Raw genomic sequence first — 1,153,433 nt, 5'->3', positions numbered from 1 at the left:
CCCTACTAGTCCGTCGTACTCAGTCCTGCTTAGGTCTATTACCTTCGGCATTTAGCAAGTTCAGGATTTCTCATGATATGTCATCCTATCCAAGGACCCCTTTTCTGGAAAGCCACTGTCTCATCGGTCACTTCAGGATTGTGCTACTCCCTTGTCCATTAGTCTCTTTTTCCTGTAGTTCACCCAACCGGCAGCACTGCTCACATAAAACTTCCTACTTCTACTTGAACTTGTTCCTATCAATCTACAGGAAGCAGTCACTTGACCCAACACTAAGCACGTCTCACCATGGGCTAGTCCCAAACATTAACACTATCCTATCTTATCCTAATGTCACTACCTAAACTACAGTCACTATCTTATACTACATACCGTATGTACTAAGCCCTAAACTATGTATTACCATATACTGTACACTACCAACATTACTTATACACTATACATATTACACTTCACATGGCACAATATATATATCCAAAGGATGCAAGACATGGTATACACACAATGTGATTGGTATCTTCAGGTGTAGAAATGTGACAGTCCAGTCCACACCCTTTACACATGCTCCCATAGACATCAATGAATTTTTCCTGTCCGTGGCTTCCTATGTGGCTGTTGTATTGTGCATTTATTTATTTTACTCACTTATATAGCACCATCATATTCCTCAGTGCTTTCCAGACATCATCATCTCTGTCCCCATTGGGGCTCACAATCTACATTCCCGATCAGTATGTCTTTGGAGTGTGGGAGGAAACCCACACAAACATGGGGAGAACATACAAACTCCTTGAAGATGTTGCCCTTGGAGGAATCTCTATATGATGGTAGCAGCTGCTTTGGCAAGTTGGTCACCATCCATTATTATGTCCAGAAAATTAAAAAGAAAAAAAAACAAAGAATATTTATCAGTATCTGGTATTAGTAATTACAAATTATTATAGGTGATATATTTTCTTACATTTAAAAGAAACCTGTCACATCGAAAATAAATTCTAATCTGCAGACAGCATGGTATAGAGCAGAAGCAGGAGAGCAGATCAATAATAAGATTTGCGGGGAAAAATTCTGTATTAATCTGTGTTTTCTTTATGTAAATCTCTTCATTTTGTACATTTCAATCACTGATTAGGACCGCCCAATTGAAGGGAAACCATCACCACCTAATATAAAAGCATAATGTAGAGGCAGTGTCCCTTATTCCAGAGATGTGTAACTTACTGGGTTGCTTGCTGTATTTTTGATAAAATCACATTTTTTTTAAAGCAGGAAATAATCACTAGAGGAATAATACGCCTGCTGCCATTGAGTCCTCCATATTCATGAGATTTGTAAAACCCCGCCCCTCCCCTCTGATTGGCAGCTTTCTGCCTATGCACAGTGTACACAGAAAGCAGCCAATCAGTGGTGTGGGCGGGGTTATACAGAGCTCAGCATTCAGAGAACTGCTAGATCTGCAGCAGATAAAACAGTGATTTTATCAAAACGACAGCAAGCAGCCCAGTAAGTAGCACATCGCTGGAATCAGTGTCTCTGCCCCTACATCATGCTGCTTTCAAGATGGGGGAGCAAAAACCTGCTGGCAGATTCCCTTTAACAAAAGAGCCCAGAAGAATTAGACGTTTACAAGATTTAAACACTAAATATTTTCCTGCAAAACTTATATATCAATTTGCTCTGTAACATCCTAAATACAGAGTTTCAAAGTGACAAGTTCTCTTTAAATCTCACTAGAGAACTTCTCCGTGTGACCACCTGGGTGATTTTATAGCCTCAGATGACAGGTTAGCCTCTAACATTTTTGCATTTCAGAATCCGCCGTCCTTTGTGTCCGATGATTCACATGGGAAGTAGGTTTGGCTCTGACTACAGACCCGGTGCTTTGCTCTGTACACATTATAAATGTGTGAATTATCTTGTGGATTATCTGCAGTGCGTGAGTAAATATAAATCCACCTACATCCCCATAGAAAACTATCTCAATTATCGGATGTGATAAAGTCTACGTTTTATAGCAGCATTTCCGCGAGATATCACATCCAGACACTTAACCTTAGTTTACAAGCTGTGACCAAAACTGTAAGAAGTTCATTGGCAGCTGTGTATTTCAGATGGGCACAATGTAATCAATAGGTGATCTGTGTGAGTCATCACATTCATGGCAGAGTCAGGAGCAGCAGGTAGTTTTTGTAAGATTCATGGAGGAAAAAATATATTCCTCTATAAGAAAGAAACTGGAGGCGTATAAGGGCATAAGAACCGCGGTCGGAGAGGTCGCGACCGCGACTGGGCCCAGGAGGACCAACGCCAGCGCAAACTTTAACTGGATGTGCATCCTCGGACGCACATTCAGCTGAAGTGTAATACCGCGCAGGGGTCCGTGCGCGGCAATACACACTGCCGGCCAATCAGAGGGCAGCATCTGACGTCGGCGTGCACGTGACTGGGGGCGCATGGCAGTGATCTCAATGTTTTATTTTTTTTCTATACATTAAAGAACAGCGGCAGAATGGTGGGATATATATATCAAGATGGGGCCAGGATGAGAGACATATATACCAGGATGGAGGACATATACAGGTGCTTCTCACAAAATTAAAATATCATCAAAAAGTTAATTTATTTCAGTTCTTCAATACAAAAAGTGACACTAATATATTATATAGAGTCATTACACACAGAGTGATCTATTTCACGTGTTTATTTCTGTTAATGTTGATGATTATGGCTTACAGCCAATGAAAACACAAAAGTCATTATCTCAATAAATTAGAATACTTTATAACAACAGCTTGAAAATTATTATAAAATCTGAAATTTTGGCCTACTGAAATGTATGTTCAGTAAATGCCCTCAATACTTGGTCGGAGCTCCTTTTGCATCAATTACTGCATCAATGCGGCAATGTGGCATGGAGGCGATCAGCCTGTGGCACTGCTGAGGTGTTATGGAAGCCCAGGTGGCTTTGATAGCAGCCTTCAGCTCGTCTGCATTGTTGGGTCTGGTGTCCCTCATCTTCCTCTGGACAATACCCCATAGATTCTCTATAATAGATTCTCTATGGGGTTAAGGTCAGGTGAGTTTGCTGCCAATCAAGCACAGTGATACTGTTGTGTGTAAACCAGGTATTGGTACTTTTGGCAGTGTGGACAGGGACCAAGTCCTGCTGGAGAATGACATTTCCATCTCCAAAAAGCTTGTCGGCAGAGGGAAGCATGAAGTGCTCTAAAATCTCCTGGTAGACGGCTGCACTGACTTTGGTCTTGATAAAACACAGTGGACCTCCACCAGCAGATGACATGGCTCTCCAAACCGTCACTGATTGTGGAGACTTCACACTAGACCTCCAGCAGCTTGGATTGTGGCCTCTCCACTCTTCCTCCAGACTCTGGGACCTGGATTTCCAAATGAAATGCAAAATTTACTTTCATCTGAAAACAACACCTTAGACCACTGAGAACAGTCCAGGTCTTTTCCTCCTTGGCCCAGGTAAGACGCTTCTGGCATTGTCTATTGGTCATGAGTGGCTCGACACAAGGAATGTGACACTTGTAGCCCATGTCCTGGATACGTCTGTGTGTGGGTGGATCTTGAAGCAATGACTCCAGCAGCAGTCCACTCCTTGTGAATCTCCCCCAAATTTTTGAATGGCCTTTTCTTAACAATCCTTTCAAGGCTGCGGTTATCCTGGTTGCTTGTGCACCTTTTTCTACCACACTTTTTCCTTCCACTCAACTTTCCATTAATATGCTTGGATACAGCACTCTGTGAACAGCCAGCTTCTTTAGCAATGATCTTTTGTGGCTTACCCTCCTTCTGGAGTGTGTCATTAGTCAAGTCAGCAGTCTTCCCCATGATTGTGAAGCCTACTGAAACAGACTAAGGGACCTTTTTAAACGCTTAAGAAACCTTTGCAGTTGTTTTTTGTTAATAATTCTAATTTACTGAGATAATGACTTTTGTGTTTTCATTGGCTGTAAGCCATAATCATCAACATTAACAGAAATAAACACTTGAAATAGATCACTCTGTTTGTAATGACTCTATATAATATATGAGTTTCACTTTTTTGTTTTGAAGAACAGAAATAAATATACTTTGTGATGATATTCTAATTTAGTGAGAAGCACCCGTACATCTATGCTCTTTTGTTTTTTTTCTCCCTTTTTTCCAGGAGCCATAACTTTTTTATTTTTCCATCAAAATACTCATAAAAGGGCTTTAGTTCTTGCGGAACAAGTTGTAGTTTTGAATGACACAATTCACAATTCACAATCACAATTCATAATGTTTATTAAACCCATTTCTTTTACAGATCTAGCAATTAACCATTAACATGTTAAATTTTTAATATTCTTCAGATTTCTTTTTTTTTTAATTGAAAAAAGGGTACGATTCAAACTTGTATTTATTTATTTATTTTTAATATTGCATGTTTAACAGCTGTTTTTATGATGGTTCTGGTGATATATTTCTGTACTGTTGGTGATTCTGGTGATGTATTTTTGTTCTATTAGTTGGTTCAGATGATGTATTTCTGTACTGATGGTGATTTTGGTGATGTATTTCCGTATTGATGGTGGTTGTAGGTTAGACTCCATAGGAGCACAAAGATGGTGTTGACAGGTGCCTTCAGTAGACTCTGGCTGTCCATGGCAATACATAGACACCCTTTAGTGGGAATGGGAGCATTAAGGGGCCTGAAATGGTGTGCCACTGAGAGCACTCAACTTAACTGACACTGTCAGTGAGTGATTAACAGTGTCATTTGAGAAGATAAACAGTAGTGAAAGTAGCTAGAGATTAGAAACAGGTGCTGGCTGTATAACTCAACTTCAGTTTGTGAGCATTACATACAAGTATATTTATGGTGAATGTCAGGAAGGGGTTAAAATAAATGTTGCATATAAGTCACAAGTATAATTCTGATTCATTTCTGACTGTAGCTTGACTGGATTTTGAACTCCTGATATTGAGCTTCCACATTTGTTTCATATATATTGCTGCAAGAGGTAGCTAATAACATTCCGTCTGAATGTTGCTGCCACTAGAGGGAGCTCAGGAACACTTCATTCTTAAACTAACCAAGAAGAAAAATATCACAGCACGAAAAGTTTAGCCATTGAATCTTCATTGTTAGTTGTTGATTTACACTCTTCCATGCTGGGATATCTTTCTGCATCGTATCTTTTTTATTTTAAGAATGGCTACATCTGTATGGACCCAGAGATATGGGTCTTTTTACTGGTATTTTATGGCCAAGCTAATAATTCAAAGCATCCTAACGACACGCCCCAGAGGAACCTATAAGCCATGCCCTCTTGTAAAAATAAAAAATTGCACTAAATAAAGGAAAAAACTGAGTACTCAGGGGAGCAGCAGGAATAAAAAAGAGCAAAAACTGGACACTTTTGTCCTGGTGACAGGTGCTTTTTAAAAAGAGTTTTGATAAGTTATCTAGCAACTCCCCACCCCCAAAATCATCCCCAAAAGATCTACTAGCGGCTTCCTGTTTAAAATGGGTTGTCTTTGCGAGACAAAATATGAACATGATATAAATCTGGCTGTCCTTAAACTCTATGTCTAGATTACCTAATGCCTGAAATGGAAGAAATGACCCACCCCGGTTCCAGCTCTGCTGCCTTGGTCAGGGCAGCAGTGGTGATATCATGTTAACAGTGCGTGTCACCGCTGTATCCAGCCGCTGAGCTCAGTGTCTGGCTAGAGCGAGCAGTGCTGCACGCAGTTTTCGTGACATCATCCATGCAACCAAAAACTTATGATCCATGTCATTTACATCATGTCGTCACCACTGCATCCGCAAAATGAATGTGAATAGGACATGCTCTGGATCAGTGAGACTGTGTGAATGTCCCTGAGTCTCAAACTTTGCCAAATCTTTATGGGGTTAATCAGCAGATATTTTATACCACAAATGGACAGTTTTTAATAAAGACAAACCCCTCCATAAAAACTGAAATTTTGCAATTAGACTATGGTCGTAAAAAGTGGTAGTAGAACTATTTTACTCCTCTGTTCATCGTCATTTCACCTGAACCCATTTTTAGTTTCTCTACTACATAGGGGCTGAGGGATGCAATAGCGTCACCATTTCTGGCAGCATTGATGTCTGAGCATGCTTAGAAATTCTTAAAAACGTATAGCCTCCTATTTTGGAAAAGACGTGACTCAGCCGGACCTCATGACCTTGGTGCACCAAGTAGACATTCAGCACAGCATAGCAAGATCTGGCCTGTTTGTTCCGAGAAGACGATCCATTACCGACTGGATGATCAGTGTTTAATGGAGAATTAGCGCTGGCGTACGATACTGGAAGTCATAGCTGCGGTGTTTGCTTTACCTGATCATTGTTTCTTTATAGATTATAGTATACAATGTAATGATTGCATAATCTCGGTTTAATATTACTAATGTGTGGATGGAAAATGCCTGGCTAGACAATTTGCGTAGAAAACAGCCCATGAGTTCATCCAATTGTGTATACTAATACCATATAACAAGGCTACAACGCAGTTTCTTAATCTCCGGAAATGTAAAGACGTTATCCCACAAATTTCATTTATCACTTATGCACAGGAAAAATATATGATCAATGGAGGTGAAACCACTGGAACCACCACCAATCCTGAGAACGGTGGACCTAAAGTCCCATGTGAATGAAACAATAGTGTGCATGTTCATAACGGACTGATTCTTCACACATGTGCACCATCACACCAGCCACATGGGGAATCTGTGGGTGTACACAGTGGTCAGATCCTCTATATCATAAATATATTATCTATCAATTCGATAGATGCTAAATGTTTGTGGGATAACATCAGCCACTCTTTGTGGGGTTAAGGCTCTCATATACATTAGATGGCTGTTAGCTGAACGATGTTTTGGCTGATCATTCGGCCTGCAGCTATCTCGGCTGTCTCTTCCATACATATGAGAGCTCATTCAGTGGAGCGTTCTCTATGAGAAAGCTGCCGACAGACATTTCTGCGGGTAACACGACCCTATAGAATCCCGAAGACATGCACCCATTGAATCCTGAAGCCACACCCTTATGGAATCCTGAAGACATGACAACATAGAATCCTGAAGACACACTCCCATAGAATCCTAAAGACATGCCCCCATAGAATCCTGAAGACACGCCCCATAGAATCCTGAAGACATGCCCCATAGAATCCTGAAGACACGACCCCATAGAATCCTGAAGACACGCCCCCATAGAATCCTGAAGACACGCCCCCATAGAATCCTTAAGACATGCCCCCATAGAATCCTGAAAACACCCCCCATAGAATCCTGAAGAGACGACCCCATAGAATCCTGAAGACATGCCCCCGTAGAATCCTGAAGAGACGACCCCATAGAATCCTGAAGACATGCCCCCATTGAATCCTGAAGCCACACCCTTATGGAATCCTGAAGACATGACAACATAGAATCCTGAAGACACACTCCCATAGAATCCTAAAGACATGCCTCATAGAATCCTGAAGACACGCCCCATAGAATCCTGAAGACATGCCCCATAGAATCCTGAAGACACGACCCCATAGAATCCTGAAGACACGCCCCCATAGAATCCTTAAGACACGCCCCCATAGAATCCTGAAAACAACCCCCATAGAATCCTGAAGAGACGACCCCATAGAATCCTGAAGACATGCCCCCGTAGAATCCTGAAGAGACGACCCCATAGAATCCTGAAGACATGCCCCCATTGAATCCTGAAGCCACACCCTTATGGAATCCTGAAGACATGACAACATAGAATCCTGAAGACACACTCCCATAGAATCCTAAAGACATGCCCCCATAGAATCCTGAAGACACGCCGCATAGAATCCTGAAGACACGCCCCATAGAATCCCGAAGACACAACCCCATAGAATCCTGAAGACACGCCCCCATAGAATCCTTAAGACACGCCCCCATAGAATCCTGAAAACACCCCCCATAGAATCCTGAAGAGACGACCCCATAGAATCCTGAAGACATGCCCCCGTAGAATCCAGAAGACACGCCCCCATAGAATCCTGAAGACATACCCCCATAGAATCCTGAAGACACACCATCATAGAATCCTGAAAACTCGCCCCCATAGAGTCCTGAAGACACACCCCTGTAGAATCCTGAAGACACGCCAGCATAGAATCCTGAATACACACCCCCATAGAATCCTGAAGACACGCCAGCATAGAATCCTGAAGACATGCCCCCATAGAATCCTGAAGACATGCCCCCATAGAATCCTGAAGACACGCCAGCATAGAATCCTGAAGACATGCCCCCATAGAATCCTGAAGACACGCCAGCATAGAATCCTGAAGACACGCCCCCATATAATGCTGAAGGCACGCCCCCATATAACGCTGAAGACACGCCAGCATAAAATTCTGTAGACATGCCCCCATAGATTCCTGAAGACATGCCCCCAAAGAATCCTGAAGACACCCCCACATAGAATCCTGTAGACACACCCTCATAGAATCCTGAAGACATGCCCCCGTAGAATCCAGAAGACACGCCCCCATAGAATCCTGAAGACATACCCCCATAGAATCCTGAAGACACACCATCATAGAATCCTGAAAACTCGCCCCCATAGAGTCCTGAAGACACACCCCTGTAGAATCCTGAAGACACGCCAGCATAGAATCCTGAATACACACCCCCATAGAATCCTGAAGACACGCCAGCATAGAATCCTGAAGACATGCCCCCATAGAATCCTGAAGACATGCCCCCATAGAATCCTGAAGACACGCCAGCATAGAATCCTGAAGACATGCCCCCATAGAATCCTGAAGACACGCCAGCATAGAATCCTGAAGACACGCCCCCATATAATGCTGAAGGCACGCCCCCATATAACGCTGAAGACACGCCAGCATAAAATTCTGTAGACATGCCCCCATAGATTCCTGAAGACATGCCCCCAAAGAATCCTGAAGACACCCCCACATAGAATCCTGTAGACACACCCTCATAGAATCCTGAAGACACGCCCCCATAGAATCCTGGGAGCCATGCCCCTCTGGTAAAGAAAATAAAATCAGCACTAAATAAAAAGGTACATTTCTCTGGAACCATACGGTGGATTTTTCAAAAGAAAAAAAGCACTCAGAGAAGCAGCAGAAATAAAACAAATATGAAAAAGGCTAATTTTCACCTGGTGACAGGTGTTCTTTAAAGGGGTATTCCCATTTACAGGATCCTATCACAATAAGTAGTAGGTGTAATAATAATAATAGTAGAAAATACCTTCAATTAGAAATGTATATAGTTTTTATTATTAGCTATGTCACTTACCCCTTAATCCGCAGGTAAAGAACACAAGGTCTTTTTAAGGTATTTTGTGCTATAGTTAAAGTAATTGTCTAGTTTAGAAAATAATAATAGAAGGGGTCTAATGTTCAACATCTCTTGGCTAGAATTGAGACTTCTTACTGAAGATGAATGAATTGATTCAATGTAATTTTATATAATACAGAATATTACATAAGCCAGAGAAGGCTCACATGACCTCCGATGCAGCTGGGTTGGCTTCTCCATAATTCCTTGCAGCTATAACATCACATGGTATAGTACAGCCAATCAGGAGGGAGTATTATAGCCTGTATAAAAGCAGAGGCAGGGAGTGCAGCAGCCATTTTGTGTACTGATCAATTCAGGTAGGGAAAGAAAGCCATAAACAATCCTACAGAGTATATTCTACAACTGCAGTAGTGAAGAAAATAAGTATATCATGTGAAGTAAAGAAAATAATACAGAGATTCAATTGGGGGAGAGAGAGATAGGAATACTGGCAGCAATGATTGACCACAGTGATTTTTTTTGCCAGACAATCTGTGCATGTCATAAACTTTTGTACTGAGATTTTGCACACCTGTTATATTAGAACCAAAGAAATGAGCCATAAACTAAGTCGGTATAAGTGCAATGTGTAGGAGCATGTTCATACTGCGGTCATTTAACAGACAAAACCTAAGATAAAAATAAAATGAGCGTATATCTTAAATGAGTAAATAGTAATAGTTTATGTAAATAACATAAGGTACTTTGTTGACACAATTTTGGTCAAGAAAAAGTAAAAGCCATCACACTGTGATAAGGTGTACCCAATCGGGAAGGTCCTATCTCTAGTTACTCCTGTTTCTACAAAGTACAAAAACTATGGAAAAAACAAAGAAATGAGCTGGAACATAACATAATATAACACCTGGCCGGAAGGGTTGCTGCGGTGACGGGGGGGGTGACGTCTGCCCTCCTCCCCATCATTCTCTGCGGGTTGACGAGTTGCGCGCCGATTCGCTAGTGGCTTGACTCACTTCCTTATATAGCACCTGCTTTTTAATCTCTAATCACGCCTCCTGACGAAGCCGGAAGGTGAAACGCGCATCGAGGCTAGCGCACGGATCCCTAGCATATTCCACTTTATCTTACATCATGACACAAGGTAATTCCTATACTATATATTGTTTTTAAGCCCACATTGGGACATATAGGGACAGAATCAGGTTGTACATAACCTTTTTGGATCAATTATAAAATCAACCGGTAGTAACATCCCAGTATGTTTCATGGCTTAATATGGCTATTAGGAATCCTTACACATATGCACGGGACCCAGTGTGTCTCTGTAATTCCTTTACTGTGATGGACTTTTCATTACTTTGTCTATAGTGCCATTTCAGTATTATTTTCATCCCAAACCTTTTATATGATCTCTTTCTATGTTGTATATTTATATTATATTGAATAAAATTTATCATCTTTTCATAAAACTGACCCCACAGTTTGCTTGAATTCCTGTCTGTTCTTAATGAAATATAATAATGATAGATCACCAGTTCGGTGACATAGATTTGGGAATTCGTTGTCCTTCGGTTCTATAATATAACACCTGTTATACTAGTCTAATTTGATGTCACAACATTATTGCATCCTGGTGCCGCTGCTGTTTTAACAATTAAAAATTCAGTACATTAAGTTGCGACTATCTACATCATGAAGTGTCCGTGTCACAAACTTCTGTTTTATCTGCATTCATGTTTTATTAATAAAATAAGCTGAACCAGTGCTCCCCTATACGTATGTGCCAGCACTACCGCAACAACAAGTAGCCGAGGCAGCGGTTATTACAGTATATATAATATGATGGACCAAATGTTCGATTAACCACTGCTCTAAGCTGACGCACTTCAGAAAACAGCACCATTTTTCTCTGAGTCCACATGGACTTCTAGGTTAACAGCTTGGACCAGTGGCAAAAAGGGGCCCATTTTGCACTGTCTTGTCCAGCCTTCAGTGTACTGAGGGTATTGAGTCAGGCAGCATGCCCAAGCAGACCGGATTGTCCCCCGCAAGTGTTGAAAATCTTGCATTTGACAAGTTAGATTAGATTGACTGTAGCATCTGCCTGCCCATTGTATTGTATTGCTATGCTATCGCCCGTGCTGGTGCCACCCACAGCCGGGTATCTCCTGCCTGTCCATCATGTTATATCTATAGTGTGATATTATATACTGTACTGTTGTTACCGCTGCAACTGCCACTGCCAATAACCAGTCTGCCATAAATCTGCCTAGTCTACTTGCCTGTTTTATCATATTCTATACTTTGTGATTGGTGCCACTGCCAAAAGGCTGCCACACATCTACTGCCTGTACATTGTATTCTATATCTACAGTATACCATACTGCTGCGAGTAACCCTACCCTGCACATGATTAATAAACATGAAACTGCTCCCAAAAAAGGGAAAATTGTTGAACGGCTTGTTAAAAAAGCCATTGCTTCTTCATTTTCCAAACAGCAAATATGTCGCTGCTCCTCGAGAAGGGATACGTTTTGGATGACTTGTTAAAAAAGTCATTGCTGCTTCACAGTCGAAAATGTAAAAGTGTTGCTGATAAAAAAAAAATTATATATTTTGGATGGCTTGTTAAAAAAAGCCATTGCTTTTTCACTCTCAAAACAACAAACCTGTTGCTGCTACAAAAAAATGTATAATTTTTGGATCACCACAAAAAAATCATACCTTCTTCTGTGTACTCTTCCTAGGTAGAAACACTAGCACAGCAATCATCTATTCCTCAAAAGGGATAATTTTTAGACCATTTTTACATTTTAAAAAGCATAAAATGTCTGTCAGTGCAGTGTGTTATTAAACTGACTGTTGGTTACCACTAGTACCATCCATTTATTCATAGACAGATATGTTGAGGTCACTTTGACATTACTAAGGCAGTGTTTGAATTAAAGAGCTTGAAATAATTTTGATACAGTCCCTGGAGACCTCATAATTTTATGCACATATGCAATGGTAGCTTTGTAGTACTTGCGATTTGCTGCTAATTGATCCATGTGAAATCATTTTTGGGAGAAATTCGGCAAAGCAGGTGAATATGAATCTCAAAAACTCTGTGGTTACAATGAGAGTTTCTCACTCCGGAGGACTTGTCTTTCTTGTATTATACAATCTATTGATTTAAATGCACACTGTGCAGTGCCTCATTTTTCCTGCGGTGGCGCAGTAGGGAAATTGAACACTTACTGTTAAATTTCATTTTATGGCAGCTTCTACAAATCTGTTTTTAAACAAATTATTTAATTTTACTGAGAAAAGAATACCACTGCAGACTACATACATTACTCTTAGAAACCATAAAAAAGCAACAGAAACCCAGCAGAACCATCAGATTCACTGTAGACCGAACGTATTGTTAAATGTTAATATGGCTTTGACATATCTATATTTCAACACATTATATATTAGCTGCAGGACAGCAATTTGGTGGGATTCCCCATGCCATCTCTGTAACCCAACAGCACCTAATCCCTAGTGCAAAAACATAATTAATGGAGTGAGGATTGCTGGTGCTGAGAGTGGATGGTCACGTAGCCACAAGTATGTGATTTGCATCCATGAAGTCACATGCCAACTAGATGTGTGCCGCCTCTTTCAACACAAGCAAATTGAGCAAGACCAGGCAAGTCTAGTCAGAATGTGGCCGGAAGTATAAATTGGAGAATCCTGATAGTGTGTATTGTGCATGCTGTGAGGATTCCCAAGTCTCCAGTCACATAGGGTGACTGCAGACTTGTACCCCAAAGTCAGACAACCCTTTTAAGAGGTGGGTATGGAAGCATACCACTTATATGCCTCTCAATTCTTACCAACTAGACATGATTAACCAACAACCATCATTGGGAGTCCTAAATGTGAGCAGTGTATACACTATCCAAATAAATAGGGACTACCCTTTTGGTAATCTAGTTGGCAAAGACCCCTGGGCATGTGCCCCTTGGGACTACTCTAGAATCCAGTCTGTAATAAATGAGTATCACTTAATCCATGAATCACAACGAATACTTGAGTATTGCTTCACCTGACTGCCATTTAGATTATTGCAGCCATTTAAAACCTAAAAAAAATTGTTCCTGTACTTATTTTATAGTTTATCAGGGGCATAACATTAAGCTCTTGAGCCCTAATGCAAAATCTATAACTGTGTCCCCACCAAAAATACTGATGTCATGTTATGTTGAAGATCAGATATTTAACCTGTTCAGTCAGTGATACTTGGGACTGTCTCCTCTGCCCCTTCAGTATTTACACCCCAGGGGTCTTTAGGCTTTATCGGAAGTTATGCTTTGTAACATTGAATGCAAGCACATTTTAATGCATTTCACAGATTACAAACAACTCAAAAATGCACTGTATATATTAAAATACAAAGTTTTATTTTAAGCAAATACAATATAAAATATTTATCACCTAATAAAGGTGAAAAAAAAAATACATTTAATTTAAAAATATATATGTGAAAAATAATTTAAAATAAAAATAAACAATTTAATATCTAAAACGTTTTCTCAGGTTGTTGGCCTTGATACTGGCACATTTTATCCAGCTGTTATTCTTCAAAAGTCGGGTGACTCTTTTCTGAGCGATGCTGAATTCATATTGGCGATGTCCATCGAAGAAGTACAGAAATTCTAAAAATAAATAAATATGATGTTAGTAAAAAAAAACTTTTTGCAAAGTTGTTTTTAAAAGGAATATCTATGTACATGTATGAGTGGTCTATGGTAGTCTGAAATACACCTTCTATTTTTTAAGATCTGCCCTGAAAACGATGCTCCGTCTAGAATGGAGCAGAAGTGTACATGCCTGACCTCCGCATCACTCATGGTCTATGGGACTACCAGCAAAGCTGAGGACTATGTCCAGTACTTCGGCAGCCCCATTGACAACGAAAAGAGTGGAGGCTGAGCATGCGCATCTCCGCACCATTCAAGCCCATTCCTAAGGTTCCAGATCCCCAATCCCGGGATTAATGGAAGTCCTAAAAATTGGACCCCCAACGATCAGCAAGTTTTCCCCTATTTTATGGATATGCCATAACTTTATTTTACCAATCCCTTAAATACTTACACCTTCTCGTTAAAGATTTTCTAACTAGCAATCAATGTAACTACTAGTAATAATGACATTCCTGCTATTATTATATATTTATCAATATCATTATAATTACTAAAAGTCGATCAAATTTCAAAAAATAATATTTCTTACTGTCTTTCTGGAAAGCTGCACCAATCTTGGTTAGACCTGGAAAGTTGTCTATAATTTTTTTAGGGAATCCACTATCCATTGTTTGTTTTTTCTCATCATAACTGGAGAAAGAATTTTAAGGTTGGGGTTAACATCGTAGCAAGGTATCATCAAAATATAGAGAGTAAATGCATTACGTCCTATATACATATATATTCTATTTATTACTTTACTATTTACGGTTGTATATATTTTATTATTATTATTCGATGACTCGTTAAGTAAGCAGGAGTTTTGGGAATGATGTTACCTCCAATAATTATCATTCACGAAGAAATATGTTTTTTTGGAGATGGTATCATAGACAGCAGCATCAATTCTTCTAACGGTCCGTGGAAAGCCCAAGTCATAAATGCTTTTTGGAGAATCTGCTGTGATTTCGAAACCCCTCAGTGTCCAATATTTTACACCTAAGAAAAATATATAAATGATGTTTTGTTATTATTAAGCATATATAGGTATATAAGTATCTATCTATCTCCTATACCTGTTGCTATTAAATAATTCAAAACAATGTTAAAAAAAAAAAAAACACAAAATAATTAATACCTTTGAAGATACGAACTTGGTCCCCATCCTGGTACTCATAAGCAGCATGAATGTTATTTGGCAGTGATGGCCAGAAAGTGTTGATTAAATGATGCTCAACTTCAGAATTTGAGGAAATTTGGCGCCAGAAAGTTCTATGAAATAAAATCATACATTAAAGCATTGCATGTAGTATGGGATGGTTCTCTTTATAAACTTTTTGAGTTTTAGGTGATTGCATCAAACTATTCTAATGAGTATCTCACTTACTTCTCTTTAAAAAATAAGATTTCTCCACGAAGAGTTGTCACAGCATCGAAAGAGGTGTTTGGGAGGCAACTGGATGGGGTGCTTGGCTCACTTGGTTTTTCAGGGACAGTTGGCTCTACAGGGGTTATTCTTGCTCCTGTATTGATATAACAATATAAGTTAGAAAACTCTATAAATTTGTGAGAATATTCCTTTAGTCTTAGACATGAGTTCCTTGGGCCCATCAGTAGAAATGACTCCCATTCAAGAGAATAGGAAAGAAATTTCAGTGCTCATCAGCAGCCACTACACAAGTATGGAGTTGCGATACTCCACTCTGAATATCGGTCACATCCAGCCACTGATGGAGCAGATATCAGTTGATGGGTGTAGATGTTGGGTGATAGACCTCCACAGATCTCATATTGATGACCTATCCCACGAATAGATCATCGATATGTTGGCCGATTATTAAACAATCAGTATTGTTTCACAAAGAAGTTATTTTCTACTTTTCTTACCATAAAGTGACTGAATCCCATTGACGTCATCTTCAGGAAGGCGGAATTCACTAGGCTCAACAAAATGGTAGGTGGGATACATGAGAGCACTGGGGTCAGTGGAGTGGTAGAGACCAAGAGAATGGCCAAATTCATGAGCAGCCACAATGAATAAGTTATAACCTACAAAAAAAGAGATTTCAAGAAGATTGTCTTTAACATGTCTCGGTAAATAAGTAAATTCGGTGAAGAAAATGATAATTTACAGTTCTTCATCCAAAAAACTGAATTATTGAGAGCTTATATTAATTGTGAGTTGGGTACATTTATTGCATAAAAAGTAAAAGGTGACCTACCATTAGAGCCACTTGTCCAAGTTTCATCTTCATCAAAGTGGGCATCTCCACCAATTCCAGTGGAAGGGGCAAAAGCATGTGCAAGTGTCCCATGTGGGCCATCAAATGGGTAAAAGTCATTATGGACTGTGGAAGACAATAATCACATATTACTTTTAAGATTCGATTATATAAGGGTCAACACTGTGAAACAAAAAATGTTTAGGATCTTACCTTGGGCAGCAAAAGAGATCTCAATGTCAGAAATCCCTTCGAAGATCCGTGTAAAAGTCAAAGGCGTCACATCGCTCCAAACCTTAAATGCTCTCTGTATGGCCTGGTCTACTTCAGACTGGGGCATATCGGGGGTGTAATTCAATATTCTAGAATAAGAGGAATGAGTTAGATTGATGGAAGCAGCAAATATGTTGGTTTTACCAAAAAGTCCTTCAATTTTACCTGTAAGTCAGATCTCTCTTGTTCCATCCTTTATTACCGGGGAATATGTTGAATTCTCCGACATCAGTAACCCCGCATCTGGATTGGTGCATCATTTCCATGGTGTCGGAATCCAGTGTTCCTGTCACCTTAAGCCCAAGAAATTGCTGCATTTCCTTGATCTTTTGTATCAATGGACTGCCGCCTTTCATCCTTGACTGTCGGATATCTATCTTAAGGTTGTAATATCTCTTCAAATATTCCTAAAAAATAATCATTGGGAAAAAAACATTAAAAGAATATAAAGGGAAAAATATCTGAGACTCCAAAGGAACGACAACACTTTGTAAAGTACTTATAATGACCCTTCCAGGGAGATATAAACCGTGGTGGATTTTACATAATGTATATGTTTTTCTAAATAGGATACGCCTCCCTTATTTACAACAATATGGGGGCTACTAATTAAAGTCCATGGAAACGATTTAGGTAAATGGGTGCCGTGACATTCTTCATTAGACCTGAAGTGGTGCTATGTAGAAAAATGTCTTCAATTGACCCTTAAAGGATACTTTTTTTGTTAGAGAGTAGTCCTAACACTGTACTCCTTCCAGAGTGTCTTTTTGATAGGACCCCCATGTGCAATCCGCACAATTTATCTGTAGCACCGCCACAGGTTAAATGAAGTATTACACAATTTTTTTCAAATCATTGGCTGTTCCTTTCATTTTCACACATAAAGTATCTTTCAGAGTGAAAATTAACTCTTTTTAGCCACTCTACTCTCCACTGTAGCTATTAGATAAGAGTCCCCAATGTGGGACTAGAGTCTATTAACACAGATTTCCCAAATCTGGTGGACAACCCCTTAAAGGCTCATAACTTCCCCACTCCTATTTAGGAAAAAAGTAATACTTTTGATCAGTTGTGATAAAAGGTCTCAACTCTGCCATATCTTTAGACACCCTTTTTGCCCCCTACTGCTGGGTAATAGCTTTAAAGTGTTATTCCCAACTTTACAATTAGGCATTTTTGGATAGGGCTTGTAAACACAAACAATTCAGCAATTTACTGCTTTTGCTTACAGCTTGTTGCCATGGAGGCCGACCACCGCTGCTAAACAGCAGATCATGCACAGCGCTTACAAATCCCCATGTGTTCCACCCTGGACACTACAAGTAATTAACTGATTTTCTGGAGAAATTTGTCACAACTGCAAGGAAAATGTAATATTACATGGAGGCCATTCAGATAAATTATAAGGATTGTGTGAGTTCACCAGAATGGGAGCCGCTCTCATAGATTGGCTCTTCATTTTGGCTCATAAAAGGGCCTAAAAACGGATGCTAGCCTTCGTAGGACAACCCTTGGAGCATCAATTACATAAACTTCTTCTAATATTATATAAAAGACAATAAAAGATCATATTATAATTACCGGCATGTAATATACTTACTTCAGCAAACTTGGCATCATTCTTCTCGTTGCCTTTGGGAGGTTCCGCAGGGAAAGCCGAGCAGTAAGCCACGGAAAGTAGCAGGACAAGAAGGAAGTTCTTCATGGTTTGTTTTCCTTAGATCTTTATGGCTGAAGACTTTCTTCCACTCTCTCTGAGTTTCTGAGTGCAGAAGAGGCTCCTTATATACTGTACCTGGATGCCTTATCCAGACTTCCGAAAGTGACTCACTGTTTACGACTTCCTACAATCACAGCGAAAACCTTATATGCTTTCATTGCCAGCATGTTATGACAAAGTGCAAGCTAAGTAAAGCCCAAACTTGTGCAACATTTTTTTGTGATTAATGATCAGGAAGAGGTTTTGCAGAGGAAAAAAAAAGAGAATTAAAAAAAAAAACTCCTTAAAACAAAAGATATAAACAATGGTTTTCTCAAGAGACGTGCCCTAACATAAATAAGTTATATAAAGTTTATGTAAAGTTTGGTAAAGTTGTGATATTGGGGTAGGAAAATATAAATATATATATAAAGTATATATATTAATATTGTTTATTATTATAGAGCCATTTATTCCATGGTGCTTTACTTGTGAAAAGGGGTATACATAATAAAACAAGTATAATGATCTTAGACAATAGTAGTCACTGACTGGTAGAGGAGGAGAGAGGACCCTGCCCACGAGGGCTTACAATCTACAAGGGATGGGTGAGGATACAGTAGGTGAGGGTAGAGTATATATATATATATATATATATATATATATACATATATATGTGTGTGTATATATATATATATATATATATATATATTCATTCTTTTTTATACTATGGCCCCGATTCATCGAGAGCGGCAATAATCTCACCGGTCTTCATAAGTGGGCATATATGGGTCAGACGCTCCTGATTCATTAAAAGGTATAAGATATCTGCTATAAGGAACCCTACAGCTCATCATCAATTAGATGAGCCGTGGTGTTACGCCCATGCCATGCCACCAATCCACCCAAACGCTGCCCATTTTGGCAAATCTGACACAAACTAGTGTGAAAATGCCAAAAGTCGCAAAAGTTTTGAGCAGACTTTTGAGACTTTTCAAAGCGATTTATGGCAGAATTCTGGTGACATTGTTTTCATGAATTGAATCCTATGTCTGTATTCTCAGAAATTAGAAGGAAAAGTATTTTGAACATTTTTTCTTTCCTTCTACCCTGTGAGGTCTTCGGAAGCCTACAAGTACATCCTTTATTAGATCATATGGATGAAAATAGTAGAGTAGGATCCTCTGCTCTAGAAAATCCAAAGATAGAGCAAAGAGCCTCAACAATTAGTTGCTCTCCATGCGAAGAATCCATTACATTTTTTTTACTTGGGTTTTGTCTGTGAAATGGCCACAGTGTGAACGTGCTCTTACACATTGCATGTATACCAACTTATGCTCCTGCTCATTTCTTGGGAACTTCAGAACCACTAACCGTTATATAGATTTGGAGATTCCCTTTAATAAGCAAATTATTCAGACTTATGAAAGCTTCATTATACAGAAATAAATCTACTATTCCTTAAATTATTGAAAAACTAGGCAAATTGTCCTTCAAGCTACAGAAAGCAGACACATTTTTTTGCTATCAACTTGATCTAAAATTGAGCATTCAACTCAATATCCTTTTATTTACAGATGTTGATTTTTAAGGGATTCTCCAACCATTATTTGCGACAAGGGTCATCTGATGATAAGCCAATCTCAGAATCCAGCATGTGTTGCGTTTTCCTGCAGTGCCCCCATAGGCCAAATGAAGTATTACACAGTGATAATTAAAATCAATAGTCTGTTCATGTCATGAATGGATGTGTTGGGTCCGCCAGAAGAGGAATGTTATTTGAAGCTACTCTACTCTTTGGCTAACCCATTCTAAACGAAGGACCCCAAAAAAAAACCTCCAAAAAAGTATAATAAAAAAGTGGGGTTTCTAAACCAGATAATTACTAAAGTTCTTTTATGTAGGTTTCTGAAAATTGTGATGACTATCCAGAGAATGAATATATTAAACAGTATTGGGTTAGTATTTTACATCAGTATTTTTAAGCCAAAACCAGGAGTGGGTGATAAATACAGAAGTAGTCATGTGTTTCTATTATACTTTTCCTCTGATTGTTCCACTCCTGGTTTTGGCTTACAAATACTGATGTAAAATACTGATCAAATACTGAACCTGTGAAGGTGGCCTTAAAGTGACAGTAAAGTTTTGTGTGCTATTATACGTGCAATTGAGTGGAGTAAAAGTCAAACTGTTTTCATATTGGTCTACTATTATCTTCTTTAACAGGGGAACCTATGATACATGATGGCAGTGACTAATATGTTTATGGAATCCTGTTTCTCTATATATTGCTGATCATGATTTCTTAGTAAAGTTGATGTTATCTTCCGCTATTGGCACTCCTTTAATTTTCTCTCTTTTTTTTCCCTTTAGCTCTTTCTCGACATAATAATATATTGAAAAAATACTAAAAATTTGTATCACCTCCTCTTTTTACTGCTAAAGATAAAGAAATAAAAAATATAAATATTTGATATCTCCAAATCTGTAAAAGTTCGGTCTATCAAAATATGAAATTAATAAATCCAATTGGTAAACGGCGTAATGAGAAAAACAAATAGAAACAAAAAAATTGTGTACAAGAGAAATGCAATGAGAAGCAATCAAAACGTCCAATCTATCCCAAAATGGTATAAAAAGACCTTCAAGTCAGGGAACAAAAAATAATCTCTCACACAGTTTATGGACTGAAAAAATTAAAATGTTACAGGTCTCAGAACATGGCAACCCAAGACATTTTTTTCATGAATTTTTCTCATTTTTTTGCCGTTTATAAAAGAAAAATGTGGTATAACTGTAATAGCACTGACCTGGAGACACATATTACCCGGTAATTTTTCCCACATTATGAGAGCCTTAAAAACAAAACTCAGAAAACAGTTGTGGAATTGAGTATTTTGCAGAATTTAATTACACTTGGATTTATTTTTCCCATTTTCCAGTACTTTGAATGGTTAATGAGCAGTGTTATTAAAAATTACAAATCTTATTGCAAAAAACAGGTTCTGATATGTGGACAGAAAAATATAAAAGTTATGGCTCTTAGAAGAAGGGGAGAAAAAAAAAAAACAAAAAGCAAAAAAGGAAAGTAGTTAGTATTCTGCTAATAAGTACTAATAAAGTTAACTAAAATGGTTTGTCTTGGTCGAAACTCTTTTGAGAATATTCAATTATACAACATTGAAGTAAATGGTGGAGGTCCCCATTCAGGACGCTCGTCTTCTTATTGATGGCGGCTGATACATTGTCTGTGGACTTTATCATTGACGTTACAGTGACTCAAATGATGACTGTGCAATCCTTTGTCGTCTCCCCACCTTCCCCCGGGGAGATGCTGTAGGGATTTTGAATTATTTTTCGTCAGGTTCCTGCACTGATAATAGCTGATAAATTTATCATTGGGAGATACTTTTAAAATAAAAAGGGACTGCTCAAAGTGGACAACCCCTTTAAAAAAGAATACCAGAAAGAGAAAAATATTAATGTGTTGTCTTTGCCTCATATTTGTTATCAGATGTTCATCATTTATTATTTTTTTCTATTCCTACATTTGGATGGTAAGCACAAATTAAGGGAAAGATAGAACAGAGCATTACTGTATAATCAGACTACACGGAATCTTTTGTAGTCTGTTACCATAGAAACAAATTGTTCGGTCTTAGAGCAGCATAATTAACATAGTATGAGATTTTTTTTTTTCACAAAGATCTTTCACAAAGGGTCTTTATTTTTCATTTTGATTTCATTATCGCAAATTGGTACCAAAGGTAACATAGCCTCTAGCTCTTTCCCGCTGCTGTTAAACTCCTAAAAGCTGCTGTCAATCTCTGACAGTGGCATTTAATCAAGGGAAGCACCGTTTTATGCGCCCATCAATAACGGAGTACCGATGAGTTGTTTTGGTAGCCGGGAAGCTGCTGAAAACCTCCTTGCCAATGCGGTACTCCTGTGAAGGCTAGCCTGTGGCTGGGGTTCATAGGAGACGGTACAATTGTATTGCAGTGTATGGTATAAGGGATCGAATGAACACAGGCTCAAGTCCATTTGAGGAGCTAAGAAATGAAGTAAAAGAAAATGTTTTTAAAAATACAGAAAAGAATATAAAAATTTGAATCATCCCCTTCTCCCTCATTAAAAACAAATAATAACAATTAAGAAACAGAAACACATACGTGGTATCTACACATTCGAAATAGTCTGATCTATCAAAATATAAATTTAATTAACCCGATCCAAAAATGCCATAACAAGAAAAAAAAATTGAAACTCTAGAACTGTTTTTTTTTTTTTGCTTGCTGCAACACCCAAAACAAGGCAAGCAATCAAAATGTCAAATCTACCCCCAAAAAAAAACATGTTAATAAATTTGTCAGCTCTCCAAGCAAAAAAACAAAAACAAAACACAGCTCTATTCATGAAAAAATTAAAACGTTACGGGTCTTGGAAAATGGTGACACAATCAAAACTATTTTTTAAGAATTTTCTAATTTTATTTTCACCACCACAATAAGAAAAAAACTATACATGTTTGATATTACTTTAATTTTCCTGACCTGGAAAATCATATTGCCAGGTCATTTTTACCACACATTGAACGCTATAAAAACAAAACTTCAAAAACTATTATGGAATTGCACTTTTTTTGCGCACTTTCACCGCACTTGGAGTTTTTTTCTATTTTCCATTATTTTGAATGTGTAAGGCAGCGCTAGTCATCATACTGGGGGATACTCGCTTCGCTGCGTCAATCAAAGCACACGTGCAATGTCTTTACGTTTTTCTCACAAAGCTGCAGTTTATTACTTCATAAGCCACAGTTCACCGGGTCCAACTCTGTGGCACGCCGACACACATATCTACAAATATTCATGAGCCAAGTGGCACACAGGCCCACTTGCTCCAGGTTACAGTCTACGGCAAAGTAATAAATTATCAATGACCATAACACAGTCCATGTAACAAAGTGTATTACCTTTGCCGGGTTTAGTTGCTGCAGTCCATTTAATCCGCCACCACTGTGGCTTTGTGGCTTCCCAGGTAGGGGTCTCCAGCCGTCGTTCCCTCAAAGGCCACTGACATCCACACAGGATCCAGACTCTGCCTTTCAGGACTCTTCCTCAAGCCTCTCCCTTCCAAGGCCACTAGCATCCACACAGGATCCAGGCTCTGCCTTTCAGGTACCAGGCTTCACTCCAAAGCCGCTGCCTTCCAAGGCCACTAGCATCCGCACAGGATCCAGTCTTTGCCTTTCAGGCTGCCAGGCTTCACTCGGCCTCACTAGGCCTCTCACAAACGGTGTCCCACACACAGGGATCACAGGCCTCACGCCTCACACCGAACACATCTGTCTCAAATCACCAGGGTTTATATATCCTGTTCACAGACACCCACATACTGACAGGACCTTGCTGATGTCACAGTCATGTGATCAGTCAGCTGTGTGTATAGGTCCTGTGTGCTGTCCCAGTCATGTATACAGACCTTTACTGTGCATACAGGACCTGTGTGATGTCACAGTTATGTGACCAATCAGTTAAAGGGGAAGGTACATGGTCAGGTAAAACACATCCTGGACCATTTACAGTAATGCTAGCAAGCTGCTGCATTACATACCCCCCCCCCCTCTGTTCAAACTTGTGGGGTTGAACACATAATATACACAATAACATTATAACCCCCAGCTCACATAGAGACCATGTACTTTACAATTGTGCTACTCAGCCCCTGGAACCTTAGTCAACGACATCAGCCCATTCCTTAGGGACCTACCATTTGTCACTGTCACTGACTTCGTCAGGTCGCCTTTCCGGGTCGTAACCTTGTCAGGTCTCCCCGCTCCCAGCGGTCAGTCATACAGCGGTGTGACTCACATGCCCTGGTATCTAAGGTCCGGTTCTACTCCGTAATGTCCCGTCCTCTATTGGGTCGTTTGTATGGGCTTCTCAAACCTGAGTTACTGGAGGTCTCACTACCTCTAAACCCACGCCCACTACTCTCAGGACATCTTGAAAGGTCCCTAACTCCAGCTGTAGCAGTTCTGTTATTTAGGGGGCCCTTTCTCTGTCGGGTCTCACTATTTCTAGATGGCTTCCATCTTCTGCTGCTCAGATGATGCTGTCTATCTACTCGCAGTCTAGCAAGATTCAATTGTTCTACCTCCTGCAGGTAGGTCACTCGGTACTCAATCAGCATGCGTATATATTCTAGGCTTTCTTCTGTTCCTACAGCGGAGAAGGACACCATGCCGTCTTCGTCTGGTATCCAGTCCTGATGATCACGTGGACTGCTTACTTTCACCACACCAGACTTCTTGACCATCATCTGCATGGCTCGACCGCTTCTCCCAATGAGCTTTCTCACCAGAACATGAGGCACCCGGATGACCTCTTCACGCATACTGTGAGCTTTCCTCATCAGTTCCAGTTGTCTAACGGCTTGTTCCGTCTTCAACCGGAGAAACCACTTCGTGCGAATACATCGCCAATGCATATCACTTAGGATCGCCATCCTCTTCACTGTGACTTCGGTCATGGACAGAACCACCAGCTGTTTAGCTTCAGAGGTCAAGTACACCTTACAGGCTCCCACAGCCTTCTTAAACTCTTCATGCACGGACTCACGGGTGCATTCTTCCCTCAAATCCTCGGGTACATCTACGAGGCATTTGTACCAAGACGTTTCGGTCTCACCAGTGGTTTCCAGACGATCAACCAGCTCAGGGTTCAGGGACAACTGACTTTCAGCTTCTTCCCCCTGTATGCTTACCCTGAGCTGACTCCCAGCTACAAATTCACGAATTTTCATCTTGACCACTTCCACTTCATATTTATCTTCTGTTATCATGCTCTTAGCTCTCCTCAGGTCCACCTTCTCATGGTATAAGGGAGTGAGTACAATGTGTTTGCCCTTTTCCTTCTCCAAGGAGGCCTTGCTCACCGAGTGATACTTTGTCAGGCGACTTTTGAGCCCGGAAACCTCTTCCTCTAGTTCCGTCACTCGCCTCTCAGCGGCCCGTCTCTGAAGCTCTTCCTGCTTCAAATGGGCCTGAAGCAATTCCTTGAGCTCCCTGATCTCGGCTTTTACTTCCACTGAATCATCCAAGCTCGCATCACTCATCTTCACACACCGCTTTGTCAATCTGTAATTGAAAAACCTCCTCCTTGATTTTGCGGCGGTCCTCCTTAATTCCGTAGAACATTTCCTTCCAATGGTTAATTTCCGCGTTGCTTCCCTCCATGTCTTGCTGCCAGTTCCTCATAACCTGGTATATTTTCTGCTGCTCAGACTCCAGGTTCAGCTGGTCTGAGGACACGTTCCCCAGGTTTTCACATGACTGCTGCACGTCAATCTGACACTGCGGCCTGATAGGCTTCAGCTCTTGGTCATGACTGGCCGCCTCCCCTTTCAGGGCTGTCGGATCCTGACTCGTCAGTCTCAGTACCGTACCGGAGGTTGCTACTGGCAACGTCATCTCCTCTTCTACCTCTAAAGGAGGATCCACACTTGAAGCATAGGCACCCAGTACTATATTCTCTTTATTTTCATTTTCAGGGAGTACTACCGGAGCAACCTTTTTGTGGCCCTTGCGCCGTCGACGACGAGAGGGAGACTCTCTCCCCTCGTCTAGCCCCTCCTGACTGAACTTACTTTTTACTTTCATAGTGTCACAGTCAGCTACAGGGTCTGTGTCACTCCTCATGGTGTTGTGGACTAACAGGTCACCTCCCACTTTGACGTCACCCCCTTCTACTGGAGTTACCCCATTATCAACGGTCACACTGTCATTTTTAGGAGGTACCAACCCACAACCAGTAACAATTTCCAGTTTTCTGCAGTCCACACTCTTGTGAAAATCCGCCCCTTTTTAGACTCCGCCCCCTTTTTAACAACCACACCGGCAGGGTAATTTTTATACAAAAAATCAGCAGTAGTCTTAGGACTCAGTTCACAACATCTCTTACCACCTCCCCAGGCACTCTGGGACAACACTGGCGCCCCCGGAGAGTCCATAGAATGGTCCACTGCCGCCATTCCATATGGTGCCCACAGCTCCTGCGGTTCCTGCACCATGTCCAGTAAAAGTTTCCCAAATACCTGCTCCGGTCCCAACCGGCCCTTCAACCGCTCAATAGCTCCAGACAGATCTGCTGCTTTGCTCACAGCCATCGCGGTATGCTGTTCACACTAGAACTTCACCGCTCTACCGGAAAAATATTCGTGGCCGCGCCGAGCCTCCGCAAACCAGGTTTGAGTGCGACGATAATCTTCGCAACCCCGCCGAGTTGCCGCAAGATGCTTTAAACTTCGTGAGCCCCGCCGAGCCACAGCAAACCAGGTTTGAGTGAGACGCCAATCTTCGCAACCCCGCCGAGTTGCCGCAAGATGCTTTATCCACGCTCGTCGTCCTGTGCCGTTGACACTAGCAACCGGGCTGTCGTTGCCCGCATCCTCGAACCATATATATGGCAGCGCTAGTCATCATACTTGGGGATACTCGCTTCGCTGCGTCAATCAATGCACACGTGCAATGTCTTTACGTTTTTCTCACAAAGCAGCAGTTTATTACTTCATAAGCCACAGTTCACCGGGTCCAACTCTGTGGCACGCCGACACACATATCTACAAATATTCATGAGCCAAGTGGCACACAGGCCCACTTGCTCCAGGTTACAGCCTACGGCAAGGTAATAAATTATCAATGACCATAACACAGTCCATGTAACAAAGTGTATTACCTTTGCCGGGTTTAGTTGCTGCAGTCCATTTAATCCGCCACCACTGTGGCTTTGTGGCTTCCCAGGTAGGGGTCTCCAGCCGTCGTTCCCTCAAAGGCCACTGACATCCACACAGGATCCAGGCTCTGCCTTTCAGGACTCTTCCTCAAGCCTCTGCCTTCCAAGGCCACTAGCATCCACACAGGATCCAGGCTCTGCCTTTCAGGTACCAGGCTTCACTCCAAAGCCGCTGCCTTCCAAGGCCACTAGCATCCGCACAGGATCCAGTCTTTGCCTTTCAGGCTGCCAGGCTTCACTCGGCCTCACTAGGCCTCTCACAAACGGTGTCCCACACACACGGAGCACAGGCCTCACGCCTCACACCGAACACACCTGTCTCAAATCACCAGGGTTTATATATCCTGTGCACAGACACCCACATACTGACAGGACCTTGCTGATGTCACAGTCATGTGATCAGTCAGCTGTGTGTATAGGTCCTGTGTGCTGTCCCAGTCATGTGTACAGACCTTTACTGTGCATACAGGACCTGTGTGATGTCACAGTCATGTGACCAGTCAGTTAAAGGGGAAGGTACATGGTCAGGTAAAACACATCCTGGACCATTTACAGTAATGCTAGCAAGCTGCTGCATTACAAATGGTAAAATGAATGATGTCATTCAAAATTCCAACTGCAAAAAACAAGTCTCCATATGGCTGTGTGGATGGAAAAATAAAAAAGTTATGACTCTTGGAAGAGGGGGAGGAAAAAATAAAAGTTCAAAAACGGAAAATCTTATCGGAAAGGGCTTAATAAGGATCTTTCCCATCTCTTTTTATTTGTAACACCCAACATAAACTGACTGAAGAGCTGATTGAAACATGCATGGAGCAGTGAAGATCAACGGAGCACCAGAGCATTGGGAGCAGCACTGGGCACATATAATGCTCAGGTATCGGGGAAATAAGGAGATTGATGGTGTGCCCTGATGCTCGCAGTAGGTCCAAAGGGTAAGTGATAAACACTGCTCCAATCATAATCTTCATTGTTCTGGAGCTCGCACGCTTCAGCTCTTCTCCTTTCCCGGCAATGTAAGTGATGGAAGCAAGGAGTTCTAAGTGTGATCAAGCGAGACACATAAAACCAGATTCGCTGAAAATATCTGTTTCTCACCTTCTCTGGGGGCTTTTGCTTTTTTCTTATGATTGGACAACGTGCTAGAAATGGGCAAATTTTTTCTAGTGGAATAAAAATTCTACTGGAATCTTACAAAAGTTCTTATTGGCAAGAATACTGATTTTTTTGTGATTCGCTCCTAGTGGATCTTTCTGAACTGTAGAGGGCCAACAAAAGGTTAAAAAAAATAATAACAAAAATCGAATACTCACCTCACCGCTTAGCACATTTTCTTCCCGCCGGGTCTCTTCAGGCTAGGCTGAGACTTTTGGATGGAGACATCTCTGCAAAGTGTCTTTACGACATGCATGTCCGCCTTTGTGATGTGCATTGTGACTTTACGACTCACACCCTAGCTCGGGACTGTTCGCGACTAGTCCCAGGACGTCTCTGTGCTTTGGAATGTTGCAACATTGTACATGTGTTAAGACCTTTCGATGTGCATGTGCAAGGACATCTTGGGACTGGTCGTGACCAAAGTCTCAGTCTAGCATGAAGAAACCAAGAATTTCAGTATGCAACGGCAGTAAAAAGAGGTGCTGAGGACTGTACAGGGGACAGGGAGCAGTAATGGTGGCTGGAGAAGTGAGTGATGAGGTGAGTATTAGTTGTGTTTCTTTTTTCCTACTCCTTGCGTTTATTATGCTCCTGGGTCTCTACAGGCCCCAGACCATAATAATGAACATTAAATTTGTGGAGAATATATTCAACTCTAACAAATTCATATTGGGGAAAAAGTATCAATGTAAATACTTTTATACCCAAAAATGACAAAAGTATACTATTAGTGATACTTATATTGGCTAACCAGAATAATTATGTTTGCAAGCTTTCAGAGCACAGAGGCTACTTCTTCAGGTAGTTTACAAATGAATTACTGAGACAAGAGCTGTCACACAAGTTGTGGGAAAGACTTAGTGCAACACAAAGGGAAGAGGGAAAGGGAGCCCAGACTCTAGGGAAAGAGGGGAGTGGAGACCTCCTAGGCTGGTCTAGTGTCACATTGTCTCCTAATGATCCTATATTGGCTCTTAACCAATCGCCGCACGCATACCTCGCCCTGTCTTTCCCTGGCGTATGGCTAAGGCTAGGGAAGGGAGGAGATGAGCACTAGTCGATCCCCACTAAACACTAAAGACAAAAAGGGAGGACAAACAGGGGGAAATTGCTTAGCTTTAGATGACTCCAGACAAATGTGCACACGTCCTAAAGCTCCAGAGAGGAAGAAGTACTGCTCTTGCTAAAGCCTTCACAAGGGGTAAAGAATATCGCCGGCACCTCCCTATGGAACACAGCAAGTATGTATACACCCAGGTCAGGGTGTTAATTAGCCAGAGGAAGGTAGCCGCTGGGTCCTAGAGACAGCCTCTAAGAAGATGTCTGTAATGCCAAACGTAGAGATCTCCTGCAACCCACTGCAGAGCGACTGTCTGTCACTTCTAACACACCCGTGACAAGAGCACAACATTTAAGAGATATTACAATTGGACATTTGTGTATAGGGTGGATAGGGTGATGATTCCTAAAGATAAGCCAAGGAAATCAAATTAAGGTTTTTGTTATAAATGGAGAGGTGGCAGAAGTGATAGCTTAGTGATCTGGAGTTGGTCTGGTAGAAGTGTGAACTGTGTCCATGTAGTGAGTCATAAATCCAGGTGTTAAATTGAGTCCCATTGTCAAAGAGTTGAACATTCTTATCAGTTTGAATTCCCAGATTTTCTCTCTGTTTTCTTAAAATTACCTTTCAGTATTAAGGGATACGGTGTCTAGGTCCAGAGAAATGTTTTCCCACAGATGTGGGATGCTCTTGTGGGGTTGTATGTGACCACAAGGGGCACCCTGTTATTATCCTCCCTATAACAATAGGGTGCCTCTTGTGGTCACATACACCCCCCACAAGATCATCCTAAGGAAGATTGGTGCTGAACTTCAACCCATATTCACACAGGAACCACAGACTGAAAGAAATATTCCCGGCAATACCACTTCTTTCCTTCAAACAGTCCTGTAACTTAAGGAATCTCCCGGTTAGCCAATAAAGGTATCACTCATAGAATACTTTTGCAATTTTTGGGCATAAAAGTATTTACATCGATTTTTCTGGCTAACATTGTACCACAATATAATTTTTTATTGTACATCATGGGGAAAAAGTAAAAATTCCCAGAGAAGATCTGTTAACACATACTTGGCCTGAAGGGAAAATTTGCATATTGGGTGTAGTAAAATTCAGAAGCCAATATCTCCATAATGGAGTGAAGAAAAAAAAATGTTTTAGCAATCCTTTATAATAAGGAAGTAAAAAAAAAGTATTGAAAGTTACTCTTTAAAAAACTAATGCTAACAAGTAGTCTTGCCACCTGCAATGAGGAAATAAGTAGACAAGTATTAACTATAGCTATAGATACTCATTTCCACATTATTTTTTTAGACACAAAACTGTATATTCATTTCAGGTGTTATTACAACAAGCACCGTCAATTTTATCATTGATTGACCAATTGCGGTGACAATCACAGCAATCACTCCTCTTCCGCTAATATAAGATACACATCCTATGAGCCACCTACACAATCTATGTTACTCATGGTGTTTCGTCACGTTCCCCCTCAAGCTGTGTAGAAGATGCTATTTTAATTGCAAGGATTCTTTGCTGTAAATATTCTTAGTTCTCGTTTTTTTTTTAGAAGATGTCGGCGTGAGAAGGCTTATTATTCATACAAAACTATAAAGGAAGTTCTATGTCAAAAACCACAAAAATGTCGCTCATGGCAAAATTTATTTACAAAGCTGCCTATGAATGTATTCATGTTTCTAATCAGTAGAAATTTTACGAACTGTCAAAAAGCAAAATAATTGTATATATTATTGGTTCAACGTTATCCTTTAACCCCAGCTTAACTGTATTCTGATAGTAGAAACCTTCTTTACATTACTGCATGAAATTTTTATTTTATTTTTGTCATGTTTGTGTGTTAAACGTTAGATTCCAAATTTTACTTTTGGGTTCTGCTCTAAGCAAATTAAAAAAAAAGTCTATAATTTATCTTATCAGAGAAATATGTTACTTTCTCCACTTATGAGCCTCTTCTCCTCCCATTTGCCTCTTAAACACATCATCTACGCTAAAAAAAATAGGTCAAGACAAGACAAGACCAACTGCCAGCTAACAGAGGGAACAGATTACAGCAGCTGCCTTTTGAAGTCTAGGGAAAGAAAAGAGGGAGGAAAAGAGGGGATCAGATTACAACAGCTGCCTTTTGAAGTCTAGGGAAAGAAGAGACGGAGGAAAAGAGGGGATCAGATTACAACAGCTGCCTTTTGAAGTCTAGGGGAAGAGGATGGGGATGAAAGGGGATCAGATTACAGTAGCGGCATTTTGAAGTCTAGGGGAAGAGGACGAGGAGTTAAAGAGGGGATCAGATTACAGCAGGTGCCTTTTGAAGTCTAGGGGAAGAGGATGAGGAGGAAAAGAGAGGATCAGATTATAGCAGCTGCCTTTTGAAGTCTAGGGGAAGAGGAGAGGGAGGAAAAGAGAGGAACAGATTAAAAGAGACACGCTACTGCTACCTAGTGTTTTATGTTACCCGAGGTGTGGGTGTAATGTAATGTTCTCCATGCTGCTGCTACTTGTGCTACATAGAGACAGGAGAGCAGGAATTCCTCATTTCTGTGTGTGCTGTGTATGAGAGACATCATAGTGGATAGTCTCTACCCACCAGCTCAGAGCCAACAGAAAATTAGAGATAGAGCATTCAAAAATGTCACGTACGACTAATATATTTCCAAAACTATTTCTGATTGTATTTATGTTCATAATCTGTAAATTTATTATAAATTGTAAAAGAAAATTGTTTTACAAAAGCAAATGTAAAAAATGTTTCCTGGGACTCCTGCCTCACCTTCTATAGTTGATGTTTAGGCGACATCTACAGTATCTAAAGTTTGTGGTTCCCTTAACGAAACGTTAAGTGTTGATACCTGAGCTATCCCGGTTTTCTGGTTGACTTTGACTGTAGAAGGCCATTTAGTAGTAGTATTCAGGTGCACTCTTTAGCTTTACTGGTTTTGACTCCTCATGGCTATGGAAGGGTTTGTAATCATAAGTGATATATACACTATAAATACCACTAAGTGGCACCTGCCAGGAAATATTACCCAAAGAGACAACCGATATTATTGCTATGTGACCCCATGGGTAAGAGGTCTAGGTCATATTTTCTCTAATGGTTAGAGTGTTGTCTATCTATAGATGAATAAGAGAAATTTCCACCAACCCTCTCTCCCATCGACCGTAGAGAATCGACCATCCAAGAGAATCGGGTCGATTATGCTAATGACACTTTCCAATTGAAGGAAACATGAATGCGACCAAGTACAGAAATATGCTGGATGAAAACCTCTTCCAGAGTACTCTGGACCTCAGACTTGGCCAAAGGTTCACCTTCCAACAAGACAATGACTGTGATCATTCTTGACTGGCCCAGCCAGAGCCCTAGCCTAAACCCAATTGAGCATCTCTGGAGAGACCTGAAAATGTCTGTCCACCAACGTTCACCATCCAACCTGACGGAACTGGAGAGGATCTGCAAGGAAGAATGGCAAAGGATCCCCAAATCCAGGTGTGAAAAACTTGTTGCATCATTCCCAAGAAGACTCATGGCTGTACTAGCTCAAATGGGTGCATCATGTGATATTTCAGTTTTTCTTTTTTAATAAATTTCCAAAAATTTCTACATTTCTATTTTTTTTCAGTCAAAATGGGGTGCAGAGTGTACTTTACTGAGAAAAAAAATGAACTTTTTAGCATTTACCAAATGGCTGCAATGAAACAAAGAGTGAAAAATGTAAAGGGGTCTGAATACTTTCCGTACCCACTGTAGATTAGGCCGGTGGATATTCAGTGTATCCGGCAATGGTGTGGTTATGATACCCAAACTAAATAATTAAATAAATAATATACAATATGAGATTTGAGAGATGTTATCATTTAAATACAATATGCCTTTAAAAATAATTACCTGGTCGGCAGTATAGGGTTGCTGTCTATATTTCAGACGTCCTTGTTAAACCAAATACAGTGTTGGGACCCGGAGAATAATGTCCTGTGGGGACTGAGAGGGGGATTTATGTAGGACCAATTTAAACCATACAGGGCGCATAAATAGGGTCAGCCACGCTTGGATTAATGCACTTTATAATTACCACACATTGGCATCAAGGCTGTGGTCGAGCTGTAGTGTAGCTTGATATTTTAGATAGCTGAGTGACGTCCATGATATCACACTAATTTGGTTTGTCAGAGTAGTCATGCAAAGGGTTGTAACCTGTGGGTGACTAGAATATATATTAGTGCATATATATTAGTGCATTCTGGTATATCAGAGGCAACTAGGATTAAAGAGGTAGAGATAGTTACCAGGGTTATAGGATAGTCTATTTGATAATGCTAATCTGGCTTTTTAGTAGTCAACGGAGTTCCTGATGCTTTAGCCGGAATAGAGCGCTGGTATTTCACTGTTAGAATAGCTGCTGAGAGGATCAGCTAAATTGTAGGTCTGATTTGTAGGCAGAAAGGATATCAAACCGGCAGGATACTGGATCTAAAAAGAGCCGACAGGCTCCGTTAGCGTTTCATGCACGCAAGAGGTAAAAGAGTAATGAAAACAATTAGAACAAAAAAAAACCTTCTCGTGGAGGAATGGCGGGCACAGATGTAAAGGATCCGATGCGGGATAACCCGTGTTGTACAGGTAAGTGGTTGTTACCTTGCGTTCTTGAAGAAGGGATTAGTATTGCACGTGCAGATGCAGTGGAAGCTCGCGGTTCGTAGAGCAGGAGGCAGTGCCGGAGTCCCGGCCGAAGACTCTGACTGAGCGCGCGGTGTCTGGAAGTGCTTGAGGTACTAGGACCTGCATACAAGGACCTGCGTGACGTCAAATCCTGGGCGATCACGTGACCTGGGTTGAGAACGGATAGCAGGGAAGGCCAAAAAGATCCAACGCAATTCAGATACTGCGGTATCCTTCATCAGGTATTGCAGATTCATGAGTTAACTGTAAAACTTATTTATGAAAGAAAAGAAAAAAAATTGAACAACTCGTATAAATTTGGCAACTGGTTCCCATAATTAATTTTTTCATAGTTTGCAAAATCCTATGGTGAGATCTGAGGAAGTTGTAAATAGTGTTGAGCCACCCCCGTAGTGTTCGAGTTCGGTTCGGTTCGTCGAACACCCGTGTGTTCGCCGAACTGTTCGTCGAACTGTTCGTCGAACACCTTCGAACACCGTTAAAACCAATGGCAGGCAAACAAAAACACATAGAAACACATAGAAAACACCTTCAAAGGTGTCCAAAAGCTGACAAACTGCTCAGAAGACACAACTAACACATGGAAAAGTGACAAGTACATATAGTCATGCGAAAAGAAAAGAGATGGAGGAGTAAAAGGAGGGGGAGACACAGATATAGGCATGTCATGCCCTTCTAAAATCCAAAAAGTGAGAAGCCGAGACGGCCAGTCCGCTCCTGCCCGTGCCACCTCCGTGTCGCCGGGTTTGTGCCAGAGCCGCGGTGAACCCTGACGGCCAGCCCCCCTCTCCCAATACTGGTGCCTGTCCGCTGGTGGGTCGAGAGAGCCCCCCTGTGGTGGAGGCAGCTCTAAGCTTTTTAATTTAAATTGTCCCTCTAATTTGAATGAATACACTTTAAATCCATTTACAAGGATCTATTGGAGGGCAAGTCTCATGCCAGCAGCCGCGTAATTCCAGCTCCAGTAGCGTCCACTAAAGCTGCTGCAGTTAAAAAGCTTTTATAAGGATCGAGCTCGGCTGTCCACCGCAAGGCATCCTAGTGCCAGTCCCAGCCCCTATGCCTTGGGGTGCCTCCTGATGCTCTTCACTAAGTATCCCGTGGTCCCGAAGCATTTCCTTTGAAAAAATTAAGTGTCCAAACTACAGGTGGTGTAGCTTGCTTAACAGCCGGGATAATCCGCTGACTAGCAGACACTGCTACTAGGCACAAAGTATTTCCTGGGCTAGATGCAGTTAAAAATTTGTAAGTAGATACTCTCGTTGGATGCTGAGAAAGCATTCCATAGAGTCTCCTGGCACGCCATATATGATTCTCTTAAAAAGCTTGGGGTAGGGGTCTAGGGGACCCTTTTATAGCCAAAATCACGGCCCTGTATCACAATACGTCACCTAGGCTGAAGATAAATGGAACTGTAGCACCGAGGGCTCGGTTGCTACAGACGTATTGCACCTCACCCAGAGGTGTGATATCTCACTCTCAGATAAGGATGGAGTGTGGATCAGGACCCGACACCTGCATGCATTACACCACATTGCCGTGGGGCAGGGCGACCAATATGCCCCTGAGATGGGCACGACAGTCCCTGTCCCTGGCTGGAGTGGGGGGAGGGAACACTGAGGAAGGGGAACCCTGCAGTGCAGGAGCAGGGAGGAAGCAGTTCCTGGGTGCATTGAGAAGGGAGTATAAAAGGTGGGCACCATCTTAGTTCAGTGCAGAGAAGTCTGAGCAGAAGTGGCAGGGAGCAGGGGCTCTGCATGAGCTCTGCTCCGGAGGCGGGCCTAGTAACAGAGGCCCAGGCCTGCAAGGGGGAGAAGGAAGGAAGAGGAGCGGAGAAGGCTCCAGGAACAAGGAATGAAGGGATCCCAGGGGTGCGGACGGGCGAGTCGCCACCGCACGCCCGAATCCACCTGCGTGGAGGGGTCAGGCCAAAGGGGGAGACCGGTCCCCGAACTAGTGGAGGCAGGAAACGACCCTCAGCTAGAAACCGGAGGCTCTGACATTTTATGTGGCGCAGCCCCTTGCTCCACCCGCTAGGAAGGCACCACATAGGGTCAGGGAAACTGGCGCCAAGTTTACCAAGAGGAGGCCCGAGGCAGCCGGACAGAAGTGTTGGTAAGAAAGGCCAGACAAAGGACACACAAAGGGGGTCCTGTGAAGCGCTCCAAAGTTATCTGGGAGTTGTCTGAGCCCCTCACCTGGTGAGCACAGTACGACGTGGGCAGCCGTTACCTGCAGACGTGGTCTGGATAATAAGAACTGTGAGTAAAGGCCCTGAACTGCATCACTGACTCCGTGTCGTTACTGCTGCTGCCCTGCACCATCACCCCCATCCTCCGCATACACTGCCCTGAGGCTATACTCCTCCCGTGGGGAGTTATGCTACGCTCTGCTGCACCCACAACACCAGCCTTAGCGGTCTGCCCTGTAGCGGCGGTTCACTCTGACCGCAATCCACGGGTGGCGTAGTCGGACATTTAAACATCAAAACCACATAAATAGTTCCGCCACTGGTTTGACCGCCCTGAGCCACGGAACCGGATCGCCGCCACGAAGACTACAACCACCAGCATCCACCAAAAAGGGTCCGGCTCCGGGTGTCCCAAGGCCCAGGGGGTGCGTCAGAACATTTTCATCACCTTTCACAATCACCAATGGGACAAGGCAGGGATGTCCTCTGTCCCCTCTCTTATACATCCTAGTGACGGAGCACCTGCTCTCATCAATTCGCCATAACCCCAATATTAGGTGGATTGAGGTGGGAGGCACCGAGTACAAGTGCTCTCTATTTGCTGATGATGTCCTAGTATATATCACTCAATCACATATATCCATCCCTGCTGTTATGGCTGAAATAGATCACTTTGTTACATGGTAAAATTTTAAAATCAATGCAGCGAAGTCTGAGGCCCTCGATGTCTCCCTCCCTAAATCCATATAGGATTCCATCCAGTCCAACTTTCCCTTTGCCTGGCCCTCACAGGGTATCAAATACTTAGGAATTCCTATTCATAGAGACCTCTCCCATCTATGTTATCTTAATTTTGGGCCCTTTATTGAACAATTCCATACAGACCACGGTTGGCAAGTTGGAACTGTGAGATTCACTACGTGCACCACTGGTATTTTGTGGAAAAGCACATGTAAGATTCTGCAACAGTCTCTGCTGATACTCCTGCATGCGTGCATCCCTTTCTATGGCAGGAATAATTTCTGCAAATTTACTTTTGTACCGGGGATCTAACAGTGTGGCAACCCAGTAGTCAGGATTATTTCTAATTCTCACAATTCGAGGGTCATGTTGCAGGTAGTGCAGCAAGAAGGCACTCATGTGTGTTGCGCATCCAGGAGCACCAAGTCCCTGTTGTGTTGGTGGCGAGGTAACAATCATGCTTCCTTCCTCTGTCCTCTCCCCCCAACCTCGCACAACAGAAATGTGATCAAGGTCTCCCTCATCTGATGAGTCTTCCATCAGTTCGTCCTCCACTTCTTCCTGGGCTCCTGCACCTTCCTCACTAGTTTGGCTGCTACCATGCGCCCTGGTAAAATCATCTCCCCCACCCTCACATGCCTGCCGCCCTGGTGCTGCCGACCGTCTGGACCTTGCAGATGTTAGCCCTTCCGCATATAACTCCTCCTCCTCTACTTCCTCCACCTCCTCTTGTGCCACCACCTGACTCCGAATTCTGTTTAACATGTGCTCCAGCATGTAAATCACCGGAATAGTCATGCTGATAATGGCATCGTCAGCACTAAACATCTTCGTCGCCATTTCAAAACTGTGCAGAAGGGTGCATAGGTCCCTGATCTGAGACCACTCCTCCAGCGTGATTTGCCCCACCTCTGAATCTCGTTGGCCCAGGCTATACGTCAGAACGTATTGCACCAGGGCTTGTCGGTGCTGCCACAGTCGCTGCAACATGTGCAGAGTTGAATTCCACCGGGTAGGCACATCGCATTTTAGCCGGTGAAGTGGCAGGCCCAACGACTTCTGTAGAGATGTAAGTCGCTGAGCTGCGGGATGCGAACGGCGGAAGTGAGCACACAGCGACCGTGCCCTCTGCAGAAGGCCATCTAGTCTGGGATAGTGGGCTAAAAATTGCTGGACAACCAGGTTCAACACGTGAGCCATACAAGGCACGTGTGTGACATTGCCCCGGCGAAGGGCCGCACCCAGGTTTGCAGCATTGTCGCACACGGCCTTCCCTGGTTTCAGGTCCAGTGGAGACAACCATTCATGAAATTGGTTCTCCAGAGCTGACCACAACTCCTCAGCTGTGTGACTCACATTTCCCAGACATTTCAATGTAAAAACCGCCTGATGACGTTGAGCCCTACTGCCAGCATAGTAAGGAGGTGTGCAGGATCCCTTCTGCGCAGTTAGAAAGCTTGTGGCATGACCAGACAGGCTTTGGGTGCAGGTGGAAGACCGAGAGGAGGTTGAGGAGGCAGAAGCAGTGGAGGAAAAATGACATAAAGAGGATTGACGCACAACTCGTGGGGACGGCAAGACTTGGACAGCAGCCCCTTGTCCTGCTGTCACCATAGTTACCCAGTGCCCAGTCAGCGACATGTAACGCCCCTGTCCATGCCTACTCGTCCAAGTGTCTGTGGTGAAATGCACCCTGTCACACACAGAGTTTCTCAAAGAAGCGGTGATGTTGTGTGCGACATGCTGGTGGAGCGCAGGCACACCTTTCTTTGAGAAGTAGTGCCGACTGGGCATCTGGTACTGGGGCACTGCGACGGACATAAGGTCTCGAAAATCCTCTGTGTCCACCAGGCGGAAAGGCAGCATTTCTGTAGCCAAGAGCTTGCAGATGGTGAAATTCAACCTCTTAGCTTTCTCATGGCTAGGAGGAAATGGTCTTTTACTTGTCCACATCTGAGGGACCGAGGGCTGGCTATTGTGCTTAGACGGGGTTGATAAGGGTGTCCCCGGCAAACTGCCGGTCTGTGAGGAAGATGCAGGCGGACATGTTAGGTTGCCTTGATCCAAAGGTGGTGCTATCGATGTCGGACAGCGCTCAAGACCAGCTGGTGTTACCACCTCCAAAGAAAATGATGACCTGCCAATCACGCTGGCTGTTGCGGGTAAAGAGGTGGCAGGTCTGCGCCCCAAAACAGGTGTGACTGCTGTCCCCCCAGTCACAGAAGATGAAGAGGCCGCGGATGAACAAGATATGGCAGACGGTGGTTGGCCTGGCCGGCTAGACCGCATTGTAGCACACTGAGCTTCCCACTGCAACTTATGCTTCATGTCCATGTGCCGGTTCATGCATGAAGTACTCAAACTATGTATTTTTTGGCCTCTACTTAGCTTTTGCTGACAAATGTTACAGATAACACGAGTTGGGTCATCTTTATCGATCTGAAAAAATGCCCAGGCTATGCAAGGCTTAGCACCCATGCGACCTGAAGAGCCACTGACGCGCCCCCTGGGACATATTCCTTTTTGAGGGGAATACCCGGCACCGGATCAGATGGGGGGTTGTAGTCTCCGAGCGGCTGTGACCCGGCCCCGTGCCCAGGGCGTCAAGCTCAGTGTTATGTGGCAGCTTTACAGATGTTACTAAAGTTCTTTTGTGTCGACTACGCCACCCGTTGTGATGCGGTCACTGTGGCCGCCGCTGCAGCAGGGTCCGCTGAGGCTGATGGTGGATGCGCAGCTTGGTGGGATAACCCCCAACGGGAGGGGTATAGCCTCAGAGGGGACAGGCGCAGAGGATGGGGGTTGTGGTGGTGCGGTGCAGCCGGCAATGAAGACAGACTCGGGTTGTGCAGTTAAGGGAGTTTACTTACTGCTGATGTTTCGGTCACTCCAGCTGCTAGTGACCACCCGAGCCGTGCTGCGTCCACCAGGTCCTGGATCCAGCCAACCCCCAAACAAGTCCGGAGCGTGGCCCTGAGCTCTCCCTCTGTCCTTTCTTCAGCCGTCCCCACCAGGGATTCACCTAGGTCCAGCTCCCTCGGGCCTTCTTTTGGGACACCCTTGGCCCTGGGTTCCCTGACCCTGCATGTGGTGTGCCTTCGGGGTGAATGTGGTGGGTGACCGTGACAGACACTGCCCACGGTCTCCGGTCTCTGGCTGGGGATTGTTTTTGCCCCCACCAGCTTGGGTTCCGGTACCCTGATGCTGACTCCTCACCCGGTGCTCTAATTTGGGTTCTTGGGTCCCTTCAGTCTTCCCCCTCTGGGTCTTTCTCTGCTCCACTCTCTCTCTCTCCAGGGCTGCTGTTTCCTGCTCTCTGCATCAGACTTGTCCTCTGCAGCTGACTGACTCTCTGCGTCTGACCCTGATTCTAGTTGGTGCCCTCCTTATATATCCCTCTATGTGTGAGCTCAGGTGACCAGCACCCAATGAGCTCCTAACACTACCCAGACTGCTCCCCCTATCTGCCCCTACACTACATGGGATGTACCACCCCCCTCCCACTCCAGCCAGGAACAGGCTCGGTTGTACCTGCACATTTCCAAGTGGGAGTACCGTCGGCCTGCTCCTCTGGAATGGGATGTATGTAGTGCATGCAGTCTATCTGAGCTCAGTTCCACACTCCATCCTTACCCGGGAGTGGAATATCACACCTCTGGGTTGAGGTGCAATACCCCTGTAGCAGCCGAATCCTCAGGGTGCTACATTCCCCCCTGGTAAATCACAGCACGTCCTCGGGCTGTAAGACATAAAACACCAAAACATACAAATTTTTCATATAAACATATAAAACATATAAGACATTATATATATAACATATCTTATCAGATAAAACTTTCTCGTAGACTTCTCTTGTCTCTGGTTCCTCCTCCGGACACTGTGCAACGTGTGTCCGGGAAAAGTGCGACAGTCTCTTAGAAAATCTGGTTTTCTATAAAACCGGTAGGGGGCGCTTTAGGACGCGCAACTATATACAGGGGAGTTGGAAGTTGGCCGCTCTCAGTCCTCGGCCAGTTAGAGGAAAGGGAATGGCTGCTCACAGTCCTCAGCCTGTAGGATGAAGGGGTTAACGGGTAAAACAGTTCACTGGTCCCAACGGGGACTATTTTAGCAGCAGCAACAGTTCCAGTTTCAGTTCCTTTATACCCGATTGGGTAACTATTTACATCACTTCTCGGCCGCACTCAACGGCGTCTTCCTCCTGCTCTTTCTTGATATGGTGTTGCTTCAGACCCGTCCGGGTCCTCTGGCTCCTCCTCTCCGTACCGCAACTCCTCCTCCGTCAAGCGGTGTACGTGGAGGGCGTAAGGTCCTTTGGCACACTTGTGCCGGGTGAAAGTGACTTCGTCTCCGACGTAGAGGTCACGGCCTTTGTGACCTTCCGGCAGGTGGGACTCGACGTCTCTGCGGGTCACAAAAACGTCACCGCGGTTGTTACGGTCCCGAATAAAGCCCCACCCATGCTGCGGGTTGAACTTTATCACTGTCCCGATGGTGCGGGGACAATGCGCTGCACGGGGGTTCCTCCTAGTCCGGCTCTTCTGCTCCGCGCTCCGGATTTGGGCCTGTTGTTCTCTGGCCCGCCTCTCCTCCCGTTCTCTCGTAAACTCTGCTAGCTGCTGACGACAACACTCAGTCCGCTCAGCGGCGACTGCCCGAGTTTCCTGAGTGAACCCCATTAGATCTTCTCCGGTGGGGTCCCACTCAAACTGTGCGTCTTCCAAAGGAGGCGAGACCCGAGTCACGGGCTTCGGAGCCGGGATCAGGGGCTCACACAAGGGCCCTCGTCTCTGTTGCCGCCCCAGCTCATGGTATCCTTCGGGCCAGATGAAGGGCTGCCCGTCCGGCCATGTGAGCTGGCTGAAGAGGTCCTCCCCCAGGTGTGGCACCCTTGGTATTGCGGGCGCGGGCGCGGTGGTGATGGCGCCCGGGTTGCCCAGGCCTTGCGGCCAGGCCTGGGGCACCTGGAAGGTGAAGGGCACCGTTAGGACGGCGGCGCCCTGGGCTACCTGGCCTTGCGGCCAGGCCGGAGGCTCCGCGGAGGTAGGGGGCGCTGTTGGTGATGCGGCGCCCGGGGGTACTAGGCCTTGCGACCAGGCTGGTGGTAATTCCTGTTTTGTCACGCTCCGGGTCGAGGCGCGTGACGTCACAGGGGTCGCGGCGGCGGCTTCCGGTCGGGGCCTAGTCCATGGCGGTGACCTGGCGGCTACGGGCACAGCAGGGGGACTTTCGGGCTCTGCGACGGGGAGCTGGGGCAGGTAAGCGGTGTCACGGCTTGGGGTATAGGCGTCCCCTTTACCTGCCTCCATGCGTTCGGCTCCCTCCTCGGCGCCGTCTCCGGCCTTGGGTCCTCCTGCGCCATCCTCAGAGGCGGTCTGCTTCCTCTTCCAGGGTAGCGTGCTCTGTTGACTGGTCTCTGGTTGCTGGGCCATCTCCCGGCTCCACTCCGCCAGTATCTCGCGCTGTACCCGGGCCATCCTCCTTGCGAGGCCCTCCAGGGCAGTTTGTGCACACTCCCGGTCTCGGGGGAGCTGCGCTAAGATCTCCGCTAGACCTAGCGGGGTTGTGGACTCTAGCAGGCTCCTGACCATCGGGTCGGTGCTGCTCTGCTCTGCTTCCGGCAGGCTCCTGGCCAGCGGGCCGGTGCTGCTCTGCCCTCCTTCCTCGGTCTCTAGCAGACTCCTGGCCAGCGGGCCGGTGCTGTTCTGCTTTTTCTCCATCTCCGGGTGAGCTCCTCCGCTACTCCTCGTTAGACCTCTTGCCTCCGGGTGCGCTCGCTCTAGACTGCTCCAAGCGACACCCATCTTTGTTCTTTTCTCTCGTCCCCTCCCACTTCGAGAGCGGTCCCGGGGCAACTCGGTGACTGTCAGCTCCAGGGGGAGTTCTTTCACGCTGACAGACACCTCCAGCATCACAGTCTCTGTTGGTGGGGGCGGTTTCCACTTTTGGCGCCATTTTCTGTCCTGGCCCACGATGGGAGGTGGCCTCTTGCCCTCCTTTGGCACGCCCATAATGGCGTCCGCTGCTCTTCCAAGGCGGGAAATCTGCGGTTTTGGCGGGAAGCGTCGCCCAGTGGCGGGAAACTCTGCAGATGGCGGGAACAAGTTGGAAATGGCGGACAATCGGCGGGAAACGACTGGTGATGGAGTCCGATGGCGTGGACCCTCCGGAACTGGCGGGAGACTTCTTTCTGAGGTAAACTTGCACTTTTCTTCAGGCACGCAGTACCCGGGTGTTGCGGGCACGTAATCCTGCCGACTACGCCAAAGTTGACGCGCCCCCTGGGACATATTCCTTTTTGAGGGGAATACCCGGCACCGGATCAGATGGGGGGTTGTAGTCTCCGAGCGGCTGTGACCCGGCCCCGTGCCCAGGGCGTCAAGCTCAGTGTTATGTGGCAGCTTTACAGATGTTACTAAAGTTCTTTTGTGTCGACTACGCCACCCGTTGTGATGCGGTCACTGTGGCCGCCGCTGCAGCAGGGTCCGCTGAGGCTGATGGTGGATGCGCAGCTTGGTGGGATAACCCCCAACGGGAGGGGTATAGCCTCAGAGGGGACAGGCGCAGAGGATGGGGGTTGTGGTGGTGCGGTGCAGCCGGCAATGAAGACAGACTCGGGTTGTGCAGTTAAGGGAGTTTACTTACTGCTGATGTTTCGGTCACTCCAGCTGCTAGTGACCACCCGAGCCGTGCTGCGTCCACCAGGTCCTGGATCCAGCCAACCCCCAAACAAGTCCGGAGCGTGGCCCTGAGCTCTCCCTCTGTCCTTTCTTCAGCCGTCCCCACCAGGGATTCACCTAGGTCCAGCTCCCTCGGGCCTTCTTTTGGGACACCCTTGGCCCTGGGTTCCCTGACCCTGCATGTGGTGTGCCTTCGGGGTGAATGTGGTGGGTGACCGTGACAGACACTGCCCACGGTCTCCGGTCTCTGGCTGGGGATTGTTTTTGCCCCCACCAGCTTGGGTTCCGGTACCCTGATGCTGACTCCTCACCCGGTGCTCTAATTTGGGTTCTTGGGTCCCTTCAGTCTTCCCCCTCTGGGTCTTTCTCTGCTCCACTCTCTCTCTCTCCAGGGCTGCTGTTTCCTGCTCTCTGCATCAGACTTGTCCTCTGCAGCTGACTGACTCTCTGCGTCTGACCCTGATTCTAGTTGGTGCCCTCCTTATATATCCCTCTATGTGTGAGCTCAGGTGACCAGCACCCAATGAGCTCCTAACACTACCCAGACTGCTCCCCCTATCTGCCCCTACACTACATGGGATGTACCACCCCCCTCCCACTCCAGCCAGGAACAGGCTCGGTTGTACCTGCACATTTCCAAGTGGGAGTACCGTCGGCCTGCTCCTCTGGAATGGGATGTATGTAGTGCATGCAGTCTATCTGAGCTCAGTTCCACACTCCATCCTTACCCGGGAGTGGAATATCACACCTCTGGGTTGAGGTGCAATACCCCTGTAGCAGCCGAATCCTCAGGGTGCTACACCACCACGACTTGTGGTGAGAGGCAGAGTTGTGTTTGAGGATGCAGTTGTTGACGTGCTTCCAGTACTACGTCTCTGTCCAGGAAGGCGCAACCTGACCTCGTCGTCACTAGCATCTTCCTCCACCTCCTCTGCTGACCTCATCTCTTGGCTGACTGTGGGTTGACAGTAAGTGGGATCTCCGACCTCATCATCATCACCCTGTGCGTTATCACACCCGTCGTCCTCAGAGCCAACCTGTTCCTGCCCTGACAAAAAACTAAAGTTGTCGCTCCAATCAGGTATTTGAGTCTTATCATCGTCTTCCTCATTGTCTCCACCAACAGGAGTTACAGTTTGGGAATGAGGGTCTACATTATGGTCAGAACCTTCTGCGTCTGGTCCTGGATCCGACTCATAAAGATTCTGGGCATCAGTGCAGATCATTTCCTCGTCTGGATTCACAGAAGCGCTGGAGTCGACCTCTGATTCCCAGGCTATAGTATGAGTAAACAGCTCTGCAGACTCAACCATCTGTTCTACCTCATACTCAGACGGGCAGCTGGAGATTTGGGAGCTGTGAGGAAGCAAGTGCGATTTGGGTGACACCTTTGAGGACTGGAGTATTTGTGATGTTGAAGTTGATGTGGAGGAGAGCCCACTTAAAGGAGCACTTGATATCCGTTGAAGCACCTGCTGTTTTTGTGCCTCATCTGGAATTTGTAGCGATTGGCGTGGCCGTAAGAAAGGGATCTTATCACATTGTCCGCTAAAAGAAGTAGACATTTTAGTTTGGCTGGAAGATGGTCTTTCTTCTGCACCTACCCCACGGACACAACCTTTTTTCCCCTTCCCAACACGCCTATTCCCCTTTCCACCAGCAGCAGGCCTTTTTCCACTCATTTTGGTGGTTAACTAATTCACAACTCTGGAGTTGTTTGCACAAAAAAACAATGGATGGTAACCGAGCAGAGCTGAGTGGCCAAACTGTGGTATTAGGCCAAAACTATTGGCTGGGTTAGATGCAGAAAAAAATTATTTTTAATTTGCAACCTGATGGAGGTCAGTATAGATGGACTAATAGACCAAGTCCCACACACCGCTAGAAGCCCAAATATTTTTTCAGAGCTAGATGCAGAAAATTTTTTTATTCAATTTGCAACCTGATGGAGGTCAGTATAGATGGACTAATAGACCAAGTCCCACACACCGCTAGAAGCCCAAATATTTTTTCAGAGCTAGATGCAGAAAAAAATTATTTTTAATTTGCAACCTGATGGAGGTCAGTATAGATGGACTAATAGACCAAGTCCCACACACCGCTAGAAGCCCAAATATTTTTTCAGAGCTAGATGCAGAAAAAAATTATATTCAATTTGCAACCTGCTGGAGGTCAGTATAGAAGGACTAATAGAACAAGTCCCACACACTGCTAGAAGCCCAAATATTTTTTCAGAGCTAAATGAAGAAAAAAATTATTTTTAATTTGCAACCTGATGGAGGTCAGTATAGATGGACTAATAGACCAAGTCCCACACACTGCTAGAAGCCCAAATATTTTTTCAGAGCTAGATGCAGAAAAAAATTATTTTTAATTTGCAACCTGATGGAGGTCAGTATAGATGGACTAATAGACCAAGTCCCACACACCGCTAGAAGCCCAAATATTTTTTCAGAGCTAGATGCAGAAAAAAATTATATTCAATTTGCAACCTGATGGAGGTCAGTATAGATGGACTAATAGACCAAGTCCCACACACTGCTAGAAGCCCAAATATTTTTTCAGAGCTAGATGCAGAAAAAAATTATATTCAGTTTGCAACCTGATGGAGGTCAGTATAGATGGACTAATAGAATGATGCTATGCCCAAAAGATTTTACTTCACTAGGTGCAGTAAAAAAAATTGGTATTCTATACACAGGTGGTATATCTTGCAACACAGATAGGCTACTCCACTGACTAACACACTCTGCAATAGGCCAAAAAGGATTAGCTTTGCTAGATTCAGCCAAATGCTGTGAAAAAAACTTGCACAGCACTGGCACAGACCTGCCTGGCAAAAACTGATAGGAACTGATGTAACCTAGTCCTGAAAAGGACTCCAATTACAATTAGTCTTTACTCCCACAACCTATCTATTTAAGAGCACAGACCTGCCTGATAAAAGTCGTAGGAAATGCTGTAACCTAGTCCTTAAAAGGACTGCAATCACAACTATTCCCTACTCCCAAGCTATCTGTATATTTGTGCGAAAATTGGCTTGAAATTAACAAGGTATAGCGCACACAGCAACAGCGGTGCCGTCTAACACGCAGCTGCAGCAGTGAGAAAATGGTGGCGACGGGGAAAATGGCTTGGTCTTATAGGGCAAGGACATGTGACATACACTGCCAATCACACATGCCCTTGCTTGTGTGAAAAAAAGCACTTCGCTCCGTGTGTGCGCTGCTGATAGGCTGACAGATTGCACCTCCCCACTGCAAATGCGGGAAAGAGAAAAAAAAATGGAGATCTTCATTGTTCCTGCAGAGATCCATCCCCTGCCCCTCCCCCCGCCCCGCTGTACACTCAAACTGCGTATTAACATTAATTTTCATCATTACTGAGAAAAAATCCAGTTATGATTTTGGTGCACGAACAGTTATCGAACATAACCTCGAACAGCCGAATTTTTCTCAAATTGTTCGTGTTCGCCGACCGGCTCGAACACCGCCCAAAACAGCTCGAATTTGAGATTGGCGAACAGTTCGAGTAGAACAACGCTCATCTCTAGTTGTAAACCACAATCTAAATAACAAATGCAATACTTTGTGGTGTTCATTTTCACTAACTAAAGTGTACAGAAATGTGAGAACTAAGGATCTGAAAAAGAGAATCATTGGTAAATTAATATTATGAGAACCTTCATAAAAAAGGTGAAGGGGTTCTTTACCATTCTTTACAGAGAACACCATCCATAAAAAAAGATAATATCATCTGGACAGCAACATACAGTGGTGTGAAAAAGTGTTTGCCCCCGTCCTGATTTCTTATTCTTTTGCATGTTTGTCACTCTTAAATGTTTCAGATCATAAAACAAATGTAAATATTAGACAAAGATAACACGAGTAAACACAAAATGCAGTTTTTTAATGAAGGTCTTTATTATTAAGTGAGAAAGAAATCCAAACCTACAGGGCTCTGTGTGAAAAAGTGATTGCCCCCCCTTAAGTCATAAATTAACTTTGGTTTATCACATCTTTGGGAAGCTGAGTTCAATTTCCCTAGCCACACACAGGCCTGATTACTGCCACAACTCTTCCTAATCAAGAAATCACTTAAATAGGACCTGCCTGACAAAGTGAAGTAGACCATAAGATCCTCAAAAGATAGACATCATGCTGCGATCGAAAGAAATTTAGGAACAAGTGAGAAACAAAGTAGTTGAGATCTATCAGTCTGGAAAAGGTTATAAAGCCATTTCTAAAGCTTTGGGACTCCAGCGAACTACAGTGAGTCATTATCCACAAATTGTGAAAACATGGAACAGTGGTCGGCTGACCAAAATTGCCTCAAGAGTGCAGTGACGACTCATCCAAGAGGTCACAAAAGACCCCACAATAACATCCAAAGAACTGCAGGCCTCACTTGCCTCAGTTAAGGTCAGTGTTCATGATTCCACCATAAAAAAGAGACTGGTCAAAAATGGCATGCCTGGCAGAGTTCCAAGATGAAAACCACTGCTGAGCAAAAAGAACATAAAGGCTCAGTTTTGCCAGAAAACATCTTGATGATCACCAAGACTTTTGGGAGAATACTCTGTGGACTGATGAGACAAAAGTTTAACTTTTTGAATGTCCCATTACATCTGGCGTAGAATTAACACAGCATTTCAGAAAAGGAACATCATACCAACAGTAAAATATGATGGTGGTAATGTGATGGTCTTGGGCTGTTTTGCTGCTTCAGGACAATGAAGACTTGCTGTGGTAAATGGAACCATGAATTCTGCTGTCTACCAAACAATCCTGAAGGAGAAGGTCCAGCCATCTGTTTGTGACCTCAAGCTGAAGCACACTTGGGTTATGCAGCAGGACAATGATCCAAAACACACCAGCAAGTCCACCTCTGAATGACTTGAGAAAAACAAAATTAAGTCTTTGGAATGGCCTATTCAAAGTCCTGACCTTAATCCGATTGAGATGATGTGGCATGACCTTATGAGTCTGAATAACAACAATTTTACAAAGATGACTGGCCAAAATTCCTTCAGAGCGTTATCAAAGACTCATTGCCAATTATCACAAACGCTTGATTGCAGTTGTTGCTGCTAAAAGCGGCCCAACCAGTTATTAGGTTTAGGGGGCAATCACTTTTTCACACAGGACCCTGTAGGTTTGGATTTCTTTTTCCCTTAATAATAAAACCCTTCATTTAAAAATTGTATTTTGTGTTTACTTGTGTTATCTTTGTCTAATATAAAAAAAAATTGTGATCTGAAGCATTTAAATGTGACAACCATGCGAAAGAATAAAAAATCAGGAAGGGGGCAAACACTTTTTCACACCACTGTATATTACTAAGGGGCAGCATTTTGGTATGTAGATATTCAGTTCATTAAGTAATTTTTACCTTTTATATCTTCCATATTTCCTCATATATGATAAGCTCTTGTGAACAGCGTCCTTGTACTTATAAATTAGTTTATTGTTAATGCTTGACATTGTTGTATAGGTACCCTCTAAATAGCCCAGACCTGCCAAATACATTGGTGCTAAAAAAAGACTATAATTAATATTGTTATTCTTAGGGCTCAAGGGTGTAGCGACCGTGGAGGAGGACTTATTGGGGCCAATGCTATTTTCAATAGGAGGTGTGCCCGCATACGCCACTGGCTCCCTGCCCAGCACTTACTCTACATTTGCAGACCTATCAGGAGCCCGTAGCTGTAGAGCATGGCGGAGTAATGCCACAGCTGGCACATGCGATGTGACATTAGCGTGACATAAATGCCTGCATGGTGATGCGGGTGTGTGCTTTAGACCATGCTAGTACACTGACTGACAAATTCTCAAACTCTTACTGTAACCAGTACAACACAGAGAATATAGAAATGGTGCAAAAAATGTATTAAAGCCCAATTAGAAAAAATGATCTTTATCCCCAAGCACAAGAATTTAAGTAAGAAATAAAAATTGTCCCCAAAAGGTGGACAACTCAGATGTGTGTCATATTGGTGTAAATTTGGTGCAACTTGTAATGACTCTACTTCTAGTAAACTCTAGTGGTCTTGCCTTGAATCTATTTCCCCCAGATGTGTCTGTTTTAGGTTACTGGGTTTGCATTTGATATCATCATTTCCAATCTTCCATGACATCTCAGTGTTTCCATTCTTCCTGGTCCCAGATGAAGTGCGTGTTTGTGTTGCGTAATTTACAGAATATACATTGACAGAGACAAGCCTCGAGGCGGCATCCTGAATGGATCTTTCTGTTCAGCCCCTAGGGAATTCCTAGAGAACTCGTATACCTTCAAGCAAGGGATGGATAACGTTACTGGAAATGAGTCTGTATGAGCAAAGTGGGAATTTTCCCTGCTAAAAGGTTTATAGAAATTCTGCTTTTGCCACTGCCAAACACAATAGTGCACTCTCTGCAGAGTTTCATAAGTGAATGGGCACCGTACATTGCTGCAGAGTTATCCATGGGAAAACACGCCTGGAGACTGAAGAGAAAATGACAAATTAAAATTTGGTTTCATTGAAAGGGCGTTATTCTTTCAATGTTCTGTTAATCATTTCCAATGCTCCAATTGCGCATTTTTGGAAATACCCAGATGCAAAGCTCCTAAACCCAAAGTAAAATGTATAATGACCCCATCTTCCCTGTGCCAATTATAAAACTGATGTCTTCTTATGTGGTAGAGGGGTCTTTGGGCTGCTACCTCTGCCTCTTCTATAACTATTATTTATTATTTATTTAATGCCCTTCAGCTCAATCTCAATCCATGGTAACTTGCTCTAGATGAATGCTCTGTAGGAACATCGATCTTGTACAAGCCTAGATAGGTCCTCCAGGGTCTTCTGCACCATTATCTTGATAGTATCAAGCCATCAGGTTGCTGGTCTTCCTCTTCGCCTTGTTCCTTCTATTCTTCCGACCGACCATGATGTCCTTCTCCAGTGATTTCTCTCTTCGTATGATGTGTTCAAAGTAGACAAGTCTGGATTTGTGACCCTTGCTTCTAGTGATATGTCTTGCTTGATTTGTTCCAAAATTGATCTGTTTGTTCTTCTTGCCATCCATGGTATTGATGTCATCCTACTCCAGTGTGATGCCTCTGCTCGAAAAAGCCCTTTAGTTTACCCTGGGAGATGGGGGACTCGGAGTCGGGTCCTGTGATGGAGAGATGGGGTGCAGCGTGGCCCGGACCCGACCCGTGCTCAGGGCCGTCACATTAAAAGGATGGTGTGGGCTTATGAGGGTTGAGTGGCTGGTTTACGACTACGCCACCTGTGGCACCTGGTGAAGGCCACCAGTGCCGCTGCAGTCCGCTGAGGCATGGTGTTATGGCGGCCAAAGTTATTACTACTCCCCACAGGCGGAGCGTGGCCTCAGGGCAGAGAAACAGGAGGATGGGGGTAGTAGTAAAGGAGTACGGGCTCCGCGTTGCACGGTGTGGCGCAGAATAAACAGTCCGGAGGCCATAGGGGTGAACTTCCAAGGCTTTACTCACATAGATGGCAGAAGAAAGGCGACTCCCTGCTCCCCGCGGAGTCCTGCGGTCACCAGAGACGGGGGTCCGACAACCTCCGAGTAAGTCCAGCATTCAGTCGGGACCCTACACCAGAGTGTTCCTGAACTACAGACCGAATCCTTTCCTGTCCGTGTGTGTGCAAATAGGCCGGGTCTCCCTCTGAGCTCCGCTCAGAACTAGGGCACGGGTGGCAGCTCCGCTCCGTCCGATACCCGGTGGGATCCTCAGGGCCTACCGAGCTTTCCCGACCAGGACATGGAGTAGCAAGGTCGGATGTCGGGGGCCGGTACCCCTCTTGCAGCCGGACTCCCTCTGAATATATCAGCATGGCGAGGACAGGTGGCGTACACCGCTCCGTCTGGATCCTGCCTCGGATCCATTTGCTGTGGAGCCACACTCTTAAGCTCCGGGCCTTCTTGGTCCTGGTTCTTGGCCGGGTTGAGACATTCCCCGTCTGCAACCTGCCCCTCGTCCCAAGGCCGGGGTACGAGAGCTGTGTCTCCGACCTCTGCAGGCCCACACAGGGTCCACTATCAGGGTGGGAGATCACGACCTAACAACAGTCAAAGACCAAAACCAAAGATGGCTTTTTATTAAATATGAAATTTAAAGTGTAACTAACTTGTAAGTCCTCCACCCTCTCCCACTAACTGGTTCCTACCACTTTGTGTTCCCCAGTCTCCCTGTAACCAGGGGAGCAGCACCTAGTGCATACTAGCTCCCTCTGGAGGAGAAATGTGGTGTTGGATGCAAAGGTTGGGTCATGACTATCACACTGTTCTTACCTCAGAGGAGGAACACTACACTCCATTAGAGAAGTGCAGCATCCCTGTGGCAGTTGAAACCTCAGGGGCGCCACACCAGCACCACATTTCTATAGCTACAACAGTGGAAATACCAAACTTTTGATTTACAGGGGATTTCCAACTGCAATGTTGATTTTCTAAAAAGCATTGTTTCTACCTAATTCAAGGCCACCAATACTAATATTATTTTCTCAGCTTCATACCCAGGGCTGAAACTAGGAATTTTGGGGGCCCATACTGGCAAAATTTTCAGGCTCCCTTGAGACTCCGCCCAGGCTCCAACTTCACCCCTTGAACCTTCCACAGTCTCACCGCCCACTCTTGGAAAAACTCCACTTCTGCACCACATCCTCACCAATCACACGTTAACAGTTCCCATTGAACATCAGATCACATACATAGCCAGCAGCTTTTGTTTTGGCCAAAAAAATGTTTAAGTCGCTGCCAGGACAAGGTAGACTCTTCTGGTCCTACTCTACTCTAACCTATTAAACATTTCTTAAAATATCCAATACTCTTTTTATGTATGTACATTATACATTCTCTTTTTTTCTTTAAGAGAATGTGTCACATACATTTTTTTAAAATGGCCAATAATATCACATACAAGGGACAAATACCCTCACACTATGACCAGACCACATATTACCACCATAAAGAGACTGAGTAATACCACATACAAGGAATAAATACCACCACAGCATGACCAGACCACATATTACCACCACATAGTGACTGAATAATACCACATACAGGGACAAATACCGCCACACTATGACCAGATCACATATATACCACCACATAGTGACCGAATATTACAATAGTGATCATTAATAAAAAAAACACTACTAATACTAAGTGCCATACACAGGAGCTCTGTATATAGTGTCAGTGTACAGGTAATACATTGATAACCGGTGACATTATATACATGAGCTCTGTATATAGTATATAGTATACAGGTAATAAAGGGATCACCAGTGACATTATACACAGGAGCTCTGTATATAGTGTCAGTATACAGGTAATGCAGTGAACACCACTGACATTATACACCAGATTAAATTCAAGTTGAAAGTTTCTGCTAAGCAGAAATGTTGTTGGTTTTTTCTTTTTGAAGAAATTGGATGAGAAAACATATTTGAAAGCACATGCTAAATTGAAAGCCTCCCAGGGGTCCAGCAGGAGACCCCCATAGCCTCCCCGTGTCCAGTAGGAGACCCCCATAGCCTCCCCGTGTCCAGCAGGAGACCCCCATAGCCTCCCTGTGTCCAGCAGTAGATCCCCATAGCATCTCCCGGCTGCTGGCAGCAGAAGTACCCCGACCGGCGGCCTAGGCGGCGCCACTCCCCGGTCCTCCCTTCACACTTGCCGTTGGGAGATAGCCGCTGATCTCCCGACGGTAGCGGCAGGGAGGTCAGCGGCGATGCAGCCGGGAGATGACCGACGCTAGCCGGTCATCTCCCGGCTGCTTGCAGCGGTAGTACTCGCACAGGCAGCGCCGCTCCCCGGTCCTCACTAACACGGTTGTGGATGCTGGGTGTGACACGATGGGGGATAACCCTGCCCACAGCCCGTCATTCACCATGGTACACGGAATAGGAGACCCCTGGCTGCAGCCGCAAATAGTCGTGATGTAAGTGGAAGCAAGAGGCGGCTGTAGCCGGGGGGAATTACGTGCTGGCTATGCGTGGTCAGCGATGTTGTCACAAGCAGTATTGACAACATGACGTAATTACAAAATTCATTACGGGCCCCGGGGGGATACATTGGGGGGTTAATTTAAAGTAGTGCACAACCCATTTAAATACTGCTTCGCTGATTAGTCACGCCCGGTCGGCCACATACATATTCTAGAATACCTGATGCGTTAGAATCGGGCCACCATCGGGACACACCTTCTCATTTAAAGATTTTTCTGCATTTTCATGACTTTGAAAATTGTACATTCACACTGAAGGCATCAAAACTATGAATTAACACATGTGGAATTATATACTTAACAATAAAGTGTGAAATAACTGAAAATATGTCTTATATTGTAGGTTCTTCAAAGTAGCCACCTTTTGCTTTGATGACTGCTTTGCACACTCTTGGCATTTTCTTGATGAGCTCTAAGAGGTAGTCACCGGACATGGTCTTCCAACAATCTTGAAGGAGTTCCCAGAGATGCTTGGCACTTGTTGGCCCTTTTGCCTTCACTCTGCGGTCCAGCTCACTCCAAACCATCTCGATTTGGTTCAGGTCTGGTGACTGTGGAGGCCAGGTCATCTGGCGTAGCACCCCATCACTCTCCTTCTTGGTCAAATAGCCCTTACACAGCCTGGAAATTTGGGGTCATTGTCCTGTTGAAAAATACATGATGGTCCAACTAAACGCAAACCGGATGGAATAGCATGCCGCTGCAAGATGCTGTGGTAGCCATGCTGGTTCAGTATGCAAACAATTTTGAATAAATCTCCAACAGTGTCACCAGCAAAGCACCCCCACACCATCACACCTCCTCCTCCATGCTTCACGGTGGGAACCAGGCATGTAGAGTCCATCCGTTCACCTTTACTGCGTCGCACAAAGACACGGTGGTTGGAACCAAAGATCTCAAATTTGGACTCATCAGACCAAAGCACAGATTTTCACTGGTCTAATGTCCATTCCTTGTGTTCTTTAGCCCAAACAAGTCTCTTCTGCTTGTTGCCTATCCTTAGCAGTGGTTTCCTAGCAGCTATTTTACCATGAAGGCCTGCTGCACAAAGTCTCCTCCTAACAGTTGTTGTAGAGATGTGTCTGCTGCTAGAACTCTGTGTGGCATTGACCTGGTCTCTAATCTGAGCTGCTGTTAACCTGCGATTTCTGAGGCTGGTGACTCAGATAAACTTATCCTCAGAAGCAGAGGTGACTCTTGGTCTTCCTTTCCTGGGGCGGTCCTCATGTGAGCCAGTTTCTTTGTAGCGCTTGATGGTTTTTGCAACTGCACTTGGGGACACATTCAAAGTTTGCCCAATTTTTCGGACTGACTGACCTTCATTTCTTAAAGTAATGATGGCCACTCGTTTTTCTTTACTTAGCTGCTTTTTTCTTGCCATAATACAAATTCTAACAGTCTATTCAGTAGGACTATCAGCTGTGTATCCACCTGACTTCTGCACAACACAACTGATGGTCCCAACCCCAGTTATAAGGCAAGAAATCCCACTTATTAAACCTGACAGGGCACACCTGTGAAGTGAAAACCATTTCCGGTGACTACCTCTTGAAGCTCATCAAGAGAATGCCAAGAGTGTGCAAAGCAGTCATCAAAGCAAAAGGTGGCTACTTTGAAGAACCTAGAATATAAGACATATTTTCAGTTGTTTCACACTTTTTTGTTAAGTATATAAGTCCACATGTGTTAATTCATAGTTTTGATGCCTTCAGTGTGAATGTACAATATTCAGAGTCATGAATATACAGAAAATTCTTTAAATGAGAAGGTGTGTCCAAACTTTTGGTCTGTACTGTATATATATAAATATATAGACAAAAATGTGGATATAAAATATTGAAGTCCGGAGAGGCCGGAGGAAGAGTGTGGCGCAGGAATCAATATTTTACTTACTGCACTTAAAATGGCAGCGAAGTCTGGGCGTGCATTGAATATTTAAATAAATGTCACTAATCTCAAGAGAGGGCGGAGGAGTATTGTGGCGCCGGAATCTGCGCCTGCGCATGGCGTGATATCCGGTGCCATTTTATCAAAGACAAATGTGCAGAGTGTATTCAACAAAATGGCGCTGGTGTAAGCGGTGCCATTTTGTTGAATACATCAAAAGCACCATGTGGCCAGTGATGATAACTTTGATGATGGTGATCAATTCTCTTTGATGATCTTACTCCACATAATTGTTGTATCCATTGTAGTGCGGCAGTGTTCACACTGTGTGGTAATGAGGCAGTGACCCAAGGAAAGTCCAAGTTAAATGCCTTTATTTGCCAAAAACTCACAACTCAAAAGCAAAAGCTGTCCTCCGGATCGCAGCCGAGGTATCCACACAGTCCATGTAAACCTGTTGCCGTGGGAGACGGCGGCACCATGTCACTTAGGGTGCGTCAGATACATTGCCTTCACAGGCCTGTGTTCAGCTTCACACAAGCTTGCAGCGCTTCCTGCTATGCTGCTAGCAATCCCAACACTGACACACCCAAACCTTTGCTGCAGGTTTTTGAAAGGAATCTGTGGCCATGAGCCACTTGTAAGACCCGGGCTGGAGGGAGTGGAACGCCCCACTGCCATCCTGTAGTCCACTCCAAGAATAAAAGCCCATGCCGGGTTTTCTTAAAACCAACTTAGCCAAATAGCTTGATCAAGTTCAAACTTTACTTTTATTCTGCACTGCAACCACAGCTGTGTCTGTGATAGCAATGCACCCCAGCGGGTTCAATATGCCTCTATGCACATCCTAGGAGACACATACCGTCGCTCGCATATGATCCCTCTCACTGCCTCACATATCTCCCCCCCCCCCTGTTCAAACTTGTGGGGTTGAACACTTCTCACCATACAGGGTGCCCGTGACAGGGCATCCGCATTTCCCTGTGACTTCCCAGCCCAATGTTCCATCGAAAAACTAAAATTTTGTAGGGCCAGGAACCATCTGGTGAACCGAGCATTCCTCTCCTTTGCGTTTCTCATCCAGACGAAAGGCGAAGGGTCCGTTACCAAACGAAACTGTCGCCCGAGCAAATAATAGCGTTGGACTCCAAGGCTCACTTAATATCCAAACACTCCTTCTCCACTACACTATAATTTTTCTCTGCCGAGGTAAGTTTCCTGCTCAAGTAGGTGACTGGATGTTCCTCTCCGTTCAACTCTTGCGACAGTGCCGCTCCTAGGCCTCCCTCTAAGGCATCCGTTTGTACGACAACGTTTTTCTTGAAGTTGGGGCTGATGAGGACCGGCTGTCCACACAATGCCGACTGGAACGCTTCCTCCGCTTGAGGATTCCACCGTACCATAACCGACTTTACCAGATCAGTTAGGGGTGCCGATCTCCCGGCAAAATTAGGTATGAACTGGCGGTAGTACCCAATAATGTTGAGGAACACTGTCACCTGTTCTGTACTCAAAGGCCTGGGTTAGTTTTGAATGGCCTCAATCTTGTTTATTTGGGGTATGATAACCCCACGGCCAAGTATGCACCCTAAGTCCCGGGCTTCCTGAGACCTATCGCACAATTTTTGGGGGTTCGCTGTTAACCCCGCAATTCTGAATGAATCCAACACCGCTTGTACCTGGGACAGGTGGGTATGCCAGTCGGTACTAAAGATGATGATATCATCTAAATATGCTGATGCGTACTTCTGATGAGGCTCTAACGCTATGTCCATTGCCCTCTGGAACGTGGCCGGAGCCCCATGTAATCCAAAAGGCAAGACGACATAGTGATAGAGACCCTCTGGCGTTATAAAGACGGTCTGTTCTTTTGCCAATTCTGTCAGTGGCATCTGCCAGTAACCCTTGGTAAGATCGAGCGTGGTGAAGTACTGGGCCTGCCCCAGTCTCTCAATTAGCTAGTCTACCCGGGGCATAGGATAAAGGTCAAATTTTGACACCTCATTCAATTTTCGGAAGTCATTACAGAATCGTAATGACCCATCTGGGTTTGGAATCAGCACAATGGGACTAGCCCACTCACTCCTGGATTCCTCGATGACTCCTAACTGGAGCATTTGCTTTACTTCAGCCGCGATGGCTTGCCTTTGGGCTTCTGGCACACGGTACAGTTTCATTCATACCCTTACCTGAGGCTCGGTGACAATGTCATATCGGATCACCGAGACCCGGTCAAGTAGTTCTGAGAATAGATCAGTATTCTGCTGCACCAGATTCCAAGCCTCCCATCGCTGCTGTTTAGTGAGAGAAGTACTTATCTTAACCTCACCCCCGGCCACATGATACAGTTTTTCTGGTTTTCTCTTTCCTGGCTGGTACACTCTGTAATTCACCTCCCCCACCTTTTCCCTTACTTCATATTGCCCTTGCCACTTGGCCATGAGTTTACTCTCTGCTGTGGGCACTAGCACTAAGACCCGATCCCCTTCTTTTTAAAGGACCTGACCATGGCTATTTTATTATATGTGAGACTCTGGGCTGCCTGGGAAGCCTGTGGTACCTCGCAGACAGCGAACATCAATTAGGGCAGTAACATGTCCCAATCTCTCCCGTCTCCCATCGGTCTGTGGATGGTACACCGATGTGCGCAACTGTTTAATCAGGAGCAGCTTACATAGCTGCCTTGTTACCTTGGACATAAAAGGAATCCCTTGATCTGTAAGGATCTCCTTTGGTAGCCCAAGGCGGCAGAACATTGCAAACAGCTCGCAGGCGATACGTTTTGCCGAAGTGTGGCGAAGTGGTATTGCTTCTGAGTAATGGATGGCATAATCTACTACTACCAAAATATGTTGGTGGCCATGGGCTTATTTTATTATGGGCCCCACCAGATCCTTCGCAATTAGCTCAAATGGTACCTCTATAATGGGCAGAGGTACCAAAGGACTCCGGAAATTTGCAGTGGGTGTGTTAAGTTGACACTCGGGATATCACAATACCTCTGCACCTCGGCATAAATCCCGGGCCAAAAGAACCGCTGCAGAATACCATTGTAGTGCCGGCGTCCCTGCCCTCTGCTAGGCAGGGACGCTGTTCCCCTCACCGCTCTGCTCCGTGCCCGGCGTCCCTCTCCCGCTCTGCTGGCAGCGCGCGCTCCTTCCCGGCCACTGTGCTTAGGGCGCGCGCGCGCGCCCTCCCTCCCTCTTAAAGGTGCCGCGCGCGCCGTCCTAAGGAGTCCCCGGCCAATGGCCGGAGGACTTTACCATATATAAGGCACCTCCTCCAAAATGGAGGTGCCCGAGCAATGTTGTTGCACCGTTCTACTCTGCTTCAGCCCTCAGGTCCCTTGCCAGTTACCTGCCAGATTCCTGCCAGCTTGCTGTCCTAATCCTGCCTGATTTCCTGTTACCTGCCTGCCTGCCTGAGGTCCGACGGTCTGCCTTACAACTCCGGTCAGTCTGTCTAAGGACCAACTTGCCCGCTCACCTGGGAGCGCACATCAGCTACCTGCCTGCTTGCCTGAGGTCCGACGGTCTGCCTTACAACTCCGGTCAGTCTGTCTATGGACCAGCTTGCCCGCTCACCTGGGAGCGCTTCTCCGCTACCTGCCTGCTTGCCAGCCCGGAGGCTCCGCTGTCACGTGCTGTGACCACCAGCTATTCCAGACTCTTGCCCGCTCACCTGGGAGCGCTTCTCCGCTACCTGCCTGCTTGCCTACCTGGAGGCTCCGCCGTCACGTGCTGTGACCACCTGCTATTCCAGAGACTCTCGCTTGCTCACCTGGGAGCACACATCCTCCATCTGCCTTGCTAGCCTACCTGGAGGTTCAGCCATCACAGGTCGTACCTACCCTTTACCTAGAGACTGCCCCGGTCACTTGCCGTGACCTCCAGCCCGTTCTTCCAGAGACTGCCCCGGTCACTTGCCGTGACCTCCAGCCCGTTCTTCCAGAGACTGCCCTGATCACTTGCCGTGACCTCCTGCCCGTACACCCAGAGACTGTCCCGGTCACCTGCTGTGACTGCCTGCCTGGTCGCCACCCGCTCCCTTACAAGGACCGCTCCCTTGTATAGTAGCCCAGAGGTTCCGCCTCCCAGACCCGTTACAGTTTGCTCGGGCCATGGAACCCGGTGGCACCCAAGCTCCCTCGCTCTCGGACCTGTGTCATGAACTGTCCCGTCAGAGGTCCCAACAGGAGTCCATCCTGGGTCACCTGCGGAATGTCAATACTCGCCTGGACACTCTGACTGCTCCACCAACAACCTCCGCCAGTGCCATGTCTCGCAATCCGGCAGCTCCGCTGTCCACTAACACCATGATATCCTACCCCGGACCTCGGCTTTCTGCACCTCCTCGCTTCGGAGGCGACTCAGCCCAGGCTCGGGGCTTCATAAATCAGTGCACCCTGCACTTTGAACTATTGTCCCACCAGTTTAACTCCGACCGAGCCAAAATTGCATTCATCATGTCCCATCTCACCGGGGAGGCCCTGGCCTGGCTAAATCCTCTATGGAAGAGAGGAGACCCCCTGGTGTCCAACTTGCCTGCTTTTCTCACGGCTTTCCGGAAAGTCTTCGACGAACCCGGACGGAAGACCTCATCCGCATCATCGTTGCTACGCCTCCGTCAGGAAAGTCTCACCGTGGGCCAATATGCCATACGGTTCCGTACCCTTGCCTCGGAGCTGGCCTGGGATAACGACGCTCTGGTTTCCGTCTTCTGGGAGGGTCTGTCCAGCCGTATTAAAGATGAACTTGCCGGTCGGGACATTCCTACCACTCTCGATGACTTAATAACTCTTGCCACCCGGATTGACCTACGGTTCCAGGAGCGTGCCAGAGAGGTCACCCGTGAGAGGAGGTTACCACGTCTAGCTCCTACTTTTCAGAAACCCGTCACTCCTTCTGTCTCTAACCAGGTACACCCTCTTGAGCCTATGCAGGTCGACCAGACCAAGACCCGTCAGGACTTACGCCGTGCCGAGGGGACCTGCTTCTACTGTGGCAGTAAGGAGCACCGGATCCGTGCCTGCCCGGAGAGGTCGGGAAACGCCAGTGTCTAGGTTCGCTCAGAGAGGTCCACCTAGACAAGAATAAATCCTCTCCATCCCTGCTGTTGTCAGTTTCAATCGTCTACGGGGAGAACCGTTATTTTGAACTAGCCCAACTGGACTCTGGAGCAGCCGGGAATCTTATTTCACAGTCCCTGGTAGAGAAATACCGCATCCCCACCAAACCTCTGGCTGTACCCTTGTCTGTTGCTGCCGTGGATGGGGGGCTCTTACCACGCCCCATCCAACTCATCACCGAATCCATTACTCTGCAGGTGGGAATGCTGCATTCTGAAAGTATCTCCTTCCATGTTCTGCCTGGACTCTCTCACGCCCTCTTGCTAGGCCTACCTTGGCTCCAGAAACATGCACCCGTTCTTGACTGGCAGACCGGAGAAGTCCTTCGCTGGGGACAGGGCTGCCATAAGACCTGTCTGGTTCCCGTTCATCCCGTCCGTCCTTCTCCTACCCCAGCTAATCTACCTGGACTTCCGATTCCTTATTGGTCTTATGCTGATGTCTTTAATAAAAAGGAGGCAGAGACACTACCCCCTCATAGACCATACGACTGCCCTATCGACCTGTTACCTGGTACTTCTCCTCCCCGTGGGCGTATTTATCCATTATCCGCTGCTGAGACCCGGTCGATGTCCGAATATATTGAGGAGAATCTGGCCAGGGGATTCATCCGGAAATGTACCTCCCCGGCGGGAGCAGGCTTCTTTTTCGTCAAAAAGAAGGACGGCTCTCTCCGTCCCTGTATAGACTATAGAGGCCTTAACCAGATCACGGTGAAGAATAAGTACCCCCTTCCGCTCATTCCGGAGTTATTTGATCGTCTGAGGGGGGCTAGAATCTTCACCAAACTGGACCTCCGTGGGGCATACAACCTGGTTCGTATCCGTCAGGGGGATGAATGGAAAACGGCATTCAACACCCGGAACGGCCACTATGAATATCTGGTAATGCCCTTTGGCCTCTGTAACGCTCCTGCCGTCTTTCAAGAGTTGGTCAATGACATCTTCCGGGACCTTCTCTACTCCTGCGTAGTGGTGTACCTGGACGACATCTTGGTCTTCTCTCCGGATCTCCAGACTCACCGGAGGGATGTTCGTCAGGTCCTGCTCAGGCTCAGGCAGAACCATCTCTACGCTAAATATGAGAAGTGCCTCTTTGAGCAGACCTCGCTTCCGTTTCTGGGCTACATTATCTCTCAGACCGGCCTACAAATGGATCCTGAGAAACTGTCTGCCATCGAGAAATGGCCCCGACCAGAGGGGTTGAAGGCTATTCAACGGTTCCTGGGCTTCGCCAACTATTACCGCCTCTTCATCCCGCACTTCTCTTCCCGGACTGCCCCAATTTCCGCGCTCACCCGTAAGGGTACTAATCCCAAAGAGTGGCCGCCCAAAGCAGAGGAGGCCTTTCTTTCCCTAAAACAGGCCTTCTCTTCCGCCCCGGTGCTGCATCGCCCGGACGGCAACAAGCAGTTCTTCCTGGAAGTTGACGCCTCCTCCTCTGGAGCCGGAGCGGTACTTACTCAAAAATCATCTTCCGGGAGAATGGTAACTTGTGGCTTCTTCTCCAAACTCTTCTCCTCTTCTGAGCGCAACTATTCCATAGGAGACCGAGAGTTATTGGCCATCAAGCTGGCGTTGGAGGAGTGGCGTTACCTACTCGAGGGGGCTCTTCATCCGGTAATAATTTACACTGACCACAAGAACTTGGCTTACCTCCAGCATGCCCAGAGACTTAACCCGCGCCAAGCCCGGTGGTCCTTGTTTTTTGCTCGCTTTGATTTTGTTCTTCATTTTCGCCCGGCTGACAAAAACGTCAAAGCAGACGCCTTGTCCCGATCCTTTCTGGTGTCCAATCTCGAGGAAGAACCTAAACATATCATCGATCCCGCCAGAGTAATGCAGGTGGCTCCCGTGAGTCTAAATCGTCTCCCTCCCGGTAAGACGTTTGTTTCAGTACCTGATCGGGAGAAGATCCTACACTGGGGCCATTCGTCTAAACTAGCTGGCCACGCCGGTCAGAAAAAGACCCTCCAGCTTATTGCCCGGCACTATTGGTGGCCTACCCTGCACAAGGACATAATAGACTTTGTTTCTGCCTGTGTGTCCTGCGCCCGCAACAAAGTCCCGAGACATCTGCCAGCCGGACGCCTCCTTCCGCTTCCTGTACCTGCTGCCCCCTGGCAGCATATAGCAATGGACTTTATAACTGATCTCCCCGTCTCTGCCGGTTGTACGGTCATTTGGGTGGTCGCTGACCGCTTTTCCAAGATGGCTCACTTTATTCCCCTGCCAGGCCTTCCGTCTGCACCCGAGCTGGCTAAAGACTTTATCCGCCACATCTTCCGTCTTCATGGCCTGCCCCTCCACATCGTGTCGGATCGTGGGGTACAGTTCACCTCACGTTTCTGGAGAGCCACTTGTAAACTACTAGACGTCACCCTGGACTTCTCTTCCGCTTACCACCCACAGTCCAATGGTCAAGTGGAGCGGATCAATCAGAACCTGACCAGTTACCTCCGGCACTTCGTTAATGCCCACCATTCTGACTGGGTGGATCTCCTACCATGGGCCGAGTTCTCTTATAATAATCACGAGAGCGAATCCTCCTCCAAATCCCCGTTTTTTGTAGTCTTTGGTCAGCATCCTCGGATTACTTTTCCTGTCTCCACCTCTGTGGACAACCCGGCTGCGGAATCTCTCGTTAGCAAATTTTCCTCCATATGGGAGAGTACCCGGTCCGCACTCCTTCTGTCATCCGAGCGTATGAAAAGACACGCTGACAAAAAACGCCTGGATCCTCCACAATTTCGTCCAGGAGATAAAGTCTGGCTCTCATCTAAATATGTTCGACTCAAGATACCTTCTTACAAGTTAGGACCTCGGTTCATCGGTCCTCTGGAGGTCATCAGTCAGATCAACCCGGTGGCCTATAAATTGAAACTCCCGGCCAACTTACGGATCCCTAACTCCTTCCATGTATCTCTCCTCAAACCCGTGGTGCTTAACTCTTTTTCCAAGTCTACAGGTACGCCTCCTGCTCCGGTTTCTGCTGAGGACGAGTTTGAGGTAGAGAACATTCTTGCCACCAAAAAGGTAAGAGGAAAGACCTTTTTTCTGGTAGATTGGAAGGGGTTTGGTCCTGAGGAGAGAACGTGGGAGCCCCGGGAGAACATCCATGCCCCTCTCATCCTAGCTAAATTTCTATCTGGCCTAAAAAAGGGGGGGCCTAAAGGGGGGGGTACTGTAGTGCCGGCGTCCCTGCCCTCTGCTAGGCAGGGACGCTGTTCCCCTCACCGCTCTGCTCCGTGCCCGGCGTCCCTCTCCCGTTCTGCTGGCAGCGCGCGCTCCTTCCCGGCCACTGTGCTTAGGACGCGCGCGCCCTCCCTCCCTCTTAAAGGGGCCGCGCGCGCCGTCCTAAGGAGTCCCCGGCCAATGGCCGGAGGACTTTACCATATATAAGGCACCTCCTCCAAAATGGAGGTGCCCGAGCAATGTTGTTGCACCGTTCTACTCTGCTTCAGCCCTCAGGTCCCTTGCCAGTTACCTGCCAGATTCCTGCCAGCTTGCTGTCCTAATCCTGCCTGATTTCCTGTTGCCTGCCTGCCTGCCTGAGGTCCGACGGTCTGCCTTACAACTCCGGTCAGTCTGTCTAAGGACCAACTTGCCCGCTCACCTGGGAGCGCACATCAGCTACCTGCCTGCTTGCCTGAGGTCCGACGGTCTGCCTTACAACTCCGGTCAGTCTGTCTATGGACCAGCTTGCCCGCTCACCTGGGAGCGCTTCTCCGCTACCTGCCTGCTTGCCTGCCCGGAGGCTCCGCTGTCACGTGCTGTGACCACCAGCTATTCCAGACTCTTTCCCGCTCACCTGGGAGCGCTTCTCCGCTACCTGCCTGCTTGCCAGCCCGGAGGCTCCGCTGTCACGTGCTGTGACCACCAGCTATTCCAGACTCTTGCCCGCTCACCTGGGAGCGCTTCTCCGCTATCTGCCTGCTTGCCAGCCCGGAGGCTCCGCTGTCACGTGCTGTGACCACCAGCTATTCCAGACTCTTGCCCGCTCACCTGGGAGCGCTTCTCCGCTACCTGCCTGCTTGCCTACCTGGAGGCTCCGCCGTCACGTGCTGTGACCACCTGCTATTCCAGAGACTCTCGCTTGCTCACCTGGGAGCACACATCCTCCATCTGCCTTGCTAGCCTACCTGGAGGTTCAGCCATCACAGGTCGTACCTACCCTTTACCTAGAGACTGCCCCGGTCACTTGCCGTGACCTCCAGCCCGTTCTTCCAGAGACTGCCCCGGTCACTTGCCGTGACCTCCAGCCCGTTCTTCCAGAGACTGCCCTGATCACTTGCCGTGACCTCCTGCCCGTACACCCAGAGACTGTCCCGGTCACCTGCTGTGACTGCCTGCCTGGTCGCCACCCGCTCCCTTACAAGGACCGCTCCCTTGTATAGTAGCCCAGAGGTTCCGCCTCCCAGACCCGTTACAACCATCTTGTGTTTTCTTTATGCCTAAGTGTCCACCCAGCAGGTGTGTGTGGACCATCTCTAGCACCTCCCAACGGTACGACTGGGGCACTACCAGCTGTTCCACTACTTCATCCCGGATTTTATCAACCCTATATAATAACTCCTGGTTGACAACCCTGCAGGGGAAAACCGCCTCTGCACCCGGTTGCTGAGGCACCCCATTTATTTCTACCACCCTTTCTCATGCCCAGGCTACAGTGGGATCCTGGAGCTGAGCTGTCCCACATGTACCAGGGGAAACTTCCAGCTCTGGAATCAACGGGGTCTCTTTGACCTCTCCTGCCAACATCTCTAGGGGAAACCTATCGAGGTTACACTCTGTCCCTAGGTTGGCGACCCCTACGGCAGGTATCCCTGACTCGGGATCTTCGGGTTCCATGCCCGGAATGGCATTTACCCTGGGAGGGTTAATTTTGTTCTCCCAGAGGGACCAGAACAGGGGCAAGTCTCTTCCCAACACAGTCCCATAGGGAATGGTCTTCACCACTCCTACCACATGTTTCTCCTACCACATGTTTCACCTCCCCACACGGAGTGGAAAACGTAACCTCTGCGGTCGCGTATTCTCAGAGGTCCCCATGTATGCAAACAACTCCGACTTTCCAACCATTGGGACTATCCTTGGCAATCAATGATGCATGGACAAGTGTCAACAGGCTCCCTGAGTCCAAGAGAGCCTCCGTCGGGTACCCGTTGACATGTACCTGGCACAGTTGGGGTTCACTGCGCGTCGTGTCTGCATTCGCGGTGCAGACTGTCTGGGCATACATGGACACCCGGCGAGTAAATCCGCAGTCCATGGATTTTACAGTCATGGGGCAGTTAGCAGCCACATGTCTTACCCTTGACATCTCCTGCACCTAATAGTGGAGGCACTGTTAGTCCTTGAGACCGTTTTAGGGGAAACAGGTCTCCTGCCAGCCTCACTCCGGGGTACCCCATCCGTGTGGGTTCGGTGTTGACTGTCCCCGGCAGAGAAACGCGACCCTTTCCATAGCTCCTGGGCTTGCAGGGTCCAGCGTGACAGCCGCAATGGGGCAGAGTCCCGTATAAAGTCCTGTGTGGCCGTATACCACTCGATCAGGCCAACCATCTGGTCTACAGTTCTCGGGTCCCCTTGCCCCACCCAATGCTGTATAGCAGCTTGCAGAGTTCTCACCAGCCGGTCAACCACCACCCTCTCCACCATCTGGGCTAGAGTCAAGGTTTCAAGCTGGAGCCACCTTTTTACTAGCTGCAGCAAGTCATATGCCTGAGATCTGGTGGGTTGGTCCTCCACAAAGTTCCATGAAAACACCAGTTGGGCTCTCACATAGGTATTAACCCCAGTTGGTCAAGGATCTCACCATTCTGCTTACCATAGTCGTGGGCATCCTCCCGAGACTGAGGTCAAAGTAGGCCTTCTGCACGTCGCCCATCAAGAACGGAGCCACCACTTCAGCCCACTGGAAAGTTGGCAGGTTATCCCGCTCCGCTGTGCGCTCATAGATGTCTGCGGGCCTGGGCTGCAATGTGGCAAGCCTAATAACGGACATGCAGCTGGCATTGGGGTATGCCTCAGTTCACAATGCCTGCATTCTCCGCCATGTTGTAGAGCAGCGGTGTTCACACTGCCGTAATGAGGCAGTGACCCAAGGAAAGTCCAACTTAAATGGCTTTATTTGGCAAAAGCTCACAACTCAAAAGCAAAAGCTGTCCTCCGGATCGCAGTTGAGATATCCACACAGTCCATGTAAACCTTTCACCATGGGAAACGGCCGCGCCGTGTCACTTAGGGTGCGTCAGATACGTTGCCTTCACAGGCCTGTGTTCAGCTTCACACAAGCTTACAGCGCTTCCTGCTATGCTGCTAGCAATCCTAACACTGACACACCCAAACCTTTGCTGCAGGTTTTTGAAAGGAATCTGTGGTCATGAGCCACTTGTAAGACCCGGGCTGGAGGGAGTGGACCGCCCCACTGCCATCCTGTAGTCCACTCCAAGAATAAAAGCCCATGCTGGGTTTTCTTAAAACCAATTTAGCCAAATAGCTTGACCAAGTTCAAACTTTACTTTTATCCTGCACTGCAATTACAGCTGCGTCTGTGATAGCAATGCACCCCAGCGGGTTCAATATGCATCTATGCACATCCTAGGAGACACAGACCGTCCCTAGCATATGATCCCTCTCACTGCCTAACACCATATTAGGTCACACTGGTGGATATCAGCATAAATGCATAGCTGTCTTGCATGTCTGATTAATCTGGAAGTGATATCAGCTACTTTGACAGTTTCCTATGAATTAGAATTGCAAACGAGAAGTTTCATCATTCTTCCTCCCTTCATTGACTGTACTAATGCAATGTGTATGAGAGCTTGTATTCAGTGCAGTGACATCATTAATGCACATGCAACAATGGGATTTAAACTGATGATGAAAAGATTATTTGCTTATCTCTTTATTGTCGAGCTGGCCCACTGGAGTGTCACACTACTTCTTTTCCATTTCCTTTAGTGGCCTCAATAAATTCTGGTCTGGCACTTGCTCTCTTGGTCAGACACAAATGCACAAACAGGATGCAGAAGGTACCCCATGATAAAGGCGGGAGGCAGCACAGCTGCCCATTGACACCATTATGTGAGATGCAGCTCTATCTGTATAACAGATTATTACCAACGCCCCTACTATTACATCACTATTACATCAGGCAGGCTGCCAATACCATATGTGCTCCCACAGGCCAGACACCCTGCATTACCTGGCCACCACTGGAAGGGCCCGGCCTGCACTCTGCATAAAAACATGCAAAAAGATGTGTGAATGACACCCTATGCAAGCCCGTGTGCAATTAGAATACTAGGCAGCCACCCCACAGATATTTGGTGGGTTAGTAAGTGGTTGTTTTTAGTATTTTGCACCCGTGCTGCCCTTTATTATGGGGGACCTGCTGCATACTGTTTGTGCATTTCTGTCTATACATAGTATTGCAAGTGTGGCTGCTTTTTCTCTCTTTCAGTGATGTTTTTATTGATTTCTAGTCAATTTTTTCAGTGAATTACTGTCTCTCTTTGTGCCTAAGTCAGGGATTTCAGAAAGAGTCTCAACTCTCTCATTTGGATGGACAATGGTTAATTTAATTTTGCCCCACTCCCCATGACCCAACAATCTCTAGCTTTCTTATATACACTCCTGAAGATATAGCCAGTTTTTCAACATAACTGTGCCAGGCTGCATGTTGCTGATGCTACTGTGAGCCACCTGCATGTGACGCGCCCCCTGGGCCTGTGCTGGGAACCCGGAGCCGGGCCTTCTGTAAGATGCTGGGGGTTGTAGTCTCCGTGGCGCTGACCCGGTCCGTGCCCAGGGTGGTCAAACCAGTGGCAGTCTATTGGTATTGTAATTGTCCGACTACGCCACCCGTGGATTGCGGTCAGTGGGGACCGCCGCTGCGCTGCCGACCGCTGAGGCTGATGTTGTTTGCGCAGCCGAGTATGGGATAACTCCCCACAGGAGAAGTATTGCCTCAGGGCAGCTAAAGTGGATGATGGGAGTGATGGTGTGAGTGTCCCAGTACTGATGGTGCTGGTGCGGCGATGAAACACAGAGACTTGTAATTGCAGTTTCCAAAGCTTTACTCACGGTTGTTATTCTGGTCACTTGTGCACATGAGGGACCGCCTGAGCCGTGCTGCGTTCATCAGGCAAGGGACTCGACCAACTCCCAGGCAATTCCAGAGCGTGGCACAGGGCTCCCTTCCTTTCCTTTCTCTGGCCGTCCCCACCAATGACCCACCTTTGTCCAGCTCCCTCGGGCCTTCTCTGGGCACGCTGATCTCTGCGTCCCTGACCCTATATGGTATGCCTTCCTGGTGGATGTAGTGATTGGTCGCGCCAAGATGTGGTAACAACCTCCGGTCTTTGGCTGAGGAATCTGTTGCCTCCACCAATTTGGGTTCCGGTACCCTGTTCTGCCAACCCTTCACCCTGTATCTCCTGGGCATATGGGGTTCCTTCTGTCTTCGTGTCTCTGGGCCTTTCTCTGTGTTCCTTGCTTCCTTTCTCCTCTGTTCCAGTTCCTTTCTTACTTTCCTTTCTGTTCTTTCTTCTCTCTCTCAGGCTCCAGCCTTCTGACAAGGCCTGCCTGCAGAGCAGAGCCCATGCAGAGGCTCTGCTTCCTGTCTTCTTCTCCTCTCTGAACTGACTCCTGTCCTAAGATGGTGCCCACCTATATACCTCCTTCTAACACCCGAGCCCAGGTGACTAGCAACCAATGGGCTCCTACCTATGCCCAGAGACCCACCCCTATCTGCTCCTACACCACTGGGTGTACTTTCCCCTCCCCACTCCAGTCAGGGACAGATGCTGTCGTGCCTGCACTTCTATCTTGTGGGAGCACCGTTGAGCAGTCCCTCGGAAATGGGGTGTGTGTGGTGCATGCAGCTAAACGAGTCCTGGTCCATACTCCATCCTTACCCGGGAGTGGAATATCACACCTCTGGTTCGAGGTGCAATACCCCTGTCGCAGCCGAGCCCTCGGGGTGCTACACATGGCCTAAATGTGCCACAATGGCCTGCAGAGTCTCCAGATCTGTCTCCCATTGAGCAAATCTGGAACGTCATCGGTCAGCAATTTCAAAGGGAGCAGCCAGCATCGGATCTTGATGAATGGCCCAAGTGCAATAGTGATAACAGATTTTCTTAAAAAATTATGTACACCTTCACACAGAATTTATTTTATTTGTTTATTTCTTAAATGTTCAGCAACTTCATTCAATTTTAATTACAAATTTCTACATTTTGCAGGTGCAGAGTTTGTGATGCAAAAAAGGGATTTACAAATAAGATACAAATCCTTCAAAGCTCCTTTTGGTGTTCCTGATGGCTCTCTTTGTTCTCCCCTCCCTTCTCTCAGTGTTAGATATAGCAGTAGAGAGGGGGTTGTACACAGATCTCCACAGCCAGGAGAGAGGGCAAAGTATCTACAGTATCTTAGGTACATAAGATGAAATTCTACTTTTTATTAAAAAAAAAAGAAATGTGAAGGGGTCCTACTAATTGTTATGGTGCCATTTAGAATCAAAGACACAAATAGGACCACAGCCTTATAGGTTACAGCAGAGCAAGTTGCATAAGTCGTATCGATGTCTCTGTTAGGTTGTGTAGCACCCCGAGGGCTCGGCTGCTACAGGGGTATTGCACCTCAAACCAGAGGTGTGATATTCCACTCCCGGGTAAGGATGGAGTGTGGACCAGGACTCGTTAGGCTGCATGCACCACACACACCCCATTTCCGAGGGACAGCTCAACGGTGCTCCCACAGAAGTGCAGGCACGACAGCATCTGTCCCTGGCTGGAGTGGGGAGGGGGAGGAAAACCCAGTGGTGTAGGAGCAGATAGGGGTGGGTCTCTGGGCATAGGTAGGAGCCCATTGGTTGCTAGTCACCTGGGCTCACACATAGAGGGAGGTATATAAGGTGGGCACCATCTTAGAGTCAGTTAGTTCAGTTCAGAGAGGAGTTCAGCCAGAGAGGGCTGACAGGGAGCTGTGGCTCAGTCTGGGCCCAGCTCCATGAGGCAGGCCTGGAGTAGAGGCAAGAAACAGCAGAGAGAACAGGAACAGAAGAGAAAGGAAACAAGGAACAGTACATTAAGAAAGGCCCAGAGACACGAGAGAAGAAAGAACCCCATAGGCCCAGGAGATTGCGGGTGACGGGTTGGCAGAGCAGGGTACCGGATCCCAAATTGGTGGAGGCAACAGATTCCTCAGCCAAAGACCGGAGGTTGTGACCACATCTTGGTGCGACCCCTCACTACATCCACCAGGAAAGCATACCACATAGGGTCAGGGAAACCGGAGATAGGTTTCGCCAAGAGAAGGCCCGAGGGAGCTGGACAAAGGTGGGTCACTGGTGAGGACGGCCAGAGAAGGGAAGAGAAGGGAGCCCTGTGCCACGCTCTGGAATTGCCTGGGAGTTGGTCGAGCCCCTTGCCTGGTGGACGCAGCACGGCTTGGACTGTGAGTAAAGCATTAGAAACTGCAACCACACGTCTCTGTGTTTCATCGCCGCACCAGCACCATCAGTACTGGGACGCTCACACCATCACTCCCATCATCTACACTAAGCTGCCCTGAGGCAATACTTCTCCCGTGGGGAGTTATCCCATACTCTGCTGCGCATACAACATCAGCCTCAGCGGTCTGCAGCGCAGCGGCGGTCCCCACTGACCGCAATCCACGGGTGGCGTAGTCGGACATTTGTTATCACACTCAGACTGCCACTGGTTTGACCGCCCTGGGCACGGACCGGGTCACAGCCACGGAGGACTACAACCCCCAGCGATCCGGCTCCGGGTATCCCCTGCACAGCACAGGCCCAGGGGGCGCGTCAGTTGCTTCTAGGATAGGATACTTTCACACACACAAAATCAAATGGAGCAGAGTATGAAATTGGAGGCATAAGGTGGTCAAGCACAATAAGGGTCCATACGCTTGTAGGGACATGGTATTGTTGCTCTACAACTAGGATATTGTGCATGAGCCTTAAGTGATTACTTGGAACCTCTTACATTTTTTGTTGGAACAGATCTTTCATCACTTACAGGAACACGATTACTGCAAGAGGAGGATTAATATCCTAAAGACAAACTGTAGTAATTTCAATCTAATTTCATTGCAACATAGACCACACAAGGATAATGCAATAGGGTTTGATTCTAAAATCCCCGAGCCTTTTGGTACATATGTTTTCAGTGAAAAATATAGGCATTACAGGGCCTGTCAGGAATGTAGAGGAGCCTATGGTTCTTATTAAAACATCAAAATACTTTAACAACTCTGATAAGATTTTGTAAAAAAACAAATGGTTCATACTTGTCTATTCTCATTTATGTAACTCTATTAACTATATACTAGCAGAGAGAGAGCAGACTGAGGTGCAAAGACAGTGTTGGATTTCCATTATGTGGCTACCGCGAGGATTCTCCTTGGTGCAGATATTGCTGAATCGCAATCCAACCTCGCAATTATGAAACAAATGTTGCTGCAAGCCGACTGTTATTGGCTTGAAAATGACTGTTACCGTTAACCAATACTCAATGTCAGGCAGCAGTGGCAAAAGCAAACAAGATTTTAGGCCTCCTTCACATGTCCTGATTAATGATGAGCAAGTATGTTCTGTTAACCCTTTCGGCCAGCATGCTCGAGTGCTCGCCGAGTATCTTCAGCGTGCTCGGGTGTTATGTTTTAGTCACTCCTGTGCTCATGATTTGCAACTGTTTGACAGCTTTAATACATGTGAGGAATGCCTAAGAAGCACCCGAGCATGCTAAAGATACTCGGAAAACACCCGAGCATGCTCGTAAATCTTGAGTAACAAGCATGCTCACTCATCACAAGTCCTGATATTTCCGGTACTGGAAAAACCAGTACTGGTGATGTTCATGTGTCCATGTGTAACATCCTTGTGATATCCATATGCTGTCTGTATGACTTCTGTGTGCTGCATCAGTATCACATGGTTCCCAGGCACCGGGTGCTAAATCCAGCTCTCATCATTGTCGCCTGGTCTCTCTGCGATCAGCACGACCAGGCGACAATGCTGAGAGTTGGAGGTAATATTGGTGGTAATATTCTGGGAAGGGACCAATAGCAATAAAGGTTCCCAGTCTATTAATAACAGCTTACAGCGATTTACTTAGCCTTTACTGGTTAGTAAAGGGGGGACCCACCAAAAAAATAATGTGGGGTCCCCCCTATTCTTACTAACTAGCAAAGGCTAAATAGACATCTGCAGGCTGATATTAATAGGCTGGTAAGGGGCCATGGATATCGGCTCCCTCCCAGACTAAGAACATCAGCCGTCCCAGAAATGGCGCATCCATTAGACGCGCCAAATCTGGCTCTTAGCCTCGGCTCTTCCCACTTGCGGTGGCAAGTGGGGTAATAGCTTTGGGGTTAGCCCAGGGGTTAGTAATGGAGAAGTGTCTATCAGACGCCCCCATTACTAACCTCATAGTCAAAAGTAATAAAGGCACACGCAGAGAAAAGTCCTTTAATTGAAAAAAAACACTCACCCACAGTAACCCATTTTTACCCATTTGTCATGAAATTCCGTATACACCGCACCATAAATCTTAGTCCAGTCGCAGCGGCTTGTCATGAACTTGACAGGTAGCGGTCTCCACATCCCCGTTCCACCCCAGGTTCGCCCACTCTGTCAGAGCTGGGTGAAAATGGCACAAAACTGTTAAAAGTTGCAAAATTTTCACGCAGCCTTCAGTTGCGCCATTTTAAAGATTTTTACTCACATAATTCTTGTGTGAATGCTTTGATGAATCAGGATCTATGAGTCCTGTTGTAATGAAGTAGCAAGAAAAGAACTGTGTGGAAGAAGTGTCTTCAATTTACCATTAGCATGCACCAAAATAAGTATAGGCATGGTGGCTTAGTGGTTAGCATTGTTGCTTTGCAGTGCTGGAGTCTTAGCTTCAAATCCCACTAAGGACAACATCAAAGAGTTTGTACATTCTCCCTCTGATTGCATGAGTGTCCTCCCAAACTACAAAAACATACTCATAGGAAGTTTAGATTGTGACTTGAGCCCCAATGGGGACAGTGGTGCTGATGTCTGTACAGTCCTGTGGAATATGATGGTGCCATCTGAGCAAGAAAAATTAATAAGCTTGTATTCGCCAGACAACAAACAATGTTATTATGACCTGTCCCCATCAGTATCCTGCTATCGGGGGTACAGCCTCTGTTTACTCGGAGCGATGTGGTGCCTATAACATCTTTTTTTTTCTACGGCATCAATGATCAAATCACCCGATGAGCAAGTGTTTTGTTCGTTCATTGAGTGATCGTGTAAAAGTTTATTTTGACTGGTGGTCTCCCTCATTGAACTGTCCAACACCTGGTCCTGGAATACAAGCAACATCGGTTACATGCGACCACAAACCCGGGCAGGACCCCCACCGTCATGTGACATGCCGGGACATAAGAGACGAGTACCTCGCCCATGGCAACCGCCCTGCTCCACGTTACATTTGGCGTAGTTGGCAGGATCAAGTTTTGCAGTTAGAAGAGTAGAGTGATGCGGGCAAGACTCGAGTTACTGTACGTGGATGATGGTGACCCTTATGTTGTCTAAGATGGCGCAGAGTATGAACTTTAAAATGGCGGTTAGTGGTGCAGAACAGCAAGAAGGTCCCACCCATCGTGGGTGTAGGAAGAGCAAAAGGGCATGAAGAGGTGTCCAGCCCTTCAGAGGTTACGCCTATCAGATGGAGTATTGGAACTGGAAGTGCCAGTCTACAATGAGGAGTGGCCGTTGTAGGAAAAGAAAGTGGAAGGACTAGCCCCGCGCAGTAAGGGGTGACTCAAGAGAATGGGCGTTCTCTGAAGGTAATGTCACTGCCTTGGTGAAACTGAGGAAGCCACTAGTTCAGTTCAGAAACGTGTAGTTTTACACATCACGATAATGGTTTAGTGCATAGACCTTTGTCCCTTGAATCATTCTACACCAGCAGTCGGGACATCCTATCTCTATTGGAATTCCTGCTGCCTTAGTGACTTCACCTCTGAGTGCATTATCCAATGGGAAGTTCTGGACAAATAGAGATGAGCAGATCAATTCGTGGAGGACCAAGTTGGAGTTCAATTTCCTGAACTTTGTGGTTTCACATGAATTTGAACATTTTGAGATTCTCTCTCTCAGCTCTTATGATCAGCGGGGTCCTCTCTCTTCTGTAGAGTGTAAGCTCTTATGGTCAGTGGGGTCCTCTCTCTCTCCTGTAGAGTGTAAGCTCTTATGGTCAGTAGGGTCCTCTCTCTCCTGTAGAGTGTAAGCTCTTATGGTCAGCGGAGTCCTCTCCTTTAGAGTGTAAGCTCTTATGGTCAGGTGGGTCCTCTCTCTCTCCCTCCTGTATAGTGTAAGCTCTTATGATCAGCAGGATACTCTCTCTCTCCTGTAAAGTGTAAGCTCTTATGGTCAGTGGGGTCCTCTCTCTCTCCTGTAGAGTGGAAGCTCTTATGGTCAGTGGGGTCCTCTCTCTCTCCTGTAGAGTGTAAGCTCTTATGGTCAGTAGGGTCCTCTCTCTCTCCTGTAGAGTGTAAGCTCTTATGGTCAGCGGAGTCCTCTCTCTCCTTTAGAGTGTAAGCTCTTATGGTCAGGTGGGTCCTCTCTCTCTCCCTCCTGTATAGTGTAAGCTCTTATGATCAGCAGGATACTCTCTCTCTCTCCTGTAAAGTGTAAGCTCTTATGGTCAGTGGGGTCCTCTCTCTCTCCTGTAGAGTGTAAGCTCTTATGATCAGCGGGTTCCTCTTGCTCTTCTGTAGAATGTAAGCTCTTATGGTCAGCGGAGTCCTCTCTCTCCTTTAGAGTGTTAGCTCTTATGGTCAGGTGGGTCCTCTCTCTCTCTCCCTCCTGTACAGTGTAAGCTCTTATGATCAGCAGGATACTCTCTCTCCTGTAAAGTGTAAGCTCTTATGGTCAGCAGGGTCCTCTCTCTCTCCAGTAGAGTGTAAGCTCTTATAGTCAGCGGAGTCTTCTCGCTCTCCTGTAGCGTGTAAGCTCTTATGGTCAGTGGGGTCCTCTCTCTCTCCTGTAGAATGTAAGCTCTTATGGTCAGGTGGGTCTGTGACACCCCAGGGGTCTGGTTGCCACAGTGATAGAGATATTACGTCTGAGAGCAGGTGGGAGGTCTCTTGGTCAGGAATCCTATGCATGCCACACCTCCTGCACAGTCCTGGGAGGGGAAGAACTTCCCCTATATAAAACTGGGGCTGAGGCAGGGTTAGTGAGTAGAGAAGAAGTAGAGACAGAGAAAAGAAGCAAATATAGGAACAGAACATCAGGAGCTCTGTGGGAGCAGTGTTACAAGGAGTCAGGGGCTGGCCGCTGCAGAGCTCGCCCTGACTGAGAAGATTTCTTACCGGACCCGGAGTCCGAGGCTGTGGGGACTAACTCCTACCCAGCAGCAGAATCCGTCAGGCAGGGGATTCCAGGTCCTCTGGCCAAGAAACCCGAAGGCCCCGAGTCACCGGCCATATGGGTGAGCACCACACGGTACACTGAGGGACGTGGGCTACTTATACCCGCCTCTAGCAAGGTAGCCAGAAGAGTACAGTTAGTTTGGGAGGCCTACAGCTCCGCCTGGCCAGGGGAGATCCCATCTGCTCAAGGACTGACCAGGCCCCAATCGCTAGCCAGTACTCCGGGAGGGTCTATCTTTGTCACCAGTAAAGACCCTGAACTACACCGTACCGTCTCCGAGTGGTTCCTGCTACCCCCATCATCCACGTCGGCTGCCCTGAGGCCATATCCCTCCCGTTGGGGGTTATACTATCACGCTGCACAATCCTACCACCGGCCTCAGCGGTCTGCCCTGCAGCAGCAGCTCCTTAGCTGTACTCAACGGGTGGCGTAGTCGTCCAACATCTACCGCTGATACATCGCCGCTCAGTTTGACTCCCTGGGCACGGACCGGATCACCGCCACGAGACTACAACCCTCAACAGATCCGGCTCCGGGTAAGCTCCCGCGTGCGCAACGCAGCGCGACACAGGCCCAGGGGCGCGTCAACTTTTGGCGTAGTCGGCAGGATCTCGTGCCCGCAACCACCGGGTACTGCGTGCCTGAAAAAGACTGTTCAAACTTACCTTTGGTGAAGATTCCCGCCGTCCGGCGCCATCTTCAGCCTTCTTCCCGCCATCGGTGAAGATTCCCGCCATCCGGCGCCATTTCCAGCCTTCTTCCCGCCTTCCGTGGAGTTTTCCCGCCGTTGGACGCCATCTTGAAGACGTCGCGCGGGAAGAAGAGGGGCGTGGACTCCGAAAGCGCGCGAGAACTGAAGCCCCGCCTCACGTCCGGACGTCGCGTAAGGTCCTGGAAGGAGCCCAGCAGACGCCGACGTCACAGGAGCGCGACAGAAGGTCCTCAACCCTGACGATCTACTGCGGAGCCGCGGCCTACGGAAGAGGATCATCGCAAGGTAGGCCACGGTCCACTAGGGGGGAGGAGGATGTCGGATACGGAGGAGAGCTTCACTGCCTCAACCCCCGCCAGCGCCACCGCTGCTGCAGTCATGCCTTTCACCAAGCCCTATATCCCGGGAGCGGCCTGGCTACCCCAGTACTCATGGGAGTCACATACCCTGCATGACTTTAGAGAAAAGCTGGATAGCCTCTTCCAGGTGTACCCCCTCACAGAAGAGCAAAAAGTGAGCATCCTGGTGGCCCAATTAACTGGGGCAGCCCGAAGGGAGGTAAAGTCCTGGCCACCTGGGGGGAGGACTGTCGCAGGAATACTAACCCGGCTGAGGGACACCTTTGATACCCGCACCTCAGCCGAGATCAAGCTTAGATTCTACGGGTGCAAACAGCGGGCACATGAGAGTATAAGGGACTATGCCCTGAACCTACAAGGGGCCCTGAGAGCCATTAAGCAGACCGACCCTGACGGCGTGGGAGACGAGGACAGGCTGTTGACTGAACAATTTATAGAGGGTTTATATTGCAATGCCCACCGAACCCAGTTGCGGGCAATGGCCTTACAGGACCCTCATCTGGGATTTGCACAGTTCAAGGACAGAGCCATCCGGGTGCTTCGAGAACCGGCACCAAGTGGCGTTGTGACCCCCAGACGCCCCACTACCACTTACCACCAGGAGGCGGCGCCCTTGTTGGCAGGGCCTGTGGGAGCTGATGCGCAGGCTTTGAACAATGACCCGGCTCCAGACCTGCACCATCAGGTCCAAGAGCTAGCTAAAAGCGTTGCTGCGCTAACCCGAACTGTGCAGTCTTTACAGGTTTCCACTCCAGGGAAGATCCAGCTGGCATCCGGACCGGAGGACATCCCGTGGCGTCGACCAAGGAGGACCTCACCGGCCAGAGGAAGACCCAGCGACCGATACAACGAGGACGGACGACCCATCTGCCGCCGCTGCAATCAACCCGGACATATGGCAAGGTACTGTCCTTTAAACTGGCACAACCTGGGGTAGAGGGCCAACCCCCAGGAAAAAGATCATCAGGCCCATCGAACTGGCGCGACAAATATGTGGGAGGACGTCCAGTCTTGCCTGTGGTACTGGATGGCATTCCTATGAGTGCCCTACTGGACACCGGGTCACAGGTCACCACCATCCCGTACGTGCTCTTCAAGCAGTACTGGAATGACTCGGATATTACCCGCTACCCTGACGACGACTTGAGTATCATCGCCAGCAATGGTCAGCCCGTGCCACAGATCGGATTTAAAGAGGTGACCATTAAAATTGGTAGAGTTGAACTGGCAGCACAGGGACTGATCATTGTAGACATTGACAAACACGAGAGTCACCCAAAGATAACTCTAGGAACTAATGTAATTGAAAATTGTCTTGCAGAGGTGATTTTCCTTTTATAGCAGGTTGCCAAGAACGCCAGCTCCGGCGAGCAGCGAGTGCTCCAAAAAGAGATCCGGGCACTGATGCGACGGCAACAGGTGGAACTCTCCGGCGGTGAGATTGGTAGCGTGAGAATGTGTGACCCTTTCCCTATTGCCATGCCCCCAAAAAGTGAAATGATGATTTGGTGCCGGGCAGCTATTGGTCTGAGAGGTAGAGATTACCAGGCAATGGTAGAACCAGTTTACTCAGACAGTAGGCCCACCATCTTGACAGCACGGGGGGTGGTTAATGTATGCCATGGGAGGGTGCCCGTTCGCATAATCAATATCGGGAAGAGGGAAGTGTACCTGCCCCGGTATGCCACGCTAGCCAAATTATATACCATTAACCAAAATGCTATACAATCTGTGGAACCCTTGCCTCCATCTCACCCGGAGGAAGGTAACGGCTCTAAGAAAACAATGGAGGACTGGTGTCAGCAACTACATTTGGGTACTGACTCCACTCCCTCACACCAGAAACAGGGAGTCTATCGGGTGGTTCAAGAGTACGAGAGAGTGTTTAGTAAACACCCGTTAGACTTCGGGCGAGTCAAGGGGGTAGAACACCACATCCCCACGGGAGATCATCCTCCCATAAAAGAGAGGTATCGACCCGTACCCCCTGCACACTACCAACACGCCAAGGGGATGCTTAGAGACATGAAGGAGGCTGGAGTGATCAGGGATAGCTGTAGCCCCTGGGCAGCTCCACTAGTCTTAGTCAAAAAGAAAGACAACACCATGAGGATGTGTGTAGATTACCGGAAAATCAACCGTATCACACACAAGGATGCGTACCCCTTACCAAGGATAGAGGAGTCTTTGGCTGCTTTAAGATCTGCTAACTTCTTCTCTACCTTGGATCTCACTAGTGGGTACTGGCAGGTTCCTGTAGCAGAGGCGGACCGGGAGAAGACCGCATTCACCACCCCGATGGGACTTAGCGAGTTTACCTGTATGCCGTTCGGACTCTGCAACGCACCAGGAACCTTCCAACGATTAATGGAGTGCTGTCTGGGCCACAGAAACTTCGAGACGGTCCTGTTGTACCTGGACGATGTCATCGTATATTCCAAGACGTATGAGGACCACCTGAAACACCTGGCGGAAGTGTTCGAAGCTCTGGCAAGCTACGGCCTAAAGGTGAAACCCTCCAAGTGTCACCTCCTGAAACCAAAGGTGCAGTACCTGGGACACGTGGTGAGCGCTGATGGAGTGGCTCCCGACCCTGATAAGATCACCGCAATTAAGGAATGGCCAAGTCCCTCCAGTGTAAAGGAAGTGCGGCAGTTCCTCGGGTTGGTAGGCTATTACCGCAGATTCATCCCCGGTTTCACCAAAAAGGCAGCTCCTATGCAGGACCTCCTGATAGGCCAGTCCCGGAAGGCCAAGAACCAGAAGCCACCCTTCAGATGGGAGAAGTTAGAAGAAGAGTCCTTCCGCCAGCTGAAGATGGCCCTCACGGGGGATGAAATCCTGGCGTACCCTGATTACAGCCAGCCCTTTATCCTCTACACCGACGCAAGTAACATCGGGCTAGGAGCCGTGCTGTCCCAGATCCAGCAGGGGAAAGAACGAGTAATCGCTTACGCCAGCCGAAAACTGCGACCCACCGAAAGAAACCCTGAGAATTACAGCTCATTTAAGCTAGAGTTCCTGGCAGTGGTGTGGGCAGTCACCGAACGCTTTAAGCACTACCTCGCTTCTTCCCGGTTCGTCGTGTACACGGATAACAACCCGTTGACACACCTGGACACGGCAAGACTCGGTGCCCTAGAGCAGAGATGGATGGCCCGCCTGTCCAACTATGAGTTCACCATCAAATACCGGGCAGGACGCTCCAATACCAACGCGGACGCCCTGTCCAGGATGCCAAACCTACCGGACGTAGGAGAAGATCCAGAGGGACTGGAAGAAGTCGAACTCCCCGCGTTTCACCGTCATGGGACTATCCAGTATTCCCATCGGGTAAGGAGTAAGCAAGGCGCTACGCTTAACCCCTTACCTCACTACAACTGGGCGGAAACGCAAGACAGTGACCCTGCCGTCCGGCTGGTGAAGGAGATGCTGACTCGGCCAGAGGCTCGCCTTGACCCAGACGCTCCGGAGGAAGCCAAGCAACTGTGGGCAGAAAAGAGTAGACTGTTCCTTTACAAGGGGAAGTTGTGCCGCAGAATGGTTAACTCCCGGACGCATGAACTAATCTGGCAAGTAGTGGTGCCACGAAGAGACGCAGCCATGGTGATGGAGGCATACCACGACGGGGCTGGACACTTCGGATGGAAGAAGCTGGAGTTCCTGCTGCGTGGGCGGTTCCACTGGGTAGGCATGAGGGGAACCATCGAGAGGTGGTGCAGAGACTGTGGCCCGTGCAACCTAAGAAGGAAGGACCGTGCCAGCCAGAAGACTCCCCTGCAGTCCATCGTCACCCGGCAGCCGTTGGAACTGGTAGCCTTGGATCATGTAAAACTGACCCCAAGCAGAAGTGGCTATGTCTACGCGTTAACCATTGTGGATCATTACTCCCGGTTCTTGGTTGTCGTCCCCGTTAAGGACTTAACGGCTCAAACAGCAGCTAGAGCCTTCCAGCAGCACTTCTGCCGTCCACACGGGTACCCGGACCAAGTGCTGACGGACCAGGGACCTGCCTTTGAAGCGGAGGTCTTCCAGGAATTCTGCAATCTGTATGGCTGCCGGAAGATAAGGACGACACCCTATCATCCGCAAACTAATGGACTTTGTGAGAAAATGAACCAGGTGGTAATGGATCTCCTGAAAACGTTGCCCCTGGAAGAACGCAATCTGTGGCCTGAGAAGCTGCCCGATCTGGTGGACCTATACAACCACATCCCGGTAGGTTCCACCAACTGTACCCCGGCTTACCTAATGAGGGCGAGACCTGGTAAGTTACCTGTTGACCTGGAAATGGGAGTCCTGACACCCGAGGACACCTCACCAGAAGCAGACTGGGACACAGAGAGGCAGCAGCAGTACCGGAAAGTACAGGAGAGCGTGGAGCGAAGTCTCTGTCAGGCTAGGGAAAGACAAGAGAAAACTTACAACCAGTATGCTCCCGCTGTTCCCCTGGTACCCGGAGAGCAGGTCTTGAAGAGGAAACGACGGCTCCACAAGTTGGACGACCAGTGGGAGAAGGACCCGTACACCGTACTGCCCTCAAGCCACGAGAACCCGAAAGTCTGTACCATCAGTAAAGACGGAGGGGAGACCATAGCCATTGTATCCCGGGATCACCTGAAGAAGTGTCCTGAACAGCTACGGAACCCTGAAGAGGAACAAGAAGACCATCGACCCGTAGAGGAAAGGGAAGATATGGTTAGTACTGTGCTCGGAGACTTCCCTCGGTCCTGGACTCAAGTCAATGGTGCAGTTGTGGTACCCGTCCTCACGTTCCTCCAACCAGCATCTCAAGTGCCTACGGAGCAACAGGTAGAGCTGGAAGAGCAGCCGGTCCAGGAGGCAGAAGACTCCACACAAGCAGAACAGGAGGATCAACCCTCTGCTTATAGTGAGCCTGCCGTACCCCTAGTGAGCCAAAGAGCCGGTAGACAGCTGCCCAGTTTACCCTTGACAGCTCCTACACCCTGTAGTTCAGGGCTAGACAGTCAGCTCCGTAGGTCCACTAGGGCCACTAGAGGCCAGTTACCCGCACGTTGGAGGATTTGAAGTGTATAAATTGTTTTATTTGTGGTTACCTGTTTTTCTTGTTACTTGTAAATAATTATGTGTTTCTAGTTATTTTTAGGAGTCCTTGGTGGATTTACCGGGAATCCTTGTACAATTGGTCGGAGCGTAACCTAGGAATGGACTAAAGACTGTTAAGGACTCGGGGCAGGACAGACCCCTACCTGGTTACGTCTCCCTGTTTTGGTGAAATGGACACCTTGCTTTTCTTCAAAAACTGCACCCGGTTGCGGACACGCCGTGACCATCTTTATATGTTTTTCTTATTGCACTATTATTGTTTATACCTTGTTATGTTTTTCTAAAAATATGTTTAGTCCCGGAGTACTAAATTTCACTAGGGGGGAATGTGACACCCCAGGGGTCTGGTTGCCACAGTGATAGAGATATTACGTCTGAGAGCAGGTGGGAGGTCTCTTGGTCAGGAATCCTATGCATGCCACACCTCCTGCACAGTCCTGGGAGGGGAAGAACTTCCCCTATATAAAACTGGGGCTGAGGCAGGGTTAGTGAGTAGAGAAGAAGTAGAGACAGAGAAAAGAAGCAAATATAGGAACAGAACATCAGGAGCTCTGTGGGAGCAGTGTTACAAGGAGTCAGGGGCTGGCAGCTGCAGAGCTCGCCCTGACTGAGAAGATTTCTTACCGGACCCGGAGTCCGAGGCTGTGGGGACTAACTCCTACCCAGCAGCAGAATCCGTCAGGCAGGGGATTCCAGGTCCTCTGGCCAAGAAACCCGAAGGCCCCGAGTCACCGGCCATACGGGTGAGCACCACACGGTACACTGAGGGACGTGGGCTACTTATACCCGCCTCTAGCAAGGTAGCCAGAAGAGTACAGTTAGTTTGGGAGGCCTACAACTCCGCCTGGCCAGGGGAGATCCCATCTGCTCAAGGACTGACCAGGCCCCAATCGCTAGCCAGTACTCCGGGAGGGTCTATCTTTGTCACCAGTAAAGACCCTGAACTACACCGTACCGTCTCCGAGTGGTTCCTGCTACCCCCATCATCCACGTCGGCTGCCCTGAGGCCATACCCCTCCCGTTGGGGGTTATACTATCACTCTGCACAATCCTACCACCGGCCTCAGCGGTCTGCCCTGCAGCAGCAGCTCCTTAGCTGTACTCAACGGGTGGCGTAGTCGTCCAACATCTACCGCTGATACATCGCCGCTCAGTTTGACTCCCTGGGCACGGACCGGATCACCGCCACGAGACTACAACCCTCAACAGATCCGGCTCCGGGTAAGCTCCCGCGTGCGCAACGCAGCGCGACACAGGCCCAGGGGCGCGTCAGGTCCTCTCTCCTGTAGAGTGTAAGCTCTTATGGTCAGCATCGTTTTCTCTCTCTTTCTCCTGTAGAGTCTAAGCTATTATGATCAGCAGGGTCCTCTCTCTCTTCAGTAGAGTGTGAGCTCTTATCATCAGCAGGGTCCTCTCGCTCTCCTTTAGAGTGTAAGCTCTTATGGTCAGCGGAGTCCTCTCTCTCCTTTAGAGTATAAGCTCTTATGGTCAGGTGGGTCCTCTCTCTCTCCCTCCTGTACAGTGTAAGCTCTTATGATCAGCAGGATACTCTCTCTCTCTCTCTCCTGTAAAGTGTAAGCTCTTATGTTCAGTGGGGTCCTCTCTCTCTCCTGTAGAGTATAAGTTCTTATGATCAGCGGGTTCCTCTTGCTCTCCTGTAAAATGTAAGCTCTTATGGTCAGCGGAGTCCTCTCTCTCCTTTAGAGTGTAAGCTCTTCTGGTCAGGTGGGTCCTCTCTCTCTCCCTCCTGTACAGTGTAAGCTCTTATGATCAGCAGGATACTCTCTCTCTCTCTCTCCTGTAGAGTGTAAGCTCTTATGTTCAGCGGTGGTCTTCTCTCTCTCCTGTAGAGTGTAAACTCTTATAGTCAGCGGAGTCTTCTCGCTCTTCTGTAGAGTGTAAGCTCTTCTGGTCAGGTGGGTCCTCTCTCTCTCTCCCTCCTGTACAGTGTAAGCTCTTATGATCAGCAGGATTCTCTCTCTCTCTCTCTCTCTCTCTCCTGTAGAGTGTAAGTTCTTATGTTCAGTGGGGTCCTCTCTCTCCTTTAGAGTGTAAGCTCTTATGGTCAGGTGGGTCCTCTCTCTCTCTCCCTCCTGTACAGTGTAAGCTCTTATGATCAGCAGGATACTCTCTCTCTCTCTCCTGTAGAGTGTAAGTTCTTATGTTCAGTGGGGTCCTCTCTCTCCTTTAGAGTGTAAGCTCTTATGGTCAGGTGGGTCCTCTCTCTCTCTCCCTCCTGTACAGTGTAAGCTCTTATGATCAGCAGGATACTCTCTCTCTCTCTCTCCTGTAGAGTGTAAGCTCTTATGTTCAGCGGTGGTCCTCTCTCTCTCCTGTAGAGTGTAAACTCTTATAGTCAGTGGAGTCTTCTCGCTCTCCTGTAGAGTGTAAGCTCTTATGTTCAGCGGTGGTCCTCTCTCTCTCCTGTAGAGTGTAAGCTCTTATGGTCAGTGGGGTCCTCTCTCCTGTAGAGTGTAAGCTCTTATGTTCAGCGGTGGTCCTCTCTCTCTCCTGTAGAGTGTAAACTCTTATGTTCAGCGGTGGTCCTCTCAACCTCCTGTACAGTGTAAGCTCTTATGATCAGCAGGATTCTCTTTCTCTCTCTCTCCTGTAGAGTGTAAGTTCTTATGTTCAGTGGGGTCCTCTCTCTCCTTTAGAGTGTAAGTTCTTATGGTCAGGTGGGTCCTCTCTCTCTCCCTCCTGTACAGTGTAAGCTCTTATGATCAGCAGGATACTCTCTCTCTCTCTCCTGTAGAGTGTAAGCTCTTATGGTCAGTGGGGTCCTCTCTCTCTCCTGTAGAGTGTAAACTCTTATAGTCAGTGGAGTTTTCTCGCTCTCCTGTAGAGCGTAAGCTCTTATGGTCAGTGGGGATCTCTCACTACAGTATCTCCTCTCCCTCATATTTTCTGAACAAATACCAACTTTCCAGTATTGAAATCTGCACAAATTTATTCGCCATAAATTACATTTTTTGGGTGAAGTCAGCGAATTTGAATTTCAAAAGATCCGTTCATCTGTATTGGCAAAGATTGATGACTTCCATGTATGTCACTAATACATATTATGACAACATATGGGGTATTAAATTGACAACATTATGGGCTGACAACATCATGGGGTATTAAATTGATAGGCTGGTGACAAAACAGAAGCGGTGATATTGCATAACATGTCCTCTTTAAGAATCCAGAGAAGATGGTGATGTCACATGTAACAGAGGTCCTGATGTCACATCCCTCTGGTCCTGTTGTATTCCCTGTGATACTTGATAGCAGGTCATCAAGGGCAGATGCTGACAGCAAAGGACACTATCACCCGCTAGATGGATTCCCTTTGGGCCCCCCACCCACAGTCATGCCCCACCGGTATATGAGAGAGAAGCATACTGTTTCAGAAATTACACTGTACACTTGTATTGTGATTTGGCCTTCACCCCCATGGACCCCTGTGAAGTTGAATCGCATGTTTGTCCCTGTGCAGATCATTATGCCTGATATAACCACTGATGGTGCTGTCAGAGGTGTTGTCAGGAGCATGAAAACAGTTGATGACCTCAATATTTTTATTTAGTAATGACCTTTCTAAGGAAACTATATAGTGAAAATGTTCTATGTCGGAACATCTCCAAAGGAACTTTTCTACCCAGAACATAAGATCTGCTGTAAAGGTGTTTCACTTTTATTTGGATGTCTGTATAATTATGTGCAAAAAGTACAGAATCTACTGACTAGTATTAAATATCACTGCCAAGCAACTTCATTAAGTTTCTAGGGTGTTTACTCCTTAAGGTATAGGTCCACACATGGATCGGGTCCATTCAAAGGGGCTAATCTGAGGGCCTCCCCTTGTTCCTGATTTCAGGGGGAATTCCAAACTTTATTCAGTGACACATCAGAAACAAATATGACCTTATGAATAGCACCACAGTTTTCACATGAAAACAAAAGGAATCAGTTTGTAAATATTTTTAATGTGAATATTTGAGTGGAAATTGTTTCCCATGCTAAAAAAAAATCCACGCAAAAAAACTCTGTGTGATATGCAGTAACTTAAAGGGGTAGTCTCATGTTACGTAATTGATTTAGTGAGTTAGACAGTATAAAAATAGCAAGTTTGCAATTGACTTGCTTTTTCTACCTGCTGTTATACTCCTGATGTTAAAGCTTTTGTTTTACATGGTTTACAGCTTGTTGGAGCTCAACCAAAAGAACCTAAGTATGCACAGACTTTACATTCCATATGGAGGAGTTAACTCTTGAGATACTAGTCACATTTCTCCAGCCCATTGATTTCTATACAGCGGTTAGACACTCACCTCCAGGCTTGGATTGACCCATAGGAGAACAGGAGAATCCTCCGGTGGGCCCCTGTGCTAGAGTGGGCCACCATCCTCTTATATGAGCAGTTCATGGCACTATATACTTGAATCACTAAGTACCGACAATGTCACCATCTTAATTATTTTAACAATCTACCCAGTTCATTGTTACATAAATTTGTGATTGAGGATAATGTCACCTTTGCATGTAGTTGAAAAGTGGGGCCCTGAAGTTGGTTACTGGTGGACCCTTGGCACCCCAGTCCGACACTGCTTACCTCTCTCAGCTCCTGATCTGTTATCAGTCCTGCAATATCCCCTGGCTCCCAGCATTGGCAGTTTCCAGAGGAGTTCGGCTAATCTGTACTCTCACATTTGTGAGCCATGTACTTGTTCAAAGACTCTATTATCTCTATTTGCAAAGTGTAGACTTCAAAACAATGACAAACCAGTAATGTGTCCCAGTAGCTTCAGCTCAGCAGTATGATGAAGCTACTGAACTACAACTGTCAGTCAAGGAGAAGTGCCTGTTCCCCCCTTCCACACACACATCCAAAAACAAGGAAGGAAGGAGACTTGAAACATGTGTGCTGCTCCAGAGACAATTAGAATAGAAGAATAACCCTTTACTCATAACTCCCAACTTTGGAAGAAGAGAAAGAGGTACACATTGGCAAATTTTGGCCACGCCCCTGTCCATACCCCAATATATGCCCATTTACCATTTCTTTCTTGCAGGCGGGCTCCAGGTTTTTGTGGGTCCCGGGCAAAAGAGTCTCAGTGGGCCCCTTTAACACATACCATTATTCATGATGCACAGACACAACAGAGAAATATATATATAGTACAATGCAAAGATTTTACTTCTTACATTACATGAACGATATCTATTGTAAATTCCACAATAGCTCAGAAACCGGTGAATCCTCGCAGCGCACAGTGCAGACCGAACAGTATAGTCCTCCATACGGTATTATGGCACCACTAAGTACTCCATACAGTATTATGATTCCCATATATTGCTCCATACAGAATAATAGACCCCATATATTGCTCCATACAGAATAATGGGCTCCATATATTGCTCCATACCTGAATAATGGCCCCCATATGTTGCTCCATACAGAATAATGGGCCTCATATAATGCTTCATACAGAATAATGGACCCCATATAATGCACCATACAGAATATTGGACCCCATATATTGCTCCATACAGAATAATAGGCTTCATATAATTCTCCATACAGAATAATGACCCCATATAATGCGCCATACAGAATGTTGGACCTCATGTAATGCTCCATACAGAATACTGGACCACATATAATGCACCATACAGAATATTGGACCGCATATATTGCTCCATACAGAATAACAGGCCCCATATAATGCTCCATACAGAATATTGGACACCATATAATGCTCCATACAGAATAATGACCCCATATAATGCACCATACAGAATAATGGGCCCCATATAATGCTGCATACAGAATAATGGGCCCCATATAATGCTGCATATAGAATAATGGGCCCCATATAAGGCTCCATACAGAATAATGGACCCCATATAATGTTTCATAGAGAATATTGAGCCCCATATATAGCTCTATATACTTTGAGTCCCATATAATGCTCCATACAGAATAATGAGCCCATATAAGAAAGAATAATGGGCCACATATAATGCTTAATACAGATTGGACCCCATATAATGCTTCATACAGAATGGACCCCATATAATGCTGCATACAGAATGGGCCCCATATAATGTTCCAAACCAAATAATGGACCCCATATAATGCTCCATACAGAATAATGGGCCCCATATATAGCTCCATACTTTAAGGACCCCATATAATTCTCCATTCAGTATGGGCCCCATATATTGCTCCATTCAGTATGGGACCCATATATTACTCCATTCAGTAGGGGCCCCATATATTTCTCCATTCAGTACGGGCCCCATATATTGCTCCATACAATATGGGCCCCATATATTGCTCCATTCATTATGGGCCTTATATATTGCTCCATTCAGTAAGGGCCCCATATATAGCCACATACAGTATGGGCCCCATATATAGCCACATACAGTATGGGCCCTATATATAGTCACATAAAGAATGGGCCCCATATATATAAAAAAAAAATACTCACCTCTCCTAGCTGGCGGTAGGTCCGAACTCCTCAGCATCTTCCCGCACTCTGCACTGTCAGAGCAGAGGTCTCATTGTAGTGATGTCAAGGCGCCCTCTGACCTGACATGTCACAGAGTCAGGAGATGTGAAAGACGCCGGAGCTGCAGAGAAAAGGGGAGAGGTAAGTTACTATGGCAAGTGTCAGGGCCCTGAGGAAGCAGAGGGGGCCCAATCGCGGGCACTGGCACCGGGCTTTCCCGACTCACCGGGCCCATAGCGCACCAGGGTCACCCACAGCGAGTGGGTCCCCCGCTTCCTCAGGGCCTTGGCACTTGCCGGGAGAACAGATGTGTCGTGACGGGATGCGAGACTGAGCCCTCAAATCGGAACAGTCCCGCCGAATAAGGGACGGTTAGGAGAGGAAGGAACAAAGAGCAGAACAAACATGAAGGAAAGAAGAAGCAGAGTGGATGGGATTTGAATAACGCAGCCAGGAGGGGCCACAGGAAGTGCAGGAGGGAGTGAGGAACAGGGAACCACTAATATGATCTTCTCCTAAAGCTCAAGAGCAGGTGATTACTATACTGTACAAATGTCTGCCTGTAACAATAGAGAAACCCACCTGTCTGTGACATCACTATGTGTATTATCCCTGCACTGTGACATCACTGTGTGTATTATCCCTGTACTGTGACATCACTGTGTGTATTATTCCTGTACTGTGACATCACTGTGTGTATTATCCCTGTACTGTGACATCACTGTGTGTATTATCCCTGTACTGTGACATCACTGTGTGTATTATCCCTGTACTGTGACATCACTGTATGTATTATCCCTGTACTGTGACATCACTGTGTATTATCCCTGTACTGTGACATCACTGTGTGTATTATCCCTGTACTGTGACATCACTGTGTGTATTATCCCTGTACTGTGACATCACTGTGTGTATTATCTCAGTACTGTGACATCACTGTGTGTATTATCCCTGTACTGTGACATCACTGTGTGTATTATCCTTGTACTGTGATATCACTGTGTGATTTATCCCTGTACTGTGACATCACTATGTGTATTATCCCTGTACTGTGACATCACTGTGTGTATTATTCCTGTACTATGACATCACTGTGTGTATCATCCCTGTACTATGACATCACTGTGTGTATTATCCCTGTACTGTGACATCACTGTGTGTATTATCCCTGTACTGTGACATCACTGTGTGTATTATCCCTGTACTGTGACATCACTGTGATCATTATCTCTGTACTGTGACATCACTGTGTGTATTATCTCAGTACTGTGACATCACTGTGTTTATTATCCCTGTACTGTGACATCACTGTGTGTATTATCTCAGTACTGTGACATCACTGTGTGTATTATCCCTGTACTGTGACATCACTGTGTGTATTATCCTTGTACTGTGATATCACTGTGTGATTTATCCCTGTACTGTGACATCACTATGTGTATTATCCCTGTACTGTGACATCACTGTGTGTATTATTCCTGTACTATGACATCACTGTGTGTATCATCCCTGTACTATGACATCACTGTGTGTATTATCCCTGTACTGTGACATCACTGTGTGTATTATCCCTGTACTGTGACATCACTGTGTGTATTATCCCTGTACTGTGACATCACTGTGATCATTATCTCTGTACTGTGACATCACTGTGTGTATTATCTCAGTACTGTGACATCACTGTGTTTATTATCCCTGTACTGTGACATCACTGTGTGTATTATCTCAGTACTATGACATCACTGTGTGTACTATCCCTGTACTGTGACATCACTGTGTGTATTATCCCTGCACTGTGATATCACTGTGTGTACTATCCTTTTACTGTGACATCACTGCGTTGATTATCCCTGTACTGTGACATCACTCTGTGTATTATCCCTCTACTGTGACATCACTGCGTTGATTATCCCTGTACTGTGACATCACTATGTGTATTATCCCTGTACTGTGACATCACTGTGTGTGTTATTCCTGTACTGTGACATCACTGTGTGCATTATTTCTGTACTGTGACATCACTGTGTGTATTATCCCTGTACTGTGACATCACTGTGTGTATTATCCCTGTACTGTGAAATCACTGTGTGTATTATCTCTGTACTGTGACATCACTGTGTGTATTATCCCTGTACTGTGACAACACTGTGTGTATTATCCCTGTACTGTGACATCACTGTGTGTATTATCCCAGTACTGTGACATCGCTTTGTGTATTATCCCTTTACTGTGACATCACTGTGTATGTTATCACTGTGCTTTGACATCACTGTGTGTATTATGTGTATTATCCCTGTACTGTGACATCACTGTGTGTATTATCCCTGTACTGTGACATCACTGTGTGTATTATTCCTGTACTGTGACATCACTGTGTGTATTATCCCTGTACTGTGACATCACTGTATGTATTATCCCTGTACTGTGACATCACTGTGTATTATCCCTGTACTGTGACATCACTGTGTGTATTATCCTTGTACTGTGATATCACTGTGTGATTTATCCCTGTACTGTGACATTACTATGTGTATTATCCCTGTACTGTGACATCACTGTGTGTATTATTCCTGTACTATGACATCACTGTGTGTATCATCCCTGTACTATGACATCACTGTGTGTATTATCCCTGTACTGTGACATCACTGTGTGTATTATCCCTGTACTGTGACATCACTGTGTGTATTATCCCTGTACTGTGACATCACTGTGATCATTATCCCTGTACTGTGACATCACTGTGTGTATTATCTCAGTACTGTGACATCACTGTGTTTATTATCCCTGTACTGTGACATCACTGTGTGTATTATCTCAGTACTATGACATCACTTTGTGTACTATCCCTGTACTGTGACATCACTGTGTGTATTATCCCTGCACTGTGATATCACTGTGTGTACTATCCTTTTACTGTGACATCACTGCGTTGATTATCCCTGTACTGTGACATCACTCTGTGTATTATCCCTGTACTGTGACATCGCTGCGTTGATTATCCCTGTACTGTGACATCACTATGTGTATTATCCCTGTACTGTGACATCACTGTGTGTGTTATTCCTGTACTGTGACATCACTGTGTGCATTATTTCTGTACTGTGACATCACTGTGTGTATTATCCCTGTACTGTGACATCACTGTGTGTATTATCCCTGTACTGTGAAATCACTGTGTGTATTATCTCTGTACTGTGACATCACTGTGTGTATTATCCCTGTACTGTGACAACACTGTGTGTATTATCCCTGTACTGTGACATCACTGTGTGTATTATCCCAGTACTGTGACATCGCTGTGTGTATTATCCCTGTACTGTGACATCACTGTGTATGTTATCACTGTGCTTTGACATCACTGTGTGTATTATGTGTATTATCCCTGTACTGTGACATCACTGTGTGTATTATCCTTGTACTGTGACATCACTGTGTGTATTATCCCTGCACTGTGATATCACTGTGTGTATTATCCTTGTACTGTGACATCACTGCGTTGATTATCCCTGTACTGTGACATCGCTGTGTGTATTATCCTTGTACTGTGACATCACTGCGTTGATTATCCCTGTACTGTGACATCACTATGTGTATTATCCCTGTACTGTGACATCACTCTGTGTATTATCCCTGTACTGTGACATCACTGTGTGTATTATCCCTGTACTATGACAACACTGTGTGTATTATCCTTGTACTGTGACATCACTGTGTGTATTATCCCTGTACTGTGACATCATTGTGTGTATTATCCCAGTACTGTGACATCACTGTGTGTATTTTCCCTGTACTGTGACATCACTGTGTGTATTTTCTCTTTACTGTGACATCACGGTGTGTATTATCCCTGTACTGTGACATCACTGTTTGTATTATCCCTGTACTGTGACAGCACTGTGGGTGTTATCCCTGCACTGTGACATCACTGTGGGTGTTATTCGTGTACTGGTATATCACTGTGGGTGTTATTCCTGTACTGTGACATCACTGGGTTTATTATTGTATTTCTTTGGGGGAGTTTTACTATTGTACAGGTGCAAAAAATTGTCATAAGCATTATAAGTGCATGGGGGTTGTAGAGGGGCACAGTTATAGTGCGCGTCTGTGGGGGGTCAAGATTGTGGACATCACTATTTTAATGTGTTTTATCTTTGATAATACTATTACTGTGGGGGGGAGTAAAACCAAGATATTGGTACTATGTAGCACCATGAGGGCTCTCTGAATTTTGTGTAACCCCTATAGATGAATGGTACAATTTGTTTGTAACTAGTGTTAAAAGAGATCTGTAATAAATTATACTGCTCTTAACCAGATTTCACAATATAATCTTATACATTATAGTTCTTAGGTCTGAAAAGGTTTCTGTATTTACTTTAATAATACAGTCAGAATGATTGTATAATGCTGTTAAAGTTTAACTGAATTCACCTAGCCTGATTGACAGCTTCTCAGTGTCCCTCCTCCCTGCTGCTGCCCAGTCTCCTCCCTCCTAGCCTGATTGACAGCTCCTCAGGGTCCCTCCTCCCTGCTGCTGCCGAATTTCCTCCCTCCCAGCCTGATTTACAGCTCCTCAGTGTTTCTCCTCCCTGCTGCATGCCGAATCTCCACCCTTCTAGCCTGATTGACAGCTCCTCAGTGTCCCTCCTCCATGCCGCTGCTGAATCTCCTACCTCCTAGCCTGATTGACAGCTCCTCAGTGTCCCTCCTCCCTGCTGCTCCCGAATCTCCTCCCTCCCAGCCTTATTGACAGCTCCTCAGTCTCCCTCCTCCATGCTGTTGCTGAATCTCCTCGCTCCTAGCCTGATTGTCAGCTCCTCAGTGTCCCTCCTCCCTACTGCTGCCGAATCTCCTCCCTCCCAGCCTAATTGACAGCTCCTCAGTGTCCCTCCTCCATGCTGCTGCTGAATCTCCTCCCTCCTAGCCCGATTGACAGCTCCTCAGTGTCCCTCCTCCATGCTGCTGCTGAATAAGAATGGCTGTATAATCATATATTAAAGTTTAAACTCAATTCAACCAAGTAACCTGATTGACAGCACTTCAGTGTCCCTCTTCCCTGCTGCTAAGATTTTGCACTGCTTAGTACAAGCTTCAACTGTCAGTCAGACTGGGTGGGCAGAGACTGTATGGACTTGGACTCATGAGCTATTTCACTCTATAGCAGTGCTCATAAACTGTGTGTGGCGCCCTGCTACACCAGGTGCCACAGAACCCAGTAGGGTGCATGGATGGACTTCTCCACAAGAGGCCCTCATTACATTCACACACCTCCACCCTACCACCTCAGACCAGCAGAGAGAGCCCGTTAGGGAGATAGATATGGAAGGTGGAGCCAGGCAGCTCGGTCAGTCAGTGCTTAGTCTGTGAGTGAAGAGCGTGCTGACGTTGAGAGCAGCGAAGACGCAGCTCGTCTGCTGCTGCCATAGTGAGGGCCCCGAGTTAGGCCGACGACAAGGAGGAAAGGAGAGAGGAGTTGAGGGGGGCAGAGGAGCGTACAAGGATCACCCCGAACTATATACCGGACACCGGGTCCGCACCTACAGGGTCCCTTTACACCCAGTAGGGACCACCGGACACCTGGAGGACTGCAAGTCCCAGGTCAACCAACGCTGACTACTGAACCAGGGCTAGGAGTCATGGAGGCCCCAGCGTCCAGGGAGAGTGATCTCCAAGAGAAGGCCCTACCACCAGGTCAGCAGGTGCAAGAGAGAGAGAGAGAGAGACAGTCATTAAGCCGGGCCTAGCTCCAGGCAAGTCAGAAGCTTAGCAAGTGGAAGCAACGGATCAGGAGGCCTATACCCGCTCACTGGGGAGAGTCCAGAAGTGCACCCTGCCTACCGAGTACCCTGGACCATGCCAGCATCTACACCAGTAAAGGTACCGAAGCGTATCCCCGTGTGAGTGTCCGTCATTTCTTCCTGAACCGTCTTGGCCGTCTCCCCCCTGTACCATGATCCATTACCCCACGCTGCCCTGAGGCCCGCTCCACCATAAGCTGCCCTAACATCTGCCTCAGAGGACTGCTCCGCAGCGGCGGCTCCCTTTAGCCGCATTCCACAGGTGGCGTCACGAACACTTTACAAATCCCCTATAAATAATCCCCCTTTTTGGTGACCGCCCTGGGCCATGGACCGGGCCAGCCACCGTGATATCCCCCACCGGCATCCATAGGCCCGGCTGCCGAGTACCCCACGGCTCTGGGGGCGAGTCATCTTCTGGCGTCACGAACAGGATTTCGTGCCCATTGCCACCGGGTACTGTGGGCCTTAAAAGACTGTAACGCTTACTGTGGTGAAGATTTCCCGCCATCCCCGAGGTTTCCCGCCATTATCCGCCATTTTCCTGTCGCTGCGCGGGAAGAAGAGGGGCGCAACCGCTGGAAGCGCGCCAAGCCCAGGACACGCCCCACCATTGACGTCAAACCAGGAAGCGTCAGGTCCTGGAAGGAGTCCAGTGGACGCTCTGACGTCAGACGCGAGCGACGCAAGGTCCTGGAAGAAGACCGTTTCCCGCGGAGCTGCGGCCTATCTGATAAGAAGTGAAGAAGGTAGGCTCCGGTTTACTAGGGGGCGCAACCATGGCCGACGACCAGCAAGCCTCCGGAGCACCGGTTAACACTCCTGATGCCCAACCTGCGCCCGGCGCTGCACGGGCCGGAGCGGCCGCTCCACCAGCAGGGGTTGATACCCATGGCCCTGCCGTATATCACTGGAGCGAAATGGCTTCCCCAGTATGATGGCAAACCAGACACCCTGTCTGGGTTCAAGAGAAAAATATGCGGTGTACTGGACATGTATTCTATGACTGGTAAGCAGAGAGCCGCTGTTGTGCTGGGACAATTGACTGGTGCCGCAGAGCGGGAAGTTGAAACCTGGCCAGCCGCAGACCAGGAATCAGTATCCATTATCTTTAAGAGACTGCAAACTGTCTTTGAAAACCGCACTGAGACAGATCTCCGGATGAGGTTCTACCACTGTGTCTAGAAACCTGAGGACAGTATCCGGGACTACGCCTGGCGCTTACAGGAAGCCCTGCGGGCCCTGAAACAGGTTAGTCCAGCCAGCATACAAGATGAAAATAAAATGCTGACGGAACAGTTCATCCGGGGGTTGAGGTCCCAGGAGGAGAGCAAAACTGTACGGTGGGGGGCCTTAAATCATCCAGATGCCACCTTTGACACCCTTAAGGACATGGCTATAAAGGGTCTACAGCCCCTGGAAACAACAGATACTGCTATCCAACGTTACCTGGGTGGGGCCACCCCAGTGCCCGCAGCACCCACTGCTCCTTCATTGACGGCTGAAACAAAGATGCAAACAGTGCCCCCTAGCGAGCCGGACAGCCTGCTCTCTGAAGTGCGCCAGCTAAGTAAAACCCTGGCCACTGTCCTGAGCACCCTGCAGCTACAGGCGGAGCCTGAGCCGGAAGGAAGGATCCTACTCGACGACAGCCCTGAGGATGTCCCCTGGATGAGGAGAAGAAGGAGGACAACGCCACCCCGTGGGAGGATCCACGACCAATGCCGCCCACAAAGGAACTCGTCTGCTACCATTGCCGCAAGGCAGGCCACGCTGCCCGGACCTGCCCTTTAAACGAGGAAATCCTGGGGCCGAGGGCCGACACCCAGGAGTAGACCAACCAGGCCCATCAAACTGGTACCATCGGTTCGTGGGAGGAAGACCTTTCCTGTCCATTGTGCTGGATGGTATCTCGACACCTGCCCTGCTGGACACTGGATCTCAGGTAACCATCATGCCTGATGTCCTATACAAAAGGTTCTGGTCCATAGACGAACTTCACCCGCCAGATCCAAACCTTTCCGTGTATGCCTCCAATGGCCTTCCCCTTAACCTAGTCGGGGTTAATGATGTGGCAGTAAAGGTGGGAAGTGTGGAACTGAAGGACCAGGGACTAATTGTAGTAGAGACTAATCCTGGTGATACAGACTTGTACATGATACTTGGTACTAATGTTTTGGTAACTGTTTGGGAGAAGTGTTATTCTTGCTCCAACAGATGGCTGACACTGCCAAGCCAGGGCAGAGGAGGGTGCTCCAGAAAGAGATCCGAGCCCTTATGTACCAGCAACAGGTAAAGCTATCAGGTGGTGAAATTGGTAATGTACGGGTGACAGACCCAATACCCATTGTGATCCCCCCAATGAGTGAAATGCTGATTTGGTGTAGAGCAGCAATAGGTCTAAAAGGACAGAACTACCAGGCGGTAGTGGAGCCCATTAGCTCAGAGCACAGACCTACACTCTTAACTGCCAGAGGGGTAGTTGATGTACACAATGGGAGGGTACCAGTACGTCTCCTAAATTGTGGGGAGGAGGAAGTTAAATTACCAAGATACGCCACTGTTGCCAGATTGTATACTGTGGATAACAACGCCATACACACAGTAGAGTCCTTAACCTCATCAGACACAGTGGAGGGTAATGACTCAGAAACCAAGGTGGAGGATTGGTGTCAACAGCTCCATGTTGGGACTGATGCCACTCCTGTCCATCAAAAACAAGGTGTACACAGGGTGGTCCAGGAATACGAACAGGTATTCAGCAAACACCCACTTGATTTTGGGAGGATTAAAGGGGTACAACACCATATACCCACAGGTGACCATCCACCCATCAAAGAACGTTACAGGCCCATACCACCAGCACACTACCAGAAAGCGAAGGAAATGTTGCATGACATGATGAAAGCAGGGGTAATAAGAGATAGCTGTAGCCCCTGGGCAGCTCCCCTGGTCCTGGTCAGGAAAAAGGATGGAAGCATGAGGATGTGTGTAGATTACAGACAGGTAAACCGCATAACACATAAATATGCATACCCTTTGCCCCGTATAGAGGAATCCCTGGCTGCTAGTGTTGAGCGATACCTTCCGATAGCAGGAAATATCGTATCGGATTGGATCGGACTGATACCCAAAAAGTATCGGATATCGCCGATTCCGATACCGGAAACCAATGCAAGTCAATGGGACACAAATATCGGAATGAAAATAAATCCTTTCTTTCCTTGTAGGTTAATTCTACATAAAGTAAAACAACTAAGAATAATGCAGAATGTATTACGCGAAAAGCCGGCAATTCATCAGCGGCATACACCGGTACCCAACAATTTACAACAGAAAGAATAGAGCACCACACATAGATTAGATAGATAGAAACATGTCAGTCACATATATATGAAGTACAGTGACAGTGTTGATTACTGTACTTGTCATTTAGTGTTAAAATAAAGGATTTATTTAAAAAAAAATTGGCGTGGGGTTCCCCTTAATTTTAGTCTCTAGCGGAGGTTAAGCAGACGGCTGGGGCAGATGTTTGAAGCCTGGGAAGGGGGTAATACCCACGGAGCTTCCCAGGCTACTAATATCAGCCCCCAGCTGAATACCTAGCCTTTACTAGCTATTAAAATGGGGGACCCCCTCAAAAAAATTACGTGGGGTCCCCCCTAATTTAATAGCTAGCAAAGGCTAGGCAGACAGCTGGGGGCTGATATTAATAGCCCAGGAAGGGTGCCATGAATATTGGCCCCCTCCCAGGCTAGAAACACCAGCCTTCAGCCGCCCCAGAAATGGCGCATTCATAGGATGCGCCAATTCTGGCACTTAGCCTCGCTCTTCCACGCTGCCCTGGTGCGGTGGCAGTGGGGTAATAGGGTTGAGGTTCATGTCAGCGCCAGCTGCCATGAAGCCCAGGTTAGTAATGATGGGCGTCTATAAGACACCCCCATTACTAACCTACAAAGTGTTAAAAAGAAAACACACACTACACCCAGAAAAAAATAATTTATTTGAAATAAAACACACAATTTTATTTAATTCTTAGTTTACTAAAAATAATAGTTACCTGTCCACGTTCCTGCGCTGATCTCCCATGCACAGCTGTCACATCTGGAGATGGTGACAGCTGTGCATGGCTGCTGTAAGCTCACACTGCCGGGAACACGTCCGCTCCCGGCAGCGGGAGCCACTGACTGAGGTCACCGGAGTGCATTCAGGCAGCGCAGCTCCGGAGACCTCCTTTACGGCACTGCTGTACCATGGGAATTTCTCACGATACTGCAGGGCCGTAAAGGAGCTGACCGGAGCAGCGCTGCCTGAACTCCGGCGAACCCGCTTATGCAATGACGGGGCTGCTTTACGGCCCCGTCATTCTAGCGGCGGCAGCGGTTCAGAGCGGTCACATTCTATGCTCTAAACTGGAGATCATCGTGGGACACTCGTGGACTACTACGGAGGGGTAAGGATAAGGTTGTGGTTTATTATTTTATATTTTATTACAGGAGATCGATGGCTTCGGGGCATTAGGTGTCTAGGTGAGTATAGGTGTAGTTTTTTAATTTTTACTTTATTTTAGGTGGCGATCGGCGGGGACAGGTAATGTATGAACTAATTTATTGTAGGTAACCACTGGCCACCAATGACATGTATTTAAAATTTATTGGGGAAACAGTAGGGCAATTTAAATAGCAGGATCAGGCTGATGGGAACTACTGCTCCCATCGAGCTGATCCTGCTGGCACGAGTGGACGGGGGACAGACATAGGCCGATGGGAGTAGTAGTGTCACATCGGCCTATGTCTGCCTGCACGCACACACCCGCAGACATCGCACAGACACCGCACACACCCGCAGACATCGCACAGACACCGCACACACCCGCAGACATCGCACAGACACCGCACACACTCGCAGACACCGCAGACATCGCACAGACACCGCGCACACCCGCACACACCCGCACACATCGCACAGACACCGCACACACCCGCAGACATCGCACACACCCGCAGACATCGCACAGACACCCCGCACACACTCGCAGACACACGCACAGACACCCACACACACCAATCATGACGGGCTGATCGTCCGGGAGGTGAGGCTGACCTGTGCGGCCGTGGGAAAGTTCATGTGAGTTCATGCAATGCAGTCAAGCATGAACTCACGTGAACCCTCTGAGGGCACCGCGGCGACTTCAAATGAACAGCTGATCAGCATCACCTGATCCCTCAGCTGTTCATTTGAAATAACCGGCGGGAAAGCGCAGCACAGAACGGGAAAGCCGGCGGTGAAGTCTTTTCACTGCCGGCTTCCCCGCCCGGGTCCTTCGCTCCCCGCTCCTTGGTGCTGCGCTCCCCGCCCGGTCCTAACTTGCGATCGGGATGGGAGGTGGCGAGGGGAGCGGAGGATTGGGGTGGGAGGCTGCGGGGAAGCAGTATGGGGCTGTGTGATTGTTTAAAAGCCGGCAGCTTTTTACCGCCCGCCGGCTTTTAAACGATCAGGAGAATTCTCCCACGCTGGGATGGCATTCTGATGACAGGCTGGATCTCAGCTGAGCGCTGCCATCCAGCTTGTCATCCTTCAGAGACACTGCAGAGCGCAGGCATTATGGGAACTTCCGATTCCGGTATTCGATATTGTAAAAGTATCGGAATTAAGTATCGGAATTCCGATACCGCGAATATCGGCCGATACCCGATATTTCAGTATCGGAATGCTCAACACTACTGGCTGCACTAAAGTCTGCAAATTACTTCTCTACCCTTGACCTCACTAGTGGGTACTGGCAAGTAGCAGTTGCTGAGAAGGACCGGGAGAAGACGGCCTTCACTACCCCGATGGGACTCTGCGAGTTCAACAGTATGCCGTTCGGACTCTGCAACGCCCCTGGAACTTTCCAGAGATTGATGGAGTGCTGTTTGGGACACCGTAACTTCGAGACCGTGCTGCTATACCTGGATGACGTGATAGTGTACTCCAAGACGTATGAGGACCATTTGAAGCACCTGGCGGAGGTATTTGAGTCGTTGTCCCAGTATGGGATGAAATTGAAACTTTCCAAGTGCCACGTGCTCAAACAGAAGGTTCAGTACCTGGGGCACATCGTCAGTCCAGAAGGAGTAGCACCAGACCCGGAGAAGGTCACTGCCATCCAGAAATGGCCGGAACCGAAGAATCTCAAGGAGGTACGTCAGTTCCTGGGACTGGTCGGGTATTACCGGAGATTTGTAAAGGACTACACCAAGAAGGCAGCGCCTTTGCAAGATCTCCTGGTAGGACAGTCCAATAGAGGCAAAAATCCCCCCTTCCAGTGGGGTAAAGAGCAGGCTGAGTCCTTTGCAGTGATGAAAGAGATCCTGACTGGCGAAGAAATCCTGGCCTACCCTGACTACAGCCAACCTTTCCTGTTGTACATTGATGCCAGCAACGAGGGACTAGGAGCTGTGTTAAGCCAGAAGCAGTATGGCAAAGAGAAGGTGATCGCCTATGCCAGCAGGAAGTTTCGTCCTACCAAGAGAAATCCAGAAAACTATAGCTCCTTCAAGTTGGAGTTCCTGGCCTTGGTCTGGGCCATCACTGAACGATTCAAGCACTACCTGGCCTCCATTAAGTTCACGGCTTATACTGAAAACAACCCCTTGACACATCTAGAGACAGCCAAGTTGGGAGCCATGGAACAGCGTTGGATGGCCCGACTGTCAAACTATCAGTTCACCATCAAGAATGCCAACGTTGATGCCCTGTCCAGAATGCCTCACCAGTCAGACACTGAAGAAGAAGTGGATGACCTGGAGGAGATTGAGCTACCTGCCTTCCACAGAAGTGGGATGGTCTATGAGCAGAGCACCTCCAGGAGGTATCGTGGTAAGACACTGAATTGGATTCAGGTCTTACGGGTCAGTACAGCTCTGTTATTTGTACTTACTCTATACTCTGTCTTACTATACACTCTGCTGCTTTATTGACTGTTTTGCACTGTGAGTTTATCTACTTACACTTTGTATCCTATGTAAATCTTACATGATTAATTGCAGTGCGGATCTTTTATACATTTGCAGCATGTGACTAAATTTGATTCACTAGTGAATATTCCTATATGTACTATAGCTGTCAATCCCGGCGACCTTTGTTTGTGTTGCTTCCCTTTTCTTATTATATTTATGTATTTTTCATTGTTTTTAATATATTAATAATAAATGTTACATTTTATATATTATCGTCCATGTGTTATATTATAGGTTTTTGCTGTTTATGCAGACACATGGGCACTTTGATGGTTTTGTGTGACTCAGTTTACTGATTGTTATAAATCCCCTATAAATAATCCCCCTTTTTGGTGACCGCCCTGGGCCACGGACCGGGCCAGCCACCGTGATATCCCCCACGGGCATCCATAGGCCCGGCTGCCGAGTACCCCACGGCTCTGGAGGTGAGTCATGTGCATTTTAATATCAGAGTTATGCAATCATTCTTAGAACATTTTTCAAAATAAATACACCAGCCTCATCAGTTCTAAGATATCTATTTAATATATACAATTTGCATCTTGAAATCTGGTCAAAAATATCCACTATAACTGAAGTTGGGTGCGGTTATAAAGAGTGTTTCTTAGGCTAAGTTCACATGGTTGTATAAAAAAATTGACAGTTTCATCCTTGACGATTCTTCTCTCACTGGTCATCCATGTATAATACGTTTTTTTTCCAGCAGCAGCTTTTAACCATTTACAGCTTCCTATGTTACAGAATTGCAATGTATCCATAAAAATAATATGATATACTGTCCCAATGAATAACATTGGTATTAGTGCTGCCTATGTGCGGTCCGTTTTTCTACGGACAGCATTTGGACAGAGAATACAGTTGTGTGAATGAACCCTGACTCTGGAGGACCCAACATGTCTGTGCATTGGGTAAACAGAGAACTGTGCAATACTTTCTTTCCCCAGTGGAGGTGCTGCAGGGTAATTAAACAGGTACTCTATGTGCGCAGCAGTACACTATGTGATCAGCTTAAAAAGGGATTGTCAAAGAGGAGAAACCCCTCCGCAAAACGAACAAAATTTGCCAAACAGTTTAGAAAAATCATAGTTTATTATTATTATCATCACGTCCATATAAAATATAGCAGTTAAAATATGTAAATATATATTTCCTCACTAATATAAATACGTTGCTACAAACAGCTGCATAGTTGTCCTGATGGATAAAGGACAGAATACAGTATGATGGTTACATAGAGGCTTTCACAGTTATAAATGTCAGAACTGGACACGTCACGGTGTAAATAGTTCTGTGATTTGTAGCTGACGCTACCATTTACAAGACACTGCCATAAACATGTGTTCTTAACATCCCAGCCAGCTGTTACTTCTGAGAACTTGCTGGATTCTCTTCGAGTCAATGTTATATTCATACTGAACTGAATCCTGGAAGAAGTAAAGAAGATCTGAAAGAACAAAAAAAAATGTATAAGTTATTATGAAAACTGGGCATAATGCACAATTTTTTACATTTAGACCATAGTCAAAGTCTGGACTCAAGCGTTTGGCCAAATTGGTGAAAAATTGACAAACCCATACTGATATATTATAAATTCTCTTGGCCATTGACTGTCATCTTGACCACTTCAGCCCATCACTGGCCTCACTAGTGTAAGCTACAAAATTGCAGCAAAACAAAAACCAACGGAGAGAATCATGGCACTAGCACTGGAATTTGTCCGATACAGTATAACAAGGGAATATATGTTATTTTGTCATTTGATTACCTTGGTTGCCTTTGCCCAAATTTTTTTATGATCTTATGATTTTATGATCCCAATTGACTAAATTGTCATGAACAGAAAATTATATCTTTTAGAAGGGAAATTATTATTCCTTCTTTACCATTTTTCTGGCACCATAAAGTCACAAAATGCAGTCATTTCAAAATTGTGCAAATTTTTGCTGGTCCATGGACAGTCCAAAAAATGCTCCAAATTATTAAGAGTTGTGCGCTTCCTAATATGTTTGGCAAACCTTACTCCAGGCAATAAATGTATGCAAATTTGGTCTAGTGTCTCTAAAAGTAAAACTTTTTGGGTCAGAAGCAGAAAATTCAACTAGTTCAAAATAGCATCAAGATTTACGAGCATGCTCGGGTGTTTTCCGAGTATCTTCAGCCTGCTTGGTGTTATGTTTGAGTCACTCCGTGCGCATGATTTGCGACTGTTTAACAGTTTTAATACATGTGAGGAATGCCTGTTCCTTAGACATTCCTCACATTTATTAAAGCTGTCAAAAAGTCGCAAATCATGAGCACAGGAGTGACTAAAACATAACACCCGAGCCCGCTGAAGATACTCAGCGAGCACCCGAGCATGCTCGCCGAAAGGGTTAACAGAACATGCTTGCTCATCACTACTAAACATATATTATTTCATTTAGTTTTGATTTCCCAAAACTGTAGCAATTTTTGGCTAAGTTATCCCCCCCCCCCAAAACATCATTGGGTCATATACCTTTGTAATAAAATGCTGCATTAATTCCTGGTCTCATTCCAGGGAAGCCTTTGGCAATAAACTTTGGAAATCCTTGATCCATTACTTGTCTGTCTTCATCATAGCTGAAATGGAAAAGTTAGACCAGTTTTACACTTTAGCCAAGAAAAGATCTAAAAATAAGCAGCGTGTATGATGAAGGTAACTAAACGTGAGGGTTAGGCCACATTTGTATAATTATTTTTGGGACTGAATCCCGTAATAGTATTAGGATTATGTTGCATTTTTAACCAAAAAGAAAGAACAATTTCTTTAATGCAATATTCTCAAAATGTTGACATTTTTTGGTTTCTAGCCTAGAAATAGAAAATATTATTGGAAGTAGAAATTTATAGGTAAGCTTGTATATATTTTTACGACTGCCCAATAATACGACATACTTGGTAATCCATGATATCCGGCTTCTAAAAAAATGAAAAAATTATATAAAAGAAAAAAAATAAAATAAACTGTTTTGAACTCTCTTTCTGGAGATGCAGCACTTATGCACTAGCTATCCTCCTCGATTTTGTGACCATCATGTCACCACCGTAGCTAATCAGAGGCCATAGCAGTCACATATACGTTATTGACATCACCACTCTGCAAAATGGTGGCAGTAGTATGGAACATGACAAAGTAAGAAACAAGCCGGTACTCCATCCTTCTTGAGAAAATTCGAACTTTATTGCATACGTGCCAAAAACACTGAACACAGATCCTCAGCTATTGATGCGTTTCGGAAGTTATCTTCCTTATTCATAGCTATGAAAAGTTTACTTCCGAAACGCGTCAGTAATTGAGGATCTGTGTTCAGTGGTTTTAGCACATGTGGAATAAAGTGACAATAAACACAGAGTTTTCTCAAGAAAGACGGAGTACCGGGTTTTTTCTTACTTGATTATATTGACAAGCTGCCTAGCACCTTGCATGAAGCCATTACAGTTTTGGTGAGCTGTTGGTTTACCTAAGAAACATGACTGTTGTGGCCTCTGACTGACTGGCTGCAGTGGTCACATGCTGATTACAAATAAACAAATAAGTGAAAGACCGCCAAACCATCTATTCTGGATCTCTCGAAAAACACAGCTCCATACCCTAACCCCCATATATAGGCCCTCATCCATGACTTCTTTGGCAAAAAAAAGTGTCATGAATATTGTCAGTTGATGTCAACCAAGCCAATTGCCAAAATTTACATTGAGTTTATGTTACAAATGGGTAACCAGGAGTTGGGAATTACCCCCAAAGTAGGTACCAGTATATTCAACATTTTTAGATCACCGCTGTCATTCTTACCTATAATACTTATTGTTCACGAAGAAGAATGTTTTGCCCAGATGCTCAACATGAACGGCAGCATCAATCTTCTTAACATTTTTGGGAAGTCCCAATTTGGTGATACTTCTGGGTCCTTGGGACACTTCAAAGCCGTCAAGAGTCCAATATTTGTTTCCTGAAGTCAAAATAGAACATAACGACATCATGAATCAAATAATGTAAAAATCCATTTTCACTTTTTACTACTTGAAAGGTAATAAAACACTTATGTTACCTTTAAAAACTAGAATATCCCCAGTAATTGGGTTCTCATAGGCAGCATCAACATCACTGGGTAAAGATGGCCACAATGTCTGGATGAAAAGTAAGTCAGATTCTCCCCCTCTTGGATGTATGCGAAGAATGAATCTGAGAAATAAAAATAAAGAATACTTTGAGTTATAAAATGTAGAACTTATAGAACTTTCCAGGCACATTTAGTAAGTGCTCTCCAGTGCATCACTATGGCTGGTCCAATGGTTTCCAACCTTGTATTATCCATTTGAATTACAAATATGTCCAACCTTTCGCTATATCTGAGATCAGTGGTTCACTGACAAGCCACGAAAGAAACAAACTTATGCAATACTCTGCCAGGTGTTTTAACTCAAGATTATTTTTTAAAGCTCGTCATTTTACGTCACTTATCTTGGGATATCGTGAGCCAAGAAGAAAGGTAAGAAGAGCACATCTTTAATAGTATAGCTAGATATACATGTGTGACTGACATCAGAAGAAGTCTTTATTATAACTTACCTGTTTAAAAAAAAGAATAGTTCTCCTCGAAGAGTAGTCACGGCATCAAAGGCAAGGTTAGGGTCGCATTTAGAAGGTGTGGTAGGACCAGTTGGCTGAATAGGATTTGATGTCTTTCCTAAAAAATATATTTATAGATAAATTAATAATCTGTAGCATCAAGAATGATTGCATTGGTCCAGAACGGAAGAATTGGAGACCTCCTCCTTACCGTAGAGAGACTGAATGGCATCAATGTCATCTTGAGGCAGGTGGAAATTATTAGGGTCGGTGCTTGAGTAAGTGGGATACATAAGGGCTCCTTGGTCTGTGGAGTGGTGAAGGCCAAGAGCATGTCCAAATTCATGAGCAGCTACCAGAAACAAATTGTACTCTAGAAGGGGAAGATAAGATGAGAAAGTGATTAGATGAAACTGAGTGCCGAATAATTCTCACTAAAAAATTTTTTCAAAACCATAACTTATTGGCATATTGCTAGTATTTGCCACCAATTTCTGATTAGTTGCAGTTCAATTGTTGGTACCTTCACAAGTGCCAAAATGTACAGTGTAGGCATTGTAATGCACCAAAAGTTACTTGAATTGTGCTACAGCCCCTGCTTTTAAGGCATTATTGCATGTCGACTACTGGTGGCCTATCTCATTGGCCACTGTAATGGTGTAAATAATGAAGGGGATATCATTCATCCTGTTGACCCTCAATTATTGAACTGATGGCCTCCCCTTGTCAATGGATTGCCTAGGGGTCAAAAATATTTGTAAAAGTGGTTAGACTTAAAAAAAGGAAGTAAATTCAATGATTACCCAGTCCTCGCTGGTCCCTACTTACTGAGAACATACTGGAAATGACTCTCAATCAATCACTGGAAGCAGAAGTGTCCCGCTACATCCAGTGATTGAACGGGCGTTGTGGTCCATTTTTGATGTTGAGACAACACCATCGAATAGAGACCAGCGGGGAGCTGCAAACAATCTATTATTTATAGTTTTTCTTAGCCTATCTGAACAATTTTAAAAAATAATTTTTGTCCCCTGGACAATCCCTTCAGCCCTCAGAAGTGCTTGAAATACTACAAGTCTATGAAATCACAAACCCATGACTTACGTTGGCTGGTTTTTGTAAATGTTTCAGCGTCATCAAAGTGAGTATCACCCCCAATATGAGGCCCAGGCTGGAAAGCATGAGCTAAAATTCCATCAGGTCCATCAAATGGACTGTTATCACTGTGATCTAAAAAATAAAGATGAAGCTAATTAGTATTAGGAGATCATAGCGCAAAGTAATTATTAGCGGCCATACCGATAAATATTCATTGTTACCTCCTTCAACAAATTTGATTTCAATATCACATTCTCCATTGTAGACCCTGGTGAAGGTCAATGGGGTCACATCACTCCAGACTTTGAACGCCCTTTTGATGGAAGACTCCACATCAGCTTGTGGCATGTCGGGTGTGAAATTCACAATTCTTAAATTAAAAACAGAAAATATTTAGATGAATATAAAATGTAAGATATGCTCCTCAACTGTATACATGAATAACTGAATAGTAGAAATGTATTTATAAAATGTTGTTTTGAGGACCTTAAGACCATAAAAAAATACAAGCTAATATTTATAAGCAAAAAAATACCACAGACAATATAAAACCCTTAAATAGATGGCTGCACCCCGACTCGCGTTTCGCCTTATTCTTTGTCAAGGGGATTCCTTTGACCAAGTGAAAGATGAAACACATGTTGGGGTGCGGCCATAAATTGGTTTTATATTGCTTCAGAATTTTTAAACATTAAATTGGTACATTAAAAAGTGTTATATAACATATTATTTATATGTGCAAAGTCTGTTTGTTCCTATACTTGACTTATATGAAATACTCTATGGCGGACTTATGTGTATACATACTGCATCTATTGGGATCATATCTCAATTTCTGATACTTGTGCGGTGTATTTCCTCATTTTCCCTTTTTTCTGTAAAAAGTTATTTTAGATCTTTCTAATAAAGATTGTATCTTCTTAAGCCATTTTGTGTGTGGTGCATTGTCGGCAGGATTTACATAAAATATAGTACACACTTTATTGTAAATCAGTTATCATTAGCCATAAGTGACAGCGGCTCTAAATGTTGTCCTTCCTTTGGAGGACCTAGCATACCCATGCATTATTTGGACAACTCATTGACTCAGTGGAGAACTATGTAATGCCTAATTTCTCCTGTGGTGGCACTGCAGCGAATTTGCACACCTGCAGCCTGCAGATTACAGACGAGCACACAAAAAAAAACAAATCAGCTCATGTAGGAAATGCTTACTTGTAGGTGATATCGCTTTTCTGCCAGGCAGAACTTTTAGGGACGGTGCTGTATTCACCGATGTCATGAACACCGCACCGAGGCTTCTCCATCATTTCTACAGTCTTCTTGTCCAGTTGTCCAGTCACTTGCAGACCAAAGAACTGCTGCATTTCTTGAAGCTTTTTAACAAATGGATTGTTGTTGTTAGTTCTTCCGACTGGTCTTCCAGTAGTTTTCAGATCATAGAACCGTTCTAGGTATTTCTTGGGAATGAGATCAATTTAAAATACTTAGTACATGTAGGACCCAGAAGTACATGTATAAATGAGAAGGGTTTAATATGAGGTTGAATTCATTCAGATAGATAGAAAGATGCATAGATAGATATGAGATAGAGATAGATAGATAATAGATAGATAGATAGATAGATATGGGATAGATAGATAGATAGATAGATATGAGATAGAGATAGATAGATAATAGATAGATAGATAGATAGATATGTGATAGATAGATAGATATGAGATAGATAGATAGATAGATATGTGATAGATAGATAGATAGATATGTGATAGATAGATAGATATGAGATAAAGATAGATAGATAGATATGTGATAGATAGATATGAGATAGAGATAGATAGATAGATAGATATGGGATAGAGATAGATAGATAGATAGATAGATAGATAGATAGATAGATAGATAGATAGATATGAGATAGATAGATAATAGATAGATAGATAGATATGGGATAGATAGATAGATAGATAGATAGATAGATAGATAGATAGATAGATATGGGATAGAGATAGATAGATATGAGATAGATAGATAGATAATAGATAGATAGATATGGGATAGATAGATAGATAGATAGATATGAGATAGATAGATAGATAATAGATAGATAGATATGGGATAGATAGATAGATAGATAGATAGATAGATAGATAGATAGATATGGGATAGATAGATAGATAGATTTGGGATAGAGATAGATAGATAGATAGATAGATAGATAGATAGATAGATAGATATGAGATAGATAGATAGATATGGGATAGATAGATAGATAGATAGATAGATAGATAGATAGATAGATATGGGATAGAGATAGATAGATATTAGATAGATAGATAGATATGGGATAGATAGATAGATAGATATGAGATAGATAGATAGATAATAGATAGATATGGGATAGATAGATAGATAGATAGATAGATATGGGATAGATAGATAGATAATAGATAGATATGAGATAGATAGATAGATAGATAGATAGATAGATAGATAGATAGATAGATATGGGATAGATAGATAGATAGATAGATAGATAGATATGGGATAGAGATAGATAGATAGATAGATAGATATGAGATAGATATGGGATAGATAGATAGATAGATAGATAGATAATAGATAGATATGGGATAGATAGATAGATAGATATGGGATAGAGATAGATAGATAGATATGAGATAGATAGATAGATAGATATGAGATAGATAGATAGATAGATAGATAGATAGATAATGATAGATATAGATAGATATGAGAGATAGATAGTTAAATAGATAGATAGATGGGTGTGGGTGGGGGGATGGATAGATAGATAATAGATAGATAGATAGATAGATAGATAGATAGATAGATGAGATACTTACCTGGGCCATGTTTGCATGTTTCCTTTCCAGTTCTTGCGATGCAGCTGGGAAGGCGGCAGACATCGCAGCCCAGGACAGCAGCAGGATGGGGAGACAGTGCATTTTGCTGGAGCTCAGGTTGTAGAAGGATACTTGCCAGACATTGGGTCCTGCCTTTATATAGCCCCTGGATGTCTCATAAAATATGAGTCATATTAGACTTTCTTAATTATTGTGGCAAACGTGGATCCGTTCCAACAAAGTGACACAACTGCAGTTAAGTAATAGTATACAATTCCCATGTATGACAGGAAACACAGCGCCTCGAGCCTTCCAGGTAATTCTGTCAGGCAGGCTATTAGCAAAGCATATAAAGTGAATGTTATGAGGACACGCGTGCATGTGGGTTGGGGGGGGGGACATGTGAAATTGCCAGATTAAACAAGTTTGAAGACTCATTTGGGAAATCCCTTGGTTGGGCATTACACGGTTATAATCGGTTATCTTAATCACTGCAGCTTCAGATTTTATTGCAAAAAGGTAAATGAGTTTAGCTTAAAGCTAATTTTTCATAATATTTCACAGTACAAACTGTACACATTATTGTATGTGTGTGACGCTCGCAGCCCTCCCTGGGAAGATGGGGGGTACTCGGAGCCGGGTCAGATGTTTAGCGGGTTGTAGCCGTGGCCTGGACCCGCTCCGTGTCCAGGGCCGTCACATTAAAAAGGGTGGTACGGGCTCATCCGGGTTGAGTGGCTGATCTCGACTACGCCACCTGTGGCTCCTGGTGAAGGCCACCAGCGCTGCTGCAGTCTTCTGAGGCGGGATGTTGTGGCAGCCGAAGTTGATACTACTCCCCACAGGCGGAGCAGGGCCTCAGGGCAGAGACGAGGATGGAGGGAGTCATAGTGGAGGAGGTCTGGTGCGGTGCGGTGCAGAAATAAAGAGTCTGGAGGCCATAGGGGTTGACTTCCAGGGTTTTTACTCACGGTAGAGCATGCAGCAGCAAGGCTTCTCTCTGCTCCTCACGGGGCTCTGTGGTCACCAGGACCGGGGGTCCGACAACCTCCGAGTAATTCAAGTGTTTTAGTCAGGACCCCGCACCAGAGTGTTCCTAGACTTCAAACTGAGTCCTCTCCTGTCCGTGTGTGTGTAGAAAGGCCGGGTCTCCCTCTGGACTACGCACAGAACAAGGGTACGGGTGTCGACTCTGCTCCGCCCTCTACCCGGTGGGATCCACTGAGCCTTCCGGGCTTTCCTGACTAGGACGTAGAGTAGCAAAGTCAGGTGTCGGGGGCCGGTACCCCTCTTGCAGCCGGAATCCCTCTGACTAGGCTAGAACAATGAGGACAGGTGGCGTATACCGCTCCGTCTGCATCCCCCTGGGATCCTTTTGCGGTGGAGCTAGACTCCTAAGCTCCAGGCCTTCTTGGGTATGGTCCTTGACCGGGTTGAGACAGCCGTTAACTCAAACCTGCTCCTCGACTCAAGGCCAGAGTACGAGGACCGTGTCCCCATCAACTGCAGGTTCACACAGAAAGCCACATTCAGTGATGAAGATCACAATCAAAGATCATAAGCCCAAGATGGCTGTTTATTAAATATGAATTATTAAGTGTAACCTAAATGTGCATTCTCCACCCTCACCCACTACATGGTTCCCCCTATCTTTTGGTTCCCCAATCTCCCATTATCCCAGATGGGAGCAGCACCCTGGTGCCTATTGTCCCCCCCCCCGGTGGGAGAAGTGTGGTGTTGGATGTAGAGGTGGGGTCCTGACGATTGCACCATCCTTACCTCGAAGGAGAGATACCACACCCCATTAAAGAGGTGCAGCATCTTTGTGGCGGTCGAACCCCCAGGGGCGCCACATATGGATCTCTTAGACCTGATGAGACTGGTGTTTTGCTTCAAAAATCCTTGTCAGAATTACTTTATAATGCTGATAATAAGATGAGCATTTCATGAGTCCTGTTAATGAGTGAGAGAGCTGAGGAGTCCAATGTATTCAGTCGCCACCCTTCCAGTGTGACTGTCAGCTGCAGCTTGTACTGAGCAGTGCGAGATCTCAGCAGGGAGGAGGGACAATGAGGATTTGTCATTAAGGCTAAATGGACTGAGATTGAGCTAAACATATCAGGCATTATACAGTCATTCTGATACTGATTTTCAAAGTATCAAAAGTATCCTTATCATCTTATATTTATGTCAACTGAATGGCTGATCATGTAATGGGTATGGGGTTTTTTTAACTCCTCTTGGGAAGTAAATTGGGACATGTTGAATTTCAATGCTAAAACTTTTGGTTCCTGTAGAAGATAAATCATTTTCAGAGTTGTCTTCCTCTTCTCTCCACACTGAAAACACTTCTATGACCGGCTGAAGCAAAGATGCATGTGTAGGAGGAAAGTTGAAAGAGATAGACATCTACAGAATGAACACTTGGTCGATGGTTATCTAAGGTGTATGGGCATATTTAGGGAGCCCAGTCCTAGTTGTTCCCATCCACTTTACTATTGAGTAGTGTTTCCTTTTCACAAAAACTGCATTGTTCACCAACAAGGGAGGGGTAGCTTTCCCAAGAGTTATAGAACAGGAAGCAAACATCAGGCTCTTTTCGCCCTTGTTGATGCTGTCCTGAGAATAAAGGAAAATAAACTAATTTTCTTTTACCTTGATCCCAGTCAATTGCTGATGGGAACTACAACACAGCTTCATTTAAAGCGGACTTGTCAGGTTGGATAAAGCAATTAACCTGCTAATTTGGGGTTTATCTGCAGGTTAATAGCATTAGTGTAAGGAGATGAACAATTGTGAAGACTCAAACAGTTAATGCCTGACAGAGTGTCTGCAAGTGAACACCGACATCTGCTGGTCAAATATGATAGGAAAAGGGAAAGCAGTGAGAATTGCATTAGCAAGAACTCAAGAGTAAACTGCATGTTCCCTGGGGGAAGAGACTGTAAGAGACATCAGGTCAAGTGATAGCTGTGCCGCAGTTAGTAATTATGAAAGGTCCATGAGAGCAGAGGAGGGGTGGAGTTGGGGCCTGAACCTGTAGCAGGGCAGACATGTGGTGCAGCAAGTTGGCTTATATTCACTATTACGATTGAGCAGATCCAAGGGGAGAACTGAGTGAAGAATCGAGTAACTAGATCCAAGAGAAGAACCAAGTGAACAGAACTGAGTAAAGAATCAAGTAACCAGATCCAAGAGAAGAACCTAGTGACCAGACCTGAGTGAAGAATCGAGTATCCAGATCCGAGAGAAGAATCTAGTGACCAGACCTGAGTGAAGAATCGAGTAGCCAGATCCAAGATAAGAATCGAGTAACCAGATCCAAGAGTAGAACCAAGTGAAGGATCGAGTGACCAGAGCCGAGGCAAGAATCGAGGGACGGAGACCAGAGCTAAGTGAACGGAGCCAGAATCAAGCGAGTGTGACCAGAGCCATGAGCTGACCATGTTAGAGGCACATTCATGAGATCCGCGAGGTGCAGAAGTACGTTTCAGTGGACAGAGGCAGCTAGCGCTATGTGTGCTAGTAGTGACTCACCTAGAAGGGACTTGAGCCCTAACGGTGTAGCATAGGCTCTCGTTAGGGCTCAGACAGCGTGCATCATTACAACCAGAGTGACAGGGTAACGACGATTGTGATGCACCATAGGACAGAGTAATAGAGACGCTTATACCTAATGTAAATGTTTAGTGCCTTGTCTGATAGGGTTTAATTGTTACATCTGTTACTGCTGCTTTGATCCGAAGAAGTGACTTACGTTTAAATTGCAAAACATTTTTATGCTCTACAATAATCTGCTAATCTTGTTTAATTTTGTATCTGAATCATTCAAATTGTTGTGTTAGAGTAATCAATAATCCTTGGTTAAGTTACCGCTGTGTCCTCATCTTCTGCGCTGTTGCATCCCAAGCACCTGTTCACATTAGGAAGGTGCCGGCCGAAAAAAATGCGGCACCTTGGAGAAAATTAACTTTATTCCTTCTGGGAGCCACCGGCTTTCAGTCATAAGGGTGCGGCCGGCATGGCTTCAGCTACACAGCTACACATCCTAGAGGTACTCTTGCACAGAGGCGCTTGCAAAAAGGAGCAAAACTTGACCAGTCTTTAGTTGGCTCAGGATGCATAGGTATACTGCTCTTTATGGGGAGCTATGTCCTAATTTTTGCCTCCCCCAGAGATTATATTGATTTAAAGCCACATAAATTAGTATTTTGCATTGAAATAACATTGGAAATCAAAGAATTTTTTTATTTAGTGATTATTAATGAATTAAGGGCAGCATATTCCTAGTGATGCGTATGGGCGCAGGATCATATGGCCAATTCTCCTTTTTCTCATAGCCCAGGTGACGGGGTTAAGACTAGCGTTTTCTGGGCTCCTTCGTGATCGTACGCCCCTTCGCATCTGCTTCCTCTATGACATGTTGACCCTTGCCCCAAAGTTCATCGTCACGTCTTAGAAGTTTCCATCTTTCTAAACATATACAGTAATTAGTATTTTGCTGCATTGCTGGTAAGTCGAATTTATATATAAAATGACATGTAATAATAGATTACTGGGATAAACTTAGATTTACTTTAGCAATGTTTCCCAGAAAAGTAAGCAGGACAAACGAGGCAGCAAGGATAAAAAAAATAGATTACATTGGACTTGTCCTTGCCTGTAAATATACTTCTGCGGTTAAAGATGATTTACTGCAAAGATATCAATTGGAATTTATAACAAGGGGATATGCACGATAGAGACAGAAATGGGGCCCTATAAAGAGGGGAGCCAACTCAAGTTTTCTATATATTAATGTATGGTGATAAACTAAGTGGAATTATCATTTTCTTAAATTTAACTAATCATCTCTGAGTTAATTTACTGGGATTGTCCCAAAAAATATGTTCAGTTTCACACTGAATGTAACCAACATAAAAATGTACTGTTTACATTCTTTATTCTTCCATGTGTTCCTCTTGGTGTTGTAGCTAAAATGTTGTGCAGGAGGCTGGGCTGTAGGCAGAATCAGTCTCCTTCCCCCTCTGGCAGCTGACAATATAGTCCCTTCTGTCATGTTACTCCAGAGGCTTTGCTCCTTTCCTGACAAGTGGGGCATAAAGTTATTTCTATTGGTTGATCTGCAGTGAACAGATGCAGAGACCTGGCTGTGAGGCCACTAGCAGTAAGCTCGTTAGGTGATTATTTTCCATGAATGGAGCTGCGGCTGCTGTCTGCACACTGAGGAGCATTATGGCTGGCAATGTGAAGGCATTATGGCTGGCAATGTTAGGGCATTGTGGATAACACTGGGGGAACATTTTGTCGAGCTTTATGAGAAACACTCAGATAAGCTCTGCATAGTGATTCATAATGTATGGTACATTTATACGGGTAAATACTTTGGCTGGAACTATATGTCAGGCACACTGTGGCTGTTGATGCAGTATATGTGGAGGAATACTTTGCCTGGTATTGTATGTGAGCAAACTGGCTGGTACTGTAATTTCCACCTCAACTACTGAAGACCATATCTCTGCTGTGGACTGTAAGCTCTTATGGTCAGTGGGGTCCTCTCTCTCTCTTTCCTGTAGAGTGTAAGCTCTTATGGTCAGCGGGGTCCTCTCTCTCTTCTGTAGAGTGTAAGCTCTTATGGTCAGCGGGTTCCTCTCTCTCTCCTGTAGAGTGTAAGCTCTTATGGTCAGTGGGGTCCTCTCTCTCCTGTAGAGTGTAAGCTCTTATGGTCAGTGGGGTCCTCTCTCTCTTCTGTAGAGTGTAAGCTCTTATGGTCAGTGGGGTCCTCTCTCTCTCCTGTAGAGTGTAAGCTCTTATGGTCAGTGGGGTCCTCTCTCTCTTCTGTAGAGTGTAAGCTCTTATGGTCAGCAGGGTCCTCTCTCTCTCCTGTAGAGTGTATGCTCTTATGGTCAGCGGGGTCCTCTCTCTCTACTGTAGAGTGTAAGCACTTTCAGCAGGGTCCTCTCTCTCTCCTGTAGAGTATAAACTCTTATGGTCAGTGGGGTCCTCTCTCTCCTGTAGTGTGTATGCTCTTATGGTCAGCAGGGTCCTCTCTCTCACCTGTAGAGTGTAAGCTCTTATGATCAGTGGGGTCCTCTCTCCCTCTCATAGAGTGTAAGCTCTTATGTTCAGTGGGGTCCTCTCTCTCTCCTGTAGAGTGTAAGCTTTTATTGTCAGTGGGGTCCTCTCTCTCTCCTGTAGAGTGTAAGCTCTTATGATTAGTGGGGTCTTCTATCTTTCTCCTGTAGAGTGTAAGCTCCTATGATCATCGGGATCCTCTCTGTCTTTGGTAGAGTGTAAGCTCAAATAAAGAGAAAATTTCAGTTCACCCCTGAGATGTAATCCTAGTCTGGCATGGAGCATGGCGTCCTCGATGCTGCACAGCGCCTGGGTCAATGAGGAAGTGAAGATGGATCCAGCTCAACACAACGGGCAATTAATTAAAATTCAACAATCTTTATTGGCAAATCCTTTTAAAAACTTGTAGAAAAGACAAAAAATGGACATCTCAGGCGACAAAGCATTAAAATCTTTCCAGAATTAAAAATTCGTGCAGATATATTAACCATGAATCAAAAATTCGGCATAGCCAGCAAATTAGAATGTCAAAAGATCCGCTCATTTCTAAGTAATTGACTTTGGAAAAAGCTTTTGTAGAAGCAAATGTGAATTGTACAGAATTACAGTCTATGCCACCGATTCAACAGTTTAAACATTTTGCGACTTTTTGGGGTTTTACTCCAGCCCTGACCATTTCCAGCATAATTTTGAAAAGTGGGTGGAGGTTAGCTGGGAGGCGATGTGGCCGAATGCTGCCAAGATGCTCATCAAAATTTACTCCATATACAGTAAATGTCATGAATTACAATAGAAATTTACTCCAATCCGCGACAGTGATGCTCAGTAGCCTCTTATTAATTTTGCCTCATCTTACTCCTGTGCGCTCTGGATCAAGACTGGCATGCAAAACTCAATGAATCATTGCCATTGTACGCGATAACTGTTCATTTTCTCCAGAATTCACGAAATATTATTTTCACTAAAATCATGATTTATAGATAAATACATTGTGACACACGAGTTGTTTTTTTATTTCCTGATATGGAGGTAACCACATGCACGTCACGTATGTACAACTAACTGGTTTGTCATTCCCTCTTCCTTCCATACTGATTTATAGAGTCATTAAGGAACCGGTACAAGCCTGGGGAAATAGAGGAAGATTCACATATTTTATATATCAGGAGCCTGGTGATAAAACGTCATTTTCTGAGACATCTTCAAAATAACAAAGACTCTAAAAAGTATCAAAAGAGACCCGAGGGGCACAGAGATCACACCCTAAGATATCCGCATTCTTTACAATCATACAAGAAGCTGTTTATGGGGCAGCGTGTGACGTCTTCTATGAACAGATGTTTAGTGGCTCCATCGGGAACCCTGTAATTGTGCGGCCTTGAAGCAACAAAATTTTCTTTACATTCCACTACGTCATTCATTTCACTCTTAGAGGCCTCATACACAATAGATAACTGTTGGACAAACGATGGTTCGGACGATCGTTTGCTCGGCAGCTATGTCTCCCGACTCAGCCATACATTTGAGCGCGTGGTCTGCCAAGTGGTCCTGTGTTCTTTATGATACAGCTGCTGCAAGGGAATCTCTGGTACTGGCTTATATCACTGAATATAAAAGAAACAGCGTCTAAAATTGGACATGCCGAATCCTTATCTCCCACCATCAATGAAATTTAGCTCCCAACACCAGAAGCAGTCATGCAGCCCCACATGAGGACAAAGCCTCCACCATGCTTCACTGTAGGTACCATGCCTTTTTTTAAATACATTTTTCTAAATGCATGATGCCTACAGTGAGACATAGTGGTGGCAGAGTCCTTATGTGGGGCTGCATGAGCGCTGCTGGTGTCAGGGAGTTGCAATTTGTTATGCACACGCCCGGGCTGAGCGGCGTGTGCGTGTGATTGTAGTGATTCCACTGGACCGTGCCGGAGAGTGAATGCCTGGAGGGGCGTAACTAGGTATTCACCCGATCCGACCAGGGTCGCACGACGGCATACGACGCCAGTGCACCAAGGAGGAACCGAGCAGAGGGACCAGGTGCTACTCCAGGACAGACCCCGGACACGGCTGTTGACCCACACAGGGGAATACAGGAACAGACTGGTAGGCTGGCACACAGACTGGTGGGTATAGGCAGGCACGACTGGTATGCAGGCAGGTGGGTATGCAGGCCGGGGGGTACAGGCAAGCACAGCTAGAGTGCAGACAGGGAGGCACTAGCAGGTAGGAACACAGGCGGGATAGGACCCAGTACACACTGGGACTCAGGAACAATACAGGCAGAGGGGTACAGGCAAGCACAGCTAGAGTGCAGACAGGGAGGCACTAGCAGGTAGGGACACTGGCGGGATAGGACCCAGTACACACTGAGACTCAGGAACAGAACCACAGATGTGGCGGACAAACACAGCAGAGTGAGGCCGCCCAGAGAGGTGAGCGAGAACAGGGCAGGACAAGGCCGCCTGGAGCGGTGAGCAAAGGATCAGAGCTGAGCGAGACTGCCGGAGCAGTGAGCAAGAGTAAAGCAGGACGAGACCGCCTGGAGCGGTGAGCAAGAGTGGAGCAAGACTGCCAGAGCAGTGAGCAAAAGGATAAGAGCGGAGCGAGACTGCCGGAGCAGTGAGCAAAAGGGTCAGAGCGGAGCAAGGCTGCCGGAGCAGCGAGCAAAGGAGTCAGAGCAGGCTAGAACCGCCGGAGCGGTGAGCAAAGGAGTCAGAGCAGGCTAGAACCGCCGGAGCGGTGAGCAAAGGAGTCAGAGCAGGCTAGAACAGCCGGAGCGGTGAGCAAAGGAGTCAGAGCAGGCTAGAACCGCCGGAGCGGTGAGCAAAGGAGTCAGAGCAGGCTAGAACCGCCGGAGCGGTGAGCAAAGGAGTCAGAGCAGGCTAGAACCGCCCGAGCGGTGAGCAAAGGAGTCAGAGCAGGCTAGAACCGCCGGAGCGGTGAGCAAAGGAGTCAGAGCAGGCTAGAACCGCCAGAGCGGTGAGCAAAGGAGTCAGAGCAGGCTAGAACCGCCGGAGCGGTGAGCAAAGGAGTCAGAGCAGGCTAGAACCGCCGGAGCGGTGAGCAAAGGAGTCAGAGCAGGCTAGAAACGCCGGAGCGGTGAGCAAAGGAGTCAGAGCAGGCTAGAACCGCCGGAGCGGTGAGCAAAGGAGTCAGAGCTGGCAAGGCTGAGCAGGGGGGACAGGGCTCTGTTCACACGGAACAGACAGGAAGGGAAAGGCAGAGCCAGATACTCACAGAGTACTTGCAGAGAAGTAGCGAGTGGACCACAAACTCACAAACGGGAGTACAGAGACAACAAGCAGGAGTTAGGTAAGAGTTCAGACTCTGCAGAAAAAGGAAGGGAACGGACATAGCGGCAAAACAGGTAAAGGATAGGAGAGAGTTCAGACTGGAACTGAGTGTACGGAGGAGACCGACACTGCAGCAAAATACAGGAGCGGGTCTGGGAATACGGCCCCCAGAGAGGCAGGACGAACAGGCAAGGAGCGTGTTCAGACAGGACAGACAAGATACAGGAGCGGGTCTAGTTAATCGGCCCCTAGAAGGCGGGAGGAACAGGCTAGGAGCGTGTTCAGACAGGTCAGACAAGATACAGGAACAGGTCTAGGTAATCGGCCCCTAGAAGGCAGGAGGAACAGGCTAGGAGCGTGTTCAGACAGGCCTGGAAATACAGCCTCCAGGATAGGCAGAAAAGAGAACACAGAACGGGACCTGGCACCTTCAGAGTGCAAGCACACACTGAAAGAAACACTATGCTCAGGCAGGGATAGATGGGAGCAGCTGAGCTATATACCAGGTGACAGACAGCAATAGGCTGAGGACGCACAAGGGGTGTGACCCACAGCAGGTACAAAAAGCAGGAAGTGATCGGGCGCCGCCCTTAAGCAGCAGAAACAGACACAAACAGACAGCATGGAGGGAAGCCAGAGAGACATTCTGGACAGGAGATCAAGTGCGCGCTCTTGCACAGTGGGAGATGGACCACTATGCAAGGACACCGCCAGGTATGTTACAGTACCCCCCCCCTTACGCCCCCTCTTCTTCAGGCCTGCCAGAATCTTCCGCAGGGAATTCGAGGGCCAATTCTTCACTTCGAAGAGATCACTTCCACCGTCCACCGGAAAAACTGGTCTCCTCTGGGTAGCTAGGATGCTACCTCCCATCCAGCCACCCTTAGCAACAGACGAAACGGGTGGAGTACCAGGAACAGCACACAAGGAAGTCTCTCTCCACATATTTTCAGGTGGCACCCCAGAGGGTACAGGAGACAACTGGAAGTCCTCCACCGGGTTGGAGGGGGACAGAGACTTGGGGGTAATCTCTGCTTCGAGGTACATCTTGTCAAGCTCACAGGAAGAAATAGACGGGTTATCAGGTACATAATGAGGAAAAGTCACTGTCTCTTTGTTTTCTGGTGGTACCCCGGAGGATTCAGGAAACAACTGGAGGTCCTCCGCCGGGTCAGAAGAGTGCAGAGGCTCAGAGAAAACATCTGCTTCAGAGTACACTAGGTCGGACTCACTGGACGAAGCAGGCGAGGTATCGGGTACCGAGTATAGGAAAGTCTCTGTCCATTCTCCACCAGGTGGCACCCCGAAGGGTTCTGGAGACAACTGGCGGTCCTCCGCCTGGTCAGAGGGGTGTAGAGACTCACGGGTAACCTCTGCTTCAGAGTACACTAGGTCGGACTCACTGGACGAAGCAAGCGAGGTATCAGATCCAGGATATAGGAAAGTCTCTGTCCATTTACCACCAGGTGGCACCCCGAAGGGTTCTGGAGACAACTGGAGGTCCTCCGCCTGGTCAGAGGAGTGTAGAGACTCGGGAGTAACCACTGCTTCAGAGTACACTAGGTTGGACTCACTGGACGAAGCGAGCGAGGTATCAGGTACAGAGTATAGGAGAGTCTCTGTCCTTTCGCTACCAGGTAGCACCCCGAAGGGTTCAGGAGACAACTGGAGGTCCTCCGCCTGGTCGGAGGGGTGTAGAGACTCGGGAGTAACCTCTGCTTCGGAGTACACTAGGTTGGACTCACTGGACGAAGCGAGCGAGGTATCAGGTACAGAGTATAGGAGAGTCTCTGTCCTTTCGCTACCAGGTAGCACCCCGAAGGGTTCAGGAGACAACTGGAGGTCCTCCGCCTGGTCGGAGGGGTGTAGAGACTCGGGGGTAACTACCACTTTGGGGTACCCATTGTCAGGCTCACAGGACGAAGCGGACAAAGTATCGAGTACCGGGTGTAGAGAATTCTCTCTCCATTTGTCATCGAGTGGTATCCCGGAGGATTCAGGAGGCAACAGGGGGTCCTCCGCCAGGTAGTAGAGGTGCACAGACTCTGAGGTAACCACAGCTTTGGAGCATCCTTGGACATGCACACCGGTTAAAGTGGGTGAAGCATCTGATGCCGGGTGCAGGAAGTTCTCCTGTGTGGAGTCTGGATGGGCAGAAGTCTCTTCGGGCAGGAGAACTGGTGCACTACCCACGCACATTACCCGTTGGGGCTTCTCCGGGATACAGGGAGATGAAGCTTCAGTAGGGACTTCAAGGTTGGGGTCAGGAGGTCTCAGGGAGGACAGACCCTGGCGTGACGGCTTGCCTCTACGTCTAGCACGTCTGGACTGCCTCTTGAGGTTGGGAGAAGTATTCCGGAAAGCGTAGTCACCCTGTGAGGATTCTGGGTGGGCAGTAGTCTCATTGGGCTGGAGGACTATTGCGCTACCCACACACATTACCCATTGGGGCTGCTCCGGGATATTGGGAAGTGAAGCTTCAGCAGGAGCCTCCGGGTTAGGATCATCGAAGACCATTAGAAAGGCCACCAGGAAGGCCATTAGGTCCAGGAGGATCGGATCCTGTGTTTCATATAGGGGGTTGATCCATTCCAAGGCATCACCCGCCAGGTAAGACATAATGAATGCCACCTTAACCCGATCGGTGGGAAAACATAGAGGGTAGAACTTGAAGTGTAGCATGCATTGCTCCACAAATGCACGACTTTGTCTAGGATCCCCATAATAACGTAGCGGATCCGCGGGAACGAGAGCAGATAGATCCATCTGGACGGGTGCGTAATTCGCCTGGAACTCAGCTAAAGGAAAAAAAAAATATTTATTTATTTATTTTAATGCATGTATTCGCTGGAAAACTTCTCAGAGAGCGAAGGCCGTGGGGCTCAACGGGAACCATGGCCTGAGCATGCTGTTATGCACACGCCCGGGCTGAGCGGCGTGTGCGTGTGATTGTAGTGATTCCACTGGACCGTGCCGGAGAGTGAATGCCTGGAGGGGCGTAACTAGGTATTCACCCGATCCGACCAGGGTCGCACGACGGCATACGACGCCAGTGCACCAAGGAGGAACCGAGCAGAGGGACCAGGTGCTACTCCAGGACAGACCCCGGACACGGCTGTTGACCCACACAGGGGAATACAGGAACAGACTGGTAGGCTGGCACACAGACTGGTGGGTATAGGCAGGCACGACTGGTATGCAGGCAGGTGGGTATGCAGGCCGGGGGGTACAGGCAAGCACAGCTAGAGTGCAGACAGGGAGGCACTAGCAGGTAGGAACACAGGCGGGATAGGACCCAGTACACACTGGGACTCAGGAACAATACAGGCAGAGGGGTACAGGCAAGCACAGCTAGAGTGCAGACAGGGAGGCACTAGCAGGTAGGGACACTGGCGGGATAGGACCCAGTACACACTGAGACTCAGGAACAGAACCACAGATGTGGCGGACAAACACAGCAGAGTGAGGCCGCCCAGAGAGGTGAGCGAGAACAGGGCAGGACAAGGCCGCCTGGAGCGGTGAGCAAAGGATCAGAGCTGAGCGAGACTGCCGGAGCAGTGAGCAAGAGTAAAGCAGGACGAGACCGCCTGGAGCGGTGAGCAAGAGTGGAGCAAGACTGCCGGAGCAGTGAGCAAAAGGATAAGAGCGGAGCGAGACTGCCGGAGCAGTGAGCAAAAGGGTCAGAGCGGAGCAAGGCTGCCGGAGCAGCGAGCAAAGGAGTCAGAGCAGGCTAGAACCGCCGGAGCGGTGAGCAAAGGAGTCAGAGCAGGCTAGAACCGCCGGAGCGGTGAGCAAAGGAGTCAGAGCAGGCTAGAACCGCTGGAGCGGTGAGCAAAGGAGTCAGAGCAGGCTAGAACCGCCGGAGCGGTGAGCAAAGGAGTCAGAGCAGGCTAGAACCGCCGGAGCGGTGAGCAAAGGAGTCAGAGCAGGCTAGAACCGCCAGAGCGGTGAGCAAAGGAGTCAGAGCAGGCTAGAACCGCCGGAGCAAAGGAGTCAGAGCAGGCTAGAACCGCCGGAGCGGTGAGCAAAGGAGTCAGAGCAGGCTAGAACCGCCGGAGCGGTGAGCAAAGGAGTCAGAGCAGGCTAGAACCGCCGGAGCGGTGAGCAAAGGAGTCAGAGCAGGCTAGAACCGCCGGAGCGGTGAGCAAAGGAGTCAGAGCAGGCTAGAACCGCCGGAGCGGTGAGCAAAGGAGTCAGAGCAGGCTAGAACCGCCGGAGCGGTGAGCAAAGGAGTCAGAGCAGGCTAGAACCGCCGGAGCGGTGAGCAAAGGAGTCAGAGCAGGCTAGAACCGCCGGAGCGGTGAGCAAAGGAGTCAGAGCTGGCAAGGCTGAGCAGGGGGGACAGGGCTCTGTTCACACGGAACAGACAGGAAGGGAAAGGCAGAGCCAGATACTCACAGAGTACTTGCAGAGAAGTAGCGAGTGGACCACAAACTCACAAACGGGAGTACAGAGACAACAAGCAGGAGTTAGGTAAGAGTTCAGACTCTGCAGAAAAAGGAAGGGAACGGACATAGCGGCAAAACAGGTAAAGGATAGGAGAGAGTTCAGACTGGAACTGAGTGTACGGAGGAGACCGACACTGCAGCAAAATACAGGAGCGGGTCTGGGAATACGGCCCCCAGAGAGGCAGGACGAACAGGCAAGGAGCGTGTTCAGACAGGACAGACAAGATACAGGAGCGGGTCTAGGTAATCGGCCCCTAGAAGGCGGGAGGAACAGGCTAGGAGCGTGTTCAGACAGGTCAGACAAGATACAGGAACAGGTCTAGGTAATCGGCCCCTAGAAGGCAGGAGGAACAGGCTAGGAGCGTGTTCAGACAGGCCTGGAAATACAGCCTCCAGGATAGGCAGAAAAGAGAACACAGAACGGGACCTGGCACCTTCAGAGTGCAAGCACACACTGAAAGAAACACTATGCTCAGGCAGGGATAGATGGGAGCAGCTGAGCTATATACCAGGTGACAGACAGCAATAGGCTGAGGACGCACAAGGGGTGTGACCCACAGCAGGTACAAAAAGCAGGAAGTGATCGGGTGCCGCCCTTAAGCAGCAGAAACAGACACAAACAGACAGCATGGAGGGAAGCCAGAGAGACATTCTGGACAGGAGATCAAGTGCGCGCTCTTGCACAGTGGGAGATGGACCACTATGCAAGGACGCCGCCAGGTATGTTACACAATTCATTGTTGGTATTATGACTGCACAGATGTACTGCTGTATATGGAAAACGAAGATGCCGCCATTTCTCCGTGCTCTTGGTAGACGTGCACTTTTCCAAAGTGACAATGATCCAAAACCCACATCTGCTGCATTTCTGAAGAAGAGCGGGGTGAAAGTGATTAAGTGGCTAAGTGTCTCCTGATCTGAACCGAATTGAACACCTATGGGGAATTCTAAAGAGACAAGTTGTCATTACTCTCCATCCAGTATCCAGGCACTAAAATAGCTAGTTCTGGAACAATGGAAAAAGATAGATGTTGCAATATGTCATCAACTGGTTATTTTCATGCCAAGAAGACTTGGGTGCTGTCCTTCAAAATTATGGAGGTCATTCAAATACAAGATGCAGTAGTTTTTGATTTGAGGTGTACTCATTTTTGCATGAACTAATTTGAGTAAAACTGAAGATTTTGTAATAAAAGTTATATTATTAACCTTACTTTAATGTTCTGGGTTAAAAAAATGTTCTATGAAACTCAGTCTTGTCAAAATGTTGGAATTTGTTCTTTTGTTCAGTGACTAAAATGCTACTTTTCAAAGGGGTGTACTTAATGTTGAGCACTGTATATGGGAGTCATCTATAGTCTTCTCCCATACATCAAAGCAATTAAAGATAGTCATGATCTGCATAGAAAATGGATTTTTTTTGTTCCTTTGACAGCTTTCCAGTGAAATAGAGCACAGGTGATATGACAACCATGTGGGAAGCTAAGGTATCTCTAAACATGTTGGCTGAGACACGATCATCTCGGAGAACTGCTTACATAATAAGAGATAAGGTTTCCCGACGGCACTCCTCTCCAAGGCCGTGCCAAGGTATTGTGAGTCATTCATGCAGGGAATAGGGGATAGTAACGTAGGTTTGTTTTTTACTTAACTTTTTCTTATGCATTTAATGTATTATTGGTATTATACGCTCAAGGCGACACGTAGATAGGCGACTGTCTGGAAGCATTCTGGAATACACGTAAATAACATGACGTGCCTCCAAGGTGCAGCCGCCTTATCATAAACAGAGATATAACACTGCAGGTGTAGACAGCGGCGATCGTGTTCATACTGGTTGTAAAAGCTGAAATAGTTACTAACGACCCAATGCTGGCAAGCCGTCTACCGACTGACTGGTGGCATGCTGCCATCAATATATGGTCATGCAGATCTGACCATTCAGACCCCACTGATCCTGACTGCTTTTAATAGACATAGTGCACACCTTGTCTGTGTCTTGTATCTAGAATTGCTCATTGAAAAGAATGGTGATGGGAGGATATTCACAATCTGTAATACTGAGAATGAGCAAACGTGGCGCTAGAGTTTCCAGGGGTCACAGTTGATCACATATTAATGACACATTTTAGCTATATAAGATCAATCATTACCCTTTCACCCATTCATAGTGTGCCGTTTATGTCACATGCAGATTTCCAGCAAATTTCACAGCTGTCCAGGAGCTCAATATTCCACTCTGATATACAGTACAGACCAAAAGTTTGGACACACCTTCTCATTTAAAGATTTTTCTGTATTTTCATGACTATGAAAATTGTACATTCACACTGAAGGCATCAAAACTATGAATTAACACATGTGGAATTATATACTTAACAAAAAAGTGTGAAACAACTGAAAATATGTCTTATATTCTAGGTTCTTCAAAGTAGCCACCTTTTGCTTTGATGACTGCTTTGCACACTCTTGGCGTTCTCTTGATGAGCTTCAAGAGGTAGTCACCGGAAATGGTTTTCACTTCACAGGTGTGTCCTTGTCAGGTTTAATAAGTGGGATTTCTTGCTTTATAAATGGGGTTGGGACCATCAGTTGTGTTGTGCAGAAGTCTGGTGGATACACAGCTGATAGTCCTACTGAATAGACTGTTAGAATTTGTATTATGGCAAGAAAAAAGCAGCTAAGTAAAGAAAAACGAGTGGCCATCATTACTTTAAGAAATGAAGGTCAGTCAGTGCGAAAAATTGGGCAAACTTTGAAAGAGTCCCCAAGTGCCGTTGCAAAAACCATCAAGCGCTACAAAGAAACTGGCTCACATAAGGACCGCCCCAGGAAAGGAAGACCAAGAGTCACCTCTGCTTCTGAGGATAAGTTTATCCGAGTCACCAGCCTCAGAAATCGCAGGTTAACAGCAGCTCAGATTAGAGACCAGGTCAATGCCACACAGAGTTCTAGCAGCAGACACATCTCTACAACTGTTAAGAGGAGACTTTGTGTAGCAGGCCTTCATGGTAAAATAGCTGCTAGGAAACCACTGCTAAGGACAGGCAACAAGCAGAAGAGACTTGTTTGGGCTAAAGAACACAAAGAATGGACATTAGACCAGTGGAAATCTGTGCTTTGTGTTATGATCTGCTACAGGGACTAAGGAAAGACAGGAGAACTGTCCCTACAATAGAACTAAACTAGATCCCTACGATGTAACGGGGAACCTGATCCTGCGATCAGACCCGCTAAAGTCCTCGGCTAGTCTGAACGAAGACCTATAGATGTGAGGGAGGGATCCCTACAAGAACTAGGGACTGGGATAAGTTGGACACCTCCTAGCAGAAATAGTAGCAGTCAAAGACAAACACACAACAAAAAGCATAGAGGTCAGAAGACCTAGCAAAACTAACAGAGAACGGCAACAGAGCACCAAGCTAGCTCAAGAGTAGTAAATACAATGAAGTCCAGCAAGACCAGGAGTGCGGAGCCGGATTAAATAGGCAAAAATGGTCATGTGACCAGCAAACTAAAAAAAACTAACAGGAGAGTTCTAACAGTACCCCCTCTTCTAAGAGGATCCTCCAGATCCCCTAGGCCCAGGCTTACCAGGAAACCTCCTGTGAAACGCTCTGACAAGTCTGGAAGCAGAAACATCATCCGCCCTCACCCATGAGTTATCCTCAGGTCCGAAACCCTTCCAAGCGACGAGATACTGCAAACTCCCTCTATACCGTCTAGAATTTAGGATGCGGGAAATTTCATATTCCCCGTCCTCCACCACCGGAGGAACAGTGGCAGAGGCGTCACCATCAGACACATCAGCTTTTTTCAACAGAGAAACATGAAACACCGGGTTAATCTTCCAGGACGTAGGAACCTCCAACCTAACAGCAGATTGGTTAACTATCTGAAGCACCTTAAAGGGCCCTACGAACTTGGGACCCAATTTTTTAGAAGGAATCCTCAATCGCAGATTCTTAGAGGACAACCAAACCATGTCACCAACAGCAAACAAAACCTCTTGCCGTTTCCTATCAAAGTACCTCTTAGATTTTTTGTTAGCCTCCTGAAGATTACCACGCACATCCGTCCAAACTCTCTCCAAATCACCGGAAAAACTCTCCTCCTCAGGCACAGCCGAAACCAATTTGGAGAATGACCCAAAAGACGGATGTCTCCCAGAACAACAAAAAAAAGGCGAGCAACCAGCAGAAGAGGATGTATGGTTGTTAAGAGCAAATTCAGCAAGTGGCAGAAACTCAGACCACCCCTCTTGATTGTCTGCCACAAAACAACGCAAGAACTGCTCAACATCCTGGTTCTTCCTTTCTGTCTGGCCATTAGACTCAGGATGATATCCAGATGAAAACGACAAATGAACTCCCAACCTGTCACAAAAGGCACGCCAAAAATGAGCCACGAACTGAGGTCCCCTATCAGAAACAATGTCAGTAGGAACACCATGTAGTCTGACAATTTCCTTGACAAAGGCCTTAGCGAGTGTCTTAGCGCAAGGCAGTTTGATGAAGGGAACCAAGTGACACATCTTACTAAAACGGTCCACGACCACCCAGATCACTGTGAAACCTTCAGAGGGGGGAAGGTCAGTAATAAAGTCCATAGCCAGATGTGTCCAAGGTGCACTAGGAACCTCCAGAGGGCAAAGCAACGCCGCAGCAGGAGCATGCGAAGACTTGGATCTAGCACACACAGTACATTGGCGCACCCACTTAATGACTTCCTTCTGCCATACAGGCCACCAAAAACTGCGACCCACAAGTCTCTTGGTCTCAGAAATTCCTGGATGACCTGCCAACCGAGACTCATGACACTCAACAAACAAATCTCTCCTAAAGGTCCTAGGCACAAACAACCTCCCATGGGGAGTGTTAGATGGGGCATTCTCCTGAGCTTTAAGAATCTCATCCTCCAAAACGGAGTCCAAAGCAGCAATCACAACACCTTCTTTAAAATGCTCTCCTCTTCCTCCTCAACACCGACCATGGGAGAAAAGCTGCGAGACAAAGCATCCGCTTTAACATTCTTGGTACCCGGGATGTAAGTAACGGAAAAATTAAACCGCGAGAAAAAAAGTGCCCACCTAGCCTGACGGGCATTCAAGCGCTTGGCAGCATCAAGATAGATCAGATTTTTATGATCAGTGAAAACCTGAATGGGAAATTCAGCACCTTCCAAGAGGTGACGCCAGTGTTCAAATGCGAGTTTAATCGCCAGCAATTCCCGATTACCAATATCGTAATTAAGTTCAGTCTCAGAAATTTTTTTTGAAAAAAAGGCACAGGGATGTACTCCATCCTTGTTTTCCTGAGACAACACCGCACCGACCCCCACCGAAGAAGCATCAACCTCAACCAAAAACGGCTTAGTCACATCAGGCTGCATAAGGATGGGAGCAGAGGTGAACCTCTCCTTTAGAAACACAAAAGCTTCAATGGCCTCAGAAGTCCACTGAACCGCATTAGCACCTTTCCTGGTGAGATCGGTCAGCGGTTTGACAATAATAGAAAATTTTTTATGAATTTTCTGTAATAATTGGCGAAACCCAAAAACCTCTGTATCGATTTCAAACCAATAGGCCTAGGCCATTCCTGCACAGCTTGAACTTTAACCGGGTCCATCTCAAAACCTTCACTGGAGATAATGTAACCCAAAAAACTAATTCTCTGTACAGCGAACTCACATTTCTCCAGCTTAGCAGAAAGCGAATTGTCCATTAATAACTGTAATACCTCACGTACGCTCCGCCAATGAGACTCCAGATCAGGCGAATAAATCAGAATATCATCCAAATACACAACCACATTTTTGCCGATTAAAGGTCTAAGGATGTCATTAATCAGATTCTGAAAAAATGCTGGAGCATTGGTGAGACCAAAAGGCATAACCAGATTCTCAAAATGACCCACAGGAGTGTTAAAAGCAGTCTTCTATTCATCACCCTCCTTCATGCGCAACAAATTGTATGCACCCTGGAGATCAATTTTAGAGAACCACTTGACCCCCACTAACTGGTTAAATAAATCAGGAATCAATGGCAGTGGGTAAGGATTGCGTACAGTAATTTTATTAATCTCACGAAAGTCCAGACAAGGACGTAAACCGCCATCTTTTTTTTTTACAAAAAGAAATCCAACAGCCACAGGAGACTTGGAAGGCCTAATGTGACCGGCGGCCAAGCTTGTCTGTATGTATTCCTCCAAAGCCTTTCTCTCAGGAATAGTAAGATTAAATAAACGACTTTTAGGAAGAGTCGCTCCAGGGACAAATTCAATGGTACAATCATAGTCTCTATGGGGAAGCAAAATTTGTGACTCCTCCTCAGAAAAAACTCTCCAAAAATCCTGAATAGGTACAGGTAATTCCCCTTTTTCCACCGCAGCAATACGTCCGTTACAACACTTGTCATAACACTTAGGGCTCCAGGACTTAATTTCATTGGTAGACCAATCCAGTACAGGATTGTGCAATTTTAACCAGGGTAACCCCAATATTACTGGAGAAGGCAAATTATCCAATACCACCAAATCCAAATTTTCTTGGTGAATACCATTAATAGTGAGGGGAAATTCACAGACCTTATGAGTAACACTCTTCAAGGGAGAGCCATCAACAGAAACCACAGCAATAGGGGATGACAAAGTTTTAGGTTCTAATCTAAGTTTTTCCAAGAATCCCCCATCAATCACATTCAGAGTAGAACCACAATCCACAAATACCCGAAATTCAATTAATTCATCCTGAGCAGCAGTAGTGGCAGATAGGAATACTCCCTTAGAATTTAAACAGGCAATACGGGCATAACTGACCATTTTTTTTTTCTTTCTTCAAACGAAGCACACAGTTCTTAATAAAATGACCAGAATTTCCGCAATAGAAGCACAAGCCTTCAGAAAGCCTGCGATCTTTTTCCTGAGAGCGGGGTGGCATCGCCCCAATCTCCATCGGCTCTCCATTGTCAGCACAGACCCTCTCAAGACTCGGAGCTGACATAGCAGAGCATTTGCTCTCATTAACCCTTGCACGCAGTCTCCTGTCCACCCGTATAGCTAATTGCATAGCCTCCTGCAAGTTTCCAGGTGTGGGATAAGCAATCAGTAAATCCTTAACCCTTTCACCTAGCCCTGCAAGAAACAAGCTTTTCAAAGCTGAATCGTTCCACCCCACCTGGGCAGACAACCGACGGAAGTGAGAACAATATTTTTCCACATTACCTGATCCCTGCCTCAAACGTCTCAATTCAGACTCAGCAGATGAGACACGATCAGGATCATCATACAACAAACCCAAAGCAGAAAAAAAACTATCCACTGATCTAAAGCACGGATCACTAGGTTGGAGAGAGAAGGCCCATCCCTGAGGATCTTTGCGCAAAAGTGACATTATGAATCCTATGCGCTGTGATTCATCACCAGAGGATCCGGGTCTCAAACGAAAATACAATAAACAAGCATTCTTAAAAGAAAAAAAATCTTGTTGTTCGCCAAAAAATAAATCAGGCAGACGTACCTTTGGTTCCACAAAATGTGCTCCAGAACAGCTACTCACGTGTTGTTGGAGCTTGGCCACCTCCAGAGAGAGTCCCTGCAAGCGTTGAGCCAAATCTTGAACCGAGACCATGATGGAAAACTGGAGGTCTTTCCTTAGAGAAAATTTTTTTTTTTTCTTTTAGGGCTGGACTTACTGTTATGATCTGCTACAGGGACTAAGGAAAGACAGGAGAACTGTCCCTACAATAGAACTAAACTAGATCCCTACGATGTAACGGGGAACCTGATCCTGCGATCAGACCCGCTAAAGTCCTCGGCTAGTCTGAACGAAGACCTATAGATGTGAGGGAGGGATCCCTACAAGAACTAGGGACTGGGATAAGTTGGACACCTCCTAGCAGAAATAGTAGCAGTCAAAGACAAACACACAACAAAAAGCATAGAGGTCAGAAGACCTAGCAAAACTAACAGAGAACGGCAACAGAGCACCAAGCTAGCTCAAGAGTAGTAAATACAATGAAGTCCAGCAAGACCAGGAGGGCGGAGCCGGATTAAATAGGCAAAAATGGTCATGTGACCAGCAAACTTAAAAAAACCTAACAGGAGAGTTCTAACACTTTGATCTGATGAGTCCAATTTTGAGATCTTTGGTTTCATCCACTGTGTCTTTGTGCGACGCAGAAAAGGTGAATAGATGGACTCTACATGCCTGGTTCCCACCGTGAAGCATGGAGGAGGAGGTGTGATGGTGTGGGGGTGCTTTGCTGGTGACACTGTTGGGGATTTATTCAAAATTGAAGGCATACTGAACCAGCATGGCTACCACAGCATCTTGCAGCGGCATGCTTTTCCATCCGGTTTGCATTTAGTTGGACCATCATTTATTTTTCAACAGGACGATGACCCCAAACACACCTCCAGGCTGTGTAAGGGATATTTGACCAAGAAGGAGAGTGATGGGGTGCTACGCCAGATGACCTGGCCTCCACAGTCACCAGACCTGAACCCAATCAAGATGGTTTGGGGTGAGCTGGACCACAGAGTGAAGGCAAAAGGGCCAACAAGTGCTAAGCATCTCTGGGAACTCCTTCAAGATTGTTGGAAGACCATTTCCAGTGACTACCACTTGAAGCTCACCAAGAGTGTGCAAAGCAGTCATCAAAGCAAAAGGTGGCTACTTTGAAGAACCTAGAATATAAGACATATTTTCAGTTGTTTCACACTTTTTTGTTAAGTATATAATTCCACATGTGTTAATTCATAGTTTTGATGCCTTCAGTGTGAATGTACAATTTCCATAGTCATAAAAATACAGAAAAATCTTTAAATGAGAAGGTGTGTCCAAACTTTTGGTCTGTGCTGTATAAAAGTGTCTAATTTTAAAATATGGAGTCCATGAGAAAATAAAATTTACCATTCTTAATTACATGCTGTATAATAGAGGTACGTTGTCCCATAGGCAATGAATGGCACAGAGGTTGTGCACTTTCCATTAGAAAATCTGCAGAGTTCCGGCGGTTGGACCCTCAGCGATCATTACATTTTCCCCAATCCTTTGGATAAGGGATAGCTATCAGTTTTTGGAAAGCCAATTTAATATATACCAGTAAGGACTCCAAGTGCCATCATGTAGACTCCAAGCACATGGCTTGAGTTCACATGGAGGACAAAGAAATAAGGAAAAAAACATGAGGCTTGCCTTGAAATGCTAAAATAGGGAAATAGGAGGTAAAGTCTTGGATGGCAGGTATGTGTCACCAAGGTGCCTGGCTTCAATGATGGAAGTCCCAGAATAGAGTACTCCAGTAACGAAAGGTTACTGAGAAGATTTTTATTAGATCGAATTTGGGGTCCAGGATTTAGGAGAGATCAAAAGAGGCTGGGTGGGAAAGGTCGCTCCTCTACACTCCAACCCAGGTCTTGCAGGTCTTATAGAAGACAGCTAGGTTGGCTCAGTTATCTCTCATGCGTTGGAGCTGGAGAGTGGCTGCAATTGCTGACCAAATTGAGCGAAAGCAGTGTCTGTCTTGCTGCATGAGTAACACCATATTGTATTATTATTATTATTTATTATTATAGAGCCACTTGTTTCATGGCGCTTTACATGTGAAAGGGATATACATAACACAAATAATTACAATAAATTTTGAAAAATACAAGTCAGCAACTGGTACAGCAGGAGAGAGGACCCTGCAGGGTCTAACAGGGGATGGGTGAGGATACAGTAGATGAGGGTAGAGCTGGTCGTGCAGTGGTATGGTGGAGCGAGGGATACTGCACGTTGTAGGCTTGTTGGAAAAGGTGGGTCTTCAGGTTCCTTTTGAAGGTTTCCACGGTAAGCGAGAGTCTGATGTGTTGGGGTAGAGAGTTCCAGAGTACACACGGGAGAAATCTTGTATATGATTGTGGGAAGAGAAGATAAGAGGGGAGTAGAGAAGGAGATCTTGTGAGGATCAGAGGTTTCTTGCAGGTAAGAATTGGCAGACTAGGTCACAGATATATGGAGTAGACTGGTTGTGGATGCCTTTGTATGCCATGGTTAGGGTTTTGAACTGGAGTCTGGGCAATGGGGAGCCAGTGAAGAGATTGACAGAAAGAGAGGCCAGGGAATAGCGAGGGGTCAGGTGGATTAGTTGGGCAGTATAGTTTGGGATTGATTGAGATTGGAGGGGTGCGAGAGTGTTAGAAGGGAGGCCACAGTGCAGGAGGTTGCAGTAGTCGAGACGGGAGATGATGAGGGTGTGCACTAGTGTTTTTGCAGATTCGTGTTTGAGGGATGTGCGGATACGGGAGATATTTTTGAGTTGGAGTCGGCAGGAAGTGGAAAGGGCTTGGATATGTGGTTTGAAAGAGAGATTAGAGTCCAGGGTTACCCCGGGGCAGCGAGCTTGCGGGACAGGGGAGAGTAGGAAGCCATTGACTTTGATGGATAGATCAGTTGGGGGTTGAGTGAAACGGTGGAAAGATGTTGAATTCAGTTTTATCCATGTTAACTTTTAGAAATATGTCAGAGAATAAGGATAAAATAGCAGACAAGACATTGTGGGATTCTGGTTAGTAGGGAGGAGATATCGGGTCCAGAGAGGTAGATCTGTGTGTCGTCAACATAGAGGTGATATTGAAAGCCATGGGACTGAGCTGTCCCACTGTCCCACTGTGGCTATGAGCTGTCCCAGGCCGAAGGTGTAGATGGAAAAGAGCAGGAGTCCTAGGATTGAACCTTGGGGGACACCGACAGATAGGGGGCGATATGAGGAGGTGGTGTGTGAGTGGGAGACACTGAATGTCCGGACTGTTAAATATGAGGAGATCCAAGAAAGGGCCAAGTCTTTGATGCCAAGAGATGAGAGAGTCTGTAGTAAGAGGGAATGGTCCACTGTGTCAAAGGCAGATGACAGGTCCTAGTAGTGTGGCTCGGATTTGGCAGTTAGTAGGTCGTTGGTGACTTTAGTCAGGGCAGTTTTAGTGGAGTGGTGCAGTCGGAAGCCAGATTGCAAGCAGTCAAAGAGGGAACAGAAGGAGAGGTGGGAGGACAGTTCAGAATGGACGTGTTGTTCCAGTAGTTTTGAGGTGTAAAGGAGAAGTGATATGGGGCGATAGCTAGATGGAGAGGATGGGTCAAGGGATGGCTTTTTGAGGATGGGTGTGATCGAGGCATGTTTGAAGCATGAGGGGAAGACACCGGTTGTTAGTGACAGGTTGAAAAGGTGGGTTAGGGTTGGGATGAAGACTGTGGTGAGGTTAGGGAAGATGTGGGACGGGAATGGGTCAAGTTCGCAGGTGGTGAGGTGTGATTTGGAGAGTAAAGAGCAAAGTTGATTGTCCGTAATGGTGGAGAAGCTGGTTTTGGAGGAGGAGGGTGGAATATATATGAGGAGGGGCTGTGGGGACTTTAGGCAAAAGCTTTGTCTGATGGTGTCAATCTTCTGCTTGAAGAATGAGGCAAAGTCTTCGGCAAAGATGAGAGGAGAGGGAGGAGGTGCTTAGGGCAGAGGCGCTGGAGGATGGAGGAGAGAATTGAAAGTGTTGAATAGCTGTTTAGGGTTGTGAGTCAGGGAGGATATGAGAGATGAGAAGTAGGTTTGTTTTGCTGCAGTAAGTGTGGACTTGAAGGTAGTGAGGGACTGTTTGAATGCGATGAAATGCTCGTTAGAGTGGTACCTTTTCCATTTCCGCTCGGCAACCCTGGAGGCTCTTCGCAGTTCTTTAGTCAGGTTGGTGTGCCAGGGTTGCCTGTTGAGTGGGCGAGCTGTGGTATATGTGAGGGGGGCGACTGAATTGAGAGCTGTAGCTGTTGTGGTGTTATATAAAGTGGCAGCAGCATCTGCATGGTGTAATGAACTTATGCCTGTGAGAGGGAAAAGGGATTCAGAGAGTGAGTGTAGGTCAAGGTGTTTGATATTTCTGCGAGGGTGTGCAAGTTTGTGGAGTGGGGCTTGTGCACCTGGAGAGGAGAGGGGAGAGATTGTGAGTAGGTTGTGGTCAGAAAGAGGGAGAGGTCAGCTACAGAGGTTAGATAGGGAACAGAGGCGGGTGAAGATCAGGTCCAGTGTGTGGCCATCTTTGTGAGTGGGGGCAGAAGACCATTGCGCAAGGCTGAAGGAGGAAGTGGGGTATAGAAGTTGGAGACAGATGAGTGGGAAGTGTCAAAGGGGATGTTGAAGTCCCCCATGATGATAGTGGGGAGGTCAACAGAAAGGAAGTGAAGCAGCCAAGTGGTGAAGTGGTCAAAGAAAGTAGTGGCTGGTCCTGGGGGGCGGTAAATGATGGCCAGTTGGAGGTTGGAGGGGGAGTAGATGCGCACACAGTGAACCTCAAAAGAGGGGAGAGTAATGGAGGGTGGCAGTGGGATATAGGCGAAGGAGCAGTTATCTGACAGGAGAAAACATACTCCACCACCATGCTTGCCATTGGAGAGGGGGGTGTGAGAAAGATGGAATCCACCGTACGAAAGTGCAGCTGGGGAGACCGTGTCAGAGGGGGTGAGCCAGGTTTCAGTGATGCCGAGGAAGGAGAGTTTGTTAGTAATGAAAAGATCATGGATGTAGGAAAGTTTGCTGCACACGGAGCGAGCATTCCATAGAGCTCCTGTTAGTGGGACTGGGGGAACGGGGGCTGGGCGGATGGGTATAAGGTTTGAAAGGTTGCGAGTTTGTGACAGATCGTGAATAGGAGGCGGAAGTGACTGTGGGGATGTGCTGAGGAGGGCCAGGATTTGGAGAGATATCACCAGCAGTCAGAAGGAGCAGTGAAAGTGTTAGCAGGAGGGAACAGGAGAGGCCGTGAGGTGGCTGTCTGTGTTTGGAGACACAGGAGTGAATATTGAGGAATAGTTCTGAGGAGGAGGTGAGATGAATGGGGAGGATGGAGGGAGAGATGAAGAGTTCATTACTAGGTGTGGGGATTAGGGGGTTAGTAGAAAGTGAAGGACTACAGGGGAGAGAGTGAAAACGAACAGAAACATTGTTTACTTTGCCTGGGTATCCTGTTTCCTTCAGTTCCCTTCAGGTTCAATTCAGCATTAATTCAAAGCCACACATGTATGATCACACTTGGTCATACACATTGACCAGACATCTTTATCTTTGCCCACTCGGTGAAACTCAGTTTTGTTGTTATTCGTTTAAATCGGGAAAAGGCTATTTTCATTCATTTGAGTGCTGTTAAAGTTTATGATAGATAATAAACCTAAGACTGTTTTAAATAATAACAAAGAGCCTATGGGTACTCAAACAGTTATCAGAGAGCTTGAATCCCTACACACACACAAAATGACCCCTAAATAAGTTTTAGGGACCCAGTGTTTGCATAGTAATATTTTATACATGATATCGGTGTTCTTTGTCTCCATATTTGTTAATATTGTGGTGATTTTAGAGAGGAGGAGCACAGCACAAGTTGACCCCGCCCATGAGGAACAGGTTTGAGACATTTTCTGCTAGGCTAGCTTTCTCTACAGACTCCATAGTACACAAAGCTAAAGTCATATTTACATTTTAATATAGGGTAAAACAACTTCTAGTGTCCCTGAGAATTAAAAGTAAAATGGAACCAAAACTTGAGCCATGGAACTAAAAACAAATCTTATGAAATTTAGATAGCAAAATCACTTGAAATTATGGTGAAATGAAAAACAGCATACAAACCCGAAGGATCAAACATGAGTCTATGAAATATCCTTTTGCATAGATTTTGCTTGCACTATTTTTGGTTTAATTAATTTTTAGTTAATTTGCCATGGTTATAACTTTAAGCACAGCAATAAACAGCTTAGTCTAAAACAACAAAGTGTCTGAAAAATCTGGGAAGTTCCCCGGTTAGTGACTTCAGTCAATACTCCGTCACCGTTGCCTGGAATTACCGGAATTACCGTCAGTAATTAGCATCTGTGCGGCATGTGAGTTTTAGTGAGCTACGTGCAGCCTATCCTTTGCCAGTATTAGGAGTCGCTAAACGGAATGGAAAATTGGATTCACTCATACAAGTAGACATGGGCCAATGAAAATGGGAAAGTAAGCAGGAAGAGAGATTGTGATATGATGAGAATTGACTTTGGTCTGATGTAGGCTAAAAATTCCTCTCATGTACTTAACATCTGGCTGCCTTCTCGACACGTGGCTCATACAACTGTCATACGTCTGTGCCAATAACTGCTGTAGCTACCGGAGTAAAAACATCAGAAAGAATTACCATAACTGGGATTTCAGACAGAGGACACATATTATTTGACATTTGTCATGGTCTCTGTACCATCACAACAAAGGAACATACGATTGGCGGTGGTCAGATGGTATGCTTATCTGCATTTTTCCACCCTAAATAAGTGCTCCATTGCACTATTAAGGTACCAATAGTCAATTTTAAGGGATTCTTTCAAGTTTATAAATGGTTAAAATTGCAATTGTCCCCTCGTTCTCAAGAATGGGGCAATTTTTAATTCTATGGTGTAAAGCTTGTTGCCTCTGTTACCGGCCACCTCTGCAATCCCAGTGTGACCGATTACCCAGGTAAGGAGTGCACGGTGCAAGCAGGATCTATGTCTCAGTCCCCCTGCATTCCTCTTATGCTGTGGAGGCAAAGTTAACTCTGCTAGCAAATCATAGTTTGGCACACTGGTGGAACCATGCTGCTGTCAATCTTCAGGGCTGCACAGCCCTCGGTACAACTTGAGTAAACTTGAAAACTTTAGAAAAAATTGACAACTTGAGAAAACCCTGTTAAGAGTCTGAGTTGCTATGATCTAGTTGATGTTTTGAAAATGGTCTACTTGAGATTTTGAGGCATTGAGATACTTGACTTTTTGAAACATTAATATCCTACCTGAGATTGTAAGGCGCCAATCATCTACTTGAAATTGGGAACCACCCACAGTCTTTTTTTAGGTCCTCTATTTGAGTTTCTTTAAGATTCCACAAAAAATAAACAACTGAATAATTGCACAACATTCTTTACAAAGAAAGAACTACCCTTGCCACGTTCCCCCATCCACACACAAGGGAAAGAAAAGAAAACAAACAAATAATATGATAAATATAACACGTTCCTTCTCCTCCTCCTGCTCCAAAATCTTCTAAATTTTGGTGAAAATTTCAATCTTACCCAGGTTTACATGTACACTCTTTCTAATACCATATTTTCTCTCCACTCCTCCATAGAGGCCATTTTTTCTAAAATCTAATTTTTATTTTTTTTTGCAATAAACCTTGTTTGAAAGATCATTGTCAGCTTTGTATGATAATCTACTCCAATTACTCCAATATCTATCGAGAACCCTAAAATACATGTTTTTATATCCCAAATCTATCTCTACTCCAGATTTGTCTTCAACGCGTTATATAGATGACTCCAGGATCTGACTAATCTCGGCCATCTCCATTCCATATGAATAGGATCCACCTTATCAGTACCACACCTTGGAAAGTGATGTGATCTCTCCGGGTATAGACTATTCAACCCTTATGGTGGATAACATAGTCTATGAACATAATAAAATGTGACAATGGTGGGTGTGAACTCACTGCACCACTGTCTAGGCTTACCCTGAAGGGGCATGACTAAGTGGCTACTTGGTCTTCACTAGAGCCTCTGATGATGATAATAGGCTTGAGCCATTAAGTCAATCACCAGATGCCACTCCATGACAGTGCCCGGACCTGAAGCAGCTGACCAACAGGTCAAGGCAGAAATACGAGGCACAAAGTGCGAAAACTGAGACGTGGTCAAGAAGTCTGAGGTCGGGGCAGGTAGCACAGGTTCAAAGTATGTAGTCTGGGTCAGGAGCGGAGAGATCAGACAAAATGAGAAGACAAGTCATGTCCGTAACGGTCGAGATAAACAACAAAACACCTTGACTGGGAACTAGATGAAAACTGCAAACTGGAAACAAAGCTCAGGCAAGGAGTGGAGGAGGGAGGACCTGCCTAATATATCTCCTGAATAGGCCAGGGAAGCGGAACTCTGCAGGACACAGCAGTGTTAAATTCCTGCAGAGTCTGGCCACGCCTCCCTATAGACAGGTAGAGCCTACAGGAAGATGCAACAGTGAAGGGAGTTCTGCAAGAGGCAACTGAGTGAGACGGCCTGACACAAGGAGCAGCAGAGCGGTGACCTCAGTGAGTAGGATGGTACTGAGAGGGCACGCGAGTTACCGGAATGACATAAAACTGACACATTTTCTTGAATTACTGATCGGCATTAGGTATAAAATCTAATGATTAAGACCCTTTTTCTTTCCCCATCCACTTTCACCAATAAACTAATTATTTCATTTTTTTTTCTAATTCCATATTACTTACCCTTCCTTGTTTTTGTTTCACGTGAATATATTTGTATGCAACCATATTATTATTATTAGTATTATTATTTCATTTTAAAGCACTATTGGTTCCATTGTGCTGTACTCCTTTAAGCATCTGTTCTGTCCAGCCATCATTTTTTAGAGCTTACAGCTATATAATATACTGTAACTTGTCGTATTCATTCTGTAAAGTTATGCTGGTTGTACAATGTTTGTTGGCCTTTGCTGCCACTTACTGGCCATTGTTATTATAAGTTCTCATGTACTGCAGGTGTAATTCCCACCATGCCTCTCTCTCTCTGTAACTCCTCCTATATTCTTTCCTCACATCCTGTTCTTTCTGGTTAGTGCCATCTTGGTGGAATCGTGCATCAGAGCTGGAGAAAGGATTCTCCTGATACCTCTACCCTCCATCTTCTACCTCATCCTCATTCCTTCATCTGCTCTGACATCTCTACGTCCTCATTTGTCAAGGTACAATCAATAAACTACCTAAAGGTTAATCCACTGCATCTTCTTTTCTGGATCATCTACATGCAGCTGGTCAGGCAAGAGAGGAGAGGATAGCGAGTAACCAATCTACCATTGTTTGTACGGAGATCCATGCTCACATCCCTCAGACACGTCTCACCTACGTACATTGGTTGTAGAATGGTTGGAGAGGATAGCGAGTAACCTATCTACCATTGTTTGTACGGAGATCCATGCTCACATCCCTCAGACACGTCTCACCTACGAACATTGGTTGTAGAATGGTTGGAGAGGATAGCAAGTAACCAATCTACCATTGTTTGTACGGAGATCCATGCTCACATCCCTCAGACACCGTCTCACCTACATACATTGGTTGTAGAATGGTTGGAGAGGATAGCGAGTAACCTATCTACCATTGTTTGTACGGAGATCCATGCTCACATCCCTCAGACACGTCTCACCTACGTACATTGGTTGTAGAATGGTTGAAGAGGATAGCGAGTAACCAATCTACCATTGTTTGTACGGAGATCCATGCTCACATCAGTCAGACACGTCTCACCTACGTACATTGGTTGTAGAATGGTTGGAGAGGATAGCTAGTAACCTATCTACCATTGTTTGTACGGAGATCCATGCTCACATCCCTCAGACACGTCTCACTTACGTACATTGGTTGTAGAATAGCATTCCAAAGCTTTTGAGTTCCCTAGTGTCCCAAATTTGACTTATTCCAGTGATTCCCCTACTTGCTCCAATCCACATAACCATCCAACTTACATCTTTCTTTATATCTTCTGTTGCCCATAGTATCTTTAAAATATTCCTTAATACTACACAAATCTTCTCACAAAGAGCATTTTGTTGCGCTACTCTCAAAGCCTTCCTAACTGGGTTACCCTTTCCCTTTTCTACACTCCATTCTTTAAGTACCGAAACTGTAAATCAATCTTACTACTCTATGCTCCAGTGTGGCTTCAGTTGTACCAGGTTTTTCCCTAACTATAATGGGCTATTTTGGAACACTGAGAGGATATGCGTGAGAAAAAACATTTTGATCAGGTTTATCTCTATCAGTCAGAGACAATGACAAGGAGTTCCATCTTTTTCCCTTTTAATTTTGTTAATTAATGGAATTGTGACTACACTACATTTATTCCTAGGAATCTGAAGGAATAATTTCCCATCATCATCTGAAACTTCCCCTTTAACCTTCATTTTACTTTCATCGTGAGCGTTACATATGATTTTATCCAATTCATCCAAAGGCCAGAGTGTCGGCCAGATACCCTTTTAGGACTTCAACGCCTCCATTCTTTAAGCCCTAGATACTTGCGTTTTCCCTAATTAGTAGTGCTAATTGTTCGATTGCAAAATTAATGGTGACAATGGACACCCTTGTCTTGTTCCCTTCTGGATGTCAAAACTTTATGAGTTATGGCTGCCATTCCACCTGGAACCCGTCTAAATCAGAGTTGTAAAACTGCTGCGAAAATTGAACACTATGTACAGCAATTGATAAACCACATTGCTGTGCACATGTTCAGTCTTTTGTTGCTTCTTTTAGTTTGGTTTGGAAACCAGGAAGTGGTTTTCATTTTTCTGGCGATTTCATTGGGAAGTCACTGACTTTGTACAGTTGAAACAACATGAAAAACCGCCGGCGGCTGCCATTGAACGTTAGTAAAGATGCTTCAGGAAAAAGCCAGTGGTCTTTATCTTGGACATCCTTGGTGGCTCTATTGTTGTGCATCATTTACACATAGTCTAAAAGTGTCCATTTTCAGAAAAGTGGACCCCAAATGCTGTAAAATACCTATAGTAACTGAACAGGTATTCACCCTCCCTGGGTCCAGTGCTGGCTATTGCCAATTCCTAAGCTCAGCAGCCCATGCCGTCTACCGCAGCACAGTCAGCATAATGATTGGCAGTCATGCTTGCTGTCGACATGGCATCAGCACTGCAGCCAAAACACTGAGATCGGAGCAACGTCAGGGAGCCGGCACCTGACCTATGGAGTGCGAGTACCTACTCTGTTGGTTTTGGTATTTTAGAGTGGTTGGTGTCCAATTACCTGAAAATGGAAAAGCCCTTTAACAACCAAAAATTTTGAAGAAAAGTTATAACAATAGACAAAAAACATAAACCGTGTGCTGTAATAACCCAAGCACTGCAGTTCCTTCCTACAAGTGATTCAGTTAGTTGTACAGCTGCTTCTAGAACCATGGATAAAATTCAGAAATAAAAAATCTGAAGATTTATTGCAAACAATTCCAAGGAACAGAAGAGCATGTCACTTATCTGATTGCCATTTCAATGTTTGTTCAGATTCGTTACCAGCTCTGTTTTAAGTCGAGGAATCCAGCGTATAGCCTAGATCTTGAGGTCCTAAAGAGCTGCTTTCTTTCCGGCTTTGGTCATTTACCAGCAGAGGTAGTTGAAAGGCAATATAAACCTCTAGCTGACAGGAGACTGAAAATCGCTGTTCTGTCTCCGCTTCTGTCCCTTCACACACAATTTGGATACAACCAAAGATTAATCAAAACTTCTTGGTTTGCCATGGAAGAAGCAGGGATTGACATGAGAAACTCCATTTTTTGACTCGGAGACTGGAGGTCAAAGCCAGATCACTGACTTACCACCTGAGAGTAAGGCTAATGTTGGGAAGAGGGGGCATAGCCATGTCATGTATGTGCGTCTACTCACATGCCTCACCTTTGACCACACACACAATCTACTTTAAATTCTACTTGAGATTGTCAGGTACCTATGCTCTAGTTAAATGGGGTATTCTCAAGTTTCAAAGTTATCCCTTATCCCTTATCAATGGTATGGGGGATAATGTCCCGCTCTCTGGGTGTCTGACCAATGGGACTCCCAACAATCCCAAGAACTAAGGCTCTTCAGCACAAATGGATGGGTGGTGGATCATGCGCACTGCAGCTCAATTAATTCTTAGTGGAACTAACGGAGATTGCCGAGTACTGAACCTTATTAGTAGAGATTAGCGTTGTTCTACTCGAACTGTTCGCCAATCTCAAATTCGAGCTGTTTTGGGAGGTGTTCGAGCCGTTCGGCGAACACGAACAATTTGAGAAAAATTCGGCTGTTCGAGGTTATGTTCGATAACTGTTCGTGCACCAAAATCATAACTGGATTTTTTCTCAGTAATGATGAAAATTAATGATAATACGCAGTTTGAGTGTACAGCGGGGCGGGGGGAGGGGCAGGGGATGGATCTCTGCAGGAACAATGAAGATCTCCATTTTTTTTTCTCTTTCCCGCATTTACAGTGGGGAGGTGCAATCTGTCAGCCTATCAGCAGCGCACACACGGAGCGAAGTGCTTTTTTTCACACAAGCAAGGGCATGTGTCATTGGCAGTGTATGTCACATGTCCTTGCCCTATAAGACCAAGCCATTTTCCCCGTCGCCACCATTTTCTCACTGCTGCAGCTGCGTGTTAGACGGCACCGCTGTTGCTGTGTGCGCTATACCTTGTTAATTTCAAGCCAATTTTCGCACAAATATACAGATAGCTTGGGAGTAGGGAATAGTTGTGATTGCAGTCCTTTTAAGGACTAGGTTACAGCATTTCCTATGACTTTTATCAGGCAGGTCTGTGCTCTTAAATAGATAGGTTGTGGGAGTAAAGACTAATTGTAATTGGAGTCCTTTTCAGGACTAGGTTACATCAGTTCCTATCAGTTTTTGCCAGGGAGGTCTGTGTCAGTGCTGTGCAAGTTTTTTTCACAGCATTTGGCTGAATCTAGCAAAGCTAATCCTTTTTGGCCTATTGCAGAGTGTGTTAGTCAGTGGAGTAGCCTATCTGTGTTGCAAGATATACCACCTGTGTATAGAATACCAATTTTTTTACTGCACCTAGTGAAGTAAAATCTTTTGGGCATAGCATCATTCTATTAGTCCATCTATACTGACCTCCATCAGGTTGCAAATTGAATATAATTTTTTTCTGCATCTAGCTCTGAAAAAATATTGGGCTTCTAGCTGTGTGTGGGACTTGTTGTATTAGTCCATCTATACTGACCTCCATCAGGTTGCAAACTGAATATATTTTTTTCTGCATCTACCTCTGAAAAAATATTGGGCTTCTAGCTGTGTGTGGGACTTGTTGTATTAGTCCATCTATACTGACCTCCATCAGGTTGCAAATTAAAAATAATTTTTATCTGCATCTACAGTACCTCTGAAAAAATATTTGGGCTTCTAGCTGTGTGTGGGACTTGTTCTATTAGTCCATCTATACAGACCTCCATCAGGTTGCAAATTGAATATAATTTTTATCTGCATCTAGCTCTGAAAAAATATTTGGCCTTCTAGCAGTGTGTGGGACTTTCTCTATTAGTCCATCTATACTGACCTCCATCAGGTTGCAAATTAAAAATGATTTTTATCTGCATCTACCTCTGAAAAAATATTTGGGCTTCTAGCTGTGTGTGGGACTTGTTCTATTAATCCATCTATACAGACCTCCATCAGGTTGCAAACTGAATATATTTTTTTCTGCATCTACCTCTGAAAAAATATTGGGCTTCTAGCTGTGTGTGGGACTTGTTCTATTAATCCATCTATACTGACCTCCATCAGGTTGCAAACTGAATATATTTTTTTCTGCATCTACCTCTGAAAACATATTGGGCTTCTAGCTGTGTGTGGGACTTGTTCTATTAATCTATCTATACAGACCTCCATCAGGTTGCAAACTGAATATATTTTTTTCTGCATCTACCTCTGAAAAAATATGTGGCCTTCTAGCAGTGTGTGGGACTTTCTCTATTAGTCCATCTATACTAACCTCCATCAGGTTGCAAACTGAATATAATTTTTTTCTGCATCTAGCTCTGAAAAAATATTTGGCCTTCTAGCAGTGTGTGGGACTTTCTCTATTAGTCCATCTATACTGACCTCCATCAGGTTGCAAATTCAAAATAATTTTTTGTCTGCATCTAGCTCTGAAAAAATATTGGGCTTCTAGCTGTGTGTGGGACTTGTTGTATTAGTCCATCTATACTGACCTCCATCAGGTTGCAAATTAAAAATAATTTTTATCTGCATCTACAGTACCTCTGAAAAAATATTTGGGCTTCTAGCTGTGTGTGGGACTTGTTCTATTAGTCCATCTATACTGACCTCCATCAGGTTGCAAATTGAATATAATTTTTATCTGCATCTAGCTCTGAAAAAATATTTGGCCTTCTAGCAGTGTGTGGGACTTTCTCTATTAGTCCATCTATACTGACCTCCATCAGGTTGCAAATTAAAAATAATTTTTATCTGCATCTACCTCTGAAAAAATATTTGGGCTTCTAGCTGTGTGTGGGACTTGTTCTATTAGTCCATCTATACTGACCTCCATCAGGTTGCAAATTGAATATAATTTTTATCTGCATCTAGCTCTGAAAAAATATTTGGCCTTCTAGCAGTGTGTGGGACTTTCTCTATTAGTCCATCTATACTGACCTCCATCAGGTTGCAAACTGAATATATTTTTTTCTGCATCTACCTCTGAAAAAATATTGGGCTTCTAGCTGTGTGTGGGACTTGTTCTATTAATCCATCTATACAGACCTCCATCAGGTTGCAAACTGAATATATTTTTTTCTGCATCTACCTCTGAAAAAATATTGGGCTTCTAGCTGTGTGTGGGACTTGTTCTATTAATCCATCTATACAGACCTCCATCAGGTTGCAAACTGAATATATTTTTTTCTGCATCTACCTCTGAAAAAATATTGGGCTTCTAGCTGTGTATGGGACTTGTTCTATTAATCCATCTATACAGACCTCCATCAGGTTGCAAACTGAATATATTTTTTTCTGCATCTACCTCTGAAAAAAATATTGGGCTTCTAGCTGTGTGTGGGACTTGTTGTATTAGTCCATCTATACTGACTTCCATCAGGTTGCAAACTGAATATATTTTTTTCTGCATCTACCTCTGAAAAAATATTGGGCCTTCTAGCAGTGTGTGGGACTTTCTCTATTAGTCCATCTATACTGACCTCCATCAGGTTGCAAATTCAAAATAATTTTTTGTCTGCATCTAGCTCTGAAAAAATATTGGGCTTCTAGCTGTGTGTGGGACTTGTTGTATTAGTCCATCTATACTGACCTCCATCAGGTTGCAAATTAAAAATAATTTTTATCTGCATCTACAGTACCTCTGAAAAAATATTTGGGCTTCTAGCTGTGTGTGGGACTTGTTCTATTAGTCCATCTATACTGACCTCCATCAGGTTGCAAATTGAATATAATTTTTATCTGCATCTAGCTCTGAAAAAATATTTGGCCTTCTAGCAGTGTGTGGGACTTTCTCTATTAGTCCATCTATACTGACCTCCATCAGGTTGCAAATTGAATATAATTTTTATCTGCATCTAGCTCTGAAAAAATATTTGGCCTTCTAGCAGTGTGTGGGACTTTCTCTATTAGTCCATCTATACTGACCTCCATCAGGTTGCAAATTAAAAATAATTTTTATCTGCATCTACCTCTGAAAAAATATTTGGCCTTCTAGCAGTGTGTGGGACTTTCTCTATTAGTCCATCTATACTGACCTCCATCAGGTTGCAAATTGAATATAATTTTTATCTGCATCTAGCTCTGAAAAAATATTTGGCCTTCTAGCAGTGTGTGGGACTTTCTCTATTAGTCCATCTATACTGACCTCCATCAGGTTGCAAATTAAAAATAATTTTTATCTGCATCTACCTCTGAAAAAATATTTGGGCTTCTAGCAGTGTGTGGGACTCATTGTATTAGGCCATCTATACCAAGCTCCACCAGCTTTGAAATTAATAATAATTTTTAGCTGCATCTAGCCCTGAAAATAATTTTTCCCAATAGTGGTAGCAATAGAAATATGGGACGCGCGCCTGGCTAACAAAAATATACGCTTCATAACACAAAACACCAGCCTAGCGCACTGCATTAATAAGATGGCATCATCGTCTCTCCCAGTGCTAGGCCTACTACGCAGGCTAGTATTCCTGTGCCTAAAACACAATATATGGGTCCGCGCTAGCCACTATGCTGAGGGGTATAAAGCTGCTGCTAACGCTTTATAACAATTCAATTGGCAGATTTTCACAGAGCTCTTCCACAACGCCCACCCATCGGGCAACAGTTGCCCACCCTCCCTATGGGATCTAGTGGCGAATAGTTGATGCCATTAATCAGAGCGTCAGTTGCCCCGTCAACGTGGCAAGCATACGGTAAGGCATGGGAAGAGTGGACACGACTAGTAGCAGGCAGACGGGTTGACCAATGTGAACAAGCCAGATCACAAGTCACCATAGAATTTCTCCACCAGCTAATGATGAGGGGCATATCAGGGGCGTCAGCGCAGCGGTGTCTGACCGGAGTAGCATTTCACTTCCAACTACTGAATTGGGGAGATGTGACAAAGATTCATCATCAGACAATCCATAAAAGGGTGGAAAAGGGGTCAGCCAAGTCAGGAATGTAGACGTCCCGTCCCGTGTCACTAAAACTGATTTCTCACATCTTATCCCTAACACCATTAACATGACACTCACAATTTGAAGCAACACTAATGTCTACTGCATTTGTGATCGCCTTCTTCGGGGCGCTATGTATAAGCGAATTAGTCCCTCAATCCAAAATTACCACCAGTGGACGCTTATTACACCAGGAAGTAGTCATAGCCAATAATGCAATACGTGTACGCATACACCAATCGAAAACGGTTCCAGCGGGCAGGGGTACTTGGGTACTTCTACAACCCACAAACGGTACACTGAGTCGGGTAACAATAGTAAAAACATATCTAACCATCAGATCACAAAGTAATTTCTTCGTATCACACATTGATGGAACGCCATTATCAAGATACCTGTTCCAAGCTATATTTAATAAATGCATAACATCGGCAGGGAACCACCCCAAAGATTACGGGACACACTCATTCCGCATAGGTGCGACCACGGAAGCAGCAAGAGCAGGACTGTCAGAAACGGAAGTTCAGAGGATAGGGAGATGGCGATCCACGTGTTTGGCGAGATACATAAGACCGGACTTGTTATCCTAACGTGGTTTCTTTCTTTTACAGGTGACGCTAAGCCAACAGTGTGAGTGATAGGCCACTCGTATATATATTGGGCACAAAAAAGGGCGAAAGTCCGCCCAGGTGGGAGGAAATTAGAGTTTCATAACACATATTTCAACTGGAGAGGTATTAGAGGCCTGCTATGGCCACAGGTACTAATGGAGGTAATCAAGGTAGGGAGAGAGGCAAAAGGTCCAGTCATCTTAGTTATACAGGCCGGGGGAAACAACCTAGGTCATCACAAGAGCGCATAACTAATGGCAATAATGAAACTAGACACTGAGCGCTTCAGAGAATTTTTCACAAAATTAGCTATAGTATGGTCAGAGATTGTGCCGATAGCGGTATGGCAAGGTGCGCAAGACATCACGGCCATCGAATGGACAAGGCGGGTAATAAATATTCGGATGGCAAAATTTAGAAGAGACAGAGGCGGTGTAGTGATACGACACCGACAACTGGAAGGAGATAAAGCAGGCCTCATACGGCCCGACGGTGTTCACTTAATAGATATTGGACTGGACATATTCCTGTCAGGACTCCAGGACGGAGTGGAACAAGTGTTAAGAGTGATGGGTGGGGGTCAGAGTCCTGCATACGAGTACGCTGGATCCTCCGTGGCCTGGAAATAGAAAGGACATGTTGGAGAGTTACACTTGTTGGCCAACTTGCCGGAGTGGGGACCCAGGGCATGCTGCAACAAGCTGAATTATTTTAGAAATAAAATGCCTTTCTAATGGAATGAGTATAAAGAGTTAATAAAGCTGTGACCGATCCTCACCCATCCAGTTGTAAGAGTTACATTATTGGGTTGTCCATGAAAGGGGGGCGTTAGGGGGGCTGAGCATCTGGGTTTGGTTGGGGGTCCCCACAGTCTGCCTAGGCTAGATTAATTTAAAAATTCTAATTAGATACACAGGCGGTGCAGCTTGCTTCGCAGCTGGGCTACTACGCCCAAAGTATTGCCTAGGCTAGATGCAGTTAAAAATTCTACGCTGACTAGCAGACACTGAAGATTTGGAGCAGACCTCTGAGTAAACAGCTCTTCAGACTCAACCATCTGTGTTACCCCAAGCCATAGTGTATGTAGTTTCTTACAGTTAAAAGGGGGGGTGCGACCCAACCCACCTGGAATTGACGATGCCAACGTCACGTAAGACACAGCAAGGGGACTCCCAAAATTGTGGCACAGACACCACTTAACCCTAGAACGCATACCTGTGGCCTTGCAGGCCCGCCCAGTTAATTGTTTTCTATTTTCTGCAAGATTGCTTTAGTTAGAATTTTGAAACTCTAGGTATTCTTCATGTATATAGTTGTTTGTCATTTGAGTTTGAGTTATTCCATGTTATTTGCACACGGGCCTAAAGGGCCCCAGGTATGTGAAAGTGTAGATTTTTATGGTCATGCGTTCTAGGGTTAAGTGGCATCAATTGCCCCACTGTTGCTTAAAACGGTTGGTGAGGTGATTTTACCAAATCCCCAAGCTTTTAGTCTCCCAAGGATGACACAGGGGTAGAAATGTCCTTGCGAATCCATGATTTGATCATCTTTATGAACGTGAGTCTGTCTACATTCTCAGTGGACAGCCGCGTGCGCTTATCTGTCAGCACACCACCAGCAGCGCTGAACACACGTTCAGAGAGAACGCTGGCTGCATGGCATGACAAGATCTCCAAGGCGTGAGTGGCGAGCTCCGGCGATTTTTCAAGATTGGAATACCAAAATGAGCAAGGGTCCAGTGACACAGTCATGGCTTCGATGTTCACTTGGAGATTCTCCTGTACCATCCTCTCTAGGCATTTACTATGTGTCAGACTTCTTGTCTCCTGTGGCCTTGCAAAGGATGGTCTAAAAAAGTGGTGAAACGATTCCACAAAATTGCTGTTACCAGCAGATACTGTGTTACTGTTACTGTTTGAGTGATGAAGACTCGACAGTCCCACCGTTGGCAAGTTAGAACTGTGAGATTCACTACGTGCACCACTGGTGTTTTGTGGAAAAGCACATGTAAGATTCTGCAACAGATACTCCTGCATTCGTCAATACCTTTTTATGGCAGAAATTATTTCGGCAAATATACTTTTGTACCGGGGATCTAAGAGTGTGGCAACCCAGTAGTCGGGATTACTTCGAATTCTGACAATCCGGGGGTCATGTTGCAGGTAGTGCAGCAAGAAGGCACTCATGTGTCTTGCGCATCCAGAAGGACCAAGTCCTTGTTGTGTTGGTAGCGAGGTAAGAATCATGCTTCCTTCCTCTGCCCTCTCCCTCCAACCTCGCACAACAGAAATGTGATCAAGGTCTCCCTCATCTGATGAGTCTTCCATGCCCATTGCCAGTTCGTCCTCCACTTCTTCCTCGGCTCCTGCACCTTCCTCAACAGTTTGGCTGCTACCATGCGCCCTGGTTAATCCCTCTCCCCCACCCTCCCATGCCTGCCGCCTTGGTGCTGCCAACCGTCTGGACCTTGGAGATGTTATCCCTTCCGCATACGACTCCTCCTCTACTTCCTCCACCTCCTCTTGTCCCACCACCTGACTCCGAATTCTGTTTAACATGTGCTCCAGCATGTAAATCACCGTAATAGTCATGCTGATAATGGCATCGTCAGCACTAAACATCTTCGTCGCCATTTCAAGACTGTGCAGAAGGGTGCATAGGTCCCTGATCTGAGACCACTCCTCCAGCGTGATTTGCCCCACCTCTGGATCTCGTTGGCCCAGGCTATACGTCAGAATGTATTGCACCAGGGCTTGTCGGTGCTGCCACAGTCGCTGCAACATGTGCAGAGTTGAATTCCACCGTGTCGGCACATCGCATTTCAGCCGGTGAACTGGCAGGCCCAACGACTTCTGTAGAGATGTAAGTCGTTGAACTGCGGGATGCGAACGGCGGAAGTGAGCACACAGCGACCGTGCACTCTGCAGAAGGCCATCTAGTCCGGGATAGTGGGCTAAAAATTGCTGGACAACCAGGTTCAACACGTGAGCCATACAAGGCACGTGTGTGACATTGCCCCGGCGAAGTGCCGCACCCAGGTTTGCAGCATTGTCGCACATGGCCTTCCCTGGTTGCAGGTCCAGTGGAGACAACCTTTCATGAAACTGGGTCTCCAGAGCTGACCAAAACTCCTCAGCTGTGTGACTCACATTTCCCAGACATTTCAAAGTAAACAGTGATGCGTTGAGCCCTGCTGCCAGCATAGTAAGGAGGTGTGCAGGATTCCTTCTGCGCAGTTAGAAAGCAGGTGGCATTACCAGACAGGCTTTGGGTGCAGGTGGAGGACCGAGAGGAGGTTGAGGAGGCAGAAGCAGTGGAGGAAGTTCGAGATAAAGAGGATTAACACACAACTCGTGGGGACGGTAAGACTTGGACAGCAGCCCCTTGTCCTGCTGTCACCATAGTTACCCAGTGCCCAGTCAGCGACATGTAACGCCCCTGTCCATGCCTTCTCGTCCAAGTATCTGTGGTGAAGTGCACCCTGTCACACACAGAGTTTCTCAAAGAAGCGGTGATGTTGTGTGCGACATGCTAGTGGAGCGCAGGCACACCTTTCTTTGAGAAGTAGTGCCGACTGGGCATCTGGTACTGGGGCACTGTGACGGACATAAGGTCTTGAAAATCCTCTGTGTCCTCCAGGTGGAAAGGCAGCATTTCTGTAGCCAACAGCTTGCAGATGGTGAAATTCAACCTCTTAGCTTTCTCATGGCTAGGAGGAAATGGTCTTTTACTTTTCCACATCTGAGGGACCGAGGGCTGGCTGTTGTGCTTAGACGGTGTTGAGTAGGGTGTCCCCGGCAACTGCCGGTCTGTGAGGAAGATGCAGGCGGACATGTTAGGTTGCCTTGATCCAAAGGTGGTGCTCTCGATGTCGGAGAGCGCTCAACACTAGCAGGTGTTTCCACTTCCCAATGAACTGACGACCTGCCAATCACACTGGCTGTTGCGGCTAAAGAGGTGGCAGGTCTGCGTCCAAAAACATGTGTGACTGCTGTCCCCCCAGTCACAGAGGATGAAGAGGCTGCGGATGCACAAGATGGGGCAGACGGTGGTTGGCCCAGCCGGCTAGGCCGCATTGTAGCACAGTGAGCTTCCCACTGCAACTTATGCTTCATATCCATGTTACGGTACATGCATGAAGTACTCAAACTATGTATTTTTTGGCCTCTACTTAGCTTTTGCTGACAAATATTACAGATAACACGAGTTGGGTCATCCTTATCGATCTGAATAAATGCCCAGGCTATGCAAGGCTTAGAGCCCATGTGACCTGAAGAGCCACTACGACTTGTGGTCAGAGGCAGAGTTGTGGTTGAGGATGCAGTTGTTGACGTGCTTCCAGTACTCCGTCTCTGTTCAGGAAGGCGCAACCTAACCTCGTCGTCAATAGCATCTGTGATGCCCCGCTGCGCTTGGTATCACAGATCCTACAAGAGTGCATTGATGGAATCCTCCACAAGAGGCCCCCATAAACATTCACACATCTCCACCTTCCACCTCAGACCAGCAGAGGGAGCCCGTTAGGGATATAAATAGGGAAGGTGGAGCTAGGCAGTTCAGTTCCTCTGAAGAGTTCCTGCAGTAGAGAAGCCTAAGAGAGGTCAGTCTGCAGTGGAGCTCAGTCTAGTCTAGAGAACGCAGTTAATAGTTCAGCAGTGGAGCACGAGGCTCCTGCTTGCTAGATTCAGGGAGCCCAGATAGAGCTTAAGGTGTGCCGGTGCCGTAAGATCAGTGAAGCGCGGCAAGCTGCCGTTAGTGTGTATAGCCTAGTGAGGGCCCGAGTAGGCCGAAGGCGAGTGGCGAGTTAGTACATAAGGGGCAGAGGAGCTTAACCAGCTCACCCCGAAGCATTTACCGGACACAGGATCCGAGCTTACCGGTATCTCTATGACCCAGTAAGGCATAACCGGAATCCCTGGAGAACTACAAGTCCCAGGATCGCTAAGGTGCTGATATGTAACAGAGCCAGGAGACGCTTAGGCCCCGCATACTGGGAGCGTGAACTCCAAGAGAAGGCCCTACCACAAGGTCAGCCAGCGCAGGACAGAGACAAAGTTAGGCCTAGCTCCAGGCAGGTCAGAAACTTACTACGCAGAGGCAAGAAACAGGAGGCCCTACACCCGCTCATTGGGGAGGATCCTGATATGCACCCTTCACCCTACAGTGCTCCGGGATGTGCCTGAATTTCCACCAGTAAAAGGTACTGAAGTGACTACCGTGTCCGTTCCCATTCTTGCTCTGACCCAGCTGGGTCTCGCTTGTCCTGCATTCCCCCTGCATACGCTGCTCTGAGACCTAGCTCCACCTGTGGGGAGCTATACCATCGAGCTGCCTTATCACCGGCCTCAGTGGACTGCTGCAGCGCTGGTGCTTGTCACCAGATACCACAGGTGGCGTCATGAACTCTTATAAAATTAACAATTATCCACCCTTTTAAAGAGAGACCCCAGGGTACGGGCCAGGGAGCCGACCACCGCGACATCCCCAAGGCCAGGCAAATGCCCGGGTACCGAGTCATCCCCATCCCCAGGGCTAGTCACATCCTCCTCCACCTTCTCTGCTGACCTCATCGACTGTCTGACTGTGGGTTGACAGTAAGTGGGATCTCCAACCTCATCATCATCACCCTGTGTGTTATCACACCCGTCGCCCTCAGAGCCAACCTCTTCCTGCCCTGACCGAAAAGTCAAGTTGTCGCTCCAATCAGGTATTTGAGTCTCATCATCGTCTTCATCATTGTCTCCACCAACAGGAGTTACAGTTTGGGAACAAGGGTCTACATTATGCTCAGAACCTTCTTCATCTGGTCCTGGATCCAACTTATAAAGATTCTGGGCATCGGATCAGATCATTTCCTCATCTGGATTAACAGAAGCTCTGGAGCAGACCTCCGTTTCCCAGGCTATAGTATGAGTAAACAGCTGGGCAGACTCAGCCATCTGTGTTACCCCATACTCAGACGGGCAGCTGGAGACTTGGGAGCTGTGAGGAAGCAAGTGTGATTGGGGTGACACCTCTGAGGACTGGAGTATTTGTGATGTTGAAATTGAGGTGATGGAGAGCCTACTTGAAGGAGCACTTGATATCCGTTGAAGCACCTGCTGTTTTTGTGCCTCATCTAGAATTTGTAGCGATGGGCGTGTCTGTAAGAATGGGATCGTATCACATTGTCCACGAAAAGAAGTCGACATCTTAGTTTGGCTGGAAGATGGTCTTTCTTCTGCAGATGTTACTCCCCCCCCCACCGTGGGGGGCCTCGACCCACCGGCGGACAGGCACCAGTATTGGGATAGGGGGGCTGGCCGTCAGGGTCCACCGCGGCTCTGGCACAAACCCGGCGACACAGAGGTGGCACAGGCAGGAACGGACTGGCCGTGTCGGCTTCTCACTTTTTGGATTTTAGAAGGGCATGACATGCCTATATCTGTGTCTCCCCCTCCTTTTACTCCTCCACCTCTTTTCTTTTCGCATGACTATATGTACTTGTCACTTTTCCATGTGTTAGTTGTGTCTTCTGAGCAGTTTGTCAGCTTTTGGACACCTTTGAAGGTGTTTTCTATGTGTTTCTATGTGTTTTTGTTTGCCTGCCATTGGTTTTAACGGTGTTCGAAGGTGTTCGACGAACAGTTCGACGAACAGTTCGGCGAACACACGGGTGTTCGACGAACCGAACCGAACTCGAACACTACGGGGGTGGCTCAACACTACTTATTAGTCTTCGGCAGTCCAATAAGAGTGAATGTAATGTCAGTGTGCATGATAGACCACCGATCCATTCGTACAGAGCCCTAGTTCTCGGGATCGTGAGGGTCCCTACAGTTGAACTCCCAGCGAATGGGAAGTTAACCCCTATCACAGGGATATGGGATAACTTCCAAATTTGAAAAGACACCTTAAAACTCTGTGACATCCATGATGTCCCCTTCACTGAATCTACTTGATCTTCTGAGACACACTTGCGATTTTGAGATACCAGTGGTCTACATTAGTGTTCCCCAACTCAAGGCCCACCAACAGGCCATGTTTTCAGGATTTCCTTAGCATTGCCCAGGTGATAACTACATCACCTGCACAGGCAATAATTTTCCAACACCTGTGTAAGGAAATCCTGAAAACATGACCTGTTGGTGGGCCTTGAGAACTGGAGTTGGGGAACACTGCTCTGCATGAACCACTGAGGCAGAGACACTGACTTCAGTCTAATTCTTCCACTGTTTTTGTTGGTTCCTCCTCCCATGATTGAGGTTCCCTCAAAACAGGCAAGCTCTGAATAGGTGCTTTTTTAGCCAAGTAGATGTTTTTTTTCCAGCATCAATGATTAGGGGTCTCTTACCTGCGGTCATCCCTGAATTGGTTAATCAACTGCACTAGTAATAATACTTCATGAGTAATATCATGATCATAGTGATCCATGTTACTGACAACCAAGGTGGGACAAGCAATAACCCATCATCATTGGCTTTGAAATAAAGTAGATTTCCTACCCAGCAAATAAATCTCCAGCAGCAAAGAGGATAATTCCTATGTACACTCCCCTGTAACTTGTGCCTAAGTGAAAGGAGACGTAAGCATACGGGTTGTATTTGTGCAGTAAATCCCTATTCTATACTGAGTCAACAAAGCTCTTGAAAAGACGCATTAACGTAGAATTATTCCTTATAGACGCTGTCACGCATTGCTTCTCTTCCATTATCAGATTCCAGGAACGACATAAAGTCTTGGATCGCAGTGCTGATGAAGTTCATACCTGGATTCATTTAATAAGGAGAGCAGATTATATGTTCCATGATGTGGGACGTAGCTTCAGAAAGGCATGTGCAGATGGCACGAAGTCAGACATGGACGAAATAATGGAAAAAACTGCATCGCCTGCCACAGAAAATAAGACCGCACGTTAACCTACGTCAATGAAAAAATGAAAAGTTATAGTAGAATGAGGTGAGGGGAAAAACATAAATTCTTATGTCCTTGAAGTGACCCTAATTCTCAGAGACTTCAGCCATCCACCTGCCCAACTTCTACAAAACAGAAAAAACACAACACAATGAAACAAACACTCCTAACCCCTTCTTATTCCCAATCAGAATTGGTGCAATTATAATCTTTTCCTTGGGGGTCAATGTGAACACATCGGCTGCCCCCCCACTCAGTCTTTGTGTTACGGATCCGGGTGGTGGAACCTCTGTGCTGCGGTGCAAGGAGGGACCAGAGGGGCGTAACTAGGTATCAACTCGGACTGACCAAGGTCGCACGGCGGCTCAGTCGACTCCGTGAACCAGGGAAGGAACGAGCAGAGGGACCAGGTGCTACTCTGGGCTTGTCCTTGTATGAGAGCAGGTGACTCCCACGGGTCAGAAGGCAGGGACTGACCGGTATAGCAGATGAGCACGGCAGGCAGGCTGACGGGTAATCCGGGAAGACGGACTAGCAGACACCACGGGTAGCTGGCAGGAGCCTCCAGGTAGGCTGGCTGGTAGGCACGGCAGGTAACTGGTACGTTCTCCGGGTAGGCAGGCAAGCCTGGCCCATAGACAGACTGGCGGGTTAGGACCGTAGGCAGACCGTCGGGCTGGAGAGTGTACTTGGCAGGCGGACACAGGTAGACAGGCTGGCGGATTGGACTGGTAGGCTGGCGGACTGGACTGGTAGTCAGGCTGGCGGACTGGACTGGTAGTCAGGCTGGCGGACTGGCCTGGTAGTCAGGCTGGCGGACTGGACTGGTAGTCAGGCTGGTGGACTGGACTAGTAGTCAGGCTTGCAGCGGGACCTGAGGGCTGAAGCAGAGTTAGAACACAGAGCTACAACCTTGCACGGGCACCTCCATTTTGGAGGAGGTGCCTTTTATATGAGAGGTCCTCCGGCCATTGGCCAGGGACTCGTTAGGACGGCGCGCGCGGCCCCTTTAAGAGGGAGGGAGAGAGCGCGCGCCCTAAGCACAGTGCTTGGGAAGCTGCGCGCGCCGACAGCAGCAGGAGGGCCGGAGGACGCCGGGCCCGGAGTGCGGCGGTAAGGGGGACGGCTTCTCTGCCTGTCAGAGGGCAGAGACGCCGATGCTACACTTTGTTTACTTGTAACTTGTGACCTCTGCAGTCAATCAGTGGCCGCAGTGGTCCTGAGCTGTACTTTAATGACATCATCATTCAGTGCAGAGTTATGCCAGTATTAAGGCATGTGACTGCTAAGGCCACTGATAGCCTGCAGCGGTCACTAGGTGGCTGCTTGTAAATAAAAACTGGGAGGACTGCCCAAGCATCAGCACTGGTTAAAGGAAGGAAGAGGGGAGTATTATTTGGGGTTTTCTTTGTTTTCTAGCATTTGCCACTGATTTTATTTTATTCAGAAGATGTATAACCATTATAATGAGTTATTCCCATCTTCTGTCTTCAGGAGCACATCGCTCCTCTGCCTCTCTTTCTTATTGTTGGAGGGGTGTAGGCTCCTGAAGACTGACAGCTCTAACCAGTAGCATGGTTGAGCTTTCCAATGCTTAGCAGCAGAGATAAGTATAAGAGGAGTGCAGGGGCACTAGGCTTCAGAGCAAAGAGCTTGCAAGCATGCGTTTCTTGTCTAGAAAGCTGGCTACCTCCGATAGACTGCAGAGGTGCCTGATAACTTAGGCAATGAGCAATAAATTATATAGATTTGAAATATCCTTTCATTGTTGAGAATGATATTTAATAAGAGGTAAATTGCAATGTTGCTAGGTTTTAAAAGCACTTTGCAATTTTACCCATTTAGGATCATAAGAAAACCCCTTTGGCATAGCACCGTACCCAATAAAATCAATGGTCTATTTGTGTAATGCATGGGTGAGTTGGGTCCTATGGAGACTCACATGACAGAATCGCAGCACAGAACTTAATTTTTCCATATTCTCCATTGTCTGAGTCCGCGGATGTCGGACTGCACTTGTATGACATCCGAGTGCAGTCCGATGTTTCACATGCAGCCATAGACTTGTATGGGTGAAAGTGATCCAAATTGCGGAGCCATGATTTTTTTCCACAGATAGATTCGATCTGTAGGAAAAAATGGAAATCTGCACTGTCCCATAGGATAACATTGGGCCAAGTTCTATCTGATAAAACATGGGATTGCACTCGTCCGATATATATGCGCTCTTGTGATCGTACCCTTAGTAATATTACCCTGCCTGGAAGGATTTACTACAAGACCAAAATTTCTAATAGTACCAATAATATAAGAATGAATAATAATAATACCACAAAAACAATAATTCAACATAACAAATACCAACAAACCATAACCAAATATTACTAGTAAATACAGTATTGATAATAACACTGATCGTTAAAGGGGTTGTCCAGGCTTGAAGTTAAAGTCTATGTGACTAGGTTATTAGAGGACTGGGGGGTCTGCAATACCAAGACCGGTTATTACACTTGGGGTTATTTACTGTGGAAAAAAGAAGGCTTAGAGGTGATCTTATTACTATGTACAAGTATATGAGGGGACAGTACAAAGACCTTTCTACTGATCTTTTTACTCTGAGGCCTGAGACGGGGACAAGGGGGCATCTTCTACGTCTGGAGGAAAGAAGGTTTAATCATAATCACAGACGCGGATTCTTTACAGTAAGAGCAGTGAGACTATGGAACTCTCTGCCGCATGATGTTGTAACATTTAAGAAGGGCCTGGATGCCTTTCTTGAAAAGTATAATATTACAGGTTATATATACTAGATTCCTTGATAGGGCGTTGATCCAGGGAACTAGTCTGATTGTCGTATGGAGTCGGGAAGGAATTTTTTTCCCCAATGTGGAGCTTAGTGTTTGCCGCATGGGGTTTTTTGCCTTCCTCTGGATCAACATGTTAGGCTATGGGTTGAACTAGATGGACTTAGTCTTCCTTCAACCTTAAAAACTATGTTACTATGTTACTTCAGACTTCTGAATCCTCACAGCACACACTGTCAGGATTCTCCTGTGCCGGCATCGGAGCTGCCATCTTGTGAATGAATGTATGTGATTACCACACTTTTGGCCACACCCCGACTAAACGAACTCGGCTTTGCTAAATTCACTTGTATTGAATGAGGCCATGAACGTCTAGTCATCACATGACCCTATGTATGCAAATCACATACTTGCAGTCACGTTACCACCCACTACTGGCACCAGAGAATCCTCACAGCAGGCAATGCACACACTGTGAGGAGTCGCATAGAGTGACTGCAGACTTTAACTTCAAGCCTGGACAACTTTAACCAAAACCATTGTACTAGGACTGATATCACCACCATACTGTGACCATTGTGGTAAAGCGACAAGCTTAAACTCCGCATTAAACACACACGTTCAGCACAGCACGTGCAAGCTCCTGTCTGCAACAGGTTTCCCCAAATACTGAACATACCTGAGTGTAAAGGCTAGCTATTTAAAACCCAGACCACTCCCTGGATTGGAGATATGGTGGATAACGTCCCGCCCTGCACTTCGTCATCCACAGCTCCCATAACCACCCCATACAGTATGGTGTCCTCTATAACCATCCCTTACAGTATGAAGGTCACCACAGCCCACCACATAGTGTAATGTACCTTATAGACCTCCACAAAGTATAATGTCCACCACAGCCCCCCACACATTATGAAGACCACCCACAGCCCCAATATAGTATGATGATTCACCTACAGACCCCTATATAGTCTGGTGGTCCTCCCAACAGCCCCAATACAGTATGATGGTCCCCCCATACAGCCCCCTATATAATATGATAGCCCACCCCACAGCTCCCATATAGTATAATGGTCCCCCTAAAACAACACTCTATATAGTGTGATGGTCCCCCCAAAGAGCACCCTAAAAAATATGGCGGTCCACCCCACAGCCACCAATACAGTATGATGATCCCCCCAAACAGCACCTATATAGTATGGTGATCCCCCACTGTCTAAAATAAATAATCCTTATGCTCACCTAATCCAGAGGCTTCGTCCTCTGCACCATCTGTTTCCTTTTCTATCTGGTCTCGCAGTGGACGCTGGTGGGGTGATGCAGTGACATCATCGCATAGCCGACATCCCCTAATTGCGACTCCAGCAGGCCGCAGATAGAAGGGAAGCCCACGGCCTGCCGGGGTAAGTGACGGAACCTGCGACTCCATGCTCCGTCACAACTGTTAACAACATAGCAGGCAGTGTGACCCACGGCCGGACCAGCCCACCTGGCATTTGCCAGATGACCAGTTCGGCCCCACCTAGGGGGTATAAACTCTGTGCTGTTGGTGTGCAGCACAGAGTATGATTATAACCATGAGGATACCTTAATGTCATTTATTTGAGGAAGGAGTACTTGGAGTTAAAACGCTGCTCTAGAGGGACAAAAGTCCTTATCATAATGGCTCAAGAGTTCAGAGCAGAACACCAGTTCTATATTTTCTACTAATCCATGTGGCACGTGTATATGATGAATGTCTAAGCTGGAAACGTGATACCTAACATTGCGTAATAAAATCATCACCAAACTACAAAAACAATGCAAAATGATGCAAGGAGGTTCTCTCTGGATAAACATCTGTTTACACTCAGTAACCTTGAATATTCTGGTGAAGGAACCACACATGTCATAGTCTTCCTCCCCGGGAACTGATTACAGCAAGTTTCCCAATATTCTTCCTTTAGGGTATGTTCACACACAGTAAAGATGTGTCAAAATAATGCAACGTGCATTTATTCTGGAATTTGTAACAGAAATCCAGGATGGAACTTCAGGTTTCCTTTACGGAATTTGCACATAGAGGCCAGTCCACATGACGCTTCCCATGGTTGAAACCCCTTTAATAAGTGACATATAACTTATTGAAGGGGTATTGGAAATATGTGGAGAAAAAAAACACAGTGATATGACCAGCAACATATTTATACCATTGGTAAATAGGGGTCATTTTGTGTTTTACGAGTGGAATTTGGCACTGAGAACCACCAAAGAACCTCCGTGAGAACATGCACCCATACTCATACACTGCATCTTAAAGATCTGATCTCCAAGTTCAATTCGCATCCTATGTTAATGTATTTAAAATAAAATAAAAAAGGAAACGTATCTTTTTGAGTAAAATGCATGCCATTGTTTTGTGTCTACAGCTTATTTGCAGATTTATGTGTCTCCATAGTAACAGACTACAAACAAACTCAGCGTAGTCTGATCAGTCAGTCATATTGTTGTTTACATGTCTCATTCTCTTTACTAACCTACTGCATATTTGTTACCAAGAATTAAGGAGTGTATAATCAGACTACTCAGGTTTGAAGTCAGTAAGTAGTCAGTTTGCAGCCATGGAGACACATAGGTCTGCAGAGGAGCTGTAGACACAAAACAGTGAGACATTTCTTCACAGCATCAACTTATACAGAAGACACAAGGAATGACATTGGCAATAATTATTTCACTGTTTTTACATATTTCTAGTTTGTAAAAGATCAAAAAATTAAAAAATAATGATGCTTTAAATGACGAAGAGGCTCCAGCTTTGTAATTTTGTAAGCCTAACCCTTCATTTAGTGTAGGTAAAATGATCCATGAAATGGATGTTACATACAGATGTGTTCTTTTTCTTCAATTTGGTGACTGGCTTCAATTTATTACAAATTCAATACATTAATCTTGACATCCGATCAAAATCCTCAACAGGATGCAATTCTCATCACAACCAGAAGGTGGCCACATATAAGCACACATAGCATAATGAATAAAAATAGTTTTGTAGCCTTCTGATTGGACGGTACCAAGTTCAGGGCAGTTTCCATCAGGATACCCTTCAAAGAACTGAAATGCCCTTTTTTTCCCTTCCAGTATTTTTTCAAAACAAGAACACCCAAAAAAACTTTCAAAAGTCGGAACATACAAACAGGAAAGTGCTTGCACAATAGACATGAATAAGAAGAGTCTTTCAAGAGTTTTAGTGTGCTTGATCAAGTGTTTTTTTTAAGTGGATGCGCTCCAAAATATTTACTAATGCCCATACGGACAAAAAATAACTGTAACTTCCAGTTCTCAGAAAACTTAATTCTTTATTAGACAATGTTAAAACTAAATCAGATTTCTCCTAGGTGCAAGTCAAAATAAACAAAGACAGAGAAGTTGGTCTTGTTATACTCATAGGAGAACTATACTACTAATTAAAGATATTCTATCACATGTAAGAGTAATGTTAGGCCTCATTCACACGTCCATGTTTCCGGTACGTGTGGTGCCATGCCAGTTTTCACACGTACTTGAGACACTTACACACATAGACCCATTCAAATGAATGGGTCTGCGCACATGTCAGTGTGTTTCCACGGACCGTGTGTCCATGGGCAAAACAAGCTGACATGTCCGCCGTACAGGCCGCAAAACGTCCAGCACACAAGCACACTGATAACACACGGATGACATCTGTGTCTCATCAGTATCACACGTGTCAGCGCCTGGGAATCAGTGGTTCAATTCACACTGTTCCCAGGCGCCGGATGCTAGCAGCAAGTCTCTTCATTGTCCCCTGCTTGTGCTGCAATCAGACTTGTATTCTGTGTCCAACAAGTGTAAAAATAAGAATAAAATAAAAAACACATTATGCTCACCTATACACCTAATTCCATGAAGTCATTGTCCCCAGTAAACAAACTGAGCTCACTAAGCGGTGTCCTGTCACTCAATGAGCTCAGTGCAGTTCGGGGGCCCGCTCGTAGCAGCGAGTCATTCTCACCTGTTCCACAGCATGTGCGGTCGCCTCAAGGCACCGCACATGCTGATGAAGAAATGTCGGTCAGATGGATTGCGGCATAGGACACTGGATTATTTCAACTTCGGACAGGTGAGGGATATTGTTCTTTTTTATTTTTGGTTTGTTTACTGGGGACAAAGGCTTCAGGGAATTAGGTGTATAGGTGAGTATAATGTGTTTTTTATTTTATTCTTATTTTTACACTTGTAGACAGTGGGGGTTGAATACAACTTTCAACATTGTCCCTTGCTGGCGTTGATCTCAGTGCCAGCAGGGGACAATGATGAGATTTTCCTCCAGCACCCGGCGCTTGAGAACAGCGCAAACTGTACCACTGATTCCCAGGTGCCAGTGATACTGATGCAGCACACGGTTGCCACACGTATGACAGGTAAACATGAACACATGGACACGAATATCTCCGGTACTGTTTTTTCCAGTACCGGAAATATCAGGACGTGTGAAAGAGGTCTTTGTAGAAATTGAAAAAAATGCCCTTCACACATGTTTCGCCATCTACACAGCTTCATCAGGGAAATGTAAGGGGGAAAATTGGTATCATTTTTTTAATTTGCAATTTGCCCCTATTCTGCCCCTGATGAAGCTGTGTAGACAGTGAAACATGTAAGGAGAGCAATTTCTCAATTTCTAGACCGTGGATACTAAAGACCTTGACCACAATACTAGATGTAACATTGCATTAAAAATAGACCCATTCCCTAAGACCCTTCAAAACCTCCATGTGTGCATACCCTTTGGGTAGGGTCACACGACCGTTTTCTCTCCATCCAAGAAAATCAGTTTGATTATTCTGATCAGAGTTTGATCAGAGAGGCATCAGTTTTTCTCAGAGGTGGAGAAAAAAAAAGTTTCTCCACCCTCTCCATTCTGTTAATCCGTGAAATTGGACCGTACTCATATGTCATCCGAATGTGCTCCGATTTTTTTCACGGACCCATAGACTTTCATGGCCAATTTTGATCTGACACTTAGATCAAAATCAGGAATGTCTCTAATTTTTTCCTCTGACTACTCAGCCCCTAAACAATTATAGGTACGAGTGCTATGCATGAACACCACGGATAGCACTCGTTCAATATAATCGGTTGTGTGCACAAGCCCAGACAATCCTTTTCAAAGACTTCTCACCCAGTCAACCAATCCTCTTACTTTGCACTGATGAGAGGAAAAAACCCTGAAACAGGAGACAGGATTGCCGCGACCATTAGGTGACAAAAATGTTGTCGTTTTGTGTAAAAAAGCGGCTCCTTGGGCAAAATCTTGTCCAAAAGCTTTTCTCTAGATAAAACAGGAAACAATCATGGCTCATAGAGGTTTTTCCACATTTGGATCTAACAAGTGCAATGGAGCAGAATTAAAAGGTTGACAAAAAAAAGCACAATAAGTGACGCGTTTTGGTTAATCAATTTGTAGGATTTTGTTATGCACCTTAGACACTTTTTGCAGTTCATTCAAAAATGAGATGCCATGGCTTTGATGAAAAAAGACAAAGCCTAGTGTAGTAAGGGCGTGACTTCAAATTTAACAATGTGTGCCAAAATTAAGGCCATGATTCATCATTTGGGTTTTTTTTTAAGTCACTTTTCTTATTTGTGTTATGGTATTCATTGCCATTTTGGACTCCAAATTCATCAAAATGGCAAAACGGCACACGTGGTTCATGAATTCTGTACAAAGCAAAAAATGGTCTTTATTTTTATCTTTCATCATTTTTTTAAAGGAAAAAGTTACATGTTCAGCAAAAAAGTCAATAAAAATTGTTAAAGTACAAAACTTTACTTGGGGGGGAAAGTGAGGTGCATTCGAACAAAAATTTTGCTACTTTTTAAAAAGTATCTGAAAAAACCTTTGAGGGAAAAATCAGAAAACTTACTAGACATGAAAATACAACTTTAGCTGTAAATCTGTATACTATGGAAATGAATATTTTAAAAATCGTGAAATACTTTGAAAGTCCTCAAAATAGGAAAACAATAAATTCAATGATAAAATTCAACAAAATTATTTTCTACTCCCCAAACCATCACGTGATAAAGGAAGGGGGGCTGTCCCTCATTTATAGACCCAGGGTCTGCAAAAATAATTATTTTATTTATAATAATTCTTTAATTATAATTAAATAAATGTATTATAATTGTTATTCAATTATAATTTTTAAAAAATAATTTATATTCACCTCCAGGGGCAGCTCCTCTGCTCGCATTACTGTGTCCCCTGGCAAGTTTAATGTCACAAACAATGCCATGGGAAGTAAGTATAGATTATTTATTATTTAATTTATGCAGCTTCCGAGGGTTATTAAACGGTTATCTTGGAGTAGACAACCCCTTTAAGTAATATTTTAATTACACTATTTTTTTTTTATTAAGTGATTTTGTTTATTTTTTTTTTACATTCCAAGGGCTTACTCTATGTAAAAAATGTAAAAAAAATCAGCCTTGTGTACTCCTTGCTGCTCCTCTACCGTTACAGGCCTTTAATTTCACAGCTGCAGCGGTGATGTCACGACTATAACATGTGACGGCGACAGCCAATCATTGGTTGACCACTGATCCCAGTGATTGGTTGTGGCAGTCATGTGCTGTACTCATGTCACCGCTACAGCCATGTCAACAAAGTAGCAATGATGGAGATGGAGCGGAGGTGTAGTGGAGCGGAGGTGTAGTGGAGCGGCAGGGAGTTAGAAAAAGTCACTTTTTTATTTTTATATGGAGCCAGCCTGAAAAGGAATAATAATGGAATAATAGTGGAATAATAAAGACATTTATGCAGATTAAGAAAAAAACATCCTGTATGTAACATATGGAATGATACAACAGCACCCCCTGCTGGCCACACTGAACAACTAACATTCATACTCATTTTAGCAGACGTGATATTTTTGTACAAAATTAAAATTGCACTTATGCCCCCTTTCTCTTGGGGTCTACTACTGCATATATGTATGATAATTTATTTTTTTAAAGGGTGTAGAGGCAGGGGCTATAGCCCGGCCCTGGATCCACCTCTGCCCTCACTGCTATAAATTGCACACAGTAGATGGGGCAGATTTTGCTCTTGGGACCCAGGAGTTTCATCTGAATCCTTAATGTATTTATGTATATTTTTATTCTTTTTAAATATTTTTTTCTCATGTTTATATTCAGTGTCATGTTCCTTTTATATGGTAAGATGGACGAGTGACATACAAAGATTTCGATGCGTGTCCATAGAAGTAGTTATATCTACCTGTGTGTGAAGGATCACGCGCATCCATGTGGCAGGAGTCCGCGGGATCTTGGGTGCCACCAGTTTTACAGCATTTTTTTAGTAACAGCTTTATCAGGTCTCTGCAACCGGAAATATCATAAGACACAAATTGTGGATGTATAAAATAATGGTTCTGGCCCCTGGGGGATCGGCTTCCCCCTCTAGTTACAATAAGTTTAATAAAACGTCACTCGTCAAAGTTTGTTGCCATTTTTAGTGACATCTCAATAAAAACTTGGAAGGCTTAGGAACTGTTCACACCACGTTTGAGCTTTCCGTCAGACATATGCACCAGGAGTCTGCCAGAAACACTAGTGTCGTTTGTCAGTAAATATATTCAGAGCCATCTAATTGTATCATTTTTCTTACGTTCTTAGATGCTATTTTTTTACACTTTGAATAGTAATGAAAACATCATTTTTTTGCATAAGTCACTTGTACTTTTCTTATATTTGCTGGAATCCATGACTGTATGTCAGATAATACACCATATAAACAAAAGTATGTGCCCCCTCCACATAGTAGTTCCCGCCTTTGATACTATAACAGCTCCCGCTCTTATGTGAAGGTTTTCTACAACATTTTGGAGGATTCTGTGGGAATTTTTGCCCCTTCATCCAGAAGATCATTTGTGAGGTTGGACATTAATGTTGGATGAAGGCCGGGATCACAATCTCCGATCTAGTTTATACCAAAGGTGTTGGATGGAGCTGAGATCTGGGCTCTGTGCGGCCGCTCATGTTCTCCCCCCTCCATGTCTGTGTGGAGCTTGTGCACCGGGGACAGTACTGGGGATCAGGAAAGGGCGAACCCCAAACTGTTCCCACAAAGCTGGATTCTACAATTGTCCACAATGTCTTGTACTGAAGCATTAAGATTTCCCTTCACTGGAGCTGAGGGGCCGAGGTCGTCCCCTGATAACAGCCCATGGTATTATCCTCCTCCATCAACTGTACAATGCAGTCAGGGGGTAACGTTCTCCTGGAATCACCAAACCCAGACTCCTCCATCAGATGCAGATAGAGAAGTGTGATCCATCACTGCACAGAACACGTCTCCTCCAGAGTCCAGTGGTGGCAGCTTTACACCACTCCATCCGACGCTCAGCATTGTGCTTGGTGATGTATGGCTGCATGCATCTGCTAGACCATGAAGCTCCCGGCGGGTGCACAGTGTTTGTGTTGATGTTATACCAGAGGAGGTCTGGACTTTGCAGTTATGGAGTCAGCAGAGCGTTGATGACTTTTCTGCCACTCTGTAACGTTACGGGGTCTCCACTTCGTGTTTGAGTTGCTGCAGTTCCTTCCACCTCTCTATAACATCATTCACAGGTGATGGGGAAGATTTAAAGGGGGGAGAAATGTCATGGACGGATTTGTTAACCCAGTGGCTGCTATTACTGGACTGCGCTGGTATCAGTGAGCTCTGCACTACCGGCCAATCTGTCACTGGAGGATATATACAGGGAGCCATATGTTATACACCCGGGGCGATGGGTCAGATGATATACACCAGAGGTGAGGGGCTGTATGTTATATATAGGGGGCCGTATGTTATACACAGAGGCGAGGATCCGGATGTTATACACCAGGGGGCGGGGTGCCGGATTTTATATACAGGGAGCCGTATGTTATACACCGAAGGACGAGGGGCCGGAAGTTATACACTGGGGGGGTGAGGGACTGGATATTATACACCGGGGGGGCGGATGTTATACACCGGGGGCGAGGGGCTGGATGTTATACTCTGGGGGTGAGGGGCCAAATGTTATACACCGGGGGGCGAGGGACTGGATATTATACACCGGGGGAGCGTATGTTATACGTCGGGGGCGAGGGGCCAGATGTTATACACCAGGGGAGGGGGGCCAGATGTTATATACAGGGAGCCGTATGTTATACACCGAGGGACGAGGAGCCGGAAGTTATACACTGGGGGGCGAGGGACTGGATATTATACACCGGGGGCGAGGGGCTGGATGTTATACTCTGGGGGTGAGGGGCCAAATGTTATACACCGGGGGGCGAGGGACTGGATATTATACACCGGGGGGCGAGGGACTGGATATTATACACCGGGGGAGCGTATGTTATACGTCGGGGGCGAGAGGCCGGATGTTATACACCAGGGGAGGGGGGCCGGATGTTATATACAGGGGGCCGTATGTTATACACCGAGGGGCCAGATGTTATACACTGGGGGGCGAGGGGCTAAATGTTATACACCGGGGGGTGCGAGGGACTGGATATTATACAACAGGGGGCCAGATGTTGTACACCGGGGGCGATGGGACTAAATGAAAAACCTGAATTCATTATTAAGATGTGTGTTCCAATAGTTTTGCCTCCGTAGTGTATCTTGGACAGACAGACATACAGATAATTGACAGGAGCACATTACTGGAGATCAGATAATAGCTGATTCTTCATCTCATGGACCTGGCACGCTGCGGCAGACGCTGAGTAATTCCTGCTGATGAATCAGTGTTTTGCTTTGTCAGCTTTCTCCTCGCTGGGTTACGGAAGGACACGCCAGGCTTTCTGCCAACCAAAGAGTCATATTTCTGTGTTGCGCTTTCATCAGACCTTGGCAAAGAACACTAAGGTTCTGTAATGTGTTACAAGCATTTTTTTTTTATATATTTGTGGTATTCACCTCAAAAATTTACAAGAAAATATCAAAATCATGCCGTCTTTATTTTTTACTTGCAACAATATAAACACATTTTCATAGCGAACATGTAAATCATTGAAGTGGATCTCCTGCCCACAGAAAAGAAACTTTTTTGAGGGAACAAAGCAATATCCACATCGGTGTCATCACAAGCTCCTACTTAATTTTTATTTTTACTTTTTTCACCAATCGCCCCAAAAAAGGTGAGCTTCTTTTTAAAAAAAAAAGTACACAATTTGCTACAAAAATGTATTTGATAAACACAAAATTCCAAAAAGAACATTTATACAAAACCGCATTTACTGATCACAATTGTATTTTGTGCCTTTTCTTGAAAATTAGAATAAAATCTATTAAAATGTTGGGACAAATTTACTATTGTGAGTGTGAAAAATGTGAAACATTTTGGTAATTTTTTTTTATAAATTATCGCATCTAATCTTTACCACTGTTTTTACGTTCTTTGAAAAAGCTAAGAGTCCAGTTGGACAGAGGGGGTGGGATAAATTATAATAATGTCCCGAAATTTAGGTTTTAAAATGTGGTGAAAAATAAGCCAAGAAGTGAGGAGGAGTCAGACAAAAGTGTCTAAAGATGCCCTAAATTTATTATCCAGCAGGAATCACTGTATTACATGTTATGTATTTTCAGACAGTCCAGTTTATGGGGGGAATTTCTCATGATACTTTTTAATATCAGTTTTGCTAATTTCTGCGCTGCTGTTATTTGTACCTAATTTATCAAAGTGTCACATGATGATAACTTTGATGCACCGTTACATTTAACAGCTGTTACTCTACTTTTTATGCCAACCTTACTGAAGTGAGTTTGATTTTTTTTTGTAACTTTTTAAGACTTCTTCAAAAGGGGCAATAGCAGCGCTTAAAAGCAAAAAAATCACACATTTCAGTGCAAAAATTACATGCAACATAGTTAGCATCTATTTAATGCTAGAAATCTGATAAAAAATCCCTGATAACTTGTCCCTTAAGTTTACCCTAAGGCGCTGTTAGGTGTTGGGGAAGATTTAAGAGGGGGATGTCATGAACGGATTTGTTAATCCAGTGGCTGCTATTACTGGACTGCGCTGGTATCAGTGAGCTCTGCACCACCGGTCATTGTGTATCTGCAAAAATAATGTTTTTTTTCGTGACACAAAATTTATTTTATTCAAATCAGGCTTTAAAAAGGTTGTCCAATACTGGATAACCCCTTATTATTGGGTCGCTCCACTCAGATAAAGTGTGAACGCTGCAGTCAATCAGTTGTCGTTGATTGGCTGCAGCATTCACATGATCACCAGGTGGATGTTGATGTCAGGGGACTGATGGAGGAGGTCGCAGCACTGAGTATGACGGAGCAACACTGGTGCGAGAGGTGAGTATTCATTTTTCACCTCCCTGGTATAAATGATTATTTATGGTACCAGGAAAGAGACATTGACTTCCACTGCTCATATACTATCAGTTTTATACACTGACAGCACCCGGACTGATTATACATTTGTCTGAACGATCCTTTGGGGTGGTACTTCCATACGGAGGCACAGATAAGTCCTTATGCACCTCTTCCCCAGACCATATATTTTTTTATAATTCATGCCATTAACGCCCAAATCTGATAGTAACAGAAATTATCCTTCCACATTGAAAATGCATCATAAATATGGATATAATAAACCTAACAAGAGACCCTATAGTGCTCAAAACAAGATATAATAAATAGCTAAAAAAATATATCGTACAAAATAAAAACAGTAGTCCATTATAATTGTCATAAAATCTTTTGGTGATGATTTGTTCTCTGCCAGCAGGAAGCGTGGGCACCGCCCTATTATTTCTTAGGTTGCTATAGGAGGAACGTGTACGTATATTGCTATACACAGGACAATATATAAAAGCTATGGGAAGATGAAGCTAGGTGTTTATGCTTTGCTTATGAGGTTTACATAGTTCTTAAGGAGGACCTGTAACTTTCTCAAAAATAATTGAGTTAAACATCTTGTGAAAATCCTTGAGCTCCCCTGATTCTGTCGCAATTTTCCTTTTTGCGATGCATCGCTCCATTGCAGAGATATTCATATTTGTTTGGTCTGGACCGCAGTATGTGAAATCTCTGCTTACAGTTCAACTGGGCGCTTCTTCAGAATTTTCTCTGGGGGGAGCGTGTGCTTGTACTCCTCCCTGAAAGACTGCTAGATCAGCTACTGAACTGTGAGTGGCAGCATCTGGAAGGGAGGAGTGGAAGTGTACGCCCCCAGAGAAGACTCTGGAGAAACTCCCAGTTGGACTGCAAGCAGAGATTTCACATACTGCGCTCCAAAGGAACAAATATGAATATCTCTTCAATGGAGTGACGCAGCGTAAAACAGAAAAGAGCGTCAGAATCAGGGGAGCTTAGGGATTTTTACAAGGTATTTAACTCCATTCTATGAGAAATCAACAGGTCCTCTTTAAAATAACTCCTTCAGATCCAATATTCTGCACTGTGTATATTTTTACATTTCTTCATAGTAGTGGGAGCTGTGCTTTACTGATACAGAGTTAGAAATCTCTTCAAACGTGAAGAATTTTGAATATTTATCCCCTTTACCAGTTTAGTGAGCTGAAACCCTATGCTCTTTAAAAAAGACAGGTTGCCATATACAGTATACATTGCTACCAATTTGCTATAGATTACCCAAGTCTTCAATGCAACGCACAACTTGTACTAAGCTGCAAGCAGCAAATGGATGAGAAGACTTGCCAGTAGTCTAGCTAAGCGTTTTTTTTTGTTGTTTTTTTTTACATTTTTACCCCATATTATTCAGATTTCGATAACAATACAGTCAGATAAAGGATCTCGCAATATTGTTGGATAAAATATTAAAGCTACACTTTAAATGGCAAAGTTTAACACCTTATGGCCATAGTCACAGCATAAAAAAATCACTAAGCAAAGTACTTCAGTCAATACTTCCTACAAAAATAAGTGGCGGAAAATTGAAATTTTTGAAAAGTATTAAACCATGAATAAGAAGTAGCACTTATGCCAATATCAAAGATCTTAGCGAGCAAGAATTCCTGTAGTGTCTTAAAGGTGTTGCCCAGTTACTTAAGATTTTTCCAGAAAAATATTATGTATCAATATTATGTAAAATAGTAAAAGAAGTAACAGTCACTTTACCGATCCCCTGCCATTCCTTTCTTGATGCTTAATGGTGGCATAAGGGCTCTAATGTATCATTTCCAGCAAAATACCAAGTTCTTGGATTGTGAGTAGAAGGTTTTTTTTAAGTCACTTTTCTTTTTTTGTGTGTCTTGGTGCAAAAATTTCCTTTTTTGTGTGCCTAATTCTTTAAAATGCTTGAAAGGATCCGAGTGTGGATAAAATGCTGGGCTGCTAGTTGAATAAATCTAAGGACCCTATATTCACCTGATCCTTGGATTTATTCAGCCAGCAGGACAGCATGTTATCTGCACTCTGATCCTTTTGATACTTTACTTTTGTCTTTAACCTTTCTTGTGACTCTTTAGTGCAAAAAGTCGAATGTTCATCAAATTTGCACAAAAATTTCAGATGTAAATTAAAATAATTCCGGGGATGACATTTGCACAAAATCAGCCAAAATCATCTGGAAACACCAACAACAACTGAAAAATAAATGAACACATAAAATAGACTTTAAAAAAAAAAGTCAAATAGGTGCAAATAAAAAAAAGAATAAGACGCAAATGAAAAACAAACGAAAAGATAAAAACTAGACAACCAAAAAAATAATAATCAACAAATGCTATAACGACTTGGCCTATAATCTTATTATGTAAGCCAAAGATTTCTTTTGGGCCCACCTAGGCTCTAAGGTACAGATGCAACGGTACATCTCTACTTGCCGGTCTCTGTATTTTCTGCTCTATCTGGACTGACATGTGACCCCTGCAGCCAATCATCAGCAGCAGGGACGGCCAACAGAACAGGAAGTACAGACACTCCTGGGGGATTGGTAAGATTGTGACTACTTCTTTTTTTATTTTACACTATTCTGGGTGGGATTTTTTTTAATTGTAAGAGGGGGGACAACTCCTATAACTATGTACGAACTGATGGTACCAATATGTAATATTCACGGTGACTCCTGAGCTGTACGTATGATAGGAGGAAAGCACAGAATCCTGGCAGGAGGTGTCTGCTCCACGATGGATGACAGTGATGTGCCCAGGATTAGCACCAGAGAATGGAGTTGGTCTTCAATAATCGGGTCACTTTCTTACTCCAGATGCTGTATTCAAATTGAAGGGGTCCATTGAAGAAGTAGAAGTAACCTATAATAGAGAAAGGTAAATATAATTATATTTATAGGGTAAGTGCTTATGTCAGATTTAATTTCCTTCTCCCATTGTTACCTTTCTTCAAATTCATTTTTGGGTTATATAACAAAAGGAATCTCTGTACCTGTGAGCATAAATTTACCATGATAACCTGGCACATACCTCTAAGGTCATGCTTCTGAGCATTAAAGGCAAGCTTAGATGGCAGCATGCCGCTTGAGTATTCAGGTATCACCTAGAACTTAGGATCACTAATCTTTATCACTACTGGTGGTAAAGGTCTGCTGTGCTGCTGGTCTCTGCTGTATTTCCTCTAGTTAGTCTACTGACATTGCCAGCTCTGCTGTGCTGCTGGGCTCTGCTACATTGCCTTCAGTGAGTCTCCTAGCATTCAGCTCTGCAGTGCTGCTGGTCTCTGCTACATTTCCTCTAGTTAGTCTACTGACAATTCCCAGCTCTGCAGTGCTGCTGGTCTCTGCTACATTTTCTCAAGTTAGTCTACTGTCAATTCCCATCTCTGCTGTGCTGCTGGGCTCTGTTACATTGCCTTCAGTGAGTCTCCTAGCAGTCAGATGTGCCACGGGCTCTGCTGTATCAGTGCAAGTGAGTCTCCTGATATACCTTGTTCTGCTTTGTTGCTGGGCTCTGCTACACCTCTAGAACTAAGTCTCCTAAAACACCCATTTTTGCTATGCCGATGGGCTCCACTACGACACTCAAGACTCTACTGCTTTGCTGCAATGAGACTTCTGACTTACTCAGCTCTACTATATTGGTAGTCTACTCTGCTGTACAGCTATCTGAGCTCCTCTTCTTTGGTCTCCCTTCACTGAGTTTGCAGCTTTCCTGTGATCTATTACTCTACTTTTTTAGTCGCCATTCAGCCAGTACAGCCTTCATTGATCAGGTCGGGCAATATTGCTGCACCAACGTCATCCGTCAATGTCGCTCAGCAACCGCTCATCTGAGCTGAGGCATTGAGAATCCACCACACCAGGTGAGAAATAACAGTACCTTGTGAGTTATCCTTCAATATCTATCTAGAGATAAATCAAGACCAAAGAGTGACTTCTAGCTGAACCCTCTCTCCGGACTGACCCTGAACCACAATAGCCAAAGATACTGATTCTTCCACTCCTCTCCTGCATGGGGCTTGAGGTCCACGCAAAAATATACTATCTAACTACCTATTTACAATTGCTTTGGTTGTGACCTCCTCAAAATCATCAACGGTTCTTTGCAGTTTTTCATGACTATCTTCAACCTACCCAAAGATTTGACCCATTGGTGCTTCACAGGTTTCTACTGAGCTTTGGATTTTTGAGGGCACATATCACACCAGTGGGTTTCGAACCCATTGAATAACAGATTGAAGGGTAATCCAATTAAAGAGGTTTGCTCATTGAGACAACTCTTGTCAATTTGCCCTACGAGGGCATATGGACATCACATAGTGAACCCCACCCTGGAGACTTAAAGGGGTTCTCCTGGAGTTAAAAATATTGATGGCCTCTGAAATCGGTGGGCTCCTAAACCCGGCACCCTTGACGATCAGCTGATGTAGGTAGGATGTAACCAATGTATGGAGCTGAACACAGCACCCCCTTTCATTACATAGTGGCCATTGCGGAATACTGCAGTTTACCTCCTATTTCCATTCAGTTACGGAGTTCTGCTCCGTACATGGCTTACTCGCGACCATAGAAAGAAGGGATAGCAGAAGATCGGTGGAGGTGCTGGGTGTCAGACACCCATGATCTCCTATTTATTATCAAGCTCATGGATAAGTCTTCAATATGTTTGTCCCGGACAACCCTTCTAAGGCCATGTTCACACGTTCAGTATTTGGTCAGTATTTTACATCAGTATTTGTAAGCCAAAACCAAGAGTGGAACAATCAGAGGAAAAGTATAATAGTAACACATCACCACTTCTGTATTTATCACCCACTCCTGGTTTTAACTTAGAAATACTTATGTAAAATGCTGACCAAATACTGAACGTGTGAACATGGCCTAAGATATAAATTTAAGTATATTATATATTAGGTATTTTGATTAACAAAATACAAATACTATGATATTCCCATATTTACCATTTCTTCGATAAGCCGCATCAACTTTTTCTCCAATACCCAAAAAGTCATCTGCAATAATCCTGGGGAATCCTTTATCCAAAGTCATGCTTTCCTCATCATAGCTGGAAAAGATAGGAAAAATGTATTTTATTTTTCTTTTACAAATATTTATAATCTGATTTGGAGATTTATTTGTGAGTGCCCTCCATTTTACCCAGTATCTCCGAGGTTAACCTATAACTTCACAGTATTCTTGTAGGCTGGGGTGGCAACTCCTAGGCGTACAGCCCTGAGCACGGAAGCTGCTGGACTTTGCATTTTTAGTTTATAAACTGTATTTTTTAAAAAAAAACAGTAATGAAAAATTATAATATGTCAAATATACTCATGAATTGACAATTGTATACCCCAGCACACTAGCACTGTATTTTCTTCCATTGGACTTCCGGTCACCCATTCTTGCAGTCGGGGCAGCAGTGTGACTCTCTCATGATTTAGCTATCATTTAAAGGGGTTTAACATTGATGGCATATCCTTAGGATAGGGCATCAATGTCTGATTTGTGGGGGTGTGACACCTGGAACCCCCTGCTAATCAGCTGTACCCAGTGTTAGCGGCGGTCGGAACTGCTCAGTTGTGGAGCTACACAGCTCAGTTGTGGAGCTGCACAGCTCAGTTGTGGAGCTGCACAGCGCAGCTCCATCAACTGTATAGTAGCCACAATGGGGTACTGCACTTTAGCTCCCTATTCATATTAATAGGGAGCGGATGTGCAGTACCTGGCCGCAGCCACTATTCCATTGATGAAGCTGTGCTGTGTAGCTCCACAACTGAGCTGTGCAGCTCTACAACTGAGCTGTGCAGCTCCACAACTGAGCTGTGTAGCTCCACAACTGAGCAGTTCTGGCACCAGGAATAGCTGATTTGCGGTAGTGCCAGGTGTCGCACCCCCACCGATCAGACATTGATGACCTATCGTAAGGATAGGCTATCAATATTAACAACCCCTTTACATGATAAATGTATCATCAAAGAGTCAAATAGCTGTCATCATCACCGACTGAAAGAATGGGTGTCCAATGTCCCCCATGTGAATGGAGTAGTAGTGCGCAAGCATTGGAAACATAAGCCCCCCCATTCTTGTGATTGATGACGGTACGAACAGTGGCAGCTGCTACAATCATACATTTATTGGTGAACTGACCCCTTTAAGGAACCTAAGTAAAAAAAAAACACTTTCCCAATGAAGTGGATTAGAAATATTTTGTACATACACAGGGGCTGTGCACTTGGGACCAACACTTTTTGGTTTTTTTTTTGGTGCACATAAGTTGATCACAAGGTTACTTGTTGTCGGATCTCTAGTGATCAGTGAGGAAATCCAACACCAAGTTTTAAATTTCCCTGCAGCGCCACCACAGGTGGATTTAAGCATTACAAGATGTTCTTTTAGATCGATATATTGTCCCTTTAATGAAGGGATGTCATCCAAGTGCTGTCCGATTATTTTTCACGTACCCATACACTTGCATTGCCGATTTTGATCCAACGCTAGGATCAAATTCGGGCATGTCTCTGATTTTTTCCGCAGACCACTTGGTCCGAGGAAAAAAATCGGACATGTGAGCAGCCCCATAGAATAGGAACGAGTGGTATCCAAGAAAACCACTGATAGCACTCGGACGAGAAAATCGGTCGTGTGCACGAGTCCTAACAATATATATCATTATTTAGGATCAATAAGAAAGTTTTGGCACAAGTATAACAATATTTTTTTTTCCTACCTCCAATACTTGTCCCCAGTGAAGAAATAGGTTTTTCCATTTACATCATTATGGACGGCTGCGTCTATAGATTTCAGGTTTTTGGGAAAACCAAGTTCATGCAATTTTTTGGGATAGTCATCCATTATATCATATCCATTCAGAGCCCAGAACTTTTTCCCTGAAAAGACAGGATTAAATATCTTAGACGACAGTGTATAAATAATTGGGTTATAATCGCTGTATAATTATTACATTTCCATTTAGAAGCTTAAATTAACATTATTTCTGCAGCTTTTTTCTGCTCGGAAGTTTAATCTATGATGGTTACTTTTTTATATTCCATCCAGTGAGATTTATGCGCTTCTCATGTAAATATTGATTTATGACTTTGACTATTGACGACGGCTTTTACAAAATAGTTAGAACTTGTCAGCAAATCAGATTAAGTCCGGATAATAATACCCAACTATGAAGTCTTTTTAGGTCCGATCTGTTCGGATTCAATCAATAGAAAAAATGGTGGCGTAAATGTAGTAATGGGTGTCAATTTTTACACCAATGTCAATATATTTCTATCAGTCATCTCTTAAATGAGGTCTATGATGCAAAGGTTGCGTTTAAAAAAAAAAAAAAAAGATATGGACACCTTTGGAGTCTTTTTTTTACTTTAATCTATTTATTTTAGGTTAAAAATATTTTTTGTAATTGGATTTCATTAAAAAAGTTGCACCCTTTGACTTTTATATAGACATTGCTTTCTGAAGAATGAGTTAACTGAGTTTCCAGGAGTGAGTTCCTTCTGACAGAGCATTTGTATGACTTTTTTTCTATATTTTTTTTTCTTTCTGAGATACTCTCTGCTTTGTGACCACATCAAAGTTCAGGTCCAACTTTTATATGGTCTGTGGTCATAAATCAGTTGAGAGGAGGTCATAAAAGTGCACAGATGAAAGTGATTCAAACTTTTTGTCTGAAGGAACTCACTTTCAGATTCTCAGTTAACTCATTCTTCAGCCAGCAATGTGCATATAAAAGTAAAAAAAAATAGACAAAGAAAAGTTAAAAACTCCCTGTCAGAAGGAGCTCACTCATGGATTCTCTGTTAACTCATTCTGCAGCCAGCAATCTACAGGGAAACAATGAATTAAAAAAATTGTTTTATCCCAAAATACATGCATTTAAATAAAAAAAAAAATTGAGGACAGACTTTCCATCCAATCGAAAGGACATCCATTCCTATTCATCATTCTGTATGAAAAGAATTGTGGCTTTTTCGTCCTCTAAGGTTTTTGATAGTAGGTGATTTTTATAGTATAGGTTTGATTTATTGAAGAGCAGATAGTAGCAAACACCCACCTCTAAAAATGTATATCAGATCCTTCTGGGGGTATTCATAAGCCGCGTCAATTTTGTTTGGAAGTTCAGGCCAGAAAGATTTGGTCAAAACTAATTCTGCATCTGTCATCTGTGGATGAAGCCTCCAAAAGAACCTGGACAGAGAAAAAATATAAAGGCTTAAAGGGATTGTCCATCCTCTGATTAAAAATTTACAAGCAGCAGGTAGTTATGAAATCCTGTTCTTTGGTCACGTGACCACTGAGGAATGTGATTGGCTGCAGTGGTCAGGTGACTGAAATGGTGCATTATTGAAGAGAAGATATAATATTCCCGAGCTGGGGCCGTTACTTGCTGACACCAATAGGGCATATGGACCTGGGTTTTATCCCTGCAGCAACAACTAATCATAAATAACCTTATACTTAGAGCAGATCGATTACCAGATTTCACAATACCATAGTCATAAAATGTTCAAATTTATATAAGGTGGGAAAACTTTCAAAACAGCCATTGTGACATGAAATATGAAGGTAAATACACCAGCCTCATCAGGTTTAAGAGACCTATGTAATAATAAATATAGTCTATTCAGATCCTCTTTAAAAAAAAATTTGCAATTTTTCAATTGCTTCCTAATTGCAAAATTAAGCAACTTTATAGAAAATATAAATTAAACATTTTCTACCATTTTACTCTCACAGAGTGTCTGCAAGTCCGTCCAGCTGAGTGCTCTGCAAAATTGTTGCTGCTAAAGGCTCTCTCTACTCCCCTCTCCCTGATAGCAGCAGGAAAGGAAGGAAGGGGGGTTTAACATAGATCTCCAAAGCATGGACAGTGCAGAAAGAAAATAGAGAGAAAATAGCATATAGAAAAGTAGGAACCCACATGAAAAGGAAATTAGAGCAGGATAGAAGCTGTGCTGATATATATCCTGCCTATATCACTGGGAGGGACGCTCCCACAAGAGAAAAATCTGAAACATGGATCAAGCTACAAACTGCATATAAGAGGGTCTAAAAATTAATGCAGAAATGAAGATGGCAGACTGTAACTTAGTGCAACTTTTTTATAACTAAAGATAACCTTTAAAGAGAATATGTCACCAAGTTTTTTATACCCCATCTGAGAGCAGCATGATGTAAGGGCAGAGACCCTGATTCCAGCAATGTGCTTGATGTCATTTTAATAAAATTCCTGTTTTCTCTGCTGCAGATCTCTGAATGCTGAGCTGTGTATAACCCCGCCCACATCACTGATTGGCAGCTTTCTGTGTACACTGTGCATAGGCAGAAAGCTGCCAATCAGTGCTGGGGGCAGGGTTATAAAGACCTTATGAATATGGAGGACTACCTGTCAGCAGGTTTACTAGTCCTTTAGTGATGATCTCCTGCTGATAAAACAGATTTTATCAAAACTACAGCAAGTAGCCCAGTAAGTGACACATCACTGGAATCAGGGTCTCTGTCTCTACATTAGACTGCTCTTAGATTAGGTGACAAAAATCTGTTAACATGTGTCAAATTAATTTTTCTATGTGTGTCTATAGGAGTTAAGTTTTTATTCATCATCTATAATGGGCCATGAATAATAAGTTTTACCCACCTGTCTTTGAAGATAAACTTTTCTCCTCTGAGTTCGGTGACTGCATCAATCTCTAGATCTGGGTCACACTTCTCAGGTGTTTTGGGATGTTTTGGGTTTGGGTCTCTATCACCAGGTCCTGCAAAGAGATTCCAAAAAAATATTAGTTGACATTTTAGGACCTAAATGAAACTCTAAATTGAGTAAATTAATCCTTCTGATAAAAAAAAAAGGAATCCGGGCTTTGATATACAATGTCCTATCTGCACCAGGCAATTTAGCTTTGCCAACAAGACCACCACATCGTCTGCCCTCGTTAAGATGGCTGTTGTGTGGGTGCATTTCAGTCCCGGTCTAATCCCTACAATGCTGTGAGTTCTGGTTATCAGACCTGGGATTCCGAGAGGACTAAGCCGGATACTATAACGTGGAAGCACAATGGACCTTCTAACGAGGTCTGGGCCAGATTTGCCAAGCAAACCGGCATCTTGATGACAACATAGGATGCTACCACGCACCGTAAAGTTCTTGAATGCCTTGTACATCGTCATCAGGAAGAATAAAGCTGGTGGTCTCTGCATAACTATAAACCGGATACATCAAGGACCCCGGATCTCTGGAATGGTCGAGCCCCAGAGCGTGGCCGAATTCATGAGCAGCAACAATAAACAGGTTGTATCCTGCAAAAACAGCAACACTCACATTACATTATTAATTGAAATACGAGTTAATCCAAAACATATATTACTTGGTCAATAAGTTTTCCATTACTAGGGATGAGCGAATCTGTAGAAGTTCAGGTTCGTCGGATTCGTTGGACCAGGTTCTTGTAAATCGTTTTGCAAATCTCTAGTAGGGCTACCTATAAAATAAGGAAAAAAGCAATATCCACCACTAGAAGTCCCCACTATTCTTATGGCCACCATCAGGAATGGAAGAGTAGGCATCCCGTCCAACAGTCACCTGAGCTATGAGGACACCAACAGGCTGCATGGTCGGGTGACTGGTAGTCATGATGCCATCACTTCCAGTCCTAGCGGAAACCATCAGAGTGACAGCGCTAGAGCAGTGTGGAATTCTAGTGATAGGTGTTGCTTTTATAACGGCCACAACATCTATCAATTTTTCAAAAGGACCAGAAAACCCCTTTAATAACAATTTCTAGTCTTATAGGGTGGGATTTAATAGGGTAAACTTTGTCCACTGATTTTTCCGGAACCATCTGATGAGGGTCTATAAATGTACCATACACAGTATACGCAAACTTTACAACTGAACTTTAACTTTTACCTTTAAAGTCGTTTGTGAAGGTTTCATCATCATCAAAATGTGTGTCTCCTCCAATTTTTTCTCCAGGGGGAAAGGCATGAGCGAGCAAACCATTAGGGCCATCAAATGGGTAATAATCACCATGCTCTAGAAAGAAATAAAGACATTTATATATAACACTGTGAGCTGGGGTGGGGTAAAAAAAAATCAGTCGAGTTTTTTGGGGGCGACTAAAAGAGATTTTCTGAGTTCTTGTCAAAATGTGATAAAATCAGAGGATATACTCCCCAGTTAAACCCAACTGCCATTATAGAGACCATTCTCAGTCCTCCCTGTCGATCACTGTATGCTTGGCTTCACCGATGGTGAACCTTGTACCACATGTGACCACTAAAGACTGGTCTCAGGGGCACACATTTTATGCCCTTAAGATAAATTTAACACAAATTTGAAAAACCCCTTTAAAGGCTATGTACACCTTTGCGCACGTTTTATTCTTCACTTTCTTCCTAAAATGCGCAGTTAAACAACTTTCTAAATAATGTTTATTCAATTTTCTAATATTTTTCTGTTGCAGAATGTTTGTAAGTCCTTTACCTAGCTGATTGATCTGCAAAAATGTTACAAATCGAAAGCCTGGAGAGTGGGGAAACTATGAATAGGCTCAGAGAGGGCAGAGAAATCGGGCTATAGAAAAGGAGAAAATCACATGAAGAGGAAGTAAGTGCAGGATAGAAGCTGTGCTGATATGAGATAATGAAGAAAGCAGCATCCTGGATACACACAGAACTCACATCCAGCCTGTATTACTGGGAGAGACAATCCCACAAGAGAAAAACTTGAAACTTGGGTCTGAAAATGAATGAAGGATGGACGATTGCAGACTTAATTTTAATGCAATTTTAATAAAATTTTAATAATAATAATAATTTTATTAGCTAAAGGTGGCTACTAACTTATGTAAAAATAATTTCTTTGATGTCAAAGGTGTCTATGAACTTTAAAGTGACACTTCATCATGGGTATCCTACATAGTCACCCTACCTGGTGCCCTCCGTTTGCCTCCTTTGATTTTTATATCCCACAGTGCTGGAAGGGTTGGGGAGGCATGGTTATTATTCGGAAGGAATTCTTGTATTGAAGCATACAGGCTGAGATATTTAAGGGCAGATTGCAAGTAATCTCTTTTAGGGGATGTCCACCTTTGGGAACAATTTTCTTTTTCAATTCAAATGCATGTATTTAGGGCTAAAAATAATTTTTGGATTTGGGTTCCATTAAAAATGGTGCCCTGTGTGCCTTTTATAGCGCCTTTGTTGCACAGACCGCATCAAGATTGAATGTTCGGGGAAACAAGGAGTCTGTAAAAGCAAAACGGTGTCAAATTCTTAATGAAACCCAACTGCAAAAATTATTTTAAGCTCAAAATACATGAATTTAAGAAAAATAAAAATTGCCCCCAAAGGTGGAAACCCCGTTTAAGCATGTGATCAGATCTTGGCGCCCCAGCAGGCTAATTGTATTGATCCAAAACACAGTCAGATGACATCATTAGGAGGCAGCTCCCTATTATATTTTAATATTTATCTAATGGTAATCTTCATTGCTTAATAGCAACTTACCCATTTTTCCGAAGGAAACCATAATATCAGCCGTGCCGGACCGCAGTCTGGTGAAATTCAATGGGGTGACATCACTCCACACTTTCAATGCTTTTTTAATAGCTCTGTCCACATCTGCACGTGGTAAATCGGGGGTGTAGTTAACAATTCTGGAAACATAAAAAATAAATTGTGCATTAAGTCAGCAAATATTCCCACACAGGTGTAAGGGAAGGGGAAATAATCACAGAATTGAAACGCTACCCTACAAGATGAGGTAAAGAAGTTTTCAAGGTTTTATGTAAAAAAATACTTTGTAAATACAAAGTTTTACAACTTTCTAAAACAACGTAGCCCAGATTTCATTATTGAGTTTGCAGCTTTATTTGTCTAGTTTTTGGTGTTTTTTACCTGTTTTTCATTTGTGTCTTATTTTTTTCCTTTAATTTCCACCATTTTTGAAGTCGATTTTATATGTTTTTCCCTGTTATATTTTTTTATGTTCACCATTGTGAGCAAGTTTTGGGGTTTCCAGATGTTTTATGACGTTTCAAAAAGTCGTAAATTTTGTCAAAAGCATACTCAAGTCCACCCCTGAATTTATTTTCCGTAACAATGCAACTTTTGACACTAGAAAGTCGTAATCGCAAAACACGTCAAAGACAAAATTCAGGACTAAAAGTTGCATAATCATTTAATATTGGTATTCAACTGTAACAAAAAAATAATAATAATCGCCATAAACCTTATTCTAGGCATGGACTAGAGTGAGATGCACCAAAAAAACAGCGACATTTGGAAAAGTTGCATTTCATGACTAAGTTGAGGACAAAAAAAAACTTAAAAAAGAAAGACGACGTAAAAAGTGGCACAAAATGTATAGAAAATAAAAAGTATAGAAAGTTATTCCAGAAAAGTGGAGAAACAGCAATGAAAAATTGGGGCCAAAGTATGTTAGAAAGTTGTGTACTAATGCATTATTTACACACTAAAAACAGGAAAAGCTTTAAATGGGGTTATCTATCCCTTCCTGAAACCTTATATATGACCCCAATGTGGTAATAAAATGAGAAATAGCACATACTCTCCTTATGAGCCCCTGCTGTCCTCCATCCTGCTGGCTGTGTTACCCACTGGTCTCTCCTTCTCCTTGGTGCTTGACAGATGCAGTCAATTGCTGCCACCACTGATTGGCTGCAGTGGTCAAATGTTGACTATGCCGGAGGAGAATGAGAAGAGACCGGTGGGTGACACAACAAGTGGTATGGAAGAGCACTTGGGAAATAAAAGGAGAATAGGTGTTATTTCTTATTTTTTTACCACACTGGGATCATATGTAAAGTAAAACCTTTTTGGATACTGTAGGCCACCTCGAAAAATGGCACCCAAAATGGTAAGCGGTCATAAGCTTCAATTATGGGGATATCAATTTTAGATCTCCCCTGAGCTAGTCTGCCATTTGAGATTGGCTGCCACTCCAAAACAGCTACCACCATTGACTTGTGGTTCTCCTTCAGCTTTTTCCCCTAGTAGACAGTCTGTCTGAGATTACTCCAATCTTCAAAGATGGAGGAGGTCAAAGAGGCTTAAAATTACTCAAACCACATATTGAGCTCTTATTACTGCCATATTAATCAGATTTATGGAAATATAAATATGGGTGGAGATATAGACGGGTTACCATACAGATGTGATAAATACCGAGCAAGAGACGTGAATATAGAGATACCTGTAGGTGAGATTGTATCTAGGCCATTTTAGCTTTCTTGGGAAGAAGTTGTATTCTCCAATATCTGGGACCCCACATCTCGGCTGTTTCATAATATCAAGGGTTTCTTCATCTAGTTTGCCCGTTACATCCAGGCCAAAGAAGGCTTGCATCTCTTTTAGCCGAGCCGTCACACTGTTGGCTCCGCTTTTTCTCAAAATCCCGATGGGGTTGGTTGAAGAACTGTACAAGGTGCTTAGATATTTCTAGAATGGAAAGAAAAATGCATTTGATGATGATAGAATAAAATGTGAATTTTTTCATGCATTTTATGGTGCGAACCAAATTTATTAAACACCTACGACAAATTTCTATCGCTCTGTGCCTCATCCTACAGTTTTCTATTTTGTTGGCCCTGGTTTAGCGTTCCAGATGTTTTTAAACAGATTTATCAATTGCAATTTTTTCAATAGGCTCAAAAAGTCACAAAAGGGGGGAAATTACATAAACTAGAGTAAAAGTTCTAAAGAGAAGGGGTCCTGCGTGATCGGTGGCACTTTTAAATCATTGTTTTGGTGTAAGAGAAGTTCAAAGTCACTGGGTTTTGCACCAAATTTTTCAAAATGTGGCACCATGTTTGTTAAATTTGGCACAATTAAAAAAATATACTACCCCTTACAGATCAGCTCCAATTGTTTTTTCGACGAAATAGAAGAACTAAAAACACCAAGAGTAGCAATATTTTTGTTCAACTACTGGTTGCGCGAAAAATTGTGACTGCAATTTTATTGTGAAAATGGTTTGATGAATTAATCCCTTAACAAAGGTGGTCCAGTGGAAATAAGTTTTCACCCATCTACAAGATCTGATCTGTGGATGTCCGACACCTGGAACCCTGGGCATCATGTAAGAACTGTCACTTGTACATTGGGTAAGGAAGCAGAGAGCCAGAGAAGCTCACATTCAGGAGCTGGATATGTGCACGCTGCCTGCGCCGCCACCAAGAGTCAAGAGCCGAAGTCTGGGGGTGCTCACTGTGTTATGGAGACACTGTCTAGCTATGGCTTGAGGACTTAAAGGGGTTATACGGGACTTTTTTACAATGTGTTTAAGAACTAACAGGCAGGTAGTTACTAACTACTTGCCTATTGTGTCCGGCGCCGATCTCTTTCGGCGCAAAGCAGCCACGGACTGATCCTGCCGGTGATTCAGCAGCTTCTTTCCGCTCTACTCTGTTGACAGGGCATGACTACCGAGTCCGACGTCATGCTGATTGACAGCTAGCACCCCGTTACCAAACTGCGGGAGTATGACGCCAGCAGTCACGCCCGGTCAACGGAGCAGCCTAGAAGAGGAAGCGCTGCTCTGTTGACGTGGAGCAGCAGAATCACCGGCAGGAGCAATGTGTGACCGCCCTGAGCCGGTGTCGGGTAGAACAGACAAATAGTTGCTTCTGTTAGCAACCACCTGTTAGTTTTTAGGCCCATAGTAAAAAAAAAATCCTGAATAGCCTCTTTAAGTGTTAAATTTAGTTAATTGTCCTGCCTCTAAAACCACACGTAATATTAACAACCAGTCTTATGCGTCATTCAGACGTCCATATTTCATGTACGTGTTATAGCCGCAATTTTAATGGATAGAACATGTACCTATTATAGTTTTTGGGGATGTTCATGTCTCTGTTTTTTTTGCAGATAAAAAAAAATAAATCATCCTTTTTTTCATGTGATCAAGTTTGTTCATTAAAATTAATGGGATCGTGAGAATCAAAACAACAGCGCATAGATACCATCCATGTGTCATCCACGTGCTCTCTGTTTGTTGCTGTTTTATGGAATTGTAACGCTGGACATTTTTATTATTTTTTTTGCCAAAAAACGGATGACAGAATTACGGTTAAAATGGACCAAAGTCCAAGATCCAGCATGCTAATGAAAAATGGTCCATTTTTTTCTAGTATGTAAAAAAGCAATTTCTGATTAAGGCCATTGGGTGAAGGGTGTATTGCGTTAATTTTTAGCGTGTAAATCCATGAGAAAATAACACACCTGACATGAAAATACACACTAAACCTTGAAAGGTATTTTGGAGTAAAAAAGGTGGCAACCCCAGCCACTTCACCCCATAGGATGTCGATATACTATAAATGGGAAAAGTAGGTGGAATCAAGAAGAGCAGGCTTACCTGTGCAAAACGGAGATCTTTCTCCGAGACTTCAGAGCTGTCCTCCACAGGGATGGGGATGGAGAAGCAACAGCCGAAGCTGACCACCAACAGAATCCCCGCTGATGTTGTAGGCATCATGTCTGGTTCTTATGCCCTGCACATCTGCTGGCTGCGTATGAGCCTCCTTATATAGTGTATGAGCCATGAGTCACTCCATTGAGACATGCTAAAACTTCTAACCAGAGGATGGTAAATATGATTACTCCCAAATCCCCCCAGAAGACATCCTGGTTTGTGGTATGGAACAGAACAACTTCTACATCTGTGCCCTGCTGCTAAGAGGAGATTGTAAAGTAAACATGCCCTCAGCAGATTTGTGTGTGGGAAGTACTGAGTTGCACAAAGTGCCACACGATGCTGGGATTTATTCATTAGTTTGCAAAATGAACTTTTTGACTTGAAAAGTTAAAAGAAAAACCTTGGAGAAAGATTATTGTGGGCAACTCTCCGTAAACGAGAATATTTGTCCAGACAGCAAGTTGTCTCAAGCTAACAGGAAATTATAAAGAAATATAAATGAAATTATATTAGATAGACAGATTTATAGATAGATGTGAGATCGATAAAAAGTTATCAGATTGATAAATAGGTATGAGATACCCAGACCCACTCCTGCGATGTCTGTCTCCATCACCAGATTCTGCCGTATCCATCCAGAGGAGGCACTGGTGATAAAGGAGATGTTATGGCTGAAATCGCTGGGCAAGGCAGGCTCTGTCCAGCCAGATATACTGGTGTGGCTGCTGTTCAGTTGGCCAGGGGCTAATAGGGCAGCGCCGCACCTTACTTAAACTTCCAGCATACTGCTAGGAGTTGCCAGCTATTGTCTGGCTTTCCTAAATCTCTGGTGCTCTTTTGTTCCTGATTCTGAACTGGCTAGTGATTTTGCCCAACATTTTTTCTATAGTCCCTCTTGATTCTGAGCCTGGCTTATCTAACACCATTCTTGACTGACCTCTTGGCATCTGACCCTGGCTTTACCTCTGACATTGTTATTTTTTCAACTGCTTTTGTAGCTGGTTTTGTCCCTTCTAATCCTGAACTGTATTTATTTGACTATTTTTGCCTCAAGCTCGCTTCTCCAATCGGCAGTTACTCCATGGATGCAACCCAGGGGCCCCTTTGTGCTGTAAGACTGTATATGTGTTAAAGAGTTATGGCCAGGGGTTCCCTTGAAATCTTCTAGATAATGGGGTGGGCAATTAATTTTCCCCAGGGGCCACATGAGAGGCCGTTACTGTAGTGGAGGGCTCAATCAATAGGCTGAAATAAATTCTGCTCAATCTTAATATGAATATATAATTATTATTTTTTATTAAGATTATTTGTATCACTTAATATTGAGCAGAATTAATAATGCTGACATCCCCCTTATACTGTATGAGCCCACACATAGCCCTCCATGTACAATATGAGCTCCCACACACTCAGTATGAGCCCTCACATAGCCTCCTATATACAGGCACACATCCCATACACATATAAAAAAATCACTGACTCACCTCGCTCCCGTTCCCTCTGTGATCTGCTCTTGTCTCTGGTGCACTGACTCTCTGAAAAGCAGATGCGATGTAGTGACGTCATCGCGTTTGTTGTCTCAGTTGCACAAGCTGACTGGTGGAAGAAGGTGCCGGTGGCCCTGTCCTCCATCAATGTATTCACCGCTATCTACATATCAGGATGTGAAGATCATGGTGCGGCCCATTGGCTGTTTCGGTCCGCGGGCCGGACTGGAACAGCTGGAGGGCCGAATGTTGCCTGCTGGCTGCACTTTGCTAAAGTCTGTTCAAGATGGAGTGATCTTTTTAGGCTGACTGCTTCAGACAGATTAGATAGATAGATAGATAGATAGATAGATATGAGATAGATAGATAGATAGATAGATAGATAGATAGATAGATAGATAGATAGATAGATAGATAGATAGATAGATAGTGCTGTGGATGAAGTGCTGTTCCTACAGAAACAGTGAGTGGGATGCAGTGCTTGCAAAAGTCCGGCAGCCCCTTTTCTTGAATTTGTAAGCAAAAGTTTTGGAAGGGGCACTCCTTATAACCATTGATGGCTTTGTGTAAGGATAGGTTATCAATGTTAAATTTCCAAAGAATCCCATTTTAGGTGGTTGTTCCATCATGATAGACCCTTTTAAAAATGAAGTTCATCCTGCCTCTGACACAACCTGTGAAAAACCAATATCAATGGGGCGAGTTGTGTCTTCTTATAAAAGTAAGGGCAGGGTCCGCTGGAGCGGTAGCCGCTCTTTGTAGCCATATATTGAAGATTGGCATGTGAAAACCAAAGAGATCTAATCTTTGTAGAGGACCCCCTCTTTGTCATCTACAGTGGTGGCCAAAAGTATTGGCACCCCTGCAATTCTGTCAGATAATACTCAGTTTCTTCCTGAAAATGATTGCAATCACAAATTCTTTGGTCTTATTATCTTCATTTAATTTGCTTGCAAGGAAAAAACACAAAAGAGAATGAAGCAATAATCAAATCATTGATCATTTCACACAAAACTCAAAAAGTATTGACACCCTCAGCCTAATACTTGGTTGCACAACCTTTAGCCAAAATAACTGTGAACAACCGCTTCCGGTAACCATCAATGAGTTTCTTATAATGCTCTGCTGGAATTGTAGACCATTCTTCTTTGGCAAACTGCTCCAGGTCCCTGATATTTGAGTGGTGCCTTCTCCAAACTGCCATTTTGAGATCTCTCCACAGGTGTTCTATGGGATTCAGGTCTGGACTCATTGCTGGCCACCTTAGAAGTCTCCAGTGCTTTCTCTCAAACCATTTTATAGTGCTTTTGGAAGTGTGTTTTGGGTCATTGTCCTGCTGGAAGACCCATGACCTCTGAGGGAGACCCAGCTTTCTCACACTGGGCCCTACATTATGCTGCAAAATTTGTTGGTAGTCTTCAGACTTCATAATGCCATGCACACGGTCAAGCAGTCCAGTGCCAGAGGCAGCAAAGCAACCCCAAAACATCAGGGAACCTCCGCCATGTTTGACTGTAGGGACCGTGTTCTTTTCTTTGAATGTCTCTTTTTTTTCCTGTACACTCTATGTTGATGCTTTTTCCCAAAAAGCTCTACTTTTGTCTCATCTGACCAGAGAACATTCTTCCAAAACGTTTTAGGCTTTCTCAGGTAAGTTTTGGCAAACTCCAGCCTGGCTTTTTTATGTCTCGGGGTAAGAAGTGGGGTCTTCCTGGGTATCCTACCATACAGTCCCTTTTCATTCAGACGCCGACGGATAGTACGGGTTGACACTGTTGTACCCTCGGACTGTAGGGCAGCTTGAACTTGTTTGGATGTTAGTCGAGGTTCTTTATCCACCATCCGCACAATCTTGCGTTGAAATCTCTCGTCAATTTTTCTTTTCCGTCCACATCTAGGGAGGTTAGCCACAGTGCCATGGGCTTTACACTTCTTGATGACACTGCGCACGGAAGACACAGGAACATTCAGGTCTTTGGAGATGGACTTGTAGCCTTGAGATTGCTCATGCTTCCTCACAATTTGGTTTCTCAAGTCCTCAGACAGTTCTTTGGTCTTCTTTCTTTTTTCCATGCTCAATGTGGTACATACAAGGACACAGGACAGAGGTTGAGTCAACTTTAATCCATGTTAACTGGCTGCAAGTGTGATTTAGTTATTGCCAACACCTGTTAGATGCCACAGGTAAGTTACAGGTGCTGTTAATTACACGAATTAGAGAAGCATCACATGATTTTTCAAACAGTGCCAATACTTTTGTCCACCCCCTTTTTTAGGTTTGGTGTGGAATTATATCCAATTTGGCTTTAGGACAATTCTTTTTGTGTTTTTTCATTGAAGACAAATTAAATGAAGATAATAATACCAAAGAATTTGTGATTGCAATGATTTTCAGGAAGAAACTGAGTATTATCTGACAGAATTGCAGGGGTGCCAATACTTCTGGCCACCACTGTATATTCCTAATAGTTCATACAGTAAGGTGCTGAGATAATACAGTCCAATGTGCATTCAGAAGGTTTGGGAAATCCCTATGAGTTGTACCGCGATCAAGAGGAAGGGAATGGAGGAAGAAGTCTTAACCACATCCCAATTATTAACAACCATGGAACATCATAAAATTATAACAGAGATGATAGAAAAACATATGAACTTTATATAATGTGGACCTATTCGCATCAGATGGGGGGTATTATTTATTGGGGTTCATTGCAGGAAGAAGATCGATGATGAATGCAAAGAGAAAATGTTCTTTTTTAGAATCCGAGTCTGGGCAGAACATTAGACATCCTGTGAGGACACCTCTGTCGGTACCGGCTTGGTATGTAGTTACTCAGATTGTGTGAAAAGTGATGTAGATGTAAAAGTTAGGAAATTCTGTGGAATACTTTCTGTATTGCAAAACCTTCATATCAAATCAAAGCCTGTCATTCTGTTTGTCTTGCTTTAAAAAATATTTTTCTTAACCAACTTTCTGTGCCGATTAGTGATTTTTAAATATTTGTATAGCAGTCACAGATCCATTTTTTTTTGACACACCGCTCCAAATTCCCTGTATAGGACTCAATGATAATCTGAATTCTGTCTGCCTTCTAATGCCCTGAACCACTGAGTGGATTTGATACTCAAAAAAACAAAAACAAAAAGAAAAGCAGAGGCGTAATTATTTTTCTAAATATTAGAAATTAAAAAAATTATTAAAGCTTGCACTTCCACATCGAGAGGTGAGCGCCGCTGATGATATCCTATCTATAAAATGCTTGCCAGGATGCATTCATGAACGCCGGGTATTGTGCTCCTACCCTACTCGTTGGAATCGGATGCCTGCATGGTACCTGCTGCTCATTCACTCGTCCTGGCAGATGCTTGTTGGACAGGACATCATCAAAGATGCTCACCTTTCGATGTGGAAATGAGCAGCGCTTGAGCAATCCACTATTTGGATGCAAATAACTTTATACTTTATAGCAAGCTGTTAACTTTTTCCAAAGGGCTTTGAACTTAGTAACTCATTTATTTATGCAAATATTTCTAAAAAAAATTCTCATACTGGTCTTTAATAGAAATGAATGAACATGTTTGGAAAACGTTCGGTAATTTCAAATTCGGCACGAACATTGCACATTCGGATTCGTGATTGGACTCCCAGAGCATTTTTACTCCAAATCGGCAAAATTCGGCCAAAGTGCGGTAAATGATTCCACTAGTGTATTTTTTAGGACTTTGGCTAGGATAGTGGTGCTGTATGATGAGCCGGGGGGACGTGTTTGATGAGGGGAGGATGTAGGGGAGGTCAGAGGAGCAGCGGACTGTTATTCTTAATTTTTTTTTAACTTAATGTGTGGAGATTCCGGCAAGCCAATCAGGGCGCAGGAATCATCGACAACGTCTAGACTCAAGGGCTTGTGTCGTTGGTTGCTGAAGTTACATGTCCCTCTCCATATAAAGAGCAAACATGTTGTTTTGGCACCATTTTGTTAGTGTAACAGCGCAGAGATGCTGCTTCTGCTGCTACTGGATAGTGAGAGATTGAGATAGTTAGCTAGGCGGTTGCTTGTAAGTCATATAGTTTAGATAGATAGGATCCTGTGTGGCTGTGAAATCAACCTTCCAGCAGATCAATCGTTTTTGCTATTAGTGTGGTCCAGACAGAAACACCAGGTCACATTTCAGCATAGAACTCTGTTGTGCTCATATTGTGCTCCATGCAGGAGAACACTTTTGAACCTCAAATTTTTTTTGGAACTACCGTGATACATACAGCAGGCCACATCTCAGCTTGTAATTATTTTGCACTGGTATTCTGCTCCATCCAGGGGTTCAAATTATAAAATCTAAATTTTTTTTCTTACTACCGTGCTGCACACAAAGTAGTCAACCCCAGATGAAGCATTTGTAAAACACGTGTAAGGATAGGCTGGCTATCTGTGTTCAGGGGCTTCCTATTAATTATCCACTGGACTGTTTCCTACCTTGTATTTTTACTATTTGTGTAATAATTCAATTGTGGATATTTTATCGATACCATTTGAGGGTTTATATAAATATTAGCTTACTCATTCCTGGAACATAGAAGAGTCTGTTCGCTTTTTTTTGTTTACCACTGTTATCTGTGAAATTTTAATATATGTTAATAAAAGATGCATTTTTATAGCATCATGGTGTACAGTCATGGCCAAAAGTATTGAGAATGAGACAAATAGTAATTTTTCCAAAGTTTACTGCTTCATTTTTTGTAATGGCAATTTGCATATACTCCTGAATGTCAAAGAGTGATCAGCTTAACAGCAATTACTGTACTTGCAAAGTCAATATTTGCCCAGAAAATGAACTTTAACCCCCAAAACACATTTCAACATCATTGCAGTTCTGCCTTAAAAGGAGCAGCTAACATTGTTTTAGTGATTGATCCATTAACACAGGTGTGGGTGTTGATGAGGACAGGGCTGGCGATCAATCAGTCATGATTAAGTAAGAATGACATCACTGGACACTTTAAAAGGAGGCTGGTTCTTTGTATCATTGTTTCTCTTCAGTTAACCATGGTTATCTCTAAAGAAACACATGCAGCCATCATTGCACTGCACAAAAATGGGCTAACAGGGAAGAGTATCGCAGCTACAAAGATTGCACCTCAGTCAACAATCTATCGCATCATCAAGAACTTCAAGGAGAGAGCTTCCATTGTTGTCAAAAAGGCTCCAGGGCACCCAAGAAAGACCAGCAAGCGCCAGGACCGTATCTTAAAACTGTTTCAGCTGCGGGATCAGACTACCAGCAGTGCCGAGCTTACTCAGGAATGGCAGCAGGCTGGTGTGAGTGCTTCTGCACGCACTGTGAGGCGGAGACTCTTTGAGCAAGGGCTGGTTTCAAGGAGGGCAGCAAAGAAGCCACTTCTCTCCAGAAAAAACATCAGGGACCGACTGATATTCTGCAAAAGGTACAGGGAGTGGACTGCTGAGGACTGGGGCAAAGTCATTTTCTCTGATGAATCCCCTTTTCGGTTGTTTGGGACATCTGGAAAACAGCTTATTCGGAGAAGAAGAGGTGAGCGCTACCACCAGTCTTGTCTCATGCCAACTGTAAAGCATCCTGAAACCATTCATGTGTGGGGTTGCTTCTCAGCCAAGGGAATCGGCTCACTCACAGTCTTGCCTAAAAACACAGCCATGAATAAAGAATGGTACCAGAATGTCCTCCAAGAGCAACTTCTCCCAACCGTCCAAGAGCAGTTTGGCGCCCAACAATGCCTTTTCCAGCATGATGGAGCACCTTGCCATAAAGCAAAGGTGATAACTAAATGGCTCATGGAACAAAACATAGAGATTTTGGGTCCATGGCCTGGAAACTCCCCAGCTCTTAATCCCATTGAGAACTTGTGGTCAATCATCAAGAGACGGGTGGACAAACAAAAACGAACAAATTCTGGCAAAATGCAAGCATTGATTATGCAAGAATAGACTGCTATCAGTCAGGATTTGGTCCAAAAGTTGATTGAGAGCATGCCAGGGAGAATTACAGAGGTCTTGAAGAAGAAGGGGCAACACTGCAAATATTGACTTGCTGCATTAACTCATTCTAACTGTCAATATAACCTATTGGTACTCATAATATGATTGCAATTATATTTCTGTATGTGATATAAACATCAGACAAACACTAATAAAAACCAGAGGCCAGCAGATCATGTGAAAATATAATTTTGGTGTCATTCTCAAAACTTTTGGCCATGACTGTAGTTATTTGCTATGTATAGGCATTTTTCGATATCAAGAATTGGTTAAAGAAAGAGTATTAGATTAATTAATTGGCCTATATGTCTCAAGGTAAGCTATTGATAAATGCCAACGGGCTTGTACTGGCTCACCAGACAAAGCAGGCCTCAAACGTTCAGCAGAAGGGAATTTGAAGCTGTAGAAAACAAATTAATTACTTTTAGAGAATTGTTATGAAGTTTGATAAAGGGGTTTCCTTGTTTCAGGAAATCCTGGTACCTGGCTGCAGTTTGATTTAAAAAAAAAAAAAAATATATATATATATATATATATATATGTGTATATGACGCGCCCCTGGGCCTGCTGTGTCGCGCAGCGTCTCGCGCACGGGGGCTTAGCCGGAACCGGATCAGATGAGGGTTGTAGTCTCCGAGTGGCGGGGACCCGGTCCGTGCCCAGGGAGTCAGACTCAGTGTGTGGCAGTCTTGATAGATGTTATTTGAGTGTCGACTACGCCACCCGTTGATTTGCAGCTATGGAGCTGCCGCTGCAGGGCAGACCGCTGAGGCCAGTGTAGAATTGTGCAGCGTGATAGTATAACCCCCAACGGGAGGGGTATGGCCTCAGGGCAGCCGATGTGGAAGATGGGGGTAGCAGGAACCACTCAGAGACGGTGCGGTGTAATTCAGGGTCTTTACTGGTAACAACGATAGACCCTCCCGGAGTACTTGCTAGCGAACGGGGCCTGGTCAGTCCTTGAGCAGATGGGATCTCCCCTGGCCAGGCGGAGTTGTAGGCCTCCCAAACTGACTGTACTCTTCTGGCTACCTTGCTAGAAGCGGATATAAGTAGCCCACGTCCCTGAGTGTACCGTGTGGTGCTCACCCGTATGGCCGGTGACTCGGGGCCTTCTATTGGCTTCCGCTCCACGATGGCGGTGCTGGTCCCACACGTGTGACCGTGCCTTCGGGTTTCTGGGCCTGAGGACCTGAAATCCCCTGCCGGTCGGCTTCTGCTGCTGGGTAGGAGTTAGTCCCCACAGCCTCGGACGCCGGGTCCGGTAAGAAAGCTTCTCAGTCAGGGCGAGCTCTGCAGCTGCCAGCCCCTGACTCGTAGTAGTATTGCTCCCACTGAGCTCCAGCTGTTTCTTCCTATGACTGTCTCTTGTCTCTACTCTCCTTGACTCCTAACCCTGCTTCAGCCCCGGGTTTATATAGGGGAAGTTCTTCCCCTCCCAAGACTGGGCAGGAGGTGTGGCATGCACAGGATCCCTGACCAAAGGACCTCCCACCTGCTCTCAGCCATAACATCTCTATCACTGTGGCAACCAGACCCCTGGGGTGTCACATTCCCCCCTAGTGAAATTTAGTACTCCGGGACTAAACATATTTTAGAAAAACATAACAAGATAAAAACAATAATAATACAATAAGAAAAACATATAAAGATGGTTACGGCATGTCCGTAACCGGGTGCAGTCTTTGAAGAAAAGCAAGGTGTCCATTTCACCAAAACAGGGAGACGTAACCAGGTAGGGGTTTGTCCTACCCCGAGTCCTTAACAGTCTTTAGTCCGTCCTGGGTTACGCTCCAACTATGTACAAGGATTCCCGGTAAATCCACCAAGGACTCCTACAAATAACTAGAAACACAAAATTATACACAAGCAACAATACACAGGTAAACATAAATAAAACAATTTATACACTTCAAATCCTCCACCGTGCGGGTAACTGGCCTCTAGTGGCCCTAGTGGACCTACGGAGCTGACTGCCTAGCCCTGAACTACAGGGTGTAGGAGCTGTCAAGGGTAAACTGGGCAGCTGTCTACCGGCTCTTTGGCTCACTAGGGATATGGCAGGCTCACTGCAAGCAGAGGGTTGATCCTCCTGGTCTGCGGGTGTGGGGTCTTCTGCCTCCTGGACCGGCTGTTCTTCCAGCTCTACCTGTTGCTCCGTAGGTGCTTGGGATGCTGGTTGGAGGAAGGTGAGTACGGGTACCACAACTGCACCATTGACTTGAGTCCAAGACCGAGGGAAGTCCCCGAGCACAGTACTAACCATATCTTCCCTTTCCTCTACGGGTCGATGGTCTTCTTGTTCCTCTTCAGGGTTCCTCAGTTGTTCGGGACACTTCTTCAGGTGGTCCCGGGATACAATAGCTGTGGTTTCCCCTCCGTCTTTACTGATGGTACAAACCTTCGGGTTCTCGTGGCTTGAGGGCAGTACGGTGTACGGGTCCTTTTCCCACTGGTCGTCCAACTTGTGGAGCCATCTCTTCCTCTTCAAGACCTGCTCTCCGGGTACCAGGGGAACAGCGGGAGCATACTGGTTGTAAGTTTTCTCTTGTCTTTCCCTAGCCTGACAGAGATTTCGCTCCACGCTCTCCTGTACTCTCCGGTACTGCTGCTGCCTCTCCGTGTCCCAGTCTGTTTCTGGTGAAGTGTCCTCGGGTGTCAGGACTCCCATTTCCAGGTCAACAGGTAACTTACCAGGTCTTGCCCTCATTAGGTAAGCCGGGGTACAGTTGGTGGAACCTACCGGGATGTGGTTGTATAGGTCCACCAGATCGGGCAACTTCTCAGGCCACAGACTGCGTTCTTCCAGGGGCAACATTTTTAAAAGATCCATTACCACCTGGTTCATTTTCTCACAAAGTCCATTAGTTTGCGGATGGTAGGGTGTCGTCCTTATCTTCCGGCAGCCATACAGATTGCAGAATTCCTGGAAGACCTCCGCTTCAAAGGCAGGTCCCTGGTCCGTCAGCACTTCGTCCGGGTACCCGTGTGGACGGCAAAAGTGCTGCTGGAAGGCTCTAGCTGCTGTTTGAGCCGTTAAGTCCTTGACGGGGACGACAACCAAGAACCGGGAGTAATGATCCACGATGGTTAACGCGTAGACGTAGCCACTTCTGCTTGGGGTCAGTTTTACATGATCCAAGGCTACCAGTTCCAACGGTTGCCGGGTGACGATGGACTGCAGGGGAGTCTTCTGGCTGGCACGGTCCTTCCTTCTCAGGTTGCACGGGCCACAGTCTCTGCACCACTTCTCAATGGTTCCCCTCATGCCTACCCAGTGGAATCGCTCGCGCAGCAGGAACTCCAGCTTCTTCCACCCGAAGTGTCCAGCTCCGTCGTGGTATGCCTCCATCACCATGGCTGCGTCTCTTCGTGGCACCACTATTTGCCAGAGTAGTTCATGCGTCCGGGAGTTAACCATTCTGCGGCACAACTTCCCCTTGTAAAGGAACAGTCGACTCTTCTCTGCCCATAGTTGTTTGGCTTCCTCCGGAGCGTCTGGTTCAAGGCAAGCCTCCGGGCGAGTCAGCATCTCCTTCACCAGTCGGACGGCAGGGTCGCTATCTTGCGTTTCCGCCCAGTTGTAGTGAGGTAAGGGGTTCAACGTAGCAGCCTGCTTACTCCTTACCCGGTGGGAATACTGGATAGTCCCATGACGGTGGAACGCAGGGAGTTCAACTTCTTCCAGTCCCTCCGGATCTTCTCCTTCGTCCGGCAGGTTGGGCATCCTGGACAGGGCATCCGCGTTGGTATTGGAGCGTCCGGCCCGGTATTTGATTGTGAACTCGTAGTTGGACAGACGGGCCATCCACCTCTGCTCCAGGGCACCGAGTCTTGCCGTGTCCAGGTGTGTCAACGGGTTGTTATCCGTGTACACGGTGAACCGGGAAGAAGCGAGGTAATGCTTAAAGCGCTCGGTGACTGCCCATACTACGGCCAGGAACTCTAGCTTAAATGAGCTGTAATTCTCGGGGTTCCTTTCGGTGGGTCGCAGTTTTCGGCTGGCGTAGGCGATTACTCGTTCCTTCCCCTGCTGGATCTGGGACAGTACGGCTCCTAGCCCGATGTTACTGGCGTCGGTGTAGAGGATAAAGGGCTGGCTATAATCCGGGTACGCCAGGATTTCGTCCCCCGTGAGGGCCATCTTCAGCTGGCGGAAGGACTCTTCTTCCAGCTCCTCCCATTTGAAGGGCGGCTTCTGGTTCTTGGCCTTCCGGGACTGGCCTATCAGGAGGTCCTGCATAGGTGCTGCCTTTTTGGTGAAACCGGGAATAAACCTTCGGTAGTAGCCTACCAACCCGAGGAACTGCCGCACTTCTTTTACGCTGGAGGGGCTTGGCCATTCCTTAATTGCGGTGATCTTATCAGGGTCGGGAGCCACTCCGTCAGCGCTCACCACATGTCCCAGGTACTGCACCTTTGGTTTCAGGAGGTGACACTTGGAGGGTTTCACCTTTAGGCCGTAACTCGCCAGAGCTTCGAACACTTCCGCCAGGTGTTTCAGGTGGTCCTCATACGTCTTGGAATATACGATGACATCGTCCAGGTACAACAAGACCGTCTCGAAGTTTCTGTGGCCCAGACAACACTCCATTAGTCGTTGGAAGGTTCCTGGTGCGTTGCAGAGTCCGAACGGCATGCAGGTGAACTCGCTAAGTCCCATCGGGGTGGTGAATGCGGTCTTCTCCCGGTCCGCCTCTGCTACAGGAACCTGCCAGTACCCGCTAGTGAGATCCAAGGTAGAGAAGAAGTTAGCAGATCTTAAAGCAGCCAATGACTCCTCTATCCTTGGTAAGGGGTACGCATCCTTGTGTGTGATATGGTTGATTTTCCGGTAATCTACACACATCCTCATGGTGTTGTCTTTTTTTCTGACTAAGACTAGTGGAGCTGCCCAGGGGCTACAGCTATCCCTGATCACCCCAGCCTCCTTCATGTCTCTAAGCATCCCCTTGGCGTGTTGGTAGTGGGCAGGGGGTACGGGTCGATACCTCTCTTTTATAGGAGGATGGTCTCCCGTGGGGATGTGGTGTTCTACCCCCTTGACTCGCCCGAAGTCTAACGGGTGTTTACTGAACACTCTCTCGTACTCTTGAACCACCCGATAGACTCCTTGTTTCTGGTGTGCGGGAGTGGAGTCAGTACCCAGATGTAGTTGCTGACACCAGTCCTCCATGTTTTTCTTAGAGCCCTTACCTTCCTCCGGGTGAGATGGAGGCAAGGGTTCCACAGATTGTATAGAATTTTGGTTAATGGTATATAATTTAGCTAGCGTGGCATACCGGGGCAGATACACTTCCCTCTCCCCGATATTTATTATGCGAACGGGCACCCTCCCATGGCGTACATCAACCACCCCCCGTGCTGTCAAAATGGTGGGCCTACTGTCCGAGTAAACTGGTTCTACCATTGCCTGGTAATCCCTACCTCTCAGACCAATAGCTGCCCGGCACCAAATCATCATTTCACTTTTTGGGGGCATGGCAATAGGAAAAGGGTCACACATTCTTACGCTACCAATCTCACCGCCGGAGAGTTCCACCTGTTGCCGTCGCATCAGTGTCCGGATCTCTTTCTGGAGCACCCGCTGCTCGCCGGAGCTGGCGTTCTTGGCAACCTGCTGTAAAAGGAAAATCACCTCTGCAAGACAATTTTCAATTACATTAGTTCCTAGAGTTATTTTTGGGTGACTCTCATGTTTGTCAATATCTACAATGATCAGTCCCTGTGCTGCCAGTTCGACTCTACCGATTTTGATGGTCACCTCTTTAAATCCGATCTGTGGCACGGGCTGGCCATTGCTGGCGATGATACTCAAGTCGTCGTCAGGGTAGCGGGTAATATCCGAGTCATTCCAGTACTGCTTAAAGAGCACGTACGGGATGGTGGTGACCTGTGACCCGGTGTCCAGTAGGGCACTCATGGGAATGCCATCCAGTACCACAGGCAAGACTGGACGTCCTCCCACATATCTGTCGCGCCAGTTCGATGGGCCTGGTGATCTTTTTCCTGGGGGTTGGCCCTCTACCCCAGGTTGTGCCCGTTTAAAGAACAGTACCTTGCCATATGTCCGGGTTGATTGCAGCGGCGGCAGATGGGTCGTCCGTCCTCGCTGTATCGGTCACTGGGTCTTCCTCTGGCCGGTGGGGTCCTCCTTGGTCGACGCCACGGGATGTCCTCCGGTCCGGATGCCAGCTGGATCTTCCCTGGGGTGGAAACCTGTAAAGACTGCACAGTTCGGGTTAGCGCAGCAACGCTCTTAGCTAGCTCTTGGACCTGATGGTGTAGGTCTGGAGCCGGGTCATTGTCCAAAGCCTGCGCATCAGCTCCCACAGGCCCTGCCGACAAGGGCGCCGCCTCCTGGTGGTAAGTAATAGCTGGGCGCCTGTGGGTCATAACGCCACCCGGTGCCGGTTCTCGGAGCACCCGGATGGCTCTGTCCTTGAACTGTGCAAAGCCCAGATGGGGATCCTGTAAGGCCATCGCCCGCAACTGAGTTCGGTGGGCATTACAATACAGTCCCTCTATAAATTGTTCGGTCAACAGCCTGTCCTCGTTTCCCACTCCATCAGGGTCGGTCTGCTTAATGGCCCTCAGGGCCTCTTGTAGGTTTAGTGCATAGTCCCTTATACTCTCATGCGCTCGCTGCTTGCACCCATAGAATCTAAGCTTAATCTCGGCTGAGGTGCGGGTATCAAAGGTATCCTTCAGCCGGGTTAGTATCCCTGCGACAGTCTTCCTCCCAGGTGGCCAGGATTTTACTTCCCTTTTGGCTGCCCCGGTTAGTTGGGCCACCAGGATGCTCACTTTTTGCTCTTCTGTGAGGGGGTACACCTGGAAGAGGCTATCCAGCTTTTCTCTAAAGTCATGCAGGGTATGTGACTCCCCTGAGTACTGGGGTAGCCAAGCGGCTCCCGGGATATAGGGCATGGTGAAGGGCATAACTGCAGCAGCGGTGGCGCTGGCGGGGGTTGAGGCAGTGAAGCTCTCCTCCGTATCCGACATCTTCCTCCCCCCTAGTGGACCGTGGCCTACCTTGCGATGATCCTGTTCCGTAGGCCGCGGCTCCGCAGTAGATCGTCAGGGTTGAGGACCTTCCGTCGCGCTCCGGTGACGTCGGCGTCTGCTGGGCTCCTTCCAGGACCTTACGCAACGTCCGGACGTGAGGCGGGGCTTCAGTTCTCGCGCACTTTCGAAGTCCACGCCCCTCTTCTTCCCACGCGGCGTCCTCAAGATGGCGTCCAATGGCGGGAAAACTTCGCGGATGGCGGGAAGAAGGCAGAAGATGGCGCCGGATGGCGGGAAACCTCACCACTGGTAAGTTTGAACAGTCTTTGCTTTTCAGGCACGCAGTACCCGGTGGTTGCGGGCACGAAATCCTGCCGACTACGCCAAAGTTGACGCGCCCCTGGGCCTGCTGTGTCGCGCAGCGTCTCGCGCACGGGGGCTTACCCGGAACCGGATCAGATGAGGGTTGTAGTCTCCGAGTGGCGGGGACCCGGTCCGTGCCCAGGGAGTCAGACTCAGTGTGTGGCAGTCTTGATAGATGTTATTTGAGTGTCGACTACGCCACCCGTTGATTTGCAGCTATGGAGCTGCCGCTGCAGGGCAGACCGCTGAGGCCGGTGTAGAATTGTGCAGCGTGATAGTATAACCCCCAACGGGAGGGGTATGGCCTCAGGGCAGCCGACGTGGAAGATGGGGGTAGCAGGAACCACTCAGAGACGGTGCGGTGTAATTCAGGGTCTTTACTGGTAACAACGATAGACCCTCCCGGAGTACTTGCTAGCGAACGGGGCCTGGTCAGTCCTTGAGCAGATGGGATCTCCCCTGGCCAGGCGGAGTTGTAGGCCTCCCAAACTGACTGTACTCTTCTGGCTACCTTGCTAGAAGCGGATATAAGTAGCCCACGTCCCTGAGTGTACCGTGTGGTGCTCACCCGTATGGCCGGTGACTCGGGGCCTTCTATTGGCTTCCGCTCCACGATGGCGGTGCTGGTCCCACACGTGTGACCGTGCCTTCGGGTTTCTGGGCCTGAGGACCTGAAATCCCCTGCCGGTCGGCTTCTGCTGCTGGGTAGGAGTTAGTCCCCACAGCCTCGGACGCCGGGTCCGGTAAGAAAGCTTCTCAGTCAGGGCGAGCTCTGCAGCTGCCAGCCCCTGACTCGTAGTAGTATTGCTCCCACTGAGCTCCAGCTGTTTCTTCCTATGACTGTCTCTTGTCTCTACTCTCCTTGACTCCTAACCCTGCTTCAGCCCCGGGTTTATATAGGGGAAGTTCTTCCCCTCCCAAGACTGGGCAGGAGGTGTGGCATGCACAGGATCCCTGACCAAAGGACCTCCCACCTGCTCTCAGCCATAACATCTCTATCACTGTGGCAACCAGACCCCTGGGGTGTCACATTTATATATATATATATATATATATATATATATATATATATATATATATAAATATATATAGACAGTGAAGGAAATAATCCACTGAGTCTATGGATAGGAGTCTTTTATACAGGTGACTATGTAATACAGCTGTCTTTAATGAAGGAGCGTCTAATTGGTCTGTAGGAGCCAGAACTCATAATGGTTTGTAGGGGATCAAATACTTATTTCTCACTGCAAAATGCAAAAAAAATTATCTAATTTATACAATGTGATTTTCTTGATTTTTTGGGGGATATTCTATCTCTCTATGTTAAAATTACCCCACCCTTAAAATTATAGACTGTTCATGTCTTTGTCAGTGGGCAAACTTACAAAAACAGCAAAGGATCAAATAATTATTTCCTTCACTGCATATCATAGAATCATAGAATCATAGAATGGTAGAGTTGGAAGGGACCTCCTGGGTCATCTGGTCCAACCCCCTGCTCAAAGCAGGATTCACTAGATCATCTCAGACAGATGTCTGTCCAGCCTCTGTTTGAAGACGTCCATTGAAGGGGAACTCACCACCTCTCGTGGCAGCCTGTTCCACTCATTAATCACCCTAACTGTCAAAAAGTTTTTTCTAATATCTAATCTGTGTCTCCTCCCATTTAGTTTCATTCCATTGCTTCTAGTCTTTCCTTGTGCAAATGAGAATAAAGATGATCCTTCTACAATGTGACAGCCCTTGACATATTTGTAGACAGCTATTAAGTCTCCTCTCAGTCTTCTTTTTTGCAAGCTAAACATTCCCAAATCCTGCAACCGTTCCTCATAGGACATGGTTTGCAGACCAGTCACCATTCTGGTCGCTCTTCTCTGAACTTGCTCCAGTTTGTCTATGTCTTTTTTAAAATGTGGTGCCCAAAACTGTACACAGTATTCCAGATGAGGTCTGACCAAAGAGGAGTAAAGACCGATAATGACTTCACGTGATCTAGACTGTATGCTTCTGTTAATACATCCCAGAATTGTATTTGCCTTTTTTGCTGCTGCATCACACTGTTGACTCATGTTCAGTCTATGATCTATTAGTATACCTAAGTCTTTTTCACATGTACTGTTGCTTAGCTCTATTCCTCCCATTCTGTATATGCTTTTTTCATTTTTATTGCCCAGATGTAGTACTTTGCATTTTTCCCTGTTAAAAACCATTCTGTTGGTTGCTGCCCACTGCTCCAGTTTATTTAGGTCTTTTTGAATCCTCTCTCTCTCTTCTCTAGTATTAGCTATCCCTCCTAGCTTTGTGTCATCAGCAAATTTAATCAGTTTACCCTCAATTCCTTCATCTAAATCATTGATAAAGATGTTGAACAATACAGGTCCCAGGACGGAGCCCTGTGGTACCCCACTTGAGACATTCATCCAGCTGGATGTGAAGCCATTTACAACCACCCTTTGCGTCCGATCACTAAGCCAGTTATGAATCCACCTAACAGTTGCCTGGTCCATTGCATACTTGGTCATTTTTTCAATAAGGATGATGTGAGATACTTTGTCAAATGCTTTGCTGAAGTCAAGATATACTATATCTACAGCATTTCCCTGATCCACCCAGTCAGTGATTCTGTCATAGAAGGAAATTAAGTTAGTCTGACATGACTTGTTAGTTACAAACCCATGCTGACTCTGGTTAATCACTTCATTCTTATCCATGTACTTACATACATGTTGTTTAATAATTTGTTCAAAGATCTTTCCTGGTATAGAAGTCAGACTCACCGGCCTATAGTTCCCTGGGTCCACCTTCTTCCCCTTTTTGAAGATAGGAACAACATTTGCTCTTCTCCAGTCTTCTGGGACTTCTCCTGTTCTCCAAGAATTTTCAAAGATTATGGAGAGTGGTTCTAAAATTTCTTCTACAATCTCCTTCAGTACTCTGGGGTGTAATTCATCTGGACCTGGAGACTTGAACTCATTTATGTTAGCTAAATATTCCCTCACAATCTCTCTGTTTACTGATAACTTGGATTCCTCTATTCCTTTAAAAGGACAGTGAAGATCAGTTGATGTTACATTTTCTTTCTGAGAGAAAACAGATGCAAAATAGGAATTAAAAAGTTCGGCCTTCTCAACATCCTCTCTTACCATTTCTCCATTTTCATCCTGTAAAAATCCTATAGCATCTTTGACTTTTCTTTTACTTTTGACATACCCCCAAAATCCTTTTTTATTGCTTTTGACATCTCTTGCAAGCCTTAATTCATTGTCAGCTTTAGCTAACCTGATACGTGCCCTACAGGATCTGCAGACTGCATTATAATCTTCTTTAGATATGCCTCCCTCTTTCCATTTAATAAACATTTCTTTCTTTCTTTTTAGCATGTGTTTAAGTTCTGTGTTCATCCATCCTGGTTTCCTTAAATGCTTCCCATTTTTCCTACTTTTCGGGATTGTTAACGATTGTGCTTTGAGAATCTCATTTTTAAAAATTTCCCATCCTTCCTGGACATTTTTGTCCTTAAGGACATCCAGCCATTGGATCCCTCCTATTCTCTTTCTGAGTCTCTTAAAATCTGCCTTTCTAAAATCTAACCTTGAAGTTTGAGTCTTCACATGTCTTCCTCCTCTAGTTATCCAAAATTCTATAATAGCATGATCGCTGCCTCCTAGGGTCCCAGCCACCTTTACCTCCTCAACCATTTCCTCCCTGTTTATAAGAATTAGATCCAAAGTAGCAGATCCCCTTGTTTTCTCCCCTACCTTTTGGAAGATAAAGTTGTCAGCAAGAGAGGATAAGAATTTGCTTGACCTGTTAGTTTTACTTGAGAGAGATTCCCAACAAATGTCTGGATAGTTGAAATCTCCCATGACCACTACGTCATATTTTTTGGAGAACTTGGTCATTTGATACATAAAGAGTTCATCCATATCTTCAGCTTGCCCAGGTGGCCTGTAGTAAATGCCTACAATGGTGTCCTTTCCGTTGTTCTCTCCTTGTATTCTTACCCAAACAGTTTCCACAGAACTCCCAGTCTCTGAAGCTTCAATCTCTGTGCAGATATACGCTTTTCTAACATACAATGCAACACCTCCTCCTCGTTTATCAAGTCTGTTTCTTGCAAATAAGTTGTATCCTTTTAGCCTTTTATTCCAATCATGTGTATCGTCCCACCAAGTTTCAGTGATTCCAATGACATCATATTCCTTTTCCTGCATTAGTAGTTCCAATTCTCCTTGTTTGTTGCCCATGCTTTGTGCATTTGTATAAAAACATTTTAGTTTGTGATTGGTTTCTCTTCCTCCCATATTTTTATTATTTCGATTTTTTTGTCTTTGTTCTTCTTTTCCACTTCCAGTAGCAGAGATCTCAATAGTATTTGTCAGCTGTATGGCTTTTTCTGGCCTTTTGCTTCCCTTCCCACATTGTTCTAGTTTAAAGCTCTTCTGATGAGTGTAGCAAGGCGACTTCCAAATACATGTTTTCCAGTCTTCATAAGGTGCACCCCATCTCTAGCAAGTAGTCCATCGTATAGGTAATTCATTCCGTGATCCAGAAATCCAAATCCTTGTTGACGGCACCATCGACGTAGCCAGTTGTTCACCTGTAGAATCTTATTCCACCTCATTGTTCCATGGCCATCCACTGGGAGGATGGATGAGAAGACCACCTGCGCTCCCAATTCTTTCACTTTCTTGCCTAAGTCTTCAAAGTCACTGCAGATGGTTTCCAGGTCCTTTCTTGCGGTGTCATTTGTCCCCACATGTATTAGCAGGAATGGGTAGTGATCTGTAGGTCTGAAGAGTCTTGATATCCTGTCAGACACATCTTTAATTTTTGCTCCTGGAAGACAGCACATTTCTCTTGAGGTTATGTCTGGTCTGCAGATAGCGGCCTCTGTTCCTCTTAACAGGGAATCCCCCATGACCACCACTCTCCGTTTTTTCTTCACAACATTCTTCTTTCTCCATCCAGGAGGATTCTGAGGGCTTACAAGGTTATTCATTGCTGGCAAAGTCTTATCTTGCTGTATTTCTTCATGGTTCTCCTGTGTGAGAGCCTGGTACTGGTTCCTGAGCAGTATGGGTGCTGACTGCCTCTCGATCCTCCTGCTTCTCTGGGTCACATGCTTCCATTCCTCTGTTTCGTCAGGTGCAGTTCGAATTTCTTCTCTTTCTGAATCATGAAGAGATAATTCTGCTCTGTCTAAGAACTCTTCACCTTCCTTAATGATTTTCAAGGTAGTTAACCTCTCTTCTAGATTTCGCAACTTTTCCTCCAACAGGGACACAAGCTTGCATTTCTGGCATGTGAAGTCTGGCTTTTCCACTGGCAAGTCTGTGAACATGTAGCAGGATATGCAGCTCACCAAATGGCTCCTGGACTCTTCCATGTTCTTATTGTTAATGTTCTGAAAACAGTGAAAAAAGCTTAAAAAAAAAGCTTCAAAAAGCTTCAAAATGCACGCGCCGGTAGGCGTGCGGTTTACCGATGTCCTCTTTTCAGCTCCAACAGCCAAAATCCAGTGTTCTTTGAGCTCGCGGAGACTCTTCACTTACCCCAAAATGCAGTGGGAATATGCAAATTATCTCCTCAGGACTCCTCCCCTATAAATATATAGTTTGTCAACCTCCCCAGGTCCAGCGCTGAGTCTCCAGTGTCACACTGACAGCACCGCGGTCAGTGATTGAGTTTTGAGTGGCTCTTGCCATCAACAGGGGAAGGGCCCCAGAGCTCATTGATTGGCTGCAGCGCTTTCAATGTATAGAAACAATAACAGACACCTGAAGCACCATTGGAGACTCAACTTTGGAGACCCCTTTAGCAAACTTCATAAGAATTGTGTCTAGTTGCAAGACATTGGCTTTCTATGGCTTCAAATGAAGTTGCCTTCTGCGGGACCTTTTAGCCCATTTTCTCTGGTGAACAAGTCCAACACTATTGTCATTTACCTTAGCCTATTTATCAACATGTAAGTCGGTCGTATATGACTGTAATCAATACTCTGTGCTCTAGACTCTGTAGGTTGACCTTATCTGACTCCTATTAACTACAAGCACGATATCTTTGGAGCGCGGCTATCAATTGACAGGTACTTGACTCCACCACCTCCCTGAACTTGTGGTACTTCTCAGGTTGATGCTGCCGCATTTTTAGTCTCTGACTTTTATGATGAATGCCTCCATTTCAATCACACATACTTCTAGGTGGGATAACAACAATGTGATCTCTCACTAAGGTCTCAGAAATGTGTCAACGTCAGGGGTCAGGTTTGTGGAGGAATGTGAATGTGTAGCTAACCCGTAACAAACACATTCCTCCAAAATCAGCAAACAGCCCCAGGACACAGAGTTTTATCTGTTTTGGAAACACATCGTCAATGGTTGAGCAATAATAAATGGTCTGAACTTGAAATCGTAAAGATAAAGCTGTTTTCTAGGTATATCCAGTATAGGAAAAATATATTGATGATAGAAGAAAAGAACAAGACCCCTACCCTACCCAAAATAAAGACGGCATCTATGGATACGAACTATTCTCCTGTCTGAGATATGGAGTAAAGAAGGGTAAAGTGTCTAAAAGACAATGTTTTAGTAAGCTGGCCTAACCGTATCTAAATACCCTGACCAATGCAAACGACCATCAGCCCCTCTTACACCAAGCACAGGAGAACATGACCTGGTAGTCCTCGCCTAGTTACAACCCTGTTGAGGCCTCCACAATTTAGTGTCTCCACCACCTCATCGACCATCAGCCCCTCATACAACAAGCGCAGGGGAACATGACCTGGTAGTCCTCCCCTAGTTACACCACTGTTGAGGCCCTCCTCTCCACCACCTCTCCACCACCTACACTTTATGCAGTCTACTTTAAACTTCCTTCTCAAAAGGTCATCTCATTTTATTTCAAGGTATTAATTGGAAACGTTATTTTTTTTGCTGCATGGCACTAATATATAGGTATTATATAGCCATTTTTTACTAGTTACTTTAATTTTTTGGTTTCTTCTTTTGTCATTCACTTAAAGAAAGACACAATTGCATGGAAAGCCTTATCGTTATGCAGCTCATTATTTATCTCTTCCGAAATTGGAAGGAGTCCGGTTAACATTTGGCATCCAACCCTGTAAATGTATTGCCATATTAAATCATGGTTTATGTATATGTCCTGCTTCATAATAGTTTAGTAAAACTTAATATTTTAATTTTGATGTGGTGTACATGGATGTGTTAAGGGTTCACCTGATTAGGTATTAGGTGGATTCTCAAAGATCATGGTGAGAAGCACAGAAGAGGGGCGATGATGCAGTGGAGCTGGACTTGCCAGACAGCATGTGGATCAGCAAAGTTATAGAGAATGGAAGATGAGCAAGCAGAGCTGGAATCACTAGATGCAGCTGCGCCGAGTGCAGATTGTACAGGAGCAACAAATGTTTAGGCAACCAATATCTTGTCACACACAGGAATAGCAGAGATGTAAAGGTAAACTGATATCTTAGTTGCAGAAGTGCAGTTACATACAGAAATAGCAGAGATGTGTAGACAAACTGGTAACTTGCTTGCAGAGATGCGGAATAATTCACAGGAATAACAGAGTAACAAAGGTGTACAGCACTGAATAGCAGAGATGACCTTGTTAACATAACGTGACACAACAGAAATGAGTATGCAAGTGTGGCACCCCAGGGGTCTGGTTGCCACAGTAATAGAAATATTATGTCTGAGAGCAGGTGGGAGGTCTCCTGGTCAGGGCCCTCAAGCATGCCACACCTCCTGCCCCAGTCCTGGGAGGGGAGGAATCTGCCCTATATAAACTGGGTCTGGGGCGGGGTTAGGGAGAGTGAAGTCCCAGACAGAGACGCAGTCTGGTCTGAAGGACAGCAGACACAGAGAAAGCAAGAACTAGGAGCTCTGTAGGAGCAGCAGCGAGTGCCAGGGGCTGGAAGCTAGATAGCTCGCCCTGGCTGAAGACACTAAGACCGGACACGGAGTCCGAGGCTGTGGGGACATCCAGGTCCAGCAGCAGAATCCAACCGGCAGGGGATTCCAGGTCCTCTGGCCATAGAAGCCCGGAGGCACGGTCACAAGCAAGGGACCAGCACCGCCATCGTGGAGCGGAGGCTAACAGAAGGCCCCAAGTCACCAGCCATACGGGTGAGCACCACACGGTATACTCAGGGACGTGGGCTACTTCTACCCGCATACAGCAAGGTAGCCAGGAAGAGTGCAGATAGACGGGGAGGTCTACAAATGCACCTGGCCAGGGGAGATCCTGCTTGCCCTCAGACTGACCAGGCCTCTACTGCTAACCAGTACTCCCGGGAGGGTCTGCTTTATAACACCAGTAAAGACCCTGAACTGCACTGCACGGACTCTGAGTTATTCCTGCTGCGCTCGTGCACCATCACCCCCATCATCCACACTAACTGCCCTGAGGCTACACTTCTCCCGTGGGGAGTCATCCCATTCTTAGCTGCACACACAACACCGGCCTCAGGGGTCTGCCTTGCAGCGGCGGTCCCCACTGACAGCAATCCACGGGTGGCGTAGTCGGACAATTGTAATACTACTAAGACTGTCACTGGTTTGACCACCCTGGGCACGGACCGGGTCATCGCCACGGAGACTACAACCCACAGCGATCCGGCTCCGGGTATTCCCCGCATACACGTGCACGCACGACACAGGCCCAGGGGGCGAGTCAACTTTTGGCGTAGTCGGCAGGATTCAAACCAGCCCGCTACCACCGGGTACTGCGCGCCTTCAGAGACTGAGATACTTACTGTGGTGAAGTTTCCCACCGCCCGGAGTCGTTTCCCGCCATCTTCTGCCGTCTTCCCGCCATCCACAGCCGATTCCCGCCATCGGACGCCATCTTCGGGACGCCGCGCGGGAAGAAGAGGGGCGTGGACGCCGAAAGCGCGCGAGATCCGAAGCTCCGCCCCACGCACTGACGCTGCGTAAGGTCCTGGAAGTGAGAGGGAGCGACACTGACGTCACAGGAGCGCGACGCAAGGTCCTCAACCCCGACGATCGACTGCGGAGCCGCGGCCTACGGAGGAAGATCATCGCAAGGTAGGCCACGGTCCACTAGGGGGGGAAGGAGGATGTCGGATACAGAGGGGAGCTCCACCGCCACAGCCACCGCCAGCGCAACCGCTGCTGCGGTCATGCCGTTCACCATGCCCTATATCCCGGGGGCAACCTGGCTACCCCAGTACTCAGGGGAGTCACATACCCTAAGTGACTTTAGGGAAAGACTGGACAGCCTCTTCCAGGTATACCCACTCACGGAAGAGCAAAAAGTAAGCATCTTGGTGGCCCAGTTAATTGGGGCAGCCCAAAGGGAGGTAAAGTCCTAGCCATCTGGGAAGAAGAGGACTGTCAGAGAGATACTAGCCCGTCTGAAAGACACATTTGACACCCGCACCTCAGCTGAACTAAAACTCAGATTTTACGGGTGCAAACAGCGGGCACATGAAAGTATAAGGGACTATGCTCTATTACAAGAGGCCCTGAGAGCCATTAAACAGGCAGACCCTGACAGCGTGAGGAATGAGGACGAACTGTTGACCGAGCAATTCATAGAGGGTCTGCTGTCCAACGCCCACCGAACCCAGTTACGTGCAATGGCCTTGCAGAACCCTGACCTAGACTTTGCAAAGTTCAAAGACAGGGCCATCCGGGTGCTCCGAGAACCGGCACCGGGTAGCGCTGTAACCCACCGGCGCCCTGCTATTACCTATCCTCAGGAGGCGGTGCCCTTGTCGATGGAGACTGTGGGAGCTGGTGCGCAAGCTTTGGATACCAACCCGCCTACTGACCTGCACCATCAGGTCCAAGAGCTAACCAAAAGCGTAACCGCGCTAACCAGAACCGTGCAGTCTTTACAGGTCTCTTCTCCAGGAAGGATCCAGCTGGCATCTGGACCAGAGGACGTCCCGTAGCACCGACAGAGGAAGACCCCACTGGCCAGAGGAAGACCCAGCGACAGATACAACGAGGACGGACGACCCATCTGCCGCCGCTGCAATCAACACGGACACATGGCAAGGTACTGTCATTTAAACGGGCACAACCTGGGGTAGAGGGCCAACCCCCAGGCCTAAGATCATCAGGCCCATCGAACTGGCGTGACAAATACGTAGGGGGACGTCCGGTCTTGCCTGTGGTACTGGATGGTATTCCTATGAGTGCCCTACTGGACACTGGGTCGCAGGTCACCACCATCCCGTACGTGCTCTTCAAGCGGTACTGGAATGACTCGGACATAACCCGCTACCCCGATGATGACCTGAGTATTATCGCCAGCAATGGTCAGCCCGTACCGCAGATAGGATTTAAGGAGGTGACCATCAAGGTCGGTAAAGTTGAACTGCCGGCACAAGGACTGATCATTGTGGACATTGACCGTCGCGAGAGTCACCCAAAAATAACCTTAGGTACTAACGTAATTGAAAACTGTCTTGCAGAGGTGATTCTTATTTTGCAACAGGTTGCCAAGAACGCCAGTTCCAGCCAGCAGCGTGTGCTCCAAAAGGAGATCCGGGCACTGATGAAGCGGCAACAAGTGGAATTATCTGGTGGTGAGATAGGTAGCGTGAGAATGTGTGACCCGTTCCCTATTGCCATGCCCCCGAAGAGTGAGATGATTATTTGGTGCCGGGCAGCTATTGGTCTGAGAGGTAGAGACTACCAAGCAATGGTGGAACCCATCTACTCGGACAGTAGGCCCACCATTTTGACAGCACGGGGGGTGGTCGATGTACGCCATGGGAGGGTACCGGTCCGCATCATAAACATTGGGGAGAGAGAAGTACACCTGCCCCGGTATGCCACGCTAGCCAAATTGTTCACCATAAACCAGAACTCTGTACAGGCCGTGGAACCCTTGCCTCCATCTCAACCAGAGGAAGGTAACGGCTCTAAGAAACAAATGGGGGACTGGTGCCAGCAACTGCATTTGGGTACTGACTCCACTCCCTCACACCAAAAACAGGAAGTCTACTGGGTGGTTCAGGAGTACGAGAGAGTGTTTAGCAAACACACGCTAGACTTTGGGCGAGTAAAGGGGGTAGAACATCACATCCCAACGGGAGACCATCCTCCCATAAAGGAGAGATATCGACCCGTACCCCCTGCACACTATCAGCACGCCAAGGGGATGTTAAAAGACATGAAGGAGGCTGGGGTAATTAGGGACAGCTGTAGCCCTTGGGCAGCTCCACTAGTCCTAGTGAAAAAGAAAGACAACACCATGAGAATGTGTGTAGACTACCGGAAGGTCAACCGTATCACACACAAAGATGCGTACCTGTTACCAAGGATAGAAGAGTCTTTAGCTGCATTAAAATCTGCTAACTTCTTCTCTACTTTGGATCTCACTAGCGGGTACTGGCAGGTTCCTGTAGCAGAGGCGGACCGGGAGAAGACCGCATTCACCACCCCGATGGGTCTCAGCGAATTTAACTGTATGCCGTTCGGGCTCTGCAACGCACCAGGAACCTTACAGCGGTTGATGGAATGCTGTCTGGGACACCGGAATTTCGAGACGGTCCTGTTATACCTGGACGATGTCATCGTCTATTCCAAGACCTACGAGGACCACCTGAAACACCTGGCCGAAGTGTTTGACGCCGTGGCAAGTTACGGCTTAAAGGTGAAACCCTCCAAGTGTCACCTCCTGAAACCAAAGGTGCAATACCTGGGACACGTGGTGAGTGCTGACGGAGTGGCTCCCGACCCCGATAAGATCACCGTGATTAAAGACTGGCCAAGACCCTCCAGCATAAAGGAAGTGCGGCAGTTGCTCGGGTTCGTAGGCTACTACCGAAGATTCATTCCCGGTTTCACCAAAATGGCAGCCCCTATGCAGGACCTCCTGATAGGTCAATCTCGGAAGGCCAAAAACCAGAAGCCGCCCTTCAGGTGGGAAAAGCTGGAAGAGGAGTCCTTCTGCCAGTTGAAGATGGCCCTCACGGGGGATGAAATCCTGGCATACCCTGACTACAGCCAGCCCTTTATCCTCCACACGGACGCAAGCAACATCGGGCTAGGAGCCATACTGTCCCAGATCCAGCAGGGGAAAGAACGGGTAATCGCTTACGCCAGCCGAAAACTATTGCCCACGGAGAGAAACCCTGAGAATTATAGCTCATTCAAGCTAGAGTTCCTGGCAGTGGTGTGGGCAGTGACCGAACGTTTCAAGCATTACCTTGCCTCTTCCAAGTTCACCGTGTACACGGATAACAACCCGTTGACACACCTGGACACTGCAAGGCTTGGTGCCCTGGAGCAGAGATGGATGGCCCGCCTGTCCAACTATGAATTCACCATCAAATACCGGGCGGGACGCTCAAATGCCAATGCGGATGCCCTGTCTAGAATGCCAAACTTACCGGACGTAGGGGAAGATCCAGAAGATCTGGAAGAAGTCGAGCTCCCTGCGTTCCACCGTCATGGGATTACCCTGTATTCCCACCGTGTGAAGAACCGGCGCTCTGCTATGTTCAATCCCTTGCCCCACTACAGCTGGGCGGAAACGCAAGACAGTGATCCCGCAGTCCGTCTGGTGAAGGAAATGCTGACACAGGCCGATGCCTGTCTGGATCCGGACGCTCCGGAGGAGACCAAGCAACTGTGGAAGGAGAAAAGTAAGCTGTTTCTCTACAGGGAGAAGCTGTGCCAGAGAATGGTTAACTCTCGAACACATGAGCTGACCTGGCAGGTAGTGGTCCCAAGACGAGACGCGGCTATGGTTCTGGGGGCATACCACAACGGAGCAGGACATTTCGGATGGAAGAAGCTGGAGTTCTTGTTGCGTGAACGGTTCTACTGGGTAGGCATGAGAGGAGCCATTGAGAGGTGGTGCAGAGACTGCGGCCCGTGCAACCTTAGAAGAAAGGACCGTGCCAGCCAGAAGACTCCCCTGCAGCCCATCATCACCAGGCAGCCCCTGGAACTGGTAGCCCTGGACCATGTGAAACTGGCTCCAAGCAAATCCGGGTTTGTCTACGCCCTCACAATCGTAGATCACTACTCCCGGTTCCTGGTGGTGGTCCCTGTCAAGGACTTAACGGCTCAAACAGCAGCTAGAGCCTTCCAGCAGCACTTCTGCCGCCCACACGGGTACCCGGACCAAGTGCTGACGGACCAAGGACCAGCCTTCGAAGCGGAGGTCTTCCAGGAGTTCTGCAATCTGTATGGTTACAGGAAGATAAGGACAATGCCCTATCACCCCCAAACGAATGGACTCTGCGAGAAGATGAACCAGGTGGTGATAGATCTGCTAAAAACATTGCCCCTGGAAGAACGCAGTCTGTGGCATGAGAAACTGCCCGATCTGGTGGACCTGTATAACCACATCCCTGTAGGTTCCACCAACTGTACCCAGGCTTACCTAATGAGATCAAGACCTGGTAAGCTGCCTATTGACCTGGATATGGGAATCCTGACACCTGAGGACACCTCGCCATAGGCAGACTGGGATACAGAACGGCAGCAGCAGTATCGGAAAGTACAGGAGAGCGTCGAGCGAAGTCTGTCTCAGGCAAGAGAAAGGCAAGAGTAGGCTTATAACCAGTATGCTCCCGCTGTTCCCCTGGTACCTGGAGAGCAGGTCTTGAAAAGAAATAGACGGCTCCACAAGTTGGACGACCAGTTGGAGAAGGACCCGTACACCGTACTGCCCTCAAGCCACAATAATCCAAAGGTGTACGTCATCAGCAGAGATGGAGGAGAGACCACAGCTACTGTCTCCAGAGACCACCTGAAAAAGCGCCCCGAGAAGTTGCAAAGCACGGATGAAGATCAGGAAGACCCTCAACCCGTAGAGGAAAAGGAGGAAATGATCAGCACCGTACTCGGAGACTTTCCCCGGTCCTGGACACAAGTAAACAAGCTATCGTGGTGCCCGTCCTCACCTTTCTCCAGCCAGCCCCTCAAGTGCCTACAGAAGACCAGGTAGAGCTGGAAGAGCAGCCGGCCCAGGAGGTAGAAGAGTCCACACCAGCAGTCTAGTCTAGGAGGATCAACCCTCTGCTGATAGTGAGCCTGCCGTGCCCCTAGTGAGCCAAAGAGTGCGCAGACAGCTGCCCCGCTTACCTAAAACACCTTCTACACCCTGTAGTGCAGAACCAGCTAGTGAGTTGCGTAGATCCACTAGAAGCACTAGAGGTCAGATGCCCGCTCGCTGGAGAATCTAAACTAATGCACTGTGAATTTAACTGTTTATGGTTTATGTTTGTTGCCTGTTATTAATTATGTTTCTCCAGCTACCCTGCAGATTTATTTGGACTGACAGGTTATGGACGCTGAATAACCGGAACTACTTGTAGATAGTTGCACCTTGGTGCCTCTTGCGAAGATGGCCGCGGAAGAGAAAACCTGTCTGGAGTGGCCTCCTTGCGGCCCAAAGTAGCTAGCTTCAGCCTTGCAGCCACGCCCAGGGCCAACGCATGGGGTTTGCTTAGGACAGGTCCCCTATTCTGTGCCAAAACTTCACCTTGTTGGGTGACATGGACACCCACTCACGGACACGCCGTGACCTCTACAGACTAAAGCTACTTGTATATATGTTATTGTATTATTGTTTATACCCTGCATTTATGTTTCTTTAAAAATGTGTTTAGTCCCGGAGTACTAAAATTTACTAGGGGGGAATGTGGCACCCCAGGGGTCTGGTTGCCACAGTAATAGAAATATTATGTCTGAGAGCAGGTGGGAGGTCTCATGGTCAGGGCCCTCAAGCATGCCACACCTCCTGCCCCAGTCCTGGGAGCGGAGGAATCTGCCCTATATAAACTGGGTCTGGGGCGGGGTTAGGGAGAGTGAAGTCCCAGACAGAGACGCAGTCTGGTCTGAAGGACAGCAGACACAGGGAAAGCAAGAACTAGGAGCTCTGTAGGAGCAGCAGCGAGTGCCAGGGGCTAGAAGCTAGATAGCTCGCCCTGGATGAAGACACTAAGACCGGACACGGAGTCCGAGGCTGTGGGGACATCCAGGTCCAGCAGCAGAATCCAACCGGCAGGAGATTCCAGGTCCTCTGGCCATAGAAGCCCGGAGGCACGGTCACAAGCAAGGGACCAGCACCGCCATCGTGGAGCGGAGGCTAACAGAAGGCCCCAAGTCACCGGCCATACGGGTGAGCACCACACGGTATACTCAGGGACGTGGGCTACTTCTACCTGCATACAGCAAGGTAGCCAGGAAGAGTGCAGATAGACGGGGAGGCCTACAACTCCACCTGGCCAGGGGAGATCCTGCTTGCCCTCAGACTGACCAGGCCTCTACTGCTAACCAGTACTCCTGGGAGGGTCTGCTTTATAACACCAGTAAAGACCCTGAACTGCACTGCACGGACTCTGAGTTATTCCTGCTGCGCTTGTGCACCATCACCCCCATCATCCACACTAACTGCCCTGAGGCTACACTTCTCCCGTGGGGAGTCATCCCATTCTTAGCTGCACACACAACACCGGCCTCAGCGGTCTGCCTTGCAGCGGCGGTCCCCACTGACCGCAATCCACGGGTGGCGTAGTCGGACAATTGTAATACTACTAAGACTGTCACTGGTTTGACCACCCTGGGCACGGACCGGGTCATCGCCACGGAGACTACAACCCCCAGCGATCCGGCTCTGGGTATTCCCCGCACACACGTGCACGCACGACACAGGCCCAGGGGGCGAGTCACAAGAGTACCAGAAATTGCTGTATTGAGCTTCGAAGCAGTAGCTGTTTGCTAGAATGCCGACAGGATTAGCTAGAAAGATAATACCTTGCTGAAACAGAATGAAGATGAAGATGAAACAAATTCCAGGAAAATCATGTGATATCAGGGTGCTACACTTTCTGAATACTCGGGGAGGCCGCCTGAGACTCCTTAATAGGCCTAGGATGAATACATCAGTGGTGATTGTGTACAAAGTCATCCGTTGTCGGCCATAAAAGGAGAAGGCAAAACCCAGTGCTGGAGCCAGGACAGGTAACAGGCAGGTTGTGGTCTTACTGAAAAAGATTGTGGTCTGTAAGGATATAGGCATGGTTTGAGTGATGTGGTAGCAGATCTACCATTGATATGTGTGGCACCCCAGGGGTCTGGTTTCCACAGTAATGTAATGTTATGTCTGAGAGCAGGTGGGAGGTCCTTTGGTCAGGGATCCTGTGCATGCCACACCTCCTGCCCAGTCTTGGGAGGGGAAGAACTTCCCCTATATAAACCCGGGGCTGAAGCAGGGTGAGGAGTCAAGGAGAGTAGAGACAAGAAACAGTCATAGGAAGAAACAGCAGGAGCTCAGTGGGAGCAATACTACTACGAGTCAGGGGCTGGCAGCTGCAGAGCTCGCCCTGACTGAGAAGCTTTCTTACCGGACCCGGCGTCCGAGGCTGAGGGGACTAACTCTTACCCAGCAGCAGAAGCCGACCGGCAGGGGATTTCAGGTCCTCAGGCCCAGAAACCCGAAGGCACGGTCACACGCGTGGGACCAGCACCGCCATCGTGGAGCGGAAGCCATTAGAAGGCCCCGAGTCACCGGCCATACGGGTGAGCACCACACGGTACACTCAGGGACGTGGGCTACTTATATCCGCTTCTAGCAAGGTAGCCAGAAGAGTACAGTCAGTTTGGGAGGCCTACAACTCCGCCTGGCCAGGGGAGATCTCATCTGCTCAAGGACTGACCAGGCCCCGTTCGCTAGCAAGTACTCCGGGAGGGTCTATCGTTGTTACCAGTAAAGACCCTGAATTACACCGCACCGTCTCTGAGTGGTTCCTGCTACCCCCACCTTCCACGTCGGCTGCCCTGAGGCCATACCCCTCCCGTTGGGGGTTATACTATCACGCTGCACAATTCTACACCGGCCTCAGCGGTCTGCCCTGCAGCGGCAGCTCCATAGCTGCAAATCAACGGGTGGCGTAGTCGACACTCAAATAACATCTATCAAGACTGCCACACACTGAGTTTGACTCCCTGGGCACGGACCGGGTCCCCGCCACTCAGAGACTACAACCCTCATCTGATCCGGTTCCGGGTAAGCCCCCGTGCGCGAGACGCTGCGCGACACAGCAGGCCCAGGGGCGCGTCAACTTTGGCGTAGTCGGCAGGATTTCGTGCCCGCAACCACCGGGTACTGCGTGCCTGAAAAGCAAAGACTGTTCAAACTTACCAGTGGTGAGGTTTCCCGCCATCCGGCGCCATCTTCTGCCTTCTTCCCGCCATCTGCGAAGTTTTCCCGCCATCCGGCGCCATCTTCGGCCTTCTTCCCGCCATCCGTGGAGTTTTCCTGCCATTGGACGCCATCTTGAGGACGCCGCGTGGGAAGAAGAGGGGCGTGGACTTCGAAAGCGCGCGAGAACTGAAGCCCCGCCTCACGTCCGGACGTTGCGTAAGGTCCTGGAAGGAGCCCAGCAGACGTCGACGTCACCGGAGCGCGACGGAAGGTCCTCAACCCTGACGATCTACTGCGGAGCCGCGGCCTACGGAACAGGATCATCGCAAGGTAGGCCACGGTCCACTAGGGGGGAGGAAGATGTCGGATACGGAGGAGAGCTTCACTGCCTCAACCCCCGCCAGCGCCACCGCTGCTGCAGTTATGCCCTTCACCATGCCCTATATCCCGGGAGCAGCTTGGCTACCCCAGTACTCAGGGGAGTCACATACCCTGCATGACTTTAGAGAAAAGCTGGATAGCCTCTTCCTGGTGTACCCCCTCACAGAAGAGCAAAAAGTGAGCATCCTGGTGGCCCAACTAACCGGGGCAGCTAAAAGGGAAGTAAAATCCTGGCCACCTGGGAGGAAGACTGTCGCAGGGATACTAACCCGGCTGAAGGATACCTTTGATACCCGCACCTCAGCCGAGATTAAGCTTAGATTCTACGGGTGCAAGCAGCGAGCGCATGAGAGTATAAGGGACTATGCACTAAACCTACAAGAGGCCCTGAGGGCCATTAAGCAGACCGACCCTGATGGAGTGGGAAACGATGACAGGCTGTTGACTGAACAATTTATAGAGGGACTGTATTGTAATGCCCACAGAACCCAGTTGCGGGCGATGGCCTTACAGGATCCCCATCTGGGCTTTGCACAGTTCAAGGACAGAGCCATCCGGGTGCTCCGAGAACCGGCACCGGGTGGCGTTATGACCCACAGGCGCCCAGCTATTACTTACCACCAGGAGGCGGCGCCCTTGTCGGCAGGGCCTGTGGGAGCTGATGCGCAGGCTTTGGACAATGACCCGGCTCCAGACCTACACCATCAGGTCCAAGAGCTAGCTAAGAGCGTTGCTGCGCTAACCCGAACTGTGCAGTCTTTACAGGTTTCCACCCCAGGGAAGATCCAGCTGGCATCCGGACCGGAGGACATCCCGTGGCGTCGACCAAGGAGGACCCCACCGGCCAGAGGAAGACCCAGTGACCGATACAGCGAGGACGGACGACCCATCTGCCGCCGCTGCAATCAACCCGGACATATGGCAAGGTACTGTTCTTTAAACGGGCACAACCTGGGGTAGAGGGCCAACCCCCAGGAAAAAGATCACCCATCGAACTGGCGCGACAGATATGTGGGAGGACGTCCAGTCTTGCCTGTGGTACTGGATGGCATTCCCATGAGTGCCCTACTGGACACCGGGTCACAGGTCACCACCATCCCGTACGTGCTCTTTAAGCAGTACTGGAATGACTCGGATATTACCCGCTACCCTGACGACGACTTGAGTATCATCGCCAGCAATGGCCAGCCCGTGCCACAGATCGGATTTAAAGAGGTGACCATCAAAATCGGTAGAGTCGAACTGGCAGCACAGGGACTGATCATTGTAGATATTGACAAACATGAGAGTCACCCAAAAATAACTCTAGGAACTAATGTAATTGAAAATTGTCTTGCAGAGGTGATTTTCCTTTTACAGCAGGTTGCCAAGAACGCCAGCTCCGGCGAGCAGCGGGTGCTCCAGAAAGAGATCCGGGCACTGATGCGACGGCAACAGGTGGAACTCTCCGGCGGTGAGATTGGTAGCGTAAGAATGTGTGACCCTTTTCCTATTGCCATGCCCCCAAAAAGTGAAATGATGATTTGGTGCCGGGCAGCTATTGGTCTGAGAGGTAGGGATTACCAGGCAATGGTGGAACCAGTTTACTCAGACAGTAGGCCCACCATTTTGACAGCACGGGGGGTGGTTGATGTACGCCATGGGAGGGTGCCCGTTCGCATAATAAATATCGGGGAGAGGGAAGTGTACCTGCCCCGGTATGCCACGCTAGCCAAATTATATACCATTAACCAAAATTCTATACAATCTGTGGAACCCTTGCCTCCATCTCACCCGGAGGAAGGTAACGGCTCTAAGAAAAACATGGAGGACTGGTGTCAGCAACTACATCTGGGTACTGACTCCACTCCCTCACACCAGAAACAAGGAGTCTATCGGGTGGTTCAGGAGTACGAGAGAGTGTTCAGTAAACACCCGTTAGACTTCGGGCGAGTCAAGGGGGTAGAACACCACATCCCCACGGGAGACCATCCTCCTATAAAAGAGAGGTATCGACCCGTACCCCCTGCCCACTACCAACACGCCAAGGGGATGCTTAGAGACATGAAGGAGGCTGGGGTGATCAGGGATAGCTGTAGCCCCTGGGCAGCTCCACTAGTCTTAGTCAGAAAAAAAGACAACACCATGAGGATGTGTGTAGATTACCGGAAAATCAACCGTATCACACACAAGGATGCGTACCCCTTACCAAGGATAGAGGAGTCATTGGCTGCTTTAAGATCTGCTAACTTCTTCTCTACCTTGGATCTCACTAGCGGGTACTGGCAGGTTCCTGTAGCAGAGGCGGACCGGGAGAAGACCGCATTCACCACCCCGATGGGACTTAGCGAGTTCACCTGCATGCCGTTCGGACTCTGCAACGCACCAGGAACCTTCCAACGACTAATGGAGTGTTGCCTGGGCCACAGAAACTTCGAGACGGTCCTGTTGTACCTGGACAATGTCATCGTATATTCCAAGACGTATGAGGACCACCTGAAACACCTGGCGGAAGTGTTCGAAGCTCTGGTGAGTTACGGCCTAAAGGTGAAACCCTCCAAGTGTCACCTCCTGAAACCAAAGGTGCAGTACCTGGGACACGTGGTGAGCGCTGACGGAGTGGCTCCCGACCCTGATAAGATCACCGCAATTAAGAAATGGCCAAGCCCCTCCAGCGTAAAAGAAGTGCGGCAGTTCCTCGGGTTGGTAGGCTACTACCGAAGGTTTATTCCCGGTTTCACCAAAAAGGCAGCACCTATGCAGGACCTCCTGATAGGCCAGTCCCGGAAGGCCAAGAACCAGAAGCCGCCCTTCAAATGGGAGGAGCTGGAAGAAGAGTCCTTCCGCCAGCTGAAGATGGCCCTCACGGGGGACGAAATCCTGGCGTACCCGGATTATAGCCAGCCCTTTATCCTCTACACCGACGCCAGTAACATTGGGCTAGGAGCCGTACTGTCCCAGATCCAGCAGGGGAAGGAACGAGTAATCGCCTACGCCAGCCGAAAACTGCGACCCACCGAAAGGAACCCCGAGAATTACAGCTCATTTAAGCTAGAGTTCCTGGCCGTAGTATGGGCAGTCACCGAGCGCTTTAAGCATTACCTCGCTTCTTCCCGGTTCACCGTGTACACGGATAACAACCCGTTGACACACCTGGACACGGCAAGACTCGGTGCCCTGGAGCAGAGGTGGATGGCCCGTCTGTCCAACTACGAGTTCACAATCAAATACCGGGCCGGACGCTCCAATACCAACGCGGATGCCCTGTCCAGGATGCCCAACCTGCCGGACGAAGAAGAAGATCCGGAGGGACTGGAAGAAGTTGAACTCCCTGCGTTCCACCGTCATGGGACTATCCAGTATTCCCACCGGGTAAGGAGTAAGCAGGCTGCTACGTTGAACCCCTTACCTCACTACAACTGGGCGGAAACGCAAGACAGCGACCCTGCCGTCCGACTGGTGAAGGAGATGCTGACTCGCCCGGAGGCTTGCCTTGAACCAGACGCTCCGGAGGAAGCCAAACAACTATGGGCAGAGAAGAGTCGACTGTTCCTTTACAAGGGGAAGTTGTGCCGCAGAATGGTTAACTCCCGGACGCATGAACTACTCTGGCAAGTAGTGGTGCCACGAAGAGACGCAGCCATGGTGATGGAGGCATACCACGACGGAGCTGGACACTTCGGGTGGAAGAAGCTGGAGTTCCTGCTGCGCGAGCGATTCCACTGGGTAGGCATGAGGGGAACCATTGAGAAGTGGTGCAGAGACTGTGGCCCGTGCAACCTGAGAAGGAAGGACCGTGCCAGCCAGAAGACTCCCCTGCAGTCCATCGTCACCCGGCAACCGTTGGAACTGGTAGCCTTGGATCATGTAAAACTGACCCCAAGCAGAAGTGGCTACGTCTACGCGTTAACCATCGTGGATCATTACTCCCGGTTCTTGGTTGTCGTCCCCGTCAAGGACTTAACGGCTCAAACAGCAGCTAGAGCCTTCCAGCAGCACTTTTGCCGTCCACACGGGTACCCGGACCAAGTGCTGACGGACCAGGGACCTGCCTTTGAAGCGGAGGTCTTCCAGGAATTCTGCAATCTGTATGGCTGCCGGAAGATAAGGACGACACCCTACCATCCACAAACTAATGGACTTTGTGAGAAAATGAACCAGGAGGTAATGGATCTTTTAAAAACGTTGCCCCTGGAAGAACGCAGTCTGTGGCCTGAGAAGTTGCCCGATCTGGTGGACCTATACAACCACATCCCGGTAGGTTCCACCAACTGTACCCCGGCTTACCTAATGAGGGCAAGACCTGGTAAGTTACCTGTTGACCTGGAAATGGGAGTCCTGACACCCGAGGACACTTCACCAGAAACAGACTGGGACACAGAGAGGCAGCAGCAGTACCGGAGAGTACAGGAGAGCGTGGAGCGAAGTCTCTGTCAGGCTAGGGAAAGACAAGAGAAAACTTACAACCAGTATGCTCCCGCTGTTCCCCTGGTACCCGGAGAGCAGGTCTTGAAGAGGAAGAGACGGCTCCACAAGTTGGACGACCAGTGGGAAAAGGACCCGTACACCGTACTGCCCTCAAGCCACGAGAACCCGAAGGTTTGTACCATCAGTAAAGACGGAGGGGAAACCACAGCTATTGTATCCCGGGACCACCTGAAGAAGTGTCCCGAACAACTGAGGAACCCTGAAGAGGAACAAGAAGACCATCGACCCGTAGAGGAAAGGGAAGATATGGTTAGTACTGTGCTCGGGGACTTCCCTCGGTCTTGGACTCAAGTCAATGGTGCAGTTGTGGTACCCGTACTCACCTTCCTCCAACCAGCATCCCAAGCACCTACGGAGCAACAGGTAGAGCTGGAAGAACAGCCGGTCCAGGAGGCAGAAGACCCCACACCCGCAGACCAGGAGGATCAACCCTCTGCTTGCAGTGAGCCTGCCATATCCCTAGTGAGCCAAAGAGCCGGTAGACAGCTGCCCAGTTTACCCTTGACAGCTCCTACACCCTGTAGTTCAGGGCTAGGCAGTCAGCTCCGTAGGTCCACTAGGGCCACTAGAGGCCAGTTACCCGCACGTTGGAGGATTTGAAGTGTATAAATTGTTTTATTTATGTTTACCTGTGTATTGTTGCTTGTGTATAATTTTGTGTTTCTAGTTATTTGTAGGAGTCCTTGGTGGATTTACCGGGAATCCTTGTACATAGTTGGAGCGTAACCCAGGACGGACTAAAGACTGTTAAGGACTCGGGGCAGGACAAACCCCTACCTGGTTACGTCTCCCTGTTTTGGTGAAATGGACACCTTGCTTTTCTTCAAAGACTGCACCCGGTTACGGACATGCCGTAACCATCTTTATATGTTTTTCTTATTGTATTATTATTGTTTTTACCTTGTTATGTTTTTCTAAAATATGTTTAGTCCCGGAGTACTAAATTTCACTAGGGGGGAGTGTGGCACCCCAGGGGTCTGGTTTCCACAGTAATGTAATGTTATGTCTGAGAGCAGGTGGGAGGTCCTTTGGTCAGGGATCCTGTGCATGCCACACCTCCTGCCCAGTCTTGGGAGGGGAAGAACTTCCCCTATATAAACCCGGGGCTGAAGCAGGGTGAGGAGTCAAGGAGAGTAGAGACAAGAAACAGTCATAGGAAGAAACAGCAGGAGCTCAGTGGGAGCAATACTACTACGAGTCAGGGGCTGGCAGCTGCAGAGCTCGCCCTGACTGAGAAGCTTTCTTACCGGACCCGGCGTCCGAGGCTGTGGGGACTAACTCTTACCCAGCAGCAGAAGCCGACCGGCAGGGGATTTCAGGTCCTCAGGCCCAGAAACCCGAAGGCACGGTCACACGCGTGGGACCAGCACCGCCATCGTGGAGCGGAAGCCATTAGAAGGCCCCGAGTCACCGGCCATACGGGTGAGCACCACACGGTACACTCAGGGACGTGGGCTACTTATATCCGCTTCTAGCAAGGTAGCCAGAAGAGTACAGTCAGTTTGGGAGGCCTACAACTCCGCCTGGCCAGGGGAGATCCCATCTGCTCAAGGACTGACCAGGCCCCGTTCGCTAGCAAGTACTCCGGGAGGGTCTATCGTTGTTACCAGTAAAGACCCTGAATTACACCGCACCGTCTCTGAGTGGTTCCTGCTACCCCCATCTTCCACGTCGGCTGCCCTGAGGCCATACCCCTCCCGTTGGGGGTTATACTATCACACTGCACAATTCTACACCGGCCTCAGCGGTCTGCCCTGCAGCGGCAGCTCCATAGCTGCAAATCAACGGGTGGCGTAGTCGACACTCAAATAACATCTGTCAAGACTGCCACACACTGAGTTTGACTTCCTGGGCACGGACCGGGTCCCCGCCACTCAGAGACTACAACCCTCATCTGATCCGGTTCCGGGTAAGCCCCCGTGCGCGAGACGCTGCGCGACACAGCAGGCCCAGGGGCGCGTCATATGTGCTTACTCATGTCAGCATGGCACCAGTGTATGTCAGGTTTAAAGGTTTTAGCTTAAAAAGGTTTCCAGGATTCTGATGTGATAATGCTTGCTCTATATTGACTTTAATTATCTCACCTCTGACACCTCAAAGACAGCTTTCCAGAGTTTCATGCATCTGATTTCATCAATGCAGCTGGATCCAGGATTACCAGCTTGCTTTTTTTTTATTTTTTTGCCTGGGATGCTTATCAACAAATCACAACATTTTTTACAGCACATTGAAAAATCATTATAAATTATTGGGATTTTCAAAGATCTATGTCTATAGCCCATAATTATATGAACATATTAGCAGCATTCACTGTGAATTGTAATATTCTTTTAATAACAGTCATAATAATTTGTACAACTTTCTCTATCTTTAAAAAAATTAAATAATACATGCATCGATTTTTTTTATTAAACAGAGAAGTGAAAAAGTGCCCTATTTTTACAGACAGTCCTGGAACTTCTACAAGGATGGTAACCCTGGATGGGTCTGGCTCACATGTGGGTATTTGTGTGGCTGCCCAGTTTAAGGTTTCCAATAAAATATAAACTACATTACAGGAGGAAAAAAATAATTAAATTACCACTGAATAAGGTTTTTCTTCTGCAAATGTTTTTCTTTTGAAAAAAAGTAATTGGAACCCTACAAGTACCAATCAAAAAATGTAGTTCTAAATTCAGTTTGGGACATATTTCATCGTACCACCCAAGTCCTCCTTAATATCACTGAATTCTTTGATGGGCCCAATAATAATTATGAACCCCAATGCTCCATCAGAAAACAACACAACTCTATTTAAACCAGATTTGGAGTCAATTACTTGTCACTAATTGATTTACAAAAATATTTACATTTATGAATGAGATGGTAATTAACCAATGGTAATGGCACATGCTCTCTATAGAAATTTGATGATGGGTCCTTAAGGTCCCAAAAACCATATTAAACACTATCCCCTACAACATTCGGCAAGGGTTCCAGTGTCAAATACTCTTGTCCAAGAATATTGGTTCCATTGTCATGAACAATGATGGTTGCCCTACCTTGAGTTGTGATCATGTAACCCTTTTTTATCTATCTATGTCCCTGACCGGCAAGCCTTTGGGTTTATACTGCAATTATGCATAAAATAAAGTAGAGGTTAACCATATGTTAATATAAATAAAGTTGTCATTTACAGCTGTGTGATTTCAGTGAGTGTAGTGATACTGAAATAAAAAAAAATGTATGTAAATGCCTTGTAAAAATCTCTGCGCTCCCCTAATTTTGCCGTTCTTTTCCTTTTTGGGCTGCATCGCTCCATTGCAGAGATATTGATACTTGGAGCGCAGTATGTGAAATCTCTGTAGAGTTTTCTCTGGGGGCGTGCACTTTCACCCCTCTAAGATGCTGCTACCAATCACAGCTCAGTAACTGATCTAGCAGTCTATCAGTATCATAGGCTGCTGAGCTGTGATTGGCAGCATCTCGGAGGGAGGGGAGAAAGTGCACGCCCCCAGAGAAAACTATGAACAAACACCCAGTTGGTCTGCAAGTAGAAATTTCACATACTGCGCTCCAGAAGAAACAAATGTGAATATCTCGGCAATAGAGCGACGCGTGGCAAAACGGAAAAAAACAGCAGAATCAAGTGTGCTCAGGGAATGTTACAAGGTACTTTATTCAATTTTTTTTTGAGAAAGTGACAGGTCTTATTTGATACAGTTGTGATTCTTAACACAAGACAGAGACATTTTCTTTTACATTTGTAACATGGCGAATTCTTGGGTCATACTCAATCTGAGTTTCTCCACGATAAAAATAGATGTTTCCTATATGAGAGAAGATCATAATTAAGAGTGTTATCCATGCTGTATTTGTGTTATTTAATTCCTTTAAAAAACCTGTGCAAATTTTTGTAATGTAAGTTTATAGTTAAGGGGTTGGGCTACAATATTAGGGAAATGCATTGCATGAAAACTTTAGAGAAATGTATTATATGCAATTCACTAATGCAATCAGAGTTCAGGGAAAGTTTTACTGCAGCTTTAAGCATTCGATGGAAATGCAATGATGTCACGTAGGCCTAGTTCAGACATTGCAGAATTATTGCATTTCTGAGATTGAGCTAGTCCGCTGATTGGGGATACCCTGATAATGCAAGATGATCAGCGCCTGTCACCTTCTGATCACTGGACAACTCCTTTAATAGCTTTCAGCTAGTTTTACGTCTCAGTCCTATTATACCTCGTTCACCTGAATGTTTATGGGGTGTAAATTACCGTTTTCATGCATATAAGCTGCATCCACATTATTTCCTACACCAGGGAACTGTGACTCCAGCGACAAAGGAAATCCACCATCCATCTGTCCTTGTTCTTCATTGTACCTAAAGAAAAAACGTAGGAAAATATTATCAGAACATGGTATAGAAAACATGATGAATGAGTGTTGGGATGTGGCCATATGTATAACTATAGGATAAGGAGAAGAGAGGTTGGCAGGATGGAAAAAAAAAAACTTTGTGACCTTAGTAAAAAAAAAATGTCCATATTGAATTTTGGAAGATTTTACAACTTTCCTATAGGGATATCTTGAAGTCATGGGCGAATCCTGGTGACATCATGATTTTAGTTGGACACATCAGCAAGTAAATGATGGATGGCAGCATCTATCCTGATCACAAAGTTGGCGAAGCCAAAGTCACCAGTATCTTCAGTTTTCTTAATTTTCAAGTTCAATCCATTGACAATAGTGATGAGCGTTATATCCTTTATAAATCCATGAACTACTTTTTGGGATATTGCCTGTCAATTAGTGATGAGCGAGTATCTTCGGATAACCCTTTCGGCGAGTATGCTCGGGCGAGTGCTGAGTGTCTTCAGCGTACTCGGTGATTTGTTTGAATCGCTCCCGTGTGCATGATTTGCGACTGACAGCTTTAATACATGTGAGGAATGTGTAAGAAACAAGCATTCCTCACATGTATTAAAGCTGTCAAACAGTCGCAAATCATGCACACGGGAGTGATTCAAACATATCACCGAGTACGCTGAAGACACTCGGTACTCGCCCGAGTATACTCGCCAAAAGGGTTATCCGAACATACTCGCTCATCACTAATTGAGAGGCAATATCCCAAAAAGTAGTTCATGGATTTATAAAGGATATAAGACATCAAAACAGTCTATATATTGTATTGGACAAGTTGAAAAAAGTGTCCACTTTCTCTTTTTTACCCAAAAACAGTGTCATTCTGTCATTGGGTATTGTTTGGTATTATCTTGATTGTAGCTCACCTGTAATGCCAGACACAACCCAACAAAAGGTGTGGTGCCATTTCTGAAAAAAAAAGGGACCTTTTTCCTTCTTCATCTTTCGTATAGGGAAACATTGAAGCTAAGGGCTACAGAAATCTACCTCCACATTACAGATGCTGGACCCTATCCCAGACCTACTTTGCGTCTCGGACATGGAAGACATTTCTGTTGCCGGCACATGGGCAGCAGATAGGCAAATTCAGTTCGAGGGAAATTCTTCCCAATATATTTTGTGACAAGTGAATTGACTTACTAAGATTTGTGTCCTCTACTCTCCCAGCCTACCTCCAGCACAGGTCTCCAGTAACAAAGTAGGTTCTTCGTTTCTCCTCATCATGGACAGCAGCATCTATTCTCACCACAGACTCGGGGAAGCCGAAGTCACCGATATCTCCAGGTTCTTCAACTTTCTGGTTCCATCCACTGACAGTCCAGAACTGTCGTCCTGATGGCAGGTCATGGATTTACAAGAGATGTAATTCATCAGTAACAACCCTTCTCTGGTTCTGTACAGGTTTAGACAATGGGCATGCTTTATTTTTTTCAAAAACAGTGCCACACTTGTCAGTGGGCTTTGTCTGGAATTGCAACTTATCCACATTAACTTGAATATGTTTGACTTGTAATACCAGACACAACCTAAAGACAGGTGTGGCGCTCTTTCTGGAAAAAAAACAAAATACTTTTCACATCCACAACAACCTCATTAGTTATACTGGTTGCAAACTCACCTTTAAAGATCAATATGGAGTCCTTGACTGGGTAATTATAGGCGGCATCTATGAAATCAGGGACTTCTTCCCACAGTGAAGTTGTTAGGATTGCTTTATGTGCAGATAAGTTTGGATGGTGATACCACACATGCCTACCAAAAATATAAAGAAAAGTGAAGTCATCTTTGAATGGAAACCTACAAAGTGTCAATCACATCCTTTTCTCCTGGCGAGCCGACTCTATGCTTCTCTGCAGTGCCCCTTCAGGAAGAAAGAAGCATTACACGTTGCAAATCGATGGGCAGCTATGGACTTTAATAGAGAGCTAGACTTGATGCAGAGTATAACTAGACCCCATTCAGAATACCTCCTAGGCTCCGTGCGTTTTCAATTGGGGGAGACGAACGCACTATTGCCAGAAACGTCTCTCAGCAGCTTATCTGCTAGAAGACAAAGGATTGGGCATGTAAAAATCCAACAGGCCCAATCCTTTTTTTTCCCATGTGCATGGGCCACTAAGTTATTCTACGAATGAAGAACAACTACCTCTTGAGCCTCAGACTGGTATTGATTCTTTTGAAGAAAACAAAAAAAGTTTACAAAATTCAACAGGGTTTACCTATTCTTAAAGAAAATGATGCCTCCTTCCCAATGTGCCACGGCATCGATAGGTACCTCCAGGGTGCAGATTGTGGGAGTTATAACACTGGAGGGTTTGGAACCTGAAAACAAAGTATAATTAATTGTACATGTTCTATCACAGGAATACACTGTTATTTAAAGGGATTGTCTGAGCTGGTGAATCTGTCTGTTTTAGTAAATCCCTCAATTATTAGCCTTACAAGCAGCATCTACCACTTGAGCCAATGTAACGGGTCTGGGAGGCGGAACCTCTGAGCTACTATACAAGGGGGCGGTCCTTGTAAGGGAGCGGGTGGCGACCAGGCAGGCAGTCACAGCAGGTGACCGGGACAGTCTCTGGGTGTACGGGCTGGAGGTCACGGCAAGTGACCGGGACAGTCTCTGGATGAACGGGCTGGAGGTCACGGCAAGTGACCGGGGCAGTCTCTGGGTGAACGGGCTGGAGGTCACGGCAAGTGACCGGGGCAGTCTCTAGGTAAAGGGTAGGTATGACCTGTGATGGCTGAACCTCCAGGTAGGCTAGCAAGGCAGATGGAGGATGTGTGCTCCCAGGTGAGCAAGCGAGAGTCTCTGGAATAGCAGGTGGTCACAGCACGTGACGGCGAAGCCTCCAGGCAGGCAAGCAGGCAGGTAGCGGAGAAGCGCTCCCAGGTGAGCGGGCAAGAGTCTCTGGAATAGCTGGTGGTCACAGCACGTGACGGCGGAGCCTCCGGGCAGGCAAGCAGGCAGGTAGCGGAGGAGCGCTCCCAGGTGAGCGGGCAAGCTGGTCCATAGACAGACTGACAGGAGTAGAAAGGCAGACCGTCGGACCTCAGGCTAGCAAGCAGGCAGGTAGCTGATGTGCGCTCCCAGGTGAGCGGGCAAGCTGGTCCTTAGACAGACTGACAGGAGTTGTAAGGCAGACCGTCGGACCTCAGGCTAGCAAGCAGGTAGCAGGAATAACAGGCAGGAAACAGACAGCAAACTGGCAGGACTCTGGCAGGAATCAGGCAGGTAACTGGCAGGTAACTGGCAACGGGACCTGAGGGCTGAAGCAGAGTAGAACAGTGCAACAACATTGCTCGGGCACCTCCATTTTGGAGGAGGTGCCTTATATATGGTGAAGTCCTCCGGCCATTGGCCGGGGACTCCTTAGGACGGCGCACGCGGCCCCTTTAAGAGGAAGGGAGAGCGCGCGCGCCCTAAGCACAGTGGCCGGGAAGGAGCGCGCGCTGCCAGCAGAGCGGGAGGAGGACGCCGGACACGGAGCAGGGAGGTGAGGGGAACAGCGTCCCTGCCTAGCAGAGGGCAGGGACGCCGGCGCTACAGTACCCCCCCCTTTAGGCCCCCCCTTTTTTAGGCCAGACAGAAATTTAGCAAGGATAAGAGGGGCATGGATGTTCTCCCGGGGCTCCCATGTTCTCTCCTCAGGACCAAACCCCTTCCAATCTACTAGAAAAAAGGTCTTTCCTCTTACCCTTTTGGTGGCAAGAATGTTCTCTACCTCAAACTCGTCCTCAGCAGAAACCGGAGCAGGAGGCGTACCTGTAGACTTGGAAAAAGAGTTAAGTACCACAGGTTTCAGGAGAGATACATGGAAGGAGTTAGGGATCCGTAAGTTGGCCGGGAGTTTCAATTTATAGGCCACCGGGTTGATCTGACTGATGACCTCCAGGGGGCCGATGAACCGAGGCCCTAACTTGTAAGAAGGTATCTTGAGTCGGACATATTTAGATGAGAGCCAGACTTTATCTCCGGGACGAAATTGTGGAGGATCCAGGCGTTTTTTGTCAGCGTGTCTTTTCATCCGTTCGGACGACTGAAGGAGTGCGGATCGGGTACTCTCCCAAATGGAGGAAAATTTGCCAACGAGAGATTCCGCAGCCGGGTTGTCCACAGAGGTGGAGACAGGAAAAGGAATCCGAGGATGCTGACCGAAGACTACAAAAAACGGGGATTTGGAGGAGGATTCGCTCTCGTGATTGTTATAAGAGAACTCGGCCCATGGTAGGAGATCCACCCAGTCTGAATGATGGGCATTAACGAAGTGCCGGAGGTAACTGGTCAGGTTCTGATTGATCCGCTCCACTTGACCATTGGACTGTGGGTGGTAAGCGGAAGAGAAGTCCAGGGTGACGTCTAGCAGTTTACAAGTGGCTCTCCAGAAGCGTGAGGTGAACTGTACCCTACGATCCGACACGATGTGGAGGGGCAGGCCATGAAGACGGAAGATGTGACGAATAAAGTCTTTAGCTAGCTCGGGTGCAGACGGGAGGCCTGGCAGGGGAACGAAATGAGCCATCTTGGAGAAGCGGTCAGCGACCACCCAAATGACCGTACAACCGGCAGAGACTGTGAGGTCTGTTATAAAGTCCATTGCTATATGCTACCAGGGGGCAGCAGGTACTGGGAGCGGAAGGAGGCGACCGGCTGGCAGATGTCTCGGAACCTTGTTGCGGGCGCAGGACACACAGGCAGAAACAAAGTCTATTACGTCCTTGTGCAGGGTAGGCCACCAGTAGTGCCGGGTAATAAGCTGGAGGGTCTTTTTCTGACCGGCATGGCCAGCCAGTTTAGACGAGTGACCCCAGTGAAGGATCTTCTCCCGATCAGGTACTGATACGAACGTCTTTCCGGGAGGGAGACGATTTAGACTCACGGGAGCCACCTGCATTACTCTGGCGGGATCGATGATGTGTTTCGGATCTTCCTCGAGATCAGACACCAGAAAGGATCGAGACAAGGCGTCCGCCTTGACGTTTTTGTCAGCCGGGCGAAAATGAAGAACAAAATCAAAGCGAGCAAAAAACAAGGACCACCGGGCTTGGCGCGGGTTAAGTCTCTGGGCATGCTGGAGATAAGCCAAGTTCTTGTGGTCAGTGTAAATTATTACCGGGTGAAGAGCCCCCTCGAGCAGGTAACGCCACTCCTCCAATGCCAGTTTGATGGCCAATAACTCTCGGTCTCCTATGGAATAATTGCGCTCTGAGGAGGAGAAGAGTTTAGAGAAGAAGCCGCAAGTTACCATCCTCCCGGAAGATGATTTTTGAGTAAGTACCGCTCCGGCTCCAGAGGAGGAGGCGTCAACTTCCAGGAAGAACTGCTTGTTGCCGTCCGGGCGATGCAGCACCGGGGCGGAAGAGAAGGCCTGTTTTAAGGAAAGAAAGGCCTCCTCTGCTTCGGGCGGCCACTCTTTGGGATCAGTACCCTTACGGGTGAGCGCGGAAATTGGGGCAGTCCGGGAAGAGAAGTGTGGTATGAAGAGGCGGTAGTAGTTGGCGAAGCCCAGGAACCGCTGAATGGCCTTCAACCCCTCCGGTCGAGGCCATTTCTCGATGGCAGACAGTTTCTCTGGATCCATTCGTAGGCCGGTCTGAGAAATAATGTAGCCCAAAAACGGAAGCGAGGTCTGCTCAAAGAGGCACTTCTCGTATTTAGCGAAGAGGTGATTCTGCCTGAGCCTGAGCAGGACCTGACGAACGTCCCTCCGGTGAGTCTGGAGATCCGTAGAGAAGACCAAGATGTCGTCCAGGTACACCACTACGCAGGAGTAGAGAAGGTCCCGGAAGATGTCATTGACCAACTCTTGAAAGACGGCAGGAGCGTTACAGAGACCAAAGGGCATTACCAGATATTCATAGTGGCCGTCCCGGGTGTTGAATGCCGTCTTCCATTCATCCCCCTGACGGATACGAACCAGGTTGTACGCCCCACGGAGGTCCAGTTTGGTGAAGATTCTAGCCCCTCTCAGACGATCAAATAACTCCGGAATGAGCGGAAGGGGGTACTTATTCTTCACCGTGATTTGGTTAAGGCCTCTATAGTCTATACAGGGACGGAGAGAGCCGTCCTTCTTTTTTACGAAGAAGAAGCCTGCTCCCGCCGGGGAGGTAGATTTCCGGATGAATCCCCTGGCCAGATTCTCCTCAATATATTCGGACATCGACCGGGTCTCAGCAGCGGATAATGGATAAATACGCCCACGGGGAGGAGTAGTACCGGGTAACAGGTCGATAGGGCAGTCGTATGGTCTATGAGGGGGTAGTGTCTCTGCTTCCTTTTTATTAAAGACATCAGCATAAGACCAATAAGGAATCGGAAGTCCAGGTAGATTAGCTGGGGTAGGAGAAGGACGGACGGGATGGACGGGAACCAGACAGGTCTTATGGCAGTCCTGTCCCCAGCGAAGGACTTCTCCGGTCTGCCAGTCAAGCACGGGCGCATGTCTCTGGAGCCAAGGTAGACCTAGCAAGAGGGCGTGAGAGAGTCCAGGCAGAACATAAAAGGAGATACTCTCAGAATGCAGCATTCCCACCTGTAGAGTAATGGATTCGGTGATGAGTTGGATGGGGCGTGGTAAGAGACCCCCATCCACGGTAGCAACAGACAAGGGTACAGCCAGAGGTTTGGTGGGGATGCGGTATTTCTCTACCAGGGACTGTGAAATAAGATTCCCGGCTGCTCCAGAGTCCAGTTGGGCTAGTTCGAAATAACGGTTCTCCCCGCAGACGATTGAAACTGACAGCAGCAGAGATGGAGAGGATTTATTCTTGTCTAGGTCGACCTCTCTGAGCGAACCTAGACACAGGCGTTTCCCGACCTCTCTGGGCAGGCACGGATCCGGTGCTCCTTACTGCCACAGTAGAAGCAGCTCCCCTCGGCACGGCGTAAGTCCTGACGGGTTTTGACCATCTTGGTCTGGTCGACCTGCATAGACTCAGGAGAGTGTACCTGGGGAGAGACGGAGGGAGTGACGGGTTTCTGAAAGGTAGGAGCTAGACGTGGAAACCTCCTCTCACGGGTGACCTCTTTGGCACGCTCCTGGAACCGTAGGTCAATCCGGGTGGCAAGAGTTATTAGGTCATCGAGAGTGGTAGGAATGTCCCGACCGGCAAGTTCATCTTTAATACGGCCGGACAGACCCTCCCAGAAGACGGATACCAGAGCGTCGTTATCCCAGGCCAGCTCCGAGGCAAGGGTACGGAACCGTATGGCATATTGGCCCACGGTGAGACTTCCCTGACGGAGGCGTAGCAGAGATGATGCGGATGAGGTCTTCCGTCCGGGTTCGTCGAAGACTTTCCGGAAAGCCGTGAGGAAGGCAGGCAAGTCGGACACCAGGGGGTCTCCTCTCTCCCATAGAGGATTTAGCCAGGCCAGGGCCTCCCCGGTGAGATGGGACATGATGAAGGCAATTTTGGCCCAGTCGGAGTTAAACTGGTGGGACAATAGTTCAAAGTGCAGGGTGCACTGATTTATGAAGCCCCGAGCCTGGGCGGAGTCGCCTCCGAAGCGAGGAGGTGCAGAAAGCCGGGGTCCGGGGTAGGATACCATGGTATTGGTGGGCAGCGGAGCTGCCGGGTTGCGAGTCATGGCACTGGCGGTGGTTGCTGGTGGAGCAGTCAGAGTATCCAGGCGAGAATTGACATTCCGCAGGTGACCCAGGATGGACTCCTGTTGGGACCTCTGACGGGACAGTTCATGACAGAGGTCCGAGAGCGAGGGAGCTTGGGTGCCACCGGGTTCCATGGCCCGAGCAAACTGTAACGGGTCTGGGAGGCGGAACCTCTGAGCTACTATACAAGGGGGCGGTCCTTGTAAGGGAGCGGGTGGCGACCAGGCAGGCAGTCACAGCAGGTGACCGGGACAGTCTCTGGGTGTACGGGCTGGAGGTCACGGCAAGTGACCGGGACAGTCTCTGGATGAACGGGCTGGAGGTCACGGCAAGTGACCGGGGCAGTCTCTGGGTGAACGGGCTGGAGGTCACGGCAAGTGACCGGGGCAGTCTCTGGGTGAACGGGCTGGAGGTCACGGCAAGTGACCGGGGCAGTCTCTAGGTAAAGGGTAGGTACGACCTGTGATGGCTGAACCTCCAGGTAGGCTAGCAAGGCAGATGGAGGATGTGTGCTCCCAGGTGAGCAAGCGAGAGTCTCTGGAATAGCAGGTGGTCACAGCACGTGACGGCGAAGCCTCCAGGTAGGCAAGCAGGCAGGTAGCGGAGAAGCGCTCCCAGGTGAGCGGGCAAGAGTCTCTGGAATAGCTGGTGGTCACAGCACGTGACGGCGGAGCCTCCGGGCAGGCAAGCAGGCAGGTAGCGGAGAAGCGCTCCCAGGTGAGCGGGCAAGAGTCTCTGGAATAGCTGGTGGTCACAGCACGTGACGGCGGAGCCTCCGGGCAGGCAAGCAGGCAGGTAGCGGAGGAGCGCTCCCAGGTGAGCGGGCAAGCTGGTCCATAGACAGACTGACAGGAGTAGAAAGGCAGACCGTCGGACCTCAGGCTAGCAAGCAGGCAGGTAGCTGATGTGCGCTCCCAGGTGAGCGGGCAAGCTGGTCCTTAGACAGACTGACAGGAGTTGTAAGGCAGACCGTCGGACCTCAGGCTAGCAAGCAGGTAGCAGGAATAACAGGCAGGAAACAGACAGCAAACTGGCAGGACTCTGGCAGGAATCAGGCAGGTAACTGGCAGGTAACTGGCAACGGGACCTGAGGGCTGAAGCAGAGTAGAACAGTGCAACAACATTGCTCGGGCACCTCCATTTTGGAGGAGGTGCCTTATATATGGTGAAGTCCTCCGGCCATTGGCCGGGGACTCCTTAGGACGGCGCGCGCGGCCCCTTTAAGAGGAAGGGAGAGCGCGCGTGCGCGCCCTAAGCACAGTGGCCGGGAAGGAGCGCGCGCTGCCAGCAGAGCAGGAGGAGGACGCCAGGCACGGAGCAGGGAGGTGAGGGGAACAGCGTCCCTGCCTAGCAGAGGGCAGGGACGCCGGCGCTACAGCCAACATGTCTTTACAATACATGGGCAGCCCATTGTTTTCTGTGACAACTGTGTAATACTTCATTTCCCCAGTGGAGGTGCTGCAGGGAAATAGAACACTCGCTCTCACACAGTTCATAGTTGATCACCGGAGGTTCTAGCATTAGAACACCCTGAGTTCAGCTTATAATCAGGTTCAATAAAAAGTTATTGCACAAAGTGGGCAGATGTGGGACTAGAATTATTACTAAATTTGTCTTATAAAGATATTAAAGATTCAGAATAGGGTGTTTAGCCCAGCTGAATTCATGTTCCAAAGTCTGAAGACCAGACAGCGGGGAAAGTAGCAGCTATTCCTCCTGATTAGGGTTGAGCGAGTATGTTCTGTCTGAGTATGCTCGGGCCGAGCTCCGAGTATTTACAGCTGCTCGGTGATAAGGTTAAATCGCTCCCGTGTGCATGATTTGCGACTGTTTGACAGCTTTATTACATGTGAGGAATGTGTAAGAAATAGACATTCCTCCCATGTAATAAAACTGTCAAACAGTTGCAAATCATGCACACGGGAGGAATTTAACCTTATCACCGAGCAGCTGTAAATACTCGGAGCTCGGCCCGAGCATACTCGGTGAAAGGGTTAATAGAACATACTCGCTCAACACTACTCCTGATCTCTCCAATACATATGCTCACTTGACAGAGCAGAACATTCATGTCATCTTATTGGAGAGAGGGGAGTCTGTCACTGCCAGAATGCAGCTTGTCTTCCCAGAGGATTGGGCATGCAGATACCCAACATGCCCAATACTTTTTTGTTCTTACATCAACTGTTGAGGAGAGTCATGGCACACCCCCATCCATACACCTTAAATATATTCCAATATGACCCAAAAAAACCACAAAGGAACAGGCAATACAAATTAAAATTAATGTTACATTTACCATATAGTTCCTGTATCCCCAGGACATCATCGGCCGGAAGGGTGAAGTTCTCAGAACTGAAGCAATTGTACATGGGGTACATAAGAGCATAAGGATTACTGGAGTGTGCCATCCCCAATGAGTGCCCAAATTCATGTAAAGCCACTGAGAATAAATTGAAGTCTGAAGGGGAAAATAAAGGAATATGACATTCAAAGTGTAAGCTCCTCGGGGGAGTGTACATAATATCCATAGTTGACATTGAAAAATCGGAACGAAGGCACCAAAATTATTCACAAAGGAGATAGAGCCAATTCAAGTACCATATATGTCATGCAAAATGTAATTGATACATGAGATTAACCCCTGCTACCCATAGATATTAAATATTAACCCATAACGTTATCTAAGTCACTAGAAATAGAAAAAATTAGTACATATAGAAAATTGGCAAAGAGATTAAAAATTGGGTGATTTTTTTCTTTTTTTCATGAAGGCAAAGTTGAATTTGGAAACCATCTTTTAAAAAATAGCACTGATCTATAAGGGAGTGGGACTATTGGGGGAGAAAATGTCACAGTTGTTCTCAGGCCTTGATGTTTGCCACCAGTTCTACCACCAGTTTTATAACTGGCACATAGTAGGTGGGCTTTGACCTGCATCAATCGGCAGAACAAGGCACATCTGTCCTCGATGGGGCACTGTTACTCTCGTCAGCTTGGAGTCGTAGTGTGCAGGACTAACTGCCAAACTATTAACTTTTTAAGGGTCTGAAGGAAAAAGCTGAATAACCCCTTAGAGAATTGATGGATAGGAGGTTGGGCAGCGCAATGCTGCTCCATCCAAAAGAGAAAAAACACAAAAATTGAGCTTGGTTTAAGTTGGTATACATATAGCACATAAACGCATGTTCACAATGGCCATAAATCAGAAAAAAACCTACAAGAAGCAAAATGAACGAAAACCCTGCTGTCAATAAATCAATTAAAAGCAAAAGTGCATTTAAATAACATAGGTTTCTTAGTAACACTGTTTTTGATCAAAAATAGCATAAAAGCCATCCCACTGCCATTCTTCTTCTTGTAGTTTTTTTCTGATTTGTGGCCATTGTGAACATGCGTTTATGTGCTGCATGTATACCAACTTAAATGAAGCTCAATTTTTGTGTTTTTTTCTTTGTATTTTTGCATTCTGTGCAAGCCAGGGTGTGGCCTCCCTTCCTTGAGCTGGAAATTACATTCAAATAGCTTCCCTAGGCTGGTGTCCACAGTTCAGGACCCGGTCCTTTGTCTGCCCTTATTCATACACTGAGGTCAACTTTCACACATAGTAAGGATTTTAATATTAGACAGAGTACGACTATCCCGAAGGGGGCCGCCTTGCCGTGGTAGGATGGCTTTTATGCTATTTTTGATCAAAAATAGTGTAACTAAGAAACCTATGTTATTTAAATACACTTTTGCGTTTTACTTATTTATTTAAAGCAGGGTTTTTGTTCATTTTGCTTCTTGTAGGTTTTTCCATCTAAAAGAGGGTAAAAAGTGCACCGTTCGTCCGATCGGTGAAGGTTACGCCAGTGGAACTTCCACCGATTTATAACTTATCTTCAATGGAAGAAAACAGAAAAATCCAGGTCCCATGGTCCAGTAAAATGTAGAGAAGGCTTTGTTAAGTATTCCACGTAAATAGGACAAGACACATGTACAGAAATGCAACCCGTTTCGGATCACTTATGAAGAAGGATGCCATGAAGAAGGATCATAAGTGATCCAAAACGCGTTGTATTTCTGTACTTGTGCCTTGTCCTGTTTTCGTGGAATACTTAATAAAGTCAAAATGCAAGAGGAGGGAGGGGAAAAAAAGGATAAGTCAGCTCACCGGAAGTGTGCACACTAGAAGCTCATGTAGATTCCACATAGAGTAGTCTGGAACTGGACTAGACTTCACATGGTGAGGAAAAAAGGGAAAATCCAGCCGGAAAATGTGATAAAAAGTCTTCTTTTATTTGAACCAATTAAAAATATTTAATGTCGCACATCCAGCAGACACACTGGGCAACCAACGCGTTTCAGCTTACACAGCCTTAATCATGGTGAATACTTAATAAAGTCTTCACCACATTTTACTGGATCGCGAGAGCTGGATTATTCTGTTTTCTTTCATTGCTGCACACAGAGCAGATGATCCTTGCACCTGCTGTTGTGTTAGCTATTTTTTTCTTTTTCTATTATCTTCAATGGACAACCCCGTTAAGTAACACCTCCGGGATGACAAAGATTAAACTTTCACCTTCTGAATCCACAGTCCAAGTTTCCTCATTATCAAAATGAACGTCTCCACCCAAGCGTTCACCAGGACGAAAGGCATGAGCCAGCACCCTTCCAGGGCCATCAAACGGGAAGAAATCTCCATGTTCTAGAGATGATGAAAGAAAATCCTTATACGATTAACATACATTCATATGAATATTCCTATACATCTATGTAAACAGCGTCACCTCTGGTAACAAAGGAGATCATCATGTCAGCATCTCCACCATGAAGCTGTATAAACTGCAGGGAGGTCACCTCGCTCCACACTCTCAAGGCTTCGCGTATGCTCCGATCGACATCAGCTGGTGGCAGATCTGGGGTATAATTAACTATCCTACATGATGCAAAGTCAGATTACTGTGATTCTTTCAGATAAAAAAAACACCATACTGAGCCATATATCATGATCATATAATATGTCACAGAAGTAAAAAAGTCAGTCTTTGTAAAATCCCTCATTTGATTGTACAACAGAAATTTTTCATAAAGCTACATGTTAAAAAAAATAAGACTGAGTATTTATATTGTGCTTGGCTCTCACCATTTTCCACCATTGTGGTACCTAAGATTTTGTTATGCACCTGTCCCAGATCCGGGCTGTCCCCCCTTCACCCCGGTCTGCTGAACTCTGTTATGCTTCACGTAGGGCTTTGCAGATGTCCTGGCGTGATCTTATGGGATTATCTGCCTGGGTCTATATAAGGCCTACCAAGACCCACACCTGTGTCTTGGTATTAAGACTTTCTAGTTGCTCCAGAGTTATGACTGTTACCTGTTCACAAGCTTCCAGGACCTCTGTTGCCTGTTCCAAGCCTTCCAGGACCTCTGCTACCTGTTCCGAGTCTTCCAGGACCTCTGCTACCTGTTCCCAGTCTTCTTGGACCTCTGTTACCTGTTCCCAGTCTTACAGGACCTCTGCTACCTGTTCCCGGTCTTCCAAGACCTCTGCTATCTGTTTCCGGTCTTCCAGGACCTCTATTACCTTTTCCCCGTCTTCCAGGACCTCTTCTACCTGTTTCTGTCTTCCAGGACCTCTATTACCTTTTCCCCGTCTTCCAGGACCTCTTCTACCTGTTTCTGTCTTCCAGGACCTCTATTACCTTTTCCCCGTCTTCCAGGATCTCTGCTCCCTGTTCCCGGTCTTCCAAGACCTCTGCTATCTGTTTCCGGTCTTCCAGGGCCTCTATTACCTTTTCCTGGTCTTACAAGACCTCTTCTACCTGTTCCCAGTCTTCCAGGACCTCTGTTACCTGTTCCTCATCTTCCAAGACCTCTGCTATCTGGTTTCCAGTCTTCCAGGATCTCTGCTATCTGTTTCTGGTCTTCCAGGACCTCTCCTACTTGTTCCCGATCTTCCAGGACCTCTCCTACCTGTTCCCGGTCTTCCAGGACCTCTCCTACCTTTTCTCGTTCTTCTTGGACCTCTACTACCTGTTCCCGGTCTTCCAGGACCTCTCCTATCTCTTCCCGGTCTTCAAGGATCTCTGCTACCTTTTCCTGGTTTTCCAAGACCACTTCTACGTGTCTGCCTGCAGCTTCAAGGACCTCTGCTACCTGTTTTGGGACTCCTGACTGTCTGGTTGTCTCCTCCCTGTTTCCCGCGTGCCTCATCTGCCTGCTGCAAAAAAACGCCCGTGGCCCGTGTTTCCACCCAGACCTTGAGCTTTGAGGATGCACAACACCTAGGGAGCCGAACAGATCTAATCTCGGCGATGTACTGTATATAACGTCCGCTGAAGAATGTTGACCTGTCTGTTCGCTGCAGGTCAAGACCTAGAAACTTCCAGTGATCGGCTGTGAAATATTATCAAATGAATGTGCGACCATGAAGAACTTGAATGGGAAAACCCGCTAGAGCTGAAGCTGACAGGTCTGGCTCTAAGAAGACCCAGATAAGCCTAAATATCTGAAAGATTATAGAACCATTTAATTAAAAAGTAAATCATAAATCAATAGTACACGAAATAATACATCTTATCAGAGAAATCTGCTTCTTTCTCCGCCAGGACTGATCATTGATTCTCAAAATTCTCAATTCACAGGTAAAATCTGTCTTCATGGAACACAGATTTTCCCATTACTGAAATAGGAGATGACAGTTGGTGCTTATAAAGTTCTATGGAGAACTGTAACTGTCATTTCAGGAGAACTTGCAGCAGAATGTCTGTATCCGCCTCTAGCTCCTCCCTCATCTATAGAATTTGAAAAACACCAACTGCCATCTCCTATCTCAGTAATGGGGAAATCGATTGTCACTGAAGATAGATTTTACCCATAAATGAAAAATAAGTGAAAGAAGCAGATTTCTCTGATGAGATATATCACAAAATTTCTGATTTTCATGTGTACTATTGATTTATGTAATAAAAATTAAAATGACGATTACTCTTTACGTTAACTTATACATAATTTACTCTATATTATGTAGAAGCAGCACACTTCAATCTTAAGAGTTTAATTCAAAGAAGCCTCGTCCTACTCAACCTTGCTATAAGCTATGTGGACCAAAACCGGTCTCTCCTCCTCCCCAAAATTTACCACATTGTAAGCAAATAAGTATGAGAGTTTTATGCTACTCTTCAGAAAAGACACATCTTATAGTGAGCATGCGCTTTTTAAATCAATGGTGCCTTAGACAGCTGCCTACATTGCCTACCTCCTGTCCTGGCCCATAGATCCTGAAAATATAGAAGTAATTATTCTACCTTACCTGTATGTTATGATTGTGGATTTCCATTTTAAATCCTTTCCAATGACGACATACTCTGCGACATCAGGAACCCCACATCTGGCTTCATCCATCGTACTGTCTTGACCCCAGTTGAAGAGCAGATCCATGATGTTTCCAGGTTGTAGAAGTCTCGTGTGTGTGACCATGTCCTCTATATTCTCTTGTCCCTACAGAGAAAATTTGGTCAATTTGTGAAACAAGACATGTTTGGACTTAAAGGGACATTTAGGTTTTATCACGTCAATAAGTCCATGATATCTTTCCATTCTGGTGGACATCCTGGAAAAGTTAAAGGAGTTGTTTCAAGTTGCTAAATGCATAAAATTGGTTCTAAAAACAAACAACTTTTACAACCTTATTCTTCGAAATTCTTTCCGTTCTCAAGAACAGAGAGATTTTTATAGTGTACATCTCATTGTCTACTTTAACGGTCACCACTGCAGTCTCAGAGTGACCGGTTACCTAAGTAAGGAGAGAGCGCTGCTCTGAAGTTGCTGGATGCAACCAAGGTTTGTCCACTGATTTTCTTCCAAAGCTTTCTCTACTATCAGCCTCGGAGAAAGCTCAGTTAGGAACATCATGCCGCTGGTCTGAGCTGGTCATAAGGAAACTAGGAAGCAGAGGAGAAGTGGAAGCTCATCTCAAGTTACCTCTCTATAGACGGGACTGCAGAATCAGAAAATGATCTATTTTTATATCAGTTTTTTCTGCTAAATACATTTTTTTTTAAGTTTTGCCAATGATTTATGTTATTTTTTTTTTTTACATATCATGATGTTTATTAAAAAAAAAAATATCTTGCAATTTTCACGCTGGGTATGGGAGCTTTATTAGACTCATAGTTCCTGTCCTTTCTAGAAGAGTTTACAGCAGGCTCCTTATCATCAGAGACAGGATTACAATGATAGGTAACACATCCATATACAGCACAGGATCCACCAATCACAATAGGTGATGTTACAGCTGATTCTGTCCCCTTCCCTTCACAATGCCCTATGCACACGCTCATTAGATGCTTCAATACAAAAGATAGGGTGGGGTCTGTTCATTGCTGCTAATGTACGTGTTGCTTTCTTAAAAAAAAAACAGGAAATAAAATTGTAGAATAGCCCATGTGGCCGGTATGAAAATTTAAAGATTTCTACATTTTAATTTTAACACAGATTGTGATATGAAAAAAAAACAAAACAAAAAAAGCATTGTAGGGTAGTCTGAAACAAGCCTAAGGAAGAATATCTCTGTAAGCGCCCTAATACAGTTTCATACAAAATGTGTCTAGGTCATTATACACATGGCTGTATTAAGTTTTCCATGCTATACACACTAATATACAGCACCTATAACCAAGTTTAAGACCGTAATGTACTTCTATGTGCCTTATATATAATGTTATATGGAATTTGTGAGAAATTCCCATCCCATGACATTTTAAGCAGGACGATAATTCTTCTCTAGACACATATCGCCTTTGGCTCCGTTCTACTATGCACGTAAACCCTAATGTGACTCTGTAAACCCTAACGCCAAAGCTTCACTTTAAAGGAAACCTATCATGTAAAATAACACCATTAACCTGCAGATATAGGGTTAATCTGCAGGTTAATAGTGCTCTGACACTGTGAGGCGCCGGCACTGAGAGCCCCGGTGCCAACACAGAGCGGTCATTGACCAATCCTGCTGGTGATTCAGCTGCTCTTCCTCTTCCGGGCTGCCATGTCGATGGGGAGTGACTGCATGCGTCATGCTGATTGACAGCTGGCTCCCAGCAGGTAGGCAGTGGGGAGCCGCCTGTCAATCAGTATGACGTCGGCAATCACGCCACTTCACCAGAGCAGAGCTGAAGAGAAGCCGCTGTTCTGTCAACATGACATAGCTACTGAATTGCTGGCAGGAGTGGTCTGTGTCCACTCTGTTGCGGCAGAGATCGCAGTTGGGCAGGTAGGTAGCAATTACCTGCCTGTTACTTTTATGCCCATAGTAAAAAAATAAAAAATTTTGCAACATTTTGTGAAACGTGTGACTTTTCCTGCTAAAAAGTCTCAAAGCCAGGTAACGACAATTTTGGACTTTGTGAGCAATTCACGAATCACGCTCGCCATTTTGATGAATTTGGTTCAAAAAACGTCAGCCAAAACCACATGTCAAAAAAGAAAAGTGACTTAAAGAGGTTGTCTACACCTTTAACATTGATGGCCTGTGCTTAGGAGAGGTCATCAATGGCTAATCGGTGGGGGTGCGACCACCGGCGCTCCAGCCGATCAGATGTTCCCGATGTTGGTGGCGCATGCTCATTGGAATAGGGGGCGGATGTGCAGTAATTGGCGGTGGCCATTATAGAGTTGACGGAGCTGTACTGTGCAGCTCCATACCTGAGCAGTTCTGGCCGACACCGGGAACAGTTGATCATGAGGGTGCCAAGTGTTGCACCCCCCACCGATCAAATATTGATGACCTATCCTAAGGATGGGTCATCAATGTAAAAGTAGGGGACAACCTTTTAAAAAAAAAAAAAAAAAAAAGAAAATGATAAATCAGGCTCAGGCCCATTGTCAAAAGTGGACTCCCCAACATAGTGTCGTATCATATGGGTGATACAAATTTTCTTCTGAAAAGAATACGAACCTTTGCATCATTACTTGCAACGATCCTCTGATCCGGTAGTCCGTTCCTCTCGATCGGCAAGGCATGAGCTATGTTGAGAAAAACCAAACCTAGTGTCACTAGGGAGATGCCCATCGTGGTACTATCCCACAACTTTAGCACGATGTTGACTTGTTCGATTACATTTATAGTCACGTGAAGGGAGACAGCACTTTCTTATCAGTCTGTGACATTCCTCAAGGTCAAGGTTGCGCTAAATCAGATTTAATCAAAATTTGTAACAACATAAAAAGCTGAATCGAGAATTGTGATGTGAAAATAGACACATTTCTACCATATTGGTCAGATAACAAACTAACAATAAAGCCAAAGGTTCAAAAAGACACAACCTAATATGACTTATTGAGGTCTGGAATACTTTGTCATGTGGAATTCTAAATATACGGAATTGAGGAAGCCGCGGGGTAAACACACGAGTCGTAGCAGAATGCTAGGATATACCATGACTTATTAACGCAGAACTAAAGGCTCACAGACATTGTTAACCCCTTCTGTCCATGTTTTTTTCTCCCCTTCTTCCAAGAGATTTTTAATTTTTAACCTCCATCTTCATAGCCGTATGAGGGCTTGTTTTTCTCAGGACGAGTTGTAGTTTTGATCTAAGGGGAAACATTTTTCCTTTTGGAGAGTCAGTGTAAGGAGGCTTATAAGCCATGCAATATTCCTCTGGGAAATTAAATATGCAATTTGCCTCTTCAGAGAGGAAAAGCCCTAGAACTCTTGAGCCACCTATTGGAGCACTGTATGGCCTATAAGTCTCCTTACACTGGCATGCCATGCTTATCATGTCACTCTCCAGAAGGAGAAATGTTATCCCTTAGATCCCAGTCTTAAGCCTCTCACCTATCCAAATCAGACTTCACACTTTGCACCGATGAAGGGCAACACCCCGAAACACCGTGTATACAAATTGTGATTCTGGTTTGGCTTTTTATCCTAAGTCATGTGGCAAGGCTCATTAAAGGGACCATATTGACTGCTGCTTCCAATAGGTGGTGCTAGAGTTCAAGTCCTCTTCCTCTCTGAAGAGTTAATATTTGCATTTGTAATTTTGAACGACAGCAATCATTTTACTATACAATGTACTGAAAAGCAGGAAGAAAATTCTGAGTTCAGTGAAATGGCGCAAAAAAAATGTAGTTCCGACATTTTTTGGGGGGGGAGGGGGTGGTTTTTATTGCATTCATTATGTGGTAAAAATTACATGGCAACATTTTCTCCAAGCCACCAGTACGATTAGGGTGATACTAAACTCGCAGTTGTTTTTTTAAAAGTGATGAAAATAATTCAGAAATTTGTAGCAAAAAGAAAATTTGTTTATATGATGGTTTATATCATGCCCGAAAATCTTGGTACCCTTGAAATTGTTCCATAAAATGAAGTATTTCTTCCAGAAAATTATTACAATTCCACATGTTTTCTTATACATAAAAAAACAGTAAAAAAAGAGGCAAATTGGACATAATTTCATACAAAACCCCAAAAATGGGCCGGACACTCAACTTAATATTTGATTGTACACACTTTTAGAATAAATAGTTGCAATCAATCGCTTACTATTACCATCAGCAAGCTTCTTACACCTCTCAGCTGGAATTTTGGACCACTTTTCTTTTGCAAACTGCTCCAGGTCTCTCATATGTGAAGGTGTCTTCTCCCAACAGCAATTTTAAGATCTCTCAGCAGGTGTTCAATGGGATTTAGATCTGGACTCATTGCTGCCACTTCACAACTCTCCAGCGCTTTGTTTCCATCCATTTCTGGGTGTTTCTTGAAGTATGTTTGGGGTCATTGTCCTGCTGGAAGACCCATGACCTAGGACGCAAACCCAGCTTTCTAACACCGGGCACTACGTTGCGACCCAAAATCCTTTGGGAGTCTTCACATTTCATAATGCCTTGTGCACAGTCAAGGCACTCTGTGCCAGAGGAAGCAAAACAACCCCTAAATATCTTTGAACCTCCACCATATTTGACTGTAGGTACTGTGTTCTTTTCTTTGTAGACCTCATTCCATTTTCGATAAACAGTAGAATGATGTGCTTTACTAAAAAGCTCTATCTTTGTCTCATCTGTCCACAAGACGCTTTCCCAGAAAGGATTTTGGTTTACTCACGTACAGTTTGGCAAACTGCAGTCTAGCTTTTTTATGTCTCTGTGTCAGCAGTGGGGTCTCCTGCCATAGCGTATAATTTCATACAGTACACGTGGATATACATCATACACCTGGATCTGTTACATGACATAATAGTACATCAGGAAGTGGGAAGGGGTTAAAGGAGTTATCCCAATGTATCAATAAGTCATTCCACTGTAAAAGGACCATCAATCCCGAAAATGGGACTCTGAAGTGTCCTGTTTCAATGGAGAGATGGCTACACATGTGTAGCTCCGCACCATTCATTGTCTTTGGGAATGCCAGAGATAGCCCAGAGTTGTACTTAGCTATCTCCCCTTGTTCCCATACACAATGAATAAATCAGTGGATGAAAATGCACGGATATTGCTCCATTCAGACAGGGCACAGTTCTGGGAATCGGTGGGGATCCATGCTGTGGAACTGTGGAACCCCCCTGCTATCACCAAGTAACCACTAAGATGATATCGCACTAAGTTGGGACAGCCACTTTAAAGAGAACTGCTCATTAGGTCATAAGTCCCCAGTTTTTACTCTTATTTTATTCTCGCTTCTCCCGTTAGCATTCCATTTTTTTTTTAATTCGCCATACGGTTCCAGAGATATGTGCCATTTTATTTAGTGCTACATTTTGTTTGTTTTTTATTACCAAAGGGGCGGGGCTCACAGAGTAGTGCAGAGTAGCCTAAAGACACGCCCCCGAGGACCCTGAGAGCCACACCTCCCTTGATAAAGACCATAAAAAGTGGATATAAAATAAGATTAAGAGCTGGCCACTTTTGTCCTGGTGACAGGTTCTCTGTAAGCAATGAAGCTTTGTCTCTGTGCCGTAAACTACAAAATTATCCCATTTACTTGGATACAACAATATTTAAGAAAATGCACATTCTATAAGATTTACACAAAGTTATTTACTTTTTTATACATTTTTCATGCAATTTACCAAAAATATTGCCTTATGGATTCGCAGGAATAAGGAGCTATGATTTGATATGAATGAGTGACTCATACCCGCAGTCAGAACTGATCTATAATTTGCAAACATAAATCCCCTTTACTTGGTTTCTGTGGGTGGAAAAGTGAAACTTATTCTGTTGACCGGGCACAAACAATGGAAGGGACTGAGAATGACTTTATTATTTTACTTGAGAAATTCCCTATTATACATGATATACTGCCAATTGCAGCCACCCACTCATATACTGTACACTGTCCAATAAATGCAGATGATTTCCCATCTTATGAAGTGGTAGTGTACGACTAGAGTAATCCATCACTAGGGGCTGATTTTGGGACCCTGACCTGTTCTGAAGATGAGTAGGACATATCACTTTCTACAGTTCTTCGCTTCCCTCTATTTTTTTGACTCTTGAATGAGTCCAAGTTGCAGTCTCCTGCACAGTTGGATGGCTAGGGGTCACGGCGCAGGAAAAAAGCACTGAAGGGGATGCAATTCCACACAAGTGCTTTGCCACTGTCATTCTCAATATAAGTGAGGGAACCAGAGGTTGGACCCCATTAATCATATACATGGGAAACACTTTTCTTGAGGGACGACAGTACAGAATACATCACAGAAACAGTATAAAGTGCGATTGTAAGTCAGGGAATTTCTGAAATAAAATAATGCAGTCCTTCTCATGTACATGGTGGCATTATGAATCTGACTTGTACTAACTTCTCATACTGTACTTCCAAGGGCCTACAATTTCATACAGAGGTATATCTGTCGGATTACATAGATTCTTGAATGGATTATCTCTGACACCTGGATCTTGAAGTATGGGGCTGTTTAGTGTAGGGAGTCATACAGTCGGGAAATGCTCCCTGGGAAAAAAAGGTATTCAAATTAGCTCTCCTCCAGAAGGAAGGGAAACTCTCTCTCTAATTCCAAATATTTGAGGTAGCTACCCTCATCATATCTGGGTAAAATTGCAAAGTACTTGTAAAAGCAAGCAACTTTGCAATTTACAGTAAGAACAGAGGGATTTTTAATTCTATAGTTTACTGCTCGCTGTCTAAGTTACCGGCTACCTCCTGTAGTGTATCAGAAGTGGTTGGTTTCTTAGGCAAGGAACGTGTGCTTGCAAGCTTTTTGCTATGGAGCTTGTAAGCGCTCCTCCGATGCTGGCCAGCTGCTCCAGTGCTCCTCCAATGCTGGCCAACTGCTCCAGCACTCCTCCGATGCAGGACAACTGCCCCAGTGCTCTTCTGATGCTGGCCAACTGTTCCCCAGTGCTCTTCCGATGCTGGCCAACTGTTCCAGCTCTCCTCCAATGCTGGACAACTGCTCCAGAACTTCTTCAAAGCTGGCCAACTATTCCAGTGGTCCACCAATGCTGGCTAACTGTTCCAGCTTTCTCCCGATGCTGGCCAACTGCTCCAGCATGCCTTCAATGCTGGCCAACTGCTCCAGTGCTCCTCTGATGCTGGCCAACTGCTCCAGTGCTCTTACGATGGTGGCCAACTGTTCCAGTGCTCTTCCGATGCTGGACAACTGTTCCAGCTCTCCTCCAATGCTGGACAACTGCTCCAGAACTCCTCCAATGCTGGCCAACTGTTCCAGTGCTCATCCGATGCTGGCCAACTGATTAAGCCCTCCTCCGATGCTAGCCAACTATTCCAGCGCTCCTCCAATGCTTGCCAACTGCTCTAGTGCTCCTCTGATCTTGGCCAACTGTTCCAGTGCTCTCTCCGATGCTGGACAACTGATCAACCCTCCCCCGATGCTGTTCAACTATTCCAGCGCTACGCCGATGGTGGCCATCTGTTCCAGCGGTCTTCCGATGCTGGCCAACTGCTCCAGCACGCCTCCAATGCTGGCCAACTGCTTCAGCGCTCCTCCGATGCTGATCAACTGCTCTAGCGCTCCCCCGATGCTGGTCAACTGTTCCAGAGCTCCTCTGATGCTGGTCAACTGTTCCAGCACTCCCTCGATTCTGGCCAAGTGTTCCAGCTCTCCTGCAATACTGGCTAACTGCTCCAGCAATCCTCTGATGCTGACCAACTGTTCCAGCACTCTCTCCGTTGCTGGACAACTGATCAAGCCCTCCCCTGATGCTGGCCAACTATTCCAGCGGTCTACCGATGCTGGCCAACTGCTCCAGCGCTCCTTCAATGCTGGCCAACTGCCCCAGTGCTCTTCCGATGCTGGCCAACTTTTTCAGTGCTCTTCAGATGCTGGACAACTGTTGAGCTCTCCTCCAATGCTGGATAACTGCTCCAGCACTCTTCCAATGCTGGCCAACTATTCCAGCGCTCCTCCAATGCTGGCCAACAGCTCCAGTGCTTCTCTGATGCTGGCCATCTGTTTCAGCGCTCTCTCTGATGCTGGACAACTGATCAAGCCCTCCCCCAATGCTGGTTAACTATTCCAGCACTCCACCGATGCTGCCCAACTGTTCCAGCGGTCTTCCGATGCTGGCCAACTGCTCCAGCGCTCCTCCAATGCTGACCAACTGCTCCAGCGCTCCTCTGATGCTGGCCAAGTGCTCCAGTGCTCCTCCGATGCTGGCCAAGTGCTCCAGTGCTCCTCCGATGCTGGCCAAGTGCTCCAGTGCTCCTCTGATGCTGGCCAAGTGCTCCAGTGCTCCTCCGATGCTGGCCAACTGTACCAGCATTTCTCCGATGCTGCAGATTCTAACTGTTAACTTTCAGGAGCGCACTACCTCATGGCAAACAGGGAGATGGGAGACAAAGGAGCAGTTATAGATATACTGATTACATCCAGCAGCTGCCGGAGCTGATAACAGCTGATCGGCGGAGGTGCTGGGTGTCCTGTGGATGGGTCATTAATAGATATGGTGAAGAACGATTCAATGGGCATGGTTTAGTATTATGTGGCCATCAGACGGGAACTTTCAAAACCTCCTCCATGACTCTTCTTTTGATCAGCCAGTCAGGCACGGCGTCACATATGTGTCACGCCACAACATTCAAGTCATGTCAGGCCGGCTAAGCAAAAGAGGAGTAGTGGACACATACAGTTAAAAGATGGTTCTCAAAGCTACAAACCGCTACAGATTACCAATGTAGTCGATGGAACTGGCTCCTACAAGTTGATTTGCACCAACCCTAGTCATTAATATTATAGCAGTGGACAATCTCTTTAATCTGGAATTTCCTTATGAGCCTTTAGCTGCTGGGAAAATCCACACCATATTGCAAATCTCGTACTGGAAAGAAGCATTGGAATATCAGACTTTCAGGAATATCAATATGATAAAATACTGCACTTCTGAACATGAATCTGTTTACATAGAAACTGTCTTGCCCTTGAAATCCCGGCTGGAGAAACAAAGAAGCCTTCATAGATATATTTGCTCTGAAAGCCTCTTCACATCGGCTCAGCGCGCAGGTTATGTTTAGAAATAAGGTCTCATTTATATATAGATCTCTCGTTCTTTGCCGTCCAGCTTGCAGTTATCAAACTTTTTAGAGAAAGTTTGCATTTTTTATAAATACATTTTTAAAGAAAAAGAAAGAAATGAAGTTCACTCTTTCTGCTTCCATAGGAATTAAGAGGGTAAGTTGCAGACATTGATGATAATTATTATTATTATTTTTATTTATTTATATAGCGCCATTGATTCCATGGTGCTGTACATAAGAAGGGGTTACATACAAAATACAGATATCACTTACAGTAAACAAACAGACAAGGATAGACTGATACAGAGGGAAGAGGACCCTGCGCTTGTGGGCTTACATTCTACAGTGCCCTTGTTAAGTATTCATCCGCAAGCATGAACACATCTATAAAAGCAGAAGTTTTGGCACTTTGCTGGTCTGGAGCATTCAGGCGTGTGTTAACATAATTCCAAGGAGAAAAAACATTGGCTTAGATATTAGATCAATCTGGGATGGGTTAAAAAGATATTCCCAAACAATTTGGAGTTTATTATTCTTCAGCGACAAAGATTATTCACAAATGGAAAACATTCAAGACAGTTGACAATGGTACCAGGGGTGGGCATCCCAGCAAATTCACCCCAAGGTCAAACTATGCAATGCTCAGAGAATATGCAAAAAGCCCAAGAGCTGCAGCTCAGACTCTAAAGGACTCAGATAGCATTTTAAATCTACAGTGGAAAAATAGGTTGCTAGAAATTCTCAGTATTATCAAGAACACACAAACATGGGGAGAACATACAAGCTCCTTGCAGATGTTGTCCTTGGTGGAATTTGAACCCAGGACCCCAGCGCTGCAAGGCTGCAGTGCTAACCACTGAGCCACCCTGCTATGCCCATATGATGACCTTCATCACATCCCCAATTACGTATAAATATTCAAGAGCCCCTGAACAAATATAAAACCTACATCACAACCTACCTCCACAAACTAAACCCTATTACGGTAGGTTCACACGACCAATTTCTCCACATCCGAGAAAAACGGTCTGATTATCCTGATCAGACTTTAAGCAAAGTGGCAAAAGTTTTTCTGGGAAAAAAAAAGTTTCTCCACTTTCTCCATTCTCACTCAGTCCGTGAAAATCGGCTGACATCTGAGTGTGGTCCGATTTTTTTCATGGACCCATAGACTTACATTGCCGATTTTGATCTGAAAATCGGACATGTCTCCAATTTTTTCCTTGGACCAAGTGGACATGTGCACAGCCCAATAGAATATCATAGATACAGTACGAGTGCTATCTGTGAAAACCATGGATAGCACTCGTCCAAGAAAGTCTGTCGTGTGCGCGAGCCCTTAGCCATACGCAGATTCCAAACCAGACCCCTAAGCAGGTACATACCCCAGACCCAATAAGACCCCCTAAGTTAATATAGACCCTAGAGTGTTGTGTGCGTAGGAGAGGTGAAGACATGGTGCCAGACGTTGCATCACTTCTGGGGCTCCTTATATGCTCATATTGAAGGAATACAACTCTAGAATAGGAAATTTGCAAAACGCTGATGAAAAACATTGCTCTAAACTCATTAATTGAAATGCTGTGCCGACATGAAGCTCAGACAATCATTAATTGATGGTGTTTGGAATTTTATAGCACACCCTTTCCTGGGACCTATCATAATAATCTGACTGCTCCAGGCACAGATGTCGGTGTGGCTGAGAAGTAATGGATTATTTGTCTACCAGTCATAATGAATCAGTCGGCTATTACCGCTTTCCAGTGACTGCTCCTATTTTTAGTTCACAGTGGGCAGATAACTTGTCAGTCATATCAGTTTTACAATACGACTGCAGCGATAACTGGATGGTATTTACTGAACGAGCAAAACACTGACTCAAGGGTTGGAAAAAGCCCCTACGAGATTCATTGTAATTAATGCATAGGGTCCAGCTCATAGAGAAAGAATGATTCATGTGCAATAAATAATAAGAGAGCATATAAATCATATGAAAACATTTACTGATATAAATAGTGTCATTTGTTGAGAACGCAATCACGTATCAATGGAAACCGAAATGATCAAACAATTGAGGACTGGATTCCAAATCACCCCCGAAAATCCAAGTAAAGAAAATCAAAATCACAGGTGGATCCAATGTGCGTGAATTTCATTACGGACAAATCATAAATGACTCAGTAGTATGTATGGTCCCTCGTGCTTATATGCACTACGTACAATGCCTGATTATTTCCCTGATCGGGTGGTGGATGATGATCTGGGGGGTCTCCTCCCAGACCTGGATCAGGCCATCAATGATCTCCTGGATCAGTCTGTGGCACTATTTGGCGACATCGGATGCACTGATACATAATGTCCTACAGGTTATCAATTAGATTCAGGTCTGGAGAGCATGAGGTTTATCTTTGACATTGATGCCTTCATCATCCAGGAACTGCCTACACAATCTGGCCACATTGGGTTGGGCATTCTCTTGCACCAAGCACAAGCCAAGTCCACTGCACCAGGTCTGACAACGGATCTTAGTATTTTATCCTAGGCACCTAACAGTGGTCACTGTACCATTGGCTATCATGTGGTGGTTTTTGGGACCCTTCAAGGATTCACTGACCCACTATCAAACCTGTCCTGTTGGATGATGCTGCAGGTGACATAACACTCACCACGGAGTCTCCAGACTCTTTCACATTTGTCACATGTGCTCAGGGTGAACCTACATCTGTGAAGAGAAAGTCATGCCAATGGCAAACCTGAAATTCTGTTGTTCTCTGGTGAAGGCCAGCCGAGCTGCAGAGTCCCACATCATGCCACCTTCATGGAGTCAACATGCAAACTTGTAGCCTTTTGAGGTCATTTTGTAGAGTTCTGGCAGTACTCCTGTTCCTCCTTGTGAAAAGCAGCAGAAACCAGCAGATATCCTTTTTTTTTGGCCCTGCCTGGCTTTCTTCATGTAACGTCTGTGTCCTGTTATCTGCTCAATGGTCTTGACGCTCTCATGAAGATGCAGCAAACCTGTGCCATCCTGGAAGGACTGCCTGTGCAACCTAAATGGCTACCACCTGCAAAAACTTTCAGTTTTTGTGGGTTGTCTTGCGGTTGCTTCTCCAGTGCGCCTAATGTCACTTTCATTTGCACCAAAGCAGGTGAAACATTACAGCATCACTAAGCAGTGCGGCTGTGATTCCAGCATTGAAGTGAAATCCATTTACTAGAAGGTGCAGCACGATCAGCTTATGTCTGCTTGGTCTCTCACTGTGCTGCATTCTCCTCACTCCTTTTCCCTCTCTCCTCTCCACAGACATTAGGCTCTATAACCTGATACTTCAGTGACCTGACAGCCCAGATTTTAGCTGTATTTCAGAGTGAATGATGAGTTCAAGAGTTCCCATCTTTAGAAGTTATCACCTATCCATAAAATAGAGGATACCTCTCTAATTACTGGGGATTAGTAATGAGCGAGCATGCTCGTTACTCGAGATTTACGAGCATGCTCGAGTGTTTTCCGAGTATCTTCAGCGTGCTCGGGTGCTATGTTTTAGTCACTTCGTGCGCATGATTTGCGACGATTTGACAACTTTAATACATGTGAGGAATGCCTTTTTCGTAGGCATTCCTCACATCTATTAAAGCTGTTAAACAGTCGCTAATCATGCGCATGAAATGACTAAAATATAATGGCCGAGCACGCTGAAGATACTCAGCGAGCACCCGAGCATGCTCGCTGAAAGGGTTTACTGAACATACTCGCTCATCACTACTGGGGATCTGACTGTTGTGACACCCACTGATCCCGAGATCGGGGCTCTGTAGAGCTCTGTCTGCAAGAAGGGGTGGCTGCAGGGGCGGACATATCATTGGTGAAACCTGTGTAGCCGCACAGGGGCCCAAGAGGTGAGGGGGCCCATTTCTACCCCCAAATCAGGTGCAATTTTCCACTGTTAGGAGCTCTTGGGCTGCAAAGGGCCCATATATTGTTCTTGCAAAGGGGCCCTTTTCTGCCTGTGTCCGCCAAAAAAAAGGAAGTCTGAACGAGGTGCAATTCCAAATAGACCACCCAGATTTTTATTAATAGATTATTTTTAATTATTTATTTTTATCCTTAAAAATTGTCATGTAATTCCTGCAGACCCCTCGCTCCCTGTCTTCTCCTTCTCACCGTTTGTCTTATTACACAGTACCTGGCATTTAGTGGCTTTACAGCATTAACCACAGATATCTGACCACATCCCGTGTACTTGTATAAATGTGACTTTGGGCTGTGGCGGGTGACAGATTTACACTGTACTAAATACAGCATGAAGACATAAAGGAAGGTGAGTGCCATCTTTTATTATTTTTTAACCCCTTATTTTAGTATGCTTAAGGGTCTTCGAGCTTAATAAACGTTTATTTTGGGGCAGATTTGATTTGCACCTAATCGAATCTGCAATAAAACGTATTTTAGGAGTTTCGCTCACCTGTAATTATTGGAAATTGTTCAAAGTGATGAGAAAAGTTTTTCAATCCGGTAAAGCGAATTAAAAGCAAAAAAAAATCTTTATTGTTACTTCATTAAAATAGTAGCATGGGCATAGAAGAATACCGATGTGTTTCGAGTTTAGCTGACTCTTAATCGTAGATCAGTCAGCTAGACTCGAAACGCGTCAGTAATTTTTCTGTGCCCGTGATACTAATTTGTGCCCACTAGATTGAACAATAAACATATATTGGATGGGGTGAGCTGTATCCATAAACTTTCTTATATCACTACTGGAAATTGTGGTGCTTTTCTGGCTTTTCTTATACAGTGGACCATGGCAAAAAAAAGTCTATCTGGTGGTCGTTTTCTTACTTTTGAAGACATTGTTTAAAGTTGTATACCATATATCGTAGACCTCCAAGTAAAGGCTTGAACGCGGTGTCCAGAAAAAGGAAAAGTCAGTATGACCCTGATTGATCTTGGTACAGATTTACAAGGTCACGAGCGTTATTCTATCACAAGGCATTGTGTAAAAGCTGCATCCTCTGGACCATATTTGTATTTATTGGGCAGTGAAGCAGCATTACTGTAAAAGTCCACAGCACACACATTACAGAATGTAAGACATAAAACCAAGGACATCAGGCACCATTCCAGAATCCATTGGCTTTGTCTTCTTATAGCTGAACCAGATCATTTACCGTGATGATGCGAGTCCATGTGTCTGAATACTTGTCAGTTTTGCCGGACTACATCCCGTAAGCCTTAAATTTTTTATTGCAACTTTATATAACTCTTTTTATTTTTACTTTCATGAAGCTCTTGAAGAACATATTTTTTTACAGAACATTTAGATTTTGTAAAAATATTTTGGTGCTACAGTGTCGGACCAAAATTGGAAATGTAAGTTTATGGGTCCGTGAAGAAATTAGACAGCGCTCGGATCCCATCTGAGGACGGTCTTATTTTCACGGACTGTCAGAATGGAGAAGGTGGAGACTTTTTTTATCCACGTACAAGAAAAACTGATGATATTTGAACCACATGCTGGTCAAAGTCTGATCAAAGTCGGATCAAAAAAATTGGTCCTTTTGTCTTGTATGTGGAAAAATCAGACGTCTGAATGAGGCCTAAATTCTAGTTTCTGATTTTTCAATGAGCTGACAGTCCCTTTTTTTCTGAGTGGGATGGATTTTATCGCCGTTTCAGAGTGAATGATGAATTTAGGAGGTGGGGCCAAGTGAATAAGTGACTCCTAAGAGAAAGAAGCAAGTTTCTCCTATAAGATACATTGCAAAGTTTCTTATATTTACTTGTGTACTTGTACTATTGATTTATGCAACGTTGGTTGACTATTTAATATATCATTTAAATTATTTGTTTTATATCGTGGGATGCAAAAACCAAAGCAAACAATCACATTTATATGAAGTTATATGAAGAAATAATAAGAAGGTGGAGAAACTCTTTTTTTTCTCCACGTACAAGAAAAATTGATGACATTTGAACCACATTTTGATCAAAACGTGATCCAAAAAATCGATCCATTTTTCTTGCATGTGGAAAAATCGAATGTCTGAATGAAGCCTAAATGTAATTGTCTCTTTCCTAGTGGCTGAAGACTAGCTGCTATGATGTCACCCATAGAGAACACACACAGAAGTGAGAGAATCCTGATCTCCTGTCTCTATGTAGGACATGTTCAGAAGCAGTAACAGCATGGAGGACATTATACAGTAGAACTAAGTAGTGTAGCTGTGAATCCAGGTCTGTGGTGAGATAATTAATAGAAAGCAGCAGAATAATCTGTCTGTCATTGTCTCTCTCTTGCACTGTGCTTCTCACTCCTCCTTTCCCCTCCCCTGTCCATAGTCAATAATAGTCAGGTGTACATTTAGTGAGCTGGCAGTCCTTTTTTTCTCTGAGCGGGATGAATTTTATCACTGTTTCAGACTGAATGATGAATTTAGGAGATGGGGCCAAGTGACGAAGTGGCTCCTAAGTTGAGAAAGAAGTAAGTTTCTCTAATAGGATTTATAGGATATATTATAGAATTTCTTATATTTATGCTGGACATGTTCAGAATCAGCAGCAGCATGGAGGACATTATATAGTAGTACTGAGCTGTGAATCCAGCTCTGGAGTGAGATAATTACTAGAAAGCAGCAGAATAATATGTGTGTTTGTCTGTGCCTCTCTCTTTCACTCTACTTTTCACCCCTCCTTTTCTCTCCCCTGTCCATAGACAATAATAGGCAGCTGTACACTGATTTTTCAGTGAGCTGGCAGTCCCTCTTTACTGAGTAGGATAGATTTCATAACTTTTTCAGAGTGAATGATGAATTTAATAGGCGGGGTCATGTGAAGAACTGACTCCTAAGTGGAAAAAAAGCATCGGATAGGATATATTACAAAGTTTCTCATATTTACTTGTGTACTTGTACTATTGATTTATGCAAAGTTTGTTAATCATTTAATATACAGTTTTTATGATTTTTTTTGTAACGTGAAAACTAAAGCAAACAATCACATTTATATGAAGTTATATGAAGCAATAATATATTACCTATACTAAAACTTCTCCAAAAGACCACCTCTTTGAAATGATCACTCTTCTAAAATACCATTATTTGGTGGTATTTTGGGGGAATAAATGTCTGTAGGGACTTTTTTATGTCACTTTATTTTATTCTTTCAACCAAAATGTCCTTTACAAGAAGTGAAATACACTTCTCATCATCAGCCACAATAACCTCGGCTTTACCCCTGGTTGATTTCCCTGTACAGTAATAGTGTGGCGTACCATAATGTCTGGGGTTATCATAACTATGACCATGACCACATCCATAAACAGGACGCCTTATGTAAGTGCCCCCATGTTTATAGATGCCCAGCGAGATCCTGGGTTTTGTTATTTCGGATTGGTCTGAGCATCCTGGAATAACACTTCCAAGGTCTCGGTATCCTCTAAAGACAGGAGAACTGACGAAACAAAATATATTTTATCCAGAAGTTTTGCTTTATCTGCAAATAGTACAAATTTAATCTAAATAGAGTAGAAATGTAGATCCTATTAAATGTCCCAACTCAACCTGCATCCAGCAGTCGGACACCAACCCCGCTGCTGCTCTCTCGCATGGTGGGCTACAATTTTCACATACCGCCAGGCCTGAGAACAGACAAGGTTTAGGTGTTGGTCGGCTCTTTTCATCACAATGTGCTTTCCAGGTTATCCCCCCAGTACCCCCTTGCTTTATAGTTCCCTTCTTTAACGTCCATACCGTTAGACTCTTCAAACCCATCTCCCTGCGAGTGGCGGTTGTGTATCGCCCTCTGGGCAAAACCAACCGGTTACTGGACCACTTTGCCCCCTGGCTTCCACACTTTCTATCCTGTGACATTCCCACTTTCATCATCGAGGACTTTAACCCCTTTACCCCAGAGGGTGGTTTGCACGTTAATGACCAGGCCAATTTTTACAATTCTGACCACTGTCACTTTATGAGGTAATTACTCTGGAACGCTTCAACGGATCCCCCTGATTCTGAGAATGTTTTTTCGTGACATATTGTACTTCATGATTGTGGTAAAATTTCTTCGATATCACTTGTGTTTATTTGTGAAAAAAATGGAAATTTGGCGAAAATGTCGAAAATTTTGCAATTTTCAAACTTTGAATTTTCATGCCCTTAAATCAGAGAGATATATCACCCAAAATAGTTAATAAATAACATTTCTCACATGTCTACTTTACATCAGCACAATTTTGAAACCAAAATTTTTTTTTGTTAGGGAGCTATAAGGGTTAAAAGTTGACCAGCGATTTCTCATTTTTACAACAAAATTAACAAAACCATTTTTTTTAGGGACCACATCACATTTGATGTCACTTTGAGAGGTCTTTACGACAGAAAATACCCAAAAGTGACACCATTCTAAAAACTGCACCCCTCAAGGTGCTCAAAACCACATTCAAGAACTTTATTAACCCTTCACGTGCTTCACACCAATCAATTGAACGTGAAAGGAAAAAATGAACATTTAACTTTTTTTCACTAAAATTTAATTTTAGACCCCAATTTTTTATTCTCACAAGGGTACCAGGAGTAATTGGACCCAAAAGTTGTTGTGCAATTTCTCTTGAGTACGCTGATACCTCATATGTGGGGGAAAGCCATTGTTTGGGCGCACGGCGCGGCTCGGAAGGTAAGGAGTGCCATTTGACGTTTTCAATGCAAAACTCGTTGGAATTCACAGCGGACCCCATGTCGCGTTTGGAGAGCCCCTGATGTGCCTAAACAGTGGAAACCCCCACAAGTGACCCCGTTTTGGAAACTAGACCCCTCAGGGAACTTATTTAGATGAGTGGTGAGCACTTTGAACCCCCAAGTGTTTTACAAAGGTATATGACATAGAGCTGTGAAAAAAAAAACATTTTTTTTCCACAAAAACGATCTTTTAGCCGCAATATTTTTATTTTCACGAAGGTACTAGGAGTAATTGGACCCCAAAAGTTGTGCAATTTCTCCTGAGTATGCTGATACCTCATATGTGGGGGAAAGACATTGTTTGGGCGCACAGCAGGGCTCGTAAGGGAAGGAGTGCCATTTGATGTTTTCAATGCAAAACTCGCTGGAATTCACAGCGGACCCCATGTCGTTTTTAGAGAGCCCCTAATGTGCCTAAACAGTGGAAACCCCCCACAAGTGACCCCATTTTGGAAACTAAACCCCTTAAGGAACTTATTTAGATGTGTGGTGAGCACTTTGTACCCCTAAGTGTTTTGCAAAAGTTTATGACGTAGAGCCAAAATCATTTTTTTTCCACAAAAACGATCTTTTAGCTGCAATATTTTTATTTTCACGAAGGTGCTAGGAGAAATTGAACCCCAAAAGTTGTTGTGCAATTTCTCCTGAGTACGCTGATATGTCATATGTGGGGGAAAGCCACTGTTTGGGCGCACGGCAGGGCTCGGCAGGAAAGGAACGCCATTTGACGTTTTCAATGAAAAACTCGCTGGAATTCACAGTGGACCCTATGTTGCGTTTGGAGAGCCCCTGATGTGCCTAAACAGTGGAAACCCCCCACAAGTGACCCCATTTTGGAAACTAGACCCCTCAGGGAACTTATTTAGATGTGTGGTGAGCACTTTGAACCCCCAAGTGTTTTACAAAGGTTTATGAGGTTGAGTCGTGAAAAAAAACAAACATTTTTTTTCCACAAAAACAATCTTTTAGTGGAAGAGCGTATGCCTCCTCCGCTGAATAGCGAGTTTTGGATGAGCGGGACATTTCTTTTTTTGTTATTTATGTAGTGTGTGTGTGTCTGTACTTTATTTAGAGTATGTGTGTCCGTATATTATCTAGAGTGTGTATGTGTCAGTGTGCTTGGTGTGAACTTTTTTTCAGAAAAAAAAAGGGAAAAGGGACTACTGTATGTGGTGCAAACAGCGAGCATGAGTGTGGATCGGTGAACTATGTCACCGATCAACGCTCGGCAACTGCTGGATGTGCACACGGATGTGTGGGAAGTGGGAAGAGCGGAATTGGGGTGGATGTGGGGAGATCAGAGATGACTTATCAAAGTCTTCTCTGTTCTGCTTCCAGCAGCAGGCTCTGGAGCAGGATCAGCAGCAGGACCGGCGCAGAAGACTCAGGAGCAGGAGACCGTGCCCGGAGCAGGAGACCGTGCCCAGAGCAGGAGTCGGCGCCCGCAGCAGGAGACCGTGCCCGGAGCAGGAGTCGGCACCCGGAGCAGGAGTCGGCCCCCGGAGAAGAAGACGTCCCCCGGAGCAGGAGACGGTCCCCGGAGCAGGAAATGGTCCCCAGAGCAGGAGACGGTGCCTGGAGCAGGAACTGGAGCCTGGAGCAGGAAACCAGGACCAAAGCTGGAGCTGGAGAGCAGAACCAAGAGAATTAACAAAAAAAATCCTGAAAAGCAGCAAGCACGAACGTTGATCAGTGACGTAGTCACTGGTCAGCGCTTGGCAGCTGCAGGATGCATGAAAAAAAAAAATGGTGGGAAGGGGGGTAAAAAGAGGGGGGAGGGGAGGATTGGGGTGGATGAGGGGAGAACAGAGATGGACTTACCAAAGTCTTCTCTGTTCTTTTTTCAGCAGGCTCTGGAGCAGGATCTGGATCAGGATCTGGAGCAGGAACCGCAGAAGGTCAGGAGCAGGAGACCCAGGACGCCGGAGCAGAAGATCCAGGAGACCAGAGCAACAGCAGCAGCAACTGGAGCAGGTGAGAAGATGGTCTTGTAGTGTCACAGAAGATTCTGTGGCACTAGAAGGCCCAGCGACAGACAGATCAGATGTGACCGCTCTGTAGAAATCCTCACCAAGTGTGAGGGTCTGCAGGGTGGTCACAGGGGGGTGATAGGGTGGTGACAGGCCACCCAGTCACCTCCCGGTCAGGTAATCTGATTGGAGAGATCGACATTGATCGCTCCAATCAGAATACCTGAATACAGGTGACAGGGCGGTCACAGGGAGGTGACACCTCCCTGTGACCGCCCTGTCACCTGTATTCAGGTATTCTGATTGGAGCGATCAATGTCATCATCGATCGCTCCAATCAGAACAGTCTGGGGGCTTTCATCACATTGCAGGGGGTCATGGGGCGGTGACAGGCAGGTCACAAGCCGGTCACCACCCCATGACCGCCCTGTTACCGCGCTACTATCGGTGCGATCGATGTGATCGGCGATCGCACCGATCATAGCGCTTTGGGGTCAGGGCTGGGGTCTCCTAGCAACAGGCTAGGATCGGTGCTCTTAGGAGCACCGATCCTAGGCTGCATATCACTGTTTCTGGCAATCTGATTGCAGGAAACAGTGAGAATGCTGTGATTGGCTGTACAGAAATCTACATGTCATCAATACCCAGCAGCTTATGAATAATATACAATCATCTTTAGCCCCCCCATCCTCTCCTTCTCCTGTCCAAACTCAGCATTGTCACATTATAATAATACATTGCAGAGTGCCCTGGATGAAGTGGCGCCTGCTACACGCAGAACAACCCGGCGTAGATGACGTCGACCCTGGCACATGCTCCAAACACGTTTTCTCTAGGGCTGTTCAAGGTGTGCCGAGCGACTGTGGAGAAAATCACTTTCAGCAGAAGACTTCATCCACTATAAGTTGATGATCAATACTTATAACTCTGCTCTCCATCTGGCCAAATAAGTCTACTTCACCACCCTCATCACGGCACTATCCGACAATCCAATAGGAGTTTTCGAAACTAATCACTCCCTCCTGAGCCCTAAAGTACAGGCCCCCATCACCAACCTCAATGCTGAGCCACTTATTTCCTAGACAAAATCAACCATCTCCGTCAGGACATTTTCACCCAATCCCTTCAGAGCCTGGATCCCCTTCCCTCCAGTACCTCAAGCTCACTTTCCACATTTGAACCTGTCACATAAGAAGTTACCAGGCTCCTTGCTTCATCTCACCGTACAACCTGCACCAATGACCCTATTCCCTCACATCTCCTTCTGTTCCTCTACCCGACTGTCACCGCTCACCTAACTAAAATATTTAATCTCTTTCTTCCGGTATATTTCTCTCTTTATTCAAACATGCTGTCATAACCACTTTACTTAAAAAAGCCATCCCTCGACCAGAACTGTGCTGCTAACTACAGACCAGTCTTGAATTTTCCCTTTATCTCTAAACTCCTGAAATGCTTGATCCACTCCCATTTAATCTGCTATCTCTCAGATAATGCCCTTCTTGACCCTTTACAATTCCATTTTCGCTCCTTACACTTTACTTAAACTGCCTTTACTAAAGTCTCTATGATCTACTAACAGCTAAATGGTCACTACTCCCTGCTGATTCTCCTGGATCTCTCTGCAGCATTTGACACTGTGGATCTCCAGCTCCTCCTCACTATGCTCCGCACTATTGGCCTCAAGGATACTGCTCTCTCCAGGTTCTCCTCCTACCTCTCTGACGGATCCTTCAGTGTGTCTTTTGCCGGCTCTTCTTCCTCTTCCCCTTACTGTCGGGGTCCCTCAAGGATCAGTCCTAGGCCCCCTCCTCTTCTCCTTATACACCGCTCCTATTGGACAACCAATCAGCAGATTTTGTTTCCAGCACAATCTCTATGCTAATGACACCCAATTATACACATCATCTCCTGACATCACCCCCCCTTAATGCAAAATACCAGTGATTGTCTTTCAGCTATTTCTAACATTATGTCCTCCCTCTGTCTCACACTGAATCTCTGAACTCCTTGTGTTTCCTCCCTCTACTCACCTACCTATACCCGAAATTGCAATTGCCTTGGGTGCTTCAACCTTAACTTTCGAGCAGCATACCCACTGACTTGGGGTCATATTTGACACAGAACGTAAAAACATCTCCAGAATTCGATCTTTTGTCACCTTTAAAATTGCAAAAACTCTTACTGTCGCTCATATCACTCTCGTCTGGACTACTGCAACTTTCTACTGCTCGGTGTCCCTCTAATCAGACTTTTTCCTCTCCAATCTGTCCTGAATGCGGCAGCCAGGGTCATATTTCTGTCCAGCAGCTTCACTGATGCCTCCATCTTGTGCCAGTCATTTCACTGTTCGCTCATTTGCTATGGCGTACAATACAAATTTATCTCTCATCCACAAAGCTCTCCACAGTTCTGCATCACCCTACATTTCCTCCCTCATTTCAGTCTATCACTCTGCCTGTGCCCTCCATGAAACAGATCTAAAACGAACATCCTTCATAATCCGAACCTCGCACCTGCGTCTCCAAGACTTCTCTCGTGCTGCACCAGTTTTCTGGAATGCACTGCCCCAGACGATCTGATTAATACCTAGCCCCCACATTTTAAAGCATGCTTTAAAAAACATCTCTTTAGACAGGCCTATCATGTTAACTCACTAACCTAACTCTTTCCTGTTCCCTCCTTTTAAATGTTAATCATAATCTGCTCCTTACTATTCATCTGTCTCCACATCCTGCATGCACCCAATAGCACACGGTAACTGCTCTTATAAGGATCCTGGCTGATGACCGGATCATGCAGCATATTTGAAATGCTCTATTTATTATAATGATGGCCGGACCGTTCATGACAAACACTTTTTTTTATCCATTGTGTCCCCCCTATAGCCTCATAGGTTGCGAACAAGGTCCTCAATCCTCCTGTAACTATCCTGTAAATATCTCAGACATCTATGGGACGTCCAAAGAATATGTCACCAATGTCCGATGGAAGTTAGAGATTGGGATGCTGTCTTGCGCTGTCAGAACAGGTCAATCAAGCGCAGCAATTTTTGGAACTCTTATAGTTGGGAATAGAGAAAAACATACAAGTGCGACCACCTTCCCATTCCCACTGGCTCAAGATGTGGCCCAATTCTCAAGATGAGTACTGGCGCTATCCAGCGTATGAGGAATACCTTTGAAATTCCACTTGAGGAAGGACAAGGAGCAAAGAGTATACATTTATTATCCCATTCTAAATCCATAGGCATTATTGTGGAGTTGGTCCCTTTGTAGCTACAAGTGCTTCTCACTAAATTAGAATATCATCAAAAAGTTAATTTATTTCAGTTCTTCAATACAAAAACTGAAACTCATTTATTATATAGAGTCATTACAAGCAGAGTATTTATAAGTGTTTATTTCTGCTAATGTTGATGATTACGGCTTACGGCCAATGAAAACAGAAAAGTCATTTTCTCAGTAAATTAGAATAATTAACAAAAACACCAGCAAAGGCTTCCTAAGCATTTAAAAGGTCCCTTAGTCTGTTTCAGTAGGCTCCACAATCATGGGGAAGTCTGCTGACTTGACAGATGTCCAGAAGGCAGTCATTCACATACTCCACAAGGAGGGTAAGACACAAAAGGTCATTGCTAAAGAAGCTGGCTGTTCACAGAGTGCTGTATCCAAGCATATTAATGGAAAGTTGAGTGGAAGGAAAAAGTGTGGTAGAAAAAGGTGCACAAGCAACTGGGATAACCGCATCCTTGAAAGGATTGTTAAGAAAAGACCATTCAAAAATTTGGGGGAGATTCACAAGGAGTGGACTGCTGCTGGAGTCATTGCTTCAAGAGCCACCACACACAGACGTATCCAGGACATGGGCTACAAGTGTCGCATTCCTTGTGTCAAGCCACTCATGACCAATAGACAACGCCAGAAGCGTCTTACCTGGGCCAAGGAGAAAAAGACCTGGACTGTTCTCAGTGGTCCAAGGTGTTGTTTTCAGATAAAAGTAAATTTTGCATTTCATTTGGAAATCAAGGTCCCAGAGTCTGGAGGAAGAGTGGAGAGGCCACAATCCAAGCTGCTGGAGGTCTAGTGTGAAGGGTCCACAATCAGTGATGGTTTGGGGAGCCATGTCATCTGCTGGTGTAGGTCCACTGTGTTTTATCAAGACCAAAGTCAGTGCAGCCGTCTACCAGGACATTTTAGAGCACTTCATGCTTCCCTCTGCCGACAAGCTTTCTGGAGATGGAAATGTCATTCTGCAGCAGAACTTGGCCCCTGTCCACACTGCCAAAAGTACTGTGGCACCCCAGGGGTCTGGTTACCACAGTAATAGAGATATCATGTCTGAGAGCAAGTGGGAGGTTTCTCTGGTCAGGAGCCCTAAGCATGCAACACGGCCCACCCAGACCTGGGAGGGGAGGAATCTGCCCTTATAAACTGGGTCTGGGGCGGGATTAGGGAGTGAAGTCCCAGACAGAGACAGAGTCAGGTCTGAAGGACAGCAGACACAGGGAAAGGAAGACCCAGGAGCTCTGTAGGAACAGTAGCTGAATACCAGGGGCTGGAGCTGAGCAGAGTTCGCCCTGGTTGAAGACACTAAACCCGGACACGGAGTCCGAGGCTGTGGGGACATCCAGGTCCAGCAGCAGAATCCAACCGGCAGGGGATTCCATGTCCTCTGGCCTTAGAAACCCGAAGGCACGGTCACAAGCAAGGGACCAGCACCGCCATCGTGAAGCGGAGGCTAACGGAAGGCCCCAAGTCACCGGCCATACGGGTGAGCACCACACGGTATACTCAGGGACGTGGGCTACTTCTACCCGCATAGAGCAAGGTAGCCAGGAAAGAGTGCAGATAGTCGGGGAGGCCTACAACTCCACCTGGCCAGGGGAGATCCTGCTTGCTCACAGACTGACCAGGCCCCTACTGCTAACCAGTACTCCCGGGAGGGTCTGCTTTATACCATCAGTAAAGACCCTGAACTGCACCAGACGTCCCTGTGTTTCATCGCCGCACCAGCACCATCAGTCCTGGGACGCTCACACCATCACTCCCATCATCTACACTAGCTGCCCTGAGGCAATACTTCTCTCGTGGGGAGTTATCCCATACTCTGCTGCGCAAACAACACCAGCCTCAGCAGTCGGCAGCGCAGCGGCGGTCCCCACTGACCGCAATCCACGGGTGGCGTAGTCGGACATTGTTATTACCTAAGACTGCCACTGCTTTGACCGCCCTGGGCACGGACCGGGTCACCGCCACGGAGAACCACAACCCCCAGCGATCCGGCTCCGGGTATCCCCCTGCACAGCACAGGCCCAGGGGGCGCGTCAGTACCAATACCTGGTTTACACACAGCAGTATCACTGTGCTTGATTGGCCGCAAACTCACCTGACCTTAACCCCATAGAGAATCTATTATAGAGAATCTATGGGGTATTGTCAAGAGGAAGATGAGAGACACCAGACCCAACAATGCAGACGAGCTGAAGGCTGCTATCAAAGCCACCTGGGCTTCCATAACCCCTCAGCAGTGCCACAGGCTGATCCCTCCATGCCACAGGCTGATCCCTCCATGCCACAGGCTGATCCCTCCATGCCACATTGCCGCATTGATGCAGGAATTGATGTAAAAGGAGCCGTGACCAAGTATTGAGGGCATTTACTGAACATACATTTCAGTAGGACATTTCCGATTTTAAAAACATTTTTCAAGCTGTTGTTATAAAGTATTCTAATTTATTGAGATAATGACTTTTGTGTTTTCATTGGCTGTAATCCATAATCATCAACATTAACAGAAATAAACACATGAAATAGATCACTCTGTTTGTAATGGCTGTGTATATAATGAGTTTCACTTTTTGTATTGAAGAACTGAAATACATTAACTTTTTGATGATATTCTAATTTAGTGAGATGCATCTGTATCTGAGGGAATTTTTGCATCAGATATCTGAGATATTCATAAGAACATTTATGATGTTGGGAAGAGCCCAGGCTCACAGTCCACGATCTAGTTTATCCCAATAGTATTGGATGGGGTTGACATCCGGGCTCTGTACGGTCGGACATGTTCGCCCCCCTCCATGTCTGTATGGAGCTTGTGCACTCGGCACAGTCCTGGGGAACAGAAAAGGGCGAACCCCAAATTGTAGCCACAAAGATTGAACCTATAATTGTCCAAAATGTCTTGTGCTGAAGCATTAAGATTTCTCTTGACTGGAGCCGAGGCCGCCACCTGATAACAGCCCATAGTATTATCCTCCTCCACCTGTACAGCGCACAATGCAGTCAGGGGGGGGGGGGGACGTCCTCCTGGAATCACCAAATCCAGACTCCTCCATCAGACGCAGATAGAGAAGTGTGATCCGTCTCTGCACAGAACACGTTTCCTCATGAGTCCAGTGGTGGCAGCTTTACACCACTCCATCCGACGATCGGCATTGTGCTTGGTGATGTACGGCTGCATGCAGTTGATCGGCCATGAAGCGCCTGGCGGGGGCGCAGTGTTTGTGCTGATGTTAATACCAGAGGAGGAGTCTGGCCTCTGCCGTTATGGGGTCAGCAGAGCAGTGGTGACTTTGATGCCCTCGGCTTCTCAGCACTCGGCCCCCCCCCACTCTGTAACGATATCAGGTCTCCACTTTGTGGCTGAGTTGCTGCTATTCCTTCCACTTCTCAATAATATCAGATTTAGGAGGAAGAAATGTCATGGATGGACTTATTACCCCGGTGGCTCCTATTACAGGACCGCGCTGGTATCAGTGAGCTCCGCACCACCGGCCGCTCTGTCACGTTAGTAGCAGACGGCATGTCGGGGGAGGATGTTATACACCGAGGAGGGCGTACTTACATACCTGGAGTACAATTATCAGCATTTCATAAGTATTTAAACCTTTATTGACAAATACATCAAGTAAAGACTCAATATTTCCACCACGGACCCTTATTTCTCCAGACTTCTGCCCTTCGTTTCTGGCGGCTGGACAGCAACTTCTGCGCCAAATGCTGACTGATGGCCGCCCGTTCTGGTCTGATCCATGCTCGGAGATTATCACAATTTTCTCTTTTTTTTTTGCTTTTCCTCCTGCTTTTTGAGGACTGAGCTCAGACTTTCAAAGGGACTGAGATCTGGAGAGTTTCCTGGATACATGGTTTACGCCGAAACGATGCTACACACAATGTATGTATAAATAGTCAGCTCCCCCCAGCCCCCCCTCCCCCACAAGATTTGCCTGGAACATTTCTACTTCTGTTGAAGATTACTGGATGGAAAAGTGAGCATTTTGCCATTTTAAAGCTTTTTGGCCCTAATAATGCAAAAAAAAAATATATATATATTTTAATTAAATTAGAAGATTAAAATCCCCATCATGTAGGTAGCCTAAAGGCTATAGCCAAAAGGCCAAAGTTCAGACATGATTGTCAATTTACAGTATAAGTGGATCTCAAGTATTTTTTTAAAAAAAATAAAAAAAAACACAGCATTTGTCGGGTTTCAGAAAGGCAGCAGCTGTAAACCCTTTGCAGCGCCATAAAGTAAAATCCGCTGCTGGAACCATCAGTGGACTTTACATATGCTAGCAGTGTTAATAAGAGCGCAGTGACACCTGGTGGTGAAAATGTGTGATGCAGTTACTCTTGCTTTTAGGAGCCGTGTTTTGCAGCGACATGTCATTTACATCCAAATCATGATTTATTTTTTTCTTCACTGTTGAGCCAGACTATTGAAGTAGTTTATGTGATGTCTCATCTTTGTCTGATTTTAACAAATGTATATCGGAAGCTGTTGAGTGCAGGACAGGAGACCAATCCAGTCCGACAGTCTATTGTGTGAAGCTGGCCCGAGCCGGCTAAAAATATTTTTATTCACTTACAGCTAACAGCACTTCACTTCGCAGGATGGGAACCCATGACTGAAGGGTTTAAGAAACAGTCAGATGTCTGAATAACTCTGACGAGGATCGAAACGCAATGCTCAGACTGGCCGTCGGCTCTCCTGGCCTGAGCGAAACAGCTGCATAGAAATACACGCTCAGGTCGTGAGAGTCGCTGGCCAGTCCGTGCATTGCGATCCTCGTTCGAGTTATACAGACATCTGACTTCACTTATAAAGAGATTCTGATGCTACAAAATGACTGTTCAAACCATGCCCCTTGGTGTGGCCGAGCAGTTCGTCGCACCCTTGGTGTGGCCGAGCAGTTCGTCGCACCCTTGGTGTGGCCGAGCAGTTCGTCGCACCCTTGGTGTGGCCAAGCAGTTCGTCGCACCCTTGGTGTGGCCAAGCAGTTCGTCGCACCCTTGGTGTGGCCAAGCAGTTCGTCGCACCCTTGGTGTGGCCAAGCAGTTCGTCGCACCCTTGGTGTGGCCAAGCAGTTCGTCGCACCCTTGGTGTGGCCAAGCAGTTCGTCGCACCCTTGGTGTGGCCAAGCAGTTCGTCGCACCCTTGGTGTGGCCAAGCAGTTCGTCGCACCCTTGGTGTGGCCAAGCAGTTCGTCGCACCCTTGGTGTGGCCAAGCAGTTCGTCGCACCCTTGGTGTGGCCAAGCAGTTCGTCGCACCCTTGGTGTGGCCAAGCAGTTCGTCGCACCCTTGGTGTGGCCAAGCAGTTCGTCGCACCCTTGGTGTGGCCAAGCAGTTCGTCGCACCCTTGGTGTGGCCAAGCAGTTCGTCGCACCCTTGGTGTGGCCAAGCAGTTCGTCGCACCCTTGGTGTGGCCAAGCAGTTCGTCGCACCCTTGGTGTGGCCAAGCAGTTCGTCGCACCCTTGGTGTGGCCAAGCAGTTCGTCGCACCCTTGGTGTGGCCAAGCAGTTCGTCGCACCCTTGGTGTGGCCAAGCAGTTCGTCGCACCCTTGGTGTGGCCAAGCAGTTCGTCGCACCCTTGGTGTGGCCAAGCAGTTCGTCGCACCCTTGGTGTGGCCAAGCAGTTCGTCGCACCCTTGGTGTGGCCAAGCAGTTCGTCGCACCCTTGGTGTGGCCAAGCAGTTCGTCGCACCCTTGGTGTGGCCAAGCAGTTCGTCGCACCCTTGGTGTGGCCAAGCAGTTCGTCGCACCCTTGGTGTGGCCAAGCAGTTCGTCGCACCCTTGGTGTGGCCAAGCAGTTCGTCGCACCCTTGGTGTGGCCAAGCAGTTCGTCGCACCCTTGGTGTGGCCAAGCAGTTCGTCGCACCCTTGGTGTGGCCAAGCAGTTCGTCGCACCCTTGGTGTGGCCAAGCAGTTCGTCGCACCCTTGGTGTGGCCAAGCAGTTCGTCGCACCTTGGTGTGGCCAAGCAGTTCGTCGCACCCTGTTGCATCCTTGGTGTGGCCGAGCAGTTCAGTGCACCCTTGGTGTGGCCGATATGTTCGGTGCACCTTCCCACTACTTATTTTCCGTCCATCTCTACCTTGATTGACAGATCTGGTGTTACGTAATCCAGTGAAGAGCAAAGAAATGCTAGAAAACAAGTAGGTAGTAAGGTGAACTGAACTGCTTGGCCACACTAAGGGTGCACTGAGCACATGTGCTTAGTTTGTACAGTCATTTTGTTTCAGACTTCCCTTAACCCTAGAACGCATGACCATAAAAATCTACACTTTCACATACCTGGGGCCTTTTAGGCCCGTGTGCAAATAATAAATAAATGACCAACTGGAAATGACAAAACAACTATATACCTAATTCTAACTAAAGAAATCTTGCAGAAAATAGAAAACAATTAACAGGGTGGGCCTGCGAGGCCCCAGGTATGCGTTCTAGTTAAAGAAGTGCTGCTGCAGACTACAACTTTTCCATTACTGGACAGGTCACTGCCCCCCTATAAAATCATCACACTCTTCTTCTGCTGCCGCTTGAATCCATATAGTGATTAGATTGGCTACAGGTCAAAACACTGCACTCTAAAACGAGTGAATGTAAGCACAATGTGCGAAATAGATTAACAATTTCCAGCTCCACTCCCGCCCTCCCCCAAAAAAACAAACAAACAAAAAAAAAAAAAACACAAAACAAGTTAGTAACGATTCCAAAGAACAAAACCTTTAATGTTGCATGGAAATTTAACAAATAACTTATATGACGAAAGAGAAAAGAAAAACAAAACAAAACTAAAGTTAAGAGCAAGTGATATATATCATTTAATCTCCCTTTTCATAACCCCCCTCCTGGACATGTAAGCCCGGGAACGGGTCACTGCTCAGGTTCATCATGTACTTCTGAAAAAGAACAATAAATAAATGACACTGGATGAAGAACACTTTGGCAAACTAGAAAAATCTGCGGTAACGACAAGTGGAGCTATAGCTGCGGAGCGTGGACAGGAGAAGACATCTCAGCGCAGGGAGAAATGAAGACGCTCAGGAATAAAGGATCCTTCTGTGTAACACACAATTGCTATTCACAGAACTCCTGACATTTTTCCTATGGCGAAACAAGGTGTGAACTGCACCGCCATTGTAGAAAGATATGTAGACACTATATGGGACTGCTTTAGATATGTGCCATGGGGGTTCATTCATTCCTGTGATGAAAATTAATTACCTATATAATGCATCACATACACCAAGGTGTCTAAAAGGGAAGGTGTCAGGACGCGTCTACTAATCAAACAGGCGTATAGGTGAGAGGATGACGATTAAAATGATACCACTCTTGTAGTAATCCGATGTGCCAGCGCTGAGAAATCAAGATTAAAAGCCAAATATAAATGTAGCCTGAAAGTGCATTGGGGGTGTGTCTGTGCCCTCAGTTCATCAATGCAACTGATGCACTTCCAGGCTAATTTGCATATGACTTCAAAAGCTTGATTTCTCAGCGCTGGCATAACGGATTTCTACAAGACGGGTCTCATTTGTATTGTTGAATTAGGACCTATTCAGCAACGCCACTGTTTTCACTAGCAAAATCGTCCTGAGAAATTCCTTTTAATGAGTTTATTTCAGCAATGCATCCAGAAACAAGGCTGAATAACAGCAGCATAAGGAGTGCGGCGGGACCCTTTATTCTTCCTAACGCAACCCCTTTAGGGTTAGAACATTGAGTTCCAGAAGGATTAGTTATCGATATGAAGGTTTGCACACTTTTAAAGGGGTGGCCTAGAATTGGGAAAAAAAAAAAAAAGGGATGACACTTTTTCCAGAAACAATATCTGCCACTGTGGTGCATCTACATTTCTCTCATCTTCAACAGTAAAAAAAAAAGCCAAGAGACAGAAGTGGCGCAGATTTTGGAGGAAAACATAATTTTTTCCCTGCCTTTTATTTCTTTTTTTTTTTTGAAACATTGGACATTAACCGTCATCTCATCGTGTGATCGTGGACCCTTGGCATTATCACTTATTGTGAAAGGAACAAGCATCCAAGATATATCACAATTTAAAGACAGGGGAAAAAAAAAAAAAAAAGTGCTGTGTCCACGTACTGAGATCTCCTTGTCATAGCATTAACATTGCAAAATAAAATGCTGTCTGCAAAAAAAAGAAAAATATTAAATTTTTTTTTTTTACTTGTGCGAGGTTTAGAAGTTACAATACAGATATGAGGTCTAACCCAGAGTAGTAGTTTTTTTTTTAATCCAAGACACTCGCTGGTGCACAAAAAAAAAAAAAAAAAAAAGTAGTTTTGCGTATGTAAGTGGTATTGTGTCGACAAGATGTCAATTTCATGGCTTAAACAGTTGTAACCTGAAAAAAAAAAAAAAAAAAACTTTTGCCAGCTGTTAGGCACCATGTAAAACTCTAATCTGGATTAAGACAAGTGTAAACTTTATCAGCACTTTAAAACAGAGTAACTTCAGCAATGAGACCGGCGCAGGATCTTCCCAATTCCAAGTGTAACAAGAAAACTTCAGTTCCATTAAAAACAAACAAACAAACAAAAAAAAAACAAAAACGTAGAAGGCTTCAGTAAAGAGGAGCGTATTCTTCACTTTGTGTTGGGGCATCGGAAAAGTTCACTTATTTTCAACTCCAGAATAAATTTTGCTATAATGTCATCTGGCGAAATTTATGCCACTCAACGAATTCATCGAGGAGAACAGGCCCTGCGTAGAGCGAAGAAAGAGAGAGAGATGGGTACATAAAAGGAATACAAAACCAACAACACGAAAAAAAAGAAAAAAAAAGCCAGAATTGCTGTTTGTTGGCAAAATGTCGCATGTGCCCCAGAATGTTACCAATTCAAAACACCAGCTTGCCAACCCCTCCAAAAACAATACCTCATACACCACCATCAACAAGTTTCATAAAATGGACGCTAAAGACTAAAAAAATTTTGAATCACCACAAGTTCATCCAGAGGTCAGTCAGAAAGCTAAAATGTTATGAAGTTTTTGCAACTTTTTAAAAAGTGAGTGAAGCCATTAACGGAATGCTTTACAGCCTCGTTCAGATGTCCCTGTAAACACAAACACCTGATTTCTCTGCTGTGCTCTGAACACTGTTGTGATAGCGGCGGTGAGTACAGGTCGGCAGTCTGACACTGTACTACTATATACCAGGCTAACAGGCTGTTCTCACCACTGTAAGAAGTCACTGCTAAAGCACTGCTCTCATCACTCAGTGACGTCTTCCAGCGGTCAGAACTGGTAGTCTGGTATTAGCAGAACAGTGTCAGGCCGACGACCTGCGCTCACCTCTACTCACTCACTGCTTACAGCAGAACACTGAGCGGTGACAGAGGGAAAGCACGGCTCTGGGCTACAATAAAATGGCGCCTGGCTCCACGAGAATTAGACAGCCCAGGGCGTGTGCTCCGTTCACAGTTGGGAGGCAGCCACATTGTTGGAGATGCAGTTGGACACCGACCGCAGTCTCCTATGACCATGGGCTGCTGTATTTGCAGTGTGTAACTGACACTTACACATCACCAAAAATGGCAGCCCCCAGAGGGTGCATTAAAAAAAAAAAGAAAAGTAAAAGTGAATAAATAAATGTTAAACTAGTATATGACTTTTTTTTTTTTTACATAATTAAAAGGATGTGTGTCGCAATTTTTTTTTTTTTTTTTTTTTAACAGGGTGAATGGGGGCACAACTAACAAATTTAACATAATAAGCATGAAATAAATTCCGACAGAGCATGCAAAAAGATCCACACAGCGGTAAGTCAGAATCAGCAGAGCAATGAGTCTATAAAGATTCTCAACTTAACAAAAAAAAAAAAAAAATCTTAAAAATAAAGGAAAATAATATGAATTTATCATTATTATACGAATATAAGGTAAAATTCCATAAATACTCACAGGCACCGTCTTCATCGTAGTTACTAAGATCGGCGCTAACTGTGCGGCTGAACTCTAAGACGTTGTACCACTGGTCTTTGTTCATAACTCGGTATTTTGATTGCTGTGGAATAGAAAACGTGAAGCATTGCTTTATAAGAAAGACAGGTCACCACCTTTTCGTATACAGTGCCTACAAGCAGTATTCAACCCCCTGCAGATTTAGCTGGTTGACACATGCGGAATTAACTTGGCATTGTGACATTTGTACTGTAGATCAGCCTGGAAGTGGGAAATGCACTGCAGCAAATATTGTTTTTTTTTTTTTTTGTTTTTTTTTTTTTTTTTAAAACGTTAAAAGTTAATTCAGAGTGTCATTTATTATTCAACCCCTCAAACCACAAGAATTCTGTTTGGTCCCCCTAAAGTATTAAGAAGTAGTTCAGGCACCAAGAATAATGAGCTTCACATGTGTGGATTAAAGATCTCTTTTGCCAGCCTTTTCTGACTATTTAAGACCCTCCCCAAACTTGTGAACAGCACTCAGACATGGTCAACATGGGAAAGACAAAGGAGCATTCCAAGGCCATCAGAGACAAGATTGTGGAGGGTCACAAGGCTGGCAAGGGGTACAAAACCCTTTCCAAGGAGTTGGGCCTACCTGTCTCCACTGTTGGGAGCATCATCCGTAAGTGGAAGGCTTATGGAACTACTGTTAGCCTTCCACGGCCTGGACAGCCTTTGAAAGTGTCCTCCCGTGCCGAGGCCAGGCTTGTCCGAAGAGTCAAGGCTAACCCAAGGACAACAAGGAAGGAGCTCCGGGAAGATCTCATGGCAGTGGGGACATTGGTTTCAGTCAATACCATAAGTAACGTACTCCACCGCAATGGTCTCCGTTCCAGACGAGCCCGTAAGGTACCTTTACTTTCAAAGCGTCATGTCAAGGCTCGTCTACAGTTTGCTCATGATCACTTGGAGGACTCTGAGACAGACTGGTTCAAGGTTCTATGGTCTGATGAGACCAAGATCGAGATCTTTGGTGCCAACCACACACGTGACGTTTGGAGACTGGATGGCACTGCATACGACCCCAAGAATACCATCCCTACAGTCAAGCATGGTGGTGGCAGCATCATGCTGTGGGGCTGTTTCTCAGCCAAGGGGCCTGGCCATCTGGTCCGCATCCATGGGAAGATGGATAGCACGGCCTACCTGGAGATTTTGGCCAAGAACCTCCGCTCCTCCATCAAGGATCTTAAGATGGGTCGTAATTTCATCTTCCAACAAGACAACGACCCAAAGCACACAGCCAAGAAAACCAAGGCCTGGCTCAAGAGGGAAAAAGTCAAGGTGTTGGAGTGGCCTAGTCAGTCTCCTGACCTTAACCCAATTGAAAACTTGTGGAAGGAGCTCAAGAATAAAGTCCACATGAGACACCCAAAGAACCTAGATAACTTGGAGAAGATCTGCATGGAGGAGTGGGCCAAGATAACTCCACAGACCTGTGCCGGCCTGATCAGGTCTTATAAAAGACAATCATTAGCTGTAATTGCAAACAAGGGTTATTCCACAAAATATTAAACATAGGGGTTGAATAATAATTGACCCACACTTTTATGTTTAAAATGTAATAAAATTCAACTGAGCAACATAACTTTTTGGTTTGTAAGATTTATGCTTCTGTTCATAAAACCTACTCTCGTTTGCAGTCTCTAACTTATTTGCATCTTATCAAACCAGCTAAATCTGCAGGGGGTTGAATACTACTTGTAGGCACAGTACGTCTGTGTTGTGTCCATCCCTCTGTAGCTCCTCGGGGGCGTGTCCCTGCAGAGTATCTCACTGGCCAATCAGACACACCTCCGAGTTACCAATCACCATATAGATTTATGTATTTCCAGGAGGAATAATAGAGGAACAGCACAATGCAGAATTATAAGAAAAGCGGTTATCATTTTGTGAAGAACATAAGTATTTACTAAAACAGACATGACAGGGAAAGGAATTAACTTTTTTTTCTTTCAAAAGATTTAATTTAATTTTTACCAATAACTAATATTTCTGACATTAGAAGGGTATCACCGCTTCTAAGCAGAAGTCGGCAAAAGAACGAACGGGCTCCTAGAGCAATTAAGTAACCGAAAGAAGTTACAAAAGAAGGAATATGTGCACAGTGAGTGGTTTTGACATTACTGTGCATACCTTAATTTTTTTTGGGTTCTTTTTCCAGATGGGTCCAAGGCAAAAATCTGCCCCCCCCCCAAAAAAAATAGCTTGAAAGCTTCTAAAACCACACAACTTTGCAATTTACCTTTTGTTAAATATCCTCTCCGTTGTCAAGTACAGAGAGATTTTACTTTCTATTGTGTTCTACTCTACACCAAGATTATCAACCACCACTGCAGTGTATCAGAGGTGGCCGGTTTCGTAGCCAAGTAGAGTGCTTGCAAGAAAAGTTTGCTAGACAGCTTGTAAGCGCAGCTCTGCAGTTGCCTGGCTCCGACTAGCCCTTGTCCCCCTCTGATTCTGCATGGGAGCGAGTAGTTTGGGCCGGCAGCGCAACCATGTCGCTGGAGCGAACTGTCAATCTTCAGGATTGCCGGGAGGCAAAGTGGCGGTGCGCTCCTCAAGCTAGAAGATTAGACAACCACTTTAAGCAGTACAAGCAGCAAATGAGTATAAAGAGCCTGTAGACTTCTATTATTTATATCTGGCTGCACTTTTCAGAAGTTTCTCGAATGTGTTGAAAACAGACACAAAGACACATTCTACTATAATAAGCATTATACCCTCCTACAGATCCTGCAGGGCAACTGTAGGGGGCAGTCTTCTCCCTTACCTCTAGATACTGAAAGAATACAGAAAACAATGGCCACGTTCTGCCTAGTAGAAGTGCCAACATTGATTTTGCTGTATCCATATCCAGACTCCGCTGGTCCTTATCCTACGGGATGGCAAAAAGTTATTAGAAAATTAAAAGTTTGGTTTTAAAATGTAAGTATTAATGTAACAAAAACCCCCCCCCCCAAAAAATCAAACAATTAGATTTCTAACTGTAATATTTTTCCTTTAAGGGGTTGTCCAGGCTTGAAACTCACTATGTGACTGCAGACTTGTGAATCCTGACAGCGAGCATAGTCAGGATTCTCCAGTGCTGGGAGCATGCTTCCAGACACATTCAGACTAGACGTGTTTGGCCTCATTCAATTCACTTGTATTGAGCACGTCTAGTTGGCATGTCACCGCATGTACGCAAAATAGCAATGGAAAATCCTGACAGAGCATGCTGTGAGGATTCACAAGACTGCAGCCTTGAGCCCTAAGTCTGGACAACCCCCTTTAAGTGTCATCAGACGTTCTACCACAGAATATGGATCCCATATAATCAATTACACCGACATAAGATGCACATGCCTCTCAATAAATGTGGATGTCATGTTCCAGAAATCTACGCTTTAGGAGCAGGCGGAGATTTACAGACATATATGGCGTAAATTGTAATAAATCTTTTGGACCAGAATTGGTCACGTCTCCTTCAACTAAAGTGGAAAAGTGGCTAGAGGGGATAAAAAAGCCACGATTTTTGTGCATAGAGCGCCAAAACATGTGACCTGTTCATGCCATTAAAGTCAGGCAAAGGTTTTTCTAAATGGAAGAATACGTAAGGTGAGGGAAGAAGAGAACGTCTCCAGAATCTGCTTCATCTGAAGGCATCTTACCCTAGATACTTACCCTAGCAAAATCAAAAGCGTATCTGTAAATATTCTTAAAGGCAGTGTTATCGTTCAGTTGAGCGCGTAGATAATCAAATTTCCCCTGTAACTTCTCTGTGCAGTCACATCTTAAAGACAAGCACGAAAAGCAAGTTATGATCAGGCCGGGCATTCGGCAAACTCATCACCCGCCTATGGATACCTTCCTGTAAAGGCTGGGGACAACTTATAACAAATAGAATTTTTTTTTAAAATTTTTCATTTGTCTCTGAAATACAAACGTTAACATTTCAAGATCAGGTAATAATTGTATCACGCAGGACAAGTTGCAGGTTTTGGATGACTCCACATTACCATATAATGTACTTAAAGAAATTGCAAGTGGGGTGAAATGGTGAAAAAAATATAAAAAAAACAAGCAACAACACCTCACTATTCCATCATTGTTTTTGTTGTTCTTACGGATAAAAAAAAACCTAGCAATAAGATTCCCCGGGTCAGTATGATTACGTGATACCAAACTTATTTGGGTTTTGTTATATTTTAGTGGTGTAACCTAAAAAACACAAAAAAAGGTCCATCTTGCCAGTTTGAGACCCGTACACTGCAATACTATAATAACACAGTATATGTAAAATGATATGTAATTGACCCCCGGATGAAGCTGGGTCGAAACATGTGCCAGGGTCCTTCGGTGTAAGCGGATTTACTTCTTTCAAATCATCACGAGTGGTCGTTATGGTTTTCCCCATTTTGCAGGTTTATAAGCTTTGGCTTGATTGTGACATTATAACTATATAACATTATATCAGAATTTGGTTTACTGAGCTTATTATGCCACCTTGTGGCCATCTTTTGTACTGCATTTTTATATCAGGATGTTTTTGCCTTATATCAGGCTCCTTCCTCCTAATTTTTAATTGCCTTGCATATATTATATGAATAAAGGGAGATATTATTACACCTATTGCTGCGTTTGTTCATTAATTATGTATGGGAAAAAAAAAATATTTTGTAGGAACTGTATAGTGTAAATGATGGTCTCCTATGAAGCCCAACCTATGAATGGCTACACAGGAGTACCAATATGGCAGCTATAGGGGCCTTTAGACGATTCTCAACTGTAAAGGTTCCCATCAGCAGCCCGTGATCGCATTGCAGAGAGCCAATGGGAGCTCGGAGAGCGCGCGCCAGTCTTTGAAAGCGATAACTAGTTTGAAGCTTCAATAAAAACTTCCACCCATTTTACCTCTGCAGAGCGTGTGTAAGACTGAAGTCAGTATTTCATGTCTGACCCGAACCAAAAGCTTAATAGGAATATATGAAGATTTTAGTTTGATTAGGAGACCTGGGCGTTGTGGTCCGTATACCCAGACCGTGAACCAAGGATGTCTTGAATTCAATTTAAGTCCTGTCACAAATCCATAAGAGAAACAAAAAAAGGTGCCAAAGCTATCTTTAACAGAGAGAGGAGGGCTGTACAGAGTAGATCAGTGTGTGGAGAGGAAGGAAAGCATCCAAGTCCTCAAAGAGGGCAGATCATAGGCCGTAGATATGGAGAAAAATAATGAAGGGTAAAGCAGTACAGAAAAGAGGCTGTCCTGATACATTAGCAGCAACACTCTGGACAAATGATGAATTGGATCCCCAAATACTTATGAGTACAAGAATTGAGTTTTATTTTACCCAAAACTAGAATCCTAATACAAAAACAAAAAAAAAAAAAAACACCTTTCAAAATCACTGTTATAAGTAAATTCAGTTTTGGAAGTTTAGGGACAAATTTGTCGCCAGATTCCTCTCCGACGCTTTAAGGATTGTTTGAATATTCACTGAACTTACTGCAATGAGGTCATTCCTTTTAACCACTCCTCCTTTGTGAAAAAGCCCATGCTTTCTGCTTCTAGTTTCCAAGCCAGAACTAACATAATTATCTGGAAAACACAATAAAGAAAATATTAGAATGATATATATATATATATATATATATAGATATATATATATATATATATAGATATATATATAATAAAATCAGTGACATTTTCATCCACACAGCTGTCAAATATAGCAGTTTTAAATTAATCGACAGATTTTTTTCACGTGAAAAAAAAAAACCCTTATAACATTTTTTGTGTGTTTTCCTGTGTATCCCTTGGTGCTGCTAGATATGGGATCTGAGCAGAATCAGTCTCCTTCCCCCTCTGGCAGTATAATCCCTACTTAATCTTCTCCGCTATTCTACTACAGAGGCTCTGATACTTTCCTGACAATCAGGTAGAAAGATTTTTTATTGATCACTGTCCAGAGACCCGGCTGTGGAGAGTGATTGAGTGTGTGTGACCAGCAGCACTCAGCTCAGATTACCATCCCTTGTAAGCCAACTATGAAGATTCCTATTAAATGATTGCAAGCAGAGAGCTTGAGCTGCAAGGTATGGATTCATTAAAAAAAAAAAAAACAACTTTATTCAATAGATTATCTTTACTTACCGAAAGTGTAATTCTCCATTGGGACGGGTACAAACTACTCTAGGGAACAAACTACACTACTTACATTCTCTGGTTCAACACCAATGTCTTCACAGAATTTTTCCATAGCTTCTGGACCAACAATCTCATCTGGACCTGTCCATGTGGGAAAAAAAAAAAGGTTTAATTTATTAAAAAAAAAAAAAAAACTAAAATAAATCTATATCTAAAAATAAAATAAAAAATAATTGTAAAAGTATAGCTAGGGTAAATTAAGTAATGGAAGTCAAGAAGGGGGTCAGAGCCATCAGGATGTACAGATATCTGCAATGAAGTTACATTAACCACCATTAACCCCTTTACGATCTTTGACGTACTTGTATCGGCGCAATCGTGATGTGATGGCAGGGTGCCGATGGGTTGCCATTACAGCCGGGGGTCTGCTGATGACCCCCGTTTTGATCATTACGATCCTCCTTTGAAAGCAAGCCCGTGGCTGGTATTTATAGGAGATTGTGATTTTAGCTATACATCGCTTGTTCTGTACATGTACTGCTATCAGATGATCGCAGCTTCAAGTCCCCTAAGGGGACTATTAAATACAGTAAAAAAAAAAATAAAAAATAAACGCAAATGTTTAAAAATCACCCCACATTTGCCCCATTAAACATAAAACAATTAAAAAAAAAAATTACATATATTTGGTATCGCTGTGTTCGTAAAAGTCCGATCTATCAAAATATAAAATAAATCATATCGGTAAACGAAGTAAAGAGAGGAATAATCAAAAACACCAGAATTACTTTTTTTGGCCGCCGCAACACTGCAATAAAAGGCATGCTATCAAAATGGTTTCAGTAAAAACGTCAAGTCAAGCCGCAAAACCCATCCAGCCACACTTCCCGAAAATGAAAACGTTACGGGTCTCGAAAAAATGACAACACAAACAAAATTTATTTTTCTTTACTTATTTCCTAATTATTTTTTTTTCACCACTTAAATAATAAAAAATAAAAGACAAAAACAAACAAACAAAAAAAAAAAAACCTATCCATGTTTTGTATCTGCGTACTGACCTGGAGAATCATATTGCCTGGTCAGCTTTACCATAAAGCGAACAAGGTAAATAAAACAAAAAACACAATTGTGGAATTGCACTTTTATTTGCAATTTCAATGCACTTGGAATTTTTTTCCCGCTTTCCAGTGCATCAGATGAGAAAATGAACGATGCGATTCAAAAGTACAACTCGTCCCACAAAAAAACAAACAAACGCCATCATAAAGGCTATATTGTCAAAAAAAAAAAAAAAAAAAAATTATTGGAAGAAGGGGAGGAATAAACAAAAAAATTGCAAGGTCGTGAAAGGGTTAAGGAGAATTGGTAGTGAACACAAAAAAAAGGGTATAAGTATGAAATATTTAGCACTGGAAATAGGAAATATATACATTATATACTGTACATATACATACACAGGGTGGTCCAAAAGTAGGTGGACAGAAAATAATAACATTTATTTTGATTTATATATAAAATTATATTTACTAACACAAGCATAACATTGACAATTACATTTTATTCTGAACAATAATACAAAAGCCCTTAAATTTTATCACCGCAGGTGCTCAAACTGTTTTCCATTACAATTTGCACAGCTTTGAAGTCGCCTCTTTCGCTTCGACAAACTTTTTTGCACAAGTCTCTTTGGGTAATAATTTCTTGAAATGAATCTCTTATGTAATTTTTCAAATCACTGACACTTTTTGGTTTTCGACTATAAACTTTGTCCTTGACTACTCCCCAAAAGAAAAAATCCATTGGGGTCAAGTCTGGTGAGCGTGCCGGCCAATCAAGTGGGCCTCTTCAGCCAAACCATTTATTAGGAAATGTTTCATCAAGATACTCGCGGACCACTCCTAAATAATGTGGAGGGGCCGCATCTTGTTGGAAATAAAGGTCATGTGAATTAGGCTGCTGCTGTAACTGGGGAACAACTTGATCCATTAGAATTTCGAGATACTTATCTCCTGTGACTGTCCCATCAAAAAATATTGGTCCTAAAACACCAAAACTTGAAATATCACCCCAAACATTGACACCAGGCTCATTTACTTGTTGCTCTAATGTTAAATGCATGTTCTCCTCATTATACCAGTAAATACAATTATGTCTGTTAATATGGCCGGAGAATTTGAAAGAAGCTTCATCACTCCACATAATGTTATCTACAATTACTGGATTTTCTTCAATTTCATTAAGCATAATCTCAGTAAATTGCAGCCGCCTGTCTGGATCATCCTCCAATAAACCATGAATTAGATGTGGAGGATAAGCTTTCCACCCAATAGATTTCAGGATTCCCATGATAGAAGCTCGTGAAATTCCCAATTCCATAGAGGCTCTTCTGTGGACTTTTTTGGAGTCTGAACAAATGTTTCAGCAACAAGTTGTTTATTATCTTCTGTACAGACTGTTTTGGGTCGAGCAGTTTTTGGAGCATTAAGGATTGAGCCAGTGGCATTGAATTTGTCACGAATGCGGTAAATGGTTTGTCTCTTTGGGGCTTGAGTACCAAATGTTTCAACCCAATCTGCTCTAATGGTTTCAGCATTTTGAGATTTCCAATACTCTGTTAAAATCCATTTTCTTTGACCTAAATTATTTGCCATTATGTGCCATTTATTTTTCAACAGGACAATGACCCCAAACACACCTCCAGGCTGTGTAAGGGCTATTTGACCAAGAAGGAGAGTGATGGGGGGCTACGCCAGATGACCTGGCCTCCACAGTCACCAGACCTGAACCCAATCGAGATGGTTTGGGGTGAGCTGGACCGCAGAGTGAAGGCAAAAGGGCCAACAAGTGCTAAGCATCTCTGGGAACTCCTTCAAGATTGTTGGAAGACCATTTCCGGTGACTACCTCTTGAAGCTCATCAAGAGAATGCCAAGAGTGTGCAAAGCAGTCATCAAAGCAAAAGGTGGCTACTTTGAAGAACCTAGAATATAAGACATATTTTCAGTTGTTTCACACTTTTTGGTTAAGTATATAATTCCACATGTGTTAATTCATAGTTTTGATGCCTTCAGTGTGAATGTACAATTTTCATAGTCATGAAAATACAGAAAAATCTTTAAATGAGAATGTGTGTCCAAACTTTTGGTCTGTACTGCATATATATACACATACATACATACATACATACATACACCTACCTCAAATAACACATCCTAGATCTGAATGAATGAAATATTCTCATTGAATACTTTGTTCTGTACAAAGTTGAATGCGCTGACAACAAAATCACACAAAAATCATCAATGGAAATCAAATTTATTAACCAATGGAGGCCTGGATTTGGAGTCACCCCCAAAATTAAAGTGGAAAAACACACTACAGGCTGATCCAACTTTTATGTTATGTCCTTAAAACAAGTCAAAATGAGGCTCAGTATTGTGTGTGGCCTCCACGAGCCTGTTTGACCTCCCTATAACGCCTGGGCATGCTCCTGATGAGGCTGAGTATTGTGTGTGGCCTCCACGTGCCTGTATGACCTCCCTACAATGCCTGGGCATGCTCCTGATGAGGCTGAGTATTGTGTGTGGCCTCCACGTGCCTGTATGACCTCCCTACAACGCCCGGGCATGCTCCTGATGAGGTTGTGGATGGTCTCCTGTGGGATCTCCTCCCAGACCTGGACTAAAGCATCCGCCAACTACTGGACAGTCTGTGGTACAACGTGACGTTGGTGGATGGAGCGAGACATGATGTCCCAGATGTGCTCAATCGGATTCAGGTCTGGGGAACGGGCGGGCCAGTCCATAGCTTCAATGCCTTCATCTTGCAGGAACTGCTGACACACTCCAGCCACATGAGGTCTGGCATTGTCCTGCATTAGGAGGAACCCAGGGCCAACCGCACCAGCATATGGTCTCACAAGTGGTCTGAGGATCTCATCTCGGTACCTAATGGCAGTCAGGCTACCTCTGGTGAGAACATGGAGGGCTGTGCGGCCCTCCAAAGAAATGCCACCCTACACCATTACTGACCCACTGCCAAACTGGTCATGCTGAAGGATGTTGCAGGCAGCAGATCGCTCTCCACGGCGTCTCCAGACTCTGTCACGTCTGTCACATGTGCTCAGTGTGAACCTGCGTTCATCTGTGAAGAGCACAGGACGCCAGTGGCGATTTTGCCAATCCTGGTGTTGTGTGGCAAATGCCAAGCGTCCTACACAGTGTTGGGCTGTGAGCACAACCCCCATCTGTGGATGTCGGGCCCTCATACCACCCTCATGGAGTCGGTTTCTAACCATTTGTGCAGACACATGCACATTTGTGGCCTGCTGGAGGTCATTTTGCAGGGCTCTGGCAGTGCTCCTCCTGTTCCTCCTTGCACAAAGGCGGAGGTAGCGGTCCTGCTGCTGGGTTGTTGCCCTCCTACGGCCCCCTCCACGTCTCCTGGTGTACTGGCCTGTCTCCTGGTAGCGCCTCCAGCCTCTGGACACTACGCTGACAGACACAGCAAACCTTCTTGGCACAGCTCGCATTGATGTGCCATCCTGGATGAGCTGCACTACCTGAGCAACTTCTGTGGGTTGTAGAGTCCGTCTCATGCTACCACGAGTGTGGAAGCACAACCAACATTCAAAAGTGACCAAAACATCAGCCAGAAAGCATTGGTACTGAGATGTGGTCTGTGGTCCCCACCTGCAGAACCACGCCTTTATTGAGGGTGTCTTGATAATTGCCAATAATTTCCATCTATTGTCTATTCCATTTGCACAACAGCATGTGAAATTGATTGTCAATCAGTGTTGCTTCCTAAGTGGACAGTTTGATTTCACAGAAGTTTGATGTACTTGGAGTTATATTCCGTTGTTCAAGTGTTCCCTTTATTTTTTTGAGCAGTGTATATATATATATATATATATATATATATATATATATATATATATATATATATATATATATATATATATATACACATACATATACAAATACATACACACAGTCAACCCTGCACATCACCAAAATAACACCATACCCGCAGTGAAGCATGGTGGAGGCAGCATTATGTTTAAAAGCTGTTTTTTTGACACCTGAAACTGGAGCTTTTGTCAAGGTGGAGGGATTTATGAACAATTCTAAATATCAGTCAATTTTGCAACAAAACCTTCAGGGCTCTGCTAAAAACCTGAACATGAAGAGATATTTCATCATTCAGTACAACAACCCTACGCATAACCCTAAATCACTTAAACAAAGGCCAGAAGAACAAACACAAAAACAAAACACAACACAAGCCCTCAAAACTATATTGACGGCAAAAAAAAAAAGTTATGGGGAGGAAAAAAGAAAAATTGCAAGGTCGTGAAAGGGTTAAGGAGAATTGGTAGTGTACACACAAAAAAAAGGTTATGCCAAGTATGAAATATTTCGACCTAGAAATAGGAAAATACGATTCCAGATAAAAATGTATTCACTGTTGAGCCTCATTCAGACATTCGTGTTCATGTATGCAAAAAAAGGCTCAGATTATAGCTTTCCCTCTGTAAAATGATAGATGGCGCGATCATTACTGTTAAAGATTGGTGTTACCGCTGATCACCGACATCCCAGTCGGCACCCACTGCCGATCGTGCGGACACCGCTCCTGAGCCGGTGCTGTAATAGTACAGCGGGGTGTGGGAATAACCCACTCTTATTGGCCGCAGTGGAGGGGAAGAAACACAGAGCATATTCTACCATACTGACCGGCATACTCGTAAAACCACGCCAGGCACTTCTTGCTAGAGAACAGATCTTCGCTTATCACTCTACTTGGTGTCTGTGTCCTGCAGTAACTGAGAGAAACGTAAAAGAAGAGAATGAATTCCCAGTCACAGCCATGAAGCTGCGGTCGGATTACAGCTCTAGAGGATTAGCCCGCACCTAGATATTCTACATTTCTTCATGTTGACTTCTTCAGAAGAGGAGGATTTTCTCTTTTTCTTTACAGGCATATTTCCAGAAGGCGATGAATGATGTATAATGAAATACCGTCAGGACGGCTGCAAAAAAAAAAAAAAAAAAAAAAAAAAAAAAAAAAAAAAAACACAAAACAAATAAGTTTACACACCCCTGTTAAAATGCCAGGCTTGTGTCATTTATAAAAACAACAAACAATTTCAAAACTTTTTCAACCTTTAACGTCAGCCATAATCCGTACAAATCCATTGAGAAAAACTGAATTCATTTTATTTTTGCATAAGTGTGAGCACCTCTTATAATTAGGGATGTGCTTGTGTGCAGAATTAGCCAATCACATTTACGCTCATGTTACATAGTAGTCAATACACGGCTGCCATCATTTACAGCAATTCTGATTATCCCCATATAAAGTTTCTGTTCTAGGATTATCCTGAAATTTTCAGTTGCATTTTACAGTAAAATCCAGACTCCATAAATAGCTTACAACACAGCAAAGGGTTCTCATTGTTGAAAGGTATCAGTAAAGAGAAGGGTAAAAATTTTTTTTATAAGGCATTATATTTAACATGGAACAGTGTGAATACGTCATGAAAAGTGGATTAAGATGTGGCATAACAGTGACATTACCTAGAACTGGACGTCCCTCAAAACCTGATGAAAAGACCAGAACAAAATCGGTCTGGGAGGCTGCCAAAAGGCCTACAGCAACATTAAAGGAGCTGAAGGAATCTCTGACAAGTACTGGTCATGTATTGTATGTGACAACAATCTCCTGTATTCTTCATACATATGGCCTGTGGGGTAGCGTGGCAATATGAAAGAATTTCCTTACAAAGAAAAACATCCAAGGCCGGTTAGTTTTGCTAAAAGCAAGTGGGAAAACATGTTATGGTTTCATGATGCGGAGGATGAAATTTTTGTCCATAATTCAAAAAAGTATGTTGGGCGCAAAGTCAACAATGCCCATCACCAAAACAACACCATACTCACAGTGAAGAATGGTGGAGACAGCATTATGTTTTGTGGCTGTTTTTTTGACACCTAAAACTGGGGCTTTCATCAATGTGTGGGGATTTATGAACAATTCCAAATATCAATCAGTCAATTTTGCAACAAAACCTTCAGGGCTCTGCTAAAAACCTGAACATAAAGAGGAATTACACCTTTCAGCACAACAACGACCCTTCGACTACCTCCAAATCAACTAAAGAATGGCTTCGCCAGAAGATCAAAGTTTTTGAAAGACCCAGCCAAGAGCCCAGACCTGAGTCCAACTGAAAAACTGTGGATGACCCAAAGAGAGCGCTGTACACAGGAAATGCCCTCGTAAATAGGACTGACGTGGAGCTGCTGCAAGAAAGAGCAGGCAAAGATTGCCAATTCTAGATGGCTATAATGAGACTCCTACCCAAAAAGACTGAATGTTGCCATAAATTCAAAATGAACTTCAAATTATTAGTTTAAAGGTGTGTATATTTATGCAACCACATGGTGACTGTATGTTGCAAAGCTGCCTCTCTCAACAGCCCGACAGAGAAAATACAGTCCAGCGGCGACACTATGCTGCCTGTCCGAACTGTCAGTCTTCAGGAGTGCACGACCCCCAGCGAAGCAGGAAGCCGGGAGGCAGAGGAGAGTTGTACCCCTGAAAGAACCAGTAAACATCACTAAGACTAAGTAAACATCACAGTTTTGTGCTCCATAGAAGCTCCATTCGTCTTCTTAAAATGAATAGCTCCGTCAGGGCAGGTGTGTTCACCAAAACGCGCTGGAACAATGATAAATGGGATGCACGGGTGCTCATAACACCTTCCCAAGAAATGATGTACGAAGGTGGAGCCCGCACCATACATGGGAGACGCCGGCTGTGACACACAGCCATCATCATGATGTAACAGAATGACCAGGGATTGCTCTGATCGCTGCTGTTTAACAATTTAAACGCTGCTGTCAATCATTGAGAGAGGCATCTAAATAATTACCAGTGAGGGGTATACACCAGCTACGATCATCCCCAAATGCGTGGGGCCGATGAGTTGTCATGGCAGCTGGGTGCCTGCTGAAGACCCCCTCAAGGGGGACATTTCAGGCTTCCTCTGAAGCCCAGTCTGTGGATGGTCTTCATAAAACAGGGGTGTTAAACTCATTTTCACCGAGGGTCACATCGGCATTCCGGATGACTTCAAAGGACCACTTGTAATCCCACCTTGCCCGGGCTGGCTGCCGCCCCCCACCTTGCCCGGGCTGGCTGCCGCCCCCCACCTTGCCCGGGCTGGCTGCCGCCCCCCACCTTGCCCGGGCTGGCTGCCGCCCCCCACCTTGCCCGGGCTGGCTGCCGCCCCCCACCTTGCCCGGGCTGGCTGCCGCCCCCCACCTTGCCCGGGCTGGCTGCCGCCCCCCACCTTGCCCGGGCTGGCTAACCTCAAAGTGTCAAGGTAGAATGCAGCCAATACTTAGTAGTGGGGGTGGCGCCAGCACAGAGTGAAGCTGCCATCTTTATCTACATACTACAGTACAGTAATACTGCAGGATATAGAACATGTGATTAAGTAATTGCAGGCTCAAGTTCACTAATGCAAGAAAAAAAAAAAAAAAAAAAAAAGAAAAAAAGAAAATAAAGTTTGTATATATGAAAAATATAACAATTTTAATCACTTCATTTACCTCAACTAATGAGAAAAAAAAGGATAAATTTGGTATTACAGTGTCTGTAAAAATCAGATAAAAATAAAAAAAAATTTTAATTAACCTGCATGGTAAACAGCAAAAAATAAAACAAACAAGAATTGCGGTTTTTTTTTTCTCATCACCGCACAGACCTAAAAAATTGCAATATAAAAGATAAAAATGTAACTAAAAATGGTATGAATAGAAACATAAGCTCACCGTGCAGAAAACAAGCCCTCACACAGGTCCATCAACGGAAAGAAAAAAAGTGACAGGTCTCCGCCAGCGTTTTCCTGAAGTGGAGGAACTCACAGCTGCGCTGGCGGCTAAATGACACAATGTTCACAAAACAAAACCAGACAATGTCCCAGGGATAAAGGCCACTATGGATGGATAGTGAGCAGGTCCTGCACCTTCATTATCTGTGTATGACAGGACTCCGATGATTCCCTCTTCATTGGTTTTATATCCAGCATTTGGCTGGTGCGGCATATAACTGATGGCACGGCAGCACACAGTGTGACCGTGGGCTTATAGGGACCGAGGAGGGAGACGCTCCTACACAACACCGTGTTACTACGGCCAAGAGAGAAAGCACTGTGCAGCACATAGAGAAGACGCGCCACCATTACCGCCAATCATCTGCCCGTTATATTGGCCCTGGTGAGGTTGGTGTGGGATCTGTTACACACATGGGGGCCGATTCAGCAAACTGTTCTCTGACATAAAACACTTAAGGGAAAAAAAAAAAAAAAAGAATTTGGCGCATCTTACTCCACCACGCCTCTTCATTAAAGACTGGCACGTGCAACCCCAGTTTTAATGAATCGGCTCCAGGGGTCGAAAATAACCTACTGTGAAATGAGACCTTTGGCTTTGTGAGCAATAGTGGTGGTGGGCATTATCCACAATCCAGACAGACGCCAAGCTCTGCTCTAGCAGAGATCAGCGCTTGTTCTTTTTCCCCCTGCATGAGCCTCCTGCTTATGATTGGTCAATATTATGCAGGGGACAAAGTACACATCCCTATTGGTCAATATTATGCAGGGGACAAAGCACACATCCCTATTGGTCAATATTATGCAGGGGACAAAGCACACATCCCTATTGGTCAACATTATGCAGGGGACAAAGCACACATCCCTATTGGTCAATATTATGCAGGGGGCAAAGCACACATCCCTATTGGTTAATATTATGCACGGGCAAAGCACACACCCCTACACAATAAAACAAATCTCTGGTAACGCCCACCTTGGACTTCTAAAATAAATCTAAACTTTACAAGCTAATATCTATGCAAAGTAGAAGATAAATAAACCGGTGAAAGGTCCTCCTTAAGGGAAAAGATTGGAAATAGTTGCAGGCTTTGATGTAGAGGTCCCTTTTACAACATTTTTTAAAATAAAAGGGGGGTGGGGAATTAAAATGGGTGGGGGCTTTCAACAGTTCGTCATTGACAAATTAAAATAGTTTGTCCGGTCACAACATATTGATTACCCACGAGCCGGCAGAAATAACAGCCAATTGTTGGGTGTGTGGGGGTCTTTAGCAATCAGCTGTTGCTGCTCCAGCAGCCATCGAATGTAAACACTTGGAACATCAACTCCATTTGACGTTTAGCGGCGGCCGCCGTGTTCTGCACCACAGCTACTATTCTTTTTACAGTCTCAATTACAGGTGATTGGTTGGGGTTGAAGACCCCCACAAAACAGATCATCAATATGTTGTGACTGTACAACCCCTTTAAAGAGAATATTACATTACATTTTTCACGTTGAACTGTAAGAGTTGCTGCAAAGCAGAATATTTTTATTTTGCCTCTCCGTCATGGAGATATTAGTAGTGAAAGTATTTGGCAGCAATGAGTTAATTTTCACAAAATTTAAGTGGGAGTTATAAGAGTTATTAATTGGGGCATTTACTTATTCCCGTTCCCCCTGTAAAATGTTGACCAATCATAAGCAAGCAGCATCACTCATGGGGCGTGTTCTTTCCCCTGAATGTTGCTGCATGCTTGTGATTGGTCAATATCATACAGGGGAAAGAAGTACACACCCCAATTGAACCCTTATTTAAAGGGGATCTGTCAGTAGGATCAGCCATCTATAAGGTGAAGTGGGTCATAGAAAGTTAGATCAAGGTATAAATTTTATCCAACGTTTTATTCCAGAGAAATCCACATTTTCTTAATAAGAAAATGAGCTGTTAGGATCTATGGGCTGGACATAGATCTCCCTGAGTATCTGCCTCCAGAGCTTATTGTAAATGACAGGGGGAGTTACAAGTGTGAAACATGTAGCTTCAGGAGAGCAGACTGTCAGTCATTACAAGTCTCACACTGGTAACACCTTCTGTCATTTACAACAAGCTCTGGCGGCGGATTTTCAGGGAGATCTATGTCCGGCACATAGATCTTTGATTCGTCCTGTGCTAGGGCTTGTTTTCTTCTTGGGTGAGCTGTAGTTTTCAATGTCATCATTTTGGACAAGTAAAATTTTTTGATAACATTTTCTATTTTTCTTTACGCCGACGAGACGACATCAAAACAGCATTTCAGACTTTTTTTTATACTTTGATGGTGTTCATAATCGGAGATAACTAATGTTATATTATTAAAGTTCGGACTTACACATGTAAACCCCCCACACTCAACTTTCATTAGTCCCCCTATTAATCCACTGTAATAAAGCAATAGTAACTTTAAAGGGAACCTGACAGGTGATACAAGCAGTAAACAGTTCACTTTATGGCAGCTGAAAAAAACAGGAGTAAATGTAAAAAGATACTAAGAGGTTATGCAGTACTGCTCCCCCCCCCCCCCCACCAGAGAGACACGCAGGGGAGCTGCATACTGTTCGTCTCTTGTGTGTAATAGTATCACCTCCACAAGTATCAGAGATGCCAACTGCCAGAAAATCCCTCATATAAGATAATGAGATGACTCTGCTGACACAGTCTTAACCTGCACAGTAAAGCCAGCAATTGAGCTCTATTCAAAAAAAAAAATGCTTGTAATAAATGCCTGACTGAAATGGCATTTTCTGATGTTACTTTCCCTTTAGCTGGGAATAAAACAGACCAATTAGATAATACGCAATTATGCGTGAAATGCCTTAGGTTGGGTGCATGCTTGGACTGCACTTCACACTTTATATACTGATAGCAGAAAAGTTGAATAACTTTGTAAAAATGTTACATGACTTTACTTTAGATCCAGTTGGATAAACACGTAGGTGGGCTGCGCTGCTGAAGTAAATCAATTCTTCAGAGATGATGATGATGATGAAAAGGCTTTTTATTAACAACGCGTTTCAATGCTGTACTGGCATCTTTTTCAAGTAAAAAACCAAATGTGTACAGCATGAGAATGGATGGGTTTTTAAAGGCCCAAAATGGATGCCAGTTACATAGGGAACACCCACAGGAACACTTAAACCAATGGCAAAATTAGGAAGGGGAGGGACGTTCAACTAGCAATTTCAAATAAATTAAAGTTGGGGGAAAAAAAAGGGACCATCCTTAACCCCTTAAGGACCGAGCCACTTTGTAGGTTAATGACCAGGCCAATTTTTTCAATTCTGACCACTGTCACTTTATGAGGTAATTACTCTGGAACGCTTCAACGGATCCCCCTGATTCTGAGACTGTTTTTTTCGTGACATATTGTACTTCATGATAGTGGTAAAATTTCTTCGATATCACTTGCGTTTATTTGTGAAAAAAAAACGGAAATTTGGCGAAAATTTTGAAAATTTTGCTATTTTCAAAATTTTAATTGTTATGTCCTGAAATCAGAGCGATATGTCACACAAAATAGTTAATAAATAACATTTCCCACATGTCTACTTTACATCAGCACAATTTTGGAACCAAATTTTTTTTGTGTTTGGGAGCTAAAAGGGTTAAAAGTTGACCAGCGATTTCTCATTTTTCCAACAAAATATACAAAACCATTTTTTTTTTAATTTTTAGGGACCACATCACATTTGAAGTGACTTTGAGGGGTCTATATGACAGAAAATACCCAAAAGTGACACCATTCTAAAAGCTGCACCCCTCACGGAGCTCAAAACAACATTCAAGAACTTTATTAACCCTTCAGGTGCTTCACAGGAACTGAAGCAATGAGGAAGAAAAAAAATTAACATTTAACTTTTTTTTCACAAAATATTAAATTTAGACCAAATTTTTTTAAGTTTCACAAGGGTAACAGATAAAAATGGACCCCAAAATGTATTGTGCAATTTCTCCTGAGCATGCTGATACCAAATATGGGGAAGGGAAGGAGCGCCATTTGACTTTTTGAATTCAAAATTTGCTGGAATAATCAGCGAATGCCATGTCGCAATTGGAGAGCCCCTGATGTGCCTAAACAGTGGAAACCCCCCACAAGTGACACCATTTTGGAAATTAGACCCCTGAATGAACTTATCTAGATGTGTGATGAGCACTTTGTTATAAACTTCTGTGAAGCACCTGGGGGTTCAAAGACGTGAAAAAAAAAAAAAAAAAAAAAAAAAAAAAAAAAAAATTTTAGTCCCCAATTTTTTATTTTCACAAGGGTAACAGGAGAAAATGGACCCCAAAAGTTGTTGTGGAATTTCTCCGGAGCACGCCGATACCCCATATGTGGCAGAAAACTACTGTTTGGGCGCACGACAGGGTTCGGAAGGGAAGGAGCGCCATTTGACTTTTTGAATTCAAAATTTGCTGGAATAATTAGGGGACGCCATGTTGCGTTTGGGGAGCCCCTGATGTGCCTACACAGCGGAAACCCCCAACAAGTGACCACATTTTGGAAACTAGACCCCTCAATGAACTTATCAAGAGCACTTTGAACCCCCAGGTGCTTCACAGAAGTTTATAACGTAGAGCCGTGAAAAAAAAAAAAAAATAATCACATTTTCTTTTACCCCAAAATTTTTTATTTTCACAAGGGTAACAGAAGAAAATTGACCTCTCATTTTGTTGTGCAATTTCTCCTGAGTACGCCAATACCCTACATGTAACTGGCAACTACTTTTGAGGCACAGTGCAAAGGTCAGAAAGGAAGGAGCACCATATTATAGTACAGATTTTACTGTTATGGTTTGAGGGTGCCATGACCCACTAGGAGATCTCCTGAGGTGCCAGAACAGCAGATTCCCCCCTATAAATGACCCCATTTTACAAACTACACCTCTCAATGAACTCATCTAGGGGTGCAGTGATCATACTGACACCAAGGGTGTGTCACAGAATTTTATTCCATTGGGCAGTGAGGAAAAAATAATTACATTTTTACCGCAAAAATTTTGTTTTAGCCCCAGAATTTAGATTTTCACACTGGATAATGGATAAAAATGGCACCAAAATTTGTCCCATAATTTCTGATGAATGTGGCCATACCCGATATGTGGCTGTACAGTACTGCTTGGCCATACAGCAACACTCGGGAGGGACGGAGCGCTATTTGCCTCCTGGAGCGCAGATTTTCCTAGAATAGTTTGCGGACTCCATATGCAGAGCCCCTAAATGCTAGAAGACCTGAATCCCCCCTCAAGAGACCTCATTTTGGAAATAATACCCCTGCCAAACATGTGGACACTAAATGTGGTTTAGACACACTGCGGTGCTCAGAAGGGAGGGGGCATATTTAGAGAGCTATAATTTTTCCATATTTCGGCCGACAGTCATGTGACAGCTTGTTTTTTGCGGGACACGATGACGTTTTCAGTGGTACCATTTTTATTTTCATCCGTCATTTTGATCGCGTTTTATTTCACTCATAGTTTCTCGTGTTTTTTTTACGTTGTTCACTGAAAGGGTTAACTAGTGTGACACGTTTATAGATCGGGTCGTTCTGGAGGCGGCAATACCAAATATGTGTACTTTTTTTTTTTTTTACCTAAAAATCTGTATTTATTAGTGTAATATATACAGTACAGACCAAAAGTTTGGACACACCTTCTCATTTAAAGAGTGTGCAAAGCGGTCATCAAAGCAAAAAGGTGGCTACTTTGAAGAACCTAGAATATAAGACATATTTTCAGTTGTTTCACACTTTTTTGTTAAGTATATAATTCCACATGTGTTAATTCATAGTTTTGATGCCTTCAGTGTGAATGTACAATTTTCATAGTCATGAAAATACAGAAAAATCTTTAAATGAGAAGGTGAGTCCAAACTTTTGGTCTGTACTGTATATATATATATTTATTTTTTTTTAGATTTTTACAATTTTTTTAAACTTTTTTACTTAGTCCCACTATGGGACTTTCACTTTTTTGCATTAGCATTGCAATACATTATACCTCTATTGAAAGCTCCTGAGACTATGCTGTGCATTGGTCTCAGGAGCTTTCTGTAGCTTGGTGACCTGGGGACCCCTGGTCACCATGGCAACGGTTGGGTCCCCGCGGGGGTGCCGACCTGAAGGCAGAGGGAGCTCCCAGCCCTCCGCCTGTCTCCTGAACGCTGCGATCGCGCATGATCGCAGCATTCAGGGGGTTAACAGCCAGGGGCGGCGCAGACACCACTGCTGGCTGTTTCGTGCCGGAGCTCAGCCACTAGCAGCGCTGAGCTCCGGCACTGATCGGGCAGGAGAGGCTGAAATTTCAGCGTCTCCTGCTCCATCATGCTGTGATCGGTAAGTCAGATCGCAGCAATCTGGGTGCAGGGACCGACGGCATGGGTCCCTGCACCCCTTCTCGTGCCACTCAGCTGTCGGCACTGAACTAGCACATCGCGTTTACACGCTGTGCCAGCTCAAAGCTATGACGGACACTGCACGGCAATGAGCAGTAACCTACACCCGCTGCTGATGCCGTGCAGTGTCCGTCATTGAGCGTTATGGGGTTAATACTGATGAAATGTAAACAGTTGAATGATTGCAATGTGGGATAAGACCCCAGGATGGGGCAGTGAATAGAAGCCAGTGAGTGAATATTAAACAGGTGAGTCACCCAGGTGAATGTGGGAAAGGGGACAAAGGAAAGAGGGAAAATGCACAAATAAATGGTACCACATAAATAAAAGACAAATTGTTGAGAAAAGCAATTGGATCCAAAATCATGTGTATATTGATTATTTAGGATAAGACACATTGTGACATAGAATTAAAAATGGGGATATTAATAGAAATTAATATTAAAATAACAATCAGAAGGGTATTAAAACACATAAGAAAATTTAATTGCAAGTTGAACGTCCCTCCCCTTCCTAATTTTCCTATTGGTTTAAGTGTTCTTGTGGGTGTTCCCTATGTAACTGCCATCCATTTTGGGCCTTTAAAAACCCATCCATTCTCATGCTGTACACATTTGGTTTTTTACTTGAAAAAGACGCCGGTACAGCGTTGAAACGCGTCGTTAATAAAAAGCCTTTCCATCATCATCATCTCTGAAGAATTGATTTACTTCAGCAGCACAGCCCACCTACGTGTTTATCCAACTGGATCCAATATCTCCTGGAGGATTTATCTTCCAGCCGCGGGGCAGCAGCAGCTGTTTTTCTTCCATGCCTTCATAGGAGTCGTGCCTGTCACAACTCCATCAGGTGAGTGTAACCAGCACTCTCTTAATCTCCCTCCATAGGGTGTCACCCTATTGTGCGCTCTGTTCCCCACATTTAGATCTACAAAGAATCACCCACTTGCTCTTTTGGATACAAGTGCAAGTGGCAGCAGCCTGAGGGACCGCAGCGGCAGCAGCCTGAGGGACCGCAGCGGCAGCAGCCTGAGGGACCGCAGCGGCAGCAGCCTGAGGGACCGCAGCGGCAGCAGCCTGAGGGACCGCAGCGGCAGCAGCCTGAGGGACCGCAGCAGCCTGAAGGACCGCAGCAGCCTGAGGGACCGCAGCGGCAGCAGCCTGAGGGACCGCAGCGGCAGCAGCCTGAGGGACCGCAGCGGCCTGAAGGACCGCAGCAGCCTGAAGGACCGCAGCAGCCTGAAGGACCGCAGCAGCCTGAAGGACCGCAGCAGCCTGAAGGACCGCAGCAGCCTGAAGGACCGCAGCAGCCTGAAGGACCGCAGCAGCCTGAAGGACCGCAGCAGCCTGAGGGACCGCAGCAGCCTGAGGGACCGCAGCAGCCTGAGGGACCGCAGCGGCAGCAGCCTGAGGGACCGCAGCAGCCTGAAGGACCGCAGCAGCCTGAAGGACCGCAGCAGCCTGAAGGACCGCAGCAGAGTGAGGGACCGCAGCAGAGTGAGGGACCGCAGCAGAGTGAGGGACCGCAGCAGCAGCAGCAGCCTAAGGGACCGCAGCAGCAGCAGCCTGAGGGACCGCAGCAGCAGCAGCCTAAGGGACCGCAGCAGCAGCAGCCTAAGGGACCGCAGCAGCAGCAGCCTAAGGGACCGCAGCAGCAGCAGCCTAAGGGACCGCAGCAGCAGCAGCCTAAGGGACCGCAGCAGCCAGGGAGAGGATCACCTTCCATTTCCAGCATGGATTACTTCAGGAACCGCTCTCTCCAAAGAGAAAGGCTCGTTCAACAATATGTAGGTACTTTTGAACTTTCTATTGAAGAGGACCCTCTTGACCATGTACCTTATACTGAAGAGGATAACATTAGGATTAAGAACCTTTTTATGGATTTTGAAAATGCTCTTAGAGAAGAGATGCACTTTAACTCTGATGCACGCTTCCTAGCGATTTATATGAGAGAAAATATTTGTCCCAGGGGGCTCAGAATCCCACATGTCTCCCCTTTTCCTGAGGACCTTTCCTTTACTTCTAAATGGGACACCATTTAAGGCTGGGTGCCCACGCAGCGTTTTTCAAGCGTTTATGCTGCGGAATTTCCGCAGCATAAACGCTTGTGAAACGCTAGGTAATCCGCACCCCATGGTCCCCAAGAGGAATCCGCATGTTCTATGCACATGCTGCGGATTTTTCCGCAGCATTTATGCTGCGTACAAAAATCTGCAGCATGTCATTTAATTTTGCGGAAGCGCAGCGGAACTCCCACCATTGACTTGCATTGAGACGCATAGAAACCGCGACTGTACATTTTTACAAGCGGCTTCTATGCGTCTCTATGTGCGGATGGTACCCAGTTCTGGAGGAGAGGAGACTCTCATCCAGACCTGGGTACCATTGTACCTGTAAAAAAAGAATAAAATAACAAATAAAGTTTATACTCACCTTTCCGAAGGCTTCTCTCTGAATGCCGGCATCGCTTGAGGACCTGCGGTGACGTCACAGTCATGTGACCGCAGGCCCTTCACCGCTCTGTCTCGCGATATGCCGGCATCCAGGAACCAGACAGGAACGAGCGCTGCTGCACACATCGGGGGCCTCGGGGGTGAGTATAGCTTTATTTGTTTTAATTTTGACGGTTCACACTGTATAAATCCATGCTGTTTGCATGGATTTATATAGTGTGACCTAGTTGTCAAGCACTTTCCAAGTGATGCTATCGCCTGGAAAGCGCTTGTCAATCTGCATGCGGAAACGCATGTGAATCCGCATGTATTCTGCAGGAAAAACGCATGCACAATCTGCATGCGTTTTTTCTGCCAGGGAGATGCAGAAATGCTGCAGAAATTTTCTGCTTCATTTCAGCATCGTGGGCACATAGCCTTAAGTACATTCATGAAAGGTCTTTTAGGCTGAGTTCACACGATGCGTTTTTCATGCGTTTCCGCGGCGTTTTTGCAGTTGCGTAAACGCCGTGGAAACGCATGAAAAACGCATGGTAGAAGGGCAGCAATGTTCCCCAATTGAAATCCGCATGTGCTGTGCCCATGATGCGGATTTTTCCGCAGCGTAAACGCTGCGGTCAAAAATCCGCAGCATGTCAATTAATTTTGCGGAAACGCTGCTCTTTTGCCGCCATTGACTTGCATTAGACCGCATGGAATCCGCATCACTGTATATGTTGATGCGCTTTTCATGCGGTCTAATGTGCGGATGGTACCCGGGTGTGGATGAGAGGACTCTCATCCAGACCCAGGTACCATTAAAAAAAAAAGAATAAAATAAAAAATATATATATTCTCACCTTCTGACGGCCCGCGCAGGGCTCCTGCTTGGTTCCCCGCACTTCGCGGTTGAATGAAGAAGGACCTTCGCTGACGTCAGAGTCATGTGACGGGTCACGTGACGCTGACGTCGGAAGGTCCTAAAGTCTTCACTGCCAGCAGCCGGGACCGAACGAAGCCGGACACCGGGGGCCATCAGAGGGTAAAGTATATATTTATTTTTTGACATTCACACACTATATAAATCCATACCGGTTGCATGGATTTATATAGTGTGAAGTTGACAAGCACTTTCCAAGTGATGCTAAAATCGCTTTGGAAGCGCTTGTCAACCCACATGCGGAAATGAAAGTGAAGACCGCTTCATTTCCGCATGTCCCTGGCAGGAAACCGCATGTACAATCCGCATGCGTTTTTTCCTGCCAGAGAGATGCAGAAACGCTCAGGAAAAAATCCTGAGCATTTCTGCATCGTGTGCACATACCCTTAGAGTGTTTATTTGTAAAAAGATCAAATATTGCATCACAAGTGCCTACACGCATTAACGACCTCACTAGAGAATTAACCGAGTTTTCTTTACATAAAGATTTTTAAACAATAAATTCCAATATTACATCTAGGATACTCACTTTGGAACATGAAATGATTACCCAAAAAAACAAAAAAACCTCACTAGAGACAGGTTAGACTATCGTGGTGGGAATCCTTTACACCCATCTCTAGTAATATTATCAAAAGGAGAACTTCCAGCACCACTATACCCATCCAACCTGATAGAATTGCACCACGTACCAATACCAACAACTCACGAATATTTTTAAACAGTAAATACAATTTCAAAAAACAATGCAAAAAAAAAAATAAATCAATCTCTCATATCAAGTCCCTCTATAACTCCTCCTGGCAATTCAATTCCTCCAACAAAATCTGCCAATCCCATCACATCTTCCTCTGCTCTATCCCTCACCAACTATTTGCAAGTGATCAAAGACAAAATCCATCATTTGCGCACTGAACATAACATACCCATTCCGGCCTCCAACATTCCCTCCTTTCAAATCCCGTCCGATCTAATGTCCACTCACATACCAGATGAAATATCACTCTTACCACTCACACCAACTCCCCTGAACCCACACCCTGCCCCACTCTCACACACTTCACTTCCACCAAGCAACCATGATATTGATCTGGATTTCTCAGTTCACGACACTTCCACGGATTTTCTCCCCACTTTTTTAGAACTTCAAGTTGAAAAATGCCCCTCAGTCACAAACAATCTTCAAATGACCAGCAACACCATTATTTTGGATAACACCAAAGCATTAAGCAGGGGTTCAGTGCCATTTCTACCTCCTATTCACTCGGCTTCAGCACCTGCTAGTCCCCAAAACCCCTCATCAATAAAAAAAACTTTTTTCTACCAAAAGCCACAAAAAGGTAAAATCTAGGAGGGGTACAAGAGGAGGGAAAAACAATAAAAAAGGAAAAATCTCTCCCAATCAAACTCAAATGTAAAAAATAGCCCTCCAACAAACAATATATTTAATTTATATCTCATTATTCTTTGAGCACCACTGAAATAGCGGTACTATCTAAAGGGCTTTCTTTCTGTCCCACCAACACGGTTGATGATTTCAACATATTCCTTGACCTTCATACATTGATCAAAAAATTAACTCTGAAAAGACACTTTTCCATAAACAAAAATAAACCACCTCCACGGGATGCTTCACCTACAGATTTTCATGTTGGTGTCCAGCCCAAGTCTAATTTTTATCCACTTGAAAGTCAAGGCCATTTTGTAAATACATTTTTGGAGTTGGTACTTGATGATTTTAAAAACATTAAAAGGTAACAAACATGGATATTCCAAGAACAATCTCACAAAGCAAGAAAAAAATGGCTATACAATCCCTTAAGAATAACCCCAACATTGTCATACGGTCTGCCGACAAGTGGGGTGGTATAGCGGTACAGGATCGAGATGACTACATTAAAGAAGCTTTTAATATTTTTTTATCTAGCCCAGAACACTACGAAATCATACATAATGATCCATTTCCACCCATATACAGTACAGACCAAAAGTTTGGACACACCTTCTCATTTAAAGATTTTTCTGTATTTTCAAGACTATGAAAATTGTACATTCACACTGAAGGCATCAAAACTATGAATTAACACATGTGGAATTATATACTTCACAAAAAAGTGTGAAACAACTGAAAATATGTCTTATATTCTAGGTTCTTCAAAGTAGCCACCTTTTGCTTTGATGACTGCTTTGCACACTCTTGGCATTCTCTTGATGAGCTTCAAGAGGTAGTCACCGGAAATGGTCTTCCAACAATCTTGAAGGAGTTCCCAGAGATGCTTAGCACTTGTTGGCCCTTTCGCCTTCACTCTGCGGTCCAGCTCATCCCAAACCATCTCGATTGGGTTCAGCTCTGGTGACTGTGGAGGCCAGGTCATCTGGCGTAGCACCCCATCACTCTCCTTCTTGGTCAAATAGCCCTTACACAGCCTGGAGATGTGTTTGTGGTCATTGTCCTGTTGAAAAATAAATGATGGTCCAACTAAACGCAACCGGATGGAACAGCATGCTGCTGCAAGATGCTGTGGTAGCCATGCTGGTTCAGTATGCCTTCAATTTGGAATAAATCCCCAACAGTGTCACCAGCAAAGCACCCCCACACCATCACACCTCCTCCTCCATGCTTCACGGTGGGAACCAGGCATGTAGAGTCCATTCGTTCACCTTTTCTGCGTCGCACAAAGACACGGTGGTTGGAACCAAAGATCTCAAATTTGGACTCATCAGACCAAAGCACAGATTTCCACTGGTCTAATGTCTATTCCTTATGTTCTTTAGCCCAGACAAGTCTCTTCTGCTTGTTGCCTGTCCTTAGCAGTGGTTTCCTAGCAGCTATTTTACCATGAAGGCCTGCTGCACAAAGTCTCCTCTTAACAGTTGTTGTAGAGATGTGTCTGCTGCTAGAACTCTGTGTGGCATTGACCTGGTCTCTAATCTGAGCTGCTGTTAACCTGCAATTTCTGAGGCTGGTGACTCGGATAAACTTATCCTCAGAAGTAGAGGTGACTCTTGGTCTTCCTTTCCTGGGGCGGTCCTCATGTGAGCCAGTTTCTTTGTAGCGCTTGATGGTTTTTGCAACTGCACTTGTGGACACTTTCAAAGTTTTCCCAATTTTTCGCACTGGCTGACCTTCATTTCTTAAAGTAATGATGGCCACTCATTTTTCTTTACTTAGCTGCTTTTTTCTTGCCATAATACAAATTCTAACAGTCTATTCAGTAGGACTATCAGCTGTGTATCCACCTGACTTCTGCACAACACAACTGATGGTCCCAACCCCATTTATAAGGCAAGAAATCCCACTTATTAAACCTGACAGGGCACACCTGTGAAGTGAAAACCATTTCCGGTGACTACCTCTTGAAGCTCATCAAGAGAATGCCAAGAGTGTGCAAAGCTGTCAACAAAGCAAAAGGTGGCTACTTTGAAGAACCTAGAATATAAGACATATTTTCAGCTGTTTCACACTTTTTTGTTAAGTATATAATTCCACATGTGTTAATTCATAGTTTTGATGCCTTCAGTGTGAATGTAGAATTCTCAGTCATGAAAATAGAGAAAAATCTTTAAATGAGAAGGTGTGTCCAAACATTCCCAACTCATCTCTAAAGCTTTTTAACAGGGTGTTTTAAATAAGAAAGAAAAAAAGTTCTTGACTACTAATGATCCAAACATACCATTCATGTATCACCTCCCAAAGATACATAAATCTCTTGAGAACCCTCCAGGGCGACCAATCGTATCTGGGATAGGATCACTTACAAGTAATTTATCCTATTATCTTGACACTATTCTCCAAACTCATGTCAAAAGCCTATCCAGTCATTTGGATGACTGGTCATCTGATTAGGATTTTACAGGGCATAATTTGGGAATATTCATATTTGTTTATTACACTTCATTATACACTAATATCAGACACAACACTGGTTTACATTGTATCAATCTATTTTTGTTGAAAGATGCAAGGTTGTGTAAACCACACAAAGCTTTTATTCTGGAAGATTTGGATATTATTTTACAAAATAATTTTTTTAAGTTCCAAAATAATGTTTATCATCAAAACTGTGGTACAGCTATGGGGACAAGGGTAGCCCCAAGCTATGCAAACTTATCTATGGGCGTTTTTGAAGAAAAATGTATATAAATAATTCCAGATACAATGCCAACATTGTTCTGTACAAGAGATTTATAGATGATCTTTTTATTATTTCGAAAGGGGATCCACAAACAGTTTCATGCTTTTTTATCTTATCTTAATTCTAATGATTGGGGGATTACTTTTACTCCTACAATAGGGAAAGATTTTATTATCTTTTTAGATATCACCATCTCTCATCAGGGACAACATGTAATTACTAAAACTTTTTTTAAAGATGTGGATGCCAAATAGTTATATCCATTTTTCCAGCGGTCACTATAAAAAGTGGCTTGAAAATGTCCCTTTTAACCAGTTTCAATGGATAAAAGTAACTGCAGCAATGAGGTTGATTTTGAATCACAAGTCAATATCCTGTGTGAGCGTTTTCATAGGCAAAGTTACCCCAAAGGGCTTATCAAGCGCGCTTATCAGAAAACTAGGAACTTATAACAAAAACAGTGCATCCAGCCCAAAACTGTTCCACAGGCTAGTGCAGGTGATGATTTTAATTGTAATTTGATCACAACTTTTAATTCAGCACATGAGTCCATTCGAAACCCATTGCACAAAAATTGGCACATTCTTCTAAAAGATCCGATTCTGTGTTCTCTCATTCCTAAACAGCCTAAGGTTACCTTCAGACGAGCCCCTACGCTGAGGAACATCCTAGCCCCCAGCCGCCTGAAATACACTACCCCCAGTGGTACACGCACCAATAAACGTTCACAAAAAAATGGGAGTTTTAAATACTTTTCGAGAAAATGCCTTTGTTGCAACAGCATTAAACATAATACCCAGACTTCTATATCTAACCATACAGGTGAAGTTTTTACTATCAAGTCAAATATGAGCTGTCAATCTTGCTTCATTATATACCTCATAGAATGCCAATGTGGCCTGCAGTACGTGGGTAGGACCACCCAGACACTACACCGAAGGCTTAACTCTCATCGCTCCAATATTGTAAAAGGATTCATGAAGCACGGTTTATCCCGGCATTGCGCATTGGTACAAGGTAAGAATGCCACAGGCATCTCTATCACACTAATTGAATCCATTTCCCTTGATCTCCCAAACCCAATGGAAATCTTGGAAGAGAAAAGAAATATATTGGATATACAGGATCAGCACCCTTAAACCCTTTGGACTCAATGAAATTACTGAGATTTTTATTTAATTATTTATTTTATCTCTGCACAGTCGTTGCATAGGGTCTCAGATCCTTTTTCTTATGTATTTTAATACCCTTCTGATTGTTATTTTAATATTTCTATTAATATCCCCGTTTTTAATTGTGTCTTATCCTAAATAATCAATATACACATGATTTTGGATCCAATTTATCCATTCTTGAAAATTCATTTTTAATTTTGATTTTAAATGACTCCCTGCTTATTGTTTCATTATTCTTGTCCATGATTTTGTATTTATGAAAATTATTATCCCCATTTCATTTTTTACCCCCCTTTTTAACTCTTCCTTTTTTTCTTTTTTCTTTATTAGTTTCCACCCATTAGTCTCACTATGCCTTCCGCGGCACTTTCTGGCCCCTATTCAATGGCTCATATTGAGTTCAAATAAGGTTTCTCCTGCACTCCAAACTGCAGTCTTTACAACACTTCTTGTCCTTTTTATTCGTTTATAAGTATAGTTCCCTTTTCTGTATCACCTTTTCCTCATCCACCTAGATGGCTCCTCTGTTATATGTTGCCCTTCTGATGGCCATACACGGCCAAATCCCAGGTTCTAATAACATTTCTCCTACACCCCAATTGCTTTTCCTCAACAATTTGTCTTTTATTTATGTGGTACCATTTATTTGTGCATTTCCCCTCTTTCCTTTGTCCCCTTTCCCACAGTTGCCTGGGTGGCTTCTATTCACTGCCCCATCCTGGGTTCTTATCCCACATTGCAATCATTCAACTGTTTACATTTTATCAGTATTATGGATGGTCTTCCCCCCCCCCACCCCAACTTTAAATTTGTTTGAAATTGCAAGTTGAACGTCCGTCCCCTTCCTAATTTTCCCATTGGTTTAAGTATTCCTGTGGGTGTTCCCTATGTAACTGGCATCCATTTTGGGCCTTTAAAAACCCATCCATTCTCATGCTGTACACATTTGATTTTTTACTTGAAATAGACGCCGGTACAGCGTTGAAACGCGTTGTTAATAAAAAGCCTTTTCATCATCATGATCATCATCATCATCTCTGAAGAATTGATTTACTTCAGCAGCGCAGCCCACCTACGTGTTTATCCAACTGGATCCAATATCTCCTGGAGGATTTATCTTCCAGCCGCGGGGCAGCAGCAGCTGTTTTTCTTCCATGCCTTCATAGGAGTTGTGCCTGTCACAACTCCATCAGGTGAGTGTAACCAGCACTCTCTTAATCTCCCTCCATAGGGTATCACCCTATTGTGCGCGCTGCTCCCCACATTTAGATCTACATACATGACTTGACTTTAATAATACTCGGGGGGCTGTATGTAAAAAGTCTACTAAGTGTTATCGCAAATGGTCAGCAAGCCAAGCCCATCCAGCCCACCCCAAACTCTCCTCCTTTTTGGCATGGAGTTAATCTTATGCATTAGAAAATCTGCAGCTCTGCGCAGTCTTTCTATGGAGTAGTCGCCAGCCGTACTGTTTTGCAGTCTCTTTAGACTGTCGGCTTCTCAAAAATTTGGCTGTATGGGTCTGTCAATATAAGAAGCAAAAACAAAAGGTGCAATCTGATTGGCTGTTATGGCATTCATGTAAGATAAGGAATAAGGCATCTGGGGGAAAAAATGGGAAAGTGCAAGGATCTGAACAACTTTCACAAAGAGGAAAAATTGTAGACCGCTTGGAAAGATCATTACAAGGAAAAAAAGAAGATTTTGAGTCAAAAAGTCGTCCAAGGAAGGAGAACCAAGGCAAATTGATGGAAGGGTGAAGGCTAGGCCATCAGGTTTGATCCCAAAAGGACAATTGTATCACTAAGTGATCAAAAAAATCACTGCTGGCTATGATAGGAATCAACCAGAACACAGAGAATCACCGCTCACTGTATGTGGGGACGACCCCTGTCCACCGCCAAAAAAGCCTGCAATAGCTGCAGAACGGGACCATGGAAGAAGGCGGCCTGGTCTGATGAGTCACGTCTTGTGCATGCGGCAGGTACCACCTACCCAACATTGTACAGACCATGCACCCCCTTCACTGTAGCGGTACTCCTTAATGGCAATGCCCCACTGCAAAACACTACTCATGAACCGGACAAAGAGCAAGATGATGAGTTGTCGCCAGATGCCCCACACCTCAGTGTGATCATGCACCTGTGGAACGTGAGGCAAAAGAAGTGCATCTTCATTGAGGCCGCACCGAGAAACGCACAGGAGCTGCCTGGAACGTCTCGCTGCAGAGACCACAGGACACCTCAGGGACCTAGCGGGGGTCCGTGCCTTGGGGGGGGGTCAGAGCTGTTATATTTTGAAGGTACGAAGTGGACTTGTGCTTTACTTGGCAGCGGGGGGATTCAGACTATGGCTACATTGGTTATGCAGCAACCAAGAAATGTGTGACTTGCCGCTGCAAACTATTCTACGGAGCAATTTGGGCTTTGAATTGTCCATTAAACTGTATACAAATCAAATAAGGGGGAAGAACAAAATATAAAGCGCACACGTGCAGAAAAGGTACCAGTGGATTCCAATGTCACATGATTTACATTAAAGTCCAGACTGTGAGCCCCAATGGGGACAGCAATGAATGTGGAATTAATGGCGCTATATAAGTGCGTAAAATAAAGTCTGAATGCAACCAAAACCCCAGCAGGTCTGGAATCATTGCAACAGTGACAACATAACACAGCCAGGGGCTGCCACCTCTGGGTGGGATTCATTTTTTTGTATTTAGGGCAAAAAAAAAAGAATATATATTTTTTCAATTAATTTTCATTAAAAACATTGCACCTTCCAGCTTTTTCAAGCTTTTTAATTCTCCTGCGCATTAAACTTTATAGATGCAGCGATAGATAGATGGACTGCCGAGAGGAGCTCAGAGAAAGACAAATACAGGAGTTACAGACTCTCCCATTGGACCCGTCAGAACGAGCTCGCTGATGGATTCTTAATGAATTCAATCTGCATCTGCCAATGGAGATTATAAAAAAAAAAATTGCATAATTTTCCTTCTAATGAAGACCAATCACAAAAAAAAAAGAAAGATTTTTTTGCCTATAATAAATATATATATATATATATATATATACACATATATACACACACACACACACACACACACAGTGTGAGTCTAAGCACTGTGCTATGAGGGGGCGCCCATAGCTATGAGCTCCTATATACACAGTGCATGTCACATACACATATCCCGGGAGGGGGGGGGCTGTGAAGGTCCCGTCCATCTCCCCAGTGCCCCCGGAGCTCCCTCCATCCCCCGGGCCCCTCTCCCCGCCATTATTACCTGTCAGCTCCGGGTCGTGCTGCAGCTCAGTCGGGAGCGCAGCGCTTCACTAACCGGCCGAGCTGTGAGCGCGTCGCAGCGCTGATGACGTCACGCAGAGCGCCGTCCTATCCTGCCCGGCCGCACAGGGGCTGAGCGTGGTCACCGCGCCGTCTCCTCCCCGCACGCTGCTTCGGCTGCTCTGTCACTGCGGGGGGTTTCCATGGCCACCAGCTGTCAATAAGTCCTGTCAGCAGCGCTATGTGGAGAGGAGGCTCATTATAGGGGGCGGCATTATTAGGGCTGTTTTGTCCCCTTAGCCTCATATTGGCCCCGGGCTCCATCATCTCACCAGATTAACCCCTTCAAGATTCAGCCATTTTTTTCCCCTTTCTTTTTCCCCCTCCACCTTCTTCCTCAGCCTCTCAGGGCCGGTGTGTTGTGCATGACACCAGCCTTAATAATGACGATTCTTCGGGTCACACCGATTACCCCGATACCAAACTTGGGTTTATTTTTTTTATTTGTGTCACTGTTTTTTCCGAGACCCCGAAACTTTTTTTTAAAACTTTTCCATGATGGCGCTCTTTTTTTGCACACCGAGCTGCAATTCTGGTGATTTGTTTTATCTTTATGGGTTAAAAAGATTTAATTAGATTTTAATAAATTGGACCAGGCAGTTCTGGATATGTTATACGTTTTTAATTTCTTCATTTTTGGATGAAGAATTTTTGTATATATAAATATATATATATATATATATATATATATATATATATATATATATATACAGTACAGACCAAAACTTTGGACACACCTTCTCATTTAAAGATTTTTCTGTATTTTCTTGACTATGAAAATTGTACATTCACACTGAAGGCATCAAAACTATGAATTAACACATGTGGAATTATATACTTAACCAAAAAGTGTGAAACTACTGAAAATATGTCTTATATTCTAGGTTCTTCAAAGTAGCCACCTTTTGCTTTGATGACTGCTTTGCACACTCTTGGCATTCTCTTGATGAGCTTCAAGAGGTAGTCACCGGAAATGGTCTTCCAACAATCTTGAAGGAGTTCCCAGAGATGCTTAGCACTTGTTGGCCCTTTTGCCTTCACTCTGCGGTCCAGCTCACCCCAAACCGTCTCGATTGGGTGCAGGTCTGGTGACTGTGGAGGCCAGGTCATCTGGCGTAGCACCCCATCACTCTCCTTCTTGGTCAAATAGCCCTTACACAGCCTGGAGGTGTGTTTGGGGTCATTGTCCTGTTGGAAAATAAATGATGGTCCAACTAAACGCAAACCGGATGGAATAGCATGCCGCTGCAAGATGCTGTGGTAGCCATGCTGGTTCAGTATGCCTTCAGTTTTGAGTAAATCTCCAACAGTGTCACCAGCAAAGCACCCCCACACCATCACACCTCCTCCTCCATGCATCATGGTGGGAACCAGGCATGTAGAGTCTATCCGTTCACCTTTTCTGCGTCGCACAAAGACACGGTGGTTGGAACTAAAGATCTCAAATTTGGACTCATCAGACCGAAGCACAGATTTCCACTGGTCTAATGTCCATTCCTTGTGTTCTTTAGCCCAAACAAATCTCTTCTGCTTGTTGCCTGTCCTTAGCAGTGGTTTCCTAGCAGCTATTTTACCATGAAGGCCTGCTGCACAAAGTCTCCTCTTAACAGTTGTTGAAGAGATGTGTCTGCTGCTAGAACTCTGTGTGGCATTGACCTGGTCTCTAATCTGAGCAGCTGTTAACCTGCGATTTCTGAGGCTGGTGACTCGGATAAACTTATCCTCAGAAGCAGAGGTGACTCTTGGTCTTCCTTTCCTGGGGCGGTCCTCATGTGAGCCAGTTTCTTTGTAGCGCTTGATGGTTTTTGCAACTGCACTTGGGGACACATTCAAGATTTGCCCAATTTTTCGGACTGACTGACCTTCATTTCTTAAAGTAATGATGGCCACTCGTTTTTCTTTACTTAGCTGCTTTTTTCTTGCCATAATACAAATTCTAACAGTCTATTCAGTAGGACTATCAGCTGTGTATCCACCTGACGTCTGCACAACACAACTGATGGTCCCAACTCCATTTATAAGGCAAGAAATCCCACTTATTAAACCTGACAGGGCACACCTGTGAAGTGAAGACCATTTCCGGTGACTACTTCTTGAAGCTCATCAAGAGAATGCCAAGAGTGTGCAAAGCAGTCATCAAAGCAAAAGGTGGCTACTTTGAAGAACCTAGAATATAAGACATATTTTCAATTGTTTCACACTTTTTTGTTAAGTACAGTGCCTATAAATAGTATTAAACCCCCTGCAGATTTAGCTGGTTGACACATGCGGAATTAACTTGGCATTGTGACATTTGTACTGTAGATCAGCCTGGAAGTGGGAAATGCACTGCAGCAAATTTTTTTTTTTTTTTTTTTTAAACGTTAAAAGTTAATTCAGAGTGTCATTTATTATTCAACCCCTCAAACCACAAGAATTCTGTTTGGTTCCCCTAAAGTATTAAGAAGTAGTTCAGGCACCAAGAATAATGAGCTTCATATGTGTGGATTAAAGATCTCTTTTGCCAGCCTTTTCTGACAATTTAAGACCCTCCCCAAACTTGTGAACAGCACTCAGACATGGTCAACATGGGAAAGACAAAGGAGCATTCCAAGGCCATCAGAGACAAGATCGTGGAGGGTCACAAGGCTGGCAAGGGGTACAAAACCCTTTCCAAGGAGTTGGGCCTACCTGTCTCCACTGTTGGGAGCATCATCCGTAAGTGGAAGGCTTATGGAACTACTGTTAGCCTTCCACGGCCTGGACAGCCTTTGAAAGTGTCCTCCCGTGCCGAGGCCAGGCTTGTCCGAAGAGTCAAGGCTAACCCAAGGACAACAAGGAAGGAGCTCCGGGAAGATCTCATGGCAGTGGGGACATTGGTTTCAGTCAATACCATAAGTAACGTACTCCACCGCAATGGTCTCCGTTCCAGACGAGCCTGTATGGTACCTTTACTTTCAAAGCGTCATGTCAAGGCTCGTCTACAGTTTGCTCATGATCACTTGGAGGACTCTGAGACAGACTGGTTCAAGGTTCTATGATCTGATGAGACCAAGATCGAGATCTTTGGTGCCAACCACACACGTGACGTTTGGAGACTGGATGGCACTGCATACGACCCCAAGAATACCATCCCTACAGTCAAGCATGGTGGTGGCAGCATCATGCTGTGGGGCTGTTTCTCAGCCAAGGGGCCTGGCCATCTGGTCCGCATCCATGGGAAGATGGATAGCACAGCCTACCTGGAGATTTTGGCCAAGAACCTCCGCTCCTCCATCAAGGATCTTAAGATGGGTCGTAATTTCATCTTCCAACAAGACAACGACCCAAAGCACACAGCCAAGAAAACCAAGGCCTGGTTCAAGAGGGAAAAAGTCAAGGTGTTGGAGTGGCCTAGTCAGTCTCCTGACCTTAACCCAATTGAAAACTTGTGGAAGGAGCTCAAGAATAAAGTCCACATGAGACACCCAAAGAACCTAGATAACTTGGAGAAGATCTGCATGGAGGAGTGGGCCAAGATAACTCCACAGACCTGTGCCGGCCTGATCAGGTCTTATAAAAGACGATTATCAGCTGTAATTGCAAACAAGGGTTATTCCACAAAATATTAAACATAGGGGTTGTATAATAATTGACCCACACTTTTATGTTTAAAATTTAATAAAATTCAACTGAGCAACATAACTTTTTGGTTTGTAAGATTTATGCTTCTGTTCATAAAACCTACTCTCGTTTGCTGTTTGAAGGCTCTAACTTATTTGCATCTTATCAAACCAGCTAAATCTGCAGGGGGTTGAATACTACTTGTAGGCACTGTATATAATTCCACATGTGTTAACTCATAGTTTTGATGCCTTCAGTGTGAGTGTACAATTTTCATAGTCATGAAAATACAGAAAAATCTTTAAATGAGAAGGTGTGTCCAAACTTTTGGTCTGTACTGTATATATATATATATATATATATATATATATATATATTTCACTTTTTTTTTGTAATTCCCATACCGGACTTGAACCTGCAGATTATAGGGAAATGAACAATATCCTTTGCCGGAGCACTACTAAGAGGATGGCAATGGGGGTCTTCAGCAGGCCCCCGGCTACCACGGCAACTCATCGGCACCCTGAGATCATGTCACGGGGGCGGAAGGGGCACCCACCTGAAACACTGCACTTAAAACACACTCTATGAGATTTCCATTGTCATTTAAGTGGTTAAACAGCACTAAATAAAGCTCGCTGCTGTTAGGTCACGTTCACACGTTCAATATTTGGTCATTATTTTACATCAGTATTTGTAAGAGGAAAAGTATAATAGTAACACGTCACCACTTCTGCATTTATCACCCACTCCTGGTTTTGGCTTACAAATACTAACGTAAAATACTGAACGTGTGAACGCGGCCTTAGAGGAAGGTTAGCGGCTGCCGTCACCTGCACTGTGTGTCCAGATCCTAAGCCCGCTCATTACACCTACACCCCCTTCATGACTTCTTGTAGCAGCAAAAGGATCACATTGATGCCCTAATGACCTGTATGGGAAGAACTGAGGTGTGAACCTGCTGATGTGCCTTATAAAGGAGGAGAGCCCCTGCCCCCTCACTGTGGGGGTCCTAGAGGTCGCACCTCCGCTGATCAAACCCTGATGAACTAATCTAAGGAATGGCTCTCATTGTAAGGGCTCCTTCACACTGGTGTATATTCTCTCATGTGTGAGAATCGGGTGTATTATGCTAATGACCCTTGGCTCAAACTCAGAATTTGATCCAAGTGTCATCTGAGTGTGATCCGATTCTATTGCATGAGATAATCGCAGCACAGGTGCGGAAAAGACGGAGAAAGTAATTTCTCCATTGTCTCTGTGAGCTTACAGCAGACTGCACTCGGATGTCATCAGAGTGCTGTCCGATGTTTCACACGCACCCATAGACTTGTATAGGTGCGCATGATCCGAATATCGGAGCCACACGCAGTATGAGAAAATAATCGCAGATCAGCACTGCCCCATAGTATAGCACTGGGCCAAGTTATACGGCAGTGTGAGCGAGCCCTTAAATGGGTTATCCGGGCTAAAACAATAAGTCTGCATTCACTATATGTGACTGCAGACTTGTGAATCTTCACTTCGCACGCGGTGTCAGCGCTGGTAACGGCGGTCACATGACTGTAATATGTGATATGCAAACTCCCGGCAAGAACCCAACTAGACTGTTTCTGGCGCACTCAATGCAAGTGTATTGCGCGAGGCCGCACCCGTCTAGTCGGATTCTGGTCAGGAGTGTGCATATCCCATACTACAGTCATGTGACCGCCGTTGCCGGCTCTGACACCGGAGAATCCTCAGAGCTCTTAGTGAGGACTCACAAGCCTGCAGTCACGTAGAGTTACTGCAAACTTGTAGTTTTAGACCAGACAACCCCTTTAAAGTCCCTGTGTACCCCTTCAGGGCAGATGATTAAGATGGGGAGCACGGTGGCTCAGTGGTTAGCACTGTTGCTTTGCTGTGCTGTAGTCCTGGGTTCAAGGGCATCATCTGCATGGAGTTTGTATGTTCTCCCCGTGTTTGCGTGGATTTTCCTCTGGGTTCTCCGGTTTCCTCCCACACTCCAAAGACATACTGATAGGGAATCTAGATTGTGAGCCCCAATGGGGACAGAGATGATGATGCCTGTACAGAGCTATATATTCTATAATATTACGATCACTGGGGTCTGACCTTGATAATGAAGGGACTAGTTTCTCTTTGGCTTACAGCCTGTTAGGCTATGTACCCACGATTCGGACGTAGCAGCGCTTTGGACGCAGCATATTTTTGCTGCGTCCAAAACGTTGCATTCTATTGAAAGCAGGTAAATCCACATATGTTCACTGAACCATGCATGTTTACTGCATTCAATACATTCTAGTGGTCAAATTTCTGTTGCGGAGACTAGCGACTCCACAAGTGAATTTGACATGCTGCGGGCCTGAAAGACGCGCTGCATGTCAGTGTCCGCGGGTAATCCACAGCCTCAGATGCATGCATAGTGGTCATGGGATTTCTAGAAATACTATCCGCTATGCTGTAACATCTGGCGCTGCGGGTTTGACGATGCATAAAGACGCATCTTCAAACCCGCAGCATTTCCTTATCGTGGGTACGTACCCTTAGGGGCACTTCTATACCCCTGTGTGCAGGGAACTGTGACACATAAATGCCCTGTGCATGGCTGGGAATATGAAGAAGCCATTGTGCCAAAAGGGTTGAAAACTACTTCACAACCCCTTCTTAACTAAAAAAATAAATCCCAAGATACTTACCTCCTGAATGACACTACATATCCTGGCGGTCACATGACAGAAGCAGGGCTGGTCCAGGAGGTGAGTGGGTTTTTTAGGGTATGAGGGGCACTTAAAGGGGTTGTATCAAGTTCCTAAATGGGTAAAATGACAAATATCTTTTAAAAAACAGCAACTTAGCAAATTGACCTTTTATCTTCAAGAGTAGAAGGTTTCACATATTTTCTAGTTACCTAGGTGACGAGCGCATGGAACGATGCTTTAGAGCCTTCTTGTGCTGGTCTGAAGCTGGCGGGATCCATGGATCTGTTTGTATCAGTTCCCCTGTGCTTCTCCTATAAGGCAGAGGAAAGCAGTCTGCTAGTAGCATAAAAGAGCACTCAGTTTACACCAGTCTGAACCGCCAATCTTACACCAAGCCACCGGTCCGAACCGCCAATCTCACACCAAGCCACCGGTCCGAACCGCCAATCTCACACCAAGCCACCGGTCCGAACCACCAATCTCACACCAAGCCACCGGTCCGAACCGCCAATCTCACACCAAGCCACCGGTCCGAACCGCCAATCTCACACCAAGCCACCAGTCCGAACTAGTTCCGAACCGCCAATCTTACACCAAGCCACCAGTCCGAACTGGGTCCAAACCGCCAATTTTACACCAAGCCACCAGTCCGAACCGCCAATTTTACACCAAGCCACCAGTCCGAACTGCCAATCTTACACCAAGTCACCATTCTGAACCGCCAATTGTTAAGAGCGCACTGGGGAGTGGTGGGTTACTGAAGATGTACCAGGAGTAACCCCTTTAAGTAGTTAAAGCAGTTAAAAGGGGCTGTCCCGTGAAGACAAGTTAGCACCCATCCACTGGATAGGGGATAATTTATTGATTGTGGGGGTCCGACTGCTGGGACCGAGGAACTTTACCCCTGACACATTGGAGCAGCACGGCACATGTACAACCTCCGCTACATCCATTCCCTATAAGTCTGTGAGCGCAGCGCTCTGCTTTCTTCAGCTGTCCCTTGGAGATGCACATGCTGCTGCTCTATAGTATTGGGGATTCCCGATGCAGGTCCCAGCGGTCAGACCCCACTGATCTATGAGGCCTGACAACCCCTTTATCCACAGCTCTCCATATTGCACCCGTCCAAGTCTATTCTACATGAACCCCATGTCTGTGTGGGAAATCCGTCACGTGCCCTGGGCCAGTGACTACCGTGTGGGTAGACGCCCCCGTTATAAGGCCCTGGGGGGGGATTCATTCATTTCGGGGATTTATTGAATGGAATATTGGAATATTTATTGGATTTTTTTTTAGAAAAAAATATGTTGCATTCAGAAGATTAGGCAGTGAAAAAAAAAATATATATAATATAATCTATCTATGTATAGATATAGATAGATATAGTTGCGGCTTCATTCACTCCTGTGTCCGGCTGTTAGGAGGTCTGGTGACTCCTGCTGCCATACAGGCCATATTGCGTCTCCCCAGATACAAGAAGGATTTTACGTGCGCGCCGTGTAGACGTCCAGTGCGCGCGCGCGTCGTTACGTCGCCGCCATGTTGGCGGAGGCAGTTGTGGCTGATCTCTCGTTGCTATGGTAGCGGCTCTTCAACAACCTCCTGTCTCCGGATAAGAAGCGTCCGGTGTCCGGGCTGTAGAGCTGGGAAGATGCCGCCGGCGGCTGCAGAGGACCGGAGGAAGGAGTTCATCCTCAGCACTGTGCACAACTACTTCGGGCTGCCCGGAGAGCGGCCGCCCGGCTGCGCGGAGCTGGAGCGCTTTCTGGATGATGGCAATGAGTTTATCCTGTCAGCGAGGAGGGCCGGGGCCCGGGTGCTGCTCACCAATAAGGTGCGTGACGTACAGGGGGCAGGGGCCCTCAGTGATGTCTCAGGGGCCCTCAGTGATGGTTCAGGGGCCCCTCAGTGCTACCCCAGGGGTCCTCCAATGCTTCACCCCCAGACAGGACTCCTGCTAATATTCTGTAGAGTAAGGGGTCCCCTGGTCTCCCCCAGAGGCGGAGGGGAATCCTGGGCTGCGCTCCCCATAGATGAGGAGAGATTCTGGTTCTGTAGCCAGTAGATAGACGGGTCCTCCATTGTTTATGATGATTGGTCTCTTTAGTGCTCACAGGGCCGGCTCCAGGTTTTTCTGGGCCCCGGGCGAAAAAGTCTCAGTGGGCCCCTTTAATACATACCACGATTCATGATGCACAGATGCCGCAGAGAAATATATATATATATATAGTACAATGCAAAGATTTCACTTCTTACATTACATGAACGATATCTATTGTAAATTCCACAATAGCTCAGAAACCGGTGAATCCTCACAGCACACAGTGCAGACCGGACAGAATAGTCCTTCATACAGTATTATGGGCCCCATATAATGCTCCATACAGGGTACTGGCCCCCCTTATAATGCTCCATACAGGGTACTGGCCCCCCTTATAATGCTCCATACAGGGTACTGGCCCCCCTTATAATGCTCCCTACAGGGTGCTGGCCCCCACATAATGCCCCATGCAGGATGTCACCCCCCCCCCCCCATATAATGCCCCATGCAGGATGTCACACACACTCCCCATATAATGCCCCATGCAGGATGTCACCCTCCCTCCTCCCTTATAATGCCCCATGCAGGATGTCACCCCCCCTCCCTTTAATGCCCCATGCAAGATGTCACCCCCCTCCCTTATAATGCCCCATGCAGGATGTCACCCCCCCCTCCCTTATAACGCCCCATGCAGGATGTCACACCCTCCCTCCCCTTTTTATGCCCCATGCAGGATGTCACACCCTCCCCTTTTTATGCCCCATGCAGGATGTCACACCCTCCCTCCCCTTTTTATGCCCCATGCAGGATGTCACACCCTCCCTCCCTTTTTATGCCCCATGCAGGATGTCACACCCTCCCTCCCTTTTTATGCCCCATGCAGGATGTCACCCCCCCCTTATAATGCCCCATGCAGGATGTCACACCCCATAATATAATGCCCCATGCAGGATGTCACCCCCCCCCCTTATAATGCCCCATGCAGGATGTCACTACCACTACGTAGTATGCCACTACTGAACCCAATTTATTATATATTTTAGGAGTCAGAGTCAGTCAATTTCATACCGACTCCACCAAAATGGGCTCCGACTCCCCAGCGCTGATGTCACAGTGCAGGGACAAGGTGCGCAGTGATGTCACGGTGCAGTGACAAGGTGCGCAGTGATGTCACGGTACAGGGACAAGGCGCGCAGCGATGTCACGGTACAGGGACAAGGCGCGCAGCGATGTCACGGTGCAGGGACAAGGCGCGCAGCGATGTCATGGTGCAGGGACAAGGGGCGCAGCGATGTCACGGTGCAGGGACAAGGCGCGCAGCTTTGGCACGGTGCAGTGATGTCACGGTGCAGTGAAAAGACAAGCAGTGATGTCACGGTGCAGCGATGGCACGGTGCAGGGACAAGGCACTCAGCGATGGCACGGTGCAGGGACAAGGCACTCAGCGATGTCACGGTGCAGGGACAAGGCGCGCAGCGATGTCACGGTGCAGGGACAAGGCGCGCAGCGATGTCACGGTGCAGGGACAAGGCGCGCAGCGATGTCACAGTGCAGGGACAAGGCGCGCAGCGATGGCACTGTGCAGGGACAAGGCGCGCAGCGTTGGCACGGTGCAGTGATGTCACGGTGCAGTGAAAAGACAAGCAGTGATGTCACGGTGCAGCGATGGCACGGTGCAGGGACAAGGCACTCAGCGATGGCACGGTGCAGGGACAAGGCGCTCAGCGATGTCACGGTGCAGGGACAAGGCCCGCAGCGATGTCACGGTGCAGGGACAAGGCCCGCAGCGATGTCACAGTGCAGGGACAAGGCGCGCAGCGATGGCACTGTGCAGGGACAAGGCGCGCAGCTTTGGCACGGTGCAGTGATGTCACGGTGCAGTGAAAAGACAAGCAGTGATGTCACGGTGCAGCGATGGCATGGTGCAGGGACAAGGCGTGCAGCGATGGCACGGTGCAGGGACAAGGCGTGCAGCGATGGCACGGTGCAGGGACAAGGCGCGCAGCGATGTCACGGTGCAGGGACAAGGCGCGCAGCGATGGCACGGTGCAGGGACAAGGCGCGCAGCATTGGCACGGTGCAGTGATGTCACGGTGCAGTGAAAAGACAAGCAGTGATGTCACGGTGCAGCGAGACAAGGCGTGCAGCGATGGCACGGTGCAGGGACAAGGCGTGCAGCGATGGCACGGTGCAGGGACAAGGCGTGCAGCGATGGCACGGTGCAGGGACAAGGCGTGCAGCCATGGCACGGTGCAGGGAAAAGACAAGCAGTGATGTCACGATGCAGCGATGTCACGGTGCAGGGACAAGGCGCGCAGCGATGGCACGGTGCAGGGACAAGGCTCTCAGCGATGGCACGGTGCAGGGACAAGGCTCGCAGCGATGGCACGGTGCAGGGACAAGGCGCGCAGCGATGTCACAGTGATGGTGGGTGCGGGGTCTAGTTGCATATGGTACGATTATACTGTCATATGCAGTGTTAGAGACCCCTCAGCATTGCTCACTATTGCTTCTGTTCTCTGAGGCTCCATAACAAAACTTCTATTGAGGCTTTGAGGCTGCAGTTAGTTTTCCTTCACTAATTACACCTCATCACACGTGGTGATGGACCTTTCTTCTTGGGCCAATGTTTTTCTTCCCTGGAAGTTACCAAGTGGATATGGGGGTCTTCATCTTTCATTTGACCTTGTAGGGGAGATGATGGGCTTGTTCTTCCTTTGTGGTATCTGAGAATATCAATATAAGTTTTATACAGAGTTGATACATTGGTGATTGGTCATTAGAAGCATTTAATACCTTTTTGATATTTATTCTTTGGATTAGTTGTTGTTTTTTGAGTTCTTTTTGCTTTTAGAAAAGCTCTGAAGCTTCATCTCCTGATTTACACTGACACTTTCCACTCCTGTCTGTATACCCAGCGGATAGGACAGTGGATATATCCAGCACAGACTGGCAGCCACGCCGTAGGAGAGTTTACAGCCAGCGTGCAGCATACGGTGTTATGACTTCATGCCGATGTTTCTGCTTCTTTCCTTGCAGGTCGAACCTGGAGATACCAAAGAGAAGGTTCTTCTATTCTTTAAAATCCGACCAGAAGTCATCACTGAAGACAACCTTCATGAAAACGTCCTAGTTTCCTCCATGTTGGACTCTCCTATTAATACGCTGTACCAGGCGGTCAGGCAAATATTTGCTCCATTATTACTGAAAGTGAGTAGCAGACAGATACAAAGCAATACCAGGACAAATGCAAGAAAAGCATTTAATGTTGGAGAATTCCTACCTACTGTAAGGTTAGGACGGCCAAGAGTTTGCACCATGAGTGGAGACTACAGACGATGCGTCCACACGCTGCGACTAATGAATACATGAGCTCTGGTAATGCTGTAAACGTTAAAAACGTAAGGTACTTATTGTGATTTTCAGACTTTTTTCCCTCAAATTTGGCAAGAAAATGGGGGTGCGTCTTATAATCCGTATGTAGCTTACCGGCTGCAGTGAAGCAGGGTCGCAGCTGCAAGCGGCCGGCAGCAGGAGGAGTGGGGTGATGCTGCATGCCCCGTGCTGGGAGGAGGAAGTGTCTCGGCGGTGCGCGGCTGCGGGCCCTGGGCTTTCAGAAGCTATTAGCGTTGAGCGGAGTTCCTGCACTTTCCATTGGTTTCCCTGCAGTGGGCTTCGGGAAAATGGCCGCCAGAGACGGCACACGCGCCGTTTCATGAGGTCTCAGTCGGCGCCTGCGCTGTCTTCGCACTAGATGTCCTACCTCTCCATGTGCCAAACCAGCCTCCTCTGAATGGGGAGTGAAAAGGAAACCAGGCGGAGCTCACAACCTTGTATGGGAAAGACCTTTACAGCATTATTGTAGTTTCTTGTATTCATTAGTCGCATCATGTATGAAGATGTTCGTATATAGGCCACATAGCGTATTTGTGCACCCCACTTCTAACAGGTCGATTCCTGCTGTAATGCCTCTGCCGGCATCCCCGCATGGCTCCTATTCCCCCTCCATGCAGGGACACCGGCATACTCACCGCCCCCACCACGCAGCGGTGTCCATGGCGTGCTACCTGCTTCCATGTGTTGTGCGTGCTCCACTTCCCAGTGGTGGTGCGCGCTCCCCTGCTCTTAAAGGGGCAGCGTGCGTACTTAGTAAAATGCCCACAACCTATAGCTGGGATGCATTTAGTTTAAAAGGCACCCTCCCCAATAAGGGAGGTGCCAAAGCACCGAGTTTCATTAGTGTGTTAGTGGTGCAGCAAGTAAGTTGTTGGGTCCCCTGGCCCTGGTGTGGCCTGGGTCCTGAGCCCGAAGGACCCCCTGGCCCCGGTGTGGCCTGGGTCCTGAGCCCGAAGGATCCCCTGGTGTGTCCAGGGTCCTGACCCCGAAGGATCCCCTGGCCCTGGTGTGGCCAGGGTCCTGACCCTGAAGGATCCCCTGGCCCTGGTGTGGCCAGGGTCCTGACCCCGAAGGACCCCCTGGCCCTGGTGTGGCCAGGGTCCTGACCCCGAAGGACCCCCTGGCCCTGGTGTGGCCAGGGTCCTGACCCCGAAGGACCCCCTGGCCCTGGTGTGGCCAGGGTCTTGAGCCCGAAGGACCCCCTGTCCCTGGTGTGGCCAGGGTCTTGAGCCCGAAGGACCCCCTGTCCCTGGTGTGGCCAGGGTCTTGAGCCCGCAGGACCCCCTGGCCCTGGTGTGGCCAGGGTCTTGAGCCCGCAGGACCCCCTGGCCCTGGTGTGGCCAGGGTCTTGAGCCCGCAGGACCCCCTGGCCCTGGTGTGGCCAGGGTCTTGAGCCCGCAGGACCCCCTGGCCCTGGTGTGGCCAGGGTCTTGAGCCCGAACGACCCCCTGGCCCTGGTGTGGCCAGGGTCTTGAGCCCGAACGACCCCCTGGCCCTGGTGTGGCCAGGGTCTTGAGCCCGAAGAACCCCCTGGCCCTGGTGTGGCCAGGGTCCTGAGCTCGAAGAACCCCCTGGCCCTGGTGTGGCCAGGGTCCTGAGCCCGAAGAACCCCCTGGCACTGGTGTGGCCAGGGTCCTGAACCCGTAGTCCCTGGTCTTAGTGCAGCCAGTATCCTGGACCACGTCCCCTGGTTTCGGTGTGGCCAATGTCCTGAATTAGTATCCGAGACCCTTATGTCTGAACGTGTGCCTATCCGAGTATCCCATGTATCTGGACTGTCCTATCAGTCTCTGAGTCAGCCCTGTCTGAGACTCCGGGTCAGTAACCGTTCTACCCATGGATCCTGAACCTGGTAGTCTGAACGGAGCCCAAGTCCTATCCTTGTCTGCGTACCTGACCCCTGGGGTCAGCAGCTGCAGTACCAGAGATTGCCTAGGAGTGGTACCTAGCGGCTTCCTGCAGCCCAGCCTGTGTCCACTATCAGGAGCTCCAGTGAACACCCGGTAGCCGCTTAGCTACGCGCCTCCTAGGTAAGCCCGGCCCTGTGGCGCAGTGGGTCCATGAACCACGGGTGACACCTGCTGTCTTTCTTGCTCATACACAGCAGTTCTTATGATGTGACCTGGAACCTGAGTACGAAATAACTGCTTTGGCTCAAAAATATCAGTTTTTACTTCCTTATACAGGTTCCCAGGTGTGTATGACAGCCTACGACCTGACTGCAGACAGCCTGGATGCAGGATCGGCCTGTCAGGAGTCGGGTCTGTCAATTGATTTTACGCTTGGTGAGGGCCATGTTGAGAAATCAAGGCTGGATGGGTAAAAACTGTGATTTTTAGCTCTTGTCAGAACTATCACAGTACACGGCATTACCGTCGTAGCAAGTTCTACCTATCAATGGGATAAAACTTGCTGGTCCCTACGGATTTAACAGCTGAGGCTCTGAAATGTGACTGCTCTGCTGATAGAGGAGGCTTGTGTAGAGACTCACACTGGAAAATGCAGTGACCAAGAACCCCAGAATAATTCTTTCTGCTTCCTAATTTATTAAGGATGAGAAATGGAGTAAGGAGTTTGACCCTAAACTTCAGACATTGCTGAGTGACTTGGAGGCCGGGCTGGGCAGTATGCTGCGGAGGAGGACCGTCACCAGCAGCGGCAGCCTGAGGACCGGAGGAGAAGATGACCTGCAAGGTGGGTGGTGGTTTAAAAAAAAAATAAATACACATATAAACTATGTGACCGCAAATGTGCAGTGTTTTCTTCATTGGTGAGCTGTTCTGCTGCAACGAATACAGTGTATAAAACACTTCATTTTGTTTTGCAGGAATTCTAACTCCATCGGATGAATTTCAGGATTGGGCAGAAATTGCAGAAAGTCGCAGTAAACCTGGTGTCAGGGAGAGGGCGGCTTATTTCCTCGGTTTGTTTCAAGCCATTGAAAAGGTGAAATTATGTTCTTCTATTCGTTTGTAACCTCTGAGATTCAGAAAGCCAGTAACCTATTCGTCCTTTATATATTAATTGTATCATGTATGTTTACTTTATATCTACTGTAAACTGGTTGTCGTTAATTTTTAGCAATTGCATCAATTCTCATAAGATTACCAAACAAAGTCAGATGTCTGCACCGCCTATAGAGGCATCCAATAGACCCCACCTGTTGTAGAGAGCACCCTGACCGAAATTTAAGAACATATAAGTGCTAGCCTTAAATCAATCATAATGCATAGTAAGAGGAGAAAAAAATAAAGGCTGCACTCACCATTCTTTAAAACTTTTTTCAGTCTTTATTTCATGTCTTTAATAAAAAACAGTGGAAAACAGGGAGTGCGGGGAGGAAGAGACGGGCGGCAGCTGTTTCGCGCTGTGGATAGCGCTTCTGCAGGTATCAGTATTTTTGTAAGCTAAAACCAGAAGTGGAAAAGTATAATAGTAACACGTCACCACTTCTGCATGTTTCACCCACTCCTGGTTTTGGCTTACAAATACTGATGTAAAATACTGAACGTGTGAACATGGCATTATACAGCTTCTGTCCCTAACAGCAGGGACTGGGTCTATCACCTTTTGATGCTGCTAACCTCTTAAAGGCTGCCGTCAGTCTTACTGTGGCATTTAACAGGGTTATTCCCATCTCCAAGGTCCTATGTAGTAGGTGTAATAATATTAGCAAATACCTACAATTAGAAATGTAGTATAGTTCTTCTCATTAGCTATATCACTTACCCCATGTGCAGGGCATTGCAGTAGCTTAGGTTTCCATGGTTACGTCTTGACCCGTCCTGTTCCTTTTATAGACAGTGAGATACCAAATATGCAAAAAGAAAAAATATTTCTTTATTATTAACGGAAGGGAAAGGGGGCTTTACGGGAGGAAAAAGGTGATTAGCTGTGGGCCTGCTGAAAGCGGCCATGGCAATGTGTCAACTCAGTGACTCCCCACCATTACGTTGCTAAGAGCCAATGAAAGCCGGTGCGAACACGTCACTTAAATGTTGATATAACCAGGCTGCGAGAGTGGGACGCTGGTTTCTATGGATGTCTGTATGTACCAGTACTCACACAAAGAAATTTCATCAGATAGCTTGACTCGACTGCAGAGGCATGTATGAAGATTCCAGATAAAGGTTTATTTTCCAGCTGAATTCTTGTAGTTATTCGCAATTACAGTAGGTAAAATGACGATTCTGAACCGGAGATGTGCAGATATCGGCCTACTAACATGACTGACATACACTAACTAGGGAGGAAGGGAGGGGGATACTGACATCACAGCTGGGGAGACAGACCAGGAGAGAGACAGGAGAAACACCTAAAAGGCAAACCTGATTGCAAAGCAGTGTGACAGCAACAATACAATGACACTATAATACTGTATGATTCCCAGTGATTGACTGGTATTTAAATAGTTAAACTGCAGCAATTAGAGATAGCTCTGATCACTGCAATTACAGGCAGATGTTGGTTGTGTAACACAGCCATCATCTGCCTGGAATGGTGCGGGCTCAGCTCCTGAGTTTGTTTTCCATACTTTATCTGTTACATGCAGTAAATTTACGTGTTGTAGTTGCAAAGGGGTTAAAAATGTGTTTAACATACATTTTATGTTGGAACCATTTATAGCTGGTACAAAAAGTCACAATTTGCAAACATGCGGCACATTATATGATTTTATCCCAATGTGGATAATAATGATTGTCTGCAGGTTTCTAACTCTCCCGGTGCATTTACAGTATTACAACAACCTCGACGCTCTGCCTTTGGCCGAACTTGTGCAACTTGTAGAAACCACCAAGGACGTGGTGGATGATGTGTGGAGGCAGACGGAGCACGACCCCTATCCTGAGCGGCGCATGAAGCATTTGCTGGAGATCACTGGTAGGATGATCGGGGCTGACGTGTGACCATAGCAGAATATCTTTTCGAGAAATGAGCAAAAAGATTTGCAAGACCCTGATCCAATGGCCTCATCACTTGCCGTCAGACCAGAGCCCTGCAAACCTCCTCATATTTGCCGGCATCCCTATAACCTCTTACTACGCCCACCATAATGTCATGCGTGCATCATGCAGCGACAATGATGGGCCTACTTATGAGAAGAGAGGTCAGGTATGCCAGCGGGTAGGAGGAGGTTCACAAGGGGCTTTGGCCCGCCGGCAAGAGACTACTGACGTGGCTGCTGGATCAGGGTCCTACAATTACTCAACTCTAATCATTACATTATATCTACTCATGTCCTGAAGATAAAGTCGGCACAGGTTACATGAACATGGCACTGTAATTTTTTGGTATATTCCTGCTGATAACTGTGTGGAAAACATGGCAGCATTTTAGCCTATTATGAGGCTATTTTGAGAACTGTAGACCCCAAAGTAAAGGGGCATTTGGGTGAACAATCAGAAGCCTCAAGATCTGTCTTGCATTTTCTTGATGCACAGCATTGATAAAGTTAGGAATCACTGTGAACTTTCATTGTCCATGACAGCAAGAATCCCTCACTTCTGTGTGTGCTGGGTATTATGTACATACATCTATATGTATATCAGCTAATCTCCACCCACTAGCTCAGAGACAACAGAAAACTAGAGAGGGAACCTGCAGAGCGGAAAACTGGTGACAAATACAGGATACAAGTCATATCAATGCCAGATATGCCTTCCATACGGGATTGTGTTATTCGTGTGCTCTGCACCACATCTTCATCAGTGAGTTTCTTTTGGTAATGTGGTTGTTTCCCACTCTCCAGAAAAGCATTTTCTGGATAATGGAAGACCAGTGTGACTACATCCAGCGTACAGCACTTTATTGAGTATTGGATCCTACCTTTAAAGGGAACCTCTTACTCCATTCATGCTGTCAAACCGCGCACATCATGTATCAGAGCCCGGCTACATGGTTGCATAAAGCATGTTCTGACCCGAGATGCTCCAGCATTTCCTAGAAAACCTAGATTGAAGAGCCACCCGGGGACTATGGATCGAGACTTGAGTAGTCCAGCGCTGACCCTGGCTGGCTTCTGCGGTCATTGCTAGGTGATTGACAAGTCTCTCCCATGTGTGTGCATAGGGAGAGACCTGTCAATCACCTGTTGTGCTGCAGGGAGAAGCCGCCAAGTGGTGGCGCCGGTCTAGTCTCGTCTTTGCTTATTGTTCCCGACTGTGGTATTGAAGCCATTAGTACTAGATCAGTGGGGGTCTCACTATTTACACCCGGTCCAATCAGCTATTCAATCCAGCGAACACCTCGCCCCCTACATTATTTCTGCAGGCACAGCTTTGTACTCTTAGTAGCCGCTCTGCTGGGTTCACTACAGCCTTGTCCCATTCTATTGCATGGAGATAAGATGTTACACCAGGCACAACTGCTGCAAAAAGCCGTCAGCTGTGACTGGCAAATGGTAAAGGGGGTGCAGCGGTTATCCGAGCACCAGTTGGTAGTGGTGCCGAGGGTCAGACCCCCCCCCCACTGATAAATTAACCTTCAGTTAGTTGCACCAAAATACTTCCACTATTAGTCGTGTTTCAGTTTTCATATAAAAAAATAACATCTATTAAAGAAGAATTTTGACTGTTTTAGAAACCTCATCAGCAACATCTTAGCTAAATGATAATATAATATTCTTAGTAATCAAGAACATTTAACCATCTACTTATGTACTATGAAAAGACTAGTAATTATTTGGCACAAGAATCACGTAGCTAGTAAGCTACCGAAGCGGACAATAACCTACCTTCCATACTGGTGGAAATATGCCGAAAATAAACTCGCTTGGGGTTCCATGGACCCGACGTGACTAATTAAATTGATTTTATTTTTTTTTTATTATTATTCAATTATTATTGACATTTTGCCGTCTGCAGTATAATCTGCATATAGATATAGACAACCTTCCCTCTGTGTCCTGTAGGTAACACGCTGGGACGATGTGTCCAGAAGAACCTGGCTGAGATGAATCTGTGGACGGACCCGTTTCCGGCGGTGAAGGAGAAGCTTAGAGCAGGTATTGCCGTGTGTGAACAGTGGACAGCAGCCTGCGAACATCTGACCGGACAGCTGTGGAGACGTTATACTCCTCACCCATGGAAAAATGACAAGTACATCCCAGAATCTCTTCACAACCTCGGCCGACGTCTGGAAGAGGTATAGTACCGCTGATTAAAGCTATGTTCACACATTATGGTTTTTTGATGGAGTTTTTTATGTACATTTTCAGCTGCCTTTTGCAATACCAGTAAAGTCTATGAGAAACCAGAATTCTCGGTTCACACATCATGGGTTTTTTTTGTTCAGGATTTTGTGTCTTGCATGTTTTTTTGGAAAATAAAGCATGTCACTTCTTTCAGCGTTTTTTCACCCCATAGGAGGTAATGGGTGGCGAGAAAAACGCACCAAAATTTGTATCAGCGTTTTTTCAGTGTTTTTGATGCCAAAATAGAATAGGGTTCTTTTTTTTTTTCACAGAACTTTATGTACATGCATAAAAAGAGACAGAAGGAGAGTGGAAAAAAAAACGCTGAATAAACGAGTCAAAAACTCACCAAAACTTCAAGAAAAATCCTGAACAAAATGTCCTTGAAGATCAGGTTTTGCTGCAGAAAATTGATGCCAAAATAACATGATGTGTGAACATAGCCTAAAGGGACAAAACAAATCTGCAACAGTCAGAATGATTTTCCCAATGCATGTATTTTTTATAAATCTCATTCATTGCTTGGTACGTATATTCCCCCATATAACGGTTTATTAAAAGGGCTTTACATTTCCATCCATCATTTTTAATGCACAAAACGATCATCCATTCCAGTCGTATCATCGATGATCAGCGACATTAATAAGAAGTTATTTCCAAGACTAAAAGTGATCACCTTTTTCATGGCTTTCTGATGAGTGGGGGTCCAACCGCTGGTGCCCCCACTGATCCTGCCCTAGCCCATCAGAATGGAGGGGTGGCCGCACATCTCAATGCTTATGAAACTAGCGGTGTGTAGTGTTTCTGTGACAGTCTCATAGAGGATGAATGGCGCACGGCCACGGATCCATTCCCAAGGGGCATTTCACAGCCTCATTTTCAGTATCGCCAGTGATTGAGACACTAATAAGAAAGTTATCAGACAGACTGTGGATAGGTGTAGAGAATAACCATACTCTGATGTATGTCTGCAGGTGTTCACCATAAGGATGATGCATGAGAAGTTGGCGCACTTTCTGCCGTCTGGCGACGACGATTCCCAGCGCTCTAGGAAACTGTTTGAGCCTTTTGCTGGATTGAACCCCGTGCACTACAACCCATATACAGAGGTAGGGAGGATTTCTGCTACTTTGACATCTGGGGACTGCTACACTTCTGTCACTGATTCTATTGTTGTTGTCCTCCAGCCTTTATGGAGAGCTGCTGTTTCTCAATACGAAAGGATAATTGAGCCGGCAGAAGAAAAAATAGCAAGCAAGCTGAAATCGTATCTGTCTGAAATAAATGACAGTCCGCAACAGGTACGTCCACGGGTCAGGTTACTACCTGGAGGGATTAGCAAGACCCTGGTTGAGCGGCAACATTGGTACTCCATGGCCGCCAAATCAGATCGCTGTGAACCTCGTCCTACTTGCTGGCATCCCCACTCCTGATGACGTCGTGTAGAAGAAGCACCAGGGACGTCGGCAGGTAGGAGCAGGCTCACAGCGCTTTGGACCGAGGTCTTGAGAATCTTTTTGTTCAATTCTGCTATTCACTTTGAGTTTCTGATATGATTTGTCCTATTTTCTAGCTCCTACAAGCTTTTCAGAGACACAGAGAGCTGGTGAAGAGACCAAGTATTAGGAAGCAGCTAATCCTAGAACGGGAAACTTTGCTGGCCAGACTCGTGGACTATATTAAAGGTAATGACGGCATTAGCAAGTTGTCTGCTACAGGAGGGTGCGGGAAGGGTCCCCGTCTGCTACAGGAGGGTGCGGGAAGGGTCCCCGTCTGCTACAGGAGGGTGCGGGAAGGGTCCCGGTCTGCTACAGGAGGGTGAAGGAAGGGTCACGGTCTGCTACAGGAAGGCGCAGGAAAGGGTCCCGGTCTGCGACAGGAGGGCGCGGGAAGGGTCCCCGTCTGCTACAGGAGGGTGCGGGAAGGGTCCCCATCTGCTACAGGAGGGTGCGGGAAGGGTCCCGGTCTGCTACAGGAGGGTGAAGGAAGGGTCACGGTCTGCTACAGGAAGGCGCAGGAAAGGGTCCCGGTCTGCGACAGGAGGGCGCGGGAAGGGTCCCGGTCTGCTACAGGAGGGTGCGGGAAGGGTCCCGGTCTGCTACAGGAGGGTGCGGGAAGGGTCCCGGTCTGCTACAGGAGGGCGGGGGGAAGGGTCGCGGTCTGCTACGGGAGGGCGGGGGAAGGGTCGCGGTCTGCTACGGGAGGGCGGGGGGAAGGGTCGCGGTCTGCTACGGGAGGGCGGGGGAAGGGTCGCGGTCTGCTACGGGAGGGCGGGGGAAGGGTCGCGGTCTGCTACGGGAGGGCGGGGGAAGGGCCCCGGTCTGCTACGGGAGGGCGGGGGAAGGGCCCCGGTCTGCTACGGGAGGGCGGGGGAAGGGCCCCGGTCTGCTACGGGAGGGCGGGGGAAGGGTCCCGGTCTGCTACGGGAGGGCGGGGGAAGGGTCCCGGTCTGCTACGGGAGGGCGGGGGAAGGGTCCCGGTCTGCTACGGGAGGGCGGGGGAAGGGTCGCGGTCTGCTACGGGAGGGTGCGGGAAGGGTCGCGGTCTGCTACGGGAGGGTGCGGGAAGGGTCGCGGTCTGCTACGGGAGGGCGCGGGAAGGGTCGCGGTCTGCTACGGGAGGGCGCGGGAAGGGTCGCGGTCTGCAACGGGAGGGCGCGGGAAGGGTCGCGGTCTGCAACGGGAGGGCGCGGGAAGGGTCGCGGTCTGCAACGGGAGGGCGCGGGAAGGGTCGCGGTCTGCAACGGGAGGGCGCGGGAAGGGTCGCGGTCTGCAACGGGAGAGCGCGGGAAGGATCACAGAAGGAGTAGGCTTGTGAGCTTATGGTTTACGAAAAGCAGGTTGTCATAAAGGATTTATAACTAGTACTATATATCACCACAGTAACACTACCAGGGCTGTGGAGTCGGTAAGCCAAACCTCCGACTCCTCAATTTCCATGACTCCGACTCTACGACTCCGACTCCCTCATTCACGGCTCACGTTTAAGTGATAAATTTCCTGTAGCACAGATTCATCTCAGCTAAAAATCAGGAATAGGACAGACATTTATAGGACATTTCATAACTTTCCCAAATTCTTCTGAAAAAATATTCCCCACTAACTGCATTGAACTACTGTACCCAATTTATTATATATTTTAGGAGTTGGAGTTGGTCCATTTTATACCAACTCTGATTTAGACTCCGACTCCACAGCCCTGATTTACACTACCCTTGATTTTATTGAAGAGTAACACTTAGTAAAGAGTAAAGAGGTTTCTCCTTCTTATATTACCAAGTTACCGTATTTTTCGGACTATAAGACGCACTTTTTTACTCCAAAATTTTGGAGGAAAGTTGGGGGTGTGTCTTATAGTCCGAAAAATAAATTTAAGAAAATGCTGCCGCTCTGCAGTCTGTGTGCCCGCTTTTAATGACCATGAATATTCACTACAAACCATGGGAGTAGATTGTAGTGAATATTTATGGTCTTTAAAAGCGGGCACACAGACTGTCAGCAGCAAAGCAGGACGCAGCGCTGGAGGAGAGGAGGTGAGCATAATTGTTTATTTTTTGGGTGCAGCTTAATGGGGATCAGGGGGTGCCAAGCATACCTGGATGGAGGGGTGCCATACATACCAGGAGAGGGATGAGGGGTGCCATACATAGCCGGAATAGGGATGAGAGTTGTCATACATACCAGGAAGAGGGATGAAGGGTGCCATACATACCAGGAAGAGGGATGAGGGGTGCCATACATACCAGGAAGAGGGATGAGGGGTGCCATACGTACCAGGAAGAGGGATGAGGGGTGCCATACATACCAGGAAGAGGGATGAGGGGTGCCATACATACCAGGAAGACAGATGAGGGGTGCCGTACATAGCAGGAATAGGGATGAGAGTTGCCATACATACCAGGAAGAAAGATGAAGGGTGCCATACATACCAGGGTGAGGGGTGAGGGGTGCCATACATACCAGGGTGAGGGATGAGGGGTGCCATACATACCAGGAAGAGGGATGAGGGGTGCCATACATACCAGGAAGAGGGATGATGGGTGCCATACATAACAGGAAGAGGGATGATGGGTGCCATACATGCCAGGAAGAGGGATGAGGGGTGCCATACATACCAGGAAGAGGGATGAAGGGTGCCATACATACCCTGCCACCTGGGACCCCACTCCACCAACGCTTCAGCCCCTCAGGCAAGCTGATTATAAAATGCACCGGTTTCTAAAAAAAACAACAACATTTTTTTCCTATTCTCCTCCTCAAAATTTGGGGTGCGTCTTATAATCCACAAAATACGGTACATATCATCACTTTACATGTCATCACTTTGATCTTTTTAGGTCCCCACCGGATAGGATAGGATCTTGGAGATGGGAATACCACTTTAACATAAATAAAAATAGATGGTAATAAAAAATGGTATTTCCTTAAAATAATAAGTATTTTTATGTAGGTTGGACAACCCCTCTTTTAAATGCCCGAGTCTTTGAGTAAAATAAGAAAAGCTTACACCTCCACACCGGCTCTGCTGTTCCCAGTGGCTGATGTAACACTGTCGAGTTCATGTAACCGCTGCAGCCAATCAGTGGCAGCCGGTCCGTTACAGCTGTTGCGGCAGAATATTAATGGGCAGCAGCCGTACAGCGACCCGACGATTGTCTGCAGAGGTCACATGATACCAACAACGTCACGTTACTGACTGAGAACAACAGTGCAGACAGTGCTCGTGCAGGAGGCAAGTATCCATAGTTTTTCGTTTGTTTTTTTTTACTATGGGGAAATTATTTATCAGAGGTTGTCCAGTAGTGCCAGTATTTCTTATTGTTTTATTTTTGCAAAATTGATTATTATTTTTCGATGAATGAGTATCTCAGAGCACTGCAGTCCACTTCATTGATGTACGTTCTCTATCCTTTTTATTCATTTTTTTTTTTTTTTTTTAGTAATGAAAATCCCTTTTGTTTTTTTTTTGTCATTCGTAGAGATCCGGTCAGACTTTGAAGCCCGCTGCCATGGCTCTCCTGGAGATTCCTCCGGACCCCTCGCTGGCAAGAACCTGCCCGAGGTTGTGAATAACATTGTGTGGGTGCGCCAACTCCACCTTAAAGTAAGTCGTGCCTAAAAAGAATTAAAAAAAATCAGACCCCTGGAAATAATTAATGTATTCCTTCTATAGCACTTTCACTGTAGGATCAGTCATTATGCATCTACATAACTCATCACTGATCCTCGCCTGCTGATATAACTTTCAGTGCGTCTTTTACAGACTAAGTCTTTGGTTTTATGTTTATTACAACCTCCTATGGATCTACAGAAATGGCCCTAGATATTGAAGGCCAGTGCTATTTTCATTAGGCTCAAACCATGAATGTTGAACCCTAATGATAATTGCCTGGAGTGAACGGCCATAATGACGGTGTCCATCTGCTCCGATAATTATCTGACCTTCATGAAAACTTTCCCGTTGTGATCCCGGTGATAGTAGCATGTAAATGGTGATCAGTGGAGAAACCTTATTACGATGAATAGCGGGATTTAATTTTCAATAATGGGAATGAGTTTTCCGTTTCGCATCCAAGCTGTACATTTCGTCTTTACCATAAAATTATCCGGCCATCTGTCTGATTGAATTGATGATTGGATAGTATCAACTTTAACACAGTGTTATGCCTAATTAAGGGCTGTAGGGGGCATTACATGAAGAAAGTATTTAACCCCTTCCCGACCTTGGAAGTACTCAGTACATTCTGGTTGGTAAGTACTTACCTTGGACATACTGAGTACGTCCAGGTGATTTTGCACGCTCGATCGCCGCCGGGTGTCAGCTGATTCTGACAGCTGACGCCTGGCACCGATCGCAGCATTTAGAGAACATTCAGAGGGACAAAAGCCCCTCTGCTCTTGGATCGGTGATCCTGCGACGTCATCGCAGGGGCCCGATCTTTACCGTGGTGACCCAATGACGTCATGACGACATCCGGGTCCCAGGGCACTAGCAAGGTAGTTAGATCATGCACAGTACATGATCTAACTAACTTGTGTCTGCAGAGCTGACAGTTAGAATGCATAGCAATGTAAAAAAAAAAGGAAGAAAAAAAGCTGTAAAAATATTTTAAAAAATAAAAATCACAAAATAATAAAAAAATATATTGTACCCATAAATAAGTATTCTGAAATAATAACAATAAAAGTACACATATTTTTGTATAACAAAGTCTGACTGGAACGACCCGGCCTATAAAACTATCCCACTAGTTAACCTCTTTAGTGAATACCGTAAAAAAAAAAAAAAGTCAAAGAACGGTGACTTATCATACCGCTGAACAAAAAGTGGAATAAAACGCAAACAAAAAGATGAGTGTAAATAAAAATGGTACCGCTGAAAACGTCATCTTGTCCCGCAAAAAACAAGCTGCCATACAGCTCCATCAGCCAAAAAATAAAAAAGTTATAACTCTCAGAATAAAGCGATGCAAAAATAATATTTTTTTTTCTACAAAACTTTTTTTAATGAGTAAAAGCGCTAAAGCATAAAAAAAACAATATAAATGTGCTATCACTGTAATTGTACTGACCCGAAGAATAACACTGAAAATGAAAAAGATTGGGGTCTAAAACAACATTTTTGTCTGTAAAATATATATTTTTTTCATTTTCACAGATCAACATTGTAAAATTCTGTGAAGCACCTAGGGGTTCAAGGTCCTCAACACGCATATAGATAAATTCCTTGAGGGTCTTGTTTCCAAAATTGTGTCACTTGTGGGCGGTTTCCACTGTTTAGGTACATCAGGGGCTCCCCAAACGCGACATGGCGTCCGTTAATTATTAAAGCAAATTTTGCATTCAAAAAGTCAAATGGCGCTCCTTCCCTTCCGAGCCCTGCCGTGCGCCCAAACAGTGGTTTTCTCCACATATGGGGTATCGGCGTGCTCAGGAGAAATTGCACAACAAATTTTGGGGTCCATTTTTTCCTGTTACCTTTGCGAAAATAAAAAAAATTGGGTCTAAAGTAATTTTTTGTGAAAAAGTTAAATGTTCATTGTTTTCTTCCACATTCCAAAAAATTCCTGTGAAGCACCTGAAGGGTTAATAAACTTCATGAATGTGGTTTTGAGCACCTTGAGGGGTGCAGTTTTTATAATTCTGTCACTTTTGGGTATTTTCTGTTTTATATAGACCCCTCAAAGTGACTTCAAATGTGATGTGGTCCCTAAAAAAATGGTTTTGTAAATTTTGTTGGAAAAATGATAAATCGTTGGTCAACTTTTAACCCTTATAGCTCCCTAATAAAAAAAAATGTGTTTCAAAAATTGGGCTGATGTAAAGCAGACATGTGGAAAATGTTATTTATTAACTATTTTGTGTGACATATCTCTCTGATTTAAGGGCATAAAAATTCAGTTTGAAAATTTCAGATTTTTTTTCACAAATAAACGGCAGTCATATCAAAGAAATTTTAACCACTATCATGAAGTACAATATGTCAAGAAAAAAAAGTCTCAGAATCACCGGGATCCATTGAAGTGTTCCTGAGTTATTACCTCATAAAGTGACACTGGTCAGAATTGTAAAATTTGGCCTGGTCATCAAGGCGAAAACAGGCTGAGGGGTGAAGGGGTTAAAATGTAACTTTACTTTAAAGAAAAACTTCACGTAAATCAATAGTGCAGGCAAATACAAGAACCTTTGTAATATGTCTTATCAGAGAAATCTTCTTCCCCTGCCTCCTGTGCTTGTCATCCACTCTGAAAAAAAAACAGCTCCAGTCTGTCTTACAGTAATTCCACAGACTGTCTCGTCGGAGTGACAGTCCTTTTATACTCTGAGAGGGGAGAGTGAGGAGCATGGAGAGGAAACGGGCAGAGGGAAACATTCTTCTACCTCCACCCAGAACTGATTCACATCCAGACCACTCAGCACTGCTATATAATTTCCTCCATGTCACTGTTGTCTGTCTATAGGTACTAAAAAATGAATGAAGAGCAGGAATCCCTCTCTGTGTGTTTTGCTGCATATGGCAGAGATCACGGCTGCTAGCCCTGTCCTGTTTCTCCACCTTCCATTGAGTTGCAAAGTAGAAATAGATCCTTCAGAGGGGAAAACTAGTGAGAATGGAGGATACAAGTCATATAATGGCCAGAAATGGTCCTCACACGCAGGACTGCTTATTGTGAAAACTTAGTTGAAAGTATGGTTACTCTTAACAGGACACCACAGAGCAGATCCTTGTGTCGTGCACTGTCCCCCAGGCGCCGGGGACATTGGGCATAGCGCAGTGCTTGCTCTTTCTTGGAGTGTCCCTCATAAAGCCGCAGGGACACATCCTTACAACGGTGAGTGCGTGACCCTTCTATCTTCTGTCTTTTCCCGCTGACTACAGGTGGAGGATTCCATGAAGATAGCGGAAACTCTTCTGTCAGATCTGTCGGGGTTTCAGGCCTTTCGGAAAGATGCGGGAGAACACCTGGAGCAGTTCAGAGAATACGAACAAGAACAGTTTAGCGAGTGGTCAAGGGAAATTCAGTCTGGTCTGTCAGATCCCAAATCAGGATTTTGGTAAGTGTTCTTTACTTTTTGTCTCCCTATTTCCATTTATGTCACAGTTGGGAACTTCTTAGTAATAATGAAAATCGTGCCACGAGTATTATACCTTCTACAGTATGCTCCGATTTGACTCCTGCTGTCTTTTTTTTTACAATGTAAGCAGTATTTTTAGGGATCTAATATGGAGGAAAGGCAAACTGAGAATATGGTTAGAGACCAAAGGAGGACAGTGGTCCGGCTATCCCGAATCTCAGCTGCAGCTCTTTGGTGAGCGGGACCACCCAGAGCTGCCCTCCTCCACAGCCAGGATGATAAGACGTGTTCTTGGTGAGAACAATCTGGTAGAAGCCATAGAAGGAGGCAGATTCTTGCGATACACCTTCCTATGCATGACCACTAAGGGTATCCATGATATGTGGACCAAAGCCAAAGTGATAGTGGGAATGTCGGGCTACTTTGAGTTTAATCCAGGTTTGAACAACTTTAGTTCTACTGAGTTTAACAAGTTGTAAGGATTTGACCCATGGCAAAGCGGGGGACTCGCTAGAATTTCACAGCTTTTCAATAGCAACCAGTTTGTGATGCCTAGTCACTTCTCACGGACAAGCCACGAGTCAGGGTAGTCAAGCAGTCTGAGGTCAAGAACGAGGAGGGTACGTCATAAACAGAGGGAAGAGACAAAGGCGTAGTCAGGTCACAGTCCAGAGTCAGAATTCCAAGGTCGGAGTGCGTTAAGGCTAAAGGGGTAATACAAACGGGTAGTCAATAGGCAAATCCAGGATCCGGCAACAGATCAGATGTCCTAATTTAGAGCACAGAGCACACACCACACTGAGCTGAAAGCTACGACTGCCCGCTATCTGGGACTGACAGCTCAGCTAAGTAGCTGGGTAATCACTTGGAACAGGGAACACCTGAAGGAAGCTCAGCACCACCCAGTTAATATGGACTCTGTTGTTGTTGTGTAATGCCACTATCTGAGTGATCAAGGAGGGGGACTTGCTCATGGGTCCCCTCCCAGAACTAATGAACATATGTATAACATTTGTATACTTTTTTGGAAATATTTAATTCTGCATGAGGGTGAGAGTCGACTCCTCTGATTCCATTAGATGAATAATCCTTAAATATTCTCTCATTCAGGATTCTTTTAGTTACTTTTATGTGATGTATGCAGCAGTCTCAGTGTATCCTATGTTGTGCAAATAATATTTTCTCAGATTTTCCCAAATTACCTATATGAATTGCAGTCATTGTAATTTTCCAGTCAAATAACTATTAGAGTACAATTGAAAGGTTTTTGTACAAACTGCCTATGATAACAGTATATTTTTAAAAAAAATAAAACGCTCAAACTGCACTCAAAATGCATGTTCCAAATTATTATGCACAGCAGAGTTTTCAACCTTTTCATTTTAATAAAGAACAAAAAAATGGTCATTTTTGAAATTATAAGCATTAGCAGGTTATTACAAACTGAAATCAAACAGTTTTCAACTCAAAACTTTATTCTAGGTGATGTTACATTTGCACATAGGACCCCTTGTTCGAAAGGAGCTTCTGAACTCTCTTGTCCATTGAATTTGTCAGGTTTTGGATGGTTTCTGCTTCAATTGTTTTGCATGAGGACAGAATACCCTCCCAGAGCTGTTGCTTAGATGTGAACTGCCTCCCGCCATCATAGACACTCCTTTTGATGATGCGCCAGAGGTTCTCAATGGGGTTGAGGTCAGGGGAGCATGGGTGCCACACCATAAGTTTGTCCCCTTTTATGCCCATAGCAGCCACAGATGCAGATGTGTTATGTGCAGCATGAGACGGGGCATTATCATGCCATAATTATCATATCATAATTTGGAACATGCATTTTGAGTGCAGTTTGAGTTTTTTTTTTTTTTTAAATATACTGTTATCATAGGCAGTTTGTACAAAAACCTTTCAATTGTACTCTAATAGTTATTTGACTGGAAAATTACAATGACTGCAATTCATATAGGTAATTTGGGAAAATCTGAGAAAATATATTATTTGCATAATAATTTGGAACACAGTGTATACTGTAGCAGTCTCCGTTCATTATATGGTAAAATGCACGGTGTCATTTGAAACAAGTCATTACACAATGATAGAAAAGTATAAAAGTTATGACTCTTGGAAGAAAGGAGGTAAGTGAAAACGGAAACGCAAAAATGGAAAATTGCCTATCGTTAGGGGTTAATATTGGCAGGTGGGAGGCAGTATAAAGTTTTCGGTTTCCTTGTTTTATGCCTTTGTTTTGCTTTCCTTCTCGAAATACAATCATTAATGCTTTCTTTTCTTTTAGCATACAGCCGAACAGTCAGGTCATGGAGTTGGACCACTCTAACGGAGCACTGAGAATCCACTACTCTGACCGGTTGGTCGCTCTGCTACGCGAGGTCCGCCAGTTGTCCGCACTTGGATTAGTCATTCCAGCTAAAATCCAGCAAGCCTCCAAAACGGCACAGACGTTCTACAAGCAGGCCATGATTCTCAAGCAGGTCGGCTATGACAATTGATTTGCTGTCGGCACATATTAGGGATGGTTTATTCCCTTGTATTTACACATTAAAGGGGTTGTGCAATCTAAAATAAAAAGTCTGCAGTTACTCTGTGTGACTGCAGACTTATGAATCTCCCCTCAGCATACGCACCGTGCACTATGAGGATTCTCCGGTCTCTGAGACAGGAATAGGGGTGATGTATGTGATATGCATACTCCTGGGGGGGAGCTATCTAGTGGGCGCAGCCTCGCTCCATGCAAGTGACCCACTAGATGGTCACGCCCACTGGACGGCCGACCCACTAGATGGTCACGCCCACTGGACGGCCGCACCCTCTCTCCATACACTTGTATGGAGCGAAGCTGTGCCCATTAGGCGGTTTCTGCCTGGGAGTATGCATATCCTACATCACCGCCGTTCCTGGCTCAGAAACTGGTGACTGCAGACTTATCATTTTAGACCGGGCAACCCCTTTAATAAAGATCTACTCCCCCTTCATTTTACCTTTTTAAATAATCACTTTTTAGGTTGGTGTCATTGAAACGTAAGCAAATACCACAGTTTTCTGATGTTTTATAAAATGCTGTAAATGCACATTTTTTAATAAAAATCATATATTTATTAGAAAACCCCATTCATTGATACTTGTATGTAAATGTTTCCCAGCATGCTGTGCTCCACTGAGAAACCGTACTGAAAGAAAAGGCGCTGTGTCCGGATGGGACGTAGAGAATGTCCCTAGTGGTGACCATGTTGATCACTATACCACTTTTTTTTGTGTATTTAGGTTGCCCATTTCTACAACACAATAGACCAGCAGATGATTCAGAGTCAAAGACCAATGATGTTAAAGTCCGCATTAGCATTTGAGCAGATTATTAAGGTGAGTGTCTGGTATACTGCAAGGTAGATTTTTTTTTTTTTTTCATAGATTTCAGCAGGATTTTGCTATGTAATCTGAGAGCAGCATGATGTTGGTTCAGGGAGCCTGCTTTCGGGGGGTGTTGCTCATTAGGCTGTTTCCTGTAGCTTTTAATACAATCAGTTTTTTATCAACCGGAGATTATCACTGCAGGACTATGCAAAGCAGTCCGGCGAATTTGTATAACCCCGCCCCCACCACTGATTGGCAGCTTCCTCTATACATAATTATCAAGCCACCAATCAGGGGTGTGGGCGGGATTATATAAATATCAGTATTCACAGCACAGTTACATCTGCAGCAGAGAAAACAGGGATTTTATCAAACAGCACCAAGCATTCTAGTAGGTGATGCAACACTGGAATCGGGGTCTCTACCCCTTCTTCAAGCTGCCCTCAGGTTACATAGCAAAAACATGCTGACAGATTCCCTTTTAAAGGAAATTAACATCTTAGACCATTGTTTCATGCCTGTCTTACCTCTGGGACCCCCTGCCTATGTGAAGAGCAGAGCAAGCAACTTTGCAATTTACCTCTTGTTAAAAATTCTCTCGATTCTCAAGAATGGAAAGCTTTTTTAAAAATTTAGTTTATTGTTCATCGCCTAGGAAACTGACCACCTCTTCAGTGTAATAGCAGTGACTTGCTTCCTAGGCAAGGAGCGCAGAGCTTACAAGATCTTTTTTGCTGCTCTGCAGGTGACTGGAGTGCTGACTCCTGACAGCTTCAATGCCCTTGCGCTCCCCCGATACTGCAGAGGTAAAGCTACCTCTGCTTGAGGCATAGGTGAGCGCCCAATTTGGGCCAAAGGCCGCTGGCCTAAACAGACGGCTATCAGGAGCACACCACCCCAAGGAAAGCAGGAAGCCAGAAGTCAGGGGAGCGGTGTGCTCCTGAACACGCATCATGAGACATCGCTTTTCTCTATCGCTTCATTGGGGGACACAGGACCATGGGTGTATGCTGCTGTCGCTAGGAGGTTGACACTATGCAAAAAAAGGAAAATGGCTCCTCCTCCGCAGTATGCACCCGCCTACAGGCACCAAGCTCACCAGTTTAAGCTTAGTGTCTGTAGGAGGTAGACCTGGATCTTCTCAGATCCAACCCTGTTGTGTTTTATTAATGTTTGTTTTTTCTCTTTCAGATACAGCTCTTCAGGCTAACAGGGCACATTGCATCCCCTGTTAACCCACTGGCGACCGGCTACCCCCACATTGCCCACTCTCGGACCCGCTGGGCAGGACTTATCCCCTGTCACCTTAGGGTGTCTCAGGGTGATCTTGGTGGCCAGTCCTAGCCTGTTCCCCACCCCAGCCCCCTCCTCGGAGCGGCCTGGGAGGGAGACGGTGGTCCCTGCGGGTGACCTTCCCCCAGTTGTCTGGGGTTGAAACCTTCTCCTGCACTGTCCAGGACTGGACAGTGCGGGAAGGAGGAAAAGCCAGGATCCCCTCCTATCCAGGAAGGCATCCTGAGACCATCCTCAGGAGGTGAAAGGAACAGACGATTACCGGACTCGCTACTGCCTTTCACAACAGGACCGTACTCCAGCACAGCGGGACAGTCGTAAACCCTCCTTTAGGCCTACGTCTAACTGGCGCCCAAAGAGTCGCTCCTCCAAGTCCTCTGGATCACGATCCAACAGGTTTTCCTCAACATGACGGGTCACTCCCACCTGGGACTTCTCCCAGGGTGGGCGGCCATCTCCTTCTATTCACAGATTCTTGGCTCCCGGCAATAGAGGATGCCTGGGTCAAAGAAATTGTGACTTCTGGCTACAAAATCGAGTTCGATTCCAGCCCACGATCACGTTTTCTCAGGTCCCGCCCCCGACAACCATCTCTGCTTCCCGGTTTCCTCCAAGCCATCACTTCTCTTCTACTCTCAGGAGTGATAGTCCCTGTTCCCGTTCAGGAAAGGTTTTCCGGTTTTTACTCAAATCTCTTCGTTGTCCCAAAAAAGGACGGCTCACTACGTCCGATTCTGGACCTCAAACAGCTAAACCGACATGTACGCATCCGACAGTTCAGGATGGAGTCCCTCAGGTCGGTAATCGCCTCAATGGAGGCCGGGGAATATCTATGTTCAATGGACATTCAGGATGCATACCTTCACATCCCAATCTGCGCGTCACATCAGAGGTTCCTACGCTTTTCCTTCAAGAACGCGCATTACCAGTTCACTGCCCTCCCCTTCGGTCTAGCCACAGCCCCAAGCGTTTTCACGAAGGTCATGGCGACAGTTAATGCCCATTCTTCGAACAAGGGGAATTGTAATCATACTCTACCTCGACGACCTGTTAATCAAGGGCCCCACGTTCAGGGACTGTCTCCACAGTCTCCAGATCACCTTGAACACTCTCTCCCGGTTAGGCTGGCTGATCAACACTGACAAATCCTCCCTGGTCCCATCCCAACGCTTAACCTTCCTAGGGATGCAGTTCGACACGACCCGTGCCCGGGTCCTCCTTCCAAGGGAAAAGATGAACTCCCTACGACAAGGAATCCACATCCTCTCCGACCCAGGTCCACACTCCCTTCGCCTATGCATGAACGTCCTGGGAAAGATGGTAGCAGCCATGGAGGCAGTTCCTTTTGCCCAGTTCCATACCCTGTCCCTTCAACTAGCCCTTCTCTCAGCTTGGGACAAGAATCCGTCATCTCTAGATTGACGCATCAAGTTGCCTCGAAAAGTAAGACGGTCGCTAACCTGGTGGTCCCGCCCTTCTTCCTTCAGACCCGGGAGATCATTCCTTCCGCTTCGCTGGCAGGTGGTCACGACCGATACCAGTCTCATCGGTTGGGGGGCAGTCTTTCTACAACACACGGTCCAAGGCAGGTGGAGCCCCCACGAAGTCTCTCTCCCCATCAACATTCTGGAGATGAGGGCGATTTACCTGGCGTTGCGTCACTGGCAGAAGATCCTGGCAGGGTTCCCAGTCCGTGTACAATCAGACAATGCCACGGCTGTGGCATACATAAACCGTCAGGGAGGAACGCGCAGCAAGCCCGTCCTAAAAGAGGTGGCAAGAGTGCTACTTTAGGCCGAGAAGATGGTCCCGGCAATCTCAGCAGTCCACATTCCAGGCATCGACAACTGGGCGGCCGACTTTCTCAGTTGGCAGGGCCTCGCCTCAGGAGAATGGTCTCTCCATCCCGAGGTGTTTCACCAAATCTGCTTAAGGTGGGGCACGCCAGACGTCGACCTCATGGCGTCCCGGTTAAACCACAAGGTTCCGGCCTTTGTAGCTCGGTCCCGCGATCCGCTAGCAATTGCCCAGGACGCGCTAGTAATATCATGGTCACACTTCCAACTACCTTATCTCTTTCCACCTCTACCTTTTGATCCCTCAAGTCATCAAGAAGGTCAAGACAGAGGGAGTACCAGTTCTTCTAGTGGCCCCAGATTGGCCCAGACGAGTCTGGTACGCAGATCTGGTAAAACTGCTTGTCGACTTCCCCTGGAGACTACCAGACCGTCCGGAACTCTTCTCTCAGGGTCCTATTCTTCATCAGAGTTCTCGTTCTGAAATTAATGGTATGGCCGTTGAGGCCGCGGTGTTGAAGACGGCGGGCTTTATTGACAATGTCATTCAGACCCTAATTAACACCAGAAAACCTGCTACCTCTTGCATATACCACAGAACTTGGAGAGCCCTTTTTCGTCACTGCGAACAGGATCAGCTAATTCCTATGTCCTTTTCTTTGCCAGTCATTTTGGCCTTTCTTCAGTCTGGCCTAGAGGCGGGACTATCTCTCAGCACTCTCAAGGGCCAAGTTTCGGCCTTGTCCATTCTATTCCAACGTAACTTAGCTAGCCGTCCTCAGGTCAGGACCTTTCTACAAGGGGTGGCCCACCTGGCGCCCCCCTATCGCCCTCCAGTGGAACCATGGGACCTTAATATGGTCCTAAACACCCTTCAACAGCCTCCGTTCGAACCCATTCATGACATTCCAGCCTCTCTTCTTTCCTGGAAGGTGGCTTTTCTGGTGGCTGTTACCTCTATTAGAAGGGTCGCAGAACTCGCAGCCCTCTCTTGTCGGTCGCCTTTTCTGGTATTCCATCAAGACAAAGTAGTGCTCAGGCCGGTGCCTTCCTTTTTGCCAAAGGTGGTTTCCGCTTTTCACTTTAATGAGGACATCGTTTTGCCTTCCTTTTGCCCTGCTCCAGTGCATCCACGGGAGAAGTCCCTGCACAAACTGGACCTGGTCAGAGCTCTACGTGTGTACCTTTCCAGAACGGCCTCCCTTCGGCGCTCGGATGCCCTTTTTGTCATCCCTGAAGGGCATCGCAAGGGTCTTCCTGCTTCCAAGTCAACCATCGTCCGTTGGATACTTTCGACCATCTTGGAGGCACATCGCATCTCGGGCAAACCTCCCCCTCCCGGAGTAAGGGCTCACTCCACCAGGGCGGTGGGGGCCTCTTGGGCGGTCCGCCATCAGGCTTCGGCCTCTCAAATCTGCAAGGCCGCAACGTGGTCTTCTCCACACCTTTTCAAGGTTTTACAAGGTCCACACTTATTCTTCGGCTGACGCCAGTCTTGGACGGAAGGTCTTGCAGGCGGCAGTTGCCAAAGTCTGACCTAGTCTGTGTTTATCTTCTGTTCTCCCACCCAAGGGACTGCTTTGGGATGTCCCATGGTCCTGTGTCCCCCAATGAAGCGATAGAGAAAGAGGGATTTTTGGTACTCACCGTAAAATCTCTTTCTTGGAGCCTTCATTGGGGGACACAGCACCCTCCCTGTGTTTGGACATATGTCTTGTTGGCCCTGTTGGGCATCTCATTTAGTTTTTTACGGTTGTGCCCCATTGGGCATTACATAGTTGGTTATTTTGTGCTTCTCCTACTGCTCTAGCCACTAACTGGTGAGCTTGGTGCCTGTAGGCGGGTGCATACTGCGGAGGAGGAGCCATTTTCCTTTTTTTGCATAGTGTCAACCTCCTAGCGACAGCAGCATACACCCATGGTCCTGTGTCCCCCAATGAAGGCTCCAAGAAAGAGATTTTACGGTGAGTACCAAAAATCCCTCTTTTAAAAGCGGCGAGACGTCCTCTGTAAATGGTTGTCTCATCTGGGACATTTATGGCACCTCCTATCCGTATACCATACATTTCCCAGATGGGAACAAACCCTTCAAGCTGGCCAAACAAATACCAAGATGTCTGCTGACCCCTGTCTTCTCCATAAATATTCCTACTCTGTCGATTGTGCATTAATATTTTCATTTCGGAGTGAGGAATAAGCGGCTTCCAGACACCTGACAGCCGGCAGGACAGAAGTTGGGGCATAGTCAGGTGCCCCGTGAACAGTAGGTGTCGGCGGTATCCACAGACAATAATCTGTATGGCCGGCTTTATTATATCTGTGTGGGTGCTTCTTACATTATTAATAATAATAATAATATTACTAGATGGTGGCCCGATTCTAACGCATCGGGTATTCTAGAATATGTATGTAGTTTATTCTGTCATCCTCATTGGCGTATTTTCGCTTACGACCCATTGGAAGACAGGAAGCGTAAATCGTGATAGCGTACAGTAAAGAAGTATCTGTTCAGCGCGCTGTGACTGACAGAACGTGTTCAGTAAACGTGAGTGAACTACGGTGCGCTGTGGCTGGGGGTTAAATTCCGCGCCAACACCTCTGTTGGCCTCGCCCGGCCGGGCGCGGCCAATCCACGAAGCGGGGTTTAAAGGGGTTGTCCACTACTTTCAATTAATCCCCCAATGTATCCCTCAGGGGCCCCTAATGAATTTCGTAAATACCTCATGTTGCCAATACTGCCTGTGCGCGCGCTATCGCTGACCGCGCACAAGCAGCACGTGACCCCCGGCTGCAGCCGGCTCTTGCTTCCGCTTACGTCACGACTATTTGCGGCTGCAGCCAGGGGTCTCCTGTTCCGCATTCCACGGTGAGTGACGGGTTGTGGGCGGGGTTATCCCCCATTGCGTCACACCCAACATCCACCGCGGTCTCGCTGAATGAATAGGCACACGGTGGATGCCGGGTGTGACGCGATGGGGGAAAACCCCGCCCACAACCCGTCACTCACCGTGGAACGCGGAACAGGAGACCCCTGGCTGCAACCGCAAATAGTCGTGACCCGACTGCAGACGGGGGTCACGTGCTACCTGTGCGCGGTCAGCGATAGCGCCGCGCACAGGCAGTATTGGCAACTTGAAGTATTTATGAAATTCATTAGGGGCCCCGGGGGGATACATTGGGGGGGGTTAATTTAAAGTATCCGCGCCAATATCGCTGATTGGTTGCGGCCGGCCGCAACCAATCAGCGAAGCCTGGTTCAAATCCTGCAACAATTCGCGGCCGGACTGCGCTTGTCGCTGGTCGCGGGCGGCTGGCGCGACCAATCAGCGACGCAGGATTTCCATTACAGACAAACAGACAGAATTAGACGATTATATATAGATATAGATATAGATGATTATTTTTAATATATAATATATTTTTTAATACTGATCTTTTGTCTTTTGTCAGAGTTCTAGGACGAGCTCTGGTGAACCTGGCCAAAAAACGCGTATTACATGGGACAATCCTAGAGAACTTCAGAGTTATATTGAGAAACTACAAAGCGTAGCAGAGCAACTTTCTACTGAAAATCGGAAACTGAGGAAGAAGCATACCGACTTCAGTCAAAAGGTAAATTACTCTTGTGTAATCAGTCGTTGAAATCTATTCCACAGGACCAACACTGTAAAGAACAAGGAAAAAAATAAAGATTAATATGTACATGTTTAGGGTCCTCATACGGATGTCCATAGTAGAGTCGTGACATTTTGATTATTACAGAACTGTCAGTGTAGGACGTACAGCATCTTCTCCTCTTAAAAGCAAAGCGTTTTATGTGTTACTGATGAAAATGAGAAGATATCAAACCCTTTATTTTAAAGAGATTGCCATATTTCGATATTGATTACCTTACAATGTGATAGTTCACCAGTATCGGATCTGTGGGGTTAAACACCCGACACCTCCACTGAACAACTGTCATCATTGTCAGAGGTGGATGGATGCAAACAGTGACCAGAGCTGATCAACACCGCAACATTTATTGTTTATTTGGCCGCTCTCGAGTACAGCAGCTTAGGTCTTTTTGAAGTGAATATCATCTGATTTGCAATACCTAGGAGCAAACAGTGTACAGAACCATGATGTTCCAGTTCTGCTCAATAGTTACATCCCACTGCTTCAAGAGGTAATAAAAGCTGATTAGTGGAAATGCCAGGCGTCGGCCCCACCAAACTCATATTGATAAACTATCTTAAGGATAGGTCATCAATATTGAAGTAGTGGACAACTCCTTTAAGTGGCATTTTTTACCTCACCAACTTTGTGGACCATCCTATCTGATCTAATACTGGAGATACCAGGGTGCTGAGGTAAGAAGAGGCTGCTCACACTGCTGTCCACCCTATCCATGTGATCTAATACTGGAGATACCCGGGTGCTGAGGTAAGAAGAGGCTGCTCACACTGCTGTCCACCCTGTCTATCTGATCTAATACTGGATATACCAGGGGTGCTAATGTAAGAAGATGCTGCTCACACTGCTGTCCACCCTATCTATCTGATCTAATGCTGGAGATACCAGGAGTGCTGAGGTAAGATGAGGCTGCCCACATTGCTGTCCATCCTGTCTATCTGATCTAATGCTGGAGATATGGATGTACCAGGAGTGCTTAGGTAAGATGAGGCTGCTCACACTGCTGTCCATTCTGTATGTCTGATCTAATGCTGGAGATATGGCTATACCAGGAGTGCTTAGGTAAGATGAGGCTGCCCACATTGTTGTCCATCCTGTCTATCTGATCTAATGCTGGATATACCAGGAGTGCTGAGGTAAGATGAGGCTACTCACACTGCTGTCCATTCTGTCTATCTGATCTAATACTGGAGATACCGTGCTGAAAAAAGAAGCTTCTCGCACTGCTGTCCACTCTATCTGATCTATTACAGGGGACAACAGTGTGAGCAGCTTAGATCAGATAGACAAGGGTGCACATCGGTATGTGTGGCCGCTTCTTACCTCAGATCAAATAATGGTGAACTGGTCAGCACGCCGTATAATCGTGGTGCTCGTGGAAAAAATCAGCAATGTAATAAGAAATCCCGACACTCACATGTAGAATAATTACTTATTTAATCCAGTGAAATCCAAACAATTAGAGACATGTCAAATTTGACAAAAACTTAGGATGAGCTGAAACGTCTCTAATTGCTCCAGCACTCCTTGTATAACCAGTATTAGCTTAGATAGACAGGGTGGACAGCAGTGTGAGCAGCCTCTTCTTACCTCAGCATCCCTGTATTCTCCAGTATTAGATCAGATAGACAGGGTGGACAGCAGTGTGAGCAGCCTCTTCTTACCTCAGCATCCCTGTATTCTCCAGTATTAGATCAGATAGACAGGGTGGACAGCAGTGTGAGCAGCCTAGTCTTACCTCAGCATCCCTGTATTCTCCAGTATTAGATCAGATAGACAGGGTGGACAGCAGTGTGAGCATCCTCTTCTTACCTCAGTACTCCTGGTTTCTCTAGGATTAGATCAGACAAGGTGGACAGCAGTGTGAGCAGCCTCTTCTTTTCTCATCACCCCTGGTATCTCCAGTATTACATCCGAATATCCTCTAGATGCACATCTTTCCTACACATGAAGGAGGGAGTGTGTGGAGCTGTCTGTTAACATTCTACAGCAGGTTTCTGTCAGTGTAAGTGGCTGTTGTAATGTGCTATACTGCGGTTTGTTTGTTTTATAGTAAAATGCAGCTAGGGGGAAAGTTTTAATTTAAAGGGAAAAACTCCTTTTAAGAACCAGACCTGTTTATTTCCACTTTGTTCTTCTACTGCCATAATTTTATTTTATTTTTTCGTAGGTGTCTTTTTTTTAGACTTATCATTGTGTAATTAACATAATTTTTTTAGCTGGAGCAAAAAATACTGAAAAAAAGCAGTTTTGCTGCAGCTTCTATAATAGTATTTTTTACAGAAGTAATGGTATTCATTAGTGTTGAGCGAGCACTAAAATGCTCGGATGCTCGGGCCGAGCTCACCGTGATACTTGGGTGCTCTACCCGAGCAACGAGCCCAATGTTAGTCTATGGGAGACCCGAGCATTTTTGCGGCGGCACCCCCAGCAGTTTGTAGAAAGCCTAAAAAGTGCCCAAAACGATAGTGACAGTGCTCAAATGACATGGGGACAGCATGGGGATCGCCCCAGGAAGCATTTCTGACCCCCCAGGTCACTGCTGTCAACAACGTGGTCAGAGGTATTAAGCCACTTTTACGGGCTCACAATAAAACGTTCAAAAACGAAACTGAAACTGCTTTCCTGTGAAATATGTTAAGGAACATCCTTTCCAGGGTAAAGACTTGTGTATAAGGTAAAATAAATAGCCTAAAACAAAAATACTCCTCCACACCTTGGGCTATGTTCACAAGTAGCATTTTTTATGCGTTTTTGCACTTTTGTATTGCTTTCAACCGTAACAAATGCATTCACCGAGAAATGTCATTTTAACATTTTACAACCTTATCTGGCCCTGTGCTGTGTGACACATGCATACAGTGCTGAAAAGACATGGGAACAGCATGGGGAAGACCCCTGGAAGCATCTCTGACACCCAGGTCACTGCCTAAAAGTGTGCCATCAGAAGTGATCCTTGCCGCATCAGAAGATGCAGACTTGCAACTATCCCCGTGCAAGTCCTTGTCCCAGGGCAGTGTTCAATTGTACCTACCCCATTCCTTGCAATGCAAGCGCAAGTATGCAGCCTGCCACCCACCCACCCCCAGGCTGCAATACCATACTGCTAGCTTGCACTTGAAATGGGGCCTTTTAGTTTGGAGGAGGCCGAAGCTGGCCACTACCTCATGGCTGCTTCGGCGACGAGGTCTCCGTACTCAGTCCCCAGCCGCCACTATTTGTCCCGGTAACCTTCCCCACACTTTTCTTAGCCTGGCCTGCTTTAGGGCAGCATTGGACGAGCCCACCAGACAACCAGATTCCTCCGGTGGGCCCTGGCTTCTCCATCAGGGGAGTTAAGAGTGCCAAGGTGAGGAGCATGATGATGATGATGATGATGATAGAAGTTAGCATCTGCTTTGTTTTCTTGGAATGCAAGCGTAAGTGTGCAGCCTGCCACCCACCCACCCCCAGGCTGCAATACCATACTGCTAGCTTGCTTGCACTTGAAATGAGGCCTTTTAGGCTTGTGGAGGCAGACGCCGGCCACCATGTCATGGCTGCGTCGGCGGCCTGGTATCCATACTCAGTCCCCAGCCGCCCGGCGGCCGGGTGTCCACGTTTGGCCCCCAGCCGCCAAGGGGCGGCCGGGTGACCATACTCGGTCCCCAGCCGCCCCGCGGCCGGGTGTCCCTAAACTGTCCCCAGCCGCCCCTATTTGTCCCGGTGCGCCTTGTACACAAGCGCGCATACCAAAACATTAGCTGTACCCTCCCCAGTGCATTTATTGGGAAGAACAGTCTATCCACAAACACGTGGACAAGTGAATGTGGCCAGGGATGGTCCATCTCACTGACGCCTTCACACTGGGTTAATATCGTGGAAGCCGGGACACAGTTGGACACTGGGATGCAACACGTCCTCCAGACATAGAGGATTGTGGGTCCTGGGTCAGTCAGGCTTCAACACAAAGTTCAGAAGGTAGACAGCAGCAGTGGTCGGCCTCCTACACAACGAGTAAATTATTCATGATCATGAGGCCATCCATGACTCCCGTTAAAACAAAGCTTCAGGTGATGAATGATGGATGAGGTGGTGGCAAAGGAGAGAGCAAGAGGAACAGGGACCATTCACATCAATATTAGGCCAGTCAACCACACATGTCTTGTAGGATATGTTTCTGTACCAAAAGGAGCGGTTCGGCTACACAGTTATAGGGCATACAGTGAGTGCAATGCCTACCAAAAATTTCGAGGCACTCCAATGCCCCTTGGAAGTGACATGGAGGTCAGAGGGCCTTAACTAAACCTTTTTTTCCATTTATAGCAGCTGGGTCTCCTGTACACTGTTGGCCTAAGCAGTGAATGGAAGGCTTTCCAAAAATTATGAGGAACTGCAATGCCCCTTGAAACAGACGTGGATTACAGTGTACTAAAAACCTTCTACCCATTATTGGGGAGTGGGTCTCCCTTAGTGTTTGCCTATGCATTGAAAAGCAAAAGCTGACTAAAATTAGGAGGAAATGCAATGCCCGTTGGAAGAGTCGTGGAGGTTAGAGGTAATTAAAAACAACATTTCAATGCCCCTTGGAAGAGACGTTGAGGTCACATTACCTCTCCACCTCAGGAATAAGAGATTGAAAGTTCTCCTTGTAGCGGGGGTCTAAAAGTGTCACCAACCAGTAATGACTGTCACCCAATATTTTGACAACACGAGGGTCACGGTTAAGGCAGCGTAACATAAAGTCAGCCATGCGTGCCAGACTGGTACAGGGCAAGACTTCCGTGTCCTCACCTAGATGACGACTGACCATGCTCTCCTCCTCCCCCCTGTCCTCAGGCCACCCACGCTGAACCGACGGTATGACAGTTGTACAGGTACTACCGTCTACAGCGCATGATACCAGCTCCTGTTCCTCCCTCCTCCTCCCTCCTCCTCCTCCTCCTCCAGTGTGAGGTTTATCACCTAAGCTTATGAGTTTCAGCACAGCCTGTTGCCGCTTGGCTGAGGCAGTACTGCAGTGCTTCCAGCTTGTAACTGATGTGGTGATATCTGAGATGGAGGCTGAACATGAGGAGGAGGATGATGCGCAGGAGCTCTACACTGTGGGGGCAACTCTGACTGACATAGGACCCTCAATCCTCGGTGTGGGGAGGATGTGTTCCGTCCAAAGGTCCGACTGGGTCCCTGCTTCCACTATGTTTACGCAGTGTGCTGTCAGAGAGATGTACCGTCCCTGGCCACAAGCACTTGTCCACATGTCCGTTGTCGGGTGGACTCTCCCAGTAACTGCATTGTTGAGGGCACGGCTGATGTTTTGGGACACGTGCTTGTGTAGTGCTTGGATGGCACCTTGGGCAAAATAGTGTCGGCTGGGGACCAAGTACCGAGGGATGGCCACCGCCATAAGGTTGCGGAAGGATTCCGTCTCCACCAGCCTAAAAGGCAGCATTTCCAACGCAAGCAGTCTGTGGGGCGTTGGCTGCGAATTTGCACTTTCTTTCAAAGCTCTGGGATATGGACAATTGAACACTGGGGTGGGACGTGGACGTGGACGTTGATGCTGTTTCATGAGAAACTGCCATAACAAGTGAAGACTGAGAGGAAGGGGCATCTTTGCATGCAGTATGGACAGGGGATTGCCTTGCACGCACAACAGGGAGTTCTCTTACACGCACAACAGCGGAAGAAGCAGTGGTGACACCCGTTGACACTGGTCGTGGACCCTGGGGTTCGCCCCACAAAGTCGGGTGCTTTGCTGACATGTGCCTGATCATGCTGTTGGTGGTCAGACTGGTAGTTTTGTCACCCCTGCTGATGCTGGCCTGGCAGGTGGTACAAATGGCCTTTTTGGGGTTATCAGCGGAGTCTTTAAAAAAAATTCCAGACTTTGGAAGACCTACCATTGTACTGGCAGCATCCCTCGTGTTGGTGTTACGGGGAACGGTTGCCTGCCTTCTGTCTGCGGCCACCACTTCTTCTTCCTGCCTGTTGGGGTACTCTGCCTCCCTCCCCCTGTGTGCTGCTGGCCTCTCTCTGCGTGGCCTCCTGCCACGTTGGGTCAGTTGCTAGATCATCCACCACCTCCTCCTCTTCCACTTCCGCACCACGATCCTCCTCCTCACTTCGTGGCAATTGTGTCTCGTCATCGTCCACCTTTTGTGACAAATTGCCAGCGTCGCCTTTCTGTGGCCGTGGCTGTTCAAATATTTGGCCATCGCTACATGGGATCTCCTCTTCCACCACTTCAAGCGGAGGAGGCGAGGGCACAAATATGGAAATGGACCAGTGAACAGCTCTTCAGAGTGTCCAAGTGTGGGATCAGTTGCTGTCTGACGACACTCGGCATGGTGGGAGGAGGGAGCATCAGGGTGAGGAGGAGTATGCGGTCGAGACTCACGGCTACTAAGACATGACCGTGTGGAAGACAGACCGGAGGTGGTAGTGCCCAGGTGACTGGAAGTATTATCAGCTATCCAATTAATAACCTGTTCACACTGATCAGTTCGCAATAATTGTGTTGTTGTGTGCTTCCATAGTAATTCGGTCAAGAACTGGGAGCGAGAAGATGTGGCTGTTGGTTGTGGCACATTTTCACCTTGGCCACGGCCCCGTCCTCTACACGCACCATCACCAGAACGTCCAGTTCCACGTCCCTTGCCACGCGCCTTGCCCATTGTAAATGAAGTAAAATAGCTTACACTCGCACTATCAGTGGCAAAAGGGTAATAAAAAGGAGATTTGAACCGTGGAAGAGGAAAACCACAGTTCTAGTTATCTGTCCGAAACCTGACTCTTTTAAACAGATATATTTGTGTCTGAACACTCACAGACACACTCAATTTTTTTTTGGGAGTGGGGGAAATACCAAAAGGTTAATAAGACGGTTATTTGTACAGTCTGACTGGGAAAAAAAAAAAAGGATTTAGATGGAAAAAAAAAGCATTTTTCCTGGCCCCTGAGACCTGGGGTTAAGTCTAGCAATTTGAGCAGCAGCAGCATCACACAGGACTGTAATGCACCGTTTGCTGGTATAACCACTGCGTCTCCTATACGGCCTGCCTGCCTGATATCTGGGATGGATATTAGTCCTTAGAAGGACTGTTTGTTTGATTTTGAAGGCTTTAGAGACCATACACTACCTATTTCGCAGTATAAATCTCTCCCTAGCTCAGCAGCACTGACCCTACACTGTCTGATCCGGAGCGACTGTGTCCAAGATGGCGGCGCCCGGTTTTAAATACTCGAGGTGACGCTGTGCGGCCAGCCAGACTGGCTTGCAATCCCTGCATGTTCATTGGCTCTGTAAAGAGCGCCAAACATGCAGGGCGGAGACCCGAGCTCCCGCCCGAGTAACCCGAAAATGCTCGGTGCTCGCCGAACATCCCGAGTAGTGAGATGCTCGGGCGAGTACCGAGCAGTGTCGAGCATGCTCGCTCAACACTAGTATTCATTTATTATACTGGTTGTTGCAGGCCTGTGTATTCCAAATATGTGTAAGTTATTCATTGCTATAAAATATGAGATTTGAATGATTTCAATTATTTTTTTTAAAACTTTACTTTTTTTAACATATACAACCCCTGGCAAAAATTATGAAATCACCTGACTCGGAGGACGTTCATTCAGTTGTTTAATGTTGTTGAAAAAAAGCAGATCACAGACATGGCACAAAACTAAAGTCATGGCAACTTTATGGCTTTGAGAAACACTAAAAGAAATCAAGATTAAAAATGTGGTACTCGGTAAGGGTAATTTTTTTCAGACCAAGCAGAGGGAAAAAATTCTGGAATCACTCAATTCTGAGGAAAAAATTATGGAATCACTCAATTCTGAGGAAAAAATTATGGAATCATGAAAAACAAACACACAAAAGAGCACTCCAATACATCACTAGTATTTTGTTGCACCACCTTTGGCTTTAATAACAGCTTGCAGTCTCTGAGGCATGGACTTAATGAGTGACAAACAGTACTCTTCATCAATCTGGCTCCAACTTTATCTGATTGCTGTTGCCAGATCTGCTTTGCAGGTTGGAGCCTTGTCATGGACCATTTTCTTCAACTTCCACCAATGATTTTCAATTGGATTGAGATCCGGACTATTTGCAGGCCATGACATTGACCTTATGTGTCTTCTTTTAAGGAATGTTTTCACAGTTTTTGCTTTATGGCAGGATGCATTATTATCTTGAAAAATGATGTCATCATCCCCAAACATCCTTTCAATTGATGGGATAAGAAAACTGTCCAAAATATCAATGTAAACTTGGGCATTTCTTGAAGATGTAATGACAGCCATCTCCCCAGTGCCTTTACCTGACATGCAGCCCCATATCATCAATGACTGTGGAAATTTGCATGTTCTCTTCATGCAGTCATCTTTATAAATCTCATTGGAACGGCACCAAACAAAAGTTCCAGCATCATCACCTTGCCCAATGCAGATTCGCGATTCATCACTGAATATGACTTTCATCCAGTCATCCACAGTCCACGATTGGTTTTCCTTAGCCCATTGTAACCTTGTTTTTTTCTGTTTAGGTGTTAATGATGGCTTATGTTTAGCTTTTCTGTATGTAAATCCCATTTCCTTAAGGCGGCTTCTTACAGTTCGGTCACAGACATTGACTCCAGTTTCCTCCAATTCGTTCCTCACTTGTTTTGTTGTGCATTTCCTGTTTTGGAGAAATATTGCTTCAAGTTTCTGGTCTTGACGCTTTGATGTCTTCCTTGGTCTACCAGTATGTTTGCCTTTAACAACCTTCCCATGTTGTTTGTATTTGGTCCAGATTTTAGACACAGCTGACTGTGAACAACCAACATCTTTTGCAACATTGCGTGATGATTTACCTTCTTTTAAGCATTTGATAATCCTCTCCTTTGTTTCAATTGACATCTCTGATGTTGGAGCCATGATTCATGTCAGTCCACTTGGTGAAACAGCTTTCCAAGGTGTGATCACTCCTTTTTAGATGCAGACTAACGAGCCGATCTAATTTGATGCAGGTGTTAGTTTTGGAAATTAAAATTTACAGGGTGATTCCATAATTTTTTCCCTCTGCTTGGTCTGAAAAAAATTACCGTTAGGCTATGTGCCCACGATGCAGAAATGAAGCAGAAAATTTCTGCAGCGTTTCTGCATCTCCCTTGCCAGAAAAAACACATGCAGATTGTGCATAAGTTTTTCCTGCAGAATACACGCGTATTCACATGCGTATTCACATGCGTTTATGCTTGCGTTTACGCATGAGGACTACAAGCACTTTCCAGGCGATAGCATCACTTGGAAAGTGCTTGACAACTAGGTCACACTATATAAATCCATGCAAACAGCATGGATTTATATAGTGTGACCGTAAAAAAAAAAAAAGCTACACTTACCGATCCCCCGCTGCATGTGCTGCCGCGTGTGTTGTCGCGCTCCTTCCGGGTTGCCGGCATATCGATCGCGAGACAGCCTGCGGTCACATGACTGCGACGTCATCTCAGGTCCTGGAAGGAGAAGCGCTGCAGGGTCCGCCGGACAGGTGAATATAAACTTTATTTATTATTTTATTCTTTTTTTCACAGGTACAATGGTACCCTGGTCTGGATGAGAGTCTTCTCTCCTCCAGACTTGGGTACCATAGGCACATTGAAACGCATATTATCCGCGTGTACAAATGTACAGACACGGATATTATGCGTCTCAATGCAAGTCAATGGCGGCAATTCCGCTGCGCTTCCGCAAAATTAATGAACATGCTGCGGATTTATGAGCGCTGCAGAAACGCTGCGGAAAAATCCGCAGCATGTGCATTGACATTGCGGAATGCCATTGGGGACCATGGGGTTCGGATTACCATGCGTTTCCGCTGCGGAAATTTCGCAGCGGAAACGCATGAAAAACGCATTGTGGGGACGCAGCCTTACTGAGTACCACTTTTTTTATCTTGATTTCTTTTAGTGTTTCTTAAAGCCATAAAGTTGCCATTTGAAATGACTTTAGTTTTGTGCCATGTCTGTGATCTGATTTTTTTCAACAACATTAACCCCTTTCTGACGTGTGACCTAATAGTACGTCATGGTGACCTGGGCCGATTGGACCAATGACGTACTATTATGTCATATGGCGATCGCGCCCGCACACAAGCCATACGGGGCGATCGCCGCCGGGTGTCAGCTGATTGTACCGGGTGTCAGCAGTAACAATGTGCAGGGAGCGGTCCCGCACCGCTCCCGGCACATTAACCCCCTCAATGCTGCGATCGAAGTCGATCGCAGATTTGCGGTGGCAAGGGGAGGTGATCGCAATACTCGCCTCCCCTTCCGGCCTCCAACGCTGTCTGCCGCGGCTTCCCGGATGTTGCCATGACGACCTGATGTCGTCATGACATCATTCGGGTCACCAGACAGCAGGAAGAGTCTTTGGTCATGCGCAGTGCATGACCAAACTATCTTCTCCCTGTGCAGCACTGACAGCCTGTATAGCACAGGAATGGTGCTGCATTCCTGTGCTATACAGGCAATCAGTATAAAGAAAGTGAAAGTCCCAGAGTGGGACACAGAATAAAAGTCCAAAAAGTATTAAAAAATGAAGAAAAAAAAAAAATAAAACAAAATAAAAAAAACACTGCTCCATGTTATAAACTTCTGCAAAGCACTTGGGGGTACAGGGTACTCACCACACATCTAGATAAGTTCCCTGAGGGGTCTAGTTTCCAAAATGATGTCACTTGTGGGGTTTTTCCACTGTTTAGGCACATCAGGGGCACATCCGCTAAATATTCAAGTAAATTTTACATTCAAAAAGTCAAATGGCGCTCCTTCCCTTCCGAACCCTGCCGTGCGCCCAAACAGTGGTTTTCCCCCACATATGGGGTATCGGCTTACTCAGGAGAAATTGCACAACAAATTGCATGGTGCAATTTCTCCTGTTACCTTTATGAAAATGCAAAATTGGGGGCTGAAAAACATTTTTGTGGGAAAAATATGAAAAGTTTATTTTTACGTCTCAATGTTCTAAACTTCTGTGAAGCACCTGGGGATTCAAGGTGCTCACCACACATATAGATAAGTTCCCTGAGGGGTCTAGTTTCCAAAATGGTGTCACTTGTGGGGGGTTTCCACTGTTTAGGCACATCAGGAGCTCTCCAAACGCAACATGGCGTCCGCTAATTATTCAAGCAAATTTTACAATCAAAAAGACAAATGGCGCTCCTTCTCTTCCGAGTCCTGCCGTGCTCCCAAACAGTGTTTTTTCCCCATGTATGGGGTATCTGCGTGCTAAGGGGAAATTGCACAACAAATTTTGGGGTCCATTTTTTTCCTGTTACCCCTGCGAAAATAAAAAAAAAAAAATGGGTCTAAAGTAACATTTTTGTGAAAAAAGTTAAATGTTCATTTTTTTCTTCCACATTCCAAAAATTCCTGTGAAACACCTGAAGGGTTAATAAACTTCTTGAATGTGGTTTTGAGCTCCGTGAGGGGTGCAGTTTTTAGAATGGTGTCACTTTTGGGTATTTTCTGTCATAAAGACCTCTCAAAGTCACTCCAAATGTGATGTGGTCCCTAAAAAAAAAATGGTTTTGTAAATTTTGTTGGAAAAAATGAGAAATCGCTGGTCAACTTTTAACCCTTATAGCTCCCTAACAACAAAAAAATAAATTTTGGTTCCAGAATTGTGCTGATATAAAGTAGACATGTGGGAAATGTTATTTATGAACTCTTTTGTGTGACATATCTCTCTGATTTAAGGGCATGAAAATTCAAATTTTGAAAACTGCAAAATTTTCAAAATTTTCGCCAAATTTCCTTTTTTTTCACAAATAAACGCAAGTGATATCGAAGAAATTTTACCACTATCATGAAGTACAATATGTCACGAAAAAACATTCTCAAAATCAGGGGGATCCATTGAAGCGTTCCAGAGTAATTATCCTCATAAAGTGACAGTGGTCAGAATTGTAAAAATTGGCCCTGTCATTAACGTACAAACCACCCTCGGGGGTTAAGGGGTTAAACAACTGAATGAACATCCTCCGAGCCCGGTGGTTCCATAATTTTTGCCAGGGGTTGTATTTTATTTTTATTAGATTGTTAATTTTGAATATTTTTTTTTTATCTATATAGCAGTACATTGCTGGGTATAGCTAACAATAGGATATATGGCCAGAAGGTCCTGTGTTTCTTTAGAGGAGCCCGGCCTGTCTGCCCATTCTAGTAGTCATGACTTCTTTCGCTCTGAATGTCCATGTCCAGCATTGATTGTGGCTTTCGAAGGGTAAACCTGCGAAGATCAGAGTTTCCACTGATCTCCACTGTAGTGTACCTGTACTCGGGACAAGCATTTTCCTCGTTCATCTTCATTATGCTATGACAGACGGCACTTACACTTCGTCCTTGTGTGTAAATGTGTCCCCTTCTGATACTAATAAAGCCATTTTCACAGGTCGTTGCTCTCATGAGCGTTGATTTGCTTCGTCAACAACAGCGATGGAAAGATGGACTGTTGGAAATGCGAAGCGTGATCTCCAGTCTGGAATATCAGGTATTCTTTCTCCTGGCAGAGTTTTATGGCCGTGGGACCTACATCATTTATGTAGGTATGATTTCCGAGCATTTAGAGATAATGGGGGGTGGGTGGGTGATTGACTAAGTCAAATGCATGCAGTGCTCCATTAAACTCTATAGACAACAAGGGTAGACAAGCAGGGGGGGATTTCTTAGCTTTAGACGACTCCAGACAAATGCGCACATGTCCTCAAGCTCCAGAGAGGACGAAGTACTGCTCTTGCTAAAGCCTCATAACTAGTAATGAATATCGCCGGCACCTCCCTCTCAGACACACCAGGTATTTATACTCCCAGGCCAGAGGAAGGTAGCCACTGGGTCCTAGAGACAGACAGCCTCTAAGAAGATGTCTGTAATGCCAAACGTAGAGACCTCCTGCAACCAACTGCTGGGCGACGGTCTGTCACCTCTGACACACCTGTGACAGTACCCCGCCTCTACGAGTGGCCTCAGGACCGGGTTTCTCAAGAAAAGAGGTGTGGAATGAGCGAACCAACCTGGGAGCGTTGACCTCTGACGCTGAAACCCACATCCTCTCCTCTGGACCATAGCCTTTCCAGTGAACCAAGTATTGTAGAGAACGACGTTGGAGACGAGAATCTACAAGTAAAATGCATGCAGTGCTCCACATGTATTTATCTGTTTTGGAAACGTTTTTATTTTCTTTGAAAGTCTACAAACGGCGCATGGCTAAGAAGAGTAATCCATGATGTGCAGCATTTTGATGAAAAACTTTGATGCTGTGTATGGTAGTGATAAGGTGACACAGGGAAGAGCGAGCTCATGTCTAGTGAGCTGTACCACATTTATTATTCCAACCAATTTTATGCATTTTTTTCTGATCCATTTTATATGACATTATTGAAAAATCTCCCCAATTGTCTCCTCTAGTGTTAGTGGGGATATTGTTAGGGCGGTTAAAGCAGATCCCCGGCTCCACTGACTCTCAATTTGTTCATTGTAAAGAAGTTAGTGGTGGTGGTGTCTCCCCTTGGTATATCTTTTCCAGGACTCCCATGTATACAGCTGGCACCTGCGTGTAACAGCAGCGACTGAGGCATGCTCTGATCACTACTGTCTAACTATTTACATGCTGCTTTCATTCATGGGTACTGGCATTTAAGTGGCTCGTAGCTGGTGCTTCATAGGAGGACATCAATTTAATTATATGCTTGAATACTGCTTCACATAGACCATTTTTATAGTCCCCCTTGGGAAATTGAAGCTTGAAGTAAAGACTAATAAATGTACAGGACTGAATGCCATAGAACATTTTTTTTAATGCATAAACTGAAACTTTCCTTACAAAATCTTCAGTTTAGTCAAATTTATGTTGGAAAAATGAGTACACCCCAAATCAAAAATCACTGCATCTAGTATTTTGTATGACCGCCATGATTTGTAAGGACAGCACCAAGTCTTCTAGGCATGGAGTGAAAAAGTTAGCGACATACTGCATGTTCTGTCCTTTTCTATTCTTCAAGAATGAGCTCTGTTAGATCCTGGATACTGGATGGAGAGTGATTCTCAAGAAGTGTCTTCAGAATTCCCCATAGGTGTTTGGTTGGGTTCAGATCAGGAGACACTTGGCCACTGAATCACTTTCATCCTGTTGTTCTTCAGAAATGCAGCAGTGGCCTTAGATGAGTGTTTTGGAACATTGTCATGTTGGAAAAGTGCATGTCCACCAAGGGCAAGGAGTGATGGTAGCATCTTCTCTTTCAATATACAGCAGTACATCTGTGAATTCATGATACCATCAATGAAATGTAGCTCCCCGACACCAGCAGCATTCTTTCGCCATTGGGGAAGGTATTTCTTGATTCGTCCCCCTACTGCTCTGGCGTCACCGCTTCTGTTGTCGCTGTCCTTTCAAGAAAAAAATATTCTATCTTTCCCCCCTTTGGGGTAACTCCATCGACCTGACTTCCCTTTCCCTATTGTACTGCGGATTCTGCTTCCGAGGGGGGCGAAAGGGAGTTTTCTTATAGTGCCTGGGTTCTGGCAAGGATTTCTTTTTGTCAGCCGCCTTCTCCAGGAGGTCGTCAAGGGCCTGGCCAAACATATATTCTCCACGGAAGGGAATAGAACAGAGTTTTATTTTGGAGGCCACGTCACCCTTCCAATATTTCAGCCACCGTGCTCGCCTTGTGTAGTTTGATAGTACTGCTGCCCTGGCGGCAGTCCGCTGAAGCATCTGCAAGAAAGTCAGTGGCCTTTTGCAGTAAGGTAGGGAAGCTTCTCTGGGTGTGCCCATGGCCAGATGCTCTTCAAGTTGGTTGAGCCATCTTGACATGGATCGTGCAATACACGTGGAGACTACGTTTGTCTTTAGAAGGGCTGCTGATGTTTCCCAGGATTTTTTGAGAAGTCTGTCCACTTTTCTGCCCATAGGATCCTTCAGCTGTGAAGAATCCTCAAATGGCAATGTTGTCTTTTTTGCGACTCTTGCCACCTGAATATCGACCTTAGGTATTTCGGTCCAACATTTTGAGGTCTCTTCATCTACCGGAAACCGATCTTTTAACTCTGTTGGTATATTCAGCCGTCTTTCCGGATTTTCCCATTCGTCCAGAATTAAGTCCTGAATCTTTTTCTTTGAACGAAGACCACCAAACATCTCTTCTTGGACCTTTCTAGTGGGCCTCTCTTCTTCCACTTCCATCTTTCTTCTTACCGCTGTGAGGAGGTCTTCCATAAATTCTGAGAAATAATATTTCTTACTTTCCAGACCTTCCTCTACCGGGCTAAGTTCACCTTCTTCTGAGGTCTTCTGGAAGGGATATTTCATCCTGAGAGTCCGGGTCTCTTTTTTTTTTCTTCCATAGAAATCTTCTTTAGCCTTTGGAGGCGAATCAGAAGTGGATCGGAAGAAGGAGGCCAATGAAGATTGAACCTCCTGATGGACTATCCCCTTGATTTCTTCTATAAGAGACGGCTGCTCTTCTCTAATAATTTTTTCCGTACATTTTTGACATAGATATTTTTTGTTTGAAGAAGATAGCTTCTTTGCACATATTGCACATTTCTTGCTAGGCTTATTTCCTGGTGCAGGATCCTTGTCCACCCTAAAAAAGAGGGAGAGGGTAATCAATTGTATCAAAATTGCCTGCACCTAGGAAAAGGACCCCTAGTGCCAGCAACTTTCTGGGACTGGAATCACACTGGTCTCCGCAGACATGGGGAAGATAGACTCTTGACCATCCAGTGTATGGCATACAAGAAGGATTAGGTCCTACCTTAAGATGTCTTCTGTATATGGCTCTTATTTAGGCGACTGGACTCAGCGCTCTTGCTCCTTCCCCCCGGGAGGGGGCGGTGGGAACGCCTTCCCCTTGGTCCAAGCGTGAAGCAGGAACACCTGCGATCACCTGTAGTTTTCTCTCTTTTTTTTCTTTTTGAATGTGTGTGTGTGCGCTGACTGGCCCTGACTCTAGGGACCCTGTTCCGGAGTCCCACGTCGTTTCCCGGCTGTTCTCAGACTCTTGCGTTCCAGGGTGGAATGCAGACCGGAAGTGACCTAACTCGGCGGCCTGTGTCACTTCCGGGATCCAGTGCGCGTCTCCTCCGCTATGGAGACAGTCTAAGCCACTTCGGAGGCCGGCTGAGAGGGGGGAGGAGCGGGGCTGGAGAGCTCGAGGAGGCCTCCAGCGGGGCATCCACCAGACCTTACCCGCAGGTGCGGACTCAGTGGGGAGAGACGTCCCAAGTCCCGGAGGAGACTGGAGGAGCTTTACAGGGAGAAGGAAAAAAAACACTCGAACCCCGCTGCCTGGCTTAAAGGTATGGTTAGGTGTCTGCCGCCGGCACAGAGCACCCTGGATGACCACTTCATCCCAATAGGGACAGGAAAACACTGAAGGGAGGGGCTATTTGACCCCTTGGTGTTCCTGAAAGTTCTAGATTCCAGAAAATGGCGGCAAAAATATATATTTTTTTACAAGGTTATTAAATTTTTAAGCACTGTAATAGTAATAAAAAAAAAAACTCTACAAGTTTGGTATCGCCGTAATTGATAATTGAACTGATATTAGAAGTTAATTTTTACTGCACAATGGATACTATGAAAACCAAATCCCAAAAAACTGTGGCAGAATTATGAGGCGTCTTGGCGCGCTGGGAGGAGGCGTCTTGGCGCGCTGGGAGGAGGCGTCTTGGCGCGGTGGGAGGAGGCATCTTGGAGCGCAGGGTGGAGGTGTCTTGGCGCGGTGGGAGGAGGCGTCTTGGCGTGCTGGGAGGAGGCGTCTTGGAGCGCAGGGTGGAGGCGTCTTGGAGCGCAGGGTGGAACCTTCCGGCTTCTTCACTTAAGACTTGGATTGTTTGATAGGTCCCAGCACTTCTGGCCAATGCAAAAATCTGTAATTTCTAAGTGCAGAATTTGCGTATTTAGGAGTCTTATTTGTAATTTTAGGGAATACGATCCAGTGACATGAAGGCTTGGCGCCAGCACTGGGATCATCAGCTGTACAAGGCCCTAGAACATCAGTACCAGATGGGTCTCGAGGCTCTTAATGAAAATCTCCCTGAAATCAGCATTGATCTCACCTTTAAGTAAGTGACATTTTGGGTGCTGGCTTAGGGGCTGCATAACATATATCCCATATTTTTTTTCCTATGGTGGTCTCTTTCAGGCAGGGAAGGTTACAGTTTAAACCTCCATATGAAGAAATCCGTGCCAAGTATTACCGGGATATGAAGAGGTTCATCTCTATTCCGAACCAGTTCAGGGGCCTGAGCGAGCCGGGTGCAGAGACAATCTTTTCTGTGATGCCTGAGAGGAATGCAAATGGCTTCATCACTGTGTTCAGTAAAGCAGAGGATTTGTTCAGAAGGTTATCTGCCGTCATGGATCGATTTAAGGTGCACGCTGCATTTCAATGTGCTTTATCTGGTATTTAACGCTGTAAAGTAGCACAGTCCATGGATCAGCACATTACGTGAGCTGCTGGCCAGTTGTGTTGCAGACCAGTTTTTGCAAAAAAAATATGGCAACTGTTAAATTGTTGTGTCCTCTTGAATAATTGCTCCGCACTAGTTGCGGGTTATATTTCTTTTCTATTTGCTAGGACACATGCGTAATGTGTAAAATGAGTATTTTTAGATTAACTCTTTCATACTTCTCTTCAGGAGTGGGTAGTGCTTGGTCAAGTAGATGTGGATGCATTGATTGAGAAAAATTTACACGATGTACACGACTGGGAGAAAAACTTTAAAGCACTTAAAGTCAAGGGAAAAGATGTGGAGCGTCTGCCAAGGTATTTTTTTCTTTTTTGCTAAACAAGGTAATAATTAGTACAGTATTTATAGGGGTTGTCCACTACCCTATCTGTGTGCTTGCCATCAGTAAAATAATAACACTTCTTCTCGCCGCCGGTGCTGTTCCAGCGGTTTCGACACTGGCTCTCCCAGCGATCGAACGAGATTATGTCACGTGATCCCTGCGGCCAATCAGCGGCTGCTTCACTCTCCCCGCCTTCAGACTAATTGCATACATGTAGAGGAAGTGAGAGCTGCTGCACACTGATTGGACAGCGTCATAAAGGGAAACGACTATATGTCCCCAGAAGAAACTCTGGCGAAACGCCTTGTTGAACCACAGGCATACTTGATGCCAAAAAGAAAAAAAGGGCATATTTCTGTAATGAAATGGCAATAGGACAAACTGAAAACAGGGGCAGGTTCAGGGGAGCACTGGAATTTTGGCAAGTTAATAAACTTTTTTTTTTTTTATGGACCTCTTTAAGGACCGAATTGTCACATGTACAATTTGTCTGGATTGCTTACACATTAAAGAATCCTCTTTCCTAAATGCTTACATTTGAAGTGCCTGTCTTTGTCAATCCCTTTTATTGGGGAATTCTGGTATTATGGATGATAAGAAAGGGGCAGCAGGCAGTTCTTTGCTGATTGGCCACTGTATTTATTGGCAGAAACGTGGCGGTGGGGTTGCGAAAGTGTGAGCGCCTGCAGTGAAACCTCTGAGAGCTTCTCAGTATTGCTTTGAAATATAATCTTCTATATATGGGATTCATTTTAAAAAAAAAACAAGGGCCAGCATGTATAATAGATGGTAAAACTGGAAATCTGGTCTGGATAAGGGGGTGATCTCGAGAAGATGGCCTTTTAGTGAGGTTTCGCTGTATAATGGACTATTTCTTTTCCTTCTCCTTGTTTTCTAGTGTCATAAAGATTGACTGTTTGACTATTAACTGCAGTCCGGTCAAGGCCGTCATTGATGATCTCATTCAGAAGCTGTTTGATTCTCTGCTGATATCGCTGAAGAAGTCTATTCAAGGTAAGTGAAGAACTGGTGAAGGGAAAATATATTAAAGGGGTCTTGGCAGCTGATTCATGCTCAGCCATGCGGAAGTTTTCTCTGAAATGCTGCAGAGCTTCACGCTGCTTGTGGTTGGACAGTAGTAATCGACTGACAAGTTCCCTTTTAAACCCTTACCGAAATATGACGTACTGTTATGTCCTATGCCGACACCCTGACGTGCGAGCCCGCATCTTTCTTTGCAGATGATGGCTGTGATAATCCACCATAATCTGCCACGATCAGGTGAAGCTCTGCTTGCGACTGTTAATGTTAAATGCTGCTGTCCATGTTTGACATCAGCATTTTACATGCGCCAGTAGGGGAGCGCGCCCGTGACGTGATCGCGTGGGTGTCGATGAGTTGTCATGATGGCTGGGGGTCTACTGAAGACCCCTGTGCGTGTCATCGCGGTACTCCTGTGAATGCTAGCCCATGGCTGGCGTTCATAGGAGACTGTGATTTTTCACTATACAAAGCAGTGCTGACAAGCAATCAGATGATCGCATCCTCATGTCCCCTAAAGGGACTAAGAAGTACAGAGAAAAGTGAAAAAAAAAATAGTTTAAAAAAAATATATATATATAAAAGTTCAAATCATTCCCCTTTCCTCCTATTAAAAATTAGGTGATAAAAAAATGCAAATATTTGGTATCTCTGCGTTCATAAAAGTCTGATCGATCAAAAATGTGAAATAAATTGATCTGATCGGTAAACGACGTCAAGAGAAAAAAATGATAAAAATGCCAGAATTGAGTTTTTTTTGGCCGCCTCAACAACAACAAAAAATTTAATAACAGGCTATCAAAACATCGTTTCTACCCCTAAGTGATATCAATAAAAACATTAACTCAGGCTACAAAAAACAAGTCCTCACACCATGTTACGGCTCTTGGAAAATGGCTTCACAAGCAAATTTTTTTTTTTTTTTTTTACAGATTTATGATTTTTTTTTCTCAACTTAAATAAAATAAAACTCTGCATGTTTGGTATCTGCGTTATCATACTGACCTGAAGAATCAAATTGCCAGTTTTTTTTTAACTGTAAAATGAACTCTGTAAAAAAAAAAAAAATCCAAAAAACTATTTCGGAATTGCTTTTTTTTTTTTTTACTATTTCACCACACTTGGAATTTTTTCCCTCTTTCCAGTACATCGCATGTTAAAATAAAGGGTGGCATTCAAAAGTACAACTCATCCCGCTAAAAACAAGCCCTCATAAGGCTATGGAGGCCGAAAAATAAAAAGTTATGGCTCTTGGAATAAGAGGAGGAACAAATTAATGCGCAAAAAGCAGAAAAAGACTCTATTGGGCAAAAAAGCACAAAATTGGAGCAATGGTAAAACTTCTTGATCAGATGACTCCTGACTTCTATTGCACTGTGCTGACAGGAGGGCCAGACCTTGCCCCCCAGCAGCGTGAATCGATCACCCCCTTACTGTGAGGTGTCAACAGTTCAACCTGGTGGAGAGGAAGTAATGGAGTGGGAAATGTTTTTTTGGGTCCTTTTATACCTTTTGGGTGGACATTTGGACAGTAGGGTGTACTTAATTTTTGTGAAAGACCAAGTTCATCCCCTAAAGCATACATGTCAAATGAGGCGCACAGGGTGGTTATTTTATTATTTGGCCCGCCACAACAGAACCACCACCCCTATGTGGGGCCATTATTCTGTATAGATGACTATGTGAGGCCCATTATTCTGTATGGAGGCCTATGTGAGGCCCATTATTCTGTATGGAGGCCTATGTGGGGCCCATTATACTGTATGGAGGCGTATGTGAGGCCCATTATACTGTATGGAGGCCTATGTGGGGCCCATTATACTGTATGGAGGCCTATGTGGGGCCCATTATACTGTATGGAGGCCTATGTGGGGCCCATTATACTGTATGGAGGCCTATGTGGGGCCCATTATACTGTATGGAGGCCTATGTGGGGCCCATTATCCTGTATGGAGGCCTATGTGGGGCCCATTATCCTGTATGGAGGCCTATGTGGGGCCCATTATCCTGTATGGAGGCCTATGTGGGGCCCATTATCCTGTATGGAGGCCTATGTGGGGCCCATTATCCTGTATGGAGGCCTATGTGGGGCCCATTATCCTGTATGGAGGCCTATGTGGGGCCCATTATCCTGTATGGAGGCCTATGTGGGGCCCATTATCCTGTATGGAGGCCTATGTGGGGCCCATTATCCTGTATGGAGGCCTATGTGGGGCCCATTATCCTGTATGGAGGCCTATGTGGGGCCCATTATCCTGTATGGAGGCCTATGTGGGGCCCATTATCCTGTATGGAGGCCTATGTGGGGCCCATTATCCTGTATGGAGGCCTATGTGGGGCCCATTATCCTGTATGGAGGCCTATGTGGGGCCCATTATCCTGTATGGAGGCCTATGTGGGGCCCATTATCCTGTATGGAGGCCTATGTGGGGCCCATTATCCTGTATGGAGGCCTATGTGGGGCCCATTATCCTGTATGGAGGCCTATGTGGGGCCCATTATCCTGTATGGAGGCCTATGTGGGGCCCATTATCCTGTATGGAGGCCTATGTGGGGCCCATTATCCTGTATGGAGGCCTATGTGGGGCCCATTATCCTGTATGGAGGCCTATGTGGGGCCCATTATCCTGTATGGAGGCCTATGTGGGGCCCATTATCCTGTATGGAGGCCTATGTGGGGCCCATTATCCTGTATGGAGGCCTATGTGGGGCCCATTATCCTGTATGGAGGCCTATGTGGGGCCCATTATCCTGTATGGAGGCCTATGTGGGGCCCATTATCCTGTATGGAGGCCTATGTGGGGCCCATTATCCTGTATGGAGGCCTATATGAGGCCCATTATACTGTATGGAGGCCTATGTGGGGCCCATTATACTGTATGGAGGTCTAGGTGGGGCCCATTATACTGTATGGAGGTCTAGGTGGGGCCCATTATACTGTATGGAGGTCTAGGTGGGGCCCATTATACTGTATGGAGGTCTATGTGGGGCCCATTATACTGTATGGAGGTCTATGTGGGGCCCATTATACTGTATGGAGGTCTATGTGGGACCCATTATACTGTATGGAGGTCTATGTGGGGCCCATTATTCTGTAGGGAGGGGCTATGTGGGGCCCATTATTCTGTATGGAGGACTATGTGGGGCCATTATTCTGTATGGAGGACTATGTGGTGCCCATTATTCTGTATGGAGGGACTATGGGGGGCCCATTATTCTGTATGGAGGGGCTATGTGGGGCCTATTCTGTATGCAGGGCTATGTGGGGCCCATTATTCTGTATGTGTATGCAGGGCTATGTGTGGCGCCCATTATTTTGTATGTGGGGCCCATTATTCTGTATGTGTATGCTGGGCTATGTGGGGCCCATTATTCTGTATGGAGGACTATGTGGGGCCCATTATTCTGTATGGAGGACTATGTGGGGCCCATTATTCTGTATGGAGGACTATGTGGGGCCATTATACTGTATGCAGGGCTATGTGTGGCCCATTATACTGTATGCAGGGGTATGTGGGGCCCATTATTCTGTATGTGTATGCTGGACTATGTGGGGCCATTATGCTGTATGGAGGACTATGTGGGGCCCATTATGCTGTATGGAGGACTATGTGGGGCCCATTATGCTGTATGGAGGACTATGTGGGGCCCATTATGCTGTATGGAGGACTATGTGGGGCCCATTATTCTGTATGGAGGACTATGTGGGGCCCATTATTCTGTATACTGGTTGGCCCATGACATTGTCATAGTTTTTCATTTTGTCTGTCTGTGTGTTTGAGTTTGCCGTAAAGGTAGCAGTTTACTTTATGGCAAGTGGTTAATGCACCATGTCACAAGGGTCATATAGACATGGATTGTTTCCAGTAACATGATATTGAGATTTTTCTTGCTTTTTTTGGCATTAGCACTTCCCAGATCTTTTACTTATAAAACACCTCTGGGACAAAGCTCCTAATTTTTGGCAGATGTGAGATGTTGTGCTGTCCACATGGGCCATTATTCCTGCTTAGCGATATGTCAGCACCTTGTGGAATCTATGCTTTGACCAGTTACTGCGGTTTTGAAGGCGAAACGCTACAAGATGGGTGACTCTAATAAACTGTGATTGGTGTGAATATGCATCCATTTAGAAGTTCATATAATGTTAGAGAAAGTGACTGCAAAGGGCATTGCCTGACTGTTCCCATGTATTGATTCTAATGGGGATGCCTAGCCTGATGATGTGTCCCAACTCTCCGTCATAAAGGATCTGATTCCTGGGGTTTTTGTTAATTAGCTTCCAATAGATGGCGCTAGGGTTCAAGTCCTCTTCCTCTCTGAAGAGACAATTTGCATATTTATTTTCCCAGAGGCGCATGCATGGTGTTAAGGTCTTCTCACTCTGACATGCCAGGCTTGGCATGTCACTCTCCACAAGGAAAAACTTTAGCAGAATGAAGGAATGTAACTAAACTGCAGCACCAGGAGAGGCTACAGTGCCGGGAAAACATTTAGGAGTGTCACACTGCAGCTAGAGACCCCCTGTTGTAATTGGTGGGGTCCTGGGATGGGCCTTGCTGATTGTTGGGCAGCCTGGGAGGGGCCGTGGCTAATCACACAATAATAGCCGATCCTAAGGAGTAAATGAAGAATAAATGGATGAAAGTTGGTGCGATATTTATTTTGCGGCTCTTAATTGTTTGATGTCAGCAAATACCTTTCCTTGCCCATGTATTTTCAGCTCACCTACACGAGATCGATACCTTCGTGTCAGACGGGATGGAGGTATTGTCCTGCCGCCCTCAGAGCGTCGAAGAGATTGGAGAAGCCAATATGAAACATGGAGAACTGAAGCTGAAAAAGCCGGAGGTACGATCACGCTCCATTATTTTCTCATACGGGCGTCACTCATCTGTAAGCCGTGTTACATGTATAATTGGAAGGGGGATTGTTTACCCCCTGATCTGCTAGGGAGTTTAGGACAGTTTTCTGAAGTTTGACTTCATTCAAAACAGAAGAATTAAAACAACCCCAAAAAATATCAAATCCTTTTCCTTACATATTTCTGAAACTAGATACTTGGCATTTGGTGAAAATTTCACTTAGTACGTTTGTGGGTACCTTCATGCAATTTTTTATTAAAGGGGTTGTCTCATCTTGTTAAATAGGTAAAAGTGGTTGTTAACAGGTCTGTGGAGTTGGTAAGCCAAACCTCCGACTCCTCAATTTCCCTGACTCCGACTCCACAGCTCTGCCTCACTACCAGGGCTGTGGAGTCGAAGTCGTGGAGTCGTCCGGAGCCTATTTTGGTTGAGTCGGTATAAAATGGACCAACTCCGACTCCTAAAATATATAATAAATTGGGTACAGTAATTCAATGCAGTTTGTGGGGAAATATTTTTTCATAAGAATTTCAGAAAGTTATGAAATGTCCTATAAATGTCTGTCCTATTCCTGATCTAAGGGTCTAGACCAGGGGTCTCAAACTCAGCTGGGCATATGGGCCGCACACGGAAAAACATTTAATTTGGGGGGGCCGCATTATTTGCATGACAGAGTGACATTTTTAGTAATACCATTTTATTTTCTATACACCTTTTGAACTGGTCCTCATCTTGCAGACATGGTCTCCCCTCCAGGTCCCCCATATTGCAGACATGGTCTCCCCACCAGGTCCCCCATATTGCAGACATGGTCTCCCCTCCAGGTCCCCCATAATACAGACATGGTCTCCCCTCCAGGTCCCCCATATTACAGACATGGTCTCCCCTCCAGGTCCCTCATATTGCAGACATGGTCTCCCCTCCAGGTCCCTCATATTGCAGACATGGTCTCCCTCCAGGTCCCCCATATTGCAGACATGGTCTCCCCTCCAGGTCCCCCATATTGCAGACATGGTCTCCCCTCCAGGTCCCCCATATTGCAGACATGGTCTCCCCACCAGGTCCCCCATATTGCAGACATGGTCTCCCCACCAGGTCCCCCATATTGCAGACATGGTCTCCCCACCAGGTCCCCCATATTGCAGACATGGTCTCCCTCCAGGTCCCCCATATTGCAGACATGGTCTCCCCTCCAGGTCCCCCATATTGCAGACATGGTCTCCCTCCAGGTCCCCCATATTGCAGACATGGTCTCCCCTCCAGGTCCCCCATATTGCAGACATGGTCTCCCCACCAGGTCCCCCATATTGCAGACATGGTCTCCCCTCCAGGTCCCCCATATTGCAGACATGGTCTCCCCTCCAGGTCCCCCATATTGCAGACATGGTCTCCCCTCCAGGTCCCCCATATTGCAGACATGGTCTCCCCACCAGGTCCCCCATATTGCAGACATGGTCTCCCCTTCAGGTCCCCCATATTGCAGACATGGTCTCCCCACCAGGTCCCCCATATTGCAGACATGGTCTCCCCTCCAGGTCCCCCATATTGCAGACATGGTCTCCCCTCCAGGTCCCCCATATTGCAGACATGGTCTCCCCACCAGGTCCCCCATATTGCAGACATGGTCTCCCCACCAGGTCCCCCATATTGCAGACATGGTCTCCCCTCCAGGTCCCCCATATTGCAGAGATTGTCTCTTTTTTTATCTTGCTCTGTTCAAACTTTTTCAACCTTTATTGTCACCCATGATCCTGTACAAAATAAACTGAAACTTTTCTGGTGGTAAAAGAAAAGTAACTAAAATAACATGGTTGCATAAATGTGCACACCCATAAACTAATACTTTGTTGAAGTCCCCTTTGAATTTCTGACAGCATTCAGTCTTTTGGTGTAGGAATCTTATCAGCATAGCACACCTAGAATTGGCAATCTTTGCCCATTCTTCCTTGCAGTAGCTGCAAATCTGTCAGATTGCGAGGACATCTCCTGTCCACAGAGGCCTCTTCTGGTCACCCACAGATTTTCAATTAGTTTCAGGTCTGGGCTTTGGCTGGACCTTTCCAAAAGTTTGATCTTCCTCTGGCAAAGCCCTTCTTTTGTTGATTTAGAGGTATGTTTAGGGTCGTTGTTCTGAAAGGTGAAACTCATCTTCAACTTTTTAGCAGAGGCCTGGAGGTCTTGTTACAGAATTGACTGATCTTTGAAGCTGTTCATAATTCCCTCCAACTTTGACTAAAGTTCCAGCTGCTGAAAAACAGTCCTAAAGCACAATGGTGCCTCCGCCATGCTTCACTGTGGGTATGGTTTTCTTTTGGTGTTTAGCAGTGTTGGCTTTGCACCAAATATACATTTTGAGATTATGACCTAAGAGTTCAACCTTAGTCTTTGACTTTAACACATTTTCCCACAGATCTAGCCGGTTTTGAATGTTTCTTTGTAAGAAAAAGCTTCCGTCTTGCCACTCTACCCCACAGACCATATGTATAAAGAATATAGGAGATTGTTGTCACATGCAGTACACAACCAGTACTTGGCAGAAATTCCTGCAGCTCCTTTAATGTTGCCGTAGGCCTCTTTGTAGCCTCCTAGACCAATTTTCTTCATATTTTTTTCATCAATTTTTGAGGGTTGTCCAGTTCAAGGTAATGTCACTGTTGTGCCAAATTTAAGCCACTTCTTGATATCTTCACAGTGCTCCATGGTATATCTAATACCTTGGAAGTTTTTTTTGTTGCCTTCTGATTGAAATTCAACAATGAGATCCATTTGCTGTGTTGTAAGCTGTTGAAGGACCATGGCTTTTACTGTAAAAGTGCAGCTAAGAAAATGCCAGGGAAATCCTTCTCGAACAGAAACTTTATATAGGGTTACAATCACTGTAAATGTTGGAATCTGTGCACTGACTACTATGTAACATGAGTGTAAATGTGATGGGATAATTCTAAACGGATTCCTCTTGGTGTGATTTTTTTTTTTTTTTTTTCTCATAACAAAAACCTGCCATTTTAACAGGGGTGTGTAGACATTTGCTTAGACTATTGCAAAGCATGTAGCAAGGGGAATATGCCAGCTGCATTGCTCTGCTGTCCCACTGGAAGAACAATACTTGTCATGGTTAAAAGTTGCAGTTCAGGAATTTGGCATATGGCAGATCAAACAGGAGAAAAGTCTGTCCAAAAGTATAAAAGATTTCATTCATGTCAGACGGTGTATTTTAGGACCATACAGGTCCCTTTTTTCAGGTCAATGCAAATCAGGTAATAACATTTACAACTGATGATTTTTAGCCCCGAACTGAGCCTGAGTGGCTGTGATTCCTGCTCTTTACCTTGAAACTGTGTCATTTGTCAATCCACACACCAGCTATTTCTAATAGAGACTGTTTTAGGGATAGCGACCTGGGGATTCTGTTTTATTTAGTGTCACGTGGGCTTACACCATCCTTGGTTGGACGTGTGACCCCATTCTTTCCTTTGCGACTGTTAATATCCTCCCACACGCTGCTTGCTCCAGTGCTGAGGCTGCAGTAAGCAAAGGGCCCCTCAACTAAGCCGGTGTGGCTGTGATTCCTGCCCTTTGCCTTGATACTGTGTCCTTTATTCATCCACACACCAGCAATTTGTAGTAGAGACTATTCTTGGGTTAGCAACTTGGGGATTCTGTTTTATTTAGTGTCACGTGGGCTTACACCATCCTTGGTTGGACTTGTGACCCCATTCTTTCCTTTACGACTGTTAATATCCTCTCACACACTGCTTGCTCCAGTGCTGAGGCTGCTGTAAGCACAGGGCTTCATTAAGTAGCCCAAGCACACAAATATTTTCTTTTCTTACTCCCCTCTTTAATAAAATTAATAGTTTCTATTTTGTGAGGAAAGGAAAGAATCGGGATCATCACACTGATATACTGTATATATTATATATTCTTAAAAAGTGAAACATGAAAACTTTTATCAGTGTAAAAATCTTTAATTACTGCTGCTTTAATTAATTTATTGTACAATTCCTTATTGTTTGTACATATTGTGCATTTGACAGATTCTGCCGTTATTCAAGGAAGCTGAAGATAAAAACAGATTGCTGCGCTCCGTTGCAGGAGGCGGCTTAGACACAATTGGTAATCTACGAGCAAAGTGGGATAAATTTGAATTAATGATGGAGAGTCATCAGCTAATGGTTAAAGAGCAGGTACGTGTCCGTGGACTTCCGATGGCTGCATTAGTACTTATGGTGTGCCTTGTTCTGTAGCTCAGTCCCACTCCATTCACTTGAATGAGGCTGATTTCATGGACATTCCTGGGAAAGCCCTTCATTATTTTTGGTTGAATCTGTGATAAACTGAAAAAAAAAAATACATGCATAAATTATTACTTTCCATAACATTACCTTACCCCAGGACTAGTTTGGAATGAGCTTGTCTACATTGTAGCTTTATTTTCAATTTCCCTTTCCCTTTAGATTGAGCTAATGAAGGAAAATGTAAAAACCAGGGTGAATATTTATATGCAAGAACTAGAGAAGTTTAAAGCCCGCTGGGACCAATTCAAGCCGAATGACGACATTATTGAGACTGGAAAAGAAGATCTTTTGGAGAAAAGTGCCCAGTCGATAAAGGAAAAGAAAATGGAGTTTGATGAGCTTGAAGAAATAAAGAAAAAACTAATGTAAGTTATTAAATATGTTATTTTAAAATGACTTGTGGCTTTTGAGTGCAGATTTCACACCCAAAATCCAAAATGGAGTGAATATAATACACCATGTAAGTGAATTAGGCTTTCACACCTCAATCATTTGTAGAATTTTTTTTCCTCTGCGGATTTAAATGGGCACTGATGTTCCAACAAACTGCATAAATCAACAGTACAAGCCTATATATGAAACATTGTCATATCCATTATAAGAAAATCTGCTTTTTTCTCCACTTACTAGCCACTTCACTCCTCCTTCTCCATGCCCCTTATACGCATCTTTTATAGTTTCATAGTATTTAAAGGGAATCAGTAGCAAGTTTTTGCTATGTAATCTGAGGGCAGCATGAAGTAAGGGCCGAGACACTGATTTCAGCGATGTGTCACTTATTAGGCTGTGTGCTGTTGTTTCAATACAATGAGTGTTTTAACATCAGGAGATTATCACTGCCGTGACTGATGTCCACATGAGCCCTGGTCCAACTGTGCCCCCGGCAGTGATTAACAGCTCACTGTCAATAAACAATGTACATAGAGAGCTGTGGTGTGGCCGGGGGCAGCTTTCTGAGCTTTTCTACATATTGCATTTAAAAACTCTGATTGCAGCACATCTGCTACAGCAAGTAAAGTAAGTGATACAACACTGGTATCTTGGTCTCTGTCTCTATATTGTGCTGCTCTCAAATGAGGTAGCAAAAACGTGGTGACAGATTCCCTTTAAGGTTGATGGTAGACATAAGTCCATGCAGTTCAACCTAAAGCCTAACATGTTGATCCAGAAGAAGGAAAAAACCCCATGGGACATATGCTAATAGCTCCATATTAGGGGAAAAATTCCTCATACGACAATCGAACTAGTTCCCTGGATCAACGTCCCATCACAGAATCTACTACTCGTAACCTATAATATCAGATTTTTAAAAAATAAAAAACCTCCACACCCTCTTTAAACCTATTTTTTTAGTGAATCAACCATTACAGCATATAAAAACTGTTGAAACTCATCTTATTCAATACAAGCTGAACTGCCTATTAAAGAAGTCCACTACTTTGACATTGATGCCCTATCTGCAGGATAGGGCATCAGTGTATGATTGGTCGGGGTCCCGCACGCGGCACCTCCGTCGATCAGCTGTTATAGGTGCCGGCGGCGGCACACGGCCGGAAGTCCTTACCTGCGGTGCTTGGCCGTCCATTTGCAGTGGCTGCCGCGGGGTGGCTGCACATCCGCCTACCATTCAATTGAATAGAAGGCGGATGTGCAGTAACAAGCGCCGGCCACTACCACTTGATGGGCAAGCAGCGCAGGTATGGACTTCCGGCCGGCGACAGCCGCCGCCGGCACCAATAACAGCTGATCGGCGGGGGTGCCATGTGCGGGACCCCGGCCGATCATACATTGATGCCCTATCCTATGGATAGGGCATCAATGTCAAAGTAGTGGGTAACCCCTGTAAGGCAGCACTAGTCATCATCCTGGGGGATACTCTCTTCGCTGCGTCAATCAATGCACACGTGCAATGTCTTTCCGTTATTTTATCAATATAGCAGTTTATTAATTCATAAACCGCATATGACCGGGTCCAACTCAGTGGCACGCCGACACACATATACATATAATGTTCACGAGCCAAGTGGCAGACCGGCCCACTTGCTCCAGGTACAGCCTTCAGCAAGGTAATCAGATAGCAATGTCCATATAACACAGGGTATTACCTTTGCTGTGTTTAGCTGTCTCAGTCCATTACTCCGCCACCACTGTGGCTTTGCGGCTTCCCAGGTAGGGGTCTCCAGCCGTCGTTCCTCGAAGGCTACTGGTATGTCTTCACTCACATCCAGCCTGCGCCTTTCAGGACTCTTCCGCAAACCTCTGCCTTCCAAGGCCACTAGCATCCACACAGGATCCAGGCTTTGCCTTTCAGGCACCAGGCTTCACTCGGCCTCACTAGGCCTCACACGGTCGGTGTCCCACACACACGGGAACAGGCCTTACTCCTCTCTCACAGAACACACCTGTCTCCCATCAAGCAGGGTTTATATATGCATCCTGTGCACACACACACATATACTGACAGGACCTTGCTGATGTCACAGTCATGTGATCAGACAGACATTCTGTGCGTGCAGGACCTGTGCTATGTCACAGTCATGTGACCAGTCACCTGAGGGGGAAGGTACAGGTCAGGTAAAACACATCCTGGACCATTACCGTAATGCCAGCAAGTCGCTGCATTACACCCCTTTAAAGTCTATGGAGAGGGGATTGGCCGTGGAGGATGGCGGAGCAGAGTGAAAGAGGGCAGAAACACACATACCTGTGCCTCTGCTTACTGTTAAGTGTTTAACTCTCTCCAGAGCTGGATTCACAGCTACTCTGTTCAGTTCCGCTGAAGAGTGTCCTCTGTGCTGCTGCTGTTTCTGAACATGTGCAAGAATTTGTGTGTGCTGCATATGGGAGTCATCGTCGCAACTAGTCTACACCTACTAGCTCAGAGACAACTGAAAATCACAGATGGTCTGCAAAAGGGAAACTGGTGAATAATGCAGAACACACATCATGGAATAACTGTAAAAAATGTTATCCCTCATGGACACACATGACAAATTTTTCTGAAAAGTCTCCAGGAATGATGGGTACGCTTTTAGACAATGTTGTAGATTTTCAAACCTGCAGCTTTCCTTTTTCTCTCCATTTGCCAAAGATTTTCCCTGTCTGTGGTAAATGCCGCATGTACTACATTCAGATTTTGCTCTGGATTTTCTGGAATGAGTGAAAGGTTAATACAATTTGCAGTTGACGTCCTACTGTTCAGGAGCTGCTGGAAGCGATCCGGGTTATAGCGATAAAGTCCCTGCCAGGGCCACCATGAATGTGACTGCTTCATCCTCTTCTTTCTTTATACATTTTGAGGCCATTAAAGTTTATCTAGAAGTGATGTTTTTTGTTATTTGTTTTGTTTTCCTGACATTTCTTTTGTAGTTACTGTTGTAAAATATATTTGTTTTTTTTTAATTCTTCCAGGGAGGACTGCCTACATTTTGACCTGGAGGCTCCCGATTTCTCCCTTGCAGATGAGATCGGCATTGACATTGATGGCTGCACAAAAACCTGGTCTTTATATGAGGAGTTTTATCAAGGGTTTAATGAGAAGGCGAGGGAAGATTGGATCTCTTTCAGGTACATCTTCCCACCATTAGCGAACCCAGAACATCAAAAACTGATTACATATATCCTACTGTTACATGTACACAGCTCCTGTGCAGACTTGTGTGCCCTTGGTTTATGCAGCTACTCCTTAATGGTTACTGACTATAAACAACCTCGGTGTGTGGTATCTTCTTATGGTTGGTGGTTACCTGTGCTCAGGGCAGGTCAGTGTTCACCACACAAAGCATGAGCCTAAAGGGGCTCTCCGACCATAGGCTACAAGTCTGCAGTCACTATATGTGCCCTGTGAGGATTCTCTAGAAACTGGAGAAGCGAAATGTGACTGCAAGAATGCGATTTGTATACTCCAGGCCACAGTCCGACTAGATGGGCAATATACTTGCATTGAGCGAGGCTACACCCATCTGGTCAACACGAGACCGCATGTATGCAAATGACTCCGGAGAATCCTCACAGCACGCAGCGATGTGAGGATTCACAAGTCTGCAGTCACATAGTTACCGCTACACCCACCAACTGGAACTGAGTTAATCAGTTAGTGAGAAAGCAGTAGGAAGGACACACAGAGATAACATAGAACTAACTTTAACCAACAAAGGCACCGCTAAAGGTCGGTCCTGTGTCCCCCAATGAAGGCTCAGAGAAAAATATTTTACCGTGAATATCCAAAATTTTGTTTTCTCTATTGCTTCATTGCGGGACACAGGAACCCATGGGACGTCCTTAAGCAGTCCCGAGGGTGGTAAAAACAGCTACTAACAACAGGTCTAATCGTCATCAGTGATACAAAGCACAGAAAAGTATATAGGGTCGGAAACCTAACCTTATAATATAGCGTTCCCCCCCATATATCATACAATCAATCCGGGTGATGTACTCCTGTAGATATTAGACACGAAAAATAGAGTAAACGGAACTCGCCAAATAAAAAAAATTAAATATTTATTGATATAATGAAAGCATTAGTAAAGCATAATTAAAAGCATATTAATTAATATATCGCCTGCTCTATTAATATATAAAAACAATGAATCCAATCGGTAAACTGTGCAACTAGAAAAAAAAATCTAAACGCCAGAATTATGTTTTTTTGGTCGCCGCAACATTGCAGTAAAATGCAATAACAGGAGTACAAAACATTGTATCTACACCAAAATGGTATCAATAAAAATGTCAGCTCGGCACTCAAAAAATAAGCCGTCACCCGGCCCCAGATCCTGAAAAGTGGAGACGCTACGGGTCTCGGAAAATGGCGCCTTTTTTTTTTCCTTACAAACTTTTTTTTTTTTTTTTTCACAACTTAAATGAAAAAGAACCTATAGATGTTTCGTATCTATGAACTCGTAATGACCTGGAGAATCATAATGGCAGGTCAGTTTTATCATTTAGTGAACATGGTAAAAAGAAAACCCAAAAAACTATTGTGGAATTGCACTTTTTGTGCAATTTCACCGCATTTGGATTTTTTTTCCCCCCATTTTCCTGTACATGATATGATAAAACCAATGGTGTCGTTCAAAAGTATAACCCGTCTTGCAAAAAACAAGCCCTCACATGGTCATATTGATGGAAAAATAAAAAAGTTATGGCTCTGGGAAGAAGGGGAGCAAAAAAACCAAAAACGCAAAAATTGAAAAACCCAAGGTGGTAAAGGGGTTAATATAAGTCAGAGTAAAGTGCAAGTGCAGGTTTTTTTTTGTTTTTTTATTGTATATTTTTAACGCTATGAAACTTTCATCACATTAGTGAAACAAACCAAGTATCTTAATTACTAGGTAACATTTAGGCCATGTTCTCACTTGCAGAAACGCATGTTTTTTCCTCATGTTTATCTCAGGTATTCGTTTAAATAATCTTTATTAAGCGTTTTTTTTTTTTTACAATATAGGGGAAGGGAAAAAACTGAACTTCCAATCTGGCAAAAACTAAGAGACCACTGCAACATTTTCATTTTCTCTGATTTTTCTCGTTATAAGTATATTTTTGAGTAAAATGTACATTGTTGTTTTATTCTATAAACTACCGACAACATGTCTCCGAAATTCAAAGCTAAAAATTTAGTATTTATTTGCAGCAAATGAGAAATCATCAAAATAATAAAAAAGAAACACCGTGCTTTCAGACCTCAAATAATGTAAAGAAATCATTTAGAAACAACATTACTCATGTTTTAACGCAGGAAGAGTTCAGAAATCAGTATTTGGTGGAATAACCATGATATTAATCCCAGCTTTCATGCGTCTTGGCTGCTTTCCACCAGTCTTTCACACTGCTTTTGGGTGACCTTATGCCGCTCCTGGCACAATAATGTAAGCAGTTCTTCTTTGTTTGATGGCTTGTGACGATCCATCTTCCTCTTGATTACATTCCAGAGGTTTTCAATGGGGTTCAGGTCTGGAGATTGGGCTGGCCATGACAGGGTCTTGATGTGGTGCTCCTTCATCCACACATTGATTGACCTAGCTGTGTGGCATGGGGCAATGTCCTGCTGGAAGAAACAGTCCTCAGAGTTGGGGAACATTGCCTGAGCAGAAGGAAGCAAGTGTTTTTCAAGGATAACCTTGTATGCAGCTTGATCCATACGTCCTTCGCAAAGATTAACCTGCCCAATTCCAGCCTTGCTGAAGCATCGCCAGATCATCACCGATCCTCTACCAAATTTCACAGTGGGTGCAAGACACTGTGGCTTGTATGCCTCTCCAGGTCTCCGTCTAACCATTAGATGACCAGGTGTTGGGCAAAGGTGAAAATTATACTCATCAGAGAAGATTACCTTACTCCAGTCCTCTATGGTCCAATCCTTATGGTCTTTGGCCATCTTCAGCCTGGCTCTCCTTTGCTTCTCATTGATGAAAGACTTTTTTCTAGCTTTACATGACTTGAGACCTGTCTCTAGGAGCCTGTTAGGAACTGTTCTTGCCATGCACTTCACCCCAGCTGCCATTTGCTATGCCTTTTGTAGGTCACTTGATGTCATCCTGCGGTTGCTGAGTGACATTTGAATAAGATGACGGTCATCCCGGTCAGTGGAGAGTTGCTTACGCCCTCTGCTGGTCTGTAGCTTTGTTGTCCCCAATGTCTGCTGCTTGACCTTGTTTTAATGGACTGCCGACTTTGAAATTTTAAGGATGGAGGCAACATGACGCTCACTGTATCCCTCTGCTAGTAAAGCCAGAATTGAGCCCTTCTTTTCCTCACTCAAGACTTTTCTTTTCAGCTCCTTTGGCATGGTTAAAAGTTATTTTTTTATTCAAATTACTTTTGGGCTATTCCTAGCACTTGTTTTGCCATCCAGCTTGTCCTATTGCAAGAAGATTGTGAAGACCACAGCAGTGTTTTTTTTAAGCTTTCCCTCGTTACATAAGATTTGGTTCAGGTGATCACCGAATCAGAAGCACATTAAGTAGAATGAGGTGGACATTGGTTGGAATTCAACTGACACTGGTGGAATGGCCGTCAGACATGTAGAGAAAACTGTGCAGTGATCTCTTAATTTTTGCCAGAGCTGTATATGGAGCAAGTGCAGTTTTATGATATTATCACTAGTGGTATTCACAGAATTCCCAAAATAAAGATGTGAGGTCCTAAACATATATATCATGATAGTTAGAGTGCACAGCATATAATGGAAAGGGATGATAGCTGCTCACCCATGATAATGAGGGGAAAGTGATCACTTGTCGTTAGCCCCGATGCGCGTTTCGCCTTTGCTTTTACACCCCTCGTAATCATGGGTAAGCAGCAATCATCCCTTTCCATTATATGCTATATTTTTCTCCTATACATTTGAAAAAAACCTGAAGATTTCCCCAGCTTCTCCTAGCAGAAAGTGAAAAACAGACAGCACGATTTGCAGAGCAGACTAGTGCATGTAAATAGCAGGTCCCTATACGGACAAGAACACGGAGCCGGTCACATCCGCAATTTGCGACCGTGATTGATCTAAGTTTTAGTATAATCCTCTGACCCCAGCCATAAACTGTACAACATTTTATACTGTGCTATGGTATTTTGTAAATCTCACACTTCGATATCTAAACTCATCTGGCTCTTAATAATCTTCTGCCTTCACAGGAGCAAATGTTACAGCTTCGAAGAATTCCTCCTGTCCTGGCATGACCGACTGAGGAAAATGGAAGAACATACCACAATGTCTGTGAAGCTGCAGACAGAAATTGACAGATACAAGGTATGAAATTAACAAAATTACTGTTCTTGAAGACTGAAACTGTTGTCAAATAATGTTGACCATACTTCTCTGAAAATAAGCCCTAGCATGATTTTGTAGGATTTTTGCAGTATTCTTGAAATATAGGCCCTACTCTGAATACAAGCCCTAGTTACAGTCAGGGCCGGCTTTAGTGGGGTGGGTGACATACTGGGCAACCCACTCTCTTAGGGGCCACCAAGTGTTTTCTATTCTGAGGTTAAGATTACTTAAGGACCTTTGGTGACATCACGGTCATGTGACTATAATGTTTCCAAAGGTCCTTTAACTGCATGAGTCTAGAGAAATTGAAGAGGAGGCAGGCTGGTGTGTGTGTGTGTGTGTGTGTGTGTGTGTGTGTGTGTGTGTGTGTGTGTGTGTGTGTATATGTGTGTGTGTGTGTGTGTTATACCTGTGTATGTTGACATTTTAATAAAATGTTGATTTTTATAATTTTGTTCAAGAAGAAATATGGATTGTTCATGGGGAATAAATAAGACATCCCCTGAAAATCCATGAAATCCATGTGCCCAAAGTTCGAAAACCTCCACCCTGTAGATAAAGCCTCCTTAAAGTAACTCAATATACAAGTGAACCCCTAGGGAGTCCTATGTGTGGATCTGCTAAATCTTCAGTCCTCTGCATGTTAATCTCACCTTGTAGTCTTCTCCCCTTGTGGTAATTATTGATGCAGTTTTCAAAATCAATAAAATAAAAGTTATCTGTTAATCGGAGACATATTCATTACTAGTAGAATTACCCGGCTTCACACAAAGTCTATTTGGTTCAACAGTTTTTTTGTTTGTGTGCAAATAAAAACTTTGTGTGCCACTAATTTTCTCTTTTATGGCTTTTGTTTATTTTTGTGTGAATATATCCAGAGCAGTAGCTTCTAGAGATCTAAGCCACAGTTTAAAACATTCAGAAGTGCCTGATTTACATTTCGGGCAGATACAGTGGCATGTAAAAGTTTGGGCACTCCTTGTCCTCCTATTGTGAACAGTTAAGCAAGTTGAAGAAAAAAATATATATATATTTTCATCTTTTACATTTTAAAAATGCTAAAAAGGAAAATGGGCCTATGCAAAATTTTGGGCACTGTTGGAGATTTGTTTGCTCAGATAACTTTGATCAAGGTTTCAGATCTTAATTAGTCTGTTAGGGTTATGGCTTGTTCACTATCATCGTTAGGAAAGGCCAAATGATGCAAATTTTCCAGCTTTATAAAAACCCAGCCTCCTCTAATCTTGTGCCAAAAAACAGCAGCCATGGGTTCTTCTAAGCAGCTGCCTAGCCCTCTGAAAATAGTGGAGGCCCACAAAGCAGGAGAAGGCTATAAGACGATGGCAAAGCGTTTTCAAGCTGCTCTTTCCTCAGTTCGAAATATACCGTATATTTCGGACTATAAGAAGCATCGGACCATAAGACTAAGACGCGCCCCATTTTTTTTTGGGGGGGGAAATAGGAAAAAAATATTTTTTATAAGATGGAGGTCCATCTACTAGTCCGAATTCCATGTACTCTACCTGGGTGGCGGCAGCAGTAGCGCAGAATCACAGGAGGCATGGTCCCTTCATCAGGAAGCCGGCGGCGGCAGAAGTGGGGCAATGCTGCGGGCCCTGGGTGGGAAGAGGGGGTGTCCCAGCAGTGTGATGCTCAGTTTGCCGACAGTGAGGCAGAGCGGAGTGCATTGCTTTCCCGGCTGTGGGCTTCAGGATGATGGCCACCCTCACCTGCGCTTTTGCAGAATGAGATCTCAGTTCAGCTGAGATCTCAATCTGTGCATGCGACGCCTCCAGCGGGCATTTTCCTGGGCTTTAGGGAAATGGCTGCTGGAGGCTGAGCATGTATAGATTGAGATCTCGGCAGGGTTGATATCCCAATCAGCGCATGCACAGATTGAGATCTCGGCAGGGTTGAGATCCCAATCAGCGCATGCACAGATTGAGATCTTGGTTGGGCCGAGATCATGAGCTATATATAAGCTGATCGGGCATTGAGTATTATTTTGAAATGGATCCTCTATCCATGTCATGGAAATTTAGTAGTGCATTTTAAGATTTATCCATTTATGTGGCATGATTTCGAGCAAACAAAAAAGTTTAAAAATTGATCTATGTTGTGCACTTTGATGATATTCATGCACCCTTTTGGATCTGTGGCCAAATTGTACTGATCAGGGCTACAGATATCTAAAAACTTTTTAAGTATTTTTTTGCATTGTTTCTATTTGTCACAAGAAACTGTGTTCTCCACTAAGAATCCCTGTACCCCATTGGCCGTCAATATAGGGTGTTATAGGGATCCCAGGGAGAGTCATCGTTGAGTGGGGGCGCCATTGCACAGGAAAATAGGGTGCCCACCTCCGCGGCAAGGTAGGGTGAGATAGGGCCTAAATAGGGTGAGGCACTATCCCCTCCTCTCATTGTGCACTGATGTTGTGGTTTGTTATTTTATTGCTGTCAATAATTCAATACAGATATTAAAAGTTATATTTGAGACTTTGTCTTGAAGAGGTACGAGCTCTGTGAATTGTTAAGCTGAGCTCTGGTATAATAAAGGGGCCCATCCGCAAACACTGTCCTCGATGGACGACCCGATCTGAAGCTGATAGTAGAGCTGCGCCGGTGATTACCGCAGAGTTTACTATAATGGTTTGTACTTTTAATATGAAAGTATTATTGAGGCATATATTTATTTTTTTTTTTTACTGTTCAAGTTTTTGTTTCACTGGTTTACTGTAAAACAAAACATGTTGGGGATTAATGTGACACACGACATGTATAGATCTCTGTATATTAACTACAGATGGTGGTCCCTGTGCTGAAGTATGTGCGTGGCGAGCACCTGTCTCAGGATCACTGGCTAGACCTCTTCAGGCTTCTTGGACTTCCCAAGGGAACTACCTTGGAAAAGTTGCTGTTTGGAGATCTGCTGAAAGTTGCCGATGTCATAATATCCAAAGCTTCAGAACTTAAAGTAAGTTTCCTTAATCATTTAGTAGTTGTAGTTTTATTCAAGTATCACCTCCTCTGAGCTATTCCGTCTTTAGCTGCAGAGATACTGAGATAGATGACAGGAAATGGGGCGGGACTTTGTCTTTCTGCAAGAAATGGGGGCGGGTCATTGTTTTCTACAGGAAGTAGGGGCATGTCTTTGTCTACAGGAAGCTGAGGCAGGTTTTTGTCTTCTGGAAGTAGGAGTGGGTTTTTGTCTCTACAGGAAATGGGGGTGGGCCTTGGTCTCTCTATTGAAAATGAGGGCATGTATTTGTCTCTTCTGTAAGTAGGAGTGGGTCTTTGTCTCTCTAAAGCACACATGTTAAACTATGACCTGCTGGCTGAACCTGGCCCTAAGGGTGATTATATTTGGCCCGCGACGCCGGCAGCACCCCCCATTATACTGTATGGAGGACTATGTGGGGCCCATTGTACTGTATGGAGGACTATGTGGGGCCATTATACTGTATGGAGGACTATGTGGGGCCATTATTCTGTATGGAGGACTATGTGGTGCCATTATACTGTATGGAGGACTATGTGGGGCCCATTATACTGTATGGAGGACTATGTGGGGCCATTATACTGTATGGAGGCCTATGTGGGGCCATTATACTGTATGGAGGCCTATGTGGGGCCATTATACTGTATGGAGGCCTATGTGGGGCCATTATACTGTATGGAGGCCTATGTGGGGCCATTATACTGTATGGAGGCCTATGTGGGGCCATTATACTGTATGGAGGCCTATGTGGGGCCATTATACTGTATGGAGGCCTATGTGGGGCCCATTATACTGTATGGAGGCCTATGTGGGGCCCATTATACTGTATGGAGGCCTATGTGGGACCCATTATACTGTATGGAGGCCTATGTGGGGCCCATTATACTGTATGGAGGCCTATGTGGGGCCCATTATACTGTATGGAGGCCTATGTGGGGCCCATTATACTGTATGGAGGCCTATGTGGGGCCCATTATACTGTATGGAGGCCTATGTGGGGCCCATTATACTGTATGGAGGACTATGTGGGGCCATTATACTGTATGGAGCACTATGTGGGGCCTATTATTCTGTATGGAGGACTATGTAGAGCCAATTATTCTGTATGGAGGACTATGTAGAGCCAATTATTCTGTATGGAGGACTATGTGGGGCCCATTATTCTGTATGGAGGACTATGTGGGCCAATTATTCTGTATGGAGGACTATGTGGGGCCCATTATACTGTATGGAGGACTATGTGGGGCCCATTATCCTGTATGGAGGACTATGTGGGGCCCATTATCCTGTATGGAGGACTATGTGGGGCCCATTATCCTGTATGGAGGACTGTGTGGGAACCATTATCCTGTATGGAGGACTGTGTGGGGCCCATTATCCTGTATGGAGGACTGTGTGGGGCCCATTATATGTATGGAGGACTGTGTGGGGCCCATTATACTCAATTGTAGACATTTTTTTTTAATAAAGATCAATGTTGACCCACGACTTTGTCCAGGTTTTTTCATTTTGGCCATCTGTGTATTTGAGTTGGACATCCTTGCTCTACATTAAGTGGGATTGGGTCTTTGTCTCTGTTCCTGCTCCCCTGTCTGTCAGATAACGTAACAAAGAGGCAAGCTTTCAGTTCAGGGAAGGCCAGCCATTGGAGAATGCTAGGGGCAATGTGTGCTGGGAAATTAGAATGATTCAGCACCTGTAGTGCTGGCAGAATACTCCTGAACAGGACCTAGCCACTGAAGGAGAATGAATGGTAGGTTAAATAGGGTGATAATTGGGAATGGAGTTGGACCGACATATGCACTAACATCACTTTAGACTTGTACTGGTTGTTAGGACAGTAACGCTTTTGAGAGTTTTGTGCCCCAGTTACTTCATGTGCAATAACGACCAGTCTAGAGAGAAGGCACAATATCTGAGCATGTAGGTTACCTGATCTGCTGTATAATCTGGACATTTTGTAGTTATGGAGCATGGCCTGAGCTTCCATGAGCGGTTTTCTCTATTTCTCTCATTAGGATCTGAACATCCGCGCCCAGGGAGAAATAACAATCCGAGAAGCTCTCCGGGAATTGGACATCTGGGGGGCCGGCGCGGTCTTTACACTAACGGATTACGAGGATAGCCAGAAACGGACAATAAAGCTGATAAAAGACTGGAAGGACATCGTCAATCAAGTGGGAGACAACCGGTGTCTCCTCCAGTCTCTGAAGGACTCCCCTTATTACAGGGGGTTCGAGGATAAGGTGTCTATTTGGGAGAAGAAGCTCGCGGAGCTGGACGAATACCTGCAGAATCTGAACCAGATACAGAGGAAATGGGTTTATTTAGAACCCATCTTCGGCCGCGGTGCTCTTCCCAGAGAGGAAGCTCGCTTTAACAGAGTTGATGAAGACTTCAGGTATATAAAGTTCTATCTTTTTTTTATATTATTGACTTTCTTCAAAATCTCTACTTGCTGTTAGTGAATAGAAACTTTCACTGTTTACATTCAGAGGCTTAGAACCAGTCCAGATCTAGTCCTGCTCACATGTCTGCTGGGCTGGTGGTAATGTTATCAGATTTGGTTCTGGCATTCACTAAACATATAGACTCGTCCATCAGACTCCACAGAACACGTTTCTTCCAGAGTCCAGTGGTGGTGGATTTACACCACTATATCCGACGCTCTGCATTGTGCTTGGTAATGTACGGCTGCATGCAGCTGCTCGGCCATGAAGCTCCAGTCGGGGGCACAGTTTTTGTGCGAATGTTATGCCTGGGGAAGTTTAATGTCAGCAGAACAGTGATGACTTTAATAACCTTTTATTTCTAAGCACTTAGCATATATATATCTTTTTTTTGCTTTGTAGTAGTATTATTATTATTTATTTATTATTTTGTTTTTATAATTATTAGTTTATTTATTAGGATTATATTTTTATTATTACTGTAGCAATTAAAGTCCTTTTCCTCTACAACATTTAAAGGGGTTGTCCATTCTCAGAAATAGTCTGACTGCCTAGTTATGACAGCTTCACTATTCCCCTGTATCCTGGTGCGATTGGGTGGTCTTGTTGACTTTTTTTTAACAACATTGTGGATGAGATTAACATTTCCCTGCTAGCGTAATATAGTGTGGATTTTCCTTTAGGAAGACTGCACTTCATTTTTCTCATAGTAACTATAGAATAATCTACATAGTAAATCAGTAAATTAATAATTCTATAATTTTTTTTTTTTATTCGCATAAATGCATTTATACGTTTTGTGCTAGAACGTTTGTTTCTTTTTGATGTTTCCACTCCACAGATCAATAATGTCAGACATTAAAAGGGACAACCGAGTGACGATGTTGACTTCACGGGTCGGAATAAGAAACTCATTGATCACTATCCTCGATCAGCTCCAGAGATGCCAAAAGTCTCTGAATGAGTTCCTGGAGGTGCGATGTGGGGATATATCATTACCACTTTATGTGTCTGCGTTTCCATGAATCACATGTGACATTTTTTTGTTTTCACAGGAAAAACGTTCAGCTTTTCCTCGATTTTACTTCATTGGTGACGATGACTTACTGGAAATCCTGGGCCAAGCAACCAATCCAGCAGTCATCCAGTCTCACCTTAAGAAACTGTTCGCTGGTAAAATCATTACAGTCAATGTGGTTTAGGTTTATTTTGGATTGTTTCCGCATTCGCTTATATTGTAGGCCTCTTGGCTGCTTAACGGGAATATGTCACCAGAAATCAGGTGTTTATGTTAAATGTATTTTTTTTTTAATTTATCATAATTTTTTTCCTTGTTACTGACAGTACAGGGGTATACGCCCTGCCACTAGGAGGATGACCCTCCATAGAAAAATAAGTGTTGCATCCAACCAGTGGGCTAAACCCTCTACAACTTGGTTTTCAGCCTAGAGTTTGATCTTTTTATGTCTGACCCACTTTTTATTATCTTTTTGCTATTTTTTGTTACTTTCTTTTATGCCTTTTTAAAGGGTTGTAGGTGTTCCCCCACCTTACTTCACTTAGATAGGATGCACAGTGCCCTTCACAGCAGTGTGAGTCCCTGTGGGTGCCTGAATTATGCCAGTGCCGGTGTCCCCACAGTTCAGAGGCCACTAAAGGGTTGACCCCTGCCCCTCTCCTTTTCTCTTCTGGGAATTTCTACCTTTTGGACTTTCTTCCTCTTTATTCCTCCACGCCGGACCCTTTTCCATTCCCCGTGTTCATTTCTATCCCCTTCCCTAAGAGCCCGGCGCTCTGAGCCGCCTTTTTTGTTTCTGCTGTCCACTGCTTTCAGACAAGATCCATCGCTATCCGCACTGGAGGGGTCTCACAAGCCACAGGTGCATTCACGTGAGTCCCTAGCTTTCTCTCTGCTCCTTTTGGTGGCATGGCTTCACTTAGACTCCACCTTTTCCTTCAAGCTTCAATGGAGAGTGTTCTTCACTTTGCGAGCCATTTTTTTAGAACATATACACAGATTTCACTAGTGCTAGTTAAAATAGTCATATAGCCACCCCAACAAGTTTCGCCATGATTGGCTTCCTCAGGGGGCTGGGGCTATATTTGTTCTTTTCCTTTCACTTTCTTCCTCCCATTCCAGAGAACTTTTCATCTGCAAACATCTTTTGCATTTATAGGGCCATTATCTTGTACTTCTAGGTCTCCAAATCCTTCCGGCATTACAATTTTCTTTATGACTTCTTTGCACTCTGTGGCGCAGCGGTTGGGATTTTCCTGTGCTGTAGAGCATCAGGTTGGGCTGTAGGTGCTGCAGACTACCATTCGCTAGGCAGTGCACATCGTTAGTTACTGCTTTAGGACATTACATGGTACTCTGTACCCCCAATGTTATCAGATTTTTATACTTAAAGGGGTATTCCCATCTCCAAGATCCTATCCCAATATGTAGTAGGTGTAAAAATAATATTGGCAAATACCTCCAATTAGAAATGTAGTATAGTTCACTTACCCCATGTGCAGGGCATTGCAGTAGCTTAGGTATCCATGGTTACAACCACTAACTGTCACTATATGAGTAGTCGTAACCTTGGATACTTAAGCTACCGCAATGCCCTGCACATGGGGTAAGTGACCTAGTGTATCAGGAGATCTATACTACATTTCTAATTTGAGGAATTTGCTAATCTTATTATTATTTCACCTACTACATATTGGGATAGGATCTTATAGATGGGAATACCCCTTTTAAGGTAAAATCCCTTTCTTCTTGACTACATTGAGGGACACAGATCTCAGTCTGTTGTTTTATTTGCTTGTGGCTGTTCCTGCTGCCTTTGGGCATTTTTCTTGTCCCACTGGGCCGAGCTAACACTATTTTCTACATAGTTTTGTGTTTTAAAGTGGCAGGGCCTGTACCCATAGTAATGTTTCCACCCCCCTACCCCAATGTAATCAAAGAGAGGGATTTTACAGTTTCTATAAAAATCCCATTTTTTTTAAATGAGCCAATTCCTTTGCAAAGTAGAAAGTGAAGCTACCCTTATATATGAATATGTCGGTATTCCCATCTCCAAGAGCCTATCCCAACATGTAGTAGGTGTAGTAATAATAATAATAGCAAATACCTCCAATTAGAAATGTAGTATAGTTGTTCTGATCGCTATGTTGTTTACTCCATGTGCAGGGCATTGCAGTAGCTAAAGTATCAATGGTTACGACCACTAACTGTCACTATAGGATTGGCCGTAACCATGGATACCCAAGCTACTGCAATGCCCTGCACATGAGGTAAGCGACATAGCTGATCAGAAGAACTATGTTACATTTCTATGTGGAGGTTTTTGCTAATGTTATTATTATTACACCTACTACATATTGGGATAGGATCTTGGAGATTGTAATACCCCTTTAATATGTATATTTTTTGCTGTGCATAGAGGTGCAGTGTAACTGAATAGCTCTCGCTGATCACCGGCCTTGTATTTTAGGAGTGAACAGCGTTGAGTTTGATAAGGACTTCAAGCATATCACTGCCATGAGATCACTGGAGGGAGAAGTTGTTCCTTTGAAAAATAAGGTTCTTGTTTCGTCTGATGTTGAGGTGAGATGCACAGAATCCAATTACTAGAGACCATTGCCTGCCCATTCACCACGCTGCTTGTTCTCCGCAGGTTTGGTTAAGCAGTTTAGCTATACAGATGAAGTCCACATTGCAGACATTACTGGTGGAGTGCGTAGCGGCTGGGAAGAAGTCTCATGGTACTATAGATCCCCTCCGCTTTCCTTCTCAGGTACATTTTTTTTTTTTAAATTATTTCTATTTTTTCCACAAAATATTTCTATAAATTTTAATCTTATACGCCACAGCTGCCAGCTCCAAAGTTAACCGGGCAAAAGTACAAGTATACCTCCACTTATGAGTGCAGTATTGCAATCTCTATGAATATTGTCTTTCCAAGGAGAGGATAGATGTCTGCTTATTGTCATGGCCAGTATGAAAATTGTGGTGTTTGTGGTTCTAAAATATTTAGATAATCACATGGGGGGAAAAAAAAAAGTAATTAAAATTCTCAAATATAAATTAAAAAGGAAACATTTCAGTTCCTTAGCTATAGTGTGACTATTCATTACAGGCTCCTAAAATGAAGAATCTTCCGTTAATGAAAGTGCTGTATTATATTCGCCATGTGGCACGCAAAGTCTCCTGTTGAATCTGGGTTTCGCCTCTTGGGTTTCTTCTGGGGAGTATGCCAGAGAAAAAGCCTGAGAGGCGAAACCCAGGGTTCGACAAAAGACTTGGGTTCTACATGTGTTTTATGCATTAATCTTTGTTAGTATAATAAAGCTCTTTTATTAACAAAGGAAAATCTTCCTGTCTTAACTCTTGAAGGAGCGACTGAGGGAGTAGTGGGGGAAACACAAACACAAGGTTTTTTTTTAAACCTTTGATTTGTGGAACTCTAAGGCCCAGCACAACTAACAAGAGGAGGCCGAGGTAGGAGTGGTGGACACACAAGTGTTTTGAGACCTTTCTTATGTGGAACTAGAAGGTCAAGATCAACCAATGGAAATTCAATATTCGACTATTACCAGTTACTGCATAGTGTAAATGGTGACGTTGTTTCCACTGAAGAGCTGGTTTGTATTAATATATCTGTCAATTTGAGCAGTAAAACAGGTTTTACCTTTTACTTAGTGTATTGGACAGTACTTCTCTTTGCCAGCTTGGGTTACTTATATCAGAAAACTGCTTTGCTTGTGATCATATCTTTCAGTTGCTGCAGCTCTGCTAGTCCTCTCAGTTATTATCTCCTATGTAGTCCTCTACATTCATGAACTCTGATTCTCACCCTACCCCCCCCCCACTACATTTTGGCTCCATTCTGCCTATGCACAGTGTAGCAAAAAACTGTCAATCAAAGATGTAGGTGGGTTATACAGAGCTCAGCATTGAGAAGACTTGCTGAGCTGCAGCAGATAACACCGTGATATTATTAAAACCATATAAAATAGCCCATTAAGTAACACATCGCAGGAATCAGAATCTCTGCCTTTATTTAATGCTTCAGGGAAGCATGTAGCTGCTGACAGTTTCCCTTTTAAGAGAAAATTAGAATTGTTCTCATACTGCACTCCTTTATTATACTTCTATTGTTTGTTCTGTTTTAGATCCTGTGCCTAGCTGAGCAGATTCAGTTCACAGAAGATGTGGAGAATGCCATTCGGGGTTATAATCTCCACGAGGTGGAAATAGAGCTGACGGCTAAGCTGGAGCACTACACCGGTATTGATGACACGTCAGGTGCAGGTACAGAGCTTCATTTTTGTGCATGTACTACATGCTATAAAAATCTGCACCGTACGATTTCCAAATGCAGCCAGTCTGACGGCCATCTGGCCAGTACCGGGACCTCCCTACTCTTCCCTGACATGTGGAGGGAGGTAAGATTCAGGTTGACCATTTTCAGGGGAGAGGAGATAAGATTTCTGTCCATTAAAAACACATAACTGATGAGGATGAGCTGAAGGCTGACGTGCACAGGTGAGACAGGTGAGCGACAGCTGTTGGCTGAATGAGCGTTCAGCCGGCGGCTGTGTAAGGCCAGCTTTAAAGGCCACTACTTGGACCCCCCCCCCCCCCTTGTTAAATGCCTGAGCAAAATTTGAAAACTTTATACTCCCCAAAGCAAAAGAGTATACAGACAGGACAGCCGGGAATCACAGCTGATCACCTATGATCACACCATGTTTCTGCACGGTCAGACACAGCCATTACACAGTACACAGCTCATTTTATAAGATTATTTCAGCACAGGAACATTTTATTTAAACACATCCAATTGTGGAAGTGATTATTATTTCAATATCTATTGATTAAAATGAACTTTTGTTCGTGGGAAAAACCCCTTTAAATCTGCTTCATTTCTTTCTTCGTTGTAGCTGATGCTGAAATATTGGAGCTGAAGCTGAAGGCGCTGATTCTGGATTTGATCCATAATATTGATGTGGTGAAGCAGCTGATCCAAGCACAGATCCATAGTGTTGATGACTGGCCATGGAAGAAACAGCTGCGATTCTACATGAGGCCAGATAAGAAGTGCTATGTGCAGATGGTTGACGCCGAGATAGACTACACCTATGAATATCAGGTATGTCATCTTTGTGGTTATACCCAGTTATCCTGTGCACTATTGGTTCCTTAGGCTCTTTTCACATTATCTTGGGAGACTTCGACATGTCAGGAGGACTTCCACAGACGTCCATAAAAATCCTGGTTGCATCTATCAAGTTCCCTAAATTCGATGTGTCCGTCTTGACAGATTCCCTGTACTCTCTTGGTGCATTTGGACGTAACTGTCCGTGCTGGTTCTGCATGTGTAGAGCCCAATCCACGCATGCGGCAGCTGCCAGCTTTGTTACACAGCCAGCATCTACCTGCAACATCTTACTCTGATTGCTGCTGCTTAACCATTTAGATGCCGCAGTCAATCCCAGACGCAGTCAATCCCTATGACTTTCTGACATAGGCCGTACTAATGCGTATCTGTGCCCTGGGCCTTTTTGGTCAGATACGTATTAGTATTCTCTGGCGATTTCACCCGCACACATGCTGTGCGGCACAGTCGCCGCCGGGTGTCAGCTGATTGTAACTTCTGACATCGGGTGCTATGTGCTCGGAGCGGTTTTCTACAGCAGTAATCCTATTCATATTTCATACTTCATATTTACATCCTTAGCGTTAGAGTGTTACTTTGTTTGTTAATTGGGTGTCAGCTGATTGGCACAGCTGACACCCGGTGCTAGGAGCGGTCCCGCACCGCTTCCAGCAGATTAACCACCGAAATGCTGCGATGGAAGTCGATCGCAGCATTTCGGGAGCAAGAGGAGGTAAGCACCAATACTTACCTGCTCCCCGGTGTCCCGCGCTATCTGTGCTGGTTCCCGGTGGTTGTCACTGTGACCCGAAGTCGTCATGACGACATCCGGGTCACCAAATACCAGGAAGTTACTTTGATCATGCACAGTGCGCGATCAAAGTAACTTCTGCATGCAGCTCTGACAGGCTGTATAGCGTAGAGATGCTGCTGCTGCATCTCTATTCTATACAGGCGATCAGACTTAAAAAAAAGTGAAAGTCCCATAGTGGGACAAAGTGTAAAAGTTAATAAAGTGTCAGAAATTTAACAAAAAAAAAAAAAATCAAGAAAATAATCCCATAAAAATATACTGTACCCATAAATAAATATTATTTTGAAAAAAAAAACAACAAACCAATAAAAGTACACACATTTGGTATTGCCGCGTCCGGAACCACCTGACCTATAAAACTGTCCTGCTATTTAACCCCTTTAGTAAACACTGTAAAAAACCAAACCAAACAAAAAAAAAAACCGATGCTTTATCATCATACCGCCAAACAAAAAATGGAATAAAACGTGATCAAAATGACGAATGTAAATAAAAATGGTACCGCTGAAAACGTCATCTTGTCCTGCAAAAAACAAGCTGCCATACAGCTCCATCAGCCAAAAAATAAAAAAGTTATAGCTCTCAGAATAACGTGATGCAAGAAAAATTATTTTTTATATAAAATAGTTTTAATTGTGTAAAAAACACTAAAAATAAAGAAAAACTATATAAATGTGGTACCGCTGTAATCATACTAACCCGAAGAATAAAGCTGCCTTATCAATTTTACCACACGTGGAACGGCATAAAAAAACCCCCCAAAAAACAATTCCTGAATTGTTTGTTTTTGTTTATTCTACCTCCCAAAAATCGGAATAGAAAGCGATCAAAAGATGTCACGTGCCCGAAAATGATAGCAATAAAAACGTCAATTTTTCCCACAAAAAACAAGCAGTCACATGACTCTGTCAGCCGAAATATGGAAAAATTATAGTTCTCAAAATATGGCGATGCAAAAACTAGTCTTTTAATGTGTAACAGCTGTCAATCATAAAAACCCAATATGAATCTGGCATCGCTGTAATCGCACTGACCCGAAGAATAAAATAGTCTAATCACTTATACCGCACAAGGAACGACGTAAAAAATAAACTCTAGGGTTAGGGTTGTGCTAGTATTAGGGTTGTGCTAGGGTTAGGGTTGGGGTTAGGGTTGGGGTTGGGCTATGGTTGGGGTTAGTGTTAGGGTTGGGGTTAGTGTTAGGGTTGGGGTTAGTGTTAAGGTTGGGCTAGGGTTAGGGTTGTGCTAGGGTTAGGGTTGGGGTTAGGGTTGGGTTATTGTTGGGGTTGTATTAGGGTTGGGGTTAGGGTTGGGTTATGGTTGGGGTTGTATTAGGGTTCGGGTTGTATTGGGGTTGGGGTTAGTATTAGGGTTGGGCTAGGGTTAGGGTTGTGCTAGGGTTAGGGTTTCGGTTGGGGTTAGGGTTGGGTTATGGTTGGGGTTGTATTAGGGTTAGGGTTGTATTAGGGTTGGGGTTGTATTAGGGTTGGGCTAGGGTTGGAGTTATATTAGGGTTGGGGTTATATTAGGGTTGGGGTTGTATTAGGGTTGGGGTTGTATTAGGGTTGGGGTTGTATTAGGGTTGGAGTTGGGCTAGGGTTGGGGTTGTATTAGGGTTAGGCTAGGGTTGGGGTTGTGTTAGGGTTGCGGTTGTGTTAGGGTTGGGCTAGGGTTGGGGTTAGTGTTAGGGTTGGGTTAGGGTTAGTGTTAGGGTTGGGCTAAGGTTAGGGTTATGCTAGGATTAGGGTTGTGTTAGGATTTTTTCAAAAGTAAAGAAAAAGAGAAATGATAACGATATGGCGACCAGTGTTGAGCGCAGGTGCTTGCTACTTGAGTTTGCATCGGGTGCTCCTCGGGTATGCACCGAGTATCGTGGGTGCTCGAGTAACATGCTCGAGTCTCCGCCCCATATGCTTCGCGGCCAAAAAAAACTCGCAGGGATTGCCTGCCATACACAAGCAATCCCTGCATGTTTTTTTTGGGTGTCTAACAACCATGAAACATGTGAGGCGGGGACTCGAGCATGTCACTCGAGCACCCGCGATACATGGGGCATACCCGAGTACCCGATGCAAACTCAAGTAGCGAGCACTTGCGCTCAAGACTAATGACAACTTTGTAAAATCTGATGATCTAATGTTATCAAATTCTGTGTCGTACCTCTGGGTTAAAAATTTTCACTATACCCCTTGATAAAATCCTTGAGGGGTGTAGTTTCTAAAATGGGGTCACTTGGGGGTTTCCACTGTTTAGGCGCATCAGGGGCTCTCCAAATGCAACATGGCGTCCTCTCTCGATTCCAAAAGTCCCACAGTGCTCCTTCCCTTCTGAACCCTGCCGTGCGCCTAAACAGTGTATTTTCCCCACATATGGGGTATCGGCGTACTCAGGAGAAATTGCACAAAAGTTTTTGGGGTCCATTTTCTCTTCTTACCCTTGTAAAAATAAAAAAATTGGGGCTAAAAGATCATTTTTGTGGAAAAAAATGTAGATTTTTTTATTTTATTTTTACGGCTCTATGTTCTAAACTTCTGTAAAGCACCTGGAGGTTCAATGTTCTCACCACACATCTAGATAAGTTCCCTGACAGGTCTAGTTTACAAAATTGGTGTCACTTGTGGGGGGGGTTCCACTGTTTAGGCACATCAGGGGCTCTCCAAACGCAACATGGCGTCCGCTAATTATTCAAGCAAATTTTACATTAAAAAAATCAAATGGCGCTCCTTCCCTTCCGAACCCTGCCATGCGCCCAAACAGTGGTTTTCCCCCACATATGGGGTATCGGCAGGCTCAGAAGGAATTGCAGAACAAATTTTGGGGTCCATTTTTTCCTGTTACTGATGCAAAAATAAAAATATTTGAGTCTAAAGTAACATTTTTGTGAAAAAAAGTAAAATGTTCATTTTTTACTTCCACATTCCAAAAATTCCCGTGAAGCACCTGAAGGGTTAATAACCTTCTTGAATGTGGTTTTGAGCTCCGTGAGGGGTGCAGTTTTTAGAATGGTGTCACTTTTGGGTATTTTCTGTCATAAAGGCCCCTCAAAGTCACTTCAAATATGATGTGGTCCCTAAAAAAAAAAATGGTTTTGTAAATTTTGTTAGAAAAATGAGAAATCTCTGGTCAACTTTTCATCCTTATAACTTTCTAACAAAAAAAAATGTTGTTTCCTAAATTGTGCTGATGTAAAGTAGACATGTGGGAAATGTTATTGATTAACTATTTTGTGTGACATATCTCTCTGATTTAAGGGCATGAAAATTCAGAGTTTGAAAATTGCTAAGTTTTTAAAATTTTTGCCAAATTTCCAATTTTTTTCACAAATAAGCGAAAGTCTTATCAAAGACATTTTACCACTAGTGGGATCTGTTGAAGCGTTCCAGAGTTATTACCTCATAAAGTGACAGTGGTCAGAATTGTAAAAATTGGCTTGGTCATTAATGTGCAAACCACCCTCGGGGGTAAAGGGGTTAAAGTGTATTCAATGAGGCTGGATATGTCTAGTCTGAATGTGGCCAGGAGTATGCAGATCATATACTTGCAGTCACCTGACCGCCCGCTCCTGTCGCCGGCATTGGAGAATACTCACAGCATGCAGTCCGTGCGATGTGATGATTCACAAGTCTGCAGTCACATAGGCTACAAGTCTGCAGTCACATAGGCTACAAGTCTGCAGTCACATAGGCTACAAGTCTGCAGTCACATAGGCTACAAGTCTGCAGTCACATAGGCTACAAGTCTGCAGTCACTCTAAGGCTGGACGACCCCTTTAAGTGAGTGTTTGTGAATGAACCCCCGAGCACTGAACACTGTGGGGCAGATTTATCAATGGGTGTCCTGGTGTAATACATTTTAAATATGTGCCACTGGGATTTGTATGTCGGAGGGAGCAGTCAGATTCTGGGGGTCTCATCCAGCATCACACGCTTACTAAAGATTTTCTAGACACTTTTTTTTCCCATGGTTTGCCATACAGGGAGTTGATTTCTTGCAATTCTTTTCGATCTTCTTTTTATCTGGTTTTAGGGCAACGCTCCCAAGTTGGTGTACACCCCTCTTACGGACAAGTGCTACCTCACGCTGACTCAGGCCATCAAGATGGGGTTGGGAGGAAATCCTTATGGTCCCGCCGGGACTGGTAAAACAGAATCCGTGAAGGCTCTGGGTGGACTCCTGGGACGACAAGTGTTGGTTTTCAACTGTGATGAGGTGAAAATACTAAACTGTAGGTGGCACATGTAGTGATGATGATGGCGACGAGACACGGACCTAAAATAGACCTTTTAAGGGTTGCTCCACTACTTCTATATCTACCCTTTCTAAGAATAGGTTATCAGTATCTCATTGATGGGGGTCCGACACCTGGCACCCCCAACGCGCAGCTGTTCTTGATACTAGCAGCATGGTTCCAGGCTTCTTATCACCACCGACCAGATTTCATTGGCGCACTTCCCGGCAAGGCAGCAAGTGGCGCAGGAACCATCCAACCGCAAGATTTGCAAAGAGCCGACGGTAACGTTGCTCTCTCAGATCATGTGACTCGCACCCACGGGGCCGGGCTAATCAGAGGGAGGATTAGTCCAGGGAAATCAATGCTCCCCTGACTAATTTTACATTTATTTAGCAATTGCAAAACAACATAAAGGGGCTCATTAGAAAGCATTAAAGGGTGCACTGCAGTTATGGTGGAGGTTTAGGGGATTTGGGTAGCTGTCCTGGACAATCCCTAAAAGAAATGGACTTCTGACCTAAATACAGCTTGATCGAGGCAGGAGATAGAAGGCCCTGAAAATCAGATCCATACAAGTATAAAGAATTGCAGAGAAAGTGCTAGAATGAAAATAAGCATTTCTTACCTATTAAATCCCCTGCTGTTCTGGGGGTCCTTTCTGGTCTTCGTTTACTGCCATGATTATAAATCTATGTGACTGCTGCAACCCATCTCTTGCTTTAAAGGGAATCTGACAGCTGATACATTCTGCCTGAACCACAGGCAGCACGTAGAGTATCAGGTGCTGGCTACGATCTCAGCCAGGTAGGTTTGACTCTGAAACACTGCGGCATTTCAAAGAAAGACTTACTTTATAACTTGCAGGGGACCGAGCCGTGTCGGAGACTAATTGGATAGGTGGTATTCTGGCATCTTCTCTCTGTTCGCTCCCTTTGAATGACAGGTCTTTCCTTGCGTGCATGTATAGGGAGAGAACTGTGTGTCATTGGCCACCGGCGATGAAACGCTGAAATTCTGCAGTGTTTCAGAGTTAGAGGTTCCCATCTCTAAGATCCTTTCCCAGTAATAATAATATTAGCAAATACTTCCAATTAGAAATGTAATATAGTTCTTCTGATTTGCTATGGCGCTTACCCCATGTGCAGGGCATTGCAGTAGCTTGGATATCCTTGGTTATGACCACTAACTAAACTAATTGTCACTATATGATTGGTCGTAACCATGGATACCTAAGCTACTGCAATGCCCTGCACATGGGGTAAGCGACACAGCGAGTCAGAAGAACAATACCCATTTCTAATTGGCAGTATTTGCTATTATTATTATTACATCTACTACATATTGGGATAGGATCTTGTAAATGGGAAAACCCTTTTATATATACATGGCTGAGATCATACATGCTGCCTGTGGTTCGGGCAGTATGTATCAGCTGTCAGGTTCCCTTTAAGCCAGTGAATAAATACAACTTTCCTCTGGGTTTACGGGTTCCTTATCGCTGTAACAAAGTAATCAGATACCAGTGCAATCACCAGGACAGGCAGGTAGTCATTTCACAGCTGGGGACTTCACAGGCAGGTAGTCATTTCACAGCTGGGGACAATATCTTTTTTTATTGCTGCGCAGCCCCTTATAGTACATTTTAGCGGAAACTCTTAGAGCAAAAAGGTCACTTTCTGCCATATAGACCTGCATGTGATATGAAGCAGATACTGTTATAGAACGACGCTTTTACTGTCCTTGTTTCCTCCAGGGCATTGATGTCAAGTCTATGGGGAGGATTTTTGTTGGCCTGGTGAAGTGCGGAGCTTGGGGTTGCTTTGATGAATTCAATAGACTTGAAGAAGCCGTGCTGTCCGCCGTGTCCATGCAGATCCAAACCATCCAGGACTCTCTGAAGAACCACAGAGCCGCCTGCGAGCTGCTGGGGAAGGAGGTGAAGCAACACTCATTTTATTATTATTATTATTATTATTATTATTATTATTATTATTACCTTTTTTATTATAGCACTTTTATACTGATGACATTTTATTTTTAGGTGGATTTAGACCCCAATTCTGGCATCTTCATAACGATGAATCCTGCCGGCAAGGGCTATGGTGGGAGGCAAAAGCTGCCCGACAACCTAAAACAGCTTTTCCGGCCAGTTGCCATGTCCCGACCGGACAACGAGCTCATCGCCGAGGTTATTCTTTACTCTGAAGGTTTTAAGGAAGCAAAGGCATTGGGTCGGAAGCTGGTGGCCATCTTTAATCTAGCCAGGTAAATAAGTGTACCATAATGGAACAGAAGATGATATCCATCTAAGGGGCCGTCCAAGGCTTAAAACCCTCATACTTATAGGGGGCCCCAGATGTATGATTGTCTAGGGGACATTAGGATTTGGCTTGACCGATTTTGGGCTGCTGATCCTTTTGTTTTCCAGAGATAAGCCACCAGAAATGTGAGGCATTGGCTCTCTTGGAGAGCAGAGCAGCGCTCAGCAGAGCGTAGTAGGTCTCACTGAGCAGTGTACGGGTGCCTAGACTTATAATTGAGCCTGTACATCACTCTGTTTCCCCCCTGGGAGAGACCAGAGCGAGCTCTGATCACTGCAGGTTAACCATTTAAATGTTGTCAATCTCTGACAGTAGCATTCAAATGCTGGTGCGCATGCAAGCTCCTATTGTTCCCCCGCGAGGTGATCGCAGGGAATGATAGGTTACCATAGCCGACAGGGCTCTGCTGAAGGCGCTACAATTTGGGAGTGACAACTGTCCAATCAGTGATGTCATTACCCATTGTTATAAAGACACACCCCTTTGACAAGCCGAATAGTAACACCCAGTTGTTAACTATGTAGTTCACAAGCTCTTTTTTTTTTTTTTCATTCTAGAATTGTTATTTCATGGGGAAAACAAGTATTTAGTAAAACCGATATGTCTGGAGAGCTGACATGTCCCCTTCTTCTGTCTTCAGCAGCGCACCGCTCCTCTGCCTCATTGCCTCCTGTTAGCCGGGGAGCAGTGTTCTGCTGAAGAATGATCGTTCGGACTAGCGACATGGAGGCCCCCCCACAAATCACTCTCCCAGGATGCCAATGACGCCCGGGGGGGGGACACCGAAGCTGGCAGGATCCAGTGATCTGTCCTCCTTCAGAGTAGCACATGCTTCTTGTCTAGAAAACCAGCCACCTCTGATAGACTCCAGTGGTGGCCGGTAACCTAGGCAGTGGAATTATAGAATTAAAAATGTCTTCATTCTTGAACAGAGAGGATTTTTTGATAAGAAAAAAAAAATTGCAAAGTTGCTTGTTTTTATGAGCAGTTTGTAATTTTATCCATTTACCAAGATGAGACAAGTAACCTTATACTGTAATATATAAATGCTGTAATGCACGGCAGTAACTGAGTTTTGCGTTGCAGGGAACTGCTGACCCCTCAGCAGCATTATGACTGGGGATTACGAGCCCTGAAAACCGTCCTTAGAGGTTGTGGGAATCTTCTTCAGCCATTAAAGAAAAATGGAGCAAAGCTGAGCAGTAAGATTTGTCATGATTGCGTCCTTGCCTGATATGTTAGGCGTGCATCACCGCGCTGCTGACATTACATTGCTGACATCACAGTGTGAACACTTACACGTGACGGCCATCATTTCATAGCTGATTCTTATTCATGCATGCTGTGTGTCAGAGATGAATTAGGCTTTCTGCATCTTACCAGTCCTCATATTTTTCTCCGGTCATCAGTGAAGCGATACAACGATCATTCATTAGAGCGTGCTGCTCCTTACTATGAGAGTGTGTGTACAGTATAGCTCTGCACCTCTATTTAGTAATATCGGTGCTAATTTCCTTTTGGAAATAATTGGAGAGTCCATTATTTAGCTGTCCATACCACCCAGAGGCCTCTGAGGCTTGTAGTGGGTATAGCAGTTTATGAAGTCACTGGCAGGGGTAACTGGTGCCGATTATTTCCACAAATAGGTAAAGAGCAGAAATAGGTATATTAAAATCATCTTATTAATTGCCATAACATAGTAAAACTGAATTGTAATTGGAAGTATACATTAACACTTTAGACACCTATTCATCCTCTCCTGTGTTCTCCTGATTAGCCCTACCTGTTTCAGTTATCATTAAACTAATCTAAGTGTAGAATTCACCCCATGCTTCTGTGCGCTCTTTACTCCTGGTTGACCAAATCTATAATCTGCTATCTACATCATTATAGCTGCAGTGTGGTTTTACATCATTGGCTGCTTTTACCACAATTCAACACTCCTGCCCTATTCCCCAACAGCAGTGCAGAGCTGTGTTTGTTGCCTGCTGCAGACAGATCAGTGATGCGAAGCTGAAAATGCTGCTTCGTTGATGCATATGACAAAAGATAATCCTCTGCAGTAGGTATCAATAGAACAGTATTTGCAATTTCACATCTTTGATCTCTCAGCAGCAAAAAAACAAACACCGCTCAACTAATCTCAGCCCCTGTATACACAGCCCTATCTTACAGTTTATCTTTTTTTTCTGTCCCCTGTATTCAGCTCATCCTGCAGTATATCTCTCCTCTCGGCCCCCTGAATACAGCCCCTTCCTGCAGTATATTTCTCTTTTCTGTCCCCAGTATATACAGCCCATCCTGCAGTATATCACTCATCTCAGCCTCTTGTATATAGCCACCTCCTACAGTATATCTCTCCTTTTTGACCCCTGTATACAGCTTATCCTGCAGTATATCTCTGCTCTCAGCCATGTGTATATAGCACCCTCCTTAAGTAGATCTCTCCTTTTTGTCCCCTGTATGTACAGCTCATTCTGCAGTATATCTCTCCTCTCAGCCCTCTAGACAGCCCCATCCTGCAGTATATGTTTCCACTTAGCCCTCAATATACAGCCACATCCTGCAATATATCTCTTTTCTCAGCCACTGTATATAGCCCCATCTTGCAGTTTCTCTCCACTCAGCTGCCTGTACAGAGCCCCATCCTGCAGTACATCGCTCCTCTATATTTCACATTATTATAAGACCCCATTATGATTTTGAGAATACCCCTTTCAGATATATGTAGCCTGCATACTACATATTGCCCGCTTTGCAAAGACACACAAACTAATTACCTGTACTTTGTTGCATAGGCCAACATGACTTTACATCTGACTAAATAGCTATCGGTGATGGTTATGTTTTGCAGTGTATTTGCCCCATGTCCCTGGTCTTATATTTCCTTGTAGACATTTATCCGTGTAAATCTGTAGCTCACATGTCTGTTTACCTTCCAGTCAGTGAAAGCCATATTGTGGTTCAGGCTCTGAGGCTTAATACCATGTCCAAGCTGACGTTCGCTGACTGCTCTCGGTGCGACGCTTTGATCAAGGACGTTTTCCCTGGAATTGATTTTAAAGAGGTGGAGTACATAGAATTAAGTGCCGCCTTACAGCAGGCGTTTGAGGAAGCAAATCTAGAGATCATACCAAGCCAGGTAAGTGCATTGCATTACCATAGATGGAGACGGTGTATTACTGAGCTCACAGGACATTGTTACAGGGGTTTACCCACAATCAGCATTTATAAATGTTAGATCCCTGGGAACTCCACTGATTCCTGAGATCTCCCCTGGTCTCTGGGACCCCACTGATCCCTGTGACCCCTACTGATCCTCGAGACCTTTCCTTATCCATGGGACCCCCACTGGTCCCCGGGACCTCTACTGATCCCCGGGACCCCCACTGATCCCCGGGACCTTCACTGAACACTGGGATCACCCACTGATCACTTTGACCGCCACTGTTCACTGTAACACCCACCACACTGATCAGTATAATCCTCACCCCACTGATCAGTATAATCCTCACCCCACTGATCAGTATAATCCTCACCCCACTGATCAGTATAATCCTCACCCCACTGATCAGTATAATCCTCACCCCACTGATCATTGTGATCTGATCACTGTAACCCTTTCCCCCTGTATATGGCTCTATATAAAATGAGTCCACTAACCCTATGTCTCCAAAGATCAACCAAACACAGCTGAAGGGGCGCAGGGATCAGCTGAGTTCTTCTACCTCTTCATTTTAGTGATCTTCTGATCCGAGCCCTTGCCGATCAAAAATTCTGGTAACACTGTGTAATGTTACTGTGACTTCACCGAGAGAGTTTGTTATTAATAGCCGTGCTTTTTTTGGTTTTGTCTTTATGACCTTTTTTTGGTCTCTTCACGTGTTCTCTTGTTTGCACTTTATCCGCACAGATTAAGAAAGCATTGGAGTTATATGAGCAGCTTCGCCAAAGAATGGGAGTAGTAATTGTTGGTCCAAGTGGCGCCGGCAAATCTTCTCTATGGCGCATGTTACGAGCCGCCCTTGGAAAGACTGGAAAGGTTGTAAAACAGTATACTATGAATCCTAAAGCTATGCCGAGACACCAGCTGCTCGGACACATAGATATGGATACCAGAGAGTGGTCGGATGGCGTCCTTACCAACAGTGCACGTCAAGTGGTCCGAGAGCCTCAAGGTGAGTAATTTCTGCAATAAAATTGTGTCTCTGTTGCTAATGTGCTCTTCTAAGCGTGCATAGAACTAGAAGTCCCAGTAACCACGCATGGCAATGGATCCCCATGTACTTTTTCTGCCACTTTCATGTTGTTTTACACCTTTCTTCTTCACTTCCTTTGCCCTGTCACCAGCTGTGTTGGTATAGCAATCACTTTCTCTTATGCTCCCTTCTGACTACATTTCCCACCACCACTTGTGCTAGGCTGCAAGCCAGCAGTGAGCACAGACCTGTAACCAGGCCTACAACCCTCGCTCTCCTCCTTCAGCGTCACACACAGGATCAGCACCATATCCTGTACAGGACACTGTTACAGGGAATAGACGTAATGCACAAAGCACCAGAACACCAGCTCTGCCAATGAAGATTATTGATGAGTGGGTGAGTGGCTGGATGGGGAACGAAAGATGAATGTGTTCATATTATAGAATGAATACAGCAGGGCATGTGTATGCATTACACAGGGTATAGAGCAGTGTATATACATATACTTACACCCTGCTGTTTATGTACAAATACAAGGGACCGCTGTGCCTGTTGGGAGTGCTGCGTCTGCAGGGAGTGCTGTGCCTGCAGGTATACTGTGTTTGTAAGGAGAGCTGTGCCTGCCGGAATACTGTTTGTGAGGAGTGTGGGGAGTGCTGTGCCTGCAGGGAGAGCTGTGCCTGCTGGGAGTGCTGTGCCTGCAGGGAGAGCTGTGCCTGCAGGTATACTGTGTTTGTAAGGAGAGCTGTGCCTGCAGGAATACTGTGTTTGTGAGGAGTGTGGGGAGTGCTGCGTCTGCAGGTATACTGTGTTTGTAGGGAGTGCTGTGCCTGCAGGAATACTGTGTGTGTGGGGAGTGCTGTGCCTGCAGGAATACTGTGTGTGTGGGGAGTGCTGCATCTGCAGGGGGTGCTGTGCCTGCAGGAATACTGTGTTTGTAAGGAGGGTTGTGCCTGCAGGTATACTGTGTTTGTAAGGAGAGCTGTGCCTGCAGGAATACTGTGTGTGTGGGGAGTGCTGTGCCTGCAGGAATACTGTGTGTGTGGGGAGTGCTCCGTCTGCAGGGAGTGCTGTGCCTGCAGGAATACTGTGTGTGTGGGGAGTGCTGTGCCTGCAGGAATACTGTGTGTGTGGGGAGTACTGTGCCTGCAGGAATACTGTGTGTGTGGGGAGTACTGTGCCTGCAGGAATACTGTGTGTGTGGGGAGTACTGTGCCTGCAGGAATACTGTGTGTGTGGGGAGTGCTGTGCCTGCAGGAATACTGTGTGTGTGGGGAGTGCTGTGCCTGCAGGAATACTGTGTGTGTGGGGAGTGCTGTGCCTGCAGGAATACTGTGTGTGTGGGGAGTGCTGCATCTGCAGGGGGTGCTGTGCCTGCAGGAATACTGTGTTTGTAAGGAGGGTTGTGCCTGCAGGTATACTGTGTTTGTAAGGAGAGCTGTGCCTGCAGGAATACTGTGTGTGTGGGGGAGTGCTGTGCCTGCAGGGAGTGCTGTGCCTGCAGGAATACTGTGTGTGTGGGGAGTGCTGTGCCTGCAGGAATACTGTGTGTGTGGAGAGTGCTCCGTCTGCAGGGAGAGCTGTGCCTGCAGGAATACTGTGTGTGTGGGGAGTGCTGTGCCTGCAGGAATACTGTGTTTGTGAGGAGTGTGGGGAGTGCTGCGTCTGCAGGGAGTGCTGTGTCTGCAGGTATACTGTGTTTGTAGGGAGTGCTGTGCCTGCAGGAATACTGTGTGTGTGGGGAGTGCTGTGCCTGCAGGAATACTGTGTGTGTGGGGAGTGCTGCATCTGCAGGGGGTGCTGTGCCTGCAGGAATACTGTGTTTGTAAGGAGGGTTGTGCCTGCAGGTATACTGTGTTTGTGAGGAGTGTGGGGAGTGCTGCGTCTGCAGGGAGAGCTGTGCCTGCAGGTATACTGTGTTTGTAGGGAGTGCTGTGCCTGCAGGAATACTGTGTGTGTGGGGAGTGCTGCATCTGCAGGGGGTGCTGTGCCTGCAGGAATACTGTGTTTGTAAGGAGGGTTGTGCCTGCAGGTATACTGTGTTAGTAAGGAGAGCTGTGCCTGCAGGAATACTGTGTGTGTGGGGGAGTGCTGTGCCTGCAGGAATACTGTGTGTGTGGGGAGTGCTGTGCCTGCAGGAATACTGTGTGTGTGGGGAGTGCTCCGTCTGCAGGGAGAGCTGTGCCTGCAGGAATACTGTGTGTGTGGGGAGTGCTGTGCCTGCAGGAATACTGTGTTTGTGAGGAGTGTGGGGAGTGCTGTGTCTGCAGGTATACTGTGTTTGTAGGGAGTGCTGTGCCTGCAGGAATACTGTGTGTGTGGGGAGTGCTGTGCCTGCAGGAATACTGTGTGTGTGGGGAGTGCTGCATCTGCAGGGGGTGCTGTGCCTGCAGGAATACTGTGTTTGTAAGGAGGGTTGTGCCTGCAGGTATACTGTGTTTGTGAGGAGTGTGGGGAGTGCTGCGTCTGCAGGGAGAGCTGTGCCTGCAGGTATACTGTGTTTGTAGGGAGTGCTGTGCCTGCAGGAATACTGTGTGTGTGGGGAGTGCTGTGCCTGCAGGAATACTGTGTGTGTGGGGAGTGCTGCATCTGCAGGGGGTGCTGTGCCTGCAGGAATACTGTGTGTGTGGGGAGTGCTGCATCTGCAGGGGGTGCTGTGCCTGCAGGAATACTGTGTTTGTAAGGAGGGTTGTGCCTGCAGGTATACTGTGTTAGTAAGGAGAGCTGTGCCTGCAGGAATACTGTGTGTGTGGGGGGAGTGCTGTGCCTGCAGGGAGTGCTGTGCCTGCAGGAATACTGTGTGTGTGGGGAGAGCTGTGCCTGCAGGAATACTGTGTGTGTGGGGAGTGCTCCGTCTGCAGGGAGAGCTGTGCCTGCAGGAATACTGTGTGTGTGGGGAGTGCTCCGTCTGCAGGGAGAGCTGTGCCTGCAGGAATACTGTGTTTGTAGGGAGTGCTGTGCCTGCAGGAATACTGTGTGTGTGGGGAGTGCTGTGCCTGCAGGAATACTGTGTGTGTGGGGAGTGCTGCATCTGCAGGGGGTGCTGTGCCTGCAGGAATACTGTGTTTGTAAGGAGGGTTGTGCCTGCAGGTATACTGTGTTAGTAAGGAGAGCTGTGCCTGCAGGAATACTGTGTGTGTGGGGGGAGTGCTGTGCCTGCAGGGAGTGCTGTGCCTGCAGGAATACTGTGTGTGTGGGGAGAGCTGTGCCTGCAGGAATACTGTGTGTGTGGGGAGTGCTCCGTCTGCAGGGAGAGCTGTGCCTGCAGGAATACTGTGTGTGTGGGGAGTGCTGTGCCTGCAGGAATACTGTGTGTGTGGGGAGTGCTCCGTCTGCAGGGAGAGCTGTGCCTGCAGGAATACTGTGTGTGTGGGGAGTGCTCCGTCTGCAGGGAGAGCTGTGCCTGCAGGAATACTGTGTGTGTGGGGAGAGCTCCGTCTGCAGGGAGAGCTGTGCCTGCAGGTATACTGTGTTTGTAAGGAGTGCTGTGCCTGCAGGAATACTGTGTGTGTGGGGAGTGCTCCGTCTGCAGGGAGTGCTGTGCCTGCAGGTATACTGTGTTTGTAAGGAGAGCTGTGCCTGCAGGAATACTGTGTGTGTGGGGAGTGCTCCGTCTGCAGGGAGTGCTGTGCCTGCAGGTATACTGTGTTTGTAAGGAGAGCTGTGCCTGCAGGAATACTGTGTGTGTGGGGAGTGCTGTGCCTGCAGGAATACTGTGTGTGTGGGGAGAGCTGTGCCTGCAGGAATACTGTGTGTGTGGGGAGTGCTCCGTCTGCAGGGAGAGCTGTGCCTGCAGGTATACTGTGTTTGTAAGGAGAGCTGTGCCTGCAGGAATACTGTGTGTGTGGGGAGTGCTCCGTCTGCAGGGAGAGCTGTGCCTGCAGGAATACTGTGTTTGTAAGGAGAGCTGTGCCTGCAGGAATACTGTGTGTGTGGGGGGAGTGCTGTGCTTGCAAGGAGTGCTGTGCCTGCAGGAATACTGTGTTTGTGAGGAGAGCTGTGCCTGCAGGAATACTGTGTGTGTGGGGGGAGTGCTGTGCAGCATTTGGCTATTCTGCCAATCCCATAGACGATGAATGAAGCAGAGGTGCGCTGTGCAGCACCCAGCAGTCCCATAGACAATGAATGAAGCAGAGGTGCGCTGTGCAGCGCTCAGCAGTCCCATAGACTATGAATGAAGCAGGGGCGCGCTGTACAGCACTCAGCAGTGCTATAGACAATGAATGAAGCAGAGGTGTACTGTACAGCGCACAGTAGTCCTATAGTCAATGAATGAAGCAAAGGGGTGCTGTACTGCGCTCAGCAGTGCCATAGACCATGAATGAAGCAGAGGTGTGCTGTATTGCGCTCAGCAGTGCCATAGACCATGAATGAAGCAGTGGTGTGCTGTACAGCCCTCAGAAGTCCCATAGTCAGTGAATGAAGCAGGGGTGCACTGTACAGCCCTCAGCAGTTTCATAGTAATTGAATGAAGCAGAGGTGCGCTGTACAGCGCTCAGCAGTCCAATAGACAATGAATGGATGAGAGGTACGGTACAGCGCTCAGTAGTACCATAGACTATGAATGAAGCAAAGGTGTTCTGTGCAGCACTCATCAGTCCCATAGACAATGAATGAAGCAGAGGTGTACTGTACAGTGCTCAGCAGTACCACAGACAATGAATGAAGCAGAGGTGTGCTGTACAGTGCTCAGCAGTACCATAGACAATGCATGAAGCAGAGGTATACTGTACAGCGCTCAGCAGTCCCATAGACAATGAATGAAGCAGAGGTGTGCTGTATAGCGCTCCGCAGTCCCATAGACAATGAATGAAGCAGGGGTGTACTGTACAGCGCTTAGCAGTACCATAGACAATGAATGAAGCAGAGGTGTACTGTACAGCGCTTAGCAGTCGTATAGTCAATGAATGAAGCAGAGGTCGTTCTCGGGATCGCTGTGGAAGGCACTTGTCCAGTGATCAATAAGCTTATTCCTATGTATGGGGGATTGTATGGATTCTGAGAATCCCCTTTGCACTCTTAGCCCTCTTTTTTCCATCTATGTACCCAGAGATCAGCTCCTGGATCATTTGTGATGGGGACATTGATCCTGAGTGGATTGAATCCCTAAATTCCGTCCTGGATGACAACCGCCTGCTCACCATGCCCAGCGGGGAGAGGATTCAGTTTGGTCCGAATGTAAATTTTGTGTTTGAAACTCACGACTTGAGCAGCGCTTCTCCGGCTACCATCTCCAGAATGGGAATGATCTTCTTAAGGTAATCGTCTCTTTTGCCCCCTCGGGGACTAGTTCTGTTCATCCATTTTCATGCCGCGTTATCTTTACTGAAATAGCGGCTTTTTTTTTTCCCTCTCCCCTGAAAAGTGATGAAAACACCGATCTGAACTCTCTGATCCGTTCGTGGCTCCGGGGACAGCCGGAAGCACACAGGCATAATTTGGAGAACTGGATTGGAGACTATTTTGAGAAGGCTTTAAATTGGGTTCTTAAACAGGTACATTACCAAGAAATATGTGCCGCTCTTCATTTTATGTCTTCTCTGGGTCATTGACAGTATATTAGATGCCCCGCTGGCAGAGGAAGTGTGAAATACTGTAGTTCTCCATGCTGCCGACTGTGACAGAATGAAATAGTTTGATGTGTTCCTGGCCGGTCGGCAAGTGGAAGCGATAAGTATAACTTCTGCTCATAATATGGTAATGAAACGAGCAGTTCTACCCTGTATGTATTGCCAGCCGCCCGCAAATTAACACTCAGGGCTCCTTTCATAAACCTTGCACAAAAAAGCCATTGCTGAATATTTTAAAGTACTGATCAAAATGAAATTGGCCGTGAGTGAAAGTCTTCAGCGCTTTTAATGAGACCTCTTCCCTAAAGCCCCTGCCGACCGTGCGGAGTGCTGGCATGCTAACTAAATACTTACATGGATGTCTGGGACAAAATGTGTCTCCCTTCGGATAAATGGCGTCTCACACAGCATTGGGCTGTCTGTTACTTTGTTGCACCAGTAAAGCCCCTCTAGATTTTTCAGAATGTTTATAATATTTGTTTCATAAAGTCTTAATCATAGGGTAAAAATGTCATAAACCGCTTGGTGCATTTGGAAGAAAAAAACAGATCACCAAGACACTTTGTATTTAATGTGTTTTATATTTGACTACAAACTTTAATGTAATGTCTGCAACATCCGCAACATTTATATCCAAAAGGGAAAAGCACGTCCACATAAAGGTGGTGATTTTCATCAAAATACTGCATGTAAAAACAGCTTTAAAAAGGACCTTTCACCAATTTTTTTTATGCTGAACGGGTCACACAATGTAGTGGCTGCAGAACAGAATAAAATGAGTTTTTTAAAATTCTGCCTTTCCATTGTAAAGATATTAGCAATCCAAGTATTGACACATAATGAGTTAACTTTTTAAGGTCCAAGCGGGTGTTATTAGTTAGGTTTTCAATGAGGGGCTTGTACATGTTCTGCCTCCATGTGTTGCCCAATCGTAAGCAGGCAGCAACCAGAGAGAGAACACGTCCCCACCATAGCTTAGAGCAGGTTTCTCAGTGTGTGAGATGTATGGATACAGCTCTAATCATGAAGGAGGTTAGACCAGAAGATCAGACAGTGCTGGCTATAGAGGTCAGGTAACTTGCGCCCTTCAGATAAGGTCAATGTGGGGTGTTATTAGTCAGATTTTCACTGGGGGCTTGTACGTCTTCTTCCTCCATAAGCAGGCAGCAACATTCTAGAGAGAGAACACGTCCCCACCATAGCTTGCAGCAGGTTTCTAAGTGTGTGAGATGTAAAGATGCAGCTCTAATCTCCTGGTCTAACCTCCTTTGTGAGTAGATAGCGCTGGCTATAGAGGAAAGATTGTGGATAAATGGGAAAAATGGATCTGATGCCGCACTGCCAATATTGCACCAGACGATGGGAGGACAATGACGTATATTTAAAAACTGTTTTTATTTGTCAACGCCTTTCGAAGCATACAACATTTCTTCATCAGGACAAACCACTATACTGTACTATAGTGGTTTGTCCTGATGAAGAAGTGTTGTATGCTTTGTAATGTGTTGACAAATAAAAACAGTTCAAATAAAAACCTTTTTTAAATATACGTCATTGTCCTCATCGTCTGGTGCAATATTGGCAGTGCGGCATCAGATCCATTTTTCCATTTATCCACAATCTGTCCTCTATAGCCAGCACTGTCTAATCACAAAGGAGGTTAGACCAGGAGATTGAAGTATATTTAAAGATACAGCTCTATTGTCCTCTCATCGTCTGGTGGAATTTTGGCAGCGCGGCATCAGATCCATTTTGCCATTTATTCACACTCTTATCATTTTTGATGGATCCACAGCAGGCTTCTCCCTCCAAAAGCTAAAAATAGGAGTTGTGACTGTCACAACTCCACAAGGTGAGCACAAACTGTGTTTTACTGTAAGACCCCATTGCTCTTTATTGTCTCCCCAGCTATCATCTATCCTTATAGAGGACAGATCACTCGCACCCTTCAGATAAGGTCGAAGTGGGTGGAGGACAGCACAACTTAAGGCCCCGTCACACTTAGCGACGCTGCAACGCTCCCGACAACGATACGACCTGTCAGGGATCGTTGCTGCGTCGCTATGTGGTCGCTGGTGAGCTGTCAAACAGGCAGGCTCACCAACGATCAGGGGAGCAGCGACATCGTGGAAAGAATCTTTCCACGATGTCCTGCTCCTGGTTACCAGCCTGCTGAAGCAGGAGCAGGCTGGTAACCATGATAAACATCGGGTTACTAGGGGCACACGTGCTCCTAGTAACCCGCTGTTTATCATGGTTACCACTCTGCTACGGTGAGCGGGAGGTTATCGCTCACTTTAGCAGGCTGGTAACCATGATAAACAACGGGTTACTAGGAGCGCGTGTGCCCCTAGTAACCCGATGTTTACCATAGTTACCAGCCTGATCGCTGCTCCTGCTGGTCACACACAGCGATGTGTGCTGACCAGCGGGAGGGCAACGACCAAAAAATGGTCCAGGACACTTTGCAGCGATCAGCGACCTCACGGCAGGGGCCTGATCGCTGCAAAGTGTCACACATAGCGACATCGCTGGTGAGGTCGCTGTTGCGTCACCAAAACCGTGACACAGCAGCGATCTCGCTATGTGAGACGGGGGCTTTAGTTTTGCTGTGTCACATTGTAAACTCTTCTATCAACTTTGCTATACTTTCCCTACCCCACAGTCTGACCAGAAGTGAGAGCTCAACTTGTAAGCTCAGCATGAGCAATGCCATAGGTCCAAACCACATAAGCTCATGATACTATTCAATTAGTGAGAAAAGCAATACAATTCTTTAATAATACACTCGTGCACCCACCAGGGCAACATGGGTGGGTGCTTTGTCCCCCCATTGAAGGGTACGAGAAAGAGATTTTACAGTAAGTACAAAAATCACCCAATTAAGATCCTAGGGATCCAAGACTGCTCCCCAACCAAGTAGGCTGGCATCTGTCGTCACGATCTGCCAGTGAATAGGGAAGATGGAAGAAAAATGAGGGGCGAGTCCCGCCACCATAACAGACTGTCTGACCAGGATGAATATGACGATCCGGGGAGAGGACATACTTGTCCCAGCGGGAAAGTCATGACAGCTGCACTGGTCTAGAACTGGGCAAACTAGATTGATTTGATGGCCGCCACCATCTTGCCCAGAACGCTCCCGCAGAAGCTGAGAAGAAGAGAGGACTGGTAGCACAGGATCTGGACACTGGTCTGTAGGCCTGGCATTGTGTCTGCTGGAAGAAGAATTCTCGCTTGGGCTGTGTTGAACAGCATTCCCAAGAAGATGATACACTGAGCTGAGATCAGAGACGACTTTGGTTGACAATCCATCCAAAACGAGAAAGTGTGTCCACCTTGATCTGCAGACTCCGTAGACTCTCATAATAAGAGGAAACCTTCACTAGAATGTCGTCCATGTAGGGGATGACCACTATCTCCCTGACACGCAGAAGTGTATATAGCAATATTCACATCCACCTAATGAGCTGAGTGCTGGTGGCCGTCCGCGCTCAGTCACTAGTGATCCTCTGAGCGCTGCAGAGCATCCAATAGAAGACGCTTTCTGACTATTTTCAGGAAGAAGCAAATCCTTTGCAGTAATATGGTGGTGTACATGAGGAAAAACATTCTACGGGGGGAGTAAGGAGGGGCAATCTTGTCACAGGTAAAGTGAGATTTTTCTTTGCTATAGATTCTGTACCGTTGACTTATAACAGCTGATTACAGCCCCTCAGGACATTTGTTGTTGTGAGGATGGTTTATGGAATCCCCCTTTAACTCCTCCATTGATATCCTCTCTACACAGAATGACTTTGTTGTAGAGACCAGTCTAATTGGGACAGTTATGAATGGTCTCTGCCATCTTCACGGTTGCACAGATCGAAGTCAATTCATTATCAGTCTGATCCGGGGCCTCGGAGGAAACCTCAACATGAAGTCCAGAAATGACTTTGCCAAAGAGGTAACTAACAGATGATTAGTCTGGGGGGTAGATCTCCTCAGATGAGAAGTGGGCTATAATGGCGGCACAGTGGTGCGGAGTGACGGAGGGAGGCGAGGAGTATAATGGAGGCTGATAGCCGTAAGGGACATGGCGGACGTATAGCGATTGGGCTGCTTTTTGATGACACTTTTTTACATCTTTAAAATGTGCATTGAAACTTTCTGTAGGTTTTCAGTTGGGCTCGGGAATCTCCCCCGGATCCTCGCAAACCATTGGATACCTATTACGAGGAGAAAAGCGGTCGCCTTATGTCTTACAACTTTGAGAAACCAGAAAACTTAACCATCGAAGACTTTACAAATCTGCAGGCTCTTCCAGTGATCAGAACTCCCGACATTCAGAGAGGATTGGACTACTTCCGACCATGGCTGGGCACGGACACTAAGCAGCCCTTCATACTGGTGGGACCTGAGGGCTGTGGAAAAGGGTAAGACGGGCAGCGATGTCGGTGCACCCCAGGTTGTGTGTGACTGATGAGTTGTAATCTAGGACTGTGTTTTCAGGATGTTGCTTCGCTACGCGTTTTCTCAGCTACGATCTACGCACATCGCCACAGTACACTGCAGCGCGCAGACGACATCCCGCCATATCCTACAGAAGCTGACGCAGACCTGCCTAGTGATCAGCACTAATACCGGCCGGGTGTACAGGCCGAAGGACTGCGAGAGGCTGGTCCTGTACCTAAAGGATATCAACCTCCCCAAGCCGGACAAATGGGGCACCAACACACTGGTCGCTTTTCTACAGCAGGTGAGATAGATTCGCTCTGCGTAACATGCCTGAGGCCGTATTCACGTGGATTTTCGGTCCATCCGATGTCGGCACAGCACATGGACCCATAGACTTTGATGAGTGATTCACACTCTTGATATTTAAAGGGGTTTTCCTATCTCCAAGATCCTATCCCAACATGTAGTAGGTGTAATAATAATAGCAAAAACCTCCACTTAGAAATGTAGTATAGTTCTTCTGACTCACTCTGTCATTTACCCCATGTGCAGGGCATTGCAGCAGCTTAGGTATTCATGGTTACAACCATTAGCATCTAACAGTCACTAGATCAGTGGTCATAACCACGGATACCTAAGCTACTGCAATGCCCTGCACATGGGCTAAGTGACAGAGTGAATCAGAAGAACTATACTACATTTCTAATTGAAGGTATTTGCTATTATTATTACACATACTGCATATTGGGATAAGATCTTGGAGATGGGAATACCCCATTAATTATGCACTCTGTTAAACTCAGAGGATGTCCTATTCTTCTCATCATAAACTATTTAATGTATAAGGCCCATGTCGTATGTAAACCATCCATTTTAACCGGTTCCATTCTTTTCTTGAGTTCACAAAAACAGACCCTTCCAGTCTCGTTACCCCCTAATACGCCACAAGTGTATATCATGGAAAATTAAGCTCTATTGTCCAGGCATAATTCAATAAAAAATGTGACAAATTGTTTTGGAGACTTTTTTTTTTTTTTTTTTATTTGAAAGCAAATTTTGGGCACCAAAAATTAATTTTGCAATTGGCTTTTATGAAAAATTGTGCACCCTTTGGCTTTTACAGACTTTATTCACCTGCACATTGCTGGCTGCGGTATGAATTACCTGAGACACACTCAGTCAGCTCATTCTGATAGGAGCTTTATCTGCCTCTTCCAAAACACCTGTGTGCCTATTTAGGGCCATAGACCACATCAAAGTTAATCTGAACCTGGATGTCATCATAAATCAGCTGAAAGGATCTCAGAAAATGGCAAATAAAAGAGTTTCAAACTGTATGTCAGAATGAGCTCGCTGAAGGAGTCTCGGTAAACTCAGTCTGCAACACGGAGGCTGTAGAAGCCCAACGGTGCAAAATTTTTAATGAAATTAAATTACAAAAATTTTTTTTAGCCCAAATGCATGCATTTAAGTGAAGAAAATATTGTCTTATTCTTTATGTTGCCCATACACCTTAGTGATTGGCCAAATGCTTGTTCAGCTGACGGCCATGTCTCCGTGCTCCTCTTACAGATGTACAATCAGATCGGCTAAATGTTTATCTGGTGTCAATGGCAAGATGAGAATAGTCGGCTGCTAGACACCTCGTAATTCAGCATATCTGATCCATCTCTCCCACTATATTATCTCTTGGGTGAGTTAAGGAAGCCCCATACACATCAAATGGTCGGCTGGTACCTTCAAATTTGAAGGGTGCAGCAAAATTTTATTAAATTTGTAGGTCTTTTGAATATTCAGCATAATTTTGGGTTTTTTAAAGTTACTTTTTTTTGTCTTGTATTCACTGACATTTATTGCGCTCAAATTATCCAAAATGGCGCATGCGGTTCATGAATTTTACTGTAACTCAAATATGGCTTGTTTAGTTTCCTTTTATCATTCTGTTGTTTGCAAAAGTGTTACATCTTTTGCCATAAGCCTCGCTAACTCCTCACTTACAAATGTTTAGACCTACCATATTTTCTGTTGTTTCCAAGGTATTAACGTATCACGGCTTTTATGATGATAACTTGGAATGGGTCGGCCTAGAAAACATCCAGATTGTGGCGTCCATGTCTGCCGGTGGCACAATCGGTCGGCATAAACTGACAACCAGATTCACCTCTGTGGTCCGGATATGTGCAGTGGAGTAAGTATTGTACTGGATTGTGTCTGATTGTACATTTGTTATTGTTTTCTTTGCATAAAACACTAGTACTGTACATTTTATACTCTTTGATGGAAGAAACACACAAGTGAGCATATATAAAATAGACTTAAAGGCTCAAACAGAATAATGAATTGGCGTATTTCCCTTTTTCCTACCTTCAGGCTCTGTGCAAATGTTCACAAACTTTCTCCAACAAATACACAGAGTGAACGCACCTCGGCCGTACATCTCCCTCAGTGTGTGTAAGGATGCCGACACTTTCCATTTGTACTGTTTGTTTGCCATAGGCATCTGGAAAGCTCTCGGTCTATATGTACATGTGCCCATAGGCCTCCATTTACTTAACACAGGCCAGCAGAGTGTCCTTCCTGCTACTTTCTAGCTGGTGTACTTTGGTGTACTTTTTTTCTGTTCCATACAAAAGCATCCAGTAAAGAAAAAAATTGTTACCTTCACTTTGTTTAGTTTGTATTATTTCACTTTTGAAAGTATTTTTTTTCCTTTTGTATTTTTAATCCTGCCTGCAGCTATCCTGAACGAGACCAACTGCAAACAATCTGCAGCTCTTATTTAGAATCAGTTCTTCACCAGAATCTGAAGAAACACCCCGTATGGGGTTCTCTATCAAAAATCCACCAGTTAGCAGGGTCAATGGTGCAAGTATATGAACAGGTAACATCTCTGTTTTTCTCTCTAAGGCCGGATTCACACATCTGGCATTCACTGCTCCAGTACAGACCGTAATGCCATGACCGGGCGTGAGTCTCCAGACCAAAACTCTATCCTCATCTATGCCTATGAGGCTGCGGAGTTCAGGACAGGAGACCTGTGGCTGGTCCAGACATCTCGGACCATAAATATCTAATAAGTTTCTGCAGATCGTGCTGATCAAAAATTTGTCAAGGATAACGGCCCTCCGCTGCCCCCAATCATCAGGACAATGTACATAATTGACTAATGAGTGCTGGACAAGGCCGCGGCTGCTTCCGCTACTAGGCCGGTTATTGTATAGTATATACACATCTTGATTCCAACACTTGAAATATATATATAATGTGTGTGCATGTGCGTGTATGTATATAATATATATATATATATATCTGTAAACATATATGCTTTTTGGGCGGTAACGGTACAGAACCACAGCGCTGTGTCTCCAAGGACTGACACGGATCATAGTTCAGTATAATTAGTTATTCTCATTATTAGATTTCTCGTAACTACTCGGATAAGTTAGTGCAGGTTATCTAGGTTAGGTTATAGTATTTGAGCTGGCATCTCATTGATTTCTTCTCTTTAGGTTCGGATGAAGTTTTCAGTTGATGACCATAGCCATTATCTGTTTACACCGTGTATCCTCACACAGTGGATCCTCGGGCTGTTTAGATACGACTTATCTGGAGGTAGGTTTTTTTATTGTATGCATCTACTTTATAACGTTCTGTTTCCGTCTTCTTATAAAGCAGACCTGTAAAAAAAATTTAACCATAGCGAAGCTGACATAATTGCATAGATCTTTTAGACCTGATGAGGCTAGTCTTCTTATGTTGCCAATTCAGATCTGAAAAACTGCACAATCATTTGCTTATTTTAATATCCGTATTATACAGCTGATCTGGCATGAGTTTTCAAAGTTAGCACTCTGGCTTCATCAGGTCTAAGGGGAATCTGTTTTCTGTTTGGATTTCACTCCAAACTATTTATATGCACATGTAGTTCTTTCAAAGACAAGTCCAGCAATCCCTTTCCATGGCCGGTCTGTTCCTCTGTTATTGAGAAGTCGGCGTTTGAATAGAAATGGAAATGGAAACGGACCGGCCATGTAAAGATATTGCTGGATCTGTCTTTGAAAGAGCTGCATACACTTATAAATAGTTTGTATTTGTTCCATGTCTTTTCTGAGGCACCTATGACCTGTCCAGAATCTAACTTATTTTACGACTTTTATATAGAAGTGAAATAGTAAATCTATCAGGCCAAAAGGTTAATCGCCTTCCCCCAACTTTTCTCTTAATTTTGGCTTGGGTACTAACAATGGTGTAATTAATATGCGGCATAAAAACATTTGGAACATTTTGATTTGGGCTTTTACAACAATGACCAAACAAATTGGCGCAAGTGTGAATTCTCCAGCTAATCGGTACCATTTTGGACTGGGGAATGACTGAGGTTAGTGGAGCTTGGCTTAGGGCCGGGGCTTCACAATCATTGTACTGCAGGCAGCAGAGCAGGGGGAGAGGTTTCTGCTGCAGGCGGTTGTCTTACAGCCAGACTCAGGACAGTTAGGAGGAAGGGAACATGGCTGATCTCCAGGAAGACATTCAGAACAATTCTATTTAGATTTAGTTCTATGTTATTAACTTTTTTTTGTTTCTTTGTGACTTTTAGTTGTAATATCAGGCAAAATGAGATAAACATAAGCAAGAGATTAAGAGGAAATGGCTGGATGTTATTAATTTATTTTGTTGCATTTTCCGTGTTTAAAAGGTTTATCTGGGACTTTGGTTATTTTTTTCCTATTGTGCTCAGAACTTACTGATAGGTAGTTTCATATTACCTGCCTGTTCTGCCCGGCACTGATCTCTACCGGGACGCTCCTACTTCTGGTGATGTCACAACGATAGAGCAGCTTCTTTTCCGCTCTGCCCTGTCGACAGGGCGTAACTGCCAATGCCAATGTCATGCTGATGGACAGTTTGCTCCCCGCTGCCTGACTGCAGGGAGCCAGCTGGCAGTCAGCATGTCACAGAGCAGAAGAGAAGTGCTGTTTATTTTGTTTTCACTACCAATTCGGTGTTCTTTTTAAATGCTTTATACCCCTGGTAAATCACCTGCTTCTTAAAGGGAATGTCACCAGGTTTTTGTTACCTAATCTGAGATCAGCATGATGTGGAGGCAGAAACCCTGATTTCAGCGATGTGTCACTTGCTGGGCTGCTTGCTGTAGTTTTGATAAAATCACAGTTGTACCAGCAATAGATTAACACTAGAGGACTATTAAACCTGCTGCCTTGAAGTCCTCCATATTCATAAGCTCTTTGTAAACCCGTCCCAACCAAAGAATGGCAGCTTTCTGCCTATGCACAGTGTACACAGAAAGCTGCCAGCCAGGGGTGTGGGCAGGATTATACAGAGCTCAGCATTCAGAGAACTGCTAAATTTGCAGCAGAGTAAACAGTGATTTCATCAAAACTGTAGCAAGCAGGCCAGTAAGTGACACATCGCTGGAATCAGTATCTCTGCCTCTACTTTATGCTGCTCTCATGTAGGATAGCAAAAAGCTGTTGACAATTAAAGAGCCATTTTCTGGAAGCCACCACTAGGGGGAAATCTCTGCAGGTGATGCATTAGGCATGAGCTCCCACTTGTGGCGGCCGTAGGCCTGCTGAAAATCTGCAAAATTAGTTCTAAACTATGTATTTATTCTTATTTTATTGAAAGCGAAATGTGATAAAAAATCAATATAAAGTAAAGAAATAAAAAAAAAGTGCAGATCTTGGAATGTGGTTTACATAACTATTCACAGTCCTGCTGTGGAGGAGATCTGCAGATGAGTTTAGGCTGTAATGGAGATCTTGTTGTCATGACTCGGTTTGGGGATTAGATCTCCTGATCTGTTTCTTTTTGGTCTGTTCCTCTGTTTTCTGAGATATTGTCTTTTCTTCCCTGTCCAAATGCTGATGGTTCCAATTGTCTTTGTTGTGCCTTTCTTGGTTTGCTCTTTTCCAGGTGTTTTTTTCCATTTTCCCGTTTTGGTCTGCCCTTTCACATTTTGGGTTGGGTTTATATGTTCACCCTTCACTGCACTTCCATGCTGGCTATACCTCTAGGTGGTCTTTGGTTTAGCAGTTCCAGCCCTTCATCTAAGGGGTTTACCTTGCATGCAGTGAGTCTGATTGCTTTTTGTAACGGGTCCGGGAGGCGGAACCTCTGAGCTACTATACAAGGGGGCGGCCCTTGTAAGGGAGCGGGTGGCAGTCTCTGGATGAACGGACAGGGAGTTACGGCAAGTGATCAGGGCAGTCTCTGGGTAAGGGGTAGGTACGACCTGTGATGGCAGAGCCTCCGGGTAGGCTAGCAGGCAGATGGTAGATGTGTGCTCCCAGGTGAGCAAGCGAGAGTCTCTGGAATAGCAGGTGGTCACGGCACGTGACGGCGGAACCTCCGGGCTGGCAGGCAGGTAGGTAACGGAGAAGCGCTCCCAGGTGAGCGGGCAAGAGTCTCTGGAATAGCTGGTGGTCACCGCACGTGACAACGGGACCTCCGGGCTGGCAAGCAGGCAGGTAGCGGAGAAGCGCTCCCAGGTGAGCGGGCAAGCTGGTCCATAGACAGACTGACCGGAGTTGTAAGGCAGACCGTCGGACCTCAGGCAGGCAGGCAGGTAACAAGTATTCAGGCAGGAATCAGGCAGGAAACTGGCAGGTAACTGGCAGGTAACTGGCAACGGGACCTGAGGGCTGAAGCACAGGTGAGACACAGGTGCAAACAACATTGCTCGGGCACCTCCATTTTGGAGGAGGTGCCTTATATATGATGAAGTCCTCCGGCCATTGGCCGGGGACTCTTTAGGGCGGCGCGCGCGGCCCCTTTAAGAGGAGGGGAGCGCGCGCGCGCGCGCCCTAAGCACAGGGGCCGGGAAGGAGCGCGCGCTGAGAGCAGAGCAGGAGGAGGACGCCGGGACGGAGCGCGCGCTGACAGCAGAGCGGGGGAAGGAAGCCGGGCACGGAGCAGAGCGGTGAGGGGAGCAGCGTCCCTGCCTAGCAGAGGGCAGGGACGCCGGCACTACAGTACCCCCCCCTTTAGGCCCCCCCTTTTTTAGGCCAGACAGAAATTTAGCTAGGATGAGAGGGGCATGGATGTTCTCCCGGGGCTCCCACGTTCTCTCCTCAGGACCAAACCCCTTCCAATCTACCAGAAAAAAGGTCTTTCCTCTTACCCTTTTGGTGGCAAGAATGTTCTCTACCTCAAACTCGTCCTCAGCAGAAACCGGAGCAGGAGGCGTACCTGTAGACTTGGAAAAAGAGTTAAGTACCACAGGTTTGAGGAGAGATACATGGAAGGAGTTAGGGATCCGTAAGTTGGCCGGGAGTTTCAATTTATAGGCCACCGGGTTGATCTGACTGATGACCTCCAGTGGGCCGATGAACCGAGGCCCTAACTTATAGGAAGGGATCTTGAGCCGGACATATTTGGACGAGAGCCAGACTTTATCCCCAGGGCGGAATTGAGGAGGGTCCAGACGTTTTTTGTCAGCGTGTCTTTTCATACGCTCGGATGACAGAAGGAGTGCGGACCGGGTACTCTCCCATATGGAGGAAAATTTGTTAACAAGAGATTCCGCAGCCGGATTGTCTGCCGAGGTGGAGACGGGAAACGGGATCCGAGGATGCTGACCGTAGACTACAAAAAACGGGGATTTGGAGGAAGACTCGCTCTCGTGATTGTTGTACGAGAATTCGGCCCATGGCAGGAGATCCACCCAGTCAGAATGGTGGGCATTAACGAAGTGCCGAAGGTAACTGGTCAGGTTCTGATTGATCCGCTCCACTTGACCATTAGACTGTGGGTGGTAAGCGGAGGAGAAGTCCAGGGTGACGTCCAGCAATTTACAAGTGGCTCTCCAGAAACGGGAAGTGAACTGTACCCCACGATCCGACACGATGTGACGGGGCAGGCCATGAAGACGGAAGATGTGGCGGATAAAGTCTTTAGCCAGCTCGGGTGCAGACGGAAGACCTGGCAGTGGAATGAAGTGAGCCATCTTGGAGAAGCGGTCAGCGACCACCCAAATGACCGTACAACCGGCAGAGACGGGCAGATCAGTAATGAAGTCCATCGCTATATGCTGCCAGGGGGCAGCAGGTACTGGCAGAGGTAGGAGGCGGCCGGCCGGCAGGTGTCTCGGAACTTTGTTGCGGGCGCAGGACACACAGGCAGAAACAAAGTCTATTACATCCTTGTGCAGGTTAGGCCACCAGTAGTGCCGGGTAATAAGCTGGAGGGTCTTTTTCTGACCGGCGTGGCCAGCTAGTTTAGACGAATGACCCCAGTGTAGGATCTTCTCCCGATCAGGTACTGGTACGAACGTCTTACCAGGAGGAAGACGATTTAGACTCACGGGAGCCACCTGCATTACTCTGGCGGGATCGATGATATGTTTCGGATCCTCCTCGAGATCAGACACCAGAAAGGATCGAGACAAGGCGTCCGCCTTGACGTTTTTGTCAGCCGGGCGAAAATGAAGGACAAAATCAAAACGAGCAAAAAACAAGGACCACCGGGCTTGGCGCGGGTTAAGTCTCTGGGCATGCTGGAGGTAAGCCAAGTTCTTGTGGTCAGTGTAAATTATTACCGGGTGAAGAGCCCCCTCGAGCAGGTAACGCCACTCCTCCAATGCCAGTTTGATGGCCAATAACTCTCGGTCTCCTATGGAATAGTTGCGCTCAGAGGAGGAGAAGAGTTTAGAGAAGAAGCCACAAGTTACCATCCTCCCGGAAGATGATTTTTGAGTAAGTACCGCTCCGGCTCCAGAGGAGGAGGCGTCAACTTCCAGGAAGAACTGCTTGTTGCCATCTGGGCGATGCAGCACCGGGGCGGAAGAGAAGGCCTGTTTAAGGGAAAGAAAGGCCTCCTCTGCTTCGGGTGGCCACTCTTTGGGATTAGTACCTTTACGGGTGAGCGCAGAAATTGGGGCCGTCCGGGAAGAGAAGTGTGGTATGAAGAGGCGGTAGTAGTTGGCGAAGCCCAGGAATCGCTGAATGGCCTTCAACCCCTCCGGTCGGGGCCATTTCTCGATGGCAGACAGTTTCTCAGGATCCATTTGTAGGCCGGTCTGAGAGATAATGTAGCCCAGAAACGGAAGCGAGGTCTGCTCAAAGAGGCACTTCTCAAATTTAGCGTAGAGATGGTTCTGCCTTAGCCTGAGCAGGACCTGACGAACGTCCCTCCGGTGAGTCTGGAGATCCGGAGAGAAGACCAAGATGTCGTCCAGGTACACCACTACGCAGGAGTAGAGAAGGTCCCGGAAGATGTCATTGACCAACTCTTGAAAGACGGCAGGAGCGTTACAGAGACCAAAGGGCATTACCAGGTATTCATAGTGGCCGTCCCGGGTGTTGAATGCCGTCTTCCATTCATCCCCCTGACGAATACGAACCAGGTTGTACGCCCCACGAAGGTCCAGTTTGGTGAAGATCCTAGCCCCCCTCAGACGATCAAATAATTCTGGAATGAGCGGAAGGGAGTACTTATTCTTCACCGTGATCAGGTTTAGGCCTCTATAGTCTATACAGGGACGGAGAGAGCCGTCCTTCTTTTTGACGAAAAAGAAGCCTGCTCCCGCCGGGGAGGTAGATTTCCGGATGAATCCTCTGGCCAGATTCTCCTCAATATATTCGGACATTGACCGGGTCTCAGCAGCGGATAAAGGATAGATACGCCCACGGGGAGGAGTAGTACCGGGTAGCAGATCGATGGGACAGTCGTATGGTCTATGTGGTGGTAATGTCTCTGCCTCCTTTTTATTAAAGACATCTGCATAAGACCAATAAGGAATCGGAAGTCCAGGTAGATTAGCTGGGGTAGGAGAGGGACGGACGGGATGGACGGGAACCAGGCAGGTTTTATGACAGTCTTGTCCCCAGCGAAGGACCTCTCCGGTTTGCCAGTCTAGCACGGGTGCATGTCTCTGGAGCCAGGGCAGACCTAGCAAGAGGGCGTGAGAGAGTCCAGGCAGAACATGAAAGGAGATACTTTCAGAATGCAGCATTCCCACCTGCAGGGTAATGGATTCGGTGATGAGTTGAATGGGGCGAGGTAAGAGGCCCCCATCCACGGCAGCGACAGACAAGGGTACAGCCAGAGGTTTGGTGGGGATGCGGTATTTCTCAACCAGGGACTGTGAAATAAGGTTCCCGGCTGCTCCAGAGTCAAGTTGGGCTAGTTCGAAATAACGGTTCTCCCCGTAGATGATCGAAACAGACAACAGCAGGGATGGAGAGGATTTATTCTTGTCTAGGTGGACCTCTCTGAGCGAACCTAGACACAGGCGTTTCCCGACCTCTCCGGGCAGGCACGGATCCGGTGCTCCTTACTGCCACAGTAGAAGCAGCTCCCCTCGGCACGGCGTGAGTCCTGACGGGTTTTGACCATCTTGGTCTGGTCGACCTGCATAGGCTCAGGAGAGTGTACCTGGGGAGAAACGGAGGGAATGACGGGTTTCTGGAAAGTAGGAGCTAAACGTGGAATCCTTCTCTCACGGGTGACCTCTTTGGCACGCTCCTGGAACCGTAGGTCAATCCGGGTGGCAAGGGTTATTAGATCATCGAGAGAGGTAGGAATGTCCCGACCAGCAAGTTCATCTTTAATACGACCGGACAGACCCTCCCAGAAGACGGATACCAGAGCGTCGTTATCCCAGGCCAGCTCCGAGGCAAGGGTGCGGAACCGTATGGCATATTGGCCCACGGTGAGACCCTCCTGACGGAGGCGTAGCAGAGAGGATGCGGATGAGGTCTTCCGTCCGGGTTCGTCGAAGACTTTCCGGAAAGCTGAGAGAAAAGCAGGCAAGTTGGACACCAGGGGGTCTCCTCTCTCCCATAGAGGATTTAGCCAGGCCAGGGCCTCCCCGGTGAGATGGGACATGATAAAGGCAATTTTGGCCCGGTCGGAATTAAACTGATGGGACAAAAGTTCAAAGTGCAGGGTGCACTGATTTATGAAGCCCCGAGCCTGGGCGGAGTCACCTCCGAAGCGAGGAGGTGCAGACAGCCGGGGTCCGGGATAGGTTACCATGGTATTAGTGGGTAGCGGAGCTGCCGGGTTGCGAGTCATGGTACTGGCAGTGGCTGCAGGTGGTGCAGTCAGAGTGTCCAGGCGAGTATTGACATTCCGCAGGTGACCCAGGATGGACTCCTGTTGGGACCTTTGACGGGATAGTTCATGACACAGGTCCGTGAGCGAGGGAGCTTGGGTGCCACCGGGTTCCATGGCCCGAGCAAACTGTAACGGGTCCGGGAGGCGGAACCTCTGAGCTACTATACAAGGGGGCGGCCCTTGTAAGGGAGCGGGTGGCAGTCTCTGGATGAACGGACAGGGAGTTACGGCAAGTGATCAGGGCAGTCTCTGGGTAAGGGGTAGGTACGACCTGTGATGGCAGAGCCTCCGGGTAGGCTAGCAGGCAGATGGTAGATGTGTGCTCCCAGGTGAGCAAGCGAGAGTCTCTGGAATAGCAGGTGGTCACGGCACGTGACGGCGGAACCTCCGGGCTGGCAGGCAGGTAGGTAACGGAGAAGCGCTCCCAGGTGAGCGGGCAAGAGTCTCTGGAATAGCTGGTGGTCACCGCACGTGACAACGGGACCTCCGGGCTGGCAAGCAGGCAGGTAGCGGAGAAGCGCTCCCAGGTGAGCGGGCAAGCTGGTCCATAGACAGACTGACCGAAGTTGTAAGGCAGACCGTCGGACCTCAGGCAGGCAGGCAGGTAACAAGTATTCAGGCAGGAATCAGGCAGGAAACTGGCAGGTAACTGGCAGGTAACTGGCAGGTAACTGGCAGGTAACTGGCAACGGGACCTGAGGGCTGAAGCACAGGTGAGACACAGGTGCAAACAACATTGCTCGGGCACCTCCATTTTGGAGGAGGTGCCTTATATATGATGAAGTCCTCCGGCCATTGGCCGGGGACTCTTTAGGGCGGCGCGCGCGGCCCCTTTAAGAGGAGGGGAGCGCGCGCGCGCGCGCCCTAAGCACAGGGGCCGGGAAGGAGCGCGCGCTGAGAGCAGAGCAGGAGGAGGACGCCGGGACGGAGCGCGCGCTGACAGCAGAGCGGGGGAAGGAAGCCGGGCACGGAGCAGAGCGGTGAGGGGAGCAGCGTCCCTGCCTAGCAGAGGGCAGGGACGCCGGCACTACACTTTTCTTCCCAGTTCCTCTTCCTTTCACCTCTTTAGGTTTCTGGGATGTTATTCTTGTTTCGTTTATTTTTGCCTCCTCTTACCTTTCCCTCTCTACTTTATATGAACGTGTTTTAATTTTCTCATCTTTGGGTTTTCCTCTTGTTGGCAATGTGTTGAACCTCTGATTCATCAGGAGGTACGGAAATCGCGTCGATGGCTTTTTAGGGAGTCAAGTCCGAGGTGTTTTTGAGTTGTGTGTATAGGGTCTTCTAGTCTGTACAGGGACCAGTTGGGTGTGAGTAGTAGGTCTTACCTTTTTCCGTTAGGCGTGAGTGTGTTACGTTCATAACACTTGTAGCACTTTGTATTGTATGTTTTGTCATGTTTTGTGAGTTTGGTTGGTTTGATATTTATTTCACTCCTGTTTATTTTCTAATCTTCTCCTCTTTTCTTTTTGCTGTTTCCTTCTTCCTCTCTATAAACCGTAAGTTCTTTGGCTTTTCCAACCCGTTACAGTCCATGTGTCAGTGCCTCTCATATCTTAAACTTGCTCTGATAGTTTGTTCTCTTACCCCTAAGGATCCTCACAACAACCTCAAGACAATGTCCTAGAAATCGTCGCCTATGAAGCTCGCAGATTGTTCCGCGACAGGATCGTCACCTCTAAGGAGCTGAACGTCTTTGACAATATTTTATTATCCGTGCTGCAAGGAGACTGGGGCTCCGATGTGCTGGACCACATGGCAGGTGGGGATTCATCACAAGGGAAAGTGGAAGCGTTATCCTGCTCCTTTAGTTATGGATGGCTTGGACCTTTACTGATGATATCTGCCGTGCAGTTCATCCTTTTACATTTTCCCCAATATCAACCAATAAAAAAATCTAAAAATTGGTCATGACAGCCATGAGAAATCCAGCTTAAAAGCATTATGCAAATCAGACTGGATGAGCACTGGGGGCGTGTCAGTGAACTCAGAAAAGGAAGTTCAAGTGCACAGGCACACCCCCAGTGCACTTCCAACCTGATTTGCATGTGCTTATACCCACGATTTCTTATGACTGGCACATGAAAAAAGGTAGAATTTTTATTGGGTTCACAAGCCTCTACCCCTTATCATTACTACCTTATGTAACTGGCAGGTTCTATTTATTACTAATGGTCTAAATGAGACAACTCCAAGCAGAGATCTTAAAATTTATATTAGAAAATTGTATATCTTTTTATATGCCGCCATGAAGTTCTAGCAAAGATTAGTGGAAAAAGTAGAGAAAATTGCACATCACAATTCCTTGTATAAAAAACATCCAAATTTTATTCCATCTTGATAAAAAAACAAAAAACAACCCAGCATGTTGTATTATTGCTTATATTCCATAGAGAATATCTGACACGTTTCTGGCATGTAGCCGGCCTTAGTCATAGTGAATTCCTTCAGGAACATCAGAGGATCAGCACAAAGTGGAGGTCTAAAAGACCAGAACCATAACTGCTATTTCTTTATAAACCATATCCTTAACAGAACCTGCTAATACTCTGTCTGGGATGTGCTTGACACTGCAGCACTGCTCTATTTTTCGTATGAAAATATGTTTTCATTTACAGCGGAGACACTTAAAGGGGTTGTCCGGTCAAAAGTGATAAGTGACACAGAGGGACTGCAGACTTAAGAATCCCCCCAGCGCAGGCACTGTGTGCTGTGGGTACTCGCCGGTATGAGACCCGGGACTGGGGGGTATGTATGAGTTACACATACTCCTGCCAGTGGGCGCAGCCTCGCTCTCCATACACCTGTATTGAGCGAGGCTGCGCCTTCTAGTCAGACGCCCCCACTGGCCATCCACGTCACTAGACTGGCGTGGCCTCACTCCATACAAGTGTATGGAGTGAGGCGGCGCTGAATGGCCGGGGGTATGTATAACATATACATAGCCTCTTTTCCGGGATCTCATACAGGCAAATCCCCACAGCGCACAGTGCCTGCGCTGGGGGGATTTATAAGTCTGCAGTCACACAGAGTGACTGCAGACTTATCACTTTTGACCGGACAACTCCTTTAAATGTATATAGTCTGGAAAAAATCTATTTTTCTTCCTTTCTATTTATTTTTTTTTATTTTTTTTCAGACCTTTTCTATGTAACTTGGGGAGCACTGCATGAAGCAGGATCAGTGCTCTCTCCTGGACAGGCCTTACCTTCTCATGGACGACCCATCGGAAAGCTGAACTCCGCTGACTTTAAAGATTTTATTAGGAAGGTGTGTCAGTGGAAAACATGAATGTTCCTGAAAAGAATAGGAACCTTTGTGCAGTAATAGAAACTTTCTCAAATATATATAATTAAATAAAATCTTGTGTAAATTAGTGATCATGTCCATGGCTATTTAAGAAAGGGAGGCTCTTTACTGTCTTACTAATTTGACGGCTCTATTAGACTTCCTGCTTCTGAGCATTGAGATACCTCTGTACTTTGGGGGGGGGGTGTGACGCTTTGAACTATGTAAACACAGGAGGTCTGCGCTGCTACCTAACTTTATGCTGGATGCAGTATGTAAGAATAGATGTAAGATGGATTCCTGTGTATTTTGGAGCCGCAGGAGGAGGAGGAGGAACAGCAACTGAGGAAAATCCGATCACCACTTCTCCTCTGTGCTGTAGCTGGGACTGTCTGCCTGTGCATAGGATGTACTGAGAGACTCAGATTAACCCTTTAGAGACACCTAATTCCTTTAGCAGATCAACTCTTTACAAGCAGCTTTGTGATCCTTTTAAATATTTACCCTTTAGAAGCAGCTGTATCCTCCTCCTTGATCTTGGGGACATGTACATAAGAAAGTTCTGTATATATTAAAGCTTGGGCTCTTGGCAGGTGGAAAGATCAATTTGATTTGCATTGGGAAGCATTATTAAATTATTATTATTTTTTTTATTTTCTTTTGGTAAATTTATGAAGAAAATGAGTAAATAGACTCTGAAAAAAATAAACCAAATCCTGCCAGATCTGAGCACAAGGCTCCACTTTGTCACCCCAATGATGTATACCATTGGCTCCCCCCTCTCAGTCAGTAAAGTGAGAGACAAACTTGTGCCCCTGTGATAATGAATTCATCAGATTTACTAATGACATGTATTTGAGAAATGTTTTATCATTTCATCTCCTGTCACTTTTTATGCTTCCTCTGTTCTGCGACTCTCCTGACGCGTCTCTTGTAGTAAATCCTTCCATTCCCCATACTTGTAATGTTTTCTTTCAGGGTGTTATACAGTTCAGCCGCGATAACCGAGACTTGGATATTCTCCTGTTCCATGAAGTTTTGGATTTCATGTCTCGTGTAGATCGCGTGCTGAGCTTTCCCGGTGGATCCCTTCTTCTGGCTGGGAGGAGCGGTGTCGGCCGTAGAACGGTCACTTCTCTCGTCACCCACATGCACGGAGCGATGCTCTTCACCCCCAAGATCTCCAGAGGATATGAACTTAAACACTTCAAGAACGACCTGAAGCAGGTAATCCAACGCCATCTCATCACCCAATCCAAAGGAACATGGAAACCTCACAGTATCACAGAATCCCTCAGTCTTGTCTGTATTTCGTCCTCCTTTTCGCCCCATCTTCCATGTGGTCTTCTGGCTTTATGAGTAGAGTGTTCCCTCTCTTTTCTATGTTCGACACATAGTATATAAATTATTCTCTGTGATGAGGACAATTGGGTATTTTAGGAGACTAGACTCCATGGTCATTAGGGCAGGATTCGGTGCCATTTGATTGAGTGACGACATCCTTTTGAAGGAGAAGTGGATGTCACTTGATGGCAATCATGTTCGTTTCTCTGTATTTCCTAGATTGACACATGGGTGTGTCGTAGAGTGCGTCACTGCACAGTCACCACTGATTGGACAGGGTCTGACTATGTGGGGGGACACAGCCCTCACTGGTAACACCTGCATGTTCATTTATTCTCAAATTTACAGGAGGAATAACAGAGGAACAACAGTGAATCTGCTCCAAAAGTGTCTTATGAAGAATTCTCAATTTGCTAAAATAGACATAGTGATATTTAACAAAGACTTCACTGTAGAATAGACTTAACCAAAGTGCGGCCAGACTGGAACAGCCAGAGGGCTGGATGTGGCCCACGGGCCGCACTGTGCCCTTCCCTGCCCGCACGCCGTCACCGCTGTCTCCATCTGCGGTGAATCTGCCTCCCCGGTGAATGCATTGGGGGAGGAGGGGCCCCTTCTTCCACCAATTAGCGTGAGAAATATCTGACGTGATGACGTCATATCATCGCAGACGAGCAGACTCAGCGGAGCCAGAGCGCCAGGGGAACGGAGCAAAGTAAGTATGTGGTGGTCTTTATGTGTACGGGATGTTTGGCTGGACATTGGGGGGGCTCTCATGCTGTATATACAGAGGCTGTGTGGGGCTCATGCTCTATATAGGGAGGCTGTGTGGGGCTCATGCTGTATATAGGGAGGCTGTGTGGGGCTCATGCTGTATATAGCGAAGCTGTGTGGGGCTCATGCTGTATATAGGGAGGCTGTGTGGGGCTCACGCTGTATATACGGAGGCTGTGTGGTGCTCATGCTGTATATAGGGAGGCTGTGTGGGGCTCATGCTGTATATAGGGAGGCTGTGTGGGGCTCATGCTGTATACAGGGAGGCTGTGTGGGGCTCATGCTGTATACAGGGAGGCTGTGTGGGGCTCATGCTGTATACAGGGAGGCTGTGTGGGGCTCATGCTGTATACAGGGAGGCTGTGTGGGGCTCATGCTGTATATAGGGAGGCTGTGCGGGGCTCATGCTGTATATAGGGAGGCTGTGCGGGGCTCATGCTGTATATAGGGAGGCTGTGCGGGGCTCATGCTGTATATAGGGAGGCTGTGCGGGGCTCATGCTGTATATAGGGAGGCTGTGCGGGGCTCATGCTGTATATAGGGAGGCTGTGTGGGGCTTATGCTGTATATAGGGAGGCTGTGTGGGGCTCATGCTGTATATAGGGAGGCTGTGTGGGGCTCATGCGGTGTATATGGAGGCTGTGTGGGGCTCATGCTGTATATAGGGAGGCTGTGTGGGGCTCATGCTGTATATAGGGAGGCTGTGTGGGGCTCATGCTGTATATAGGGAGGCTGTGTGGGGCTCGTGCTGTATATAGGGAGGCTGTGTGGGGCTCGTGCTGTATATAGGAGGCTGTGTGGGGCTCATGCTGTATATAGGGAGGCTGTGTGGGGCTCATGCTGTGTATATGGAGGCTGTGGGGCTCATGCTGTATATAGGGAGGCTGTGTGGGGCTCGTGCTGTATATAGGGAGGCTGTGTGGGGCTCGTGCTGTATATAGGAGGCTGTGTGGGGCTCATGCTGTATATAGCGAAGCTGTGTGGGGCTCATGCTGTATATAGGGAGGCTGTGTGGGGCTCATGCTGTATATAGGGAGGCTGTGTGGAGCTCATGCTGTATATAGGGAGGCTGTGTGGGGCTCATGCTGTATATAGGGAGGCTGTGTGGGGCTCATGCTGTATATAGGGAGGCTGTGTGGGGCTCATGCTGTATATAGGGAGGCTGTGTGGGGCTCATGCTGTATATAGGGAGGCTGTGTGGGGCTCATGCTGTAGATAGGGAGGCTGTGTGGGGCTCATGCTGTATATACAGAGGCTGTGTGGGGCTCATGCTGTATATACAGAGGCTGTGTGGAGCTCATGCTGTATATAGGGAGGCTGTGTGGGGCTCATGGGGTGTATATGGAGGCTGTGTGGGGCTCATGCTGTATATAGGGAGGCTGTGTGGGGCTCATGGGGTGTATATGGAGGCTGTGTGGGGCTCATGCTTTATATAGGGAGGCTGTGTGGGGCTCATGCTGTATATAGGGAGGCTGTGTGGGACTCATGCTGTATATAGGGAGGCTGTGTGGGGCTCATGCTGTATATAGGAAGGCTGTGTGGAGCTCATGCTGTATATAGGGAGGCTGTGTGGGGCTCATGCTGTATATAGGGAGGCTGTGTGGGGCTCATGCTGTATATAGGGAGGCTGTGTGGGGCTCATGCTGTATATAGAGAGGCTGTGTGGGGCTCATGCTGTATATAGGGAGGCTGTGTGGGGCTCATGCTGTATATAGGGAGGCTCTGTGGGGGGCTCATGCTGTATATAGGGAGGCTGTGCAGGGCTCATGCTGTATATAGGGAGGCTGTGCGGGGCTCATGCTGTATATAGGGAGGCTCTATGGGGGGCTCATGCTGTATATAGGGAGGCTGTGCAGGGCTCATGCTGTATATAGGGAGGCTCTGTGGGGCTCATGCTGTATATAGGGAGGCTGTGCAGGGCTCATGCTGTATATAGGGAGGCTGTGCAGGGCTCATGCTGTATATAGGGAGGCTGTGCGGGGCTCATGCTGTATATAGGGAGGCTCTGTGGGGCTCATGCTGTATATAGGGAGGCTGTGTGGGGCTCATGCTGTATATAGGGAGGCTGTGCGGGGCTCATGCTGTATATAGGGAGGCTGTGCGGGGCTCATGCTGTATATAGGGAGGCTGTGCGGGGCTTATGCTGTATATAGGGAGGCTGTGTGGGGCTCATGCTGTATATAGGGAGGCTGTGTGGGGCTCATGCTGTATATAGGGAGGCTGTGTGGGGCTCATGCGGTGTATATGGAGGCTGTGTGGGGCTCATGCTGTATATAGGGAGGCTGTGTGGGGCTCATGCTGTATATAGGGAGGCTGTGTGGGGCTCATGCTGTATATAGGGAGGCTGTGTGGGGCTCGTGCTGTATATAAGGAGGCTGTGTGGGGCTCGTGCTGTATATAGGGAGGCTGTGTGGGGCTCGTGCTGTATATAGGAGGCTGTGTGGGGCTCATGCTGTATATAGGGAGGCTGTGTGGGGATCATGCTGTGTATATGGAGGCTGTGGGGCTCATGCTGTATATAGGGAGGCTGTGTGGGGCTCGTGCTGTATATAGGGAGGCTGTGTGGGGCTCGTGCTGTATATAGGAGGCTGTGGGGCTCATGCTGTATATAGCGAAGCTGTGTGGGGCTCATGCTGTATATAGGAAGGCTGTGTGGGGCTCATGCTGTATATAGGGAGGCTGTGTGGGGCTCATGCTGTATATAGGGAGGCTGTGTGGAGCTCATGCTGTATATAGGGAGGCTGTGTGGGGCTCATGCTGTATATAGGGAGGCTGTGTGGGGCTCATGCTGTATATAGGGAGGCTGTGTGGGGCTCATGCTGTATATAGGGAGGCTGTGTGGGGCTCATGCTGTAGATAGGGGGGCTGTGTGGGGCTCATGCTGTATATACAGAGGCTGTGTGGAGCTCATGCTGTATATAGGGAGGCTGTGTGGGGCTCATGGGGTGTATATGGAGGCTGTGTGGGGCTCATGCTGTATATAGGGAGGCTGTGTGGGGCTCATGGGGTGTATATGGAGGCTGTGTGGGGCTCATGCTTTATATAGGGAGGCTGTGTGGAGCTCATGCTGTATATAGGGAGGCTGTGTGGGGCTCATGCTGTATATAGAGAGGCTGTGTGGGGCTCATGCTGTATATAGGGAGGCTGTGTGGAGCTCATGCTGTATATAGGGAGGCTGTGCAGGGCTCATGCTGTATATAGGGAGGCTCTGTGGGGCTCATGCTGTATATAGGGAGGCTGCAGGGCTCATGCTGTATATAGGGAGGCTGTGTGGGGCTCATGCTGTATATAGGGAGGCTGTGTGGGGCTCATGCTGTATATAGGGAGGCTGTGTGGGGCTCATGCTGTATATAGGGAGGCTGTGCGGGGCTCATGCTGTATATAGGGAGGCTGTGCGGGGCTCATGCTGTATATAGGGAGGCTCTGTGGGGGGCTCATGCTGTATATAGGGAGGCTGTGTGGGGCTCATGCTGTATATAGGGAGGCTGTGTGGGGCTCATGCTGTAGATAGGGAGGCTGTGTGGGGCTCATGCTGTAGATAGGGGGGCTGTGTGGGGCTCATGCTGTATATACAGAGGCTGTGTGGAGCTCATGCTGTATATAGGGAGGCTGTGTGGGGCTCATGGGGTGTATATGGAGGCTGTGTGGGGCTCATGCTGTATATAGGGAGGCTGTGTGGGGCTCATGGGGTGTATATGGAGGCTGTGTGGGGCTCATGCTTTATATAGGGAGGCTGTGTGGAGCTCATGCTGTATATAGGGAGGCTGTGTGGGGCTCATGCTGTATATAGAGAGGCTGTGTGGGGCTCATGCTGTATATAGGGAGGCTGTGTGGAGCTCATGCTGTATATAGGGAGGCTCTGTGGGGCTCATGCTGTATATAGGGAGGCTGTGCAGGGCTCATGCTGTATATAGGGAGGCTGTGTGGGGCTCATGCTGTATATAGGGAGGCTGTGTGGGGCTCATGCTGTATATAGGGAGGCTGTGTGGGGCTCATGCTGTATATAGGGAGGCTGTGCGGGGCTCATGCTGTATATAGGGAGGCTGTGCGGGGCTCATGCTGTATATAGGGAGGCTGTGCGGGGCTCATGCTGTATATAGGGAGGCTCTGTGGGGGGCTCATGCTGTATATAGGGAGGCTGTGCAGGGCTCATGCTGTATATAGGGAGGCTGTGCAGGGCTCATGCTGTATATAGGGAGGCTGTGCAGGGCTCATGCTGTATATAGGGAGGCTGTGTGGGGCTCATGCTGTATATAGGGAGGCTGTGCGGGGCTCATGCTGTATATAGGGAGGCTGTGTGGGGCTCATGCTGTATATAGGGAGGCTGTGTGGGGCTCATGCTGTATATAGGGAGGCTGTGTGGGGCTCATGCGGTGTATATGGAGGCTGTGTGGGGCTCATGCTGTATATAGGGAGGCTGTGTGGGGCTCATGCTGTATATAGGGAGGCTGTGTGGGGCTCATGCTGTATATAGGGAGGCTGTGTGGGGCTCGTGCTGTATATAGGGAGGCTGTGTGGGGCTCGTGCTGTATATAGGGAGGCTGTGTGGGGCTCGTGCTGTATATAGGAGGCTGTGTGGGGCTCATGCTGTATATAGGGAGGCTGTGTGGGGCTCATGCTGTGTATATGGAGGCTGTGGGGCTCATGCTGTATATAGGGAGGCTGTGTGGGGCTCGTGCTGTATATAGGGAGGCTGTGTGGGGCTCGTGCTGTATATAGGAGGCTGTGTGGGGCTCATGCTGTATATAGCGAAGCTGTGTGGGGCTCATGCTGTATATAGGGAGGCTGTGTGGTGCTCATGCTGTATATAGGGAGGCTGTGTGGTGCTCATGCTGTATATAGGGAGGCTGTGTGGGGCTCATGCTGTATATAGGGAGGCTGTGTGGGGCTCATGCTGTATATAGGGAGGCTGTGTGGGGCTCATGCTGTATATAGGGAGGCTGTGTGGGGCTCATGCTGTATATAGGGAGGCTGTGTGGGGCTCATGCTGTAGATAGGGGGGCTGTGTGGGGCTCATGCTGTATATACAGAGGCTGTGTGGAGCTCATGCTGTATATAGGGAGGCTGTGTGGGGCTCATGGGGTGTATATGGAGGCTGTGTGGGGCTCATGCTGTATATAGGGAGGCTGTGGGGCTCATGGGGTGTATATGGAGGCTGTGTGGGGCTCATGCTTTATATAGGGAGGCTGTGTGGAGCTCATGCTGTATATAGGGAGGCTGTGTGGGGCTCATGCTGTATATAGAGAGGCTGTGTGGGGCTCATGCTGTATATAGGGAGGCTGTGTGGAGCTCATGCTGTATATAGGGAGGCTGTGTGGGGCTCATGCTGTATATAGGGAGGCTGTGTGGGGCTCATGCTGTATATAGGGAGGCTGTGTGGGGCTCATGCTGTATATAGAGAGGCTGTGTGGGGCTCATGCTGTATATAGGGAGGCTGTGTGGGGCTCATGCTGTATATAGGGAGGCTCTGTGGGGGGCTCATGCTGTATATAGGGAGGCTGTGCAGGGCTCATGCTGTATATAGGGAGGCTGTGCGGGGCTCATGCTGTATATAGGGAGGCTCTGTGGGGGGCTCATGCTGTATATAGGGAGGCTGTGCAGGGCTCATGCTGTATATAGGGAGGCTGTGCGGGGCTCATGCTGTATATAGGGAGGCTCTGTGGGGGGCTCATGCTGTATATAGGGAGGCTGTGCAGGGCTCATGCTGTATATAGGGAGGCTGTGCGGGGCTCATGCTGTATATAGGGAGGCTGTGCAGGGCTCATGCTGTATATAGGGAGGCTCTGTGGGGCTCATGCTGTATATAGGGAGGCTGTGCAGGGCTCATGCTGTATATAGGGAGGCTGTGCAGGGCTCATGCTGTATATAGGGAGGCTGTGCGGGGCTCATGCTGTATATAGGGAGGCTGTGTGGGGGGCTCATGCTGTATATAGGGAGGCTGTGCAGGGCTCATGCTGTATATAGGGAGGCTCTGTGGGGCTCATGCTGTATATAGGGAGGCTGTGCAGGGCTCATGCTGTATATAGGGAGGCTGTGCAGGGCTCATGCTGTATATAGGGAGGCTGTGTGGGGCTCATGCTGTATATAGAGAGGCTGTGTGGGGCTCATGCTGTATATAGGGAGGCTGTGTGGCGCTCATGCTGTATATAGGGAGGCTGTGTGGGGCTCATGCTGTATATAGGGAGGCTGTGTGGAGCTCATGCTGTATATAGGGAGGCTGTGCAGGGCTCATGCTGTATATAGGGAGGCTGTGCGGGGCTCATTCTGTATATATGGGGATGTCAGAACACTTAATTCTGCTCAATATTAATTGATCCAATTAATATTAATATAATCATTAATAATATAATAATTATTAATATGTTAATATTAATATTGAGCAGAATTAATTTCAGCCTGTTGATTCGGCCCTCCCCAACAGTCACGGTCTCTCATGTGGCCCCTCGGGAAAAGTAATTACCTACCCCTGGTGTAGAAGACAACTAGTAATAATCCATGTGCAAAACTAATGTCTGTGCAAGCGGAAGGGAAAATGTATTCCAGGCACCTGCCATCCTGGTTTTAGATTAGGAGTGCTACTTCCAGTAGGTGTCAACAGAGACCCCTATTTTGCGGTGGCAGTGACCCCTATTTTGCGGTGGCAGTGACCCCTATTTTGCGATGGCAGAGACCCCTATTCTCTGGTGGCCTCTAGGTCTCCCTATTCCAGTTTAGCTCTCTCCTTTACTCACTCTCCCCGGGGCCATTGCTGAGTCTTTGCCGCCGCTCCCGATCTCGGTTATTGTCTGCAGCGTTGACGTCACGGTGACTGCGCTGAAGCCAGTCAGTCAACTCAACAGATCGATACGTCTGCTCGGGCAGAGCCGCTAAGCTATCAATAACAGATACCAGGAGTCAGAGACTTCATGATGGACCCAAGGAGGGTGAGTAACGCACATTTTATTACATTGTTTTGTTTTTTCTAAGTTAATTGTAGTCAGGGATGAGGGGTTTTCCAAAACTGGAGACTCTTTACTCCCTTAGACCATGAAGGCCTTTCACCCAGCCATCTTTGCTCCTACTCTGCACTGATGAGGAGCAATAACTCTTAAACAGCACTCTGTAAATGGAGGCAATTTCCTTTTGGAAAGAAGATTCTGCTTTGGCTTGGTGGCAACAGGTGACTCCAGAGACCCTTTTCTCTTGCTCTGTGAAAAGGCTGTTTGCTTTGGCACCTAATACACAATTTTATCACAGGGAAAGCAATAAATCAAGTGGATTCCAAGGTTGTGTGACAACTCGCACAAACACTGGATGTTGTAACAGTATAAAGGTGTTGTTTAGTCTTCTATGTAAATGTGTTGAAGCTGAATGCCCAACCACATGAAAGGAGTTTCTCCACCTTTTAATTTTGCGCTCATCTTCTGTATCAGAAACAAATGTAGGAGATTTGCCATTTACTTGCTGCTAATAAACAATCCAGCGAAGAGTTTGGACATTTACATACATGTAGAACGGCGCCACCTGGTGTTCAAAGCGAGTAGCACTGTGCACATCCACACATGCTCAGTCTCTCTGGAAGCGGTGACCCTGTGATACATTACAGCTGAGAAGGCTCCTTCTGCAGCAGGGAAAGTAAGAAGGGATTATATTGTCAGCTGCCAGAGGGAGAAGGAGACTGCTTCTGCCCAGAGGACACCCCAGCCTGACCAATGGACCAATGGAAGTGAAACATTTAAAGCAGCTATTTACAGCATTCCACTGCTTTTAGTACAAAAACATTTTTTTCTGGGGTAACCTCTTTTAATTGTTCTAAGTAGAATATGAAACGTCTTCCAGACACCGAACATACAGGGAAGGCTATAACAATTATCTCCAGCATCAGCATATGAAAAGCACTTTATTTTCTTCTAACTTCAAGGAATGTACAAACTATAAAACCACCAGAGAAAGTATTCACTGAGTTACGCATTTCAGGCTCTTTCACACTATGACTAAGGGCAGTAAGAGCCTGAAATGCGTAATTCAATGAAATACTTTCTCCGGTTGTTTTTGCGCTTATATTCCTTTAACCCCTCACCAACATATGATGTACCGGTACGTTATATGTCGGCTCCCTGCCTTTGATGTGGGCTCATGCGCTGAACCCGCATCTTTCCCCGCACTTGATATCTGATTTAATCAGTACCTCTAAATCCCGCGGGTGGCACGTCTATCCACCCGCGTCTGTTAACCTGTTAAAAGCGCTGTCAATCTCTGGCAGCTGCATTTAACACCTGCCAGCTGGGAGCGCGTCGTTCCTCCCATCCATCGGCGCCCCCCTTGGTATGATCGCGGGGTGCCACTGGGTTGTCACGACAGCCGGGTGTCTGCCGATGACTCCCATGCCTGTTATTATGACCTTCCTGTAAACGCTGGCCCGTGGACATTGTGATTTTAGCTATTCATAGCACAGGTGATGGAATGATCGCAGCTTCAAGTCCCCTAAGGGGACTATTAAATACTGTAAAAAGTAAAAAAAAAATTAAAACTATAAAAAAAAAACAAGTTCAAATCACCCCTTTTTTCCCCATTAAAAATAAAACAATTACCAAATATGTGTATTTCTCTATCGCTTCATTGGGGGACACAGGACCATGGGTGTATGCTGCTGTCGCTAGGAGGTTGACACTAGGCAAAAAGGAAAAATGTCTCCTCCTCCGCAGTATGCACCCGCCTACAGGCACCAAGCTCACCAGTTTAAGCTTAGTGTCTGTAGGAGGTAGACCTGGATCCTAACAGATCCAACCTTGTTGTGTTTTATTAATGTTTGTTCTTTCTTTTTCAGATACAGCTCTTCAGGGCTTACAGGGAACACTACGTCCCCTGTTAACCCATCTCACAAGCGACCGAGAGAGCAGTGTGGCATCCCCCACATCGCCCACTCTCGGACCCGCTGGGCAGGACCTATCCCCTGTCACCTCAGGGTGTCTCAGGGTGATTTCTGGTGGCCAGTCCTTGCCTGTTCCCCACCCCAGCCCCCTCCTCGGAGCGGCCTGGGAGGGAGACGGTGGTCCCTGCGGGTGACCTTCCCCCAGATTCTGGGGTTGACACCGTCTCCTGCACTGTCCAGGACCGGACAGTGCGGGAAGGAGGAAAAGCCAGGATCCCCCCTTTTCCACGGAGGACATCCTGAGACCATCCTCCAGAGGGAAAGAGGAAGAAGACGTATCGGGATCCTAAGAGCACAGAGAGGTATTTCTTACCGTCTCTCAGTCGCAGTTCCCAGTTCCTCAGCGTTGCCGCCCCCTCCCACCAAAAATGGCTCTTACTCTACAGCGCTTCCCGGGTCACGCCCACATCTTCTGCTCCCTCCCTCCTTCCCATTTTGCGCGGCAATTCTGCCCTCGCTTTTCTCCGTCGGGGGGTGTCTCCGGGGGTATACGCCCCTCCGACATCGAACAACCAGGGCCGAGGAGCACGATGACGCTTCCGCCACGCCCTCGGGCTTCCCGCGGACCTATCAGGTCGGGTCTTTCTAGCCCGCCCCCTTCCCATCCGCCTATCAGAGCCTCAGCACTCCTTGTCATCAGGGCAGCTTACTTTACTCCTCCCCTACGCCGACGCCATTACTCTGCCTTACTGCAGATCCTCTTCCGGCAGCACCTACTCTGTCTTCCAGCAGTGACTCGCTCCAGACTCACCTCCGGAGTTCCGTTGGGGGACACGGGACCATGTTTTTCTTCAGGATCGGGTAGGCTCTGTCTTAACACCGACCCACACCCTTTCCTGCCCACAGCCGCCCCCCCCTGCAGTATCCCTGGTCAGGCACATATGTCCAAACCCAGGGAGCTCTCGGTCCTTCCCTCTCACATTGTCACATACTACGCCTGTACTAAGTGGCCCGCGGGTCTCACAACAGCTTTCTGCTCGACCTGCAATCCTCCCGCCATGCTGGCACCCCAGGATTCCCCTGCCGCCCAGGACAAAGGAACTCCCTCCCCTCCGGAGTGGGCTGTTGCTATGTCCCAATCTGTCTCTGACCTCACCAAGGTATCTCACTCTCTGGTGCAGGTCTTAGAACGCTTACCAGAACGCTTGCCTATGTTATCCACGGCCACCAGTGCTCCGAACGTCCCCACAGACGATTTGCAGGCACCCCTGCCCCCTCCTCACAGGGGCAGACTGAGAGCACGTTCTCAGAAACGTACTCACACAAGCTCATCCTCCAGCTCTCCAGACTCCAAGATGCCCCCGGCGTCTCACACCTCTTACCCGGAAGTCGCCATGGGATCTAACTCTGCATCAGATTCAGACTCTGGTTCCGACTCAGACCAGTATTCCAAGATCCAGGACATGATTGACAGCCTTATAACGGCCGTCAATCAGACTCTGCATGTTAAAGAGGATGAGAGCCCTTCTCAGGACTACTCAGTTTCTTTCAAAAGAATTAAGCGTCCCGCACGCACTTTCTCCAACCATGCAGAATTTGACGGTGTTTTTCAAAAGCAGTGGGAGCATCCAGAAAAGCGCTTTACAGGAAAAAAACAGTTAAACATGCTATACCCGTTTAACCACGACCTTATCAGTAAATGGACGGAGTCCCCAGCTGTGGATCCTCCTGTCTCTCGCCTCTCAGCCAAGACGGTGCTGTCTCTTCCGGACAGCTCCTCCCTTAAAGATACTACAGATAGACAGGTTAAGGCCCTGGCTAAATCAGCCTTTGAGGCTGCTGGCACCTCCCTTTGCCCTTCCTTCGCCTCAACTTGGGTATCTAAAGCGGTGTCCGCATGGGCCAAACAGCTCAGGCAGGGCATCCTAACGGGGGCCTCCCTGGATGATCTGGCCGAGTTAGTGGATCAAATCGGCCACGCAGCGAAATATCTACTCACTGCGTCCCTCGACGGCGCTGCATGCTCAGCCCGGGTCTCTAGCAATCTTATTGCCTTACGTAGAATTCTTTGGCTTAAGGCTTTGAGCGCCGACCGGGCTTCCAAAAGATCTCTAACTAATCTCCCTTTTCAAGGCTGTTTGGGTCTAAGTTAGACCAGATCATCTCTGATGCCGCTGGGGCAAGAGCACCTCCCTTCTCCAGCCCAGACCAAAACGCCCTTTTCCTAGGAGACGTTCCCTTCAGTTCCGGTCCTTTCGTCAGTTCGCTCAACCGAACCCCTCCTCTCAACAGGACCGTACTCTAGCACAGCGGGAAAGACGTAAGCCTTCCTTTAGGCCCACTCCTAACTGGCGCCCAAAGGGTCGCTGCTCCAAGTCCTTTGAGTCCCGATCACGATCAAACAGGTTTTCCTCAGCATGACGGGTCACTCCCACCTGGGACTTCTCCCAGGGTGCACGGCCGTCTGCTTCTGTTCCGAGACTCTTGGCTCTCGGCGATAAAGGATGCCTGGGTCAAGGAGATTGTTACCTCCGGCTACAAAATCTAATTCAACTCCAGCCCAGGAACACGATTCCTCAGGTCCCGCCCTCCTCAACCATCTCTGTTTCCTGGTTTCCTTCAGGCCATCGCCTCCCTTCTGTGCTCAAGAGTCATAGTCCCCGTCCCCTTTCAGGAAAGATTTTCCGTTTTTTTCCCCAATCTTTTCGTTGTTCCAAAAAAGGACGGCTCACTACGTCCGATTCTGGATCTCAAACAGCTAAACCAACAAGTACGCATCCGGCAGTTCAGGATGGAGTCCTTCAGGTCGGTAATAGCCTCGATGGAAACCGAGGAATATCTATGTTCAGTGGAAATTCAGGACGCGTATCTTCACATCCCAATCTGCGCATCACATCAGAAGTTCCTTTGCTTTTCCTTCCAGAACGCACATTACCAGTTCACGAAAGTAATGGCGACAGTCATGGCCATTCTTCGAACAAGGGGAATTGTAATCATTCCCTACTTCGACGACCTGTTAATCAAAGGCCCCACGTTCAGGGACTGTCTCCACAGCCTCCAGATCACCTTGAACACACTCTCCCACTTAGGCTGGTTGATCAACACAGACAAATCCTCCCTGGTCCCATCCCAACGCTTTACCTTTCTAGGGATGCAATTCGACATGACCCGTGCCCGGGTCCTCCTTCCGAGGGAAAAGATATACTCTCTACAGCATGGGATCCACCTTCTCTCCAACCCAAGTCCACACTCTCTTCGTCTATGCATGAGTGTACTGGGAAAAATGGTGGCAGCCATGGAAGCAGTGCCGTTTGCCCAGTTCCATACCCGGCCTCTAAAACTAGCCCTTCTCTCAGCTTGGGACAAGAACCCGTCGTCTCTAGATCGACGCATCAGGTTACCTCGTCAAGTGAGAGGGTCTCTAACCTGGTGGTCCCGCCCTTCTTCCTTCAGACCCGGGAGGTCATTCCTACCGCTGCTCTGGCAGGTGGTCACCACCAATGCCAGTCTTATCGGTTGGGGGACAGTCTTCCTTCACCACACGGTGCAGGGCCGGTGGAGCCCCCACGAAGTTTCCCTACCGATGAACATTTTGGAGGTTAGGGCAGTTTACCTGGCGTTGCGTCACTGGCAGGAGATCCTAGCAGTTCGTGTACAATCGAACAATGCCACGGCCGTGGCATACATAAACCATCAAGGAGGAACGCGCAGCAAGCCCGCTTTAAGAGAGGTGGCAAGAGTGCTAGTTTGGGCCGAGAAGACAGTTCCAGCAATCTCAGCAGTCCACATCCCAGGGGTCGACAATTGGGCGGCCGACATCTTCAGTCGGCAGGGCCTTGCCTCAGGAGAATGGTCTCTCCATCCCGAGGTGTTTCACCAAATCTGCTTACGGTGGGGCACGCCGGACGTCGACCTCATGACGTCTCGGTTAAACCACAAGGTCCCATCCTTTGTAGCTCGGTCCCGCGATCCGCTAGCGATCGCTCAGGAGGCGCTAGTCATATCAAGGTCACAGTTCCAGCTGCCCTACCTCTTTCCCCCTCTACCTTTGATCCCTCGAGTCATCAAAAAGATCAAGACAGAAGGAGTACCGGTAATTCTAGTAGCCCCGGATTGGCCCAGACGAGTCTGGTACGCAGATCTAGTAAACCTGCTCGTCGACTTCCCCTGGAGACTGCCAAACCGTCCGGATCTTCTCTCTCAAGGGCCTTTTCTTCATCAGAGTTCTCGTTCTCTGAATTTAATGGTATGGCCGTTGAGGCCGCGGTGTTGAAGAAGGCGGGTTTTACTGACAACGTCATTCAGACCCTAATTAACGCCAGAAAACCCGCTACCTCACGCATATACCACAGAACCTGGAGAGCCTTTTTTCGTCACTGCGAACAAAATCAGCTGGCTCCCATGTCTTTTTCCTTACCGGTCATTTTGGCCTTTCTTCAGTCTGGCCTGGAGGCGGGACTCTCTCTTAGCACTCTCAAAGGCAATGTTTCGGCCTTGTCCATTCTTTTCCAACGCAGCTTGGCTGGCCGTCCTCAGGTCAAGACGTTTCTACAAGGGGTGGCCCACTTGGCGCCTCCTTATCGCCCTCCAGTGGACCCATGGGACCTTAATATGGTCCTAAGCGTTCTACAACAGCCCCCGTTTGAACGCATTCAGGACATCTCAGCCTCTCTTCTCTCCTGGAAGGTGGCTTTTCTGGTAGCGGTTACCTCAATTAGGAGGGTTGCAGAGCTCGCAGCCCTCTCTTCTCGGTCGCCTTTTCTGGTCTTCCATCAGGACAAGGTAGTGCTCAGGCCAGTGCCTTCCTTTTTGCCGAAAGTGTCTCCTCTTTTCACATTAATGAGGACATTGTTTTGCCTTACTTTTGCCCGGCTCCAGTGCATCCACGGGAGAAGTCCCTGCACAAACTGGACCTGGTCAGAGCTCTACGTGTGTACCTTTCTAGAACGGCCTCCCTCCAGCGTTCGGATGCCCTGTTTGTCATTCCTGAAGGGCATCGCAAGGTCTTCCTGCTTCCAATTCAACCATTGCCCGTTGGATACTTTCGACCATTTTGGAGGCATATCGCATCTCGGACAAACCTCCCCCTCCGGGAGTAAGGGCTCACTCCGCCAGGGGGCCTCTTGGGCGGTCCGCCATCAGGCTTCGGCCTCTCAAATCTGTAAGGCTGCAACATGGTCTTCACTCCACACCTTTTCAAGGTTTTACAAGGTCCACACTTATTCTTCGGCTGATGCCAGTCTTGGACGGAAGGTCCTGCAGGCGGCGGTTGCCGCAGTCTGACCTAGTCTGTGACTATCTAGTGTTCTCCCACCCAAGGGACTGCTTTGGGACGTCCCATGGTCCTGTGTCCCCCAATGAAGCGATAGAGAAAGAGGGATTTTTGGTACTCACCGTAAAATCTCTTTCTTGGAGCCTTCATTGGGGGACACAGTACCCTCCCTGATTTTGGGCATATGTCCAGTTGGCCCTGTTGGGCATCTCATTCAGTTTTCACGGTTGTGCCCCATTGGGCATTACATAGTTGGTTATTTTGTGCTTCTCCTACTGCTCTAGCCACTAACTGGTGAGCTTGGTGCCTGTAGGCGGGTGCATACTGCGGAGGAGGAGCCATTTTCCTTTTTTTGCATAGTGTCAACCTCCTAGCGACAGCAGCATACACCCCTGGTCCTGTGTCCCCCAATGAAGGCTCCAAGAAAGAGATTTTACGGTGAGTACCAAAAATCCCTCTTTATTTTTTATTACTGCCTTTAGCACCGCCAGATCTGTCAAAATATAAAATAAATTAATCCGATCGGTAAACGGTGTAACGAGAAAAAAATCAAAACACCAGAATTAAGGGTTTTTTTGTTCACAGCAACACTGCAGTAAAATGCAATAACGGGCGATCAAAACTTCGTATCTACCCCTAAATTGGTATCAGTAAAAACAGCAGCTCGGTGCACAAAAAATAAGCCCTCACCGAGCCCCAGATCCCGAAAAATGAGAATGTTCCAGGTCTTGGGAAAATGGCGACAAAAGCAAAATAATTCATTTTTTTCATTACTCAGAATGTTGTATAGTAAGTACTATAAAGTTATCAGGCTTATATTAACAACTGGGGTAACATTTTCAGGTTATTTAGTGTAATCCAGCAGATTTCTGGCCCATGACCATAGAGGACAGTGATGTCCACGCTGAGCCCTCGGGCAGAGCGGTTGTCCTCTCTGGATCTCCAGCATTACACACTAGCGAGCTCTTGTCATCCCCATCACGTGATGTAACCAGGGTTCCCTTGCCTCCAGGTCATGCAGATGGCGGGCATCGATGGACAGCAAGTCGTTCTGCTGCTCGAGGATTATCACTTTGTCCATCCAACGTTCCTTGAGATGATCAACAGCCTGCTGTCATCAGGTACGGTCATCTGTCAGGTGCATAATCGTGGCCGGCACCATTGTATACTGTTCGCTCGCTTCATTAAAAACCGTAGGGTTTTGTATTTGTTTATATGGGCAGCAGTTTTCAGGGGATACTTAAAGGCTTGGTCCACTTTTAGAGGCAGTTTTATTTTCTTACTTAAAGAGGACCTCTCACCGGTCAGAGGTGGGCAGTTTTCGCTCTTCTGTTATTCCCGCTGCGCTCGTGAATCATCCATTTTTTGTTTTTAAATCCGCGATACAGTTTCAGAGATTGAGGCCTTTTTGGTTTGTTTTAATTTGTACCACTTTTCCAAGTGGGTGTGGCTTACAAGGCAGCATAAAGACACCCCCCCCAGAGAATCCTGTGAGCCATGCCCCTTTGTAAAGACCATAAAAATTAGCACCAACTCTTCTTCTTTCTGAGCAAAACTTTTAGTCTCTCCTCAGTCAGAGATACACGACTGAAACATTTCTTAATCAATTTTGTTTGTTCTTTTACTATTCTTGAATAAAATGGTTTGTGTCTCCATTTTCTGAGACCCGTAACATATTTACTCATCCATTAATGGATTTGTACATGGACTTGGCGATCTGATGTTTTTATTGGTACTTTTTTTGGGGGGAATAGTGGAAACTGAAAAACCACAATTCAGGCTTTTACATTTCTTTCTGTGTTTAGCTACAGGGTAATCAATTATTTTTTTCGACGGATCGTACTATTACAAACCCGATGATTTATTTTTAAACTGGGTTAAGGGGGTGGGTAGATATAACATTTTTCCTATATTTTTTTTGAATAATTTTTTAAAACTTTTTATTTTTACTTTTTTTTTAAGTCTGTTCTATGTACTGCATATAGCGAAAATGGTGTTTTCCTATGATGCTCAGCCATACATGCGGAGCTGATGTAGCATGTACTATTACATCCTACTTTGGGAAAGGGGCACGCTGCGGGGTATGCCCTTTTTTGTTGTTTGCAGAGAAAAGTGCAGTTGACTTCGCTTTTCTCTATAGTGAAAGAAAAATGTCATCCTGCTAGATAGGGGCCAAAGGATTCTCTTTTTGGCCTCTGATGGATGAATGGGAGTCTACAGTGTGAAATAGCCGTATACTTTTACTCTTCTTTACCTTTTGCTTTATGCTATAATAAACTGTGCATTACTGCTTTCTCCGCAGGCGAGGTCCCCGGCTTATATACCATAGAAGAGCTGGAGCCGCTGTTATCACCACTAAAGGACCAGGCATCTGAAGATGGATTTACTGGACCATTGTTAACCTATTTTACTTTTAGTATGTGCTTTAATCTGTTCGTCTTTCCTTAATGATGCCATTATTGCATTTTTTGCAGTCAGTAGAAGGTGCATGATTTTGTGTGGTCACATTTTACAAAACCCTAGTATAAGCCCCACATGGTAAAAATAGCAAAAAGGGCCAGTTCCTCGGGCCCCTTTTAGTCTTTACTTACAATAATGCGTTCATGCTGTGTCCTACTTGACAGGTGACGATCCCTACATACTGCAATCTCCGCTGTGATCAGCTAATGTATCATGACTCTTTTATTATTTTACAACCAAGCTCTAAGGTGTAAGTGAACAAATTTGATCAAATTTTGTGAGCCCATCTGCCAGCGACCATGCAGATAATCTAGGTATGAACCTGTGGTATAGGCATAGGCCTATACATTTAAAGGGCAGGATTAATCCAGCTCTTAATAAAGACTGCCTTGGATAGCTGGGAGACGTCATATCCTGAAAAAATAAAAAAAATCAACAAAAATTAAGTAAATGCACAAGTGCAGGCTGCTGAGAACTACATTGCTATAACATACCGTACATACATACAAACTTATACAACTGCACCCTGAGCATGCTATGGTGTATGTGACCAATCAGTATATGGATTGTGAACTGCATTACTGATATATTAATTGTACTTATACAGTTTAGGTATTTAGAGACTAGAACTCAATTAATCAAATTGTATGAGCTCATCTGGCAGTGAAATGGAGACTTCTGTAGACGGGGGACTGCATGATCAGAACTACAACCCCTGGACCTAGGGCTTTTTTTTTTTACTGCCAATGGGCTTTTTGCAGTGTTAATTGTTTTTACCGATGTCCTATCTCATAGCAGTAAATTACAAATAAATATATTGTCTCTTTTCAGGAGTCCTGCAGAACCTGCACGTGGTCCTCATCATGGACTGTACAAATACAAATTTCACTATAAATTGTGAGAGTAACCCAGCGTTGTACAAGAAATGCTCGGTCCAGTGGATGGAGGGCTGGTCTGATAGGAGCATGAAGAAGGTATAACGTCTGATGGAGGCATGACGCTGTCAGTACTTATTTGCTTTCAGATGCTGGAGTGTCCATGCACTGTGTGTATTTTATTGAAAAGGATTACAAGGTTTTCCATGTCGCACTCCAGGATATGTAATACTAATCCACCACCACTATTTTAGCTGTGTTATTAGTTTCATCCCAGCCCAGTTGCAGCCATATATTCTGAACCTTTCATTATAGGAACCTGTGTCAGGTGATCAGCAGTCCAGAACATATTTTTTTTTTGCAGCCAAAATGACAGTCTTTTAATTCTTGTGAACTACAGGATTGCATCATAACTTTAAAGGGGTATTCTGGAGAGATAAAAATATATCCTAATGCTCATACCTTCATAGACTATTGGGATAACATGAATAATGCTGTTTTCCATCCTCACAGTAGCTGTACTTCTGTGATGCTGGAGCTGCTCCTCGGTGCTCCCCCTCCTTTTTGGGACATTACATCACACATCAGGGGGGGCTTGGCATGCTACCGGCTGCTAGCAGCAGCCTTCCCCCTATTACCATCTGCTTGTATTCAGTCCAATATCGGGGAGCGTGGCGGGGGCACAGCTACTGTGAGGTATGGAAAACAGCACTATTCATGTTATCCTAATATTTTATGAAGGTATGAGCATTAGGATATTTTTTTTAATCTCTCCAGGGTACCTCTTTAAGGCACAGAGACTATTGTATAATCATAACATAGGAAACTCTGAGAATGCTGTATATACATGACATAGACTGCTGAATACATCTCATAGGATATATTGAGACTGCTGATTACACATCACATCACGAAGACTGCTGTATATATCACAGAGGATACACTGGGACTGCTGTATGCATCACATACGAAGATGCACTGAAACTCTGATATATACTGTACATCACAGGATACACTGACTGCTGTGTGCCTTACATAGGAGACACACAGTCTACTGTATATACATCACATAGGAGACACTGAGACTGCTATGTATTCATCACACAGATTACACTGAGACTCTACTGTATACATCACATAGGATACACTGAGACTGCTGTGTACATTACATAGGAACACTGAGACTGATGTATGCATATTGCATAGGAGACACTGAGACTGCTGTATATACATCACATAAGATAGAAAATCCAGCTCCAATAAAATAAATTCTTTTATTTTTATCAAAATGTAAACAAAACAAAAAAAACAAACATTTTATTCATCCCTGAATTAAATTGTCATTTAAAAAAAATATATACATTTTTTAATAAAAATAGATGAATTGATTTTATTGGATGTGGATTTTCTTCTCTTCTATCAACTATTCACACGTCTGGTCAGGACACATATCCGAGCTCCATCTGATGAACCACTGATGGCACTGCAAAAGTCCCTGGCAGGGGGAGGAGAGAGCAGCTATGTCAGGAGTTTAAGAGAAGGAGAATTTCTGTAGGGACAAGAAACTTCTTGTTTTACATAGAGCAAAGAGAAGAATTATCTGAGTAAAAAGGCAAAATGGGCAATTGTAAGTACACAGTGCTAAATAATATGATGATTGCAATGTATTGAACTTCTGTTTTTTAAGATCTGTGGGCCAGACATAAATCTCCCAGAGAATCTGCCTCCAGAGCTTATTTTTCCTGAAAAGAGGCGTTACCAGTGCGAGACATGTAATGACTGACAGTCTGCTCTCCTGATCTACATGTCTCGCACTGGTAACTCCCGTTTACTTTTTGTGTGTTCTTCGTGTTGCTGGATGATGTGACACACAGCAGTGTACAGGGACGTGTGTATATTGGTTTGCAGAGTAGGGATGTGTACGGCAGGTGATAAGAATTAGATATCTTGTATAATGTTCAGTCATCTACATCATGAGTCTATTCTGCTGAGTAACGCGTGAGCATCTTTATTCAGATTCCTAAGATGTTATTTTCCGACACAACACGAGAAGAGAAGAAGAGCCAACACTCGAAGTCCCCAGGTAGATTTCTCTCTTATTAAGTTGCTTTTGATTTATTTAGATTGAAGTAACAATATATAATCCGTATTGTATGTATGTGCGTACATACCTGTTACACACTTTCATGTCTTCATAGGAGAGTCTGACTTCTATAAATCATTCTTGACAATCCATGATTCCTGCAAGGCATACGGTGCCACTCCAAGACGATACATGACTTTCCTTCAGGTGTACGGCTCATTGTTTAGTAGTAAAAAGGCTGAGCTTACCAAGAAACAAAAGCATCTTCAGGTACTGTACTGCAAGGACTGGAGGGCTCAGCCATTACCTGTCCTTCCACAGAGGAGAGAGGCTCCTGTGTGCGGGTCAGACGCAGGAGAGTATGAGGAAAGCATGGTGGAGCTCCAGACACACAATCATTCCTTTATTAATTACTCTCTTAATTGTAATATTTAACAAAATGGTATCAAATAATAGTAGAAGTTCCAAACCGGGCAGTTTTTAAGGTTTTTTTTTTTCTATATTCTTCCCTCCCCTTTATACAAGTGCAATAATTTGTTTATTTTTTACTCAACATAGCCATATGAGGGCATGACATATTTTTTATGCTACCATATAATCTAAAAAAAAATCCAAATGGGGTGAAATATTGAAACAACAATTTTTTTTGTTTCATTCTTACATCATTCGTGTGTGGTACAAATGACGAGGCAACATGATTTTTTTTTCTCCTATATATTTTAGTGATTAAAAATATTAATAAATTTGTAAGCAAAAATTTCAGGTTTCCGTGTTTTCAGATCCGTAACTTTTTATGCTCCCATTAATGAGCATGCACGAGGGCTTGTTTTTTGCGAGGCGAGCTGACATTTTTATTCGTGCACTTTTTGGGGGTACATAGACATTTTGATCACTTTTTATATTTGCATTATTTTGGAGAAAGATGTAAGTGAGAAACTGCAATAATTACTATTTCAATTTCTTTTCTCTTTATGGCTTTATTAATTATCTATTTTGGTTTTAGAGTTTTACGACCATATCAAATATGTTGATTTTATTATTGTTTTACTCCTTTATTTTTGTATTGATTGTTTGATCACTTGTTTTATATACTGCAATGCTGCAGTAATACTCTAGTACTGCAGTATATAGATACATTTACTATCCTATTAATGGAGACGTGAGCCTTCAGTCGGCTCCTGACTGCTATGTAAACCTATTGACTTCCGAGGATCATGTTATGGGGTGCCTGTCTGCTGGAACAGTCACCTGATGCCATCAACCACCTAACTGCTTTCAGAGATTGATAGAAGCATTTAAGTTGTAGAACAGTTCTAGATGGAGAACATAGCTGGCAGGGGGGTAATGATCGCTGTCGCAGAGGTTGCGACCGGGACTGTGCGGGTGAGGGTCCTGCCAGTGCAAATTTCAACTGGATGTGCAACCTCGGACACACATTCAGCTGAAGTGTATTACCGTGCACGGCAATGCACGCTGTTGGCCAATCAGGAGCCAGCAGCTGACGTCGGCATGCACATGACTGGGGGCGCATGGCAGTGATGTCAGTGAAGTCAGCTGCCGGCTTCAGAAGAGGACGCTGCGCGACGGGGGAGCAGAGGGAAGGTGAGTAGAATCATTTATTTCTCTATGCATTAACCCTAGAACGCATACCTGGGGCCTCGCAGGCCCGCCCTGTTAATTGTTTTCTATTTTCTGCAAGATTATTTAGTTAGAATTTTGAAACTCTAGGTATTCCTCAGGTATATAGTTGTTTGTCATTTCCAGTTGGTAATTTATTTATTATTTGCACACGGGCCTAAAAGGCCCCAGGTATGTGAAAGTGTAGATTTTTATGGTCATGCGTTCTAGGGTTAAAGAACAGCGACAGAATGGGGGACATCTACCAAGATGGGGAATATATGCCAGGATGGGGGACATATATACCAAGATGGGGCCCAGGATAAGGGACATATATCCAAGATGAGGGATATATATACCATGATGGGGATATATACCAGGGTGGGCCCAGGATAAGTGACATAGATAGCAGGATGAGGTTTATATATGCCAGGATAGGGACATATGTACTAGGATGAGGCCAATGATAAGGGACATATAAGCCAGAATGGGGGACACACCTACTCATTTAAAGATTTTTCTCTATTTTCATGACTATGAGAATTGTACATTCATACTGAAGGCATCAAAACTATGAATTAACACATGTGGAATTATATACTTAACAAAAAAGTGTGAAACAACTGAAAATATGTCTTATATTCTAGGTTCTTCAAAGTAGCCACCTTTTGCTTTGATGACTGCTTTGCACACTTGTCATTCTCTTGATGAGCTTCAAGAGGTAGTCACCAGAAATGGTTTTCACTTCACAGGTGTGTCCTGTCAGGTTTAATAAGTGGGATTTCTTGCCTTATAAATGGGGTTGGGACCATCAGTTGTGTTGTGCAGAAGTCAGGTGGATACACAGCTGATAGTCCTACTGAATAGACTGTTAGAATTTGTATTATGGCAAGAAAAAAGCAGCTAAGTAAAGAAAAACGAGTGGCCATCATTACTTTAAGAAATGGAGGTCAGTCAGTCCGAAAAATTGGGAAAACTTTGAAAGTGTCCCCAAGTGCAGTTGCAACAACCATCAAGCGCTACAAAGAAACTGGCTCACATGAGGACCGCCCCAGGAAAGGAAGACCAAGAGTCACCTCTGCTTCTGAGGATAAGTTTATCCAAGTCACCAGCTTCAGAAATTGCAGGTTAACAGCAGCTCAGATTAGAGACCAGGTCAATGCCACACAGAGTTCTAGCAGCAGACACATCTCTTCAACAACTGTTAAGAGGAGACTTTGTGCAGCAGGCCTTCATGGTAAAATAGCTGCTAGGAAACCACTGCTAAGGACAGGCAACAAGCAGAAGAGACTTGTTTGGGCTAAAGAACACAAGGAATGGACATTAGACCAGTGGAAATCTGTGCTTTGGTCTGAGGAGTCCAAATTTGAGATCTTTGGTTCCAACCACTGAGTCTTTGTGCGACTCAGAAAAGGTGAACGGATGGACTCTACATGCCTGGTTCCCACCGTGAAGCATGGAGGAGGAGGTGTGATGGTGTGGGGGTGCTTTGCTGGTGACACTGTTGGGCATTTATTCAAAATTGAAGGCATACTGAACCAGCATGGCTACCACAGCATCTTGCAGCGGCATGCTATTCCATCCGGTTTGCATTTAGTTGGACCATCATTTATTTTTCAACAGGACAATGACCACAAACACACCTCCAGGCTGTGTAAGGGCTATTTGACCAAGAAGGAGAGTGATGGGGGGCTACGCCAGATGACCTGGCCTCCACAGTCACCAGACCTGAACCCAATCGAGATGGTTTGGGGTGAGCTGGACCGCAGAGTGAAGGCAAAAGGGCCAACAAGTGCTAAGCATCTCTGGGAACTCCTTCAAGATTGTTGGAAGACCATTTCCGGTGACTACCTCTTGAAGCTCATCAAGAGAATGCCAAGAGTGTGCAAAGCAGTCATCAAAGCAAAAGGTGGCTACTTTGAAGAACCTAGAATATAAGACATATTTTCAGTTGTTTCACACTTTTTGGTTAAGTATATAATTCCACATGTGTTAATTCATAGTTTTGATGCCTTCAGTGTGAATGTACAATTTTCATAGTCATGAAAATACAGAAAAATCTTTAAATGAGAAGGTGTGTCCAAACTTTTGGTCTGTACTGTATAGCCAAGGATAGGGGACATTACTACGTATTGGGGTGGGGGGATGACTCGTATGTCCATTTAGGATTTAGAACTCTACAAGGGCCCATACATCTGACCAACGTGTCCATTGTTCATTTAACCCATAGAAACATAGAAACTCCTCCTGGCTCAAAGAGAGAGGTCCCAAGTGGGGACCCATGGACAGGGTATATTTTATGAGCCCTCTGCCTTAAGCTGACCACACATTGTGGGAAATCTTTCATTTTCTGGCAGCACAAAGTCTTTATTTTTATTTTGTTTTTTTCCTTTTTGCCGTCCGTTTTCTAAAAAATGTTTAGCAAAAGGGACGCAGCCAATCACAGCACCACAAATTTCGTACAATGCATGCCTAAAACCGCCGCTAATTGCTTGCGAATTGATTGCTTGAGGTTAATGATGTCACTTGTAAACCTGAGTTTGTGATGTCATCAATTCTGCTCAGGCCGGAGTATCAAAACTCAACGAGGCCAAGTCTTTAGTGGATGAACTGAAAAGAAAAGCCGGAGAACAGAGCTTATTGCTACAGACTAAACAGGCCGAGGCTGATGCCGCTCTACAAGAGATAACCACGTCCATGCAGGTGATATCCCGGGGAAATGATCCATGGGAAGGGAGTTTGCTTTACCCAATACTGATAGTAAAACATCTGGCACTTCTCTACATAACTACCACTGCTCTTTGCCTTTGCAAAGCAAATTGTATTACATTAAGTCTTATGTATCACAGGCGTAAACGTTTTCTGTCTTCTTGTCAACAGAGAATTAACTAGAATTTGTAGATATATTAGAAATAATTACCTTTTAAAGGGGTATTCCCATCACCAAGATCCTATCCCAATGACTAGTAGGTGTAATAATAATAATATTAGCAAATATCTCCAATTAGAAATGTAGTATAGTTGTTCTGATTCACTATGTCTCTTACCACATGTGCAGGGCATTGCAGTAGATTGGATATCCATGGTTACAAGCAATCATATAGTGAGTTAGTTAGTGGTCGTAACGTTGGATACACGCTATTGAGCTACATTTACAGTATCAGTATTTGGTCAGTATTTTACATCAGTATTTGTAAGCCAAAACCAGGAGTGGAACAATCAGAGGAAAAGTATAATAGAAACACGTCACCACTTCTGTATTTATCACCCACTCCTGGTTTTGGCTTACAAATACTGATCTAAGATACTGACCAAATACTGAAGGTGTGAACGTGGCCTTGGGTTGCTGCCCTCCTTGCCGATTTGAGTGGTCACCACATGACTAGAACTGTGCAATTTTCATCGTGCTGACAATATTTTTTTTACTTTCTTGTCTCAATATCCATTAAAAGATGCTTGAGCCAGCAAGCAGAGCCTGACAGCGCGCATGTTACATACTGTAAGGATTTTGCTTGCTGCTATGCCTGGAGATCCCCTTTAAAGTATATGCCCACCTTCACATACACTTTTTTTTATTTTGCATTTGGGAAGCAAATGATCAATAAGTTACTTTCTACATAGTCTTAATTAAAAATGATCTATCATTTGTCTGCCGCAGAGGCTGTAAGTTTTGAATAAAATATTACAAAGCCATCTAAACTTCAGCTCCTGGTTCTGACAACTCTCTGTACTCCTCTCTCCTCCCTTCTCTCAGAGTTAGCAGTAGCAGGAGGGAGTGGGTTGTACACAGATTTCAACAGCATGGAAAGGGGAGAAATGTTCATAGGAAGAGCAAAGAAAGCAGGCAACAGGCAAGGAGGCAAATGCATGAAGAAGTGGAAATAAGTAGAGTATAGGTGCCATACTGATACATGAATTAATGAAGATACTGGATGTAGCTCACATCCAGCCTATATTTCTGAGAGACACTCCCACAAGATATTTCTGAGAGACACTCCCACAAGAATAAAACCTGACTTTAACTTGCATCCGAGTACAAATAACATATCATATATGGTATGAAAATGAATGAAGGAAAAAAGATTGCTGACAGAAACTTATTGCAAATGTATTAACTAAAATTAACCACTAACGCAAAAATAATTTCCCCTGCGTCAATGGTGTCTAAAGCCTTTGTATCCCACCAGTATATATGATGCACAATGTTGGGGTCTCCTGTGAGTAGCTGGGGCGGCGGCGAGATGGCAGTAGAATAATTGAGAGCACCAGACATCTGCCGTTGAAGTGCTATGAAATCTGCTCTTCTTTTCTTACAGAACGCCAGCGATCAAAAGACTGAAATGGAGAAAATAAAGCACAGAATAGCTGAAGAGTCTGCTAAGATTGAAGAAAGGAAGAGGAAAATCGATGATGAGCTAAAGGATGTTCAGGTAACCAGATAAAATGCTGACAAAACCAAGTGATCTCGTATGAAAAGATTACCGTGTGTATAGGGTCATATATCTACTGCCTAGTGTTAGCAGATGAAGTCAATCAAATTTCCTGCAAAATGTTAATTTTTTTCCCACTGTTATTGTGAGCATGTTTTTTTTAAGGTGCAATCAGTGTCACTTGCTCAGCAGCTCATTGTAGTTTCAATACAATTAGTGTTTTATCAGCAGGAGATTTTTACTGCAGGACTAGACCTCATGTACAGCCCAGTCAGGCTAATGTGTGTAACCCCGCCCCCAACACTGATTGGCAGCTTACTGATGCTGTACATTGTACACTGGAAGCTGCCAATCGGTCATGTGGGCGGGGCTATGCACAGTGTATGAGGACTGCTACATATACAGCAGAGAAAACACGGATTCTACCAAAACTGTACCAAGCAGTTCAATAAGTGACTCATCGCTGGAATCAGAGTCTCTGCCCCTACATCATGCTCTCCGATTACATAGCAAAAACCTGCTGACAGATTCCCTTTAATGTAGCATTTCAGTGCTCAACTGGCATATATAGAAATAATTGGCTCGTCCAAATGGCCTATATCGTAAAGTGTGACATTTATTGAAGTACAATAAAATAGCAAAAAAAAAACCCAAACAATGTATCCCGGAGAAATCCACATGAACATGGGCAGAACATATAACCTATAAGCCTTCCTCCCAGCATTGCACAGAGCATTGGTAACACTTGAGCCTGTGTTCCACCCCCCCTAAAGTAGTTTAGTTTTGCAGTGTATGTTGTACTGTTCATGGTTTTGTAGATCATTGTTATTTGTCCTTTATGTTTTAGCCTTTGGTGGATGAAGCCAAACAGGCAGTCGGTAACATAAAGCCCGAGTCTTTGTCCGAGATCCGTTCCTTGCGCATGCCTCCTGACATCATCCGAGACATTCTCGAGGGTGTGCTGAGACTCATGGGGACCTTTGATACCTCGTGGGTGAGCATGAAAAGGTAAGAAATAAAATCTATCTGTATCATTTAAAGCAGTGTTTCCCAAACTCCAGTCCTCACGGCCCCCCACATGTCATGTTTTCAGGATTTCCATAGTGCTGCACAGCTAAGAGAATTACTGATGCCTTAATGATACTTCCACCACCTGGCCAATGCTAAGAAAATCCTGAAAACATGAGCTGATGGGGTCCGTGAGGACTGGAGTTTGGGAAACACTGATTTAAAGGGAACCTGTCACCTGATTAATTCTGCCTAATCCATGGGTGGCACGAATCGGAGCCCGGCCCCATGATTGCAGTCAGGTATAAGTTTCTCTGAAAGACCCATATTCTCTGTCTGCCAACATCACTATTTGTAGTGTTGCTAAATCTGCACATGCGAGGTTACACATGCGCTTTCCCTTGACACTGTACATCAGGACTCATTCAGGTGTACAGCTTTAAGTGGCGGTGTATGCGCAGCAGTACAGTGAAGCCAGTTTCCTCTGAAGGGCACCGTGGCAATGTGAGCAGATGAAAAATGTCATGCCTAACGTCAGCAAGATGCCAGTTATCAATTAAAAGGTACTCGGACACTAAGCATGTAAATGATCTGGTACGACACTTCTGGATTTCTCCAGAATAACGCTACGGAACGCAAACAGAAACACACTATGTCAATGCTGTTATCTTTCAATTACCTACACGATCATATAAGCTGTTAAATGGGGGGGTTAAACTTGCTGACAGGTTCCCTTTAAATATCATAGAATGGTAGAGTTTGAAGGGACCTCCAGGGTCCTCGTGTCCAACCCCCTGCTCAATGCAGGATTCACTAAACCATCTCAGACAGATGTCTGTCCAGCCTCTAATTGAAGACATCCATTGAAGGGGAACTCACCACCTCTCGTGGCCGCCTGTTCCTCTCATTGATCACCCTCAATGTCAAAAAGTTTTTTCTAATATCTAATCTGTATCTTCTCCCTTTCAGTTTCATCCCATTGCTTCTCGTGTTTCCATGTGCAAATGAGAATAAGGGCGATCCCTCTACAGTGTGACAGCCCTTCAGATATTTGTAGACAGCTATTAAGTCTCCTCTTAACCTTCTTTTTGTAAGCTAAACATTCCTAGATCCTTTAACTGTTCCTCGTAGGACATAGTTTGCAGTGTGCTCACTGCAAATCACTACATTAACCATATCCATGCAAAGAAAACCATTCTCTAGTGTAATTTTCATCCTTTTTAGCTTCATTCTTTCCTATGCAGTTTTTGTCTCTTCTTTTTTTTGTGGGTGGCAGCAACTTGTCCCATATGACCAGGAAGCTGAGAAATTCCCAGGAAACTCCCAGGAGTTCAAGGAGGTTATTTAGCTGAGAAGGCGTTGTTTTGTTCAATGTAGCACAACCTTCCTCAGTCTATCATCTACCTCATACTTGTTTCATCTCTCTTGTCTGTATATCTAACTATCTAGTGTTGAAAGTAATGGGTGGTGAACAAAACCCCTAGTGTGAACATAGCTATCAGGTTTTGCTACGTTTTTACTGAAAAAAAAAAAGTGCAGCAGTTATGTGAAACTTCTTTATTTTTGTGATTTTTACCATCTTGTCTTGGTCACCTGAGATGACAGTTGGGATTTGTACAGTTTAATTAAATTAGTTATGTGTAAAGTGTAAACATTGGCTGAGTTAGTTGTGAGGTTGAACAATACTCGTGGCACACGGAGGTGTGAAATTTGAATCTGAGCAACTCAATGGCAGACCATAGTGTGAAAATAAATAGTGTCTTACAAACTTAATGCACTGCCAGTGTCTTAGAAAAACTATTCCTGAACAAGTCACCCCCCCCCCACTGTTACATTTGTAATTCTGGTTACTATGGTTTCACATATGTCTTGCATTGGTGACCTGTGTTCATGCTTCTGTGGTGGAAGCAAAGATGAACTTTGGGATCCTTTAAAATGCAGCAAAAACGCACCGAAAAATGCACCAAAACCTGAGTTTTTGACGCAGCTTCTTTCCTGCCAAGAGATCAGGTTTTCCTGCAGAAAAAACGCTGAAAAAACATCTAGTGTGAACATAGCCTAAAAGACAATTTGGGTATGTCTGAAGCCCTGGCTTCCGAAACAGATGAAACAGCACCAGGTTACTCTATCCATGATCTATCTATTATCTATCTATTTACATATCTATCTATCGATATATCAGTCTCACTCTTCTCAAGGGCTTGTTCACACGTGCTTTTGTTGCATTTTTCTGTTCGTTTTCTGTGTTTTGTAAAAAAAAGTTTAAAGTAGCCGCAAATCTCATTCACACAGTGCGTTTTTTCTTCCTTGTTTTTTTTTTTGTTTTTTTTTTATTGCAGCATGTCAGCATTTTTACAACATTTTTTTTTACCTATTCAATTGACTGCATGAAAAATGGGCGTAATGTACTCAGGGTTTTCCCTGTCAGTACTGGTTTTTAGTGTAGAGAAAACTGCTGCAAAAAAGTACTGTGTGAACTTAAGCCTAGTTGATGTAGATTTACTCTTGAGCTCTGAACTTTACCTCTGAGAGGAGCGCTCCTGTAACTCCTCAGCTGTTCAGCTAGGACGGTCTATAATTCATATAATTTTTTTGTACGTTTCTTATTTTGTAAACTCCTAAAATGAATGATTGAAAAAAATGTATAGAAGATATAGGAGATGTACAGAGAAAACTATTCCAATAAGATGAAAGGCTCTGGGTTATCCTCCCGTGGGCATTTCCAGCCTCTTCCATAGTCTTACTGTATAATTGTATTGTGTTTTACTTCTGCAGTTTTCTTGCTAAGCGAGGAGTTAGGGAAGAAATTGTAACCTTCGATGTGAGGAACATCACTAAAGAAATCCGTGAGAGTGTAGAAGAGCTGCTCGAAAAGAATCACACATCGTTTGATGCCAAGGTGGGTGCTGTCCACGTGTGAGGGCTACGAAGAAGAGTCATCACATACTGTCTAACTTATGACAGTGCGGATCTTGTGTCTTTCCTGCAGAACGCAAAAAGAGCCAGTGCTGCGGCCGCTCCTCTGGCCGCCTGGGTGAAGGCAAATGTGCAATACTCCCACGTGCTGGAGAGAATCGAGCCCCTGGAGAAGGAGCAGGCGGCGCTGCAGGCGTATGTACTACATATCTTAGGATATCTGTAGGCACATGGATCCTAGAAATTCATGGGCAGTCTAGAACAGCATTAGTCTAGGCGGTGTGGCATTACGACATCACATGAAAGGATTGTTAATGGGGTTGCAAGTCAACTGTTGCCAAAATTGTGCTGGGACTCTCACCAGTTTGAGATAACAAAAACTGCAACTTCTTTAAGGAGGTAACTGAGAAAAGGTAGGGGAGAGCTGACGGAGCCATCTGCAACTTCATTTGCAGGCTAGACAGTAGTTTAAATAGTCGGACCCCACACTGATAATGTGGCATATCCTAGTGATATACTATATCCCTATATGGTGGGAATAGCTGTTACCCCTTCCCACTCCATGGCGTGAGTGTGAGGAGCAGGCTCAGGAGCTGAGACCGCTTCACACTTGGTCAGCTGTGTTACACAACTTACATCTCCCTCTAACAGCCATGACTGAGCTCGCGCCAATCGATGCTTTGTACCCACTTGAATAGCGCTGTCAATCTCTTCCCCATCCCTCTGCTGAAGGCCCCCATTACCTCCATCATCCCAAAAGAGACCATGATACTTACTGTACACCTCTGCTTTGGGACCTAAACAGAGGGAAATGTAATACATCAATACAATTATTATTTTTTTTTATTTAAAAACAAAAACAAAGCCTAAAAGAATGACTGACTCCCACCCCCTCCGCCTTTTCTCCATCCAAAAACAGAGAAATTAAAATATGAAAAGTATATTCTGCATTGCCCCATTTGTACAAGTCTGATCTATCAAAACATAAAATTGATTAACCTGTACAATAAATTTCGGAATACAAAATCAAATGCCAGAATTGCTGTTTTTCTGTCACCGCAGCTGCCCCCCAAAAAATGCAATGAAAAGCGATCTTAATGGTAGTAATGAAAACTACAGCTTGGCACGCAAGAATCTACCCTTATACAAACAGAAAAATAAAAAAAAGTTATGAGTCTTAGTTTTGTTTTTTTCTTAATAAAAAAATTCTATCAAACTTTGTATCTCAGTAATCATACTGCGCTGGAGAATCTGACCTGAACTCTAAAAACAAATCCCAACATACAGTGGTGGAATTATGTTAACTCTGTCACTTCATAGGGGGACACAGGAGACCATTGGTGTACGCTGTTGCCAACAGGAGGCTGACATTAAGAATTACAACTAAGAAAAAAAGTCGGCTCCTCCCCAGCAGGCTGCACCTGCCTACTGACAACCAAGCTATTCAGTCTAGCTTAGTGTCACTCGGAGGCAGACAGGAGTTTGGCTCACCAGACCAGTTTCTGCCAAAAATGTATTTTTATTCTTTATTTTTCTTATTACCGCCTTAACAAAGAGATCATTCTTCCTTCTCTCTGTCCTTCTCCTTCTAATCCTACGGAGAAATCCTTACACTGTTTGGATCTGGTCAGAGCGGTGTGTCACTGCCTGAAGGTGGCAGCTTCCTTCAGGCGTTCTGATTCCCTGTCCGTCATTCCAGAAGGACATCGCCAAGATCTTTCTGCCTCCAAGGCGTCCATTGCCCGATGGATTCGATCTGCCATCCTGGAAGCTTACATAGCCAAGAACAAAGTGCCACCAATGAGTGTGAGGGCTCATTCACTCTGGCAGTGGAAACGAGTTACTCAGTTTTGCTTAGTGTCACTAGGAGGCAGCCAAATGTCTCGAGCACCAGACCAGTTTCTGCCCCCCCCAATTTTTTTTTTATTCTTTATTTTTTCACCTTAACGAAGAGATCATTCTTCCTTCTCTGTCCTTCGCCTTCTAATCCTACGGAGATCCTTACACTGTTTGGATCTGGTCAGAGTGGTGCGTCACTGCCTGAAGGTGAGAGCGTCCTTCAGACATTCAGATTCTCTGTCCGTCATTTCAGAAGGACCTCCCTGAGGTCACTCTGCCTCCAAGGCGTCCATTGCCCGATGGATTCAATCTGCCATCTCAAGCTTCTTAGCTTCTCAAGCCTAGAACTAAGTTCCCCCACCGGATGTGAGGGCTCATTCCACTCGGGCACTGGCGGGTTCCTGGGTTCCTCACCGTCATGCTTCAGACCCCCAGCTTTGTAAGGCCGCTATGTGGTCCTCTGTTCTCACCTTCTCAAAACTTTGCAGGGTTTTAAAGGTTTTGCCTTGGTGGACACAATTTTGGACAGAAAGGTCCTCAGGTTTCTTCCTAAGGGAATTGCCTTTACACATTTATACTCCTTTCTCACCCTATGGATTACTTTTGGACATCCCATGGTCTCCTGGGTGTCATCCAATGATGCGACAAAGAAAAACATATAGTAGTGGAATTGTGGGTTTTTTTTCCCCCCACAATTTAACGTCACTTGGATTTTTCCCCATTTTCAGCCCATTAAATAATAAAGTGAATAATGTCATTCAAAACTAGAACTTGTCCCTTAAAAAAAAAACAAAAAAAGCTCTCATACGGTTATATCGATGGAGAAATAAAAAAAAAAAAATGGGGAGGAAAATACAAAAGTGCAAAAAAACAAAAATGAGTCACATGCTGCAGGAATTTCTATGCAGAGAAGAAAACCTAAATTCAGCAATTAGACACCTTCATTGTCACAGACAATCAGTCTTACAAGATTCTTTCAGCACCTTAGAAGCTCTTGTGTCATTCATAAACATATTATTTCTTCTGTTCCACAAGTTATCACGAGACACTCGGAAGAAAGGAGCCCGAGAAGCATCTGAGCCTTGATCGGCTGATTGCCATTCTGCCTGATTTTTCACATTGTGCTCGTAGACACTCCTGGCTCATTAATGTCTGACGTTCTTTAATAGGATACTTCTACTTGAATGAACTCTAATTTAAAATCTTCAAAAAATATTCCAGTAATTTCCGAAGAATAGAAGAAAGAAAACACAAGTTGGAAAAACAACTTAATACCGTTGGCCAGAAGGTGACAGAACTGAAAGAGAAGTAAGTGTTTGATAACATGATTACTTTATAGAATTGTCTGTTTCTGGCTAATCTAATATAAGTTAGTGTTTAGCGGCCGATGACAAACTCATCTCTCAGCTTTAGCCTCTATTGTTTTTGAGCCTTTGGACGTTCACTTTTACTGTAAGAACGCAGAGATCTATTAAATTGCTTGTACTGTTGGCTCTGCTCACCAAAAATCAAAGGATTAAGATTAGACCACTGCCAAAAACTGAAATCATCACTGGTATTCTTGTAATGATTTGTATTCCTGAAGAATTCTATGTTTTGTAGGTTCCAGACAAGAACGACTGAGGCTGCCAAACTGGAAGCAGAGTTATCGAAAGCTCAAGAGATCATTCAGTCTGCAGAGATACTGATCAACCAGCTGGATGGAGAACACAAAAGATGGAACGCACAGGTCAGAAGCACAAATCAGGACGGCGGTCAGAGACCGGGGGGCCCGTCTCCTCTACTGTGTAGGCCAAAAGAAATTGTGAAAAACAGTTGAATCGCTGTTTCTAGATAATTAAAAAATAAAACAAAGGGTAGGTGTGCTCACCTTAATTTTTTATTTGTGGTTGTCCTGAAGAAGGGGTCGGAGTGACTCCGAAATACACATTAAACCAGCATTTCTTCATCTCATCGTGACTTGTCATTCAATCTGCAGTACAGGATACTTCCATGGCTCTTGGCACATTTGTGTGTATGTATATGTATGTATGTATGTGTGTATATATAATATATTCACCACCCCCCCTACCCGATATTGCAAAAAAAGGAATATATACATGACCTAAAAATTTGACCCCACTTATCATGAACGAGACTTAACCTCATATCCAAAAACACTTGACTTGGTCTTCAGCTGGTGACTTGGTCTTCAGCTGGTTAATGAGCTTAGGAGCCGCCACCACAGTCTCTTATTCTGTGATATGAAAACTAGTTTAATTGTGCAGTTGTGGCTTATAACGATCTACTGATTCACAATTATGCGATGTCTGTGGCCAACTTTACTGATCTCATCTTGACTGTAGAAAATGAGCTACTGCTATTCTGCCAAAGGTTTAACCACATTGTTAATGCTATAAAGCAGACTTTCCTGTCATGTCTTCCCTTTGGCAGTCATGTTTGATATTTAACCTGTAATGTCACAATACAGCGATAATACTTTTCTCCGGTACTAAGACTGCCCTGTCCTATCCATGCTCAGACACTGCAGGTGCTGCTCTTGGGCTCCCTGTTTCTGCCGTCAGATCAGTCAGATCGCGGTTAGGAAAATTGTTGATTGCGGAGTCTTGCATACGGAGCCTCTGTGCGATTCCTGCAATATTCACTGTAAAAATCTGCAATAGAATCTGTTTGTGTTGTTTATAGACTTTGAAACAGATTTTGTGTTTGATTCCAATCACTGCATTACAATGGATGAAATCTGTATACATATACGCATTAGACCCCAAAACTGCATTCTGTGTATTCTTTATGAATAGGGTTTTTAACTTATTCACATTCTAGGACAGGTCTCTGTCAGTGTAACAAGACAGGTGCCTTTGTGCATTTGCAGTAGGAAGCTCAGTATTAGATCAGACAGACCGGATGGACAGCAATGTGAGCAGTCTCTTCTTACCTCACTACTCCAGATATCTCCATTATTAGATCAGATGGACAGGGTGGACAGCAGTGTGAGTAGTCTTACCTTAGCACCCCTGGTATATCCAGTATTAAATCAAAGACAGGATGGACAGCAGTATAAGCAGCCTCTTCTTACATTAGCACTCCTGGTATCTGCAGTATTAGATCAGATAGACAGGGTGGACAGCAGTGTGAACAGTCTCTTCTTACCTCAGCACCTTGGTATCTCCAGTATTAGATCAGATAATGCGAACAGCACTGTGAGCAGCCTCTTCTTACCTCAGCACCCCTGGTATCTCCAATATTAGATCATATAGTGTGGACAGCAGTGCGAGCAGCCTCTTCTTACCTCAGCACCCCTGGTATCTCCAATATTAGATCAGATAGTGTGGACAGCAGTGTGAGCAGCCTCTTCTTACCTCAGCACCCCTGGTATCTCCAATATTAGATCATATAGTGTGGACAGCAGTGTGAGCAGTGGACTGTCCGCTGGGAGCACATCTTCTACACATGATGGGAGTGGGTGAAGCTATCTGCTCCCAGGTACCTTTCCAGCTAACATTTTAGGATAGGATTCTCTATTCCCAGTGAATCCCTTTAAAAATAAACAGCACACGCACATGAATTTATAGCAGAGGCTGAACAGCTGATTCTTTCTTTTTCTTTTTTTTGGTAAGGTGGAAGAAATAATAGAAGAATTAAATACATTGCCAAAGAGAGCCCAGCTGACAGCTGCCTTCATCACCTACATATCCGCCGCCCCTGAGGATCAAAGAAGGGACAGCATCGATCAGTGGAGGAAATCTGTTGGACTGGAAAGTACGGCTTGCTTTTATTGCTGTCACGTTTCATTGTTGCACTTACATTTGGTCTAGTTTAGAAAACCAAGTTTTAAATATTATTAGAAAGATTTTGCACCAGATCTGGTAGCCAAACTATGAAAATCGCAAAAAAAAATGTTCTTATAGATAATTGAGTTTTATTTGTCTAAGTGTTTTTATTCTTTTATTGAATATTTAATCCCATTATGGAGGTTGTGTTTTAGGTTTATTTTCTTTGTTCTAATCTTAGAATGTACTGATGTCAAAGGCTATTGTTAGGGGGCACTACTGATCCTGATCCCTGATCCTGTCACCTACGCACCTAATTTGATGGAATTAAAAACTGGATGTACTGAAAAGTTAAAAAAGGATTCCACCAATAGTAGTCATAGAGAAAAGTGGCTACAAAGACAATCTGTCTGGAAGATTCTGCATTTCTGTATGGTACAGGAAGTCATTTTGCATGTGTCAGCCGCTGTAGGACCCTTCTCAGTTAGGTACTGGAGACCTCTTTATAGGGTGCCAATAATTATAACGTACTCTGCATGGACTCACTGCATATGTGACCAGCAACACTCAGCTTGATGTACATATTGTTATACTCCTTGAACACCATTTGGCGCCATACTGTCTAAGAATGAAAATCGATTCAGTAAAAAGCTACAAAACTAACAGCATATACAGTACAGACCAAAAGTTTGGACACACCTTCTCATTTAAGGATTTTTCTGTATTTTCATAACTATGAAAATTGTACATTCACACTGAAGGCATCAAAACTATGAATAAACACATGTGGAATTATATACTTCACAAAAAAGTGTGAAACAACTGAAAATATGTCTTATATTCTAGGTTCTTCAAAGCTCATCAAGAGAATGCCAAGAGTGTGCAAAGTAGTCATCAAAGCAAAAGGTGGCTACTTTGAAGAACCTAGAATATAAGACATATTTTCAGTTGTTTCACACTTTTTTGTGAAGTATATACCGTATATTCCGGCGTATAAGACGACTTTTGAAGACTGAAAAATCTTCTGTCTAGTCTGGGGTCGTCTTATACGCCGGTAATGCTTTTAAACTTTCAGAAATTGACATGCGGGGATACTCTGGGGGTGTTAATAAGCTGCCGTGGCCGTATCCCTGCCATGTCGGAGTTAATATAAGGTGGAGGGAGTTAAAATACGGCGGCGGTAGGTCCAGACAGTCAGCGCTTCTGTGCTGAAACTGACACATCGCTGCGTATTCCCAGCTCCGGACACAGCGCAGGGCTTCTGTGCCGACAGCTTTCACTTGTCACAGAAGCGCTGCGCTGTGTCCGGAGCTGGGAAGTTCGCATCGCTTCTGTGACAATATATGAAAAGCCGGCAATTCAGCAGCGGCATAAGCCGGCACCCGACAATTTAGAATAGAAAGAATAGAGCATCACACATAGATTAGATAGATAGAAACATGTCAGTCACATATATATGAAGTACAGTGACAGTGTTGCTTACTGTACTTGTCATTTAGTGTAAAGGATTTATTAAAACAAATAGTGTTTTCATGCACCGTCTCTTTAAAAAAGCCGGCCGGCAATTCAGCATCTGTACCCGACAATTTATAACAGAAAGATAGAGCATCACACATAGATTAGATAGATAGAAACATGTCAGTCACATATATATGAAGTACAGTGATAGTGTTGGTTACTGTACTTGTCATTTAGTATTAAAATAAAGGATTTATTATTAAAAAAATTGGCGTGGGGTTCCCCTTAATTTTAGGCTCTAGCGGAGGTTAAGCAGACAGCTGGGGCAGATGTTTGAAGCCTGGGAAGGGGGTAATACCCACGGAGCTTCCCAGGCTACTAATATCAGCCCCCAGCTGAATACCTAGTCTTTACTAGCTATTAAAATGGGGGACCCCCCAAAAAAAATGACGTGGGGTCCCCCCTAATTTAATAGCTAGCAAAGGCTAGGCAGACAGCTGGGGGCTGATATTAATAGCCCAGGAAGGGAGCCATGAATATTGGCCCCCTCCCAGGCTAGAAACACCAGCCGTCAGCCGCCCCAGAAATGGCGCATCCATAGGATGCGCCAATTCTGGCACTTAGCCTCGCTCTTCCACGCTGCCCTGGTGCGGTGGCAGGGGGTAATAGGGTTGGGGTTGATGTCAGCTTATAATGCCAGCTGACATCAAGCCCAGGTTAGTAATGGAGAGGCGTCTATAAGACACCCCCATTACTAACCCCATAGTCAAAGTTAAAAAAAACACAAACACCCAGAATAAAGTCCTTTAATTGAAATAAAGACACAATTCTTTATTGTTCTAAATTAAACCATACTTACCATCACGCCCATTCCAGCTGAAGCCAACGATCTCCTGCAATAAAAGAAAAATAATAAACCAACCTCATCCTTACCTCTCCATGGTTCCCAGGACAGCTTCAGCTCTGCTACATCGAGATGACAGGCTGGACCGCAGCAGAACGCCGCCATCCAGCCTGTCATCCCGCAGACACTGAGAAGCGCAGGCATGCTTGCGCTCCTCAGTGTCTCGCTGTGACGGCATCCAGATGAGCCGACAATGAACTCAGCTCACCTCCTGGACGTCCGTCACTGACAGCGTGGGAAACTTCTACTGCGCATGCGGGGAGCAGGAGAATTTTCCCACGCTGTCAGTGACGTGCATGAGGTGAGCCGAGTTCATTGGACATGATCTCGGCTCATCTGGATGCCGTCACAGTCAGACACTGAGGAGCACAAGCATGCCTGCGCTTCTCAGTGTCTGCCGCATGGCAAGCTGAACGGCAGCGTTCTGCTGCGGTGCAGCCTGTCATGTGAATGTAGCAGAGCTGGACCGGTCCTGGGAACCATGGAAAGGTAAGGATGAGGTTGCTTTATTATTTTACTTTTATTGCAGGAGATCGTTGGCTTCAGCTGGAATGGGCGTGATGGTAAGTATGGTTTAATTTAGAACATTAAAAAATTGTGTCTTTATTTCAATTAAAGGACTTTTTTCTGGGTGTTGTGTTTTTTTTAATTACTTTACTAGAAATTCATGGTGGTCATGTCTAATATTGGCGTGACCCCATGAATTTCGGGCTTAGGGCCAGCTGATAATGCCAAGCTGGCCCTAACCCCTTTATTACCCAGTGAGCCACCGCATCAGGGCCCTGGATGAGTTGGGTACAGCGCCAGAAGATGGCGCTTCTATGAACGCGCCATTTTCCGGGGTGGCTGCGGACTGCAATTTGCAGCGGGGGGGGCCCAGAAAGCTTGGGCCTCCCTGCGCTGCAGATTCCAGCCCCCAGCTGCCTAGTTGTACCTGGCTGGACACAAAAATAGGGCGAAGCCCCACGTCTTTTTTTTTTAATTATTTCATGAAATAATTAAAAAAAAAGGGGCTTCCCTATATTGTTGTGTCCGGCCAGGTACAAATAGGCAGCTGGTGGTTGGGGGCAGCCCGTTCCTGCCTGCTGTACCTGGCTGGACACAAAAATATGGCGAAGCCCACGTCAACATTTTTGGGAAAAATTAATTACAAAATTAATAATAATTTAGGGACTGCATCTTTATTAACCCCTCAATTGTCATTTAGTGTTAAAATAAAGGATTTTTTAAAAAGAAAATTGGCGTGGGATCCACCATCATTATAGTCTCTAGCGGAGGTTAAGCAGACGGCTGGGGCAGATGTTTGAAGTCTGGGAAGGGGGTAATACCCACGGAGCTTCCCAGGCTACTAATATCAGCCCCCAGCTGAATACCTAGCCTTTACTAGCTATTAGAATGGGGGACCCCCCCAAAAAATGACGTGCGGTCCCCCCTATTTTAATATGTTTATGAGTGACAGTTTTCCTGCTATATACCTGCATGTCATAAGAATTTAAATTAAAAAAGGACCATGTTAAATTCAAATCTGTTTTTTTTTAATTTTTACCGGTGTTTGGTATGCGTTGGAAAAGGGGTAGTCTTATACGGTGAATATATCCTAAACTCTATATTTTAACAGGAAAGTAGGGGGGTCGTCTTATACACCAGGTCGTCTTATACGCCGGAATATACGGTAATTCCACATGTGTTAATTCATAGTTTTGATGCCTTCAGTGTGAATGTAGAATTCTCATAGTCATGAAAATAGAGAAAAATCTTTAAATGAGAAGGTGTGTCCAAACTTTTGGACTGTACTGTACATGGCAAATATTGTTCTTTTTATGGTATATGCAATTGATGTAATACTTAATGGAAAGAGACTGTCTAGAGCTTTTCTCAATATCCTACATCCTCTGTTGTTGCATCGGTCATGTATCACCCTTCTGAGACTTAGTCTTAAATGCAAAAACCCATTTTTGACCAGATATAATTTGGCGTTAAAGCTGTTGTCCAGTCATAAGCTACAAGTATGTGACTGCAGACTTGTGAATCCTTACATTGTGCCCACTGCATGCTGTGAGGATTCTTCGGGAGCGTGCGGTCATGTGATATACATACTCCCAGTCTACATTCTGACTTGTTTCTGGCCTCACTCAGTACATTTATTTTTCCGGCTAGTCAAAATGCCAGGAGTATGCATATCGCATACTTGCGGACACATGACCTCCCGCCCCTAGCGCCGGCAACTGTGAATCCTCACAGCATGCACTGTGTGTAATGTGAGGATTCACATAGTTATGTCCAGAAGTATTTGAACAGTGACATAAGTTTTGGAATTTTAGCTGTTTACCAAAACTTATTCAAGATACAGTTATATAATCAATATGGGCTTAAGGTGCTGACTCTCCACTTTAGTTTGAGGGTATCTACATCATAATTGAGTAAGTGTTTAGGAATTACAGTTATTTTATTATTATTTGGACAATAATCTCAAAAGCTCTTTAATGGGCTGTATGGGTTGTTCACTCATTAATCCATCATCAATTAAGCAGATAAAAGGTTTGGAGCTGGTTCCAGGTATGGCATTTGCATGTGGATGCTGTTGCTGTGAACCCACAACATGCGGTCAAAGAAGCGCTCAATGGAAGAGAAAATGACCATCATTAGGCTGAAAAAAAGGAGAAATTTGTCAGAGATAGCAAAAATGTTAGGAGTGGCCAAATCAACAATTTGATGCATTCTGCAAAAAGGCAAAGAGGCATGGTCCCCTATGGAAGGACAGAGAGAGATATTCAAAGATCTCCCTCTCTCTGTCTCTCTTTCTTTGTCTGTGGTGCTATTCCTCTGTATCTAGCCTCAGCAACCAGGATTCTGTTGGGTTCTTTATAGATAACCCCTAAGGCATCAAAGAAGGCATCAATTGAAGACCATTCTGCAACTTGTGGGGACAAAGAAAATGCCCAAGTCTGAGGATCCCCTCACAATAGGAATATGACTATTCCCACTCGCTGGCACTCATCCCCTCAAGACCAAAGTCGTAGGGTAAAAATAACCTACAACCCTCCCTGAACACCCATAAACTGTTTTTTCTCAGCTGAAAATGTATCAGGAATGGGCCAATACTGGTTCGGAGGAGACCAACTAAACTTCATAAGGTGCAGATATCGCAGTCTCTACTGGGAGCAAAGACCTATGGGGAGTTTTCATAAAGCTAGCCACCTGACCCTGCGATTGAGGCTGTCAAGATATGGCTGAAAAGAACCAGAACCTTGAATCTTCAATCACTTGAGTCGATTCGCCACACGATCACCAAGTGTGTGAATGGGATCCATGCTGTCGAAAAATAGTGTCGGTTGCAATGTGACAAGTCATGAGACTGGATAGTCAGGAGGTCTGAGGTCAGATACCAGGAGGCCTCATAGTACAGAGGGCCAAGACAAAGGCGTGGTCAAGTTACAGTCTGGGGTTAAATGCCAGGAGGTTATGTCAAGATAAAGGATTAAGCGAAACTGGGTCAAGTACCTGAGATCAGAGAGCGTCAAGAGCTAAAGGGATTATATACTCGAATAGTTAAGACTAATCTTGAGCGATACCTTCCGATATCGGGAAAGATCGGATTGGATCGGACCGATACCCAAAAAGTATCGGATACCGCCGATTCCGTTACCGGAAACCAATGCAAGTCAATGGGCCACAAATATCGGAATGAAAATAAACCCTTTCTTTCCTTGTAGGTTAATTCTACATGAAGGAAAACAACTAAGAATAATGTAAAATGTATTACGCGAAAAGCTGGCAATTCATCAGCGGCATACACCGGTACCCGACAATTTACAACAGAAAGAATAGAGCTTCACACATAGATTAGATAGATAGAAACATGTCAGTCACATATATATGAAGTACAGTGACAGTGTTGCTTACTGTACTTGTCATTTAGTGTAAAGGATTTATTAAAAAAAATAATAGTGTTTTCATGCACTGTCTCTTTAAAAAAGCCGGCCGGCAATTTAGCAGCGGTACCCGACAATTTATAACAGAAAGATAGAGCATCACACATAGATTAGATAGATAGAAACATGTCAGTCACATATATAAGAAGTACAGTGATAGTGTTGATTACTGTATTTGTCATTTAGTGTTAAAATAAAGGATTTATTAAAAAAAAAAAAATTGGCGTGGGGTTCCCCGTAATTTTAGTCTCTAGCGGAGGTTAAGCAGACGGCTGGGGCAGATGTTTGAAGCCTGGGAAGGGGGTAATACCCACGGAGCTTCCCAGGCTACTAATATCAGCCCCCAGCTGAATACCTAGCCTTTACTAGCTATTAAAATGGGGGACCCCCCCAAAAAATGAGAATTTTCCCACGCTGTCAGTGACTTGCATGAGGTGAGCCGAGTTCATTGGACATGACCTCGGCTCATCTGGATGCCGTCACAGCCAGACACTGATTTGCGCAAGCATGCCTGCGCTTCTCAGTGTGTGCGGCATGGCAAGCTGGATGGCAGCGTTCTGCTGCGATCCAGCCTATCATGTGAATGTAGCAGAGCTGGAGCCGTCGTGGGAACCATGGAAAGGTAAGGATGATGTTGCTTTATTATTTTACTTTTATTGCAGGAGATCGTTGGCTTCAGCTGGAATGGGCGTGGTGGTAAGTATGGTTTAATTTAGAACAATAAAGAATTGTCTTTATTTCAATTAAAGGACTTTATTCTGGGTGTTTGTGTTTTTTTTTAACTTTGACTATGGGGTTAGTAATGGGGGTGTTTTATAGACGCCTCTCCATTACTAACCTGGGCTTGATGTCAGCTGGCATTATAAGCTGACATCAACCCCAGCCCTATTACCCCACTACCACCGCTACAGGGCAGTGGGAAGAGCGAGGCTAAGTGCCAGAATTGGCGCATCCTATGGATGCGCCATTTCTGGGGCGGCTGACGGCTGGTGTTTCTAGCCTGGGAGGGGGCCAATATTCATGGCACCCTTCCTGGGCTATTAATATCATCCCCCAGCTGTCTGCCTAGCCTTTGCTAGCTATTAAAATAGGGGGGACCCCACGTCATTTTTTTGGGGGGATCCCCCATTTTAATAGTTAGTAAAGGCTAGGTATTCAGCTGGGGGCTGATATTAGTAGCCTGGGAAGCTCCGTGGGTATTACCCCCTTCCCAGGCTTCAAACATCTGCCCCAGCCGTCTGCTTAACCTCCGCTAGAGACTAAAATTACGGGGAACCCCACGCCAATTTTTTTTTAAATAAATCCTTTATTTTAACACTAAATGACAAGTACAGTAACCAACACTGTCACTGTTCTTCTTATATATGTGACTGACATGTTTCTATCTATCTAATCTATGTGTGGTGCTCTATTCTTTCTGTTGTAAATTGTCGGGTACGGTGTATGCCGCTGCTGAATTGCCGGCCGGCTTTGTTAAAGAGACGGGTGCATGAAAACACTATTAATTTTTTTAAATAAATCCTTTAACACTAAATGACAAGTACAGTAAGCTGAGCGCTGCCATCCAGCTTGTCATCCTTCAGAGACACTGCAGAGCGCAGGCATTATGGGAACTTCCGATTCCAGTATTCGATATTCTAAAAGTATCGGAACTCGGTATCGGAACTCCGATACCGCGAATATCGGTCGATACCCGATATTTCAGTATTGGAATGCTCAACACTAGTTAAGACAAATTCATGGTCCGGCAACAAAGATTAGGAAATTGAACACAGTGCACTGAGCACAGACCAGACTGAGCAAAGCTACACCTGACAATGGTCTGCTCACGGTTAGCCTGCTAAATAGCTAGTGAATTATCAAGAACCTGGAGGAAAGCCCGCAGGCTAGGCCAGCTTGAGCAGCAGTGCTGTCAATTAAAATGCTGGCAGCCCAGCACGCCCCAGCCTCAAATTGGACGACTGGGCTGCCACTCACCATGCTGATAGTCTAGCACGCCTCAGATCCTACGGAGTCACTCACAGCGTCCCTAGGACACATTGAGTGATGAAACCGTGACACTAAGACTACCATAAAGAGAAGACTTCATGAGAGCAAATGCAGAGGGTCCACCACACGGTGCAAACCATTAATCAGCCTTAAAAATTGAAAGGCCAGATTAGACTTTGCCAAAAATCATTATTTTAAAGCAAAGAAGTGGACTATCCTTCAACGGAAGAGTCAATCATCAGATCTCAACCCCATAGAGCAGCATTTAACATGCTTAAGACAAAACTTAAGGGGTTGTTCTGTCCAAAATGATAAGTCTGCAGTCACTCTGTGTGAATGCAGACTTATGAATCCCCCCAGCGCACACACTGTCCGGAGGGTATGTATGAATTATACATACTCCTGGTCAGAACCCGACTAGTGGGCGCCGCCTCGCTCCAAACACTTGTTCCCAGGTGTAAGCAGCCTAGCAGTTCTGGAGTCCTGGTCTGAGGAGTGCAGATGAACGCTGGGAAGAAACTGCTGTTGAGGCTAGGGGATGCTGCAAAGTGAGAAAATGGCATTGCCCGGGAAGTGGGAGGCGTAGGGAAGCTGCAATGCCAAAAGAAAACACGCTACAGCATGATTGGCTGAGGGAATAGGGGGTTGACCGCATCAGAACTAAATTTGAATCCTGGCACCAGAAGGACCGTGATGGGTCATGGGAAGGACCGGGAAGGCGGCAGAACCAAGAGCACCTCTAGAGAAGACTAGAAGATGACAAAAGTCAGAAAAGGCACATGTAAGATCTCTGAAAGGGAAAAAGATTGGACTGCAGGGAGCGTGCGCCACAGAGGATGTGGGCTGGGAGCTAACTCAACACAACGGGATGTTTGAAGATCTGTCTGCCTGTCCTGAAGAGGCTTGATTCATTTCATGGTCCAAGTTTTCGGCTTGGTCTTCGTTCCATGCAGTGCGCTAGGGTCTAGGGGGTGGGCGAGCAGGAGACCAGGGACAAGGACTGTCCTCACTAGTACCTGAATGCTGACTGTGTTAGGACAAGGAAAGGTTCCTACCATCCAGACTAGAGAAGCTACGGTCTTACCACTGGCAAACTATGCTCTTTTTTTCCCTTTCTAGAGGAGAAGATTAGAATAAAAATAACTAAAAAATACCATTGACAGAAACGGGTCTGGAGACTCCAGACCCCGTCTGCCTCCTTAGTGACACTAAGCTAAACTGAATAGCTTATTGCCAGTAGGTGGGTGTAACCTGCTGAGGAGGAGCTGATTATTATTTTTCTCTAGGCTGTAATCCTTAGTGTAATGGTTTCCTGTGTCCCTCAATGAAAAAAATTATATTCTTTGGTGACGATTTTATTTATCTGGAGCCCTCTGCAAAACATCCCCTGTATAATCTGATACTGAATATCCGTTTAAGTTCACTCATTTCATATTACTCTCATTCATTGTACCAATTGCAGGGACTTACTGAGGGCAATGATTTTATTCAGTGAACCCATTGCCAGGACTCATGTATACACGCTGTTTTCTCAGCTCTCACTAATGTTTCTGCCCACAATAAGAGGGCGATTAGTATCAGAGGACCGTACGCAGCAAATTGCCGGGTACTTAATTTATCGTCTTCTCTGTTTCTAGCTCATTAGCTAAAGAAATGTAACACGTATTGATTTTCCTATTTTCTCAGCTTTTGATTTAAGGAGGTTTTTGTCGACTGAAAGCGAACAACTGATTTGGAAAAGTGAAGGTCTGCCCCCCGATGAGCTGTCGGTGGAGAACGCACTGGTCATTTTACAGGTAATAATGACATTTGTTGTTCGGAGTGAATGGATCGAGTTGTTTACAATGTTTTTTTCCAATAATTTTGCCAGAATTTTTGCCGAACCAAAGTCATTTATTTTTCCTCTCTTTCAGAAACGTGCAATACTAATGGTTTGATGTTGTTGGCTAGGTTTTGTAAATAATTGCAAAAAAAAAAAAAACCCCAAAACTATTTTACACAAACAGAACTGTAACGGGTCTGGGAGGCGGAACCTCTGGGCTACTATACAAGGGAGCGGTCCTTGTAAGGGAGCGGGTGGCGACCAGGCAGGCAGTCACAGCAGGTGACCGGGACAGTCCCTGGGTGTACGGGCAGGAGGTCACGGCAAGTGATCAGGGCAGTCTCTGGAAGAACGGGCTGGAGGTCACGGCAAGTGACCGGGGCAGTCTCTGGAAGAACGGGCTGGAGGTCACGGCAAGTGACCGGGGCAGTCTCTAGGTAAAGGGTAGGTACGACCTGTGATGGCTGAACCTCCAGGTAGGCTAGCAAGGCAGATGGAGGATGTGTGCTCCCAGGTGAGCAAGCGAGAGTCTCTGGAATAGCAGGTGGTCACAGCACGTGACGGCGGAGCCTCCAGGTAGGCACGCAGGCAGGTAGCGGAGAAGCGCTCCCAGGTGAGTGGGCAAGAGTCTCTGGAATAGCTGGTGGTCCCAGCACGTGACAGCGGAACCCCCGGGCTGGCAAGCAGGCAGGTAGCGGAGAAGCGCTCCCAGGTGAGCGGGCAAGAGTCTGGAATAGCTGGTGGTCACAGCACGTGACAGCGGAGCCTCCGGGCAGGCAAGCAGGCAGGTAGCGGAGAAGCGCTCCCAGGTGAGCGGGCAAGAGTCTGGAATAGCTGGTGGTCACAGCACGTGACAGCGGAGCCTCGGGGCAGGCAAGCAGGCAGGTAGCGGAGAAGCGCTCCCAGGTGAGCGGGCAAGCTGGTCCATAGACAGACTGACCGGAGTTGTAAGGCAGACCGTCGGACCTCAGGCAAGCAGGCAGGTAGCTGATGTGCGCTCCCAGGTGAGCGAGCAAGTTGGTCCTTAGACAGACTGACCGGAGTTGTAAGGCAGACCGTCGGACCTCAGGCAGGCAGGCAGGTAACAGGAAATCAGGCAGGATTAGGACAGCAAGCTGGCAGGAATCTGGCAGGTAACTGGCAGGTAACTGGCAACGGGACCTGAGGGCTGAAGCAGAGTAGAACGGTGCAACAACATTGCTCGGGCACCTCCATTTTGGAGGAGGTGCCTTATATATGGTAAAGTCCTCCGGCCATTGGCCGGGGACTCCTTAGGACGGCGCGCGCGACCCCTTTAAGAGGGAGGGAGGGCGCGCGCGCGCGCCCTAAGCACAGTGGCCGGGAAGGAGCGCGCGCTGCCAGCAGAGCGGGAGAGGGACGCCGGGCACGGAGCAGAGCGGTGAGGGGAACAGCGTCCCTGCCTAGCAGAGGGCAGGGACGCCGGCACTACAAGAACGTCTTCAGATCATCCTAATTTCTGGGGAACCAAGCACACGTGTCATCACAGCAGACTTACCCAAATAGGCCGTCCATGACCCACAGAGCAGATACCAAGCTCCCTGCCAATTTCCGAGAATCGGGTTCACTCAACAAATGAAAAGTGCTACGTTTTGTAGAAACTGCAGCCGCCGTACCTGCCTCACTCAGCGAGAGCCCGCAATTTAGCATTCGTCATCTGTCTCTGGAACATGGGTTTACCTGTGCCTCAATTTAGCGATGCCATAAGTGGCCCACTTACAAAACTGATACTGCGACGCCTGACTGAGGACCACCAGAACTATCGGACAGAATTTGCAGAATAGGTGACATCCACCCCTGCCTTCAAAAAAACCATGGTGCTCTTCACTGATGGGAAGAAGTTTAGTATCAGCACTTTGGGTAATGGGGGAACTCTTTGGGTTTGTGTTGAGTTGAAATTTTCTACAATGACACATTTCCTTCGTTCACCAGAAATAAGGACGAACTCAAGATTCTGCTTGGGTAACGCTACTCCTTATCGAAGAGAAATCACTGTTTTAAAATGAGAGATTGGGGTAACGTGGAGAATGACAAGCCAAGCCTGGCATGTCAGAGTGAGGAGACTTTATAAGCCCTGCATGCTCCTCTGGGAAATTAAATATGCAAATTGTCTCTTCAGAGAGGAAGAGGACTAGAACTCTTGTGCCACCTATTGGAAGCCGCAATCCCAAAAGTCAATATCGACTCTTTCACGAGACTTGCAATTTGATTTAAGATAAAAGCCAAACCAGAATCTCTATTTGCAGACACGGTGTTTTGGGGTGTTGCCCCTCATCAGTGCAAAGTATGAGATCTGATTTGGCTAGGTGAGAGTTTCTGGACTGGTGTCGAAGGAGTAATGTTTCTCCTCATGAACAATGACAATCCAAGCCTGGCATGTCAGAGTAAGGAGACTTTTAAGCCATGCATGCTCCTCTGGGAAATAAGTTCTAGTCCTCTTCCTCTCTGAAAAGACAAATTGCATATAAAATGAGAGATTAAAAGTATTAACATTAAAAGTATTAACGTGAAATTCTTTACCAGTTTAGTGTGTCGCACCCTTACCTTCCCAAGATGCCTCCATGTTGCTGACATGATCTATCGGTTTTCCATCTTCCCCCAACAGCTTGTGGGTAAAATTGGATCAATGTCTGTCAAACCATTTCCATTGCCGGTACTGGCGAGCTTTTTTTTTTTTTTGCATTTTTCGGGCACCCTGTGTATATGTTTACAACACTTTTTTATATCTGTGCTGCTCGTAAGGACGCAATAAGTCTGTCTTTGGAAACTTTAAAAAACTAAATAAAGTATGACATCGTTTTCAGAAAACGTTTGATGTGTCAAAGTGCTTTGAAAAAAAGTTTCAAATTATTGAGGGTCAAGGTGCTGAGACCCCCACATATCACTAAAACAGGGGGGCAGAACTGAAGGTGGACACCAAGGACTTCTTCAGTCTCTGAGCTCTCAGCTGAGGACTCGCACCCCTTCAATTTTCCAGCCATTAGGGGTCTTAGCACCTGGACCCCCACTAATCAAAACTTCTGGCAAGTGAAAAGTTTTCTAAAACTGCAGTTACTCTTTAAATAAAATATATGAAACCTGCCACATCTACGGGTGGATAGAAAAGTTATATGTATCTTGCGACCAGCCCCGGCGGTGCTTAGTTCTACCTAAAGCATTTAGGGGGGACATTTGGGCGTTGTCAGCTGGATCTTTAGACTAACGCCTAATGTGTATGGTCATCAATGTGCTCTGAATGTCTCTAATTGATAAAGCCGTATGATAATCACCTTCTTTTTGTATGTTTGATGTTTTGACCACTTTTCTGTATTTTTCCATTCACACATTTACATTTCGCCATTGTCTTCGCCGAGTTAGATCTGTTCTTTGAAACCATCGGTAAGAACAAAAAACACCCTGGCCTCCCTCACTTCTCTCCTTTCCTGAAGTTTTTGGACTCCATCTATCGGCCTCTCTATTATTTAGGGGCTCCTTCACACACACAATATTTTGTCAGCATTTTTTCAAACAAATTAGTAAAAAAAAAAAATGCCACAAATGAAATGCTTTTAACAGCGTATTTTACAAACATTATTGTGGCTTTTTTTTATTTTGAGAGATTTAAAAGATGCTTTTTTTCCTGCCATTTTTGAAGTCCTTTAGAAAAGTAAGAAAAAGCATCAGACCCACACCATACTGCTTGTACACGTATGTCGTCACACGTCCGACGCCAGGCTCAGGTGCTGAGCCCGTTGAACAGCAGATTTTGCCCGTGATACAAAAACAAAGCATTTTAAATTGGCACACCTTTTTTTTTTCTTAGTCACTGACCCTCCCCTAAGAATTGTAATAAAAAGTTATCATAAAGTCTTATGTACCCCGATATGGTACAAATTAAACCATCAGCTCACCACCAAATAAAAAGCCCTCACACCGCTCCATTGATGGAAAGATGAAATTGTTACAGGTCTCCGAAAATTATATGTATACATATATACATTATATAGGAGTTTACAAGTTTTTGATTTTTTTCCTCACTACTTAAAGGGGTATTCCCATCTCCAAGATCCTATCCCAATATGTAGTAGGTGTAATAATAATAATATCTGTAAATGCCTCCAATTAGAAATGTAGTATAGTTCTTCTGATTCGCTATGTCGCTTACCCCATGTGTGCAGTAGCTTTGGTATCCATGGTTACGACCACTAGCAGCTAACTGTCACTATGAGTGGTCGTAACCATGAATACCTAAGCTACTGAAATGCCCTGCACATGGGGTAAGCGACATAGTGAATCAGAAGAACTATACTACATTTCTAATTGGAGGTATTTGGTAATATTATTATTAATGCACCTACTACATATTGAGATAGGATCTTGGAGATGGAAATACCCCTTTAAATAAAATAAATCTTTAGAAGTTTAGCATCTCTGCGCTAATCTTGACCTGAAGAATCATATTTCCAGGTCACTTTTACCACACAATGAATGCGGTAAAAACAAAACTCATAAAACTATAGCAGCGTTGTTTTTTTTAATCTCCATTATATCACACTGGGGGCGTTTTTATTTTTCCATTTTCCAGTACAGTGTATCAGTAAAATGAATGATGTCATTCAAAAACTACAACTCGTCCCACAAAAAAAGAACAATCCTTCCTTCCGGAAAAATAAAAGTTACAGCTTTTAAAAAAAGGGTTAGGAAAAATGCAAAAGTGCGAAACCGGAAAATCGCTCAAGGATGAGAGAGAAGATTAAAGAAAAAGATGCCACGAAAATAAAATAATTTGTTTTTACCGACTTTGAAGTAACATCCGACGCTATTGTTTTTGACGGAAAATACTGTTGAAAAAGCTACAGAACGCTGTGTGTGAATCCAGCCCTAACAATAATCCTTAAAATTTGGTTGTAAAATTAGTGGTAATACTTCTAAATGAATGATTTGCACCAGTCCTTTCATGGCTCCCGGCCTGTAGAAGGCGTGATTGCTTATGTAGGTGCTATTTGTCTAGGAGATGGTCATCCCACACTGGTGTACACAAGATCTCTGGCTGCTGTCACCTGTAAATAAGTGATCAGCGCTAGGGACAATGGATCGAGCTGACACACCAGATTATCACGTGTTTGGGATGTGTACATACATACATACAAAATAATATATATACAGTCATGGCCGAAAGTGTTTGCACCCTTGAAATTGTTCCAGAAAATGAAGGATTTCTCCCAGAAACGTATTGCAATTACACATGTTTTGTTAGACACATGTTTATTTCCTTTTGTGTGTATGGGACCAACACAAAAAAAACAGAGAAAAAATTGGACATAACTTCACACAAAACCCCCAAAATGGGCCAGACATAATTGTTGCCACCTTTCCAAAATTGTGGGCTTTGTTTCAAGCATGTGATGCTCATTCAAGCTCACCTGTGGCAAGTAACAGGGGAGGGCAATATGTAAATCACACCTGAAACCAGATAAAAAGGGAAGAAGTTGACTCAATCGTTGCATTGTGTGTCTGTGTGCCACACTAAGCATGGAAAACAGAATGAGAAGAGAACGGTCTGAGGACTTGAGAACCAAAATTGTTGAATAATATCAACTATCTCAAGGTTACAAGTCCATCTCCAGAGATCTTAATATTCCTTTTGTCCACAGTGCGCAACATAATCAAGAAGTTTACAACCCATGGCACTGTAGCTAATCTCTCTGGACGTGGACAGCAGAGAAAAATTGATTGCGGTTGCTTTTCCATCATCTGGACTATCCTGCGTTGCAACCTTTCAAGTTCCAAAGAAAATCGAGCTGTTCTGCTGTCTCGGGGTGCATAAGTGTCAGTGCGAACAATCTATTGACATTTGAATGAAATGAAATGCTATGGCAGGAGACCCAGGAGGACCCCACTGCTGACACAGAGACATAAAAAAGCTAGACGCAGTTTGCCAAAATCCTTCTGGGAAAGCGTCTTGTGGACAGATGAGACAAAGATAGAGCTTTTTGGTAAAGCACATCATTCTACTGTTTATCAAAAACAGAATGAGGCCTGTAAAGAAAAGAACACAATACCTACAGTCAAATATGGTGGAGATTCACAGATGTTTTGGAGTTGTTTTGCTGCCTCTGTCTTGACTGTGTGCATCATGAAATCTGAAGATTAAGGATTTTGAGCTGCAATATACAAAAATTATGGAATCACCGGGCTCGGAGGATGTTCATTCAGTTGTTTAATGTTGTTGAAAAAAAGCAGATCACAGACATGGCACAAAACTAAAGTCATTTCAAATGGCAACTTTAGGACTTTAACAATAAAAGAAATCAAGATAAAAAATGTGGTACTCCGTAAAGGTAATAACTCTGTCTCGTCATTGGGGGACACAGGACCATGGATGTTATGCTGCTGTCCACTAGGAGGCGACACTATGCATAATCTGAAAAAGATTAACCGTGGCTCCTCCTCTGCAGTATACACCCCTGGACGGCATCAGCCTTCTCCAGTTTTTGCTTAGTGTCGCATAGGAGGCACACCTAAAACTTTTACTCCGTTTTCTCAGACGGGATTACAGATGAAGAAAAGTGGGTCTCCTGCGAGACTCCCGGCATGGCTCCTTCCTCTGCCCCCTATTATGGGGTGCAGGGTTGAAGTAGAGATGGCTATTCCCCATGTCGCTCCTTCCCCAGCCCCTCGGGTGCTGGTTCGAAGTTGAGACCCCCTCCTTCCCCAATTCCTTTTGGTTTCTGGGTTGAGGTCGAGGCGAGGATAAAGCCCCCTGATGGTGACAGCAGCACCCTCCCTAATCCCCCTCTGGGAACATTAGGTTGAAACGCCTCAGGTAGGGCCTGAACAGGCAGCACTCTGCAGCTCCCAGTAGCCAGCACACTGCAGCTGAATCCAGGGACCCCAGCCCTGCTGCGGGCTCCTGTCGGGGCCAGGGGGAGTGCAGGCAGGCATGGCACAATACAGGCAAAGGCCTCCCTGCGCCCTGTCTCTGCGGCAGCACCAGCTCTATGGTGCCTCAGGGGGACTCTTCTCAGGGCCCCCCTTCTGCTTATACCCCCACCGCTATCCTGCCTTGAAATCCGGGGGGGGGGTCCGGTTCAGATCCGACCCCCTCCCGGACTTCCGCGCCGGCCTGGAGCCCCTCTGGGCATCGGGCATCTAATTTAGACCACGGCCTAGCCGAAGCCGCCACCTCCTCTCCGCCTCCCCCGGCCCGCCCCCCGGATGACAAATATGACACTCTACAGTGTCATAGAGGGGGCGGATCCAGACTGGAGGCACGGTACCCCTTCCCACAGGAGCTCACCAAGGAATGGACAGATCCACCCAAAGTGGATCCCCCAGTCTCTAGGCTAGCACCACAGTCACTCCTTTCACTGCCAGATAGCTCAACCCTCTGGGATGCAGCAGGTGGAACGCAAGGCTCGTTCAATTTTCGAGGCCGCAGGGGCCTCCCTGGCTCCCGCGTTCTCTTCAGTTTGGGCTGCCAAGGCCATCCTGGCTTGGCCCCAAAAATTTACAAGCTAACCTCCAAGCATCTGCTCCTGAGCTGTCGGACCAAGCGGTTCAAATAGCAGTTGTAGCAGATTACATGCTTCATGCAGTTCTGCATTCAGCAAGGGGTGCGGCAGGGATAGCATCAAACGCCATCACGATTCGGCGTATCCTCTGGCTGCGGGAATGGAAACAGACGCAGCCTCAAGGAAGTCCCTCACGCACCTCCCGTACCTCAGTGGTCGACTTTTTGGCGAACAGCTGGACATGATGATATCCAACGCCACCGAGGGTATGAGTACCTCTCTCCCCCAACTGAAACTCTAAACGCACTTCCAGGAAGCGTAAACCAACTCTATTCCGATCGTTTCGGAACTCTTCGGACTGGTCCGTCTCGCGTCCAGCACAAAATTGCAACCGCTCCCCACGCAGGGACAACTCGCGGTCGACGCAAAAGTCAGACAAGACCTGGCAGTCAAAAGCAGGCTAGTCAAAGTCCAAAGGAGGAAAATCTCAGATTTCCTCCTCATCATGACTCACGGACTCCGGAAGACACCCCACCCGTAGGCGGCCGACTTTTGCTCTTTCATCAAGTCTGGCTGCCTATTACAGAAAACAGGTGGGTCAGTGAACTAGTGTCTTTGGGATACAAAATAGAGTTCACTTCCACAAACAGACTGTCTTTCTGTTCCCCCAAAGCCGCCAGCCAAGGCTCGTGCCTTCCGCCAAGCGGTCTCCTCGCTTCTTCAAGCAGGAGTCATATTACCGGTCCCCGCGGCCGAGCACTTCCGAGGGTTCTACTCCAATCTATTCGTAGTCCCCCAGAAAGGAGGCGGCGTACGGCCCATACTGGACCTAAAACAGCTCAACAAATATGTACGGGTACGTCACTTCCGCATTGTGTCCCTTCGGTCCATCATTGCGTCCATGGAGAAGGGAGAATTTCTCGCCTCCATAGACATACAAGACGCATACCTGCATATACCAATTGCACCCGCCCATCAGAGATTTCTCAGGTTCGTCATCGACCAGGACCACTACCAGTTAGTGGCTCTCCCTTTCGGACTCGCCACGGCTCCCAGAGGGTTTACCAAAGTCATGGCAGCCACCATGGATGTCCTGCACTCCAGAGGCATAGTAGTCGTTCCATACCTGGACGATCTCCTTATCAAGGCTCCTACTTTCAAGGACTACGAGCTCAGCGTCTCAATCACAATCGACACTCTGAGTCGCCTGGGCTGGTTAGTCAACCTACAAAAGTCATCACCAACCCCGAGTCAGTCTCTGACCTTCCTGGGAATGCTATTCAACCCCTTCAGTGGTCTAGTGCTCCTTCCCAAGGACAAACTGCTTCTCCGTCTAGGAGTTCGCACCCTCCTCAGCAAACCCCCTCGATCTCTCCGGTTTGCCATGAGAGTCCTTGACAGGATGATGGAGGCAATAGAAGCGGTCCCATTTGCCCAGCTTCACCTCAGGCCTCTCCAACTAGCCATCCTCAAGTCATGGGACAGGAACCCATTTTTCTCTCGACAGGGAGTTCCAGCTGACGTCGTCAACCAGGAGGTCCCTGCACTGGTGGCTCAAGCCAACCTCACTAACAAAGGGGAAATCCTTTCTCACTGGTCAATGGAAGGTTCTGACCACCGACGCGAGCCTGACGGGTTGGGGTGCGGTGCACTTACACCACAAAGCACAGTGCAAGTGGTCACCAGCGGAAGCAACCATGCCCATCAACATCTTGGAAATTCGTGCCATCCTCCTGGCGTTGAGAGCCTTCCATCACTTACTGGCAGCCTCTCACATCAGAGTACAGTCGGACAATGCCACGGCTGTGGCATATGTGAATCACCATGGGGGGACCCGCAGTGCCCAGGCGATGACGCACATTCTCCACTGGGTGGAAGACACAGGTACGGTTCTCTCTGCGGTCCACATTCCGGGTGTGGACAACTGGGAAGCAGACTTCCTCAGCCGGCAAGCAATGGACTCGGGAGAGCGGTCTCTCCATCCCGAAGTTTTTCGCCAGATCTGCCATCGCTGGGTGACTCCGGACGTGGACCTAATGGCATCCCACTTCAATGCCAAGGTCTCCAACTTCATGGCCAGAACACACGACCCGCAGGCACTAGGAGCGGACGCCCTGGTTCAGGACTGGATCCAGTTCCAGCTCCTGTACATTTTTCTACCTCTCCCCCTGATATCCAGAGTGGTGAGGAAGATCAAGCAAGAGGGAGTTCCAACCATCCTAATCACACCGGACTGGCCCAGACGTACATGGTACGCCGACATCTTACAGCTCACAGCAGACGTCCCCTGGCGTCTCCCCGACCGCCCGGATGTTCTGTCACAAGGCCCGTTCTACCACCAGAACTCAGGGGCCCTCAATTTGACGGCGTTGCCATTGAGACCTGGGTTCTAAACCAGTCAGGGTTCTCGCCGGACGTCATTGCAACCATGATCAGAGCACGGAAGCCAACCTCTGCTAAGATTTATTACCGTACCTGGAAAGCCTTCTTTACCTGGGGCGAATCTCTTAGCCAGACCCCATTCCCTTATTCCCTCCCCAGGGTACTTGGGTTTCTCCAAACGGGTCTGGAGGCCAGACTGTCCCTGGCCTCCCTTAAGAGCCAGGTGTCAGCTCTCTCAGTGCTTTTTCATAAGTGCATTGCTAACAAGCCGCAAGTAAGGACATTTCTTCAGGGGGTTTCCCGATTGGTCCCCCCCCTACAGACGCCCACTAGAAACGTGGGACCTCAACCTGGTGCTGACAGCATTGCAGGAAACACCCTTTGAACCCCTTAGTGAAGTCCCACTCCGCCTTCTATCCCAGAAAGTGGTTTTCCTGGTGGCAATCACCTCGCTACGCAGGGTGTGAACTGACAGCACTCTCCTGCAGGCGGCCCTTCCTGTTTTTTTTACCAGGACAAGGTAGTTCTCCGTACGGTCCCATCCTTCCTTCTGAAGGTTGTGTCCAACTTCCACCTCAATGAGGAAATTTCACTGCCATCCCTCTGTCCGGTCCCGGTTCATAGAGTGCAGAAGGCTCTGCATACGCTTGACCTTGTCAGGGCATTGCGTATCTATGTGTCTAGGACTGCGCCCTTCCAGAAGTCTGATTCGCTTTAACTTCTACTGGAAGGCGGTCGCAAGGGTCTGCCAGCTTCCAAAGCTACCCTTGCCAGGTGGATCAAATCCACCATACAAGAGGCCTACCGCCTCAAAAATTCTCCTCTTCCAGCAGGAATTACGGCACACTCTACACGTGCGGTAGGGGCCTCCTGGGCCATTCGGCACCAGGCTTCGGCACAACAAGTGTGTAAGACAGCCACCTGGACTAGCCTACACACATTTACCAAACACTACAGAGTTCATACCCAGTCCTCAGCAGACGCGAGCCTGGGTAGATGTGTTCTGCAGGCGGCAGTGCCCCAATTGTAGGGTCCTGTCTACACAATATTCATCCATTTCTTCCCACCCAGGGACTGCTTTGGGACGTCCCATGGTCCTGTGTCCCCCAATGAGGCGACAGAGTAAAGGAGATTTTTGTGTACTCACCGTAAAATCTCTTTCTCTTAGCCTCTAATTGGGGGACACAGCTCCCACCCTTTTGCCCGTTCCGGGCCGTTGTTATGTTGAGTTCTCATATTGTTTTTTCTTGAGCTCGCACATAGTTGCCTTTTTATAGGCATGATTATGTTATCCATGTTACTTTCCTCCTACTGCTTTTGCACAAAACTGGAGAAGGCTGACGTGTATACTGCAGAGGAGGAGCCACGGTTAATCTTTTTCAGATTATGCATAGTGTCGCCTCCTAGTGGACAGCAGCATAACACCCATGGTCCTGTGTCCCCCAATTAGAGGCTAAGAGAAAGAGATTTTATGGTGAGTACACAAAAATCTCCTTTTTTTCAGACGAAGCAGAGGGAAAAAATTATGGAATCACTCATTTCTGAGGAAAAATTATGGAATCACCCTGTAAATTTTCATTTCCAAAACTAACACCTACATCAAATTAGATCTGCTTGTTAGTCTCTATCTAAAAAGGAGTGATCACACCTTGGAGAGCTTTTGCACCAAGTGGACTGACATGAATCATGGCTCCAACACGAGAGATGTCAATTGAAACAAAGGAGAGGATTATCAAACTCTTAAAACAAGGTAGATCATCACGCAATGTTGCAAAAGATGTTGGTTGTTCACAGTCAGCTGTGTCTAAAATCTGGACCAAATACAAACAACATGGGAATGTTGTTAAAGGCAAACATACTGGTAGACCAAGGAAGACATCAAAGCGTCAAGACCAGAAACTTGAAGCAATATTTCTCCAAAACAGGAAATGCACAACAAAACAAGTGAGGAACGAATGGGAGGAAACTGGAGTCAATGTCTGTGACCGAACTGTAAGAAGCCGCCTTAAGGAAATGGGATTTACATACAGAAAAGCTAAACATAAGCCATCATTAACACCTAAACAGAAAAAAACAAGGTTACAATGGGCTAAGGAAAAGTAATCGTGGACTGTGGATGACTGGATGAAAGTCATATTCAGTGATGAATCGCGAATATGCATTGGGCAAGGTGATGATGCTGGAACTTTTGTTTGGTGCCGTTCCAATGAGATTTATAAAGATGACTGCATGAAGAGAACATGCAATTTCCGCAGTCATTGATGATATGGGGCTGCATGTCAGGTAAAGGCACTGGGGAGATGGCTTTCATTACATCTTCAATTAATGCCCAAGTTTACATTGATATTTTGGACAGTTTTCTTATCCCATCAATTGAAAGGATGTTTGGGGATGATGACATAATTTTTCAAGATGATAATGCATCCTGCCATAGAGCAAAAACTGTGAAAACATTCTTTGAAAGAAGACACATAAGGTCAATGTCATGGCCTGCAAATAGTCCGTATCTCAGTCCAATTGAAAACCTTTGGTGGAAGTTGAAGAAAATGGTCCATGACAAGGCTCCAACCTGCAAAGCTGATCTGGCAACAGCAATCAGAGAAAGTTGGAGCCAGATTGATGAAGAGTACTGTTTGTCACTCATTAAGTCCATGCCTCAGAGACTGCAAGCTGTTATTAAAGCCAAGGGTGGTGCAACAAAATACTAGTGATGTATTGGAGTGCTCTTTTGTGTGTTTGTTTTTCATGACTCCATAATTTTTTCCTCAGAATTGAGTGATTCCATAATTTTTTCCCTCTGCTTTGTCTGAAAAAAATTACCCTTACGGAGTACCATATTTTTTATCTTGATTTCTTTTAGTGTTTCTTAAAGCCCTAAAGTTGCCATTTGAAATGACTTTAGTTTTGTGCCATGTCTGTGATCTGCTTTTTTTTCAACAACATTAAACAACTGAATGAACATCCTCCGAGCCCGGTGATTCCATAATTTTTGCCTGGGGTTGTAGTGCCCAGTGTTAGAAAGCTGGGTTTGCGTCCTAGGTCATGGGTATTCCAGCAGGACAATGACCCCAAACATAGTTCAAGAAACACCCAGAAATGGATGGAAACAAAGCGCTGGAGAGTTGTGAAGTGGCAGCAATGAGTCCAGATCTAAATCCCATTGATCACCTGTGGAGAGACCTTACAATTGCTGTTGGGAGAAGACGCCTTCAAATAGGAGAGACCTGGAGCAGTTTGCAAAAGAAGAGTGGTCGGAAATTCCAGCTCAGAGGTGCAGGAAGCTTGTTGATGGTTACAGGAAGCGATTGATTGCAGTTACTTATTCCAAAACGTGTGTAATCAAATATTAAATTGAGGATGCCAACAATTTTGTCCGGCCCTTTTTTGGGGTTGTGTGTGAAATTATGGTCGATTTGCCTATTTTCTTTGTTTTGTGTGATGATCCAATACACACAAAGGAAATAAACGTGCATAGCAAAACGTGTAATTGCAATAATTTTTTATAAGGAATAGTTCATTTTCTGGAACAATTTCATGGGCGCCAACACTTTTGGCCATGACCGTAGATCTTATAATTACAGTGGGTGACTTGTGCAAATCATGACTCTAGCCTGCGGTGATTGTCTTCTATGGCTATATAGATGGTATATTGGTGATATCTGTATTTATGATGTGATGTGTGTTCCGGCATAACCTTCCGACATCGTTCCTATCTTCTTTTATTCCCTACCATTGTGTCTCTGTGCTTTATATATACACATCAGATTAGACAGAGGTGAGCCGCACTGCTTAGACGCTTGTTTCAGGCTTTCCCAGATCACTTCTGTATTATTCTGTGACAGCCGCTGCTGCAGAACATCTCAATACGCAAACCCAGCTGCTGCAGACCTTGTTTTTTATGAAAGCTTGAGGGCATCTCCTAACAGTCATTGATGGACACGGATGTCTTCTGTACCTTTTGGAAACAGCGTTCTGCAGCAGCTGAGTTATTCTAAGGAGCAATGCACTCCCACTAATGATATTCATCACTGTGCTTGGATGTCTGCAGAACTCCCATAGGTATTGAACGGAGCGGCACCACACAAACACCTACTTTTCGACAGTCCCACAGAGAATGGGTGGGACGGAGGTGCACGTGCTAAAGTGGAGCAAAAAGATGTCCTCCGCGGCTGCTGGACCAGGGAAGTCTTCACCTCTCTGGCCGATGTGCACACAATTTTTCTTGATTTCGTCCGTTGTTTTTTCCTTGCCAATTCGGCCGTGTCTTTCCCTATCCAGATGTTGTAGCCTAATTCATCATTTCTGATTTTTTGAAATGTTTCAATATTTTTGCGCTGTTACACTCCAGTACTCTGCCAAAATCCAAAATTTGCCTTATTTAATTTTTTTGCACTATTGAAGAACAATGTTTTAGAGAATCTTATGACTTTTTGCTCTTTTTAAGTTAAAAAAAAGGTAAAAAAGACCATAAAAACATCTTTAAAGAATTTGGTGCAAAAAATGGCAGCGAATGCCGCAAGACAAAAAAACAAAAGTCACTTGCAAAAAAAAAAAAATGTAGGTGATGAATTGGGGCCACTGTATAATTCTATATTATATTACCGAAATGTCAAATAAAGCCTCCTGCTACATACAAAAGGCAGAACGTAAAAAACTAAACCAACCGGCAATGTGCAACGCACAAAAGATGCAGACATGTGCAATTATTTACTGAAATACAGAAGAGGACATCAAATTCTCATGTGTAAACAAGCTGTTAAGTGCTATGGGCCGGACACAGATCTCAGGAGGCGTTACCAGTGTGAGACATGTAATGACTGACAGTCTGCTCTCCTGATTTACACATGGAGCTCTGCAGGCAGATTCTATCCTGGAATAAGGCATTAGATCGCAGATATCAAAGCAGCATTTTTTTCCGCTGCCTGTGACCTCCGTGTCCATATAGACGGCTTAGGAGGGTTGATCCTACCTTCATATTCCCTTTAATTTAGGAAATTGTATGTGATTATGTACATTTTTAATGTACATGTATGAAATCAGTTGGAGCACGGACATAAAAAACGGACATGGATGAAACTCTGATAAATTTTCATACATTTGTCTGAAGCCGGCCTTACTCCCCGATCTGCCTTGAGGAAAACCCCATTGTCGTGACATGTATTTTCCCTATTAAAGCTATTGGGAAAAATATTTCAGAAAAACCCAATTCTGAAGCTTCTTTTCTTTGAATTCTGCATTAAGCCATTCCTAGGTTATTTCTCCTGGATGTACAAGAAGATGACAGATGCTTGAATGCCCAATTAGCACCGTGCTTCATGTGGAGAATTGACCAGGACGTTTATCAGAACCTAAATTGTATCTTCAATCGATCAATCATATATCTGTTCTCCAATTATAATCTATCTGTCCACCTTTGATCTATTATTCTGTGTTATATATACAGTACAGACCAGAAGTTTGGACACACCTTCTCATTTAAAGATTTTTCTGTATTTTCATGACTATGAAAATTGTACATTCACACTGAAGGCATCAAAACTATGAATTAACACATGTGGAATTCTATACTTAACAAAAAAGTGTGAAACAACTGAAAATATGTCTTATATTCTAGGTTCTTCTAAGTAGCCACCTTGAATAATAATGCAAATCTCATCTTTGCAAAAGAAAGAAAGTAGGTCAAAAATAAATAAACTCCAAAATATAATTAGAGAAAAAGAATCAGTACAAATTAATCTCCCCTACCCCTCTCCGACATTTCAAAGAGAATTGTTAGACTTAAGACAGGAACTGAGGTCAGAGATCTTTTCTTTCGATTCAGCCATTAAAAATTCAAAATTTAATCAATACGCGGCTCTAAATAAACCCACCCGCTTTATGGCCCGCCATATTAAACAAAGAAGAATTTTCAATAGGATTGATAAAATTAAGGCAGAAAATGATACAACTTATTATCATCCCAAAGATATCGCCAATCAATTTGCAACTTTCTACAAAAATCTATATAATTTCAACTTAGATCCTTTAGTCCTTCAACCAAACACTGAAATAATCAATAATTTTCTTTCATCTATCAAACTCGCAAAACTGAACCCTCTGGATCACGAATCACTAAACGGGCCTATTACTACTCTAGAAATAGAAAACACAATCAAGCAACTGAAATCTTTTAAGGCCCCGGGACCAGATGGGTTCATCAATGAATATTACAAAGTTTTTAGTCAACACCTTTCCCCTCACCTTACCAAAATTTTTAACTCCGCATCGACTCTGGGATCCTTTCCACCAGAGATGTTAGAAGCAACCATCATCTTAATTCCTAAATCGAAAGGAGACCTAGACAACATCAAAAATTATAGGCCCATCTCGTTAATAAATACGGACATCAAAATATATTCAAAGATCCTATCAAACCGTCTCTCAGATATTCTTCCTCAGCTAATCAACGACGATCAAATTGGTTTCGTTGGTGGAAGACAAGCTACTGACTGGTACTAGGAGATTAATAAATATTATAAAAATAATTAATACCTCTAAACTTCCAGCTACTTTATTAGCGTTAGACGCGGAAAAGGCCTTTGATAGGGTAAACTGGGAATATTTAAAACAGTCACTTATTAAATTCGGCTTTAGTAATCATTTTCTTTCTTCAATTATGGCCCTCTACTCTAATCCCCATGCTAGAATGTATGTAAATAATCAGTTATCCAACTCAATCCCCATCTCAAACGGTACTAGACAGGGCTGCCCGCTCTCTCCCCTACTTTTTGCTCTGGCCATGGAGCCTTTAGCCCAAAAAATTAGGGAAAACCCCAAAATTAAAGGAATCCCTACCCCATCTCGCCAATTCAAAATAAGCCTTTTCGCTGATGACGTAATGTTAACCCTACTAGATCCAACAAATTCTGTGAGCGAAGTATCGGAAATACTTGATTCATTTTCACCAATCTCTTATTTCAAAGTTAATAATGAGAAATCAAAACTACTTCCTTTTAATTTAAACCAACTTTCAAAAAATGTACTAAAGCTAAACACGTCTTTCAGCTGGGCAAAAAAATATATAACATACCTAGGGATCACTATTTGCAAAGATATTAATTCTATTATTTCCACCAACCTAGAATCTATCAACGACCTCCTATATAAAGAATTAATAAATTTCGGCAAACGTGACCTTTCATGGTGGGGTAAGGTACTTACGGTTAAAATGTTCATTCTACCAAAAATTCTCTATATTTTCCGGAACCTCCCCTTAATCATTCCCCACACATTCATTCTAAAAATTCAAAACCAAATAAATTCCTACATATGGAATAATAAAAGAGCCAGAATCTCTACCACTATACTGTATAAAAATAAAATTAACGGCGGACTCAGCTTACCAAATATTTCAGCCTATTATCTACCGAACCTTATAAAACAAAGCGCTAAGTGGTTTAATTTGATGGACCCCCCAGCTTGGAATATTCTGGAAACAACTATGAACAATAATTCTCCTCCTCGTGTTCTTCTTTTCAAGCACCTTTTCCCAAAAATTACACACGACCCATCTCACCCTATATTCCACGCGACTATCTGGGCTTGGAAAAAACTTGCAAAGCAAAGGAAAAAAAAATCATTCCAGAGATCCTAACCTGAACAAATTTACAATCGTTAAAAATTTCCCATTATCACTCATAGCCTCCTTGTACAACTCCTCAATCCCAGATTATTGGGAAAGTAGAGGCTTAAAAAAACTAAAAAACCTTTATGATGGTCTTAATATCTTACCCTTTAAATCCATTAAAATTACATTTAATTCATCTCCATCTGACTTTTTTCATTACTCTTCTATAAAAGAAATTATACTTAAATTTATTTCAGGTAAACTTTTAGTTTCAGAGATCTCAGCAAATCTCATTTGCAATCCAGCTCACAAAATCTTTTGGAGCCTACGCTACATTTATAACTGATTCAACAATGATCTATCATTTAATAAAAATCAGTACATGTTACGTTGGGAAGCGGACTTGAAAAGTACCTTCCACAGCGATCAATGGGAAAACGCGCTATCCTACACACAAGCCTCAAATATCTCTATGCCCCTTCAAGAAGCATGTTTTAAGCTCGTCTCGAGATGGTACTACACACCCATCAGGCTTCACCACATAAAATCAAGCAGCTCTCCTCTGTGTTGGAGAAATTGTGGGCTTAGAGGCGATCTCATGCATCTTTTTTGGAGCTGCCCCAAAATTCACAGTCTGTGGGCTCAGATATCCATTCTGGTAAATGACCTTTTGGATAAACCTATCATTCTTTCCCCTCAAACTGTATTATCCATAGGTTTAGAATCTCTTAGTACTTTCGAAAGATCTATACTAATCCACTTATTTTTAGTCTGTAAAAATACCCTGGCATTCTACTGGAAAAAGCCAAACATCCCTTCATTAGAGGACTTGGTCGAGAAAATGAACTTGCAAAGGACATACGAATACAGATTTGCTATCATTAACAATAGTGTGTCTAAGTTTTCAAAAAAATGGGATATTTGGACAGCTAAATTCCCTTATGTTTCACGAATCCCCTGCAAAGCTATAGTATCTGTATCCTAAATAGCCTACCCATTCATGATATTCTGTACTTCTCTCGTAACGTTATTAGTTTTTTTTTTCTGTTATTACTTTGTTATAATGGTTTATCTTTGTCATTTTATGTGATTACCAACATTTGTCGATTCAATTTCTTCCCCCTTCCCTTTTTTTTCTCCTCAACCCCCAATATTCCTCCTACCCACGATCCCTTGTTCTCCTTCCATCCCTTGTACCCCCCTCCCCTTTTCCCAAGTCATTCCTATTGTTATTATTACCCTGTTCCTTAATTGCCTGTTAAACTTTGAATAATAATAATAAAAATTATTGTAAAACAAAGTAGCCACCTTTTGCTTTGATGACTGCTTTGCACACTCTTGGCATTCTCTTGATGAGCTTCAAGAGGTAGTCACCGGAAATGGTCTTCCAACAATCTTGAAGGAGTTCCCAGAGATGCTTAGCACTTGTTGGCCCTTTTTCCTTCACTCTGCGGTCCAGCTAACCCCAAACCATCTCGATTGGGTTCAGGTCTGGTGACTGTGGAGGCCAGGTCATCTGGCGTAGCACCCCATCACTCTCCTTCTTGGTCAAATAGCCCTTACACAGCCTGGAGGTGTTTGGTGTCATTGTCCTGTTGAAAAATAAATGATGATCCAACTAAACGCAAACCGGATGGAATAGCATGCCGCTGCAAGATGCTGTGGTAGTCCATGCTGGTTCAGTATGCCTTCAATTTTGAATAAATCCCCAACAGTGTCACCAGCAAAGCACCCCCACACCATCACACCTCCTCCTCCATGCTTCACGGTGGGAACCAGGCATGTAGAGTCCATCCATTCACCTTTTCTGCGTCGCACAAAGACACGGTGGTTGGAACCAAAGATCTCAAATTTGGACTCATCAGACCAAAGCACAGATTTCCACTGGTGTAGTGTCCATTTCTTGTGTTCTTTAGCCCAAACAAGTCTCTTCTGCTTGTTGCCTGTCCTTAGCAGTGGTTTCCTAGCAGCTATTTTACCATGAAGGCCTGCTGCACAAAGTCTCCTCTTAACAGTTGTTGAAGAGATGTGTCTGCTGCTAGAACTCTGTGTGGCATTGACCTGGTCTCTAATCTGAGCTGCTGTTAACCTGTGATTTCTGAGGCTGGTGACTCGGATAAACTTATCCTCAGAAGCAGAGGTGACTCTTGGTCTTCCTTTCCTGGGGCAGTCCTCATGTGAGCCAGTTTCTTTGTAGCGCTTGATGGTTTTTGCAACTGCACTTAGGGACACTTTCAAAGTTTTCCCAATTTTTCGGACTGACTGACCTTCATTTCTTAAAGTAATGATGGCCACTCGTTTTTCTTTACTTAGCTGCTTTTTTCTTGCCATAATACAAATTCTAACAGTCTATTCAGTAGGACTATCAGCTGTGTATCCACCTGACTTCTGCACAACACAACTGATGGTCCCAACCCCATTTATAAGGCAAGAAATCCCACTTATTAAACCTGACAGGGCATACCTGTGAAGTGAAAACCATTTCCGGTGACTACCTCTTGAAGCTCATCAAGAGAATGCCAAGAGTGTGCAAAGCAGTCATCAAAGCAAAAGGTGGCTACTTTGAAGAGCCTAGAATATAAGACATATTTTCAGTAGTTTCACACTTTTTGGTTAAGTATATAATTCCACATGTGTTAATTCATAGTTTTGATGCCTTCAGTGTGAATGCACAATTTTCAAAGTCATGAAAATACAGAAAAATCTTTAAATGAGAAGGTGTGTCCAAACTTTTGGTCTGTACTCATATATATATATATATATCTCCTTTTCTTCACCAGAGTCAGGTCTGTCCATTTTTGATTGATCCATCTTCTCAAGCCACAGAATGGTTGAAGACCCATTTGAAGGAGTCTCGTCTGGAGGTCATTAATCAGCAGGTAATCCAGGATAGATGGAGAAGTCTGATCATATCCAAGTCTGATTTTGGACTCTGCAAATGGCAGCCTATGCTTTGTGTATCATTCTGTGTACAGGATCCATACTTACTAAATGCTGTGGTTTTTGTGTGTATGAATCCTTGGCCCCTTCTCACTTACCGGTGTAAATGTATGGAGCTGCTATTTGTGCATTAACACTCAGTATCATCCATTTCAACCAGGGTGCGTGTTATGACAGCCACCATTATGTATTAATCACCGGAGTCTAATGACTCTAATTTGGGCCATTTAAGGACTACCTGTGATAAGTTTCCAGTTTTACTCATATTTTATTCCTACCGATTCCCTGACTATTCCCTGTTTTTTTTCCATTTTTTAACCCCTCCATACGGTTCTAGATATGAGCCTTTTTATTTAGTACTACTTTTGATGATCTTTACAAGGGTGTGTTGCTCACAGGACCCTCTGGGGCTTGTCTTTAGGCTGTTTTGCATGTTAATCCTTAGAGCACCGACCCCTCAATAAAGACCATACATATTAGCACTAAATAAAAAGGTCCCTTATCTCTGGAACCGTATGGAGGACTTAAATATAAAAAAGCAAACAAAAAATGAATACTCAGGGGAGCAGCGGGAATAGAATAAGAGCAAAAATTACTCACTTAAGACCTGTCGACAGGTCCTCTTTTCCTATACTACCATCAATCATATTTGCAACATTACAGGGGTTGTCCACTACTGGGCAACCCCATATTAGTCAATTCAAGACCCCAATTAAAGCAAAAACAGTAGATACTCACCTCCTGCAGTAGCGACATGGCAGCTGTGTTGGCACCGCTGCTGCCATCTTTGCTATTTCATGAGACTGGAAATTATTAATTAATTAATTTAACTTCGAAAAAAAACTAAAAAGTAATTCAGAAGAAAAGATTTAAATAAACATAAACTCATAAGTTTAATTGAAAAAAAAAGACACAAAAATGTGTTAAAAATAGTCATGAATTAATTTTAATTGTAAAAAAAAAAATCTGAAAAATAATGCAGAAAAAAACCTTAAAAAAATCAGCTAAAAAATGACTTGCGTAAAAAAATCTAAAAAATTATGCAAAAAAAAGTTTAAGCATAAACAAAATGATAAACCTTTTTTTGAATCATTTTGTTCATGCTTAAACCTTTTTTTGTAAGTGTAAACTCCTACTTTTAATTGAGAAACAAGACTCAAAAATGTGTTAGTCATGAATTCATTTAATTGAAAAAAATATCTGAAAAATAATGAAGAAAAAAACTTAATTATTTTTTAGTTTTTTTTTTTTAAGTTGAAAAAATAAAAATGTAAGAAATGATACAGAAAAAAAAATGTTTACAAAATAAACTCATACATTTATTTTAAAAATACTTAAAAAAAAAAAAAGAAAAGAAAAATAGACCTAAAACACAACAACAAAACAAGCATTGCGAAGTAAAAAATCTGCTGATTTCTGGGGTCTAAAGAGGCTATAACTGATGTATGTGGCCCAGAACGCAGGATACCTGCACAGTGAATGGTACATACATAAAGATTGGATTCACTTATCAGACCGATCTTCTTTATAGAGGAGTTTAGTAATGGGAATATTTGGAAGAACGTTTCCGGATGAGATGACGTGTGCGGAGCTGCCGCCATTTAGCGTTTAGTTTCCCAGATTAGTAAATATTTTTTCTGCTTTTTATTTGATCCGTCGGCTGAACGGCCTGTGATCAGCGCTGGGCCTCGCACTTTTCCCAGCTTCAGCTGTTTTTGCTCTGTTTTATTCATGCATGTCGGCAATTTACTGTCTGCCGCCAGATCACAAGCTGGAACTTATGTTGTGTTTTATGTGCACGCAGGATGCAAACTTCATTACGGCTCTTGAGCTAGCTGTCCGCTTTGGCAAGACGCTTATTATCCAGGAGATGGATGGAGTGGAGCCGGTGCTGTATCCATTACTTAGAAAAGATCTTATTGCTCAGGGTAAGTCCGCAGCAATATGAGATCTCTCTGTCACATCATGTACCCATTGCTGATAAATGGGGTGAAGTGGAAAGTGTCCCATGATTAATGAGAACAATTGTCTATTGAGGCCATCAACATCTGTCTCCTCGCCACTGAAGGATGTGTGCCTGGATCGAGATGTATTGAAGAATACAATAACTCGCTATTGAATTGCTATTTTTATTTATTTGTTTTTTGATGAGAAACTAACCATAAAGAGGTTGTATCAGGGGAGATGTTGGTGGCATCTGACCTTTGTGATCTCCACTGATTGCTAGGAAAGCACCGTGTCCCTTTGCCCCAGACGGCTCCATTCTGACTAATCCAAGGGCCACATGGTCAGCTGTTACCCCATGGTTGGCACATTATAGTTATACCGGTCGGATATTGGGCATTGATAGCATAGCCTAGCAGTATGTCACTGGCTGTCCTGAGATCACTTCTTTAAAAAATGTTTCCATATAAAAACAGAAGGTCACCAGTAAATAACAAACAAACATGAGTATGCTCATCTACCGGTCCCTCGACGTTCCTATGTACCGCTGCCTGGGGCTCTAACCCGATCTCCATTACCAACATGTCCTTGCTGCAGCCAGGAATCTGCTTATGCCATCATGCGCCGTCTCTTGGAGGAACAGACCAGAGGAAGAGAACCTGGGCAACGGGATGGGGAAGCAGCAAGAAATTGTTATGATAATGTAGCAACTCCCTCGGAAAAATAGGTAACACACTAACAACTGCAACTGACCCTGCTGGATTCTATAAAGACTAGAGATCCTGACCCTGCAGCCCCTAGTGGTTCCTGCGTGAGCTGAGAGAGCCCTAACCACAGACTAGACGATGGCATCTCTGACCTATGCTGCCTGAAAGGGCGTTGAGCACTTCACGTTCCTCCTAAAGAACCAGAGGGCAGAGCGTGAATTACTTACAGAAGGGAAAGTGTGCTGAAATAGAAAGAGATCCCAGAGTGAGTAAAACTAACCACGAAATACAAAATAAAGGATTAAGTATATAGTAAGGTAAAGAATATTTATACCGTGTTAGCTAGTAGATAGAACAATGTTGGAATCTGAGAGTCCTCAGTGGTTGATACCCTTTAATGGCTAACTGAAAAGATGGTAAACATAGCAAGCTTTCGAGACAACTCAGGTCTCTTCTTATTAGCCTGAAGAAGAGACCTGAGTTGTCTCGAAAGCTTGCTATGTTTACCATCTTTTCAGTTAGCCATTAAAAGGTATCAACCACTGAGGACTCTCAGATTCCAACATTGTTCTAAGTATATACTGTAAGATAATAAGCTGCCTTCTTCCTAACAAGAAACAAGATAGGTGCAGGGTAAAGATCATAAACAGCAGAGAGATCAACCCTAGCTGGTCTTTCACTGACAGGCTTAAAGGGGTTGTCTACTACTTATTATTCTCCCCACAATGTATCCCTCTGGGGCCCATAAGTGTCTTTGTTATTACCTTCTGTTGCAGTTACTGCCTATGAGCGGCGCTATCGGTGGCCGCTCACAGGCATCACGTGACCCCTAGCTGCAGCCGGCTCTGACATCCGCTGACGTCACGACAAGTCCAGGCTGCAGCCGAGGGTCCCTCTTCCGCATTCCACGTCACACCCGGCATCCCTCTCCTCATTCATCGGGAAAGCGCGCAGTGGATGCTGGGTGTGACGCGTGGGGTCACTCCACCCACAACCCAGCATCCACAGCGGGGAGCGCGTCACTGATGTCACGCCTCACTTGACGTGACATCAGTGGCGGGTCACGTGATGCCTCTGAGTGGCCACCGATAGCGCCACTCACAGGCAGAAACTGCAACAGAAGGTAATTAAAAAGACACTTATGGGCCCTGGGGGGATTCATTGGGGGAATAATAAAAAGTTGTGGCCAACTACTCCATGCAGCAGAATGGCTGGACATCCAATTGAGACTATCACCAGCAGGAAATACCAGCAGGGGGAAAATACAAGTGCCTCTCACTAAATTAGAATATCATCAAAAAGTTAATTTATTTTAGTTCTTCAATACAAAAAGTGAAACTCATTATATACACAGTCATTACAAACAGAGTGATTTTTTCAAGTGTTTATTTCTGTTCATGTTGGTGATTATGGCTTACAGCCAATGAAACCACAAAAGTCATTATCTCAGTAAATTAGAATACTTTATAACAACAGCTTGAAAAATGTTTTTAAAATCCGACTTGTTGTCCTACTGAAATGTATGTTCAGTAAATGCCCTCAATACTTGGTCGCGGCTCCTTTTGCATCAATTACTGCATCAATGCGGCAATGTGGCATGGAGGCGATCAGCCTGTGGCACTGCTGAGGGGTTATGGAAGCCCAGGTGGCTTTGATAGCAGCCTTCAGCTCGTCTGCATTGTTGGGTCTGGTGTCCCTCATCTTCCTCTTGACAATACCCCATAGATTCTCTATAATAGATTCTCTATGGGGTTAAGGTCAGGTGAGTTTGCTGCCAATCAAGCACAGTGATACTGTTGTGTGTAAACCAGGTATTGGTACTTTTGGCAGTGTGGACAGGGGCCAAGTCCTGCTGGAGAATGACATTTCCATCTCTATAAAGCTTGTCGGCAGAGGGAAGCATGAAGTGCTCTAAAATGTCCTGGTAGACGGCTGCGCTGACTTTGGTCTTGATAAAACACAGTGGACCTACACCAGCAGATGACATGGCCCCCAAACCATCACTGATTGTGGAAACTTCACGCTAGACCTCCAGCAGCTTGGATTGTGGCCTCTCCACTCTTCCTCCAGACTCTGGGACCTCGATTTCCAAATGAAATGCAAAATTTACTTTCATCTGAAAACAACACCTTAGACCACTGAGCAACAATCCAGGACTTTTCCTCCTTGGCCCAGGTAAGACGCTTCTGGCGTTGTCTATTGGTCATGAGTGGCTTGACACAAGGAATGCGACACTTGTAGCCCATGTCCTGGATACGTCTGTGTGTGGTGGCTCTTGAAGCAATGACTCCAGCAGCAGTCCACTCCTTGTGATGCTCCCCCAAATTTTTGAATGGCCTTTTCTTAACAATCCTTTCAAGGCTGCGGTTATCCCGGTTGCTTGTGCCCCTTTTTCTACCACACTATTTCCTTCCACTCAACTTTCCATTACTATGCTTGGATACAGCACTGTGTGAACAGCCAGCTTCTTTAGCAATGACCTTTTGTGACTTACCCTTCTTGTGGAGTGTGTGAATGGCTGCCTTCTGGACATCTGTCAAGTCAGCAGTCTTCCCCATGATTGTGGAGCCTACTGAAACAGACTAAGGGACCTTTTTAAATGCGTAGGAAGCCTTTGCAGGTGTTTTTGTTAATTATTCTAATTTAATGAGATAATGACTTCTGTGTTTTCATTGGCTGTAAGCCATAATCATCAACATTAACAGAAATAAACACTTGAAATAAACTCTGTTTGTAATGACTCTATATAATATAGGAGTTTCGCTTTTTGTATTGAAGAACTGAAATAAATTAACTTTTTGATGATTTTCTAGTTTAGTGAGAAGCACTTTTATATAAATCTGCACCTGAAAGGTAATAGGGCAGACAAATGAATAAATGAAAACACCTGTTACCCTAAGAATGTGATTTGCATACTTCTGGCTACATTCCGACTAGCCGTGTCCGGTCTCACTCAATTCACTTGCGTTGAGAAAGGCCGCACATATCTAGTCGGCACATGGCCGCATGTACGCAAATTGCATACTTGCGGTCACGTGCCCGCCGGTCTTGAAGAATCCTTTCACCATGTGCAGTGTGAGAATTCACAAGTCTACAGTCACATAGGATATAAATCTGCAGTCACTCTCTAAGGCCAGACAGCCAATTTAGTCATTGTGTATATTTTGAGAAAGCAGGACCCATGGGCTTTCTCTGTAAGATGATGGAGAAGTCGGACATTCAGGCATTCTTTTAGAGTGGACTGTTGAAATAGGACTCCTAGGATTTATCTTTGAGTGAGGAGGCGAAGCTGAACTCACATGTTGAAATGGACAGAAAAGCAGGACTCTCAGGCTTTCTTCCTGAGGGAGCTGGAAAGCAGAACTCAGGCTGTTTTTTTACGTGGTGGGCTAAGTAAGATTCACAGGCTAAAGTGAGCAGGAAAACAGGATTCACAGGCTTCCTTTATGAGTGAGCTGGGAAGCAGCAAGACTCACAGGCTACCTTCATGAGTGAGCAGGGAAGCAGCAGGACTCACAGGGTTCCTTCATGAGTGAGCAGGGAAGCAGTAGGACTCACAGGCTTCCTTCATGAGTGAGCAGGAAAACTGAAAGACTCACAGGCTTCCTTCATGAGTGAGCAGGGAAACAGCAAGACTCACAGGCTTCCTACATGAGTGAGCAGGGAAGCAGCAAGACTCACAGGTTTCCTTTATGAGTGAGCTGGGAAGCAGCAAGACTCACAGGCTACCTCCATGAGTGAGCAGGGAAGCAGCAAGACTCACATGCTTCCTTCATGAGTGAGCAGGGAAGCAGTAGGACTCGCATGCTTCCTTCATGAGTGAGCAGGGAAGCAGTAGGACTCACAGGCTTCCTTCATGAGTGAGCAGGAAAACTGCAAGACTCACAGGCTTCCTTCATGAGTGAGCAGGGAGGCTGCAAGACTCACAGGCTTCCTTCATGAGTGAGCAGGGAAGCTGCAAGACTCACAGGCTTCCTTCATGAGTGAGCAGGGAAGCAGCAAGACTCACAGGCTTCCTTCATGAGTGAGCAGGGAAACAGCAAGACTCACAGGCTTCCTTCATGAGTGAGCAGGGAAGCAGCAAGACTCACAGGTTTCCTTCATGAGTGAGCTGGGAAGCAGCAAGACTCACAGCCTACCTTCATGAGTGAGCAGGGAAGCGGCAGGACTCACAGGCATCCTTCATGAGTGAGCAGGGAAGCAGTAGGACTCACAGGCTTCCTTCATGAGTGAGCAGGAAAACAGCAAGACTCACAGGCTTCCTTCATGAGTGAGCAGGGAAGCAGCAAGACTCACAGGTTTCCTTCATGAATGAGCAGCGAAGCAGCATGACTCACAGGCTTCCTTCATGAGTGAGCAGGGAAGCAGCAGGACTCGCATGCTTCCTTCATGAGTGAGCAGGGAAGCAGCAGGACTCACAGGCTTCCTTCATGAGTGAGCAGGGAAGCAGCAGGACTCACAGGCTTCCTTCATGAGTGAGCAGGAAAACAGCAAGACTCATAGGCTTCCTTCATGAGTGAGCAGGGAAGCAGCAGGACTCACAGGCTTCCTTCATGAGTGAGCAGGGAAGCAGCAGGACTCACAGGCTTCCTTCATGAGTGAGCAGGGAAGCAGCAGGACTCACAGGCTTCCTTCATGAGTGAGCAGGGAAGTAGCAAGACTCACAGGCTTCCTTAACCCCTTCAGGACCCAGCCTATTTTGACCCTAAAGACCTTGGCATTTTTGTCAATTCTGACCAGTGTCCCTTTACGAAGTAAAAACTCTGGAACACTTCAACGGATCCTAGCGATTCTGAGATTGTTTTTTCGTGACATATTGGGCTTCATGTTAGTATTAAATTTAGGTCGATAATATTTGCGTTTATTTGTGAAAAAATCAAAAATATGGGAAAAATTTTGAAAATTTTGCAATTTTCAAATTTTGAATTTTTATTCTGCTAAACTAGAGAGTGATGTGACAGAAAATAGTTAATAAATAACATTTCCCACATGTCTACTTTACATCAGCACAATTTTGGAAAAAAAAACATTTTTTGTAGGAAATTAGAAGGGTTCAAAGTTCATCAGCAAATTTTCTTTTTTCCAGCAAAATTTGCAAAGCCATTTTTTTTAGTGACCACATCACATTTGAAGTCCCTTTGAGGGGTGTACATGACAGAAAACACCCAAAAGTGACACCATTCCAAAAACTGCACCCCTCAAGCTACTCAAAACTACATTCATGGAGATTATTAACCCTTCAGGTGCATCACAGGAACTAAAGCAACATGGAAGAAAAAAATGAACATTTTAATTTTTCTAACAAAATTTTTTTTCTAGCCTAAATTTTTTAATTTTCACATGGGTAACAGGGTAAAATGCATCCTAAAATTTGTTGGCCATTTTCTCCTGAGTAAACCAATACCTCATATGTGGTCATAAACCACTGTTTGGGCACACGACAGGGCTCAGAAGGGAAGGAGCGCCATTTCACTTTTTGATTGGAAAATTAGCTCCAAAAGTCAAATTGCGCTCCTTCCCTTCTGAGCCCTGCCATGCGCCCAAACAGTGGTTTATGACCACATATGAGGTATCAGTGTACTCAGGAGAAATTGCCCAACAAATTTTAGGATGCATTTTATCCTGTTACCTATGTGAAAATTAAAAAAAATAGGCTAAAAGAAATTTTTTGTAAAAAAAAAAAAAAAAAAGTATTTTTAATTTTTACGGATTAATTTGTGAAGCACCTGGGGGTTCCAAGTCCTCACTATGCATCTAGATAGGTGCCTTGGGGGGGTCTAGTTTCCAAAATGGGGTCACTTGTGGGGGAGCTCCAATGTTTTGGCACACAGGGCCTCTCCAAACGCAACATGGTGTCCGCTAACAATTTCGGCTCAAATTGTTAGCGGACACCATGTTGCGTTTAAAGAGCTCCTGTTTGCCTAAATATTGGAGCTCCCCCATAAGTGACCCCATTTTGGAAACTAGACCCCCCAAGGCACCTATCTAGATGCATAGTGAGCACTTGGAACCCCCAGGTGCTTCACAAATTGATTCGTAAAAATGAAAAAGTGGAAAAAAAAATACTTTTTCATTTTTACGGATTAATTTGTGAAGCACCTGGGGGTTCCAAGTGCTCACTATGCATCTAGATAGGTGCCTTGGGGGGTCTAGTTTCCAAAATGGGGTCACTTGTGGGGGAGCTCCAATGTTTTGGCACACAGGGCCTCTCTAAACGCAACATGGTGTCCGCTAACAATTTCGGCTCAAATTGTTAGCGGACACCATGTTGCGTTTAAAGAGCTCCTGTGTGCCTAAACATTGGAGCTCCCCCATAAGTGACCCCATTTTGGAAACTAGACCCCCCAAGGCACCTATCTAGATGCATAGTGAGCACTTGGAACCCCCAGGTGCTTCACAAATTGATTCGTAAAAATGAAAAAGTGGAAAAAAAAATACTTTTTCATTTTTACGGATTAATTTGTGAAGCACCTGGGGGTTCCAAGTGCTCACTATGCATCTAGATAGGTGCCTTGGGGGGTCTAGTTTCCAAAATGGGGTCACTTGTGGGGGAGCTCCAATGTTTAGGCACACAGGGCCTCTCCAAACGCAACATGGTGTCCGCTAACAATTTGAGCCGAAATTGTTAGCATACACCATGTTGCGTTTAAAGAGCTCCTGTGTGCCTAAACATTGGAGCTCCCCCATAAGTGACCCCATTTTGGAAACTAGACCCCCCAAGGCACCTATCTAGATGCATAGTGAGCACTTGGAACCCCCAGGTGCTTCACAAATTGATTCGTAAAAATGAAAAAGTGGAAAAAAAAATACTTTTTCATTTTTACGGATTAATTTGTGTAGCACCTGGGGCTTCCAAGTGCTCACAATGCATCTAGATAGGTGCCTTGGGGGGTCTAGTTTCCAAAATGGGGTCACTTGTGGGGAAGCTCCAATGTTTCGGCACACAGGGGCTGTCCAAACACGACATGGTGTCCGCTAACAAATTGGAACCATGTTGCGTTTGGAGAGCCCCTGTGTGTAAACATTGAAGCTCCCCCACAAGTGACCCTATTTTGGAAACTAGACCCCCCAGGGAACTTATCTAGATGTAGTGTATGTGAGTTTGGTGTGTGGTGTGGTGTATACACCACACACACACAAACAACCTCACATACACTACAACACACACACCAACCTGACATAGGTTGGTGTGTGTTGTAGTGTACGTGAGGTTGTTGTGTGTGTGCGTGATGTTTTGTATGTCATGCTAGTGTGGGTGAGTTCTGTAGGGAAGGTCAGGATGTGTTTAGTCCGGGGACATGTGATGAATTTTGAAACATTCATTCAAACACAGTCCCGGTTTATCAGGACACGTTTCAAATTGGAAACGGGTGACCTTTCTTATCCCCCTTTTATGGCAGACCCGGCACCTTTTTCTTACCGTGACCTCACCAGGAAAATGTTGCCCTGGTACCACACGGGAGACTCGAGTTCCAGGGGTGCTGGGGCCCGCTTCTTCTTCGCTTCTAAAAATCAGGGCCTTTATCACTGCCTCCTGGAAGTTGAGGAAGGTGTTGGTGGTCTGGCCTGCACATCGTGACAGCACGTATGCGTTATACAGTGCCATTTGAATGATGTGCATGGCCAGTTTTTTATACCAGACTTTCGCCTTCCTCATCGCACTGTAGGGCTGGAGGACTTGATCAGAAAGATCAACTCCCCCCATGTGCTTGTTCTACCCCAGGGCACAGTCCGGTTTGCGGACCGGTGCTGGGGTACCTCTAACGTTGGTGGCCGTGGTGCCGGGACCATGGATTGTGGTCAAGAAAAAGACGTCCCTTTTGTCTTTGTACTTCACCACAACCATGTTGCCGCTACATTGAGCTCGGCTCTCACCTTTTGGGAAAACCTGCTCAATTAGCGTCAAAGGGAGACCCCTCTTGGTTCTGCGCACAGTACCGCAAGCGGCGGTAGCTCTGGCAGAGAGGGACTGAAATAGGGGAATGCTTGTATAAAAGTTATCAACGTATAGATGGTAACCTTTATCAAGCAGTGGGCGGATCAAATCCCACACTATTTTCCCACTTACCTTCAGAGCAGGTGGACATTCTGGGGGCTGAATCCTCGAATCCTTTCCTTCGTAAACTCTAAAGCTGTGAGTGTACCCTGAGGCACTCTCGCACAGCTTGTAGAGCTTTATTCCGTACCTGGCCCTCTTACTGGGCAGGTATTGTCGGAATTGAAGCCTCCCTTTGAAGTGGATGAGGGATTCATCCACAGAAATTTCCCTTTGGGGAACGTACACTTCAGCAAACTTGTTGCTGAAGTGTTCTATGACCGGACGAATTTTGAACAGTCTGTCAAAATTCGGGTCATCACGGGGAAGGCTGTCCGCGTTATCCCTGAAATGTAAAAATTTGTGAATGACCTCAAATCTTTTGCGGGTCATCACCATTCCGAACACTGGAGTTTGATATAAAATATCGGTACTCCAGTATTGACGGATTTCTGGTTTCTTCACAATCCCCATGTGAAGTACCAGTCCCCAATATTTCAACATTTCTACTGAGTCAACGGGACTCCAAGTAGAAAACATTGAATTGGGGTTTGCAGACAAAAATTGTTGGGCGTAAATGTTAGTCTGCTCCACCATGAGACTGACAATGGCCTCAGAGAAATAGACTTTGAAAAAGTCTATTTCCCTGAGGTTTGCTGTCTCGAACTGGATTCCTGATTGGGGAAGTAAATCAGGAATCCGTGGAGCGTAATTTTCAGGGACGGGGGTCCACACGGGGGCACTGGTGCTAGGTTGGGCGTGACTAGCACCAGGTTGAGGGTTACTTACAGATGGCTGTGGGTCTTCTTCCACGGCCTCCGTACGATGCCTTGACCTCTGACGTCGTCTTGGTGCCGGCTCGGTGTCACTGGAGGAGGAAGAATGAGAGGAATAGAGGAACGTGGGGTCCTCTCCCTCACTATCAGCTTCGGAGGCAATAAAGGAATATGCCTCCTCAGCTGAGTACGCCCTAGGGCGGGACGGGCGGGACATTTTGTGTGCTGTGGGTAAAAAAAAAAAATCTAAACTTTATTATTAGTGTGAGTGTACGTGTGTATGTGTGAGTGCTTGGTGTAAATCACGTGTGGAGGCGTACGGGGCGCAGGAGGGGGCGCGCTCAGGCGTACGGGGCGCAGGAGGGGGCGCGCTCAGGCGTACGGGGCGCAGGAGGGGGCGCGCTCAGGCGTACGGGGCGCAGGAGGGGGCGCGCTCAGGCGCACGGGGCGCAGGAGGGGGCGCGCTCAGGCGCACGGGGCGCAGGGGGGGGCTGAGGAGATGGAAGAGCCAACAGCAGCAGGGGGGGTATCACTGGGGCAGAAGGGGCAGAAAGGGGGGCAGGAGCCGGCAGCAGCAAGGGGGGTAGGGGCCGGCAGGCAGTAGCTGGCAGCAGCAGGGGGGGTGATCACTCTGACGGGGGAGGGGGCTGGTGATCACTGGGGGGGGTGATCACTGGGGGGGTGAGATCACTAGGACTGGGGGATGGTGGGTGAGATCACTAGGACTGGGGGATGATGGTGTGATCCCTGGGACTGGGGGATGGTGGTGTGATCACAGGCACAGGAGATTTACACTGAGTCTGCTGCTGCCTGTGATCACAGTCCACCGGCTGTCAGAAGGAGAGCAGCAGCCGGTGGATGAAGATGTGGGAGAGGGAGGGAGCGGAGGTCGGGGTACAGGTGAGAAATTGGGACTGGGGTGGAAAGGGGGTGGAAGGGGGGTGGAGGGGGGGTTGGGGGGGAAGTGGGGGCTGGAAATCTGATAAGGGGGGGGATACTACCGGCAGCGGATCAGCAGCGGAGGCAGCGGCGGGTGCAGGGGGTCGGCGGCAGATCAGCAGCGGTGGCAGCGGCGGGTGCAGAGGATCGGTGGCGGCGATGGAGGTGGCAGACGATCGGCGGCGGGGCAGATGATCTGTGGCAGCAGCGGATCGGCGTGACCAAACTCCTCTGGCTCCACGGAAGGGATGGATCTGGAAAGTTTGGTCAGCCATAGTAAATACACCGCTCGACATCTGATTGGAGCTAGTGTCCATGTGACGCTAGCCCCCAATCAGATCTGGGGGGGTGACACAGAGGTGACACTCCCCCCAGCCAATGGCTGATGCTATAAGCATCAGGCCATGCCCAGAAAGTAAATATTTCACCAATTTCCATTGGTGAAATATTTCATTCATTCTGATTGGCAGTTTCACTAAAAGTGAAAGTGAAACTGCCAATCGGAGGGGTTTTAGGCACGGGGGGGTTAATCCACCCCCTGTGGGGTCAACTACAGGTTGTCTAGTTGCAGTAGCAACTGTGACACCTGAGCGACCCCGCTCGCGGGCGCTGCAGGGGCTCTTTCCCTCCATGTCACAGACGCTGTGACATGGGTCGGGAACGAACTGTTTTCCATGTCACAAACGGTGTGACACGGGTCGGGAAGGGGTTAAAGGAAATATGTCCCAAGGTTTTTGCTACCCCACCTGAGAACAGCGTGATGTAGGGGCAAAGATCCTGATTCCAGCAATGTCCCTTACTGGGTTGCGTTCTGCAGTTTTGATAAAATCACAGTTTTCTCTGCTGCTGATCTAGCAGTTCTCTGAATGGTGAGCTTTTCTATAACCCCACCCACACCACTTATGGACAGCTTCCTGTGTACACTGTGCGTTGGCAGAAAGCTGCCAATCAGTGGTGGGGTGGGGTTTTACAGAGCTCATGAATAATATGGACTACTTGGCAGCAGTTTTACTGGTCCTTTAGTGATAATCTCCTGCTGATAAAACCATGATTAACAGTAAGTGACACATCGCTGGAATAAAGGTCTCTATCTCTATATTATGCTGCTCTCAGATTCGGTGGCAGATTCCCTTTAATGAATGAGCAGGGAAACAGGACTCGCTGGATTTCTAGCATAGATCCCAACTTTAAATAACAGGAAAGATGGACACAATTTGCTGAAAATCTTTATATTAAGCTAAGCCAGTATCCTATCCTTGTCCAGTCTTTTTATGTGCTGTGTAGGGTTTTACACTGTTTGGTAGGCTTTAGGCCTTAAGTAGCGTTCACACAGGCAAAGCAGTTTTGTTCTAAACACATGCAGTTTTATTTATTTTCACAAGTTTCCCAGCACCAAAACAAACTTATAAACCTAAATCCCGGCCTTGTCCAGGCGCTAACTCAACAGAACAGACCCTGGCTACTCATACACGGCTGAGCTCGCCCCAGCTCGGTCACACAAACACCTATTGTCCATAGCAACCACTGATACTTGCGGTTCTCTCCCCACGGCCTGTGTCTTTAATCATGATCACATATGTCAGTACGGGCTCACCCAAACAGATTACAGTCCTTTCTCCTGGAGCAGACTTCATACATGGAAGAGATACAATCCCACCAGTCTGTGTCCCCTTCAGCCCGAACTTCAGCAGCTTCTAACGTCAAACAGAAGGGTTAAACTTAAGGCACATTTCACACTGAACAGGCTGCAGCTTTCACACTGTTCTCTGCAGCTCTCTCAAATAGACTGCTTAGCCCGGCATGTCTCTCTCTCTCAGCTATAGTCCACATTTTGGCTGATCACTCACCAGCAGCACACTCGACTCTGCTTCATCCAGCAGACTGACTCACCTCAGGACCATGCCACTCTATGAAATTACTTCCTGTTTCTTAGTAAAACCCTACAGGTGTGTCTAATCAAGAGCTTGGATTTAACCCTATCCTTCCCAGCTATGCTACATCCCATATAGAAATATTCTCCAAGGGAAACCTATTAGTCCTCTCGCACAGTATAGCTCCACATTCATGGCCACCACAGTGTCTCCCACACACAGTTTAATACCCCTACAGTACATTCTCCTCCACAAAGTCTGATGCCCCCCACAGATCCCACCCACAGAAACGCCCACATAGTATGATGCCTCCCACAAACCACTCGACTACATCAACACATGCACAGCTCTGTTACATCAACACATGCACAGCTCTGTTACATCAACACACACATAGCTCTGCTACGTGAACACACACTGCTCTTCTACGAGAACACATAGCTCTGCTACGTAAGCACATACCACTCTGCTTTGTCAACAACACACCGCTCTGCTACGTCAACACACACCACTCTGCTACGTGAACACGCACAGCTCTGCTACGTGAACACGCACAGCTCTGCTAAGTGAACACGCACAGCTCTGCTACGTGAACACGCACAGCTCTGCTACGTGAACACGCACAGCTCTGCTACTTGAACACGCACAGCTCTGCTACTTGAACACACACAGCTCTGCTACGTGAACCTGCTGCGTCAACACACACACAAGCCTGCTGCGTCAACACACACACAAGCCAGCTGCGTCAACACACACACAAGCCAGCTGCGTCAACACTCATACAACTCAGCCGCATCAACACACAGCTATGCATCATGAACAGACAGATCTTGCCCGTGACCTGCTCCTCGCCTCTGCTGCTTAAACATGTGAACTGAGTAGGACACGGGACCCAAAGGTCCTGGCAGGGCCTTAAGTCTCTACATAGACTGAACGCTGGAAGAAGGGCCTGTCGGCTCCGGGGCTGTGAAGTCAGAGTTGTGAAGTCCGAGTCGGAGCCCATTTTGGTGGAGTCGGTAAAAAATGGACCAACTCCGACTCCTAAAATGTATAATAAATTGGGTACAGTAGTTCAGTGCAGTTTGTGGGGAATATTTTTTCATAAGAAAGTTATAAAATGTCCTATAAATGTCTGTCCTATTCCTGATCTAAGGGTCTAGACTTTTATCTGAGATGAATCTGTGCTACAGGAAATTTATCACTTAAACATGAGCCGTGTATGAGGGAGTCGGAGTCGTGGTCGTGGAAATTGAGGAGTCGGAGGTTTGGCTTACCGACTCCACAGCCCTGGTCGGCTCCCTACTCCACCATTCTATTCAGTTGTAACTTTGTCCTGAGGATGTAGATGCCACTGAAGTTGGGACATAGCCCTGACCTTCTGAGACAGCTCTCCAAATTTTTGACAGTCCTTCTGCATTCGGAACAGACGGAAGGTTTGCATGAGTGATGGGGGAATCAGGACTCACAGGCTTCCTTCATGAGTGGGGTGTTGAAGCTGGACACACATGCTTTACTATACATGGGTGGGAGGCTGGACTCACAGTCTTTATCTGAGTCTTGGCAGCATTTAAAAAGCCTTTTACCTGAAAATAGTGTGATAAGTCCTATAAAACGTTATATCCCTGATCTCCGCATCATCCCCTGTATCATTCTTGCACTTTGCTTAGTAATTAGTGGCGCCTTCAATTATTTACATAAGTACGAGCCAGAAATATCCAGTTAAATGTATAGACCTTACTCAGATGTCTTGTAGTCTTGGGGAGACCCTGGTAGTTCTAGGAAGTATCCAGCATCTCTATATGCTTTACAATGACCGCCCGCTCACATAGTGTTAAGTAGTAAATAAAAAAAATCCAATTTTATTTTTACAGGACCCCGATATGTTGTCCAGATTGGGGAGAAAACCATAGACTATAATGAAGAATTCCGTTTATTTCTGGCAACGCGTAATCCGAATCCGGTCATTCCCCCAGATGCCTCCTCAATTGTCACCGAGGTGAATTTTACTACCACAAGCGCTGGATTACGAGGACAGGTGAGGCTTTTGTTGCAGGAGATTGTTTGTTCTTTACGTGATGAATAATAATATAAAATCTGGATCACTGGTATCCTGAAACCTGCTGTTACACGCCGTTATGGTGGGAAGTGTCTGTAACACCACTGTTAATCTGAGGATGCATGTAGGACAGCAACTGAACACAACCTTAGATTTCCCTGCCTCATTACATCATTTTCACTGGGATTTGTGCATCTGTTTTTCACATTGGCACTTAAAGGGTTTTTCCAAAAATAACAAATCACCCCCTATCTACAGTGCTGATTGCTAGAAGTCAGACCGCAGAAACTCCCAGCAAGATCGGGGAGCTGCAGCCCCGTCTTGAATGGAGCAGACGTGCACTTGCTCGACCTCCGCTCCATCATTTCTGCAGCAAGAAGTAGAAATCGACAATGGACTGGGTAGTATTGAAAAGAGAACTTTGGCCTCTTCGAAAAAACATTTTTTTTTTTTCACTTTTTTATTGTCACATTTCAAGAGTGCTGCAAGTGTGCCGATAAGCTGACAGAGGGAGTGATCTCCTTCTGTCAAACTTCTCACATGATGCTGAGGCTATTGATAGCAGCATTTGAGGGGTTAAGAGCTCGCTCCAGTTCCAGCATATGCAGAAGGAGCTCGGCAGTGTCTAACAGACAGCTTTTGCACGGGCACAGGAGTTGCACGCCATAACGGTAAGTTATTTGCAGTCTGGAATTACAGTTATGTACATTTGCGGGGATGGTTTAAAGCTGAACATACACATAAAAGTAAAGCATAAGATGCAGAGGGGGTGATCTTATTGTTCTGCACTGGCAGATTTTGGGTATGTTGAGATTTGACATGCAAGGTCATTTGTTCCTCCTCCAGTGGTCGTTCTGGTGCTGTATTCATATACTATTGATGGCTTTGGTGACCACGTAGTGATGATGGTTCCATCAGTACATGAATACATCACCTGAACCACCATCAGTACATGAATAAATCACCAGGATCACAGTTAGTATATGGATGCATCAACAAGCTTAGTACAGTAATCCATTGTAATGTCAAGTCAGGCCCTTATACATTTGTATCTCATGAACCTACAACTCCTAGTATGTCCCTAACAACTCCCACTATCTTCTTACTGTAGTTATCAGTCATTATCAGATTGTGGACCATATAGGAACCTATCTTAGACTAGGCCATCAATATCAGATTAGTTAGGCTCTGATTTGCAGCACCCCCACTGATGAGCTGACTGAGGGGTCTCAGTGCTCCTGCTACCACCATGTCCCCCCTTCATGGTTTACCAGGTACAGCACCATATACTGTATCTTGTACTGGCTGTGCCTGGTACTGCATCTCAGTCCTTCTCACTTGGTTGTGACATAGCTGCAGAAATTCTCTGTTTCAGCAGCAGATGGAAGGAAGGGAGACACAGTCATTACTAGTGGGTAGGCGGAGCCCACATAGGATAGAACACCTCAGATTAAAAAAGAGTGTTGTCCGGCCCCTCCAGCTTGGGCTCCTCCTACTCCAGCTCTCCAGTCTAAAATTTGAGGTCACAGAGGGTGGTCGCTGCTGGAAGCAGCTCCTCAGAAATTTTTTTTTATTTTTTTCGGACAGAGACTTGGACCCCCGTGGTCTTGAGGTCTCAGGGGTCTCAGCGCTGCTGGACCCTCACCCCTCCCTTGGCGGATCTGCATTACCCTTTGAGAGAGGTCCCTGCAGAACCCTGCCGGCCCCCGGGGGATGAGGGATGCTTCCCTGGCGGGGACGCAAACCGCGCATCTGGGGTCACTGCGTTCTCCGCCCTGGGGGGAAGCTTGGGCACAGCGCCACAAATCCCTGGGGGTCCCTGTGGCGCTCAGCTGGGTGAGTACTCAGCATGTTAATGTGTTTTGAGTGCTTCAGCGGCTGCTGCGGCAGCCGCTGCTACATGTATTCATGTGGTGACTTGTGTTTTTTTGTCCGCAGGTGGATGCCTGCAGGTCATGGAACGGGGCAGGAGCGGAGAGCGGAGGAGTCGCGCGCGCTTTTTTTGAAGCCGGCGGGGGGCGTGGCTTCGCGCCTTCCCGGTCTTTCGCGGGCAGGAAGCGCTCTGAGCGCGCGCTTTCTCCTGCCCCTCCTCTTCCGGCTTCTCTCTCCTCACAGCGCGGCGGCCATTACTGAACGGCTTCCATCGGGCTCCTCACTCTCCTCTCCTCCCGACAGACCGAAGGAACACTGCACCGCGGCCAGCTGGGTGAGTCGCTTCTGCCTGTCAGGGCAGAAGCTTAACCCCTCACCCCCTCAGCGCAGGGCACCTTTCTGAGGCACAATAAGGTGGCAGACTGTGCTGTCCTGCAGCTATTACCTCATATAGAGGTTCCTTTTTTTGTCTGGGGCTCGCACATCCTTTTCATTTCACAGAGGTTGTGGGGAGTCTGCGACATTAACCCCTTATTAGGCGGTTATCCCTTAATTGGGGGTCAGCTGGGGTAGCTCTCTCTTTAAGAGCTTTAACCCTTCAGCTTTCTTTTAAGAAACCACACTGTCCTACTTACTGACAGGTTTAACCTGCCATATACTGTGTGAGGGCATGTCAGATCAGGGTCCAGGAGGTGCGGACCGTCTCCCAGGTCCGCTACAGGATCAGTCTCACGTGTCTGACACACAGGAGTCCTCGACGGCGTCAAGCGCAGCGGTCGGGGGTTTCGGTGATAGGGCAGTGGTCAAAATGGAGGCCCTCACTCGTTCTATTGATGGCCTGTCTGACCTTCTAGGTTATTGGGTGTCAGCTAGATCCTCTCATGGCAGGAAGCGCCACAGGCCGGTACTGCCCTCCCCGCGCAGCGACTCGGAGATCTCTGTTATGGAGGGTTCCCCTTCAAGCTCAGATGGGGAGATGTCCGATTCGGATAAGGAGGATCGGCAGGGGCACTCTGCCTCTTTTTTGGGCCGTGCAGAGGCTTTTATTGGAGCCATGAGGGAGGCGTTACAGTTTCCGGAGGAGGTAACTAGACGTCCTGGTAAGTCGGCCCGGATGTTTCAGGAGTCGCATAGGTCGCGCTTGGCATTACCATCTCTGGATGAGCTTAATGGGGCAGTGGAGAAGGAGCGCCTGTGTCCAGATAAACGTTTTCAGGGGACACGGTTTTTTGAGGCACTGTATCCGTGTTCCACGGAGTTGATTGATAATTGGATTCCTTCTCCTGAAGTGGATGTCCCTTTATCCCAGCTTAGCAAATCCTCATTACTGCCTGTTAAAGGGAAGGCGAGTCTGCAGGATCCGCTGGACAGAAAAACGGAGATGGCGGCGAAATCCATCTACGAGGCCGCGGGTCATGGATTCAGAGCGGTGCTAGGATCCATGTGTGCTTGTAAAGCTTCCCTAAGCTGGTTGGACCGTCTGCGGACGGCGTGGCAGGATGGATCCCCGCTATCCGAGGTAGATGGGCTTTTCAAGTTGTTGGAGGATGCGGCCCGATATGGCAGTGATGCAGGTTTGGATACCGCGTCACTGCTGTCCAGGGCGCAATCCTCGGCGGTCACAGTCAGAAGAGACTGTGGCTCAGACAGTGGACCGGGGACGCGGTTTCCAAGCAAGGTTTGCTATCTTTAGCTTACAAGGGTGGTCAGTTATTTGGATCTGACCTCACGGAGCTGATTGTCAAGGCAAAGGCAAAAGAAGCGGCCTTACCACAGCGAAGAACTGTGGCTTCTGCGTCGGGCAGGCCTAGTGCCGGTAGTAGTCGGCGGCCCTTTCGGTTCAGGGGACGGTCCGGTCAGCCCTCTTGGGGATCGGGTCGTCCCTCTTTTTCAGGAAAAAAGGCTTCTCAGAAATCCCGCACTCCCTGGAAACAGAGCTTTCGTCAAGACAAGCGGGAAGCTGACAAAAAGCCCGCTAAGGCGGACTGACGCCAGGTTTTCACTCGAGGGCTCTCGAGTGGGGGGTCGCCTGCTCCAATTCGAATCGACTTGGGCGTCCCGCGTTTCGGACGCCTGGGTGACGCGGGTTGTGTCAGCAGGCTACTTCATAGAGTTTCTTTCTCGACCCCCGGACAGGTTTTGCCGATCTCGCTTTCCGTCAGAGCCCGAGCTAGTTGCCGCTCTACGGCAGGAGGTCGATTCCCTTCTGCAGAAGGGTGTGGTGGTACCGGTTCCGCCGGAGGACCGGGGAAGAGGGTTTTATTCGAACCTCTTTGTGGTCCCCAAAAAGGAGGACAAATTTCGCCCCATTCTGGATCTCAAAAGATTGAATCGGCATGTCCGCACCCGGAAATTCCGCATGGAGTCGCTTCGTTCGGTTGTGGCGGCCCTGTCGCAGAACGACTTTTTGGTGTCAATCGACATTCGCGACGCTTATTTGCATGTTCCCGTCGGAAGGGCCCACCAACGCTTCCTTCGTTTTGCCATAGGTCAGGACCATTTCCAGTTTGTGGCCCTACCATTCGGGTTGGCCTCGGCGCCCAGAGTTTTTACAAAAATTCTGGCACCTCTCATGGCGATCCTTCGAAGACAGGGGGTTACGGTTCTTCCCTACCTGGACGACCTTTTGATTGTGGCGTCCTCAAAGGAGGAGGCGGTGACGGCTCGCAATCTATCCCTTCAGCTCCTGGAGGACTTCGGGTGGCTGGTCAATTGGAAGAAGTCGTCTCTGGAACCGTCGCAGTCAATCCTGTTTTTGGGGATGCATTTCGACACGGTACGAGCAGTGGTGTCCCTGCCTCCAGACAAGCAAGCAAGTCTTCTTCGACATGTACAGGTTATGAAGTCTTCGACAGCAATGTCCCTTTGAAGGTGTATGCGCCTTTTGGGTTTGATGGTGGCGTCAATGGAGGCACTTCCGTTTGCCCAATTTCATTCCAGGACTCTCCAAATGCTCATTCTGAACCATTGGGATCGATCACAGGCTTCGCTGGATCGCAGTGTCATCATCTCCCACAGGGTGCGAGAGTCTCTAGAATGGTGGTTACGTCCGGAAGCGTTATCCCTGGGGAAGTCCTTCCTCCTTCCGAGGTGGTCGGTCATAACCACCGATGCCAGCCTGTCAGGCTGGGGGGGTGTCTGGAACGATCTCTGGATTCAGGGAGTATGGTCGTCGGAAGAGTCTGTCCTGCCGATCAACATCCTGGAATTGAGGGCGATTTTCCTTTGCCTCCAACACTGGACGGTCCCTTTAAACGGTCTGCCAGTCCGAGTGCAGACAGACAACGCGACGGCGGTCGCGTATATCAACCATCAAGGTGGAACGAGGAGCTCCAGGCTCATGATGGAAGTGTCTCGGATCCTGGTATGGGCCGAGGCCAAGGTGCCAGCCATCTCTGCGATTCACATTCCGGGAGTTCAGAATATCACGGCGGACTTCCTCAGTCGCGAGAAGGTGGATCCCGGAGAATGGAGTCTTCACCCAGAAATTTTTGCACAGCTGTGCTCCCGTTGGGGAACTCCTCAAGTGGATTTGATGGCATCAAGGTTCAACACCAAGTTACCGACGTTCATGTCCAGGTACAAGGACCCGAAGGCTGTGGCGGTGGATGCTCTGGTGGCTCCGTGGGACCAATTCGAGCTAATCTATGTGTTCCCGCCGATATCCTTACTTCCTCTGGTGTTGCGTCGGATCAGACTGGAAAGAGTCCCGGCTATGTTAGTAGCCCCAGACTGGCCAAGGAGGACGTGGTTCTCGACGCTGGTGTCGCTTCTGGCTGCGCCTCCACTTCCTCTCCCTCTTCGCCCGGACCTTTTAACCCAAGGGCCCGTTCGTCATCCGGACCTGAAGTCTCTGCGTTTGACGGCGTGGCTCTTGAGACCGAAATCTTGACTCGTCAAGGTTTTTCAGCCGAAGTCATTGCCACTCTGCGAGCTGCCAGGGGTCCTGCCACTACTAGGATCTATCACAAGACTTGGGAGGCCTTCTTTTCATGGTGTTCGGGTTCTTCAAGGAACCCGAGGATTTTTTCCATTCCCAATTTGTTGGCCTTTTTGCAGTATGGCCTGGACAAGGGTTTGGCAGTTAGCACTCTGAGGGGTCAGGTTTCTGCTTTGTCCTTGCTGTTTCGGAAGGCTATCGCCTCGCGTAGGGACGTTCGTTCCTTTTTTCGCGGGGTAACCCGTCAGTTTCCGCCGCGGAAGGCGCTTGTGTCCCCTTGGCGGCTCAATCTGGTCTTGGAGGCTCTTCAACATGGGCCTTTTGAGCCTATGGACTCCGTTAGCCTTTCTTTGCTTTCTTGGAAGGTTGCCTTTTTAGTGGCAGTCACCTCTTTGAGAAGGGTTTCTGAACTGGCGGCTCTTTCTTGCTCGCCTCCTTTTCTGGAGTTTCTCCCGGATCGCGTGGTGCTTCGCACACGGGGCGACTTTCTACCTAAGGTGGTGTCACAATTTCATGTTAACCAGGATATTGTGTTGCCCTCGCTCTGTCCGGAACCGAGGAATGCGAAGGAACGGGCCTTGCACTCATTGGATTTAGTGCGGGCTTTGAAGTTCTATTTGTCTATTACTCAAGGTTTTCGGAAATCGGACTCTCTGTTTGTGATTCCAGCAGGTCGTCGGCGTGGTCAACGAGCTTCCAAGGACACTATAGCTCGATGGATTCGGTCGGCCATTTTAGAGGCTTACCGACTCAAGGGCGAATCTTGTCCAATTAAGATTCGAGCTCACTCCACGAGAGCTGTGGGTTCATCGTGGGCTTTTCATCAAGGGGCCTCGGCAGCTCAACTCTGCCGGGCGGCTACCTGGCGCTCCGTCCACACTTTTACAAAGTTTTATAAGGTGGACGTCAGTGCTTCCGCTGATGCAGCCTTAGGACGTAGGGTCCTGCAGGCGGCTGTAGTTTAAGTTATCGTTAACTTGTATTTAGCGCTAGTTGCGCATTTTTCTAGGTTGTTGGGATTCTGCCTCTGTTGGTTTTTTCCCACCCTTAATTTTTGGACTGCTTTGGGACGTCCCACTAGTAATGACTGTGTCTCCCTTCCTTCCATCTGCTGCTGAAAGACGGATTTTGGTAAGACCTTACCTGTAAAATCCTTTTCAGCGAAGGAAGGAAGGGAGACACCGTTCCCTCCCATGGCAGAAGTGTGTTGTTGTGTTTTCAGATGCAGCGTGACCCTTCTCTGATAGCGATTATCTGGGCTGAGGTCGGCGCGCTAAGGCTCTGTTCCAGCATTGCCAGCTCATCGCAGTGGTCAGGTCCAGTGAGTAGTACCTGGGACTGTGTGGTTTTTCTGTTATATACATAACCTGTCTCTTGTTTTTTCTCTGAAGTTCTTCAGAAGGGGTTATGTTGCTCCGCTGGTGATATTTGCTCTTCCTTAGCTTGTGTACGGACTGGAGAGCTGGAGTAGGAGGAGCCCAAGCTGGAGGGGCCGGACAACACTCTTTTTTTAATCTGAGGTGTTCTATCCTATGTGGGCTCCGCCTACCCACTAGTAATGACTGTGTCTCCCTTCCTTCCTTCGCTGAAAAGGATTTTACAGGTAAGGTCTTACCAAAATCCGTCTTTTTTGCACAACCAATGATCAGGAAACTGAAAGAGTCGCAGCTTCCTGGTAACCCTTGTGTCTCCATTACCATGTATAGCTCCACACACTGGATAGTGACTGTGCCTGGTACTGCAGCTCAGTCCTGTTCATTTGAATACAACTGGGGATGTAGAAAACTGCAATTTTGGTCTGAGCTACTACAAAGAGTACGGATTTGTACCTGGTAAGCTGTGAAAGTAGACTCCACGACTGCTGAATGACCGAGGTGCCAATCTCAGGATCAGCGGGGGTCCCACCGATCATAAAGTGATGGCATATACTAGCCATAAGAATACCCTCTTAAGTCCACATGCCCCAGGAGAAAGTGATGACAGATAGAGTGTGGAAGAAAGGCATGGCCAAGCAGATGATCCCTTTGATATATTCTGCAGATGTTCTGAGATTGACAGTGTAATCTTTTCCTCGCTGCCGTCTTCCCACTGAAATGCATATAGATTGCACGCGGAATCATTGTTATAACTCCAGGACGTCGCTCCGGCGTGTAGTAATTACACTTCTGCGCGTCTAGCGTCTGTATTCTGAAAGATCTCATTTAAAAGCTCCGAACATTTAGTTACACCAAGGAGAATCTATAATGTCTCCTGGAAAATGCCGCATCCTTAGTGAAAAGAATACAAATGATCATACGCTGCATATTAGAATAATTCAGGATTCGCCGGTCCATTGTCATTTCTGCCACGCTGCACGAGGAAGTTTTCTAATTTATTGTCAGTCAGCGGCACAGAAATGCGCTAACACATCCTAATACAATTCTGTTTAGCTCCTGGCTTTAACAATTCAGCATGAAAAACCAGACCTTGAAGAACAGAAGACCAAATTACTGCAACAAGAGGAAGATAAGAAGATTCAGCTGGCTAAGCTGGAAGAGTCGCTCCTGGAGGTAGGACATGCCGTACAAATGCGTTTCATAAAGGTCCCAACTCGCTTTGTGCTTAACTATGTAATGCAGTGAAGCGTGGACTTATGTGGTTCTGAAAATGGCATCCCGGGTCTATTAGACAGTAAGCGGCAGCAATTTCTAATGGAAATTGATTGGATTGACCTTTAAAGGGTTATTTCTATCTTAGCAAGTTCTTACCCATTTACAAGATAGTTGATAACCTGCTGATTGCTAGAAGTCCAACATCCCTCTGAATCCTGAGAAATGCCCCGTTAGAATGGCATGAAGATGAAGCATTCATGCAGCCGTCGCTCTGTTCATTGCCTATCGGACTGTCGCAAATATCCAAGCCCTGTACTCTTTCTCCAGCAGTCCCATAGACAATAGCTGGAATCCCTTTACTCAGCTATCTCCAGCAGTCCCATAGACAATAGATGGAGCTGAGGTGCCCATGCAGGACCACCACGCCACTTTAATGGCTATTTTTCAGTATTGGTGTGGGTGATAACTTACTGAGACTGGAATAAACCTTTAATTTGCTATGTTGCACACAGAGTTTTCAAGGAGTTTTTGGAGAAGACATTGAGTAAAAACTCTCAAAGTCTCAAAACTTCTCAAAAACTCTGAGTTTCTGCTCCAAAAACTCAGCAAAAAGTCTCCATGTGCACAAAGCCAGTACAGATAATGTCATACGGTCGTGACAGAGACCCAGATTCTAGGACTGTGATACTTCTTTCCATGATGAAGTTTTCGTACCTGTGTCAGCTAAATGATCGAGTCCTTGATATTCATGAGCAGAATTTTCCTTTTGCACAGTGTCAATCGTTAGCGGCCGAGTGAGGGGATCGCAGCTCATGAATACTGGGACTCCACACATAGCCTTGGGACACAGATCTGGATTTGGGATCTCAGAAGGGCAGATAGGGCATTAAAAAAAAGAAATAAGGCTTTATTTTTTTAGTTTCTGCTGCTCCTATGCAGACAATGTGCAGTTTGACCCCTCAGTTATTTCTTTTCATTTGTCCCCCTACTTTATATTAAAATGCATTTGGTGAGTTAGAAAAGGACAGATGGTAGGAAAAATGACTGCAGAATCCGACTACACAGGGTCTGTAGTCTGTTACCATGGAGACACATAGGACTGTGTGTTACCTGTAGAAACAAAATGACACACAACCTTTGTATGTTTCACCTATTGCAAAGTTTCTTCAGTTCTCATGTATGTTATTAAAAACTGTATCGGTTTGGTGTGCCATCAGGATCTCATTGCTACGAGTCCGACTGTAGGGATTCAGCGGTGGGTCCGACTGTAGGGATTCAGCGGTGGGTCCGACTGTAGGGATGCAGCGGTGGGTCCGACTGTAGGGATGCAGCGGTGGGTCCGACTGTAGGGATGCAGCGGTGGGTCCGACTGTAGGGATTCAGCGGTGGGTCCGACTGTAGGGATGCAGCGGTGGGTCCGACTGTAGGGATGCAGCGGTGGGTCCGACTGTAGGGATGCAGCGGTGGGTCCGACTGTAGGGATTCAGCGGTGGGTCCGACTGTAGGGATTCAGCGGTGGGTCCGACTGTAGGGATGCAGCGGTGGGTCTGACTGTAGGGATGCAGCGGTGGGTCCGACTGTAGGGATGCAGCGGTGGGTCCGACTGTAGGGATGCAGCGGTGGGTCCGACTGTAGGGATTCAGCGGTGGGTCCGACTGTAGGGATGCAGCGGTGGGTCCGACTGTAGGGATGCAGCGGTGGGTCCGACTGTAGGGATGCAGCGGTGGGTCCGACTGTAGGGATTCAGCGGTGGGTCCGACTGTAGGGATTCAGCGGTGGGTCCGACTGTAGGGATTCAGCGGTGGGTCCGACTGTAGGGATTCAGCGGTGGGTCCGACTATAGGGATTCAGCGGTGGGTCCGACTGTAGGGATGCTGCGGTGGGTCCGACTGTAGGGATGCTGCGGTGGGTCCGACTGTAGGGATTCAGCGGTGGGTCCGACTGTAGGGATGCAGCGGTGGGTCCGACTGTAGGGATGCAGCGGTGGGTCCGACTGTAGGGATTCAGCGGTGGGTCCGACTGTAGGGATTCAGCTGTCAGATGGCCTCTGCAGTCAGAAGAAGAAAAATGTATTAAAACAGTTATAAAACATTCAAGGTGAATAAATTGTTGGAGAAATCATGTCATCGTTCATTAATGGCCTTTCTTTCTCAGACACTTGCGACGTCCCAAGGAAACATGCTGGACAACAAGGAGCTGATTAACTCCTTGAATCAGACCAAAGCGAGCAGCGCGCTCATCCAGGACTCGCTCAGCGAATCTCACCGGCTGCAGATCTCCCTGGATCAGGTTCTTCTCTTTATTTCACATTTTATATTCATGCATTTTAATGATTATTTCCCAACCTCCTGCAACGTAAATGTGTGCAGGAAAGATCAGACATCCTTGACTATAGCCCGAACTTGTGCAATTTGCATTTGATGTATGTGTGATCCATGAAGCTCAGCCACACATACGTGATTTGTAGTAGAATGTAACTAAAGCTGCCAGCGATCGATCACCTGTTTTGAAAAAAAAGTTTTAGTTCTTTAATTTTCTACATTATTGATTGACAGTTGTGTGGTTACACTTTCCATCCTGGAGAGTAGCCCAGGTCCCAGGTGTACAAAGGTGGATATACATTTAAAAGTAATCTGTCAGTAGGTTGTTGCTATGTACTAGGCTATGTGTTGCTGTTTCAATACATTTAGAGTTTTATCAGCAGGAGATTATCACTGCAGGACTAGGTATCTCGTGCCTCCTAGTCAACTGCTGTGTGTAACCCCGCCCTCACAAGGAAGCTTCCAATCAGTGGTGTGGGCGGGATTATCTGGGCTCAGCATCCCGAGCTCAGCTGGATCCGCAGCAGACAAAACTGTGATTGTATCAAAATGACAGCAAGCAGCCCAGTAAGTGACACATCGCTAGAATCAGGGTGTCAGCTCCTACATCATGCTTCTCTCAGATTACATAGCAAAAACTTGGTTATAGATTCCCTTTAAAGGCTTTGATAGGAAACCTGAAGGGAAAACATGTATTTTTATGGTCAATATTCTGAACTAGCAAAATCTCACTCCTAATGAGTGTTAGAATAACTTAAAGGGAACCTATCACCAGGTTTTCCCTATAAAAACTGTGTCCATCACATTTCAGTCGTCTTTAAAAGCAGCTTCATATCAATTTTTCATCTGAGCCGAGGCTTTGCTGGCTACTTCACCGGGTGTGAGCCAGATCACTCTTTTTTATTCTTTGCAAGAGATGAACAGACTGTGTATGACTAAAGAGATGTAATCCACATCCATCAGGGCAGGGAGACAGAGATTACAGGGACAGAGGAGTTGCGGAGCATGGGTCAAAGACGCCCATTGGAGTAGACAGCGCTGAAGCTGGACTCTTAAGAAGAGGTGTCAAGGCTGCATCTAAAGTCAAATGAAAGTGGTTCTAGTTTATATAAGGAAAACCTGGAGGACCGTTTCCCTTTAATAAATCCCATGTCATTGGCACAGTCTTCCAGTAGATGGCAGTAAATGCACAAGTTGTGTATATATATATATATATATTTTTTTTTTCTCCATCTTTTCTTACCCACAGGAGCGGAATGCCTATCTACCACTCGCAGAAAGTGCCAGCAAAATGTACTTCATTATCTGTGACTTATCCAAGATTAACAACATGTACTGCTTTAGTTTGGCCGCTTTCCTTAGACTCTTTCAGCGAACTCTGCTTAGCAAACAGGTACGTTCACATCATCTCTTCACTATTCATGGGTGTAAAAAAAAAAAAAGTTTAACCCAATTTCAAGGATGGCACCACATGCCCAGTATGGAGTTTTCGGATAATGGAGGTTTTATGATGAGCATATTCACTTTTTTCCCATCTTATCTATGTAATGTGAATACCGAGTGCATTCAATAATATTAAAAAAAATAGGACAAAAATGAGAAATCTTTATTTCATGAACCTGGAATTTTCTGTCTTTCCAAAAATTGTTGCACTCTCATCATTAGGGATCAGGACTATTGTTAATGGATTATTGCCATTTCCAAGACCCAATCCCAATACACACGTGGTCATGTCAATGGTCACAGAAATAACTTGAATCTGACAAAAGTAATAATACATTAAAAATCTATGAAAATTAAAAAATGAAAGTCAGACATTGCTTTTCTGCTTCCACAGAATTTAAAAAAAATGTAAACTCATGAAATAGGCCTGGACAGAAATGATGGTACCCCTGAAAATAATGTGACAAAAGGGACATGTTAAATCAAGTTGTGTCCACTAATTATCATCACAGGTGTCTACAATCTTGTAATCAGTCAGTGGGCCTGTATATAGGGCTACAGATACTCACTGTGCTGTTTGGTGACATGGTGTGTACCACACTCAACATGGACCAGAGGAAGCAAAGGAAAGAGTTGTCTCAGGAGATTAGAAAGAAAATTATAGACAAGCATGTTAAAGTTAAAGGTTATAAGACCATCTCCAAGCAGCTTGATGTTCCTGTGACTACAGATGCACATATTATTCAGAAATGTAAGATCCATGGGAGTGTAGCCAACCTCTCTGGACGTGGCCGCAGGAGGAAAATTGATGATAAATCAAAGAGACGGATAATACGAATGGTAACAAAAGAGCCCAGGAAAACTTCTAAAGAGACTAAAGGTGAACTTCAAGCTCAAGGAACATCAGTGTCAGATCACACCATCCGTCGTCGTTTGATCCAAAGTGGACTTCATGGGAGACGACCATGGAGAACACCATTGTTGAAAAAAAATCATAAAAAGCCAGACTGGAATTTGCCAAACTACATGTTGACAAGCCACAAAGCTTCTGGGAGAATGTCCTATGGACAGCTGAGACAAAAATGGAAGTTTTTGGCAAGGCACATCAGCCCTATGTTCACAGACAGAAAAATGAAGCATGTCAAGAAAAGAACACTGTCCCTGCTGTGAAACATGGTGGAGGCTCTGTTATGTTCTGGGGCTGCTTTGCTGCATCTGGCACAGGGTGTCTTGAATCTGTGCAGGGTACAATGAAATCTCAGGACTATCAAGGGATTCTAGAGAGAAATGTGCTGCCCAGTGTCAGAAAGCTTGGTCTCAGTTCCAGGTCATGGGTCTTGCAACAGGATAATGACCCAAAAAACACACAGCTAAATACACCCAAGAATGGCTAAGAGGAAAACATTGGACTATTCTGAAGTGGCTTCTATGAGCCCTGACCTAAATCCTATGGAGCATCTTTGGAAAGAGATGAAACATGCCGTCTGGAAAAGGCAACCTTCACACACGAGACAACTGGAGCAGTTTGCTCATGAGGAGTGGCCAAAATACCTGTCGAGAGGCGCAGAAGTCTCATTGACAGTTACAGGAATCGTTTGATTGCAGTGATCGCCTCAAAAGGTTCAACAAAATATTAAGTTAATTTCTGTCCAGGCCGATTTCATCAGTTCAATTTTTTTTTTAAATTCTGTGGAAGCAGAAAAGCAATGTCTGACTTTCATTTGTTCATTTTTATAGATTTTTAATTTATTATTACTTTTGTCAGATTCAAGTTATTTCTGTGACCATTGTGAGTTTTTCTTTCATTAAACGAGGGGTACCAACAATTTTGACCACATGTGTATGTAGTAGGTATAATAATAATAATAATAATAATAGCAAATGTCACCGATTGGAAATGTAGTATAGTTCTTTTGATTAGCTATGTCGCTTACCCCATGTGCAGGGCATTGCAGTAGCATCTATGCTTGCAACCACTAACAACCATGGATACCTAAGCTACTGCAATGCCCTGCACATGGGGTAAGCGAGATAGCTCAGGAGAACTATACTACATTTCTAATTGGAGGTATTTGCTAATATTATTATTACACCTACTCCATATTGCGATAGGATCTTGGAAATGGGAATACCCCCTTAATTCCTAGACTCTGGTGTATGACTCTTCCCTGGCCCCTGCCATTGTGTAAACCTTGCTCTAGTGATGTCATAGTGTGTCAACACTGCAGCCAATCACTTACTGTAAGATGTTCACACCACTAAGGTCACCACTCTGACCGTTGATTGGCTGCAGTGATCACACACCATCACTGGAGAGCAACCAGAGAGGTGTCAGAACGGGAGCAGCAGATGAGTTTTACTCGATTTGCGTGAAGTGACCGTGCATACTGTACATGTTGGCTGCGGTATGCATATATCGTAGTACTGCAGCGCATGCTACATTAATAGTGTAGGGTAAGAATGTTGCATTTTTGATTGCAACATCTATATACATGGAGAAAATAATAGATATTGCCAATGATAAAAGCAGCTTCCTGCGTTACACAGGCAGAAGTCGGGAAAGATTGCAACGACCCAACAGAAAACGTCCCATATTTCAGCTTCTCTCTGCCCTGTGAGGCTGTGTGCCCACGATGCTCTTTTTAAGCTTTTCCGCAGCGGCAAAAACGCTGCAGAAACGCTTAAAAAACGCATGGTAGAAGGCTTGCCATGTCCCCCAATGATAATCTGCATGTGCTGTGCACATGCTGTGGAAATTTCCGCTGCGGATTATCATTGCGGAAAAAAACGCAGCACTACCAATTATTTTGCGGAAGTGCTGCGTTTTCGCCGCCATTGACTTGCATTAGAACGCATGGATTCCGCTTCACTAAATAAGGACATGCGGAATAAACGCGTTCAATGTGCGGATGGTACCCGGGTGTGGAGGACAGGAGACTCTCCTCCGGACCCGGGTACCATAGAACCTGTGAAAAAAAGAATAAAATAAAAAATAAAGATTATATTTACCTTCTGGTGGCCCCCGCTGCACTCGTCCTTTCTTGCCGGCAGATCGCGATGGACTGAAGGACCTGCGCTGACGTCCTAGTCATGTGATGGGTCACGCGACGCTGACGTCGGCAGGTCCTTCAGTGTACCGCTGCCGGCAGCCAGGACGGAGGGAAGCAGGACACCGGGGGCCATCAGAGGGTAAGTATAGATTTATTTTTTTATTTTTTACCATTCTTTCGGTCACAGTATATAAATCCGTGCCGTTTGCATGGATTTATATAGTGTGACCAAGTTGACAAGCACTTTCCAAGTGATGCTAAAATCGCTTGGAAAACACGTAGGGGCTGTCACCTTTCAACAATTTTATTTCTCATTAAGTATGTGTAAAAAAACAAAGCAAAAAACTGTGCTTCACTTACCCTCATGGGGTGCAGAGCTCTCTCTGTTGTTTGTCTGCAGCGGTAAACTCATGTCAACAGGGACTAGTGGCATTTACATCTCCTAAGTCTCTGAGCTCACTGATTGGTTGCAGCGCTGTCAAGATAATGTCACCGCTGCAGCTGATCATCAGAGACCGGGCTGCTGTTTAACCTGTCTTGGGGCAAGTAAGCGGCTCCCGCTAGTAACATCGGGCCTGGCAGCCAGTTTTCCTTTTGGGCTGCTGCCTCTCCTGCATGGGTATTCTTAATGTTCTCCATATCTTAGGATAAGGAGCCGGCTGAGCAGCTCTCGGTGGCAGATTAATGTGGACACGACACGCAGCCGCTCCAGGTTCTATTCCTGATCCTGAAGTGTTCTTAAATTACCGCACATCCTATTTTTCCAGGTTTTACAGAGGTTGTCATAGTATGTGAACCCCACCCTTCTTGGAGAATCTTCTTAATTTTATTTTATCTAGTGAACAACATCACATTTATTCAAGGGGTTGTCTCATTTTCTTAAAGGGGTTCCAGCGGAATAAAAAAATAATAATTACTATAAAAGAAATGTCATAGTAGATGAATTCCCAAATACATTTAATAATGCAAATCACATTTGTTTGTCTAGGGAGGTAATCTCTAGTGAATTAAAATGACTGCCGCCTTATTATACTAACAAAAACCTGGCCCAAAATCTTAATAGGACAGGTGAGCATGTGCAGTAGGAAGCTCTGTCGCTCCCTTCATGTGTAGGAAGATGTGCTCCTAGTGCGGATTCTGATATAATACTGGAGACACCAGGGGTGCTGAGGTAAGAAGAGACTGCTCACACTTCTGTCCACCTTATGTATCTGATCTAATACTGGAGAGATCACTGGTGCTGAGGTAAGAAGAGACTGCTCACACTTCTGTCCACCTTATGTATCTGATCTAATACTGGAGAGATCACTGGTGCTGAGGTAAGAAGAGACTGCTCACAGTGCTGTCCACCTTATGTATCTGATCTAATACTGGAGAGATCACTGGTGCTGAGGTAAGAAGAGACTGCTCACACTTCTGTCCACCTTATGTATCTGATCTAATACTGGAGAGATCACTGGTGCTGAGGTAAGATGAGGCTGCTCACAGTGCTGTCCGCCCTGTCTATCTGATCTAATACTGGAGATACCAGAAGTGCTGAGGTAAGATGAGACTGCTCACACTGCTATCCACCCTGTATATATGATCTAAAACTGGAGATACCAGGGTGATGAGGTAAGAAGAGGCTGCTCACGCTGCTGTCCACACTATCTGCTCTAATACTGGAGATACCAGGGGCAATGACTTAAGAAGAGGCTGCTCACACTGCTGTCTACCCTGTCTATCTGTACTAATACTGTAGATACCAGGCGTGCAGGGGTAAAAAGAGGCTGCTCACACTGCTGTCCACCCTTTCTATCTGAATGACAATTTGTGGTATAGATATCTCCTGGACAGTGGAGCTTCCTGCTGCACATGCTCGCAGGCTCCTGTTCTAACATTGTAGGACAGGGTTCTGTCAGTATATCAAGGTGGCAGATATTTTTCATTCTATAGTGATAACCCCTCTAGACAAAAACTGATTGTGATTTGCTAATAAAAGTTATTTAAATATGTAAATAGTCTCTTCAGAGAGGGAGAGAACTGGAAGTTCTAGTACTGGAGTACTAGCTCTTGGAAGTAGTAATTCTAAAATTCAGTATCGAGTGTTTCTCCATCCTTGCCACATGACTTGGAGTAACAGGCCATACCAGAAACTACATTTGGAGACATGTTTCCTAGGAGTATGAACTTTATCAGTGCAAAGCTGGATATCTGATTTGGCTGAGTGAGAGGCGGTATTTAGGAATGTATTTATAATTAAATTTCCTTTTATTTCTTTTATTTATTCCATGAGAACCCCTTTAAGTGGATATAATTGCAAAGTGTTTGTAAAAACAAGCAGATTTACAATTTATCTCTGATTTCAAAATCCTTTCTATTCTCAAGAATGGGAAGAGCTCACAGTTCTGACCAGCGATGCGATTGTGCTGCTGCACTGAGCTGTCAATCATCAGGAGCACACCGCCACCTGGCCAGCAGGGATCTAGGAGGCTGGGGAGCTGTGCGCTCTGGAAGATAGAAGAGAGTAACTTTTTAACGATGAAATATATTTCTGAGGGTTTGTCCTCTTTCCTGACTGCAGTGAAAATATTACTTAATGTCTACCAGCTGAAGCTCCATATTCTGAAACTGCAGATGACCACATATTTTTTCCTACAGCACCTCTGCAGGGGAAATGTTTTACTACAATGCATCAGCTCAAATAAAAATGCAGAATCCTCTAGAGAGGCAGCCACTCTGGACAATGCCTCTTATTACTGTGGTTAATAGTTCATGGGTCCGGATGAGAAGCTCTAATGGGACACATGGGTAGGGATCGTTTTGATGAAAGCTGTAAGACATTATTTCTGATTAAAGCATTGCACATTATTTATGGGGAGTTAGTGGGGGATTGGGTCGGAAATGTATGGATCGGACAGGTTATGGACCTGATATTATGTATGGGGAGGTGGAGGGAGATTAGGGCAGAGATGTATGAAGGGGACAGGTTATGGACCTGATATTATATATGGGGAGGTGGAGGGAGATTAGGGCAGAGATGTATGAAGGGGACAGGTTATGGACCTGATATTATGTATGGGGAGGTGGAGGAAGATTAGGGCAGAGATGTATGGAGAGGACAGGTTATGGACCTGATATTATGTATGAGGAGGTAGAGGGAGATTAGGGCAGAGATGTATGGAGAGGACAGGTTATGGACCTGATATTATGTATGGGTAGGTAGAGGGAGATTAGGGCAGAGATGTATGGAGGGGACAGGTTATGGACCTGATATTATGTATGGGGAGGTTGAGGGAGATTAGGGCTGAGATGTATGGAGAGGACAGGTTATGGACCTGATATTATGTATGAGGAGGTAGAGGGAGATTAGGGCAGAGATGTATGGAGAGGACAGGTTATGGACCTGATATTATGTATGGGGAGGTTGAGGGAGATTAGGGCTGAGATGTATGGAGAGGACAGGTTATGGACCTGATATTATGTATGGGGAGGTTGAGGGAGATTAGGGCTGAGATGTATGGAGAGGACAGGTTATGGACCTGATATTATGTATGGGGAGGTTGAGGGAGATTAGGGCAGAGATGTATGGAGAGGACAGGTTATGGACCTGATATTATGTATGGGGAGGTTGAGGGAGATTAGGGCTGAGATGTATGGAGAGGACAGGTTATGGACCTGATATTATGTATGAGGAGGTAGAGGGAGATTAGGGCAGAGATGTATGGAGAGGACAGGTTATGGACCTGATATTATGTATGGGGAGGTTGAGAGAGATTAGGGCAGAGATGTATGGAGAGGACAGGTTATGGACCTGATATTATGTATGGAGAGGTGGAGGGAGATTAGGACAAACATGTATGGAGGAGACAGGTTATGGACCTGATATTATGTATATAGAGGTTGAGGGAGATTAGGGCAGAGATGTATGGAGGAGACAGGTTATGGACCTGATATTATGTATATAGAGGTAGAGGGAGATTAGGGCAGAGATGTATGGAGGGGACAGGTTATTGACCTGATATTATGTATGGGGAGGTTGAGGGAGATTAGGGCAGAGATGTATGGAGAGGACAGGTTATGGACCTGATATTATGTATGGGGAGGTAGAGGGAGATTAGGGCAGAGATGTATGGAGGGGACAGGTTATTGACCTGATATTATGTGTGGGGAGGTAGAGGGAGATTAGGGCTGAGATGTATGGAGAGGACAGGTTATGTACCTGATGTTATGTATGAGGAGGTAGAGGGAGATTAGGGCAGAGATGTATGGAGAGGACAGGTTATGGACCTGATATTATGTATGGGGAGGTTGAGGGAGATTAGGGCAGAGATGTATGGAGAGGACAGGTTATGGACCTGATATTATGTATGGGGAGGTTGAGGGAGATTAGAGCAGAGATGTATGGAGAGGACAGGTTATGGACCTGATATTATGTATGGGGAGGTTGAGGGAGATTAGGGCAGAGATGTATGGAGAGGACAGGTTATGGACCTGATATTATGTATGGGGAGGTGGAGGGAGATTAGGACAAACATGTATGGAGGAGACAGGTTATGGACCTGATATTATGTATATAGAGGTAGAGGGAGATTAGGGCAGAGATGTATGGAGGGGACAGGTTATTGACCTGATATTATGTATGGGGAGGTTGAGGGAGATTAGGGCAGAGATGTATGGAGAGGACAGGTTATGGACCTGATATTATGTATGGGGAGGTAGAGGGAGATTAGGGCAGAGATGTATGGAGGGGACAGGTTATGGACCTGATATTATGTATGGGGAGGTTGAGGGAGATTAGGGCTGAGATGTATGGAGAGGACAGGTTATGGACCTGATATTATGTATGAGGAGGTAGAGGGAGATTAGGGCAGAGATGTATGGAGATGACAGGTTATGGACCTGATATTATGTATGGGGAGGTTGAGGGAGATTAGGGCAGAGATGTATGGAGAGGACAGGTTATGGACCTGATATTATGTATGGGGAGGTTGAGGGAGATTAGGGCTGAGATGTATGGAGGGGACAGGTTATGGACCTGATATTATGTATGAGGAGGTAGAGGGAGATTAGGGCAGAGATGTATGGAGAGGACAGGTTATGGACCTGATATTATGTATGGGGAGGTTGAGGGAGATTAGGGCAGAGATGTATGGAGAGGACAGGTTATGGACCTGATATTATGTATGGCGAGGTTGAGGGAGATTAGAGCAGAGATGTATGGAGAGGACAGGTTATGGACCTGATATTATGTATGGAGAGGTTGAGGGAGATTAGGGCAGAGATGTATGGAGAGGACATGTTATGGACCTGATATTATGTATGGGGAGGTGGAGGGAGATTAGGACAGAGATGTATGGAGGGGACAGGTTATGGACCTGATATTATGTATATAGAGGTTGAGGGAGATTAGGGCAGAGATGTATGGAGAGGACAGGTTATGGACCTGATATTATGTATGAGGAGGTAGAGGGAGATTAGGGCAGAGATGTATGGAGAGGACAGGTTATTGACCTGATATTATGTATGGGGAGGTTGAGGGAGATTAGGGCAGAGATGTATGGAGAGGACAGGTTATGGACCTGATATTATGTATGGAGAGGTGGAGGGAGATTAGGACAAACATGTATGGAGGAGACAGGTTATGGACCTGATATTATGTATATAGAGGTTGAGGGAGATTAGGGCAGAGATGTATGGAGGAGACAGGTTATGGACCTGATATTATGTATATAGAGGTAGAGGGAGACTAGGGCAGAGATGTTTGGAGGGGACAGGTTATTGACCTGATATTATGTATGGGGAGGTTGAGGGAGATTAGGGCAGAGATGTATGGAGAGGACAGGTTATGGACCTGATATTATGTATGGGGAGGTAGAGGGAGATTAGGGCAGAGATGTATGGAGGGGACAGGTTATGGACCTGATATTATGTATGAGGAGGTAGAGGAAGATTAGGGCAGAGATGTATGGAGAGGACAGGTTATGGACCTGATATTATGTATGGGGAGGTTGAGGGAGATTAGGGCAGAGATGTATGGAGAGGACAGGTTATGGACCTGATATTATGTATGGGGAGGTTGAGGGAGATTAGAGCAGAGATGTATGGAGAGGACAGGTTATGGACCTGATATTATGTATGGGGAGGTTGAGGGAGATTAGGGCAGAGATGTATGGAGAGGACATGTTATGGACCTGATATTATGTATGGGGAGGTGGAAGGAGATTAGGACAGAGATGTATGGAGGGGACAGGTTATGGACCTGATATTATGTATATAGAGGTTGAGGGAGATTAGGGCAGAGATGTATGGAGGAGACAGGTTATGGACCTGATATTATGTATGGAGAGGTTGAGGGAGATTAAGGCAGAGATGTATGGAGGAGACAGGTTATGGACCTGATATTATGTATATAGAGGTTGAGGGAGATTAGGGCAGAGATGTATGGAGAGGACAGGTTATGGACCTGATATTATGTATGGGGAGGTGGAGGGAGATTAGGTTAAAGATGTATGGAGGAGACAGGTTATGGACCTGATATTATGTATGAGGAGGTAGAGGGAGATTAGGGCAGAGATGTATGGAGAGGACAGGTTATGGACCTGATATTATGTATGGGGAGGTTGAGAGAGATTAGGGCAGAGATGTATGGAGAGGACAGGTTATGGACCTGATATTATGTATGGAGAGGTGGAGGGAGATTAGGACAAACATGTATGGAGGAGACAGGTTATGGACCTGATATTATGTATATAGAGGTTGAGGGAGATTAGGGCAGAGATGTATGGAGGAGACAGGTTATGGACCTGATATTATGTATATAGAGGTAGAGGGAGATTAGGGCAGAGATGTATGGAGGGGACAGGTTATTGACCTGATATTATGTATGGGGAGGTTGAGGGAGATTAGGGCAGAGATGTATGGAGAGGACAGGTTATGGACCTGATATTATGTATGGGGAGGTAGAGGGAGATTAGGGCAGAGATGTATGGAGGGGACAGGTTATTGACCTGATATTATGTGTGGGGAGGTAGAGGGAGATTAGGGCTGAGATGTATGGAGAGGACAGGTTATGTACCTGATATTATGTATGAGGAGGTAGAGGGAGATTAGGGCAGAGATGTATGGAGAGGACAGGTTATGGACCTGATATTATGTATGGGGAGGTTGAGGGAGATTAGGGCAGAGATGTATGGAGAGGACAGGTTATGGACCTGATATTATGTATGGGGAGGTTGAGGGAGATTAGAGCAGAGATGTATGGAGAGGACAGGTTATGGACCTGATATTATGTATGGGGAGGTGGAGGGAGATTAGGAAAAACATGTATGGAGGAGACAGGTTATGGACCTGATATTATGTATATAGAGGTAGAGGGAGATTAGGGCAGAGATGTATGGAGGAGACCGGTTATGGACCTGATATTATGTATATAGAGGTAGAGGGAGATTAGGGCAGAGATGTATGGAGAGGACAGGTTATGGACCTGATATTATGTATGAGGAGGTAGAGGGAGATTAGGGCAGAGATGTATGGAGAGGACAGGTTATTGACCTGATATTATGTATGGGGAGGTTGAGGGAGATTAGGGCAGAGATGTATGGAGAGGACAGGTTATGGACCTGATATTATGTATGGGGAGGTAGAGGGAGATTAGGACAAACATGTATGGAGGAGACAGGTTATGGACCTGATATTATGTATATAGAGGTAGAGGGAGATTAGGGCAGAGATGTATGGAGGGGACAGGTTATTGACCTGATATTATGTATGGGGAGGTTGAGGGAGATTAGGGCAGAGATGTATGGAGAGGACAGGTTATGGACCTGATATTATGTATGGGTAGGTAGAGGGAGATTAGGGCAGAGATGTATGGAGGGGACAGGTTATGGACCTGATATTATGTATGGGGAGGTTGAGGGAGATTAGGGCTGAGATGTATGGAGAGGACAGGTTATGGACCTGATATTATGTATGAGGAGGTAGAGGGAGATTAGGGCAGAGATGTATGGAGAGGACAGGTTATGGACCTGATATTATGTATGGGGAGGTTGAGGGAGATTAGGGCTGAGATGTATGGAGAGGACAGGTTATGGACCTGATATTATGTATGGGGAGGTTGAGGGAGATTAGGGCTGAGATGTATGGAGAGGACAGGTTATGGACCTGATATTATGTATGGGGAGGTTGAGGGAGATTAGGGCAGAGATGTATGGAGAGGACAGGTTATGGACCTGATATTATGTATGGGGAGGTTGAGGGAGATTAGGGCTGAGATGTATGGAGAGGACAGGTTATGGACCTGATATTATGTATGAGGAGGTAGAGGGAGATTAGGGCAGAGATGTATGGAGAGGACAGGTTATGGACCTGATATTATGTATGGGGAGGTTGAGAGAGATTAGGGCAGAGATGTATGGAGAGGACAGGTTATGGACCTGATATTATGTATGGAGAGGTGGAGGGAGATTAGGACAAACATGTATGGAGGAGACAGGTTATGGACCTGATATTATGTATATAGAGGTTGAGGGAGATTAGGGCAGAGATGTATGGAGGAGACAGGTTATGGACCTGATATTATGTATATAGAGGTAGAGGGAGATTAGGGCAGAGATGTATGGAGGGGACAGGTTATTGACCTGATATTATGTATGGGGAGGTTGAGGGAGATTAGGGCAGAGATGTATGGAGAGGACAGGTTATGGACCTGATATTATGTATGGGGAGGTAGAGGGAGATTAGGGCAGAGATGTATGGAGGGGACAGGTTATTGACCGGATATTATGTGTGGGGAGGTAGAGGGAGATTAGGGCTGAGATGTATGGAGAGGACAGGTTATGTACCTGATATTATGTATGAGGAGGTAGAGGGAGATTAGGGCAGAGATGTATGGAGAGGACAGGTTATGGACCTGATATTATGTATGGGGAGGTTGAGGGAGATTAGGGCAGAGATGTATGGAGAGGACAGGTTATGGACCTGATATTATGTATGGGGAGGTTGAGGGAGATTAGAGCAGAGATGTATGGAGAGGACAGGTTATGGACCTGATATTATGTATGGGGAGGTTGAGGGAGATTAGGGCAGAGATGTATGGAGAGGACAGGTTATGGACCTGATATTATGTATGGGGAGGTGGAGGGAGATTAGGACAAACATGTATGGAGGAGACAGGTTATGGACCTGATATTATGTATATAGAGGTAGAGGGAGATTAGGGCAGAGATGTATGGAGGGGACAGGTTATTGACCTGATATTATGTATGGGGAGGTTGAGGGAGATTAGGGCAGAGATGTATGGAGAGGACAGGTTATGGACCTGATATTATGTATGGGGAGGTAGAGGGAGATTAGGGCAGAGATGTATGGAGGGGACAGGTTATGGACCTGATATTATGTATGGGGAGGTTGAGGGAGATTAGGGCTGAGATGTATGGAGAGGACAGGTTATGGACCTGATATTATGTATGAGGAGGTAGAGGGAGATTAGGGCAGAGATGTATGGAGAGGACAGGTTATGGACCTGATATTATGTATGGGGAGGTTGAGGGAGATTAGGGCAGAGATGTATGGAGAGGACAGGTTATGGACCTGATATTATGTATGGGGAGGTTGAGGGAGATTAGGGCTGAGATGTATGGAGGGGACAGGTTATGGACCTGATATTATGTATGAGGAGGTAGAGGGAGATTAGGGCAGAGATGTATGGAGAGGACAGGTTATGGACCTGATATTATGTATGGGGAGGTTGAGGGAGATTAGGGCAGAGATGTATGGAGAGGACAGGTTATGGACCTGATATTATGTATGGCGAGGTTGAGGGAGATTAGAGCAGAGATGTATGGAGAGGACAGGTTATGGACCTGATATTATGTATGGGGAGGTTGAGGGAGATTAGGGCAGAGATGTATGGAGAGGACATGTTATGGACCTGATATTATGTATGGGGAGGTGGAGGGAGATTAGGACAGAGATGTATGGAGGGGACAGGTTATGGACCTGATATTATGTATATAGAGGTTGAGGGAGATTAGGGCAGAGATGTATGGAGAGGACAGGTTATGGACCTGATATTATGTATGAGGAGGTAGAGGGAGATTAGGGCAGAGATGTATGGAGAGGACAGGTTATTGACCTGATATTATGTATGGGGAGGTTGAGGGAGATTAGGGCAGAGATGTATGGAGAGGACAGGTTATGGACCTGATATTATGTATGGAGAGGTGGAGGGAGATTAGGACAAACATGTATGGAGGAGACAGGTTATGGACCTGATATTATGTATATAGAGGTTGAGGGAGATTAGGGCAGAGATGTATGGAGGAGACAGGTTATGGACCTGATATTATGTATATAGAGGTAGAGGGAGACTAGGGCAGAGATGTTTGGAGGGGACAGGTTATTGACCTGATATTATGTATGGGGAGGTTGAGGGAGATTAGAGCAGAGATGTATGGAGAGGACAGGTTATGGACCTGATATTATGTATGGGGAGGTAGAGGGAGATTAGGGCAGAGATGTATGGAGGGGACAGGTTATGGACCTGATATTATGTATGAGGAGGTAGAGGAAGATTAGGGCAGAGATGTATGGAGAGGACAGGTTATGGACCTGATATTATGTATGGGGAGGTTGAGGGAGATTAGGGCAGAGATGTATGGAGAGGACAGGTTATGGACCTGATATTATGTATGGGGAGGTTGAGGGAGATTAGAGCAGAGATGTATGGAGAGGACAGGTTATGGACCTGATATTATGTATGGGGAGGTTGAGGGAGATTAGGGCAGAGATGTATGGAGAGGACATGTTATGGACCTGATATTATGTATGGGGAGGTGGAAGGAGATTAGGACAGAGATGTATGGAGGGGACAGGTTATGGACCTGATATTATGTATATAGAGGTTGAGGGAGATTAGGGCAGAGATGTATGGAGAGGACAGGTTATGGACCTGATATTATGTATGGGGAGGTGGAGGGAGATTAGGTTAAAGATGTATGGAGTAGACAGGTTATGGACCTGATATTATGTATGAGGAGGTAGAGGGAGATTAGGGCAGAGATGTATGGAGAGGACAGGTTATGGACCTGATATTATGTATGGGGAGGTTGAGAGAGATTAGGGCAGAGATGTATGGAGAGGACAGGTTATGGACCTGATATTATGTATGGAGAGGTGGAGGGAGATTAGGACAAACATGTATGGAGGAGACAGGTTATGGACCTGATATTATGTATATAGAGGTTGAGGGAGATTAGGGCAGAGATGTATGGAGGAGACAGGTTATGGACCTGATATTATGTATATAGAGGTAAAGGGAGATTAGGGCAGAGATGTATGGAGGGGACAGGTTATTGACCTGATATTATGTATGGGGAGGTTGAGGGAGATTAGGGCAGAGATGTATGGAGAGGACAGGTTATGGACCTGATATTATGTATGGGGAGGTAGAGGGAGATTAGGGCAGAGATGTATGGAGGGGACAGGTTATTGACCTGATATTATGTGTGGGGAGGTAGAGGGAGATTAGGGCTGAGATGTATGGAGAGGACAGGTTATGTACCTGATATTATGTATGAGGAGGTAGAGGGAGATTAGGGCAGAGATGTATGGAGAGGACAGGTTATGGACCTGATATTATGTATGGGGAGGTTGAGGGAGATTAGGGCAGAGATGTATGGAGAGGACAGGTTATGGACCTGATATTATGTATGGGGAGGTTGAGGGAGATTAGAGCAGAGATGTATGGAGAGGACAGGTTATGGACCTGATATTATGTATGGGGAGGTTGAGGGAGATTAGGGCAGAGATGTATGGAGAGGACAGGTTATGGACCTGATATTATGTATGGGGAGGTGGAGGGAGATTAGGGCAGAGATGTATGGAGAGGACAGGTTATGGACCTGATATTATGTATGGGGAGGTTGAGGGAGATTAGGACAAACATGTATGGAGGAGACAGGTTATGGACCTGATATTATGTATATAGAGGTAGAGGGAGATTAGGGCAGAGATGTATGGAGGGGACAGGTTATTGACCTGATATTATGTATGGGGAGGTTGAGGGAGATTAGGGCAGAGATGTATGGAGAGGACAGGTTATGGACCTGATATTATGTATGGGGAGGTGGAGGGAGATTAGGGCAGAGATGTATGGAGAGGACAGGTTATGGACCTGATATTATGTATGGGGAGGTGGAGGGAGATTAGGACAAACATGTATGGAGGAGACAGGTTATGGACCTGATATTATGTATATAGAGGTAGAGGGAGATTAGGGCAGAGATGTATGGAGGGGACAGGTTATTGACCTGATATTATGTATGGGGAGGTTGAGGGAGATTAGGGCAGAGATGTATGGAGAGGACAGGTTATGGACCTGATATTATGTATGGGGAGGTAGAGGGAGATTAGGGCAGAGATGTATGGAGGGGACAGGTTATGGACCTGATATTATGTATGGGGAGGTTGAGGGAGATTAGGGCTGAGATGTATGGAGAGGACAGGTTATGGACCTGATATTATGTATGAGGAGGTAGAGGGAGATTAGGGCAGAGATGTATGGAGAGGACAGGTTATGGACCTGATATTATGTATCAGGAGGTTGAGGGAGATTAGGGCAGAGATGTATGGAGAGGACAGGTTATGGACCTGATATTATGTATGGGGAGGTTGAGGGAGATTAGGGCTGAGATGTATGGAGGGGACAGGTTATGGACCTGATATTATGTATGAGGAGGTAGAGGGAGATTAGGGCAGAGATGTATGGAGAGGACAGGTTATGGACCTGATATTATGTATGGGGAGGTTGAGGGAGATTAGGGCAGAGATGTATGGAGAGGACAGGTTATGGACCTGATATTATGTATGGCGAGGTTGAGGGAGATTAGAGCAGAGATGTATGGAGAGGACAGGTTATGGACCTGATATTATGTATGGGGAGGTTGAGGGAGATTAGGGCAGAGATGTATGGAGAGGACATGTTATGGACCTGATATTATGTATGGGGAGGTGGAGGGAGATTAGGACAGAGATGTATGGAGGGGACAGGTTATGGACCTGATATTATGTATATAGAGGTTGAGGGAGATTAGGGCAGAGATGTATGGAGAAGACAGGTTATGGACCTGATATTATGTATGAGGAGGTAGAGGGAGATTAGGGCAGAGATGTATGGAGAGGACAGGTTATTGACCTGATATTATGTATGGGGAGGTTGAGGGAGATTAGGGCAGAGATGTATGGAGAGGACAGGTTATGGACCTGATATTATGTATGGAGAGGTGGAGGGAGATTAGGACAAACATGTATGGAGGAGACAGGTTATGGACCTGATATTATGTATATAGAGGTTGAGGGAGATTAGGGCAGAGATGTATGGAGGAGACAGGTTATGGACCTGATATTATGTATATAGAGGTAGAGGGAGATTAGGGCAGAGATGTATGGAGGGGACAGGTTATTGACCTGATATTATGTATGGGGAGGTTGAGGGAGATTAGGGCAGAGATGTATGGAGAGGACAGGTTATGGACCTGATATTATGTATGGGGAGGTAGAGGGAGATTAGGGCAGAGATGTATGGAGGGGACAGGTTATGGACCTGATATTATGTATGAGGAGGTAGAGGAAGATTAGGGCAGAGATGTATGGAGAGGACAGGTTATGGACCTGATATTATGTATGGGGAGGTTGAGGGAGATTAGGGCAGAGATGTATGGAGAGGACAGGTTATGGACCTGATATTATGTATGGGGAGGTTGAGGGAGATTAGAGCAGAGATGTATGGAGAGGACAGGTTATGGACCTGATATTATGTATGGGGAGGTTGAGGGAGATTAGGGCAGAGATGTATGGAGAGGACATGTTATGGACCTGATATTATGTATGGGGAGGTGGAGGGAGATTAGGACAGAGATGTATGGAGGGGACAGGTTATGGACCTGATATTATGTATATAGAGGTTGAGGGAGATTAGGGCAGAGATGTATGGAGAGGACAGGTTATGGACCTGATATTATGTATGGAGAGGTTGAGGGAGATTAGGTTAAAGATGTATGGAGGAGACAGGTTATGGACCTGATATTATGTATGGGGAGGTTGAGGGAGATTAGGGCAGAGATGTATGGAGAGGACAGGTTATGGACCTGATATTATGTATGGGGAGGTGGAGGGAGATTAGGGCAGAGATGTATGGAGAGGACAGGTTATGGACCTGATATTATGTATGGGGAGGTTGAGGGAGATTAGGGCAGAGATGTATGGAGAGGACAGGTTATGGACCTGATATTATGTATGGGGAGGTGGAGGGAGATTAGGGCAGAGATGTATGGAGGTGACAGGTTATGGACCTGATATTATGTATGGGGAGGTTGAGGGAGATTAAGGCAGAGATGTATGGAGGAGACAGGTTATGGACCTGATATTATGTATATAGAGGTTGAGGGAGATTAGGGCAGAGATGTATGGAGAGGACAGGTTATGGACCTGATATTATGTATGGGGAGGTGGAGGGAGATTAGGACAAAGATGTATGGAGGAGACAGGTTATGGACCTGATATTATGTATGGGGAGGTTGAGGGAGATTAGGGCAGAGATGTATGGAGAGGACAGGTTATGGACCTGATATTATGTATGGGGAGGTTGAGGGAGATTAGGACAGAGATGTATGGAGGGGACAGGTTATGGACCTGATATTATGTATGGGGAGGTAGAGGGAGATTAGGACAGAGATGTATGGAGAGGACAGGTTATGGACCTGATATTATGTATGGGGAGGTAGAGGAAGATTAGGACAAAGATGTATGGAGAGGACAGGTTATGGACCTGATATTATGTATGGGGAGGTTGAGGGAGATTAGGGCTGAGATGTATGGAGAGGACAGGTTATGGACCTGATATTATGTATGGGGAGGTAGAGGGAGATTAGGACAGAGATGTATGGAGAGGACAGGTTATGGACCTGATATTATGTATATAGAGGTTGAGGGAGATTAGGGCAGAGATGTATGGAGGAGACAGGTTATGGACCTGATATTATGTATGGAGAGGTTGAGGGAGATTAAGGCAGAGATGTATGGAGGAGACAGGTTATGGACCTGATATTATGTATATAGAGGTTGAGGGAGATTAGGGCAGAGATGTATGGAGAGGACAGGTTATGGACCTGATATTATGTATGGGGAGGTGGAGGGAGATTAGGTTAAAGATGTATGGAGGAGACAGGTTATGGACCTGATATTATGTATGGGGAGGTGGAGGGAGATTAGGGCAGAGATGTATGGAGAGGACAGGTTATGGACCTGATATTATGTATGGGGAGGTGGAGGGAGATTAGGGCAGAGATGTATGGAGAGGACAGGTTATGGACCTGATATTATGTATGGGGAGGTGGAGGGAGATTAGGACAGAGATGTATGGAGGGGACAGGTTATGGACCTGATATTATGTATGGGGAGGTTGAGGGAGATTAGGGCAGAGATGTATGGAGGAGACAGGTTATGGACCTGATATTATGTATGGAGAGGTTGAGGGAGATTAAGGCAGAGATGTATGGAGGAGACAGGTTATGGACCTGATATTATGTATATAGAGGTTGAGGGAGATTAGGGCAGAGATGTATGGAGAGGACAGGTTATGGACCTGATATTATGTATGGGGAGGTGGAGGGAGATTAGGACAAAGATGTATGGAGGAGACAGGTTATGGACCTGATATTATGTATGGGGAGGTTGAGGGAGATTAGGGCAGAGATGTATGGAGAGGACAGGTTATGGACCTGATATTATGTATGGGGAGGTTGAGGGAGATTAGGACAGAGATGTATGGAGGGGACAGGTTATGGACCTGATATTATGTATGGGGAGGTAGAGGGAGATTAGGACAGTTATGTATGGAGAGGACAGGTTATGGACCTGATATTATGTATGGGGAGTTAGAGGGAGATTAGGACAAAGATGTATGGAGAGGACAGGTTATGGACCTGATATTATGTATGGGGAGGTTGAGGGAGATTAGGGCTGAGATGTATGGAGAGGACAGGTTATGGACCTGATATTATGTATGGGGAGGTTGAGGGAGATTAGGACAGAGATGTATGGAGAGGACAGGTTATTGACCTGATATTATGTATGGGGAGGTTGAGGGAGATTAGGGCAGAGATGTATGGAGAGGACAGGTTATGGACCTGATATTATGTATGGGGAGGTTGAGGGTGATTAGGCCAGAAATATATGGAGGGGACAGGTTATGGACCTGATATTATGTATGGGGAGGTTGAGGGAGATTAGGGCAGAGATGTATGGAGAGGACAGGTTATGGACCTGATATCATGTATGGGGAGGTAGAGGAAGATTAGGACAAAGATGTATGGAGAGGACAGGTTGTGGACCTGATATTATGTATGGGGAGGTGGAGGGAGATTAGGGCAGAGATGTATGGAGGGGACAGGTTATGGACCTGATATTATGTGTGGGGAGGTAGAGGGAGATTAGGGCAGAGATGTATGGAGAGGACAGGTTATGGACCTGATATTATGTATGTGGAGGTAGAGGGAGATTAGGGCAGAGATGTATGGAGGGGACAGGTTATGGACCTGATATTATGTGTGGGGAGGTAGAGGGAGATTAGGGCAGAGATGTATGGAGGGGACATGTTATGGACCTGATATTATGCGTGGGGAGGTAGAGGGAGATTAGGGCAGAGATGTATGGAGAGGACAGGTTATGGACCTGATATTATGTATGTGGAGGTAGAGGGAGATTAGGGCAGAGATGTATGGAGAGGACAGGTTATGGACCTGATATTATGTATGTGGAGGTAGAGGGAGATTAGGGCAGAGATGTATGGAGGGGACAGGTTATGGACCTGTGGTTATGTATTGGGAGGTAAAGGGATGGTAGATCAGAGATGTATGGAGAGCACAGGTTATGGACCTGATATTACACTGACGAGCAAACGGGTGACATTGTTTTGCATTGTTACTGTTTTGTTCCTGGTGGTGGAAAAATCTTTTTCTTCCTGTATACTACAAAATACAACCTGTTCTCACATTCCCTAATAGCTTAGTGTGTTGTTAGGTTGATTCCCAAGCGAAAGGTCACTGGTTCAAATCAAAATTACCAAACTGCATCATGTGAGTGCCACGACAGCTCGAAGAATCCGAAATGAAGTCCGTCCACCCATTCAAAAGCCAAGAGGTGGACATCCAGTCAACAAATCAGCTCATCACAAGGTCATTAGTTCGGGTGTGACACACACTTCACCGGAGGTAGCTCGTATGCTTTGTAATAGTGCTAAATAGTTGCAAAAGGGTAACAATGTTTTGAACTTTTGACTTTCAGGCTCCATATCTCACCATTCACTACTGCTTCGAACGTGAGACTGCCATCATCTTGGCTATCTCATGCATAAATTTGACTTGCACTTATTTAGCATATGATTAGTTATGCAGATTCTTGTCATGTCACTGCATTGTTACTGTTTGGTTCCTAAAAATCTAAATTTAAATTTTTATTGTTTTGTTAGTATTTTGTAAATCCACCTTTGGCTTTCAACACTGCCTGAATCCTTCTGGGCATGCTCTTGATCAGATTCAAACATGTCTTGACCGAAATCTGATCCCAGGTGTCTTCTACACGTTCCCAAAGTTGGTGCATACTGGTCAACTCATTTGAGAATGTATACAGCTTTTTCTTTAACTCTGCCCACAAGTGTTCAATTGTGTTGAGGTTTGGGGACTGTGGGGGCCAATCCATTCATTGTCCTTTAACCATTTCTTCATCAATCTCGACATATGCTTCGGGTCGTTGTCCTGCTGGAACAATATGTTGTCCTTTTCATACCCATAGTACTCAAGTGTATGAAGTAACTCATCTCATAGGATACTCAACTGTAGATCAGCATTAAGATCACCATCGATCCTGGTTAAGTATCGAACTCCTTTGGCTGTTAAACAACCCCATATCAACAGGCTTCCTCCATCGAATTTGACAGTTCCTTCAATTTCTCGATCCGTTAGCCCCTTTTTTCCCTTGTTTCCCTTGTTTCTTCAAGACTCATTTGCACCCATCAGAGCCTAGTCTATTGACTTTCATCTCATTGCTCCAGATCACCCAATTTTTTTCTATTGTCCACTTTCCGTACTTTCTTGAAAACTCGAGCTGACTCTTCTTATGACGATATTGAAGTCGAGGCTTCTTTGCCTTTTTTCTGGCCACCATTCCACCATTTTGCAATGTGCGTTGCACGGAGCTTGTGCTCTCACTATTACGAAGCATAAGAGCCACCTCCACAACCATGTGTGTCACTCCAGAACTTGTAAACCTTGTGATGAGCCGACTTCTTGAATCTGATATTTTGCCTGGACGTTTATCTCTTGGCTTTTGAATGGATGGGCCGACTTCATTTCGTATTCTTCCAGCTGTCATGGCGCTCATATGATGCAGATTGCCAATTTATTTGGCCGAGAGTCTGCTATCAATGAGCTGGATGATGCTCTTTCTCTTTTCTTGGGAAATCTTCTTCATGGCTGCTCCTTGAATCGAGCAAGTGACCTTTCGCTTTGGGAATCAGCCTACTAACTCACTGAGCTTTTAGGGAATGTGAGAACAGGTTGTATTTTGTAGTATACAGGAAGAAAAAGATTTTTCCGCTATCGGGAGCAACACAGTAACAATGCAAAACAATGTTACCCTTTTGCTTGTCAGTGTAATATCAGGTTATGTATGGGGAGGTGGGGGGATGATAGATCAGAGGTGTATGGAGGGGACAGGTTATGGGGAGGTGGGGGGATGATAGATCAGAGTTGTGTGGAGGGGACAGGTTGTGGGGAGGTAGGGAGATGATAGATCAGAGGTGTATGGAGGGGACAGGTTATGGGTTATGTATGGGGAGGTAGAGGGATGATAGATCAGAGGTGTATGAAGGGGACAGGTTATGGGCAGGTAGGGGGATGATAGATCAGAGGTGTGTGGAGGGGACAGGTTTAGGACAACCTTGTAACCCATTGGTATATTTAGAAGTGAATACCTTGGCTAATAAGTATCCATTGAACATATTGGCAGTGGGGAGGTTGAGAGATAAGGGCAGATTGCACACACAGAAAATGTTAAATTGGAGGTCACCGAGAACAATGTTTTAGATAAATTGGGACCTTTAGCAAAATTATAAATGGGGCCCCAAGTGCTAACATATTGTTCCATCACACAGGAATATTTAGAAAGCATTTGCACAAGCCAATATCAGGACATTAAATGAGCATGATCGACAACGTACAATTTGCTCTTCACTCATGTACAGTACTGGTCTATACTCACAGCTGGCACAGAACTTCTAGGACAGAAGGATCACTAATGCGTTTGATTTGTTCCTTTATAGTACATGTTATTGGCAGCACATCCCCTGTTTACACTGAGCGATGTGTTGCCGAGAATGAAGACTTTTGTTCCGGCAAAAATGATCCAACCTCACTTGACAAAGAGGCGTTTTGCTCTTTCATTGGGTGATTGCCAACATGTTTGCACCTACAAAGGCTCGTCTGCGCTGCTGGCATTCTTAAATGTAGATGCCATACGCCCTTTCTGCCAACCTGATGAAATTATAAGTCACCAGGTGATGGAGGTTACAAATAGGGGGAACCCCTGGAATATTGAGTCAGTTGGAATATCTGAGAATGGAGGGAATGGAGGGAACCTTTGCAGGTTCAACCCACCCAAGAAAGTGGAGCTAACTGCAGTGGTCTCTGCTTCTACAGACCTCAGAATAGCTACTGCTTCTGTGATGCTACACACACTATATGTTACACACATGCCATGCTACACACAAACACTATGTGTAACATACATTATTTGTGGCTTGAAGTGTGTAACACAAATGCGCACACACTCTTGAAAACACACTCCATGCTAGACACACAATCTCCATGCTGCACACACTGTGTTACACACACTCCATTCTAGACATGCACTGCATGCAACACACACTCCATGCTAGACACACACTCTGTAAATCACACACACACACTCTCCAGGCTACAGACACACACTGTATGCTGCACACATTCAATTTTAGACACACACTCTAGGCTATACACACACTCACATACACTCTTAGAAAACACACTTCATGCTTTAAACACAGACAGTGTATACTACACACACTCAATTTTAGATACACACTCTATGCTACACAAACAAACTCGTAGAAAACACACCGCATGATTTACACACATTGTATGTTACACACACGCACATTCCATGCTAGACACAATCTCCATGCTACCCACACAAAGACACATACTTTTAGAAAACACACTCCATGTTCGACACACAGACACTGTATGTTTTACACACATACACACACGCTCCATGTTCAGACTCAGACACTGCATGTTACGCACACTCCATTCTAGACACACACACTCCCATACACATAAAGGGTCTCGCTAGGGGCACCATATAAGAGTGCGGGCCCTGAGCCCAGTTTGCACCCACCCTACCGCATACTCTGTTGCCATTGTCTGCACTGATGGCATGCACTGGCTTTTTTAGAGTTGAGGAAAATATGGATTCCAAAAACGTTTTTTGTTGGAGATGGCAGGTGGTAAGAGCTTAGATGGAAGACTGAAAAGACGGGGCGGAATCAAAGGTTACGACAAGGCAGATACTTGTGAGACTTGGGAAAGTTTTTAAAGCGTTACTACTAGTGTTGAGTGAGTATGTTTCATTAACCCTTTCAGTGAGTATGCTCGGGCCGAGCTCCGAGTATTTACAGCTGCTCGGTGATATGGTTGAATCGCTCCCATGTGCATGATTTGCAACTGTTTGACAGTTTTATTACATGTGAGGAATGTATATTTCTCACACATTCCTCACATGTAATAAAGCTGTCAAACAGTTGCAAATCATGCACACGGGAGCGATTCAACCATATCACCGAGCAGCTGTAAATACTCGGAGCTCGGCCCGAGCATACTCGGACAGAACATACTCGCTCAACTCTAGTTACTACCACAGTATAGGTGATCAGGTCTGACTGCTTGAGCTATTACTAAATCTATTAAATCTGGCTGCATTTATTCAGTATTCATCCCAATTGGTCCGGGGGCTGCTACATATTCCTACGTGATATATTCCTACATGATGTATTCCTAAATTACGTCCTGGCAGCACCATTATACCTTCATACGCTGCACAAAGCGCCAGAAAAATGACCTGAAATGTTCGTGTTCGTAACGAAACTGCTTAAAAGTAGGACAGACTTTGGATCAAAAACTCCCTCTGATTTCTGCACTTTCTCGTTTCCGACATTTGTGCAAGTCAGCATCACCTTGGAAGGCTGTCAGATGGAAAATGTGCCGGGGATAAACCCATTTATAACGACGGATTGTTCTGATGACTTAACATTTTAGACAAGAGGTTAAGTACATGTCACATAGAAGTATGAAATGAATTATGCTAATTTTATAACTCATTTTCTTTGACTTTTAAATGTAAATAAGTTCATTAATGTCCTTCTGATCAGCAGGGAAAATCAAGAGGAGAAATGTAGATTGTGATTATTTTTTTGGGGTGATTTTTTTTATATTATTTCTTCTATATATTCTTTTTAACTACAATGTTATTATATTATCCATCCATCCATCCATGGTCTGTCCAGGAATGCACCCACATATGTGACAACTCAGTCCAGCTTTTTAGGACATTTTCTGCTTTGTTTTTAACATGGACTTTTCCACTTTGTTAGGAATCTGGAGGGACTGAATTCAGGATCAGAGCTCTGATAGATGCTTTGAAGCACACGGTCTATGAGTATGTGTGCCGGTCATTATTTAAGGTAAGCTTTTTCAGGGGATATATTCACACAATGAAATCATATTTTGAGGGGAAAAAAAGCTGCAAAATTGCAATTTGACCACACTGTTTCAGTATACCCTAAGGGGCGTCTATTCTGTACCAAACATAAAGTTTACGGCCTCTATGTCATTGAAGGGAACCTGTCACGTTGTACATGCTGTCTCATCTGTGCACAGCACAGTGTAGAGAGCGGGAAGCTGAGCAGAAAGATATGTAGGATTGTTGGAAAAATTCAGTATAACTTGTATTTTATCCATTGAAATATATGGTGTTTGTATAGGAGTCCAGTGGGCGGAGCTACTAGTGATTGACATCTCTCTCTGCATGCATAATCATACAGGGAAGACTGTGCATTACTGATGGGACCGCCCACTGGACTCATGCATGCAAACATCAGGGCTTTCAATGAATAAAATACAAGTTATACTGAATCTTTATCAATAATCATTTTTATCATTCTGCTCCGCTTCCTGCTCTCTATCTAACTGATAGCATTCAGATCCAAAATACAGTCATGTGAATGAGCCCTTAACAGAAAGATCTGGCATGTAGATATATACCAGCCCAATACTTAGTTACGCTGGTATTTGGCACCGGTTGAAATCAGGACACTTACATATACATTAGGAAAAAAATACCCCAAAATGACTCCTGTACATACACATTAAAGCTATAGCCATAATGTGTGTACTTAAAGATATCAATTTTATAGGAGAGTTGCACTTTAAAGGGGTATTCCCATATTGAAGATCCTATCCCAATATGTAGTACGTGTAATAGTAATAATATTAGCAAATACCTCCAGTTAGAAATGTAGTATAGTTCTTCTGATTCGCTATGTCGCTTACCTCATGTGCAGGGCATTGTAGGTGCTTGGGTATCCGAGTGGAAGCCGCCGAAAGAATGAGCATGTGATTGCCTTAAATCGCTTCTCAGTTTCCGAACCATGAAGTGCTTAAAGGACGTGTACATGTTGTTTTTGGTATTGCTGTGCACTATGTTCATATTTTGGGGCACCTATACAAGGATTTTTCAGGTGGAATTCTCTTTATTCCGGAGTTGTTGTTTTTTTTTTTTTTTTTATCCAGAGTTGTTTTTTTGTTTTTTTTTCTGAAAGAAGAGAAGTTTTTCAAATACCACAAGGAATTAAAAAAACACAAGGTTTGATTTGAAAAGTTGGACAGTTTTTTTTCAAGGAGGATTTGGAGCAGAAAGCGAGTGGAAACTCTCCAAATCCTCCTAAAAACTTGGAGGTTCTGCTCAGTTCCTGCTCTGAAAAATCACCAAAAAGTCTTTAAAATACATTGGAGATTTTGCAGCAGGCTTATATCGCGTCCTGTTGATCTATTCCTTTCTTGGCTTATATGTAAGATCTAAAAAGAAAAAAAACCTTTTCTTTTTCCTTAAATGCTATCTTTATGCCATGAAGGAAAATAAAACCTCGGGATTATCTGTGCTTAGTGACTCAGAAAGTTAAACTGCACCTTTTGACCCGGCGGCCGGGCAGATTATATATCCGGCTGCAGAATGAGGCGCAGACATCACAAATAAACTCTCTTGACTCTATTATTGGGCTCCGCAGTGTTTCCGACTCTCTCCAGCAGAAATATATTTCTCTTTTTATTTTTCTCTATATCCTATTATTTTGTAGCGTCTGTTCAGTTTTTTTTTTTTTATTTTTCTTTCCTGACGCGGCGCGCTGGAAACGAGGATAAGAACCATTTGTTGTCAATTCTCGCCGGTTATCCAGACTTAAAAGTGCACTCGGGAGGTGTTCATTTCCCAGCGGAGCGTTGCGGTGGCAAGTTGTTTTTTTTTTTTTTCCTTCCCTCGCTCCTTTTATAGTTTTTTCTAGCACTATATATAACGCTAAAAATAAAGAGGAAAAAAAAAAAAGCCAAGAGCAGCGCGTCCTTCTCGGACAAGGGCACCGGCTCGCAGGCATGGGTAGATCAGCCACGCTTAGGCATTCACAGGGTCTATCCTTATATTTAGAATTAATTGAGAATTATGTTTCTTTTGCATGTGTAATTAGATGATAAAGCAGATGTCAAAGCTTAATAGGAGCGAAATGGGAGCATTTTAATTTTCATTAGGAGTACACTTTAGCAAATAATTTATTTATTTTCCGCCCAGAATGGTTCTGATTAACGCAGATCTCGCGGAGGGGAGTCGATTTTTTAATTTAAGCCCAAGGTGACTTATTTAAAGTGATACTAAAGGTAAAAAAAAATTCGCCAAATAATGCGAGGGGCATATATTTATTTATTTATTTTTACTAGAAATCGTTATAATGGTCTTTTAGATTATATACAGCTTTCTTCGCAGCTTCGTTCAGACATCAGTGATTTTCGTACTCATAGTTTTTGATTAGAGTTTGTTTGTTTTTTGCCATCAGAGTTTCATCAGTTTTTCACGGATAAAAAAAACAAAACAATGAAGGTTTCTCAACCCGCTCATATCAAACAGTCCATGAAAAATGGACAGCGTTAGTATGGCGTCCGAGGGCCATCCAAGTGTGATCCGAGACTTGGCCAAAATTAGTCATGTCTCTGTGATTTTGCGCGGTCTGCAAAAATACAGCACAAAAAGAATAAAATTGGTAAAAATCTGAACCCAAATGAGAGAGTCTGACGTCTGAACGAGCCCTAACTCTAAAGGCCTTCTCACGCTGGACTGATACGTGGTCGATTTTTCACAGCGAAGAAACGTGCGGTTTTATTGCGATTTTCGTGGGAGTGTTCAGCTCTAAACTCCATGCATTGGCAAAGAGTAAAATCTGGTAGAAATCCGCAGCATAAGTGGACATGCTTCAGAGCGAAAATCTGAAGTCAAGTCACGCTGGGGTTTATTTGTACGCAATTTTATCAAATCTCATCTAGAACGCAGCTAATTTAGTCTTCAGGTGGAAAATTTTGCAGCCTTGTCCATCTTGAATAGTTTTGACTAGATGGAATAAAATAAAAAAAATGTAAGTAAAAACAGTAAAAAAAACTAAGCAAATAAAATAAAACTGAGACACTTTAAAAAAAAAAGTTCATATTTAAATTGTGAAAAATTGGATTTTTGTTACTTAAGGTAAACTCTTTTTCTCGTCACATTTATGTGAGAGAAAAAAAACCACGGGGAATCTGTGGAAAAATTGTCACTTTGAAAACAAAAATAGCAACAAAAAGGAAAACAATTGGGCAAGTGCTGTGACCCACAATGACAAGGGTGAGAAAAGAGTTATATAGTAAGTAACAAAAATCTAGTTTTCTCATCCATGTCATTGTGGGACATAGATGATCTCGTGCCTTTTAAAATCAGTCTCTCTGGGTGGCAAAAAGAAGGGCGAGTGTGGTCAGCGCACTGCTGCTTACTGTTAGCAATTATGGTTCTGTGCTCCTACCAGGTCTGGTGTTGTGCTGCTCCGGTCGCAGGCGGCACCATTGTCCTGCCTCTGGAGGTGGAGCTACTACAAGTGCAGGGAAACCGTCCCAATCTGATTGAGCATCGCGTTCTGGTGTTGTAGGATGTGTATCCTGGGGAACATGGGACGCTGTCTTGCCCGTTTTCCAGGCAACACAGGACGCTGCTGTGTCTGGCACTAGGCAGTGATCGTATTGTGTCCAGTCTGCTGTGCAGGCTAGCAGGGAGTGGTTGTCTGGGGATGATTGGGAGATATTCAACACCTGATCATTAGGCGGGCTACTTAATCCTGTGCCCTGCTCAGTAATTTGCTGTTTATTGCAGTTCCCTATATTCTTGGTGGTGAGTGGTGCTAGCTGTAGTGTTGCTATCTTTTCAGGGGTTTTCTCTTTTTTTCTTCTGCTACTCTTCCTGGGGTTCTTGCAGAGGTACTCACTTGACTAGGCACCAGCCGCGTCACCAGATGCCAGCTGTCTGGCGACAGTGGGCCTGGGAAGGGCTCTGTCAAAGTCCACCTTCCATTCATTGGGAGCTGGGTGAAGAGTATACCTGGCCCTCAATGTTTCGCCCTTGCCAAGTGCATCTGTGGCTGCTCCTTTGCTGGTTTGGTGTCAGTCTTGCTGGGTCCCTGTGCGAAGCACATAACACCTACGCAGCCTCACAATCCGAACACAAGGCATGCACCCTAGTGACACTGTGAAAACCTATCGAGATGAGACAGTACAATGTCCTGTTAATAGGAAAGGCTACACCTTCCTTAGAGAAGACGTAAAGGGCAGGACTTAATCTGCTGGATAATAGCATTATCAAGGTGCCTCTCCGCCGTACTGAAAGTCTGGCACCCAGAAGAAGATGGACTTTATTTCTCTTGGAGCCACTGGCTTTCAGTCATTCATTTGTGCCCAGAACAATTACAGTCACCTCTTACTCGTCTGAGAGCGGCGGCTGCAGGCACACCCCGGCACTGACTGACAGCCGGCTGTGCAGTGCATCAGTGCAGATACAGCTGTCAATCAGTGCCGGTGCATGGCTGCAGCCGCCGCTCTGAGGAGTAAGAAGTGACGGTAGCTGCGCCGCCACACCTGTATGACTGAAAGCCATCCGCTCCTAGCAGAATAAACTTCATTTTCTCCTGGGTGCCGCACTTTCATTACTCCGGCCGGGCACCTTCATAACATTGTTATCCAGAAGATTAACCCTATATGTACAAGAAATAGCATTATCAGACATGACAAATTCCCTCTAAATGTACAGTATGTATCTAGGGCTAAAAATCATTTCTGCAATTGAGGATCATTAAAAAAAGTTGCCTTCTACCACCTCTGTGTTGCACTGTCTATTACCACAGACCACATCAAAGTTGAATATACATGGAAAGACAGCCTATTAAAGCCAAACATTGCAGAATTGTTAATGAAATCAAACTGAAAAAATGATTTTTAGCCAAAAACACATATATTTAAGTTTAAAAAAAAAATTGTCCCTCAAGGTGGACAGCCCCTTGTTTTGTAGATCGTATATTCTATGTGTCTCCATAGTTACAGACTACTTATCTTGTGTAGTCTGACCCTGCAGTCATGTCTTACTTCACTCCCCAGAGCCCCTCTGTCCATAGACGGGAGTAATATGTGACTGCAGGCTACACTGTCAACAGCTCATACACAAAACAGTGGGATGTTTTCAATCAAGACTATTTGAAAAGTTGTTTTAATGTTTCATTTAGATGCTTTGCAACAATAGAGAATGGTTGCAGAAGTTTCCACACCCCTAAAGTTTCAGGGACTGTTTACAGACACCAGTAAAAGGGACAGAATGCAGAAGCCTCGCAGCGCGTTCTTACATTGTATCTGCCATTTCCAGTCCGATCTATCATACATTCATTGCTTTCACAGACTTGTAAATGGGATAGTTAACGTCTAATGTGTGATACATTCTAGCCTCCAGACTACTAATGTGCCGTAGCCAGAGCTGATTTTTTTATCTGTCTAATACGCTTTATTGATATTGCTTCAGATTCAGGGCTGGGTGCAATATAGACTGTCACACAGGTGTGTTATGTATGTATGTATGTATATACAGGACATATACATATGCAAAATGATAACGTGATAATTTGCAGATTGAAACATTTTTGTTTGTTCAAGGGGGCTATGTCTGCTTTTCATAATCCATCTAGTCTTGTCCACTTCCTGGAGATCTGTGGTGGGCTCACTGTCTGGAGATCTGTGGTGGGCTCACTGTCTGGAGATCTGTGGTGGGCTCACTGTCTGGAGATCTGTGGTGGGCTCACTGTCTGGAGATCTGTGGTGGGCTCACTGGGGATCTGTGGTGGGCTCACTTTCTGGGGATCTGTGGTGGGCTCACTTTCTGGGGATCTGTGGTGGGCTCACTGTCTGGGGATCTGTGGTGGGCTCACTGTCTGGGGATCTGTGGTGGGCTCACTGTCTGGGGATCTGTGGTGGGCTCACTGTCTGGGGATCTGTGGTGGGCTCACTGTCTGGAGATCTGTGGTGGGCTCACTGTCTGGAGATCTGTGTTGTTCTCACTGTCTGGAGATCTGTGTTGTTCTCACTGTCTGGAGATCTGTGTTGGGCACACTGGAGATCTGTGGTGGGCACACTGTCTGGAGATCTGTGTTGGGCACACTGTCTGGAGATCTGTGTTGGACACACTGTCTGGAGATCTGTGTTGGGCACACTGTCTGGAGATCTGTGTTGGGCACACTGTCTGGAGATCTGTGGTGGGCTCACTGTCTGGAGATCTGTGTTGGGCTCACTGTCTGGAGATCTGTGTTGGGCTCACTGTCTGGAGATCTGTGTTGGGCACACTGTCTGGAGATCTGTGGTGGGCTCACTGTCTGGAGATCTGTGGTGGGCTCACTGTCTGGGGATTTGTGGTGGGCTCACTGTCTGAGGATTTGTGGTGGGCTCACTGTCTGGAGATCTGTGGTGGGCTCACTGTCTGGAGATCTGTGGTGGGCACACTGTCTGGAGATCTGTGGTGGGCACACTGTCTGGAGATCTGTGTTGGGCACACTGTCTGGAGATCTGTGGTGGGCACACTGTCTGGAGATCTGTGTTGGGCACACTGTCAGGAGATCTGTGTTGGGCACACTGTCTGGAGATCTGTGTTGGGCTCACTGTCTGGAGATCTGTGTTGGGCTCACTGTCTGGAGTTCTGTGGTGGGCTTACTGGAGATCTGTGGTGGGCACACTGTCTGGGGATCTGTGTTGGTCTCACTGTCTGGAGATCTGTGGTGGTCTCACTGGAGATCTGTGGTGGTCTCACTGTCTGGAGATCTGTGGTGGGCTCACTGTCTGGAGATCTGTGTTGGGCTCACTGTCTGGAGATCTGTTTTGGACTCACTGTCTGGAGATCTGTGGTGGGCTCACTGTCTGTAGATCTGTGGTGGGCTCACTGTCTGGAGATCTGTGGTGGGCTCACTGTCTGGAGATCTGTGGTGGGCTCACTGTCTGGGGATCTGTGGTGAGCTCACTGTCTGGGGATCTGTGGTGGGCTCACTGGGGATCTGTGGTGGGCTCACTGTCTGGGGATCTGTGGTGGACTCACTGTCTGGGGATCTGTGGTGGGCTCACTGTCTGGGGATCTGTGGTGGGCTCACTGTCTGGGGATCTGTGGTGGGCTCACTGTCTGGAGATCTGTGGTGGGCTCACTGCCTGGAGATCTGTGTTGTTCTCACTGTCTGGAGATCTGTGGTGGGCACACTGTCTTTAGATCTGTGGTGGGCACACTGGAGATCTGTGGTGGGCACACTGTCTGGAGATCTGTGGTGGGCACACTGTCTGGAGATCTGTGGTGGGCACACTGTCTGGAGATCTGTGGTGGGCACACTGTCTGGAGATCTGTGGTGGGCACACTGTCTGGAGATCTGTGGTGGGCTCACTGTCTGGAGATCTGTGGTGGGCACACTGTCTGGAGATCTGTGTTGGGCTCACTGTCTGGAGATCTGTGGTGGGCTCACTGTCTGGGGATCTGTGGTGGGCTCACTGTCTGGGGATCTGTGGTGGGCTCACTGTCTGGGGATCTGTGGTGGGCTCACTGTCTGGGGATTTGTGGTGGGCTCACTGTCTGGAGATCTGTGGTGGGCTCACTGTCTGGAGATCTGTGGTGGGCTCATTGTCTGGAGATCTGTGGTGGGCTCACTGTCTGGAGATCTGTGTTGGGCACACTGGAGATCTGTGTTGGGCACACTGTCTGGAGATCTGTGTTGGGCACACTGTCTGGAGATCTGTGTTGGGCACACTGTCTGGAGATCTGTGTTGGGCACACTGGAGATCTGTGTTGGGCACACTGTCTGGAGATCTGTGTTGGGCTCATTGTCTGGAGATCTGTGTTGGGCTCACTGTCTGGAGATCTGTGGTGGGCTCACTGTCCGAGATCTGTGTTGGGCACACTGGAGATCTGTGTTGGGCACACTGTCTGGAGATCTGTGTTGGGCTCATTGTCTGGAGATCTGTGTTGGGCTCATTGTCTGGAGATCTGTGGTGGGCTCACTGTCTGGGGATTTGTGGTGGGCTCACTGTCTGAGGATTTGTGGTGGGCTCACTGTCTGGAGATCTGTGGTGGGCTCACTGTCTGGAGATCTGTGGTGGGCACACTGTCTGGAGATCTGTGGTGGGCTCACTGTCTGGAGATCTGTGTTGGGCACACTGTCTGGAGATCTGTGTTGGGCACACTGTCTGGAGATCTGTGTTGGGCACACTGTCTGGAGATCTGTGTTGGGCACACTGTCTGGAGATCTGTGTTGGGCTCACTGTCTGGAGATCTGTGTTGGGCTCACTGTCTGGGGATCTGTGTTGGTCTCACTGTCTGGAGATCTGTGGTGGTCTCACTGTCTGGAGATCTGTGGTGGGCTCACTGTCTGGAGATCTGTGTTGGGCTCACTGTCTGGAGATCTGTTTTGGACTCACTGTCTGGAGATCTGTAGTGGGCTCACTGTCTGGAGATCTGTGGTGGGCTCACTGTCTGGAGATCTGTGGTGGGCTCACTGTCTGGAGATCTGTGGTGGGCTCACTGTCTGGGGATCTGTGGTGAGCTCACTGTCTGGGGATCTGTGGTGGGCTCACTGGGGATCTGTGGTGGGCTCACTGTCTGGGGATCTGTGGTGGGCTCACTGTCTGGGGATCTGTGGTGGGCTCACTGTCTGGGGATCTGTGGTGGGCTCACTGTCTGGGGATCTGTGGTGGGCTCACTGTCTGGAGATCTGTGTTGGGCTCACTGCCTGGAGATCTGTGGTGGGCTCACTGCCTGGAGATCTGTGTTGTTCTCACTGCCTGGAGATCTGTGTTGTTCTCACTGCCTGGAGATCTGTGGTGGGCACACTGTCTGGAGATCTGTGGTGGACACACTGTCTGGAGATCTGTGGTGGACACACTGTCTGGAGATCTGTGGTGGGCACACTGTCTGGAGATCTGTGGTGGGCACACTGTCTGGAGATCTGTGGTGGGCTCACTGTCTGGAGATCTGTGGTGGGCTCACTGTCTGGAGATCTGTGTTGGGCACACTGTCTGGAGATCTGTGGTGGGCTCACTGTCTGGAGATCTGTGGTGGGCTCACTGTCTGGGGATCTGTGGTGGGCTCACTGTCTGGGGATCTGTGGTGGGCTCACTGTCTGGGGATCTGTGGTGGGCTCACTGTCTGGGGATCTGTGGTGGGCTCACTGTCTGGGGATTTGTGGTGGGCTCACTGTCTGGAGATCTGTGGTGGGCTCGCTGTCTGGAGATCTGTGGTGGGCACACTGTCTGGAGATCTGTGGTGGGCTCACTGTCTGGAGATCTGTGGTGGGCACACTGTCTGGAGATCTGTGTTGGGCACACTGTCTGGAGATCTGTGTTGGGCACACTGTCTGGAGATCTGTGTTGGGCTCACTGTCTGGAGATCTGTGTTGGGCTCACTGTCTGGAGTTCTGTGGTGGGCTTACTGGAGATCTGTGTTGGTCTCACTGTCTGGAGATCTGTGGTGGTCTCACTGTCTGGAGATCTGTGGTGGGCTCACTGTCTGGAGATCTGTGTTGGGCTCACTGTCTGGAGATCTGTTTTGGACTCACTATCTGGAGATCTGTGGTGGGCTCACTGTCTGGAGATCTGTGGTGGGCTCACTGTCTGGAGATCTGTGGTGGGCTCACTGTCTGGAGATCTGTGGTGGGCTCACTGTCTGGGGATCTGTGGTGAGCTCACTGTCTGGGGATCTGTGGTGGGCTCACTGGGGATCTGTGGTGGGCTCACTGTCTGGGGATCTGTGGTGGGCTCACTGTCTGGGGATCTGTGGTGGGCTCACTGTCTGGGGATCTGTGGTGGGCTCACTGTCTGGGGATCTGTGGTGGGCTCACTGTCTGGGGATCTGTGGTGGGCTCACTGTCTGGAGATCTGTGGTGGGCTCAGTGCCTGGAGATCTGTGGTGGGCTCACTGCCTGGAGATCTGTGTTGTTCTCACTGTCTGGAGATCTGTGGTGGGCACACTGTCTGGAGATCTGTGGTGGGCACACTGGAGATCTGTGGTGGGCACACTGTCTGGAGATCTGTGGTGGGCACACTGTCTGGAGATCTGTGGTGGGCACACTGTCTGGAGATCTGTGGTGGGCACACTGTCTGGAGATCTGTGGTGGGCTCACTGTCTGGAGATCTGTGTTGGGCTCACTGTCTGGAGATCTGTGTTGGGCACACTGTCTGGAGATCTGTGTTGGGCTCACTGTCTGGAGATCTGTGGTGGGCTCACTGTCTGGAGATCTGTGGTGGGCTCACTGTCTGGGGATCTGTGGTGGGCTCACTGTCTGGGGATCTGTGGTGGGCTCACTGTCTGGGGATTTGTGGTGGGCTCACTGGAGATCTGTGGTGGGCTCACTGTCTGGAGATCTGTGGTGGGCTCATTGTCTGGAGATCTGTGGTGGGCTCACTGTCTGGAGATCTGTGTTGGGCACACTGTCTGGAGATCTGTGTTGGGCACACTGTCTGGAGATCTGTGTTGGGCACACTGTCTGGAGATCTGTGTTGGGCACACTGTCTGGAGATCTGTGTTGGGCACACTGGAGATCTGTGTTGGGCACACTGTCTGGATATCTGTGTTGGGCTCATTGTCTGGAGATCTGTGTTGGGCTCACTGTCTGGAGATCTGTGGTGGGCTCACTGTCCGAGATCTGTGTTGGGCACACTGGAGATCTGTGTTGGGCACACTGTCTGGAGATCTGTGTTGGGCTCATTGTCTGGAGATCTGTGTTGAGCTCATTGTCTGGAGATCTGTGGTGGGCTCACTGTCTGGGGATTTGTGGTGGGCTCACTGTCTGAGGATTTGTGGTGGGCTCACTGTCTGGAGATCTGTGGTGGGCTCACTGTCTGGAGATCTGTGGTGGGCACACTGTCTGGAGATCTGTGGTGGGCTCACTGTCTGGAGATCTGTGTTGGGCACACTGTCTGGAGATCTGTGTTGGGCACACTGTCTGGAGATCTGTGTTGGGCACACTGTCTGGAGATCTGTGTTGGGCACACTGTCTGGAGATCTGTGTTGGGCTCACTGTCTGGAGATCTGTGTTGGGCTCACTGTCTGGAGTTCTGTGGTGGGCTCACTGGAGATCTGTGGTGGGCACACTGTCTGGGGATCTGTGTTGGTCTCACTGTCTGGAGATCTGTGTTGGTCTCACTGTCTGGAGATCTGTGGTGGTCTCACTGTCTGGAGATCTGTGGTGGGCTCACTGTCTGGAGATCTGTGTTGGGCTCACTGTCTGGAGATCTGTGTTGGGCTCACTGTCTGGAGATCTGTTTTGGACTCACTGTCTGGAGATCTGTGGTGGGCTCACTGTCTGGAGATCTGTGGTGGGCTCACTGTCTGGAGATCTGTGGTGGGCTCACTGTCTGGAGATCTGTGGTGGGCTCACTGTCTGGGGATCTGTGGTGAGCTCACTGTCTGGGGATCTGTGGTGGGCTCACTGGGATCTGTGGTGGGCTCACTGTCTGGGGATCTGTGGTGGGCTCACTGTCTGGGGATCTGTGGTGGGCTCACTGTCTGGGGATCTGTGGTGGGCTCACTGTCTGGAGATCTGTGGTGGGCTCACTGCCTGGAGATCTGTGGTGGGCTCACTGCCTGGAGATCTGTGTTGTTCTCACTGCCTGGAGATCTGTGTTGTTCTCACTGTCTGGAGATCTGTGGTGGGCACACTGTCTGGAGATCTGTGGTGGGCACACTGTCTGGAGATCTGTGGTGGGCACACTGTCTGGAGATCTGTGGTGGGCACACTGTCTGGTGATCTGTGGTGGGCTCACTGTCTGGAGATCTGTGTTGGGCACACTGTCTGGAGATCTGTGTTGGGCACACTGTCTGGAGATCTGTGGTGGGCTCACTGTCTGGAGATCTGTGGTGGGCTCACTGTCTGGGGATCTGTGGTGGGCTCACTGTCTGGGGATCTGTGGTGGGCTCACTGTCTGGGGATCTGTGGTGGGCTCACTGTCTGGGGATCTGTGGTGGGCTCACTGTCTGGAGAACTGTGGTGGGCACACTGTCTGGAGATCTGTGGTGGGCTCACTGTCTGGAGATCTGTGTTGGGCACACTGTCTGGAGATCTGTGTTGGGCACACTGTCTGGAGATCTGTGTTGGGCTCACTGTCTGGAGATCTGTGTTGGGCTCACTGTCTGGAGTTCTGTAGTGGGCTTACTGGAGATCTGTGGTGGGCACACTGTCTGGGGATCTGTGTTGGTCTCACTGTCTGGAGATCTGTGTTGGTCTCACTGTCTGGAGATCTGTGGTGGTCTCACTGTCTGGAGATCTGTGGTGGGCTCACTGTCTGGAGATCTGTGTTGGGCTCACTGTCTGGAGATCTGTTTTGGACTCACTGTCTGGAGATCTGTGGTGGGCTCACTGTCTGGAGATCTGTGGTGGGCTCACTGTCTGGAGATCTGTGGTGGGCTCACTGTCTGGAGATCTGTGGTGGGCTCACTGTCTGGGGATCTGTGGTGAGCTCACTGTCTGGGGATCTGTGGTGGGCTCACTGTCTGGGGATCTGTGGTGGGCTCACTGTCTGGGGATCTGTGGTGGGCTCACTGTCTGGGGATCTGTGGTGGGCTCACTGTCTGTAGATCTGTGGTGGGCTCACTGCCTGGAGATCTGTGGTGGGCTCACTGCCTGGAGATCTGTGTTGTTCTCACTGTCTGGAGATCTGTGGTGGGCACACTGTCTGGAGATCTGTGGTGGGCACACTGGAGATCTGTGGTGGGCACACTGTCTGGAGATCTGTGGTGGGCACACTGTCTGGAGATCTGTGGTGGGCACACTGTCTGGAGATGTGTGGTGGGCACACTGTCTGGAGATCTGTGGTGGGCTCACTGTCTGGAGATCTGTGTTGGACTCACTGTCTGGAGATCTGTGTTGGGCACACTGTCTGGAGATCTGTGTTGGGCTCACTGTCTGGAGATCTGTGGTGGGCTCACTGGGGATCTGTGGTGGGCTCACTGTCTGGGGATCTGTGGTGGGCTCACTGTCTGGGGATCTGTAGTGGGCTCACTGTCTGGGGATTTGTGGTGGGCTCACTGTCTGGAGATCTGTGGTGGGCTCACTGTCTGGAGATCTGTGGTGGGCTCATTGTCTGGAGATCTGTGGTGGGCTCACTGTCTGGAGATCTGTGTTGGGCACACTGTCTGGAGATCTGTGTTGGGCACACTGTCTGGAGATCTGTGTTGGGCACACTGTCTGGAGATCTGTGTTGGGCACACTGTCTGGAGATCTGTGTTGGGCACACTGTCTGGAGATCTGTGTTGGGCACACTGGAGATCTGTGTTGGGCACACTGTCTGGAGATCTGTGTTGGGCTCATTGTCTGGAGATCTGTGTTGGGCTCACTGTCTGGAGATCTGTGGTGGGCTCACTGTCCGAGATCTGTGTTGGGCACACTGGAGATCTGTGTTGGGCACACTGTCTGGAGATCTGTGTTGGGCTCATTGTCTGGAGATCTGTGTTGGGCTCATTGTCTGGAGATCTGTGGTGGGCTCACTGTCTGAGGATTTGTGGTGGGCTCACTGTCTGAGGATTTGTGGTGGGCTCACTGTCTGGAGATCTGTGGTGGGCTCACTGTCTGGAGATCTGTGGTGGGCACACTGTCTGGAGATCTGTGGTGGGCTCACTGTCTGGAGATCTGTGTTGGGCACACTGTCTGGAGATCTGTGTTGGGCACACTGTCTGGAGATCTGTGTTGGGCACACTGTCTGGAGATCTGTGTTGGGCACACTGTCTGGAGATCTGTGTTGGGCACACTGTCTGGAGATCTGTGTTGGGCTCACTGTCTGGAGATCTGTGTTGGGCTCACTGTCTGGAGTTCTGTGGTGGGCTCACTGGAGATCTGTGGTGGGCACACTGTCTGGGGATCTGTGTTGGTCTCACTGTCTGGAGATCTGTGTTGGTCTCACTGTCTGGAGATCTGTGGTGGTCTCACTGTCTGGAGATCTGTGGTGGGCTCACTGTCTGGAGATCTGTGTTGGGCTCACTGTCTGGAGATCTGTTTTGGACTCACTGTCTGGAGATCTGTGGTGGGCTCACTGTCTGGAGATCTGTGGTGGGCTCACTGTCTGGAGATCTGTGGTGGGCTCACTGTCTGGAGATCTGTGGTGGGCTCACTGTCTGGGGATCTGTGGTGGGCTCACTGGGATCTGTGGTGGGCTCACTGTCTGGGGATCTGTGGTGGGCTCACTGTCTGGGGATCTGTGGTGGGCTCACTGTCTGGGGATCTGTGGTGGGCTCACTGTCTGGAGATCTGTGGTGGGCTCACTGCCTGGAGATCTGTGGTGGGCTCACTGCCTGGAGATCTGTGTTGTTCTCACTGCCTGGAGCTCTGTGTTGTTCTCACTGTCTGGAGATCTGTGGTGGGCACACTGGAGATCTGTGGTGGGCACACTGTCTGGAGATCTGTGGTGGGCACACTGTCTGGAGATCTGTGGTGGGCACACTGTCTGGAGATCTGTGGTGGGCACACTGTCTGGAGATCTGTGGTGGGCTCACTGTCTGGAGATCTGTGTTGGGCTCACTGTCTGGAGATCTGTGTTGGGCACACTGTCTGGAGATCTGTGGTGGGCTCACTGTCTGGAGATCTGTGGTGGGCTCACTGTCTGGGGATCTGTGGTGGGCTCACTGTCTGGGGATCTGTGGTGGGCTCACTGTCTGGGGATCTGTGGTGGGCTCACTGTCTGGGGATTTGTGGTGGGCTCACTGTCTTGAGATCTGTGGTGGGCTCACTGTCTGGAGATCTGTGGTGGGCACACTGTCTGGAGATCTGTGGTGGGCTCACTGTCTGGAGATCTGTGTTGGGCACACTGTCTGGAGATCTGTGTTGGGCACACTGTCTGGAGATCTGTGTTGGGCACACTGTCTGGAGATCTGTGTTGGGCTCACTGTCTGGAGATCTGTGTTGGGCTCACTGTCTGGAGTTCTGTGGTGGGCTCACTGGAGATCTGTGGTGGGCACACTGTCTGGGGATCTGTGTTGGTCTCACTGTCTGGAGATCTGTGTTGGTCTCACTGTCTGGAGATCTGTGGTGGTCTCACTGTCTGGAGATCTGTGGTGGGCTCACTGTCTGGAGATCTGTGTTGGGCTCACTGTCTGGAGATCTGTTTTGGACTCACTGTCTGGAGATCTGTGGTGGGCTCACTGTCTGGAGATCTGTGGTGGGCTCACTGTCTGGAGATCTGTGGTGGGCTCACTGTCTGGAGATCTGTGGTGGGCTCACGGTCTGGGGATCTGTGGTGAGCTCACTGTCTGGGGATCTGTGGTGGGCTCACTGGGGATCTGTGGTGGGCTCACTGTCTGGGGATCTGTGGTGGGCTCACTGTCTGGGGATCTGTGGTGGGCTCACTGTCTGGGGATCTGTGGTGGGCTCACTGTCTGGGGATCTGTGGTGGGCTCACTGCCTGGAGATCTGTGTTGTTCTCACTGCCTGGAGATCTGTGTTGTTCTCACTGCCTGGAGATCTGTGTTGTTCTCACTGTCTGGAGATCTGTGGTGGGCACACTGGAGATCTGTGGTGGGCACACTGTCTGGAGATCTGTGGTGGGCACACTGTCTGGAGATCTGTGGTGGGCACACTGTCTGGAGATCTGTGGTGGGCTCACTGTCTGGAGATCTGTGTTGGGCTCACTGTCTGGAGATCTGTGTTGGGCACACTGTCTGGAGATCTGTGGTGGGCTCACTGTCTGGAGATCTGTGGTGGGCTCACTGGGGATCTGTGGTGGGCTCACTGTCTGGGGATCTGTGGTGGGCTCACTGTCTGGGGATCTGTGGTGGGCTCACTGTCTGGGGATTTGTGGTGGGCTCACTGTCTGGAGATCTGTGGTGGGCTCACTGTCTGGAGATCTGTGGTGGGCTCACTGTCTGGAGATCTGTGGTGGGCTCACTGTCTGGAGATCTGTGGTGGGCACACTGTCTGGAGATCTGTGGTGGGCACACTGTCTGGAGATCTGTGTTGGGCACACTGTCTGGAGATCTGTGTTGGGCACACTGTCTGGAGATCTGTGTTGGGCACACTGGAGATCTGTGTTGGGCACACTGGAGATCTGTGTTGGGCACACTGTCTGGAGATCTGTGTTGGGCACACTGGAGATCTGTGTTGGGCACACTGGAGATCTGTGTTGGGCACACTGTCTGGAGATCTGTGTTGGGCTCACTGTCTGGAGATCTGTGGTGGGCTCACTGTCCGAGATCTGTGTTGGGCACACTGGAGATCTGTGTTGGGCACACTGTCTGGAGATCTGTGTTGGGCTCATTGTCTGGAGATCTGTGGTGGGCTCATTGTCTGGAGATCTGTGGTGGGCTCATTGTCTGGAGATCTGTGGTGGGCTCATTGTCTGGAGATCTGTGGTGGGCTCACTGTCTGGAGATCTGTGGTGAGCTCACTGTCTGGAGATCTGTGGTGGGCTCACTGTCTGGAGATCTGTGGTGGGCTCACTGTCTGGAGATCTGTGGTGGGCTCACTGTCTGATGATCTAATCATAGTTGTAGAAAAAGACATGAACTGCCCATCCAAAACTTTGATCTATTGCGGCTAAGCAAAAGTTTACAAAACTGGCCGTGAATTTCTTAGTTTAACTGAGAAATGTTTGCTAATAATGCGTCCTGCACGGCTTTTCACCACCCATTAGCAAAAGGGGATGATGGGAATTATATCAATTTCACGGCTACTACTGTGTAGCATGTCTGGTATTAGTGATGGCGGCCAACAAGGCAACTGAAAGATATAACTTTACTGTAAAGGGCAAAAAGTATATACTAAAGAACATAAAGAAAGTTGTGCAGCCTCCAGATTTGTTTTGACTACGGACACATTATCTTTTAGATGTTACTTTACATTTTTACGTTGTACCCATGGCAGCTCCCATTCATATTACTGATGGAGAAGCAGTTTCAGCCGAGGGAGGTGACGCCATCGCTCGCCTATGTGAGAATGATACAGTCTCCGTCTAGTATTTATACAGTGGAGAAGAATAATAAATGAGTGCGTTGGGCCTTCGTTGGCACATGCCTCCCGGCTGTACGCAGTCCTGGCACACGTATTGTGTGGAATGAGCAGCCATGAAGCCATGGCTAATAACGCAGTCGAGAAGTTTCCCCAGTGAATTGAAGCAGGAAAACTTCCTCGCATCCCAAGTAATAAGCTGCATTTTTCATGATTTAGCACCATGACCTGAATTAGAGGCAAAGCTGCTTTAGATTTTACCGAGGTCTCCTGTGTGATTATAGTAATTAACTCCGCTCCAAAGCTGAAAACGGCGTCTCCTGTGTCCCAGATAATATAGCCAAAACATACAGATGATTACTTGTTTTCTGGATGTGCATTTACTAGAGGATTGGAGACTAGAATAAGTAGCTTTTTGGAAGTGCTTTAGCGTGCTCGATGACTTGTAGTGCTGGCGGTTTACTTTGGTGCTTTGTGCTTTTTTTTATCTTAATGTTTTCGAAAGTTTGCAGATGCACATTGTGCCGTGTAATGTAACCCAAGTACAACTCCATGGGTGCAGGGTAAGGCCTCGTGCACACTGCTGGCCTGTCTACGTGGAGGCTGTAGAGAGGTGCATCGTGTCCCGGTGGCTTTAAAGCTGCATAGCGTGCTTTATTATAGACTAAGTCTTCCCTAGAAACATTGCACCGCTATACAGTGTCCGGTAGAGCATGGCACGGTGTCTGTGTGCCCTGTATGACAGCAGATGGATGTAGATCAGCTATGGAGACCCTACCAAACTATATGGATCTATTCGAGCTCAGTACAACCAGTAGCTTCTCATTTCTGTCACCATTCTACAAATAAATAAATCACAATCAGATTTGTTGTATGACCAGACTCTCGATTTCATGTTTATGTGCACAGATATGTCCGCTCTGACCTGAGCTTGAATTCTAAAGACTGAAAATTCTCACTATACAAATTAAACATAGTATGAAAACCCTCAACAAGTTGCAGTCCACATCACAACCACTAGTTGGCAACTTAGACATACATAGCATCAACATTTCCAGACAGAGTATCGAGAAATCATGTTTTTTGGGGGGGATGTGTTGCTCTAAGAGGAATGATAAATAAAAAAACAAACAAACATACAATGGTTTCCTTTAACTGCATACTGACCACCCATCGTCTTATAACATCGGGATGGTATTACTCCACAGTGACTTTTTGGACATCGTCGCAGAGTCGGTAGCTGCACGGACATCTTACAGAAACTGGGAGCCAGCCGTCAGAGATGTCCATACTCCCTGTTACCAATCTCAGCTTTTCTGATCGCTGTATACACAGCGCTGAATGAGCGCAATCTATACAGTAAAGGAAGCGCCAACAGCACTTTCTCCTCCTATCTTCATGATTATACCCAGAAGGCGCAAGATCTTGGAGACTCAGATCGGCTCTCCCGTGCAGGCGAGCGGATCAACTTCCCCTGTAACTGTGGCTAATATAATAGCCCCAGTTACAGGGGAAATGAGAAATAATAGAAATGTATTTAAACATTGAAATGCCCCCCCCCCCCCCCCCCCAAAGTTCTTATGACATTATGGGGGGCACAATGTGTGAAATAAATGAAAAAAAATTAAAGCTGGAAAAAGAAAAATTGAAACAAAAAAAAAAAAACACCGCCAGTCTCAATAACGGTTTCCTCCCTCGTAGAGTAAAATTAATTGCTGCAGAATGGAGAACACAGGTTAAAATGTATTTTGGTGGGTCTTCGTGATTGCAAAAATGATATAACATTTAAAAAAAAAATCGACAATTATTTCCTTTTTTTTCTTTACATTTACCCTCCCCCCCAACCAATAGCAGCAAATATATATAAAATATATATATAATAAATTTAAATGTAAAAATGACAGAAAAATTAGGCCCAGATATCATGATAAAAAATATATATTTGAACATCCGAATGAGAAAAAAATATAGAGCTCTTAAAATTACACGTGCAAAAAAAAAAAAAAAAAAAATGCCTGTTTATAAATGGAGGAGAATGACCCAGTCTGTATTTTAGTGGTCCTTTGTGGAAATTTCACTTTGAGGAAAAACTGCCTGGTATTTTAGACACAGGGAATGTCTTGGTTTTAACAAACCATCAAATAGTTGTCCAGGAGTGTTTTAAAAACTTGCTATAAAGCTGGGCATACCATTAGTTTTGCCGACCAGTCTTTATTAACAGTGATGACGTGCCAGCCATGCATCAAGTCACTATCCTCCGCTGTGGTGCCTGCTTGTAGGACACATTGTATGATCGGCACGTCATCACAGCCGGACGTGGAGAAAGATTAGGGGCGATCCTCTTCTCTCTAGCTATTAGATGAGGGTCCTAAGTGCACTGCTCACACTCGGAAATTTTCAGCTCACCGATAGAAGTCAACGGAGACAGCCACACATGCAGGACCACTTCTCCATTCCTGAAAGGGGCCTTGTTTTCGAGATGGTCCCAGCAGAGGGCATGCATTGAACATTTATACCATGTCCTGTCTATGTGCCACTGCCAAATATGTCTCCCCACAATTCACTAATGAGTTTTCTAAGCCAGCTTACACCCTACATACATGTAGTAATCTATCAGCAGAAGAGCCTCTTCTGGATGTGGCATTTGGCTGGAGTTTGCCTAATCTTGGTGGTAAAAGTCGAAAGCACAATCGCCATCTCTCCATGACCTGTCCTCCTGCCCCATGCCAAGTATCTCGCAATGTATGTTATAGAGGTCACCTTACGTGTGTCTTTATCTTCCACCAGGCGGATCAGTTGATGTTCGCCCTACATTTTGTGCGGGGAATGCTTCCTGAGCTATTCCAGGAGAATGTAAGTGGCCAAAAACCTTTCCTTGCAGGGTTCACACAGGATGGATTTTACCTACACATATTCAGGTTGTGTGCTCCATTGGGGAACGTGCACATAGGTCGGATACGCCGGGGCTTTTCTGTTTTCGAAAATCCACTGTGTATTTCTTATTACTTTGTCGACAAGGTTTTACTAAATTTTCTTCATATACTGCGGAGAAGATCTCCAGTGGAAAATGGCTGGTGCTACAGATTTATAGAAAAATAAAGAAAGGATCCGTGCCGTCCAATATGCTAAAAAGTCCTTGTCTTTATTCCATCACATTAAAAAAAGTAGGGATATCCATACACTTTAAAAAAGTAAATTCATTCCATCCACTCTGACGCGTTTCTGGCCGAAGCCCTTAGTTTCTAAGGCTAAGGGCTTCGGCCAGAAACGCGTCAGAATGGATTTACTTTTTTAAAGTGTATGGATATCCCTACTTTTTTAATGTGATGGAATAAAGACAAGGAATTTTTAGAATATTGGACTGTACGGATCTTTTTTTCTTTCTTTTTCTATGATTCTGCCGGTGGTTAAAGGCTTAGGATCCAAGGAAACTAAATCCAGGAGCTGCCATACTATTTTCCACATGGTGAGGCTTTTCCTACATTTCACTATATTTTTTCTGTGCTACAGATTTATGGTGTCAGTTTATGCTGCGGATTTCACCTTTTATAGAGCAGAAAGCTAAATGTGCGCAGTGTCCCATGTGGACGTACCCCAACAGGTCAGCCAGCGTTGGCTGCAGAAAGAGTAAACCGCACAATTACCGGATATCTGCAATTTATCTTTTTAATTGACGGTCTACAAATAAAACATGGCGGCACTTTATGGTGATAATTAATGGTATAAATAATGACGAGAATCTTAATAATTGACATTAATGTGAGGCTGAAATGTCTGAAGTCTGCAGCGGGCCTTCAGCATGCATCATCTCTGTGGTCTCCTGTGCTGATAATAGACATGAATCTCTGCGGTTCAGGCAGTATACGATCCTTTTGGACGGCACGGTCATGCTTATGTGTTAGGTCATACAGTAGTAAACCTACAGAGCCACAGTCCCTATTCACATGCTACAGTTGCCATTATTTTGGCAGATTGTGATCATGCATTTGGATGGACCATGGATGTCACTCACTTTACAGCTTTCTGCCGTGCTCATTGCCGCACCTTACAGCAAATGCCAGTAACGTTACTGCCATAGTAAAAATCATGGAAAATAGTCCCAGTGTACGTGAGGCCACATTAATTGCTTTGCCGCACATGGACACGTATATAAAAGGTACCATCAACGTATAAAGCAACATCCATGCTCTTAAGTACAGCCTTTTGTAAAGGATGGATACCTCAGCAGCCAAAAAGACAATCAAAATAATAATGAAAGAAAATATAGCTGTAATCATGTACATATACCAATCCAGAAAAGCATACCCGACGCGCGTTTCGCTGAGGCTTCATCTGGGGACAAGAGTGAATTTACACATGGCAGATTTATTGTGTAAATTGAGTCATGAATGGAGCTTGGTAGAAAATATTTTCTTACTGCGGAGCAACCGGATGAATAAAACTGCTCTCCAGCTGTAGAAAAAAATGAAGCAGATAAGCCATTTGTGAGTTCACTCTTCAGGCCCCCAGACACATTAGACTGAATTTGGCCCAACCCACCAATATCGGTCGACAGTCTGTGTAGGTTGGGCCTCCCGACCCTAACATGTACCTGGATCTGTTGGGAATTTGGGGACCTCCCAACCCTCACACAACGGATTCTGAGAAAAGGACTTTCAAATTGCCAATCCTTGTGTTCTTCCCCAAGAAAAGCCGCTGCTAGAAGAGTTGAGTGCCAAGTTCTTCATATATTGGATTACACTTCTTCTGGTGGACTTTCTCTTGTGTGATACTCGGGAATACATTCACGGTTATTGATTTTGTATTTTTTTGATTACATAGGAGTGGGATGTCTTCACCGGGGTCATCGTTGGAGATATGTTCAAGAAATCTGTGAGTAAAATGGTTTATTCTTTTCTTCTTTAGCAAAGAAAATTGTTTTCCATGTATATAGAGTGAGATAAGAGCGGAGGACCTCTGACATCCATAGATTTCAGCTCACAAAAGTCCCACAATGGTATCCCATGTATAGTGATAATGATCACAAGAACTCTAGCAATAAATAACAATGACTTTCATGTAGGAAGTTACTCCAAAGAAAAGAAGTGAGTATATTAGATCATAAAAATTAACCTTTATTGAATAAAGTCATAATAAAAAACATAATAAAAAAAACAGAAACAGTAGCTTCATATACAATGATGGGTATAGTCAGTACATAAATGGATCACAAACACCAAGGAGAGAATACTAAGTATAACAATAATATGTGGATATGCTATGTAAACTGAGCAGAGTGGCTATATCAGACCAAAGATAAGATTGCACATAATGTGTACTATAAAAATGTGATTGGTACCAATAGCTCACTTAAATTGATCAAAATGAAACCTACCAAAGTATAATCACATGGGCAGTATTTGCCATAATATCCATTACCTGGTGAAATGGAGAGGTGAACCAACTTGACGCCCCGACGCGCGTTTCGTCAACCTTCTTCAGAGAGCGCTCTGATTTAATATCCTCACTTCTTTTCTTTGGAGTAACTTCCTACATGAAAGTCGTTGTTATCCATAGATTTCAGTAGAAGGCTTGTTTTTCTATTTTTTTTTTATCTGTCACTGCTGGAAAATTCAGCATAAAAATTCTGATTCCGTAATAATTATCAAATTATTACTTTTCTGGGCTTCAGCAGATATGACCTTTGTGTGCCATTTGGGGACTTCCATAACATGATCCTTCATTTTCGGATCCCTTTTATATTTGTATTATTTTTTTTAATTCCTGTTCTTTTATCATTTTTCTTTTTAGCTAATCAATTATCAATATGTCACAGTATGGGGACTTGTTTTTTGCAGGGTGACATTTATTATATATTTTTTTCAGATTTTTCACTTCAGGGTGTAAATTAGTTAGCATTTTTATACTTTAGGATTTTTTTTAATAGTAAAATGTGCAAAAATATAATAAATTCCGTTTTCTTTTCTCTAAACCTTTAACCTTCGATAATGAGAATTTAAAGTAGATATTTTACCAGATTTCGTAATACAAACTGCACACATTATTAAATAGATATCTTAGACCTGATGAAGCTGGTGTAAATATTTTTAATATCTTTGTGAGAATGACTGTATATTGCTGATATTAAGATGAGAAGTTTGAGTGTGGGTCTAGAATGAAATAGCTCAAGTGTATTCAGTCTTCACCCAGTAGGTCTGATAGCTACAGCTTGTACTGAGCGGTGTGAGGTCTCAGCAGGGAGGAGGGACACTGAGGAGCTGTCAATCAGCTTGGTGTGTGGAGGTTCAGCAACAGGTAGGAGGGACACGGATGAGTCATAATCAGGCAAGATTGATGAAGATTCAGCTGCAGCACGGACACTAAGGATCTGTCAGTCAAGTTAGTTGGATGGAGATTCAGCAGAACTAGAGAGGAGGAACACTGAGGAGCCAGCAAATAGGCTAGGTGGGTGGAGATTCAGCAGCAGGAGAGAGGAGGGACACTGAGGAGAGGGCAAATAGGCTAGGTGGGTGGAGATTCAGCAGCAGGAGAGAGTAGGGACACTGAGGAGCCAGCAAATAGGCTAGGTGGATGGAGATTCAGCAGCTGGAGAGAGTAGGGACACTGAGGAGCCAGCAAATAGGCTAGGTGGATGGAGATTCAGCAGCTGGAGAGAGTAGGGACACTGAGGAGCCAGCAAATAGGCTAGGTGGATGGAGATTCAGCAGAACTAGAGAGGAGGAACACTGAGGAGCCAGCAAATAGGCCAGGTGGATGGAGATTCAGCAGCAGGAGAGAGGAGGGACACTGAGGAGCCAGCAAATAGGCTAGGTGGATGGAGATTCAGCAGCAGGAGAGAGTAGGGACACTGAGGAGCCAGCAAATAGGCTAGGTGGATGGAGATTCAGCAGCTGGAGAGAGTAGGGACACTGAGGAGCCAGCAAATAGGCTAGGTGGGTGGAGATTCAGCAGCAGGAGAGAGGACTGAAACTGAGGAGCTGTCAAGCAGGCTAAGTGGGTGGAGATTCAGTAGTAACTGGTCAGAGAGACACTGAAGATCTCCAAGATCCCAATATCTATTAGGTGTAGTAATACAATAATATTAGCAAATACGTGCAATTAAAAATTTAGAATAGTTCTTCTGATTCGCTATGTTGCTTACTCCATGTTCAGGGCATTGCAGTATCTTAGGTATCCTTGGTTACGACCACTCGTATAGTGACAATTAGTTTAGTTAGTTGTGAGTGGTCGTAACCACAGATACCTAAGCTACTGCATTGCCCTGCACATGGGGTAACAACATAGCTTATCAGAAGAACTATACTACATTTCTAATTTGAGGTAATTGCTAATATTATTACACCTGCTACATTTTGGGATAGGATCTTGGAGATGGGAATACCCCTTTAAAGGTGGGCAGCATCAGACTGGGGGTCCACAAGGAAATGACTCACATGTCAATCCTCCTCTTTATTATTAGATAAGTGATGGGGCTCATTGTTAGCTTAGAATGGGGTGCACTTTTTTTCTGGTCCATTTTTATGTTGGTCCCTGCGCCTGACAGATCTTCCAGTTCATTGGGTCGGGCAGCGAAAATTCTGATCTTCAAAAATTCCCCCATGAATGCATCCTCCCTTTTGCCGATGATCTGTCTCTTTATTATGTCTCACATATATATTCTACATTTTTAGGACTCCCAGAAAAGTCTCCGTGATCAGATCCCATCCTGGATAGAGCAGGAGAGAGCTTGGGCCTTGGCCTTGTTAAAGGTATTTTATTCCGCCATTGTCTGCGAATGAGTGATTTTTCAATATCAAGTCCTGAATACTCGGAATGAGCTCTTCCTAATGGTGGGCGAGATATCGGGCCGAAGAAAGGAAAATTCTGCTTATTCGCCCCTTTCCTATAATTATCCTCCGCCTAGAAGTTCACGCGCCTACGAGCGACCGTGATCAAGTGACTTTCTATTCCTTCTCGCTCTTATCTCATCCCTCAAACTCACTGTCGAAAAGAATTTATTGCTTAATTAACATCAATGTGTGTTTAAAATATGTCTCCAGCCACTTAAATGTGAAGCAAGTGTTTCATCCCGCAGGCCTCGCTGCCGCCTCTGTATCAGAGCCTGGATCTGGAAAACTCAAATCTGTGGAGTCATTTCTCAAAGAGCTCGGTGTGCGAGCAAGAATTCCCAGCCGCGGCCAAGAAGCTGTCCTTGTTTCAACAGGTAATATGTTATCAAGGCTAATTGACTTAATCAGCCATCAACTATCTTAATAAACTGACAGCAGCATTAATTGAAGGAAGGTTGATAACGGACGTCCAAAATAGCTGATGAGCTTTTTGTGGCGCGGAATATTACCTATTGCCCCGTTACCTGTAGAAACACATGAATAAGCGCCTATCCTTTTTTTTTTTGTATCAGTTATTATATCACCTTACATGTTCTCGGCATTAGCCAGAGAAGCAAATCTAGAAGCCTCATTTTTAGAGTAAGGGGTCATGTTTGTAAATGATCTAGAACATGGTGTCTGACCATTATATGCAATGCATTCTTCATTCATCACCAATTTTCTATCCTCTGCATCTCAAATCTGAGCTCCAGGATGGATGAGAGTAGCAGCTCTGATGTTTCCTATACGTTACACACGTAGATGAGAGTAGATCCTGCTCCACTATCCTTAGAAGTAAAAGCATAGAGGATATTATACAGCAGTACTGAGCAGTGTAGCTATGAATCCAGCACTAGGGTGAGATAGTTATTAGAAGCAGCTGCAGTTTCTCTGTTCCTCATCGGTTCTACAGCGTCTCCCGCCTGCAATCTCTATAGACCTCAGCTGTAACCTGATCTCTCAGTGAAGCTGATAACCCATCTTCATCTCTGCCTCCTGAATACAGGTTTCAGCCCGCTCCACTTTAGGTAGAAGTAAAAGCATAGAGGATATTGTACAGCAGTACTGAGCAGTGTAGATATGAATCCAGCACTAGGGTGATTATAGTTACTAGAAGCAGCTGCAGCTTCTCTGTTCCTCGTTGGTTCTACAGCTTCTCCCTCCTACACTCTCTATAGACCTCAGCTGTAACCTGATCTCTCAGTGAAGCTGATAACCCATCTTCATCTCTGCCTCCTGAATACAGGTTTCAGCCTGCTCCACTTTACGTAGAAGTAAAAGCATAGAGGATATTGTACAGCAGTACTGAGCAGTGCAGCTATGAATCCAGCACTAGGGTGAGATAGTTACTAGAAGCAGCTGCAGCTTCTCTGTTCCTCGTTGGTTCTACAGCTTCTCCCTCCTACACTCTCTATAGACCTCAGCTGTAACCTGATCTCTCAGTGAAGCTGATAACCCATCTTCATCTCTGCCTCCTGAATACAGGTTTCAGCCCGCTCCACTTTATGTAGAAGTAAAAGCATAGAGTATATTGTACAGCAGTACTGAGAAGTGTAGCTATGAATCCAGCACTAGGGTGAGACAGTTCCTAGAAGCAGCTGCAGCTTCTCTGTTCCTCATTGGTTCTACAGCTTCTCTATCCTACACTCTTTATAGATCTCTATAGGCGTCAGCTGCAACCTGATCTGTCAGTGAAGCTGATATTCCATCTTCATCTCTGCTTCTTGAATACTGATTTCATTCTGCTCCACTAAGAAGTAAAAGCATAGAGGATATTATACAGCAGTACTGAGCATTCTAGCTATGAATCCAGCACTAGGGTGAGACAGTTCCTAGAAGCTGCTGTAGCTTCTCTGTTCCTCATTGGTTCTACAACTTCTCCCTCCTACACTCTCTACAGATCTCTATAGGCATCAGCTGTAACCTGATCTCTCAGTGAAGCTGATAATCCATCTTAATATCTGCCTTCTGAGTACAGATTTCATTCTGCTCCACTATGCTTAGAAGTAGAAGTATAGAGGACATATACAGCAGTACTGAGCAGTGTAGCTATGAATCCAGCACTAGGGTGATATAGTTACTAGAAGCAGCTGCAGCTTCTCTGTTCCTCATTGGTTCTACAGCTTCTCGCTTCTCCACTCTCAATAGACCTCAGGATTTTGAATGCACATGAGCTTTGTCGCTCCAATCATCTGCTCTGTTCACCCCCCACTCCCATATATTCTGTGGAGGAAATTGTATTATTGTGTTTGTGGAAGTTTCAGCGTAAATAAGCTCAAACGATTGCTGCAACTTATTGTTCCTCTGTTTATGCCGTGCTTGCCAAAAGTAGCAGAAAGTGGACGTGTTTAATTTGGAGGAGGCCTTAGACCACACGTATAACGACGAAAGATAGAAAATGTTGCGTCCTTGGTGTAAAAACTACTGCTGATAGCAGTTATAGATTAGGATTTTTGACTTCTAAGCCGTGCAAAATGCTCCAAATTTATTAAGAAGCCTGTGCCTGCTGATAGGTTTTTTAGATTTAGACTGACATATCAAATGTCTGATTAATAAATCTGAGCCTATGTACATTATATGGAGAAAAGTATTGGGCCACACGTCATTTCCACTTGATTCAAGTTTTTCATTCGGTCCCCTCGCCCCCCGGTGTATAATATCCTGCCCCTCGCCCCCTGGTGTAAAACATCCGTCCCCTCGCCCCCTGGTATATAACCTCCGTCCCCTTGTTCCCCTGCCATGCCTTCTGCCTTTACTAACATGACCGAACAGCTGGTGGTGCAGAGCTCACTGATCCCAGCGCGGTCCTGTAATAGGAGCCACCGGGGTAATAAGTCCATCCATGACATTTCTTCCACCTACATCTTCCTCCATCACCTGTGAGTGATATTATTGAGAAGTAGAAAGAACGGCAGCAACTCAGCCATGAAGTGAAGACCCCGTAACATTACAGAGCGGAGGGCTGAGGAGCAGAGGGCTGAAAATTCACCAACACTCTGCTGACCCCATAACTGCAGAGTCCAGACCTCCTCTGATATCAGCACAAACACTGCACCCCCACGGGGAGCTTCATGGCCGAGCAGCTGCTGCAGCCGTACATTACCAAGCACAATGCCGAGCGTCGGATGGAGTGGTGTAAAGCTGCCACCACTGGACTCTGGAGGAGACGTGTTCTGTGCAGAGATGGATCGCACTTCTCTATCTGCATCTGATGGAGGAGTCTGGGTTTGGTGATTCCAGGAGGACGTTCCCCCCCCGACTGCATTGTGCCCGCTGTATAATGGTATGGGCTGTTATCAGGGGGCGGCCTCTTATCTCCAGTGAAGGGAAATCTTAATGCTTCAGCACAAGACATTGTGGACAATTGTAGAATCCAGCTTTGTGGGAACAGTTTGGGGAAGACCCTTTTCTGTCCCCAATGACTGCCCAGTGCACAAGGTCCATAAAGCCAGCATTGGGGAGTTTGGTGAAAGAACATGAGCGGCCGCACAGAGCCCACACCTCAACCCCATCCAACAACTCTAATGGAGTTTATGATCCTGGCCTTCCCCCAATATCAGGGTCTGACCTCACAAATGCTCTTTTGGATGAAAGGGAAGAAATTCCCATAGATGCCTCCTGTCTTGTAGAAATCCTTCCTAGAAGAGCAGGAGCTGTTATATCTGCAAAGGCAGATGTGCCTGTGACGGTGAGCCGCGATCCAGCGCCGTGACGGTGAGTCGCCATCCAGCCCCGTGCTGGTGAGCCGCCATCCTGCCCCGTGCCGGTGAGCCGCGATCCAGCCTTGTGCCGGTGAGCCGCGATCCAGCGCCGTGATGGTGAGTCGCCATCCAGCCCTGTGCTGGTGAGCCGCCATCCAGCCCCGTGCTGGTGAGCCGCCATCCTGCCCCGTGGCGGTGAGCCGCCATCCTGCCCCGTGGCGGTGAGCCGCCATCCAGCCCCGTGGCGGTGAGCCGCCATCCAGCCCCGTGCCGGTGAGCCACCATCCAGCCCCGTGCCGGTGAGCCGCCATCCAGCCCCGTGCCGGTGAGCCGCCATCCTGCCCCGTGCCGGTGAGCCGCCATCCAGCCCCGTGCCGGTGAGCCGCCATCCTGCCCCGTGGCGGTGAGCCGCCATCCTGCCCCGTGGCGGTGAGCCGCCATCCAGCCCCGTGGCGGTGAGCCGCCATCCAGCCCCGTGCCGGTAAGCCGCCATCCAGCCCCGTGCCGGTGAGCCGCCATCCAGCCCCGTGCCGGTGAGCACAGTCCTGCTGACGCCCAGTATAATCCTTTCCTTCATCGGAGCTGTAGTATTTCTTCCTGGTAATGCACACAGCCGTACACCAGCGTTGTATCCGTGTTATCCTCGCAGAATATCTGATGAGTATGGGGGCCGTGGCCATTATTCTCCTCCGATCATCTCTGGCACAGGGCACGTCTCCTGGTGGCCGGACATTCATCATGTTTAGATTTCCTCTACAAAGTGTAATTACTGAGCCAATTGTAGATTTTATTCTTCTATTTGATATTTCACGTTTTTTTCTCTTTCTATTTTTAACAAAATATATATTTTTTTAGGCTAATGAGGTTAATCCACCCAAAAATGAATAAATGACCTTCAGCATCTGGTTAAATAGCATTTCATTATAAAACTGAAAATTCAGTATATCGCTCAGTACAATGCAGGACATGGATTGTGGCTGCAGTGATGTTATGATGATTTAAAGGGGTTTTCGGAAAACCTCTGTCTCCTGGCTTCATTATTTCTATAAGCAAAAAAAATAAAAAATAAAACTCTTCTTTACTCCCCCTTCCCAGGTCCAGCACTGAGTCTTCACTGCTGCTCCCGGTGTCTGTTATTATCTCGTGGACAGCGCTACAGACAGTAACTGACGTTTTCCACCACTAGGGGGAGCTCACTGCATGCTGTTAATTCATGGAAGGATTATTCCCAGAATTGCAAGTTATCCCTTAGGCCTCATTCACACGTCTGTGTTGCATGTACGTTTTGTGTATGATAAAACTCATACCCTTTATAATCTATGGTGCTGTGCACACGTTTTTTCTGGCAGCACAGATGACAAGGGCCAACACAAGTCTATGGGTCAGTGAAAAACACGTACAGCACACGGATCGCATCAGTGCACAGTCCGCACGCCGTCCGTGATGAACATTGCAAAGTATAGGGGAAGCTTTGTCATTTATCCATCCATGAAAAACACTGATGGTAAAAACAGTCATACGGACCGTACACTGATGGTAAAAACAGACACATGGATGACACACTGATGGTAAAAACAGACACATGGATGACACACTGATGGTAAAAACAGACACATGGATGACACACTGATGGTAAAAACAGACACATGGATGACACACTGATGGTAAAAGCAGGCACACTGGTGACACACTGATGGTGAAAACGGACACACTGATGGCACACTGATGGTAAAAACGGACACATGGATGACACACTGATGGTAAAAACGGACACATGGATGACACACTGATGGTAAAAGCAGGCACACTGGTGACACACTGATGGTGAAAACGGACACACTGATGGCACACTGATGACACACTGATGGTAAAAACGGACACATGGATGACACACTGATGGTAAAAGCAGGCACACTGGTGACACACTGATGGTGAAAACGGACACACTGATGGCACACTGATGGTAAAAACGGACACACTGATGGCACACTGATGGTAAAAACGGACACATGGATGACACACTGATGGTAAAAACGGACACATGGATGACACACTGATGGTAAAAACAGACACATGGATGACACACTGATGGTAAAAGCAGGCACACTGGTGACACACTGATGGTGAAAACGGACACACTGATGGCACACTGATGGTAAAAACGGGCACACTGATGGTGAAAACGGACACACTGATGGTAAAAACGGACACACTGATGGCACACTGATGGTAAAAACGGACACATGGATGACACACTGATGGTAAAAACGGACACATGGATGACACACTGATGGTAAAAGCAGGCACACTGGTGACACACTGATGGTAAAAACGGACACATGGATGACACACTGATGGTAAAAGCAGGCACACTGGTGACACACTGATGGTGAAAACGGACACACTGATGGCACACTGATGGTAAAAACGGGCACACTGATGGTGAAAACGGACACACTGATGGTAAAAACGGACATACTGATGGCACACTGATGGTAAAAGCGGACACACTGATGACACACTGGTGGTGAAAACGGACACATGGATGACGCTGGTACAGTTTTTTTCACGTACGTGTTTAAACACAGACAGGAGAATGAGACCTTAGCCAGCGATCCCGAGATAATCGGGAGTTGCACCACAGGGAAAATAATAAAATAAGGTCTGCACGTACCAATAAAATAAGACATTAAAGAGTTAAATCTAATCGACAAATTAAGTACTAGTAGAGCGGGCCCTGCTCACAAGAGCTTACAATCTGCTTACAATCTATAAGGCAATGTGGTGACACTAGAGGGATGAAATGCTTCTTTCATACAATGCTCCAGCCAGTTTGTATACTACACAAGTTAATACGTGTAAATTGAGTGTAAGTATTGCGGAGTCAACAAGAACAGAATATAGAACAGAGGGCAGCACCTTAGTGCGGAGTCCAGGTGCTGAAGAACGATTAGAAGGGTAAGTAGAGAAGAGTTAGGCTAATGAATGTGATAGACATGTCCAAACGAATGTCCTTTTAGGACACCTATAAAACTGTAGATTTTGGAAATTATTCTGTCTGAGATAGCTCATTCCAGAGAAGTGGTGCAGCACTAGCAAAATCTTGGCCAAAGGGGTAAGAGGTTTGTATTTTGGGCTATCCATGTAATACAGGACAGGAGAGGTTTTCTAGAGGTGAGAGATAGCTTCATGTCATACCTCTCCTCTCTGACCAAGGGATGAGGATCCTGAAAAGAAAACCATCCTATATTAACCTAAAGTATCAGAAAATTGATTTTTTTTTAAAAAAAAACTGTTTAAGGAGAATTTTTCATTTTTGCTCTCTCATCTGAGAGCAGCTTAATGAGACCCTGATTCCAGCGATGTGTCACTTACTGGGCTGTTTGAAGTTTTAATAAAATTCCTATTTAATTTGCTGCAGATCTAGCAGTTCTGTGAATGCTGAGCTGTCTATAACCCCGCCCACACCACTGATTGGCAGATTTCTTTATACACTGTGCATAGGCAGAAGACAGCCAATGAGTGGTGGGGGCGGGGTTATACAGAGCTCATGAATATGGAGGACTACATGGCAGCAGGTTTACTTGTCGTCTAGTGATAATTTCCTGCTCATAAAACAGTGATTTTTATCAAAACTGCAGCAAGCAGCTCAGTAAGTGACACATCGCTGGAATGAGGGTCTCTTCCCTTTACATCATTCTGCTCCCAGATTAGGTGACACAAACCTGGTGACAGATTCCCTTTAAGAAATTAAAAAGGTGGAAATGCACCCTTGTCAAAATTTACCTTTAATTTTGGGAACTTAAGCAGAAGGGATTTTTGTACTCGGCCAATATGACAGAATTTTTGGTTGATGAGATCTTAATCCTTGCTTATTACTTCCTCTTGATTTCCTTGGTCACCTCTTGTAGACTTTGGTTGGGAAATTTTATTAACTTCCAGAATTCAGGGTTTTTGGGGTTTATTTTAAAGAAAAAGTTTTAATCTGTAAAAAGCCGCATTGAAGTAATTTTGAGAAAGTAAAGATCTGCTTGCTGAGTAATCCGTGTTATCTCCCACTTATAAAGCTTCCTTCCCTTTCTGTAGGTCCTGGTGGTACAAGCTGTCCGGCCAGACAGACTGCAGAGCGCTATGGCCATGTTCGCATGTCGCAGTCTGGGTAAGATTTTTATGAGAAGTTCTTGAATGATGTTCATATACATTTAACCTATTTAGTGAAAAAGGAAGAAAGTCACAGGGGAAAATAAGGCTCAAAGCAACTCTATTATAAACGTATAAAAATTTTACATTGTATTTTTTTTTTTTTTGGACGCCTTTAGGGTAGTCACCAGGTGCCACTCCAGGGCAGTGCCCAAACCTGCAGCAGCTGACCTGTGGGTCAGAGGCATAACACGAAGCACAGAGGACACAGACAGAGACGTGGTCAGACAGTCCAAGTTCGGGGTGGGCAGCACAGGTTCAATATACAAAGCCAGGGTCAGGAGCAGAAAGGTCAGAAAAAATGAGGAAACAGGAGAGCCAAAACTATAATGCACCTTAACAGGATACCAGAGACTCACTGCAACTAGGAACCTAAGTTCAGTCAAGGTGTGGAGGGAGGAGCTGCCTAATATAATTCCTGCAGAGCCTGGCCGAGCCACCTTATATCCGGGAGGAAGCCCTCCAGCAACAGGAAAATGCAGCACGGTTGCAAGTTCTGCAAGAGGCAGCTCAGCACGATGGCCTTACACTGGCTGTAACAGAGCGGTGAACGCAGTGAGTAGGACGGTGCTGAGAAGGTTTGCGAGTTAACGGTGTGACATTAATTTTACGATTTTCTTTTTTTTTTTTCTTTTTCTCCAGGAAACCTCTTTAACTATGTATAACCAACAGATTTAAGGTTTTAGTATCGGGAAAAGGAAGGTTTGACATCTAAAAAGATGTAATAAGAAATCTATGACATTACTGCATTACCTTTTAAAGGGTTTGTCCATGGAATAAAAATGCCCAGTTCCTGATTCCATCTTAACACATTGGAAATACCTGCTCTTCTAATCTGGCTGAGCTAGGTCACCACTAAGGCTAGGTCACCACTAAGGCTAGTGATTGGCTTACTGGACTTGTTTTGGCCATTTCTTGTATGTCGAGAGAAGACCAGGAAGCAGAGACTGGGACTGGGGTAAATATATAAATGGGAGCGGTGAGGAATTGGTGAGGGTTCGTTTTACTTCTTTATTTATTAGTACTCCCATGACAGCACCACGAGAGAGAGGATCTGCCCATCAAGGACAGGAAACCTACAGGTTAAAAAGGGCGGCACCTCTCTCCCGCCTCAGTTTAGGTTTCCTGTCCTTGATGGGAGACCTATCAGGTACCTGCAGGATGAAGATTGGTCTCTTGCCCAGATGGATAGACATGGTGCCTGGAGCGGTGAAGTTCCTGCCCTAGTTGGTCCTGATCTTCTGGAGACGCCATGGCAGGGCTCATTGGGGCACCTCCATGTGCGTTGAGGTCAGCGTGACATCCCCTCGGTGGAGCTGGATGGTCCGCTATGTGTGGGACCGCATGCGGGCACCCCACCCCCCCCCGCTACACTATACAAAAGATCTGGGCCGCGCCGGCGGGGAACATGTCAGGCGCGGTCCTGTGACGTGTTTCCGGGCGCCGGCCTCCACCGGAAGTGGGCGTAACTCGCGCGTGGCCAGGAAGTACGGGACCGCATGCGAGCAAAGTGGGGACGCCGGAGCGCTGTTCACCGGACGAGGAGACAGGAAGGGCGTCCCGCCAGTGCTGGTGGGAGGCAGTGTTCTGCCCATCGGGGAGGGGGAGGTCCCTTCCACACAGGTACCTGTATGGCCAGTATAAAAAGGACCTGGTTGCATACAGAGGTGCTTCCCAGCCCCTGTTTTTTTCTTTTGGTAACATGGGAGATACACAGGAGCAGCTATCACCTCAGCAAGAACAACTGCTGCAGGAGCAGCCCTCTGGGGAGCCCTCACAACAGGCGGTGCAACGTCGTTCCCGGTCCGGGTCCTGTCGTTCAACTAGGAAATTCACCGCAAAAAGCAGGAAGGAAGGTCCTGTCGTTTGGCGTGATCCTCCGCCGGTTAAGAAGGATTCCTCTGCTTCTACGGTACCACATATTCCAGGGGGTAAGTGGAATCTTCGTGAAAGTTCTACTAATTTTTTCTTCTACTTCTCTGTCTATAAATTTTTCAGAGCAAGAAATGTCCATTTAAATCAAAACATAAGGAATGTGCCCTATGCAGCAGTCCGCTCCATGATGCATATATTAAGAAATTGTGCCAGCCTTGTATTGACAAGGTGATGACCGAAGAAACCCCGGGGTTTTCCGTAGGTCTAAAAACTCTAATTAAAGAAGAAATAGGCAAAGCTTTGCGAGGGAATTCTGAGGCCAGGCATTCTCCTCAAGACCCTCGGCCAGGCTCAGACTCCGATATCTCAGACATTTCTTCCTCTTCCCTCTCTTCCTCTAATAGCAAATCTGATAGACAGTGTTTCCCTCTAAATGAGGTGGATGCCTTGGTGAAAGCTGTCCGTTCTACCATGGGCATTGTGGACACTAGACCAGAGAAGTCTTTAGAGGATGTAATGTTTGGAGGATTAAGTCAAAAAAAGAAAAGATGCTTCCCCATGAATACAAAAATTAAGGATCTCATTGATAGAGAGTGGCAAAAGCCAGACAGGAAGGGCAGCATCCCTCCCTCCTTCAAAAGGAGGTATCCGTTTGATGATACCACATGTTCCTCTTGGTCAAAGGCACCAAGGCTTGATGTTGCCATTGCTAAGGCATCAAAAAAGGCTTCCCTTCCCTTCGACGACATGCGAGCTTTAAGAGACCCCCTGGACAGACGAGCAGATACCTTTTTGAAAGGTGCATGGGAGACAGCTGCAGGAGCCCTGAGGGTCTGGCTGGAACAGCTAGACAACCAACTGAAGGAGGGTGTGTCTCCAGGAAGGAGATTATTTTTTCCCTTCCCCTAGTCCAGGGTGCAGCAGCCTTTTTTGCTGACGCGTCTGCGGACTCAGTTAGACTAGCAGCGAAATCATAAGCTCTTTCAAATGCTGCTCGGCGAGCCCTATGGGTTAAGTGATGGCCTGGAGATGTACAAAGGAAATCTAGACTTTGTACAATTCCTTGTGAGGGGGAATATCTTTTCGGCCAAACCATGGATGATCTGTTGAAGAAAGCTGGAGATCCTAAGAGGGGGTTTCCGTCTGTATCTCTACCCTCTTTTAAGAAATCATTTCGGAAAAAGAAGTTTGTCCGAAGAAGATTTTTTAGAGAACAGGAGAAATTTGAAGAAAGAGGTCGCAAAGGTAGAGGCCTATTCTTTGGTTCTTCTTCCAGAGATGAGCGGAAGCCAGGGGAATCACAATCGGCCCAGGTGGGAGGGAGATTCTCGTTATTTTTCCCAGCTTGGGAACGTATTTCACATAGCAATTGGATTTTGAGCCTGATTAGATTTGGTCTTAAATTTCAATTTCAAGCCCTTCCTTACAGAAGATTCGTGATTATTCCCTCTAGTTCCTCCCCAGAGCGGCAGACTGCCCTCATATCGGAGATTCAAGACCTAACAAAGAAAAACGTCCTGATTGAGGTTCCGAAAACAGAAGAGGGTCACGGATTCTACTCCACGCTCTTCCTGGTCCCCAAACCAGATGGGTGCTTCAGGACAATCATAAATTTAAAATCCTTAAATAGCTTTCTTAAAATAGACACCTTTAAAATGGAATCATTAAAAACGATAATAAAATTACTTTTTCCCCACTGTTATATGGTAGTCCTGGATCTTAAAGACGCTTATTACTATGTTCCCATTCATAGGGATTATCAAAAGTATTTAAGATTGGCCATCAAAATAAAAGGGGTAGTGAAACACTTCCAGTATACCGCTCTTCCCTTTGGGTTGGCTATAGCCCCGAGGGTTTTTACCAAACTAGTGGCAGAAGTTATGGCCCATATAAGAGAAAAAGATATCTTAATAATCCCTTACCTCGATGATTTCCTGATAGTGGGGAATTCCTTTGCACAATGCGAGGCCCACTTTCAGGTGACAATTTCTGTCCTAGAAGGCCTAGGTTGGTTTCTAAATCTGGAAAAATCTAGGTTGACCCCACAAAAAGCCCAACAGTTCCTGGGGGTCATTTAGATTCAGAAAGACAGTTATGCCATTTATCAGATAAGAAGATTGCCTAGTGAAACATTGTATGGATACACCCTTTATGACACTCCGTAAAGCCATGTCATTATTAGGGACCCTGACCTCAAGTTTTACTGCGGTGCGTTGGTCCCAATTTCACTCAAGGGCTCTTCAATGGGATATATTATATAACGACTCAATTCTAGATGGACATCTAGACCGGGAGTTTACCTTGGCCCCTCGCTCCTTACAATCCCTTCGTTGGTGGTTGGTATACACTAATCTTTCTAGGGGAGTCCCTTGGGAAAGTAAACCTACTGCAGTCTTGACTACGGATGAAAGTTCTACAGGTTGGGGAGCTCATTTTGAAGATAACTTAATTCAGGGAAACTGGTCAGAGAATGAGGTACTGTTTTCCTCGAATGTTAAGGAACTTTTGGCGGTTGATTATGCGCTCAATGGGTTCCTTGTATATTTACAGGGCCAGGATGTCTGTATACTCTCGGACAATCAAGTCTCAGTAGCATATATAAATCATCAAACGGGAACCTGTTCAAAAGACTTAATGAGAGTAGCAGACAGACTTCTTCAGAAAGCAGAAGATCATTTTCTCTCCCTTTCTGCGGTTCATCTAAGAGGAAAAGAAAACATCAGAGCAGATTTTCTCAGCTGCAATTCCCTAAAAGAAGGAGACTGGTCCTTGAACCCTCAAATATTCTCCAAGATTGTGGCAATGTGCGGTCTTCTAGCAGTGGACTTGTTCGCGACAAAATCCAGTCGGAAGGTGGCAACATTTTGTTCTCTAAACCCCAGAGAAAAGCCTCTGGTGGTGGACGCCTTCATGATTCCCTGGGAGTTTCCTTTGGCGTATGCATTCCCTCCTATGGTCCTGCTTCCGTCAGTCCTAAGGAAGATCAGGGCAGACAAAGCCAGAATGATCCTCATATGCCCCTTTTGGCCCAAGAGGCCATGGTTCTCTAGTCTCCACAGAATGTCAATATCAGACCCCTGGGTCCTTCCGGAGATTCCGGACCTTCTTACTCAGGGTCCGGTTTCCCATCCTCCAGCCTCAAATCTCCATTTAACGGCATGGAATTTGAAAGGGCACTGTTAACCAGCAAAGGGTTTTCCACGAATTTAGTAAACACTCTCCTATGTAGCAGAAAACCCTTTACCACCCGCATCTATGCTAGAACTTGGAGGAAGTTCCTGTCCTTTGCAGAATTCAAACTAGAGGATGGGTCCCCTATTGGGAAGATACTAGAATTTCTACAGTGGGGTTTAGCACAGGGCCTAACCACTAGTACGTTGAAGGTACAAGTTTCGGCTTTAGGAGCCTTATTTTCTTTTGATATAGCAGCTAATTATTGGGTAGCACGGTTTATAAAAGCCTCTTTCAGGTGTAGACCTATTATTAAATCCAGACCCTCTCCCTGGGATTTAAACCTGGTCTTAAATGCCTTGACTACCCCCCCCCCCCTTTGAACCTCTAGATTCAACCACCCATAAAATTATTCTTCTTAAAACAGCCCTGTTAGTTGCCCTAACTTCGGCCAGAAGAGTAAGTGACATACAGGCCTTTTCTATATCCCTACCATTTACTCAAATTCTGGATGATAGAATTGTACTAAAGCCTGACCCGGCTTTTCTTCCAAAAGTAGTCTCACGTTTTCATAGAACTCAAGAGGTAAATCTTCCAACTTTTTGTTTCCCCTCTAAAAATCAGAACGAGGAGAAACTACATACATTAGATGTTAGAAGGTGCGTGCTTAAATATCTGTAGGTTTCGCAGAGTTTTAGGAAAGATAGTTCCCTATTTATATGCCATCAGGTGGCTAGGCAGGGTTGTAAAGCTTCAAAATCTACAATTGCGAGGTGGATTAGAGAGGCCATCACCCTTGCCTACTCCTCGGGAGATAAGGAAGTACCGGAGGGGTTGAGGGCACACGCCACCAGAGCAGTAGCAACTTTCTGGGCCGAGAAGACGGGGGTTTCCCTTGAAGACATATGTAAGGCTGCCACCTGGTCTTCTCCCTCCACCTTCTATAGGCATTATAGGTTAGATTTGGGTGATTCCTCTGATCTCACCTTTGGGAGAAGGGTGCTTCAGGCTGTGGTCCCTCCCTACTCTCCTTCGTCTCTGTAATTCTCTCATGGTGCTGTCATGGGAGTATGAATAAAGCCTTAGTTACTTACCGGTAACGGGATTTTTCGGAGCCCATGACAGCACCCTTATATTCCCTCCCTACACTGGTGTTTTGCACCCCCATAAGGTTGTTTCTGTTTTTTTTTTACACCCACGGGGGAAGTTAGTTAAAGTTGTTGGCTTAAATTGAATGTTGTGTTTTGTCTTGTTGTAATTAACCTTGGCGGTCCTCTCATGCTCTGTTAACTTAAACTGAGGGGGGAGAGAGGTGCCACCCTTTTTAACCTGTAGGTTTCCTGTCCTTAATGGGTGGATCCTCTCTCTCGTGGTGCTGTCATGGGCTCCGAAAAATCCCGTTACCGGTAAGTAACGAAGGCTTTTTCTACCAGTCTGAGCCATTTCAAGAAACATTTTTTTATTTCCCGGACTACTCCTTTAAGGTGTTGCAGTAATCTAATTGATGGAAGTGATCTCTTTTTTTTTTTTTTACCCCAGTAATTAAATATTTACTTAGAAATTGAAGAAGTGTTAATGACTTGGTTTATGGAATCAATTAAAAGTGAGTCAATCTTTTCAGGCCGAATGAAGTTAATATTCTGTTTTTAAACATTTTTGTAATGAGATTTTGCCCTCTCCAAAGCTGATCTAACTTTGTTCTGCCACAAAGAATTTCATTATGATTTATTAAATCAATGTCTGGACTTCATTACCAGCGAGGAAAAAGTTTCCAGTTAACCACAGTTCCTTTAGGTCATTGCCACTTGGATGGAGACTTTATGCAGTGACAAGTTAGAAGTATGTCAGACAATTTAATATTAGAATTGAACATAGCAGCCTTGCAGAGTGTCCCAGGGGACAGCGACGTCTGGGCAGATGCTCATAATTAGCAAAATGGAGTTACTAGGGTCATGTAACGTGGAGTCTTTCACTCTGGTCCCTCAGGTGATCATTTCCAGGTGGCTCTGTACATGGTACAGGATATTGCCCTACTGCAGCATGATCCTGGGTAGTACAAGTTGCCAGAATAACACCTCTATTCTCTGACATAACTTCTTGCTCAGCAGCTATTGGCTGAAGTTGTACCCCCCTGACTTCCTGCTCTGCAGCTATTGGTTGAAGTTGTACCTCATCTACTTTCTGCTCTGCCCATGCCTCCCTGCGTTCACCTTAAACATTACACTTTTAACCCCTGCCTACAGTCAGGGCCTGTGTTAGGGGGTGAAATGGGCAATTGCCCAGGGTCCCCACCACCTTGTGGGACCCCCAGTGCCCACAGCAGCATCTAAACTGATAATAGCATTTTCAGTAAAGCTTCCGATGTGCTTCATGACCTCTGGTGACATCACAATAATGTGACCGGTCATGTGACAGAAGAACTGAAGAGAGGGACTGGTGGTAAGTCCTCTTGTGTGTGTGTCTCTGTGTTTGTCAATGTGTCTTTTGTCTGAGTGCGTGTGTCTTGTCTGTGTTTCTGTTTTTTCTGGGTTTGTGTCTGTGTATATATGTCTGTGGGTGTCTGTCTGTGTGTCTGTATGTATGTATGTGTGTCCTAGGTGTGTTGTGTGTCTGTCTGTGTGTGTGTATGTGTCCTGGGTGTGTTGTGTCTGTGTGTGTGTGTGTGTATGTCTCTTTGTGCCTTTGTACTGCTATGTTGACACAAAAAAAAAAACCTAAAAAAAAAAAAAGGATTGGGCTCTTAAAAAAAGGGAAGGAAAAAATCAAAAGTGCAAAAATGAAAAATGGGCCCCGTCCTGAAAGGGTTAACATGGTATTCGTACAATCACAGCCAAGTCTCCTAAACAGCAACCTGTGCAGCTGCAGCCAGTACTAGTATTAAGCGCTGAGTACATGCAGGTGGTGGGCAGGGCCGGAAGCCTCAGCCAATAGCTGGAGAACAGGAAGTGATGTCAGAGAAGGGGGCCCTATTTTACCACTGTACGGCCCAGTAAGCGCCTCCTTTTTTTTTTCTGTGCTTCCATTAGGTATTATATCAATTTGTGATGCTCCGTGTTATGATACAGTGCTAAGCCCCCGATTTATCAAGTAACAACATATACCATTTCTGCACATGAGCATAACTGGACCTGTGCAGTTCATAAGACTTGCAGGGGTTGTCCACCTCTGGGAACAGTTTTCTTTTCATAAATTAATGTATTTGGGTCTAAAAATATTTTTTTGCAATTCGATTTCATTAAACATTTGTCACTATTTAGCATTTACAGGCTTTCTTCTCCCTTTACATTCAACTTTGATGTGGTCTGTGGTCTTAAATAAGCTGAAAAGAGCTAAAATGGACAGGTAAAGCGTTAGAAGCTCCCCCAATAGATCATCAGGATGAGCTCACTTATGGAATCTCCGTTAACTCATTCTGCCGCCAGCAATAGAAGCTATATGTTACACGCACACCGCCTAAGTTCAGATAGGGGCGAGACCGGTTACATGAATTCGTTGGAATCCTGGGGGAACCGTTACTCAGGGCGACCATAGGCTGCAGCTTCTCTCAGGCACACGATAGATTCAGTTGTTGACCAGACACATCTGACAAGAGTCTTCATAAACGGTAGAACAGTAACATTTAATGAGGCACGACCAGTGCAATGCAAATGTCTCTTTGAGCATCAGGCTGCAGTAATAACAGTACAGTCTCCTTTGGAGCACAGCAGTACACAGTCTATTATCCGGTAGCACAGTACAGCACAGTTCTAATGAATACACAACCACAGGCTTTTCCTTCACAAGGTCACAATGGTACACCGCATTATTTATCCTGCATGGAGATGGAGGGTGGGGGTGTGATGAGGGAGAAGATCTCTATGACAGGCTTCCTTCCAGTCCTTATCTTCCTGGCCCATAATACTCCACACTGTTAGCTCAGGGAGTCTAACTGACCTAAATTCTGTTCCCTTGACTACTGTGAGATACAGATCATAAGCCACCTTTCTCTTTGGCTCCAGTCAGACAGTAAACAACTTCCCCACAATCCCCCTGGGGCTCTGCTAAAACACTCTCTATTTCCTGTGACTGTGTTAACCCCCCTAGTTGCTGGATGCTTCTGGAGCACAACACTTCCGGTCTCCTGTGCTTGTGTTATTTCTAATAGTTGCTGAATGCTTTTAAAACAACAGCACTACTTCTATATGTCACATATAGAAGGCAAACGGTGCACAATGTTTCATGAAACCCAATTACAAAAATGATTTTTAGCCATAAATATATACTTTTAAGTAAAAACAAAAAAGTCTCCAAAGGTGGACAAGACCCAGCTAAGTGATCATTTCTGTGGAAGCCAAAATGGTCATTTTGATCATCATTTTCAAGGTCTGGACTTCTTAATCCTATACTATAGTCCACAAATATGATCTACTATGTGAATCATCACGTCTTGTTTTGATACAGGTCTTAAGGAGCTGTCTCCTGCACCCCTTAATCTGAAACGTCTCAGTAAGGACACTCTGGCCATTGAACCCATTCTGATAATCATATCTCCTGGAGCTGATCCATCCCAGGAGCTACAGGAGCTCGCCAGTGCTGAGGTTGGCAGAGAATGCTATCGGGAGGTGAGCGTGCTTCACATTAGGTTTCTGACGTGTTTTAAAGCGTTTCAATGCAAATTACACCACGCAGACCACCGCGATCACTACAATGATGGGCTCTTAGGCCACTGTTACTTCTCAATGCATGACCACAATGAGGAGAACTGTGAAGGCAGCCGTGGTCAAACATGCGAGATGCTGCTCCACTCTTAAGATGTGGACAGTCGATAGGACTGATGGGAAAACATGGAGTTCTGCACTGTCAGCCCCATGGACTTTGCGTTGGAGCAGAAGCAAGCATCTGACCACCGCGTCAGTCAAGATCTCCTCAATGTGGTTGAGCAGTGAAGAGCAATAGAAAATTTGGGATCCCTATTTTAGTGTTAGAGACCAATTATTTTACTCTTTTATATAGCACTATTAATTCCTATTGACTTCATTATCACTGTCCCTATTGGGGCTCACAATCTAAATTCCCTATTAGTAAGTCCAGTACATCCGTGTAGATCTTGTCCTTGGTGGGATTTTTACCCAAGACCGCTCCCCACTGCAGGTCACAGGTCCTTAATGGGCAGCTAATGAACGCAGTGACTTATGGACCTACAGTGCATTGTGAAAGTATTTGGCCCCCTTGAACTTTTCTACCTTTTGCCACATTTCTGGCTTCAAACTTAAAGATATAAAAGAGATCCGCACTGAACTTCTGGAGTGAGGTTTCTGCACTGAAAGTAAAGGGGCTGAATAATATTGCACGCCCCACTTTTATTTTTTTTAAACAAGTTTAAAATATCCAATAAATTTTGTTCCACTTCACGATTGTGTCCCACTTGTTGTTGATTCTTCCCAAAAAAATTAGAATTTTATATCTTTATGTTTGAAGCCAGAAATGTGGCAAAAGGTAGAAAAGTTCAAGGGGGCCAAATACTTTCACAATGCACTGTAAGTTCTGCCCAGTAGGAGCTATCCCATCTGTCTGGCAAACTTTGGAAATGATTTTGCTACTTATTGGGCAAAAAATGTTTTGCAGATTATGTGAATTGTCCTTCTGATGTAAAGCTTTTCATTTTCTAGATACCACATCCCTTCATGTCAAAAAGCAAGATATATGTTCATGATTGAACATTAAATGGGGGCTTCTGGGTTTTGGAAAACGACTGACCACAACTGCAGGTTTTTTTTTTTGTTTTTTGTTTTTAAAAAAGCTAACTGTACTTTACTCACCCTCCCTGGGTCCAGCACTGAGTCTCCACCACTGCTCCTGGTGTCTGTTATAGTGGGCAGCACTGATGTGACATCGACATCGCTGCAGCCAATCGATGAACTTAGTACTGCTGAGCTCACTGATTGGCTTCTGCTCTGTCGATGAGATGCCAGCGCTGCAGTCAATAAGACGCCGGGGTGAAGCTCCGGGGACTCTGTGCTGGACCTAGGGAGTGTGAGTAAAGCACCGGTTTGAAAACAAATTGCAGCCAGGGGAAATGTTTTTTTCTGAAACCAGAAAACCCTTTTAAAGGGAATATGTCTGCAAGATTTCACTTCTCCCTAAACTATTTATATGCGCATGTATCTCATTCAAAGACAATACTTTTGCATGACCTGTCCGTTCTGCCGAGATAGATCAGCGTTTGTATTGATATGCAAAGGGCTATGGTAGTTCTGTCACTCCACATCTATTCCCTTCTCCGTCTTGACTGACTACTCCTTTCTCTGAAGTCACACAGCATAGAGGCTGTCAGTCATGCAGGAGGAGGCGGGGAATAGAGCTGGAGTGACAGAGGCTTCAGATCTACCATAGCTCTTCAAGCTAATTTGCATATCAAATCAAACACTGATTTCTCAGTAACGGAGAAACGGACCGACTATGTAAAGGTATTGCTGAACTTGTCTTTTAAAGAGCTACATGCGCATGTAAAAAGTTTGGGTGTGAAATCCTGCTGACAGATTCCCTTTTAAAGTGCTCGTCCCTTAGACTATATACTGTATGTACCTATTCATGGGCAAATGGTAAATCTGCCATGGCTGTGGTGCTCAAGGACCCCAGAAATGAGGGTCCAAAACCCCTGAGTGAATGGAGTGGTAGAGAGCATGTGCGACCAGTCGTTGTGTCTTGGAGTGGTGGTCACACATGTGCAATACTGCACCATTCATACTTGGGATTATTGGGGGCTTCATCAGCTGGACCATAAGTGATCATGCATTTATCAGCTGTGATATGGATAGGTGGAAAATATTGTTTATGGGACAACCCTGCTAAGTAAACTCTATGAAATTACAGATTTATTAACCTTATAAAGTTCTCTAGAATCCCTTATTTTTCATCATAGGTGGCAATGGGTCAAGGCCAAGCTGATCTGGCCGTACAGACGCTGAGGGAGTGCGCCCGGGAAGGAGAGTGGCTTTGCCTAAAGAATCTGCATCTCGTCATCTCTTGGCTGCCGGTTTTGGAAAAGGCGAGTCCAACAAACATAAGTCCCCATGTGATACTTAGTTTTCACTTTCCTGAACTATTCATTCATGAAAGGAAAACATTGTGTAATGCTGTACTGTGTGGTAGACCTTGCTCTGAGAGATGTGTCCCCTCCGGACACCTCAGATAGTGCGGTGACTTCAGCAGGAGGTTGTACATCATCGCTACCTACTAATTGTTTGCAGTTTTCTTTTAACCCCCTGCCATCCTATAATGGATATATATATATATATATATATATATATATATATATATATATATATATATATATATATATATATATATATATATATATATATATATAATATATTGTGAGGCAGTGACCGGGATCGTATACGAGGGACGTTATATATCCCCCAGAATGTGTACTGAGACCTATTAAAATCCATTGGAGTGCATTGCAGTCACACACACAGCTGCAGCTGCAATGCAGGAGTGAAGCTGAGCAATGACCTGGTCAGACTATCTGGCTAAGGCAGATTAAGTAAAACCCGGCAGGGCCTTCATTTCTTGTAGGAGGTCACAGGAGGCAGTGGGGCGGCCTCCTCCCTCCAACCCGGGTTTTCCAGTGGCTCTTGCCACAGGTACTTTAAAATCCCTGCACTAAGGATTAGTGTTGTTCTTTGTTGCAACCTGCTGGGAGCACAGCAGGAAACCTCAGCAGGACTGAGGGAGGCTGAACCACTGCCTGGGAAGCCTCTGCACCTGTCAGGCTCTGAGCGGCCCCGGCGTGGCCGTTGTCCCCGGCAACCATTGTGTATGGACTTTCTGGTAACCCGGCTGCGAACCGGAGGACTTTCTGTTAACCCGTGAGTTGCTGAAATAAAAGCTGTTTATGTTGGACTTGCTTGGGTCACTGCCTCAGTTACTGCATGGTGTGAACAGCGCCGCCTTACAGTTTGGTAGAGAATGCGGGCATAGTGACTGAGGCATACCCCACCGGCCGCTGCATGACCACAATCCGGCCTGCCACCTTTCAGTTCCACCCCATGGACAAAATGGAGGAGCTATTAAAGCAGCTGGTACTTACCCAGCAGCAGTTGCTGCAGTCTCAGCGGCAACAGCAGGAGCGGGAACAGCAGCACAATCAGCAGCAGCAGCTACTGTACCAGCAGCAGCAAAAAAACAATGAACTGATGATGCAACAGATTGCTGCCCTGCGGGAAACGGCCACAGCACCGATTCCGGAACGTCGAGAGGCCCGGGACAAGGTTCGCTCAGCGTTGAGGAAGATGGGTCCGGAGTACGACGTGGAAGCCTTCCTGACCATCTACGAACGCACAGCAGAGCAGGAAAACCTACCAGCCAACCAGTGGGCGGAAGTGGTAGCTCCGTTTTTGGTTGGCGATGCCCAGAAGGCCTGTTTCGACCTCAGTCGGGAGGACGCCCAGGACTACCAGAGGCTCAAAGGTGAGATCCTTGCCCGGCTGGGGGTCAATACATACGTGAGGGCTCAGCGTGTGTTTTCGTGGGCCTATGCGGAGACCCGACCCGCCCGGTCTCAAGCTTATGACCTCCTGCAGCTGGTAAAGAGGTGGCTCAAGCCTGAGACTTTGTCTCCAGCCCAGATGGTGGAGAGGGTGGTGGTTGACCGGCTGGTGAGAACTCTGCCAGCCGCTATCCAACGTTGGGTAGGGCAAGGGGACCCCGGCACACTTGACCAGGTGGTCAGCCTGATCAAGCGCTATTCGGCCACTCAGGACTTTATCCGGGACTCTGGCCCCTCGTGGCTGTCACACCGATCCCTGCCAACCCAGGAGTCGGGAAAGGGGTCGCGTCCCTCTGCTCGGGACAGTCAGCACCGTACCCGTGCTGAAGGGGATCCTCGGAGTGAGAGTGACCGGAGACCGACCCCCTCCCAAACTGTCATAAGACCACATAGTACCTCCACCCTTAGATGTTGGCAGTGTCAGCGGCCGGGACATGTGATTGCAAATTGCCCCCTGACTACGAAACCCATGGACTGTGGATATAGCCGCCGGGTCTCAATGTATGCCCAGACCGTCTGCATGGCGAGCGCCAACTCCCGGGACAGTGAACTCCAATTATGCCAGGTACTGGTTAATGGGTATCCCACGGAGGCCCTCCTGGACTCAGGGAGCCTTGTGACTTTGGTACATGGGTTGTTGGTGGCAGGAGACAACCCCGGTGAACGGCATGTTGGGGTTGTGTGTATCCATGGGGACCTCCGAGAGTACCCAACTGAGGAGGTAGTCCTGTCCACGCCGTGTGGAGAAATAAAACATGTGGTAGGGGTGGTAAAAACTCTTCCCTATGGGACTGTGTTGGGAAGAGACTTGCCCCTGTTCTGGACTCTGTGGAAAAACGAAATCCACTCTCCCCCGGTAAAATGTGTTACAGGCATTGTACCCGACGAACCGGAGTCAGGGGAACCTGCCGTAGGGGTGTCCAACCTAGGGACAGAGTGTGACCCCGATAGGTTTCCCTTAGAGGTGCTGGCAGGAGAGGTCGAGGAGATCCCATCGATCCCCGAGCTGGAAGTGTCCCGGGCCACGTTTGGGACGGCTCAGCTACAGGATCCCACCCTGGCTCAGGCGCGGGAAAGGGTGTTAGAGGTAAATGGCGTAGCTCAACAGCCCGGTGCAGATACTGTATTTCCACGCATGGTAATCAACAGTGAGTTGCTCTATAGGATAGATAAGATCAGGGACGAGGTTGTGGATCAGTTAGTGGCACCTCAGTCGTACCGTCGGGCGATTCTCGAGATGGCACACTCACACCTGCTGGGTGGACACTTAGGGGTAAAAAAGACGCTAGAACGTATCCTGCAGCGGTTCTTTTGGCCTGGGGTTTACGCGGAGGTCAAAAGGTACTGCGAATCCTGCCCCGAATGTCATTTGACCACACCCACTGCAAGTTTCCGTAGCCCATTGGTACCCCTGCCGGTGATAGAGGTACCTTTTGAACGGATTGCAATGGACTTGGTTGGACCCATTGTAAAATCCGCCCGTGGACACCAACATATACTGGTAGTCGTCGACTATGCCACTCGGTACCCGGAAGCTATACCACTACGCCACACCTCGGCAAAACTGATTGCACGGGAGCTGTTTGCCATGTTCTGTCGCCTTGGACTACCCAAGGAGATCCTGACGGATCAGGGGACCCCCTTTATGTCCAAAGTGACAAAGGAACTATGCAAATTGCTAAAAATTAAACAATTGCGCACCTCAGCGTACCACCCTCAAACCGACGGGCTAGTAGAACGGTTCAATAAAACCCTCAAGTCCATGTTAAAAAAGGTGGTTTCTAAGGATGGAAGGGATTGAGACATGTTGTTACCCTATTTGATGTTCGCCGTCCGTGAGGTACCCCAGGCTTCCACAGGGTTCTCTCCTTTTGAGTTATTGTACGTCAGACACCCTAGGGGTCTGTTGGACGTAGCCAAAGAAACGTGGGAACAAGAGCCGACTCCACATAGGAGTATAATTGAACACGTGGCTAGTATGCAGGACCGGATCGCGGCGGTCATGCCCATCATGAAAGAGCATCTGTTAGATGCCCAGGCAGCTCAGAGGCGCACATATAATAAAAGAGCCAAAGTCAGAACTTTTAACAAGGGCGATCGAGTGTTATTACTGGTACCCACAGCCGAGAGTAAGTTCATGGCCAAGTGGCAAGGGCCATATGAGGTTCGAGAAAAAGTGGGGGAGGTAAATTACCGGGTGTATCAGCCCGGAAGGAGGAAACTTGAGCAGCTTTACCATGTAAACCTGTTAAAACCTTGGAAAGATCGAGAGTGTTTAGTTACAGACGTCACCCCGTGCATATCACCAGAGAGTTCCCTACCTTCAGCCAGGGAAGCATACGAGGGGGAGGTCAGGATAAGTGATGCCCTCACTAAACGGCAACGACGGGAGGCTCGCTTTTTGGTGCAGCACAATACCGACGTGTTCTCAGAGTTACCAGGTAGGACTACGGTTATCCAACATGACATTGTCACCGAACCTGGGGTACGGATACGAATAAGACCGTACCGGGTACCCGAGGCCCGGAGGCAAGCCATCACGGCTGAGATAAAACAAATTCTTCAGTTAGGCGTCATAGAGGAATCACGGAGTGAGTGGGCTAGCCCCATCGTACTGATTCCAAAACCAGACAGATCATTACGCTTCTGTAACGATTTCCGAAAATTGAATGAAGTGTCAAAGTTCGACCTTTATCCAATGCCCAGGGTGGACGAGCTGATTGAGAGACTGGGGCAGGCCTGGTAGTTTACCACGCTCGATCTCACCAGGGGTTACTGGCAGATACCTCTTGCAGATTCGGCGAAGGAAAAGACCGCCTTCGTAACTCCAGAGGGTCTATACCACTATGTGGTCTTACTTTTTGGGTTACATGGGGCCCCGGCTACATTCCAGAGGTTGATGGACAGAGTGCTCAAGCCTCATCGGGAGTACGCGTCCGCGTATCTGGATGATATTATCATCTTTAGCACCGACTGGCATATGCACCTATCACAGGTACAAGCGGTGCTGGATTCTCTCAGAGCCGCAGGGTTAACGGCAAACCCCAAAAAATGTGCGATAGGGCTAGAGGAAGCCCGATATTTGGGGTATGTGATAGGTCGAGGAGCTATCAAGCCCCAAATCAATAAAGGTGAGGCTATAAAAAAACTGGCCTAAACCGTCAAGTACAAAACAGGTGAGGGCGTTCCTTGGCATCCTTGGGTATTACCGCCGGTTTATGCCTAATTTTGCTGGGCGAACGGCGGCCCTGACCGATCTCTTGAAGGGAAAATAATCTGTAATGGTTCGGTGGAACCCTCAGGCAGAAGAAGCTTTTCAGTCCATGAAGTTGGCCCTGTGTGAACAGCCGTTCCTCATCAGCCCCAACTTCAATGAAACCTTCATTGTACAGACAGATGCCTCGGAGGTAGGACTAGGAGCGGTATTGTCACAAAAAGTGAATGGTGAAGAGCACCCTGTCACTTACTTGAGTAGAAAACTTGTCCCGGCAGAGAAAATCTATAGCGTGGTAGAGAAAGAGTGTTTGGCTATTAAGTGGGCCTTGGAATCACTACTTTATTATTTACTCGGGCGTCAGTTCCGCTTGGTGACGGACCACTCACCCTTGGTATGGATGAGGAATGCCAAGGAGAGGAATGCGCGAGTCACCAGGTGGTTCCTGTCACTGCAAAATTTCAGTTTCTCTGTAGAACATCGCCCTGGGAAGTTGCAAGCAAACGCGGATGCCCTGTCCCGGGCACCCTGTATGGTGGCAAATGTTCAACCCCACAAGTTTGAACAGAGGGGGGGGATATGTGAGGCAGTGACCGGGATCATATACGAGGGACGTTATATATCCCCCAGAATGTGTACAGAAACCTATTAAAATCCATTGGAGTGCATTGCAGTCACACACACAGCTGCGGCTACAATGCAGGAATGAAGGTGAGCAATGACCTGGTCAGGCTATCTGGCTAAGGCAGATTAAGTAAAACCCGACAGGGCCTTCATTTCTTGGAGGAGGTCACAGGAGGCAGTGGGGCGGCCTCCTCCCTCCAACCCGGGTTTTCCAGTGGCTCTTGTCACAGGTCCTTTAAAATCCCTGCACTAACTATTAGTGTTGTTCTTTGTTGCAACCTGCTGGGAGCATAGCAGGAAAGCTCAGCAGTATTGAGGGTGACTGAACCACTGCCTGGGAAGGCTCTGCTCCTGTCAGGCTCTGAGCAGCCCGGTGTGGCCGTTGTCCCCGGCAACCATTGTGTATGGACTTTCTGGTAACCCGGCTGCGAACCGGAGGACTTTCTGTTAACCCGTGAGTTGCTGAAATAAAAGCTGTTTATGTTGGACTTGCTTGGGTCACTGCCTCAGTTACTGCACGGTGTGAACACCGCCGCCTTACAATATATATATATATATATATATATATATATATATATATATATATATGTATACAGTTATATGAAAAAGTTTGGGCACCCCTATTAATCTTAAGCTTAATGTTTTGTAAAAATTGTTTTTTTTTGCAACAGCTATTTCAGTTTGATCTATGTAATAACTGTTGGACACAGTAATGTTTCTGCCTTGAAATGAGGTTTATTGTACTAACAGAAAATGTGCAATCTGCATTCAAACAAAATTTGACAGGTGCATAAGTATGGGCACCCTTATCATTTTCTTGTTTTAAATACTCCTACCTACTTTTTACTGACGTACTAAAGCACTTTTTTTGGTTTTGTAACCTCATTGAGCTTTGAACTTCATAGCCAGGTGTATGCAATCATGAGAAAAACTACTTAAAGTGGCCACTTGCAAGTTGTTCTCCTGTTTGAATCTCCTCTGAAGAGTGGCATCATGGGCTCCTCAAAACAACTGTCAAATGATCTGAAAACAAAGATTATTCAACATAGTTGTTCAGGGGAAGGATACAAAAAGCTGTCTCAGAGATTTAACCTGTCAGTTTCTACTGTGAGGAACATAGTAAGGAAATGGAAGAACACAGGGACAGTTCTTGTTAAGGCCAGAAGTGGCAGGCCAAGAAAAACATCAGAAAGGCAGAGAAGAAGAATGGTGAGATCAGTCAAGGACAATCCTCAGACCACCTCCAGAGAGCTGCAGCATCAACTTGCTGCAGATGGTGTCACTGTGCATCGGTCAACTATACAACGCACTGTGCACAAGGAGAAGCTGTATGGGAGAGTGATGCGAAAGAAGCCGTTTCTGCAAGCACACCACAAACAGAGTCGGCTGAGGTATGCAAAAGCACATTTGGAGAAGCCAATTTCTTTTTGGAAGAAGGTCCTGTGGACTGATGAAACCAAGATTGAGTTGTTTGGTCATACAAAAAGGCGTTATGCATGGCGGCAAAAAAACACAGCATTCCAAGAAAAACACTTGCTACCCACAGTAAAATTTGGTGGAGGTTCTATCATGGTTTGGGGCTGTGTGGCCAATGCCGGCAACGGGAATCTTGTTAAAGTTGGGGGACGCATGGATTCCACTCAGTATCAGCAGATTCTTCACAATAATGTTCAAGAATCAGTGATAAAGTTGAAGTTACGCAGGGGATGGATCTTTCAGCAAGACAATGATCCAAAACACCGCTCCAAATCTACTCAGGCATTCATGCAGAGGAGCAATTACAATGTTCTGGAATGGCCATCCCAGTCCCCAGACCTGAATATCATTGAACATCTGTGGGATCATTTGAAGAGGGCTGTCCATGCTCGGCGACCATCAAACTTAACTGAACTGGAATTGTTTTGTAAAGAGGAATGGTCAAAAATACCTTCATCCAGGATCCAGAAACTCATTAAAAGCTACAGGAAGCGACTACAGGCTGTTATTTTTGCAAAAGGAGGATCTACTAAATATTAATGTCACTTTTCTGGTGAGGTGCCCATACTTATGCACCTGTCAAATTTTGTTTGAATGCAGATTGCACATTTTCTGTTAGTACAATAAACCTCATTTCAAGGCAGAAACATTACTGTGTCCAACAGTTATTACATATATGAAACTGAAATAGCTGTTGCAAAAACACCAATTTTTAAAAAACATTAAGCTTAAGATTAATAAGGGTGCCCAAACTTTTTCATATATAGTAGGACTGGAACTGGTATATAAGGTCATACTGCTGGGATCAGAGATGACTCTGAACCCTGAGGTCTGCTCAGCTGCGCCCTGCTTTGAGTTTGACATCCGAAACCCTACTAAAAACCACCAGGTTTGCCATAGGCATCTTCCTATTAAACCCTGCCAGAGGCACAGCCCGGACGTTAGAGAAGTAATAATCGTAGCTGGTAGTTCTCAAGTGGGAAAAAAAAGAAGGAAAATGTTTTAAGTTTAATAAAAATAAAATCTCAAAAGCACTGGCGGAATTGCCCAATTTTAGGGAATTTTATCAACCCTCCACCTAATACAACTCCTTCCAAAAATAAATACAAACACATCCTTATACAGATTCGTAAATGAAAAAATAAAAACGGTTACTGATCTTGGAATCTATGAATGAAAAAAGTATTGCCTTGCCCCTATTGGGGGTTTTCCGTGGAAAAATATGAGTGGGCTAAATCATTAGACAATTGTGCTCTGGTGTCAGCGGTTTGTAATTTTCACATTTTTGAACAGTTCATAGTATCACTATGGAGAGGGGTCTATAAGATGCCCCCATTACTAACCCCATAGTGAAGGTGAAATGTAAAATAAAAACACCCACACCCAGAATAAAATATTTTATTTGAAATAAAAAGACACCCTTTATTGTTCTAAATTAAACCATACTTACCGTCAGGCCCATTCCAGCTGAAGCCAACGTCCCCTGTAATAAAAATAAAATAATAAACCAATCTCATCCTTACCTTTCCGAAGCTACTCATTGCATGCGTGGGAAAATACTCACTGTTCATGCGCAGCCTCATTTGCTGGCAGTGTATTGCCAGCGAATGAACAGAGCGGTCACATACAGTGTGGCCGCTCTGTTCATGGAATCTTCCTGGGATCTTCGTTTGTTGGACTGCGTCGTAAAGGTAAGGATGAGGTTGGTTTATTATTTTACTTTTATTACAGGTGATCATGGGCTTCGGGGATTAGCTGTAAGGTGAGTATATGTTTTTTTGTTTGTTTTTTTGCGGGGGTGGCGAACATCGGGGACAAGGTGTAGGTGAGTATAATGTGGTTTTTTGTTTGTTTTTTTATATTTTTTTATTAATTTTAACATTTCTTTTTTTACACTCAGCAGAGCACAGACGCTGGCAGGAGGGAGACTACTGCTCAATGTCTCTGTCCTTCTCCCTTGCCCCAGAGGAATAGATCCTGGCGGCTTGGAAGAGAGCACAATTTGGGCCCACAAGGCCACCATTCCGCTGTTCAGAATTGTCCATCTTTATGAGCGCCCAGGACCCTGGAAAATTGGGGGGCAGGGGAGTTTCCTTAATGACCAAGAGCAGAGGAGCTGTGTGCTCCTTAATGGCCGAGGGCAGGGGAGCTGTGTGCTCCTTAATGGCCGAGGCCAGGGGAGCTGTGTGCTCCTTAATGACTAAGGGCAGGGGAGTTGTGTGCTCCTTAATGACTAAGGGCAGGGGAGCTGTGTGCTCCTTAATGACTGAGGGCAGGGGAGCTGTGTGCTCCTTAATGACTGAGGGCAGGGGAGCTGTGTGCTCCTTAATGACTGAGGGCAGGGGAGCTGTGTGCTCCTTAATGACTGAGGGCAGGGGAGCTGTGCGCTCCTTAATGACCGAGGGCAGGGGAGTTTTGCGCTCCTTAATGACCGAGGGCAGGGGAGCTGTGTGCTCCTTAATGATCGAGGGCAGGGGAGTTTTGCACTCCTTAATGGCCGAGGCCAGGGGAGCTGTGTGCTCCTTAATGACCGAGGGCAGGGGAGCTGTGTGCTCCTTAATGACCGAGGGCAGGGGAGCTGTGTGCTCCTTAATGACCGAGGGCAGGGGAGTTTTGCGCTCCTTAATGGCCGAGGCCAGGGGAGCTGTGTGCTCCTTAATGACCGAGGGCAGGGGAGCTGTGTGCTCCTTAATGACTGAGGGCAGGGGAGCTGTGGGCTCCTTAATGACTGAGGGCAGGGGAGCTGTGGGCTCCTTAATGACTGAGGGCAGGGGAGCTGTGCGCTCCTTAATGACTGAGGGCAGGGGAGCTGTGCGCTCCTTAATGACCGAGGGCAGGGGAGCTGTGTGCTCCTTAATGACCGAGGGCAGGGGAGTTTTGCGCTCCTTAATGACTGAGGGCAGGGGAGCTGTGCACTCCTTAATGACCGAGGGCAGGGGAGTTTTGCGCTCCTTAATGACCGAGGGCAGGGGAGCAGTGTGCTCCTTAATGACCAAGGGTTGGGGAGCTGTGTGCTCCTTAATGACTGAGGGCAGGGGAGCTGTGCGCTCCTTAATGACCGAGGGCAGGGGAGCTGTGCACTCCTTAATGACCGAGGGCAGGGGAGTTTTGCGCTCCTTAATGACCGAGGGCAGGGGAGCAGTGCGCTCCTTAATGACCAAGGGTTGGGGAGCTGTGCGCTCCTCAATGGCCGAGGGCAGGGGAGCTGTGTGCTCGCTCCTTAATGACCGAGGGCAGGGTAGCTGTGCGCTCCTTAATGACCAAGGTAGTTTTGGCTTGAAGATAATCATATATTTGTAGCAATCATTTTTAATTTTATATGTCATAGGAATTAATTGTATTTTTTTAAGTTGTGACACAATTAATTTAAATTTTTTTTTTTAAATCCAACAAGAACTTTTCATAACAAAATATGCGGTGGGGTAGATTTATTGGCATAGTTGTGAATATACATATATGTGTCCATGGTGCATACACTAACACCTGCTGTCTGTCATTTTGCAGGAGCTAAACACTCTGCAACCAAAATCTACTTTCCGCCTCTGGCTCACTGCAGAAGTTCACCCAAAATTTACACCAATATTGCTGCAATCAAGCCTGAAAATTACCTACGAGGTAAGACTTACATTTTGTTAATCTGACACCAGCGTTCAATACATTGTGGGATATCAAATATTCTGGATGCTCCGAAGTAATAGGAAAGTATAAAACTGCTGCCTGTCATGTTCAGGACAGCTCCAATTAGCCGACCTTGTGGAGTATAACCAGTATGTAGTGGTTACTGCCTGCCCAAAGTGGTTTGAAGAAGGACACAAGGTGAACGGAAGAAGGAGTCAGACGCCTGATATTCTTTAGTGATGACTAGCCCGTCTGGACAATCCCATAGAAGAGATACTGTAGCAATCTTTGTGTCACCAAGTGAACCTATATTAGGCACTAGGTTTAAAGACTGTTGGTGTATACGCTTTGATCAAAAGGTTGAGTTCCCAACTGACCCCATTCCCTGTGCCAGTCATTGCATTGGTTGCCCATTCAAAATAGAGTTCATTTTAAACTTATCACGCTTACCCACAAAGCGCTCCATGCTTCAGTACCCCCCTACATCTCCTCCCTCGTCTCAGTCTACCACCCTACACGTGCCCTCCGTTCTGCAAATGACTTGAAACTAAAATCCTCCATAATCCGAACTTCCCACTCCCGTCTCCAAGATTTCTCGCGTGCTGCGCCAATTCTCTGGAATGCACTACCCAGGACAGTTCGATTAATTCCCAATACCCACAGTTTCAAGCGAACCCTAAAAACACATTTCTTTAGACTGGCGTATCACCTAAACACACTCTGTCCATCCCAGCTTTCCCCCATATTAAAATCTTCTTCAACTTCGGGTTCAAACCAACCATGCACATAAAAGCCTCTGTCAGGACTGCACACATACTGGCTGGCGACCAGTCCATGTATTATTATTTATCCTATTCAGTATATGAAGGCTGCATTATACAATATATGTACTTTTTACCTTTTGTGTCTCCCCCATTTCCTCATAGACTGTAAGCTCGCGAGCAGGGCCCTCACTCCTTTCGATATGAGATATGCTTATTCTGTATTGTCTGTACAAGTCCCCCCTAAAATTTGTAAAGTGCTGCGGAATATGTTGGCGCTATAAAAATAAACTATTATTATTATTATTATTATTATCAATGTCTGCAGCCCATAGGGTTCGTACTTACACGTATACATTCTGGTCACAATCACATTTCTGATGCCATTTTTTTCATAACGAACTGGAAAAACGCAATGCAACTCCTGAATGCATGCTTATTCACTGAACTCCTGTACACGATTAGCTTATTGGCTTTATTAAATGCGTAGTCTTGGTGCAGATGTCCCTATCAAAGTGTCCACTGAGTGTATGAGAGGTTACATATCTCATGGAATAAGATAATGTTCAGATTGGGTGTGTAGGATATTCATGGATCAAAAAGAGAACAAATTTGGCACTACCAGGACACAACCTTGTCAGACATAGGTCACACAGCGACAGTTGTGACGTATGATGCTCAACTTGACTGAGTGGCCAAAACTGGAAAATGTGAGAAAAAACAAGTGGCACTCACCATCCATAAGATAGATGGTGAGTGCCACACGTGTTGGGACCCATAGGAATGTTGTGATATGCGAAACGGCCGTCGTCCATAATGCCCCTCACTTATGTATTAATGTTATGAAAATAAAGTAAACATTTATGGATGGTGAGTGCCACTTGTTTTTTCTCATTTTTTCCAGTTTTGTGTAGGACATTCGTGAACTTTGGTAAAACTCCCCATAAATACTTTACATTGACGCCTAAAAAGTGTGGAGAAAAGTGTGTCCTATCTGGTCCATCTCGCCTTTGTGTGTCTGCATACCTGCATATACAGTGGGGAAAGTAAGGATCTGATCCCTTGCTGTTTTTGTAAGTTTGCTCACTACCAAAGACACGAACAGTCTATAATTTTAAGGGCAGGTTAATTTTAACATTGAGAGATAGAATATGCAAAAAAAATCAAGAAAATCACATTGTATAAATTAAATAAATGTATTTGCATTTTGCAGTGAGAAATAAGTATTTGATCCCCTACAAACCATAGGAGTTTTGGCTCCTTCAGAGCAGTTAGACCAGGGGTCTCAAACTCTGCTGGGTATATGGGCCGCACATGGAAAAAAATTTAATTTGGGGGGCCGCATTCTTTGTTCAATGTGACATTTTTAGTGATACCATTATTTTTTGTATACCCCTTTTGAACACTTTTGTCGTGTTTATTTTTTTTATAGCTTGGGTCTTTACGGATGTGGCGATAATAAACGTGCACCTTTTTTGTGTTTACTTTAGTTTACATATAAAACAGCATTTTTAGTGCCCAATATTTTTTCATGCTTTATTTTTATTTTTTTGATAATAATGGCAAACATCTTGTAGTAATGGTCCCCATCTTGTACTAATGTGCCCCATCCAGGTCCCCATCTTGTGGCTATGTGCCCCATCCAGGTCTCCATCTTGTGGCTATGTGCCCCATCCAGGTCCCCATCTTGTGGCTATGTGCCCCATCCAGGTCCCCATCTTGTGGCTATGTGCCCCATCCAGGTCCCCATCCTGTGGCTATGTGCCCCATCCAGGTCCCCATCCTGTGGCTATGTGCCCCATCCAGGTCCCCATCCTGTGGCTATGTGCCCCATCCAGGTCCCCGTCCTGTGGCTATGTGCCCCATCCAGGTCCCCGTCCTGTGGCTATGTGCCCCATCCAGGTCCCCGTCCTGTGGCTATGTGCCCCATCCAGGTCCCCATCCTGTGGCTATGTGCCCCATCCAGGTCCCCATCCTGTGGCTATGTGCCCCATCCAGGTCCCCTCTTGTGGCTATGTGCCCCATCCAGGTCCCCATCCTGTGGCTATGTGCCCCATCCAGGTCCCCATCTTGTGGCTATGTGCCCCATCCAGGTCCCCATCCTGTGGCTATGTGCCCCATCCAGGTCCCCATCCTGTGGCTATGTTTTCCCTGTGCTGTTCTTCACACACATAAAATAGAAAAAAAAAGATGATTCTCACCTGTCCTCCGTTCCCTCGGCGTCCTTCCTGCAGATGTGGTCCGCAGACACCTCAGAGTCAGACCCCTTGACAATCCCAACTTGGTCCAGGAGGAGCCGCCGACAGCAGCGCTGCATTGCCGCACAAAGACTGTCTCCCAGCACAGCATTTCCAATGCCAGCCGCTGGCCAATCAGAGGCCAGCTGGTGACATCTGCGTATGGCAATGACGTCATACTCGCTGCGCCGACACGCAGATGTCAGCTGCTGGCCTCTGATTGGCCGGCGGCTGGCATTGGAAATGCTGTGCTGGGAGACAGTCTCTGTGTGGCAATTCAGCACTGCTGTCGGCGGCTCCTCCTGGACCTGGTCAGGATCATCAAGGGGTCTGTGCCTGCGGGCCTCATAAAGCAGCCTCAGGGGCCGCATGTGGGCCGCGTGTTTGAGACCCCTGATTTAGATGCTCCTAATCAACTCGTTACCTGCATTAAATACAGCTGTCTTACATAATCACCTATATAAAAGACTCCTGTCCACAGACTCAATTAAACAGTAAGACTAATCTCTACAACATGGGCAAGACCAAAGAGCTTTCTAAGGATGTCAGGGACAAGATCATAGACCTGCACAAAGCTGTAATGGGCTACAAAACCATAAGTAAGATGCTGGGTGAGAAGGAGACAACGGTTGGTACAATAGTAAGAAAATGGAAGAAATACAAAATGACTGTCAATCGACATCGATGTGGGGCAACATGCAAAATCTCACCTCGTGGGGTATCCTTAATCATGAAGAAGGTGAGAGATCAGCCTAAAACTACATGGGGGGAACTTGTTAATGACTTCAAGACAGCTGGGACAACAGTCACCAAAAAAACCATTGGTAACACATACGCCTTAAAGGTTTAAAATCCTGCAGTGCCCGCAAGGTCCCTCTGCTCAAGAAGGCACATGTGCAGACCCATCTGAAGTTTGCCAATGAACACCTGGATGATTCTGTGAGTTATTCGGAGAAGGTGCTGTGGTCAGATGAGGCAAAAATTGAGCTCTTTGGCATTAACTCAACTCGCCGTGTTTGGAGGAAGAAGGATGAGTACAACCCTAAGAACATCGTCCCAACCGTGAAGCATGGTGGGGGAAACATTATACTTTGGAGGTGCTTTTCTGCAAAGGGGACATGACAACTGCACCGTACCGAAGGGAAGATGGATGGGGTCATGTATCACAAGATCTTGGCCAACAACCTCCTTCCCTCAGTAAGAGAATTGAAAATGGGTCGTGGCTGGGTCTTCCAGCAAGACAATGACCCAAAACATACAGCCAAGCCAACAAATGAGTGGCTCAAAAAGAAGCACAGTAAGGTCATGGAGTGGCCTAGCCAGTCTCCAGATCTTAATTCCATAGGAAGCTTATACAGGGAGTTGAAGCTCCGAGTTGCCAAGCGACAGCCCCAAAATCTGAATGATTTAGAGATGATCTGCAAAGAGGAGTGGACCAAAATTCCTCCTGACGTGCACAACCCTCATCATCAACTACAAAAAACGTCTGACTGCTGTGCTTGCCAACAAGGGTTTTGCCACCAAGTATTAAGTGTTGTTTGCCAGAGGGATCAAATACTTATTTCTCACTGCAAAATGCAAATAAATGTATCTAATTTATACAATGTGATTTTCTTGATTTTTTTTGGATATTCTATCTCTCAATGTTAAAATTAACCTGCCCTTAAAATTATAGACTGTTCATGTCTTTGTCAGTGGGCAAACTTACAAAAACAGCAAGAGATCAAATAATTATTTCCCCCACTGTACCAGATCTACCTGTATGGGTAAGAGTAGCCGATTATTGATTCCAGAAACTGTCTGCATTTAGCCTAATTTATATTTTTCTGTAAATTTCCATTTTTCGGCAAATTTCCATTTTTATGCAAATGCATAGCAAATTCCTTATGTCCTGCATCCCACCATCGAAAGTGTTCAGTGTGCCCTTCCATCTGTACTCCTACCCTCCATAGAAGTGATGGCAATACCCTGGTATGACATAGCCCAGTTCTCCATGTCTCGCAGAGGAGGAGGTAGACGTCTGGCCAATCCCTACCGACCTTCCTCCGGCCCTAGTGTTCCCCTTTTCCAGTGTCTCATTGTACATGATTTCGGGTGCACTTATTTTTTTGTTTCCTAGCCATGAAGTAGTAAAGCCACACAGTGTACGAGACATCATGGTGCATGTCATCTAGCCAGACAATACACAGGCCAAATGCAGAATATTGATCGGCCCTTGTGATCAACATATTGTAATAGGTTTCCTTTCTCGCAGTCATAGGATTAATTAATATTCCCTTAGATTTTTTTTTTTTCTACACACAAACCCTGTATTCTCTCTGGAAATGCTGCCGCTCTCTAATCTATCAAGTGGTGCGTCCTCAGTAGAGGTCTGCTCTGGAGCCGTCACGCATCTGAGACCTCCAGAAATAAAGACACAAGCATTAGAAGATCAGGTGTAGAGCGCGGAGCAGACGCTGCCGCTTCTTCCAGCTGAGAAGTGTTTATACCTGTGTTTTTTACATAACCAGCGTCTATTCAGGGCACAAATCACAGCGGCGAGAATTTCTGGGAAATCAAGAGCTTTGCATATTGTTTCTCTTCTTAAGTATTGTACTGAATTTCTGGCAAATTGCAGCTTTTTATTTCAGATACTTACTATAGTTTTAGTAAAAGCTGATAATTGTGCTCAAGTCAAAGCGGGTTTATAATGCCAGGCAAATAAATATATCATCAATGTATCCTTCTGCATATACTTCTGTTGATTTCCTATACACTTCTGTATACAAACTCCCTATTTACTTCTTTATTACTGTGGAGACATCATACTGTGTGTGGGGGGGGAGGGGGGGTGCGGGTACATCATATTGTATGTGGGGGGCGGTGGTGACCATGATAGAGTTTGGGGAAGCTGTGGGGGGCATCATATTGTCTGGGTGGTTTTGGAGGCATTGTACATTCTGGGCAGCTGTGGGGGCATCATATTGTTTTGGGGTGGGCTGTTGGACCATAATACTCTCTGTGGGGTTTTGGAACGATCATACTGTATGTGAGGGAGTTGTGGGGCCCATTATAATGTGTGGGGCTCTGGGGTCCATAATAATGTGTGGGCAGCTGTCGGGCCATGATACTGTGTCTGGGAGGCTGTGAGTCATCAGTGTGTAGAAAGCTGAAGCTGTGGGGGTCATCATACTGTGTATATGGAGCTGTGAAGCATCATACTGTGTTTAGAGGGCTGTGGGGACATCATACTCTGTGTGGGGGGCTGTGCTGAAATCATCCTGTGGGGTCTTCATACTGTATTATGTGAAGGGCTGTGGGGTCCATAATAATGTGTGGGGGGCTGTGGGAATATCGTACTGTGTCTGGAGGCACTGTGTGGACATCCTACTGTATGGGGGGAGCGCTGTGGGAACCATCATATTGTGTGTATGGAGAAGATGACGGGATCATACTGTTTGAGGGGCTGTGGAGGCATCTTACTATGTAAGGGGAGCTGTAGCATTGCTTATATCCATATATATGTATTGCGGGGTTTCTACTCACTTGGGTGCGTCGGGAGGCAAACAGGAAGCGTGTTCCTTTAAATGTTCATGTTGGTTTATTGGTTCATAAACCAGGCAAAAGCAAAAGGAATACAAACAGCCTTTAGTTCAGCCAAAAACAAAGTAAAGAGTCCTTAAGGTAAAGTCTCTGGTTAGCCAGTCCTGTGAGCACACAGGCTGTGTAGCATCCAGCTCCCTGGCTCAGTTGGGAGACCACAACACACAGGAGGCCTTCTCCCTCCAAACACACAGACTATGTGCCAAGCAACAGCCTTCATTTTATATCTTGACAACATCTGCAAGGAGTTTGTATGTTCTCCCCGTGTTTGAGTGGGTTTCCTCCGGTTTCCTCCCACACTACAAAGGCATACTGAAAGGGGATCTAGATTGTGAGCCCCAATGGGGACAGTGCCAATATTGTCTGAATCAAAAGAATGCCAAGAGTGTGCAAAGCAGTCATCAAAGCAAAAGTTGGCTACTTTGAAGAACCTAGAATATAAGACATATTTTCAGTTGTTTCACACTTTTTTGTTAAGTATATAATTCCACATGTGTTAATTCATAGTTTTGATGCCTTCAGTGTGAATGTACAATTTTCATAGTCCTAAAAATAAAGAAAAATCTTTAAATGAGAAGGTGTGTCCAAACTTTTGGTCTGTACTGTGTGTGCATATATATATATATATATATATATATTTTTTTTTTTTTTTTTTTTTTCGTGTGTGTGTATGTATATATATATATATATATATATATGTGTATATATATATATATATGTGTATATATATATATATATATATATATGTGTGTGTATATATATATATATATATATATATATATATATATATATATATATATATATGTGTATGTATATATATATGTATATATATATATATATATATATATATATAGTGCTCAAAAGTTTCAATACCCCGACAGAATTTTTCTTTTCTTGGCCGTGTTTCAGAGATTATCAATGATAACAAAAAAACTTTTTCTCCACTCATGGTTATTGGTTGGGTGAAGCCATTTATTGTCAAACTACTGTGTTTTCTTTTTTTAAATCTTAATGACAACCAAAAACATCCAAATGACCCTGATCAAAAGTTCACATACCCTGGTGATTTTGGCCTAATAACATGCACAGCATTTGACACAAATGTGTTTGAATGGCTACTAAAGGTAACATCCTCACCTGTGAACTGTTTGCTTGTAATCAGTGTGTGTGCATAAATGCTGAGTGAGTTTCTGGGATCCAGACAGACTCTTGCATCTTTCATCCAGCCACTGATGTTTCTGGATTGTGAGTCATGGGGAAAACAAAATAAGTGTCAATGGATCTACAGCAAAAGGTAGTTAAACTGTATAACACGGGGAAGGGATACAAAAAGATGAGAATGCCAGTCAGCAGTGTTCAAACTGTGATTAACAAATGGAAAATCTGGGGCTCTGTTAAAACCAAACCACGGTCTGGTAGACCAACAAAAATTTCGGCTACAACTGCCAGGAAAATTGTTCGGGATGCAAAGAAAAACCCACAAATAACATCAGCTGAAATTCAGGACTCTCTGAAAACTAGCGGTGTGGCTGCTTCAAGATTCACAATAAGCACTTGAAGAAGAATGGGCTGCATGGTCGAGTTGCCAGAAGAAAGCCATTACTGCACAAATGCCACAAAGTATCTCTCCTACAATACACCAAACAGCACAGAGACAAGCCTCAAAACTTCTGGAACAAGGTAATTTGGAGTGATGAAACCAAAATTGAACTTTTTGGCCACAACCATACACATTACATTTGGAGAGAGGTCAATAAGGCCTATGATGAAAGGAACACCATTCCTACAGTAAAGCATGGAGGTGGATCGCTGATGTTTTGGGGATGTGTGAGCTACAAAGGCACAGGAAACTTGGTAAAAGTTGAAGGAAAGATGAATGCAGCACATTATCGGCAAATAATGGAGGCAAATTTGTACTCATCAGCCCGGAAGCTGCGCATGGGACGTACTTGGATGTTCCAACATGACAACGATCCAAAACACAAGGCCAAGTCGACCTGTCATTGGCTACAGCAGAACAAAGTGAAGGTTCTGGAGTGGCCATCTCAGTGTCCTGACCTCAATATCATTGAGCCACTCTGGGGAGATCTCAAGCGCGCAGTTCATGCTAGACAGCCCAGGAATTTACAGGAACTGGAGGCTTTTTACCAAGAAGAATGGGCAGCTTTACCATCTGAAAAGATAAAGAACATCATCCACAACTACCACAAAAGACTTCAAGCTGTCATTGATGTTAGAGGGGGCAATACATGGTATTAAGAACTGGGGTATGTGAACTTTTGATCAGGGTCATTTGGATGTTTTTGGTTGTCATTAAGATTTAAAAAGAGAAAACACAGTAGTTTGACAATAAATGGCTTCACCCAACCAATAACCATGAGTGGAGAAAAAGTTTTTTTTGTTATCACTCATATTCTCTGAAACAAGGCCAAGAAAGCAAAAATTCTGCCGGGGTATGTAAACTTTTGAGCTAACTGTATATATATGTATGTACAGTGCCTACAAGTAGTATTCAACCCCCTGCAGATTTAGCTGGTTTGATAAGATGCAAATAAGTTAGAGCCTTCAAACTGCAAACGAGAGTAGGTTTTATGAACAGAAGCATAAATCTTACAAACCAAAAAGTTATGTTGCTCAGTTGAATTTTATTAAATTTTAAACATAAAAGTGTAGGTCAATTATTATACAACCCCTATGTTTAATATTTTGTGGAATAACCCTTGTTTGCAATTACAGCTAATAATCGTCTTTTATAAGACCTGATCAGGCCGGCACAGGTCTGTGGAGTTATCTTGGCCCACTCCTCCATGCAGATCTTCTCCAAGTTATCTAGGTTCTTTGGGTGTCTCATGTGGACTTTATTCTTGAGCTCCTTCCACAAGTTTTCAATTGGGTTAAGGTCAGGAGACTGACTAGGCCACTCCAACACCTTGACTTTTTCCCTCTTGAACCAGGCCTTGGTTTTCTTGGCTGTGTGCTTTGGGTCGTTGTCTTGTTGGAAGATGAAATTACGACCCATCTTAAGATCCTTGATGGAGGAGCGGAGGTTCTTGGCCAAAATCTTCAGGTAGGCCGTGCTATCCATCTTCCCATGGATGCGGACCAGATGGCCAGGCCCCTTGGCAGAGAAACAGCCCCACAGCATGATGCTGCCACCACCATGCTTGACTGTAGGGATGGTATTCTTGGGGTCGTATGCAGTGCCATCCAGTCTCCAAACGTCACGTGTGTGGTTGGCACCAAAGATCTCGATCTTGGTCTCATCAGACCATAGAACCTTGAACCAGTCTGTCTCAGAGTCCTCCAAGTGATCATGAGCAAACTGTACATGAGCCTTGACATGACGCTTTGAAAGTAAAGGTACCTTACGGGCTCGTCTGGAACGGAGACCATTGCGGTGGAGTACGTTACTTATGGTATTGACTGAAACCAATGTCCCCACTGTCATGAGATCTTCCCGGAGCTCCTTCCTTGTTGTCCTTGGGTTAGCCTTGACTCTTCGGACAAGCCTGGCCTCGGCACGGGAGGACACTTTCAAAGGCTGTCCTGGCCGTGGAAGGCTAACAGTAGTTCCATAAACCTTCCACTTACGGATGATGCTCCCAACAGTGGAGACAGGTAGGCCCAACTCCTTGGAAAGGGTTTTGTACCCCTTGCCAGCCTTGTGACCCTCCACGATCTTGTCTCTGATGGCCTTGGAATGCTCCTTTGTCTTTCCCATGTTGACCATGTCTGAGTGCTGTTCACAAGTTTGGGGAGGGTCTTAAATAGTCAGAAAAGGCTGGCAAAAGAGATCTTTAATCCACACATGTGAAGCTCATTATTCTTGGTGCCTGAACTACTTCTTAATACTTTTGGGGGACCAAACAGAATTCTTGTGGTTTGAGGGGTTGAATAATAAATGACACTCTGAATTAACTTTTAACGTTTTTAAAAAAACAAAAAAAACAAAAACAAAATTTGCTGCAGTGCATTTCCCACTTCCAGGCTGATCTACAGTACAAATGTCACAATGCCAAGTTAATTCCGCATGTGTCAACCAGCTAAATCTGCAGGGGGTTGAATACTACTTGTAGGCACTGTATGTATGTATGTATGTATGTATGTTGCTTATATCCAGCTGCCAACCCAGCAGATTTCAACTGATCGAGGAGGGGGGTGCCGTGTGTTGGCTCCCCCACAATCTTGTATTGATGACCTATCTGGTGGACAGATCCTCATTTAAGGTCCGCACATGCCCCGTTAATTGCTGCTCAAGGACAAATCTATGGGTAGATTGAATGTATCCACATTGATAACAGTTGGCCACTGAGGCTCTTAACTTGCCACGTTGGGACAAGCCCTTTATCACCTGTTCTCGGGATTGGTGGACCTCCAGCAATATCCTGAGACCGAGTCTCTGAATCCCCCATTTGATGTTAGATTGCACTCCGCTTCTTTCTTATAAAATCCAACATTTAACCAAGAAACAAATCTTATAACATTATTGCTGTTAGTAGCTGTTCGGACGTGTCCCTACCTACAACACCCTTATGATCAGCATGTGATTTAGGAAATAATAATAATTAAAAAAAATAACAAAACATGAAAAAATTTCTTAAAAATTAAAAAAAAAACCTCCAAAATATTCCAAAAAAAATATGAACACACGACCTTGATCTGCTCATGGTGTTTGGATACATTAGGCTGAGAAGTAAGGAGGAGGAGTAATCGTATCAGTCTTTTTATGTATAATCCTATTAATTGTCTTTTTTTTTTTTTTTTCAGGCTCCTCCTGGATTGAAGAAAAACCTGTTAAGAACCTATGAATCGTGGAGCACGGAGCAGATTGGCAAGGGTGGGCTGGCACCTCGAGCCCAGGCTCTATTCAACCTGGCGTGGTTTCATGCAGTGTGTCAGGAAAGGAGGAACTACATACCTCAGGTAACCAATCCAGGGGTCTTAAAGGGGGTTACCGCCCCTGAGGAAATCACTATGTACGCCCGCTAGGATTCGGCTCTGCTGGCTGACTGTAGCGGTGGTCATGAGACCGTGAATGTGCGATCACGTGCTGACCAAACGTTCAGCTGCTTCATTCAATACATTCTGCTGAGAAGCGGCTGAGACTCTAATCTGCCCGCTACCACAACTGTGCAAGCAGAGCCGAATTATAGCGGGTGTTACATTACACTATCAGGATTCAGCAAACAGCAGGGCTTGCCAAAACTGTCCTCATCCCCTTTACCAGTATGAAACTATTGCTCCAATGCATCTTCGCTTCATTTCAAAAATACTTCATTAAAATATTCTACCTTTTCATGTATGCAGCTTCTGTGCACAACTATGTGTACGACCTGTATTAGTCTTCCCGTATAGTTACACATCCCTAAACTCTATGATTTCTTGATTTCCTGATTAGAAAGGATATACAAGTGCTTCTCACTAAATTAGAATATCATCAAAAAGTTAATTTATTTCAGTTCTTCAATCCAAGAAGTGAAACTCCTATATTATATAGAGTCATTACAAACAGAGTGATCTATTTCAAGTGTTTATTTCTGTTAATGTTGATGATTATGGCTTACAGCCAATGAAAACACAAGAGTCATTATCTCAGTAAATTAGAAATATTAAAAAAAACACCTGCAAAGGCTTCCTAAGCGTTTAAAAAGTCCCTTAGTCTGTTTCAGTAGGCTCCATAATCATTGGGAAGACTGCTGACTTGACAGATGTCCAGAAGGCAGTCATTCACACACTCCACAAGGAGGGTAAGCCACAAAAGGTCATTGCTAAAGAAGCTGGCTGTTCAGAGTGCTGTATTAAAACATATTAATGGAAAGTTGAGTGGAAGGAAAAAGTGTGGTAGAAAAAGGTGAACAAGCAACCGGGATAACCGCAGCCTTGAAAGGATTAAGAAAAGGCCATTCAAAAATTTGGGGGAGATTCACAAGGAGTGGACTGCTGCTGGAGTCATTGCTTCAAGAGCCACCACACACAGACGTATCCAGGACATGGGCTACAAGTGTCGCATTCCTTGTGTCAAGCCACTCATGACCAATAGACAATGCCAGAAGCGTCTTACCTGGGCCAAGGAGAAAAAGACCTGGACTGTTCTCAGTGGTCCAAGGTGTTGTTTTCAGATGAAAGTAAATTTTGCATTTTATTTGGAAATCCAGGTCCCAGAGTCTGGAGGAAGAGTGGAGAGGCCACAATCCAAGCTGCTGGAGGTCTAGTGTGAAGTTTCCACAATCAGTGATGGTTTGGGGAGCCATGTCATCTGCTGGTGCAGGTCCACTGTGTTTTATCAAGACCAAAGTCAGTGCCGCCGTCTACCAGGAGATTTCATTCTCCAGCAGGACTTGGCACCTGTCCACACTGCCAAAAGTACCAATACCTGGTTAACACACAACAGTATCACTGTGCTTGATTGGCAGCAACCTCACCTGACCTTAACCCCATAGAGAATCTATTATAGAGAATCTATGGGGTATTGTCAAGAGGAAGATGAGAGACCCCAGACCCAACAATGCAGACGAGCTGAAGGCTGCTATCAAAGCCACCTGGGCTTCCATAACACCTCAGCAGTGCCACAGGCTGATCCCTCCATGCCACAGGCTGATCCCTCCATGCCACATTGCCGCATTGATGCAGTAATTGATGCAAAAGGAGCCCGACCAAGTATTGAGGGCATTTCAGCAGCAGAAGGGAAGGAAGGGAGACACAGATCCATTACTAGTGGGTAGGCGGAGCCCCACAGGATAGTTCACCTCAGATTTATAAAAAGTGACGACCGGCCCCTCCAGCTTAGGCTCCTCCTACTCCCATGTTCCTCAGTTTTAAATTTGAGGTCGCAGAGGATAGTCGCTGCCTTTGCAGCTCCTCAGAAGATTTTATTATTTTTATCCGGAGACCTGGACCCCCCGTGGTCTAGAGGTCTCAGGGGGTCTCAGCGCTGCTGGGACCCCTGACCCTCCCCTGGCGGATCTGCGTACCCCCTAAGGAGGTCCCCGCAGAACCCTGCTGGCCCTGGGGGATACAGGGCGCTCCCTGGCGGAGACGCACACCGCTCTTGTGGGGTCCCTGCGCGCTCCGCCGTGGGGGGGAGCAAGGGCCACGGCGCCACACATCCCTGGGGGTCCCTGTGGCGCTCAGCTGGGTAAGTGCTCTTATGGAGTGCTTTCAGCGGCTGCTGCGGCAGCCGCTGTCACTGTTTGTGTGTTTTTGTGGTGACTGCTGTTTTTTTCTGCTTGCAGGGATTTCTCCTCTGCATGCAGCGCTTGATCCTCGGCGGGCAGGGGAGCGGGGACGGAGGATTCGCGCGCTCTGTTCATATTCGGCGAGGGGGCGTGGCTTAGCGTCTTTCTGCTGCCAGTTTGTGACAGGAAGTGCCGGGAAAGCGCGCGCTGGAGAGGCCCCTGCCACTTCTTCTTCCGGCCAGCGTCCATCCTCATGCTGCAGCTCCTACTCCCTGCTCCCCGCTCTCATCACACCGAGAAGAGCAGTTTTCTACGCCAGCTGGTGAGTCTCTCCTGCCTAAAAGGCAGAAAGTTCCTTCTACAGCGCAGAGCACTTTCCTTATGTCCTAGCTGACAGGGTGTGCTGTATACGGCGCTGCTTCTTCACATGCGGAGATGGCTCTGACACACACCTCACAAAAAGGGATCAGAGGGTGCTTCTCTCTAGTGTATCAGGTTAACTTTTGCTCTTCAGGCCGATGGGGTAGCTTTTCTCCTAGGAGGGTGATTTTTGTGCAAGAACAGGCTGTGATAGTGGAATTTACACATCCTTGGTCACTGCACCCATTGTAAGGTTATTACCGCCTTATCCGCGACGCTCGCAACTGTGTGGGGGCATGTCGGATCAGGGACCAGGGGGCGCTGGTCCCTGATCCCCTCCCGGTCCGCTTCAGGATCGGTCACGCGTATCTGATACGCCGGGGTCTTCGACGGCGTCAGGTTCGACACTGGTCGGGGGTCTCAGTGATGTTAAGGTGGAGGCGCTGACTCGCTCCATTGACAATCTGTCTGACCTCCTGGGTCATTGGGTCTCTGCTAAGTCCCAACCGACGTCTAGAAGCAAGAAGCGTCTCAGGCCTGGGGCGGCGCCATCTCCTCCGCGCAGTGCGTCGGACGCTTCAGAATCGCCGACAGACTCTTCTGGTGAGATCTCCGATTCTGATGAAGAGAATCGGCGGGGTCGCTCTGCTTCTCTTTCGGGCCGCGTGGACGCTTTTGTTGAAGCTATGCGAGAAGCGTTACAACTGTCTGAAGAGGTGACGGAGCGCCCTGGCAAATCGGCCCGGCTGTATCAGGAGTCGCGTCGGGCTCGCTCGACGCTGCCGATGCACGAGGAACTTAACAATGCGGTGGAGAAAGAACGCCTGTGTCCGGATAAACATTTCCAAGGGGCGCGGTTGTTTGATGCCCTGTATCCCTGTTCCACGGAAACGATCACTAATTGGGTCCCCTCTCCTGAAGTGGATGTGCCATTGTCTCAGCTGAGCAAATCCTCTTTGCTTCCTGTTAAAGGGAAGGCGAGTCTCCAGGACCCGCTGGACAGAAGGACGGAGTCAGCGGCAAAGTCCATCTATGAGGCTGCGGGTCACGGATTCCGAGCGGCCTTGGGGGCCATGTGGGCTGGTGAGGCTTCACTGCGGTGGTTGGATCAGCTGCGGACGGCATGGCAAGATGGAACTCCGCTGTCTGAAGTGGAAAGGCTCTTCCAGCTCTTGGAAGAAGCGGCCCAATATGGCAGGGACGCAGTGCTGGATACTACTGCGGTGATGTCAAGGGCTCAATCCTCGGCCGTCTCTGTCAGGAGAGCACTGTGGCTTAAACAGTGGACCGGTGACGCAGTATCCAAACAGGGTTTGCTGAGTCTGGCGTACAAGGGAGGTCAGCTGTTTGGTTCGGACCTCACGGAGCTGATTGCTAAAGCCAAGGCCAAAGATACGGCCTTGCCGCAGCGAAAGGCAGCGGTTACTACGTCCGGCAGATCAAGTGCCGGTAGTGGTCGTCGGTCCTTTCGGCCCCGGTGTCGGTTCGGTCAGCCTTCTTGGAGATCGGATCGTCCCTAGCCTTCCGGAAAGAAGTCCTCCCAGAAATCCCGTACTCCCTGGAAACAACATTTCCGTCCGGACAAGCGGGAGGTTGACAAAAAGCCCGCTAAGGCGGACCGACGTCAGGAACCCTCTCGAGGGCTCTCGGGTGGGAGGTCGTCTTCTACAATTCGGGTCTATTTGGGCGTCACACGTATCGGACGCCTGAGTGACGCGGGTTATGTCGGAAGGTTATTTCATAGAGTTTCATTCTCGACCCCCGGACAGGTTTCGTCAGTCGCGCATCCCGTCCGAGCCCAAGCTAGCTGCCGCTCTGCTGCAGGAGGTCGACTCTCTTCTGCAGCAGGGTGTGGTGATTCCGGTTCCGCCGGAGGACCAGGGAAGGGGGTTTTACTCCAACCTCTTTGTGGTTCCCAAAAAGGAGGACAAGTTTCGCCCTATTCTGGACCTCAAAGATTTGAATTTGCATGTCCGGACCTGAAAATTCCGTATGGAGTCTCTTCGCTCCATCGTGGCGGTCCTGTCGCAGCATGATTTTTTGGTGTCGATCGACATCCGCGACGCCTATTTACATGTCCCTATCGGCAGGGCTCACCAGCGCTTCCTGCGGTTCGCCATAGGTCAGGCCCATTACCAGTTTGTGGCCCTACCATTCGGGTTGGCCTCGGCGCCCAGGGTTTTTACAAAGATTCTGGCGCCGCTCATGGCGCTCCTTCGAAAGCAAGGAGTTACGATTCTCCCCTACCTGGACGACCTGTTGATTGTGTCATCCACAGCGGAGGAGGCGGTAACTGCTCGCGATCTCTCCCTTCAGCACCTGGAGGTCTTCGGGTGGCTGGTCAATTGGAAGAAGTCGTCTTTGGAGCCGTCGCAGTCAATCCTGTTCTTGGGGATGCATTTCGACACGGTCCGAGCGGTGGTGTCCCTGTCTCCGGACAAACAAGCGAACCTTCGCCACCATGTACAGGTTATGAGGTCGGCAATGCCCCTTCGGAAGTGTATGCGCCTTCTGGGTCTGATGGTGGCAGCAATGGAAGCGGTACCTTTTGCACAATTTCATTCCCGGGGTCTCCAAAATCTTATTCTGACCCGTTGGGACCGATCGCCGGCTTCGCTAGATCGCTGTGTCGGTATCTCCCGCAGGGTGTGAGAGTCTCTTGGATGGTGGTTACTTCCGGAGGCTTTATCCCTGGGGAAATCCTTCCTCCTCCCACGGTGGTTGGTCATTACCACCGATGCCAGCCTGACTGGCTGAGGGGGGTGTCTGGAACGATCTCTGGGTTCAGGGGGTCTGGTCATCAGAGGAGTCGTCTCTGCCGATCAACATCCTGGAGTTGAGGGCGATTTTTCTCTGCCTCCGACATTGGACGATCCCCTTGAGCGGTCTGCCGGTCCGGATTCAAACAGACAATGCGACAGCGGTCGCGTATATCAACCATCAGGGTGGGACGAGGAGTTCCAGACTCATGATGGAGGTCTCTCGGATCCTGGTATGGGCCGAGTCCAGGGTCCCAGCCATCTCCGCGATTCACATACCAGGAGTGCTGAATATCACGGCGGACTTCCTCAGTCGCGAGCAGGTGGATCCCGGAGAATGGAGTCTTCATCCGGAAGTTTTTACACTGCTGTGCTCCCGTTGGGGGACTCCCCAGGTGGACTTGATGGCATCCAGGCTGAACGCCAGGATTCCGACGTTTATGTCCAGGTACAGGGACCCGGAGGCTGTGGCGGTAGATGCTCTGGTGGCCCCGTGGGACCAGTTCGAGCTGATCTACGTGTTTCCGCCGGTATCCTTGCCTCCTCTGGTCATCCGGCGGATCAAACTCGAATGGATTCCGGCAATTTTGGTGGCGCTGGATTGGCCGCGGAGGGCGTGGTATTCAACGCTGGTGTCTCTTCTGGCGGCGCCTCCGTTTCCACTGCCTCTTCGCTCGGACCTGTTATCCCAAGGGCCCATTCGTCATCCGGACCTGAAGTCGCTTCGTTTGACGGCGTGGCACTTGAGACCGAGATCTTGCCCCGTCGTGGGTTTTCGGCCGAGGTCATTGCCACCTTACGGGCGGCCAGAGGTCCAGCTACGACCAGGATTTATCACAGAACTTGGGAGGCCTTCTATTCATGGTGTTCTGGATCGTCAAGGAACCCGAGGGTTTTTTCCATCCCCAACTTCTTGGCTTTTCTGCAATGTGGTTTGTCCAAGGGTCTGGCGGTTGGTACCTTCCAGGGTCAGGTATCTGCACTATCTGTGCTTTTTCGGAAGGCTATTGCCTCGCGCAGGGATGTGCGCTCGTTTTTTAGTGGGGTTGCACGTCAGTTTCCGCCTCGGAGGGCGTTTGTGGCTCCTTGGCGGCTCAATCTAGTCTTGGAGGCTCTTCAGCATGGACCGTTTGAGCCTATGGATTCAACTACGCTTTACTTACTTTCTTGGAAGGTGGCCTTCCTGGTGGCGGTCACCTGCTTGAGAAGGGTTTCTGAGTTGGCGGCCCTGTCTTGCTCACCCCCTTTTCTGGAGTTCCACCCGGATCGAGTGGTGCTTCGTACCCGTGGCAATTTTTTGCCTAAAGTGGTGTCGCATTTCCACGTCAATCAGGACATCTTGTTGCCCTCCCTCTGTCCGAATCCGAAAAGTCCAAAGGAGCGAGCCTTGCACTCGTTGGATTTGATGCGGGCTTTGAAGTTCTATCTGTCAATCACGCAAGGGTTTCGGAAGTCGGATTCTCTTTTTGTGATTCCTGCTGGTCGTCGGCGTGGTCAGCGGGCCTCCAAGGACACTATAGCACGGTGGATACGTTCGGCTATCCTGGAAGCGTACCGGCTCAAGGGCGGGCCTTGTCCGGTTAAGGTTAGAGCTCATTCCACGAGAGCTGTTGGTTCGTCGTGGGCTTTTCAGCAGGGGGCCTCGGCAGCGCAGCTCTGCCGGGCGGCTACCTGGCGCTACGTTCACACTTTTACTAAATTTTATAAAGTGGACGTGAGTGCTTCCGCCGATGCGGCCTTGGGACGCAGGGTCCTGCAGGCGGCGGTGGTTTAGGTTATATCTTTATCCAGTTTTGGCGCTTGTTGCGCTCTTACCTAAGTTGTTGGGGTGTTGGCGATTCTGCCACTGTTTCCCACCCTTGAGTTCTGGACTGCTTTGGGACGTCCCACTAGTAATGGATCTGTGTCTCCCTTCCTTCCCTTCTGCTGCTGAAAGACGGATTTTGGTAAGACCTTACTTGTAAAATCCTTTTCAGCGAAGGAAGGAAGGGAGACACAGCACCCTCCCATGGCAGAAGTGTATTATTGTTTTCCAGTTGCGGCGCGACTCCTCTCTGATGGCGGTCATCTGGGCGGGGGTCGGCGTGCTAGGGCTCTGTTCCAGCATTGCCAGCTCATCGCAGTTGTCAGGTCCAGTGAGTAGTGCCTGGGACTGTGTGTTTTTTCTGTTATATGCATAACCTGTTCTCTCGCATTTCTGAATTTTCGGAAGGGGTTGTGTTGTTCCGCTGGTGTTGTCTGCTCTTCCTTAGCTTGTGTACGGACTGAGGAACATGGGAGTAGGAGGAGCCTAGGCTGGAGGGGCCGGTCGTCACTTTTTCTAATCTGAGGTGTTCTATCCTATGGGGCTCCGCCTACCCACTAGTAATGGATCTGTGTCTCCCTTCCTTCCTTCGCTGAAAAGGATTTTACAGGTAAGGTCTTACCAAAATCCGTCTTTTCTGAACATACATTTCAGTAGGCCAAGATTTCGGATTTTAAAATCATTTTTTCAAGCTGTTGTTATAAAGTATTCTAATTTACTGAGATAATGGCTTTTGTGTTTTCATTGGCTGTAAGTCATAATCACCAACATTAACAGAAATAAACACTTGAAATAGATCACTCTGTGTGTAATGACTATATAATAGATCACTCTGTGTGTAATGACTCTATATAATAGATCCCTCTGTGTGTAATGACTCTATATAATAGATCCCTCTGTGTGTAATGACTCTATATAATAGATCGCTCTGTGTGTAATGACTATATAATAGATCCCTCTGTGTGTAATGACTCTATATAATAGATCACTCTGTGTGTAATGACTCTATATAATAGATCACTCTGTGTGTAATGACTTTATATAATAGATCACTCTGTGTGTAATGACTCTATATAATAGATCCCTCTGAGTGTAATGACTCTATATAATAGATCCCTCTGAGTGTAATGACTCTATATAATAGATCCCTCTGCGTGTAATGACTCTATATAATAGATCACTCTGTGTGTAATGACTATATAATAGATCGCTCTGTGTGTAATGACTATATAATAGATCCCTCTGTGCGTAATGACTCTATATAATAGATCACTCTGTGTGTAATGACTCTATATAATAGATCACTCTGTGTGTAATGACTCTATATAATAGATCCCTCTGTGTGTAATGACTCTATATAATAGATCCCTCTGTGTGTAATGACTCTATATAATAGATCCCTCTGTGTGTAATGACTCTATATAATAGATCCCTCTGTGTGTAATGACTCTATATAATAGATCCCTCTGTGTGTAATGACTCTATATAATAGATCCCTCTGTGTGTAATGATTCTATATAATAGATCCCTCTGTGTGTAATGACTCTATATAATAGATCCCTCTGTGTGTAACGACTCTATATAATAGATCCCTCTGTGTGTAACGACTCTATATAATAGATCCCTCTGTGTGTAATGACTCTATATAATAGATCCCTCTGTGTGTAATGACTCTATATAATAGATCCCTCTGTGTGTAATGACTCTATATAATAGATCCCTCTGTGTGTAATGACTCTATATAATAGATCCCTCTGTGTGTAATGACTCTATATAATAGATCCCTCTGTGTGTAATGACTCTATAATAGATCCCTCTGTGTGTAATGACTCTATATAATAGATCACTCTGTGTGTAATGACTCTATATAATAGATCCCTCTGTGTGTAATGACTCTATATAATAGATCCCTCTGTGTGTAATGACTCTATATAATAGATCCCTCTGTGTGTAATGACTCTATATAATAGATCCCTCTGTGTGTAATGACTCTATATAATAGATCCCTCTGTGTGTAATGACTCTATATAATAGATCCCTCTGTGTGTAATGACTCTATATAATAGATCCCTCTGCGTGTAATGACTCTATATAATAGATCCCTCTGCGTGTAATGACTCTATATAATAGATCCCTCTGTGTGTAATGACTCTATATAATAGATCACTCTGTGTGTAATGACTCTATATAATAGATCCCTCTGTGTGTGTAATGACTCGATATAATAGATCACTCTGTGTGTAACGACTCTATATAATATATTAGTGTCACTTTTTGTAATGAAGAATTGAAATAAATTAACTTTTTGATGATATTCTCATTTAGTCAGAAGCACCTGTAAATAAGTACCTGGAGAGGTCTTCTAGTGTATGGTCACAAGAAGGTCCTCTGACCACCTCAGTACATGTAACCCCATAGACTCAGGTTGTGGTCACCTAGACAGGGATTGCCCACAACCAGCAAGAGGAAAAGCAGTGGATTTAATACAGATATTTCCCTGGGAAATGGCAGAGATGTATGGAGGAGTCGGGGGAGATATCTGTGAAGCAAGCGATCGACCAGGCGCTGGTCATGGTGTATCAGCACTTTATGGGTACAACCTCAATTTTAAAAGCCTGGATAATCCCTTAATTACTAATGAAGACCTTATATTTATGGACTGTGAATGTGTCTTGAATAAATATACATTTATTATTAATTTTCATGAGAAATACGTCAATATTACATGTCAGTAATATATATATTACAATATTACATGTCAGTAATATGTAGCAGTACTATATGGCAGTATCATATGTCAGTAATATACTATATGGCAGTATCATGTCAGTAATATATAGCAGTACTATATGGCAGTATCATATGTCAATGATGTATAGCAGTACTATATGGCAGCATCATATGTCAGTAATATATAGCAGTACTATATGGCAGCATCATATGTCAGTAATATATAGCAGTACTATATGGCAGTATCATATGTCAATGATGTATAGCAGTACTATATGGCAGCATCATATGTCAGTAATATATAGCAGTACTATATGGCAGCATCATATGTCAGTAATATATAGCAGTACTATATGGCAGTATCATATGTCAATGATGTTTAGCAGTACTATATGGCAGCATCATATGTCAGTAATATATAGCAGTACTATATGGCAGCATCATATGTCAATGATGTATAGCAGTACTATATGGCAGTATCATATGTCAGTAATATATAGCAGTACTATATGGCAGCATCATATGTCAGTAATATATAGCAGTACTATATGGCAGTATCATATGTCAATGATGTTTAGCAGTACTGTATGGCAGCATCATATGTCAGTAATATATAGCAGTACTATATGGCAGCATCATATGTCAGTAATATATAGCAGTACTATATGGCAGTATCATATGTCAGTAATATATAGCAGTACTATATGGCAGCATTATATGGCAGTAATATATAGCAGTAATATAAGGCAGCATCGTATGTCAGTAATATATAGCAGTACTATATGCACCATCGTATGTCAGTAATAAATAGCAGTGATATGTGTCAGTATTACATGGCTATTATGCATGACAGTATTTCTTAGTAAAATTATATGTGTCAGTATTATATGCCAATACTATATGGCAGTAATATGTGGCTGTTTTAGATTGCATTATCATGTGTTATAGTACTTAGCTTTATTGTTTGTCAGCATTATTCAAAAGTAATAGATGGCAGTAATATGTGGCAGTGTTACAGTATGTGACAGTAGCACATGACAGTTATATGTGGCGGCGCTATACAGAATGTGACAGTGATATGTGGCGGTGCTGGACAGTATGTGACAGTAATATGTGACGGTGCTAAACAATATGGCAACATTAGGTAGCAGTATTATTTGACAGCATTATGATTCAGTAATATATGCCAGTATAATAAGTTCCTAGTGTATTTTATGAAACTTTAATTCAATTAAAACCTTTGAGATTATTTCCCTTTTATCCTTCCATTTAGCTCTGAGCTGCAATCATGTTAATTTATCCTGAGTCCACATGACAATAAATGACTTAGCACCTTAACACTGTGAGCCAACCTCATTTATCCTGCAGACCGTGCCTGACACGGAGGGCGAGGAGCCGAAACCCAGGAGAATTTACACTGCCTGCTTGTAAAGTCTATTATAGTATGTAGATTTACTGGGGCTACAGATGCATGCCGATCCTCCGCTTACCCTCCTATTATATTTTATGTATGAAAGCAAAAAAAAAAAAAGAAAGTTAAAGGCAATTTGTCATGACACTGACTTCTTTCACCCCTTATTGCTCCATGACGTATATATAGCTGGTATGAGCGAGGGTTACTTTGCGCTCTATGACAGATATATACATCATACTGATCGTGAGAGCTGTGGTTTTGCTGCGAGGTCAGTAGCAGGAGTGCGGCTGGTACAATTAGTTGGGCTGCACTGCCAGGATTACAGTTTAAAGGGAACTGGTCACCTGGAAAAATGTGATTTACCTAGCAATATAGGGTTAATCTGCAGGTAAATTGCTTTACAATGTTGCCTGGCCGTCTTATTTGAAAGTGCAGCTATTGGGAGGAAATGGATTTCTTTTCTTCGCGAGCCGCTGGCTTTCAGTCATAGGAGTGTGTCCACAGCAGCTACAGTCGTTGCTCACAACACCAGTCACTATACTGTGAGCGGCGTCTGTAAGCACGCCCCTACTGTGAGCAGCGGATGTAAGCGCACCCCTACTGTGAGCGGCGGCTGTAAGCGCACCCCTACTGTGAGCGGCGGCTGTAAGCGCACCACTACTGTGAGCAGCGGCTGTAAGCATGACCCTACTGTGAGCAGCGGCTGTAAGCACACCCCTACTGTGAGCGTTGGCTGTAAGCGCACCCCTACTGTGAGCGGCGGCTGTAAGCGCACCCCTACTGTGAGCATTGGCTGTAAGCGCACCCCTACTGTGAGCGTCAGCTGTAAACGCACCCCTACTGTGAGCAGCGGATGTAAGCGTGCCCCTACTGTGAGCGGCGGCTGTAAGCGCACCCGTACTGTGAGCTGCGGCTGTAAGCGCACCCCTACTATGAGCGGTGGCTGCAAGCGCACCCCTACTGTGAGCGGCAGCTGTAAGCGCGCACCTACTGTGAGCGGCAGCTGTAAGCTCGCCTCTACTGTGAGCGGCGGCTGTAAGCGCACACCTACTCTGAGCGGCGGCTGTAAGCATGCCCCTACTGTGAGCAGCGGCTGTAAGCACAACCCTGCTGTGAGCAGTGGTTCTGAGCGCACCCCTACTGTGAGCGGCGGTTGTAAGCGCACCCCTACTGTGAGGGGCGGCTGTAAGCGCACCCCTACTGTGAGCGGCGGTTGTAAGCGCACCCCTACTGTGAGGGGCGGCTCTGAGCGCACCCCTACTGTGAGCAGCGGTTGTAAGCGCACCCCTACTGTGAGCGGCGGTTGTAAGCGCAACCCTACTGTGAGGGGCAGCTGTAAGCGCACCCCTACTGTGAGCAGCGGATGTAAGCGTGCCCCTACTGTGAGCAGCGGCTGTAAGCACAACCCTGCTGTGAGCAGTGGCTCTGAGCGCACCCCTACTGTGAGCGGCGGTTGTAAGCGCACCCCTACTGTGAGGGGCGGCTGTAAGCGCACCCCTACTGTGAGCGGCGGTTGTAAGCACAACCCTGCTGTGAGCAGTGGCTCTGAGCGCACCCCTACTGTGAGCGGCGGTTGTAAGCGCACCCCTACTGTGAGCGGCGGTTATAAGCGCACCCCTGTGAGCGGCGGTTGTAAGCGCACCCCTACTGTGAGGGGCGGCTGTAAGCGCACCCCTACTGTGAGCAGCGGATGTAAGCGTGCCCCTACTGTGAGCATTGGCTGTAAGCGCACCCCTACTGTGAGCGGCGGCTGTAAGCGCACCCGTACTGTGGGCGGCGGCTGTAAGCGCACCCCTACTGTGAGCGGCGGCTGCAAGCGCACCCCTACTGTGAGCGGCAGTTGTAAGCGCGCACCTACTGTGAGCGGCAGCTGTAAGCTCGCCTCTACTGTGAGCGGCAGCTGTAAGCGCACACCTACTCTGAGCGGCGGCTGTAAGCGCACCCCTACTGTGAGGGGCGGCTGTAAGCGCACCCCTACTGTGAGGGGCGGCTGTAAGCTTGCCCCTACTGTGAGCAGCGGCTGTAAGCACAACCCTGCTGTGAGCAGTGGCTCTGAGCGCACCCCTACTGTGAGCGGCGGTTGTAAGCGCACCCCTACTGTGAGCGGCTGTTGTAAGCGCACCCCTACTGTGAGGGGCGGCTGTAAGCGCGCACCTGTGAGCGGCTGCTGTAAGCGCGCACCTACTGTGAGCATCGGCTGTAAGCGTGCCTATACTGTGAGCAGCGGCTGTAAGCGCGCCTCTACTGTGAGCGGCGGCTGTAAGAGCGCACCTACTGTGAGCTGCTGCTCTGAGCATACCCCTACTGTGAGCGGCGACTGTAAGCTCACCCCTATTGTGAGCGTCGGCTGTATGCGCGCTCCGGCACTTTGACAGCAGGTTGTGCTTACACCCGCCGCTCACAATGCATTGATTAGTCACTGTGGCCTCTCTGTGTTGCTTGCACTACAAGCAGAGATTTCACATACTGCTCTTCAAAGGCCACAAATGTGTATATCTCAGCAATGGACTAGCACAAGTGACAGGTCCTCTGTAAAGTAAACTCATGTTAATATATATAGCTTTTTCTATGTATCTAGATATTTACAGCATTTGTTTTCTCTTGGCCACCAAGGTATAAAAGTTTTCTCATATTTACCAGAAATGTTTATTTCCTAGGGTTGGACCAAATTCTACGAGTTCTCTCTGTCGGACCTACGTGCCGCTTATGATATCATCGACCGTCTTTTTGAAGGTGCGTGAATGCAGCTGATACATGTATAATATATGGTTTACAAGGCAGAATACCTTAGGAACCTCTCATACATAGTTGGGTATAAAGCCGGAGTTACACTTGCAATTTAACATTTTTTCCTTTGACGTTTTTCTTTCTGTTGGATCCAATCTCCATAAAAGCTGCTCATCTGATTCCAATCCAGTTTATTGTAGTCTTAGAACGGCAAACATTTAGGCCAGGTGTAATTCTCAGTCCACATATGGAGCACAATGACCGGGTTGACCGCGGGTCTCCTGACCCAAACCTACAGCCTCATAGACACATATGAGGTTGTAAGTTCGGGTTGAGAGAGCCACGGTCAATTCGGGCATTGAGGACACTGAAATACACTGGTGTGGACCCGGCCTTAGGGAAACGCCATAGTGTATGCAATAGATCATTTCATTGGACCCAACCACTAAAACTGTTTTTAAGATGATCGTTACTATGATATGTTGTCCGTTTATTATTAGTCAGGGTCAGACCCCTGTGACCATCGTCCATCCTTGGAAATAGAGGGATATAGCTCTACATCTCCTTTGCTGCTTTATAGCGATCTTGGCTGCAGAATCTCACCCTGCCATTAAAAATCGGGATTGGCTGAAGACATCCGTTTTTTCTCCCGACTCTCCAATACACGTGCACGCTCAGATCAGCCGAGTGTGCATGTTCTCTGTAAGGGGAGGGTGGAGTAAAGCTGCCCATATAGACAGCTATCCCTCCCGATTCCCATCCCTCATAGACTTGAGTGCTTGGCTCAGCTCCGCGTTTATGCGTTTGCAACGGGGAGAATTTCAGGTTTTACCAAGTGAAAGACGAAGACATCTGAATCGGAAGTATATGTTTCTTTTGTTGATTGCTAGCAAGGAGACAGGTAACAGGTGAAGTCAGCAGGTTGTCTGACGCTAACACATTTTGATCAAGCTTATATAGGCAACACAAGGTGTGACTGACATACTTAAAGAGGCATTCCCATCTCCAAGATCCTTTCTCGATATGTAGTAGGTGTAATAATAATAATAATATTAGCAAATACTTCCAATTAGAAATTTAGTATAGTTCTTCTGATTCGCTATGTCACTTACCCCATGTGCAGGGCATTGCAGTAGCTTAGGTATCCATAGTTACAACCACTAATAGCTGTCTAACTAACTAACTGTAACTATATGAGTGGTTGTAACCATGAATACCTAAGCTCCTGCAATGCCTGCACATAGGGTAAGCGACATAGTGAATCTGAAGAACTATACTAAATCTCTAATTGGAGGGATTTGCTAATATTATTATTATTACACCTACTGCATATTGGGATAAGATCTTGGAGATGGGAATATCCCTTAAATTTTCATATATTTAAGAATTCTAGGTTCCAGAGATGCTTTTTACTGTTTAAGTGAAAAATGATATACCGTACTTATTAAAAAAAAAAATTTAACAGGGAGAGAGGTGAAAGCCGCTGCCGGACACCAATGGTAGTAGCTTATAGCCACTCTGCCCGATCTTTCACTCCCCAGACATAATCTGTTAATGCGGTCACCATCAGATGGTCGTTTCCTCCTGCCAAGATCAACAGATTCGGAAGCCGCCGTTTATCTAATGTGGATGTGAGACTTCTCTGGCGGCAGCTGATTTCCTGGAAGAACTAAGGGCTTTCTAATTAAAAATGGCCGATCCTTTTCTCCCCGATGTTGTTTTGTCGGTGGAGAGACCCTTATTCCCACTAATTGGTCGGCCGGTCCTGCCAAAATCATCAAATTTTTGTGACTTTATTCCAGTGTTTAAGCAGCAGCTCAGCAGAATTTGTCTCCACTATTACACGTGCAGTTCCTCACATTTAGGCCAGGTTTATGCAACCAGATCTACGGTTGCCGTTCGTGAAAAAAAAAAAATGACATCATTCGGACCGATGTTATTCACTTGGCTGTTCAGCTTTTTTTTTCACGGACCATGATAAAAATTGCAGCGTGCTCTATTTTTTTTCCATGTGCCGGATGAGACTCGGCCATTCACGTTTATGGGTGCACAAAAATAATCGGTTCCCATATGGATCATCTGAACAGCATCCAATATTTATGGATTCATTGCAATTCTTCAGCATAAGAAACTGCATTTGATCTTATACTTTTTAATAACCGCGATTTATAATAAACCGATACCGCGTGCGTCACAATTGAGATGAAAATCAACCATCTTTTTCTGGATACAAATCGGACTCATTTTTTTTTTTTATACGCTCGTGTGAACTTAGTTTTATGGCGCAGTTAGATAGCCGTGTAAATAAGACCGAGATCGGACTACAATGCTCGGACTGGCCGGCGGCTCTCCCTACCCAAGTGTGACAGCTTGATATATTTCTGTGCAGCTGTCGCGCTCGGGTAGGGAGAGCTGCAGGCCAGTCCGAGCATTGCGGTCCGATTTTGGTCTGATTTATATGGCCGTCTCACTGCCTTCCATAGGGTGAATTCCCACACTGCAGATTTGTTGCAGAAATTTCATTCATCTGAATGAGGTTGTTTCACCTGAATGGGTCACTTGCAAAATTTTACAGAATCCAAAATGTAGGATTAGAAAAAATAAAAGTTTTGCCTGCAGAAAAAGAGCCTTTCTTGTCCAATTTTTGTAATCCAGAATAGTTTGTTTAAGCGATTTTTGTCACACAAGGTGAGGGAAAAACTAAGTGCACAACGATGGGAAGAGGGGGAGGAAGCCTAAACACTAGGGTAAGGGGGAGTGGAGACCCCTAGGCATATCTGACAATACCCTGACTCCCCTAACGTCCCTAAATAGGTTCCGCACCTATTGCCGAGCAGGAAACCTAATCCCTGACTGCCCCTAGCGATAGGCCCTAGATAGGGAGGGGACTTGGTGAGCACTAGTCAGCCCCCACTGCAACTAAAGACAAACAGGTAAACAGACAAGAGAATATACTTAGCTTGAGCAGACACCAGAGAGATCACTCCAACTATCCTCCAAGGGAACGCCAAGAAGACACTAGCTGACTACTAGTACTTCAAGCCTGGACAGAGGAAAATAGAGCTATCACTGGCGACTTTCTGGAGAGACTGAAGGTATTTAAACGTCCAGCAAGGGTGTGTCAATTAGCAGCAGAAGATGGAGGTCAATACTAGGTCCTAGAAGGAGAAGGATATCACTACACTGCAGAGATGAAAAGATCAAGAAGGTGCCTGCAAAGCCAAGCGCAATGACCTTCTACAGCTGGATCCAGGAAGACTGTCTGTCACAGCTGACACACCCATGACTATTTTAAATACTACACCTAAATCATTTACATTTTTTGTGTTATTCCCCTTACATGTCCAGGTCCTTGGAACCCCAGGGATCACTCATAACACTACTCAGAAGCACTCCACTCCTGCGTGAGCATGTACGACAATGTTCTCACACCCCGCGTTTTGTGCACAATCTTGCAGGATCTACACGCTTCTCAGTAGTCCTATGTGCAGTTGTGGGGGTCTCAGGACCCGGACATCCACCGATCTGCAGGACATGTAAGAGGGAATAAGATATTTAAAAAAAAAATTGAAAGGATCTTCGCACTATAAGTAAAACACTTCTATATGTGTGCATCATTTTTCTATCTTTTCCTCTATTGCAGGGGGCCGAACCTTTCAGTGGGATTTTGTTACTGGTCTTCTAGAGAATGCAATTTATGGAGGACGAGTAGACAACTACTTTGATTTACGAGTCCTGCACTCCTATCTGGAGCAGTATTTCAGTTCTCACGCAGGAGGGACAAGAGGGAGCAAGAGGACGTTCCCGTTACCCATCTCTTTGCCAAATTCCTGCAGTATAATTGTGAGTCTACTCTTGCAATTGATCGGAGTTAGGGGGTATTTAAATGGAAAAATTAGAATTTTCACCTATAAATTAGAGAATTACAGAAACAGATGAAAGATGCATAGTAAAAAGGGACTCTGTCAACATGTTTTTGCTATGTAATCTGAAAGCAGCACGATGTAGGGGCTGAGAACCTGACTCCGACGATGTGTCACTTGCTAGGCTGTGTCTTTGCGGTTTCAATAAAATCAGTGTTTTATCAACAGGCGATTATCACTACGGGACTTGATGTCTCGTGCCTCCTAGCCCAGTCACACCCCCATCACTGATTTTAGAAGCTTTCTGCCAATGTACAGTGATACCGCCGGTATCTGCCCCTTTTTTGGAGCGGGCTCAGCTAATAAAGGGCTCCAAACACAATGACATGCTCCATGATGCACAGTATATATCAGTCATGGAGCATTATAAAATTCATACATTCTAATACAGATATTGATGCAGGACTTGTCACTGGGTGACGAAAATTAATTTTATGTGAAAGAACACGGCATAGGATTGCTATTTTATCACCATAGTCTGCTACAGATTTGTGAAACTCCTGAACATTTGCAGACTATAGGGGAATTTACCCAACCTTGTACCCAAATCCTGCTGAAGTAAAGTGAGCCAAATCCATTCTGCCAGGTCCAGTCTATTCCCAGTCTACTATACCAGGTCCAGTCTGTCCCCAGTCCACTATATTAGGTCCTGTCTATGCCAGTCCACTATACCAAGTCCAGTCTATGCCTGTCCACTCTACCAGGTCCAGGCTGTCCCAGTCCGCTGTACCAGGTCCAGGCTGTCCCAGTCCGCTGTACCAGGTCCAGGCTTTCCCAGTCCGCTGTACCAGGTCCAGCCTTTCCCAGTCCGCTGTGCCAGGTCCAGGCTGTCCCTGTCCGCTGTGCTAGGTCCAGGCTGTCCCAGTCCGCTGTGCCAGGGCCAGGCTGTCCCAGTCCGCTGTACCAGGTCCAGGCTGTCCCAGTCCGCTGTACCAGGTCCAGGCTGTCCCAGTCCGCTGTACCAGGTCCAGGCTGTCCCAGTCCGCTGTACCAGGTCCAGGCTGTCCCAGTCCGCAGTACCAGGTCCAGGCTGTCCCAGTCCGCAGTACCAGGTCCAGGCTGTCCCAGTCCGCTGTACCAGGTCCAGGCTGTCCCAGTCCGCTGTACCAGGTCCAGGCTGTCCCAGTCCGCTGTACCAGGTCCAGGCTGTCCCAGTCCGCTGTACCAGGTCCAGGCTGTCCCAGTCCGCTGTACCAGGTCCAGGCTGTCCCAGTCCGCTGTACCAGGTCCAGGCTGTCCCAGTCCGCTGTACCAGGTCCAGGCTGTCCCAGTCCGCTGTACCAGGTCCAGGCTGTCCCAGTCCGCTGTACCAGGTCCAGGCTGTCCCAGTGCGCTGTACCAGGTCCAGGCTGTCCCAGTGCGCTGTACCAGGTCCAGGCTGTCCCAGTGCGCTGTACCAGGTCCAGGCTGTCCCAGTGTGCTGTACCAGGTCCAGGCTGTCCCAGTCCACTGTACCAGGTCCAAGCTGTCCCAGTCCGCTGTACCAGGTCCAGTCTAATCCCCAATTTGTTTCCCATAGGAGTACCGCAATGTGATTGGAAGCCTGCCGGAGGATGATAAGCCCGCTTTCTTTGGTCTACCTGCTAATATTGCCCGTTCCTCCCAGCGTATGATCAGCTCTCAGGTAAATTATCTGTTTTGAGTACTTTTAGTGACAAAAAAAAAAATCATCTTCAGGACCCCCTGCATGCACCGTGATGCATTCTTACTACATACATGTGGTATGTAGTGACTGACATTACAAGATGGTTGCACAGCGGCTCATAAAGTATTCATATTCTATTACATTGCACAGTGTCACAATGGGTGACTGCAGACTTTTCTTCTGAGATCGGACAACCCAAGTATTTAATGCTCTATTCTGGATAAATGTCAATGTACAGGAGGGGGAGGAGGTGAGCTGTGACATCACCTGTTTTAAATGATGACTTCTCTGTTATATGCTGTCTATAGATGTAATATCAGTTATTATTATCCTGTCTGTGAGTAGAATGAAACTGCTGAAAAGTCTTCTGTATATAAACGGAATTGAAGTTTAAGGACTAATGGTCTTTGTGAAAGTTGGAAGATTTCTGATAACATTTTAAACAGATCGTCATATGGAAAACTGAAAACATTATCAGACTTTTAAAGAAAATACGTTTCACATAAAATCTGATTTACACAATAGGCCATTTTCTGAGGACACATTCCCTTTGAGTTTTCCTGGCACAATGGCGTTCACGTGCATGATGTAGGTTCTGTCCGGGTGCATGCATATCATGTACTTGTGGTAGCGTCTATCCCAGTCCACTATCCCAGGTACAGTCTGTCCCAGTCCACTATCCCAGGTCCAGTCTGTCCCAGTCCACTATCCCAGGTCCAGTCTGTCCCAGTCCACGATCCCAGGTCCAGTCTGTCCCAGTCCACGATCCCAGTTCCAGTCTGTCCCAGTCCACTATCCCAGGTCCAGTCTGTCCCAGTCCACTATCCCAGGTCCAATATGTCCCAGTCCACTATCCCAGGTCCAGTCTGTCCCAGTCCACTATCCCAGGTCCAGTCTGTCCCAGTCCACTATCCCAGGTCCAGTCTGTCCCAGTCCACTATCCCAGGTCCAGTCTGTCCCAGTCCACTATCCCAGGTCCAGTCTGTCCCAGTCCACTATCCCAGGTCCAGTTTGTCCCAGACCACTATCCCAGGTCCAGTCTGTCCCAGTCCACTATCCCAGGTCCAGTCTGTCCCAGTCCACGATCCCAGGTCCATTCTGTCCCAGTCCACGATCCCAGGTCCACTATCCCAGGTCCAGTCTGTCCCAGTCCACTATCCCAGGTCCAGTCTGTCCCAGTCCACTATCCCAGGTCCAGTCTGTCCCAGTCCACTATCCCAGGTCCAGTCTGTCCCAGTCCACTATCCCAGGTCCAGTCTGTCCCAGTCCACTATCCCAGGTCCAGTCTGTCCCAGTCCACTATGCCCAGGTCCAGTCTGTCCCAGTCCACTATGCCCAGGTCCAGTCTGTCCCAGTTCACTATGCCCAGGTCCAGTCTGTCCCAGTCCACTATGCCCAGGTCCAGTCTGTCCCAGTCCACTATGTCCAGGTCCAGTCTGTCCCAGTCCACTATGTCCAGGTCCAGTCTGTCCCAGTCCACTATGCCCAGGTCCAGTCTGTCCCAGTCCACTATGCCCAGGTCCAGTCTGTCCCAGTCCACTATGCCCAGGTCCAGTCTGTCCCAGTGCACTATCCCAGGTCCAGTCTGTCCCAGTGCACTATCCCAGGTCCAGTCTGTCCCAGTCCACTATCCCAGGTCCAGTCTGTCCCAGTCCACTATCCCAGGTCCAGTCTGTCCCAGTCCACTATCCCAGGTCCAGTCTGTCCCAGTCCACTATCCCAGGTCCAGTCTGTCCCAGTCCACTATCCCAGGTCCAGTCTGTCCCAGTCCACTATCCCAGGTCCAGTCTGTCCCAGTCCACTATCCCAGGTCCAGTCTGTACCAGTCCACTATCCCAGGTCCAGTCTGTACCAGTCCACTATCCCAGGTCCAATATGTCCCAGTCCACTATCTCAGGTCCAATATGTCCCAGTCCACTATCTCAGGTCCAGTGTATCCCAGTCCACTATCCCAGGTCCAGTGTATCCCAGTCCACTATCTCAGGTCCAGTGTATCCCAGAGCATTATCCCAGCTCCAGTCTATTCCAGTCCACTATTATAGGTCCAGTTTATCCCACTCCACTATTATAGGTCCAGTATGTCCCAGTCCAGTATCCCAGGTCCAGTATGTCCCAGTCCACTTTCCCAGGTCAAGTATTTCCCAGTCTACTATCCCAGGTTTAGTGTGTCTTAGTCCACTATAACAGGTTCAGTCTATCCCAGTCCTCTATCCCAGGTCCCAGGCTATCCCAGTCATCTATCCCAGGTCCAGGCTATCCCAGTCCTTTATCCCAGGTCCAGGCTATACCAGGTCCTGGCTATCCCAGTCCACTTTCCCAGGTCCACTCTATCCCAGATCCAGTCTATCCCAGTCCACTATCCCAGGTCCAGTCTATCCCAGTTCACTGTCCCAGGTCCTGTCTATCCCAGTCCACTATCCCAGGTCCAGGCTATTCCAGTCCACTATCCCAGGTCCAGGCTATCCCAGTCCACTATCCCAGGTCCAGGCTATCCCAGACCTCTATCCCAGTCCACTATCCCAGGTCCAGGCTATCCCAGACGTCTATCCCAGTCCACTATCCCAGGTCCAGTCTATCCCAGTTCATTATCCCATGTCCAGTCTATTCCAGTCCACTATCCTAGGTCCAGTGTATCCCAGTTCACTATCCCAGGCCCAGTCTATCCCCGTTCCCAGCGCTGACACCGGCGAATCTTCGCAGTGCTTGTGCTAGGAGGATTCACAAGTCTGCAGTCATACAGAGTGACTGCAGACTTATCATTTTAGGCCAAACCCTTTAATGAATCAGGCGCCTCGCCAGAAATGTTACTACGGTCAAACACTGGAGTAATGTATCTGGAAATAATGTACATCACAGCTCGTCAAGAATTTCACAAGTGAGCGTTGCTCTGTCCCAACCCCACCCCCGCTCATTCTTCACCAATTTTTGTGGATCTGGCCAAAATTGGCGTGAATGCTCCTAAATTTTTGAGCAACCTCTGATGTATCGGCCCTTGTTTTTTTACATTGGGAGTCAGTAGGCAACATATTCAGCTACAGTTGCAATATGTACATCTGTAGATGTTCCCGGTGTATACGGGCCAATTGGTCCAGACTCGTAGGAAAGCAGCGCTCTGCTGAGAAATACTCTTTAATTTCTCCACCTGTCAGTAATTGCCATAGAAGCACAATGGAGCTGAGCGTAGGGTTTTATGACTTGTGTTCCGCTGTGACAGCTTCTTTATTCTTCCCATATCCTTATCAGAAGCAATATAAGCGGGAGTCTGATAGCAGTATTACCTAGTAAAGTCCTGCAAGTTTAGCCGCTCTTCGTCTATCCACAAGGTCAGAGCGGGCTCAGACGCAGCCTTTTCACACACTGTTTGTCGAATGATTTTTTTTTTAAGCCATTATCACCGCTGACTTATTATGGGATTTGCAGAGTGTAGCACTGAAGACTTTCGCAATAGTCAACAGTGCTGAGTTATTGGACCCCCGGGAGAGACTGGGCATGAATATTAAAGCCACCTTTCTTCTGATGTCATTTTTAACCTTTCTATAAGGGAAGAATCTCTTTTTGGAAATCATGTTTGCGGTGGGACTTTTTGACCTTGACAGGATTAGTCTACTCTCCTTCAGTAAGTGACAGCTATCATGGTGTCAGGGACCGGAAGGAGAAGGATACGGGAGTGGGGAGAACATTAAAAGGGAGATCATTAATTTGGACATAAGGACCATGAAAGTCATTGTTCCACTGGTCGCTTTCCTGGGTAAAATTAGGGTTCTCCTATGTAAATTGTGTCTTCTTCTTCAAGAGCGCACCTCTCAGCAGCCTCACAGCTTCCTCCTTTCCAAGGGCGCTGCGCTCCTGAAGATTGTCTTCTCAGACCGCTGACCTGTACCATGCGCTTTCCCACGCTGCCAGCAGAGGCGGTTTTGCCTTTGTTGCATCGGAGGATCGCAAGGCAATTGAGCCAATGTCAGAGCAGCATTTGCAGTCACTGTTGTCCTTGCCTAGAAGACCAGCTACTGCTGATAGATTGCAGAGGTGGTCGGTAACCTTAGCAAAGAGCAGTAAACTGTTGTCACGGAGCTCTGGAGCCGGCTGTAGATGGTCACTGCGCTTGGCATTGCAGACACCTTATTGATTCCCTCATCTCTGTAGAATAGTTTTATCCTTCTTCCTTTAGGACCCAGCAGCGGCCTCCACCTTCTGCTGCTGATTGACACACCCTTGCTGGGTAGTTAAATAGTCTCAGTTTCTCCAGAGAGTCACCGGCGATGGTTCTGTGTACCTCTCTGTAGTCCTTTAGCATTAGCAGTCGGCTAGTTTCTTCTCTGCTGCCCTTGGAGGACAGTTGGCATTATCTCTCTGGTGTCTGCTCAAGCTAAGTGTATCCCCTTTGTTTATCTACCTTATTGTCTTTAGTTTGTAGTGGAGCTTGACTAGTACTCACTCTGTCCTATCTAGGGCCTAGCTCTAGGGACTTTCAGGCCTTAGGTTTCTCGGCGATAGGTGTGGAACCTATATAGGGATGATAGGGTAGGCAGGGTGATATTAGATCTGCCTAGGGGTCTCCACTCCCCCTTTCCTTAGTGTTTGGGCTTCCTCCCCCTCTTCCCTTTGTGTTGCACTTAGTCTGTCCCTCACCTTGCGTGACCACTATATAGTACTAAAAATCTGATTTTTAATAAAGGGTAAATTGCAAAGTTGTTTGTTCTACAGTCACTTTGCAAGTTTTTCTCATTTAAGAAGATGAGACACCTTTTCTCTAATATGTATGGGGGCCTTAGAAAGGACCTGTTACCAGAACATGTGTATATAAATTAATAATTAAAGTCACCATTCATCAGTTTGCTAGCCTTTCAATAAGGATTCAGTCTGTCTATTTATGTTAATCTGCTGGACCCATGATGCAAAAACTACTGAAAAATGCAACTGATGTCTGCCAGACCCCATTTACTTATAAGAGTCCATTGGGTTGTATCATGGGATCTGTCATTTGACAGGAAAATGAGCGCAGCGTACAGTCATGACCGAAAGTGTTGGCACCCTTGAAATTGTACCAGAAAATTATTGCAATTACACATGTTTTTTAATACACATGTTTATTTCCTTTGTGTATATTGGAACAACACAAAAGAAAAAAAGGCAAATTGGACATAATTTCACACAAAACCCCAAAAATGGATGGGACAAAATTGTTGGCACCTTTCCAAAATTGTGGGTAAACAAGCATGTGATGCCCATTCAAACTCACCTGTGGCAAGTAACAGGTGTGGGGAATATGAAAATCACACCTGAAATCATATAAAAAGGGGAGAAATTGACTCAATCTTTGCATTGTGTGTCTGTGTGCCACACTAAGCATGGAGAACAGAAAGAGGAGAAGAGAACTGTCTGAGGACTTGAGAACCAAAATTGTTGAACAATATCAACAATCTCAAGGTTACAAGTCCATCTCTAAAGATCTTGGTTTTCTTTTGTCCACGTTGCACAACATAATCAAGAAGTTTACAACCCTGGCACTGTAGCTAATCTCTCTTGACGTGAACAGCGGAGAAAAATTGATGAAGGATAGAAACCTTGTCTAGTCTGGATGGTGGATAAACAATCTCAATCAAGTTCCAAAGACATTCAAGCTGTCCTGCAGGCTCAGGGTGCATCAGTGTCAGCTCAAACTATCCATCGATATTTGAATGAAATTAAACGTTATGGCTGGAGACCCAGGAGGATCCCACTGCTGACACCGAGACATAAAAAAGCTAGACTGCAGTTTGCCAACATGTATGTGAGTAAACCAAAATCCTTCTGGGAAAGCCCATCATTTTATTGTTAACTGAAAACGGAATGAGTCCTACAGAGAAAAGAACACAGAACCTACAGTCAAATATGGTGGAGGTTCAAAGATGTTTTGGGGCTGTTTAGCTGCCTCTGGCACTGGGTGGCTTTACTGTGTGCAAGGCATCATGAAATCTGAGGATTCCCAAAGGATTTTGGGTCTCAATGTAGTTCCCAGTGTCAGAAAGCTGGGTTTGCGTCCTAGGTCATGGGTCTTCCAGCAGAACAATGACCCCAAACATACTTCAATAAGCACCCAGAAATGGATGGAAACAAAGCGCTGGAGAGACCTGAAATGGCAGCAATGAGTCCGGATCTAAATCCCATTGATCACCTGTGGAGAGATCTTAAAATTGCTGTTGGGAGAAGACGCCTTCACATATGAGAGACCTGGAGCAGTTTGCAAAAGAAGAGTGGTCTCCGAAATTCCAGTTGAGAGGTGTAAGAAGCTTGTTGATGGTTATAGGAAGCGATTGATTGCAGTTATTTATTCCAAAGGATGTGCAACCAAATATTAAGTTGAGGGTGCCAACATTTTTTTCCGGCCCATTTTTGGGCTTTTGTGTGAAATTATGTCCAATTTGCCTTCTTTCTGTTTTTCTGTGTTGTTCCAATACACACTAAGGAAATAAACGTGTATAGCAAAACGTGTAATTGCAGTAATTTTCTGCTGTCCGTGATTAACTGTGGCATCTAAATGGTTAAGCAGCAATGATGGAAGTTAGCTCCAGTTGCTACTGTCAGAGGCGGTTACTGGCTGTATAACACAGTCGGTATCTGCTCGGTGTAGGGTGCAGAGTTCGGAGTACGGCTGATTTTGATATTTTTGCGAACAGCAATATTTAAGCATAAAAAAAAAAATCGAATTCTAACCGGAAATTCCCTCAGAAAATGAACTATTGTTTCAATTAGGTTTTTATGTTAAATGTATTTTTTTTTATTTTTTATAATGTTTCTTTCACGAACTTTGATATCAATATCTCTATTCAAAAATGAGCTGTGACATCACCTATTGTGAATGGTGGATCCTGTGTTATCTACTGTATATAGACGTGTTATCAGTCATTGTACAGGAGGAGGAGGTGAGCTGTGACATCACCTATTGTGAATGGTGGATCCTGTGTTATCTACTGTATATAGAGGTGTTATCAGTCATTGTACAGGAGGAGGAGGTGAGCTGTGACATCACTTATTGTGAATGGTGGATCCTGTGTTATCTACTGTATATAGACGTGTTATCAGTCATTGTATAAGAGGAGGAGGTGAGCTGTGACATCTCCTATTGTGAATGGTGGATCCTGTGTTATCTACTGTATATAGACGTGTTATCAGTCATTGTACAGGAGGAGGAGGTGAGCTGTGACATCACCTATTGTGAATGGTGGATCCTGTGTTATCTACTGTATATAGACGTGTTATCAGTCATTGTACAGGAGGAGGAGGTGAGCTGTGACATCACTTATTGTGAATGGTGGATCCTGTGTTATCTACTGTATATAGACGTGTTATCAGTCATTGTATAGGAGGAGGAGGTGAGCTGTGACATCACCTATTGTAAATGGTGGATCCTGTGTTATCTACTGTATATAGAGGTGTTATCAGTCATTGTACAGGATGAGGTGAGCTGTGACATCACCTATTGTGAATGGTGGATCCTGTGTTATCTACTGTATATAGACGTGTTATCAGTCATTGTACAGGAGGAGGAGGTGAGCTGTGACATCACCTATTGTGAATGGTGGATCCTGTGTTATCTACTGTATATAGACGTGTTATCAGTCATTGTATAGGAGGAGGAGGTGAGCTGTGACATCACCTATTGTGAATGGTGGATCCTGTGTTATCTACTGTATATAGAGGTGTTATCAGTCATTGTACAGGAGGAGGTGAGCTGTGACATCACCTATTGTGAATGGTGGATCCTGTGTTATCTACTGTATATAGAGGTGTTATCAGTCATTGTACAGGAGGAGGAGGTGAACTGTGACATCACCTATTGTGAATGGTGGATCCTGTGTTATCTACTGTATATAGAGGTATTATCAGTCATTGTACAAGAGGAGGAGGTGAGCTGTGACATCACCTATTGTGAATTGTGGATCCTGTGATATCTACTGTATATAGAGGTTTTCTTTCATTGTACAGGAGGAGGAGGTGAGCTGTGACATCACCTATTGTAAATGGTTGATCCTGTAATATCTACTGTATATAGTTGTGTTATCAGTCATTGTACAAGAGGAGGAGGTGAGCTGTGACATCACCTATTGTGAATGGTGGATCCTGTGTCATCTACTGTATATAGAGGTGTTATCAGTCATTGTACAGGAGGAGGAGGTGAGCTGTGTCATCACCTATTGTGAATGGTGGATCCTGTGTTATCTACTGTATATAGAGGTATTATCAGTCATTGTACAAGAGGAGGTGAGCTGTGACATCACCTATTGTGAATTGTGGATCCTGTGATATCTACTGTATATAGAGGTTTTCTTTCATTGTACAGGAGGAGGAGGTGAGCTGTGACATCACCTATTGTAAATGGTTGATCCTGTAATATCTACTGTATATAGTTGTGTTATCAGTCATTGTACAAGAGGAGGAGGTGAGCTGTGACATCACCTATTGTGAATGGTGGATCCTGTGTTATCTACTGTATACAGAGGCGTTATTAGTCATTGTACAGGAGGAGGAGGTGAGCTGTGACATCACCTATTGTGAATGGTGGATCCTGTGTTATCTATTGTATGTAGAGGTGTTATCAGTCATTGTACAGGGGGAGGTGAGCTGTGACATCACCTATTGTGAATGGTGGAACCTGTGTTTTCTGCTGTATATAGAGGTGTTATCAGTCATTGTACAGGAGGAGGAGGAGGTGAGCTGTGACATCACCTATGGTGGATCCTGTGTTATCTACTGTATATAGAGGTGTTATCAGTCATTGTACAGGAGGAGTGAGTTGATAATGAGAATGCTGAAAAGTCATTTGTACAGAACAGTAACTTTGGGTCCAGCATTAGCCCCTCTTTTTACATGGATAGTAATATGTAAAATTGAAAAGAAAATTATGAAAAATATTTTGAGTAAATTACATTTACCATACAAAACGATTTTGAAGAACACATCACTGTCTGATGGCGCAATCCTTTTAACACTTTGTGTGACCAGAAACACATAAATCAAATCCTACCCAATTGATCACTTTTTTGAGGAGACCAGATTTTTCACTTCTTGTACATCTCCTACTGAAAACCTTCTGGTTTTTAAGGGCTCTCCCTCTACAAGACCTCTCTGAACTTTTTAGAGTGTTTTTTCTTTACTTTGAACAATCTTTCCATATTATAATAGTCAGGCTGACAATACGATGATCACTAAGTGTCCTCCTAGTGGGACCTCCAGTGATCAGCTGTAATTTATGTGAAATCTTGCCGTAAATGTTGAGTTTCCCTGCAGCGTCTCCACAGGAGAAATAAAGCATTGCACAACACCCATTCATATCCTTGTGATACCTGTGTAATGCCGGACAGGACAGGTCCTCCAGAGTGAGAGACGCTCTTTGTAGATCTTCTCAACACTGACAGCCAAGAGATGAGGATCCTGAACAGAGGACACTCGGGGTGAATGAAAATCCATATTCCAATCCCCATTTTGAAAAATGTCCTACTCTCTTCTCCTGATTCTTTGTTGTAGTTACTTCTTATTAGATGTAACCGATTATCCCTCCAGATATAACAGGAGTGCTGTGACCCTTTCCCCTAGCCTTACCCCCTGCTCTCGTCCGCCTTTGTTAAGCTGATTAGTTGTGGTTTTTCACTGCCGGGAGCAGTAGATATTTTTCTTTTGTCTGTACTTAACCTTCAGCGAGTTATTTTATCATTGCTTTGTACAAGTCCTGCGTGCACTATGAAGATGCCGCGCTGTGACAGATAGCGTTAGTGTATGTGAGCAGCTGATGCAGGGCCGCGCCGGAAACCGCCTGCAACAAAGTGACTCATCCTCTCTCCTCTAGAAATCCGCAGAACCCCGCAGCAATCTGCAATCTAACAGACACTCCGATCTCACCATGTGTATGGAAAATCTTTCACTTGATGAAAACGTCTGACATAATCTCTGTTTTCTATGTTTTCCCCTATTATATGGCCTGAAGGGCCGGGGATCTGTTAATTTTAGGTTCTGAACTGTTACAGTAATTGAATTTGGTTTTGGAGGAAGATGCTGCTATCGTCACGGACGCTTTTTCACTAAAACTCTTCATAGTGTCTGTGTCATTTTTGTCTGGGGGGTACGGTTTCTCCTTGTGGAGGCTGTCAGGCAGTTTTCACTGGTAAATTAGGCTATGCATATTAGCTATCCTCCAGAAGGAGGCAAAACTGACTCTGTAGCGCCACCTACTAGAGGTAGGTAGCTTATAACCAGCCTAATTAGCCAAACCAGAGGCAAAACCCCTCCATCTGTAAATAGTTGCTTTGAGGTTTTTGCTTCTTTTAAGTACAAAGCGAGGTACTGGCTGGCTATTTTTCACCTTAAAGGGAATCTATCAACATGCTATTTGCTATTTAATCTGCTAGCAGCATAAAGTAGGGCAGGAGACCCTGATTTCAGTGATGTGTCACTTATCAGGCTGTGTGTTGTAGTTTCAATACAATCAGAGGTTTATCAGCAGGAGATTCACTGCAGGACTAGGTCTAACCTGCCAAACAGTCAGGCTAATCTGGGTAACCCCGCCCCCACCACTGAATGGCAGCTTGCTGACAGTGTACACAGGAAGCTGCCAATCAGTGGTGTGGGCGGGGTTAAACACAGTTCAGCATTCTGACCACTTCTACTCTTAAAACTGGGATTTTATCAAAACTATAGCAAGCAACCCGGTAAGTGATATATTGTTGGAATCAGGCTCCCTGTCCCTACATTATACTGCTCTCAGATTACATAGCAAGAGCCTGCTGACAGATTCCCTTTAAATAAGCACTCCTGTTATTTTCTTTAAATTCCCTAAACCTGTGTAAATGTTAGTATTGTGTGTTAATATACTCAGCACATAGCAAGGGTAATTAGACTAAAATATAACCTTTAATTAGACAAGTTAAAATACATATATAAAGCATATGACAATGGAGACAATATAGAACTACCCCCAGGTCGTGACCACAACTGTATCAGGGGCGCAGAGCACGTGTCCCAGCAATCATAGGGGGCACTGGTCACACAGGGTAGGATGAGCGCCATGATGACCTAGCGTCCACTCAATCATGTGTGGACAAAGTCAAACATCTCTCAGACAAAGTACAGTTAATGAAGCCAAGGCAGGCAGGTAGGCAAAAAAATCCATGACAAGGCGTATATAACTTCCCCTAATGTTTCCCTGTGGGGGCTGCACTAACCTGACACCCCTTTGCTCCTGCCCTAACAAGGGCAGTCCACATCTAAACTGCTCTGGTAGCCCTGTGCTTGCCCTAACGTCCCGACGCATTTCTTCCTTATGGTGGAGCTCCACCAGAGATTAGTGGAGACAGTTATGCTCCTTGTCTGCTGAGATAGTCTAGTCTTCACTGTGCTGTATTGCAGGGTCCCCTGATGACTCCATAAGGAAGAAACGCAGGAGCTGTACTTTGTCTGAGAGACGTCTGACTTTGTCCACACGTAACTGAGTAGACGCTACACGTGGACATTGGGTCATCAAGGCGCTCATCCTACCATGTGTGACCAGTGCCCCCTATGATTGCTGCAGCAAAAATATAACAGTAGTGCTTCTTTAAAGGGAACCGATCACCGGGTTTTTGCCACCGTATTTGAGAGCAGAATGATGTAGGGGCAGAGACCCTGATTCCTGCAATGTATCAGTTACTGAGCTGCTTGCTGTCGTTTGGAAAAAATCTGTTTTATCTGCTGCAGATCTCCCATGTTACACACCTGTCCCAGGAAACCCGGAAATCTGCTTCCTTCATCTCAGTCCGCTGCCCTCAGTTGTGCTCCTCGTCTGATTTTGTAGATTGCCCTGCATGGCTCAGAATACCTGATACATATATATCCTTCCTCACTTTTCCTATTGGCTCAACATATCCCGAGTTAAGTGTCGCAAGATGATCAGCTTTAAAAATAAACATGATTCCCCGATACTCTGCTGGGAGATGTTTATTCTAGATGTGTCTGTATGCGGTCACCTGGTGGTTGTGATGTGGATTCCAGCTTGAGCCTTTTGCTAACATGTCGTGACAAGAAATTGAATTCTTGGCAAGGTAACGGTGGACACATCTGAAGTTTATTTCTTGGGTCATACGTAGATGTCTACACGCTTACTATATTTGCACTCACGAAACCTAAAAGGAAATTTGGAAACCTCTTGGAATGCGATCCATTTCCTTACATATCCTAACCACCCACCATAAAATAATTCTTGGAATATTTCTAGAATATTTATTTTTATTCTAGACAATGGATAATTTCCAAACACAAGTCCTTCATATAAACACGACATCCCCCTTTTCTTCAGGAAGACGTCTCTTCTCGTGTCAAGTGCGTTCTTTACACTGAGAGTTGTCCTGAACCTTTCTATATGGGGAGGCGTATCTCTACGACAATGTGATTACTTATTATTTCTGTTGTATACAGACCTCGGAGGGGGTTTCTAATGTTCTTAAATTTGTTGTCCACTACTTTTCCCACGGATGGTGGGAAAATGGGAAAAAATGCTCCCTCATTGGACTGGCACCACTGCTCTGTACTCCGGAATCTCCTCTGCTTTTTTCCTGGTTTCTTCTTTCATCGTGGGGACATCATGTGACCGCTGCAACCAGTCAGTGCTCAGATTGGCTGCAGATCAAGCCTGGAGAAATAACGTGAAGGCTGCTTCCACTGATTGGCTGCAGCTGTCACGTGATGCCTCGCCAACCCCCTGCGAGAAGTAGAAGCCAGGAAACCTTACGTTGAGTGGAGTATGAAGCAGTGTCATTGGTCTGGTTGATAACTTTTTTTTTTTATTATTATTGTTGCCCGACCACCCTAGGCCTATCTTTAATGGGTTTTTAAACTGCTTTTTTTTTCGTTTTTTTTTTTTTTTTTTTTTTTTTTAAATTAAAAAAATAATGCCGATCTAATGTCCTCACCGAATCTGGACTATTAAACACTACTCCCAACCAGGGAAGAGGTAAAACGGACTTCAGGGTGAGCTATTTTAGACTGTAAAAATGTCTGAATCCCATTTTTCAGGAATTAAAAAAAATAAGTCATGCCAACAGACCTAATGTCAATCCGGTCTTAGGAGTGGCTTTTTTTTTTCAGGAAGAAAAAAAAAAAACACCTGAAAAGAACACATGCTAAAAATATGAGGCCAAAAAATGTCAGATACAAAAAAAAAGTGTAAGAAAAAAAAAACAAAAAAAAAACATGAACTTTTATGTCACAAAAAAAGTGTGCGCAAAGTACACCTAAGGCCTCATCCAGACATGTCTGGAACATGGAGTATGGACTGCTGTGTGTAGACGTCAGTATTACTGGGTAGTGTTCCTTCTCTTCTCATACGTTACATTGCACAGGTAGATGGCAGCAGCACACCTGCGAAGATTCCCCCCGGATCACCCAGTAATTAGTCTCGGATTATATTGCACATAAATCCCTTTCCTTTCATTCTTTTCTTTCTTTTACTTCTCCATTAGAATGTGATACAAGTGTACTGTAGGTGCGGGTTCGCCCCGTGTATATTCTAGTTCCGGGACGCGTCGTGATTTCTGCAGTGGTGTTCATCATTAGGCATATGTTTCCATAGACGTCCATGTTTCTTGAGGATATCTCTCTGGAGACTCCCGGGCAGTCTTCTGAATATCCTGCAGGATTGAAATCAGTGCTATTAGGCATTATAGGAGTCACTGCTCTTATCTAAAGATTTTTATTTTAGTTCAGAATTCCCTGAAAATTGTCAATTTGAACCACTATTTTGTACAAAAGTAACTTGAGAAATAGTGCATGGCATACATTCACTTCTATACGTTTCTTTCTGTCTGACTATATTTTATAATGGACCTTGCAGTGAGTGTAGGGTCACAGTAAAGTCGGAAAAATGCAGTACCATACATGGCCCACTGACAAAAGTGGCGCTGTTTTTGGAAACAATACAGATCCTTTTATTCTTATCTCATAAACACCCTAGCATTGTAAATATGTATTTTTTTTTCCTTTACCTGGTGTAAATGCCACTGTTTTCCTGAATCTGACGCTGTTTTTCTTTTTTAGATACAGCGTTCTTTTCCCTGCATGTAAAACTAGAATTTTTAGCAAAGCGGGCGTACTCCTTAACTTCATTCTGCTGGAGTCTTCTTGAGGACCCTGCCTAATTGGCTAAAATAGATTTTTATATATGCAGTTGAGCTCAAAAGTTTACATCCCCCGGCAGACTTTTTCCTTTCTTGGCCTTGTTTCAGAGAATATGAATGATAACAAAAAAACTTTTTCTCCACTCAGTTATTGATTGGGTGAAGCCATTTATTGTCAAACTACTGTGTTTTCTCTTTTTAAATCTTAATGACAACCAAAAACATCCAAATGACCCTGATCAAAAGTTCACATACCCCAGTTCTTAATAGCGTGTATTGCCCCCTCTAAGATCAGTGACAGCTTGAAGTCTTTTGTGGTCGTTGTGGATGAGGTCCTTTATTTTCTCAGATGGTAAAGCTGCCCATTCTTATTGGCAAAAAGCCTCCAGTTCCTGTTCCAGTTTCTGCCGGGGTATGTAAACTTTTTGAGCACCACTGTACATACATAAGGAAAGAGGGGGACATATCTCCAGAATTGAGAGGCCCAGGAACAAAAAATAAGCAACTCAGAATTAAGGAGAACAGCGGCAATTACAGCATGGAAAGAAAAAAAAGACAAATATTGAAAACACAGTGTCTCTTTCTCTTTCTTTCTTCCTCTCACTCGCTCTTTTTCTGTCTTTCTTTTTTTCCCCCTCTTTTTCTCTTTCTCTCTCTGACCTGCCCCATCCTGTTTAAGCAAGCGGCCTATTGATTAGAATGGACACAGTAATGCTCCATTTCCCATGTGGTGGCGCTGCAGGGAAATTAGGCACATAGGCCCCAATTGATTAAGATGGACGTTTCATACACAACTAATAATGAAGGGCTTGCAAGAATAAGACTAAATTAATTAAGAGGCGCATGCTACGTAAAGGGGTTTTCCCACAAACAAGGTACACTTTAATCAATAGATCTTGGAATAATAATAATTTCCAAAATTGGATGCATTTAACCAAAGTTCCTGTGCTAAGATAATCGTATAAATGTGCCCATAAGATAATCGTATAAATGTGCCCCCGCTATGTACTGTGTAATGGCTGTGTCTGACCATACAGGGATATAGTCTGATCATACCACAGCTCCTAGGCAGGGGAGGAAGCAAAAGAGATTATACAGACAGGATAGCAGGGGAATGCATGAGAGTATACAGACAGGACATCCTGGGAACGCATGAAGGTATACAGATAGTACAGCCGGGGAACGCATGAGAGTATACAGACAGGACAGCCGGGGAACGCATGAGAGTATACAGACAGGACAGCCGGGGAACGCATGAGAGTATACAGACAGGACAGCCGGGGAACGCATGAGAGTATACAGACAGGACAGCCGGGGAACGCATGAGAGTATACAGACAGGACAGCAAGGGAACGCATGAGAGTATACAGACAGGACAGCCGGGGAACGCATGAGACTATACAGACAGGACAGCCGGGGAACGCATGAGAGTATACAGACAGGACAGCCGGGGAACGCATGAGACTATACAGACAGGACAGCCGGGGAACGCATGAGAGTATACAGACAGGACAGCCGGGGAACCCATGAGAGTATACAGACAGGACAGCCTGGGAACGCATGAGAATATACAGATAGGACAGCCGGGGAACGCATGAGAGTATACAGACAGGACAGCCGGGGAACGCATGAGAGTATACAGACAGGACAGCCTGGGAACGCATGAGAATATACAGATAGGACAGCCGGGGAACGCATGAGAGTATACAGACAGGACAGCCGGGGAACTCATGAGAGTATACAGACAGGACAGCCGGGGAATTCATGAGAATATACAGACAGGACAGCCGGGGAACGCCTGAGAGTATACAGATAGGACAGCCGGGGAACGCATGAGAGTATACAGACAGGACAGCAGGGGAACGCATGAGAGTATACAGACAGGACAGCAGGGGAACGCATGAGAGTATACAGACAGGACAGCAGGGGAAGGCATGAGAGTATACAGACAGGACAGCCGGGGAACGCCTGAGAGTATACAGATAGGACAGCCGGGGAACGCATGAGAGTATACAGACAGGACAGCAGGGGAACGCATGAGAGTATACAGACAGGACAGCAGGGGAACGCATGAGAGTATACAGACAGGACAGCAGGGGAAGGCATGAGAGTATACAGACAGGACAGCCTGGGAACGCATGAGAGTATACAGATAGGACAGCTGGGGAACGCATGAGAGTATACAGATAGGACAGCCGGGGAACGCATGAGAGTATACAGACAGGACAGCAGGGGAACGCATGAGAGTATACAGACAGGACAGCAGGGGAACGCATGAGAGTATACAGACAGGACAGCAGGGGAACGCATGAGAGTATACAGACAGGACAGCCTGGGAACGCCTGAGAGTATACAGATAGGACAGCCGGGGTATGCATGAGAGCATACAGACAGGACAGCAAGAGAACGCATGAGAGTATACAGACAGAACAGCAAGGGAACGCATGAAAGAATACAGACCGGACAGCCGGGGAACGCATGAGAGTATACAGACAGAACAGCAGGGGAACACAGCTGATTCTTTCTGCGAGGTTAAGCTTTTGCTGCTTGATTTTAAACATTCTTTACCTCTTCCCCCTGTGAAGGACTTGTGCAGTGACTGATGACTCAAAGGGAAAACTTACCTCCTGTATCTACATAGCGCTTATAAGGATTCAGCTAGTCAGTTTTTAATCATGTGATGTCATAGACCTAATGGAAAAGAGAAGATTTAGCTGGGTAGAAAGGTAAAATGAGCAATTGTAAGTGCACAGTGCTATATAATATGATGACTGCAATATATTTAGGTGATAAACTCTTTGATGGGAGGCTTCTTAAAGTGGTGTGTGCCTCTCTAAGGATTTGGTGCATCTTATTCCTGCACACAGGGTGGATTAAGGGCAGCCAGGGCCCGGGCAGTTCAGACTTTGTGGGCCCCCCCATGTGATGGGTCAAGTACAATAACGCGCCGCTCTTTGACGCGAGTGTATAACTCCGACAAGTGCAATTTGATTGTAAAGGTATTGCAGCTGGACCAATGTTATTCAATGTGGCCGTGCAGATCTGAGTGTCTTTCCTCAGCTGTGTTTGGTGTGAGAACTAAATCGCAGCCTGCTTGGGGATTTCACTCAGAAATCGGACAGTGCGAGAAAAAAAAATTGGATGCCATACGGATCATCAGAATAACATCCAATATTTACGGATGCATTGCAGTTCTTTAACATAGACAAGGTGACACTTTTGATCCATATGATATACTGAGCTACACATGTGGACTCACAGCTACCATTGCAATCTACTCTTCTCCTCAACACCTTATCATGTGTTTGTATTATGTATTTATAGGGAAGATATAATAATAACTGTACTGTTTGCTAGTGTATTTACACCCACTTGGGCTAATATTAATTGCACTATGCACTTTACCTTATGCACTTCTAATTTGAGTAATATATGATTGGTGGACCCTGTGGTTGTTTAGCTGAGATCAGTGTCCTTTGTAATTTTACCTGCCGACCCCCGGATGTCCATTATACTTGGGCATTTTTTTCCTCCATGTGCAATTGTCTTTTGATGTTTTTTAATTTTTCAATAAAATAATCTTATTATTACATTTTGACTATGTGTCATATTCATAGGTTTGTGTGAATGCATAGTGAGCAGCGGCTGTATCCACATCCCTGCACTGACTGAAAGCTGCGTCGGCTGTCACTCGGTGCCGGGCACGAGGCTGCAGCCGCCGCTCACTATATATTGAGCGAATATTGAAGCCACGCCGGCCGCACCTCTATGACTGAAAGCCGGAGGCTACAGAGAGGAATAACGTTTATTTACTCCAGGCAGCGGGGCTCAGAATGTTATTAACCTGCAGATTAACCCCAAATCTGCTTGTTAATAGCGTTTTTTTTTTTTTACTCATCATGTTCCCTTTTAAAGGGTTTGTCTTATTTCCTAAGATAAGTTTGCATTCACTATGTGAGACTGCAAAGCATGAAATAGTGATGGTGGTATAAATACACAGAAGTCAGCGTGCTGTATCTAAAGGTAAAAGGCCATTATCGTTGTGGATAAAATGTGGGGGATGGAAGTGTGATTGATTGAAACTACATGGTGCAAATACCCTTCCACCTTGGAAATGTTGCTTGCATAATGTATTTATATAGCACATGAAAAGATGACAGTGAAATACATCTAATCTATAAGTGGCTGCCTGCGGAAATTCCTCTATTGCCCATATCAAATTAAAGGGGTGCTCCAGAATAACTAGAGAAGCCTGCAGTCACTCTGAGACTGCAGAAAAGATGGATGTATGTACACACACAGCTAAATTTCCAGGGTGGAGAGCACAGTGTGCAGGGGCAATTGCCCCTTGTAGTTTTGATAACACTCCCATCCCCAACATTTTATCCACAAGTTTTAATAATTACAAATGGCCCCCTGCCTCTACATACAGAGCGCTGCTGTCAGCCACAAAGTAACTTTAAACAAGTAGTGGCGGATCCAGTGCGCACCCAGTGACCAAGCCAGCAGCTAGTGATGTTCCTGAGACAAGGCAGGCACACCTTCTCCCAGACAATTCAGGGGCGCGGGCCGGCTGCGGCACCATTAGAAGCTCCTCTCCGGCAGAGACGGTAGGCATGGCTTAGGGACATAGGTAGACACGCCCGCTCTCTGTATGCTGGCTACGTTCTGCCAGACGTAATACGGCAGGGCTTGACCAACGTCATTTAAACCAACTTCGGCCTCAGCGGGCCCCCGTACGAATTATAATGGGGACAATTACTTTTTGGATAATGGGCATCCCCGGAGCTACGGGCCCAGGGCGGTAGTCCAGATTGCCCTCATTATAATTCGCCTATGTCTGCACAGCCCTCATTAAGACTGGCCGCTCGAAATAATGGTGTTAATGTGTCAGGGTCTTACCGCCTGGTTTTCCAACAGATTATGTCTGACTGCTGGGGGTCCGATCAGAGAGAGACTTTAGAATCTGTTTCTTGTCTTGAAGCTGGAATTGCCCCCGGTGTCAAGTCTCTCTAAAGTCTATTTCACCATTTTCTTTTGTGTTTTTCTCAAGAACCCTGTGACAGTCAATGCGGCTACCCATCACAGCTCACATAGAGATAAACCAGCGGGCGACTAGTCAGATTTGCCATTTCTAGTTCTGGGAAACCCAAGTTACTGCTCAGTTTGTGGGTTTTAATAGTAACTGTAGATATAATGAACGCCTGTAATGACTTCTTACAACTCGACAGAAGACTTTCTCCTTGACGTGTGCTGTATTTAGTGTTTTTCTGTTTGCTATATACATTGATGATTACTAGCATGATGACCTGTAGACACCTGTCTATAATAACAGGATTTGCCTGAACCTATTCATAGATTTTCCTTCCTCTGCTCTTTTTATGTCGGTCTTGAAGCATTTTATGGAAGCGTGCAGTATGTTGTTTTATGTAATGACATTTGTAGTATTCGACATAACATTAAAGCCGTGCTATGTATGAGTGTACAACATACATATGTTACATCTTCTCTCCCGTCCGCATACAGTAGACATAAGGAGATTTTTGTACGCGGCTCAGATAAGGTTTGGATCACGCTGATATTTTCAGGCATGGCGGCTGCTATCAGCGATCGCTGGGATCTGTCACTCCAGGATAGATTATATATACAGCCTCCCTGAAGGCCACAATTTTTTCAAACCTCCGTTGAACAATTGTTGGTTTGAAGAATGGTTCCCAGTGTCGGCTGGACATTTCCATCAGGACAATTATCAGGGAGGCAGACGTATGTATTGTAAATTTTGCTACGAGCTTGTCAGGCTTTATGACAACAGCATTTTTCAATCCACTGGGAGCCAGCAAAGCAGAACAGTAGGATGACAACACCTTAAAGGGAACCTGTCAACCGTGTCATGATTCCCAAACCAGCATGAAATAAAGACGGACTCCTTCATTACAGAAAGTGTGTGTTACTCTGATAGGCTGCAACGTTTCATAGAGAAGAAAACTTAAACAACTAGATGGGTGCGGGGTAGTCCCCCTCCAGCTGCTCCCCATCCGGCTCAGATATAATGACAAGTTCTTCCCTGTATGGAGGTAGGTCAGGACCTGTCGATTAATCCTGTTGACCAGTTAGAAGATGAAGGGAGCTACCCAGCGGATTTCTTTAACAGCTCCCATCTCATTTTGCAATCTGTTTGTTCTTTAAATGATAATTTTCTGTGATAAAGAAACCTGTCTGGATTTCACGTTGAGTGTAATTCTAGTAGCATGGAACGGCTGACAAGTTCCCTTTTAAAGTGGTGAGCTTATCACAGAAATAAAGCCCCTTTGGCTGTTTCCCTAACCAGCACGGCTCTTACCCACTCAATGTGTAGCAAGCTGAACTATTAATGTAAATTGGGCTTTTTTATCGTCCCCTGAACTGTGGGTGCCCGTGTGCAAGAAGAAATAATGAAGAGGATTGTCTACTTGTGTTTCGAGTCCACTTGCTCATTGAGTCCAACCGATATTCGCACCCACTTGATGATCAAGTGAGCACTCTTTAAGGATTAGAATCCTAGAATGTTAGAGATAGAAAAGGCCTTCAGGGTCCTCGTGTCCAACCCCCGACTCAATGCAGGATTCACTAAACCATCTCAGACAGATGTCTGTCCAGCCTCTGTGTGAAGACTTCCATTGAAGGAGAACTCACCACCTCTAGTGGCAGCCTGTTCCACTCATTGATCACCCTCACTGGCAAAAAGTTTTTTCTAATATCTAATCTGTATCTTCTCCCTTTCAGTTTCATCCCATTGCTTTTCGTGTTTCCATGTGCACATGAGAATAAGGATGATCCCTCTACACTGTGACACCCCTTCAGATATTTGTAGACAGCTATTAAGTCTCCTCTTAGGCTTCTTTTTTGCAAGCTGAACATTCCCAGATCCTTTAACCGTTCCTAGTAGGACATAGTTTGCCGTCCGCTCACCATCTTGGTAGATCTTCTCTCAACTTGGTCCAGTTCTTCGATGTCTTTTTTAAAATGTGATGCGCAGAACTAAACGCAGTATTCCAGATCAGGTCTGACCAAGAAGCTTCTCTTAATACATTCCAGAACTGTGTTTGCCTTAAGTACACAAGAGAATTGGGTCTGAAATTTGGGTCAATTCACGTAAATTGAGAGAAAGCTTAAAGAAAATTCAGTCCACTTGCAGATCGATTCCACCATGGATCACATCCACTTGAGGGTTGTGCCCAGTTGTCTATCGAGCCTATTTGCGAATTGCACCCACATGATAAGAGTCCACCCAAGACTTCCACTCACTTGAGGATCTAGCCCACTTTGAGTTTGAGCCCACTTTACAAATCCAGTCCATAAGATAATTGGGTCCAAAATTTGTGCCAATTAGGGCCCGTGCACATGACCTTATTATCGGTCGAGTGTGATCCGACAAAGCATCGGATCGCCCCTGGTCCAATGTTATGCTATGGGCCGTATACATGTCCAATTTATTGTTCCTTGGACAGAACCAGTCTGGGGAAAAAAAATTACAGCATGACGGAGTTTGATCTGATATTCACACTCTGCTATTCAAGTCAATGAGTCCATGGAAATCATCGGACAGCACTCAGATGATACCTGAGTGCGGTCTGATTTCCACCGACTGACGCAATGGAGAAGATGGAGGAAAAGTTTTCTCCATCTTCTCATCTGAGAGAATCAGATCACGCTATGATTATACTCTGATCAGAGTGTGATTTGCATAATTGATCCGATTTTCTCGAATGTGAAAACATATGGTCTTCTGCACCTATCCTTAGTCCAGATACTTTAGATGTTTAAAAGTCTACAGAAAAAAATACATTTGGCAATGTTTGAAAGAAGTAAGTTCCTTTTGGATCAGAGTTCCACAATTTCGCTCTTCTTAACACATTTTTAAGTTCCTATGAGTTTTTTGGCTTGTCTTATAGATACACACGTGGTCAAAATTGTTGGTACCCCTCGTTTAATGAAAGAAAAACCCACAATGGTCACATAAATAACTTGAATCTGACAAAAGTAATAATAAATGAAAAATCTATGAAAATGAACAAATGAAAGTCAGTCATTGCTTTTCAACCCTGCTTCCAGAGAATTAAAAAAAAAATTAAACTCATGAAATATGCCTGGACAGAAATGATGGCATCCCTGAAAATAATGTGACAAAAGGGACATGTTAAATGAAGTTGTGTCCACTAATTAGCATCACAGGTATCTACAATCTTGTAATCAGTCAGTGGGCCTGTATATAGGATACTCACTGTGCTGTTTGGTGACATGGTGCGTACCACACTCAACATGGACCAGAGGAAGCAAAGGAAAGAGTTGTCTAAGGAGATTAGAAAGAAAATTATAGACAAGCATGTTAAAGTTAAAGGTTATAAGACCATCTCCAAGCAGCTTGATGTTCCTGTGACTACAGTTGCACATAATATTCAGAAATTTAAGATCCATGGGACTGTAGCCAACCTCCCTGGACGTGGCCGCAGGAGGAAAATTGATGACAAATCAAAAAAGACGGATAATACGAATGGTAACAAAAGAGCCCAGGATAACTTCTAAAGAGACTAAAGGTGAACTTCAAGCTCAAGAAACATCAGTGTGAGATCACACCATCCGTCGTTGTTTGATCCAAAGTGGACTTCATAGAAGACAACCAAAACTACATGTTGACAAGCCACAAAGCTTCTGGGAGAATGTCCTATGGACAGATTAGACAAAAATGGACGTTTTTGGCAAGGCACATCAGCTCTATGTTCACAGACGGAAAAATGAAGCATATCAAGAAAAGAACACTGTCCCTACTGTGAAACATGGAGGAGGCTCAGTTATGTTCTGGGGCTGCTTTGCTGCATCTGGCACAGGGTGTCTTGAATATGTGCAGGGTACAATGAAATCTCAGGACTATCAAGGGATTCTAGAGAGAAATGTGCTGCCCAGTGTCAGAAAGCTTGGTCTCAGTCGCAGGTCATGGGTCTTGCAACAGGATAATGACCCAAAACACACAGCTAAAAACACCCAAGAATGGCTAAGAGGAAAACATTGGACTCTTCTGAAGTGGCTTCTATGAGCCCTGACCTAAATCCTATTGAGCATCTTTGGAAATAGCTGAAACATGCCGTCTGGAAAAGGCAACCTTCACACACGAGACAACTGGAGCAGTTTGCTCATGAGAAGTGGCCAAAATACCTGTCGAGAGGTGCAGAAGTCTCATTGACAGTTACAGGAATCCTCTGATTGCAGTGATCGCCTCAAAAGGTTCAACAAAATTTTAAGTTAAGAAGAACCATCATTTCTGTCCAGGACTATTTCATGAGTTTAATTTTTTCAATTCTGTGGAAGCAGAAAAGCAATGTCTGACTTTCATTTGTTCATTTTCATAGACTTTTAAATTATTATTATTTTTTTCAAATTCAAGTTATTTCTGTGACCATTGTGGGTTTTTCTTTCATGAAACGAGGGGTACCAACAATTTTGGCTACGTGTGTATGTTTAAGAAAACTAGAATGATTGTTTCAATATAGAGCATAATAATTGGCTTTATTCTACAGTCCCTATACTTTTATTTATTAAGAAGCAATAAAGTAACGAGCAAATTAAACACAATGGAAACAGTAAAACTAGTGCGATATTAGAGTAAACACGTATTAAAAAGTAATAGTTTTGGAATAACTGCTAAGTACAGAAATACATGAGAAATAATTAAAACGACAATAAACCTCCCGCATGCGGAATTGCATTGTGTTAGCTGGAAAAGCTCACTCAAAGAACATCTTAAGGGCACCCTAAGGTTTAATGAAGCACCAGACAAATCATTTATATGGGAATTCAGCTGCAAAGTTATTTTAGCTGCAGAGCAGACACGACTATGCTGAGCGGGACAGGCAACAAGTCAAGGACTTTCCTAACGTTTTTTACTTTTCGAAATAATGAAAAAAAATTCACAGAGGATTTTGTTTTAAAGCAGCTTAGTATAATACAAATTATATAGCAGTAATGAATTGTAGCCCCGGATAATAGAGTAATAAAGCTGCGATCACCTTTACCAGCTGAACAAAAAATTGTTATAATTGGTATGTGTATATACAGTGCTCAGCATAAATGAGTACACCCACTTTGAAAAGTAAGATTTTTAATCAATATCTCACTGAATATAAGAAAAATTTCCAAAAATTTGACAAGTCTGAGTTTCATAGAACATTTTTTAATCTATAATATGAAAGTAAGGTAATAGTATAACTTTCCTTACAAAATCTTCAGTTTTACTCAAATTGGCTGATGCAATAATTAATATACACCTCCCATAATAAAACTACTACATCCAGTATTTTGTATGACCTCCATGATTTGTAAGGACAGCACCAAGTCTTCTAGGCATGGAATGAACAAGTTGGCGACATATTGCTACATCTATCTTTTTCCATTCTTCCAGAACAAGCTCTTCTAGAGCCTGGATGGTGGATGGAGAGTGAGGACAACTTGTCTCTTCAGGATTCCCCATAGGTGTTCAGTCGGGTTCAGATCAGGAGACACTTGGCTACTGAATCACTTTCACCCTGTTCTTCAGAAGTGCCACAGTGGCCTTAGATGTGTTTTGTATCATTGTCATGTTGGAAAAGTGCACATCTACCAAGGGCACGGAGTGATGACAGTTTCTTCTCTTTCTACATAGAGCAGTATATCTGTGAATTCATGATACCATTAATGATATGTTGGTCCCCGACACCAACAGCGCTCTTGTCACCCCACATAAAAACATTGCCTCCACCATGCTTCACTGTAGGCACCATCTAAATTTAATTTTCCAAATAAATGGTGCCTACAGTGAGACTTGGTGGTGGCAGTGTCCTTATGTGGGGCTAAATGAGTGCTTGTGGTGTTAGGGACATTTCATTGATGGTATCATAAATTCACAGATTTACTGCTCTTTATTGAAAGAGAAGATGGCACCATCTCTCCGTGCCCTTGGTAGACGTCCACTTTTCTAACATGACTATGATCCAAAACCCACATCTGTTATATTTCTGAAGAAGAACAGGGTGAAAGGGATTCAGTAGACCGGTATACTTTGCAGCTATAACAGCCTCCACTCTGTTGGGAAGGTTGTCTACAAGATTTTGCTTATTTCAGTTTTATTTATTTATCTAGGAGAGCATTTATTTAGTCAGACATTGATGTTGGAGGAGAGATCTCTAGTCTAATCCATCAGTAAAACTCTGGATGGGCTTGTATTCTGGGCTCTTGTGCAGCCAATCAAGTTTTTCCACACCAAACTCTCCCAATCATGTCTTTGTGGACCTTCTTCACTGGGCACAATCATGCTGGAATAGAAAATTGCCTTCCCCTGTTCTCACAAAGTTGGAAGCCTTTATGTTGAAGCATTAAGATTTCCCTTCACTGTAAATAAGAAACCGCGGCCAACCCTTAAAAATCAACCCCGTAGTATTATCCCTCCTCCACCAAACTGTACAGCAGGCATAATTAAGTCAGACGGGTTACGTTCTTCTGGCATTCTCAAACCCAGACTTGTCCTTCAGATGCCATATAGTGAAGTGTGATCCATCACTGCACAGAACACGTCTCCTCCAGAGTCAGGTGGTGGCGGCTTTACACCACTCCATCTGACGCTCGGCATTGTGCTTGGTGATGTACGGCTGCATGCAGCTGCTCTGCCATGAAGCTCCCGGCGGGTGCACAATGTTTGTGCTGATGTTATTCCAGAGGAGGTCTGGACTCTGCAGTTATGGGGTCAACAGAGCGTTGGCGACTTTTCTGCACTCTGCTTCTCAGCACTCTGTCCCCCGCTCTGTAACGTTACGTGGTCTCCACTTCGTGGCTGAGTTGCCCGCCATTCCTTCTACTTCTCAATAATATCACTCACAAGAGATGGGGGAAGATTTAAGGGGGAAGAAATGTCATGGACGGATTGTTACCCCGCTGGCTCCTATTACAGGTCCTCACTGGTACCAGTGAGCTCTGCACCACCGGCCATTTTGTCACAAAGGTAGCAACTCTAAGAAATGGGATCGTTGGATTTCCACATTTCCCTTTCCTTAGTTTTATCTACCATAAACACATTACCTCTGTTCCACATTATTACTTTTATACCAGTTCCTCCTTTCCTCCATGGTACAAAGACCACACTTTATTAAGTCTGACTAACTAGATTATATTATGTTTTATTATGTTTTTGTCTTGTTGTTCTATGTTTAACCATATGTTACGATACTTACGATGATTATATGCTATATTACCCTTTGTAATTATGCAATTGAGTTCTCTAAATTTCCCATCCCTTCCTTTCCCTATCCCCTTCCCACACACCCTTCTGTTTCCTGTTATTTCTTCCCTACACCCTTATCATACCCTTTTAAAAGTTTAATAAAAATTTAATAAAACTTATTGAAAAACAAAGGTTAGTAAAGGCAGACGTCCGGCGAGGGGCTGCATGTCATACTCTGGAGGGCGATGAGACTGAATGTACTCGTGAGTACATCTATGCAGCTTTAGTAGAGATGAGTTTGTCATCATGATGTATTGCTTGTAATTTAAAATGGACAGCAGATTAATTTATAGGGATAGTAAGACGGAGTTTAGTAGGTGATAACTTATTGATGGATGGGGGTCCAACTGCTGAGACCCAAATTGATTGCCATACTGAGGGACTGCTGTTCCCTTTTGAAGTGAGTAGATATCACAATCCGCTCGGAGCAGCTGAGCTCACTGATTGGCTGCCGAGCTGTTGATGTGACATCACCACTGCAGACCATAACAGCCATGGGGAGCAGTGGTGGAGACTGTTCAGTTTGTCTGAAGGCAGGAACAGTGATTGGGTTCAGGGCTCGCGTGACGCAATAACGTCATGTGAGCCCCGGGAACTCGAGTGCCGGCACCGCTGTAATAACGCTTGCACCTGAGGTGAGTATAAGTGTTTTTATTTTAACGGTGCCAAATGTGAGGAGTAATAAGGGATTGTCCAACGGGTGGACAACCCTTTTAATTTATACATTTCTAGGAGGACTAGCAGAGTTATAGGAAAATATGACCCAGATTTTTATATTTCATGTGAAATTCAAGTGTTTAGTAAGACAGACATGTCAGGAGAGCTTACAGATCCTCTCTAAAGAATTGCCTGTGAGAATCGAACAAGTAAAGTATATTAATTGTCGGCCTTGTAGGTGTTATTGTTTCCTTTCCTAGAGTTCTGATCTCCCGGTGCAGATGATGGTACATAATACCGTGGTGTTGTGCGCAGTTTTATGTCTCCCATGTGACTGACAATCAATATATGGCAGAGCAGGAAACGTGCAGACGTCATCATGATCTGCCACAAACACATCATCATGGCGGTGTACATTGTGTGCACTCGCACCGCACTTAGTTTAATTACAAATATGAATAACATGCATGCTATATTGAGAGGGGCTGTTCTGCCGCTCGGCGCTGTCAGCCACCAGAGTAATGACAGCTGCTGTCGTGGTGGTAAGATAATACCAAAACACCTGTCACCATGATGAATCACGTAGAGAGACGATCAGCTCCGCTCAGGCAATCAGCCAGAGTGATAGGAAAATTATAGGAGGTGCCTTGTTTTACAATTTCTTAAGGAACGTGCCGGGGCTGTTAACAATCTGTGGGAAGAGTGTGATTTCCATGTTTACAGTCAGCTCAGGAATTAAATCACATTTAACAAGGTGCATTATTTAACTTTTCCACTTCAGACCGATACTCTGCGTAATCCCTGGTGTACTCCAGTCACAAGGGTTGACGTCACGTCCGATAGGAGCGCATTAAAGGGAAGCACCATCTACAATATAACACAAAAGTCCAAAACCAAGAGAAAAAGGAGTCCAAAAAAAGCTCAATAAAAATTACAAACTTTTATTTCAATAGATAAAAAACAGATAATGAGGTTCAAAAACTTAGTCACTGGTGAAAGAGATGGTGACGGCCTGGACAACACTATCTCTCAATATGGTATTTATAATCTCCTACATTTAATCATAATTTCAAGATGTTAATTTGCATCAATATATAATATAGTACATGGTTCATGACAAATATATAAGATTGGAGTGTTTATAGACAATTTATATATATCAATGAAAATTGTCTCTTGAATTAATGTGTCAACTTTTCACTCCATATATTATCCTCATACAGTACAGACCAAAAGTTTGGACACACCTTCTCATTTAAAGATTTTTCTGTATTTTCATGACTATGAAAATTGTACATTCACACTGAAGGCATCAAAACTATGAATTAACACATGTGGAATTATATACTTAACAAAAAAGTGTGAAACAACTGAAAATATGTCTTATATTCTAGGTTCTTCAAAGTAGCCACCTTTTGCTTTGATGACTGCTTTGCACACTCTTGGCATTCTCTTAATGAGCTTCAAGAGGTAGTCACCGGAAATGGTCTTCCAACAATCTTGAAGGAGTTCCCAGAGATGCTTAGCACTTGTTGGCCCTTTTGCCTTCACTCTGCGGTCCAGCTCACCCCAAACCATCTCGATTGGGTTCAGGTCTGGTGACTGTGGAGGCCAGGTCATCTGACGTAGCACCCCATCACTCTCCTTCTTGGTCAAATAGCCCTTACACAGCCTGGAGGTGTGTTTGGGGTCATTGTCCTGTTGAAAAATAAATGATGGTCCAACTAAATGCAAACCGGAAGGAATAGCATGCCGCTGCAAGATGCTGTGGTAGCCATGCTGGTTCAGTATGCCTTCAATTTTGAAGAAATCCCCAACCAGCAAAGCACCATCACACCTCCTCCTCCATGCTTCACGGTTTGAACCATGCATGTAGAGTCCATCCGTTCACCTTTTCTGCGTCGCACAAAGACACGGTGGTTGGAACCAAAGATCTCAAATTTGGACTCATCAGACCAAAGCACAGATTTCCACTGGTCTAAAGTCCATTCCTTGTGTTCTTTAGCCCAAACAAGTCTCTTCTGCTTGTTGCCTGTCCTTAGCAGTGGTTTCCTAGCAGCTATTTTACCATGAAGGCCTGCTGCACAAAGTCTCCTCTTAACAGTTGTAGAGATGTGTCTGCTGCTAGAACTCTGTGTAGCATTGACCTGGTCTCTAATCTGAGCTGCTGTTAACATGCGATTTCTGAGGCTGGTGACTCGGATAAACTTATCCTCAGAAGCGGAGGTGACTCTTGGTCTTCCTTTCCTGGGGCGGTCCTCATGTGAGCCAGTTTCTTTGTAGCCTTGATGGTTTTTGCAACTGCACTTGGGGACGCTTTCAAAGTTTTCCCAATTTTTCGCACTGACTGACCTTCATTTCTTAAAGTAATGATGGCCACTCTTTTTTCTTTACTTAGCTGCTTTTTTCTTGCCATAATACAAATTCTAACAGTCTATTCAGTAGGACTATCAGCTGTGTATCCACCAGACTTCTGCACAACACAACTGATGGTCCCAACCCCATTTATAAGGCAAGAAATCCCACTTATTAAACCTGACAGGGCACACCTGTGAAGTGAAAACCATTTCCGGTGACTACCTCTTGAAGCTCATCAAGAGAATGCCAAGAGTGTGCAAAGCAGTCATCAAAGCAAAAGGGGGCTACTTTGAAGAACCTAGAATATAAGACATATTTTCAGTTGTTTCACACTTTTTGGTTAAGTATATAATTCCACATGTGTTAATTCATAGTTTTGATGCCTTCAGTGTGAATGTACAATTTTCATAGTCATGAAAATACAGAAAAATCTTTAAATGAGAAGGTGTGTCCAAACTTTTGGTCTGTACTGTATATTTGTAATGAACCATGTGCTATAATATATATTGAGGCAAATTAATATTTTAAAATTATGATTAAATGTAGCAGATTATAAATACTATAGCACTTCTTTATAAAAATACTGTCATATCTATTTTATCATTAAAACCAATCGAACCCTGCAGTTAGATCATATAATCATTCAGGCATGAGAGTAATCTTTTTTTTTTTTCTTTAATTACCTCCCGGATCAGGTAGGTGGACTCTCTCTAGTCCAGCGAAGCTTAAAACTTCTGCCTCTGACCGGTGCGTATGTTCTATAAGTCTGGTGGATCCTTTTCCTGATAAATGGATATAAAGTGTTGCCTAAACCTTACATAGAAGGTTCTGATGGTTTTCCCTACATAGTACCTTCCACAGGGACAAAAAATAATGTATACTACGTACTGACTTTTGCAAGATACATGGTGCGTTGTTGCTACCACTACCAACTACCCATCCTCTAGCTCTCTTGATAATTTCGAGGGTGGGATCCTTGACAGAGCTGTTGTCCAAGTATGTTGACTGGCTCTTACGACCCCTCCTGAAAGATGTCCCATCCTATTTAGAGGACATGGGATAATTTCTAAGGGTGATACAGAATGATTTTTCTTTTTTTTTTTTTTACGTCGATTGATGTGGAGAGTTTATACATCAGGATACAGCATTGCCTTAGCATTGAAGAGGTCCTTAGTATTCTTCTACATACTAATAAAAATCCAGAATACATTAACTTCATATGCGAATCACTTTATTTCATTCTAGCACACAAGGCATTTAAATTTCTTGACAGATGGTACATTCTGTGTACGGGCACTGCTATGGGTACGGCCGTAACGTGTATCCTGGCTAATTTTTACCTAGCTGTCTTTGTGGAAAGGTATGTTTATTCATGGCCCCCACTCTAGGTATACATGGCAACCCATCCAGGTATACATGGCCCTCATCCGAATCCTGGTATGCATGGCCCCCTCATCCTAATCCTGGTATGCATGGCCCCCTTGTCCACATCCTGGTATGCATGGCACCCCTCATCCCCATCCTGATATGCATGGCCCCCTCAGAACCAATCCTGGTATGCATGGCACCCCTCATCCCCAATCCTGGTATGCATGGCACCCCTCATCCCCAATCCTGGTATGCATGGCACCCCTTATCCCCAATCCTGGTATGCATGGCACCCCTCATCCCCAATCCTGGTATGCATGGCACCCCTCATCTCCATCCTGGTATGCATGGCCCCCTCAGAACCAATCCTGGTATGCATGACACCCCTCATCCCCAATCCTGGTATGCATGGCACCCCTCATCCCCAATCCTGGTATGCATGGCACCTCTCTTCCCCAATCCTGGTATGCATGGTCCCCTTTTCCCCAATCCTGGTATGCATGACCCCCTCTTCCTCAATCCTGGTATGCATGTCTCCCTTTTCCCTAATCCTGGTATGCATGGCTCCCTCACCCCATCCTGGTATGCATGATACCACTCATCCCCATACTGGTATGCATGGCACCCCTCATCCCTATACTGGTATGCATGGCACCCCTCATCCCCATACTGGTATGCATGGCACCCCTCATCCCCATACTGGTATGCATGGCACCCCTCATCCCCATACTGGTATGCATGGCACCCCTCATCCCCTATCCCGGTATGCATGGTACCCCTCATCCCCAATCCCGGTATGCATGGCACCCCTCATCCCCAATGCTGGTATGCATGGCACCTCTCTTCCCCAATCCTGGTATGCATGGTCCCCTCTTCCCCAATCCTGGTATGCATGACCCCCTCTTCCTCAATCCTGGTATGCATGGCTCCCTCACCCCATCCTGGTATGCATGATACCACTCATCCCCATACTGGAATGCATGGCACCCCTCATCCCCATACTGGTATGCATGGCACCCCTCATCCCCATACTGGTATGCATGGCACCCCTCATCCCCATCCTGGTATGCATGATACCACTCATCCCTATACTGGTATGCATTTCACCCCTCATCCCCATACTGGTATGCATGGCACCCCTCATCCCTAATTCTGGTATGCATGGCCCCCTCTTCCCCAATCCTGGTATGCATGGCCCCCTCATCTCTAATCCTGGGCTGCATGGCCCCCTCATCCCCATCCTGGTATATATGACCCCCATCACGCTGCACACATAAAAAAAATAAACGATTCTTCTCCTAAACGATTCTGTCCTGTTCTGCTCTCAGCAGCTAATCTCAGCATGTGATCAGCACATGACATCACTACCACGTGCTCCCACACGCCAAAATCAGCTGCCGGAATATTCACTGCTCTCCACGCCAGCACTATGGGCATGGACAGCAGTGAATATTAAAGAAGATGTCCATTACTTTTTATTATCCCCCCAATGTATCCCCCTGGGGCCCATTAGGGTTTTTTTAATTACCTTGCGTTGCAGTTACTGCCTGTGAGCAGCGCTATCACTGGGCGCTCACAGGCATCACATGACCCGCCACTGATGTCACGTCAAGTGAATGAGGAGAGGGAGAGCCTGCGATGGATGATGGGTGTGACGCGCGGGGTAACCCCGCCCACTACCCAGCATCCACCATGGAACGCAGAAGTAAGTCACCCCCGGCTGCAGCGGAACTTGACGTGACATCAGCGGATGCCAGAGCCGGCTGCAGCCGGGTGTCACGTGATGCCTGTGAGCGGTCAGTGATAGCGCCACTCACAGGTAGTAACTGCAACGCAAGGGATTTACAAAAACTCTTATGGGCCCCGGGGGAATACATTAGGGGATAATAAAAAATAGTGGACAACCCCTTTAATTTCCTTTAATAGCGGGCACGGCGGTAGCTGCAGCCGCCGGCTTCCTGCAGCTGCTTGGCGATCACATGTGCCCGCTGTTAAAGAAAATGAATATTCACTGCTCTCCACGCCCATGGGAAGGGGCATATGTTTGGGTGGAGTGGGGGGGGGGGTCATTTATGTGAAACAATAAGATTTTAAATCTAAATCCATGTGTAAAATGTGTAAATTTTGCCCTGGCGTTTGCTGGTAATTCTCGGGAGTCTGCACAGATATGTAGAAGTCAGAAGTGTGGCTTTATTCACACTCATGGTGGATACGTGGCCTTTACCGCCAGTAATAGCTTGACGAAGGAGGGTGAAACTTCGCACACCTCCCCACCCCCACGTCATCCTTTTTTAACCCATTACTAATTGTGGCATTGTTTGTACTTTGAAAAATAGCATGTATCACTGTGTTATTAAGGCTGGGAAGTAATTTCATGGTTGACTGGGAAAAGGCACATGAATAGCGAGGAGCCCCAGAATCTTCACTTGGGCTAGCACTTAATTAGAACCATCTGTCAAGTGACAAGAGCCGCCGCTCTCTCCTCTGACTACACCAGGCTTTGTGTCTGCACCATACGGGTATTTATTTTCAAGCAGATCGTTGCCGTCTTTTCTCTTTCCGTTAAGTACTTACAGCAAATGTGAATCGCTCATTTCACGGAAATGACACTATGAACCAATATTAGAGAGGGTAATGCGTCGTCAGCTCTTTACGACCTGTGCGTACTTTCTAGACGGGGAATCTTTTATATTCCAAAATTGCTAAATCACTTTTTTTTTTTAAAGGGAATCTGCTACCTCAGATGAGAGCAGCATAATGTAGAGGAAGAGACCCTGATTCTAATGATGTATCACTTACTTTACTGGGTGCAGCAGTTGTGATACAATCAGAGTTTTCTCTGCTGTAGCTTTAGTAGATCTCAGAAAGCTGACCCCGCCCACACCGCAGCTTTCTATGTATAGTGCTGGGGGCGTGGCTGGACCAGGATGCACCAGGCAGCTAGTCCGGCAGTGATAATCTCCTGCTGATAAAACATTACACAGCCTAATAAGTGACACATTGCTGAAATCAGTGTCTCAGCGCCTACCTCATGCTACCCTCGGATTACATAGCAAAAACCTGATGACAGATTCCCTTTAAGGGGCCGTCCAAATTCAGCGAAAAATAGGCAAAAGGCAGCAAGTGGGACAACAAGCTACACATGAATAGCTGAAATGCCAATGCAAAAAGTGCCACACGCCTATAACATATACAGCACCAGACTAGAGAAAAGATGTATGAAAAGGAATCCACTACACAAAGCGCAAAAGAAATCTGCTTTATTCAATACATCACATATAGAACCAAACAATAAAAAAGAGCTTGTGAGCTTCAATAATACCCATAGGGCTGCACCCTGGTAACACCCCAAATACCCTCCCCCCATACACATGAAATAATAAAGAAGTCTGAGACCCCCCAAAAGATGTAACGTTAATAAAAAAAGCAAAACTGAGCACATAAGTATACCCAAAGTAAAGTGAATGAAGATACGAAACCAACATAGACCAAGACCAAGGGGTCTCTGCCTGGAGACCCCAGATGAAGTTTTCCTAATGAAATGCACATCCCTGGTTGCCCACTGTTCCCCCTTACGTCATGTTGACCACGTTTGATTTCTATGCCTGCTTGAAGAGGGGATTACTACTTTTTTACTATTGTTATCAGCCTTTCTAGAGGATTTATTTTGGGACCCGACATATGTTTGTGCAGTTTTATTAGTGCCTTATATACCTTGGCATTACTTTATCTGACATGCCAGGCTTGGCACTCTCCACAAGCAGAAACGTTACCCCTTAGATCCCATTCCAGAGCCTCTCACCTAACCAATCAGATCTCATGCTTTGCACTGATGACGGGCAACACCCCGAAACACTGTGTCTGCAAATTGAGATTGTGGTTTGGCTTTTATCCTAAGTCATATTGCAAGGTTCGTTAGAAGGTCGATATTGACTTTTAGAATCTCTTCTTCCAATAGGTGGCACTAGAGTTCTAGTCCTCTTCCTCTCTGAAGAGACAATTTGCATATTTAATTTCCCAGAGGAGCATGCATGGCTTATAAGTCTGCTCACTCTGACATGCCAGGCTTGGCTTGTCACCCTCCACAATGAGAAACATTACCCCTTAAATCTCTTTATTACCCATGTAATTATGTTTTACATACTGCCATCTTATGGTAGACACTGAAATTGCGGGGTGTACATTTTTCTCCAGGTGTTTCCCCACCCTTTTTGCCTGAATTCTTGTCATCTTCCGTTGTCTCTATACATTATACCGTCTGGGTGTTTTATTATAAATGTATTAATAAAGATACTTTTTTTTTCTCGGATATTTGCCTTGCACTTCTTTCTTTATATTTGAGTTACCTCTCTTGGTGCTCATACATAAGGCTACTACATGATATAGAATTATAGATCTCTAATAAGCAATTGTAAATTCCTAATGAATAAGGGGAAGAAATGAAGAAAAGAAATATCTGCCCTGCAGAAGACGTTCAGTTTTATTTCTATAGAGGGTATTTGGAGCGCTCTATCAGATAAATGGAGGCCAATCTCCTAGAGTGATGCATTAGGAAAATAAATCGCTTTGGTTTTATATTTTTGGATCTTCCCTGTCCTGCATCTTCTCTAGTTTTAGAGATTAAAATGTAAAAAAAAAAAAAAAACCTTTAAGGGGTATTCCCATCTCCAAGATCCTAATAAAGGAAATAATAATATTAGCAAATACCTCCAATTAAAAATGTAGGATAGTTCTTCTGATTTGCTATGTTGCTTTGCCCATGTGCAGGGCATTGCAGTAGCTTAGGTATCCATGGTTACGACCACTCATATAGTGACAGTTAGTGGTTGTAACCATGGATACCTAAGCTACTGCAATGCCTTGCACATGGGGTAAGAGATATAGCTTATCAGGAGAACTATACTACATTTCTAATTGGAGGTATTTGCTATCATTATTATTGTTACCCCTACTACATATTGAGATAGGATCTTGGAGATGGGTGTACCATTTTAAGTCAGTTCTGATAAGGCTAACATGTCTGTGGGATGATAATACTTAGATATTCTTGTGTCGTTGTTCTGAGCTGTAAGAACTATATATACAAGACATAAATAGGTAAAAAAGTGGAATCCAAAGCCCACCATACATTAGATGGCTGTCGGCCGAACAATGCTTTAGCCGATAATCCGGCCCTGAGGGTACAAGCAGGTCGCAAGAAGTCCAACCGCAATGGATTTTTTGCCACTTGTTTGTGCAACGTGACCTCATTCACTTGTACACCTAGAGAACACAGATCGCACGCCAGATGTCGTGGCGGAAAGTCATTATGTAGCCCAAGCCTAAGTCAAAAGGCAATAAAATACCTTATGAGGGGGAAAAAATATCATTTTTCAATAACCTCTTTAAGGTCGTGTTCATATAATGTGCTTCTTTTAGCTGAAATTTTCCAAAAATGCAGTAAAAACATCTGTTTTACTTCTTTTTTTTTTTTTTAGAAAATTGTGTCAAAAAATGCATGAAGAACACATTGTAAAACTAATTCAGGGATAAAATGCATGGAAATACAAAGAAAAGGTGCAGATTCCATTAAAAAAAAAAAAACTCGTCAGATTTTTCCAGCTCCAAAAACAGTCAGCCTCATATGTAACATATGAATATTGTCAGATTGTTGAGAATTCTAGCAGGGCTCTAAAACAATATTTTCTCCTGTCTCCCCCCGTAGGTGATTTCACAACTGCGGATCCTGAGCCGATCAGTTACTGCCGGATCGAAGTTCGACAGAGATTTGTGGTCTAATGAACTATCGCCTGTCCTCAATCTGTGGAAGAAACTCAACCAGGTACAGTCATGGGGGATACTACACTGAGCAGATAGTGCATGAGAGGGTGGGAAAGCTAATAAGTATGGAAGAAAAGCTGCTCACTAATAAGAAAACTTTTTTTTTTTTCTTTTAAGGCTATGTGCCCACGATGCAGAAATGCTGCATATTTTTTACGCTTCTCCTTGGCAGGAAAAACGCATGCGGATTTTACATGCGTTTTTCCCGCCAGGTAGAAGCGTTTGTCAAGCGTTTTTGCATGCATTTCTGCATGCGGGTTACCAAGCGCTTTTCCAAACGATTTTAGCATCATTTGGAAAAGTGCTTGACAACTTGGTCACACTGTATAAATCCATGCAACCGACATATATAGTGTGACCAAGTAATAGTTAAAAAAAAAAAAAAAGAATAAGAATGGTGGAAAATAAAGATTATACTTACCTTCCGATGGCCCCCGGTCTCCTTCTCCGCTCCGTCCGGTCTCCCCGGTGTCTCGCGGTGGTGTGAAGGACCTGCGATGACGTCATTGAGTCATGTGCCCAACACACCGCACGCATTGCTGAGGAGCCCGGGGGACATCGGAAGGTGAGTATAATCTTTATTTTTTATTTTAAATTCTTTTTTTTTACTACAGGTTCTATGGTACCCAGGTCTAGATGAGAGTCTCCTCTTCTCCAGACCCGGGTACCATCCGCACATTGAGCCGTGTGATATCCGCATGTGCAGATGTAGTCATGCGGATATCAAGCGTTTCAATGCAAGTCAATGGCGGCAATTACGCTGCGTGTCCGCAAAATTAATGGACATGCTGCGTATTTTTCCGCAATGATAATCCGCAGCGGAAATTTCCGCAGCATGTGCACAGCACATGCGGATTATTATTGGGGAAAATGGGGCAAGTATTACCAAGCGTTTTTTAAACGTTTTCGCAGCGGAAATTCCGCGGCAAAAACGCATAGTGGGCACGCAGCCTAACTTTTCTTGTTAACCCTTCATGCTCTCCTGCATTCATCGCCGATTGCCGGATCGATAACTAGTTCTCTGTCACTAAAACCCCTCTCTTATTGTATTTGGGGATTACTAGGGTGATCCGATGATGTCATCCATGATGTCACAGTTATTTCCTATTTTTAAAGGGCTGGGATGTCATACAAAAAAAAAATAAGATGTGATCTGTCATTTCTCCAAAAAGACCGCATAGATATCTAGAAATCTTTAAAGGGCTTCATAGATGTATGCTGTCGGAAAGAGCTTGTGAAAACGAGCACTTTTGCAATTTACTGCTTATTAAAATTTGCAGTCATTATTGAGATATTGACACTTTTTTCTTTCGTTTACAGCTCGTTGCCAAGGAGACCAACCACTGTTGCTGTCTAGATTGTAAGCACTGCGCTGAAGCTCACTCAGCGCACTCCAGCGATCCTGGTCAGCTTCAAAGCAGTGCATACAAGCTCAATAGAAAAGAGCTTGTAAGCACTGCTCACGTTCTGCTGTCCAGCAGCAGCGGTGGTCGGTCTCTAAGGTAACATCTGAAAATTTGAATAAGCAATAAATTGCAGAATTGCTGGTATTTACAAGCTCCATCAGACAATACGCATCGATAAAGATGGGAATAACGCTTAAAAAAAAAATTACCCCCAAAATTTCTGTTTTGGAAATAAGCAAGCGGTTGAGACTGTGAGCGCGAATTTTTTTAGTAATAAGGAAAGTCTGACTTTTTCATTAAAACAAATTTGGTAGCCTAAAACAATAAAGAGAGTCACCTATGCAGTACGTTAGTATTCCACGGAGTGTAATTTTGCTTGGATTCAAAACAGAACGTTCTTTGTGTGTTCTTCAAAGTAGAGGGTGGGCCATTTATATGGATACACCTAAATTAAATGGGAATGGTCGGTGATATCAACTTCCTGTTTGTGGCACATTAGTATATAGGAGGGGGAAAACTTTTCCAGATGGGTGGTGACCATGGCGGCCATTTTGAAGTCGGCCATTTTGGATCCAATTTTATTTTTTTCAATGGGAAGAGGGTCATGTGACACATCAAACTTAGTGAGAATTTCACAAGAAAAACAATGGTGTGCTTGGTTTTAGCGTAACTTTATTCTTTCATGAGTTTTTTACCAGTTTATGACCACTTATAAAATGTGTTCGAAGTGCTGCCCATTGTGTTGGATTGTCAATGCAACCCTCTTCTCCCACTCTTGACACACTGATAGCAACACCGCAGAAGAAATGCTAGCACAGGCTTCCAGTATCCGTTGTTTCAGATGCTGCACATCTCGTATCTTGATGGTATGGTGTGGTATATGGGGTACAAAGATAGTGGGGGCATTCTTCATCAATGGAAACCTCAATGCCACTGGATATCTGAAATTGCTACATGATGATGTGTTGCCCTCTTTATGCACTGAAGATGGCACGTTCCCTGAGTTTTTCCAACAAGATGGTCACCACCACATTATGGGTGTCAGGTCCGAGCATTCCTACATGAACAGTTTCCTGGAAAGTGGATTGGTCATCATGGGCCAGTTGAATGGCCACCAAGGTCTCCCGATCTGACCCCCTTAGACTTTTATCTTTGGGGTCATCTGAAGGCAATTGTCCATGCTGTGAAGATACGAGATGTGCAGCATCTGAAACACCGGATACTGGAAGCCTGTGCTAGCATTTCTTCTGCGGTGTTGCTATCAGTGTGTCAAGAGTGGGAGAAGAGGGTTGCATTGACAATCCAACACAATGGGCAGCACTTTGAACACATTTTATAAGTGGTCATAAATTTGTAAAAAACTCATGAAAGAATAAAGTTACGTTGTTTTTCTTATGAAATTCTCAATAAGTTTGATGTGTCACATGACCCTCTTCCCATTGAAAAAAATAAAATTGGATCCAAAATTGCAAACTTCAAAATGGCCGCCATGGTCACCACCCATCTGGAAAAGTTTTCCTCCTCCCATATACTAATGTGCCACAAACAGGAAGTTGATATCACCGACCATTCCCATTTAATTGAGGTGTATCCATATAAATGGCCCACCCTGTACAATGAGATTCCTCAAATCCCGTGCTCGATAATCAGGACGGTCTGGATCGTTTCAGTGCAGAACTTCAATAACCTGCGGAATCTCAGAGGAGGAGAAGCAGAAAACTTTGCAGAGGAAAGCAATTAAGAACTCCACTTTAGTTTCTCATCTATCCATCTCCTTTATCTTAAAGAACCAATTAGGATTTTTTTCTGAATTTAAAACAGAATTATAGCTATATGTTTTATTTTAAAGTGTACCTGTCATTTCAGGTGATGCTGCAAAATTAATTGTGATGTGTGTACATGAGGTAGAACACTGTCTGGCCATTATATGACGTGCTTTTGCATTTTTCACCAGTTTTCCACTCCGCAGACTTTATCTCTAATTTTCAGTTATCTCTGAGCTGGTGGGTGGAGAGTAGCTGCTGTAATATTTCCCATGTACAAAATACACATGTATGGGGGATTTCTGCTCCCCTGTCTCTATGTAGCTCATGTTCTGAAGCAGCAGCATGGAAGATATTGTACAGTAGTACTATTTATTTTTTTTTACTCGCTTATATAGCCCCATAAATTCCTTATCATCACTGTCCCCATTGGGGTTCACAATTTATATTCCCTATCATTATGTCTTTGAGGTGTGGAAGGGAACCGGAGGAAACCCACACACACATGCAGACTTCTAGATGTTTGTAGAATTTGAACCCAAGACCCCAGCACAGTGCCAACCACTGAGCCTCCTTTCTGCCCCAACGAGCAGTGTTGCTGTGAATACAGCTCTGGGATGAGATGAAAACATTTACTAAAATCTTTGGCACTGCTTGTGTGTGACTCTGTTTCTCATCCTGCACTACCTCCCCGTTCGGCTGTTTATAGGATTCAATAAGGTTGCTCTAATCTGATCCCTCAGTGACCTGACAGTCCATCTTGTATTGAGACCGATGGATTTTAGTAGACTGAATTATGACTTCAAGAGACAAGAGTTGTCCAGGTTTGGGTGTGAATACTCACAGCGAGCACAGTATTCTCCGGTGCCGTGAGCTTGTGGACGTGTGATTGCCAGTATGCGATTTGCATACAGGCGGTCACATGCTAACTAGACTTTCTTGGCTTCGCTCAATACAGGACTAGTGAGATAGGCCAGAAACGTCTAGTCGTAATGTGGCCGGAAGTATGCAAATCGCATACTTGTAGTTACATGACCGCCCGGCACTGGAGAGTACTGACATCGTGCAGTGAGCAGAGTTACTGCAGTCTTGTACCCCAAGCCTGGACAACCCCTTTAAGTGGGTAAAGAAAAATCTTTATCCAAAAAGTTACATTGCAAAGTTTCTTATATTCTCTTCTACTATTGCTTTATGCACAGTTTGCTGAAATGAGAAGAGATCAGAGTGCACACAATCACAAGAGTAAGAAATGCTTAATGACCAAGGCGGCCTCCACAGGTACTACTAAATAAAGGTCGCAGAGCGCTCCAAAGTGGAGATCACACAATCTTCACTACTCCACGACTTTTCTTTAGTGACTTTTGGATAAAGAGCCCGGTAGGGTTGAAACGTCAAACCATGTTGCCATTGCAATGGTGGGATAATGGCTTTTTCTGAACACCAGTGTGTAATATCATTAATAAAGATCATTTGTAATCGTGCAAGCATATCTGGAGTGTTCAGCGAGCTTTAGCCGTCAGTTCACTTACCGTATCGAGGAGTTTCTTCATGAAGGCTCTCTATCTTTGTAAGTTGCGTGTACTTTTGTTTTCATAACCATCTGATAATCTGGTCCTTTTGATGCCGGCCGGTATGGTACAGTGGCCTTTTTGGGCATATTAAAGAGCTAATTGCTGTGTGTGATTTTACGATATGTTCTCTCTCGAGTTCATGTCACTGGTAAAATGCCCAATGCTTGGAGATTGATTCTTACACAGGAGCACTTCCAAAGGGTTATGGAAACCATGAATATTCAGCAAGCAACAGCAACTATTTATTCATTGGACTTATGCCTGGAAATTGTCCGTCCTCTTTTTATTCACTTAGCTGTATATAATACAAAGCACTATAAACTGAGGATCTGATAGAGAAGATCACTTTTATCTCTTGGTGAGGAAATGACTTTCTGCTCCACAGCACAGTCTCGGTGCATGCAGAGTCAGCTTAGCAGGAGGACATGCTCACCGAGGGTTAGTGCCCCAATATGTCATACAGCGGCAAAGGTACACCTGAAATATGAGTGCATTACAAGCCTCAGTCACTTGGTGAATTCAGTCACTGTAGTTGTACCACAGTTTACAGAATAGGTGACTGGGACCTCACCGCTGGTTCCTCACCGCTTGTTCCGCACTGCTGGTTCCTCACCGCTTGTTCCTCACCGCTTGTTCCTCACCGCTGGTTCCTCACCGCTGGTTCCTCACCGCTGGTTCCGCACTGCTTGTTCCTCACCGCTTGTTCCTCACCGCTTGTTCCTCACCGCTTGTTCCTCACCGCTTGTTCCTCACCGCTTGTTCCTCACTGCTGGTTCCTCACTGCTGGTTCCTCACTGCTGGTTCCTCACTGCTGGTTCCTCACTGCTGGTTCCTCACCGCTTGTTCCTCACCGCTGGTTCCTCACCGCTGAAACCCTACTGAGATCTTGAAAATGAGTGAGAAGAATGTATGGTGTGGAAGTTGTAAATGCTCCATGGTGCTTCATTTAGTGTTTATGGAGCTAATTGAAACCGCCAAATACAGCATCGGACTATTTCTTTTTACATAATGGATACAATAGTGGGTGGCTTCCAAGCGGAAGACACCTGAAGAATGGATCGATCACTTCTTTGCTGACTTTCAAAGTCTAAAGCTCAAAAAGACTGAACATGTGCACAGCAGGACTGTGGAGTCGGAGCCCATTTTGGTGGAGTCGGTATAAAATGGACCGACTCCAACTCCTAAAATACACTGCTCAAAAAAATAAAGGGAACACTTAAACAACAGAATATAACTCCAAGTAAATCAAACTTCTGTGAAATCAAACTGTCCACTTAGGAAGCAACACTGATTGACAATCAATTTCACATGCTGTTGTGCAAATGGAATAGACAATAGATGGAAATTATTGGCAATTATCAAGGCACACTCAGTAAAGGAGTGGTTCTGCAGGTGGGGACCACAGACCACATCTCAGTACCAATGCTTTCTGGCTGATGTTTTGGTCACTTTTGAATGTTGGTTGTGCTTTCACACTCGTGGTAGCATGAGACGGACTCTACAACCCACAGAAGTTGCTCAGGTAATGCAGCTCATCCAGTATGGCACATCAACGCGAGCTGTGGCAAGCAGGTTTGCTGTGTCTGTCAGCATGGTGTCCATAGCATGGAGCAGATACCAGGAGACATGGAGGGGACCGTAGGAGGGCAACAACCCAGCAGCAGGACCGCTACCTCCGCCTTTGTGCAAGGGGCAACAGGAGGAGCACTGCCAGATCCCTGCAAAATGACCTCCAGCAGGCCACAAATGTGCATGTGTCTTCACAAACGGTTAGAAACCGACTCCATGAGGGTGGTATGAGGGCCCGACGTCCACAGATGGGGGTTGTGCTCACAGCCCAACACCGTGCAGGATGCTTGGCATTTGCCACTGAAGACCAGGATTGGAAAAGTGGCCACTGGCGCCCTGTGCTCTTCACAGATGAAAGCAGGTTCACACTGAGCACATGTGATAGACGTGACAGAGTCTGGAGACGCCATGGAGAGAGATCTGCTGCCTGCAACATCCTTCAGCATGACCGGTTGGCAGTGGGTCAGTAATGGTGTGGGGTGGCATTTCTTTGGAGGGCCGCACAGCCCTCCATGTGCTCGCCAGAGGTAGCCTGACTGCCATTAGGTACCGAGGTGAGATCCTCAGACCCCTTGTGAGACCATATGCTGTTGCGGTTGGCCCTGGGTTCCTCCTAATGCAGGACAATGCCAGACCTCATGTGGCTGGAGTGTGTCAGCAGTTCCTGCAAGATGAAGGCATTGAAGCTATGGACTGGCCCGCCCGTTCCCCAGACCTGAATCCAATTGAGCACATGTGGGACATCATGTCTCGCTCCATGCACCACAGACTGTCCAGGAGTTGGCGGATGCTTTAGTCCAGGTCTGGGAGGAGATCCCACAGGAGACCATCCGCAACCTCATCAGGAGCATGCCCAGGCGTTGTACGGAGGTCATACAGGCACGTGGAGGCCACACACAATACTCAGCCTCATCAGGAGCATGCCCAGGCGTTGTAGGGAGGTCATACAGGCACGTGGAGGCCACACACAATACTCAGCCTCATCAGGAGCATGCCCAGGCGTTGTAGGGAGGTCATACAGGCACGTGGAGGCCACACACAATACTGAGCCTCATCAGGAGCATGCCCAGGCGTTGTAGGGAGGTCATACAGGCACGTGGAGGCCACACACAATACTCAGCCTCATCAGGAGCATGCCCAGGCGTTGTAGGGAGGTCATACAGGCACGTGGAGGCCACACACAATACTGAGCCTCATTTTGAATTGTTTTAAGGACATTACATCAAAGTTGGATCAGCCTGTAGTGTGTTTTTCCACTTTAATTTTGGTGGTTACTCCAAATCCAGGCCTCCATTGGTTAATAAATTTGATTTCCATTGATGATTTTTGTGTGATTTTGTTGTCAGCACATTCAACTTTGTACAGAACAAAGTATTCAATGAGAAGATTTCATTCATTCAGATCTAGGATGTGTTATTTGAGTGTTCCCTTTATTTTTTTGAGCAGTGTATATAATAAATTGGGTACAGTAGTTCAATGCGGCTTGTGGGGAATATTTTTTCATAAGAATTTGGGAAAGTTATGAAATGTCCTATAAATGTCTGTCCTATTCCTGATCTAAGGGTTTGGACTTTTATCTGAGATGAATCTGTGCTACAGGAAATTTATCACTTAAACATGAGCCGTGTATGAGGGAGTCGGAGGTTTGGCTTACCGACTCCACAGCCCTGGTGCACAGCAAGCTGTTGTGACATTGTAGTGCATATGTTCATTCTTTTTAGCATTTTCTACATGCTTTTTCAGGCCGGTTATAGGCTGAAACCACGTGAAAAAGATGTTGTGTGTGCAGAGCCCTAGTGATCTACATTAATAGGAACCCATCATCTTGGAAACCGCTATTTATCTGCAGATAAAGGGTCACTCTGCGGGGAAATAGCATAACAATGCTGACAGTACTGCTACTAGAAGAAAATTAACTCATTCCCTCCCAGGGAACCAGCCGGCTTTCAGTCATAGGGGTGTGCCGAGAGCTGCTACGGTCATTGCTAACAGCACCATTCACTATAATGTGTGCATCGGCAACAAAGAGTCCCCGGCACTTTGATTGACAGCTTGCCCTACACAGATGCTCTATACTACAAGCTGTCAGTCAAAGTGCCGGGGCGTGCTTACAGGCGTGAGCAATGACTGTAATTGCTACCTGCACCGCCCCCATAACTGAAAGCCGGCAGATCATGGGAGGAAACAAGTTCATTTTCTCCCTGAAGCTGTACTTTCAGGAATGCAGCTGAGCAGCATTATAAAAGCTGTGTTATTCTGCAGATTAATCTTATAGCTACAGGGAAGTAGCATTTTCCAAAATGACAGGTTCCCTTTAAAGAAGTGACATGATTTTTTTTTTTTTTCCACCAGGTGTTTTTCAAAATCACTCTAGGAAAAAAGACTCATATGATGAGCAAGTGGATTTATTAGAGTTTTTTGAGAAGTTTTTTGAGGAGGATTTGAAAACTCAAAAACAAATTCTTCGAAGTGTTTTGGAACAGGTTTTGTTTTTTTTTCGAAGCGATTTTTGCAGCCTTCTCATTGGGCATTGCATAACTTGGAGCGGATTCTATTCTTTCTTTTTTGAAAGCCAAACAGTAAGAAAAGAAAAAGATGTTTTCATTTCTTGGATTTACGGTTCCGTTATTAAGGACATAGTCAGCTTTAGTGGCGGGTCAGCCTTGGTTTAGGACACACACACACACACACATATATATATATATATATATTTATTTTTTATCTCCTCTTTGCACATTGAAGGATTTTCTGTTCTGATGAGATTGGAGCCAGTTAATGTGATCTCATACTTTCCCCCACTTGAAAATGGGATTTTGGTATAAGGTAGAATCCCATCAACAGGAGACTGCACTGTGTGATTACTCATTAATGGGTGCGACATATACATCAGAGAACCAGTCCCCAATCCTAGTAATGAGGTCACCACAAGTGTTTGGACACGCATGTGTAATAATGACTGGAATATATGGGATCCATGCCGTCTCCTTTGACTTCACACATGAATAAAAATTCTTATTTTGTAAGAGAAATGTATATTTTCCCCTGAAATCTGAAAAGTGGCTTTTTTTTTTTCAAGCTTATGTCTTTGTAAAAACAAAGCCATTATTATTGATCAATAGATTCATAGAAATGAGATAGAAACTAATAAAGACTTTGTAAAATAATATTTAGAACGGCATGGCTGTCCAAAATATATATATATATATATTTTTTTTTTTTTTTTTTTTTTTTTGGCTATTGGTGTGGGAAAATGATACAGAATTTTAGTAAAATTGTAAGACCCATAAAGTTTGACTTCGGTCTATGGTCACTCGTCTGTGAGATGTTTGGGATTTCTGATGGGAGCTTCCCTATGGCTTTACTGTAACAATCAGTGCCAGGCAGCTGCTGCCAAAGCAAATCGGATCATTGTATGCATCAAAAGGTACATAGATGGAACTGACAAGAACACGACAACTTCACACGTCAGATGTGACATAGCATGAAAAATTTTGACGCTGAATAATACAGTTTAGTAATTCTGGGGCCAATTCTAGATTTCAGCCAGCAGCCATTCAATGAGCAAATAATCCTGCCATTCAGTGAATAAATAATCCTGCCATTCACTGAGCAAATAATCCTGCAATTCAGTGAATATATAATCCTGCCATTTAGTGAATAAATAATCCTGCCATTCAGTGAATAAATAATCCTGCCATTTAGTGAATAAATAATCCTGACATTCAGTGAATAACTAATACCGCCATTCAGTGAATAAATAATCCCGCCATTCAGTGAATAAATAATCCTGCCATTCAGTGAATAAATAATCCCGCCATTCAGTGAATAAATAATCCTGCCATTCAGTGAATAAATAATCCTGCCATTCAGTGAATTAATAATCCCGCCATTCAGTGAATATATAATCCTGCCATTTAGTGAATAAATAATCCTGCCATTTAGTGAATAAATAATCCTGCCATTTAGTGAATAAATAATCCTGCCATTCAGTGAATAACTAATACCGCCATTCAGTGAATAAATAATCCCACCATTCAGTGAATAAATAATCCTGCCATTCAGTGAATAAATAATCCTGCCATTCAGTGAATTAATAATCCAGCCATTCAGTGAATATATAATCCCGCCATTCAGTGAATATATAATCCCGCCATTTAGTGAATATATAATCCTGCCATTTAGTGAATAAATACCGCCATTCAGTGAATAAATACTCCCGCCATTTAGTGAATATATAATCCTGCCATTTAGTGAATAAATAATGCCACCATTCAGTGAATATATAATCCTGCCATTTAGTGAATAAATAATCCTGCCATTCAGTGAATAAATAATCCTGCCATTTAGTGAATAAATAATCCTGCCATTCAGTGAATAGCTAATACCGCCATTCAGTGAATAAATAATCCCGCCATTCAGTGAATAAATAATCCTGCTATTCAGTGAATAAATAATCCTGCCATTCAGTGAATTAATAATCCCGCCATTCAGTGAATATATAATCCCGCCATTCAGTGAATATATAATCCTGCCATTTAGTGAATAAATAATCCTGCCATATAGTGAATAAATAATCCTGCCATATAGTGAATAAATAATCCTGCCATTTAGTGAATAAATAATCCTGCCATTTAGTGAATAAATAATCCTGCCATTCAGTGAATAACTAATACCGCCATTCAGTGAATAAATAATCCTTCCATTCAGTGAATAAATAATCCTGCCATTCAGTGAATAAATAATCCTGCCATTCAGTGAATAAATAATCCTGCCATTCAGTGAATTAATAATCCCGCCATTCAGTGAATATATAATCCCGCCATTCAGTGAATATATAATCCCGCCATTTAGTGAATATATAATCCTGCCATTTAGTGAATAAATACTCCCGCCATTTAGTGAATATATAATCCCGCCATTCAGTGAATATATAATCCCGCCATTTAGTGAATATATAATCCTGCCATTTAGTGAATAAATAATGCCACCATTCAGTGAATATATAATCCTGCCATTTAGTGAATAAATAATCCCGCCATTTAGTGAATAAATAATCCTGCCATTCAGTGAATAACTAATACCGCCATTCAGTGAATAAATAATCCCGCCATTCAGTGAATAAATAATCCTGCCATTCAGTGAATTAATAATCCCGCCATTCAATGAATATATAATCCCGCCATTCAGTGAATATATAATCCTGCCATTCAGTGAATAAATACTCCCGCCATTTAGTGAATATATAATCCTGCCATTTAGTGAATATATAATCCCGCCATTCAGTGAATAAATAATCCTGCCATTTAGTGAATATATAATTCTGCCATTTAGTGAATAAATAACCCCACCATTCAGTGAATAAATAATTCTGTCATTTAATAAACATATAATAATACCAGTTAGTGAATATATAATCCCACCGTTCAGTGAATAAATAATCCCACCATTTAGTGAGTATATAATCCTGCCATTTAGTGAATATATAATCCCGCCATTCAGTAAATAAATAATCCCACTATTCACTTAATAAATGATCCTGCCATTTAGTGAATAAATGTTAGTGGCGTTTAATGACTCCTCAATACTGCCTTACAGAGACTAAATATTCCCACCATTCAGTGATTGTAAAATTGCACCTTATGGTGACGTCATAACGTACATAAAAAAAAAACTGTAAAAAAAAAAAAAGTAAATAATGCCGCCATTCACTTCAAACAATGGCCAAATATTGTGACAACTTATTTGTTAGGACAAAGGCCCTGGTTGCACTAGTCTTAACAAAAGAACTGCTGGATCAAAATGCACCTAATTCTTTAGGAGGTGTTCGCCACTTAAAGGGAATCTGGCACCAGCTTTTTGCTACCCCATCTGACAGCAGCATAATGTAGAAGCACAGACCCTGACGCCAGCGATGTCACTTACTGAGCTGTTTGCTGTAGTTTTTCATTAAATCCCTGTTGCAGATCTAGCCGTTCTGAATGCTGAGCTCTGTATTACGCTCAGCACTTTGACAGTTTGCGCTGCACTGCGGGCTATCAAGCATAGTGCCGGGCGTGCGGACAGCAGCAGTGTGAGCAGTGGCTATAACCGCTCCCTGCACCACCCCCATGAGTGAAAGCCGGCGGCTCACAGGGGGAAATAAGTTCATTTTTCTCCCATGTAGCCTCACTATCAGTAAGGGAGCTGGGCATCATTGTAATACCTGCAAATTACCCGTACATCTGAAGGCAAATAGCGGTGTCTAAGGTAACAAATTCCCTTTTAAGAGAATCGATCTATTAGTAAGCTCAATCCTCTCAAACTGCATATATGGGCATGCAGTTTTTGAAATTCACATCCCTCGACACCTTTATATATTCTGTCTGTTGCTGCATTCCCAAGAAATTGGCATTTTCATTCTCCTGCAAATGAAGCATTAAGTTCTCTGGATGTGACAGATCTCTTAATTAGCTAAGGCTTCCTGAACTTGTTTCCCCACCCATCACCTGCTTTTTTTTAGCTTGCTTGATGGCTCACTATCTGATTTTCTTGCCTGGCACCTGACGTCAAAGAGGCAGTGACTATCAATCAAGCTAAAGAGGCTGGTACTGTCTGGGTACACAAGGTCTAGAGACAGTGGATATGTCTCGCCCAGAGCACTCAACACATCATTTGCATATTAAATAGCTAAATACTCTGGAATGCAATAATAGATATAAATCCTTTATATCTTCTAGGTCAAAGACCTGCATGGCCATGTATGCAGTTTGGGGGGAGGGTGGATTGCTCTTGCGTAGAGTTTACCTTTATACACCTATAGACAATGCAGGTATCTGAAATCATGGGCAAGAATATTCCACTGATTATGAGTTTAGTTAGACAGTTTGGAATACTGAATGCTTTTCAATAAAAAAAATATATGTATATATATATATATTTTTTTTTGAAAAGTTCACCTTTAATCAACATTTTGAGCCATTTACCTTCTACAGCCTCTATGTATCACTGTACATAGCAGAGTGATTTACCAGTAAATCCATCCGTTAGATTTTTGACCTCATTAAAGTTGACCATAACTTTGATGTTCTCATAAATCAGATCCTTCAAGAGGCGATCCCTGCCGTTAGACCAAGTTCATTGACAGATTTATTAGTAAGGCATTCTGCAGTATGTTATGTACTGTGATACATGCAGGCTGTAGATGCTAAATGGTTCAACACATTATATTAATTATTTCTAGCCATAATGCAGGCATTTAAGTAAAAAAAAAAAGCTCCTTTTAAAGAGAATGCTCTAATAGGACGTATATTTCATAGATTGAGACCTCTGTGTGCCAGAATAGAATAAAGAGCCACTCTGTAAATTTTGGAGAGCAAAGCGCAGAAGCATGTAGTTCGACATTAGCATACCTTTCGTCATAATCCCGGAGAGCTTCGGTAAACCCCTAAAATCCAGGCGGACTGTAGCGTCGGCGTCCCTGCCCTCTGCTAGGCAGGGACGCTGTTCCCCTCACCTCTCTGCTCCGAGCCCGGCGTCCTCCTCCCGCTCTGCTGGCAGCGCGCGCTCCTTCCCGGCCACTGTGCTTAGGGCGCGCTCCCTCCCTCTTAAAGGGGCCGCGCGCGCCGTCCTAAGGAGTCCCCGGCCAATGGCCGGAGGACTTCACCATATATAAGGCACCTCCTCCAAAATGGAGGTGCCCGAGCAATGTTGTTGCACTGTTCACTACTCTGCTTCAGCCCTCAGGTCCCGTTGCCAGTTACCTGCCTGATTCCTGCCAGAGTCCTGCCAGTTTGCTGTCTGTTTCCTTCCTGATATTCCTGCTACCTGCTTGCTAGCCTGAGATCCGACGGTCTGCCTTCCTACTCCTGTCAGTCTGTCTATGGACCAGCTTGGCCGCTCACCTGGGAGCGCACATCTGCTACCTGCCTGCTAGCCTTCCTGGAGGCTCCGCCGTCACGTGCTGTGACCACCTGCTATTCCAGAGACTCCTGCCCGCTCACCTGGGAGCGCTCCTCCGCTACCTGCCTGCTTGCCTACCTGGAGGCTCCGCCGTCACGTGCTGTGACCACCTGCTATTCCAGAGACTCCTGCCCGCTCACCTGGGAGCGCTCCTCCGCTACCTGCCTGCTTGCCTACCTGGAGGCTCCGCCGTCACGTGCTGTGACCACCTGCTATTCCAGAGACTCTTGCCCGCTCACCTGGGAGCGCTCATCTGCTACCTGTCTGTTGGACTTCCTGGAGGCTCCGCCGTCACATGCTGTGACCACCCGATTATCCAGAGACTCTCGCCTGCTCACCTGGGAGCTCACGTCTATCATCTGCCGCCACAGGTCGTACCAATCCTTTACCCAGAGACTGCCCCGGTCACTTGCCGTGACCTCCTGCCCGTTCATCCAGAGACTGCCCCGGTCACTTGCCGTGACCTCCTGCCCGTTCATCCAGAGACTGCCCCGGTCACTTGCCGTGACCTCCTGCCCGTTCATCCAGAGACTGCCCCGGTCACTTGCCGTGACCTCCTGCCCGTTCATCCAGAGACTGCACCGGTCACTTGCCGTGACTGCCTGCCCGTCTACCCTGGTCGCCACCCGCTCCCTTACAAGGACCGCCCCCTTGTATAGTAGCTCAGAGGTTCCGCCTCCCAGACCCGTTACAGTTTGCTCGGGCCATGGAACCCGGTGGCACCCAAGCTCCCTCGCTCTCGGACCTCTGTCATGAACGGTCCCGTCAGAGGTCCCAACAGGAGTCCATCCTGGGTCACCTGCGGAATGTCAATTCTCGCCTGGACACTCTGACTGCTCCACCAGCAACCACCGCCAGTGCCATGACTCGCAACCCGGCAGCTCCGCTGCCCACCAATACCATGGTATCCTACCCCGGACCCCGGCTTTCTGCACCTCCTCGCTTCGGAGGCGACTCCGCCCAGGCTCGGGGCTTCATAAATCAGTGCACCCTGCACTTTGAACTCCTGTCCCACCAGTTTAACTCCGACCGGGCCAAAATTGCCTTCATCATGTCCCATCTCACCGGGGAGGCCCTGGCCTGGCTAAATCCTCTATGGGAGAGAGGAGACCCCCTGGTGTCCGACTTGCCTGCCTTTCTCATGGCTTTCCGGAAAGTCTTCGACGAACCCGGATGGAAGACCTCATCCGCATCATCTCTGCTACGCCTCCGTCAGGGAAGTCTCACCGTGGGCCAATATGCCATACGGTTCCGTACCCTTGCCTCGGAGCTGGCCTGGGATAACGACGCTCTGGTATCTGTCTTCTGGGAGGGTCTGTCCGGCCGTATTAAAGATGAACTTGCCGGTCGGGACATTCCTACCACTCTCGATGACCTAATAACTCTTGCCATCCGGATTGACCTACGGTTCCAGGAGCGTGCCAAAGAGGTCACCCGTGAGAGGAGGTTTCCACGTCTAGCTCCTACTTTTCAGAAATCCGTCTCTCCCCAGGTACACTCTCCTGAGCCTATGCAGGTCGACCAGACCAAGATGGTCAAAACCCGTCAGGACTTACGCCGTGCCGAAGGGAGCTGCTTCTACTGTGGCAGTAAGGAGCACCGGATCCGTACCTGCCCGGAGAGGTCGGGAAACGCCTGTGTCTAGGTTCGATCAGAGAGGTCAACCTAGACCAGAATAAATCCTCTCCATCTCTGCTACTGTCAGTCTCTATTATCTGCGGGGAGAATCGTTATTTCGAACTAGCCCAACTTGACTCTGGAGCGGCCGGGAATCTTATCTCACAGTCCCTGGTGGAAAAATACCGCATTCCCACCAAACCTCTGGCTGTACCATTATCTGTCGCTGCTGTGGATGGGGGCCTCTTACCACGTCCCATCCAACTCATCACCGAATCCGTAACTCTGCAGGTGGGAATGCTGCATTCTGAGAGCATCTCTTTTCATGTTCTGCCTGGACTCTCTCACGCCCTCTTACTAGGTCTACCTTGGCTCCAGAGACATGCACCCGTGCTTGACTGGCAGACCGGAGAAGTCCTTCGCTGGGGACAGGACTGTCATAAGACTTGTTTGGTTCCTGTTCATCCCGTCCGTCCTTCTCCTACCCCAACTAATGTACCTGGACTTCCGATTCCCTATTTGTCATTTGCTGATGTCTTTAATAAAAAGGAGGCAGAGACATTACCCCCTCATAGACCATACGACTGTCCTATCGACCTGTTACCCGGTACTACTCCTCCCCGTGGGCGTATTTACCCATTGTCCGCTGCTGAGACCCGGTCGATGTCCGAATATATTGAGGAGAATTTGGCCAGGGGATTCATCCGGAAATCTACCTCCCCGGCGGGAGCAGGCTTCTTCTTCGTAAAAAAGAAGGACGGCTCTCTCCGTCCCTGTATAGACTATAGAGGCCTTAACCAGATCATGGTGAAGAATAAGTACCCCCTTCCGCTCATTCCAGAATTATTTGATCGCCTGAGGGGGGCTAGAGTCTTCACCAAACTGGACCTCCGTGGGGCGTACAACCTGGTCCGTATCCGTCAAGGGGATGAATGGAAGACGGCATTCAACACCCGGGACGGCCACTATGAATATCTGGTAATGCCCTTTGGTCTCTGTAATGCTCCTGCCGTCTTTCAAGAGTTGGTCAATGACATCTTCCGGGACCTTCTCTACTCCTGCGTTGTGGTGTACCTGGACGACATCTTGGTCTTCTCTCCGGATCTCCAGACTCACCGGAGGGACGTTCGTCAGGTCCTGCTCAGGCTCAGGCAGAACCACCTCTTCGCTAAATATGAGAAGTGCCTCTTTGAGCAGACCTCGCTTCCGTTTTTGGGCTACATTATTTCTCAGACCGGCCTACGAATGGATCCAGAGAAACTGTCTGCCATCGAGAAATGGCCCCGACCGGAGGGGTTGAAGGCCATTCAGCGGTTCCTGGGCTTCGCCAACTACTACCGCCTCTTCATACCGCACTTCTCTTCCCGGACTGCCCCAATTTCCGCGCTCACCCGTAAGGGTACTAATCCCAAAGAGTGGCCGCCCGAAGCAGAGGAGGCCTTTCTTTCCTTAAAACAGGCCTTCTCTTCCGCCCCGGTGCTGCATCGTCCGGACGGCAACAAGCAGTTCTTTCTGGAGGTTGACGCCTCCTCCTCTGGAGCCGGAGCTGTACTTACTCAAAAATCTTCTTCTGGGAGGATGGTAACTTGCGGCTTCTTCTCCAAACTCTTCTCCTCTTCTGAGCGCAATTATTCCATAGGAGACCGAGAGTTATTGGCCATCAAGCTGGCATTGGAGGAGTGGCGTTACCTACTCGAGGGGGCTCTTCATCCGGTAATAATTTACACTGACCACAAGAACTTGGCTTATCTCCAGCATGCCCAGAGACTTAATCCGCGCCAAGCCCGGTGGTCCTTGTTTTTTGCTCGCTTTGATTTTGTTCTACATTTTCGCCCGGCTGACAAGAACATCAAAGCAGACGCCTTGTCCCGATCCTTTCTGGTATCTGATCTCGAGGAAGAACCTAAACATATCATCGATCCCGCCAGAGTAATGCAGGTGGCTCCCGTGAGTCTAAATCGTCTCCCTCCCGGTAAGACGTTCGTATCGGTACCTGATCGGGAGAAGATCCTACACTGGGGTCATTCGTCTAAACTAGCTGGCCACGCCGGTCAGAAAAAGACCCTCCAGCTTATTTCCCGGCACTACTGGTGGCCTAACCTGCGCAAGGATGTAATAGACTTTGTTTCTGCCTGTGTGTCCTGTGCCCGCAACAAAGTTCCGAGACACCTGCCAGCCGGTCGCCTTCTTCCTCTGCCAGTACCTGCTGCCCCCTGGCAGCATATAGCGATGGACTTCATAACTGATCTTCCCGTCTCTGCCGGTTGTACGGTCATTTGGGTGGTCGCTGACCGCTTTTCCAAGATGGCTCACTTCATTCCCCTGCCAGGCCTCCCGTCTGCACCCGAGCTGGCTAAAGACTTTATCCGCCACATCTTCCGTCTTCATGGCCTGCCCCATCACATCGTGTCAGATCGTGGGGTACAGTTCACTTCTCGTTTCTGGAGAGCCACTTGTAAATTGCTAGACGTCACCCTGGACTTCTCCTCCGCTTACCACCCACAGTCTAATGGTCAAGTGGAGCGGATCAATCAGATCCTGACCAGTTACCTCCGGCACTTCGTTAATGCCCACCATTCTGACTGGGTGGATCTCCTGCCATGGGCCGAATTCTCGTACAACAATCACGAGAGCGAATCTTCCTCCAAATCCCCGTTTTTTGTAGTCTTCGGTCAGCATCCTCGGATCCCGTTTCCCGTCTCCACCTCGGTGGACAATCCGGCTGCGGAATCTCTTGTTAACAAATTTTCCTCCACATGGGAGAGTACCCGGTCCGCACTCCTTCTGTCATCCGAGCGTATGAAAAGACATGCTGACAAAAAACGTCTGGATCCTCCTCAATTCCGTCCAGGGGATAAGGTCTGGCTCTCGTCCAAGTATGTCCGGCTCAAGATTCCTTCCTATAAGTTAGGGCCTCGGTTCATCGGTCCTCTGGAAGTCATCAGTCAGATCAACCCGGTGGCCTATAAATTGAAACTCCCGGCCAACTTGCGGATCCCTAACTCCTTCCATGTATCTCTCCTCAAACCTGTGGTACTTAACTCTTTTTCCAAGTCTACAGGCACGCCTCCTGCTCCGGTTTCCGCTGAAAACGAATTTGAGGTAGAGAACATTCTGGCCACCAAAAGGGTAAGAGGGAAGACCTTTTTTTTAGTAGATTGGAAGGGGTTTGGTCCTGAAGAGAGAACGTGGGAGCCCCGGGAGAACATCCATGCCCCTCTCATCCTTGCTAAATTTCTGTCTGGCCTAAAAAAGGGGGGGCCTAAAGGGGGGGGTACTGTAGCGTCGGCGTCCCTGCCCTCTGCTAGGCAGGGACGCTGTTCCCCTCACCTCTCTGCTCCGAGCCCGGCGTCCTCCTCCCGCTCTGCTGGCAGCGCGCGCTCCTTCCCGGCCACTGTGCTTAGGGCGCGCTCCCTCCCTCTTAAAGGGGCCGCGCGCGCCGTCCTAAGGAGTCCCCGGCCAATGGCCGGAGGACTTCACCATATATAAGGCACCTCCTCCAAAATGGAGGTGCCCGAGCAATGTTGTTGCACTGTTCACTACTCTGCTTCAGCCCTCAGGTCCCGTTGACAGTTACCTGCCTGATTCCTGCCAGAGTCCTGCCAGTTTGCTGTCTGTTTCCTGCCTGATATTCCTGCTACCTGCTTGCTAGCCTGAGGTCCGACGGTCTGCCTTCCTACTCCTGTCAGTCTGTCTATGGACCAGCTTGGCCGCTCACCTGGGAGCGCACATCTGCTACCTGCCTGCTAGCGTTCCTGGAGGCTCCGCCGTCACGTGCTGTGACCACCTGCTATTCCAGAGACTCCTGCCCGCTCACCTGGGAGCGCTCCTCCGCTACCTGCCTGCTTGCCTACCTGGAGGCTCCGCCGTCACGTGCTGTGACCACCTGCTATTCCAGAGACTCCTGCCCGCTCACCTGGGAGCGCTCCTCCGCTACCTGCCTGCTTGCCTACCTGGAGGCTCCGCCGTCACGTGCTGTGACCACCTGCTATTCCAGAGACTCTTGCCCGCTCACCTGGGAGCGCTCATCTGCTACCTGTCTGTTGGACTTCCTGGAGGCTCCGCCGTCACATGCTGTGACCACCCGATTATCCAGAGACTCTCGCCTGCTCACCTGGGAGCTCACGTCTATCATCTGCCGCCACAGGTCGTACCAATCCTTTACCCAGAGACTGTCCCGGTCACTTGCCGTGACCTCCTGCCCGTTCATCCAGAGACTGCCCCGGTCACTTGCCGTGACCTCCTGCCCGTTCATCCAGAGACTGCCCCGGTCACTTGCCGTGACCTCCTGCCCGTTCATCCAGAGACTGCCCCGGTCACTTGCCGTGACCTCCTGTCCGTTCATTCAGAGACTGTCCCAGTCACCTGCTGTGACTGCCTGCCCGTCTACCCTGGTCGCCACCCGCTCCCTTACAAGGACCGCCCCCTTGTATAGTAGCTCAGAGGTTCCGCCTCCCAGACCCGTTACACGGACATTTAGTTTATCCTACATCGGATAACTGTACGGTGCTAAGCATCAGTGGTGCGAATGTCCCTTCTGGAAGATGGACTTGCATAGGGCTCAGTTACGTTTCTAAAAAAAGTAATCACAAGGATGAAATCTACAAGAATCGTCATTAATTCTCGTTAGCTCCATTATACATTGGGGAAAAATGAGTCCTGGCTGCACGGAGTAATAACGCCAATTAAATGATACACTACCTGTGAAGGCGCAGAACGTCTCATTTCTTGCTTTTCCATACTCCATTTATTACCATTAGTAATGCTGCTGGATAATATAATCGAGAGTGTGTAGTGACCTGTTTATTGGCGGCGGCGGCTTGCTGTATACACCTCTTTAATTACTGTCAGAATTTCTATTAATTAAATTTGAAGTACGCGAGTGTCATTTCACCTTCGAGCACTTCTGTTTTCAGGGGGAGAGCAGGCATAATGAGGTTTTCTCTGTAGCTTTGGACGATTTAATAGATTGTCCATACTTAAAGGGTATGTGGGCAGTTTCCTTTGCACCGAGCTCCGTATGCATGTTTTAGTGTCCTTGTTCTCAACATCTTTATGGTTCAGCTGATTAGAACTTGGATCACTGCTGGTTTCTAAGACCTATCAAACTTAGCTCTCTCAAGAACCAAAAAAAAGTACAGGGGTACAACCTAGGAGAGGTAATTACCCTACAAGTCAATGCCTGATGCTGAAACGAGTCTTGCAACGTGACCAGGGATAAATGCCAAGCCAGGAACTCATCCACAGACAGCCTGTTTCTGGGTTTTTCCCTCTCATCAGGATAGAGTCTAGCTGATGCAATGTGGGAGAAGTACTGGTTCTCCTTAAAAGGGTTGTCAACTCCTTTCTAAATTAAATAGTACCCCTTGTGAAATAGAAATAACATATACTCACCTCCCGCACTGGCGCCGTTACAGCAGTTTTGGCGCCAGGGCTCTCTTAAATATGTTATGCCATGTGAGCTCTTTAGGGCTTGTCCACATGTTACGTTTTCAGGGCTTGTTCACACGTTTCATTTTTGCCGAAAAAAAAAAAAAATCATTTTACAGTACCAGCAAAGTGAATGGGATTTGTAATGTCTCATGCACACGCTGCTTATTTTTTTCCTTGTAGATTTGAACCTTCAGATTGTTTTTGGTTTTTTTTATATCTGCAGCGTGTCAATTCTTTCAACGTTTTGGTAGCATTTTTCACCCATTTAAATGAATGAGAGAAAAAAACGCTTTCATGGAGTCTTCTATGGCATTTGGGAAATTTGTCAACTCTTCCAGGAGGCTCCCAAAGGGTTCGGAAGAGTTAGCAAATATGTGCTCCGATGGTTTATTATTATGGATGGGTTTATTAGAACCATTAGAGGTCTAGATACCCATAAATTCATGAAAAACATGCCGAAAAATCCTTCCAAAATCCTTGCAATATTTTTTAAAATAAATGTTTTCAAATTTTAGTAATGTTCGATCCTCATGGGAAAGTAATGGACATTCATCCCTCAAATGGGCTACACTTACATTCAGTCTAGTAAATGAGATGATAACATCCTGTGCCGCTTCATCAGGGGGCAATGCCCGTGAGGAACGGGGAACGAATATGGAAGTTACATACACATGTGCACATCTATGTCAAACCCAGTCGTCTTCATCATTTATTCATCAAGCTGTTGCAGCTTTAAATTATTATTATTATTATTGAATTATTATTTTATGTATTATTATTAAGCATTAAATTTTTATCATTGTTTCTTCCTTAAAATCTGTAGGAAGACATCGTAGATCTGACGTTTTCTGTGTTTTTTTTTTCATATTTCTTCTTTTAATATTTGACACCGCATAGCTCCTACTACATGAATTACCGTGTAATTACCTACTAAATGTATGCAAATCGTGTATGACTCAGCTATGCCCTTCTCGCTCCTCCATTAATGTATAGAGTGAATGATAATTCTAAACCTCTGCCTCTTACCCTCCCCACTCTATGTTTGGAGAACCCACTGAGGATTTTCACACGTCAGAGCTTTACTGGTTGCAATACTTTATTCTGCAAGTCCATTTATATATTGGCATAAAGCAAGTCAGCAATGGAAAAGTGAAGGGAAGAGAATTATAAATAAATCAAAGTCTGATTCCAGATGAGATTATGGAGCAAAAGTCTTGTATAAGGCATTACCTCTTTCTTTTGCTCTAGATTTCTCAGATTAATATTAAAGGTTGTAGGGTTTGCTTTTGAGGTAGGCACAGGAAACAGTCTCTTTAAAATGTCCAAGGCAGGTTTATTGAGGCTTTATAAACTTCACTTTTTTAAATAAACAAAACACAGCCTTGTCCGGCACAAAGTAACAAATCAGAAAAATAAACAGTCCATACAGTGCTGCGGGTTTACCCACTTACAGTCAGTGTCCTGTAGCGCAGAAACGCTGGAGGTCTCCACACCTCCAGCCACAGACACTGAATGAGACACTTGGTCTCCATTTTATTTACAAATAATCATGCTCCGGGGTGGGGATATGTGAGCAGCCATTCCCACCCATCTCTTATTACTGCTTGTAAAAATCGGCCCTGATACGCCCATTAACCCTCTCAGCGCTATACGTGCTGGAGCATGCTTTCCCGGTTTTACATCACCGAAGCTACCAACCTCTGTGATGCATATCTCCCCTCAAGGACCTGTCCGGCGGCCATCTTACTTACTCTCCCCCCCCCCACTCTGCCCAAAGCCGGGGAACTTGGCACCTTCCGCTAACAAACAGTGGACCCTCGACAATGTGTCAGCATTGCCATTCAGTTTCCCAGGCCTATGCTCTACATGGATGCTAAAATCCTGAAGAGCTAGGAATCACCTGGTCATTTGGACATTGTTCCCCATCTTCTCGCCCATCCACCTTAGTGGGGCATGGTCTGATGCCAGTCTGAACTTTCTGCCTAAGAGGTAGTATCTTAGAGTGTCCAACGTCCACTTGATGGCCAAACATTCCTTCTCCACTATGGAGTAATTCTTCTCACACGATGTCAATTCTTCTGCCCATGACATAGCCCAAATATTTGGTTTCCTCCATGCCCATGGCACATTTCTTTGGGTTGATGGAAAACTCCGCCTTCCGTAGAGCATCGAATATCGCCTGGACTTTGCTCAGATGGCTTCCCCAATCCTGGCTGTAGATCACGATATCATCCAGGTAGGCCGCTGCATACTTCTTGTGGGGAGTTAGGATCCGGTCCATGGTTCTCTGGAAGGTAGCTGGAGCTCCCTTCAACCCAAAACGGCATCTTGTTGTATTGGAAACACCTCTCTGACGTTGAAAAGGCTGTCTTTTCCTTTGTATCTTTGGCCATAGGAATCTGCCAATACCCTTTTGTGAGGTCAAGGGAGGTAATGTACCTGGCCGGCCCTAGCCTTTCAATTAGTTCATCTACCCTGGGCATTAGGTACGAATTGAACTTAGAGGCCTCATTCAGTTTCCTATAGTTGTTGCAAAACCGCCATTCTCCATCTGGTTTCGGCACTAAGACTATGGGACTGGACCAGCCACTCTTGGGCTCTTCAATGACTCCCAGGTTAAGCATCTGTTTCACCTCTTTCAAGATCACCTCTCTGCTGGCCTTTGGGATCCGATACGGTTTTAGGTTGATTCGGACATGAGGCTCCGTAAGCACCTCATGCTGTATGTGACTAGACCCTGGTAGATCCAAGAACAGGTTCCTGTTCTGCTGTAGCAACTCATGGCACTGTTGCTTTTGGGCACGTGACAGCGACTCTGCCACCTTGACCTCTCCCATATCGGCTTCCGACTTTGCCACCAAACACGGAGCTTCCACGGGCTCCCTATCTCGCCATTGCTTTATCAGGTTGACGTGGTACACCTGGTAGGGCTTCCTTTTCCCTGGTTGGTGGACTTTATTGTTGACATCGCCAACCTTTTCCACTACTTCATAGGGGCCTTCCACTTAGCCAGTAATTTGCTCTCTACTGTAGGTACCAGCACCAGTACCCGATCTCCAGGGTTGAAGTGTCTTACCCTCGCCAACCTATTGTACACCCTCAACTGTGCCTCTTGTGCTTTGAGAAGGTGTTCTTTCACAATGGGCATCACCTCTGCAATCCTCTCTTGCATCTGGGCCACATGTTCGATTACACTCCTGTAGAGTGTAGATTCCGCTTCCCAGGTCTCCTTTGCTACGTCCAGGAGTCCACAGGGGTGTCGGCCATACAACAGCTCAAGAGGGAAGAATCCAGTAGAGGCCTGTGTGACTTCTCTGATGGAGAAGAGAAGGTACGGCAGTCCCAGTCCCGGACATCTTTCTCTGCTACCTTCTTCAACATGGCCTTCAAGGTTTTATTAAACCGCTCCACCAAGCCATCTGTCTGTGGGTGGTAGACTGAGGTCCTGAGTTGTGTAATGTGCAGGATCTTGCACAACTCCCTCATCACCTTTGACATAAATGGAGTCCCTTGGACTGTTAGAATCTCTTTAGGCAACCCTGTCCTGGAAAAGATATGGACCAAGTCCCGGGCTATACACTTGGAGGAGGAGTTTCGTAGTGATACCGCCTGCGGATACCGTGTAGCATAGTCCAGTATCACCAGGATGTACTGATATCCTCTGGCGGACTTGACCAGGGGTCCCACTAGATCCATGGTGATGCGCTCGAACAGGACCGCAATGACAGGCAGAGGCACTAAAGGTCTGCGGAAGTGAGCCACCGAGGAGGTCAGCTGACAGGTGGGACAGGACCTACAATAATTCACAATCTCTTGGTGACAACTGGGCCAGTTGAACCTCTGGAGGATCCTTTCCTGGATTTTTTCTACCCCCAGATGACCACCTAAGACATGTGCATGGGCCATATCTAACACCCTGCGTCTGTACGGCCCTGGCACTAGCAACTGCTCTATTACCTCTCCGCTGAGCTTGGTGACCCTATATAGCAACTCCCCATTTACAGCAAAGTGCGGATATCGGGTGTCAGCCCCTGGTTCTTGAGCAACACCATTTAGAACAGTGACATTATCAAACACCCCTTTTAGTGTTAAGTCCCTGACCTGGGCGGTTCAAAAGTTTCCCCTGTACACCTCCAGCTCAGGGATGTTGCCCTGTGGGGATGCTGCCTCATCCTCATCCCCGACAAGCACACAAATAGGAAATCCATTGGCTGCGATTGGCTGCGGCCTGCGATGAGGTTTCTTTAGGAGCGACCGGGTTGTTGTCTGAACAAGTCAGCATCCTTCCTTTCTCCCACTAGTTCCAAAACAAGGCAAAGTCCCACCCTGTTATAACAGGTTGCAACAGGTCCTTGTCTACGCCCACCTTATGGGACTCTGCTCCACAAATTGTATCTATGACCACTCGGGCCACAGGGAAATCCTTAGCGTCCCCATGGATACAACGGACGCTGATCTTTTTCCCTGGAATCATCCGATGGGGAGTTTGGTAACATTAGTGAGGGCCACAATTCCTCCAGTCTAACAGAGGAGTCACTTGCATTCCATTCAGTGACACGAGGCATGCTTGCGTCCCTCGCCTGGTTGAGGAACAGCACTGCAGGCAGGATATGCAAAATACGAGCAGCGCCATCCTCCTCTGCAGTCCATTGATTCGTTGGTCATGGGGCAACGGGCGGCTATGTGACCTGGAGTGTGACTTCTCCAACATACTATGTTTTTGGGCGGGACCTTTGGCAGCAACTCAGAGTCCTCCTGGGCTCTAGGACGCCCCCCAGATGTGGCTCTAGTTCCCCTCTTTTGGGTGTCCTCCCCCTTTTGGGAACTCCAATATGGAGACTCTATGACCCCTGGCTTCCCCAAGGAACTCTCCACTTCCTGGTACCTTTCCACCAACCCCACCAGGTCATCAGCATTACGGGGATCTCCCTGGGCAACCCAGGCTTGTACCAACTTCGGAAGGGAGTGTATGAACCTGTCCATGACGACCCTCTCCACCATCTGTGCTGGGGAGGAAGATTCAGGTTGCAACCACTTTTGGACCAGGTGTAGGAGGTCGAACATTTGGGACCAGGGAGGTTTTCACTGCAATAGGCCCAGTGGTGCACCCGCTGCACCCTGACAGTCACTCCCAAGCGCGCCAAGATCTTTTAATTTGGCGTACTCTTTTGCATCCTGCAAGGCCAAGTCATAATAGGCTTTATGTGGCTCGCCTGTTAAATATGGCGCCAGAACCTCCGCCCACTGCTCCGGAGGCATTTTCTCCCATTCTGCCACCCTCTCAAATACAGTCAGGAACGCTTTGACGTCATCACCCGGGCTCCTCTTTTGTAACTCTCTTCTTACTGTCCTCCTGACGTGTGAGTCATCACCTGGTGTTGGGAGTGGAGCAGTTGCCCTTCCAGGGATCACCTCGGCTAGGAGCTCCATCTGCTGTTTGTGCTGCAGTTGCTGCATCTGCTGCTGCTGTTGCCACTGCTGCTGCTGCGCCTTCTGCTGCTGTTGTTGCTGCTGGAGATTAGCCTGCACCAGTTGCTTTATCAGCTCCTCCTTACTCCCAGACTTCCGTTGCTAGCTGGCGGCCTTCACCCAGGACATAAACGGTTTCCTGTAGCAGTCACGCTGCTGCTTGGGATTCGTGCCTGTGCTTCTAGCACCAATTGTAGGGTTTGGTACTCACTCAGCTGCTTTTGAGGTAGGCACAGGAAACAGTCTTTTTAAAACGTCCAAGGCAGGTTAATTTAGGCTTCATAAACCGCACTTTCAAAGTAAATAAAACACAGCCTTGTCCGGCACAAAGTAACAAAACAGAAAAATAAACAGTAGCTCACAGTCAGTGTCTTGTAGCACAGACTCGCTGGAGGTCTCCACACCTCCAGCCACAGACACTCAATGAGACACTTGGTCTCCATTTTATTTGCAAATAACCAAGCCCCGGGGTGGGGATATGTGAGCAGTCATTCCCACCCATCTCTTATGATTGCTCGTTAAAACCGGCCCTGATACGCCCCATTAACCCTCTCAGCGCTATACGTGCTGGAGCATGCTTTTCCGGTTTTACATCACCAAAGCTACCAACCTGGATGATACATATCTCCCCTCAAGGACCTGTCCGGCGGCCATCTTACAAGGGTTATTCCTATCTGGCACATTTAATAGATGTGGATCCCACCACTTGGACCAGACCCCATCATATGCTGTCAGGAATGAAGACGTGGCCACATGCGGCTATCTCCATTCAGTTTTACGGAAGGTCCAGAATTTCCTCTAAAACTTTTGTAACTCATACAAGTTAATAGAAAAAATTGTGCATGCTTGGGCACCTATCCATTACTGGAGGTGCTCATGGGGGCCTAATTCTCAAGATAGATTGATGTCCCTGTGGAAACCCCAACTATTGAGCATTGATGTCATATGTTGACACCGCATATCCTGTGAATTCTCCTTTAAAGGGTTATTTCCATTTCAAACATAGATATTGTCAGATAGTGTTTATAAAATCAAGCAATTTTGCAATTTACTGATTATTTAAAATCTGCCACCATTCTTGAGTTATTAACACTTTTCTTTTGTTTACAGCTTGTTGCCTAGGAGACCGACCACCGCTGCTATCTAGCTTGTAAGAACTATGCTGAAGCTGGCAGGGATTAGGAGGCTACAGCGCGCTCCAGTGATCCTGGCCAACTTCAAAGCAGTGCTTACAAGTGCAATAGGAAAGAGCTTATAAGTACTGCTTATGTTCTGCTGTCTAGCATAGGTCTCCGGTCTTCTGTTTTTACGTGCTCATCAGCTCACCTTCTTTAAGGAGATCGATGGTCCCAAAGGTCGGACCTCCACCAGTCGTAAAGTAATTGCATATTCTAGAGTCCACCATCAGGGCTCTGGCTTGCTAATTTTCTATTACACTTTACAAATGGTTCACAGTTTCCATTGCCCTTGATTTGGGACCTGAGGACTAATGCTTGATTGTGCTTTGTGTCAGTGTCCACCATCAGGTCTGTGGCGTAGTCATCTGGAACTGTGTGTTGTACACAATATTTGGTGCTTATTATTAGGACACATGTCAGTACTATTGTTGCTCCTTATATAGGTGCTAGTTTTGTATACTGTGCCTCTGTATTAGTGCCCGCCATCAGGATTCTGGCATTTTGGAAAGGAATCACGCTGCACAAACTATGCATGATGTATAGTGCTTATCACTTTTAGTGCTTAGGCTCATTTCACATGACTTTTTTGCCCTTGTTCGTTGGTCCCATCAGGGATTGTGTCTGGACCTGCTGCAAAATGGGATTCTTGTGTGTGCTCCGACGGAGCCATACACTATAATGGTGCCGATAGAATCAACGTGCGCTCTGTTGTGCATCATTTTTAGGCGTGTAAGCTTACTGGAGGTGGACACTCAGATGTAGTAGACTGTGTTATACTGTCTGCCTCCAGTAGGGGTATGCGCCGAAAATTATGCACATCAGAGCACATGTTGACTCTGTCGGCACCATTCTAGTCCATGGCCCCGTTGACGTATAAGCCCGAATCCTGTTTTGCAGGGAGTTTGGACGTAAGCCCTGACGGGGCCACTGAACGTGGGCAAAATTTCAATGTGAAAGGAGCCTTAAGTGACAACTTTGTATAATGTGCTTTTTTTTTTGTCCGTGTCCACCATCAGGACTCTGGCATGCTTGAAATCGCTCTATTTACAATATTCACAAACTTTGGTGCTTAGAAGTGTTGATTGAGCACTGAAATGCTTGAGTGCTTGGTCTCTCCCTCTCTCTAGGGAATCCGAGCACCACGTGATACTCGGCACTGCTCGCTACTCGATCAACCATCCTGATACTCGATTGATTATCGAGCAGTACCGAGCACACTCGCCCATCACTAGTGCTTATCGGTAGGGCATTGAAGTCCCAATGCCATTGTAAGGCCTCGCTCACACGAGCGTATACATCGGACGAATGCTATCAGATGTTTTATCGCAAAGCACTCGGACCAGCGTTTTTTCTCATACTGAATCGGCATGAGAAAAAAATTGCTGCATGCTCCATAAATCGGATCTCACTCACCCATTCAAGTCTATGAGTGCGTGGAAAACATCGGACTGCACTCGGATGACATCTGAGTGCGGTCCGATTTCCACGGACTCACACAATGGAGAAGATGCAGAATTCTTGTTCTCCATCTTCGCACCTATGCTACAATTCTCTCATATGAGAGAATCGGATCACACTAAGCTGACACTCTGATCAGACTCTGCTCAGAGTTTGATCCAAGTGTCATTTACATAATCGATCCGAGGAGGTAATATATTCTCGTGTGACCCCGACCTTACACTGAGTATAGGTGCCCTAATGGCATCTCTGGTATCTTACTTTTAATGCACTCTAGGCTCTTTATTGATTACTTTTTGAAAAAATCTGTCTTAGGCACTCAGGTGCTAATACTAATGTTGTGTGTTACATGGGTGGATCGGTGCCATTTTTGGCATATTACATCTAATGCACTATAGACACTTTATTTACTGTGCACTTTTGGCACGAGGCCATTATCAGGACTCCTGCTGTGAATTCTTTGCCTTCATCTCTGTGCATTTGTACCACTGTCTATTACTTAGACTCAGACTTATAAATCCATTCTTTAGTTACCATACAGTTATGGCTAAACTGAGGGTTGGAGTACCATTACTGCAACCTCAGTCCTATCAAGTGGATTTAGCTTCTAACAGCCTCCTGATTTGCGCAGGGTGTTGTGCACACGGCGAGAAAAGCTTTGAGGCATTATGAACGATAATACGTGTGCCATATAACACAATAGTGGCATAAACTAATATTTAAAGGCAATTTTCTTGAAATAATTACAATATACAGTTGAAACCAGAAGTTTACATACACTATATAAACAGACACATCTGCATGTTTTTCTCAATATCTGACATGAAATCAGAATAAACCTTTCCCGTTTTAGGTCAATTAGGATTACCATAATTTTTAATATTTGCCAAATGCCAGAATAATGAGAAAGAGAGAATGTTTTAAGGCATTTTTATTACTTACTGCAAAGTCAAAAGTTTATATACACTAACATTATTATGCCTTTAAACAATTCTGGACGGCCTACGTGATGATGTCATGTGTTTGGAAGCTTCTGATAGTTTTTTTGGCAACATTTGAATTAGAGACACACCTGTGGATGTATTTTAATGTACACCTGAAACAAACTGCTTCTTTGTGTAGCATCATGGGAAAGTCTAAAGAAATCAGCCAAGATATCAGAAAGAGAATTGTGGACTTGCACAAGTCTGGCTCATCCTTAGGTACAATTTCAAGATACCTGAAGGTGCCTTGTTCATCTGTACAAACAATTATATGCAAGTACAAACAAGATGGTAATGTCCAGCCATCATACCACCCAGGAAGGAGACTGGTTCTCTGTCCCAGAGATGAACATGCTATGGTACGACATGTGCATATCAACCCAAGGACAAGAGCAAAAGACCTTGTAAAGATGATGGCGGAAGCTGGTAAGATTGTGTCAATATCCACAGTGAAATAAATACAGTATCAACATTGGCTGAAAGGCCACTCTGCCAGGAAGAAGCCATTACTCCAAAAGAAACATAAAAAGCCACATTAATGTTTGCAAATGCACACAGTAACAAAGACCTTAATTTTTGGAGACATGTCCTGTGGTCTGATGAAACTAAAATTGAACTTTTTGGGGCATAATGATCATCGTTACGTTTGGAGGAAAAAGGGAGAAGTTTGGAACCCTAAGAACACCATCCCAACTGTGAAACACGGGGGTGGCAGCATCATGTTGTAGGGTTTTTTTTACTGCAGGATGGACTGGTGCACTTCACAAAATAGATGGCATAATGAGAAAAGAAGATTATGTGGCAATAGTGAAGCAACATCTCAAGACATCAGCCAGGAAGTTAAAGCTTGGGCGGAAATGGGTCTTCCAAGTGGACAATGACCCGAAGCATACTGCCAAAATGGTAACAAAGTGGCTTAAGGATAACAAAGTCAATGTTTTGGAGTGGCCATCACAAAGCCCTGATCTCAATCTTATTGAAAATTAATGGGCAAAGCTGAAAAGGCTGCGAGCAAGGCGACCTACAAACCTGGATCAGTTACACCAGTTTTCCCAGGAGGAATGGGCCCAAATTCTGACCAACTATTGTGAGAAGCTTGTGGAAGGATATCCCAAACGTTTCACCCAAGTCATTCAGTTTAAGGGCAATGGTACCAAATACTAATGAAATGTATGTAAACTTTTGACTTTGCAGTAAGTAATAAAAATTCCTTAAAACATTCTCTCTCTCTCATTATTCTGGCATTTGGCAAATATTAAAAATTATGGTAATCCTAGTTCACCTAAAACGGGAAAGGTTTATTCTGATTTCATGTCAGATATCGAGAAAAACATGAATATGTGTCTTTTTATATAGTGTATGTAAACTTCTGGTTTCAACTGTATGTGCCATATACTACACTAATAAACAGTTAAAGGAATCTGATAGAATTAGATACATACAGATTGTACCTCTAAGGCTACGGTCACACGGGAGAATTGGATTGATTATGTTAATGACACTCCTCTCAAACTCTGATCAGAGTGTCAGCATAGTATGATCCGATTCTCTCAAGTGAGAGAATCGTAGCACAGATGAGGAGAAATTGGAGAACAATATTTCTCCATTCTGTCAGTCAGTGGAAATCGGAGTGCAGTCCGATGATTTACCTGGACTCATTGAATTGAATAGCAGAGTGTGATCCAAATATCAGATAAAACTCGGGCATGCTGTAATTTTTTTCCCCAGACCAGCTGTGTACTAGGAAAAAAATTGGACATGTACAAGGGCCATAGCATAACATTGGTCCGGGTGGAATCTGATATTTTGTAGGATCACACTTGGACCGATAATATGGTCATATGCATGAGCCCTAATTGTCACAAATTTTGGACCCAATTATCTTATGGACTTGATATGTAAAGTGGGCTCGAACTCCAAGTGGGCTAGATCCTCAAGTGAGTGGAAGTCTTGGGTGGACTCCATCATCATGTGGGTGCAATCCGCAAATAGGCAACTGGGCACAACCCTCAGGTGGACATGATCCATGTTGGAATCGATATCCAAGTGGAGTGAATCTTGTTCAAGCTTTCTCCCAATTTACATGAACTGACCCATACCAAATCGGTATGAGAAAAAACCAGCTGATCAGCACTGCCCCATAGAATAACATTGGTCCGAGTGCTATCCGATAAAATATTGGATAGCACTCGCCAATGTATACGCTTTTGTGGGCAAGCTCAAATACATCCTATTACATTAGTACAGATTGAAATATTGACCTATCACATCATATACTAGCTGTAGAGTGGATAATACCACCTCAGGGTGAATGTTTCATCATCTTAGTATCTCTCCTGTGTTGAACCATCTCTCTATCCTTAATGGGAATCTGTCACCAGGTTTTTGCTATGTAATCCGAGAGCAGACACTCTGATTTATAAGGATGTCACTTACTGGGCTGTGTTTTATGGTTTCAATACAACCATTGTTTTATCACCAGGAGATTATCACTACTGGACAACTGTCCTCGTGCCTTCTAGTGCATCCACACCCTCAGCACTGATTAGCAGCGCTCTCTCACTATACAGTGTACACAGAAAGTTGTGGTGTGGGCAGGGTTACACAGCTCAACAACTGAGCTCTACTAGACAATGGCCTTCCCTGTCCCATCCCCTGATGACGCCGCACATGTGGTGAAACATGTTGCGAGGACTTGAGCGCTAATTGTATGTCCTGTTCTGCCAGTTCGTGATGACACTCTGTGGTGCCATCTATTGAAATCATAAAATATGAAGTTTGTCCTTAAAGTCTATAAATAGTAGGCAGATTAGGGACATTTTTATCAATACCTCATATGCATTTTTGTCACGCAAGGTGTCGGGAAGACTAAGTGCAACACGAAGGGAAGAGGGGTGGAAGCCCAAACACTAGGGAAAGGGGTTGTGGAGACCCCTAGGCAGATCTAATATCACCCAGCCTACCCTACCATCCCTATATAGGTTCCACACCTATCGCCGAGCAGGAACCTTAAGCCCTGGTTGTGCCTAGAGCTTGGCCCTAGATGGGGAGAGGGAGGGGTGAGCACTGGTCAGGCCCCGCTACAAACTAAAGACAACAAAGGGGATAAACTTAGCTTGAGCAGACACCAAAGGAGTAACGCCAACTGTCCTCCAAGGTCACCTGAGAAGAAGCTAGCCAACTGCTAGTGCTTCAAGCCTGCACAAAGGTACATAGAAGTATCACTGGCTATTCCCTGGAGGAAACTGAGTGTTTTTAAGTCCCATGCATGGGTGTGTCAATCAGCAGCAGTAGGGAGATCGCCGCTCGGTCCTAAAGGAAGAAGGATTAAGAAGGCGTATGTAATGCCAAGCATAGTGACCTTCTACAGCCAGATCCAGAGCGACTGTCTGTTACACCTGACACACCCGTGACTATTTAATCAATTTAATAAGTTAAGTCTTATGGCTTGCTAGAGTGGGATCCAATATGGGGCTCTCCCCTTTTTGTACACTTTATCCTTGTTTGGGGTCATATTTTAGCAATGTGCCAGCGCTTTTTAAGATGGGAATATCCCTTTTAATTTCTCATCTGTCCATGTAAGTAAATGTAACCACAAGGACAGACATACCCATTTACCGCTCACAGCCCATAAAGCACACAGGAACTGGGTGAGAAAATTGCACACGTCTGCCGATGGCAGGTCCTCCTTAAACATTATTCCAATATGCAATGCCTGATTCCTTGCGCCTGACAGTAAGTAATTGAACAGCGTCTCAGGATTAATCAGAACACAAACGGTTGGATCCTCCAGCGCGGCCTCCTCCTGTGCGATATTATTAATCTGCACAACTGAACTGACTGCACAAGCAGCCGCCAAGGTCAGCCCGGCCGCTCTCACTAACGCTGCCGCTGACAGCGGCTTTATATATTTATTTTATATATTTATTTATTTTTTGCTTTGATTTTAAGTGACAGATTTTGGAAATGCAACAAAAAATAAGTAGTGATTCTAAACAATGAAGTCTGTAAACAGAATTTCCATAATTATATTTCCTGCAAAGGGGAAAGGAAACTGTGCATGAAATCAGCCAGAGATTACAGACAGCCCCCCAGTGTTAGCATCCTGGTAAAATATACATCATGTTGCTTTTAAGGCATAAATAATACAGACGTAAAGATGTAATAAAACAGGTCAGGTCTGTTTAGCTTATGTCATCGAAACATCATTTTATCTTGTCCTGTCAAATTAAATAAAAACGAGCTGTGACATTCGCCTTCCTGAGAAGCAAAATGCAATGTTATATATGGGGAAATAAATAATAAAATATTTATATACAGTACAGACCAAAAGTTTGGACACACCTTCTCATTTAAAGATTTTTCTGTATTTACATGACTATGAAAATTGTACATTCACACTGAAGGCATCAAAACTATGAATTAACACATGTGGAATTATATACTTAACAAAAAAGTGTGAAGCAACTGAAAATATGTCTTATATTCTAGGTTCTTCAAAGTAGCCACCTTTTGCTTTGATGACTGCTTTGCACACTCTTGGCATTCTCTTGATGAGCTTCAAGAGGTAGTCACCGGAAATGGTCTTCCAACAATCTTGTAGGAGTTCCCAGAGATGCTTAGCACTTGTTGGCCCTTTTGCCTTCACTCTGCGGGGCCGGACCCTACAGGAATCTAACCCTGCTGTGTGCTGCAGAGTTTAGCATCACTAGCTTATCTCCTGCCAGCTGGTGGGATATATTAGACACCACCTCCTCCTTTCATTCCTTCCCTGAACTTAGGTTCCCAGTTGGAATGTATTCTCTTGTACCCTGTCTAGGTGCATTATACTTTTGACTCTCCTGTTACTGACCCGGCTTGTGTACCTGTTTCATCTGACCTCTCCGGTCTTGACCTCCGCTTTGTATTCTGAACCTGTGCTGCCTGCCCTGAACTCAGACTTCCTGACCACGTCTTTGTTTACTACCTCTGTGCTTTGCATCTGTGCCTTTGATCCTTTGGTCACTGCCGTGGAGTTGTATCTGGTTGCAACCCTAATGGCTCAAGCCTATCCTCACCATCCGAGGTGCTAGAGAAGATAATCACTTAGTCTTCACAGTAAGCCCAGCCAGTGGGTCCACATCCACCTCCCGTCACAAAATTTTTTCCCTGTAAATATGACCTCAAAAACAGAGCCCATTATAATGAGTGAAGTCTTCCTGGTGCCATTTGCATCTGTCATATGACAGATGCATGTTTTTTTTAAGCAGGCGTTCTGTTTAACGATAACAGACCTGAAAAAAAAAACACTGAACGCTTGTGTGAATGTATTCTGAGAGTGCACTAGGAGCCTCCATAACAGATTCTGCTCAAAATACCAGACCCCATGGCAGACAATCAATGGATCTCATTCTAGTCTTTATGGTCTGTCAGGCATCACTGGTGTCCATCATTCTGATGATCCAGCATTTCTGTTATATTTGTTCTGCACATTTGACAGAAAAGAACAATGGAAATTACCAATGCAGATGTGAACAAGACCTTGTTTGTGTGTTCTGCTGTTGTCACTGAAAATTATCCAGGCTGCTTCCTGTGGATTTTGTTAGGCTTCTGCCAACCAGTGATCTAGGCATTTTCCAGCAGGAGCTTGTACATTGCCTGTGACATGCATGCTGCTGCACAGGGCTAAATCTGCTGCACCTCCCGTGCCTTTAAACTTTCATCTCCAGCATGCCCGCAATTTGAAATGATTTGTATCTGTGGTGTCCGGGAATGGCGTCCTGGGATATATCTGTACATTTTCTACTGCCTACAAGCACTGATTTCTGCACTTATGATGGCAAACTAAGGCTGGATTTTTCTATTAAAAAAGTTGGAGGTTGTACAGTGGTGTGAGAAACTGTTTTCCCCCTTCCTAATTTCTTATTCTTTTGCATGTTTGTCACACTTACATGTTTCAGATCACAAAACAAATTGAAATATTAGACTAAGATAACACAAGTAAGCAAAAAATGCAGAGAAACAGAAATCCAAATCTACAGGGCAGTCTCTGAAAAAGTGATTGCCCCCTAAACCTAATAACTTGTTGAGCCACCCTTAGCAGCAACAACTGCAATCAAGCATTTGCGATAACTGGCAATGAGTCTTTTACAACCCTCTGGAGGAATTTTGGCCCAATCATCTTTGTAAAATTGTTGTAATTCAGCCACATTGGAGGGTTTCCTAGCATGAACCGCTTTTTTAAGGTCATGCCACAGCATCTCAATCGGATTAAGGTCAGGACTTTGACTAGGCCACTCCAAAGTCTTAATTTTGTTTTTCTTAAGCCATTCAGAGGTGAACTTTCTGGTGTGTTTTGGATCATTGTCCTGCTGCATAACCCAAGGGCGCTTCAGCTTGAGGTCACGGACAGATGGTCGGACATTCTCCTTCAGGATTTTTTGGTAGACAGCAGATTTCATGGTTCCATTTACCACAGCAAGTCTTCCAGGTCCTGAAGCAACAGAACAGCCCCAGACCATCACACTACGACCCCCATATTTTACTATTGGTATGATGTTCCTTTTCTGAAATGCTGTGTTACTTCTAGGCCAGATGTAATGGGACATACACCTTCCAAAAAGCTCAACCTTGTCTTGTCAGTCCACAGAGTATTCTCCCAAAAGTCTTGGCGATCATCAAGATGTTTTCTGGAAAAACTGAGACGAGGCTTTATGTTCTTTTAGCTGAGCAATGGTTTTCGTCTTGGAACTCGGCATGCATGCCATTTTTGCCCAGTCTCTTTCTTATGGTGGAGTCATGAACACTGATCTTAACTAAGGCAAGTGAGGCTTGCAGTTCTTTGGATGTTGTTGTGGGGTCTTTTGTGACCTCTTGGATGAGTCGTCACTACACTCTTGGGGTAATTTTGGCCGGTCGGCCACTCCTGGGAAGGTTCACCACTGTTCCATGTTTTCACCATTTGTGGATAATGGCTCACTGTGCTACGCTGGAGTCTCAAAGCTTTAGAAATGGCTTTATAACCTTTTCCAGACTGATAGATCTCAACTACTTTGTTTCTCTATTGTTCCTGAATTTCTTTGGATCGCAGCATGATGTTTATCTTTTGAGGATCTTTTGGTCTACTTCACTTTGTCAGGCAGGTCCTATTTAGGCTGGGTGCCCACGTAGCGTTTTTCAAGCGTTTATGCTGCGGAATTTCCGCAGCATAAACGCTTGTGAAACGCTAGGTAATCCGCACCCCATGGTCCCCAAGGGGATTCCGCATGTTCTATGCACATGCTGCGGATTTTTCCGCAGCGTTTATGCTGCGTACAAAAATCCGCAGCATGTCATTTAATTTTTTTCAGCGGAACTCCCGCCATTGACTTGCATTGAGACGCATAGAAACCGCGACTGTACATTTGTACAAGCGGCTTCTATGTGTCTCTATGTGCAGATGGTACCCAGTTCTGGAGGAGAGGAGACTCTCTTCCAGACCTGGGTACCATTGTACCTGTAAAAAAATTTTAAAAAACAAATAAAGTTTATACTCACCTTTCCGAAGGCTTCTCTCTGAATGCCGGCATCGCTTGAGGACCTGCGGTGACGTCACAGTCATGTGACCGCAGGCCCTTCACCGCTCTGTCTCGCGATATGCTGGCAGCCGGGAACCAGCCAGGAAGCAGCGCTGCAGCACACGCCGGGGCCTCGGGGGTGAGTATAGCTTTATTTGTTTTAATTTTGACGGTTCACACTGTATAAATCCATGCTGTTTGCATGGATTTATACAGTGTGACCTAGTTGTCAAGCACTTTCCAAGTGATGCTATCGCCTGGAAAGCGCTTGTCAATCTGCATGCGGAAACGCATGTGAATCCGCATGTGGATCCACATGTATTCTGCAGGAAAAACGCATGCACAATCTGCATGCTTTTTTTCTGCCAGGGAGATGCAGAAATGCTGCAGAAATTTTCTGCTTCATTTCTGCATCGTGGGCACATAGCCTTAAGTGATTTCTTGATTGAGAACAGGTGTGGCAGTAATCAGGCCTATGTGTGACGAGGGAAATTGTACTCAGCTTCACAAAGATGTGATAAACCACAGTTAATTTATGTTTTAAGTGGGGGGACAATCACTTTTTCACACAGGGCCCTGTAGGTTTGGATTTCTTTTTCCCTTAATAATAAAGACCTTCATTTAAAGGCTGCATTTTGTGTTTACTTGTGTTATCTTTGTCTAATATTTACATTTGTTTTGTGATCTGAAACATTTAAATGTGACAAACGTGCAAAAGAATAAGAAATCAGGAAGGGGGCAAACAGTTTTTCACACCACTGCATATTGGAAAATAGAAGGACACTGTTATAATATGATCTACAGTGCCTACAAGTAGTATTCAACCCCCTTCAGATTTAGCTGGTTGACACATGCGGAATTAACTTGGCATTGTGACATTTATACTGTAGATCAGCCTGGAAGTGGGAAATGCACTGCAGCAAATTTTTTATTTTATTTATTTTTTTTTTTTTAAACGTTAAAAGTTAATTCAGAGTGTCATTTATTATTCAACCCCTCAAACCACAAGAATTCTGTTTGGTCCCCCTAAATTATTGAGAAGTAGTTCAGGCACCAAGAATAATGAGCTTCACATGTGTGGATTAAAGATCTCTTTTGCCAGCCTTTTCTGACTATTTAAGACCCTCCCCAAACTTGTGAACAGCACTCAGACATGGTCAACATGGGAAAGACAAAGGAGCATTCCAAGGCCATCAGAGACAAGATTGTGGAGGGTCACAAGGCTGGCAAGGGGTACAAAACTCTTTCCAAGGAGTTGGGCCTACCTGTCTCCACTGTTGGGAGCATCATCCGTAAGTGGAAGGCTTATGGAACTACTGTTAGCCTTCCACGGCCTGGACAGCCTTTGAAAGTGTCCTCCCGTGCCGAGGCCAGGCTTGTCCGAAGAGTCAAGGCTAACCCAAGGACAACAAGGAAGGAGCTCCGGGAAGATCTCATGGCAGTGGGGACATTGGTTTCAGTCAATACCATAAGTAACGTACTCCACCGCAATGGTCTCCGTTCCAGACAAGCCCTTAAGGTACCTTTACTTTCAAAGCGTTATGTCAAGGCTCGTCTACAGTTTGCTGATGATCACTTGGAGGACTCTGAGACAGACTGGTTCAAGGTTCTATGGTCTGATGAGACCAAAATCGAGATCTTTGGTGCCAACCACACACGTGACGTTTGGAGACTGGATGGCACTGCATACGACCCCAAGAATACCATCCCTACAGTCAAGCATGGTGGTGGCAGCATCATGCTGTGGGGCTGTTTCTCAGCCAAGGGGCCTGGCCATCTGGTCCGCATCCATGGGAAGATGGATAGCACGGCCTACCTGGAGATTTTGACCAAGAGCCTCCGCTCCTCATCAATGATCTTAAGATGGGTCGTAATTTCATCTTCCAACAAGACAACGACCCAAAGCACACAGCCAAGAAAACCAAGGCCTGGTTCAAGAGGGAAAAAGTCAAGGTGTTGGAGTGGCCTAGTCAGTCTCCAGACCTTAACCCAATTGAAAACTTGTGGAAGGAGCTCAAGAATAAAGTCCACATGAGACACCCAAAGAACCTAGATAACTTGGAGAAGATCTGCATGGAGGAGTGGGCCAAGATAACTCCACAGACCTGTGCCAGCCTGATCAGGTCTTATAAAAGACGATTATTAGCTGTAATTGCAAACAAGGGTTATTCCACAAAATATTAAACATAGGGGTTGTATAATAATTGACCCACACTTTTATGTTTAAAATTTAATAAAATTCAACTGAGCAACATAACTTTTTGGTTTGTAAGATTTATGCTTCTGTTCATAAAACCTACTCTCGTTTGCAGTTTGAAGGCTCTAACTTATTTGCATCTTATCAAACCAGCTAAATCTGCAGGGGGTTGAATACTACTTGTAGGCACTGTATGTTATGGGTGGTGAGAAAGATATCTGGTGTCTTCAAGAGTTTCTTCCAGAAGCATTCACACTGCACTATGATATACAAATGCTTCAGCGCAGAACCTCATGTTTATCTTCATTTACAATAACTTCTTATAATTCTGCTTTCAGAGCTCCAACTTGATCCATCAGAAGGTGTCTCCTCCAACCGAGCGGCATGGGTCACCCATCTTATCATTCATCATCCTGGAGCAGTTCAATGCTATTCGCCTGGTTCAAAGTATCCACCAGTCCCTGGCAGCTCTGAGTAAGGTCATCAGAGGGACGTCATTGCTAACCTCCGATGTACAGAAACTAGCCAGTGCCTTATTAGAACAGAAGGTGAGTGAAGTCTCGCAGCCTCTTTGCACCTAAATGTGATGGACTCTGTTTATGTTTATTGCCTTATACAAGAAATCTGTTTTCCTACTGTAACTTTTCATTAGTGTGTGCTTTAGGCTTCATAACTAATTTATAAGCCATTGAAATGGGTGGGCAGCAGCTCAGATTTGCTCAGATTTTTGGTTGACAGTGGAAGATGCATCCCATAGGTAACCGATGTGCTTAATCTTTTGTTGATCCTACATTGTTATACACTTAGAAGAGTGCACGGTGATTCACAAATCCAGCAGGCCCGGCTGCCAAGGAGAGGGAAGTAGTGGCAAGGAACCAGCGCTAGTAAGTGCTGGTTATAAAAGAGGAACACTAAATTATACTCCTTGTATATTGCTGCTGTGGTTTGGAAGGAGAAGAACCACACAGGACTTTGTGTTCCCTTGCCAAAGTTTTTCTTAAACTCCAGTAGGCTTCGTATCAAAGATATCACTGGTGGGAGCACTTAGACTTGTGCAACTGCCAATGGGCCCTTTTGCCAAGGAGGTCGTATATAAGTATAAAGAGGGGCACCTTGGCTCAAACTTTCCCTAGATTATAATTCTTCAGATGAAAGATTAACTTCAGAGTCATGGTAAGGAGCAAGGAGCTCTATAAAAAAAAACCTTCCTTTTGATTAATCAACTTCTCAACAGCAATTGGCCCACATGCTACTCCAGTACAGGGGCCTCCTCTTTTAATGTCCACCAGGATGGAGAAAATTGATGGTAATTATTCTTATGTACTGAAATGTCAGACCGTGGAGAATGAAATGTATTGGCTGCAGAATAAATGTGTCCTGAGCCAGCCGGATACTAAGTGTCCCTACAAGACAACCTTTGGGTTGAATCAATATCTCTTGGGGTTCCATCCCTAATTAATTAGCTTTGTTAATAGCAGATTTCAGGTGAGCTCACCTGTGCTAGGAATCTATGTATTTCCTTAAAGGGGTTATCCTACAAATTGAAAAAATGAATACATCTCTGGAGTAATGCACTTTATTACTTTAAAGGGAATCTGTCAGCAGGATTTTACTCCCCATTGATATGCAAATGAGACTGAAGAGCCATTTGTAGATCTGAAGCCTCTGTCATTCCAGCTCTATTCCCTTCCCAGTGCCGCCTCCTCTTTCTTCACTGACAGCCTGTATGCGGTGTGAACTCAGGCAAAGGAACTGTCAGTCAAGCAGGAGGAGTTGGTGCTGGGTGGAGGATAGAGCTGGAGTGACAGAGACTTCAGATCTACAGCCGCATTTGCATATCAGTTCAAGTGATGACTTCTCAGTAATGGAGGAAAGGACAGGACATGTCAAGGTATTGCTAAGTCCGTCTTTGAAAGAGCTACATGCGCATATAAATAGTTTGGGGTGTGAAATTCTCCGGACACATCCCCTTTAACCTTATTAATGCAAGAAACACCACTGTGGGTCACGCCTGTAACTCGCACAGGTGGTAAGCGCCGCCCTATTCACTGCAGTCACCGCTCTGCTCTCCCCAGTCTCTGGCTGTCTTGCTGAGCTGCCTCTTGCTGCATTTATACTGCTGGTGAGTGGCCACCTGGCTATGTGGAGGAGTGGCCACTTTCTGCAGGCAGTTAAGCCTACTGTATATTGCAGAGGTTAGCTTCTTTTGCCTATTCCCAATCAGCAGGGGGTTTATTAGGCTGCTTCATTCCGCACCTGATCGAAGGTTCTAGTTCAGGTCTTGTCTAGTTTCCTGTAAGGTGCTCTCTTGTATTGTCTCTACTGTTTCCTCACCCGGCTAGCTTATTCATTTATTTTGATTTCTCTGCTCCTGACCTCAGCTACGTATATTCAACCTGTGCTGCCTGCCCTGACCTCAGATTGTCTGACCACGTGTTTGTCTTCATCCACCTGTACCTTGTATCTGTGTCTCTGACCGTCCGGTCGGCTGCTGCAGACCCAGGGACTGACCTGGAGTGATACCTGGTGACTACCTGCAGCCAAACCTATCCTCACCATCAGAGGCTCTAGTAAATGCCAGGTAGTTACTTAGTTACGCTCCTCCAGGATAAGCTCGGCCCGTGGTGCAGTGGGTCCACACCCACCAGCATTACACTTACATGTAACTTTCACCCCTTTCAGTCTTTTTACTCACTCCTCTGCAGTTTTGGCCTCTTCTCATCCTGTGGGTGAGCACCAGTTTGTCCCATGTGAACAGAAAGCAACAGACTTAACAAGGAGTACATTGCGTCAACTTCTGCTAACTCCACACCTCCTGACTACCTGCCCAGAATTACAGTGAAAATAGTCTCTGAAAAACAGATCCAGCCCTTATCCCTGCTTGTTAAAAAGAATCTTTTAGTGGGATCAACCCTCCTAAGCCGTCTACATGGGCATGTAGTTCATAGGAAGCTGAATAAAATTATACCTTTGATATCTGTGATCTGATATATACATAGATCTCCCTGAGAATCTGCCTCCATAGCTAATTCGTAAATGACAGAGGGAGTTATTAGTGTGATATGTAATTACTGACACATACACAGTGAGATCAAAGCTAACACGGTACAGCAGCGCTGACATGGTACAGCCGAGCTAACACTGTAATGAGAAAGAGTTCACTTTTGCTGTACTAATACATTTGCATTCAGGTGTCCGATCAGTGCTTCAGCTCCCATCTTACAAACAGGCAGTGTAGAGGGAGGTGCAGTACAGCAGAGCTGACTTCATTGCAAATGTGTTTGCAACTAGACAGGATTCAACTCTGCTGTACTGTGTTGGTTATAAGGCACTGCAACAAAGCTGCTAGCACTATAAGAGGACAATTGCTGCTGCAAATGTTTGTATTGAGACAACGTTCCTTTCTGCTGTACTGTGTTAGTTCTGATCTCACTGCAGAGCTGTGTGTGATTATGAGAGCAGCCATTACATATCACACTGTTAAATTCCCCTTTTGTTTAAAATAATCTCTGGAGTCGGAGTCTCATGAAGATCTATGTCCGACCCTAGATTCTAACAGCTTATTTACATATTAAGAAAAACATGGATTTTTCTGGAATAAGACATCAGATCGCAGATATCAAGGTGTCATTTTATTCAACTTTCTATAACCTGCAGACCCATATAGACGACTTAGGAGGCTCAATCCTGCTGACGAATACCCTTTAAATGTACTGCACATATTCAATTTGTCTTCTCATTACCACATTGTATAAGCCTTCTCAATGTTAGATCACTATGCAGGTAGGACGGCATGCCAATGTGAGGAGACTTTAAGCCTTGCAATGCTCCTCTGGGAAATTAAATATGCCAACTACCTCTTCAAATAGAAGAGGAACGGAACTCTAGTGCCACCTATTGGAAATGGCAATCCTAAAAGTCAATAACGACCCTTTAAGAAGCCCTACATACACACACTCCATTATATATATGTATGTATGTATGTATGTGTGTGTGTGTATTAATTATACATACAGGTCTGGCAAAAATTAAGAGACAACTGAACAGTTTTCTATTGGAAAGCATGGAAAGACTGGTGGAAAGCATGCCAAGACGCATGAAAGCGAAGATTAGAAATCATGGTTAGTCCATCAGATATTGCCAAATATTGATTTCACAGTTAAAATATGAGTAATTTGAGGTCTGAAAGCACTGTTTCATTTTTTAGTATTTTGATGCTTTATCATTTGCTGCAAATAAATACAACATTTTTAGCTTTGAATTTCAGAGACATGTTGTCAGTAGTTTATAGAATAAAACAACAATGTACATTTTACTCAAAAATATATTTAGAAAGAGAAAAATCAGAGAAACTGAAAATTGTGCAGCGATCTCTTAATTTTTGCCAGAGCTGTATATAGATACACACATACACATACGAGTGAAGGAAATAAAGATTTGATCTCTTACTGTTTTTGTAATTTTGCCCACTGACAAAGACATGAACAGTCTATAATTTTAAGGGTAGGTTAATTTTAACCGCTTCCCGACCCCCCACTGTACATAAACGTCGGCGCTTGCTGGGCTCTGTGCAGTGCCGACGTTTATAAACAGTCGGTGGTTCCGCAGCCCTCAGGACCCCCAGGGTCCTGCAAGCTCTGCGGGTGCGGTGCAGAGCGACAGCTCTGACAGGGGACATCATCGGGACCTGATTGGATCAGGTCCCAATGATGTTAACCCTTTGCTATCTTCTATATGCCGCGATCTATAGTGATCGCGGCATTTAGAAGATAGTGAGAGGAGAGGGGGTCATCCACTTACCTCTCCGACGACCCCCTGATGTCTGACAGGACCTGCCGTTGTCATAGCAGCCAGAGGTCACATGACCGCCTCCGGGTCTGTCATGTACGGTGTCCTGCTAGACTTCAGCCTGCAGCTGAGTCCAGCAGGAGACCGACAGTGTGAAACTGTCAGCAAAGTTCTCATGCAATGTAATACATGTCTATTACATTGCATGAGAACAGTGATTAGAAAAATAAAAATGAATGTCCCATACAGGGACTAAAAATGTAAAAAAAAAAGTCTAAAAAATGTTTTCAAACTGTTAAAAAAAAATCACAAAATACATAAAAATAAATAAATAAAATATTAAACCAATAAATCCGTATATTTATGCAAAAGCAAAAAAAGTACACATATTTGGTATCACCGCGTCTGAAACAACCCGATCTATAAAACTGTCACACTAATTAACTCCTTCTGTGCACACCGTAATAAAAATAAGTAAAAAACTATGCTTTTTCATCATATCGCCAAACAAAAAGTGGAATAAAATGCGATCAAAAAGCAAAATAGAAATAAAAATGGTACCGCTGAAAACGTCATCTTGTTCCGCAAAAAAAACATACATACAGCTCCATCAGCCAAAAAATAAAAAAGTTATAGCTCTCAGAATAAAGCGATGTAAAAAAAATATTTTTTCTATAAAATTGTTTTGTGTAAAAGCGCGAAAACATAAAAAAAATATACCTTAAGTGTAGTATCGCTGTAAACGTACTGACCTGAAGAATAACGCTGCCTGATCACTTTTACCACACGCAGAACGGCATAAAGAAACCTCAAAAAACAATTCCTGAATTGTTGTTTTTTGTTAATTTTACCTCCCAAAAAATGGAATAGAAAGCGATCAAAAAATGTCACGTACCCAAAAATGGTACCAATAAAAATGTTAACTCGTCCCGCAAAAAACAAGCCATCACATGACTCTGTTGGCCGAAAAATTATAGCTCTTAAAATATGGCGATGCAAAAACTAGATTTTGCAAAAAAAAGCGTCTTTTAGTGTGTGACAGCTGTCAATCATAAAAACCCAATATAAATCTGGTATCTCTGTAATCGCACCGACCCGAAGAATAAAGTAATCTTATCAGTTATACCACACGAGGAACGGCGTAAAAAATAAATAAAACCAATTCTTCACCTGCTACTGATTTGTTTATTATGTTTCCCAAAGATCGCAGTAAGGCTCTGCTCACATTTATCCTGCCGTCTGCGCTGAGCGCTTACACAAGAGTTTCCGTGTAAATCTCTGAAATACGTGATTCAGACGGAACCGATGACAGAAGATTCCCTGTAATGAGAAATTGCACAACAAATTTCATGGTGCAATTTCTTCTGTTACCCTTATGATAATGCAAAATTAGGGAATGAAAAACATTTTTTGTGGGAAAAATCTGAAAAATTTATTTTTACGGCTCAATATTATAAACTTCTGTGAAGCACTTGGGGTGCAAGGTGCTCACCACACATCTAGATAAGTTCCCTAAGGGGTCTAGTTTCCAAAATGGTGTCACTTGTGGGGGGTTTCCACTGTTTAGGCACATCAGGAGCTCTCCAAACACAACATGGCGTCCGCTAATTATTCAAGCAAATTTTACATTCAAAAAGTCTAATGGCGCTCCTTCCCTTCCGAACCCTGCAGTGCGCCCAAACAGTGGTTTTCCCTCTCATATGGGGTATCAGCGCGCTCATGAGAAATTGCACTACAAATTGTGTAGTCCATTTTTTCCTGTTACCACTGTGAAAATAAAAAATTGGGTCTAAAGTAACATTTTTGTGAAAAAAAGTTAAATGTTCATTGTTTTCTTCCACATTCCAAAAATTCCTGTGAAGCACCTGAAGGGTTAATAAACTTCTTGAATGTGGTTTTGAGCACCTTGAGGGGTGCAGTTTTTACAATGGTGTCACTTTTGGGTATTTTCTGTTATAAAGACCCCTCAAAGTCACTTCAAATATGATGTGGTCCCTAAAAAAATGTTTTTGTAAATTTTGTTGGAAAAATGAGAAATCGCTGGTCAACTTTTAACCCTTATAGCTCCCTAACTAAAAAAAAAATTTGGTTCCAAAATTGTGCTGATGTAAAGTAGACATGTGGGAAATGTTATTTATTAACTATTTTGTGTGACATATCTCTCTGATTTAAGGGCATGAAAATTCAAAGTTTGAAAATTTCAAAATTTTCGCCAAATTTCCGATTTTTTCACAAATAAACGCAAGTGATATTGAAGAAATTTTATCACTATCATGAAGTACAATATGTCACGAAAAAACAGTCCAAGAATCAGGGGGATCCATTGAAGCGTTCCAGAGTAATTACCTCATAAAGTGACAGTGGTGAGAATTGAAAAAATTGGCCCGGTCACGAAGGCAAAAACAGGCTCTGGTGCGAAGTGGTTAACATAGACAGATAGAATATCCACAAAAAATGAAGAAAATCACATTGTATAAATTAGATACATTTATTTGCATTTTGCAGTGAGAAATAAGTATTTGATCCCTCTGGCAAACAACACTTAATACTTGGTGGCAAAACCCTTGTTGGCAAGCACAGCAGTCAGACGTTTTTTGTAGTGGATGATGAGGGTTGCGCACATGTCAGGAGGAATTTTGGTCCACTCCTCTTTTCATATCATCTCTAAATCATTCAGATTTCAGTCTGTCACTTGGCAACTCGGAGCTTCAACTCCCTCTATAAGTGTTCTATGGGATTAAGGTCTGGAGACTTTAGGCTGATCTCTCAACTTCCTCATGATCAAGGATACCCCACGAGGTGAGATTTTGCATGGTGCCCTAGATCGATGTCGATTGACAGTCATTTTGTATTTCTTCCATTTTCTTACTATTGTACCAACAGTTGTCTCCTTCTCACCCAGCGTCTTACTTATGGTTTTGTAGCCCATCCCAGCTTTGTGCAGGTCTATGATCTTGTCCTTGACATCCTTAGAAAGCTCTTTGGTCTTGCCCATATTGTAGAGGTTAGAGTCTGACTGATTAATTGAGTCTGTGGACAGGAGTCTTTTATACAGGTGATTATGTAAGACAGCTGTCTTTAATGCAGGTAATGAGTTGATTAGGAGCGTCTAACTGGCCTTTAGGAGCCAGAAATCATAATGGTTTGTAGGGGATCAAATACTTATTTCTCACTGCAAAATGCAAATAAATTTATCTAATTTATACAATGTGATTTTCTTGATTTTTTTGGGGGATATTCTACATCTCAATGTTAAAAATGTCTTTGTCAGTGGGCAAACTTACAAGTACTTCACTGTGTGTGTGTGTGTGTGTGTGTGTGTGTGTGTGTGTGTGTGTGTGTGTGTGTGTGTGTGTATATATATATATATATATATATATATGTATGTATATATATGAAACAGTACAGACCAAAAGTTTGGACACACCTTCTCATTTCATTTAAAGATTTTTCTGTATTTTCATGACTTTGAAAATTGTACATTCACACTGAAGGCTTCAAAACTACCTCTTGAAGCTCATCAAGAGAATGCCAAGAGTGTGCAAAGCAGTCATCAAAGCAAAAGGTGGCTACTTTGAAGAACCTGGAATATAAGACATATTTTCAGTTGTTTCCCAACTTTTTGTTAAGTATATAATTCCACATGTGTTAATTCATAGTTTTGATGCCTTCAGTGTGAATGTACAATTTTCATAGTCATGAAAATACAGAAAAATCTTTAAATGAGGTGTGTCCAAACTTTTGGTCTGTACTGTATGTCCTGGGTGAAGTCGGCCATAAGCCAGCAAGTGTCGCCGGACAAAATGGAGGACCTGCTTAAACATCTGTTGCAGGCACAACAAGCGCAGCACCAGCAGCAGTACCTGCAGAGCATGCAGCTGCAGCAGGAAACAAATAAACTTCTGATGTAGCAGATCCAACAGCAGCAAAGACAAATAGAAATCTTGGCAGAGCAGATCCGTGGCAGTACGACTGAAACCTCCTCAGATCCAGGTGATGACTCACACGTCAGGAAGACGGTAAGAAGAGCATTACAAAAGATGACCCGGGGTGATGACGTTGAGGCTTTCCTGACTGTCTTTGAGAGGGTGGCAGAGCTGGAGAAATTGCCTCCAGAGCAGTGGGCGGAGGTACTGGCACCATTTTTGTCAGGCGAGCCGCAGAAGGCCTATTATGACTTGGCCTTTCAGGACGCAAAAGAGTACGCTAAGTTGAAAACTGAGATTTTGGCACGCTTGGGAGTGACTCTGACTGTCAGTGCGCAACGGGTGCACCACTGGGCCTATTGCAGTGGCAAACGTCCCCGGTCCCAGATGTTCGACCTCCAACACCTGGTCCAAAAGTGGTTGCAACCTGAATCTTCCTCCCCAGCACAGATGGTGGAGAAGGTCGTTATAGACAGTTTTATTCACTCTCTCCCGAAGTCTGTGAAATCCTGGGTTGCCCAGGGAGATCCCCATAATGCCGATGACTTGGTGGGGTTGGTGGAAAGATACCAGGCGGTTGAGAGTCCGTTGGGAAAACAAGGGGCCGTAGCCTCTCCATACTGGGGTTCCCAAAAGGCGGCGGACACCCAAAAGAAGGGAGCTAGCGCCACACCTGGGGGGCGTCCTAGAGTTCAGGAGGGGTCTGAGTTGCTGCCCAAGATCCCACCTCATAATATAGTGTGTTGGAGATGTCATACCCCTGACCATATTGCTGCCCGGTGTCCCATAAACTCTGAGCTAATGGACTGCAACTTGGGTCGGCGTTGCTCCTATTTTGCCTACCCCGCCTGCAGCGCGGTTCCTCAACATGGCGAGGGCATCCAGGCATGCTCAGTGTCAGTAAACGGGGTATAAGTCTCTGGACTATTGGACTCAGGAAGTTTGGTGACCCTGATAAGGACCACACACCCTCATCGACTGGTTCCTGGGATGGTGGTGGGTGTCCGGTGTGTCCATGGGGGCGCTAAGAACTATCCTGTGGCCCAGGTGGATGTAAACATGGACTGTGGCACCACATCTCATGAAGTGGCGGTCGTTAAGGACCTATTGCATCCCATAATAATTGGACTTGATGTTGCATTATTCTGGGAAATGTGGGGGAAAACGGGGATCCCTGGTTGCTCGGACAGCCAGATTGCCCCTAAGGAAACTTACCCGCAGAACATAGTAGATGAGTTTCCCATGTGTGCGTTTGTGGGCGATGAGGATGAGGCAACATCCCCTGAGGCCAATATCCCTCAGCTGGAGGTGTCTGAGGGAAACTTTGGAACTGCCCAACTCAGGGATTTAACTCTGAAAGGGGCCTTTGAAAATGTTACTCTGTTAAATGGGGTGCCTCAGGAACCGGGGGCTGACACTCGGTTCCCTCATTTTGCTGTGAATGGGGATTTACAGAGTAACCAAGCCAAGGGGTGAGGTAATAGAACAGTTGCTGGTTCCAGGACCTTATAGACACAGGGTGTTAGACATGGCTCATTCTCATGTGTTGGGTGGTCACCTGGGTGCAGACAAGACTAAGAAACGGATCCTCCAGAGATTCTACTGGCCAGATTGCTATAGAGAAATAAAGAGTTATTGTCGTTCCTGCCCCACATGCCAGATAACCTCCCCAGTGGCCCACTTCCGCAGTCCCCTATTGCCCCTACCCGTCATCGAGGTTCCATTCGAATGCATAGCAATGGATCTAGTGGGGCCTCTGGTCAAGTCTGCATATACTGGTGATATTAGATTATGCTACACGGTATCCGGAGGCCGTACCACTACAAAACTCCTCCGCCAGGTGTATAGCCCGGGAGTTAGTCCACATGTTTTCAAGAACGGGGTTACCTAAGGAGATCCTAACAGACCAAGGAACTCCATTTATGTCGAAGGTCATGAGGGAATTGTGCAAGACATTGCAGATTGCACAACTGAGAACCTCTGTGTACCACCCCCAGACGGACGGACTGGTCGAAAGGTTTAACAAAACCTTGAAAGCAATGTTGAGGAAAGCAGTGGAAAAGGGTGGCCGAGACTGGGACTGTCTGCTTGCTTATCTGTTGTTTGCCATCAGGGAAGTTCCCCAAGCTTCTACAGGTTTCTCCCCCTTTGAACTACTCTATGGACGACACCCTCGAGGACTCTTGGATGTGGCGAAAGAGTCCTGGGAAGCTGAGACCACTCCTTATAGGAGCGTGGTGGAGCATTTTACCCAGATGCAAAAGAGGATTGCCCACGTGATTTCCATTGTGAGGGAGCACCTCCAAGGTGTATAATAGGTCGGCCAGGGTGAGCTCTTTCAAACCAGGAGATCAAGTGCTTGTACTAGTGCCCACAGTAGAGAGCAAGTTCATGGCCAAGTGGCAGGGCCCCTATGAGGTTGTAGAGAAAGTGGGGGAAGTTAACTATAAAATCCACCAACCAGGGAAGAGGAAGCCCTACCAAATTTACCATGTTAACTTGATTAAGCCATGGCAAGATAGAGAGCCCGTAGAAGCTCTCTGTTTAGTGGCTGAGGCTGAGGCCGATGTGAAAGAGGTCAAGGTGACAGAGTCACTGTCATGTGCCCAAAAGCAACAGTGCAAAGAGTTGCTACAGCGAAATAAAGACCTGTTTTCGGAGTTGCCAGGACTCACTCAGGTCATAGAGCAGGAGGTTCTCACAGAGCCTCATGTTCGCGTCAATCTAAAACCATACCGGATCCCCGAGGCCCGCATAGAGGTGATCTCAAAAGAAGTAAGGTGGATGCTTAACCCGGGAGTTATTGATGAGTCCAAAAGTGGATGGTCCAGTCCTATAGTCTTATTGCCGAAACCAGATGGGGAATGGCAGTTTTGCAACAACTATAGGAAGCTGAACAAGTTCTCGAAGTTCGACGCCTGCCCAATGCCTAGGGTAGATGAGCTTATCGAAAGGCTAGGACCTGCTCGGTACATCACCATTCTGGACCTCACCAAAGGATATTGGCAAATTCCCCTGTCCAAAGAGGCCAAGGAGAAGACAGCCTTCTCGACGCCAGACGGATGTTATCAATACGTCAGGATTCCGTTTGGGTTACAGGGAGCTCCGGCCACCTTCCAGAGAGCCATGGACCGGATCTTAGCACCCCACAAAAAGTATGCAGCGGCCTACATCATATTCAGCCAGGATTGGGAAAGTCATCTGGACAAAGTTCAAGCCATACTTGATGCCCTAAGGAAGGCGGGCTTTACTATCAACCCGAAGAAATGTGCCATGGGGATGGAGGAAGCCAAGTACCTAGGGTACGTGGTTGGTAGAGGGGAAATAAAACCACAAATAAATAAGTTTGAGGCAATCTTGAACTGGCCACAGTCCCTCTCGAAGAAGCAGGTCAGGGCTTTTCTAGGCATTGTGGGCTACTATCGAAGATTTGTCCCTAACTTTGCCCTGATAGCAGCCCCGCTGACGGATCTTCAGAAAGGGACGAAGTCGGCTATGGCCAAGTGGTCCCCGGAAGCAGAAGCGGCCTTCCAGGAATTGAAACTGGTCCTCTATAAACAGCCAGTCTTGGTGGCGCCCAAATTCTCCAAGGAGTTTGTGGTCCAGACGGATGCATCGGATGTCGGGCTGGGAGCAGTCTTGTCTCAGGAGATTAAAGGAGAAGACCACCCTGTAATATATCTCAGTCGGAAGCTCTCCACTTGTAAGAAGAACTACTTCATTGTAGAAAAAGAATGTTTGGCCATTAAGTGGGCGTTAGACACTCTGAGTTATTACCTGTTAGGTAGAAGGTTCAGGTTAGTGTCAGACCATGCCACACTGAGGTGGATGTGAGAAAAGAAGGGAAACAATGTCAGAGTGACTTGGTGATTCCTGGCTCTACAAGATTTTAATTTCTGGGTAGAGCATAGGACTGGGAAACAAGGAAACAACCCTTGTCAAGGGTTTATTGTATGGTGACAGAAGGTGCTAAGCCCCAGCTTTGGGCAGAGGGGGGGGTATGTAAGGTTGCTGCCAGACAGGTCGTGGACGGGAGGTATGTGTCCCCGAAGTACCAAGCTTCGGTGATGTAGGACCCGGAGAAGCAGGCTCCAGCACACATAGTGCTGAGAGGAGTTTAATGGGCCCGGATTACAGGGCCAAGTTTTACGAGCAGCAGAAAGAGCTGGGGGGGAACAGCTGCTCACTTACCTCCAGTCCAGGTCTTGGGAGGCTGGTTTAAGACAGCTGCGCCTGTCTCAGTCTCTGTGTGTGTTGGGCAAGGTGAGCAGACCTTGCATGTGCTCCTTAGACTCTGCAGGAGGCAGAGGAAGGCACTTTGTATAAACGGCTGAGGCCTGCATGGACTTGTTATTCCTAGTTCTGTTATTCCTTTTTGTGCCAGGAAAAGGCTGTTTCCTCACTGGTGTATGGACACTAAATAAACCAGCAGTTTGTTTGAACCCACGGACTGCATCACTGTGTGAACCTGTGCCTACCTCCAACGCGGCTCAGTGAGTACAAATCCCTACTATATATATATATATATATATATATATATATATATATATATATATATATATATATATATATATATATATATATATATATATATATATATATATATACACACACACACACACACACGTGCATCTCATTAAATTAGAATATCATCAAAAAGTTAATTTATTTCAGTTCTTCAATACAAAAAGTGAAACTCCTATATTATATAGAGTCATTACAGACAGAGTGATCTATTTAAAGTGTTTATTTTGGTTAATGTTGATGATTATGGCTTACAGCCAATGAAAACACAAAAGTCATTATCTCAGTAAATTAAAATAATTAACAAAAAACAACTGCAAAGGCTTCCTAAGTGTTTAAAAAGGTCCCTTGGTCTTTTTCAGTAGGCTTTACAATCATGGGGAAGACTGCTGACTTGACAGATGTCCAGAAGGCAGTCATTGACACACTCCACAAGGTCCCAGAGTCTGGAGGAAGAGTGGAGAGGCCACAATCCAAGCTGCTTGAGGTCTAGTGTGAAATTTCCACAATCAGTGATGGTTTGGAGAGCCATGTCATCTGCTGGTGTAGGTCCACTGTGTTTTATCAAGACCAAAGTCAGTGCAGCCGTCTACCAGGACATTTCAGAGCACTTCATGCTTCCCTCTGCCGACAAGCTTTTTGGAGATGAAAATTTCATTCTCCAGCAGGACTTGGCCCCTGTTCACACTGCCAAAAGTACCAATACCTGTGTAACGGGTCCGGGAGGCGGACTGTAACGGGTCCGGGAGGCGGAACCTCTGAGCTACTATACAAGGGGGCGGCCCTTGTAAGGGAGCGGGTGGCAGTCTCTGGGTGAACGGACAGGGAGTTACGGCAAGTGATCAGGGCAGTCTCTGGGTAAGGGGTAGGTACGACCTGTGATGGCAGAGCCTCCGGGTAGGCTAGCAGGCAGGTGGTAGATGTGTGCTCCCAGGTGAGCAAGCGAGAGTCTCTGGAATAGCAGGTGGTCACGGCACGTGACGGCGGAACCTCCGGGCTGGCAGGCAGGTAGGTAACGGAGAAGCGTTCCCAGGTGAGCGGGCAAGAGTCTGGAGTAGCTGGTGGTCACAGCACGTGACAACGGGACCTCCGGGCTGGCAAGCAGGCAGGTAACGGAGATGCGCTCCCAGGTGAGCGGGCAAGAGTCTGGAGTAGCTGGTGGTCACAGCACGTGACAACGGAGCCTCCGGGCTGGCAAGCAGGCAGATAACGGAGAAGCGCTCCCAGGTGAGCGGGCAAGCTGGTCCATAGACAGACTGACCGGAGTAGTAAGGCAGACCGTCGGACCTCAGGCAAGCAGGCAGGTAGCTGATATGCGCTCCCAGGTGAGCGGGCAGGCTGGTCCTTTAGACAGACTGACAGGAGTAGTAAGGCAGACCGTCGGACCTCAGACTGGCAGACAGGTAACAAGTATTCAGGCAGGAATCAGGCAGGTAACTGGCAGGTACTGGCAGGTAACTAGCAGGAAACTGGCAGGAAACTGGCAGGTAACTGGCAACGGGACCTGAGGGCTGAAGCACAGGTGAGACACAGGTGCAAACAACATTGCTCGGGCACCTCCATTTTGGAGGAGGTGCCTTATATATGATGAAGTCCTCCGGCCATTGGCCGGGGACTCTTTAGGGCGGTGCGCGCGGCCCCTTTAAGAGGAGGGGAGCGCGCGCGCGCGCGCCCTAAGCACAGGGGCCGGGAAGGAGCGCGCGCTGAGAGCAGAGCAGGAGGAGGACGCCGGGACGGAGCGCGCGCTGACAGCAGAGCGGGGGGAGGAAGCCGGGCACGGAGCAGAGCGGTGAGAGGAGCAGCGTCCCTGCCTAGCAGAGGGCAGGGACGCCGGCACTACAGTACCCCCCCCTTTAGGCCCCCCCTTTTTTAGGCCAGACAGAAATTTAGCTAGGATGAGAGGGGCATGGATGTTCTCCCGGGGCTCCCACGTTCTCTCCTCAGGACCAAACCCCTTCCAATCTACCAGGAAAAAGGTCTTTCCTCTTACCCTTTTGGTGGCAAGAATGTTCTCTACCTCAAACTCGTCCTCAGCAGAAACCGGAGCAGGAGGCGTACCTGTAGACTTGGAAAAAGAGTTAAGTACCACAGGTTTGAGGAGAGACACATGGAAGGAGTTAGGGATCCGTAAGTTGGCCGGGAGTTTCAATTTATAGGCCACCGGGTTGATCTGACTGATGACCTCCAGTGGGCCGATGAACCGAGGCCCTAACTTATAGGAAGGGATCTTGAGCCGGACATATTTGGACGAGAGCCAGACTTTATCCCCAGGGCGGAATTGAGGAGGGTCCAGACGTTTTTTGTCAGCGTGTCTTTTCATACGCTCGGATGACAGAAGGAGTGCGGACCGGGTACTCTCCCATATGGAGGAAAATTTGTTAACAAGAGATTCCGCAGCCGGATTGTCCGCCGAGGTGGAGACGGGAAACGGGATCCGAGGATGCTGACCGTAGACTACAAAAAACGGGGATTTGGAGGAAGACTCGCTCTCGTGATTGTTGTACGAGAATTCGGCCCATGGCAGGAGATCCGCCCAGTCAGAATGGTGGGCATTAACGAAGTGCCGAAGGTAACTGGTCAGGTTCTGATTGATCCGCTCCACTTGACCATTAGACTGTGGGTGGTAAGCGGAGGAGAAGTTCAGGGTGACGTCCAGCAATTTACAAGTGGCTCTCCAGAAACGGGAAGTGAACTGTACCCCACGATCCGACACGATGTGACGGGGCAGGCCATGAAGACGGAAGATGTGGCGGATAAAGTCTTTAGCCAGCTCGGGTGCAGACGGAAGACCTGGCAGTGGAATGAAGTGAGCCATCTTGGAGAAGCGGTCAGCGACCACCCAAATGACCGTACAACCGGCAGAGACGGGCAGATCAGTAATGAAGTCCATCGCTATATGCTGCCAGGGGGCAGCAGGTACTGGCAGAGGTAGGAGGCGGCCGGCCGGCAGGTGTCTCGGAACTTTGTTGCGGGCGCAGGACACACAGGCAGAAACAAAGTCTATTACATCCTTGTGCAGGTTAGGCCACCAGTAGTGCCGGGTAATAAGCTGGAGGGTCTTTTTCTGACCGGCGTGGCCAGCTAGTTTAGACGAATGACCCCAGTGTAGAATCTTCTCCCGATCAGGTACTGGTACGAACGTCTTACCAGGAGGAAGACGATTTAGACTCACGGGAGCCACCTGCATTACTCTGGCGGGATCGATGATATGTTTCGGATCCTCCTCGAGATCAGACACCAGAAAGGATCGAGACAAGGCGTCCGCCTTGACGTTTTTGTCAGCCGGGCGAAAATGAAGGACAAAATCAAAACGAGCAAAAAACAAGGACCACCGGGCTTGGCGCGGGTTAAGTCTCTGGGCATGCTGGAGGTAAGCCAAGTTCTTGTGGTCAGTGTAAATTATTACCGGGTGAAGAGCCCCCTCGAGCAGGTAACGCCACTCCTCCAATGCCAGTTTGATGGCCAATAACTCTCGGTCTCCTATGGAATAGTTGCGCTCAGAGGAGGAGAAGAGTTTAGAGAAGAAGCCACAAGTTACCATCCTCCCGGAAGATGATTTTTGAGTAAGTACCGCTCCGGCTCCAGAGGAGGAGGCGTCAACTTCCAGGAAGAACTGCTTGTTGCCATCTGGGCGATGCAGCACCGGGGCGGAAGAGAAGGCCTGTTTAAGGGAAAGAAAGGCCTCCTCTGCTTCGGGTGGCCACTCTTTGGGATTAGTACCTTTACGGGTGAGCGCAGAAATTGGGGCCGTCCGGGAAGAGAAGTGTGGTATGAAGAGGCGGTAGTAGTTGGCGAAGCCCAGGAAACGCTGAATGGCCTTCAACCCCTCCGGTCGGGGCCATTTCTCGATGGCAGACAGTTTCTCAGGATCCATTTGAAGGCCGGTCTGAGAGATAATGTAGCCCAGAAACGGAAGCGAGGTCTGCTCAAAGAGGCACTTCTCAAATTTAGCGTAGAGATGGTTCTGCCTTAGCCTGAGCAGGACCTGACGAACGTCCCTCCGGTGAGTCTGGAGATCCGGAGAGAAGACCAAGATGTCGTCCAGGTACACCACTACGCAGGAGTAGAGAAGGTCCCGGAAGATGTCATTGACCAACTCTTGAAAGACGGCAGGAGCGTTACAGAGACCAAAGGGCATTACCAGGTATTCATAGTGGCCGTCCCGGGTGTTGAATGCCGTCTTCCATTCATCCCCCTGACGAATACGAACCAGGTTGTACGCCCCACGAAGGTCCAGTTTGGTGAAGATCCTAGCCCCCCTCAGACGATCAAATAATTCTGGAATGAGCGGAAGGGGGTACTTATTCTTCACCGTGATCAGGTTTAGGCCTCTATAGTCTATACAGGGACGGAGAGAGCCGTCCTTCTTTTTGACGAAAAAGAAGCCTGCTCCCGCCGGGGAGGTAGATTTCCGGATGAATCCTCTGGCCAGATTCTCCTCAATATATTCGGACATTGACCGGGTCTCAGCAGCGGATAAAGGATAGATACGCCCACGGGGAGGAGTAGTACCGGGTAGCAGATCGATGGGACAGTCGTATGGTCTATGTGGTGGTAATGTCTCTGCCTCCTTTTTATTAAAGACATCTGCATAAGACCAATAAGGAATCGGAAGTCCAGGTAGATTAGCTGGGGTAGGAGAGGGACGGACGGGATGGACGGGAACCAGGCAGGTTTTATGACAGTCTTGTCCCCAGCGAAGGACCTCTCCGGTTTGCCAGTCTAGCACGGGTGCATGTCTCTGGAGCCAGGGCAGACCTAGCAAGAGGGCGTGAGAGAGTCCAGGCAGAACATGAAAGGAGATACTTTCAGAATGCAGCATTCCCACCTGCAGGGTAATGGATTCGGTGATGAGTTGAATGGGGCGAGGTAAGAGGCCCCCATCCACGGCAGCGACAGACAAGGGTACAGCCAGAGGTTTGGTGGGGATGCGGTATTTCTCAACCAGGGACTGTGAAATAAGGTTCCCGGCTGCTCCAGAGTCAAGTTGGGCTAGTTCGAAATAACGGTTCTCCCCGTAGATGATCGAAACTGACAACAGCAGGGATGGAGAGGATTTATTCTTGTCTAGGTGGACCTCTCTGAGCGAACCTAGACACAGGCGTTTCCCGACCTCTCCGGGCAGGCACGGATCCGGTGCTCCTTACTGCCACAGTAGAAGCAGCTCCCCTCGGCACGGCGTGAGTCCTGACGGGTTTTGACCATCTTGGTCTGGTCGACCTGCATAGGCTCAGGAGAGTGTACCTGGGGAGAGATGGAGGGAATGACGGGTTTCTGGAAAGTAGGAGCTAAACGTGGAATCCTTCTCTCACGGGTGACCTCTTTGGCACGCTCCTGGAACCGTAGGTCAATTCGGGTGGCAAGAGTTATTAAGTCATCGAGAGTGGTAGGAATGTCCCGACCGGCAAGTTCATCTTTAATACGGCCGGACAGACCCTCCCAGAAGACGGAAACCAGAGCGTCGTTATCCCAGGCCAGCTCCGAGGCAAGGGTACGGAACCGTATGGCATATTGGCCCACGGTGAGACTCCCCTGACGGAGGCGTAGCAACGATGATGCAGATGAGGTCTTCCGTCCGGGTTCGTCGAAGACCTTCCGGAAAGCCGTGAGAAAAGCAGGCAAGTTGGACACCAGGGGGTCTCCTCTCTCCCATAGAGGATTCAGCCAGGCCAGGGCCTCCCCGGTGAGATGGGACATGATGAAGGCAATTTTGGCCCGGTCGGAGTTAAACTGGTAAGACAAAAGTTCAAAATGCAGGGTGCACTGATTCAAGAAGCCCCGAGCCTGGACGGGGTCGCCTCCGAAGCGAGGAGGTGCAGAAAGCCGGGGTCCGGGGTAGGATACCATAGTATTAGTGAGCAGCGGAGCCGCCGGATTGCAAGATATGGCACTGGCGGAGGTTGTTGGTGGATCAGACAGAGTGTTCAGGCGAGTATTAACATTCCGCAGGTGACCCAGGATGGCCTCCTGTTGGGACCTCTGACGGGACAGTTCAAGACCGAGGTCCGAGAGCGAGGGAGCTTGGGTGCCACCGGGTTCCATGGCCCGAGCAAACTGTAACGGGTCCGGGAGGCGGACTGTAACGGGTCCGGGAGGCGGAACCTCTGAGCTACTATACAAGGGGGCGGCCCTTGTAAGGGAGCGGGTGGCAGTCTCTGGGTGAACGGACAGGGAGTTACGGCAAGTGATCAGGGCAGTCTCTGGGTAAGGGGTAGGTACGACCTGTGATGGCAGAGCCTCCGGGTAGGCTAGCAGGCAGGTGGTAGATGTGTGCTCCCAGGTGAGCAAGCGAGAGTCTCTGGAATAGCAGGTGGTCACGGCACGTGACGGCGGAACCTCCGGGCTGGCAGGCAGGTAGGTAACGGAGAAGCGTTCCCAGGTGAGCGGGCAAGAGTCTGGAGTAGCTGGTGGTCACAGCACGTGACAACGGGACCTCCGGGCTGGCAAGCAGGCAGGTAACGGAGATGCGCTCCCAGGTGAGCGGGCAAGAGTCTGGAGTAGCTGGTGGTCACAGCACGTGACAACGGAGCCTCCGGGCTGGCAAGCAGGCAGATAACGGAGAAGCGCTCCCAGGTGAGCGGGCAAGCTGGTCCATAGACAGACTGACCGGAGTAGTAAGGCAGACCGTCGGACCTCAGGCAAGCAGGCAGGTAGCTGATATGCGCTCCCAGGTGAGCGGGCAGGCTGGTCCTTTAGACAGACTGACAGGAGTAGTAAGGCAGACCGTCGGACCTCAGACTGGCAGACAGGTAACAAGTATTCAGGCAGGAATCAGGCAGGTAACTGGCAGGTACTGGCAGGTAACTAGCAGGAAACTGGCAGGAAACTGGCAGGTAACTGGCAACGGGACCTGAGGGCTGAAGCACAGGTGAGACACAGGTGCAAACAACATTGCTCGGGCACCTCCATTTTGGAGGAGGTGCCTTATATATGATGAAGTCCTCCGGCCATTGGCCGGGGACTCTTTAGGGCGGTGCGCGCGGCCCCTTTAAGAGGAGGGGAGCGCGCGCGCCCTAAGCACAGGGGCCGGGAAGGAGCGCGCGCTGAGAGCAGAGCAGGAGGAGGACGCCGGGACGGAGCGCGCGCTGACAGCAGAGCGGGGGGAGGAAGCCGGGCACGGAGCAGAGCGGTGAGAGGAGCAGCGTCCCTGCCTAGCAGAGGGCAGGGACGCCGGCACTACAACCTGGTTTACACACAACAGTATCACTGTGCTTGATTGGCAGCAAACTCGCCTGACCTTAACCCCATATGAATCTATTATAGAGAATCTATGGGATATTGTCAAGAGGAAGATGAGAGACCCCAGACCCAACAATGCTGACGAGTTGAAGGCTGCTATCAAAGCCACCTGGGCTTCCATAACACCTCAGCAGTGTCACAGGCTGATCGCCTCCATCCACATTGCCGCATTGATGCAGTAATTGATGTAAAAGGAGCCCGACCAAGTATTGAGGGCATTTACTGAACATACATTTCAGTAGGAGATATCGGATTTTAAAAACATTTTTCAAGCTGTTGTTATAAAGTATTCTAATTTACTGAGATAATGACTTCTGTGTTTTCATTGGCTGTAAGCCATAATCATCAACATTAACAGAAATAAACACTTGAAATAGATCATTCTGTGTGTAATGACTCTATATAATATGAGTTTCACTTTTTGTATTGAAGAATTGAAATAAATTAACTTTTTGATGATATTTTAATTTAGTGAGATGCGCCTGTGTGTGTGTGTGTGTGTGTGTGTATATATATATATATATATATATATATATATATATATATATATATATATATATATATATATATATATATGTGTGTATATATATGTGTACAGTACAGACCAAAAGTTTGGACACACCTTCTCATTTGAAGATTCTTCTGCATTTTCATGACTATAAAAATTGTACATTCACACTGAAGGCATCAAAACTATGAATTAACACATGTGGAATTATATACTTAACAAAAAAGTGTGAAACAACTGAAAATATGTCATATTCTAGGTTCTTCAAAGTAGCCACCTTTTGCTTTGATAACTGCTTTGCACACTCTTGGCATTCTCTTGATGAGCTTCAAGATGTAGTCACCGGAAATGGTCTTCCAACAATCTTGAAGGAGTTCCCAGAGATGCTTAGCACTTGTTGGCCCTTTTGCCTTCACTCTGCGGTCCAGCTCACCCCAAACCATCTCGATTGGGTTCAGGTCTGGTGACTGTGGAGGCCTGGTCATCTGGCGTAGCACCCCATCACTCTCCTCCTTGGTCAAATAGCCCTTACACAGCCTGGAGGTGTGTTTGGGGTCATTGTCCTGTTGAAAAATAAATGATGGTCCAACTAAACGCAAACTGGATGGAATAGCATGCCGCTGCAAGATGCTGTGGTAGCCATGCTGTTCAGTATGTCTTCAATTTTGGATAAATCCCCAACAGTGTCACCAGCAAAGCACCCCCACACCATCACACCTCCTCGTCCATGCTTCACGGTGGGAAGCAGTCATGTAGAGTCCATCCGTTCACCTTTTCTGCTTTGCACAAAGACACGGTGGTTGGAACCAAAGATCTCAAATTTGGACTCATCAGACCACAGCACAGATTTCCACTGATCTAATGTCCATTCCTTGTGTTCTTTAGCCCAAACTTGTCTCTTCTGCTTGTTGCCTGTCCTTAGCAGTGGTTTCCCAGCAGCTATTTTACCATGAAGGCCTGCTGCACAAAGTCTCCTCTTAACAGTTGTTGTAGAGATGTGTCTGCTGCTAGAACTCTGTGTGGCATTGACCTAGTCTCTAATCTGAGCTGATGTTAACCTGCGATTTCTGAGGCTCGTGACTTGGATAAACTTATCCTCAGAAGCAGAGGTGACTCTTGGTCTTCCTTTCCTGGGGCGGTCCTCATGTGAGCCAGTTTCTTTGTAGCTCTTGATGGTTTTTGCAACTGCACTTGGGGACACTTTCAAACTTTGCCCAATTTTTCGGACTGACTGACCTTCATTTCTTAAAGTAATGATGGCCACTCGTTTTTCTTTACTTAGCTGCTTTTTTCTTGCCATAATACAAATTCTAACAGTCTATTCAGTAGGACTGTCAGCTGTGTATCCACCTGACTTCTGCACAACACAACTGATGGTCCCAACCCCATTTATAAGGCAAGAAATCCCATTTATTAAACCTGACACGGCACACCTGTGAAGTGAAAACCATTTTCGGTGACTACCTCTTGAAGCTCATCAAGAGAATGCCAAGAGTGTGCAAAGCAGTCATCAAAGCAAAAGGTGGCTACTTTGAAGAACCTAGAATACAAGACATATTTTCAGTTGTCTCACACTTTTTTGTTAAGTATATAATTCCACATGTGTTAATTCATAGTTTTGATGCCTTCAGTTTGAATGTACAATTTTCAAAGTCATGAAAACACAGACAAATCTTTAAATGAGAAGGTGTGTCCAAACTTTTGGTCTGTACTGTATATATGGCAGAACTTTTCCTTTCTTGGCCTTTTTCAGAGAATATGAATGATAGCAAAAAAACTTTTTTTCCACTCATGGTTATTGGTTGGGTGAAGCCATTTATTGTCAAACTACTGTGTTTTCTCTGTTTAAATCTTAATGACAATCAAAAACATCCAAATGACCCTGATCAAAAGTTCACATACCCTGGTGATTTTGGCCTGATAACATGCACAGAATTTGACACAAATGGGTTTGAATAGCTACCAAAGGTAACATCCTCACCTGTGACCTGTTTGCTTGTAGTCAGTGTGTGTGCATAAAAGCTGAGTGAGTTTCTGGGATCCAGACAGACTCTTGCATATTTCATCCAGCCACTGACGTTTCTGGAATGTGAGTCATGGGGAAAGCAAGAGAATTGTCAACGGATCTATGGGAAAAGGTAGTTGAACTGTATAACTCAGTAAAGGGATGCAAAACAATATCCAAGGAATTGATAATGCCAGTCAGCAGCATTCAAACTCTGATTAACAAATGGAAAATCAGAGGCTCTGTAAAAACCAAACCGCGGTCAGTTAGACCAACAAAGATTTCAGCCACAACTGCCAGGAAAATTGCTCGGGATGCAAAGAAAAACCCACAAATAACATCAGCTGAAATTCAGAACTCTCTGAAAACTAGCGGTGTGGCTGTTTCAAGATGCACAATAAGGAGGCATTTAAAGAAAAATGGGCTGCATGGTCGAATCGCCAGAAGAAAGCCATTACTGCGCAAATGCCACAAAGTATCTCGCTTACAATACGCCAAACTGCACAGAGACAAGCCTCAAAACTTCTGGTACAAGATAATTTGGAGTGATGAGACCAAAATTTAGCTTTTTGGCCACAACCATACACATTACATTTGGAGAGAGGTCAATAAGGCCTATGATGAAAGGAACACCATTCCTACAGTAAAGCATGGAGGTGGATCACTGATGTTTTGGGGATGTGTGAGGCACAGGAAACTTGGTAAAATTTGAAGGAAAGATGAATGTAGCACGTTATCAGCAAATACTGGAGGCAAATTTCCACTCATGAGCCCGGAAGCTACGTATGGGAAGTACTTGGATGTTCCAACATGACAACTATCCTAAACACAAGGTCAAGTCGACCTGTCATTGGCTACAGCAGAACAAAGTGAAGGTTCTGGAATGGCCATCTCGGTCTCCTGACCTCAATATCATTGAGCCAGTCTGGGGAGATCTCAAGCGCACAGTTCCTGCTAGACAGCCCAGGAATTTGCAGGAACTGGAGGCTTTTTGCAAAGAATAATGGGCAGCTTTACTATCTGAGAAATGAATGAACCTCATCCACAACTACCACAAAAGACTTCAAGCTGTCATTGATAATCTATATATATAATCGTCTTATCCCGTCTGTCTGTCTGTCCAGGAAATCCCGCGTCGCTCATTGGTCCGGCCAATCAGCGACGCGGGATTTCAGGAAAAAGATGGCGGCCGTTAGCGGCTCATCTGCGGGACGGAGATGCAGCCGGGAGATGACCGGCGCGAGGCGCTCATCTCCCGGCCGGTAGCAGCAGAAGGACCTCGACCGCCGGCTGACCTCCATGCGGAAGGGAGGACCGGGGAGCGGCGCTGCGGGTCGGGATACTTCTGCTGCGAGCAGCCGCTCATCTCCCGGCTTCTCGCAGCGGAAGTAGCCGCACAGGCAGCGGCACTGACATCCATGCGGCTAGGGTGTCAAGGCAGGACCGGGGAGCGGCGCTGCGGGTCGGGATACTTCTGCTGCGAGCTGTCGCTCATCTCCCGGCTTCTCGCAGCGGAAGTAGCTGCACAGGCAGCGACGCTCCCCGGTCCTCACCAATACGATTCCGCTCCCCGGTCCTCACCAATACGATTCGCTGATTGGTCGCGGTCTCCGGCCGCGACCAATCAGTGATCTTGGCGCAAAAGTTAAACACCGCTGTGCTGATTGCTCACTGTTGCCGGCCGCGACCAATCAGCGATTTTGGTGCCAAATTTAAACACGCTCTCCAGTCCTCACTAACACGGTTTGCTGATTGGTCGCGGCCGCCGCCTGCGACCAATCACCGATATTGCCGCCAAATTTAAACACTGCTTTGCTGATTGGTCACGGTTGCCGGTCGCGACCAATCAGCGATTTTGGCGCCAGATTTAAACACCGCTCTGCTGATTGTGCCTAGTCGGCCACATGCATATTCTAGAATACCCGATGCGTTAGAATCGGGCCACCATCTAGTAATAATAATAATAGTCTTTATTTATATAGCGCCAACATATTCTGCAGCGCTTAACAATTCACAGGTTCATATACAACAGTCATAAGTAACATAGCTAAAGATAATACAATAAATACAGCAAAAATAATGACAACCCTGCTCGTAAGAGCTTACAATCTACAGTGAGGTGGGGATGACACAAAGTACAATGGCTTATTTACAAGGATTGTCCAGCCATCTTGAGGGGATGAGGAATAGATAAAGGCTGCATTAGCTCATCACCAGCCAGTATCTCTAGTGCTTTTGGGTTCAGTGGAGACTTATGTTTGGAGAAATAAGGGATAGGCTATAAGAGTATAAAAGGACTTCGATTAGGGAAGGTGATAGGCTGCTTTAAACAGGTGTGTTTTTAGGGAGCGCCTAAAACTGTGTAAGTTGTGGTTCATCCTAATTTCATGGGGTAGACCAATCCAAAGAATAGGTGCAGCTCGGGAGAAGTCTTGAAGTCGGGAGTGGGAGGTACGGATTAGTGCAGATGTTAGTCGAAAGTCGCTTGCGGAGCGTAGAGAACGGGTAGGCCGATAAACAGAAATTAGGGAAGAAATGTAGGGGGGTGCCACACTGTGGAGGGGTTTGTGGGTGAGAACAAGCAATTTAAATTGGATCCTATAATTCATGGGCAGCCAGTGCAATGACTGCCACAGAGCAGTGGAGTCTGAGTAACGGTTAGCCAAATAGATGACCCTAGCTGCAGCATTAAGGATGGACTGGAGGGGGGGAAGTCGAGTGAGGGGAAGGCCAGTTAATAGAGAGTTACAGTAGTCAAGGCGGGAGTGGATCAGGGCAACAGTGAGGGTTTTTGTTGTTTCCAAGGTGAGACGGGGCGGATTCTAGAGATGTTCTTCAGGTGCAAGCGACAAGAGCGGGCAAGAGATTGTATGTGAAAGGTGAAGGAGAGATTAGTGTCAAACACAACGCCCAGACAACGCGCCTGCTGGCTCGGCATTATTGTGGTGCCACACACGGAGAGAGAGATATCAGATTTAGAGAGGTGAGTAGATGGCGGGAGTAGAAGTTCAGTTTTGGAAAGGTTGAGTTTCAGGTAGAGAGCGGACATGATGTTAGAAACTGCGGCCAGACAGTCACTGGTGTTCTGTAGTACAGTGGGGGTAAGGTCAGGGGATGAGGTGTATAGTTGTGTGTCATCAGCATAAAGATGGTACTGAAAGCCAAATTTGCTGATGGTCTGTCCAGTTGGGGCTGTGTAGAGAGAGAAGAGAAGAGGGCCAAGGACTGAACCATGAGGAACCCCAGTAGTCAGAAAGTAATTGTGCAGAAAGGAAGCTTGTTGCATACAGACCGTGGATTCCACAGTGCGCAATTGAAGGAGGGAAATGAAGGAGTACAGCTGATGTTAATAAGGTTAGCAGGGTTTCAATGTGAGGTGGGGGAAGGGTTCAGGTTGGCAGAGGGTGGTCCGGGGTTAGGAGAGATATCCCCTGAAATGAGTAGTAGCAGTAAAAAGAGAAAGAGCAGATAGTTTTTGGATTTGTGACATGGTTTCTTGTACAATACCTTTGGATGAGACAGAGTGAGATTTGTCAGGAAGTTCAAAAGAGCATGGGAGCTGTACATGGGAGAGAGAAGGAGTCGGGCAGATATGGATGAGTGGTGATGGAGGGGGGATAGGGCGGTGAATGTGGATGAAAAAAGCACACAGGAATATGGAAACAGGAATAAAGTACATAGTTAGCAGAGAGTACAAAGTGTGGGTTACCTGACTCCTGCCCTGAATGACTGCCATTGAAATGACTGTCAGACACTTGTTGAATAGGACACTTTGCTGAAGAGTACACGTGCATGCACCCCACACCGCGTGCAACCCTTATGAGATGTCTAGATTTATAGGAAGGACTATAGCATCAGGTGAGAGGGATTGTGGGAGCTGCTTGTGACTAAATTGCCAGCTGCTCAGCTCACCAGGGTGGTGGAGGGCTGATCAAAGAAACAGGCCTAGCTCACTATGCCTGACACAGTATAACACCTTTCGCCATCAGATAAAGTCTACAATGATGGCAGGACAGACAGTGAATACTGAATACAATGCATCAAATAACAGAGCACAGATACAGCAAGCAGACACATTATACCATAGAAATAGTTTCAAGATGAGGATTCAGCAGATGACATAGATAACAGCAAGCAGAGATGTTATACCATAGAAATAGTTTCAAGATGAGTGTTCAGCAGATCACATAGATAACAGCAAGCAGAGATGTTATACCATAGAAATAGTTTCAAGATGAGGGTTCAGCAGATGACATAGATAACAGCAAGCAGAGATGTTATACCATATAAATAGTTTCAAGATGAGGGTTCAGCAGATGACATAGATAACAGCAAGCAGAGATGTTATACCTGTGTGAAGATAAAAGAGATGGATGGACGTTAGTCAGTTGCCATTGAAATGACTGTCAGACACTTGTTGAATAGGACACTTTGCTGAAGAGTACACGTGCATGCACCCCATACCGCGTGCAACCCTTATGAGATGTCTAGATTTATAGGAAGGACTATAGCATCAGGTGAGAGGGTTTGTTTGAGCTGCTTGTGACTAAATTGCCAGCTGCTCAGCTCACCAGGGTGGTGGAGGGCTGATCAAAGAAACAGGCCTAGCTCACTATGCCTGACACAGTATAACACCTTTCGCCATCAGATAAAGTCTACAATGATGGCAGGACAGACAGTGAATACTGAATACAATGCATCAAATAACAGAGCACAGATACAGCAAGCAGACACATTATACATAGAAATAGTTTCAAGATGAGGGTTCAGTAGATGACATAGATAACAGCAAGCAGAGATGTTATACCTGTGTGAAGATAAAAGAGATGGATGGACGTTAGTAGGTTGCCATTGAAATGACTGTCAGACACTTGTCGAATAGGACACTTTGCTGAAGAGGATACGTGCATGTGTAGCGCCCCGAGGGGTCGGTCGCTACAGAGGTATTGCATCTCACCCAGAGGTGTGATATCTCACTTCCAGGTAAGGATGGAGTGTGGCTCAGGACCCTAGCCTAACACCCACATGCACTACACCACATTTCCGGGGGACAGGGCGACAATGCTCCCAAGAGTGAGCACAACTGTCTCTGTCCCTGGCTGGAGTGGGGGGAGGGAACACCTAGAAAGGGGGAACCCGGTAGTGTGTGGGTGGGGAGAGTAGATCCAGGGTGCACTGTAAAGTAGGAGTATATAAGGTGGGCACCATCTTAGAGACAGAGAGTAGAAAGTGGGAGAGAGCAGAGAGAAAGGAGGCTGGAGCAGGGGCTCTGCTCCGCAGGCAGGCCTAGTCACAAGGCCTGGGCTTGGAGGAGAAGAAAGGAAAGGAGAGGAACGGAGGAGGCTCCAGGAGTGGAGTGAAGGGACCCCAGGGGTGCAGACCGGCCAGTCACCACCGTACGCCCGCCGCTACAAGAGTAGGGGGGTCAGGCCAAGAAAGGGAACCGGATCCCTAATCTAGTGGAGGAGAGCAACTACCCTCAGCTAGTAACCGGAGGCCATGGCATTGCAAGTGTACGGCCCCTCACTACACCCATTAGGAAGGCACCATATAGGACACAGGGACACGTTTGCCCGCCAAGGCCCGAGGCAGCTGGACAGAAACGTGGTCAATTGTGGGGTACGACAGGCCAGAGAAAGGACACATGAAGGGGGTCCTGAAAAGCATTTCAAAGGTACCTGGGAGTTGGCAGAGCCCCTCACCTGGCGAGCAGAGCACGACGTGGGCAGCCATTACCTGCAGAAGTGGCTTGGAGTGTAAAACTGTGAGTAAAGACCCTGGACTGCATCACTGGACTCTGAGTCATTACTGTTGCTCCCGCGCACCATCACCCCCACCATCTGCACGCACTGCCCTGAGCCTATACTCCTCCCGTGGGGAGTTATACTACCCTCTGCTGCGCACACAACATCAGCCTCAGCGGTCTGCCCGCAGCGGCGGTTCTCAGTGACCGCAATCCACGGGTGGCATGGTCGGACATTTAAACATTACAAAACCAAAGAAAGAGATCCGCCACTGGTTTGACCACCCTGAGCCACGGGACCGGGTCGCCGCCACGGAGACTACAACCCCTAGCATTACACAGAGACCCGGCTCCGGGTATTCCCCCACACACACGGCCCAGGGGGCGCGTCACATGCACCCCACACCACGTGTGATGTTAGAAGGGGCAATACACGGTATCAAAAACTGGGGTATGTGAACTTTTGATCAGGGTCATTTGGATGTTTTTGGTTGTCATTAAGATTTAAAAAGAGAAAACACAATAGTTTGACAATAAATGGCTTCACCCAACCAATAACTGAGTGGAGAAAAAGTTTTGTTATCATTCATATTCTCTGAAATAAGGCCAAGAAAAGAAAAAGTATGTAAACTTTTGAGCACAACTGTATATATATGGCTGCCGGGTTGCGCTGGGGTCATTGGTGGTGTGCAGAGCTTGTCATCATCTATGTGGCGGTTGTGCTTTCCTCTGGGGCTTCCTTGAATGCTCGTGTCACTTTTAACACTTCCAAAAACGTAATTTACTTGTTTTCTATGAAATTGTCCCAAGGGAGATGGGAAAGTGCAGTGTTAATCTTGTTGTGATAGAACTGGTAGAAGTGCAGGGTTTATATACAGCGGTGCACGTAATGCGGATGCAGCCTGAGTTTCACCATACTCAGTGAGCTCAGGACATTCGATAGTTGATGGTGGATCTGTTGGTGCACTTGGAAGGTTCCCTCCACTCCTTGTAGGGCGACATCGTCTGTTTTCTCCCATTTGCAATCTTCCTGATAATGATCTCTTCTTTTTGAGAACTATAGAATTGCATTGACAGCTGCCAGACTGTACATCTCTGTTTGCTTTGTAATTCATCACACATCAGAGAAGGAGGTGAGAAGTGTGACATTGTGACCTTGACGGGTTGTCACAGCTCATTGCAGATGTAGTGGGGAGGAAAGGATCGGGAGAGGAGCTCACCCGGGAGGGAAAGACATGCTGCATGTCAGTGGCTACTCCGGTGTCATCTGTGATGTTCTGCACTGGCCACAATGAGGGAGATGTGACGGATGGATATTATTAAGGAATATAATATTAGGTACAACTAAGTACACCCTTTTTCGATTCGATGGGGTATCAGGAAATAATAATGGGAAAAAAAATTGGGTCCTTAGAAAGTCTTAAAATTTGGTAAATACAACCTCAAATGAACAACTGCACATGACAAATGACACTGTATTATTTATTTGGCAGGTATGGAGAAGTGTGTGAAGAATAAGTACAGTATAGGCAGCAGGGCCGGGGTCAGCACCCGGGCAAGTGCCGGGGCCCTGAGCTGGCAGGGGGGCCCACTGGCGGTCGCGCACCCCGCTGGGCTATGCGCGGAGGAGAGCGGTGTCAGCGCCCGCCCTTCTCCGCCGCTTGCTCAGGGCCCGGGCAGCCGGATACTTACCTCTCCCCGTGCCTCCGCAGATCCGCTGTCTTCCTGCTCTGCGCTCCCTGTGACGTCTCAGGTCAGAGGGCGCGGTGACGTCTTTCCACCGCGCGCTCCCCTGAGCCGTCACAGAGAGCGCAGAGCGGGACGACGTCGGCAACGCTGGAGTCTGGACCCGAGCAGCGGGCAGCAGGTAGCAGGTGAGACGGAGGGAGGTGAGTATTTGATTTTTTTTTTTAATGTATGGAGGCATGGGGAATAATATGGGGGGGGGTGTGACATCCTGCATGGGGCATAATATGGGGGGGGGTGACATCTTGCATGGGGCATTATAAAGAGAGTGGGGGTGACATCCTGCATGGGGCATTATAAAGAGAGGGGGGGTGACATCCTGCATGGGGCATTATAAAGAGAGGGGGGGTGACATCCTGCATGGGGCATTATAGAGAGAGGGGGTGACATCCTGCATGGGGCATTATAGAGAGAGGGTGTGACAGCCTGCATGGGGCCTTATAAAGAGGGGGGGTACATCCTGCATGGGGCATTATAAAGAGAGGGGGGGTGACATCCTGCATGGGGCATTATAAAGAGAGGGGGGTGACATCCTGCATGGGGCATTATAAAGAGAGGGGGGGTGACATCCTGCATGGGGCATTATAAAGAGAGGGGGGTGACATCCTGCATGGGGCATTATAAAGAGAGGGGGGGTGACATCCTGCATGGGGCATTATAAAGAGAGGGGGGGTGACATCCTGCATGGGGCATTATAAAGAGAGGGGGGGTGACATCCTGCATGGGGCATTATAGAGAGAGGGGGTGACATCCTGCATGAGGCCTTATAAATAGAGGGAGGTGACATCCTGCAGGGGGCATTATAAAGAGAGGGGGGTGACATCCTGCATGGGGCCTTATAAAGAGGGGGGTGACATCCTGCATAGGGCCTTATAAAGAGGGGGGGTACATCCTGCATGGGGCATTATAAAGAGGAGGGGTGACAGCCTGCATGGGGCATTATAAGGTGGGGAACAGCCTGCATGGAGCATTATAAGGGGGGAGGGGGCAGCCTGCATAGTGCATTATGTGGGGGGAACAGCCTACATGGAGCATTATAAAGGGGGGGGACAGCCTGTATGGGGCATTATGTGGGGGGTAACAGCCTGCATGGAGCATTATAAGGGGGGGACAGACTGTATGGGGCATTATGTGGGGGGTAACAGCCTGCATGCAGCATTATATGGGGGCCAGTATCCTGTATGGAGCGTTATAAGGGGACCAGTATCCTGTATGGAGCGTTATATGGGGGCCAGTATCCTGTATGGAGCTTTATAAGGGGACCAGTATCCTGTTTGGAGCGTTATATAGGGGCCAGTATCCTGTATGGAGCTTTATAAGGTGACCAGTATCCTGTATGGAGCGTTATATGGGGGCCAGTATTCCGTATGGGGCCTTATATGGGGGCCAGTATTCCGTATGGGGCATTATATGGGGGCCAGTATTCTGTATGGGGCCTTATATGGGGGCCAGTATTCCATATGGGGCCTTATATGGGGGCCAGGATTCCGTATGGGGGCCAGTATTCCGTATGGAGCGTTATATGGGGGCCAGTATTCTGTTTGGAGCCTTATATGGGGGCCAAGTATTCCGTATGGAGCCTTATTTGGGGGCCAGTATTCCGTATGGGGCGTTATATGGGGGCCAGTATTCCGTATGGGGCCTTATATGGGGGCCAGTATTCCGTATGGAGCGTTATATGGGGGCCAGTATTCTTTATGGGGCCTTATATGGGGGCCAGTATTCCGTATGGAGCGTTATATGGGGGCCAGTATTCCATATGGGGCGTTATATGGGGGCCAGTATTTTGTGTGGAGCGATTCGCCGGTTTCTGAGCTATTGTGGAATTTACAATAGATATGTCATGTAATGTAAGAAGTGAAATCTTTGCATTGTACTATATATATATATATATATATATATATATATATATATATATATATATTTATATATATTTCTCTGTGGTATCTGTGCATCATGAATCGTGGTATGTGCTAAAGGGGCCCACTGAGACTCTTTCGCCTGGGGCCCAGAAAAACCTGGAGCCGGCCCTGATAGGCAGCAATAACGTTCATCATGTTCTGTATTACTTGGCCTCTGGCATAATTCTGGAGGAATTTACGCCCTTCTCAGCATTGCATAAGTTTATGGAGGTTTGTGGGCATTCGTTCATTTTTGCAATTGAGTTGTATTAAAAATGTTGCACTGTTTACCTTCTGTGGAAGAAAGTAATGTTCCAGCTTCAGTATAAAGTTTAAAAACGTGTAAATTTATTGTAGAAAAATAAGTAAAAACATCACCATAGGTCACCAACCAAACCAGAATATGTTTAACAGCAAACGCGTTTCAGACTTGTCTTATGATCTGAAACGCGTTTGCTGTCATACATATTTTGGTTTGGTTGGTGACCTATGGTGATGTTTTTACTTATTTTTCTACAATAAATTTACAAGTTTTGAAACTTTATTCTGACGCTGGAACATTAGTTTTTTTTCCATTGGACTTCTGCTGCGCTGCCGGTTGCGAGCATCGGATTGCTATGAGGGTGAGCTGACATTGTCCTTTTGTTTTTCCGTCAGTTTGCCTTCTATAGCACAGCAATACAGTGGCTATAGAAGATAAACGGTGCAACATTTTTAACGCAACCCAATTACAAAAATGATTTTTAGCTTCAATTGTATGTATTTAAATAGGAAAAAAATTGCCTCAAAAGTGGACAACCCCTTTAATGTCTCACCACCACGGCATCTCAATTTTTTTCCTTGAGGTCTGGACCTTGACTGGGCCATTACTACACCTTGCTTTTTTTCTTTATCAGCCATTCTGATGTAGATTTGCTGGTGTGCTTGGGTTTACTGTCCTGTTTCATGACCCAGTTTTGGCTAAGCTTCAGTTTTTATATAGATGGACAAATTTAACTCTAGAATACTTTGTCATACGGAGCAATTCATTGTCGACTCAATGACTGCTACATGCCCAGGTCCTGTGGCTGCAAAACAAGCCAAAATTGTCAGCCCTCCACCACCATAGTTTAGAGTTAGTATGAGGTATTTTTGTTGATTTGATTTTTGGCAAACTTTGAGCTGAGTATTATGGTTAAACAGCTTCACTTTGGTTTCATATATCCAAAGGACATTGTTGCAGAGGTTTTGTGGTTTGTTCAGATGCAATTTTTCAAACTTTTTCTGCATGTTCTTTTTAGAAAGAAGAGTCTATCTCCTGGCCACCCTTACCAAAATGCCATAATTGTTCATTCTTTTTCTAATTGTATGGTCAGAATCAGAAACATTGATGACATGCTTTGGCCTTTGGAGTCTGAGCTTGAGCTCTTGGATGTTCTACTATTTCTCCAAGCATTGGGGTGAATTGGTTTGGACTTCTGCTCCTGGAAAGTTTGTCAACTCTCTTGAATGTTTTCCACTTGTAATTCATTTTTCTGACTGTAGATTGATTGATAACATATTGTTTCGGAACTTGCCCCATAATGTTTCCCAGATTGATGGGCAGCAACAATTGCCTCTCTAAGATCTTTGCTGATTTCTGTCCTCCTTGGCATTGAGTTAACACTTACCTGAATGCTCCAGACGAGCAAACTGTCAAAACTTCTGCCTTTATATAGCTGCTCACCCTTGTTGATGAACAATTAATCAATGGCATTTCATTAGCAGCTCCTGGCTCCTACTTACACTCTAAATTATTACTGAAGCAGAGAGTGTGTACTCCATTTTTCACACTTTTTTTGCATTTTGGCCTAAGTTTTGGTTAAATATAATGACACGGTATAATTTGTCATGTGTTGTTGGTCATCTAAGGACCATATATTTTTTTTGTCCTAGTATACAGTGGCATGTAAAAGTTTGGGCAACCCTGGTCAAAATCACTGTTATTGTGAACAGTTAAGCAAGTTGAAGATGAAATGATCTCTGAAAGGCATATTGTTAAAGATGACATATTTCAGTTGTATTTTAGACAAATAAGTATATAGATGGTCTTTTTTTTTTCATTTTAAAAAATTACAATAAGGGAAATGGGCCTATGCAAAAGTTTGGGCACCCTTGGAGATTTGTGTGCTTTGATAATTTTGACCAAGGTTTCTGACCTTAATTAGTCTGTTAGGGTTATGGCTTGTTCACTACCATCGTTAGGAAATGCCAGGTGATGAAAATTTCCCAGCTTTATAAAAACCCAGCCTCCTCTAACCTTGTGCCAAAAAAACAGCAGCCATGGCTTCTTCTAAGCAGCTGCCTAGCACTCTGAAAATGGTGGAGGCCCATAAAACAGGAGAAGGCTATAAGAAGATAGCAAAGTGTTTTAAGAAATGGCAGTTAACAGGAACAGTGAAGGTCAAGATAAGGTCTGGAAGACCAAGCAAAATTTCAGTGAGAGCTGTTCGTACGATTGCTAGAGAGGCAAATCAGAACCCCCGCTTGACCTCAAAAGACCTACAGAAAGATTTAACAGACTCTAGCTTTGTGGTTCATTGTTCTACTGTTCAGAGACACCTGCACAAATATGACCTTCATGGAAGAGTCATCAGAAGAAAACCTCTCCTGCAGTCTCACCATAAAATTCAGCATCAAAAGTATGCAAAAGAACATCTAAACAAGCCTGATACATTTTGGAAACAAGTTCTGTCAACCGAAAAGGTTAAAATAGAAGTCTTTGGCCACAATGATCAAAGGTATGTGTGGAGAAAAAAGGCCACCAAATTTCAGGAAAATAACATCTCGCCAACTATTAAGCATGGGGGTGGATCAATCATGCTTTAGGGTTGTGTTGCAGCCAATGGTACAGGGGACATTTCACAGGTAGAGGGAACAATGGATTCAATGAAATTCCTACAAATTCTTGATGCAAACATAACACCATCTGTAAAAAAGCTGAAGTTGAAAAGAGGATGGCTTGTACAAATAGATAATAATCCTAAACACACAGCAAAATCCACAATAGACGACCTCAAAAGGTGCAAGCTGAAGGTTTTACAATGGCCCTCACAGTCCCCTCTTCTGAACATCAATGAAAATCTGTGGCTAGACCTCAAAATAGCAGAGCATGCAAGACGATCCAGGAATCTCACAGAACTGGAAGGATTTTCCAAGGAAGAATGAATGAAAATCCCTCAAACAAGAATTGAAAGACTCTTGTCTTGCTACAAAAAGCTTTTGCAAGCTGTGATACTTTCAAAAGGGGGTGCTACTAGGTACTAACCATGCAGGGTGCCCAAACTTTTGCATTGGTCCATTTTCCTTTTTCGTCATTTTTAAAATGTAAAAGATTAAAAAATATATATTTTTTGCCTAAAATACAAAGGAAATCTGTTATCTTTAACTTCAGGCCTTTTAGAGATCATTTCATCTTCAACTTGCTTAACTGTTCACAATAACACTAACTTTGACCAGGGGTGCCCAAACTTTTACATGCCACTGTATAAAGCCATAGATTTCAAAGTAAAATATACTAAGAGCTCTAACCTCTCTCACTCCTGCTCATCACTTGTAACCCCTGATAACATTTTTTGCCCTTTTCTCATTTTTTCCTCCTCTTTTTGTCCCATTGCTTCCTCTACCAACATCTCTTTTTTTTCTATCATCTTCCTTCTCACTAGCTTTCCATCATCTGTCCAAAAATATTCTCACCCTCCCCTTTTCCCACCTCTTTTACGTACACTCTCCCCTCTCTTTATCTCTCTTTTCCCCACTGTCTATTCCTCTAACTCTCTCTCTTTTGTCTCTTTCTCAATTTCCTTCGCTCACTCTCTGACGCCTTGAATGGATCTACACTACGTTCAGTCTAATCTTGCACACTGTGCATATATGTTCTGACACTTGATTGTTTTACTTCCCGCCTGTTATCATTGTGTGTATTTGGATATTCACACGTTCCCTTTGACAAGGTTGTACGGGGTCAATGGAAAGCGCACCGGAAAAATAGAACCGTATACATAAAGCTCTGTATGAGTAACAGATTGTCCCCTTGACTTAAATGTTACGGTCACCTCTAAGTCAATAGGGACTTAAGGTTATGTGCTTCCTAAATGCAAAATTAAGCAATTATCTATTTAGTATTTATTAAAAATTTCCTACAATTTTGCTGCTGCTGACTGTGAAAAACTTTTTTATAGCTGACTATGCTCCTGAATGTGTCAGCTCTTTCTGCTTTCATTTTTTTTCTGTGGTAGAAGAATAGTGAAGAGACTGTGCATGAATCAGAGTGTGGGAAGAGGAAAGCATCTAAGTGTTCAGGGAGGGCAGATCACACAGGCTGCAGATACAGAGGAAAGCATTGCAGTTTTGGGTGAAGGTGGTGACTTACATAGGCTGTGCATCTGAGAGAGGATACAACAAAAGGCAGACGATGCAGGGGGAATGGAAATCACACAGTCTTCAGACTGTGTCTTTCAGAGAAATATTGAAGATATCCTGGATAGCCTGACTCTGTAGAAGTGGAAATCAGTAGAGTGCTGAAGATCTGGCGATATATGAGAACTAGTACAAGTAGTGGTCACTAGTCCTCGAATGCACAGACCTTACATCCTGAATGTGTTACTGGGATTGACACACTTGTATGAGAAAGGTTAAACACGTAAGTGTTGCAAGTTGCAAGCTCCATTCCAGGAGGTCTGAAAGTGCATGATAGAAAGATTAAGCTAAAAAAGTTGCAGAAAGTTTCAGGGAGCAAAGTATTTTCAAACAAAAAGTTATTTATAGCTTTAAAGAAGAGAAAGAGTGTCACCAAAGCTTGATTCAGCCCCTTGGTATGCAAAGGGCCCTGTGTGGAGGATCTGAACTATAGTGATATCAAAGTTATGAAAGTAACACAAATAATTCCTTAAAGGGATTATCCGACCTTAGGCTACAAGTCTGCAGTCACTTTGTGTGACTGCAGACTTGTGAATCCTCACATCCCGTGCACTGCATGCTGTGAGGATTCTCCGATGCCCGTGCTGGGAGCCGGCCGTCATGTGATACTTCCAGCCACATTCCGGCTAGACGGTGTCCAGTTTCGCTCAGTACACTTGCATTGAGCTAGGCCTCACACGTCTAGGCAGCACGTGACTGCATGTATGCAAATCACATACTTGAGGTCACACGCCTGCCACTCCCAGTGTAGGCGATTCCTCACAGCACATAGTGCACTCGATGTGAGGATTCACAAGTCTACAGTCACATAAAGTGACTGCAGACTTGTAGCCTAATGCCAGACAACTCTTTTAAAGGGTTAGTCTGAACAACAACCTTGCAATTTACCAGACACCCTACAAGTTTATCAGAGGTGTTCGTTCTTCTAGGCAAGGAGCACAGTGCTTGTGAGTGCTGCTCTGAAGGTGGCTGTAAGTCTGAATCCAGCCAGCATCCAGGGTCCCTGCACTTCTTCCATGCTGCATAGGAAAAGTTACCTCTGCGTGCAGCTTGGGAGGGTGCATAGTTCAGACCAGCAGCTCAACTAGGCCGCTGGTCACAACTGTCAGTGATCAGGAGCACACCGTCCCCCAGCAATCAGGAAGCTGGTAGGCAGGGGGAAGGGTGCGCTCCTGAAGAACGGTATTCAGACCAATCCTTTAATGCATCATGGGAAGCCTTGATTTAGAGTGGAGTTTCTACATTGTTATTAATATCTGGAGAGGTTTCTATGTAATGTATTGCACTATTCACACATTTATCATATCTTATTGCAACTCTTTCTGCATCTTATCTAAATGCAAAACCTACTTCATAGAACTATTACAGGCTTACAAGAGCCATTCAGATCTTATTTTTCTATATACATTTGCCTCTTTGTAATAAATATAAATGTTTGCGAACGAGAGGCTCCTCAGCTGGGATGATATAATATACGTCTTCTGTTGCCAGCCTAGTAAAAGAGCAAGAATGAGGCAGTAAATATCACAATGACTTTTATTGGACCAATATATCGTATTGTTTACAAGCCCTTCAATCTCACACAATTCTGTCAACTTCAAAATGAATTTCAGGACATTTCGCTATTGGCAAGATGATGGGAAGAGAGGACACAAGTTCTGTCCATTCATGAAAATCATTTAAAGAAGCCCCCCTCCTCCCATCAAATTTTTTTATCTTCTTAATATATTGCAATCACCATATTATATAGCACTGTGTACTTACAATTTCTCATTTTGCCTTTCTACCCAGATAATTCTTCTCTTTTCCATTACAGTAGTGGCCAAAAGTATTGGCACCCCTGCAATTCTGTCAGATAATACTCAGTTTCTTCCTGAAAATGATTGCAATCACAAATTCTTTGGTATTATTATCTTCATTTAATTTGTCTTCAATGAAAAAACACAAAAAGAATTGTCCTAAAGCCAAATTGGATACAATTCCACACCAAACCTAAAAAAGGGGGTGGACAAAAGTATTGGCACTGTTTGAAAAATCATGTGATGCTTCTCTAATTCGTGTAATTAACAGCACCTGTAACTTACCTGTGGCACCTAACAGGTGTTGGCAATAACTAAATCACACTTGTAGCCAGTTAACATGGATTAAAGTTGACTCAACCTCTGTCCTGTGTCCTTGTGTGTACCACATTGAGCATGGAGAAAAGAAAGAAGATCAAAGAACTGTCTGAGAACTTGAGAAACCAAATTGTGAGGAAGCATGAGCAATCTCAAGGCTACAAGTCCATCTCCAAAGACCTGAATGTTCCTGTGTCTTCCGTGCACAGTGTCATCAAGAAGTTTAAAGCCCATGGCACTGTGGCTAACCTCCCTAGATGTGGACGGAAAAGAAAAATTGACAAGAGATTTCAACGCAAGATTGTGCGGATGGTGGATAAAGAACCTCGACTAACATCCAAACAAGTTCAAGCTGCCCTGCAGTCCGAGGGTACAACAGTGTCAACCCGTACTATCCGTCGGCGTCTGAATGAAAAGGGACTGTATGGTAGGATACCCAGGAAGACCCCACTTCTTACCCCGAGACATAAAAAAGTAAAAAATCCAGGCTGGAGTTTGCCAAAACTTACCTGAGAAAGCCTAAAACGTTTTGGAAGAATGTTCTCTGGTCAGATGAGACAAAAGTAGAGCTTTTTGGGAAAAAGCATCAACATAGAGTGTACAGGAAAAAAAAAAGAGGCATTCAAAGAAAAGAACACGGTCCCTACAGTCAAACATGGCGGAGGTTCCCTGATGTTTTGAGGTTGCTTTGCTGCCTCTGGCACTGGACTGCTTGACCGTGTGCATGGCATTATGAAGTCTGAAGACTACCAACAAATTTTGCAGCATAATGTAGGGCCCATTGTGAGAAAGCTGGGTCTCCCTCAGAGGTCATGGGTCTTCCAGCAGGACAATGACCCAAAACACACTTCCAAAAGCACTATAAAATGGTTTGAGAGAAAGCACTGGAGACTTCTAAGGTGGCCAGCAATGAGTCCAGACCTGAATCCCATAGAACACCTGTGGAGAGATCTCAAAATGGCAGTTTGGAGAAGGCACCCTTCAAATATCAGGGACCTGGAGCAGTTTGCCAAAGAAGAATGGTCTACAATTCCAGCAGAGCATTGTAAGAAACTCATTGATGGTTACCGGAAGCGGTTGTTCGCAGTTATTTTGGCTAAAGGTTGTGCAACCAAGTATTAGGCTGCGGGTGCCAATACTTTTGTCTGGCCCATTTTTGGAGTTTTGTGTGAAATGATCAATGATTTGATTTTTGCTTCATTCTCTTTTGTGTTTTTTCCTTGCAAGCAAATTAAATGAAGATAATAAGACCAAAGAATTTGTGATTGCAATCATTTTCAGGAAGAAACTGAGTATTATCTGACAGAATTGCAGGGGTGCCAATACTTTTGGCCACCACTGTAGGTCTATGACATCACATGATAAAAAAATGACTAGGTGAATCCTTCTAAGCTCTATGTAGAAACAGGAGGTCAATTTTCCCTGTATGAGTCATAAGTCACTGCAAAAGTCCCTGGCAAGGGGAGCAGAGCTGCTGGGTCAGGAGTTGAAGAGGGGAATGATTTCTGCAGGGACAAGAGACTTCCTGTTTCTACATAGAGCAGAGAAAAGAGAAGAATTACTGGATAGAAAGGCAAAATGAGCAATTGTAAGTACACAGTGCTATATAATATGATGACTGCAATATATTAAGATGATAAAAGCTTTGACGGGAGAAGTGCTTCAATGTGGATGAGATGTACACCAGTATTTGGGTTAAATATTTAATGGTAACAGGAGTGCATATCTGGTGTTCTTATAAATATTATCTATAAATAATCAAACTTCACATTTTTTGGCTTGTTATAAGCCCTGTTTAGTACTGATTGGTCGGGAGCCAAGTCTTAAGACCCCCTAATTGATCGCTTAGACCAAGTGCAGAAGTTCACAGCTTATCCTGAAGTGCGAGCAGCGTGGTGTACAGGTGTACCAACCTAAATCGCCACTGAGCCCTTCTGCCCTACTTTTGAGCAATCAAAGGACTCTGACCATGAGTGTCCGAGTGTCACATGCAGTGCATTAGACCCCAACCCCCGCCAATCAACGCTACTGAAAAAGGGTTATGACTAGGGCTGAGCGGACCCGTGGAAGTTCGGGTTCATAGGGTTCGACTGAACTTTAGTCCAAATTTTGGAATTCTGAACACTAAAACGGACGTCAGGGTAAAGTCCGCATTCGTGGTTCAGTCCCGGGCACGGAGTATCCAGTACAAACCCAAACTTTACAGTTCTGGTTCATACATCTCTAGTTATGATGTATAAAATATATTTTAATTTAGTTAGTCTTCAGAAAGTTTACAAACTGCTTTCCATACACTTTTATAGCACATACACCGTGTTCCAAATTATTATGCGAATGCTATTTTTCTCTGACTTTCCTTAATGGTCGATGCAAATGAGTCATTATAATCAAATCATCAACCGTTAAAGGATAAATCATATTTTATTGGACAAACCTGCCAATTATATTTTTTTCAGAACTAAAAAAAAATCAAAATGCACCAAATTCTTCTGCACAACAGAGTTTCCAAACATTTTATAGGTTGTAAAGAACTGAAAATGGTCTTTTGTTGAATTTGCAGCATTAAGAGGTTACATTTACTGAAGTCAAAAGCTTTTTCAATCAAAAACATCTTAACAGACCAAGTTACATATTAACATAGGACCCCTTCTTTGATATCACCTTCACAATTCTTGCATGCATTGAGCTTGTGAGTTTTTGGATAGTTTCTTCTCGATGTTCCTTTTTTAGGGTCTACTGATGTTTTCACATTAATTTTTACAGTGTCCTCTTGCCTGGCAAATCAAATGGGAAGGCCCAGAAGACCCTCTCCAGTATCTCCGAGGACTCGTATCCAGAGCGTTGGCTATACAGGTAATAGAGGACATGAATCTATACATTATATTCAATGCAATTACGGTAATACTTTTCATGACAGTGCACTGGACTCATTGAACACCGTATACAGTTAGGTTCAGAAATATTTGAACAGTGACGCAAATTTGGGCATTTTAGCAGTTTACTAAAACATATTTAAGATAAAGTTATATAATCAATATGGGCTTAAAGTGCAGACTCTCAGCTTTAATTTGAGGGTATCCATATCTTAAATGGAGTTAGGATTTGGGAATTACACATCTTTAATGTATAATAGCCTCTTTTTGAATGGACCAAAAGTAATTGGACAATTATTTCAAAAGCTTTTTAATGAGCTGCATGGACGGATCCCTCATTAATCCATCATCAATTAAGCCGGTAAAAGATTTGGAGCTGATTCTAGGTGTGGCATTTGCATTTGGAAGCTGTTGCTGTGAACCCACAACTTGCAAGACCATAATTAGGCAGAATCCTTCTCATGGTGAAGAAAACCCCCTTCATAACATCCACCCAAGGGTAGAAAACTCTCCAGAAAGTAGGTGTTTCAGTAGGTGTTTCAGTATCTAAGTCTACCAAAAAGAGAAGACTTCGTGAGAGCAAATACAGAGGGTTCTCCACAAGGTGCAAACCATTAATCAGCCCTAAAAATAGAAAGGCCAGATTAGACTTTGCCAAAAAACATCTAAAGAAGCCGCCCAGTTCTAGAAAAGCATTCTTTGGACACATTAAGCTAAGATCAAGAAGAAGAAAGTATGGAGAAGGCTTGGAACGTCTCATTATCTAAAGCACATCACATCTTCTGCAACACATGCTGGAGGTGGTGTGATGGTATGGGTATGCATGGCTTCCAATGGCCCTCGGCATTAGTGCTTATTGATGATGTAACTGAAGACAGAAGCAGCCGGATGAGTTCTGAAGTGTACTGGGCGATACTTTCTGCTCAGAGTCAGCCAAATGCAGCAAGGGTGATTGAAAAGCGCTTCACAGGACAGATGGACAATGACCCAAAACAGTGCGACCCAGGAGTTTTTCAATGCAAAGAAGTGGAATATTCTGCAATGGCCACGTAAATCACCAGATCACAACCCCATCGAGCTGCATTTCACATGACTAAGACAAAACTTAAGGCAGAAAAACCCAGAAACAAGAAACAACTGAAATCGGCTGCAATTAAGTCCTGGAAAGCATCACAAAGGAGGAAACCCAGAGTTCAGTGACGTCTATGGCTTCCAGACTTCAGGCAGTCATTGCCTGCAAAGGATTCTCTACAAAGTATTAAAATGGACGTTTTATTTCTGGTAAAGTTAATTTGTCCGATTACTTTTGAGCCCCTGATATGAGGCGGCTTTGTAGAAAAATGGCTGTAATTCCTAAATGTTTCACAGGATATTTTTGTTTAACCCCTTTAATTTAACCAGAAAGTCTCCACATCAATTGCGTCTCAGTTATTTCATTTTATATCCAATATATATATTTAGTCTGAAATAATTCTGTATAGCCTGTAATTATCTCTGCTCAACCTGGGGTGCCTAGATATTTTGTCTGTAGCCATCAGTTGGGGAAGTTTACCGGATTTTGTTTTACCACCTCCAGTGTTCGCTGCAGGCAGGCGAGAAATAAATAGAGTTCATCATTGACATTCCCTTTAAGGTTTTGTGGATAAGAGGCATGACACAATTATTAATTTGGCTCTGGGATTCACTTTAACAATAAATGCAGTGATTTGAGCCTGAATTTAAGATGACATTGTTTTGTTAATTTTTTAAAGGGTCCTTTAGAAACTTAGTCATGCAAAACACATAGTGAGTACTTAAAGGGGTTCTTTTCTCAACAGTTAAATTTGCCTATGGACAGCCTTAGGATTAAAACAATAAGACAGCAGCATACTCACCACTGAATTCCGCGTAGATGGTCTCTGACTAATCAGGAGCAGTGAAGTTACTGACTGCTGTGGCTGCTGATTGGCTGCAGGGTCAGGTCTCCTGATCCTGCAGCCAATCAATGGCTGCAATGGTCACTAGTGGTTGGTGATGTCACCCTTCTAGCACAACAGAGACCATCTGAGCAGTGCTGTTGGAGGGGGTAGCAGAATGCAGAGGTGACTATGCCATCTTTATTGTTTGGGTATAGATATGTCAATTTTTTTATCCTTTGCTCACGGCGCAAGATGTATAGCTTTTTTTTTTTTTTAAGCAAAGAACCTGCTATTCTGACTGGAGATGTCTATGCTATATGTGTTTGTGTGGGGCCAACAAGAGGCTGTTGCACATGTCATGTTATTATATTGAATTTGTCTACCTATCAAACAAAGTAGCACTCTGTAACGCTAAGTATGCAAAGATGAAATATATGAAGTATGAATAGCATTACTGCTGTAGAAAATAGAAATAAATGAGAAATCTTAGCGCATAAATTGGCCAATTCATGTGTACCTGGTAGCCGCGATAAGGCGTTTCTCAAAATACCAGGACCCTATCAATGTGAATTCCTCTCTAAGAGACATCCGTCTGCTTATGTGTGGGATAAGAAGATCCTGCTGTAATTAAAATCACCGGTGGCATAGAGGCGGAGTGCTCAGTCAAAGCTTATACATAGAAACAGAAAAAACTGAACGGCACTTCCAAAATAAGAAATAGGCGTGAACAGGTGCTTACTAGGAGCAGCCATCTCCATATACAACTAACAAACAAAGTAGCACTCTGTAACGCTAAGTATGCGAACATGAAATATATGAAGTATGAATAACATTACTGCTGTAGAAAATAGAAATAAATGAGAAATCTTAGCGCATAAATTGGCCAATTCATGTGTACCTGGTAGCCGCGATAAGGCTTTTCTGAAAATGCCAGGACATGTTTCTATGTTGAATTTGTGTCATGGGAAATTAGATCCCTTCATGGAAATTGAAGAAAACTAAATACAGTTATACAATCAATATGGTCTTAAAGTGCAGATCCTCAACTTTAATTTGAGGGAATCCAAATCTTAATTGGAGTAAGGGTTTAGGAATTACAGCTCTTTATTATGTAACAGCCTCTTTTTAAAGGGACCAAGAGTAATTGGACAATCATCTGAAAAGCTCTTTCATGGGATATTCACTCATTAATCCATCATCAATTAAGCATGTAAGAGGTCTGGAGCTGATTCCAGGTGTGGCATTTGCTTTTGGAAGCTGTTGCTGTGAACCCACAACATTCGAGACCATCATTAGGCACACATCCGATCCCAACGAGGTGTGAGTGATTTTTAGGTTTATTGTTCTCTCAGAGGGACTATGAGACACGAATATACTGCATATAGACTTGTGCGAGGGAAAGTGCTATGTCCTCAAAAGATCCTCATCCTTCCAACATTTCAGTTTTTTACAGAAAATTGCATGTTGTTCATTATGAAAATGCACCTTGTTCATCAGTGCTAGCCGGTAAAGAGCGAGCACATTTATCCGAACAGATGGTTAATTGCATTGTTGGGTACAATAATCCATTACATTAGCTCGCGGCTTTTGTCTCCTACAAAAACTACTACTCAAGTGTGCTGTCTGCATTACTACCATACCGGAAAGAAGGGTTATTTATGTATTTCTTGTAAGGTTTTCTTTCCAGTGTAAAAGGTGCTTCCAGGCCGTATGATAACTGTAAGAACTAAAGAACTCCCTTTACGTGAACTTTTAGTTTAGTACCGACGTGTATTTTTATGGGCCGTAAGCTGCTTATGCTCTTGCCATGTTTATGGTTAACTGCTACTGGGTCTGGAGGGTCCCATACATCCTTTAACCCCTTCCAGACGGGACTATTTTTCATTCTTTCATTTTTGTTTTTTCCTTCCCCTTCTTCCAAGAGCCATAACTTTTTGTTTTGTTTTTTCATCCCCATAACCGTATGAGAGCTTGTTTTTTTGCGGGAAGAGTAGTACTTTTAAATGAAACCATTAATTTTATCAAGTGATTGTACTGGAAAGTAGAAAAAAAATTCCAAGTGTGGCGAAATTGCAAAATAAAAGTTCAATTCCACAATTGTTTTTTGGGTTTTTTGTTTACCATATTTATTATATGGGAAAACTGACACAGCAATATGATTCTTCAGATCAGTACGAGTGCGTTGATATCAAACATTTATAGTTTGGGTTGTTTTTTTTATTAAAGTGGTGTCAAAATAATTGTAAAATAACCTTTACTTGTGTCACCATTTTCCGAGTCCCATAACTCTTTCAATTTTTTGGGATCTGGGGCTGTGTGAAGGCTTATTTTTTTGCGCCCTGAGCTGTCCTTTTTACTGATATTATTTTGGGGGTAGATACAATGTTTTGATCGCCTCTTATTACATTTTATTGCAATGTTGCAGCGGCCAAAAAAACATAATTCTCTTTCCAATTTTTCTTCTCATTGCCGTTCCAGTGGTGTTGGCACTGGCTCTCCCGGGGATCCCTGCAGCCAATCAGTGGCCGCTGCACTCTTTTCGGAAATGGTTGTCGTCACATATTTCAAGCTGCAACCCATCCTAGTCAAGTGTCAGGACAGGTTGAAGTCTGAAGAAACACTGCTCGAGACATCGGTCTCATCTGTTAGGCTGGAAACAGACTATCGGATGCGATATGCTAATGACCCTCGGTTCCAGCTCTGCTGCAAGCTTGAGCCGAGTGTCATGCTATTGTGCACCGATCTACTCGCATGAGAGAATCACAGCACAGGTGCGGAGGAGATGGACAAAGTAATTTCTCCATCTCCTCCATTGCAAGTCTCAGCATGAGAAAATAATCGGCATGAGAAAATAATCGCAGATGTGAGCTGCCCCATAGAATAACACTGGTCCGAGTGCTATGCGATGTTTTATACAGCAGTGTGACTCCGGCCTTAGGGTGAGGAGCAGCATCATGAACAAACATACCTGCTCTGCTCTCAATCACGGAGCAAGGCTTTGACTGGAGAAAAAAAATTCTACAGAACACAAAGGGTTATTTTTCTCTTGCTACAGTCCTCCTTTGTGCTCAGACAGTTTCTATGCCCTGCTGTAAAGCTATAAGACTCATTTCGAACATTATTAGAAATGAGCAGGGAGGAGGAGTGTAGCAAGCGAAAAATAACCATTTGCACTTTGTCAGCCACACAAGTTTCTTTTTCTCTTGATACAGCCCTGCTCTGCAGCTGAGTGAGTAGATCACTTATGGTTGTTCCAGATGCTGCTCCTCTGGCAGTTGAGACACATGTCTCGAGTGGCGTTTCTTCAGGCTTCAGACCGTCCTGATACGTGTCTAGAAAGGATTGAAGCTTGAAATATGTGTCAGTGGCCATTTTATCAAATAGGTTTGTTTTTCAATTTTTTTTATTTTTAACAAGAAAAGAGATGTGTTTTTTAATTTTTATATTTTTTTTATATATTTTTAAAACGTTTGCTTTTGTACTGAATTTTTTTAGCCCCCTCAGGGGACTGAAACCTGAGATTGTTCAATTGCTTATAGTAAATATTGCAATACAAGTGTATTGCAGCATATACTGTAGATTACAGTCTCCTCTGAAGCTCAGCCTATGGCTGGGCTTCACACAAGTACCACGATAGCAGCAATGGGCATCGTGGGACGCCAATCTGCGCTTGCACTGGTGACCACTTTGTTTAAATACTGTTGTCACAGATTGACAGCGGAATCTAAATGGTTAACAGCAGCGATCGGCAATCAACTCCGGCCGCTGCTGTTAGCGGCTGTGTAATATAGCCAACCTCTTCCGAGTGTGGAGTAGGCTCAGCATCTAAGCCCGCTCCACACACCCTGACCCTCTCCATGACAGATTGGTCTGTCATGGAGCGTTAAGGGGTTAAATATCTGGCCTGCCAAGCTCAGTTGCCTTTCTGTGTCAGTTTATTTAGATGAGTGAACCCAGGCAAGTGCCAGGGCTCACTACATCCAGGAACCCATTGACCCCTGTGCACACTGCATGTATGAAGCAGGCTCAGTAGCTGACCCTGTTCCATATAGCACGGGTGTCAGATGTGTTGTACAGCCGGCACAAAAGTCTAACTGCCGCGATCAGAGCTTGCTCCAATTTTAATCCTTTAGATGTTGTTGGCTGCCGCCCTCCGTCTAGCCCCTAAGTTGGCATTGTCATTTGTGAGAGCGGCATTTAAGACATTGGAAATGGGGTGCTGATGGAGTTGTCATGGCAGGCGGCAGCCTAGTGAAGGCCCACGTGTCTGCCATGTTTGTACACCGATGAAACCCATCCTGTGGGGTAATATTTATCTTACATGGTGAACGTAAAAAAAGAAAATCGAAATGGCAGAACTTTGTCTCCCGAAAAATATAGAACTAAAAGAGATCAAAAAGTCGTACAAATGGTACCAATAAAAACTATAGCTCATAGCGACCAAAGATTAAAAAAAAATATAGCTCTTGGTAGATGTAAATACTTTTATGCCCAAAAATGACAAAAGTATTGTAGGAGTGATACCTTTATTGGCTAACCAGAAGAATTATGTTTGCTAGCTTTCAGAGCACAGAGGCTCCTTCTTCAGGCTGTTTACAAAAACCTGTAAAAATGCCTGAAGAAGGATTCTCTGTGCTCTGAAAGCTAGCAAACATAATTCTTCTGGTTAGCCAATAAAGGTATCACTCCTACAATACTTTTGTCATTTTTGGGCATAAAAGTATTTACATCGATTTTTCTGGCTAACACGGTACCACAATATAATTTTTTATTGTACATCTCGGAAGACCAAGCGGAAAAATCGTAAGCTAAGAGGGGCCTACTGGGACCTTTCATACACCTGGAGCCGGGCCCGATTTACATGTAGTGCCCCTTTAACATCCTGATCTCAGTGTTGTTAGGCACATGGGGCTGTTTCCATATATCTTTCTATTTCTCAGCTGATTTTATTTCCTTGTACTTTTAATGAGTTTTAGAATGTACAGTGTTACAAAGAACCGAAAAATTCTCGGTGTACATTCTCTAAAGAATGAGCTAATTAGCATAGTATAGCATAGCATAACGCTAGAAAACAAATTTACTCCCATTGTAAGGAAATAGCCCTGCGAGTTTCTTACAATGCAGCTTTTAATTAACAGGATTGTTACAAAGCGATGAAATCCCTTAAAGGGAAGGGTGAAGCTCGCTGCCCCGGGGAGGCGCACTGCTGCGCTGAAGGTCGTTACCGTCATTCTCTTCCTGCAAAATTTAAAAGGTTTTTCTGCTGTTCCACAAACAATTCAATTAACAAAGCTTATTACGAGGAGATTATCCCGGAAGATAGGGGCAGTGAGACGAGGAGGATGTTTTCTGCTGATCTTACTGTCATTTATTAAAGTTCTATATATGTCCCTACAATCAGATTGGAAACACACTTGAAAGAAAGCATAAAACAAAGCAAAAACACAAGCCAGAAATATCAAAGAGACATAATGTATAAAAGTTGCTTTATTTAGTCTGTCTTTTGTACCGTCTTTGACAAAGAGATTGCAATCAAGTGCCCCCAAGGCTACGATCAGTCGCAGATGTACACGGCATTACTCGGCTAGCGGCATATTGTGTTATCACACTGCGTTGTGCCTCATAAGTAGAGAAAGAAGCAGATTTCTCTAAGATACGGTATCTGCCAAAGTTTCTCACATCCGCTTGTTTTTTTCCCAATTCTTGTAAAGTTTGTTGAAACGACAATTTTAGAAATGTTCAAACATAGCCATGTGGCCACAGAAAGTAATAAGGAAAATCAACACAGCCGGATGTGGCCCGCAGACCGCACTTTGCCAAGTAGTGATTAACTAAATTTCTTGGTGTATATATGGCACCAAAATATTCCGCAGCAGTGTACGTAGACTGTCACCATGCACATCAGTATATACTTGTAAACATTTACCGTACATGTTTTATTATGTGTATAGCTACAGTTATGGCCGAAAGTGTTAGCTTCCTTGAAACTGTTCCAGAAAATGAAGTTTTTCTCCCAGAAAATTAATGCAATTACACATGTTTTGTTATACACATGTTTATTTCCTTTGTGTGTATTGGAACAACTCAAAAAAAAAAAAAAGGAGAAAAAAAGGCAAATTGGACATATTTTCACACAAAACCCCCAAAATTGCTGTCACTTTTCCAAAATTGTGGGTAAACAACTTTGTTTCAAGCATGTGATGCTTATTCAAGCTCACCTGTGGCAAGTAACAGGTGTGGGCAATATGAAAATCACACCTGAAACCAGATAAAAAGGGGAGAAGTTGTCTCAATCTTTGCATTGTGGGTCTGTGTGTGCCACATTGAGCATGGAGAACAGAAAGAGGAGAAGAGAACTGTCTGAGGACTTGAGAACCAAAATTGTTGAGCAATACCAACAATTTCAAGGGTGTCAATACTTTCGGCCATGACTGTATATATATGTGAGTCCATATATACATAGATGACCATGATCCACCCCCAAAAAATGTGCTTATGTAATTTGAGATGAAGCAATTATGTCAAAGACCTTAGAGACCCCTTTGTTCCCAAATAATAGACCTTAGTTTATGTGTTTTTTAATCATTTTACCATGAAATCCTTCCTTTCAGTGTAATAGTCAGGAGAGACGGCTTCCTACATTTATATTACCATTTCTCTAATGGAAACTTGTCCACAATGCTGAGAGCTAATGCTGCGCTATTACCACAATTGCATGGAAACATTTTACCGATACGGCAGTCACAGAACATGTTGTCTCCAATAGAAATCTCATTATGCTGATGACATTTGTACCCTGCAGAATAGTCCAGCGTACCGTGTCTGGAGACAGAGTAACCTGATATACATAATGCCACATATTCCTATTGTAGTCACTGACCATCATATCACGGTCAGAGTATAGATTGTGCATATCAGGAAGTTATTTTGGATTTTATATACATGGTGACAAATTTGACAATTAGTTTTTTTTTTTTACTTTAACATATCACAAACTATATTAAAGATTAAAAATCGAGATCTTGCAAACTTCGCATCGGCCACTGGGGCTTTTTTCGACTCTAATTTCTTGTTGTTTCTGAAAATGACACACACATGAGCCTCAGTGGTCAGAACCTGACACTATATTTTGCATTGAAGCATCTAATGAGGATGTGCAAAGGTGATCATGGAGAGAGGGGAAGCAAAGGCAGCTGGCATCACGTATTGTAATTGATGGATCCTGTATTATCAGCTGTGTATAGAGGTATTGCCTGTCATTGTAATCCTGCCTCTGATGATAACGAGCCTGCTGGAAACTCTTCCTGAAAAGGCAGAAAGTATGAGATTGAAAAAGCCCAAGTAGCCAGTTTGAAAATTGCAAGATTAATGTTTATGTTTTGTTTTAAGAAAGATTTTTTTGGTATGCTCATAAAAAGGAGTCTGTAACCAGGTTTCTGATATGTAATCTGGAAGTAGCATTAGGTAGGGACAGAGATCGTGATTCCAGCGATGTTTCACTTACTAGGCTGTGTGTTGCTGTTTTATCAGCAGGAGATTATCACTCCGGGATTCCAGGATTAGGTGTCTCTTGCCTCCTAGTCCAACAACACACCTCGCGCTGATTAGCAGCTTTCTGTCAATATACAGTGTACACAGAAAGCTGCCAATCAATGGTGTGGGCGGGGTTATACAGAGCTTAGCATACAGAGATCAGCATTCTGAGCTCTGCTAGATCTGCATCAGAGAAAACTGTGATTGTATCACAACTGCTTCACTCAGTAAACTAAGTGACACATCACTGGAATCAGAGTCTCTGCCCCTACATCATGCTTCTGTCAGATTAAACAGCAAAAACCTTGTGACTAATTCCTTTTAAATACTTGAATGCAACCGAATAGAATGTGAGTCAGACTATTGCTACTTACAGTATGTCCATGTGGCTGCTGAAAAATCTAGTGTAAAAATTGCAACGTTTCAGATATTTTAATATGTATACAGTCCTGCTCGTCGTTATTGGCACCCATGAAGTTTAAGTACATAATGTGGAATATCTCAGGGAAAAAAATAAATCAAGTGAAACAGTTTTTTTTTGTGTTAAATACAAAAGAGCAAATGAGAAACAATAATTTATAACAAAAAACAATGTAAGGGAAAAATAGAAAAACCTAAAGCTTGCTCCCAGCCCCCAACTCAGGGATGTCTGCCTCAAGGATCACTGTTTCATCCTTATCACCCGCTAGCACAAACAGGGGAAACCCATCTGTCTCCTACTACGATGGGGTTTTTTTTTAAGGGCGAACCAGCTCCTGTTCTGCTTCACTTGGCACCTTACCATATTCTGGAATTTATGGCGAAAAGGGGAAGTCCTGCCCTATTATAACCGGGTGTATCAGCTCCTTGACCACTCCGACCTCATGTGACTCAGTGCCACAGTTCGTTTCTATGGTCTCACGAGCGACAGGGTAGTCCTTAGCATCCTTGTGAATACAGTGAACGCCTACATTCCTTCTGGGGATCATCTGGTGAGGGAGTGTAGCACTTACAGGGGTCACTAGGCGCTCCCCGTATCCAAGGGTCCCCATGCTGGTACTCCATTTATTGTCACGGGACATACCTGCGTTCCCCTCCCAGACTGACAGTCCACACTGCAGGCCGGATAGGCATAACACGAACCGTGCCGTTCTAGGCTGCAGTCCATCTGTTCAGCGGACATGGGACACCGAATGCCTGCTTGCCCAGGACCCTGATACATCCAACAAATGAAGTCCTTAACTGTGGCTTTTGGCAACCCCTCAGTGGGCTCTTGGGGCCTTGGATACCCCAATTTGTAGCTCTAGAACCCCTCTTTTGAGAATCTGTCTCCTTCTGGGTACCCCAGTACAGGGATGCGATGACACCTGGCTTGACTAATAACTTATCGACCACCTGGTACCTTTCCACTAGACCAACCAGGTCTAGTAGTCTCCCTCGGCAATCCAGGTCTGCACTGGTCTAGGAAGGGCGTGAATAAATCTATCCATTACCACGCTCTTGACCATCTGGGCTGGGGTGGAAGACTCCCTCTGCAATCACTTCTGGACAAGATTTAGCAAGTTAAATATTTGGGAGCAGGGGGGGTGTGGAGACACGGGGTTTCCCGTGGATGTAATACTACGCAGACAACACAGGCTGATGGTAAAACAGTGTGGCAATACTTTATTGAACCACCAAACAGACAATAAACATATAGTACAGTCCCAGCCAAGACACAAGATGGTGCAAGTTAGAGTTATGCTAACACCCTTCAATGGTATTTAGCATATCTAGCAAACATCCATTGTTCAGAGTCCCTGAATATTGCAAAACTGGCAGACGAGCTAGTAAGAGCTGATTTAAGATGTGAATAGCAGCCATTCATCAATTACCAATATCTCCTCAAGTGATCAACATTCAGGTTTATACGAACAATAGTCTGTGTTGAGCAACCAAAGGAGAACAAAATCTCAAAAGTCAACATAACAATAAAGGTGTATGGTTCCTGGCCTATGCAATGTATGTCTGGCATAATTAAGAAGAAAAGCTGGGTTGTCACAGGGGGTTTGTCGCCAAAATACGCCCAGTGGTGAACTTGTTGTGCCCTGACAGTTACTCCCAAGTGCTCCACTATTTCTGTCTTTAAATTGGCATACTCCTTTGTGTCCTGTAAGGTCAGGTCTTAATAGGCCTTTTGGGGCTCGCCAGTTAGATAGGATGCCAACACCTCTGCCAACTGCTCCGGTGGCAGGTTCTCCTGCTCCGCGACCCTTTTGAATACTGCCAAAAATACCTTGACATCGTCCTCCTGGGTCATCTTTTGCATGGCACATCTTAACGCCTTCCAGATGTGGGAGTCATCATCGGGACTTGGGGGTGGGGTGGTCACCTTGTCACAGACAGCGCCTGCCAGGAGTTCTATCTGCCGCGTAAGCACCTCCTGTTGCTGCTACTGCTGTTGCTGGAACTGCTGCAACAATAGTTTATTCATTTCCTGCTGCTGGATGTTAGACTGAACCAACTGCTTGTTTAGGTCCTCCATGGCTTCAGACCATGCTTGTACTTCAACAGCTACCTTGAACCAGGACATATAGCTTCCTGAGGTCAATCACCCGTCCTCCGTGATTCCTGCCCGCATTAGAAGTATCAACTGTGATAGATGGGCTCACTTGGCTGCTTAACAATGTAGTTATGATTCTGACAACTGACACCCAGCACTCAGTTGCAGGAGTGTTGCCTGATAACGATCGTAGCATTTAGCGAACAGGCAGAGGGAGGAAGCCCCTCTGCCCTTGGATCGGCGCCCCCTCGACATCATCACAGGGGCCCGATCGTTGCCATAATGACCCTATGTCGTCATGACAACATCCAGGTAACCAGAGCTAGCAAACGTGCTACACCATGCTCAAAGCATGATGAAGCAAGTTTGTCAGTGTAGCACTGACAGTTTGTACAGCATAGCAATGCTCCTGCATTCCTATGCTTTATAATCGATCAGGCTGAAAAAAGTGAAAGTCACATAAAGGGACAAAGTAAAAAAGTAAAAAAAAAATTGGAAAAAATCACAAAATAGTAATAAAAATATATTGTACCCATAAATAAATATTTTTATAAAAAATAAAAAAAAAGTACACATTTCTTATCGCTACGTCCGGAACGACCCGACCTATAAAACTGGCACACTAGTTAACCCCTTCAGTGAACATTGCAAAAATAATCAAAAAATGAAACCCAAAACTATTCTTTATCATCATACCGTTGAACAAAAAGTAGAATAAAACACGATCAAAAAGACGAATGTAAGTAAATATGGTACCGCTGAAAATGTCATATTGTCCCGCAAAAATCAAGCTGCCATACTGCTCCATCGGCAGAAAAATAAAAAATGTATAGCTCTCAGAATAAAGCGATGCAAAAATATATATATATTTTTTTATATAAAATAATTTTTATTGTGTAAAAGCACCATAACATAAAAAGAGACCTAAATGTGGTATCACTGTAATTGTACCCGAAGAATAAAGCCGCCTTATCAATTTTACTACACGTGGAACGGCATTAAAAAAAAATTAAAAATTCTGAATTGCTGGTTTTTGTTCATTTTTCCTCCTAAAAATTGGAATAGAAAGCAATAAAAAAATGTAATGTGCAAAAAAGATGTCCTCACATGACTCTGTTGGAAGCATATGAAAAAATTCTAGCTCTCAAAATATGCAATGCAAAAACTAGTTTTTTCAATAAAAATCATTTTTTAGTATGTGACAGCAGCCAAACATAAAAACCCAATATAAATCTGGTATCGCTGTAGTCGCACCAACCCGAAGAATAAAGTCATCTAATCACTTATGCTGCACGAGGAACAGCGTAAAAAAATAAATAAAACCTATTCTTCACCTGCTGTTGATTTGTCATTCTACCTCCTAAAGATTGCAGTAAGGCTTGACTCAAATTTTTCCTGCTCTCTACGCTGAGTGTAAATCTTTCAAATATGTGATTCAGACGACACCCCCAAGGAAAGAATAACTTCAATTCCATCCGCAATGAAAGAAAGCCCCCACTCGGGTCCATCATCTGTTATTGGAAATAATAGGGGCTTCCACGTTACTGGTAGCACAAAGGCTCTGGAAAAACTAAATGGCTCCCAAATACAAATGTCTCCCTCCCTTCTGAGCTCCAGTGTGCCTAAACTGCAGTTAGTATCCACATGTTTGGCATTTCTGTAGCGATGAAAGCCCGCCTAATTTACCGATGCGTGTCTGCAGAAGCATGAGCTGGGCGCAGCGTACTGGTCACTACAACAGCAGTTTGTAATTTTCATTCCTCAACATCCACTGCTGCTTGTTTCTGGAAAAGACTCACGGAGTCAAAATCGTCACTACACCTGTAGATATATATGTGTATATGGAGTCTGCATACTATTCTGGGAAAATCTGCTCTCCATGGGGCAAATAGCACTCCGTCCCTCCCGAGTCTAGCCTTATGGCTGAGCAGTACTGCGCAGCCACATAAGGGGTATGTCTACATTCAGCAGAAATTGTGAGACAAATTTTTGGTGCCATATCTACCCATTTCCCAGTGTGAAAATGTAAAATCTGGGGCTAAAACAAAATTTTGGTGGTCAGAATGTAATTATTTTTTTCTTCACTGCCCAATGGTATAAAATTCTGTGACCCACCTGTGGTGTCAATATGATCACTGCACGCCTAGATGAATTAATTGAAAGGTGTAGTTTGTAAAATGTGGTCTCTTATGGGGGGGGGGGTCTGCTGTTTGGGCACTTCAGGGGCTCTGCCAATGTGACATGGCACCATCAAACCAGTCCAGCAAAATCTGAACTCCAATATGGTGCTTCTTCCCTTCTGAGCTTTGCACTGTGCCTCAAAAGTAGTTTTCAACCACATATGGGGTATTCGCTTACTCAGGAGAAATTGCACAACAAATTTTGGGGTCCATTTTTTCCTGCTATCCTTGTGAAAATGAAAAAATTTGGGGCTAAAACAACATTTTTGTGGGAAAAAAATATATATTTTTCATTTTTACAGATCCATATTGTAAAATTCTGTGAAGCACTTGTGGATTCAAGGGGCTCACCACAATTCTAGATAAATTCCTTGAGGGGTCTAGTTTCCAAAATGGGGTCACTTGTAGGGGTTTTCCACTGTTTAGGCACATAAGGGGCTCTCCAAATGCAACATGATACCCGCAGACCACTCCATCAAAGTCTGCCTTCCAAAACATTACTCCTTCCTTTCTGAGCCCTGCAGTGCACCCAAACTAAATTCGACATGGCGTTCGCTAATTATTCCATCAAATTTTACATTCAAAAAGTCAAATGGTGATCCTTCCCTTTCGAGCCCTGCCATGCACACAAACAGTGGTTTTCCTTCACATTTGGATATCGGCATGCTCGGATCCCAAAAATTTGTTGTGCAATTTATTCTATTTTCTTAAGTACATTTTTTGTGAAAAAAAGTTAAATGTTATTTTTTTTCATTCCACATATTAATTCCTGAAGCACCTGAAGAGTTTTTAGAATGGTGTCACTTATGGGTATTTTCTGTCATATAGACCCCTCAAAATCACTTCAAATGTGATGTGGTCCCTAAAAAAGAGATTTTGTTGGAAAAATTAGAAATTGCTGGTCAACTTTTAACCTTTATAACTTACTAACAAAAAAAAATAGTTCTGATGTAAAGTAGACATGTGGTAAATGTTACTTGTTAACTATTTTGTGTGACATAATGCTCTGATTTAAGGGAATAAAAATTAAAAGTTTGAAAATTGCCAACATTTTTACATTTTCGCCAAATTTCTGTTTTGTTTTTTTTCACAAATAAATGTCATATCGAAGAAGTTTTACCACTACCATGAAGTACAATATGTTGTGAAAAAAAAATCTCATAATCAGTGGGATCCATTGAAGTGTTCTAGAGTTATTACCTCATAAAGTAACACTAGTCAGAATTGTAAAATTTGGCCTGGTCATGAAGGTGAAAACAGGCTCGGGAGTGAAGTGGTTAAGCAAGAGCCCAGCTCTTTGGGTCAGCTATCCCTCATAGCACACAGAACAACCAGTAAATCCAGAGGCTTCACTTTTACCTCCTGGACTCCTCCCTAGGGTGGAGATATGGTGAACAGCCGTCCCGCCCAACTCTTTAGCTGTTCACAGTAAACCTGGCCATGTCATGGCCGATTAACCCCTCTCAGCTCATAACATGCTGGAGACAACTTTCAGGTTCATATCACTGAAGCTGATAACCTCAGTGAAACATATCTCCCCTCCAGCACATTACCAGTGACCCTCTTACAAATGTCACATGCAACTTTGCTCAAATATTTCTGGCCTTCAAAAGAAAATAACTCCAGGAGGGCACAAGGAGTGGCGCGAATTGAAAAATGAATTTGGCACACATTAAAAGCGGACTTAAAAAGCCAAAAACTAGTCAAAAAAGGCGCAAACGCAACAATGAATCGGGGCCAGAATAACAAATATGTTTATTAACCCTATTGAAATAATAGGTCTTATTCTGATGACACATTGCCTTTAAGAAATAGAAGCAAAGTCAGAAGAGATACTTAAGATGCCTGGATGTCAGCCAGCAGATTTTCCTGATCAGATTTCTATCTCCAATAGGAATCCCTGCTTCACATTGAGGCTGGTCACACTGTTGTTTTTTTTTTTCTAGAAGAAAAAAAGTGTTTGGTCCATCCATTTCTCGTGGTTTATTGATCACATGGCAGACGTTACTGTCCGTTCTTCTATAAATGATCTGCTCGGTGACCTACACACTGACCGTGGCTTTGTGACCCCGCTGTTTATTGCAGACTTCATTTCCAAAAATAAGAAGGCTTGGCCAGATTCTCTCATTTTTCCACTATTTTATTCTGTGTTTTTCCAGATTTACCACAAGCAGATCATAAATTATAAATTCTTCTTTTATGATGACTGTAGACTAAGCGCAGTGTTATTTGTTGGCGTACGGATCTAGTGTTTGCACAGAGGGTTGTATAACTGCAGGTCTTTGTAGGATTGTGTTACTTCAAGTAAAGCAGTTACCCAATTATTCATAGTATATTGTGACTTTGCATATTACTCACAGACATAGGATACTAGGACATTGTGTATGTAATATCTACTCTTATACATTATAATGTGACATCACATAGATATTAAACACTGATATAGAGGATAATAATATATTAAATAGGTATTACACATTCATACAGAAAATATTATGCAATCCCATAGGTATTACACACTCATACACAGGATAATATGTCACATAGGTATTACACACATGCACTAGCTATTATGACATCGCATAGGTATTACTCACTCATACACTGGATATTATGATATCACATAGGTATTACACGCTCATAAACTGGATATGATGACATCACATACAGTGGGAAAAATAAGTATTTGATACACTGTCGATTTTGCAAGTTTTCCCACCTACAAAGAATGGAGAGGTCTGTAGTTTTTATTGTAGGTACATTTCACCTGTGAGAGACAGAACCTAAAAATAAAAAGTAGAAAATCACATAGTTAATTTGCATTTTATGCCATGAAATAAGTATTTGATACAATAGAAATTAATACTTGGTACAGAAACCTTTGTTTGCAATTACAGAGGTCAGACGTTTCCTGTAGTTCTTGACCAGGTTTGCACACACTGCAGCAGGGATTTTGGCCCACTCCTCCATACAGATCTTCTCCTGATCTTTCAGGTTTCGGGGCTGTCGATGGACAACATTGAGTTTCAGCTCCCTCCAAAGATTTTCTATTGGATTCAGGTCTGGAGACTGACTTAGCCACTCGAGGACCTGGAAATGCTTCTTACAGAGCCACTCCTTAGTTGCCATGGCTGTGTGTTTCGGGTCATTGTTGGCCAAAATCTCACAATACATGACCCCATCCACCTTCCCTTCAATATGGGTCAGTCGTCCTGTCCCCTTTGCAGAAAAGCCTCCCCATAGTATGATATTTCCCCCACCATGCTTCATGGTTGGGACGGCATACTTGGGGTTGCTCTCATCCTTCTTCTTCCTCAAAACACTTCCAGTGGAGTTGATACCAAAAAGAACTATTTTGGTCTCATCTGACCAAATGACTTGCTCCCATGGCTCCTCTGGATCATCCAGATGGTCATTGGTGAACTTCAAACGGGCCTGGACATGTGCTGGCATGAGCAGGGGCGCCTTGCGTGCCCTGCAGGATTTTATTCCATGAAGTCATAGTGTGTTACTAACGGTAATGTTTGACACTGGTTCCAGCTCTCTTCAGGTCATTGACCAGGTCCTCGTGTGTAGTTCTGGGCTGGTTCCTGACCTTTCTCAGAATCATCCTTACCCCATGAGGCGAGATTTTGCATGGAGCCCCAGACCGAGGAAGATTGACAGTCATCTTGTGTTTCTTCCACTTTCTAATAATTGCGCCAACAGTTGTTTCCTTCTCACTAAACTGTTTGCCTATTGACCTGTTGCCCATCCCTGCCTTGTGCAGATCTACAATTTTGTCCGTGGTGTCCTTAGACAGCTCTTTGGTCTTGGCCATGGTGCAGAGCTTGGCGTTTGATTGTTTGAGTGTGTGGACAGGTGTCTTTTATACAGGTAACGAGTTCAAACAGGTGCAATTAATACAGGTAATGAGTGCAGAGTAGGAGGGCTTCTTAAAGAAAAACTAACCCGATAAAATTGGATATGATGATATTACACACTGGATATGATTATTATTATTTTTATTATTATAGCGCCATTTATTCCATGGCTCTTTACATGTGAAAAAGGGTATACATAGCGAAAACAATTATAATAATCTTGAACAAAACATGACGGTGACTGGTACAAGAGGAGCGAGGCCCCTGCCCTCGAGGGCTCACAATCTACAAGGGATGGGTGAAGATACATTAGGTGAGGGTAGGGCTGGTTGTGGAGCGATGGTTAATGCAGGTTTTAGGCTTGTCGGAAGAGGTGGGTCTTCAGGTTCCTTTTGAAGGTTTCCACAGTCGGTAAGAGCCTGATATTTTGGGGTAGAGAGTTCCAGAGTATGGGGGATGCACGGGAGAAATCTTATATGCGATTGTGGGAGGAGGAGATAAGAGGGGACTAGAGAAGGAGATCTTGTGAGGATCGGAGGTTGTGTGAGGGAATGTACCGGGAGACTAGGTCAGAGATATATGGAGGAGACAGGTTGTGAATGGCTTTGTATGCCATGGTTAGGGTTTTGAACTGGAGTCTCTGGGCAATAGGGAGCCAGTGATGGGATTGACAGAGAGGAGAGGCCAGGGAATAGTGTGGGGACAGGTGGATTAGTCGGGCACAGGGTTTAGGATAGATTGGAGAGGTGCGAGAGTGTTGGAAGGGAGGCCACAGAGCAGGAGGTTGCAGTAGTCGAGGTGGGAGATGATGAGGGCGTGCACTAGTGTTTTTGCAGATTCATGGTTGAGGAATGTGCGGTTCCGGGAGATATTTTTAAGTTGGAGTCGGCAGGAAGTGGAAAGGACTTGGATATGTGGTTTGAAGGAGAGTTCAGAGCCCAGGGTTACCCCAAGGCAGCGAATTTCAGGGACTGGGGAGAGTGGACAGCCATTGACGTTGATAGATAGATCAGTTGGGGGGGGTTGAATGAGATGGCGGAAAGATGATGAATTCTGTTTTGTCCATGTTAAGTTTTAGAAATCTAGCAGAGAAGAAGAATGAAATAGCGGACAGACATTGTGGGATTTTGGTTAGTAGGGAGGAGATATCTGGTCCAGAGAGGTAGATCTGTGTGTTATCTCTCATAGAGGTTATAATGAAAGCCATGATACTCTATGAGCTGTCCCAGGCCCAAGGTGTAGATGGAGAAGAGTAGGGGTCCTAGAACTGAACGTTGGGGGACACCGACAGTTAGGGGTTGAGATGAGGAGGTGGTGTGTGAGTGGGAGACACTGAATGTCTGGTCTGTTAGGTATGAGGAGATCCAGGATAGGGCAAAGTCTGTGATGCCGAGAGATGAGTGAGTCTGGATTAAGAGGGAATGGTCCACTGTGTCGAAGGCAGATGACCGGTCCAGGATGAGGAGAACAGAGTAGTGTTGCTTTGATTTGGCGGTTAGTAGGTCGTTGGTGACTTTAGTCAGTGCAGTTTCAGTAAAATGGTGCTGTCTTAAACCAGATTGTAGGCGGTTCAAGAGGGAGCAGGAGGAGAGGTGGGAGGACATTTCAGAATGGACGTGTTGTTCCAGTAGTTTTGAGGGATAGGGGAGAAGTGATATGGGGCGATAGCTAGTCAGAGAGGATGGGTCAAGGAAGGGCTTTTTGAGGATGGGTTTGATCAAGGCATGTTTGAAGCATGAGGGGAAGATGCTAGTTGTTAGTGACAGGTTGAAAAGGTGGGCTAGGGTTGGGATGAAGATAGTGGTAAGGCTGGGGATAAGGTGGGACGGGATTAGGTCAAGTTCACAGGTAGTGAGGTGTGATTTGGAGATTAAAGAGGAAAGTTGATCTTCCGTAATGGTGGTTATGGAGGAGGGGGATTGAGTAGGTGTGGGGAGGGGCTGTGGGGACTTTAGGCAAAAGCTTTGTCTGATGGTGTCAATCTTCTGCTTGAAGAATGAGGCAAAGTCTTCGGCTGAAATAAGAGGAGAGTGAGAAGGCACTGGGGGACGAAGGAGAGAATTGAAGGTGTTGAATAGTTGTTTGGGGTTGTGAGACAGGGAGGATATGAGAGATGAGAAGTATGTGTGTTTTGCTGCAGTGAGTGTGGACTTGAATGTAGTGAGGGACTGTTTGAATGTGATGAAGTGCTGATTGGAGTGGGATCTTTTCCATCTACGCTCAGCAACCCTGGAGGCCCGTCGCAGTTCTTTAGTTAGGCTGGTGTGCCAGGGTTGCTTGTTGATTGTGCGAGCTTTGCTATGTGTGAGGGGGGCGACCGAATTGAGAGCTGTAGCTGTTTTGGTGTTGTATAAAGTGGCCGCAACATCTGCATCATGTAAGGAACTAATGTCTGTAAGAGGGAGAAGGAATTCAGAGAGTGTGTGTAGATCAAGGTGTTTAAGATTTCTGCGATGGTGGGCAAGTTGGTGGAGTGTGGATTGTTGCCGAGGAGAGGATAGAGAATGTAAGTAGGTTGTGGTCAGAAAGAGAGAGAGGTGAGTTAGGTTAGATAGGGAACAGAGGCGGGTGAAGATGAGGTCCAGTGTGTGGCCGTCTTTGTGGGTGGCTGCGGAAGACCACTGAGTAAGGTTGAAGGAGGAAGTTAGGGATAGAAGCTTAGAGACAGCTGAGAGGGAAGTGTCAATAGGGATGTTGAAGTCGCCCATGAGGATAGTGGGGATGTCAACGGAGAGGAAATGAAGTAGCCAGGTGGTGAAGTGGTCAAAGAAGGTTGTGTTTGATCCTGGGGGGCGATAAATGACGGCCAGTTGGAGGGGGAGTAGATGCGCACATAGTGCACCTCAAAAGAGGGGAGAGTAACGGAGGGTGGCAGTGGGATTTGGGTGAAGGAGCAATTATCTGATAGAAGGAAACCTAATCCTCCACCATGCTTGCCGGTGGGGCGGGGGGTGTACGAAAGTGCAGCAGGAGAGGCCGTGTCGGAGGGGGTGAGCCAGGTTTCAGTGATGCCGAAGAAGGAAAGCATGTTAGTGATGAAAAGATCGTGAATGTAGGAAAGTTTGTTGCAGACGGAGCGAGCTTTCCATAGAGCTCCTGTTAGAGGTACTGGGGAGGCAGGGGCTGGGCGGATGGGTATAAGGTTAGAAGGGTTATGAGAGTTTGGGATAGAACGTGATGATGACATCACATAGGTATTACACGCTCATACACTGGATATAATGACACCACATAGGTATTACACGCTCATACATTGGAAATAATGACACAAGCAACATAGGTATTACGCACTCATATACTGGATATGGAAAGTATTCAGACCCCTTTAAATCTTTCACTCTTTGTTTCATTGCAGCCATTTGGTAAATTCTAAAAAGTTCTTTTTTTTCTCATTAAAGTACACTCTGCACCCCATCTTGACTGAAAAAAAAACAGAAATGTAGAGATTTTTGAAAATATATTAAAAAAGAAAAACTGAAATATCACATGGTCATAAGTATTCAGACCCTTTGCTCAGACACTCATATTTAAGTCACATGCAGTCCATTTCCTTGTGATCCTTCTTGAGATGGTTCTACTCCTTCATTGGAGTCCAGCTGTGTTTAATTAAACTGATAGGACTTGATTTTGAAAGGCACACACCTGTCTATATAAGACTTCACGGCTCACAGTGCATGTCAGACCAAATGAGAATAATGAGCTCAAAGGAACTGCCCAAGGAGCTCAGAGACAGAATTGTGGCAAGGCACAGATCTGGCTAACGTTACGAAAGAATCTCTGCATTACTCAAGGTTCCTAAGAGCACAGTCGCCTCCATAATCCTTAAATGTAAAGAAGAACCCCAAGATCACTGTGGCTGAGCTCCAGAGATGCAGTAGGGAGATGGGAGAAAGTTCAACAAAATCAACTATCACTGCAGCCCTCCACCAGTCGGGCCTTTATGGCAGAGTGGCCCGACGGAAGCCTCTCCTCAGTTCAAGACATATGAAAGCCCGCATAGAGTTTGCTCAAAAACACATGAAGGACTCCCAGACTATGAGAAATAAGATTCCTTGGTCTGATGAGACGAAGATAGAACTTTTTGGTGATAATTCTAAGCGGCATGTATGGAGAAAACCAGGCACTGCTCATCACCTACCCAATACAATCCCAACAGTGAAACATGGTGGTGGCAGCATCATGCTATGGGGGTGTTTTTCAGCTGCAGGGACCGGACGACTGGTTGCAATTGAAGGAAACATGAATGCGGCAAAGTACAGAGATATCCTGGATGAAAACCTCTTCCAGAGTGCTCTGGACCTCAGACTTGGCCGAAGGTTCTCCTTTCAACAAGACAATGACCCTAAGCAGCACACAGCTGAAATAACAAAGGAGTGGCTTCAGAACAACTCTGTGACTATTCTTGACTGGCCCAGCCAGAGCCCTTATCTAAACCCAATTGAGCATCTCTGGAGAGACCTGAAAATGGCTGTCCACCAACGTTCCCCATCCAACCTGACGGAACTGGAGAGGATCTGCAAGGAAGAATGGCAGAGGATCCCCAAATCCAGGTGTGAAAAACTTGTTGCATCATTCCCAAGAAGACTCATGGCTGTACTAGCTCAAAAGGATGCATCTACTCAACACTGAGCAAAGGGTCTGAATACTTATGGCCATGTGATATTTCAGTTTTTCTTTTTTAATAAATTTGAGAACACTTCTACATTTCTGTTGTTTTTCAGTCAAGATGGGGTGCAGAGTGTACTTTAATGAGAAAAAAAATAAACTTTTTCGAATTTACCAAATGGCTGCAATGAAACAGTGAAAAATTTAAAGGGGTCTGAATACTTTCCGTACCCACTGTAGGTATTTCACACTTATATACTGGATATAATGACATCACATATGTATTTCACACTCATACACTGGATATGATGACATCATGTAGGTATTACACACTCATACACTGGATATGATGACATCACGTAGGTATTACACACTCATACACTGGATATGATGACATCACGTAGGTATTACACACTCATACACTGGATATGATGACATCACATAGATATTACACACTCATACACTGGATATAATGACATCACGTAGGTATTACACACATACACTGGATATGATGACATCAAGTAGGTATTACACACTCATACACTGGATATGATGACATCACGTAGGTACATATTACACACACTCATACACAGGATATAATGACATCACATAGGTATTACACACTCATACTCTGGATATGATGACATCATGTAGGTATTACACACTCATACACAGGATATGATGACATCACATAGGTATTACACACTCATACACTGGATATGATGACATCACGTAGGTATTACACACTCATATACTGGATATAATGACATCACGTAGGTATTACTCATACAAAGGATATGATGACATCGTGTAGGTATTACACACTCATGCACAGGATATGATGACATCACATAGGTATTACACACTCATACACTGGATATGATGACATCACATAGGTATTACACACTCATACACTGGACATAATGACATCACGCAGGTATTACACACTCATACACTGGATATGATGACATCGCGTAGGTATTACATACTCATACACTGGGTATGATGACATCACGTAGGTATTACACACTCATACACTGGATATGATGACATCACGTAGGTATTACACACTCATACACTGGATATGATGACATCACGTAGGTATTACACACTCATACACTGGATATGATGACATCACGTAGGTATTACACACTCATACACTGGATATGATGACATCACGTAGGTATTACACACTCATACACTGGATATGATGACATCACGTAGGTATTACACACTCATACACAGGATATGATGACATCACCTAGGTATTACACACTCATACACTGGATATGATGACATCACATAGGTATTACACACTCATACACTGGATATGATGACATCACGCAGGTATTACACACTCATACACTGGATATGATGACATCACATAGGTATTACACACTCATACACTGGATATGATGACATCACATAGGTATTACACACTCATACACTGGATATGATGACATCACATAGGTATTACACACTCATACACTGGATATGATGACATCACGTAGGTATTACACACTCATACACTGGATATGATGACATCACGTAGGTATTACACACTCATACCCTGGATATGATGACATCACGTAGGTATTACACACTCATACACTGGATATGATGACATCACATAGGTATTACTCATACAAAGGATATGATGACATCGTGTAGGTATTACACACTCATGCACAGGATATGATGACATCACATAGGTATTACACACTCATACACTGGATATGATGACATCACGCAGGTATTACATACTCATACACTGGGTATGATGACATCACGTAGGTATTACACACTCATACACTGGATATGATGACATCACGTAGGTATTACACACTCATACACTGGATATGATGACATCACGTAGGTATTACACACTCATACACTGGATATGATGACATCACGTAGGTATTACACACTCATACACTGGATATGATGACATCACGTAGGTATTACACACTCATACACTGGATATGATGACATCACGTAGGTATTACACACTCATACACAGGATATGATGACATCACATAGGTTGAGGCTGGACAGACATCTGTCTGAGATGATCTAGTGAATCCTGCTTTGAGCAGGGGGTTGGACCAGATGACCCAGGAGGTCCCTTCCAACTCTACCATTCTATGATTCTATGATTCTATTACACACACATACACTGGATATGATGACATCACATAGGTATTACACACATACACTGGATATGATGACATCACGTAGGTATTACACACTCATACACTGGATATGATGACATCACGCAGGTATTACACACTCATACACTGGATATGATGACATCACATAGGTATTACACACTCATACACTGGATATGATGACATCACATAGGTATTACACACTCATACACTGGATATGATGACATCACGTAGGTATTACACACTCATACACTGGATATGATGACATCACGTAGGTATTACATACTCATACCCTGGATATGATGACATCACGTAGGTATTACACACTCATACACTGGATATGATGACATCACGTAGGTATTACACACTCATACACTGGATATGATGACATCACGTAGGTATTACACACTCATACACTGGATATGATGACATCACGTAGGTATTACACACTCATACACTGGATATGATGACATCACGTAGGTATTACACACTCATACACTGGATATGATGACATCACGTAGGTATTACACACTCATACACTGGATATAATGACATCACGTTGGTATTACACACTCATACACTGGATATGATGACATCACGTAGGTATTACACACTCATACACTGGATATGGTGACATCACGTAGGTATTACACACTCATACACTGGATATGATGACATCATGTAGGTATTACACACTCATACACTGGATATGATGACATCACGTAGGTATTACACACTCATACACTGGATATGATGACATCACGTAGGTATTACACACTCATACACTGGATATGATGACATCACGTAGGTATTACACACTCACACTGGATATGATGACATCACGTAGGTATTACACACTCATACACTGGATATGATGACATCACGTAGGTATTACACACATACACTGGATATGATGACATCACGTAGGTATTACACACATACACTGGATATGATGACATCACGTAGGTATTACACACTCATACACTGGATATGATGACATCACGTAGGTATTACTCATACAAAGGATATGATGACATCGTGTAGGTATTACACACTCATGCACAGGATATGATGACATCACATAGGTATTACACACTCATACACTGGATATGATGACATCACATAGGTATTACACACTCATACACTGGACATAATGACATCACGTAGGTATTACACACTCATACACTGGACATAATGACATCACGCAGGTATTACACACTCATACACTGGACATAATGACATCACGCAGGTATTACACACTCATACACTGGATATGATAACATCGCGTAGGTATTACATACTCATACACTGGGTATGATGACATCACGTAGGTATTACACACTCATACACTGGATATGATGACATCACGTAGGTATTACACACATACACTGGATATGATGACATCACGTAGGTATTACACACTCATACACTGGATATGATGACATCACATGGGTATTACACACATACACTGGATATGACATCACGTAGGTATTACACACATACACTGGATATGATGACATCACATAGGTATTACACACTCATACACTGGATATGATGACATCACATGGGTATTACACACATACACTGGATATGATGACATCACATGGGTATTACACACATACACTGGATATGATGACATCACGTAGGTATTACACACATACACTGGATATGATGACATCACGTAGGTATTACACACTCATACACTGGATATGATGACATCACGTAGGTATTACACACTCATACACTGGATATGATGACATCACGTAGGTATTACACACTCATATACTGGATATGATGACATCACGTAGGTATTACACACTCATACACTGGATATGATGACATCACGTAGGTATTACACACATACACTGGATATGATGATATAACGTAGGTATTACACACTCATACACTGGATATGATGACATCACATGGGTATTACACACATACACTGGATATGATGACATCACGTAGGTATTACACACTCATACACTGGATATGATGACATCACGTAGGTATTACACACTCATACACTGGATATGATGACATCACGTAGGTATTACACACTCATACACTGGATATGATGACATCACGTAGGTATTACACACTCACACTGGATATGATGACATCACGTAGGTATTACACACTCATACACTGGATATGATGACATCACGTAGGTATTACACACATACACTGGATATGATGACATCACGTAGGTATTACACACTCATACACTGGATATGATGACATCACGTAGGTATTACACACATACACTGGATATGATGACATCACGTAGGTATTACACACATACACTGGATATGATGACATCACATACTGTAGGTATTACACTCATACACTGGATATGATGACATCACATACTGTAGGTATTACACTCATACACTGGATATGATGACATCACACACTGTAGGTATTACACACATACACTGGATATGATGACATCACGTAGGTATTACACACATACACTGGATATGATGACATCACGTAGGTATTACACACATACACTGGATATGATGACATCACGTAGGTATTACACACTCATACACTGGATATGATGACATCACGTAGGTATTACACACTCATATACTGGATATGATGACATCACGTAGGTATTACACACTCATACACTGGATATGATGACATCACGTAGGTATTACACACATACACTGGATATGATGATATAACGTAGGTATTACACACTCATACACTGGATATGATGACATCACATGGGTATTACACACATACACTGGATATGATGACATCACGTAGGTATTACACACTCATACACTGGATATGATGACATCACGTAGGTATTACACACTCATACACTGGATATGATGACATCACGTAGGTATTACACACTCACACTGGATATGATGACATCACGTAGGTATTACACACTCATACACTGGATATGATGACATCACGTAGGTATTACACACATACACTGGATATGATGACATCACGTAGGTATTACACACTCATACACTGGATATGATGACATCACGTAGGTATTACACACATACACTGGATATGATGACATCACGTAGGTATTACACACATACACTGGATATGATGACATCACATACTGTAGGTATTACACACATACACTGGATATGATGACATCACATACTGTAGGTATTACACTCATACACTGGATATGATGACATCACACACTGTAGGTATTACACACATACACTGGATATGATGACATCACGTAGGTATTACACACATACACTGGATATGATGACATCACGTAGGTATTACACACATACACTGGATATGATGACATCACGTAGGTATTACACACATACACTGGATATGATGACATCACGTAGGTATTACATGCTCATATGCAGGATATTATGTTGGATATTTTCTACATTCTGGTCATGAGATATTTCCCAGATACAGGACGGGTGGACTTTAATTTTTAGACCCTGTGAAATCTATACAGTTGAGGGTTTAACGGGAAGAGAATATTGGACGTGTCGTGTGTTCAGCTCCCCGAGGAGGAACCATTTACTCGTGGCCCTGATCATCCTTTTGTGTCGTAAAATAAGCCAGAAGTAATATGCTTCATCATTCGGATCACGCCGGTGTTATCTTAATACTCCAGAGATGTTATATATCAATGCGAATAAAAAGGAGACATTTGTTGCCATGGGAACCGCGACCTCATATGCATTTTTACCAAACAGCTAAACACCAGTTAATTTAATGCTTTACACCGCGGCCTATAGATCAGCATGTAAATGAAGTCGCCTCTACCGAGCACTCGAGGACCCTGATTAGGCTCCTGAAGGAAGTTAATGATATTCTCATCTCACATGTGACAGAGGGTCACTTCTTACTAAACCTAAAATAGATGCAGTCATTTGGAGGCATGAAATAGATTTTCAAACTCCAGAAATCAATCAGGGCAATTGGTCTTTGAGTCTTTGCAGCATGGTAATTTTAATCTAGGAGCATTATAAGAGCTTCATAGTGAGCAGACGTTGTGGTCATCTAGTGTCTGCACTTTGTACCTATGGCTGTCAGTTTTTCCTGTATTTGTTGTCAATAAAGCTGAGCAAAAATGATTTACAAGACGGCCATGTTGGTAGTCTGTGGCCGCGGGACAGAGCCCTGTGAACCTCCTCCTACATGCTGTCTTCCAAGGCGCATCCTCAGATACCGTAATTTGCATGCACCGGCGCTCTTTGGCCTTTGCCCACACAGGCGCAGAACGGTGCTGTGATCTGCCCTTGGCGCAGGTCACGCTAATGACGCGCCCCCTGGGCCATATTCTTTTAGGGGGAATATCCGGAGCCGGATCAGATGGGGGTTGTAGTCTTCCGAGTGGCTGTGACCCGGTCCATGCCCAGGGTGTCAAACTCAGTTGTATGTGGCAGTCCTACAGATGTTATTAAGTTCTTAATGTCGACTACGCCACCCGTTGTATTGCGGTCACTATGGCCGCCGCTGCAGCAGGGTCCGCTGAGGCTGATGGTGTTGGTGCAGCTTTTGATAGTATAACCCCCAACGGGTGGGGTATAGCCTCAGGGGGTCAGGTGCAGAGGATGGGGGTTGTGGTGGTGCAGCATGGATGTTAAATGAAGACAGAGTCGGGTTGTGCAGTTCAGGGTGTTTACTCACTGCTGATGTTCCGGTCACTCCAGCTTCAAGTGACCTCCCGAGCCGTGCTGCATCCACCAGGTCCTGGATCCAGCCAACCCCCAAGCGAGTCCCGAGCGTGACCCTGAGCTCTCCTTCTGTCCTTTCTCTGGCCGTCCCCACTAGTGATCCACCCAGGTCCAGCTCCCTCGGGCCTTCTGTTGGGAGACCCTTGGCCTTGGGTTCCCTGACCCTCCACGTGGTATGCCTTCGGGGTGGATGTGGTGGGTGGCCGTGGCAGACGCTGCCCACGGCCTCCGGTCTCTGGCTAGGGTGTGTTTTTGCCCCCACCAGCTTGGGTTCCGGTACCCTGATGCCGACTCTTCACCCGTGGATTGGATTTGGGGTCTCAGAGTCCTCTCTTCTGTTTCCCCCTCTGGGTCTCTCTTGCTTTCTCCTCTCTCTCTCTCTGGGGCTTCTCTGCTCCTCTGCTTCTTACTTCTCTCTGCAAAAGGCTGGCAGACTGACCCTGTTCTTAGTTGGTGCCCACCTTATATACACCCTCTATGTGTGAGCTCAGGTGACCAGCACCCAATGAGCTCCTATCTTTACCCAGGCTGCTCCCCCTATCTGCCCCTACACTACTGGGATGTACCACCCCCCTCCCACTCCAGCCAGGAACAGACTCGGTCGTACCTGCACATTTCTAAGTGGGAGTACCGTCGGTCTGCTCCTCGGAAATGGGATGTGTGTAGTGCATGCAGCCTACCGAGCTCAGTTCCACACTCCATCCTTACCCGGGAGTGGAATATCACACCTCTGGGTTGAGGTGCAATACCCCTGTAGCAGCCGAATCCTCAGGGTGCTACATTCCCCCCTGGTAAATCACAGCACGTCCTCGGGCTGTAAGACATAAACAACACCAAAACATACAAAATTTTTGCATATCAACAACATATAAAACATCATATATATATATATTAATAAAACTTTCCATATAAAACATTCTCGTCGCCTTCTGGCTCCTCCTCCGGTCACTGTGCAACGTGTGACCGGGTAAAGTGCGACAGTCTCTCTAGAAAACTGGTTTTCCTATAAAACCGGTAGGGGGCGCTTTAGGACGCGCAACTATTTACAAGGGGTATGGCCGCTCTCAGTCCTCGGTCAGTGGGATTTAGGGAAATACGGGTAACAGTTCACACTTGCTGGTCCCAACGGGGACTATATTATCAACAGTAACAGTTTCAGTTTCACGGTTTCAGTTTACGGTTTCAGTTTACGGTTTCAGTTTACGGTTTCAGTTTACGGTGCCCCGACGGGCAACTATATACAGCTTCTGCTTCGCTGTCCTTAGCGACGGCGTCCTCCTGCTCTTGCTTTATGGTTACCTTTGGCTTCAGACCCGTCCGGGTCCTCTTGCTCTTCCTCCTCACACCGCAGCTCTTCCTCCGTCAGGCGATGCACATGGAGGGCGTAGGGACCTTTGGCACACTTGTGCCGGGTGAAGGTGACCTCGTCCCCGATGTAAAGGTCACGACCTCTGTGTCCCTCCGGTAGGTGGGACTCAACGTCTCTCCTGGTTACGAAGACGTCGCCTAGGGTGTGGTGGTCTCGGATGAAGCCCCACCCATGCTGCAGGTTAAACTTTATCACAGTCCCGGTGGTGCGGGGACTATGCGCTGCACGGGGGTCTCTCCTGGCCCGGCTCTTCTGCTCCGCGCTCTTTACTTGAGCTTGCTGTTCCCGGACCCGCCTCTCTCTCCGCTCCCTCTCAAAGTCCTCGAGCTGTTGGCGGCAGCACTCAGCACGCTCCGCTGCAGCTGCCCGAGTCTCTTGAGTGAATCCCATAAGATCTTCTCCGGTGGGGTCCCACTCAAACTGTGCTTCCGCTAGCGGGGGCGAGATCCTCTTTACGGGCTTTGGAGCCGGGATCAGGGGTTCATCCAGGGGTCTCTCTCTCCGGAGTCGGGGATGGTGGAACTCCGGTGGCCATATAAATGGCTGCCCATCCGGGCACGTATGCTGGGCGTACAGGTCCTCTCCCAGATGCGGCACTCTTGGTCTTATGGGCGCGGTGGTGGTGGCGCCCGTGTTGCCCAGGCCTTGCGGCCAGGCCTGGGGCACCTGGAAAGTGAAGGGCACCGTAAGGACGGCGGCGCCCTGGGCTACTTGGCCCTGCGACCAGGCCGGTGGCTCCGCGGAGGTAGGGGGCGCTGTTGGTATTGCGGCGCCCGGGGGTACTAGGCCTTGCGACCAGGCTGGTGGTACTTCCTGCTTGGTCACGCTCGGGGTCGAGGCGTGTGACGTCACAGGGGTCGCGGCTGCGGCTTCCGGTTGTGGCCTAGTCTGTGGCGGTGACGTTGCGGTTACGGGCACGGCAGGGGGTACTTCGGGCTCTGCGACGGGGAGCTGGGGCAGGTACGCGGTTTCCCGGTTTGGGGTAGAGACGTCCCCTTTACCTGCCTCCTTTCGTTCGGCTCCCTTCTCGGCGCCGTCTCCGGCCTTCAGTCCTCCTGCGCCATCCTCAGAGGCGGTCTGTCTCCTCGTCTTGGGTGGCGTGCTCCGCTGACGGGTCTCGGTCTGCTGGGCCATCTCACGGCTCCACTCCGCCAACGTCTCTCGCTGCACCCGGGCCATCCTCCGTGCGAGGCCCTTCAGAGCGGTCTGCGCACACTCCCGGTCTCGGGGGAGCTGTGCTAGGACCTCCACTAGGCCTAGTGGGGTCGTTGCTTCTAGCAGGCTCCTGACCAACGGGTCGGTGCTGCTCTGCTCTCCTTCTGCTGTTCCCGGCAGGCTCCTGGCCAGCGGGCCGGTGCTGCTCTGCTCTTCTCCCATCTCCGGGTAAGCTTCTTCTGGACTCAGCTCTAGGCTTCTTGTCTCCGGGTGCGCTCTCTCCAGACTGCTCCAGGCGACACCCATCTTTGCTCTCTTGTTCTCAGTCCTCCCACTTCGAGGGCGGTCCCGGGGCCACTTGGTGATTGTCAGCTCCAGGGGCAGTTCTTTCACGCTGACAGACACCTCTAGCATCACAGTCTCTGTTGGTGGGGGCGGTTTCCACTTTTGGCGCCATTTTCGGTCCTGGCCCACGATGGGAGGTGGCCTCTTGCCACCCTCTGGCACGCCCATAATGGCGTCCGCTCCCCCAAGGCGGGAAATCTTCGGAAATGGCGGGAATCGTCTCCCAGTGGCGGGAAACTCTGCAGATGGCGGGAAAAAGCTGTTAATGGCGGACAACCGGCGGGAATCGACCTGTGATGGAGTCCGATGGCGGGGACCCTCCGGAACCGGCAGGAGACTTCTTTTTGAGGTAAACTTGTTCTTTTCTTCAGGCACGCAGTACCCGGTTGTTGTGGGCACGTAATCCTGCCGACTACGCCAAAGTTGACGCGCCCCCTGGGCCATATTCTTTTAGGGGGAATATCCGGAGCCGGATCAGATGGGGGTTGTAGTCTTCCGAGTGGCTGTGACCCGGTCCGTGCCCAGGGTGTCAAACTCAGTTGTATGTGGCAGTCCTACAGATGTTATTAAGTTCTTTATTGTCGACTACGCCACCCGTTGTATTGCGGTCACTATGGCCGCCGCTGCAGCAGGGTCCGCTGAGGCTGATGGTGTTGGTGCAGCTTTTGATAGTATAACCCCCAACGGGTGGGGTATAGCCTCAGGGGGTCAGGTGCAGAGGATGGGGGTTGTGGTGGTGCAGCATGGATGTTAAATGAAGACAGAGTCGGGTTGTGCAGTTCAGGGTGTTTACTCACTGCTGATGTTCCGGTCACTCCAGCTTCAAGTGACCTCCCGAGCCGTGCTGCATCCACCAGGTCCTGGATCCAGCCAACCCCCAAGCGAGTCCCGAGCGTGACCCTGAGCTCTCCTTCTGTCCTTTCTCTGGCCGTCCCCACTAGTGATCCACCCAGGTCCAGCTCCCTCGGGCCTTCTGTTGGGAGACCCTTGGCCTTGGGTTCCCTGACCCTCCACGTGGTATGCCTTCGGGGTGGATGTGGTGGGTGGCCGTGGCAGACGCTGCCCACGGCCTCCGGTCTCTGGCTAGGGTGTGTTTTTGCCCCCACCAGCTTGGGTTCCGGTACCCTGATGCCGACTCTTCACCCGTGGATTGGATTTGGGGTCTCAGAGTCCTCTCTTCTGTTTCCCCCTCTGGGTCTCTCTTGCTTTCTCCTCTCTCTCTCTCTGGGGCTTCTCTGCTCCTCTGCTTCTTACTTCTCTCTGCAAAAGGCTGGCAGACTGACCCTGTTCTTAGTTGGTGCCCACCTTATATACACCCTCTATGTGTGAGCTCAGGTGACCAGCACCCAATGAGCTCCTATCTTTACCCAGGCTGCTCCCCCTATCTGCCCCTACACTACTGGGATGTACCACCCCCCTCCCACTCCAGCCAGGAACAGACTCGGTCGTACCTGCACATTTCTAAGTGGGAGTACCGTCGGTCTGCTCCTCGGAAATGGGATGTGTGTAGTGCATGCAGCCTACCGAGCTCAGTTCCACACTCCATCCTTACCCGGGAGTGGAATATCACACCTCTGGGTTGAGGTGCAATACCCCTGTAGCAGCCGAATCCTCAGGGTGCTACACTAACTCCTCTCACAAATAATGTACTGGCACTGGCCAGCATCACGACATAATCATGGTGTTGCATGCGCCACAGCATTCAGTAGTGTACGCTGCGTGCATGTGCTTGCTTGCAGTCTAAGGAAGAATTAAAGGGCCAGCGGCCAGCAAAAGAGGACCAGAGGCCCAAGCATGTGGTCCCCAGGAGTATGCCCAGGGGCCGGAGGGAATGATGTCCCGTGAGCTGGAGGTTCCCCACTGCTTCACTGGAGTAAGATGCCCGAAAAATTCAATAGTGGCTGCAGAGAGAAATAAAACATTTTTTTATTTATTTTGCCTCTCCCTTGTTGGAGATATTAGCAAACAAAGTATTCTGCACCTAATAAGTTAACTTTTAAGTCCAAAGGGTTTGTTATCAGATCATTTTCACTGGGGGGGCATGTTCTCCTTTTTCCTGTATTATGCTGACCAATCATAAGCGGACAGCAACACAGCAGAAAAAGAACACGCCCCACCATAGCTTAGAGTAGGTTTCTCAGTGTGTGAATTGTATGATAGACAGTCCTGGTTTCCTGTTCTTACCTCCTACATGATTAGAAAGTGCTGGGAGTAGTGCACAGATGGCTAACACCTTTCTAATAACATCCCTATAAGGGAGAGAGGCAGCACAGCTTATTTTAGCTGTCACTTTACAAACCTTTCTATCAGCTCCTCTCATAGCATGGTCACCTCTGCGGTAACTCCCCTCCCCCACACTGCCTGTCCTGAGATGTGCGAATAGTCACACTCATGTCTGTTTTGCCCAGGTCAACTTGCAATTGCTCTGCAGTGAGATCAGAGCAGGGTATTATTACATATCACACAGGAGTAGCCGAGAACAGACTGCTCCTGCATGAGAAGTTATGACAGCCTGATCTCATTGCAGAGCGAGTACAAGTTGTTTGAGACATACTGTAAGTGTATTTCTCACACTGAGAAACCTGCTCTGAGCTATGGTGGGGTGTGTATGCTTTTTCTAATGTGCTGCTGCCTGCTTTTGATTGGTCAGCATCATACAGGAAGTAGAAGTACACGCCCACAATTAAAACTGTCTGATAACACCCTCTTGGGTAAAAGTTAACTCAAAAGGTGATACGGGATTGAGCAAGCTTCCAACTTGCAGGCAGATTCTGGGTGTGGCTGATCCCTGTGCAGACTTGTACTTCCATGGATTGAGTAGGAGAGCAAAGACCCTGACCGACGATGTGGGACCCCGAAACATCGCCACAGGTGTGTTTCCCTCTTCGTCAGTCATTGTCTCTGCTGTCCTGCTCAAGCCATGGAAATGCAAGTCTGCACAGGGATCAGCCACACCCAGAATCTGTCTGCAATCGGAAGCTTGCTCAAGCCCGTACCGTAGTCTGGATGATTTGTTCACAGTGGTGAATATACTGCAAAATCATTTCTATTACTTGTGTGTGGATATATATATATATATATATATATATATATATATATATATATATATATATAATTTATATATACTGGATTAAATATTTTTGGATAAATGTCTGAAGAAAAACAACTTGTGCCGTTTTCTGTTTTGTATGGACTATAGCCAGTTGGCGGGAGCATCTGCTATGTGGCTATTATAGGTGTGGGACTTTAGTATTAAATAAGCCACTTTTTCTGTTTTTAGAACTCATAAGGTGACAAATATTTAGATTGCTAATATCTCTGCAACAGAGAAGCAAAACAAAAAAAAAATAAAACAAAAAAAAAAAATTTCATTCCACTTTGCAGGAAACTATTGCATAGAATGTCCAGTTCAACACAAACATTTGGTGAAAGGTCCTCTTTAAGACAGAGAAAAAAAATGTTTTTTACTTTGCTCAAAATTCATGAATCATGTCCTCCTTTTTGATAAATTTGGCACAAAAACGTCAGCAAATACCAGAAGATAAAAAAAAGAAAAGTCAATTAAAAAAAAAATTGAACATAATGAATCGGGTATAAGAGTTACAACATTTTTGGGCAACTGCTAGTTGAGCAAAAGTTTTAGACTCCTTTTTTATGCCTGTTTTCCTGCAAAAAGGGCTTAATGAATTTGCCCAGAGGGATTGAGAGAAACTAGTGCCTGCTCAGCTGTTTCTAGGGATCAAGCAATAGCCGGACACTTGAATAAGCCACAATTTTGTATAATTACACAATTTTACAGAATTATGAGGTCAATCCTGTTTCTAATAACTATTCACAAAGTAACACATTTTGCTAAACCAGTAATACGTACAAATTATTCTGGAGGGACCGAGCCATGTTCCATAACAACCCGGTGCAGTAATCCGAGGAGAGTTTGTTTTGAGAACGCCAAAACCATGAAATATGTGTTTTTGTATGGTTGAAATGTGGGAAATGTTTGTAATTTTGACCTTTTTGAGCTGGTAATGATTAACTCGGTTTTGGTGTCTTTGAAAAATAATACTGTTTGATTTATTTCAATATTTTGTAGACATTTTTCAGTCCCGTGCTACCTGACTACATTTGGCACCTTATTACATATTTGTAGGATCAGTGAGGTTTAAATAGGATTGTGCGGCTAATAATTGTCATTAAGGCAGAAGAAAGAGAAAACTGCTTACAAAATATTATCGTAATATTATAATTGGAAAATAAAAACAAATGGTGGATGCAATGGAGCTCGTGTATCTTAATTGTGTCAGGGAGAAAAAAATACTCTCCTTGCCCATAGCGATACATTAGAGTTTACTTTTTTTTATTAAAAACACACATGGCAAAAATCTTGAACTTTTTTGTATTAGGCAGTGTGAATGATGGCGTTCTCCCAAGAACAGGTGTTGAGATCGTTCTCATCGCAGCAGATTTCATCCAACACCACCCAAACAGACTTCTCATAACCCACGGTCAGGGGCGTATGTAGAAATCATGGGGCCTCAAAGAAAAGTCCTAACTGGGCCCACCTTCCCTCGGCGGGGTAACAGAAGAGCATATCCCACAACTTTGCAGCCCTTTGAAGCACCTTACTGTTCCTACATACTAAAATACCCCTTCCATGGCCCCCATTAAGTATGGTGCTCCCAAACACAGTAACATACCCCCACAGTGAATTCCTCTATAGTAGCCTCCACACGCTCAGTTTGATGACCCCCCGAAAAGTATGATAGCTCTATAGTAACCCCAACATAATATGGTTGCCCTGACACAGCTCTCCACACAATATGATGTCCCCCGACACAGCCCTCTACACAATATGATGGCCACCACACAACCCTCCTTACAGTACGAAAGCCCTCCATACAGTATAGGAGCCCCCACACAACCTTTCACACTGTATATAGCCTGCTCGCATTATAATGGCCCCCACTAGTCCATCATACTGTATAATGCCCCCAACACAACCCACCAAACATTGTAATTGGCCCCCACACAGCCCAGCAAACAGCATAATTGACCTCCAAGCAGCATAATTCCCTTCCACACCGCCCTTCATACTGTATAATTGGCCCCCTCTCAGCCCTCTAAACCAGGGTTCCCCAACTCCAGTCCTCAAGGCCCACCAACAGGTCATGTTTTCAGGATTTCCTTAGTATTGCACAGGTGATGGAATTATTGCCTGTGCAGGTGATGGAATTATCACCTGTGTAATACTAAGGAAATCCTGAAAACATGACCTGTTGGTGGGCCTTGAGGACTGGAGTTGGGGAACCCTGCTCTAAACAGTATTATGGCCACTCATATAGCCCTCCAAATATTATTATGGCCCCCGAAGTAGCTTGATGGCCTCCACATAGCGCTCCAAATAGTTTGATGGCCCTCCACATAGCCATCCAAATAGTATGATTGCCCAGTGAATAGCCTTCCAAATAGCATGATGGCCCCCCAAACACTATCATGGCTCCCACCAAGTACTCATTAAGTTAAAAAAATAAAATACACACCTATCCATGTTCCTCTGCTGCTCCAGTCTCTGCAGTGTGTGGTCTGTACTGCTTGGCACAGCAGTCGCAATGTAATAACTTCATGGTGCCTGTTGTGATGAGACGTCGGACGCACAGGGAGAATGATTGAGGCGGGAGATGACGGCTCCCTCTTCCATTATTCCTTTCAACTGTATCTGCGTCCAGGATGCGGACACATTAGAAAGTGTGATACCAGGTGGTCGGGGGGGGGGCGTGCCGATACTGGCACAGCCCCCGCCCCATAGTGGCCACATGGTCTGCCACTCTTAGCGGTACGCCATTGTCCACAGTGTAGTTATTAAACTTCTTGCCCTCACTGATCAGCACCTGTTAAAGAAGCCAGGGTTTATTGAAAATTGGGGTGTCACCCACGCTGCATATTCTACCCTCGACTCTGGTCATCCTCAGTCAGGCATTTCAGTGTTTGAGTCTTGTGTGGGGGCTATTAATGCCATCGCTAAATTGAGGCATGGCCAACCCCACTTTCCAAAGACAAATGACAAGTGCTACAAAACCAGTACCCCATCTGCCGTTTCTTCATCAGTAGTTGGACTCGCCCAACTCTTTGTTAGTCGAGGCAGAACCTGATTCTCAGAATTCAGTAACTGCACTTTGGGTAATGGGAGAACTGTTTGGATGATGGTTGAAATCTGTCATGATGACCCATGTGCTTCATTCACCAGAAATGAGGATAACCTCGACTCATTCTGTTCACATACCACCATCCTTTATATAGACTGCTCAGATGAAAATCACTCTTTTAGCATAAGAATACATAATGTTAAATTAACGTGACGCACACCATTGTTTTTCTGGGAAACTTCTCTACCATTTTGATGTTTCACACACCTACTTTTCCATTTGAAAAACTGAAGCGGTGGCATTCAAGATGGCTGGCATGTTTGGGTCTAAAATTGGATCCCCATTTTCCAAACTTTTCATTTTATATGGGTGCCTCCTTACTTTTAAGACAACCCTGTACATTATGAATGCCACCATTCAAGATAGTTAGGATGGCGATAATGATATAAATGATGACTTTGATTTATATAATATCCCTATAACAGTGCTGAAGGAGACCAGAGAACAACCAGGACATGTTGTCCTAGGAATTAAAGTGGGGAAAAAAGTAAATGTAAGCTCTAATAACCATGCAAAGTCATTTGTTAATAAATATAATAAAATACTCGCAAAAGATTAGACCACTGAACTGAGCCCTCATTTCCATGTGTTGGAGGGTTATGCTAAGTGAAGAAGTTACCCTCTATCCATATGACAGGGAATAACTTCCTGATCATTGGGACCCGACTAATCCCGAGAATGGGGCTCTGAGTGGAGTGGAAGTTGAGCATTTTCAATGGGATTGCCAGAAATAGTCGATCTCTGTGCTTCCTAATTTGGCACAAACACATTAAAGGATAAACCTATAATTATCGTAAAAATAGTCGTTACAAGCAACAAATCTGATACACATTCTGCTTCGGTTTAGTCCATGTTTTATTTAGCTAAAAACTGAACTTAAGAACAGGAAGAGTACAAGTATGTTAAAAAAAAACTCAATATGGACATAAAAATGGAACCCAACACTTGTGATGCTTCAATCCTTGGTTTATTAACAGCAATCGAAGAAGGACCATTGTAACGTTTCAGTCCCAAGCAGATCTTCATCATACTTTGCCACAGGAATGAAGGTGTAGAAGGAGAAAGTTGATCTGTGATTAAGAATGTGTCATGCAGGAGTGCGAGTGTGCACAAACTCCAGCGTTATACCTCACAGCCCTCCTTTCTCTTTTTATAAGTCCAATGCTGTGGCAAAGTCTGAAGAAGACCCGCTTAGGACCGAAACATTACAGTTGGAGTGTTATAAATTAATCATAAATTGCAGCATCATTAATCATAAATTGAAGCATCATCATGAGTAATGGGTTCTGTTTTATTGATTAGCTGTATGCAGTAGGATCCTACCCAGGACCAATACTGGAGGAGTACCGTGTGTAGTATGCAAGTTTACATATATAGACATACCGTATTTTTCGGACTATAAGACGCACCGGACCATAAGACGAACCTAGGTTTTAGAGGAGGAAAATAAAAATAAAAAAATTAAGCAAAAAATGTGTTCATGATACACTTTTAAGGGGGAGGGGGTCTTCTGCTGACACTGGTATAGGGGTAATATCCCCCAATTCTGACAATATCCCCTATCCTGGTATATATGCCCCCCCCCCTTCCTTTTATACGTGGTCCGCATCCCCATCCTGGTATGCCTGCCATCCCTCCATCCTGGTATGCCTGGAACCCCTCCATCCTGGTATGCATGACACCCCTCATCCCTATCCTGGTATGCATGGCACCCCTCATCCCTGTCCTGGTATTCATGGCACCCCTCATCCCTGTCCTGATATGCATGGCACCCCTCATCCCTATCCTGGTATGCATGGCACCCCTAATCCCTATCCTGGTATGCATGGCACCCCTAATCCCTATCCTGGTATGCATGGCACAGCAATCCCCATCCTGGTATGCATGGCACCCCTCATCCCTATCCTGATATGCATGGCACCCCTCATCCCTGTCCTGGTATGCATGGCACCCCTCATCCCTGCCCTGGTATGCATGGCACCCCTCATCCCTGTCCTGGTATGCATGGCACCCCTCATCCCTGTCCTGATATGCATCGCACCCCTCATCCTTGTCCTGGTATGCATGGCACCCCTAATCCCTATCCTGGTATGCATGGCACCCCTCATTCTTATCCTGGTATGTATGGCCCCTCATCTTTATCCTGTTATGTATGCCCCCCTCAAAGTTATCCTGTTATGTATGGCCCCCTCATCTTTATCTTGTTATGTATGGCCCCCTCATCTTTATCCTGTTATGTATGGCCCCCTCAGCATTACCCTGGTATGTATGGTCCCCTCATCCTTACCCTGGTATGTATGGCCCCCTCATCCTTACCCTGGTATGCATGGTCCCCCTAATCCCCATCAGGCTGCACATAAAAAAAAATAAACACTCCTACTCACCTTTCTTCTCTCCTCCAGCACTGCGTCCTGTCTGCCCACACTGATCTCTCCATGTGAGCCGTGCATGACGTCACTGCCATGCCCGGCTCACAAGGAGAGATCAGCTGCCGGAAGTCACTGTTCCCTACGCCGGGACTGTGTGCGCTGGGAGCAGTGACTTCATGCTCCTTCATAGCCGGCACACAGCGTAGCCGCAGCGCGGCTCCTGCTGCTGCCGGGCTATCGCCTGTGCCCGCTTATTAAAGGGCATGAATATTCACCCCTCTCCACTCCCATGGGCGTGGAGAGAGGTTGAATATTCATGCCCTTTAACAGGGGGCACAGGCAATTCCGGCAGCAGCTGGAGCCGTGCTGCGGCTACACTGTGTGCTGCCATTAAGGAGCAGTGAATATTCATTTTATTTAGCAGCGGGGACAGTGTAGGCTGCAGCAGGCGGCTGCTGCCTCCTGTGCCCCGCTCCTCCACCGCTACCGCTCCCCCCACACAGCATATATATACCCCCCCCCAACATTCGGACTATAAGACACAACCCCCATTTTCCTCCAAAATTTTGGAGGAAAAAAGTGCGTCTTATAGTCCGAAAAATACGGTACGTAGATTATTCATAAAGGTGAAAAATATAACAGTCCTCTGTAAAAGATGATAAAATAGCGAGTTCTTCTGTTCTTTATGATTTGGAAGAACACTCATATTAGAATTGCACTCATGCCTGATCATTAACATTGGGGTAGGCAGCTGCAACAAATTTGCTTTACAATGGGGGAGGGGGAAGGAGGCTTACATGAGGAAAAAACTGAATGGCTGATGTACATGATTTTGAGACTCCCCGAAACACAGTGTCTGCAAATTGAGATTCTGGTTTGGCTTTTATCCTAAGTCATATGGCAAGGCTCATTAAAGAGTCGATATTGACTTTTAGAATCTCTGCTTCCAATAGGTGGCACTAGAGTTCTAGTCCTCTTCCTCTCTGAAGAGACAATTTGCATATTTAATTTCCCAGAGGAGCATGCAGGGCTTGTAAGTCTCCTCACTCTGACATGCCAGGCTTGACTTGTCACTCTCCACAAAGAGATACATTACCCCTTAGTAAAAATGAACATGAAATGGTCACACAAGTAAAAAATCATGGTGAACAGAAGAAATGAATGGAGTTTACAGATAGTCCTGCGTTTGTTCTGAACATTTTAGACTTAAATTCCATGACTTTTTTCCTGGCTAATTTACAAGTGCTGATACACTAACCACATGCTTTGGAAGTCAACACCATAAGGCTGGAAAGAAGCTGTGTATGCCAAACTCTGGGACCAAATAGTTTACATGCTTGTGTACTTATTTTACCCGTTTCCATCCCAAACAGATAATGTCTCAGTGGAAATGACTATTTGTAATTATTAGTAATCTGCTGGCTCTTATAGCCAGATATGTAAAAAGAAAATCCAGCTTAAATATGACATAGGTGACTTTGTGGTGGGCACGGTGCGTCTTATAGCACAGAGTTAGATTTGAATTTACCAAGGGCAGCGTTTACATGGAGATGGCATGAATGTCCTCCCTGTATTTGGGTATACTTTTGGTTGTCATGTTTTTTCTCAAATGCCAGAAACATGGATACATTAACTGTCTTCCTATGAACCTGACCCTGTTGTGTGAGATTGAAATCACACAATGATGAACTCCTGCTGTGACTGTCAGAGAGAAAGTAGGAGGGAGGAGGTGCAGCAAAGCACCGATGAACGCAAAGTTTGCATGGCATACGGCTGAGCTTTGCCCAGTTGCAGCTCTTGAGGTATTTGGAAAGTAATATCCATACACCATTTTCTATAAACATGTTGAGCTATTTTAAACTAAGACCCACATGAGAATTGCCTCCATAGACCTAGATTGGTCAGTCTAGGCCCCAGTCCTCCTGATCCATATTGACTTCTGGTGCACAAAACAGCCGTTTTGAGCCCCATAATGTGACCACTTAGTTCCTTGTAAGATTCTATTTCGCAGATCAATGAATAGACTAATAGAATAGGATCGATTACAGTAAGATCCTGTTCAGACATTGAGGATTTCACATGGATTTTGGCTTTGATTTGTTTTTTCAAAATTAGCACCAAATCAGAACACACTCTCCATCACATGCATGTGAATAGGGATTATGCAGCCCCCATTCATAAGCTATGGAAAATTTTAATTAATATTTTTTTGTCTGTGACACATAAATAAGTAACATGCTAGATTTCCCAAAGAAAAGCCCATACATCATGTCGTAATTAGGTGTTGGATTTGCAATATGCCCTTATATTACAGTATATCAGAGTGGAGTCCTGGTGAGCACCTGTGTGTCCATCACATGACCAGGAAATTGTCACAATTCCTCCTATCAGTGTGTCTGGATGCAATGAATGACAGTTCTGCTGTCCAGTCTAGGACAGGAGCGTGCGGCGCTGTTATTATGGTGATTGACAGCTCAGCCATCCAATAGGGTGCTGGGGCGTGCTGAGCTGTCAGTATCTTGTGCGACAGTTTAGCTGTCCAATCATGATCAGGGTGTGTCGGGGCTTCATCCATGTGTCTCCTGTTCAGAGTAATTACCTGCCAGCTCTCTGCCTTAGATTGCTGCCAATTGTAGCTTTGCTCATGAGGTGTGTGTTTGCTCTGTGCGCCTAGTCTTGTCTGATCATTGCTGCTTGATCTTGGATTTGCCTTGACCATCCTTTTGCCTAGCCCTTTTGTCATGATCTGCTACCTTCTTGGAATTCGGACCATTACCTGTCTACACCTTTGTCTCACCCCTCTGTCTATGACATACCCTCCTGGGTTTTGACCTCGGACCACTTGACTACCCAGCCTCATGGCTTATCCGTGAGTAGTGACTGGCGTCACAGAAATATTCTTATTCAATACAGGTAAATAATGAAGGTCCCCACTGAATAGCTGTAAGCGCGGATATTAAAAACCAAGAAAAATTGATACATAAAGTATTAGGAAAAATGTCTAACTTTTCATTACACAAAGAATAAACCCATATTTGCGGAAACCCAATTATCCCGTTAAAGAATATCTTTCAGCAGACTCTATTCAATCATTTTAAAGATGCTAAACAACAGTGACGGGGGAGGAGGGAAATAAGCCATTTTCTTTATGAAAATATCATGTATGACCCAAAGAGAAGGTCTCAGAGAAAAGGGAAGGTTCTTTGTCCTGTGTTTTTTTCACTCAGGAGATTTTATTTTTAATGGGGGAGAGAGATACAGGAAACATCACTTGCACTTTATGAACAAATTGATCTTAGTGCAATCAATCTAATAGTGGACAACCCCTTTAATCCAAATTAATTAGATTGTAATACCAATGAGAATGAAAGAAAATCACCAGTTTTTTGCCACTGATCTGAGAGCAGCATAATGTAGGGGCAGAGACCCTGATTCCAGGGATGTGTCACTTACTGGGCTGCTTGCTGTAGTTTTTATAAAAACACTTTTATCAGCAGGAGATCACCACTAGAGGACTAGTAAACCAGGCAGTCTAACTATGCCACCTCCTGTTATTGGCAGCTTTCTGCCAATCAATAGTGTACACAGAAAGCAGCCAATCAGTGGTGTGGGCGGGGTTATACAGAGCTCCGCATTCAGAGAACTGCTAGATCTGCAGCAGAAGAATACAGTTTTAATCAAAACTGCAGCACCCAATAAAGTAATTGACACATCACTGGAATCAGGATATCTGCCCTCAGATGGGTTATCAAATACCTGGTAACAGATTTCCTTTTAAAGGGGTTGTCCACTACTTGATACGGGTGCATCTCACAAAATTAGAATATCATCATCATGGCATTGTTTGTGACATTAAACTTGCCGGGGGACACAGTAATGAGAGCAGAGGAGCTGCCCCTGGAGGTGAATATACAGGTGCATCTCACTTAATTAGAATATCATCAAAAAGTTAATTTATTTCAGTTCTTCAATCCAAGAAGTGAAACTCCTATATTATATAGAGTCATTACACACAGAGTGATCTATTTCACATGTTTATTTCTGTTAATGTTGATGATTGTGGCTTACAGCCAATGAAAACACAAAAGTCATTATCTCAGTTAATTAATATAATTAACAAAAACACCTGCAAAGGCTTCCTAAGCGTTTTAAAAAAGGTCCCTTAGTCTGTTTCAGTAGGCTCCACAATCATGGGGAAGACTGCTGACTTGACAGATGTCCAGAAGGCAGTCATTGACCCACTCCACAAGGTCCCAGAGTTCCAATTTTCATTTGGAAATCCAGGTCCCAGAGTCTGGAGGAAGAGTGGGGAGGCCACAATCCAAGCTGCTGGAGGTCTAGTGTGAAGTTTCCACAATCAGTGATGGTTTGCGGAGCCATGTCATCTGCTGGTGGAGGTCCACTGTGTTTTATCAAGACCAAAGTCAGCGCAGCCGTCCACCAGGACATTTTAGAGCACTTCATGCTTCCCTCTGCCGACAAGCTTTTTGGAGATGGAAATGTAATTCTCCAGCAGGACTTGGCCCCTGTCCACACGGCCAAAAGTACCAATACCTGGTTTACACACAACAGTATCACTGTGCTTGATTGGCAGCAAACTCACCTGACCTTAACCCCATAGAGAATCTATTATAGAGAATCTATGGGGTATTGTCAAGAGGAAGATGAGAGACACCAGACCCAACAATGCAGACGAGCTGAACGCTGCTATCAAAGCAACCTGGGCTTCCAAAACACCTCAGCAGTGCCACGGGCTGATCGCCTCCATCCACATTGCTGCATTGATGCAGGAATTGATGCAAAAGGAGCCCGACCAAGTATTGAGGGCATTTACTGAACATACATTTCGGATTGTAAAAACATTTTTCAAGCTGTTGTTATAAAGTATTCTAATTTACTGAGATAATGACTTTTCTGTTTTCATTGGCTGTAAGCCACAATCGCCAACATTAACAGAAATAAACACGTGAAATGGATCACTCTGTTTGTAATGACTCTGTATAATATAGGAGTTTTACTTTTTGTATTGAAGAACTGAAACTTTTTGATGATATTCTAATTTAGTGAGAAGCACCTGTAGCTCCTTATTAATTGGCCTGGGGAGATAAAGTAAAAATAATAAAGTAAGAATAAAGTAAAAAAAAATAATTTTCACCTCCTGAACTGGTGCCACGTCTCTGGAATCAAGATCCAGTGGGGGCATCACATGAGTTTTATGACCGCTGACCAGCTGCTGCATTCATATTTAGTCCAAGAGTGTTTCCAGCTGGATATTGATCCCAGTAGAGCAGTGGAGGACGTAGAGGGGAGTACACTGGAGGTCCACCAAGATACTTTTTTTTTTCACCTCCCTGAGCCCATTAAAAAGCACTCGTCCATTAGTAGAAAACCCCCTTTTAACAGTACATACTATTTTAGGCCAGAACTGTAGAGAAGACATGGACCAGACATTCAAAAATCATTCATTCATTGATCTAAAGCCGCTAGGCAACAATTTACAAAACTGAACATGAGGTTCTTAGTTCAACATTCTGATCATAGAAATAATTAAATCCCAGCACTCAAATCAGTTTCAATGCTTCTTTAATGAATATCCACATGGAAAACATTTCAGCCCATCCCAAGCTTCTGTCAATTGAGGTTCTTTGTGACGTGACAGTGGGCTTCATATAGTCTGATCATGTTAAACTCAACCTCAAGTTCAGTTTTGACAATTTTTGTCTAGCGGCATTAGATCAATGTATGATTTTTGGATGTGTGCTCCATGTCTTCTTTTCTACAGTTCTGACATACTATTTTAGTACCAGTGTCAGCACAGACTGGAGTTTTGGAGTTTTCTTGAGTAATCTCTGTGAAGGACCGTGACCACCACCAGAGCAGACCCTAGACATTGCTCCAGCTGTCCCATCTCTCATTTGACAGTTCCTTAAAATCTTAATACAGATCTATTCACCTTGTGCCGAGGAGGACCTGTGTCATGCCCCTGTCCAGCACATTCATCGCACATCCTATGGTTGGATGACTTTAGGTTAAATTAGCCACTCGCTGCCTTGGTGTGAAACTGCTACGAAGACAAAACTGATATTTATAGAAGAATATGATTTTCTACCCGTGATCTAAAGCATGGCGCTGTTCAGCCTACAAACATGCCAATTTTCTATTGTCAGCCATTTAACAAGGTCTTGGGTTGAAAGAAGAAAGTTTCATTCAAAGCCCTGCGTAAAATAAAATGACTTTACAAAGATTTTTCTTCTCCCCGTGGCAATACATCAGTTCATATCCTTACGTTACCTGACCTTTTACATTTAGCTGTTTTTTTTGTTCGTTTATTTTTGCCCTAACCCATACTGGATGAAAGTTATAGCGTTAATAAAGAAATGACGGGGAAAGCACGCAGGGTGCTCAAATTGATTCTCAAGTCAAAGAGAAATAAGAAAAGAAGAAGGAATGCTGGCCGATATCTGATGTCATAAATCAGCCAGAATAACTTTCCTCTGCTCTTACATTTTGCGAAAGTGAATAAAATTTTCGTTCCATAAGTCTATTGCATTGACAGAAAAGAAGAAGCTCCAACAGTGAAACAAAATGTTTGAGAGACCCCCTCCTCCCCAACAGTCCTGGTTTTGTACTTTAAAGAGACTCCTCCTAAAGCATCTTCAAAGGGGTTGTCCATGCTCATGATATTAATGACCTATTCTTAGGTGTAGGGTAGGTGGCACACCCTTAATGGACAGTGTGAATTTGTATAGGGTGTTAATTCCTTTGGAGCCAACCACTGAGCTCCTGTAGATCTGTAATGAATGGAAGGAAGGAACTGCACACCTTAAAGAACTTGGAGATACTAAATTAAGATTTATTCAGAATATTTTATATCCATAGACTACACCGCCATCAGTATAGAAAAAAACTTAACGTTTCGGGTAAATACCCTTCATCAGACATGTCTGTTGTGGTAAATGCTCTCAGAGTTAGAAAGGTCTAGGATTAGGGGTGGGCTTCCCGAGAGCAAAAAGGCTAACCAGCAACAAGTATTGTGTAAAGTGAGCGGTATATCCTTAGAATGGGTCATCAATATCAGATCGATGGTGGCCCAGCCCCCCCACCAATAAGTTGCTATCATCCTCGTTTTTGGGCATATTCAAGCATTCAATGGAGCTGAACAGCTCGGTTCCTTCCAAGTTGTAGTGGCCACTGCTGGATACTGCAGATCAGCTCCTATTCTGCAGTTTAGTCTTCCCTCCAGTGAGGGTCTCAACATTCGTTAACATGCTCTCACATTTTGTGCATCATACTCCAGTGCACCCTTCATCAAGACTGCCATACAAAACTCCAGTGTTGAAGAATCAAGGCCTTTGATTTAGTGTTTTGTGTCCATATTTTTAAGAATATTCTTCGTTGCTGGTAGCATATTAATATAATGATCCTTGTGATTCACTCTGGTTGTACATTCTTAGACATTTCTTCACATCTATCCTCGACTGATAAAAAGGGACAGTGAAGTGAGTTTAATTCTCCTAGGGTTTAGTCCTAAACATTTCCTGCCAGAAGCTTCAGAGTATATATTAACACTTACAGTATGTCTCCAATTACCCACTGCCCAGAAAGCTAGGGCGGAAGACGTAGTCCATCAATTGAAGCATTCAGCTTGGGTCCGTCCCATGAGATACTGTTCACACGGAGCAGCGGGCCTATGTTACACGACTGCTGTAAGAGATTGCTATGACTTTCTATACATCTGATGTGTCTGCTTTTTTCTAAAACCGCATGAGCTCCATTCTGTTTCCCATTGCAGTGGCAAAAACCCATAATACCCAGTCTGACTAGAAGGTTTTCTGTATAGAGATATCACCATAAAACCTGATGATTCTATGTGAAATCTACTGAAGTCAACACTATGGCCTCATTCATCAAGACTGGCATTGTCCACATCGGTCTTGAAGAAGGGAATTATGTTTAGGTGCCGTCTTAGTATTCAGTTTCCTTTCCTGTTTTTTGTAGATCTTTGGACAATAAACTAAAGAAGGAGAAATGTAAGAGAGGCAAAGATCTCCTCCACCTTTTGTCATAGAAATTATGCTGCTCACATCTAGCCTTGGAAGAGAGAAAGAAAAGAAACATAGGACCATTAAAAGACTATGATCTTCCATACTTGTTGTGTCTGTCATGGCCACCTTACACTGGATTATGCCCTATGCGGTTCTTTCCCCTATATGGTGTCATACAGTGTACAAATAATCATAATAATCACTATATAGTAAGGAAAAGTGGTATACACTGTGCCCAAATAACAGTGCTAGAAACTGCCTATTATAAATAACGTCGCTATATTATATTCTCACCTACTGTATCCTCACCCATCCCTTGTAGACTGTGAGCCCTCGCGGGCAGGGTCCTCGCTCCTCCTGTACCAGTCGCTGTCACATTGTGTTCAAGATTATTGTAATTGTTCTTGTATTATACCCCTTTTTCACATGTAAAGCGCCATGGAATAAATGGCGCTATAATAATAATAATCATATTCTCCAAGTATAATATACATTACCTAAATAGCAGTGCTACACAATTCATAGATTTCCATTACCATGCGTAAGTACACACTACCAGCTAACAGCCCACACTACCAGGCATAAGCGCACACTACCAGGCATAAGCTCACACTAGCATGCATCAGCTCACACTACCATGCATCAGCGCACACTAGCATGCATCAGCGATTTTGTACAGCAACCTTTGCAGTTCACAGCTGGCCGGCTCACACGCTGTCCTCTGCGTCCTTAATGACGTCACCGCTCGTCAGTGCTACTGGTTCTCACGCTACTCTGTGTGATCTAGCAGCCGCGGTGAGCGGTAACATTACTGATGTCACCGCTCATCACAGCCTCCAATTGTAGCTGAGTCGGGGATCGTCGTGGGACCTCCATATTATGGATTATAGCAGACCTTGTGGATTTTTTTTTTTTTTGTTAATAAATGAGTAAAAGAGGGTAATTGTCGGGGAGTGCTTTTTACAGTTAAAAGACTTTTGAATGTGTGTGTTTCTTTCTTCTGACTACAGAGTTAGTAATGGGAGCGCAGACATTACACATCTGACATCAACCCCAAAACAATTACCCAAATTGCCACCGCACCAGGGCAATCAGAAAGAGCCAAAGCTAATGGATCTAATGGATGTGCCATTTCTGGAGCTACTGAGGACTAGTGTTTTTATTCTGGGAAGGGGCCAATATCCATGACCCTTCCCAGCCTATTAATATCAGCCTGCAACTGTCTGCTTAGCCTTTGCCGGTTATTAAAAATAGGCGAGGACCCCAAGTCATTTTTTTTTTGTTCCGCTCTTTTTAACAACCAGGAAAAGCTACGTGGATGAGCTGCGAGCTTAATAGGCTGGGAAGCTCCATGGATATTGGCCCCTTCCCAAAATCATAACATCAGCTCACAACTGTCTGTTTTCCCTTAGCTGATTATTAAAAAAGGGTGGGACCCGAAACCATTTTTAAATTAATTATTTATTTAATAGGTTAAATAAGGCTAAACTAGCACCCTTTAGTGCCTTTCATGTGACACTAAAGGGTGCTAGTTTATTATATGTAGGGGACTTCTATCCTATTTAGTCTATCTATATCTTTATTAGTTTGTAAACTAGCTTTAAATGAGAGAGAATTACAGTATGTAAAAGCTGGTGTTAAAATTGCATACACATGTCACACGGATAGCTAGTTAAGAAAAAATAGCATTGTACATGCATGAAACTCGTTCTACTTTTCTGGATCAACGTCGGACCGATTTTTTATATGCTAGTTTGACTCCAGGCTTATGCTCATTCTTTCTTTTTCTTGCTTCGTTTGTAGATTAGGACATATACTTATTACAATGATGGATATAACGTACTTGTTTAATAGCCTCACTTATTCCTTTAACTTAGAGGAGAGCGCAAGGAGAATGAGGCCCTAGTGACACAATACTTCATTAGACTGTGTCACAAATTCTAGATAATGTCAAGCTTAAAATCCTAAAGCTACATCCAACATCAGAGATACCAGGGATCAGTTTTCGACAAAGATAAGATCATTTTTGAAATATATATGAAAAGAGAAAACAATAACTTTTCACATATATTTTTTATAAGTCCTAATAGGAATCACATATTCTTGCTATGCAATTTTCTAAAATTTGTATCTCTGGTATAAAGTTGCAAAGCAACAACACAAAAAGTGAAGCTGTTCTTTCCTGCAAAACAAATTAGAACTGCTGTGTTATTTGCCATCAACTATTTTTCAGTGGCTGGTTCCTCTTCATTGGCATTCTTCCAGCACCATTGGACCTGGATATTTTTTCCCCTCATTTCCCAGTATGCATTGCTCCTACCATTGTCCAATTACTTAACTGCCCAAAACTGAAAACTTACCTCTTCAGTATGCCTTTATACACTGTGACAAGAGGGCAAGGGCAGAGACAAAGCCCCGACCCCTCTTCCTGTAATCCGTCATGACGTCTCTGTTTCTGGGGATGGATTACACTTGACAACAGGCAGTGAGGAGTAAGTTAGAAGGGAGACCGCTAATAACTGGCACTATGCGTCGATTTTTCGATTCCTCATGCAAGTCTTGCCCATCTTTCCCAAAAAATGATATAAGTAATCTATTATTATTTTATTTTTTTGCACTCAAAGCCCTGTATTTGTTGCTGTTTTGTGTAGGTCTTGGAAATGTTATTTAACAGAACCATTTTTAGATCATTTAAAGCCATAAAGTGTGTTGTTTGCACGTTAAAACTTAGTGAATGACGACTGCATTAAATGGTGACTTAAGTTTGTTTTTCCATTTTATAATATAAATACTAAATGTATCTTTGGAGAAATATCTTACAAAACTGTTGGTTTTTTTTTTTCATTATTTGCTTTCTATGTATAGCTGTAGACTGTGTCGAGATGTACCTTAGATTCATATAAAATCAATGTTAACTGGAAAGCGCACTAATAAAAGAAAATCTAAGCTGGATATTAAATTAAGTGCCTTGTTACATTCATTTTCAGAAAAGCCTCGGTCATTATATTTGTGCTATTTACACAGAGTGCTGTTATATTAGTCCTCATGACTCGACATTAAAAACATTAAAAAGCACTCTACATTAAAATGGCATTTTGAGATTAAGGACCTCACCATCATATGCTTAGAACACATGTATAGTACCTTGTGCTCGGAGTGTAAATGAAGTCTGATGAAGGGGTCTCTGTGCACAGAATGTAAAACAGTATGACGACAGCACCTCTGTGCCCAGAATGTAAACTACCTGATGAAGGGCCCTCTATGCCCAGAATGTAAACCTGCCTGATGAAGAGACCTCTCTGCCCAGAATATAAACCTGTCTGATGAAGGGCCCTGTATGTCCAGAATATTAACCTGCCTGATGAAGAGACCTTTCAGCCCAGATTGTAAACCGTAATGACGACAGCACCTCTGTACCCAGAATATAAACCATCTGATAAAGGGCCCTCTATGCCCAGAATGTAAACCTGCCTGATGAAGAAGCCTCTCTGCCCTGAATATAAACCCGCCTGATGAAGGGCCCTCTCTACCTAGAGTGTAAACCTGCCTGATGAAGAGACCTCTCTGCCCAGAATATAAACCTGTCTGATGAAGGGCCCTGTATGTCCAGAATATTAACCTGCCTGATGAAGAGACCTTTCAGCCCAGATTGTAAAATGGTATGACGACAGCGCCTCTGTGCCCAGATACTAAACCACCTGATAAAGGGCACTCTATGCCCAGAATGTAAACCTACCTGATGAAGAGACCTCTCTGCCCAGAATATAAACTTGTCTGATGAAGAGACCTCTCTGCCCAGAATATTAACCTGCCTGATGAAGAGACCTCTCTGCCCAGAATATTAACCTGCCTGATGAAGAGACCTCTCTGCCCAGAATATAAACTTGTCTGATGAAGAGACCTCTCTGCCCAGAATATTAACCTGCCTGATGAAGAGACCTCTCTGCCCAGAATATAAACTTGTCTGATGAAGAGACCTCTCTGCCCAGAATATTAACCTGCCTGATGAAGAGACCTCTCTGCCCAGAATATTAACCTGCCTGATGAAGAGACCTCTCTGCCCAGAATATAAACTTGTCTGATGAAGAGACCTCTCTGCCCAGAATATTAACCTGCCTGATGAAGAGACCTCTCGGCCCAGAATATAAACTTGTCTGATGAAGAAACCTCTCTGCCCAGAATATTAACCTGCCTGATGAAGAGACCTCTCTGCCCAGAATATAAACCTGTCTGATGAATGGCCCTGTATGTCCAGAATATTAACCTGCCTGATGAAGAGACCTTTCAGCCCAGATTGTAAACCGGAATGACGACAGCAATCTCTGTACCTAGAATATGAACCTGTCTGATAAAGGGACCTTTGTGCCCACAATCTGAACCTGTCTGATGAAGCAACCACTATGTCCAGAACATGGACCTGCCAGATGAAGGGAGGAGCATTTGTGCCCAGATTATGATCCTGCCTGATGAAAAGGCCCCCTTTGCCAAGAATTTAAACATACACACGTGGTCAAAATTGTTGGTACCCCTCGTTTAATGAAAGAAAAACCCACAGTGGTCACAGAAATAACTTGAATCTGACTAAATAATAAATTAAAAATCTATGAAAATGAAAGTCAGACATTGCTTTTCAACCCTGCTTCCACAGAATTTTTAAAAAAAATTAAACTCGTGATATAGGCCTGGACAGAGATGATGGTACTCTTAACTTAATATTTAGTTGAACAACCTTTTGAGGGTACCAACAATTTTGACCACATGTGTATCTGAAGAAGACTGTTTGCCCAAAATGTAAACCTACCTCATTGAATACTGGGCCCAAATATAAAGCAGTCTGTTGAAAATGCCTCTGTGCTCAGAATGTAAACCAGCCTGATGAAGGGCTGTAGCGCCGGCGTCCCTGCCCTCTGCTAGGCAGGGACGCTGTTCCCCTCACCTCCCTGCTCCGTGCCCGGCGTCCTCCTCCCGCTCTGCTGGCAGCGCGCGCTCCTTCCCGTCCACTGTGCTTAGGGCGCGCGCGCTCTCCCTCCCTCTTAAAGGGGCCGCGCGCGCCGTCCTAAGGAGTCCCCGGCCAATGGCCGGAGGACTTCACCATATATAAGGCACCTCCTCCAAAATGGAGGTGCCCAAGCAATGTTGTTGCACTGTTCACTACTCTGCTTCAGCCCTCAGGTCCCGTTGCCAGTTCCTGCCAGTTACCTGCCAGATTCCTGCCTGATTATCTGCTACCTGCCTGCTAGTCTGAGGTCCGACGGTCTGCCTTACTACTCCTGTCAGTCTGTCTAAGGACCAGTCTGCCCGCTCACCTGGGAGCGCACATCAGCCACCTGCCTGCTTGCCCGAGGTCCGACGGTCTGCCTTCCAACTCCTGTCAGTCTGTCTATGGACCAGCTTGCCCGCTCACCTGGGAGCACACACCTGCTACCTGCCTGCTAGTCTACCTGGAGGCTCCGCCGTCACGTGCTGTGACCACCTGCCTGTCCAGTGACTCCTGCTCGCTCACCTGGGAGCGCTCATCTGCTGCCTGTCTGCTAGCCTACCGGGAGGCTCTGCCGTCACGTGCTGTGACCACCCGCCTGTCCAGAGACTTCTGCCCGCTCACCTGGGAGCGCTCATCTGCCGCCTGTCTGTTGGTCTTCCTGGAGGCTCCGCCGTCACATGCTGTGACCACCCGTTCATCCAGAGACTCTCGCCTGCTCACCTGGAAGCTCATGTCTATCATCAGCCGCCACAGGTCGTACCAACCCTTTACCTAGAGACTGCCCCGGTCACTTGCCGTGACCATCTGCCCGTTCATCCAGAGACTGCCCCGGTCACTTGCCGTGACCATCTGCCCGTTCATCCAGAGACTGCCCCGGTCACTTGCCGTGACCTCCAGCCCGTTCACTCAGAGACTGTCCCGGTCACCTGCTGTGACCTCCTGCCCGTCTTCCCTGGTCGCCACCCGCTCCCTTACAAGGACTGCCCCCTTGTATAGTAGCTCAGAGGTTCCGCCTCCCAGACCCGTTACAGTTTGCTCGGGCCATGGAACCCGGTGGCACCCAAGCTCCCTCGCTCTCGGACCTGTGTCATGAACTGTCCCGTCAAAGGTCCCAACAGGAGTCCATCCTGGGTCACCTGCGGAATGTCAATACTCGCCTGGACACTCTGACTGCTCCACCAGCAACCTCCGCCAGTGCCATGTCTCGCAATCCGGCAGCCCCGCTGCCCACTAATACCATGGTATCCTACCCCGGACCCCGGCTTTCTGCACCTCCTCGCTTCGGAGGCGACTCCGCCCAGGCTCGGGGCTTCATAAATCAGTGCACCCTGCACTTTGAACTATTGTCCCACCAGTTTAACTCCGACCGGGCCAAAATTGCATTCATCATGTCCCATCTCACCGGGGAGGCCCTGGCCTGGCTAAATCCTCTATGGGAGAGAGGAGACCCCCTGGTGTCCGACTTGCCTGCCTTTCTCACGGCTTTCCGGAAAGTCTTCGACGAACCCGGACGGAAGACCTCATCCGCATCATCTCTGCTACGCTTCCGTCAGGGAAGTCTCACCGTGGGCCAATATGCCATATGGTTCCGTACCCTTGCCTCGGAGCTGGCCTGGGATAACGACGCTCTGGTATCCGTCTTCTGGGAGGGTCTGTCCGGCCGTATTAAAGATGAACTTGCCGGTCGGGACATTCCTACCACTCTCGATGACCTAATAACTCTTGCCACCCAGATTGACCTACGGTTCCAGGAGCGTGCCAAAGAGGTCACCCGTGAGAGGAGGTTTCCACGTCTAGCTCCTACTTTTCAGAAACCCGTCACTCCATCTGTCTCTCCCCAGGTACACTCTCCTGAGCCTATGCAGGTCGACCAGACCAAGATGGTCAAAACCCGTCAGGACTTACGCCGTGCCGAAGGGAGCTGCTTCTACTGTGGCAGTAAGGAGCACCAGATCCGTACCTGCCCGGAGAGGTCGGGAAACGCCTGTGTCTAGGTTCGCTCAGAGAGGTCAACCTAGACAAGAATAAATCCTCTCCATCTCTGCTACTGTCAGTCTCAATTATCTGCGGGGAGAATCGTTATTTCGAACTAGCCCACTTGACTCTGGAGCGGCCGGGAATCTTATCTCACAGTCCCTGGTAGAAAAATACCGCATTCCCACCAAACCTCTGGCTGTACCAATATCTGTCGCTGCTGTGGATGGGGGCCTCTTACCACGACCCATCCAACTCATCACCGAATCCGTAACTCTGCAAGTGGGAATGCTGCATTCTGAGAGCATCTCCTTTCATGTTCTGCCTGGACTCTCTCACGCCCTCTTGCTAGGCCTACCTTGGCTCCAGAGACATGCACCCGTGCTTGACTGGCAGACCGGAGAAGTCCTTCGCTGGGGACAGGACTGCCATAAGACCTGTCTGGTTCCCGTCCATCCCGTCCGTCCTTCTCCTACCCCAGCTAATCTACCTGGACTTCCGATTCCTTATTGGTCTTATGCTGATGTCTTTAATAAAAAGGAAGCAGAGACACTACCCCCTCATAGACCATACGACTGCCCTATCGACCTGTTACCTGGTACTACTCCTCCCCGTGGGCGTATTTATCCTTTATCCGCTGCTGAGACCCGGTCGATGTCCGAATATATTGAGGAGAATCTGGCCAGGGGATTCATCCGGAAATCTACCTCTCCGGCGGGAGCAGGCTTCTTTTTCGTCAAAAAGAAGGACGGCTCTCTCCGTCCCTGTATAGACTATAGAGGCCTTAACCAGATCACGGTGAAGAATAAGTACCCCCTTCCGCTCATTCCGGAGTTATTTGATCGCCTGAGGGGGGCTAGAATCTTCACCAAACTGGACCTCCGTGGGGCGTACAACCTGGTTCGTATCCGTCAGGGGGATGAATGGAAGACGGCATTCAACACCCGGGACGGCCACTATGAATATCTGGTAATGCCCTTTGGTCTCTGTAACGCTCCTGCCGTCTTTCAAGAGTTGGTCAATGACATCTTCCGGGACCTTCTCTACTCCTGCGTAGTGGTGTACCTGGACGACATCTTGGTCTTCTCTCCGGATCTCCAGACTCACCGGAGGGACGTTCGTCAGGTCCTGCTCAGGCTCAGGCAGAATCACCTCTTCGCTAAATACGAGAAGTGCCTCTTTGAGCAGACCTCGCTTCCGTTTTTGGGCTACATTATTTCTCAGACCGGCCTACGAATGGATCCAGAGAAACTGTCTGCCATCGAGAAATGGCCTCGACCGGAGGGGTTGAAAGCCATTCAGCGATTCCTGGGCTTCGCCAACTACTACCGCCTCTTCATACCACACTTCTCTTCCCGGACTGCCCCAATTTCCGCGCTCACCCGTAAGGGTACTAATCCCAAAGAGTGGCCGCCCGAAGCAGAGGAGGCCTTTCTTTCCCTAAAACAGGCCTTCTCTTCCGCCCCGGTGCTGCATCGCCCGGACGGCAACAAGCAGTTCTTCCTGGAAGTTGACGCCTCCTCCTCTGGAGCCGGAGCGGTACTTACTCAAAAATCATCTTCCGGGAGAATGGTAACTTGTGGCTTCTTCTCCAAACTCTTCTCCTCTTCTGAGCGCAACTATTCCATAGGAGACCGAGAGTTATTGGCCATCAAACTGGCATTGGAGGAGTGGCGTTACCTACTCGTGGGGGCTCTTCACCCGGTAATAATTTACACTGACCACAAGAACTTGGCTTACCTCCAGCATGCCCAGAGACTTAACCCGCGCCAAGCCCGGTGGTCCTTGTTTTTTGCTCGCTTTGATTTTGTTCTTCATTTTCGCCCGGCTGACAAAAACGTCAAAGCAGATGCCTTGTCCCGATCCTTTCTGGTGTCCGATCTCGAGGAAGAACCTAAACATATCATCGATCCCGCCAGAGTAATGCAGGTGGCTCCCGTGAGTCTAAATCGTCTCCTTCCCGGTAAGACGTTCGTATCAGTACCTGATCGGGAGAAGATCCTACACTGGGGTCACTCGTCTAAACTAGCTGGCCACGCCGGTCAGAAAAAGACCCTCCAGCTTATTGCCCGGCACTACTGGTGGCCTACCCTGCACAAGGACGTAATAGACTTTGTTTCTGCCTGTGTGTCCTGCGCCCGCAACAAAGTCCCGAGACACCTGCCAGCCGGTCGCCTTCTTCCGCTTCCTGTGCCTGCTGCCCCCTGGCAGCATATTGCTATGGACTTCATAACTGATCTCCCCGTCTCTGCCGGTTGTACGGTCATTTGGGTGGTCGCTGACCGCTTTTCCAAGATGGCTCACTTTATTCCTCTGCCTGGCCTCCCGTCTGCACCCGAGCTGGCTAAAGACTTTATCCGCCACATCTTCCGTCTTCATGGCCTGCCCCTCCACATCGTGTCGGATCGTGGGGTACAGTTCACCTCACGTTTCTGGAGAGCCACTTGTAAACTGCTAGACGTCACCCTGGACTTCTCTTCCGCTTACCACCCACAGTCTAATGGTCAAGTGGAGCGGATCAATCAGAACCTGACCAGTTACCTCCGGCACTTCATTAATGCCCATCATTCTGACTGGGTGGATCTCCTACCATGGGCCGAGTTCTCCTATAACAATCACGAGAGCGAATCCTCCTCCAAATCCCCGTTTTTTGTAGTCTTCGGTCAGCATCCTCGGATTCCTTTTCCTGTCTCCACCTCTGTGGACAACCCGGCTGCGGAATCTCTCGTTAGCAAATTTTCCTCCATTTGGGAGAGTACCCGATCCGCACTCCTCCAGTCGTCCGAACGGATGAAAAGACACGCTGACAAAAAACGCCTGGATCCCCCACAATTTCGTCCTGGAGATAAAGTCTGTCTCTCGTCTAAATATGTCCGACTCAAGATACCTTCTTACAAGTTAGGGCCTCGGTTCATCGGTCCTCTGGAGGTCATCAGTCAGATCAACCCGGTGGCCTATAAATTAAAACTCCCTACCAACTTACGGATCCCTAACTCCTTCCATGTATCTCTCCTCAAACCTGTGGTACTTAACTCTTTCTCCAAGTCTACAGGTACGCCTCCTGCTCCGGTTTCTGCTGAGGACGAGTTTGAGGTAGAGAACATTCTTGCCACCAAAAGGGTAAGAGGAAAGACCTTTTTTCTAGTAGATTGGAGGGGGTTTGGTCCTGAGGAGAGAACGTGGGAGCCCCGGGAGAACATCCATGCCCCTCTTATCCTAGCTAAATTTCTGTCTGGCCTAAAAAAGGGGGGGCCTAAAGGGGGGGGTACTGTAGCGCCGGCGTCCCTGCCCTCTGCTAGGCAGGGACGCTGTTCCCCTCACCTCCCTGCTCCGTGCCCGGCGTCCTCCTCCCGCTCTGCTGGCAGCGCGCGCTCCTTCCCGTCCACTGTGCTTAGGGCGCGCGCGCGCGCTCTCCCTCCCTCTTAAAGGGGCCGCGCGCGCCATCCTAAGGAGTCCCCGGCCAATGGCCGGAGGACTTCACCATATATAAGGCACCTCCTCCAAAATGGAGGTGCCCGAGCAATGTTGTTGCACTGTTCACTACTCTGCTTCAGCCCTCAGGTCCCGTTGCCAGTTCCTGCCAGTTACGTGCCAGTTACCTGCCAGATTCCTGCCTGATTATCTGCTACCTGCCTGCTAGTCTGAGGTCCGACGGTCTGCCTTACTACTCCTGTCAGTCTGTCTAAGGACCAGTCTGCCCGCTCACCTGGGAGCGCACATCAGCCACCTGCCTGCTTGCCCGAGGTCCGACGGTCTGCCTTCCAACTCCTGTCAGTCTGTCTATGGACCAGCTTGCCCGCTCACCTGGGAGCACACACCTGCTACCTGCCTGCTAGTCTACCTGGAGGCTCCGCCGTCACGTGCTGTGACCACCTGCCTGTCCAGTGACTCCTGCTCGCTCACCTGGGAGCGCTCATCTGCTGCCTGTCTGCTAGCCTACCGGGAGGCTCTGCCGTCACGTGCTGTGACCACCCGCCTGTCCAGAGACTTCTGCCCGCTCACCTGGGAGCGCTCATCTGCCGCCTGTCTGTTGGTCTTCCTGGAGGCTCCGCCGTCACATGCTGTGACCACCCGTTCATCCAGAGACTCTCGCCTGCTCACCTGGAAGCTCACGTCTATCATCAGCCGCCACAGGTCATACCAACCCTTTACCTAGAGACTGCCCCGGTCACTTGCCGTGACCATCTGCCCGTTCATCCAGAGACTGCCCCGGTCACTTGCCGTGACCATCTGCCCGTTCACTCAGAGACTGCCCCGGTCACTTGCCGTGACCATCAGCCCGTTCATCCAGAGACTGCCCCGGTCACTTGCCGTGACCTCCAGCCCGTTCACTCAGAGACTGTCCCGGTCACCTGCTGTGACCTCCTGCCCGTCTTCCCTGGTCGCCACCCGCTCCCTTACAAGGACTGCCCCCTTGTATAGTAGCTCAGAGGTTCCGCCTCCCAGACCCGTTACAAGGGCCCTCTATGGCCAGATTGTAAACCTACCTGATGAAGGGGCTTTTATACCTACAATATAAACCTACCTGCTAAAGGGGTCTCTGTGCCCAGACTATAAACCTGCCTGATGAAGGGCTTATGTGTTTACAATGTAAACCGGCCTAATGATGGGATCTCTATAACCCAAATGTAAACTTGCCTGCTGAAGGGACCTCTGTACCTCCAAAATGCTAGTTATATTACCTGCTTCATCAGGACCAAAACTATAGATAGCACAGAGTTATTTTTATTTTAGGGCCTGAGATGGGAGAAGTGCGAAGGCCCTTCTGCCACATGGCAAAATACTGACATTACAAATGGCTCATAAATGTGAGCTCTACAACTGATCTTGCATTGGGGCTCTGGATCATTTAGGATGGTCACCAAATGATTGCGGGGGTATTTTACACCATTTAACTCCTTGGCTCTTTTGATTGTATACACTGCGGTCCTCATATGCTTGGTATGTGACATCCAGTTTCACTTGCAATACAGAAGGGATCACTACGCACCACCCTTCAAATCTGATGATCCGTTCCTGTAGAAGTTTGCCTTTGCGCCCCTCTTGCTGTCATTCCAGTTCACCATTTTTCTCCCAACCACTGTTACACTTAATGTCAGAATTTAATTTTTTCACCATTTTGTTCCACATAGATATTTTTTTTCCCATTTTTCGCTCCATTATGTAGTTTAAATGAATGGTGTCATTCAAAACTACAACTCCTCCTGCAAAAGAACGAGCCCTCATATGGCTATATCGATGAAAAATAAATAAATTGTGGCTCTTGGAAAAAGGGATTGAAATGACAAAAACACAAACAAAGTTTTTAAAAATCGCCTGTCACACAGTACCTTGGGACTATGGGCGCTAACCTGATCCCTAGAACTAAGGGCAACCTGGTTTATCCCTGTCCCCCGGATTACTCCTGATGGTGGAGACGCCGGGTTCATGTGCCTTATTAAGCTCGTAAATTAACCCTTATCTGTCCCCTCTCCCCAGGAATACAGTAACCAGGCAAACAAGGGGATACAGGAATTAATGAAAATAACAATTGTACAAAGTACACTCCCCAAACAACAGAGTGCAACACGGGGGAGTAAAAGGAAGGAGAGCCCAAATAGGAGAGGATGGGGATGTGTACCCAAACAAAACTTCAAGCAACAATCTCCTGAACAAATCTCCAAACGCCACCTCCAACCACGAACTACACCTCCAACTCCACACTAGGCAGTAAAAACTAACACTGGCTATTCCTAAGTGCCAGAGGCGAGCACATATAGCAGAGGGGAGTGGCCAACACTGAACAGCTGAGACCATCCAAGTAGGAAAGCTCCGGGAGCTTTTACTCAACTGAACAGGTGAACCCTTGTACTGTTAGCAAGAAAAAAAAACCTGCACTGTTTAATAAGATGGTGAAGTACTTCTAACTAGTGCAGGAGTTTGTGAAACCAAACTCTTCGATCGTGTGGCCCCTCTCTGTCGCGGTATCCCCTTGACATTGCCCTTAAATTTAATTTATTTTTACACATGCCTCTCATCAGTTTACTTGTCTCTTGTACATTTTACAATAAGTAATAAAAAGCGGGGGGGGGGGGGAGAGAAAAATCCAGTTACAGAATACTGAAGTGCGAACAATGCGCACAATCAAATTGGATCATTCCCACCTCCGCCACTCTCCATTCTTGTAGTGCCTCCTAATGGCTTGTGATGGAGTTAGGTTTCTGCTGTATACACAAGTCTTCCATACTGGATATGATTAAAAGGCCCAGATCATTAAATGGAACAGTCGGAAGCGAACACTTCATTCACCGTCTGCGTTCAGTTTTGATACAGGCAAGTTCTTACAAATGACAAATCTTACCGCACACTGACATGTTTATGGCGTTCTAGCGTTACATCCCCAGCAAAGTGCCTTTACCGTCACAGAAAAGGCTGCAGTACAAGCTCCGGACTCATACATCTTATTTGCTGCAACCTGCCGTGCGGCTCCAGAGACTGCGAAAATCTTAGATAATTCCTTGTTGAACTCGCGTTTTATTCCTTCAAATAAATGTGCTAAGGAAAGAGTCAGATGTGTTAAGAAAATCGATGGACGACGGTGGGAAGAAACATTTCAAGAAGTAAAAGTATCAGCGCAACCACAACCAGGGTTATTACACTGAAATCATCTTTAATGTTGTTGAATATCTGCATTAAAAAATGACTTAAAAGGGATCTCCAGAAGTAATGAAAAACGGACAAGAAAGCTGAAAACATATCTGGCCGTTATTTTGTAGAAGCCGTTACCGTGGCCACTATTGTTCACAGCTCGCTGCAGGGATTGTGATTGACAGCTCTGCTCGAAAACTACCTGTATGTGTCCTGTGCTGCATACAGCCATCAGCAATAAAAGCATGATGGAAATGTAAAGCAATTACATTACTGTGGCTGAGTGCACACAGCAACATCATAAAGTATTCAGCTGCGATGTCAAATTGCAGTTTTTGCTTAGATTTTCATGATATTGTGGCAAAAAAAATTGCTGATTCGACTGCATTAGTTCAGATGACTGCAGACATTTTCGATCCAATCCCCTCTGCACCTTGCGGAAGTGACTGGCCCTGTGTTTGCGACCGCACCATGGACTGGTGCAGGAACTGCCTGATATTATAAGCAGCTGCATTTTTTTTCAGTCCATATAGAAAATTACTCTTGTGCCGTAGTTCATAGGCTAATAATATTGGTTGTTGTGCACGTGACCAAAAATACGGCCTGAAAGATGCCGAAGATATTGTTCACACAAAGGGTCCTGAAGGGCATAGTCTCAGGACAACTTATCTTATCCTTATGCTGTTTGTTTTAAAACCCCAGTTGACCCCTAGAACATAATGCAGCTATATACACATCCATTTTTTAATGGACCCTTATGTCTGTTTCATGGATTTCCTATTCATATCCATTTATGAGGATCAGAATCAAACATTTAATGTACGTTGTTTCATAATGGAAGCCGCTCTAAGTGCTCGTGCAGACAACCGCATTTTCGGGTCCGAGTGCAATCCGGCAAAACATCAGGTCTCACTCGGACCGATATTATTCTATGGGGCCGTCATATGGAAGATTTTGTCCTAGAAAAAAAAATCACTTAATGCCCAATTTGCATCTGATATTTGGATTGCACTCGGCCGTGCCAGTCAATGAGTGCGTGGAAACCATGGGACTGCATTCGGCTCGAGAATGGAGAAGATGGAGACCTTTTTTCCCCCATCTTCTCCACGTCCGAGAAGATCAGATCACACTATGCTGACACTCTCATCAGAGTGTGATTAACATAACCAGCCCGAGAGAAAATATGGCGGTGTGACCCGAGCCTCACCTTGGAAAACATGGCTGCTGTTGTTAAGAAACCAAGCTATACCGTCCTGGGTTGTTCCTGGTATTGTAGCTCAGTTTCACTCACTTCTGCCGAGCTGAGCTGCAATACCAGACCCAAGCTATATACGGGAGACGAGCTTGTTGTGGAAGAAGGCAGCCATGATTTTCTAATCCTGTACAACCACTTCTACATGTTGGACACTAAGCGCAATGTGAGGCGACACTAATCTTCCCCTGCATGGTGCCGCAGTTGCGTTGTGTATGGATTTGACTGTACCCTTATGAGTATGTTATGCACCATGGTACGGTATGTGCCTCCATAGGGAGCATTTTTCTCTGCTCGTCAGTAATGTCTTATGGGAGTTTAATTTTGCTGTCACATTTGCGTTGATGTTCTGATTGAATTACCAGGGGATGAACTAATTCAAGCATGTTTTATCATGTAATCATTCAAGGTTAATTCATTCAGAAAATTGGTCCACAATACTGGAGCAGACGAACATCTGAAGAAGGAAAGCGGCTCGAAGGGGGTTGTACTGATTCTCTTCACTATTCACTATGGACAAAAGTATTGGGACACGCGGCTTAATAACTAAATTCTGATTTTTCATTCAGTCCTATTGCCCCCCCCCCCCCAGGTTCATAATGTCCGGCCCCTCACTCTCCAATGTATAACACCCGGCCCCACGGTATATAACATCCGGCCCCTTGCCCCTGGTGTATTTTTTCCGGATCCCCGCCATGCCGCCTCTATGAAAGAGTTGTTCATTCTAAAGAGCTCACTGATACCAGCGCGGTCCTGTAATAGGAGCCACCGGGGTAACAAGTCCGTCCATGACATTTCTTCCTCCTGAATCTTCCCCCATCACCTATGAGTGATATTATCAAGAAGTAGAAAAAACGGCAGCAACTCATCCACGAAGTGGAGACCCCATAACGTGACAGAGCGGGCGCTGAGTGCTGAGGAGCAGAGGGCAGAAAAGTTACCAACGCTTTGACTCAATGGGGGCGATTCATTAAGGCTGGCATGGTGCACGTCAGTCTTAATGACGCGCTCGCTGGAGTGACCTGATTCATTAAGCGTGTGACACTTAGTCATGCACATCTGATGGCTGGCGTACATTTCTGGAGTAAGATACGCCAAAACTCTGTTGGCATTAGTACATCAGCACAAAAACTGTACTTGGGTGTTCATGGCATGGGTTTCCATGGTAAGCAGCTACATTCAAGCCTTACATCACCAAGCTCAATGCCGAGCGTTGGATGGAGTGGTGTAAAGCTGCCACCACTGGACTCTAAAGGAAATGTGTTATTTGCAGTGACGGATGACACTTCTCTATCTGACTTTGTGATGGATGAGTCTGGGTTTGGTGAATGCCAGGAGAACATTACCTGTCTGACTGTATTGTGCCGGCTTATTTTTCAGGGCTCCGCTTCAGTCCCTGCCCCTTAGTTCCAGTGAAAGGAAAACTTAATGCTTCAGCACACCAAAACATATTAGACTATTGTGGCTTACAACTTTGTGGGAACAGTTTGGGAAAGGTCCTTTTCTATTCCCTAGGACCAGAGTTGCCAACTTGACTTTTTATTTTTTTTTAGACAGCTTGTCAAAAAATCACGAACCGACAACATTTTTTACAGACACATTGGAAAACCATAATAAATCATTTTGAAGTGATCCATGTCTTCAGAACATAATTTTGATATGAAGACATTGCTTGCATCAACTGTGAACCGTAAAATAATGATAATTACAGTCACAATAATTTGTATAAGTTTCTTCAGCTTAAATCAATCATGGATAAACACTGTAGGGAAACAGAGCGCACCAGACCATAGGGTGATATCTTTAAAAGAAGATGTATTAGATCCAGGTAATCTGCTCACCTGAGCGAGCTGTGTAGGCACAACTCCTGTGAAAGCTCAATAACGGATGCTGTTGCCCCATGGCTGGAGGATGAACTCCAACAGGATACTTAAAGGAAAAGACAATTCACTGTTCTGGGCTGCGCTAACCAAAATTATGATCCTTGATCCAGTATATAAAAAAGCAGTTTTTATTCCACAACGCGTTTCCATCCCGGACCAGCGTCTTTCTCAAGTGTAAAAAACAACTCTACAGTGCACACAGGAGCAAGAGGGGTTTAAGTTGCCTAAAATGGGCTCCAAAAGTGATTGAAGAAACACCCACAGAGGATTTGAAATTGTGGTAGGGGAAGGGAGGGAAAAATCTCATAAATAGTGAGTATAGGTACGGTGAGAAAGATAGTCAAAAAGTAAAAAAGGGAGTATGGAGATAGTCAGTGTTACCGATCCGTGTGGTGGAACCTCTGTGCTGCGGTGCAAGGAGGGACCACAGGGGCGTAACTAGGTATCAACTCGGACTGACCAAGGTCGCACGGCGGCTCAGTGGACTCCGTGAACCAGGGAAGGACCGAGCAGAGGGACCAGGTGCTACTCTGGGCCAGTCCTTGTATGAGAGCAGGTGACTCCCATGGGTCAGAAGGCAGGGACTGACCGGTACAGCAGATGAGCACGGCAGGAAGGCTGACGGGTGATCCAGGTAGACGGACTGGCAGACACCATGGGTAACTGGCAGGAGCCTCCAGGTAGGCAGGCTGGTAGGCACGGCAGGTAACAAGCAGGAGCCTCCAGGTAGGCTGGCTGGTAGGCACGGCAGGTAACTGGTACGTTCTCCGGGTAGGCAGGCTAGCCTGGCCCATAGACAGACTGGCGAGTTGGACCGTAGGCAGACCGTCGGGCTGGAGAGTGTAATTGGCTGGCGGAGACAGGTAGCTGGTAAAGGCTCCGGATAAGCGGACTGGCCTAGCCTATAGACAGACTGGCGGACTGGTGCTGTAAGCAGACTGTCGGGCTGGACTGGTAGTCAGGCTGGCGTACTGGACCGGTAATCAGGCTAGCGGACTGGACTGGTAGTCAGACTGGCAGCGGGACCTGAGGGCTGAAGCAGAGTTAGTACACTGAGGTACAACCTTGCACGGGCACCTCCATTTTGGAGGAGGTGCCTTTTATATGAGAGGTCCTCCGGCCATTGGCCGGGTACTCCTTAGGACAGCGCGCGCGGCCCCTTTAAGAGGGAGCGCGCGCGCCCTAAGCGCAGTGCCGGCAGCTAAAGCAGCGGAGAACCGGAAGACGCCGGGACAGGAGCACGGCGGTAAGGGGGATGGCGTCTCTGCCTATCAGGAGGCAGAGACGCCGATGCTACAGTCAGTTATATAAAATTATGAATGACTGGAGAAATCCAGAGGAAAAAAGATGGAAGGGGGACTAGAAAACCATTGTAGAAATGCAGGAGAAAACTGAAAAAAATAGGGAAATAATCTGGTGGAGCCACAGAATAGTTGGGATAATTCCACTTAGATAAGGGAGAAAACTGAGAAGGAAGAAGAGAAGGGGTGGAGAGGTGAAGGGCAAGGAAACCTAGTAAGGAGTTGTATCTGACGAAGACTATGTTCACACATTGCTTTTTTTTTTTCTTTTTTTGCTGTTTCTTATGCAAATTTATGTAAATGAAAAGCTGCTTTTACAGTACCAGCAAAAGCTATGAGATTTCAGAAATCTCATTCACATTGTTTTTTTTTCCTGACTGAATTGAAAAACTGATGCATTTTTGCAAACTGCAGCATGTCTCTTCTTTCAGCGTTTTTGCAGCGTTTTTTCACCCATAGAAAGCAATGAGTAAGTGCTAAATTCAGCAAAAAATGCAGGTATTAGGTTTTGCTGCTTTTTTAGTGAAAAAAAGCAAGTACAGCAGGATGTAAAACCCATTTATTTTTGTGATTTTTCCCAAGTTTAAACCATAATGTCTTGGTATCATCACCTGAGACGGCAGAGTTAGGTTTAGTACAGTTTAATTAACTGAGTGATTCGTGCATATTAAACATTGGCCGACCAAGGTGTGAAATTCAACAATACCTCCTACCTACAATCAACCAATGGCAGACCAAATTGTGAAAGTAAACACTGTACTGCAAACTCAATGCTCTGCCAATGTCTTAGGTAAACTATTCCCGACCAGTTCACCTCCCTCCACTGTTACATTTGTAATGTGTATTTTTTCTTGAACATATGTCTTGCATTGGTGACCTATGTTCATGCTTCTGTGGTGGAAGCAAAGCTGAACTTTGAGATCCTGAAAAACGCAGCAAAACCTGCTTTTTGTAAGAAGCTTTTTTACTACCAAGAGAGCAGGTTTTGCCTGCAGAAAAAAGGAGGCAAAAACGCAATGTGTAAACATAGCCTTATATTGTGAAGGAAAGAACAGATGCATGAGATCTGCGGTGGGAAAAAGGTGAGTAAAGTGGTGAAAGAATGGATTGTATAAAATAAGCAAAAGGAAGATAGTAAAAGTGGTTAATACCGGGAAAATTGTTGTATTTTTACATTTTTTTGTCCAGAGAAGTGAAAAGGAAAAAATCATGTGAGAAGGAATTTTGAGAGCGCTATTTAGCTCACAGAATTCCTTCTCACGTGATTTTTTTCACTTTTCTGGTAAAAAAAAAACGTAAGGTAGTGCGAAATACAACTTAATTTTCATTTGAAATCCCTCTCTATTTAATGACATAATCAAATCTATGTTCTTATATATTTTATTTAAAAATTCCTTATCCTTCCCGAACTACACTATCTAGCTGCTGTTCTTTTTTTTTGCAACTTCTTTTTGTTAATGATGTTTCATTTAAGTTTCCCAGTGCATGCTGGGATACTCAACTAAAGCTTCATCAGGTGACAGAGGCTGCAGTCACTGCCACAGCCACTGCCCCTTCCCTGAAATCAAGCATTATGAGTGATGCTCATTTCAGGGGCTGAGCTAGTCCCTGCTCTGTCACTGCTCAATGCGCACAATGACGGTGCTCTCTCACCAGCTCAGATCAGCAGTAACTGGCCGACAAAAGAGCGCACTGTCAGTGCGGGCTGTTAGACAAATACCCAGCGGCCATGCACGCCAGGTATTTCGTCTCTACATGCCGGGTGGCAGTTATGAGATGGATTCGACACTGATGTCATTGTCATTTTTCTATTCATGTTACAAAACAGAAAAATGGAAATATGAATGTAGGTGTGAACCTACTTTCTCATCACAGTACTTTATATCACTACTTAAAAGCCAAAACCTACAAAGAGAAAGTATAATGGGAAGATTTGCACTTCTGCCGTGGTTTGGATTCTTTCCTGGCTTCGTGGTCGGCCTCAACTGATGGAAAATGCTGATGGAAATACAAAAATGTTTAAGTGGCCCTTGGACTCTTTTACTTGGCTATATTTGCTGTTTTCTTAGGTTCTTTATATTTAGGATAGGATCTGAGCGCAAAAAAGAAAATAGGAATGAAATTCCTAAATTGAAGGCTCCCACTTCCTGCTCAGGAATCTGGTAGCGCATGGAGGAGAAATTCTGCCATGTAAATGAGCTCTCATTAGAAGCTGCGTCTCTGGGATCTAAAATCAGACCAGAAAGCAATTAATTTCAGAACAAAACCCGAGGTGAAATTCCACGCACTTGGACTTAAAATAGTTCTCATCCCTCATGAGCTGTTAATTACTTGAGTGCTGTGATCACTGTTTTGACAGATCGAGGAGGAGATAGCTTTATGCTATTTTGACAGCAGTCAATCTCCCTGGTTTATATGGGAGTCCTCTCTGGAGACTGCACTTGTACTGCAATTAATACACCAGACTCTTCTTTATTAGCATTTACAATTAGCCGTGCCACACAGTGGTGTTATATTTTATGCATATTCGCTCTGGGAAAACTTTATTAAAGTGTTTTGGTTTTTTTTTGCACATTCTGCTGCAAGTGTGCTGTGCACACTAAGTATCTCACCAAAATCCACAATATTGGACTATGTACAGATACTGAAACTACCACGGAGCTGTAAGGTCTTGCAGCATGTGAGCCACCGGTAAACCAACAGAATATTAAATGCAATTCTACATGTGACTAATGTATGAGACTCCTGAGAAAGGAAAGTTGTCCTTATAAAAATCTAATTTTAATAGAAAGTTGGGGTTATTGTCTTGCCTCGGTTTCGGGATTTTACCCGGTGACCTCTTGCTCCGTGGTCGGTTCTCCTGTCTGATGACTATTGCCTTTTTCTTCCCTGTCCTTATGCTGATGGTTCCTATTGATTTTATTTTTCCTTTCTGGGTTTGCTTCTCTTCAGATGTTTCCCTTTGTCTCATTTTGGTTGCCCTATCACTTTCTGTGTTGGGCTATATATAGTCTCCCTTCACTACACTTCCTTGCTGGCTATACTTCTAAGTGGATTAGTTCTAAGCCCTTCAGCGAACCGATTTCCCTGCTATGCAAACACCGTTTGTGTTTCTGCTGTGTGTCTGCCTTCTCAGCACCTTTCCTTTCTCCTCAATTAGATTGGTAGGAGATTATTCTTGTTTCATTTATTATTCTCCTTATTTCCCCTTCATACACATGCTTTTAGTTTCCTCATCCTGGGTTCTCATATCCCCCTGCACACTTTCCCTCTCTTGGTTACCTGTGCACAGTGGTCTCCCCTCTGGTTCCCCAGGAGGCACAAGAAACCCCTCGAATGCCTTTTAGAGAGCCAGGTCCGAGGTGGTGTTTTTTAGTTGTGCGGCTAGATATTGTCTAGTATGCACAGGGACTAGTAGGGTGTGGGTGTGGCTTCTCTGTGTTGTAGGCTTTATTATTCCGATACCCGTATGTGAGTGAGTTGCGTGCGTAACGATTATGCAACCATTCTGACACGGATTTTCAACGTAAGTACACCAATCTCATCAGGCTTAGTAGATCTATTTATTAATGTAATGTAGCTTTTATTGTTGTATTTGATGACAGATATAGTTTAATAATTTTCAGCTTTTATTTTTACTTCCACGTTTATATTCCTTGTTTCTTTCTGATTTGTTTAATTTCAACAGAATTGGGTGGAGAAAGCGGAGAAGCAGACACTGTTATCAGATACCCTTGATTTGTCTGAGCTTTTTCACCCAGACACATTCCTTAATGCTCTACGTCAGGAAACAGCAAGGTAAGTGTACTGAAACGTACAGGAAAAAGGGTAGAGCAACAAGTGATTTTTCAGCTTACTTATCACATAGTCCCTTTGAAGAATAAAAACAGCAATCTTATTGGTGCCTCCTCTATGCTTTACCTTCTTCAAGTCGTAATGCAATTGCCCCAATGTTTTGTGAGCGGTCTGGACAATTTATATTTACATTATGGTTTCTAATTACAATGGAAACCAAGATGTGTAACCAGATCTATTGCACAACAGAAGTCACCAACACCTCTTTGCCTCTCCATTGCAGAGATACTAGCAATAAAAATGTTGTTACCTAACCTTTTAATTTTCATTAAATGCAAGAGGGTGTAAGAATTTTTTCTTCATTGGGGGTGTTTACATTCTCCACTGTATGACTTTAACCAATCATAAGCAGGCAAGGGATACAAGGGGGTGAAAGAAAACAGCCCAGAGATGAATAATGAAAGGTGTTAGTAATCACACTCAGGTCTGGTGTACTCATGGAAACTTGTAATCACTGTGCAGTGAGATGATCAGGGCCGTCTGTCATTATTACAAGTCTCAAAAATCCAGTTCTATGCTATTATGGGGGCGTGTTCTTTTTATCCCGTACGTTGATGCCTGCTTATGATTGGTCAATGTCATGCAGGTGAGAAAGTAATTGCTCCCAATGAAAAATAAATGAATATACCCCCTTGGACTTAAGTTCAGTTTCCAAAATTTAGAGGCAAAAAAACAAATTACATTCTGCTCTGTAGCCACTATGACTTTGTGTTGTGTGGTGTGCAGTTCAACATGAAAAAAATGGTGAAAGGTCCTCTTTAAAATTAACATGTGATTATGACGCGCCCCTGGGCCTGTGTCGCGCTGCGTTGCGCACGCGGGAGCTTACCCGGAGCCGGATCTGTTTAGGGTTGTAGTCTCGTGGCGGTGACCCGGTCCGTGCCCAGGGAGTCAAACTGGACGGCAGTCTGTTAGCGGTAGAAAATGGTTGATGACTACGCCACCCGTTGAATGCAGCCAGGGGGGCTGCTGCTGCAGGGCAGACCGCTGAGGCCGGTGGAAGGATGGTGCAGCGTGATAGTATAACCCCCAACGGGAGGGGTATGGCCTCAGGGCAGCCGACGTGGATGATGGGGGTAGCAGGAACCACTCAGAGACGGTATGGTAGCGTTCAGGGTCTTTACTGGTAACAACGATAGACCCTCCCGGAGTACTTGCTAGCGAACGGGGCCTGGTCAGTCCTTGAGCAGATGGTATCTCCCCTGGCCAGGCGTAGTTGTAGGCCTCCCAAGCTGACTGTACTCTTCTGGCTACCTTGCTAGAAGCTGATGTAAGTAGCCCACGTCCCTGAGTGTACCGTGTGGTGCTCACCCGTATGGCCGGTGACTCGGGGCCTTCTAATGGCTTCCGCTCCACGATGGCGGTGCTGGTCCCACGCGTGTGACCGGGCCTTCGGGCTTCTGGGCCAGGGGACCTGAAATCCCCTGCCTGACGGATTCTGCTGCTGGGTAGAAGTTAGTCCCCACAGCCTCGGACTCCGGGTCCGGTAAAGAATCTTCTTAGTCAGGGCGAGCTCTTTAGCTGCCAGCCCCTGACTCCTTGTGACTCTGCTGCTTCCTATGCTGCTCTTGTCTCTACTCTTCCTGGACTCACTAACCCTGCCTCAGCCCCGGGTTTATACAGGGGAAGTTCTTCCCCTCCCAAGGCTGGGCAGGAGGTGTGGCATGCACAGGATCCCTGACCAAAGGACCTCCCACCTGCTCTCAGACGTAATATCTCTATCACTGTGACAACCAGACCCCTGGGGTGTCACACTTATCCTTATCTCAATATTTTAAAAAGCACAACCCTCTAGGTAGCTACCCTGCATGTCCGACCTACGAGAGGCTTGATAAATAACTAGAGCTTTTGGACAAACCAGAAGCTTACGTGTTGACAGCTATTTTTTGCTCCTTGACAATAGAGAGCTGGGTCCTGGTAGACTGAATAAGGTGCATTACAGGGTAGATGCCTATGGGTGGCACTAGAGACACAGTAATAATAATTTTATTTATATAGTACCAACATATTTCTTAGCACTTTACAATTAAGCGAGTACATGTACAGACAATAAAGACATTACAAAGTAACACAGCATAGTTCAACAGTTAGAGGGGGAGTGAGGGCCCTGCTTGCAAGCTCTCAAGCTATAAGTAAATAAGGGGACACAATAGGTAAAAAGTGCTTATTATGTATGGTCCAGCCATCAATATAATAAATAGGCGTTGTCAAATAATACTGCATGATCCAGTCATCAGCCAGTATCTGATAAGTTGAAGAATGGAGGGCACTGGTAGGGTGGTAGACAGAAATGAGGGAGGAGAAGTATGGTGGTGCAGAACTGTGGAGGGTTTTGTGGGTGAAAGAGATAAGTTTGTATTGGATGGGTAACCAGTGCAATGACTGGTACAGGGGGGAAGCATTTGTGAAGCAGCTGGACAGAAATACAACCCTGGCTGCTGCATTCTGGGTGGATTAGAGAAGGGAGAGTTTGGTAAGAGGGAGACCAATCAGTAGAGAGTTTCAGTAGTCTAGATGAGAATGAATAAGAGCGACAGTAAGAGTTTATGCAGTTTCAAAGATGAGAAAAAGATGGATTCTGGAGATGTCTTTAAGATGCAGGTAACATGAGCGAGTGAGTGATTGGATATAGGGAGTAAAGGAAAGTTCTGTGTCAAGTATGACCCCAAGACAGCGTGCGTGCTGCTGGAGAGTTATGATTGAAGCATCCGGGGAAACTGCAATATCGGGTATAAGTAGGTTAGTACAGCGTGTATGCAATTGGGGGAGAGCTAATTGTATACATACATGTATATTTGCATATTCTTTCCCAGGGAGCCTTGCCTCTAAAACTTTTCCGCAATTAGAGTCATTACCCCTGGAGAGTGATCATGTCTAGAAATGTCATAAGCATAAAAATGTCTCCCAACATAGACATAACCTACAGCTCATTGTTATAGACAGACACAAGCCGTGTTGTCTTTCCCTTCAGCTTACACTAGATCTGCGGCTTGGAGATTATTATGAGCCGGTGCCTTCCTTGTCGGAGAAAGCCTTTAATGCAGCTGGATGCAGTGACCGCCATGTTTACCTTGTAATGTTTTATATCCCCCTTAGAACAATGAACTGCTCCATGGATAACCTGAGATTTGTAGCATCTTGGAAAGGGAGGATTCATGATGCAAAGCTCCAAGTCAAGGTAATAAAACACACAATAAACGTCGTACAAGGTGATGAAAACTTTACATCCAGCCGGCACGCTCTCTTCATTGGTATTCAGTTCACTTCAATACATAATAAAACGACATGGAAAAAAAAATGGATTTAAAACTTGGCTATGATTTACCTCTCCCTTGTTTCCCCTATTAGTCAAGCAGCCTGGTATATTTTCTTCATTACTTGGCATCCTCTGCACACAGTACGTTGTTGTACCTCTGTGTAAGGCAACAATTAAATTAGCAACCAGCAGGATCATCACCTGGAATGGTTACTGTCTGCCACCATTCACAATCATGCCGTAATAGTCTCCAGTGTTGGAAATGTCAGCCGTAACGGTACTTTGCATCACGTAAACCCCAGTAGATCAAGGGGAGCGTTACCTTACAACCCAAATGCATAGGGAGCAGCTATATATCTAGGTGCAGGACGGATAATAAATACTCATTGCAGTCTGCCCTGGATTTCAGGAGCCCATGGACACAGAACGGTTGGCACCGTAGACTCCGTCCATGAAGTAGACTATAATCTAAGGCCAGCTAAACACATCCGGGTTTTGCGGGCCAAGTACAGACAGGCCGCATGTCTCCTCACCCGAGTTCTGCTGTTAGTCTGCAAATTGCCATCAGATTCACAGCTTCACATCCTTTGAATAGCCATGATCCTGTGCCCATATATATGTACATGCGTAAGCATCAGGTAGCCAACTGTCCATTAATTTTGCGGACACGCAGCATAATTGCCGCCATTGACTTGCATTGAAACGCATATTATCCGTGTCAGCACATTTGCACATACGGATATTATGTGAGTCTATGTGCGGATGGTACCCGGGTTTGGAGAAGAGAAGACTCCCCTCCAGACCCGGGTACCATAGAACCTGTAAAAAAAGAATTTAAAAAAAGATTATACTCACCTTCTGATGGCCCCCGGTCTCCTCAGCAATGCTTCCGGTCTGTTGTATGGGTCGCGGTGGTGTGAAAGGACGTCATTTAGTCATGTGACAGGTCACGCGACCGCTGACGTTGGCAGGTCCTTTCACACCACCGCGACCCATACAACAGACCGGACGCATCGCTGAGGAGACCAGGGGCCATCGAAAGGTAAGTATAATCTTTATCTTTTACCATTCTTATTCTTTTTTTTTAACTATTACTTGGCCACACTATATAAATCCATGCTGTATGCATGGATTTATATAGTGTGACCAAGTTGTCAACCACTTTCCAAGTGATGCTAAAATCGCCTGGAAAAGCGCTTGATAACCCGCATGCAGAAATGCATGTGAAGAACGCTTGATAAACGCTTCTACCTGGCGGGAAAAATGCATGTAAAATCCGCATGAGTTTTTCCTGCCAGGGAGAAGCGGAAAAAATATTCAGCATTTCTGCATCGTGGGCACTTAGCCTTACTTACATTGCGGTGCACTCGTGACATCATTCAGGAAGCATCATGTAGCACCCGCTTAAGACTTGACGCCATTCTTTAACTTCATTGGACATCAGTCTCTTAATCGACATATATCATAGTACGATATCTTTTCTTATGTAAATGTTCTATCGAATATGCGCCCCTTCCTCCAGAACCGCCTCCAGGCACAAGCCTAATCTGCCTATAGATAAATCTGGCTTTGTGTTCGATAGGACAGTAATTTTACCATACAAACCATGTTACATGGGTCTGATTAAATACTTGGCTTTGGATTTTAAACCCGAAAAGTGTGTCAGATTCTATGACAATCCACATCCCATGCTTGTAAATGACGGCGGTTCAACAACCTCTTTCACTTGCAAAAGAAAAGTGGCACCGCTATGGAAATAAGAAGCATATTACTAATTTCATGGAGACTCTACACAGGCAATAAAGTTAAAGGGGTTGTCCAGGACTGTTTCATTTTTATTATGGGTTTAAAACTAACAGGCAGGTAGTTTAGAAGAGAGGTAACTTCCTGTCTGTTGTACCCAGCTCAGAGCGGCCACGACTGCTCCTGCCGGTCATTACAGCCACGTCAACAGAGCAGCTCTTCCTCTTCCGGGCTGCCCTGTCAACTGGCCATGACTGCCGACGTCATGCTGATTGATAGTGGGCTCCCCGCAGTTAGGCAGCAGGGAGCCGGCGGCCGTCAATCAGCTTGACATCGGCAGTCACGTCCCATCAACAGAGCAGAGTGGAAGAAAAGATGCTGCTCTGTTGACGAGATGTCAGCGAAAGCCAATGAATCGCCGGCAGGGGCGGTCTGGGACCGCTCAATGACGGCACAGATAGGCAACAGACAGGTAGTTAGCAACTATCTGCCTGTTAGTTCTTAGACAAATTGTTAAAATAAATAGTCCCAGATAACCCCTTTAAGGACTAAGTGACCAAACTTTTTTTTAATAATTCTAAATTTTAATAAATCTTTGTAATAAACTCAATTTTTTTATTTTGCTTTCTTCTGTATTTAACACCATCCTGAAAGTGATGGTTTCTCAGCTGTTCTGTCTTAGGGTATGTTCACACAATATCTTTAAGACGCCGGCGGAGGTGCCGAGGTTTTTCTAGGCAATGCGTCTTCAAGCAAGAGTCGGCGGTCTTTTTCCTGAAGTGGTTTTGCTGTTGTTTCTTTGCGTTGCATATCTTTTTTCTATTATTTAGGCTATAACTAGCCGGCGGCTGCCTAAGGAATCCGCTCAAAGAATGAGCATGGTATTTCTTTTAACTGCTTCACGGTTTCCTAACATGTCGTTTTTACACTCCTGTGTATTATGTTCATTTTTGGCTGTGCTTTTTCAGGGGGGTTACTGGTTAAATCTGCCTGAGAAAGTCGTGTGCACATACCCTTAGTGACTAATTTCTAATGCTGCTCTAGCTAAGATCTGTTCTTAGTGAGAGATGTTCTCTGCTCCCCAACCCCATGGTCTGATAACACTCCCTTTGTGAGCACTGAGGTGCAGCGGGATCGGTGTAAGTTCAGTGAGTTATTATCACCTGTACTTTGCATAAGAGAACTTCTAAAGATGGGACTAACCCTCTAAAGCATACATATCAAACTCTGGCCTGTGGGCCAAATTTGGCCCGCAGGGCGGTTTTATGTGGCCCACGAAACCAAAACCACCACCCCTATGTGGGGGCATTATTCTATATGGAGGACTATGTGGGGCCCATTATTCTGTATGGAGGACTATGTGGGAGGCATTATACTGTATGGAGGACTATGTGGTGCACATAATACTGTATGGAGGACTATCTAGGGCCCATTATTCTGTATGGAGGACTATGTGGGGCCTATAATACTGTATGGAGGACTATGTGGGACCATTATTCTGTGTAAAGGACTATGTGGGCCCATTATTCTATAGTAGCTATTAAAACCGTTCTACGCCCGGGTGGTGAGCATTTTTATTTGTATATGGTCCCCCATCCTGTTATGTGCTGCCCCCATCCTGTTATGTACTGCCCCCATCCTGGTATTTGTGCTTGCCCCCATCCTGGTATTTGTGGCCTCCCATCCTGGTATTTGTGCTACCCAATCCTGTTCCCCCATCCTGTTATGTGCTACCCCCATCCTATCCTGGTATGCATGGCACTCCTCATTCCTATCCTGTTATGCATGGCACTCTTCATTCCTATCCTGGTATGCATGGTACCCCTTATCCCTATCCTGGTATGCATGGCTCCCTCATCCCCATTCCTGGTATGTATGGCCCCCTCAGCCTTATCCTGGTATGCATGGCACTCCTCATCCCCCAATCCTGGTATGCATGGCATTCCTCATCCCCCAATCCTGGTATACATGGCACTCCTCATCCCCCAATCCTGGTATGCATGGCACCCCATCCCTCATTCTGGTATGTATGGTACCCCTTATCCCTATCCTGGTATGCATGGTACCCCTCATCCCTATCCTGGTATGTATGGTACCCCTCATCCCTATCCTGGTATGCATGGTACCCCATCCCTCATCCTGGTATGCATGGTGCCCCCTCATCCATATCCTGGTATATGCATGGCCCCTCATCCGTATCCTGGTATGCATGGTACCCCCTCATCCCTATCCTGGTATGCATGGTACCCCTCATCCCCAATCCTGGTATGCATGGCCCCCTCATCCCCAATCCTGGTATGCATGGCACCACTCATCCCAATACTGGTATGCATGGCACCCCTCATATCAATCCTGGTATGCATGGGTCCCTCATCCCCAATCCTGGTATGCATGGCACCCCTCATCCCCATCCTGGTATGCATGGCACCCCTCATTCCCCAATCCTGGAATGCATGGCACCCCATCCCTCATCCTGGTATGTATGGCACCCCTCATCCCTATGCTGGAATGTATGGTACCCCTCATCCCTATCCTGGTATGCATGGCACCCCTCATCCCCATCCTGGTAGGCATGGCACCCCTCATTCCCGAATCCTGGTATGCATGGCACCCCATCCCTCATCCTGGTATGTATGGTAGCCCTCATCCCTATCCTGGTATGCATGGCACCCCTCATCCCTATCCTGGTATGTATGGCACCCCTCCTCCCTATCCTGGTATGCATGGTACCCCCTCATCCCTATCCTGGTATGCATGTCCCCTCATTCCTATCCTGGTATGCATGGCACCCCTCATCTGTATCCTGGTATGCATGGTACCTCATCCCTCATCCTGGTATGTATGGTACCCCCTCATCCCTATCCTGGTATGTATGGTACCCCTCATCCCTATCCTGGTATGTATGGTACCCCTCATCCCTATCCTGGTATGCATGGTACCCCATCCCTCATCCTGGTATGCATGGTGCCCCCTCATCCATATCCTGGTATATGCATGGCCCCTCATCCGTATCCTGGTATGCATGGTACCCCCTCATCCCTATCCTGGTATGCATGGTACCCCTCATCCCCAATCCTGGTATGCATGGCCCACTCATCCCCAATCCTGGTATGCATGGCACCACTCATCCCAATACTGGTATGCATGGCACCCCTCATATCAATCCTGGTATGCATGGCTCCCTCATCCCCAATCCTGGTATGCATGGCACCCCTCATTCCCCAATCCTGGAATGCATGGCACCCCTTCCCTCATCCTGGTATGTATGGCACCCCTCATCCCTATCCTGGTATGCATGGCACCTCTCATCCCCAATCATGGTATGCATGGCACCCCTCATCCCCAATCCTGGTATGCATGGCACCGCTCATCCCTATGCTGGTATGCATGGTACCCACTCATCCCTATTCTGGTATGCATGGCCCCTCATTCCTATCCTGATATGCATAGCACCCCTCATCCGTATCCTGGTATGCATGGTACCTCATCCCTATCCTGGTATGTATGGTACCCCTCATCCCTATTCTGGTATGTATGGTACCCCTCATCCCTATCCTGGTATGCATGATACCCCATCCCTCATCCTGGTATGCATGGTGCCCCCTCATCCATATCCTGGTATGCATGGTACCCCATCCCTCATCCTGGTATGCATGGTACCCCCTCATCCCTATCTTGGTATGCATGGTACCCCCTCATCCATATCCTGGTATGCATGGTCCCTCCTCATCCCTATCCTGGTATGCATGGTACCCCATCCCTCATCCTGGTATGCATGGCACCCCTCATCCATATCCTGGTATGCATGGCCCCTCATCCGTATCCTGGTATGCATGGTACCCCTCATCCCTATCCTGGTATGCATGGTACCCCATCCCTCATCCTGGTATGCATGGTGCCCCCTCATCCATATCCTGGTATGCATGGCCCCTCATCCGTATCCTGGTATGCATGGTACCTCCTCATCCCTATCCTGGTATGCATGGTACCCCATCCCTCATCCTGGTATGCATGGTACCCCCTCATCCCTATCCTGGTATGCATGGTACCCCCTCATCCTTATCCTGGTATGCATTGTCCCTCCTCATCCCTAGCCTGGTATGCATGGCACCCCTCATCCCTATTACGCTTCACACACACAAAAAAATAAACATTTATACTCACCTTTGTTCCCTGTGCTCCAGCGCTGTGTCACGTTCTGCCGGAGGCCGGGGGAGGAGTGTGGTGCCGGAGTACGCACGTGCCCATACTGCGCTGTCTGGCGCTATTTTGCTGAAGACACACTGCAAATGGTAAAATGGTACCGAATAGCACGCTATGCGCATGCGCCGATTCCGACGCCGCACTTCTGCCCCGGTCTACGGCGCCACGGCAACACTCCTCCCGGTCAGGTAAGTATGGCCGCCGGAGATCGTGGTATGCGTTCAATGCCTACGCATACCTCGATCTTCAGCGCCATACACTCCTCTTACCTTTAACGGCTTGATGCGTTCTTCTGTCTTTAGCCAGACTGTGTAGGTGTGTCGGGCTTGCGCAGTCTATAAAGGCTTCGGACAGAGGGACGCATCTATGATTATATTATAGATAGAGGACAGTGTGGGGCCCATTATTCTGTATGGAGGACTATATGGGGCCCATTATACTGTATGGAGGACTATGTGGGGCCCATTATTCTGTATTAAGGACTATGTGAGGCCCATTATTCTGTATGGAGGACTATGTGGGGCCCATTATATTGTATGAAGGACTATGTGGGGCCCATTATACTGTATGGAGGACTATGTGGGGCCCATTATTCTGTATGGAGGATTATGTAGGGCCCATTATTCTGTATGGAGGATTATGTAGGGCCCATTATTCTATTTGGAGGACTATTGGGGCCCATTATTCTGTATTAAGGACTATGTGAGGCCCATTATTCTGTATGGAGGACTATGTGGGGCCCATTATTCTGTATGGAGGACTATGTGGGACCCATTATTCTGTATGGAGGACTGTGTGGAGCCATTATTCTGTATGGAGGACTATGTGGGGCCCATTATACTGTATGGAGGACTATGTGGGGCCCATTATTCTGTATGGAGGATTATGTAGGGCCCATTATTCTATTTGGAGGACTATTGGGGCCCATTATTCTGTATTAAGGACTATGTGAGGCCCATTATTCTGTATGGAGGACTATGTGGGGCCCATTATTCTGTATGGAGGACTATGTGGGGCCCATTATTCTGTATGGAGGACTATGTGGGGCCCATTATTCTGTATGGAGGACTATGTGGGGCCCATTATACTGTATGGAGGACTATGTGGGGTCCATTATTCTGTATGGAGGATTATGTAGGGCCCATTATTCTATTTGGAAGACTATTGGGGTCCATTATTCTGTATACTGGTTGGCCCACGACTTTGTCCCAAGTTTTTAATTTTGGCCCTCTGTGGGTTTGAGTTTGACATCTGTGCTCCAGAGGTATCCTATTTGTAGGTTTGGAGCCGCTAAACCACTAGCATGTTGTTATGCAGCTGGGGTTTAGCGTTTTAAGCATGCCTATGTCAAAACAAGCCGCTCGCTTTAAGTGCATGAAACCGGTTCAGAGAGACAGGAACTTGTCCTGAAGAACACAGCGGCTGTGAAGAAGGAACGTCCATTTGCAGGGATATTCCTTGTGCTGATTGTATCCTGCTGTAGTCCTATGGGGACATTTCTCCAGGACAGGACCCCTATTACACAGACGTCACCTCTCCTATGACGTCAATGGGGTGCAAAAGAGATAATAATTCCTAAATTATTAGGAATAAAAGCAATTCATGGAAACTAGTATTCCCACCAGAAGCTCTTGTGCACATTGCTCATGTTCCTCCATTGTTCTCGGCTGGGAGTAATATTCCCCGTGAAGTGATATTATTTATTTTGGCCTGGTTTGCGCTTGGGTTTAGTATTGTTCCGACACACCAAATTGTGTTTAACGACATTTTTCCATTATTGGACGCCTCAACATTGCATAGCTGGATTCATAAGCAGAACAATTAGAGTATAATTAAAGGAAGTTGATTGATGATAATCTCTTCTCATTTAGGTGTCTTTAACCCTGCCATTATTTCTAAGCAGTTCTATTAACTGGACTCCAGTGCACGTGTGACAATCTATTAGCACCGCATTGTAACTAATGAAATCCATTCATCCTCTATTATCATGGCTGGAAGCAGATGCAAACGGAAGACTTCGCTTACCCGGCATCGCCTACTAATACGCTAACTCCCGTCTAATCCCGCGCTTTGTATTAGTCTCATTATGCAGAGGTTTATGAGTGTAAATTAACACCATGATATTAACTATTAATGACAGAAGAGAGATGCGGATTGTAATAATCAAAGTGTTGTGATAGTAAATAGTATAATAAAAATAATCTAGTCGTCTTCTTCTTCCTTCATTCTCCTTCTTTAATTCTTCTTTTTTTTTGTTCTTCCTTTTTTTCTTCTCTTCAATTTTTCTGATCCTTCTCCATGATTATTATCTTTAAAAGGCATCTGTCAGTAGTATCAACCCTCCTAAGCCGTCTATATGAGATTGTAGGTCTTAGAAAGTTGTATAAATTGATACCTTGATATCTGAGATCCAACCTTTTATTCCCGAGTAATCCACATTTTTCTTAATATGTAAATCGGCTGTTAAGATCTATGGGCTGGACATAGATCTCCCTGAGAATCTGCCAACAGAGATTATTATAAATGAAAGGGGGCGTTACCAGTGTGAGACATGTAACGACTGACAGTCTGCTCTCCTGATCTACATGTCACACATTATACCAGGATGGGCCCAGGATGCGGGAAATTATACCAGGAAGGACTCCAGGATGAGGGACATTATTACTGAAAGGGGCCTAGAATTCGGGCCATTATTACTTGAAGGGTCCCAGGATGGAGAACAATATACTAAGAAGGAGCCCAGAATTGGGGACAATATACCAGGAAGGGGCTTATGATGGGGACATTATTACTAGAACTAGCCCAGGATGGGGTATATTATAACAGCATGGGGGACTTTATAAAAGGTGGCTGTCTAGAATTCGGGCCATAATTACTTGGAGGGACCCAGGATTGGGAACAGTATACTAAGAAAGGGCGAAGAATGGGGGACAATATACCAGGAAGTGGCCCAGGATGGGGACATTATTATTAAAAGGGGCCCAGGATGGGAGATATTATTACAGGATGGGGGACTTTATACCAGGAGGAGGCTTATGTTGGGGGACATTATATCAAGTAGGGGCCCCAGATGAAGGAAATTATAGGAAGGGGCCCATGATGTGGAAGATTATTACAAGATTGTGACTTTACTACATGGGGGGGCAAACACGTATATCTTTATAGGATCTAGAACACTACAAGGGCCAATACATCTGTCCAACATGCAGGTGGGGTTAAGGTCCAAATTTTTCACCAGGGCCCATCGGACTCTAGTTATGCTGCTGACAATGTATCACCACTTTGCAGCTCTCTACTCTAGCTAACAAAGTGTGGTCTTGAATGGGGGATGCTGAGACAAATTCTTTAACATCAGATTAGTGCTTTTTCAGGCTAGCTCTCTGCTGTGACCGGATTTTGCACGTCTTGTCATCTTTTAGTAGTGCAGCCTCAGGCTTTGAGCCTATAACCTAAAGTGATGCTATATCAATCTAGAAATTAGCATTATGTTTTTTTTTTACAATTTTATTGTGCATTAAATACTTAAAAACATTTCTTCTGGTCCTCATGTCTCTTTTATAGACACCTCCAAAAAATTTCCCGTGCTTTTTATTCTGTTTACCAAATTTACGATCTCCTTTTCCTGAGCCGTGCTAAAATTCGAAGCCGCTTTCTGCCACTAGTACTAACCCACCTACCCGGACATTTCAGAGTTATCTTTATTGCATTAGCAAATTCCTGTGTGCTGGAAGCCAACAATAAGGAATGTTTGAGGTGTTTGTTTTGAAGTTGTGTTTCCTCTTCTCGCACATCACGCAGCATTCCTGGCCTTCCTGTTATGTATGTGTACCTCCCTGCCACTCTACCAGTCACGTAATTAGCACGGACAATTAGGAGAGAAATCTGCAGCTGAGCATCTCATATGTTTTCTTTGTCAGATAAGCGGATTACAGCTGGAAGGATGCAGCTTTGATGGAAACCATCTTTCGGAAAACCAGCATGACTCTCCGAGCGTATCAGTGGTGCCTCCTTGTTATATGGCCTGGATTTCACAGGTATGCTGGCATTTAGCTGGAAAAAAAATCCAAGATATTTCATTTTGACTTTTCCGTTTCTGTGGAGAGTTGCAAAAAAAGTAAGTGAAAGCCTCTGGAATTACCTGGATTTCTGCATTGATTACTAATAAAATGTGGCACAATCAAAACTAATAAATCACATACACTTATACTCTACATGTCTTTCTCTGAGCACATTGCGTGAACATCCATATCCATAGTGAAAGGAGTAAAACTAAGTGAACCTCAGTGTTATCACTTCTCCACAAACTAACCATCAAAAGGAGATTCTCTGATGTTTTGCCCAATAAATAGAGGTCCAAAAAGCCTGGTTACTGACACATCTGCTCTTAAAGAGCAACTTTGCTCTCAGTGGGAAAAATAAGTTAATTTTGTAGTTATGATACCTTTTAATGGCTAACAAAAATAATATATATATATCATATATATTATAATATGTCTGATGAAGAGACCTAAGTTGTCTCGAAAGTTTGCATTGTAACATCATTTATTTTATTTTTGTTAGCCATTAAAAGGTATCATAACTACAAGATTATCTTGTTTTTCCCACTGAGAGCAATCTTTTTCAACTGGCTAACACGGTACCAATCCTTTTTCTTTCTTTCAACTAATGAGCAACTGTCACTTGCTCAAAAAATTGAGTTAAAGAGGTTGTCCACTACTTGATGACCTATTCTTGGATTAGGTCATCAATGTCTGATCAGTGGGGGTGCGGACCTGGGGAGGAAGTTCATCCACTCATTTGAGTTTAGAACACAAGAGGGCACTCCGTGTGATTGATTATGGACTTCAGAGTGTGATAACTTGGATACCAGTTAACTTATTTTTTATTCTGGTCTTCAATCCTTCATTTTAGTTCAACTGTCTGGTCATCTCTTTTTAGTTTCCCTCATGCTAGCTAGCATTCAGAATATGGCAGCATTGGGTATCATTGTGTGACTGTGCGTACATGGTGGTCCAGCTATCCAGTTGCATGTTATAGTGTAGAGAGTATTATTTACTATTGGCCAAAGTAGAACTTTTTTACACAAACAAACAATGCTATGTTTAGAGGAAAGAAAGCATTGCACACCAACACCTCATCCCAACTGTGAAGCATGATGGAGGAAGCATCAGGGTTTGGGCCTGCTTTGCTTCCTCGAGGCCTAGATTTTTTGCACTAAAGTCATCCCACAAATATTGTTGAACTGAAACACATTTGCAGGAAGGTCAAAAATGTATCCTCAGTGTTGTGCAAATCTTATTTGCAGATGTAGGAAACATTTGATGGAGTTGATTGTTGCTAAAGGAGGATCTACAAATTATTAAAGGGAATCAGTCAGCAGGATTTCACCTCCCAAACTATTTATTTGCACATTCAGCATTTTCAAAGACAAGTCCACCAATATATTTACATAGAAGGAGGAGGCAGCGATGGGCGGAGAATAGAGCTGGAGTGACAGAGGCTTCAGATCTACCATAGCTCTTCAGCCTCATTTGCATATCAATTCAAACGCCGATTTCTCAGTAATGGAGGAACGGACTGGCCATGTAAAGCTATTTCTGGACTTTTCTTTGAAAGAGCTACATGCGCATATTAATAGTTTGGGGTGTAAATTCCAGCTGACAGATTCCTTTTTAACTGCAATGTGGATATTTTTTTCAATGGGCTTAATCTTTGCAAAAATCCTACTTTTTCCAAAGGATTCACATACTTTTCCTTGCAACTCTATATTAAATACACATTTAATACTTACAGATTGTAATACATGTGTTTGTACTGACTGATATGATAATATTGATGCATGCATTCATATCTCTTTTCGTATTCTGTCCCAATTTCAAGAAGAAAGGGCTAATTATGATGCGGGATAATAAGAGGAACTAGAGAACATTCAATTAATTACAGTTCAATAAAAAAATGTTTTTTAAGGACTCAGACTGGTTTGAAAACAATAAAAGACATGATCCTCGTCCTCCCTGATCCCTTCAGTTCCTGTTCTGACACTTACTAGGTCACTGACTTCGAACATACTTTGTACTCTTTAGGATTGTGTGAAGTAATTCCCTATATATTTTTCGCAGCAGTCCACTGGGATCTACTCCCCAGGAGAGTGCATTTCCTTACCAGTGTACACCAGTGCTGAGAGGGATCGTGTGGTCACCAACATAGACCTGCCATGTGGTGGAGACCAGAACTGCTGGATCCAGTGTGGGGCCGCTTTGTTTCTTAAGAATCAGTAGAAGTTACATTATCTATTGTTAATACATAGAGTTTGCTATATTTTGTAACCCTATTGCATTTCATTATATTTCATTATTGTTAATTGTACTTGGATTTGTTCAATTTTAAATTAAACATATTTCTGTATTTGGATAAAGTCTCATATTTACCATGTGTTCTGTGTTCATTTCACAAATCTCTAAGCTCATAAGCTGTAGCACCTCACCACAGGATGGGTGTATAAATATACAGCGAGTGAAATAAGTATTGAACAAGTCACCAATTTTCTAAGTAAATATATTTCTAAAGGTGCTATTGACATGAAATTCTCACCAGATGTAGGTAAAAAGACATCCAATCCACACAGTCAAATGAAGAAAGAGGTGCAAAAAGCCATGGAAAGTCAGTAATCAGAAAATCAGTAATTAGAAAGTAATCTGATGGCCTATAAAAAAGTGTCTCATTACCAAAATGCCACACAAGAAGCATCTCTTGATGGGTAAAACCAGTGAACTGTCACAAGGCCTTTGCAACTTTATTGTTGTAAAACATACTGATGGCATTGGTTACAGAAGAATTTCTGAACTACTGAAGGTTCCAGTGAACACTGTAGAAGCCATAATCCAGTAGCGGAAAGAACATTTCACAATAACCGGCCACAGCCGGTGCTACCCGCAAGATTTCAGACAGAGGAGTGAAAAAAAATTATCAGAAAAGTTGTCCAAGAGCCAAGGACCACTTGTGGAGAGCTACAGAAAGACCTGGAATCAGCAGGTACACTTGTTTCAAAGAAAACTATAAGTAATGCACTCAACCTCCATGGCCTGTATGTACGCTCACCACTGAAGACTGCTCTACTGGGCAAAAAGCATGTTCAAGTGCGTTTAAAGTTCGCTCAACAACATTTAGACAAGCCTGTGAAATACTGGAAGAATATAGTCTGGTCAGATGAGACCAAAATTGAACTCTTAGGATGTCACAATACACACCATGTTTGGAGGCCAAAAGTCAAGCCATATCACTCCAAAAACACCATACCAACAGTGAAGTTTGGCGGTGGGAACATCATGGTGTGGAGCTGATTTTCAGCATACGTCACTGGCAAACTTCATGTGACTGAAGGAAATATGAATGGACAAATGTACCGAGACATTCTTGATAAAAATCTGCTGCAATCTATCAGGATAATGAAGATGAAATGAGAGTGGACATTTCAGCAAGACCGTGATCCCAGACACAGAGCCAAGGAAACTGTCAATCGAAAATAAAGCTGCTAAAATGGCCCAGCCAGTCACCTGACCTGAATCCAATAGAAAATTTATGGAAGGAACTAAAGTTCAGAGTTCATAGAAGGAGCCCACAGAACCTTCAGGATTTAAAGAGCTTTTGTGTGGAAGAATGGTATAAACACTGCGACTACCGTCCTTAATATTGCCCATCTCTTGGTGTCCTCAACGCTGAGAAACACAGACAGATACTTACCCATCATGCAACACCATCAGGGAGGTGTATGATTGGCTCCAAATATATTCAGCAGAACAACAACCCAAAACATCCAGCCAATGTCCCTAAGAACAATCTTAAGAGTAAACAAGAACAAGGAGTACTGGACGTGATGATACAACCCCACAGAGCCCTGACCTCAACATCATCCAGTCTGTCTAGGATCACATGAAGAGACAGAAGGATTTGCTCAAGCGATAACTACAGATCTGTGGTTAGTTCTCCAAGATGTTTGGGACAACCTCCCTGCCGAGTTCTTTCAAAAACTGTGCGCAAGTACTTAGAAGAAGTGTTCATTCACTTTATTTTTATTAACTAACAAAATGCAAACTATTAGAACTTCTATTTTTTTAAAGCATTCTTACGGTGCAGTATTTTTTTCACACATGCCTAAAGCTTTTGCATAGTACTGTGTTTGTGTGTGTGTATATACACACACACACGCAGAAATACAGCAACTTACAGTATAGAATTCAAAGCAAGTCCAGAAGATCACTAAACTTCCTACCTGAGGTGTACTGGCCCCTTAAATGTGTAAGTAGAACCTTCACGATCGTTGTAATATTCTAGGGTTATGGATGATGCCGCTGTTTATGTAAGACACAACAATATCTGTGTTGTGTTCATGCTTCTTACACATATACTCCGTAGATATAACTCTCTATTATAGCTATGTATACAGCATTCAAGTGAAATATTTATAGGGCTAGGCTAAGTGCTTGAGTGCATAGCGAGAGGAAATGGAGGGCATTTGGCTGTTAATCCTTATACAATCTAAATACTGTCTTAACGCTGGTGCACTATAAATGTATGTGTATATATACATACAGCAAAGATAGGAAAAGAGTTTGGAACCGTATAGTGGATTTATAAAAAAATGAATACTAAAGGGAGCAGCGGGAATAAGAAAAGAGCAAAAACTGCCCACTTTTGACCTAGTGTCAGGTCCTCTTTAAAGAGAATTTGTCACCAGGTTTTTGTTGCCCCATGTGAGGGCAGCATAATGGAGGAATGGAGATCCTGATTACAGCACAGTGTCACTTACTCTGCTTCTTGCTGTAGTTTTGATAATACACTATTTTGTTTTGTCTGGCCCTCAATGATGGAGGCCTACTATGTAGTCCTAGATATAATCTTGCACTTTTGTCAGCATGGGCAGCTAGAATCATAGAATTAAAGAGGTTTCCAAAAAAAATCACAAGTTATTCCCTATCCATGAGATGGGGGGTAATCAATGGGAGTCCGACAGCTACAACCCCCATCAATCCCAAGAACTGAAATCTGTAGAGCCCCTTCTTGAATGCAGCAGAGGTGCTCATGCTTGATCTCCACTTCATTTATTGTCTATGGCACTGCTGGGAAAAGTTCTGTGCAATGCTCCACTTCAGTCCCATAGATAATGAATGGAGGTTGAGCATGCGACCCTCCGCTCTATTCAAGATAATGCTCTGCAGAGATCCATTCTCAGGTTCTCTGTGGGTTCAGTAGCTGGGACCCAATGGATAGAGGATCTATTTTTGGAAAAATCCTTTAATTGCTTCCATACTGGAAATTTCAATTTTTAAGTGAAGTTTGGTTTTAAAGGGACAGCCCAGGATTAAATAACATCTCCAGAGAGGGTACATATCACCCTCACATTGAACATATGGGATTAATTGTCGCTGGGCAAGTGAGAGAGAGCTGACACTTCCATCTCCATTGAAGTAAGGACATCCCCTGGTGACCAGGTAATTACCACAGGAGATTTGCTCTGGGAAAAAGACAATAAGACCGATTCATTAACACAGAGGTGGAGAAGTATGCTTCCCAGGCGTAAGCTTCCTCTGATGAAAGCCATGGTTGCAGATTTTTTGGAGCCAGTGATAAATATCGGGACTTGAATTGACCTGATATTTTATGGGAGATATATTTTCAGCGTCATAGCGAAGGGACAAACATAACACATTCACTCACATCACCGTAAGGCCATTCATACCCCTCCAACTTAACTGTCTGATGGATGATGCTATCCAGGCCATGTTTCATATTGTAAAGGTAAAATCGTGATAAGAAACTTGAGAACAATATCTACCGCTTATGTCCTCCAGGGGCGAAGATATCCTGTAAGTTGGGATCTCATAAAATTCTAAAAAGCCCAGCACATCCCACAATCAGTGTAGCACTGTTCTTGAATAAAGCAGCCATGGTTTTCTTAACCTATACAATACATTTAAGATCACGAATTAGGTTTACCTGCAGTCCCAGCTAATGTTATGTTATGCTGCTTTGTACCATCTCTGAGATTGGTTACACATACATCGGCTGCAAGATGTGCAGTTGCTGGCAGTTTCCAAGTAGTGAAATCATGCCTGCCGCTCAGAACTTGGAATATCCCACAGAGATCTTTATATGTATCCTCCATGAGCAGATGTTTCCTGTTAAGCTTCCCCCAGTGGTTGGAAGGAATGCCGCCCTTAGCAGAGCAGCAGATGCCAAGTGGACGCTTGTTGTACCGGGGAGCGTGGAATGCGTTACAATCTATAATACTTTGCTGGGCTTCAGCTGTCCTCTGTTCTGCTCCATCTGCATGACCATCCAGCCTCACTATGCAGATTACTCCTGGAAAATTGCTGAAAACGTACTGCTTTGATAAAAGATCTATGTATATATTAGCTTTCCTGCCCCTAACCCACAGGGTCATGGGTTAATGTCTTCGGATGCATTTACAATGGGCGATAATTGGAGAAATTTGTTGCCGAGAACAATGATTTTTTTTTAAGCTTCTCTAAAAATCATTTCACCTTCCTTTTGCTTTTTCGTCATGTAATTGGTGGCCTGTTTAGACTGCTCAATTATTGGGAAGTGAGCGATCCTAGGAACACTTTTTCCTGATTATGGACTAGTTTAAATGGGCCCTTATTGGCTCATCAGAAAATAAGCGAATGACTTAACATATTTCAGTCTGTAATACGGCATTTGCTGGATGTTTTGGACTCTCGGTCTTTTCCCATAGATTTATCATATTGGTACTGGTTTGCTTTCACAATTTTACAGAAGTATAGCCCGTGAGATCATGGGAAAAGGACTAAAAAAACCTACCTGCAACCGCTGAAAAGTTTGTTTGGCAACCAAGGGTAAAGTGTAACTGTCCTTCAAAACTTCTGACTTGTCATTTTTTTTTAATCAGTGAGTGTCCTAAGAAATCCACCAATTGCTAAAACAATAGAGAAGAAACACTCAGCTGATCCTTAAGGCCCCGTCACACTTAGCGACGCTGCAACAATCCCGACAACGATACGACCTGTCAGGGATCGTTGCTGCGTCGCTATGTGGTCGCTGGTGAGCTGTCAAACAGGCAGGCTCACCAACGATCAGGGGAGCAGCGACATCGTGGAAAGAATCTTTCCACGATGTCCTGCTCCTGGTTACGAGCCTGCTGAAGCAGGAGCAGGCTGGTAACTATGGTAAACATCGGGTTACTAGGGGCACACGCGCTCCTAGTAACCCGTTGTTTATCATGGTTACCACTCTGCTACAGTGAGCGGGAGGTTACCGCTCACTTTAGCAGGCTCGTAACCATGATAAACATCGGGTTACTAAGTGCGATTGTGCCCCTAGTAACCCGATGTTTACCATAGTTACCAGCCTGATCGCTGCTCCTGCTGGTCACACACAGCGATGTGTGCTGGCCAGCGGGAGGCCAACGACCAAAAAATGGTCCAGGACACTTTGCAGCGATCAGCGACCTCACAGCAGGGGCCTGATCGCTGCAAAGTGTCACACATAGCGACATCGCTGGTGAGGTCGCTGTTGCGTCACCAAAACCGTGACACAGCAGCGATCTCGCTATGTGAGACGGGGGCTTTACTGTCCTAAGAGAAATCAATCAAAAGTCTATGAAATCCATCTCGGTATTGGGGAGGAGCAGTACTAAGTTGAGCACTTTTGCTCCTTTGTTTTAGGTATTTGATGCTTTCTCAGCAGCTAGTCCCTCACCATGTAAAACTTTGTTCAGGTCAAACATTTTTTTAAAGTACAGTTACACTTTAATATGACATTTTAGCAGCATTGTGTTCACCTATTAACGGGAATTTGTCACCAGGTTTTTGTTACACCATCTGAGAGCAGCATGATGTAAGGGCAGAGACCATGATTCCAGCAATGTGTCTCTTACTGAGCTGCTTGCTGTCATTTTGATAGAATTCTCTGCTGCAGATCTAGCAGTGCTCTGAATGCTGAGCTCTGTATAACCCCACCCACACCACTGATTGGCAGCTTTCTGCCCATGTACACAGAAAGCAGCCAATCAGTGGAGGGGGAGTGGTTATACAGATCACATAAATATGGAGGACTACCTGGTTGCAGGTTTACTAGTCCTCTAGTGATAATATCCTGCTGATAAAACAGAGATTGTACCAAAGCTACAGCAAGCAGATCAGTAAGTGACACATCGCTGGAATCAGGGTCTCTGTCTCCACATTATGCTGCTATCAGATTAGATGGCAAAAACCTGCTGACAGATTTACTTTAAAGATTAACTCCAATGGACACATAGAATTCTTACACCACACCCTACTAGCCCATGGTGCGCTTCAGTTTCTCTTCATGCCATCTCGTAACTTGCTTTTTAGAAAAAAAATAACTATCCAGCTTCTGTTTGCCATTCTGTTTGTAGAATTAGGGCCATGTTCACATGTTCAGTATTTGGTCAGTATTTTACATCAGTATTTGTAGGCCAAAATCAGGAGTGGGTAGAAAATGCAGAAGTGGTAACGTGTTTGCATTATACTTTTCCTGATTGTTCAACTCCTGGTTTTGGCTTACAAATACTGATGTAAAATGCTGAACGTGTGAACGCGGCCTTACTGAGAGATACTAGAGATCCACAGGTGCAGATAAAGCACATGAGAGGCAGCACACTGTATCTACGCAGCAGCATGCATGCCACATGCAACCTGCAAATTCCAGCCCACAGCAAGGACAGTACTGAACGGTTGACCATAGACTTGCATCATATACAGTAGTGTTCAAAATAATAGCAGTGTGTTCAAAAACATGAGTTAAGCTCAAAATCTTTATACTGGTTTTTATTTCCATGCATTTGAGATCATTGCACACTGTTTTCTAATTCAAAACATGAAGAGAGATGTAGATAATTTTTAACTACTTTACAGAAAATAAAAAAAATAAACATTGGGCTGTTCTAAAAAATAGCAGTGTCTGCATTTGTCTTTACAAACTCACAATATGTACTCTCTTTTTTTGAGGATTTAGCATTCCTGTGAATCACTAACCTAATATTTAGTTGTATAACCACAGTTTTTTAGAACTGTTTCACATGTATGCTGCAAAGAGTCAACCAACTTGTGGCACCTATCAGCTGTTATTCCAGCCCAGGATGCTTTGACTACATCCCACAATTTTTGTAATTTGTTGATGTCATCCCACAAGTGTTCTATCGGATTAAGGTCCGGGGATTGGGCTGGCCACTCCATAACCTCAATTTTGTTGGACTGGAACCAAGATTTTGCTCGTTTACTGGTGTGATTAAGGGTTTTTGTGTTGTTGAAACACCCATTTCAAGGGCATATCATCTTCAGTGTAACGCAACATGATCTCAAGTATTTGAATATATGCAAACTGGTCCATGATCCCTGGTATGCGGTAAATAGGTCCGGTACCATAGTAAGAGAAATATGCCCATATCATGATGCTTGCACCAACCACCATGCTTCACTGTCTTCAGAGTGTACTGTGGCTTGAATGCAGAGTTTGGGGGTCATCTGACGAACTGTCTGCAGCCCTTGGCCCCAAAAAGAACAATTTTACATTCATCAGTCCACAAAATGTTTCTCCATTTCTCTTTAGGCCAGTTGACGTGTTCTTTGGCAAATTGTATTCGCTTCAGTACATGTCTTTTTTTTAACAGTGGGACTTCTTGCTAAGAGATTAGCTTCACACAGGCGTCTACTAACTGTCCCAGTACTCACAGGTAACTTGAGACTGTCTTTGATCATCCTGGAGCTGATCATTGGCTGAGCCTTTGCCATTCTGGCTATTCTTCCATCCATTTGAATGGTAGTCTTCCGTTTTCTTCCACGTCTCTCTGGTTTTGCTTTCCATTTTAAAGCATTAGAGATCATTTTAGCTAAACAGCCGATCATTGTCTGCACTTCTTTATAAGTTTTACCCTCTCCAATCAACTTTTTAAGCAAAGAATGCTGCTCTTCTGAACAATGTCTCAAACGACCCATATTTCTTAGGCTTTCAAGGAGATATGCATGTACAACAGGTGCTGGCTTCACCCTTATTTAAGGCCACACCTGTTTCTTCACAGAATGATTGACTTCACTAATTGAATTCCACACTGCTATTATTTTGAACACACCCCCTTTCAATTAATTATTCAAATACACAGACTCAAAAACCTGCAGATCATGAATGCGGAGACTGTGGATTGTCTTACAATCTACTGCACCAACTGGAAAATTGTTTGACATGTGGTGATATAATTTATACCAAAAACAGTGATTAATAGTCATATTGGACTGCTATTATTTTTAACACTACCGTACAGAAACCTGGAGGAGAATTTGTGTCGACTGCAGAACTGATGAGACTAAGAGGTTAGGGTTGTCGCCCTGTGAATTACTGGCCTGATGTGTTCTGCCTAATATTTTATTATTGGGAAGAGACAGCAGTGACATCATGAATACAGCTCAAACTACAAGTAGATTTTTCTGGAGTTTCCCTTTAAAAGTGAACTTTATATTAGGGCACTGATATTTAGGCACTACCTCAATATGTTTTAAAGACTTTACTTCTTTGAGCTGCACTTAAATAATAAATCAGCTTGTACAAGTAAGATTTACATTAACGTCTACTATGAGAACACCGGCTTCCTGGGAATATTAGAAGTTAATTAATACATATTAGTTTTTTGCAGCAACCTAGAAGTACCTAACAAGACACCAGGGTTTAGAATAGGAGATGAGGATCCTGTACATAAGCCTGGAAGTAATAAAAATATATTTTTTTAAAGTATATGTTCAAAGCAACGTTCTCAAAGGAGAAAAACTCAGGGAAGTAACTGCAATTGGATTGGACACCTCCAGCATCAACTGTCTTTGGGTAAAAAAAAAACAGTTGTCCCTGGTGTAGATCTCGCACGGGAATATAGTTGCAGTCTACCTCATCTATGAGGACAGAAGTAAAGTAATAGGTTTCAACCCCATTAATTGATAGGATAAGCCATAAGCATCTGGTCAGTTGGGTCCAGCTGATGCGACACACTTGTTCTTGAAGTCAGTGGGACTCATCGAGAGCATACCCTTTAAAAGGTTGTGAATTGAAGATAAGTTATCACCTATTCTGAGGATAGATGATAACTTATCAATCGTGGGGTTGCAACCCCTGGGACACCCACTGAGTGGTAGAACGGGGCTCTTTTATCCCCATTAGAATGGAGCTGCAATGCACATGCTTGATTGCCGCTCCATTCATTCTCTATAGAATTCTGAAGAATGTTACGGATCCGGGTGGTGGAACCTCTGTGCCGCGCGTGCAAGGAGGGACCCAGAGGGGCATAACTAAGTATCAACTCAGACTGACCCTGGTCGTACGGCGGCTAACGACTCCGTGACCAGGGAGGGACCGAGCAGAGGGACCAGGTGCTACTCTGGGGACGACCTTGTAAGAGAGCAGGTGGCTCCCACGGGTCAGATGACTGGGACTGACCAGTATGACGGCAGAGCAGGCTGTAGTCTCTAGGTTAGCAGACAGGTGGTCACGGCAAGTGACAGCAGGAGCCTCCAGGTAGGCTATCAGGTGGTCACGGCAAGTGACGGCCGAGCCTCCAGGTAGGCTAGCAGGTAACAAGCAGGTAACAGGCGAGTGCTCCCAGGTGAGCGGGCTAGCAGGCACAGCAGGTAGCAGGCAGGTAACTGGCAGGTGCTTCCTGGTAAGCAGGCGGACTTGCCCATAGACAGACTGGCGGGTTGAACGGACGACAGACTGTCGGGCTGGAGAGTAGTCAGGCTGGCGGACTGGAACAGTAGTCAGGCTGGCAACTGGACCTGAGGGCTGAAACAGATGTAAGTATACTGTGCATCAACTATTGCTCGGGCACCTCCATTTTGGAGGAGGTGCCTTATATATGGGAGGTCCTCCGGCTATTGGTCGGGGACTCTTTAGGACGACGCGCGCGGCCCCTTTAAGAGAGAGGGAGTGCGCGCGCCCTAAGCACAGTGCCCGGGAAGCAGCGAGGAGGTGAGAGGGACGGCGTCTCTGCCTGGCAGGGGGCAGAGACGCCGATACTACAAAGAATGCCAAGCGCAGTGCTCTGCAGTTCCTTAGGGAATGAATTAAGCAGCGGTCGGGCATGTGCACTGTAAATGTGCTTACTCCTGGTGCAAGCTGACATTTCGCCACACAATTACATATGTAACACCTGCACCGGGAACTGTTAGAGCCGTTGCTGGTATACTGGGACTTACAGACACTAAGAAGAGCTATGCAGCTGCGGTTAAACAGGGACCTACAGACATTAATCGTTTTTCCCCTGAGCTGCAGTGGACTACAATTCCCAGGGACCCTTGTTTCAGTCAGATGACACAGTCTGGAAGGAATGAAGGAGAGAGAGTGGATTGGATGAGGAGGGAGTTGGGGGAGATAGCTGAGCAGAAAGTGAAAGTAAAAGTTCAGAGGGAAAGGAGCATCGCAGCCTGCTGTGAAAGACGGAGCGCTTTGGATTTGTATTCCTCTACGCTGCAGAGTGTTGCTGGCCCCACTGAGATACCCACGCTGCTGGAGAGAGCGCGGCCCTGTCACCCTCTGCAGCAAGTTACATCAAGGACTCGGAGAGTTCTGCCGGCACTCCCACCGTATAAAGGCCTGAATCCTGCCGCCCCCAGCTGGTGTCCAGAGAACCATCCGACCGTTTGAGACACACAGTGAGTGCCCTTCTGAGACTTGTGGTTCTACCAGCGCTATTTACAGTGAGTACACTACAACCCAGACTATTGACATTAATATTCATCTAAGTGCACCAACGGTTCTAATTTGCGCGCCAACATCCGCGGCAACTGGGCCCCAACGTTTGGACTGAGTTAATACAAAAAGGGAAAACCTGCTACGTTATATTTGCAGGGTCGGAGTAGAAGTAGATTGCGATGTGTATATGACTTTTATAGAGCACCGTTACTTGTATTGTATGTTATTCCTTTAAACCCACCTCAATGCTGCTGCATAGTAATAAACCTGTTAAACGGTTTTACTCCTGTTCCCTGTGTGTGTACTGAGCTGTGGCAGGGGCTTCCCGAATCAGCCCTGGCAGAAGATAACCGTTCTTCTGCAGTCCCAGAGAGAGAGCTCCAATCAAGATTCGGGTGGAGGCACTGCGCCCTAGAGAGGTGAGACCCCCCATAACACCCAGTGTACCGTGGTAGCCCTAAAGGGGTGTTACAGTGGAGGCACTGCTGAGATCCAGAACTAACACAGGAGTATTTGCTATGGAGACTTTAACAGAACAAGAAGTGTATTTGTGGTGTGAAGAGATGGATGTTACAGCCAAACAAAGCTTTGCAGTGAGAGGTGAGCTCTGTGATGCGTCTGATGAAGAGATACTGAAAATAGTTAACCGACTCACTGAACTTGCCCACCCTAAAGTGGTCGACCGCAGGAAGGAAAAGGGGGGACAGTTACCCACAGCCCTGATCTCAACCGGGCCGGTCTTGAGGAAAGAATACTTCCCATCCATGGTAGCCGTGTCCCCAGAGTATGGTCGACAATGGAAGATCATTTGGCCTACTGAGTCCGAAGTTGAGACCCGGCAACAGGAATCAACCACTCAGCCTAGAAAGACTAGTATATGTCTGCCCTCTACTCCACTTAGAGTCAATCCTGAAGAGACAGCGGCCCCAGCTGATGTGCTTATGACAGCTATGGAAAAGTTAGTCAGTCAGTTTGCAAAGATGCAGCCAGAAGGGAACTACCGTCGTTTAAGAACTTTCTCGGGTGCCCTCCCCACCCCTGCTGGAGAAGAAGGATATGATACTTGGAGGGATGTCACTTTACAGTGCTTAGAAGAGTGGCAGTGCACTGATGCCATAAAGAAGCAGAGAGTAGTAGAAAGTTTGAAGGGTACTGCTATGGAAGTGGTGCAGGCTGCTTGGCGGAGCAAGCCACTAGCAACTTATCAAGATTATATGAGTGCTTTAGAAGATGCATTTGGATCCCCTGAAGATGCTACTGATCTACTCTATAAACTCCGTACCACCTACCAACAACCAGATGAGAAGATGTCCGACTATCTATACCGACTAGATAAGCTGGTTCATAGAATAGTATCTAAAGGTGGAGTCAGCCCTAAAGAAGTTGATAAGTATCGTCTGGAACAAGTACTCAGAGGAGCTCTCACTCATGATCCAATTGCCCAGCGGATGAGGTCTTGTGATAGGAAGAAGATTCCTGGTTCTTTTCATGAGTTGCTTAAGGAAGTTCGCAAGGAGGAGGTTATTTTGGCCGAAAGAGAGAAGACATCCCCTCGGGTGACTACTGTTGCCCTGAAGCCAGCAGTCAACTGCCGAGAGACAGAACTGTTGAAAGTCATCGAGAAACAGGGGGACCAGATTACACAATTGTTAAGTGCCCAGGCCAAGACAATACAGCGGCTACAAAGTGCTGCAGAGGTAGCCGAGAAGCAAACCCTGGCTTCAGGAAGAGAGAATGATGACCTCTGTAGAGTGGAGAGTAGGAAACCAGAAGGGTGCTTGGTCTGTGGGAGTCCGCGCCATATAGCTCGTCAGTGTCCGAAGAGGTGGAGCTCAAAGAACTCTTCACATCTTCCCCATCACCCTCAGAGGCAGTCGGGAAACAGGAAAGGGGGCCAGTAGAACCCCATACTGAGCCCCCATCAGCAACTAAGACCTACTCTACCTCCCCATCCAATAGTGCCTCATCGAAAACACTGCCTGAAGGGTTAGTGGGACCAGCCCCACATGTCCCCGCATATATCAATGGTCAACTTTGTTCAGTATTGCTGGATAGCGGATCTCAAGTGTCCATCATCTTCGAAGGATGGTATAAAAGATATTTATCCAATGTGCCTCTGGAACCGTTGTCTGAACTCGTGGTGTGGGGACTGAGTGAGCACAGCTACCCTTACCGAGGATACGTGTCCGTGACACTACGATTCCCAAAGACTGTTGTTGGAGTGGATAAAGAGATACCCATCATAGCGCTAATCTGCCCGGAGGCAGAGGCAGATGAGAGACCAACACCTGTCATAGTGGGAACAAATGCCAACATCTTCCGTACGTTAGCTCAGTGGTGTCGTGAAGTTGGGGGAGAAAATTACTCACAGACCCTATCCATGCACCCAGTCTGTCTGGAAGCCTATGTGAGGACGGAGGAGGAGAAGAGGGAACTGCAGCCTGAAAGCTTTGACCCTTGTTTTGAAGGAAGTGAGCTGAAAGGAGAAGAGAGGGGGTTGGTCATCGATGGCATGATGATGTGGGGGGCAGCTTTCTCTTTAGGCGAATGGGACATGGGCCTCGCCCAAGGAGTAGAGCATCGCATTCGGTTGAAGGATCAAACGCCTTTCCGAGAGAGATCCCGAAGATTGGCCCCTGTGGATATTGAAGATGTCAGGCAGCATCTACGCGGTATGTTAGACACAGGAGTCATCATAGAGTCTAGTAGCCCCTATGCTTTCCCCATCGTGATAGCTCGAAAAAAAAATGGAGCTATTCGGATGTGTGTGGATTATCGCACCTTGAACAAACGTACGGTCCCTGACCAGTTACACTGTGCCCCGAATAGATGAAGCTTTGGATTGCCTGCAAGGGAGCCAATGGTTTTCTGTGTTAGATCTCCGGAGTGGCTACTATCAGATACCCATGTCAAAAGAAGAGCAGGAGAAGACCGCTTTTATCTGCCCCATTGGGTTCTTCGAGTTTGAGACTGCCTCAAGGATTGACAGGTGCTCCGGCCACTCTTCAGAGATGTATGGACAAAGTAGTGGGGGACATGCACTTACGTGAGGTCCTGGTTTATCTAGATGATCTTATTGTTTTTGGGAAGACTCTGGAAGAACACAACTAGCGGTTGTTTAAGGTGCTGGATCGGTTGAAGGAGGCTGGGTTGAAGTTGTCCCTTGACAAGTGCCGGAATTGCCAGACGACTGTGAAATATGTGGGGCACATAGTCAGCAGAGACGGAATTTCCACCGACCCCGCCAAAGTGGAGGCTGTTGTAAACTGGCCTAAGCCCACCAAACTGAGGGAGCTTAGGTCCTTTTTAGGATTTTGTGGATATTACCGAAGATTTGTACCCCAGTACTCTCGGATTGCGAAGCCATTAACTGCCCTTACCCAGGGGTATCCTCCTTCCGGGAGGACAGCCCTCTCCTCAAGGTCAGGAAAGAGGGTCTACTTCCGAACTTTTTGGGAAAAGATGGACACCTGTATGCGATGAGGCATTCGAGAAACTGAAGTCATGTTTGACCCAAACTCCAGTGTTGGCCTATGCAGACCCCAGTAAACCATATGTGTTATATGTAGATGCTTCTCTTGATGGACTAGGAGGGATTCTCTACCAAGACCATGATGGCTGTCTGCGTCCCGTTTACTACATTAGTCGAGGATTGACTCCCAGTGAACGCAACTACCCAGCTCACAAACTGGAGTTTCTGGCTCTGAAATGGGCTGTAGTGGACACGCTGCATGACTACCTCTATGGGGTACACTTCGTGGTTCATACCGACAACAATCCATTAACCTACGTGAGAACCACAGCAAAACTGGATGCCACGGGGTACCGGTGGCTTGCCGCACTCTCTTTGTACGATTTCAGCTTAAAATATCGACCAGGGATCAGTAACATTGATGCAGACACACTCTCTCGCCTGCCTAGGGAACCCTTAAATGAGGAAGAAGAAGGAGGATGGATAGAGGTCCCTGCTCCTGAGGTGAAGACTCTGTGCCATAGACATCAAACTAATGCCCTCCCTATGCAGTGCTGTGCTAAATTCTTAGGATTATCCAATAAAGCGCTCCCGTTGTTGTACTGCCGAGTGACAAATGTGAATTCAGACTCTCTCCCTCAACTGACTCTTAATCAAGTCAGAAAGGCGCAGCAGGAGGATCGATCAGTGGGGGTAGTCCGATGGTGGGTTAAGAGGGGCTGGAGGCCTGAAAAGAATGCATTAAGAACAGAGGCGTCTGTCCTGCTGACTCAGCAGCTAGAGTCTCTAGTAGTAAAAAATGGACTACTATACCGGGAGGCCAAGTGCCAGAAGGGAGGAGTCCGCAGACAGCTGGTGTTACCCACCCGATTTCAGAGGATGGTCATGAAGTCCCTGCATGATGACCATGGACATCTTGGCATCGAAAAGACCACGCGTCTTGTGGCCGACCTATTCTACTGGCCTCGCATGGAAGTGTATATTGAAGAACACTGCAAATCATGCTCCCGGTGTGTGTTGAGAAAAACCTTGCCTTTGAGAACAGCCCCCCTTGTGAACATTACCAGTGATGGCCCACTTGAGCTAGTGTGCATTGATTTCCTCTCCATCGAGCCTGATGAAAGCAATGTCAGTAATGTGTTAGTGGTCACAGACCATTTCACCCGATATGCCCAAGCCTACCCCACTAAAGATCAAAGGGCAATTACTGTGGCAAAAACACTATGGGAGAAGTTCTTCGTACATTACTTGCTGCCTGCCCACATCCATACCGATCAAGGAAGAGATTTCGAAAGTAGACTAATCAAGGAGCTATGCGCTCTCTGTGGGATCAAGAAATCCAGAACCACACCATATCACCACCAAGGGGACCCTCAACCTGAGAGATTCAATCGTACCCTTCTGAACATGTTAGGCACTTTGGAACCCAAGAAGAAGGGACACTGGAGCAGGCATGTGAGCCAGTTGGTTCATGCCTACAATTGCACCACAAATGAGTCAACTGGATACTCTCCTTTACTCCTCGGTAAACCAGGGGAGGAGTCCTGAGGAGATAATTTGCATATTCCCACTGCATTTTGGGGTAAGTGAAGAGTCTCCGCGAGCTCAAAGAACACTGGATTTTGGCTGTTGGAGCTGAAAAGAGGACATCGGTAAACTGCGCGCCGCATTTTGAAGCTTTTTTTTTAAGCTTTTTCACTGTTTTTAGAACATTAACAATAAGAACATGGAAGAGTCCAGGAGCCATTTGGTGAGCTGCATATCCTGCTACATGTTCACAGACTTGCCAGTGGAAAAGCCAAACTTCACATGCCAGAAATGCAAGCTTGTGTCCCTGTTGGAGGAAAAGTTGCGAAATCTAGAAGAGAGGTTAACTACCTTGAAAATCATTAAGGAAGGTGAAGAGTTCTTAGACAGAGCAGAATTATCTCTTCATGATTCAGAAAGAGAAGAAATTCGAACTGCACCTGACGAAACAGAGGAATGGAAGCATGTGACCCACAGAAGCAGGAGGATCGAGAGGCAGTCAGCACCCATACTGCTCAGGAACCAGTACCAGGCTCTCACGCAGGAGAACCATGAAGAAATACAGCAAAATAAGACTTTGCCAGCAATGAATAACCTTGTAAGCCCTCAGAATCCTCCTGGATGGAGAAAGAAGAATGTTGTGAAGAAAAAACGGAGAGTGGTGGTCATGGGGGATTCCCTGTTAAGAGGAACAGAGGCCGCTATCTGCAGACCAGACATAACCTCAAGAGAAATGTGCTGTCTTCCAGGAGCAAAAATTAAAGATGTGTCTGACAGGATATCAAGACTCTTCAGACCTACAGATCACTACCCATTCCTGCTAATACATGTGGGGACAAATGACACCGCAAGAAAGGACCTGGAAACCATCTGCAGTGACTTTGAAGACTTAGGCAAGAAAGTGAAAGAATTGGGAGCGCAGGTGGTCTTCTCATCCATCCTCCCAGTGGATGGCCATGGAACAATGAGGTGGAATAAGATTCTACAGGTGAACAACTGGCTACGTCGATGGTGCCGTCAACAAGGATTTGGATTTCTGGATCACGGAATGAATTACCTATACGATGGACTACTTGCTAGAGATGGGGAAAAAAAAAAAAAACCTACAAAAGACAAAAGACAAAAATATATCTCATACCCTACCATCATTATATATAAATGTAAAGCAAAGTTGCATAATAAATATAGGGTACTTAGTGAACTATTTTTGATCAAAAAAAGTATACAAGCCGTCCCACCAGCGGCAAGGTGACCCTAAATTGGGACGGTACCTATACTGCCTATATTAAAAACCTTACTGTATATCAAGGTTACTGGTGGGACGGCTTGTATACTTTTTTTGATCAAAAATAGTTCACTAAGTACCCTATATTTATTATGCAACTTTGCTTTACATTTATATATAATGATGGTAGGGTATGAGATATATTTTTGTCTTTTGTCTTTTGTAGGTTTTGTTTCTTTTTTGCTAGTGTGAACATGCTCCTATTTCTTGCATGTCTACCATCTTAGACCTCAGTTCACATTGCCTGTTTTTTTGTCTTGTTTGCATTCTGTGCAATTTAAGGGTGTGGCATCCCCTTTGTTGAGCTGACTGGTATATATGTAGCTTACCACGGGCCTGGGTGGTCTGGAGTTGGGACCCGGTCCTATTTGTCTACCCTTTTATATGCATTACTTCAACTTTGATATACAGTAAGGTTTTTAATATAGGCAGTATAGGTACCGTCCCAATTTAGGGTCACCTTGCCGCTGGTGGGACGGCTTGTATACTTTTTTTGATCAAAAATAGTTCACTAAGTACCCTATATTTATTATGCAACTTTGCTTTACATTTACAGTTATATGAAAAAGTTTGGGCACCCCTATTAATCTTAAGCTTAATGTTTTCTTAAAATTGGTGTTTTGGCAACAGCTATTTCAGTTTGATATATGTAATAACTGTTGGACACAGTAATGTTTCTGCCTTGAAATGAGGTTTATTGTACTAACAGAAAATGTGCAATATGCATTCAAACAAAATTTGACAGGTGCATAAGTATGGGCACCTCACCAGAAAAGTGACATTAATATTTAGTAGATCCTCCTTTTGCAAAAATAACAGCCTCTAGTCGCTTCCTGTAGCTTTTAATGATTTCCTGGATCCTGGATGAAGGTATTTTTGACCAATCCTCTTTACAAAACAATTCCAGTTCAGTTAAGTTTGATGGTCGCTGAGCATGGACAGCCCTCTTCAAATGATCCCACAGATGTTCAATGATATTCAGGTCTGGGGACTGGGATGGCCATTCCAGAACATTGTAATTGTTCCTCTGCATGAATGCCTGAGTAGATTTGGAGCGTTGTTTTGGATCATTGTCTTGCTGAAAGATCCATCCCCTGCCTAACTTCAACTTTGTCACTGATTCTTGAACATTATTGTCAAGAATCTGCTGATACTGAGTGGAATCCATGCGTCCCTCAACTTTAACAAGATTCCCGGTGCCGGCATTGGCCACACAGCCCCAAAACATGATGGAACCTCCACCAAATTTTCTGTGGGTAGCAAGTGTTTTTCTTGGAATGCTGTGTTTTTTTGCCGCCATGCATAACGCCTTTTTGTATGACCAAACAACTCAATCTTGGTTTCATCAGTCCACAGGACCTTCTTCCAAAAGGAAATTGGCTTCTCCAAATGTGCTTTTGCATACCTCAGCCGACTCTGTTTGTGGCGTGCTTGCAGAAATGACCTCTTTTGCATCACTCTCCCGTACAGCTTCTCCTTGTGCAAAGTGCGTTGTATAGTTGACCGATGCACAGTGACCCCATCTGCAGCAAGTTGATGCTGCAGCTCTCTGGAGGTGGTCTGAGGATTGTCCTTGACTGATCTCACCATTCTTCTTCTCTGCCTTTCTGATGTTTTTCTTGGCCTGCCACTTCTGGCCTTAACAAGAACTGTCCCTGTGTTCTTCCATTTCCTTACTATGTTCTTCACAGTGGAAACTGACAGGTTAAATCTCTGAGACAGCTTTTTGTATCCTTCCCCTGAACAAATATGTTGAATAATCTTTGTTTTCAGATCATTTGACAGTTGTTTTGAGGAGCCCATGATGCCATTCTTCAGAGGAGATTCAAACAGGAGAACAACTTGCAAGTGGCCACTTTAAGTAGCTTTTCTCATGATTGCATACACCTGGCTATGAAGTTCAAAGCTCAATGAGGTTACAAAACCAAAAAAAGTGCTTTAGTAAGTCATTAAAAAGTAGGTAGGAGTATTTAAAACAAGAAAATGATAAGGGTGCCCATATTTATGCACCTGTCAAATTTTGTGTGAATGCAGATTGCACATTTTCTGTTAGTACAATAAACCTCATTTCAAGGCAGAAACATTACTGTGTCCAACAGTTATTACATATATCAAACTGAAATAGCTGTTGCAAAAACACCAATTTTTATAAAACAATAAGCTTAAGATTAATAGGGGTGCCCAAACTTTTTCATATAACTGTATATATAATGATGGTAGGGTATGAGATATATTTTTGTCTTTTGTAGGTTTTGTTTCTTTTTTGCTAGTGTGAACATGCTCCTATTTCTTGCATGTCTACCATCTTAGACCTCAGTTCACATTGCCTGGTTTTTTGTCTTGTTTGCATTCTGTGCAATTTAAGGGTGTGGCATCCCCTTTGTTGAGCTGACTGGTATATATGTAGCTTACCACGGGCCTGGGTGGTCTGGAGTTGGGACCCGGTCCTATTTGTCTACCCTTTTATATGCATTACTTCAACTTTGATATACAGTAAGGTTTTTAATATAGGCAGTATAGGTACCGTCCCAATTTAGGGTCACCTTGCCGCTGGTGGGACGGCTTGTATACTTTTTTTGATCAAAAATAGTTCACTAAGTACCCTATATTTATTATGCAACTTTGCTTTACATTTATATATAATGATGGTAGGGTATGAGATATATTTTTGTCTTTTGTAGGTTTTGTTTCTTTTTTGCTAGTGTGAACATGCTCCTATTTCTTGCATGTCTACCATCTTAGACCTCAGTTCACATTGCCTGGTTTTTTGTCTTGTTTGCATTCTGTGCAATTTAAGGGTGTGGCATCCCCTTTGTTGAGCTGACTGGTATATATGTAGCTTACCACGGGCCTGGGTGGTCTGGAGTTGGGACCCGGTCCTATTTGTCTACCCTTTTATATGCATTACTTCAACTTTGATATACAGTAAGGTTTTTAATATAGGCAGTATAGGTACCGTCCCAATTTAGGGTCACCTTGCCGCTGGTGGGACGGCTTGTATACTTTTTTTGATCAAAAATAGTTCACTAAGTACCCTATATTTATTATGCAACTTTGCTTTACATTTATATATAATGATGGTAGGGTATGAGATATATTTTTGTCTTTTGTCTTTTGTAGGTTTTGTTTCTTTTTTGCTAGTGTGAACATGCTCCTATTTCTTGCATGTCTACCATCTTAGAGCTCAGTTCACATTGCCTGGTTTTTTGTCTTGTTTGCATTCTGTGCAATTTAAGGGTGTGGCATCCCCTTTGTTGAGCTGACTGGTATATATGTAGCTTACCACGGGCCTGGGTGGTCTGGAGTTGGGACCCGGTCCTATTTGTCTACCCTTTTATATGCATTACTTCAACTTTGATATACAGTAAGGTTTTTAATATAGGCAGTATAGGTACCGTCCCAATTTAGGGTCACCTTGCCGCTGGTGGGACGGCTTGTATACTTTTTTTGATCAAAAATAGTTCACTAAGTACCCTATATTTATTATGCAACTTTGCTTTACATTTATATATAATGATGGTAGGGTATGAGATAGATTTTTGTCTTTTGTAGGTTTTGTTTCTTTTTTGCTAGTGTGAACATGCTCCTATTTCTTGCATGTCTACCATCTTAGACCTCAGTTCACATTGCCTGGTTTTTTGTCTTGTTTGCATTCTGTGCAATTTAAGGGTGTGGCATCCCCTTTGTTGAGCTGACTGGTATATATGTAGCTTACCACGGGCCTGGGTGGTCTGGAGTTGGGACCCGGTCCTATTTGTCTACCCTTTTATATGCATTACTTCAACTTTGATATACAGTAAGGTTTTTAATATAGGCAGTATAGGTACCGTCCCAATTTAGGGTCACCTTGCCGCTGGTGGGACGGCTTGTATACTTTTTTTGATCAAAAATAGTTCACTAAGTACCCTATATTTATTATGCAACTTTGCTTTACATTTATATATAATGATGGTAGGGTATGAGATATATTTTTGTCTTTTGTCTTTTGTAGGTTTTGTTTCTTTTTTGCTAGTGTGAACATGCTCCTATTTCTTGCATGTCTACCATCTTAGAGCTCAGTTCACATTGCCTGGTTTTTTGTCTTGTTTGCATTCTGTGCAATTTAAGGGTGTGGCATCCCCTTTGTTGAGCTGACTGGTATATATGTAGCTTACCACGGGCCTGGGTGGTCTGGAGTTGGGACCCGGTCCTATTTGTCTACCCTTTTATATGCATTACTTCAACTTTGATATACAGTAAGGTTTTTAATATAGGCAGTATAGGTACCGTCCCAATTTAGGGTCACCTTGCCGCTGGTGGGACGGCTTGTATACTTTTTTTGATCAAAAATAGTTCACTAAGTACCCTATATTTATTATGCAACTTTGCTTTACATTTATATATAATGATGGTAGGGTATGAGATATATTTTTGTCTTTTGTCTTTTGTAGGTTTTGTTTCTTTTTTGCTAGTGTGAACATGCTCCTATTTCTTGCATGTCTACCATCTTAGACCTCAGTTCACATTGCCTGGTTTTTTGTCTTGTTTGCATTCTGTGCAATTTAAGGGTGTGGCATCCCCTTTGTTGAGCTGACTGGTATATATGTAGCTTACCACGGGCCTGGGTGGTCTGGAGTTGGGACCCGGTCCTATTTGTCTACCCTTTTATATGCATTACTTCAACTTTGATATACAGTAAGGTTTTTAATATAGGCAGTATAGGTACCGTCCCAATTTAGGGTCACCTTGCCGCTGGTGGGACGGCTTGTATACTTTTTTTGATCAAAAATAGTTCACTAAGTACCCTATATTTATTATGCAACTTTGCTTTACATTTATATATAATGATGGTAGGGTATGAGATATATTTTTGTCTTTTGTAGGTTTTGTTTCTTTTTTGCTAGTGTGAACATGCTCCTATTTCTTGCATGTCTACCATCTTAGACCTCAGTTCACATTGCCTGGTTTTTTGTCTTGTTTGCATTCTGTGCAATTTAAGGGTGTGGCATCCCCTTTGTTGAGCTGACTGGTATATATGTAGCTTACCACGGGCCTGGGTGGTCTGGAGTTGGGACCCGGTCCTATTTGTCTACCCTTTTATATGCATTACTTCAACTTTGATATACAGTAAGGTTTTTAATATAGGCAGTATAGGTACCGTCCCAATTTAGGGTCACCTTGCCGCTGGTGGGACGGCTTGTATACTTTTTTTGATCAAAAATAGTTCACTAAGTACCCTATATTTATTATGCAACTTTGCTTTACATTTATATATAATGATGGTAGGGTATGAGATATATTTTTGTCTTTTGTAGGTTTTGTTTCTTTTTTGCTAGTGTGAACATGCTCCTATTTCTTGCATGTCTACCATCTTAGACCTCAGTTCACATTGCCTGGTTTTTTGTCTTGTTTGCATTCTGTGCAATTTAAGGGTGTGGCATCCCCTTTGTTGAGCTGACTGGTATATATGTAGCTTACCACGGGCCTGGGTGGTCTGGAGTTGGGACCCGGTCCTATTTGTCTACCCTTTTATATGCATTACTTCAACTTTGATATACAGTAAGGTTTTTAATATAGGCAGTATAGGTACCGTCCCAATTTAGGGTCACCTTGCCGCTGGTGGGACGGCTTGTATACTTTTTTTGATCAAAAATAGTTCACTAAGTACCCTATATTTATTATGCAACTTTGCTTTACATTTATATATAATGATGGTAGGGTATGAGATATATTTTTGTCTTTTGTCTTTTGTAGGTTTTGTTTCTTTTTTGCTAGTGTGAACATGCTCCTATTTCTTGCATGTCTACCATCTTAGACCTCAGTTCACATTGCCTGGTTTTTTGTCTTGTTTGCATTCTGTGCAATTTAAGGGTGTGGCATCCCCTTTGTTGAGCTGACTGGTATATATGTAGCTTACCACGGGCCTGGGTGGTCTGGAGTTGGGACCCGGTCCTATTTGTCTACCCTTTTATATGCATTACTTCAACTTTGATATACAGTAAGGTTTTTAATATAGGCAGTATAGGTACCGTCCCAATTTAGGGTCACCTTGCCGCTGGTGGGACGGCTTGTATACTTTTTTTGATCAAAAATAGTTCACTAAGTACCCTATATTTATTATGCAACTTTGCTTTACATTTATATATAATGATGGTAGGGTATGAGATATATTTTTGTCTTTTGTCTTTTGTAGGTTTTGTTTCTTTTTTGCTAGTGTGAACATGCTCCTAATTCTTGCATGTCTACCATCTTAGACCTCAGTTCACATTGCTTGGTTTTTTGTCTTGTTTGCATTCTGTGCAATTTAAGGGTGTGGCATCCCCTTTGTTGAGCTGACTGGTATATATGTAGCTTACCACGGGCCTGGGTGGTCTGGAGTTGGGACCCGGTCCTATTTGTCTACCCTTTTATATGCATTACTTCAACTTTGATATACAGTAAGGTTTTTAATATAGGCAGTATAGGTACCGTCCCAATTTAGGGTCACCTTGCCGCTGGTGGGACGGCTTGTATACTTTTTTTGATCAAAAATAGTTCACTAAGTACCCTATATTTATTATGCAACTTTGCTTTACATTTATATATAATGATGGTAGGGTATGAGATATATTTTTGTCTTTTGTAGGTTTTGTTTCTTTTTTGCTAGTGTGAACATGCTCCTATTTCTTGCATGTCTACCATCTTAGACCTCAGTTCACATTGCCTGTTTTTTTGCTAGAGATGGGGTGCACCTTACGAAGACTGGAAAACATGTATTTGGAAGTCGCCTTGCTACACTCATCAGAAGAGCTTTAAACTAGAACAATGTGGGAAGGGAAGCAAAAGGCCAGAAAAAGCCATACAGCTGACAAATACTATTGAGATCTCTGCTACTGGAAGTGGAAAGGAAGAACAAAGACAAAACAATTTAAATAATAAAAATATGGGAGGAAGAGAAACCAATCACAAACTAAAATGTTTTTATACAAATGCACAAAGCATGGGCAACAAACAAGGAGAATTGGAACTACTAATGCAGGAAAAGGAATATGATGTCATTGGAATCACTGAAACTTGGTGGGACGATACACATGATTGGAATAAAAGGCTAAAAGGATACAACTTATTTACAAGAAACAGACTTGATAAACGAGGAGGAGGTGTCGCATTGTATGTTAGAAAAGCGTATATCTGCACAGAGATTGAAGCTTCAGAGACTGGGAGTTCTGTGGAAACTGTTTGGGTAAGAATACAAGGAGAGAACAACGGAAAGGACACCATTGTAGGTATTTACTACAGGCCACCTGGGCAAGCTGAAGATATGGATGAACTCTTTATGTATCAAATGACCAAGTTCTCCAAAAAATATGACGTAGTGGTCATGGGAGATTTCAACTATCCAGACATTTGTTGGGAATCTCTCTCAAGTAAAACTAACAGGTCAAGCAAATTCTTATCCTCTCTTGCTGACAACTTTATCTTCCAAAAGGTAGGGGAGAAAACAAGGGGATCTGCTACTTTGGATCTAATCCTTATAAACAGGGAGGAAATGGTTGAGGAGGTAAAGGTGGCTGGGACCCTAGGAGGCAGCGATCATGCTATTATAGAATTTTGGATCACTAGAGGAGGAAGACATGTGAAGACTCAAACTTCAAGGTTAGATTTTAGAAAGGCAGATTTTAAGAGACTCAGAAAGAGAATAGGAGGGATCCAATGGCTGGATGTCCTTAAGGACAAAAATGTCCAGAAAGGATGGGAAATTTTTAAAAATGAGATTCTCAGAGCACAATCGTTAACAATCCCGAAAAGTAGGAAGAATGGGAAGCATTTAAGGAAACCAGGATGGATGAACACAGAACTTAAACACATGCTAAAAAGAAAGAAAGAAATGTTTATTAAATGGAAAGAGGGAGGCATATCTAAAGAAGATTATAATGCAGTCTGCAGATCCTGCAGGGCACGTATCAGGTTAGCTAAAGCTGACAATGAATTAAGGCTTGCAAGAGATGTCAAAATCAATAAAAAAGGATTTTGGGGGTATGTCAAAAGTAAAAGAAAAGTCAAAGATGCTATAGGATTTTTACAGGATGAAAATGGAGAAATGGTAAGAGAGGATGTTGAGAAGGCCGAACTTTTTAATTCCTATTTTGCATCTGTTTTCTCTCAGAAAGAAAATGTTACATCAACTGATCTTCACTGTCCTTTTAAAGGAATAGAGGAATCCAAGTTATCTGTAAACAGAAAGATTGTGAGGGAATATTTAGCTAACATAAATGAGTTCAAGTCTCCAGGTCCAGATGAATTACACCCCAGAGTACTGAAGGAGATCGTAGAAGAAATTTTAGAACCACTCTCCATAATCTTTGAAAATTCTTGGAGAACAGGAGAAGTCCCAGAAGACTGGAGAAGAGCAAATGTTGTTCCTATCTTCAAAAAGGGGAAGAAGGTGGACCCAGGGAACTATAGGCCGGTGAGTCTGACTTCTATACCAGGAAAGATCTTTGAACAAATTATTAAACAACATGTATGTAAGTACATGGATAAGAATGAAGTGATTAACCAGAGTCAGCATGGGTTTGTAACTAACAAGTCATGTCAGACTAACTTAATTTCCTTCTATGACAGAATCACTGACTGGGTGGATCAGGGAAATGCTGTAGATATAGTATATCTTGACTTCAGCAAAGCATTTGACAAAGTATCTCACACCATCCTAATTGAAAAAATGACCAAGTATGCAATGGACCAGGCAACTGTTAGGTGGATTCATAACTGGCTTAGTGATCGGATTCAAAGGGTGGTTGTAAATGGCTTCACATCCAGCTGGATGAATGTCTCAAGTGGGGTACCACAGGGCTCCGTCCTGGGACCTGTATTGTTCAACATCTTTATCAATGATTTAGATGAAGGAATTGAGGGTAAACTGATTAAATTTGCTGATGACACAAAGCTAGGAGGGATAGCTAATACTAGAGAAGAGAGATAGAGGATTCAAAAAGACCTAAATATACTGGAGCAGTGGGCAGCAACCAACAGAATGGTTTTTAACAGGGAAAAATGCAAAGTACTACATCTGGGCAATAAAAATGAAAAAAGCATATACAGAATGGGAGGAATAGAGCTAAGCAACAGTACATGTGAAAAAGACTTAGGTATACTAATAGATCATAGACTGAACATGAGTCAACAGTGTGATGCAGCAGCAAAAAAGGCAAATACAATTCTGGGATGTATTAACAGAAGCATACAGTCTAGATCACGTGAAGTCATTATCGGTCTTTACTCCTCTTTGGTCAGACCTCATCTGGAATACTGTGTACAGTTTTGGGCACCACATTTTAAAAAAGACATAGACAAACTGGAGCAAGTTCAGAGAAGAGCGACCAGAATGGTGACTGGTCTGCAAACCATGTCCTATGAGGAACGGTTGCAGGATTTGGGAATGTTTAGCTTGCAAAAAAGAAGACAGAGAGGAGACTTAATAGCTGTCTACAAATATGTCAAGGGCTGTCACATTGTAGAAGGATCATCTTTATTCTCATTTGCACAAGGAAAGACTAGAAGCAATGGGATGAAACTAAATGGGAGGAGACACAGATTAGATATTAGAAAAAACTTTTTGACAGGGTGATTAATGAGTGGAACAGGCTGCCACGAGAGGTGGTGAGTTCCCCTTCAATGGACGTCTTCAAACAGAGGCTGGACAGACATCTGTCTGAGATGATCTAGTGAATCCTGCTTTGAGCAGGGGGTTGGACCAGATGACCCAGGAGGTCCCTTCCAACTCTACCATTCTATGATTCTATCCTTATTTCCTCATGTTTGGAAGAAAAGCCTGGCTACCAGTGGATATTAGTTTTGGGACATCCATTGACCGTTCTAAAGGGAAGACCTACTTAAAATATGTGTCCCAGCTAAAAGAAGATTTGACAAAAGCTTACAGATTGGCAGAGCAGGCCCCTGGTCGGTCAGGGAAGCGCAATAAGACTCGCTACGACTGTAGAGTTCGAGAACAAGTTTTACTGCCTGGAGATAGAGTCCTTATTCAACTTCTGGGTCTTCCTGAGAAGCACAAGCTTGCTGATCGGTGGTGTTTTGACCCTTATGTGGTGATGGAGAAGCTGCCCGGTGTCCCGGCCTACAGAGTGAAGGGGGCGGAGCTGTCAAAACTTATCATTGACACCATCTGTTGCCTGTGGGAAAAAACATCCCTTTACCCCCATTGCCACCTCAAGGAGGTCATACAACCCTTCCGTGCAATAGGAGAAGTCGTAGGTATCAAAAACCACCCCAGCCTGGGGTTGCCTCAGGAGGAAGTGACAGCGAGTCTGGGGATGAATGGGGACCCGACGGTCAATGGAGCTACAGGTGGACCGAGGACTCAGGCCCCATGGGCGCTGACCCTGTAAACCAGACTCCTGAAGTAGAAACAAAGGAAAAGGACATTTGTCAGGAGGCGAGTGCGCTCTGCCCACAATTGGGGGAAAGTTCAGAAGAGGGACATTTATTGAATGAAGAAATCCACCTGGAGGAGCCCGTTCTTGAGAGACAAGAGTCGGGGGCTGAGGAGGGGGCCCCCTCAGTACACACTCACCCCAAACGGGACACTAGGCCACCCATGATGTTGACGTATGATAGAATGGGACATACCACTGAGGTCCCCAGGCTCATACACCCTAATTCAAATTCTGTTTGGCCTTATTTCCCAGTATCTCCCATGTGTCCAGGAGGTGGTTTGTGTGCATGTAAATTTGGTGTTAGTCAGGATGCCTTAACCCCCATTCATGTTTCAGGTGGTGAGTCCTCATGTCGTGATGGGACACTTTCAATGGCTCACCAGGGGGAGAATGTAACATCTGCACCGGGAACTGTTAGAGCCGTTGCTGGTATACTGGGACTTACAGACACTAATAAGAGCTATGCAGCTGCTGTTAAACAGGGACCTACAGACATTAATCGTTTTTCCCCTGAGCTGCAGTGGACTACAATTCCTAGGGACCCTTGTTTCAGTCTGGAAGGAATGAAGGAGAGAGAGTGGATTGGATAAGGAGGGACTTGGGGGAGGGAGCTGGGCAGAAAGTGAAAGTAAAAGTTCAGAGGGAAAGGAGTGTGGCAGCCTGCTGTGAAAGATGGAGCGCTGTGGATTTGTATTCCTCTACGCTGCAGAGTGTTGCCGGCCCCTCTGAGATACCCGTGCTGCTGGAGAGAGCGCGGCCCTGTCACCCTCTGAAGCAAGTTACATCAAGGACTCGGAGAGTTCTGCTGGCACTCCCACCATATAAAGGCCTGAATCCTGCCGCCCCCAGCTGGTGTCCAGAGACCCATCCGACCGTTTGAAACACACAGTGAGTGCCCTTCTGAGACTTGTGGTTCTACCAGCGCTATTTACAGTGAGTACACTACAACCCAGACTATTGACATTAATATTCATCTAAGTGCACCAACGGTTCTAATTTGCGCGCCAACATCCGCGGCAACTGGGCCCCAACGTTTGGACTGAGTTAATACAAAAAGGGAAAACCTGCTACGTTATATTTGCAGGGTCGGAGTAGAAGTAGATTGTGATGTGTATATGACTTTTATAGAGCACCGTTACTTGTATTGTATGTTATTCCTTTAAACCCACCTCAATTCTGCTGCATAGTAATAAACCTGTTAAACGATTTTACTCCTGTTCCCTGTGTGTGTACTGAGCTGTGGCAGGGGCTTCCCAAATCAGCCCCTGGCAGAAGATAACCGTCCTTCTGCAGTCCCAGAGAGAGAGCTCCAATCAAGATTCGGGTGGAGGCACTGCGCCCTAGAGAGGTGAGACCCCCCCATAACACCCAGTGTACCGTGGTAGCCCTAAAGGGGTGTTACACATAGAACCCTGCACCCAGATACCCTATTCTTCCTGGTCACACCATAATGGGTCCTTCCATGGCAGCCTACATTTTTTTTATTTAAAAATTTAAGTCCAATATCCCTTTAACAGTGTTTGCCAGGTACAAATGCTCCTCGGTTATATGCCAACCCACAGCCCTCAGATGTTCCTGAGAGATTCCTCTCAAAGTGTCAGCCGCCATGACAGACACTGATGCATTAACCTGTGAAGTTAGAGGCTGCAGGGAGTGTTTTGGGTTGAGGCTCCATATAAAAATGTGGCTGCAGGGACTGGGCTACTTTTCCCAGTTGGGGATAGATAGTTGAACAGAGGCCAGCAACAAAATCTGTGTGGCTATGCTAGTAGAGGAGATGAGGAGAGAAGCTATTCCTGTAGTAAGTACAACAGTGAGCCGGGTATCACCAGATTTAAAGTCCATATCAGAAGAGCTGTATAATTCTTTGTGATAGTTAACTTAATCTCCAACCATCTAGCCTGATTGACAGCTCCTCAGTGTCCCTCCTCCCTGATGAATTTCCTCTTACCCCAATGCTCCTCCTCCCTACTGCTGTCACGTAAGGTGCAGGAAAGACTTAGTGCAACACAAAGGGAAGAGGGAAAGGGAGCCCAGACTCTAAGGAAAGGAGGGAAGTGTAGACCTCCTAGGTTGAACTAGCGTAACCCTGTCTCCCCTAACGTCCCTGTATTTGCTCTTCACCAATCACCGCACGCGTGCCTCGCCCTGTCTTTCCCTGGCGTATGGCTAAGGCTAGGGAAGGGAGGAGATGAGCACTAGTCGATCTCTACTAAACACTATAGACAACAGGGGTGGACAAACAGGGGGAAATTGCTTAGCTTTAGATGAACTCCAGACAAATGGGCACACGTCCTCAAGCTCCAGAGAGGACGAAGTGCGGCTCTTGCTAAAGCTTTCACAGGTAGTAATGAATATCACCTGCACCTCCCTCTGAAACACAGCAGGTATTTATACACCCAGGCAGGGTGTTAATTGGCCAGAGGGAGGTAGCCGCTGGGTCCTAGAGACAGCCTCTAAGAAGATGTCTGTAATGCCAAACGTAGAGATCTCCTGCAACCAACTGCAGGGCGACTGTCTGTCACCTCTGACACACCTGTGACAACTGCTGTTGAATCTACACCCACCTAGCCTTGTTGACAACTCCTTAGTGTTCCTCCTCCCTACTGCTGCTGAATTTACATCCGACTAGCCTTGTTGAGAGCTCCTCAGTGTCTCTCCTCCCTGTTGCTGAATCTCCTCCTATCTTTCCTGATTGACAGCCCTTCAATGCTCCTCCTCTCTGCTGCTGCTGCTGAATCTATGTCCACCTAAACTGCTGAATTTACACCCACCTAACCTTGTTGACAGCTCCTCACTGTTCCTCCTCTCTACTGCTGCTGAATCTACACCCACCTAGGCTTCTTGACTCTTCTCAGTTTCCTCTGCCCTGCTGCTGAATCTCCTCCCACATAGCCTAATTCACAGATCCTCTTCCCTGCTGCTTCTGAATTTTCATACTGCTCAGTACAAGCTGCAGCTGTCAATCAGGCTGGATGGGCGGAGACAGAATATACTTGGCTCATGAGCTCTCTTACACTATAGCTGGACTCATAAAATGTTCCTTATATCAGGATTATAGAGCCTTTCTGACATGGATTTCCAATAAGAGATCTCTATAATAATGAACGCGGCTTGTCTTAAGAAATCTGGTAACGCTCTCACAAGGACAATACCTTATCCAGTGGACAGTACACAATTAGTGATGAGCGAGCACTAAAATGCTCGGGTACTCGTTGTTATGATCTGCAACATAAACTAAGGAAAGAATGGGGAGAGCTGTCCCTACAGTAAGACTAAGCTGAATCCCTACGATGTAGCGGGCTGCCTGTTCCTTGTAAACAGACCCGCCTTCGTCCTCGGCTAGTCTGAACGGAGACCTATAGAATAAAGGGAGGGGTCCCTAAAAGAACTAAGGACTGGGACAAAAATGGGACACCTCCTAACAGAAGTTGTTGCAGAGCAAAAAGGACAAACTGACAAAAAGTACTAAAGGTCCCAGAGGACCAAGAACTGATAGAGATAGGCACCGAAGCACCGGGCTAGAGAGACAGTCTAAACAACACTGAAGTCCAGCAAAGCCAGAAGGGCGGAGCTGGAATATATAGGCAGATGGTCACGTGACAGCAAAACACAAGATAGCAAAAACTAACAGGAGGGTTCTAACACTCGTTGCCCTGGTCGAGAAAATTGGAATACTCGGGTTCTCGACCCGAGCAACGAGCCCAATGTAAGTGTATGGGAAACTCGAGCATTTTTCAGGCGGCTCCCCCCGGCGGTCTGCAGAGGGCCTAAAAATTGCCCAAATCGATGGGAACAGTGCTCAAATGACATGGGAACACCATGGGGAAGACCCCTGGAAGCATCTCTGACTTCCAGATCACTGCTGTCAGCAATGTGGTCAGAGTATTACTCCACTTTTACGGACTCACAATAAAACATACAAAAACGAAACCAAAATGGATTTTCCTGGGTAATATGTTAAGGAACATCCTTTCCAGGGTAATGACTTGTATATAAGGCAAAAAAATAATCAAAAACAAAAATACTCCTCCACAACTTGGGCTATGTTCACACGTAGCGTTTTTGATGCTTTTTTGCACTTTTGCATTGCTTTCAATCAAGAAAAATGCATTCACCAGGAAATGTCATTTTAACATTTTACAACCTTATCTGGCCATGTGGTGTGTGACACATCATCAGACACATGCATACAGTGCTGAAAAGACATGGAAACAGCATGGGGAAGACCTCTGGAAGCATCTCTGACACCCAGGTCACAGCCTAAAAGTGAGCCTATCATAAGTGATCCTTGGCGCATGCGAAGATGCCTCCCGCCATGCGCCTGTCGTTGCAGACTTGCAACAATCACCGTCCTCGTCCTTGTCCCACTGCAGCATTCAGTGTTCCCTACCCCATTCCTTGGAATGCAAGCGCAAGTATGCACGCAGCCACCAACCCACAGGCTGCAATACTATACTGCCAAATTTTTGACAGCTGCCTGCACTTGAAATATGGCCTTTTAGGCTCGTGGAGGCGGAAGCTTTTCATAACCTCATGCCGGCGGCGGCCATGTGTCCATACTCGGTCCCCAGCCGCCACTATATTTCCCGGTATCGCCTCCACATTCCACAAGCACGGTTATCTGGCAATGTGGTGTGTGACACATCATCAGACACATCCTGTTTTATTTATGATGGAGGGACTCTGAAAGTCATAAAGCCTATTTTTATAGGGCCATCAGACGGCCTTTACTATTCTTAAAAGGCCAGCAGTCGGCCCTCGCTATTGTTAGAGAGCCATCAGCCGGCTATGCTTTGTTGTTCCCATTATTAACAAGTAGGTCTCCTATACTGTTATTGCATATCCAGTGACTGCAAGGGCTGCCAAAATTTGGACACAACCCAATACCCCTTTGAAGAGATATAGAGGAGGGTCTCAGTAAAAATATTCCCATTATAAAGGAGCGGTGGTAATGCCCATGCTGTGACTGCAAGGGCTGCCAAAATTTGGGAAAAACCCCACTAAGAATTTAAAGACACACAGACCAGGGCCACAGTAACAAGGTACGACATGTTCCCATTAGAAAGGAGAGGGTCTGCCATACAGTTATAGGGTATGCAGTGAGTCCAACGGCTGAGCAAATTTAGGAAAAACCCCACTAAGAAATTAAAGACACATAGAGCAGGGCCACAGTAACGACAAATCCCCATTAGAAAGGAGAGAGTCTGCTATACAGTTATAGGGTATGCAGTGAGTCCAACGACTGACCAATTTTAGGAAAAACCCCACTAAGAATTTAAAGACACATAGAGCAAGGCCACAGTAACGACAAATTCCCATTAGAAAGGAGAGAGTCTCCCATACTGTTGGCCTATGCAGTGAATGCAAGGGCTGCCAAAAATTTGGAGGCACTTCAATGACCCTTGGAAGAGACGTGGAGGAGGGCCTCATAAAAATTGTTCCCATTAGAAAGGAGCGGGCCTCCTATACTTGTAATGCCCAAGCACTAAGTGTATGGGCTGACAAACATTTACCCCTGGGGGGTATACATGAACATACTGTTTAAAAAATTTTTTTACAGGCATTATAAATACCCTTTAAAAAAATTATGTGGGTTTTGCATCACGGACCACGGTCACCCTGGTGATATGGTGGTGGAGGATGAGGAGAAGGAGGAGGACAAGAGCAAATAGCCAAAATCAGGAAGCGTATACCCATGTGTGGGTGTGAAATGGTGCATGGGAATACACCTCCCAAGAAAAGACACTGGATTTGAGTTTATGTTACGCTGCTATCATTCGGTGGTGTTGAGAAGTCTGGCCCAATCCAGCCCTTGTTCATTTTTATAAGAGTCAGCCTGTCAGCATTTTCAGTTGACAGGCGGATGCGCTTATCAGTTATAATTCCACCAGCGGCACTAAAAACCCGCTCTGATAAAACGCTGGCGGCAGGGCAGGCCAGGACCTCCAAGGCATAGAGAGCCAGTTCATTCCACGTATTCAGCTTGGATACCCAATAATTATAAGGCACAGCTGAATCACGGAGGACGTTGGTACGGTCGGCAAGGTATTCCCTCAGCATCTTCCCAAACTTTGCACTCCTTGTGAGAGTACCCCGCGCCTCAGGGCCTGTGCGATGGGAGGGTCTGAGAAAACTCTCCCAGAACTTTGACAGTGTTCCACTGCCTCTGCTGGATTGAAGTTGTGTCTCTCTTGCCTGTACTCCTTGGTTGTCTAACGAAGTGTGCCCTCTGCCGCCTGCGTTTTCAGATGGGAATTTAATAGTTCCGCAACAAGGGCCTTCTGGTACAGCCCCATTTTTGTAGACCTGTCCGCCTCAGGAATAAGAGATACAAAGTTCTCCTTGTTGCGTGGGTCTAGAAGTGTCACCAACCAGTAATGACCCAAAATTTTGAGAACGCAAGGGTCATGGGAAAGACAGCGTAACATAAACTCAGCCATGCGTGCCAGACTACTAACAGGCAAGACTTCCGTGTCCTCACCAAGAGGATGACTGACCATGCTCTCCTCCTCCTACTCCTCCTCTCTGTCCTCTGGCTATCCACGCTGAACAGACGGTATGACAGCTGTGCAGATAGTACAGTCTATAGTGCATGGAACTAGCTCCTGTCCTTAGTTTTCCTCCTCCTCTTCCTCATTGTCACCCAATGCACGTTGGGATGAGATGAGGCTTGGCTGTGTGTAATCACCCTGTATGGTTCCTTGCTCCATCTCATCGTGCTCCGCCTGCAATGCATCCTCTTTGATTGTGAGCAGAGAGCGTTTCAGAAGACAGAGAAGCGGGATGGTGACGCTAATTATGGCGTCATCGCCGCTCACCATCTTGGTGGAGTCCTCAAAGTTTTGGAGTATGGTACATATGTCTGACATCCATGTCCACTCCTGAGGTCTTATGTGTGGAGTCTGAACTGAATACCGACGGCCTTGTTGATGCTGGTGCTCAACAACTGCCCTCTTCTGCTCACATATCCTTCCCAACATCTGTAGAGTTCCAACGCGTAGGGACATCACACACCAGTCTGTGAGCCGGAAGCTGCAAATGCTGCTGAAGCACGGCAAGGGCAGCAGAAGCTGTAGCTGACTTTCTAAAATGGGCACACAGGCGGCGTACTTTAAAAAGTAGATCCGGCAGCTCCGGGTAGGAAACCGCTGAACCACGAGGTTAAGCACATGGGCCAGGCATGGTACGTGTGTGAGCTCGCCTCGCCTAAGAGCCGCCATCAGGTTCCGGCCATTGTCACACACGACCATGCCTGGCTGCAGGTTCAGCGGTGTGAGCCACAGATCTGCCTGCTCTTTCAGAGCTGTCCACAACTCTTCAGCAGTGTGCGGTTTTTCAGCTAAGCATATTAGCTTCAGCACAGCCTGTTGCCGCTTGGCCTAGGCAGTGCTGCAGTGCTTCCAGCTTGTGACTCATGTGTTCATTTCGGAGATGGAGGCTGAAGAGGAGGAGGAGGAGGTGCAGGAGCTGTAGACCGTGGGGGCAACCCTGATTGACCTAGGGCCCGCAATCCTTGGCGTCGGGAGGACGTGTTCCGTCCCAAGGTCCGACTGGGTCCCAGCTTCCACTATGCTAACCCAGTGTGCCGTAGGCGAGATGTACCATCTCTGCCCACAAGCACTTGTCCACGTGTCCGTGGTTAGGTGGACTTTCCCGGTAACTACGTTGTTGAGAGCACGGCTAATGTTTTGGGACACGTGCTTGTGTAATGCGGGGACGGCACACTGGGAGAAATAGTGGCGGCTGGGGACCGAGTACCGAGGGACGGCCGCCGCCATCAGGTTGCGGAATGCTTCCGTCTCCACGAGCCTAAAAGGCAACATTTCGAGCGCAAGCAGTCGTGAAATGTGAGAATTTAGTAGTGTGGCCTGTGGGGCGTTGGCTGCATATTTGCGCTTGCTTTCCAATGACTGGGGTATGGACTACTGAAAGATGCGCTGGGACAAGGACATGGACGTGCTTCCTGATGCTGCTACTTGAGAGTGTTCAATGACAGGTGCAGGGCAGGAGGCGTCTTTGCATGCACAAGGGGATTGTCATGCATGCACAACAGGCGGAAGAAGCAATGGTGCCACCCGCAGACACTGTTCCTGGACCCAGGGGTTCGGCCCACAAAGTCGGGTGCTTTGCTGCCATGTGCCTGATCATGCTGGTGGTGGTCAGGCTGGTCGTTTTGCCACCCCTGCTGATCCTGGCATGGCAGGTGGTGCAAGTGGCCTGTTTGGGTTATCGGCAGAGTCTTTAAAAAACAACCAGACTCGGGAAGACCTAACAGTTGTACTGGAAACTTCCTTCGTGTTGGTGTTACGGGGAACGGTTGCCTGCCTTCTGTCTGCAGACACCACACTGCTTCTTCCTGCCTATTGGGGTGCTCTGCCTCCCTCCCCCTGTGTGCTGCTGTCCTTGATCTGCATGTCCTCCTGCCAGGTTGGGTCAGTTACTGTATCATCCACCACCTCGTCTTCCACTTCTGCACCCTGGTCCTCCTCCTGATTTTCTGGCAATTGTGTCTCATCATCGTCCACCTCTTGTGACACTTTCCCACCGTTGCCTTCGTGTGACCGTGGCTGCTCAAATATTTGGGCATCGCTACACACGATCTCCTCTTGCCCTGCTTCAAGTGGACCGGATGAGAGGCCCGAATCTATAAATGGAAAAGTGAACAGCTCTTCAGAGTGTCCAAGTGTGGGATCAGTTGTCTCTGGGTACTCGGCATGGTGGGAGGAAGGAGGATCAGGGTGAGGAATATGCGGTCCAGACTCACGGCTACTGAGACTTGACCGTGTGGAAGACAGGGTGGTGGTGGTGGGGGCTAAGTGACTGGAAGCATTATTTGCTATCCAATCTACAACCTTTTGACACTACTCTGGGTTCAATAGTGGTGTGCTGCGGTCCCCTAGAAATTGGGACAGGAAGGTCAGGCGAGAAGATGTGGCTGTTTGTTGTGGCATAATTTCAGCTTGCCCACGGCCTTGTCCTCGGCCTCTGCATGCACCATTACCATCACGTCCAGTTCCCCGTCCCTTGCCACGTGCCTTGCCCATTTTAAATGGAGGACAGTATCTTCCACTCTCACTACAAATGACTGAGTTTGGAGCGAACTTATATGTGATCTATGTGATGGAGAAAACAGAGTTTTAAATACCTGGCCTGTAGGTAAGTAGTTTGAACAGCAAACTGCTGTGAATTGCTTCAATGACACACTAAAGGAGATTTTTAATGGAGGCCAGAAATGGCAGTTTTTTCTGACAACGTATATGTGATCCGTGTGACAGAGAAAACACAGTTTTAAATAGCTGGATTTCTAGCGCTCTAATATGGAAAGGACCTGGCTGTATTCTGCAGTGCCAACAAGCAAATGGCGCAGAAAAAACGGTGTTCTCTGAATTGCTTTTTAAGCAAATAATGAGGATTAAGATCCAAAGAAAAGTATTCCTGGCCCCTGAGACCTGGGCCTTTGTATAGAAATATCTAACAGCAGCAGAAGGCAGAATTGGAATGGAGCCTCTTGTGCTATATGCACTGCAGTCTGCTATATACCCTGCCTGCCTGCCTATATACACTGCCTGCCTGATATCTCTGCAGATGGATTAGTCCTCAAAAGGACTGTTTGTTAAGATGGATATGTGTAATGTACGGTTTTTCTCCCTACACTACCTAATACACAATCAAATCTGTCCCTGACGCAGCAGCAGCTCTCCCTACACTGTCTGATCCGGAGTGACTGTGATGAGCATGGCGGCGCCAGGTCTGATATAGACCCAATGAGGCTATGCAGCCAGTCAATCACTGTAATGCCACAACCAACATGGCTACGGCATTACAGTGAGTGGCAGGCAATCCCTGCATGTTCATTGGTTCTCTAAAGAGTGCCAAACATGCTGGGAGGGGACCCGAGTTCCCGCCCGAGCAACCCGGAAATATTCGGCAAGCACCGAGCAGTAGCGAGCATGCTCCCTCATCACTATACACAATGCATCACTGATCTTCTAAGACCAGGGAAGTTGCCTTTCCCCCTGTACAATCCTCTGAAAAATCCCAAATGCATGAAACAAAATTGCTAAAATTATATAGGATATGTAGAAATATTAATAATCAGATGAAGCCTGACGTGGCGCCTGAAGTGGACCCTGCAGAAGCCATAACAGGAGCCCATGGCCCCCAGGTTGCCTTTAAATAGCTTTTCAGTGGTTTATGTTTATTTATTAAACCTGGAATCCTTATAGTCTTGGACCTTGTTGAATAGAAAAATATATAGAATTAAAGAGAGCGGAAATCCAGGTCTAACCAGACCCTTTCTTTTCTAGGAAATCAACACAACATTCTTCTTCCTAGAGAAAGGTGGAGCTGAGCACCGGGGGCTGCGCGCTATATAAATCTCATATATGCTCAGTGTGACCCTTCTACAGTCTTTCTGTTGACTTTCCTTATATATAGGGATTTTTCTGAATGTTATGGTGCAGGCAGCATTTTTCACCTATGTTTAACCCTCTGTTAGGAGTCGAAGTACATCTGATTCTTTATATCCCACGAAAAAAAGTACGGTAAATCTTATTTAAGCAATTTTATCTTTATTTTTATGGCTTATTTATGATCCTTTAAGGACGTCTCAAGGACTATATTATATTTACAGAATTTTTATTTTTGCATACAATGTGGTCATATCAGGTAACCGTACAAGTTTAAGCTTCTTAGACAGATGCACAATAATTACCTATTTTGATATTTACCTTCGGATTTCCAGGCCGCAGATTTATCCACAAGCTACAAAAAGCGCAGACATCAAAGCGTTCTTTAGTTTTACTGCAAAATACAACAAATGAGATTAAAGGTATGTGTTTATAGGCCTCAGAATCCAGGAGGATCTGTACCCACCAAAAAAAGTAAAGTTTTGTACAGCTCATAAATATATGTTTTTTGCTGTCAACTTAATAGAGATTCCTGGTCTAAGGCTGTGAAGGTAATTGTCTGCACCTCTGGAGCAGTGACAGGGTTAAAGAAGTTGTCCAGTACTTTAGAATACCTCCCCCAATGTATCCCCCCGGGGCCCCTAAGGATTTTTGTAATTAGCTTACGTTGCCAATACTGCCTGTGAGTGGCGCTATCCTTGGCCGCTCACAGGCATCCTGTGACCCCCGCGCTGACGTCACGACAAGTGAGGCGTGACTCAGCGCTGGGGTCCCCGCGGTGGCTGCTGGGTTGTGGGCAAGGTTACCCCCCGCATCACACCCGGCATCCACCGCGCGCTTTCCCAATGAATGGGGAGAGGCAGAGCGCGCAGTGGATTCCGGGTGTGACGCAGGGGGGGTAACCCCGCCCACAGCCTGGCATCCACCGTGGAACGCAGAAGACAGAGACCCCCGGCTGCTGCCAGCACTTGTCGTGACATCAGCGGATGTCAGAGCCGACTGCAGCCGGGGGTCACGTGATGCCTGTGAGTGGCCAGTGATAGCGCTGCTCACAGGCAGTATTTGCAACGTAAGCTAATTACAAAAATCCTTAGGGGTCCCGAGGTCATACATTGGGTGAGTAATCTAAAGTACTGAACAACCACTTTAACATTAGTATATCTGCTAGTCTAGTGCAAGAAAACAGTAATATCAATATTCTTAATGGTCTTGGTCAGTAAACCTTGACACCTCACACGCTAAATGTTGAGTGCTGGGAGCCAACGCTTAAAGGGGTGTCCGCTATATAAAAACACATTCTAGATGAGCTCAGGGCAGTGACGGACACTTGTGATCCAACAAGTTCTTAACTTCTTCCTTCGGGAGGAGATGTCACCTAGCCACTGACTGAATGCAGCGTCCAGGTGATTTCCCCTCCCAGAAGAAGAAGTGATCGACCGCAGCCTTCACATTTTGTCAAAGCCAAAATACAGATTTTTTTTTCTGTTGGCATAAAATCTGCTCTAAAGTAGTGCACAGCCCTTTAAAAGATGGGGCTGTGCACCCACGGTATCACTTATCTAGAGGTTGACTGGGAAATGATTGAAAATGAAATAAAGTTTTTATTAAATGACCGATTATAAAAGATATACATGGAGTTCAGATTGTGAGCCCCAGAGGGGGCAGTGATGATAATATCTGTAAAGCGCTGTGGAATGTGATGGTGCTATATAGGCAAGCAAAATAAAATACGTTTGTTGGCCTGGTGTGATGTTATCGTTGAATTGTAATGCAAGCACAAAGGTGTGCCAGGGCAACTAATCAGAAACAAAATGTTCAGGAGGAGCGTGCCTCCTTGATCTTTAAAATTTTCCATGCTGCAACAATTCTGTTTAAGCGTTTTGACTGGAATTTCTAGTACTCAAACAATCAGTGAGTTTGGAGACAGAGGTGGTTCATCTATCCCTGCATCAATACTTGTTAGCACACAGAAACCAGCTACAATGGACAAATCAATTAAACTTCCCTTGCTGTTTTCTTGACATGTAGGCAGGATCTGGGGTGTAACTAAGGGGAAGGTCGGTTTATGCGTGTCATGTCCACCCGGGTGCAGTTAGTAGGGGGACGCCGTTAGACCACTTCTGCCATGAGGTGAGATGTTATGCGGCGGTCTGTGGTGTCTCCCAGTCGGTGGCATTTTTCCACCCTTCTGAGAGTGGGATTCAGCAATTTTCTGAGCCAGTTGTTAAAGTGACAGCCAGCTTAGAGAACCAGTACAATGCCGGTCCCCTGCTGTCCATTGTATTTGCGTCTTTCAGTTCTGAGTGCCAACACTTCAGGGTCACTGTTTCGCTGGAGAGCAGGCGAAGACAGCGGCGAAGGAAAACCCTGCATGTCGCCGAACATGCGGGAAATTTTTATTGGGGGAGAAGTAGTTTAGGGGGTGGGAAAGTGTGAGGAGGAAGCAAGGTAAAAAGACTGGGCCGACACAGTGTTAGGAAATCGCATAGAGTGTGGGTAGTGGCGGGGGACACTGTGAGGGCACAGTATGAAGAAAGGATCCAGTATGGAAGTAGGTCAGCATGGGCAAAACTGAAAATGAGGACATTGTGGTTATAGCTCAAGTGGCAGACAGTGTGGCAGTTGTGGTTCCTAAGGTAGAACAATGTGGTGGTTATAGCTAAAAAGAGAGGAAAGTGTGGCAGCTATAGTTAATAAGAGTGGATAGTTTAGTTATAGCTAATAAAGGCAGACAGTGTGCCAGTTATAGATACTAAGAACAGACAGTGTGGCAATTATAGCTAATAAGGTCATAGAGTGTGGTAATCATAGTTCAGAAGGTCAAATTGTACAGTTGTTCTAGTTTATAAAGTGGGGATGGTATAGAAGCAATATTTTGAAGCAGAGAACAGTGTGCCATGTACCAGAAGAGGGACAATGTGGGGGACATATTTTGTATAGGGAGCACATTGAGGGGCAATTACCTATTTAGTGTTACCGAATAGCAGATATTTGTATTCAGAGAAATTATAATTACCGTATATACTCGAGTATAAGCCGACCCGAATATAAGCTGAGGCACCTAATTTTACCACAAAAAACTGGGAAAAACTATTGACTTGAGTATAAGCCTAGGGTGGGAAATGCAGCAGTTACTGGTAAATTTCCCCATCCTGGTAAGCATGGCCCCCTCATCCCCAATCCTGGTATGCATGGCTCCCTCATCCCCAATCCTGGTATGCATGGACCCCTCATCCCCAATCCTGGTATGCATGGCACCCCTCATCCCTATCCTGGTATGCATGGCCCCCCTCATCTCCAATCCTGGTATGCATGGCATCCCTCATCCCCAATCCTGGTATGCATGGCATCCCTCATCCCCAATCCTGCTATGCATGGACCCCTCATCCCCAATCCTGCTATGCATGGCATCCCTCATCCCTATCCTGGTATGCATGGCCCCCTTCATCTCCAATCCTGGTATGCATGGCACCCATCATCCCAATCCTGGTATGCATGGCACCCCTCATCTCAATCCTGGCATGCATGGCACCCCTCATCCTAATCCTGGTATATATGGCACCCCTCATCCCAATCCTGGTATGCATGGCACCCCTCATCCCCAATCCTGGTATTCATGGCACCCCTCATCCCAATCCTGGTATGCATAGTAACATAGTTTTTAAGGTTGAAGGAAGACTAAGTCCATCTAGTTCAACCCATAGCCTAACATGTTGATCCAGAGGAAGGCAAAGAAAAACCATGTGGCAAACACCAAGCTCCACATTGGGGAAAAATATTCCTTCCTGACTCCGTACGACAATCAGAGTAGTTCAATGGATCAATGCCCTATCAAGGAATCTGGTATATATAACATATAATATTATACTTTTCAAGAAAGGCATCCATGCCCTTCTTAAATTTTAGTAGTGAATCACTCATTACAACATCATGCGGCAGAGAGTTCCATAGTCTCACTGCTCTTACAGGGGCATGGCACCCTTCATCCCTATCCTGGTATGTATGGCACCCCTCATCCCTATCCTGGTATGCATGGCACCCCTCATCCCTATCCTGGTATGCATGGCACCCCTCATCCTTATCCTGGTATGCATGGCACCCCTCATCCTTATCCTGGTATGCATGGCACCCCTCATCCTTATCCTGGTATGCATGGCACCCCTCATCCTTATCCTGGTATGCATGGCACCCCTCATCCTTATCCTGGTATGCATGGCATCTCCCATCCCAATCCTGGTATTCATGGCACCTCCCATCCCAATCCTGGTATGCATGGCCCCCTCATCCCCATTCCTGGTATGCATGCCCCCCTCATCCCCAATCCTGGTATGCATAGCACCCCTCATCCCTATCCTGGTATGCATGGCCCTTATCCTGGTATGCATGGCACCCCATCACTGTACACATGAAAAAAAAAATAAACACTTCTACTCACCTTCCTCCCCTGTGCTCCAGCGCTGCGTCCTGTTCTCCCAGCATCTCACCACCATCTGAGCAGCGCATGACGTCACTGCCATGCGCCCTCAGATGCCGAGGTGACATGCCGGGATATTCACTCCTCTCCACGTCGGGACATTCTCCTTACTAGCACAGTGTGAGTTGCATCCGCAGCTTCTTGCAGCAGCTCAGGGATCCTCTGTGCCTCTCTAATAGCAGGCCCGGAGGATCGCTGAGTCGCAGCAGGAAGCGGCGACTGGGACTCTCACTGCGCTATTAAAAAAATGAGTATTCACCCCTTTCTACTCCCATGGGCATGGAGAAGAGTGAATATTAATTTTCTTTAGCAGCGGCTACAGCCGGTGTCCCACTCCTCCGCCGCCACAACTTCCCCCCACCAGTATATACTGCTGAGGGGGGCTTTTTCAGCATAAAAAATGTGCTGAAAAAGTCGGCTTATACTCGAGTATATACAGTACATTGTTTTGTTTAAGAGCACTTGTGAAGAATGGCACCATAGAGTTCCCGCAGAATCCCACCGCTGCCACCACTTGTGAGGAATGGCACCAGAGATCCCGCAGAATCCCACCGCTGCCACCACTTGTGAGGAATTGCACCAGAGAGATCCCGCAGAATCCTTCTGCTGCAACCGCTTGTGATGAATAGCACCAGAGAGATCCCGCAGAATCCCACTGCTGCCACCACTTGTGAAGGGTCCACACCTCGCCACCCGCCTGACGTCACAATTACGTCAGATGGCTCACGTGATACAGATCCGCCCTTTGCACCAACGTGACGTTCCGCACCCCCTCGGGGACGCGTAAGGTCCGATTGGTACAGTTCTACACAGACACCGACTTGTCCACACGGATACAGGAAGGCATCGGGAGTGAGAAGAGGTGGGCCACTCAGTCACTGACGTGGCACCACACTCGCTCACAACCCTGACAGGATGAGAGGCCCCTTCACTAGCCCCAGTGAAGCAGAACCTTGTCGGCCTGGTAGAGCTGCCACCAGTTCCTATTAAATATAATTCCTGCTAGGACCGGTGGATTATATCAGGCAGGGAACCTGCCCCGGTAGCGTGTTTGTTGGACCAAACAATAGACGTGAGGATTCGTGGATTGAGATAAAAGAGCAGCCCAAGGTTAAATTATATATTTAATCACCTTAAGGGCACACTAGACAATACACTATATACATAAGGGTTATACATACATAATGGTCAGAGATGTAAACAATAGTAGTGGTACAAAATACATAAGCAGATTGTAAGAGTCAGTTACCAGTCAGATGGAAGGTCTGGCTTGCTGGGGAGGGGCTGCCACATGGGAGCTTGTGGTCCCCTTTGTTGCGGCACTTCTCCCACACGATGTGTTGTCGTGACCTCACAGGAAAAAGACACTGGGCTCTAGCTGCAGGAGCTCTTAACCTCTCTGGGTTACTTCCCTTACTGCCCCCTGACTGGACCTAAATCTCCATCCCTGGCCTCTCTCAGCTATACACTCCAAGAACTAAAATGGGATATACTTTCTTAATGGACGGTCCTAGGGAGCCGGTTCTGGTGTCATCAGATCCAGCCGGGCTCTTGTTACGCGTGGAGACCAAGCACAGTGGTCGTAGGGGTTTCCGAAAGGTTGTGCCATGAATCTCCCAATCCCTACATGCTATACTGTGCTGGAAGCCAGGGTGACATTCCTCATGTACGTGTGATTCCAAAAATCTATTTGGTGTATCACTGGGATGTATCGTATTCCCATAACTCGGTGTTGAATTATGCTTGTCTGACACAAAGGGTGCCGCATGGCTTGGGTCCACAGGGGGTCTTCCTGTGCAGCTCCACAGCTGCTAGTGGGGTTTTGTCACTCACTGTCCCTCAGCCCCCTCCCTTCTAATGTAGACCATTATAATACCCTGCCAAACAGGCTACAATGATTGACAAGGGATTATATCTATAATATTCTTCACAGCACTATATTAGGATGTGCTGCAGAAGGCCAGAGAAGAGAGAAGTCCGCAGAGACGAGCTGTGGATGTGAAAAGTCATCATGGTGTCTTACGAGATGGAGATGAAAAAGGATGAGAATAACTCCAATTAGAGACGATGTCACTTATAAGGTACCTGGGTGTAAATGTTTATTTGTGATATTGACTGAATCTAATTAGCACTGTGGCTCCTTTATGGTCTGCAGTCTGATGATGGCTGGTAACAACATCTCTCGGTATCTCCTTACCAATTTTAAGAACATATGGGGAATTGTAGGTTCCTGCTATGCAAATGTACAATATAAGGGGCTGACCTGACATTGCAATTAATTTCCAAGCTTAGTACAATTAACAATGTATTAATGTACCAAGGATTGTTCTGTTGATATATTTATGTGGTGATGATAGTTTTAGTGATATGTTTATGTACTAATGGTGGTTCTGGGAATATACTAATGTACTGATGGTGACTCTGTTTATATGTCCACATACTGATGGTGGCTTTGATGCTGTAATTATGTACTGATTGTGGTTCTAGTGCTGTATTCAAGTACTGATGGTGGCTCTGGTGATCTATTCATGTACTGAAGGTTGTTAGAGTGATGTATTCATGTACTGATGGTAACCTATGTTCACTTCTGTGCAGGATAGTCACTGAGGGCATCTTATTCAAGAGAAATGGTCCCTTACCAAACTTTTCCATAATTTAGCAGTTTTTCTACTGGAAGCCAAATGGTGACACTCTTATTCAACATGTTTCTAGGGCAATTTTATTGACTTTCAAAACTTCAAATCTCAATTGTCCTAATTCTGTTGCTTTAGGAGTAAAACTGCATCACTGCTCCTTCTACTCCTTCAGTTGCAAACTATAGTTCTACAATCAACACCTCCCATACACAATTTGTCTTTCAAGTATAACCTGCTCTTCACCTCTGGCTCACTTGCCATTCTATGCTGGGTACTGGACGAGGGAACTAGCATTATCAATGACATCAGAAGAGTTATTTAGGGCAGCCAATCTATCATGTAAGCTTTCTCTGGTACTAGTAAAAGAAAAGAATTTCAAGATCTTATCTAGATGGTATAAGTGTCCAGTACTTTATCACCAGTTTTACACACCTGTGTTGGATTCGTAATGGTATGTGGGTCCAAAGTGGGAACTATGTTTCACATTTGGTGGCTTTACCCTCTCAAATCAAACTCTTTTGGGGTGCGTATTTCTACATTGTTTTGAAGTTAAATTGTAATCCCGTATCAGTCTACCAAACTCACATTACTATCAATTATACCCAGAAATTACAAGTCCATTAATTTGGAGATTTGTGCAGCTCAAGCATTCATTCATTGACATTGCAAAGTGAGACTCTTCTCACGGTTAAGCCCACATACAAATTAGACTAACATTGGCTGAACCCACCAATATTGACAGGCTCGGCCAAGAATCCAATGTGTATGGGTGCCTCTGACTGGTGATTATAAGGGTAGATATTGATCTGGAATATCCGATTTCAGACTTGCGATCCTTTTGTTCTACCTGCTCTGAGTGGCTCTCTGTTAGACCACAAAGGAGCATCTCAGCCGGATCCTGTATATGGAAGAGTCAGGCTTGATAGCTGTTGACCGAACAATTGGCCTAACCATCGTTTTGCCATCAGCTATCTATGGTGTTTGGGGGCTTTAGAGAAAATTCCATCGTGATAATGGAAGAGCTGATGTCGGATGAGTCGGGAGATTTAAACAAATTCACAAAAGAATGGCAAACTTGAATGTGTATCCAAAGTATCTCTGACTCGTATACTTGTTGGCCTGAAATGCATCTATCTCCCTATATCCAAAATTATCCACCCCCTCCTTTTATATCCTTCTTCTCTTTTTATTTTTTTCTTATTTTCTAGTTTCTCCTCAAGGTCATATTTAATCCTGTTATCAAGGACAGTATTTTTCATTGTCTGATTTTCAATGAAACTATTCTCCTTTTTGTTCTGTACTGCAATATAGGGATTCTTCAAGTTTTGTCTATTCTGTTACTATTTGTATTACTGCAGAATAATTTAAAATTGTTTAAACAGGAAACAAATGTGATGGTGTTCAGACTCTTTGTGTATGAAAAAAAACATTGTAGAACTATTATTTTTTGTGAATTTCTAAAACAGAAATTAAATTAACTAGTTTTTATATTGTATAAATTATGAATATATATAGCTGGAAAAAATAAGAGTCATTGCTCTTATAATCCAGTAAGGCAAAAGTGTTTGTAAACTGCTCGAGTTGAGCAAAACAGTTCACAAGACTTTGGTCTAGTGGCAACATTAGTACTTCAGGGCAGCCGGATAAGAGCACTGCGAACTACCTACTACCTTCTGGCATCCTTGCTACCTACTCCTGGTTAAAAGGGCAGCCAATCAGCAGGGTACCCAATATACATTCAGGTAGCAAGTTTTTAGTGCTCTTTTCCAGTTTCCACTATTGAGGTGGCCACTAGACCATGGTCCTTGTTCAACTCTATTTAGTACATTTTGTGGCTGGTTTAGTGTTTAGATTTTTGGAACTGAGATGTTTTTTCCATCTTAGAGGACATAGAGCTGACAATTTTTGAATGAGAGGAATATGAGCTAGGTGTTTTTTTTTAGCTTATTGGTGCTTTGGATCCTGCTGTGACTTCCTGCTGTGATAGAGGCAGAAAGACTTGCTCCATTCTGTGTCTGGTAGGAGCTATTCCCATAGTTGGTACTGAGATATCACACTCTAATACTCTGTTCTCTGTAGAGAACTGAGAAGTAAAATTTCCGCAAGTATAGTACTATGAAGGGGATCGGGCACAACGTTGAAGTTTATATGAATTTTAAACTAAATATGTGCAAATCATACAAATTAATAACATAATGTTGTTATATCAGAATGTACCAATTGTACAGAACAGCACTGACAATGGAGTGAAATATATCCTGCCTCACCATGGAAGGTGTATACTCTGTCTCCTGTACCGGAATTATGTTGCCTTGGAGTAACCATTTACTTTGCCTCGTCCTTCAAACTGCATATCCATTCATCCTTTCCTTAACCCTGAATCTACTAAAATGCTAGTGCATGCCCTCATCATGTCTCACCTTGACTACTGCCCTATCCTCCTCTTTGCCTCGCAGCTAACAGTCTCGCACCTCTCCAGCCCATCCTTAACTCTGCTGCCCAACTAATCTACCATTTCCCTTGCTACTTCTCCTTCTCTCCCCTCTGCCAATCCTTTTATTAGCTTTCAATTCCCCAACTAATCCAGTTTAAACTACTAACATTGGCCTACAAAGCCATCCATAATCTGTCTCCTCCTTATATCTCCCGATATCTTCCCACGTGTAATTTCCTGTTCTCCTAAGATCTCCTTCTCTCATCCACACTTGTGCTTTCCTCACCTAATCGCCTCCAAGACTGCTCTCGAGTATCCCCTGTCCTCTGGAATTCTGTGCCTCAACATGTCAGATTGTCCATCACATTTGGAACTTTCAGACAGAATTTGAAAACCCATCTCTTCCAGAAAGCTACAGCCTGTAATGACTCCGCTACCACCTCACCACCACCAGAGCTGCCACCTCACCACTACCAGAGCTGCCACCTCACCACCACCAGAGCTGCCACCTTACCACCACCAGAGCTGCCACCTCACCACCACCAGAGCTGCCACCTTACCACCACCAGAGCTGCCACCTCACCACCACCAGAGCTGCCACCTTACCACCACCAGAGCTGCCACCTCACCACCACCAGAGCTGCCACCTTACCACCACCAGAGCTGCCACCTCACCACCACCAGAGTTGCCACCTCACCACCACCAGAGTTGCCATCTCACAACTACCAGAGCTGCCGCAAACCCCCCAACTTACTGTCTCCTTCCCCATTTTTCTGTAAACTGTAAGCCTGCAAGACAGGGCAATCTCTCCTCTCTACCAGTCTGTCATTGTTAATTTGTTCATTGTAATTTATATTTGTATTTTGTATGTAACCCTTCCTCATGTACAGCACCATGGAATCTATAATGCTATAAAAATAAATAATATTATAGTAAGAGACCCATAACTAATATAATGCCAAATAGCCCAAATTACTTTGTCCCCAGTCACAGGTACAGCCGATATCCTGCTCAAATCAGTCATTAATTAGATGCATTATTGGGTTATACAGTATGTCTCATGATACAATTTTGTAGTCACTGTAAAATGCCATTATTTGAGCTCTTTATAGGGTATTTTGATATCATATAATGGCTTGGATTCTGTATAGAAGAATAATACAAATACAATGTGGTACTATATATCAGTACCATATAATAGTACTTTGTGGACTGGTCCACTCGGAAACCGGGAAATCCCTTGGTGGGCCCCTGAGTCAACAAGTGTGTTTCCCTGTAGCTGTTTAGCCATTGTTGCTGCCATCTTCTACGCCCTCTTTCCCTCAAGGAACTCAGTTTATATCTTCATTGTCATCTCAGTCGCTACATCCACAAAGTAAATTGTGTCATTTATGAAAACTTAAATGAGTTTTCCATTTTAGAAAATCTGTCCCCAAATTATTCTAGTATATTAAAAAAAAAAAAAAAAAAAAAAGACAGATCTTCTTATGTCCAGCGCCCGGTCTCTTCTGTTGCTCCGATCATTGTGTTTGCCACTGGCATAGCAAAGTGATGAAGAAGAGGGAGGTGACTCATAATTTCCGTCCCCCGAGATACAACCTGATTTAGTACAACTGTTTCTGCTATCAATGGCTTTAATATGGTCACAGAACTTTCTTATATTTCCATTCTCCTATTTATAAAGGTATTTTCTGCCAAAAACTTATAACACTGTGATTTATTTTTCATATTAAATTCCTTGGAATATAGGAGGCAGAAACCTCACCCTTCTCCAATAAAAATATAGCAATGCACAATTTTGCCTTTTTTTTCTTGTCCAGTCTTTCCCCCACCACCTCGTCTAATACTATATTAATTTTATACAAATGTGAAGTGAATTTCAGCTGTTCTGGGACATCACATTTCCAGGACCAGTTTTTCGTCTATAAAAGGAGAATTAATAGAGCTTGCAGCTGAACTTCCCCTCGGTGCGGAGCGGACTTTGCATCGCCAAGGTGAAATTTAAATTGATTGGAAATGCAGCAGGAATAAAGAACAGTTAATCCGCCGCTTCTAGAGGCTGAACAACTTGTTACGTTTCATTAAAAAGTTATATTGCACACAATTTCTCCATCTTCATTGCCCCTAGAGTTTGCAGCAGGTTGTTTATAGGCAGGCAAGGTAATTATCTAATAGAGAGCTGCAGTTAGGAGGCGGATTGTGCTGTTCTCATTAATAGCAAAATGGTCAAACTCATTTAAAGTTTTTGAAAAAAAATTTGACAAATTAATTTTCAAACTTTGATAAGTTTTTTTTTTTAAATAGTTTTTTTTTTTTAATAAATATATTTAATATCCAAAAGATATTTATACTTAGGATGTAACTGGAATTTATCATTTTATAATACTGTTACTGCTGGTATTTTGCAGTTTAAAGAGAGACCATCTGTAGAAAATGACTGCTCAAACCAAGCAAAGACACTCGGTGCATCTTTGGTGTTACCGAGCAGTTCAGTGAACCTTCGCACCTACTTATTTGTCATCTGTCTCCAACCCTTCTTCCTCGGTTGACAGCTCTTGCTTTATAGGAGCCAGATAAGTGCAGAGATGGATGGAAAACAAGTAGGTGGGAAAGTCACGTCAAGGGAGCACCAATCGCCTGTGCTTTGTTTGAACAGTCATTTTGTGTCGACGGACTAAAATTAAAGTATATGTCCTTTTAACAAAAGTTTTGCAGAAGAAAACAAGACCATGGGGCTGTCCTTTAAAAAGGAGTTTAGCGTGATGCTCCTCAAGAGTCATCTGGGAGATGCTGGAGCAGAGTCCTCACGGTTAGCCCATTTTGACTTGATTGATGTTCCAAAACATCAGTTTGACAATATAATATACATTATAAATAATATAATAATATAATGAATTTTGAAAATATTTTGGACTTCTGACCTTTGCTTGCTCTGTTGGAATTTTTCATCTAAGTCCTGATCAATACAGACAGCAACATCCTTCTGGGAATGTGAAGTCAGCGTTAGCTCTGCCAACCAGAATGGTAGCAAAATGGACAGGCTAACAGTCAGGACACCATAACTCTTTCACTCCAGCACCACAATAATAACTCTTGGTTAGCACCACACACTGTTTTATAACTTTTTTTATGCAGCATAGGACCCATGTGGAAGAAAGGGGGCTACATACAGAGATCTGCTGAGTGTGGAAGACTTTTGGCAATGCTTTATGGGGAAGAGAAGTATATAAATTTGCGGTCTATCAAAGTGAAGAAAAGCTGTTTACAAAGGCATTTCCGAGATTCCTTATTTTTCTTTCTGGGAGAGAGATAGTTTGCATAACTAGCATGATAAAATTGGCAATTTTAACAAGTTCATGTTCAGAGGGTCATGCCAGCATTAGATAATCTCTTAAAGTGAACCTGAATTGTTGTAAACACTTTCACACCAGGAATTCAGCATATAGCTACATAGGTTGAAAAAACAAGTTCAACCTTTCTCTACCAATTATACATTTAAATACAGGTCTTGAACCCACAACCTTCAACATTACAGGCAGGAGCTAAAGCTACTGAGCCACAGGCGGTTACAATACCCAGATGACTAAAACTTGACACAATTGTGACTTTTGGGTGATTTGGATAGAGGTGTAAAAAATGGGTAGGATGCTGGAAAACCAAACAACCAAAGATTCTCTGTGTTAAATTCACCAGTAAATATCTGGATTCATCTGTACATTATACACATACCGCACTTGTCTGCAGAGCACTGGTGTAGAACTGATGTCTACCGCTATATGGTCACTGTATAGTGGTAAAACTACCCTTAGTACAGTGATTTTTGTTAATGATCAGTGTGTTGGCAATATCACAACTGTATATTCTGGTGGTTATGGTCTGGCCAGTAGTGTAGCTACCCAGGGGACTCATGTGTCACAGATGTGTAACAGCAGCGACACATGCAGCTGAGGCGGCTGCAACTGAAATGCCGAGCACGCCAAAATTACTCGGCGAGTACTCGAGCGTACTCATTTAAAGGGTTACACGAGCACGCTCGCTCGTCACTAGTAACTATGTGTTGGTAATATCTGGTCATGGTGTGGCAGAATTATTTGTTCTTTATAAGTATGGTTGTATTTTTGGTAATATTGGTATTGAAATACTGGATTTTGTACTTTAGTATGGTGATTATACTTGTATTTTAGTATTGTTTGGTGTCGACAGTATCCTGTAAATGTGATTAAACACCCTCTTGAACCATAACCCGGAAGTGCGAGAACATGTTTCACATGAAACGCACATCACCAAGGCCTGTGAGCTCTCAAATGCCAGGCCACGGCTGAATGTTAGTTCTACTCCAGCTCCAATTTCACAGGGAGTGCGGAAAAAAAACTTACAAACTCTATGCAAACATTAACTAATCCTTCTATGCATAGTGGTATCAGATATGTCCACGCTGTCTAAAATATGACATTATGGATTTCTGTGCAAGACATGAATTTCTACAGTCACACTATGACTGTAGGTTGCCGAATCCTAACTGTGTGCCTGGTTCTCGTCGGTTCGAGCGGTGCTCAAGTGATCGCTCATATGCGATTTCCATACTTGTGGTCAAGTGCCGACTGGCTACTTTTCCTGCTTTTATCAATGTTCTATTGAGAGAAGCGGAAAAGCACATGTCAGCTTGTGAGCGCATGACAACAAGAATGCAAGTCGCAAATAAGCAGTTGGTTGACAGCAATCACAAGGAGCGCCATCCTGGTAGTGAGCATGGTGCACAATGTCTGTATTCGTTCAGCAATCTGAAGTCAGACAGACTGACACCAGAAATTCATGCCTACCCTGATAAAAATAAAATCCTTTAAGGCACTTGACAATCTGAGCATGGCTGTCAGAACATATTGGAGGTTGTAGTTCCATAAAACCATAATACATTGCTGATAATACAGCAAACAGCAGGACATTGATCCAGCTTTGCATGCGGCTTTATGGTATCTCAGTGGCTGCTTTATCATCTCCTGTAATGCCAGGCTCATAAATGTTACTGAAGCCGTGCCAGCCCTGTCAGTGTTTCAGTGCCAATATAAAATCAACATGACAGCGCATCTATGCCACCGCTATCAGGTTCACTTGATCTATCAAAATCAGCAGCCTTGAAGGATACACAAATCACAAAGAGCCCATCTCCTGCCATTACCAGCACCCGCTACAAATTGTATTTCTTATAGGAGTTAAGATGCTTAAGTGAGAAGAGTCTAAAGTGAAAAGGAACAAGGGCGATAAATAATGAATGTGCTGGGAAGTGCAGAGATAGAGCATGGCGGCTGGAAAGTGCTATGTCACTGGAGGATTATGACAGCCGCCACCTCACGTCATGATGAACAGTATAATTCCCTGCAGGCAAGAAGCCATATAAAATACAACAATGAGCAAGGGGAGAGGAGGCCGAGACTATAAGGGCAGGATCAGACGTCTGGATTTTCGGTCCGAGTGCGATCCAACAAAACATCTGATCACACTCTTATTCTATGGGGCCGTGCACATGTCCAATTTTTCCTCGGACAGAGCCTCTCCTAGGAAATAATCGCAGCATGCCCGATATTTGAATCACACTCAGCCATGCAAGTCAATAAGTCCGTGGAGAACATCGAACTGCACTCTGATGACATCTGAGTGCAGTCTTATTTCCCCGGACTGACATAACGGAGAAGATAAAGACATTTTTTTTTCTCCATCTTCTCATCCGAGAGAATTGGATCACACTGTGATCAGAGTTTGAGCAGTGTGTGAGAATAAGCGCTCATCTGCTCCTGCCCTAAGACACATGACTAATGTGGCACCCCAGGGGTCTGGTTGCCACAGTGGCATTGCCTCCCTCAAAAGAGGTAATGCCATGCCTGGAAGCAAGCAGGGATCCCCTAGTCAGGTATACTAAACATTCAACACTTTCCTGGCTCCAGACCAGCAAGGGGAGCCACTCCCCTTAGCAACTGGGATCTGGGGGCGGGGTTAGTTAGACTTAGTGTGAGGAGTTGAAGTAAGGACATCGAGGAGAGAGGAGCTGGGGAGTGGAGCTGCGCGGCAGTTCACCCCAGAGGAACACAGAAGAATCGGACACCGGAGTCCGAGGCTGTGGGGCACTGAAGGCCCAGCTGCAGATACCGCAGGGCAGGAGATTGCAGGTCCCCTGGCCCCCATCAGATGCCCGGAGGCTCAGCAGCACAGAGGGCCCAGCACCGCCACGTGGGTGCGACGCACCAGCAAGGCCCGAGCTGCCTGCCATACGGGTGAGCACAGAAACGTTGCACTCAGGGATGAGGGCCACCATACAGCTACAAGCAGCAGGGCCAAAGAGTTTAGTGGAAAGGGAAGGCCTCCAACTTCACCTGGCAAGGAGGATTCTTTACTTGCTTCCAGGCTGCCTGGACTTCCACTACTAGCCAGTACCCTAGTCCCGGCTTGTCTAATCACCACCAGTAAAGATAAGAGGAAACCGCCATTAAGTTGTGGACTGATTATTGCTGCGCCATCAACCCCTGCACTACAACGCCCAGCACAAACTACAACATCTACACTGCCCTGCTGCTAAGCTCTTCCTGTGGAGAGCCACACCATCCCTGCTGCAGTAACATCAGCTTCAGAGGACTGCTCCGCGGCGGCGGCTCCCTTTAGCCGCACTCCACAGGTGGCGTCACAAACTCTATAAAAACACTATAAATCCCCTATCCATAACCCCCTTTTATTGACTGCTCTGGGTCACAGACCGGGTCACCACCACTGTGACATCCCCCAGCATCTACCGGCCCGGCACCGGGTACCCCACGGCCCAGGGGGCGCGTCAATTTGGCATCACGAACAGGATTCACGAAGCCCGGTATAACTGGGTCCTGTGTGCCATAGACTTTATTGAACTGTGTTATCACGTGGTTTGCCGCCCGTCGAGGGCGAAGAAAGAAGCTCCGATCCGGAACCGCCGGGTAAGAGATCCCTCCGCCAGCAGAGCAGCATACTGGTACGTTAGGAGACGCCCAAGATCTGGCTGAGGTTCACTAGGGGGGAGGAAGATGCCCAACATGGAGGAGGGTTCAGCCGCAGGCGCGGCCGCTGCCACTGTGATGCCGTTATCAATGCCATATATACCAGGGGCGGCGTGGTTGCCCCAGTACTCAGGGGAGTCACACACCCTGAACGACTTTGAGGAGACACTGCGCAGTTTGTTTAAAGTGTACCTCCTGTCTGAAGAGCAAAAAGTCAGCATCCTCATAGGCCAGCTAATCGGTGCAGCCCAGAGAGAGGTGAAGTCCTGGCCGGACAGAGACAAAGGCACTGTAAAAGAAATACTGGCCCGATTGAAGGATACCTTTGACACCCGCACCGCAGCAGAGATTAAAATGAAGTTTTACGGGTGCAAACAAAGGGTGCAGGACAGTGTACGGGACTATGCTCTAAACCTGCAGGAGGCGCTGCGGGCCATCAAACAGGTAGACCCTGACAGTGTGCGAGATGAGGACAGATTGCTGACTGAGCAGTTTATTGAGGGGCTCCTGTCCAGCGCTCACAGGACACAGCTGCGCATTATGGCTCTGCAAAACCCTGATCTGGACTTTGCACAATTTAAAGACAGAGCCATCCAGGTGCTGCGAGAATCAACGCCAGGCGGCGCTGCATCCCACCGGTGCCCACCAGGAGGTGGCGTCCTTTTCCCCGGCACCTGTGGAGGCTGACGCGCAGACCCTAGATAATGATCCATCTGCAGACCTGCGCCTTCAGGTCCAGGAGCTGACCAAAAGTGTGGCTACACTAACCAAGACCGTGCAGGCCATGCAAGTGTCTCCAAAGGAAAAGATCCAGCTGGCTTCCAGTCCTGATGACGTCCCGTGGCGACGACAGAGAAGAATTCCACCGATCAGAGGGAGGAACAGCGATCGCTACGACCAGGACGGACAACCCATCTGCCGCCGCTGTCAAAAGGCGGGACACTACGCAAGATTCTGCAATTTAAACGAGCAACACCTGGGGCAGAGGGCCAACCCCCAGGAGTAAGAAGACCAGGCCCACAAAGCTGGCGAGACAAGTACGTGGGAGGACGACCGGTCCTACCTGTCGTGCTTGATGGCATCCCGATGAACGCACTGCTGGACACTGGGTCCCAGGTGACCACGATGCCATATATCCTTTTCAAATGATACTGGACTGATTCAGACATTACCCGCCGTCCAGATGAACATATTAGTATCTATGCCGGCAATGGTCAGCCCTTGCCTCTGGTGGGGCATAAAGAGGTGACCATAAAAGTTGGCAAAGTAGAATTGCTATCACAGGGAATGATTATTGTTGATATTGATCGCCGAGAAAGTCATCCCATGATAACCTTGGGCACTAATGTGATAGAAAATTGTCTTGGAGAAATTATTGTTTTGTTGCAACAGGTCACAGAGACTGCCAGTTCCAGTCAGCAGCGAGTTCTGCAGAAAGAAATCAGAGCCCTGATGAAAAGACAACAGGCAGAACTGTCTGGTGGAGAAGTTGGCAGTGTAAGGATGTGATCCGTTCCCCATTGCAATGCCCCCTAGGAGAGAAATGTTGATATGGTGTCGAGCAGCAATCGGTCTCAGGGGTCAAGATTATCAGGCCCTGGTAGAACCCGTGTACTCTGACAGTAGGCCCACCATCTTAACAGCCAGGGGGGTGGGTCGATGTCCGCAAAGGGAGAGTACCGATACGCATCCTGAATTGTGGGGAGAAAGAGGTCCATTTGCCCCGGTGTGCTACCCTTGCTGGGCTGTTCACTGTCAGTAACAACGCAATAAAGACAGTGGAACCCTTGCCTCCATCCAAACCGGTGGAGGATAATGGTTCCAAGGGACAGATGGAGGATTGGTGTAAGAGGCTACAAGTGGGCACTGACTCCACCCCTTTGCACCAAAAGCATGGAGTATACCGGGTGGTCCAAGAATATGAGCGAGTCTTCAGCAAACACCCACTAGACTTTGGGCTGGTGAAAGGGTTCCGGCATCGTGTCCCCACGGGAGATCATCCGCCCATTGGGGAGAGGTACCGGCCTATACCCCCAGCTCACTATCAATGTGCCAAAGGAATGTTACGGGAGATGAGGGAGGCTGGGGTGATAAGAGATGGTTGTAGCCCCTGGGCAGCTCCATTAGTTCTCGTTGGAAAGAGGGATGGTGCAGTGGGGATGTGTGTTGACTGCAGGCAGATGGGCCGCATTACACATAAGGATGCCTACCCATTACCCAGAATTGAGGAGTCACTAGCTGCATTGAGATCTGCTCATTATTTCTCCACTTTGGATCTCACCAGTGGGTACTGGCGGGTTCCTGTGGCAGAGGCGGACAAAGAAAATACCACGTTTACTACACCAATGGGCCTCAGCGAGTTCAACTGCATGCCATTCGGGTTCTGTAGCGCCCCAGGAGCCTTCCAGCGGTTGATGGAGTGCTGCCTAGGACACAAGAACTTCAAAACTGTCCTGCTGTACCTGGATGACGTAATTGTCTACTCAAAGACATATGAAGACCACCTGGCCGAGGTGTTTGAAGCCCTGTCTGGTTTTGGCCTGAAGGTGGAGCCGTCCAAGTGCCACCTGTTGAAGCCCAAGGTGCAGTGCCTGGGTCATGTGGTGGGCGCCGAGGGTGTGGTGCCAGACCCTGGAGAGGTCACCGTGGTCGGGGACTGGCCAGGACCCTCCACTATCGGGGAGGTGCGGCAGTTCCTCGGGCTGGGGGGTACTGCAGGGGATTTATCAGGGGTTTCACCAAGATAGCGGCACCCATGCAGGACCTCCTGGTGGGCCAGTCCAAGAAGGCCAAGAACCCGAAGCCTCCGTTCAAATCGGGTAAACCAGAAGACGAATCTTTCACCCGACTGAAGAGGGCTCTGACCGGAGACGAAGTCCTGGCCTGCCCCGACTATGGCCAACCCTTTATACTTCATACAGATGCCAGCAACGTGGGATTGGGAGCGGTGCTGTCCCAGGTACAGCAAGTCAGAGAGAGAGTGATTGCCTACGCCAGAAGGAAGCTCTGGCCCACGGAGAGGAACCCCGACAGCTACAGTTCCTTCAAGTTGGAGTTTCTAGCCATGGTCTGGGCTGTAACAGAGCGCTTCGGGCACTATCTCGCCTCCTCCAAATTTGCAGTCTTCACAGACAATAACCCGCTGACGCAACGATGGATGGCCCGACTGTCTGGCTATGAGTTTGCCATCGGGTATCGGGTGGGGCATAGAGATGAAGGTGCTGAGGCGCTGTCCAGGATGTCCAACTTGCCGGATGGGGGAGAAGACCCGGAAGAGCTGGAGGAGATAGAGATACCCGCTTTCCATCGTCATGGGGTGACCCAGTGCTCCCACTGTGTAAGGGACGAGCGCTCCGCCGGCAGAGGGGCCACGTTCGGCCCATTGCCCCACCATGGATGGGCAGAAACGCAGGATAGCGACCCGGCTGTCCGCCTAGTTAAGGAGTTGCTGACGAAAGCTGACTCGTACCCTAATCCAGATGCTCCGCGGGAGACCCAACAGTTGTGGAAGGAGAAGGGAAAGCTGTGTCGAAGAAGTATCAACTCCCGGACACACGAACTGGTCTGGCAGGTGGTAGTCCCGAGGCGGGATGCGTCAGTGGTCTTAGAAGCGTACCACGATGGAGCGGGACACTTCGGATGGAGGAAGTTGGAAGTCCTGCTGCGTGAGCGATTTTACTGGGCTGGCATGAGGAAGGCAGTCGGGGGATGGTGTCGAGAGTGTGGTCCATGCAACCTGGGACGCGGAGACCGTGGCGGCCAGAGGGCTCCCCTGCAGCCCATCATTACCGGGCGGCCACTGAAGCTGGTGGCCTTGGACTGCGTGAAGCTGGCCCCAAGCGGGTCGGGCTGTGTCTGCACTCTAACCATGGTAGACCACTGCTCCCGGTTCCTGGTGGTAGTGCTGGTGGAAGACCAGACAGCTCAGACGGCAGCCAAGGCGTTCCAACGGCACTTTTGTCGCCCGCATGGTTACCCTGAACGAGTGCTTACCCACCAAGGTCCAGCCTTTGAAGCAGAGGTGTTCCAGGAATTCTGTAACTTGTACGGCTGCAAGAAAATCAGGACGACGCCGTATCATCCCCAGACCAACGGGTTGTGTGAAAAGATGAACCAGGTGGTGATAGACCTGTTGAAGACGTTGCCCTTTGAAGAACGTAGCCTGTGGCCAGACTAGTTACCAGATTTGGTGGACCTATATAATCACATCCCGGTGAACTCCACCAACTGTACACCCACTTACCTGATGAGAGCAAGACCTGGCAAGCTACCCATTGACTTGGACATGGGAGTCTTAACACCAGAGACGACATCACCAGATGCGAATTGGGATACCGAGTGGCAGCAACAATACTGCAAGGTGCAAGAGTATGTTGAGAAAAGTTTGTCCCAGGGAGACAGAAGCAAGAGAAAACTTACAATCAGCACGCACCTGCCGTTCCCTTATCACCTTGAGAACAGGTACTTAAGAGAAAGAGACGACTCCATAAATTAGATGACCAGTGGGAGGTTGAGCCATACACCGTCCTACCCTCGAATTACGATAACACCAAAGTGTGCCTCATCAGTAAAGATGGAGGGGAAACTTCAGTGGCAGTCTCAAGAGACCACTTGAAGATCTGTCCTGAACAGTTGAAACACACAGAAGAAGATCAAGACAACTCTCAGCCCACAGAAGGAGTGGAGGAAGTGGTCCAAACAGTACTCGGAGAATTTCCCCGGTCTTGGACGCAGGTGAACAGTGCGATTGTGGTACCGGTCTTGACCTTTCTCCAAGCGGCCTCACCGGAAACTGCAGAAGTCCCAGAACAGCTGGAAGACCCGTTGGCCCCAGAGACAGAGGTTTCATCATCAGCAGACCAGGAGAATCGACCCTCTGCTAGCAGTGAACCTGTCGTACCCATGGTTAGCCAAAGAATTCGTAGGAGATTACCCAGCCTACCGGTGTTACCTCAGACTACCCGTAGTGTAGTTCACACTGAACCCACCACACCAGGGGTAGACACAAGGGACCAGGGTAGAGCAGTGACTACCAATGTACTACGTAGATCGACCAGGAGTACAAAAGGTCAGCTCCCTGCCCGTTGGAGAAACTAAAATGTAAAGAATTAAAGTATAAGAGAACTAAAATGTATGCTGCATTTAGTTGCCCGGTAAGGGTATAAAGATTTGTAGGTTATGGACGGTGAATAACCAAAGAACTTTCCATTGTAAATTGTTGCACTTATTAGAGTGCCCCCTATTGGTTTTATGGTTACAACAAATGAACTTAGAACAAAAACCAGTTTGGCGTGGCCGAACACGTGGTCCAACACCTGGATTATCTATGCCCTGCAGCCACGCCCAGGGCCTACATTGAGGGTTTTCGAACGGGTCCCTCATGTTGCTCAAAATTGTTCCTTACTAAAGAAGAATGGACACCGGTTACAGAATGTACTGTAACCTGTTGAAGAATGTTATTAACAGTGTTTTATAATGATTTGATAACCAGTAACGTTCAAGAAATGTTAAATTCATAATCTTCTAATGTGAATTGTTATTTGTTAATTTTGAAAAGTATCCTCAGTCCGGGAGTACTGAAGTTAACTAGGGGGGAATGTGGCACCCCAGTTGTCCGGTTGCCACAGTGGCATTGCATCCCTCAAAAGAGGTAATGCCATGCCTGGAAGCAAGCAGGGATCTCCCAGTCAGTATACTAAACATGCAACACTTTCCTGGCTCCAGACCAGCAAGGGGAGCCACTCCCCATTGCAACTGTGATCTGGGGGCGGGGTTAGTTAGACTTAGTGTGAGGAGTTGAAGTGAGGACGTCGAGGAGAGAGGAGCTGGGGAGTGGAGCTGCGCGGCAGTTCACCCCAGAGGAACACAGAAGAACCGGACACCGGAGACCGAGGCTGTGGGGCACTGAAGGCCCAGTCGCAGAAACCGGAGGGCAGGAGACTGCAAGTCTCCTGGCCCCATCAGACGCCCGGAGGCTCAGCAGCACAGAGGGCCCAGCACCGCCACGTGGGAGCGACGAACCAGCAAGGCCCGAGCTGCCTGCCATACGGGTGAGCACAGAAACGTTGCACTCAGGGACGAGGGCCACCACACAGCTACAAGCAGCAGGGCCAAAGAGTTTAGTGGAAAGGGAAGGCCTCTAACTTCACCTGGCAAGGAGGATTCTTTACTTGCTTACAGGCTGCCCGAACTTCCACTACTAGCCAGTACCCTAGTCCCGGCTTGTCTAATCACCACCAGTAAAGATAAGAGGAAACCGCCATTAAGTTGTGGACTGATAATTGCTGCGCCATCAACCCCTTCACTACAACGCCCAGCACAACCTACAACATCTACACTGCCCTGGAGCTAGCTCTTTCTGTGGAGAGCCACACCATCCCTGCTGCAGTAACATCAGCTTCAGAGGACTGCTCCGCAGCGGCGGCTCCCTTTAGCCGCATTCCATAGGTGGCGTCACGAACTCTATAAAAACACTATAAATCCCCTATCCATAACCCCCTTTTATTGACCGCCCTGGGTCACGGACCGGGTCACCACCACTGTGACATTCCCCAGCATCCACCGGCCCGGCACCAGGTACCCCACGGCCCAGGGGGTGCGTCATTAACATTGCCTATCAGCAGTAGATAGAAGTCCCTCAAAGTTGTAACTACGTTCTGCTAGCTTCAGTTTGCTGCCCATCATCCCATTACTAAATATTGCTGCCTAGGCAGGCCACAATCTTTACTATCTTATAGTAAAGATTTTAGTTGTTTAATTGGCGTAAAAAAAGATTTATCTCGTACTCAAAATGGCTCCGGAGGCTCTGTGCACCATTACACCCATTCAATTTACATACTGAGTACTGTGTCATATCGTGAATGACAGCACTCAGTGAGTGCTACCTAAACTCTGCAGCCGCACTCACATATTTTGATTGACAGTGCACTCTGCAGCCGCACTCACATAATATTATTGCCAGCTTTCATTGTTGGTTCCTGTCTGACGTATGGTACCAAGCGGTGATCATGATGAGTGCTGGCAATGGCATTATGTGAGCGCGGCTGCAGAGTGCACTGTCAATCAAGATATGACACAGTGCTCGATATGTAAATTGAGGGGGAGTAAAGGTGGACCATGCCAAGGGTGCACCAAAGCCCTTGATTATAATAGGGTCTAAGCCCCCTACATACTTGTAGTTTTGGGGGTGACAGACTCCCTTTAAAGAAATTGTTCTGGACCTGATTATGCAACACACAACAGTGCTATGGGTGGTAAACTTCTTGATAATGTTGCGCACTGTGGACAAAGAAACATCAAGATCTCTGGAGATGGACTTGATGTAACCTTGAGATTGTTGATATTTTTCAACAATTTTGGTTCTCACGTCCTCAGGCAGTTTTCTTTTCCTCGTTCTGTTCTCCATGCTTAGTGCAGCACACACAGACACACAATGCAAAGATTGAGTCAACTTCTCCCCTTTTTATCTGGTTTCAGGTGTGATTTTCATATTGCCCACACCTGTTACTTGCCATTGATGAGTTTGAACAAGCATGATATATTTGAAACAAAATTGTTTACTCACCATTTTGGAAAGGTGGCAAAAATTTTGTCCTGACCATTTTTGGGGTTTTGTAGTAAATTATATCCAATTTGCCTTTTTGTCTCTGCTTTTTTGTGTTGTTCCATACACACAAAGAAAATAAACGTGTATAACAAAATATATGTAATTGTAATAATTTTCTTGGAGAAATACTTCATTTTCTGGAACAATTTCAAGGGTGCCAACACATTCGGCCATGACTGTATATTACTATTTTTTTTTTAGTGTATCCATTTATATTTTATTCCCCTGTGTTCTCATGAAAGACATTTGTACATTTGTAAGACGCTAAGGACAGTAAAATCTGGAAATGAGTATTGAAGTCTGGAGACCAAGAAGGGATAGTAATATTTATCCAAGAACCTGCAAGTGTCTCAGAGCCGGACATGGCGTCTAACTGATGCCTCAGACAGTACAATAGATTCTAATGTGGAAAGTTCTCTGAGGAAATCAAGTTACATTTCTACCTGGGGCAGATTCTTACAGTACAACATCAAAACTATTATTTTTGCATTTTAGCATTTTTCTATATTACGACAGGAGCCACATGTACTGATGGCACACTGATGACATACTGATCCAAAACACTGTTGGCACACTGATGACATACTGATTTGGGGATAAATGTAAGGTAATGCACTTGGGTAGAGGAAATAAAATGTATAATTATATGCTTAATTGTAAAACACTGGGCAAAACTGTAACTGAAAAAGACCTGGGTGTATTGGTGGACGACAAGCTCACGTTTGGTGGCCAATGTCAGGCAGCTGCTGCAAAGGCAAATAAAATAATGGGATGCATTAAAAGAGGCATAGATGCTCATGAGGAGAACATAATTTTACCTCTATACAAGTCATTAGTGCGACCACACTTAGAATACTGTGTACAGTTCTGGTCTCCGGTGTATAAGAAAGACATAGTTGAACTAGAGCGGGTGCAGAGAAGAGCGACCAAGGTTATTAGAGGACTGGGGGGTCTGCAATACCAAGACAGGTTATTACACTTGGGGTTATTTACTGTGGAAAAACGAAGGCTTAGGGGTGATCTTATTGCTATGTACAAGTATATGAGGGGACAGTACAAAGACCTTTCTACTGATCTTTTTACTCTGAGGCCTGAGACAGGGACAAGGGGGCATCTTCTACGTCTGGAGGAAAGAAGGTTTAATCATAATCACAGACGCGGATTCTTTACTGTAAGGCTGCGTTCACACATTGCGTATTTTAGCGCGCTTTTTTGCGCGCGCTTTTTGAAAATACGCAATGTGCTTTGTGTCTGCCAGCAAAGTGAATGGGAAATTCACTTTGCCGTTCAGACACTGTGTAATTTTACGCAGCGGGAAAGCGCAGCTGCGTAAAGAATTGGCATGTCAATTCTTTACGCAGCTGCGTCCCGCGCTTTCTCTCTATTGTGCCCATTATAAGCGATGGAATTACGCAGCGGTGTTCACACACTGCGTAATTCCATCGCTTTTTTACGGAGGCGCAGGATGGATACTCACCTACCCGATGTCAGGGGAGAGGCGTCCGGTCCGGTCCGCTCCAATCCCGCGCTTCCAGCATCTGCCGGTGAGCCGATCAGCTGTTAGCTAACCGGCTTGTAACCGGCCGGTCAGCTGATTACAAGCCGGTCACGTGACAGTCAGCTGATCACTTCACGGCAGATGCTGCAAGCACGGGATGGAGCAGACGCGTCTCTCATGCATCGTGTAGGTGAGTATCCATAGTCTGTACATACACTGCTAGGGACACACACAGGACACATAGACACACGACACACAGACACAGACAGTACACGTCACCCTTCATTTTCACACTGCGTTTTTTGCTGCGCTTTTTTACGCAGTGTGTGAATGGAGGTGCTTTTTTTACCTGCTTAAAAAAACGCAGGTAAAAAAAGCAGGAAAATACGCAGCGTAAAAAAACGCAGGGAAATACGCAATGTGTGAACGCAGCCTAAGAGCAGTGAGACTATTGAGCTCTCTGCCGCATGATGTTGTAATGAGTGATTCACTACTAAAATTTAAGAAGGGCCTGGATGCCTTTCTTGAAAAGTATAATATTACGGGTTATATATACTAGATTCCTTGATAGGGCGTTGATCCAGGGAACTAGTCTGATTGTCGTATGGAGTCGGGAAGGAATTTTTTTCCCCAATGTGGAGCTTAGTGTTTGCTGCATGTTTTTTTTTTGCCTTCCTCTGGATCAACATGTTAGGCTATGGGTTGAACTAGATGGACTTAGTCTTCCTTCAACCTTAAAAACTATGTTACTATGATCCAAAACACTGATGACACATTGATGGCACGCTGATGGCACACTGATGACACACCGAAGGCACACTGATGACACACTGATGGCACATTGATGGCACACTGATGACACACTGATGACACACCGAAGGCACACTGATGACACACTGACACAGGAATGACACACTGATGACACACTGATGACACACTGAAGGCACACTGATGACACATTGATGGCACACTGATGACACACCGAAGGCACACTGATGACACACTGACACACTGATGACACACTGATGGCACATTGATGGCACACTGATGACACACTGATGGCACACTGAAGGCACACTGATGACACACTGATGACAAACTGATGACACACTGAAGGCACACTGATGACACATTGATGGCACACTGATGACACGCTTGTAATGGAGACAAAATGGCCTCTAAGAGGATTCTTACAGGGTGCTTCAAAGATAGAGAGAGATTGCCATCTGCTGGTCACGCACAGTCATGCGGAACCGAGATGTACAAGAGAAGTTGAAGGGGGAGCAGATTTAGACGCTGGACCCAGTCAGGTGACATCCAGGAAGGAGTTCCAAGGTACAAGAGGCCAGCGCGCCAAGCCTGAGGGGTTTTTTTGGCGCCAAGCAGCAGAGAGGAGCAGACGTGCTCCCTGCGTGTTGAGAAGCCCTGCGTGGCAGGTCTAAGCAAGAGGCCTGCGAGGTGCCACAGCCGGGCGCTGGTGGATGAGCTTCGGATCCCTCACAGATGTGACTCGAGTGCTGTGCCTACTGAAGAGAGTCGGAACCTGCTTGCGGTGCTGAGTGAGTTTGCGGAACCCGACGTTGCACGCCGACAGACGAGGACTGGACCCCCCTATCCACTGCTTGAGAGACTGCCTCCAACGGCCAGGAAGAGAGGAGTTGGGAGACTGCTGAGCCAGGAAAGTCACGCCAGTGAAAGCAGAGGAGCTGAATATGTGACGCCTCTACTCGAAAGCCCTTTTCTTTACCCTGGGAGATGGGGGACTCGGAGTCGGGTCCTGTGATGGAGAGATGGGGTGCAGCCGTGGCCTGGACCCGCTCCGTGCTCAGGGCCATCACAATTTAAAAAGGATGGTGTGGGCTTATCCAGGTTGAGTGGCTGATTACGACTATGCCACCTGTGGCACCTGGTGAAGGCCACCAGCGCTGCCGCAGTCCGCTGAGGCCTGGTGTTAGGGCAGCCGACGATGTCACTACTCCCCACAGGCGGAGCAAGGCCTCAGGGCAGAGAGACAGGATGGAGGGGGTAGTAGTAGAGGAGACCGGTTGCTGCGTCATGCGGTGTAGCGCAGAATAAAGAGTCCGGAGGCCATAGTGGTGAACTTCCAAGGCTTTACTTACATAAGAGATGGCAGAAGGTAGGCGACTCCCTGCTCCCTGCGGGGTTCTGCGGTCACCAGGAAAGGGGGTCCGACAACCTCCGAGTAAATACAGCATTAGATCAGGACCCCGCACCAGCGTGTTCCTGAACTACAGACCGTATCCTTTCCTGTCTGTGTGTGTAGATAGGCCGGGTCTCCCTCTGAACTCCTCTCAGAAAAAGGGCACGGGTGGCAGCTCCGCTCCTTCCGATACCCGGTGGGATCCTCAGGGCCTACCGGGCATTCCCGACCAGGACGTGGAGTAGCAAGGTCGGGTGTCGGGGGCCGGTAGCCCTCTTGCAGCCGGACTCCCTCTGAATATATCAGGTGGGCGAGGACAGGTGGCGTATACCGCTCCGTCTGCATCCCCCCTGGGATCCATTTGCTATGGAGCTACACTCTTAAGCTCCGGGCCTTCTTGGTCATGGTCCTTGACCGGGCTGAGACATACATTATCTGCAGCCTGCCCTCGACCCAAAGGCTGAAGTACGAAGGCCGTGTCTCCGTCCTCTGCAGGCCCACACAGGATCCACGCTCAGGGAGGGAGATCACAATACCAAGACAGTCAAAAGAACCATCAAAAGACCAAAAGCCAAGATGGCTGTGTATAAAATATGAAATATTAAGTGTCACTAAAATGTGAGTCCTCCACCCACACCCACTAAATGGTTCCCCTAGCTCTTGGTTCCCCAGTCTCCCTGTAACCAGGAGGGCAGCACCTAGTGCATTCTAGCCCCCTCTGGTGGAGAAATGTGGTGTTGGATGTGGAGGTTGGGTCCTGACCATCACACTGATGACACACTGATGGCCTATTGATGACACACGGATAGCACACTGATGACACACTGAAGGCACACTGATGGCCGTATTGATAACACACTGACACACGGATGACACACTGAAGGCACACTGATGACCTATTGATGGCACACTGATGACACACTGAAGGCACACTGATGGCCTATTGATGACACACTTACACATGGATGACACACTGAAGGCACACTGATGGCACGCTGAAGGCACACTGATGGCACACTGATGACACACTGATGACCTATTGATGGCACACTGATGACCTATTGATGACACATTGATGACACACTGAAGGCACACTGAAGGCACACTGATGGCCTATTGATGACACACGGATGGCACACTGATGACACACTGAAGGCACACTGATGGCCGTATTGATGACACACTGACACACGGGTGACACACTGAAGGCACACTGATGACACACTGATGACCTATTGATGGCACACTGATGACACACTGAAGGCACACTGATGGCCTATTGATGACACACTGACACATGGATGACACACTGAAGGCACACTGATGACACACTGCAGTCACACTGATGGCCTATTGATGACACACTGATGACACACTGAAGGCACACTGATGACACACTGATGACACACTGATGCCACACTGATGCCACACTGATGGCCTATTGATGAAACACGGATGGCACACTGAAGTCCTATTGATGACACACTGACACATGGATGACACACTGAAGGCACACTGATGACACACTGATGACCTATTGATGACACACTGATGACACACTGAAGGCACACTGATGATCTATTGATGGCACACTGATGACACACTGAAGGCACACTGATGACCTATTGATGACACATTGATGACACATTGATGACACACTGAAGGCACACTGATGGCCTATTGATGACACACGGATGGCACACTGATGACACACTAATGACACACTGATGGCACACTGAAGGCCTATTGATGACACACTGACACACGGATGACACACTGAAGGCACACTGATGACACACTGATGACCTATTGATGGCACACTGATGACACACTGAAGGCACACTGATGACCTATTGATGGCACACTGATGACACACTAATGGCCTATTGATGACACACTGATACACGGATGACACACTAATGACACACTGAAGGCACACTGATGGCACACTGATGACACACTGTTGGCACATTGAAGGCACACTGATGACACACTGACACACGGATGACACACTGAAGGCACACTGGTGGCCTATTGACGACACACGGATGGCACACTGATGACACACTGATGACACACGGATGACACACTGAAGGCACACTGATGGCCTATTGATGACACATGGATGGCACACTGATGACACATTGATGACACACTGACACACGGATGACACACTGAAGGCACACTGATGGCCTATTGATGACACACGGATGGCACACTGATGACACACTGATGACACACTGACACACGGATGACACACTGAAGACACACTGATGGCCTATTGATGACACACTGACACGGATGACACACTGATGACACACTGAAGGCACACTGATGACCTATTGATGGCACACTGAAGGCACACTGATGACACACTGAAGGCACACTGATGACCTATTGATGGCACACTAATGACACACTGAAGGCACACTGATGACCCACTGAAGGCCTATTGATGACACACGGATGACACACTGAAGACACACTGATGGCCTATTGATGACACATTGACACACGGATGACACACTGATGACACACTGAAGGCACACTGATGACCTATTGATGGCACACTGATGACACACTGAAGGCACACTGATGACACACTGAAGGCACACTGATGACCTATTGATGGCACACTAATGACACACAAGGCACACTGATGGCACACGGATGGCACACTGAAGGCCTATTGATGACACACGGATGACACACTGATGACACACTGAAGGCACACTGATGACCTATTGATGACAAACTGATAACACACTGAAGGCACACTGATGATACACTTATGACACACTGATCCAAAACACTGATGACACCGATACAGTTTTTACCTGTACATACTGATGTGTGAAGGATGAAACGCTCTGGATTTGTAGTAGTCAGGACCCATGAATCTTGTCTCCCAGTGGTCGGATGCTCCCGCAATCAGATGTGGCACCCTACTACCACAGGTACCACAGGACCCAAAAGGGTGCATGGACGGACTTCTCCACAAGAGGCCCTCACTACAAACAAACACCTCCACCCTTCCACCTCATACCACCAGAGGGAGCCTGTTAGGGATATATATATGGAGGGTGGAGTTCAGTCAGAGAGTTCAGTCAGAGTGTGCTGACGCTTAGAGCAGTGAAGACGCAGCACGTCTGCTGCTGTATTGAGGGCCCTGAGTGTGGCTGAGGTGAGGAGAGAGGAGAAAGGAGTTGAGGGGGCAGAGGAGCATCTGAGGCTCACCCCAAGACACAATCCGGACACCGGGTCCGCGCCTACAGGGTTCTCTACACCCAGTAGGGACAACTAGCATACCAGGCGGCTTCCAGACCCCTGGTCATCCTGAAGCTACCATCAAATACAGGACTAGGAACCACGAAGGCCCCGGCATCCAGGGATAGTGGTTGCCAATGAAAAGTCCTACTACCAAGTGGTCAGGTGAGAGAGCAACACAACACAGAAGCTAGGCCAAGTTCCAGGCTAGCCAGAAGCTTAGAGAGAGGAAGACACGGATCAGGAGGCCTTATACCCGCTCACTGGGGAGAGTCCTGAAGTGCACCCTTCCTAGCAAGTACCCTGGACCATACCTGCCGTTACACCAGTAAAGGTACTGAAGCGAATCCCCTGTGTGCGTGTCCGTCATTCCCCCTGACCCGACCGGGCCATCTCTCACCTGCATCCCATCCATCTACCCTGCCCCGGGGGCTCGCTCCGCCTGTGGGGAGCAGAAACATCCCAGCTGCCATCCCATCACCCCCGGAGGTCTGCAGCAGCACCGGTAACCGTTACCGGAAACCACAGATGGCGTCACGAGAAAAACTGTACACTAAAACCCCTTTTAAAGAGCGACCCAGAGGACGGGCCCGGGAGCCGACTGCTGTGACATCCCAAGGAGGTAAAGGCCCGGGTACCGAGTCTCCCCCATATCCCCCTGGGCGAGTCACAGACACTTGTCTCCTGCCCTTTGGTTAGGCAATAAAGGGGTTTTCTACAACTCACAAATTCGCAACTTAACGACGGCCTGCTGAAGCACTAATGGGCATAGTAATATTATTATTATTATTTCCTTTTTTTACCACTAAATTGCAAGAGCCATAACTTTTTTTCCCATTGATATAGCCGGATGAAGGCTTGTTTTAGCAGGATACGTTATATTTTTTAATGCATATAATTTATTGATTCCCGTTTCTTATGTTTTCATTTGCACCAGTCTTGTCAGGAGCATGTGGCGCATCTTTGAGATTCTCATGTACTACAATTGGAGATCTGTACCTGTTATGTAGATGTCTGCTATAATTTATTCCAATTTCTAGCATAAATTATTCTGAATCTGTAAAGCCATCACTGGCCTTGCCCTGTTCCACTAAGAAGAAAAAGGCAAAACTTGCACAAAAGAGCAAAAAGTTACATGTTTTTTTGCATACACTTTGTTTGCACAATAATTTACGACCTTTTAAAGCTAGAAACTGTCATAAAAGAAATGATGGTCAAAAAGTTAAAGGAGCGCTTGCACATCACCGTATAATACCAAATCAGAAGCAATTGTGAATCAATTACACCTACTTTGGTGCAAATAAAATTGGCAAGAGGGGCAACACACAAAACAACCCACATAAAGTTGTTATGAGGCCACAAGGCAGCGGAGCTGGACTTGCCGGACCACACATGTATCAGCTAGGAAATAATCCTAGACGGCAAATGGGCTAGCGGACCTGGAAGCACCAGCTGTAGCAGAGCCAGAAGTGTGGTTGAAACAGAAACAGCAGGGCAAGTCGTACCATGAGGTGAGATGAGCTGTCTGATGGGGTAACAAAATGCTTCTGCACACTAACCAGTAGACAACAGCCAGTCGCAGCGCCTCAAACAGCGATGTGACAATTGTGGATTTAGGACAATTTTCAGCTGAATGTCTACCTTTGGACGGATATCTAGCTGATACCTATATACGCCATTGGCCTATCAGAAGCCAGGAGCAGCAGTTGACATCTCTGTATTTCCCAGACTGTGCCGAGCAATGGAGGATGAAGAAAGAGCTGTTCATTTGTGGAAGCAGGGATAGGTGAGAAATTCTCATCCTTACTCCACGGAGGGGGTGATTGCCCAGCACTAAAACTGCACACAGATGAAACTTGCAATAGGGTGCAGGTCACACACATGCAGCACCGTGCCTAGCCAGCATCCTATTACAAGCCCCTACTATTGATTAGGCAACCTATCCGTTCATCTAATCTGATTTTGGAATTTTTTAAAAATGCTGTTTATTGTTCTGGCTATGCTGTTTGTTGTTAACGATAGAGTAGGGACTCGCAAAAAAATGAGGACCCTTGACGCGGGTTGAAGGCTTACGTATTTTGGTCAAAATATTAACTAATATCTTATATGATATTTTTGCACTTTTTTTATCTGACAAGGCGCAGCCAGGCCCATTAATGGTGACCTTTTGAATTCGGGACTGGCACCTCTGTGATGCACTGATTGGGTGCCGGGCATCCCACCTAATCAAATAGTAGGGGTGTGTAATAGTAGGGGTATGCTGGCTAGGCACGGTGCCGCGAGTGTGTGACCTGCACCCTATTGCAAGTTTCATCTGTGTGCAGTTTTAGTGCTGGGCAGTCACCCCCTCCATGGAGTGAGAGGATGGGAGTGATTGTTCATCATCATTCTGCACCTGTGTTACTGACGCGCCCCCTGGGCCGTGTGTGTGGGGGGATACCTGGAACCGGACCTTTTATGGATACTGGGGGTGGTAGTCCTTGCGTGGCGGGGACCCGGTCCCGTGGCTCAGGGTGGTCAACCCAAATGGCAGTCTATTTATAGGGTTTTGTGATTAAATGTCCGACTACGCCACCCGTGGATTGCGGTCAGAGTGAACCGCCGCTGCAGGGCAGACCGCTGAGGCTGGTGTTGTGAGTGCAGCAAGAAATAGTATAACTCCCCACAGGAGGAGTATAGCCTCAGGGCAGCAAGTGGAGATGTTGGGGGTTATGGTGCGCGGGAGCAGCAGTAACCACACGGAGTCTGTCATGCAATTCAGGGTCTTTACTGTTGGTGGTATTAAGGGACCCGTCCGGAGTACAGGTTAACAATGGAGGCCTGGTCAGTCTGAGAGCAACTGGGAAATCCCGCTGGTCAGGGGGAGTTTGTAGGCCTACCGTGCTGACTTCACAGGGCGTTGATGATCCGGAGTTGGACCACGTCTTCAGCCACCTCCACGGGTTTTGTGTTCTGCGGTCATCTTCAAAAGAGGGCACCTTACCAGGTGCAACTATGTACAAGGTACAGTTCCGGTTATTCATTGTCCATAACCTGTTAGACCATAAACCCTGTCGGGTAACTAACTAGAAAAATATAATTAGTACGCAGGCAACAAACATAAAACATTTGCAATATACAAGTATTTATATTACATTTTTAAATTCTCCAACGAGCTGGTATTTGACCCCTAGTGCTCCTGGTGGACCCACGTAACCCACTGTCTGGTGGTACTCTACTCGGGTCCCCTATTTCCACCCCGTGTACTGGGTGTGCTCGTGTCTGCACTAGAGGTGTTTGCAGATGTTACGGGTAGGTTGGGCAGCTTTCTGCGTACTCTTTGGCTCACCACGGGCATGGCAGGTTCACTACTAGCAGAGGGTTGATTCTCCTGAGCTGCTGGTATGTACTCTTCTGCCTCCGGGGCCACTTGCTCTTCCAACACTACTTGCCCTTCTGCAGGCCCTTGAGGGGCTGGCTGGAGAAAGGTAAGGACGGGTGCCACTATAACGTTGTTGACTTGTGTCCAGGACCGGGGAAATTCTCCGAGCACTGTACTGACCATTTCTTCCCTTTCCTCTGCGGGTTGAGGGCTATCTTGGTCTTCATCAGCACTTTGCAGCTGCTCGGGACACCTTTTCAGGTGGCCTCTGGAGACAGTGGCTGTGGTCTCTCCTCCATCCTTACTGATTACACACACCTTTGGGTTTACATGGCTTGAGGGCAGTACGGTGTACGGGTCTTTCTCCCACTGGTCATCCAACTTGTGGAGCCGTCTCTTTCTCTTCAAGACCTGCTCTCCAGGTGCCAGGGGAGCAGCAGGAGCATACTGGTTGTAATCCCTTTCTTGCCTCTCTCTTGCTTGAGACAGACTTCGCTCCACACTCTCCTGTACTTTCCGGTACTGCTGCTGTCATTCTGTGTCCCAGTCTGCTTCTGGTGAGGTGTCCTCGGGTGTCAGGACTCCCATCTCCAGGTCAATTGGCAGCTTACCAGGCCTTGCTCTCATTAGGTAAGCCAGGGTGCAGTTGGTAGAACCCACTGGGATATGGTTATACAAGTCCACCAGATCCGGCAGTTTCTCAGGCCACAGGCTGCGTTCCTCAAGGGGCAACGTCTTGAGCAGGTCTATTACTACCTGGTTCATTTTCTCACACATCCCGTTGGTTTGGGGGTGGTAAGGCGTTGTCCTTATCTTCTTGCAGCCATACAGGTTGCAGAATTCCTGAAAGACTTCAGCCTCGAACGCTGGACCTTGATCAGTCAACACTTGCTCTGGATGCTCGTGTGGACGGCAAAAATGCTGCTGAAAGGCTCTGGCCGCCGTCTGAGCTGTTAAGTCTTTGACAGGAACCACCACTAGGAACCGGGAGTAGTGATCTACGATTGTGAGTGCGTAGACGTATCCCGATCTGCTTGGAGCCAGCTTTACGTGGTCCAGGGCCACCAGCTCAAGGGGCTGCTTTGTGAAGATGGGCTGCAGGGGAGTCTTCTGGCTGGCGCGGTCCTTCCTCCTTAGGTTGCACGGGCCACAGTCTCTGCACCATCTCTCTATAGCCCCTCTCATGCCTACCCAAATGAACCGCTCACGCAACAGGAACTCCAGCTTCTTCCATCCAAAGTGCCCTGCGCCGTCATGGTATGCTTCTAGGATCATAGCCGCATCCCGCCTTGGGACCACTACCTGCCAGATCAGCTCATGTGTTCGAGAGTTGACGGCTCTGCAGCACAGCCTCCCCTCATAGAGAAACAGCTTGCTCCTCTCCTTCCACAGCTGTTTGGCCTCTTCTGGAGCATCCGGATCAAAGTGGGCATCAGCCTGGGTCAGCATCTCTTTTACCAGGTGGACTGCGGGGTCACTATCCTGTGTCTCTGCCCAGACGTGGTGGGGTAAGGGATTGAACGTAGCGGTGGCAGAGCACCTCTCCTTTACGCAGTGGGAACACTGGGTGATCCCATGACGATGGAATGCAGGGAGTTCAATTTCTTCCTATTCTTCTGGATCCTCTCCCCCATCCTGCAAGTGAGGATTTCTGGACAATGCATCTCCGTTGGCATTTGCGCGCCCTGTCCGGTATTTAATAGTAAATTCATAATTGGACAGCCGGGCCATCCATCTCTGCTCTAGGGCACCAAGTCTTGCAGTGTCCAGGTGTGTCAACGGGTTGTTGTCCGTGTACACAGTGAACTTAGAAGAAGCCAGGTAATGCTTGAAGCGTTCGGTGACTGCCCACACCACTGCCAGGAACTCTAGCTTGAAGGAGCTATAATTCTCAGGGTTTCTCTCTGTGGGTCTCAGTTTTCTGCTAGCATAAGCAATTACCCGTTCTCTGCCCTGCTGGATCTGGGACAGTATGGCTCCTAGCCCCACGTTACTGGCGTCGGTGTGGAGGATAAAAGGCTGGCCGTAATCAGGGTAGGCCAGGATCTCATCCCCCGTGAGGGCCTTCTTCAGCTGGCGGAAAGACTCCTCCTCCAGCTTGTCCCACTTAAAGGGCGGCTTCTGACTTTTAGTCTTTGACTGACCTAACAGGAGGTCCTGCATAGGGGCTGCCATCTTGGTGAACCCGAAGATGAATCTTCGGTAGTAGCCTACCAACCTGAGGAACTGCCGCACTTCCTTTATGCTGGAGGGTCTTGGCCAGTCCTTAATCACCGTGATCTTGTCAGGGTCTGGGGCTACTCCGTCAGCACTCACCACGTGTCCCAGGTACTGTACTTTTGGCTTCAGTAGATGACACTTGGAGGGTTTCACCTTTAGGCCGAAGCCTGCCAGGGCATCGAACACCTCTGCCAGGTGCTTTAGATGATCCTCGTAGGTCTTGGAATACACAATGACATCGTCCAGGTAGAGTAGGACCTTCTCAAAATTTCTGTGCCTCAGACAGCACTCCATCAGCCTCTGGAAGGTCCCTGGTGCGTTGCAGAGTCTGAACGGCATACAGTTGAATTCACTGAGACCCATCGGGGTGGTGAAGGCGGTCTTCTCCTTGTCTGACTCTGCTACAGGAACCTGCCAGTACCCGCTAGTGAGATCCAAAGTAGAGAAGAAGTTAGCAGATTTTAATGCAGCCAAAGACTCCTCTATCCTAGGTAACGGGTACGCATCTTTGTGTGTTATTCTGTTGACCTTTCTATAGTCTACACACATTCTCATCATGGCATCTTTCTTTTTTACAAGAACTAGAGGAGCTGCCCAGGGGCTACAGCTATCCCTGATCACCCCAGCCTCCTTCATTTCTCGTAACATACCCTTGGCGTTCTGATAGTGTGCAGGGGGTACAGGCCGGTATCTCTCTTTTATGGGTGGATGGTCTCCTGTGGGGATTTGGTGTTCTACCCCCTTTACTTGCCAAAAGTCTAGCGGGTGTTTGCTAAAGACTCTTTCGTACTCCTGAACCACCCGGTAGACTCCCTGTTTCTGGTGTGGGGAAGTGGAGTCAGTGCCCACGTGCAGCTTCTGGCACCAGTCCTCCATTTGTTTCTTGGAGCCTTTACCCTCCTCTGGTTGAGATGGAGGCAAGGGTTCCACGGCCTTTACAGAGTTTTGGTTAACGGTGAACAATTTGGCTAGCGTGGCATACCGGGGCAAGTATACTTCCATTTCCCCAATGTTCAGGATGCGGACGGGTACCCTCCCATGGCGGACATCAACCACCCCCGTGCTGTCAAAATGGTGGGCCTACTGTCTGAGTAAACAGGTTCTACCATAGCTGGTAGTCTCTACCTCTTAACCCGATTGCAGTCCTGCACCAGATCATCATTTCGCTTTTTGGGGGCATGGCGATAGGGAATGGGTCACTCATCCTAACGCTACCAATCTCACCACCAGACAGTTCTACCTGTTGCCGCTTCATCAGGGCTCTGATTTCCTTTTGTAGGACACGCTGCTGGCAGGAGCTGGCATTCATTGCAACCTGCTGTAAGATAACAATTATCTCTGAAAGACAATTTTCAATAACGTTAGTACCCAAGGTTATTTTAGGGTGACTTTTACGACGGTCAATGTCCACAATAATCAGTCCTTGTGCCGGCAGTTCAACTTTACCAATTTTGATGGTCACCTCCTTGAACCCCACCTGCGGCACGAGCTGACCATTGCTGGCGATGATGCTCAAGTCATTATCTGGGTAGCGGGTAATATCCATGTCATCCCAGTACCGCTTGAAAAGTACATAGGGGATGGTGGTTACCTGTGACCCGGTGTCCAACAGTGTATTCATGGGAATGCCATCCAGTACCACAGGCAAGACCGGTCATCCCCCCACATACTTGTCACGCCAGTTTGATGGGCCTGATGATCTTACGCCTTGGGGTTGGCCCTCTGCCCCAGGTTGGGCCCGTTTAAATTACAGTACCTCGCAATATGTCCTGGCTGGCTGCAGCGGCGGCAGATGGGTTGTCCATCCTGGTCGTAGCGGTCCGTTGGCTTCCCTCTGGACGGTGGGATCCTCTTCTGTCGGCGCCACGGGATGTCCTCCGGACTGGTAGCCAGCTGGATCTTTCCTGGAGATACCTGTAATGACTGCACAGTCCTGGTTAGTGCGGCAACGCTTTTAGTCAGCTCTTGGACCTGATGATGCAGGTCTGTAGACGGGGTACTATTCGTAGTCTGTGCATTGGCTCCTGCAGGTTCTGCAGACAAAGGCGCTGCCTCCTGGTGATAGGTGATAGCAGGGCGCCTATGGGTTACAGCGCCACCTGGTGCCGGTTCTCGGAGCACCCGGATGGCCCTGTCTTTGAACTGTGCAAAGTCTAACTCAGGGTTCTGCAGGGCCATTAGGCGTAACTGGGTTCGGTGGGCACTGGACAGCAGACTCTCAATGAATTGTTCAGTCAGCACTTTATCTGCATTCCGCACATTGTCAGGGTCTGCCTGCTTAATGGCTCTCAGGGCCTCTTGCAAATTCAAAGCATAGTCTCTTATACTGTCTTGGGCCCGCTGCTTGCACCCATAAAATCTCATTTTGATCTCTGCTGAGGTGCGGGTATCGAAAGTGTCCTTTAGACGGGCTAAAATCTCCTTCACGGTCCCCTTGTCCCTGACTGACCAGGACTTTACTTCTCGTTGGGCCGCGCCGGTTAACTGGCCTATCAGTATGGTCACTTTTTGTTCTTCCGTCAGGGGGTACACCTTGAATAGGCTATACAGTCTCTCTTTAAAGTCGCTCAGGGTATGCGACTCCCCTGATTACTGGGGCAACCAGGCCGCTCCGGGGATATAAGGCATCGTGAACGGCATTACTGCGGCAGCGGCCACGCTGGCGGTGACAGTTCCCTCCGCTTCCGTCATCCTCTTCCCCCCCTAGTTAACCGTGGCCAACCTTTCGTGGCTTTTCTTCTGGAGTCCGCGGCTCCGCAGGCGACCGTCGGGGTTGAGGACCTTGCGTCGCGTCCTGGTGACGTCAGCGTCCGCTCGGCTCCTTTCAGGACCTTGCGCAGCGTCCGTGCGTAAGGCGGGGCTCCAGTTCTCGCGCGCTTTCGTCATCCACGCCCCTCTTCTTCCCGTGCGGCGTCCCAGAGATGGCGCCCGATGGCGGGAAAATGGCCGTGGATGGCGAGAAACGGCTGCAGATGGCGGGAAACTCCACCAAGGTAAGTATTACAGTCTTTCTTCAGGCACGCAGTACCCGTTGGTGGCGGGCACGAAATCCTGCTGACTATGCCAAAAGTTGACGCGCCCCCTGAGCCGTGTGTGTGTGGGGATACCCGGAACCGGACCTTTTATGGATGCTGGGGGTGGTAGTCCTTGCGTGGCGGGGACCCGGTCCTGTGGCTCAGGGTGGTCAACCCAAATGGCGTTCTATTTATAGGGTTTTGTGATTAAATGTCCGACTACGCCACCTGTGGATTGCGGTTAGAGTGAACCGCCGCTGCAGGGCAGACCGCTGAGGCTGGTGTTGTGAGTGTAGCAGGAAATAGTATAACTCCCCACAGGAGGAGTATAGCCTCAGGGCAGCAAGTGGAGATGTTGGGAGTTAGGGTGCGCGGGAGCAGCAGTAACCACACGGAGTCTGTCATGCAATTCAGGGTCTTTACTTTTGGTGGTATTAAGGGACCCGTCCGGAATACAGGTTAACAATGGAGACCTGGTCAGTCTGAGAGCAACTGGGAAATCCCGCTGGTCAGGGGGAGTTTGTAGGCCTACCGTGCTGACTTCACTCTTTTTTGGCTATCCCGCTGTAGTGTAGTGGTAGCCCACGTCTCTTAGTGTATCGTGTTGTTCTCACCCGTATGACTGGCGACTCGGGCCTTCCGTACCTCTCACCCCTCTGGGGCAGTAGTGGTCCCTCTCGTGTGGCTGAGCCTCCGGGCTTCCTTGGGCCAGAGGACTTGAAGTCCCCTGCATGGTGGTTTTCTGCTGCTGGGCTTATAACCCTCACAGCCTCAGACTCCAGTGTCCGGCTTTTGCAAGTCTCTAGGCAGGACGAGCTCTGTTAGCTCCCCTCCTGGCCTTGTGCTCCTCCTCTGCCTACAGGGACTCCTCAGCCTGCTGCTGACCTGTCCCTATCTGCAACTTCCCTTGTCTCTGTCGGGACTCTGTCCCTCTAATCCCGCCCCAGATCCAGTTTATAAAGGGCAGGTTTCTCCCCTCCCTGGACTGACGCAGGAGGTGCTGCATGCTAATTGTCCCCAACCAGGGAACCTCCCACCTGCTCTCAGACATGACATTGCTGCCACTGTGGAGACCAGACCTGGGGTGCCACATTACCTCCTTCTAACAAAAGGGGGCCTGCTGAGTCCTCTTGTGCATTTTAGTTGACATCTTGGCTGGTAACTACCATTGCCTTTTTGCTGTTTTCCAAAATGGGGAAACAATATTATATTATGGAAGCCAGAATGTTGGACATTATACTGTATAGGGGCTACAGAGGGGGACACTATACTGTATGTGGGCTACAATGGTAGACATTATACTGTATGGGGGCCATAGTGAGGGACATTATACTGCATGTAACCACAATGGGGAACATTATAATTAGTGATGAGCGAGCATGTTCGCTACTGCTCGGTGCTCGCCCGAGTATCTCACTGCTCGAGATGCTCAGCGCTCGCCGAGTATTTCCCGGGTTGCTCGGGCGGATGCTCGGGTCTCCTCCCTGCATGTTTGGCGCTCTTTAGAGAGCCAATGAACATGCAGGGATTGTCTGCCACTAACTGTAATGCCGCAGCCATGTTGGTTGTGGCATTACAGTGATTGGCAGGCTGCAAAGCGTCATCAGGTCTATATCAGACCTGGCACCGCCATGCTCGTCACAGTCACTCCGGATCAGACAGTGTAGGGAGAGGAGCTGCTGAGCTAGGGAGAGATTTGCTTGTTTCTTAGTTAGTGTAGGTATACCAGCATATATTATTCACATATCCATCTCAACTAACAGTCCTTCTGAGGACTAATCCATCTGCAGAGATATCAGTGCTAGGAAGGCAGGCAGTGTATGTGGCAGACTGCAGTGCATATAGCAAGAGGGTCCATTCAAGTTCTGTCTGCTGCTGGTGCTTTTACAGCTATTTCTAGAAATAGCCCCAGGTATCAGGGGCCAGGAATAATTTTTTTTCGGATCTTAATCCTGATTATTTGCTTAAAAAGCAATCCAGAGAACACCGTTTGTCTGCTCCATTTGCTTGTTGGCACTGCAGAATACAGCCAGATCCTTTCCATATTACAGCGCTAGAAATCCAGCTATTTAAAACTGTGGTTTGTCCGTTACATGGATCACATACAGGGTCGGACTGGGGTGCCTAGGGCCCACCAGGGGAACTGACTCTAGGGGCCCACACTACAGCCCACCATAAACGGTTTTATTACTTGTTATGTTTTTCTATAATGTACTATAATTACATGATTGGCCGCGCTGTGGAGCACCAAGCAGCAGGACTTTGTTCGAACAATCATTACCTAAAAAAACAGGCAATTCCTGCATGTGTTGCGTCTGTCTACCGCCGCAAAACATGCTACCCCGGGAACTCGAGCATATTAGCAGAGCACTACAAGATACTCAGATAACACCCAAGCATGCTGGGATCACACCTTATCCGACCACGCTCACTCAGCACTAGTTGCCAGGTGCTGCTGCCATGTTAGTCATTCAATGAAGCTAAGCCTGAGGTTGGGCTCCATGGAAGTGTCACAATCAAGGTGCCGGACGTTATTGCAGCACGCTCACATTGTAGTTCACGGTAACTGTAATGTCTCTTATCCGACCACGCTCACTCAGCACTACTGGCAACCCATCAGCAACCTGCAACTGCGTCACAGGGGGCTGAAGGGAACAGGTGACTGCATGCACCGGCCATTGTGCTATCTAAATGCCGCTGTCAGTGATTGACAAGGGCACTTAAATACTCAAAACAGCAGCAATCAAGGCGAGCTCTGATCACTGCTGTTACAGGCAGACACCGACTATGTAACACAGCCAACATCTGCCCGGTATGGAGCAGGCTCAGCTCCTGAACCCGCTCCATACAAGCACATCCCAATGGTGACAGTTATGACAAGGTTAGCAAATTTCACTTGTCTGTTCCTAAATGTGGAAAGACAAATGAAATTCCCTAACACATGTGAAAGAGACCTAATAGATTTAGTAAAGGTGCCTCAAGCATATGAATGTAATTATACACCATAATGCACAGTTACATACACGAATCTTACAAAAATACATATTATTCCAGATACGCAGACGCGCACAAATACATCAGTACATGAATACATCATCTGAACCACCATCATTGGTAATGTCAGGTCAGCCCAATAAATCTTTGTATCGCATAAACCTACAACTCCCATTATGTAATTAACAATAGAGATACTGGGAGTTGTTATCAGTCATCATCAGACTGCGGACCATACAGGAACCACAGTACTGATGAGACGCAGGCAGGATCACAAATGAACATTTACATCCAGGTGTCTTACCTGAGACGGCTTCTCTGATTAGAGTCGTTCTCTTTCTTTTCTTCCTCTTGTCCAGTCTCCATGATGATTTTTCTCATCCACAGCTCGTCTCTGCAGACTTCCATCTTCTCCAGTCTTCTGTAGCACATCCCCACACGATGCCCTGAAAGATACAGTGTCATTATAATGCTCCTGAATAAAAATATCTACACTGAGCCCCTGAATAAACCTAACTCTTACAATGCTCCCTGCACAAAACATGACATACACTCTACCCCTCTTATGGTACCTGCTCTCCACACTGTCCTCTCCTTACCATACTAGGCCCCCTGTTCACATTGTCCTCTCACACTGTGTCCCCCCTATACTGCCCAGTCTCTATACTGTGCCTCTTCATCACACTCCCCCTCCTCAGCATACTGTTCCCCCCTTTCAGTGCCCTCACACTGTTTCCCCCATACTGCCGCATCTCCATACCTACCCCCACACTACCTAGTCTCTGTGCTGTCACCTCACACTTTTCTCCCTCCATACTGTCTCCTCACACCATTCCCCCACTCTCCATACTGTTTCCTCACACATCCCGACTTCCCCATTCTGTTCCCACACCCATTCCCACCCCTCCCCTAGTTCACCATACTGTTTCCTCACACATCTCCTCATTCTGTCTCCTAAAATTTCTCTCCCATCTATCCTCAAATATAATAAATCTTCAGAAGAGCACACAGACATGCAGAAGCACGCTTACATACACGAAAACAAGCGCACACAGACACATACTAAGGGCTCTTTCACACGTCAGTACGTGCGGTGACAGTTTCCACACGTACCAGAGACATTGGTACACGTAGACCCATTCAAATGAATGTTTTTACCTGCTGCACCTCCCGCAAAACGTCCCGCACACTGATGAGAGCGCTCTTCTCAAGCACCGGGTGCTGAACGCTGCTCTCATCATAGATCCCTGCCGGCGCTGCGATCAGCAGCAGCTGGGTCAATGATGAGAGTAGTAGTCTACTCCCACCGTGTCCAACTGTAAAAATAGGAATAAAATAAAAAAATCCTTATACTCACCTAAGTGTCACCCCCTGTAATCCGTGCGAGCGCTCACGCCGAGGAGAACGACTCCTGCAGCGAGTGGGCCCCGGAGCTGCGCTCAACAAGGGGTGCCCTGTCAATCACTGAGCGCAGCTCCGGGGCCCGCTCGCCGCAGGAGTCATTCTCCTCGACGTGAGCGCTCGCACGGATTACAGCGGGTGACGCTTAGAGAGGTGAGTATAAGGATTTTTTTATTTTATTCCTATTTTTACAGTTGGACATGGCGGGAGTAGACTTCTACTCTCATCACTGACCCTGCTGCTGCTGATCGCAGCGCCTGCAGGGATCTATGATGAGGGCAGCGCTCAGCACCCGGCTCTTGGGAACAGCGCTAACTGTACACTGATTCCCAAGCGCCGGTACGTGTCACACGGATGACACACAGGTGGACACATATCTCCAGTCCCGTAAATATCAGGACATGTGAAAGAGCCCTAATATACACACACAGATACACACTCACAGAAATGGGGACACGTACACACACGGGCAAGCACACACAGAAATGCACACGCAGTCATGCTCAGACACACTCAGACAATCACACACAAAAATGCAGACATGCAGGGAAGCACGCACACACGTGTGAAGACACATATACACACGCAGACATGCAGGCATTCAAATACATACACACAAACACATGCAGGCATATACACACGCACGCATGCAGGCATATACACACACACTGTACACACACAGGCATATACACACACAGGCATATACACACACACACGCAGGCATATACACGCAGGCATATACACACACACAGGCATACACACGCAGGCATATACACACACGCAGGCATATACACACACACGCAGGCATATACACACACGTAGGCATATACACACACACACAGGCATATACATGCAGGCATATACACACACACAGGCATATACACACACAGGCATATACACACACAAATGCAGGCATATACACACACACAGGCATATACACACACGCACACAGGCAGATACACACGCAGGCATGTACACACACACTGTACACAATCAGGCATATACACACACACTGTACACACACAGGCATATACACACACACACACTGTACACACACAGGCATATACACACACACACACACTGCACAGACACAGGCATATACACACACACACACTGTACACAGGCATATACCCACACACTGTACACACAGGCATATACACACACATGCATATACACACACACTGTACACACACAGGTATATACACACACACAGGCATATACACACAGGCATATACACACACACACGCAGGCATATACACGCAGGCATATACACACACACGCAGGCATATACACACACGCACACAGGCATATACACACACGCACACAGGCATATACACACACACTGTACATACGCAGGCATATACACACACACTGTACACACACAGGCATATATACACACACACACACTGTACACACAGGCATATACACACACACTGTACACACGCAGGCATATACCCACACACTGTACACACAGGCATATACACACACATGCATATACACACACACTGTACACACACAGGCATATACACACACACACGCAGGCATATACACGCAGGCATATACACACACACACGCAGGCATATACACACACAAGCAGGCATATACACACACACTGTACACACACAGGCATATACACACACATGCATATACACACACACTGTACACACACAGGCATATACACACACATGCATATACACACACACTGTACACACGCAGGCATATACACACACACAGGCATATACACACACAGGCATATACACACACACACGCAGGCATATACACACACAGGCATATACACACACAGGCATATACACACACACACGCAGGCATATACACACACAGGCATATACACACACACGCAGGCATATACACACACCCAGGCATATACACACACACACGCAGGCATATACACACACACTGTACACACACAGGCATATACACACACATGCATACACACACACACAGGCATATACACACACACAGGCATATACACACACACGCAGGCATATACACACACACACGCAGGCATATACACACACACACGCAGGCATATATACACACACGCAGGCATATACACACACACTGTACACACAGGCATATACACACATACGCAGGCATATACACACACACACACGCAGGTATATACATACACACGCAGGCATATACACACACGCAGGCATATACACACACACACACGCAGGCATATACACACACACTGTACACACAGGCATATACACGCACACACACGCAGGCATATACACACACATGCAGACATATACACACACACAGGCATATACACACACACACACACGCAGGCATATACACACACACGCAGGCATATACACACACACTGTACACACAGGCATATACACGCACACACACGCAGGCATATACACACACATGCAGACATATACACACACACAGGCATATACACACACACACACACGCAGGCATATATACACACACAGGCATATACACACACACACTATACACACACACAGGCATTTGACTCACCCATAAAACGTTATTGAATATTTGGCACGGTGCTCTTGACATGAAATTGAAGCAGTGAGAGCTGTAGGCCCGCAGCCTTGTTTCCAATTCCAGGCCAGGTTCCAGAGTTGAACAGTATAGGACGGTCACTGTCCACATATCCAGCCCCAGAGCCGGTATAAAAAAGACCAGAGTCAGAGCAGGAGAGAAGGGGGCGGTGCTCCAGTGCCACCACCTGGTCGGGAGCCGGTATTACTACAGGGGAGCAGGCCAGGGCAGATATGGAGCTCGGATGGGACAGTATCAGAAGCCCGGAAGCAGGGAGAGCAGAGCGAGACGTCGGGTTCGGTGGCGCCGGCGTATCATAGGACGGCCCCGGAGCAGAGAGTAAGCACTGCAGAGCGCGGCCGCGGCGTATCAGAGGCCAGAAGAGAGCGGCGTCAGTGTCACCTGACACCACACCACAGTCTGCCAGCCAGAGGGAAAGCAGAGCGCAGTGCGTGTCACCTCCTAGAAAGAACTTCCGTCCTCTCAGTGTCACGGACTCACGTGGTAAGTATGCTGCATGCACGTCACTGCAGGCCCGCTGTCACCAATGAATGTGCCGTGCGCGAGACGCTACAGTTGCTTCAGCCGCGCTTTTAAAGGGCCCCCACCACCAATTTTCTCACTCTCATATCGGGACCCACCGGGAAATTTCCCGATTTTCCACCAGGCCAGACCGACCATGAACACATATACAGGTGCATCTCACAAAATTAGAATATCATTAAAAAGTTTATTTATTTCAGTTCTTCAATACAAAAATTGAAACTCCTATATTATATAGAGCAATTACAGACAGAGTGATCTATTTCACGTGTTTATTTCTGTTAATGTTGATGATTATGGCTTACAGCCAATGAAAACACAAAAGTCATTATCTCAGTAAATTAGAATACTTTATAACAACAGCTTGAAAAATGTTTTTAAATTCCAAAATGTCCTACTGAAATGTATGTTCAGTAAATGCGCTCAGTGCTTGGTCGGGCTCCTTTTGCATCAATTCCTGCATCAATGCTGCAATGTGGCATGGATGCGATCAGCCTGTGGCACTGCTGAGGTGTTATGGAAGCCCAGGTGGCTTTGATAGCAGCCTTCAGCTCGTCTGCATTGTTGGGTCTGGTGTCTCTCATCTTCCTCTTGACAATACCCCATAGATTCTCTATCATAGATTCTCTATGGGGTTAAGGTCAGGCGAGTTTGCTGGGCAATCAAGCACAGTGATACTGTTGTTTGTAAACCAGGTATTGGTACTTTTGGCAGTGTGGACAGGGGCCAAGTCTTGTTTGAGAATGAAATTTCCATCTCCAAACAGCTTGTCGGCAGATGGAAGCATGAAGTGCTCTAAAATTTCCCGGTAGACGGCTGCGCTGACTTTGGTCTTGATAAAACACAGTGAACCTCCACCAGCTAATGACATGGCCGTCCAAACCATCACTGATTGTGGAAACTTCACACTAGACCTCCAGCACCTTGGATTGTGGCCTCTCCACTCTTCCTCCAGACTCTGGGACCTTAATTTCCAAATGAAAATTGGAACTCTGGGACCTTGTGGAGTGTGTCAATCACTGCCTTCTGGACATCTGTCAAGTCAGCAGTCTTCCCCTTGATTGTGGAGCCTACTGAACCAGACTAAGGGACCTTTCTAAACGCTTAGGAAGCCTTTACAGGTGTTTTCTATTAATTATTTTAATTTACTGAGATAATGACTTTTGTGTCTTCTTTGGCTCTAATCCATAATCATCAACATTAACAGAAATAAACACTTGAAATAGATCACTCTGTTTGTAATGACTCTATATAATATGAGTTTCACTTTTTTTATTGAAGAACTGAAATAAATTATCTTTTTGATGATATTCTAATTTTGTGATGTGGCGCCCCTGAGGGTTAATTCGCCACAGAGATACTGCACCTCACCCAGAGGTGTGGTGTCTCCCTTCTCTCAGGTAAGATGGGAGTGCTGCACGGAACCCCAGCCACCTACATCCAACACAACACTGCTCCAGGCCAGCAGGAGGGGCAAGACGCAATGTAGTTTTCTGCTGAGCCCTGGCCCTGGCTGGAGTAGGGGGGAACCCAAAAGTAGGGGGAACCAATAGTGGGTGTGGGTGGAGGAAACAGTTACAAGGAGCACATATACAGTAAGTATATAATAGGAAGCCATATTAGGTCTAGCGAGGAGTTCAGTCGAGTACAGTCAGGGAGCAGAGGCTCAGTCAGAACTCTGCTCCACAAGTTAGGGCCCAGGATAGAGGCCTCAGAGGGGAGCAGGGAGCAGGCTCCATTCTACTTAAAGGATCCCAGGGAGTATGGCGCGTGCAGGACGGCACCCGTACACCCGGCTCCTGCCAGGTGATCAGGAGGGATCGGTTGCTACACTCAAAACCCCAGGCGGTCAGGTTGGTCCCGGATCCGACGTACAGGAAGGACTTCAGCATACCCGAGCGGGAATGAGAGTGAGCAGCGTAGGGCAGCGGTGAGAAGGGCCGAGTGTGGAAAAGGTCAAGATAGGTACATATGAAAGTGGGGTTCCGCCAGGCATTCCTAAATTTGCTGAGAAAGGACTGAACCCCCTGTCCGGTGAACGCAGCGCGGCGAGGGAGGCCTTCACCTGCAAAGTGTATTTGTGACTTGCCTAAGGACTGTAAGTAAAACCTTGGACTACTGCATTGAACGGCCTCTGTCTGCTTCTTCACCGGCTTCGCTGATCCACACCGCACTACAAGGCCCAGCACACCATACCACCATCTTTCTACTCATCTATCCTGCCCTGAGGCCCGCTCCACCTGTGGGGAGCTGTACCATCTTTAGCTGCCTTGTCACCTGCCTCAGAGGACTGCTGCAGCGCTGGTGATCTTCACCAGATACCACAGGTGGCATCACGAAAAATCCCCAAAACCCCATATAAGAGAAGGACCGCCTTTTCACTGACCGCCCTGGGTCACGGACCGGGCCAGCCACCGTGATATCCCCAAGAGCAGCCATAAGGCACCGCTGCCGAGTACCCCACGGCCCTGGGGGCGAGTCAGTGAGATGCACCTGTAAGTGCACTGAAAATTCTGCCATTTCTGGCCTCCATTGAAATTTTGTTGCAGTGTGTCAGTGAAGTTATTGACACAAGGTCGCTGTTGAAAATAGTTACCTACAGGCCAGCTATTTAAAACTGTGGTTTGTCCGTCACACGGGTCACATATCACTGCGGTTCAAATCCAGCCATTTGTAGTGAAAGTGGAAAATATTGTCCTCTATTTAAAATGGGCAAGGCGTGTGGCAAGGGACGGCGAAGTGGACGTGATGGTGATTATGGTGCATGCAGAGGACGAGGCCGAGGCCGTGGGCTAGCTGAAATTGTGCCACAAAAAACACCCACATCTTCTCGCTCGACCTTCCTGTCCCAAATAATAGGGGACCGCAGAACACCACTATTGAACACAGAGCAGTGTGAAAAGGTTATTGGTTGGATAGCAGATAATGCTTCCAGTCACTTAGCCACCACCACCACCACCCTGTCTTCCACAAGGTCAAGTCTCAGTAGCCGTGAGTCTGGACTGCATATTCCTCACCCTGATCCTCCTTCCTCCCACCATGCCGAGTGCCCGGAGACAACTGATACCACAGTTGGATACTCCAAAGAGCTGTTCACTTTTCCATTTATAGATTCGGGCCTCTCGCCCGGTCCACTTGAAGCGGGGAAAGAGGAGATCGCATGTAGCGATGCCCAAATATTTGAGCAACCACAGTCACATGAAGTCGATGGTGGGAAAGTGTCACAAGAGGTGGACGATGATGAGACACCATTGCCAGAAAGTCAGGAGGAGGACCAGGGTGCGAAGTGGAAGATGAGGTGGTGGATGATATAGTAACTGACCCAACATGGCAGGGGGACATATAGAGCAAGGACAGCAGCACACAGGAGGAGGGAGGCTTAGCACCACAACAGGCAGGAAGAAGCAGTGTGGTGGCCGCAGACAGAAGGCGGGCAACCGTTCCCCGTAATATCAACACAACGGAAGTTGCCAGTACAACTGTTAGGTCTTCCTGAGTTTGATTGTTTTTTAAAGACTCCGCTGATAACCCCAAAAAAGGCCATTTGCACCACCTGCCAGGCCAGCATCAGCAGGGGTAGCAAAACTAGCAGCCTGACCACCACCAGCATGATCAGGCATATGGCAGCAAAGCACCCAACTAAGTGGGCCAAACCCCATGGTCCAGGAACTGTCCACTACTTCTGCTGTTGTGCGTGCAAGCCAATCCTCTGTCCATGGCGCATGCGAAGATGCCTCCTGCCCTGCACCTGTCATTGCACACTCCATCAGCAAGCACATCCACGTCCTTTTCTCAGCGCAGTGTTCAGTTGTCCCTACCCCAGTCCTTGGAAGGCAAGCGCAAATAAACAGCCAACACCCCACAGGCCACAATACTAAATTCACATATTTCGCGACTGAATGTGCTCAAAATGTTGCCTTTTAAGCTCGTGGAGATGGAAGCTTTCCGCAACCTGATGGGGGCCGCCGTCCCTCGGTACTCGGTTCCCAGCCGCCACTATTTCTCACGGTGTGCCATCCCCGCATTACATGAGCACATGTCCCACAACATTAGCCATGCCCTGAACAACGCAGTTACTGGGAAAGTCCACCTAACCACAGACATGTGGACAAGTGCATGTGGGCAGGGATGGTACATCTCGCTGACGGCACACTGGGTTAACATAGTGGAAGCCGGGACCCCGTCGGACCAAGGATTGCGGGCCCTGGGTCAATCAGGGTTGCCCCAACATTCTACAGCTCCTGCACCTTCTCCTCCTCCTCTAAAGCATCCATCTCAGAAATGACCACATCAGTCGTAAGCTGGAAGCACTGCAGCACTGCCTTCGGCCAAGCTGCAGCAGGCTGTGCTGAAGCTAATATGCTTAGGTGACAAACCACACAACGCTGAAGAGTTGTGGACAGCTATGAAAGAGAAGGCAGATCTGTGGCTGACACCACTGAATCTACATCCAGGCATGGTCGTGTATGACATTGGCCGGAACCTGGTGGTGGCTCTGAGGCGAGGCAAGCTCACACACGTACTATGCCTGGCCCATGTGCTTAACCTTGTGGTTCAGCTGTTTCTCAAAACCTACCTGGAGCTGCTGGATCTGCCGCCGCCTGAGTACCCATTTTAGAAAGTCACTTACAGCTTCCGCCGCCCTTGCCGTGTTTCAGCAGCGTTTGCAGCTTCCGGCTCACCGACTGGTGTGTGATGTCCCCACGCATTGGAACTCTACATTGCAGATGTTGGGAAAGATTTGTGAGCAAAAGAGGGCAGTTGTTGAGTAACAGCATCAACAAGGCCGTCGGTATTCAGTTCAGACTCCACACATAAGACCTCAGGAGTGGAAATGAATGTCAGACATATGTACTATCCTCCTAAACTTTGAGGACTCCACCAAGATGGTGAGCGGTGATGACGTCATAATTAGGGTCACCATCCCGCTTCTCTGTCTTCTGAAATGCTCTCTGCTCACAATCAAAGACGATGCATTGCAGGCAGAGCACGATGAAATGGAGCAAGGAACCATACAGGGTGATCACACACAGCCCAGTCTCATCTCATCCCAATGTGGATTGGGTGACAATGAGGAAGAGGAGGAGGAGCTAGTTTCATGCGACTGTACTACCTGCACAACTGTCATACCGTCTGTTCAACGTGGATGGCCTGAGGACAGGGAAGAAAAGGAGGAGAAGGAGGAGAGCATGGTCAGTTGTCCTCTTGGTGAGAATACGGAAGTCTTGCCTGTTAGCAGTTTGGCACGCATGGCTGAGTTTATGTTATGCTGCCTTTCCCGTGACCCTCTCATTCTCCAAAATTTGGGTGACAGTCATTACTGGTTGGTGACACTTCTAGACCCAGGCTACAAGGAGAACTTTCTATCTCTTATTCCCGAGGTGGACAGGTCTACTAAAATGGGGCAGTACCAGAAGGCCCTTGTTGCGGAATTATTAAAAAAATTCCCATCTGAAAACGCTGGCGGCAGAGGTCACAGTTCGTTGGACAACCAAGGAGTACAGGCGAGAGAGACACAACTCCAATCCAGCAGAGACAGGGGAACACTGTCAAAGTTCTGGGACAGTTTTCTCAGACCCTCCCATCTCACAGGCCCTGAGGCGCGGGGTACGCTCACAAGGAGTGCAACGTTTGGGAAGATGGTGAGGGAATACCTTGCTGACCGTACCAATGTTGTCCGTGATTCCTCTGTGCCTTATAATTACTGGGTATCCAAGCTGAACATGTGGAATGAACTGGCTCTCTACGCCTTAGAGGTCCTGGCCTGCCCTGCCCCTAGCGTTGTATCAGAGCGGGTTTTTAGTGACGCCGGTGGAATTATAACCGATAGGCGCATCCGCCTGTCAACTGAAAATTCTGCCAGGCTGACTCTTTTGAAAATGAACAAGGGCTGGACTGGGCCAGACTTCTCAACACCACCGAATGATAGCAGCATAACATAAACTCAAAAACAGTGTCTTTTTTTCAGCGTCTAATTCTATTCCTATGCACCTCTGTCTTCACACCCAGACATGGGTATACACTTCCTGATTTTGTCTATTTGCTCTTGTCCTCCTCCATCTCCTCCTCCTCATCCTCCACCACCATATCACCACCATATGTACCATATCAACATATCTACGTCTCTTGCGAGGGGCATTGGAGTTCCTCCAAATTTTGCCAGCCGTTGCTTCACTGCATAGGCAAACACTATGGGAGACCCACTTCCTAATAATGGGAACATTGCTTTTAGGAGGCTCTCCGACCTCTACATTTCTTCCAAGCGGCATTGGAGTGCCTCCAAATTTTTGGCAGCTTTTGCATTCACTACATAGCAAACACTATGGAGTGTGGAGGAGCATTGTTTTTTTGTATATTTATTTTGCCTTATATACAAGTCATTACCCTGGAAAGGATGTTCCTTAACATATTTCCCAGGAAAATCCATTTTGGTTTCATTTTTGTATGTTTTATTGTGAGTCCGTAAAAGTGGCGTAATACCTGACAAAGTTGTTGACAGCAGTGACCAGGGGTCTTCCCCATGCTATTCCCATGTCATTTGAGCACGATTTCCATCGATATGGGCAATTTTTAGGCCCTCTGCAGACCGCCGGGGGGGAGCCGCCTGAAAAATGCTCGAGTTTCCCATAGACTTACATTGGGCTCATTGTTCGGGTTGAGCACTCGAGTATTCCAATTTGCTTGATCCGAGCATCGAGCAACTGAGCATTTTAGTGCTCGCCCATCACTAATTATAATGTATGGGGGCACCAGAGGGAGACAATATACTATGGCCACAATGGGGAACATTATACCGTATGGGGATCACAGAAGGAGACATACTGTATGAGGTCTGAAATGGAGAATATTAAACTGTATGTGGGACAAAATGGGGGACCTTATAATGTATAGGGTACATTCCTACTGTGAGGGGGTAACAAAGTGGGGCATTCCTATTGCAATATATGCTGTTCAGTATGAGCAGGACAGTATTTCTCTCTGGCTGGTGGCACATAAGATACATGAGTGCAACAGGAGGTCACAGTGTGTGACCAATTAAAGTGCGTCCGTTGGGAGGTGGTGCGTGTACTGATTGGCCATGCTCTCTGGACCTCCTGTTGCGCACGTGCTCCTAGCCATTAATTTGTTATGCCACTGCCTGCCATCAGAGATCTGTCAGTTGCTTACAAACTATGTCAGTATGAATCTTTGAATATTATATCACCTAATTTGGTGGCTGGAACTTATTCTATCATGATTATTAAATGCAAGGCATGCCTTGATTACAGTCTGAGAGTGGGGAGACGTGGTTATAATCTCCAGACCATGAGTATAATAAGCCCCCCACCAACTTTCTTCCCCCGGACAGTAACGATGACATAAGCTGCATTTAATAATGTCATAATAATAAACTGTATATTTTATGAGATTATTAAATGCATCACGGCTCATGCCCCACTTACTGTCTGGGAGGTGATGTTACACGCACGCCGCTAGGTTCAGATAGGGGCGAGACAGGTTACATGAATTTTTTGGCATCCAGGGGGAACCGTTACTTAGGGCGACCACAGGCCACGTGCTGCAGCTTCTCTCAGGCACACAGGGGTATTGACCCTCGGGCACAGGCACATAGGTTGTTTCACTTGTTGACAAGACGCACTTGACAGGAGTCCTCATAAACGGTAGAACAGTAGCATTTAATAAGAAGCTGCACATACAACATACAGTGCAAGTTAAGAATTATGAGCAACAGGCTCCAGTGACAGACAGTACAGTTTCCTTAGCAGCACAGCAGTTCACAGTCTTCCCAGTAGTACAGGACAGCACAGTTCTAATGCAAAAGCCCATTAATGAACACAGCATCCTTTACAGCACAGTGAGATGGAGGAGGGGGGGAGGGTTTGCTGAGGGAGATGATCCCTGTGACACCATTTCTTCCAGTCCTTATCTTTCTGCCTGACAATACTCTACACTGTTAGTTCAGGAACTCTACCAGACCTGTGCTTAGCTTCACTCCTGACTTGAATACTTTTCACTTGCAGGGGCGCTTCTGTGAGATACAGAACACACACACCACCTTTCTCTTCGGCTCCAGCCAGACAGTAAAAAACTTACTTCCCCACATTTCCCCCTGGGTCTCTGCTAAAACACTCCCCTACTCCTGTGACTGTGTTAACCCCTCTAGTTGCTGGATACTTCTGGAGCACAACACTTCCTGTCTCATGTGCTTGTGTTACTTCTAATAGTTGCTGAATGCTTTTAAAGCAACAGCACTACTTCTGCATGTCAAACTCTGCAACAGCAATACTTCTGCATGTCACAGTGACTAAAGACATACAGTGGGAACGGAATGTATTCAGACCCCTTTAAATTTTTCACTTTTTGTTTCATTGCAGCTATTTGGTAAATTCTAAAAAGTTCATTTTTTTCTCATTAAATTACACTCTGCATCCCAGCTTGACTGAAAAAATGCAGAAATGTAGAAATTTTCACAAATTTATTAAAAAAGAAAAACTGAAATATCGCATGGTCATAAGTATTCAGACCCTTTGGTCAGACATTCATATTTAAGTCACATGCTGTCCATTTCCTTGTGATCCTCCTTGAAATGGTTCTACTCCTTCATTGGAGTCCAGCTGTGTTTAATTAAACTGATAGGACTTGATTTGGAAAGGCACACACCTGTCTATATAAGACCTCACAGCTCACAGTGCATGTCAGACCAAATGAAAATCATGAGCTCAAAGGAACTGCCCATGGAGCTCAGAGACAGAATTGTGGCAAGGCACAGATCTAGCCAAGGTTACAAAATAATTTCTGAATCACTCAAAGTTTCTAAGACCACAGTGGCCTCCATAATCCTTAAATGGAAGAAGTTTGTCATAGACCTGGCCGTCCAGCCAAACTGAGCAATCGTGGGAGAAGAGCCTTGGTGAGAGAGGTAAAGAAGAACCCCACGATCACTATGGCTGAGCTCAAGAGATGCAGTAGGGAGATGGGAGAAAGTTCCACAAAGTCAACTATCACTGCAGCCCTCCACCAGTCGGGACTTTATGGCAGAGTGGCCCGATGGAAGCCTCTCCTCAGTGCAAGATATATGAAAGCCCATATACAGTTTGCTTAAAAACACATGAAGGACTTCCAGACTATGAGAAATAAGATTCTCTTGTCTGATGAGACGAAGATAGAGCTTTTTGGTGATAATTCTAAGCAGTATGTGTGGAGAAAACCAGGCACTGCTCATCACCTGCCCAATACAATCCCAACAGTGAAACATGGTGGCAGCATCATGCTATGGGGGTGTTTTTCAGCTGCAGGGACAGGACTACAGGTTGCAGTTGAAGGAAACATGAATGCGGCCAAGTACAGAGATATCCTGCATGAAAACCTCTTCAAGAGTGCTCTGGACCTGAGACCAAAGGTTCACCTTCCAACAAGACAATGACCCTAAGCAGACAGCTAAAATAACAAAGGAGTGGCTTCAGAACAACTCTGTGACCATTCTTGACTGGCCCAGCCAAAGCCCTGACCTAAACCCAATTGAGCATCTCTGGAGAGACCTGTCCACCAACGTTCACCATCCAACCTGACGGAACTGGAGATGATCTGAAATGAAGAATGGCAGAGGATTCCCAAATCCAGGTGTGAAATACTTGTTGTATCATTCCCAAGAAGACTCATGGCTGTACTAGCTCAAAAGGGTGATTCTACTCAATACTGAGCCAAGGGTCTGAATACTTATGACCATGTGATATTTTGGTTTTTCTTTTTTAATAAATTTGCGAAAATTTCTACATTTCTGTTTTTTTTCAGTCAAGATGGGGTGCAGAGTCAACTTTAATCAGAAAAAAAATTAACTTTTTAGAATTTATCAAATGGCTGCAATGAAACAAAGAGTGACAAATTTAATGGCGTCTGAATACTTTCTGTACCCACTGTATGATGGTGGATGTCTTAATTAGTTCCCCCCAAACAGTAACCATGATGTGCAGTAAGTAATCATACTTCACAGTCTCTTAGTAATGGAAGGTGAAGAACAGATCTACACTATCTGACTTGCAAAGCTAGACATCCACCTGTCACCTGATTGATGCGGCCCAAACCGCGGGAGCACGAATCGGACTTTGGCCGCACATTTGGCCGTGTGTGCGTGGGGATACCCGGAACCGGACCCGTTGTGGATGCTGGGGGTAGTAGTCCTTGCGTGGCGGGGACCCGGTCCCATGGCTCAGGGCAGTCAACCTAAATGGCAGTCTAATTTATAGGGTTTTGTGATATTAAATGTCTGACTACGCCACCCGTGGATTGCGGTCAGAGTGAACCGCCGCTGCAGGGCAGACCGCTGAGGCTGGTGTTGTGGGTGCAGCTGAGGGTAGTATAACTCCCCACGGGAGGAGTGTAGCCTCAGGGCAGTAGATAGGGATGTTGGAGGTGATGGTGCGCGGGAGCAGCAGTAACCACACGGAGTCTGTCATGCAATTCAGGGTCTTTACTGTTGGTGGTATTAAGGGACCCGTCCGGAATACAGGTTAACAATGGAGGCCTGGTCAGTCTGAGAGCAACTGGGAAATCCCGCTGGTCAGGGGGAGTTTGTAGGCCTACCGTGCTGACTTCACTCTTTCTTGGCTATCCCGCTGTAGTGTAGTGGTAGCCCACGTCTCTGAGTGTACCGTGTTGTTCTCACCCGTATGACTGGTGACTCGGGCCTTCCGTACCTCTCACCCCTCCGGGGCAGTAGTGGTCCCTCTCGTGTGGCTGAGCCTCTGGGCTTCCTTGGGCCAGAGGACTTGAAGTTCCCTGCGTGGTGGTTTTCTGCTGCTGGGCTTATAACCCTAACAGCCTCGGACTCAAGTGTCCGGCTTTGCAAGTCTCTAGGCAGGACGAGCTCTGCTGGCTCCCCACCTGGCCTCGTGTTCCTCCTCTGCCTACAGGGACTCCTCAGCCTGCTGCTGACCTGTCTTGTCTGGAACTTCTCTCTCACTGGACTCTGTCTGGACTCTGTCTGGACTCTGTCTCTCTAACCCCGCCCCAGATCCAGTTTATAAAGGGCAGGTTTCTCCCCTCCCTGGACTGAGGCAGGAGGTGCTGCATGCTAATTGTCCCCAACCAGGGAACCTCCCACCTGCTCTCAGACATGACATTACTGCCACTGTGGCGACCAGACCTGGGGTGCCACACATTTTTTTTCTGAAAGCTGTAGCTTTTCAGAGAAAATATACATTAAAGGTCCAGCTGGGAAACATAGTCATAGATTAGACTAGTCCGTCCGTCGCCGCCTCCAGCTGGCTTCTCCCAGCACTGCTGCATGTGATTTACAGGTTCCTTGCGTAGTGAGAAACTTCTCAATCACCTTTAGCAGTGGATAAAAGCTCACCTGGTCAACGCTGGACTAGTCTCATCAACCTGGCTGCCAACGTGCAGCTCTGATTCATGTTGCTCACGGTTTGGGCAGCATGAATCAGGTGTCAAGTTTCCTTTAATAGCCTGTTTAGACAAACCAACCATACTTAATGATAATGTCAGAGATGTTTTCTGCATTACAATAATAACCTAACATGGGCCAGCACAAAGGGAGCTGGTCGCAGGGGAAGGCAGCAATGCCCGGCACTAGAACCAGGACAGGTGAGTAACAAAAGGGAATGATTTTGCAGGTCAAGGCCACAGACAGTTACACTCTCCTTTTGTTCCTGATTCTTCTCTAGTTTTGCTAGTGTTCTTGTCACTTCTGGTAGCATGAGGTGGCACCTGCAGCTCACCAGGTTGCACAGGTAGACCAGCTCCTCCAGATGGCACATCCATTCATGTACTTTTGAATATGGTGTAGGAGTGGTGGAGGTGATGGTCTGCTCCCTGATACTCTTAAGGGTTAACTGTGTTTCTGAAGGAAGAACCCTCTAGGGCTGCAGTCTAGCCTAGGTAGGGTTAACTGTAACGGCCGGCCCAGTAGAGGGAGGAGGAAACTGAGAATTAGTGTGTCAAGTTCAGGAAGTGGCAGTCAGTTAAGTGAGGTGACAAGCAGCAGGCTGGAGACAAGGGCTGCTAGGGACAACGTGGGCCTAGAATCCCAGGGCTGTGGATTGCCAGAGAACCTCTCCGCACGAGTCCCCTTTGCCGGCCTGAGAACCTCGAGATAGATGTCGGTGCCGGGGGGCAGATTCTATCTGCGAAGCTGTAGAAGATATTGGACTCAAACTCTCAGAGGCGGAGTGAGATGAAATCCAAATATACTGCTAATGGTGGAGATGAATCTCTAGGGCTAGAGAAGTTATCGTGAGGGATGCTCTACCTAGATCAGGAACCAGGGCTGAAGTTGTATCCGGTACCTGTGGGAAAGCGGATAACCCCTTAGGCCTTATCCTTTATACCTGCCTGTAAATACTGTAAATACTGCCAAGTAAAAGTTTGGTTGCTTTTATGAATCTCGTGTCCCCTGGATTGATTGCTTCCCTGGTTCCAGAAGAGGAATTCCTGGAATTAGAGGAGGCCTATGGGCCAGAAGTAAGTTGGAAGCACCACATACACAGCAGCACACTGGGGTGGGGACCCACCTTGTCTGTAGGGTGCCTCCCAAATTACTTTGGCTATGTGATTTACCATGCAAATAGACAGCGTGTCTGAAACTCTTAACATGTCAGGATGACAATCAGAGTGTCAGATATCAATAATAAAAAACCCTGTAGTTTGTGTACTAACTAGGCATAATAAAAAAAAATTCTACTTCTATTGGGATTTGAACCCAGACACAATAGTTTCAGAGGTTGATGCTTTAGCATTAAGCTATCAGGTCAAGGAATAGTGATTGTAAGCCTTTCTTGTCTTATGAGATCAACCATGAAAATACTCAGGGTGACTAAAAGTCATTGTGATTCTGATTCTGATGTTTGAAGAAAGTCACACATCAGACTCACACATCAAAATCACACATCATTTGTATTTGGCTTGGAGGAGGTATTTGTGAAATTCCCCATGAATTTCAGACAGGTTTGTGACGCGCCCCCTGGGCCATATTCTTTAGGGGAATACCCGGAGCCGGATCAGATGGGGGTTGTAGTCTCCGAGTGGCTGTGACCCGGTCCGTGCCCAGGGCGTCAAGCTCAGTGTTATGTGGCAGTCCTACAGATGTTATTAAGAGTTCTTTTGTGTCGACTACGCCACCCGTTGTGATGCGGTCACTGTGGCCGCCGCTGCAGCAGGGTCCGCTGAGGCTGATGGTGGGTGCGCAGCTTGGTGGGATAACCCCCAACGGGAGGGGTATAGCCTCAGGGGGGACAGGTGCAGAGGATGGGGGTTGTGGTGGTGCAGTGCAGACGGCAATGAAGACAGAGTCGGGTAGTGCAGTTAAGGGTGTTTACTTACTGCAGATGTTGTACTGGTCACTCCAGCTGCTAGTGACCACCCGAGCCGTGCTGCGTCCACCAGGTCCTGGATCCAGCCAACCCCCAAACAAGTCCGGAGCGTGGCCCTGAGCTCTCCTTCTGTCCCGTTCTCTGGCCGTCCCCACCAGTGATCCACCTAGGTCCAGCTCCCTCGGGCCTTCTGTTGGGACACCCTTGGCCTTGGGTTCCCTGACCCTTCATGTGGTGTGCCTTCGGGGTGGATGTGATGGGTGACCGTGACAAACGTTGCCCACGGTCTCCGGTCTCTGGCTGGGGTGTGTTTTCTGCCCCCACCAGCTTGGGATCCGGTACCCTGTGCCGACTCCTCACCCGGTGCTTTAATTTGGGTTCTTGGGTCCTCTCTGTTTTCCCCTCTGGGTACTCCTTCTCTGCTCCTCTCTCACTCAGGGTCTCTCTCTTGCTGCAGGCTGACTTCCTCTCTGCTTGCTGTCTGCTCCTCTGCAGCTGTCTTGCTGTCTGCTCCTCTGCAGCTGTCTTGTTCTCTGCATCTGACTTGTTCTCTGCATCTGACTTGTTCTCTGCATCTGACCCTGATCTTAGTTGGTGCCCACCTTAAATACACCCTCTATGTGTGAGCTCAGGTGACCAGCACCCAATGAGCTCCTATCTTTACCCAGGCTGCTCCCCCTATCTGCCCCTACACTACTTGGGATGTACCACCCCCCTCCCACTCCAGCCAGGAACAGACTCGGTCGTACCTGCACATTTCTAAGTGGGAGTACCGTCGGCCTGTTCCTCGGAAATGGGATGTATGTAGTGCATGCAGCCTACCGAGCTCAGTTCCACACTCCATCCTTGCCCGGGAGTGGAATATCACACCTCTGGGTTGAGGTGCAATACTCCTGTAGCAGCCGAATCCTCAGGGTGCTACATTCCCCCCTGGTAAATCACAGCACGTCCTCGGGCTGCAAAGACAAAAACACCAAAACATACAAATTTTTCATATGAACATAATAAAACATATAAAACATTATATATATAAAACTTTTCATATAAACATTCTCGTAGTCGTTTCTTGTTTCAGGTTCCTCCTCCGGACACTGTGCAACGTGTGTCCGGGAAAAGTGCGACAGTCTCTTAGAAAAAACTGGTTTTCCTATAAAACCGGTAGGGGGCGCTTTAGGACGCGCAACTATTTACAGGGATATGGCCGCTCTCAGTCCTCGGCCAGGTAGAGGGAAGGGAATGGCTGCTCACAGTCCTCGGTCAGTGGGATTTAGGGGTTAAACGGGTAACAGTTCACACATGCTGGTCCCAACGGGGACTATATTAGCAGCAACAGTTTCAATTTTACGGTTTCAGTTTCAATTTACTGTGCCCCGACGGGCAACTATATACAGCTCCTGCTTCGCTGTCCTTAGCGACGGCGTCCTCCTGCTCTTGCTTTTTGGTTACCTTTGGCTCTAGTTTCAGACCCGTCCGGGTCCTCTTGCTCCTCCTCCTCGCACCGCAACTCCTCCTCCGTCAGGCGGTGCACGTGGAGGGCATAAGGTCCTTTGGCACACTTGTGCCGGGTGAAGGTGACCTCGTCCCCGATGTAAAGGTCACGACCTCTGTGCCCCTCCGGCAGATGGGATTCCACGTCTCTGCGCGTGACAAAGACGTCGCCGAGGGTGTTGTTGTCTCTGATGAAGCCCCACCCGTGCTGCTGGTTAAACTTGATTACAGTCCCGGTGGTACGGGGACTGTGCGCTGCACGGGGGTCCCTCCTGGTCCGGCTCTTTTGCTCGGCGCTCCTTATTTGGGCCTGTTGTTCCCGGACCCGCCTCTCTCTCCGCTCCCTCGCGAACTCTTCGAGCTGCTGTCGGCAACACTCAGCGCGCTCTGCTGCAGCTGCCCTAGTTTCCTGAGTGAACCCCATTAGATCTTCTCCGGTGGGGTCCCACTCAAACTGTGCTTCCGCTAGCGGGGGCGAGATCCGTGCCACGGGCTTCGGAGCCGGAATCAGGGGTTCATCCAGGGGTCTTAGTTTCTGCTGCCGTTCCAGCTCATGGTATCCTTCGGGCCAGATGAAGGGCCGCCCGTCCGGCCATGTGAGCTGGCTGAACAAGTCCTTCCCCAGGTGTGGCACCCTTGGTTTTACGGGCGCGGGCGCGGTGGTGGTGGCGCCCGGGTTGCCCAGGCCTTGCGGCCAGGCCTGGGGCACCTGGAAGGTGAAGGGCACCGTTAGGACGGCGGCACCCTGGGCTACCTGGCCTTGCGGCCAGGCCGGAGGCTCCGCGGAGGTAGGGGGCGCTGTTGGTGATGCGGCGCCCGGGGGTACTAGGCCTTGCGACCAGGCTGGTGGTATTTCCTGCTTTGTCACGCTCCGGGTCGAGGCGCGTGACGTCACAGGGGTCGCTGCGGCGGCTTCCGGTCGGGGCCTAGTCCATAGCGGTGACATGGCGGCTACGGGCACAGCAGGGGGACTTTCGGGCTCTGCGACGGGGAGCTGGGGCAGGTGGGCGGTTTCTCGGCTTGGGGTATAGGCGTCCCCTTTACCTGCCTCCATGCGTTCGGCTCCCTTCTCGGCGCCGTCTCCGGCCTTGGGTCCTCCCGCGCCATCCTCAGAGGCGGTCTGCTTCCTCTTCCAGGGTAGCGTGCTCCGTTGACTGGTCTCTGCTTGCTGGGTCATCTCCCGGCTCCACTCCGCCAGTATCTCGCGCTGTACCCGGGCCATCCTCCGTGCGAGGCCCTCCAGGGCAGTCTGTGCACACTCCCGGTCTCGGGGGAGCTGTGCAAGGACCTCCACTAGGCCTAGTGGGGTCGTGGTGTCCAGCAGGCTCCTGACCAACGGGTCGGTGCTGCTCTGCTCTTCTTCCAGCAGGCTCCTGGCCAGCGGGCCGGTGCTGCTCTGCTTTCTCTCCATATCCGGGTAAACTTCTCCGCTACTCCTCGTTAGACTTCTTGCCTCCGGGTGCGCTCGCTCCAGACTGCTCCAGGCGGCACCCATCTTTGTTCTCTCCTTTCGTCTCCTCCCACTTCGAGGGCGGTCCCGGGGCAACTCGGTGACTGTCAGCTCCAGGGGTAGTTCTTTCACGCTGACAGACACCTCCAGCATCACAGTCTCTGTTGGTGGGGGCGGTTTCCACTTTTGGCGCCATTTTCTGTCCTGGCCCACGATGGGAGGTGGCCTCTTGCCCTCCTTTGGCACGCCCATAATGGCGTCCGCTGCTCTTCCAAGGCGGGAAATCTGCGGTTTTGGCGGGAAGCGTCGCCCAGTGGCGGGAAACTCTGCAGATGGCGGGAACAAGTTGGAAATGGCGGACAATCGGCGGGAAACGACTGGTGATGGAGTCCGATGGCGTGGACCCTCCGGAACCGGCGGGAGACTTCTTTCTGAGGTAAACTCGTTCTTTTCTTCAGGCACGCAGTACCCGGGTGTTGCGGGCACGTAATCCTGCCGACTACGCCAAAGTTGACGCGCCCCCTGGGCCATATTCTTTAGGGGAATACCCGGAGCCGGATCAGATGGGGGTTGTAGTCTCCGAGTGGCTGTGACCCGGTCCGTGCCCAGGGCGTCAAGCTCAGTGTTATGTGGCAGTCCTACAGATGTTATTAAGAGTTCTTTTGTGTCGACTACGCCACCCGTTGTGATGCGGTCACTGTGGCCGCCGCTGCAGCAGGGTCCGCTGAGGCTGATGGTGGGTGCGCAGCTTGGTGGGATAACCCCCAACGGGAGGGGTATAGCCTCAGGGGGGACAGGTGCAGAGGATGGGGGTTGTGGTGGTGCAGTGCAGACGGCAATGAAGACAGAGTCGGGTAGTGCAGTTAAGGGTGTTTACTTACTGCAGATGTTGTACTGGTCACTCCAGCTGCTAGTGACCACCCGAGCCGTGCTGCGTCCACCAGGTCCTGGATCCAGCCAACCCCCAAACAAGTCCGGAGCGTGGCCCTGAGCTCTCCTTCTGTCCCGTTCTCTGGCCGTCCCCACCAGTGATCCACCTAGGTCCAGCTCCCTCGGGCCTTCTGTTGGGACACCCTTGGCCTTGGGTTCCCTGACCCTTCATGTGGTGTGCCTTCGGGGTGGATGTGATGGGTGACCGTGACAAACGTTGCCCACGGTCTCCGGTCTCTGGCTGGGGTGTGTTTTCTGCCCCCACCAGCTTGGGATCCGGTACCCTGTGCCGACTCCTCACCCGGTGCTTTAATTTGGGTTCTTGGGTCCTCTCTGTTTTCCCCTCTGGGTACTCCTTCTCTGCTCCTCTCTCACTCAGGGTCTCTCTCTTGCTGCAGGCTGACTTCCTCTCTGCTTGCTGTCTGCTCCTCTGCAGCTGTCTTGCTGTCTGCTCCTCTGCAGCTGTCTTGTTCTCTGCATCTGACTTGTTCTCTGCATCTGACTTGTTCTCTGCATCTGACCCTGATCTTAGTTGGTGCCCACCTTATATACACCCTCTATGTGTGAGCTCAGGTGACCAGCACCCAATGAGCTCCTATCTTTACCCAGGCTGCTCCCCCTATCTGCCCCTACACTACTTGGGATGTACCACCCCCCTCCCACTCCAGCCAGGAACAGACTCGGTCGTACCTGCACATTTCTAAGTGGGAGTACCGTCGGCCTGTTCCTCGGAAATGGGATGTATGTAGTGCATGCAGCCTACCGAGCTCAGTTCCACACTCCATCCTTGCCCGGGAGTGGAATATCACACCTCTGGGTTGAGGTGCAATACTCCTGTAGCAGCCGAATCCTCAGGGTGCTACATTTGCACTGAAAATCACGTAACCAAATAAAATGCCTAGATTTCTACAATTGAGTTTATAGCTCAGTGGTTAGTGCACTGGCTTCAAGACAAAGAGTTTTGGGTTCAAGTCCCATCAGCGAACAGTGACTTTTTTATTATTATTATTACAGTTGGAAAAGTACCTTATCAAAGTCCTTTATCAAAGTCAGATATCAGAGTCACTTGTCAAAGTCACTTATCAAAATCAGTTCTCAGACAGGGTATTTAGCCTCAAACTGACATCATTCTGATGTTTGATTTTGATATCTGATTATGTCCTAAAATGGACACTGTACATAGGGCTCTAGATACACAACTGTTTGGGGGGTTGATCTCACTTACAGATTACCTTTAACAAGTCTGGACTACAAACTCATACATTGTAACAAAGTGACAGAGAAATTTGTGCAACTGCTAGGCATGTATTTAGCTCATCATTGACAAGATACTAATGTGACGCCACAAGAGGCCCTCATAAGCATTCACACATCTCCACCTTCCACCTCAGACCACCAGAGGGAGCCCGTTAGGGATATATAAAGGGAAGGTGGAGCCGGGCAGCGCAAAAAGTGATTCAGCAGTTTCCTGCTCAGACACAGAAGGACTCAGTGCAGTCGAGCCAGAGCCTAGCAGTTCCTGCAGAAAGAGTTCAGTACAGTCTGTAGAGTGATTCCAGACTAGAACTCACAGAGCTCAGGATAGAGAGCTAGGAGTGTGCCGACGCTCTGAGAGCGGCAAAGAAGAGCAGTGTCCCGGCTGCAGTGTGTATAGCCTAGTGAGGGCCCGAGTAGGCCGAAGACGAGTGGAGAGTTAGTACATAGGGGGCAGAGGAGCTTAACTAGCTCACCCCGAAGAGTTTACTGGACACCGGGTCCGAAGCTTACCGGGATTTCTATGACCCAGTAAGGCATAACCGGAATCCCTGGAGAACTACAAGTCCCAGGATCGCTAAAGTGCTGATACGTAACAGAGCCGGGAAACACATAGGCCCCGCAAGCTTGAGGAGCGTGTATTCCAAGAGAAGGCCCTACCACAAGGTCAGCCAGCGCAGGACAGAGACAAAGTTAGGCCTAGCTCCAGGCAGGTCAGAAACTTACTACGCAGAGGCAAGTAACAGGAGGCCCTACACCCGCTCATTGGGGAGGATCCTGACATGCACCCTTCACCCTACAGTGCTCCGGGATGTGGCTGAATTTCCATCAGTAAAAGGTACTGAAGTGACTATCGTGTCTGTCCCTGTTCTTGCTCTGACCCGGCTGGGTCTCGCCTGTCCTGCATCCCCTCATCATACGCTGCCCTGAGGCCCAGCTCCACCTGTGGGGAGCTATACCATCGAGCTGCCTTATCATCGGCCTCAGTGGACTGCGCAGCGCTGGTGATTCTCACCAGAAGCCACAGGTGGCGTCACAAACTTTTAATAAAACTCATAAACCAACCAATCCCTTTTTAAAGAGTGAGCCCAGAGTATGGGCCCGGGAGCCGACCACCGCGACATCCTTACGGCTAAAGCCCGGGTACCCGAGTCATCCCCATCCCCCTGGGCGAGTCACTAACATATCTGATTCTCAGCTGAGAGAAGGACTAGTTGTTTACAGTGTAGACAGGCAACAAGATGGCATCTGAGGCCCACAGATCTGGAATGGAGTAGATGTGTCACCGAGGTAACTGGCCTCGGTGATGTGACATCAGAATAAGGCCCCAGCGCTGATAGGGTGCTGAGAGCTTTTGGTTTAGTGGAGCAGTATGAGTTAAGGTTCAGGAATGATTGGTAAGTGATGGGTGGGACCAGTCATTCCCATCCTCCAATCCAATAGGTTCAGCTGGAGTTAAAAGGGCAGCAGGGCTGCTCATAACTGTCAGGGTTTAGAGGTGGTAACACCTCTGGTATTTATTGTCTGCGAGTGGAGGTGTGAAGACCTCCAGTGTTGTCTGTCTTTGCTGAGGACTAAAGAGCTGGACAATGTCACACAGAAAATTAAAATCCATAAGACATCTCCGAAGAGGGGACATCATCCTCACATTGAACAAATGGGATTAATTATAGTTGGGGAAAAGAGAGAAAGATCTAACACTTCAACCTCCATTGAAGTAGGACTCCACATTGAACACATGGGATTAATTATAGCTGGGTAAGTGAGAGAGAGCGCTGACACTTGTACCTCCATTGAAGTAGGAGCCTCCTGCTGTGAACAGGTTGTGACTACAGGAGATTTTTTCTGGGAAAATAACACCAAGGCTGAGATTAATTTATTCAGTGGCTTTTTCCAGGCATAAGCTTCCTTTGATCAAAGCACTGACTGAGACTTTTTGGAGCCAGTGATCAGTGATGAATATTGGGGTTTGCATTGATCCGATATTTATGAGAGATATATTTTCGACATCGTAGTGAAGGCCAAAATAACCTCCCCAACTTAATATCACTCAGATGGATGACACTGAGAAACATGATGACAATATCTACCACCTGGGACCTCCAGGGGCAAAGATATCCCAAAAGTTAGAGATCTCATAAAATAGACCTAGCACATCCCACAACTAGCCCCTATATTAGCTCACCAATGGGAGGTATGAGGGCATAACCTTGATCTATTAGCAGAATTTGTGTGTCTGTCTTTGTTCATTCTCTAAGACATAGTTCTCTGTGAGAGTGTTCACTTTTCCTAAAAAGAGCGCTTTCCTCCAGAAAGATAAGAGCCATTCCTTCAACATCAGGTTTAGTAATTTTATTTCGTTATGCCTTTATATTTTATGTAATTGTTTATACTATATTGTTTTGTTCCCATTTTATGTCATCTTTATATATATTTTATAAATACTGCATACTTTTCTTGATTAAATATATAAAATTTAATAGCTCTGTTCTTCTTTCCCTGTATACCGTACTTCTGAAGCCATACGATACCTCTAACGGGTGTCCAATCGGCCTGTATAAACATTTGGTGGTGGCAGCCAGCTAGTAGTTCTTTTTTTCTTATTGTGGAGCTGGCAGTGACTGTACTGGGGTATGTATATATATATGTGTGTATATATATATATACTGCTCAAAAAAATAAATGGAACACTTAAACAACAGAATATAACTCCAAATACATCAAACTTCTATGAAATCAAACTGTCCACTTAGGAAGCAACACTGATTGACAATCAATTTCACATGCTGTTGTGCAAATGGAATAGACAATAGATGGAAATTATTGGCAATTAGCAAGACACCCTCAATAAAGGAGTGGTCTGCAGGTGGGGACCACAGACCACATCTCAGTGCCAATGCTTTCTGGCTGATGTTTTGGTCACTTTAGAATCTTGGTTGTGCTTTCACACTTGTGGTAGCATGAGATGGACTCTACAACCCACAGAAGTTTCTCAGGTAGTGCAGCTCATCCAGGATGGCATATCAATGCGAGCTGTGGCAAGAAGGTTTGCTGTGTCTGTCAGTGTAGTGTCCAGAGGCTGGAGGCGCTACCAGGAGACAGGCCAGTACACTAGGAGACGTATAGGGGGCCGTAGGAGGGCAACAACCCAGCAGCAGGACCGCTACCTCCGCCTTTGTGCAAGGAGGAACAGGAGGAGCACTGCCAGAGCCCTGCAAAATGACCTCCAGAAAGCCACAAATGTGCATGTGTCTGCACAAATGGTTAGAAACCGACTCCATGAGGGTGGTATGAGGGCCCGACGTCCACAGATGGGGGTTGTGCTCACAGCCCAACACCATGCAGGATGCTTGGCATTTGCCACAGAACACCAGGATTGGCAAAGTTGCCACTACCGCTCTGTGCTCTTCACAGATGAAAGCAGGTTCACACTGAGCACATGTGACAGACATGGAGACTCCATGGAGAGCGATCTGCTGCCTGCAACATCCTTCAGAATGGCCGATTTGGCAGTGGGTCAGTAATGGTGTGGGGTGGCATTTCTTTGGAGGGCCGCACAGCCCTCCATGTGCTCGCCAGAGGTAGCCTGACTGCCATTAGGTACCGAGATGAGATCCTCAGACCCCTTGTGAGACCATATGCTGGTGCGGTTGGCCCTGGGTTCCTCCTAATGCAGGACAATGCCAGACCTCATGTGGCTGGAGTGTGTCAGCAGTTCCTGCAAGATGAAGGCATTGAAGCTATGGACTGGCCCGCCCGTTCCCCAGACCTGAATCCGATTGAGCACATCTGGGACATCATGTCTCGCTCCATCCAACAACGTCACGTTGCACCACAGACTGTCCAGGAGTTGGAAGATGCTTTAGTCCAGGTCTGGGAGGAGATCCCACAGGAGACCATCCGCAACCTCATCAGGAGCATGCCCAGGCGTTGTAGGGAGGTCATACAGGCACGTGGAGGCCACACACAATACTGAGCCTCATTTTGACTTGTTTTAAAGACATTATATCAAAGTTGGATCAGCCTGTAGTGTGTTTTTCCACTTTCATTTTGAGGGTGACTCCAAATCCAGGCCTCCATTGGTTAATAAATTTGATTTCCATTGATGATTTTTGTGTGATTTTGTTGTCAGCACATTCAACTTTGTACAGAACAAAGTATTCAATGAGAATATTTCATTCATTCAGATCTAGGATGTGTTATTTGAGTATTCCCTTTATTTTTTTGAGCAGTGTATATATATATATATATATATATATATATATATATATATGTAGCACCCTGAGGATTCGGCTGCTACAGGGGTATTGCACCTCAACCCAGAGGTGTGATATTCCACTCCCGGGTAAGGATGGAGTGTGGATCTGAGCTCGGTAGGCTGCATGCACTACACACATCCCATTTCCGAGGAACAGGCCGACGGTACTCCCACTTAGAAATGTGCAGGTACGACCGAGTCTGTTCCTGGCTGGAGTGGGAGGGGGGTGGTACATCCCAAGTAGTGTAGGGGCAGATAGGGGGAGCAGCCTGGGTAAAGATAGGAGCTCATTGGGTGCTGGTCACCTGAGCTCACACATAGAGGGTGTATATAAGGTGGGCACCAACTAAGAACAGGGTCAGTTGCAGAGAGAAAGTCAGCGAGCGGAGGAGAAGAGAGACCCAGAGTGAGAGAGGAGAAAGAGAGACCCAGAGGGGAAAGCAGAAGAAAGGACTCTAAGACCCCAAATTAAATCCCCGGGTGAGGAGTCGGCATCAGGGTACCGGAACCCAAGCTGGTGGGGGCAAAAACACTCCCCAGCCAGAGACCGGAGACCGTGGGCAGCGTTTGCCACGGTCACCCACCACATCCACCACGAAGGCATACCACGAGGAGGGTCAGGGAACCCAAGGCCAAGGGTCTCCCAACAGAAGGCCCGAGGGAGCTGGACCTGGGTGGATCAATAGTGGGGACGGCCAGAGAAAGGACAGAAGGAGAGCTCAGGGTCACGCTCCGGACTTATTTGGGAGTTGGCTGGATCCAGAACCTGGTGGACGCAGCACGGCTCGGGAGGTCACTCGAAGCTGGAGTGACCAGAACATCAGCAGTGAGTAAACATCCTAAACTGCATAACCCGACTCTGTCTCTGATTGCCGCCTACACTGCATCACCACAACTCCCATCCTCTGCACCTGATCCCCCTGAGGCTATACCCCACCCGTTGGGGGTTATACCATCACCAGCTGCACCTACACCATCAGCCTCAGCGGACCCTGCTGCAGCGGCGGCCATAGTGACCGCAATACAACGGGTGGCGTAGTCGACAATAAAGAACTTAATAACATCTGTAGGACTGCCACATACAACTGAGTTTGACATCCTGGGCACGGACCGGGTCACAGCCACTCGGAAGACTACAACCCCCATCTGATCCGGCTCCGGATATTCCCCATAAAAGAATATGGCCCAGGGGGCGCGTCAACTTTGGCGTAGTCGGCAGGATTACGTGCCCGCAACACCCGGGTACTGCGTGCCTGAAGAAAAGTGCGAGTTTACCTCAAAAAGAAGTCTCCTGCCGGTTCCGGAGGGTCCCCGCCATCGGACCCCATCACCAGTCGATTCCCGCCGGTTGTCCGCCATTAACAGCTTTTTCCCGCCATCTGCAGAGTTTCCCGCCACTGGGAAGCGGTTCCCGCCATTTCCAAAGGTTTCCCGCCTTGTCAGAGCGGACGCCATTATGGGCGTGCCAGAGGATGGCAAGAGGCCACCTCCCATCGTGGGCCAGGACCGAAAATGGCGCCAAAAGTGGAAACCGCCCCCACCAACAGAGACTGTGATGCTAGAGGTGTCTGTCAGCGTGAAAGAACTGCCCCTGGAGCTGACAATCACCAAGTGGCCCCGGGACCGCCCTCGAAGTGGGAGGACTGAGAAGGAGAGAGCAAAGATGGGTGTCGCTTGGAGCAGTCTGGAGAGAGCGCACCCGGAGGCAAGAAGCCTGGAGAGGAGTAGCGGAGAAGCTCACCCGGAGATGGCCAGAGAGCAGAGCAGCACCGGCCCGCTGGCCAGGAGCCTGCTGGAAGAAGAGCAGAGCAGCACCGACCCGTTGGTCAGGAGCCTGCTGGAAACCACGACCCCACTAGGCCTAGTGGAGGTCCTCGCACAGCTCCCCCGAGACCGGGAGTGTGCACAGACTGCCCTGGAGGGCCTCGCACGGAGGATGGCCCGGGTACAGCGAGAGACATTGGCGGAGTGGAGCCGAGAGATGGCCCAGCAAACCAAGACCCGGAGCACGCCAGCCAAGATGAGGAAACAGACCGCCTCTGAGGATGGCGCGGGAGGACCCAAGGCCGGAGACGGCGCCGAGAAGGGAGCCGAACGCATGGAGGCAGGTAAAGGGGACGTCTATACCCCAAACCAGGACACCGCTTACCTGCCCCAGCTCCCCGTCGCAGAGCCCGAAAGTCCCCCTGCTGTGCCCGAAAACGCCATGTCACCGACGCAGACTAGGCCCCAACCGGAAGCCGCCGCCGCGACCCCTGTGACGCCATGCGCACCGACCCCGAGCGTGGCAAAACAGGAAGTAACACCAGCCTGGTCGCAGGGCCTAGAATTCCCGGGCGTCGCATCACCAACAGCGCCCCCTACCTCCGCGGAGCCTCCGGCCTGGCCGCAAGGCCAGGTAGCCCAGGGCGCCGCCGTCCTGACGGTGCCCTTCACCTTCCAGGTGCCCCAGGCCTGGCCGCAAGGCCTGGGCAACCCGGGCGCCACCACCACCGCGCCCGCACCCGTAAAACCAAGGGTGCCGCGTCTGGGAGAGGACTTGTTTGCCCAGCACACGTGGCCGGACGGACAGCCTTTCATCTGGCCCCAGAGATATTATGAACTGGAGCACCAGAGGAGAGTTGGGGCCATGTGTGCACCCCTGATTCCGGCTCCGAAGCCCGTGATAAGGATCTCGCCCCCGCTTGAAGAGACCCAATTTGAGTGGGACCCCACCGGAGAAGACCTAATGGGGTTCACTCAAGAAACCAGGGCAGCTGCAGCGGAGCGTGCTGAGTGCTGCCGACAGCAGCTCGAGGAGTTTGCGAGGGAGCGGAGAGAGAGGCGGGTCCGGGAACAACAGGCCCAAATAAGGAGCGCCGAGCAGAAGAGCCGAACCAGGAGGGACCCCCATGCAGCGCACAGTCCCCGCACCACCGGGACTGTAATTAAGTTCAACATGCAGCATGGGTGGGGCTTCATCAGAGACCACAACACCCCCGGCGACGTCTTTGTCACGCGCAGAGATGTGGAGTCCCATCTGCCGGAGGGGCACAGAGGTCGTGACCTTTATATCGGGGATGAGGTCACCTTTACCCGGCACAAGTGTGCCAAAGGACCTTACGCCCTCCATGTGCATCGCCTGACAGAGGAGGAGCTGCGATGTGAGGAGGAGGAGCAAGAGGATCCGGACGGGTCTGAAGCTGAGATCCCCAAAGAAGGAGCAGGAGGAAGACGTTGTTGAGTACAGCGGAGTAGGTGCTGTAAATAGTTACCCGATCGGGGTATAAAGAAACAGTTACTGCAAATATAGTCCCCGTTGGGACCAGCTGAGTGAACTGTTTACCCGTTTACCCTTAATCCCACAGGCTGAGGACTGTGAGCAGCCATTCCCTTTCCCTCCTTAACTGGCCGAGGACTGAGAGCGGCCAAATCCTTGTATATAGTTGCGCGTCCTAAAGCGCCCCCTACCGGTTTTATAGGAAAACCAGTTTTCCAGAGAGACTGTCGCACTTTACCCGGTCACACGTTGCACAGTGACCGGAGGAGGAGCCAGAGGCGACGAGAATGTTTTATATTGATATATATATATATATTGTTTTATATGTTTTATATGTTTATGCAAAAAAATTTTGTATGTTTTTGGTGTTATGTCTTACAGCCCGAGGACGTGCTGTGATTTACCAGGGGGGAATGTAGCACCCTGAGGATTCGGCTGCTACAGGGGTATTGCACCTCAACCCAGAGGTGTGATATTCCACTCCCGGGTAAGGATGGAGTGTGGATCTGAGCTCGGTAGGCTGCATGCACTACACACATCCCATTTCCGAGGAACAGGCCGACGGTACTCCCACTTAGAAATGTGCAGGTACGACCGAGTCTGTTCCTGGCTGGAGTGGGAGGGGGGTGGTACATCCCAAGTAGTGTAGGGGCAGATAGGGGGAGCAGCCTGGGTAAAGATAGGAGCTCATTGGGTGCTGGTCACCTGAGCTCACACATAGAGGGTGTATATAAGGTGGGCACCAACTAAGAACAGGGTCAGTTGCAGAGAGAAAGTCAGCGAGCGGAGGAGAAGAGAGACCCAGAGTGAGAGAGGAGAAAGAGAGACCCAGAGGGGAAAGCAGAAGAAAGGACTCTAAGACCCCAAATTAAATCCCCGGGTGAGGAGTCGGCATCAGGGTACCGGAACCCAAGCTGGTGGGGGCAAAAACACTCCCCAGCCAGAGACCGGAGACCGTGGGCAGCGTTTGCCACGGTCACCCACCACATCCACCACGAAGGCATACCACGAGGAGGGTCAGGGAACCCAAGGCCAAGGGTCTCCCAACAGAAGGCCCGAGGGAGCTGGACCTGGGTGGATCAATAGTGGGGACGGCCAGAGAAAGGACAGAAGGAGAGCTCAGGGTCACGCTCCGGACTTATTTGGGAGTTGGCTGGATCCAGAACCTGGTGGACGCAGCACGGCTCGGGAGGTCACTCGAAGCTGGAGTGACCAGAACATCAGCAGTGAGTAAACATCCTAAACTGCATAACCCGACTCTGTCTCTGATTGCCGCCTACACTGCATCACCACAACTCCCATCCTCTGCACCTGATCCCCCTGAGGCTATACCCCACCCGTTGGGGGTTATACCATCACCAGCTGCACCTACACCATCAGCCTCAGCGGACCCTGCTGCAGCGGCGGCCATAGTGACCGCAATACAACGGGTGGCGTAGTCGACAATAAAGAACTTAATAACATCTGTAGGACTGCCACATACAACTGAGTTTGACATCCTGGGCACGGACCGGGTCACAGCCACTCGGAAGACTACAACCCCCATCTGATCCGGCTCCGGATATTCCCCATAAAAGAATATGGCCCAGGGGGCGCGTCATATATATACTAGCTATTGAACCCGTTCTATGCCCGGGTGGCGAGCATTTTTATTGGTATATGGTCTCCCATGCTGGTATGTGCTGCCCCCCTCCTTGTATTTGTGCTGCCCTCATCCTGTCCCCACCATCCAATCCTGGTATGCGTGGCACCCCTCACCCCCAATCCTGGTATGAGTGGCACCCCTCACCCCCAATCCTGGTATGCGTGGCACCCCTCACCCCCAATCCTGGTATGTGTGGCACCCCTCACCCCCAATCCTGGTATGCCTGGCACCCCTCACCCCCAATCCTGGTATTCGTGGCATCCCTCACCCCCAATCCTGGTATGCATGACACCCCTCACCCCTATCCTGGTGTGTATGGTATCCCTCATCCTGGTATGCATGGCATCCTATCCCTCACTCCCAATCCCGGTATGCGTGGCACCCCTCACCTCCAATCCCGGTATGCGTGGCACCCCTCATCCTGGTATGTGTGGCTCCCCTCACCACCAATCCTGGTATGCGTGGCACCCCTCACCCCCCAATCCCGGTATGCGTGGCACCCCTCATCCTTATCGTGGTGTGTATGGTATCCCTCATCCTGGTATGCATGGTACCCCATCCCTATCCTGGTGTGTATGGTATCCCTCATCCTGGTATGCATGGCACCCCATCCCTCATTCCCAATCCCGGTATGCGTGGCACCCCTCATCCCCAATCCCGGTATGCATGGCACCCCTCATCCCCAATCCCAGTATGCCTGGCACCCCTCACCCCCAATCCCGGTATGCGTGGCACCCCTCACCCCCCAATCCTGGTATGCGTGGCACCCCTCACCCCCAATCCTGGTATACGTGGCACCCCTCATTCCTATCCTGGTGTGTATGGTATCTCTCATCCTGGTATGCATGGCACCCTATCCCTCACTCCCAATCCCGGTATGCGAGGCACCCCTCACCCCCAATCCCAGTATGCGTGGCACCCCTCATCCCATTATGCGTGGCTCCCCTCACCCCCAATCCCGGTATGCGTGGCACCCGTCACCCCCAATCCCGGTATGCGTGGCACCCCTCACCCCCAATCCCGGTATGCGTGGCACCCCTCATCCTTATCCTGGTGTGTATGGTATCCCTCATCCTGGTATACATGGTACCCCATCCCTATCCTGGTGTGTATGGTATCCTTCATCCTGGTATGCATGGCACCCCATCCCTCATTCCCAATCCCGGTATGCGTGGCACCCCTCATCCCCAATCCCGGTATGCATGGCACCCCTCATCCCCAATCCCAGTATGCCTGGCACCCCTCACCCCCAATCCCGGTATGCGTGGCACCCCTCACCCCCCAATCCTGGTATGCGTGGTACCCCTCACCCCCCAATACCGGTATGCGTGGCACCCCTCACCCCCCAATCCTGGTATGCGTGGTACCCTTCACCCCCCAATCCTGGTATGCGTGGTACCCCTCACCCCCAATCCTGGTATGTGTGGTACCCCTCACCCCCAATCCTGGTATGTATGGTACCCCTCACCCCCCAATCCTGATATATGCATGGTCCCCTCACCCCTTTCACACTGTACACACATATGAAAAAAATAAACCGTTATACTCACCTTTCTTCTCTGTGCTCCAGCGCTGCTGTGTCCTCTTCTGCCGGAGGCCGGGGGAGGAATGCGACGCCGGAGCACCACGCTGTCCGGCGCCATTTTGCTGAAGACACACTGTAAATGTGTCTTCAGTAAAATGGCGCCGGATAGCACTATGCGCACGCGCCGGTCCGACGCCTTCACTCCGCCCCCGGTCTCCAGCGAAGAGAGGCGCCGCGGCAACGCTCCTCCCGGTCAGGTAAGTATGTAAGTATGGCGCCGGAGATCGCAGTATGCGTTCAGTGTCTACGAATACCATGATCTCCGGCACCATACACCTCCTCTTACCTGTAACGTCTGGATGCGTGCTTCTCTCTGGATCCAGACTGCGCGTCACGCATGCGCAGTCTATCGAGGCTTCGGACAGAAACACGCATCCCCGGTTATATTATAGATATATATATATATATATATATATATATATATATATATATATATATTCCATGCATTGGAATCGGAGGTGTATATACCACGCACTTACTGTGAGTTCCTAGTAGTACAGTCATGGCCAAAAGTTTTGAGAATGACACCAAAATTATATTTTCACATGATCTGCTGGCCTCTGGTTTTTATTAATGTTTGTCTGATGTTTATATCACATACAGAAATATAATTGCAATCATATTATGAGTACCAATAGGTTATATTGACAGTTAGAATGAGATAATGCAGCAAGTCAATATTTGCAGTGTTGCCCCTTCTTCTTCAAGACCTCTGTAATTCTCCCTGGCATGCTCTCAATCAACTTTTGGACCAAATCCTGACTGATAGCAGTCCATTCTTGCATAATCAATGCTTGCATTTTGCCAGAATTTGTTGGTTTTTGTTTGTCCACCCGTCTCTTGATGATTGACCACAAGTTCTCAATGGGATTAAGATCTGGGGAGTTTCCAGGCCATGGACCCAAAATCTCTATGTTTTGTTCCATGAGCCATTTAGTTATCACCTTTGCTTTATGGCAAGGTGCTCCATCATGCTGGAAAAGGCATTGTTGGGCGCCAAACTGCTCTTGGACGGTTGGGAGAAGTTGCTCTTGGAGGACATTCTGGTACCATTCTTTATTCATGGCTGTGTTTTTAGGCAAGACTGTGAGTGAGCCGATTCCCTTGGCTGAGAAGCAACCCCACACATGAATGGTTTCAGTATGCTTTACAGTTGGCATGAGACAAGACTGGTGGTAGCGCTCACCTCTTCTTCTCTGAATAAGCTGTTTTGCAGATGTCCCAAACAATCGAAAAGGGGATTCATCAGAGAAAATGACTTTGCCCCAGTCCTCAGCAGTCCACTCCCTGTACCTTTTGCAGAATATCAGTCGGTCCCTGATGTTTTTTCTGGAGAGAAGTGGCTTCTTTGCTGCCCTCCTTGAAACCAGCCCTTGCTCAAAGAGTCTCCGCCTCACAGTGCGTGCAGAAGCACTCACTCCAGCCTGCTGCCATTCCTGAGCAAGCTCGGCACTGCTGGTAGTCCGATACCGCAGCTGAAACAGTTTTAAGATACGGTCCTGGCGCTTGCTGGTCTTTCTTGGGCGCCTTGGAGCCTTTTTGACAATGGAAGCTCTCTCCTTGAAGTTCTTGATGATGCGATAGATTGTTGACTGAGGTGCAATCTTTGTAGCTGCGATACTCTTCCCTGTTAGGCCATTTTTGTGCAGTGCAATGATGGCTGCACGTGTTTCTTTAGAGATAACCATGGTTAACTGAAGAGAAACAATGATACCAAGAACCAGCCTCCTTTTAAAGTGTCCAGTGATGTCATTCTTACTTAATCATGACTGATTGATCGCCAGCCCTGTCGTCATCAACACCCACACCTGTGTTAATGGATCAATCACTAAAATGATGTTAGCTGCTCCTTTTAAGGCAGGACTGCAATGATGTTGAAATGTGTTTTGGGGGTTAAAGTTCATTTTCTGGGCAAATATTGACTTTGCAAGTACAGTAATTGCTGTTAAGCTGATCACTCTTTGACATTCAGGAGTATATGCAAATTGCCCTTTCAAAAAATGAAGCAGTAAACTTTGGAAAAATTACTATTTGTCTCATTCTCAATACTTTTGGCCATGACTGTAGAAGCAGCCGTGGCCTCGTCTATCACTCCTCAGTCAATTGCATAACTGTCATGACGATTGGAGGCTGCGGTGTTACGTCCCCTGACAAACTGGTGACAGCGGCTGCATCCGTGGGATGTCCCCGCTGTCAACCAGAGCAGGCGAACCCACACGTCTATATAGACTATTTACTTTATGTTTTCACATTGTGAAAGGCTGTTTTTGTTATCCTGACTGGTTTATGGATACTTAATAAACCACTTCATGGTTTGAACTGAAGAAACCAGATCCCTGTATGTGTACCAGCACCTACCAGACAGCTGATCCCTTACAGTAGAGATGCAGCCTCTGAATAAAAGTGAAGTGATTATCCCCCTCTACTTCTCCTTGGTCAGACCTCATCTGGAGTACTGTGTCCAGTTCTGGGCACATTTTAAAAAAGACATCGAAAAACTGGAGCAAGTTCAGAGAAGAGATACCAGGATGGTGAGCGGACTGCAAACTATGTCCTACAAGGAACGATTAAAGGATCTGGGAATGTTTAGCTTGCAAAAAAGAAGACTGAGAGGAGACTTAATAGCTGTCTACAAATATCTGAAGGGCTGTCACATTGTAGAGGGACCATCCTTATGCTCATTTATACATGGAAACACGAGAAGCAATGGGATGAAACTGAAAGGGAGAAGATACAGATTAGATATTAGAACAAACTTTTTGGCATTGAAGGTGATCAATGAGTGGAACAGGCGGCCCCGAGACGTGGTGAGTTCACCTTCAATGGAAGTCTTCAAACAGAGGCTGGACAGACATCTGTCTGAGATGGTTTAGTGAATCCTGCATTGAGCCGGGGGTTGGACACGATGACCCTGGAGGTCCCTTCCAAATCTAACATACTATGATTTTACTAAAATCTTGAAAATGATGAAGACCTGAAACATAAACTAAATTATTCAATAATTAGGTTTTATTTGCACAAAAATGCAAATCCTGTATATTGTTTTTTTCCATCATTCTTGAGATTTAGAAAGCCCTATTAAAATCCTGGATGGAGGAAACTTCCAGAGCGAATACAAAATATAAACCATAGATGTTCTAACCGTGAGTCCTTGATACGATGTGGCCATTAATGTCTATGATTCATTACTGCTCTTTTACAAAAGTTGGTTTAATAACTGCGTAATGCTAATAGTCTCAGATTCTTTGTATTCTCCCTTTAAGCCATACTGGAGATGATGATTATATTAATGATGTTACAGGAGATTACGGGCTAATTGGATGTCAAGTGGAAGCAAGAGCTGCATATACAGAGGAGTTAATAGGCTGCATAGAAATTTTAATTAAGGAACACTGATGCCAAGTGAAAGAGGAGTGGTAAATGGAGGCTGACCTTTTACTCTCTGCAAGTGCCTGCGTGCCCTATTAAATCAGACAGAGCCATCACCACTCACAATCTCTTGGTGCTACAGACATGAAATCACTGATAGTACTAAATCATCTATCACAGAAAGAAAGGAAGAGCAGGAAATTAAAGAAATGTGTCATGTATGTAAATATTGGTGTCATGTCAATGAAAAATCCCCAAATTATTAAACTGCTTAAATGCTTGACCCTCTCCATTGAAGTCCTTAGTGATGGCAGCAGACGTATCAACGCACATATTAAAGGGCGTCTGTCAATAGATTTTTGCTATACAGCATGAGGTAGGGTCTGGATCACTGATTTCATGGATGTGTCACTTATTAGGCTGTGTGCTGTTGTTTCAATGCAATGAATGTTTTATCACCAGGAGATTATCACTGCCTGGACCACAGTGCACGTGAGCCCTGGTCTGACCACGCCCTCTCCTGTGATGAGCAGCTCACTGTCGATATACAATGTACACAGGAAACTGTGGTGTGGGCGGGGTTACCTTTCTCATCTCTGCTACATCTAAAAACTCTAACCGTATCATAACTACTGCACCCAGTAAACTAAGTGAGACATCACTGTAATCAGGGTCTCTTTTCCAACATAATGCTGCTCTCAGATGAGGTAGCAAAAACCTGCTGACCAAATATCCTGTGGATATGCCATAAATGCTCCTTTAAATAATCACTATTAATTCAATATACTACTGCAAATATAAGAAACATTATAATAACTCTTATAAGAGAAATATGCTTCTTTCTTCAATTCTGAGACACGTTCTCCCCTTTCTCACCTTTTTGCTAACTCCTAAACTCCTCATTCACAAGACAGACAACCAGGTCACTGCGGGATCAGATCACAGCTGCCTAATGAATTCCATAAAGAGAAAAGGGAGGTTGAAGGAGGGAGGAGCAGAGTGAGAAATTGTGACGCTGCTTTCTAGTAAGTGTGTTATCTCACTGCAGATCTGGATTTACAGCTACACTGCACAGTACTGCAGTATTATGTTGTTTATGCTTCTGCTGCTTCTGTACATGTGCTAGATAGAGAAAGGAGAGCAGGAATCCCTCATGTGCATTATATGGAAAACATCATAGCAGCTTGACTCCATGAAAATTCCTGGTGGACAATCCACTCTTTACTGATGGTGAGTACAGGTATCTGAACAGTTTTTTTCTTGCTAAAAATAAATGCTGTACTGTATGATGTCAATGAGCACACAGTAATGCTTCATTTTCCGCGTGGTGGCGCTGGAGTGAAATATTAAATTTGCTGCCAGCTTGCAAATCATTGGAGTTACCAACAGAATAATATTGTGATGTTTATGCATGGATCAGAGGACCCTGTGGAAGATGAAGTAGATTATTATTATTATTCTGTATGGACATTCTATATACGGTATATTGTGGGGTTAACATGAAGGTCATTGTCATTTTTTAATCCTGTGGTGTGAGAACGGCTTACGCTGCAGTCAGAGCACAGCTGGGCAAAGGAAAACGAACTGGGAATGGGTACTAGATGGAGCTGATGGTGCAAGTCTTTGGGGTTTTGGGTATCAGAGAGAGCTGATGAACATTTGGGTTTCTGGGTACCGAACAATGCTGGCTGGCCATCTGACCTTGAGGCTGAGTGCCAAATAGAGCTGAGGAGGCATGAGTCCCAGGTGGTGTCTACCAGAGGGAACTGGCAAGCATGTGTCCTAGGTTCTGACTTTCCAGAGGGATCTAGCGAACATGTATACTGGGATCTGAGAACCAGAGGGAACTGGTGTGGCATGTGCCCTGAGTATTTGTGACCTGACAAAGCTGGCGAGTGAGCATGTGTCCTCAGTTTTGGGTACCAAAGGAAGCTGGAAACGCATGTGTCCCAGATTCTAGGTACGAGAGGGAGCTGCAAGAGTGTGTGCCCTGGATGCTGAGCTGGTAGGACATGTGTCCCAAGTGCTGGGTACCAGTAGGAGCTGATGAGGCATGTGTCCCAAGTGTTAGGTACTAAAAGTACTAGCTGGGTATGTGTCCCAGGTGATACATAATAAAAAAAACGTAGCAGAGTATGTGTCCTGGCTTCTGGATATCAGAGGGAGCATGGCCATTCATGTGTCGTGGATGATAGCTACTAGAAAGAGTTGGCAGGACATGTGTTCCAGGTTCTGGGTACTAGGTGGAGCTGGTGGGACATGTGTTCCGGGTTCAGGGTACTAGGTGGAACTGGTGGGGCAAGTGTCCGAGGTTCAGGGTACTAGGTGGAGCTGGTGGTGAATGTGTCCCAGGTTCTGGGTACTAGGTATTGCTGGTGGGGCATGTGTTCCAGGTTCTGGGTACTAGGTTGAGCTGGTGGGGCAAGTGTCCCAGGTTCTGGGTACTAGGTGGAGCTGGTGGATCATGTGTTCCAGGTTCTGGGTACTAGGTGGAGCTGGTGGATCATGTGTTCCAGGTTCTGGGTACTAGGTGGAGCTGGTGGATCATGTGTTCCAGGTTCTGGGTACTAGGTGGAGCTGGTGGATCATGTGTTCCAGGTTCTGGGTACTAGGTGGTGCTGGTGGGGCAAGTGTCCCAGATTCTGGGTACTAGGTAGAGCTGGTGGGGCAAGTGTCCCAGGTTCTGGGTACTAGGTGGAGCTGGTGGGGCATGTGTCCCAGGTTCTGGGTACTAGGTGGAGCTGGTGGGGCATGTGTTTCAGGTTCTGGGTACTAGGTGGAGCTGGTGGGGCAAGTGTCCAAGGTTCTGGGTACTAGGTGGAGCTGGTGGGGCATGTGTCCCAGGTTCTGGGTACTAGATGGAGCTGGTGGGCCAAGTGTCCAGGATTCTAGATAACAAAAGGAGCTGCAGGTAGGTACATACTAACAAGTACTTTGCCTTCATGAGGATATTTTAATACAGGTCTAGAATGGCCAACTGAATCTTTTCCTTGGTTCTAGGTACTGTAATCCTGTTCCTGTAGGACCATATAGATATAAAGTCAGGAAGGCGGGACCAGTACAGAAAAGACATACTGTATTACCTACAAACTAACTTGTTCAATAGAAAATGTTATCCTGAAAATGCATTCATTCTAGTACATTTCTACCAAAGTCTAACTTTGTATGAGATGAACAGTGTGAGAATATCCTGGATTTCACAGGCAGGTCATTCTCATTATTGCAGTTGTTGTTTTTTTTTTCAATGGTGTGAGAGTAAAAGTTGTTCATTAGTTTGTACCATTTATGTGTAAAATATGGACAAAAAGAAATCTTATTCTTCTAGAGGGTGCAGAGATCTCTCCTGAAGGGGCTGTGACGTAACCGGACTCGTCAGTGGGGATGTTTTTCCCTGGACACACAGTGGTTTGCATAGAAATGAATTCACTGTGTGTATGGAGAAGCTTCCTAATTCACTTAGACCAGAAATAAGATATGGGCCGGATTTAATGGCTATTAAGAATGCAGACAGTGAATCGAGAGCGTTTTTTCCTCCCTTTCTCTCACAGTCCTAATTTGTTGATGTGGAATCTAATAGAAGAAGCAGCTGCTGGAAGCAGAGATAACTCCGAGAATGGTTAAAATTCAGGCTCCGATCTGGAAGAGTTATCATAGCAAATCACACTCATGTTTATCTTTGTTTGCTTATCAGAGCATCTGCTCCATGCGGATAAGACCGGAGATTTATTTTGGGCTTACATGTTGTTGCCAGGTAGTGCCAGTCACATCATCCATCAGGAGCGTATACTGCATAGTATAAATAAAGTAGCACACTGTAACACTGAGTATATAGATATGAAATATGAAATATGAATAGCTTAACTGCTGTAGAAAATAGAAATAAATAAAAAAAAATTTTTTGAAAATTTTTTTAGCGCATGTAAATATGAAGTATGGAAAATGAATAGCATTACTGCTGTAAATAAATGAGAAATCTTAGCGCATAAATTGGCCAATTCATGTGTACCTGACAGCCGCGGTAAGGCGTTTCTCGATGTCAGGACCTATCAATGTGAATACCTCTTTAAGAGACCTCCGTCTGCTTATGTGTGGGAAAGACAGATCCTGATGCATTTAAAACCACCTGCGGCATGGGGGTGGGGGTGGAGTGCTCAGTCAACGCTAAATCTAGTAACAAAGAAAATGACGGCACTTCCACTACAAAAACTAGGTGTGAACAGGTGCTTACTAAGAGCAGCTACCTCCATATATAATGAACAAATAAAGTAGCACACTGTAACACTGAGTATATAGATATGAAATATGAAATATGAATAGCTTAACTGCTGTGGAAAATAGAAATAAATAAAAAAAAAATTTTTTGAAAAATTTTTTAGCGCATGTAAATATGAAGTATGGAAAATGAATAGCATTACTGCTGTAAATAAATGAGAAATCTTAGCGCATAAATTGGCCAATTCATGTGTACCTGACAGCCGCGGTAAGGCGTTTCTCGATGTCAGGACCTATCAATGTGAATACCTCTTTAAGAGACCTCCGTCTGCTTATGTGTGGGAAAGACAGATCCTGATGCATTTAAAACCACGTGCGGCATGGGGGTGGGGGTGGAGTGCTCAGTCAACGCTAAATCTAGTAACAAAGAAAATGACGGCACTTCCACTACAAAAACTAGGTGTGAACAGGTGCTTACTAAGAGCAGCTACCTCCATATATAATGAACAAATAAAGTAGCACACTGTAACACTGAGTATATAGATATGAAATATGAAATATGAATAGCTTAACTGCTGTAGAAAATAGAAATAAATAAAAAAAAATTTTTTGAAAAATTTTTTAGCGCATGTAAATATGAAGTATGGAAAATGAATAGCATTACTGCTGTAAATAAATGAGAAATCTTAGCGCATAAATTGGCCAATTCATGTGTACCTGACAGCCGCGGTAAGGCGTTTCTCGATGTCAGGACCTATCAATGTGAATACCTCTTTAAGAGACCTCCGTCTGCTTATGTGTGGGAAAGACAGATCCTGATGCATTTAAAACCACCTGCGGCATGGGGGTGGGGGTGGAGTGCTCAGTCAACGCTAAATCTAGTAACAAAGAAAATGACGGCACTTCCACTACAAAAACTAGGTGTGAACAGGTGCTTACTAAGAGCAGCTACCTCCATATATAATGAACAAATAAAGTAGCACACTGTAACACTGAGTATATAGATATGAAATATGAAATATGAATAGCTTAACTGCTGTGGAAAATAGAAATAAATAAAAAAAAAATTTTTTGAAAATTTTTTTAGCGCATGTAAATATGAAGTATGGAAAATGAATAGCATTACTGCTGTAAATAAATGAGAAATCTTAGCGCATAAATTGGCCAATTCATGTGTACCTGACAGCCGCGGTAAGGCGTTTCTCGATGTCAGGACCTATCAATGTGAATACCTCTTTAAGAGACCTCCGTCTGCTTATGTGTGGGAAAGACAGATCCTGATGCATTTAAAACCACCTGCGGCATGGGGGTGGGGGTGGAGTGCTCAGTCAACGCTAAATCTAGTAACAAAGAAAATGACGGCACTTCCACTACAAAAACTAGGTGTGAACAGGTGCTTACTAAGAGCAGCTACCTCCATATATAAGGAACAAATAAAGTAGCACACTGTAACACTGAGTATATAGATATGAAATATGAAATATGAATAGCTTAACTGCTGTAGAAAATAGAAATAAATAAAAAAAAATTTTTTGAAAATTTTTTTAGCGCATGTAAATATGAAGTATGGAAAATGAATAGCATTACTGCTGTAAATAAATGAGAAATCTTAGCGCATAAATTGGCCAATTCATGTGTACCTGACAGCCGCGGTAAGGCGTTTCTCGATGTCAGGACCTATCAATGTGAATACCTCTTTAAGAGACCTCCGTCTGCTTATGTGTGGGAAAGACAGATCCTGATGCATTTAAAACCACCTGCGGCATGGGGGTGGGGGTGGAGTGCTCAGTCAACGCTAAATCTAGTAACAAAGAAAATGACGGCACTTCCACTACAAAAACTAGGTGTGAACAGGTGCTTACTAAGAGCAGCTACCTCCATATATAATGAACAAATAAAGTAGCACACTGTAACACTGAGTATATAGATATGAAATATGAAATATGAATAGCTTAACTGCTGTAGAAAATAGAAATAAATAAAAAAAAAATTTTTGAAAAATTTTTTAGCGCATGTAAATATGAAGTATGGAAAATGAATAGCATTACTGCTGTAAATAAATGAGAAATCTTAGCGCATAAATTGGCCAATTCATGTGTACCTGACAGCCGCGGTAAGGCGTTTCTCGATGTCAGGACCTATCAATGTGAATACCTCTTTAAGAGACCTCCGTCTGCTTATGTGTGGGAAAGACAGATCCTGATGCATTTAAAACCACATGCGGCATGGGGGTTGGGGTGGAGTGCTCAGTCAACGCTAAATCTAGTAACAAAGAAAATGACGGTACTTCCACTACAAAAACTAGGTGTGAACAGGTGCTTACTAAGAGCAGCTACCTCCATATATAATGAACAAATAAAGTAGCACACTGTAACACTGAGTATATAGATATGAAATATGAAATATGAATAGCTTAACTGCTGTAGAAAATAGAAATAAATAAAAAAAAAAAATTTCAAAAAATTTTTTTTTTTATTTATTTCTATTTTCTACAGCAGTTAAGCTATTCATATTTCATATCTATATACTCAGTGTTACAGTGTGCTACTTTATTTGTTCATTATATATGGAGGTAGCTGCTCTTAGTAAGCACCTGTTCACACCTAGTTTTTGTAGTGGAAGTGCCGTCATTTTCTTTGTTACTAGATTTAGCGTTGACTGAGCACTCCACCCCCACCCCCATGCCGCAGGTGGTTTTAAATGCATCAGGATCTGTCTTTCCCACACATAAGCAGACGGAGGTCTCTTAAAGAGGTATTCACATTGATAGGTCCTGACATCGAGAAACGCCTTACCGCGGCTGTCAGGTACACATGAATTGGCCAATTTATGCGCTAAGATTTCTCATTTATTTACAGCAGTAATGCTATTCATTTTCCATACTTCATATTTACATGCGCTAAAAAATTTTTCAAAAAATTTTTTTTTTATTTATTTCTATTTTCTACAGCAGTTAAGCTATTCATATTTCATATCTACATACTCAGTGTTACAGTGTGCTACTTTATTTGTTCATTATATATGGAGGTAGCTGCTCTTAGTAAGCACCTGTTCACATCTAGTTTTTGTAGTGGAAGTGCCGTCATTTTCTTTGTTACTAGATTTAGCGTTGACTGAGCACTCCACCCCCACCCCCATGCCGCAGGTGGTTTTAAATGCATCAGGATCTGTCTTTCCCACACATAAGCAGACGGAGGTCTCTTAAGGAGGTATTCACATTGATAGGTCCTGACATCGAGAAACGCCTTACCGCGGCTGTCAGGTACACATGAATTGGCCAATTTATGCGCTAAGATTTCTCATTTATTTACAGCAGTAATGCTATTCATTTTCCATACTTCATATTTACATGCGCTAAAAAATTTTTCAAAAATTTTTTTTGTATTTATTTCTATTTTCTACAGCAGTTAAGCTATTCATATTTCATATTTCATATCTATATACTCAGTGTTACAGTGTGCTACTTTATTTGTTCATTATATATGGAGGTAGCTGCTCTTAGTAAGCACCTGTTCACACCTAGTTTTTGTAGTGGAACTGCCGTCATTTTCTTTGTTACTAGATTTAGCGTTGACTGAGCACTCCACCCCCACCCCCATGCCGCAGGTGGTTTTAAATGCATCAGGATCTGTCTTTCCCACACATAAGCAGACGGAGGTCTCTTAAAGAGGTATTCACATTGATAGGTCCTGACATCGAGAAACGCCTTACCGCGGCTGTCAGGTGCACATGAATTGGCCAATTTATGCGCTAAGATTTCTCATTTATTTACAGCAGTAATGCTATTCATTTTCCATACTTCATATTTACATGCGCTAAAAAATTTTTCAAAAAAATTTTTTTTTTATTTATTTATATTTTCTACAGCAGTTAAGCTATTCATATTTCATATCTATATACTCAGTGTTACAGTGTGCTACTTTATTTGTTCATTATATATGGAGGTAGCTGCTCTTAGTAAGCACCTGTTCACACCTAGTTTTTGTAGTGGAAGTGCCGTCATTTTCTTTGTTACTAGATTTAGCGTTGACTGAGCACTCCACCCCCACCCCCATGCCGCAGGTGGTTTTAAATGCATCAGGATCTGTCTTTCCCACACATAAGCAGACGGAGGTCTCTTAAGGAGGTATTCACATTGATAGGTCCTGACATCGAGAAACGCCTTACCGCGGCTGTCAGGTACACATGAATTGGCCAATTTATGCGCTAAGATTTCTCATTTATTTACAGCAGTAATGCTATTCATTTTCCATACTTCATATTTACATGCGCTAAAAAATTTTTCAAAAATTTTTTTTGTATTTATTTCTATTTTCTACAGCAGTTAAGCTATTCATATTTCATATTTCATATCTATATACTCAGTGTTACAGTGTGCTACTTTATTTGTTCATTATATATGGAGGTAGCTGCTCTTAGTAAGCACCTGTTCACACCTAGTTTTTGTAGTGGAACTGCCGTCATTTTCTTTGTTACTAGATTTAGCGTTGACTGAGCACTCCACCCCCACCCCCATGCCGCAGGTGGTTTTAAATGCATCAGGATCTGTCTTTCCCACACATAAGCAGACGGAGGTCTCTTAAAGAGGTATTCACATTGATAGGTCCTGACATCGAGAAACGCCTTACCGCGGCTGTCAGGTGCACATGAATTGGCCAATTTATGCGCTAAGATTTCTCATTTATTTACAGCAGTAATGCTATTCATTTTCCATACTTCATATTTACATGCGCTAAAAAATTTTTCAAAAAAATTTTTTTTTTATTTATTTATATTTTCTACAGCAGTTAAGCTATTCATATTTCATATCTATATACTCAGTGTTACAGTGTGCTACTTTATTTGTTCATTATATATGGAGGTAGCTGCTCTTAGTAAGCACCTGTTCACACCTAGTTTTTGTAGTGGAAGTGCCGTCATTTTCTTTGTTACTAGATTTAGCGTTGACTGAGCACTCCACCCCCACCCCCATGCCGCAGGTGGGTTTAAATGCATCAGGATCTGTCTTTCCCACACATAAGCAGACGGAGGTCTCTTAAAGAGGTATTCACATTGATAGGTCCTGACATCGAGAAACGCCTTACCGCGGCTGTCAGGTACACATGAATTGGCCAATTTATGCGCTAAGATTTCTCATTTATTTACAGCAGTAATGCTATTCATTTTCCATACTTCATATTTACATGCGCTAAAAAATTTTTCAAAATTTTTTTTTTTATTTATTTCTATTTTCTACAGCAGTTAAGCTATTCATATTTCATATTTCATATCTATATACTCAGTGTTACAGTGTGCTACTTTATTTGTTCATTATATATGGAGGTAGCTGCTCTTAGTAAGCACCTGTTCACACCTAGTTTTTGTAGTGGAAGTGCCGTCATTTTCTTTGTTACTAGATTTAGCGTTGACTGAGCACTCCACCCCCACCCCCATGCCGCAGGTGGTTTTAAATGCATCAGGATCTGTCTTTCCCACACATAAGCAGACGGAGGTCTCTTAAAGAGGTATTCACATTGATAGGTCCTGACATCGAGAAACGCCTTACCGCGGCTGTCAGGTACACATGAATTGGCCAATTTATGCGCTAAGATTTCTCATTTATTTACAGCAGTAATGCTATTCATTTTCCATACTTCATATTTACATGCGCTAAAAAAAAAATTTTTCAAAAAATTTTTTTTTATTTATTTCTATTTTCTACAGCAGTTAAGCTATTCATATTTCATATTTCATATCTATATACTCAGTGTTACAGTGTGCTACTTTATTTGTTCATTATATATGGAGGTAGCTGCTCTTAGTAAGCACCTGTTCACACCTAGTTTTTGTAGTGGAAGTGCCGTCATTTTCTTTGTTACTAGATTTAGCGTTGACTGAGCACTCCACCCCCACCCCCATGCCGCAGGTGGTTTTAAATGCATCAGGATCTGTCTTTCCCACACATAAGCAGACGTAGGTCTCTTAAAGAGGTATTCACATTGATAGGTCCTGACATCGAGAAACGCCTTACCGCGGCTGTCAGGTACACATGAATTGGCCAATTTATGCGCTAAGATTTCTCATTTATTTACAGCAGTAATGCTATTCATTTTCCATACTTCATATTTACATGCGCTAAAAAATGTTTCAAAAAATTTTTGTTTTATTTATTTCTATTTTCTACAGCAGTTAAGCTATTCATATTTCATATTTCATATCTATATACTCAGTGTTACAGTGTGCTACTTTATTTGTTCATTATATATGGAGGTAGCTGCTCTTAGTAAGCACCTGTTCACACCTAGTTTTTGTAGTGGAAGTGCCGTCATTTTCTTTGTTACTAGATTTAGCGTTGACTGAGCACTCCACCCCCACCCCCATGGGCAGGGGGTTTTAAATGCATCAGGATCTGTCTTTCCCACACATAAGCAGACGGAGGTCTCTTAAAGAGGTATTCACATTGATAGGTCCTGACATCGAGAAACGCCTTACCGCGGATGTCAGGTACACATGAATTGGCCAATTTATGCGCTAAGATTTCTCATTTATTTACAGCAGTAATGCTATTCATTTTCCATACTTCATATTTACATGCGCTAAAAAATTTTTCAAAAAATTTTTTTTTTTATTTATTTCTATTTTCTACAGCAGTTAAGCTATTCATATTTCATATTTCATATCTATATACTCAGTGTTACAGTGTGCTACTTTATTTGTTCATTATATATGGAGGTAGCTGCTCTTAGTAAGCACCTGTTCACACCTAGTTTTTGTAGTGGAAGTGCCGTCATTTTCTTTGTTACTAGATTTAGCGTTGACTGAGCACTCCACCCCCACCCCCATGCCGCAGGTGGTTTTAAATGCATCAGGATCTGTCTTTCCCACACATAAGCAGACGGAGGTCTCTTAAAGAGGTATTCACATTGATAGGTCCTGACATCGAGAAACGCCTTACCGCGGCTGTCAGGTACACATGAATTGGCCAATTTATGCGCTAAGATTTCTCATTTATTTACAGCAGTAATGCTATTCATTTTCCATACTTCATATTTACATGCGCTAAAAAATTTTTCAAAAATTTTTTTTTTATTTATTTCTATTTTCTACAGCAGTTAAGCTATTCATATTTCATATTTCATATCTATATACTCAGTGTTACAGTGTGCTACTTTATTTGTTCATTATATATGGAGGTAGCTGCTCTTAGTAAGCACCTGTTCACACCTAGTTTTTGTAGTGGAAGTGCCGTCATTTTCTTTGTTACTAGATTTAGCGTTGACTGAGCACTCCACCCCCACCCCCATGCCGCAGGTGGTTTTAAATGCATCAGGATCTGTCTTTCCCACACATAAGCAGACGGAGGTCTCTTAAAGAGGTATTCACATTGATAGGTCCTGACATCGAGAAACGCCTTACCGCGGCTGTCAGGTACACATGAATTGGCCAATTTATGCGCTAAGATTTCTCATTTATTTACAGCAGTAATGCTATTCATTTTCCATACTTCATATTTACATGCGCTAAAAAAAAAATTTTTCAAAAATTTTTTTTTTATTTATTTCTATTTTCTACAGCAGTTAAGCTATTCATATTTCATATTTCATATCTATATACTCAGTGTTACAGTGTGCTACTTTATTTGTTCATTATATATGGAGGTAGCTGCTCTTAGTAAGCACCTGTTCACACCTAGTTTTTGTAGTGGAAGTGCCGTCATTTTCTTTGTTACTAGATTTAGCGTTGACTGAGCACTCCACCCCCACCCCCATGCCGCAGGTGGTTTTAAATGCATCAGGATCTGTCTTTCCCACACATAAGCAGACGGAGGTCTCTTAAAGAGGTATTCACATTGATAGGTCCTGACATCGAGAAACGCCTTACCGCGGCTGTCAGGTACACATGAATTGGCCAATTTATGCGCTAAGATTTCTCATTTATTTACAGCAGTAATGCTATTCATTTTCCATACTTCATATTTACATGCGCTAAAAAATGTTTCAAAAAATTTTTGTTTTATTTATTTCTATTTTCTACAGCAGTTAAGCTATTCATATTTCATATTTCATATCTATATACTCAGTGTTACAGTGTGCTACTTTATTTGTTCATTATATATGGAGGTAGCTGCTCTTAGTAAGCACCTGTTCACACCTAGTTTTTGTAGTGGAAGTGCCGTCATTTTCTTTGTTACTAGATTTAGCGTTGACTGAGCACTCCACCCCCACCCCCATGCCGCAGGTGGTTTTAAATGCATCAGGATCTGTCTTTCCCACACATAAGCAGACGGAGGTCTCTTAAAGAGGTATTCACATTGATAGGTCCTGACATCGAGAAACGCCTTACCACGGCTGTCAGGTACACATGAATTGGCCAATTTATGCGCTAAGATTTCTCATTTATTTACAGCAGTAATGCTATTCATTTTCCATACTTCATATTTACATGCGCTAAAAAATCTTTCAAAAAATTTTTTTTTATTTATTTCTATTTTCTACAGCAGTTAAGCTATTCATATTTCATATTTCATATCTATATACTCAGTGTTACAGTGTGCTACTTTATTTGTTCATTATATATGGAGGTAGCTGCTCTTAGTAAGCACCTGTTCACACCTAGTTTTTGTAGTGGAAGTGCCGTCATTTTCTTTGTTACTAGATTTAGCGTTGACTTAGCACTCCACCCCCACCCCCATGCCGCAGGTGGTTTTTAATGCATCAGGATCTGTCTTTCCCACACATAAGCAGACGGAGGTCTCTTAAAGAGGTATTCACATTGATAGGTCCTGACATCGAGAAACGCCTTACCGCGGCTGTCAGGTACACATGAATTGGCCAATTTATGCGCTAAGATTTCTCATTTATTTACAGCAGTAATGCTATTCATTTTCCATACTTCATATTTACATGCGCTAAAAATTTTTAAAAAAAATTTTTTTTTATTTATTTCTATTTTCTACAGCAGTTAAGCTATTCATATTTCATATTTCATATCTATATACTCAGTGTTACAGTGTGCTACTTTATTTGTTCATTATATATGGAGGTAGCTGCTCTTAGTAAGCACCTGTTCACACCTAGTTTTTGTAGTGGAAGTGCCGTCATTTTCTTTGTTACTGCATAGTATATACTCATAACCCCCCTCCCAGAGGTGCAGAAAATATACTAAGAATGTCGTGTTTTGGATAAGTATCACCATCATAAAGGGGTTTTCCAGCGTTGGGAAATTCCAGGCACCCATGGTGGTACCACGATGCTTTTTCTTGGAAATTATTGGAGATGATGGAAATTTATGGAGGTAAGGCCATGGCAGAATGGAATAATTGTGGTTGCAATGCAGCTTGAACTGCTAAAGTCAAATTAAAAATGTACATGGTAACAAGGAAATCTCTCGTAAGAGTTGTAAAATATCTTGGTTACCACCAGAACCTCCCGCCATGTACTTTTTCAGGACATGGAAGAAGTGTAGAGGGTCATTGCTTGACAAAAGGAGTGTGCGTATGTGAGAAAAATCTTTGCTATGCCAAGTTGGTAAAATTTTGATCATAAATGATGTCAAGTGGTCAATTTATTTGCCCATGGAGAACAATTGATTTTACCTCGATTTACTTGCAGCTCCATCGTGTTCTCAAGTCCTTTCTTTACTCTCAGTGGAAGTGTCCTTCCTCAAAGGTCAACTCAGCTCCCTAAATCCAGGGGTGAAATCACACGGGATGGGGTTTCCACTGTTAGGGGATAGGAAGTGTCAACAAACCATGGTGCCTTGATCAGGATATTTCATTACATGGCAGCCAGTCATTAGTCGCTGCATTTAGTGGCAAGGGGAGGCGGATAGAGTAGAAGAGAGCGTGCCTCATTTGTATACAGTGGACTCTTAAAGTATTAAATACCCTGATTGCTCTTTTTAGACAAAAGGCGCAATGACATTCACCTGAATAGGAGGCAGATTCCAATACATGACACTAAACAATGTACAGCGCTGTGGTGTACAACTCCATACACTGCTTACAGGAGTAGGTAACAGCTAAGCCGATAAATCACACAGATAGATCAATATGGACGTCACTTAATGACCACCGATCAGCAGCTTCTTTGTCTGCAGGTGATATATGCAATGAATGATCTGTACAAGATGGTTCAGTGTGCACCGGATGCCATTGTTCTCGGCAGCACAGGTAATGTTTTCATAGGATGATGTGCTGCCGAGAACAATCGTTCATCATTATCAATGTGACTGTTGAAAAAAGCATTCAGCTACTATTGGCAGCCCCATAGAATATAAATGGAGGCCAAGCATGTGCTCCTGCATTGTATTCGAGACGTTGTTGCAGAGCCCCAATCTGGTAATCATTGAGGCGTTCCAGCAGTCAGATCTCCTTTAATTATCAAATTATCTCTGTAACACTATATTAAAGGGGTTGTCCTGCCAGTGAATCATGAAAAAGTATCAATATTTTCCATCTACATGCATAAAGAAATTAAGTGTTATGATATTTTCTTACACGGCGCCACCTGGTGCACAAATTGTATAGGAATGTGCACGTCCGAGTGCTGGTGGTCACACATGCTCAGTCGCTCTCCCCACTGCTAAATTTTCATTCCTATTTTTGGAGTATTGATCCCCTGCTCAGTACACAGCAGTCGATACAAACTGCTTCCCCCTGCAGCAAATCTGAGAAGACTTCTTCTGAAGATTGACTTGTGAGCCAGAAAATACTATTTCTTTTCACTACTTCAGACTGCATGGTACATTTTGTTATCTAATTATCTGCAGGGGATCTTACTGGGTATTATATTTATTGCTGCCAGAGGGGGAAGGAGATTGATTTCAGACTTATTGAGGACTATATCTACAGGGAAGGACACTAGTAATGCGGAGCAGGGGGGAGTGAAAGACATCTAGAGTATGTGTAAGGAATTTGAAGGCAGCCAACAGAGTAATGGGTCAGGTGATAATGTCCCATAGCACAAATTAGAAATGATGGTTTGAGAGATTACAAGAAGAGAATTTTGGTGGGGGGTAGGTAAAGTAATTTAAGGTGGATCTGTCACCATATTTTACTATATAGACTACATACATTATTAAATACATCTCTTACGCCTGTTGAGGCTGGTGTACTTACTGTGAAAATATTTCAGAATGGCTGTAGAAACCTGATATTAAAAAGAGCATTTTATAAATCCAGCTAAAAAGTGAGACAGCTCAATAGGTAGGCAGACATTGAGTTTAAGCTTCCAGAAATATACAGCAATTCTGGCATGGATTTCAAAGTAAGAATACCAGCCTCATCAGGTCCAATATATCTATTTAATAATGTGTGTAGTTTCTACTGTGAAATCTGGTGACAGATCCACTTTAGAATAGCAGGTAAGAGCTCTTTGAGAACTTTTTTTTATATGAATTTGATTAATGAGATAACTTTAAAGGGCTTCTCATGCTCTATACTTGCAGTTCTGGATTGGGACCCTTCATTGTTTACATTCAGACCATAATAACCTGTTATGGTTATGACCACATAGATGGATGACCAGGTCCTACCTTCAGGTGGCTCCATGTGGTGGAAGCCATGCACATGGGTCACGGGCTGGGTTTTTATAGTTAAAAAGAGGGAAACCCAATGGATTAGTCAGTGAGATCATTTATTACCTGTTAAAATCCAATAGTAATAAATAGGTTTGTCATGACTGTCAGAGCTCAGTATTAGGGCCTTACTAGAGTTGAGAGAATTTGTTGGAGGTTAATTAATTTTGGCTCAAATGTTTTTAAAAATCTGGATTTTCCTGAATCCAAATTTTTTTGCAACCCACTTTGTGTGAATCCATAAAAATGGTGAATAGTGGAGGGCCGAGAAAAAGGTTAAAAAAATAATTAATGCTCATTTTGTCACTCATCTGTAGCAGCACACCCTCTGGTCCTCTGCACCATACAGCCTCTTCTTTCCGCCTTCTCTCGTTAAGTTTAATAATAATCTTTTTATTTATATAGCACCAACATATTTCACAGCGCTTTACAATTCAGACAATTTACAGATATTATCAGCACTGTCCCCATTGGGGCTTGCAATTTACATTCCCTATCAATATGTCTTTGGAGTGTGGGAGGAAACTGGAGAACACCCACACAAACACGGGGAGAACATACAAACTCCTTGCAGATGTTGTGCTTGGTGGGATTTGAACCCAGGCCCCCAGTGCTGTAAGGCTGCAGTGCTAACCACCGAGCCACTGTGCTGCCCAATTTCATTTTCAGTCTTCTTCACACTGCAAGTAAACCTCTGTCGGCACGTCATGACATTACAACGTGTGTCGTGACATCAAAGGTGTACCTGGACCGGGAATCCCATGAAGAAGGCTAATAGGAATGCCGCATGTTGGGATAGGTGAGATGATGAAGCCGGTTAGTGCGGAGGACCGAACACCACACTGTGGCGATGGAACAGCTGAGTATTAATTTTTTTAATATATTTTTTTTCACCCTTTGTTAGCATAAAACGAACATTCAATTTGCGTCAAACAACTTTGCAAATCGAATTCCCCTGTGCATCTGCTGAATTTGAATCCCTCGCTCATTACTAAACCTAGAATCATAGAATCCTAGAATGTTAGAGTTGGAAGGGACCTCTAGGGTCAATGCAGGATTCACTAAACCATCTCAGACAGATATCTGTCCAGCCTCTGTGTGAAGACTTCCATTGAAGGAGAACTCACCAACTCTCGTGGCCGCCTGTTCCACTCATTGATCACCCTCACTGGCAAAAAGTTTTTTTCTAACATCTAATCGGTATCTTCTCCCTTTCAGTTTCATCCCATTGCTTCTAGTCTTTCATTCTGAACATCACATCACCAGGAAAGATGTTTATCTTCTGGGTGTCAGAAATCAATTCAATGGCTGCAAGCGGAGATCTTAAAATCCTCAGCGATTCAATAAATAAATCATATTAGAAAGTTGCAAAAATGAAATCTTATACAATGAAAAAGCTCAAGAAATCGCCTCCACTGGAAGTGGTTAACTTTGGCTAGCGCCGTGAGGAATATGTGTTTGAAGGTAATAAGTATGCACTTGATATCCGGGTTCAGACATGTTACCTTCTGAGCTGCGTGATAACATCAGTCACTTTCACAAAGCGCTCTGAGCTTTATGATACTGAGAATACCGGAGGGAGCAACCTGCACTATTCAGCCAACACATATTAACCCGAGGTAACAATTGATGTCTTATAAAATCATTCCTACAGTTCACCTCTTACTTGATTGTTAACATTCCCGGGTGGCAATGTTGGAATAAAGTAAGATATTGAAAAAGTAAGCAGATAGATAAACCTAATATATCACTTGTATACAACATAATCCCCATTAGAACCCCATTATTTCTCCTGAATCCCAAAGACAATTCAATTAAATTACTGTTGAGCATTAGGCTGCATTCACACATCCTTGTGACTCGTCCTAGTTCCGTCCCTTTATGTTCTTGAACAGCTGACAGACCCGTAGTATGTCAATGTGTTACACCCACTGGTGGCGCACATGGATTTGTGGACCCACTGTGCCACGGACCGGGCCTACACTGGAGGGGCATGACTAAGCAGGGACCTTGGTGTTTACTGGAGCCTCTAGTGGTGAGGTCAGGCTTGTGCTTGCTGCGGGTAGCTACCAGGTACCACTTCAGGGTGGGGTCCGGCAGTAGCTGCTGACCTCAGGGGTCAGGGGAGCTGACACTGATTAGGGCTCCGTTCAGACTCAGTAGGTACAGTCCAGGATCACTGACATGGAGATTCAGACAGGGAATGTTCAGATACTGGAACAGGACTGGCCACCCCAGCATCAGGAGAAAATGTTCGGGGTATTGGCCACACCAGGACGAGGGATTCGGGTTCAGGACACTGGCCACACCAGGACCAGAGGACCTAACAACTCACTAGTAGGGGTGACTGCATACTAATGAAAGCTGTTGTTTTGGCGACTCCCTACGGGAGAGGGAGTCTTTTATAGTTTATAAGGCCGAAAAAAGACAAGCGTCCATCCAGTTCAGCCTATTTCTTGTGCACTGCAGCTATTCCGCAGCGTTGATCCAGGGGAAGGCAAAAAAAAACCATGCGGTATAGGCCAATTTACATAATTGAGGAAAAATTCACTTCCCGACTCCAATCTGGCAGTCAGATTAAATCCCTGGATTAATTAACTATCACTAAGCATAAGATGTAATTTTATTGTTCTCAAGAAAGGCGTCCAGGCCTCTCTTGAACTCATTAAGTGAGTTGGACATCACCACTTCCTCTCCCAGAGAGTTCCAGAGTCTCACGGCTCTGACCGTAAAGAATCCCCTTCTATGCTGGTGCAGGAACCTCCTTTCCTCCAGACGCATAGTGTGCCCCCTCGTCTTTGTCACCATCCTTGGTATAAACAGGTCATGGGAGAGATCTCTGTACTGCCCCCTGATGTATTTATACATGTTTATGAGGTTTTATACAGGATGACTCTCAGTAATATAGGCTGAAAGCCACCCAGCAGTTGAACTCATAATTCTAAATGCTTCCCAGCTATTCGCTGGGGGCATTTTACTATGTGGGTACACTTCCCCTTTAAGAATGGGGAAGCGATCCCGTGCTCACACTAGGCGCACTGCCAGGAGGCATGTACAAGCAGGAGGCAGGCCAGCAGAACGGGACCACGCTGCGGGGACGGAGCAGTGAGTATGCATGGAGGGGGAAGGGAAACCATGCAGGGGAGCTGGCAATGGTGTTACACATTGATCCACACACATCAGTTTTAAAAACACGTCCGTGTCTCCGGTCCATGAGACTCAGAGTAGTCCTATTCTCATCCGTTTTAGAGATCAGACTCGGTTATTATAGGGGTTTTCCGATCATAAACTTCAAGTCTGCAGTTACTATGAATCCTCACATTACACTGTAAGGATTCTCCGGTGTCAGCGCTGGGAGCGGCGGTCATGTGGCCGAAAGTATGTGACGCGCCCCCTGGGCCGTGTGTGCACACGTGTGGGTTACCCGGAGCCGGGTCTCTTGTGGGATGCTGGGGGTTGTAGTCTCCGCGTGGCGGTGACCCGGTCCGTGGCTCAGGGTGGTCAGACCAGTCAGTGGCAGTCTTTTATATGTTTTAGGTTAATGTCCGACTATGCCACCCGTGGATTGCGGCTATTATGAACCGCCGCTGCAAGGCAGTCCACTGAGGCTGATGGTGTGTGCAGCTGAGATAGTATAACTCCCCACGGGAAGAGTGTAGCCCCAGGGCAGTGTAGTAGGATGCTGGGGGTGATGGTGCAGGCGCAGCATAAATCACACAGAGTCAGTGATGCAGTCCAGGGTCTTTTACTCACAGTTGTTATCCGAGTCACTTCTGCCGGCAATGACTGCCCAAGCCGTGCTGCGTCCACCAGGTGAGGAGCTCGGTGAACCCCCAGGCAATTCAGGAGTATGGCACAGGACCCCCTTCTATCCTTTCTCTGGCCTCTCGTGCCCCACCAGTGACCACACTTCTGTCCAGCTGCCTCGGGCCTTCTCTTGGTGAAACCTGTCGCCGGTTTCCCTGACCCTACGTGGTGCCTTCCTAGTGGGTGTAGCAGGGGGTCGCACCAATAGATGATCACGACCTCCGGTCTTTGGCTGAGGGATAATTTACCTCCACCAACTTGGGAATCCAGTACCCTTATTCTGCCTGACCCTTCACCCGTTATCTCGTGGGTTCTTAGGGTCCCTTCTGCCTTCTTGTTTCTGGAGCCTTTCTACTCCTCTTTCTCTCCACCTTTCTTCCTTCCTTCTCCTTCTCCTCTTCTCTCTTCTGGCTTCCTGCCTTCACCCTAGGCCTGCCTCGTGGAGCTGAGCTCAGACTGAGCCTCAGCTCCCTGTCAGCCCTCTCTGGCTGAACTTCTTCTCTAAACGAACTCAACTCCCTCCTAAGATGGCCCCCACCTTTTATCTACTTTACTGTGTCTGAGCTCAGGTGACCTGCAACCAATGAGCTCCTTCCTATGCTCCAGAAACCGTCCCCTTCTGCTCCTACATCAATGGGTTCTCTCCCCCCTCCCCACTCCAGCCAGGGACATGGTCAGTTGTGCCTGCATATATATAAATGGGAGCACCGTCGAGCTGTTCCCCGGAAATGAGGAGTGTGTGTATGTATGTGTGCAGCTAACTGAGCCCTGGTCCACACTCCATCCTTACCTGGGAGTGGAATATCACACCTCTGGTTGAGGTGCAATACCCCTGTAGCAACCGAACCCTCGGGGCGCTACATATGCTATGTGCAAACTCCCGGCCACATGAATACATCACCAGAGGTGAGTCTGGAATGGCCAAGTCAAAATTTTGACCTTAATCTCTTAGAAATGTTGTGGAAGAACCTGCAGCGAGAAGTTGATGGTAGAAAACCTACAACATAACAGAGGTGAAGCTGTTTTATGGGGAGGAGTCAGCTAAAATTTCTCCAAGCCAATGTTCAGGACTAATCATCAATTACCAGAAATGTTTAGATGCAGTTAGTTATTCCTGCACAAGGAGGTCACACCAGATATTGAAAGCAAAGGTTCACATACTTTTGTCACTCACAAACATGTAATACTGGATAGTTTTCCTCGATAAAATATAACTAATATTTTTGACTCATTTGTTTCTTTTTATCTACTGTTAGGACTTTAGGTGAAAATTTGAATTAGTTTTAGGTCATATTTATGCAGAAATATGGACAATTCTGAAAGGTTCACAAACTTTCAAGCACCACAGTAGTAAAAATCACTGTCTCCTATGAAGAGTAGCCTACGGGGGTTTCCAGCAGGCCTTCTACTGTTATACAGTGGCTTGCGAAAGTATTCACCCCCATTGGCTTTTTACTTATTTTGGTAGATTACAATCTGTATTTAAATATTTTTGTAATCTGATCTGTGTGTAATGCATCAGCACTAAATAGTCTAAATTGATTGAATTGAAGTGAGAAAAATATATGCATAAATTAAATTCATGGGATCAAATAACTAAAAATTGGCATGTGTATATGTATTCACCCTCATTTTCTGGTGCAAGTAATTACCTTCATAAGTCACATGAAAGGAAGTCCACCTGTGTGCAATCTAAGTGTCACAGTCTGTCAGTATATACACTTTACCTTTTCTGAAAGGCCACAGAGGCTGCAACACCATTAAGCAAGAGGAACCACTAACCAAACACAATGGAGACCAAGGAGATCTCCAAACAAGTCAGGGACAAAGTTGTTGAGAAGTACATCATATAAAAAAAATATCCCAATCTCTGATGATCCCCGGAGCACCATCAAATCCATTATCATCAAAGGGAAAGAACATGGTACTACAACAAACCTACCAAGAGGTGGCCGCCCACCAATACTCTCAGCCCAGGCAATGAGGGCATTAATGAGAGAGGCAGCACAGAGACCAAAGGTAACCCTGAAGGAGCTGCAGAGTTCCCAAGCAGAGACTGGAGTATCTGTCCATACGACCACAAGAAGTCGTACACTACATAGAAGTGGACTTTATGGAAGAGTGGGCAGAATAAAGCATTTACTTACACACAAAAATTATAAGGCTTGTTTTGAGTTTGCCAAAAGACATGTGGGAGACTCCCCAAATGTATGAAGGAAGGTGTTGTGGTCAGATGAGACCAAAATGGAACTTTTTGGCTACCAGGGTAAACACTAAGGCTGGCGCCAAAGAAACCCAGCTCATCACCATAAGAACACCATCCCCACAGTGAAACATAGTGGAGGCAGCATCATGCTGTGGGGATGTTTTTCGGCAGCAGGAACAGGGAAAATGGTCCGAGTTGAGGGGAAGATGGATGGTGTGAAATTCTTCAGCAAAACTTGTTTCAGTCTGTCAATTATTTGAGACTGGCATGGAGGTATACCTTCCAACAAGACAATGACCCAAAGCATACTGCTAAAGCAACACTTGAGTGGTTTAAGTGGAAACGTGTAAGGCTATGTTCTCATGTTTCGTTTTTGCAGTGTTTTTTTTCAGCAGGCAAAACCTGCTCTCTTGGCAGTAAAGAAGCAGCGTCAAAAAAGCAGGTTTTGCTGTACTTTTTGCTTCGTAATTGCTGCTTTTTTGCTGTGTTTTTATTGTCTCTTGTGCATGCTGATAAAGTTTAGTGCCCTCTCCCCAAAAATGATGCAACTTCCTTAGGTCTTTTGTGCCAAAAATGCAGCAAAACCTGATGCCATTCTGGCTTTTTTTGCTGCGTCTTTGCACTTACCCATTGCTTTCTACGGGTGAAAAAATGCTGAAAAAACGCTGAAAAAAACACTGAAACAAGTGACGTGCTGCAGTTTGCAAAACTGATTTTTCCAAATCAGTCAGGAAAAAAAACAATGTGTGTGCATGAAATTTCTGAAAGCTCATAGCTTTTGCTGGTACTGTAAAATGCAGCTTAAAATTTGAACACAAAAAATGCAGCAAAAATGCAATGTGTGAGCATAGCCTTAATTTTTTGGAGTGGCCTAGTCAAAGCCCAGACTTTAATCCAATTGAGAATCTGTGGTCAGAGAAGATTGTTGTTCCATCTTAGGGCTCTATCACACGTCCGTGTGTCCAGTATGTGTGGTGACAGTTTCCACACGTACTGGATACACTGACACACGTAGACCCTTTCAAATTTATGGGTCTGCGCACATGTCAGTGTGTTTCCACAGACCGTGTGTCCATGTGCTCCACACTGATATGTCAGTTTTTTTGTGCAAAAGTGTCCCATGCTGAACACACATGGATGACATACATGTGTCATCAGTGTGACACAGACTGGCACCTGGGAATCAGTGTACAGTTAGCGCTATTCCCAAGCTCTGGGTGCTGAATGCTGCCTTCATCATGTCCCCCACTGTAATCCATGCGACCGATCAGCAGAGGAGTCGGGGAGAATGAGCCGCTGCAGCGAGCAGCTCCGGAGCTGCGCTCAGTGAGTGACAGGACACCGCTCCTGAGCTCAGCTCCGAGGTCCGGTCGCTGCAGCAGCTCATTCATCCCGGCTCCTCGGCGTCAGTGGTCAGAGGATTACAGCAGGGACATCTCCGGACAGGTCAGTATATGGATTTTTTATTTTATTCTTATTTTTACACAGGGACACTAAGGGAGCAGACACTACTACCCTCATCATTGTCCTTGCTGGTGCTGATCGCAGCGCCGGCAGGGAACCATGATGAAAGCAGCGTTCAGCACCCGGCGTTTGGGAACAGCGCTAACTGTACACTGATTCTCAGGTGCCGGTTCGTGTGATCCTGATGCGGCACAGAGTTGCCACACGTGTGACACACGGACACACAGGACACGGGTATCTCGGGTACTGGTTTTTCTGGTATCAGAAATATACGGACGTTTGAAACCAGCCTAACTTGAAGGAGCTGGAGCAGTTTTACCTTGAGAAATGAGAAAAATCCTAGTGGCAAGATGTGGAAAGCTCATAGAGACTTATCCAAAACGACTTGCAGCTGTAATTGCTGCAAAAGGAGGCTCTACAAAGAACTGACTTTAGGGGAGTGAATAGTTGTGCACACTGAAGTTTTCACTTATTTTGTCCTATTTGTTGTTTGCTTCACAGTAAAAAGAAAACCAAATGTTCACAGTTGCAAGCATGTACTTTACATGAACTGATGCAAACCCTCAAAAAAAAACAGTGAAATTCCAGGTTGTGAGGTAGCTAAACACGAAAAATTACAAGGGAAGTGAATACTTTCGCATGCCACTGTAGCAACATATTGGCTCCCCATGATCACATTGAGGAGGGGCTAATGGGAGACTGAACAAAGACCTGGGACGGATAGTGGAAATGGTTAAATAAAATGCCGGACAGCCTCCTTCAATTTTTAAAAACGAGTGAGAAACAACAGATGGAAAAGGCATGACACATTGCAGAAAAATGGATCGTTTTACGCGGATGTAAAAATACACACGGATGTGAGAATGTAGCTCACTTTTCTGCCCTAAATGAGGTTTGGATATTTTAGTAGTTTTGTATTGTATTTCTGCCATATTGGTGTCAAAATGTGCAGCAAAAAAAGCCCCAACTTTTAATAAATTTGTAATGGTACCTCTTTCCCCCCTACAGATTCTGATCACCAGAATAAAGTGTCTGCAGCAAGCGTGGTGCCCCCTTTATTGTCCACACGAAGCATTGTCCATATGGGCTGCTATGGTGGTAATATGGCTCAAGCTCATTAATTTCAATGGGACTGAGCTGCACTCCCAGGTACAGGCACAACCATGTGTGGTTTTCGTGTAAACCAAGAAGAAGACACATATTCCAAGTAGGACTGTGGCTCCTTCATTTTGGAGATTGGAATCAATGACCTGCGGCCTAGCGATTTCTGGACTTCTTGATGAAGACATACTTGCTGTTAGCTGTACAGAGGTTTGGAGAATCCATGGAATCTATAATCACTTGCAGTTTCCTAACCTTCTTGTCGTGATGAGATTTATAAAGGGAAATTCACTCTTGTTTGTCAAAATGATTAGTATTTGTGGTGAGGAAGAGCAATCACGGCAGGTGATGGTACTTACATCAAGACCTTCTCCGTTCAATAGCATCCTTGTTGTATTGGCAGCACAGAGAGCCACTAGATGAATATTTCTATTATCTGACAAGTGCCTCTATGAGAGCCACGCTCTTCGACTGCAAATTCCTTTTATAGGCCACGTCACACAACTACATCACAGCTTTGATTATTGTCATTTAAAAGCTTTTATCCTCCAGGACTTTTCTAACTTTCCACCTTCTCCATGTGGTTGGCACGATTACAGGGGTTGTCCTTTTTTTTACCAAATCAAGTTACGGCTAATAGTTAATCTCCCAGGTCCAGAGATTGATCAGAGTGTGGTCCAAGTGTCAATAGTTTTTCTCGGTGGTGGAGAGAAAAAAAAAGTTTCTCTACCTTCTCCATTTAGTCAGTCCATGAAAATTGGACCGCACTGAAATGTCATAATGATGCTTTCCATGGACACATAGACTTGCATTGTCGATTTTGATCTGACACTTGGATCAAAATTGGACGTGTCACTGATTTTTTCTTTGGACCCCTGTGGACAATCAGACATGTGAACAACCCCATAGAATAACATGGGTACGAGTGCTATCTATCAAAAACAACGGTCGAGTGCACATGCCTTTTATGAGTGGGTCTTTTCTCTGACCAGGGATGAGCAATTTGATCCAGCATTCAGTCCAGCCCTGCAGCCAGTCTTCACCTTTACACCTTTTATCCTTGGCCCAGCATCCTGGGAACCTCTTGTGTTCTATAGGACCCACAATGTCATTAAATCTAGTCACCAGGTCTCACATAACGGCATGATGGTGCGGGGCCTACTAAGCTCTACAGGAGCCTAGAATAATGGGCTGGGGATGCCAGGCTGAGGATGCTGGGTGCAGTAGGGAAGACTACAGACCTGGGCAGTGCAAATCGAATTGCTCGTCTCTAGACCCTTCTCTATCACATCTGTAGGAGCCAACCCAGACACTCCATTTCAGCCCTTCCAATAGATTTCCAAAAATAGATTCATTGGACTATACTTAATCGATGCTAGGACTGGTCTAGTGAGATGTAGAGTAAATTAAGTACATTGTAAGTAACAGGACTCACATCTGTCCTAATCTTTATATTGAATGCCAAATAAATAAAACATTTAAACAATTTAATCCACATCAAATTTAGACCGACATCTGGTTCTGCTAAAATGGAGCCAGCAAATTCTATTTCAGATGCACCAGATGTTGGTAATAAATTACATTTTAAATAGATTCATTTACAAAAGAAAGGAAAGATTTAGGTCTCGGCGACTGCCGTGATGGTGACCACAGAGGCTTCAAGTCTCTGCTTTGAGATACCACAGATATGTAGGCATTATGAGCCTTGTGTGTAGAGCAATTATTACTTACCCCTAAATTTCTTCACTCATGACGGGGTTGGGGCCACACTCAATGTAATGGTCCCAGCACCATTAGTGGATCACCGGTGGTCACCACTTTTTTCCCCATACAGCATTAATTATGGGAATGGTTGTTCTAGCTAGATGTACAGCTGGCCATGAGCGAGATATCTCTCAACTGACTGTTGTTTGGCTGACATCTATCTCACCCTACTCCCCTATACATGTGAACGCTCTGCTAAGCATTCATGTGTTTGCAATGGAGAGGTGGGTGGTGGCTTCTGGCAGAGGTTTGTGACGCGCCCCCTGGGCCATATTCTTTAGGGGGAATATCCGGAGCCGGATCAGATGGGAGTTGTAGTCTTCCGAGTGGCTGTGACCCGGTCCGTGCCCAGGGTGTCAAACTCAGTGTGTATGTGGCAGTCCTACAGATGTTATAAAGTTCTTTATGTCGACTACGCCACCCGTTGTATTGCGGTCACTATGGCCGCCGCTGCAGCAGGGTCCGCTGAGGCTGATGGTGTAGGTGCAGCTTGTGATGGTATAACCCCCAACGGGTGGGGTATAGCCTCAGGGGGTCAGGTGCAGAGGATGGGGGTTGTGGTGGTGCAGCATAGGTGTTAAAGGAAGACAGAGTCGGGTTGTGCAGTTTAGGGTATTTACTCACTGCTGATGTTCCGGTCACTCCAGCTTCAAGTGACCTCCCGAGCCGTGCTGCGTCCACCAGGTCCTGGATCCAGCCAACCCCCAAGCGAGTCCGGAGCGTGACCCTGAGCTCTCCTTCTGTCCTTTCTCTGGCCGTCCCCACTAGTGATCCACCCAGGTCCAGCTCCCTCGGGCCTTCTGTTGGGAGACCCTTGGCCTTGGGTTCCCTGACCCTCCACGTGGTATGCCTTCGTGGTGGATGTGGTGGGTGGCCGTGGCAGACGCTGCCCACGGCCTCCGGTCTCTGGCTGGGGTGTGTTTTTGCCCCCACCAGCTTGGGTTCCGGTACCCTGATGCCGACTCTTCACCCGTAGCTTGAATTTGGGGTCTTAGAGTCCTCTCTTCTGCTTCCCCCTCTGGGTCTTTCCTTCTTTCTCCTCTCTCTCTCTCTGGATCTGCTCTGCTCCTCTTCCTGTGACTCCTCTGCAAAGGCTGACAGACTGACTCTGTTCTCTGATGGTGCCCACCTTATATACACCCTCTATGTGTGAGCTCAGGTGACCAGCACCCAATGAGCTCCTATCTTTACCCAGGCTGCTCCCCCTATCTGCCCCTACACTACTTGGGATGTACCACCCCCCTCCCACTCCAGCCAGGAACAGACTCGGTCGTACCTGCACATTTCTAAGTGGGAGTACCGTCGGTCTGCTCCTCGGAAATGGGATGTGTGTAGTGCATGCAGCCTACCGAGCTCAGATCCACACTCCATCCTTACCCGGGAGTGGAATATCACACCTCTGGGTTGAGGTGCAATACCCCTGTAGCAGCCGAATCCTCAGGGTGCTACATTTGTCCACCCTGAAAATAAGAATTAACTGCTGAAATTTCAGTGGACCGATCCTTCTCTCATCTGTCTGGTCAAAGTCACGAGGCCCCCATATACATCGAATAGTCGGCCCATACTGATGAAATATGTAATGGGACCTAAAGAGTCTCCACTGTGGAAGCTGTTTTAAAAGGTTGTCGTTATCACAGACAACTCACTTAATCAGAGAGCCGGAATGACAATCCGCTGGACATCAAAGGTCCAGTTCCCGAGACTACAGAAAATCCATTTTGCTGCAGCTGTTGCTCTGGTGGAATTGTAAGTGCTTGCTACCATGTAACTTAGATCCAATAATTAATACCACAGATTAGATTGCTCTAGTTTCTCACCTATTCTTCCTGCCTGCCGGCTGCTCTTCCGTAGTTCCAGCTCCTGCATTTTATGTCCCGTCGGGCACAGAGTTCTGGTTGGTGCAGTCCAGTACTGTTACATACAACTTAACCAGGAAATGTCCACATGTGAGCCTTTTAAGGAAGACTTGACTTGAAATTTATGCTGCCCGAACCACGAGTAGTATGAATCAGACACTGGCTACGTTATTACAACCGTGTATGTTTCACTCTGAAATGCTGCAAAACGTCAGAGGACACATTTTATAAAGTTGTCCGGGCACTGTGCATCTGGGATGACTAGTCTAAGAGGGAGGTCCATGGAGGCTTCACACTGCACCGTTCCCATAGACAAGCAGGTCTCTCCTTTAATGTGTGTATAGGTAGAGGCCTGTCAGTCTAGGGACCTGCCTTTTGGACATGTCATCTGAGACTGAGACCCATAGTCTTCTGCTGGCTTCTCAAAGTGTCGCAGCTTAAAATGGCCCATGGTTTGGGCAGCATGAATCTAAAGGTTATCTTATCTTGTATCTTCAGAAAAAGCCATAAATGTCTGATTATAGAGAGCGCCACTGCTGGGACCTCCACCAATCATTAGAATTGGGAGGAAGAACAACACAGCAAGAAGAACTTTGAATAGTGCGGTGGATGTACATGGGCAATGGTGGTTGTACATGGTCAATGTTGATTGTACCTGGGCAGTTGCGGTTGTACATGGGCAGGGCCTTTCTTTTTAATTTCTATGGAACTGGTTGATAGCAGAGTGCAGCTCTCAGCCATTTCTGTCAGTACGGGCATCATTGAGTTGCGTGGCATTTCTTTCATTAATATAAACTCCTTCTGACTGTGGTCTTGCACTTGGGGAAGATTAGGGAGACCTGAAACCCTTGTTCTAGTGATCGGAGCTTCTGTGGCACCCCGAGGGCTCGGTTGCTACAGAGGTATTGCATCTCATCCAGATGTGCGATATCTCACTCTCAGGTAAGGATGGAGTGTGGATCGGGACCCCACCACCTGCATGCATTACACCACATTTCCAGGGGGCAGGGCGACCGATATGCCCCAGGCAGAGCACGACAGTCCCTGTCCCTGGCTGAAGTCAGGGGAGGGAACACCGAGGAAGGGGGAACCCTGTAATGCAGGAGCAGGGAGGAAGTAGTTCCTGAGTGCACCAAGAGGGAGGTATAAAAGGTGGTTACCATCTTAGATGAGTGTGGAGTCTGAGGAGAAGTGACCGGGAGCAGAGGCTCTGCATGAGCTCTGCTCCGGAGGCGGGCCTAGTAACTGAGGCCCAAGCCTGGAGAGGAAGAGAAAGGAAGAGGAGCGGAGAAGGCTCCAGGAACAAGGAACGAAGGGACCCGAGGGGTGTGGACCAGCTGGTAGCCACCACACGCCCGAATCTACCTGTGTGGAGGGGTCAGGCCAAAGGGGGAGACCGGTCCCCGAAACTAGTGGAGGCGGGGAACTACCCTCAGCTAGAAACCGGAGGCTGTGACATTTTATGTGGCGCAGCCCCTTGTCATACCCGTTAGGAAGGCACCACATAGGGTCAGGGAAACGGAGGCCAACGTTTACCCGCCAAGACCGGAGGCAGCCTGACAGAAGCGTGGTCACTGGTGGGGTATGACAGGCCAGAGGAAGGACACAGAAAGGGGGTCCTGTGAAGCGCTCCAAAGTTATCTGGGAGTTGGCCGAGCCCCTTACCTGGTGAGCACAGTGCGACGCAGGACGTTATGACCAGCTGAAGTAACTTGGATAAAGAACTGTGAGTAAAGATCCTGAACTGCATTACAGAGACTCTGAGTCATTACTCCCGCGCACCATCACTCCCAACATCCCCACTTGCTGCCCTGAGGCTATACTCCGCCCGTGGAGAGTTATACAACACTCTGCTGTGCCCACAACACCAGCCTCAGTGGTCTGCACTGCAGTGGCGGTTCACTCCGACCGCAATCCACGGGTGGCGTAGTCGGACATTCAGAACGAATAGACTATCCCCTCTGGTTTGACCGCCCTGGGCACGGACCGGGTCGCCGCCACGGAGACTACAACCCCCAGCATCTCACAGAGGCCCGGCTCCGGGTATTCCCCTACACACACGGCCCAGGGGGCGCGTCACTTCCATCAATTAGCCCTAGCCATAAGACGTTTATCATCTTCCAGTGTATTGTGGTAATCACCTATGTGTTTAAAGGGTTAGCCTCAAAATATTAAGTTATTCCCTTTCCTTGTGGGATAACTTACTGATTATTAGGGGTTTGACTACTGGGGACCCCAGTGTTCTTAAGAACAGGACTCTGTCACTTGGGAATCAGACTCTACATAGTCCCATCTTGAATGGAGTTGAGGTGCTCATTGTCATTAATTGTCTATAGTAGTGCCGGAGAATGTTGAGAATATAGTCCAGCTATTTCCAACAGTCTAAGGGCTCAAGCGATCCGGCAAAACATTGGATTGCACTTGAACCAATGCTATTCTATGGAACTGTGCACCTGTCCGTTTCTTTCCTTGGACCGAGTCTGTTCGATGAAAAGAATTGCAGAACGCACAATGTGCATCCAATATTCAGAACGCATTCGGATCAATGAGTGTGGTATTGATTTTCACGGACTGATGGAATGGAGAAGATGGGGAATTATTTTTTTTCTCTCGTCTCCTCATCCGAGAAAATCTGAATTTAATCAGAGTGTGATTAGCATAATTGGACCGATTTTCTCGGATGAGATAAAAATACTGTCGTGTAATCCTGGCCTAATAGACAATGGAGGTCGATCATTCACACTTCTGCTCCATTCAAGCTCCATTCAAGATTTGCCTCTAATCAGGTTCCCGGATTCCAGCCTCACTCTCAAAATCACCGCGGTTGGACCCCTTGCAATGAGCAAGTTATCCCATATCTTGGGAATAACCCTTTTACTGTATAATCAGGTCTCTGCAAAACTTATTGTAGACATGGAAGTAAAGACATGACTTACAATATTGTGCAGTCATTCGGCTGCCCGATGAAATTGCAGTTGTGCTCCATTTAATATATAGAATGGTAATTCTCCCTGACTGCTTTACGAGCGTCTCTCCATGAGGATCCACAAGAGCAGCGGGATCCTGCTCACCTGAATTACCCACTTAAGCTGCTATTTTCTAAATATTTCCCCTCGCTGTACGGAAATAGCCAGCTAAGATGTCAATCAGGAGGAAATCGAGAGAAATCAAGGAGACGGCTCAGAATACTTTACATCCACATCATCAGAATGGAGTCACAGAATAACGGCAAATAAAGAAATCAGCGTTTGCCGCGTAGCGGACATGGAGCACTTGTGTCACTGCAGGGTGTAAGGCTGCGGTGGCCTTTGCTTCGTATTCTCTGCTCGTAACAGACATAATAGACCATAATTATCTCATATGTATCTGGTCTGATGCCTGCAATACTCGAGTCGAGGTACTCAGCTGGCTCCAGGAAATATTAGGTTATGTTCACACTTCCGGTTGGATCTTCAGTTTTGAGGAACACACAAATGGAAAAATCTCAACAGATCTGTTACATAATTTATGCAAATGGCAGCATTGGGACTTCACAACTATTATGGGGTCCGTCTGCCAACCTTTATGTGTTCATTTTTAGAATGGAATAAAAGCCGCATCCTGCAGCACTTCTTCTTCAGTTCTTTAAGGGAATTTGTCAGAGACCCTGATTCCAGCGATGTACCACTTACTGGGCTGCTGATTGTCAATTTTCTGCCTATGCACATTGTACACAAAAAATGCTAAACAGGAGTGTGGATGGAGTTATAGAGAGCTCAGCAGTCAGAGAACTGCTGTAGTTTTGATAAAATTCCTGTTTTCTCTGCTGCAGATCTACCAAACAGCCCAGTAAGCAACACATCACTGGAATCAGGGTCTCTGCATGGGCATCATGCTGCTCTCATATGGCAAAACCTTGTGACAGATTCCCTTTAAAAATCACAATGAATGGTACCCAGGTGTAGCCTTTCTTTATCTTAGCACACAAAGCGTTAACTACCATGTAGCAGTAAGATATCATGGTGCTTAAAACTGTCACTGATCGCATCAAGCTAGGTGTCAAGTAAGTGTTCTGCATCAAGAGATCTTTAATCTTGGTGTGGGTCATGTCAAGATCTGTAGGTTAAGAACCTTAAAGAAGCCTTCCTCCTCTCATCAAAGTTTTTATCCTCTTAATATATTGCAGTCATCATATTATATAGCACTGTGCACTTACAATTGTTCATTTTGCCTTTCTACCCACTAATTCTTCTCTTTTTCTCTGTTCTATGTAGAAACAGGAAGTATCTTGTTCCTGCATTTATCATTCCTCTCTTCAACTCCTAACCCAGCTGCAACTTCCTTCCCCTGCCAGGGACATTTGCACTGACTTAGTACTCACACAGGGAAAATTGACCTCCTGTTTCTACATAGAGCTTAGAAGGATTCGGTTAGTCAGTTTTTTATCATGTGATGTCATAGACCTAATGGAAAAGAGAAGAATCAGCTGGGTAGAAAGGTAAAATGGGCAATTGTAAGTACACAGTGCTATATAATATGATGATTGCAATAGGAGTGTTTCTTTAATATCCGGCACAGAGGTCAGTGCATTGCAGCTTTAAATCTCTGCGTGGCTGGGGATTTGGTGCCCTGTGTCTGTTTGTCTTTGGTCAACCTTACAGTTCCAGTTTACCGAGTGCCATATTTCCAATAGACTTCAGACTCCTTCTATTCTGACGTCTTCTTATCCATCTCAACCAATGAATCTTGTGACGAGATCTCTTCTATATATTTTTTCATATCAAATCTGAATACAGTCTTATACTCGAGTCAGAAAGATGGATTTTCAGAACAAAAAGTCAAACACAATGTATTCACGTAATCACCATCAGTCAAAATTATTCCGCGCTCATTATTCTCATCCTCCTAATCACCAAGTGGAATAATGTGAATGTTCTCTAATTAATAAAACAACTCAACCACATGAATTATTAAAAAAAAGAAACAGCAGAAAAGGAATAGTATAACGAACAGTAAAAGTCGGCTCCATTCCATAGCTACTACTTCATATGTTATTGATTTCTGTTGCTTTTCCGGCGCCAACATATTCTAAAGCGCAGTACAATGTCGTCACTCATACCATTCCATGTTCCCAATGAAGGTCACAATCTAATATGTCTTTCACACACTGGGGCCAATTTCGTAGGACGCTAATTTACCCAATTAGTGTTTTTTTTTTCGAGTGTAGAACAAATCCGGAATACTCAGTGGAAAAATCATGAAAACACATGGGGAAATCATCCATTGAGGCAGCTCAGAGGCAAAGCATATCACTCTCCAGCACATCTATTGAGTTCTGATCGGCAGGGGTTGGTAAGTGGATACATCAGGGCATTCTACAATTAGACTGCTCTAACTGTAAAGAATCCTTTCCAATTTAGCTGCCAGAATCGCCTTTCCTCTACAAGTCCTCTGGTCCTTAGTATGGTCTTTGGAAGGAATAAGTCATGTGCCAGTCCATCATATTGACCACACATATATTTATACATGTAAATGAGATCCCCTCTGAGGAGCTGGACGCATACGGAGAATTAAGAAGGGCTTCTCTCGGTCTGTTAACAAGTGATGATCGACAATATTCAAGTCGATTGGCGCTCAGTTACTGACCTGTTCACATGAGCCAACAAAAACTAGTGGGAATAGAACAATCATTAATACGATCGTTAAGTCTCCATACAAAATCATCGTTATCGGCAGCACATCCTCTGTTTACATGGAGTAATGTGCTGCCGATAACGATGATTTTTATGTCACTTGTCACCTGACAAACAAGTATTTTGCTAATTTGTCAGGAGATCAATGGCATATTTAACCCCATATTTCCACGATGGGTATTTGTTGAGTTGCAGTTGTTGCAGATTTTTTGCGTATTTTTACATGCATTTTTATCACATTTTTTGACACTGCTTTTTATTGTCTCCTGTTGATATGTTATATTTTAAATAAAGCTGGTTTGTTTTTTGATAATTTGTGGTATTTGACTTATTATTATTAAGTTACTGTATTATCATAATATAATTATTATTATATTATTATTAATTATTTTTCACTTGCAGATTTTTCACGTCTAATTCAAGTCTATGGGGAAAATCCACATAATACTCAGCGTACCCGCTGGAGAAGTTGACAGGTTGCGGATTTGAAATTTGCACCGCAGGTCAGTTTACGCTGCATAAAAAAAAACACAGCGGGCAGGAGATTTCTATAACTCCTATCCACTTTGCTGAAACTGTAAGACACTGAGTTTTTGAAATAGTGAAAATACAGAGGGTCAAAAACTCATTTTGGCTAAACAGCCTAAAAAGACTGCAACTCCTAAAGGGACTAATAAAAAAAAAAATAATGTAAAAATATAGTCAAAACCTCGAAAATCTAATTGTTTAAATGTAAAAATTAAAAAATTAACATTATTGCTGCATGCATAATTTAACAGATGTAATAAAACAAATATTTATCCCATAATGTGAATGCCGAAAAAAAAAAAAAAAATCCATAATTGTCTTTTTTTGATCACTACGATGACCCCCAAAATGCAATAGAGATAAAAGTGCAAAAACGAAAAATCGTCCTTTCCTTTAAAGAGTTACATTGGCCGGTAATTGGGGATAAAAAACATTTTTACAATTCTTAATGCACCTTTTGGGCTCATTATTGTGTCATAGCCTGTGCCAATAGAGGAACTTCCGGTATTTTAGTGGACTGGCCCAATCCTTAGTTGTTCCCACTAATTTAACTCTAAGGCCACGTTCACACGTTCAGTATTTGGTCAGTATCTTAGATCAGTATTTGAAAGCCAAAACCAGGAGTGGGTGATAAATACAGAAGTGGTGACGGGTTTCTATTATACTTTTCCTCTGATTGTTCCACTCCTGGTTTTGGCTTACAAACACTGATGTAAAATACTGACCAAATACTGATCGTGTGAACGTGACCTAATGGTGGAAATCTGTCCTATGATGACTTCTATATACTACATATTACTAACTGCTATTGCTAAAGGGGGCATCACAGAAGGTCTGGGACGCAGAATTTTCTACTTCCATGCTTCTTTATTAGTTTTGTTCTGTTGTTAGATGGCTTTATCTGCAGTATGTGTGTATAGGTGGATAAGCATAAAAGAAGAAGGAAATCAAGTATGACTATAAGACTTTGTTAAAAAAAGAAGCCTTTTAAATCTATCTCTGTCATTCTGACTGTCACACTAAACCCGAAAGTCAGCAGACGGCATCTGCCTCAATTACTCCTGTCGTGTCACCGTGTGCCACCAAATGGGTGGTAAAAGCCATCCAGCAAGACAAGTCCACCCAATGGGTAAGAGGAAAAGATGTAAGAAGTCGGAATAGAAAACCAAACCACCAGTTCCTAAGGATTCAATTTTATATTTGAGACTATAAAATAGAAATTGAAGCATGGTATAAATATGTTAGCAGAATGTACAGTATTCTACTGTTTTGTATACAGCTCCAATTCCGATTTATGTGTCTCCATGGTTACAGACTACAAGCAAGCTCTGTGTGTAGTCGGATACCGCAGTGATGTGTTTCACCCTTGTAGGATCATCCCAAATAGATTTTTATATTTTGTAATCATAAAAGATATATACAAAAAATAGTAGCATATATTTAATGGGTTATTCCCAAAACACATTATTTTTCACAAAGCATAGTAAATGCATACTTATTGTTAATATACAGATTAATGATGTTCCTTGTACCTTTGTGTCTTTTTTCATCTCTGTCTGCCTCTCCATGCAGAATGGTTCAGGGTATTCTTATCTGCTAATTCTACATTTCCCAGCAGCATTTGCTTCTCCACAGTGCTGCAGACCCCTCCCTCCTCTACTGTGTGTTCCTGACTAGCCCTACCTCTCTGAGTTATCATCAAGCTAATCTAATTGTAGAATGCATCTCCCTTTAATCCCCCTGCACAGCCCCATTATGGAGTATATAACTTATTTCAGCTTCCCCTCTATACACTGCCCCATCCTGCAGTATATCACTCTTTTCAGCCCCTTCTTTATGCAGCCCCATCCTGCTGTATATCTCTCCATTCAGTCTCCTCTGTACACAGCCAATCCTGCACTAAATTATTCCTTTCAGCCCCTCTATATAAAGTTCAATTCTGCAGTATAGCACTCCTATTAGCCCCTTCTATCCACAGCTCCATCCTGCAGTAGATCTCACCATTAAGCCCCCTCTATACACAGATTGATCCTGCAGTATATCAATTATTCCTATCAGCGCCTGTATATAAAGGCCCATACTTCAGTATAATACTCCTTTCAGCCTCCTTTACACAGAGCCCTCATCTTGCAGTATATGTTACTCTCAACCCCTGTATACGGAGCCCCAGCAGTATATCCGCTCAGTGGTTCTATACAGAGCCCCCTCCTGCAGTAAATCTCTCTTCTTATTAATCAGCACACACACTAATGGTTCCTGGTAGGAGCCCTTTGCACTGTAATGTAGGAGGTTCTGCCCCTTTCTGTGACATCTTCCTACATAGTAGAAGCTCCATTCTAGACACGTTCCAGAGCACAGTGCGCATGATCGATCAGGAGCACTGGAACTACAACCGTATGGTTCTAATGGCGACTGGAGGGTAAGTAGACCCTGGTGTGGCTTCTTTTGGGGTGATATGTGCAAAATAGTGCAGATTTAAAACTGTATTATATTGGCATAAATTAATACATATATAGAGTAAGGCCATTATTATAGGATCACATTTTGATTTTGGAAATACACCAACTTTTGGTTGAATTCATTAAGGGTTTTATACCTGAAAACAGTTGCAAATTTTTGTACCGTGCTTAGTTATGTAAAAGTGTTGTGACTTTTAGTATTAAAAAGGTGCTCCCCCTTTTTCAAAAAAGTAGATGGGACTTATTGGAAGATGTGAGCAACAGCTATTAACCAGATTCACAACATTTTAAGCCAGAAATGGTGTTAAGTATAGGAGATATACAATTTAGATCGTAACTGGTGTAGATTTCAGTTTGTGGCACATGGGCAGCCTAAAGATGCACCAAATTCATGATGAAGCATGCAATGATAGCACTGTCAACAACACGTGATCTGCAGCCAATCATTGACCCCAGCGGTCTTGAGCCATCTATATGTGTTGTATACGGGAGCGTGTGTTGTATACGGAAAGTCATGACTGCACGGACTAGCACAGAGCAGTGGGTAAGGGGCACTCCTGGCACTATTACTTGTTAAGGGGTATCACAACTTTTTATTGGGGCACTCATGGGAGATTGTTTTTTGCGGGATGAGTTGTACTTTTGGAACGACATAATGTGTACTGGAAAAGGGAAAAAATTCAAAGTGCGGTGAAATTGCAAAAAAAGTGCAATTCCACAATTTTTTTTTTTTAAACTATGTTCACTATATCATAAACCTGACCTGCCATCATGATTCTCCAGGTCATTATGAGTTCGTAGATACCAAACATGTATAGGTTCTTTTTTATTTAGTAGATTTTTTAGTGGTGAAAAAAAATCCAAAGTTTGTTAAAAAAAAAAAAAAATTGTGCCATTTCCCAAGACCCGTACCGTCTCCATTTTTCAAGATCTGGGGCAGGGTGGGGACTTACTTTTTAAGCGCCGAGCTGACATTTTTATTGATACCATTTTGGGGTAGATAAAATGTTTTGATCGTCCGTTATTGCATTTTATTGCAGTGCTGCAATGACCAGAAAACGGTAACTCTAGAGTTTTGATTTTTTTTCTCGTTACACCGTTTACCGATCAGATTAATTATTTTTATATGTTGATATGTGGCACCCCAGGGGTCTGGTTGCCACAGTAATAGAAATATTACGTCTGAGAGCAAGTGGGAGGTTTCTCTGGTCAGGAGCCCTAAGCATGCAACACTTCCTGCCCAGACCTGGGAGGGGAGGAATCTGCCCTTATAAACTGGGTCTGGGGCGGGATTAGTGAGTTCAGTCAGAGCCTGGAGACAGTTCCAGACACAGGGAGAGTTACAGCAGGAGATCTGTAGGAGCAGTAGCTGAAGACCAGGGGCTGGAGCTGAGCAGAGCTCGCCCTGGCAGAAGAATCTGATAACCGGACACCGGAGTCCGAGGCTGTGGGGACTGATATTCACCCAGCCAGCAGAAACCAGCCGGCAGGGGATTCCAGGTCCTCTGGCCATAGAAGCCCGGAGGCTCAGTCACAAGGAAGGAACCAGCACCGCCATCTAGGAGCGGAGGCTAACAGAAGGCCCCAAGTCACCAGCCATACAAGTGAGCACCACACGGTATACTCAGGGACGTGGGCTACTTCTAACCGCTTACAGCAAGGTAGCCAGAAAGAGTGCAGATAGACGGGGAGGCGTACAATTCCACCTGGCCAGGGGAACTCTTGTTTGCTCACAGACTGACCAGGCCTCTTATGCTAGCCAGTACTCCCGGGAGGGTCTGCCTTAATATCACCAGTAAAGACCCTGAACTGCACTGCAAAGACTCTGAGTCGTTCCTGCTTCATTGCCGCACCAGCACTACTAGTGCTGGGACTCCCGTGCACTATCACCCTCACCATCAACTACACTGCCCTGGGGCTCCACTCTTCCCGTGGGGAGTCACATTACCTCAGCTGCACACACCATCAGCCCCAGCGGTCTGCCTTGCAGCGGCGGTCCGCGCTGACCGCAATCCACGGGTGGCGTAGTCGGACAATTAACCTAAAACCCCCACAAAATACCGCCATCGGCCTGACCACCCTGAGCCACGGGACCGGGTCACCGCCACGGATACTACAACCCCCAGAGACCCGGCTCCGGGTATCCCACACACGTCCACACTAGGCCCAGGGGGCGAGTCAGCTTTGGCGTAGTCGGCAGGATTTCGTGCCCGCAACCACCGGGTACTGCGCGCCTTCAAAAGACTGTCATACCTGCCGTGGTGAAGGTCCCCGCCATCTGGAGCCGTTTCCCGCCATCTTCAAAAGTTTCCCGCCATCTTCAAAAGTTTCCCGCCATCCGCAGTCGTTTTCCCGCCATTGGACGCCATCTTCGGGACGCCGCGCGGGAAGAAGAGGGGCGTGGACGCCGAAAGCGCGCGAGACCCGAAGCTCCGTCTCACGCATCGACGCTGCGCAAGGTCCTGGAAGGGAGAGAGAGCGACGCTGACGTCACCAGAGCGCGACGCAAGGTCCTCCACCCTGACGATCGTCTGCGGAGCCGCGGCCTACGGAGAAGAAACAACAGAAGGTAGGCCACACTTTACTAGGGGGGAGGAAGATGACGGATACGGAGGGACCCTCCACCACCAGCGCGGCCGCTGCTGCAGTAATGCCATTTACAATGCCCTATATCCCCGGAGCGGCCTGGCTGCCCCAGTACTCAGGGGAGTCGCATACCCTAAGCGACTTTAAAGAAAGACTGTACAGCCTGTTTAAGGTGTACCCCCTGACAAAGGGACAAAAAGTGAGCATATTAGTAGGCCAGCTAACCGGGGCAGCCCAACGTGAAGTAAAGTCCTGGTCAGTCCGGGACAAGGAGAATGTAAAAGAAATCTTAACCCGTCTTGAGAGACACTTTTGATACCCGTACCGCAGCAGAGATCAAAATGAAATTCTATGGGTGCAAGCAGCGGGCCCAAGACAGTATAAGAGACTATGCTTTTAATTTGCAAGAGGCCCTGGGAGCCATTAAACAGGCAGACCCTGACAGTGTGCGGAATGCAGATGAACTGTTAACTGAGCAATTCATTGAGGGTTTGCTGTCCAACACCCACCGAACCCAGTTACGTGCAATGGCCTTGCAGAACCCTGGTTTAGACTTTGCAAAGTTCAAAGACAGGGCCATCCGGGTGCTCCGAGAACCGGCACCGGGTAGCGCTGTAACCCACCGGCGTCCTGCTATTAACCATCAGCAGGAGGCGGCGCCCTTGTCTACAGAGTCTGTAGGAGCTGGTGCGCAGGCTTTGGATAACAACCCAGCTACAGACCTGCACCATCAGGTCCAAGAGTTAACCAAAAGCGTAGCCGCGCTAACCAGAACTGTGCAGTCTTTACAGGTTTCCCCTCCAGGGAAGATCCAGCTGGCATCCGGACCGGAGGACGTCCCGTGGCGCCGACAGAGGAGGATCCCAACGTCCAGAGGAAGACCCAGCGACAGATGCAACGAGGATGGATAACCCGCCGCTGCAATCAACCCGGACACATGGCAAGGTACTGTCATTTAAACGGGCACAACCTGGGGTAGAGGGCCAACCCCCAGGCATAAGATCATCAGACCCATCGAACTGGCGTGATAAATACGTAGGGGGATGTCCAGTCTTGCCTGTGGTACTGGATGGCATTCCTATGAGTGCCCTACTGGACACTGGGTCACAAGTGACTACCATCCCGTACGTGCTCCTTAAGCGGTACTGGAATGACTCGGACATAACCCGCTACCCAGATGATGACCTGAGTATCATCGCCAGCAATGGTCAGCCCGTGCCGCAGGTGGGATTCAAGGAGGTGACCATTAAGGTCGGTAAAGTCGAACTGGCGGCACAAGGACTGATTATTGTGGACATAGACCATCATGAGAGCCACCCTAGAATAACCTTGGGAACTAACGTGATTGAAAATTGTCTTGCAGAGGTGATTCTCATTTTACAGCAGGTTGCCAAGAACACCAGTTCCGGCCAGCAGCGTGTTCTGCAAAAAGAGATCCGGGCGCTGATGAAACGGCAACAGGTGGAACTATCTGGTGGTGAGATAGGTAGCGTGAGAATGTGTGACCCGTTCCCTATTGCCATGCCCCCGAAAAGTGAGATGATGATCTGGTGCTGGGCAGCTATTGGTCTAAGAGGTAGAGACTACCAAGCAATGGTAGAACCCGTCTACTCAGACAGTAGGCCCACCATTTTGACAGCACGGGGGGTGGTCGATGTACGCCATGGGAGGGTGCCCGTCCGCATCATAAATATCGGGGAGAGAGAAGTATACCTGCCCCGGTATGCCACGCTAGCCAAATTGTTCACCATAAACCAAAATTCTGTAAGGGCCGTGGAACCTTTGCCTCCATCTCAACCAGAGGAAGGTAACGGCTCTAAGAAACAAATGGAGGACTGGTGTCAGCAACTGCATTTGGGTACTGACTCCACTCCCTCACACCAAAAACAGGGAGTCTACCGGGTGGTTCAGGAGTACGAAAGAGTCTTTAGTAAACACCCGCTAGACTTCGGGCGAGTAAAGGGGGTAGAACATCACATCCCCACAGGAGACCATCCGCCCATAAAGGAAAGATACCGACCTGTACCCCCTGCACACTATCAGCATGCAAAAGGGATGTTGCGGGACATGAAGGAGGCTGGGGTAATCAGGGACAGCTGTAACCCCTGGGCAGCTCCACTAGTTCTAGTGAAAAAGAAGGACAACACCATGAGAATGTGTGTAGACTACAGAAAGGTCAACCGTATCACACACAAAGATGCGTACCCGTTACCTAGAATAGAAGAATCTTTAGCTGCATTAAAATCTGCTAACTTCTTCTCCACTTTGGATCTTACTAGCGGGTACTGGCAGGTTCCTGTAGCAGAGGCGGACAAGGAGAAGACCGCATTCACCACCCCGATGGGTCTCAGCGAATTCAACTGTATGCCATTCGGGCTCTGCAACGCACCAGGAACCTTCCAACGGTTGATGGAATGCTGTCTGGGACACCGGAATTTCGAGACGGTCCTGTTATACCTGGACGATGTCATCGTCTATTCGAAAACCTACGAGGACCATCTGAAACACCTGGCAGAAGTGTTTGATGCCCTGGCAAGCTACGGCCTCAAGGTGAAACCCTCCAAGTGTCACCTGCTGAAACCAAAGGTGCAGTACCTGGGACACGTGGTGAGTGCTGACGGAGTGGCTCCCGACCCCGATAAGATCACCGTGATTAAAGACTGGCCAAGACCCTCCAGCATAAAGGAAGTGCGGCAGTTTCCCGGGTTGGTAGGCTACTACCGAAGATTCATTCCCCGTTTCACCAAAATGGCAGCTCCTATGCAGGACCTCCTGATAGGCCAATCCAGGAAGGCCAAAAACCAGAAGCCGCCCTTCAGATGGGAAAAGCTGGAAGAAGAGTCCTTCCGCCAGCTGAAGATGGCCCTCACGGGGGATGAAATCCTGGTGTACCCTGACTACAGCCAGCCCTTTATCCTCCACACGGACGCGAGCAACATCGGGCTAGGAGCCATACTGTCCCAGATCCAGCAGGGGAAAGAACGGGTAATTGCTTACGCCAGCCGAAAACTACGGCCCACAGAGAGAAACCCTGAGAATTATAGCTCATTCAAGCTAGAGTTCCTGGCAGTGGTGTGGGCAGTGACCGAACGTTTCAAGCATTACCTTGCCTCTTGCAAGTTCACCGTGTACACGGATAACAACCCGTTGACACACCTGGACACTGCAAGACTTGGTGCCCTGGAGCAGAGATGGATGGCCCGCCTGTCCAACTATGAATTCACCATCAAATACCGGGCGGGACGCTCAAATGCCAACGCGGATGCCCTGTCCAGAATGCCAAACTTACCGGACGTAGGGGAAGATCCAGAAGAACTGGAAGAAGTCGAACTCCCTGCGTTCCAACCTCATGGGATTACCCTGTATTCCCACCGTGTAAGGGACAGGCGCTCTGCCACGTTCAATCCCTTACCCCACTACAGCTGGGCGGAGACACAAGACAGTGATCCCGCAGTCCGTCTGGTGAAGGAAATGCTGACACAGGCTGATGCCCGACTTGACCCAGACGCTCCGGAGGAGACCAAGCAACTGTGGAAGGAGAAAAGCAGGCTGTTTCTTTACAAGGAGATGCTGTGCCGGAGAATGGTCAACTCTAGAACACATGAGCTGACCTGGCAGGTAGTGGTCCCAAGACGAGACGCGGCTATGGTTCTGGAGGCGTACCACGATGGAGCAGGACACTTCGGATGGAAAAAGCTGGAGTTCTTGTTGCGTGAACGGTTCTACTGGGTAGGCATGAGAGGAGCCATCGAGAGGTGGTGCAGAGACTGTGGCCCGTGCAACCTAAGAAGAAAGGACCGTGCCAACCAGAAGAGTCCCCTGCAGCCCATCATCATCAGGCAGCCACTGGAACTGGTAGCCCTGGACCATGTGAAACTGGCTCCAAGCAAATCTGGGTACGTCTACGCCCTCACCATCGTAGATCACTACTCCCGGTTTCTAGTGGTGGTCCCTGTCAAGGACGTAACGGCCCAAACAGCAGCCAGGGCCTTCCAGCTGCACTTCTGCCGTCCACACGGGTACCCGGAGCAAGTGCTGACGGACCAAGGACCAGCCTTCGAAGCGGAGGTCTTCCAGGAGTTCTGCATTCTGTATGGCTGCAGGAAGATAAGAACAATGCTCTATCACCCTCAGACCAACAGACTATGTGAGAAAATGAACCAGGTGGTGATAGACTTGCTAAAAACGTTGCCCCTGGAGGAACGCAGTCTGTGGCCTGAAAAACTGGCTGATTTGGTGGACTTGTACAATCACATCCCCGTAGGCTCCACCAACTGTACCCCGGCTTACCTAATGAGAGCAAGACCTGGTAAGCTGCCTATTGACCTGGATATGGGAGTCCTGACACCTGAGGACACCTCGCCAGAGGCAGACTGGGATACAGAACGGCAGCAGCAGTATCGGAAAGTACAGGAAAGCGTCGAGCGAAGTCTGTCTCAAGCAAGAGAAAGGCCAGAGAAGGCTTATAACCAGTATGCTCCCGCTGTTCCCCTGGTACCTGGAGAACAGGTCTTGAAGAGAAAGAGACGGCTCCACAAGTTGGATGACCAGTGGGAGAAGGACCCGTACACCGTACTGCCCTCAAGCCATGAGAACCCAAAAGTATGTATCATCAGTAAGGATGGAGGAGAGACCACAGCCATTGTCTCCAGAGACCACCTGAAGAAGTGTCCCGAGCAGCTGCAAAGCCCTGAAGAAGATCAAGAAAACCCTCAACCCGCAGAGGAAACGGAAGAAATGATCAGTACCGTACTCGGAGACTTTCCCCGGTCCTGGACTCAGATCAACAACGCAGCCGTGGTACCCGTCCTCACCTTTCTCCAGCCAGCCCCTCAAGGATCTACAGAAGAACAGGTAGTGTCAGAAGAGCAGCCGGCCCAGGAGGTAGAAGGATCCATACCAGCAGCCCAGGAGAATCAACCTTCTGCTAGTAGTGAGCCTGCCGTGCCCCTAGTAAGCCAAAGAGTATGCAGAAAGCTGCCAGACCTACCCGCAACACCTCCTACACCCTGTAGTACAGAACCAGATAGTGGGTTACGTAGGTCCACCAGGAGCACTAGAGGACAGATGCCCGCTCGCTGGAGAATCTAAACTGTGTTACCTGTAAACTGCAAATGTTGAAAATGGTTTATGTTTTTGTTGCCTGTTCATTAATTATGTTTCTCTAGTTACCCTTCAGGTTTATTTGGACTGACAGGTTATGGACGCTGAATAACCGGAACTACATGTAGATAGTTGCACCTTTGTGCCTCTTGCAAAGATGGCCGCGGAAGAGAAAACCTGTCTGGCGTGGCCTCCTTGTGGCCCAAAAGTAGCTAGCCTCAGCCTTGCAGCCACGCCCAGGGCCAAAGCTTGGGGTTTGCTTTGGACAGGTCCCCTACTCTGTGCCAAGACTTCACCTTGTTGGGTGATATGGACACCCGGCTACGGACACGCCGTGACCTCTAAAGACTAAAGCTTCTTGTGTATATGTTGTTGTATTATTGTTTATACCCTGTATTTGTGCTTTCTTAAAAATGTGTTTAGTCCCGGAGTACTAAAATTCACTAGGGGGGAATGTGGCACCCCAGGGGTCTGGTTGCCACAGTAATAGAAATATTACGTCTGAGAGCAAGTGGGAGGTTTCTCTGGTCAGGAGCCCTAAGCATGCAACACTTCCTGCCCAGACCTGGGAGGGGAGGAATCTGCCCTTATAAACTGGGTCTGGGGCGGGATTAGTGAGTTCAGTCAGAGCCTGGAGACAGTTCCAGACACAGGGAGAGTTACAGCAGGAGCTCTGTAGGAGCAGTAGCTGAAGACAAGGGGCTGGAGCTGAGCAGAGCTCACTCTGGCAGAAGAATCTGATAACCGGACACGGAGTCCGAGGCTGTGGCGACTGATATTCACCCAGCAGCAGAAACCAGCCGGCAGGGGATTCCAGGTCCTCTGGCCATAGAAGCCCAGAGGCTCAGTCACAAGGAAGGGACCAGCACCGCCATCCAGGAGCGGAGGCTAACAGAAGGCCCCAAGTCACCAGCCATACGAGTGAGCACCACACGGTATACTCAGGGACGTGGGCTACTTCTACCCGCTTACAGCAAGGTAGCCAGAAAGAGTGCAGATAGACGGGGAGGCGTACAATTCCACCTCGCCAGGGGAGCTCCTGTTTGCTCGCAGACTGACCAGGCTCCTTATGTTAGCCAGTACTCCCGGGAGGGTCTGCCTTAATATCACCAGTAAAGACCCTGAACTGCACTGCAAAGACTCTGAGTCGTTCCTGCTTCATTGCCGCACCAGCACTACTAGTGCTGGGACTCCCGTGCACTATCACCCTCACCATCAACTACACTGCCCTGGGGCTCCACTTTTCCCGTGGGGAGTCACATTACCTCAGCTGCACACACCATCAGCCCCAGCGGTCTGCCTTGCAGCGGCGGTCCGCGCTGACCGCAATCCACGGGTGGCGTAGTCGGACAATTAACCTAAAACCCCCACAAAATACCGCCATCGGCCTGACCACCCTGAGCCACGGGACCGGGTCACCGCCACGGATTCTACAACCCCCAGAGACCCGGCTCCGGGTATCCCACACACGTTCACACTAGGCCCAGGGGGCGAGTCAGATACATCAGGTGATTCTGAACTCGGCGATACCAAATATGTATATTTGATTTTTTTTATTGTTTTATTTTGAATGGGGCAAAAGGCTGGTGATTTGAACTTTTAGAATTTGTAATTTTTTTTTAATATTTTTTATTTTTTTTTCCAGATAATTAAAGATGTGTAATACACAGCAGTGCCTGGTTTATGCTAAATTGTATTTAAAAGAGGTAGTTCATCAATATCAGTTCAAACACCCAGGACCCCCATCGATCAACTCTTATCAGCGCTGCGTGCAGAGATGGAACAGCATAGCTGCGTACCATATACCTCTAATAGTGGCAAATCACGCTGCCGCTATGGGGCCTGTGAATCAGGATCTAGTGCCAGCACGGAGCTTCCCCCACCCGGCATCACAGTTTCAACTGTATCTGTATCCTAGATGCAGAGGATACACTTGAAAGCAATCATCAGCTGTCCGCTCCCTCCTCCATCATTCTTCCTATGCGTCTGAGCTCTGACATCTTGCGCAGTGGGTGTAATGATGTCAGTAGACTGTGCTCCCTCTGCAGAGCTTCAAAACACACGCTGCAGAGACCGGAGCAGCGTGGGAATGAGAAGAGGTGAGTATTTTACTTGTATTTTTTTAATCAATGAGTACTTACTAGGGGCCATTATACTGTATGCAGGACTATGTAAGGGAGCCAGTATACCATTTGGAGAGCTAGTGGGGCCATTATACTGTATATGGGCAATTATACAGTGTGGAGGCTTCAGTTGGAGCGATCATATTGTGTGGAGGGTTGTGTAGGAGCCATCATACTGTTTGAAGGCCTTATACTGTATGGAGGTCCATTATACTGTATGGAAGGCAGTGTGGGGGTTATTATATTGTGTGGAGGGATGTGTTGGGGTCACCACAGGTGCATCATACTATGTTGGAGTCACTGTGGAGGTATCATACCTTGCGGCAAAGGGGATATGCTATAGGGAGATCTTACTGTGTGTGGAGGGTACAGTGGAGGAATTGACTGTGGGGGTATCATATTGACGTTGGGAGGCATTTTTGTTGGCATCATACTTTTTTGGGTGCCATGAAGGGGTACCTTAATGTGTGGGAACACTAAGGGGCTTCAATAAGAGGAAAATCACTTTGCAAGGGCTGCAAAGTTGTGAGATATGCTCTTTTGTGACCCTTACATATAATAATTTTGTGTGTGTGTGGGGGGAGGGGGGCAATTAGGGCTTCTGCTATGGGGCCCCATGATCTCTATGTATACCCCTGCTCTGTACGCTTGTAGTGGCCATTCATGAGTATGGTAGCTCTGCTCCTATGTAAGTGAAGGTGCACAGGATTATAGCAATAGGAGTAGCCGATGCACTAAGGTTCTGGTGCCTAAAGGGGCCCTAGGCCAGTAGTATTATATATGGCACATGGTAGGTAGGGGAGCCCGTTACAGTTTCTGCTTTGGGATCCAAGATCCTTTATGTTTCACCCTTGTTTGCAATACTTGATCCAGGTGTCCTGTTGTTTCGTCCTCAGTTATTGAAGTCCTCACTCCGTGTAGAGCCGAGAAGGAGATGAATCTCCAGAAGAGTTAACAGATGTGTTCTTTGTAAGCGCACATTTATTTGGCTGTTCTGCTCACTTTGCTTGGCTGTGGATTTCTAATGATAGGGTTCGAAAATACTGATTTAGCAGTAAAATGTGCTGATACTTTTCTACAGTTGCTTGCATGTGTCTATACAAAGCAAATTCTCACATCAGAGAATTTTCCTCAGTAAAAAGATCCTGAACATTAAAATTCAGTAACACTTTGTAGGTGCAACTGCTACTTTTAACTACATTTCACAGTATAAAGCTATATCACAGGGTGAGTCACTTTGTAAATGATTGAATTTGCTTTTTCGCACTAGTTTTCTAATATTTTACTTAAAATAGTAAGTGATACAACTTACCAATATACAGTGGGGAAAATAAATATTTGATACACTGTCGATTTTGCAAGTTTTCCCACCTACAAAGAATGGAGAGGTCTGTAATTTTTATCGTAGGTACACTTCATCTGTGAGAGACAGAACCTAAGAATAAAAACCAGAAAATCACATTGTATGATTTTTTTACATAATTAATTTGCATCTTATTGCATGAAATAAGTATTTGATACAATTCTATTGGGTTCAGGTCTGGAGACTGGCTAGGCCAGTCCAGGACCATGAAATGCTTCTTACAGAGTCACTAATTACCCTGGCTATGTGTTTCAGGTCATTGTCATGCTGGAAGACCCAACTACAACCCATCTTCAATGGTCTTATTGAGGGAAGGAGGTTGTTGGCAATACATGACCCCATCCATCCTCCCTTCCATACAGTGCAGTCATCCTGTCCCCTGTGCAGAAAAGCACCCCCAAAAGTATAATGTTTCCCCCACCATGCTTCACAGTTGGTACAGTGTTCTTGGGGTTGTACTCATCCTTCTTCATCCTCCAAACACAGCAAGTGGAGTCAATACCAAAAAGTTCTATTTTGGTCTCAACTGACCACATGACCTTCTCCCATGACTCCTCTGGATCATCCATATGGTCATTGGCAACCTTCAAACAGGTCTGGACATGTGCTGCTGACGCGCCCCCTGGGCCGCATGGGGAACCCGGAACCGGGCCTTTTGTGGGATGCTGGGGGTTGTAGTCACCGTGGCGATGACCCGGTCCCATAGCTCAGGGTGGTCAAACCAGTGGCAGTCAATTGATATGGTTTTCATTATTTTCAAATGTCCGACTACGCCACCCGTGGATTGCGGTCAGGATGAACCGCCGCTGCAGGGCAGACCGCTTGGGCTGGTGTTGGTGAGCAGCACAGGAATGGTATGACTCCCCATGGGAGAAGTGTAGCCCCAGGGCAGTGTAGGTGGATGATGGGGGTGATGGTGTGAGGGAATAATGACTCAGAGTCTCTGTAATGCAGTCCAGGATCTTTACTCACAGTTCGTTACTCCACGTTACTCCGGCCGGCTGTAACTTCCCGCGTCGCACCATGTTCACCAGGTGAGGGGGCTCGGCCAACTTTCAGAAAATTTTTGAGCGCTTCGCAGGACCCCCTTTGCGTGTCCTTCCTCTGGCCTGTCATACCCCACCAGTGACCACGCTTCTGTCCGGCTGCCTCTGGCCTTCTCTGGATAAACCTTGGCGCCAGTTTCCCTGACCCTATGTGGTGCCTTCCTAGCGGGTGTAGTGAGGGGCTGCACCATATGAAATGTCACAGCCTCCGGTTTCTAGTTGAGGGTAGTTCCCCGCCTCCACTAGTTTCGGGGACTGGTCTCCCCCTTGGCCTGACCCCTCTACTCAGGTAGATGCGGGCGTATGGTGGCTACCAGCCGGTCCACACCCCTGGGGTCCCTTCTTTCCTCTGTGTTCCTGGAGCCTCCTCCGCTCTTCTTCATTCCTTCTCCCCAACTCTCTCTCTCTCCTTTCAGTGCTGACTGGGCCTCGCAGGCTAGACCCGCGTCAGGAGCAGAGCTCCACAGAGTCCTGCTCTGTCACATCTTCTCTCTGACTGAACTGAACCGACTTCTCTCTGAACTAAGATGGTGCCCACCTTTTTGTACCTCCCTCTAGGTGCACCCAGGAACTGCTTCCTCCCTGCTCCTGCACTACAGGGTTCCCCCTTTCCTAGGTGTTCCCTCCCCCCACTCCAGCCAGGGACAGGGACTGTCGCGCTCTACATGGAGCATATCGGTCGCCCTGCCCCCCGGAAATGTGGTGTAATGCATGCAGGTGTCAGGGTCCTGATCCACACTCCATCCTTACCTGAGAGTGAGATATCGCACATCTGGATGAGATGCAATACCTCTGTAGCAACCGAACCCCCAGGGTGCTACACTGGCATGAGCAGGGGGACCTTGCGTGCACTGCAGGATTTTAATCCATGGCGGCATAGTGTGTTACTAGCAGTAATGTTTGAGACTGTGGTCCCAGCTCTCTTTAGGTCATTGACCAGGTTTTCCTATGTATTTCTGGGCTGACTCCTGGCCTTTCTTAGAATCATCCTTAACCCACGAGGCAAGACCTTGCATGGAACTCCAGACCAAGGAAGATTGACAGTCATCTTGCGTTTCTTCCATTTTCTAATAATTGTGCCAACAGTTGTTGCCTTCTCACCAAGCTGTTTGCCTATTGTCCTATAGCTCATTCCAGCCTTGTGCAGGTCTACAATTTTGTCCCTAGTCTCCTCAGTCTCTGAGCACTGAACACCTTGTACTTCTGTGCCTTTCTCAGCACTGGAGGGTAACGGATTCCTGATCGCTTTATGCTTGATTTGTCTCAAATCTTTGGCAGTTAAACTTTTTTTCTCAACACGTTTTTTGAGACCCTGATGACTATTTGCAACAAGACATTTGATGGTTCTATGATCGCACTCCAATATCTTGGCAACTTCAGGAGTGCTGCATCCCTCTGTAACCAAAAAATAAAGTAGCACTCTGTAGTATGCAAACATGAAATATAAGAAATTTTAACTGCATTACTGCTCTAGAAAATAGAAATAACTGAGAATTCTTAGCGCATAAATTTGTCAATTTATGTGTACCTGGCAGCCACAGTGAAGGCGACTCTCGTTGCTGGGAACCTGCCTAGTGTGAATCCTCTCTTAGACTGAAGTCTATATGTATATGGGAAGGTAGGGTCCTGCTGTAATTCACACTAGGCGGATTCCCAATTTATGCCTAAATGGTCAGCTGGGCCTATGGCTCTTTTTGTGTCCTTTCCCTGATGGGGACAACCTGTTCAACAAACAAAGCTGCATTTCTGCAACCTCCTTTTTATAGACAATCAAGAATGAAAACTACTTCACCTCAGGATCAGTTGGGGTTCAGTGCCAAGACACCCCATTATACACTTTATTGTACTATACTATACTTTCCTATACTTATTTGTAACGGACAGGGAGGCCGTGGCCAAGGTTCACATCTGAGCCCCGCCACCCTACAGAAATAGGTGGATCCTGGTTGGGTGTCTGTACACTTACCATAGCGATACATCACTGCAGACCACATGCTGCCACTTGCAATGGCAGGCTAGGACCAAAAGAGGTAGAGATGAATCAGGGAGACTAGAGTCCAAAAATAAACGTATATTTACTGAGCATGCTGATGAGAAATATATACATCAGATTGGAGGCACAACACTTAAAGAATACATCTTCTGCACAATCCAGAGACAGGAATTTCACATTTACACAGGGCAGTACATTACTTCTGTTACATGTTGCCCTAGACCAGCAAATCATTGTGGTAACCTCAATCTTTGCTTCATGTCAGAACTAGTGATGAGCGAGCACTAAAATGCTCAGGTACTCGTTGCTCGGGTCGAGCAAATTGGAATGCTCGAGTGCTCAGTCCGAGTAACGAGTCCAATGTAAGTCTATGGGAAACTCGAGCATTTTTCCGCCCCCCCCTCCCCCCCGGCGGTCTGCAGAGGGCCTAAAAATTGCCCAAATCGATGGGGACAGTGCTCAAATGACATAAGAACAGCATGGGGAAGACCCCTGGAAGCATTTCTGACTCCCGGGACACTGCTGTCAACAAAGTTGTCAGAGGTATTACGCCACTTTTACGGACTCACAATAAAACATTCAAAAAACGAAACCAAAATGGATTTTCCCTGGGAAAAATGTTAAGAAGCATCCATTCCAGGATAATGACTTGTATATAAGGCAAAATAAATAGCCAAAAACAAAAATGCTCCTCCACACCTTGGGCTATGTTCACACGTAGCGTTTTTGATGCGTTTTTGCACTTTTGCATTGCTTTCAACCGTGAAAAATGCATTCACCGGTAAATGTAATTTTAACATTTTACTACGTTATCTTGCCATGTGGTGTATGAGACATGATCAGACACATCCTGTTTCATTTATGAAGGAGGGACTCTGAAAGTCACAAAGACTATTTTTAGAGGGCCATCAGGTGGCCCTTACTATTCTTAAAGGGCCAGCAGTCGGCTATGCTTTGTTGTTCCCATTATTAAAGAGTGAATCTCCTATACTGTTATTGCATATGCAGTGACTGCAAGGGCTGCCAAAAATTTGGACCCCAATACCCCTTTGAAGAGACATAGATGTGGGCCGTAGTAAAAAAAATGTTCCTATTATAAAGGAGTGGGTCTCCTATAGTGGTAATGCCCATGCAGTGACTGCAAGAGCTGCCAAAATTTGGGAAAAACCCCAATAACAATTTAAAGACACATAGAGCTGGACCACAGTAATGACATGTTCCCATTAGAAAGGAGCTGGCCTGCTATACAGTTATAGGGTATGCAGTGAGTCCAACGGCTACCAAAATTTAGGAAAAAACACAATAAATATTTAAATACACATAGAGCTGGGCCACAGTAACGACATGTTCCCATTTGAAAGGAGCGGGCAATGTTTCCACTATTAGGAAGTGTGTCTCCCATACAGTTTGCCTACGCAGTGAATGCAACTTCTGCCAAAAATTTGAAGGAACTCCAATGCCCCTTGCAAGAGACATAGATATGGTGATATGGTAGATATGGTGGCGGAGGATGAAGATGAGGAGAATGAAGAGGACAAGAGCAAATAGACCAAATCAGGAAGCCTATGGACATGTCTGGGTGTGAAGACAGAGATGCATGGCAATAGAGTTAGACTTCCCAGAAAAAAGACACTGTTTTTGAGTGTATGTTACGCTGCTATAATTCGGTGGTGTTGAGAAGTCTGGCCCAATCCAGCCCTTGTTCATTTTTATAAGAATCAGCCTGTTCGCATATTCAGTTGACAGGCGGATGCACCTATTGGTTATAATTCCACCAGCGGCACTAAAAACCCGCTCTGACAAAACGCTACCAGCAGGGAAGGCCAGGACCTCCAAGGCGTAGAGAGCCAGTTCATACCACGTGTCCAGCTTGGATACCCAATAATTATAAGGCACAGAGGAATCACGGAGGAAGATGGTACGGTCGGCAAGGTACTCCCTCAACATCTTCCGAAACTTTTCCCTCCTTGTGAGAGTACCCCACAGCTCAGGGCCTGTGCTATGGGAGGGTCTGAGAAAACTGTCCCAGAACTTTCACAGTGTTCCCCTGCCTCTGCTGGATTGCATTTGTGTCTCTCTTGCCTGTACTTCTTGGTTGTACAATGAACTGTGACCTCTGCTGCCAGCGTTTTCAGATGGAATTTTTTTTAATAATTCCACAACAAGGGCCTTCTTGTACTGCCCCATTTTATTAGGCTTGTCCGGCACGGGAATGAGAGACAGAAAGTTCTCCTTGCAGAGTGGGTCTACAAGTGTCACCAACCAGTAATGACTGTCACCCAAAATTTGAACAACGCGAGGGTCATGGGAAAGGCAGCGTAACATAAACTCAGCCATGTGCGCCAGACTGCTAACAGGCAAGATTTCCATGTCTTCACCAAGAGAACGACTGACCATGCTCTCCACCTCATCTTCCTCCTCCTCTCTGCCATCTTCGCTGAACAGACGGTGTGACAGTTGTGCAGGTAGAACCGTCTATAGCGCAGAAAACTAGCTCCTGTTTTTAGTCCTCCTCCTCTTCCTCATTGTCACCCAATCCATGTTGGGATGAGATGAGGCTGGGTTGTGTGGAATCACCCTGTATGGTTCCTTGCTCCATCTCATCGTGCTCTGCCTGAAATGCATCCTCTTTAATTGAGAGCAGAGAATGTTTCAGAAGACAGAGAAGCAGGATGGTGACGCTAATTATGGCGTCATCGCCGCTCACCATCTTAGTGGAGTCCTCAAAGTGTTGAAGGATGGTACAGATGTCTGACATCCATGTGTACTCCCCTGTGGTCTTATGTGTGGAGTCTGACCTGAATACCGACGGCCTTGTTGATGCTGGTACTCAACAACTGCCCTCTTCTGCTCACAAATCCTTCCCAACATCTGCAATGTAGAGTTCCAACGTGTGGGGACATCACACACCAATCGGTGAGCTGGGAGCTGCAAACACTGCTGAAGAAAGGCAAGGGCGGCAGAAGCTGTAGCTGAGTTTATAAAATGGGCACATAGGTGGCGTACTTTGATAAGCAGATCTGGGTAGGTTTTGAGAAACCGCTGAACCACGAGGTTAAGCACATGGGCCAGGCATGGTACGTGTGTGAGCTCGCCTCGCCTCAGAGCTGCCACCAGGTTCCCGGATATTCTAAGACACAACCATGCCTGGCTGTAGGGTCAGCGGTGTGAGCCACAGATCTTCCTGCTCTTTCAGAGCTGTCCACAACTCTTCAGCGTTGTGCGGTTTGTCACCTAAGCATATTAGCTTCTGCACAGCCTGTTGCCGCTTGGCCGAGGCCGTGCTGCAGTGCTTCCAGCTTGTGACTGATGTGGTCATTTTGGAGATGGAGGCTGAAGAGGAGGCTGAGGTGCAGGAGCTGCAGAATGTAGGGGCAACCCTGATTGACCCAGAGTCCGCAATCCTCGGCGTCGGGAGGACGTGTTTCGTTCCAAGGTCCGACTGGGTCCCGGCTCCCACTATATTAACCCAGTGTGCCGTCAGCGAGATGTACCGTTTCTGCCCACAAGCACATGTCCACGTGTCCGTGGTTAGGTGAACTTTCCCAGTAACTGCGCTGTTGAGGGCATGGCTAATGTTGTGGGACACATGCTCGTGTAATGCGGGGACTGCACACCGGGAGAAATCGTGGCGGCTGGGGACCGAGTACCGAGAGACGGCCGCTGCCATCAGGTTGTGGAAAGCTTCCGTCTTCACGAGCCTAAAAGGCAACATTTTGAGTGCAAGCATTCACATAATGTGTGAATTTAGTACTGTGGCCTGTGGGGTGTTGGCTGCGTATTTGCACTTGCATTCCGAGAACTTGGGTAGGGACAACTGAACGCTGCGCTGGGACAAGGACGTGGACATGCTTGCTGGTGGTGATAGATAAGAGTGTGCAAAGACACGTGCAGGGCGGGAGGCATCTTTGTATGCGCCATGGATAGGAGATTGGCGTGCACGCACAACATCGGAAGAAGCAGTGGTGTCACCCACAGACACTGTTTCTGGACCCTGGGGTTTGGCCCACTTAGTCGGGTGCTTTGCTCCCATGTGCCTGATCATGCTGGTGGTGGTCAGGCTGCTAGTTTTGCTACTCCTGCTGATGCTGGCCTGGCAGGTGGTGCAAATGGCCTTTTTGGGTTATCTGCAGAGTCTTTAAAAAACAACCAGACTCGGGAAGTCCTAACAGATGTATTGGTAACTTCCGTTGTGTTGACGTTACGGGAAACGCTTAGCCACCTGGTGTCTGCGGCCAACACACTGCTTCTTCCTGCCTGTTGTTATGCTACGCCTCCCTCCCCCTGTGTGCTGCTGTCCTCGCTCTGCATGTCCCCCTGCTAGGTTGGGTCAGTTACTATATCATCCACCACCTCGTCTTCCACTTCCGCACCCTGGTCCTCCTCATGACTTTCTGGCAATTGTGTCTCATCCTTATCCAACTCTTGCGACAGTAATTGTACTTTCCCACTGTTGCCTTTGTGTGACCGTGGCTGCTCAAATATTTGGGCATCGCTACACGCAATTTCCTCTTGACTCGTTTAAAGCTGGCCAGGCGAGAGGCCCGAATCTACAAATGGAAAAGTGAACAGCTCTTCTGAGTGTCCAAGTGTGGGATCAGTTGTCTCCGGGCACTCGGCATGGTGGGAGGAAGGAGGATCAGGTTGAGGAATATGCGGTCCAGACTCATGACTACTGAGACTTGACTGTGTGGAAGATAGGGTGGTGGTGGTAAAGTGACTGGAAGCATTATCTGCTATCCAACCAACAACTTTTTGACACTGCTCTGTGTTCAATAATGGTGTTCTGCGGTCCCCTAGTAATTGGGACAGGAAGGTCAAGCGACAACATGTGGGTGTTTGTTGTGGCACAATTTCAGCTTGCCCACAGCCTCTGCCTCGTCCTCTGCATGCACTATCACCATAATGTCCACTTTCCCATCCCTTGGCACGCACCTTGCCCATTTTAAATGGATGACAATATTTTCCACTTTCAGTACAAATGGCTGGATGTGAAACACCGTTATATGTGATACGTCTGAGGGAAAACACGGTTTTAAATAACGGGCCTGTAGGTTACTATTTTTCACAGCGACCTCATGTGAATAGCTTCACTTACACACTGAAACAAAATGGAAATGGAGGCCAGAAATGTCTGAATTTGGAACGCAGTTATATGTGATACGTCTGACGGAGAACCACGTTTTTAAATTGCAGGCCTGTAGTTTAATACTACTATTCTTCACAGCGACCTTGTGTGAATAGCTTCGCTGACACACTGCAACAAAATGGAAATGGAGGCCAGAAATGGCTGAATTTGGAACGCAATTATGTGTGATATGTCTGACGGAGAACCACGGTTTTAAATTTCAGGCCTGTAGTTTACTAATACTACTCTTCATAGAGACCTCGTGTGAATAGCTTCGCTGACACACTGCAACAAAATGGAAATGGAGGCTAGAAATGGCTGAATTTGGAACGCAGTTATATTTACGTCTGATGGAGAACCATGGTTTTAAATTGCAGGCCTGTAGTTTACCAATACTATTTTTCACAGTGACCTCGTATGAATAGCTTCACTGACACACTGTAACAAAATGGAAATGGATGCCAATATTTTCCACATTTACTACAAATTTCTGGACTTTTATCACTGTAATATGGAACAGATCTGGCTGTATTCCGCAGTGCTAACAAGCAAAAGGAGCAGAAAAATTGTATACTTTGGACTGCTTTTTAAGCAAATAATCAGAATTAAGAAAAAAAAATTTGCCCTGGCCCCTGATACCTGAGGCTATGTCTACAAATATCTGTAATAGCAGGATCAGTCAGAATGTGCAATGGACCCTCTTGCACTACATGCACTGCAGTCTGCCACATAGACTGCCTGTCTGTCTAACTCCTGCTATCACCACTAAATATATGCAGCTGGTTTAGTCCTCAGAAGGACTGTTACTTCAGATGGCTATATATATGTTGTGGAATACCTATACTAACTATAAACAAGCAAATATCTCCCTGACTCAGCAGCAGCTCTCCCTACTCTGCCTGTTTCCGGGGTAGACTGTGACGATTATAGCGCCACCAGGTCTTATATAGAGAAAAACCAACGACAAGCAAAATACCCAAATAACTGGAAGTAAATGGATAAATCACACAGTGCAAAAAAATATGACTCCTAGGTCAGGTCTTATATAGACCTGATGATGCTGTGCGGCCAGCCAATCACTGTAATGCCCACAACCAACATGGCTACGGCATTACAGTGCGTGGCAGGAAATCCCTGCATGTTCATTGGCTCTCTAAAGAGCGCCAAACATGCAGGTGACGCACCCCCAGGGCCGTGGGGTACTCGGCAGCCGGGCCTCTGGTTTTCTGGGGGGTATCACGGTGGCTGGCCCGGTCCGTGACCCAGGGCGGTCAATCAAAAAGGGGGAATAATATTTATAGAGGATTTGGAAAGTGTTCGTGACGCCACCTGTGGATTGCGGCAAAAGGGTGCCGCCACTGCGGAGCAGTCCTCTGGAGTGGTGTTACGGCAGCAGGGATGGTGTGGCTCTCCACAGGTAGAGCTAGCTCCAGGGCAGTGTAGGGGTGAATGGTGGATGCGGGTGAGAGACGGCCGGACGGTCCCCGAGGAAAGACGTACACTCACACTGGGGTAAGCTTCAGTACCTTTACTGGTGATGATGCAGGCACGGTCCAGGGTACTCTGGATGAAGGGCGCACTTTTGGACTCTCCCCAGTGAGCGGGTATAGGGCCTCCTGATCCGTTGCTTTCTCTTGCTAAGCTTCTGGCCTGCCTGGTACTAGGCCTAGCTTGGTTACTGTCTCTCTCTTGCACCTGCTGACCTGGTGGTAGGGCTTACTCGTGGAGATCACTGTCCCTGGTCGCTGGGGCCTCCGTGACTCCTAACCCTGGTTCTGTAGTCAGTGTTTGGTAAACCTGGGACCTGTAGTCATCCAGTGGTTCCGGTGGTCCCTACTGGGTATAAAGGGTCCCTGTAGGCGCAGACCCGGTGTCCGGTGTATATTTTGGGGTGAGCCTGGTACGCTCCTCTGCCCCCTCAACTCCTCTCTCCTCTTGCCTTTGGCCACACTCGGGGCCCTCACTAGGCTTCAGTGCGTGCTGTAGGCCTCAACTTGCCTCACACAGCAGCCTGCGTGCTGCTCTCTCACTGAGCACACTAAACTCACTGAACAACTAACTAACTGCCTGGCTCCACCCTCCCTATATATATCCCTAATGGGCTCCCTCTGCTGGTCTGAGGTGGTAGGGTGGAGGTGTGCAAATGTAGTGAGGGCCTCTTGTGGAGAAGTCCATCCATGCATCCTTCTGGGTTCTGTGGCACCAATGCGCAGCAGGGCGCCACACAGGGTGGGGACCCGAGCTCCCACCCGTGCAACACGGAAATACTCGCTGAGCGCCGATCTTGTCGAGCACCGTGATGCTTGGGCAAGTACCGAGTAGTGGCGAACACGTTCGTTAAATGCTAGTCAGAACCTCATTGTCTGAGGTGCATTGCTACGACTCCTCACAACTATTCTCAAACACCATTTGATGAGGGCCACATGCTCCTTGGTGTGACACTGCGTCTTCAATTCTCCATAGGAGAACACATGTCCCAGCCTGGCCATCTTCTCCTCTATGACCCTCAGGTCTGGCTACACTTCTACTTCTTATCTAGTATAGATAATGTTTGCTGTAGCACCCCCCCACGCTTGCCTGAGATAAGGAATCCTGCAGTGCAATCCTTGTTTACTTTGGAACATGCTATCTGAATCTGGTCTCCTGTAGACCGTGTACGGGTGTGGTCTCCCAGAATGCAGCAGGCCGAGGACAAAGAACGCGACTAGACAATTTGTTAAGAAACTACTTTTTACTAACAACAAAAATAGAGTTACTCCAGAAACACAATAAATAAAATACAGATAAATTTCACACACACCTAGCCCAGGACAGCTATGACCCTTGTGCTGCACAACAAACAGGCCCAGTATGTTCTATCGGATACACTATAATTTGCCTGACCTGTGGTAACCGGGAGTTACCCAGAGCAGGTATGTAATTAGATGGGTGCAAGAGGTGTCCCCTGCAATGGTGCAGAGCAGAGATTCACAAACTTAACAATTATTTAAGATTATAATTCTGTTATGCTATCTATACAGAAGCTCAAGCACTGAGGAGAGTATCTTGCTAAGGTTCACACAGACCTATTAGCAAACAATGTCTCTAACTGAGAATCTATGTTTTGCGCCAAACTCTCTCTAAAGTCTGTGTGCATGCTCCCACCGGGATCCCTGTGGTGGGGTCTGAGCTCAGAACTTACTGGCCATAAACTGATCACTGAAGAGGCTGCCTGATGGTCCGATCGGCCATTTAACTGGGAGGCCGAGAAGTGGATCCTGGACTTGTTATGTGGATCATAGTTTTAGCCTGATAGGCTAAAATAAGTAATTCTTCCTCTCTGGCAGGATTTACAGGAACAGTTGCACCTTTCTTCAATAATCTGCTCAGCTCCCAGCACACTGCACAAACTGAGTTTCAGGATGCCACACAATTCACCTGCTCCATCAGCTTCCTGCTTCAACTAACTAAAACATCGTCAAGTCCACCATAGAGTCCCTTTCAGAGGCAACAGAGACCTCTTGTGGCCGGAGTATGATACTGCAACAATGTTCAATCATCCCCATCTCACACACCCTTCTTCGCACACAACACCCTTTCCAATGCAGATCTGCTAGCATTAATACCATAGGTCCTTTTCTTGTCGGTAATCTATTCTATCTGCCTCACAAACAGGAAACTGTATGTCCTATACCTGCTTAACTCCTACCTTCATGGGCTGGCCCCAATAGTTAACCCTATCTACTGGTTAGCTAATAACTGAAGACCCAGATAAAACAACATATAAGCCATGGCAATGTATTATATAACCATAAGATCTTCAAGGGGGTGTTGATGGCTTCTCCACTCCTTTACAAATTCTTTACTATCAACTACTACACCGTATGATACTTTACTATAGAGTACAATTCATCGCTATTTTATAGATATATATGTATATATATATATATGTGTATATATATATATATATATATATACAGTACAGACCAAAAGTTTGGACACACCTTCTCATTTAAAGATTTTTCTGTATTTTCATGACTATGAAAATTGTACATTCACACTGAAGGCATCAAAACTATGAATTAACACATGTGGAATTATATACTTAACAAAAAAGTGTGAAACAACTGAAAATATGTCTTATATTCTAGGTTCTTCAAAGTAGCCACCTTTTGCTTTAATGACTGCTTTGCACACTCTTGGCATTCTCTTGATGAGCTTCAAGAGGTAATCACCGGAAATGGTCTTCCAACAATCTTGAAGGAGTTCCCAGAGATGCTTAGCACTTGTTGGTCCTTTTGCCTTCACTCTGCGGTCCAGCTCACCCCAAACCATCTCGATTGGGTTCAAGTCTGGTGACTGTGGAGACCAGGTCATCTGGCGTAGCACCCCATCACTCCCCTTCTTGGTCAAATAGTCCTTACACAGCCTGGAGGTGTGTTTGGTGTCATTGTCCTGTTGAAAAATAAATGATGGTCCAACTAAACACAAACCTGATGGAATAGCATGCCGCTGCAAGATGCTGTGGTAGCCATGCTGGTTCAGTATGCCTTCAATTTTGAATAAATCCACAACAGTGTCACCAGCAAAGCACCCCCACACCATCACACCTCCTCCTCCATGCTTCACGGTGGGAACCAGGCATGTAGAGTCCATCCGTTCAACTTTTCTGCGTCACACAAAGACACGGTGGTTGGAACCAAAGATCTCAAATTTGGACTCATCAGACCAAAGCACAGATTTCTACTGATCTAATGTCCATTCCTTGTGTTCTTTAGCCCAAGCAAGTCTCTTCTGCTTGTTGCCTGTCCTTAGCAGTGGTTTCCTAGCAGCTATTTTACCATGAAGGCCTGCTGCATAAAGTCTCCTCTTAACAGTTGTTGAAGAGATGTGTCTGCTGCTAGAACTCTGTGTGGCATTGACCTGGTCTCTAATCTGAGCTGCTGTTAACCTGCGATTTCTGAGGCTGGTGACTTGGATAAACTTATCCTCAGAAGCAGAGGTGACTCTTGGTCTTCCTTTCCTTGGGGCGGTCCTCATGTGAGCCAGTTTCTTTGTAGCGCTTGATGGTTTTTGCAACTGCACTTGGGTACACTTTCAAAGTTTGCCCAATTTTTCGGACTGACTGACCTTCATTTCTTAAAGTAATGATGGCCACTCATTTTTCTTTACTTAGCTGTTTTTTTCTTGCCATAATACAAATTCTAACAGTCCATTCAGTAGGACTATCAGCTGTGTATCCACCAGACTTCTGCACAACACAACTGATGGTCCCAACCCCATTTATAAGGCAAGAAATCCCACTTATTAAACCTGAAAGGGTACACCTGTGAAGTGAAAACCATTTCCGGTGACTACCTCTTGAAGCTCATCAAGAGTATACCAAGAGTGTGCAAAGCAGTCATCAAAGCAAAAGGTGGCTACTTTGAAGAACCTAGAATAATCAGACATATTTTCAGTTGTTTCACACTTTTTTTGTTAAGTATATAATTCCACATGTGCTAATTCATAGTTTTGATGCCTTCAGTGTGAATGTACAATTTCCATAGTCATGAAAATACAGAAAAATCTTTAAATGAGAAGGTGTGTCCAAAATTTTGGTCTGTACTGTATATATATATATATATATATATATATATATATATATATATATACAGTTATATGAAAAAGTTTGGGCACCCCTATTAATCTTAAGCTTATTGTTTTATAAAAATTGGTGTTTTTGCAACAGCTATTTCAGTTTGATATATGTAATAACTGTTGGACACAGTAATGTTTCTGCCTTGAAATGAGGTTTATTGTACTAACAGAGAATGTGCAATTTGCATTCAAACAAAAATTTGACAGGTGCATCAGTATGGGCACCTCACCAGAAAAGTGACATTAATATTTAGTAGATCATCCTTTTGCAAAAATAACAGCCTCTAGTCGCTTCCTGTAGCTTTTAATGAGTTCCTGGATCCTGGATGAAGGTATTTTTGACCATTCCTCTTTACAAAACAATTCCAGTTCAGTTAAGTTTGATAGTCGCCGAGCATGGACAGCCCTCTTCAAATGATCCCACAGATGTTCAATGATATTCAGGTCTGAGGACTGGGATGGCCACTACAGAACATTGTAATTGTTCCTCTGCATGAATGCCTGAGTAGATTTGGAGCGGTGTTTTGGATCATTGTCTTGCTGAAAGATCCATCCCCTGCGTAACTTCAACTTTATCACTGATTCTTGAACATTATTGTCAAGAATCTGCTGATACTGAGTGGAATCCATACGTCCCTCAACTTTAACAAGATTCCCGGTGCCGGCATTGGCCACACAGCCCCAAAGCATGATGGAACCTCCACCAAATTTTACTGTGGGTAGCAAGTGTTTTTCTTGGCATGCTGTGTTTTTTTGCCGCCATGCATAACGCCTTTTTGTATGACCAAACAACTCAATCTTGGTTTCATTAGTCCACAGGACCTTCTTCCAAAAAGAAATTGGCTTCTCCAAATGTGCTTTTGCATACCTCAGCCGTCTCTGTTTGTGGCGTGCTTGCAGAAACGGCTTCTTTCGCATCACTCTCCCATACAGCTTCTCCTTGTGCAAAGTGCGTTGTATAGTTGACCGATGCACAGTGACACCATCTGCAGCAAGTTGATGCTGCAGCTCTCTGGAGGTGGTCTGAGGATTGTCCTTGACTGATCTCACCATTCTTCTTCTCTGCCTTTCTGATGTTTTTCTTGGCCTGCCACTTCTGGCCTTAACAAGAACTGTCCCTGTGTTCTTCCATTTCCTTACTATGTTCCTCACAGTGGAAACTGACAGGTTAAATCTCTGAGACAGCTTTTTGTATCCTTCCCCTGAACAACTATGTTGAATAATCTTTGTTTTCAGATCATTTGACAGTTGTTTTGAGGAGCCCATGATGCCACTCTTCAGAGGAGATTCAAACAGGAGAACAACTTGCAAGTGGCCACTTTAAGTAGCTTTTCTCATGATTGCATACACCTGGCTATGAAGTTCAAAGCTCAATGAGGTTCCAAAACCAAAAAAAGTGCTTTAGTAAGTCAGTAAAAAGTAGGTAGGAGTATTTAAAACAAGAAAATGATAAGGTTGCCCATACTTATGCACCTGTCAAATTTTGTTTGAATGCAGATTGCACATTTTCTGTTAGTACAATAAACCTCATTTCAAGGCAGAAACATTACTGTGTCCAACAGTTATTACATAGATCAAACTGAAATAGCTGTTGCAAAAACACCAATTTTTATAAAACATTAAGCTTAAGATTAATAGGGGTGCCCAAACTTTTTCATATAACTGTATATATATACTGTATACTGCTCAAAAAATAAAGGGAACACTAAAATACCACATTCTAGATATCACTGTATGAAATATTCCAGTTGCAAATCTTTATTCATTACATAGTGGAATGCGTTGAGAACAAAAAAACATAGAAATAATCAGCGTAAATCAAAATGAATATCCCATGGAGGTCTGGATTTGGAATGTTGCTCAAAATCAAAGTGTAAAATCAATTTACAGGCTGATCTAACTTCAGTGGAAATGCCTTAAGAGAAGGAAATGATGCTCAGTAGTGTGTGTGGCCTCCATGTGCCTGTATGACCTCCCTACAACACTTGAGCATGTTCCTGATGATACAGTGGATGGTCTCCTGTGGGATCTCCTCCCAGACCTGGATTAAAGCATCAGTCAACTCCTGGACAGTCTGTGGTTCAACATGGCGTTGGTGGATGAAATGTGACATGATGTCCCAGATGTGCTAGATTGGATTCAAGTCTGGGGAACGGGGAGGCCAGTCCAAAGCATCAATGCCTACATTATTGCTTCCTGTTTGGGCCTACTTAAAGCTGTATGAATCCCTCACTCATTAAGTATTGTGTCTACCTCTTAGTGACTCGCCCAGGGGGGATATGGGGGAAACTTGGCCTTTACCTCCTTTGTAGGATGTCACGGCAGTCGGCTCCCGGGCCCGTCCTCTGGGGTCACTCTTTAAAAGGGGGTTTTTGTTAACAGTTTGTCTCGTGACGCCACCTGTGGTTCCCGGTAATGAGTACCGGCGCTGCTGCAGACCTCCGGGGGTGATGGGATGGCAGCTGGGATGTTTCTGCTCCCCACAGGCAGAGCGGGCCCCCGGGGCAGAGTTGATGGAAGGGATGCAGGTGAGAGGTGGCCAGGTCGGGTCAGGGGGAATGACGGACACGCACACAGGGGATTCGCTTCAGTACCTTTACTGGTGTAATGGCAGGTAGGGTCCAAGGTACTTGCTAGGAAGGGTGCACTTCAGAACTCTCCCCAGTGAGCGGGTTGTAGGCCTCCTGGTCCGTGTCTTCCTCTCTCTAAGCTTCTAGCCAGCCTGGAGCTTGGCCTAGCTTCTATGTTGTTTTGCTCTCTCACCTGACTGCTTGGTAGTAGGACTTTTCTCTGGCAACCACTATCCCTGGATGCCGGGGCCTTCGTGGTTCCTAGTCCTGTAATTGATAGTAGCTTCAGGATGACCAGGGGTCTGGAAGCCTCCTGGTATGCCGGTGGTCCCTACTGGGTGTAGAGGACCCTGTAGGCGCAGACCCGGTGTCCGGCTTGTGTCTTGGGGTGAGCCTGAGATGCCCCATTAACTCCTCTCTCCTCTCCTTGCCTCGGCCACACTCGGGCCCTCAACACACAGCAGCTCACGTGCTGCTTCTTCACTGGTCTAAGTGCCAACACACTGTCTGACTACCTAACTCCACCCTCCAGTATATATATCCCTAACAGGGCTCCCTCTGGTGGTATGAGGTAGAAGGGTGGAAGTGTCTGTTTGTAGTGAGGGCCTCTTGTGGAGAAGTCCATCCATGCACCATTTTGGGTCCTGTGGTGCCTGTAGTAGCAGGGTGCCACATTAGCCTAGTTTCCAGTCTCCAAGCTCCTGAACATTCTTACTTAGATTATTCTCACCTATCTACGGATTATTTCCTACATCTCCTACAAGAACTTACACTGCCGCTTGCTGTTCCTGCTTGTCCTCCTTCGGCCACTGGTTTCCAGCAGTACTAAGCCAGTATCATAACACTTGGTTTTCTCTGGCAAATGGCAATCACCCTTCACGGTGTTGTGCTGTAAGCACAACACCCACTTGTGGACGTCGGGCCCTCATACCACCCTCATGGAATCTGTTTCTGACAGTTTGATCCAGCAGTCCTGTGCTTTTCTGTCGGCGTCTCTGTCCACTGAGTCACAGCAGGTTCTGTCACTGTTCAAATGCTGATTACCTTTTGCCTTTGTCCATTTCTTTTGGACAGCAGGTGTTTTTCATTTGTTATCTAGCCTGTCCTATCACATTGCAGGTGCTACTAAGTTAAACCTCCACCCTGCTAGTCTCTTCTGCTGCTGATAGTCTTTAGTGGATTCTGCTTGGAGTTCTGTTCCTACTTCTGGGTATCTAGGCCAGACAGATATATGTATTATTGGGGTTTATTTATTAAACTGCACTCTCTCTCGGTTCCTTTGTAGTTACGAGATACACTTGTTGGCCTTTCAGGGAGCCAGGTCTTAGTGGTAGCCTCTAGTTTTACCTGCAGGGCTTATCCATGTGTGCTGAAGCCACTAGGGCCTGCGTTACCGGATAATTTAGTCTGTACAGGAACTGGGTGGGCTTGTGCAGGTTATTCATTGATAGATCCTTTTATCCCGTGTTTACTATCATGTGTGCATAACAACTATAACATACTTTGCTATATTATTTATTATTAGTGTTGAGCACTCCGATACTGAAATATCGGGTACCGATACTGAGTTCCGATACTTTTAGAATATCGAATACCGGAATCGGAAGTTCCCATAATGTCTGCGCTCTGCAGTGTCTCTGAAGGATGACAAGCTGGATGGCTAAGAATAATGTAGAATGTATTACATGAAAAGCTGGCAATTCAGCAGCGGCATACACCGGTACCCGACAATTTAGAACAGAAAGAATAGAGCATCACACATAGATTAAATAGATAGAAACATGTCAGTCACATATATAAGAAGTTCAGTGACAGTGTTGCTTACTGTACTTGTCATTTAGCGTTAAAGGATTTATAAAAAAAAATATTAGTGTTTTCATGCACCGTCTCTTTAAAAAAGCCGGCCGGCAATTCAGCATCGGTACCCGACAATTTATAACAGAAAGAATAGAGCATCACACATAGATTAGATACATAGAAACATGTCAGTCACATACTGTATATAAGAAGTACAGTGATAGTGTTGATTACTGTACTTGTCATTTAGTGTTAAAATAAAGGATTTATTTAAAAAAAATTGGTGTAGGGTTCCCCTTAATTTTAGTCTCTAGCGGAGGTTAAGCAGATGGCTGGGGCAGATGTTTGAAGCCTGGGAAGGGGGTAATACCCACCGAGCTTCCCAGGCTACTAATATCAGCCCCCAGCTGAACACCTAGTCTTTACTAGCTATTAAAATGGGGGACCCCCCAAAAAATGACGTGGGGTCCCCCCTATTTTAATAGCTAGCAAAGGCTAGGCAGACAGCTGGGGGCTGATATTAATAGCCCAGGAAGGGTGCCATGAATATTGGCCCCCTCCCAGGCTAGAAACACCAGCCGTCAGCCGCCCCAGAAATGGCGCATCCATAGGATGCGCCAATTCTGGCACTTAGCCTCGCTCTTCCCACTGCCCTGTAGCGGTGGCAGTAGGGTAATAGGGCTGGGGTTGATGTCAGCTTATAATGACAGCTGACATCAAGCCCAGGTTAGTAATGGAGAGGCGTCTATAAGACACCCCCATTACTAACCCCATAGTCAAAGTTAAAAAAAAACACAAACACCCAGAATAAAGTCCTTTAATTGAAATAAACACACAATTCTTTATTGTTCTAAATTAAACCATACTTACCATCACGCCTATTCCAGCTGAAGCCAATGTCTTCTGCAATAAAAATAAAATAATAAACCAACATCATCCTTACCTTTCCATGGTTCCCAGGACAGCTTCAGCTCTGCTACATTCACATGACAGGCTGGATCGCAGCCGAAAGCTGCCATCCAGCTTGCCATGCTGCAGACACTGAGAAGCGCAGGCATGTTTGCGCTCCTCAGTGTCTGGCTGTGACGGCATAAAGATGAGCCGAGGTCATGTCCAATGAACTCGCTCACCTCATGCACGTCACTGAATTTTCCCACGCTGTCAGTGACGTGCATGAGGTTCTGGGATGTCTCCCAGAACAACAAAAAAAAGGCGAACAACCAGCAGAAGAGGATGTATGGTTGTTAAGAGCAAACTCAGCAAGTGGCAGAAACTCAGACCACCCCTCCTGATTGTCTGCCACAAAACAATGCAAGAACTGCTCAACATCCTGATTCTTCCTTTCTGTCTGGCCATTAGACTCAGGATGATATCCGGATGAAAACGACAAATGAACTCCCAACCTGTCACAAAAAGCACGCCAAAAACGAGCCACGAACTGAGGTCCAATATCCGAAACAATGTCAGTAGGAACGCCATGTAGTCTGACAATTTCCTTGACAAAGGCCTTAGCGAGTGTCTTAGCGCAGGGCAGTTTGATGAAAGGAACCAAGTGACACATCTTGCTAAAATGGTCCATGACCACCCAGATGACAGTGAAACCCTCAGAGGGGGGAAGGTCAGTAATAAAGTCCATAGCCAGATGTGTCCAAGGTGCACTAGGAACCTCCAGAGGGCAAAGCAACCCCGCAGCAGGAGCATGCGAAGACTTAGATCTAGCACACACCGTACATTGACGCACCCACTTAATGACTTCCTTCTGCCATCCAGGCCACCAAAAACTGCCACCCACAAGTCCCTTGGTCTCAGAAATTCCTGGATGACCTGCCAACCGAGACTCATGACACTCAACAAACAAATCTCTCCTAAAGGTCCTAGGCACAAACAACCTCCCATGGGGAGTGTTAGATGGGGCATTCTCCTGTGCTTTAAGAATCTCATCTTCCAAAACGGAGTCCAATGCAGCAATCACAACACCTTCTTGTAAAATGCTCCCCTCCTCCTCAGCACCGATCATGGGAGAAAAGCTGCGAGACAAAGCATCAGCTTTAACATTCTTGGTACCCGGGATGTAAGTAACGGAAAAATTAATCCGCGAGAAAAAAAGTGCCCACCTAGCCTGACGGGCATTCAAGCGCTTGGCAGCATCAAGATAGATCAGATTTTTATGATCAGTGAAAACCTGAATGGGAAATTCAGCACCTTCCAAGAGATGACGCCAGTGTTCAAATGCGAGTTTAATAGCCAGCAATTCCCGATTACCAATATCGTAATTAAGTTCAGTCTCAGAAAAATTTTTTGAAAAAAAAGCACAGGGATGTACTCCATCCTTGATTTCCTGAGACAACACTGCACCGACCCCCACCGAAGAAGCATCAACCTCAACCAAAAACAGCCAGTCACATCAGGCTGCATAAGGATAGGAGCAGAGCTGAACCTCTCCTTTAGAAACACAAAAGCTTCAATGGCCTCAGTAGTCCACTGAACCGCATTAGCACCTTTCCTGGTGAGATCGGTCAGTGGTTTGACAATAATAGAAAAATTTTTAATGAATTTTCTGTAATAATTGGCGAAACCCAAAAACCTCTGTATCGATTTCAAACCAATAGGCCTAGGCCATTCCTGAACCGCCTGAACCTTCACAGGGTCCATCTCAAAGCCTTCGCTGGAGATAATGTAGCCCAGAAAACTAATTCTCAGTACAGCAAACTCACATTTCTCCAGCTTAGCAAAAAGCGAATTGTCAATTAATAACTGTAATACCTCACATACACTCTGCCAATGAGACTCCAGATCAGGCGAATAAATCAAAATGTCATCCAAATACACAACCACATTTTTGCCGATCAAAGGTCTAAGGATGTCATTAATAAGATTCTGAAAAAATGCTGGAGCATTGGTAAGACCAAAAGGCATAACCAGGTTCTCAAAATGACCCACAGGAGTGTTAAAAGCAGTCTTCCATTCATCACCCTCCTTCATGCGCAACAAATTGTATGCCCCCCGGAGATCAATTTTAGAGAACCACTTGGCCCCCACTAACTGGTTAAACAAATCAGGAATCAATGGCAGAGGGTAAGGATTGCGTACAGTAATTTTATTAATCTCACGAAAGTCCAGACAAGGACGTAAACCGCCGTCCTTTTTTGTAACAAAAAAAAATCCAACAGCCACAGGAGACTTGGAAGGCCTAATGTGACCGGCGGCCAAGCTTGTCTGTATGTATTCCTCCAAAGCCTTTCTCTCAGGAATAGTAAGATTAAATAAACGACTTTTAGGAAGAGTCGCTCCAGGGACAAATTCAATGGTACAATCATAGTCTCTATGGGGAGGCAATATTTGTGACTCCTCCTCAGAAAAACTCTCCAAAAATCCTGAATAGGTACAGGTAATTCCCCTTTTTCCACCGCAGCAATACGTCCGTTACAACACTTGTCATAACACTTAGGACTCCAGGACTTAATTTCATTAGTAGACCAATCCAGTACAGGATTGTGCAATTTTAACCAGGGTAACCCCAAAATTACTGGAGAAAGCAAATTATTTAATACCACCAAATCCAAATTTTCTTGATGAACACCATTAATAATGAGGGGAAATTCACAGACCTTGTGAGTAACACTCTTCAAGGGGGAGCCATCGACAGAAACCACAGCAATAGGGGATGACAAAGGTTTGGGTTTTAATTTAAGTTTTTCCAAGAATCCCCCATCAATCACATTCAGAGTAGAACCACAATCCACAAATATCCGAAATTCAATTAATTCTTCCTGAGCAGTGGTAGTAGCAGAAAGAAATACCCCCTTAGAATTTAAACAGGCAATACGGGCGTAACTGACCTTTTTTTTTTCTTTGTTCATACGAAGTACACAGTTCTTAATAAAATGATCAGATTTTCCGCAATAAAAGCACAAACCTTCAGAAGATCTGCGGTCTTTTTCCTGAGAGCGGGGTGCCATCGCCCCGATCTCCATTGGCTCTCCAATGTCAGTACAGACCCTCTCAAGACTCGGAGCTGACATGGCAGAGGATTTACTTTCATTAACCCTTGCACGCAGTCTCCTGTCCACCCGTATAGCTAATTGCATTGCCTCCTGCAAGTTTCCAGGTGTGGGATAAGCAATCAGCAAATCCTTAACCCTTTCACCTAGCCCTGCAAGAAACAAACTTTTCAAAGCTGAATCGTTCCACCCCACCTGGGCAGACCACCGACGGAAGTGAGAACAATATTTTTCCACATTACCTGATCCCTGCCTCAAATGTAATAATTCAGTCTCAGCTGATGAGACACGATCAGGATCATCATACAACAAACCCAAAGCGGAAAAAAAAACTATCCACTGATCTAAAGCATGGATCACTAGGTTGGAGAGAAATGGCCCATCCCTGAGGTTCTTTGTGCAAAAGTGACATAATGAACCCTATGCGCTGTGGTTCATCACCAGAGGATCTGGGTCTCAAACGAAAATACAATAAACAAGAATTTTTAAAGGAAAAAAATTCCTGTTGATCACCAAAGAATAAATCAGGCAAACGTACCTTTGGCTCCACAAAATGTGCTCCAGAACAGCTACTCACGTGTTGTTGGAGCTCGGCCACCTCCAGAGAGAGTCCCTGCAGGCGTTGAGCCAAATCCTGAACTGACACCATGATGGAAACTGGAAGTCTTTCCTTAGAGATATTTTTGGGCTGGACTTACTGTTATGATCTGCTACAAGCACTAAGGAAAGAAAGGAGATCTGTCCCTACAATAGAACTAAGCTAGATCCCTACGATGTAACGGGGAACCTGATCCTGCGATCAGACCCGCTAAAGTCCTCGGCTAGTCTGTACGAAGACCCACAGATGCAAGGGAGGGATCCCCAAAAGAACCAGGGACTGGGATAAAGTTGGGCACCTCCTAGCAGAAATTGTAGCAGTAAAAGACAAACACACAACATAGAACATAAAGGTCCGAAGACCAAGCTAAACAGACTGAGAAAGGTAACTAAGCACCAGGCTAACTTAAGAGTAGAAATTACAATGAAGTCCAGCAAGGCCAGGAGGGCGGAGCAGGATTAAATAGTCAAACAAGGTCATGTGACCAGCAAGATAGAAAAAACCTAACAGGAGAGTTCTAACAGCTTCGGCAGTTAGATATGGCAGTTGGACAGGGCAGGAGACAGATAAGACATGCAAGACAATTAAACAAACTTGCTTCCAGGTCATCTGTTTTGCAAACATTATTCACCATTTGTATTTGTGCCTTTTACGGTCTGGCTGCTACAATCATCCATATTCACCGTTCTCCCACAAATTCTGCACATTTCATCCATATTAACCCCTCTCTCCTCCCGTCTCCTATGTAAATCTGTCATGCTCTCTTCACAATGTTATACCACACAGATCCATTCATTCCCACCATACAACACAGGAAATGCTCTCACAAATCACTCAACCATCTGCTCACTCCTCTATATCCTCCTTCTCTTAGTCGCAGGTGATATTTCTCCTAATCCAGGACCCTCCAGTAATAATAACACTTACCCTTTCCCTGTTAAATTCAGAAACCCTGCTAATCTTATTAATATTCCTTGCATGCCTTCTGTCTCTTTCAACTGTGCCCTTTGGAATGGGCACTCAGCATGTAATAAACTCTCTTACATCCATGACTTTTTCCTCTCTAATTCCCTCAACCTTCTGGCTCTCACCGAAACCTGGATCCAGCAGTCGGACACCACCGCCGCTGCAGCTCTCTCCTATGGTGGCCTACATTTCTCTCATACCCCGAGACCTGACAACAGATCAGGGAGAGGTGTTGGTCTGCTTCTTACAACAAAATGTACTTTTCAGGTTATTCCCTCAGTACCCTCCCTTATCTTCCCTTCTTTTGAGGCCCACACAGTCAGACTCTACTGGGCCTTCTCCATGCGAGTGGCGGTTGTCTATTGCCCTCCAGGTCCCTCCCGTCAGTTCCTGGATCACTTTGCTGCCTGGCTTCCAAATTTCTATCCTGCGACATCTCCACTCTAATCATGGGAGATTTTAACATCCCAATTGGTGATCCCCTTTCCCCATCTGCCGCTCATCTTTTATCGCTAACCTCCTCCTTCGGCCTTTCACAGCTTGCTAATTCCCCTACACATGAAGACAGGAACACACTGGACCTGATCTTCTCCCGGCTTTGCTCAGTACATGACTTTACTAACTCTCCCCTTCCACTCTCTGACGATAATCTCCTTTCATTCTCTGTCAAGAACTGTGACTCTACTCAAGAAACCCCCACTTTCCACACTTATAGAAATATATGCTCCATTAAAACCCAGAAATTTATGAAAAAGTTCAAATCATCATTGGCCCCAATCTCCTCCCTCTCATGTCCCGACTGTGCATTGAAGCATTATAACGAAATAATGCTATGCGCCCTAGATGAAGCCGCACCTCCTACACAAAGAACAATTCGGCATAGACGGCAACAACCCTGGCACACGTCTCAAACACGTCTTCTCCTGCAGTGCTCCAGGTGCGCTGAACGGCTGTGGAGAAAATCTACCAGGTGTGCTGAACGGCTGTGGAGAAAATCTAATCTGCCCGAAGATTTCCTCCATTATAAATTTATGCTGAAAACATATAACTCTGCCCTTCACCTCTCCAAACAAGCCTACTTTAACAACCTCATCATCTCACTTTCCAATAATCCTAAATGCCTCTTTGACACGTTTCACTCTCTCCTCAATCAAACAGCACAGGCCTGACCACTGACCTCAGTGCTGACAATCTGGCCAATTATTTCAAAGAAAAAATTGACCATATCTGACAGGAAATTTTCTCCCAATCCCCAAATGGTATGCATGCTCCCCCCCCCCACATTGTATCTTGCTCACTTTCTGACTTTAAACCAGTTACGAAAGATGAAGTGATCAGGCTCCTTGCATCTTCTCACCTTACACCTGCACCAGTGACCCTATTCCCTCACATCTCCTTCAGTCCCTTTCTCCAGCTGTCACCTCTCACCTAACTAAAATTTTCAACCTCTCCCTCTCATCTATTATCTTTCCCTCTTCTTTTAAACACGCCAGCATACATCCATTACTTAAAAAAACATCTCTTGACCAGAACTGCACGGCCAACTACAGACCTGTTTCCAATCTTCCCTTTATCTCTAAACTCCTGGAACGCCTGGTCCATTCCCGTCTAATCTGCTATCTCTCAGATACCTCTCTTCTTGACCCTTTACAATCTGGTTTCCGCTCTTTACATTCTACTGAAACTGCCCTCACTAAAGTCTCTAATGATCTACTAACAGCTATATCTAATGGTCACAATTTCCTGCTGAATCTCCTGGATCTCTCTGCATCATTCGACACTGTGGATCACCAGCTCCTCCTCACTATGCTCCTCACTATTGGCCTCAAGGACACCGCTCTCTCCTGGTTCTCCTCCTACCTCTCTGACCGCTCCTTCTCTGTGTCTTTTGCCGGCTCCTCCTCCTCTCTCCTTCCCCTTACCATCGGGGTTCCTCAAGGATCAGTCCTAGGCCCCCTTCTTTTCTCTTTATACACTGCTCCTATTGGACAAACAATCAGCAGATTTGGTTTTCTGTACCATCTCTATGCTGATGACACCCAATTATACACCTCTGCTCCGGACATCACCCCTGCATTACTACAAAACCCCAGTGATTGTCTTTCTGCTGTGTCTAACATTATGTCCTCCCTCTAATGTCCTCCCTGTTGTTCCTATCTTCAAAAAGGGGAAGAAGGTGGACCCAGGGAACTATAGGCCGGTGAGTCTGACTTCTATACCAGGAAAGATCTTTGAACAAATTATTAAACAACATGTATGTAAGTACCTGGATAAGAATGAAGTGATTAACCAGAGTCAGCATGGGTTTGTAACTAACAAGTCATGTCAGACTAACTTAATTTCCTTCTATGACAGAATCACTGACTGGGTGGATCAGGGAAATGCTGTAGATATAGTATATCTTGACTTCAGCAAAGCATTTGACAAAGTATCTCACACCATCCTTATTGAAAAAATGACCAAGTATGCAATGGACCAGGCAACTGTTAGGTGGATTCATAACTGGCTTAGTGATCGGACTCAAAGGGTGGTTGTAAATGGCTTCACATCCAGCTGGATGAATGTCTCAAGTGGGGTACCACAGGGCTCTGTCCTGGGACCTGTATTGTTCAACATCTTTATCAATGATTTAGATGAAGGAATTGAGGGTAAACTGATTAAATTTGCTGATGACACAAAGCTAGGAGGGATAGCTAATACTAGAGAAGAGAGAGAGAGGATTCAAAAAGACCTAAATAAACTGGAGCAGTGGGCAGCAACCAACAGAATGGTTTTTAACAGGGAAAAATGCAAAGTACTACATCTGTGCAATAAAAATGAAAAAAGCATATACAGAATGGGAGGAATAGAGCTAAGCAACAGTACATGTGAAAAAGACTTAGGTATACTAATAGATCATAGACTGAACATGAGTCAACAGTGTGATGCAGCAGCAAAAAAGGCAAATACAATTCTGGGATGTATTAACAGAAGCATACAGTCTAGATCACGTGAAGTAATTATCGGTCTTTACTCCTCTTTGGTCAGACCTCATCTGGAATACTGTGTACAGTTTTGGGCACCACATTTTAAAAAAGACATAGACAAACTGGAGCAAGTTCAGAGAAGAGCGACCAGAATGGTGACTGGTCTGCAAACCCTGTCCTATGAGGAACGGTTGCAGGATTTGGGAATGTTTAGCTTGCAAAAAAGAAGACTGAGAGGAGACTTAATAGCTGTCTACAAATATGTCAAGGGCTGTCACATTGTAGAAGGATCATATTTATTCTCATTTGCACAAGGAAAGACTAGAAGCAATGGGATGAAACCAAATGGGAGGAGACACAGATTAGATATTAGAAAAAACTTTTTGACAGTTAGGGTGATTAATGAGTGGAACAGGCTGCCACGAGAGGTGGTGAGTTCCCCTTCAATGGACGTCTTCAAACAGAGGCTGGACAGACATCTGTCTGAGATGATTTAGTGAATCCTGCTTTGAGCAGGGGGTTGGACCAGATGACCCAGGAGGTCCCCTCCAACTCTACCATTCTATGATTCTATGATAATAAAAACTGAATCTGTCAAAAACTGAACTACTCGTATTTCCTCTCTCCACTAACCTACCTGTGCCCGATATTGCCATTTCCGTGTGGGGCACAACCATTACTCCCCAGCAACAAGCCCGCTGTCTTGGGGTCATTTTTTATTCAGATCTTTTTCTTCACTCCTCACATCAAATCACTCGCTCGTTCATGTCATCTACACCTCAAAAACATCTCAAGAATCAGGACTTTTCTTACCTTTGACTCGGCAAAAACTCTTACTGTAGCTCTTATTCATTCTCGTCTCGACTATTGCAACTCTCTACTTATCTGTCTCCCTCTTACTAAACTCTCCCCTCTCCAATCCGTCCTTAACGCAGCAGCCAGGATCATATTCCTCGCCAACCCCTACACTGATGCCTCTTCCCTGTGCCAGTCATTGCATTGGCTGCCCATCCAATATAGAGTTCAATATAAACTTATCAAGCTTACCCACAAAGCGCTCCATGCTTCAGTACCCCCCTACATCTCCTCCCTTGTCTCAGTCTACCATCCTAACCGTGCCCTCCGTTCTGCCAATGACTTAAAACTAAAATCCTCCATAATCCGAACTTCCCACTCCCGTCTCCAAGATTTCTCGCGTACTGCGCCAATTCTTTGGAATGCACTACCCAGGACAGTTCGATTAATTCCCAATACCCACAGTTTCAAGCGAACCCTAAAAACCTATTTCTTTAGACTGGCCTATCGCCTCAACACACTATCTAACTGTCCCAGTTTTGGCCCATATTAAAATCTTTTTCAATTTCAGGTTCATACCATCCATGTACTTAATCGCCTCGGTCAGGACTGTACACATACTGACTGGCGGCGACCAGTCCATGTATTATTATTTATCCTATTTAGTATATGAAGGCTGCATTATACAATATATGTACATTTTACCTTTTGTGTTTCCCCCATTTCCTCATAGACTATAAGCTTGCGAGCAGGGCCCTCACTCCTTTCGATATGAGATATGCTTATTCTATACTGTCTGTATAAGTCCCCCCTAAAATTGTAAAGTGCTGTGGAATATGTTGGCGCTATAAAAATAAAAATTATTTTTATATTATTAATTACGAAGCATGGAGGGCGAAGACAGAGACGTGGTCAGAAAGACCAAGATCGGGGCGAGAAGCTCAGGTTCAAAACTTGAAGCCAGGATCAGGAACAGAGAGGTCAGACTAAATGAGAAAGCAAGCCAGGTTGGTATAAGGAGAGTCAAAACAATAAAGCACCTTGACTGAGAATTAGATACAAACTGGAACTAGGACGTAAGCTCAGACAAGGTGTGGAGGGAACAGCTGCCTAATATATCCACTGTTGGCAGGTGATAGGCCACGGGAGAAAAAATCTGCAGAACACAAAGGGTTAAATTACTGCAGAGTCTGGTCGTGCCTCAATATAGCTGGATGGAGACTCTTTAGCAACAGGAGGATGTAGCAGTGCTGGAAATGAGATGGTCTTACACTGGGAGGAACAGAGCGGTGAACGCAGTAAGTAGGATGGTGCTTACCAACCGTTTAAGTCACCGGTATGACATTATCCAATATTCACCTATACAATTATTTACTATACTTCACTAGACGATACTTTACAATATACAGTTCACACTTTTTTCTACATTTCATTATGATTCTGGAATTTTAATGTAATAAAATCCCTAAATGAGGTTAACTAGTAAGGAAATAAGGAGAATGATTTAGTTTAAGGTGAAGGTTTTATGATGTTTCCCATTTTGCTTGATGAGCTTTTATGCAAAATTAATTACAAGTAATTGCATCTAAATCTATTAAATGATGTAGTCAAAAGCTAATAGTTGGTGTCATTGTCTGGATGATAGAAGATACTTTGTAACTCTTTAAGTTACCATAATGAAGTGTTCTGTGATTTCCCAATTCTGTTGCTTTTCTGCTCTTGCCCTCCCGCTGGTAATCTGGGCATGGCTCTAGTTAAATTACCACACTATATTTTTAGCTGAATAGTTGAAAAAAGTTTTCAATTAGTAAAAAGTCTTATGTCAGAAATATCACATTGTAATAACATAACTATCAATTAAAGGGGTATGATGCAGCACAACCACGCAACCACTGCTGCATACAGACTATTATTCACTGTGGTCTTGCAAGGAAGAGGGTTATCTTAAAGGGTTAACCCCATCTCCATAGATGAGTGTTGTTGCATTGTGCTTATAGAACTAGTATTTTTGCAATTTACTGTTTGTTAAAATTTGTAATTGTCCTTTAAAGAATAACACTTTTCTTTAGTTTACAGCTGGTTGCCTAGGAGACCGACCACCTCTGCTGCTTAGCTTGTAAAGAAGTTGGCCCAGATTAGGGGATAACACTGCAATCCAGCGATCCTAGCCAGCTTCAAAGTAGTGCTTAAAGGCACAATAGAAAAGATCTTGTAATCACTGCAGATGTTTGGCCACCGCTGCTAGACAGCAGCGGTGGTCGGACACCAAGGCCATGAACTGTATACAAAAGAAAACTGTTAATATCTCAAGAACGGCTGCAAATTTTAATAAACAGTAAATTGGAAAAGTTCTTGTTTTTATAAGAATTGTCCAACAATGCTCATCTATGAAGATGGGACTGTGAAGTGAAGATCCAAGTGATAGGACCCCAATGGATTGTGGAGCACAGAATAGACTCCGGACCGCAGTACACCAACTATTTTCTTGAGCACTTAGGCTCTTTTCATACTCGACTTATATACTTTCCATCAAGAGGGGTCCCATATTTTGGACAGCAAGAAGAGCATTTGTCAGGAGAGCTCTTCTTCCCATCACAAAGATTGAAACCCCAACAGAAATCTAGCAGATTCCATTATAAGTCATGGAAATGTAATAAGTGGCTGATTGCTGGGGACACCACAGACCACAAGAAAGATTCTGAGCCTCCATTCCTCATCACTGTGGTTGTCCATGTTCCTTGCAGCTCGATGCAGTGGAAGAAGGACTGAACGTCATACTCAGGTGTTTGCTTCAGCTCCATAAGACAAAGAGCAGATACACATGATGTGGGCTCAACCTCTGCCCCAATGAAATGTCTCCTTACTGCGCTGTGCACTAAAGAGGAAATCAGAGATTCAGGACTCCGTTCTAGTCATTGTGGGGCTCCATGCAAAAGAAGGGCTCCAGCGATAACTAAGGACAGAACACACTAATATTTATAGGGTATACTGCAGACATTTTTGTGAAATAAATTGCAGTATTATGTAATATGGTGTGGGGTGGCAGGGTGGGCGAGGTATTCATCTTTGTCCCCGGCATGTTACATGGTCCTGGCTGGGTGTGTGGACTTGTGCTGTGGGGACGCTACGCCCTTGCAGGCCACGTGTAACTGATGTTGCTGGTTTGCCAGGACCAGATGTTTCACAGTTCAGTGAGGGAGACCACCATTCAAAATAAACTTTTTACTCAACATTATCTTGGTGGGAACTATGTACAATAAATAGCGGGCACACAACTTGATGAACGTTTCCTTTACAATACGGAGCATTTTCCACACACAGTTTCAATTCCTTCCTCTTTACTCGCTTGTTCTTTATATTCACCATTCCCCTCTACTTCACCACAGCCCAGTTCAGTACTTCAGTCCAGTTAGCAAGAGTCCTATTCTCAACCTGCTGTTTCGCGTCTTCTTTATATTGCCAGTATGGCCGGTACATATCTTCTCTGCCTCTGACGCTCTGGAACTCCTGCCCGGGGCACTCTCTTCATCTTATGTACTCTGTCCTGTCTTGGCCGGTTACCTGTGTAAGTTATAAACTCTGGGCCGTAATACTAGGTGTCCTGACCCAGGGCCCGTCTCTGATGGATCACTCTGTTCTTTCAGTCACTTCTCTCTCTTTGTCTCTGCTAGGATCTTGCTATCCTTTGTATCTGTCTCCTCTATCGTTAGGGACACCCACGTCATGTGGCACTGCTCACATTAGACCTTAGGTTTTCTTTCTACTCCCTTTCTCCCGTTCTGACAAGAAACTGCCTCTGTCCCTTCAGCGTAGCCCCTCCCACTCTGGGCTAGTCCCAATCATTAACTCTTACTTTCCCTACTGTCAAACAACACACATCATTAACTTATAGCACAATTCACTTTACGCATTACGATAACACACTTGTTCTTCAAGGGGGAAACACGGGCAATATGTCCATCTCCTTACAGTTAAGTCAGAACTAAGTGGCTCATTAACATAGTTTCCATCATTTTTTGGAAAGTTTAAGCACCGTCCCTTACCCTGACTCTACCCTCTTGAAAACACCTCCATCCCTCTAAATAATACCCCAAACACCAACTTTCAATCCAGGGAATCTGGGACAGTTGGCAGCTATGCTTTAAGGATGTATCTTATTTTGGACACTGTATGGTAGTTTTATTTGGGCTGTACTGTATATTGCAATGTTTTCTTGGCACTATATGGTGGTATCACAGTTTTATGTGAGCTGAATTTACAAAAAAAAGGGGGGACCCACAGTACTTAGCTTGCTTCCCAAAGCCCATCTTCTATCAAATCCTTATTGAAGACCATGAGGGAAGTTTCCTTTCAGTGTTGGGTCCACTCACAATTTTTAATGTGCGCACTGTATTGATCATTTATCAAAAGCTTTTTAACCCTTTTAACTGAATAGCAAAATAAATGGCAACTTTTTTTTGATAGAACCGTTTCTTATTACATTTATTACATTTGTCCACATTTTTCCATATTTTTTCCTTGTTAAGAAAATATCTTTATATTGTAGCTTTTTTTTATTTAAAAGAGGACCTGTCACTAGATCAAAAGTGGTGAGTTTTTGCTTTTGCTTTATTCCTGGTGCTCCCCTGATTAATTTTTTTTTGAGCAGCCATTTCTTGCGTATATTCTTTATTTTTGGGTAAAGAGTAACATGTTAACATTGAGTTATAAAAGACATTAGATAATGACAATTATACAGTGGCATGTAAATGTTTGGGCACTCTTGTTGAAAATCACTGTTAATGTGAACAGTTAAGCAAGTTGAAGATGAAATGGTCTCGAAAAGGGCTAAAGTTAAAGATGACACATTTCATTTGTATTTTAGGTAAAAATATATATATTCATCTATTACATTTTAAAAATTACAAAAAAAAGGAAAATGGGCCAATACAAATGTTTGGACACCCTTGGAGATTTTTGTGCTCAGATAACTTTGATCAAGGTTTCAGACCTTAATTAGCCTGTTATGGTTATGGCTTCTTCACTATCATTATTAGGAAAGTCCAGGTGATGCAGATTTCCCAGCTTTATAAAACCCAGCCTCCTCTAACCTTGTGCCAAAAAACAGCAGCCATGGCTTCTTCCAAGCAGCTCCCTAGCACTCTGAAAATGAAAATGGTGGAGGCCCACAAAGCAGAAGAGGGTTATAAAAAGATAGCAAAGCTTTTTCAAGTTGCCCTTTCTCAGTTTAAAATGTAATGAAGAAATGGCAGTTAACAGGAGCAGTAGAGGTCAAGATAAGGTCTGGACGACCAAGTAAAATTTCACTGAGATCTGCTCGTATTATTGCTAGATGGCCATGAGGGTGCCATGACCCACAAATAAAAAATTTGGGGCTAAAAGAACATTTTTGTGATTTTATCACGGTTCCACCCCTCACTGTGTCTGGGATGCAGTTACTGACAGCTCAGCCGTCCAATCTTGTACAGGGGAGTGCGGGAGCTATCAGTAATGTGATTGACAGCTCAACCATCCAATCTGGTACAGGGGCGTGCAATAGCTGTCAGTGTGGTGATTGACAGCTCCGCTGTCCAATCTGAGACTGGGAGGCACTGGCTATCTTCAGGTGTTCATTATCCCAGTTGAATGCCTGGCTAATTAACTGAGCTGTTTGTCCCAGATCTCTGCCAGATGTACATTCAGCTAGTGTGAGGTTTGTTCTCTGTGCCTTGAGTTCTGTTTATTGATCTTCTGATGCCTGACCTTGGACCTTGTTCTGACCATCCGTCTGTTTATCCCCTTCTGCTCTGATCTGCTTTCCTCCTGGTATTCTGATCTACGGAACTCTATCTGACTACGCCTTTGCCTCTTCCCTCTGTTTATGACGTATCCTCCTGGCTTTGACTTCGGACTCCTTGACTATCCCGTCTCATGGCCTGGCTGTGAAAAGTGACTCAGCGTCACAGATTTTTTTATTTTCACCGCTCTACGTTATAAACTTCTGTGAAGCACCTGGGGGTTCAAAGTGCTCACCACACATCTAGACAAGTTCCTTGTAGGGTCTAGTTCCAAAATTGGGTTAATTGTGAGAGGTTTCCATTATATAGGCACCTCAGGGGCTCTCTAAATGTGACATGGCGTCCGGCTATCAATTCCAGTCAATTTTGCATTCAAATAGTCAAATGGTGCTCCTTCACTTCTGAACCCTGCCGTGCGCTCAAGCAGTGGTTTTCACCCACATGTTGGATATCAGCATGCTCAGGAGAAATTGCACACAACTTTTGTGGTTCATTTTCTCTTGTTACCCTTGTGAAAATAAAAAAATTGGGGCTAAAACTTCATTTCTGTGGAAAAAATTAGATTTTTTATTTTCACAGCTCTAGGTTATAAACTTCTGTGAAGCACCTGGGGGTTTAATGTTCTCACCACACATCTAGATAGGTTCATTGAGGGGTCTAGTTTCCAAAATGGGGTCACTTGTGGGGGGTTTCCACTGTTTAGGCACATCAGGGGCTCCCTAAATGTGACATGGCATTCCAGAAAATTTGGAATTCAAAAAGTCAAATGTCGCTCCGTCGCTTCCGAGCCTTGCCGGGTGCCCAAACAGTGGTTTCCGGCCACATATTGGCTATCAGCATGCTCAGGAGAGATTGCATAATACATTTTGGGGTCCATTTTTATCTGTTACCCTTGCGAAAATAAAAAAAATTGAATTGGGTCTAAATTAAATTTTTTTGTGAAAAAAAGTTAAATGTTAATTTTTTCTTCCTCATTGCTTCAATTCCTGTGAAGCACCTGAAGGGTTAATAAACTTATTGAATGTGGTTTTGAGCACCTTGAGGGGTGCAGTTTTTAGAATGGTGTCACTTTTGGGTATTTTCTGTCATATAGACCCCTCAAAGTCACTTCAAATGTGATGTGGTCCCTAAAGAAATGATTTTGTAAATTTTGTTGGAAAAATGAGGAATCGCTGGTCAACTTTTAACCCTTATAACTTCCTAACAATTTTTCCAAAATTGTACTGATGTAAAGCAGACATGTGGAAAATGTTATTTATTAACTACTTTGTATGACATATCTCTCTGATTTAAGAGCATAACAATTCAAAGTTTGAAAATTGCAAAATTTTAAAAATTTTCACAATTTTTTTTTCCCACAAATAAACGCAAGTGATATCGAAGAAATTTTACCACTGTCATGAAGTACAATATGTCATGAAAAAACAATCTCAGAATCAGTGGGATCCGTTGAAGTGTTCCAGAGTTATTACCTCATAAAGTGACAGTGGTCAGATTTAAAAAATGAGGTCTGGTCATTAACCTACAAAGTGGCTCGGTCCTTAAGGGGTTGTTTCATTATAGGCCACACTTTTCAAAAAAGCAGGTGTTGACTTGAAAAGCTGATCGATCCACTCCTCCTAAAATCCTGACAAACTGCTGATTTTGCCATGGGAAAGCCATAGTCATCCAGGCATTTTTCCTGCAGTGGATGCTGCATGGGGGAGTGTAACATTAGATACAGTACATGGACATCCATGTAATTCATAGACTTTCCGATTCTTAAAGAATAGGAGTAGCTTATCCATTCTGGCTCATAAAGTTAGGTCAAGTCGGGGACCCCCTTTCCATGATGTCTATTTGCTCTAATTGGACAAATAGATAGGGGCTGTCTTCAGGAGACAATCCCTTTAAGTCTATACACAAAACAATAGTGAGACTATGGCTCTCTATTGACCACAGTGTACTACAAACTATTGAGTTGGGTCCTTATGTTTCAAATTATTATGGATCAGTAAATAAAATATTGCATGTTGTATTCTCATGAAATTCATAATTGCAGATTAATTTCATAGAGAAGATTCTAAATTGATTAGAGAAATGACGGCTTTTGCACTGCGCGTACAATTTACTCCGTAATCAAACAAAGCCGGGAAATGAGGCCACTGATTTCAATGTGTACAAATTGCTTTGGTTGTGAAGATTAGGCACAGCTCATAATAACTGTGTGAGTTACTGAGCATCTGTCTGCAAATACACACATGGTAATCACCATTTCCCCGGGCTTTGTAGACAACAGATTCTGAGACGTCTTAGCCAAACATGGCTTCAAGAAGACACAAAATGGAGATAAGATGAAGGAACGCGGCAGATTAGGAGATAAGTGGATAGGAGACGGGAAGTCTTTTATCATTCCGTTCCATAATGACTTGTTTTATCCATCCGTGCTGTTATTTCTAGAATGCTGAGATCTCTTTTATTGGCGACTTTGATATTTTTGGATTTTTTTGCTTTACACATATTACGGAAATTTTCTAAGTTAAAAATTAATATAGTCCAAGTTAGAAGAGAATAAGTAGTAACCTAAATACAAAAATGGTGAAGTTTCCTTCAAGGTGAACAAAGAAGTCAAGTGTGGCCCCCGCTCCACTGACAAAAGTGCTAGAATAGGTCCTATTCTCGAGATAGATGCGGGACATTTATGGCATTTATTACTTCTATGCCATAATCATCAGAGAGGATATTACCCCTTTAATCTCAGTAATAAAAGAACTTTCTTTTCGTTGTGGCTGTAGGTAGCCAACATGCTATGTTAATGGGTTATTCCCAAGATAGTAAGTTATCCAGATAATAGGGAATCACTTTTTGACCACTGAGTCACTGACCGCTGGGACCATGCAATACCAAGAATGGTGCTCTGGGAACTGGAGACTTGGACTCTTCAGAGCACGGTCTTGAATGGAATGGAGGTGGCATGCTCATCTATTCATTTTCTACAGGAATGACAGAAATAACAGAGCACCAGGCCAAATCCAGTCATCCCACAGACAATGAATGGAGTAGAGACTGAGCTTGTGCATCTGTGCTCCATTCAAGACAGCACTGCTGAACTTATTCCTGGGATCGCTGAAGGTCCAAGCAGGACTCCCAATGATCAGTAAGTTTCATAGTTTTATGGTTTTAAGGTACACTTAGCTCCATCCAGTTCAAAATATAACCTTACCTAACAGAACACTAATATCTCAGTATTAGGGGAAAAATTCCATCCCAACTCTATATGTCAATCAAACTAGTTCACTGGATCAACATCCCATCACAGAATCCAGTGACCATAACCTGTAATATTATATTTACAGCAAAGAATCTGCATCTGTGATTATGATTAAACATTTTTTCCTCTAGATGTAGAGGATGCCCTCTTGTCCCCGTTGCAGGCCTAAATGTAATAAGATCATTAGAAAGATTTTACAATTTAGTATATAATTATACATTTTATTTCCCAGTGCATAATCTTACATTAAATTTCATTTGCCATTTCTTTGCCCAAGCCTTCAGCTTACATAAATTCTTCTGTAATATTAAATTATCCTCCTCTGTGTTGATTACCCTGTAGAGTTTTGTATAATCTGAAAATATTGTAATTGTCTCCAACAATGTCATTAATTAATTTGTTAAGAAGAGGGCCCAATACTGACCCCTGTGGTACCCGACTGTTAACTGTGACCCAATCTTAGTGTGTTTCATTAATAACCACCCTTTGTTTTCTATCACTGAGCCAATTGTTAACCTAGTTACATATTTTTTCCCCTAGTCCCATTGTTCTCATATTATATACCAACCTTTTGCGTGGCACCATATCAAACACCTTTGAAAAGTCCATATAGACAATATACACTGCATTTCCCTGGTCCAGTCTGGAACTTACTTCCTCATGGAAGATGTTCTGATTAATTTGACAGCACTGATCTGTCATAAAACCACGTTTATGTTGGGTCATGAGGTTATTTTTGTTTAGATACTCCAGAATAGCATCTCTTAATAAACCCTCAAGGATTTTACCCACAGTTAAGGTTAAACTTACCGGCCTATAATTTGCAGTCTCACATTTTTTCCACTTTTTGAATATTCGCACCCCAGTCCTGTGGCACAGACTGTTATTATGGAATCCTTGAATATTAAAAAAATGGTTTGTCTATCACTGTAATTAATTCTTGCACAATTCGGGGGTGCACTCCATCTGGGCGGTGTCATACTTTCTAGTATCCCTGATCATGTAGTCTGTCATGGGATATTGGGTATAAATACTGAAGAGAAAAAGGAGTTTAGCAAATTGGCCTTTCCTTCATCCTCTTCCACCATTTCACCCAGACTATTTTTGAGGGGGCCAACACTATAATTTTTCACTTTCTTACTGTTTTATAGTTGAAGAATATTTTTGGATTATTTTTACTTTCTTTGGCAATGAGTCATTCTGTCTCAATCTTTGCTGCCTTGTTTTGACTTTTACACATTTAATTTTGTTTTCTATAATTAATTAATTAATTAATGCCTCGTCACTACCCATTTGCTTTAATTCTCTAAATGCTTTCTTTTTTGTCATTTATTGCGCCCGTTACAACTTTAATTAGCCATAGTGGTTTCCTCCTATTTCTTGCTTGTTTATTCCCATAGGGTTTATATTGTGTACAGGTCCTATTCAGGAAGCTTATGAGGCCATGTTCTCATGGTCAGTATTTAGTCAGTATTTTACATCAGTATTTGGAAGCCAAAACCAGGAGTGGGTGATAAATACAGAAGTGGTGACGTTTTTCTATTATACTTTTCCTCTGATTGTTCCACTCCTGATTTTGGCTTACAAATACTGATGTAAAATACTGACCTAATACTCAACGTGTGAATGTGGCCTAAAATTCCCCAATTTGCTTTGTGTGTTTTTATTTATCAGGACATTGTCCCATTTTATGGCACTAAGATCATCTCTCAGCCGTTGGAAATTTACCTTTCTGAAGTTATCTCACATCACATTGATGAGGCATATCAATATTCAGAATTTTCCATATTTCTGCATAAATTGATTTAAAACTATATCAGATTTTTTACACAAGTCCTAAAAATAGTTAAAGAAAAACATCAAACAAATTAGTAAAAAATATTAGACTTTGTCATTTTTTTTTTATTGAGGAAAATGATACAACTTGTGAGTGGCAAAAATATGTGAACCCTTGCTCTCAGTATCTGGTTTGACCGCCTTGTGCAGCACTAACTACTGTGACAAGATGACTTGCTCGGCTCTCCTGGAGGCAGACTCAGGACACATGTTTTCAGGTTACCTTTCTGCTGGTTTCTTATCTGGCATAAACTCATGCAGGGTTCCACAGGAAAAATAAACAAGACCCCTCTGGGTTAAATGGGAAAACAAAACAAAATATAGCTCCGTCCATAGGTGAGCGGGTTCTGCCCGCTCTCGGTAGCACAACTGCACAGGCAAAGTCCTGAAGCTCTGCAGCTTCCACAACACTGTCTGGAGACTTCACTCTCCAGATCACACTCCAGAGAAAAGAAAAAAGGACTGAGCTTTTACACATTGCTCAGCCACACCCTGAGGGGAGGTAGGGGCAATGGCGTCCCGTCCTCTTTAACATTCCCATAAAACCGCACACCCTTTAACAGAATAAACCCACCAGCATATAACATGCTGGCAGAAATAAAGTAGGTCTTAGTTCACACAGGAGAGCATCCTGAGTGACACATACCTCCCCTCACATATAAAACCAGTGACACTGTCACACTACATTTGGAGGAATTTTAGCCCATTACTCTGTACAAATCACCTTCAGCTGTGTTATGCATATTCTTCTTTAATCATTCTTTTGTAGAACGACTTGTGTGCTTTGGGTGGTTGTTTTGCTGCATGACCCATGTTCTCTTGAAATTCAGCTCATAGACAGATGTCCTAACATTTTCCTATAGAATTTGCTGGTAAAATTCAGAATTCGGTGTTCCATTAATGGTGGGACGCCGTCCTGGCCGGAATGCAGCACAACAGGCCAAAATCATGATACTACACTGTGTTCTGAATTATTAGGCAAGTTGTATTTTAGAGGATTATTTTTATTATTGATCAACAACTATGTTCTCAATCAACCCAAAAGACTCATAAATATCCAAGCTTAATATTTTTGGAAGTTGGAGTGTTTTTTTTTTAGATTTGGCTATCTTAGGAGGATATCTGTTTGTGCAGGTAACTATTACTGTCCCGAATTATTAGGCAACTTAATAAAAAACAAATATAATCCCATCTCACTTGTTTATTTTCACCAGGTAAACCAATATCAGTGCACAAAATTTAGAAATAAACATTTCTGACATGCAAAAACAAAAACCAAAATAATTAGTGATCAATATAGCCACCTTTCTTTATGATGACACTCAGCAGCCTTCCATCCATAGATTCTGTCAGTTGCTTGATCTGTTTTCCATCAGCATTGCGTGCAGCAGCCACCACAGCCTCCCAGACACTGTTCCGAGAGGTGTACTGTTTTCCCTCCCTGAAGGTCTCCCATTTTATGATGGACCATAGGTTCTCTATGGGGTTCAGATCAGGTGAACAAGGGGCCCATGTCGTTATTTTTTCTTCTTTTAGACCTTTACTGGCCAGTCACGCTGTGGAGTAGTTGGATGCATGTGATGGAGCTTTGTCCTGCATGAAAATCATGTTTTTCTTGAACGATACCAACTTCTTCCTGTACCACTGCTTGCAGAAGTTGTCTTCCAGAAACTGGCAGTAGGTCTGGGAGTTGAGCTTCACTCCATCTGTGTCACCCTGGCCTGGATGCCACAAAATGTAATAAAGCTGTGTCTGAGAGCAGGGGGGAGGTTCTCTAGTCAGGGGAACATTAGCATGCAGTACCTCCTGTCTCAGGCCAGTAGGGGGAGCAAGCTGCCCCTATAAAAGCTGGTGCTGGGGGCAGGGTTAGAGAGAGCTGGACGACCTGTCTGAGAATTCAGGTCCCAGAGCAGAGAGGGACAGTTGTATTGCACCCTAAGAGGAAGTGTGGCAGTAGGAGAGCCACAAGCCAGAGACAAGAGGCGAAGTGAGCCTGTCTTGGCAGATAACGGACTTAATTTACCAGACTTTGGTGTCTGAGGCTGGGAGGATTCCACATTCTCCAGCAGATAACCAGTCCGCAGGGGACTGTATATTCCTTGGCCTAAGAAGCCTGGAGGCCCTGCCACAACAGAAGGGACCAGCAAAGCCGTACAAGGCTGGGAGCAGAAGGGAACCCACGTCGCAGGTCATACAGGCGAGAATACACGGAGAGCTCGGAAGCGTGGGCTGTTATCCTATAAGGAGGAGATAGTCAGAAGGAGCGCAGAAAGCACGGTAGGCCTACACCCTCACCCTGACCAGGGCCAATTTCCCCATTGCTCTCAGACATCCAGGTCCCCTCCTAGCCGGGACTGTTTGTGGGTCAATTTACCTGTTCTAGTAAAGACCCTGGACTGCAACCTGTTGTCTGTGTGCTCCTTGCTCCTCCAGCACTATCAGCACTGGGACTCTCACTACCATTACTCCCAACATCCACTACACTGCCCTGGGGCTGCACTCTTCCCGTGGGGAGTCACACCACCTCAGCTGCATACACCATCAGTCCCAGCGGTCTGCCCAGCAGCGGCGGTTCCTAATGACCGCAAATCCACGGGTGGCGTAGTCGGACATAATCATCAGCGCATAACGGACTACTACTGGCCTGACCACCCTGAGCCACAGAACCGAGTTGCCACTACTACCCCCACCGTTTCCCTATTGCCCGGATCCGAGTGCCCCACGGCCCAGGGAGCGAGTCAGCTTTGGCGTAGTCGGCAGGATTGCAACCAACCCGCCACAAACGGGTATTGCGTGCCTGAAAGAGACTTTGCACTTACCTGAAAAGAGGTTTCCCGCCATCCGGAGCCGTTTCCCGCCATTTCCAGCCGTCTCCCGCCATCTTCCATCGGTTCCCGCCATCTTCAGCCGTTTTCCCGCCATCAGACGCCATCTTCAGGACGCCGCGCGGGAAGAAGAGGGGCGTGGATGTCCAAAGCGCGCGAGACCCGAAGCTCCGCCCCACGCACCGACGCTGCGCAAGGTCCTGGAAGGGAGAGAGAGCGACGCTGACGTCATCAGGACGCGACGCAAGGTCCTCGTCCAGAGCAGCAGCAGCGGAGCCGCGGCCTACAGAAGAGGATCGTCGGAAGGTAGGCCACGCTTAACTAGGGGGGAGGAAGATGTCGGACACAGAGGCGCCCACTACCACCAGCGCAGCTGCAGCAGCGGTGATGCCCTTTTCCCTGCCCTACATCCCTGGAGCGGCCTGGCTGCCCAAGTACTCAGGGGAGCCCCATGCCCTGACTGACTTTAAGGAAAGGCTGTACAGTTTGTTCCAAGTCTACCCCCTGACAGAGGAACAGAAGGTCAGCATACTAACAGGGCAGTTAACTGGCGCAGCCCAAAGGGAGGTAAAATCATGGCCCACTGAGGAGAAAAGGACTGTGAAGGGTATTCTGGCCCGGCTGCGGGGTACCTTTGACACACGTACCTCCGCTGAGATTAAAATGAGGTTCTATGGATGTAAGCAGCGGGCACAGGACAGCATCAGAGACTATGCCCTAAATCTGCAGGAAGCCTTGAGGGCTATTCAACAAACTGACCCTGGCAGTGTGCAGGAAGCGGATAAGCTGCTAACAGAACAATTCGTAGAAGGTCTGCTGTCTAGCGCCCACAGGGCCCAACTGCGCCTCATGTTCTTTCAGAACCCCGACCTGACCTTTGCCCAATTTAAGGACAGGGCCATAAGGGTACTCCGTGAATCTGCAACCAGTGGCGCTATAAACCCCCGGCGCCCTGCTCTCACCTACCACCAGGAGGCGGCGCCCTCCTCTATGGATCCCGTGGGGGCTGATGCACAGGCCCTGAACCAAGCCCCGTCGAAAGACCTGCACCACCAAGTCCAGGAGCTGACCAGGAGCGTCGCGGCGTTGACCAGGACCGTCCAGGCATTGCAAGTGGACCCGTCAAGACCCATCGAGCTGGCTTCAAGTCCGGAGGATGTCCCGTGGCGTCGACAGAGGAGGATCCCGTCGTTCTGAGGGAGGCCCACAGACCGCTGCGCAGAGGATGGACAGGCCATTTGCCGTTGATGCAACCAGCCCGGACACATTTCCAGGTACTGTAATTTAAACGGGTCCCACCTGGGGCAGAGGGCCAACCCCCAGGCATAAGATCACCAGGCCCTTATAATTGGTGTGATAAGTACGTTGGGGGGCGCCCGGTTTTACCCGTGGTGCTGGACGGTATCCCCATGAGCGCCTTGCTGGATACTGGGTCGCAAGTAACCACTATCCCTTATGTACTTTTTAAGCAGTATTGGACTGATGCTGATATAACGCCGTATCCAGACAGTAACTTGAGCATCATCGCCAGTAATGGCTTACCCGTGCCGCAGATGGGGTTCAAGGAGATGACCATTAAAATTGGTAAAGTTGAACTGCCAGCACAGCGAGTGATTATTGTGGACATTGACCGTCGTGAAAGTCACCCTAAAATAACTGTGGGTACTAACGTGATTGAAAATTGTCTTTCAGAGGTAATTGTAATTCTACAACAGGTGGCGGTGAATGCTAGTTCCAGCCAACAGAGAGTCCTCAACAAGGAGATAAAAGCCCTGATGAGACGGCAGCAGGTAGAACTGTCTGGTGGTGAGATCGGTAGCGTAAGACTGAGTGACCCATTCCCCATTTCCATGCCTCCCAAAAGTGAAATGATGATCTGGTGTCGGACTGCAATCGGATTGAGAGGTAGAGACTACCAAGCCATGGTAGAACCCGTGTACTCAGACAGCAGGCCCACCATTTTGACAGCCCGGGGGGTGGTTGATGTCCATCATGGGAGGGTGCCCGTCTGCATCCTCAACATTGGGGAGAGGGAAGTACACTTACCCAGGTACGCTACACTCGCCAAACTGTTTGTTGTTGAACACAAAGCTATCAGGGCCGTGGAACCCTTGCCTCCATCTCCACAGGCGGAGGGTAATGGCTCCCAGAAACAAAAGGAGGACTGGTGCCAGAAACTCCACGTGGGTGCTGACTCCACTCCCCTGCACCAAAAACAAGGAGTCTACCGGGTAGTACAGGAGTATGAGAGAGTCTTTAGTAAGCACCCGCTAGACTTCGGCAGAGTAAAACGGATAGAACACCACATCCCCACAGGGAGCCACCCACCAATAAAAGAGAGACACAGACGTGTACCCCCTGCACATTATCAGAACGCAAAGGGCATGCTAAGAGAAATGAAGGAAGCTGGGGTCATTAGAGATAGCTGTAGCCCCTGGGCAGCCCCCTTGGTTCTGGTGAAAAAGAAAGACGGCACCATGAGAATGTGCGTGGATTATAGACAAATCAACCGTATCACTCACAAAGACGCATATCCGCTGCCTAGAATAGAGGAGTCTTTAGCTGCACTAAAATCTGCTAACTTCTTTTCTACTTTGGACCTTACTAGCGGGTACTGGCAGGTTCCTGTGGCAGAGGCTGACAAGGAAAAGACCGCCTTCACCACCCCGATGGGACTGAGTGAGTTCAACTGTATGCCCTTCGGGCTCTGCAACGCACCAGGGACCTTCCAGAGGCTGATGGAATGCTGTCTAGGGCACCGAAACTTCGAGACGGTCCTCCTCTACCTGGACGACGTGATCGTCTATTCGAAGACCTACGAGGACCACCTCAAGCACCTGGCCGAGGTGTTCGAAGCCCTGGCAGGCTATGGCCTGAAGGTGAAACCATCGAAGTGTCACCTGCTGAAACCAAAGGTCCAGTACCTAGGGCACGTGGTAAGCGCGGAAGGAGTAGCCCCCGACCCTGACAAGGTTATGGCAATGAAGAGCTGGCCAAGCCCCTCGAACATCAAAGAGGTGAGACAGTTTCTCGGGTTGGTAGGCTACTACCGAAGGTTCATCCCCGGGTTCACTAAGATGGCAGCTCCTATGCAGGACCTCCTGATCGGACAATCTAAGTCCAGGAGTCAAAAGCCACCCTTCAAGTGGGATAAACCGGAAGAGGAGTCCTTCCGCCAGTTGAAGATGGCCCTCACGGGGGATGAGATCCTGGCCTACCCTGACTATGGCCAGCCTTTTATTCTCCACACAGACGCCAGTAATGTGGGACTGGGAGCCGTACTGTCCCAAAACCAACACGGCAGAGAAAGGGTGATCGCGTACGCCAGCCGGAAGCTGAGGCCCACCGAGAGGAACCCGGAGAATTACAGCTCCATCAAGCTAGAATTCTTGGCGGTGGTGTGGGCCGTGACGGAACGCTTCAAGCATTACCTGGCCTCCGCAAAGTTCACCGTGTATACGGACAACAACCCGTGGACACACCTGGACAATGCAAGACTGGGTGCCCAAGAACAGCGGTGGAAGGCCCGTCTCTCCAACTATGACTTCGTGATCAAGTACCAGGCCGGCAAAACCAATGCCAACGCTGACGCCCTATCGAGGATGCCTCACTTACCTGAAGGTGACGAAGATCCAGAAGAGCTGGAGGAGGTAGAACTCCCCGCGTTTCACCGGTATGGAGCCGCTCAATACTCCCACCGCGTGAAGGAGGAGGATCTAACAACCGTGATGATAAATCCCCTACCTCACCACAGCTGGGCCGAGACCCAAGATAGTGACCCTGCCATCCGCCTGGTGAAAGATCTGCTGACCCAGGAAGATGCCCGCATAGATCCGGATGCTCCAGAGGAAGCCAAGCAGCTATGGAAAGAGAAGAGCAAGCTGTTCCTCTACGAAGGCAAGTTGTGCAGAAGGATTGTCAACCACCGGACGCACGAGCTGACCTGGCAAGTCGTGGTCCCAAGGCGGGATGCAGCTATGGTCTTGGGGGCTTACCATGACACTTCGGTTGGAAGAAACTGGAGTTCCTGCTAAGAGGAAGGTTCTTTTGGGTCGGCATGAGAGGAGCTGTAGAAAAATGGTGCAGAGACTGTGGACCTTGTCACCTAAGGAGGAAGGACCGTGCCAGCCAGAAGACACCCTTGAGGCCCATCGTCACCACGCAGCCTCTTGAGCTGGTAGCTCTGGACCATGTCAAATTGGCTCCCAGCTGGTCAGGATACATCTATGCCCTGACAATCGTGGACCACTATTCCCGTTTTCTAGTGGTGGTCCCGGTAAAGGACTTGACAGCCCAAACAGCGTCCAGAGCCTTCCAGCAATACTTCTGCCGTCCACAGGGGTATCCGGAACAGGTCCTGACAGACCAGGGTCCAGCGTTCGAGGCTGAAATCTTCCAGGAGTTCTGCAACCTCTATGGCTGTAAGAAGATTCGGACAACGCCTTACCACCCACAAACCAACGGGATGTGTGAGAAGATGAACAATATAGTTATTGATCTCCTGAAGACGTTGCCCCTGGAGGAACGCAGCCTGTGGCCAGAAAAACTGCCGGACCTGATAGACTTATACAATATCCCGGTAAATGCTACCAACTGCACCCCGGCTTACCTGATGCGAGCCAGACCAGGTAAGCTGCCCGTAGACCTGGAGATGGGAGTCCCAACACCTGAGGACACCTCCCCGGATGCAGACTGGGATACGGAAAGGCAACTGCAGTACAAGAAGGTACAGGAGAGTGTGGAGAAGAGCCTGGCCCAGGTGAGAGAGAGGCAAGAAAAACTCTTCAACCAACACGCCCCTGCTGGTCCCCTAGAACCAGGTGAGCAAGTCCTGAAGCGGAAGAGAAGGCTACATAAGTTGGACGACCAGTGGAAAAGGGAACCCTACACCGTACTGCAGTCTGACCACGACAACCCGAAGGTGTGCGTGATCACCAAGGACGGAGGAGAAACCACTAGTACCATCTCCAGAGACCACCTCAAAAGGTGCCCCGAGCAACTCCGTAGTGCAGAAGAGGATCAGAGTGACCTTGAACCCGCAGAGGACAAGGAAGAATTGATCAGCACCATTCTCGGAGAGTTCCCTCAGTCCTGGACTCGAATAAATGATGCCATAGTGGTACCCGTCCTGCATTTCCTGCAACCGGCACAGCAACAACCAACACCAGAGCCGGAAGGTGAAGAGGAGCAAGCGGTTCCAGAGGCAGAAGAGCCTGTATCAGCAGCCCAGGAGAGTCAACCCTCTGCTGACAGTGAGCCTGCCATGCCTGCGGTAAGCCAAAGGACCCGCAGACAGCTGCCTGCCCTACCTATACACCCAGCTGGTAGCTGTACCCCTAACGCTAGTGGGGAAAGCCAGGTCGGTCCACCACCAGACAGTGGGCTACGTAGGTCAACCAGGAGCACAAAGGGACAGATACCCGCTCGCTGGAGAATATAGAGTGCACTAAAAGTGTAAATAACCCTGTTGCCAAATGTTGAAATGTTTGCAAAGTTACCTGCATGTTTATTAATAGTGTGTTTCAGTTTCTTGCAGTTACCGTAAGGACTCACAGGTTATGGACTTTTTATAACCGGGACCTTGTATGGACTGCGTTCGGAGCCTAGCCCAGGAATGAACTAAGACTGTAAAGGACTTGGGGTAGGACAGACCCCCACCTGGTTAAGGCTCCCCGTTGTATTTGTGATATGGACACCCGGTCACAGACCACACTGTGACCTTAAGAACTCAATCTGTGCGTCACTTTCCTGATAATGTTTTATGGTCATGCATATTGTCTTTGTTTACTGTTTAGTCCCGGAGTACTAAATTTTACTAGGGGGGAATGTGTCACCCTGGCCTGGATGCCACAAAATGTAATAAAGCTGTGTCTGAGAGCAGGGGGGAGGTTCTCTAGTCAGGGGAAGATTAGCATGCAGTACCTCCTGTCTCAGGCCAGTAGGGGGAGCAGGCTGCCCCTATAAAAGCTGGTGCTGGGGGCAGGGTTAGGGAGAGCTGGACGACCTGTCTGAGGATTCAGGTCCCAGAGCAGAGAGGGACAGTTGTATTGCACCCTAAGAGGAAGTGTGGCAGTAGGAGAGCCACAAGCCAGAGACAAGAGGCGAAGAGAGCCTGTCTTGGCAGATAACGGACTTAATTTACCAGACTTTGGTGTCTGAGGCTGGGAGGATTCCACATTCTCCAGCAGATAACCAGTCCGCAGGGGACTGTATATTCCTTGGCCTAAGAAGCCTGGAGGCCCTGCCACAACAGAAGGGACCAGCAAAGCCGTACAAGGCTGGGAGCAGAAGGGAACCCACGTCGCAGGTCATACAGGCGAGAATACACGGAGAGCTCGGAAGCGTGGGCTGTTATCCTATAAGGAGGAGATAGTCAGAAGGAGCGCAGAAAGCACGGTAGGCCTACACCCTCACCCTGACCAGGGCCAATTTCCCCATTGCTCTCAGACATCCAGGTCCCCTCCTAGCCGGGACTGTTTTGTGGGTCAATTTACCTGTTCTAGTAAAGACCCTGGACTGCAACCTGTTGTCTGTGTGCTCCTTGCTCCTCCAGCACTATCAGCACTGGGACTCTCACTACCATCACTCCCAACATCCACTACACTGTCCTGGGGCTGCACTCTTCCCGTGGGGAGTCACACCACCTCGGCTGCATACACCATCAGCCCCAGCGGTCTGCCTAGCAGCGGCGGTTCCTAATGACCGCAAATCCACGGGTGGCGTAGTCGGACATAATCATCAGCGCATAACGGACTACTACTGGCCTGACCACCCTGAGCCACGGAACCGGGTTGCCACTACTACCCCCACCGTTTCCCTATTGCCCGGATCCGAGTGCCCCACGGCCCAGGGGGCGAGTCACATCCTCAACCCGAAAAGGTCCCAAAAGTTCATCTTTGATGATACCAGCTCATACCAGTACCCCACCTCCACCTTGCTGGCTTCTGAGTTGGAGTGGAGCTCTCTGCCCTTTACTGATCCGGCCTCTGGCCCATCACGAGTCACTCTCATTTCATCAGTCCATAAAACCTTTGAGAAATCAGTCTTAAGATATTTCTTGAACCATTCTTGAAGTTTTATCTTATGTTTCTTGTTCAAAGGTGGTCGTTTTTCAGCCTTCCTTACCTTGGCCATGTCCCTGAGTATCGCACACCTTGTGCTTTTTGATACTCCAGTAACGTTGCAGCTCTGAAATATGGCAAAACTGGTGGCGAATGGCATCTTGGCAGCTTCACGCTTGATTTTCCTCAATTCATGGGCAGTTCTTTTGTGCCTTTTTTGGCCAACACTCTTCTTGCGACCTTGTTGGCTATTTTCCATGAAACGCTTGATTGTTTGGTGATCACGCTTCAAAAGTTTGGAAATTTCAAGACTTCTGCATCCCTCTGCAAGACATCTCACAATTTTGGACTTTTCAGAGCCTGTCAAAACTCTCTTCTGACCCATTTTGCCAAAGGAAAGGAAGTTGCCTAATAATTAAGCACACCTTGATGTCATTAGTCAACACCCCTCCTCATTACAGAGATGCACATCACCAGATTTACTTAATTGGTAGTTGGCTCTCAAGCCTATGCAGCTTGGAGTAGGACAACATGTATAAAAAGTATCATGTGATCAAAATACTCATTTGCCTAATAATTCGGAACACAGTGTACTATCAAGATGAACAAGGTTCCTCCAAACATAACGCTTTTCATTTACACCAAAAAGCTCCATTTCGTTCTCATCCGTCCACAGTATCTGGCTTGTCCAGGTGATCTTTAGCAAACTACAGACAGGCAGCAATGATCTTTTGGGAGAGCAGTCACTGTCTACTTGAAATCAAACCATGCGCATTGTTGTTCAGTGTCCTCAGGATGGTGGATTCATGAACATTAACATTATCTAATGTGAGAGAGGCCTTTAGTTGATTAGAGGCTACCTTGGGTTCCTTTGTGACCACTGACCACTATACACCTTGCTCATGAAGTTATCTTAGTTGGTTGACTACTCCTTGGGAGGGTCTTGAATTTCCTCCATTTGTACATAAACTGTCTGACTGTGATTTGGTAGCATCAAAACTCAGAGATGGTTATGTAACCTTTTCCAGCCTTTTCCACTTCCTTCATTGAGTTTTTTGCTGAGTTTTTTGCTGAGTTTTTCCTACACTGAGTTTTTTTTTTGCTGAGTTTTCAGAGCAGAAAGTGAGAGGAAATTCCCAAGTTTTTCCCCAAGTTTTTGACGAGGATTTGTAGAATTTCAACTCCGTTTCTGCTCGAAAAATTCCTAAAAAACTAATTGTGAATACAACCTTATGGTGAATTCAGTTGTGGCAGATTTGTTTCAGATTTTACCTGTGGATTTGTTCAGGATAAAATCCCCAGCAGATTTTGGTACCAGACTATTGGATGAGATTTGACATTTTTTATGCGGAATAGGGAGAATGCTTCATCTTCAAGATGCTCATTTTGTTGTATATTTTTTGCAGATTTAACCACCACTTTTAATATTTCAGGGGTGAATTATATGGTGAATCTTCGATGCAATCTGCAGCAAAATCTGCATGTAATAAATAAGGATTTTACTTGAAGATTACTGGATTTGAGGTGAGTTCCACATCAGAAAAGTTCCACTGCTTATGGACTTACCTTATTTGTACTTCCCCCAAAATTGAAGGTTGCAAGGAGAATAGCCTATATAGCACATATACCAATTCGCGGTCCAAATCAATGCCAAAATTTTCTCAGATTGATAAAATATTCGCAGAATATCTGCTTCAGTGTCTTTCCATTCAATGCATACATCTTCATATTCCAGAAGGTAAGTTCACTGGAAGAAGCCGGCACATTGATAAGACTCATATAAGCCATAAATGAAGACTATTGATTTTCATTCCATTTCACTTGTCTTGCCTCCCTCCCAGGCGATTATGCTTCCATACAAATACTCATTGTGGTGGTGACATAATGTATGGCCTTTAATAACGTGACCTTGATTTCTTCTCAGGTAAAAGAAACCGCCAAGAAGCAATAGATTCAAAGATATTTATGATTTTAATATCCAAAAGGAATGGACTTTTTGAAATCTATTTTTAAGGTCAAAATCCAATAACTCTCATTACCAGATAAATAATTTACCGAAAACTGGTAATAAGGGAAATCCTGCGAATGGGCATGTAATAGGGGCGAAGCGCCAAATAATCTGAAACATATGTTCCGGGCCAGCAAACCACTTGAGGTCTGCAGTCGCATATGAAAAAGTGTAATTTCACTGAGTTATGTCCCATAGTGTCTGTGGTGTAAGATATAGGGCTGTATTTAACGGCTCCCGTGTAACCTCTCGGGATTTTACGCTTTTGATGTAATTTTAGCCTCTAGCACAGATTTCAGAATTTCATTTGCTCTATTCATCTGCATTATTTCTAGACATTGGTGTTCTGCATTATTGGATGTGATACAAAATATAAAGCTTTAGAGATTTACGTGGGATTTTCTGTAGAAATGCCAACTGCATGAAAATGATAGAAAAATAGAAAGATAGAACCTATCTATATATCTAATGTATTGCAGAAAGTATAGAAAATTGACTTATTGAAAATATTTAAAGAGGACATGCTTCTAAGTGATTCATGGCATAGACATTTGTCTACACAGTCAATGCGGCCAATACATCAAAGCAATTAAAGTAGTTTGAAAAGTCGCAATTTTTTTGGGCAACTCGGACTGCTACTTTTGGAGTTTTCACATTAGGTTATTCCACTGCCATCAAAATAGCCAGAGCAGGGGTGGGACTGGGGTGCGACAGGGGTGTAATTTATGACGAACTGTGGAGTTACTTATGTCATAAATCTGGAGTAAGACTTGTGGCGAGATACACGGAGCCGTACACCACTCGCCAGATGCTCCTGATTCATTAAGAGGTGTGCACCCCATAAGCCAGTTATAATGGTAGCAATAAGACAAGTATTTTGCCCCATAACCAGCAATAATAGTAGCAATAAGGCAAGTTTTGTGCCCCATAACCCATAAAGTAATAATGTCATCTGAGTATCCTCATAAAACAAATATTGCTCCTGAGTGCCCCATTTTATAAATTGGTAATGCCGCCTTTGTGCTCCATTTAAAAGTATTGATTGCCTCCAAAAGCACTTATGTAAACCCCCCGAAAAAATTAAGTTTACACTCATCTAACCCACTTGTCTGAGAACTCTTCTCTCTGGCACACCAAGCAAACCGACACGGACCCCCTGAGCCAGGATGCTGTTGTCTTGTAGCCTGTATGTCTACAGTAGGCTACAACATACAGAATGGAGGATGGTCGAGAGGTGCATGGCATCATGTTGAAACCAATATAGTTCATAGTGGCGCTTGTCTGCAGATTCAGGGCATCCATCCAAAATTCTGGGGCAGGTTCACTGTCCTGGATGTTTGAGGATAGTGAAACCACTTCTTTGTGGCCCAAAATTTCAAAACAAGAATAAAGAAATAGGAACTTTTTCTACTTTTCAAATTTTGCGCCCCTAAGAATTTATCACTCTGGGCAGCCATTTCTATGCCACCCATGCTGCTTGTGTAACAAGCTGGCTTCATCCAGGTAAAGAGTTTCAACGAGGATGGCAAAATTTACCTGTTGAACCTCCTCTCCTATTTTCCATAACTGGAATTTAGGTCTTGGTGCCTAAACTAGACCTCTGATTTCCAGCGTGACATCCAATAAAGGTAGGAAAAACCAGTAATAGATTGGATGTAAGTTGATAGGGTCAACAACTTCAGAAAGTCAATGTAAAAATGTACTAAAAATAGAGATGAGTGATAAATTTGAAAAGTTAGTATTCTGTGGCCACCTACTACACTCCGGAATTTATGAACAAACAGTGGCCCACCTTATAAAGCTGAACGGACCATGATGTCTGGTCATAAGTACCAGATATTGGACCGATTGTTGCCTACTCATATGATCAATACATTGAAAAAGGAGAAGAAATGAGTATTGCGGCATAAAAGACACAATTTAATTCAATCAAGATTACATAATAGCAAATACAAAAAGTCGCATAACATGATAGGTGATATAAAGTGCGAGGTGCCAGATATCAAGGGGTCACACGGATAGTGGGTCATACAGATTATGCGGATATAGATAGCTCCATATAGATACAAATTATGGGTGTGAGAATATATATCAGAAAAGTTTCTAGGGATCAATGCTTAGTAGTATGCTGCTCAGTGCTAATAGAGATCTGTTAAGCCCAAATATGTAAGTGATCCCATTTGGTACTTAGCCCATCCAGGAATGACCCCCCGACAGGTGTGGTGATGAGGATGACGGCGCGCCCCGACGCGCGTTTTGCCAATCTTTATCAAGAGGCACATGTCTTAGAGCGGCCATGGGACCTACTATATACGCCCCTGACAGGTCATGTGACCGTGGAGACCAAGGAAGCCCATTGGAGTCTAATGGCGCATGCGTCCAGAGCCCCGCCCCCCCACCGCACGCACCCAGGCCGTCATGCCCCAGGAGCGCGCGCGGGAGCGCGCCAGTAGACACGCCCCCAGGGGCGCGCCAGAGACATAGAGACGTCCAGGAGTGGGCACGGGGGAGCGGAGGACCGCGGCGCAACCGCACAACCCCAAGGTGGGCAGCCATGGTAGCGGCCGCCACATTCACAGCATATCAGAAGGAGGAGGGGAAGCGCATAGGGGAGGAGACATACCAGTCCAATTGGAATAAGAGAATAAATTAAAGAAGCACAAATTGCCTCCTACATCCACATATGTGTACATGCACATCAATAGGAACACTGGCATATCAACCCCATAATTCAATGAGTGTGGCGGGGGGGGGGGGGCTCCGGGTGCACACGCCACTTTGGGCTTAACAGCTCTCTATTAGCACTGAGCTGCATACTACTAAGCATTGATCCCTAGAAACTTTTCTGATATATATTCTCACACCCATAATTTGCATCTATATGGAGCTATCTATATCTGCATAATCTGTATGACCCATTATCCATGTGACCCCTTGATATCTGGCACCTCGCACTTTATATCTCCTATCATGTTATGTGACTTTTTGTATTTGCTATTATGTAATCTTGATTGAATTAAATTACATAGTTACATAGTTACATAGTTTATAAGGCCGAAAAAAGACAAGCGTCCATCCAGTTCAGCCTATTTCTTGTGCACTGCAGCTATTCCGCAGCGTTGATCCAGGGGAAGGCAAAAAAAAAACCATGCGGTATAGGCCAATTTACATCATTGAGGAAAAATTCACTTCCCGACACCAATCTAGCAGTCAGATTAAATCCCTGGATTAATTAATTAACTAAGCATAAGATGTAATTTTATTGTTCTCAAGAAAGGCGTCCAGGCCTCTCTTGAACTCATTAAGTGAGTTGGACATCACCACTTCCTCTCCCAGAGAGTTCCAGAGTCTCACGGCTCTGACCGTAAAGAATCCCCTTCTATGCTGGTGCAGGAACCTCTTTTCCTCCAGACGCATAGTGTGCCCCCTCGTCTTTGTCTCCATCCTTGGTATAAACAGGTCATGGGAGAGATCTCTGTACTGCCCCCTGATGTATTTATACATGTTTATGAGGTCTCCCCTAAGCCTTCTCTTTTCCAACGTAAATAGGCCTAATTTTGACAACCTCTCTGGGTATTCTAGTCCCTCCATTCCCTTTATTACCTTAGTCGCCCTCCTTTGAACCCTTTCTAGCTCCAATATGTCTTTCCTGAGCACCGGAGCCCAGAACTGTGCACAATATTCTAAGTGCGGCCTTACCAGCGCTTTATACAGAGGAAGAACAATGTTCTCATCATATGCCCCTATTCCTCTTCTGATGCATGCCATGACTCTATTTGCCTTCGCAGCTGCTGCCTGACACTGGGCACTCCAATTTAATTTGCTATTAACCAAGACGCCCAGGTCCTTCTCCATGTCAGATTTCCCCAACGGTTTCCCATTTAATATGTATGGGTGACTGCTGTTTTTCTTTCCCATGTGCATGACCTTACATTTATCGGCATTGAACCCCATTTGCCATTTTTTGGCCCAACTCCCCAATTTATCTAAATCCTCCTGTAGCTGTGCCCTGTCCTCATCTGTATTAACTACTTTACAAAGTTTAGTATCATCTGCAAATATTGCTATTTTACTATGCAACCCTTCCACTAGATCATTAATAAATATATTAAATAATATAGGGCCCAAGACAGACCCTTGAGGCACCCCGCTAGTAACCCTGACACACCCTGAGCTTACTCCATTGATAACCACCCTCTGCTTTCTATCACTCAGCCAGCTATTTACCCACTTGCACACATTATCCCCCAGACCAAGCATTCTCATTTTATATACCAACCTTTTGTGTGGCACGGTATCAAACGCTTTGGAGAAGTCAAGGTATACAACATCCACTGACTCCCCCCGGTCCAGCTGTGAGCTCACCTCCTCGTAGAAGGCGATCAGGTTTGTTTGGCAGGAGCGATCCCTCATGAATCCATGTTGATATGGAGTTAGTTATTATCATTAAGATATTCTACAATAGCATCTCTAAGAAATCCTTCAAACAATTTACCCACAACAGACGTTAAGCTTAATAATGTCTTTTATGCCGCAATACTAATTTCTTCTCCTTTTTCAATACACTCCGGAATTTGCAGATCCTCTTTTGCGGCCTGGAGTAACATCAAGTTTGTGCCGCGCTGCAACAATGGATGCCAAAAGTTAGTAGGCGATTTGAAAGGATCCCATGCCATGGAGCAGACAAACCCAAAACCAGCACCTATAACTGACACAGAGGCCAGAAATACGCTCCTTTAATAGTGCGCTTTATAGTTTGGATGGTTAGATAGCCCCACGCACTGTGCATGTGCTGCCCATGTGGAGTGGTTTGGCCTTAGAGCTTGGAGTATGTCAAATAATATGCCATTTATGACTCATCTTACAAGCAAAGATGAGAAGTATTTTTAAAAAAAAACCTTCTCTGTGTGACTTTGAAGATCAACCTTTACCCCCTCCTCCGCACAACAGGCTGCAGCAGGAGCCCTCCCACGCGGGTCTGCCTGCAATAGGAAACAACATCAAGCCCCACTCCGGCTATCACCTGCCCATTCTGGCCGGCCAAAACTGGAGGAGTTCAAGAACCAGTGGACAGGATTATCTGATGTTTTTGCACCATTCTTTACTCTTCCCAGTACTTTAATGTCAAGTAGATAATTGCTTTGTCTGTCTGGTCATAATGACCGTTCCAACACTGATGGAAAAATGATGCAATACTCATAAAAGTACAAAAGTCAGACCTATTTTACTATTTAAAGTGTCCTAAAATAACTTTTATAACCTGTCAAAGCACTCGGAGGTTCCTGTTACTGATTCATTTTAATGGAGATTTTCTGTGATGGGCACTTGGAAAATTTCCATTCAGACAATATAAGTGTCCTATGATGAAAAATATTTCGAACCATAATGGAAAACTTTCGACATATTAGTTCCAGTAAGGACAGAAAATTAGATTGTTTGTCGGTAAACCTCAATCCATTTACGCTATTTGACCATAAACATGTGTGCTCTTTGCCTTTTCTCTTGGCTAAACTTAGAAGGAGTGACACTAGATGACCAGCTGTTAATAAAACAGGATTTTGTGATACTCTGTAGGGAGATGTTTATTCTATATGTGTCTATATGTGGTCACTCAGTGATTGTGATATGAGCTGCCATTGATGAGTGTTGAACTGGCATGTCGTGGTAATGTATTGAATTTGTTTTGTGAAAAATTGGAGTCCTTAACCAAGTGGGACATTGGTACAGTAGTGTTCAAAATAATAGCAGTGTGTTCAAAAACATGTTAAGAACAAACTCTTTATACTAGTTGTTATTTCCATGCATTGGAAATATTGCACACTGTTTTCTAACTCAAAACATGAAGAGAAATGTATATAATTTTTAACTACTTTACAGTAAATGACAAAAAATTAACATTGGACTGTTCTAAAAAAAATAGCAGTGTCTGAATTTGTCTTTCCAAACTCACAATATGTACTCTCTTTTTTGAGGATTTAGCATTCCTGTGAATCACCAACCTAATATTTAGTTATATACCCACAGTTTTTTAGAACTGTTTTGCATCTATGTTGCATAGAGTCAACCAACTTCTGGCACCTGTCAGCTGTTATTCCAGCCCAGGTTGCTTTGACTACATCCCACAATTGTTTGGAATTTGTTGGCTTTGCCTCAGAAACTGCATTTTTGATGTCACCCCACAAGTGTTCTATTGGATTAATGTCCGGGGATTGGGCTGGCCGCTCCATAACCTCAATTTTGTTGGACTGCAACCAAGATATTGCTCATTTACTGGTATGTTTAGGGTCATTGTCTTGTTGAAACACCCATTTCAAGGGCATATCTTTTTCAGTGTAAGGCAACATGACATCTTCAAGTATTTTAATATATGCAAACTGGTCCATGATCCCTGGTATGCGGTAAATAGGTCCGGCCCCATAGTAAGAGAAACATGCCCATATCATGACGCTTACACCACCATGCTTCACTGTCTTCAGAGTGTACTGTGGCTTGAATGCAGAGCTTGGGGGTCGCCTGACGAACTGTCTGCAGCCCTTGGACCAAAAAGAACAATTTTACTTTCATCAGTCCACAGTATGTTTCTCCATTTCTCTTTAGGCCAGATGATGTGTTCTTTGGCAAATTGTATCCGCTTCAGTACATGTCTTTTTTTTATCAGTGGGACTTTGCAGGGACTTCTTGTGAAGAGATTAGCTTCACACAGGCGTCTTCTAACTGTCACAGTACTCACAGGTAACTTGAGACAGTCTTTGATCATCCTGGAGCTGATCATTGGCTCAGCCTTTGCCATTCTGGCTATTCTTCGATCCATTCGAATGATAGTCTTCCGTTTTCTTCCACGTCTCTCTGGTTTTGCTTTTCATTTTAAAGCATTGGACATCATTTTAGCTAAACAGCCTATCATTGTCTGCACTTCTTTATAAGTTTTACCCTCTCCAATCAACTTTTTAATCAAAGTATGCTGTTCTTCTGAACAATGTCTCGAATAGTGATGAGCGACCATGCTCGTTACTCAAGATTTACGAACATGCTCGGGTGTTTTCCGAGCATCTTCTGTGTGCTTAAATGTTATGTTTAAGTCACTCCGTGTGCATAATTTGTGACTGTTTGCAACAGAACACGCTCGCTCATCACTAGTCTCGAATGACGCATATTTCTTAGGCTTTCAAGGAGAATTGCATGTACAACATGTGCTGGCTTCACCATTAAATAAGGGCCACCTGATTCACACCTGTTTCTTCACAGAATGATAGACCTCACTAATTGAATTCCACACTGCTATTATTTTGAACACAATTAATTATTCAAATACACAGAGTCAAAAACCTGCAGATCATGAATGCGGAGTCTTGTGGTTTTCTTACAATCTACTGCACCAACTGGTAAATTGTTTGACATGTAGTAATATCATTTATACCAAAAACAGTGTATAATCTGGTTAGTCATATTGGACTGCTATTATTTTGAACACTACTGTATTTCCACATTCTAGGGAGATTTCCATACTCCACACCCTAATGTATGAGCTGGGGGATTAAATAAGGACATATCCAGTTCCGATAAATACTGCATATCTTTGTTTTCTTATAACCATTTATATTTAGGACTATGGCTGAGAGTCATCATTTGCTGTTTTGTTGAATTACATTTTTTGTCTTGTCTTTTTTTTTCTTCTTTTGTGCACTGACAGATTTTCTGCCAAACACAGCAAAATGGGAGCACAGTGCTTGATGATTTGGCACAAAAGTGAAGATGTTTGAGTCGTTTCAGAGTAAAAAGTTACACTATCCTTTCAATAAGGACTAATATGTGCATTAAAAAAAAACAGATTTTGCACTCTACTAAGCTTTTGGAGCCCAGTTATGCAAAAATGTGACAAATCGAAAAGTTGCAAATGATGAATTCCAAATAACAGAAATGATACCCACAAAACTGAAAAAAGATTAGACTAAATCAAGTGAAGTTAACATAAAAAAGCACAAATTAAATAATGAGTAAGGAGTAAATAAATAAGTCACCATTAGGCTAGGTGCAGACGACCGTATTTTCTCTCTTCCGAGAGAAAGGCAAATGCCACTCTGATGAAACTCTGAACAGCGTGTGATCCTATTCTCTCACATGAGTAGAAGATGGAGAAAAAAAAATACTTGAAAAATTAGTGGTGTAAATGTTCCATAGCAAAGACAAAAAATCCACCAGCACCTTACTGGTAGTAAGTAGAGATGAGCGTTGTTCTACTCGAACTGTTCACCAATCTCAAATTCGAGCTGTTTTGGGCGGTGTTCGAGCCGTTCGGCGAACACGAACGATTTGAGAAAAATTCGGCTGTTCGAGGTTATGTTCGATAACTGTTCGTGCACCAAAATCATAACTGGATTTTTTCTCAGTAATGATGAAAATTAATGTTAATACGCAGTTTGAGTGTACAGCGGGGTGGGGGGAGGAGCAGGGGATGGATCTCTGCAGGAATAATGAAGATCTCCATTTTTTTTCTCTTTCCCGCATTTGCAGTGGGGAGGTGCAATCTGTCAGCCTATCAGCAGCGCACACACGGAGCGAACTGCTGTTTTTCACACAAGCAAGGGCATGTGTCATTGGCAGTGTATGTCACATGTCCTTGCCCTATAAGACCAAGCCATTTTCCCCGTCGCCACCATTTTCTCACTGCTGCAGCTGCGTGTTAGACGGCACCGCTGTTGCTGTGTGCGCTATACCTTGTTAATTTCAAGCCAATTTTCGCACAAATCTACAGATAGCTTGGGAGTAGGGAATAGTTGTGATTGCAGTCCTTTTAAGGACTAGGTTACAGCATTTCCTATGACTTTTATCAGGCAGGTCTGTGCTCTTAAATAGATAGGTTGTGGGAGTAAAGACTAATTGTAATTGGAGTCCTTTTCAGGACTAGGTTACATCAGTTCCTATCAGTTTTTGCCAGGCAGGTCTGTGCCAGTGCTGTGCAAGTTTTTTTCACAGCATTTGGCTGAATCTAGCAAAGCTAATCCTTTTTGGCCTATTGCAGAGTGTGTTAGTCAGTGGAGTAGCCTATCTGTGTTGCAAGATATAACACCTGTGTATAGAATACCATTTTTTTTACTGCACCTAGTGAAGTAAAATCTTTTGGGCATAGCATCATTCTATTAGTCCATCTATACTGACCTCCATCAGGTTGCAAATTGAATATAATTTTTTTCTGCATCTAGCTCTGAAAAAATATTTGGGCTTCTAGCAGTGTGTGGGACTTGTTCTATTAGTCCATCTATACTGACCTCCATCAGGTTGCAAACTGAATATAGTTTTTTTCTGCATCTAGCTCTGAAAAAATATTTGGCCTTCTAGCAGTGTGTGGGACTTTCTCTATTAGTCCATCTATACTGACCTCCATCAGGTTGCAAATTAAAAATAATTTTTATCTGCATCTAGATCTGAAAAAATATTTGGCCTTCTAGCAGTGTGTGGGACTTTCTCTATTAGTCCATCTATACTGACCTCCATCAGGTTGCAAATTAAAAATAATTTTTATCTGCATCTACCTCTGAAAAAATATTTGGGCTTCTAGCTGTGTGTGGGACTTGTTCTATTAGTCCATCTATACTGACCTCCATCAGGTTGCAAACTGAATATAATTTTTTTCTGCATCTAGCTCTGAAAAAATATTTGGCCTTCTAGCAGTGTGTGGGACTTTCTCTATTAGTCCATCTATACTGACCTCCATCAGGTTGCAAACTGAATATATTTTTTTTCTGCATCTACCTCTGAAAAAATATTGGGCTTCTAGCTGTGTGTGGGACTTGTTCTATTAATCCATCTATACAGACCTCCATCAGGTTGCAAACTGAATATAATTTTTTTCTGCATCTAGCTCTGAAAAAATAGTTGGCCTTCTAGCAGTGTGTGGGACTTTCTCTATTAGTCCATCTATACTGACCTCCATCAGGTTGCAAATTAAAAATAATTTTTATCTGCATCTAGCTCTGAAAAAATATTTGGCCTTCTAGCAGTGTGTGGGACTTTCTCTATTAGTCCATCTATACTGACCTCCATCAGGTTGCAAATTAAAAATAATTTTTATCTGCATCTACCTCTGAAAAAATATTTGGGCTTCTAGCTGTGTGTGGGACTTGTTCTATTAGTCCATCTATACTGACCTCCATCAGGTTGCAAACTGAATATAATTTTTTTCTGCATCTAGCTCTGAAAAAATATTTGGCCTTCTAGTAGTGTGTGGGACTTTCTCTATTAGTCCATCTATACTGACCTCCATCAGGTTGCAAATTAAAAATAATTTTTATCTGCATCTAGCTCTGAAAAAATATTTGGCCTTCTAGCAGTGTGTGGGACTTTCTCTATTAGTCCATCTATACTGACCTCCATCAGGTTGCAAACTGAATATATTTTTTTTCTGCATCTACCTCTGAAAAAATATTTGGGCTTCTAGCTGTGTGTGGGACTTGTTCTATTAGTCCATCTATACTGACCTCCATCAGGTTGCAACTCGAATATAATTTTTTTCTCCATCTAACCCAGCCAATAGTTTTGGCCTAATACCACAGTTTGGCCACTCAGCTCTGCTCGGTACCCATCCATTGTTTTTTTGTGCAAACAACTCCAGAGTTGTGAATTAGTTAACCACCAAAATGAGTGGAAAAAGGCCTGCTGCTGGTGGAAAGGGGAATAGGCGTGTTGGGAAGGGGAAAAAAGGTTGTGTCCGTGGGGTAGGTGTTAAAGCAACAGTAACATCTGCAGAAGAAAGACCATCTTCCAGCCAAACTAAAATGTCTACTTCTTTTAGCGGACAATGTGATAAGATCCCTTTCTTACGGCCACGCCAATCGCTACAAATTTCAGATGAGGCACAAAAACAGCAGGTGCTTCAATGGATATCAAGTGCTCCTTTAAGTGGGCTCTCCTCCACATCAACTTCAACATCACAAATACTCCAGTCCTCAAAGGTGTCACCCCAATCGCACTTGCTTCCTCACAGCTCCCAAATCTCCAGCTGCCCGTCTGAGTATGAGGTAGAACAGATGGTTGAGTCTGCAGAGCTGTTTACTCATACTATAGCCTGGGAATCAGAGGTCGACTCCAGCGCTTCTGTGAATCCAGACGAGGAAATGATCTGCACTGATGCCCAGAATCTTTATGAGTCGGATGCAGGACCAGACGCAGAAGGTTCTGACCATAATGTAGACCCTCATTCCCAAACTGTAACTCCTGTTGGTGGAGACAATGAGGAAGACGATGATGAGACTCAAATACCTGATTGGAGCGACAACTTTAGTTTTTTGTCAGGGCAGGAACAGGTTGGCTCTGAGGACGACGGGTGTGATAACGCACAGGGTGATGATGATGAGGTTGGAGATCCCACTTACTGTCAACCCACAGTCAGCCAAGAGATGAGGTCAGCAGAGGAGGTGGAGGAAGATGCTAGTGACGACGAGGTCAGGTTGCGCCTTCCTGGACAGAGACGTAGTACTGGAAGCACATCAACAACTGCATCCTCAAACACAACTCTGCCTCTCACCACAAGTCGTGGTGGCTCTTCAGGTCGCATGGGTGCTAAGCCTTGCATAGCCTGGGCATTTTTTCAGATCGATAAAGATGACCCAACTCGTGTTATCTGTAACATTTGTCAGCAAAAGCTAAGTAGAGGCCAAAAAATACATAGTTTGAGTACTTCATGCATGAACCGGCACATGGACATGAAGCATAAGTTGCAGTGGGAAGCTCAGTGTGCTACAATGCGGCCTAGCCGGCCGGGCCAACCACCATCTGCCGTATCTTGTGCATCCGCGGCCTCTTCATCCTCTGTGACTGGGGGGACAGCAGTCACACCTGTTTTGTGGCGCAGACCTGCCACCTCTTTACCCGCAACAGCCAGCGTGATTGGCAGGTCATCATTTTCTTTGGAGGTGGTAACACCAGCTGGTGTTGAGCGCTGTTCGACATCGATAGCACCACCTTTGGATCAAGGCAACCTAACATGTCCGCCTGCATCTTCCTCACAGACCGGCAGTTTGCCGGGGACACCCTTATCAACCCCGTCTAAGCACAATAGCCAGCCCTCGGTCCCTCAGATGTGGACAAGTAAAAGACCATTTCCTCCTAGCCATGAGAAAGCTAAGAGGTTGAATTTCACCATCTGCAAGCTCTTGGCTACAGAAATGCTGCCTTTCCGCCTGGTGGACACAGAGGATTTTCGAGACCTTATGTCCGTCGCAGTGCCCCAGTACCAGATGCCCAGTCGGCACTACTTCTCAAAGAAAGGTGTGCCTGCGCTCCACCAGCATGTCGCACACAACATCACCGCTTCTTTGAGAAACTCTGTGTGTGACAGGGTGCATTTCACCACAGACACTTGGACGAGTAGGCATGGACAGGGGCGTTACATGTCGCTGACTGGGCACTGGGTAACTATGGTGACAGCAGGACAAGGGGCTGCTGTCCAAGTCTTGCCGTCCCCACGAGTTGTGCGTCAATCCTCTTTATGTCAAAGTTCCTCCACTGCTTCTGCCTCCTCAACCTCCTCTCGGTCTTCCACCTGCACCCAAAGCCTGTCTGGTCATGCCACAAGCTTTCTAACTGCGCAGAAGGGATCCTGCACACCTCCTTACTATGCTGGCAGTAGGGCTCAACGTCATCAGGCGGTTTTTACTTTGAAATGTCTGGGAAATGTGAGTCACACAGCTGAGGAGTTGTGGTCAGCTCTGGAGAACCAATTTCATGAATGGTTGTCTCCACTGGACCTGAAACCAGGGAAGGCCGTGTGCGACAATGCTGCAAACCTGGGTGCGGCCCTTCGCCGGGGCAATGTCACACACGTGCCTTGTATGGCTCACGTGTTGAACCTGGTTGTCCAGCAATTTTTAGCCCACTATCCCAGACTAGATGGCCTTCTGCAGAGGGCACGGTCGCTGTGTGCTCACTTCCGCCGTTCACATCCCACAGCTCAGCGACTTACATCTCTACAGAAGTCGTTGGGCCTGCCACTTCACCGGCTAAAATGCGATGTGCCTACCCGGTGGAATTCAACTCTGCACATGTTGCAGCGACTGTGGCAGCACCGACAAGCCCTGGTGCAATACGTTCTGACGTATAGCCTGGGCCAACGAGATCCAGAGGTAGGGCAAATCACGCTGGAGGAGTGGTCTCAGATCAGGGACCTATGCACCCTTCTGCACAGTTTTGAAATGGCGACGAAGATGTTTAGTGCTGACGATTAGTGTTGAGCCACCCCCGTAGTGTTCGAGTTCGGTTCGGTTCGTCGAACACCCGTGTGTTCGCCGAACTGTTCGTCGAACACCTTCGAACACCGTTAAAACCAATGGCAGGCAAACAAAAACACATAGAAACACATAGAAAACACCTTCAAAGGTGTCCAAAAGCTGACAAACTGCTCAGAAGACACAACTAACACATGGAAAAGTGACAAGTACATATAGTCATGCGAAAAGAAAAGAGGTGGAGGAGTAAAAGGAGGGGGAGACACAGATATAGGCATGTCATGCCCTTCTAAAATCCAAAAAGTGAGAAGCCGAGACGGCCAGTCCGCTCCTGCCCGTGCCACCTCCGTGTCGCCGGGTTTGTGCCAGAGCCGCGGTGAACCCTGACGGCCAGCCCCCCTCTCCCAATACTGGTGCCTGTCCGCTGGTGGGTCGAGAGAGCCCCCCTGTGGTGGAGGCAGCTCTAAGCTTTTTAATTTAAATTGTCCCTCTAATTTGAATGAATACACTTTAAATCCATTTACAAGGATCTATTGGAGGGCAAGTCTCATGCCAGCAGCCGCGTAATTCCAGCTCCAGTAGCGTCCACTAAAGCTGCTGCAGTTAAAAAGCTTTTATAAGGATCGAGCTCGGCTGTCCACCGCAAGGCATCCTAGTGCCAGTCCCAGCCCCTATGCCTTGGGGTGCCTCCTGATGCTCTTCACTAAGTATCCCGTGGTCCCGAAGCATTTCCTTTGAAAAAATTAAGTGTCCAAACTACAGGTGGTGTAGCTTGCTTAACAGCCGGGATAATCCGCTGACTAGCAGACACTGCTACTAGGCACAAAGTATTTCCTGGGCTAGATGCAGTTAAAAATTTGTAAGTAGATACTCTCGTTGGATGCTGAGAAAGCATTCCATAGAGTCTCCTGGCACGCCATATATGATTCTCTTAAAAAGCTTGGGGTAGGGGTCTAGGGGACCCTTTTATAGCCAAAATCACGGCCCTGTATCACAATACGTCACCTAGGCTGAAGATAAATGGAACTGTAGCACCGAGGGCTCGGTTGCTACAGACGTATTGCACCTCACCCAGAGGTGTGATATCTCACTCTCAGATAAGGATGGAGTGTGGATCAGGACCCGACACCTGCATGCATTACACCACATTGCCGTGGGGCAGGGCGACCAATATGCCCCTGAGATGGGCACGACAGTCCCTGTCCCTGGCTGGAGTGGGGGGAGGGAACACTGAGGAAGGGGAACCCTGCAGTGCAGGAGCAGGGAGGAAGCAGTTCCTGGGTGCATTGAGAAGGGAGTATAAAAGGTGGGCACCATCTTAGTTCAGTGCAGAGAAGTCTGAGCAGAAGTGGCAGGGAGCAGGGGCTCTGCATGAGCTCTGCTCCGGAGGCGGGCCTAGTAACAGAGGCCCAGGCCTGCAAGAGGGAGAAGGAAGGAAGAGGAGCGGAGAAGGCTCCAGGAACGAGGAATGAAGGGATCCCAGGGGTGCGGACGGGCGAGTCGCCACCGCACGCCCGAATCCACCTGCGTGGAGGGGTCAGGCCAAAGGGGGAGACCGGTCCCCGAACTAGTGGAGGCAGGAAACGACCCTCAGCTAGAAACCGGAGGCTCTGACATTTTATGTGGCGCAGCCCCTTGCTCCACCCGCTAGGAAGGCACCACATAGGGTCAGGGAAACTGGCGCCAAGTTTACCAAGAGGAGGCCCGAGGCAGCCGGACAGAAGTGTTGGTAAGAAAGGCCAGACAAAGGACACACACAGGGGGTCCTGTGAAGCGCTCCAAAGTTATCTGGGAGTTGTCTGAGCCCCTCACCTGGTGAGCACAGTACGACGTGGGCAGCCGTTACCTGCAGACGTGGTCTGGATAATAAGAACTGTGAGTAAAGGCCCTGAACTGCATCACTGACTCCGTGTCGTTACTGCTGCTGCCCTGCACCATCACCCCCATCCTCCGCATACACTGCCCTGAGGCTATACTCCTCCCGTGGGGAGTTATGCTACGCTCTGCTGCACCCACAACACCAGCCTTAGCGGTCTGCCCTGTAGCGGCGGTTCACTCTGACCGCAATCCACGGGTGGCGTAGTCGGACATTTAAACATCAAAACCACATAAATAGTTCCGCCACTGGTTTGACCGCCCTGAGCCACGGAACCGGATCGCCGCCACGAAGACTACAACCACCAGCATCCACCAAAAAGGGTCCGGCTCCGGGTGTCCCAAGGCCCAGGGGGTGCGTCAGAACATTTTCATCACCTTTCACAATCACCAATGGGACAAGGCAGGGATGTCCTCTGTCCCCTCTCTTATACATCCTAGTGACGGAGCACCTGCTCTCATCAATTCGCCATAACCCCAATATTAGGTGGATTGAGGTGGGAGGCACCGAGTACAAGTGCTCTCTATTTGCTGATGATGTCCTAGTATATATCACTCAATCACATATATCCATCCCTGCTGTTATGGCTGAAATAGATCACTTTGTTACATGGTAAAATTTTAAAATCAATGCAGCGAAGTCTGAGGCCCTCGATGTCTCCCTCCCTAAATCCATATAGGATTCCATCCAGTCCAACTTTCCCTTTGCCTGGCCCTCACAGGGTATCAAATACTTAGGAATTCCTATTCATAGAGACCTCTCCCATCTATGTTATCTTAATTTTGGGCCCTTTATTGAACAATTCCATACAGACCACGGTTGGCAAGTTAGAACTGTAAGATTCACTACGTGAACCACTGGTGTTTTGTGGAAAAGCACATGTACACCGCGTTCCAAATTATTATGCAAAAAGTGTTTAGGAGTGATAAGGGAAGAATTTGTTTGTTTGTCAGTTAAACTCATTGATGGTGATGTGTGTCAGGGCTCTTTATATCACTGTAAGCAATTGCAGACACCTGTGCTAATTAGTTTGGCAGGTGTGTCCAATGAAAGGCAAGACTACTTAAGAAGGCTCTCTCACATTATTAAGCAGCCTACATTTTCTGCCAAAATGGGAAAGAAAAAGGATGTGTCGGCTGCTGAGAAGCAACAAATTGTGGAGTGTTTAGGTCAAGGCATGACTACAATCAACATTGTGCGATGATCAGGATGAAGTGTCTTGGCAATCAAGAAGTATGTAGCTGATTCACCTTACACACGTGTGCGTGCTGATAAGGGCAAATTGAGGACTCTTTCCTACAGGCAATTACGTCAGGTTGAAAGAGCAGCGGCAAAAAAGCCTTGTCATAGCAGCAGACAAGTTTTTGAAGCTGCTTGTGCCTCCAACGTCCCCCGAACAACAAGATGCAGGGTCCTTCAGAGGTTTGCAGCTGTGCATACGCCATCCTGTCGACCTCCTCTATCCACTTCACACAAGCAGAAACGGCTCCAGTGGGCCAAACATTACATGAAGACTGATTTCAAAACTGTTTTGTTCACGGATGAGTGCCGTGCAGCGCTCGATGGTCCAGATGAATGGAGTGGAGGATGGCTGGTTGATGGACACCCCACGCAAACACGGCTACAGCTCCAACAAGGAGGAGGTGGAGTAATATTTTGGGCTGGAATCATGGGGAGAGAGATTGTCGGCCCCTTTAGGATCCCTGAAGGCGCTAAAGATGAACTCCATAATGTATGTGGATTTTCTCAAACAGCACTTCCTGCCATGGTTCAAGAAGAAGAACCGTGTATTTCACAGCAAGATCATTTTTCTGCATGATAATGCACCATCTCATGCTGCACATAAAACATCTGCATCTCTGGCTGATATGGGCATAAAAGGGGACAAACTTATGGTGTGACCCCCATGCTCCCCTGACCTCTACCCCATTCAGAACCTTTGGAGCATCATTAAAAGGAGTGTCTATGATGGCGGGAGGCAGTTCACATCTAAGCAACAGCTCTGGGAGGGTATTCTGTCCTCATGCAAAACAATTGAAGCAGAAACCATCCAAAACCTGACAAATTCAATGGACGAGAGAGTTCAGAAGCTCCTTTCGAACAAGGGGTCCTATGTGAAAATGTAACATCACCTAGAATAAAGTTTTGAGTTGAAAACTGTTTGATTTCAGTTTCTAACAACCTGCTAATGCTTATAATTTCAAAAATGACCATTTTTTTGGTCTTTATTAAAATGAAAAGGTTGATCGAAAAGTTTGGGGGATCTAAGAGTGTGGCAACCCAGTAGTCATGATTACTTCGAATTCTGACAATATGAGGGTCATGCTGCAGGTAGTGCAGCAAGAAGGCACTTATGTGTCTTGCGCATCTCGGAGCCCCAAAATTATTTTCCGGGCTAGATGCAGCTAAAAATTATTTTTAATTTTAAATCTGGTGAAGCTTATTATAGATGGCCTAATAGGATCAGTGCTGCACACTGCTACAAAGCCCAAATTATTTTCCAGTCAAGATACAGATAAACATGATTAGTAATTTGAAAGCTTAAAACGGTTGGTAGGGTGATTTTAACCAATCATCAAGCTTTTACTCTCCCCAGGATGACACAGGGGTAGAAAAGTCATTTCGGATCCATGATTTGTTCATCTTTATGAACGTGAGTCTGTCTACATTATCAGTGGAGAGCCGCGTGCGCTTATCTGTCAGCACACCACCAGCAGCGCTGAACACACGTTCAGACAGAACGCTGGCTGCGGGGCATGACAAGATCTCCAAGGCGTAAGTGGCTATCTCCGGCCATTTATCCAGATTGGAAGCCCAAAAAGAGCAAGGGTCCAGTGACACAGTCGTGGCTTCAATGTTTACTTGGAGATACTCCTGTACCATCGTCTCTAGGCGTTGACTATGTGTCAGACTTCTTGTCTCCTGTGGCCTTGCAAAGGATGGGCTAAAAAAGTGGTGAAATGATTCCGCAAAATTGATGTTACCAGCAGATACTGTGGTTCTGTTACGGTTTGAGTGCTGAACACTTGACGGTCCCACGGTTGGCAAGTTGGAACTGTGAGATTCACTACGTGCACCACTGGTATTTTGTGGAAAAGCACATGTAAGATTCTGCAACAGTCTCTGCTGATACTCCTGCATGCGTGCATCCCTTTCTATGGCAGGAATAATTTCTGCAAATTTACTTTTGTACCGGGGATCTAACAGTGTGGCAACCCAGTAGTCAGGATTATTTCTAATTCTCACAATTCGAGGGTCATGTTGCAGATAGTGCAGCAAGAAGGCACTCATGTGTGTTGCGCATCCAGGAGCACCAAGTCCCTGTTGTGTTGGTGGCGAGGTAACAATCATGCTTCCTTCCTCTGTCCTCTCCCCCCAACCTCGCACAACAGAAATGTGATCAAGGTCTCCCTCATCTGATGAGTCTTCCATCAGTTCGTCCTCCACTTCTTCCTGGGCTCCTGCACCTTCCTCACTAGTTTGGCTGCTACCATGCGCCCTGGTAAAATCATCTCCCCCACCCTCACATGCCTGCCGCCCTGGTGCTGCCGACCGTCTGGACCTTGCAGATGTTAGCCCTTCCGCATACAACTCCTCCTCCTCTACTTCCTCCACCTCCTCTTTTGCCACCACCTGACTCCGAATTCTGTTTAACATGTGCTCCAGCATGTAAATCACCGGAATAGTCATGCTGATAATGGCATCGTCAGCACTAAACATCTTCGTCGCCATTTCAAAACTGTGCAGAAGGGTGCATAGGTCCCTGATCTGAGACCACTCCTCCAGCGTGATTTGCCCCACCTCTGAATCTCGTTGGCCCAGGCTATACATCAGAACGTATTGCACCAGGGCATGTCGGTGCTGCCACAGTCGCTGCAACATGTGCAGAGTTGAATTCCACCGGGTAGGCACATCGCATTTTAGCCGGTGAAGTGGCAGGCCCAACGACTTCTGTAGAGATGTAAGTCGCTGAGCTGCGGGATGCGAACGGCGGAAGTGAGCACACAGCGACCGTGCCCTCTGCAGAAGGCCATCTAGTCTTGGATAGTGGGCTAAAAATTGCTGGACAACCAGGTTCAACACGTGAGCCATACAAGGCACGTGTGTGACATTGCCCCGGCGAAGGGCCGCACCCAGGTTTGCAGCATTGTCGCACACGGCCTTCCCTGGTTTCAGGTCCAGTGGAGACAACCATTCATGAAATTGGTTCTCCAGAGCTGACCACAACTCCTCAGCTGTGTGACTCACATTTCCCAGACATTTCAATGTAAAAACCGCCTGATGACGTTGAGCCCTACTGCCAGCATAGTAAGGAGGTGTGCAGGATCCCTTCTGCGCAGTTAGAAAGCTTGTGGCATGACCAGACAGGCTTTGGGTGCAGGTGGAAGACCGAGAGGAGGTTGAGGAGGCAGAAGCAGTGGAGGAAAAATGACATAAAGAGGATTGACGCACAACTCGTGGGGACGGCAAGACTTGGACAGCAGCCCCTTGTCCTGCTGTCACCATAGTTACCCAGTGCCCAGTCAGCGACATGTAACGCCCCTGTCCATGCCTACTCGTCCAAGTGTCTGTGGTGAAATGCACCCTGTCACACACAGAGTTTCTCAAAGAAGCGGTGATGTTGTGTGCGACATGCTGGTGGAGCGCAGGCACACCTTTCTTTGAGAAGTAGTGCCGACTGGGCATCTGGTACTGGGGCACTGCGACGGACATAAGGTCTCGAAAATCCTCTGTGTCCACCAGGCGGAAAGGCAGCATTTCTGTAGCCAAGAGCTTGCAGATGGTGAAATTCAACCTCTTAGCTTTCTCATGGCTAGGAGGAAATGGTCTTTTACTTGTCCACATCTGAGGGACCGAGGGCTGGCTATTGTGCTTAGACGGGGTTGATAAGGGTGTCCCCGGCAAACTGCCGGTCTGTGAGGAAGATGCAGGCGGACATGTTAGGTTGCCTTGATCCAAAGGTGGTGCTATCGATGTCGGACAGCGCTCAAGACCAGCTGGTGTTACCACCTCCAAAGAAAATGATGACCTGCCAATCACGCTGGCTGTTGCGGGTAAAGAGGTGGCAGGTCTGCGCCCCAAAACAGGTGTGACTGCTGTCCCCCCAGTCACAGAGGATGAAGAGGCCGCGGATGCACAAGATATGGCAGACGGTGGTTGGCCCGGCCGGCTAGACCGCATTGTAGCACACTGAGCTTCCCACTGCAACTTATGCTTCATGTCCATGTGCCGGTTCATGCATGAAGTACTCAAACTATGTATTTTTTGGCCTCTACTTAGCTTTTGCTGACAAATGTTACAGATAACACGAGTTGGGTCATCTTTATCGATCTGAAAAAATGCCCAGGCTATGCAAGGCTTAGCACCCATGCGACCTGAAGAGCCACCACGACTTGTGGTGAGAGGCAGAGTTGTGTTTGAGGATGCAGTTGTTGACGTGCTTCCAGTACTACGTCTCTGTCCAGGAAGGCGCAACCTGACCTCGTCGTCACTAGCATCTTCCTCCACCTCCTCTGCTGACCTCATCTCTTGGCTGACTGTGGGTTGACAGTAAGTGGGATCTCCGACCTCATCATCATCACCCTGTGCGTTATCACACCCGTCGTCCTCAGAGCCAACCTGTTCCTGCCCTGACAAAAAACTAAAGTTGTCGCTCCAATCAGGTATTTGAGTCTTATCATCGTCTTCCTCATTGTCTCCACCAACAGGAGTTACAGTTTGGGAATGAGGGTCTACATTATGGTCAGAACCTTCTGCGTCTGGTCCTGGATCCGACTCATAAAGATTCTGGGCATCAGTGCAGATCATTTCCTCGTCTGGATTCACAGAAGCGCTGGAGTCGACCTCTGATTCCCAGGCTATAGTATGAGTAAACAGCTCTGCAGACTCAACCATCTGTTCTACCTCATACTCAGACGGGCAGCTGGAGATTTGGGAGCTGTGAGGAAGCAAGTGCGATTTGGGTGACACCTTTGAGGACTGGAGTATTTGTGATGTTGAAGTTGATGTGGAGGAGAGCCCACTTAAAGGAGCACTTGATATCCGTTGAAGCACCTGCTGTTTTTGTGCCTCATCTGGAATTTGTAGCGATTGGCGTGGCCGTAAGAAAGGGATCTTATCACATTGTCCGCTAAAAGAAGTAGACATTTTAGTTTGGCTGGAAGATGGTCTTTCTTCTGCACCTACCCCACGGACACAACCTTTTTTCCCCTTCTCAACACGCCTATTCCCCTTTCCACCAGCAGCAGGCCTTTTTCCACTCATTTTGGTGGTTAACTAATTCACAACTCTGGAGTTGTTTGCACAAAAAAACAATGGATGGTAACCGAGCAGAGCTGAGTGGCCAAACTGTGGTATTAGGCCAAAACTATTGGCTGGGTTAGATGCAGAAAAAAATTATTTTTAATTTGCAACCTGATGGAGGTCAGTATAGATGGGCTAATAGACCAAGTCCCACACACCGCTAGAAGCCCAAATATTTTTTCAGAGCTAGATGCAGAAAAAAATTATTTTTAATTTGCAACCTGATGGAGGTCAGTATAGATGGACTAATAGACCAAGTCCCACACACCGCTAGAAGCCCAAATATTTTTTCAGAGCTAGATGCAGAAAAAAATTATATTCAATTTGCAACCTGCTGGACGTCAGTATAGAAGGACTAATAGAACAAGTCCCACACACTGCTAGAAGCCCAAATATTTTTTCAGAGCTAAATGAAGAAAAAAATTATTTTTAATTTGCAACCTGATGGAGGTCAGTATAGATGGACTAATAGACCAAGTCCCACACACTGCTAGAAGCCCAAATATTTTTTCAGAGCTAGATGCAGAAAAAAATTATTTTTAATTTGCAACCTGATGGAGGTCAGTATAGATGGACTAATAGACCAAGTCCCACACACCGCTAGAAGCCCAAATATTTTTTCAGAGCTAGATGCAGAAAATTTTTTTATTCAATTTGCAACCTGATGGAGGTCAGTATAGATGGACTAATAGACCAAGTCCCACACACTGCTAGAAGCCCAAATATTTTTTCAGAGCTAGATGCAGAAAAAAATTATTTTTAATTTGCAACCTGATGGAGGTCAGTATAGATGGACTAATAGACCAAGTCCCACTCACTGCTAGAAGCCCAAATATTTTTTCAGAGCTAGATGCAGATAAAAATTATTTTTAATTTGCAACCCGATGGAGGTCAGTATAGATGGACTAATAGAACAAGTCCCACACGCTGCTAGAAGCCCAAATATTTTTTCAGAGATAAATGAAGAAAAAAATTATTTTTAATTTGCAACCTGATGGAGGTCAGTATAGATGGACTAATAGACCAAGTCCCACACACTGCTAGAAGCCCAAATATTTTTTCAGAGCTAGATGCAGAAAAAAATTATTTTTAATTTGCAACCTGATGGAGGTCAGTATAGATGGACTAATAGACCAAGTCCCACACACCGCTAGAAGCCCAAATATTTTTTCAGAGCTAGATGCAGAAAAAAATTATATTCAATTTGCAACCTGCTGGAGGTCAGTATAGAAGGACTAATAGAACAAGTCCCACACACTGCTAGAAGCCCAAATATTTTTTCAGAGCTAAATGAAGAAAAAAATTATTTTTAATTTGCAACCTGATGGAGGTCAGTATAGATGGACTAATAGACCAAGTCCCACACACTGCTAGAAGCCCAAATATTTTTTCAGAGCTAGATGCAGAAAAAAATTATATTCAGTTTGCAACCTGATGGAGGTCAGTATAGATGGACTAATAGAATGATGCTATGCCCAAAAGATTTTACTTCACTAGGTGCAGTAAAAAAATTGGTATTCTATACACAGGTGGTATATCTTGCAACACAGATAGGCTACTCCACTGACTAACACACTCTGCAATAGGCCAAAAAGGATTAGCTTTGCTAGATTCAGCCAAATGCTGTGAAAAAAACTTGCACAGCACTGGCACAGACCTGCCTGGCAAAAACTGATAGGAACTGATGTAACCTAGTCCTGAAAAGGACTCCAATTACAATTAGTCTTTACTCCCACAATCTATCTATTTAAGAGCACAGACCTGCCTGATAAAAGTCGTAGGAAATGCTGTAACCTAGTCCTTAAAAGGACTGCAATCACAACTATTCCCTACTCCCAAGCTATCTGTATATTTGTGCGAAAATTGGCTTGAAATTAACAAGGTATAGCGCACACAGCAACAGCGGTGCCGTCTAACACGCAGCTGCAGCAGTGAGAAAATGGTGGCGACGGGGAAAATGGCTTGGTCTTATAGGGCAAGGACATGTGACATACACTGCCAATCACACATGCCCTTGCTTGTGTGAAAAAAAGCACTTCGCTCCGTGTGTGCGCTGCTGATAGGCTGACAGATTGCACCTCCCCACTGCAAATGCGGGAAAGAGAAAAAAATATGGAGATCTTCATTGTTCCTGCAGAGATCCATCCCCTGCCCCTCCCCCCGCCCCGCTGTACACTCAAACTGCGTATTAACATTAATTTTCATCATTACTGAGAAAAAATCCAGTTATGATTTTGGTGCACGAACAGTTATCGAACATAACCTCGAACAGCCGAATTTTTCTCAAATTGTTCGTGTTCGCCGACCGGCTCGAACACCGCCCAAAACAGCTCGAATTTGAGATTGGCGAACAGTTCGAGTAGAACAACGCTCATCTCTACTGACGATTAGTGTTGAGCCACCCCCGTAGTGTTCGAGTTCGGTTCGGTTCGTCGAACACCCGTGTGTTCGCCGAACTGTTTGTCGAACTGTTCGTCGAACACCTTCGAACACCGTTAAAACCAATGGCAGGCAAACAAAAACACATAGAAACACATAGAAAACACCTTCAAAGGTGTCCAAAAGCTGACAAACTGCTCAGAAGACACAACTAACACATGGAAAAGTGACAAGTACATATAGTCATGCGAAAAGAAAAGAGGTGGAGGAGTAAAAGGAGGGGGAGACACAGATATAGGCATGTCATGCCCTTCTAAAATCCAAAAAGTGAGAAGCCGAGACGGCCAGTCCGCTCCTGCCCGTGCCACCTCCGTGTCGCCGGGTTTGTGCCAGAGCCGCGGTGAACCCTGACGGCCAGCCCCCCTCTCCCAATACTGGTGCCTGTCCGCTGGTGGGTCGAGAGAGCCCCCCTGTGGTGGAGGCAGCTCTAAGCTTTTTAATTTAAATTGACCCTCTAATTTGAATGAATACACTTTAAATCCATTTACAAGGATCTATTGGAGGGCAAGTCTCATGCCAGCAGCCGCGTAATTCCAGCTCCAGTAGCGTCCACTAAAGCTGCTGCAGTTAAAAAGCTTTTATAAGGATCGAGCTCGGCTGTCCACCGCAAGGCATCCTAGTGCCAGTCCCAGCCCCTATGCCTTGGGGTGCCTCCTGATGCTCTTCACTAAGTATCCCGTGGTCCCGAAGCATTTCCTTTGAAAAAATTAAGTGTCCAAACTACAGGTGGTGTAGCTTGCTTAACAGCTGGGATAATCCGCTGACTAGCAGACACTGCTACTAGGCACAAAGTATTTCCTGGGCTAGATGCAGTTAAAAATTTGTAAGTAGATACTCTCGTTGGATGCTGAGAAAGCATTCCATAGAGTCTCCTGGCACGCCATATATGATTCTCTTAAAAAGCTTGGGGTAGGGGTCTAGGGGACCCTTTTATAGCCAAAATCACGGCCCTGTATCACAATACGTCACCTAGGCTGAAGATAAATGGAACTGTAGCACCGAGGGCTCGGTTGCTACAGACGTATTGCACCTCACCCAGAGGTGTGATATCTCACTCTCAGATAAGGATGGAGTGTGGATCAGGACCCGACACCTGCATGCATTACACCACATTGCCGTGGGGCAGGGCGACCAATATGCCCCTGAGATGGGCACGACAGTCCCTGTCCCTGGCTGGAGTGGGGGGAGGGAACACTGAGGAAGGGGAACCCTGCAGTGCAGGAGCAGGGAGGAAGCAGTTCCTGGGTGCATTGAGAAGGGAGTATAAAAGGTGGGTACCATCTTAGTTCAGTGCAGAGAAGTCTAAGCAGAAGTGGCAGGGAGCAGGGGCTCTGCATGAGCTCTGCTCCGGAGGCGGGCCTAGTAACAGAGGCCCAGGCCTGCAAGAGGGAGAAGGAAGGAAGAGGAGCGGAGAAGGCTCCAGGAACGAGGAATGAAGGGATCCCAGGGGTGCGGACGGGCGAGTCGCCACCGCACGCCCGAATCCACCTGCGTGGAGGGGTCAGGCCAAAGGGGGAGACCGGTCCCCGAACTAGTGGAGGCAGGAAACGACCCTCAGCTAGAAACCGGAGGCTCTGACATTTTATGTGGCGCAGCCCCTTGCTCCACCCGCTAGGAAGGCACCACATAGGGTCAGGGAAACTGGCGCCAAGTTTACCAAGAGGAGGCCCGAGGCAGCCGGACAGAAGTGTTGGTAAGAAAGGCCAGACAAAGGACACACAAAGGGGGTCCTGTGAAGCGCTCCAAAGTTATCTGGGAGTTGTCTGAGCCCCTCACCTGGTGAGCACAGTACGACGTGGGCAGCCGTTACCTGCAGACGTGGTCTGGATAATAAGAACTGTGAGTAAAGGCCCTGAACTGCATCACTGACTCCGTGTCGTTACTGCTGCTGCCCTGCACCATCACCCCCATCCTCCGCATACACTGCCCTGAGGCTATACTCCTCCCGTGGGGAGTTATGCTACGCTCTGCTGCACCCACAACACCAGCCTTAGCGGTCTGCCCTGTAGCGGCGGTTCACTCTGACCGCAATCCACGGGTGGCGTAGTCGGACATTTAAACATCAAAACCACATAAATAGTTCCGCCACTGGTTTGACCGCCCTGAGCCACGGAACCGGATCGCCGCCACGAAGACTACAACCACCAGCATCCACCAAAAAGGGTCCGGCTCCGGGTGTCCCAAGGCCCAGGGGGTGCGTCAGAACATTTTCATCACCTTTCACAATCACCAATGGGACAAGGCAGGGATGTCCTCTGTCCCCTCTCTTATACATCCTAGTGACGGAGCACCTGCTCTCATCAATTCGCCATAACCCCAATATTAGGTGGATTGAGGTGGGAGGCACCGAGTACAAGTGCTCTCTATTTGCTGATGATGTCCTAGTATATATCACTCAATCACATATATCCATCCCTGCTGTTATGGCTGAAATAGATCACTTTGTTACATGGTAAAATTTTAAAATCAATGCAGCGAAGTCTGAGGCCCTCGATGTCTCCCTCCCTAAATCCATATAGGATTCCATCCAGTCCAACTTTCCCTTTGCCTGGCCCTCACAGGGTATCAAATACTTAGGAATTCCTATTCATAGAGACCTCTCCCATCTATGTTATCTTAATTTTGGGCCCTTTATTGAACAATTCCATACAGACCACGGTTGGCAAGTTGGAACTGTGAGATTCACTACGTGCACCACTGGTATTTTGTGGAAAAGCACATGTAAGATTCTGCAACAGTCTCTGCTGATACTCCTGCATGCGTGCATCCCTTTCTATGGCAGGAATAATTTCTGCAAATTTACTTTTGTACCGGGGATCTAACAGTGTGGCAACCCAGTAGTCAGGATTATTTCTAATTCTCACAATTCGAGGGTCATGTTGCAGGTAGTGCAGCAAGAAGGCACTCATGTGTGTTGCGCATCCAGGAGCACCAAGTCCCTGTTGTGTTGGTGGCGAGGTAACAATCATGCTTCCTTCCTCTGTCCTCTCCCCCCAACCTCGCACAACAGAAATGTGATCAAGGTCTCCCTCATCTGATGAGTCTTCCATCAGTTCGTCCTCCACTTCTTCCTGGGCTCCTGCACCTTCCTCACTAGTTTGGCTGCTACCATGCGCCCTGGTAAAATCATCTCCCCCACCCTCACATGCCTGCCGCCCTGGTGCTGCCGACCGTCTGGACCTTGCAGATGTTAGCCCTTCCGCATACAACTCCTCCTCTACTTCCTCCACCTCCTCTTGTGCCACCACCTGACTCTGAATTCTGTTTAACATGTGCTCCAGCATGTAAATCACCGGAATAGTCATGCTGATAATGGCATCGTCAGCACTAAACATCTTCGTCGCCATTTCAAAACTGTGCAGAAGGGTGCATAGGTCCCTGATCTGAGACCACTCCTCCAGCGTGATTTGCCCCACCTCTGAATCTCGTTGGCCCAGGCTATACGTCAGAACGTATTGCACCAGGGCTTGTCGGTGCTGCCACAGTCGCTGCAACATGTGCAGAGTTGAATTCCACCGGGTAGGCACATCGCATTTTAGCCGGTGAAGTGGCAGGCCCAACGACTTCTGTAGAGATGTAAGTCGCTGAGCTGCGGGATGCGAACGGCGGAAGTGAGCACACAGCGACCGTGCCCTCTGCAGAAGGCCATCTAGTCTGGGATAGTGGGCTAAAAATTGCTGGACAACCAGGTTCAACACGTGAGCCATACAAGGCACGTGTGTGACATTGCCCCGGCGAAGGGCCGCACCCAGGTTTGCAGCATTGTCGCACACGGCCTTCCCTGGTTTCAGGTCCAGTGGAGACAACCATTCATGAAATTGGTTCTCCAGAGCTGACCACAACTCCTCAGCTGTGTGACTCACATTTCCCAGACATTTCAATGTAAAAACCGCCTGATGACGTTGAGCCCTACTGCCAGCATAGTAAGGAGGTGTGCAGGATCCCTTCTGCGCAGTTAGAAAGCTTGTGGCATGACCAGACAGGCTTTGGGTGCAGGTGGAAGACTGAGAGGAGGTTGAGGAGGCAGAAGCAGTGGAGGAAAAATGACATAAAGAGGATGGACGCACAACTCGTGGGGACGGCAAGACTTGGACAGCAGCCCCTTGTCCTGCTGTCACCATAGTTACCCAGTGCCCAGTCAGCGACATGTAACGCCCCTGTCCATGCCTACTCGTCCAAGTGTCTGTGGTGAAATGCACCCTGTCACACACAGAGTTTCTCAAAGAAGCGGTGATGTTGTGTGCGACATGCTGGTGGAGCGCAGGCACACCTTTCTTTGAGAAGTAGTGCCGACTGGGCATCTGGTACTGGGGCACTGCGACGGACATAAGGTCTCGAAAATCCTCTATGTCCACCAGACGGAAAGGCAGCATTTCTGTAGCCAAGAGCTTGCAGATGGTGAAATTCAACCTCTTAGCTTTCTCATGGCTAGGAGGAAATGGTCTTTTACTTGTCCACATCTGAGGGACCGAGGGCTGGCTATTGTGCTTAGACGGGGTTGATAAGGGTGTCCCTGGCAAACTGCCGGTCTGTGAGGAAGATGCAGGCGGACATGTTAGGTTGCCTTGATCCAAAGGTGGTGCTATCGATGTCGGACAGCGCTCAAGACCAGCTGGTGTTACCACCTCCAAAGAAAATGATGACCTGCCAATCACGCTGGCTGTTGCGGGTAAAGAGGTGGCAGGTCTGCGCCCCAAAACAGGTGTGACTGCTGTCCCCCCAGTCACAGAGGATGAAGAGGCCGCGGATGCACAAGATATGGCAGACGGTGGTTGGCCCGGCCGGCTAGACCGCATTGTAGCACACTGAGCTTCCCACTGCAACTTATGCTTCATGTCCATGTGCCGGTTCATGCATGAAGTACTCAAACTATGTATTTTTTGGCCTCTACTTAGCTTTTGCTGACAAATGTTACAGATAACACGAGTTGGGTCATCTGTATCGATCTGAAAAAATGCCCAGGCTATGCAAGGCTTAGCACCCATGCGACCTGAAGAGCCACCACGACTTGTGGTGAGAGGCAGAGTTGTGTTTGAGGATGCAGTTGTTGACGTGCTTCCAGTACTACGTCTCTGTCCAGGAAGGCGCAACCTGACCTCGTCGTCACTAGCATCTTCCTCCACCTCCTCTGCTGACCTCATCTCTTGGCTAACTGTGGGTTGACAGTAAGTGGGATCTCCGACCTCATCATCATCACCCTGTGCGTTATCACACCCGTCGTCCTCAGAGCCAACCTGTTCCTGCCCTGACAAAAAACTAAAGTTGTCGCTCCAATCAGGTATTTGAGTCTTATCATCGTCTTCCTCATTGTCTCCACCAACAGGAGTTACAGTTTGGGAATGAGGGTCTACATTATGGTCAGAACCTTCTGCGTCTGGTCCTGGATCCGACTCATAAAGATTCTGGGCATCAGTGCAGATCATTTCCTCGTCTGGATTCACAGAAGCGCTGGAGTCGACCTCTGATTCCCAGGCTATAGTATGAGTAAACAGCTCTGCAGACTCAACCATCTGTTCTACCTCATACTCAGACGGGCAGCTGGAGATTTGGGAGCTGTGAGGAAGCAAGTGCGATTTGGGTGACACCTTTGAGGATTGGAGTATTTGTGATGTTGAAGTTGATGTGGAGGAGAGCCCACTTAAAGGAGCACTTGATATCCGTTGAAGCACCTGCTGTTTTTGTGCCTCATCTGGAATTTGTAGCGATTGGCGTGGCCGTAAGAAAGGGATCTTATCACATTGTCCGCTAAAAGAAGTAGACATTTTAGTTTGGCTGGAAGATGGTCTTTCTTCTGCACCTACCCCACGGACACAACCTTTTTTCCCCTTCCCAACACGCCTATTCCCCTTTCCACCAGCAGCAGGCCTTTTTCCACTCATTTTGGTGGTTAACTAATTCACAACTCTGGAGTTGTTTGCACAAAAAAACAATGGATGGTAACCAAGCAGAGCTGAGTGGCCAAACTGTGGTATTAAGCCAAAACTATTGGCTGGGTTAGATGCAGAAAAAAAATATTTTTAATTTGCAACCTGATGGAGGTCAGTATAGATGGACTAATAGACCAAGTCCCACACACCGCTAGAAGCCCAAATATTTTTTCAGAGCTAGATGCAGAAATTTTTTTTATTCAATTTGCAACCTGATGGAGGTCAGTATAGATGGACTAATAGACCAAGTCCCACACACTGCTAGAAGCCCAAATATTTTTTCAGAGCTAGATGCAGAAAAAAATTATTTTTAATTTGCAACCTGATGGAGGTCAGTATAGATGGACTAATAGACCAAGTCCCACACACCGCTAGAAGCCCAAATATTTTTTCAGAGCTAGATGCAGAAAAAAATTATTTTTAATTTGCAACCTGATGGAGGTCAGTATAGATGGACTAATAGACCAAGTCCCACACACCGCTAGAAGCCCAAATATTTTTTCAGAGCTAGATGCAGAAAAAAATTATATTCAATTTGCAACCTGCTGGACGTCAGTATAGATGGACTAATAGACCAAGTCCCACACACTGCTAGAAGCCCAAATATTTTTTCAGAGCTAGATGCAGAAAAAAATTATATTCAGTTTGCAACCTGATGGAGGTCAGTATAGATGGACTAATAGAATGATGCTATGCCCAAAAGATTTTACTTCACTAGGTGCAGTAAAAAAATTGGTATTCTATACACAGGTGGTATATCTTGCAACACAGATAGGCTACTCCACTGATTAACACACTCTGCAATAGGCCAAAAAGGATTAGCTTTGCTAGATTCAGCCAAATGCTGTGAAAAAAACTTGCACAGCACTGGCACAGACCTGCCTGGCAAAAACTGATAGGAACTGATGTAACCTAGTCCTGAAAAGGACTCCAATTACAATTAGTCTTTACTCCCACAATCTATCTATTTAAGAGCACAGACCTGCCTGATAAAAGTCGTAGGAAATGCTGTAACCTAGTCCTTAAAAGGACTGCAATCACAACTATTCCCTACTCCCAAGCTATCTGTATATTTGTGCGAAAATTGGCTTGAAATTAACAAGGTATAGCGCACACTGCAACAGCGGTGCCGTCTAACACGCAGCTGCAGCAGTGAGAAAATGGTGGCGACGGGGAAAATGGCTTGGTCTTATAGGGCAAGGACATGTGACATACACTGCCAATCACACATGCCCTTGCTTGTGTGAAAAAAAGCACTTCGCTCCGTGTGTGCGCTGCTGATAGGCTGACAGATTGCACCTCCCCACTGCAAATGCGGGAAAGAGAAAAAAAAATGGAGATCTTCATTGTTCCTGCAGAGATCCATCCCCTGCCCCTCCCCCCGCCCCGCTGTACACTCAAACTGCGTATTAACATTAATTTTCATCATTACTGAGAAAAAATCCAGTTATGATTTTGGTGCACGAACAGTTATCGAACATAACCTCGAACAGCCGAATTTTTCTCAAATTGTTCGTGTTCGCCGACCGGCTCGAACACCGCCCAAAACAGCTCGAATTTGAGATTGGCGAACAGTTCGAGTAGAACAACGCTCATCTCTACTGACGATGCCATTATCAGCATGACTATTCCGGTGATTTACATGCTGGAGCACATGTTAAACAGAATTCGGAGTCAGGTGGTGGCACAAGAGGAGGTGGAGGAAGTAGAGGAGGAGGAGTTGTATGCAGAAGGGCTAACATCTGCAAGGTCCAGACGCTCGGCAGCACCAAGGCGGCAGGCATGTGAGGGTGGGGGAGATGGTTTTACCAGGGCGCATGGTAGCAGCCAAACTAGTGAGGAAGGTGCAGGAGCCCAGGAAGAAGTGGAGGACGAACTGATGGAAGACTCATCAGATGAGGGAGACCTTGATCACATTTCTGTTGTGCGAGGTTGGGGGGAGAGGACAGAGGAAGGAAGCATCATTGTTACCTCGCCACCAACACAACAGGGACTTGGTGCTCCTGGATGCGCAACACACATGAGTGCCTTCTTGCTGCACTACCTGCAACATGACCCTCGAATTGTGAGAATTAGAAATAATCCTGACTACTGGGTTGCCACACTGTTAGATCCCCGGTACAAAAGTAAATTTGCCGAAATTATTCCTGCCATAGAAAGGGATGCACGCATGCAGGAGTATCAGCAGAGACTGTTGCAGAATCTTACATGTGCTTTTCCACAAAACACCAGTGGTGCACGTAGTGAATCTCACAGTTCCAACTTGCCAACCGTGGGACCGTCAAGTGTTCAGCACTCAAACCGTAACAGAACCACAGTATCTGCTGGTAACATCAATTTTGCGGAATCATTTCACCACTTTTTTAGCCCATCCTTTGCAAGGCCACAGGAGACAAGAAGTCTGACACATAGTCAACGCCTAGAGACGATGGTACAGGAGTGTCTCCAAGTAAACATTGAAGCCATGACTGTGTCACTGGACCCTTGCTCTTTTTGGGCTTCCAATCTGGATAAATGGCCGGAGCTAGCCACTTACGCCTTGGAGATCTTGTCATGCCCCGCAGCCAGCGTTCTGTCTGAACGTGTGTTCAGCGCTGCTGGTGGTGTGCTGACAGATAAGCGCACGCGGCTCTCCACTGATAATGTAGACAGACTCACGTTCATAAAGATGAACAAATCATGGATCCGAAACGACTTTTCTACCCCTGTGTCATCCTGGGGAGAGTAAAAGCTTGATGATTGGTTAAAATCACCCTACCAACCGTTTTAAGCTTTCAAATTACTAATCATGTTTATCTGTATCTTGGCTGGAAAATAATTTGGGCTTTGTAGCAGTGTGCAGCACTGATTCTATTAGGCCATCTATAATAAGCTCCACCAGATTTAAATTACTAATCATGTTTATCTGTATCTTGGCTGGAAAATAATTTGGGCTTTGTAGCAGTGTGCAGCACTGATCCTATTAGGCCATCTATACTAAGCTCCACCAGATTTAAAATTAATAATAATTTTTAGCTGCATCTAGCCCGGAAAATAATTTTGGGGCTCTGAGATGCGCAAGACACATAAGTGCCTTCTTGCTGCACTACCTGCAATATGACCCTCATATTGTCAGAATTCGAAGTAATCATGACTACTGGGTTGCCACACTCTTAGATCCCCCAAACTTTTTGATCAACCTTTTCATTTTAATAAAGACCAAAAAAATGGTCATTTTTGAAATTATAAGCATTAGCAGGTTATTAGAAACTGAAATCAAACAGTTTTCAACTCAAAACTTTATTCTAGGTGATGTTACATTTTCACATAGGACCCCTTGTTCGAAAGGAGCTTCTGAACTCTCTCGACCATTGAATTTGTCAGGTTTTGGATGGTTTCTGCTTCAATTGTTTTGCATGAGGACAGAATACCCTCCCAGAGGTGTTGCTTAGATGTGAACTGCCTCCCGCCATCAGAGACACTCCTTTTGATGATGCTCCAGAGGTTCTGAATGGGGTAGAGGTCAGGGGAGCATGGGGGTCACACCATAAGTTTGTCCCCTTTTAAGCCCATATCAGCCAGAGATGCAGATGTTTTATGTGCAGCATGAGATGGTGCATTATCATGCAAAAAAATGATCTTGCTGTGAAATACACGGTTCTTCTTCTTGAACCATGGCAGTAAGTGCTGTTTGAGAAAATCCACATACATTATGGAGTTCATATTTAGCGCCTTCAGGGATCCTAAAGGGGCCGACAATCTCTCTCCCCATGATTCCAGCCCAAAACATTACTCCACCTCCTCCTTGTTGGCGCTGTAGCCGTATTTGCGTGGGGTGTCCATCAACCAGCCATCCTCCACTCCATCCATCTGGACCATCGAGCGCTGCACGGCACTCATCCGTGAACAAAACAGTTTTGAAATCAGTCTTCATGTAATGTTTAGCCCACTGGAGCCATTTCTGCTTGTGTGAAGTGGATAGAGGAGGTCGACAGGATGGCGTATGCACAGCTGCAAACCTCTGAAGGACCCTGCATCTTGTTGTTCGGGGGACGTTGGAGGCACCAGCAGCTTCAAAAACTTGTCTGCTGCTATGACAAGGCTTTTTTGCCGCTGCTCTTTTAACCTGACGTAATTGCCTGTAGGAAAGAGTCCTCAATTTGCCCTTATCAGCACGCACACGTGTGTACTGTGAATCAGCTACATACTTCTTGATTGCCAAGACACTTCATCCTGATCATCGCACAATGTTGATTGTAGTCATGCCTTGACCTAAACACTCCACAATTTGTTGCTTCTCAGCAGCCGACACATCCTTTTTCTTTCCCATTTTGGCAGAAAATGTAGGCTGCTTAATAATGTGAGAGAGCCTTCTTAAGTAGTCTTGCCTTTCATTGGACACACCTGCCAAACTAATTAGCACAGGTGTCTGCAATTGCTTACAGTGATATAAAGAGCCCTGACACACATCACCATCAATGAGTTTAACTGACAAACAAACAAATTCTTCCCTTATCACTCCTAAACACTTTTTGCATAATAATTTGGAACACAGTGTACATGTGCTTTTCCACAAAACACCAGTGGTTCACGTAGTGAATCTTACAGTTCTAACTTGCCAACCGTGGTCTGTATGGAGTTTTTCAATAAAGGGCCCAAAATTAAGATAACATAGATGGGAGAGGTCTCTATGAATAGGAATTCCTAAGTATTTGATACCTTGTGAGTGCCAGGCAAAGGGAAAGTTGGACTGGATGGAATCCTATATGGATTTGGGGAGGGAGACATCGAGGGCCTCAGACTTCGCTGCATTGATTTTAAAATTTGACCATGTAACAAAGTGATCTATTTCAGCCATAACAGCATGGATGGATATATGTGATTGAGTGATATATACTAGGACATCATCAGCAAATAGAGAGCACTTGTACTCGGTGCCTCCCACCTCAATCCACCTAATACAGTTATATGAAAAAGTTTGGGCACCCCTATTAATCTTAAGCTTAATGTTTTATAAAAATTGGTGTTTTTGCAACAGCTATTTCAGTTTGATATATGTAATAACTGTTGGACACAGTAATGTTTCTGCCTTGAAATGAGGTTTATTGTACTAACAGAAAATGTGCAATCTGCATTCAAACAAAATTTGACAGGTGCATAAGTATGGGCACCTCACCAGAAAAGTGACATTAATATTTAGTAGATCCTCCTTTTGCAAAAATAACAGCCTCAAGTCGCTTCTTGTAGCTTTTAATGAGTTCCTGGATCCTGGATGAAGGTATTTTTGACCATTCCTCTTTACAAAACAATTCCAGTTCAGTTAAGTTTGATGGTTGCCGAGCATGGACAGCCCTCTTCAAATGATCCCGCTGATGTTCAATGATATTCAGGTCTGGGGACTGGGATGGCCATTCCAGAACATTGTAAGTGTTCCTCTGCATGAATGCCTGAGTAGATTTGGAGCGGTGTTTTGGATCATTGTCTTGCTGAAAGATCCATCCCCTGCGTAACTTCAACTTTATCACTGATTCTTGAACATTATTGTCAAGAATCTGCTGATACTGAGTGGAATCCATGCGTCCCTCAACTTTAACAAGATTCCCGGTGCCGGCATTGGCCACACAGCCCCAAAGCATGATGGAACCTCCACCAAATTTTACTGTGGGTGGGAAGCGTTTTTCTTGGAATGCTGTGTTTTTTGCCGCCATGCATAACGCCTTTTTGTATGACCAAACAATTCAATCTTGGTTTCATCAGTCCACAGGACCTTCTTCCAAAAAGAAATTGGCTTCCCCAAATGTGCTTTTGCATACCTCAGCCGACTCTGTTTGTGGCGTGCTTGCAGAAACGGCTTCTTTCGCATCACTCTCCCATACAGCTTCTCCTTGTGCAAAGTGCGTTGTATAGTTGACCGATGCACAGTGACACCATCTGCAGCAAGTTGATGCTGCAGCTCTCTGGAGGTGGTCTGAGGATTGTCCTTGACTGATCTCATCATTCTTCTTCTCTGCCTTTCTGATGTTTTTCTTGGCCTGCCACTTCTGGCCTTAACAAGAACTGTCCCTGTGTTCTTCCATTTCCTTACTATGTTCCTCACAGTGGAAACTGACAGGTTAAATCTCTGAGACAGCTTTTTGTATCCTTCCCCTGAACAACTATGTTGAATAATCTTTGTTTTCAGATCATTTGGCAGTTGTTTTGAGGAGCCCATGATGCCACTCTTCAGAGGAGATTCAAACAGGAGAACAACTTGCAAGTGGCCACTTTAAGTAGCTTTTCTCATGATTGCATACACCTGGCTATGAAGTTCAAAGCTCAATGAGGTTACAAAACCAAAAAAAGTGCTTTAGTAAGTCAGTTAAAAGTAGGTAGGAGTATTTAAAACAAGAAAATGATAAGGGTGCCCATACTTATGCACCTGTCAAATTTTGTTTGAATGCAGATTGCACATTTTCTGTTAGTACAATAAACCTCATTTCAAGGCAGAAACATTACGTGTCCAACAGTTATTACATATATCAAACTCAAATAGCTGTTGCAAAAACACCAATTTTTATAAAACATTAAGCTTAAGATTAATAGGGGTGCCCAAACTTTTTCATATAACTGTATTGGGGTTATGGCGAATTGATGAGAGCAGGTGCTCCGTCACTAGGATGTATAAGAGAGGGGACAGAAGACATCCCTGCCTTGTCCCATTGGTGATTGTGAAAGGTGATGAAAATGTTCTGATGCACCCCCTGGGCCTTGGGACACCCGGAGCCGGACCCTTTTTGGTGGATGCTGGTGGTTGTAGTCTTCGTGGCGGCGACCCGGTTCCGTGGCTCAGGGTGGTCAAACCAGTGGCGGAACTATTTATGTGGTTTTGATGTTTAAATGTCCGACTACGCCACCCGTGGATTGCGGTCAGAGTGAACCGCCGCTTCAGGGCAGACCGCTGAGGCTGGTGTTGTGGGTGCAGCAGAGCGTAGCATAACTCCCCACGAGAGGAGTATAGCCTCAGGGCAGTGTATGCGGAGGATGGGGGTGATGGTGCAGGGCAGCAGCAGTAACGACACAGAGTCAGTGATGCAGTCCAGGGCCTTTACTCACAGTTCTTATTATCCAGACCACGTCTGCAGGTAACGGCTGCCCACGTCGTACTGTGCTCACCAGGTGAGGGGCTCAGACAACTCCCAGATAACTTTGGAGCGCTTCACAGGACCCCCTTTGTGTGTCCTTTGTCTGGCCTTTCTTACCAACCCTTCTGTCCGGCTGCCTCGGGCCTCCTCTTGGTAAACTTGGCGCCAGTTTCCCTGACCCTATGTGGTGCCTTCCTAGCGGGTGTAGCGAGGGGCTGCGCCACATAAAATGTCAGAGCCTCCGGTTTCTAGCTGAGGGTCGTTTCCTGCCTCCACTAGTTTCGGGGACTGGTCTCCCCCTTTGGCCTGACCCCTCCACGCAGGTGGATTCGGGCATGCGGTGGCGACTCGCCCGTCCGCACCCCTGGGATCCCTTCATTCCTCGTTCCTGGAGCCTTCTCCGCTCCTCTTCCTTCCTTCTCCCTCTTCCAGGCCTGGGCCTCTGTTACTAGGCCCGCCTCCGGAGCAGAGCTCATGCAGAGCCCCTGCTCCCTGCCACTTCTGATCAGACTTCTCTGCACTGAACTAAGATGGTGCCCACCTTTTATACTCCCTTCTCAATGCACCCAGGAACTGCTTCCTCCCTGCTCCTGCACTACAGGGTTCCCCTTCCTCAGTGTTCCCTCCCCCCACTCCAGCCAGGGACAGGGACTGTCGTGCCCATCTCAGAGGCATATTGGTCGCCCTGCCCCACGGCAATGTGGTGTAATGCATGCAGGTGTCGGGTCCTGATCCACACTCCATCCTTACCTGAGAGTGAGATATCACACCTCTGGGTGAGGTGCAATACCTCTGTAGCAACCGAGCCCTCAGGGTGCTACAGTTTCATTTATCTTCAGCCTAGGTGACGCATTATGATACAGGGCCGTGATTTTGGCTATAAAAGGGTCCCCTAGACCCCTACCCCAAGCTTTTTAAGAGAATCATATATGGCGTGCCAGGAGACTCTATGGAATGCTTTCTCAGCATCCAACGAGAGTATCTAATTACAAATTTTTAACTGCATCTAGCCCAGGAAATACTTTGTGCCTAGTAGCAGTGTCTGCTAGTCAGCGGATTATCCCGGCTGTTAAGCAAGCTACACCACCTGTAGTTTGGACACTTAATTTTTTCAAAGGAAATGCTTCGGGACCACGGGATACTCAGTGAAGAGCATCAGGAGGCACCCCAAGGCATAGGGGCTGGGACTGGCAGTAGGATGCCTTGCGGTGGACAGCCGAGCTCGATCCTTATAAAAGCTTTTTAACTGCAGCAGCTTTAGTGGACGCTACTGGAGCTGGAATTACGCGGCTGCTGGCATGAGACTTGCCCTCCAATAGATCCTTGTAAATGGATTTAAAGTGTATTCATTCAAATTAGAGAGACAATTTAAATTAAAAAGCTTAGAGCTGCCTCCACCACAGGGGGGCTCGCTCGACCCACCAGCGGACAGGCACCAGTATTGGGAGAGGGGGGCTGGCCGTCAGGGTTCACCGCGGCTCTGGCACAAACCCGGCGACACGGAGGTGGCAAGGGCAGGAGCGGACTGAACGTGTCGGCTTCTCACTTTTTGGATTTTAGAAGGGCATGACATGCCTATATTTGTGTCTCCCCCTCCTTTTACTCCTCCACCTCTTTTCTTTTCGCATGACTATATGTACTTGTCACTTTTCCATGTTTTAGTTGTGTCTTCTGAGCAGTTTGTCAGCTTTTGGACACCTTTGAAGGTGTTTTCTATGTGTTTCTATGTGTTTTTGTTTGCCTGCCATTGGTTTTAACGGTGTTCGAAGGTGTTCGACGAACAGTTCGACGAACAGTTCGGCGAACACACGGGTGTTCGACGAACCGAACCGAACTCGAACACTACGGGGGTGGCTCAACACTAGTAGTAAGCTGATCTGTAGTAATACAAGCATAAGCAGAACTACTTTCACTCGATCAGCGGCTAAAGAATGTGTAGAAATGTCATATATCACAACATCTACAGTACAGACCAAAAGTTTGGATACAACTTCTCGTTTAAAGATTTTTCTGTATTTTCATGACCATGAAAATTGTACATTCACACTGAAGGCATCAAAACTATGAATTAACACATGTGGAATTATATACTTAACAAAAAAGTGTGAAACAACTGAAAATATGTCTTATATTCTAGGTTCTTCAAAGTAGCCACCTTTTGCTTTGATGACTGCTTTGCACACTCTTGCCATTCTCTTGATGAGCTTCAAGAGGTAGTCACCGGAAATGGTCTTCCAATAATCTTGAAGGAGTTCCCAGAGATGCTTAGCACTTGTTGGCCCTTTTGCCTTCACTCTGCGGTCCAGCTCATCCCAAACCATCTCGATTGGGTTCAGGTCTGGTGACTGTGGAGGCCAGGTCATCTCGAGTAGCACCCCATCACTCTCCTACTTGGTCAAATAGCCCTTACACAGCCTGGAGGTGTGTTTGGGGTCATTGTCCTGTTGAAAAATAAATGATGGTCCAACTAAACGCAAACCTGATGGAATAGCATGCCGCTGCAAGATGCTGTGGTAGCCACGCTGGTTCAGTATGCCTTCAATTTTGAATAAATCCCCAACAGTGTCACCAGCAAAGCACCCCCACACCATCACACATCCTCCTCCATGCTTCACGGTGGGAACCAGGCATGTAGAGTCCATCCGTTCACCTTTTCTGCGTCGCACAAAGACACGGTGGTTGGAACCAAAGATCTCAAATTTGGACTCATCAGACCAAAGCACAGATTTCCACTGGTCTAATGTCCATTCCTTGTGTTCTTTAGCCCAAACAAGTCTCTTCTGCTTGTTGCCTGTCCTTAGCAGTGGTTTCCTAGCAGCTATTTTACCATGGAGGCCTGCTGCACAAAGTCTCCTCTTAACAGTTGTTGAAGAGATGTGTCTGCTGCTAGAACTCTGTGTGACATTGACCTGGTCTCTAATCTGAGCTGCTGTTAACCTGCGATTTCTGAGGCTGGTGACTCGGAGAAACTTATCCTCAGAAGTAGAGGTGACTCTTGGTCTTCCTTTCCTGGGGCGGTCCTCATGTGAGCCAGTTTCTTTGTAGCCTTGATGGTTTTTGCAACTGCACTTGGGGACACTTTCAAAGTTTTCCCAATTTTTAGCACTGACTGACCTTCATTTCTTAAAGTAATGATGGCCACTCGTTTTTCTTTACTTAGCTGCTTTTTTCTTGCCATAATACAAATTCTAACAGTCTATTTGGTAGGACTATCAGTTGTGTATCCACCTGACTACTGCACAACACAACTGATGGTCCCAACCCCATTTATAAGGCAAGAAATCCCACTTATTAAACCTGACAGGGCACACCTGTGAAGTGAAAACCATTTCCGGTGACTACTTCTTGAAGCTCATCAAGAGAATGCTAAGAGTGTGCAAAGTAGTCATCAAAGCAAAAGGTGGCTACTTTGAAGAACCTAGGATATAAGACATATTTTCATTTGTTTCACACTTTTTTGTTAAGTATATAATTAATTCCATATGTGTTAATTTATAGTTTTGATGCCTTCAGTGTGAATGTACAATTTTAATGGTCATGAAAATACAGAAAAATCTTTAAATGAGAAGGTGTGTCCAAACTTTTGGTCTGTACTAGTGTTGAGCGATACCTTCCGATATCAGGAAATATCGGATCGGATTGGATCAGGCCGATACCCAAAAAGTATCGGATATCGCCGATTCCGATACCGATAACCAATGCAAGTCAATGGGACACAAATATCGGAATGAAAATAAACCCTTTCTTTCCTTGTAGGTTAATTCTACATGAAGGAAAACAACTAACAATAATGTAGAATGTATTAGGGGAGGTGGTTGCCCAAATCGATGGGAACAGTGCTCACAGTGAAACATGAAAAGCCGGCAATTCAGCAGCGGCATACACCGGTACCCGACAATTTAGAACAGAAAGAATAGAGCTTCACACATAGATTAGATAAATAGAAACATGTCAGTCACATATATATGAAGTACAGTGACAGTGTTGCTTACTGTACTTGTCATTTAGTGTAAAGGATTTATTAAAAAAAATAATAGTGTTTTCATGCACCGTCTCTTTAAAAAAGCCGGCCGGCATTTCAGCAGCGGTACCCGACAATTTATAACAGAAAGAATAGAGCATCACACATAGATTAGATAGATAGAAACATGTCAGTCACATATAATAAGTACAGTGATAGTGTTGGTTACTGTACTTGTCATTTAGTGTTAAAATAAAGGATTTATTAAAAAAAAAATTGGCGTGGGATCCCCCATAATATTAGTCTCTAGCGGAGGTTAAGCAGACAGCTGGGGCAGATGTTTGAAGCCTGGGAAGGGGGTAATACCCACGGAGCTTCCCAGGCTACTAATATCAGCCCCCAGCTGAATACCTAGCCTTTACTAGCTATTAAAATGGGAGACCCCCCAAAAAAATGACGTGGGGTCCCCCCTATTTTAATAGATAGCAAAGGCTAGGCAGACAGCTGGGGGCTGATATTAATAGCCCAGGAAGGGTGCCATGAATATTGGCCCCCTCCCAGGCTAGAAACACCAGCCGTCAGCCGTCCCAGAAATGGCGCAACCATAGGATGCGCCAACTCTGGCACTTAGCCTCGCTCTTCCACGCTGCCCTGGTGCGGTGGCAGTGGGGTAATAGTGGTGGGGTTCATGTCAGCGACAGCTGCCATGAAGCCCAGGTTAGTAATGATGGGCGTCTATAAGACACCCCCATTACTAACCTACAAAGTGTTAAAAAGAAAAAACACACACTACACCCAGAAAAAAATAATTTATTTGAAATAAAACACACCATTTTATTTAATTCTTAGTTTGCTAAAAAAAAATAGTTACCGGTCCACGTTCCTGCGCTGATCTCCCATGCACAGCTGTCACATCTGGAGATGGTGACAGCTGTGCATGGCTGCTGTAAGCTCACGCTGCCGGGAACACGTCCGCTCCCGGCAGCGGGAGCCACTGACTGAGGTCACCGGAGTGCATTCTGTCAGCGCAGCTCCGGAGACCCCCCTTACGGCTCTGCTGTACCGTGGGAATTTCTCACGATACTGCAGGGCCGTAAAGGAGCTGACCGGAGCAGCGCTGCCTGAACTCCGGCGAACCCGCTTATGCAATGACGGGGCTGCTTTACGGCCCCATCATTCTAGCAGCAGCAGCGGTTCAGAGCGGTCACATTCTATGTGGCGGCTCTAAACTGGAGATCATCGTGGGACACTCGTGGACTACTACGGAGGGGTAAGGATAAGGTTGTGGTTTATTATTTTATTACAGGAGATCGATGGCTTCTGTGAATTAGGTGTCTAGGTGAGTATAGGTGTAGTTTTTTATTTTTTACTTTATTTTAGGTGGCGATCGGCGGGGACAGGTAATGTATAAACTAATTTATTTTAGGTAACCACTGGCCACCAATGACATGTATTTAAAATTTATTGGGGACCAAAAACAAATATATATGGGGGCCTAAAAAAACACGTATAGGGGCAAAAATAACACATGGGGCAGTTTAAATAGCAGGATCAGGCTGATGGGAACTACTGCTCCCATCAAGCTGATCCTGCTGGCACGAGTGGACGGGGGACAGACATAGGCCGATGGGAGTAGTAGTGTCACATCGGCCTATGTCTGCCTGCACACACACACCCGCAGACATCGCACAGACACCGCAGACATCGCACAGACACCGCACACACCCGCACACATCGCGCACACCCGCACACATCGCACAGACATCGCGCACACACCAATCATGATGGGTCTGATGGTCTGCGAGGTGTGGCTGACCTGTGCGGCCGTGGGAAAGTTCATGTGAGTTCATGCAGTCAAGCATGAACTCACATGAACCCTCTGAGGGCACCGCGGCTACTTCAAATGAACAGCTGATCGGCATCACCTGATACCTCAGCTGTTCATTTGAAATAATCGGCGGGAAAGCGCAGCACAGAACGGGAAAGCCGGCGGTGAAGTCTTTTCACCTCCGGCTTCCCCGCCCAGGTCCTTCGCTCCCCGCTCCTTGGTGCTGCGCTCCCCGCCCGGTCCTAACTTACCATCAGGGAGGTGGCGAGGGGAGCGGAGGATCGTGGTGGGAGGCTGCGGGGAAGCAGTATGGGGCTGTGTGATTGTTTAAAAGCCGGCGGCTTTTTACCGCCCGCCGGCTTTTAAACAATCAGGAGAATTCTCCCACGCTGGGATGGCATTCTGATGACAGGCTGGATCGCAGCTGAGCGCTGCCATCCTGCTTGTCATCCTTCAGAGACACTGCAGAGCGCAGGCATTATGGGAACTTCCGATTCCGGTATTCGATATTGTAAAAGTATCGGAATTAAGTATCGGAATTCCGATACCGCGAATATCGGCCGATACCCAATATTTCAGTATCGGAATGCTCAACACTAGTCTGTACTGTATATAAAGTAAAACCACATTTTTTACACCTAAAAGGTCCCCCTTCAATCTTTTAGTCAGAGTCAAAAATTGAAACTCTTGTTTCCCAATGCTTAAACAAATCTTCCTACCATCTTGGTGCCTCTGGGCGAGAAGCACCAGGACCTGATTTTTCATGGCTAGAACAAGCAACCATTATAGTTAATGGGGCTGATCACGTCTGTGTTTTTTTATTGAGTGTCCGTTTTTGATTTGAGCCATGGATGAAACTCGCCCATTCAAAGCAATAGGTCTGTGAAAAAATCAAGCAGCACTTGGATGTAGAGATAAGTGAAACTTTTGAAATTAAAATTCGCAGATTTTGCTGAATTTTCCCTAAAAATTTGTTTTTTGGTGATTACATTTTCATGAACCCCAGTACTGGTAAGATTGTAAAATACATGTCTTGCTTGTAAAATACACATGGAGGAAAGAAGAACATGCTAGCCCTAAGAGTTTACACTCTACAGAAGAGAGAGACAGAGGACCCCGCTGATCCTAAGAGCTTACACTCTACAGGAGAGAGAGAGAGAGGACCCCACTGACCATAAGAGCTTACACTCCACAGGAGAGAGAGAGGACCCTGCTGACCATAAGAGCTTACACTGTACAGGAGAGAGAGGACCCCGCTGACCATAAGAGCTTACACTTTACAGGAGAGAGAGAGAGAAAGAGGAGCCTGCTGACCATAAGAGCTTACACTCTACAGAAGGGAGAGAGAGGACTCTGCTGACCATAAGAGCTTACACTCTACAGGAGAGAGAGAGAAAGAGGAGCCTGCTGACCATAAGAGCTTACACTCTACAGGAGAGAGAGAAAGAGGAGCCTGCTGACCATAAGAGCTTACACTCTACAGGAGAGAGAGAGGACCCTGCTGACCATAAAAGCTTACACTTTACAGGAGAGAGAGGACCCTGCTGACCATAAGAGCTTACACTCTACAGGAGAGAGAGAGGACCCTGCTGACCATAAAAGCTTACACTTTACAGGAGAGAGATGACCCTGCTGACCATAAGAGCTTACACTCTACAGGAGAGAGGAATCCATTGATGTTAGCCTGCTCTCTGATGCTTCAGCAGTGTGTGAAATGGCATGGGGCACTTGTGAATCAAATCTTAATTTCAGGAAATTCGCCAATCAATCCACTCATCTCTACTTGAATGCCATCTATGTGTCATGTAAAGTGGTAGATGGAGCTGCTTCTCTGCCTTCACTAAGCCATCCAGCTGTTTCTGCAGCGTCCTGTTTCGATGACGCTGATGGCCACAACCAGACGCACTTATCCCACATGATTTATGACTCATCATCCCACGTGACAGCTCTACCTGCGGGACTTGGCTTTTAAAGCAGTACACCTCATTCATCCCTCAACTATCCACGATGAGGATTTAATGCATTTTCGCTGCACCATTTCCACCGTGAAAACGCATTAAAAATGCTTGTTAAGTTGTCTGCCATGTTTCCCAATGATAATCTGCATGTGCTGTGCACATGCTGCAGAAATTTCCACTGCGGATTATCATTGCGGAAAAATCCGCAGCATGTCCATTCATTTTGCGGAATCGTAGCGAAATCTCCGCCATTGACTTGCATTGGACCCCATAACATCCGCATGACTACACGTACACATGCGGATATTATGCTATTCAATGCGCGGATGGTACCCGGGTCTGGAGAAGAGGAGACTCTCCTCCAGACCCGGGTATCATAGTACCTGTAGTTAAAAAATAATTAAAATAAAAAAACACATATACTTACCTTCTGATGGCCCCCTGTCTGCTCCTGGCAGCGCTGCTGGCTCTTCGGCTGCTCGCGGTGGTGTAAAAGGACCTTCCATGACGTCATTTAGTCATGTGACAGGTCACGTGACCGCTGACGTCAGCCCCTCATGCAAAATCGCATGTTCAAAATGCTTCACAAACGCTTCTACCTGGCAGAAAAACGCATGTAAAATCCACATACATTTTTTTCTGCCAGGGAGATGCAGAAACGCTCAGGAAAAATCCGCAGCATTTCTGCATCGTGGGCACTTAGCCTTAGGCTTCCTGCCATTGCAGTGCCCACTGCTTAGTTTATATGGTATATCTTGTGCAATCTGGTAAATTACTCTGCTCAGTTTATGGTGGCTGTCACTCACAGCTCCTGATACATTCACTGAATCCATATGTATATGTTCATCTGGGTTACAGGCTCCAGACGCTGTCTCTGCTTAGCAGGTTTCACCCTTTGACTTTGTGGCGCCCCTGAGGGTTCAGTCGCCACAGAGGTACTGCACCTCACCCAGAGGTGTGGTGTCTCCTCTCAGGTAAGGAGGGAGTGCTGCCCGGAACCCCAACACCTGCATCCAACACTACACTGCTCCAGGCCGGCTGGAAGGGCAACATGCAGAGCGCAGCTGCTGAGCCCTGACCCTGGCTGGAGTGGGGGGAACCCAAAGGTAGGGGGAACCAGTAGTGGGTGTGGGTGGAGGAAGTAGTTAGAGGAAGCACTTTGGTAGGAGTATAAATAGGGAAGCCATCTTAGGGTGGCAGGACAGTTGAGTAGATGAGCAGATAAGTGAGAGCTGTTCAGAAGAACAGCTCGGGACAGTTCAGAAGAACAGTCTGGGAGCAGAGTCTCATTAGGAGCTCTGCTCCACAAGTAGGGCCAGGTCAGAAGGCCCCGGAGGGAAGCAGGGAGTAGGCTCCGTTCTAAGAAAGGATCCCAGGGGGTACGGAGCGCGCAGGACGGCACCCGTACGCCCCGCATCTGTCAGAAGACAGAGGGATCGTAGCCGCATTCTAGTCCCTTGAGGGTCAAGCAAGTCTGTGTAACTCCGACGGACAGGAGGGACTTCAGAGTACCCGAACAGGATTCAGAGTGGGCAGCGCAGGGCAGGAGGGAGAAAGACCCAGTGTGAAGACGGTTAGAATAGGAACATGAGAAAGTGGGGTTCTGCCAGGTATTCCCAAGCTGCCTGAGGAAGGATTGAACCCCTGCCTGGTGAACGCAGCGCGAAGCGGGAGGCCTTCACCTGTACAGTGCACCTGTGGACTGTCTGAAGAACTGTGAGTAAAATCTCGGATGACTGCACTGTACTGCCTCCGTCCATTCTTTCATCGGCGCCATTGTTCCCCCTGCACTACAACGCCCAGCGCAACCCACGCTCTCACTTCACTGCCCTGAGGCCTGCTCCACCTGTGGGGAGCCGTCCCATCACAAGCAGCCCTAACATCTGCCTCAGAGGACTGTTGCAGCGCTGGTGATCCTCACCAGACACCACAGGTGACATCACGAACTTTCTAAAAATATCCCCCTTTTGCACTGACCGCCCTGGGTCACTGACCGGGCCAGCCACTATGATATCCCCCAACCGGCATCCAGAGGCCCGGCTGCCGAGTACCCCACGGCCTTGAGGGCACGTCAACTTCTTTCACCATGCAGTTTACTGATCAGTGTGTGTAAGCTCCTGCTGCTTTATACTTCTGATGCAAATTTTTAATAATAATAATAATAATAATTTTTTATTTATAGCGCCAGCATATTCCGCAGCACTTTACAATTAAGCGGGGACATGTACAGACAATAAATTCATTACAATTTAAGACAGTTTAAGCAGTTACATTAGGAGTAGAGATGAGCGTTGTTCTACTCGAACTGTTCGCCAATCTCAAATTCGAGCTGTTTTGGGCGGTGTTCGAGCCGTTCGGCGAACACGAACAATTTGAGAAAAATTCGGCTGTTCGAGGTTATGTTCGATAACTGTTCGTGCACCAAAATCATAACTGGATTTTTTCTCAGTAATGATGAAAATTAATGTTAATACGCAGTTTGAGTGTACAGCGGGGCGGGGGGAGGGGCAGGGGATGGATCTCTGCAGGAACAATGAAGATCTCCATTTTTTTTTCTCTTTCCCGCATTTACAGTGGGGAGGTGCAATCTGTCAGCCTATCAGCAGCGCACACACGGAGCGAAGTGCTTTTTTTCACACAAGCAAGGGCATGTGTGATTGGCAGTGTATGTCACATGTCCTTGCCCTATAAGACCAAGCCATTTTCCCCGTCGCCACCATTTTCTCACTGCTGCAGCTGCGTGTTAGACGGCACCGCTGTTGCTGTGTGCGCTATACCTTGTTAATTTCAAGCCAATTTTCGCACAAATATACAGATAGCTTGGGAGTAGGGAATAGTTGTGATTGCAGTCCTTTTAAGGACTAGGTTACAGCATTTCCTACGACTTTTATCAGGGAGGTCTGTGCTCTTAAATAGATAGGTTGTGGGAGTAAAGACTAATTGTAATTGGAGTCCTTTTCAGGACTAGGTTACATGAGTTCCTATCAGTTTTTGCCAGGCAGGTCTGTGCCAGTGCTGTGCAAGTTTTTTTCACAGCATTTGGCTGAATCTAGCAAAGCTAATCCTTTTTGGCCTATTGCAGAGTGTGTTAGTCAGTGGAGTAGCCTATCTGTGTTGCAAGATATACCACCTGTGTATAGAATACCAATTTTTTTACTGCACCTAGTGAAGTAAAATCTTTTGGGCATAGCATCATTCTATTAGTCCATCTATACTGACCTCCATCAGGTTGCAAATTAAAACTAATTTTTATCTGCATCTACAGTACCTCTGAAAAAATATTGGGCTTCTAGCTGTGTGTGGGTCTTGTTCTATTAATCCATCTATACTGACCTCCATCAGGTTGCAAACTGAATATAATTTTTTTCTGCATCTAGCTCTGAAAAAATATTTGGCCTTCTAGTAGTGTGTCGGACTTTCTCTATTAGTCCATCTATACTGACCTCCATCAGGTTGCAAATTAAAACTAATTTTTATCTGCATCTACAGTACCTCTGAAAAAATATTTGGGCTTCTAGCTGTGTGTGGGACTTGTTGTATTAGTCCATCTATACTGACCTCCATCAGGTTGCAAACTGAATATATTTTTTTCTGCATCTACCTCTGAAAAAATATTTGGCCTTCTAGTAGTGTGTCGGACTTTCTCTATTAGTCCATCTATACTGACCTCCATCAGGTTGCAAATTAAAAATAATTTTTATCTGCATCTACAGTACCTCTGAAAAAATATTTGGGCTTCTAGCTGTGTGCGGGACTTGTTGTATTAGTCCATCTATACTGACCTCCATCAGGTTGCAAACTGAATATATTTTTTTCTGCATCTACCTCTGAAAAAATATTTGGCCTTCTAGTAGTGTGTCGGACTTTCTCTATTAGTCCATCTATACTGACCTCCATCAGGTTGCAAACTGAATATATTTTTTTCTGCATCTACCTCTGAAAAAATATTTGGCCTTCTAGTAGTGTGTCGGACTTTCTCTATTAGTCCATCTATACTGACCTCCATCAGGTTGCAAATTAAAAATAATTTTTATCTGCATCTACAGTACCTCTGAAAAAATATTTGGGCTTCTAGCTGTGTGCGGGACTTGTTGTATTAGTCCATCTATACTGACCTCCATCAGGTTGCAAACTGAATATATTTTTTTCTGCATCTACCTCTGAAAAAATATTTGGCCTTCTAGTAGTGTGTCGGACTTTCTCTATTAGTCCATCTATACTGACCTCCATCAGGTTGCAAATTAAAACTAATTTTTATCTGCATCTACAGTACCTCTGAAAAAATATTTGGGCTTCTAGCAGTGTGTGGGACTTGTTCTATTAGTCCATCTATACTGACCTCCATCAGGTTGCAAACTGAATATATTTTTTTCTGCATCTACCTCTGAAAAAATATTTGGCCTTCTAGTAGTGTGTCGGACTTTCTCTATTAGTCCATCTATACTGACCTCCATCAGGTTGCAAATTCAAAATAATTTTTTTCTGCATCTAACCCAGCCAATAGTTTTGGCCTAATACCACAGTTTGGCCACTCAGCTCTGCTCGGTTACCATCCATTGTTTTTTTGTGCAAACAACTCCAGAGTTGTGAATTAGTTAACCACCAAAATGAGTGGAAAAAGGCCTGCTGCTGGTGGAAAGGGGAATAGGCGTGTTGGGAAGGGGAAAAAAGGTTGTGTCCGTGGGGTAGGTGTTAAAGCAACAGTAACATCTGCAGAAGAAAGACCATCTTCCAGCCAAACTAAAATGTCTACTTCTTTTAGCGGACAATGTGATAAGATCCCTTTCTTACGGCCACGCCAATCGCTACAAATTCCAGATGAGGCACAAAAACAGCAGGTGCTTCAACGGATATCAAGTGCTCCTTTAAGTGGGCTCTCCTCCACATCAACTTCAACATCACAAATACTCCAGTCCTCAAAGGTGTCACCCAAATCGCACTTGCTTCCTCACAGCTCCCAAATCTCCAGCTGCCCGTCTGAGTATGAGGTAGAACAGATGGTTGAGTCTGCAGAGCTGTTTACTCATACTATAGCCTGGGAATCAGAGGTCGACTCCAGCGCTTCTGTGAATCCAGACGAGGAAATGATCTGCACTGATGCCCAGAATCTTTATGAGTCGGATCCAGGACCAGACGCAGAAGGTTCTGACCATAATGTAGACCCTCATTCCCAAACTGTAACTCCTGTTGGTGGAGACAATGAGGAAGACAATGATAAGACTCAAATACCTGATTGGAGCGACAACTAGTTTTTTGTCAGGGCAGGAACAGGTTGGCTCTGAGGACGACGGGTGTGATAACGCACAGGGTGATGATGATGAGGTCGGAGATCCCACTTACTGTCAACCCACAGTCAGCCAAGAGATGAGGTCAGCAGAGGAGGTGGAGGAAGATGCTAGTGACGACGAGGTCAGGTTGCGCCTTCCTGGACAGAGACGTAGTACTGGAAGCACGTCAACAACTGCATCCTCAAACACAACTCTGCCTCTCACCACAAGTCGTGGTGGCTCTTCAGGTCGCATGGGTGCTAAGCCTTGCATAGCCTGGGCATTTTTTCAGATCGATAAAGATGACCCAACTCGTGTTATCTGTAATATTTGTCAGCAAAAGCTAAGTAGAGGCCAAAAAATACATAGTTTGAGTACTTCATGCATGAACCGGCACATGGACATGAAGCATAAGTTGCAGTGGGAAGCTCAGTGTGCTACAATGCGGCCTAGCCGGCCGGGCCAACCACCGTCTGCCATATCTTGTGCATCCGCGGCCTCTTCATCCTCTGTGACTGGGGGGACAGCAGTCACACCTGTTTTGGGGCGCAGACCTGCCACCTCTTTACCCGCAACAGCCAGCGTGATTGGCAGGTCATCATTTTCTTTGGAGGTGGTAACACCAGCTGGTGTTGAGCGCTGTCCGACATCGATAGCACCACCTTTGGATGAAGGCAACCTAACATGTCCGCCTGCATCTTCCTCACAGACCGGCAGTTTGCCGGGGACACCCTTATCAACCCCGTCTAAGCACAATAGCCAGCCCTCGGTCCCTCAGATGTGGACAAGTAATAGACCATTTCCTCCTAGCCATGAGAAAGCTAAGAGGTTGAATTTCACCATCTGCAAGCTCTTGGCTACAGAAATGCTGCCTTTCCGCCTGGTGGACACAGAGGATTTTCGAGACCTTATGTCCGTCGCAGTGCCCCAGTACCAGATGCCCAGTCGGCACTACTTCTCAAAGAAAGGTGTGCCTGCGCTCCACCAGCATGTCGCACACAACATCACCGCTTCTTTGAGAAACTCTGTGTGTGACAGGGTGCATTTCACCACAGACACTTGGACGAGTAGGCATGGACAGGGGCGTTACATGTCGCTGACTGGGCACTGGGTAACTATGGTGACAGCAGGACAAGGGGCTGCTGTCCAAGTCTTGCCGTCCCCACGAGTTGTGCGTCAATCCTCTTTATGTCAAAGTTCCTCCACTGCTTCTGCCTCCTCAACCTCCTCTCGGTCTTCCACCTGCACCCAAAGCCTGTCTGGTCATGCCACAAGCTTTCTAACTGCGCAGAAGGGATCCTGCACACCTCCTTACTATGCTGGCAGTAGGGCTCAACGTCATCAGGCGGTTTTTACATTGAAATGTCTGGGAAATGTGAGTCACACAGCTGAGGAGTTGTGGTCAGCTCTGGAGAACCAATTTCATGAATGGTTGTCTCCACTGGACCTGAAACCAGGGAAGGCCGTGTGCGACAATGCTGCAAACCTGGGTGCGGCCCTTCGCCGGGGCAATGTTACACACGTGCCTTGTATGGCTCACGTGTTGAACCTGGTTGTCCAGCAATTTTTAGCCCACTATCCCAGACTAGATGGCCTTCTGCAGAGGGCACGGTCGCTGTGTGCTCACTTCCGCCGTTCGCATCCCGCAGCTCAGCGACTTACATCTCTACAGAAGTCGTTGGGCCTGCCACTTCACCGGCTAAAATGCGATGTGCCTACCCGGTGGAATTCAACTCTGCACATGTTGCAGCGACTGTGGCAGCACCGACAAGCCCTGGTGCAATACGTTCTGACGTATAGCCTGGGCCAACGAGATTCAGAGGTGGGGCAAATCACGCTGGAGGAGTGGTCTCAGATCAGGGACCTATGCACCCTTCTGCACAGTTTTGAAATGGCGACGAAGATGTTTAGTGCTGACGATGCCATAATCAGCATGACTATTCCGGTGATTTACATGCTGGAGCACATGTTAAACAGAATTCGGAGTCAGGTGGTGGCACAAGAGGAGGTGGAGGAAGTAGAGGAGGAGGAGTTGTATGCGGAAGGGCTAACATCTGCAAGGTCCAGAAGGTCGGCAGCACCAAGGCGGCAGGCATGTGAGGGTGGGGGAGATGGTTTTACCAGGGCGCATGGTAGCAGCCAAACTAGTGAGGAAGGTGCAGGAGCCCAGGAAGAAGTGGAGGACGAACTGATGGAAGACTCATCAGATGAGGGAGACCTTGATCACATTTCTGTTGTGCGAGGTTGGGGGGAGAGGACAGAGGAAGGAAGCATCATTGTTACCTCGCCACCAACACAACAGGGACTTGGTGCTCCTGGATGCGCAACACACATGAGTGCCTTCTTGCTGCACTACCTGCAACATGACCCTCGAATTGTGAGAATTAGAAATAATCCTGACTACTGGGTTGCCACACTGTTAGATCCCCGGTACAAAAGTAAATTTGCAGAAATTATTCCTGCCATAGAAAGGGATGCACGCATGCAGGAGTATCAGCAGAGACTGTTGCAGAATCTTACATGTGCTTTTCCACAAAATACCAGTGGTGCACGTAGTGAATCTCACAGTTCCAACTTGCCAACCGTGGGACCGTCAAGTGTTCAGCACTCAAACCGTAACAGAACCACAGTATCTGCTGGTAACATCAATTTTGCGGAATCATTTCACCACTTTTTTAGCCCATCCTTTGCAAGGCCACAGGAGACAAGAAGTCTGACACATAGTCAACGCCTAGAGACGATGGTACAGGAGTATCTCCAAGTAAACATTGAAGCCACGACTGTGTCACTGGACCCTTGCTCTTTTTGGGCTTCCAATCTGGATAAATGGCCGGAGCTAGCCACTTACGCCTTGGAGATCTTGTCATGCCCCGCAGCCAGCGTTCTGTCTGAACGTGTGTTCAGCGCTGCTGGTGGTGTGCTGACAGATAAGCGCACGCGGCTCTCCACTGATAATGTAGACAGACTCACGTTCATAAAGATGAACAAATCATGGATCCGAAACGACTTTTCTACCCCTGTGTCATCCTGGGGAGAGTAAAAGCTTGATGATTGGTTAAAATCACCCTACCAAACGTTTTAAGCTTTCAAATTACTAATCATGTTTATCTGTATCTTGACTGGAAAATAATTTGGGCTTTGTAGCAGTGTGCAGCACTGATCCTATTAGGCCATCTATAATAAGCTCCACCAGATTTAAAATTAAAAATAATTTTTAGCTGCATCTAGCCCGGAAAATAATTTTTGGGCTCCGAGATGCGCAAGACACATAAGTGCCTTCTTGCTGCACTACCTGCAGCATGACCCTCATATTGTCAGAATTCGAAGTAATCATGACTACTGGGTTGCCACACTCTTAGATCCCCCAAACTTTTCGATCAACCTTTTCATTTTAATAAAGACCAAAAAAATGGTCATTTTTGAAATTATAAGCATTAGCAGGTTGTTAGAAACTGAAATCAAACAGTTTTCAACTCAAAACTTTATTCTAGGTGATGTTACATTTTCACATAGGACCCCTTGTTCGAAAGGAGCTTCTGAACTCTCTCGTCCATTGAATTTGTCAGGTTTTGGATGGTTTCTGCTTCAATTGTTTTGCATGAGGACAGAATACCCTCCCAGAGCTGTTGCTTAGATGTGAACTGCCTCCCGCCATCATAGACACTCCTTTTAATGATGCTCCAAAGGTTCTGAATGGGGTAGAGGTCAGAGGAGCATGGGGGTCACACCATAAGTTTGTCCCCTTTTATGCCCATATAAGCCAGAGATGCAGATGTTTTATGTGCAGCATGAGATGGTGCATTATCATGCAGAAAAATGATCTTGCTGTGAAATACACGGTTCTTCTTCTTGAACCATGGCAGGAAGTGCTGTTTGAGAAAATCCACATACATTATGGAGTTCATCTTTAGCGCCTTCAGGGATCCTAAAGGGGCCGACAATCTCTCTCCCCATGATTCCAGCCCAAAACATTACTCCACCTCCTCCTTGTTGGCGCTGTAGCCGTGTTTGCGTGGGGTGTCCATCAACCAGCCATCCTCCACTCCATCCATCTGGACCATCGAGCGCTGCACTGCACTCATCCGTGAACAAAACAGTTTTGAAATCAGTCTTCATGTAATGTTTGGCCCACTGGAGCCGTTTCTGCTTGTGTGAAGTGGATAGAGGAGGTCGACAGGATGGCGTATGCACAGCTGCAAACCTCTGAAGGACCCTGCATCTTGTTGTTCGGGGGACGTTGGAGGCACAAGCAGCTTCAAAAACTTGTCTGCTGCTATGACAAGGCTTTTTTGCCGCTGCTCTTTCAACCTGACGTAATTGCCTGTAGGAAAGAGTCCTCAATTTGCCCTTATCAGCACGCACACGTGTGTACTGTGAATCAGCTACATACTTCTTGATTGCCAAGACACTTCATCCTGATCATCGCACAATGTTGATTGTAGTCATGCCTTGACCTAAACACTCCACAATTTGTTGCTTCTCAGCAGCCGACACATCCTTTTTCTTTCCCATTTTGGCAGAAAATGTAGGCTGCTTAATAATGTGAGAGAGCCTTCTTAAGTAGTCTTGCCTTTCATTGGACACACCTGCCAAACTAATTAGCACAGGTGTCTGCAATTGCTTACAGTGATATAAAGAGCCCTGACACACATCACCATCAATGAGTTTAACTGACAAACAAACAAATTCTTCCCTTATCACTCCTAAACACTTTTTGCATAATAATTTGGAACGCGGTGTACATGTGCTTTTCCACAAAACACCAGCGGTTCACGTAGTGAATCTTACAGTTCTAACTTGCCAACCGTGGTCTGTATGGAATTGTTCAATAAAGGGCCCAAAATTAAGATAACATAGATGGGAGAGGTCTCTATGAATAGGAATTCCTAAGTATTTGATACCCTGTGAGGGCCAGGCAAAGGGAAAGTTGGACTGGATGGAATCCTATATGGATTTGGGGAGGGAGACATCGAGGGCCTCAGACTTCGCTGCATTGATTTTAAAATTTTACCATGTAACAAAGTGATCTATTTCAGCCATAACAGCATGGATGGATATATGTGATTGAGTGATATATACTAGGACATCATCAGCAAATAGAGAGCACTTGTACTCGGTGCCTCCCACCTCAATCCACCTAATATTGGGGTTATGGCGAATTGATGAGAGCAGGTGCTCCGTCACTAGGATGTATAAGAGAGGGGACAGAGGACATCCCTGCCTTGTCCCATTGGTGATTGTGAAAGGTGATGAAAATGTTCTGACGCACCCCCTGGGCCTTGGGACACCCGGAGCCGGACCCTTTTTGGTGGATGCTGGTGGTTTTAGTCTTCGTGGCGGCGACCCGGTTCCGTGGCTCAGGGCGGTCAAACCAGTGGCGGAACTATTTATGTGGTTTTGATGTTTAAATGTCCGACTACGCCACCCGTGGATTGCGGTCAGAGTGAACCGCCGCTACAGGGCAGACCGCTGAGGCTGGTGTTGTGGGTGCAGCAGAGCGTAGCATAACTCCCCACGGGAGGAGTATAGCCTCAGGGCAGTGTATGCGGAGGATGGGGGTGATGGTGCAGGGCAGCAGCAGTAACGACACGGAGTCAGTGATGCAGTCCAGGGCCTTTACTCACAGTTCTTATTATCCAGACCACGTCTGCAGGTAACGGCTGCCCACGTCGTACTGTGCTCACCAGGTGAGGGGCTCAGACAACTCCCAGATAACTTTGGAGCACTTCACAGGACCCCCTTTGTGTGTCCTTTGTCTGGCCTTTCTTACCAACACTTCTGTCCGGCTGCCTCGGGCCTCCTCTTGGTAAACTTGGCGCCAGTTTCCCTGACCCTATATGGTGCCTTCCTAGCGGGTGTAGCGAGGGGCTGCGCCACATAAAATGTCAGAGCCTCCGGTTTCTAGCTGAGGGTCGTTTCCTGCCTCCACTAGTTCGGGGACCGGTCTCCCCCTTTGGCCTGACCCCTCCACGCAGGTGGATTCGGGCGTGCGGTGGCGACTCGCCCGTCCGCACCCCTGGGATCCCTTCATTCCTCGTTCCTGGAGCCTTCTCCGCTTCTCTTCCTTCCTTCTCCCTCTTCCAGGCCTGGGCCTCTGTTACTAGGCCCTCTCCGGAGCAGAGCTCATGCAGAGCCCCTGCTCCCTGCCACTTCTGCTCAGACTTCTCTGCACTGAACTAAGATGGTGCCCACCTTTTATACTCCCTTCTCAATGCACCCAGGAACTGCTTCCTCCCTGCTCCTGCACTACAGGGTTCCCCTTCCTCAGTGTTCCCTCCCCCCACTCCAGCCAGGGACAGGGACTGTCGTGCCCATCTCAGGGGCATATTGGTCGCCCTGCCCCACGGCAATGTGGTGTAATGCATGCAGGTGTCGGGTCCTGATCCACACTCCATCCTTACCTGAGAGTGAGATATCACACCTCTGGGTGAGGTGCAATACGTCTGTAGCAACCGAGCCCTCAGGGTGCTACAGTTCCATTTATCTTCAGCCTAGGTGACGTATTGCGATACAGGGCCGTGATTTTGGCTATAAAAGGGTCCCCTAGACCCCTACCCCAAGCTTTTTAAGAGAATCATATATGGCGTGCCAGGAGACTCTATGGAATGCTTTCTCAGCATCCAACGAGAGTATCTAATTACAAATTTTTAACTGCATCTAGCCCAGGAAATACTTTGTGCCTAGTAGCAGTGTCTGCTAGTCAGCGGATTATCCCGGCTGTTAAGCAAGCTACACCACCTGTAGTTTAGACACTTAATTTTTTCAAAGGAAATGCTTCGGGACCATGGGATACTCAGTGAAGAGCATCAGGAGGCACCCCAAGGCATAGGGGCTGGGACTGGCAGTAGGATGCCTTGCGGTGGACAGCCGAGCTCGATCCTTATAAAAGCTTTTTAACTGCAGCAGCTTTAGTGGACGCTACTGGAGTTGGAATTACGCGGCTGCTGGCATGAGACTTGCCCTCCAATAGATCCTTGTAAATGGATTTAAAGTGTATTCATTCAAATTAGAGAGACAATTTAAATTAAAAAGCTTAGAGCTGCCTCCACCACAGGGGGGCTCGCTCGACCCAACAGCGGACAGGCACCAGTATTGGGAGAGGGGGGCTGGCCATCAGGGTTCACCGCGGCTCTGGCACAAACCCGGCGACACGGAGGTGGCACGGGCAGGAGCGGACTGGCCGTGTCGGCTTCTCACTTTTTGGATTTTAGAAGGGCATGACATGCCTATATCTGTGTCTCCCCCTCCTTTTACTCCTCCACCTCTTTTATTTTCGCATGACTATATGTACTTGTCACTTTTCCATGTGTTAGTTGTGTCTTCTGAGCAGTTTGTCAGCTTTTGGACACCTTTGAAGGTGTTTTCTATGTGTTTCTATGTGTTTTTGTTTGCCTGCCATTGGTTTTAACGGTGTTCGAAGGTGTTCGACGAACAGTTCGGCGAACACACGGGTGTTCGACGAACCGAACCGAACTCGAACACTACGGGGGTGGCTCAACACTAATTAGGAGTGAGGTCCCTGCTCGCTGCTTACATTCTACAAGGAAATGGGGGGACACAATGGGTGAAAAGTGCTTGTTATTTCAGATCTGGCAATTATAATAAATAGGCATTTTCTTATAAAGCTGTATGATCCGGTCATCAGCCTGTATGTTTAAGTGCGATATTCAAGTATCAAGTGCAGTTATCGTGTGCATGGAGGGTGTGGAGACAGATGAATAGTGAGGAACAGATTCTGAATAATATTTAGAAGGAGGGAAAAGGGGAAAGTTAGTTTACTGAGTAGTTGAGGTGGTAGGCCTGTTTAAAGAGATGGGTTTTTAAAGCACTGTGCTGTCCAGCTCTTTGTTTGAAAAGACTTTCAGCCATTTTGGACATTACCTAATGTTACATGATTATTGTACTGTTGTACTTTGCTGCCATCTACTGGCCGTTGTTATAATACTGTATGTTATAACATGTATTATTCTTGTGTTTTACCCACAACACCTTTCGGTCTGTAGCTCCTCCTATCTCCTGCTCCTCACTTCCTTCTTCTTCATCACATCCATCTTGACTACACATGCTGCAGGACTGGAGAAAGGATTCTCTTGTTACCACTTTACCTGGCGCTTCTAATACCTACAATTCCTACCCTTTCCTCATCCTTCACCTTCCCTCATCTCACCTCATCAAGAACTGTAATTAAATCTGTTGAATTCATCACTGCATCTTCATTGAAGATTATCAGATTATCACGTGCAGTTCATGAGGAACAGATGCGCAGGTCAGTGAGTTGACGCTATATGCCATTGCTTAAACAGAGATCCGTGTCACATCCCTCAGACACATCTCTCCCCACGTACATCGGTGGCAGAATAAGCACGCTTGAAGACATGGGGGCTAGGCATCAGTCGGATGGTCTGGGGTAGAGCATTCCAGAGAACTGGCGCAGCACGAGAGAAGTCTTGGAGACGGAGGTGCGAGGTTCGGATTATGGGGGATGTTAGTCTTAGGTCATTTGTGGAACGGAGGGCACGTGTAGGGCGATAGACAGAGATGAGAGAGGAGATATAAGGTGGTACAGAACTGTGGAGAGCTTTGTGGGTGAGAACGATGAGTTTATATTGGACCCTGTAGTGAATGGGCAGCCAGTGTAATGACTGGCACAAGATGGAGGCATCGGTGAAGCGGCTGGACAGAAACACGACCCTGGCTGCCGCATTCAGGATGGATTGGAGAGGAGAAAGTTTGGTAAGAGGGAGACCGATCAGAAGAGAGTTGCAGTAGTCCAGACGAGAGTGAATAAGAGCAACAGTAAGAGTTTTAGCAGTTTCAGAGGTGAGAAAAGGTCGGATTCTGGAGATGCTTTTAAGATGCAGGTGACAAGAGCGAGTGAGTGATCGGATATGGGGAGTAAAGGAAAGGTTAGTGTCGAATATGACCCCAAAGCAGTGGGAAGTTCAGTTTTGGAGAGATTCAGTTTAAGATAGAGGTAGGACATGATGTTAGAGACAGCAGACAGACAATTTTTGGTTCATTATCACTGTTGTCTTATTGAACCTTGTACTTTCTGGGCTTCCTTTTAATTACTGGTCCCACACATTGTTTATCCCTTTATATATTATGGATTATTTTCCATCCCACTTTTTTTTTATTTCTTTGTATATACTTTATTTATTTCTCTTAATTAATTTGTGGATTTTTTTTGTATTAATGTACAGGGTGGGCCATTTATATGGATACACCTAAATTAAATGGGAATGGTTGGTGATATTAACTTCCTGTTTGTGGCACATTAGTATATGGGAGGGGGAAAACTTTTCCAGATGGGCGTCTGAAACAACGGATACTGGAAGCCTGTGCTAGCATTTCTTCTGCGGTGTTGTTATCAGTGTGTCAAGAGTGGGAGAAGAGGGTTGCATTGACAATCCTACACAATGAAAGAATAAAGTTACTTTAAAACCAAGCACACCATTGTTTTTCTTATGAAATTCTCAATAAGTTTGATGTGTCACATGGCCCTCTTCCCATTGAAAAAAATAAAATTGGATCCAAAATGGCCGACTTCAAAATGGCCACCATGGTCACCACCCATCTGGAAAAGTTTCCCCCCTCCCATATACTAATGTGCCACAAACAGGAAGTTGATATCACCAACCATTCCCATTTAATTTAGGTGTATCCATATAAATGGCCCACCCTGTACAATGAGATTCCTCAAATCCCGTGCTCGATAATCAGGACGGTCTGGATCGTTTCAGCGCATAACTTCAATAGCCATTGATATCACCAACTATTCCAATTTAATTTAGGTGCATCCATACCCTTTATATGTATATATCTATTTTTGCTCATGTGCAGATGTACTGATGAAAATCTCTTGACCGAAACGTCTTCACTTGTTGGATTGCAGCACTTTAAATAAATATATTCATAATATTCTTTGATTCACTACAAGTGCCAAGTCTTTTTCTACAATCTATGTTTCATCTGGCTGCTGTCTGGTTTTTACATTTTCCATGGGTAAGAGAAGCTTGGAATTTATTTTTTTGCATTAAAAAAAATCAGATCTTACACTGATAAAAATGGACTAAAAATAGATCCTAAAAATCGGATCCACGCTGAAAGGTTTTTTTTTTTTTTTTCGTATGCAAAAAATTCCCATAACATCTGAATGAGGATTAATTACCCCCTGCTCTGGATGCTGTATTAGCTTCTATCGCTACCATGGCTGTATGTAGTTGTGTCGGTGTAAGATATAGCGCTTGAAGGCTTGATTCCCTCGCAGCCTGGTCACTTCCTATCAGTAAGTAGCAGCAGACTGAGCAATTTTTAGCATCACTTTCACCATCCAAACATATGGAGCTATTTATTCCCCCTAATTATAGGACAAAACTGTGGTTTCTCCTAAACCTTCATGTACGGCCGGTGACCTCAGGGGCTTAATCCATCCGAACACATGGATATATTTACTCTGAAGTTTTGTGGTTTCCCAAAAATCATCTGAGCAAATTCTGTCAGTTTTGGTCGTCCTGTTTTTTCCATTAGATTTTTTTTCTTTGCCAGTTTCTATACTTTATCTGATACACAGATTGCATTTAGTAAATTGCATTTCTTGCCGTGCCATTCGCCTTTCTTGGGTCACAAATGTGCTCTTTGTCTCATACATTAAATGTGCTCTTTGTCTCATACATTAAATAAACTGAATGGCCATCGTAGGGTTGTACATCATTACAAAATATGTTTACTGACTTTCAAAAATAGTGCCGTCCTTTTACATAGTATGTGTCCGGTATTTAAGCTTAGTCTAATTCACCCCAACGAAGCCAAACCGCAAAACGAGACACAACCCAAGGACAAATGTGGCTCTCTTCCTAGAAAGCAGCCATGTTTTTAGTTCTGTACAGTTGCTTTAAAGGGTCATTCCCATGTTCATATTGTCGGATAGAGCTTGCAAATACAAGCTGTTTTGCAATTTACTACTTAGCAAAATTTTCAGCCATTCTTGCGATATTAACACTTTTCTTTTGCTTACAGCTCGTTGCATTGGAGACCAACCACCGCTGCTAAGCAGCAGAATATGCGCAGTGATTACAAGTCCTTTTCTCAAAAGCTTGTAAGCTGTGACCAGGATCGCTAGAGCATGTTGTTTCCTACTTATCCCGGCCACCTTTCAATGCAGCTCTTACAAGATAGACAGCAGCAATAGTCGGTCTCCTAGGCAAACAAAAGAAACAGTGACATCATCTCGATAATCCTATATAAGGCCCATTAGGACACACACCGGTGTTTTAGGATTAAGAGTCAAGACTCAGTTTGGTATACTCCACCTTCTGTGTGTGGCACCCCAGGGGTCTGGTTTTCCACAGTAATGTAATGTTATGTCTGAGAGCAGGTGGGAGGTCCTTTGGTCAGGGATCCTGTGCATGCCACACCTCCTGCCCAGTCTTGGGAGGGGAAGAGCTTCCCCTGTAAAAACCCGGGGCTGAGGCAGGGAGAGTCAGACAAGGAGAGTGGAGACAAGAAGCAGCATAGGAAACAGCAGAGTTCCAAGGAGTCAGGGGCTGGCAGCTGCAGCGCTCGCCCTGACTAAGAAGATTCTTTACCGGACCCGGAGTCCGAGGCTGTGGGGACTAACTTCTACCCAGCAGCAGAATCCGTCAGGCAGGGGATTTCAGGTCCTCTGGCCCAGAAGCCCGAAGGCACGGTCACACGCGTGGGACCAGCACCGCCATCGTGGAGCGGAAGCCATTAGAAGGCCCCGAGTCACCGGCCATACGGGTGAGCACCACACGGTACACTCAGGGACGTGGGCTACTTACATCAGCTTCTAGCAAGGTAGCCAGAAGAGTACAGTCAGTTTGTGAGGCCTACAACTACGCCTGGCCAGGGGAGATCCCATCTGCTCAAAGACTGACCAGGCCCCGTTTGCTAGCAAGTACTCCGGGAGGGTCTATCGTTGTTACCAGTAAAGACCCTGAACTACACCGTACCGTCTCTGAGTGGTTCCTGCTACCCCCATCATCCACGTCGGCTGCCCTGAGGCCATACCCCTCCCGTTGGGGGTTATACTATCACGCTGCACAATCCTACCACCGGCCTCAGCGGTCTGCCCTGCAGCAGCAGCTCCCTGGCTGCACTCAACGGGTGGCGTAGTCATCAACTATTTACTACTAATAGACTGCCGTCTAGTTTGACTCCCTGGGCACGGACCGGGTCACCGCCACGAGACTACAACCCTCTACTGATCCGGCTCCGGGTAGGCTCCCGCATGCGCAACGCAGCGCGACACAGGCCCAGGGGTGCGTCAACTTTGGCGTAGTCGGCAGGATTTCGTGCCCGCAACCACCGGGTACTGCGTGCCTGAAAAGCAAAGACTGTTCAAACTTACCAGTGGTGAAGATTCCCGCTATCCGTGGAGGTTTCCCGCCATCCGGCGCCATCTTCTACCTTCTTCCCGCCATCGGTGAAGTTTCCCGCCATCCGGCGCCATCTTCGGCCTTCTTCCCGCCATCCGTGGAGTTTTCCCGCCGTTGGACGCCATCTTGGGGACGCCGCGCGGGAAGAAGAGGGACGTGGACTCCGAAAGCGCACGAGAACTGAAGCCCCGCCTCACGTCCGGACGTTGCGTAAGGTCCTGGAAGGAGCCCAGCAGACGCCGACGTCACAGGAGCGCGACGGAAGGTCCTCAACCCTGACGATCCACTGCGGAGCCGCGGCCTACGGAAGAGGATCATCGCAAGGTAGGCCACGGTCCACTAGGGGGGAGGAAGATGTCGGATACGGAGGAGAGCTTCACTGCCCCAACCCCCGCCAGCGCTACCGCTGCTGCAGTTATGCCCTTCACCATGCCCTATATCCCGGGAGCAGCTTGGCTACCCCAGTATTCAGGGGAGTCACATACCCTGCATGACTTTAGAGAAAAGCTGGATAGCCTCTTCCAGGTGTACCCCCTCACAGAAGAGCAAAAAGTGAGCATCCTGGTGGCCCAACTAACCGGGGCAGCCAAAAGGGAAGTAAAATCCTGGCCACCTGGGAGGAAGACTGTCGCAGGGATACTAACCCGGCTGAAGGACACCTTTGATACCCGCACCTCAGCCGAGATTAAGCTTAGATTCTACGGGTGCAAGCAGCGAGCGCATGAGAGTATAAGGGACTATGCACTAAACCTACAAGAGGCCCTGAGGGCCATAAAGCAGACCGACCCTGATGGGGTGGGAAACGAGGACAGGCTGTTGACTGAACAATTTATAGAGGGTTTATATTGCAATGCCCACCGAACCCAGTTGCGGGCAATGGCCTTACAGGATCCCCATCTGGACTTTGCACAGTTCAAGGACAGAGCCATCTGGGTGCTCCGAGAACCGGCACCAGGTGGCGTTGTGACCCACAGACGCCCCACTACCACTTACTACCAGGAGGCGGCGCCCTTGTCAGCAGGGCCTGTGGGAGCTGATGCGCAGGCTTTGGACAATGACCCGGCTCCAGACCTACACCATCAGGTCCAAGAGCTAGCTAAGAGCGTTGCTGCGCTAACCCGAACTGTGCAGTCTTTACAGGTTTCCACCCCAGGGAAGATCCAGCTGGCATCCGGACCGGAGGACATCCCGTGGCGTCGACCAAGGAGGACCCCACCGGCCAGAGGAAGACCCAGTGACCGATACAGCGAGGACGGACGACCCATCTGCCGCCGCTGCAATCAACCCGGACATATGGAAAGGTACTGTTCTTTAAACGGGCACAACCTGGGGTAGAGGGCCAACCCCCAGGAAAAAGATCACCAGGCCCATCGAACTGGCGCGACAGATATGTGGGAGGACGTCCAGTCTTGCCTGTGGTACTGGATGGCATTCCCATGAGTGCCCTACTGGATACCGGGTCACAGGTCACCACCATCCCGTACGTGCTCTTCAAGCAGTACTGGAATGACTCGGATATTACCCACTACCCTGACGACGACTTGAGTATCATCGCCAGCAATGGCCAGCCCGTGCCACAGATCGGATTTAAGGAGGTGGCCCTCAAAATCGGTAGAGTCGAACTGGCCGCACAGGGACTGATCATTGTAGATATTGATAAACATGAGAGTCACCCAAAAATAACTCTAGGAACTAACGTAATTGAAAATTGTCTTGCAGAGGTGATTTTCCTTTTACAGCAGGTTGCCAAGAACGCCAGCTCCGGCGAGCAGCGGGTGCTCCAGAAAGAGATCCGGGCACTGATGCAACGGCAACAAGTGGAACTCTCCGGCGGTGAGATTGGTAGCGTAAGAATGTGTGACCCTTTTCCTATTGCCATGCCCCCAAAAAGTGAAATGATGATTTGGTGCCGGGCAGCTATTGGTCTGAGAGGAAGAGATTACCAGGCAATGGTAGAACCAGTTTACTCAGACAGTAGGCCCACCATTTTGACAGCACGGGGAGTGGTCAATGTACGCCATGGGAGGGTGCCCATTCGCATAATAAATATCGGGGAGAGGGAAGTGTACCTGCCCCGGTATGCCACGCTAGCCAAATTATATACCACTAATCAAAATTCTATACAATCTGTGGAACCCTTGCCTCCATCTCACCCGGAGGAAGGTAACGGCTCTAAGAAAGACATGGAGGACTGGTGTCAGCAACTACATTTGGGTACTGATTCCACTCCCTCACATCAGAAACAAGGAGTCTATCGGGTGGTTCAAGAGTATGAGAGAGTGTTTAGTAAACACCCGTTAGACTTCGGGCGAGTCAAGGGGGTAGAACACCGCATCCCCACGGGAGATCATCCTCCCATAAAAGAGAGGTATCGACCCGTACCCCCTGCACATTACCAACACGCCAAGGGGATGCTTAGAGACATGAAGGAGGCTGGGGTAATCCGGGATAGCTGTAGCCCCTGGGCAGCCCCACTAGTTTTAGTCAAAAAGAAAGACAACACCATGAGGATGTGTGTAGATTACCGGAAAATCAACCGTATCACACACAAGGATGCGTACCCCTTACCAAGGATAGAGGAGTCATTGGCTGCTTTAAGATCTGCTAACTTCTTCTCTACCTTGGATCTCACTAGCGGGTACTGGCAGGTTCCTGTAGCAGAGGCGGACCGGGAGAAGACCGCATTCACCACCCCGATGGGACTTAGCGAGTTCACCTGCATGCCGTTCGGACTCTGCAACGCCCCAGGAACCTTCCAACGATTAATGGAGTGCTGTCTGGGCCACAGAAACTTCGAGACGGTCCTGTTGTACCTGGACGATGTCATCGTATACTCCAAAACTTATGAGGACCACCTGAAACACCTGGCGGAGGTGTTCGAAGCTCTGGCGAGTTACGGCCTAAAGGTGAAACCCTCCAAGTGTCACCTCCTGAAACCAAAGGTGCAATACCTGGGACACGTGGTGAGCGCTGACGGAGTGGCTCCCGACCCCGATAAGATCACCGCAATTAAGGGATGGCCAAGCCCCTCCAGCGTAAAAGAAGTGCGGCAGTTCCTAGGGTTGGTAGGCTACTACCGAAGGTTTATTCCCGGTTTCACCAAAAAGGCAGCGCCTATGCAGGACCTCCTGATAGGCCAGTCCCGGAAGGCCAAGAACCAGAAGCCGCCCTTCAAATGGGAAGAGCTAGAAGAAGAGTCCTTCCGCCAGCTGAAGATGGCCCTCACGGGGGATGAAATCTTGGCGTACCCAGACTATAGCCAGCCCTTCATCCTCTACACCGACGCCAGTAACATCGGGCTAGGAGCCGTACTATCCCAGATTCAGCAGGGGAGAGAACGAGTGATCTCCTATGCCAGCCGAAAACTGCGACCCACCGAAAGGAACCCCGAGAATTACAGCTCATTTAAGCTAGAGTTCCTGGCCGTGGTATGGGCAGTCACCGAGCGCTTTAGGCATTACCTCGCTTCTTCCCGGTTCACCGTATACACGGATAACAACCCGTTGATACACCTGGACACGGCAAGACTCGGTGCCCTGGAGCAGAGGTGGATGGCCCGTCTGTCCAACTACGAGTTCACAATCAAATACCGGGCAGGACGCTCCAATACTAACGCGGATGCCCTGTCCAGGATGCCCAACCTGCCGGACGAAGGAGAAGATCCGGAGGGACTGGAAGAAGTTGAACTCCCTGCGTTCCACCGTCATGGGACTATCCAGTATTCCCACCGGGTAAGGGGTAAACAGGCTGCTACGTTGAACCCCTTACCCCACTACAACTGGGCGGAAACGCAAGACAGCGACCCTGCCGTCCGACTGGTGAAGGAGATGCTGACTCGGCCGGAGGCTCGACTTGAACCAGACGCTCCGGAGGAAGCCAAACAACTATGGGCGGAGAAGAGTCGACTATTCCTTTACAAGGGGAAGTTGTGCCGCAGAATGGTCAACTCCCGGACGCATGAACTACTCTGGCAAGTAGTGGTGCCACGAAGAGACGCAGCCATGGTGATGGAGGCATACCACGACGGAGCTGGACACTTCGGGTGGAAAAAGCTGGAGTTCCTGCTGCGCGAGCGGTTCCACTGGGTAGGCATGAGGGGAACCATCGAGAAGTGGTGCAGAGACTGTGGCCCGTGCAATCTGAGAAGGAAGGACCGGGCCAGCCAGAAGACTCCCCTGCAGTCCATCGTCACCCGGCAACCGTTGGAACTGGTAGCCTTGGATCATGTAAAACTGACCCCAAGCAGAAGTGGCTACGTCTACGCGTTAACCATCGTGGATCATTACTCCCGGTTCTTGGTTGTCGTCCCCGTCAAGGACTTAACGGCTCAAACAGCAGCTAGAGCCTTCCAGCAGCACTTCTGCCGTCCACACGGGTACCCGGACCAAGTGCTGACGGACCAGGGACCTGCCTTTGAAGCGGAGGTCTTCCAGGAATTCTGCAATCTGTATGGCTGCCGGAAGATAAGGACGACACCCTACCATCCGCAAACTAATGGACTTTGTGAAAAAATGAACCAGGTGGTAATGGATCTGCTAAAAACATTGCCCCTGGAAGAACGCAGTCTGTGGCCTGAGAAGTTGCCCGATCTGGTGGACCTATACAACCACATCCCGGTAGGTTCCACCAACTGTACCCCGGCTTACCTAATGAGGGCGAGACCTGGTAAGTTACCTGTTGACCTGGAAATGGGAGTCCTGACACCTGAGGACACTTCACCAGAAACAGACTGGGACACAGAGAGGCAGCAGCAGTACCGGAGAGTACAAGAGAGCGTGGAGCGAAGTCTCTGTCAGGCTAGGGAAAGACAAGAGAAGACTTACAACCAGTATGCTCCCGCTGTTCCCCTGGTACCCGGAGAGCAGGTCTTGAAGAGGAAAAGACGGCTCCACAAGTTGGATGACCAGTGGGAGGAGGACCCGTACACCGTACTGCCCTCAAGCCACGAGAACCCGAAGGTCTGTACCATCAGTAAAGACGGAGGGGAAACCACAGCCATTGTATCCCGGGACCACCTGAAGAAGTGTCCCGAACAACTGAGGAACCCTGAAGAGGAACACGAAGACCATCGACCCGTGGAAGAAAGGGAAGATATGGTTAGTACCGTGCTCGGGGACTTCCCTCAGTCTTGGACTCAAGTCAATGGTGCAGTTGTGGTACCCGTACTCACCTTCCTCCAACCATCATCCCAAGAACCTACGGAGCAACGGGTAGAGCTGGAAGAACAGCCGGTCCAGGAGGCAGAAGACTCCACACAAGCAGAACAGGAGAATCAACCCTCTGCTTATAGTGAGCCTGCCGTACCCCTAGTGAGACAAAGAGCCGGTAGACAGCTGCCCAGTTTACCCTTGACAGCTCCTACACCCTGTAGTTCAGGGCCAGACAGTCAGCTCCGTAGGTCCACTCGGGCCACTAGAGGCCAGTTACCCGCACGCTGGAGAATTTAAAGTGTATAAATTGTTTTATTTATGTTTTTCTGTGTATTGTTGCTTGTGAATAATTTTGTGTTTCCAGTTGTTTTTAGGAAACCTTGGTGGATTTACCGGGAATCCTTGTATATAGTTGGAGCGTAACCCAGGATGGACTAGAGACTGTTAAGGACTCGGGGTAGGACAGACCCCTACCTGGTTACGTCTCCCTGTGTTGGTGAAATGGACACCTTTGCTTTTCTTCAAAGACTGCACCCGGTTGCGGACACGCCGCAACCATCTTATGTGTTTTTCTTATTGTGTTGTTATTGTTATACTTTGTTATGTTTTTCTAAATGTGTTTAGTCCCGGAGTACTAAATTTCACTAGGGGGGAATGTGGCACCCCAGGGGACTGGTTTTCCACAGTAATGTAATGTTATGTCTGAGAGCAGGTGGGAGGTCCTTTGGTCAGGGATCCTGTGCATGCCACACCTCCTGCCCAGTCTTGGGAGGGGAAGAGCTTCCCCTGTAAAAACCCGGGGCTGAGGCAGGGAGAGTCAGACAAGGAGAGTGGAGACAAGAAGCAGCATAGGAAACAGCAGAGTTCCAAGGAGTCAGGGGCTGGCAGCTGCAGCGCTCGCCCTGACTAAGAAGATTCTTTACCGGACCCGGAGTCCGAGGCTGTGGGGACTAACTTCTACCCAGCAGCAGAATCCGTCAGGCAGGGGATTTCAGGTCCTCTGGCCCAGAAGCCCGAAGGCACGGTCACACGCGTGGGACCAGCACCGCCATCGTGGAGCGGAAGCCATTAGAAGGCCCCGAGTCACCGGCCATACGGGTGAGCACCACACGGTACACTCAGGGACGTGGGCTACTTACATCAGCTTCTAGCAAGGTAGCCAGAAGAGTACAGTCAGTTTGTGAGGCCTACAACTACGCCTGGCCAGGGGAGATCCCATCTGCTCAAAGACTGACCAGGCCCCGTTTGCTAGCAAGTACTCCGGGAGGGTCTATCGTTGTTACCAGTAAAGACCCTGAACTACACCGTACCGTCTCTGAGTGGTTCCTGCTACCCCCATCATCCACGTCGGCTGCCCTGAGGCCATACCCCTCCCGTTGGGGGTTATACTATCACGCTGCACAATCCTACCACCGGCCTCAGCGGTCTGCCCTGCAGCAGCAGCTCCCTGGCTGCACTCAACGGGTGGCGTAGTCATCAACTATTTACTACTAATAGACTGCCGTCTAGTTTGACTCCCTGGGCACGGACCGGGTCACCGCCACGAGACTACAACCCTCTACTGATCCGGCTCCGGGTAGGCTCCCGCATGCGCAACGCAGCGCGACACAGGCCCAGGGGCGCGTCATGTGCACCCAGTTCATCAGGTGATGAAGGTGGCCTTGTCCACCAAAACGTGTAGTGTTTATTAATAATTCAGTCATTTTAATTAATTTTTGCCCTGTTATTGGCGCTCTGATACCGCTATTCACACTCACTGATTGGGCCTATTTAAGGGCTTCTTAGACACACACCCGGGCCTTGGTATTGATTATGTGACTGACTTTTAGTTTGTGTGTGCACAGCAGCCTGGCTGCGGGCTGCAGAATGTCTCCTGTAGACCAGCAGATTTAAATGCCTCTTTTTACTTGTCTGAGGCTTCTTGTGACCCCGGAGTTCTTTCGGCTACCTGTCCCCGGGTCTTCTGGACCTCTTCTCTGTGTCTGCCTGTGGTTTTCAGGGAGTCTTCCTGGCTGTGTGCGACTTTCTTGGTTGCTGACTTTCCCGTTACCCGCAATGTTATCTGCTACCCGACTGCGGTTTCCTGCACTCCACCTGCTTGCCTGCGCTTTCCTGACATCCTCTGCTTGCTTGTGGATTCCTGACACCCTCTGCTTGCCTGCAGTTTCCTGACATCCTCCACCTGCCTGTGGTTTCCGCACTCCACCTGCTTGACTGCAGTTTCCTGACGTCCTGCGGTTTCCAGCATTGCGCCTGTGTACCTACGCATTCCAGTCCCTCTACTCACCAACCTGCTGCACTGATGCCCATGTCCCATGTGCCCACATGGATCTTGGGCTTAGAGCAACCATGTCACCCAGTGAGCCCCTTGAATTCTCGTAACAGAGGCTAAGAGGGTCCAATTCACCCAGTGAGTCCCTTAAAATTTTTGTAACAGAGGCTTAGAGGATCCAACTCACTCAGTGAGTCCCTTAAAATTCTAGTAAGAGGCCTAGAAGATCCATCTCACCCAGTGAGCCCCTTGAAATTCTCATAACAGAGGCTTAGAGGATCCAACTCACCTAGTGAGACCCTTGAACTTCTCGTAACAGAGGTTTAGAGGATCCAACTCACCCAGTGAGTCCCTTAAAATTCTCATAACAGAAGCTTAGAGGATCTAACTCACCCAGTGAGACCCTTGAACTTCTCGTAACAGAGGCTTAGAGTATCCAACTCACCCAGTGAGTCCCTTAAAATTCTCGTAAGAGGCTTAGAAGATCCAACTCACCCAGTGAGCCCCTTGAAATTCTCGTAACAGAGGCTTAGAGGATCCACCTCACCAGGTGAACCTAAGCAAAGATAATGGTTGAGGTATGTCCCAAGTCAACCTGTTCATTCTTCCACAATGTCTGCTAAATGATTCTGCTGAAAGCAGCAAATCTGCAACAGTCTGCCATTGCACGTCCCGCCTTCTAATTATAATGAGATGATTCTGTCCCAATCTAAACAGCAACATGAAACAGGAGATGAAGAAGACAAAAGAAATATCAGACTATTCGGAATACTCCAGTGGCCACAGTGAAAAACAGCATTTTACGACTAGGAGAGTCACATAATTAAGAGTCTGGAGCAATGTAAGAGTGTGTAAGTAATTTTCTGATGATACTGTTCACTGTAACAAACTATTGTACCAAACTGAGTCTTTGGAGTCTATGTGAACATCTGCTAGAGTTTCCTGCCATTTACAATAAGGCGTTTGTTTGCACTTCTCGTGTTCGCGCTCACGTTGTTAAATTTCAATATTTTTACTGAAAACGGGAATTAGTATGCAGCAAACAAATTAGCATAATGATGTGGAAATGTTTTACAAGGTTATTAGCTGGTGGTGTAGAAATAATTTTTAAATATTTTTTTCAAAGTAAAACTCACAAGTGTATGCAAATGTAAATTGAAGGTTATCTACACAACATGCTTATCTGCATGCTAAGTAATTGCTATTAAGCGATAAAGCCTACGGTACCGTCTTATCAGCAGAATTATGGCGGATAGCCTCAACATAGAAACGGGAGAATTTTTACATATATGTTTTGTTAGTATTTAGAGAGGGTCTTGTATGTGTGTTTTAATAACGAACATATGGAAAAATATAAGGTGTAAGGATTAGTGATGAGTGTAAGGGGGAAGACCGGGGTGTAAGTGCTTTCAGAGCAAGGGATCCGGAACTGCCGGGGCTGTACCTCCTGTTGCAGGGGGGAGACAGACTGCGAGCACAGGAGTCATGTGACTGGGAAGTTGGGGGTGTGTCCAGAGACAGAGCTGGGAAGTCAGGTGACCGAGGGACTCCTGGTGTGACTGGAGAGAGGAAGAGACGAGGACGTTTTGCGAGGGAAAGCGGAGCTGAGTCCTGCGCAGGAGAACAGTGTGAGAGGGTCCAGGCTCCTGGCTCGAGTACTGGGAGCAGGAGTCGGGTGCAGAGGACCGGAGGAGTCAAGCCCGACTATAGAGATAAGGAACGCAGGGTCCGTGGAGCCGAGGCACGTGAGGTGCCGTGTTATGGACTAGGGGCTCAGCGGGTAAAACCGGAGACCGCCCGCTGCCGCCAGAAGACGGAGCATTGTTTGGGCGGGAAAGACTGAAGAAATCATCACCTGCATCCACTGGCGACTGCCTTGTGAGGAGCCAGAGTCAGCTAAGTGTACAAACTGACGTTTACAACCGGTTCGGCTCTGCTACATCTTGTCAGACTGTGAACTGTTAGTTATAGACTTTCACCTGCAATTTCCCTTGTTTCCCCCCCATATTTTCCTTATTGCTCCCTGCGTGGAGATTGACCTTGTTCTTATAAACCCCCCTGTTTATTAACCCCGTATTGGCTGCTCTGTATTTCTGTGTCACTGCATCAAAAGTACCCGGGTTACATGAGCGAGCACTAAAATGCTCGGTTACTCGTTGCTCGGGTCGAGCACATTGGAATACTCGGGTGCTCAACCCGAGCAACGAGCCCAATGTAAGTCTATGGGAAACTCGAGCATTTTTCAAGCGGCTCCCCCCGGCGGTCTGCAGAGGGCCTAAAAATTGCCCAAATCAATGGGAACAGTGCTCAAATGACAAGGGAACAGCATGGGGAAGACCCCTGGAAGCATCTCTGACTCCCAGATCACTGCTGTCAACAACGTTTCAGAGTATTACGCCACTTTTACGGACTCACAATGAAACATACAAAAACAAAACCAAAATGGATTTTCCTGGGAAATATGTTAAGGAACATCCTTCCCAGGGTAATGACTTGTATATAAGGCAAAATAAATAACTAAAAACAAAAATACTCCACCACACCTTGGGCTATGTTCACACATAGCGTTTTTGATGCATTTTTGCACTTTTGCATTGCTTTCAACCAAGACAAATGGATTCACTGGGAAATGTCGTTTTAACATTTTACAACCTTATCTGGCCATGTGGTGTGTGACACATCATCAGACACATGCATACAGTGCTGAAAAGACATGGTAACAGCATGGGGAAGACCTCTGGAAGCATTTCTGACTCCCAGGTCACTGCTTAAAAGTGTGCGCATCTTAAGTGATGCTTGGCCCATGCGAAGATGCCTCCCGCCATGCACCTGTCGTTGCACACTTGCAGCAATCACCATCCACGTCCTTGTCCCAGTGCAGCGTTTAGTTGTCCCTACCCCATTCCTTTGAATGCAAGCGCAAGTATGCAGCCAGCCATCCACCCACCCACCCACCCACAGGCTGCAATACTAAACTGCCAGATTTCTGGGCAGCTGCTTGCACTTGAAATGGGGCCTTTTAGGCTCGTGGAGGCGGAAGCTTGTCACAGCCTCATGCAGGTGGCGGCCGGGTGTCCATACTCGGTCCCCAGCCGCCACTGTTTCTCCCGGTGTCGTCTCCGCCTTCCACAAGCACGGGTCCCACAACATTACCCGTGCCCTCCCCAGTGCACTTACTGGGAAGGACCGCCTAACCACAAACACGTGGACAGATGAATGTGGCCAGGGACGGTACGGAACCAGTCCACAGCTTTTTTTGCTGAGTTGTATTTCACCACAGCCATATTTTTTAGCTCGATGAAAGGACTGGCATAGAGGGAAACCGTATCTACTCTGGGTGTCATTTCTCCCAGGAAGTCCTCTAAAGCAGCTTTTGCAGAAGCAATGGCAGCCCGTCCAACATCAACTCGCACTTCTCGGTGGTGCTTTGACACACAAACATCTTTCTTTGCACATTTAATTTCATGACTACAGAGTTGAACAATGGCCTGATCTGTGTAGCGTCGGCGTCCCTGCCTCCTGCTAGGCAGAGACGCCGTTCCTCTCACTTCCCTGCTCCTTCCTCGGCGTCCCCTTCCCGTGCTGCTGGCAGCGCTCGCCGCTTCCCGGGCACTGTGCTTAGGGCGCGCGCTCGCTCCCTCTCTCTTAAAGGGGCCGTGCGCGCCGTCCTAAGGAGTCCCCGGCCAATTGCCGGTGGAGCTCCCATATATAAGGCACCTCCTCCAAAATGGAGGTGCCCGAGCAAAGTTGTTGCAAAGCCTTTCACCTCTGCTTCAGCCCTCAGGTCCCGTTGCCAGTCTGCTTTCCAGCTCTGTCTACCTGCTTGCATTCCTGCGGTCCGACAGTCTGTCTACCTGCATCTGCCAGTCTGTCTATGGACCAGTCCGCCTGCGGATCAGGAAGCACCTGCCTGATACCTGCCTGATACCTGCCTGAGATCACCTGCCAGCCAGCCGAATGACTCTTACCCGCTCACCTGCTACCCGCCAGCTAGCCTACCTGGAGGCTCTGCCGTCACTTGCCGTGACCACCAGCCAGCCGAGAGACTCTTACCCGCTCACCTGGGAGCGCTCACCTGCTACCCTACCTGGAGGCTCTGCCGTCACTTGCCGTGACCACCCGCCTGTCTAGAGACTCTAACCCTGCTGTCACTTGCCGTGACCACCTGCCTGTCTAGAGACTCTTACCCTGCTGTCACTTGCCGTGACCACCCGCCTGTCAAGAGACTGTTCCCGTCACTTGCCGTGACCTCCTGCCCTTCTACCCAGAGACTGTTCCTGTCACTTGCCGTGACTACCTGCCCGCCTTCCCTGGGAGCCACCCGCTTCCTTACAAGGACTGCCCCTTTGTATAGTAGCCCAGAGGTTCCACCTCCCAGACCCGTTACAGTTTGCTCGGGCCATGGAACCCGGTGGCACCCAAGCTCCCTCGCTCTCGGACCTATGTCATGAACTTTCCCGTCAGAGGTCCCAACAGGACTCCATCTTGGGCCACCTGCGTAGTGTTCACTCCCGCCTGGACACACTGACTGCCTCGTCGGGAGCTGCTTCCACTCGCACAACTACTACCCCGGCAGCGCCGCTGCCCATCAATACCATGGCATCCCTTCCCGGCCCCCGCCTTTCCGCCCCGCCTCGTTTTAGTGGAGATCCCGGTCAGGCACGGGGCTTCATTAACCAGTGCACCCTGCACTTCGAACTTTTGGCACACCAGTTTTCCACCGACCGAGCCAAAGTGGCCTTCATCATGTCCCATCTCACTGGGGAGGCGCTGGCTTGGCTAAATCCTCTATGGGAGAGAGGAGACCCCCTGGTGTCCGACCTGCCAGCCTTTCTCTCGGCCTTCCGGAAAGTCTTCGACGAACCAGGACGAAAGACCTCATCCGCCTCATCTCTGCTGCGCCTCCGTCAAGGGAGTCTCACCGTGGGCCAATATGCCATACGGTTCCGTACCCTTGCTTCTGAGCTTGCCTGGGATAACGACGCCCTGGTGTCCATCTTATGGGAAGGTCTATCCGGCCGGATTAAAGATGAACTTGCCGGTCGGGACATTCCTACCACTCTCGACGATTTAATAACACTTGCCACCCGGATTGACATCCGGTTCCAGGAGCGTACCAAAGAGGTCACCCGTGACAGGAGGTTTCCTCGCCTTGCTCCTACCTTCCAGAATCCCGTCACTTCCTCTGTAACTCCTCAGGCGCACTCACCCGAGCCTATGCAGGTCGACCAGACCAAGATGGTCAAAACCCATCAAGAGTCACGCCGTGCCGAGGGGAGCTGCTTCTACTGTGGCAGTAAGGAGCACCGGATCCGTTCCTGCCCGGAGAGGTCGGGAAACGCCTGTGTCTAGGATCGCTCAGAGAGGTCGTCCTAGACAAGAATAAACCCTCTCCATCTCTGATGCTGTCGGTCTCTATCATCTGCGGGGAGAACTAGCTCAACTTGATTCTGGAGCTGCCAGAAATCTTATTTCTCAGTCCCTGGTAGAGAAATACCGCATTCCCACCAAACCTCTGGTCGAACCCTTATCTGTCGCCTCCGTGGACGGGGGTCTCTTACCGCATCCCATCCAACTTATCACCGAACCCATAACTCTGCAGGTGGGAATGCTGCACTCTGAGAGCATCTTCTTTCATGTTCTACCTGGACTCTCTCATGCCCTTTTGCTTGGCCTACCTTGGCTCCAGAGACATGCACCCGTGCTTGACTGGCAGACCGGAGAAGTCCTTCGCTGGGGACAGGACTGCCATAAGACTTGTTTAGTTCCCGTTCATCCTGACCGTCCTTCTCCTCCCCCAGCCAATCTACCCGGCCTGCCGGTACCCTATTGGTCTTATGCTGATTTCTTTAATAAAAAGGAAGCAGAGACATTACCTCGTCATTGACCATACGATTGCCCTATCGACTTGGTACCTGGCGCTACTCCGCCCTGAGGGCGTATCTACCCTTTATCCGCTGCTGAGACCCGATCCATGTCTGAATATATCGAGGAGAACCTGGCCCGGGGATTTATCCGGAAATCTACCTCCCCGGCGGGAGCAGGCTTCTTCTTCGTTAAAAAGAAGGACGGCTCACTCCGTCCCTGCATAGACTATAGAGGCCTTAACCAGATCACGGTGAAGAATAAATACCCCCTTCCGCTCATTCCTGAATTATTTGACCGTCTGAGGGGTGCTAGAATCTTCACCAAGATGGATCTCCGTGGGGCCTATAACCTGGTTCGTATCCGTCAGGGGGATGAATGGAAGATGGCATTCAACACCCGGGACGGCCACTATGAATACCTCGTAATGCCCTTCGGTCTCTGTAATGCTCCCGCCGTCTTTCAAGAGTTGGTCAATGATATCTTCCGTGACCTTCTCTACTCCTGCGTGGTGGTATACCTGGACGACATCTTGGTCTTCTCACCGGATCTCCCCACACACCGGAGGGACGTTCGTCAGGTCCTGCTCAGGCTCAGGCAAAACCACCTCTATGCTAAATTTGAGAAGTGCCTCTTTGAGCAGACCTCGCTTCTATTTCTGGGCTACATCATCTCTCAGACCGGTCTACGAATGGATCCTGAAAAACTTTCTGCCATCCAGAGGTGGCCCCGACCGGAGGGGTTGAAGGCTATCCAGCGGTTCCTGGGCTTCGCCAACTACTACCGCCTCTTCATTCCGCACTTCTCTTCCCGGACTGCCCCTATCTCTGCGCTCACCCGTAAGGGCGCTAATCCCAAAGAATGGCCGCCCGAGGCAGAGGAGGCCTTCCTGTCTTTGAAACAAGCTTTCTCCTCCGCTCCTGTGCTGCACCGTCCGGACAGCAACAAACAATTCTTCTTAGAAGTAGACGCTTCCTCCTCCGGAGCCGGAGCGGTGCTCACCCAAAAGGCGTCATCCGGAAGAATGGTAACCTGTGGCTTCTGCTCCAAACTCTTCTCCTCATCTGAGCGCAATTATTCTATAGGAGACCGAGAATTGTTAGCCATTAAGTTGGCACTGGAGGAGTGGCATTACCTGCTCGAGGGGGTTCTTCACCCGGTAATAATCTACACGGATCACAAAAACTTGGCTTATCTCCAGAGTGCCCAACGACTTAACCTGCGCCAAGCCCGGTGGTCCTTGTTCTTCGCCCGCTTTGATTTCATTCTTCATTTTCGCACGGCAGACAAAAATATCAAAGCTGATGCCTTGTCCCAATCCTTTTTGTTCTCCGATCTAGAGGAGGAGCCAAAGCACATCATCGACCCCGCCAAGGTAATGCTGGTGGCCCCCGTGGATCTAAATCGTCTTCCACCCGGTAAGACGTTCGTAACAGTACCTGATCGTGAGAAAGTCCTACACTGGGGACATTCGTCTAAGCTAGCTGGCCATGCTGGCCAGAAAAAGACCCTCCTGCTGATTACCCAGCATTACTGGTGGCCTACCCTGCACAAGGACGTAATAGACTTTGTCTCAGCCTGTGCGTCCTGCGCCCGCAACAAGGTTCCTAGACATCTGCCAGCCGGCCGCCTTCTGCCTCTTCCCATACCTGCTGCCCCGTGGCAGCATATAGCCATGGACTTTATAACGGATCTCCCTGTCTCTGCTGGTTGTACGGTCATTTGGGTGGTCGCTGACCGCTTCTCTAAGATGGCTCACTTCATTCCCCTGCCGGGCCTTCCGTCTGCATCTGAATTGGCTAAAGACTTTATCCATCATATTTTCCGTCTTCATGGTCTCCCTCTCCACATCGTATCCGACCGAGGAGTTCAGTTCACCTCTCGCTTCTGGAGAGCCATGTGTAAACTGCTGGGGGTCACCTTGGACTTCTCCTCTGCTTATCACCCACAGTCCAATGGTCAAGTAGAGCGGATCAACCAAATTTTAACCATTTACCTCCGGCACTTTGTTCATTCCCACCATTCCGACTGGGTGGATCTTTTACCGTGGGCCGAATTTTCCAATAATAATCACGAGAGCGAGTCTTCCTCCAAATCCCCGTTTTTTATCGTCTACGGTCAACATCCTCGGATCCCGTTTCCCGTCTCCGCCTCGGTGGATAATCCGGCTGCGGAATCTCTTGTTAGCGAATTCTCCTCCATTTGGGAGAGTACCAGATCCGCACTTCTTCAGTCCTCCGAGCGGATGAAGAAACAGGCTGACAAAAGACGTCTGGATCCGCCCCAATTCCGTCCTGGTGATAAAGTCTGGCTCTCGTCCAAGTATGTCCGGCTCAAGATTCCTTCCTACAAGTTAGGGCCTCGGTTCATCGGCCCACTGGCTGTTATCAAACAAATCAACCTGGTGGCCTATAAATTGAAACTCCCGGCCAACTTGCGGATCCCTAACTTCTTCCATGTATCTCTCCTCAAACCTGTGGTACTTAACTCTTTTTTCAAGTCTACAGGTATGCCTCCTGCTCCGGTTTCCGCTGAAAACGAGTTTGAGGTAGAGAGCATTCTGGCCACCAAAAGGGTAAGAGGAAAGACCTTTTTTCTAGTGGATTGGAAGGGGTTAGGTCCTGAGAAGAGAACGTGGGAGCCCCGGGAGAACATCCATGCCCACCTCATCCTTGATAAATTTCTCTCCGGCCTAAAAAAGGGGGGGCCTAAAGGTGGGGGGTACTGTAGCGTCGTCGTCCCTGCCTCCTGCTAGGCAGAGACGCCGTTCCTCTCGCCTCCCTGCTCCGTCCTCGGCGTCCCCTTCCCCCGCTGCTGGCAGCGCTCGCCGCTTCCCGGGCACTGTGCTTAGGGCGCGCGCGCGCTCCCTCTCTCTTAAAGGGGCCGCGCGCGCCGTCCTAAGGAGTCCCCGGCCAATTGCCGGTGGAGCTCCCATATATAAGGCACCTCCTCCAAAATGGAGGTGCCCGAGCAAAGTTGTTGCAAAGCCTTTCACCTCTGCTTCAGCCCTCAGGTCCCGTTGCCAGTCTGCTTTCCAGCTCTGTCTACCTGCTTGCATTCCTGCGGTCCGACAGTCTGTCTACCTGCTTCCGCCAGTCTGTCTATGGACCAGTCCGCCTGCGGATCAGGAAGCACCTGCCTGATACCTGCCTGAGATCACCTGCCAGCCAGCCGAGAGACTCTTACCCGCTCACCTGGGAGCGCTCACCTGCTACCCGCCAGCTAGCCTACCTGGAGGCTCTGCCGTCACTTGCCGTGACCACCTGCCAGCCAGCCGAGAGACTCTTACCCGCTCACCTGGGAGCGCTCACCTGCTACCCGCCAGCTAGCCTACCTGGAGGCTCTGCCGTCACTTGCCGTGACCACCTGCCAGCCAGCCGAGAGACTCTTACCTGCTCACCTGGGAGCGCTCACCTGCTACCCGCCAGCTAGCCTACCTGGAGGCTCTGCCGTCACTTGCCGTGACCACCTGCCAGCCAGCCGAGAGACTCTTACCCGCTCACCTGGGAGCGCTCATCTGCTACCCGCCTGCTAGCCTACCTGGAGGCTCTTGCGTCACTTGCCGTGACCACCTGCCTGTCTAGAGACTCTTACCCTGCTGTCACTTGCCGTGACCACCCGCCTGTCAAGAGACTGTTCCCGTCACTTACCGTGACCTCCTGCCCTTCTACCCAGAGACTGTTTCTGTCACTTGCCGTGACTACTTGCCCGCCTTCCCTGGGAGCCACCCGCTTCCTTACAAGGACTGCCCCTTTGTATAGTAGCCCAGAGGTTCCACCTCCCAGACCCGTTACAATCTGCAATCCGGTTTGAGAAATAACATGTATAAGCACGTCTGATCCACAGTAAAAAAACAGCCATAGTGTCCGGCAACCTTCCCACACACTTTTCTTAGCCAGGGCTGCTTCTCGGCAGGGTTGGACGGACCTACCAGAAAACCGGAGACTCCTCCGGTGGGCCCTGGCTTTTCCTTCAGAAGAGTTCATAGTGCCGAGGTGAGGCCATGATGATCATAGAGGCCACCATCTGCTTAGTTTTCTGTTACTTGGAATGCAAGCGCAAGTATGCAGCCAGCCACCCACCCACCCACAGGCTGCAATACTAAAGTGCCAGATTTCTGGGCAGCTGCTTGCACTTGAAATGGGGCCTTTTAGGCTCGTGGAGGTGGAAGCTTGTCACAGCCTCATGCCGGCGGCAGCCGGGTGTCCATACTCGGTCCCCAGCCGCCACTGTTTCTCCCGGTATCATCTCCGCCTTCCACAAGCACGGGTCCCACAACATTACCCGTGCCCTCCCCAGTGCACTTACTGGGGAGGACCGCCTAACCACAAACACGTGGACAGGTGAATGTGGACAGGGACGGTACGGAGCCAGTCCACAGCTTTTTCTGCTGAGTTGTATTTCACCACAGCCATATTCTTTAGCTTGGTGAAAGGACTTGGAAAACCATATCTACTCAAGCTGCGATTTCTCCCAGGAAGTCCTCTAAAGCTGCTTTGACTTGAAATGTGGCCTTTTAGGCTCGTGGAGGCAGAAGCTTTTCACAACCTCATGCCTTGTGTCCATACTCAGTCCCCAGCCACCACTATTTCTCCCGGTGTTGTCTCCGCCTTCTAAAAGCGTGGGTCCCTGAACATTACTGCTGGCACTTTTCTGTGGGAATCTGTTTGCCTCCTACCAGCCTGGAATATTTCCAGTAAACTATGGTACGACGCCATGGTATTAGCACTGCCCCCAGTACCAGTAGCAAAGTCTTCCCCAATTTCCTTCTCAGGAATTTTATTTGGTAGACTGAGTGGCTTCCCAAATAAATTAGTTTCTCACAAAGGAGCTGAAGATAGAGTTGCAGTAGGTGCAAGTTTCCCCAGCCTGTTAGATATCAGAGGGTGAACGGCAGCACATTGGATCAGTGGTTAGCACTGAAGCCTTGCAGCGCTGGGATCCTGGGTTCAAATCCCAGCAAGGACAACATCTGCAAGGATTTTGTATGTTCTCCCCGTGTTTCTGTGGGTTTCCACCTCAGTAAAAAAGCAGCCATAGAGTGTCCGGGAACCTTCCCACACACTTTTCTTAGCAAGGACTGCTTCTCGGCAGGGTTGGATGGTCCCACCAGAGAATCCTCGGGTGTGCCCTGGCTTCTACATCAGGAGAGTTCATGATAGCGCTAACTTTGCAGCTGCTATGGGGCTCTTGAGCGGGGGAGAAAGGTGAGCCCTCAGAATCAAATCCTCTGGTGGGCCCAATGTTTTTCAATCGGAAACAGCTTCTCAGTGGGAGTTTTATTTCACCACAGCCATATTCTTTAGCTCGGTGAAAGGACTGGCATAGAGGGAAACTCTATCTACTCCGGCTGTCATTTCTCCGTCACCAGGTTCCGCCCATTGTCACACACGACCATGCCTGGCTGTATGTTCAGCGGTGAGAGCCACAGATCAAGCTGCTGTGTTACAGCTTTCAACAACTCTGAAGCGCTGGGCGGTTTGTCAACTAAGCATTAAGCATGTTATCTTCAGCACAGCCTGTTGCCGCTTGGCCAAGACAGTGCTGCAGTGCTATCAGCTTGTGACTGATGCAATCATTTCGGAGATGGAGGAGGAGGTGCAGGTGCTGAACAATGTGATTACATTGAGGTTAAATTGGTGACGCTGTTTTTATACTAAAGAAAGATCATACTGTTTTTTTTTTTACGTTATTTTTTAAGGCAAATGCATTCACCGGGAAATGTAATTTTAACATTTTACAACCTTATCTGGCAATGTGGTGTGTGACACATCATCTGACACATCCTGTTAAATTGATGATGGAGGGACTCTGAAAGACACATAGAGCAGGGCCACAATAACGAGTACGACATGTTCCCATTAGAAAGGAGAGAGTCTGCTATACAGTTATAGGGTATGCATTGAGTCCAACGGCTGACCAAATTTAGGAAAAAACACACTAAGAAATTAAAGATACATAGAGCAGGGCCACAGTAACGACAAATTCCCATTAGAAAGGAGAGAGTCTCCCATAGTGTTGGCCTATGCAGTGAATGCAAGGGCTGCCAAAAATTTGGAGACACTTCAATGCCCCTTGGAAGAAACGTGGAGGAGGGCCTCATAAAAAAATGTTCCCATTAGAAAGGAGCGGGCCTCCTATACTTGTAATGCCAATGCACTAAGTGTATGGGCTGACAAACATTTACCCCTGGGGGGTATACATGAACATACTGTATAAAATTTTTTTTTACGGTCATCATAAACACCATTTAAAAAAATTATGTGGGTGTTGGATCACGGACCACGGTCACCCTGGTGATATGGTGGTGGAGAATTAGGAGAAGGAGGAGGACAAGAGTAAATAGCCAAAATCAGGAAGCGTATACCCATGTGTGGGTATGAAAAGGTGCATGGGAATACACCTCCCAAGAAAAGACACTCGATTTGAGTTTATGTTAAGCTGCTATCATTCGGTGGTGTTGAGAAGTCTGGCACAATCCAGCCCTTGTTCATTTTTATAAGAGTCAGCCTGTCAGCATTTTCAGTTGACAGGCGGATGCGCTTTTCAGTTATAATTCCACCAGCGGCACTAAAAACCCGCTCTGATAAAACGCTGGCGGCAGGGACCTCCAAGGCATAGAGAGCCAGTTCATTTCACGTATCCAGCTTGGATACCCGATAATTATAAGGCACAGCTGAATCACAGAGGACGTTGGTACGGTCGGCAAGGTACTCCCTCAGCATCTTCCCAAACTTTGCACTCCTTGTGAGAGTACCCCGCACCTCAGGGCCTGTGCGATAGGACGGTCTGTGAAAACTCTTCCAGAACTTTGATAGTGTTCCCCTGCCTCTGCTGGATTGAAGTTGTGTCTCTCTCGCCTGTACTCCTTGGTTGTCCAACGAAGTGTGCCCTCTGCCGCCAGCGTGTTCAGATGGGAATTTTTTTAATAGTTCCGCAACAAGGGCCTTCTGGTACAGCCCCATTTTTGTAGACCTGTCCGCCTCAGGAATAAGAGATATAAAGTTCTCCTTGTAGCGTGGTTCTAGAAGTGTCACCAACCAGAAATGACTGTCACCCAAAATTTTGAGAACGCGAGGGTAATGGGAAAGGCAGCGTAACATAAACTCAGCCATGCGTGCCAGACTACTAACAGGCAAGACTTCCGTGTCCTCACCAAGAGGATGACGTTGGGATGAGTTGAGGCTTGGCTGTGTGTAATCACCCTGTATGGTTCCTTGCTCCATCTCATTGTGCTCCGCCTGCAATGCATCCTCTTTGATTGTGAGCAGAGAGCGTTTCAGAAGACAGAGAAGCGGGATGGTGATGCTAATTATGGCGTCATCGCCGCTCACCATCTTGGTGGAGTCCTCAAAGTTTTGGAGGATGGTACATATGTCTGACATCCATGTCCACTCCTGAGGTCTTATGTGTGGAGTCTGAACTGAACACCGACGGCCTTGTTGATGCTGGTACTCAACAACTGCCCTCTTCTGCTCACAAATCCTTCCCAACATCTGCAGTGTAGAGTTCCAATGCGTGGGGACATCACACACCAGTCTGTAAGCCGGAAGCTGCAAATGCTGCTGAAACACGGCAAGGGCGGCGGAAGCTGTAGCCGACTTTCTAAAATGGGCACACAGGCGGCGTACTTTAACAAGCAGATCCAGAAGCTCCAGGTAGGATTTGAGAAACCACTGAACCACGAGGTTAAGCACATGGGCCAGGCATGGTACATGTGTGAGCTCGCCTCGCCTCAGAACCGCCACCAGTTTCCGGCGATTGTAACACATGACCATGCCTGGCTGTAGGTTCAGCGGTGTGAGCCACAGATCTGCCTGCTCTTTTAGAGCTGTTCACAACTCTTCAGCATTGTGCGGCTTGTCACCTAAGCATATTAGCTTCAGCACAGCCTGTTGCCGCTTGGCTGAGGCAGTGCTGCAGTGCTTCCAGCTTGTGACTGATGTGGTCATTTCGGAGTTGGAGGCTGAAGAGGAGGAGGAGGCTGAGGAGGATGAGGTGCTGGAGCTGAAGACCGTGGGGGCAACCCTGATTGACTTAGGGCACGCAATCCTTGGTGTCGGGAGGACGTGTTCCGTCCCAAGGTCCGACTGGGTCCCGGCTTCCACAATGTAAACCCAGTGTGCCGTCAGCGAGATGTACCGTCCTGCCCACAAGCACTTGTCCACGTGTCCGTGGTTAGGTGAACTTTCCCGGTAACTGCGTTGTTGAGGGCAAGGCTAATGTTTTGGGACACGTGCTTGTGTAATGTGGGGATGGCACACCAGGAGAAATAGTGGCGGCTGGGGACCGAGTACTGAGGGACGGCCGCTGCCATCAGGTTGCGAAATGCTTCCGTCTCCACGAGCCTAAAAGGCAACATTTCGAGCGCAAGCAGTCGTGAAATGTGAAGATTTAGTAGTGTGGCCTGTGGGGCATTGGCTGCATATTTGCACTTGCGTTCCAAGGACTGGGGTATTGACAACTGAAAGTTGCGCTGGGACAAGGACATGGACGTGCTTCCTGATGCTGCTACTTGAGAATGCGCAACGACAGGTGCAGGGCAGGAGGCATCTTCGCATGCACCATAGACAGGGGATTGGCTTGCATTCACAACAGCGGAAAAAGCAATGGTGCCACCTGCAGACACTGTTCCTGGACCCTGGGGTTTGGCCCACAAAGTCGAGTGCTTTGCTGCCATGTGCCTGATCATGCTGGTGGTGGTCAGGCTGGTCGTTTTGCCACCCCTGCTTATGCTGGCCTGGCAGTTGGTGCAAATAACTTTTTGGGGTTATCGGCAGAGTCTTTAAAAAACAAACAGATTCGGGAAGACCTAACAGTTGTACTGGCAACTTCCTTTGTCTTGGTGTTACGGGGAACGTTTGCCTGCCTTCTGTCTGCGGCCACCACACTGCTTCTTCCTGCCTGTTGGGGGGCTTTGCCTCCCTCCCCCTACGTGCTGCTGTCCTCGCTCTGCATGTCCTCCTGCCAGGTTGGGTCAGTTACTATATCATCCACCACCTCGTCTTCCACTTACGCACCCTGGTGTTATGTTCTGCTACCAGAGCTAAGGAAAGAGAGGAGATCTGTCCCTACGATAGAACTCAGCTTTATCCCTACGATGTAACAGGGGACCTGATCCTGCGATCAGACCTGCTAAAGTCCTAAGCTAGTCTGTACGGAGACCTATAGATGTGGGGAAGGAATCCCTACAAGTACTTAGGACTGGGAGGAAAATGGGACACCTCCTAACAGAAATAGTAGCAGACAGACAAACAAACAAAATATATAGAACACTGAGGTCCGTAGACCAAGCAAACTAACAGAGTTAGATACAGAGCACAGGCTAGCTAGAAAGTAGTTATACAATGAAGTCCAGCAAAGCCAGAAGGGCGGAGCAGGATTAAATAGGCCAACAAGGTCATGTGACCAGCAAAGGAAAAAACCTAAGAGCAAGGTTCTAACAGTACCCCCCCTTCTAAGAGGATCCTCCGGATCCCCTAGGACCAGGCTTATCAGGAAATCTCCTGTGAAACGCTCTGATAAGTCTGGACGCGGAAACATCATCTGACCTCACCCAAGAGTTATCCTCGGGTCCGAAACCTTTCCAGGCCACAAGATACTGCAAACTACCTCTATACCGTCTAGAGTTAAGGATGCGAGAAATTTCATATTCCCCGTCCTCCACCACCGGAGGAACAGAGGCAGAGGCGTCACCATTCGACACAACAGCTTTTTTTAACAGAGAGACATGAAATACCGGATTAATTCTCCAGGAGGTAGGAACCTCCAACCTAACAGCAGATTGGTTGACAACCTGAAGCACCTTAAAGGGCCCTACAAACTTGGGACCCAATTTCTTAGAAGGAATCCTCAACCGCAGATTCCTAGAGGACAACCAAACCATGTCACCAACAGCGAACAAAACCTCCTGTCGTTTCCTATCAAAGTAGTCTTTAGATTTTCTGTTGGCCTCCTGAAGATTACCACGCACATCCGTCCAAACTCTCTCCAAATCACCGGAAAAATTCTCCTCAGGCACGGCAGATCCCAACTTGGAGAACGACCCAAACGACGGATGTCTCCCAGAGCAACAAAAAAAAGGCGAACAACCAGCAGAAGAAGATGTATGATTGTTCAGAGCAAATTCAGCAAGTGCAGAAACTCAGACCACCCCTCCTGATTGTCTGCCACAAAACAACGCAAGAACTGCTCAACATCCTGGTTTTTCCTTTCTGTCTGGCCATTAGATTCAGGATGATATCCGGACGAGAACGATAAATGAACTCCCAACCTGTCACAAAAGGCACGCCAAAAACGAGCCACGAACTGAGGACCCCTATCAGAAACAATGTCAGTAGGAACGCCATGAAGTCTGACAATTTCCTTGACAAAGGCCTTAGCGAGAGTTTTAGCGCAGGGCAGTTTGACGAAGGGAACCAAGTGACACATCTTGCTAAAACGGTCCACGACCACCCAGATGACAGTAAAACCCTCAGAGGGGGGAAGGTCAGTTATAAAGTCCATAGCCAAATGTGTCCAAGGAGCACTGGGAACCTCCAAAGGACAAAGCAACCCCGCAGCAGGAGTATGTGAGGACTTAGATCTAGCACATATAGTACATTGACGCACCCACTTAATGACTTCCTTCTGCCATCCAGGCCACCAAAAACTGCGACCCACCAGTCTCTTGGTCTCAGAGATTCCGGGATGACCTGCCAACCGAGATTCGTGACACTCAACAAACAAATCTCTCCTAAAGGTCCCAGGCACAAACAACCTCCCATGAGGAGTGTTAGATGGGGCATTCTCCTGTGCTTTAAGAATCTCATCTTCCAAAACGGAGTCCAAAGCAGCTATCACAACACCTTCTTGTAAAATGTTCTCCTCTTTCTCAGCACCGACTATGGGAGAAAAACTGCGAGACAAGGCATCCGCCTTAACATTCTTAGTACCAGGGATGTAAGTAACGGAGAAATTAAACCGCGAGAAAAACAGTGCCCACCTAGCCTGACGGGCATTCAGGCGCTTGGCAGCATCAAGATATATCAGATTTTTATGATCCGTAAGAACCTGAACGGGAAATTCCGCACCTTCCAAGAAGTGGCGCCAGTGTTCAAATGCGAGTTTAATAGCCAATAATTCCCGATTACCAATATCGTAATTCAGTTCAGTCTCCGAAAATTTTTTTGAAAAAAAGGCACAGGGATGTAATCCATCCCCGTTATCCTGAGACAATACTGCGCCAACCCCCACAGAGGAAGCATCAACCTCAACCAAAAACGGCTTAGTCACATCAGGCTGCATAAGGATGGGAGCAGAGGAGAACCTCTCCTTGAGATACACAAAAGCTTCAATAGCCTCAGAAGACCACTGAACCGCATCAGCACCTTTCCTGGTGAGATCGGTCAGAGGTTTGACAATACTAGAAAAATTTTTTTTATGAATTTTCTGTAATAATTGGCGAAGCCTAAAAACCTCTGTATCGATTTCAAACCAATAGGCCTAGGCCATTCCTGTACAGCTTGAACTTTAACCGGGTCCATCTCAAAACCTTCGCTGGAGATAATGTAACCCAAAAAACTAATTCTCTGTACAGCGAACTCACATTTCTCCAGCTTAGCAAAAAGCGAATTGTCCATTAACAACTGTAATACCTCACGTACGCTCCGCCAATGAGACTCCAGATCCGGCGAATAAATCAAAATGTCATCCAAATACACAACTACATTTTTGCCGATCAAAGGTCTAAGGATGTCATTAATAAGATTCTGAAAAAATGCAGGAGCATTGGTAAGACCAAAAGGCATCACCAGATTCTCAAAATGACCCACAGGAGTGTTAAAAGCAGTCTTCCATTCGTCACCCTCCTTCATGCGCAACAGATTGTATGCCCCCTTAAGGTCAATTTTAGAGAACCACTTGGCCCCCATTAACTGGTTAAATAAATCAGGAATCAATGGCAGTGGGTAAGGATTGCGTACAGTAATTTTGTTAATCTCACGAAAATCCAGACAAGGACGTAAACCGCCGTCCTTTTTTTTTACAAAAAAAAATCCAACCGCCACAGGAGACTTAGAAGGCCTAATGTGACCGGCGGCCAAACTTGTCTGTATGTATTCCTCCAAAGCCTTCCTCTCAGGAATAGTAAGGTTAAATAAACGACTTTTAGGAAGAGTCGCTCCAGGGACAAATTCAATAGAACAATCATAGTCTCTATGGGGAGGCAAAACCCGCGATTCCTTCTCAGAAAAAACTCTCCAAAAATCCTGAATAGGAACAGGCAATTCTCCCCTATCCAAAGCTGCAATACGCCCGTTACAACACTTGTCATAACATTTATGGCTCCAGGATTTAATTTCACTGGTAGACCAATCCAGTACAGGATTGTGAAATTTTAACCAGGGCAATCCCAATATTACTGGAGAAGGCAAATTATTCAACACTACCAAATCCAATTTCTCATGGTGAACACCATTAATAGTGAGAGGAAATTCACAGACCTTGAGAGTAATATTCTTCAAAGGGGAACCATCCACAGAAACCACAGCAATGGGGGATGATAAAGGTTCGGGTTTTAAATTGAGTCTTTCCAAGAATCCTCCATCAATTACATTCAGAGTAGACCCACAATCGACAAACACCCGAAATTCCATTAATTTTTCCTGAGCAATCGTGGAAGCAGCTAAAAATACACCCTTGGAATTTAAACAGGCAATACGGGCATGACTGACCATTTTTTTTTCTTTCTTCATACGAAGCTCACAGCCTTTAATCAAATGACCAGATTTTCCGCAATAGAAACACAAGCCTTCAAAAAGTCTACGGTCTTTTTCTTGAGAGCGAGGTGACACCGATCCAATCTCCATCGGTTCCCCACTGTTAGTACACACATTCTTATAACCAGAAACTGACATAGCAGAGGATTTGCTCTCATTAACCCTTGCACGCAGTCTTCTATCCACCCGTATAGCTAATTGCATAGCCTGTTGCAAATCTTCAGGTGTAGGATAAGCAATTAGCAGGTCTTTAACCCTTTCATTGAGCCCAGCAAGAAATAGACTTTTCAGAGCAGAATCGTTCCACCCTGTTTGAGTAGACCATCGACGGAAATGAGTACAATATTTTTCCACATTACCTGATCCCTGTCTCAAACGTCTTAACTCAGTCTCAGCTGATGCGACACGGTCAGGATCATCATATAATAGCCCCAAAGCAGAAAAAAAACTATCCACTGATCTGAAGCATGTATCACTAGGTTGCAAAGAAAAGGCCCACTCCTGAGGCTCTTTGCGCAAAAGTGACATTATGAACCCTATGCGCTGGGATTCATCCCCAGAGGACTTGGGTCTCAAACGAAAATACAATAAGCAAGCATTTTTAAACGAAAAAAATTCTCGGTGTTCACCAAAAAATAAATCCGGCAAACATACCTTAGGCTCCAAGAAATGTGCTCCAGGACAGTTACTCACGTGCTGACGGAGCTCGGCCACCTCCAGAGAGAGTCCCTGCAGGCAATGAGCCAAATCCTGAACCGACACCATGATGGAACAGAAAAATCTTTCCTTAGAGAATTTGCAGGCTGGACTTACTGTTATGTTCTGCTACCAGAGCTAAGGAAAGAGATGAGATCTGTCCCTACGATAGAACTCAGCTTTATCCCTACGATGTAACAGGGGACCTGATCCTGCGATCAGACCTGCTAAAGTCCTAAGCTAGTCTGTACGGAGACCTATAGATGTGGGGAAGGAATCCCTACAAGTACTAAGGACTGGGAGGAAAATGGGACACCTCCTAACAGAAATAGTAGCAGACAGACAAAGAAACAAAATATATAGAACACTGAGGTCCGTAGACCAAGCAAACTAACAGAGTTAGATACAGAGCACAGGCTAGCTAGAAAGTAGTTATACAATGAAGTCCAGCAAAGCCAGAAGGGCGGAGCAGGATTAAATAGGCCAACAAGGTCATGTGACCAGCAAAGGAAAAAACCTAAGAGCAAGGTTCTAACACCTGGTCCTCCTCCTGACTTTCTGGCAATTGTGTCTCATCATCGTCCACCTCTTGTGACACTTTCCCACCGTCGCCTTCGTGTGACCGTGGCTGCTCAAATATTTGGGCATCGCTACACGCGATCTCCTCTTGCCCCGCTTCAAGTGGACCGGGCGATAGGCCCGAATTTATAAATGGAAAAGTGAACAGCTCTTCAGAGTGTCCAAGTGTGGGATCAGTTGTCTCCGGGCACTCGGCATGGTGGGAGGAAGGAGGATCAGGGTGAGGAATATGCGGTCCAGACTCCAACTCCAACCAACAACCTTTTGACACTCCTCTGGGTTCAATAGTGGTTGTGCTGCGGTCCCCTAGGAATTGGGACAGGAAGGTAAGGCGAGAAGATGTGGGTGTTTGTTGTGGCACAATTTCAGCTTGCCCACGGCCTTGTCGTCGGCCTCTGCATGCACCTTCACCATCACGTCCAGTTCCCCGTCCCTTTCTACATGCCTTGCCCATTTTAAATGGAGGACAGTATCTTCCACGCTCACTACAAATGACTGAGTTTGGAGCGAACTTATATGTGATCCGTGTAATGGAGAAAACAGAGTTTTAAATACCTGGCCTGTAGGTAACTAGTTTGAACAGCAAACTGGTGTGAATTGCTTCACTGACACATTGAAGGAAATTTTTAATGGAGGCCAGAAATGGCAGTATTTTCTGACAACGTATATGTGATCCGTGTGACGGAGAAAACACAGTTTTAAATACCTGGCCTGTAGGTAATTAGTTTGAACAGCAAACTGGTGTGAATTGTTTCACTGACACACTAAAGGAAATTTTTAATGGAGGCCAGAAATGGCAGTATTTTCTGACAATGTATATGTGATCTGTGTGACGGAGAAAACACATTTTTAAATACCTGTCCTTTAGATAACTATTTTGAACAGCAATCTAGGGTCAATTGCTTCACTGACACACTGAAACAAATTTTTAATGGAGGACAGAAATGGTAGTATTTTCTGAAAACGTATATGTGATCCGTGTGACTGAGAAAACAGAGTTTTAAATACCTGGCCTGTAGCTAAAGTAGTTTGAACAGCAAACTGGTGGGAATTGCTTCACTGCCACACTGAAAGAAATTCAATTTTTAATGGAGGCCAGAACTGGCAGTATTTTCTGACAACGTATATGTGATCTGTGTGACGAAGAAAACACAGTTTTAATACCTGTCGTTTAGATAACTATTTTGAACAGCAATCTAGTGTCAATTGCTTCACTGACACACTGAAACCATGGCTGCGGCATTACAATGAGTGGCAGTCAATCCCTGCATGTTGATTGGCGCTCTAAAGAGCGCCAAACAGGCAGGGAGGAGACCCGAGCTCCCGCCGAGCAAACCCGGAAATACTCGGTGAGCGCCGAACATCTCGAGCAGTGAGATGCTCGGGCGAGCACCGAGCAGTAGCGAGCATGCTCGCTCATCACTAGTAAGGATATTAGTCTGTGTAAAAGGAAAGCAAGAACAACATTGAGCAACAGTTTTTAGGACAAGTATTGGGACTATTCGTAGATAATAATATATGTCACTCCGTATCAATGAGTTGGTGCCCAAGTGGGAATTGGATGTTTCGCCACCAGCAGTTCGCCCCCAGCAGTTCGCCCCCGCACATTTCGTCCCTAGCATTTGGCCCCCAGGATGTTTTGCCCCCACACATTTCACCCCCGCACATATCGCCCCCGGTTCGCCCCGGTCCGGGGGCAAAACGTGCGGAGGCGAAATGTGCGGGGGAGAATCTTCCTGGGGGCGAAATGATAGGAGCGAAATGTGCGGGGGCGAACTGATGGGGGCGAACTGCTGGGGGCAAATTGCGGGGGGGCGAACTTCGGGGGGCGAAACTTCCTATAACCGCCCAAGTAGGGTTCGGATCCATAATAACAGTGCCATGCAGCCAGCAATGTTGTTCGCACCTACCACAGTGCTACACACATGATCCTCTCACCACAACCCTAGCAATCCGCACAATACTGATGAAGGCCCAGATTCAGGGCTAAAACCTTAAATATTCTGCATTGATTTTCTGGATATATTATATTGCATGAATAAACTCTTTGTTTAACTTCATCCCATTGAATGCTGAGTTTTCATCTGCTTAGAATTGGGACTAAGCTAGTGTACAATATCTCCCTAGTTGATACATTTGCAACCAAGAAATGACCCACACTGCCAAAAGTGTTGATTTTGGATGTACAGTCATGGTCAAAAGTGTTGGCACCCTTGAAATTGTTCCAGAAAATGAAGTATTTCTCCCAGAAAATATTGCAATTACACATGTTTTGTTATACACGTGTTTATTTCCTTTGTGTTTATTGGTGCAACACAAAAAAAAGAAAGGCAAATTGGACATAATTTCACACAAACCCCCAAAAATGGGCTGGACAAAATTGTTGGCACCTTTCCAAAATTGTGGGTAAACAACTTTGTTTCAAGCATGTGATACTCGTTCAAACTCACTTGTAGTAAGTAACAGGTGTGGGCAATATGAAAATCACACCTGAAACCAGATAAGAAGGGGAGGTGACTTAATCTTTGACACAGACACACAATGCAAATACTGGCTCAAATTGGTTTAACCACATTTTTAGAAAGGTTCTAACAATTTTGTACAGCCCACTCTTGGGGGTTTTGTGTGAAATTACCTTATTTTTCGGACTATAAGACGCACTTTTTTCCTCCAAAATTTGTGCGTCTTATATAGAGATGAGCGGTGTTCGACTCGAACTGTTCGCCAATCTCAAATTCGAGCTGTTTTGGGCGGTGTTCGAGCCGTTTGGCGAACCCGAACTATTTGAAAAAAATTCGGCTATTCAAGGTTATGTTCGATAACTGTTCGTGCACCAAAATCATAACTGGATTTTTTCTCAGTAATGCTGAAAATTAATGTTAATACGCAGTTTGAGTGTACAGCGGGGCGGGGGGAGGGGCAGGGGATGGATCTCTGCAGAAATAATGAAGATCTCCATTTTTTTTTTCTCTTTCCCGCATTTACAGTGGGGAGGTGCAATCTATCAGCCTATCAGCAGCGCACACACGGAGCAAACTGCTTTTTTTCACACAAGCAAGGGCATGTGTCATTGGCAGTCTATGTCACATGTCCTTGCCCTATAAGACCCAGCCATTTTCCCCGTCGCCACCATTTTCTCACTGCTGCAGCTGCGTGTTAGACGGCACCGCTGTTGCTGTGTGCGCTATACTTTGTTAATTTCAAGCCAATTTTCGCACAAATCTACAGATAGCTTGGGAGGAGGGAATAGTTGTGATTGCAGTCCTTTTAAGGACTAGGTTACATCAGTTCCTATCACTTTTATCAGGCAGGTCTGTGCTCTTAACTACAGTAGATAGGTTGGGAGTAGTGTTGAGCCACCCCCGTAGTGTTCAGGTTCGGTTCGGTTCGTCGAACACCGGGATGTTCGAGGAACTGTTCGTCGAACACCTTAGAACACCGTCGAACACCGCTAAAACCAATGGCAGGCAAACAAAAACACATATAAACACATAGAAAACACCTTCAAAGGTGTCCAAAAGCTGACAAACTGCTCAGAAGACACCCTCTTTAAAAAAGCTGGCGGCAATTCAGCAGCGGCATACACCTGTACCCGACAATTTAGACAAGAAGGAATAGAGCATCACACATAGATTAGATAGATAGAAACATGTCAGTCACATATATAAGAAGTACAGTGACAGTGTTGGTTACTGTACTTGTCATTTAGTGTTAAAGGATTTATTAAAAAAAATATTAGTGTTTTCATGCACCGTCTCTTTAAAAAAGCCGGCGGCAATTCAGCATCGGTACCCGACAATTTATAACAGAAAGAATACAGCATCACACATTGATTAGATAGATAGAAACATGTCAGTCACATTTATAAGAAGTACAGTGATAGTGTTGATTACTGTACTTGTCATTTAGTGTTAAAATAAAGGTTTTATTAAAAAAAAAATTTGCGTGGGGTTCCCCGTAATTTTAGTCTCTAGCGGAGGTTAAGCAGACGGCTGGGGCAGATGTTTGAAGCCTGGGAAGGGGGTAATACCCACGGAGCTTCCCAGGCTACTAATATCAGCCTCCAGCTGAATACCTAGCCTTTACTAGCTATTAAAATGGGGGATGCCAAAAAAAATGACGTGGGGTCCCCCCTATTTTAATAGCTAGCAAAGGCTAGGCAGACAGCTGGGGGCTGATATTAATAGCCCAGGAAGGGTGCCATGAATATTGGCCCCCTCCCAGGCTAGAAACACCAGCCGTCAGCCGCCCCAGAAATGGCGCATCCATAGGATGCGCCAATTCTGGCACTTAGCCTCGCTCTTCCCACTGCCCTGTAGCGGTGGCAGTGGGGTAATAGGGCTGGGGTTGATGTCAGCTTATAATGCCAGCTGAAATCAAGCCCAGGTTAGTAATGGAGAGGCGTCTATAAGACACCCCCATTACTAACCCCATAGTCAAAGTTACAAAAAAACACAAACACCCAGAATAAAGTCCTTTAATTGAAATAAAGACACAATTCTTTATTGATCTAAATTAAACCATACTTACCATCACGCTCATTCCAGCTGAAGCCAACGATCTCCTGCAATAAAATTAAACTAATAAACCAACCTCATCCTTACATTTCCATGGTTCCCACGACAGCTTCTGCTCTGCTACATTCACATGACAGGCTGGACCGCAGCAGAACGCTGCCATCCAGCTTGCCATGCGGCAGACACTGAGAAGCGCAGGCATGCTTGCGCTCCTCAGTGTCTGGCTGTGACGGCATAAAGGTGAGCCGAGATCATGTCCAATGAACTCGGCTCACCTCATGCACGTCACTGACAGCGTGGGAAAATTCTCAGCGCTCAGAGCTTGAGCAGGAGAATTCTCCCACGCTGGGATGGCATTGAGATGACAGGCTGGATCACAGCTGAGCGCTGCCATCCAGCTTGTCATCCTTCAGAGTCACTGCAGGGCGCAAGCATGCCTGCTCTCTGCAGTGTCTATGAAGGATGGCATGCTGGATGGCAGCGCTCAGCTGCCATCCAGCCTGTCATCTCAATGCCATCCCAGCATGGGAGAATTCTCCTGCTCAAGCGCTGAGCGCAGGAGAATTTTCCCACGCTGTCAGTGACGTGCATGAGGTGAGCTGAGTTCATTGGACATGAACTCGGCTCATCTATATGCCGTCACAGCCAGACACTGAGGA

At 45.9% G+C, this 1,153,433-nt stretch overlaps 6 protein-coding genes across 9 annotated transcripts; 1 reads left to right on the top strand and 5 right to left on the bottom strand.

Moving 5' to 3' along the window:
• Positions 1-13,748: 13,748 nt before the first annotated feature.
• On the bottom strand, positions 13,749-18,439 carry LOC141249546 (matrix metalloproteinase-18-like). The gene is made up of 10 exons (XM_073669671.1): positions 18,147-18,439; positions 16,712-16,953; positions 16,487-16,635; positions 16,274-16,399; positions 15,939-16,100; positions 15,439-15,574; positions 15,190-15,323; positions 14,891-15,050; positions 14,602-14,702; positions 13,749-14,024 (listed from the first exon to the last, which is right to left on the bottom strand). The coding sequence occupies exons 1-10, from the start codon at positions 18,249-18,251 to the stop codon at positions 13,882-13,884; spliced, it is 1,458 nt and encodes a 485-aa protein (XP_073525772.1). The 5' UTR covers positions 18,252-18,439; the 3' UTR covers positions 13,749-13,881.
• Positions 18,440-102,582: 84,143 nt separating this feature from the next.
• Positions 102,583-110,413, bottom strand: LOC141249536 (matrix metalloproteinase-18-like). The gene is made up of 10 exons (XM_073669666.1): positions 110,069-110,413; positions 108,417-108,661; positions 107,423-107,571; positions 107,208-107,333; positions 106,315-106,476; positions 106,104-106,221; positions 105,583-105,716; positions 105,327-105,483; positions 104,010-104,113; positions 102,583-102,956 (listed from the first exon to the last, which is right to left on the bottom strand). Exons 1-10 carry the CDS (start codon positions 110,168-110,170, stop codon positions 102,856-102,858), a joined length of 1,398 nt encoding a protein of 465 aa, XP_073525767.1. The 5' UTR covers positions 110,171-110,413; the 3' UTR covers positions 102,583-102,855.
• A 61,448-nt stretch (positions 110,414-171,861) lies between these two features.
• On the bottom strand, positions 171,862-187,539 carry LOC141249525 (collagenase 3-like). The gene is made up of 10 exons (XM_073669665.1): positions 187,246-187,539; positions 185,083-185,327; positions 183,375-183,523; positions 181,774-181,899; positions 181,002-181,163; positions 180,505-180,622; positions 178,921-179,054; positions 177,583-177,742; positions 175,817-175,920; positions 171,862-173,715 (listed from the first exon to the last, which is right to left on the bottom strand). Exons 1-10 carry the CDS (start codon positions 187,363-187,365, stop codon positions 173,615-173,617), a joined length of 1,419 nt encoding a protein of 472 aa, XP_073525766.1. The 5' UTR covers positions 187,366-187,539; the 3' UTR covers positions 171,862-173,614.
• A 40,357-nt stretch (positions 187,540-227,896) lies between these two features.
• Positions 227,897-246,268, bottom strand: LOC141249519 (collagenase 3-like). The gene is made up of 10 exons (XM_073669662.1): positions 246,155-246,268; positions 243,512-243,699; positions 240,987-241,135; positions 240,779-240,904; positions 238,511-238,672; positions 230,815-230,917; positions 230,214-230,347; positions 229,768-229,927; positions 228,445-228,551; positions 227,897-227,994 (listed from the first exon to the last, which is right to left on the bottom strand). The coding sequence occupies exons 1-10, from the start codon at positions 246,266-246,268 to the stop codon at positions 227,897-227,899; spliced, it is 1,341 nt and encodes a 446-aa protein (XP_073525763.1).
• Positions 246,269-273,393: 27,125 nt separating this feature from the next.
• DCUN1D5 (defective in cullin neddylation 1 domain containing 5) lies at positions 273,394-310,208 on the bottom strand. The gene is made up of 9 exons (XM_073662119.1): positions 310,072-310,208; positions 288,708-288,826; positions 288,531-288,619; positions 282,861-282,931; positions 282,150-282,241; positions 280,327-280,435; positions 279,434-279,538; positions 276,616-276,718; positions 273,394-275,416 (listed from the first exon to the last, which is right to left on the bottom strand). Exons 2-9 carry the CDS (start codon positions 288,776-288,778, stop codon positions 275,358-275,360), a joined length of 699 nt encoding a protein of 232 aa, XP_073518220.1. The 5' UTR covers positions 288,779-288,826; positions 310,072-310,208; the 3' UTR covers positions 273,394-275,357.
• Positions 310,209-317,942: 7,734 nt separating this feature from the next.
• On the top strand, positions 317,943-843,464 carry DYNC2H1 (dynein cytoplasmic 2 heavy chain 1). 4 transcript variants are annotated; one of them, XM_073662117.1, is made up of 89 exons: positions 317,943-318,248; positions 321,495-321,665; positions 324,404-324,545; positions 324,679-324,797; positions 326,588-326,732; positions 328,762-328,994; positions 330,018-330,152; positions 330,231-330,344; positions 330,617-330,728; positions 334,022-334,146; positions 337,423-337,598; positions 339,910-340,105; positions 340,896-340,991; positions 347,522-347,683; positions 360,158-360,256; positions 364,691-364,830; positions 364,911-365,139; positions 365,407-365,534; positions 366,459-366,574; positions 371,325-371,452; positions 375,504-375,653; positions 375,924-376,129; positions 379,176-379,331; positions 383,397-383,511; positions 386,338-386,508; positions 388,551-388,933; positions 389,824-389,956; positions 390,038-390,155; positions 392,471-392,583; positions 392,654-392,773; positions 394,152-394,290; positions 394,923-395,131; positions 399,978-400,160; positions 401,936-402,118; positions 402,224-402,447; positions 403,590-403,705; positions 405,446-405,645; positions 406,417-406,681; positions 411,756-411,963; positions 412,071-412,200; positions 416,066-416,221; positions 416,431-416,690; positions 416,767-417,013; positions 418,749-418,900; positions 419,449-419,593; positions 420,222-420,324; positions 429,410-429,556; positions 430,934-431,064; positions 432,061-432,309; positions 448,336-448,444; positions 449,626-449,739; positions 450,615-450,757; positions 452,675-452,741; positions 452,857-453,011; positions 456,924-457,061; positions 458,675-458,788; positions 459,636-459,796; positions 462,572-462,695; positions 462,786-462,907; positions 465,773-465,859; positions 466,154-466,280; positions 468,169-468,310; positions 478,291-478,400; positions 498,706-498,804; positions 500,670-500,793; positions 515,009-515,172; positions 523,435-523,554; positions 525,751-525,885; positions 527,167-527,310; positions 552,138-552,227; positions 571,887-571,952; positions 573,921-573,971; positions 576,770-576,847; positions 577,174-577,302; positions 584,755-584,827; positions 594,355-594,515; positions 596,816-596,941; positions 607,266-607,376; positions 618,727-618,882; positions 632,859-632,934; positions 636,572-636,771; positions 638,371-638,475; positions 674,987-675,103; positions 715,558-715,767; positions 756,917-757,006; positions 827,681-827,790; positions 830,944-831,025; positions 840,967-841,083; positions 843,169-843,464. In XM_073662117.1, the coding sequence occupies exons 1-89, from the start codon at positions 318,066-318,068 to the stop codon at positions 843,325-843,327; spliced, it is 12,867 nt and encodes a 4,288-aa protein (XP_073518218.1). In that variant the 5' UTR covers positions 317,943-318,065; the 3' UTR covers positions 843,328-843,464. The 4 variants fall into 4 exon arrangements, with proteins under 4 accessions (XP_073518218.1, XP_073518216.1, XP_073518215.1 ...); XM_073662115.1 differs by having other exon boundaries at positions 429,389-429,556; positions 843,172-843,464; XM_073662114.1 differs by having other exon boundaries at positions 429,389-429,556.
• Positions 843,465-1,153,433: the final 309,969 nt, after the last annotated feature.

Source organism: Phyllobates terribilis, unplaced genomic scaffold, assembly GCF_046119375.1.
Source record: "Phyllobates terribilis strain yellow unplaced genomic scaffold, ASM4611937v1 Scaffold_2__4_contigs__length_985480577, whole genome shotgun sequence".
Taxonomy (NCBI): Eukaryota; Metazoa; Chordata; class Amphibia; order Anura; family Dendrobatidae; genus Phyllobates; species Phyllobates terribilis.
The sequence above is the reverse complement of the archived record's forward strand: the minus strand, read 5'-3'. Positions and strand labels throughout refer to the sequence as shown.

Bases quoted from the DNA above. Each gene is read 5' to 3' on its own strand.
- DCUN1D5 (XM_073662119.1), bottom strand. From the start codon at position 288,778: ATGCCTGTAAAGAAAAAGAGAAAATCCTCCTCTTCTGAAGAAGTCAAC. The intron at 282,932-288,530 runs GTCAGTATGGTA...CCACATGGACAG, and splicing joins GTGGTTTTACGAGTATGCCG to GTCCAGATGAGATTGTTGGT. The intron at 275,417-276,615 runs GTGAGTATTTAT...CGCTCTACGCAG, and splicing joins CTACGATGAAGACGGTGCCT to GGCCTGTTCTCCTCGATGAA.
- DYNC2H1 (XM_073662114.1), top strand. From the start codon at position 318,066: ATGCCGCCGGCGGCTGCAGAGGACCGGAGGAAGGAGTTCATCCTCAGC. The intron at 465,860-466,153 runs GTAAGTGTTTGA...TATGTTTTGTAG, and splicing joins GTGACAGAACTGAAAGAGAA to GTTCCAGACAAGAACGACTG. The intron at 638,476-674,986 runs GTAAATTATCTG...CTCCCCCCGTAG, and splicing joins AGCGTATGATCAGCTCTCAG to GTGATTTCACAACTGCGGAT.
- LOC141249546 (XM_073669671.1), bottom strand. From the start codon at position 18,251: ATGAAGAACTTCCTTCTTGTCCTGCTACTTTCCGTGGCTTACTGCTCG. The intron at 16,954-18,146 runs GTAAGTATATTA...ATTATTTTTTAG, and splicing joins ATGATGCCAAGTTTGCTGAA to GAATATTTGAAGAGATATTA. The intron at 16,101-16,273 runs GTAGGTCACCTT...CTTTTTTTGTAG, and splicing joins TTGGACAAGTGGCTCTAATG to GTTATAACTTATTCATTGTG.
- LOC141249536 (XM_073669666.1), bottom strand. From the start codon at position 110,170: ATGCACTGTCTCCCCATCCTGCTGCTGTCCTGGGCTGCGATGTCTGCC. The intron at 105,717-106,103 runs GTAAGTTATAAT...TTTATTTCTCAG, and splicing joins CTATTCTTTTTTTTAAACAG to ATTCATTCTTCGCATACATC. The intron at 104,114-105,326 runs GTAAGAATGACA...TTTCCATTTCAG, and splicing joins GTGAACAATAAGTATTATAG to CTATGATGAAGACAGACAAG.
- LOC141249525 (XM_073669665.1), bottom strand. From the start codon at position 187,365: ATGATGCCTACAACATCAGCGGGGATTCTGTTGGTGGTCAGCTTCGGC. The intron at 179,055-180,504 runs GTGGGTAAAACT...TTCTCTGTCCAG, and splicing joins AAGTTTATCTTCAAAGACAG to GTTCTTTTGGAGGCTTCATC. The intron at 173,716-175,816 runs GTAAATATGGGA...TCTCTATTATAG, and splicing joins TGCGGCTTATCGAAGAAATG to GTTACTTCTACTTCTTCAAT.
- LOC141249519 (XM_073669662.1), bottom strand. From the start codon at position 246,268: ATGGGCATCTCCCTAGTGACACTAGGTTTGGTTTTTCTCAACATAGCT. The intron at 240,905-240,986 runs GTGACGCTGTTT...CATCATCTCTAG, and splicing joins GATCTCCTTTGTTACCAGAG to AACATGGAGATTTCTTCCCG. The intron at 238,673-240,778 runs GTGAAAGTTTAA...TTTCCCCTTCAG, and splicing joins TTGGACTGTGGATTCAGAAG to ACTTCAATTTATTCTCAGTG.